The following is a 1,153,433-nucleotide window of genomic DNA, read 5'->3' as shown; positions in this document are numbered from 1 at the left end:
TTACTGCACTCTGAGAATACGAAATCCACGATAATTATACGGAATAATAAGTGTTAGATTGTCCTTGTAGAAGTGTCTTTCTTTCGCAAACGTGTCTTTTACGGGCAAGTCTGTGAAATATCGCGGTATTTATCTCAACAGAAGAAAATGGATCGTACGTAATTCGACAAAATAATATAAAAGAAAAGAACTTCATAAAATCCTCATAAGACGAAGGAAACTTTTCGGACAAGCAAATACGTTGGCGTAACGCAAGTGCGACCAGAGCCAGCAGAAATCATCGAGTCCCATCAGCGACGCGTTCGGTCGCCATTTTCACCGTTGACCACGCGAAAGACAGCATATATCAGCGTCATGGCCGACAAAGGAGCATGCAAACGTCTTGATATATGTTTTAGGAAGCGTTCGAAAGCCGGTCGATCGCGTATATTCAGGTAGAAGCTGAGTGGCTGGCCGCGTACCCGGTCACACGCGTCCATAATCTATGGTGTTGGATTATTTCGGGAGTCGCCTCGAGTCCATAGCTATTTCCGAGTCCTCTCGAAACCGTGAGCGTTTTAGGTATCCCATCGAGCAAAACGAGCTCTCGGAAACTCCGCGAAGGATAAATTTAACCGCTACAACGGGTTCCTTCCCTTGGAGAAATCGCGCCGCCATCAACGAGGGCCAAACCGTCTCGTCTTCGTTACGCCACCAAAAATAATTGTACGAGACGTGCAACGATCATGTACCATGACTATGTACATGGCAGAGACGTAAACGCGAGGTACACGAAAGGATTCGTATGGAGAAAACGCACTTGTTGCACGCGATTATGTAATTCTCTCGGGGGATACGATCTTGTACGGTACTTGTTGCTCGAGATATTTATAGACGCAGGTACTTTTCTAGAGGCGAGTTATCGACGTGTCGGAAATGGATTGCAATTTTTCACTTTGCAGGATTTTTATATGCGATTTTACGGATAGTACGAAGAGTCGACGAGGAAATGAAAAGAATTGAGAAAAATGAAATTGTCGCGACTTGAAACGCAAACTTTCTGCATCCTCCCATCGATGTACATAATGTATAGTAATACAGGGTGATTGGTAACTGGTGGTACAAGCGGAAAGAGGGTGATTCTACGCGAAAAAAGAAGTCGAAAATATAGAATAAAAATTTTTCGTTCGAGGATTTGTTTTCGAGAAAATCGACTTTGAATTTTCGCTCGGTACGCGTGCACTTTATCGCGTCTCGTTATAACGGATCTCACTGTAGATCGTTGTCTCGATGGAAGAATTAAAAAAAAAATGTTTATTCTATATTTTCGACTTATTTTTTCGCGTAGAATCACCCCCTTTCCGCTTGTACCACCAGTTACCAACCACCTTGTATATGTCTATAATTTAATATTTTCTCTGTTGTACAATGGATTCTTTAATTTTTTCGAAAACTTTCAACGGTCGTAAATTTTCATTATAGTTCGAACTTTGGTCGCCTCTCTTTGGTTCGAGAAATTCTGTGAATTTGTTTCTGCGGTACATCGGCCAATATTTGATATTCTTCGTAGTGGATTTTTTAATCTTCTCGAGAATTTTAAATATTTCTCATTTTACAATGATCATTTCTTCGTTAAGGAAATATGACACGTATCGTTGTCTTCAGAATTCCAGAATTCTCTATTGAATTTTTCCTAATTGCAGTCTACAGTTTGATATAGTCTGTCTTAAACTCTAACACACACACACAATGTTGAAATCTCGATTTCGATTATTTATATGCGTTGATAACGCTTGAAAAAGTATGGTTGGATTTAGTGACTCGAGGAAAGTGAGGTTTATCTCTGTGTGACCTATAACTGGAACCGGTCCAACACATTTTTTTCGTGGATTCGTTGAATAAGGTCATCGTAGGTTTTCATTTGGTTTCTTCTATGTTATCCTTAAGAGGCAATTCCAATCGTTAGACCCTATTCGAGGAAAATCTGTCTCATTATTTCAGTATAGTAAATTATTATAAATATCGTAATCCGAGGCATTCGTCTTAACCTTTTATTTTCAACATTTTTTCTTTTTTTCAATTTTTGAATTACATATTTGGAATGAAACATATCCTATATCGACAGCACGTGTATATTTTTCTGTTTTAACATGAACTTCTCTTGACATTAAGTCGTTAATTTATGACGAAAATTCCGTTTTGTCAACATCTGCTAAATATTCGTTAGCAGCCTGCTTAAATTTGTAGTTTAATAAAAATTTCTTTACGGTAAAGAAATTGTCTAAATCGTAGGAATAAATAGAAATGAGAAACGGAGAAATTCGATGAGTGTAATAGACGAGACGATTAATTGTACATATTTTAACTTGTCAGTTTTTTATCTTCACTGGAGAATAACTTTCTCTTTATCAACCTCTCTATCTTCTCTTATTTTTCTTCACGATAGAATGATTCGTTATTAATTACATTTATCCGTATGATAAATGAACCTCGCACACGTCAAATCGATCAACTGCACTGCAGATAATTATTTGATTACCGAAAACTTAAACATTAATCATACGCTTCAGTATTAATATCAGGAATTTTTCAAAAAGCCTCTCCTTCGCCGTCGTTTACGTTAAATTTTTGACTCGTGCACGAACATCTGACATTGCAAACTGGTGAATATTTAACGCGACGAAAATTCTCGTAAATACTTATTTTTCCATACTTTCCAATGGCTGTCTCAAACACGTGCAATTAGCGTCAAACAATTTAGCAATTTGTTTGGTGGCGATAATTCGCAGCCTCGCGGCTCGTGAAGATATTATCATACGACGCAAGGATAAAGGTTCGCATTATCTAACAAACGTACCTCGTAACAGACGACAGACTTTCCTCCTCTTTTCTTCTTTTCACTTTTTTTAATTTTTATTTCATTTTCTCCGCCCTTTCTCCGCCTCCATGTTTCATACACGTCACACGATCTTATCATGAAAACACACGATAACACCTATACAACTGGTTCGTTCCATTACATCACGGTATTACCGGTTACAGTTACATCACGGCGTTATCGATTACACGCCTCTCAGGATATACATTTGCATTTCGAGGCAGAATCGTTACCCTCGCGTTGAAATAATGACTCATTGTTTCAACGACGATCGCTAATGCAGACGTGGTTTCTGCTGTACATCACGAGGAAGTTAATTAACGCGCTAGGTAATTTACAAATTACCAGATAATTTTAGAGGGCAATTAGCTGGTCGCAGTTTAACCCTTGTCTGTTTCTTCTGTCAATTTTACGCGTCGAGATAAATGTATTTACAAAGCGGTACGTGTGCAGTACATCGTTTCTTTTTTTTTTTTGTGAATATTTATATCTTTTATATGTTTATTTATATGTATTATAATCACATATAATTATTATATTTGTAATTTATATGTATTATAGTTACACAGCAATTAGATATCTATCATGTGATAAATCGGTAGAAAAATTACAAAATCTGTAGTATCAAGACTGAACAATGCGAATGTATCAGACAATTTTTCATATCCACGTACGATAATCTAAATTTTAATATAATTTAATCTGCCTTTTTGTTTATGCATATAAAGTTATGTATGCGTACATATATATCCCAAATAAGATATTGAACAATTTTCAATGAACGAATTTACAAATTCAATTATTTATTTTTCCACTGTATTTACTTTTTGCATCCGTATCAATTTGACATTATTTACCATTTATTTGCCTACTATTTATTTGACATGATTTAACGTTATGTGCGTGTACATATATATCGCAAATAAGATATTAAACAATTTTCAATGAACAAATTTACAAATTATTTATTTTTCCACTGTACTCACTTTTTGCATCTGTATCAATGTGACAGTAAGAACGAAACTAAATTGGAAAAACGACATGTAGATGAAGTTTGAGTAGGTATACGCTTATTGTAATTTTGAAGAGGCAACAGACGGGATTGTACGTATCTATTAATAACACGATAACATAACAATGACATACAAAGCGTCATAAAATCAGTCTGGTAATTGTAGTTGCTTCATTTATCAAGTGATATCGTGACGTATCTGTTTCGGCGCAAATCAGCGTTAATTTACAACTTCCTTCCGTCAAATATATTAATCTAAAACAATGTCGAAACGCAAACACTTATGGGATAACAATAGATAAATATCTCCAACTTGCTTCTCAAAGATACCATTTTTATGGCTAGCTAATTCTAAGAAACTTCTATCAGGTCACAACTAAACTTAACTAAAACAATTTTTCCCACATGAAAATATTAAAAATTTGCTATGAAAACAAACTTTCTACTTAAAATTGATAAACTTTTGCTTGTCTTTAAAAGTTAAATCGAAAATATTCCTTGCTATGGTCGTGCTATTTTTTGGCAACAAGATAACTCTTGGTTGTAATGGAAAGTCGTCAAAAATGAATCTTACAAGAATAATAAGATTACTTATCCAGTGAAAACTATTCAGAATTGCTCGTATTCTTCGGTTCTCTCGTCCAAAAAGCTCAATTTCTTTTTTTCTTCGGTCATCTTACAGTGGTTCAATCAGATCTTTTAAAGATTTATCGAGAACTATAGAAGTTTCATGATAAAAGCTTTGCAAATGAAAAATGAAGAACTTCATTCCAGACAGTACAAACATTGTTCGATGCTCATCTAACGCAAACGTTCCACGTAAATTTGTTTTCTCGAATAAATTTATTATTTCCATAAAACCTGGTGTCCAATGAATTTCCACGAAGCTTCGTTTTATCGCATCGTTAATTCCGTCGATGCACGTTGTCGCATTCGCCGGACGAAAAGGACGCACAGACAGGTAGGCAGACGCACAAAGGTTAGTGCGCGCGTTGGTAGATCCAAGAGGATCTACCGTGGCATGGATCTGCTGTACGTTCTCGTGTAATCTAACAAACCGGTATTATAGGAGACGGCGGGCGTGATCCTTCCTCCGCGCCTCTGCCTATATCGTACCTACGACCTTACGACACTGACTCCTGCCTGCGAAGGGACCGAAGAAAAAAAGAAAAAGGGAAATAAGGTGGACGGCCCAAAGACGGGACCCCATGGTGGCGGTACAGTCATCTTCAAGTACCGCCTTCGATCCGGGTCTCAGATAGAACGCGGGTTTTCAAGCTCGTGCTGCTGAGAGAACGTTGCTCCTTTGCCTCTTTTCGATGTTAATTCGTCCCTTCTAACCTGATCGTCGACGTTCGATTTATTTCACTGTAGATCTCGTTTCCTTCGATGGAAATTTTCAGGATTTTGGAACATTTGCGAATGAAGATTTCCTTTGTTGCGAGTTGTTCGAGTTTTAGATTTGTTTCGTGTAGGCAAAATGTATAAAATCGATGTTCGATGTTTTGCATTAGGTTGTTCCAAAAGTGTTTATCGTTTTATAAACAAATAACAGACGCACGATATTTTTCGTTTTATATTATTCTATTGAATTATGTACGATTGATTTTGTAGTAATGGAATAAAATGAATGAGAAGATCGTATGTGTAGTGGTTGCAGAGTATTTTCATCTTTTCATGGTCACTGTTTATCGACGAGTTTTAACGTTTTGTCTGTTATTTTCATCCTTAACATTTGTAATGCTGTTTCTTTGTTTCGAGATTGCTTCACAGACTTGATGCGTCGTATTGATGCGCGAATTGTGGTTTATGGTCGTACGATTTCAAGTTGGGCAGATACTTCAAGTAGTGGTTTCCTGTTTCAAGGTTCGTTTATCCTTGAGTGCCTTTGATTTAGATTAATGGATGGATTCTTAACGACGAGGAAACGTCGTTTGGATCATTTGGTTCGAAAAATGGATAGCCGGGGTTGTCACGTTCTTCTCGAAAAATAGTTATTGTTCTTTGTTAATAGGTATTGATCTTTCGTAACTTCTCCGTTCTTCGAAAATGCATTAAAATCATCTCATATTGAAGCAATATCTCATATCGAACAATCATTTATTTCAGTTTACGCAAATAATACTTTTACAATTTCAATTTACAAGTTCAGTAACTCGATATTTTAAAATTCACATACAAAAATCTCGAAAAATGTACAGATTGCTATACATGTGGTGTTAATATAAAGAATTTGTTTCACAACTTTCCTATTCTTCGACGATATTAAGATGCTCTATCAGTATTGTAACCTTGATCCCTTCAAAAAAAAGCTCCAAGATTAAAACCAGCAACTCAAATAACCCAAAGAAAAATCTTTTCAGCGGCACCGGTCGATTCAACGAACAAGCTTAAACTCAATCAAGGACAAAGCAATTCAAGAAGACAATTAAAGAATCCTACGTTCAAAATCATTCACCGTTCACCTTAGGAGAGAGTCGAGGAATTCGATTTATCTGTGTCAGAAATCCTCGAGCAGACACGTTCGATTTCCGGGTCGCTTTTTATTCCGAGGATTCTTAACTTGCGCTAGAATCACGTGCACGTCGATGATCAGTCGTTTGCAAAATAAACACATTGGCAAATACTCTGACGTTACTTCAGAGCAATACGTATTGTTTGAGAACATTGCGTCGCGTGATAAACGAACGATGCACAGCCTCGCGAAGAAATAAGCGTATTTATCGGAAAATTTTCTCAGTTCTAGACAAAATGATTAATGAACACTATCATCGCGCGTATCTGTGTAAAACATCAGTGATTTTCAAACGAGTGTACCGCGAAAATTTCTAAAACACCCAATAATTCGCTATAAAGCGAGCATTTAGTCAACATTTTTGTGTCATCTATCAACACTAGTATTAAACTTATTATAAATAATTAGCCATGTTACTGCGCCACGCCAGAAAAATTACTGAATTCTCAACGCGAGAATTGATTGTAATTTTAATAAATAATAAAAAAAAAATCTATCCACACTAGAACTACCACAGCAATGAAATTGACTGGTTTTACAATTTTATTTTCAAATTCCTACTTCATGTTGTATTTTCTCCCGCAATGATGTAACGACTTTGGCAACGATAACCAAAAGAATAATATAATGAATTTTATTCTACTTTTTATATATTCAAACTGAAAATAATTTTGTATCAAGGCTACTTATACCAATACCAGTGAAAATGACCGGTACTTGTTAAAGTGTAAAAGGGTCCTACAATCTGTTTATCGAACTCCAATTAACCAGTTTCCTCGTTTTCTACAACTTGCCACGCGTTTTTACAATTTTTACCGCGTATCATTCGATATGATGATATCAGGAAATTCCGTTATCAGGAAAATTCCGGATCGATCGCTAGATGCTAACACTAGCAATACCACACCAATCAAAATGACTGGTTCTACAAATTTATAAATATGCCAATCCTCGTTTATGGATCATGGTCTCAGATAGATTGATAATACCAAAAATGTACTACATAACGTGGAATTGCTTCTGTAAGAAAGTAATAAATCAATAAATATACAAATATTCTATTATTACGTATTTTTTAAAGACCAGTCATTTTCGCTGCTGTTGGTAGAAATAACTTCGTGTTAATTATCGATAGTTTTAATGTTAAGTCTTCCATTGTATCTAGTGCGTCGCAAAATTTCAGCAATTATTTTATTACAAGATATTGCGCGATGAAAAAAAGAAAAGAAAAAAAAACGCTGAAAGTCCCTTGTGTAAAATACGTATAGAAAAACGAGAGAAGAAATCTCGTTGTGAGATTGATTCCAATTTACGCTTCGTTTCGAACGAGCGTGGACAATTTGATCACGTGCAACGGTGAATCGAATGCCAGCGCATGCGATTACGGAAGAGTCGCATCGATAAAAAGAGCGCGAACGTGAATCGAAATTACGAAGGCTCGCGCTCAGAAACAGGCTCGTCCTAATTTTTGACCGCCGAATATGGCTGCGCTCCAGCCTAACTGGTTACTGTCCCATCGTTCTTCTCGAGGGACACGCGCGCGATATACGCGGTCTGCACGCGTGACTTTGCGAGACCGCGTGCAATCAGACTCGCTGCGGGCCTCACTTTCACTCTACTCGCCGTGCAATTCGTTTTCATTGTCATCAGCGTCACCGTCGCCAACGTATGCACAGTTTCGACGCGCTCGATCTCACCGCGAAATTCGCGGGTTCGAGGTTGAATGGGTCATGCAGATGTTCGCCTGCCCATTTCTTTCTTGTGGATTCTATCGTTTCGAAAATTACAACAGCGACGGGAATTTTGTTAATTTTAATTGGACGATGGATTTGCGAAACTTCTTGCTACGTGTCGATGCTAATAAGCCGAGAATTTGGAGAATTCGTATTCGATCAAATATCTCAACAGTTCAAAGTATCATCCTTCTAGTTTCACGATCGAGTCGCTCGGTAGCAGCCGCGTTGATCAACTTCGTTTTAACTGCACCAAAATGCAGAGAAAAATGATGGGATATTTTAAACTTGCCTTGGAATATACAATATGTACAGTAAATGAACTCTGTGCGAGTGAGTTATTTGTTTCTTGAGAATGGAACATTAATCGTATACTTATGTAACGGAATTAAGAAATTGTCCAGAATTGCAGTTAACAGCTTTAGATCCTCAGTGAGAGTCAATTAATCAAGTCGTAACTTTATTCCGTGTAGCGATACATTTTATGACTCGAGGAAATGTAATGAATATTTTATAGCACTAAACATAGAACAGCGTGTTACGAGAAGTAGCAGCGGGCTGTCTTTAACAAACTTGGAATAAAACGTTTCCACAGACTGAAAAATTTCTTTGGAAAAGCTGTGTCGTTAATACGAAATTAATATAAAATTGAATAACGTTTAATTGATTTGAACAAGAAATTAGGATTGGACAAAGATCTTATATCGGTTGTATAATTATTGTACTAGCAGTAAGATAAAGGCACTTTGATTTTTATCTTTGAATTGAAATTTTATCTTGTTTCGTGTGTCATCTTAATTCAGTTGTACCGGTTGGAGATAAATATCTTCGTGTCTTTTAATTTGGTATTTAATACATCCTGCTAACGAGTAACTTGATAACGCTATTACTAGTTTCACGATTGATTTACGAAGTATAAATTCAGGTAATGTAATCTTACGAGCTATTCCAAGTATAAATTACATTTACTTGTTTTTCACTCACGATAAATTAAAGGCAAGATGGATCAGGAGACATGATTGCAACATTAAGTCTTATGGAATAACCTTGGCCTGTGTCTACGATTAATCTTTGAATCATGCAAGTTATAAAAACTTTCACGTGTCCATAAACGACAAAACATAATATCATACACAACGTCGAAGGGAAGAAAAGAAAGAAAATTTTCTCATACCTGTCCGAAGATGACAAGCCATAATTTTCTTCTTCTGTTTGAATTACGACACGAGAAAAAGGAAACGATCTTTGTACGGTCTACTAATCCTCATTGAGAATTTTACTATGGAAAATTTTCTTGTTTCGCTACAAATTTCGATATGAAGAAGATAAAACGGGGACTTCGAATATGGCACATTTTCGTCAAAATTGAATAAAGTATGGTTCTACAGCTCCTGTTGATCGTTTCGATGCAGATCGCAGATATTTTATAGGAAGGCGATGTAATGTCGAACGCAAGAATCAAGTTAGGCGTTCAAAATTCATGGAACAGTGTAAATTAAAAACCGCTTTTCCCCAAAGTACGCTGGATGTGCTTTAGATCCTCATTCGTGGTTTCCATTTAATTACGAAAGTATGTTAATTTCGTTGCTAATCACCTAACGTTACGTACCACGTAAAGTCCGTATCTGATAAAGACGAAAGGAAAAAGGAAAATGAAAAGGCAACGTGACACGAAACAAAGTTAGTGGACGCTTCACGGCGTTAAGTGGCTCCCAGCGGGTTTGCCGCGGAATTCTTTTCGTTAGGTTCTTCGCACGATTCGAATGCACCGATATTAAAACTCGTTTCGCGATAGTATCTTTGCAGGATATCTCGATCGGGCGGCTCGTCGTGTCCGCTGCCATGCCAACGCCTTTAAGAGAAATTGCGCTGGTTTGTCGAAGAGTTGGTCCGCGCTAGAAGTCTGTCGAGGACTGCCTCCTCTTCTTGCGTTTCTCTCTTGAGATCTCTCTCGTATACAGGGTGTGCCAGCATATTCGTGTCCATACAATTAGCAATAAAGAGATTCTATGGGCAAAAACAAATCGAAAATGTAGAATACCATTTTTTCGTATCACGCCCCGTTTTCGAGAAAATCGAGTTCGAAAAGCGTAAACTTGAACTTGGCTAATTTCCCACGAGATGGAAGTAAATCATCGAGCGGAGGTTATTCCACACGTGACGGTAAGTCGAAAATGTGGAATGAAATTTGTTCATAGGACGCTTTGTTCTTTCCTTTAACCGAGGAAAATAAATGTGAAAATTTATCATACGAGATTCTTAAACACGTTTGGACTTTATTTTCTTGAAAACGACACCTTAAATCGACAAATTTTATTCCACATTTTTTATTCGTTTTCGCACTTAGAATAGCCAGCTGTCGATCGTATCCAGTCGTATCCAGTCGGTAATTAGCCAAGTTTAAATATACTTGACAAACGGGAAACTCGATTTCCTCAAAAAAAAAACCACATGATCTGTGCTATGCTTTTGACTTCTTTTTTTCACGTGTGTAAAATCGCCTTCTTGCTAACTTCAGCATGATTGCTGGGACACACTGTATACGTCACGTATTTCGCTCGAACATCGCAGTCCACGTCGTGCACGCGACGAGATTCGACAAAGATGAAAAAAAGTATAGGTTTTCTACGATTCTCGCTTCGTTTCACGGATTGTCGGGGATTTCGCTGCGGAAAAATCGACTCGCGGGACATCACTTTCGAAAGATCGTTCGATGCTTCGAGAATTACTCTTCTGTTCTGAGAAAACGTCGTCACGGTGATGGATTAGGATCGTTTGAGTGGCCGATAAGGATACCTCGGATTATTCCTCGCGACTCCAGTAATTTGTTTCGTGTTAAGTCTCTTGCGTTAAGAGAATCGTTCTTCCATGATGGATGTTACACCAGGGGGATGCGTCTGTGGTCGGCGTTATTGAGCAATCGGGAATTATGGGCGTTTAGCGGGTTGAATCGATTAAACGATCGTGCGCGGGTTCGTTGACAGAGACGAACGTCGTTTGGTCGACAATTATTCTTGCGTTACGTTCGTTAACTTATTGTGCCTATCTCTACGAGCACCCGTTAAATTGACGGGTAAACGAAAACAAGAAATAATTTTTCTTTAAAAAATCGATTTATTCAAATTAAGTCCGAATTGAAGAATATTAGGCTTCGCGTTTAAATAAATTATTATTAAGTAAAAAGTCTTTTTTGTTTTAATTATCGTACAAATGATAACAATAATATTGACACTAGAACTACCGATAGTTAACACGAAGCTATTTCTACCAACAGCAGCGAAAATGACTGGTCTTTAAAAAATACGTAATAATAGAATATTTGTATATTTATTGATCTATTACTTTCTTACAGAAGCAATTCCATGTTATGTAGTACATTTTTGGTATTATTAATCCATCTAGGACAATGATCCCTAAACGACGATTGACACATTTATAAAATTGTAGAACCAGGCATTTTGATTGGTATGGTAGTTCTAGTGTTAACGGTATAGGGTAATGATATTTATTGAGCACATAAAAAAATACTGTGCCCAAATTCAATTACCCTATTGTAAATAATTACAATAAGCGGAGACTGTTTACAATAATTGAAACTTTTACGAACGAAGCAAACATATAAGGATTGTTTATGAAATTAGCTAGCCCGTCAGTTTGATTGGTTTCGTAGAGATAGGTATACTGCATACAAATTTCAAAAATTAGGAAGCTTAGTAAAAAATAATCGTGTGTATAAATTCTTTGAACGAAATGATTAATTTACGATTTAAATGAAATGATTTATCAAATTATTAATTTACAAAATGGTACAAGTTAATGCTATGGTTTTTGGGCTATTTCATTTCGAAGTTTGAAATCCGTCAAATTGACGGGTCCTGTAAACCTAGTGTTAATTGTGTTTTGCCTGGAGGTTGTACAGTATTTGAACTTTTTACCGTTTAGAAGAATACTTTGGAAATAAAAGATGGCCATTCTTCGTTATCTTTCGAATATCTTGTCTATCGTTCAGGATAAATTTATTGTCTCTTTTGTGTGTAAAAGGTACAAAATTATATGTATTTTTATACCTAATAAATCGTAATAAATATTTTAATTTATATGAATACAAGCATCGCAACCTTTAATTTAAGAAAAATTTGCACGATGAAATGTGAATCTTCATAGAGAAATTTCTATACATTCAAACGTGAAATAGCATTATATACTGTCTTCTTCTATTGAACTCATTTTTGGGGAAAATCGTACCAATGCGTTTGTACTAAGTTTCCGTCGCGTATCTTATTTTACTTTATCCGATATTTTCTTTCGAATTTTTCATTTTTGAATTCTTCACAAGTCATTTCGTTATCCGTGTTACATTGAATATAACATACACAGATATAGTATTAGGTTGTCCGAAATGTTTCTTTTGTTTTATAAAGAAATAATAGACGCGCAATGTGTTTTGTTTTATATTAGTTTATTGAATTACGAACATAATAATAGAAATAGAACGAAATGGATCACACCTAATTCAATAAAATAATATAAAACAGAAATTGTTGTTCATCTATTATCACCTTGTGAAACAAAAGAAACTTTTCGGATAACCTGATATCGTTGAATTGTATATAATTTTCCTATATAATTTTATTAGTCTTGTTATCCTAATCTGTTTCTTTTCGATTTATAAAAAGCTTCAACTATCTCAGATCTTTTTATTACCATCGGTATACTCATATAATATTACATAGAATATTATGTTATAATATAATCTTACTTACTACTAATCTAATTAACTAATCTAATTACTACGATCCGATTAAAAGTACGAAATAGATAATATGATTTCACCTTTCAATTTTATACCACTTTATCCGTGTAGAATACCTAAAAATACAAAACAGACAATGCGATTTTATCTCTGTGAATTTCATGCTTTATTCCTGTAACAAAATTAACTTCGACACCCTCGGTTCGAAACGCTCTAGTTCCCTTTAATTATTCGTTGTTTGTGTATACCTTACGAATTCATCTCAGAGACGAGATAAAGAAAAGAGCGATAAAAAGAGAAAGGAAAAAAGAAAAATGGGCGGAAGAAATATCGTCGTTGACGGATGGCGGTATAGTAAGAGATGAGATCGGCCCAGACGAAACTTTGGCAGGCTGCCAAAGATGAAAATGGAAGCATATCTCGTCTTTCTGTGGCCGAACTGCCGGGTCGACGAACCCAGCCACACCGATCTCTCTAGTTTCTACGCCACCTTTCTCTCTCTCTTTCTCCATTTTCACAAGGGGTTAAGTCCTCTATCCTCTCTCCCTTTCTCTCTCTCTCTTTCTCTTTCTCTCTCTTCTCGATTTTGCCCGCGAGCTCGCATTTAGATTTAGAAGCATCCCTGGCCGCTCCGGAAATCCGTCGTCGCTTTCATTCCGACTGCTTCTTCACAAATGCCGCTTCAATGATTTATTCACGCCGCCAATGATCCATCTTGTCGACGAACGAAATTGCTCGAACAATACGACAAGTGTGAGGCTGTATTTTGACAGCTCAAATTTTCGTTATTAGCAGCGGCTGAAAATTTCGGATCACTTTTCCAGCTGTATCTATATTGAATCACCTGTTTATCGTGTTATTAATTTGAAGTTAACGCTGGTACGAATATGATAATGAATAATTTCATTTTCTTTACTTTGATAAATGTTTGATGGAGTTTGAGGAGCTGACTGGATTCTAAGCTGATTCCGAGCCTCTATCGAAATTCCTGGGTTCTATGGAATTTTTAGTAATTGAATAGCAAGCTGTCTATACGCAACTCTTTTCCACTACAAATTTCTTTATTTTTATACGCAACAAAGATCGAGGAATTTCTAGTAATCGAATAGGAAGCTTTTTATATGCAACTCTTTTCTACCAGAAAATCTTTTATTTTTATACACAACAAGGATCAAGGATCTTTTTTTATTTTATAATTAGAATAACGTGAACATTGAAATTGGTAATCATTTTTTATTATTTACCTTTTTTTACTAAAAAGACGACAAATGTAAATACGTTGTGTAAGTCTCTACCGATCAAACTCGATTTCGCGAAAGCTGATTCAAACAGGATCTATGAAAAGTGTATATTATCAACGAAGAAATTGTACAACGTGATAAAATTCTTTTTCGTTACGAAATAAAATAAAAGTTTCTCTCTACTGAAATTAACTCGAAATGGCAGATCATCTGATAAATTCAGATAAATCCTGATAAATCCAGGAGAAAAGTTAATAAAATTCTTCAAATAAGAAATTATCTATGTGAAATGTCGTTTCACGTTTAACGCGATAAAATGATGTATGTGGCCGATATTGAACTTTCTCCATACAAATTGCTAACGTACATACTTGCACATCAAATATTCCACTTACTACTTTTTGTCCATTCAGAAAGTAGTAACAATGGCGACCGAAAGTTAACGGCGCGTGCGGTTTCAATCTGTGCTTTTTATTATTCTACAATGGAATTCGCAATATTTCTAGCGGTATTGTTGTATCTAATTTCAAGGCGAGAAAGACGAAGTATAATTACGGGCGTGTACCGTAAACGTAATTGAGGTTCTACCAGTGTCGGTGAATAAGCACAAGAGACACTATCGTAAATCCTTTGTATCTGCGTCCTCGACCGCATAACACGTCTTTCGTTGCTCTTCCACCGTTTAAACCTTTCGCATATCGACGGATCTATCCTTTGCTTCTGTTTAAACTATCCTGTTCAACATTGTATTTAATTGAAATTAATTATAGATTATTATTGTGTTAAGTTTAATCGTGATCTCTCGTGTTATACTAATCGAGGTTGCTATGTATAATTAAAATGGAAATATGGATATAACGTATAATTAGAGAGGAGTAGGGTTCGTTAACGAAATTTTTTCCCATAAGTTTGTACGCTTTCATTTCAATCGACGCAAATGGTGCGTCATAGTGCGTTTGAATTATCCAATTGCAAGTTGCGGTAGTGATGCGATTGTTGTAAATAAATAACTTAGAACGGCAAAACAGTAATGGACGGTATATTGGAACAATCATTGTGCCTTAATGTAATAAATTTTATTATAAAAAAAAGGGGAGTTTTAGAAATCGAGTAGATACGTACTTTCTCATCTGACACGTCTACATTTTAGTTAATAATTTTATGCTAATTTAAGTAAATCACGTTATATTTAAGTATGAGAAGAAATTAAGTTTTCCATCGTCTTCGTGCATAAAAAAAGATTGCTAAAATCAGAGTGACTTTTTCCGATTTAATAAATAAAAATATAAATCCATATAAATATCAATCCATATAAATTGTTAGTTGATCGCTGGTACCTGAATGATACGAAACGTTCAATGGTTGTACATAAAAAATGTATATAAAATAGGATATTAAATTTTATTGATTCGAAATTCTATTGATACGAAACTAAAAGATATATTCTTCAGTTAAGAAAAAAAAGGAATCTGCGAACTACGATATTACATAAATCTTCGATCGCTAAAAATACTATTAACAGAAACAATTTCCACTTTGTAAAACGCAACGTGCAAACGTGATGCAACAGTGTGGAAACCTCACGCGTGTAATTGATTCAAAGTTCACGAACCCAGCGAATCGCAACGAAACGGAAAAACGAATATAATTGACGATGAAAAAGTTCGGAAATTTAAAAATCTCTGCGTTTTGAAACATAATCTCCACGGACGAAGACGATGTAACGCTTGAACTTGAGCAAGAAAAAGATCTGCATGTGGGCGGCGCGGCTAGAATTCTTCTGAGAGAGCGGCGATCGCGCGTAAACGAAGGATTTAGAGTGACGCGGCGACGATTCGCTACAAATAAACCGCTGGCACAGACAGTGATATGATGTCACCACCGAACGAGTACCAATGTCGTTTGCGCGTAATAAAATTTCGCGCCTAGACTCGTGTAGATCGCTGATATGTACCTACCAGGCTCTATTTGCTGGAATCTTCTGTTGCTTCACCACGAAGGAACACCTCGTTGAAACGTACGTTTCAATCGTTGAACGTAGCACGTGGCTTTAACAATATTTTATTTAACAATATTTTACAATTACAACTTCAATAAAATTAAAAATGATTTATTTTCAAAATATTTGACAAACAGAGGATTGTTTATGTGATAAAGCAAGAATCGTTCGTGTTGAAAATATTCTGGAAATAAACAATTTTCTGTACATTCGTAGAGGCTCAAGTGGCAGTTTTTTATTATATCTATATACCGGATGGTCTAGAAATCTTCACGATTTTTCAGGCGCTTCCGATAGCCGGACAAGAAAGAAAAAAAAAGGTTTCGAACGAATATTAAGCAACTTTCAACCATCTACGCATCGTGGTATTAAGAACCTCAAAGAAAAGCTAAAATCTCCTTTATTTTTTAAAATGGAATACGTTTCTTTTTTTATACACCATTAGATGCATTTTTTAATTCTCCAGAAAAAGTATCCAGATATTTGGATGGAAAATTGATTAATTTAAGAGACATTTCAACGTTAATTTTGTAAAACTTATGACTCATGAAAGACAAGAAAAACATAAAAGCAGAAAAATTCTGTGTCGTCCTTGTTTTTTCGTACGAAGTTTTACATCATCAAAGTTAAAATAACTTTTAAATTAATCATTTTTTCATGTATATAAATATTTTTTTTTAAATATAGTATACATGTATATATTTTTTATATGCATGTACAATACAATTTTTAAATTGTCTTAGTTTATAGACTATACACATTTTATTTACGTTTTATTATATTTTTATTCGTATTCTCACCGGACATATTACGAAAAATGTGATAATAGTAAATATTTATTTAAGTTTGCAATTTCTTCAGGAAGATGTGTATTTTGCTTAGGTTAGGTGCTGTGCATGCACATTTGTAAAAGTGTTGCGTATTCTATACGACAGGCAGTTTCCTTTCATATTTTAACATATGCATGCATTGATGAACTTTAGTCATAGAGCTATGTAAATAACGTACATATGTAATGCAGGTCATTCTTCCACGCACGACGTTACCTATTTTCAAGTAATTACATCTTTGACCAACATGAACGTGCGACTGTAATTCTTTTCGTTTCGTAATTTCCTTCGCTGATCATCATTAAATTACAGAAGTACATTTAATGGAAAGTTGTAAGTATAAAAATCAATGTACATGTATATCATTTAGATTTTATTCCTTCAGTTATGTCAAATATTTTACAATATTCTCAATTATTGTTTAATAATATAATATTATAATTATAAATGTAATTAAAGAAACAGTACAATTTGAAATTATATTCATATGTCCTGGATATATTAAATGTAAAATTGATTTTACTAGAATATAGATTTACACCAACTCATTATCTATCGATAACACAAAGACGCGATTTAAATACAATTTTGAAATATAATTTTCGCAAAATTATAATTTTTTATCTTCATAAAATTTGTCAATATCGTAACACAGAACGATATTACGATATTAAAAAACGAAGCCCGAAACTGTAGCAGCGTTTCTTCATCTTTAACAATTTCTGCTCGACACGAGCCTCGAAGTTTATTTTTCGTTGTCTATTTTTAATGCACCTATTATTTGTCAATATCACAAACCAGCAGCTATTTTTTTTTTTTTTTTTTTTTTTGAAATCTAAATTTTGCATTCAGCGATGAAATGTCATCGTTTATTCTAGACGGTTTGTCAATGCGTCATCATCGAATTAGAACTGTCTCTATTCGTTGATATATGTTCGACGTGCTGAGAAAGTGTTACGATTACCGATCGCTTGTTCGATGGGTGATCCATTCGAGTTGCACGTCGATCGATCCTACGTAACGCGTTCACGTAAATCTGTGTGATTAATCTCAAGTGAATGATTGTCAGTACTCGCATGGTCTATGATAGCTCATTTTCATAAGATTACGATTCGAAAGACGCACACAAGTGGCGAAACGTTAGTGGGATGTAATTTACAGATTTGAAATTCGTAATTTCCTATGTTGATTGATTGATTGATTGATTGATCGATGATGTATCACTCCTCTGCTAATGACTTATACTAGCGTTTTAAATGGTTTTAAATTGATTTGCACAGATTACAGAAATTAAAATAAACAGGAAAATGTAAAAACAGTTCGAAATTTCTAATGTATTTCTTATGGAAAATTCATTGGAAATATCATTATCTGTGTGATAGAATATATTACTTTTAACGGTAGAATCATTCCATTTTAATATTAAAGAAAAGTTTCAGGATAATACCAAGGAGCTAAAAAATCCTAATTATGAAATTTCTAGAGTTTCATATCGTAAACAAAGAAAGAAGAACCTGGTAGGCTCTTTTGTCATATTTTCACTTGTCAGAACAAAATAGAACGTACCTTCTATCTCCATAAATAGACCCATTTGCATATGGACAGATATATGCTAGAACGAAGAACCCCAGTCATTGAGATAACGAAGTCGTATAATTTCATTCACGAGACGAGAATTATCGCCTAACTTTTCCCTCTGAATATTTTCAAAAATATCTCGTCCCCCTTATACCAATATTATACATGCGACTTAATGGATTGTGTAGAAGCAACTCACACTCGAATATAAAATAATCAGATAATTTTAGAAATGATGAATCAAGTTTATAATACAATCTACGTTGATGTGTTGCCTATATTTGTTATATTCAATGTTATTTTACAATTTACAACGTATATTACATTCTAATTCAATAGTTCAAAATAGAACAAAAGGGAAAGATAAACATTCAGTGCACTTCTTTATACAAAAATGAGAATTTTCACATTCATAATGTTGGCATAAGGAAGATGATAGATATAAATAGCTTTAAAACGTTCGATGGCTAATCGGTGTTTATATCAATTTTCGTAGAGTTAACGCTATTTAGAATTACATATCGGAGTAATCAAGACGATAAATTTACAATTTTACATAAAAATTTGTTACATTTACAACGATGCGTTTTTGGAGATTTAAGTAATCCAAAGTTTTCGTTTACTTTTTACTGTGATTTTTCTGGTATGTAAAATTGGTAAAAATTCATAGAAATTTGGATAATCTGCAGATTCTCTTCGTACATTCTCCATTTTAATTTCCTTCGCGGAGTCGTTAGAAATTCTAACGTTGATTACGCCGTTATCTGTTCGTTCGTTAATCCATCGTTGCGTTTACGTGCATACAAACATTGTTGGCTATTTTCACAATCTCATGCGCAAATTTACGATCCTTGGAGATTCAGCAGAGAAGATCGATTTTACCGTGCATGCTGGCTTGTTCTGGCAGCGAAAAAATTGGGTCGATGGTATTTCAGATTATTGTATAAACAAACGTGGCTGAAATGGTTTCTCAATGCTCGTTTACGTTTCGTCTCGAAAACGACTTGAAATAGATTCAGAGAACAAAAGGAAGATTCTCTGGTCTGTTGATATACGTCACGCGAATTGTTTTACGATTCTCTTCGCACTTTCTCGCAAGTTAATCTAGCGCAGAATGTTTACTATTACGCAATGAATTTGTATCTTCATTCACGCTTTAGCTTTCTGTTATATATATATTTTTTGAGAAAGTATATGTTTGTTTTATTTCTGTATTAATGAAATTTTGTGAGTTGAAAGCGAAATCGAAGCAAAGACGCTATACCTAAAACTAAGTACAATTCGTTCGAATATACAGTGTCATATTTTTTTTATCGCCATCACATTTGAATACAAAAGACAGATAATACAGGCTATACGATCCTATGTAACATATATACAGGGTGGTTGGTAACTGTTGGTACAAGCGGAAAGGGGGTGATTCTACGCGAAAAAAGAAGTCGAAAATATAGAATAAAAATTTTTTTTTTTAATTTTTCCATCGAGACAACGACATACAGTGAGATCCGTTATAACGAGACGTGATAAAGTGCACGCGTACCGAACGACAATTCAAAGTCGATTTTCTCGAAAACAAAGCCTCGAACGAAAAATTTTTATTCTATATTTTCGACTCCTTTTTTCGCGTAGAATCACCCCCTTTCCGCTTGTACCACCAGTTACCAACTATCCTGTATAATATAATATATAATAGCTTGTTTACGTTTTCGGCCCAAAATTCTCGAACGTAAATCATAGGTTAAGGGGTTAATAACGACGTAAAATTTCAATTCTTTCGTGTGATAGATCATCATCTTACGATATAAGTATATTAACGATATACAAATTGTCATCAATCGTTAAAATTATCAAATATAATAGAAACTATATGAACCTGAAACGATCGATTGGAAACAAAAAGCATGATCCTCGTAGAGTTTCAACGAGGTCGTTCTACGGCTCAATGAAATCTTGTTCCCATTTTCCGAGTGCATCTGACGACTAGCCAGTTTTCAGGTGATCTCTTGTGAGATTTCCTAAAATGGTAGTGACGACTCGTTTAGTACTACGCGTCTCGAGGTATGATCATTACCTTATACGAACTTCACAACAGTGAATTGCTAACAAATTATTTATTTTTAATTGCTAACATATTATTTATCTGTATATAACTTATGTGTCTCTTATTATTGAAATTGACTATCGAACATAACACTTCTTTTCTTTCTGTTTGTCTTTCATCTAGAGCGGAGAATGGCTGAGATTAAAAGTTCTGGAGGTTCAACCAGAACTAACGAAGCTCGGTGCCACGGTGGAGGAGGCTACCGAGCTTTCGAATGCACACGACGAAGTTTTGCTTCGATTACAGGTAAATAAAATACATCTGATTAGTACAAATTCATTTTTTCTTCACTTTGTATATCAATATTTCCCTTATAATTTATTTATTGTCGACATTAAAATCGTTGCCAAAATTACGAAGATAAGAAAATTACGGAAGCATAGTAAAATAAGGAAGAAGAAAAAGTTATGAAGAGAGGCTCGATGTATATATTAGGTCGTCCGGAAAGTTTCTTTCATTTTATAAAAAAAATAACAGATGCACGACATTTTTCGTTTTATATTATTTTATCGAATGATCCATTTTGTTCTATCAAGATAAAGATCACAACGTTTGACAGATTAGGTTTCATGTTTGTATAAAAATGCGTCCTTGTAAAAGACGTGTCTGTCAAAAAAAGATACTTTTCGGACAACCTAATATTTTATTTGATGCTGCATATTTTGTACTTTTGAAATATTACTGCTATCTTTTTAATTTCTTATTTCTTATTTAAATACTGTGTATTGGAGAAAATTAAAATTATACGATTTTCACGTATATTGTTCTTTCGTTTCTGAAGTGTACCGTGATGTATTGTATATAGATTCGATTCTATTAAATACAAAACAGATATTTCAGAAAGATCTCAACGAATAAAATATAACGAATTTTTGATAAAAGAGCAAACAGAGCCCGGTAGAGGAATTGCTTCGGCAGGCTGATCAATTGATCTCGAACCAAAGGCCAAGAGCGGAAGTGTACGCCGCGATGGCGGAAACGTTGGGCCAAGCTTGGCGCGACGTGAACGAGCTTTGGAACGTCGAAAACAGATCCCTCGATTCTAACGTGTTGTTTCAATGGTTCGTAAAATTAGCTACTTCAAGAACTTGTTTATGCATGCAAGTCCTAGTTAATCTGCATATATTTATATACGAAATCTGACGTAGTCAGCTGGACTTTAAATAAAAAAAAAAAAAATAGTAGAATATCAGAAAACTTTTTGAGGATCAAAGATCGTCAATATAATACTTTTGGTGTGATATTGGCAATTAAATCGATTCTAGTCTTTCTATAAATCTTTCGATTTTGTTTAAAAATCTGCCCTTCCTATATAAATGTAATTAAATTTAATAGAACGACAATTATTTTGGACAATACATCTTTTTCTAAATCTTTCGATTTTGTTTCAAAATCTACCCTTCCTATATAAATGTAATTCAATTTAATGGAACGACAATTATTTTGGACAACACATCTTTTTCTAAGTCTTTTGATTTTATTGGAAAATAAGATAAAATCTTCCCTTGTTACACGAATGCAATGAAATCTAATAGAATGACAAATATTTTTGACGATCTATAGTCGAGCGGAGGAATGTCGAGAAAGTATGAAAGCTCTTGAGATGGCATGCAACGACACGTTGCTGCCGATCGAGATCGAGGCGGTAAAGAATTTCTTGTCGAAAATCCATGATCTTCGAAAGAACATGCTCGAGGCGTTGATGGCGCTGCAAGAGGGAAAGAGTCTACTGGATCGGCTGAAGGAGATCGCGAACGAAGGCTCCCTGGATTCCAGACCGGATAGAATTAAGCTGGAAGCTGATCACGGTGAGCGGTTATAGTTAATGTTTTCTTTGGAAAAACGGTTAATTATATTCAATGTCACAGTTTTCTTCGCGCACTCCCTTTCGCTTTTAATCGATGACATAACTGTGGTGTGTTCCTTTCGCTCCGTTTCGGTATGCGTGCCCGTGTCCTTGAAACATCCAATCAATTATCTTACCACCATCGAACTTCCTTTTTTAGATAAGGCTCGTTAATATTACGATAATCTATATCTTTGTTTTAAAAGGAAAATAAAATCTAGAAACACCATCCAAAATCTCTATATCTTTTGAAGATGTTCATCTTTCGTTGAATTGAAGTATTTTTCAAATTGTTAATTTTAGAGATATCCCTTTTGTAAATAATTGGAATTCTGGTACAGAGATTGCAGTTATAACGTAAAAATATTTTCGAAATATTTTCGAAATATTTTGGAAATGTGTTTTTGATATATGTTATAGGTAGGTGTATGTAGTAAGAGGAAATCGTTTTGTTTATTCTTTTACAGCGGTATTGAAAGTCGAGAAATGGTTGGAAGAGCTTCACGACAGGAGACGGCTGATCGAAGCGTCGTTTCGTAGCAGAAAGACACAATTGGAGCAGTGCCTGGCTTTAGCTCTGTTAGCGACCGATCTACGTGATCTCGAGAGATCTTAAACGACAGAATCGCTGCTTTGTCGAGCAGCTGCGATCAGCTGGGAGATTCCGCATCGAGCGCGGAATTGCTCCTGTTCGAACTGAAAAGTTACAAGCTGAGGCTAAGGTACCACATGATTGTTATATCTTAAGTCTAACTGTTCTAACTATCTGATCTAATCTTCTTATCTTCTTTGTTATGTTTATCCTTAATTATTATATTTATTGGATATATTACCCTAAACGCGATAGAGAATTCTTAAACTAGAACTATAATTTTTTTTGTGACATTGCAAATAAATAAACTTTTCATAGCATTTTTAGGGTATTTATCTCTGTTATACGTTGTTTTATTAGGTTGTCCGAGAAGTTTCTTCCATTTTATAAGGAAATAGTAGACGCACAATGTTTATTGAATTATGCACGAACATAATAATAGAAATATAGAAATAAATTGTTGTTCATCTATTGTCGCCTTATGAAACGAAAGAAACTTTTCGGACAACCTAATAATACATACTGAGTATTGAACGTATTATTATTTTATATTATATTATTGCATGTTTAGGAACAATGTCTATGATATTGCAAATGAAATTTTAAATTAACCTTTTACAGCATACTTTTTAATATTTGTTACATTTTCAATTTTAACGTTAACATTTTAAATTAACATTTTACAGCATACTTTTTAATATTTATCCTAGTTTGATAGATATTCGGCACATTTGGAATAGAAATGAGCGGATGTAGTAATAAAACGACAATTCTCAAAGTGCTATTACAGGATACTTAGGTTTAAGTACTTTTATTAAAAAATTGGTCGACATATTTTACATAGGAATTTCAAGACAGATCGATCAAAATAACGAAGTCAACCGAACGATTAGTGTCATCGGGGCACTTTGCCGGTGAACAGGCGACAGAACAAGCTTACGCGATCCTTGGCGCCGCGGCTGATTATGTCAACGATTTGGATCAGTACGAGGCGTTGTTGAATAGAGCGGTGGCCTTCTTCGATTCGGCGAGATCGGTGAGCATTGACCTTTTAAATTTGCCCTATTTGATATTCCCATCATATCCAATTCATTGGCAATAAAATAAAATTTATTATTTACTCGTAAAAAATAATCTAGTACAATAAATTAAAAACAATTTTGCTGATTTTGTATCATTGATAAATAAATATTCCAACAATAATAAATACATCGAATACTATATATTATAAAAAGACGGAATCTAAAGATTAAAAAAAATGTAAATTACGAGCTTCGAATTTTTAATTTGTTCTATTATAAAAATGTCAGTGTGGAAAACGAGGATATCGAAGTTTGTGTTTCTTATTTCGAAGGCAATTACAAAGTTAGATCAGTTGGAAATTCAGCTGGTGACGACGGAGCATCCCCATATTCGACGAAATTAGCTCGTTTCCATGCTCAGACCGTCGCCACCATCGAGGACGTCACCGCGAAACCTTTGGCGGAAGGATACGCCCTTCTAGATGTCTGGGAAGAGGGCGCCAGGAGCTGAGGTTAGATTCACAGATTAATAGCGACAACTTAATTGTAGTAGACCGGTTGGCATGCATAGTCAATGAAATCGTTCCATTCAATGAATGATTTCTAGTATTCACCTTCGTATGATCGAGAGCTCCATTCTTTATAGAATTGAAATCAGATGTACTTACAATTTATTGGAGTATTTACAATTTTTGCAAATTTAACTAGCAAACAACAAGTTTCTCTGCGAAAATTACAGTCAAGATATCGTTATCTGAAATTTTTAGAATTTTCAGAAGTTTTATTTAAAATCTTCCGCGAATTTGAAATAAAAGTATGTTAATATAAAAGTAATTATAATTGTCGAGAATATAAATTTTAATTTTGCTTTAATTTAGATACCTTTGAAATTGCTACATATTTTCCTAATTACTAAGTTTCAGTAGATTAAGGAGCGAGATACTAAGAGTATCTTCTGTTTCGTGGCCATAAATATACTAGAAATATATATAATTTTCGAGAACAGTCAACTTGAAGTTTTACTTTCATTTAAATAATATCGAAATTATTACGCGTTTCTCCGATTAGCGGATTTCCTCGGGAAGTGAAACTTCGAGAGCAGTTTCTCCTATTCCAATTATGAAATCGAAAAGATATTAACAAAAGTGCTTCCAGTTTCTGAGAAATTAAATTTCAATTTTACCTAAATTTAAATCCAATAACGAAATAATTACATATTCTTCCAATTACAGAGTTTCAATTTCTCAGGGAGTGAAACTCCATTCAACGCCTATACATTTTGTAACTCTGCGACGAAAATAATATTAATAGATCAACATAAATTTCAGTTTTACTTTAATTTCAATATAATATCGAGACAATTATTAGGTTGTCCGAAAAGTTTCTTTCGTTTTTTCAGAAAATAATAAACGCACAACTTTTTTGTTTTATATTATTTCGTCGAATTACGTACCATTTTATTCTGTTGAAATAAACGCTGCGACATTTCACAGACTTGGTTTCACGTTTGTATGAAGGTGCACTGTTGTAAAAAAAACACGTTTGTGTAAGAAAGATACATGGCCTGTTAATTAGTCAAGTTTCAAGCTTCTTTTCTAATCCTTCAGGGTGTGAAACGAGTGGTGGAGGAACTGGAAAATCGGAAGATCCGTTTGATGGAACGGTGCACAGCTCACGAGAAGGAGAACCTCGAGATATCGAGGATCATAAATACGTTCTTAGACAAGCACGACGAGCTAAGAAAGTGGTTAATGAGCATACCCGAAGCGTTTCTCCAGGGTCACCAAGACATGGGCAGCGACGTGCCAATGGCGGAGGATTTCTGTCGGCTGCATCGTCAGCTGTTGAACGATCTCGAACGAAGGACCGACGAAGTGGAGCATTTAGAGTTCGAAATTTTACCAATTCGAGAACGATTGGAAGAAACGCAGAAATTAGAACTACAGTCGAAAGTGGAGGAGTTAAGAAATTCCTGGTCAAAGACGAAAGAGCTGGTAGCGAGTAGAATCGATCTGGGATCGCTTTATTTGCAATTCCATATGGCAGTTGAGGAACTAACGAGGGAAATTGAGTCGATCGAAAGCGAATTGAAGAGACAAACGGATGTTTTGGACGAGAGGAAGATCGAACAGCTTGGAAGACGTTGGAAAGATCTTCAGCCGCTTTACGTCAACCTGACTAACACTGGCAAAGCGTTTCTGGACGCTGCTATCAAGGTGTGACATTAATTTCCTATTATCGAATTTATATAGGTTGTTAATATTTAACAGAATCACGAGAGTAATCAAAATGGTGAATTCGTGACTTCTCATTAAAATTTTACGAACTTAGAACCGTGTACTTTTAGAGACTTGAACGACTTTTTGCAAGGTATATGGATAGAAGCGAATTTTTCTTTTAGCATTAGATTAGATTCGATTGGATTAGCCATTGTTGTTATACAATATGGATGATATTTACTGGTACAAATATGATTAGTGGTGATTAGATTCTCGAGATGCTAATTTTTTTTATATTTTTTTTTAATTTATTTATTAAAATTACGATCTATTCTCGCGTTGAGAATTTTCAGTAATTTTTCTGGCGCGGCGCAGTGACATGGCTGATTATTTATAATAAGTTAATACTTATTATAGATAAGTATAGTTTATGAGTAAGTATTATAAATAAGTAAATATTACTTAATTTAAATAACTAATTGAATCTAGCGTTTAGGTCTAGTGGGTAGTGCCTCTTCAGCCTGCGAATCTGGCCCGTCGTATCAAGTAGTCCAGTGATTAGGGGGTTTCGGTGTTTGTTGACTCTTTTGCTATATCTGTCGCTATATTTTGCTATTTCTTCTTTGACTGTGAGTATCTTGAGGTCGCGGTGTATTGTTTCATTGGTTACATACCAAGGTGCATCAATCAGGAATCTTAGCGTTCGAGATGCTAATGACAATGATCTTAGGTTTAATAACGAATCCACGGGATAGCAAATGCGTTTTCTTCCAAAGTCTAAGTCGAACTGAACTTAATGGTCCACAATTCAAGTGTAACTCAACTTACTTGTCCACAGTACAAGTAGAACTCAACTGACTCTCTCGGTCCAAGTGGAACTGCACTTATATACTCTACTCTGTACCTGTCTGTACCCCTCGGGTCAAATATATTTTTAGGGGGAGCTATACAACTATTCCATACATCTGTTAAGTAAAAACGTTTTTTTTTTATTTAGTTGTTTACATTCACAATTTGTCCGATTTGGACATTTGGTAGAATTTTTTGGCTGTCTGATTATCACGTGGGTGGCTACCCCCAGCGGGATACCATCTTTGTGTTTGTTAGGTTATATCCTTTGTGAGATCTGTTGGGTGTTTCCTTTTTAGTCTTCTTTCTATGCTTGACGTGTTGATCGTTTCCGCTGCCAGCCGGTTCGGGTGCGTTGCTATTCTTTCTGTGTACCTTCTTGCACATCTGCTAATCTTCTGCTTGACCGTTGGGTATTCCCAGGTCTTTCCGAATGTCCTCGTTTCTAACGTACCATGGGGCGTTTACTATTGTTCGAAGAATTTTAGCTTGCATTGTCTCCATTTTGGTTATATGGTATCGTTCCAATTTTAGTATATGTACTGCCGAAGCAAGTACTAGGTAAAAACGTGGCTACGTTTAGCGACCAGTTGTGTCACTTCGAGCCCAAGCCTACTGTCATAAATCTCGGGTACACATAATCGAATTAAACCATAAACAACCACTTCTAAGTTTTATTATTTAAGTACAGCTATAATAAAAGGCTAGACTAAAGTATTGGGGGTCTTCCCAAAAATTCCAAAAGAAAGGTCCCTACCGGTAGTTCTCTATCGAATACTAACATCGAATGACTGAGTAGATACAATTTTATGCACTTTAAATTTTCCTTTTTTTTTTAACATTTGTAAAAAGCAATATGTATCTTCCAGATCGATGATCCTTATCTAGATGTACCGAGAGCCTGCATATGCGTGCAGACCCTCTTAGAGAGGTTTGCTAACAGACAGTTGACTATAACAGAATCGTGGGAGAAATGGAGGACGACGATCGAGATTTTGAGGAAGAAGCGAATTGAGCATCAACGAAGAATCGAAGAGAGCACGAGAGTAAGTAGCTGACCATCCCATTCAGATATTTCTTTTACCACGATACGAAATTTCTATATTTCTACTATGTTTATACTTGTAGACGATGGAATGGGTTTCCAAATTCAGCGAACAATTATATCCAGTGATAACGTCTCAATCTCCTAAAACAGCAAGCATTCTTCAAGACTTAAGCGGATCCAAACATCGTATTCTTCCCGAGTTGAATAAAGCTGTCAACGAATTGGATTCTAGAATCAATGGAATCGATACTCTAGCTCAGAAAGGTAATTTTAAACTAATAACCACTTTTCTAAGATATATAGAAAAATAATAATATCGAAGACAGTGAAAGATAAATATGTAATAAATATTGTGAATCAGGCGAAGTAGAGATCGACGACGAGATCCTGAAGAGACTTCGTCAGATGCACGAGAATCTTCATGCGACTGCCAGAGATTACGAAACTCTTCTGGAGTCATTGATTTCCATCTTCCAGAATATCGAAGAGGTAAAATATCAATAATATTAGCTTGGCAACTAAGTGATTGCGGATTTTGTCAATACAACTTAATGACAAAATCAGCAATCACTTAGTTGCCAACCCAATATTTTACGCAAAAGTCAACATTCCGTCGAATATTTAAATATAGCTCTATCACAATATAAAATATAGTAGTTTAACATAAATATAACAAGCATTGCACGTTACATTTTCAAAACTCAAAATGGCATCCTATCTTGATAAAAAAGCAAAATAACGAACAGTTAATTGTTATTCTGTAGAAGGCCGCGGAATTACGTGGCTCGACTTGCATATATCCGGTGTTCTTCTCGAAATTTTAATTTCACGATCAATTTTCTAATCCTGTTCAAGGTTGAGCATAAGATCGAACAGTTAAGGGCTCATGCACAACGTATAGCGTCCTTGAAAAAATTGTCCGAAGTGGAAACACTGTTCAACGAGCTCGACGCGATGAAATGGACAATTTCTGACAGACAAAATCAGATTAGATCGAAGGCTCAAGACGTAATCGCTAGGATCAAGCAACAGGAACCGCCCGAGGCTGGTGTTCAGGACATTGAGAAATTGAAGCGTGCTATAGATTCGTTGTCGACAAACCTTGAACTGTTTTGGTCTCAGACGATTACTAAGATCGAAGAATATCGACGAACGTGTACTTTTTCCGAGGATTTAGAGAGGATTGAGACAGAATTACAGGATTTGAATGAACATTTGAAGAAGGTTGACGCGAAGATTGGTGAGAACCTTCAGACAGCTAAAGCTACTGCTACCTCGTTCGTACAATTCGAAAAGACTGTCACGGTAAGAACAAGAAATTTTTACACAATAAAAAAAATACTTTATATTGTTAATTATAATAAATTTATAATTTTATTTCACGATTCAACCTATTAAAATAAAAACTAACAGCGTTACAAATTTTATCGAATGCTTGACATAGGAAATATTTATGTAAGTAAACAATAATTCAGAATATTGTTTAACATTGATCCAGAAAGTCTTACGATAAATAGAGTATGGTAAATAATATGGTACTTGTTATAAACTGGAATTACTATAAATAACAGGAAATTTTTCAAAGAAAAATAATATTTAGAAGTAACATTGAGAAATTTAAAAAGACAAAAACAATAGTTTGGGAGAAATTACTCGCGTTTTAAATATATTTCTCTCGTTGTTAAAATGCTGAAATGGTGAATCGTGTTTCTGGTTCGTAGATTTTGGAAGAAAGAATCGAGACGTTCGTGAAGACGACCGAAGAATCGATTAATATTTTAACGCCTCAAATCGTCAACGATATTTCTTTCTTGCGTGAGAGGTGGAGAAACTTGAAGAGGAAAATCGAAGAAACAAAGAAGCGAATGAATTTGAGCATAGAGTATTTCACGCTCTTGGAGGAAGCCAAAGAATGGAATAGAGAAGGTAGCAAATTGTTGGTCGTGATAGCGAGGAAAGCAACCGCGGTGAAGACTCCGAAAGACGCCATGGATTTGCTTCAAGAAATAGATCGTTACTTGAAGCCAGGCGAAGAAATTCAAGAAAGGAGAATCGAAAAGCTGAAGGAACTATCGACAATCGTGTTTGGTAAGCGAACAAAGTAAATTGGAAATGTAATATATAGAATTTAAGATGAGTATTTGAATGCATATAAACGATAAATAACACAAATTATTAAATAGGAATTATTTGTAAGAAAAACTGTGTTCAATATACAAAAGCGAGTTCTTCGAAAGTTTTTTTTTTAATTTCTATATAAAATACAAAATATTTAATGGAAAATATAAATAGCTAAATACACGTAACTATCACCAAACAGACGTAGTAAAATATAAATTTATATAGATCTGTATAAAATATTTTGTCACTGCAAATAATTCTGACACGATTTTGAAATTCGTATGTGTTTAAATCTAAGACGATATATTACATAATGGGACAAAGTTTCTTATCGTTTCAGTGTTTTATTTCGTTTATGTAGCGTTATACCAAAATAGTAAAATTGCTATCCTTTGTGCTGTTATGTAGGTACAGACAGATTACCACAATTCAACGAAGTGATCGTGGAAAATCGCCAAATGTTAGACTCCTTCGCCGTCGTTTCGTCCGAATTCCGAACGTTGGCTCAAAATTTGAAAAACGCGGAAGATCTGCAGGAGAAATTAAGGATCGAGAAGCAGGAAGCAGACAGAAGGTTACAGGCCGCGAAAGTGGAAATGGCTGCCGCAGAAGCAGCCAGAGAAGAAGCGGAGAACGCGAGGAGAATCGCGGAAAAATTAGCAGCCGAGACATTGGAGAAAGCAACGATAGAAGCAAAGAAACTGAAAGAGGAAAAGACGTTTGAAAAAGTTTCTGCTCCACCGTCGTTTTCGGTGTCAGCGCAAACCGAGAAGATCGACAGCACGGACAAAAGTTTCGTCAAAGAAATGGTCACTTCCGCAACTATCACTAAAGAAATACATATTTTGCAAAAGGTATAACGTATATTCTCGTTCTACGTCTTTTTCTGTATTTTGCATCTTTCTTTTTTTCTGTTCGCTAATGGTATAATTTTAATTATCGATACGACCTTTAAAACGCGTAAGTGAATGTTTTTCTAAGAAAACTAGAAGGAAAATAGGATGCATTCTCGATTTGTTACGTGATATACAAGATGCATGAGTCACGTAATACAGATGAATCGCGTTTCCATTTCGGTTGAAGATGAAATAACTACGATAACAATGAGCTAAGAGCATTTTTATTTTCTATTCTTGCTGATGTTATTCCATGTGAATTACTAAAAATATTTTTCTAATTCTATTATAATTATTTAATTATAATAAAACTAGAACAATGTAAGGAATATGTATGAAACATTTTTTGAAATATTAAAGAAACACGTTTACAATTGAATATTGTATATTAAAATCGATTATAATATCTGATAGAAATCTGAATATTAAAAGATAACAACTTGGTATGAAATATATTTATATATAATTAATTTAAAAAGTTATCATATATATATTATGTTCATTCTTTCAATATAATTGTCACTCACACTTTTGACACTTTATGTATGCATCGTATACATATACGTATATGCTGTTTTCTTTTTTAATTTTAGACGGAAATTGAGAAAACGTCTCAACGCGAACCAAGTCCACAGAAGAACATCGTCACCGAAGAAATACGCGAGAAATCAGTAGAAAGACTGCTAAAAGAGAACGTTCCTCCATTGGCTCCAGAATTTACCGTTCCCCTACACGATGCCACTGTACAAGAAGGAGAAAAATTCACTTTCCAGTGCAACCTCGTTGGTCAACCAACGCCGGAAGTGGTTTGGTACAAGGATGGAATCTCGATTTTGAATAACCCTGATTATCTGACAACGTATGTTCAAGGCATTTGTACTTTGACGATCGAAGAAACTTTTGCCGAAGATTCTGCAAAATACACTTGCAGAGCTTTTAATATCGCCGGGTCAGCGGAAACGTCTGCCACGTTGACTGTTAAAGGTAATTTTGTAATATATTTAAAAGAATTTTAATAAGTTGACAAATATGGGAAAAGCGAATAATTGGACTATTATTATTTCTAATATTTATGTAACAATTTCCGAATATATAATATTGTAAATTACTTATTTATAGTAATATTCGAAATTTAATTTAATTCCAATTAAAATCCCCCTTGCTATAATATTAACGTTATTATTTATCAATTACAAAGATATAGAAATAGAATTGAAAATTTGCTCATGAACCTTCAAGGGGTTAATTTAATTTTAATATAGTTCATCTTTTAATTTCTAGACTTTAATATTTTATACGATTGGCTAATTGAATATCTTACGATATGGGAATTTAGTAAAGCTTTTACGAATATGATTATAACGTCGAATTTTTAGAAACAGCACCGGAAGAACAACCGAGTCCACCGGTTTTCGTGAAAGAATTAGTGGCATCGATGGCGGTGGAAGGATCTTCTCATCGGATGGAGTGCATCGTCGAAGGTAATCCTCTGCCAACTGTACAATGGTTCAAGAACGATGTGAACATCGATAATTCTCCCGATTACGTCATCACTTATAATAACGGTGAGGCTGTTTTAAAATTCGAAGAAGTCTTCTTAGAAGATAAGGCTACTTATACTTGCAAAGCCGCCAATCGACTGGGTCAAGCCTCCACTTCCGCTTTTCTCGATATACAACGTAAGAAACTTAATAATTTCTTAATTTGTCAACAAGAAATATGTAGTTCCAATCGAAAGATTGATTTTATGCATCGTGCATTTTTAGCTGTGGAATTTACGTCGGAAAAACCATATTTTGTTGCTCCGTTATCGAATGCCATGGGAAGAGCAGGTCAAAGGGTGAAGCTCGAATGCGAAGCAAAAGGAAATCCAACGCCTACTTTGACTTGGTACCACGATGGAAGACCGGTGGAAGAAACCATGAACTTAAAGGTAAATTTTTATGTTTATTTAAAAGGCGCTGATGTTTTATACTTAACGTGAAAATTATTCTAAACACAGTAAATATATACAAGAAGAAAGTTAAAACCGGATATGAAAAGCTAGAAAATAAAATATCGTACAGGATATATAATCTTTTTATCGAAAAAATTCAAGTTTCCAAACAATCCAAAAGGCACCAAAACGACTTTTAACAAGTTTTTGATAAGACACGTTTTTCAAAAGTAGCATAAAATTGTATATATATAGCTAAAGGCTTTCCTTCTACGTTTGTAATGTACATTGCTGTTCAAAAGTTTGGAATACTTTACACCATTGAGGCAAATAATTGTTTCTAAGAAATTAGAATTATGTTTCTTTCTCTTCCTTTTAAAGACAATTGTTTGTAAAACGTAAGACATCTTCTGTGAAATAAAAACAATTACCTACCATTCGATTCTATAACATCAATTACGAATTAACAAGAAAATTAGCAGAATAATTAACACACAAATGGAAATGCAACCAAGCAATGTATCTTTCTCTATAGTTGTTCCATCGAAAGTACAATTAATTTTCACTCATCCGAACCTACCAAAATTAAACGTATCGAAATACGATGGGCTTTCCCATAAGAAGCAACGCAATGCTATTGGATGCAACAACATAATTTTTAAGCAAAACATTGTTTCCTCGTCTTCTCTCTCTTCCACGGTCTCCCATTCGAGGCGAGGCGACCGTGTCGCGATATTTTTAGCCGCATGTGCACGCGCCGAATTCGAAATAAAGCAATGTAGCGGCCGGTGAAAACGAAGAATTGAAATTGAACGTTCAGGGTGTCGGGATTCGCCGTTTCAGATACAAACGGACGCCGGGCGAACCAGCCTGATCATCTCGGAGGCGTTTGCAAAGGATGCCGGATGTTACACGGTTGTCGCTAAGAACAACGCCGGTGAGGCCACGGTGTCTTGCAACGTTTCGGTGAAAGGACGACTTCCTCACGAAACCAGCGATTCTGACTTCGCTTGCAGCGACATGGAGCCCGTGGTCCCCAAGATTCAGATGCCATTGAAGGATCTGAAGGTTCAGGAGGGTTTGTCTGTTCGACTGGACTGCGTGATCGTTGGCCAACCTGAACCGGAAGTGAGTGTTTTGTGAGATCAGAGAAATACTCGAGAGGTAGCCCGAGTTTTGTCGATGTTGATTTAGGGTAGTCTCGATAATTGGCATATTCCAAGTTGTTTCTGATTTGAAACTTTCGCGATGATGTAACGATATTCGCGATTCTTCGGCTTGCAAATTGTATTATTAGTACGTTGAGTTTCGTTCCGGGCAGACGTGAAAACAAGCGAACGGGAATATTCGGAACAAGATGCGACGTAATAATTCGATCGAAGGCCGAAGAATCACAACTATGGCAGTCCGTAGTATTCTCTCTACGAAATTGAGAAGAAATCGTAGATCAGATCGTTTGGAAGATTTATAAATTAAACAGAGAAGATTTTCTTAGACATAATAATTACATTATTTAGGAACCCATTTCTTACATGTCGTTCCATTTTTATTTTTTTCTAATGTATATTAAAAGTATTATATTTACATTTGCGAGAACCAAAATTAATTTACTACAGAAATTGATTCGGTTTTGTTAACTTTTAGCTTTGCGAGAATAAAAATTTTCACTTGAGAGGAGACCCAATTAACAGATTAGAAGTAGCATATATTTTTAAATACTATATGGACCGTTTCTTTCTATGAATTTTTATTATTTGTTATTTGAGTAAATTCATAATGGCTGGCTCGAAAAGTTTTTCTTAACGATTAATTCTTTCAAGGCAGGCAGACTTCTGTTTTTAATTAAAAAATAATTCAAAAGTATGTGGCGTGTAATTATAAAAGAAAAAGTTTTGTGAAAGTCAGAATAAACGATAGTAGAGCTATCTTATGCTCGATGGATGAAACGAATACAGTCGAATATTTTAGCTAAGCTTCGACATTTAATTCTGTAACTTCTTTTATAACAGAAAATTTGTAAATTTGTTGGCACAGGTGATTTGGTATCACGATGATCAACCTGTAAAGGAGTCAGCCGATTTCCAGCTGTTGTTCCAGGGTGACAAATGTTCCTTGGTCATTCACGAAGCTTTTGGATGACGCCGGTGTGTACAAAGTAGTCGCCATTAATTCTGGCGGTGAAGCGTCTAGTCAGTGCACATTAACAGTGACACGTACGTAGAAACGTTTTATCGAATACTTACATACCATGAAATTCGTCATTTTTATATTTTAATAATCCACGTCTTTTGCTATTATTTTTAACGCCAAGAAATTTCCTGTAAATTTTTGTAGTAGATTTTTTATTGTAACTCTTTGTCTACCTTGTTATAGAATCTAAACATTTTATGCTCATTGATTGTATTTACAACAGCTGTGCCATAATTAGAATTTGATCATTTTCAAAGAAGCATTCAAAGATGCTTATTTATAGATGTTTTAATTAATTCCGTGTCTTCTTAAACAAAATTCAAATTTCATTTATAGATTACGTAATCCTTGGGTAAATGAGAAACTTAATCACCGAAATAATCTCCAGCTTTTGTAAATCACGCGTTCTCTTTGCTAACGTGTAAAATAACAAATTATAATAACAATAATCAACGTGTAAAATAACAAATATCTTTCATGCAGCGGTGACCGTTTCGAAAAAATTGGACAAGACACGGACAGAAGTGGAAGAAACATTGGTCGCGGGTTCACCTCCAAAATTCGTGAAACTTCCGACAGATTCTCTGGTGGCGGAAGGCGAGACCGCCACTTTTGAGTGTGCGGTAGTTGGAGAACCGAAACCAGAACTCAGATGGTTCTCTGACAGCGGCGAGATCACCGAGAACGAACGTATCCTGGTGAGTGTTTGCTAAAATAAAATTCAATGAGATATCGAAGAAACACGCACGTGGTTGCTTCAGAACCAAGAACAATCAGACGAGCAGCTTTCGAAAGATAAATTATTTTTAAAAAGTTATTTGCTAAACGCAATGTCACGTAATGTACGCGATACGCGAATACAAATAATCAAAATTTAAAAAAAGGCTCGATGATCGTGTTCTTTGAAGAACGTTATTTTCTACTGTCAAATTTATTTTTCTTCCTCGTATTTCTCGCTAATGTTTGCCCTTCCATGTTAAATTAACTACTGCTGCCTGTACAAAATATTTAAATAATCCCCAACTTTATATCCTACTGTGTTTTGATGATTCAGATCCAGCGGAGGCAAGATGGAACGAGTATTCTGAAGATTTCTTCGACGATCCCCGAGGATAAAGGGAATTACGTGGTCAAAGCGTTTAACGCGCACGGAGAGGCAAGCTTTCGCACGTTTGGTCGTGAGATCGTTGGGTGACTTTAGGAGAAAGGAAGAATTCGTGCAAATGGAAGAGAAATTGATCGCTCCTACGTTTAAGGAAAAGTTTGAAGACAGAAGAGTGTCAGAGGGCGTTTCTACGAAATTCGAGTGTATTGTAGTTGGGAAGCCAGCTCGAAAGTAAGTTATATACCTTTTGTTTTGAATTTTGAAACATGCAAATTATAATTATTAGGTCGAGTACGATATATACGTGAATAATTCTTGATTGTTTGGAAAAACAATATTATTTGCCTTATTATACAATCTTCAAATAATTAACGATTATTTATGTATATCGTATTTGGATTAATAATTCCAATTTCAATCTAATAATAATTGTCAATTCTTCGTATCTTATAACGCAGAACTGAAGGATTTATGATCGAACCACTTTCTCAATTGTTACAAAGTATTATAAAAGTTATTATCCATTTTTGAATTCCACTATGTTTCGTACATTCAATTCAAATACTTCTTACCAAAATTGTAGACTTTTTCAACTACAAAACCCTGAGGAATATAACAGCGAAATAGAAGATACACTGATATTTAAAAACTAGATCCTGTGTTAGGTGAGACAGTTCGTTATTAGTATCATTGTATGTATATCGTTACTATAATATCGCTTTCAGTATCATCGAAGGCCTACTTGACCATAATTTGCAAATATACGATTAACGTCGCTAACTTCCAACCGTAGAAAAAGCCATCTGTCACAAGAAAATCACAAAACAATTTTGAATATCGTTAAATAAATATCGGACTCTCATAGTCTGAATAAAATCATAATAATCATAATTTCTATGCAAATTCATATTTCTACGAACACAATTAGAATACTAGGATCTAGACAGAAATTTCTTCCACCCATCAAATATTATAATGACAACAATATTTTACATATTTTATACAGTAGTACTACAAAACGTATTCCCACCATTGTATTTATTATAGCAACTGCACATCGCTTAAATAGGTCCAACTATATCAAATATCATATCATTAAACAATATCCTTTACGACTACAAAAATTTGGTAGTACAAAGATGAAATATAGAACCTGATGAAGAATCGTTTCGTTAGAAAATTAATAGCCCCCATACTGTTTTATATTTTGCAGCTTTAAATTTTCTGCAAATACTTAAAGTATAAAAAATCTACTGTTACTGTTAATATTTTACATATTTTATACAGTGGCTACAAAACATATTCCCACCATTGTATTTATTATAGCAACTGCACATCGCTCAAATAGGTCCAACTATATAAAATATCATATCATTAAACAATATCCTTTACGACTACAAATATTTGATAGTACAAAGATGAAATATAGAACCTGATGAAGAATCGTTTCGTTAGAAAATTAGTAGCCCCCATACTGTTTCATATTTTGCAGCTTTAAATTTTCTGCAAACACATAAAATACATAAAAATCTACTGTTTAAACGTAGCTAAAGCGTAGCTCTTAGCCTCAGACACCCAACTACTATATCAACAAAGAAAAATGTGTCACAACCTTCGAACCACGTGGAACTCGCATCAACGCGCTAAATGTTACGAAATGTTCACGACTACTGTTCGATGGGAGGAGACCAGGCGAATAGACGAGTGTCGAATCGCGGCGCCGCATCTTGGATCCGTTTGTCGAAGGTGTCGAGGGACGCGTAAAAGATGGGCGCAGAGTTGGCCAGCCTGTCAGGAGGTGGCCGACCAAGAGTAATTTCGTGCCTCCGGGTTATATTTAAACGGGAACAATGTACCTGATGTAGAAATTCGCGGGTGCAGCCGCGCCGCGAGGTTCTCCGCGAAATTTTTAGTGACACTCGCGGATCAGGTATCGATATCGTTTCGTTCGTGAACTTTCCATCGGATTATTTCCGATTTGAATATTGTGAAACTATTGATTTACGATCAACGCTCTATGTATAATCGACGAGAATACGAATTACGCAGCTGCCTTTATTTCAGTATGCAGAATGATCGAAAGAATTTTGCGTGCTAGTAATAAATAGCATTTTAGTATTGATTTTATACGCGTGTACTTACAGATTGTATAATTAATAGAATTTCCTGGTACGATCCATCAGATATTGTACGTAATCGGCACTCGGAACTGTAAAAACTGGTTCGTTCGTTCGAATACGCCGAACATTTCGTGGAATTTTCTGTGTTGTTCGTGGATTGAACATCCACAAGCAAAAGTAGTTTATATTTCGGAATTTTGTGATGCAATCGATCTCGAGTACGCGATCTCGTTTATAGCTTTGCAACGATGCTTCGTTTACTGTTGGACGATGAGAAAGTTCTTTTCTTCTACGAGCTTTTAAACTTGGCTCAAGGTTGGGACTTTTATTTACGTTAATCTTTTGCATGGAATCGCTGGTTTTATTGTGATCGATACAATTAGATCGATATTTTTCCTACATCAGACGTGTTATGGTTACGAATATACAATTATTCTTCTAATTATATAAATCCAACTTCTCTAAGGGATGAGACTTTTAAGCAACAAATCGATAGATCTCGAGGAATAAAATGTAATTAAGTGAGTTGATATGGTGACTTTCAGATTCAATGGCTATTTAACGATCGTCCTGTTCATGGCAAGGACTTCTTGGTGTCGGTCAGCGGTGATCGACAGGTGTTGACGATTCCAGAGACCGGAAGCACGCATGTTGGTACGATTTCCTGCGTGGCGGAGAACGCTGCTGGCAAGGCGATTTGCAGTGCTCGTCTAGATATTGGTAAGCAATTAAATCTGACCTTGGCAATTCTTAAGCAAACGTATCCCTTGTCAGGAACAAAAGAAAAGAATGTGTATCATTTTATTATCCGCAACTACTATTATATCATACTACTGGTACCTATAATATTATAACACAACGTTTGCTGAACGCATCTATAACTTGCACGCTTTATTCCTCGCTTAATTTCTTCATTTTTTAAATCGACATAATGTTTTCCAGCATAACGTAGTAAATTTTTAATGGAATATAATTTTTCATTTTTTATCCATCAAATTATTATCAATCTTGGCAACCTGCTATATTTTACAATTTTTAACCATTTCACATTTGCGCTAAATATTTTCTACGCTATCTTCCTAAATTATAATCTTGCACCTTCCCTTAAACTTTTATCACATAATTTCCTGTACTCGTTACAGTAACAACCAGACAAATACTCGTATTTGTCTTACCGTTTATGACTTTCTTACGCGTGAACATCAATGAACTCGTTCATCATTGGATACAAACTACTACATCGTTGCTCTTAACGTATTTAGTCTTGGAAAATAAAAATATTCGTCTCTCGTATGTTTTCGTCGCGGCTCGATTTTAAACGAACAGAAATTCCGCAACGTCGAACAGCGTGGAATATTCGCGGTTAATTCTAGGCGATGTCGATCTCTCGGAAACGAAGCGATTTTTATTGCCAACCGCGTTACAGTAAATTAGTTCGCGCGTAGCCAAAATATCGTCGAAACCGACAACGGTGTCACGAGTTATTAATACGCGTCTATGCAAACCGAATGGCAGCTTCATTCACCAGGTAACCGACACACAGCTTCCACATAGAAGAACAGTATCACCGGAAAAGCGAGATGTCGCAACGAACGAACGATACGAATGGATAAAAGATTATGATACGTAGCAGCGGGATGTTGCGACAGCAACGGGTCTCTCTGAAATTCGACACCGTTCGTTCTCGTTGGTTTCCGCGAGAAAAATCACGCGACCACCCGTTTGCCAGCGTCTCGAAGTTTTGGTTGTTTCGTTGCAACGCTGAGCCCGCGCAATTTTCAGTGACCTTCGCTATGAGATATTTGTTTAAATATCATGGTCGAATATCTTTGATTTTTCTATTGACGTGTTGTTATTTCTATCAAATTGTATCTCTTGTATCGTTTTTACATAAATTTCTTATTTGCGTATTTCTAAAGTTTTCTATTGTTCTAATGTTCTATTTTTTTATTTTTGGTCCTGTTACAATTGTGCTTTTTATATAGACAAAGAGAGGGTTGTTTATCTTTTTCTATCCAATTTCGTTGATTTTACTGAATTTTTAATTTCTTCTTCTCCTTTTTATTCAATTTTCGTATTTGTTTACCCTCCCCCTGGTACGTTTTACTTTCGTCGTAATTGTAATTTTGTACTGGGAAAGGGTTGCTTGCTTTTTCATCGGCTTCTATTGAATTTCCTATTTGTGCGTCCTTTTGAATTTTCCTGTTTTTGTTCCAACTTATTTTACTTTCATTTTAGCAATTTTCATAACGATAATTTCACATAAAAATGGTTTATTCGTGGTTTCCATGGATTTTTGACACCTGAATTTTCACTTATTTTCCACCGCTCTCTTTTTTCCCCCCTTAAAATCTGCCCTATATTTTCCCATAAACACGATGAAATTAGCTATTTTTATTAAAAATGATAGTAGCTGGTCGTAATTTGAATCTTTTATCAACATTCATCCCGACGATAAATATCGCTTTCCGTTTTGGCGTCGAGTAAACTCTTTTTGACGGGGATATTCGTGAACAGGCGATATCCCATGATCCATTACCCCGAACTCGGCTGTAATATAGAAGGGAGGGGTCTTATTTTTAACCAGGGCGACTAAACAAACTCTTTTCTCTTCTTTCACCGACGAAAAGTCACTTTGAGTCACGACTAATATTAGGTCGGTGCACATGCCGCGCAATTAAATCTGACGTTTCTACGCCCACCTGTACACTGTATTACGATCCACGTAGAAACATTCGTCTAGTCGATCGTTCGCTTCAATACTCATTTTCTAACGTATGTTTCGCATTTTATAGAAAATATCCGTAAAACATCAGGTATTTATTAATTTTGATTGAACGATAAATTTCTTTGAATCGTGAATCATCGAACGTAAAGAAGAATAACAGTTTCAACGAGTAGTTTTATGGTGATACTGTCAATAATAGAGTGGACGTGATCTCTAGAAGTGTTTGTTTCACAGCGGTAAGCAATGGTTTCCGGTCAGATAGATCTTTCACTTTATATTTCAAACGCGATACTCTAACTAATATTAAATAAAATTGCAAGATTAAATGCTATTACATAGAAAATATATGAAAAATATTTATTATATTGTATGAATTTTTCTCTGTAATGTTAAAAAAGTATGTGTTTATTTAGAATTATTTTCCTTTCTCTTGTAATATTCTTATGTCCACTGTTAGTACAAAATCGTTTAGATATTTTTTACAAGAGCCTCAAGTTTGTTATATTGTATGAATTTTTCTGAGTAATGTTAAAAAAGTATGTATTTATTTAGAATTATTTTTCTTTCTCTTGTTATATCCTTACGCCCAGTGTTAGTTCAAATTCGTTTAGATATTTTTTACAAGAGCCTCAAGTTTGTTATATTGTATGAATTTTTCTGAGTAATGTTAAAAAAGTATGTGTTTATTTAGAATTATTTTTCTTTCTCTTGTCATATCCTTACGCCCAGTGTTAGTTCAAATTCGTTTAGATATTTTTTACAAGAGCCTCAAGTTAGTTATATTGTATATGAATTTTTCTGAGTAATGTTAAAAAAGTATGTATTTATTTAGAATTATTTTTCTTTCTCTTGTCATATTCTCATGTCCAGTGTTAATTCAAATTCGTTTAGATATTTTTTACAAGAGCGTAAAGTGAAAGATCTGTCTGGTAGAAAACTTTTGCACGCAACTGTAAATATAGTAAATTGGTTGTATGTATGCAGATTAGTGATGTAATACGTGTTAAATAAGACTTCTATATACGTGCGTTGCTTTTCTAGTGCTGTGGTTGGTATGTCAATTGATTGTTATGATCTTTGTTGGTTTCATGCAACTACGTATATTTTTGTTTCCCCTTTTTATTGATCATTTAAGAGAAACGGTAGGTGAAATTGTACCCTTAACATTGAGAAAGCTGTACTTACAGATTAAGATCACATACGTGAAATCTAAACAGTCGACGTTACAGAATTAGTAACAACGTAACCAGCAAACTACTCATATTATACGCGTAACGTATCGAAGTTCCAAAATAAATCATTATGATTCAGTATGATTCAGGGTTATAAAGAAACCATAATCATAAATTCAACGCTATTTCAACAATGTAAATACAATAGGGAAACTATCACACTCATTGGCAAGCAACATTCTTTTTCCAATACTTTATAACAAAAAACAATAGAACGAGTAAAGAAGTCTAATTATAAAAGAACATCTCGCTTTTCACTTTTCATGATCCTGTCGACACTTTATCTTCCAGAAAATCGATCCATCAAACATTTCACTTTTCACTCTTCACCATTCGAAGACAATTCGTTTCCCTAAAAAATCGGACACCAAATGAAATAAAAATTGCAAACTGAATAAAAATCATGGACTGAAACAAATAGAATGATACAAAATTACGGTAGACTTAAATCCACTATTCCATTAACAAATAAAAAAATAAAAAACACAGAAAGATAAGGAGAAAAATATTCCTAATAACAAAAATTTCGTTTCATTTCTAAGATTCCAACTACGATAAATTAAATCTCCCCTTAAAGCTCATCGATCATTTCAATTTACCTTCGAACGTTCGATAACTAACGACACTAACTTACTATTATTAATTGGACGAGTTGGTCCATCCCCGAGGACAGGTCAGTTCCGCGATTTCCGTATTCTCGCAATCTTGTTCCGTGTGTCGCGATGGCCAGAGGAGATGCTCTCCCTCGCTCCTTCTCTCTTTCGGCCGGTGCACACACGCAGAAAGCACGTTATTTTTGTCGGCACGAATACCCGGCACGTAGCCTAGTCCAGAGTCGCTAACCCAGGGAATTCGAGCGCGTCTTCTTCGGGGAGCCTCGCTCCTACCTAGTGTCGCTCTCTTCGATTCGACCACGAAACGCCATCGACTGACCCATAAATCGACACGAAATCGATCGACACTCTGAAACCTATATCGCAGGTAACACCAGTGATAAGTAGACTGTAGATATTTATGCAAATTCGTATTTTTGAGAGCGTAACTAAAGCACGAAGCATGATCAGATGCTTGTTTCACTTGCTAAATATTATAATCGTTAATCCATTCTCGATATTTTACATATTTTTACGTATCTACCGTTGCATACTCTGGCCTATTACGTGTATTTTCATATTTACGTGTATTTTACGAATCGTTTTGTCAATTTTTTCGTCCTCGAACCTATTACAAAGGCATAAAATTCCGCAGTCTTCTAATAAGATTTTAGTAATATAATTTAATTGATATAAATTATTCGAGGATTGTTACGTGCGAAGCGACAGTTCGATCGTTGTCTTGTGTATAGACACGCGTGTTTGTGTTTTTAATTTTTATCGAATTGAACGAAATTCATTGAATTCTAAGAAAGACGTGTTCATAGGAGCAGAAGTTAAAATATTAGTCGTCTAAAAGAGAGGAAGTTTTAATATAAATTATATTTCATACAACATTATCTGTCAGAATAAAAATATTTGATGAAAAAGGAGTAGATTATAAAATTGATAAAATTAGACATTCCATACATCACGATCTGACACATTCATTTTATGTCATAGTAGCAAATTGTAAATTAAATTATAGTTGGCGAGATATTGAAATATCCTGATCCTGATTAGAAGAGGTTGCAGAACATTGTTTTGACACGTTGTTAACGTATTTCGTGCTTTCGATGATTCGAGTATCTACGGATAACGTGACACAAGAGACAGCTGTTTGATAAAAATAAATTTCCTTCAGATGGCAGTATGATGAAACGATGGCTGAATTTGTGTGCTCATAATCAAAATTTCTGACAGTAAATCGTACCTTCGAATGAAATTTCGATAGATCACGTTGTACAGATATTGTTATTTTTCAAACTCGTATTATACGAGACCAGCCCACGTATTCGTAAATATTTTTTATTACATTAACCATTTGCACTTGTATGTCGAGTGTGACTCGACGTCAGTTTTTATCTCAGGAGCTCCCACTCCCACTCGACATTTTTTCATATCCACCTTTCTTTTGTGAAACGTGCAAAAGAAAAGCAGGATTGCATCCTGGAAATTGTTTCAAGAAATATCATACACTTAGAAATTACAAAATACAACAATAGTACGAATAAAACTGCTATTTAAGCGAATTTCTTTCTTCCTTTATTTATTTAAATTGTCTTATTTTTTAGTTAAAGTAAATTTCAAATAAAACACTTAAAAGCGTTGGCAGCTGCTGCTAATGAAATTGAAATAAAATTCCCAATGCAAAGGGTTAAAGCAGTAATTTACCTTCTAAAGATATCTTACAACGTATTTTCAATATCTCGTGCAATTTCTTCTTTTTCGTAAAATTCCATCTTAGTGAAATAATTCCTACGAAAAGTACGTTATAGATCTCCAAAACTCCATTAAATTTTTCTATTCGTCCCCATTATGCTGAATTATTTGCAAGCCCGAGAACAACTTCCAAATGAAATTCGCTACGACACAGTTTCTCGCCGTTGTATCTATTTTAAAAGGGATCACTGTAATTCCCGATATCATTTCAAATCTCACGCTCGACTTAATAAATCCCGTGCCAATGATCGATTTACCCGGTGCTAGGTGAACGTTACTATTTTCGTCGTTGATCGTGGGCATACTGTTTTCTTAGTCGTTCGAAGGGCTTTCCAATTCATCGAAAGCAAGATACAACGTCCAAAGTTAACTTTTACGGCCTTTCAGCAAACCATAAAATTCGGAGATCGTGTAATCAACTTCCCATGAAGAAAGAAAAAAAGAAAAAGAAAGGAAAGAGGAGCTTGATCCTCTGTAAATAACAGCCGCGGTGAGGTTTTACTGGAGCCAACATCCGAACGGATGTTTCGTGATTTGCGAGTGAATTCAGGACGACTCGGGCCGAATTCTCGCGATCCAGATATGTCGGTCGGGATGAATTTTCGGTTCGAGCGTATCGTATCTTGGTTTCTCGCCAACCTACAAACTTCTTTTGATTAGCTTGAAACCTGAAGTTTATGAGATCTTCAGGTGAGGAGCGAGTTATATTGGAAACAATGAAATGGAATCCTTTGGTAGTTGTAGTTTCGTCACTGAGTCTGTTCAACCAATTAACGAATTTTTATCGACTTTCGATCGATTTAATCTGTATTAATTAATCATATGTTTCATCAAAATATATTTTCAAAATATCGTATATTTGTTTATGATGATCTATGTTTGTGAAGTTTATCTAAATTTCTTTTTACGATCTCAAAATGGAGACCATATAACTAATAAATAATTTAAGAATATGAGTCACATATTAAAGAAATTTACACGCACTTAACCATGGGTATACGTATACGTAATGTTTATCAGAAGATCGCATGTATTTTGAACCACGCATAGAAGTTTATAATTAATACGAAACTTCCATCGATTGAGTATAACAACTAGAATTTTTTAGTAAACTACTTAAATCAGTGCTAAATATTCTCTGTTACAACGTGTAACTGCGTACAATGCCAAATATCGATAAATTTTACAATTTGCAACGAGTAAAATTCCCAGTTTGATAGACCAGAAAGTTAAAATTCAAACTAGAGTTGAAGTTTATATTAAACTCTGTTATAAAATTCAATCTATTAGGTTGTCCGAAATGTTTATTCATTTTTTTTGTTTTATATTATTTTATTGTATTATGCACGAAATGGATCATACCTAATTCAATAAAATAATATAAAACAGAAATTGTTGTTTGTCTATTATCACCTTATGATACGAAAGAAACTTTCCGGACAACCTAATGCTTCTCCAAAATTTGAATCATAATCCATACGACAAATATAGTTCGATGTTACAGAGCCAAAGAATTAATCACCAAAAAATCATTCGTTTCGAAAGCAGTCGTCTTTTAATAGAAATTGTTAGAGAAGAAGAGTTTTCGTTCTATTATTTTTCGTGACTCTCGTGGAACGTACAATTCGTTTAAAATTCCTTGAAGCTCCTCCTGTTTATTTAGCAGTTAAACCTCTGTTCTGTCGTTCGAAACAAAGAAAGGTGCGAAATTTCTAAAATAACGTAGAATACGGTTTAGTTCGTCTCGATCTCGCGGCAAAATTAATTCCCTTTTTCATTGTTTAACGACATCGGTGGTCCTCGAGTTCCGTTTCCGGTTGTTTTCGAGAGTCGAGCAAACGCGGAATTCCTGCAAAACGGTTACGCCATTCCCGCGGATTCCAATTGCGGATACGATGATCCGATCCTAGCGTGGCATCGATTTAACTGGCCAGCTATTAATACATTCGTGATTCAAGGGAACAGATCGATGTTGATCGACGATCAAACTCTTGATTTCTGACCAATAGTCTGCGGAATCTCATGCACCTACGAGAAATTTCAAGATACAAAAATGCACAGTATACGCGTAATACGAAGAAACATACGAAACACTTATCCTTTGTAATGTTTTACAGATAAAGTATTTTTCTGCCTAAGTGCTATTTTGTAAATTATATTTATAAAAATACGAATTTCCGAGAATGTGTACCGTCTGGCGATGCTCTAGCAGGAGGAAACAACGTTGCAAAGTCTATAGAAATTCAATGTTTGTTCGGTATTTATTGATTTATTTATTATAGAAGCTAATTAATATTTCACAAATTAATATCATATTTTTGACTGTTGAAGAGTTCGAAGAGTTCGCGAAGGATAGATCGATGCGAGTCGATCGTCAAAGTATAATAGTTCGATAAGACAACGAGATTGAACGGTTTAGAAAAATGGTAGATTTTTTTTTGAATTATATAAAATTATTATTTCGTAGTTTAGATTATTCCTTTTCGCTATAAAATTCGGAGGATTTAGTAGAATAGACTATTTGTCGCGAATTTTGTGTTTGTTTACCTACTACGAGTATTTTGCGTACGATTTATTTTTATTAAAGGTGTGCTCCATTTTGTCGAATGAAATTATATTTGGTATGCGTGCCTTCCTTCGATGCCAAGTTATCCGGAGTTTAGTGTGATGAGAGAATGTGAATGAAATTCGGGGCATCTTTCAGTGACACTTGCCTTATATCTCAAACTTCTTCATGCTTTGTGTTCACTTTGTGCCTAAATTATTTTCACCTGATTTCCTATACAACGACAATGTAGGAGTTCAAAGTCATATTTCTTTTAAGAACGGAAGGTATTTTTCCTTGTTCAATCGAAATTAAAATTGCCAATGGTAATAGACTCATTTACAAATATATTATGCGTTACTTTTTTACAAACACATTTACATTTGCTCGTATTTATAGTTATATCATAATGATAATTATAATATCAATATAAAATAATGTACGTATAATAGTTATTTGACAATTGTTGTATATCACGGATAATAATATCACTTTCCAAGTCAACTTAGCAAACAAAGTTGCAATAAGCTTAAGCTTTGTCACCTTAAATATTTCTGCCACGAATTGCGTGATTTTGTAACACGTGATGCAACTTCTCCTTGCTGAATAATATCAGTGTTACTATATACAGTGGGCCTGAAATTCAACAGCTTTTACAGAAACAGTTTATTATTATACCGCTTAATCATGGAAGAATACAACAGTAAATACAAAAAAAGAAGAGACTTCTTCATATTTTTACATAATTACAAGTATTTCGTGCCTTGATCTAGCTGTTACAAAAACAGTTTCTTATTACACTGCTTAATCATGGAAGAATACGACAGTAAATACAAAAAAAGAAGAGATTTCTTCATATTTTTACATAATTACAAGTATTTCGTGCCTTGATCTAGCTTTTACAGAAATAGTTTATTATTACACTGCTTAATCATGGAAGAACACAACAGTAAATACAAAGATATAAACGAGAAGAGATTTCTTCATGTGTTTACATCATTACAAGTATTTCATGTCTTGATCTAGCTGTTACAAAAACAGTTTCTTATTATACTGCTTAATCATGGAAGAATACAACAGTAAATACAAAAAAAAGAAGAGATTTCTTCATATTTTTACATCATTACAAGTATTTCGTGCCTTGATCTAGCTTTTACAAAAACAGTTTAGTATTATAGTGCTTAATCATGGAAGAATACAACAGTAAATACAAAAATATAAAGGAGAAGAGATTTCTTCATATTTTTACATAATTTCAAGTATTTCGTACGTTGATCCAGTAGAAAAGAAAACCTGCTAGAAAAGTCAATAATGCATTTATTAATTTTATAAAAATTCTAAGCCATTCAATATCAATTTGCCACGAATTAATCGTATGACGAAGTATGACGTATATTCTATTTTTCTCGTCGTACGTATCTCGTCGTAATGCGAGCGATATAACGAACTTACTACAAAATTCCATCCTCATTCACCAGCCCCCGGTTTCCTTTTCCGGATTACAAAGACCTGACGTACCGTGCAAGTCTTAACCGAGTGCCAAAAAAAGAAAAAGAAGCACACGACGATCTATTGATATCTAAATTAATCATCCTCATTAGGTGGCTGGATAGGGGAGGAGGCGAAGAAGACTGAGGGGGCGGTTGCAGAGAAAAGAGTACTCGAATTAGTCGAAAGATTGCCCGCCGACGAAATGCATGCAGCAAGCAGCAGCGACAAACACTTCTCTTCGGAGAAGACCGAGGGTGGAAACGAGAGTCAAGTATTGACCAAGATGTCACAGACGATCACGGAATCTTCCACCACACACACGACCACGAAGAAAGAGTACATCTCATCGACGACGTCCTCGACCTTGACAAAATCTGGACAGGAACCCAGCAGCGTTAGCGTGAAGACTACCATTCATAGTACAGAACAGTCGTCCTCGGAGAATGGGGCACCTCCTGTTGTGCAGGTTTGTTAATTCTACGGTTTAATCGATACTTTAGACTAGTTGAAGAATGTAAACCGAAGCTCGTGAATGATTTCGAGATTACGTGGATGTGATAGTGAGAGAAGTACGAACAGACTCAACATGTTGGTAGATTTTTTTTTAATCAGTCAGAAGATTTCCTAATTGAAAATGAAATTTCTAGTTCACACGAGGGCAAAGCAAATTCAAACTCAATACGAAATCAAAATGATACGATAAACGTATGTGTATAATGTAAATAATCATAATCTGTCATTGTTTTAAAAGCAGGGAATTCTTGGATATGTGAAATGGAAAATATTAAGACAAGTGGAACGACGAATTAATTAATTTTTCTTAGCTAACGTAGATTAATGGAATTTTCTTTATATAAAATTTAGAAATGAAAGATAGACGACGGTAAAAATAAAGAGAAATGAAGAAATAGCCCTATTCTTCTCATTATTAATTTCTGTATGTGGATATTATTCGACTATGTGCGTGTAAAAGACAGAATTTGGGATACGATAAAATAAAAATAGTAAGGCGTGAATCTTTTTGACAAAAGGAATTAATCGTATTGGATCTTCTTTTTTTTTTTTTTTTCACAGTGCTACAAAGTAGAAGAACACGAAAAGATTATTCAAGACCAACCAGGCGAGATTCGTCAAGAGAAAACCGTAGTGGTTTCCCAAGACGAGGAAGGAATCAAACGAGACGTCAAATCTGCACAAATGTCCAAGCCAAGCAGAAAATGTACAGCTCCGAGATTCGTTTCGCCAATCACGGGGATGATCGTGGATCAGGGTACTGATATTATCCTCGAAGGAATCATCGATGGTAAGATAAATATCATCTCTCAAGATATTAATTTACAGAATATTATTATTCTGTGTTTGAAGCACAATAAAATATTTATCGATTGATTTTGCCAAGCAGAATGCTTCTCTTTCATCGTAACGTGTAGTTATTAGTGTGTCTTTAACGAAACTGATTAAAATTTGCGATCATAAAATGATATATCATAGGAATGAAGTGCAACAAAACGTTTGACACTTTACTTTGGCACGCAGAATATTTTCTTCTCGTCGAAACTTGAGATTATTACGCTTCTTAATATATTTTATATTATGTAGAAAATCTGATTGTTCTCCTGCCAAAATTGTATTTCACAGCACCGACTAGCGATAAATTAATTTTATTTCATCGTTCGTTTACCTTTTGTAATTGTTTCGTAAATCTTGTACAGGGTTCCCCCAGCCATTTATCAGCTGGTCGAAGAATGGACAGGAATTGAAAACGAAGGACGGAATGACGATCACGTACGCGCATAATCACGTTCGTTTGGAACTGAAGAACGTAAATGTTAAGGACGCGGGACGATACACTTGCACGGCGAGCAACGAAGTCGGTTCTGCTAGTAGCACTGCCGATCTTGTTGTGAAAAGTACGTGATAATTGAGAGAAATCTTATTTATCGATTAAAAAAAATTCTATGTATCAACGTCTTTCTTTTTATTAATTTCGAAAATTGAAACAGAGACTTTAGGATAATAGCAAGTTTCCTACGATTGAGTGGCCTGATACAAATTTCGCGGTTAATCATTGAGAATTGAGAGAAATCTTATTTATTAATTAAAAAGAATTCTATGTATCAACATCTTTCTTTTTATTAATTTCGAAAATTAAAACAGAGAATTTGGAATAACAGCAAGTTTCCTACGATTGAATGGTTTAATACAAATTTCGCGGTTAATCTTTGAGAATTGAGAGAAATCTTATTTATTAATTAAAAAAAATTCTATGTATCAACATCTTTCTTTTTATTAGTTTCGAAAATTGAAACAGAGAATTTAGGATAACAGGAAGTTTCCTACAGTTTAGTGGCCTGATACAAATTTTGCGGTTAATCTCTAATTCCTAATTTCTATTTCTTTCAATTTAATTTCATTCTTAGAGCCTATTTTTAATGAAATTTCACACGGCTCCAATGAATTTCAGAAACAATATTCCCACCGGTGTTTGGCAGAAGATTGCAAGCTCAGGTTGTGAAACGCGGAGACCGTGTGAATATGGAAGTAGAAATCACGGGAACACCAGAACCTACAGTTACTTGGTTCAAGGACGATGTTCCTATCAAAGAACGTCCACCGCAATTGAGGATCAAGCAGCAAGGAAATTGTTACATGCTACTCATCGATAAAGGTACAGGGTGTTGAACATTCACTTAATTAATAAACAATTTATAAAAGTATTATTTTCAAGTTGCTCTTCATGACATTCATTGTAAGTATAATAAAATGTATTTCAGCTGAAAAAGAGCACGCTGGAAAATACATGGTTCGAGCAACAAATGCCGGTGGAGAAGCTCAAAGTATAGCCGATTTTGCTGTGTTCGAGCCAACACCAGACACCATGGTAGAGGTCCATAAAACTGTCATCTATGAGAACGTGCAAGACAAGAAAGTTATACAGGTAATTATTTCTTTCTACGATCATTAATCACATAGATCAACTTTAACAATAACAACATTAATTTCGATATTTTAATTTCGACTTCTTTTAACATAAGATCAAACTTATATCATAAAATAATTCATTAAAATCTTCTAATAAAAAATGTTTGGATCAAAGTTATCCTAACATTGAAATTTTCCACTAAAACATTTGCAAATTAGGCTTTCATACTTTATCGGTTAAACGCCCAAACCAATTTTGTACATCGTCCAATATATTTTGGATCGACTTCGATATATTAAAGATGCAAACTAACAAAATCCAGTATAACAACATCCACAAGACTTACAATACTAAATTAAAAAATTCTTCAAAGAAAACAAAGCATAAAGTCGTATATTCGTATTTAGTCCGACGAAAAGAAGAGCGAGGTTCCCTCTAGCAAACAATCGACAAGCGAACAAGTGACAACGACGAAAATTCAACCAATTCCACCATTAAAGACAACTCCCATAGTATCATCGGCGTCAATGGCCGAGACGACCAGAACGGTAGAAAAGATCGAGGAACCAGGATCCAGTATGAGTCGTTCAGAAATGTTTTCATCCACTGTCGAATCTCATCAAAGTCAATCGAAATCCGAACAAAAGTTCCACATGAAGCTAGAGCACAAGACACCAAGCGTCTCGGTAGAACCGAAGAAGGAAGAGAAAACGGTAATAAAAGAAGTAATTCGCGAAGAAGTAGACAAGAAGGGCTTCGAGCCAAAAACTACAGTGGTCGAGGAGAAAACGAAAATCGAAAACGAGAACATCGAAACTTCGACGATAGCCAAGAAAGACGCGTTGAGTTTCTTCGAGTCCATGACGAAGGAAACAGAGGCAACTCCGAAAGGTCCGAAAGAGATGATAAAATTAGTCGACGACGCTGATGGTCACGAAGTCAAGGTTGGAAAATTAACAAAAAATTACGAAAGATCTACTACTTTCCAAGAAGTGAAGAAACCAGAACCAAAGCCTGCGGAACTGCAAACTACGAAGAAAGCGGTCCACGAGATATTCACTAAATTAGAACAGGGTAGTACAGCTTCTCGTGGAGTGGACAACAAGCTGTTCGATTTCCCATACGAACCCTATAAACCACCGGTAGAGACCAAGAAGACAGTCGTGGAAGAAACAATGTCCTCGGGATCTTCTCTTCAAGGATCTGTAACTATGTCAAAGATGGAAAGCAAAATGGAAACTAAAATGGAGAGCAAGTCAGAAAGCTCTGAAATATTGATGGAGGGTTTTAAATTGGTACCAGAGCCTCCTCCAGAGATTGGTTACATGCCGAAGCCCGAAGAATTAAAAAAAAAACGCCCTGACGTGTCCATCAAGGCTAAACAGCTGCAAGAATCCTTCGACAAAACCCTGTCTCCTATAGATGCGCCTATCGGCGGTGTGAAGATTTTCCCTACACCTTCTCCAAAGATTAGCGAAGCTCCGAAAGTGGCGCCAACCTTTTCTATGCCACCTCCGCCGTTTGAGCTCGAGAAGAAAGAGGTAATCGAGGAACCGTGCGTCAGAAAGGAAATTCACGAGAAGAAGGATTACGTGTCTTCGTTCAGAGCAACGTCTCCAACTAGGCCTTGGTCATCGTCGTCTGATGTGGAAACTAGGTCACACGTGTCTACGGATTTGTCAGAATACAGGTGTCAGTCAGCTGCATCGAGTCACCAGGAGATTCTTAGGTCCACTTCGCCTAAACCTTCGGCAGATGGATTGGCTATGGAGAAATCTTGGGCGAAGAAGTATGCTGATTCTACGAGAAAGTCTTGGCCCCCTCAGGAAGAGGCGAAGTTTAAACAGGAGTGGCAGACTCCTAGCGAGGATTTCAAGAGTACGCAAAGAGAGGTTAAGAGGGAAGTGGAAGAGATTGACGGTGGAATTAGAAAGACTAGTATGGAGTCGTCCAGCACTACAGAGAGGCGTTCGTGGAGCTCGAAACAGGAATCGATGGAGAAGATGTCGAAAAGAGCTCCGTCTCCACCTAAAATTCAACCAATCATTTATAACGCTGAAACCATCAAAGTGGATCATGTGGTGAATAAAATGGAAGAGAAATCGTCGTACGAAAAATACAGTAGTGAATTCGATACGAAAAAGTCAGAGAAATCGGAGAAGATGGAAGAGACATATTCAAAGAAATGGACAGGATCTGACGATCTGAAGGCTCCAAGTCTCGTCAGAAGTGTCGGACCGCCGAAAATACCAGTGGCCCAACCGTATCAGTTGACACCAACTCCTCCAGCTACGGATCAGATTATTCTGGAACCGGGTCCTCCTCCGGAAATCGGATATATTCCGGCACCAACGGTCAAAGAGAAAAAGATCGAGAAGATAGAGAAGTCCTTGGAGGTGTCGTTGGAGCATCAGCCAGCTAAAATTCCACCTGGAGGAATCAGAACCTTCCCTCCCGCTCCAAAAAAGGAGGATCCACCTGCGTTGCCTCCTAAAGACGTTAGAATGACTCCTCCTCCTATCCCGGCCAAGACGCAAACACCTGTAGAGATCCTAGAACCGTTTCCATTTAAACCTTCTCCTCCATCTACGATAAAGACGCCAAAAGTGCCACCTCCGCCGACTCCAACAAAATTTATCAAAAGCAGCTTTACTCAAGAAAGTGACTACGAATCGGACATGGATAGTTTGATGAAAGCAAAGTGGAGGCCATACGAGAGCGACAGCGAAGAGCCACGTTATCGAAGAGTTCAGCCACCAGTGCCTAAGCAGCCGATTAGGCCAAGGTCGACCGAGCCTGAGCCACTTCCTCCATCTAAATTCGAGGTTCCCCCTGCAACTGTGGGTCCACCTAGACCCGTGATCACCAAAGAACAGCAAGAGAAAGTTTGTAAGAAGACTACGACCTTTAAAAAACAAGAGAAAGAGATGAAACAGCAACAACAGAAATATCAAGTGGTTCAGCCTCCACCACAGATCGAATTGAAGCCTGGCTCTCCTCCTATCTATGTTCAACCAGCCGTGAAGAGTCCAACGCCGAAAAGTCCACCTGGTAAGAAGCCGGAATCTCCGAAATTCAAAGTGAAGACGTTCCAACAGGAAAGTGGATACATGGCAGATACCGACGAGCCGTTCCAGCAGAGAAGTTCGATTCAATCGATGCAGAAAAGCTTCGGAAAGCACGAATCTTCGTCGTCCATGACCTCTCACACGGAGTCGCGCACTTCGTATCAGGAAAGTCGATCGGAATATTTCGAGAGCAAAAGTTACGATAGCCGACAGCAGCAACAGAAAAAGGAATCGTTCGTGTCACCTGCTCCTTCGAAGCAGCCGACAACTCAGCCAGCCAGCGTTCAACAACGTAGCTCGTTCGTTGAAAAGAGCTACGCGTCCTCCGCGTCCCCGTCGAGATTCAGTTCTACGAAGGTTCGAGAAGTGTGCTTTCAGTAGCTTGATGTGTATAGAGAGCAGGATGAACAGCGCGGAATTGCTTGGATCGAAGAAATTTTTCTTTGTTTAATCGAATGAATCGATCATGTCTTTTTAACAAATGTCTTCTCTTAGCTTTTGTGTTGAGATAACAATTGTGTGTTAATTGCGATGCGTTTTTAACCAGTTTGTTATAGGTTTATACTTATCGTCTGAGAGTTGAACATACAGTTTGTTGCTTTGTAGTCCTCAATTGGTAAATATCTTGGTAGATTGTTACATTTGATTATTATTAAACCAAAAAATATATTAGAGCGAAATGTTAAAAGATTTGTTAAATCAGATTATAAAATCAGATTAAAAATATATGAAATATAAAACTCTGAGTGAAATTGTGACGTGAAAAGCTGCTAATAAGTTTTCCAATCATAAAGTAACTTTAAACACGTTTTCTATATTTTATATAACATCAGAGTGAATCTTCCAAGTTTCGAATGCCTTCGAATTAATTTTTGTTGTACAAAATGGTGTCAAATATTTGGTGTTCCATATAACAGAGTTAGTACGCCTAAAATCATTCAATTGTGATACAAGTACGTACCACGTGTCATATATTGGAGCATACATCAAGTAAGATAGCACACAAAGATGAAAATTAAGGAATAATGGATAAGATGCAATATGTTACTTATTGAGGACTAATTGTATGTTTTTGTCGTTCTTGTCAGCATTAGCTAAGTATTGTCTTTCTTTCTTTTTTTTTTTTTTTGCGTGTTTGATATAATCGTACGAAAACGACTGTAATTTTTTCCAGGAAACAATTTACACCACGGATCAGTCGCAGAAGAAGCTGGAAACAGCAAAGAAGATCCTGCCACCCTCTCCGAGTCCTTCGAAATTCGTGAAGAGCGAATTTCGCGAAAGCGACTACGAGAGCGACTACGATGGCAGAATACCACCCCTATGGAAACCGCGGGGTTACGAAAGCGACGACCAGACTTTCAGACCCGTAAAACCAAGTCTCGCTGGTCCAGGTATCTATAAATTCTAATGTAAACGACAACTTCCTATTATGATATTATTCAAAGCTCGTTACACGAGCCTATTAGAAATTGTACATAGTATTATCGTTAATAGTTTCTTCTGATGAATACAATATAAGGCTGCGTCTACATCATAGAGGGTAGTTTGATGACATAACTCGATTATCTTAAATTTTAATTAATAATGACCTATTCAATATATATATGTCGGGTTTGTCGGGTTGGCGGTAGTTTTAGGGGCGCGTTGCGTATCTTCATTAAGACAAGCCATCGTAGTTGTTCAATGAGGTTTATATTTACAATTATGTGTACAAGTGTTGATTTAACAAGGTTTAACAATTTAACGTGTTTATTAGTCACTCTTAAGGGAGTATTCTAGTCTAGAAATTTGAAAAAATCGAAATTTTTTTTTCATATTTCCAAAGTTTAGACATTCAAGAATATGCCCTTAAAAGGATTTTTCAAAATTTCAATTATTTTATGAGTTACAGCCATTTTTGTGACGCTCCGGTCCGACCGGGACCAATGTGCAATAAACGGTAGACGCTACCCGAGTACCTACGTCTCAAAACTTTAAACGCGTTTCTCTCGAAAGTACTTTTTTCGAGTTGGTGTGCACGATATCTCAAGTTCTAATGAACCGATTTATTTTAAATTTGGTCTGAATATTCCTTATATACTCCTCTATCGTCCGGACCATGCTCAGCTCAAAATCTTTAATATTACTATTTTTTAAACGTTCGGAATTGTCAAAAAAAAAAAACGTGCGGAATAAGAAATTTTTTTTCAAACGGCCGTCATTTTGTGAAAAAATGTTGTATTGACTTTTCCAAGATTCAGACGATAGCGGCATCCATACTAATTAAGAATCTGTTCGCATTTTTTGTTTCGGATGACCAGAAGAGTTGATATCATGCACGCCACGACACCCCATTTTTTTGGCAGCACCCACTTTGCCGGCTCATAGCTTTTTAAATATTGAGTTTTTTTCAGTGAATTTTTTACGTAATCTCGAAATATCAATAAACAAATGCTAAAAAGAAGGATAGCAAAAATATTTTTTGTTTCGCTCGTACAGAGCTTCAAAAATCGCCCGAAATTCATGCCTCTAGATCAGAATACCCCCTTACAGTAAAGACAATGTTCTTAGGCTCAAACGAATCCACCGTCAACGGGATAACTCTTTGTACAATTGAATATCTTTTGAATCTCAAAATGACCTTAGCTGTGACGCACGGTATCTTCCTAACTGATCGACCAGACGTTGTGTGTAAACTCTCCAAGGTGATCATAAGAAAAGAAGACTGAAACAACCACACTTGTCAATTGCGTATTGATCGGGGTTATCAACAAAGTTCCAGGCGTCGTTACTAGACAGACCCGCGTAGAGTCGTCACAGCTCCTGCCCCGGAGCTTGTTTGTTAATACAGCGTGTGTCCCTCGATATTGGTACTTCTACTGTTAAGTAAAAACGTTCATCCCGTGACCGTGGCTACGTTCAGCGACCAGTCGTGTCACCTCGAGCCCAAGCCCACTGTCACAAATCTCGGGCAAACGTAATCAAATCGTATCACAACTTTTACTTCTAAGTTCTATTATTTAAGTACAGCTATAATGAATAGTTTAGACCAAAGTATTGAGAATTTCCCAAAATTCCAAAAGAAAGGTCCGTTGTCCCTACATCTCCGACATATATATTTAATATGACTTTAATATGAGATTCCATTAGTGCAAAGATCAAAGTCGTTTCTTGTATCTCATAATATCATTCAAAGGATCTTCGTCCCGTTTTTTCAATTCATTTTTTCCGAGTTCTTAAGGTCATATTTTCAGTTTGTCAAAGATAAATCTAATCCGTAATTTCCCTTTCGTTATGTTCGTCTAATTCGTCTGTACATTTACCAAATGAGAGACATAAAAAATTATAAAGCATCGATGATGATGGTCTTTGGAAAACTTGAAACAAAGGGAACTAATAAAAGGTGTACTACGATAATTGTTTCTTGAAATGATAGCGAAAGATACAGTTTGGTAACAGGATCTAAACGTACCAAAAACTTGCAGAAGGATTTATTTTATTATGATACTGTTTTATTATATCACGTAGATGCAGCTTGATATACATTGTATTGTCACATTGTAGAAATATTGGTTAAGGGAAATGTCATTGTGAAAATAAGAATTGCTTTCCAACAGCGCCAGTAGAACAAAATCGACTGGCCGGTGTCGATGGGTCTCTCACTCTTTTACGACTTTTTTCCAGCTTACAACAAGTAGTCCTCCTGGCAAGCTTTCTTCCCTTCTCGTTGTTTACCTCGCAAGATAAGTTCTCCTCTCTTCCTGCTTCGCTTGCTTCTCTCTTTTCTTCTCGGCCACTCGAAGTACGTACTTGTGTTTACCCGCTTTTTCTCCGAATCTTTCTCCATCTATCTTCGTGGCTAACCAACTTCATCTTCTTCTACTTCGTCTCCATCGCCTTTGTTCTATTCTTCGTTGTTTCTTCACGCTGGTTTCACCCTCGTTTCAAAACACTGAAACTTCGTTTCACTGCACGTGTCTTCGCTTTCGCGATTTCACACAATCGTTCATTCAAAAACAAACCAAAAAAAAAAAAAAAAAGAAAACAAAAGAATCAATCAACATCGGATAAAGCCATCGAATAGAGGAAGCTCGATGATCCATCGAGAACTCGTTTAAACGAACGAGAACGATTCAACGACGCGTGAAACCGACGTCGTCACGACGCGCGACCCTTCTGTCCGCTTTCTTCACCACGTCGACGTCTCTCGATCGAGGTCACCCGGGAACTATTTTCTACCGATAGGCAAACCCAGGGAGCCTCGAACGCCGCTGATCGAGGAGATCTCGAAGAAGGAGCTCGAGAGAAAGGAGGAGAGAATCGCAACAACCACTCCGACCAAGCAGAAGACGGTTCTCCTTCCTGGTTCTCCGCCAGAAATCGCCTATGCACCGCCTCAACCAACTTACTACGAAGCTCGATCTGGTATGCCTTTCCACAACGCGATCGGCACGGAAACCAAGAAAACAGTCAGAATGGACGAATCCACTGAAAACAGCAGAAGAATCGTTACGGTGGAGCAGACTAGTCGAGTGATCAAATTTGGCGACCAGAAACCATCGGCTGACTTCAGAAGCTTCGACACGACGTCCGATCAACGATACAAGTCGACGTTTAAAGTACCGACTCCAAAGAAGTTTGTTCAAGGTCAATTTAGAGAATCAGATTACGAGAGCGATATCGATACGAGGATCAAACCTAAATGGGCTCCAGCGGACAGTGACACGGAGGAACCACGGTACAGGAAGGTTCAACCGCCTATGATGAAGGCGCCAAGGTCATCGAGTGCTCCGGTTAGACACGAACACGTGGTTTCGCCGTTGGAATTTGACACTGGGCCACCCGTGATCAAGAGACAAACGTCGATGACCCAGCTAAGGGACGATAGTGGAACGAGGAGGATCGACTCACAGATGAAAATTCAGAAGGAAGTTAGCTCCAGGCAGGAGGATGTGCTGAAGCCTGGATCACCACCTGAGTTTGGTTTTATCTCGAGGAGCGACATGAAGAAGGCAGCCAATCGTAAGAATCACGTTGATGTCTCTGTTCTTGCGTATGCTTGCCGGCAGGGGGTTGCTTTGGGCGTTTAACGTTTGGCAGGGGTTCGTTTTGGGAATAGGTGAAGATTCATGGAAATGTTATATGTGGCCTATATCGTTGGGAGGACTAAGGAAGTAGATAAAACATTTTCTAAGAGGATTTATGCTTGATGAAAATTCATAGAATAATGTTAATCGTTATGGATGTATCTGACGAGTTACTATGATTTAATCAGAGCACGTGTCTAGTATATGTATTGTAGTATATGTATATTTATATGTATATATATCTGTATTGTGGTATTTATCAAGTTTGGGGATTCTTGTCGCTAATAACCTTGCAGTTGACGCGACATTAAGGTGTTGTAACATTCAGAAAGGGAATGACAATTTAGCAAACATCATTTATTAAGTAGGGATGCAGCGAAGCAAATTCTATTAACCCTCAATTTGGATTTTTGGATTATTGGTATCGACGATAGTTTAGATTGAAAAGAAAAGCTGCTCGTGTACTTTTGGTGTATTGTTTTGTGCTTTATATCTTACGCGATAAAAGCTATCAACCTGTTAAGTTTATTGGAGAAATATTTTCTATGTTTCGTTCATTCATAGCTCGAAATATTGAAATAGTTTAGATATACGAAATTATTTATTTTGCAAAAAGAGTCTATTTTGTAAGATTTACAGCGAAATTGAATAGGAAAGCTAGAGATCGTACGAAAGCTAGGATACAAATGAGGATTAAGTAGGATAAATTAATCCAAGCAAAATTATCGTGTTTACCTATAATCCGACGATACCAATTGAAGATTAATCACCTTTCTCTATTTATTCGAGAATCGCGACTATTCAAATTCTTATCTTCGCCATCTTTTCATTCTGATAAATAATTCGCGGTTATCATCTTCTCTACACTCTAACTGTCTATCTTCCTCTGCGCGCTTGCTGAAAGTAAAGCAAAGTAAAGAAATATTTCGCTGGCGAGCTGTGTTGTCCCGTAACACAAAAAAATCTGAAACATCCGCAGACGTCGCGTCGCGTCACATGAGCGACATGACCAGCAGCTTCAAATCGAAAACCGAGAAATTCGTCAGCGACATCCAGTCGGATCTGAAGCAAGGCAAGCCGATCCTCAAGCATCCGATCGATAGCCGAGCCAGCGATGGCGACGAGCCCAGAACTTACAGAGAGGAATCACGACACTCGGAACATGGTAATTTAGACTCTATAGTAATTCAATTATACGATATAGTATAAATAGTAGATGCACATTTTATGGCTAATTCCATTGAAAATAGTATCTTTTGTCATTGAAATACATGTTAATCGTTATATTTTATACTTTGAAGCTAAACAAGCGTTTGCTTAGAAATTATTAGAACTTCAGATTTTATTGCAGTATGGTTAATTGCTATATTTTATATTTTGAAACTGAACAAGCGTTTGCTTAAAAATTATTAGAACTTCAGATTTTATTGCAGTTTAATTCTATGACATAATTATATTTTATCATTGAAATGCGTGTATGGTTAATTGCTATATTTTATACTTTGAAGCTAAACAAGCGTTTGCTTAGAAATTATTAGAACTTCAGATTTTATTGCAGTTTAATTCTATGACATAATATACAGTTTATATTGCATTGCATTGAAGATAGGATCTTCTACTATTGAAATATATAAACAATTAAGTACTGTATCTTATATTTAAAAATCACGTAACCATTTGCTTAAAAATTATTACAAGTTTCGACCTAATACAGTTATATAGTATATATATAACTGTACATTTGTATAGTATAGTTATATAGTATAGTTCATAACCCCATTCCATTACGAATGCAAAGTCGAGAAATATTCTGCTGTCACGAGACAGTTACTTGATTGCACAGAAAGTTCAAAAACATCGTTTCTATTCAGAGATATAATTTTATAACCTCCGAAACAGTTAAAAAAATCAACTATCATAGTATCGTAGTAAAGAAATCCCAGCGAATACTCGTCTGTCTCAAAGAAAAGATCTTCGAGAGGCAGAAAAATTATTGCAAAGCAGCTTCTATTTAACTTGATCGAACATCGATAATACCGCCACTTATAAAAATATCCAAACAAAACCATCGCAAAGAAATATCTTCAACCAACAAAAATCGCAAAAAAACACAGGAACGAAGCAAATCGACCCAGACACCGGGCTGATATACTTCAAGTACGACTTTGGCTACGAGTTCGGAATCGTGCTTCCTGGGGAAGGCAAAAGAACAGTCAGCAGTACTAACAGAACGATCCAAGGCCAACGACGAGCCAGCGACATCGAGGTACCCATCGTTCACGAGTTCACTACAAGGAAAGAGAACGGTTTCGCGAAGAGAAGCAGTTCTACGGCGTCTTCGACGCGACAGAGCAAACCAGCTGGCAAATTTGGCACGTCGAAGACGGTGAAATGGGAGCCAACGTCGGAGAGCGAGTTCTCGGAGGCGGAGGACATCAGAAACGCGAGAAAGAGGCATCAAGAGGGAGGAAGCACGATGGCGCCACCTAGTCTCGTTATACCTTGTTCGCCATCGCCATCCAGATGGGATCACACGACGCCCAGTCCGATTTCCCTGAGCCCAAGCTTACCAAGTCTCTCCCCCAGATACAGTAGCGCTACAGGACCACCCAGCAATGTCGACTCAGCAGGTATTCGCCTGCTTCTGCGACGATTGTATCGATAACGAGCTATTATCATCGCATTTGTTTAGCATCCGCAGTCCCTCAGCTTTGGATACTTTTGTTTCTTGGTCGTTTGTGTACCTGCAATTTTTTACATTGCCTCCGCACGTATTTGTATTTTCGGGTTTGCCGTATTTTGCACTTGACGTGGTTTGGCACAGAGTGTAGTTCATGACGCTTGGCGTAAGTTTCAGAAGAACACCAATTCGAGAGCTTCGTGCCCGATGGAATTTATTTGGCGCAAATACGATTTACGTTGTTGACTTTTGGCAGAATAGCGACACAGTTGTAAGAAAGTCAGTTTTATATGGATAAAGAAATTTCTCGTAAATTACAATGAAATTATTCGTAACTAAATAACGAATATTGGGAACGAAGTAGGTTTCAGTATATTTTAAGCGCAAAGAAACATTGTTAAATGTTATTAATACAATAAATTTCCGTAAAATCTGTGGCTCACATATAGCTCAACATTTACATTATTTCATTATCCATCTGTGTCGTTATTCTTCGATTTGCATTTGCTGGAAAAAAGAGAGAGTCGAACATTTATGCATTCACCCTCATTTGGTATGTTAATGGAGCGCAACGTTTTTTCGAATTGCTTCAATCCAATATTGTTTTCATGTTTGCTCCATGCTGTTTCCTCGTTTCTGAAAAATTCGAAGTTTATTCAATCTTCTTGTTCACTGTGTTCTCTCGCTTTAAACAAATTTTATGTTTGTTTGATATGCTTTCCTATCATTTTCTGCTGTATACGCGTACCTTCTCCAATTTGATTTCTTCCGCAGCTTCTTGCATTCCCATTGCAAATATTATACGTACGAAAAATTTCTGCCTCTTCTTTCTTTCAATCCGCTTCCGTTTGATACACAATTTTTGGCTTCTACCATCGCTTAAATTTAAAAATATCATCAATATACTTTTTCCACCATACCAAGCTATAGATTAAATGTGTTTAAATTACTCTAATTAAATCTGGCTGATTATTCTAGGATCACCATGGCCAACTACTAATGGGGTGGCCTCGAGCAAAGAAGTGATTCAGCCTTATCTAGAAATACTACCGAAAAAGGCGCCTCTATTCATCACGGTAACTTAAACAAGACACTCTATACGAACAAACATTTAAACAAACCGTTTTCTTATTGTTCGAGAGCCGATCGATTTATGTGATGAAAATTTTAGCCATTGAGAGATATCGCGGTGGTGAGCGGACAAACAGCGAGATTCGAGTGCATCGTTCAGGCTGAACCACAACCGAACATCCTCTGGTCTAAGGATGGCAGGATCGTCGAGAATTCATCGTGTTACGAGATTCATTATCGTAATGGCGTTTGCCGTTTGACCATAGTGCGAGCTTTTCCTGGTATGCAATTAATATCATAATTAAAATTACGTTTTTATGTTGCGTTACAGTAAAATCGTGTGTAATAGCCCTGTGAAACTGTAACAGTAGTAAAAACCGAAGTTTTCTAGAATTTTTTCTTATTGGACGTTTAGTTTTGCCTTTGTAATTAAGCAAATTCTTCCCTTACATTGGACTTTTAATTTCGTTGATAATTGATTAATACAATAAATAAAATTCGAATGGGAAAATATTGTGAAACGTTGATTATGTTACGAGATATTAATAATAGGATGATTTACATATATTTTAGAAAATTGTACATCAATTCTTCTAATAAAAGAAATCTCTTCTTTTCTTTTCAGAGGACGCTGGCACTTACGCGTGCACTGCAACGAATAGCTTAGGTTCGACAGTAACTTCCGCCACCTTGCAGGTGCCAGGTAACAGACGATCAGTATACGCGCCTATTTAATTATGGTCGAGAAGGGATTAAGCAAAAATAAATTTAAAAAAAAAAAGCGCAACGTAATCTAATACAAAGGTGGTGGAACATTGAGCCTCTAGCTTCAGCCAAACTTCATGATTCGCGGTCGTTTCGCTTAATCGATCCTTTACCATCTCTAAAGAACATGGAACAAACGAATCAACGAATATTTTTCTATCGATAAAATCAAACAAATTTCAATCAAGATGAAATTATTCAAAATCGCCATGATACGAAAAATATAATGCCCGTGATAAGATAAATAAAATTATTTATAAATGAAAAGCTATTAATAAACGGGCATGAAGAGAATTATAAATTAGTATTTAGAGCAAGAATATTCTGCCCTTCGAAGGGCGCGAGTCATTTTTCTTTTTTCTTTTGCATTTTGTACGTACGTAAAAACAAAACGAACGATTTTACGACAGGGGCGAGGAGAACTAGTCAAAATACGAATAGTGAGAAGTTGAAGAAAAATTCGCGAACGCTGGTGGATACGCTTTTCACTTTTCCTTTTTATCTTTTGTTCTTTTATCAGCGCGTAGTGAGCTTCCTCGAATGCATTTTCTGTCGTTGTTGCCGTGGAACGATTTGAACACGCTTTAATAGTAAGTCGTTTCTCTCTGTCTATTCTATTCTATCTCCTTCTTTCTTCTCTACTACCCTAAGCATTTCCTTTATCCTCCCTCTTTCATTCTCGACAACTTTTGTCCTATCTTATTCTTTTTATTAAGCATGTAGCATACGTATTTATAAAGATTCTTCCGTTTTTTCTTCTTTTTCTTACCTTTTTTTTCTTTTTTTTTTTTTTGAAACTTTTTCGCCTGCCCTGTCATAGATTAGAATCGCGGTAATTTAAAAGAAGTTGCTACTAAAAAAAAAAAAAAAAACAAATTGAAATCGAGCAAACTAAACTTTGTACGAACACGATATTATTTAAAAAGCAGACGAAATTATAGATGTTGAAAGAGCGATGAAAAGTTAGTTTCCTAAATAATTGCAAATGGAATATTTACTTAACAATTGTTGAAATATCGTTTTAAGATTTTACATCAATTCAATTTCAAGTGTGAAACACCGTGATTCTGTACGAAACAGATACTAGTCAGTTTATCAAGCTACTACACTCAAGCGACAGAATTATTTATTAAACGAACGAGAACCGATAATATAGAAAAGGTTCCGATCATCGAGACGTAATTTTCTTTGAACTATAGTCCGAGATATAGCATTATTTAAAACGCTTTGTTGCTCAGAGTATTTCGAAATACAGGAAACCGTAAAATAGATTCGCATAGATATATTGTTATCATACACTGTCATTCATCGCAGCAAACAATTTATTGGTATACTGTGTAAATAAACGTGTGCTTCCTCTGCAATACAAAAAAGAAAAAACTTGGGTATTATGGTGTCACGAATTATTTTCTCATTCCCTTGTTCCTCTCTTCCTCTTCTGTGTTTCTCTGTTTCTATGGCTGATTGTTCTTTATTGGCAAGGGTGCGATTTTGATACGGTGCTGGGACAGAGCATCGATGATGGTTATGACGCGAAATGGTAGGTGTTTCTGCTAATGTAATTGGGTATCAGCATGACATAGTTTTAAGCGGTGAAGCAATTAACACACGTTGGTTCGTTTCGAATTCATTTGATCTAGAATTTAATTCCATATAATTTACGATTATATTTAATATTTTGAACAATTTGTTCTAATAAAAAGATATTAGAAAAATGATGGATATTTGGGAGATAAAAATTATTGCTCAGAATATAAAATCAGAATTGTATTTGACGCGTTGTAAAATTTGATTAAACACAAAATTGACACGATTGCTGTTATTTAGAGATTAAAAATTATTATTCAAGATTTAATTTCATCTCAATTCAATTTATGCAACCGTAGCTTATATTTAATATTTTGGACAATTTGTTGTAATATCGTGACGAATAAAAAGATATTAGAAAAATGATGGATATTTGGGAAATAAAAATTATTGCTCAGAATGTAAAATCGGAATTGTATTTGACGCGTTGTAAAATTTGATTAAACATAAAATTGACACGATCGCTGTTATTTAGAAATTAAAAATTATTATTGAAGATTTAATTTCATCCAATTTATGTAATCGGAAATAAAATTGAAAAAATTAGAGAAACTATTGATATTGGAAGATTTAAAATTATTGTTCAAGACATTGGACGAAATAAATGTTTCGAAATTTTAGAAACATGAGTGGTTATAAATTATAGCAGAAATATTTGTATGGAAAGAAAAATCGTCTTACTACGTTATACCATGTTGTATTTATACCGTAGAATTGAGACGTTGTTATAAAATATAGCAACAGATTATACAGATTTGCACAGCTGTATTTATTTTTAGTCTTTCATGATTTTCTATACACTTCGCAGTCATTACATACTGTCAATCGTATAAAAATGTCACCTTGTATTCGTCTAATCGATTTACGTAAATCGAATTAACCTACTTTCGATAGAGAATAATTAAGTACACAAATAAAATAGTAACTTCCTGAATCGTTGTTCGAGAAAAACGTTAATTATATACGATAAGATAGTTGACATCATTCCGCTATTTTTATTAGAGAAATATTCCTGAAACCTTCAGCCAGTGATCGACGCTGACAAAAACTGCACGATCATAAATTTTGTCTGGTTACACAAAACGTATCGTAAATAGCAACAAATCAATCAGTCACGATATTGAAATCAATCAAAGAAAATTCATTCCAACGTATTGCTCAACCACGATGTACATATATCACTCAGCAGTCCTCTTAAACGTTTAAATCTTCTGTCTTACCAATCCATAAGTACCGAAATATCCAATCATGAAACGATAATGGAAAATAAAATCTATATATCTATATAATTAAATAAAATCTGAAGTGGCAATAAAATTTCGCAAAACTCGCACAAAGATACTTTGTATCTACGAATAGTGGGAAATATTAAGTTGTTGGAAAAGTTTCTTTCGTTTCATAAGGCGATAATAGACGAACGACAATTTCTGTTTTATATTATTTCATTGAATTAGGTATGACCCATTTCGTTCTATTTCTTATTATTATTACGTTCGTGCATAATTCAATAAACATTGTGCGTCTATTATTTCCTTATAAAACGAAAGAAACTTCTCGGACAACCTGATACTTTCGGATCAAATAAATTCGAGCGTCATTTCGAAAAAGTAGCAATAAGAAAAATAATCAGCTTGCGATTACGTTAGCGGCACGTAAATTCCCGTTTCCGTGTTATTTTACTTGGTATACGTAGAAAATTCTTGTGAAAAGGGAAAGGGGCGGGGAATGTTCGAAAAAATAAAGCGTCGCGAATAAACGGGACGTTCAATGCCGCAATAACGTATCGAAAAGCATTGTTCCGCCTTGTTCTTGTTGCACGATTAGTCATACGTATTTCAGGCACCCACTTATTTTCGGAGAGTAAAAGAAATATGTAGAGCGCAGCGACGCTGTTAGCGAATGTTAGCATTCGGGGGTTACTAACACCAGCGCGGATGTTTGCACGCCGTGTACGCTTGTTAATTGAGCTTTTCTTTAATCACTCGCATCACGGCATCGTATATATTTGGCCCAGTGAAATGAAACCCTGACGCGAATATTTTATGCGGCCTCGACGAAGCAACGAAAACGAGACGATTTTTAGGTAAATGGATATTTCAAAGCAGAACACGATGATTAGTTTATAATTAACGGCCAGAATAATTAGGTTGTTTGAGAGATCATTGTGTGTATTTTTGTCGAATATCTAAGAAAAAATGAAAGAATGATGACTGGTTTTGTAATTCATAGTCAGAATACTCAAGTTTCTTGAGAAAATTTGTTGTCCACTTTTATTGAGTATTAAACAAAAACGTTGGTTTGTAATTAACAATTTTAAATGTGTGAACTGTATTTTGAGTATCAAAAAAAAAAAAAAGAAAAAAGAGGAAGGATGATGATAATTGGTTTGTAATTTATAGTCGAGATAGTTTTGGGAATTTTTGGGAAAGAAAACTATTTTGGGAATTTTTTTTGTATCTTAAAGGTAGCTAGGTCCTTTGCAATTGATAATCAGAATATTTAAATCATCTTGAAATGGACTATATTTTCTTCAATTATTTATTTAATTATTATTTACGAAAATGGACATACACTTGGAAAGATAAAACAAATGATTTTCGTTCCTCGAAACAGAATTTTCTTCGAACCAGCGGCAACAGGTGAATTTCATTTTTGAACGGAATTTCTAATCTGGAACCGTTCTTCGGAGAATGTGTCTAATTTTAAAGTCAGCAGCGTTAGACATGTCCACGTATATTTATATGTAACATTGTCCGCAAATTTGGAAACACTATTCTACTGCTCTGCTTCGAATTTCGTAACGCATACATACGTAATGCGTATATAAAGCAGGATATTGTTACGTTAGAAAATGATGAAATTTACGAGTCTATCGCGAAACATTGCGTAATAATATTCGCTATCGAGTTCGTAAACTAAAGAAATAAAGAACCGATCGAAATCAGATATGTTCGAGGTATTAGTCGACGTATTTAAAAACATCGTTCTATCGAAACGTTATTAAAAAAAAAAAAAGTTGAAATTAAGAGAAAAGAAAAATAATAGCAAACTGTAAGTCAATAAATCACGTGAATTAAAATGAGACGAAACGATAAATATATTTCCGAGGGGAAAATTAATATTTTTGGAAGAAACGAATACGCGAACGTTCGTATGCAGGATGAACAGGCTGTTGGATGATGCGGTATGAAAATAGACGGTAAGGTAATCCCGGAATGCGATGGAAAATATGAGTCGACGATCCAAGAATAAACGAGAGAAAAACAAGCGGTTACGATTGTTAAAGATCTCGGTACTATTTCTCTTTTCTTTTTTTACAAAAAACGCGTCATAGCTGTTCGTTCGTTCGTGATATTAAATCGCCTGGTCGACGAATCATTGCGCAATCTTTGCCACTTCTAGTACGATTTACCAAGATTCTTCACGAGAAACGATATTTGACTTTGATGGGAGGCACCGATCGTTTTACTTAAAATCAAATACTCGCAAAATGGGCTATTAATTGATTTTCCATAAGAATTATTATTCTCGCTATCTACATGCATATTTGTTCGAATCTTTTTAACGAGGTTTTCCAAAATAATGACATTTTTTATTTAGTATCTAACTCCAGTATTATATCATATTACATTATACAAATATCGTAATTTTGCGATCAGCTTTGCTCATCTCTTATCATTGCAAAAAAACGATGTAAGTAGTTCTGTCCACTTGTATGGAACATTCCATATAATTAACTTGGATCTTCGGATTTCAATGTATCGATCATGTACCGAGGTTTTAGACAACGCATAATCGTAAAGTTATTATTACATCGTCTTTCTAACAATATTTAGCAAAATCAGGTTCGTACAATTTATCAGGTTGTCCGGAAAGTCTCTTTCTTTTACAGACATGCTTTTTACAACGACGTATCTTTATACAAACGTGAAACCTAATCTGTCGAACGTTGTGATCTTTATCCTGATAGAACAAAATGGATCATACGTAATTCGATAAAATAATATAAACCGAAAAATATTGTGCATCTATTATTTCCTTATAAAACGAAAGAAACTTCTCAGACGACCTAATACCTTGTTCCAAAGCATCGTTTCAATCGACAAATGAATGATGCAACGAAACCGGAAGTCATTGTTCGAATTACCAAACAGTAGCAATCTTTCGTTTAATCATTTCGCACGGAATCCAACAAGACGTAATAAGACGAGATTGCAGGTCTCCGGAGGTTTGGCATGCAACAGTGGCCAAAAATAGTGCTGGTTCGACCAAATTTTAAGGAGAAGCTTGTTGATCGAGCGGAAGCATCGTCGCATTCTTTTCATTCCTTCGTTCGATCCGTAATTAGAAACAAATCAAGAGAATCCAGAGATAAACACGATAAAACCGATAAAAGTCGATAAGTTGCAATTCTTTTTGGAGATTGTTCATTTGCTTTATTTTTCTTTTTCTTTTACTAGAAAAAAAAAATACGTTACATTCCGTTGATGTAACGCTCGTTGGCACACTTCCTATCAACTAGGACATTGACATTTAAACAGCTTTGGAGAAGCATTTATCTCGCTCATTCTGTTATATGGTTATTGATCGCAGTCGCTGGTAAATTTAATGGGCCATTTGACACATTCCAGTCGTAGATTCTTTTTATAGTTGTCCTTTTGTATTGCCACCGACATGTGACCTGGATTTTCATTGTATTTGGCAGATATTTATTGCTTTTCTTCTGGCTTGTGGTTGTTGTTTACTATGGATCATGCAACTTCAATAATGTACAATCACGCGTTTAACGTTATTTAACTTGTCCTTTTTTTAACTTTAATACTCGTTTTCTCTTTAGGAAATTCCTAAATAATTGTACTGTTCCGTTCAGAGTGAATTTTATGTAACATTTACCTTTTAATAACAATATAATAAAATTATTTCAGTATATTTCCGTTTCGTGAAAAGCTCTTCGGATAATAATATACAGGGTGGTTGGTAACTGGCGGTACAAGCGGAAAGGGGGTGATTCTATGCGAGAAAAGAAGTCGAAAATGTAGAATAAAAATTTTTTTTAATTTTTTTTTTTAATTTTTCCATCGAGACAACGATCTACAGTGAGATACGTTATAACGAGAAGTGATAAAGTGCACGCGTATCGAGCGAAAATTCAAAGTCGGTTTTCTCGAAAACAAAGCCTCGAACGAAAAATGTTTATTCTATATTTTCGACCTCTTTTTTCGCGTAGGATCACCCCCCTTCCGCTTGTACCACCAGTTACCAACCACCCTGTATATTTATTTACAATGAAATACTTGTTAGATCGCGTAATCCCTTCATAAATGGACTGTTGATGTTTGTGCAAATGTTATTCTTTGTGGATAAACCTAAAGAAACTAGAACCTACGTATAGATTGTGTTTCATCCACTAAATCTTATAAACAATACTACTTTAGATATTTTATATATTTCTGCGTATTATATGCATTCTGTCTATTTTTATATCCTTCGACTTGTGATGAATAATTATGATAAAAATTCGCAGTGTACTAATAAGCACTAAAAATATAAATAATTATAATAATAATGCATCTTCGTGTTAACACTAGAACTACCGATAATTAACACGAGACTATTGCTACCAAAACAGTGAAAATGACTGGTCTTTAAAAAATACGTAATAATAGAATATTTGTATATTTATTGATTTATTACTTTCTTACAGAAGCAATTCCACGTTATGTAGTACATTTTTGGTACTGTTAATTCATCTGGGACCATAATCCTTAAACGAGGGTTGACACATTTATAAAATTGTAAACAGTCCAGAATTTTCCTGATAACTGATTTTCATCATATTTAATGATACACGGTAAAAATTTTAAAAATGTGCGGCAAGTTGTATTAGGTCGTCCGAAAAGTTTCTTTCGTTTTATAAGAAAATAGTGGATGCACAACATTTTTCGTTTTATATTATTTTATCGAATTACGTATGATCCATTTTGTTTTATCAAAATAAAAATCATAACGTTCTACGGATTAGGTTTTATGTTTGTGTAAAGATGCATCATTGTAAAAGACGTGTCTGTAAGGGAACGACACTTTTCGGACAACCTAATACAAAACGAGGAAACTGATTAATTGAGGTTCTATAAACAGAACCTATAAACCTATAAACAGTACACTTTTACACTTTGACAAGTACCAATCATTTTTACTGCTATTGGTATAAGTAACCGTGATACAAAATTATTTTCAGTTTGAGTACATAAAAAACAAAATAAAATTCACTATATTATTCTTTTAGTTATCGTTGCGAAAATCATTACATCATTGCGGGAAAAAATATAACACGAAGCAGGAATTTTAAAATAAAATTGTAAAACCAGTCAATTTGATTGGTGTGGTGGTTCTGGTGTTAATTAAACTCTATAAGCAAGCCGATATAATAAATGTTGTAACGTAATTTCAGGAGTACCTTCGCCATTCTATGGGACATATCGGGACCAAAACATCGGCGAAAGAGCGATCGAGAGTTCGCCCAGGTACGTAGCTCTGAGGGACCTGTTTCTACCGCAAGAAAACTACGTGAAAACGACACCTATGAATCGTCAACATTCGACGCGACACGATTCCTCTGTCGCGTGCAACTTGATCGCGGATCGCAGGTAGACTCCGATCGATCGAATCGATCGATATAGCGAATACCACGGAGAGACTAATCGAGACGTTGTTTCATTTAGTTACCCAGGTGGCAGCTATCGCGAGAGACGATTTACGGCGGAAGAATGCGACCAGATAACAGAACGAAATGTGATAGCGCGACGACTCGAGTATTCCGATTTCGAGGCGGACGATTCGTTTCACGATGATTTCTGCTTCGATCGCGAATATTCCCGTTACACGTCGTCGAAACCGAGGCCACCAGACAAAGGTAAGTGTCGTTCATTTTTATTTGACGACTGTGTAAAGGAAACGCGATAACGTAGTTCCGGTGTATTTCCAAAGTTGCTACTTTTCTAATTTATGCTATTTTTATGGTAGTTAAAAAACGATGCTTTAATACAATACAAAAGAGAGGAAATTCATCGGGTTTTACGATGTTAGCTTTCTAAAAATAGACGATACATTGACGAAGTGTTATACAAAACCAACGGCATAGTGAATCTTGCGATTATCGATGTTCCTGAAAATGTTCAACAGAATGACAAATATATAGATACATGCGTTTAATCTAAAAAGCAAATAAAAATGTAATATTGTCGCTATAAGATTAATCGACACTGTGTTGAAATTTAAAATCGCGTCTCGATAGGATCCGAAGAATCTGATTTACCTTCTTTCTCCCGTGTCGTCTTTATTTAATATTTTCTGATTTTTATTTTTCGAAACATCGACAATATCTGATTGGCAAGAGTTGGATGTACTTTCTGTGGCTGCAGTATCGTATCTTTAGAAGTTGAGCTGTTGCTAGAAGATTTCTAATATTATGTTAGTGATTAATAGAAGAATAGGACACTTGTTTAGAATATACAGCCATTTAGAAACAGTTTCTGCAAAATTAGGTTTTTACCAAGAGGTTCCCATTCTGTTTCTAGTGATCAGCAAAAGAACAGACATTTTTACTTTCCATAGCCTGATCTGCAAAAATGAATGACATCTTTCTTACGGTTCCGACTTTTGATCTTTAAAATGCGTCTTTCGTCGATTTTAAAAAGTAGGACAGTTCTTAAGAAGGTAACTTCAAAGCCTCTTCTAAAGAAGATGATTCTTAAAAATAGCATCTCTACCTAACTCCAGCGTGAAATTCTAAGATATTTTCTATTAGTAGTCTCACGGCTATAAAATAAGAATCCAAAATTCTACGTATACCAATATTCCTCTTTGTTTCTCAAAATTCTCCAGTTACGCTCAATCTCATCGTCACAGTTTCTGCTCTACCAATTACCAACCGCTAAAATCTACCTCGTGGTCGCCGCAAAAAGAGCGAGTCGAATTCAGCGATCCAAAAATACCTTCGAAGCCACTCACCGAGTTATACGTATTCGCGTAATCCTTCCTTTTCCCTGCCTCTTAAAATCATAATAACGAACCGCTAATAATTCTAAGAAGCGAAAATTTCAAACAAACTCTCACACCCACGTTCGCAATCAAACAACGTCCACCATCGTTAACCCGTCAGCCGCGACACCGAAATCGCGTCTGCTTATTCCCTTAATTTCGACGAGCCACGCCATTCTCGTGTCGCGTATTTTGCATTGCGTGAAAGGTCCCTTTGTGACAAACCTATACGAGACATTCAGTCGGGGGCAAAAATAGATGGACAAGAATAGTGGAAATAGGTATCGATGAAATTCCATTAAATATGGCTCGTTTGCTCAAAATTGTAAACTTTCGATGTTTGTTGAAATCGATGTTTCTGTTAAATTTCGATTATTTGTTAAATAATTCGTAAGGATATACAGGTTGTCCCAAGAATCGTGATACAGACGTGATCATACGTGGAAGAAAAGAAACCGGAACTATGGAATAAAATTGTTTCGTACGAGCCAAGTTCAAGTGTTATATTTGACAAATGTCGAAATTCAATTTTCTCGAGAACCAAAATTCTGCGAACTAACTTTATTCTACAGTTTTCATCTGTTCCTCCACGTAGTATCATCGTATTACCAATTGTACCACGATTGCTGAGCTACCCTGTACGATAAATGAAACTTAATTGTACGTATAGCGCTAGTACCAGTTCCAATAAACTCGATATCCACTTCCATTACCATTGTCCATTTATTTCTGTCTTTAATTGTAAATTTCGTTCGTAAATTTGTACCGGAAAATATTTTGTACATAAAAGGTATGAAAATCGTCCGCTGGATCGCAGACGGTTAAGCGTTGTATAACAAACGCTGAATTTCGATTCATCGGCTCGTGGCAAAGACAAGGGAGCGTTTCAAAGGCTTGTCTAATTGGCTAACCCACATTCAGGGTCCTTCGGACGATTACTCGCGGTCGTCCGCGAAAATAGCATTCGACGTGCATACACGCGAGACCAGGTGGGTATCCTCCGTTGATTCCACACGTACGGGAGACAGAATGTGTGGAGAGTACACGAGTTTTTGGTGGTGAGGCGGACGTTGAATCATAGATTGGCCACCCCTCGAGTCACTTCGCCCCCAAGAGGCCCTCAAGAACCGAAATAGACGCGTCGCTATGCGCTACCTTGGCGAAACGCGGTGATTCACTGGTGACCCATCTTTCGAGAGATCCAGCGATCGCCTGTGTTGTCGATCGTCGAGAATTTCGAACTTTAGGCTTTTTATTTTTTTTTTCTTTTTATTCTTATTTTTATTCGTTCGTTCTTTGTTTTACTTTGCCTGGCTCTCCTTTGAAATGAAGGGTGGTTTACCTCGTGGCGATTCAATCGATAGAAATTTGCTATTTCTTACATCAAGTTCTCATTCGTTTGATTATTTGGAATTTTTCAAAAGTTTTCATTCTACTTACCGTATACAGTTTGCTTGAAGCGCGTTGCAAATGGTACAGCTCCATTTTTTCTAATACTAAATTTTTCTCGATGATTCATCCGTTTAGCGGATTTTCTTATCCTTTGAATTTCTTTCTTTTTTTATATCAACCGAATACTGCATAAATGAATCATAGCTTGCATTAATCTGCGTATTCTCAAATTACCTTTTAGTGACATTTTCTAAAATAATACCATTCCCCGCGTAGTATTTTAATTCAGTATATCAATTAAATTTAAGTATCGTAGCATACACTGTAATTTGACAGCCATCTTTCTGCAAAAATTGTGATTCTTTTGGAACATTATTGCGATTGCGTGCAATTAAAAATTGTCCTTTCCTTTGTCAAATATTTTTAGTATTTCTCGAGGTATTTCTGGTCACATTTTTGATCGACTGATTTAATCGGTTACATGACCCACGCGTTTCAGTTGCTTTATATCAGAATACGTAACTGTTATACATATGATTCACTGTATGAACTAACGTTAAAGCAATTCTGAGAAACAAAATATTTTCGTTCCACAGTACATATTTCCTTCGAGTTGATTGATACAAATATATTCGTTAACGAATACAGCTAGATAAATATATACGATTAATCGCACTGTTCATATGTAACATCAAGAAACAGATTTCTTTATTTCCTATCGATCAATTTATGAGCTATAATTTCCAGATCTTTACTACATTTGCAATGCAGATTGTTCTTAGCTATATACGATCAATTTGATACTACGATAGAAATTGAAGCGACCTGTAACATAGCTTTCTGCACAGAGATAAAAAAATCCACTTGTTAGGAGAAGTATGTGGTTGAGTGGTCGCAATAAAAGCTATCTATGTAATTTTGTTAAGCGCAACGGTGCAAATACAACTTGTACTACTTAGTTTCGATGACTTGGCTCCAATATTTTTAACGATAAAGATCATATAATTTTGTAGAATGATACAGATATTTTCTATGTTTGTATTAAAAGTTATACACTCGTTAAATGTGTACAAAGACAAATATGTCTATTATTTTAATTAATATTCTTAATCTGTATCTAAGAAACTATAATCTATTCTTCGTAGCAAAATGCTCGTATCCATCAACGAGTCAATTTCAAGAACGAGTGGAAACGAGAAGCAAGGTAATAACGTTTCTCGAATATTTTGAACATATTTCTGATTTTGACTGCCAGTTTCTGGCATCCTGACGTTAGATGTAACACTTAACGAGTTACATATCCTGAAGGCCAGAAATAAACGAAACAGAATCCAAGTCGTCTACTCGATCTTCACGTAAAGATACAAAGAATGGAAATATCAAAGTTATTCGAACGAATTATGCCATTATGTACAGATATTAATTACCTGCTAAAGTCTTAAGACTTAAACGAAATGAAATGAAATTAAAACTCTGTTGCCTTAAGAGAGCCTTTACTTAGATTTAGTCAAAAATCCATGAAGACAAAGAAGATTATCATTGATGTCTGTAGCAATAACTTTATATTAGAATTATTGTTAATTAGATATTAGTTAAAAATTAAAAATAGGAGCCTTTACTTAGATTTAGTCAAAAATCCATGGATTATCATTGATGTCTGTAGCAATAACGAAATAATAGGAAAGTTAGTGGTAGACTTAAACTCTGCTACCTTAGGAGAGTCTTTACTTAGATTTAGTCAAAAATCCATGAAGACAAAGGAGATTATCATTGATGTCTGTAGCAATAACTTTATATTGGAATTATTGTTAATTAGATATTAGTTAAAAATAATAGGAAAGTTAGTGGTAGACTTAAACGAAAAATGGAATTAAAACTCTGTTACTTTAGGAAAGCCTTTACTTAGATTTAGTCAAAAATCCATGAAGACAAAAGAGATTATCATTGATGTCTGTAGCAATAACTTTATATTGGAATTATTGTTAATTAGATATTAATTAAACATAATAGGAAAGTTAGTGGTAGACTTAAACGAAAAATGAAATTAGAAATCTGTTAGGAAAGTTAGTAGAAGATTCAGTGTATCGCTCAACTAGATCAAAAAAAGGCACTGGGTATGTTTTAAAGCATCAATTTGTAATATATCGACTAAAGTATTTATAACAGAGAAATTAAGACGAAAGATACTTGCATGAAAGAACATATATAATCAACTCTCAAAAAGCCATTCAAATCTGTCAAAATAGCATTCTGAAATTACAGGATTTCTATGAAAAATTACATCCTGATAATTCTGGTTTTAATATTTGAAATAATAATACTTTACGCTACAGCTAATGCTTCGTTCGTGTTTACTACATTTTGTGCAAAAGCAGCAAAGTATATCGCTGATTATTCTAAGAAACTCGTCTTGATCTTTTCTGTTCTATTCAATTACCATCTTTCTCTTATTGTTGAATAGTACAGCTGTGTAAATAGAAAAAAATAATCAGAAACTCGTGACTGCTGTTATATACTTTTTTTAACGAAATACACAGAGGAAGAATGACTTTGTAATATTCAGGCAATTAAACGAGCCAGTGCGGATTCTGTCGCGTTGCGATTGCAAAAGATCGTACGTTTTCGTTGTGCGTGCGTGTTCTTCTCTCACCTCGTAACATGAAACCGAACGCATTGTACACTGTACACGATTCTTGCTCAGCATAATGTCTGAATTACACGCTCGCGCGACAGCATCTGACCCGCAACTCGCGCCTCCACTGTCGGTTTAAGTAAAGGTTACTGTTAATCCGATCGTTTCCTCTGCCACTGTCCTCTAATTGATCGTCAATCTGCGTTTCTCAAATGTTTACTTCGATAAGAGTCTCTTTGTCGTCGATTCGATCGATGATTCTGTGACATTTTTAAACCTAAACTTTTAAACTTAAAGTAATGAATCTTTTTTCTTGTTCTTGGAGATTCTTAATTTTCACCATCTTTACTTTTCCTTCTTATCGATATATTTTATAAAAGGATCGAACAATTAAAAAAAGAAATATTACTTTGGACGTCATTTTTTAATATCGTTCGTGGATTAACGTTATCTGTGATCAATAAATATCAACTGAAGTTTAAACAAATACTCTGATCATTCGCTAATTAATTTTACAGACCTTTTACAGAGGGGTATGGTAAAGGTAACGTCACTTTTTCTTGTTCGAACGTCACGAAAGAAAATTGTCGATCTACGTTTTTAATTTATCCTTTCTCCACTAATAGCACTAGATCCGAATTCTTTAATTCTATTCAAATAATCGTAATTTAAACGTTACCTGTGGCCAAGTGATTCTAACTGCTGATCAGACACATACCCGAATTAATTATTCCATTGCCTAATTAATTGGTTGCTTTTCTTAGCGAAGAAGAATCATCACCTTTCCTACTCGAAATATTACGAAAGAAAATTATCAAGCTACGTTTCTTATTCGTTCCACGACTGATATTAGCAAATCCAATTATTAGTAAATTATTCAAATAATTATAATTTAAACAACGATTTAAATAAATCCTATCGCTATAATTTAAACAACATCGATATTACTAATCTAAAACGCGTCTAAATCTAAAAAATCCTAGACGAACATTGTGCCAACTATTACGTTGCTAAAACGCGTATCTTGAACGCGTATTGCACGCGTTTGTCTCGCTCCGATTCTTCGGGATGCGAAACGCTATAACGGTTGGACAAGATTTTTCCGGGCGTTCGTCGCGCAAACGCAGCGACTAATGAACAATTAGGAGATAAATTGGCCGCAGACGATATTATCGAAATGAAATTCTAGAGAAGCAGCAATATCGTTTCGAACGAAGGAACAAATTTATGTGCGTCGATGTTGCTTCGACCAACGTAAACCTTCGATCCGAGCTAATGGCTCATCTGGCACGTACGTTGCTCGTTCGACGATAAATCGTTTCATTGTCGCGTTTTAATTTATGGCCGAACACAGGGCGGCAAAGAGAACAAGTATCGGGTTGGAAACATTCGACAGACTGGCCTTCGACAGGCCTTATTCGTCCGTGGCGATCTGTTCTATCAGGAAGATTGTGTAATTTACCATGGGCGACGAGCCGGTCGTTACGTCGAGGATGTTATAAAATTCGTTGTTTAATGTTTAATCTTGGATCTACCAAATCTAAGTCGATACGAATGACGGAACTTGAAATTCGTTGATCTTAATGAAAAGAAAAAAATTTCTAGCCAAAAATGTTTAATTGTTAAGAACGCGAAGTTACGTACGTACGGCGAAATTAATGTCGATTTTTGGTGAAATAGAAACATCGTCATGTTTCGTCACAGTGTATTTACATTTATTATAGCATTTATATACCAATTAATTATGTTCAAGAATATTTCATGAGATGAATTGATACTGTGAAAACGAAATGTAGCATCTGTTAAGAAAATCTTCATCGGAACATGAGAATACGTGCAAATACTTTTTATAGACGCTGTGTATTTATTTTTCGTCATGTTTCGTCAGTGTATTTGCATTTATTGTAGCATTTATATACCAATTAATTAAGTTCAAGAATATTTCATGAGATGAATTGATATTATAAAAACGAAATGTAGCATCTGTTAAGAAAATCTTCATTGAAAATGAGAATACGTGCAAATACTTTTTATAGACGCTGTGTATTTATTTTTCGTCATGTTTCGTCAGTGTATTTGCATTTATTGTAGCATTTATATACCAATTAATTAAGTTCAAGAATATTTCATGAGATGAATTGATATTATAAAAACGAAATGTAGCATCTGTTAAGAAAATCTTCATTGGAAAATGAGAATACGTGCAAATACTTTTTATAGACGCTGTGTATTTATTTTTCGTCATGTTTCGTCAGTGTATTTGCATTTATTATAGTATTTATATACCAATTACTTAAATTCAAGAATATCTCATGCGATAAATTGATACTGTAAAAAAGAAATGTAGCATCTGTTAAGAAAATCTGCATCGGAAAATAAGAATACGAGCAAATACTTTTTGTACACGCTGTATATTTATTTTCGTCGCACAATGCTATTTTAATTATAGTCGTTTATAGTATACATATGGGTATACGTGTTTGCTCCGATGCTTTTGCAAGAATTCGACTAAGGTCTGTTGTTTGGCTAAGGTTCTGAGCAAATTTCGTGGAAGTTGATTTTTGTTCGCTTTTATGCTTAAGATAACGATAACAGTATGATCAAAATATGTTCGGGATGCCACGATTGGAATTTTAGTTGCCTTGAAATATGATAACGAACCTGCGCGTTGTAGTGTGCGTGAAAATTATAAAAAATAGCTGCTTGGATATCGATGTTAAATTCCAATCGTAGTTAGTTCTAAATTATAACCAACGTTTCAATCGTATTTTGTAATTAAATGTTCTAATCACATGTTCAGGTCATTGTAATACTACGATTAGCAGATGCGTGATCTGATTATTGTTTTTTTGGCAATTTGCGTCCTGAGAGTTCAGAAAACGAAGCAACCGATTTATATCGTTGAGCTTTTCATACAGAGAGGTATCGATTCACGCTGATTAAATAAAAAGATGAAATAAAGGGATCTAATTAAACATAATCGATGCTTAACGAAGAGACAACAGGCAAAGAGGTCTGTTTCCACGTTTCTGGATTTCATCCATAGAGAATCAGCGTGAAATAGAATCAGTCGAACGAAAACAAGCTACTCTTGTTTCATTCTAAACACAATTAATTTCACTGTTAAAAGTATCGAGTCTTTTACCATTTTAATGAAGGGAATACTTCGATCTAACCATGACAAAATTAATATCCAATATGCAAAATTTCACCGGCAAGTGGATCAAGCTTAAAAATAGTAACAACTAGATAAACATTTTTGGTACCGAAAATAAAATGATTTTGAATATTACATCACATGATGTAATCTGTCTGCTCCAGAAGCGGAGTCGTTTTAAAGAATCGAGGGTCACGCCCATTTTTGTAAAGAAAATTATATATATACTTTCTTCGCTCTGTATACAAATTTAATATAAAATTTTGCAAAAGAGAATTATTGAAAATTATAAAAAAAATTTAACAAAGAAGGGAACAATTTTAATTACAGCTGTATAACGAATACAGAAAATTTCAAATTGTAATTCAACTAAGATCGAAATGACGCTTCGTTAAATGAAGTTTCTATCTGAAAATGTAAAATTTCAATTTAATTCAAATTTGATTAAGAAAAGAAGAGCTTTGGTTATCTACAAAGCACATAGAAAACAGTTTCGCATTTAATTCGTAGCATGCGATCTTAAAGTGTCCGATAGATCTTTTGATTTGGAAGTACAAAAATATGCATATACTTTCAACGTTGACTGTACTGCATCGACGAGAGCTTCAAGAGCCAAATTATCGAGGCCTCGTTATCGAACGAGTCCTTCGGCCCGTCGATCGCACGTGAAAGCGAACTCGTTCGCATTTCGCGCGATCGTCGTCGATTGTCGCGACCAGCCGCCTCGTACGATTTTAGAAGGCTCGAATTCATGGCGCGTATGCACGAAATTGGGGGATGTCTACTGCTAAACTTGGCCGAGCCCGCGTTCGTAGGAGTCTAGATGATTTGTACCAGCGAACTCGAGAAAAAGTCAACCACAAATGCGTTTGAGAAGGCCATTTCCGTGGAACGCCAAATAGAAAAAGATGAGATGAGATTTTGCTGGAGCAAAGTGAACGACGAGATCGTAGGATGATACGAAAATTAACTTCAATGAACAATTTCTGGTTAGAAAGTCGAAAGAAAATTTTGGGAGGTTTTGAACTTTTTGGTCATTTTTAAAGATATATTTGTTTGAGTTTGTTTAACTGCAGTAGCAGGTTTCCGCGGAGCATATTTTGTGAAAAATGTAGAATTTTTGTGAAAGGTATACGTACGAGTCTGATGAGTTTCGAGACTGATTTTGGGGAATAAAATTAAGAGCAATTGAATTAACAAATGAAATTCATTTAATTGGTTCGTTTTAAAAAAACGAGGAAAATTGGCAAAGAAGAAGACACATTAGTTTTATTTTGACGATCACACTGCTTACATTCGTCACCTAATTCATTGGTAGCAAGTCTGCACAGGCAGCCGACAACTTGAGAAAACAATGGGTCGCACGTAACGTAATAGACAACATTAGGGCAATCTCCCACACTATTATTGGCCTAACTGCATCGTCGATTATACCTATCCCTTCCTGAACTTACATTAACAATTCCATTCAAACGTCTGGTATGAAAACTCGTTCAATCGTAGCATCCAAATTTCATTTTTATCAAAGATTTTTAAAGCTTTAATAATTAAATAATAACTAAAAATATATCAAAGTAAATTGTCGAAATTCTTAACTGTTTGCTTGATTATATGTCAACCAACTTGTCATTCAATCGCAGCCATCAAAATCCGTCAGAGCAAATTCGCCGAACTATAATTGCAACAGAAACACTAAATTACCGAAGTTACTATGAGAATGACTACAGAAACTACTTAATTTCAATATTAATTACTACTATTAATTAATTACTACTCCCATACCAAAACCCTCCACTCGTAACTTACTTTTTATTAACCTAATATTAACATAATTTTATAAAAAAAAAAGACTCTAATCGTTAGGAAGAAATCCTAACTGTCATCACGAACGCAATTGCTCCAAATTCAAGCTGGGACGATGCGTTCTCGTGCGACACGTCGTCGTGTCGCGCGTAAAATCTCCACGCCAACGCTCCATTCGAAAGAGCGAGACGTGACATTATCGTCTGTTGTCGAGAAAGGGGATCGAGCAGGAAAATTAAATGAAAAAAAAGACGAAGAGAAGGAGGAAAGCGAAGAACATAAGCAGAGGTAGAGAGAGAGAGAGACGGAGAAAAATGCGAGAAACGAGCACTGGACGAAAGAGAGGAGCACGCCGGCTGCACGAGTGCACGCACGACTGTATGAGAACCGAAGAGGAAGGAGAACGTGTCGGAGAAAGGGGCTGAGACGAACGGGGAATGGTTTGAAGGGGGGAGACAAGAACAAGGGTGTGAGAAGTGCGTAGATGCGTGGGCGTCTGTCAGTGAGCGCGAGAACGCTGCGTGAACCGCGCGTCGACTTGCGGCTCCGCTTGAGCCACGGGTTTCTCGTTTCGAATTAATCGTTAAGAGAATTCGATCGATTTGAATAATAGACGAGCATCAACTTGCTCGAATGGTAGAGAATAATCGAGTAAAGCCTGATTCACGGTAGCGATCAAAGATACGGTCAGATGACGATCAATCGAAGACGATTTAAAATTTAGGATTTTATCGAGGCATTTGCATTAAACCGTGAGAAACGATAAAATCCTATCGTAGTCTCTTTCATTTTTATTCGTTCACTCGAGAAGAAAAGACAATGTTCTCCAACTATACTTCGTGACTGAAATCGTATAGCTGGCTGTAATTCCATAGAAATTCAATTGAACGGTGGTCCTCCGTGTTGCTTTTCGACTGTTAATTTTGATCAGTGAGAAACTAACGCCACGGTCAACAAATTTTCATTGGAATCGACCTACTGTGAATGCTCTCGTTGGATCACGAGTAAGCGATTTTCACCGGTGCTTGACTTGACGTAATACGAGATCGCTGGTGTGAATCAAGCTTTAGGAAGATTTTTAAGTAAGGCAGAGTTTTGACAGTGACGATGACAGTTTAAATGTTCGAATGCGAAATTTCACTTGGATCACGGTTATGGCCTTGCACGAGGAACGGTTGTTTTCTAGTAAATAGTACATACGGTGCCTACAAAAAGTACTTGTGCACATCCGCATTTTCCGACGATGCGTTCTTCTAGCTAGTCCTACATTTCGTTTTCACAGTATCGTATTTTTGCTGTCATACGCAAGTGCTATTGAACAGTACAACGTATCGTATAGAAATACGCTAGTTTTTCTAGCTACTCTATGTATGTTGGATTAATTTTGTATTAATTAGCGATTCTAGGGTTGGTTAATTGCAGCTTAGGAAAGAAATTGTTGAGTGGTTGTCAAATTTTCCATCCTTGTTTCGCATCGAGATTGTTAATTCAGTTTCAATTTCATCTTAGAATTAAGTGTTAATTTTGTTTCGATATAATATATTTGATATAATTATAGTTTTAATTTAATATAATTATAATGCATAATTATAATTATTAAATTATTATGCATATAATGCATAAATTAAATTAGTGGTTAATTTTGAGATTGGGAAAGAAATTGTTCAATAATTACAGAATCGCGGTTGGATTTTTAACTTCTATAGAGAACGACATTCTGATTCAATTTTGATTCCATATAATATATTTAATATAATTATAGTTTTAATTTAATATAATTATAATGAATAATAAATTAAATTAGTGGTTAATTTTGAGATTGGGAAAGAAATTGTTCAATAATTTCAGAATCGCGGTTGGATTTTTAACTTCTATAGAGAACGACATTCTGACTCAATTTTGATTAAAATTAGAAAATTGGAAGAGGAGTCCTTTAGTGGTTATGGGATAAGTCGGTTGGATAAAAAGATATTTGTTTAAATTCCATGAAGATAACCGTGAACTTAAACGAGCATCCTTTGAATGAAAGGATAGAAATTCTATATACGTTTAATGTTTTTAAACGATATTTTGGTTAATTTCATTGAAAAAGTATGGATTTATATTCAGGAAAAAATTGGTGTTTGATCGATCAGATTTTTCTTGAGTGGGTGTTGGAAAATGGAGTTGTTTACTGATGATACGATGAGTTGGATATCGCAAAGTGGAATTAATTTGTAGTTTCGATGTAAATGAATATCTGATTATGTATATAACAATCAATTTGCCGGCGTAGTTGCATCGTATTGCGATATAACGTTCAATGAAATTCGGTGGGTTATTTATGAAAATAAGTGAACAACTATTCGTCATAATTGAGTCACTTCTTTTAATATTTCAAGGAGTATTATTTGTATTAAATTTTCCTAGTGTGCATTATTCATTGATGAATCAATAGCAAGGAGCAAAGGATTATTAATAGTAACGGAGTAACCAGTAAGGTCGTAGTTGATCGTTTGTTTCTTAAGGCATCAGAAACTTGCATATCTATTGTCTATTTATAAAAGTATAACATGTTCGTGATAATATTTTCAATGTTTGCGAAATATTTACAGCTTTGCTAAATATTTGCAGTTTAAAATTTACAAGGGTGCATATAGACTCGTATAAATAGTCTTATAAATTTATTAGAATGATAAAATAGAAATTATTTTGTTAAATAATAAATATCGATTATAACAAATAAGTAGAAAATCCGAATAAAATAATTTTGAATTTTTTAAAAATATTTACATCAGCAAATCAATCTTAGTGAATAATGAACGCTATAGCGAAAAGCGTTGAATTTCCCTTGAAGATAAATTGATCCATAAATTTGGTGGATTATTCTGTCATCAAACGTGAATTTCTCAATTCGAGACGTAGGTTTTGAACGACGTTCGTTCCGGGTAACTAGGACAACATAATACTGTTAGCATAGTACGGGTTTTACTATTAGAGACACCGACTGACGTGAAAGTCTAGGTCCTTAATGAATAAATTTTCGATATTGAGCAAGATATTCAGTGGGACAAGTTCACGTTGCTCCACATCCTATTCTTCCTGTTGCTCTTAACAAAATTATTATGTAAATTTTATATGTTTATGGGTTAAAACGTACAAGACACATTATGTAAACGACGAACGCAAAAATTCTGTATATAAAGTATGTATAAATTTATATATGTCACAACATTGCGCCATCGTCTTATCAATTCTATACCATTCGATATCAAATACACTATCAAACAATTTTGTACTAAAGTAAAAAACATTACTAGCGCGAATAATTGCGTAAGCGAATATTCCTATAAATTCATTCGGAACTTTTAAAAAAGATCGGAAAGACTCAATGGGAAAGGTAAGAAAAGTACATTTCTTTCTGAAAATAAATAAGTAGAGCAAATAATACACAGGATCCGTATTTATCTAGAGAGAAAGAATCGTAAAAGTCTTTTTAGGACAACATACAAACTTTCTACTAAAATTTATTACGGCTGATAACCGTAATTTTCTCAAATTAAAGGAAGAAAGAGAGTTCCGAATCTTTGAATTCTGACAGCACGTGAACGATATGTCTATACGAATTTTATCTCTTCTTCCATTTAGATACAGAATCTGTATCCTTTTTAGATATATTTATCCTTTTCAAAGCATCCTGTAGATTCTTACAGTCCTATCGTTTCTAAAAACGATCCAATTTCATCGAACATATTCTCTAACGTCGTAAACATTGCTCTTTCTTCGATACCAAGATTTCCCGGAAAGCTTTGCAACATACACATATATCCTTTATCATGTTATGGTAAATCATCTGAATATCGGGATCCATTCGCTACAAGTAGCCACGCTTAATACCAAAATGTTAACGAACATGTCAGAAAAAAAATGTATACTACGTATCATAGGCAAAAGTGCTGGTTTCCCAAAAATAAATCCAGAAAGTCAGGCAAAATCCGAGAAATATAATCTTAACGATATGAGTAACATTCACTCGTCCGTGACGTGTCTCTTCCCTTTTTCGTGGCTCTAGGGAAGTCTTGAACATTCTTTTATTTTCGTCACCAACGCTACTCTTTTCTCTCTTCGACTTCTCTTTCCCTTGTCTCTTCTATTAGAAATAAAAAGGAAAAAGTAAAACGATAGGGAGAAAGGTTGTTCGATCTCTTCGAGTTGAAAATTTCGTTGCCATTCCTCCGAGCTTTTCAATTGTTGCAGCAAACACTGGTAAAAATATTAGCACATGCTCTCACCTTTCAATGATGCAGATTCTACAGTTTATTTGCATAGAAAATAGAAATTTCATATACCCTGGACCTAATTGATCAGTATATAAATAAACTATGATAAATACAATAACGTACCAGTACCTTCACGGCCACAGTATGTGACTTTTTATTCGTTTATTGACGTATACAACATAAATATTCAAATTTCTTAATACACGCAATCTTTACCGAACACCCCGTACGATTTTAAGAAACAAGAAAGAAAAATGAAGAGGGAATAACGCAAATGAAAATAAGTCATTGTTAAGGAATTGATATTTTAGTTTAATTGATTTTACCAACGATCATCTTTAAAAACGAAAATTACGAACGATGAAAATATGTTTTGCTCTCCGTTAACCATGATCAATGGCGAACAATTTTTTTTTCTTTTTGGTTAGTTAAAAATTAATATATCTCGATCATTCCATTCTTCAAAAAATCTCTAAGATTTACTAATCATCGTCTTTCATATAAACGAATGTTATCTTTGTCTCGATGACATTTGACTTGAAAACTTTAAAAATAGCTGTTATTTTTGGTGATGATTTCCATTCAAAGAAAGGAAAGGAGAGGGAGAAGGTATAAAAAAAAAGGGAGAAGGAGGAAGAAGAAATAGGAAAGTAAAGTGAAAAGGGAGGGTCTGTTCCTACAGGGTACGATTAATCTCTCGGTGTGACGAGGGTGTGAAAAATTTCAATCGCTCGGTCCTCGTTCTTCTCGCGCATCGTCGCCTGCGTCGAGACGCTCCACGTCCCCACCCCTTTCCCTAAACAGATCTAAAACTCTCCCCTCCCACCAATTCGCCCCACGTCCTCGTGGAAGGCCGTGTTCGTTTTCCGCAGCGGCATCAGCCGGCAATTCGCATTCGACCGACGTCTTGGTTTAAAGAGTCTCGGGGACAAGACTTTTTGATGATGACTTGACTTCTGCCGACTGGAGTGAGCCGCGGCCTCAGGCAGCACATACGAAGAAGTATACTACGAAGCAAGCTAGAAGCATTAGCGAAAATACGAGGATTAAATAATTAAAGGAGAAAAAGAAGAGATTAAAGAAGAAGAAGAAGAAGAAGACGATTACTAGTTAGCGGCGAACCAGAGAGACACGTTAAAGAAGAGGATTTATCAATTATTTCGAATCGAGTAATCGCGAGTGACACGAGGATAACAAGGATAATAATCCTTGGATCTGTTTTTTCTCGGTTTTCAATTTTCACCTGTTTTCTCTGATTTTTATTTTTTTGTTGTTGTTGAGTGGCCAGTGAGGGAAGTTTTGTACGACGTTTTTCGTATTTTAAACTCGGTTGACGGGAGTAAAAAGAAAGAAGAAAGAAGAGCGTGGGGCGAGATTATTCGAGCCCTTTCGCGTAAAATTTTTGTGACCGATCCACGAAGAATCGACCGAAATAATCGATCCTCAACGACTTGGATTAATTCGATTGATCCAAGATGAAGCGACAACCGTCACAGCAGCAGCCGCAACAGCAGCAGCAACAACAAACGATGATGCATCAGCAACAGCAGCAGCAGCAAACTGTTACCCAACAACAGCAACAACACCAATACATGCAACAGAGGACCGAACGACAGGTCACTCGGCAGCAGATCACCAGTCAGCAGAGAGGTCAGTTCGGTGATGATTTATCGATCACGATTATCACGAAATCTGCTCCACTTTCGAAACCTGTCGAAAGAATTCCTTCCTTAGCTCGTCCTCGAAGTGGAAAGAATTTGAGACATTAAAAAACGCGTGGAATCGGCGATTAGAATCATTCGAACAGGTTCATACCGTTATTACGGAAATTAAATAGTTAACAATTTTTTAATTTCGCGATTCGTTTAACAAGGTTATAGCCTCGCAGGAATCTAGTTTGCATGCGTATGATCGCGTATTGACAGATAGTTCGTCGAATTTAGGCCATACCCTCCTCAATAGCACTCTATTTTCTAGAAACAAGAAGAATTCTACTTCCATCGAGAGATAAGAGAAAATTAAACCCAAAGTTCTGTATTCGAATTTTCAATATTTCAAAAGTTTCTTGCTTCTAATTTTTTTTTTTTTTTTTAATTACGTATTTTAAGCTTCTTTTCTATTCATTTGGTAGACGAACGAAACAAAGAAAGTTCCTCTACCATGTTTTAACCTTTTCTATTTTCCTTCGCGTTTTCTCTTCCTCGACGAATTGAACAGCAGAAGACAAATTCTGATAACTTTTGAATTATTCGGCCAGTGCGAACGAAACAAACAAAAAGGAAGTAGAAAAATAAATCGGAGGAACCGTCGGATTTCTTAGCAGAGGCTATATCCCCTCGACGAATATTCTATTTTCGAGCGACAGCACCGCCCCTGCGCGAGCTCTAAAGATAGAAGTTTTCCACGTTGTTCGACGCCAACGTTTCGAAAATTCCTGCACGCGCGCCGTATAAACGTTTCGTCCCTCTCGTTAAGGGTCGCCCTCCCCGAAGAGGGTGGCCATGGATCGCGTAAAAACCAAAGACACTGCCGCGGCAGCTGTCAAAATCGCAGCCAGTCTGACCCTCTGGCTCGTTCGTCGCTGGCATATCTGTCAGTGGCCCGTGGATTGCGTGCCGTCTGTGCTCTCCTTCCTTCCTCGGAGGAACAGAGAGGAACAGAGGGAAAAAATGCGGCTTCTAAATTCGGCCAGACACACTTTCCACGGGGAACCCATCTCACTAGCGCTCGTTACCTCGAGATTCGTGCTCCTCGATAATCTTTAACTAATTGAGAGTAGCTAGAACATCGGGGTAAAATCGGATTGTTGAAGGAGGAAATTTTTACCTTCTTTAGGAATTTCTTTGGGAATTTTAAAAGTCCAACTTTTGGTATTTAAAATAGATGTGTGTTTCTTTAACTAATTGAGAGTAGCTAGAACATCGGGGTAAAATCGGATTGCTGAGGGGGAAAATTTTCACCTTCTTTAGGAATTTCTTTGGGAAATTTAAAAGTTAAAAATTTTAAAAGTTAAAAATTTTTAAAACTTTTGGTATTTAAAATAGATGTGTGTTCGTTTGAGAGATTTTTTATACGAGATGTTTTTAGAGTAGTGGTTGTAATTGAAGTATAATTGACGATAAAATATTAATATAAATTGGAATCTATTGATAATATTCATAATTATAATTTGTTATTTATATTATTCCATTATATATGTTATATACTAAATTGAGTCACACAAGTTCAGATTTTGTTAAATAAATGTTTAGTAACTAATTTCATATGTTGCGAATCCTCGACTAAAGAGCAACCGGTCAGGTCAAACCGATCGGTCGATATCGCGTACCTCGAATGACTTAACGGCTCAAGGTGGAAGAGTTTTAATAGATCGAGTGTTAGAGTAATCTAGCACTGTATTTGCACTTGTTGTACGAAGTAACGTTTGATGTTATGAACACAGCGGTGGTAAGATCTTGTTGAGAGTAAAGTATTTCACCCGCACGGTACGATGTCTGATGATGAACTGTCCTACGTTGCTGATTCTTCCTACCAGTCGTTGGGTTTCGTCTATCCATCGTGCCCTTCCGGCTGGTCCTATCCCGGGGTTTTTTACCTGACCTCGGAGTCATTAGGTTTACAGCTCAGGAAGGACATGTAATTCGGAATTTCTTAAAGAAGGCAATGGGCCTGTCCGCCACTCAAAACAAACTCACTCAAAAACTCGAACTGAAAATTTCGAACAGCATATTGAAAAATATTTGGACAGCTGTATCTTTATATTTTTCAAATAATTTTTATTACATTTTTCAGAATCTATACGATAGTAGGAAAGATGAACGAACTTGTTATTCGATCATAACGTAATAGTATGAATGAATTATCTCTAAACACACACGCACATATATATAATGGAGATATAACAGATATATAACAGATATATAAAAATGTAGCTGAAAAATATCGAAAATAAGGTACTTATAATATTTACTAGGTGGAAGAAATTTCTATTATATTCACAAAGAGATGAAATTGCATCAACATACGCGGTACAACAACGATAATACTCCGAATGACTATACTCTCAAATGAATACGTATCTTTCGATAAACGTGGTAATTGTTTGTCTATCGTAGACTAATGTGTCGACTGTTACGTAATCAATTTTGTATATTTAACATTCGAGCGATTTTCTTGGATTACAGATGATTATAACAATCCAGATCAACATATGGAAATATTTGCTTGAACTGAGTTCAATAGAATGTTAAAAAGACAAATAACAGAGGTTTCAAGGTCGAACAGAAAACGCCGGAAAGCTGATAACCGCATCTGTCACGAGATCTCCTTTTGACTAACCGTTACCTTGAAGCTAATGATCATTGAACATTCATCGACGCAGAGACATTGCAAGACGACAATTAATAAACAACAACACAAAACATTCTCTCTTAATTTCAGTAAGAATCATTGTATAAATTCCCAGAGAGATAGCATTTTCCAACATTTAACAATCTTCCACAAAAGAAACAAAGTTACATTATTTTACATCTCATTTCTCAAACAAAATCTTTCCATTTCATTTGCTTTACTTGTTACGACACGGTATCGTCAGATTTCCATTAAAACACCAAAATTTTGATGCTATCCGTGTCAATAATAAATTTCGCGCTAGCTATGTTGCTAACTCGAATATCGACAGCAATGTCCTTCGTTTCGACAAACTTGTCCCAAAAAAGATTTTCCACGGCAATACAACAGTAAGCTGATTTCCCGTAAATTCTTGGAACTCGCGTTTCTACGAAATACGCAGCGATTCGGAACTTTTGCCGAGTAGTGTACACTTCCTGTCAAGACGAAAATATTGCTCGCATTATTCCAACAACCCTAACACGGTGCAGCAGTCTCGCTTTGAACCCTCGAACTGCAAATACGAGCGCTGACGCACGTTGTTGGAAAGGAGTTGACAGGCCGGCAACAAAACGTCAACGAAACTTCCCTCAAAGGATACGAAACCGTACGGAACCTGCCCTTCGCGTTTCCAACTCTTTCGAAACATTCTCCAACCTAAATTACACGCAGCCTGAGAGTCTCGAACGAGGATCGTTATTCTAAGCAACGGATAATTGATGGAACGTGTCTCGGTGAAATGGCAATTTACGCGAGTTCCAAGGTACACAAGGTTGGAGGCGTTCCAATATGGGGGATGAAAATACCGTTGCGTTGCTGTTACGTTTGTGTTTATTGCGCGATCCCATGCGAAAATCGAGAAGTTGCCAGATACACGAGGGGAAAAAGGAAAGGAAGGAGGAATTAAGGTTTGTTTTGCACCGAGGGACAAAAGAATAAAGCGGTGGAAGGGTTTTGGAACGTGTTTGTCGTTCCCCATGAATCACTTGGCCGAAATAAGTCCTGGTCGCCTCGCACTCCGAATATTTTCGTCGGTTTAATCACCGCAATAGAAGCATTAATGCCCACTTCTTTCCAATACGCCCACGATCCTCGACCTTGCTTTTGTCTGTACCGCTCGAACAATAGATTCGTGGCTACTGTCGCTTTCTAAATTGAAGATTCGTGTTTCGATGCGATCGATGGTTCTGATTGGGGAAAGCTTTTAATATCATTCGTGTGATTTTTTTTTGTGCTAGGAGATTTTGTATATTTTCTCGTTAGTTGGAAGAAATAGTTGTTCTTTTTTTTTTTTGTAAGTAGGTCAAGTTGTTAACGATGTTGATGAAGAGCTTTAAACGTCTTTTTTTATTTTTCGAATAGGATTTCTTTATTCGCGAGTCTCCTATTTCTTTCGCTTGCTGTTCCACTTCGATGAACATGAATTATACGATATATGCATCTGCAAGGATTAAAATCGATCTATTCGTTGCTGATTTTATGATCGTAGAGATTTCTTTTGTTAGAGAATAGTTCGGTTAATGGGTTGAAAGATTCGAGCGCAAGAACGAAATCTGTTGATTTAAAATAGATCACGAAAATGTGATATAATTTAATTGTTCTTTTAACACAGTCGATGAGTGTCAACGTTGTTATATAACTTCGTCATTCGTTTATTTCTAGTCTAAGTACACTAACGATAAGTGGCCAACGACTTATGAATTATACACTAGTGTAGATATTGCATCGTAGCGTATATGCCGTGAAATATTTTCTGGATATCAGGAATTTATAACGAAGGTCGTAAAGCATATAAAAATCAAAAGTAATAATTTAGAAGATGATAATAAATTTGGACTAATAAGAAACGACAGAAATTTATTCCATCGTGGATTTACATATACAGAGTGCTTCAAAATAAGTGCTACTTGAAATTCCTTCGTATTAAATACGTGCTAAAGCCATAAAATTTATTCCACTTTTCCTCTAAATTACAATTCCTAGACTATTTATCCAAATGAATTACGTATACTCGGGAAAAATCTTAATCTCTTTGCATTCCATTTTACCAAGCTCTATCATTTTATTAAACGTTTCCTGTTACACATTTTATTAAAACAGATACGTAATTTCATTCCAGAAATAACGAATTTGCCTATGAAACTAAAAATAATAAACATACACGCACACATATAAATATACTTGTATACAAAATAATTTCTAATACAAAAATCAAGACAAACATTGCACGTTGAATTACGTTCACGTAATATACGAAACGAACATCATTTCAGATGACGTATATTTTAAACTTTAAGCTACATGCATAATCCTATACATTCGTGAAATTTTATCTCTAAATTGAACGATATTTCATGTAACACTCCTACGTACCTTTTTCTCGGACGCGATTGTGAGAAACGTCTCGCGTAGAGGGGAAGATGGTGAACGAGCGTGCGCGCGTTTGATGTAAGAATTTTCAAGTGGCTGCGCATTTCTTCCGCCGGTCACGCGGCAGGAACAACCGTAAAGAAAGTAACGTAATTTTCCACGAGTCACGGTTATAGTCACGACTATGAATTTAAATACGTACGGTTTACGGCGTTCGAAACAGTTCCGCCGCAATACCTTTGCCAACTGCGCCTTCATCGTTTAATAGAAATCATAGCTATCGACGATATTCGCTGACTTGTACACGTCGTTTTCCTTAGGACGTAACTAACGTTAAGCGCGTTAATCGCGCATTATTTAACTGTGAGATGGTTTCGCGAAGCCGCGATATACAAAGGCGAACATTTATTATTCGATTACGTTCGCATTAATGAATCTTCTGAATAGACTTGATCGAATGAATTTCCGTACGCACGATATGGAAAAGAATTGAAATTGGAAATTACCTTGATAAAGTTTCGTTCGAGTACACCTGTTAATAGTTAAATTATAGCGTTTGGACAATGAAATATTAACGAAGGTAATTTTCTTTGCGTTATTATTCAGAATATAAATAGAGTACTAGGCTATACTGTTATTATTTTCTTTGGAAAATACCTAAGTTAATTTTAACTATTTTCTGATGTAACACAGTGCCAAAATATAATATCGAGATATTTATACGTAATTTATTTTTAACGATTCTCGATTGAAAAAACTGATGTTCGAATGGGAAATGAATTTTGTCGTGAGCATTAGGTTTACAAAATATTCCGTGCTCTTAATTTTATATTCTTATGAATGAAACGCGTCCTCCATTTCCGAGGACTGAAATATCCGATCGAGTAATTGCTGTTCTTTTTGAATTTCGAACTTCTTACGTCCACTTAGGTACATGACGTGTGTCTTGATAGGAAGCCAAAAATGTGAGCGAAAAATCTCTCATACCACTTCTCACATACTGCATCTCTATCGAGTTAAAATGCAAAATGAAGAGTCAAGCCCACAATTCATCCGTTGCGTTTGTCTATTATTTTTACGACTATTTTTTAAATTGTGTCAAAATGCCCAATGATACGTTACTTTTATAAAAACTAGATTAAACAACATTGTACAAAATATCATAATAAATATCGTACAGATATAAAAAAATATCTGGATTTGAAAAAAAAAATAGAATATTTCTCCATGATACTAAGAGCATAAAATTTCTATTTGCACGTAACAAAACTTGTCTTTATGGAATCAAAACTACGATCCCCATTGCATATGCAATTCCATATTATAAGAGCTAATCACACAAAGGGCTGATATCTAAGTGACAATTCGATATTATACGAAAAAGGGTTGACACTTAAATCGTAGTTCTAAAATCATTTGAATTAAATTAAAAAATTCGTCGAATGTAGCGAAATTTAAGCGGAGGTGTCGATAAAAGATCTGACGATAATTTTCGAACAACGCGAAACGTTCGGAATTCGCACGGCAAATATGAAAGTTGCGTAACGAGAAAACGAGACGCGTCGCATCGACTCGTTTTCGACGAGCACGAGCTGTCCTGGCAGATTTCGCCGAAAGTCTGGTTGACTCGTCTCACGCTCGTTGGTGTCCAGCAATTTTTCGGCCGTCTAAATTTTATCAGAAGGTCGATAAGTTTCAGCTGTCTCATTTTCGTGGCCGATGAAAAGTAGCTCGAACTCCACTTCCAAACCAAAAATATCGGACGTGTATAACTTTGCGGCTGATTCACGATCGTAACGATGCTCGAGCGTTTAACGAGAGAGATTCTTGAGAGCTTTACGGATGCAATTACCGCTTGGCAAGGGCACGAAGACAATTAGTTGGGTTTGTAAACGTGTTGACGTGAAACGGCGCATCATTGCCATAACAATTCTTCGACCTTTCTTTCGTCGTAAATACGATTTCTTGGATGATTGAGGATGACGAGCTTACGAGTATCAGATCGAAAAGGCTGTCATCTACGTCTCGATCTCAACAAACCTCCAAATATTTACAGTTCGTAATTACCGGTAAGAAAAAGCAGTTGCTGAACAGATAACGTTGTTGACGTTGTCCTTGTGAATTTCTTTTTAATTCGAGTAGGAACACATATTTATTATGAAGAGTATTTGTAATTTTTGATGATTAACGAACGTACTAAGGTTCAGCTGATTTGCTTGTTTACCAAATTTAGCTACAAATTAGTAGTAGTATGTTGTATAAACTGAAGTATTTGTTAGTAAGTTTTTGATAATTGGAGGCAATCCTTTCATATTTTGATGCGGAAAAATAGGCATTTGTATATAAAAAGTTTCATAAAGATAAGAAAATGTTGCATTGTAATTTTTGCATTAATCATTGTGTAACCCAACGAGACTTTTTCAAGATCTTCGAATCACGAGCAGTCGTGGCTTCGTTTCCCTTAATCATCATCCGTAACAAATTCTGGCTCAGCCATTTCGAGATCCTGCGAACATCTCCAATTCGTTTAAGCAATAAAAATTTATTTTCCAACTCGTCCTAAATTTCTCGTGAATTATCACCTGCAACGGATTTTGGATCGATCTTTTTAACGCTCGGTGAAAATTCCTCAAAAACCTCGGATATTAAAAAGCTACGATTTAAAATGACTTTTAATTATTAACCCCAATAACGCTAAAACCATCAATAATCCTCGAGCAACAGCAATGTCCGCGATATACTGCGTGTTCGTGGCTTCTAAAAATTTGCTAAATTGCTCTGTCCCAGAGCAATGTCAACGGACGGATAATCTTTCCTTTATTGTTCCTTCAATGCACTCGACATTGACTCGTGGTGTGCCAACACAGACATCTGTCTATCTCGCATAGTCGAATTCGAAGAGTGCCAACGGCGGTATCATGTTTAAAAAGAATACAGGTCGCGCGTGGGACGCACGAAATTGCATACGAAAAGCTCCCGACGATGCTAAGAAATTCGTAATCGATGAAAGCCGTGACAAAGTCAGCTGTTGATGACGAGATGCTAAATCATCGTTATTAATAAAGCGGCACCTAAGGTCTTCGCGTAACGCCAAGTTACAATCGGCGAAACGTCGCAAATGAAGCCGTTCCGATCGTTAATTTCGAACAGTTACCGATCCATTAACGAATCGATGAGACGCAGCTTGTTTAATAAATATGGCGAAACGCTTGGTTGCATACGCTTTGCGAGATTTATTTATATCGCGCTCACGAAGACGGGAGAACGGGATTAATTAAACCTTACTTTACTTTCGACTAAAAAGGAAGTCATTCGTATGATTCGTTTTGGATACCAAAGAACATTTTAACGAGAAATAAAATTTACACTTGGGTTGAATTCAAATTTTATATAATCGATGGATATTCAGTATACGAGTTCTTTCATATTGGTTGCATTGATTGTTGCATAAATTCATTTCGATTAGTATACCGTGTGTAGTTATACCGTTTTGGTTACCAGCGAAGGTTTTAACGGGGAATAAAATTTAACTTGGATTAAATTCAAATTTTATATAATCGATGGATATTCAGTATACGAGATCTTTCATATTGGTTGCATTGATTGTTGTATAAATTCATTTCGATTAGTATACCGTATGTAGTTACACCGTAATGAGAGTAATGTAGAATCTAGAAAAAGTTTCAGCGAGTTGTAGAATATCCAACTTGAATGAACTGATTTATTCGTTTCATGTACGATGTTAAATTCATGGATTTATTTATGCTTGAGTTTTAGATTAGGTCACAGATGATGTTAAGATAAATATATATGTATATTTATGTATTAATAGGTTACAATCAACAACTAAGTCGGATGTTTATTACGATGCTTCAAGTTCGATTTCTCCCTAGTTTCTATCTAAAAATTTGATTTTGATACTGCTAATTAGAGATTAATCTAACAGACACTAAAATGAATTCAAATATATTCTGACACCTTTACTCGAGTGAACTACATTTTTATTACAGCCGTATAATTTACATTCATATACATATTCTCTTTGTGCTTAGGTTTTTTAACTAGCTCGTTAAGATCAAAATAATAATAAACAATGTCTTGTAAAGTGTTTTTCTATAGTGCAAACCAATTTTACTGATTTAACTAAGCATCTGTATAATTAGCAGCCTAGAAGTTAATGCGCCCATCCAGATGTCAATTAATCAGCCACGTCACTTCCTGCTAACTGTAACTGCTTAAAGAGATCGCACCTACCTAAGAATAACTACTTAATAGCGTAAAACGCATAGATATCTGCATACGAGTACTTACATAGAAGTATGTACTTTGATCAAACGTCAAATCTAAGATTAACGTTTAAAAAAAGAACTCTTTCCCTTCGCCCATTTCTATTATATTTTCGATTAAATATGATATTAAGTCTCAACGTAAATACGAATCAGGGCACAAAAGTTGCTAGAGGAAAAATATTCGTTTCGTGTTAAATGTATATCAAACGGATCAGCCCTTAAAAAATCCCTTTTCGTTCACAGGTCTCATATATTTCAATCAAAGACGAAACTAACTTGATACACAGATATATACATCGGTTTAAGAGTTTATTCGTTACAAAAAACCTTCTCTTTCACCTATTTACAATTTTTTGTATCAAACATGACCTACATAGTACGTTGAATATACATAAAATGTAAACTGGACCTTTAAAAAATTGCTCTTCCTCCATCAAAATATTAGAAAATAATTTGCATAACGATCTAACCATGTTCGAACCTCGGCGGATCAGCTTCTAAAAAAATCATTCTCTTCACCTACGTACCTGAATAACACGCATAGTCACTTGCCCAACAAGAGCGAAACCTCGGCAAACCGAAGCTAAACGAAGAACCGAGGCTCTTCCTACCATTCAAAAGAACAGCATCGCCCCTCGAAATCAGCTGATCGAGACGTCAGCGGCTGTCAGTCGAGGTCGTAAACAATAACCTGACCCAACAATCGATCAGTCAACCGAGGAACAGGCAGAAAATGTATATCCACCACCATCAACCTACATCGACCATGAACGAAAAACACCAAAAGTAACCCTCGAATATCCCACCATGTTAAACAGTCATCGAAACCATAGGAGTCTTTTCTTCGAGCAAATTCACTCCACCCGCGTTTCACTGTCGTTTGCAATAAACATTTATAAATATTTTCAAAGACAGAGAGACTGTCCAACCGCTAAGAAAGAGAGAAAGATGCTCAACTATAAGGACAAGGAGGGTTAGAAGGGGCGGGATAACAACGTTTGGAGCTGTTTTATTTTGGTCAGTGACTGGCTTTGCGTAACGTCCACGGCGATTGGTCGAGATGCATGTAGTCCGGCCGGTGGAGACGCGTCGCGGCGCTGGGCGCCGCGCAAAGATAGTTGCTCCTAAAATGGCTCACGGTAACGCGATCCCCATCTGGATGCAAAAATAGGATCTCGCGGTTATCCGACCACGTTACGTCCTTCTCTCTCTCTCTCTCTCTCTCTCTCTCTCCCTCTCATTCTCGCTTCTTCGTGCGTTTCTTTCTGTTTTCGTCTGTCTTTGTCCCTCTCTCGCCCCCATCTTCCCTGTCTCAAACGAGAATGGTACCGATCTTTCTTTTCTTCTGCGTCTCTTCGTTTTTATCTGCGTTAAACGCATATACGTATGTACGTGTTTGTTTATAAAGCTGGAGATGATTGTTGGTACCTTGAATCAATTTGCAATAATTTTGATAATTGGTGACAGAGATGCGGAGGAATTTTATCTTGTCTGGTATTTTCGGTGATAAGGAAATGTTAGGCTGATGATGTGTTCATCATTTCGGTAGAATCGAGAGCTGATGAATAATAACAGGGCCAGAAACGTGGTTAAAAGAATGGAAGCTACGTAGAGATTTGTTTGCATTTTTTAATATTATGGGATTTGTGAATATCTTGGCGTACGTCTTTGCACGTTCAGATTTCTCATAGATATCATCTAAATGTTTGATTACAATGAAATTTAGTGTTTAACAATACTTAAATGATATTTAATAGTACCTTTAATATCAATCATAGGTCTGATCAAAACCTAGTAGTTGTATTAGGTTGTCCGAAAAGTTTCTCTCGTTTCATAAGCTGATGAAGAACAATTTCTATTTTATATTATTTTATTGAATTAAATATGATCCATTTCGTTCTATTTTTATTATTACGTTCGTGCATAATTCAATAAACTAATATAAAACAAAAAACATTGTGCGTCTATTATTTCCTTATAAAACGAAAGAAACTTTCCGCACAACCTAATGTTAATCCTCAATCGTATCGTTAATCGCATAGTTAACCCTGAAGAGATTATCTAAATTACTCGATCTCTATCTCGATCTATTATCGATCTCTATAAAACATGAAATATAAATTAAAGTTAAATAGCCGCAAATCAAACAACCCAAGTCAGTTCAAACTTTTGATTTTAATCCATGTTAATTCAAATTAATGAAATTAGTTTGATTTTAGTCGTTCATAACCGAACGAGGAATGTAAAAATTCTATTAGAAATTAATATTAACATTGAGAGTATTATTTCGTTAAATCTGGTCTCCCAAGACTTTTGACCGAGAACGTACTTCGCATACGTGAACTTATAACTCCTCCTAGCAAGGTTATGAATGGCTCCTTGTGAAACGCACGCGTTGATGGATTTCAGGTTGCATATTTTTATTTCGTCTCCAGACGATCGATTTGCATACTCTGGGTGGCGTGAGTTACGAAGTCACATTTTCTCGTGACTCAGAGAACCCGTGTTAGTAGCTTAACTTGAATTCTTAATAAATGTGTGCTTGTTCGTTCATTAAACGACAATAAGACCATATCTTCAGATGATATTGAACGTAGGGAGCCCAACAGAGAAAGAATCGATGTGGTTTAATTGTTAAATCTGTAGTCCATTGCCATTTTACGTTCAAAAAGAGTGAACATCTCCGAATAATCTGTGAATGAATAGAAGCGGCTTGAAATGCTTGCTAGACTGCTCGATAGATACTTTTATCGAATAAAATTACAAAATGTTCGACTTATAAAATAAAAGATCGAACAACCAACTTATCAGCTAAGAAAATTATCTTCGGAAGTTGGAAAGTAGAGAAAAATAAGGAGATGTCAGAAGCATTATTTTTTCCAATTTTCATAGAATTCTTTATGGTATTTTCTTGCAACAAATAAATATATAGCAGCAAATAATTTGTTCCTCTGAAACATTAAACGTAATCATGTAGCTGAGTGATAAAATTAAAAAATCGAAAAGAGTTGATCAGTCCGTCTGTCGATTCTTCGTTCGATCGATGGTTCTATGTTTTTTTAAAGATTATTAGTCATCTCTTGGAACTCTACAGTTGATAGAACAAACATGGATTCGTTATCTTTCGTGTTTTTTAATACCAGGTGCTCCAAGTCCCTATTCTACCTTGACATTCTGACGCTATTCCTTCACGTAATGTCTGTCGATCTTTATCAAATTACAATATCAAAAATGTCATCTACTTCCAAACGAGACTGTGTTAAATACAATCATCATTTCACCCGGGCGTATATTTTCGCTCTAAGGTATCTACAACGTCACTGAAATGTGTAAATTAATGAAAAGAACTTAACTCTAATTTTATTATTAATTATTATTAAGATCTCATTCTAGCTTGATGGTAAAGAACTGTTAAATATCGAAACGATTCCATCCACAGTTATTAACACTAGAACTACCGATAGTTAACACGAAGCTATTTCTACCAAAACCAGTGAAAATGACTGGTCTTTAAAAAATACGTAATAATAGAATATTTGTATATTTATTGATTTATTACTTTCCTACAGAAGCAATTCCACGTTATGTAGTACATTTTTGGTATTGTTAATCCACCTGGGACAATGATCCCTAAACGAGGGTTCACACATCTATAAAAATGTAGAACCAGTCATTTTGATTGGTGTGGTATTTCTAGTGTTAGCATCTAGCGATCGATCCAGAATTTTCCTGATAACTGATATCATCATATCGAATGATACGCGGTAAAAATTGTAAAAACGCGTGGCAAGTTGTATAAAACGAGTTCGATAAACAGATTGCAGGACCCTCTTACACTTTGACGAGTACCGGTCATTTTCACTGGTATTGGTACAAGTAACCTTGATACAAAATTATTTTCAGTTTGAATACGTAAAAAATAAAATAAAATTCATTATATTATTCTTCTGGTTATCGTTGCGAAAGTCATTACATCATTGCGGAAATAAATGTAACATGAAGTAGGAATTTTAATATAAAATGGTAGAACCAGACAATTTGACTGGTGTGGTAGTTCTAATATTAATTTTGTAATTGGAATTTAGCTTTTAAAAATCAGCCATCTCACGTCATTATACCATATATCCCACTGCACATTCTCATAATGAAATATCCTACACGTTAATCCTAATAACGAAAAATACGAAATCGACGCGGGTATCTTTATTTAGAACGTTGTATTTAAATTACATCGTATAAAAGAAAATTGAACAACTGTACGATTACTCTCCGGTAACAGCGAATATTTCTAAAGACAAATTCTACTGTGAACAGCAAACGTTGGTGATATCTCGCAGTAATAAATATAATAACGAAATATTAGAAAGAAAAACAATTTGCAGCGAAAATACGCGCAACGTCGCGTCTCCGCGCTTTCTCACAAGCTTCTTCCCTTTTCTCGAATTTATTGCGCGATGCATCTCGCTTAAACATGGTTCGAATTTCTGAACGATCGCGTCACCGCTTCTAGAATCCACTCGGGTGCTTTAACCGTGATAACGAAAGTGGTTTAAGCGGCGGTCGTCGAGATTGTTGTCGGAAGTTTATTTTCGTCGCGTTCCCGTCTAGCTGCTGTCAATTAATTTCCTGTAGCTGGCGCCCGTTTAATCGTCGGACGCATTGCCCGCGTAATTTCGATCGAAAGAGTCCTTTAGCTCGCGAGAGTTGGACGATGCTGGTTAGTAAAAAGAGAAGACGCGAAATTACGAGGTCAGAAAAGCGATCCTTTATTTTTCCTCGCGCGTTTGCTGGTGAAATGGCGCAGATGTTGCCGATGATTCAGACGCTTTCCAGCTCGTGAAACGATGAAATTACTTAATCCAGGAATTGGCGAACGAATAACTAACAGTGTGTCATAATGACGGTTGTATACAAAACGGTTTCGTGTTATAAATACGGATTTTTAGTGGAAACCGTTAGAGAAATTTTAGGTTGCGCGGATATAAAGTATTTTTATGTGAAAAAGTAGGACGTGGGGTTGGAAAATATCGAATTTTATGCTGTTAGCTGATTTATTTCCGTAGTACCATTTTTTATGTACGATGCCTTTTCCATGTCGATTTATTATAACAATATTCTTCGACAGATTTTACTGTTTTATTACGTCGAAGAATTAAGTAGATTTAATGCTGTATAGAGAGACTGGAAAATTTTCCAGTCCAATCCAGTCCAATTTCTCTCCTTTCAATTTTTACTTTTCTCGAAGAAAGATTAAAACGTTTGTCTTAATACGATGTAGGTTTTCCTATATCGAAGAAATAAGAAAATTTGATCTTCCGTAAAAAGATCGAGACTCCTTTCTCGACTTCTTTCTCTCTGGATTTTTACTTTTATTGAAAAGAGTTAAAAGAGTTGGATATGTTACCATATACAGGTTATAATAATACAGACATTGATATGTACAACAGAATTTAAATTGTTTTTTAGATTTTCTGGATATTCAAAGAGTCAAAGAAACCACGCTTGAAAGTAATTGTTTCGTCTTGTCCATGGAGGACTAGAATTGTTTATCTCTATGATTTTCAAAATTACGTTTCTATCCAATTTTGTCGAGTTTAGCTGATTCAACTGTAACTGGATAGATTTGTAGAGAATTCTAAAAATTCCATAAGATAATACCGTTACACTCGATGGCAACACTTGAACAAATATTTCTATTTATCTCGCGCGACACAATTAGAAATTTCAAGAAGCATCGAATACGTTTAAAATAAAAGATATGACGATAAAAGTGTTATATTATTCGCATTGTTTCAAAAATTACTCGCTTGAGAAGAGTTGAACACGAAATGTCAAAAGTAATGTAAATACGCTTACGGGTCACAAGTATTTCGCGTCAACGGGGCCCCGTGCTTAATTAGCAAATTGACTTAATTGCACCGAGTTCCAGTGTAGATAAGTCTGTAAAAAAGGTGCACGGTCGGCATTGCGCGTGACGGCGACAGAGAAGAAAACGGCGTCAACGCAACGGTTCGTTTCCTCGGCTCGTTCTGGCCCAGTTAGGGGGAACGAGAAGGAAATACACCAGTAGCAAGCATCCCATAAACAGAAATAAAAGTGACCAACGCGGAGAAAAACTAGGCGAAAGCTTCGTAATGCATTTTTCTTTCGTTCGAAAGATCGACGACGAGATTATTTAATGACGTATACGTAGGAAAGAAAATTGAAAATAAAACTGCTGTTTATAAAATCGATCGAACTAACGTTAACATTATGTTAACCTTTTATTTTTACGCGAAGATGTACGCAGGATTCATATGTTGTTTCTTTTGTTGCTTATAGTTCAAGGGGAGATTGTGATGCAGACGACGCCCACGGTACCAACGTAAGTAATTTCCCATTTATTTGAAAAAATATTTCTCCTTCCATCGAGAAGTCACTTCAGGATATCTCATTTAGGATATTTCAGAATTATTGACAATTGATATCGTTTTAAGAATTGTAAAAGATTCGGGTAATTAAATTGGAATTATCCCATTTCGAGTAAATTGAATCATTCGTGTAGATTCATGTGATTTTCTAATTCCTTTATGGTTCCAAAAAGCTTGAAAATATTCGAAATTTTTAAAGAAATTCTACAAATTAAATACTAATCGATGTTTCTGTTATATTGTTCGAAAAGTGTCTTTCTTCCGCAAACGTGTTTTTTACAACAGTGCACCTTCATACAAACGTGAAACCAAGTCTGTGAAATGTTTGTCTCAACAGAACAAGATGGATCGTACGTAATTCGACAAAATAAAATAAAACAAAGAATTATTTCCTTATAAAACGAAAGAAACTTTTCGGACAACCTACTATAACGCAATTATCGTTTAAGTCAAATGTTGAAGTCTTTGAATAGTCGTTGAAAAATGTTTGAAGTCTTCAGGAATAAAAATAAATTCAAAGATTTTGTGGCGACGAATGTTAGAAATTTGCCAGAATTTGATTTAATGTTACGCGACAATTAATAGACATGGAATTTAAATTAAAATTCAATTTCTTATAATTCTCGTTACAGATTTACCGGCAGACCCGGCGATCCATCGCCGCCGGTCTTCGAACAGATCTTTAAGAACGCCAGATTCGCGCAGGGTGGAAACGCGATTTTCGAGGGACGCGTCCGAGGAAATCCAAAGCCCACGGTATCCTGGACGCACAAGGGTGCGCCGTTGTTGGAATCATGGAAAATTCGAATGTCTTACGACGAGAAGACCGGAGCGGTCACGCTTCAAATTAACCAAATTGGTCCTGGGGACGAGGGCGAATACACGTGCAGTGCTAAAAATCAATACGGTGAGGCTGTTTCTCAAATATCTTCAACGTACAATTTTGTTCTAGTCGATGTATAGCTCGTATTAAAAAATCAGTGTTCCAATTAATTAAAGAGTTTCACCTGTTCTTTTCCACTAGAGTGCTTGTTAAATTATTTTGAAATATAGATACGTAGACTAAAACTGGATAGAATTAAATTGCCATTTCGTACTGAAGAGAGTTTTACCTCGATTATATAGTAGATCGCAATCATAAACGTTTATTAGAGTTTTATAATTGAAATTTCCATTACGTATGCCGAGTGCAAGTCTATAAAAACAAACATTCCATTAAGTTCTGATTTTATCCGTAAATAAGAAGAAGGAAGATACTTTCTACGATTACATTTTCTATGCCGCTTGGAGTTAGCCAGTGATACGCGTTAACTCTTCATTCTGCGAATAAATGAATATAAAAATATTCTTTGAGAAATTATTCATTGAATAAATAGAAATAAAATTAAAACATTACAACACCATATTTTTCTTTTTCGTTTTAGGCGAAGCAATCTGCTCCGTTTACATTCAACCAGAAGGATTTGGACCTCCACAACAACAACAGATGGGTTTCAGGAAGGAATACGCTCAGACCTTCCAGTCCACCGAACAGAAATCTCAAACAGGAACACAAAGCGTTCAACAACGTAGTTATCAACAAACGATCGATAAACGAAGCTACGTTAACGGAACTTCCATCAGCATCGAAGATTTCAAGGTTGCTATTTTATCCATTTATTCAAGGACAGATATATATATCTACGAAGAAACATAAGAACAACAAAAAATAAGCATAAGAAACAAATATACATACAGAAGAAATTTATCTCTTGGGAACTTTTTTTTTTTGATTTATGGTTGAACGAAAGATAATAGTGTGACTAATTTGCAGGTGGACACTTTCGAATACAGACTGCTGCGGGAAACGGAGTTTCGAGAGTCGATTACTCGTCGTTTCGTGGGCGAATCCGACGTACAGATTTCGACGGTGGTAGATCGTAGTCTGGGACCGGTTGCACCTCCGCAAATCACGCAGAAGCCCAGAAACTCGAAGCTTGTCGAGGGATCCGATGCCGTTTTCACTGCGAAGATCTCGGGCAATCCGAAACCAAGAGTAAGCTGATGACGTTTTTAATTCGTTCGTGTCTTTGAATTTTGTATTATTTAATATTTGGCATTTGGTATATTTCTCTAAAGACTTTAGTTTAGAAGTTAGTTTGGTTTAGTTTAGTTTGGTTCCTCTAAAGAATAGAATGAAAATACGTATGTATTTCGATAGATTTCGAATGAAATCGAAGAACAAAGAGAAAAACTAAACCATCGTAGGAAATAAGAGAATGGAAAGACACGAGTCAGCAGAGGATGTTTATGCGTTTATGGCAAACTGAAATGTGCAAAAATATACGGAATGCACGTAACATGCAAAAATGTACAGTTTCATTATTATAATATTTAAGAAACGAAGCAAGTCTCCATTCAGGTTTTCACTCTTTAGCTTTCTAATAAAATAATAATCATAATTTAATTTTACGATATTATTATAATTTTAAATTTAAAGAATCGAACAATTAAGTTTAATTTCTTCGTTTATTCTCGTGATATGAATTTGCATAAACGTCCTCGATCTATTCAGAAAATTATAAAGAACGATGTTGCTTAAATGTATTTACCAAAACAATTTTCTATGCAATTCCACTTTGTATTTCAGTTAACTTGGTTCAAAAACGGTCAGAGGATCCGCGAATCACAACGCGTGGAAATGAGCCACTCGAATCAGCAAGCTACCTTGAGGATCAGAGTCGCCCTGCCGGAAGACAGTGGCCATTACACTTTGCTCTCGGAAAATCCTCAGGGTTGCACCGTCAGCTCTGCATATCTGGCGATTGAGTCCAGCGATCAAGTGGATCAGGCCTATCAAGCTCCAAGAGAAACGATCAAAACTCAGCAAGTTGAAACAACTGGCGAGTCCGACTCTGGAAAAGTACTGCCGCCAAATTTCGTTCGCACGTGCACCGATCGCGATGCCACCGAAGGAAAAATGACCAGGTACGTTTCGCGTATACTTTCGAATTGTTCAATTTTTAGGAAGATACTAATTATTTTTTGGAATTTTAAAAATCTTACAACAGTGGTAGGAAAATATGTGTCTTCGACATTCGTACTATGTATATTTCTATATATCTTCGATATCGATAGTTGACGATGCAGAATTATTATCCTTTTCTATGGGTCTTTTGGTCTGTTATTGTTATTACTTTCACAATTGACACTTACTATCTTTGTGTCATTTCGTACTTTTCATTTAGTGTTGCAAGAAAAATGTTATCCATCTGACAGAAATTTAAAATCCTAAAAAGAACACTGAAGAATATTTCTACCATTGGTTAATTAACAATTGGACCAATATTTTATTATTTGCTAATAAACTAAAATATAGTACTAATTATAAAATATAGCATTCTATAAAATAAGGTAGTATTTGTTATACTGCTCTATGTTACTCTATCTTTACCTACTTTCCCCTTTTACATCCCCTTACCATTCTTCTCTACGTAGAGACAGTTCTCAAAATGAAGAAATTAAGAATCACATGGAAGAATAACACGTGACTTTCAGGTTTGACTGTCGCGTAACCGGCCGTCCGTATCCCGAGGTGACATGGTACATAAACGGTCAGCAAGTAGTCAACGATCTGACCCACAAGATCCTCGTGAACGAGTCTGGTAATAATTCATTGATGATCACGAACGTGAGCCGTGCGGACGCCGGCGTCGTGACCTGTGTCGCTAGGAACAAGGCTGGCGAAACCTCGTTCCAGTGTAACTTGAACGTGATCGAGAAAGAACAAGTTGTCGCGCCAAAATTCGTGGAACGATTCACAACAACGAATGTAAAAGAGGGAGAACCGGTTGTTTTCATGGCTCGTGCGGTTGGCACTCCTGTACCGCGTATCACCTGGCAGAAGGTGAGTTAATTAGCGTTTAAAACTTAACACACATTGGTTTTCCTGAAAGATGACATTCGAAGACTACAATTCTTCGTCGACGTCGGTTTTAAAAAATGGTTCGGTTACATTGAAATAACAATTTTTAAAAATCCTGACTTATTCTTAGAAACGAAACGAAAATTAAATTCGCCAGAATCTGAGCCTTTTTGCATCTGTGGGCGAGGTTTCTTGCGATATTGTTTATGCTATGCTTCGAATAACAGTGTCGAACGTCGAATGGACGTGAAAGAAAAATAAAAAATAAAAATGAGAGAATGAGAAGGAGCGATAAAAATAAATTTTCTTGATATCTGTTAACACAGGATGGAGTGCCGATAACACCTGGACCGGATGTGCGTATTTCAACGGATGGTAGCGGAGCATCAACTTTAGATATACCCTACGCAAAAATGTCAGATGCTGCTTGGTACCAGTGCACGGCGCAGAATGTAGCTGGCTCTACCGCCACCCGAGCACGGCTCTTCGTGGAAACACCGAAAGGAGTAGCCCCCGAACCAAGACGCCTGAACTTACCCCGACCGACGAAAGTCATCGAACCAGAGTAAGTTTCCATTCTATTTGTGCAAATATTAATTGCTATTTAAACATCGTATTCGTTTATTTTCTAACACATTATATTGTTAATATAATTGTTAATATAATTATAAGATATTGGATTTCGAAATCCAACATTAACATTTGATCAAACGAGATATTAAAATGTTATAATTTCATTTTTATGCAAACGAAAGGAAAATAGATGGTAGGGTTTTAATGAAATTTATATCTCGTTTACAAAGACTGGAGGTAACGATAAAATCGATTACAGACCAGCGCCTGGCCCCGAAGTGATTTATTTGAGACACGTGGAACGCGCCAAGCCATATTTGCCTCCACCCGAGGAGGATAGAGTTTATCCACCACCACGTTTTATCATACCATTGAAGGACGTCCATCAGATCGAGGGTGGACGAATTCACTTCGAGGCCAGAATCGAACCGGTGGGCGATCCCACCATGAGGGTAGAGTGGTACGTCAATGGACGAGCTCTCGATGCGAGTAAGTAACTCTCTTGAAATATTAATGTAACATTGAGAAGATCGTTCAATATTTCAATGTTTGAATCGTTGAATCTTCGTACGATCGGAATTCCAAACTTTTAAATTTGTCAATCTCCAAAATTTTTAAAATTTCGAAACCTCGAATCCTCGAACTTGAAATCTTTCAGTTCATCAATTTTATCGAATCATATCTATCAATTTTAGGTTCCCGTGCGACTTCTATCTTCCGATTTGGCTTCATCTCTCTCGACTTAATTAGCATCGTTCTTCAAGACAGCGGCGAATATTTATGCCGCGTCGTGAGTTCGACCGGAGTCGCCGAATCTCGAGCTACCCTCAGCGTGACACGTGAGTTTTCGTTATTTACTTAAATTTCCTATTTCTCTGTTCTCGCGATCCGGAAGCTTCCAATATTCTCTCGAGATCAGGAAATTATGATAATGTTAAATTAAAAAAAAAATCTCATTGTAGCACGCGCAACAATCGAACAGGCTAGCCAACACCCCGACAGCCTTCAATATATTCAACAGCTCGAGGATTACAGCAAGTATCAAAGGCAGGAGAGTGTGGAGGAGATCTCTTCACAGCGGCCGGCCTTCATCCGACCACTCCAGGATCTAGGAGAGCTACAGGAAGGTCGTAACGCTCATTTTGAAGCGCAACTGACACCTGTAAGCGATCCCACGATGAAAGTGGAGTGGTACAAGGATGGCAGGCCTATCACAGCTAGTAAGTACATTTCCAATGTATCCAAATTATCAACGATACTAGGATTTCTAGGTTATTCTTAATAATTAACAATTCATTATTTAATATAATATAATTAATTATTAAGAATGTTTACATAAATTCTATTTATCTGTCTTTTTGTTATTTCTCACTACGTTTTCTCTTTTTACAAGTTTTATCAACGATCAAGATTTTAACGAATAATAATTATACCTAGGCTCAAGAATCACAACCATCTTCAACTTCGGGTACGTCTCGCTCAATATATTGCACCTACGAGCTGAAGATGCCGGTTCTTATACTGTCAGAGCTGTGAACCGCTTGGGAGAGGCCGTCAGCTCCGCGTCTCTTCGTGTCTTTGGTAAATGTCGTGAAATAACATCGTCCCTATATATTGAATAATAGTATTTGAAAGAATATTTGATTACATCGTACGTGTTATTGGATCATTGTAGCACGCACAAGCGTTACTACTGATCTGGGAATCCCCGAGCAACAAAGGTATATCGAGGCTGCCGAGGAATTGGAAGCCTATCAACAGGCTATGCACCAGAAATACGTACAGCAACAGCCTGAACCGACTAGCCCACCGGAATTCAAATCTCCTATCAAGGATCAAAACAACATACGAGAAGGCGGATTTGCTCATTTCGAAGCACGTCTAGAACCAGTCGGCGATTCTGATTTGAGAGTCGAATGGCTCAAGGACGGACGCCCTGTAGAAGCAAGTAAGTAGAATCTTTTTCTATATTCTGCTGCAAAGTATACTGCATGTTGTAGTTTAATAAATCCTCTACACTTGTATACATAATATTTGGAATTATAGAATTTTTAGATCATAGAATCATGGAAAAGCATCGTAGCAATCCTAAGACTATTACAATCAGAATCTAAGATTGTGAGATTGTAAAATTAAACATCTTACGATCTTTCGATGCTAAAAATTGAAGATTCTGAAATTGGTAGAGGAATTAAATTTTAGAACAATTAAAATAAGATAAAATATTGTAGTTCTGAAATGTTAAGATGTAAGATCCGTGGCGTTTCAACAAGAAAAAATAATTACAAAGTTAGAAATTAGAAAATCGTGGAATTCTACGATCCCAAAATTTTCAATCGCGAAATCCCAAAAGTCTGGAATTCTAGAATTTTAGAACAGAAATTCAACTAAAATTACGATATCGCAAGATGTCAGAATTCTATAATTCCAAAATTCTAACACCCCGAAATCCCTAGAAATATATTGTCAGAATTTTCATGCAAAATTATAATAGGATTTTCAAATTACGAAACTCTCTAATGCCAAGTGTCAAGAAATCATGCCAACATTTCGATAATTTCAATCACACGAACGCAAATTTTTCCCTCAGGTTCACGGATCACGACATTCTTCAACTTCGGTTACGTGGCATTGACCATCAAATACGTAACGATTCACGATGTTGGTATATACACTTGCCGCGCATACAACCGCGTCGGTGAAGCACATACAACCGCTCAACTGAGCGTCATCAGCAAGAACGATGTCATCTATGACAGTCAGCATCCGACCGGACTTCAGAAGATTCAAACTTTGGAAGATTCCAGCAGATATTCGCGACAAGTTCAAGAAGAAACTCAAGTAACTCAAGCACCACGATTTTTGGGCAACCTGAAGGGTACTAACAAGATCGTTGAAGGTCAACGTGCACATTTCGAGGCTCGTGTGGAACCTCAGAGCGATTTAACTATGACAATCGAATGGTACCACAATGGAAAATCTATCACTGCTGCAAATAGAATTCAAACATATCACGACTTTGGATACGTGGCTATAGATATTCTTCAGGTTAGACCTGAGGACGCTGGTACTTACACTGTGGTCGCTAGAAATGCTCTTGGAGAAGCTAAACTGTCCGCCACGATGATCGTCGAGAGTAAGTTTTTGAAATTTCGTTATACATAGGTGTATCGTGAGAAACAGTAAGCAGGTCGATGTAGATAAATGTTAAAAATCGTCGTTCTACAGCGTGTTTATAAATATTCATACATTTACGATAAAATGGACGCATACTCGTTCTAGTTGCGTCTTAATGAGATTTTTCAATTCTTTGATGAAATAGTATCTTCGGTTTAGTTAGTTTGAAGTCTTCTTTCCATTTATATTATATAATTATCCATTATTTTATTTTATTTTATTTTATTAAATAAACTATCTCTAAACAATTTATTCTTATAGACTATTTTGTTCTTTTTTCGCGTGTCTAGACGATCCAATACATTTCACGAAATAGATCGAAGATAATAAAATAGTTTTATCGCAGTGTCGAATTTGCAACAACTTTTATCTTGAATTTCGGAAAACAATCGAATCAGACAATTACTTTATTGTACTTGAAAAAAAAGAGTCAAATTTTATATCAAATTTCCAACATTAAATTTTATAATATTAGTCGTAGATTTATACGATAGTATCGTAGAATATTAGATATAGCATATATAGCAGAAGTATAGAATATTAAATATAATATATAGCAGAACTATATAGTGTCAAATATATATTCTACCAAACGCCATAATATAATCTTATTTGTTTTTAATAATAGCACGCTCAAGCGTCGATACCAGCAGTATGCATCGCACTTCCTACGAGAAGACTCAGCGTCTCGAAGAATCGAAATTCGTCGAGCCCCAATATCACATCGAGGAAATTTCAAAATCAAAGCCAATATTCGTGCAGCCATTGAGCGATCCTAAACCAGTGAGCGAGGGCAAGAACATTCATTTGGAATGTCGTTTGGAACCCATGGGCGATCCAACGATGAGAGTCGAATGGTTCCAAAATGGTCGTCCAGTTACCGTTGGCTCCAGATTTAGAACTTACTATGACTTTGGTTTCGTCGCTTTGGATATCGTGCATTCGACTATCCTCGACTCTGGCGAATATACTGTCAGAGCCACCAATCATCTTGGCACTGCTCATACCTCAGCCTGCGTCAGAGTAATCGGAAAGTCCGATGTTGTTACCGAAACTCAGCACGAGCAATCGCTCGAACAGATTCAAATGCTGGAAGATTCATCAAGGTTTGTAATATTTAATGGAATTTATAGTAGAACTATAAAATGAGGTATGAAATTTTTGCTTTTACGAGAGCTAAAAATATGTAGATATTTTTGACGAATTTAACGTTCTCTTTTAATGGAACGAAGATACGTCTGTATATATACGAGTGTTTATTTATTTTCGTCCTAACAGTTTAAATATAATTTAGTCCATCTGTATTGGTATATTTCAATTTGTATTATGTGTAGATAGCGTTAAGAGTATCATAAGACCAAAATCTATGCGAAGATTTCTAGAAAGCGATTTGGTCGAGAATCAATTGGAAATTCAAACTTCTTCCTTTTTCTAAACTCGAATATTTTTACGAGACGTTAAACCGAGTTTTTAGGTTTAGTATAAATTTAGTAATTTCATTTGGTTTCAATGCTTACACGCTATATAACAAAAGAATATTAAATAGTCTTCTTTCGTCGAACAATCGAATTGGGTCTTCGATTTGAATTAAAAAAAATGTATATTATACGAGTGGCTCAGAAAACACACTACTCAACTCTATAAATTGGAAGCTAATTTACGATTACTTCTAAAGACTTCCTTCGACATACGTAAACCTATGGAAATTACTTGCACATTTTTTAAGGTGTTGAACAGTAATTACGTTTGTGGACGATCAAATTTCGAAATTCACAAAAGTAGAATTACCGAGTATCAAGTACCAAGTATAATACGATAGAAAGCCTTTATTATTGTCATAATAATCATATAAATTTACGTTTCAACGCACAGATATCGCAAGACCCAGCAAGAAGAAGTGACAGTGATGCAGCCACCGCAATTCACTCGTCCTTTGCACAACATCGAAACGGTGGAGCTGACCAACGTTCACCTCGAGTGTCGTCTTCAGCCAGTTGGCGACTCCAGCATGAAAGTGGAATGGTTCGTCAATGGCAGACCAGTGAAGACTGGCCACAGATTCAGACCATCTTACGAATTCGATTACGTCGCCCTTGACATCTTGGGTGTTTATCCTGAAGATTCAGGCGTGTACACCTGCCAAGCTAGAAATCAACTGGGAGAAGCCGTCACTTCCTGTTCAGTGAGAGTACACGCTAAGAAAGATTTACTCCTGGAGTCTCAACATCCTGAAGGCTTGGAAAGAATACAATACTTGGAAGATGCTTCCAGATACAAGAGACAGGAACTGGTTGACGAAGTGGTCAATGTTAAACCGAGATTCATCACGGCTCCGAAAAATCAAGAGAATCTTCGTGAAGGACAACACGCTCATTTCGAGTGCAAACTGGAACCTGTAACGGACTCGAACTTGAAAGTCGAATGGTTCAAGAACGGTCGTCCGGTTACAATAGGTAAATGAAGTTTCTTAATAATATTTTAAGCAATGAAATTTTTAGATTTTCGATTTATAGATCAACTTCATAGAAGTAACAATTATCAATGATCTAAACGCTTGATGATCCGTAAGAATTTAGAGGTAGAAACTAGCCAATGCATCTACCAAATTACAGATACAAATACAGATACAGATCTACAAATTACAATAGATCCAAACTAGATGTAATTCTAGATCCAATTAGATTTTCACATTATAATTAGATAATTAAATATATAATTAAATAGGTGTTAGATGTTAGATTTTTAGAACTCGGGGGTTAACCTTCTTCCGTCTTCTCGAAATTTCGTTTTCTTATTCCTTGAGAGAAACATATTAGGTTGTCCGAAAAGTTTCTTTCGTTTCATAAGGTGATAATAGATGAATAACGATTTCTGTTCTATATTATTTTATTGAATTAGGTATGATCCATTTTATTATTATTATGTTCGTGTATAATTCTATAAATTAGTATAAAACAAAAAACATTGTGGGTATATCAATTCCTTATAGAACCAAAGAAACTTTTTGAACAACCTAATGTAATACCATGATACCTGTATTTTACAAAGCTTTCTTGCTTGTTTTCTCTTAATTGATTTTTCCATTCGCCACTGCAACAAAAATATCGCAGTCTAATATTTCAGATCTAACTACTTCAAGCTTCGCTTGATTCTATTTTGTCAAAAAAGTACAATTGCAACGCAGAGTTTCTGAACTCTCCAATACTGCGATAAAAAGGATGTTTTTCTCTTATATTCTTATTTTTTCTAACTCAAGATATAATTTCTTAATTCTAGGACACCGATTCCGTCCAATCCACGATTTTGGCTACGTTGCTCTGGATGTAATCGACTTAATCGCCGAGGACTCGGGTACCTACACGTGTCGAGCTGTCAATCTGGTTGGCAGCGACGAAGTGTCCTGCACTCTAACTTGTCGATCAACCGCACAAGTTCTGACAGACACTCAGAACGAGATTGGCCTGGAACAAATTCATTACCTCGAGGATAGATCGAGATACCAACGCCGAGAAGATATCGAGGAAACAACCACTCAAGCTCCAATTTTCACCACCTCCTTGAACAACGTTGAGATCAAAGAAGGTCAAAGAGCACACTTCGAGTGTAGGTTGATCCCTGTGTCTGATGTAACGATGAAAGTCGAATGGTTCCATAATAATAAGCCTGTGAAAGCTGGCTCAAGATTCGTCGAGACTAATAGCTTTGGTTTCGTGGCCTTGGATATCATGTACGCCTATCCTGAAGACTCTGGTACTTACACCTGCCGAGCGAAGAACATCATAGGAGAGGCAATTACATCTGCAACTGCAGTTGTGCACTGTAAGTCCCAACCCTCTTTCTTCGTTAGCTTTTGATTTTGAGGTGCTTCGTTGAAATTAATAAAATAGATATGAATTCTTTATGATTTTATAATTTTATCATAAAAAAAATAAAATAGTTTAAACGTATTTTAATAATACTATGATGTAAAATTTATAGTATTTTCTTTATAATTCTTTATGATTTTATAATTTTATTATTAAAAAATTAAAAAATTTTAATGTGTTTTAATAATATTCCGATGTAAAGTTTATAGTATTAAATTAGAAAATTTAGTGTTTAATTTATATTAATAAATAAACTACTAATAAACTTTAGTAGTATGTAAAATTTAGATTAGGAAATTCACGTAATTTATCTTATGGTATTTGTGTGATGATGATTTAAATATGGAACGTATATTAGAAATCACGGAATTTAGAGAAATTTATGAGTCAAGTGCGTGAAAAATTTTGCAGTATATAGATAGATTTTTTTTTTAAATTCTATCGGTAGTAAGTTTAAGAAATAAATTTTCAAAAGAAGATCTAATTATTAAAATTAAAGTAACTACAATGGATTTGAACTTCCCGGGAAACGATTTTATGAAGAACAGAAAGTCAGAGAAATACATAAACTAGTCACGAAGCACATGAACACATAGCTAGTCACGTAGAGATTTCATATAACTCAAGAATATTTATCCGCGATAATGCTTGAGTAAATTTGTTGGAAATATGCTTAAATTAAACAGATAAGTCATATATATGTTAATAATTCTCAAGAAGTTAATGGAATAAAAGATTTGATAACGTGTTGTTTTTACTCGAACTTTTTGCCTGACGTTCGTAATTGAGGTATTCATTTTTTTCTTTTACCGCACAGCGAAAAAGTCCATTTACACGGAAAGCCAAAATGAAGAGACACTTCAACGTCTTCATTACTTGGAGGATACCTCGAGATACCAACGTAAAACTACGACCGAGGAAATCGTTACTCAAGCACCAGTTTTCACGATGCCGATCAAGGACCTGAAAGTCGCTGAAAATCAAGCGGCTCATTTCGAAGCTCGAGTGATACCTGTCGGCGATTCAAAGCTCAAAGTCGAATGGTTGAGAAATGGAGTTCCCATAGCAGCTTGTAAGTTACGTTCAAGATTCATTTTTCCACGCGTACTGTAATTTTGGCAAATAATTCAATTTTCTAATCCGACAACAAACGCAATAAACTGCAGCGAATTAAATTCACAATTCTTCTCCGTGTTATCTCAAAATAAATTTTGGAATATTAATCCCGAAATAAATTTTCCCTGTATATTCCAATTTCGAACGATCTTTTAAAGTTTTTAATTTACCAATAAGTTACATTGCAATTAGATTCAATTGATAATTATAATACTTATTTTTCTATACCTTAAAAATTTCGTTAAAAATTCCTAATTTCTGCTTTGCTTTATTTTATCGAGATTTGAATTACATCCGAATTTCACTCAAACGATACATCTATCGTAAATCAAATAAATTACTATATTTTCAATAGCGAATCGCGTGACAACGATGCACGATTTCGGATACGTCGCTCTAAACATGAAATACGTGAACCCTGAAGACTCAGGTACCTACACTTGCCGTGCAGTAAATGATCTTGGAGAGGCTGTAACATCAGCGACACTTTTCGTCCAGTGTGAGTATAAATTGTGCGCAGAACAGAAAATCATTTTGAAAATGAGGCTTCGATTTCGGTATCGCTTCTCATAAGCTATAATCTAGCTTCCAAGACGTGTAGAAGCAGCTGCTTACACGTAGATATTTTTGTATTTTTGTGTGTAGCGATTTTTCCTACCTTTTCTTTTTTTTTTTTTTTTTTTTGGTGAAGTGTTGGTAGAACTTTTTTGGACGCTTCCACGAATATACTTTTTTGTACTACGAAATTCGCGAAGAAATGCAGAAGAAGATCTTTTATTCTTGGCCGCAGCTGAGTTTTCTTAACAATTATTTCACATACATCATCGTTGATCACACATTAAGATTATAATTTTTATAGACATTTCGTATCGATCAGGTACAAATCATTTTTTAATATGATACCTTGCTTTTTTACTGACCCCTGTCTTATGTCTTCATATTTTATACCAAATTTTTAATATCTTTCGAAATATTTTATTAAGATGAAACGATGACTGACTGAACAATAATTACTTAGAATTGATCCTTTTGCTATGAAAAATTCACTTGAACTATACTTTACTATAATAAATAAATAAACGGTAGTTCTTAACAACAATCTCTTCAATACATTTCAAGTTTCATTCAACATATTACGTTTCTATGCAATTTTCTAAAATACCTAAATAGAAATCAGTATATTCTCATATACCTGGACTTTAATTCCCCTGGCACAAATTTATACCATGTTAATGATCGATAATTCTGTTAAACGTCAATTATGTACACCAACGATCGAACAAACAATTCCATCAAAGACGTTGTCACTCGCAAACAAAGTCAAACACATTGGAGCCTCAGTAGCAAAGGGATTAATCCTCCCATCGAAATCAAACATCAACCTACATTACACCAAAGACGGTCCAGCATCCGATGTAACATCCAGCGAAAATGTAATTTTCGTGAAAAGATCGTCCTAAAAAATGAAAAAAAAAAAAGAAACACTAAAAGCACCTATACCTCATTTTCACCTCGATCGAACATATCACCGCTATTCACGACACGTGTACAACGACACACTGACAAACCTATTCCCGAACACAGCCAAGGCGGCCCTGCAATTCGAGTCGCAGCACGAGAGCGCGTTGTCGAAGATCCAGGCGCTGGAGGACACCAGCAGGTATCAACGACGCGAAGAAGAAGAGATCGTGGTAAAGGAGAAACCATCGTTCACTGTCCAACTAAACGGACCTACCAGCTTGGTCGAGGGACAAAGCGCACACTATGAGTGCCGTATCGAGCCCTACCCCGATCCAACTATGAAGGTGGAATGGTTCCACAATGGGAAACCATTATCCACCGGTCACAGGTACAGAACGACTTGTGACTTTGGATTCGCTGCGTTGGACGTGCTCACGGTATATGCTGAAGATTCTGGCACCTATACCTGCCAGGCCACCAATAGACTGGGATCGGCGAAGAGCTCGATTAATCTTGACGTGAAATGTAAGTAGTCGAGGGTGAAACAGAGACGAGGATCTCCCTCGAGGATTTTCCATGCTGTGTAAGTCGAGGGTGGCGGGGTAGAAGTATCGTGATCCTTTTGTAAATTAATTTACGGTTACTGCAAGTTAATATCGACATGGTAATATACGATAATGTGCATTAATGTTATCGTATAAAAATTATTCGATATCGATTAAGGGTTGTCGCTTTAGCGGAGGAGGAGGATTTATACGATTCTCATCCTTCGCGAGGAACATTGAAGAAATCTTTTTTTATTTGCTTCTGCTTCGAGGATGCATGGAACGGGCGTTAAATCGTTGAAAAATAAAAAAGAAAAATAATAATGTTAACGCGAACATAGATAATAATAGTGTTGAAACTATATCGAAGGTGTAAAGAACGAACTAAAATTATATCGTATTATCATATTCTGTATACAGAAAGTTTTAAAGATACTTGTTCTCTGACTAAAAGTATCTTTAACAGCTTTCTCGAACCTTGAAAAATATTCCTGACTTTCAAAGTGATTTATAAAACAAACAACCACTAAGTCACAATGGAAAGAACGATACTTCTACGAACGTCCACGTTGAAATCACGCACGGGGACAGCAGGTGGATGTAACCAAGCACTTTGTGTAACCTAGAGACCCTGTTTTTCCAACGCTTCTAGTTCTCCGTCGCTTAAATACGTAGTTCCGCTTTTGTAAATTGTACACACAGTGAATTACCACCCTTTTCTCGATGTTTCATCCTTGTTTTCTACCCTTTGTTTTATATTTATTCTTTACTCGTTTACACCTCTTGTACGTTTCTATGTCCACGAAATACGAGAAAAAAACGATCTCTACGATTATTCTCGACCCTTCTGTCCTCCAAGCGAAATTACTATAACGAAAAGGAATGGATAATTGCATAAATGCCACGTTGCAGCTCGCTCCTCGATTATTCGCGAAACTCAACACGAAAGTGCCCTGAAGAAAATACAGTACCTAGAAGACGACTCGCGTTATAAACGCGTAGACGAAGAGGACTTGATCATCGCCGAGAAACCGAAATTCGGTCGTCCATTGAAGAACATCGAACATCTGCCTGAAGGCAAAAGCGCCCATCTCGAGGCGACTCTAACGCCTGTCAACGATCCCACTATGGTGGTTGAATGGTACAGAGATGGCAGACCGATTCCTCAAGGACATAAATTCAAGACTACCTATGACTTTGGTTACGTGGCTCTCGATATTCTTTACGCCTATCCGGAAGACTCTGGAACTTACATGTGCAAGGCGAGGAACGCTGTTGGCGAGGCTGTTACCACTTGCGTCATCAGCGTCGACTGTAAGTGTTTAACGAAATTTGGAACAAGCCTTTTACGGATTAAACGATTTAGGATATCGAGGGATAGTATTTTCTAAATTAACAAATTTAAGATACCGGGCGCCAATACCTTGTGGATTAAGAAGTTTAGGATATTTGGAAATAGAATTAAGAAATATTTATAGATTAAGAAATTTAAGAAATCGCAACAACGTTTTGCTGGAAATGTTGAGAATTTTGGAAACTAATGGGTGGCGTTTGTAATTGAAAAATTTATATATCGCGATGTGGTGGATTTAGAAAGCTAGCAAACAGTATTTGAAATTTCGAAGATTGAGAAATATTTTACACTTTAAACAACTTATGTGACAGTAGCCTTAGGATTTCTTTAGATTTTAGATTAATTTTCCATCGAGATAATAATATTATCTAGAGGATTTCTCTATAGTTTTTTGTTACTATAAATGCAAATCTTAGGAATTACTAGACATTTGACTGTCTCGAATACGGAACAAATGTTATAACCTTTCGACTTATATCAAAATTTACAAGTTGCTCGTTATTTGCGTAAGAATTCACTTGAAAAGAACGACAGATAAACAACTGTTTATTCTTTCAAACAGCGAAACAAGGCCTGTATTTGGACACGTTAGACGCTCAGCGTTTGCAGAAGATTCGCGAGCTAGAGACTGTAGAAGTGAAGCAAGAGATTGAAAAAGAGGTTGTACACCAGAAGCCTGTTTTCCTAACGCCATTGAACAACCTGGATCTAAAGGAGGGCGAACACGCTCACTTGGAATGCCGCGTCGAACCCATCAACGACCCAAATCTAAAGATAGAATGGTAACGAAATCGATCAATTAGAATTTATTGAATTTCATTAACGTACAATGCAACTCTAATTAAATTTAAACTGCTGAATTTTATGCATTTCTGGTGGAATTGTAGAGGATTGGTTAATAGGTAACGAGAACTTGCTGTTGCAACCTGTCAAATATATGTGAAATAAATTAAATAAATAATAAATAAATATAGACAATATCCTAAATCGCTCGTACAAACGTATTCGCAAAAACTGTGTATAATCGCTCGCAGCTAACTCGTAGATATTAATCGATACCTCGTATAACTCGTATTATAATTCGTATAATAACTCGTATAGTAATTGATTCGCTTCAAATTCGTCTTTGTTCGACGGTTGCACGTAGCGGTGACATTGTTTTGCCCGGAGTTTATTTTTTATTACGTTACGTGTATCCTAACGATCTTGATACTCCGAGGCAAAACAACAACATGATTTGAACTGTCCTCTACTCATGTGCCACTACACATTTCTGAAGCATTTAAACAAGCAAAAATGTACAAAATCTACATGATATAAAAAATATTCTCCAAGCGAAGTGCTTGTTTAAATAACATTCAATGAAAGAAATAAATCATTACGTAGATTGCATTTCATTTGATAGTATCAACCCCTTGACCTACGATTTACGTTCGAGAAGTTTGGACCGAAAACGTAAACAAGCTATTATGTATTGTATTACATATGTTTGGCCCGATCATCGTACTACGGACTATGCCCGTAATATTTACATTTGCCCGTAGTTGTAGGTTAAGGGGTTAATAAAAATATAGAATTGCATAAAAATCCGTAGTCTACCGATGTTAAATGTTTAAGTCTAATTATTACGATGTTGGCGTTTAATTTGGACGAATTGAACGTTGTAATGCAGGTTCGTAAATGGAGTTGCTGTAAGAACAGGACATCGCTTCCGCAAAACACACGACTTTGGTTATGTGGCTCTTGATATTCTTTATACATATGCCGAAGATTCTGGTACCTACATGTGCAAGGCTACCAATTTAGCTGGCGAGGCTGTCAACACTTGCACCATCAAAGTTGGCTGTAAGTGGTTCGATTTAAAATTCAAGCTTTCGTAACGAGTACAATAAGAAGGAAGAAATTAAAAATGATAGATTTCAAATATAACGCGATTTAATTGAATATTTCTTACTTTTTTATTTAATTTCTTTATTTTTATTTAACATCAGTTTCTAACTAGAAATTACTCGAATTCTTAGCAAAAGACAAACGTTACCACCTTCCCCGTTTTCCCCCATGGAAACCTCTAAAAAAAATCGACAAGTTGGAACACTATCAGAGAAAAAGAGTTTCGTCTCCGCCTTCGGATTTTCCAAGAGGAAATCTATCGACTGTAAAACCTAGATTTAGTTCGTTTTCTTTCACGAACTCTAGACGAGGCAAACAATTTATAGATTCTAGTAAAATGCACAAAAACTGTTTATGTGAAAGGAACCGTTATAAGAGTACTATTCGTAATGATAAAAATCAAGGTTATTTAGAATCGAGAAGAAAATCGGAGATGGATTTTAGAGAGGATAAATATCGTAAGAGAAAAGATGAATTTTGTAATATTTGTACGAGACCGAAAGTTCGTAATTGTAGTCGACGTGTCACTTTTGAAGGAATAGAAAATAAATCTTGAGCCGATAATAGAAAAGAGAATAATCGATGGATAAACCGGAATAGTAATTTATATTTTCGTACATATTTATTGGTATCTTCGAGAAAAATATTTTTAACATGAAATTTGTTCCATAGCTCGTCGCAGTATTCTCCTAGACACTCAACATCCAGATGGCCTCGAAAAGATTCGTGAACTCGAGGCTCAAGGACGTCCAGCCCGCTTAGAAGTCGAAGAACCACCAGTGACACCACCAAGATTCATCACTGAACTCAGGGTAAAGAATTCATAGGAATTTATATAATTTGAAATTCTAGATATTTTCTTAATTTTAGAAATTTATATTTTCTTAATATTCTCTATAGCATAAAATTGCAAATTTTATTATTTGTTATTAAAAGCAGAAAATGTAATATTATAATATGTATACGTAATATAAAATTTTCAATGTTTTTCAGTAATTAATGTAAATTTGCAGAATCTCTAAATTTTGCAATATCATTATCTGTTATAAAATTAGAAACATTTAATATTTTGTATATTATAAAATCGTTAATTTTTGGAATATTTTCCATCAAATATTTGAAACATTTTTTATAGAATCCAAAACATTTGCATTATTATTATAAAAACACGAATACTATTATAAAAGCACAACCTTTTAACGTTATGTATATCATAAAATTTCAAAGGTTCTTTTATATACTCGAAATATTTATTTATTAAATTGTAAAATTTCATTTAGGGTACCACCGAAGTATACGAAGGACAAACAGCCCATTTCGAGTGCCAAGTTGAGCCTCTCCACGACGCCAACTTGAGGATCGAATTCTTCCACAATGGCAAGCCGCTTCCATCTGCCTCCAGGTTCCACGTGACCTTTGACTTTGGATATGTGGCTCTTGATATCGGCCATGCTGTTCCCGAAGACGCAGGAGAATATTCCGTTCGAGCTATCAATGCTCTTGGCCAATGCGTATCCTCGATCGAGCTGAGGGTTATTCCAAGGGACAACATTATTCTGGACTCGCAACGTCCTGAAGGAATGGACAAGATTCGTGAATTGGAAGCACAACAACCTTGGAAGAGACCAGACGTACCAGAACCACAAACTAGGCAAAGACCAGTCTTTACCCAACCGTTGCAAAATATCGACGCTATTCCCGAAGGGCACACTGCTCACTTCGAGTGCAGATTGATTCCTGTAGGAGATCCAACGTTGAAGGTTGAATGGTTCAGGAATGAAATCCCACTTGAGACAAGTAAGTACAATCGTATGCATTTGTTTACTTATATTTAATAACTCGAAAATTTAGAAATTTGGAGATTCGAAAGTTTCAGAATCCGAAAATTTAGAAATTTGAAAATTTCAATGCGCGAAAGTTTAGGAAATTGAAGCTGAAGCATACGGAAATTGGAGTATTGGAAAATTTAGAAATCTAGGAATTTAGGTATTGGAAAATTTGGCAATTTGAAAATCCCAGAATTAGAAAGTTTAGAAAAGTAGTAATTTGAGAGTTTAAGAGGTCAAGATTTAAGAATTTGAAGGATCCAAATTTCAGAATCTGAACTTTCAGAAGTTCGAAGGTTTCGGAGTTGAAAAATTTGGGAATTCGAGTAATAAAGCGTGTTATCTCTGAATTATCCAGGTTCAAGAATCACCAAAGTCCATGATTTCGGCTATGTCTCGTTGGACATCTCCCACGTGAGAGAAGAGGACGAAGGCGTGTACATGTGCCGTGCGTCCAACCCACTCGGTGAAGCAGTTACCACTGCTTCGATGAAGATCAAGAGTTAGTATCAATACTTGATCTCTGCCAATATATGTTTTCTTCAAAGCTGACACTTACGTTAATTATCGTCTGCTATTTCTCATATTTAGGTAAAGCAAGCATTCAATTAGACACCCAACACCCTGAAGCGCAACGTAAGATCGCCCAACTTGAAGCTGATAAAGGACCAAGTCGTCCTGAAGAACCGGAGAAGGTATTCGATAAACCTATCTTCACACAATTGTTGACTGGACCCACGGAACTTTGGGAAGGCCAGATGGCTAGATACGAATGCAGAGTCGTTCCAGTTGGCGATGCCAGTTTGAGATTCGAGTGGTACATCAATGGAGTCGAATTAAAAATGGGTAGGTCTCTTATGCAAACTGATAAAATATAATCAAATATTTTAACGAATTTCATTATAACTACAATAGATATTATCATTCATATTATTATTATTAATTCTTCCATTTTCGAAAATTTAGAAATTTAAATAGTTTTGAAATTAAGGAATTCAATAGTCAGAAAATTTAAAGCTCCATCCAAAATCTAAACCTGGAAACTTTTGTATTCAGTTAGTTAATTTCAAAATCTTTCACTTTAATTTCTCTACAGTATTCTTAATTTGTCTTTTCCTACATTCCGTGTTTTGTAATAAAGATCTATCTCAAATCTGATTTAAACCATCGACCTATAACCATAACGTAATTTTCACTTCACACAATGTATAACGTTTTCAACAGGATCTCGGTTCCACGTGAGCCACGATTTTGGCTACGTGACCCTGGACATCCTGAAAGTAATCTCGGAGGATTCCGGTGTATACACTTGCAAAGCCATCAACAAATCCGGCGAGGCAGTTTCCTCGATTTCGCTGAAAGTGAAAGCGCGCTCAGCTATCGACGCCGAGAGTCTTCAGCCAGATGCTTGGCAGAAGATTCAATTGAAAGAAGCGGAGATGAACAAAGTACCGGAAATGTTCGTCGACACGACGCCTCAACAGGCTCCAGTCTTCACCAAACATCTCGAAAGCCACGACAGACTCGTGGAGGGTCAACATGTATACTTGGAAGCTCAAGTAGAGCCAAGAGCAGATCCAAATCTTCGCGTTGAGTGGTTCAAAAACGGGGTGGCTCTTCAAACTGGAACCAGACTTCGTAGTACCTTTGATTTTGGTCTTGTTACACTATCTATCAATGGTTTAAGACCCGACGATTCCGCCATTTACACTTGTAAAGCCACGAACCTACTTGGAGAGGCTGTGTCTACTTGCAGTTTGAAGATCGTCGATCGTCACTGGTTACTTGGTGACACTCTTCATCCCGATGCTCTTCCAAAGATCGACGCCTTAGAGCAACCTCATGTCACCTCAGCAGAACAACCAGAACCTATTTACGAGGAACCAGTGTTCATCACTCATCTGAACAACGTTGAATGCGTAGAAGGTGACAATGTGCACTTTGAATGTAACGTTGAGCCATCAAAAGATCCAACGATGAAGATCGAATGGTTCATCAATGGTAAACCTCTTCCAACTGGAGCAAGATTCAAGTCGACTTATGACTTTGGTTATGTAGCTTTGGATATTACTCATGCTTACGAGGAAGATTCTGGAGTGGTCATTGTTAAGGCTACCAATTCGAAGGGATCAGCTCAGACGTCGGGAACTCTCAAATGCACCAGCAAACAGAACATCTATCTGCAGACACAGCATCCTCAAGGAGAGGCTGGCTTGGAGAAAGTCAAAGAAGCTGAAGATGCTTATTTGTCGAAATATAGAAGGCCAGACGCTGGACCAGAACAAGAATATCCTAAACCGATCTGGACGGTGCCTTTGCAGCCGGAATTCAAATTGGGCGAGTCCGAACCTCTTCATTTGGAGGGTCAGGTAGAGCCCAAGGACGATCCAAACTTGAAGATCGAGTGGTACTTCAATGGAAAAGCTCTGGAACATGGATCCAGGTTTAAGATGACCAGCGACTTTGGGTTCGTCACTTTAGACTTGACAGATGTCTATGATCGTGATTCTGGAATTTACACTTGCAAGGCATACAACAAAGCTGGAGAAGCTTTCACTTCAACAACGATCTACTGTACGACCAAGGAGAACATCATCGAAAGATCGCAGCATCCCAAAGGTAAGGAGGGTTTGGAAGCAATCCAGGACCTCGAAGAATCGCTGAAACGACAGGAAGGAGCTCCGCCAGAGAGTGAAGAAGGTCATCCACCTGTGTTCACATCTCAATTCGAGAACCTGACTAACCTATCCGAAGGAGAAATCGCTCACTTCGAAGCTTCGCTTACGCCAACTAGTGACCAAACTATGGTAGTCGAGTGGTTCTACAATGGCAAGGTCTTGGACGCCAGTCATCGCATAAGAACAGTCTATGCCTTTGGAATGGTGGTTCTCGAGGTTCTTGGAACCAAGATAGAGGACTCTGGCACCTACTCTTGCAGGGCTACCAACAAATGGGGCCGCGCCGAGATCAGCGTGGAATTAGAATGCGTGGATAAATCTAAAGGACAGAAACCCAAATTTACAACTCATATTCAATCGCTGGAAGGTCTAAAGGATGGCCAGTCTGCTCACTTCGAGTGTACTTTAATTCCAGTTGGAGATCCTCATATGAAAGTAGAATGGTTCCACAATGGCCAACCTTTGAGACACTCGTCCAGATTCAAGATGGTATCCGATTTTGGATTTGTTGTGATGGATATCGCTGGCGTGATGGCCCACGATACTGGAGAGTACGTATGCAAGGCTAGCAACAAATACGGCGAAGATTACACTAAAGCAACTCTGAAATGCTTTGGAAAGAGCGGAGTATATCTTGATTCGTTACAACCAGATTCTCTCGCTAGAATCAGAGAACTGGAGAGTTATGGCGGTGAACAACCTGCCACGCCAACGACTCCAGTTGCAGAGCCACCCAAGTTCATCACGCAAATTTCTGACATCACGAAATTGGTTGAAGGACAATCTGCTCACTTTGAAGCTAGACTGACGCCTGTAAATGATCCAGATCTGAAGGTCGAGTGGTATTACAATGGAAAGAAATTACCTCATGGACACAGATACAGAACCTTCCACGATTTTGGCATTGTCATCTTGGATATATTGTACTGTTACGAAGAGAATTCTGGAGTTTACGAGTGCAGAGCTTTCAATAAATATGGAGAAGACACGACTAAGGCGACCTTGAAATGTTATTCGAAATCGAGTCTCATTTTGGAAAGTCAGCTTCCTAAAGGAATGGAAGGTGGATTGGAGAAGATCCAGACTTTGGAGGACTCGATGATTCGCACTAAAGACGAAAAGATCGTGGAGGAACGAGGAAAGGCACCTGTGTTCACTGTACCTTTGAGCAACATCGATGGCCTTCGCGAGGGCGAGAGCGCGCACTTTGAAGCTAGACTTACACCTACCGACGATCCAAAATTAAAGGTAATTTTTTCATTGTTATTTTACTGTAGCTTACAGAGACTTAGAAGAGATACAAAGGTTGTAGTACATCGAGATAATAAATTTTAATGTATCGATATTACCATTGAAATTTATAGCAAATTAATTAATCAATGATAATATATAAAACTACTAGAAGAATAAAATTCTCTTCTTCGCAGGTCGAATGGTTCTGGAACGGAAAACCTTTGCGGACCGGTACTCGTTTCCGCACCTTCTGCGACTTCGGCTTCGTGATTCTCGAAATTTCGCCAATCTATCCAGAAGACTCCGGCGAATATAGCTGCCGAGCAACAAACGACTACGGCGAAGCTGTAACCACATGCACGATGAAGTGCACTGGAAAACGAAGCATCATTCTCGAATCTCAACTGCCAAAAGGAATGGAAGGCACGATAGATAAAATCGCTGAACTGGAAGGTCTTGGAAACGAGCCTGGTATTGCAACTCCGGACGACGATACCGGAAAACCACCGGAATTCATCACGACACCATCCGATTTGACTCTAACCGAGAATTCCTTGGCGCACTTCGAGTGCAGATTAACACCGATCAACGACTCCAGCATGAGAGTGGAATGGTTCCACAATGGAAAGCCTCTGTTGGCTGGAACCAGGATCAAAACCATCCACGACTTTGGATTTGTGATTTTGGAAGTAGCCAATTGCTACCAACGAGACTCTGGTTTATATACGTGCAAAGCAACAAATCGTCACGGTGAAGCTATTGTTTCATGCAAACTTCAAGTTCGTGGACGTCAAGGAATTATCTTGGAGCCTCAGTTGCCAAGCAACTTTAAGACTGGAACGGAGAGTATTCAGAAATTAGAAGAGGCTTTGTACAAGAAGGACGAGATACTGACCGAGGAAGAAACACCTAATCCTCCTAAATTTACTGTGGAATTGAAGGATATCGAAGTAGAGGAAGGAGCATCCAGTCACTTTGATTGCAGAGTCGAACCTGTGGGCGATTCTACCATGCGTATCGATTGGTTCCATAACGGAAGATCGTTCGCTACCGGATCTCGTGTACACCAGATTAACGACTTTGGATTCATTTCGTTGGACATGTCGTACACCTATGCTAGAGATAGTGGAGAATACGTTTGCAGAGCTACGAACAAGTGGGGATCTGCTACTACCAAAGCTACGATAACGTGCAAATGTACGTAGTTGAATTAGAATAGTATCGTAAGATTTATTAATTTTTATTTGTTGCATACGAAGGGACCACTCTATAAAAATTATACATTTGAAATATCATTTCATCAATTTACGATCGTGATTCGATTTTATATAATCAGAAAATTATCGATACTTTTACTCCAGTTATTTTCTCTTATATTAGGTACAAGGTATTTTAAATTTTGTTATGTCGAATATATATTTTTTAAATATTTTAAATATCATTATTGGAATACTAATAATTGGAAAATTTACGTTGGTGACAATTTATATTCGTTAGAACTCGTTGCAGTTTTTTGGTATTGACGATAATTATTAATTTTTAATCTTCTGAATTCTTTTCGTAATGAGACTGGTCCAGTTATATTATGGATCAAACGTTTTCTTATTTTCCTTTTAAATAATCATTTTGCCGTTTTTTTTTTTTAATACAATAAGAATATTAATTTAAGTACCGAACAAATAATCATCTTAATTCTTACTAAAAAATAATTCTAAATATATTTTCTTATTAGTTCAGTAATAATAATAATATGGATAATAAATTTTCAATTATTCCAGCTAAGAAAACCATAGATTTCGACTCGCAGTTGCCCTCGGGCATGAGCGGCGAGAAGCTGAAAGAATTAGAACGTGGTCCAGTAAGCGAGCCACCTGCCGAAGAGCCACCACGTCAACCACCAAGGTTTATTACGCAGATTCAATCAGCAACCGTTGACGAATCTGAACCAGTTAGGTTCGAATGTCGCGTGGAACCAAAAGACGATCCAAATTTACGCATAGAGTGGTACAGAAATGGAAAATTGATCCCAGCTGGACACAGATACAGAACAATGTACGATATGGGATTCGTGTCTATGGATATTTTGTACGTTTACCCTGAGGACTCGGGAGAATACGTGTGCAAAGCTATTAACGATCTTGGCGAGGACACTACCAGGGCATCGGTATCATGCAAAAGTAAGATCTCAAATTCTATTTATTTCCTTATACAACATTAGTAATGGTTGAGAATCTTTATTCTTTTTTTACTTCAAAAAATTGTAATACAAAATGTGTTTATTTTTCTCTTATTATTCTTATAATATAACACTTATAGACATTAGCGTTCGTATAATACGATAAAATAAAATAGAAATTTAATTATCGTATAACGTAAGATGTAACTTCTCTCATCCTATGATTTCTTTATCATAACTTCTCGCAACCTTTTGCTATTTCTCTATATTTCCAAGTAGAAATTGTATGGTTCAGATTTACTTTGTGCAACTCTCTCCTTCTATAGTTCATCTATTATAATTTTTCATAATATTATGCATAATATTATATCTCTATGAGTTAAACATTCCATGGAATTAACTTTTAACCCAAATTACAATACGAATATTCAATATCGCTATTTCCCACTTTCTCCACAGAGTTGCCCAACATCATCCTACAGAACCAAGTGCCAAAGGGTATGAAGAAGTCGGAAGCGTTGATGCAAATGGAAGCCACCATCAAGAAATACACTTCGGAAGTTCACCTTACAGAGGACGATCTCTACGACGCGGATAAGAAACAACCACCACGTTTCGTCACTCAGATCCAAGATCAAACCGAGCTGGTTGAAATGAACAGCACGAAGTTCGAGTGCCAATTGGCACCTGTCGGTGATCCGAACATGAAGGTCGAATGGTTCTTCAATGGCAAACCTTTACCACACAAGAACAGATTCACTCCAATTTACGACTTTGGTTACGTGGCGATGAACTTTGGATGGGTATATCCTGAAGACAGCGGAGAATATCTATGCAGAGCCACGAATCTTTACGGAATGGACGAAACACGAGCGGTGATCCGAACAGCTGGCAAGCCTGGAATTATTTACGAGTCGCAACTACCAAAGGGCATGAAGAGTATCGAGAAGATCAGAGAAATGGAAGCTGCATGGCAAATGTAAGAATTTTTGTGATAATTGAACTTTTCCTTAACACGTTGACGCCGGCGTGTACCACCGGTGGATCACGCGTGTCTGTCCCGTGAGGCGGCGTGCATTCGGTGCCGGCGTCAACGTGCTAAATAGGAAAAATATATCGAATCTTTTAGACGATACTGAAAAATTTTGGGAAACATTTATATCGAAAGTTAATGTTTTTTTCTCATTAATTAATTACGATATATAATTTAACCATAATGTACATCGAACTATCTCTTTACGCGTGAACGTGTTTATTTAGAGTACCTGAGGAAGAGGGCGAAGAAGAGAAGGTGCGTGCACCTCCAACGTTCGTGAGCAAACCTGAACCAGTAACCGTGGAAGAGGGTGATTGGTCCAGATTCTGTTGTCGTGTCACTGGTCACCCGAGACCGCGAGTCATGTGGATCATCAATGGACATACTGTGGTCAATGTAAATATCTTTACTTTTCTGAACTTAAAAGGAAACTAAATTCTAACATTCCGAGTAATATTGATTAAAAATTATTTTAAATTCTAAATAAACATTAAAATTTAACTCTTCTGAACTAAACGCTAAAAGAAGTTTACTCGTGGCAGAGATTTTTCTATGAAATATATTTATGCTTTTCTGTGGCCCTTTTCATATTACAATTTTATATTATAATCCTGTATTATAATTCTGTATAATTATAATTCTATATGGTAATTTTTTACCATGATTCTACATTATAATTCGTCACATCTTTTCACAGGGATCACGGTATAAACTAACGTACGACGGTATGTACCATCTCGACATCCCCAAGACGAGGCAATACGATCATGGGAAAGTCGAAGTGATCGCGAGAAGTTCCGTAGGCGAGTCACGAACCGAAACCACCCTAACAGTAAAACCAAGGAGCGACGATTATCGAGGTGTACTGAAAAATTCACCAAGACGTAAGTTTACTACTCCCAAACAGAGAAACTCATACATAGACATGTCGTTGCATTCTTTGCGTTTCCTCAAACGCCAATTATACTTTAATTATACCTCACTGAAACATATTCTAGACTTTTATTTTTACATACTTCAAATTTGTACACATGAATCTTACCGAACAATAAGAAATTCTCCGACAAAATGAAATCTATCCGTTACATCGCAAAGAATGCACGCACATACAAAAGAAACAAAATTATAATCCGTCGATAAATCGAACATTGGCACAACGATATATATCACACGAAAAAAAGAATGAAAAGTTTTCTGTTCGAGTAAAATCGAGAGAAAAACAAAGTTCTATTTAAATAACGCAACCGAAAGATAAAACGACAACCGCAACACAGTACATGAGATATCGATACGACACATACATTCCATTCGAGTACAGAAAAAGAAGAAAACACTCGAAACCATTCGAACACCAAAAACCTCTGTCCCAACCTTTTTCCTTCTTCCATCAAAAAAAAAAAGAAAAAAGAAAAAAAGAGAAAAAGAAAATGTTACGAAAGGATTCGAAAGATCGTCCTCGGGCGACTCGACCAGCTTCTTCTTCTTCTTCTTCTTCTTCTTCTTCGGGGTTCGGGATTTCGACGAGCAATGTCGTCTAAACTGAAAAGGTATCGGCTACTTCGTTTTACAAACCGGAATTTTCAGGTATGGAACACTAAACATCGAGAAGGGAACAACTCGTTCTTTTTAGATTATCTTGTTTATATGTATATATACGCATATATTTATATATGTTTATCACTGTCTTCCATTTTCTGTTTTATCAAATGTGAACACAAACTGTGCACGGAGAAAAATATTATAAGCAATAAATCATCGATTTATTTTTACATCAATATTTCGGTGAATCATCGACTTTATTTTTGTATTAATTTATTCGTTTGGAAAAATTAATCGAAGAACATTTTTTTTTAAATATAATAATATAAAATATTTTCCTCCGCGCGGTCAACGATTTTTATTATTGCACTGGAGAAAACGGGTGTATTGCTCAATGATACTATTTTTTACATTTTTATATATTTTTTATTTCTTTAAGAAAAATAGTCCATTGCATCTGAACTTTATTTACTGTATTGCTTTTTCATTTATTCGTAAGATCATTGAATAGGATCGATGAAATTCGGCTCGTTTTGCGAGACTAACCGAGCAGAGTCCGTATTTCTCGGAGTGCTACACCATGTTCAATGTCGACGTTGTTAATAATCCAGGACGGGTAATGGATATATTTAATAACTTGTCAGCTCCTAATATCCAATTCCGTTTATTATATCATATTTTAAACAACAGAGATTCAGTGTCTTTTAATTTACTATTTTTCAAGTTGCTAATGTATTAGATTGTAAATATTGTAAATTGAATATAGTACTGGATCTCTGTACATGATAGTGGACCGTAGAAAATGTTTGAAACCAATGTTGAAATCAAGTGTTCGGTGTAATTCCAAATCAATGTGATTGGCACCGGATGTCCACCTCTGTCTCCGGTAGCCTGGTTTCCGGGCATCCTGTTCCTCTCGCGTAGCTGGCGTCGTTATGTGTTGCATCGCCAATAAAGTACTGTGTCGTATTTCCCCGTGATTCTCTGTGAATCTTCTTGAAAGCATAACGTTCCCTCGATTCTCCTCATTCGCCATTTTAGATTATTTTTAATTTAACTAATACTCCGCTATGAATGAGATCTTTCACTACTTTATTATACAGAAAATGTTAATATTTCGCAAATGCTTGACAACTCTTATATTATTTATGTCTTATAAATAGTTTCAATATTTAAATTTTTCCAGAGGCAATTAAGCACTGAAAATGTCACTGACAAATGCAATTTGAATCCCTGCCATCGACAATTTTATTTTATTGTTATCTGTTATTCATATTTGATATCTTCGAAATATGTTAGATCGTCGAGGAACGTTATGTTTCCAATGAAAAAAAAAAAAAAATGAATGTTTCCGACGTTCGTATGGCATGCGTTGACGGTTGCGCGTGAATCTGAGAAACGGAAGTCTAACGTTGCTTTTCTCTAGCTTGGTATGATTACGGACTGACCCAATACCAATCGGAGCGACAGAACACAGAGCTCGAGAAAGTTTTCGACGAAAGACACCATAACATCTCTCAAGGCATCGAGATCGCCACGGAGCACCTTGGACAGAAAGTTTTCAAGGAACCAGAGACAGAATGGCAAAAGTCTGTGAAGAGCAAAAAGAACGAGGATTATTACAACAAGCTCATGACTCTGGAGGAAGAACAGGTGCTGAAGGAGAGTAGGCTGAGAGAATCTAGCCATCAATTTGCTATTCCTGGTGAAAAAGTTGTCTCTCATTCTGTGGCGAAGGGAATGGCCCAGCAATATGAGGAAACCTTGTGAGTACCAATTCCGTTTTCACTTTATTTTTCATTATCATATAATGCAATTAAAATTCATTATATCAGTAGTCAGCTTCGTTCTTATTCGTTAGTTTTATCCTCCGTGCCATTCATATGAGAGAAACTAAGTTGCATTATATGAGCAGTAAGTTTCGCTATGTTTGGGGCTAAATTTCTTTATTCTTCTTCTTTATTCGTGTTATAAACAAATTTTTATATGTCATGAATGCAGTATTAAAGTTATTAATTTTGCACCTATTTAATCATAGCAACTTGAACATTTGACATCGTTGACGTTCCTTATGAATTCTACAACCTTGCAGAATCATATTTTCTATCTAAAACTATACTTCTCAATCTCTCAAAGAACACTTTAATATCCACTTAAGAGTCTCAACTACAGATTAAAGATCTAATCATCTGATACGAGAATTAAACGCGTGGAATGACGATTTTTCAGGGAAGACAAAAAGGAGGAAAGAATCGAAGACACCACCACACAGACAACTACCAAATTCGTGAAGAAACCACATACAACTGAGGTGGACATCGACGTGGAGCGCATGAAATCCACTGGCAAGTATCCTCCAGAACCATCAGAATCTACGGTTCACGGTCGTGAAGTGCACGTGGCCAAGCAGAAGCAAATACAGAAAGAGGTCAAAGGTGACTTGGAGATCACCAGAAAGATAACCGCCACGGAAACCACCGAAGTGGAGCACAAAGCCAAGACCCAGGAGCGTGTTGTTCAAGGTCCAACAAAACCAGCCACGCCACCAGTCTTCACGAAGAAGATTCAACCTTGCAGAGCTTTCGAGCAAGAGCAAGCTCGATTCGAAGTGGAATTCGACGGTGATCCATTGCCAACCATCAAATGGTACCGCGAAGATTTCCCCATTCAGAATTCTTCGGATCTTCAGATTTATACGTTCAGCACGAAATCGGTGCTGATCGTTCGACAAGTGTTTATGGAAGATTCTGGTGTGTTCTCTGTCATCGCTGAGAATCGTGGCGGAAAGGCGAAATGCAGCGCCAATCTGGTAGTCGAAGAACGAAGAAGACAACCTGGTAGAGGAGGAGTGATACCACCTAGTTTTCTGTCTACCATTCAGAATACCTCGGTCACTACTGGTCAACTGGCCAGATTCGACGCCAAAGTGACTGGAACTAAGCCTTTGGATGTTTATTGGTTGAAGGTACTTGACTCTTTTCTTAGTAATTTTTCTTCCGTTGGACGAAAGAGTAGCATCGTAGTATTAGTTATTCTACAATTTGTAAATGCGAACCTGGATCATCGAGTATAGTTGCCGATATGCCGTTAGAATCATAATTCATGTAGATTAATAATAATTTTGCAAAATCCAGTATCCGAAGAATTAATTTTAGAAAAGATGCATAAGTCATATATAAGTTTGGATTACAATTCATAAGTCACTATTCCTAATTTATACACGTAAGTGTCTATTTGTACTTTATTCCCTGTTAGAATATTTTATGAAAATGATTCTCCAAAAATTAAACAAAAGATTAAAGAATATACTTTCTTCCTGGTATAGGCGATTAAATTTAATTGAGAAATAAGTTTAACCGTTCACGTTCGTGTGTCGTTACAGAATGGCAAGAAAGTGACGGCAGATATTCGTTACAAGACACTCGAGGAAGATAATACTTACACCTTGCTGATTTTGGAGACAGTGCCAGAAGATTCAGGCAAATATGAGTGCGTGGCGATAAATAGTGCCGGAGAGGCACGTTGCGACGCTGAATGTACAGTTCGTGGACCTCAATCGCCCGCCAAGACGGCGAAACCGACGACGCCTGGCGTCGAAAAGGCGCCCACGGTTTTGGAGCCATTGAGAGATCAAACTATTAGAGAGGGAACATCCGTCGCCTTTGCCTGCAGGATCACCGGAAAACCGGTGCCCACGGTACAATGGAAAAAAGGCGACAAGGTACGAATAATACTTGAAACAACACCGATACCATAGGATTTTTTATTTATCGATAGATCTACTTACAATGGATTAAACAGAAAACGATGGTTATTTAACGTGAACTAAATACAGTTGAGATGCGGTATAAGTCGTGATAGGTATTGCTGGTGTATGAGATTTTGTCTTCATCCGGGTTGCCTTCTTCTTCTTCTCAGCTAGGAATTGTGTAGAAAACCGGACTGTGAGTGTCTGGATTCGAACCTGATCTTGAACGTTCGTAACCAACTACGCTGACCACAACTCTGCCGTCGTTCGATCGAGGATACGGTCTTTGGGCAGCAAGCCACGAGACAGAACCCGTTGGAAAGTTTGCTGCCGAGTGCAGCTACACAGTAATGTGCTATAACTAAGGCAACTAAATCGTTGATTCACAACTCTCGTCACCGCGGTTCCAATGCTCTTATGACGGATCGGCACCAACAGGACGCCGACAGGTCGAGGCATCAACGCGGTCGTAACATCTCCCGGGTGATCCGGGTACTAACCGCCAACACCAGAGGGCTACTACGACAACAACGAGTCTGTCTGTCTCGCTAGCGGTCGAATATACGGTGTCACGATACAAATACTGCACCTAGCGAGACTCCCTCTACGTCTAAGGCAGGGACTACCGGGTATTAACCTTACTGACGAGTCCACCGGTAGTCCCGGGATGAAACGCGCATTCTCTTTTCACCTGGCAGGGACTCGATTACCACCAAACTCTCTTTCACGCGAACCATCCTCCTCGACAAGGCTGACAACACTGACTTCTCAACTCGCGACCGCCTGTTAATTCATCTTTCTTCCTTAAGCATCCCTTTGTCTTTTCTCATAGTTTCACCACGTACGTGTTCCGCAACCATCCGTGGCCATGGTCACATAGGCCTTTTTTCTGCGGAACTATTCGATTGAAGGACCAACGACACATTGATGGGCTGCTCGGTCCATTGAAGTTTCCAGACTCTTTTGGCCTGTCGGCACTTAGGCTTTCTCGCGACATTGTTTATAGTTCACCCGATATTTCTTAGGCAATTTGTCCACGATACTATAATAATACGAATTTTTTAAATTATTCGTTATATCATAGATCTTTTCAAAATTGTAGTTCTTTCACTGCAATATCGTAATCGTAGAGGTAGAGGATGCTGACAATGAAGCGTTGCTCAAGTTACTTCAATTTAATTTTCTATCCCATAGAACACAGCATTTAGGATGACGCGTTAATCCATTCAAAAGTCATATTGATCGTTTGTATAAATTACAAAATAGGGAGGCTAAATTTAGATCCTAGAATTTACGATTAATTATACAATCTTCTTACGATGAATCGTATAGAAGTAAATCATTTGTTTTTTCCTAAGGTGAATGGTAATTATACCTCTAGGCAATACGATCGTGAAATTTATAGAGTCGATTTGGTTTCTAAAAAACTCGTTTAATTCCTCTTCGTTGCTGTTCAGTTTCAAACTTAAAGAAAACCATACGATTAATTCTTTGGTATAAACCTAGAAATTTTTTATTTAAAATTTACAAGGGATAGGAAGGTTCGTGTTCTTTAAACGAAATTTATTTGTCATCGTAGGTCATCAAGCCATCCAAGTACTTCCAAATGCAGAAGGAAGGTGACCTCTGTACCCTGAGGATCTCTGAAGCTTTCCCCGAAGATGAGGGCGTCTATAAATGCATCGCCAAGAATCCAGCTGGTGATGTAACTACTTCGGCCAATCTCAGAGTTCTTGGTGAGAATCATCATTTTTCATCAGCCTACAATTTCACTAAAACTCCACTATATCTTCTGACCGAAATGATTAATATTGAACGTTTTCGTTTAGCACCCGACGCAGCTGATGTTCTCCCCAAACTGACGCCACTGAAAGATCAAACAGTTCTAGAAGGACAACCGGCACAGTTCAAGACTCAAGTTACTCCAGCTAAACCAAAGCCAACGATTCAATGGTATCGCGAAGGTGCCCTAATCCCTCAGTCACCTGACTTCCAGGTAAGTCGTGTTCAAAAGTTTATCTAATTCTCCATAATACCATAAAATTTGTATTTATCTAGAATTTGTTAATTTATCAAGCAATCATCTATGTTACATTATTTATCAATATTCTATCGTATCATTTTGGTGATTTTTGTTTTATACTAAATTATATCTCTTTTAATCAAAAGTACAGAAACATTCCATACGCTATAGAATAAATGAGAAAATATTATTGTTTTTCTTAAAATTACAGTTGTACGATATGGGAGAAAAAATTGCACGATAGTAATCTTTATAGATAGACAATATATTTACAATACGATAGAATCTTTTATAACGTAAAATTAATTAACTTGGTGAAATTCGGTGTGGGTGAATCTGTGGTTAGCTATTTATCTATGAAGATTAGAAATCTTCTATCAGCTTTATCTAATTGGATTAATGAGAAATAAAAATGTCTGAATTCCAGATGATTCACGAAGGCAATAACGCCGTGCTGCTGATAGCGACCACCTACGAAGAAGACACTGGCACCTTCACCTGCCGAGCTACCACGTCAGCCGGCACCGTAGAAACCTCCGCCAAACTCATCGTCAAAAGTAAGAACTGAATAAAAGATACAAATTCAATTGCTAACACGAAACGCGATTGAATCGACGGGATAAGCCTCTAGGGTGTTACGAAGGAACCCGTGTACGTTTGAAACAATTTCTTACGCGTATAGAAAAAAGTATTTAAAAAATATTCACGAGAGAAAAGCGTCGTATCACTCCGATGAGTTTAATTTCAAAATGTTCTATTATATTTAATAAGAAAAACAAAGAATAAAAAATCAATGGATCGAACGAATTAACAAATATATAAATATTCATTTACATTAACCGTGTAACAAGATAATATAGAAAATTGTCTCAGAGGCACGCATTCCTTCGTTGAACGCGAACCATCGAGGACACCCGTGCGTATTTTTTCCCGCTTTTTTGTTGTTCTTCTCTCTAAAAAGAAAAAAAGAAAAAAAAGAAGAAACCCTAACCCATCAAGCGAACCGTTACCAATGTTCAACCCTTTGTCCCCGACCCCGTAATCAAAGTCACGAGCGAGCCCGGGGAGTTTTTGTACTAACTCGTCGTGTTTTTTGTTTTTTTCTTTTTTTTCCAAAAAAAAAAAATAAATAAAAGAATAAAAAAAAGTAAGAATATAGTAGACGAGCGAGTGAAACGAGGAAAGTGATATGATTTGCGGAGACATTAGAAAGGAAAGAAAAATATATATAAAAGGTAAACGATTCTATATTATCAAGAATGAAAGATAACGTAGGATTTAATGGTAAACGCGCGAAGATAAAAGAAACGAATGAAAATTGATTAATAGAAAATTGCAGAGAATCAAAGATGAGAAATGTCGCGAAGGTGGTGCTGAAAATGAACGAAGTATTAACGGCAGAAACGTGGAAATGTTTTGTAGAATTGAACTCGTATAAGGTGAAAAACGAATCGGAGATTCGACCGACAAGACGAGCGTAGCCGATTTTTCCATCTGAGAGGTGCGATTCGCGAGCGAGACACGTCTACGAGCGTCTTATCAGCGTCGAATACGATGAATTTCATACGAGAGAACAAAGATTTGCCGAGGTGGTGCTTCGGATCGATCAGATCGAATTTTGAGAACGAACTGTTGCGATTCTCTTTTGGTTCCGCGTTGTATATAAAGCTGGATCGCGGGGAAGTCGAACGATATCGTGCGATAAATTGTTCGTGCCTCGTGTGAAAACACGCGAGAGGTCACGTAATGGGTAAGGAATGTGATGAAAAGAGAAATATTTCTTTGGTAAACAATGTCGGTATTACGAACACGTAACTCGTTTACTCGTTCGATTTAGTGTCGATGTTCATTATTAAACTTTAAAAAGAAAAATATATATTATATCATAAAGAATATATATAATATATACGCATAAGTGTAATTACCCACACGATACATTACATACGTTAGGAATGATTTATCAATTAGCCAACACCGACGTGAATCAAGTTTATTTAGTTACACGTAAATGATTTTTCCTTTAACATTCTACTAATCGAATTATTTATTATTGTACAATGGAAAGGCCAATAAAAACGAATGTTTTAAATACGCACAAGCCTCGTTTGTTGCCGAATCGATCATCTATCGTTGCACACGGACACATCGTTGCTATGATCGGTCGATTCTAAACTTTCTCAACGCTGATATTATACACGGCATCTCGAAATTCATCGTTAAACGTATAAAATCGCATAATCGTATAAAATAACATACGTTGTTCGATAGTATATTACAAGGCAAAAAGTAACTGATATTCATCGATATAAAAAATTACCAAATATTTGTTAAAATAGTGGAAAATATAAAATACAAAAATAGGATCCAAAATTCTATGTGACACGAAAAAAGATCTAAGGAATTTACACGCTAGAAATCCTAGAATACCAACTGTAACGAAACATCACGCGAGAACGCGAAGCGCGTAAAATACTTTCAAAGAATTGGCCAAATGTCCAAAAACACTGAAAATACTTTGAAGGAACTGGGAGCAAAATCGATGCACCCTAAGTCTCAAATTTAGACCAATCGAGAAGTTAGAATCAGAGGAATTTCCCATGAAACGCCTCGAAATAAAAGAAAAATCTCCCATGGAGGATCGTCGACCGGAATCCATCGAATGGCGGACGAATATAGACCCGCGAATGTAAATTGACTTTTGCACTCCGCAACGTAATTGCCAGCACGTTCCTCGGGCCATAAATTCGTCTGCGTTTTGCTTACGAAACTCTGTATCAACTGGTTGAATAGGCAAACGCGTGAATCACGGCTCGTAAAACAATTCGCCATGCCGAAAATAATATGAAACGTGAATTTTTGAGCCGAGGGAGGGAATTTGAGAGAACCAAATGAACAGAAATAGCTGGACGTTCTTAATCAGCGTGACGATCGATCGGACAATGAGTCGCGAGCCGGTTAACGAGCGATTCCACGCCGCAACACTTGGCAGATTTATCGCAGCTAAAATAACGGCAAGAAAACTCGGACGAAGTGTTTGCTACTTTGCTCGAAAGCCGAGTCCAGATGCACGGCTATATTTGACGACGAAACGAAAGCAAAACGTGTATCGGTCGTTCTGTGGTGGTAGAAACGTCCGAGTAACGGAGTTTTGGCTGTTCCGTGATTTCTTGGAAGTTTTAGGTTGTCTAGAATTAGAAATATATTCGTGATATATGTAACGAACGTGTAGACGTAAATGAATATAATTAAAATGATAGAACGAAAATATACGTATAGGTATGATCATTTATACAAGTTTTCGTTATATTCGAAAAGAAGGAGCATTTTTATTCAGATAAAATGTAAAAATGTTAAAGCGATTTGTTGAAATCTTTTATGCTTTTTCTATGACAAAATGGCTAAGAGCTCTTTCATTATTGTTTTATGTGTTAGAGGTAAAGCACGTCGCTATACGACGTTATATTTTATGTTTAATTTAAATGAAAATGGACCTTTTTACAACGTGAACGAAAACTTTTATTGAATGATTTATATATATACTTGTATGCTATTATGATTTTATCTCGATAAAAATCATTTTTATTTCGACGAAAGCATTTTCACGTTTAGTAAAAATAAAAAGATATTCGTTAATTTAATAACGAGTAGTTCTATTATTGAAATTATATTCAATTGGCAATTTCAAATGTTGTATCTACGTCTATCACATTCGTGAATACGATATACTACATTGATTTATTATAGTTCTTTAAGTAACGCCGCTGACGCAACTGTTGCATCTCTTTTTTAGTTTTACTATGTTTCTTTAAACTCGATTCCGCATTGACAGCCTAGACTCTGAAAACTGCGATTAAAGTCTGCTTGACTCTATCGAAGAAAACATAATATATTTATCTAAATGATCGATTATTTTAGTAGGAAATTAACGAAAATAAATTTCATATCATAATATACTTCGACAATTGAAACTCTGACTCCAACCAGAAACATAAGATCACATTCCTAAGTAACTATCAAACCTATGTATCTTCCTGCTACAAAATTAATCATAACGTACATCTTTCATGTACCTTACATACCATTGTATCAAATTAACAAAATTTGCACGCGTTGTAAAACAAAGAACACGAACCAATTGGCGTCATCGGTTGCGACAGACTGACAACCCGATTTTATGCAATATTAACGCTACAACTATCAACTGGGTTACGAAACTTGCAGTAAGAATCTCAAAATGATAGATTTTACGAAAAAGCTGAAAATACACGAAAACGAACAATTCTTCATCCACGTACGTTACAAAAGGAATCAATGGAATCTCTGTTATTTCACGACACGGAATTCCACTGGACAAATCTTTCGTCCAAATCTCCAAGAACGTTGGAGATCTCATTGTAATGTTCATTGGAGAAAGAACATCTCATTGTAAAATCTATAAAATCAGAAGATCGTTCGAATCCGTTATTTTAGCTCGTAGAATCTCTCTGAAAGATCATCGATTGCTCGTTTCTACCACTTTGCTAGCTGCAGCGTTATAAAGTCGAGCAACGTATTCGGTGAAAGAGCTGAGGATTCGGTTTTGAAAAATCACGAGTCGCCGACTACTCGCAGTCAGCAGGAGTCGCGCGCGGCCGCTCGTTGACACGAGGATTTCCACACGTACGCGTATACTCGTCTTTTACGATCCGTGTTTCTGTTCCCTTGGTATCACCTTTCTCTCTGGTAACTGGTTTAACGAGCGTGAAGAGGTAAACGTATTTTCTTCATCGCTTCTGGTAGTCCGGCTCGTTTCAAAACGAGGGACGACGCTACCACAGTGAACAGTGCCGTGTGCACACTCGGCTAGGCCCTCTTCTTAGGCTATTTCTGACCACGTGACGTGTATTACATTACCCGGCTATATTTGGTCGCCGGTGAAGAACTCCCCGAACATACGGCAAAATTCACGTGGGGTCTAGAATCCGCCGGTCGTACACTGGTATCCACATCGCACGTTTTATTCGCGAACAAAAGAAAATTTTATTTTTCCACACCCCCGCGTTTATTAACGGACTCGTCTTCGACCGTTTACTTTGAAAATATGTTACGTGGTCGGTGACAAACTTTCGTGGCAGAAGTTTAACTTTAGTTCGTGGCACTGCACTTTATTTATCGACCTTTCAACACGTTCGCCGTGAGCCTCGATCTCTGTCGACCCGTTGCTTTCCGATATAACATCGTATTACAAATGTCACTGAGACTGGAATTCCAAGTTGGAAATGTTGTCATTTTTGCGAAACTTTTACAATTACGCGAGGTTCAAAATATGGAATGACCGCTTTTAATGAGTTTACGGTTATGGACATATAGATATAGATATGTTCACGGCAACTGCGATGTTTGTATTGAATTATTCGATATTTCTCGATATTTAATTGCGAGATATATAGTTTGTGTTAAATTTATTGAGATCTCCTCTTCTATCGGTGAAAGGTATTAAAACGTTAAATTTTTTTATTATTTGTCCAATAAGACCGTTCCGAGACACTGCTTGCTTCTTCGTATGTTTCATATGCAATTAGGTTAACGAGTCGAAATCCAATCGGCGGCGAACGTGTAACATTCGAGAATTGTTTGAAAGAAGGTCGAGGAGAAGTAACATATTCAAAGGATCCAACTGTGTAGAAGATAATTTATCAGGGAAATGGATATTGAGGAGTGGTTATAATTTATTAAATATCTAATTCGCTGCTACAATAACATACAAGGATATAAGATTTCTCTAAACAATCGTATATCTTGCGAAAACATACTACGATTGTGAAAACTTTCCAGTTATAACGTAATCTTAATAAATTGGCGAGGCAATAAATTTCCCACAATTTCAAGTTTCTCCCAAAAAAGAAATTCCATTCCGAAGAAATATATATCGTTTCATTGGTAAACAAATGAAAATACACTTTAATCGGAAATGTTTGACATGCACCGTGTATCTAATACAATTAAGCAAGCACAACAAAACAATACAGAACTTCATTATACTCTCAATACGATTCAGACCAGAGAATTCTTTTTATATCGTAAAATCTCAACGATTTCCGGCAATTATCATAATGCTGCGAACAATCATCCCCCCATTAAATCCTTCGAATTACGCTTAAAAAGTAGAACGAACGCGTAACTTGAGCATCAGCGTGACTCGAAACAAAAGAGTTTTTCCGGCGTTCCGATGCGTGCGTAGCGTAGCGCTCGATGCTTGGCGTATGGAACGGCGAGGTTCTCGCGTTCTCCAGCCGTTCTCCAGCGCGTCTCGGCTCTCGCGAGAGGAATCATCGTCGCGTTACTTGACCGGTCTCCGCTCGACACCGTTACGATCCGGCGACCTGACGCAAAATTAGACCGTGAATCCGGCCTGTTCGTCGTACCAGCCGTTTGATTAATCGCGAGGACGGTACTTGGTCCGAGACGGGTCATCGTAATTAAACGATGCGTTACGTTCGCCAACGTGTGGCTGGTGAAATACGGCGGGTCGTAACGTTTTCATCGATCAAACGATATCGCGTGTCTCGAAAACTTTAATTGGTAGCTTGGAGACAATGTAACGACCACGGCGTGCAAACGTTGATCGCAAAGAGAAAGGACGTACGAAAAGCAAAGCTGGCACGTTAACGTCGACCATAAATAAGGTTCGCGTTAGATTCAAGCTAGCTGGGTAAGGAGCAAGAAAATTTATTACCGTACCGTGCACGGATTTATTTCAAGCGTGTGTACGATCCTCCTATGAGATCAGAGCTATTAAACCGCTTTGCGACAGGTAATTACGGACCCCTGCTGTGTCCTAATGAATTCGAGATGCCGAAATAACGCGTGTCCGCTCGACAACGAGAAAATAAGAACGATGATCGTGTAACGATTGTAACATTCGTCCCTGCAGCACCCTGTCTTCACATACTCTTTTATCCCGTTTCTTTGCCTATATATATATAATCCCATCGATACGCTATACCAGGCAACTGTATATCCCATTAATAAAAACGAATCAGAACGGAATATAAATCTAAATTGTCGTAGAATATAATTCTGTCAATCTACTCCGGACAAGCTCAAACTTACCATACGATGTCGAAACGTATCGCTTTATCGGCCTAACGCCTACTTCCAACAAGTTCAAACTTACGACAAAAAATATGGAAAAATATCATTTTACTTGAAACGAGTTCGAACCTATCGCGTCAGAAAGTTAGCAGAAAAAGATTCTCGGAATAAATAACAGAAGACCATGGTTTCTTACGAAAACCAAAATCAGTGGGCTGTACAGTATCCCGTTATAGTATTCCAGGCTTGAAAAAACAAATTCCATTCCCGTTTACACCAAACATCCCCAAAGCACGCGTCGTATCGACGATCCACGACCGAAGGCGATCCTTCTAGAAGAGGAGACGTATTCGTGCGCACGAAGCTTCAGCTTCTCGTTCGCCTGACAACGACCTTGAATCGGCGACCACCTGAAGCATCAAGAAGACAACTGCCAACGGCTAGTCTACACGGGACGCGGAGAAAAAGAGCGCGCGCTGATTCATCGATGCGTGCGCGTTCGGCTCTTCTTTTCCGTGGCCTCACACCTCTTCGCGTTCACGCTGCCCCCAGCTGCCATTTCTCGTCGGTTCGTCGACGGTTGTCCGCCGTGCCAGGCTTTAAAGGAGGGAGACGAAGCCTGACTATTTCGGCCAACCCAGCTGCCCTGGTGATTCAGCCCCGCTAGAAATAATACGGGGGAGCGAGCGCGTGTCAGCGCACTCTGGAAGGCGGGAAGGAATTATTTCTGGTAAATTCGCGGCGCTCGTGGCCCGATCGCGTATACGAGGGAGGTCCAAACCCGATGCAACCGAGAGAAACGTCTCGATTCCTCTTGCTCGTCGAGGGAAGCGGAGAGACGGACGTTGGGACATCGTGACGAAGCGGCCAACCGTCTGCTCGCTCCAACTGGCTTCGATTTAAGTGGAATTCCACTTGCTGCAATCTTTCGATGCTCTCTAGTTGAATTATGTTTGTTGTTGTAGTTGGTGAACTGCGAATGTTTTAAAGGAACCAGCCCTGAATAGAATTTAACGGAATTAAAGCAACGAGATTTAGAGAAAGAATCTTATCTTCTGTATATTATAAATACTTTATTTCAGATATTTTCTATACTTTTGTATATTATGTTGTTTTCTGTACATTTTTTGTATTTCAATGAACGCCAAACCAGTGAATATTCGCAGTTTAGTAATTACAGTATCGATCGTAAAGTCTCATTGATCTGTAGAAATCTGTTCGTTTCTGGATTTTTATTGGATCTTCTTTTAAAGGAAGAATATACAGTTTTAAGATAGTTCAATTCTGATCTTATTTTGTAATGTTACAACGACTGATTGTAAAATCTCATTGATCGATAGGAGTTTGTTGAGTTTCGAATTTGTATCTAATCTTCTTGGTTTTGTTTGAGAGGAATATCAAATAAAATTTCTTTGTATTATCGTAGCCATCGACTGTGAAATTTTGTTAATTTATATAGATGTTTTCAATTTTGAGCTCACGCTCGATCTTCATTTGTTTTATACGAGAAACATGAGAATGTTTAAGACTGTTTAACTTCGATTTTCCGTCGTATTATTCTAATCGCTGATCGATAAGAATCTGTTCGGTTTTAAACTTGTGTTAAAGCGATCAAACTCTTGTATATGTGAGAGATAACGTGAGATAAATTCGAATTAAACAAAAAATGATGTATAAGAGCGAGAGGCCGAATGAAGAGAAAAAAGAAGAAGATACGAAACGGATGAATTAGCGTGTGCGAGGGAAAGAAGAAGGTCAGGGACAACCACGTCTCGCTAAACGTTGATTTTATTTTTATTTTTGTACATGACCACTCCAATCGTCCGTGATTCATCGAATAAATTTTGTGTGTCATCCATTAGATCCTAGTGTGTATCACTGTATCCGTTCTCACATGTATCCGAGAAACGAGACTCGCCACGATAAACAACGCTTTGTCTTGTTCACCACAGGTGAATCATCACCGCTAAAAAAGAAAAGAAGAATCATACTGATCGTTATCTCGTACGAACATGGTACGTGAGTCTCGTATCTCGAAAAAAATATATGAATCACTAAAACTAGCAAGAAATGTATTTGTAATCGTCCAACAATAGAAACGAAACTCATATTTATACCGAATAAATGATTAATTACGTTCGATAATAAATCAAACTGAACATAAAAAGAATATATCAACGATTCACTGTAACGACCACCGAAGAAAAACGTAAAAACTATATATTTCCACCGACGAGTCTGTCACTTCGATCAAGCACCACAAAGATTGTATTATAACCAACCACACGAATTTTATTCAAATTTTCGCACCAACGCTCACCGAGAATTTATCTTTCAAAAAATATATATATCACACTACCTTCGCGACGTTCAACTTCGATAAAAGATCACACGTGTCCAGTTCAATCGCGGCTGCACTTCCATCGAACTAGCATTCGACATTGTCGCAAAAACAAAGCGATGCAGTCCGATCGAAGGCAGCCAACTGTCAAACACCACGTTGGTCAGCGATTAATCACGAAACTGGTCAGAAAATATCACCGTTACGCGTACCGTTCGAAGCACCGCTTAAATATCACTTGAATATCACTTAAATGTCACTTGATGTCCCTGCCAAGAGAAATTGACGAAGCGTGGAAACGGAGATTGCCGTAGCAGAATAAGATCCAGAGAAAGACGTTTCGTTCTGGCCAGCTTCATCGTCTCCGGCTTCCAGTGGATGACTATTAAGGCTAGACTAAGCTTGGGGTAGAGATGTGCGTAGTGGCGTCAGACACGAGTTTCCCCACCACGATTCGTCGGCGTCCGACACTGAAAGTATTCGGTGCATGCATCACCGTTGCCCCCTCTACGACGGGTCGCGTTCGGGATTTTCATTTTGAGTGGGAAACTGTGCGTGCGACCGCCGCCTCCGTTACCTCCTTCTCTAGAATAATGACCCGCCGCCAGGTTATTAGCGAGCTTAGAACGCTAGACGGGGCTTCCGCGTTGCAACTCCTCCGCGCGACGTCCACGTCTACCGCAGGAAGTCGTCGAAGCGATGAACACGATATTTGGTTAAGACGTTGAAGAAAATTTATCGAGTCTTCTCTTCGAGATAGGAATCTTTAAGCAGAAATTTTAGAGAGTCGTGGAGTGTCGCAGCGATTGACGATTGAGGATTTTGAAATGACGAGGAAATTGGGGTTGGGATTGAGACGATGATGGATCGGCGAATTTCGAGGCGATGCTTGGGAATTTAAGATGAAAAATTTGTCAAAGGAGAGTGGAATTTTGAATATTAATAGCTTCGAGGAAATTATGAAGAGATGATCGAACCGTCGACGATAATTGAGAATTTTGAAACGACGAAGAGATCGACATTGCGATTGAATTGTCGATCGGAGGAATTTTGAAACGATGGTCGGTGAATTTGAGATGCAAAATTTATCGGCGAGGAAGGATTTTTTGATACTTCAGAGGAAATCGTTGCGGGATTGCAAATGTTGGGACTGTTGGTCGGAGGATTTTCAAAATGATAGAATTCTCGGTAATTAAAGAGGAATTTTGAACCGATGAGATTTGTTAGAAACTATTAAGAGAAAGGATTAGAAAATTCTTTCTGAAGAATTTTTTAGAGAATCGTCGATGTCGAGATTATTAGTCGGAGAAACTTTGAAATGATAATCAACAGATTCGAGATAGAAAATTCGTAGGTAAAGACCACGATTTGTTACTTTTGAAAAAAATTTGTCAAGAAATTGAAATACTTGATCCTATCAATTTTAAATCGATAGACTAAGAATTTGAGATAAGAAATTCGTTGACGTAATGAGGAGATTTTTTAATAGTCTGAAGGAAGTCGTCAGAGAATTGCAAATATTAAAACTATCGATAGTAATCAGGAATTTTTGAATAATTCTGACCGACGTTAGGCTGCTTAATCTTGTACCTGTGTCATAAACGTTTGACACATAATAATTCGCTATAGATTTGCTTCATGCTTTTGACTTATTGAACTTTAGACTTACATTGTCTGCATCTCATACAAAGTTTATTTGAATCTTCTTTTTCCATTTTATTCTGCGAAGTGTTCATAAGGAATCTCTTCAAATCAAATTTATATTTATTTAAAATAAAACGATTGCAATAATTGATACAAACGAGTTTAAAATGAAAGCCGCTATAAAAAAGGGAATTTTTAATTTGTTAACGAATTTTTAATTTGTTACTAAGACTTGAGACGTGTCATTTATCATTGCAATTACAAATTTGATGGAACAGAAAAATTTATTAATAGAACATATTAAAGAAATAATAATATACAAATACGAATAACGCTGTAATAAAAAAAACATAAATTAATTAATAATACGCATTCATACTATGGCTTTTACCTTTGTAAATTTATAACTATTTGTACGATCACTTTCCCAAATATTATTTTATTCGATATCGTTTATTCTAAACGATCGGTTAAACTGCAGTCACATCTGTCACGTTTATTATGATTAATTTCTTCGACAAAAGAACCTATCTTCGTTTCTGTCTTATTCCAATTATTCACTTCACGGGTGAGTCCACGATTAACAGAATCGACTTAAAAATATATCTGAAAAAAACAGTGAAACGGCGAAAAAGTTTCATTTGGAATCTGGATAGTCGATGACGAATCATCTGTTTCATGTCGTGTTTAAAAATAAACTCACGCGAAGTTTAAAGACGAGCGTGTTGCACGCTTTCGTTGATATTACGCTAAAATCCCCCGCTGAGAATGAAAAAGAAATCAAAAGTAAGCAACGTCTGCAGAAGGCGTTTTAACACTCGAGAAATCATTTAATCCTTTTCTCCGAGAAATAACGACCGCATAATTTAACATCTTAATTTTGTACTTAAAAAAAAAAAAATGAGGGAAGAGGAAAACAAAAAAAAAAGACGATTTTCGTAAGAAAACAATCTCGGCAATTTTTTAATAAAATTTATTGAACTATGATGTTAAAGAAACTACGATGTCGTAAATTGTTTCTCGCGTTACGTAAAGAAACCTTGTGTTTACACATTCGAAATGGAAGATCGAGGAATCGGCTGTGATTTATTTTTAAAATAAATCCTGCTTCATCGCGATTATTATTTCACGTCCGAATATTAACAATCCGAATAACTTTGGTTTCCGAAGGACGATCCACTGGCGATCTGCCTTGATTTCTCTTTTGCGAGGTCGACTTGGCCCAACTCCACCGGTCGTCCATCCAAAATTGCGAAACATAAATTTTCAAGTGCATTTACACGCGTTCGAATCCTCGGATGAATATCTATAAAACCACCGGATATTGTCGTGAACGTTTCACGGTATGATTAATTAGACAGGCCATTTATCGTGTTTTGTAAGCAACTCAAATATCGTCACGTATTGTTTATATAATTGCCATGTAACGAAATATTTATGTTTGTTTACTGCTGAAACATTGTTCGTTTCTTGATTTCCCACGATCAGACACAATATAAAATCTCTCTCTCTCTCTCTCTGTTCATCATTTGCTATAGTCACGAGTAATTATTAAAAATATCTTCGGTTAGGATTGTGTTGTTTTGGCATGTTACTGCCCTGACACACCGCAAATGACGGCACAAATGTTCCTAATATCGAGACACAACGAGAGATCAGATACCGAGGATAAATTACTTTGGACTGTTTTAACTTACGCATTGTGTTTCATTTGATCTTGGACGTCTTTGAACTTCGTAGAGTATCGAAGATATTTTAACACTTGTCAGTACGAATTAGAGAACTTTATTCCACGTGTGACACATGTCGCGTTTAGATATACGTATAATATATATATAATTATTATTTTATTTTTACTATTTGAAATTACATTCTTGTGCACGGATATCGAAACACATACTTATGGATAGATTTAAGAAGATGAATTTTTAATTTCTTAACGCACATTGTATATGTCTTTCCAATTTACTTTTGAAACCACGAATTGTTTAATTTCAATATAATAATATATTTGTAACGTGAAAAGATTAAAAGGAATATTTTAAGGTTGAACAATTTTTATGGCATCGCGATTTTTCGAATCTTTAATTTTATCGCCAGAAGGGCGATCTTAGCGTGTTACGAAAAAGAACTGAACTGATCTATAAAAAATTCATCAGGAGGGAAGTCATTTTTATTTTAGAGTGTAATTAGAAATTAAAGCGAAAAGTCTGCATCATGTGAAAAATCCTTACTCATTATAATAGGATTCCATTTATCTGAGCTTTGTTTACGTGTTATTTAAATGTGAATGCCTATTTTTGAAATGAAAAATTCTAACTATGTTTGAGAATCACAAGAAGTCTAATTATTAAAGTAGAAGTTTGAAAAGTTACAATAGAATAACTTTATTTTCATATAGGAAAAGAGTTTTTCAACTATTTTTATTAATTATTATTTTAAATAAAAATGAAATTCTTATTATTGTTTTCCAATGATTTTCACAAGAGACCATCCCAAAATCTTCCCTTAATCGCCATTTTGACAATAAATATTCCACCGTATTTAAAAACCTTTATTTCTAGTAGTATTTCTAGAAGCATTCGACCCTGAACTGACTCAGATAAATAGAATTTCATTCTACTGATGTCAAACACCTACTAAACAACAGTAACAATAGCAATGGAATACAAACATAAATTATTCTGCAGCTACCCAAGTACTATCATAGTTGAGCATGCACTAATATCGTTACTACTCACCTAAAACATACATCATCCCACGTACCAGTTGCCAGCTTGTTTTTAGCATGATTCGGAGCTTCCTTCCGTGTGAGCGATGATTCAACGATGTCATCCTGAAACGAGATTTAAAATTACTCTGGCACGTGTACCATTGTAGAGAGAAAAGGAGCGTATTACGAAGTTCCTGCAGAAACGGGACCAGGCGCGAAAACCGGCGTGAAACCATCGATAGGTCTTGGTACGGGCAAGGACATTGTCCTTGAACCGTTACCCTTAGACGAGAATGGATTGCCACTTGAAATACCTTTACAACCAGGGGATGAATCGTTACCTTGGAGAAAGGGGCGAGTTCATCATCGACCTCGACTTGGCGACGTGACGCCATGGCGAAAAGAGAAACCGAAATCTCGTGACACATCTTTGGACAAATTACAAGGGACAGAGTCCCAAGTTAAGCCTTGGACCGAAGAAGCTATAGTATTAAAGAAAACTCCACAGATACCTCGCGAAACACCGAAAGAAAAATTAGAGGAAGTTGAATTAAAACCAGCGAAAATCGAGAAAAAAGAAATTAGAAGAGCTAGCCTGGAAGCTGTTGACTTGAAACATGTTACGAAAGAAGTAACGAAAGATGTGAGAACTGAAGAGAAGATTGCTCGACTGGAAGAGACTACAGCAGAGACTTACGTGGAAGAAGAGGACTCTAGATTTATTAAAACCACGAAGAAAGTGGACGAAACTGTTCAAAAGAGAAAGGAAGAGACTAAACCTTGGACCGAAGAGAAGGTTACATTGAAGAAAGCGAAACCTGACAGGAAAGAGATTCCTAGAGAGACTATAGAACCTGTGGAACTGAAACCTTCGCGGATCGTTAAGAAGGATATTGAGAAACCTAGTTTGGAAAAAGTAGATCTGAAACCTGTTCCCACAACTGTGACTGAGAAAGTTACTGAAGAAATTATTTCGAAAACTGATTATCTTGAACAAGAAGATACGTCCATGTTGGACGTGTCCAAAACCGAAGAGGTCAGAAAAATAAAGAAGGAGAAGATTGAAGAGAAGGTAGAACAGGCAAAGCCATGGACAGAAGAAAAGATCACCTTGAAGAAATCTAAACCTATAAGGAAAGAAGTTGAGAAAGAAACTATAGAGACTGTGGAACTGAAACCATCCAAGGTGGAGAAACTTCCGATTCGAAAGCCGAGTGTGGAGAAGGTGGACTTGAAGCCTATTCCAACGACAGTGACTGAGAAAGTCACTGAGAAAATCACTGAAAAGACTGAATACCTTGAACAGGAAGACACTTCTTTATTGGACGTATCAAAGACTGAAGAACTGAAGAAATTGAGGAAAGAGAAGATAGAAGAGAAGCCAGAAGGGCCTAAACCTTGGACCGAAGAGAAAGTGACGTTGAAGAAAGCGAAACCTGTGAAGAAAGAGGTTGAAAAGGAAACTATAGAAACGGTAGAGTTGAAACCATCAAAGATTATAAAATCTGCGGTACGAAAAGAAAGTCTGGAAACAGTGGATCTTAAATCAGTCACGAAAGAAATCACAGAGAAGACAGTGAAAGAAGTCGTACACAAAACTGATTACGTAGAACAGGAAGACACGACGTTGCTTGATGTTACCAAAGACACTCGAGTGAAGAAACTCAGAAAAGAGTCGATTTCAACGGAGAAGGTTGAGCAACTTAAACCTTGGACTGATGAGAAGATAACTTTGAAGAGAACTAAACCTGACAAGAAAGAAATACCCAAAGAACAAATAGAGACAGTAGAATTAAAACCATCCAGACCAGAAAAGGGAGAAATTGAGAAACCAAGTCTTGAAGCAGTGGATTTGAAACCAATTCCCAAGAAGGAAGTAAAAGAAGTATCTAAAAAGCCTGAAAGAAAAGACGTGTTCACTGAAGAGGAAGACACGACCCTTCTTCAAGTCTCCAAAGACACAGAAACTACGGTCAAAGTTGATAAACAGGTCAAGAAGATAGAAGAAGTTGAAAAGAAACCGGAAACTAAACCTTGGACTGAGGAGAAAATAACTTTGAAGAAGACTAAAGTTGAGCAAAGAGAAATTCGTAGAGAAAGTCTGGAAGAAGTCACGCTAAAACCGACGAAAACGGAGAAGAGAGAAATTAAGAAGGAAACTTTAGACAAAGTAGATTTGCAGAAGGTGACAGATAAGACACAATTCATCGAAGAAGAAGATACAAAGCTATTAAAGATCGACAAAGAAGAAAAAGTTGAGGAAGAGAAGACAGAAAAAGTAAAAACTTGGAGAAAAGAAAGGAAACCAAAAGAAAAAGCACCATACCAGGAAGAAGAAGATAAAACGATCTTGGATGTGAAGAAAGATATCGAGTCTGAGGAAAAACTGAAAGAAGTGCCAGTTCCTTGGGCCAGAGGTAAAAAGAAACCTACAGAAAAGATTCCTTATCACGAAGAAGAGGATACTACTCTTCTCGACGTCAAAAAGACTGAAAAGACGACTGAAAAACAGGCAAAAGAAGAAGTGCCGGTGCCATGGATACGAGGGAAGAAGCCGAAGGAAGAGAAGCCGGAAGTTCCGCAAAAAGTTCAGCCTGAAGAAGAAGTGCCTGTTCCATGGGTACGAGGAAAGAAGCTGAAGGAAGAGAAGCCGGACGTTCTGCAGAAAGTTCAGCCTGAAGAAGAAGTACCTGTTCCATGGATACGAGGAAAGAAACAGAAGGAAGAGAAGCCAGAAATTCCGCAAAAACTTCATCCAGAAGTTCAACCTGAAGAGAAACCAGAGGAAGAAAAAGAGAAACTGGAAAAGGTTCCATGGCTTCGAGATAAGAAGGTTCCACGGAAGATACCGGAAAGGAAAGAAGAACAGGTTGAAGATATTAGATCAGTTGTATTGAAACCTACCAGACGTGAACGTGTACCAGAAGAACAGGAGAAACCGGAAGAAGTGAAGCTGAAGCCTGTCAAACGCATTCCAATTGAAGAAGAAAAGAAGGAAGAAGTGCAACTGAAACCCATTCCGAAACGAAAGCCAGAAGAAAAGCCGAAAGAAGAGATCAAATTGAAGCCATTCCAAAAACCGAAACCCGAAGAGGAGGAACGAGAGAAACCAGACCTGAAACCACTTGAAAAACTTGAACCTGACGCCCCAAAAGAAGAGGAAGTGCAGGTAAAACCGATCAAACCGAAAGAAGAAGAAATAAAAGAAATTGAAGAAACGACATGGCATAGAAAAGCGAAGCCCAAGAAACCGGTAGTTTCTGAAGAAAAAGACGTTGCGAAGGAAATAAAAGAGGCCGAAACTGAAGACTTTACAGCTGTTGTATTAAAACCCACGAGAAAAGAGAGGAAGCCAGAAGAAAAGGTAGAAACAGAGGAAGTAACTTTGAAACCGATTCAGAAAATCCCCAAAGAGAAAGAAACACCTGAAGAAATAACGCTCAAACCAATGGAGAAGCCTAAAGCAGTGGAGAATGGAGAAGTTTTGGGAAAGAAGGCTGAATTGCAATGGCAACCTGGAAAGAAACCAGCTAAAAAGATAGTAGCAGAGGAGGAGAAACCAGAAGAATTGACATTGAAACCTGTCAAGCAACTTCCTAAGGAAGAAGTGGAGAAGGAAGAAGTTACTTTGAAACCAATTAAGAAAGAGAAACCAGAAGAAGAAAAACCAGAAGTTACGTTAAAACCTGTTAGGCGCCTTCCCAAGCAAGAGGAGGAAAAACCGGAAGAAGTGACATTAAAACCTGTCAAGCGTCTTCCCAAGGAAGAAGTGGAGAAAGAAGAAGTTACTCTGAAACCAATTAAGAAAGAGAAACCAGAGGAGGAAAAACCAGAAGTTAAATTGAAACCTATTAGGCGACTTCCCAAGCAAGAGGAGGAAAAACCGGAAGAAGTGACGTTGAAACCTGTCAAGCGTCTTCCCAAGGAAGAAGTGGAGAAGGAAGAAGTTACTCTGAAACCAATTAAGAAAGAGAAACCAGAGGAGGAAAAACCAGAAGTTAAATTGAAACCTATTAGGCGACTTCCTAAGCAAGAGGAGGAAAAACCGGAAGAAGTGACGTTGAAACCTGTCAAGCGTCTTCCCAAGGAAGAAGTGGAGAGGGAAGAAGTTACTCTGAAACCAATTCAAAAAGAGAAACCGGAAGAAGAAAAACCAGAAGTTACGTTAAAACCTGTTAGGCGCCTTCCCAAGCAAGAGGAGGAAAAACCGGAAGAAGTGACATTGAAACCTGTCAAGCGTCTTCCCAAGGAAGAAGTGGAGAAGGAAGAAGTTATTCTGAAACCAATTAAGAAAGAGAAACCAGAGGAAGAAAAACCTGAAGTTAAATTGAAACCTGTTAGGCGACTTCCCAAGCAAGAAGAGGAAAAACCGGAAGAAGTGACATTGAAACCTGCCAAGCATCTTCCCAAGGAAGAAGTGGAGAAGGAAGAAGTTACTCTGAAACCAATTAAGAAAGAGAAACCAGAGGAGGAAAAACCTGAAGTTAAATTGAAAGCTGTCAAGCATTTGAAGAAACCAGAAGAAGAAAAACCTGAAGAGATAACATTGAAGCCAGTTAAACGTCTTCCTAAGGAAGAGGTGGAGAAGGAAGAAGTTACTCTGAAACCAATTAAGAAAGAGAAACCAGAGGAGGAAAAACCAGAAGTTAAATTGAAACCTGTTAGGCGTCTTCCCAAGCAAGAGGAGGAAAAACCGGAAGAAGTGATGTTGAAACCTGTCAAGCGTCTTCCCAAGGAAGAAGTGGAGAAGGAAGAAGTTACTCTAAAACCAATTCAGAAAGAGAAACCAGAAGAAGAAAAACCAGAAGTTACGTTAAAACCTGTTAGGCGCCTCCCCAAACAAGAGGAGGAAAAGCCGGAAGAAGTGACATTGAAACCTGTCAAGCGTCTTCCCAAGGAAGAAGTGGAGAAGGAAGAAGTTACTTTAAAACCAATTAAGAAGGAGAAACCTGAAGAAGAAAAACCAGAAGTTACGTTAAAACCTGTTAAGCGACTTCCCAAGGAAGTAGAGGAGAAGCCAGAAGAAGTGACATTGAAACCTGTCAAGCGTCTTCCTAAGGAAGAGGTGGAGAAGGAAGAAGTTACTTTGAAACCAATTAAGAAGGAGAAACCTGAAGAAGAAAAACCAGAAGTTACATTAAAACCTGTTAAGCGACTTCCCAAGGAAATAGAGGAGAAGCCAGAAGAAGTGACATTGAAACCTGTCAAGCGTCTTCCCAAGGAAGAAGTAGAGAAGGAAGAAGTTACTTTAAAACCAATTAAGAAGGAGAAACCTGAAGAAGAAAAACCAGAAGTTACGTTAAAACCTGTTAAGCGACTTCCCAAGGAAGTAGAGGAGAAGCCAGAAGAAGTGACATTGAAACCTGTCAAGCGTCTTCCTAAGGAAGAGGTGGAGAAGGAAGAAGTTACTTTGAAACCAATTAAGAAGGAGAAACCTGAAGAAGAAAAACCAGAAGTTACATTAAAACCTGTTAAGCGACTTCCCAAGGAAATAGAGGAGAAGCCAGAAGAAGTGACATTGAAACCTGTCAAGCGTCTTCCCAAGGAAGAAGTAGAGAAGGAAGAAGTTACTTTAAAACCAATTAAGAAGGAGAAACCTGAAGAAGAAAAACCAGAAGTTACGTTAAAACCTGTTAAGCGACTTCCCAAGGAAGTAGAGGAGAAGCCAGAAGAAGTGACATTGAAACCTGTCAAGCGTCTTCCTAAGGAAGAGGCGGAAAAGGAAGAAGTTACTCTGAAACCAATTAAGAAAGAGAAACCTGAAGAAGAAAAGCCAGAAGTTAAGCTGAAACCAGGCAAACCTATCGAGAAACCAGAAGAGGAGAAACCGGAGGAAGTGAAATTAAAACCGGTTCCGAAGCCAGTCCCTGAAAAAGTCGAAGAGAAACCTAAAGAAGAGGAAAAACCTGAATCCATATTACCATGGCGCGTTGGCAAAAAGGCGAAGAAGGTCGTCGATTTCCGAGAAGAAGTCACAGTCGTACCGATCGATCAAGAGAAAGTGGTCTCGGAGGAAACAACGGTCGTGGAACAGAAAGTGGAAGCTAAAGAGATGGCCCAAGTGGTGGTTAAAGAGATCCAAGAACATAAACCTGTAGAAGCGCCCGTAATTCCCTGGAGGGCACCGAAGAAAGAAATGGTGAAAGAAGTCGTCGAAGAAAAAGTCGAAATTGTAGAGATCAAACCTGAAGTGGTACACAAAGAAGATACAGTAATCGAAGAGATTGTTGAAACAGAAGTCTCTAGGATAAAGAAACGACGTCCAAAGAAACCGGAAGAAGAGAAGGAAGTAGTCGAATTGAAACCAGTCGAGAAACACGAAGAATTCATTGAAAAAGTAGAGGAAGTAGTTCTTAAACCAGTCAAGAAAGAAAAGGTAGAAGTAGTAGAAGAGAAAGATGAGGTTCGTCTTAGACCAATACCCAAGAAGCCACAGGAAAAGGAAGTACCCGAAGAGGTAACTCTGAAACCTATCAAAAAGGAGAAACCCGAAGAGAAACCTAAGGAAGAAAAAATACCAGAATTGAAACCAGTGAAATTAGAGAAACCAAAAGAGATAGAAGAGAAGGAAGAAACAGTGGCTAAAATACCATGGAGGAAACCTAAAAAGAAACCAGAAGAGGTACCTGTACCTGTTCCTATAGAAAAGGCAGAAGTGATCGATGAAACTGTTACCGTAGAAGAGGTTAGAGTGGAGGAAAAAGTAAAAGATGTGGTCACGAAAGATGTAGTCGAGGTCGAAACAAAGATCAAAGAAGAAAAAGTGGAGGATCGTAAGAGCAGACGCAAGCAGCGTACGCAAGTAGAAATATCCATCACGGACAAAGACAAAAAGATCGCTCCGAGGTTCATTCAGAAGCTACAACCCGTTATCGCGCAACCAGAAACAACCGCAGAATTCACATGTACAGTGTTCGGCAGTCCATTCCCCGAAATTACCTGGTACAGAAACGAGCAGGAGCTTCACGCCAGTGAGAAGTATATAATGACCATCTACGAAACGACAGCCTCGTTGGAGATAACTAAGGTGAAAGAAGAGGATGCCGGCATGTATTCTTGCAGAGCGTCAAATCCCGCTGGAGTAGCCACGTCCACCGTGAATCTCGTGATATTCGGTACTAGATCTGTGTGTTGTGACGTCTGTGTGATCGTTTTCCTTCAATTTTTTATGGCTTATGGAATTAACGAGTTTTTACAAATGGCTTACGACTCTATGGATTTATGAAATTTCTTGGCAAACGTGTGAACGATGCTTTCTACCTGTGTTTCTTTGTTGTTACTGTGTGTTTTTCTTATTTCTATAGGGTAATGTAGATACACTTAATTGAAAGGGAAGCAATTTTTTATAAATCACATATAACCTATAAGAATATATATACAAATTTTTAAAAGTTTGTATTTTATGTTTCAGAAATTTTACTGTTTGCTTTTTTATTTAATTTTAGCGATCGGCAAGCCTGTTCGCTTTGCGTTCAAAAAAAAGCCGTTATTTTTATTAATAATTATTCTTGAATATTTCAATTATTAATGAAAATAATGATAATTATAATTATATACATCCGAGTATTTTAACGAAATTAAAATTCTATGCTCGTTGCGTACAATCTACGCTATTATGCAGATGTGTTTTGCATGAAGTTTTACAGTATCGTCGCGTGATCGTTCCACTTTACAATTACCATAAACTCATACGACGTTCTATTTCACAGAAAAAGAGGAAGAAGGCGTAGCGCCACACTTCGCAACACCTATTAAGCCTCTCATGGTGGAAGAGCACAAACCAGCTCTACTTGAATGTGTGGTCACTGGAACACCGGTGCCGGAAGTAAAATGGTATCGCGGAGAGCAAGAACTGAAACCTCAAAAGGGTAGAGAAATCACCTTCAATCCTGAAACCGGTGAAGCAAAATTGCACATATTGGAGCCAATGAAAGAGGACGAGACGATTTATCGCGTTCGAGCTGTGAATAAATTCGGTCGAGCCGAATGCAGAGCTAATTTGGTGATCGGTACCGCGGTGAGGGTCACTAAACCGGAAGTTCTAAGAGCACCAAAGATTACCAGGCCTTTACCAGCCTTGGTAGCCGAACTTGGAAAACCTCTAACTTTGTCAGCCGATTTCGAGAGCAAACCAACGCCAAAAGTGAAATGGTTCCGCAATGGAACTGAAATTGTCCCATCTGACAAACGGGTGATAAATATTTATGAAACTACCACTGAATTATATATTCCTGAGGTGACGAAGAAAGATGGCGGGAAATACGAGGTTAGAGTACAAAATCCTGTTGGAGAGGCGAGAAGTTCGGGCTCTGTTACGGTGAAAGAACGCGAGGACAAGACAGACGAAGTGAAAGCTCCGAGGTTTATCGAGCCGCTACAACCACAGATTGTCGCCGAAGGAGAGGTCGTGATCATGGAAACACGTGTTGAATCCTATCCGACAGCCTCCTTCCAGTGGTTCCACGAAACTCGTCCTCTGGAGGTACTTCAGCTTTCTACTTTCGTATTTATCCATTTTCCTGTTTCTCCTTATATTTTTTTCTGCGTTTGTATTTTTTAACATTTACACACTTGTTTCTCTGCTTATATTTTCAAATTCATTTTCCACATCCTTTGACTTCTCTTCGAGGCTTTCGTATCATTCTGAGAATCTTAGTAACAGCTAACTACATCTCTCATTAAATAACGAGACACTTGTACCAAAAATTCAGAATACATACGCTGGAAACTACTTATCTATAACGAAAATTCTAAAAAATTACAAATAGACGATGATTTCTATCAAGAATTCCAAACGTTTGCACTTAAAGTTAAGACAAGAGCGTTTGAAAATCACAAATAAAAGACAATTTGCATTTGGAATCCTCAGAAAAATGTTTGCATCGAAAATCGAACAGAAACCATTAAAAGTCAGCGAATAAAGGACAATTTGCATTTAGAATTCTAAAATATCCTCGTCAAAAGTTAATCATAGGAGAAACCCTAGAACATGGCAAATAATAAACAATTTGTGTTTAAAGATTTAAAATATCTACACTGGAAATTAACAATACCAGAGACTCTTGAGAATTACGAAGATAATAATTTGTGAATTTCTATTGCAGTCCACGCCACAGGTAAGGATTGTGACGCAAGAGAACAGATCGATCCTCATGATCAAGGAGATCAAGCCCGAGTTCGCGGGCACGTACACCTGTCGCGCCGAAAACGTTGGCGGATCAGTCACCTGTACGGCGACGATAAATGTGTTGGAGACACCGTGGGAAGAAACCGTTGAGCTTGTTTCACCGACGTTTGTTAAAAGATTGTCACCGGTCAGGGTCATGGACGGTGAAAGCGCAAACCTGACGTGCATCGTCCATGGGAAACCTACGCCTAAAGTGGAATGGTACCACGACAACAAACCTATCAAAGAGGGCAAAGAGATTACTATTATACAAGACACGGAAGGTGTGTGCAGTTTGGCCATAACCGAAGTATTCCCTGAAGATGCCGGAGAATACACTTGTCGTGCCGTGAATCCTGTTGGCGAGGCCGTTTGCATGACGTCGCTTATCGTGGAAGGTAATGAATTTTATCGTGTATTTAATTATTGTTGTTTGTAAATAATAATAGAGATGATTAAATTCGAGATGATAAATAAGATTTTGAGAAAATTTAGGGGAAATTTATGAGACAGTTTTGTACAGACAAATTAATACGTAGAAATATAAACTTAATGGTAATACTAAAAGTGACAATTTGAAAGAATTTGATAATAGTTTATGTGTCGAATAATAAAATTATGGCTGAGGAGCTTTTATTATACAGGATGGTTGGTAACTGGTGGTACAGGCGGAAAGGGGGTGATTCTACGCGAAAAAAGAAGTCGAAAATATAAAATAAAAATTTTTCGTTTGAGACTTTGTTTTCGAGAAAATCGACTTTGAATTTTCGCTCAGTACGCGTGCGGTACGTTATAACGGATCTCACTGTAGATCGTTGTCTCGATGGAAAAATTAAAAAAAAAATTTTTATTCTATATTTTCCATTTCTTTTTTCGCATAGAATCACCCCCTTTCCGCTTGTACCACCAGTTACCAACCACCCTGTATATTGAATTGTTATGGTTGAACAAATGGCATTTATTTAAATTTGGTACGGAACGTGTGGTGAGAAAATTTTGCACAGCAGATTGTAAAATAATATCAAATATAATGATATAAAAAGAAATAATATAAATTAATAAAAATAATACTATTTAAGTTTGATATTAAAGATAGTATTACAAGAATATGAAAAATCAAGATGAAATGTTTTATGAAATGTACATTTTAGAAAACTATAATCTGATTTTTATAATAATATTTTTCCCCTCACAGCATACGAGTACGTACCAGATTCGGAGATCGCATCCTCGATCGTTGCGACGTCTCTTACTACAGGGCAGAGTGGTTCGGAAGAGGATCTCTTATCTCCCAAGGTACCTACAGAAAAATTACCTTGCATAAATTTCGATTTTTCTATAAATACGTACAATTTTTCAATTTAATTCTTTTTTTTTTTTTTAGGAAACTCCCTTGTTCGACACGGACACAGAGGAATCTGCGCCGGAGATAATAAAGAAACTTCCTCAGTTAATTCCTACCAAAGTCGGAGAGTTAACCAGGTAAAAAGATGATGTTGCAAACATTTAGGAAAACTTTCACGCGTATGCGAACCCGTGGAAGATAATCAAATGAAAATCAAAGAAATCCAGCTATATTTTACGCTATATCTATTGGGTTGGCAACTAAATGATTACGGATTTTATCATTAGATAGTAATAACAAAAACCGCAATCACTTAGTTAACAACCCAATAAGTAGAATGTTACTTTCGAGTCAGACAAAGCTGATTCTTTCGACTAAACACTAATGGCTAATTTAATTTATCTAATATATCTAATATGTGTATATTATAACGTATAATATATCTAATAATTATACTAATACCATCGATAATTTCTTATGGATAAAGCTGAGAATTTTATTAAATCAAATCTAGCTATTTTCAATTTTTATTGTGTTCTACTTTTTCATAGACTGGAAGTGAAGGTCAAGGGAAAACCGAAACCAGAAGGAAAATGGTACAAGCAAGGCCAGGAGATCATGCCGTCCGAAGAATTCCAAATCGAGGAATTCGACGATGGCACGTCGATACTGACGATAGCCGAAACATATCCCGACGACACGGGTGAGATTGTGTTCGAAGTACACAATCCACTCGGCGTATCGACCACGATGACGTACCTGTCTGTAGAAGGTAACGATTCGTTCATCCCGAACGAAGAAGCAATTTTCGAAAGTTGTAGAAGCTTCGCTAATCTGCTTGATACGAGTTCTTTTCAGCTACGCTCTTCTTCGATTGGATTCAACAGCGAAAATCTCCCAATGCTCTCCCTGTATCTCCCTCATAAATATTATGTCTCAAAACTCACACTGAACACGCACATCCTATCACTTTTATACACTTTTTTTATATTCTTTCATTTAGCGTTCTGCCAGCTACTCGGACCCTTTGAGTTCCATCCATTGGCTCTCGAATTTTTATGTGAAAATGATCATGAGATTCCTAATTTGGTATTAATCCGCAGATTAATTTGAACAACTCTTGTAGCGAAATTTCCTAATTTTATGATTGCAGAGAAGAAAAAAATACTAAAATAAAAAATGTCTAAATCACCAAATCTTTTAAACTTCTAAATGTCTAAATTGTCAAATCTCTAAATTTCTAAATGTCGAAATTTTCAAACTTCTGAAAATTACAAATTGCAACACGTGCTTTCCAAAATTCTCGCGTTCAGATTTTCCCATTAAAAAGGTTGCAAACAATTTCACGAAATGATTCGAAAGCCAAGAAGCGGAAAAGAATGCTTTGATCTAAAATGCAAAGGCTTAAAAAGAATTATCACGTCGCTTGGAAGATGGGACTGAAAGGGTCGAAGATGCGAATACATCGCTAATAATCCCTCGATTCCTTAGGAATCCTCGGAACAAAGGAGTACAGGAAACCATCATGGGTGGCCGAAATGGAGGAGATGCAAGAAGCTCTGAGAGGTAAGAGTCGTCGGTCACAGACGATCGATTGCATGCTGAGTGAAGCAGAGTGCAGCTTTTCGACGGATAGCCTGGACGATCGCGCCATTAGGGACGAAGGTTCTCAAAGAGATAGCTCGACGATGATCAGCGAATTCTCTTCCACAAGAACTCTAATGAACATCGACGACGAAGGTAAGAGGTGTTTCGAGGAGGAAGATTCTTCTCAGAAAGGATTCTTCTTGTCCAGAAGATTCTCCGACTCCACAGAGATCGAACAAGAGATTACTAGTACAAAATATTCTTGGGAGATGAATATTACTCAGAGAGGAACGATTTTGGATCAAAATATCGAAAATAGCTGTGAATCTAAATCTAATGACAAATACGAGATTAGATACGAACAAAAAAGTATGGATAAAAAGATGAAAGGTGAAAGGTTAAGTAAAGTGGTGAAGAAAAAGAAATCGGAGAGTTTGGAGGAGAAAACCGTGACGAAAAGGAGCGCGGAGACGAAATCGCTTTCGACCACTGTTTCAATGAAAAGTAGACGAGATGGAAGTAGCACGAGTAAATCTTCTAATATGCAGAAGGTGAAATTGTCGAAGCCTTTGACGTTGGAAAAGTCGACCTCGCCAATAAGGGGAACGATCGTGACGACCGTGAAAGCTAGATCTCCGTCTCCGGTCCGAGCAAAGTGTTCAAAGATCAACGAATCCACGTCGAGCGAGAAACTGAGGAAAGCAACAGGTAAATCGAACTCTCCTTCGCCTACGAGATTGGAAAAATCAAAAGCAATGAAATCCGCCGATAAATTAGTTGCGGTAAAACTGGGCAAAAGTGTTAAATTGAAAGAAGAGACTCATACTTTTGATACGACTAGTAATAACGAAACAATAAATAAAACCACGCCGAATATCGATAAGATATCGGTAGAGAAAGACGAGTCTAAAATGGAGTCATTAAGAACGCAAAGGAAAAAGAAGATCGTATTGGACTTCGACGAGTTTCCACCCCCGAGAACTGAGAAAAGGAGCCACGTTCACTCTGAACATTTGAACGTTCCAGAAACTGGCGTCTATCTGTCGCCTATCGAGGAGAACAGCGAAGCTTCGACCGGAAGTGGGCAAAATAAATTCGCTACCGAGCATTATGGCGCTGGAAAGATGATGGAAACTACGTTGGAATATGACCACGCGAGGAAATATCATACTTATCCGAAATCTAGAATTCCAGTAGCAAGATGGTCGAAAGAACGTCGTTTTGGCAACTTGATGATGGATCCAAAGATGTACCCTTTGGAACCGAGAGAAATTGATTTGGAAGCTTTTCAACAATTGCATACAGCAGATAGTCAAGAAGAGTTGCAAGAATTTTTGTTGTTGGAGAGTCAATGCAGTGGAAACCTTGGATTAGCTGGAAACATGTCGACGTCCGAGGTTTCATGCAGTGAACATCACAGTGAGGATGAAAGAGGCACCATGTCAGGTATTCTTGTTGATCGAATTACTAACAATATAGCTACAGGCTGATTTACGTAACAATTGAAACAAGTCAATAGTCCATTTTTGACTAAAGTTAGAAGAAAAAACTCGAGGAAAAAGATGAATCATTTCAAGAGATTTTTTGAGAAGACATACATTTTTTTGCACAGATACAATCATTTGTATAAAAAAATTCTACATAAAAATATATTAAGATAACACAGTCCGAAATTGATCAGTTTAAAACTTGAAAGTTAAAAAATGTTTTACCTTTAATATCGAAACTTTAATATCTTCTTTTTCTTCTAATATTTTCCTTGAATGTTAATCAACGAAGAGATATGACTCGTTTGAGTTGCACGAATCGCCTTGTATAATAAGATTAATTATTTCTTATGCTTTTCATAAAATTGTTGTTTCGCATGGATTTTCTTTGTGTACGAGTGTTTTGTCCTTTTCTCGTTCGGCTAACCAGATTACTGACATCGGGGTCACGCTAGTCGCACAATCACCAATCAAGAGATCAGGTAAACTGTTTATTACAGATTTTTGTTTTATAGACTTTTCTCTTTTTCTCATTGGATAGTTATCAGAATTTACGTGTCCTGGTTTTAGCCACGCAATCTGTACCACGATTCATCCAAGAGATAACCGACGTTTATGCGAGGGAAGGTGAAACCGCGGTGTTTGAATGCGTATACTCTGGCAATCCTGCTCCAGGTATTTTACAACTTTTAATAATCATCACAAATAATTACTATATGAGCCATGCAGAAGATTATAATCAAGGGCAATCTGTTTTTGAAACAGGAAATACCAGTTGCTTTGATACTAAAATTGAGAAATTTTTAAAAAACAGAGTTGATCAATTTGAGTTCTGAATAGCTCGTATACCAATACGAGGAAATATGTTTAAAAAAAACATATGAAATTGCAATCGTTCAATTGTTGTTAGATTTTACATGCTCATATCAGACCAGTTCACAAATTGTACGAATCATTTAAAATTAAAACGTTACTATTAAGATTGAAGAGAATTTCGTAAGATAATGGCAAATACATTGTAAAGTGGAATAAATTAAAATTAGCTATTTTTTAATGTTATTGTTGCAGCCAAAAATAAATATAAATTTACAAACTGATTCGATAGAATGTTAATTATAAATTCGATTTCATTATTTTTTCATTTTTAGACGTTGTATGGTACAAGAATGACAAGTTGGTCTCCAATACCCAGAACGTGAAAGTTCGTATCTCCGATGAAGAGAAAAAGACATCGCTAACGATTAAACACGCGACCGAAGAAGACGATGCTACTTATGTGTGCAAAGCTACCAGTGAGATAGGTTTGGCAACGACGAAAGCTAAACTACGCGTAACAGGTACCATTTCTTTTTTAATCTACCAGACTATATATATATATGTTATTCACGTTTAAACATTAAAAACTTGTACGTCATTTAAATAATATTGTGAGAAAATTGAAGGAAAATTTATAAGGAATTTTAAAAGAGGTAGTGCATGAAAATATAAAGTTAATGATAATTTTATACCGTTAATTAAAAATTAACTATATTAAAATTTATATATAATTAATTGAAAGTGGAATATCGTACGAATTCTTCCTTCAGATGTAACGGGTAAGACAACATTCTTTGACGAAGAAGAGGTGGTCGAAGAACAGGTGACTGAAGTCAAACCTAAGGAGAAACCGAAAAAGAAGAAGCCAGAGTTGAAGAAGGCTAAAGAGACGAAAGAGAAGGTGAAGACTGAACGTGTGAAGATAGACAAGAAGGAAGTGCGCAAAGAGAAGCTGGTTCCTAAAGAACAGCCAGAGGAAAAGTCAGTAGAATTAGTAGTTAAATATGTATTAATAATAAACGTTTTATATATGAAGAGATATAATTATAATGGAAATTTTACGTTTAGGAAAATTGTCGACGTTGAAGAGACTCAGGTACTCGAAACGACAGAGATTATTGAAGAACAACCAACAGAGGTAAATACAACAATTAAATATATCTACAATTACCTTAGATGGTATAGAAAATTTTTAAACAATTTACGCCTAATGGAATTGTACTTAAATTTCAATAATTTAACAAGTACAATCTTAATTTAGATAAAAAAGATCTGAAAGCTATAATCCAAGATATACCAAATAACAAATATATTAAATGCATTATATCACTATAAATAATATTAACAGCTACCATTAATTATTGTGCTCCATAGTCAACTAAAATGTTAGTAAAGGATAAATTTGCGTTCAATTAATGCTCATAGATTAAAGGTTAACATTCCATTTCATAGATATCACGAGCAAAGAAAGTGGTGCCGATCCAAGAGCCGCTAGTGACGGAAGCAACCGCGTCGCTGAAGAAGATCGACGATCAGAAGGCGCGCGAAATGGTACCAAAGCCTGAGGAACGTGCGAAACGGGTGGTGGAGGAGCGCGAAGGTGTAGTGGTCGTCTCAGAAGTGGCCACGGAAGACATAGCGCAAGATTTCACAGTGGAATCGGTGGTCGATCGCGCTAAAATCACGTCGGAAACCTTGCAAACCGTCTCTGTGTCAGAGGTGCACACTGAAGCTGGTGTCCAAGAGACGAAACGAATCGAGGCCAAACAACGAAAAGCAAAGAAAACAGTGGTAACCGAAGAAGAAATATTCGAAGAGAAGCCCAGAGAAGTAATCACGGAGGAAAAACCGAAAAAGAAGAAGAAAGACAAGATAAAGGTGAAAGAAGAAGTGACCATCGAGGAAATCGTAGAAAGACAAAGAGAGAATATCGCGAGAGAGGTGGAGGAAATTATGGAGATGCTTCACGCGAAAGAATTTGGACCTGGCGAAGCTCCTCTTCGAGAATTGGCTACTATTGGCTTCTTGGTGCGCCAAGGTGTCTCCGTGAACGAGATAAACGAGAGTCTGTACAGGACGGACAATTTCCCTGCGTTGAAAACTCCCGAGGCTCAGAATGCGCTGGTTCAATTAGTGGAACGAGAAGGTCATGGTCCATTGATCACGCAGGTTCTGACGGAAGAAACGACCACCGACGAAAGTGTAGTGGCCGCTACCGTTGGCTTCCGTGCTTTTATGAGGATGATCGAGCTGCAACACGTTACCGTGGAGGAAGTGCTCACGCACTTTGCTCCTGAGGACTTCCGGCCGCGTGCTTGGGAGGTTACAGAAGCTACGGAAGTAAGGATTGATTTTCTACTTCTTTCTAGCCCTGCTACGTGCTTCGAATTATTTTTGATCCAATCGTATTTGTCTGTTTTAAAAAACTTATTGAAATTATTTTCGAATCTGATTTGTGGTATTCAATTTCGAGTTTCAATCTTGAGTCGTAGTATTTTCTTAAATTCGAGGGTTGGAGCAAGGTTAGAAATATGAAGTAGAATGATCAAAAAGTCGAGTTTTCTTTTCATAGGAATTCTTTATCTTTTGCTTCAATTTTTAGTTACTATCTATTTGTATTATGTTATCGATATATCTGCTATATATCATAGGTTTTCTAAAAGACAACTTATATACGATTATTGTGAGATTTATATAAAATTCGAACTGGAAACATACTAAGAATAATTCTTCACAGGTTGAAACGGAGGGACGAGTTACGGAACGAGTAGATATGATCCACAAAATGGAGGTCCATTTCATGGGTAAGTGGAGAATACGGTGTGAGGTTTGAAATATGAAAAAAAGAGACATAAAAATATTCATATACCACGAACAATGCAATGTTACAAAACGATGTTGCAGATCGTCTTTTTCTACTTAATACATTAAACATCTTACGTTTTGGTGTGTGCTTGCGTGGCTGCCTATACACTTTACGAGTGTACATTTTTCTTACGTTTTTAATATTTGTATATAGTCCGCGGCTTCACGACTACATATATACATAAGCTCGAGTAAGCATGCGTTTTATTCAATTTTTTTTCTTTTTGTATATAATTCAATAACAAAAAGATTTCCTTCGTCACACGTTTTTTGTACGTCATGTATTGTACATTTCAAGTATCAAATAAAAGTGATTCTTTTGCCATGTGCCATAATATCCCTGTGTGTTTTTCTTTTTTCTTCGAGTGTTTTGCTCTTCGTACTGATCTCCTTCTCCCAGAGTTCCCACGAAAGAAACGAATGGATTTTCTGATTGCAGAGAGGAGGGACGAAAGAAAAGCCGTCCGCGCGCAGGATATTCGTGACATAAAAGGTTTGAAGCAACGAGTTCTCAGTGCATGGGATATACATTCGTACAATTCGCCATTCGACTCACGAATGGACAGCATCATTAATATTATTTACTTCTCATTTCTTCGACGCAAAGATTTCAGTGTCCGGACAGTCGACACCACATCGACATTCCAATTCTACTTTTTTCAATTCTTTATCGTACTTTTCTTAAATCTTAAACAGTCCTCAGTAGTTCCTTGCAGAGTTAATTTTCTAAGCCTGAGTTTACATTTATTTTTATGTTTCTATTTCACTTCAAGTATGTCGAATATGGTCAATGAAGAAGATGTAGGATTTCTAAAGACAATTTTATCTGTAGTAGAATCTTAATCTTCAACTAGTATTATTGGATCATAGGTGACCATTACACGATAGATTATTCATTTTTAATTTATATTATTACATACAACATTAGATTAATTTTTAGGTAATTGTTTAATTCAATCAACTAACGAATGATTTTTTATTACTGTACGTAATATTAATTTAATATGTAATTCTAATTGAATTAATTTAATATCTCAATGTTACATAATACGATGAATGCAAAATCTCTATCGTATAAGATAGGAAACATAATTTAAAAATGGAATTGTCCGAAATTAACTTCGTTACGAGTCATCTACGATCCATTGACACTAGTTGGGAATTAATTAAATCAAAGGAATGTGGCAATTCTGAACGGATACCAAATTCTTCATGAAACATTCTGCTACAAGCTTGAAGATCATCTTAATTACTAAATAAAAGATTCATCTCAAATTTAAAGCTCACTTGCGCTGACTAATAGAATCGATACCACGTATCGTAGACCAAAAGATATTGAAAGAAAAGAAAGCACGTGCGTGATCAATCATACGATACGGTCTTTACGTAATGATTATATTTTATTATTCTTTCAGATGCATGAAGCTTTACTTGATCGAATAATAGCAGTAAAATTGTTCTGCTTATGCCGCTATGCTTTCCACGCGCCGTATCCCTTCATTATTCTATTCTCCCTATTCCCTTAAATATAGTCACCTAAATTAGTATATCAATCTTTGACCCGCTTCACCAAACCACGTCCACCACCAAAAGCTTCTCGTTTTGAGCTTCGCTCTGCTAATCGCAGTTTCGATGTAAGTAAAATTTGATTTACGCTTCAATTCGTGTATTTCATTTGTATTTGGTAACGGATCCATCGTTTCCACCACATTTTTCTGTTTAACGTTTCATTTATGTTCTTTTTCATGCCTTGTTATATCATCTGAGAAACTGCGAAATAAATTATCACAAGATCATTGAAGTCGATAGATATTCGATTTCAATGAATCGAGTATTACATTTTCAATGAAAATTGTATGGTATACGATGCTTTGAATATTATCCAATCACCGCAGATATTAAATTTCAGTGTATTGGAAATTTAGAGAAATAATAATTTTCATGTCTATATATATTTCATAGTTTCTACATCAATAGACTGTATTATATTATTCGTTTGTAAATAGATATTTACTGGTAGCAGTATATATTTGCAACGTTAGTTAGAATGCAATTGGCTGTTTTTACTTGTTACTGTTACACATTCAAGTTACACACTCACATGAATCTTTCTGTATAACAACGTTGTCCCACATACAAAATGATTAGCGATTAGACAAAAGATTTACCTTCTATGCCTTTTTATTTTCTTTTTAATTTCTCCACTTTATTTTATTTTCGGCAGCAAGCACGATGTGTAACAGACAAGCGTCTCTTGTAGTTCTCTTTCTTTTTTTCTTTTGTGTTAATGTTGGTTTGACTTCTGGCCGGCCTATACTATCTCTTTCCACTGCCACTACACGAAATTTACACACGCATCACTTGTTATTAAACAACGCATGAGCACAGGTGCCTGCGAAGCAGCACTACCCATCGCACACTACTCTTAGATACCGCAACAAACATTCCAGAGACATCGTAATTCCAACCAGTGAAACAATATTCCATTCTGTACCGTTTTAAGAAACTTTACAAAAAGACACTGTGTCGATCGAGTAGTTTCCATCGCGAACATTATTTACCTGCCCGACGGTGTACTGTTTGTGACCCATTCAGGATGACACACTTTGCAATAGAATAATTATCTAGTAATTATATATAATGTGTTTACGCTGTTAGTTGCCAGCGATTTTTTAATATTTTTTTAGTATTTTTAGACGTTTTTAGTATTTTTGGAAGTAATATGATAGTCCTAATACATTTTCGAAACATGAATGTTTGTATATGTTTCTATCCATTGAGATATAAATATATAGACATAACTTTCTTATATTTTATGAACACGGTTGTCGAAACGATAATTTATTGCAATATATAATTCGCAATCCGATAAAGTATAAGATCACGTAAGCAAAAAAAATTAAATAACATTCTTTAATTCGTATATTTTGGTGATACTAAATAGCAGCGTAGGTAGGTTTTTAAGCTCGTTTCAAAATATCTTACTCATTCTAATGTAAATAAATTATAGTTATCAGTGTAAATATATTCATAGTTTCCTCGTTACGAAATGCCATGGCATAATTTACAAAATCTATTCAAGGCATTGTATAAAGAGATAAAGAAACTTCCACCTCTTCTATTTTTGTTATAAATTTACGAAGAATGCGTAGTTAACCGATAATATTTTTATAATATTACAAATGTCATAATTTATTATATTATACTTGAGATTGATAACTCATACATTTGTAGTAAGTATTCTCTACTACCTCAATGTTTCATCTTATTTGAACCCATTTGTTGTAAATATTAAAAGTACCTCTAAAAAATTTGAAAATATTCCATCGAAATAGACAAAATCGAGAAAACTTCTATCGTTCCTTTGTACCTCTGATATTTTAACATTCTCGTCCTGAAAGGGTCAACGTTTCGTATTCTCGCTAAGAGCACAATGAAATAAAACTATACGATACCTTTGGAAGCCGCGTAGAGTAAAATAGAATACGCTGTTCACACACTATCCGCTATATTCCAATTTTTCTTATTTTTTCCTTTTCTTTTACTTTCTCTTTCTATTATTTTCTTTTGATTTATTTTCTCTTACCTTCACACAAATTCCGTGCACTATACGTATGTAGGTTTTGTCTCACTCCTGTATCGTATTGAAGCACGTTGTCTGAGCAAGCAGCATCCGCATATTCTATGGTTCGTCGCATGAAGTCTGCAAAACAGTAAAACAAACAAATGTAAAAAAAATTACGAGAATGAAATTTTGTCGCCTAACTCGGGAAAGTGAGAGCGTGCGAACGAACGAACTGAGCGAAAGGCTTAACGTGAGAGAAAGACCGAACATGTCCGCGTTTATGATTGACACGAATATTCTCACATACTTTCCACAGAATACGAGGACACACGGCAGGCATACACGACACTGCACGAACGAAAAGTAACAAAACCAAAGGAACAAATCGAGGAGAGAAAGGAAGATAGGGACGAGGGGGTTCAAGTTGTAGAAATCGAGGAGATCGAAGAGACTGAAAAGAAGAAGAAGAAGAAAAAGGATGTGGAAGAAATTGAGGAAGAAGTCGAAACGATCGTTACTGAAACAGACTCGAAGGGCAGGGTGGCTCAAAAACAAAAGAAACGCGATGATTTAGAGAAACAGGTTGTAGAGGAAGAAGAAGAAATAATAGAAAAAGTAAGAAAAGAATTGAAACCCAAACGACCTAAGTTTGGAAAAGACGAGGTTGAGCTGGAAGAAATCGAGGAATTCGAAGTGACAAAAGATAAATCAATGCCTTCGATCATGTTAAACGTTTCTAGCCAAAGACATCAAATAGTACCTTTGGATCGTACTATCGAACAAGCACCTGGAAAGCCAGAATTAGAGAAAGCTAAATTAACTATGGACACGATTACCCCATTAACCGAGCAACTGGTCCCCGTTCAGGAAAAAGAAATCGACGATATAACTCAAATTAGGCCCATTGAACGTAAAGCTTCCTTATCTATTTCACCGGTAGAACCTTATTCTACAACAGAAACAACAATTCAAGCTTCCACTGGCGAATTTTCTGATACCTTCAAACCTACATCCTACGAGGCAACACCAGCTTTCGTTCCATCGGAAGGTTTAATTGTCAGTGAGACCTTGACCAACGATGCTAATCTATCCGCTTTAACTATAGACAAACAAGAAGTCAGTAGAACTGCAGACGTTAGTGTGACTCTTCAAGAAGCTACTACTGTGTATGAAACCATGGTAAGTCAAAAGGAAGCTCCAACAGAAGATTTTGTGTCGCCATTGACAGTCAAAGCAGAAGACACTATTCTGCCTCAAGTAGGCTTATCAGTCTATGAAGTTCAAGAAGGATTGTCAGAAGACAAATTAGAACCATTAAAGACTGTACCAACTAAACCCAGAATAAACGTGACAGCAGTTGAACCATTGGTTGTCGAAGAAATTCGAGCAGAAGATAAACCAGGAAAGTATTACCCAGAACTGGTAGTTCCTACAGAAGTCGCCACAGAAACTGTTATTCCGCAACGTCAACGAGTCACAGAAGAAATGCACGCTCCTGAGAAGGAAGGTGAATATGTTCCAGGTAGATTACCACCTAGTCAGAAAGCACAAGTTGGAATATCTTATGGAAACGAAACAGCAATTATCCAACAGAATGTTGTTCAGGAAAGTGAGGGAGTGTTTATTTCTGAAAGGAAAACTGATACATTCGAGGCTACTCCAAATGTAACTCTGTTAGAAGGAGTTTCTGTATCTACGGTTCAAACGCAAGACACAGAGACTCATTTGACAATTGAAGAGATGAAGAAAGCTGTTGCTGATTTAAATGTAGTCGAGATTACATCAGCTGTGACAGTGGAGACTGTCCCGTCTGAGAAAGAGAAAGAGTATCAACCAGGAGACAAACCAACTACCAAGACAGCAGAGACATCAATATCTCCATTAGAAATTGGATCTATCACGAGTACACTTATTCAGGAGTCCGAGGGTATTTATCATCCAGATCAGAAGCCTACGAAAGTATTAGCGGAGACTTCTATCAGACCTGAAGAACACGTGATGGTATCAGAAATCCAGACAGCAGATTATCCGTCAGATTTCAAGGAAGAGTTGAAATACGTGCAAGAAAGTGGAACCGTGGCTGTGCAGTTGACAGAGGCTAAGATGGTCCAAGAAACCATGACTCACGATCGTGAGGCAAAAATGGATGAAATAGTCAAACCCGAAGAACGTATAGTAGAAACTAGTTACGACGCCATTAGAAGCGTTGAAGTGTTCCAGACTACGTCTATAGAAAAGGAAGCTGATCTTAAAATCTTCGAAATGCCAGAATCTCATCGTGGCAAGACAGTACCTACTCATCCTGTAGTTTCGTTAGAGGTTGAGATGATTCAACCAGAAGATAATCTAGGTGTTATCAAGAAAGAAGTTCCATCTTCTGGCATGGCTAAAATAGAACCCATTGGATTACAAGAGACTGTAGTGCGAGAGACTATTGCGGCAGAAGACGTAGCACCGGTTGAAAAAGACAAAGCACCCGAATCAAAGACGGCTGAAGTTACAATGAACGAAATAGAAGGCGTTCATACTACTATGGTAATCGCTAGCGAGAGAGAAGCTGAATATACACAAGTATCTGAGATTAAGGGAGCTTATGCTAGCACAGAATTTACTACACAAGTCGCACCAGTGTTCGAAGAAGTCAGAACTCATTCACCAACTGGAGAATACGTGCCTGAAGAGAAGCCAGCTTCTGGTGTAGCTCAACCATCACATGTTCCACTAGAGAGCGTAACTGTAGCCATGCAGCAGTTAGCAGAGAAAGAAGATTTGTATAAAACTGACGTACAGCCAGACCAGAAGACTGCAATTGTGGAATTGACTGAACCCAGACCTGGCCCAACTGTCTTGGAGGTTATTCCCCACGATCGTGAGAATGTTTACAGTCCTGACGTGAAGCCGCAGGATTATACTGCTCAGACATTGGTGTCCGGTCACACAGTTGCATTAAAATCAGAAACTTTAGTGGAGCAAAGCACCGCTGATATGAGTATTGACACACCTAGATCTGGAAAGGCTATTCCACAAAGAGATGCTTTGGAAGAATTGGTTATCACAGAGACAACTATTGCTGAAACAGAGAAAACGAGAGAAGCAGATGTTTTGCCAACTACTCAGAGTGCTGAGGTTGAAATTCAGATGAAGACTGAGAAATTAACAGTCACTGAGATAACCAGTATCCAGGAAGAAGAAAAGTTGGAAGTGGAAGAGATACCAAAAGAAAGAAAAGTTACATTAGGAATCACTGGAGGACACGAGGTTGCTGAGTTACAGGAGACAGTTCTTGCGAGCAATGTAGATATTCTGAAAGAAGACAAGACAAAGGAAGAACATGCTAGTCAACAACAGAGTGGATTGGAAGTCGTTGAACAGACAGAGATATCTATTTCTGAGAAAGAGTCGCCTCTCCAAGAAGATATAAAACCTGATACTAAGAAAATTGAAGTCACTTTTGAAGAAGGTCAAGGTATCGTGGTAGGTATAACGTATCCAGAAGACAAAGAGGGAATATTCACTCGAGAAGAAAAACCTAGAGGCGTAGAAGCTACCGTAGACATCGACACACAAGGTGTAGCATCCAAATTGGAAATCCTTAGTGACACAAGCTTAAGTGATCTACCACATGAAGCGGTTCAAGAAATGAAACCAAAAACCACGATATTACCTATCGAAGCTGCAATTGCCGAAGAAGTACAAACCAGAGAGACAGAAGCACCATTCAGTGAGATTAAACCCTCTGATAAGAAAGCGAATCTTGAATTCGTGACAGGAGAAGGTTTAATTGTTTCAGCAGTTACTACTGAAGATAAAGAGAGTCTGCTTCCAGAAGGTGAGAAACCAGAGACCAAGACAGCTAGCTTCGATATCCCCACACATATTGTCGCTCAGACTAGTGAGACCACTACGACAGATAATGTGAGCGAATTTGAACGCAAAGAGGCTCTTACGGCAACAGCTACAACAGATCATATTACTTTCCACAGTTTAATTGCTTCTGAGACGGCTGCTGGTGATCTAGAAAAGCCTATGGAAGACTTTGTACAACCAGATAAAAAAGTAGTAGATATTTCATTCCAGGAAGAAGAAGGAATCACAGTAATTGAGACGATTGCTTCAGATATGGAGAAGGAATACTTCGAGAAGATAGAGATCCATGGTAAACAAGCTGTACCTAGTTTCGATGCTCATAAAGTGGCTCAGCTGACAGAGATCAATCCAGCTGCTGTTTCTGGAGACTTAACTGTGCCTGCACCAACCACAGTCGCAGCTAAAGAAGAACGATTGCCATTTGAAAGCATCGTTCAAACTGAGACGGTTGTGTCTGAGACTGAGAAAGAATTCATGGACAAACCTGTAATCACCAACAAAGCAGAAATATCTATCAATGAAATCATCAGTGCCACTACCACTACTGAAATTCCAGCTGATAAAGAAGATATTCTCAAAATTCCTGAGAAACCGACTGAAAAACAGGCTAGTGTTCAGTTTGCTGGTCACGTGATCGCTGAGAAGACGGAGGTGACTGTAGATTCTAGTGCTGGAAAATTGGAAGAGATGAAACCAGTTTCAGCCGCAGCAATGCCATCTAGTATTCCTCTGGAAGCTATAATTAGCTCAGAAACACAACCAACTGAAGCTGAAGGATTGTTTAATAAGGATAAAGCGCCATTACAAGCTCTGGCTGACATGTCTCTAGTGGAAGAACAGAGTATACAGGTGTCAACCGTGGTTTTGGAAGATAAAGAGGAAGAATATAAGTCTAAAGAGCTTCCAGAGATGAAGACAGCTGGAAAGAGTTTGATTTCTGGTCACGTAGTCGCAGAAACAACTGTGCAAGTTGTAGATTTTAGCACAGGCGAATTTGTTGAGGAGAAACCATCAGGCGCCACTGCAATGCCAGAACATGTTCCATTTACTTCATTAATTGAGTCTCAGACTATTGTTCAAGAAAGTGAAGACAAATTTATACCAGGACAATTACCAGAAAATAAGAGAGCTGTTGTAGATCTTGAAGAAGGTAGAAAGATCGTGAGTGTATCTCAAGTAACTCCTGCAGACAAAGAATCTTTATATATTTCTGAAGAACAACCATCCAAACATGCAGCTTCTGTTGGATTAGACACCACTCATGCAATTGCTGAGACTACTACTATTTCTGTTGAAGATTCAATAGCAGAAGTAAAGGTAGAGAAACCAGATACTAAAAAGGCACTTCCCAGTCAAGAAGTATATCAAAGTGTACAAGTCACTCAAGATATCGTTCAAGATCAAGAAAATATTTTCGAAGGAAAATTCAAGCCAGAAGTTCAGAAAGTAGAAGTCTCTATCGAAGAAGGTAAACGCGTGACTACTGTGACTGAAGTCAGCGCAGCTGATAAGGAAGAGATATTAAAAACTGTTCAAGAAGAGAAAACACGATCGGCAGTGCCAGGTATTGTATCCGGACATGAAGTGGCGGAAGGATCAGAGGTTATTCCACAGATAAGTACTGGAGATGTGGACATTGTCAAACCTATCACAGCAACAGCACAAGTAGGCCAGAAACCATTCGAAACAATCGAAATGACGGAACAAATCCTAGCAGAAAAAGAAATAGATAAGGTTGAGGAAATATCGATGCAGAAGACTAGTGCACGTGTAACAATAGATGAGAACAGGTTTATTGCTATAACAGAGGCAACTACAGCTCAAGATGGTGAAGTAGAACTGTCAGCTATGAAGAAACCTCGCGAGGAAGTAGCAAAACCAGCGATGGAAGGCAAAGAAGTCGCTGAACAGATGGAAGTAAATCTTAGAGAGGGACTTGGAGATCTTCCTGAAGCACCAAAACCGACGACTTTTGAAGCTCATTCTATTCAAACTATGCTGGAGAGCGTTGATATTAGTGAAACAGTTCCGCAAGAACATAGTGCGATATTCAAGGAGAAGATGAAGTTGGATGAACATAGCGCGAAAGTGAGCTTCGTGGAAGGAAAGAGTGTCACAGTTTCTCATGTAATCACTCAGGATAAGGAAGACTCTATGACCATACAAAAACGTGAAGAGAGCACTGCAGAGGTTACTTTGACAAAGGTTGGAATGGACGTGGCGCAGAAGGCTCAGGTATTTGTCGAACAGAGCACTGGTGCTGTTCAGCCCTTAGAGAAACGCGAGGTCAAAGCTCATCCTAAACAAGATGCTTTAGAACCTATAATTATTGAAGATATTCCAAGCGTAGAGAGCGAAGGAATATTTGATAAATATCCAAAAACAATTTCGTCGATTGCAGTGCCCATGTTTGAGGAAGGTCACGGAATATCTGTGACGGAAGTGACATCAGCTGAGGTTGAGTCTCTATTGAAGGAGAAGAAATTGGAAGCTGCTCAGACAGCTAGTAGTACAATCATCACAGAACGTAATATTATCGAGACCACTACCGTTGAGTCTCAAGTTAATATGCCAGATAAAGTAAAGGATATTACCATGCAACCTCAAGTAGCTGTTCCTGGACAAGACACGTTTGAAAGTATCATTGTGAGTCAGAATATAGTTGAAGAAAGTGAACGTTCGTTCGAAGGCGTGTTCAAACCTCAAACTCAAAAAGCAGATATAGATATACAGAAAATGACGCCTCTTCAAATTTCGGAGACTATTACAGAAGACAAAGAGAGTGTCTTTGATGTAGCACCCAAAAGAGAAGGATTTATAGCCACTCAAGATATCAGTCTTCATGAAACTGTAGTTGGATCGTTAGTGGAGAGTATTCAGAGCACTCAAGAGATCCACGAAGAGAAACGAGTATCTTCTCAAGCCACGATGACACAAACTGTCATAGAGACAGCTGTTAAGATGGAGACGACGACTGGTGAACGCGAAGAGACGTTTGAAGGGAAATTCAAACCTGAAGAACAAAAAGGAAAACCTCAGATGGAAGGACTTACCACTGTTACAGTTACTGAAGTAGTTTCTAATGAAATTGAAGATATTTTGCCTGCAACTGTTGCACCTAAAGGGCAGCAAGCTCAGCCTAGTTTAACTGGCAGAGAAGTTCCTGAAGTAACGCAGATAGTCACTGGAGCAACCACTGAAGAATTCGAAAAAATAACTCAATTGAAGGAACAACAAGGTAAAATGGAAGTAGAAGAATTGTCTTCAGTAACGATTTCTGAAGTAATTTCCAACGAAACGGAGGACATATTCACTACTAAGTTTATGCCTAAAGATCAGAAGGCAGAGTTCAACATACTAGGCCGAGAAGCTGCAGAAACATCTCAAGTGACCACCATAACCGAAGCTGAAGAACTTGCAGTGAAACGTCCTGAAGAACAGAAAGGAAAACCAAAATTGGACGAACTGACTCCACTTACAATTTCTCATGTTGTATCTGAAGAAGCTGAGGAAACACTACCAACAGCGGAAGTTCCAAAAGAGAAGACAGCTCAGCCTAGTCTAATAGGAAGAGACGTAGCAGAAACTATGCAGGTGTTGACTGTTGCCAGTGCAGAGGAACTTGTAGCACCCAAAGCACCAGAAGAACAAAAAGGAAAACCGCAAGTTGAAGAATTATCTCCTTTGACAGTTTCACAGGTGGTTTCTCAAGAAGCAGAGGAAGCTTTGCCTGCGCCGGAAATTCCAGTTGAAAGGGAGGCACAGCCAAGCATGATAGGCAGAGACGTGGCACAGACGATGGAAGTTTTGACTATGGCGAATGTTGATACGTTGGCTGAAGATAAGAAGCCTGGAGAACAGAAAGGAGTTCCTGGTTTGGAAGAATTTGTGTCTCTGTCAATATCACAGACAGTTTCTACTGAGATGGAGGACTTGTTACCTAGTCCTGAAGTGCCTACAGAAAAAATGGCACAGCCGAGTTTACTAGGTCGTGATGTAGCAGAAACCACACAAATTTTGACTATGATGGCAGCGGAGGAACTAATAGCTGAGCATGCACCGGAACAACAGAAAGGAAAACCAAATGTAGAAGAACTGACTTCTGTTACAGTTTCTCAGACTGTCTCGCACGAGACTGAAGAGACGTTAGAGAAACAAGTAGCACCTAGCACAGCGACTGCTAAGCCTGCTTTTACGGGGAGAGAAGTCGCCGAGACTAGTCAAATTCTTACTGTGACGAATGTAGGAGAATTAGAAAAGCACATATTACCTGAAGGACAAAAAGTAAAACCACGATTGGACGAACTTACGTCTATAACAGTTTCTCAAGTAATGTCTAGTGAATTGGAGGATACTCTGCCATCTCCCGAAAAACCAAGTGAGAAGATTGCTCAGCCACAGGTGACTGGCAGAGAGGTAGCTGAGAAAACCGAAGTCTTAACTGTGACGAATGTCGAAGAGTTGCAGAAGTTGGATAAGCCTGAGAGTCAGAAGGGTAAACCAGATGTGGAAGAGCTCAGCTTCCTCACTGTTTCAGAAGTGGTATCGACAGAAGCTGAGAAGGAACTACCAGCTCCAGAAGCTCCTAAAGAACGCAAGGCACATCCACAGTTAGATAGTATTGAAGTCGCAGAAACCTCGGAAATATTAACTGTGACCAGTGCTCAAGAACTTCATAAACCAAAAGCACCGGAAGAACAAAAAGGAAAACCTCAATTAGAAGAGTTGCTTTCCCTATCAGTATCAGAAGTCGCGTTTGGTGAAGCAGAGCAGGGTCTTCCAACTCCTGACGAACCTACCACTCAAACAGCCAAACCTAGTCTACTAGGTATCCAGGTTGCTCAGAAATCCCAAGTAATTACATCAGTTATAGCTGAAGAGTTACAAGAAACTACCAAACCAGATACCAAACAAATAGTTCCTGAACAAATTCCATTCGAAAGTATAGAACAAATACAGCCAATAACCCAAGAAAGCGAAGATACGTTTATCGTAGAAAAAGCAGCTAAGTCAGCTACAGCAGAGATGTCGTTCCGTGTGTCTGAGAGTGTCGAAATAACTCAAGTGACGGCCACGGAACAAGAGTCAAAGCAAGTCATAAAAGGCGTTGCTAAAGAAGTTTCAGCTCAACCTGATGTGATTAAACACGAAGTAGCTGTGAAAACTGAAATTCAGCCAGCTGACGCAGCTGGCGAATTTAAAGTAACTAGACCAGAGAAAAAGACAGCCAAAGGTGTAGAGGAGATTCAACAAGGTGTGATCGTAACAGAACCATTGAGCTCTGGTGAGATTGAGTCAGAAATGCCCGAGTCTGTATTACCTTTCGCGAAGTTAGCGAGCGTTACTATCGAGGCAGAACACCTGGAACACGTTATGGGTGAGTATTATTGTTATCAAGGTATTCGATTGGCATCGACGGGACGGACGAGCATGTGGACGATTAGGATTGGACCAGAAGACGCATTGACAATAGTGGTTATATTGATTTGGTTGTTGAGAGATCATAGGGGAGGCTCGATCGAAGCGGAAGAACGATCAACGCGCAAAACGTTTAAATGCGTCTTCCAAGCAGGTTTGATAGGGTCGTCAGGTATAGGATAATGGTTGTAGGAAATCGTGTAAGGTAGGTATGTAGACAACACACAGAATCAAACACTATATGGAAAGGTTCATATAAACAACACGGATTACTATCACACAGAACACACAACAGTCATTCATCAGACAAAATACAAGAATTTCATCCGAAACAGGTTTATACGTCGCGTTTAGTGTTTTGTGTTACGAAATCGATGATTCGAGACACAAACAATACAAACTAACCAACCCAAGCCCCGAATACGCTTTCGGTGAAGTATCGCGGTTATATGTGAGAAGTCAAACCAAAAAAAAGTAAAAGAAAAGCAAAATAGTGCGCGAACGATTACTGTCACGACACGATAATCATATCACACTTGTTCTTGTATACATTTCAGAAACTACAGAAGTACCAGCGCAACAACATCACATCACAATCACACAACACACAAAACACGATACGCCACAGCAATTGATCGAATCAGACACAGAAGTAATTGAAGAATATACAACGAAATTCAGGCGCGGAAGTAAAGAGGATGAAACAGCGGCGGTTAAGACTAAGAAAACGATTATTCGTAAGAAAAAGCCTAAAACAGAAGCTGAAGAAGATAATGTCGTTGTCATTGAAGAGGAACTTGAAGATATTAAACCACAGATACCATCGATACCGAAGAAACAATTTATGCCTATTGAAGAGATTACAACAACTATGGATGTTGAAGAGATAATACCTACAAGAATCGACGAGGTTGAGGAAACTCAGAAGGAAGAGGAGAAAGTAGAAGTTGAAGTAATTCAAGTTCAAGATACTGATAAAACTAAGAAAGTAACGAAGAAGATTATACGTCAGAAAGGAAGAACTCAAAAAGTTACCGAAGAAACGACGGTGGAAGAGGAAGGCAAAGCACCTGTAACAACGGTGATAACAAAACCAACGGAGATGATAGAAACGACTGAAAGAGAAATTAAAAAGGAGAAGCCAGTAGAAGAACAAATACCAGAGGAGGAAACGAAACCATTGGCACCAGTAGAGTATATTATACCCACGGTGCAACAAGTGGAAGAACAAGTGACGGTGACGGAAGAAGTATCAAAAGAAGGAAAACCTAAGAAGGTTACCAGGAAAAAGGTAATTAAGAGGGATGGCAAGGAGCAACAGGTGACTGAAGTAGTGACAGTCCAAGAAGAAGGGAAAGCTCCGGAGACCAGTGTCATTGAAGGACCAGTGGAAGAAATAGTCGAAGAGATTATGAAACGTTTGCCTCCATCAGCGTATGCTAAACCATCAGAAGTTGAAGAAGTCAGAGAGCAAGTGACAGTTACTGAAGAAATTACGAGAGAAGGTAAACCCAAAAAGGTTACCAAGAAGAAGATAATTAAACGAAGAGGTAAAGAACAACAGGTGACGGAAGTGGTAACGGTTGAGGAGCATGGAAAGAAACCCGAAACAACAGTGACTGAAGGTCCAACAGAGGAAATTGTCGAGGAAACAATAAAACCATTGCCCGCTCCCGAACGTATTACACCAACTGAAGTAGAAGAAGTCAGAGAGCAAGTGACAGTTACTGAAGAAATTACGAGAGAAGGTAAACCCAAAAAGGTTACCAAGAAGAAGATAATTAAACGAAGAGGTAAAGAACAACAGGTGACGGAAGTGGTAACGGTTGAAGAACAAGGAAAGAAACCCGAAACAACACTGACTGAAGGACCAACAGAGGAAATTGTCGAGGAAACTATAAAACCACTGCCCGCACCCGAACGTATTACACCAACTGAAGTAGAAGAAGTCAGAGAGCAAGTGACAGTTACTGAAGAAATTACGAGAGAAGGTAAACCCAAAAAGGTTACCAAGAAGAAGCTAATTAAACGAAGAGGTAAAGAACAACAGGTGACGGAAGTAGTAACGGTTGAAGAACAAGGAAAGAAACCCGTAACAACAGTGACTGAAGGCCCAATAGAGGAAATTGTCGAGGAAACAATAAAACCATTGCCCGCTCCCGAACGTATTACACCAACTGAAGTAGAAGAAGTCAGAGAGCAAGTGACAGTTACTGAAGAAATTACGAGAGAAGGTAAACCCAAAAAGGTTACCAAGAAGAAGATAATTAAACGAAGAGGTAAAGAACAACAGGTGACGGAAGTGGTAACGGTTGAAGAACAAGGAAAGAAACCCGAAACAACAGTGACTGAAGGACCAACAGAGGAAATTGTGGAGGAAACCATAAAACCACTTCCTGCGCCCGAACGTATTACACCAACTGAAGTAGAAGAAGTCAGAGAGCAAGTGACAGTTACTGAAGAAATTACGAGAGAAGGTAAACCCAAAAAGGTTACCAAGAAGAAGATAATTAAACGAAGAGGTAAAGAACAACAGGTGACGGAAGTAGTAACGGTTGAAGAACATGGAAAGAAACCCGAAACAACAGTGACTGAAGGACCAACAGAGGAAGTTGTCGAGGAAACTATAAAACCACTGCCCGCACCCGAACGTATTACACCAACTGAAGTAGAAGAAGTCAGAGAGCAAGTGACAGTTACTGAAGAAATTACGAGAGAAGGTAAACCCAAAAAGGTTACCAAGAAGAAGATAATTAAACGAAGAGGTAAAGAACAACAGGTGACGGAAGTGGTAACGGTTGAGGAGCATGGAAAGAAACCCGAAACAACAGTGACTGAAGGTCCAACAGAGGAAATTGTGGAGGAAACCATAAAACCACTGCCCGCGCCCGAACGTATTACACCAACTGAAGTAGAAGAAGTCAGAGAGCAAGTGACAGTTACTGAAGAAATTACGAGAGAAGGTAAACCCAAAAAGGTTACCAAGAAGAAGCTAATTAAACGAAGAGGTAAAGAACAACAGGTGACGGAAGTAGTAACGGTTGAAGAACAAGGAAAGAAACCCGTAACAACAGTGACTGAAGGCCCAATAGAGGAAATTGTCGAGGAAACAATAAAACCATTGCCCGCTCCCGAACGTATTACACCAACTGAAGTAGAAGAAGTCAGAGAGCAAGTGACAGTTACTGAAGAAATTACGAGAGAAGGTAAACCCAAAAAGGTTACCAAGAAGAAGATAATTAAACGAAGAGGTAAAGAACAACAGGTGACGGAAGTGGTAACGGTTGAAGAACAAGGAAAGAAACCCGAAACAACAGTGACTGAAGGACCAACAGAGGAAATTGTCGAGGAAACATAAAACCACTTGCCCGCTCCCGAACGTATTACACCAACTGAAGTAGAAGAAGTCAGAGAGCAAGTGACAGTTACTGAAGAAATTACGAGAGAAGGTAAACCCAAAAAGGTTACCAGGAAGAAGATAATTAAACGAAGAGGTAAAGAACAACAGGTGACGGAAGTGGTAACGGTTGAAGAACAAGGAAAGAAACCCGAAACAACAGTGACTGAAGGACCAACAGAGGAAATTGTCGAGGAAACTATAAAACCACTGCCCGCACCCGAACGTATTACACCAACTGAAGTAGAAGAAGTCAGAGAGCAAGTGACAGTTACTGAAGAAATTACGAGAGAAGGTAAACCCAAAAAGGTTACCAAGAAGAAGATAATTAAACGAAGAGGTAAAGAACAACAGGTGACGGAAGTGGTAACGGTTGAAGAACATGGAAAGAAACCCGAAACAACAGTGACTGAAGGACCAACAGAGGAAATTGTCGAGGAAACTATAAAACCACTGCCCGCACCCGAACGTATTACACCAACTGAAGTAGAAGAAGTCAGAGAGCAAGTGACAGTTACTGAAGAAATTACGAGAGAAGGTAAACCCAAAAAGGTTACCAAGAAGAAGATAATTAAACGAAGAGGTAAAGAACAACAGGTGACCGTGGTAACGGTTGAGTATACGGAAAGAGAACCCGAAAACAACAGGACTGAAGGTCCAACAGAGAAACTTTGTCGAGGAAACAATAAACCATTGCCCGCTCCCGAACGTATTACACCAACTGAAGTAGAAGAAGTCAGAGAGCAAGTGACAGTTACTGAAGAAATTACGAGAGAAGGTAAACCCAAAAAGGTTACCAAGAAGAAGATAATTAAACGAAGAGGTAAAGAACAACAGGTGACGGAAGTGGTAACGGTTGAAGAACAAGGAAAGAAACCCGAAACAACACTGACTGAAGGACCAACAGAGGAAATTGTCGAGGAAACTATAAAACCACTGCCCGCACCCGAACGTATTACACCAACTGAAGTAGAAGAAGTCAGAGAGCAAGTGACAGTTACTGAAGAAATTACGAGAGAAGGTAAACCCAAAAAGGTTACCAAGAAGAAGATAATTAAACGAAGAGGTAAAGAACAACAGGTGACGGAAGTGGTAACGGTTGAGGAGCATGGAAAGAAACCCGAAACAACAGTGACTGAAGGACCAACAGAGGAAATTGTGGAGGAAACCATAAAACCACTGCCCGCGCCCGAACGTATTACACCAACTGAAGTAGAAGAAGTCAGAGAGCAAGTGACAGTTACTGAAGAAATTACGAGAGAAGGTAAACCCAAAAAGGTTACCAAGAAGAAGCTAATTAAACGAAGAGGTAAAGAACAACAGGTGACGGAAGTAGTAACGGTTGAAGAACAAGGAAAGAAACCCGTAACAACAGTGACTGAAGGCCCAATAGAGGAAATTGTCGAGGAAACAATAAAACCATTGCCCGCTCCCGAACGTATTACACCAACTGAAGTAGAAGAAGTCAGAGAGCAAGTGACAGTTACTGAAGAAATTACGAGAGAAGGTAAACCCAAAAAGGTTACCAGGAAGAAGATAATTAAACGAAGAGGTAAAGAACAACAGGTGACGGAAGTGGTAACGGTTGAAGAACAAGGAAAGAAACCCGAAACAACAGTGACTGAAGGACCAACAGAGGAAATTGTGGAGGAAACCATAAAACCACTGCCCGCGCCCGAACGTATTACACCAACTGAAGTAGAAGAAGTCAGAGAGCAAGTGACAGTTACTGAAGAAATTACGAGAGAAGGTAAACCCCAGAAAATCATTAAGAAAAAGGTTATCAAACGTAAAGGTCAGGAACAAAAAGTGACTGAGACAGTTACTGTTGAGGAAGCAGGAAAAGCACCTGTAACGACGGTGACTGAAGGACCAGTAGAAGAAATAGTAGAAGAAGTGATAAAACCGGAAGTTATTAGACCAAAAGATGTAGAAGAGGTAACTGAACAAGTCACAGTCGCCGAAGAATTAACCAAAGAAGGTAAACCAAAGAAAACTACAAAGAGAAAAATCATCAAACGTAAGGGAAAAGAACAGCAGGTCACTGACGTGGTTACAGTTGAAGAGAAAGGAAAACCTCCTATCACTACAGTAAAGGAAGGCCCAGTAGAAGAGGTAGTGGACGAAACAATTAAACCTCTTCCAGCAGCAGAATACGCAAAACCAGGTGAAGTCGAGGAAGTTCATGAACAAGTTACAGTTATCCAGGAAGTCAGTAGATCGGGCAAACCAAAGAAAACTATTAAAAAGAAAGTCATCAAACGCAAAGGTCCAGAACAACAAGTTACTGAAATTGTGACTGTTGAAGAAGAAGGAAAAGCACCAGTGACAACAATTACCGAGGGACCAGTTGAAAAAATAGTAGAGACTTTCACTAAACCATTGCCTGCACCACAACGTATTGAACCAACCGAAGTTGAAGAAGTACGTGAGCAAGTGACAGTTACTGAGGAAGTAACTAGAGAAGGTAAGCCGAAGAAGACCACAAAGAAAAAGATCATTAAAAGAAAAGGTCAAGATCAGAAAGTAACTGAGATAGTAACTGTTGAAGAACAAGGCAAAACTCCAGTCATAACTGTAAAGGAAGGACCAGTAGAAGAAGTTCTAGAAGAAACAATAAAAACATTGCCTGCTCCAGAAAAAGTAAGACCAACTGAAGTTGAGGAGATTAGAGAACAAGTGACTGTCACTGAAGAGGTAACTAAAGAAGGCAAACCTAAAAAGACTACCAAAAAGAAGATAATCAAACGAAAAGGAAAAGAACAACAAGTGACTGAGATGGTAACCGTTGAAGAACAAGGAAAAAGACCCGTTACAACGGTGACTGAAGGACCTGTGGAGGAAGTTGTAGAGGAAATTATAAAGCCGCTGGCTCTTCCAGAGTATACCACACCAACTGAGGTGGAAGAGATACGTGAACAAGTCACTGTCACTGAAGAAGTAACTAAAGAAGGCAAACCTAAAAAGACCACCAAAAAGAAGATAATCAAACGAAAAGGAAAAGAACAACAAGTAACTGAGATGGTAACCGTTGAAGAACAAGGAAAGAGACCAGTTACGACTGTAACTGAAGGTCCAACAGAAGAAGTTGTAGAAGAAATAATAAAAGAAGTGCCAGTTCCAGAAGGATTAAAACCAACTGAAGTTGAGGAGATCAGAGAACAAGTGACTGTCACTGAAGAGGTAACTAAAGAAGGCAAACCTAAAAAGACTACCAAAAAGAAGATAATCAAACGAAAAGGAAAAGAACAACAAGTGACTGAGATGGTAACCGTTGAAGAACAAGGAAAAAGACCCGTTACAACGGTGACTGAAGGACCTGTGGAGGAAGTTGTAGAGGAAGTTATAAAGCCGCTGGCTCTTCCAGAGTATATCACACCAACTGAGGTGGAAGAGATACGTGAACAAGTCACTGTCACTGAAGAAGTAACTAAAGAAGGCAAACCTAAAAAGACCACCAAAAAGAAGATAATCAAACGAAAAGGAAAAGAACAACAAGTAACTGAGATGGTAACCGTTGAAGAACAAGGAAAGAGACCAGTTACGACTGTAACTGAAGGTCCAACAGAAGAAGTTGTAGAAGAAATAATAAAAGAAGTGCCAGTTCCAGAAGGATTAAAACCAACTGAAGTTGAGGAGATCAGAGAACAAGTGACTGTCACTGAAGAGGTAACTAAAGAAGGCAAACCTAAAAAGACTACCAAAAAGAAGATAATCAAACGAAAAGGAAAAGAACAACAAGTGACTGAGATGGTAACCGTTGAAGAACAAGGAAAAAGACCCGTTACAACGGTGACTGAAGGACCTGTGGAGGAAGTTGTAGAGGAAGTTATAAAGCCGCTGGCTCTTCCAGAGTATATCACACCAACTGAGGTGGAAGAGATACGTGAACAAGTCACTGTCACTGAAGAAGTAACTAAAGAAGGCAAACCTAAAAAGACCACCAAAAAGAAGATAATCAAACGAAAAGGAAAAGAGCAACAAGTGACTGAGATGATAACCGTTGAAGAACAAGGAAAGAGACCAGTTACGACTGTAACTGAAGGTCCAACAGAAGAAATTGTAGAAGAACAGATAAAACTACTTCCAACCGCAGAATTTGTGAGACCATCTGATGTAGAAGAAGTACGTGAACAAATAACTGTCACAGAAGAAATAACTAAAGAAGGCAAACCAAAGAAGGTCACCAAAAAGAAAATCACCAAACGTAAAGGCAAAAAACAACAAGTTACGGAGGTTGTCACTGTTGAAGAAGAAGGTAAGCCTCCAGTAAGAACAGTTACTGACGGTCTGACAGAGGAACTTATAGAAGAAATAATAAAACCACTGCCTGCACCGGAGAAAATCCATCCATCTGAAGTAGAAGAGATACGTGAACAAGTGACTGTGGCAGAAGAAATGACAATGGAAGGCAAACCTAAAAAGGTAACTAAGAAAAAGATTGTCAAGCGCAAAGGGAAGGAACAACAAGTCACAGAACTTGTCACTGTCGAAGAGCAAGGAAAAGCACCAGTTACTACAATTACTGAAGGTCCACTGGAGGAAGTACTAGAAGATACACTAAAAGTACTTCCTGCTCCTGAACACGCCAAATCGGGAGAAATTGAAGAGGTACGTGAACAAGTAACAGTCACAGAAGAAGTAAGCACAGAAGGTAAGCCTAAAAAGATTACCAAAAAGAAGGTTATTAAACGTAAAGGCAAAGAACAACAGGTGACTGAAGTGGTAACAGTTGAAGTAAAAGGTAAACGACCTGTTACAACCGTAACCGAGGGTCCTGTAGAAGAAGTAGTGGAGGAATTTGTAAAACCTCTGCCCATAATTCAACGCGTCGAACCATCTGAAGTGGAAGAGATTCGAGAAGAAGTCACAGTCACTCAAGAAGTGACTAATAAGGGTAAACCAAAGAAGACAACCAAAAAGAAAATAATCAAACGTAAGGGCAAAGAACAACAGGTAACGGAGGTTGTCACTGTTGAAGAACAGGGTAAGAGACCCGTTAAAACTGTCTCTGAAGGACCTGTTGAAGAAGTGGTTGAAGAGACACTGAAAGCTCTTCCAGCACCGGAGTACGCTAAACCTGGAGAAGAAGAAGAAATACGCGAACAGGTAACCGTTACAGAAGAAGTAACGGAAGAAGGCAAACCTAAAAAGGTAACTAAAAAGAAGGTAGTAAAACGCAAAGGAAAAGAGCAACAAGTCACAGAAGTTACAACAGTCGAAGAACAAGGAAAGGCTCCTGTTACGACTGTAATTGAAGGGCCCACTGAAGAATTGGTCGAGGAAATAATAAAACCATTGCCAACTCCAGAAAAAATTAAACCATTTGAAGAAGAAGAAATCCGTGAACAAGTAACTATTACGGAAGAAGTCACTAAAGAAGGTAAACCTAGGAGAGTTACCAAGAAGAAAGTTATTAAACGCAAAGGAAGAGAACAGCAAGTCTCTGACATTGTCACAGTTGAAGAACAAGGCAAGGCACCAATTACAACTATCACTGATGGTCCTACAGAAGAAATACTAGAAGAATCCATAAAAGCATTACCAGCTCCCGAATATGCCGAACCAGATGAAGTCGAAGAGGTTCGTGAACAAGTAACAGTTACTCAAGAGGTAACCAAAGAAGGTAAACCAAAGAAAACTACCAAGAAAAAGGTTATCAAGCGCAAAGGAAAAGAACAACAAGTTACAGAAGTTATTACTGTGGAGGAACAAGGCAAGAGACCTGTCACAACTGTCACTGAAGGTCCAGTAGAAGAAGTAGTTGAAGACATGCTGAAACCACTACCAACTCCAGAATTTGTCAAACCATCTGAAGTAGAAAAAGTCCATGAACAAGTAACTATCACTGAAGAATTAACCAAGGAAGGAAAACCCAAGAAGGTTAAGAAAAAGAAAGTAATCACACGCAAAGGAAGAGAACAGCAGGTATCTGAAGTAGTAACAATTGAGGAACAGGGAAAAGCTCCAGTTACAACTGTTATTGAAGGTCCTACAGAAGAAATTGTTGAAGAAACGATTAAAACATTATCAGGTCCAGAATATGCCAAACCGGGTGAGGAAGAAGAAATTCGTGAACAAGTTACTGTCACGCAAGAAGTCACTGAAGAAGGGAAACCAAGAAAGATCACCAAAAAGAAGGTCATTAAGCGTAAAGGCAAAGAACAACAGGTGACAGAAGTTGTTACCATCGAAGAACAAGGAAAGAGACCTGCAACAACCGTCACTGAAGGTGCCGTCGAGGAAATAGTAGAGGAAATGGTAAAACCATTACCTGCTGCAAAACGTGTGAAACCTACTGAAGTAGAAGAAGTTCGTGAACAAGTAACTATCACTGAAGAGATAACTAAGGAAGGTAAACCAACGAAAGTCACCAAGAAAAAGCAGATCAAGCGTAAAGGAAAGCAACAACAGGTTACTGAAGTAGTAACTATCGAAGAACAAGGCAAGGCTCCAGTTACAATTGTCACTGAAGGTCCAACAGAAGAAGTAGTCGAAGAAATATTGAAAACTTTACCAGCACCCAAATATGCTAAACCATCAGAAATCGAGGAGCTTCGTGAACAAGTCACTGTGACCCAAGAAATTACAAAAGAAGGTAAACCAAAGAAAACAGTTAAAAAGAGGGTTATCAGGCGTAAAGGGCCACAACAGCAAGTAACAGAAGTTGTCACAGTCGAGGAAGAAGGAAAAGCTCCTGTCACAACCGTAACCGAGGGACCTGTTGAAGAACTGATTGATGATGTAATAAAACCACTTCCTGTTCCAGAATATGTCAAACCAACTGAAGTTGAAGAAGTTCGCGAACAAGTGACTGTCACTGAAGAAGTTACTAAGGAGGGTAAACCTAAGAAGGTCACGAAGAAGAAGATCATCAAACGCAAAGGAAGAAAGCAACAAGTGTCTGAAGTTGTCACTGTCGAAGAACAAGGCAAGCTTCCAGTTACAACTGTTACTGAAGGTCCTACAGAAGAAGTAGTTGAAGAGACACTGAAAGCTCTTCCTGCCCCAAAACATGCTAAACCAGGAGAAGTTGAAGAGGTCCGTGAACAAGTTACAGTTACGCAAGAAGTGACAAAAGAAGGCAAACCCAAGAAAGTCACCAAAAAGAAGGTTATCAAACGCAAGGGAAAAGAACAACAAGTGACTGAGATGGTAACCGTAGAAGAACAAGGAAAGCGACCTGTCACAACTGTCACTGAAGGTCCTATTGAAGAAGTTGTCGAAGAAATTGTAAAAGCACTTCCTATTACAGAAAGTATAGAACCTACAGAAAAGGCGGAAGCACCCGAAGAAGTAGAAGTGACTGAGATCGTTACGAAAGAAGGCAAATCGAAAAAGGTCATTAAAAAGAAAGTTCCTAAGAAAGTTCTTATATCTGAAGAAGAGAAGATCGAAGCACCTGAAGCTCCAGAAATTCCTCTAGAAAAAGCTAAGAAGAAACCTGTCAAGCTCCAACGTATGAAAATAACCAAATTCGAAGCCACAAAACTCGAAGTTCAAGAAGTATCGGTGGATAAACCTCAGTTCGCTCAAATTAAATTACGCAAGACTCCAACTGTGAAACGCCCAGTGGAGAAAAAAGACAAAATTCCTCGCGTTCTTCTTCGAAGTCGAATTACACCTATTGAGTGGCCTCCAGCGATAAAACATTTGAAGATCGACGAGCTCGAACCAAACGAGGTCCAAAATGGTATCTTATCTCGCAACATTGAAGAAGCTGATAAGTTACCAAAACCAAAGAAGAAGAGGATCAAGCGCATAGAAAAAGAAATAGCAAAGCTTGAGAAGTTGGATCAGGAGTTCGAGGAGTTAAAGAAAGAATTACCACTAGAGAAACTTGAAGAACCTGTACCAGAAGTAAAACCAGAGAAGAAAGTTAAAAAGAAAAAACCTGTTGAAAAGATTGAAGGTGAGAAACCTCAGTTGATGAGGATCAGTATCAAGGAACAGAAAGCAATTAAACCTAAGATCGAAGAACCGGCTACTCCTTTATTCGCGCAAATTAAACTAAAGAAAGCTCCTGTTAAACCGAAGAAAAAAGAAGACAAGGATGAAAAGTTCCCTAAAATTCTTTTACGCAGCCGTATCACAGAACACGAATGGCCACCGTCGATTAAATATCCAATTATAACCGAACTTGAACCTAATTACGTCCAGAATGGTATTCTATCCCATACCATGGAAGAAGCACTGAAATTAAAGAAGATAAGACATAAGAAGGTGAAACTTCCAGAGAAAGAAATAACAGAATTAGAGAAAGTGGATCAAGAATTTGAAGAATTGAAGAAAGTTCCATTAGAAAAGGTAGAAGAAATGGCACCATATGAACGTAAACCTAAACCAGAAAAACCTGAAGAAGAAAAACCGAAGAAATTGAAAATAGGCAAAGGAAAGCCGCGGATTGCAGAAGAGGAGAAACCAGAGACTGTGAAACTGAAGAAGATACCAGAGAAGGTTCCAAGTGTTTTAGAAGAAGAGTCTCCCGTTCCAAAGAAAAAAGAAGAAAAAGAGAAACCAAAGAAAGAAAAAGAAGAGAAGGAATATCCTGAGTTAAAACCATTTGAACCTTATGAGATAGAAACTCCGGAAGTTGAACTGGAAGAAAGAGAGGTGCCAGAGTATCCTGAGCCGGGAAAGAAAGTTCCTAAAAAAGTTCCAAGCAAAAAACCAAAGAAAGAACGTAAAACACCAGCTCAGGAAACCGAGGCTATTCCAATAGTACCTGGTATTCCAAAACCAGAAGAACCGGAAGAAGAAGAAGAAATAAAGAGGAGAATTCCTGAAAGAGAAGCTCCAAAGGAGGAGCCAGAGAAAATCAAACTGAAACCTTGGAAAAAACCGGAAGAAGAGAAAGAGGAAGAGAAGAAGCCCGAAGATTATCTGAAATTCGTTCCCAAAGACGACGACATTATCGAAACTGTCGAGGTTGTTACAACCGTAATTACAGAAGAAATACCTGAAAAGAAACCGCGAAAGATCAAAAAGAAGAAAACCACGACCAAACGTGGTGACGAGAAACCACTAGTTGTTGAAGAGACAACGATACAAGAAGAAGGCGAAGAGCCAGTCGTAACTGTCGAAGAAATTGTCGAAGATAAACCAATGGTATTACCGATAGAATCGATTGTACCAGCCGCGCCTGTCGAAGAGATCAAAGAAGAGATCGTAACGAGCGAGATCGTGACCGAGGAAGGAACAAAGAAAACTGTACGCAAAAAGCGTGTCACCAGGAAATACGAAGGTAAAGAACAGGTCACTGAAGAGGTGACCGTGGAAGAGGAAGGTAAAGAACCATTAACAGCAACAATAGAAATCCACGAAGACACTACACCAGAAATACACGAAAAACCAAAACACAAAAGACCGATAAAACCTAAAGCTGACAAGAATGTGACAGAAGGTAAGCCTATTTCTTACGTATTACTATCATCTCATACAACTATATATATATACGTTTCATTCATTTACCAAATAGTGCATAAATATATTATACGATGTAAACAGAACAAGATACAAAGACATGATGGACAAATATACTTATATTTCTATACTTTATACATGTAACATTGATCAGTGTATCTGTTGATGAGCTATTGGTATATATATATTGGTATATATATATATATATATATATATATATATATATATATGCTTTCTATATCGATACTTCGTTTATTCGTTAATGGTTTGTTAAGTGGTTTCTGCCATAAAGAAATGCTTAATGTTGAGAATATTTGTTAAGCAGATCTAAAACATTTTGTTCTTTTCACAGATATTACGGAAGAAGTGGTTGAAAAGGTAGGATTTATGACTGATCGTAAGATTGTTTTATTTGGGTAGGTCATCTCATAAATAATGTAATTTTTAATATATGTATAGATTAGATGAAAATAATCGAGTATTTATTAGAAGAGTATTTATTAAGGGGAGATTATAGTGTAACAAGAAATAAAAAACGAAACTAAAAATAAAAATTAATTCTTTCCATGCATCAAAAATACAATAATTCAAAAATAAAAAAGCACATTACTTATGAAATGACCTACTAAAATGTCTAAAATTAATAACACAAGTACAAATTACTTATTTTTTTAAATGAAAAAACAGGAAATCATCGAGGAAGTCAAACCTATCAAAAAGATCATCAAGAAGAGGAAGCCAGTGCCGGGTAAAGATGAAGTAACAGAGGAAGTCGTGGAAGAGATAATAATAGAGCAACCACAAGAAGAAGAAGCCCGACCAATCATAGAAGAAGTAGAAACAGTGACGATCACTGAACACGATGTACGAAAAGCTCCAAAGAAGAAGAAGGAGGTGATCATCAAAGAGGAAGAAGAGATCTTCGAAACAATCGAAACACCCACTCAGAAAATAATTCGAAAGAAGATTCGTCCAATGAAGAAAGGAGAAGAAGAGATCGTGGTGGAAGAGATAATTCAGAAGCCACTAGAAGAAATAACCAAAATGGAAGAAGAACAAATAGTAGAAGTCGTTGAGACACCTACTAAGAAAGTAGTAAAAAAGAAGAAAGCCATAGTGAAAGATGACGGTGTTCCTGAAGAGATCGTTGAAGAAATTATTATCGAAAAGCCACAGAAAGAAAAAGCGAAACCTAAGGTAGAAGAAGGAACAGAAACGGTTAAAGTAACAAGGGTTGATCTGAAGAAAGCACCGAAGAAACCTGAAGAGATAGTAGAAGAAGAAGAAGAAATTATTGAAACCATTGAGACACCAACAAAGAAGATCATTCGAAAGAAACCTAAAGATAAGAAGGAAAAGGTAGTGGAACAAGTTATACAGAAGACCATAGAGGAAGCAAAAGCCATGGAGGAAAATGAAATCGTAGAAATCATTGAAACACCAACGAAGAAAATAATCAAGAAGAAAAAAGCTACAATCACAGAAGGAGAAGCTCCTGAGGAACAAATCGAAGAGATCGTGATTGAGAAACCTGTTAAAGAAAAAGCCAAAAAGAAGATTCTACCAAAAGAAGGTTTAGAAATCACTGAAATTATTACCGAAACTTCTGTCGAGGAGTTACTTGAGGAGAAGGCTAAACCTGAAGAAGCCAAACCCTCGGAAGTGGAAGAAGAAAAGGCAGAAGTTACTAAGGTAGAAGTAAAGAAAGTTCCAAAGAAGAAGAAGAAACCAGTTACAGCTCTTGAAGCCGAAGAGAAGGACGAAGCTGTGGAAGAAATAAAACCTGAGGTACCTAAAGAAGAAAAGGCGGAACCAGCTGTTATAGAGAAAGAAAGTGTTGAAGTGACTGAAGTGATTTCTCAAGTGACCACGGAGGAACTTCCTGAAGAGATTAAACCTAAGAAGAAGAAGGCTACTGAGGTTAAGGAGATAGAAGAACAGGTGATCAAAAAAGAGGTTAAAGTGAAGGAAGCACCGAAAGAAAGTGTGTCTGAAACTGAAGAACAGCCAGAGGAAGAAGTACAAGAACTTGTAACTGAGAAGCCAAAGAAGGTTAAAGCCAAGAAAGAAATTACGCCTCAAGATGGTATTATAACCACTGAAGTTATTTCTACAACTGCGGAAGAAGAATTACAAGTGCAGAAACCAGAAGAAGATAAGGCTAAAATAGTCGAAGAGAAGGAAGAGAAAGCAGAAGTAAAAGAAAAGAAGGTTACTGTAAAGAAGGCTCCTAAGAAGAAATTAACACCGAAGGAAGCTGAAGAGGAACAAGTGGCGGAAGTTGTGGAAGAGATTACAGTGGATGAACCAAAGAAAAGGAAGGCTAAGAAGACTGTCCTTCCGAAGGAAGAGTTACAAACGACTGAAGTGGTTACTGAGATTACTACAGAAGAAATAAAAGAAGAGAAGCCAAGGAAAGAGAAGGCTGTTCCTAAAGAGGAAGAAAAGATTGAAGAAGAGGCAACGGTTACCGAGGTTTCTGTGAAGAAGGTACCTAAGAAGAAGAAAAAGGAGGAAGTTGTGACGAACGGTGAAGTGATCGAAGAGAAACTGAAAGTGAAGGAAATTCCTGAAGAGAAACAGGAAGTAAAGGAAGAAGTAAAGGAAGAAAAACCAGAGGAAGTGAAAGCAGAAGAAGAAAGAGCAAAGGAGGTGGAAACGGAGGAAGAGAAACCAAAAGAAAAACCAAAGAAGAAGAAAATCACCGCAGAAAAGAAACCCACCGTTGTAGAGGAAGAGCAACACGAGGAAAAGATAGAAGAAATACCAGAAGAGAAGCCAAAGATGGTTAAAGCCAAGAAGGAGATTATTCCACAGGATGCCGTTGAAACCGCAGAAGTTGTTCCAGAAACTGTTGCTGAAGAAACGCCAACAAGGAAACCTGAAGAACGCAAGGCTGTACCAGTCGAAGAGAAACTGGAAGAAGAAATAGTAATAGAAGAGGTTCCTATAGAAAAAGCTTCGAAAGAGGAAGAGGAAGAAATACCGGAAGAGAAACCAGAAGAAGTTCCTGAAAAACCAAAGGAAGCAAAGGTTGTGAAGAAGAGAAGGAAGAAGATAGTGAAGAAAGATGAAATCGAGGAATGGGTCGAACCGGAGTACGAACGACCTGTACTGGAACCCATGCCTGAGAAGATTCAATGGGAACCAAAGAAAAAGAAAGAGAAGAAACCTTTACCAGAATCTTTGCAAAAATTGGTCCCTCAAAAAATCGAAAGAAAAGAGATCAAACCCACGAAGCTCAAATACTCAGAACCGGTTGAAACCGTTCAGTTCGCTGCGATCAAATTGAAAAAAGTGGCAGTTTCGAAGAAGAAAGTAGTTGAAGAAGCCAAATTCCCGAAGATCATGTTACGAAGCAGACTTACATTCGTCGGTGACTATCCACCTGAAATTCAATATCCAAAGGTAACAGAACTAGAAGAGAATCCGGTTCAATCTGGTATTCTGTCTAGAAACACCGAGGAAGCTCTGGAAGTGCTGAAGCGAAAGGTCAAGAAGGTTAAACTTCCTAAGAAAGAAATTGCAGAATTGGAAAAATTGGATCAAGAATTCGAAGAATTGAAGAAGGTACCTTTGGAGAAAGTGGAGGATAAATCGATATACGAACGTCCACCGAAGAAGCCTGCAGAAAAACCAGAAGAGCCACAGAAGTTGGTCGTTGGCAAAGGCAAGGTACCTGAAGAAGAAAAAGTGGAACCTGAAAAGGTGAAACTAAAGAAGGTTCCCGAAAAGAAACCAGAAGAAATCGAAGAACCATTGAAGAAACCACCCAAACCAGTACCTGAAGATGAAGTGAAACCAGAGAAAAAAGACAAACCAAAGGTGAAATTAGAACACGATGAGTTAAAGCCTTTGGATTTCGAGAGACCAGAACTGGAGAAATATGAACCAGAGAAATACGAAGAACCAGAAAAACCAGCACCAGAGCCAGTTCCAAAACCATACGAACCAGAAGAGAAGAAGAAGCCAGATCAAGAGATCGAACAGATTCCGTTGATAAAGGGAAAACCGAAACCACAAGAGCCGGATAAAGAACCTGAAGTTAAGTTCAGAATACCTCAAAAAGACAAGCCAGAAGAGGAACCAGAGAAGATAACGTTAAAGGGTTGGAAAAAAGACAAACCTGAGGACGAAGGTGTGGAAGAGTTCCCAGCGAAGGAAGAAGAGGAAGCTCCTAAAGCACCCAAAGAAGAACTTGAAGAAATCACTGTGAAGCGTAAGGTGAAACCAAAGAAACCCAAAGAGAAGGTTCCTAAGGAAGAAGAGGTAACGCTGAAGGAGCCTGAAAAGAAGAAACCGGAAGAAGTTCCAGAAGTAGTAGAAGATATCACTTTGAAAAAGGAACCAGAGAAACCTATTGAAGAAGCTCCTGCTGAACTTACCATCAAGAAGCCAGTTTTGAAGGAGAAAGAAGTACAAGAAGAAGAAATAGTGGCTGAAGTGACGTTAAAGAAGAAACCGGAGAAACCTGAAGAAGTGGTTGAAGAAGCAATTGTGAAGAAGCCAAAGAAGAAGAAGCCCGTAAAAGAAGAAGAGGCTGTTGAAGTTACAATAAAAAAGAAAGAGGAAGTGGAAGAAGAAATTAAAGAAGACGTTGTTATAAAGAAGAAGCCAAAGGAGGAGGCGCCTGCAGAAGTGGTTGAAGAAGTCATTTTGAAAAAACCAGAAGAAAAAGCTGCTGAAGAAGTAACTGAAGAAATAGAGAAACCTACAAGAAAGAAACCTGTGGAGGAAGAAGCTGCAGACGAAGTCACTATTAAGAAACCAGTTGTAGAAGAAAAGAAGGAAGAAGACGTTCCTGAACAGGTAACGCTAAAGAAGAAGAAACCAAAGGAAAAACCGGTTCCAGAAGAAGTAACCGAAGAAGTTACACTGAAACCGGTTCCGAAAGAAGAAGAAAAGGCACCAGAGGAAGTAACTGAGAAAGTGGAGATGAAGAAACCTAAGAAGAAGAAGCCAGTGGTTGAAGAAGCTGCCGATGAAGTTACTATCAAGAAACCAGTGCCAGTAGAAAAGGAAGAAGAAGAAATTATAGAAGAAGTAACATTTAAGAAGAAGAAACCAAAGGAGAAACCGGTTCCAGAAGAAGTGATTGAAGAAATTACACTGAAACCAGTTCCGAAAGAAGAAGAAAAGGCACCGGAGGAAGTAAGTGAGAAAGTGGAGGTGAAGAAACCTAAAGAGAAGAAACCAGTGGTGGAAGAAGCTGCCGATGAAGTTACTATCAAGAAACCAGTGCCAGTAGAAAAAGAAGAAGCAGAAATTATAGAAGAAGTAACACTGAAAAAGAAGAAACCAAAGGAGAAACCGGTTCCAGAAGAAGTGATTGAAGAAATTACACTGAAACCAGTTCCGAAAGAAGAAGAAAAGGCACCGGAGGAAGTAAGTGAGAAAGTGGAGGTGAAGAAACCTAAAGAGAAGAAACCAGTGGTGGAAGAAGCTGCCGATGAAGTTACTATCAAGAAACCAGTGCCAGTAGAAAAAGAAGAAGCAGAAATTATAGAAGAAGTAACACTGAAAAAGAAGAAACCAAAGGAGAAACCGGTTCCAGAAGAAGTGATTGAAGAAATTACACTGAAACCAGTTCCGAAAGAAGAAGAAAAGGCACCGGAGGAAGTAAGTGAGAAAGTGGAGGTGAAGAAACCTAAAGAGAAGAAACCAGTGGTGGAAGAAGCTGCCGATGAAGTTACTATCAAGAAACCAGTGCCAGTAGAAAAAGAAGAAGCAGAAATTATAGAAGAAGTAACACTGAAAAAGAAGAAACCAAAGGAGAAACCGGTTCCAGAAGAAGTGATTGAAGAAATTACACTGAAACCAGTTCCAAAAGAAAAGGAAAAGGCACCGGAAGAAGTAACTGAGAAAGTGGAAGTGAAGAAACCTAAAGAGAAGAAACCAGTGGTGGAAGAAGCTGCCGATGAAGTTACTATCAAGAAACCAGTACCAGTAGAAAAAGAAGAAGAAATTATAGAAGAAGTAACATTGAAAAAGAAGAAACCAAAGGAAAAACCGGTTTCAGAAGAAGTGATTGAAGAAATTACATTGAAACCAGTTCCGAAAGAAGAAGAAAAGGCACCAGAGGAAGTAAGTGAGAAAGTGGAAGTGAAAAAACCGAAGAAAAAGAAGCCCGTAGTCGAAGAAGCTGCCGATGAAGTCACTATTAAGAAACCTGTTCCTGTAGAGAAGGAAGAAGAGGAAATTATAGAAGAAGTAACATTTAAGAAGAAGAAACCAAAAGAAAAACCGCTAACGGAGGAAGAAGAGGTCGCTAAAGTGACTCTCACGAGACCAAAACCAGTGGAGGAAGAAAAGAAACCGGAAGAAGTAGAAATATCATTGAAAAAGAAACCGAAGAAAAAGCCAGTCGTTGAGGAAGAAGCTGCCGAGGTAACTATCAAAAAATTAATTCCTATCGAAGCGGAGGAGGCTCCTGAAGAGATTACCATCAAGAAGAAGAAGCCAGAAAAGAAACCAACGCCAGTCACGGAAGAGGTTGAAGAAACTGCCGTAACCATAAAGAAAGCTCGAGCTCCTGAGGAACCTAAAGAAGAGGAAGAAATATCGACCGATGTACAAATAAAGAAGAAGAAACCCGTACGTAAAGTTACGGAAGAGGTAGCTGAAGAATTAACGATCAAAAAGATCGAAGAAGTGGAACAACCAGAAGAAGAAGAAGAAGAGGTCCAAGAATTCACAGTCAAAAGGAAACCTCCAAAGCTGCCACCAAAACCTATCGAAGAAATCTACGAAGATGTTACTCTTCGGAAGTTACGTCCAAAGAAGAAACCAAGGCCAGATATCAAAGAAGTAACAGAAGCAGAGAATGTGACGTTCAGACCACGTTCTACGAAGACCAAAGAAGATGTAGAGCAAGAATTCAAGATCTCGTTGAACACTTACGAGGAAGAAGACATTTCTATGTCCGGTAAGGTTAAACTGAAACCTAAGAAACGACCGATGACGTACTCTGAAGAAGCAGGGGAAGAAACCATCAAAATTATGCAAGAAGTCGAAGACGACTCTGGACCAATTATAGAAGAGATCATAGAATCAGACGAGGAGGCTAGAGATGAATATAGTATAGAAGAATTAGAGACTGATGAGATGAGAGTGCCACTGAGAAGGAGAAAGAAGAAGGAACCAAGGCCATATAAGGTGGAAGATATCGAGGAAGGTGACGTGAGCTTAAAATTGAAACGCGAGAGGAAATATTCTGTGGAGGAAGCTGACGAAACGTTGGCGCTGAAGTTGAAGAGCAAGAGACGAGTTTCCACCTTCGACGAAGGTTCGAGAGGATTTTTCGATTTCCGCTTTCGCAGATAACGTTTAATGTGATGTAACGTGCTTTCAGCTAATATTAACGCGCTTCGTCAGACCATAAGGTGCAATTAGTGAGTATGCTTGTCCCTAACATCCTTCTGCCTCCGAAACGAAGCCTCGCCTACAATCTTCCGCTTCTTAATCCACTGCGAATGAAAAGCATATCGGTACTTCCTATAACGTACTTCAACAAAAAATCGCAGTAGAACGCTGTATAACGAATTTCTAGCGGCATTAGGCCTATTAGCGACATATGTATTCGTGATAGACGAGTATGATTGTATAATATCGTAAAATATATAGAATATATTGACGCTTCAATAGTTGATTGTATTAATAGATATCGGCTTGTGTGATTGATTTTGCTTACTTTTGTTATAATACTTTGTTTGACCCTTTACAGAAGAGGCCTCGCTTAGTATCACCAGAGAAGAAGACATTTCAGAGGAAGGTACGTTCATGTTCCAATAAAATACATTGCTGAAAACTATTTGAATCGTTTTTCGTATTATTTGGATTTTTATACACACTCTTTGCGTCTGTTCATTATTTTTTTTAATGTTTGGGGTTAAAAAGTTAATGTTTATCATATCAATAATATGTCAACCTATCAATCTTATGCAATTTCATTTCTATTCATATCGTTTATACTAGTAATCCTCTAATTTATCTATTTTTATTTTCATGTCATTCTTACTCCAATATTGATGGATAACGTATTTCAATAAATTGATGTTTTAGACGAAATCGAATACGTTGTACGCGATGGCGACACAATGTTCTCGATTTGCTCGTACGTGGCAGAAACTGACGAAGCCATCAACCTCGTCGAAGGAGAAAGAGTTTACGTTATCGGTAAGTTGATACGTTTCTACACGAAATGGTGCATCATTATATCGATGTAACTAGGTTAACGGTACTATTGTTACGTTCTGCCTTGATATCTTTATTTTTACGTTTCCTTTTTTAGACCATTCGAATCAAGACTGGTGGTTCGTGAAGAAACACCTGACGGAAGAAAAGGGCTGGGTTCCAGCGCAATATCTTCTCAACGAAGTGCACTATACTCTGTATTTGCAGCGCAAATTGCACGAGAAAATCGATAAATTACCAGTATTTGAAAGTAAGTTTATTCACACTTTACTAACTCACTAAAAACGGTAAAAATTTATCTTGATGAAAATTATTTCTCAATAATATTAAGTAATTATGAACATTCTCATTTTCTCACACACTTGATTAAATTACAAATTACCTAATTTTACTTTACGATCTCTGTAATTATTTCTTACGTTTTCACAAATTAACAAAAATTTGATTAACGCATTAATTTGCATTTTAAACAAAAGAAAAGTTACGTTATCGTAAAAAGTATTAGCAGAAAATTCGCGTCACAAATATAATGCAAATTATTAATTAATAATCACAGAACCAGCGCCAGGGGAGAAGACATCAGCACCGAGGTTCATCGAAAAATTGCAGCCAATTCACACACCAGATGGTTACACGATCCAATTCGAATGTCAAGTGGAGGGTCTACCAAGGCCTCAGATAACTTGGTTCCGACAGACAGCCATCATCAAGCCATCACCTGACTTCCAAATGTACTACGACGACGATAATGTAGCAACTTTGATCATCAGGGAAGTGTTCCCCGAAGATGCTGGCACCTTCACCTGTGTCGCCAAGAACGCCGCTGGTTTCGCTTCCAGTACCACAGAATTAATTGTGGAAGCGCCTCTTTCTGATCATGGATCGGATCTTACTGGTCCATCCAGAAAGAGCCTCTCAAGGTACGCTTTTTCCCACTGGATTTTCCATATCTCTTTTTAGATATAGATTGGAAAATATTATTAATAATATCGCAAAACATTAAAATATTAATTTCTTCATTCGAGGATATCTTTGATTATTTACTATTTCTATTATTTCAATATTATTAATATTTTCTCGAATTTTTACACAAATATAATATGCTATTTGTTGGATTAAGTATGTTTCCTTATTCTTAAAATTAGTGATAATAATAATTGAAAAATACGTAAATATTTTTTCTACGCCTATTGCAATTCTAATTAAATAATTATAATTAAAATATTAGGTTGTCCGAAAAGTGTCTTTCTCTTACAGACACGTCTTTTACAACGATGCATCTTTATACAAACGTGAAACCTAATCTGTCGAACGTTGTGATCTTTATTTTGATAGAACGAAATGGATCATACGTAATTCGATAAAATAATATAAAACGGAAAATCTTGTGCATCCATTGTTTCCTTATAAAACGAAAGAAACTTTTCGGACGACCTAATATGTGTTCTATATAATTGCAAATAAATGTCTGCAGAGAATCATCTCTCGCCGACATCTTGGAGGGAATACCACCAACGTTCTCAAGGAAACCAAAGGCGAAATACGTCAACGAAGGTGATGATGTGATTTTGGAATGTCGACTGGTGGCAGTACCTGAACCAGAAATAACCTGGTACTACAAGGATACGCAGATTACAACCAAAGAGAACATTATGGTTGCTACCGAGAGCGACATGCACATGTACTGCAGCGTAATTAAAATCACTAAAGTACAAAAGAAACAGGAAGGAAAGTACACTATCGTTGCTAGAAACAGGGAAGGTGAAGCTACTATAGAAATTCCTATGAAGGTTTGTATATAATAATAATAGTACTTCAATCGTGATTATTATTACTATTTGATAATTGCAATTCACTAGTTCTAGAGTATATTATTATTTCTAATTCGATAATATCATACAATTAATTCGAAATTGCTACGTAATTCCATTAATTTGTTAGGCAATTTCTTCTTCCATAATTTAATATTCGAATTGAAGAATTTTTGATAGAATATCGAATAGATGAAAATACAAATTTTAATCTTCAATAAAATAAATACTGCACAGATCGAATGCTTCTCTACTTTGCTAATTCGCAAGTTTCGTTCTACTTAAATGTAGATGTTACTTTAAAAAATGTACACGAAAAGAATATTAAATTATAAATTAAATTTAAATTAAATTAAAAAGTCGTTCCATTTGAATATGGTATACAGAGATATTGCTTCTCAAAAATTTCAATCTAATCGCACAGGTGAAGACTGGCAAACACGAGCCGCCAGAGATTCTAGAACCATTGCAATCGTACGTGATACGGGAAGGTGAAACCGTGGTATTATCGACACAAATCGTCGGAAACCCAGCTCCTAAAGTAACTTGGTACAAGAACGGTAAACCACTGAAAGGCTTGACTCCGAAACAAGATGGCCACGTGAATACGCTCACGCTGATTCAACCTCAAGTATCTGACACAGGGGAATATTCTGTGGTAGCTACCAACGATCTTGGCACAGCCGAAACGAAAGCTACGTTAACAGTTGAAAGTAAGAATATCGGAACTCGTAGTCATACTTTGCGCAGAATATTAGCTTCTTGCGATGAAAGCTTCTTGTTCATAATTATTCATTCGTAATTATTTGAATGGCATCAAAGGCTGATGAACCGTTTCAATCGAAGACACCAACGACTTCTAATCAAGCCGATTTCTATCGGGTTGGCAACTAAGTGATTGCGGATTTTGTCATTACCACCTAACGGCAAAATCCGCAATCACTTAGTTGCCAATAATAATAATACAGAATCGAAATAGCGTTCGTTGTTTCAATGAAGAATTCAATGAAGACTTTAATTAATTTTTACAATAGAAACAAAGTAAAATGCAAAATGTGTATCGTTCGAATAATCATGCGACAACGTATCAGGAAATTGATTCGATACGTGTCGTAATGAGACAAATTTTTCTAACAATGCTCATTAAATTTAGATTAAATAATATCGCATTACGCTTGTACATATTAATGCTGCAACATGCTTCGCTACATCATTTTTCAGTAAACTTGAAGCCTTCCCTGACCATTAGCTTCCAGCAACAAACATACGAACAGCACAGTGTATCGAAGGGTAGGATATGCTTCTGCTTGCGTTAATTTGTTGTGTATTTGCAATAATCTAATGACGAAATTGTCTAAGTAATAGCGAAAAATGATATTTATCTGTGTACTCTTGTAGAAATACCTAGTGGAGCTCCGGAACCGCCACTCTTCACGGAACGGTTCCAAGAACTCACCGTTCCGCAGAAAGGTACCTTCAAGTTGGTGGCGAAGGTTACTGGAAACCCTGTACCAGAAGTCACGTGGTTAAGGTATCATTAGCTACTTTATTGTTTCCAAGTTTGCGTTATTTGCTATTTGTGAAATATCAAGATTTTTATTTTTTGCTTTTTTTTTAATTCAAACCTCAACACATATCGTTGTACTTGCAATACCTGAGTAGTGAAAGAACGATGAATTTATTGAATTTCCTCGGCTTGTATTCTGTTTCACTTCTAAAATATTTTATTGCCGTTAAATGATCAAAATAACCAATTTATTATTTCTCGTGGTAATTTTATGGACAACGGTGCACTGTTAGGGATTTGAATAATTTCCGATAAAGCAGTCATTTTCACTGTTCCATTTTAATTTCTTTCGAACACGTATTATATATTTTAGTCGTCGGTATAAATCAAAGCACGTTTCAATAACTTACTTTTCGATAGAAACAACAAACCCTTGGAGAAATCACCGAACATCACAGAAACCTACGACGGCGAGAACATCGTACTAGAGATCAGAAACGCGGATTCAGAGGTAGACGCAGGCGATTACAAGTGTGTGGCGAGCAATCCAGTTGGAAAAGCGTCTCACGGTGCCAGAGTGACGGTAGACGTGGAAAAAGTAACATTCACCAAGACTCTGGAGAAGGAAGTCGTCATCGACGAGTACAAGACCTTGGAACTCACCTGTGAAACATCGCACACCGTGTCTACGAAATGGTGGCACAACGACCAGGAGATCAGTGGAATGGATCATCGCGAGATCATTCACGAAGGACGAGTGCACAAGCTGGTGATCAAGAAAACGAATCCTACGGACGAAGGAACTTACAAGTGCACCGTGAAGAATCAATCGACGTCGAGCAAAGTTACGGTAAAAGGTAAGAATCGCTGTAAATAATATATAAATAACAATAAGAATCTCTACGTCACTGTAAATTAAACATTTGAATCTACAACCATTGAATGCAATTATTAGGATTAGGTTTACAGCGATTATCAGACCGCGAATAGATATTTATGGAAATTCACATTTTTATGGACGCGATTAAAAAAGTAGTCTCCAGGTAGAGTTTTTTTTATTTATTAAATGTTATAACGAATATCTTATATACTTTTGCACATTATGTGTAGTCTGTGCATTTTTTGCATCTTTAAATTTTCCACAAACGCATAATTACATAGATGGTAAAAAAAAATGTATAAATCCGTGACGATTATTAAAGGAAAATATTACGATCGATTTTACAGCTTTTCGTTGAAGAAAAAATATGACGCGTAGGTAATTGAAATTTAATGTTACAGCCACGAAACCGGAATTCGTGAAGAAGTTACAAGACTGCGAAGTAAAGGAGCGTGACGTTGCCATTTTGGAGGTTGAAGTTACATCAGCGACAGCGGACGTTAAATGGTTCAAGGATGGCGAGCCTCTGGGACCAAGTAAAGAGAAATTGGAATTTGTTAAAGAAGGTACCGTTAGGAAATTGTTCATTAGAAGCACATCCGTCCATGACGAAGGAGAATACACGTGCAGCCTTATCGATCAGAAATGTTCAGCGGAAGTCACCGTCATTGGTAAATATTATTAATTTATTGTACTGAATATATTGAAACATCTGTTTAAATGTATCTATCATAAAATTCGTGAAACCTAACCAACTATCACTTGGATAATTTATAATTTGTTATTTACCTAGTTTAGATATATCTACATAAATGGTACTTGGTACAATAGCTACAAAATATATTGGCACTCCAATGTGTTCATTAGAGCATTTGTATGCTAGTTAATTTGGCCCAAGTATATTAAATTTCATATCATTTAGTAGCACTTTCGTACGAGTATAAAAATTTGATACTATTGGGTTGGCAACTAAGTGAATGCGGATTTTGTCATTAGGTGGTATTGACAAAATCCGCACTCACTTAGTTGCCAACCCAATATAAAAATGAAACATACAATAAGAATCTGATCAGAAAACATTTCATTACAAAGTAAAGGTGTGAACCAATACTTTTTGTAGTCACTGTATATCTAATTATTATACCTAAGATACCTCTATATATATTATTTCATTTTTATCATAAATATATTCTTTTTATTATATATACAGGCTGATTGGTAACTGGTGGTACAAAAAAGAAGTCGAAAATATAGAATAAAAATTTTTTTTTTAATTTTTCCATCGAGACAACGATCTACAGTGAGATCCATTATAGCGAAACGTGATAAAGTGCACGCGTACCGAGCGAAAATTCAAAGTCGATTTTCTCGAAAACAAAGCCTCAAACGAAAAATTTTTATTCTATATTTTTGACTTCTTTTTTCGCGTAGAATCACTCCCTTTCCGTTTGTACCTCCAGTTACCAACTACCTTATATATATTTGTCAAAATCCAAGGTCTTATACAACAACAACAATTTATAATTGTCGTTTCACTCTATGAAATAGATGCAATCTGATACAAAAAGTCCAACATCTAAAGATTAGAACTGCACTTAGAAAATTTACAAATAACAACTACTATTTCACGAGTATTAAATTAAAGTTTACAGTATGACAATGTACTATTTACCATCTTTTCTTACAAATTATCGTAGAACTACCACCGGAAATTATTACGAAGATGCAAGATGTGACAATAGCAAGAGGCGAGAGGGCAACGTTCGAGATAGAATTAACAAAAGGAGATGCGTTGGTTCGATGGTTCAAAGATGGACAAGAGTTACAATTTTCGGAACACGTCCGATTGTCGATCGATGGCAAGAGACAGAAGCTGAAGATCTACGATACGGAACCGGAGGACGCAGGCGTTTATTCCTGCGAAGTCGGTGAACAAAAATCAACAGCCAAGTTGACCGTAGAGGAACCTGGCGTGGAATTCGTCACTAAATTACCGGATGTCACCCTTGTACCATTGAACGCCGATGCCGTTTTCGTTATTGAAATATCACGCGACGTTCCAGTCACGTGGATGAGGTAAGATAAAATATTAATATAATACATGTAAATAAATAAATAATTATTTAGATAATGTGTATAAATATAATGTTACGTCTTTTATATAACGAAAAGCAAATTTGTGTATTACATTTTAAAATAGATAATTATTTCGAATATCGATATATACAAATGACTATAATTATATCGAATTAAGAGAAAAATAAAACTTGACGTAATGACATTATAGGAAAACGGAAGTTCTTAAGGAATCGTCCAAGTACACCATTATAGATGAGGGAACCGTGAAGAAACTGATCGTGAAAAAATGTACCGCTAAAGATATCGCGGAATACACAGCTGCGGTAACGAACGTGAAAACATCATCGAAATTAAGAGTCGAAGGTAATGTTCAGATTAAATATCTGCCAAACGAAATTAAAGAAATGTCTGTATTTAAACGTTTTAAAAAATTTGAGAAATTTATTCAACGACAAAATTTATCGCTATTAACGATCGATAATGTTTAACTGATATTATCGTTCGTTTAAATTTTCACAGTTATGGAAACGGCGCCAAAGATTAGTCCGGATACACCAAAGAAGTACAAAGTAAGGAAAGGCGAAGACGTGGAAGTAGTCGTGAAATTCAGCGCAACACCAAAACCAAACGACGAATGGACAGTGAACGGCAACGTGGTTACAAAATCGAAACGAGTCGTGCCATCAATCGGTGAAGAATCCGCGGTATTAACAATCAGGAAGATCCAAGAAGAAGATGTTGGTGATTATACTTTGAAACTGGTGAACAACGTCGGAGAGGCTACCATCGAGATCAACGTCGTTATCGTCCGTAAGTATTTTTAACAATTTCAAGATAATTTTTAGAATATTTCATCTTCTTTGTTTTTTCATTGTACGATACATTTTTATTGAGAAATTTTGTTCTTACGTTATCTGTGTATTTACAGAGGTACCAAGTGCACCTGGAGCACCAGAACCATTGGAAGTAACTGAGGATAGTGTTACGCTTCACTGGAAGAAACCAGATTCAGATGGAAACTCGCCCATCGTTGAGTACATTCTAGAGTATCAAGAAAAGACTGAAGCTACGTGAGTATATTTTATTAAACGGGAAAAGGCTTGAATAAAATATTCGAATAGAACAATGTAGGAATGACTTCCGAGTAGAATATTTGAATAAAAAGAGTTAGAATTGATTTGCGAAAAAAATATTCAAGTATACAAAAATATTTAATTAAGAGCAATACGATGAAGCTATAGTAAATCTTGATTGATGTTTTTCAGTGGAATAATAGATATGAGTTATGAAATATATTTATCTTTTTAATTTAAAGGTGGAACAAGATTACAGAGACTATAACAGAAACAACACATACGGTAACGAAATTAACCACGAACAAGGAGTACACCTTCCGAGTAACAGCTGCAAACGAGGCTGGACCAGGTGAAACATCACCAACTTCTCCGTACATAAAGATAACAAAACCATCGGCTGCAGAACCACCAGTTCTTCTAGAACCTCTGAAGAGTGTCATCGTTGGCCTTGGAGAAACAGTCACCCTATCTTGCGTCATTGGAGGAACACCGACGCCTCAGATTACTTGGTACGAATTTTCATTATCGAATCGTGTAAATTTCATGAAACTTTATCAGAGATATTTTTCTACTCTTCTCTTCTTAATTTAAATTAACCAAAGTACAAATTTTTCCATCGAATTTTCATCTTCTTGTAAATCTCTTTCGATTTGAGCTATTTGAACCGGAAACTTGTCTATCGAATTTTCAGTATAGTTTTTATTGCATTTAAATCAACTTACAAGATGGTCTTGTCAAAAAAGATTGTAGTGTACTAAAATATCAAAAATTATATCAACAATAGTAGGAAATAATTTTAACCGATTCATCTGCTTTCAGGTTGAGAAATGACGAAATTTTCGAAGACAGTAACATCACGTACGAAAATCGCGTGGCAAAGTACACGATCGAGAAGACAACGGAAACATCGTCGGCGACCTTCACAGTGAAAGCAAAGAACGAAAGAGGAACAGCAGAAACCACGTGCGAACTGAAAGTGCAAGAGCCGCCTAAGATCACGTACAACGAGAGTTTGGCAAGTCAGAAACTTCCGGTGAACAGCCAATGGAAGATCGATATTCGGGCGAGCGGCTTCCCGAAACCAGAAATTACATGGTCGAAGAACAACAAGAAGATAGTGGATAAACGTGTATCCATTCAGACAGAAGAAAAGACCTCTACTATCTCCATCTCTTCGCTCGTTAGAGAAGACACAGCTACCTATACAGCAAAGGCAGCGAATCAAGCTGGCAGCTCTTCGGTTGACTTACATCTTAGAGTCATAGGTATTGTTATTATTATTCACGAATTATAACAATATCTTCAAGGGAAGAAATATAACAATTAAGTCGCAGATACTTATGCAAATTTATACTTGTATAGAGAGAACTGAAGAAATAGAATTTAAACAGAAATTCGTTCCACTTGCTAAATATTATAACGGCTGTTCTACCTTAGATATTTCATATATTTCTACAGATTACGCGCATTTTGTGCATTTTTGTACTTTTGAATCTTCTATAAATGCGTAAAAACCTGCGATCTAACAACGATCTTCTCCTTTCTAAGTTAATTCTCAAACATTTATCATTTTCTCTTACCAACCATTTACAGTATTATTTTCTAAATTAATCATAAACCGTTTATAATGTCTTAGATAAACCAAGCAGGCCTCAAGGACCAGTGAACTTCAAGGAAATCAGACAAGATCGCGTCACCATCGAATGGCGACCACCAGAAGACGATGGTGGAATCGAACTGGAAAAATACACGATCGAGAAATGCGAACCGGGCAAAGCTTGGGTGAAGATGGTCGATATCGACAAAGAAGTGGAGAGCTTCTGTGTGCATAAACTGCAACAGAATGCGGAATACAAGTTCAGAATCATCGCCAGGAACGCTGTCGGAGCGTCAGAACCATTGGAATCGGAAACGGTCAAAATGAGAACTTCCTTTGGTAGGTTGAACGTTTATATTTTCTACGTGAGTTTTGCTTTACCTTTAGTTTACATTTCTTCGTCTTTTCTTCTTGTCTTTTTATATCGTTACCAGCCGTTTCACATTTTCTTACGAATGATGAATCGATTAAACAATAAACGTACGTTTGCTTCTGGGAAAAATTGCAATTGAAATTTTAGTGTATCGCGCCTCCTCTACAAGAATGTCAGAAGATATACGTTTCTGTTAATAATAATTTTCAAGGACTGGATTTTCTCAAAGTCTAGAAAACATTCGATCGAATATTGCATTTGTAAGAACAGAAACCGCGCGTAAGATTTTTGGTCGTGTCTGAGCTTTGTGAAATTACCATAATTAACGTATCTTCGCAGAGCCACCTGGACCACCAAGAGGACCGTTAGAAGTATCAGGAATGACGAAGACATCCTTCACGATAAAATGGCAGCCTCCAGAGAACGACGGTGGAACACCGATAACCGAATATATCGTTGAAATGAAAGAAGAATCGAAGAAATCTTGGCAGAAGGTGATAGAAGAATTCTCTTTGGGAGAATATTTTGACGAAAATTCAAAGTGCATCTTGTTGATTACACTGAAAATATTGTTTACAGATCGGCAGCACAAAGCACGAAACGACGCAGTTGAACGTATCGGATCTGAAGACAGATGTACCGTACAACTTCAGGATAACAGCGAAGAACAGTGTTGGCACTGGTCCTCCATACGTAGCCGAAGAACCAATTTCAGCAGGCAGACGAATCAGTAAGCAAATCGATCGATCCTTATTGAAAATTACAATATTAATTTCTTAAATCGCTATAAGCTATTGTACAAAAATAATTTAAAGAGATTTCAATCTTGCAATTAAAGTTTCAAATGTTAAAAATGTAGAAAATAATAACAGCATTTCTACGAGACTTTTAGATGGCAATTAGCAACTAAATTGATCGATTTTGATGGAAATTTAATTAAGCGTGTAAGTGTACGTAACGAAAATAGCTTAAACAATATTAATTCTACAATCGAAGTTTTAGACGCTTTGAAGCAAAAACACGATAGCACGTAGATAAAAAATTATCATTCTAACGCTTCTGAATCATTTGCATTGTAACTTTCCGCTTATTTAACGCTTCCGCTATCGCTTAGAAATAACAAAGCTCACCGAAAACACCATGTACGCTCTGCTTGGCATATTCCCGTCAACGAAGGTAGTCATGAGTAAAAGTAAGTTTCATTATCTTCATAGTTTGTACTTTGCATTTTGTTACTGATCGACGTTCAATGTTATTTGTAGCACCTCCATCGAGTCCACAACACGTACAAGTGACGAATGTAACCAGTAAGAGCGTCACACTTAGTTGGTCTCCGCCAGCCAGCAATGGAGGATCAGAGCTCACGGGTAATTTTTAATCAAATATAGTATAATAGTATAATATAATATCTGGACATAGTAAGTTATATAAATATTATACACTGTAGATTCAGATCTTCAGAATCGTATGGAAAGTATACGCTGTAGTTGAACAGATCGCTTACTTACAAATAATTTCTTACGAGAAATACAACGTTCTAAACGATTAGAAAATCATTTTCCACGTCGCTTTGATTGTTACATCAACCCTCGTGTCTGCACATTTTTCTCTTAAAATTTAAAATCCATCATTACCGAATATAAGATAATAGTGTAATATTTTTTTTGTTTTTTTATTTATTTATTTGAATTTTACAATTTGTCCAGTAGGACATTTGGTAAAATATTATAGCTTAGTGGTATAATAATATAACATGTGGATGGCTACCCCCAGTGAGATACCATCTTTAATAATGTAATATAATATCTGGACATAGTAAATTATATAAATATTGTAGACTATAGATACAGATCTTCAGAATCGTATGGAGAGTATATGCTGTAGTTGAACAGCTCGCTTACTTACAAATAATTTCTTACGAGAAATACGACGTTCTAAACGATTAGAAAATCATTTTCCACGTCGCTTTGATCGTTACGTCAACCCTCGTGTCTACACATTTTTCTCTTAAAATTTAAAATCGATATTTACCGTATTATCATATACGTATACATACGTAGTACGTCACAGTATGAACCTATGAAACTACGAAACCCTTGTAAATAAACTTTCTTGCCTTTGTTTACCTTTACGGTATATCGATAGCCATTTCGTTAAAATAGAACTGAAGAAAATGTCTGTATAAGTTTTGTGTTAAAATAGGATAAGATGAATCCGAGTAGGGATCGCTTGATTATTTATGTGAAACCATAACATTCGATATAATATATAAACGTAAAATAAATAATATCGAAACGATGCATTAAAGGGACTATAGAAAAATAATCTTGCGTTTCCGCATTCTATCCCAAATAGGATACATCATCGAGAAGAGGCCATTGATTGGTAAAGGAGCAAGATGGACGAAGGTTGTCACCCTGGACGCTACGACGCTTCAACATTGCATAGAAAATTTGAAAGAGAGCGAATTTATCTTCAGGATCTTCGCAGAGAACAACATGGGACTCAGTTTACCTACAAACTCAGAACCAGTTACCCTAATGACTCATGCCAGTAAGTATTCTTCTTTTATAAATATGTATACATCTAGTCATCGTGTGCGAATTTTCATTGAAATTGTAATTTATTGCTCGCGATTTCACAGACGTGCCATCACCACCAACAGCGCCATTGGAAATCAGGCAGATCGCAGCGAACACGGTCGTAATTTCATGGGGCAGACCGGAATCCGATGGTGGAGCACCATTGGAAGGTTACAAAATTGCTATCAGGGACGCGAAGAAGACAATGTGGATGGAAGTAGGCAAAGTGAACGCTGAAACACAGAAATTGAATATCAGGGATTTACAGGAGAACCATATGTACCTGATCAGGATCTTTGCCAGGAACGAAGTCGGTCACAGCGATCCTTTGGAGTCTGATGAACCAGTCAAGATCATACCAGCTTCCGGTACGTCGTTTTTAATTTACCATTTTAGATGCTTTGTTAAAGGAACATTCGAAAACATTGAAAAATCTTGGAGAAAAGATTTTGGAAACTTTTTGGTAATTCTCGAGAGAACGCTTATATAGAAACTTTCAGAAATTTGAAATAAGATATTCGTAATCTGTTCAAAGTACCATCTACCTCGACAAAGAAACAAATGTAATCTTTTAAAAATCTTAGATTTAAAATCTTGAAAATTTGAATAGCGATATTTGCGACCTCTTGAATATTCTACAAAGGACATTTGGCATTTAGAATATTTTAAACATTGTAAATAACACGTATATTTGAAACACTTAGAAATGCAAAAGCGAAATTTAATATTTGTAAATCATATTCTCTCTAAACCTCCGCGATGCTGAAATATTTGATTCTATAATTTCGCACTGTGTATTTTAGATTCAGATTTCGAAATCTCCTGTTGTTATTTCTGTATCTAGAGATCGAAATAGCTATTATTTTATTCTTTGGATAAATCTATCACACCGTTCTAAGCCGAAAATCGCGCTTTCTTACATGCGAATATTGCGCTTTCTTACATGCGAATATTGCGCTTTCTTACATGGACTAGGGATAAAAACAAAAGGATATCTTAAACCTATCGATTATATCTAGAACTAATTTCTAGTTACTATTTATTGTAACTAGCGCATCTGCATATAGATGGCGAGCGCGAACTCACGTTGTCATTTTCAACATCTACGATATTTAGATTTAAAAATCCCTATATAATATCCTGTTCCTTAGAACAAAGTTGAATCGAAAGATACATTCGAGTATGAGAACTTCTGTATCTTGTTGTTAAATTTGAAGAATGCTCAAATCGATACATCCAATTGAACAATTTGCTTCGACTTGCCTGCACGTGCAATTTTCTATTTTATTTTTCAGAATTAGCCGTAGTGGAGCCAGTAGCAGAAGCCACCGAGAAAGGTGAAACCGCGTCGATGAGCTTCAGCACGGAGAACACGAGTTCTTGGCTACGCGAGCACAACATGGATGCCGATATCCATTCGTACGCGAGAGCGAGACTTCTCAGACAAGACGAATACTTCTTCCGCATTTGGCATTATGCTAAGAAACTCTTCGAATAAGCATTTCTACGATTTTTAATGGCTGAGGAAAGACGAAGAATCAATTTATATTCGTTCTTCGTCTTATCGAGGACCAGAACAATTTAACGCGCTAGTAAGACAAAAAGAAAATCAACAGAGACAATAAGGAACATCTTTGATATTAATTTCATACAGAAATTTCATTCTTCTTTTTTCTAACGAAATTCTCAACAAATCGTGTTCGTATAATATTTCGAACGACTTGGATAATTACTTTCTTCTTCGGTGAATTCGCTTATCGTATCTATTTGATCTCCCTCGGTGAATATCGTCATACGTGAAACAAGGAAAATCAATGTGACATTATCGAATCGTTCCTCTCTTTTAGAAGCACGCGTATAGAGACTAGATTTAATGTAAGGTTCGATACTGGATGGGTGTAGAATCTAGTCAGCGTAGTAATAATACTTTTTTTTTTCTTTTTTTCATCTTTTAACGGACCAAGACTTCCTCACGTATACTTAGAGTCGATACAAATGGAAGAGGAATTCTTTCCATTCTTCCGATTCACGAAATAATCGATAAGGGTAATCGTATTACTGAAAATTCGTGAATCCAGCGAGGAGAAGTATGTTTGGAAATAAACTAAGAAATGTTATCAGTGATCTTTATGATATAGCTTATCTTTTTATTTCTCAAGCATTTTAAGTAAAATTATAAATAACATTAATTATATTCTTACTATCATAAAGATTCGCTGTGATCTTTCTTCGTTTCTGAATTATTTAATATTATAGAAATTATTCTTATTTATTATTTATTGGTTGTATAATTATTTCTATTATTCAAATAATTCCATTATATTCGAATGAATAGCTAGCTATTGAAATGAATGGAAAGTTTGCACGAATTTTCAGTAACACGATTGCGCTGTACTTGAAAATGAAAACATCCTGACTTTCTCGGGATATTCCTTTCGTTAAAACAGTACGCTATTGTGAAATATTCGACGAGAAAATTCGAAAAGCCCCGAGACTAACAGATCGTCGGAGAATGTGATAAACGATCGGAATCGATCGAGTACCTTGTGTAAAGAAGCGATTTAGAAGCGATTAAGTATACTTGAACCCTTTCTCCCCCAATCCTAAACTATCCTATTGTCCATCCCTTCGTTATCCATGCCATCCTTTGTATTTATATTATAATTGCGAACGGAAAGCAACGTTCGGTTACTCACCCAAGTTTGCGAGGATTACTTTTAGTATTTATTCGTAATGTATAATGTTATATTTAATTGTTATTCGTCACCATTGCCGATGTAATTAATAATAATTGTTCATAATAAATCGGCATTGGTGCCGATTATTCATGCGACTGGTCATTAAGAGACTAGAAAACGAAACGAAGAAATGCCACGCGTGGTTGGTGTCGCGAGACGTAACAAAATATAGGTGCAAAAACAACAGCATAATTCACCAACAACGCGTCGCATACTTCGACGTTATATTGTAAGACATTTTGCGAATTAAATTATTGCATATAATATAATATACGGAGTTTTTATTCGATGAAGAGATCCCTTCTTACCTATAGTAGGTTTCGTAATGTGTATTTTATTTTAGACTCGAATCAAGTAGCAAAGAATGAGCAAATAAAGGCAATATGAGATGCGCATATGAACCGTTTTATTGAAATAGAATTTTAAAAGAAAACTTTTTATCAAATTCAATACTTCAATTCGATCCAATACTTATACCGAAAGAGTGGAAGAAACCATCCGAAAATTAAGTCGTAAAAAATCAATATGAAAGACAACAAGATTCATTGTGTTCCATGTTGTTTTCCTTAATGAATGTCAAGACTTGTTATATGAATGTAGAAATTATGTTTATAGTACTAATAATAGTTCCAATTCTAACCACCATGAATGTCGTCATTTTATTCTACATTGAGTCGGTAACGTTGGAAGTGACACAAAAATGGTAAGTTCGTCTATGGCTAGAAAGCGCGCGAAATAAAAGACACAAAAATACAATAGATTCATCTGACATTAAATCTATCTAACGCTTCTGTTACGTCGCGTGATTGGAACCGTGCGACGTCCCTCGGTATTGGGTCGCTAAGGGTCCGCTGATCGTTATGTACACCCTCAACAAACCTAAGGCCCCGCCTAAACTGAACCTTATTAGCTTGCAGAAACCGTTAATCCTGCAAGTATTTTCAGTTTATAGCTGGTACTTAAAAGGTCCTTAGGTTTATTGTGCGCTCTTAGAAATTACGGAGCAGCTGACCGGAAAATTTACCTAATGGAAATGTCTGGTTTTTCTCCGGATTCTCTAATATTTACTAACTTGTTACTAATTTGTATTGTTGTACAAAGTTGTTGGAAATATATATATTGTAACACTGTTAATCGCAGCGTTATTCCGCACATCCTTGCATATTTAAATTTTTAATTATGTTAATACACAAATATTATATAATATGTATTCGAAAATTGACTTACTGATGCGGGGTGCTACATCGCGGTATTTCATCGATGTCTTCTCCATATCTTGTTACACTGATTTACTATAAAACTGCTATAATTCTGAAACTACTATTATAATAGTACTCACTGAAGTATAATTTAAATTCACAAATACGATAACGATAAATTTAATAAACAATAAAACCGACGCGGCGCGCTCTCTTACACAAAGGTAATACAGAAACCGGAAGCAACCCTTCTTTATCGATAGCTCAGTATTCATCAAGATATCTCGAAATAACATAATCGAAGGTATATAAAATGGCGACTCAATAAAGAGTTCATATATTCGTGTAGTTGTTTTGTGCAGTGCATATCTATAGTTTTTCTTAACAACAATTTATAAATCATTATCATGGGGTAAGTCGGAAATATCAATTTTTACGCAATCAGGAGAAACATTTTCTTTTGATAAATTGAAGGATGTATAAGTCTGTTTACATCGTATGTGCTTATTCGATATTCTGTTTATTCTCGGAATAAATTTAATGTGTTTTTAACGTATTCTTTTTTTGGTATTGCGTACAACAATTGGATAAATACGCAGGAAAATATTTCTTCTTACTATGTGATTTTTAATGTAGATCTATCGAAAAAAATAACCTATTTCTTATGTCTCGTTACATTTATATTTCGCAACAAAGTCCACTTAACATTATCCGTTTGAAATAAGATAAATATTACATGTGACTGTAGCGGTGATGTAATTTTTAGAATAGAGATATTAATTTGTCACCTGTAAGATTTTATGTGTATATATTTTATTTTTTCATATTCATATTCATTAGCAATATATTAATCTATGAATTATACACATGTATTAATATACATATAATATTTTAATATATCAATGTTAATATGCATATAACCATTTGTTATATAATAATTATTTGTTTAATTACATTTTAGTACATCAGATTTAGAATGTATAGAGTCTAAAAGAGACATGGTGACTATAGATTCTGAATCGGATATGTTGGTTGACCAAAGAAAGAAAAAGAAAAGAAAGCATAAACATCACAAACATAAGAAAGATAAATTAATTGAAAGGGAAGATGGGAGGATAGAACGTCAAGAACGGTATGTACAATATGTATATATGTTTTTTAATAATCAATTTATTAATACTATTTGATTCCACATTTACGTTGTCATTAAATACATTTTAGAAAAAAACATAAGAAACATAAAAGACCTAAAAAAGAAAGAGAAGTTGAGAATGGATCATTAGATGACAAAACACCACGTGTAATTCAAAAAGATTTAGGTGTCAATGGCAAAGTAAAAAATTCTTTACTAGAAGTGGTTTCTACTGAAGAAAGTGACGATGAGAAGTTGGTAGATTTAGATTCGGACGAAGTAGATTGTACAATCATCGAAGATGATATTGATCTGGAAGAATTAATGAAACAAAAGGTATAATTCTCCATCCAGGATTTAATAAAAAGTACATAAATATTTATATATTTTTAATATTTATACAGGAGCGTTTGCAAGCATGTTTAGTACAGTACCTTTCGGATGAATCTGAGAAGGAGGATAAAGAACCAAATCAAGATGAAATAAAAGCTACTGAAACACCTGATGTTATACTTGTAGAGGATGATAGTGAAAGTGACAACATACCCCCCAAAAAACGAGCTAGGAGTAAGTCTGGTAGTAGAGAACGCAAAAAAGTCATGAAACCTGAGAGGCGTGTAGTAGTAGATATGAGCAGGGATCGTAGAAATCGAGAGGAACATAAAGATAAACGAAGGGAAATAGAAAGGAGACGGGAGGAAAAAGTTCGTACTAAAGAGGAAACTAAGAGAGATGATAATAGAAAAGATGACAGACAAGTGCGAAAACCAAGCGATAGACATAGGGAGGATTCACGAAAAGAAGATAACAAAAGACGAATAGAAGATGATAAGCGTAAAGATTCTATCAAAAGAGACGAGTCGCGTAAAAGAGAACAAGATAGAAGGTGTGTTAAATGTAGAACATTTAAATTTAATATCTCTTTTATTAAATACTTTTTTATTAATAAATTTTAATAAACATGTGTTTACAGAGAAGAAGAGCGAAAACGAGAAGCCGATCACCATAATTCTAGATCTCGTAATGAATACAAATCATTAGATAAGACCGATAAATCTAGACGCGACAGTCGCGATAGATTAGCAAGTCGAGAACGACAAAGTAGTCGCGATCGGCATGTAAGCCGCGATAGACATGTTAGTAAGGACCGCAACGTTAGTCGAGATCGACATGCCAGTAGAGATCGACATATCAGTCGAGACAGACACGCTAGTCGCGATCGTCATACCAGTAAAGATCGTCCGCCTAGTCGCGATCAACGTAGTCGAGACAGACCTGCCAGCAGAGATCGGCATAGTCGTGATAAAAGAGACAGTAGAGAACGCCATACTAGTCGCGATCGGCCCAGAGATGGGAGAAGTAGTCGTGATCGTAACGATATGCGGGAACGACGAGATAGTCGGAACCGCGATAGAATTAGAGAGCGATCAAGAAGTACAAGAAGATCTCGTAGTCCTATTAGGAGTAGATTGGATAGAGATCGGAATGATCGTTATAAACGCTCTAGATCGCTCTCTCGAAGTAGACGAGACAGAGACAAACATACTAGAGATCATGATAGGGAGAGAGAAAAAAATGGTAAAAGAGAACGTAGTGATAAATTCAAAGATTCTTTGTCAGAAGGATTGAAAGTAGAACATTCAGAAACTTCAAGTGAAGAAGATATCAAAGACATAGATATCGAAGAAGAGGAAGATGAAGAAGCTATTATTGAACGTAGAAGGAAACAAAGAGAGGAACTTTTAAAGGTTTGTTAGTTTTATTTCTATTTAATTATGTTTCTTTAATACTGTGAAATAATAATTGTAAGTTTTTTTTCTTGTCCAGAGGTTAAGCGGACCAAATGAAGATTCAAATATGTCTGCTGAAATTAATACTGTTCCCGCAACTCCACCTTCTGAAAGTCAATCAAATGTGTCACAGAAGTCAATAGAAGTTTCGTCTAATAATAACGAATCCACTTCGGAGAGTCATACCCCACCATTGCCCGAGAAACCAAAATCGCCACAAGTTAAAAAGAGAAAATCTAGATTCGAAGACGCTCCATCTGAAGAGACAGATAAAAATGAAGATACAAAACCGACAGAAAAAATTAAACAGGAAGAAAAACAAAATGCAAAAAAGTCAAACGAATGGGACATGTTCGCCGAAGCAGACAACATTGGTGATTTTAATGTACGTAAGTTTTTTTCTTCTTTTGTTTAGTTTTTATATCTATTTTATCTATTAAATATTAGTACCTTTTTTTATAGAGCCCCACAGTCGAAGGAAAACGACAAGGTGGACCAGATAATCCAAGTTTAACAGACAATTGGGATGATGCAGAAGGATATTATCGGTAAATTGTTTTTTTTTTCTTTTTCGTCCTTAATGTTAAAACATCTTGTTTTTTATTTTTAGAGTACGTGTGGGCGAGACGTTAGATTCCCGATATGTTGTTTATGGATATACTGGTCAGGGTGTATTTAGTAATGTCGTAAGGGCTAGAGATACTGCTAGAGGCAATTTAGATGTTGCTGTAAAAATAATAAGGAATAATGAAATAATGTAAGTCAACAATGAAATAACGTAATGTAACAATATATCTGATAATTTTACGATATTGAAAGTGAGCAATGTACAGAATTTTTTTATTCTTTTAGGCACAAAACTGGCCTTAAAGAATTAGAAATACTTAGAAAACTGAATGATGCAGATCCAGAAGATAGATTTCATTGTCTACGACTTTTTAGGCATTTCTTTCATAAAAATCATTTATGTATGGTTTTTGAACCATTGGCTATGAATTTAAGAGAGGTGAGTATATATTACATATATTTTATACTAATTAATTACATATTATCGTTTATTATATAAGAAAATTTATTTAGGTTTTAAAAAAATATGGAAAAGACGTTGGTTTACATGTTAAAGCGGTAAGATCGTATACGCAGCAACTTTTCCTTGCTCTCAAGTTATTAAAACGTGCAAATATTCTGCATGCTGACATCAAACCTGATAACATTCTAGTCAGTGAAAGCAAGTTAGTATTGAAACTCTGCGATTTTGGCTCAGCGTCTCATGCTCATGAGAATGAGATAACACCGTATTTGGTATCAAGGTTTTATCGGGCACCTGAAATTAGTAAGTATTGTTCATTTTTATTAGTTAACAGATAATATATATTCACAATTTATTAATCTCTTGGGTTATTTATTATTTTTATTTTATTTTAATTATCCTTAACTAAAACTCGAGAGATTAATCTTTGTTTACTTATCACTCTTCTACTTTAAACCAGCTTTTAATAGCCATGCTATAGTATGCCCTTTAAAACATGGCACAAACGATTTAGAGATACTGTACGTATTAGATACGAACAGACGAAATTTCGTAGCGGCTAGATTATATTAGTCGCATTAGTTTTTCAAACGTTAATAGCAATTGTATGTGACAGCTCTGATACATTGATCAAACCTACATTGGGGAGATCTCCACTGTCATAGAGATTTAATAACATTTATCACATATCATGCAAATAACATTGGCATTTTCTAGTTCTTGGTATACCGTATGATTTCGGCATTGACATGTGGTCTGTGGGATGCACCATATACGAATTGTACACGGGAAAAATAATGTTCTCTGGCAAAACCAACAACCAAATGTTGAAATTCTTCATGGACTTAAAAGGCAAAATGCCTAATAAGCTGATTAGGAAAGGCTCATTCAAGGATCTACATTTTGACTCTAACTGCAATTTCCTGTATCATGAAGTTGATAAGGTCACGGAGCGGGTAAGTTATCTCTCTACTGTTCTTTCCAACCTTGTTCTTTTCCTGTGTGGTAAGTAATCTAACGATTACTTGTACTCACAAATGCACGTGAATGATAAAATTGCTAACACCTATATTTTTAGGAGAAAGTTGTAGTGATGTCTACGTTGCCAGCCACTCGTGATCTAAACGCAGAATTAGGAGGAAATTCTTTGCCACCGGAACAAAGTCGAAAAGTTGGACAACTAAAAGACCTTTTGGAACGAACGTTGATGTTGGATGCAGGAAAGAGAATTACTGTGAACCACGCCCTGGCGCATCCATTTATACAAGAAAAGATATAGGTAACCCTGCCTGGGGTCCTTCCGCATCGGAGAATTCATTGACGTAATTTTACAAAAGAATGTTTAAAACGACACCGCTAACGATTCGTTGTATATCATAAAAGCATTACTAACATAATGCGGTGTCTCCTTATATCGAATGTCCTGTATCCGTTACAGCAGAAAGAGGCGGTGCAAAAATTTCACATTTCACTCGCCATTTCAATACGACAGGAGAACATTTGAAGACGTAAATACGTCATAACGAAAGGAAGGAAAAATTATTTGCATAACGTATTGTACTCTATCAATCTGAACTCTATTATTTAATTAATGATAACTATTGCAGGTCAATAGAGTGCAATATTTTTATATTAATTAATAACTACTACAGACGATGAATAATAATGTTGGAATTCACCCATTGATGCATTTATCAACGATTATAAAAACAACATATTTGTACTTGGCTCGAAACAATGTAGTGTATCAGAAGGCGTAAAATATTATTTTCACGTGTACATTTTTTTGAAATAGAAATCGCTTAGATTTGGTTTATTTCTTTTCTTTCTTTGTGCACAGCAATTATAAAGTATGTAAATCCAACACGGTGAATACTAGAGGAAGCAGCTCAATGAATGTACATCGTTGAACGATATTTTTCCGTGGATGAAAATCAAAACTGGGAAAGTGACCGCCTCTTTCAGCATGAATTGGCCATCGATACTTAGCATAATGGTGGTACATAGTATTTTTCTTTTTCTCAATCTTTTGAATTTCAACACGTGACTTTCATTGCAAATAATAACTCTTAAATAAATAATTATATCATAAATGGATGATAATGCGTTACATTCGCGACGAAGAATCCCAAGTTTGTGAAATTGTAAGACTCTTACGAATTTGATCGTATAATTTACGAACACAAAATCTTTTTTTGTTCTTCTGTGCCGTCGCGTATATACGCACGAATGGCATCGAAGTCTAATAACAAGGAAACTTGTACTGACGAAAAGGATATAAATTGTATAGTACGTAGGTTATTGAAATAAAACAACACATACTTATCAGAATGAGAAACAAGCCCTGTATTTTATATTTTCAGTCTTAATCGCGCGCTATTCTCATGCAAAATTATAGAAGCACTTGTACGCAACGTATTTCCATAAATAATTATATATAAAAAGGAAAAAAGTACCGATTGTAATCTCTTTTTTATCTCGTAATGAAATGTTAGGTAGAGGATGTGTAACTTTAGAAAGTGTTGGAGAAATGAGTTATTGTGTTAACACTTATCACCATCGATTGTTAGCATTACAAGTAATCGTTTTCACATTAAAAGATGCATTTATTTAGGCATTGATGTAAAGAAATATGAACAAAAATAATGATGTACATATATATTTGCACTAAGAAATAGAAATTTCGAATTGCATTACATAGAACGAAACTTATTTAATGCTTTATATTAACATGTTGTCACATAGAAATATATAAAAACTTATATTTCGTTTCAACAGATTCATCATAGTAGCTTGCGATTTTGTATCGTTAGCTTCGTTAAATTTTCTTTTCCTCCTTTATTTAATATTGCGTTCTTTATTTATAAGATACGACAGAACGTCAATGCTGTTTGAATGGTTCATGGTATTTGCGGTTTTTACATGACCATATTGTACGAGATTGCTTATGTTTCAGATATGAGTCTTCGATTCAAAGCATCGATAAGTGCGAGTGGACCTTTCATGGGCTTTTAACGCCGTTCCCGTTGCAAGGTATTCATGGGGGACTGCCTTATGGGATATTTAGCATATCCGTTTCTCGTTAAACAACATAACATTGCAAATCAAAACCTACATAATTATGTCGTAAAACAAAATCAAGTTATTCTAACGGTCATCCCTTATGCTCTATTCTCTTTGGTAGCAGATCAAATTTGTTTTGCACATATCTATATATACATATCATTATATATTATTTTAAAATATAATTGCAAAATCATATCTCTAAATATGATAAATGAATAGTTTGATATTAAAATTCCATTACTTCATTAATATTTTAAATAAAGAATAAATGCGTTTTTCTGATAATATGAGGAATTAAAAAAAGTGCTTTTGCAAAATTCATAAAAGGGAAGCTAGATGTTTCGGGCACATTTCAATACAGAAATAAAATGAATACACAAAAACTTAAACTAACTCATAATTTTCTAATTGGCTATTTGGTAATGTTTCACTTGTAGCCCTCCCTGTGAGGAGGGGAGGCAATGGAAGAGATGATGAGATCAGTTGGTGGAAAACATGATGATGAAGGAAACGGGTGAGATTCTCTGGGCAGCAGCTTGACAACTGTATAAAAATGATGTCTATCGCAAAAAAGGATCACCAAATATTTAATATAAATTTATGTCAACAGGAAGGTTTGTCATAAAATTTCACTGAAATTAACAAAACCGTAAGTATTTGAACAGGTAAGATATATATGAATAAAAAAATGAAAATTATAGATAAACTTTTTTCTTAGTAATACGAATCTATCTAATATAACTTTTTAGATATTTATTATTGTGTAAGTATAGGTAATATTAAAAGGAGCATGATACTAATATTTATGGCTTTCAATTTTCAGATTACTGAAAAAAGATCCAAAAATAAATAAATTTAATACAACAAAGAGCGACCTATAAAACATATAACATGCGTATAATTATAAAAATAAATTACACATGACATGATTTAAATGGCACAGTTAAATTTATTACACATTATATTTCAATAAAAATCATAATTACTTTCACATTCATATACCTCTGATTTCAATATACAGTATTGTTACATATCATTCACTGAATGTGTATCTTTTACACAGATTGCAAATTTTGTCTCAAACATTCATGTAAATGTCTTAATAAATAGTTACAATTTCGTAAATGTTTATATTTGTTTTGATTTGTAAACCTTAAATGCTCACGAAAACAACAAGAGTATAATGATCTGTGTTTTATTATTGAAACTAAATCTTATAAAAAGAGAGAGGTACGCAATACAGATGTTTATATACATCAAAGATGTACGTGATAACGTAATTCAATATGTAGCAAGGCCTCTTTTCGAAGATATCCTTTTATGATATTTTCCATACACATTATGATTTTTAATCACGTTCGGGATAATACTGAACTAATACTTTGGCTAATTCTTGTGCCAACTCCATTGTTGACGCACATAGAACTCTTCTGCTCATGACGTCAAACGGCCCACCTAGAAACGAAACAAACGAGCGTGCAAAGAAAAAGCAAACATTATAAAGAAATTATGTACGTATCTATAAGTTTCAATACTATTAGAATTATTTAACATTAAATATTGTAATTTAAAAAAAGGGTGGAAATTATTAATTTATTTTTATTATAAAATAAATTACCTGCTGGATCTATGCACACTCCACCGGCTTCTCTTACAATGATATCACCAGCTGCTACATCCCACGCGTGGATACCAAACTCGAAAGAAATATCCGCTCCACCGAGAGCGACCATACACATGTTTAAAGCTGCAGATCCCAGAGCTCGTATTCTGTACGATAAATATAAAACTGTATAAATTGAATTTTTAGAAAAGTAATGATATTTTACCCGTGAACTTGTGAAGTAAGATTATTCGCATTTTCCAATACAATTTTCATCTTCTCTGTATCTCTGCTTGTGCCCATTTCCATCATTACAAGAGCTTTACGTAATTCTGAAAAAAATGAATTTGATTCAAACTAATTAAACAAGAAAAATATCCAAAATAATTAAACTACAAACAAATATTTCATTTTATTTCCTGCGATAAGTGATCCAGATCGATCTTTATCTATAATGCAAGAATCTATACATTTTTATACCTTTCTCTCCTGAAACCCTAATGGGAGCTCCATTCAGGAAAGCACCTTGACCCCTACGGGCTGAGAAGAATTGCTCCAAAATCGGGTTGTAAACTACACCAATTTCAGGAGTCTTGTTAATAAGCAGTGCGATCGATATACAAGTGTGGGGCAAACTATGCACGAAGTTCATTGTGCCGTCAATCGGATCAATGATCCATGTAGGAGCATCCGTGAGTTCAACTTTAGTCCCAAGCGAAGTTGCCTCTTCGCCTATGAATCTATCAAAATATATTTCCTCTGTATTAGAGAAACTCGATATTTTTGTTATCGCGGCATTTTGTTATAAACAAAATTGTTACCTATAAATATTTATAATACACAAGATTTGTAATTTTTATTACCACAAATAAGCATTTTTCTTCATTCTGTTCCTAAATATTTTATTTTGTATCTTAAAAAATACATAATTTATTTCGTTGAATGAAATTTTATTGTGTTATTTAAAAAACAAAAAATTATTTCACATGTAACTTTTTGTTATTATGTTAATGATGGGATCCTAGGAGGATCGATTTCACGACTGGAAAATTCCATTGATGATCTGACGAGACTCTTCGCGACAGATCTGGTCCAAACACATATAACGAGCTTAAAGGGGATACAACGCGTCGAATGTTTCACTAGACAAGGTCAACTAGGAATCTGGGAATCTATTGAATTCAATACTGTTCCTTATTTAACAGAAAATAGAAAAAATGAATTAATCGAAATATTTTATTGACCATGCGTTATATATCTTTTTTCTGAATTATATATTGGATGATACAGCACTCGGATAATGACAGTTTTATTAAAAAATCACCAATTTATTAAAAATTATAATAAAACTACAAACTACTTTACAAAATTTTTAATAATTTTTATTGGGATACTATCGATTTTGTTTTCTGTTAACAAATTTTTCTACAAATTTCAAAAGTATACTTAAAGAAATTCTTGATATACTTAAAACAAATATATTCATACATGTGTATAAATATTTCAATTATTTTCTATAATTATATTAAAATATTTGAAAAATTACAAAGCTTATGTTAATAAATTAACAAAATGTTTTTTATTCAATTTAAAGTTTGACAAATTTTAACACTCGTTAATTTATATTTGATAAATTTGTCAATACTTGTTTAAATAGTATGAAGCATATTATTCCATCTATTAGTAACTATGACTAATGAAATGAAAATTTTGATGAATACATATAAGATGATAAATATTATAAAACGTACTTGTGATCCGGAAATTTGGAGGAGATTCCATCGACTAGCAATTTTTCCACCTTTTGATCCCATTCAGTGACAAGGTCAACTTCGCAGGATTTCGTCATTGCATCTTTAGGTTGGTTAATTTTTTCCCTCACGATCTACAAAAAAATCATAATTGAAACATAATTATTCTTTTCAGTGCGAAAATCTTCAATAATAACGAATCTTTTTCAAACGGAGAAGATCGAAAAATTAAAAAATGAGCGAAGTTTTAAAAATGTTCCTTATTTCGTAAAGATATATAAAAATACAATATTTTTCAAGTTTAATTCATCTAATGTTCAAAATTTTTCAAAAAGTTTAGGTTAGGTTTGGGTTAGATGTTGATAAATTTATTTAAACATGTTTGGAAATGCTTACATCGTTTAAAAAATACCCAAAACCCTAACCTTATGTATATGTTATATATGTAACCATCTTGATAAATTCTGAACATTAAGTGAATGAAACGGAAAATTCATTATAAAATTAAAAAATTTTTCGTTATTTTGTAAAAAGACACTCGAGTCAAATAGTCGAAATTGGAAAAAAGTCACTAAACTGCATAATTTACTCAATTTTCTTATAACCATTGTATTTATTGAATTCCATGTACACAAAAATTTACAATGTTGCAATTAATTTCCATACAAAAAAATTTTATTCCAAGTGTATCGTATATAATTAAAAAACTATTAATAGTTTGTTACAAATGAAATTATAATTACGCAAACGTTCTATAGCTTCTGTTATCGCTATTTCATTAGATGTTTAGATAATGATTCACTTAATGGCAATGGTATTTTATAAATGCTTCAGTAATGCGATTATATTTTATAATTTTGAATCATTAGTTCTACAGATCAAATGCATTCAACTATTTATTAATATATAATATAAGCAATAGATAGAGAGAAATAAAAATTATAGGTTATAAATTATAGCAGTTAAAGAGTTTAGAGAATCCGCGTAATATAAAACGCGTCATTTTATCCAACGCGATGAATTTGCTTCTTGGAAGCCAAACAAATACACATTCATGCCCATAAATTAGCGGCATTATTTATCTAGAATATAATAATGTATAATATACGCAGGTAAAAAATAATCATGTGCATTAAACAATCACTAACGCATCGATCAATTTTGCATTAAAATTCACAACATATCCAAGTGATTTCAAGGCAATAATTAAAATTCATCATCGAAAATGAAACTGCGTTTATGTTATATGAGATAACATTAGACAGAATAACGCATGGGAAACGAAAGCAGTATGCTAGTTGAATAAGAACATAATTGAAATCTAAAGCTGCGTGCAAAATCGATAAAACGTAGCCCGCTATCAGCTAGGAATAACTCGAAACACAAAACAAGTTGTGGCCGCTTCTCGTCAATTTCATCAAAGAAAATGTCACTCACCGAGCCAGCTTCCTTCACTAATCGAAGAACGGCTATGTAACATTCGTCGATATCGAACATGATTGATTAAAATGTTTGAAATATTCGGAAAGAAAGCACGAGTTTAGAACGCCGTCATAACAGACACAAGTATCAACGTCGTATGCACAATGGCAACGGCTACAGACTAACTGACGTAACATCTTGTCAGCTGGTTTTAAAAAGGGTTCCTTTGTCACTGAATCACGAGTGAAAGCGACAGTGGCGACCCGATTCGTACAAAATTTTGCTTCATAGCTATTCTTGGTTCCTTGATAATCGTAAAACTCCGTTGCTTTGATAGTTTTCAAACATGTTAGATATTTTGTTAATATATTGAAAATAAATGAAATTATTTTATTTGAAAATTTTAGAATCTAATAAATTAGATATTTATTAGATGGGTTTTTAATGCATTAAAGACAAACGCGAAATTATTTTATTTGAAACGTATACATAATTATCTCGTTTAAGAACATTCGAAATTGGTAAATTATGAAATAAACTCAAATAATAAAGAGTTCAAAAGATATGAAATATGAATTATTGTTTCAGTTTATAAGGCCTAATAATACATATAAAATAAATGCAGCAGAAAATGATTATGAACTTAAAAATAGACAAAGAATACATATTGAATCGTTCGTTTCTTATTCAGTTTTGAAATGCTGCATTTGGAACCACAAAAGCCGGTTCTTACAAACTATAACTCGATCGATAAAAGTTAGAAGAGAGTTGGAGACTAGAAAAAGGTGAACCGAATAAATCAGTACAACAATTTCGCTTAACAGATCAATAATAATTATGTTCTTCAACATAGATATATTTACATATATAGTTGTCTTTTGCAATTATTCCATATAGTATACATATATACTTTGCAATATATATATCGTTATCACACCTATAGTTAATTTGTTCCGCAAGGAATGATATGTATGTGACGTGCCCCCATTAGGAGACACGAGGCAACGTTCCGTTTGACTCACCTTACGTATAGTATAACAATTATAAAACCAGCCTTCTAAAAAATTACCGAAAATGCCAACTTCCTTTCGCAAAGTGCGTTAATGATGGTGCGTATACTTAGGTCTCACGTCTTCTGTTCCTCCTTATAGGAACGGAAAATCATTGTAAAAAACAAATAGTTTGCTAAAATTAAATAATTTCTTTCTATGTATTTTTATAATCTTCCTTCTGTTTTTTGATAACTTATTATTCTTATATACCTAAAGAAAATAGAGAATTATGGGCAAAAGATCTTACGCTATAGCTAATGGGCATGCGAATATTTTTACAGCGTTTCTTTACATACGAGGTGGACTGCAGTAATTTCGTAACCGCATTCGTACTTTCAGTTGTTGATAAGTATCCTTCATAACGCTAACAAGACTCAGTTAGGATTCTCATGAGCGTTTTTCTTATCGCAAGTCATCTAAGACTCAACAACTTAATGGACAAGTTAAACGAAAGTAAAATACGACTTGATGAGATCCAAAAATTTACGATCAGTTACATTTTTAAATAAAAACGATCGGAATTTATATATCGTAACAGGTTCCTAAAATTATACTATGATAACATAATCTGGCATTAGCATTCAAATACATACATGTACAATAATGTACATACGATATTGTAATTACAATTAATTTTTTTGATACTTTCATATTTAATGTAGACAAATCGTTTAAATATGCACACCATTAGAATGCACATTATAAAAATTTTCAACAGTGACAAACATTTGTTGTAAATCTTTCGAATTTTGATATTCTCTTATATTCATATGTCGGAGATGAAAGAACACCGGAGCCTTCCCTCTGGATCTTCGGGAAAATCCGTAAAATAGTAATTAAAGTCTACAGCTGTAATTAAACAATTTGCCGTTATTCTACCCAATTGTACTTATTTGCGATTTGTGACAATAAGCTTGGGCTCATGGCGACCATCAGTCGCCGAACGTAGCCGCGGTCAATGGGACGAACGCTCCGCCTAACAAAGGTATGGAGTAATAACATAGCCTTCATTAAAAGAAATACCCGTAGAGGTACTCGACAGTAAACATTCTAACGGTTCCTTCGGGCAAAATGATTACCAGATGTCGATGCACCTACACAACACAAGTTCAGCTAGCTTGAGGACCTGCTAGAAATCTTAGGATTTTGTTAATTAAGGTTCTTCAAACGGACAAGCAGTCTTTGTCCCAAATTGAGTCCGAGGATCTCGTGTCCTTAGACACACCCAATCATAGTTTTCCTCTGTGACATCATCGGGACGGGAAGTCATTCCTTCTTGCGATCCTCTCGACGAATAGAGTAACGCCTTACGATCAGTGAATATTACGCGTTTTATTAACAAAGAGTGCGACTTAGATTTGTGAGCACGTACATCTATCATCCCGTTGACCGCGGATTCGTTATTGAATCTAGGATCATTGTCATTAGCTTCCCGAGTATCTAAGTACCACGGTTATTTGTCAAGTTCTGTAATAATCGTATTTGCACTAGTCAATGTCTTCTCTATTGCATAACGACAATGTGTAATCCAAATGAAGATTTGTTTCACGCCCCTAACCCTAATTCTAATGTAAACCCGACACATAAAATATTGCCGAGTATGAAATCAATCGATGCGCAACGGTTAATATATTTATAATCGATTTCTGATAAATCGTAGATGAATAAGATTCTGAAACATTTTTAATAATCGTCTTGTTCCTTAGTTATATAACATTTTTAGTACCTTCATATTGTACAATCATATTTTAAGATGATCATAAAACCGTTTCGATAAATTTCTCATTTCTAAATAATAGAGAAGCAAAGTAGCTTATGAAATATTTTTTTCAAGCACTTCTGTTAGAGATACTGCGCCGGCGATATTCGGCTGAAAGCAGTAACAATTATTGCGTAATAAACGTCTATGAAATAATTCATAAATAGTGACGTGAATAATAATTATTAACGAACGGGATTCTGACGTATAAAATAAAAATTTCATTCTTAAAATATGACTACAGGGACTGATCTTTCTCTATTAACAAAAGTTATTCTCTCTATATTTCGACAAGTTACATATTCCCCTGCATTCTAAAATTAACTTCTCGCGTTATTCTTTTCAGTATATTCAATAACTCGAAAGTCTTACTTATTTATCGGTCATCGGAAGCGTGTCGTTATCATTCATTTCTAAGCTACTACGTTTCCATTGAATGACGCTATATCGTCGACATTTGTTTAAACCTGCGGTCTCAATTGAAAAAGGACATCGACGATGCTTTCATCGGCTAATGTTGATATATCACCGACGTTTCTATCCCCTGCTGCGATTTTTCTAAGTATACGTCTCATAATCTTGCCCGACCGTGTTTTTGGCAGTCCTGGCGCGTGTTGAATCACATCTGGTTGAGCGAAGGGGCCGATTCGCTCGCGCACTATTGATAACACATTCAGATTAATATGTTTAAGAACGATAAATTAATTATAGGTTGAAATTATATATTCTTAACTACCTCTCTTTTTAAGCTCATCTTGAAGCTTTTTGTCAAATTTGGCACCCTCGTTGGGTGTAACGAAACAATGAAGGCATTGTCCTTTGACAGAATGTGGCTTACTAACTACCGCAGATTCAGCTACAGAAGGATGTTCAGTCAATACACCTTCTACTTCTGCTGTAGACATAAGATGACCAGACACATTTAACATATCATCAATACGACCAGTTATCCAAAAATAACCATCCGCATCACGTCTAGCACCTGAAATTAGAAGAAATATGTACATATAAACTTGCTCGTGCATATTTTATAATAAAAATTATCATTCCACACAGATAAATAACACGAAATGTTTCACATTACAACTCTGCCATATAACTAAAATATTGTTTTAATTAAGAAACGAAACATATGTCGGACTTCGACTGTTTTAATTCAAAATGGCTATAACTATGGTTTAATTTATAAAAACTTCCGTTAAAAAATTCCCAATAGCAGCAAGTTATGTACCTTCATCAACCACATTGACATTTTTCCAATTTCTCTTCGATTCAAGACCGTATCTCCTGACAGACACTTAATTAAATATCATTTATAAACGAATTTCAAAGAAAATACAGAATGCCTATTCAAAAGGTTAAAGCTCGCCAAATTTTCAACTCCAGAGGTGATCCGACTCTGGAAGTGGACATAATCACAGACGTTGGATTGTTGAGATCTTCCGTACCATCTGTTTTGGTACCAAACCCTAATCAAGCGCAAGAACTAAGGGATGGAAACGAAGCTATGTACCATGGACGTTCAGTATTCAGAGCTGTTGACGTAGTTAATAACATAATCGCACCGCAACTATTGAAGTCGAGGTTGGAGGCTTGCCAACAAATGGAGATAGACAGCTTGCTAAACCGTCTAGACGGAACCGAGAATAAATCGAAACTAGGTGCAAATGCAATTCTTGGTGTTTCCATTGCCTGCTGTAAGGCTGGCGCCGCGAAGAAAGGACTTCCAGTTTACAGGTAATTAGTAGAACATTAAAATAATCAGTCACAGCTTAACGTTACAGATACAAAGCGTATAGCTTTTATTAGCCAAAAATGTTTATTTTTAATCAATTACGCAATCTATATCAATTTCAAAGCAGATGGAGAGATATAAAAATTCTGTAATTAATTCATTTAATTACGTGCGTCTCTCTCACTTGATTTTTTCTCTTATAGATATATTGCAGAATTAGCTGAAAATGGAGAACTTTATATCCCTGTTCCTAGTTTCAACATGATCAGTGGAGGCAGGCATGCAAATAACACGTTACCATGCCAAGAATTTATGATCCTGCCCATAGGTATTCTTATTTCCTTGCCTTGTTTGTGCATATTTTTAAATTTACAAACATATCAGGAGCTGAAAGTTTCGCTGATGCTATGAAAATGGGTATGGAAGTGTACAGAGTACTCGAACGGAAGATCGCGGCTGCTCAAGAAATCCAATTACCCCTTCCGGTTAGCGACAACGGTGCATTTACACCTTTAGAACTGGAAGAAGATAAGGAAGCTTTACTGCTGTTAGATGAATCTATTAAAGAAGCAGGTTACGAAGGAAGAATTAAGATAGCGTTGGACATGGCAGCCAGTGCCTTTTACAAAGAAGGTTAAGAATGATTAATAATTACAGAAGCTGAGCTATACGATAAGCTACGACTTAACAATATTCAACAGAATTTTGTCTATACATTTAATAATTAGAAAACAATAATAATATATCTTTTTTTGATAGGAGGATACGATTTAGCATTTAAAACGGAAGAGTCTGATCCTGATGACTATATGGAGTCAGAAGCGTTGAAAGATCAGTACTTGGAATACTTAACAGAATTCTCATCTCTCGTCTCCATCGAAGATCCATTCGATCTCGACGACTGGGATGGTTGGCTCACGTTAGCTGATCAAGATATCCAAGTCGTTGCAGACGATTTAACTGCGATGAACATTGACAGAATCGAGGAAGCGATTGAAAGACAAATGGCCAACGCTATGGTGCTGAGAATGTCACAGGTTGGAACCGTGACGGAGGCGATCAACTGCGCAAAAATAGCGAGGATCAGTGACTGGGGTTATATCGTGACGGCTTGCGAAGGAGAAACTGAAGACAACTTTGTAGCTGATTTGGCTATAGGACTTTCTGCTGGACAATTTAAAGCCGGAGCACCCTGCAGAAGCGAAAGAACTGCTAAATACAATCAAATATTAAGAATCGAAGAGGAACTTGGAAAGGATGCAAGATATGCTGGTCTCAATTACAGGAACCCCTTGGCTAAATAACTCTTCACTACGCTCCAAAAATCTTTCTACCATTGTAAAGTTAAAACTGTTAAGCTTACCATCTCCCGTGCAATAATATCCATGAAATTTATCGAAATATGTGCTTTGGAAACGTTGATGATTTCCATGGAGAGACCTCATCATTCCTGGCCAAGGTTGGCGAAAAACTAGATATCCCTCGCCTTCGCCTTCGATTAATCGTCCGTCTTCGTCCAGAATTTCTGGCAAAACGCCAAAGAATGGGAACGTCTAGAAAGTATCAAATATATCAATTACATATTTCACTGGTTTGACGAATAATAAGAAGTACAAAATAACAACTTACTGCAGAACCTGGTTTCATTGGAGTAGCACCAGGAAGAGGAGTGATCACGTGGCCACCAGTTTCCGTTTGCCAAAACGTGTCTGATATACTGCATTTTCCATGACCCACAAAATTATAAAACCACAGCCATGCTTCAGAATTTATTGGCTCTCCAACCGAACCCAAAACCTGAAACAATAAATTATTTTACAATTTCAATCTTCTTAGTGTAAAAACTATATTGTATATATTCCTATAGATATCTCAGTGTCTTTTTTTCCTATTTTGACTTACCTTTAAAGTAGACAAATTATGTTTTTTTACCAAATCATCTCCAAACTTCATTAGCGATCTAATTGCTGTTGGCGCAGTATAAAATTGCGTGACTTTATATTTATCGATGACTGCCCAGTATCGATCATTTCCTGGATAAAACGGTGTCCCTTCAAACTGTAGATTATACATTTATCAAGACAAACTTATTATTACATAGTAGGCATTTTGAATCAAAGAAAAAATAAAATATCTCCAGACTCACAATAATAGAAGTAGCTCCATTTGCTAACGGACCATACACGACGTAAGTATGACCAGTGATCCAACCAACGTCAGCTGTACACCAGTACACGTCACCAGGGTGATAATCAAACACATACTTAAACGTCGTGGCTGCATAGATCAAGTATCCGGCCGTGGTATGTAGAACGCCTTTTGGTTTCCCCGTGGAACCACTGTGCAGGAAGAAATATTTCAGAGTTATTTAAGATAAGAAAGAAATTATTATATATTATTGTAGTATCGTGGACAAATGGCCTAAGAAATATCTGGTGAATCATAAACAATATTGCGGGAAGGGCTAAGTGCCGTTAGAAAGAGCCTGGCAATTTTTACCGGGGAGTCGAGTGCGGAGGAGTCGAGTTGAGTAGTCGTGAGTTGAGAGTTGAGGCGTGAGGAATCGAGTAATCGTGAGTTGAGAGTTAAGGCGTGAGGAATCGAGTCGTTGAGAGTCGAGAGTTGAGTTGCCGAGTTCTTACGAGTTGTAAACTATTAGTTGTGAGTTGTGAATTAACTATTTAGTTCTAGCACATTACTGTATTTAGTTCACGTTAAGTAATCATCGTTTCTTATCTAATCCATTGTAAATAGATCTATCGATCGATAAAATTATTATATAGGATAAATAAACAATTCCTATATTATATTATTCATACACTATTTTGTTGGGAAATATACCTTGTGTATAAAATAAAAAGTGGATCTTCCGCATTCATCCAAACTGGATAACACTTGTTTTCAGCATCTTCCACTTCATCGTGCCACCAACAATCGCGGTTATCGTCCCATGGAATTTGTGGGATGTTAGAATCATTCCCATCGCTCGTACCGTTCACTCCATTCGTTTTTTCTTCAATACGAATTCAAAAAGTTAAGTCTTAGATTAATAAAAAAGTTATCTCTGTTTTATCTCTTTTCCTTTTCTAGTTATATTTTCATCTTTTGTTTTGTATCTGTTAGGTACATTTGTGTCCCGATTTTTGCTATCCACGTTAATTCTACGATTATTATTAACTGAAAGTCTTTATTCCACTATACCTGTTGAATGTAGCTTGGCACCGTGTGGATTATTCAGTCTTCTCAAATGTGCAACTACTATACAACACTCAACCACGTGGGTATACTTTTTAACTTTCTTCAAAGCATCGTCACAGATAGTCTTCAAAGATATAAGCTTCTCGCCCCTCCATACACCGTCAGTCGTAATCAGAATTTTCGCTTTTGAATCCATGATACGCTCCGCCAGCGCGTCCGATGAGTACCCTCCAAACTAATTGAACAGTCGTTTTATAGCATTTTCTATTTTTATGGCGATATTAAGAGATATTAAAGACATTTAGTTTGGACTTTAATTAATTAAAAGTTACATGTTTCTTCTATCATACCAACGACATTAATATTTTTTATATTTATAGAGATTTATCAAGACTTAAAACAAGTTCTACTATAAGAATAAAATAGCCCATATATTATTTTATGGTTTAAATACAACGTTTATATTTATTTAACGTTTTAAATTTTATGACTGAACATGTATTATACACTAAAAGATAGAAGTGATCTGGTACTCTTATTCACTATGGTATTATGTATGACATTTTTAATCTATGGGCCTTTTAGCTTTATTGATCTCAGTTTTCCTTCGTCGTAACTTCAACAAATATGTCTAATAAATATAACTACACGTAAACAAAGTGTATATTTTTACCATAAAAAATATTGATATTATCCGTTGAGCGAAAGTAATTATTGCACTGCAATTTTTCTTTTCGTCTTGTTTTTTGTCTTATTTGTCGATGGTATGACGTTACGTGTGACATTATGATACGCCTGTTAATTATCTCGAACTTAAATGGAAAGGTAAAGTAGATTATTGTTAGCATTGCCTGTTCGATGTTGACGTGATTTTTACACACATCTCTTACGTAATAAAAAGAAATTATATGACATTATTATAGTTAGAGAAAAAAATTCTGTCCGGAAATTAAACGAAAAAATGAACAGATATCAGAAAAATTCTTAATTTAGCCTTTTAAATGTTTACTTTATTCTGTCCAAAATATGTACGTATACGTAATATTTATAACTGGAGTAATCTACATGAACCATTTTTATCTTTCTGAATAGCAATAATACGTCAATGCTGATACAAAGCGATATGAATTTACAAATCAAATAGTTAATAACAAGCTTGTACGTTGTATGTCAACAGGAAATCGCATTATGTAAAATGAGATAGTCTCAGGTTCTATTAAGCTACGATTTGAAATCTCATGGTTTCTCTGGGATTAACAGAAAAATTCTTTACCACTACGCTGTGAACAGCGCCGATTCTGGTACACGCGAGCATGGCAATAGGCAGTTCCAGGATCATAGGCATGTAAATCGCAACACGATCTCCCTTCGTCACTCCTTTGGATTTTAAGACATTTGCAAACCTGCATACTTCCTCCAATAGTTTTCTGTACGTCAGACGTGAATAATCGTCCGGGTCGTTGCCCTCCCTAAAATATGAATACATCACTCGATTAATTCCTGACAAACGTCATTCATTGTTACTTTTGAACCGAATTGAATGCTTCTAAGTAATCCTCATGACGAAATATACTTGTCTATGAAAGATTGGGAACACAAGTGTCAATGAACCAATTACCCACTAATTGATCTATGCCTTAGGAATACGCATAATGGAATAAATTCAGCTGCATTTAACTTCTTAAGACCTTTTCTTATTTCGTTATTTCATTGTATACATTTTTATAACATTAAGTCTAAAAAACTATTTTTCAATAAGAATCCTCTATTTTTGTATTTATCATAAGTGATCAAACTTATTATATAAATTAAAAAAAATTAGTATGCCTTATCTATTAAGTAACAATAGTCCAAAAATAGTTAGTTTAACTCTCAGTTCACACACGCGTGTTAAAGAAGTTTAAAGTTCAAGTTTCATGCAACTCAAATATTCCACGTGTTAGAGTATTTTCGTATGTACTTTGCCCCGATATTTATGACTAAATCCAATTTTGATCATACCCGGTAGATTTAGCAGCTACGACCTTATGAATTTATCCATACACCTTACGCGACGATAAGGAGTTTCTTTTTGAATAAATACATTTTAAGACCATTCAAAATCTATTTTCGTAATTTAAACATCGTTCTCAGATGCTCCACTTAACACTTGATTACAAGAATGATAATACATATAACTGGATTTTAAATGTGCTATAAAAAATGTGCTTTAATTACTATATTTTAGAAACAAAACTTCTCTCTCTCTCTCTCTCTCTTTCTCTCTGAATAAATAGACATTAAAGCCATTCAAAGTCTCGTTTTCAGACGGAAATAATTTTCTTTTTAAACTAGTGCTTGTTTACGAAAACAACAATATAATTTCATCCAATTAGTTACCATGAAACAGTACTTTGCATTTAAAACAACAAATACAAATTTATGATTTCACCTAAAATTCAACAATTTTATCAGGTTTTTATGTAATACCTGACTGCTTGTTTGTCAAAGCTAAGATCCGCTATAATACGGTTCAATGATAAGAATCACATCTATACCCATGCCTATCAAAAAAAAGAGATTAACCAATGCCACATATTAAATATCAATACGATCACGTGAAAATTGTAATAGTTATATAAAAATCGTAATCGCTATTCTCTTGCTGACTGGCCTGATAACATGCTCGATTAACGTTCGATGACAAAATATGTTCTTCTTCGAACAGTTTAGACTTTGTTTTGTACATATCACATTGAAAAAAAACAACATTTCCTACATTCATGGTAATTTTTTAACGGTATTTTAATTCCAGACATGCTTTCACACGTATACCTTTTCTGGATTTAAATTTCTTATTAATAGTTACTTTCAGAATTACTAATGCCAGTTAGCGTAACTGCTGAAGTACTTAATAGTACGAATAATATCTGCAGTCTAAAAAAGAAATATCCCAAAATTAAATGTCCAATGGGAAGTACGTAATACCTACAAGCCTTGTAGAAATAAAAATTTCCATAATCACGATAAGTAATGGAAATATTTTGCTTTTGTATAATCAATTAAATTATACATTCCATAATTTATATAATGTTCGTAATTGCCTCCTTTCGTTCATTTACTCAATGATGTAATCACAGCTATCAATCAAGAATTATAAAGAATTTTATAATTCCTTCTTTGCGTTATGTAACTCTATTCGAATTATATTCGTAAATAACCATACTACGCGCGCAAACTTTGATTTTTGCAGCTGCCACGTTTTGAGAAACACATAAGACAGGCATATTATCCAGTCACGTGAGCTAACGTGATCGTACCACGTGCACACGACCAATCAGGATATCGTTACTGGTAGTGTGCCAAATTTTGAACGAATAGCAGAGCATCGTACGACAAGCACAAACGATAGGATAGAGAGAACAAGTGTCTGACTCACTGATCGATTGTATGAGCATAGGATTTCTCCACCAACTTTTCTACTGCCGCTCACTATCTGAAATGATAGCGATAGAAAAGTAGAAAATCGCGACCCGTTGAAAAGTATTCGATATTCGACGCCTGGTATAGTCTGGTATAGCTATTGCTGAACATTTCTTCTAGTAATATAAAATTAAAGTAACTGTATGTACAAACGAAAATTAAAAAATATACTAATACGACATTCATAAAAACAAAACAAGAATGAATAACAAAATCTTTTTTCACGTAACTTTCGTTCTGGAGGTCTTAGTCAAAGTAATATATTCAGAGGCAATATACACTTTGTACGAAGTATTAATTTTATGACATATAAATTATTAATCTCTATTGGTAATACATTTTTGTGTTAAAGTTTATATTAGATCATCTTAGAACTTTTAATAACTCCAACAAGATAGATATACAGTATACAATAACGTAATTTTAATGTTAAATTTATAATAAGAAAAGACCAAAATATCCTAAACTGATTAATTTTAGACAATAAATAAATTAACCAATATAAATACCTTTTTCAATTATAACTGCCTTATCATGAATAAAACCAAATTAATATCAAGTTCAAAATAGAAATATTTTTCAGAAATCAAACAATTTTTATCTAGATCTAGTTTACAATATACTGCTTCTGTAAGAATAGACGATATTCCTCTTTTCTAAGATAAAATATCAAAAGAATATTTGGAAAAAGAATTAGAGAGAAGTACGTTGTGGAAATGCTTGGGTCAGTCAGTAATGTCACCCGACACTTTCCAAATCGCGTCCAAACACGACGAATAGTAGGTACTACAATGAAAATAAAGAAATTGTATCACTTATGCAACACTTGAATGACTTGCGTGTATAAACGACGGTATATTTTGCATAGCAATGAACCACTGAAAGCAGCACCGTTCAAACGGACGCTTTGAATAATTGTATTTAAGCTATTTAGTTCAGAGAGATACCAAGTTGCGCTACGTGTCGAATGAAAGTCCCTGGTGAACGTAAAAGCGTACACGCATAATGTTTTATGGTCTTTCAATAATAAGCACAGAAGCTACTACGCCAGAACGCTGCTCCTGTAACGGCAGATTCTTTTAGATTTTTGTGATACTCGCGAGAGCTTCGTTTCAAGTTCATATAAAAACGAAATACGCCCGTGAATTTTTTGTTTGTGGAATTTCTACGCTCGTTAAAACATTTGTGTAGTTAAGTACATGGTGTTCTCGTTGAATATTCATACAGATTTCTCGTGAACGAAAAGTAAGAAAGTAGGATATTTTACACACAGTAGTTAAAAAATTAGAATTTGAAAGAAGGAATTTTTACAATGATTTTGAAAAACAGATATTTTAAGGTAAAATGTTCAAATATGGCGTAAGACAAATAAAAGGTTGGTAAAGAAATCTTTTTGCTAATTCCACGAATATCATTAAGTGACGATATACGAACAGTGAGATTTCTTTTGAAATCGATTACAATATTACATATAATGTATTGTAAAATAAAAATGTGAAACAAAATTAAGTATTAATGAAATTCGTGCTAATAGTAAGTCAACGCCTTTGTTAATAAATTGAGATAATCCGTTTGATTGTGTATATGTTAATCTTCGAACAAAGGTGTCTTCGACTGCTTTTTAACGCGTTTTTGATGATATATTGAACATCTGCGATATGAATATAGAAAGTCATTTGTTTTATTACATATATATTTTCTTAATTGAACAAATAAAGATCCTATGAAATATTAATTACTTAAGAGTTTCATACACACTTATAAAATTATCAATAAAATATGTGTATCTATACAACGTAACGTACGTGGATATTGACGATACTATTTAATAAAAAAAAAAAATAAAAACAGAAAAGAGTACACATATGAATTACTCTTATCACTCCTTATTCTCAGACAAACATATCGTGTATTCCTTTTTTCAGGCGCATCAGTTACACGAATCAATCGAATGTACTGCAGATTTCATAACAATTAAAATTCCTATGAATGTATTGACCGATAAACGAATAACAAAAAGAAACGAGACGCCTTACCAATAAAACGCAATCTTGTCGCCGTTTCCACTCTTCACATTTTTGTCCAATAGGTTGAAGCTGATGTTCGTTGACGCGCCCTCCATCCATTTTATGAAAATATCTCCCTTGCTCAAGTCGAAATTATATGAAAAGAATTTATCATCCACTGCCGGAGTTTCCCAATAAAACTGTTTTGCAATTTCGCTCCAGAATTCTGTCGGATTCTTCACAGACCTAGAAACGCAAAAGACCATGAGCAATCTTGAAAGAATTTCTTTTAATACGGTTAAAGGTATGTCAAAAACGAGCTTGTCTCATAGATCGGTTGCGTTATATTCCACATGGTTTATCGTTATGATTCTTGTAATATATTGATAATTAAGAAATGATTGATATTGGTACAATGATAAAATGTGTAACAAAGAGTCTGATTAAGTTCGATTGTGATTTAAACAACGAAAGAAACGAAAGGATTAGAAAACATCAGTTTTGAAATTTTTAATACCTTTTAAATGATTGTAAGACTGAAGAATGAAAGATCGTGATAAGACTAAAATAAAATAAGAGATGGAGAAGTGAGAAAACGAGATTAAAGAATGATTTCAAAAATATTAAACAATTAGTTAATGATGATAATAGTAAGCTTTACTGCACTGTCGTTTTTGTGGTGTTACAGTAAGTCATAGGTAACACAGATGCGATACAATGATTAATTAGAATTTAATTGAGATTTAAATTTAGATAGGTTTTATAGGGAAGTTAAAAAGCGAATTTCTTTACGTCCTATCAAAATGAAATGTTATTGAAAGGATGATCGATTGATACAGCGATAGTACTCTATGAAAGAACCATTCATTCAGTAGGCTTTTACAGTTTAAGAGAAAATTTGAATGACAAAGATAAGAAAATATTTCATGTTTATTAAGTTAAAAGATATTAGAGATTTAATTATTACTGAATTAGTTATAGATGAATGTGACAGCCCTTTTTTATGAAGATGTAATTAAGTACGATTTGGAATAAAAAAAACACTTCATTTGTGTACAGACATAAGATTCATCTAAGTTGTAAGTTTTTTCGAGGTCATTGAAGACACAAATCCTCAAGATGGGTAGAAATTGTTTCTTATAGAAAGACGCTAGACGGATCGATATCATTGTTCTATTTCCATAATACACAACTACCGTGTATCACTACGTAAAATATCTGCAATATCTAAATGTCCAAATTTTCTTTCAAACTTTGTACAGGTTTTTCTTTAAAACATTTTTAATACTGCCTTCATTCTTTAAGGTACATTTAACAATTATAGCTAAAAAATTAAGCAGCCCTATATATTTTAATTTAAACAAATAAACGAAAATGTAAAACTTATTAATATTTTCACTCATTGGCATTTTTATTACTAGCATCTTAAACAGTCAACATTAGAAAATTCGATTCAATTATTCAGAACAGTTGGTATTATTATATTCAGATACTTATTGGTAATTATATAATCTGTATGGTTCCTGGAAGATGTCAGTACAAATCACGCTTCAAAATCAATTTTTCTCAAATAATAGCTCTAGCATATATACAGGGTGCACTTAATAAATACGTTGACACTTTATTTACGATTAATACACACACGTTACCATCTATCAGTATTCACCCTCTTTCATTGTCCCCTACTAATTCTAACACCGCTGCACCTAATTGCATAGACCGTAAAACAAATCTTCCATTACCTACGAATAAATGCGAGATTAACTTCATCGAACAAGTTGTCAGTGATTTATAATTAAAACGAAACCATTAAATCGATTATTCGAAAAAAATGATACTATTCAGTTGGAATTACAAATATTTTCGCCAACTGACTCTTAAATTTCATATTTTCATTCATAAATGGTAGATAATAAAATATTAGGAACTTTCGACCGAGCTGTCCCTTGGTCAACATTATTGATTCGCAACAGCCTCAACGTTCCACCTAGAAATAACACTCTTCACAGGAGTGCCACTAAAACTTAAGAACAGATCCCGATTTGTAATTACAGAAACTACCATTGAAAAAGTAAAAGCGCGAAAAAAAGTTAACAGAAAGGGAATGAAAAACATCATCGGCGAGATGTCAAAGACTACACCGTGCCATCTGTCATCATCCCTCTTGTACCGACTAAGCTGGACAAGACGTCTCTTATTTCAAATAGAAAACACTTACTTTTCATGCATATTTCTGTATTGTTCCATGCTGCTGCAGTGCGCATTTTTCGCGATTTCAGGATTGGGGTAGTACAATCTGTCCGCCATCTTCCTGGTTCCAGTGTTTCAAGTTTTAACCCTTTTCAATTCCACGATCCTTTGGCTTAGGGGGCTCGAGTAGTTAATCGATAAAGTGTAGAGTGGAAATCCAACGACGACACTTGAATGCGTAATTTTATACAACTCGTTTTGTACTTTTTTTTGTTTGAAATGAATACGTTGCAAAGGATAAAGGACGGATACCACGATTAAATTTAAGGTGAACGGAGGAGGCACTGCAGTTACTTGGAAGCATGCACCTCCGCTCTCTTTTTCGTTACAGCTCGGCTGATAAACCGCGACTGGGCTAGATTTGCAATCTGGCAATACCGTCGACCAATGTTGGCGTCAGTGTTGAGAGGGAAGGCGCTGTCAGGGACGTATCTCCTGCCGTGTCGCTAGTGACCCACGCTGGACTTTCCGCTCAACCATTTGATATTTTGGCTATAAAAAGACACAGAATCATATAATACTTCCTGGAATCTCTTGCACAATAATTTGTCAAGTTACAAATTGTTTGTTACAAACTTTGTTTTTTACAATATTATAATTTTACGTGGAATAGATAATCAAATAATTCATTATTTATAGAATTTGATTTGTTTTATTACCAAACCTGATTGACGCGTTATAGAAACTTTATCAATAGTAATAATTTGTAAAGTTTCACTGATAATATCAAACCCATTCTATCATAATATAAGAAGATTCAGACATCGTGTTTAAGTATAGAATTATAACATGTATTGCAACGTGTTGCACACTAAGCCCATATTTTGCAAAACAAAGTTCTTTTAATAGATATAACAAATACACTGCGTGTATCACCAGTAAAAATATAAGTATTTTATGTCTTTGTATTGTGTCTCTTTATACAATTGATATGAACGAGATTCTTGAACGAGATAAATAATATTGCACATGTTAAAATATAGTTATATAATATTACTACGTACATTTGGGATAATATGTTGAATATACGTATTATATAAGTTTGTAAACTTTGAAATGTAGTTTACCAATTGACTTGAAGTGCCTGGTCGCATGTTGCGCAATGCGAATGCGCAGGAGTTAGACAATTCCAAACTTACCGACACTCAAGTGATCAAACTTAACCTTCTTATTGCCTTTTTTCCATTAATTGTATCATGTTACTTATTTATTATACATATAAATATATAAATTACGAAACTGTTTCTAAATAAATTTTACACTAATTTCCAGAAAAAATATTCTGGTATAATAAATATATTTGATACTTTTATCGCTTCGTAATTTCACAACCATGTACAATGTCTGCTAGGTATCAAATAAAATTATTAAAAAATATTATTGCTACGACAAAAGATTAGAAAGATTAGACTTAGCAAATTAAATTGTCAGCAAGATTAGAAGTTACCTACTGTACCGTGCGATCGGCGGTATTTCGATTTGAATGCATCCATATTGATCACGTGACCATGCATTCGATATAGCGTGAAAGTACATAACCTTTTTCTGAAATTTTCAAAACAAAGAAAATAAAAATGTATTTTTATTGATTACACGTAGTTGTATGGTATTCCCTAATATATTGTTATACAAATTTCTAAGGATAATATTGTCGATACGATATTATTGTCTACTTCCTGTTGCTTTACGCCCATCTTACTGACGCCTTTAATTACATCATTCTCATTTGAAAACGCGTAAATAAAGTACGTACGTAAACTGTTCCAAACTCATGAAAAATATTATTTCAATACAGACATAAAAACAATTTTTTAGGTAGCTTAACATAATTTTCCACTAGCAATTACATATCTCGTTAATGGATTATTCGTTTATACATTTTTATTTTTTGATGAATGACTTTTATTAAGTCATATGAATTAAGTAATTAATATCGAAACTATCGTTGATATACCAAAAATTATAACCATAGTAATAAGATGAAAAGATAGTTACAAAATTGAAATATCTTTTTCTTTAAACTATTAATGCTCTTCATATCGATCTTCGCAATCGCAATATTTCCAGCATTATTAGTCAATTACGAAGAAATTGGACTATCAATAGACTGATATGTATAACAAATGTTCTCACGTACATATTCATATATTCATATGTGTATTCTTGCTTCCTCTAACCTTTTACCGACCGTTTCTATGATTTCTCACTATCGATAAAGCAAAATGCGGATTTGATCGCATACCGTATTCTTGATCAAACACTTCAAAACCACTGATACGATGATTATAAAACAATGATATGAGAGTCGAAGTAGGATCAATTTACATACTCTTACAGGATATGTAGTTGGAATTTTTATTGCTTTGTCGTGCACGTAACGGTGAACGATATCGATCTTGAATCTGACAAGGACTCGATCATTGTTGAACGGTTGGTAGTCAATAAAACATGGCAAGGACTCGATCCAAGGTTCGATCGTAATCGTAATAAAAAGTTTCTCTTGCTTGATAATTTTACACGTGGAATATACGTTTCGTTTCATCATTAATATTAATTTTGTTTATATGTTTACAATATTTTTATCATTGTTTTCATTATTATTATTACATGTGTTGTAATAATATCACGTATTTATCAAAATATTTGTACAGTATAAAGATATAACGAACGTAATTTGCAGGGCTGGACCGGGAATAAAATTTTCCATTTTCAGTTCATTAATTAAATTCTACATAAAGCGGCCCCACGTCTCTACCGGCTCATTCGGAGTTTTCTCAAAAATTCTGGCCACCGCTCCTGTCAGTTTGGATAAGAAGTTAATTATAAACTTGACGAACTTTCTTTGGCAACTTCCTATGTGTTGAGGTTATTCGATGTGTAAACAGAGAAAACTCATGGCATAAATTGTAAGGCAGAAAATATATTTAAATAGAAGTGTAATTATAAGTAAGAATACTATTTGAGCTGGTGTAGATCCGCACGCTAGCTGTGTTACCCAGTAACTGAAAACCCCGGAAGCCAACGTCGCCTGTCTACTGTTTACGGTCTGACTTCGTCGCAGTCTTTTGTCTACGCGCTGTCGATGGCTTCGGTGCTTGAGAAAACTAAAAAGACCAGATGTATAGTTTTCAACACTATGTAATTATTTTCGCAGAAAGAAATTAATAATTTGATGTTCAAATATTTGACACAAAAATTTCTTTGTATTATTGAATTGCATTGTGTGAAATAGCGTCAAACGAATAACATTCTGACAGATGTGTGAATATCTGAAAGGAAATGATATTTCAAAAATGTACAGACAACGATTGATCTATTATTATATTAATCATTAACATGTTTAACCATACAGACTTAATGGCAAGAATTAGATTTATCTTTCCAAGCTATTTTTGATGATAAGGATTATAGAGAAGAACTATACTTAATCACGGTGAAATATGGTACAAAATTGGCCACACGACACTATTAATACTTACTTGCGTTCTGTACATAATTATGAAATATTTATGTTTAATATCTTTTATCTTGTTTTTATGTAATTTTACGAACACATAAAATTATTAATACGCGTTCGCGTTCTCTGCCTTATTATAAAATTTATGTTTAATATTGTTTGTCTCATTTGTATTATATAACTACAACATTTTCATGATATAATATCTTATCGTGAATTAAATATTTTAATTAAGACGCATACGTTTTCTTAATATGAATTTATGAAACATAGTAACACAGTAAGGAATCTGCAGAGAATATTTAATTTTCTTGTAGGCCAAAATTTTTGTTTTATTTCTAAATATCTTTGTATTTTTTAAGCCATAGAATATTAAACATAATCTCAATCTGATAACAGACTTTAGAAGATTTACTTTATAAAAAGAAAGGACCAATCAATAAGTTAAAATATTTGTAAAAAATTTGATTATTACAAAATTACTAAAAAATATGTAATGCTTGCGATAAGTATAATAATTGTAATACAGTTAATAATACAAGTTTTATAGATGTAGAAATAAGGTAAAAAAGCGTATTAGAAAAAAGGTTTAACTAGCTTCCAAGTGTTAAATTAGTATTATTTCCACGTTGACTCTTAATCGCATCTATTCGATAATGCCACCATCTGGCCAAGGAATAGAAGGACAATGCTAAGTGGTGTTCATTGTCCCATTTTATACTCATACAATATGTAAAACAATACGAGGTCCGGCAACAATTTCATTTTTTTCGTATTCTTTCATTACAGTGGCAATTAATGGATGCGAATTACGTTATCTGATTTCATCGACTTGTCAAGTACACACTATCCCGGAGATACTCAATTATGGGTCGTTGCATTTGTAGCTTTAAAAAGTACATGTAAATTTATCTTACGTATTATTGCGTGTTCATAAAACAAATATTGACAATTCTCATCAACGATACCTGTACAAAAATCCATATACATGGAAGTGACAACGACGAATAAATAACTGCTGCATCTTGGCGAAGAATAAAACAGGAGGAACATAGATAACAAAGATAAAACGGATAAAACATAAGAAGTAAAATAATTTCATTAACAACATTCTATCGAACGATATAAACTAACGAGTGTGTACGATAATATATTTATAAAATAAAATATATGTTGACTTCCTTTTCTTCCTCTGTTTCTTCTTTCCTTCCATTTTCTTTAATTAATATAATATTACACGTGTATTTATTTATTATATATATTATTGGATATATTATTGGATATATTATTGTATATACTACATGTGTATTTAAACTTAAATTTAGATTGTAAGCAAGATATTGATTAATATTTTACATCATAATATAAAAAAGAATAATATCTCTATAATATCCCTAAAAAAGAATAATAAATCGCAGGAAATAACATTTCAATGTTTAATTCTCATATCTCAAGCGAACTGAATTAATATGAATTATGCAGATTAATATGAATAAAAAATTATTCAAACTGGTTTGGGAAATGACAGAAGTAATTGAAGATATTTTGTCTCAAGTGCGGAGCACTCTCTTTAAGTTGATGTCGACAACCTCAGGTTATCTATATTTTGAAACGGTATCTTCGAGGTCTTCGACCATCGACAGGCATCCGCTTGTTTGCAACCTTACGAGAATTCTCATTGTCCATCCTGCATGCAAATGCGTCGCCCGTATCTTTTTTCTTTTTTGTTTACACTTATCTCACGTACAGGATATTTTTACCTGGCGCGGTTGCTCCCCGTTGTATATAAAGTCGCGGGAGGATTCACTTGGGACGCTCACACCTGTCTTGTATCTCGAAACCGTCAAGTTCATTTCAGACGGAAAAGAAAGCGATATCGATTAGTCTCCGGTTCAAAGTCGCCACGAGAAAGCGCAACTTTCCCGGTGGAACATTGACCGCGAATCGATCGTGTTGGAAAATTCTGAAGCCTCGCTATATTTCTGTAAATTAAACATTTATAAATTAGAATACTGACAGAGCTGTTTTAAATCGCTTCGCCGTGCGTTAAAAGGATAGTCGTGTAACAAAGAAAAAATCGATAATGAAGGATTACGAGTGACTGAAAATTTCAGAATAACAAATGATCGAAGATATTGGAGAGATTAGAAAAATTGGAATATCAGAGAACCGCGGAATCGAAAGATCGAGTCGAATTGATCAGATGTTGAATGTTTCTGAGACGCATGGATAATACCAGGGACAGTGTTTAAGATTCTATGATAAATTTCCCAAAGTTTGATAGGTTCTCTCTTCGTCTAATTGTCGAAATGAAGTCAAATTCCACGACGCCAGCTATTCTTCTACATCTTCTTTTTCTTCTTGCAAGTGTTTATGCCACTGACAATGAGAAGAAACGATACGATGGTTATAGACTGTACAAAGTTTTTGTGTCAGATACTACGGGTTTAGAGTTATTAAGGAACATGTATGACGACGATGGTTACCATTTGTGGCATCCACCGACGATAAACAACACCGCAGAAGTGATGATCGCCCCGGCAAAGATCCAAGAATTCATGGAAAAAGTGAACACGTCGAAGCTTGAACCAGAATTGATGATGGACGATGTGCAAAGGTATATCGACGATGAGAATCCTCGTGGCAATGTAAGAGGTGGTTTCGACTGGCTCGGTTATCACCGATTGGATTCTGTAAGACATTATTTTATATTATTCTACTCGATAAATAGAATTGAAATATTTTTAGAATATCAATCCATAACTTACAATTTAAATTTTCTATCCTTTTTTCTTCCGTCGGTTCAGTTATCATTGTTTATTTCACAAGTAAAAATATTTCGAAATTACCATAAGAATTATAATAAAATTTCGAAATAAAAAAATGGTATCAAAAATGGTATTGTGCTATTGTAAACGATAACGTACTACCAATATTACTACAATGTTTTGGTAATATCATACAACACTGTTGTCACTCTATTTCACTATATTTTACTATCATGTTTTCCTGCAATATTATCATTATCCCATCGTGCTATATTTTCGCATTAAATTATCACCGTCTTACCATTCCATCATACTAATCGTATTACTATACCGCAATATACCGCAATACTACGTGCAATTTACTAAGTATAAACTTATCGAATTAATTTATCATCAGTTGTTAAGAATATAAAGTAAACATCGATAAATATAAAAACACGATTCAATCTTGTTATATAATTGAATGATTTAAATAAAGTAATTAATTTCATCGTTTGTCCTTTTATAAGGCAACGCATTATTGATCGAACAACTTCCTTTCAGATTTATAGCTGGCTAGATTCCCTCGTAACGCAGTATCCTAAGATAGTGAAACCAATAACCGGTGGAAGTAGCTACGAAGGCAGAAGTATCAGAGGAGTAAAGATTTCCTACAAGGAAGGAAATCCTGGTATATTTCTCGAAGGCGGAATACACGCCAGAGAATGGATATCACCCGCTGTCGTCACCTATATCCTCAACGAATTGATCCTTAGCGATGACTCTCGTGTCAGATATATGGCGGAGTCGTACGATTGGTATATTTTCCCTGTATTCAATCCTGATGGCTACGAGTACACTCACACTGTGGTAAGGACGCTTTGATAGTTTTCGTACAACGCAAACAATGTTTCACTAGAATTTGTAGATAATCGATTAATATCGTTGCGAATACAATTAAAGGAATAACGTCTAATCAGAGAATTGTTCTTACTCGCTAAAAAGGAACACCAGGTATATCTTGAAGATCTTGTACAATACTTTTCTCTGTTACGCAGATCGTGCCCATTTTTCCAATTCTTTTTCCATAAACCTTCCATAAATGCACGAACATCCTTGCTGAAATTATTATATAATAAATAACGGTGAAACACAACGAGATTCGGATTGGAGAGAAAACAAACGATTGTAAAATCAGAAATCAATCAATTGCAAACAGAAATCTAGAAAGTGGCATCGCTTTTTGTTAAAAGTCGATTCGTTATATTATCATTTTCTTATCGAGAATACTCGACGATCAATTATAATTTTAAGAAAATTGATGTAGATAAATCTATCCAGATAGTGTACGTTTTTGCACCAAATCTAGGTTTCATTTACACGTTCGTTTCATTCGTAATGAAAACTATTTATGTTATCGACGAAGAAGATAAAGTAGATATTCACAAACGCTTGACGCAAATCGCTATTTAAACGATACTTCTTACGATAAGATCGTCGAACATCTTCTTTGAAATATTTTGTTCTGCTATCGGCCCGTTATCTATAGAATTAAGCAAGGGCTTAGAATTAAGCAAGAGCTTCGATCAGTTGTAATTCTCTGCTTCTATTGTTGTTTTTTTTTGATTAAAACAAACTTACGCTCGATAAAAGAATATACCTGCAAAGTATATTGTTTTCTGGCTATTTAGAATCGTCTATGGCGGAAGACTAGAAGACCTTCCGGAAGGGGTTGTTACGGAGCTGATCCGAACAGAAACTGGAATTTCCATTGGGCAGGTAACGATCTAATACAGATAAAATAAAATTATCGCTACATTGTCTAGTTAATCGATACCTACTTCACGATATTATCTCTAATTTATGAACGCTGATAAATTGTAAATGAACGTAGATACTAACATTTAACATCTAATTGCGCATATTAGAAATCAATTTAGATATTGGAAATATTGGGTTGACAACTAAGTGATAGCGGATTTTGTCGATACCACCTAATGACAAAATCCGCAATCACTTAGTTGCCGACCCAATAATATTTACATTCTTGATTCGAGATTATTTTATCGAGATAAAACACTCGCTGAAAGACAATCACTAGGAATTGAGCTATCTATATTTTACAAAGGAAATAAATATTTGTCCTTCTATGTTATTGTACTATAGATTACTAGATAACAGAGGAATAAAAGATTCTTCGTGCTTCTACCTATTTCTCAACGCGAGAATTGATTGTAATTTTAATAAATATTAAAAAAAAAAAATTCTTATACCTTTAACGCTAAAGATCGATTCAGTGGCTGGTTAATGAATCAATAACAATTAATATTTTCATTGATGAATGGAATCGACCGATAGAAACGAATAGAATTATCAATTTCTCTAACATCAACGAAAAATCAACGTGTCCTTTGAGTTTCGTTTTAAATAATATCCCATTGTTCTTCGGAGATCGTTTTTCAAGTCCAGAAAGTATTCCCGGTGTAAAAATACTAAAGATCTCTTTATTATAGTTATTCGTATCTCGCACTTACTGCTGAAAAGCCATGCTTCTGTTACGTTGCTCCTACCAATATTTTAGAGGGTGGTACCAGCCGAAATCCATGCAGCGATATATACCCTGGTGACAAGGCATTCTCTGAAACAGAAACAAGAACCATGTCACGATATATCGACAGCATCCACGACAAAATATTCTCCTACATAGCGTTCCACAGTTACAGTCAATTGTTGCTCATTCCTTACGGACATACCAACAAGAGGATCAGCAACTACAACGATCTCTTCCAAATTGGAAATTATTCCATAAATGCTTTGTTGAAGAGATATGGAACCCGATACAAAGTCGGCAATATCGTCGACATTATATGTAAGTACATTATTCAAATGAAGTTAAGATATCAGAGTATCGTGGTAATAAAATTATAGATAAAATTGTAGATAATAATTATAATAATAATAAATAGCCGAGATAAAAATATTGAAATATTATAATTAAATATCGTTTGTGGCAAAATTAGTCGAAGGCAAAGTGAGGTAAAAACGCGTGAAATAGCGCGAAAGTAGAGTAAAATAAAATACGAGAAAATTTCTGGGCTTTTGTTTCGATCGACTTAAATTTTGTATTCCTTTCAGACGTTGCATCAGGAGGTTCGATGGATTGGGTGCGGGGCACCTATAACATTCCCGTTACATACACTTACGAACTTCGAGACACAGGAAGATACGGCTTTATTCTGCCGGCAAGTCAAATTATACCCACTGCGAAGGAAACCTTAGACTCTTTGGTCGTTATGTTCCAACAGGCTGCAAAACTTGGCTATGGCACATCCCCGAATAACAGCACGTAGCGTTGAATTCCTACGATTCCGTGATCATTCAATCAGATCCTTTTTATACAACGTTCCATTCTGTAAAATAACAAACTGTTGTTCGATACTGTGCAACATCAAGGTCACTTAATTTTAGCTACAAATCGCACATACGTAAAGGACCGTAGAAAAATAAAATATATCGAATAGATTGTACAATTTTCGTTGTTAAATGGTAATAAAGGAAATAAATAATTTTGTATTACTTGCAGAGCGGAAAAGATGGTCGTAGAACTCGTACGTCGATGAAACTTTGCTTGATTATAAACGCTGTCTCTGCACATTTTTCTTATCTATATCTTCGATATTGGCCTTAAAATAAATACCTTTACAATCTTCAACGATCGTAGTAATTAATTGGTCCGTTTACGGTAACCAATTTACAATCGCTTACGATAATGCGATTACTTAAACACAGCATTATAATTCACACGCGCTTCTTTAATCTATGCAATCGTTCGAGCCAGTCATTCGCAAGCGTTACGACGTAACAATTTCTGGCACGATCTCATCGCGAAACAATGTTAAACGATCTTCGAAAGATGCAAATTGAATGCAACTGTGACAAAACGATAATGACGCTCTATGTACTTGCTACGAGCGTAACCTAAGACTTATTTACTTAATAACTTCATTAACTGCTGTTGCGTATAGTATATAACGATACGTGTATACAATAATAATTTTTTAATATAATGATAATATATAATGATAATTTCTCTATCTATAGATTCTCTACTTTTCAAACAAAAGATCTCATTTCCGTCCCTATTCAATGATACCATATTTACGTTCGAAAATATTCATTAGGTTTTTATCGATTTTCAATTTTAATTTTAGAATTTAATATCAGAATCGCAGTATAGGATTTTACAATTATATCCGTTTAAACGATTAGAAGAAGAAAATAGAGATGAAACATACCCATCTTCAATTCGAAACTATCATCCTTCCATTTCGCTGAACGATTTTAACCGAGTTATTAAGATTCAAAACTGTGAAATTCTATGTATTATTGTTTCAAAAAGAAAATGTAAAGTAATAGAGATACCAAGCCCAGAAGCTTCAAGTATCCAGGAATTAAAAGTCTGTAACTGATTGTGAAACGACTTCGAATGGTCTGTGTAAGATCTTTTAGATAAAGAAGCCCACTCGAAATAAATCCGATAAGGTGATCCAATAAGGTATTTAATTAATCTATGATATGATTTTCGAATACCGATCAGACAGAAATAATCATTGGTGTCGTGTGCAGGTAAAACGTTTAAATACCAGGATGGAAGTAGCGGCGGCACAATTTCCTCTGGTGATCATACAGGGTAAGATCATTCGTCGTGTTTTCTCTTTTCTTTAATATTTCTGCTCTTTCTTATAACTTCGCTTTCTTTATTTTAACTCAAATTCGATTTTTTTTCATTTTAATCGTTAATATTTAATTTTAACTTATAATAATATAATATATATATATATTATAAATATAATATAAATGTAATTATATTATATTATGAATATAATATAAATGTAATTATATTATATTATAAATATAATATAAATGTAATTATATTATATTATGAATACAATATAATATAAATACAATATATAAAAGAATATAAATTTCTTGTCTGTATTTATTCGAGCGTGAAAAATTTCGTCATCGTTGAATTTTCCTCGACGCTTTGTCGAGGGTAAGATCATTCGTCGTGTTTTCTCTTCTCTTTAATATTTCTGCTCTCTCTTGTAACTTCGCTTTCTTTATTTTAACTCAAATTCGATTTTTTTTTCATTTTAATCGTTAATATTTGATTTTAATTTATAATAATATAATATATATATTATAAATATAATATAAATGTAATTATATTGTATTATGAATATAATATAATATAAATATAATATATAAAAGAATATAAATTTTTTCTCTGTATTTATTCGAGCGTGAAAAATTTCGTCATCGTTGACTTTTCTTCAACGCTTTGTCGATCATTAAGGTTTTCGTGGAATTTCTTTTGTACGTCGTTTACATTCTGTATGATAGTAATAGGTTCAATCTTGTCCATTTCTTAGGAAGAGTATCATGTGGAAATTAATTTTCGTGGCTTTGGTCGCTTTGGCGACAGCCGAGAAAGTAAGGTACGACAACTACAAGGTGTTCCGTGTCGTACCTCAGACGGAAGAACAGGTGGAAGTCATACGCAACTTGGAAGAAGTTTCTGACGCGGTATGCACATCTACCTTAATATGAATATCATTATACGTTCAAAGAATCGACTAAAATATACTTCTTTCCGTTAATTTATCATTAAACCGTAATAAATCAAACGTCTAGCCCCGAAAAATTCTTTGAAGAACGAGCCAAAGGCAAACTATAGCGATTCGATGAACTCGATCAATTTTCCGAATATTTTCCTCTATTTTCTACGTTATTATCGTTTTTTAAAATTCAATAATAAAAATAGGGACCACGGTGATTCGATCGATTTAGTCAATTTGCATATTCAATTCCCAAAATTACCATTCGTTTTTCTCAAAATAATTATTCATATAATCGACGTGAAAAAAACTCTGAAATGTACAGTTCTCTTTCTGGAAAGAGTCAAACGCCGTCCAGCACCCCGCGGACGTGATGGTTGCCCCACACAGAATCCCCGACTTCCACGAGACCATGAAGATGTTCAACATCCCCTACGACGTCTACGTCAGCGACGTTCAAGCTTTGATCGACAGTGAAATGCCACCAGCTCAACCATTGGCTACGTTCGACTTGAACCGCTATCATACGCTCGATGAAATCTACGCTCATTTGGACGATCTGGCCAGAGCAAACCCCGGCAAGGTGCAAGTGATCGTCGGTGGAAAAACGTACGAGGGTCGTCAAATCAAAGGAGTGAAAGTGTCCTTCGGTAAGGCCAAACACGGAGTCGTGTTGGAGGCTGGAATCCACGCTAGAGAATGGATCGGACCGGCTACCATTCTGTACATGCTCAACGAGCTTTTGACCAACAAGAATGCCGATGTCAGGACACTCGCTGAATCTCACGACTGGTACATCTTCCCTGTCGCCAACCCCGACGGATACGTGTACACTCACACGACCGTAAGTAACTTGAGAAACTCGAGCACCTCTCAATATAACGCGAACTTATGTTAGTCGAAACGTAGAAAGTTCTAAATGCGGATCTTTCCTCTTTCAAAATGTTCTATTCTCACGACTGTCGATTTAGAAGAGCGGGATTTGTCCCATTGTCGATAAATTTTCTCTGTTTGATATTTTTGTATTAAATAGGATCTCTAACGATAAAATAAATATCGCCGGAATCGTGGCAAACAACTCACGTTGTACGATGACAAGTTCGATAACGATAGAATAATTCCAAGTATTAATTTTCCAAGACGAGAAATAGATGAAATTTCAATGTTATTAATAATAGTTTTCAATGTAATAAATTCGACGATGTTTGTATTTCAGAACCGTATGTGGAGAAAGACTCGCAAACCGTACGGTATCTTGTGCTACGGAAGTGATCCTAACAGGAACTGGGGATACAAATGGATGTGTAAGTTCTCGATATATAAATAAACCTTAAACGAAGCTTTCACGTTCTTTGCTAAATAATTAGATAACGTTGAGATATGTAAAAATCATATAAGAAACATTCTCTCTTTATCCTACAGCTGGTGGTGCTAGCAACCAGCCATGCTCCGAAACTTACGCTGGAAGCTCTGCATTCTCCGATATCGAAACGAAAAGTCTATCGGAATATTTAACGTCGATCTCTAGCAAATTCTCTGCCTACGTTGCTTTCCACAGCTACTCTCAGCTTCTGATGTTCCCCTATGGCCACACCAAACAGCATTTGGAAAATTACGACGACTCTGTAAGTAGAGGCTTAATAAACTTATGTATTATTCCATTAGAGGTTATATCTTACAGCTTTTTCTTACTTTCTCCGTTTTTATACATCTATCATATATCGCGTTTCTTGCATAGAAAATAAAAATAATATATTCATAGTACACACGGCGGTTTCGTTTCGTAAACATTATATTCCCATCTTTCTTCGATTTAATTTTTCAAACGCATTTATCGCGCAGAAATTTCATCGAAATCTCTGATTTTATCGCGCCTATCTCGTTACTCAAAGAGTAATTGGTACTTCGCTTTACTTTACCGATAATAACGGTACCATTTTTTTTTCGGTACCGATACTCTCGATCGATAAAATAACGAACGTGCTCTTTCAGCTGCAAATCGGCAAGAAAACGATCCAAGCTCTTGCTAAGCGCTATGGAACCAAATACCAGACCGGAAACATCGCCGAAACCATCTGTAAGTACACGTTTCGCTCATTTAAATACAATAGACGAAACAATGATAGCTAATTAATATATCACGCGACTGATAAACGAATCGATATGAAATAAAAGATAATTTTCTTCGACGTGGACGTGAAGTAGTAATTAAATATAAAATTAATACAAGTAAATTAATTAATCCGATAAGGCTTTTTCAATTGATCGATTGATAACGATATTTACCTTTATTTATTGCTACGTATCATTTTCTACTTCTAGATGTCGCGAGCGGAAGTTCAATGGATTGGGTGAAGGGAACATTCCACAAACCAGTCACCTTCACCTACGAATTACGTGACACTGGTCGCCATGGTTTCGTGCTTCCGGCTGATCAAATCGCCCCTACCGCATTGGAAACCCTGGACTCTTTAGTCGCTATGTTTAAGGAAGCTAAAGCTCGAGGATACGAATAAGCTACAGACTGCGGAATAAACTACGAACAAGATTGATCGATATAAATAAACGAACGAATTAAAACAAATTATATATAACGAATATTGTTAAATTTTGTTTAATATATTTATATCGTTGTCTTTACTTCGTTTTCCTCGATTTTAACGCCGGATCTAACGCTTAAGACTCATGTACTCGAAGAGTAGAACAAAAGTGAGCGTAAAAATCACCATAACGTGATCTACATCTAGCATCTAGCGGATCGCTGGAGATTTGTAACAAAAAAGCTGGTAGAAGATCGAACTTGATCGTCAAATTCAATTATTGCATCTTCTACTATTCGTCGCGAGGATCAAAGCTCTCGATGGAAAAGTAGTCTGACTTGGAAAAAATTGTTTAAGTCTTGATTATCTCTAAACTGACTTTCTTCGCAATGTGTCTACATCTACAGCGAGAAAGTAAGCGAGAAAGCAAGCTATCGACAAAGCAGCAGAAAGCTATGGATCGGCTATCAAAATGCTATCTTTCGAAACTTGGTGAGAAATAACGAAGACCTCTCGTAGGAGGACGGATTCCAAGGCAACGCGATTTGCCGCGGCTGGATTAACAATTTGGTAATCGAGAGTAAATATTACAGTGTCTTGATCCATTATCGAAAAGTAGACCAGGGTAACAGCAGGTTATCGCTCTTGCTGGTATTTATATGCTAATGACATATCGCTTACATATCGCTGTGTAGCATTGATAGTAGCACAATGAATATAAACTCTTGGAGGAGAGAAGCTTCTTAAAATTTTGTAAAGAAATCTTCGGGAGTCATCTGAACGATGTCACGAGGCTGACTTCAACGCAAGATAAGCCACTCATGCCACTGTTCGCGAAAGCAATACAACTTCCCACCTCGTACGCGTTACATCCTGTACAATTTTATTCTTTCTCTTTCTTAACGAAGAATCACGGTGTTGCTTATTACGCTTACAACTACAATATTACTTATTATATGCTATACGTTATATGCTATATTGTATGCTACTACAGACATAGATTGAAAAGAAAATTTTTGGAATTATTTTATTCTTCCGTCGTTAATCATCAAGAAAACATATTAACTGCTATATATCTTACATTGTTCAAGTAAAAGATATTCTATTTGTACTGTTTTAAGTTCATCCTCGTCATATCATTTCGTTATAATCGTCATAATCGTTTTAGGAAATTTGCGAATACACGCTAACCGTTGTCTACGCAATCCGTCGTCTAGCGGTAATTTAATGAATTACAATTGTTCTTGCTATAGCTTTCAATTCTTTCTTCGAGATCTTTCCTGAGTGTGTATGTGGAAGACTTGGTAGAAATCGTACGCCACCACGCAGTTTACAATTATCCACCAGGTTACTAGCTACCATCTTTATCAATTCTTCCGCAGAAACCTGTAAATTAAATTATATATCGTATCTATATCGTTTATATTATCTTTAGATTAAATTATGCTATTTAATCGTCGTTTTATTATGTCACTTCGATTTAACGTCTCTTTGTATATTTACAAATTACCAACAATACCGATTAAGTTAAGAGAGTTAGTACATTAATATACCAACGTTAAAAGTAATAATAAATTACAAATTTAATTATTTATTATAGTAAATCAATATATCTATCTGTATGTACCTCCTTATTGGGTATTTTGCTGACGAAAGCAATAGGATGTTCGTCGTCTGTAGGATGAGGTATACCAACCACTGCCACTTCTAAAACTGCAGGATGAGATTGCAAAACATTTTCGATTTCGGTCGGCGTTATTTGGTGTCCCCTGTATTTCATAACTTCCTTCAATCTGTCCATGATGAAAACTTCTCCCTTCTCGTTATAATAAGCTAAATCACCCGTGTGTACCCATCCTAAAAATAGAACGTTAATCTATTAAATTACCGAATCATCCTTATGTTTTATCGTTACTTAATTATCTCAATTTTTGCGTTACTATCATACTTTCCCAACATTTCATTTATCTTAAACCACAAATAAACTATCTAGAGAATGGTTAGACCTATTTAGAATTTCGATGATAAAATTAACAATTGCAAATTGCGATATTTACCATCCTTGTCGATGGTATTTTTGGTAGCTTCGGGATTTTTTAAATATCCTGTCATGATCGACGCCGTTTTCGCGCAGAGTTCGCCATGCTCATTTGGACCAAGTGCCTCTCCTGTTGCAATATCTATGACTTTCACCTCGCAATTTGAACTTACCACGCCACAAGATCCGCTTGTGGTACTTGGTAATTGTGCTGCACACAGGCCTCCAAGCTCTGTCATACCTAAAAGAAAAAAAGAATAAGTTAATTCTTACGCCATTCCGTGTACCAACGCGTTAGTCGACCATTTAATCTCCTTATCTCAGACGAGAAGGTAGATATCGTATAAAATTTCAGTTTCTCGTGTAGTTCCTTTTCTACTTACCATACGCCTGCATAACGAACGTATTCGGGAAGTGATTCTGTAATAAATCTTGAGATTCTTGTTTCATCGTAGCACCACCGGTGAAAAGGACTTTCAAACTACTGAGATCATAATCGTGCAGATGAGTGTATCGGGCTAACCGATTTGCCATACTGGTGCTTAGCATTAACCACGTGACCTGAAAAAATGATGATCCGTGAATAAAGAAGAATAATTGGAGTTGCGCTTTCACATAAAGGTCGGATGAAGCTTTTATGCTCAATCACTGCAGGTATCATATACATTAGCTTCCCAAATATGTGAAACAACGACGACGAGGGATTGTCCATCGTCTTGTTGGCAATAATGTGACTTCTGGCAGTGAGGGAAATGAAATGTCAAGTATTCGTATTTTCTAAAGCTATTGATAGTTTTAATAGATTTTTATATAATAACTGAGAAGACACTTTTTCACTAAACGCGGAAAAGGGGTGATTCTACGCGAAAAAAGAAGTCGAAAATATAGAATAAAATTTTGTTTTAATTCTTTTTTTTCTCTTTTTTTTTTAATTTTTCCATCGAGACAACGATCTACAGTGAGATCCGTTATAACGTACCGCACGCGTACCGGGCGAAAATTCAAAGTCGGTTTTCTCGAAAACAAAGCCTCGAACGAAAAATTTTTATTCTATATTTTCGACTTCTTTTTTCACGTAGAATCACCCCCTTCCCGCTTGTACCACCAGTTACCAACCACCCTGTATATCGCCGTGTTTCTATTTTACGATCACAAAAATCAAGCGAAGTAGATTAAAATGCGATAAAATTCTAAATAAACTTAATTCTTTGTAAATAAAGTGGATCGTAGATAAATCGAGCGAAATTTCTTCGTTGACATCATTTTTGTTCGAATTTCTATTTTCACTCGGAAAACTAACAAACGACTGACTCGTTGAACGACTTACTATCGTAGAGACACTGACGAGTATCCCAAAATTTTTCCAAAACCGATAGAACGATAGAAAAATTAAGCTTGAAGAGAAACTATGCATTTGAGATTCGATTATCATTTATTTTACCGCTTGTTGTTTGAAAAAAACAAGCGCGTTAAATAATAAAAATATACCTTTCTATTAATATTATTCTATTAATATTCTATTAATATTTATCTCGGCATGTTCAAAATCAAAGTGATTATGTAGAAGAATCGATTGCGGCAATCCCGAAATATCTGAACAAGATCATCATTCCGAACAACTCTTTCATATATACTTTATTCTTACTATATATTACTTTCATATATACTAATATTCTATTAATATTTATCTCGGCATGTTCAAAATCAAAGTGATTATGTAGAAGAATCGATTGCGGCAATCCCGAAATATCTGAACAAGATCATCATTCCGAACAACTCTTTCATATATACTTTATTCTTACTATATATTACTTTCATATATACTAATATTCTATTAATATTTATCTCGGCATGTTCAAAATCAAAGTGATTATGTAGAAGAATCGATTGCGGCAATCCCGAAATATCTGAACAAGATCATCATTCCGAACAACTCTTTCATATATATTTTATTCTACTATATATTACTTTCATATATACTAATATTCTATTAATATTTATCTCGGCATGTTCAAAATCAAAGTGATTATGTAGAAGAATCGATTGCGGCAATCCCGAAATATCTGAACAAGATCATCATTCCGAACAACTCTTTCATATATACTTTATTCTTACTATATATTACTTTCATATATACTAATATTCTATTAATATTTATCTCGGCATGTTCAAAATCAAAGTGATTATGTAGAAGAATCGATTGCGGCAATCCCGAAATATCTGAACAAGATCATCATTCCGAACAACTCTTTCATATATACTTTATTCTTACTATATATTACTTTCATATATACTAATATTCTATTAATATTTATCTCGGCATGTTCAAAATCAAAGTGATTATGTAGAAGAATCGATTACGGCAATCCCGAAATATTTGAACAAGATCATCATTCCGAACAACTCTTTCATATATATTTTATTCTACTATATATTACTTTCATATATACTAATATTCTATTAATATTTATCTCGGCATGTTCAAAATCAAAGTGATTATGTAGAAGAATCGATTGCGGCAATCCCGAAATATTTGAACAAGGTCATCATTCCGAACAATTCTTTCATATATACTTTATTTGCCGAGTGCAGTTTCCTACGATTTACAACCCATTAATTTGTCTCCTTCTTTACATTAGGCTATCATCATAGGAACGTGATCCTCCTTAGAAAACTATTCGCGATGTTTACGAACAATGAACGTGACAATGAATATTCATGAGTCAAATGTAACAAAAAAATGTGAATATCTGAGGATTTAAAATCAAGCGGTGCATAGGATAAAGTTGTTCAGAGCGACGACCTCGACAAGATATTTTAAGGTGATCGAAATCGGTGAGGAACTCGCACTTCCAAATAATTAGCAACACCTAAACAAAACGATTAATTGGTTAATATCGTCATAAAAAGATACGTAGAACGATGATTAATCATCGATGCTTGAACATCAACGATGTTCAACTATCAATACGTATTATCGTACCTTAAACTTTTCGATAATTTCGCAGGTAGCTTTCCCGTCGAACTCCGGCCCGATGATCTTCTTGGTGCTAGAAACGATGCTTTTAAGACTAAGTACCGATCCACTGATCCAGTACAAAGAACTGAACCACATTGTGACGTGTGCATTGAGCGAGAAACCTGTCTTCGTGTCCAATGCATTTAGAAGTGCCTTGTGCGAAATCTGCACGCCCTTCGGCATACCCGTTGTTCCAGACGAGAAAAGAATCAAACCCGTATAACTGGGATCGTTGATCTCTCTACATCGAAAATTCTTCACTGCCGACTCGGTATGCCCTTTCAGCGTTTCGGAAAACAGCGTCGTACCAGGATAGTAGCCGAAACAGACCATTTTCAGATGATACAGCTCGATCTTCGCAGCCTCCGATATGACCGCCACCGATTTCTCATTCGCGAAGATCACTTTCGGTTGCGATAATGCGAGAAAGTAACGTGCAAGTTCTACGAAGTTGTAATAATCGATTAGTCATCGTGTGCAATCGTGTAATCTTTTTAACATGCAAAGCAATCGGTTAAATGAAAAAAAGGTATTTACCGGATATGCAGCTATTAAATAAAACGTGAAAACATGAATAGAGTATATTCGGAAACCAAACTGATCGGCAAGCTTTTGTAAATTTCTCAATTTTATCGTATTGCGTTAATATTTCTATTTGTCGAAACACGAACGCCTTACTTTCACGACTTATTTACCTCAAGCACATTGCAAACGCTTATTTGTCTACAAGTCACAATCGAATCTTTAGATCTTTACGTCAATGTGACTCTTCTACTTTTTTATATAATAGCTGCTCCATAAGAGAACGTTGGTCGAATGTACGCGGGAAAATGTACAAGTTTATTTTTATTGGTCTTTTATCTTTTACGTTGCTTATATTTTAATTAAAGAAGAGACTGATCCAAATAGACTTAGAACGCTTTGGCAACAGCGATGACAAACTCACAATGTTTTCTAAGAAACGATTAATAGCTATTTGATTGGTACGACGTTCCAACTTAATTAATACCATTCTGCACGTCATCGTACTACAAACCGTTTATTCAGCGTTTTGTAGAAACCTCCTAATGACTGAGAATTAAATAACTTAGAAGCTTGGAAAAATTGCTTTAAAGAATTTGTTCGCATTTACAAGAGCCGAAAAATTCGGTCAATAATTTAATCCAAAGAATAAAAAGAAATACCGCAGATGTATACTGGATATAAGTATGTTATAGGTATGCGTATAACATATATATGTAAACTCTCTAAGAGTTCAAATGCGAACGTTTGTACGACCGTCTCTCGACGCACGACTTCTTTTGTTTCACGGACAGAGCGACTTTCTTTGTTTTACGGGGAGCCATATTGAGAGACACGCATTTCCCAAACGTACGGACAGAGATCAACATCGGAGATAGACGAGATCACAGAAGAAAGAGTAATTATTTAAAACATCGAAGACTGACGGAGAAAGATCGATAGCTCAGGACGTCGTAAATCGATTCTCGATTTTCAGGTAGACATTGCACAGAACTTGTTATTAATTGGTTGTTGTTTATTTAATTAGTACTGTTATTAATTGTCGTTTACTTCTGTATTTCATTTAAGTATTTTCACAATAAACTCGATTTTCAGATTTTCAGAATCGATCCCTGAATTATCCTAGAATTGAACCTTATATATATGTATGCACATAAGCATATAGGTTATGGCATGTAGGTTACGATTGATTGCAACATCAAATAAAAAGGCAATTTTGGTAACACAAGATTGGCTAACAACGTACTAATTTTAAAAATTATTACCTTGTGAAAAATAGGAAATTCGACTTATAATTCGACTATAGTAAAGTAACGATAGTACATTTACTGTAACCTATACGTATAATACATGTAAAGTATATACGTATGATCTGTCATCTGCTTGCATAATAGCTCGAGTGGCCAGTCGTTATTATAGTGTTTCTTCTATCAGTTTCAGGAAATGTCTTAGTCAGGTAAATCCATATTTATTACGGACATGCATTTTTTGCCTTGAAGTATCGTTGATTCCATACATCCTCTCCGCATGTTAGTGTAATTTTTCATTTGCAATGAATAACAGCATGACTTCTATTTTATTGGCTATGACCAAAGTTCGTAAAATTGTTATAAGTCCAGCATTAGAAATTCGCATTAAAAGACAGCTTATTGAAATATCTATAAAAGTATCTTTCAAAGTATAAATACCCTACATATATATATATATATATATATATATATATATATATATATATTCACAAATGTTTAAATATTATGCATAAATATATATGTAAATATTGTATCCAAGAATTGTGACGACAATTTCGTTTCCAAAAGAAATTCCAATTATTACTTGCCTTACTTTTAGGTCGTTACGTTATTTAAAGGAATACTTTCTTTTCAGCAGTGTCATAAAACCGATTTTCAACTTCTGCGAAGGACATGGTGCATACTTAATAATTTCTCATTTATATTCATTTATGTTCAAAACTTGTCAAACATCTACTTAGAATAACGAACAATACAGAATACAAATCATGCATAAAACATGTTTCGAATGCAAGTGTTAGTTACATACAAACACGATAAGAGCGAATTTTCTACGAAAACTTAGATATCGTTAACGATATTACACAAAAATTAAACGTTCTTGTCTTATCGTGCATACGTTATATACGCGTATAAAATACTGATAAGAATCGAAGGAAGGAAGATCGTGTAAAAATATTTTGTCGTAATTGTAACGACACTCGATCGGATGATATCCACGCCAGACCCATTAGGTGAATTCTTGTAATTTTCAAAACTTACGAATGTTCATCGCGTAGTCCCATGCATTGACAATAGCACCGAGATAGAGCGCAGCAACGTAAGGAACTATGGAATCCAGATGATTATGCGAAGAAATTGCGACGATGTCACCTTTTCCCACCCCGTGCCTTTGCAGCCACAGTGCACATTTTATCGTACGATCCGCGATATCCCCAAAAGTATCTTCGACTCCTGACATCGCGTCTACCTGAAAAATTCGTTTGATTAACGAGAACAGTGATCTAAATTAGCGCCTTTAAGGGCGAAAGTTGGGGAAAGCTGATGTAGAAAAGGGTTGGATCGTGTAGCTTGGCGGAGTAAATTATTGATTAAAAAAAATATAAAAAATTATAAAATATAAAATTCTATGAAAAATGAGCCATATATCCGAAAGTCGTACTCTAGAATTCTTTTGCACGATAATTTGTGAACTAACAATAACGATATTAATATTATCAGCGAATCGACAAATTCTACGTTGCAGGAAATAGACGTTCTTTTTTATAATTTTATGTTATGTGATAGGATATCTTTGTACTTCGTACGATTACAGATCTTTAAAATTAATAAAGATCTTTAATTGATAAATCTTAAAGATCTGCAATCTATAAATTTCTATCAATAAGAGTACATAGATAAATTAATACAAATATCATTTTATATACCACGTACTATGTGCGGACGACGATCAACAACGCGAACACTTTGAACAGTTTTCAATCCGATTTCATTTCTGCCTAGCAATACGTATGCAAAATATTTGAAATTATTGGAATGTCGAGAATATGATATCGTTTGAAGCGAAACGCTATTATTTGGTTTCACGTCAATTTGATATTTCTGATAATCAATGCGATAGAAAGAATCTCTCATCGCGAATTGAACTCCAACGCCCATATAAAATGTTTAGTAAACAGATGAGCAATCTTACATTCATAGTTATCTTTCTACTGTGAAATTACGATAATAATAGGTATCTGTTTATTTTATTTTCCCTGCTATTTACATTCCAATAATTGCTTCAAATATACATCTAAATATACATAAATATATTTTTAAACGGAATGATACTACATCATTGAATTTTGATTGCTATAAATATTCATCTTCGGACGAAGAACGGTGAACGCGTTGTTGTTTCTTGTTTCCACGTGAATAATTCTATCGCACTTCGATCTTGCTTGATTCCGAAATCCAATCCATTAATCAGTTGACTTTTTCATTAATTATTTCGAAAATTGTTCAATATCGCAAAAAAAAGAAGATGAAATACAACGAATTAGGTGACTTCGATCGTGGCTTCATTTTTAGGTGGCTTCATTTTTTAAATCTTTCTCATCGTTTCTCGCGAAGTGATACTTTCTGTTCCTTGGGGGACATTCTTAAATCTTCTGCGATGAATTTTTCAATATAAATTCCAAGCAACGCCAAAAACAGTTACTTTTTTATATAGTTTATCGAACCTCCAGCTGGACAAATTGTAAAGTGCAAATTAAATAAATAGAAAAAAACTTTTTAATACTCTCCATTAATGTCGCCACCTCTCAACCAGATGGCGGTCAGTTAAATCGTAACTGTTCGATTATGATCGCGAACCTTGGACGATACTAACGCCCATGATGGAGGATTCATCGAAGAGTTCTACTGCGACTGTGATTTTGAATGTTTATTTGAGGAGTTCTACTATGATTGCGATGTTGAAGTAAGCTTGAAGCGTGACTTGAAGCGTCTGTATGATGTTATTGTACGATTTGATTTACGAAGCGTGATGTGCGTGGGATGTGGAGGATGTGTAGCGTAACTCGTTTGCGATCTCATATCCGGTGGTCTTTCGTCGAGTTCTAATTTGAGGTCGAAGTTTATGACACGTAGTTTGCTATCGAGAGGACTCGTCGAGCGCTTAAAACTGTCAACTGAGTCGTCGACGTGATCCGAGTTACAAACTTTGTAACGAGCAATATGTGAAATTCCAAATTCTCGAAAGTAGCAGACGTGCTGTTCCTGTCGTAAAGTTGGGATGATAATCTTATAGGCTCGACAATTAATAAGCACCCTGTAATTTGTGTGGCGGCACTCGACCACGGAACTTTCCAACGGCTTCGAGACACAAAGCGCTATACCTTCAAAGCGTAAGACCGACATATGCCGTCGATACCCCTACGGTTCTTTCACCGAATATTCCGAAGAATGCACACATGGCAACGAAGCATACGTAGTGGGGATATCGAGGGGCAACAAAGAAAAGAATCTGTTTGGTTTCGACCAATGATTCATTTTCTGTCCCGAGCTGCGAAGTGCGAAAGGTTAAGCGTCATAACGAAGCAAACACAATTAGAGAAACGGATTATTGACGTTAATAATCGTTAATCGTTATGTGTTGTTAATTATTAATAGTTTAATAAACTTTATTGTTGAACATCAAGAGCATTTCTTGTGGGCACCTTCACCAACGATCACCTCATTTGTACATGTGTTTTTAGATTGGTTTCAAGCTTGACCACTACAATCGCGATAGTCGAATCTCATAATAACAGTGTTCATGAAATTTCAAAATGTCTGTAATACGCGTAACGTATACTTATATAAGGTTTTTCTTTTCTTTTAATTTCTGCTGTATAATTTGTCCAGCTGGACATTTGGTAAATTTTTCTAACTTTATTACTAAATAACATGCGGATGTCTACCCCCACGAGTAGACATGTGTGTAAAAGTGTGTGAGTTGATACGACAGATCGGAAGCTCTTAGCAAAAAATAAGAGAAGTGGCGTGTAATCTTTCAGTGTATACATTGTGCATGCTTTTATGAGAAAGCATACCGAAGTGTACGTTGAACTGTATGGAATATACATTGAACATGAACACATTGTAATATATACGTATGTGTACTCGTACGATAACGTCTTATTAATGAAAACGCCTCGTATAATTAAAATTGGATTTTGAAATCAAGTTTATTCAGGCTTCCTCTGCTTGTTTTAACGAGTACTATATATGCTGTTGAACATTGTTCCCAACTTTTATATTAGGTTGTCCCAAAAGTTTCTTCCGTTCGATAAGGAAATAACAGATGTACAACATTTTGTGTTTTATATTATTTCATTGAATCATGTATGATCGTTTTTGTTCTATTACTAGAAAATGTATGTAATTACTAAGAAATAAAACAAAACACTAGTAATAGAACGAAATGGATCATAGGTAATTCCATAAAATAATATAAAACAAAAAATGTTGTGCATTTATTGTTTACTTATAAAACGTACAAAGCATAGAGACTTGAATCGTGTCAATGATGAGTACGTGAAACGCACACACGATCTTTCAACTTTCTTCTATAGCCTCGCTAATCTCGTTTCGTAATAATACATTGCTTCCTAGTTGAGAGTGGAAACAAATCATATTGTAAACAATAGCAGTGAGAAACCATCTATCTGATTTTTAATGTTTGACGTACATAATAGATAGCGCTATCGTTGCTTGGGCTATGTAGGCTATCCTACGTAACTAGGACAATAAATGACTAAGCAATAGGTCCGAATTGATAGGAGATAGAAAACAATTCTTTTAGGCAAAATTAAATACTTTCGAATGGTACATGATCCGGTATAATAGCAGAGTCTTGATTATTATACGGCGTGACGTCAACCGAACTTATATTAGATAATCGAAGACTCGAATAATAAGAGTCCGTGCGTATTAATAAATCACGCGATAGAATCATAAAAAAAAATATTTTAACATAATAATTGATATTTTATGCTTTATGATTAAACTGTCGAAAAACATGAAATTATCGTAAAGTTCAAAGCATCTTGGATAATACGATTCGGTTAATCAGGATTGGCATAACCAAGACTCCGTTGCATTACATATATCCGTTTTAGAAGTGACAATATTTTCAAGATTTTAAGGCTGTCTCTACTCTTTTAAAATAGACTTGTGAAACTTTTTTTATGCAACGATCCATGGATTCTTTTATTCCTTACGAAAAAGTACTAGGATATCTGTATGTGAAAATATTTAGTTTGAAAGATATCTCGATTCTAATCTCATCGAACTGGGCCTACGAAAGGCAAGAGAAACATAACTCTAAAAATGCTTTCTTGTACCCGCTTATCTTTCATACGATATGTTTATCAATGTTAAAATTAACAAAATATCATTCGTGCGATGCATTGAACGGAATATCATTCGTTTATAAAAACAAAACGTTTTCCTCGCACACATTCGCAAATGTGTCTCGCGAATTGACTTTTATCGTTTGCATTTACTTGATTCTAGATACATATGTATATGTATAGTTCTGTTGAAAAAAACGAACGTGATTTTAAATTTTCAAAACGTCACTACTTTTCAAGCGAACACCTAGGTCATACGTCGTTCGAAATTTAACATCGTTTAATTTTGCCTGACGAAATTCCTCTCTATATTCTGTCGTGTTCAGAGCTTCAGCCATGACCAAAAAACACAGAAAGTATTTAAATGAAGGCAAAGTCTTTGTGCTCTGCGACGAGCCACATGGATTGTATCGAGCCCGCAAAATTCTTTGAGCGTCGTGATGTCTTATCGAAAATATTTATTTCAAGCTGCTATATAAAAGCTCCAACAGAAACAGTTACGAAAAAACTAAATCGCAGACTATAACTATCCCAATTACGCTTCTTGTATCAGCTGTCGATTCTACATTATATAATAATTTTTTTAAATTCTATGTCAGTTCCGAAACATTTAAGTTCTTCGTGACAGTTAATAAAAGACCCTTCGTAACTGTTTCAAGAACAGGACACCGATACGGTAAGAGTTTCCAAGCCAAGTTGCGTGACCAATTAGACCAAAGTAATTCATCGGTCTACATAGTAGATGACAGAACGATTGCACAACTACCAATCGACTAAACGAACAATACCAGAAATCGGTTTATCGTCGTTTATTTTTCCTTAATCGTACAAGGTAAAATTCATCGATACGTACCTGACCAATAATATCCGGATTATTCTTCAAACTGTCAAACAACAATTCGCCAACACTGGTATATTGACTATCGAGCGATATCACTTTTCCCTTCATTACTTTGTTTTCGATCCTGAACGGTGGCTCGGTCTAACAACAATAATGCGACGAAAGTATCATAATGTTAGTATCTTCTATGTTACGTTAAAACGAAGCAAATAATACTTGCGAATTGTATTCGCCAAACGTCTTACGTTATTGTTTGCTGGTTCTTCACTGACGACCATATTGACGATTGTTAGAGAAATCACACGAAACGATTTTTTTTAGAAGAAAATAAGTAGTTTTCTCAAATAACAAAATTTTTCTTATAATATTATCGAACAACTTTATTTATAGATTTATGGATCGATGCAACGGAACAGATACATCTGACGGTGATCGTCCAGCGACTAGATAAAAATCCTACGATGACAGGCTTTTTCTTTATGTGCAAGCCCCCCCTCGACGGGCTTTACACACACTGAAACTCGCTTACGGTTGTAGTTTATGATTAGCCTGCCTATGATTGGTCTCCTGTAATCTTAATAATACCTTTGTTAATGACTTGTATTTTGAATTTGAAATTCGTGTATGTTCTTGATTACGTAATGACAATTTTCTATGTTTTCCGTCTCGTATCTATACGTTCTTATTGCTTGCTCACATTCCTTCTGTCTGTGTGTATAGAAAGCATTTCACATTTCTCTCTTTTGTTTAATATTTTTGTATTTTTATAAGTTACTAGCGAGACTGGGTACCGTTATCTTCAGCGAGGCAGATTCAATTCAAACGAGTAATAAGCGAGAACTTCAAAAAGTAGCAGATTCAATCTCTTGCCGTATCTCTTCAATTTCTAGTCTTGGAAAAAATGTAAATGTTTCCAATCTATTCATCTCCTGTATCATAGACTCTCACGTTGCATCGTAATCTGTATTTCCTATATCGATTGCCTGCTATATCTCTTTATCGATATTTCCAATGGTATATGTGTCTTTTTATGATATTTTTATTTTGCCTTCACTTATAGAACGTATCAACAAGGTTTGGCTCGAGAAATCTGGGACGACTTCTTTTTTATCATTTAATTTGTACTTTACAATTTGTACCTTACAATACTTACAACTTCTTTTTTATCATTTAATTTGTACTTTACAATGTCAGCTGGACATTTGGTACATTTTTCTAACAGAACGACTTACATACGATTGATATTGTTGAAAGAATACTTTGCATCAAGCATATTATAAATTAATCGTTTATGCATAAGATAAAAAGTATGTTTTAAGTTGAAGCGTTCCTTAGGATTGTTATTCATTCCGAGGAAACACGAGAAAAGGAGTTTTTCCAATGTACAATGCCATCCACGAGCGACTTTGATCGGGGACGACCAGGACCCATCCTTACTCGCCAATCTCTTTCTCGTCAGATTAGCAACGACGACTGTTGCCCTTTCTTTCCTAATCAAGATTGTTATCAAGGAATCCGATAGTCCCGTCTAGACACACCCATCAGTAGTTTTCTTCTTTATCATCACTGTTACCGAAACTGTTATTAGTCTATCTTCGATCAGTTGACATCTTAACTTCTCTTCGTCGAGAACACGTCTACACGCACCACGTGTAAACACTTAAGTTTTTCAAGTCGTTGTAAATAAAGCGTATTTTTAATCTGTTAACTCAGTGTTATAATAATTTCAATCACCTCTATTATCTTAACGGAAATAGGGAATCGGCTGATTTGTAACGTTGATTATCGTATCGTAACAAGACATCGTAATATTGGTTTATTTCAAGCTGAGTTGTGCAAGATAATAAACACGATGAGTTTCTATCTTATAACAATTGTTCTTTTTTCAGTTCGTGTCATATTATTAGAGGTACCATCTTACTGAAAAGTATGAAATTTCGTATCATTTGTGGAATACTAAATATACTATACTACATAAAAGATAATTGTAAATCTATCTATTCAAACGATTTAATCTGCGTTCTTATATTACATCGTAGAATTTACAGCGAAAGATAGAAAGAAAAACGCGTCTGCAATTTTACCAAGATAGTGGAATAAATCAATTAAGTCTTCCTTAATATTCATATTGTGAAATTTTTAAAAAGTGATATATATATATAAATGGATAGCATAAACGTTTCTGTCGACGTTTATGCTACGCAATTGTTGCTTTTTAAACATTACTCTGCAGTTGTTATATAATATTTGGGTAATTTTCCATTTTAATCTCTATCAGCAGGAGTCAGACTTAAATATTAGTATTTAAATTCATATCACTTTTATTTATTTATCTTATCTTGATTTATTTTCAAAAATGATCTCTCAAAAATGACTTGTGAATTTTTAATTATAAATTCGCAAACAGGCTTTATCATTAAACATTTGCTTCGCAATATTCGTTATTAATACGCTATTAATTTTAGAAAACATTTCTGCTTTATCGTACTATCACACAGTGATCACGGAATTGATAGATAAATAGATAATAAATCTAAATAATTTATCGCAATTGAAACGTTCTATCTGAACGAATAAACTCTTTAATTCGTTTATTTCGAAATAGATACCGTTCCTTTCTGTGACCTTAGTGCTTTCTGTTCTTCCAGTTTCTTTCGCAACGCGTCGATCTCTGGTGAGCTAACAGGCTGTAATCGTTGCCGTGATTTAGCCGGAAAAACAGCACGCCTGAAAATTGGCAAATAATTGCTCTTACAAATGAATTCTTTTCCCTCTTAGGATCGTTTTGCTACGATGACTGTAGCTTTACTAAAATAAATTTAAACGTGTTCTCGCCTATCATTTTTCTAAAGCTGCACCTTGTCGCATTAAAGATGAAAGGCGTGTTAACGCAATATTTCATTTTATTGTTTGCGAACCCTTCAATTTTTTACATTTTCAGAATTTCAAATTAATTGTTAAGCAAGACTATTACGTTTATGGGATATTTACGTATTGCTTCGGTTCTAATATGAGAAACATTGTGTTACGTCCGGTGACTCTCTACGCACGGACTATGTTACGCGCCGTAACACATTGAATTCAAAAAAAAAAAAAAAAAAACCCTCCTGTGTCACATTTTGTATCATTTCTTCTATCAATAAAATATAAATAAGAAGAAAATTAATTTCTTTTTCCTCGTTTTTAAAGCTCACTTCTTTCACTTTACATACCGTTTTTGTTGTCAATAAACTACATAAATGTTAGTAATTCTTCCATATTTTTACTACAATTAACTTACCGCAAATAATTAGCGATATGTAATAGTTTTACAACTAACTTGCTCGCTTTATATTCTTCGAGCGCTTTTCTCGTTTCGTTGATCAAGTTTTTCTGCCTTTCGCGTTCTCGATAAATAACAGATTTTCTCTCCTTTGTTTCCTCGTCCAATTTCATCTTGGTCCAAAATAATCTCTCTTTCAACTGTAGTATCGTGGAAATTAAGATATCAATTTTTCCCCGATTACTTACTTTGATTTACTTACTCTAATTTATTAATAATGAATTGAATATACAGGTGTTAATTGGACAGAAAACGATGTTTGTTTAACTGAAACTAAATGCGATACTCGTATCTATCTCAAATAACTTTACAGTTATTTGGCAACTTTCGTCTTTAACACTCTCTCTCTCTCTCTCTCTCTCTCTGACAACTCGATCAATTCTCTCAACTCTACCCTCCGATGTCTCGATCAACTCTTTCAACTCTACTCTAACGTTGTTTATTGTTTTTCTCGTATCCCTGTAAGAACTAGGTGACTTTAATCACATAGGCGCTCTTAAACGTGAACGAACCACAGAAAGACGACGTACACGGTTTTTTTCCTAATTTCAAACGATCTCTAATTCAAATAAAGGGAGGATAATAATTGACTAAAGGGAGGAACACTTGAGGCACGATAAGCTAATCGTTAATTATTAATCGTTTAATGGAAATGCTACGAACCTCCGCCAAGGACATTTCACAAAGAAGACCAAGACCGCTTGATTCTGTTGGATCGAAATCCTTGATCGATGGCAATGCCCGTAAAGATTGAAGCGTCTTAATTTCTTGGATCAATTTAATTTTCCTGCCAGTTTCTTCCTCTCTCTGCTTGACCAACTGGGCCTTCAATTGCCGCGATTCTTCGGTCACCTCTGCGGCTGATAGTTCGAAAAATTACCATTTTATTAATTTTTCCTTAAGGAAATATTTTTAATGAAGACGTATTTTTATTAATATTCGTTATAGAGGAAATTAGAAATGGATCACAGTGGATTCATTTACGATAAAGGAATAAGCCAAGGTTTATCCTAGCTGTAATACCTTGAATTTTTTACCTTTCTGCCTTTTCTCGTCGACCATGGCATTGAAAGCTTCACGAGAGGCTTTTTCGACTTCGCGGCACTTTACAACGATTTCCATCATCTCCCTGTTGTGATTCTCTCTCCATTTCTCTAACTTGTCGTAAAGTTCTTGCTTCTTTAAGAACAAAGTGACGAAAAAAGAAAAATTCATATCCACTAAAATATTTACGTAAAGGAGATCGATCGTTGATAGAAACTTTTACGTCTGATATCGTCATTCCTTTCACTATCTTACACAGGAATATTAAGATCGTCTGTAATCATTCGGTAAAATACATATCTTCTATCAAGCGCATACCTCCTTTCGAACGCTTTCTGCGTGCGCTTTCACATCGTTCAACAGCGATTGTTTCGCAATGAAAGCATTCTCACGACTTAGCAAAGCCAATAGATGTTTCTCTTGTATCTTTAATAATTCTTCCTCTTTTTGTTGCTGACGTCTTTCTTCTTGGAATTTCAGTATCGAAGCTGGATCGGTACCTCCTTCGGCTAATGCTTTCAATCTACAATTTCATTAGGATTCCAAGAGGAAATATAATTAGGAAATATTTGAAAACGAGGAGAGAAGATAACGCAATTAAATCGCTCTTTTCTATCTTCATGGAACTATGTATATATATATATATATATAAGAGTTAATATTTCCTTTTTATTACATTTAACCGATAAAACAGTGAGATGCAGAAATAATTTATTTCGTAATATTCATACTTGAATTAATTACTTAGTATGTCAAATTAAAATTAATTTGTCTTATTGACAGTACCTTTTTATTTCTTTCTCTTCCATATTGATCACACGCGCGCACTCTCTTAATGTCGAAGCTGCTGTCTGTTTTACCTCGACTGGCTATAATTAATAAATTCTACGATAATTTATAAACAGCCGTGATCAACTTTCAGATACAAGAAAGATGTAACAGAAGTTTGATTTCAAATCGATTCAAATAAATGAGAAATGTAAACAAAGTTATAAAAAAATGATAAAATTCGCATAGACAGCAGATCGCGCCAGCGTTTTCTGCACCTTAAATTTCGGAACCGATCTTCCCACGAAAGTTGCCTTTGGTTTCTCTTTCTCTACCGAGTTGTCTGAATCTTTACGCCGATAGAAGCAACTTGGTGCATTCTCGTTCGCGTCCTTCAACAATCTCGTAGCATTTATCCTGTTAGTTGCGCTCAAAAGCTCCAATTTTCTCTCCGTTGACGGTTTAAGGTAATTCGTCTTTGGAATTTGACGCGTGAACTTCATCGCCGACAGGTCCTATCCGGGATATGAGTCTTCAAAAGAGGAAACCTTAATTCAACGTCTTTAACTTATAAGTATAAAGTTCATTTAATTTTATTAACTTCTCCATACCTATACGAAAAGAAATTTTATGAAAATTTTAGAAATTTTTTAAGAAGGATAGAAATACCTTTTGCAAGTCTTATCGAGAATTCTCGCGATCTTTTTGTAAAAAAAAACCGTTTCAAGGTCGTTGAAAGCCACCTAGCTGGCGCTGAAGGTCAATCGAAGGCCACTACTTGCTACTTCATAATGAGCGGTAAAGACTATTAGGCATAGATCGTTAAAGAGGTATTGGAAATTGTTTAGAAATCTTAAGCGATGTCATCCGATCTCAATTCAAAGACGAATCACAGTTATTTGAAAAAGCAATTTAGGTCGACTTGATTTTTATCGAAGGTGAATAAAGGAAAATTGAAAGTCGCGCGATTAATCGGCGAGTTAAATAGATGGCGGGAAATTTCAAAATGGTGCCGTCAGTTGTTAAACGGACAATCTTTAATAAGAAAAAGCTCCAATCGCGGTACCTAACTAACCTAAAAATTGATAAATTAAATATACTTTGCAAATAAACATTAATCGCGTCTCAAGTTGTAACTAAGTTACTCACTTCAGGTGTACCGGGTGGCACTTTCAAACCGGTTCTTGGTCGATTTAAAACGTTCATAAACACAGGAGTAGTCGATTCCTTTTTAGGAATCTTCGTATTTCGTATGTGCTGCTTTAACTGCTGCTGTAGTTTCTTCAGATCGATTAAACAACAAGTTAATTAGAACGAAACTCGTTATCCATTATGTCCAACAGAACCGCTGTAAAAAACGGTAGAACGAACCTCTAAACACGGCGTTGCCTCTAAAAATGGCAGAACCAGATTTCCCTCCACGAAATCTTCCTCGAACGTCAAGCAACCCTTCTCATGGAAAAGATTGGGAGTTTCCGTGCGAAGAAGATATACAACGAGGGACAACATTTTCTTTACTTTAAAGCGAACGAAGCAATCGATCGAATCTTCGAAAAACAAGCTGCATATTCTGTATGATAAGATGTACACAAACACTGAAAAATGAAATTCTTAACTAAATTCTAAAATAATAGCTTTATTAATCAAAATAGATAGATGATACTCATCTTCCGAAGAAAGAAATATATTTGTGATATTCGTTGCATATATATTTAACATAAATTGAATGTCACTCATTTTATTTGAAGAGACAGTAGAGGAGTTCGTAAGCGAAAAAATGAGAATAGGGGCTGAAGTAGAAAGAACACATAAGATAAGGGTGGGGGAAAAGAGCACAATAATAGCGGCGACGATGAAATCGATGGAGGAAAAAATAAGGATAATGAAGGAGAAAAGAAAACTGGAAAAGGGGGTATACATAGACGACGATCTGACAAGAAAAGAAAGGGAGGTACAGCAACACATGAGAAGGGTAGCGAGAGTAAGAAGGAAAAAGGGCGAATATGTAAAGATAGGATATAAGAAACTAAAAATAGAAAACAGATGGTACAGGTAGAACGAAAATGAAGAGAGGCTGGAGGAGGAAAGAAAGAGAGGGGAAGAAAAATGAAAAAAGGGGAAAAAGGGGGGGGACTACAAAGGGGATGAAAATGTGCTTCTGGAATGTAGCAGGGCTAATAAGTAAGGACAACGAGGTGTGAGAATATTTGAATAGGAAACATGAATAGAGGAAGGCAATTGGTAAAAATTAAAATATGGACTACCCAAAGAATTCATTCATTTTATTTTCCATAAAGCATTATGGAAATAGTTATTCTCTGATTATTTCATTACGAACCTTCGTAGCTTACCTATGGTCTGAGACAAATCGTTGTAATTGCGACAGTTCTGTTTATCCAGATAATCTTTACTTATTGAGTCCAAGAAAACCGTGTAACGAACGATATTCATGAATAAATCGATGATTACATTTTGCAACGAAACTGACAAAGCCTTAAAAATCCAACATATTTATATACTTGTTCCGTGAGTGATTTTGGTAAACAGATTTCTTTAAATTATAACCTTAAATTCTTCGATATTCTTGAAACGTTCCATAACAGGATCGTGATGTGGTTTGCATTTTTCTCTCGAGCCTTCGTTAACAAACAAACGAATGCAAAACTCATCTGGACTTAATTCTTCTTTAAACGACGCGTACACGTCCAAGATCTCCATCAGTGGAATGAGAATGTTTAATCGGAAGACATTGATTTTCGTCAACTAAAAGAAGCAACGTCGAGTAAGTGAAAATTGAACACGTAAAAGTAAGATTATACCTCTTCCTCGCTGCAATCCATTGCTGAAAAACGACAGTTACTTATCTTTAATTGAATAAACCAGTATCTCTTTTCTGTCTCAGATCGACGAAATGTTTCGTCGGACTTCAGAACGCGAAGGAGCTTTACCGATAAGTTCAGGACGTTTCAACGAATAATTCGATCTAAGCCATTCCAAAGGCTTGAATCAAACTTCAAGCAAGTTATTAGTTTTATACTCTGACGTTCCTTCTTTAGGAAATAGTTTCCTATAGGAAATAGATGTTTCCTATGATCGTTCCATTACCAAGTAAAAAAATACACGTAGTCAATAAACATTTAGTAGAAACAATCAATATCCCAAAGTTTAAATTAATTTCGAAGCAGGATAATACTCGTAGTCTCCTGTTCTCCTTCTTAAAGATAATTTCAAAATATCCTCTGATATATAAAGCACAAGATACAAGGGAATACTCATGAATAATCGATATTCAGTAGAAATAGTCGATATTCCAAGGCTGGAGCCAAATTTAAAGTAGGATGTTACTCGCAAACTTTTGTTTTTCTTTTCAAAAAATAATTCAAAAATTCAACGATCGTCTGAAAAACAAAAAGGAGATTCACGCGACCGATCGATATTTCCTAGAAATAATCAATACTCGAAAACTTGAACCACGTTTCTTGCAACAGATAATTCAACGATTCGAATAACTCGAAAATTTAAGTTGTTTTTCAAAGAATCAGTAAAAATATACCTCTGATGATTATTTAAATAACAACGAAAAAGATCCACGGAGGCCAATCGACATTCGGTAAATCAATTTCGAACGACTTTATTTGTCAACGATTCGTTAATCGACCAACACAGTGGTACATGAACAGACAACACGTTTTGTCTCGCACGTTTATTAACTCTCATTCATCAGCCTCCCTTCAAAGAAAAGTTAATCACTTTACACCTCTAACATCTTAGAAAAAGAAAAAAAGAAAAACAGGACACGTAACAAAAGTATCTGTACGTATAAACTATTCCTGAGAAAGATTTTGTACTCCGAGGCAGGGCAATACATATCGCTCTCGCTGCGCCGATCGATGACTTTGAATCGCCTTAAAAATGGTTAACCCATTCACTGCCGACTAAGAGATATCTCGTGGTAAGCGTATGTACCAAGATTGCCAACTATCAGTTATCTCGTAGGGTATTTTTTTGTTTGTAAATTACTATAAACGCCGTTTTATTACCGTATCTGCAATTGAATATTACTAGATTTTGTGAAATTTCATGTTTTCTTTAAAAGAAAATCTTGGTGTCTAGGGCAAGACGCTTTAAATTTGCCTGGCAGCGAATAAGCTAATACTATTACGCTACAATGCGTCCTAAGGAAAAATTCTGGACAAATCCATCGTCAGACATTAGACGCAAGTTACTGTAAAAATTATTGATCAATAAATTGCTGCAAAATATTATTTTTAACGATGATACTCGGTATGTTTAATTTTTTCACAAGGAACACTACTATCTTTCACTTTTCTACTGATATCTCACTAGTATCTCACTAATATCTCGCTATCTCTAAATGCGATAAGACGAATAGAAAAGTGAATTTTTTGTATTTAGTTATTTGTTTTTTGAAGAGTACCGCGTTCTTAATTAATTCAACTGGTTTCTCCCTACTCATTGGCAAGTTGTGCAAAATGAAATGGAACTGTGTTAGTAAGCTTGCTTTCTCGAGGCTCGTGTACTAGAAAAATCGTTCTGTATATTTCTGAAAACACAGGTATCGAAGTTTTATACTGTTTCGACTTGATTTTCCGCATACTTTTTTTTCATTATTCTTCTCTTATCTTTGTTTAATTTATCATGTTTTGTTTTTTGTATCTATATATCTATACACATATAAAAAGGTATTAAAGTAAAGTTTGTCGATCGATGACACTGTACAACAACAACAACATTGTCGAACAATGTACAATTTCTCATTGTTTCCTTTACCATTCTCCTTTATAATTATCGATCATACCGCGATATGCGAATAAATAAAATATACATTGAGTCGACGTTACCATTATTACAAATGAAGACCACTGTATAAAAACATGGTAAGCTCATATTTGTACATTTTTTATTTTAATGCGAGGGAGAATACGTCAATGTGGTAGCTGAAGAAAAGGAAAATCTGTCAGATCGAAAGATATAACGATATTAATAAGCGACAGCTACAAAGCTTTTCATAAGATATAGAATTTGTTTTTCCGTAAAAGAACAATGACGTAACTAACGTTACGATATATTCTATATCCTACGGGTCGTTATTTTTTAAATATTTAACAGCATAGTGTTATTCAAATAAGAAGAGTGTCGAATCTTAAATTATTGTTCCACGAAAAGTGGAAAACGTGGTTTATCATGTCTTTGCCTGGTGGTCTTCAAATACATTTGTTCGAAGAATCTCCAGTCGTCGCGAGAGAAAAGAAATTTACGCTTTATAACAACTATAGCACAAGAATTATCATCTTACAAACAATTTTTTTAACAATAATCATTTATGACAATCACAATGTGTAGAAATCGTAAAAAAATTTATCAGTGCCAAGACCATCGATAGCGTAGTACAAAATGACCAATATGACTCAGCGTGATGATGTTGATGATCTAAATATTTAATACAAATTTGTTTTCTCTGATTAAATCGTACAGTATATTTAAAAAATATATTCGTTTCGCTGTTTCGTATTTAAAACGCTGATCACTATATCACAGATTTGATACAGTTCCATCCACGTAACTATAATACAAAAAATCACAATCGATACGTTCGAACAGAATTCAATCGAACTTTTAACTCTTAACTTGTACTATTGGATTCGCAAGCGGCGATTTAATTTCATACAAAGTAAGAAAGAAATTTCGAGCATTTCACGTTGCATTTTCTACTCCAAAAACTGAGGAGTACAAAATAAAATTTACCTCCTATATTCCACATAACAGAAATCATTAATCGCTTTTATTGCGTGAAATGTAAATTCGAATAAAATAATTAATGACCTCTTGGTGTAACAAAATGACGAAGAATTGAAAATTAATGATACAGAAATTACCATGCATAATAACATTCAGTAGCGTATTATATATCAAATTCTTAGTCTTAAATACTTAGAAATTAAATGATCTAATAGAAATTATTACGTACGATCCAACGATACCAATTAAAAGTTGAAAGTCACGCAATATTCCGTCGGCGAGAAATTACATTTTCGAATAAAACCCACGCGATTGTCTTTTCACATTGCACGATCGTCGAGTATGATCATTGTCATTATAATATTATACACTTTTCAACGTCTATCGGCCAACACTCTGTTTTGTACGTCATTTTGATTGCTTTCCTTTCTTGTCGCATGAGTTATGTATACATATATATATATATTATGCGAGTTCGCAGTAACAATCAGTTTTCACCTTTCTTTTTTTAAGGAAAATTCGTGTATCTACTCGAATAATCTATACATCTATCATATATATAAATCTACGGTTACGTCCTGTTCAGGACACGAACAACTAACACTGTTAATCATTCATAACATAGGCGATGATATATTATAGACACGTATCGTGCGACATACAATTGATCACAAAAATATCCATATTTTATAAACAGTAAAGTTTAATTAATCTTTTTATCTATTTCTTTTCGTTATAATTCAATTATAGGTAATATGAGGACGGCATATACTCATGCGATGGCCATTAACTGATAAATTATGCGCAGATTTTTAAGATCGAAAAATTTGAACATCTTTCTTACATATATCCATGAAATATTTTCCCTCGTAATTTCAATCTATGAAATGAGATCCACTTTAAAATATTTATCATTCGTTAATCGTCAAAATTAAAATGGTAAGACTTTGCGAGTGTATTTGAAAGATGCTCCGTCTTTCGTACTAAGTTCTTAATATACAATATATTGCTATACGGTCTATTTTTGTTTTCGAATCACGAGGCCGTGTATTACTACTGTATGAGAAAATAAAAAATAGTTGTTGAAAAAAGATCTTGAATTATTTCTGTTTTCACCGATATGTCGTCTCAAGGTGGTCGAACCACTTTCATGACCAACTGTATATCAATGTACAATTCGATCACAATTACCAATTTCTCAAAAACTTCTTCCCCCTTAAAATCAAGTAATTCTTGCAAAATTACCCCATGGAAAACTATTTTATTTGCCTGAAATCGTGCTGTACTCGATATTAGCACCATTCTAATATCGATAACAGTACGGCGAACGTAGAAATTGGTAATTGTAATCCCCTCAAGGGCACGAGATTTATTACCCTGTTCGTGGAACTAGAAAAATTCGCATTATCGATTTAGAGACGGATCACAGATAACGAAGTACCCTTTTCTGAATGCGGAACGCGAAAATTATGCTAAACGAAGGATTCGAACAATAGTGAATGTAACGTGCAAAGATTCGTATACGATTCGTTCGACAGAAATGTGGTAGGCTAATAAACAACATTAACATTAACATTAACAGTAATCTAAAAAATTAAAAAAAGAAAAAGAAAGAAAGAAAAGACCGGCTCTGTCCAAATGAATAATCATTGCCTATATGATCGCGTAGATGTCATGATCCTGATAATACCGCGCGTGTATATATATACATACAAGTAAAAAGTATATTAACAACGATTTATACAACGAACTAGCCTAATTACGTGCTAAACGCCTTAATGATCGACGTGATGCTTTCGTATGTCCCGGTAACGAAACCGAGTAGACCGATTAGTACTATCAGGATATCTTTCGATATCGTAAACAAGCCCAGTGATGCGTTCTGCCAGCATACAACCATTTCGATGATTGGTGGAAATACGAGTGCCAAGGCGGTGCTGCTTACTGCACCGACCAATGATATGAACAGACCCAGTTGAGGTATCGCTTCAGCTAGGACAACTGTAATTAGATATAACAGGTGAAATTAGTATTAAATATATTTAACGTTAATCCTAGGACGTTTGAAGGAGAGTCAAAGAATGTCCGCAGAACTTCAAACGTTGGTAAACCTTTGAAATCCTTCAGCGTCCTAAGGTCAAATTAAATTATACATAGAGATTTGATATTAAATTGGTATTTTCCTCGATTTTGCTAAATAGATTACGAATATTTACGTGAACTCATATTTTCATGACTACGGCCAAAGAAACCAGATCCAATCAGAAATTGTTTTAACTGTTAAGAATTATAATAAATACGTGTAGTTATATCGAGCGTATACCGAGGTTGAGCGAGAGTGTGAGTGAGAATAAATTAAATTCGGTTTGTAGCCGGCAGGCGAAAATTAATTACAACGAATAATCTACTTTTTACGTAAAGAAGTTTTGTAATTTTAAGAAAGATAACGTCAAATTGATATTTCAAATAAGAAATCTTCTTAAACGAGAACGTGATCGAGTCGGAGGACAAAAGGAGGTTAAGAAAAGGAAGGATGCTGTGAAAAAACTTTGTGATTCAGAGTGTTTAAAATATCTTTTTGCAGCTGTGTTTATACGATTTAAAACGTTTAGAGTATTTATTATAATTTCAAATCGTTTAAGGGTTTAAAATAATCGAACATGAGAACCAAGGTTCGAACAAATTTTTCGTCCATAGCAGGGTTAACAATTTCGACTATTCTTACAGATGATAAATTGCCGATAATGTTATATATTACATTATAGAACTTACATGTTAGGAAACACATCGAGGAACGGAAAACAGTCTCTGCAAAAACGGGCCACTTGAAAGGGCCAAAACGGTTGACGATCTTTGGCCAAATGATCGCGATGGGAACGTAAAATTGCAGTGCATACGTGAGTAATATACTCAACGAGATGGCAACCTGTATGCATTGAGGTAAGCTGCAAAACACAATAACGTCTTATGAGTATCCGAATTATTTCTCTTTGATCAATTGCTGTTAAATGCGAGAAACTTATTCAGCCGTTCGTCATCGTTATAATTATTCCAATTGTGTTAAATCTATCGCAACATGCAAATTTAGTCGTAAACGAAGAACGCAAAGAAACGTTTATGTGTATGGCTAATTGATTATTGCGTGTTGATGAAAAAAAGAACACGACGTCACAATATTATACAAATGGTCTAGTAGTTTGATAAAATAACACAACACTTCTAGGAAACCCATATAAGATAGAAACCTTAAATGCTCGCCGATGATTTTTCCATCCACCCTTTGTATGCAACAGAAAATTACGTTACAAACAGTTTTTTCTTAACTACGTGTTTTGTATTTTTTTTTTTTTTTTGTTTTTTTCTGTCTCGCTACTTTTCTCTATCACTTTGCGTGATAGTATTGCGATTATTCTGAACGCAGCGTGATTTATCACCTGAACGCATAATAATTTTCTATAGAGTCGATATAACAGAATTCTGCTTTCGTACATGGTAAAACAAACATGTGCTAATCACTTGCCTGATCTGTTTTGACTACTTCTATTCTATAGAACTCAATTAGCAAATCAATTCGTAAATATACGCATACGTGTAACAAGATATTGATAAAAATATATACGAGACAATTGATTTGCATCGATAAATAACGTTTGGCAATTATGTACAGAATATAATTTAGCGAGTGATTAACATAAAGTAAGATAAAAGGAATTTTTATCGACCAACTGATAATGATAAGAATTTGATGTTCACTTAGAAAAGTAAATTTGAATACTTACACCTCCTTTGATTGGAGATTTAACGTAACGGATCCGGCCACTGTGTCGCCGTATTTTAAATAAGATATAAAACCCATCGCGACGAACATGCCACCGACAATTACCATTCCAACGTTTAGGACTCCCAGTGGCTTACTGAAATTGCTCGGTTTCTTCATTTCGTTCTTCAGGGGTAACACCTAAAATACAGCAGGATATTCGTTAGAACAGAAAAAACATGTCTTTTTATCGACAATCGAATTATGACTAACAAGTCGAGTCTTAAAAAATTCTATCGTAATAAAATATCGGATTGTTTGGGAAATTCAACTCAAAATTAAAGAAAATAATGTTTAATTGTCAAATTAATTTTGTTCATTTAATTTTTTTAATTTTTTATTTTTATTGAATAATCTGTGCACCGCTTCCTTCGTTATTATCTTTTCATTATTGCTACATTACGTGGATTTGCAGAAACTAAGTTTTTGTAGTAATTTATATTTCATTATTGAAACAGTTTTATAAAAATCAGAATAAGCTGGCAGATATCAGTGGATAAAAGACTATAACAATATATCATTCTCCTCTTTAACTTGTTATCGATTATCGGCATAAATGTCAGAAATTCTCTGCGCAGTTCAATAAATCTATTCACATCTTCCGTTGCTTTTTTGTAGGCCAAATGAAAAAAGGGAAATACAGTTATATATAGAGAGACTTATATAACCGTTCAACTCGTTATTCCTATTGTAAATTTAACGCTAACGCAATAGTGATATTACATACTAAAGTTCACAGAACTCTTTGCATTGTTTTTGTAATTTAGCATTCTTTAGTATTTAATATCCTACGTTACAAGACGCTTATGCTGCGAATAAAATAACAGCTTTACGATAGAATAACTAGAAAATAATAGCGGTGAGAAGCCTTTAATTTGGTTTGGCTATCGATATGTACAATATTTATGGCCAACAGTGTACATCCGGATATTCGATATCAACTGGTAAGCGATCTTTGGCTAACAATCTTTATTATATATTAAAACTATTTTCAGCGGAAGGCAGAAATATCTTCGCTCTTTCGACCGAATTTCCAAAATAAACATCATATACATAGAAATAGAATCTTTAGGAAGTACTTCATCGAAAATGACAATCCCAAAATGAGTATCATAACGTCCCCTGATTTTGTTTCTTATTGCAACAAAACAACCAAGCGAACGAAGTGACTGGTCGCGAAAATAACGCGTTACATAAATACGAAGAAGCACGTGCAAACGCGGCATCGCTTACCAAAGTAATACCCTCGAAAGAATATATCACAGTGCCAAAGAACAGAGGCAGCTCGTGCCAATCCGCGATATACCGCCTCTCGTGGATCGGCGGCAAATCGTGGCACATTATGTACATAGTAGCCACATAGCCAGCTATGACCAGAAAATTCGCCAGTGACGAAATGGGCACCAGGTACTTCAGGTTCCTGATCCACGTGCTCAGCATTATCGGGATCAAGATCACAGCCATATGTTGATGAACGTCCATCTCGATTCCGTACACGTCCAACACCTATGAAAGAAAATCGTTTTAGTCATTTATTAGTAACTTTTTGTAGCATATTTTACTGTTTTTCAATCGTTAACTCTTTAAATAGCGTACGTTTAATAGCGTCAACGATTTGAAATCGCTTTTGTAAATTACATTTATATTATATACCAATAATTATATTTATATTGGTGAAGTTTTACCAAAGAGTTTGTAGGATAGAAAAATTTTTAACTGATGTTTTCTATTTTAATTCTTTGCTTCTATGAAATGTACGTGCAATGATACCAAATTTTTGTTGGTAGTTTACATGCGCGTAAGAGGTTATAGTACGGATCATCGGTGTGTAATAATAATATGAAAACTCGAGGATTCTCTCCTTTACAAATCCCTATCGAAAAACCTGAAGTTATTAAATTGGGAAAACACCATTGGTAATTGGTATCATCGTTGTTGATAAATGGCTAGACTCGAAAATGTTTACTTGATCGAATAAAGATATAACTCCAAATATAATTCCTACGTTTCGGTTTTATATTGAAACGAGTGAGATAAGAATTTCCTAAAAGCTATAAATTTTATCGAACGAAGACTCTAATGAAATCTCACCGATATAGGTCACTGATGGTTTATTCCACTTCAAATAAAAGAAGACAAGCTTCGTCTAATTTGCAGAAATGTTACATAGCAAAAACTCAGGGTAGCGAATGGAATGGAAATATATGAAAATACACGTAACGTTTAATTGCTGTTTTGCGCAGTATGAAAGATATTGTGCTCTGAACGATAATTACAGGAAATCGTGCGTGAGAAACGTTCACGACCAGAGTATTTGATATCGAAAGAGTTTTACGTATTACAAATGCGAATAAAAGATCAGAAAGGAAGAAATTAAAAATTGGTGGCTCACCTGCTTCATATTCTTCGCAATGAAAACGAAATAAACGCAGCAAAATCCAAGTTGCGTGATACATAAAAATACATTAACCATTTGTCTGGAACAAAGCGGATAGTAGTGTAAATCGTAAGAACAGATGGAAAAAAAAGAGGACGATAACGAAGCGTGCTATTAAAAAATGAAATTCGGAGAAACAGATGAAAGGTTTGAAATAAGACGTACAACTGATAATTAATAATTCTATTTTTTTTCTCGCTCTCTAGTCGTATTTTTATAACGAATTTCCTACGAGGGACGCGAGATAAGAATGCGTGGTATGGCGTTAGAACGAACAGTCGATGGTGTCCCTATTTCATGGTCTTCTCATTATACATATACGTACCTCATAAACACAGAGTATTTTCGGAGTGCTAGAGGGCCGGTAGCGAAGCACAATTCCACGGTGCCAGCAAACCCAGTCGTGGCACTCGCATCGTTCACGCGACGCGTCACCTCTTCGTTACATTTAATCTGCAAACGCACGATAATGTCTACGTACAACGTCGAAGAAGAATTTTTCTCACGATATTTTACTTCGTATTACCGCTAAAGGCGTAAAACTATTTACATTTCTTAAGAACGATTAGAAATAGAGTATAATATACAGGGTGTCCCGCAGCATCGAAACACCGATTTTGCAGATAAAGACGATAAAAGGAAGTTGGCGTAAACAAGCGTCTATTTGACCTTGCTTTCTAGCTATTGCGAGTTTCTTTGTCGACAAACTCCATGTAACTGTATAGCTTCGCGAGAGATGTTTGGAACGACCTGCTCGCATTCGAACACGAAATCGGAGACGTTTTATCGTCGACTGTCTTGCTCTCTCCATCTATTCAGATGTCGTTCGTTCGATGTTGAGTTGTGTTTGTAAATAGGTAAGTGAAATTAGTTCAAACACTTCCATCATTCGATAGAGTTATTCCAATTTATTGAAACTCGTTGTAACCCGTAAACAAGGTCAAACAGGACATATGTTTGTCGGAATTTCTTTTTTGTTTTAGGCTGCAGAATCCATCGCCGAAGCGGCTCTTCAATGCTGTAGGAAATCCTGTTTGTAGAACACAACTAAAATACAGCGTATTACTAAGTAGAACCGCTGAGTGTTCGTTGAAATTATTCATCCTCTAAAAAAATACGATGATTATTATTCGCATACGATAGTAAAATTTCAATAGATTGCAATATCGCTTGGTTTGGCAAACGTTTAAGAGAACGGTGTAAACGTAGCAAAGAGATTAGTATACCATGTATCGTACGGTTTTCATACTTTGCTGGAATTTATGTAATTGAACGACTCGCAAAAACCATTTATCATGCTGTATTAAGAATATACGCAGATGACGAATAACGATCATTAGTTGTTTCAGAAATTGAATTTAACATCGATTGCTAAACCGGCTGAGCGTTTATGCATCGGAAAGTACAAAAAATCCACACGATACAGGTATTGGGGTTAGGTTGGGGTTAGGTTCACTTAGTTGCCAACCCAATATATGCAAAATATCCTAAATATAATATCGCACTTATTACGATGCTTAGCGGGTAAAAAAATCTCTCAGTAGGTTCTAATCGTGTTTGGAAAGATATAAATTTGCATAAACATCCGCAGTTTATTCGATCGTAAACGGTATACGAATATCGATGTTATTTTACAAGAAAGTAATGTTAATATTATTTTATAAAAAAAAATTAATAGATAGAATTATTGTAGTTATTTATTTAGGCAAACAATAGAAAAAATAGTGGGTTATACGTACAAGAATATGTTGAGCGTGAACACAAATAACCCCGAGGAACATAGTAAGCGGCGGAGCCAGCAGCAGTCCGGCATGCTTGAAAGCATCCCCTAACGCAAAGATACCGGAGCCGACGTTACCTTTGAACAGGTGCATCATTGTTTCTAAATACCTGTAATTATTCATTCGATATAAATAACATTCTGTATGAAAGCTATATAGATTCTCTATTCGAACCGGAAATATTCCAAATACGTACTTGAACCTCTATAAACAAATATCATATGCGGTAATACACATAAAGCAATTATCTACCATACCTCTCGTTCGTATTTATTATTTCAAATTAGAATCTCTTTAAGAAATAGATTCTTGTCCTTTTCTTTTCTCGATTTTTACTTTGGTTTCGAACGTTGAGAAATCCTCTGTTGAAATATGAGAATCTTTTACAATTTGATCTGACGATACTTAAATTTACTTATCGGATACCATAAAAATATAAAAATATTATTTTCTTATTTTATGCATCTTACAGCCATACTATACGTCGGATCATCTTTTATTGAAGCGATGATTAACGCGTTCTTTGCTGAGTATCGTTACTGAGTCATTGTCGGAGATTGTCAAATGAAGAGTTGGAAAATTTTCAGAGAGAAAGAGAGAATCAAGTTTCACGGTATAAGCATCGGATAAATTTCGTAGAAAGATTAATCGTTAACACGACGTACTATCGATAATGGAAATTCGATCGGCGATGAACGCGTTAAAGAGCATGAACAAAGGTTGGTACAGTTGACTGAAAATTTCCTAAGCATTCCTGTGTCACGTCGCGCGAGCTAATTTGAAATCGCCGGCGAATGAACCGAGCCGACCGAGTTTCAAAACCTTCGCTCCGTGCTTGTCCGCTGTTTTATGCATCGTGCAAACACGTGCGTGGTTGATCCGTGGATATCGTTAATTAGTCAGCAAACAGGATGGTTATTCGAATAACTGGAATAAACAAAAATAAAGACCTACGTATGAAAATAAAGTGCGGTGGCATTCCTTTTGATACGAGCGACTCAAATGCCTATAAATATCTGTTTCTGAAATTTGTTAATGCTTTGTACGTTGATTCATCGAATATTAAAAGACAATCTTACGCTTAAAAAGCTGTCACAAGCCAATGACCTTGTTACGTCTCAATGATAATTTAATAATTTCATTGTAACCAAAGGTTTACAGATATCAACGTGTTAATTGGCAAATACATTTCCCGGTACTTTTTAATTTGAATTTTTTCATTTTACGTTGATTCATGGAATATTAAAAGACAATCTTACGCTTAAACAGCTGACACAAGCCAATGACCTTGTTACGTCTCAATGATAACTTAATAATTTTACTGTAATCAAAGGTTTGCAGATATCAACGTGTTAATTGGCAAATATATTTTCCGGCATTTTTTAATTTGAATTTTTTCATTTTACGTTGATTCGTGGAATATTAAAAGACAATCTTACGCTTAAAAAGCTGTCACAAGCCAATGACCTTGTTACGTCTCAATGATAATATTAATAATTTCATTGTAACCAAAGGTTTGCAGATATCAACGTGTTAATTGGCAAATACATTTTCCGGTACTTTTTAATTTGAATTTTTTCATTTTACGTTGATTCGTGGAATATTAAAAGACAATCTTACGCTTAAACAGCTGACACAGGCCAATGATCTTGTTACGTCTCAATGATAATATAATAATTTCATTGTAACCAAAGGTTTACAGATATCAACGTGTTAATTGGCAAATACATTTTCCGGCATTTTTTAATTTGAAATTTTTCATTTTTTTTTTTCTTTAAGGTACTGTACTTTAATTGTACTTTCATGCAATTTTAAAAGTAATTTCGTTGTATATTACATTCGTACGAATATTTGTATCAAATATATACATCGATATTATTTTAAAAGATGTTTGTTTCTTGGGAATCGCGATTAATGAAAAGACAAACTTTTCTTTTTTTTCTTTTTTTTTTGCCAATTCCCATATAGGTTGTTAAACGTTATGCGAACTATAGCTAAAACGTATAAATATATTTATTTATATATTTAGATGTTTTCAACGTCTAGGTGGAAAAATACGACGAAAGGCGAAATATTTTGATAGCCTTCGTTCGCAGATGTTCTATCTCTAAAATTTCAACGAGACACTTCGATGAAACGCGTAATTATGCAATCGATTAGAATACTATTAATACATTACAACAACAGTGATTCCTCAAATGAGAAGTTAAATGTGGAAATTACGCGAACCAATGAGAGCTTATGCCAACGTATTTATTTCGAGATTCGGCTTCGGCTTTTGCGGTTTGTGGGGAAAGTACAGGCCTCAAGTTGCTCGTTAATCACTCTACCTGATGATATACGTATGGACATTTAATCGAATCAAGGTACTTCCTACCAAAACCTTGACCACCATCGATGAAATAATATTAGATAAAATGCGATAGAAAACGATAGAGAACAATAGCAAACTCTGTATCAATACCAAAATTCATGTAAACTTCTATTTCTTTTTCATATACATATTACTACCACTTTCTTTATAAACTAACGCTTCTAAGTTTTCTTTTTTTAATTTAATTTCTTTTACCTTTTGATAAAAAATTTATTTCATGAATTTAACAGATTATTAAGCGCAGATTGTGCGTCGATTTTTGTCAAATTTCTACAAATTGAATTATTACTAATAGAAACAGAATTTTTAAGTATTCCTGGAAAGAGAATATAATTGACTAACAATAAAATTCAAGACCAATTTTATTGCTAAGACAAATACTTTTAACTTGTCACGGTACAATATTAGATACATTACACACGCAATATCGAGCGTGAAAAGTTTGGCAAATATAGTTGAAAAATATTTGTCTTGTATATATCTATTTCGCATAATATTATATCCGTTTTAGATGATTCAGAAAACTATTAGACATATTTCATAGCTAATTAAATTCTTTTACCGCTGTACGCGTTATTTTATGTTATACACAACGTGCAATGTGAAAAAAATTAAAGTGTACAGTTTAGAAATATTTATTTTGTATATGTACTTTTCCATCGCGTTAAATTTATTTTACACGAGTTATAAGTGTATCGTGTTCCAAAGCTCGGTGTGTTATTTTACTAATGTGCTTTTTAAGCAAATTATTGAAAAAAGATTGTCTCGTACGATTAATTTATTTTTCCATCGCGTTACACTTATTTTACACGAATTATAAGTTCATCCTGTTCCAAAGCTCGGTATGTTATTTTCCTAATGTGCTTTTTAAGCAGATTATTGAAAAAAGATTGTCTCGTACGATTAATTTATTTTTCCATCGCGTTACACTTATTTTACACGAATTATAAGTTTATCGTGTTCCAAAGCTCGGTGTGCTATTTTACAAATGTTCTTTTTAAGAGGATTATTGAAAAAAGATTGTCTCGTACGATTAATTTACTTTTCCATCGCGTTACACTTATTTTACACGAATTATAAGTGTATCGTGTTCCAAAGCTCAGTATATTATTTTACTAATGTGTTTTTTAAGCGGATTATTGAAAAAAGATTGTTTCGTACGATTAATCGAATTTTGTATATTTACTTTTCCATCTCGTTACATTTATTTTACACGAATTATAAGTTCATCCTGTTCCAAAGCTCGGTATGTTATTTTCCTAATGTGCTTTTTAAGAGGATTATTGAAAAAAGATTGTCTCGTACGATTAATTTACTTTTCCATCGCGGTACATTTATTTTACATGAGTTATAAGTGTATCGTGTTCCAAAGCTCGGTATGTTATTTTCCTAATGTGCTTTTTAAGAAGATTATTGAAAGAAGATTGTTTCGTAATAAGATTAATCGAAAGTCTCGCAGCTAAGCTCGCAGAAAGGTAGCGTGCTTCCTCCTACTCGTCATTTACTTGCTTATAAATTGTTTCATATCGTGATTTACATTAATGTTACGCATGTTCGCGAATTAAGGAAATTACCCTTGCACGTGACTGTCATATACGATCCAGTGTAATAACGTATAATTAAGAAACATATCCGTGTAACGTGGCTGTACCAACAATAACGTTTGCAATTAAAAGAGTGGACAATTTCGTTCAGCTCGTAACGCAAGATTGAGAGGAAAGACGAGTCAGACCAGTTGAACGTATTCGAGTCGTTGGACGTAATTGAACGTATCGCGTGTAGCAATATACAAGAAGAACGACAAGAGTGACAGATTTTCAAGAAAACAATATAATCGTACAAGTTGAAAAGAATTTACGTATCTGATACGTTCGGAAGAATAAGTGAGACGCTGTAAAAATTGATAGAAAATTAAACTAGAAATTTTGCCAAGATACTTCGAAGATTTTCTGAAACGTTGAATCTAGAAAGCTGTTCAAAGATTTGAAAAAATGAAACTAAATATTCCACGGAATCTCCTGTGAAAGGTAAATCGAACATTTTGTTAAATTCTACCAAGTTGTACTCAACGTTCTAATTAAATCCGCAAATTCGTATTAGGCAATTTTAGAAAGCAGCGGCTCTTAGGAAGAATAGAAAATTAAACTGAAAGACATTCGAAGCTCTAAAAGATTGCGAAAGAATCGTAAACGCGTTTCTCTTCTCGCAAAAATCTTTCGCAAGAAGAGAAAAATTTCACGAATAGCAACGATCGAGTCGAAAAGGCTACAACAACGACCCAAGTATCAAGGCCAAGGATTGATATACTCGGATCGACGAACAACTTTTCATCAAAGTCAGGGAATTAAGTGACGATATCATATCCCTTGTTATCTCAACGATGATATCCTTTCAGGCAACCACGATATCGAAACGTTCTTTATCTCTACGTAGTTTAAATATCCTCTAGTCAACTGCGGTATGAAATGCCAGATTAAGAATACTTAAGTCTGTAACGCGGTATGCCACAAGGACCTTGAATTCTTCACTTTAATCGTCCATTGCAATTATCTTGGACTTAGTTAAATCCAACAACCAGGAACTCTAAGATATTATAAATCTGTTGACAATTGTGGATCTTAATTGCCGAAATAAAAGTAAAGGAACACTAAGGTTACACTTAGAATTCATATTAAAATAGTTTTAGATCTATTTAATAAACGATTTCCAGGATCTTCGTCGATATACATTTGCACGCGTCTCAGCATTCTCTTTGTCTCGCCATCTTCCACCCCACACTGCCAACGGAACAGTTAGATTCGTCTGCTTTTCGAGACACATACATACTTTCGCACACACAACTTTCACACACACATACTTTCACACACACATACTTTCACACACACATACTTTCACACACTCATATTCACATACGTGTGTCACTACTACGCGGTCAATCTAGTCTAGCACACAAAATTATAAATATCTCAATAAAATCAATTCGAGTCTCGAGTAATATTAACTGTCGATTTTTATTTCGTTCAAATTGGATAGAACAAGCGGATTCAACGGCGAAGAACGTGTCAAATTTACGTGGTTTTCCTCTCGCGGAGTAATTATGCCGAGGAATGTGACGGAAAACGACGATTATCCTGCAAACTGTTTCCTTCCTCTGGCGTATCTCTTCGTCAAATACGCGGCAACAAGGATAACGTATGTGAGAACGAATCTCTCGATTGGTTATCTTAGGAGGAACAAAAGCATCTATTGTTCGCCGAACCTTCTAATTATGAGAATTCTAATGTAACGTCACAAGGAGGAACTAAGAAATACGTACGCTCGTCGTAAAAATCAGGTCGGTAACAAAAACGTGAGAGGTTAGTTTTCCAAATGTCTATAAAACAAGAGAAGAGGAAGATTATTGAGATATGTGTAATTTTGTGTGCTACACTAGATTAGCCGCGTAGTAGTGACACGCATATATGAGTATGAGTGTGTGGAAGTATGTGCGCGCACAGCGTCTCGTAAAACAGAAGAATACAATCGTTCCGTTGGTAATGCGGTAAAGAAGATGGCGAGACAAAGAGAGTACCGAGACGCGTGCAAATGTGTATCGACGAATATCTTGTAAATCACATATTAAATAAATCCGAAACTAATTTGATATCGATTCTAAGTGTAATCTAAGTGTTCCTATACATTTATTTCGGCGATTAAGATCCACACTTCTCGACAAAGATTACCATTACCAGCCTTGTTTGCGTTCAATTAGAGAGACATCAAAGCGACTGATCGATGGAAGGAAAGGGAATATTTGAAACACTGAGATAAAATAGATAATTTTAAATTGTTATTCTTGTGAAACAATTTAATTTATATGTACTTTGTTTTATTTATATTTATACGTATATTTGTAACTTTTTGAAATGTTTCTAATTTATTAATTAAATTTATTACGTAGATTCCTTACCTTGTTTTCCATAATCTAGGTAACGCAGTATCGATAGAATAACCTCATTAATGGAAAATAATCACAATTGATTTACAACAAAAGGTAATTACCAATCAAATAAATTCGGACTTTTAACGTTCGCTTTTTCATTTCGTCGCGTACTTAGAACATTAAACGGGAATAAAAATGAAACATTTATAGGTAACAGAAAATGGCTATAACTGGCAATGTGTAAGTGAAAACCGCAAAAGTGGAAGCTATCTTGCGGCCATGTAACGTATCCGCGTAAACACACGCACACGCAAAGTCACACACACGCGTAACGCATAAAAGAAAACGTATTCTTCCTTTTGGACATTGAAACTGAACCTGAGTTATCGCGAGCTTTTTTGCTTAGCAGGTAGTGTACTCGAAAGTGGCCGTAAATAATCGTCGGAAGGACGTAATAAATACCGAGAGTTTCAGGGTAAGTAAACTTACGAGGTCGGGTGGTGAACGGAAATTCCATGCTCGTCGCTTCCGCCTTCCATTTCAGCGCCCTTCTCCACCGCTAAAATGGGATCCTTCGATTGAAAAGCTCCGTACGTGCTGCCATTCCTGACGAATAAACGTTAAATACAAATAGCAAGTACATGGCGTAGTATCGAACAATAAGATTATTGAACTTAGCATGCTTTTTAACGCTACAACTACAGATAGTTAACACGAAGCTGTTTCCAAAACCAGTCAAAATGGCTGGTCCTTAAAAAATACGTAATAATGGAATATTTGTATATTTATTGATTTATTATTTTCTTACAGAAGCACTTCCATGTTATGTAATACATTTTTGGTATTATTAATGACACGTTTATAAAATTGTAGAAACAGTCGTTTTGAATGGTGCGGTATTTTAGGGGTTGGCATCTAGCGATCTAGCGATCGATCCGGAGTTTTCTTGATAACCGATATCATCATATGGAATGATACGCGGTAAAAATTTTGAAAACGTGCGGGAAGTTGTAGAAAACGAGGAAACTGGTTAATTGGGGTTCGATAAACAGATTGCAGGATCCTTTTACGCTTTGAGAAGAACCGGTCATTTTGACTGGTATCGGTACAAGTAACCTTGATACAAAATTATTTTCAGTCTGAATACATAAAAAACAAAATAAAATTCATTACGTTATTCTTTTAGTTATCGTTGCGGAACTCGTTACATCATTGCGGAAAAAAATACAACACGAAGCATGTATATGTATATTGAGAATAAAATTGTAAAACCAATCGATTCGACTGGCGTGGTAGTTCTAGTGTTAATAACACCAACGAATATTAAGATAAGCATTAAAGGTTAACGAGAAAGTTTTCAGCTTTGCATATTTGAAAACGGTAATTTAGAAACTCGATATCCTCGAGATTATTATTAATGGCAATAATAAATTGTAGTAATTATTCCTCAATTCTGTAAAAAATTCTGTCAAAGAATTTACAACTCCTAATAGGATCGATGACACGAATATGAACAATGAAATATGAACAAGAGAAAAGTACACTCTCCTACAAGATCCAGGCGTATTTTCAGTTTTAGAAAACTAAATGAACTTTAATCGTCGAGAAATATACTTTGACTGGTCGACGTTGATAATTTCTTTTCGAGTATATTGAGATATTAATAATCGATGATCTTGAAGTTTGAACTTCTGCAGCCACTGGCACACGTGGATTCATTTGAAAATATCAGCATCGCTGATACCTTTCGCACGAGGCATTTAAATCAAGAACAAAGAGAGGATGATTTCTACCTCAGCGTTTTAAGTTTTAAGAAAAGGAGAACGGTGTTGAATATACGCTTTGTCAGTTGCAATTATGTTCACGACCATGTCGCAAGTAATACCGCGAATAAAATAATAAACAACACGATGCTCACGTATTAAATATTCCATGCAACGCTAATCGTGTGATATTAAATGACGTATCTGATAGCTGTGTCGTGCATTTCCCATGCCAAAGTGTTCTATGACGTGTCAGACACGTCATTTCACCGTAACCAGTTGATTACTGTACTCTCCGTATGAACAATCCAATAGAATGAAATATTATTTATACGGTAAATATCTTTCAATTTAATCGTAGGAAATTTGAACGCTGCCATAATATACTGCCGATATTAATAACGAATAATAATATTTTTCTTGCTGTCAAAAATGAAACATCGATGTATTATAAGAACACTAAATGACACTAACGATAAGACACGTATCTGAATGTGGAATGTTGTAGATCAAGATCGAGAAATGCTGTTACGGATCGTGAAACTAAAAGCATAGAATTCTTTGCTACGGTTAATAGTTTTCCGCACGATATCACGCGATCATCGTCGAACGAATCTTCCATTCACGAGAATTCGAGAGGCTGCACGCAGATTACGTAAAAATCCGTGGCAATAAAACCTCTAATTGCCGTGCGTTCTTTTTCTGCTAAAGAAACCCGAGTTGCAACAAGTGCAGCTAGAACGCAGTGCCACCGAGAGCAGCTCTGTATAAAGTTACGTCTAACTTTTCCCATGAACGTCAAACCAGTTGCTCGTAAGATTTACGATTACCGTAGCACCAGCGTCTATCGTAGACTCGTCGACGCTAGAATGCACCAAACGCGCTCTACTTTCACTCGAATTGTAAACGAGGTTGAATAACAGCCAATTTGGAAATTATATCGGCGACGATGTTAACGATCGTCGAACGATCAACGCCGACAATAATCCCACGACACGAGATTTCTAAATAAAATATTAATGAAATAATAATAATTTTCCATATTTGCAAACGAGCGATAGAAATTTAGGGAACTTGAAAGATCGAAAAGAGCGAATACTCGACAGAAATTGTAATTTGCAAAATTTCAAGTATGAGATCAGAGACGCGGCGAATTTCGTAGGAAGAAAAATTTGAAGGAAATTCGATTTCACGCAGTGAAGAGGTAATAAATTTAACAGGAAACGCAACATAGCCAGTGGAAAAATCGTAATAAATCGAGTGACTGGGAAAGTATGCTGTATGCGCGATCTGACATTAACGTTTCAAGGTAATACAGCTCTAAACCACTTGTTAGAAACACGTTTTTACTAGTGCGAACAAATATTTTGAACTTTCCTACTTGGACAACAAGCACCGACACGACGAACAACGTCGAATTTATCATTCGTTATTTATAATTCCTGTTTGAGCAACGTGGCCGATTTTCCTTTCAAAACCTACACAAGCAACGGTATTCGACGAAGCGACCACTATAATTAAACTAACTTCACCATTTTAAACGCACACACCGTACGTAAGAATATTCTTGCTCGAATAACGCCGATGCAAAGCTTCAGCGGGACTAGGATTAATTTAAATGAGCTATTATCGTATCTTGAGCAAATTAAAACGAGAAAAGCGTGTTAAACGAAGGTTTTTTTCAGACAAGAAGATCTTGCCGCATTAAATAACTGAGAAATTTATGGCAACGAAGAATAACGAGTCTCTATCCTCCATATCCTTGAATAAATGAATGATTAACGATCGAATGATTCGATATACGAAGAAACCACGAGGAAATCACGTTGCTACCATGAAGATAGAACAGACTTTGATATAACGTTTGTTTACAACGGTCATAAGTGTTTTGGAAAATTGCGAGTCTGAAATATAAAGTTTCAACGAATCACGAACAATCTTGTACGATAAATATCGTATCTCATTTTTGTTCCTACTGTTTAATTTTTTAATAGAATCTTCCGAATCGTCGACCCACTGACAAACTTCTATAGGCAAGAATACAAATTCTAGACGAGATTATTTAGATGAATTAAAGCGAAAGATCCGACGTTCGTTAGATTGTCAATTAAATAATTTCTACCGTGTGATAATATAAATGGATAGACGAAATACCGCACGTCGAATACCGCACAAGTTTCACTAGTTCGATACCAGATCGAAGAAATATCGTTAGGTGCCAACGAACTACGTCACTTTTGGCTCCGGTCTTGCCATTGAAACAGGAACACGTATGTAAGACCTGCTAGTTTCGCAATTTGACCGTTCAGTGGTAACCAGTCTATTTCACTGACTATTTTGGGTAACGATGAACTGGATAAGACGCGATAGATGCACACGATTCTTGTAGATCGCGACTACGGTGTCCATGTTCTATTAAGACATTCCAAATACCTTACGAAGCTAAAGGAAAACGATATGAAGATTAATGGTTACGGAAAATTTGTCGTACAACGTCGATGGAGTTAGTGGAAATTTTTAATCGTAACAGATACGAGTAATCGAGAATGGAAAACACGAAGGGAAATATGTTAAACTGGTAAGAAGGTCGATAGGAGGAAAAGATACGAACGTTAAACAGGGAAAAGACGAAAGTTTGCAAAAATATTTTTGACGCTAGAAGATCCAGAATATTTGGGATGAAAGTTCTCAAACATGTTTAATTAACGATGTGATAAAATCATCTAGTCGTTTTATAATGTCGTGACATAAATCAAGGATCATATTCAAAGATCGCGTTTATAATCAAAGCTGAATTTTAATTCCGTTTTTAACGGTAAATCACGATGCGAAGTATCGAATGGATGATGTAAGAATAAAATTATAAACTGAAAAATCAATTAAAATTAAAAGCTGAATTAATTCTGTTTTTAATGCTAAATCACGATGCGAAGTATCGAATGGAAAATGTAAAAATAAAATTATAAACTGAAAAATCAATTAAAATTAAAAGCTGAATTAATTCTGTTTTTAATGCTAAACCACGATGCCAAGTATCGAATGGAAGATGTAAAAATAAAATTAAAAACTGAAAAATCAATTAAAATTAAAAGCTGAATTCTGTTTTTAATGTTAAACCACGATGCCAAGTATCGAATGGAAGATGTAAAAATAAAATTACAAACTGAAAAATCAATTAAAATTAAAAGCTGAATTAATTCTGTTTTTAATGCTAAATCACGATGCGAAGTATCGAATGGAAAATGTAAGAATAAAATTACAAACTGAAAAATCAATTTCGATCGATCAATTAAAATTAAAAGGTGAATTTTAATCTGTTTTTAATGTTAAACCACGATGCGAAGTATCGAGTGGAAGATGTAAGAATAAAATTACAAACTGAAAAATCAATTAAAATTAAAAGCTGAATTAATTCTGTTTTTAATGCTAAATCACGATGCCAAGTATCGAATGGAAAATGTAAAAATAAAATTACAAACTGAAAAATCAATTAAAATCAAAAGCTGAATTAATTCTGTTTTTAATGTTAAACCACGATGCCAAGTATCGAATGGAAGATGTAAGAATAAAATTACAAACATACTTTTTTAGCAAATATCGAACAGACACGTAAATATAGTTGACATTTTCTCATATTAAATTTGTCTGCGTTTAAAATAATATAGAAAAGAATTTATTCGCAAATATGTCCTCTGTTGCTAAACTCTGTCTGTCGTCGCTTAAAAATCACACGACAACCTGTTGATTTATTTTAATTTTAGATTCACAGAGATTATATGAATTTGAATAGTTCGTCCTTTAAAAATTTAGAAAGCAACAGGCTGATCATCGAAATTGAAAATTTATACAAAACAGATTCAGTGGACAGAAATACTCGATCGCTTCTGTAAAGTATTTAAAAACGATAATCAACAATAAAAGAAGTATGACGAAACAATGACAACACACGGGCGGGAAGCAATAAATTCTTAATCAGCAACGTGAATATTACAATGCATCTCGTAAATCATCGAATCGACTCGCTGTCAGTCCAAGTGGAGAAATTGCAGATACGTGACATGACAAACGAGCAGATGCGAACAATTTTATACGTGCAAAACGATTTAAAATGCAAACATTGTAGATGCTTTGAAACTTAAGTATAGCGAGTATTTTATGACAAAGCATGATAGGTATTTATTTACCTGTGAGGTTCCTTCAACGTCATCTCGTCACCACGCAACGAACTCCTCTTCGCATTGGGATTTTTATGCATTTCCATCTGAAATCAGAAAACAAACGTTTTGGAAATTTATCAAATTTTACAATCAGTTGGTAAGCTTAGATTACAGCTGTTTTTCACAAAATAATGCATTGTTCGTTATCAAATTATATCGAATTTTTATTATATCCATCCGAGTAACTACTATTATTATTAACAATTGAAGCGTAAATTGATTTTTCATGAAATGGTATTGTTTAATTCTTAAGAAATTGAAACTTCAGTGAAACGATAATTATATTGTATTTTTATTTTTATATTCCTACTATTTGTGATTTTTATCATATTTTTTTCTAAATTATGAAAACATAGCTTGGCTAAGATCGAAATGTTATAATGTTCAACCTAACATAGCATACACATTTGTTACCAGTTAACTGTGAAACGTGTCAACGAATGATGCGTTTAAAAGTTGAAAAACATGATTAACCCGAATTCGCAAAATCATAAGTTATGTACCATCAACGATTCGCAACCCACTAACTTTAAGTTAGCACAAACATCAACGTAAATGAATAAGGCATACACGAGAATCGATGCCAAGATCGCGTAGCGTATAAATCTCTTCGCTCATTTACATACGTTGAGAAAAATAAAAGTCTAAAGAATGTACTTGTGAGGACGAGAACGTTACGTAAAAGTATCAAGAACATATGTTATGTGTATCCCTGATTTTATGTATCGTTACGTATCGTCTGACCAATTTAAAAAAAAAATTATATTTAACTCAATTCAACTCAAAACAATTTCTCGTTCAACGTCTGTAAACGCTGGGACCAGGCACGACAAACTACTTACGATAGAAAAAAAATCTTCGCGAACACGCTGTATCAAAAGAGAAGTTTCGAAATTTAAGGAATTTAAAGTTAAATTCGTGATACAATACGCATCAAATTTTTAATCGAACAAATATTTACGAGATAGTAAAAAAAAAAGATTCGCACAATTTGTAAAAAGAAAAGTAGGAAGAAGGTTTTCGTAACGTTTTGCTAAATCAGATATCTTTAAATGCGTTTTATCGTTTGCTATAACCGGTCTTCTTGCCTAGCTATGATAAAAAGAACGAAATATCTTCTATCAGCATTAATTACTTACTTCTCTAGGATGAAAAAAGAAATAAAATATCTTTTATCGGTAGTTTATATAATTTCTTTGAAAATCGCTGATCGCGGACAATAATTTTTTCAGGGGAAAGTTCAATTTTTTATTCGACTGCAATTCCATGTTCGCGAGATAACAGAACGATATGCCGTTAAAATTGCGACGTAACCGGCGCTTTTCTTCGACGAGCTGCCGATCGAGCTGAGGTCGCGCGAAGTTCAATGGAAGATGCCAATCGGACGATACATTTCTCACGGAAACGTGACTGAACATCTGCCTACCGGCTTCCTTCCATTTTCTCTGGTACTATTCCGCTTCGTTAACAAGCCACTTCTGCGAACAACCGACGCGCAATTGCTGGATAACGTAACAGGGATTTCTACCCTTTAAGTCGATTGCAACTTGGACAATTATCGGCGAATACAGCGTTCGATTGTCCTCGAGAATAATAATTAGTCCTGATAATTAGTCGCCGTCAGTTACGAAGACGAAAAAAGAAATTCAGAAAGAAGAAACGATATTAAATATGAATGTAGTATCGTGGAAAAAAGGCCTGTGGTGGCACTCGATAACAATACCATTACTCGACGCTAACTAGCGTCGGACGACATCAGCGCAGTGGTTAGCGCCTTAGGTTACGAACGTTCGGAACCCGGGTTCGAATCCCGGCGACAGGAGTCCAATTTTTCTTCCGTGATACCAAAGATGAGAAGAAAAGCGGCCGTACCCAGTAGCGACATCTAAAGCCTATACGGCGCTTACGATACTACAATAAATTATGTCATAAACAGTTAAGGAGAGAGGCGTGTTATAGGAGAATAATTCTATCGAACGGTGCATAGGTTCTTTCACGTTAAATTTACAAAAATAAATAATAAAGATATACGAAGGTTGTTACGATATCCAAAGTAACTCTGAAAGATCGATGTTAATAACGAAACAGGGATTTTGTACCCTTAAAGTCGAGGTTAGAGCTTGGGTAAATATCGATTATCCTCGAGAATAATAATTAGTCCTGATAATTAGTCGCTGTCAATTACGAAGACGAAAAAAGAAATTTACAAAGAACAAACGATATTTATAAATTTATAAATGCCATAAACAGTAAGGAGAGACGATTCTTTCACGTTAAATTTAAAAAAATAAGCAATAAAGATATACGAAGGTTGTTACGATATCAACACGTAACTCTGAAAGATCGATGTTTCAAGGTTAGTAGTAATTTTACTGGAATAAAAACACGATGATACCGAGAGCAGTGCAAGAATCGTAAATTGATTTAACCTTTGCTGAGACATCAGTGAAACTTATCGAGGCATAAGATTCTACTATAAATGGAACTATGTACGTACTTTCAAAATAACCGTCGCAGAGTCACGGTTCATTTATCCTCGAGATTTCTATTGCAATGTACTGTTCACATACCTATAGTTAATGTCCCTCGTTTGTCTTCTTATTATTACGTAAGACGCTAAGTACGGACGATAATATGTCGTATAGGAAACATAAAAGAAGCTGCTGTAAATTTTATATTTGCAAAAAACGATAATAATGGCAAGGCCAGTCATTCGTAAGATTTTCAATGTGTATTTAGCGAAGCCACGAATCGAACATAATCTCTGAATCGCGTGACTTGGTGGATAATTGTAAAAAAGAAAGAAAGAAAAGTAAGCAACATTTCCAAAACTCTCTGTCAAGTCTTTAGTTTAGCAAAAAGATATCTCCGCATTCCTGCAACATCCGCAAGCGTGGAAAGGATGTACTTGTCACGACCGGCATACTTCAAATCCGATGGACTGACGATGGAGATAAAGATGTGGCGGCACTCGGCGACAATGTATATCGCTAAAGTTTTTTTTATTTATTTATTTAAATTTTACAATTTGCCCAGTAGGACATTTGGTAAAGTATTATGGCGGTTTACTAATATAACATGTGGGTGGCTACGCCCAGTGGGGTACCATCATCGTGTTTGTTAGGTTATGTCCCTATCGCTAAAGTGCCTAATGAACCATCAACGTCCCAACGGTCCTTCCACCGAAGGTTCTAGAAGAAAGAGCACGTGGCAACGGTGGCGGACGCCTAGCAAATGCATGGACGGTGGGGATGTTGAAGGATGACAAAAGAAAGTAATCGGATCCGATCGAATGTCAAATCATAAGAGTCTCAGTCTTAGAAAGTCACGCCTAGGGTTCGGAAGTGGATTGTTGTTAGAAAAAAAAATAAAGTTTTCTTTTTTTATTTTTCACCTCAAATTTCTTTTTTTTATTTTGCTACTTTACGTGACATACTCAACGACGGAGGTAATATTGGTGACCGTAAAGAAGTCATATTTGTTGTAAGAAAATGTGGAGATAAATTTGTTTTCTTCTATCAAAATTGTAAATTATTATCCGAATACATATAATATGTATAACAGTAAATAGAATATTAAATATACACTGTTTCGTGTTTCGATCATTTCATGCACGTTCATTAAGCTAGAAAAATTTACCAAATGTCCAGCTTACTTACTTATAAATTATACTTATCTATAATAAGTATTAACTTATTATAAATAATCAGCCATGTCACTGCGCCACGCCAGAAAAATTACTGAAAATTCTCAACGCGAGAATTGATTGTAATTTTAATAAATAAAAAAAAATGTCCAGCTGGACAAATTGCAAAGTACAAATTAAATAATAAAAAAAAAAATTTGATTCCGTAGTCCCAAGATCGAGAAGCTTTACGTTCGATAAAAGGTCCGGCTCTTCGCATATTCGTCATTGGATTTCCAGTCATGACGAATAAATCTCGGTACCCGGGTATTCGGGTATTCCAGCAATAGCAAGGACTTTACTATGATTAACTTATATTTTTTCAAATTTGAGCTTATTATAATCTGCGCTATTATTGTTCACCAAAGGGATGAAGGTTGTTAGCTTATTTTCTAAAAAAAAAAATTTTATAAAACAAAGCAAGAATTTCTTTTTAGAATTAAAATATAGCGTAGAATTAAAATACTTCTTGCTCTGTTGTTCAAATCCATGCACTTTCAATCTTCAGCTGCCCATAGAAACAAATCGATCGAACAATTCTACGTAATTTTAATTTATCTGAAATATTTATTTAATTTACCTTTAATTAATTTATTTAAACTAGCGCGAATTTCCAACGATTTAGATTTGCAAATCTTAGCCAAGCAAACCAATCGAGACTTCAAACATAAAATTAAAATTCTTAATCAATTAAATTAAACATATAATTAAAATTCTTTAAATTGGAAAAAAACTGACGCTCGAACTATAAAAAAAACAGAAAAAATGTAGATCCAATAAAATAGTTAATATCCGTCCATAGAGTCGTGTAATATTCCATCACGAGGATTTTGCCACGGAACGAACGTTCGGCGTGGCGAAATGTGCCAATCGCAGGACTAACAATAAGTCGAGCGTGTGTCATTTATTGACTTCTTAAGTAATAACCGTGCGTGCTCGCGTGCGGATTGAGCTTCGTGGCCGAGGGGAGAAACGTTGAACCGCGAGAAATCAACAACACGCGTATACTTACTTATTCGCGCGCGCTAACAATAACAAAGTAATTTATCCGCCGATTTCTCGCGATGGTACACGTGAATCTCGAATCACGAGCTGGATGCAACTTGTAATTCGACTGTCATATTAATAAAAGGAAAAGAATACAGTCGATTCTTTTACAGCGACGAATAATCAATTATCGCGGGTATACTAGCGATTATTCGGTATAACTATGCGACCAACTCGACGATGAAGATTAAACGATAGAATATCAGAAATGAATAAAGTAGATAATGAGCATATTAACACTTTACCGACCGCTGGCGGTTCAACAGCATACGCACGTCCGACCGGCAGCTCAGGCGCAGATTTAGGCGGAGGTTTAGATTCTCTAATACCATTCTTTTCGTTCATCGCGAACGGTAAGTTTCTCAAATTGGTATAAAACTGTGGGAGCTTACAAAGCAACGCAATTGACTCAACTGAGCAAGGTACCTTAGTACTAAATAACAAATTACTGCTCGAATAATGAGAAAGAATGTCGGCAACAAAAAGCCGATTAATGGGCAATCAGTCGGTAAGCGTCGGCGACAAAAAACCGATTAATCTGTTATCGGTCGGTAAAGTGTTAAAAGAAAACATGGAAATTACGATAAATTATGGCATACACGCGTACACTGCTTGTTTATAATGTCTCTTTGATATAGAAGAGATAAGGAGAAGTTAAATGAGATTAGGTTTGATAGAACTGAGTACAAAGGAACACAGAGTGTAAAAATTGCGATGAAAACATCGTACGCGTTGTTTGTAAATATTTTTATAAGAAAGGGCTAATGATAGCTGAAAAAATTAGGTTTAGTAAAAATGAATAATAAATAAAAAGAAAAAATTATGATTTACCACGATACGAATACAAATTCGCTATGCTATAAATCGCTATTGTAAAGTATTACATTGCGCATGAAGTGTTTCTAGGAATCTACTTTTTTTTTTATTTATTTATTAAAATTACAATCAATTCTCGCGTTGAGAATAGGAATCTACTAACAAAGAAAAGAGAAAAGTTTCTTTTCAATTTGAATAATTTTCTAAAGAATCTTCGTACTCGATTTCTTTCTACTCGCAAACTAAACAGCAAAGGATTCGTTTGTTTGCTCGAAACTGAAGAAATTAATTTTTTATGAGATATTCTCTATACGTATGTATACGTATAATCGTATATCTTTCTTGTAATATTAAAAATAAAAAGTTTGACGAAAGAAATCTCACAGAGCTTTGTTACTCGACTTATTAATTGGCTGGTAAACATGTTTATCTATCGAAATATTCGGCAAATAATAACTCGCCTACGCATATTTCTATTAATAATTTTGTTTATGGAAATATCAGTTGCAGGAATCCAGACAACAAACGAAACAAAAGAGGTCGTAAGAATTGATTTATCCGAAGAAAAATGGTATTCTTTTTACGAGATAGTTGTACGTCATTAGCATTCCTTAGCATAATTCGAAACAACTGTACGATCGCGAGAAGAAAGTTTTAATCGTCCGCGAAGCATTAACGTGCGATTAAGGCTTTGTCCGTCGGAACGACCCAATGATTAATTTCCATTCATACACATTAATGACACGATCAAATGATTGACGTACGTTATCTTCTTGGGGCGAACATAATTCTCGTTTAACCGGTTCATCGCTGGTTTCATGCTGGAAAACTTTCGTCGAGATAATAAATTGTAAACATAGTAACACGATCGACAGATACAATTCCGGATAAAGTGTTAGGTTAGAAACTAAATGACTGCGGATTTTGTCACTAGGTGGTATTGACAAAATCCGCAACCACTTAGTTTCCAACAAAATAGTACAAGAGTGCAAGACGATACGTAGGATAATATTCAACGACCAAAGGTCTATTACAGTAAAATTGGCTAATTTAATCTCAAAGTACTATTCGAAAGCTATACGATTTCTTGCTACATCGGTTGGTCGAAGTTCTAGAGAACAGAAGAGGCGGTTATAATCATCGTTAATTTCATATTAATTGCAACGTAAATTCTTTATTTTTCGGCTAAATATTCGTGTAATTCGTGTACAAATTCGTAATATTCGCCGCCAATGTGCTGTCGTTTCGCCTATGGAATCGATGTGTTTCCTCTGCATACAGCGAACGTTAGCGAGGACGATTTTATTTAATAATAAATTCCTTCTTTCTACGTCGTGAAATTTATGTGTCATTCGCTACGTTTAGAAAAACCTCAAATTGTCTCTGAGAAACTAACGATAGCATAAATGTGCTATCATTTTGCCCGGGTTTGTAGATAATCGGCATTTCCTTTTCCTTTCGAATTCCGCTGAATGTGCGTTATTGCGTGCACCCGTTTCTACCCTAATCGTTTTACGACGCGATAGATATCGATAAGTGAACGACAAAGTTTCACACATCCTGGTTAACCGAATTAAGGCATACATCTGACAGAAATTTAGGCAGACTGTCAAATATATATATATAGTAGCATAAATAAATTTCATACGCATTCACGTACATATGTATTTATATTATTTGTTGTAGCGAGGCTTAATGCCTGCTATAATGTTTGTTTACATAAACATATACGCTTAATAGTATTTTATTTGCTTTGAATGTGATATATCTATATTTGTTATATCTGTATCGTGGTGTTTACCGTATAATTTTTCTAACTTATATGCTAAGTCTCGGTTACTATATATATTTAGTCTGATTATATAGAACACTCTGTTATATCTGTAACGTGGTGTTTACCGTATAAGTTGTCTAACTTATATGCTAAGTCTCGGTTATTATATATATTTAGTCTGATTATATAGAACACTCCTCACACACATTTTATTTCTCACTTATAAATATTAATATTTGTCCAAGACACTAGGCGCGAAAGATGTAGCGCCAAAGATTATTTGCCATCGGAACGATAAGCTGACAAACAGTTACCAGTAAGATAAAATAGTTGACAAAGATTATTCGCCAGCAAATAAAGAGTTATTAAAAATAATCAACTCGTAGGATAAAAGATTGCAAAGATCGCTTACTGGTATAAAGAACACTGAAATTTATTATAAACTGGTGTGAACTTTTCTGACTTAAAAACGGGCTAAGCAACATAAACTAGAAACTAGCGAAGACCCGTTGATGCACACTAACTCTAAACTGCTCGAGATGAGGCTCTTATTGTTCTTTACACTTGCGAGTAAACAACAAACTTGTTGACGGTCAAGAAACACGCCAATTCGTTGTTTATACATTTTGAGCTTGCAAGGCTGCTGATCGGTTTAATTGATACGGTTGGCAAAACTTCTTCTGCGAGTGACCACCTTCACGTTACAGCCACTCGAGGGTACGCCGAGCGACCCGTGAGGGTTCGCATGGTAATCCCGCGGATTTTTCCCAGCGACTATAGCACGCGATAAACCCTTATGGAGTGCGCAACAGTACATACCGGTAAAAGGAGAGAAAACTCCTGGATCCCGGGTCATGACGGACAGCTACCAATGACGGAATTAAGTGTTTTATGGATTCATGAGGTTACTGATGCTCTTAGGTTTACAGATATAAACTGATTCAGACATGTAAACGTATAGAGACATAAACGTTTAACACTTTCGCTTCGAGCGCCGCTTATAGGCGGCATCCACGAAATGACCTGTGAATACGAGCGCCGCATATAGGCGGCGACCACGCGACTACTCCTGAGTTTGGCACCCCATATATTCGGCATTCAAATGATGTATATACAAGTGCCATCTGTAGTCAATAATATATTTTTTCGTTATCGGCAGAACATTTTCTGTTGATTTTATTAATATATTGGATTAATTACTTCTTAAAGTTACTCATTGTTGAAACAACGTCAAAACGTTTTACGCAATATATTTCGAACATCCAGACGATCGTATACTGTTTCATGCTAAAAAATCTATTAAATCCATTGACAGTGAAACGATATTTTATATACGGTTCTTAAAAGAATTATTGTTATTTAAGACTTAGGGAAACGTATATACAGCAACCACGCACACTGTGCGTATTTCTGGCGCCCGTTTCCGTTCAGTGACAGTACTTCGACGGATTGGATTGCCGAAGTGAAAGGGTTACAGCTGTGAATGAATAAAGAACAATGCTGAATAATAGGACGAGCGTAAGAAGAAATTCTAACTCGGTGTTTAAAATTTTGTATGTAATGAAACATGCAGGATATCCAAGCGTAACGATATTAATAACATATTTATTTTTTGTAGCTGATATCAAAAATACAGGAAATCTCGAGTATAAGGAGATGATCGTTCCCTAAATCGTACAAATAGACGCTTTTCAGAGCAATTGTGTGGTGGCACTCGGCAACAATGTATATCGCCGAAGCGAAGTGCCTAATGGGCCATCAATATCCCCACGATCCTTCCGCCGAATGTTCGAGAAGAAGGCGTGCGTGGCAACGGTCGCGAACGCCTAACAAACGCGTGGATAGTGGGGATATTGAGGGGCGACAAAAGGAAAAGAATCGAATCCGATCGACAGTCAAGTTTGAACCAGGAAGCGATAAAGTTGAGTTGTAATCGCGCAGCGAGATTGACTAGCGAAACAAAGAGCGATACGTGACGCGATCAAAAGAAGACTTGTTAATAAATATATTGTTGACCTAAACACCGAGTGATTATTTAACGCACTACATTCAATATCACCTGACATGTATTTGCATACGAAACGACCCAAGTCACACGGTAAATTGGGAAGGTTACTGTAAACGTAAAAATAAATCAAAGGAATAAGAAACTGTTATCGCAAGATAGTTATTTCGAGCTGTTTAAACGTCATATGTCATTTTTACTTTTGAACTCCATGTTTTTAAACGTCCATGCAGCCATCCAAGATTACGTTACATGAAATATTTTAAACGGTCGTGTCTCAGAGAAAAATTATTATATTCAAGTCGTTTATCTTGTTAAAGTATGGTGAGTGTAGGTCGTAATTACTGTCGTATTAGTTTGACACCTAAAACGATGGCCCTTTCTCGCTCGGCTGAATGACACCTGGTATAATTGAGAGCTTCCTCGTTACGAAATTCTCGGCCTTGCACAAGGAAACGATTAGCGGTGTTCGAACATTTCGTTTGTTACGTTTCTCGTCTAAAGAGTCGCTTCCTCTTGCTCTTTTCAATCCCGAAAATTACCAAGTTTAAATAGACAAATGCAGGATTAGCGTAGGAGCGGCTACCTTGTATCGTTAAATTAATAGAAAATTCTGTGTATTATCACTATATATATATTCGAAATTCAATTTCAATAAGAAGATAATTAGCCATGTTACCGCGCCACGCCAGAAAAATTACTGAAAATTCTCAACGCGAGAATTGATTGTAATTTTAACAAATATTAAAAAATAAAAAAACAAAATAAGAAAATAATCAAATCTGAAATTGAATTTCAAATTATTTTATAATTAGTGGAATTTTTAAAACGCTATGGCGTCATTTAAATTAGAAAGTAATTTTGAAATTTTTTCTATTAGGTTTATTTACTTTTCTGTTCTCTACGTTCGTTTGACGAAAGTTTCATATCCTTCGTCGCGAGTAATAATTTTGGAAACTTTTCCAGTTTTAATAATGCAAGCCTTCTCGGATAAGACTTGTCCAGTTTTGGAGATTAATATAAATTAAGTTACGCATAAAATATACATCTATATTCTATGAGATGTATAAATAAAAATATAAGATTTTATCTTGATCGAAACAAAGCTGTATCAACTGTATACGTGCCAATTAATAAACACACTTGGATGACAACTAAGAGGATATTATTAATATTGATACGAGAGAAAAACGAACGTTTCACGTGTTATAATCGAACAAATAACCTCTTATCCGTCGATTGGATTAATTTAATTGCGTTGCTCTGTTCATTACGGTCTTACGATCATCTTTCGGATTAAAGCATAAATATCAGTGCAAGAACGATAAAAAGCTATGTTTAATCCTTGAAACGCAGTTTCGCTCGATCTCGTTCCTTATGTTCGAGAACATTCGGAGAACACAAAATCGAAAGTGTCGTACTGCATAAACGAACTTATAATTACAAGTATGTGCTGATAAGTTTACTATGTATTTGACGAGCTCGTGAAGAAGATAACATCGATAAGGGTTATCTGCAATTTCATAATGTTAAGACAGTTACATGTACGATGAAAGGAATAGTTACGATCAAAGTGTCATACGAGAGAAAACAGCTAGATATCAACGACATAAAACCATATACATATTAACTGAGATTTTGACAGATAGCAATTGGCAACTAATCGAAGATTCGACCGGACGTATCACGAGATAACGTCGTGCTCGCGCGATAGTCGAGACGTATCGCTTTTTACGTGCTACTCTGTTGCACAATTCGCGAAAGTGGATCACATTCATTGTCTGATATTATACTCACGCAATACCACAGTTACGTTCTATTCGTTGGCTAAAAAGCATACTAATTCATCGAAAAATATAGGTTCCAAACGCAAGCGAACGAATCACGTTGTTAGGTTAGGAAGCAGCCGAATGCGAGTCGAATATCGCAAGTGTGTTTCTTTTAAAAATAAAATAAATAAAGAATACGAGAAATACAATGCACACAAGCTTGATATTTCTTTAATGGATCGTTTGATGAAGTATGTCAATTTTTCTATTAAAACTTAATTTAAGCATAGAGTTGTCCGAAGTTGTCTTCAAGAATCTACGAATGACAGAATCTGTAATTTCAACGTTGAGATAAAGCGATAGAGACTATGCAAATGACAAAATCTTCAATTTGAGAAAACTCTGGGAACAACGAAACTTTAATCGAAGAGTCTATCTACCATTGAACTTTGTTTTTCCAAATTCCAAATCTCGTGGAAAGTTTAACGAAATTATTTATTCTTAACGAATCGTTCGTTCTAAATTACGTCGAATCGATGTTATTCTGTAGAGTTTAACTTACGATAGAACGTTTCAGCCAGCGCGTCTCGTTGAACTCGATTCGATACATGTTTACTGCAGGTACGACTCGCGAACGATCTAAATTGCAATAGCCAATTAACGTTTATCGCTCGATGAGTCGAACAAATGCAACGATACAGATACGAGGAAACGTGCATGCAATGATTTGCATTTAAACAAGGACAACGGCGTATCAACGATTCGACGGTGGCGACGAAAAGGTGTTACGCAAGGTGAACACTTTACGATCGATCTTCTCGAAGATCGAATCTCTCGTTATTCCTCGCTGCAATTTCAGACGTGACTTTGCCTTCTTAACGTTTCGGCATTGAGTTTCCATCGTGGAGTACCGTGTTTTTTTTTGCGAAATATTATTCGGATTTTTTAAGAGAAATAAAAGCGAAATACTTGGCCAAGTCGTCGTTCATAGTTCGTTCAGTGCCACCTTGGAATTTACACGAGGTCAATGATGTCACGTGTAAAAATATGATACTAGTAGCACATAGTGACTCACGGAAATATTTGAACACCCACCATGAACAACTTATATGGATGAACACAATAACGTCTGTATTACGTCAAATTGTTTACAAACTTCGCTCGAGTATCGCGAATACGATTGTATCGCTATCAGGAAAATACGCACACCAATAAAAACTTTCTCCTAATTTTATCTTCTAACTTTGGTATTCTTATATTAAGATATGCGAAAAGTTTCTTCCGTTCATCATAAGATGATGAACAACAATTTGTTTTATATTATTTTATTGAATTGGGTATGATCCATTTCGTTATACAGGGTGGTACAAGCGGAAAGGGGGTGATTCTACGCGAAAAAAGAAGTCGAAAATATAGAATAAAAATTTTTTTTTTAATTTTTCCATTGAGACAACAATCTACAGTGAGATTCGTTATAACGAGACGCGATAAAGTGCACGCGTACCGAGCGACAATTCAAAGTCGATTTTCTCGATAACAAAGCCTCGAACGAAAAATTGTTATTCTATATTTTCGACTTCTTTTTACGCGTAGAATCACCCCCTTTCCGCTTGTACCACCAGTTACCAACCACCCTGTATTTCTATTATTATATTCGTGCATAACTCAATAAACTAATATGGGATAGTGTGACATCGGGGAAGGACGTGGAGCGAGGGGTTGTATTTTCGACCAATCGCGGGGAGACGTAATCGCGAGGAAACACGTCAACGGGAGTCGTGAAGTCCCGTTACGATTACAATAACCGACACCACGAGTTTGTCACGTAAACTTAAGGGTTGGTCGATGAAATAAAATAGCTGAGTCGTAACACAACTATTAACTTTGTTTTAATTAAACTTTACTATGAATTCAGCAATCACAATGTAACACACATTGAATTAACATAAATCACAATTCACTCCAACCACGTTATGTAAGACTTAGTTACAACGATACGTTAAGTACGCGACTGTTTTAAGGGTAGAGACCGGTGAAGATACGTCGACTATTCTGAGGATACAGAATAAGTGAGTTTTACCAATGATACTGTGTCTGAGGAAGGCTAAGAGTGGGAGTGTCCAAGGACACGGGACTATAGGATTTGTCGATGACAATTTTGGTTAAGGAAGCGAGGGCAGTAGACACCGTTTCCGATTGGATAATAAGAAGGTTGGTGGACCAGGAAGGGTTTTAGGCGCCCTTGAGAGAAAGTTGCTGACGGAACATACCAGATGTGAAGAAAACCAACTTTCTAAGCTAACACGTGGTAGACAATAAACGTAAAAGGAAATCTAAGACAGAAAATACTCGCTTGATCCGAAGGAGCTTAACTATGAAAATGCCAAGACCCCTGGTGGGTACTTAAGACTATCGAGGGTACGCGCCAAGGATGTGCAGACGTCTGGGTGCCGTCCTGTCCGTGGTGTGTGGCCTGGTCTCCGATGTGAATCGACGTTACAAGTTGATCGATCCCCTGATCTCCGTTAAGATAATAGGGGTGGTTAAGATAGTATAACGCTGCGACTAACAGGGTTGTAAAGTTTATATTTCCAACACTTACACTGATGAGTATGTATACGTTAAGTATATGATTGATTTAAAGAGAGTAACCCGGTAATGAGTTGTTGACTATTCTAACGTTGAAGAATAAGTAAGTTACAGTGCCGATGCTGTGTCGGAGGAAAGCTAGCGATGGGGTGTCTAGCGCGTGGGACCATCGGACTTGTTCATGACATTTTTGGTCAGGAAAGTGAGGACAATATACATTGCTTCTGATTGGATAAACGAAGGTTGGTGAACTAGGAAGGGTCCTAGCCGCCCTCGATAGAAAGTTGCTAACGGGAAGCATCGTACGTAAGAAAAACTAACCTTCCCTTGTCAAGCCGTAGTAGACAATAGTCTTTAGAAAGTAATTTGGAAAAACGACTTTTGCTCGGTCTGAAGGACCTTAGCTAGCAAATTTCTTAGATTTACGATGGGTCCTTGAGACTATCGAGGGTACGCAGTAAGGATGAGCGGACATCTGGTTCCCGTCTTGCCCGCGGTGTGTGACCTGGTCTAGGTAGAGTATCGCCCGACGTAACAGGGGTAATCGTTCATTAGCGTTGTCAAGATACGTCGACGTTGTCAAAGAGTGTTGCGAGCGTTACCAAGGTATGTTTAGGAAAAAGCGAGCATGGAAAACATTGTAACGAGAGTTGAGAGAGTCAGAGTTGACTTTATCGTGGTCGTGTGAAGATCGTTGTGTCGTTATGTCGTAGAAGTAGTGAGTAACGAATACCTGAGACGGGGTATTGTACTCGATTTCGTGCGAGTGCAAACGATATTGTACAAATCATACTGTTACCTACAAACTAATTATATAATATTTCTACACTAATATAAAACAAAAAACATTCTGCGTCTATTATTTCCTTATAGAACGAAACAAACTTTTTGGACAATCCAATAGATTAGACAAATTTGGATTAAGTTAAATAGATCGTCCAACTTGATACTTCTGGGGCTTAACACTAGTACTACCGATAGTTGAGACTATTTCTACCAAAACCAGCGAAAATGACTGATCTTTAAATAATACGTAATAATAGAATATTTGTATATTTATTGACTTATTATTTTCTTACAGAAGCAATTCCACGTTATGTAGTACATTTTTGGTATTGTTAATCCATCTGGGACAATGATCCCTAAACGAGGGTTGACACATTTATAAAATTGTAGAACCAGTCATTTTGATTGGCGTGGTATTGGTAGTGTTAGCATCTGGCGATCTAGCGATCGATCCGGAATTTTCCTGATAACCGATATCATCGTATCGAATAACACGCGGTAAAAATTGTAAAAAGGTGTGGGAAGTTGTAGAAAACGAAGAAACTGGTTAATTGGTGTTCGATAAACAGATTGCAGGATCCTTTTACACTTTGACAAGTACCGGTCATTTTCACTGGTATTGGTACAAGTAGCCTCGATACAAAATTAGTTTCAGTTTTTTTTTTTATTTATTTGTAGAAATTACAATCAATTCTCGCGTTGAGAATGAGTTTCAGTTTGAATACATAAAAAACAAAATAAAATTCGTTATATTATTCTTTTAGTTATCGTTGCAAAACTCGTTACATCATCGCGGAAAAAGATATAACGCGAAGTAGAAATTTGAAAATAAAATTGCAAAACCAGTCGGTTTCACTGGTATGGTAGTTCTAGTGTTAAAAACCTACAATTGGGTCGAAAATGACGGAAAGAACACGGCGAGACTGAATTACAAGGCGGAGCAAATAGAGAAGAATAAAAGGAGCACGAAGAGATGAGAATAATCGCGACGAAATTTAAACAGAGGCTGCCAATTATAAATTAGTGGCCCTATTCTTCGATTCGTAGCGGCGTATCTGGCTGATTAGAATGGCAAAAGGGCACATGAATTACGCTCTTAAAGCAATTACCTTTTTAACACGGTTATTGACAGGATTAGGACGCTGGGTGCAATTACGATCACCGTGGATGCGAATCGTCATCAGTCTCTCTGATTCGATCGTTTCTCAGAACGATTTATACAATTAGCTTTTAAATTGAATAAATCGTAAAGCTGTTTAAAAGCAAGTCATACGATACGGCAACGACTCGTTCTATCCGATGGTACAATCGTAACGTACCTTTTAACGTTATTTAACGAAAGAAGTGGTGTAACTTTCTCGTAATGTAACAATTATCCAAAGATTGTTATTTGGCACGTAATCTCACGGTAAAGCCTTTTATTGCTCGACAAACGTATCGTCAAGCGAGGGTAAGAAAAACGATATTTAATCTACAAAATTAACTGTATAAAAAATGCAAAATTCGTATACATTTCTTGTTTAGACGCTGTAGACAACCGCCTGTAGGTATTTTGCATCTAAATATACCGTACGCAGACAATTGTATATTTGAAAAAATTCAAATTCGAACATGGTATCTCACTGGGGGTAGCCATCCACATGTTACTTACCAATTTTTTTTTATTATTTATTTATTTACATTTTACAATTTGTCCAGTAGGACATTTGGTAAAATATTATAGCTTAGTGATATAGCAATGTAGCATGTGGATGGCTACCCCCAGTGAGATACCATCTTCGAAGTACTTACCAATTAAGTTAGAAAAATTTAGAAAAAACCAAATGTCCAGCTGGACAAATTGTAAAGTTTAAATTAAATAATAAAAAAAAAATATTTGAAAATTATCTTCGTCAGAAATATCGTTGCATATTTTCCTAGTAATTCCTAGCAAGGACTCAGTCAGATACCTGGGCATGACCCTGGACAGGAGACTAACATGGAAAAACCACATTTCAGGTAAAACGAAGCAACTAAAGGACAAACTAAAAAAATTCTATTGGCTCGCGGGCCGACGCTCCGAACTAAACATACGGAATAAAATTACCCTCTACAAGACCGTAATAAAACCTGTGTCTGGACCTACGGAATCCAAATATGGAGAACAGCAAGTGACTTCAACATTGAAATACTTCAACGCTTCCAATCGAAAACGCTAAGATCCTTAATACGCGCCATAGTACGTTAGAAACGAGGACATTCGGGAAGACCTGGGAATACCAACGGTCAAGGAGGAGATTAGCAGATGTGCAAGAAGGTACAGGGAAAGAATAGCAACGTACCCGAAAATGGTCAGCGGAAACGGTCGGCGCAACAAACATAAAAAGAAGACTAAAAAGGAAACACCCAATAGATCTCACAAAGGACACAACCTGACATACAAACGCTCACCACACTAAAGAAATAAATCAATCAAATTGGAAGATGGTATCCCACTGGGAGTAGCCATCCACATGCTATATTGCTATACCACTAAGCTATAATATTTTACCAAATGTCCTACTGGACAAATTGTAAAATGGAAATAAATTTTTCTTTTTTATTATTATTTATTTATTTACATTTTACAATTTGTGCAGTAGGACATTTGGTAAAATATTATAGCTTAGTGATATAGCAATATAGCATGTGGATGACTACCCCCAGTGGGATACCATCTTCCAAAAATGGAAATAAATAAATAAAAAATTTCGTGTTTAAAAAAAAAGAAGATGATCCTTAATAGATGCACCTTGGTATGTTACCAACGAAACAATACATCGCCACCTCAAGATACCCACAGTCAAAGAGGAAACAGCAAAATATAGCGACAGATATAGCAAAATTCTCAACGCGAGAATTGATTGTAATTTGAATAAAAAAAAAAAAAAAGATAGCAAAAGAGTCAACAAACACCAAAACCCCCTAATCACTGGACTACTCGATACGTCGAACCAGATCCGCAGACTGAAGAGACACTAGCCGCTAGACCTAAACGCTAGATTCATTTAGTTATCCAAATTAAGCATATTCACTTACTTATAATACCTATAAATTATACTTATCTATAATAAGTATCAACTTATTATAAATAAACAGCCATGTCACTGCGCCACGCCAGAAAAATTACTGAAAATTCTCAACGCGAGAATTGATTGTAATTTCAACAAATAAATAAATAAAAAAAAAGATATAGCAAAAGAGTCAACAAACACCGAAACCCCCTAATCACTGGACTACTCGATACATCGGACCAGATCCGCAGGCTGAAGAGACACTAGCTGCTAGACCTAAACGCTAGATTCAATTAGTTATTTAAATCAAGTAATATTTACTTATTTATAATGCTTACTTACAAATTATACTTATGTATAATAACTATTAACTCGTTATAAATAATTAACCATGTCACTGTGCCAAGCCAGAAAAATTACTGAAAATTCTCAATGCGAGAATCGATTGTAAATTTTAATAAATAAAAAAAAAAATGTTTTCCTAGTAATTATACGAAATTACAGACTCGTCCACTTTAATGGATTTAATCATTTGAATTTTCCTAATAGAAACGATACAAAAATATCAAAAAATCACGTACGACTCGCGGATAATTTTTTAATCGTTCTTCTACAGCTACATGTTCCTATAAGGATACGCAAGCAGAAGCGAACGTTCGTCGAGCATCATCTGCAATGATAAAGAAAAAAGAAAGATTGCTAGAAATAGCAAAGCTAAGAGAAAAAGAAGCGACCAGTTTATTTTAAATTCACCTTCGCTGACATAATCCGTTACACGGTACGAATACAAAATGTTGCCTTCGAACAATTCGAGCCGTATATGTCTGAAATGCGAGTATAAACGACCCCCGACCTACAAAAATAACTAACGTCAGGTACGCATTTCTTGCATCGAATTTCGCGGTCGCGAAGATACGCGCGGACACAGGTTCGATAACGTGGCGCCTCGTCAAACTCGAGAAATTCGCGTATGCACGGTGTTACCGCATGCAACCAGGAAGAAACACATCGTCCGAGCCAGAACATCGCCTCTGGCTAGAATTAGCCTTCCTATTGGCCCGACTTTGATCCGTTCTTGCTCTTGATACACTCCCAATAAGTGTTTTTAATTAACATTTCGTTGGGTGCTGAAATCATTCGAATTACATTATATTTAACTCTGTATTGCGTACAATTTCTACATTTTCTATTATTAACTCGTTAAAATTAAATTAGCAAGTTAACTTTCATTCGCTTTGAATTTGCAATTACGATTATTTTAATTACGGTTATTTTAATTGCGGAATTATCAACGGGCAAGCTTCTTTCTCCGAACGTCGAACAGGTAAACGAGCGTAGATTCTTTAAACTATTAATTCGTTATTCTCCGTGTTTTCTATTCGATCGTTTGACGCAGGTTTAGTGGCACAGTGTCTGTGAATATTCAATCTCATATCGTTATCCTTCGCTGAAAATTGTCTACTACGTTCGTTGCTATTTTATCCTGACAAATTGTATTTTGTAGGAAGCGGTTTTTTTTTGTAAATCCTCGGTATAAATCTACCTGTTGTTACGTTTAATTGCGATAGAACTACATTTTAAGTATTTCGAACGTTTCTTGCAACAGAAAGCAAGGGAATTTCAGAGCCGAGAATAACGCGTCGTGTACTCATTTAGAAAATCGTGTTATTTTCGGATCAAAAGCAGCGCTGCGTATACGAGATACGTCGTCTATGAAACATATAATATTGTTAGTATGTTTACACTGATCAGTGACGAGCAAGAGTATGCATAACATTCGGCAATTTAAAACCGCGTTTTAAAATCGTTCGCCAGATAACGAAGGAGAAGTCGAACGATAACGTTTGCAATTTTTCAACAACGAAAACCACATTCTACCATCTCGTATAGAAAATATTTTACTCGACGTTGTACGATAAGTTTCGTCCAAGAGGAATCCAAACACTTTGTTGTCAGATGTTTTTTCTTTATTATTTATTTATCTACATTTTACAATTTGTCCAGTAGGACATTTGGTAGAATATTATAGCTTAGTGATTGTTGTCAGATGAAACGAAGAATATTTAATAATCAAAATGTAAATAGATCTTAAGAGATACTAAAGAAAGTAAACTTAAAAAGTTTAGGTTTATCGTGGGTTCCTGAGGTAATTGAGGGTGCGCGGTGGCCTCTGATAAAATTGACGTTACAAAATATTCGACAAATTGCGTTGGACAAATGTCCTACTGGACAAATTGTAAAATGTAAATAAATAAATAAAAAAAAAATTGCGTTGCGGATATGTCTCAACGCGATACGCAGCAGAAAAAATATACTTTCACGTAAATCCCGCTGTCTGCTGCTGGAAAAATCTAACAAGGTTGATTCGCAGAATCGTTAATCACTGATAATAAAAGATTCTTTCTATTTGCAGACATCCATCATTATCTGTGATAATCTGAGTATCTGTGATCGCGAATCTTACTGTTTATTAGAAACTGATCAACCACAACAACACGTGTACGTATTATATCGTCTAAAATATTAACAGAATAATTCATTTCAAAGGTTCCTTAACATTAACGTTAATCGCTGTATTTGATAAGATCTAACGATAAGTATAACAGAACAAGGACTCCTGATCGTTTCTGATTATGGAAATATATCGACCAGAAACGCTTGAAACGTGCAACCTTATTACTCTGTCGAATGTAAATCTAACGAAAAAGGAATCCAAAAGATAATTGTCAAAGTGCGTGTAAAAAGTAATTTCAAAATGTGTAATTAAAGACTACTGTTTACTAGAAGAGATTGATCAACCACAACCATACGTGTACGTATTATATCGTCTAAAATATCAAAAGAATAATTCATTTCAAAGGTTCCTTAACATTAACGTTAATCGCTTGTATTTGATAAGATCTAACGATAAGTACAACAGAACAAGGACTCCTGATCGTTTCAGATTATGGAAATATATCGACCAGAAACGTTTGAAACGTTCAACCTTACTACTCTGTCGAATGTAAATCTAACGAAAAAGGAATCCAAAAGATAATTGTCAAAGTGCGTGTAAAAAGTAATTTCAAAATGTGTAATTAAAGCCTACTGTTTACTAGAAGAGATTGATCAACCACAACAACACGTGTACGTATTATATCGTCTAAAATATTAAAAGAATAATTCATTTCAAAGGTTCCTTAACATTAACGTTAATCGCTTGTATTTGATAAGATCTAACGATAAGTATAACAGAACAAGGACTCCTGATCGTTTCTGATTATGGAAATATATCGACCAGAAACGTTTGAAACGTTCAACCTTACTACTCTGTCGAATGTAAATCTAACGAAAAAGGAATCCAAAAGATAATTGTCAAAGTGCGTGTAAAAAGTAATTTCAAAATGTGTAATTAAAGCCTACTGTTTACTAGAAGAGATTGATCAACCACAACAACACGTGTACGTATTATATCGTCTAAAATATTAAAAGAATAATTCATTTCAAAGGTTCCTTAACATTAACGTTAATCGCTTGTATTTGATAAGATCTAACGATAAGTATAACAGAACAAGGACTCCTGATCGTTTCTGATTATGGAAATATATCGACCAGAAACGTTTGAAACGTTCAACCTTACTACTCTGTCGAATGTAAATCTAACGAAAAAGGAATCCAAAAGATAATTGTCAAAGTGCGTGTAAAAAGTAATTTCAAAATATGTAATTAAAGACTACTGTTTACTAGAAGAGATTGATCAACCACAACCATACGTGTACGTATTATATCGTCCAAAATATCAAAAGAATAATTCATTTCAAAGGTTCCTTAACATTAACGTTAATCGCTTGTATTTGATAAGATCTAACGATAAGTACAACAGAACAAGGACTCCTGATCGTTTCAGATTATGGAAATATATCGACCAGAAACGTTTGAAACGTTCAACCTTACTACTCTGTCGAATGTAAATCTAACGAAAAAGGAATCCAAAAGATAATTGTCAAAGTGCGTGTAAAAAGTAATTTCAAAATATGTAATTAAAGACTACTGTTTACTAGAAGAGATTGATCAACCACAACCATACGTGTACGTATTATATCGTCCAAAATATCAAAAGAATAATTCATTTCAAAGGTTCCTTAACATTAACGTTAATCGCTTGTATTTGATAAGATCTAACGATAAGTACAACAGAACAAGGACTCCTGATCGTTTCAGATTATGGAAATATATCGATCGGAAACGCTTGAAACGTTTAACTTTACCACTGTAAATTTAACGAAAAAGAAATCTAAAAGATCAGTACGACGAGCAGCTTAACGAATGTGGATAGTAAATTCAGATATTGAATTTATCGTTGCACGATGAAATTTGAATGGAGTAAGATAGAGATCGATAGGAAAATTGTTAAGCTACTTTGGAAACAACGTTGGAATAAACAAAATTTTTAAGTAATCAATCAGATGCTAATCTTGTCGAATCGAAAGAGTTTTCTTTTAGAGAGCAACGTTACTGCCGTCGATGGTAACGTGAAACATCTGTATTGAATCATCAAAGTCCGAGATATATCAAGTAGCTTAACAAAAACGAATCGGAGAAATATCGTTAGAATATTGAAATTCATTTATTAATTACATTTGGTAATTACGTTTAAAATCAACGACAATGAAACGAATTTTTTTATCTTGTACGTATCATCACTAAATCTAAATTCAATTAAAGAGCAACGAAATTTATCGATCGCGTTCAATCGTCGTATCTAAATCCAACGAAAGAGAAAGACAATTTATTTGTTATTCTCGATTCTTTAATTACGAATTTGTTAAATCGAATCGTTAAATCTAAATCCAACGGAATCCAGCGAATATCTGTAAATATATCTGAGAAAGAGAAATAACAAAGCAAATTCGGATCTCGTCGATACGAACAACTCGCTTTTCCCCTTCGAAGTAACGTAACGCACTTTCCATCGTCGACGCCAAACACTCGCAGAACGAACGTAGTATCTCAAGTTCTTCGAAAGGAAACAGGAAAGCAGCGAGAAACACTGGTTCACCGCGTTTCAGCATTGACCGACCCAGTTACTCGACACAGCTATTCCATTAAAACACGCTTTCCAACCAATGTAAAATCCTCATTTTCACTGATTCCTCCGTATACGTTTTTATCGGCGACGAACCGAACCGATTACATCATTGCCTGGTCGAATCGACTCTGATGGGAATTCGAGAACGAAGATCAGAGGAAATTTCCTTTACTGTGCCAACGAGGATAGGAAAACGAGCAAACAGCAACGAATAGCGGAAACTGAACTACGAAATAACAAACAAATCAAGGGAACTTAATTGGAACTTAATTTCGTGAACGTAATTGGAAAAATTGTTGGGTCGATGTTTGATTTAGTTTAATGAAAGTTTAGTCGACCACGTTGTCGATCTATTTTTAACGTTATAGTTAAAATATACGTGGAACTTTAGTTTGGCGAATGCAGTTGGACAAATTGACGAGTGTTCGATAAGTGCGAAGGTTCCCTCGACGGTATAAATCGTCTTTAGTATCATAGTTAAAGATAGAATTTTCTATATCAGTTTCGATGCAAATGTTTCGCTTTACATTTGACGTTTTGAATTTTAAAGTAAATTTATGTTCAGCCAACTTATCGAAAACGTGGAATTACAGAACGGGCAATCTTGGAGATTTCGTTTAAGATATTCGAGTACCTTGAGAATTAAGAGAATACAATTTTGTCAACATAGCTGGTAGTAGTAGTTTTGTAACTCGAGTGCTCTATTGATAAATATTAATGAGATTATCGATATTATAAACAGGGAATTATCGTAAATTTCAGTTCCAGGTACTTGGAAAATAAACATCGAATAAATACTCGCGATTGTATTTGACAGTACCACTTACGTTTTTCGAAATACTTATACGATATAAGAGTTATTGTCTTTTTCAAGTGTGAATTAAATGCTCGAAATACTTCCGTGTCAGATACAAATCTACGAGTATATGTAATACGTATATTCGATACCATCTACAGTTATAGGTAACACATTTAAGTAATAGTATAATAAGTAGTGAACACATACTTGACGAGTATTATAGTACTATCAACATATTTTATATGACAAAACGTAGTTCGAGCAAAATAATTCTCTCGATAATTTTCATCATTATCGCGTAATGGCCCTTCAAAAATATTACAACAACACTGTCCTCTGACTCGACGCTGAAGCAACATGAGAAAAAAAGGTAAAAGTATTAGAAATTCAAGACTACTGTTACTAATCCGCGATTAAATATTCTAACGAAGCTTTTCAACGTTCCCTTAGTACTCTTAAAGTTTACTTTTCTCTCAATTACCAAAGAGATGCAGATGCCTTTGGCAAAATTAATGTTAATTTTTATTCGGACCAAAATATCATTATATATATATATATATATATATATATATATATATATATATAATTGTAATTAAAATTGTATGTTGAAAATGTGATGGGAATATATATATATATATATATTATATATTATATTACATTATATTATATTATATTCTTATATATGTATACCCATCTCATTTTCAACATACAATTTTTATTACAATTATATATATATAATTATATTTTGGTCCAAATAAATTATATTTTTATATATTATATTATATTATATATATATTCCCATCTCATTTTCAACATACAATTTTTATTACAATTATATATATATATAATGATATTTTGGTCCAAATAAATTATATTTTTATATATTATATTATATTATATTCCCATCTCATTTTTAACACACAATTTTTATTACAATTATATATATATATATAATTATATTTTGGTCCAAATAAATTATATTTTTATATATTATATTATATTATATTCCCATCTCATTTTCAACATACAATTTTTATTACAGTTATATATATATGTATAATTATATTTTGGTCCAAATAAATTATATTTTTATATATTATATTATATTATATATATATTCCCATCTCATTTTCAACATACAATTTTTATTACAATTATATATATATATAATGATATTTTGGTCCAAATAAATTATATTTTTATATATTATATTATATTATATTCCCATCTCATTTTTAACACACAATTTTTATTACAATTATATATATATATATAATTATATTTTGGTCCAAATAAATTATATTTTTATATATTATATTATATTATATTCCCATCTCATTTTCAACATACAATTTTTATTACAGTTATATATATATGTATAATTATATTTTGGTCCAAATAAATTATATTTTTATATATTATATTATATTATATATATATTCCCATCTCATTTTCAACATACAATTTTTATTACAATTATACATATATATTTATATATGTATATATAATGATGCTTTGGTCCAAATAGATTATATTTTTATATATTATATTATATTACATATATATTCCCATCTCATTTTCAACATACAATTTTTATTAAAATTATATATATATAATTATATTTTGGTCCAAATAAATTATATTTTTATATATTATATTATATTACATATATATTCCCATCTCATTTTCAACATACAATTTTTACTACAATTATTTCTATATGTAGCATTTCTATGTACACAGTCAGAATATCACGTTTAATTATTTATTACCGAACACTGGCGCATACATAGTTGGGTTATCGCACGGTTTTCAATATTTTCATATGCAAAACAGGATGACACTTTAAAACGAAAGTGTAAGTATCTGGCTGCTTTCACGAACGATTCTCGAGTATATCCCTAATCAAATTACAGATCGAGATTGAAGGATGATTAACGCGTAGCTTATTACTCTCGTGATAAAGATCTATTTCTGATAAGTATACCAAGAGTCAATTTGATAAGAGAATTCGCGAAAGATGATCGTGGCCGTCGAGGAAAATTACAGATTTCTTATTTTTTGCCTCGATCGAGGTCGAGACTGTTCTTGCAAAGTTGTTATTGAACATCCGTGGACGTTGACCATCGCAACAATCCCAGCTAACAAGGAACCGATAAGAAATTAGGCTAGCACCTCTGATCTCTTTATCTAATTGACTCGTTGCTCGTCCGTTTCGTCACGATTATTTCAGCAAACGTTTTACTGAATCCTACGCGTTATCTCGATAGATCATGCGGAATATCAGACACAGAAGGTAACAGGAAGTCATTATTAAAGAGCCTTGAATCGTTAATACGACGATAAGTAAAAAGAAGAAATTTTTCCACGTTGCAAAACGAGTCGCAAGGACAAATTTTGCGGTTTGTTAAACGCACGGCTCGCGAAATATTTGAAACGTTAACTTTGCTACTTCTTTCCGTAGAATCTATTTGCATCCTTCAGTTTCGTTCGCGCATACATGAATTTACCCTTTTAATTATTCGTTTATGCATTATGCGTTAGTTCAGATTATGAATTAGTTTGGAAAATTACGAAGCAGAGACGTTAGTAAGCGACTGTGAATTTTTTTCAAATTTTTCGGTGACCGAAGCATTGCGACTATTGGAGATAAACGAAATAGACTGGAAGGTACCATGGTATGACGCGTAGCGTGAAAATGAAATATTACCAAGAGTTAAGACTGAAACACAAATATTCGTAGCTTTCGACACACCTAATTGTCGATTACCAACCAAATAAAGCAGCGAGTTATCAAACCAGTGCTAAAATACACGATATTCTACGATAAGAATAAAGTTCCAAGGACAATCTGAAATTTTACGTACACGAACGTTTGTTATTTAATTGAGCAACTTTTCAAATATCCAGATAAGCAGAATATCAATTATACGAAGAAGAGAAGCAACGTAGAGAAACGAGAACGAGCGATAAACTTAATTCCTGAAACGACGAATTGCTGTTCAGAGATTTAGAACACGCCGCCTTGATAATAACGCGAATAGCGTGGAATATTCGTGTGAATAAACAGAAGGACAAGTCGCTATCTAAAATTATGGGAAAATATAATAAAATTCGACGACCTTGTTCAGTTTCCGTTCATATATCGATACGACTTTCTTATAAGCAGGATCATTGACTGAAATCCTACGTGCTCGTTATTATACTTGTTATCCTTGGACGTGTTTGTATAGGAAACTTGCATTCTTTTCCATCCATTCAAAAAGTATGCAAAGTTGCTGCGGCGCAATACAAAGCACGTTTCTCGCACGTGTCGCGATACATCAGCCAAGATTGCACAAATGTCAAATTAACTATCGATATTTCTCATCAGACGCTTCTTTTGTCCGTTAATTTCATAGAACGAGAAAAACAAAAGAGATGCGAGAATAATCGAGCGTATCTTAAACGAATGCAAATTCTACATGGTTCCTCTCGCGAGTTAAACGAAACAGCTGTAATGGTTCTTGTTCGATTAACGCGATATTTAATGTAACACCCGTGCATTAAATTTCGTATAAACTGTATTTGTTCGTGTTCCTACGAGCAAATCGAATTAACGTTTCAAGGATGAGATTAAAATACGAAAAAGAAAGAAACTAGATATTAAATGTTATTTTTAATTTTATTGGGTAATCCATCGAATCGATAGACGATATGGATAATTGCCAAACGTTAACAATGGACCATCGACGATAATGACTGAGGCACAATGGCTTCGTAACGTAGTAGGATAAACACGAAGTGCAACGTGTTAATGATCTTAACTCGCGGAGTTTGCAAGATATTATGGCGAACAATAGAAATTTGCATATTTCTATCATTATTCGTCGTAGTAATGATCGTGATAATAATCGTGATACATGGTAGTATCGCTAATAGCAGTAGGTATTGATTTATGTATAGGAATTATTTCTAAAGTTAAGAAACATTTCCATAAAAATGTTATATCTAGATGCGACTATCAAAGATACTGCATAGAGATACTTTCGGTAGAATCAACATTGACTTTTATTCGGATAAAAACACGATCATATTTTCCTACATATTTTCATTTGTCAAACGAATTAATAGAAATGAATTGTAGATTTAAAATGACAAATAATTGTAAAAAGTTTAGCAGAGTAATTTTTGTACACAGACCGGACGAAACTAACTGAAATAAACGGATAGAATTATGAACGCGAACAAGATAGGAGAAAGAAAAGTAAAGATCTGTGCTTCGTCGAAAATCCGAGTATCTGGTGACAGCATTGCTTTCGAGTATGTCTGAAAATTCAAAAATGCTTGATGCAATTTACACCTTGTTAAGATAGCTGTACATAATCCTCGAAAAACGTTATCTGTACAAGATACAACTTGCATTAACGTAGAATCTTGACACGCGGAATCGATATGGTAGCTACGTCTCGAAATTAAATAACAGTAACAGATATCGCGTTTATCTTAATTGCCGTATAACTGCATCCTTGTCCAGGTAAAGTAGCAACAGTAATAAAAGCTTGAGAAAAAGATAATCGATAATCTTGAATGAAAATATCAATAAAATCGTTCATATACCATCGCGAGTATCGCATAATTCGTATAAGAAAACCTGTCACGAGATCGTCACGGTTTTACTGTCAAGAGAGAAGCTTCGACTTATCGCTATCTAACGATAATTTCGCTTCTTTGAATATCGATAGTCGTGGATCAAATCTATTGGGTTGGCAACTAAGCGGTTGCGGATTTTGTCATTGCCACCTATTGGGTTGGCAACTAAGTGATTGCAGATTTTGTCAATAGGTGGTAATGACAAAATCTGCAATCTCTTTGTTACCAACTTAATAACAGAAGTGAATTCTGGATCGACAGCGATACAATTAAAAGTTGTACGATTGTCGAGGCAAGAACGAATAGAAAATGTATTATAGACCGAAATTTTAAATAAAATTAAAATACGTGTTAAAATACGTTGCTTTTCTCTTAAGATGATTAAATTTGAAAATTCTCTAGACACGCTTCCATTCGGTCGATAGTTCATACGAATTTGTGCCTTTACGAACGCATCTAGAGAAACAGAACCTAAACAAAGAATATTAGAATCGATTAATCGTAATATCGCGCTTGTCGAGTAGCGTAATTTTGTTCGTTAGTCGTTGATTAATACATGCTGATAAATAACTTACTTTCACAATCAAAATCGACAAGTTCGAGACATGTTACTCTTCGAACGAGACGATATAGACTGTAGAGAATCGTAAATGCGGAATGTAAACATAAATTATATTTATGAATGATGGTGGCAGTGATGCAAACAGTCAACATCAACAGAGCCGACTCATAACTTCGCCGACTGTCACTCGAGATATTTCACACGACTCGTGTGTGTAATTTAACCAAATTAAATGCACGCCTGTGTATTCAAATATGTACAAAAGCATCGAACAAAACCAACTTCGTACGTGGAATAAACATAAAACGACTTGCAAGTGTACAAAGAAAAGCGCGTCTCCTTCGCTCGTTTAAACACGTTCGTTCTATGATTTTCGCAGTTAGTTTTAATTCATCGATGCCATTCGAACCTACGCGTTTCTACGATACTACCGAGACCTTCGCAGAATTATAATTAACTGCTCGAATAAATGTATCGGAACGTACGGTGAGAACGAAATCTTAAAGAGTAATAACTGAGACGAAATTAACCGTGATATTATACCAGTAAAATATCTCATTGACTTTCGATTTTCACTATTTCCCGAAGATAACAGCTCTTTCGTATTTATACTTCTTCTCTACTTTTTGATACGGAAAGCTGAAAATACTCGGTAAGAAATTGTTCAACGTGAACAGAAATGTATAGCTATAGATAAATGTCCATAATTTCGTTTTTTATTAGGTACAGTTCTTTCGCGATGTAACTACTCTTGTTAAAAGACGTTGAAACGTATGGGAAGAGGAATGGAAGATTTTTCCAGAAGAAACCAAACGTGGACGAGAGTTGTTTTTCTTACGAATCCTTCGATTAAAATACTTTGTATCCTCGTGTGACAATTAAATTTATTTTAAAATATTTTTCGTAGATCGATACTATTTGAACAGCGAAGTACAAGCGTCTGATCGCAGCGAGCGTGAAATCTACGAGTCAGAATCGATCCATTGTTCCGCGGAGTTACGATCGACACTCGTTCAGGGTTAAAGAATATAGATTTTCAACTGTCAGTGTTCGTCGTACTTTGTAAAACGATTTTGTAAAATTCGATTTTCGTCGAATATTCTTTCAAAGAATCGTGCCCCAGTTTTTCTTAGCTAACGCTCGATCATCTTTCACACGGTGAAACGTATACCTAAGTTACGTAAATAATATCGACAAAAAGCGACGATTTATCGGTGCAATCGCGTCGTCCCGATCACAAGTCGGTTAATTTAAAACCTTCTCTAAATCAAACCGAGCAACTAGCTCAGCCGACGCTATTCACCTCGACTGATCTCCCTAACGAACGTTGTTCAAACGAAAGATAATTCAATCACTCTTTTTAAGATCGATTTGTGCTCCACTAAAATCGATTGAAACATTTGTGCTCTCTATGAAGGACACTATGAAGGACCACGAAAAAGACGTCTTATTTGTTCAAACTAACGTGTTATATAATATTAGTTTGTCGCGAAGGTTTCTTTCGTTTCACGGGGAAATAATGGATGCGCAACGTTGTTTGTTTTACATCGTTTTATCGAATCACGTACGATCCATTTTGTAGTAATGGAACAAAATAATAATAGAACGACCCAATATACACAGTATGGTTAAACTGCAGATGTTGCATTTATGAGGAATTTAATTTCATTCGCAGGAATATGAATTCGCGCAAACCTAACCTAAAACAAATGTTGTATCGATAAGTTAGTTATTCGCAGGATTTCAAAAAGTCAAAGAACTGCGTTGGAACGTTTTATCGTATTGCGAGTAGTTCGGAAGAATTGCGTTGAGACGTTTTATCGGAGGGATTTATGAAGCATCGTAAACTTATAGTAAACTTAAGCTTCTCGTAAATAAAGTTTCGATAAACCACGAATATACAGGAAACGTTAAAAAGGTAAAGCTCGACACACAGAGACGAGTAAAGCTTCTTAGGAAATCTTATCTGAACCTTAACCACAACGTCGTTATCAAATAAATAACAATAATACCATTTCGCGATTTAAGTCAATTTAAGCCAATTCAAATTGCCCTCTAATCGCAAAAGAGATCCTGCGATTATACCCAACTAATCCAGTTTTAATACTCTCTATAAAAGGACACCGAATTTCATTTCTTGATGGTTCATCTTTGTCAGTTGTTTTTTCATCGGTCGTTTTACAAAAATCTAGTATAACGATACTACATAAATACGTATATGTAGACTGGCAGTCGTACGTCATATCAGGACATCTACCGATATTTAATACAAATTCAATGCTTTTCGCTGATTTTATCTCCGAATTATTTTATTACAGATCTGTTACTTCGTATTAAACTACAAAGTCATACTGTACTCGTCCGCTGCGTTAAAACGTAACATACTAAATAAGGTGAAATTTGTTGGAATAAATGAAGCAGCACTTGCACAATCGAATCGAGACGAAATTTTACAGGACATTATCGACAAAAACATCCTCGTATGACGTCAACAACTCGGATGGCAAAAAAATCGAAGTTCAACGAGAAATTATAAAATTCGTAGAAGAAACTCTATAACCTACGCCTTGTAAACTTGTCAATTTGCTATTATTACTTCTTACGTTATTGTACGAGGAAGATTTCAGAAGGAATTAATAAACTCATAAAAAAGGAATCTACGATTTACAACCGGAAATTTGTACCGATAACTATTGAAACTCGATTCACTAATATTGCTGCTTGACAAACTATCATCACGCTAGAGTGATTTTACCTTAGTCGACTAAAAGCTACGTTAAATAACATTAAATAACAACAACAAAAAAAAAGTAGCAATAACATACGATAAATAATATACGAAATAAGAAAAATTAAAGCTATACAAACTTACGAAAGATCTATGACCTGCTACTCGCAACTTGTCAAATTCGCTGATCTATCAGTTGATCGATTATCGTAGAAGAGAATTTAAATGTCCTGATACTTATAACCGACAATTTACATACGAAGAGATGACAAAGAACCGGTACTCACTTTCTCGTGGTCAATTCAAAGTATCCAGATGTGAGAATGGGTACTGGTAACCCATAGATGGTGGCGGTTATCGTCCGGTCCGTGAACACGTGCAACGGTCGGCTGCTTCCGCGCGACTGAAACGGAGTCGTGCTACTGAGAACGCTCGAACCAACCACCAAAGACCGCTCGCTACTTGTTAATACTCTTTGCCGCTGCTTGTCTCCCAACCGGTGTCATTCTTGCCTATCATCGTCAGCGAAATGCTCACGGCTGCTGAATTTCGTCCGTGATGGCGCGAACTCTGTCTGTGTATACATTCATACTCTGTATACACGCGCTTATCAGCCTGCCCGGGGTCGATGAAGACATTCAACCACTGGAAAATTTGCTTCCGGAACACCTCGATCAAGTCAGGGTCAGATTTCTTTCTCGCGTCTACGTGATTCTGACCCATAAACATGCTCGAATAGCCTGCCTCGATCGAACTAACGTTTCTATACGTTTGTGATATTTTATCTCGAGCGATTCGAATTTCTTGGAAACATCGTGATGACCGAAAAGGGATCGACATATCGAGGGATCAGGACACATTTGTAAAATTGTTAAATCGAGATATTAAGAAATTGTTTATTTTCGTTCAACTTTTCGTTCTCTAAACACTCGCGTTCTACGGATTCGCAATATTTTTCGGAAATTTATAATTTACGACGTTCCAAAAGATCTTATCGATTATTGGTCCCGTTGGAATTGATCTTCTCATAGCGTTTGATTTTCCACTTCTTCCGTTAACATGTTTCTGTCCTACGTATCGATTTAGAAAAATCGTCGTGCAAGTGTTCCGCGTATTAGTTTAAAGAAATTTCTAATCGAAGATTTTCGAAAAGGTTTTATCGATCGGATATATCGGATTTGGTTTTCTCGGAAATCCGTACTTTAAGATCTGCGAATTAAGAATTCGTTCTTTTACCAAGGAATTTACTCTTTCATTCCTAATTTGTTTGGAAATTTATATTTTTTAAGAACTTTGTATTTAAGTTCGCATCTCTTCGATAACGAAGCGTTACGAATTTTCATCCCTTAGTTCTTATATAAAAATTCGAGTTAATCGCCGAATTTATACCGAATCAAACAGAAAATTAAAAAACGATCTCGTTAAAGATTCTGCGAGCTCATGAACATCTTCTTCGGTATTGTAAACCACATATGCACAGTATAATACTTGCGGCACGAATACAAATTTTAAGGACTCTTCGACCTCCAGAAGAACCTTTTTAGCTGGTTCAATGTTCGCCTGAGCTATCGCGTGCGATATAATCACGTTGGATTACCACTTTGCGTGCGAATAATAACCAATCCAAGTTCCTATTACGCTCTTATCATGTATTAGAATGCCTTCAAGTACTATCAGCGTAGTATCGCGTGTTCATCTTTGTGTAGTAATAAAACATACCTTTACGAATTATTCCTCTCTTTCCCAACGTTTCCTAATTTTTCTATCCACTCGATAAAATATCTACGATAAGAGGATCAAACTGGTTTGCTTGTGTCTGCCGCAAGGATTTATCGATATATCAGTCACATCCGTTTAACGAATAATTTGTCCAACTGTATCTTCTCGTACCTGATATACAGACTATGGTAGGCAGAAACGAGGCTGTACACGTATAATAACATTTTTATGGGCGTGGGACGACCTTAAATCCAACCAGCCATGGACGAATGCATAATATAAGTACCTGTGCATGACATGTTTCGTTAATTTCTGAGACTTTGATAGTTGACTGTGTCATTAGAATCTAACGGACACTATGTTGAAGCGGAGAATGAGATACCTAACCTAAAGTGAAATAATAGCACGCTTGTCGTAGAATTGCGACCGTTTATGCATTTGTAGGGAATTTTGGAAGTACAGAAATGCACAAAATGCGTATAACGTGCAAAAATATATAAAATACCGCAAATATATTATAATACGTAATGGATAAACAAATGTCTTGTCAAGTTGCATCTTTGTTAGTTATGTTCATAAAAATATGAACATTCGTGAATAAAAGTTTCGTTGATACCCTAAATGTATGTTATCCTTGTCTTATATAATGCGTAATTTTCCTAAAACAAAAAATTAAACAAAGATAAAATTATTTGTTATACCTTTAATAAATTACATCGACAAAGGATTAAACTTAGAACGCAAAAGGGAAATGTTTCTTAATAATTCCTCGCGAATTATCAATCTCAAAAAAATTATCCTAAACTTGGAAATTCTTCGGAAACTATCAGTCTTATTACAATTAATGAATTATACTTACTCGATCAAATAGAATTCCTGTATATAATAGTTTTACAATATGACACTGTCAAAGCGATAATGCGATGCAGCTACTTTACTGCCCGATTATATCTTGACCATGCAGATTTAATAAATTGTCTTCGTTGAGAATTTTATCGATGATACTGATATACGATGTAGTTTGAAAAAGTCAACCTACACGTTTTATCATTCACATTTTATCGGTGAAAGTATTATGTACAATCGTCGTGGAATTGGAAAAAAGCTATTATTTATGAAAATGTAGAAGTAGTCATCACTCACGCATCAGTCATTCGACAGATTAATGTTAATATTACATTTTCAAGTGATAACGCTTGGTATGCGTATATCGATCATACTTTTATTGATAACGTATTGATAGCGTTTTTGTTTGTTTATACGTATATACGTCTCATTTTAAAGTTTTATTCCACTTTAAATTCGATTTTGTAAATCCTAGATCCATTATTATTTTTATTATTTTTATGATCTATGAACGAGACATGTACCTTTTGTCAGGAAAGACCTATTTTTCCAGCTCTGCAAGAAATACGCTTTATCTTTCTATCTTTTCGTTCCAAATTTTCCATTCCAATGACGTAGCGCTTGTCCAAGTAAATCGAGTTGAACTAATAGAATTCTTTGCCTACCACTATCGAATTCTATATTTGTACAAGTGTAATAAGATCCTGTTACCTCCGATCGGAAATTCCTTATTGGGGATTCCCGAATCGTTTTTGCCTCGGAAATTAATTCGACGTTGATCATCCTTTAAAAGAACAAAGTAATTACAATTTCTAATTTAATAACCAAAAAGTTGTGAAATATATTGTGCAGTGGTTACTTTTTTTCTTTATCTATCGTCTATTGAGAATAATTAAAGGAAAATTTCGAAAAAAAAACCAATAAAGAACAATGCGAGACTCCTTACTTTAATAGGTTATTTCTATTGTGCACTCTTGATATATTTTTTAATTATTACACAGCACGCTTATATCGTTCACAATTGAAACATCCTTACGTAATAGGGTCGCTAAAGAATTAGCCGGTATGAAAGAAAATGTGCATCGTCTCGTCCTTCGCAACATATTGAGAAATTTATTGGACATTATGTATCGTTTTTCCCATAAAAAGATCAAACGATTCAGTGATCGTAGAAAATTTTCCACCGCAAAATTTTTCCTAAAACAGATTGAGATGACTAACAATGACTAATGCACACTAATCGTTTGTTATCGATATCCTCATTTTGTATACATTCTTCAGTTACTTCATTTCGAATCAAAGCGATAATAATTTGCAGCGATGTTATTTTTTAAGTTTTTGTCCCCCGTTTTATTTATAATTTTAACATATCATGCAAGAAATAGGAAGATATAGTAAATAAACAATTAATCACGGATCTATTTCGTGTTTTTTTAGGCTACTATTTAGAGAGTGGAGCCAAGATGCTCACTTTCAGAGGAGGATCTAAAATAACTAGGCCTTTTACTAGGTTCTGGTCAGTGACCGACAGGTTTTTCGACCTCAGATAATAGACAAAACAAAAATATATTAACTATACAAGGATTATCAAATGTTTTGTATACACGTACTTCGTATACACGTTGATTGTCGTAAACATCTATCCACGATATGAATGGTTTGCTAGGTCAAAAACAATTATTTATCTACATCCAGGTTTTGGAAAAATTTCATTGAAATACATGAGTCATTAACATGATAATACAACGTAGAAAGCTGAACAATCTAAGCTTTTAAAGATAATTAAATTGTACAAATTATTTTTTATAATAATGTTAATTTTAAAAATAGTTGACATAGAAGTAGGAATTATTGTATAATAAATTTGAATACTAGATGCATTTCGTTTTTTCTAGAAAAAACATTTTTAATAAGTATAGCAAGTACAGATACACATATTTTTAGTTGCTTAGAGCGAATATTTATAAACAACGATACAAACAACTATCACACAACTACTACTATAAGATTGATATATACTTATTGATAGTGATATATATATATATATTTATTTATTTATTTATATTCATATCTTATTAATCAAAATTTATGAAAATATTTGCGTCACATTTATTCGTCAAAAAATAGTATAAAAAAATGATATAATAAAATTAGTATAAAAGATATAAAACTATTGAAGTTTCGCTTTTATGCGATTTTAATTATTTTTTATGGTTTTATCATTCGATGAAATAGATATGTTTTACATTTGATACGTACTTATATCGCGAATATCCATATTATAATACAGTAATAAGCAAATGTTAATAAATGCAATATAAAAAGCAGATGTACATGTATAATGTATAAAATAAATTATTTCAACAGTTATCTTAAAATGGATATGCTATATTGTATTTAGTGAGTTACAATGCTCCTGCATCGCTATTAGCAAGAGCAAGAACTGTGAAACACACTTCTTCTGGATCACGAGCCATATATTCTTTACAAACACGTGCTGCATCTTCTAACAGTGTTTCTGGACTAGTTGTACCATGATTAATAGGAGAAGGTTTACGTCCATCTAAAAAATCCCATATGTAAATAATATGATATTCTTATAGATTAGTATTTATACAATTATTTACTAAGTAAATAATTATATAAGTATATACAGCAGTATTAAAATTTTCACCTAATTCATATAATACTCCATTTTTGTGTATAAGTGCTACAAAATGATGGTACACTGGTATTTCATCGCTTGGTACCTACCAAATACTTTCGATTAGTACTCATTTCTGTAAGTACACAAAAAGCAAGAAAATCATACCTCTGTTTGACCCTCTTGTGCCACATCTTTATGAGTGATACTAATACCGTCGGACTCCATTAAAAGCTTCCCACATTCCATATAAGAAAGATTTTTCGCTTCATCTAAAAAGGTTTTTAGGAAACCGTCCTGAAGATCTATGCTGCAAAAATAAATTGAACAATTTACAACATATAATGTCTGTTGAAAAACAAATGAATATTCTGTACTTCTAACGAAATACCTACATGTCTCGATTATTGCCAACACTGTGAATTAATGCGATTGTACCACAGGCATTATGAATGTACTGTTTCATATGAAAAACTTCTGGATCTTTAGGAATACTTACATCTTCTTCTTCTGATTCTTTGTCTTCTAAGCTATTATCACCCTAAGTCACATAAAATTATTAGATCTACGATCTTTATGTAATAAAATGTAATAATATAATCTTTATTTTGAAACCTTTTTGGATAAAGGATATAGCAAAATAACAGCAACAACTGGTTTAGGTACAAGTGCCAACAGATCAGGTTCCAGACCATAAACATCAACAACAGACCAATCTTTTGCTACGCCTAATTTATGTAAAAACTGTAAAACAAATCTTTGAATTATAAAGTTTAATAACTACAAAATTATTAACAAGTTTACTTTACAATAATATAAATAAATCATTTAATATATAAATAGATGTATTGTCTTTAATCTTTAAATAAAATGTAAGACTTATTTATAACATAATTACAAGATTAAATATCAATATCAATAATGGAAAATCATTATGATTTACCTTTGTCATAACCTAAAACAAAGAAATGAAATTATGTAAAAAGATATTATACATATATATTTTTCATTTTAATGATTATGATGAAAATACAAATTCTTACTTCTGGATTAGATTCCATCGGAATCCAAGATGACATGATGAATTTTGTTGATTCTAAAAGATATCGGCAAATTTAAAGTTTCATATTCTAACTTCTAATTCGCTGTATATACTTTTCAAAAAGAATTTTTACGAAAACGATTACTTACAACAGATATTATAAATTCACAAAAGCGTATTTGCCGTATTATACGTGCAAAATTTTAATGTTGTTATCAATTTATCACACTCAGACGAATTTGCCGAAATCCTGTGACATTGACACAATTTGATGACACATTATTGGGCAGTAGATAAGATCAATATTAAAATGAACTTATAATAGAATAATTAATAACAAAATATTTAGTTGTTTTGTTCGTAGCTTACTTTATTAGTATTATGGTAAAGTGTTCAATGTACTTTTTTAAATTTTTCATTTGTCTGCAGTAGTCAACATGGCTACCGGTTTAATAAAATCAGATTATTTCATGAAATTTATATCAACGACTACATACTATGTACATATGTCAGAAGCATATATCAAAATGAATATTTTTTCTCTATTTTATAAAATATATTTATAAGATTTTTGAAAAACATAACAAAGGGTAATTTTATGAACATTTATCGCCCTTATTTTAAGTATTGATTTTATATTCATAATAATTCACTTATATATTATATCTATATCAATTATTTTAACATATTTTATAATGAAACAACAAATTTGACAAATAAAAAAAATTAATTCATGTTATTCAATCTTATCATAAATTAAATGAAATCAGAATCGATAAGCGGGTTTCCACCTTAATCTTTAATCTTTTATGTGATAAAGTATGAATATTTGTGTAAATATTTTCCATAATTTATTTGCAGTAAATAGTATAAATACTGTTCAATACAATGATTTTACAAAGTTACATTTTATTCATTTCTTCAATGATATATACAACGTGGGGGAGAAATCAATATGTATTAGAAACGTCAGATATAAAAAGCCATGAAACACTTTGGCCTATAAAAACAGAAATAAACCAGTATTCTCCAACATGGGATAGTTTAGATAGACGTCCGCTTCCAACTTGGTATGATGATGCAAAAATTGGTATCTTTATTCACTGGGGTGTTTTTAGTGTTCCTAGTTTTGGCTCTGAATGGTTTTGGAATAATTGGAAAGGTATTTTTATCACTATTACTATTAATTACAACCAAATTTATATTATTATTTATTTATTTCAGTCAAAATTCTTTACTTTTTGCAAAATGATATAAATTTATAAAGAATTCAAGACAAACTTTCATTTTCAGAAGAACAGATTGATACTAAATACCGTGACTTTATGAAACAAAGGTATCCGCCTAGTTTTACATATCAAGACTTTGCTCATGAATTTACTGCTGAATTTTTTAACGCAACGCAATGGAGTGAATTATTTCAAGCTTCAGGTGCAAAATATGTTGTATTAACAAGCAAACATCATGAGGGATATACATTATGGCCTTCAAAATATTCGTTCAGTTGGAACTCTGCAGATGTAGGACCAAAAAAAGATCTTATAGGTAATTATTAAATTGAATTTTTTACTGTTTAAATTATTTTGTATCTGTAATTAATGATTTTTAGGTGAATTGGCTACAGCAATAAGAAATTCAACTAATTTGAGATTTGGTCTTTACCATTCTTTGTATGAATGGTATAATCCTCTATATTTATCTGATAAAGATAACAATTTTACAACCCAAATTTTTGTTCGTCAAAAGATAATTCCTGAATTACACGAAGTAGTAGAAAAATATAAACCAGAAATTGTATGGTCTGATGGCGACTGGGAAGCACCAGATGTTTATTGGAAATCAAAAGAATTTTTAGCTTGGTTGTACAATGAAAGTCCTGTGAAAGATACAGTTGTAGTAAATGATAGATGGGGACAAAATATACCATGTCATCATGGTGATTTTTACACATGTTCTGATCGTTATAATCCTGGTAAATTCAATTTAGTATAACCAACATACATGCTTGAAATTTATATTGCTTCTTTATTTCACTTTTATTTTGAGATCTTTAGGAGTACTTCTACCACATAAATGGGAAAACTGCATGACAATTGATAGAAAATCTTGGGGATTTCGTAGGAATGCTGTTTTATCAGAATATTTGACTTTATCAGAATTGGTCAAAGAATTAGCAATTACTGTAAGTTGTGGAGGAAACTTATTAATGAATGTTGGACCAACAAAGGATGGCATTATTAGCCCAATATTCGAAGAAAGATTACGTGGAATGGGTATATTCTCCAACGCAAGAATGTACTTATTTGTATTTGTAATTGTAAATTTGTTCCAAATATAATTTATGCAATTAGGTGAGTGGTTAAAGATAAATGGAGAAGCTATTTACAATACCAAACCTTGGATAACACAAAATGATACTTTATCTAATACCGTTTGGTATACACAAAGCAAAAACATAAAACAAGTTTATGCTATAATCCTTGAATGGCCAAATGAAGGTTTATTATATTTAGGATCACTTAAAATATCTCCTAGTACACAAATTTCAGTACTTGGATCTAAATTACTAATTAGAGTATGTATCTATGTTTTAAATAGATATTAAATTCATATTACACAAATAGTAATATTAAATATAATTGGGTAAAATAATAACTTTAATTTTCAATTTCAGTGGAAACAAAGTAAAGAAAAATTGATTGTATCATTACCAGCAGAACTTGATAAAGGACAACCAGCTTGGGTATTGAAAATAAAACCAGAATAACAGAAACAATGATATCTAAATATATATTTTATTAAAGATGTTTTGTATTCACTTGAGAAAAAAGATACATGTAAGTCGCAAAATAGCGTTTTATAACTTCCGTTCCCTCCAAATTTTTATTTGTATATTGTATTGTAAAAAGAAAATAAATTCTTGAGTACATCAATATAAACCCACATTTTACTTACGTTTTCAATATATATGTACCTTACAGTTGAGCTATCTCGTACAAATAAGCTCCAAGTAATTTAGTCTAAACCAAAAATAAAATATCCTTAAGTTTAAGTAAAACCGTTACAACAAATTATACCATCGTCAATGAAAATACTTACGCCCCCGATATAGTTACGAATGTCCAGTTTTTCGTTCTGGGAATGTGCCCCATCATCACCAGCACCAACTGGTAAGAGTAGTACGTTTTTGCCTGTTACTTCTTGGAATGTTAAAGTAACCGGAATTGAGCCTCCTTCGCGTGATAAATCAGGCTCTACATTATAAACATGCTTGGTAGCTTTTCGACCAGCTACATAGTTTGGATGATCAGGATTTTCAGACCAAGTTCTTCCTCCATGATACATACTGACATTGAATTTATTTGGACTACCTCTGACAGCCCATTTTTTGTTTAGATATGCTGTTACTTTTTGTACAGTATCTTCTGGAGTCATATTTGGTACTATTCTAATTGAAAATTTACCAATAACTTTTCCTGGAATAACAGTTTTTGCACCTGGCTCACTAAATGCGCCTTGTATTCCATGAAGTGATAAACTGGGCTGTCTCCACCGATGCATCAATAATTGAATCTAACAATATAATATAATGTAATGTATAACTATATATGTAATAATGTATAAAATATATCAGTAGTAAGTTCAATTATAAATATTTACTTTATCTTCATGAGCTAATTTACTAGTTCCAACAGAGCCCCTGAATTCAGCAACATCGAATTCTATTGTTTTATAGGATTCTATTTCCTTTTCCACAATTTTTGTTACATTATCATAAATACCATCTATTAAAATTTTCCCATTTACATCAACTAATGTATTTAACAAATATATTAAATCTGCCATTCCTTCATGTATAGATCCACCAAATGTACCACTATGTAGATCTTTAACAGCACAAGTTACTTCCACTTGGAAATAACAGATACCTCTTAAGCCATACGTAATACAAGGTTTTTTGGTACCCAGCCAGTAATTATCAGATATGCACACATAATCTACACCTTGCAAAAATGTATCTTTTCGTGCTAAAAGAAGGTCATCTAATCCTTCACTACCACTTTCTTCCATACCCTCAAAGACAAACTACAACAATTAAACAATAAAAAAATATATAATAAATGAAATTGCAAAATAACATATAGAAAGTTTATAATTGAATAAATCAACATATAGAAATATATTAACATATAGAAAACATATAGAAAATTTACAATTAAAAATACCTTGAGATTAACAGGGATATCTGTTCCAATAGCTTTATAAGCCTGTAATGCATGAATCCAACAAAGTACAGGGCCTTTATCATCTGTACTTCCACGTCCATATAATTTGTCATTTTTCTCAACAAGAGTAAATGGTTCAGTATCCCAGCCATCTTCTTTTAATGCTGGTTGAACATCTAAATGTCCATATATAAGAACAGTCTTTTTTTCAGAGTCAGACCCTAGAGTTCCTAACAAAACAGGTGGGAGAGGAATTACACTTCCATCTGGAAGAGTTTGTTTTCCTACATCTGCCAATTCTGTAGTGACTCCAAGATTTTTTAATTTCATTTCCGCCCATTTCATCATCTTAATTATTTCATTTCTGTGATCTGGCCACGCTGAGACAGATTTTATAGCTACTGCTTCTTTTAAGTCATTTATATACTCTGTTTTATGATCATCAATATAACTAGAAATGAAATAAATACCAAGATTATATCAATCCTATATTATAAAATAAGTTAAATATTTATATAGAAATATATACCTAAATAGATGTTTTAATGTAGATGGAAGTTCTGAAGTCATCTTTTTTGTCTGTTATATTAAAGTATATCTCCCAAAATGATTAAAATGATCTTCAATCAGCAATGAAAGAACTAAACTTGTTTCCTGCAAGTATATATATATATGTACAATAAGCCAGGAATGTTATCTCATGGGCGTGGCTTGGCACCATTATAAGTGGCTCAAAATTTATTACTTTAATTTTGATAAGTTTACAGCCTACTTTTAATATTCTATGTTTCAAATTCAAAGTTTATTTGTCTGAATACTAGTTAATTTGAGTCAAATTTGCAAAATATTTGAAGTATTTTAATATTTAGATAACTATGTATATAAGCAAATAAATAAAATAAAAATCATATAACTATACTTCTCTGAGATTAAAATTGATATCAAGAATATTAACATATTTTTATTCTTATTCTCTATGCATTCTATAATGTATATGTTCTATGTAATACCAGATAATACTAGTATATTCTTAATTTTATTTAGTTTAATGTAAAATAGTATATATTTTATAAAAAATATTATTTTCTGTTGAAATAACGGCAAAAAGAATCATGCAATTATAAATGAGGCTCATATACTTACATATACTGACTGGTATTAATACATGTTACGCTATTTATACTTTTTAAACGAAAGTAAAAGACAGTTTAAGTAAAATATGTTACTGATAATGTTAGTGATAATACATTAGTGAAATTATATCCACGCGACGAATATACTATGCGTAATTAACATAATATCGGATAACATATGAAAATTCGGTTATTTTGTTAAACGTTGTCAATGTAGATGGCGGAATTTAGCTTACCTCACGGTCACATAAACCGTGGCTGTAGCTGAATCTATTCTGTGTAACATGGAAGGTTATAAATAATAAAGTAGAAAAGGCTATCTTTTTATCGTATTTTTATTGCAATCTTTTGCACAAAGTTTATAAAATGTCTCGTCATCGCGATGTACGATGCATGAATTATTCAGAAGGTACACGAAAAGAAAATAAATGCACGATAATTTTATTTATTTAAATATTATTAAACTGTTGATTAAACTTAAAGAGTTTATTTAACGTAACATATTCTTTACAGAATACGAAGGTTACGATGATGTCTATGGACATTCTGTAGAAGATGACTACTGTGTATCTCCTAGTGGTACTTCTGTTAAATATGTATTCAACGTATCAGATTTTATGCAATTGATGTGGTGTTAAATATTCATGGTTTAAATTGCAGCTGAACAATTTTTATTTGATCGAAGTAAGCAACAAAATATTGCATCCTTTATTACGGAACCAGATATAATAGAAGACAACGAAGATAATGAGGAACTTCCAATATCTTTCAACGATGAAAATGTAACACTTACAGACATCGAATTGGGCAAGCTCATGTCATGCATGGAACCTATAAAAAATGTTATAGGAGACACAGTACCTGACTCTGAGATCAAAAAGAAAATTATTCAATCAAATTTTGATGTTAAAATAGCCCTTGATTTAATATTAAAAGAATCTTCTCCAAAAACTGCTACTGGTATGTGTATTATATATATATATGTATATTTTTAGTATTCCTTTTATATTTTTTAAAGTAATTTAATTATTTTAGGTTCATCTATGGCTAATAAGGATAATTTAGAACCATACCCAGGTATATCATTTATCAACATTATAATATTTTTATTAGTAAATAACTTCATAGTATTATTTCTTAACCTATAATTTTTTTGTTTCATGTATTGTCTTTGCATCCATTGGTAAGGTAAGATGCTGCATCTGTTAAGCCTCAGTCTAATTCATTCATTATACCCAAATTATCATTTAACAAACAAGAGAATATTGAAGGTACTAACGAGAATGTATGTCTCATGAATAATTTAGAAAGTTTCAAAGACTTAGCTATTAGTAACTCTCCTATGAGATTTTCCTCTTTGTCTGGGTTTAGTAATCTTGTTAATTCCCCATTGTCAAGTTCTACATCTTTCAAAAATAATTCGGATTCAGTAGCATTCAAAACCTTAGCTGATTTAACAGCACATCATTTACGAAAAAATAGCAGTTTAATTGATAATTCAAATTCTAACGAAAAAAGTTTGTCGCCTAAGACAAATTTTATAATACCAAAATTATCAATTAAGAAAGATGACTGTAGTGATATAAATAATACACAGTTAGATTTACCTACTGCTCAAAAAGATATAGATGGTAGTATATTAAATGATAGAAAGACAGATGATTCTATGGATTCATTTGAACAAAGTTTATTTAGTGCCTTTGCCTTTTCAAGAGATTATCCTAACACTATTATTGAAAGTAACTCGCAAAGTGAAAAGTCACAAAATGACCCAGTATTAAATGTAAGTGGTACTCGAACACCATCACCAGATCCTTGGATCATTGATTTAAATTCTACTTTGAAAAAAACCACATTTTTAGCTACAAATGGTGATTGTCATACAAAATCGGAAGTATTAGAAGACATTCACAACGTCATTCCTATTTCAACCTTACAGATTTCTAATGAAAATATTGAAATTCCATATGCTATGCTACCTACAAAATTAAATTTAAGTTATCTTAGATATGTTAAACTTCCATATACCAAAAAAAACGTATCTTTATTTGGTAGAACATTGTGCAGAACATGGAAATTGAAAAAGCCAGTTCTTAAATCTCAACAAGAACATCATAAAACAATAAAAAGATTTAATTTTTCAGTTCCTTACACTCGTACTTAACAAAATATATAGTAACATACAGATTTAAAATTAGATGCAAAGTTTCTGTGGTAAAAAATGTCATAATTAAATATTTCAATGAATGTAAGGTTGAATTATAAATTTTATGAATATATACGTATACATATATATATATATATGAAAAGTCACAATTGATATATATGTAAGATGACGTAATATGATATATTAAAAATCGATTCCTTTTACTTATATGACTATATATATTTACTGTAAAGTACTATTTTCATGTAAATATTGTTTCCGAAGTTTTAAAGCGAAAATTGTGAATTTTTAAACTCAAAATGTATTTTTAATATTTGAACTAATATAATATATGTTTATATTAAAATTTTTACACATCTTTTTATATTTAATATCAAAATAACAATAGCCTACAATAAATTTCATGATAGGTAAAAAATTGTCATCCAAATATACATTTCAAGCTACAACACCTTCCAATGTGAAAATTATTCCTGCTGGGAAACGATCTGTTGTAAAAGGCTTTAATATAAGCGGGACTGAAAATACTGATCTATTGAATTCCCGTACTGAGAGTCCTCGCTCTCAAAGCCCATATTCTGATTATAATAGTCCAGAAGTAAAAAGAAAGGAAAATATAGTTTCAAAGGAAAAAAGAGCAGCTTTCTCGAACGCAAATAGCCCGCGATGTCAGTCCCCAGTATCAGGACATCAGACACCTGACTTGGATCCTAAAATAAAATTCAATGAAGAAAAAGATGTTGCAAAGATTTATAAAGATAAAAGAGGAGACAGCAAGGAACAATTACATTTAATTGTGGTTGGTCATGTAGATGCTGGTAAAAGTACTTTATTAGGACGACTTTTATGCGAGTTAGGAGAAGTTCCAACAAGATTAATTCACAAATATCAACAAGAAAGTAAAAAGATAGGGAAACAATCATTTGCTTATGCATGGGTCCTTGATGAAACAGGAGAAGAAAGGTAATTAATGGAAACGAAGTCAATAGACTCTTTTAGTATTAATTGATTTCTGTATATTCTTCTAATAGGGAACGTGGAATAACTATGGATGTTGGTCATTCTAAATTTGAAACAGAAACAAAATGTATTACTTTATTAGATGCACCTGGGCATAAGGATTTCATACCTAATATGATTATTGGTGCTACTCAAGCTGACGTAGCTTTGTTAGTAGTAGATGCTACTAGAGGAGAATTTGAAACTGGTTTTGACAGTGGAGGTCAAACTAGAGAACATGCACTATTATTACGTTCATTAGGTATTCAAATTTTTCACGTGGAATTGAGAAATTATTCAATTTCCCAACAATGACTAATTTTTGTTACAGGTATATCACAGTTGACAGTAGTAATAAATAAATTAGATACAGTAGACTGGTCAAAGGAGAGGTTTGATGAAATAGTAAGCAAAATGAGTGTATTCTTGAAACAAGCTGGGTTCAAGGATAATGTTACTTTTGTTCCTTGTAGTGGTCTATCTGGTGAAAATATATTAACAAAGCCTAAAGAACCTTTATCTAATTGGTATAATTATTTAAATATTTATTTAAAACATATATGTTTAAAATAAAATAATGTATTAATTGTGATTGTGTATAATCATGCAGGTATACAGGACCTACATTAGTCAACGTTATTAATAATTTCAAGTGTCCTGAACGCCATATAGATAAACCATTTCGATTTTCGGTTAACGATATATTTAAAGGCACAGGATCTGGATTCTGTGTGTCTGGTCACGTAGAAACAGGCATGGTAGCTTTAGGTGATAAAGTTTTAGTATTACCGCGAAATGAAACTGCAGTGATTAAAGGTATGTCAATCATGTATGATTTTCTTATATATATTTGGATACCTGCAATTAAAGTTTGTGACATTAATTTTTAGGTTTACAAATCGATGAAGTATCTATAACAAACGCATTTGCTGGAGATCAAGTTTCTTTAATATTATCTGGAATTGATCAACAAAACGTTGGGATTGGAGATATTATTTGTAATCCTCAAAATCCAGTTCCTGTAACAACACGTTTCCAAGCACATGTTGTTGTATTTGCAGTGAAAATACCTATTATGAAAGGTCTTCCTGTAATAATTCATCAACAATCTTTAGTTCAACCAGCTGTTATTACAAAATTAGTAGCGCAACTTCATAGAAGTACTGGTGAAATGATAAAAAAGAAACCACGCTGTTTACCAAAAAATTCAAGTGCTATTATTGAGATTACAACACAAAATTCAGTTTGTATGGAATTATATAAGGATATCAAACAACTGGGTAGAATTATGTTACGTGTAGAAGGAACTACTATTGCAGCTGGTCTAATTACAAAAATCAAATAACAATAATATAAAAAATTTATGTATTTGCAGTCCTAATTCTATGAACACATTTTTAATTTTAAATATCACTATGTGCAGCTATGTATTTACATATTGCAGCTATATGCATATAACTATATATTTGTATATTGCAGGAAATATACCAGACTTAACATAATACCGTATCTATAAATTTGTAATTATATATATGTACATACAAATTAATTTGCAATAGAAAGTTCATTTATTTTTTTAATGCATGTTTAATGTGTGATATATTTATAATGATTTATAACATTTTTAAAAATAATCTAATACATTTAATAAAATTATTCTCAAGATGTCTGCCCATTATCTTCTCATTATAAAAATTTCCAAGTTCTTAAGTAATTTCATTTTTGAACATGTTATAATTATAGCAATCACGTAAAAATTTTTAAATGGTATTACTTTACTGTTGTAAAGGTTTGCCTTTATTTTATCTAGCACAACTACTACATCCTCCAAATGGAATATCAACAGTATGTCCTGTGTTAGGTCTTCCTAATCTACGAGTTGGTGGACGTGGTGGCCTACATATGAAAACATGATATTAACATTATGTCCAAAATATAAAATTTTGTTTACGGTTATATTAAAAATTATAATTTTACCCAGATCCAGGTCTATAATCTCTTGTATATTCGCTTCCATATTTGTTCATATTAGGATTGATTAATGTTTTAAAACTATAAAAATAATTTATTCAATTACGCATCTGCTTCCTTATCAATTTAATAAATCATAGGAAATGTTATAGGTTACTTACAACATTATAACCATGAAAATTATACCTGTGAAAAATCTAAACACTTTTAAATGCAATGGAGTACCACATAAGACGCTTCCATCTGAAAATTTATTAATTATGATTGTATTTACAACAAACGCTTTAATTACATATATAATATTTATAAAAAATTTTCATTATACAATGTTAGAAATTTCACTCATGTTAGCTTCATTACCATTTGATACGTAAACCATGTTTCACGATTATTTTATAAAAGATATTGTTTAATTTGTTTTTATATCTATTTCGGCTATAAAATAGTGCTTAATCACGTTTATGTAAACATAACTTCAACTGCGAGTTTCGTACTTTGACAGTTCGTTCTAAGACCACGTCATACAGAAGCACCAATAACGAAGTAGCGTTAACTTCAGAAGTATTATATTATACAACACATGTATAATATACATATGTTTAAACATGTTTCAATATTAATTAAGCATTTTTAATTAATGAGATTTCTCTTTTTATGATTTTTATTTTTAATTTCCAATCCTATTTACAAAATAAATGTTAAATTTCATTTTTATTCAACGTATATCTAAATAAAATACATACATATGATTCATAGTATTCACATTGAAGACCGTACTTTAAAAAATTATTTACCTAACACTTATTAAATATTTGTTCATATTTTTACTTCTTTTACATATTCAATCTTTAAATAAAAATGTAAATGACTTTTATGGTAGGCTTTTGTATCATTAAAGGATGATTTTAATGTCATTATTTCGTCAAATTATTCAAAATTTAAAAAAGGCCTCTTTAACTGATATACTGATTGTTACACAATTAAATATATTAAAACAATAATTTACACTTATATCACAACATTTTTTGGCGTCTCATCGCGTACAATAACTTTTACCCAAAGCCCTCCTTGCGCTCTGATTGTCATTCTAAATTTCGGTCGTATCACCTCTTTTCCAGGGACCGATTGTAATCTGCATCTTCTAAGAATTGCGCAAATCATGGATTTCATTTCGAGCATTGCAAACTTATAACCTGAACGAATAAATGATTTAGTTAAATGAAAAGTATTAAAATTTATAGTAACGCCAGTTTTTTAAAAAGCTGTTTCATACCGATGCAATTCCTTGGACCAGCACTGAAAGGTATATGAGCGTAAGGATGCCTCTTTTCGGAATTTTCTGCATCGAAACGCTCAGGTCTAAATGCTTCAGGGTCTGGAAAATGATGCGGCAAACGATGAGTGGCGTATGGGGATATTAACACGCTACAACCCGTTGGTATCACATATTTTCCTAAAATGCGCATTGATGTTATACAGTAATTTTAAATTTTGTAAAGACGTTTTATATTACTAATAATAGTGAAACTGTCATATAGGCATCTTCTCACCGATTTCGATTATGAATATGTGAATCATCATTCCGAACAACTTTTTCCTATACATACAATGGGTGCTCGGTCTTAATTTTCAAGTTATATATTAAAACATGTTTATGTGTACCCTCTTCCTATATTTTATAAAAAATTGTATGTTAGATATTATAATTATAGTGTATGTATGCGAGTGCACGTCCAAATTATAACCGTGTTTCCTACGCGAGCGCCACCACTTAAATAGCTTAACCCTATTTACTGTTTTCCTACTTCCATTTGGAATTTAGTGACTGGAATTTTTATTGTTTTTTTTTTTATTGGTTATTTATACATCACTGTGAAAACTAAAAAAGATCGCGTTAAAATTCATGAGGCATATGATACCAAAGAAACATATTTTTGAGAAAAAAGTTGTTCATAGTGAAGACCTTAACATTTACAACAACACATTCTAAGAACATTGAGATCGGTGAGGAGATAGCTTTGTATCGTTTAAATTAAGCGTAATAATTGAAGAAATTTTCTGGAAAAAGAGCTTCTAAGACAAAATAACGAACTGACTAAATTGCGTTGGAAGTTTTGTTAATCTTAGCTATGCTTGAACTTTGCTTCTTTCTATCATTTACAAAATAAATAAAAGTTTCATAATGATTAAACTATTTGAGTAGAAGGTATCGTAGGGTCATAGATCGTCATTTCAGAAAACTCTTCAATTTTATATAAAGAAAAAAGATTCAGGTTATACCGATTTTCACATCTTCGCCTAGTTTCCTGGCTATCATCGGTACACTAGGATATAATCTCAATGATTCTTTGATGCACATCTCTAAACATTTCATATCTTTCAGATCGTTTATCGTAGGCAATTTTGGATTTCCGTCGAAAATTCGGTCGAGTTCTTCTATGCATTTTTCCTGCCATTCAGGATTGTTGGCTAAAAGAAAGAGCGTCATCGCAGTCGCGGTGCCAACCGAATCCTGCCCAGCTAACATAAACGTGCAACATTCTTCGACGATGTCTTTATCGGAGAAGCAAGGATGTTTTTCGTTTATTTCCACCATGTATTCCAGCAAAGACATTTTTCTTGTCTCTTCTGTCTGATCATCAGGTTCACACTTTTTATTTCGTAAAAGCTCGCGTTTTTCTTTCATCATTTTAAAACAAGTATCGAATAACTCGTTTCGTTGTTTTTGCTCTTCTCTACCGTACTTCGTTAATCGGTAAATCCATTCCATTAATAGCCAAGGCCTCATCATTCGGTATAGAAGCATAATTTGTCCCCTGGAACGAAAATTCAGACATACTACATTATTTGTCTCTATCGCTAATTGCTAACAAAGATTATCGTATGTTCTAGAGTTGGAAAAATATAAAAACATGCATCTTCGATTCTCACTTTCGGAAAGGCAGATCGTCCATTTCGCTGGTCCTTTGGTTTATTCCCAAAACTGTTTCTGCAAACAGTTAATAATTACTTCAAATATTACAGGGTCGTTCCAAGAAATAAAACGCAACGTTCAAAATACATATACGCTCAAAAATATTTGTACAGCAGTAAGAAGCTTTTCAATGAGAACTTATGACTCGTTCGCTAACTCTGGATACTGGATTAACTTAAAATTTATTTCATATGTTAATTGATATTGAGAACTTCGCCAGACATCTGCTTTTCAGGTAAAGAAATTTGCATTTTGTTTGCACATCGAATAAAAAGTTTGTCAACGCTATTAACAATAAAAATCTTTTCAGCAATATACCAACAAGTATAGCAGGTCGGATAATATTAATATATATGACAATGTTTTAGTATTTTACATGTTATGCAATATTTTAAGAGTCTAGTAGAATTTTAATAATAGACCATAATATATTAGCGATTTTTTAATTTAAAGGATTTTGCCATATATTATCATTGTATGATCGTAAAAAAGTATTACTGAATATTTGATATAAAATAAATAAAAGTTTTGCGAATTATTCACGATATTTTCCAAAAGGATACGAATGCTTCCACTAAGAGATTATTGACTGTGCAACTTATGCGCAAAATGCACTTGCATGGAATTATGCAAATTGAATAAGACATAATTTATAGACGACCTCACAATGTATCACCTTTTCCAAGTACAAATTTTATGCTTCTGTATAATTACTTGCAAATAACAAAGTATATGACAAAAGATTAATGATCGTGAATAATGTAAAATATGTACGTTTCATTTGAATACGAAATAATACGATAGCCCTTGTAATTATTAATTATTAGTAAACCTTATCAGGAACATAATTATATGTTATGGCATATGAAATGGAAGAGAAGGTATCGTCTGTAATAGTATGTTTGATAAAAGAATGGAATATTTATAATTTAAAATTTTATATATTTATATTATATATTTTTATATATTAATTGTAATTATAAAATATATTTACAATTTACAAAAGACGTCGAAAGGAAGAGATAAGTAAACAGCTATTTATGAAATTTATGGAGAAAGAATTAATTTATATTTTCGCATCATTTAACGTCTTCATTTATAATTTAACATTAAACACGTCTTTACTTACCACTCAAGATATTGTAAACGGAATCATTAATGAAAGTAGTAATATTGATTTCTTGGTCCTTCTTTTCAAGAAACTTTTTCATCAGGCTATCTGCGTGCTCCGCGAAGATATTCGTAAATTTCTCGAGAATATGAAGATGAAAAGCAGGTTGTAAAATTTTTCGATGGACCCGCCAGGTTTCCATGTCCTTTGTAATCAAACCTTTCCCAAGGAAATTATCTAGCAATTTGTAGAAAAATACCTTGCGCGTGTGCTTCGTACTACCGAGCACCATTTGGATATCTTCTGGCTCCAGAAGCACCACGTATGGCAATATTGTCACCCATACTTTAACAAAACGTCCATAAATTTTACTTTCATTGGCTAATCTATAAAGGACTGAAATTTACATAACAATTTAATATAATATTTTTATCATTAACTTAATAAACATATTTTGTATTTTATTTACTTTGATCATTTATTTAGCAAATTTATCTTCTACGTTAATTTATTAATCTCTCAAAATTCGTTTAAACCGAGTATTAGTGACTTACAATTTTCTTCAAGAGCAATGTTTACGTTTCCAATAATCGGTAAAGCTTTCGGGCCGTTTAGTCGAGAAACATGAATGACACATCTGATATAATTTTTCAGTATGTATAAAATATAAATGCTGGTCAAAATGACGAGGTATATCCACGTCTCACCCGGTGTATGCTCCCACTAGTGAAACGAAAAAAGAAAAGCGCGCATTCTATTATTAACTTCTGTAACAAGTTAATCCTTATAAAGTTCAAGTTTAAAATCGAAACTAAAGATTCATTTAAGTGTAAAGTATATTCAACATTTAATGTTTATATTTTCTTTTAACATTATTTTCGCCACTTTTCAAAATAAAAATGACGTACCAGCTATTTTTAAAATGTTGCACCTATTATATTTTCACACCGTAGTTAATCTATTTTCGACTGTCAAAGCGAAAAAGAAACTAACTTCTTAGCGAACGTGTCAGGCATCGTCTTGCAATATGCTTGTAACTGTATATGCATTTGCTCTATTCTAAAATATGTTTTGCCTAACTATCTGGTCAATGACAGGCTAAAATATTTTCAAGTTAACATAAAGCATTGTATCAGTGATCATAGACTACGATTAGTTTGACATTCAGTCATTTTAAGATATTGTATCTTTTTTTTATATTAATAAACTTGTCAACGTGCATCGTTGATTTTTCGTATCTTAAGGATTAAAATTATAAAACGATGAGAGTTACACATGTTCATTTGAAAAAAACCGTTTAATACAGACATCTGTTCAGTTATTTTATCACGTTCATTGACTATTCAAGCTGGATCTTCTATTAATTGGTTCATAGAAACGTGTTATTGTCTACGTGCACATGCCAGTCGAATAACAATGTATGACAACAAAAAATGAGCTACTGCGATCAGAAATAAATTACGATAATAATAACTAGACTACAGATTTTTATGTACTTAGAAAACTCGAGGGTAAAAGAATACACAAGGCTGTTGCAAAATGCAAAAGTACATAAAGTAGTACTCAACAGGTGGATTCGTACAAAATGTAAAAGCGCGGAAAATAATATTCAGCAGGTGAATCTTTTCGTTTCTTTCTTTGGTCCTGCATTCCTATTTGTGTTAGTGAAAGTACGAATCTGTATAACGATTCGCATTCTTATTATAACGATAATAGTAACAATGAGTAACTGAATGAATAATTGAAAATACGCGTAAGTATTCGCAGCACAAAACCGTATTCCGTACGTTTCCTTACAACTAACTTGCGCAAAACCGAACTTCACGGAATTTTAATCACTAAACTCGATAACAGAATATACTTGTCGTCACTTACTATTTGTTGAGCTGTAACGACCATATTGTTTTAGATGTATAATTTCTTATATTATCGAAATACTTTTTGAGAAAATGTGTGTTTGAGACTGCAACATGGAACTCCGGCGTATCCTATTTAAGCATCTGCTCCCACCAGATTCCTGGATCACTCAAGATTTGCTCAAAGTCCATAATGTATTTTGAATACGTCATACCTTGCATCGTAAGTCGCGTAAAATTTTAATTTCATCCCTACAAATATATTTTCTTTTTACCTACGTATGCATTATGTCATTATCTCGTTAGCTATGTAAAGTTATTGGTTTTATCAACACGTCGATTCTTTGTACTTCTTCGCTACCACGTCATATGAAAAGACACATTCTTATTAAGTACATAATATGAAATTCCAGTAGAATCAGGGGAACGCACATGGTCGAAACACTCCTTACTCTTACCGATGACATGTAAGATTCCATTGAAATTTATTTACACAACAATAAATAGACACGATTACAATACATATTCATTTATTTTAATCGATGCTGATACTCCTGTATTAGTAAATAGAGCGCGGATTTTTATGCAGTTACAGACGATTTGAAAATGCAGAAGTATATAAAATATCTGCAGAAGAGTATTTGTTATGTATATTCAAGTAAATTCCTGCTTACATTTCATTTCTTTAATAGGGTTCGTAAAAGTATTGATTTGCACAAATATCCGTTGTCTATTTATTACATTCATTAAGTTTATCACATCGTGATAAACATTTTTATGATGATTTTAAAAACTATTTTTCGCTCACCTCTAAGAACACCATAGGAATATCATAATCCTTTGTAACATGAAATAAAACGAATCGCTCTTCACATACTACACTCACTACACGATTAAAGTAATCGGCCAACTAAACCCTCGCCGATGAATAGTAGTGGTTTATATAGGTGTAATGGAATACGAAGTGTGATGTGTTTACGGGGTCTATTAACAAGCAGTTCACAAACAAATCACGTATCGCTGATATGTGCAGGCCTGCTTTATAAAACATTTTTTTTCTCGCTCAACTTCTGAGAGGCGAGCACCGAGCACCGAAGATGATACTTTACGCGCATCCTTCCTGTCAGGGTCGAGTCGAGAGGAAGGAACCTCGAAAACTTTTTCGGATGAATAAGTTATCATATTGTTATATAGGCGTGTGTCATCACTGTAATTAATAAGTCGTTTATTACGTGACCGAATCTATTAATAATAGGTAAAGGAACTTTTGTTGTTATATAAAACTAGCGATAATCGATCAATAATAAAAATTACCTAAGCAGAAACTGCTTTATTCTACTAATAGACAGTACTTTATTTTTGGACCTAATGTAGGGCTTCATATGGTTTCTATAAAGCAAATTTATATAAGATGATGGTGGTATACGAAAACCTTGAAATAGAATGGTTTACAAATACTGTTACGCGTTTATTTACTTTGAAATTCTCCCGCCTTAACGATCTTCTGCAAATACAAATCAGATGTCGAATATAATTATTTGTGATTTACGATATACATACGTACGTATTTCTAAGTTGGACGATTGCCAATTATTCTAATTGCAATTATCCTTGCAATTTGTGTTTAGTATATTTTACTTTGTTGTACACGATAGACAGTCTTTGCTATAGAAAATAAAAACTTACAAATTAACATTATTACAAGTAATCAATTAAAATTATAAAATAATTGTAATGTCATAAACAGGGAACATACATACTAATCTTTGCGTTTACAATTACCTCTATGGTGTTGTTCTATGTTTACGATATTGGATCATTCTATTCAAAATTACATCAAGGAATTTTTATTTTAGTTTTACATTTCATGGAATTTGATTTCTCAACTTAAGCTTCTATATTCCTTTAACGCTGTTGAGTTAAGTATTTTGATTTCCAAATTTATTTACTTTATGACATCATATTGGATAGACTAGGTATATAATTTCCTAATATGGCTGCCACCATGAGAACCACCATAAATGCGCGCGCAAATTTTAGATTACCTTAGCGGATTAGTAAGCGCGTTTATCTATATGTTTATCTTCTACTAAAAGCATTTTTTTAACCAGACCGGTTATTCTATGCTAAACTTGACGTGTGCCACTGACTATCTTGTATAAATCTAATAAGTTAAGTCTTGTGCATAAAAGGATAAGTTTATTCGTGACAATGTTTGTACATGAATGTACAAACGTGTGTTTATTCGTGACCGGTTAATAACGCGTTAACATTAAATACTACAAATTGAAGGTTTTCATCGTCCATTAATTTTATTCGAGATAAATTTGTTCAACATCTGATGTAAATTAACATTAAATACTACAGATCAAAGGTTTCCGTCGACTATTAATTTCATCGAGATAAATTTATTCAATATCTGATGTAAATTCTTTATTTCTAAATTTTAAACTGTATCATCGCCATTTTTATTTTAAGCACTCCTCATGAATAATTTATTTTATATGTGTTTATTTCAATATTTGATTTTTATAAAAACAAAGAGTAGCTTTTCATCGATCCATTGCTTTTCGCCTGAAGCCTGCAATCTGTTTCACATCTCTCTAAGCTATAAAATGAAGGTGTTTTAACGACATCTAGTGTTCATAAGGAGAAACATGTTACAAAATAACAATGAAATTAGAATAAACAGAATTTGATCGGATAACATTGAGTTAATTATGGAAGTACAAACGTAAGATAGCAGATATGTTACATAATACCATATTTTGCATGATGATTATATCATCTAAAAAATATAGTATAATTAATATATACATGGTTATACATATTAAACGAAACTCACCATTCCTAACATATTTAATTATATATTTATAATAAAAAGATATCATTAATTATTATTACTTTATCACGTTAATATAGTAAACAATTTTCTGATGATTTTTACGAAAAAGAAGAATATTACGCATGCGCAGTGAAATATCGTCATGCTTCGCGGCTCTCAGGTGCGTGCGCATCTCGGCGCGACTCGCGGCTTTCAGGAAAAAATTGAACGTACCGCTGGCCAGTAAACTGTGAGACTTCCACCGATTCGTCAGGTGAAACGTCGTGTGATTATTAAATTTCTCTTCTTAATTGCACCATTGAATATCTTAGTCGTACGATAATTCACCGAAGTTATTCAACTATCCAAAAGAGTCCAGCCATTTCGATGTGTTTCTTCGACGCGGTTAGCTGTCACATCGTCAACGATACCACAGCATATCACCTAACTTCTCTTGCAACTTACTCATTATTACTCGTGTAGTGAAAAAGCGACGTCGCAGCAGTTATGGATATCAGTTGGTTACGAATTGCGAAGTAAGTCCAACGTCCGTGTAGAACTGATCGATTCGAGGAAACGTTTGTGGTCTGATGTAAAGTATTCGTCATCATGTCAAGGAAACTGGTCATTTTCAAGTCGTCAGAAGCGTAATAAACAAGTTTCACTATAAGCAAAACATCAAGAAACGCGACATTAAGAACACAGAAATATTAAGAAACAAATATAGAAGTCATTATAGAGAATAGAACCACGTGACAACAAGAGACGTCGTGCGACAACGAGAGTGACACATAACAAACAATCGAATAGTTTGGTAATCAAGAAAAGCTATTGGTGTAACATGAACAATTTTGATGAGCACAAGTTATAATATCGTAATTCCCCCGGAAAAGATGCAGTGAAGTTGGCTCGGTGGATGCCATTGACCGCCATATTCAGGAGAATCGTTCGAGACAGTTTCGAAAAAAAACTGGAAGGTGGTAGATCGGGTAAAGTGACAGCAGCGTCGAAAGGTTAAGGACCCGTTCGTTGAACGTATTTTGCGACGTGGAAATCGCAGTGAAACGCAGTGAAAAACCTGTCGAGATGGAGTTCAAGTTCAACGTAAATAAACTCTTGCCCAGAAAGATCAACAAGGTCACGCATACCCTCATTCCAGAGGACTTCAGAGGTGATCGTCGTGAATTGAAGTGAGTGTTTCTATTATTATTATTATTACCATTTTATGACTTACATCTTTCTATTTGTTTACAATTTATAATCATTGTATCTCTTAATATATTTCTATTTTGTTAAATCTCATCTTAAGAAATATTCAATTTTCACTGTAGCATGTTATGTGAAAGAAAATAAGCTACAAATATCTGATTATACATTGGTTATCTGACAAATATCTCCAAATAATCGACGAAGGAGAGCGTTAAGTGTGCGACAGTGAGAAAAATCGATACACCGTAAGAGGTTATTTATCGCGGTCGTCATCTTCAAGGTTATATCGTAATATGAAACATACACGATAGGTACTTTCACTTTACGCCGATGACACCGGGCATAATCATTTGTAGTAATTCTTCACGTCCCAATCACTTCCTGGAACATAATCAGTCCAACCTGGTGCGACGTAGATATACTCACATTTGACACCGTCGAGCACATTGGCACTGTCACATTGGCCGATATTACTGGTAAATCGATGGCGAAAGTAAATGTCAATGAAACAAACACACGCGTTGGCGTGGCTCGAATTCTTCGAGGATATTTCCATCTAAGAATCGTTGTTACACGATACACGTAACCATTGTTGTTTTTTTGAAATCGATCCTTTTATCGTTATTTTTATGAAATCATTCAATTCGAATAATTTTGTAATCTTGGATATTTTAATTTCCCGATAAAACATTTCATTTGATTTGCGTATGTTTATGATATAAACATTCGCAATAATAAACGAAAGAATCATAAGAATTAAAATATTACCATATCTTGATGATAATATTGTAGGAAATATAGTATTTTATTATAGACAAATTCTCATACTAAAATATAGCTTAATCTTCAAAATGAATATGAAATTTTTTATATAAAATTTTGTGCATAAATTTTTATATATTTATCGGAGATCTATCGGAAGTCTATAGCCGTAATTAAACAATTGCCGTCATTCTATCCAATTGTATTTATTTGAGATTTATGACAATGAGCTTCGGTTCCAACGGTTCCTTCGGGCAAAATGATTACCAGATGTCGATGCACCTACACAGCACAGGTTCAGCTAGCCTGAGGACCCGATAGAAATCTTAGGATTTTGGTTTAGGATTTAGGAATTCTTAGGATTTAGGATTAAGGTTCTTCAAACGGACAAGCAGTCTTTGTCCCAACTATGGGAAGGTCGGAGAAATCTATCTTTTTCACGAACAACGCTTCCGCTAGCAACTTTCCCTCGAGGGCGGCTAGCATCCTTTTCTAGCCACCAACATGGAAATTGACCAATTAACAGCAACGTCAATTTCCCTCGCTTTCTGAACGAAGGCTATCCCCGACGAATCCGAATGATCTCGTGTCCTTGGACACAACCCATCATAGTTTTCCTCTGCAGCATGATCGCGACAGAAAGTCATTCTCTCGTGAGGTCGTATTAGCGAGTTACTTAGTGTCTTTACGCTCGGTGGATATTCCACGTTTTAACAAAGAGTTAGTTTAGTTATGCTTCCACCGTAGCCAAGCAAATCGAGTACGACTTGGGCTTTGGAAGAAGGCGCATTCTGTTACCCCGTTGACCGCGGATTCGTTGTTGGATCTAGGATCATTGTCATTAGCTTCTCGAGTATCCAAGTACCACGGTTATTTGTCAAATTCTGTAATAGTCGTATTCGCACTAGTCAATGTCTTCTCCATTGCATAGCAACAATGTGTAGTCCAAATGAGGATTCGTTTCACGCCCCTAACCCTAACCATAATGCGAACCCGACATATTTATCCAGTTTTTAAATAAAATATAATATATATAATAAAATATGATAACATAATAACATTATGTTTTGGTTTGTACGTTGTAATACAAAATCGTCCTGTTTTTACAAATATATTACACGTGTACTAATGAATATAAAAACAAAAGCAATTTATGTTGCAATTCAATCAATTATAGTTTATTTAACCTGACATACAAACACTCACCACACTAAAGAAATAAATCAATCAAATTCGAAGATGGTATCCCACTGAGGGTAGCCATCCACATGCTATATTACTATATCACTAAGCTATAATATTTTACCAAATGTCCTACTGGACAAATGGTAAAATGTAAATAAATAAATAAATAAAAAAAAATTATAGTTTATATTATATTAGCTGCGTGTATGCGTCGTTGTTCGGGCTTCTGAAGGGGTGAATCTTTTGAATCCTAGAATTTTGGGATTTTCAATCTTTTTTTGACGAGCTAAATCTTCATAGAATTATTTTTTTTAATATTTATATCTTTAAATCCTTACTTGCCCAAATTTACTTCCTGTTTTTTTTTTTTAAGTTAATATTGTAAACAACAAATTTTAAGATCATCCAGAAAACAGCCACGCTATCGTGCGAGGAAAATTGATCCTTCACGTATTCTCTCTTAAAATCATTGAAAATTATTAAACTACTACACAATAAATTGCTCGGGCGCAAGATGAGCTTTAGGAACTATTTTATATTTCCATGATGTCGAAGAATATTCATGCTAAATTTGTCATACATACATACATAGTTTGTCTTTTATGTATACGTAGATTACATTTATATATTTATTATTATAATATCGTAGTTCTTCCTGCTTTTTTTGTTTTGTTTTCGTTTTAGTTACATTGAAAATTCCTGAATATTTCTACGTTATCCTATGAATCTCATCGTACTAATCAACGTGACAGAATACTCACTACGCTAGTGATAAGGTAATCACATTCGTTTTATATATTACTTTACTTTGATCATACCAAAATGCATAATATTGGCGTATATTTATGCAGGGAAGAGCCATTTACCGCGTATCGGCTCAAGGAAACCAGCCAGCTGCCTTTTATTGGCTTCCAATGGATCTAACATTTGCAAATCTAAAGTTTCTTCACCAATAAACGCATCTGATATTCCGTCGACTAGTGCACACGTAATAAGTCGACGAATACCGGTTAGATTTCTCGCTCTTTTCATTTGCACGCAACCATTGCATAAGGAATATTTGAGAAAACTTGTACGGTAATCACGTTATAAGCGACACATGTAATTTTCTAGATTTCTTGCTCCTTTCAGCTGCACGAAATCGTTGTATAAGGAACAGTCGAGATAACTTATAGGATAATCACGTTATAGACGATGTACATAAAGGAATCGTACACGTCGTTAGCTTGGATGATGTTGGTTTCTGAGATAAACGTTTGGACGTAGTACCCGATATGATGAGTATAATAAAAAATTTTGTTTTCTATCTTTTTATTCAAACGCCAATTTCAATCAAATTTCTACTTTTTATTCTGTTGATTTCTTTATTTATTAGCCACTGAAGAGTCAGCTCCAATATAATAGCACGTTATTAAAATGCAACAATTTTGCAATTGTTAAGCAAATAAATTGAAATGAAAAAGAAGGTAAACATATAAGCGTGTATAGCTTTCGAGTTACAGAGAGTTAAATTAATACACGTCGAATGTAAAGTGTATTTACGAAGCTTGGCTCGATTGCTGTGCATCAAAGAAACTATCTACGCAAAAGAGTTGGTATAACGCAGAAAACACTTTGGTTTCACTCGCTTTGTCTCCACCAGTCCCTGCTCGTTTTATTGTTCGGAATCGTGGGCGTTTGGAACAGGGTTGCCGGGCAGCTGAAAATAATGCGCTAGGAAACAAATTACACCTGGTCCTTTAAGTCCTGTTTCCACTATATATTACTTCGATGAAAATTTCAAGCGTTTTTACTTATAGACAGCACGTATTATTCCAATGTAGTTGTTCAAAATACATATTCTAAAGTTCGTAGAATACTTTTATATATTGAATTACCACGTTTGATTGAAACGCATTTGCACACTGTTTAACGTTACATTAGAACTGAATTTCTTACGCTGGAATACTGTTTGCAAGTCTGCATTCTTGAACGGTGAGTCGGAACATTCACGGAAGCGTATGATGAAATATCGCCATGGTTATTCTCTCTGTTCCCTGATTCCACAATCGTGATGGAAATCTCGATAAAAAGATATTTTCCTAATGTTATTTGCTCGCCATATCACGTGCATTCTAAGAATATAAGAAAACAGTGCCACTGAAATAAAACATGTCGCCGTTTTCTTCGAATGCTAGTCGCATGCTAAGTCACCGCTCGTTCGTGATATCGCAAAGTTATCGGATCTGAGTTCAGCGATTACCGAGATTTCTTTGATCCTAACTTTTTAATATTCCTCGTATGAAAATTACTGCCATAGTGCTCTAGAGTAGATGGTATTACGAACATGGGACCTGAAGTTAAAATGTTAGAACACCTTGTGGTCTCCAGAAATATCACGCGTTACATTGACTTTAACAAATGCTAATTGATCTTCCACTGGACGCAGAATATACGAGATTTCGATTTGGAGATAGAACGATAAAAACGCTTCCACTTGGACGTGCGATGTAAGAGATTTCTTGGACGTAGGATGTAAGAGATTTCGATTAAGGCTCAAAGAGTAACTTAACTTAAAAATTAAAAAATCCGCTCAGAGATTTACCTAATATATCTGTATACCTAGAACTCGAAATATTCTGTCACAGTCATCTAGAACGCGAGCTAGTCATCTAGATATCACAGACTCTCAGCACTTTGCAGATCCGATCAGAATCAACTGTATTACGATAGCTCCTACCAAAGACATCGAGAATATGAGAAATCCTGATTTGGTTAATTAGATTAGTATTTCTTGGAGCTCGAAGGATTTTATTAAAAGTATATTTATACACATTCAATGCACCAATAAGCCTGAACTTCTTCTTTCGAACTTTACAATTTGAGAAATACGGTTAGAGCTATTTAAAGCACGAGCTATTTGAGCTACTAAAGCTATTTGAGACCTCAAATTACTACATATCTCAGTTGGGACTCGTCATACTTTGTATAGGTCTGACCAAATCTATCCAAGTTGTAGTTATCTCCATGATTTCAGTCTTTGTACTGTAACAAGTAAATTTGATCAGTACTCCTCAAGTCCTAAGTAAGGATAGGAATTCTTTTGTTCCGAGTATCGACTCTGATCTTCATATCTTTGGCCGAATTCGTCGTGCTCCAACAGGGATAGGCTCAGTTTGATCCAAACTTAATCCCAATCTCGTGCCAATCTCAGATCTAACTGGTTTTGATAAAACTTATTACATAGGTCTATAGGTCTATAGCTTCATAGCTGACTACTTGGGACTATAATTATTATTTATTTCTAGTTATGACGAATGCGTCATATATCTCTAAATTTATTCAAATTTCATTTAAAGTGGATCGTTAGAACCAGTGAGGGCCAGACCTGAGATTCTCCTTCTAAATATTTATGAGCTCTTCAATTTCTGAATAACTGTAACAGGGTTTGTAAAGTAGTGGACGTCTCAGGTCAAGGTCAAGGTGTTCTAAGTAACTAAGGCTGGGCCACTCGTGCTACGAATGGCTTCAATAGCATCTCCCGATATCTAGGCTTCCGTAGAGGAGGACTTTCGATTTTTGAGTATCTTTAGCTACGTTGTCTCGTGTCCTAGACGAGTTGGGCCAAGTTTCTCGAATCCCAGCTGTTGATGTCGCGATCTCGGTTGGCTTTAGCCAGCTTTTCCATGCACACGGTGCCAACGATATTTAGCGAGACGATACAGTCTCTGGAATATTGTTCATAATTATTTCTATCTCTCGTGCGTGCTACTGAAATCGACGTCTCAAAGCTGCAAAATCTTCTCTAACATCAGCGATATGTAGATATTTCCTGTATTTTTGAAACGTTGTTTTATAATCGCGTGTCACTGTCACATAACAACGATATAAGGTACAACGATACAAGAATCTCTTTCTTATTTCAAGTCAAAAGAATTGAAATATTAAATCTGTTTATCTGCATAATATTGGTATTTAATTAAAGTGAAATTTAATATCTGCATCTCTGGCAATTATTATCCAATGTAAATTGCTATCCAATGTAAATAATTACGATATATAGAATTAAAGTTGTAGAAATATTAATATGAATATTTATATCGATCAATATACAAAGATTTACTGTGTGGGCAATTTTGAAATCTACCTACGAACCAAATAGTCTCAAGATTCTCGTTCAGTTTTATCTTAGGTCCACATCCTCAAGGAAAGCGAGTAACATCCACGCCTTTCATCGAACGAGAACGAACGACAGGATCGACTTCCTCGATCACCTTGATCCTTCGTCGAACTTACACTTACACGTAATATTTGCCCAACGAGGATCGCCCATAACATTAACCTACATAACATGAAATACATGTTCCGTAGATCGTGAAAAGTAAAACGGAGTAAGTCGCAAGGTAAAAGTTGCGGAGTATGGATATACATAATGATACACGTGCGATAGCCTATTTCTATAAGAAAAGTTTCCTTACGATATTCCTCAATTATTTTTCGTTCTTATTATCCGATAGAAATTTATATTTCAGGTGTATTTTCTGCTTTTCTCGTGGAAGAACTAAATTTTCTATAAAATTCATCGTATTAAAAATAACATATAATACGAAATACAGAGTGGATTATTAAGTACGAAGGATTAAACGATGATTTCCTCTCTATAAATCTCACGCAATTCCGTTCCACGTAGTTAAAGCTATGGGGTTAGCAATCACTTCGTCATCGCACGGCACTTTATCGTGCCAATTTAAATCTCGCCTGTATTGTTCGAGCAAAGTAGCAAAGTGTGTTGTGTCAGCAAAGTAATAGGCACTTGTAATCGTAGTCGACCGTTTCAGGAGGGAAATTATCGAGATCTACCTGAGAAACGTATTTGATCGATATCATTAACGATCAAGCTATATCGATACTAAAATAGATTAAAATAACATACTAAAGAATTGGCAAATATTTTGTTCCGTGAATGTGGTAAAGATACAGTTTGAAATACTTTGACTCTGGAAGAATACAAATATTTTTCTCTATTAACACGATCGTTATTAATATTTGCTTTGTTAGGATCTTTGAACTTTTATATCTCCGTCTTGGTCTTGTTTTAGCATCGAAGAAGATTCTCAACTTAACTTAAGGAAATAAAGACGAAACAAGAAAATCATTGGATGATAATAACAATTTGTTCATATTTCCCTGAAATTCGGAATATGTTTCGACGTTAGAAGAATGGAATGGGCGAAAACGGCCGAAGAAATGCAACAGACTCGGACCAAACTTTTAATCCGCAACATCTTCACGCTCGTGTTGATTCTATGTTTACAAAACTCGACTGGAAACATTTCTCGCTACTTTTTTCTAAAATTAATGGGATATGTACATAATTAATAGTCGAAAGCAATTTTCTCTGGCCACTCGATAATAATTTTAGAAAACGAGTGCTCTACGATTTCACGGCGCCTATCGATTAAATGATTCACGTATCCGATACATATTCATGAAAACGATCTCTTTTTTCCTTGTGAAAGTAGCGTTCAAACTTTATGATTCAGCTACTCCTATTTCTCTTTTATATGTTTCTTCCTTTTTTGCTTTTTAACCAATTGCTTCGCATGCTTCACGTTTTACTGGTTCCCGATAACGTTCCTCGGCGAGATTCCCAGTAAAAGTTAATGCAAGCTGGTCTCGTGCCTCGATGAAATATCGCTGATAAAACCTCAACGACATTCTTAATACGCTCGACTACGTATTTCAGCATTCCTAATAAGTGTTTCAAGATTACCATTCTGGATTTAACGTTATTCCGATAGCCGGAATTTAGTTTCTTCTGTCAGGGCGTATTTTAATGGGTTTCTCGCCACTCGTTTACTACGAGACAATACGAGAAGAATAATTTTGTATTTGCTCGTCGCTACTTTACATAGCGAGACACGATTTTTAATAGCACGCCAACAGATTTCCAGATAAGTATTCATGGTCAGCTGAGATTGTTTGCGTTCTTCGCGAGATTCCCACGTGATAATGGGAAAATATATTTCAGGTCTAGCGCTCAGCTGGAATACGAAATGTTTTAATGGATTTTTTGTCTCTTCATATGCATACACAAGCATCAGCGTGGTGTCGACTTTAATGTCTTTTCGAGTACATTCGCTCGACGATATTTGTTCTAGAAACTTCTCTTTCAACGATTGCGAAATAAAATACCGCGGCTTTGTATGTCTGGAGAGGAATAAGCAAAAGGACAGATTACAATTATTAAAATTCGTTGATAATGAAATTAACAAGTCCTTTTACATTTATACCAACATGTACAAATTTGTCTTCTCGATCCTTTTTTTTTTTTTTTTTTTTTTTACAAGGAGTTTATTGAGTCCAGAAAATACAGATTTTAAGTACATTATTCACAATAAACATGAATTTTTGTAATGATATGTTAGGCAAAGGTACCGATACGCGGCGATACGACGTAGCCATGCTGTATCATGTGTGGGCGCTTTACATTTTTATGTTGTATGATGCAGTTTTTGAGTTTAAGCCTCTGGGGAGCGGAGCTTTTTTTTTTATTCTTTTTCTGTCCTGAAAAACTTGGTCGCAAAACAGGACGCTTCGGTAGTTTGCTTTTTGGGTGCTTGCCTTCTCGATCCTTTGATCCTTTGCGTGACCAATACGATCTAAGAAATCATCCACAAGGTGCTTATTATTTTGAGGGAATAGTTCAACCTTTTAGGCTCTAGAATCCAACACGCAAAGGTAAAAAATAAGCAAGAGACGATATCTAACCGTTTGAGTCTCGGGGGTCTTTGAAAAAACAGGGTCGAAAAATCCCGGACAGCGCGATAGCACTTCTCTTAATCGATTGCGAAGAGAAACAAGCTGGTCATATTTGTTATTTTTATAAAATACATCTATATTGTTACATATGCGCACTATTAGTTCGTAAATATTTCAAGCTCGATAAAAATTATCGAGGAGATGACAATGGAACACAAAATACCGTCAGTCGTCCGTAGCGTTCAAATGTACCGAGACTTTTCGATACAAAATCTAAACAACGTTGCTTGGGACCTAAAATTACAAAAATCGTTTACGCTTTCGTGTTACTAATTTTCCTACGTCATTAAGCGCGTATTTCGTAATCGAATCTAAAGAGAGGTTGAAACGTAGAAATTGAAGGGCCGCTAGAAAGAAAGGAATTATCAGATGAAAAGTTTCGTATTGGCAACCCCTCGAACGGGTTATCGATCATCGACGCTTAATTTAATTAATTTGGTCGAAAGTGGTTGCTTCTGTTGTCCTTATGAGGCGCGTGGTAGACTTGCAGCTGATCCCAGCGATCACGTGCCTCTCGCAATCATCCATCGTCGTTGTATTTAATGTTTCTACATAGCGCAGTCAGGATAATCGATCTACATTTGCATTGCAAAATAATATCACATTGGCGCGACGCCAGTGCCGCAATTGGGTCGTATCTTACAACGAATTAACTTATGGTACGTGAATATACGGTACAACGATAAATTTCATGACTTGAAACGGTTCATAATAAGTTAAAGGTGTACGTGTAAGACCGTGTCATGGACAGATGCTGTTACCATTTCAGAGTGTCCTTTATTTACTTCGATCGACAGGTGGAACGTGCCATCGGTTGCACGCGTTTTCAGTTTCCTGGACAGGCGCGCGGAACCAGAAGACAAACCGCACAGTCAAGTCTTGCTGACTCAGACGCTAATTTCGGAGCGACGACGTATAATCACATTGTGTAATCGATTTACGAGCTACCGCGAAAAGGACTAAAGAAAACACGTTGAATGGACTTGTTGTGTTTTGTAATCGCGTGGCCAAGCGAACGAACAATACGCGAATAGCGTAAAAATATTTTGTAAACTAAGGAACGTGAAGCGTGAGATAGAATTATCGTTGGGATAAAAATGGCTCGCCACTGTAACGCGAAGATTTATTACATTAGTTTAGTCATTAGAAGAGACACACGCGAAATACGTTTTAAAGAAAATATCTTGACCGCTCAGCCATTGAAAGCTAATTAAAATCGACGGATAATTTGAAGAAACAAGTTGGGAATAGAGTCAAATTGTTTGATCCATCAAATTGGCAATTACAACAGATCGAATACTTAACTGTAGTCAGCAATTAGCAAAGCTAATTGAATCACCATGTTCCATGATAATTTATAATTGAATAAAATAATCACGTACTAATCTATTTTAAAGTTGATTCGCATAAATTGAACCGAGCATGGTTGGAAAAGTACGTAAGAATAATTGGATTTCTGTCAAATGTTTTGAAAAATTGTCCACGTTGGCTGATTTATTCGAAACAATTTATATCGTTGATTATATTTCACGATACCAGGAAAGAGATATTGTCGACGTAAAATTTGGATACGATTTATTATTTGCTAATAGAATAAACGTTGTTGTATAAAGCAGGAAAGAGAGAATAAAATCAAGAATCTTCTAACAGCGTGTGCTGCAAAATTGTCTTTTATCGATAAATAATCTATTTTCTCTGGTCAAGTCTAAAGGTCAATAAGTAAGTGGAATGAAAGATGGAAATTGTATTATCTCTGGTGCTTAGCAACGATCCAATTTCCTGCAAGCCAGACTTGACGCATTTCTTGGAATAAACGAATTTTGCGATTCTACGAAATACAACAACGTCAAATGCAACAGCGTTCGTTCATCATTCGCGATAAGAACGAAAATTTATCGTATGCGGACTGTCGCCAATATCAAATTTAATATTATGCAACTTCGTGGCAATGTCTAAGTTACAATCTAAGTTAAAGTTAAAGTCTAAATTACATTCGAACTTTCTAATACGCTTCAAATCGTTCGATTCGCAACTCTTGGCAAATTTAATGGAATTATACAGCGAAAGGAAAAAGAACGGACCTCTTTGACCAGACGTAACGAACTGAAGCGAGAAAAGAGAAGAAAGAAAAGAGAAGCGCGAAGAAAGTAGAACGGTTGTTTCGTGCTATTTAAGTTGTAAACCACGCCTTCCAATTTACGACAACGTCCAAGTGAACATGTAATTGGGAAATCCAGGCCGAATTATCAACAAACTGTCCTTTTCCCTTGGAAAATATTTTAGTCGGTCTATCTTGTCAGGCGTTACGTACACGTGCGAATTTATTATTACCAGTTTGCAGATTTCTATGCAAATATTTTTGTCTATCGAAACGACTAGAGAGACAGCACTTTGATAGAGATTTTATATATCTTTGTGTATCTATTCATTTTTAAAAGCGCGTTCCAGTCCAGACCGTTCGAAACGTCAATTATTCGAAATTCTATTTGATGATTCTGCCAGAATGAATATTCCGTATATTTTTGTTATGTCTTTTTTTTAAACGTTGTTATGTTATAAAATATTAATTACGTGTTATTATATTATAAATGCATGCGAATCCACGGTGTAGTTGTTACCGTCTGATGGGACAAATTGATATTGACAAATTATATGGGACAAATATATATAATTATATGGGACAAATTATATATCGATTGTCTAAAAATAAATTCACGTTGTAAATTAATAAAAAAATGTAATTATTTCTTTTTTCAGCGAATGTCAGAGGCAGTTAAGCAGAGTTCTCGACGACATGGGCGAGGCTTCTGCCAGAGCCCAAGGTCTGAACAAGTCAATAACCAGCGCCGTAAAACTTCGAGATACTGACCATGTTGTTTATTTATTAGTTGACAATGAAGCTAACAAGTAAGTTCTTTAAACCTTCTTTAACCCTGTTTCTCCTATTTATTATATTCAGTCGATTTTATCTCATCGGTCAAGTATAAAAATTACAGTTCTTTTAAATACTCCTCGATATCAACTTGTATTTAACTCAAATATGAAAGACGAAATTTCTAAAAGCTGCAGTCTTCGCTCACTTTGAAATTCCTATTACTATCACGTCGAAGAATTTCAATCCTCTGCCATCAACAACTCTATCGAAGTTTGGTTTGTTCGCTACACGCTCATCCATGGACGATCATAATTTCTTTATTTCTTCCAATCCAATAGTTTTTCGCAACGATACGTTTGAACGAAAGGACGAAAGATTGTCAATCTAGGTAAAAAAAACCGAGTTTTCTAAAAAGGAAAGCGCAATCATCGCTGCCAGACGAAGAAGTACTACTTCGAAAACTGCTCGATCTGATCGCTCTCGTAAAAACTTGGACAAACGACGAAGACCCTCTTGGAAAGAGCAACCTGAACCCGAAGCAGAGGACGAAAAGGAAGCTGTATTTACCAGGATAAGGGGTTTCGTAGCGTGCAAAATGGTTGGCCGATCGATATGTCTGGTGTCTCCTCCCCTAGAGGAATTCAGCTTCCCCATCCTCGCAGAATCCAACCGCCGTGTACCGTCATTCAAAAGCTATTGCTCATAGTTAAACCGAGGATAATTCGACTCTTCACTTCTGTTAACCGGTTAACCTGTTAACTGCGGAGTTTACTTTCAAAAATCCTTCGCGAAGTAAGCAGGTAAAATCGAGCGATGAGGAGTATACACGTCGATCGTAGGGTAATTGCTTGTATTATTTTTTAAAGCGAAGAAAAATGAAGAGGAAGGATTAGATTTCTATTTGGTAAAAAATTGACAATTCATTGTAGAAGAAAGGTATTGTTGTTAAACACTGAAAAATTGCCAGGAAGCAATAAAGCAAAGTACTGAGAACAGTTTGGCAATAGTTTCCATGGGAGAAAATAATCAACTCAATTTATTAAAAACATATGACAATGATCGATATACCATAGAGAATAATTAAACAATCCAACACTTTTTTTTTTATAAAATACATAGTTTTACTGAAAGTAAACATACCGCTAAATGTCACGCCGATGTACACGTCGGTCGCAGGGTAATTGCCTGTATCATACATTTTTGCGAAGAAAGTGAAGAAAAATGAAGAGGAAGAATTAGATTTCTATTTGGTAAAAAATTAACAATTCATTGTCGAAGAAAGGTATTGTTGTTAAACACTGAAAAATTGCCAGGAAGCAATAAAGCAAAGTACTGAGAACAGTTTGGCAATAGTTTCCATGGGAGAAAGTAATCAACACAATTTATTGAAAACATATGACAATGATCGATATACCAAAGAGAATAATCAAACAATCGAACACTTTTTTTTTATAAAATACATAATGGTTTTACTGAAAGTAAACATACTACTAAATGTCATTAATATTACTCTTTACTAAAACTTTGAGTTTGTGTAGTAAAGAGTAATTTTTTACTTTACACGAAGAGTATACACGTTAACCGCAGCGAAATAAAGTTTTAAATTGACGTGTATACACGTCGAACGTAATTAACTGGTTAAACGATTGTCAATAGCGTAGTAATGTATTATATCCGTGTATTTTTTTCCTTGTGTTTGGAGTAACATTTTCATTAATTCGTTGAACTATCAGATATTACATATTACATTGAATCTCATTGTTATTTGAAATTCTCACGATTCTTGATAATCCGCGTGTATACAATTCTAGCGAATTTTCAGCGAACGTATGACATTATTTAGGAATAATTTCTTGAAAGTTTTGCCAAAATCGGCTAAAGTTGTCTCGTCGACCGAGGCCTCGACTTGTTATTAATCCATCAATTTTGTTTCTCTTTGATTTATGCGAAATTCCATTTAAAAAATTGTAAAAGTTTTTGAATAATCACCACGTATGTTATTCGTAACAGTTTCTTTGTATGTCTTGATGCGTTATTACAACAACGTATAATCTACACGTTCTAAAGCATTTTGTATGCAATTTTTTACTCGAATTCGAGACAGAAACAAACTATCTATAATCTACGCGTCCTAAAGCATTTTGTATGCAATTTTTTACTCGAATTCGAGACAGAAACAAACTACCTATGTGCATAAAGCTGCGTAAAACCGAAAGTAGTCGAATAACAGTGAAAACTGCGAACGATCCTCGACTTACGAACGGCATACAGTGTATATACGCGTAAAGCGTTTCATATTCTGTTTCTTTTTATCATAATCGCGGAGAAAACTTCTTCTTGGTACTGTGTCGTGTGCGCAGAGACAATAACTGGCTCGTGAAGCTTTTAAGTTACTTTTCACGCTGTCGTACCGCGATATACGGCGTTAATTAATTACCAAAAATACCGAAAGTACGATGAAATTCCCATCTTCACGACGAAGCCAGTTTAACCGAGATACGATCGACCTGGCTTGGGTTACACGATTCATTATAACAATGGTGGATCATGGATATCGTTAACAGACGAGGAAACCAGGTAGCGTGAGAAAGTCTGTGCTCGTTACGTCGATGTGAAAAAAATTTGAAATCGTAAATTATAGTTCGTTGTATTATATCGTTGCGAAACGCTCGACGATTATCGCGTGTAAGAATTTTCGAACAGCTATTGAGAGCTTTTCTCCATCGATATCGTTAGCTACCGTTAGTTTCGCGTCTGTGTAACTTTTAATTTATAGAAATGAATTTATTGATTATATTTATAATGTATAATTCGTCCCAAACTTGTAGGGAACATTTCAGACGAAAATCTAAGATACATCGCCAACTCTGTTCGAGGAAAAACTGTAATCTGTTCAATTATGAAAATACCTACATATTTAGAGAAACGAATTCAGTTTTAATTCCTAATCATTTGTAATCTAAAACAAGAATCCGATGTACTTCATAGCAGTAAACATTGCCATTTCAGTCGAAAGATAAATTCTTATTCATTTATTATTATTTATTATTATCATTTTATTATCTATAAATGTATCCGTTTAAGAAAATTAATTTATCGATTATACTTATTATCTACAATAATTAATTCATTTGTAATTTATAATAATCTGCAATTTGAAACAAGAGTCTAACATACATCACAGCAAGAGACATCACCATGTCCATTCAAAAATAAACTGTAATTTTTAAACTCGAACTTATTTCCTCTCCACAAAGTTGTGGCACGGCGAACAGACGTAAGGTGTAAATAGCAATTTCGCCGGGGAACAGCTGCCCGAAAACAGCACAGTGACGAATACGATGGTCCAATTCTTAGCTCCGCTACGAACTTCCTCGAGTCGCTGATCCCCGTGTTTTCTTTCGCTCTATCTACGTCTAGGAACGCGAACCTCGAATGGACCGCAGCCGTGAATCATCATCGAGTAATATTACGTACAACGTTCCTTCGATTTTGCAGCGGACTGGGCAGCGTGGTGGGATTGTTGAAGACCGGATCGAAGAGCCTCTTCATGTTCGACGAGACTGGCGCTCATTATCAGCTGAAGCCAAGATGCGTTTTGGACTTCTATGTTCACGAGTCACGGCAACGCATGGGCCTTGGAAATATTCTCTATCAGCACATGCTCTCCGTAAGTGGATTATGCAATCGTTAAATCAATGACATTTCGTACGAATGATTTTAGTTTGGCGGAAGACTCGCGCACAGTGGAAATTCGAAGCTCAGGTAGCTTTCTCGAAGGAAACGCGAAGGGATGTGTGATATTGGCAGTAAAAAAGTTTTTTTTTATTTATATATCGGGTTATCATTAGGATTTAAGGCGCGTAACGATTCTTCGTTTGAATTAGCCATTGTTTTACGAAACAGAGAATATATTTACGCGAATAAACAAGATTTTACAAAATATTATGAATAATGTGTTTAATAAATGATAAGATTAACAAACGATAAGTTTAACTAATAATTAGATTAAAGAATATTAAGTTTAACGAACGATAAGAGGAACGAATAATACGTCTTACGAATAATAAATTTAACGAATAACGAGATTAACGATTGATAGGTTTTACGAATAATGAATTTAATTAACGCTATTAACAATGTTCCGGGGTTCAAACGAATCCACGGTCAACGGGATAACTCTTTACTATGCGTAGAGTAATTTTTAACACAAAAATACGATTGCTGAGACACTCGGTAAATTGCTCGATGTATCACTTTCCAAGGCGATCACACGAATGAATATCCGATGAAAATCTTTTTCGCTATACGACTGCATTTGTTTGTTATATACTCGCTGGAGACATCGAGAAGGTTCCAATCGTTGTTGCTAGGCAATTTCTGTCAAAAGTTTGTTGTATACTCTTTGGAAACATCGAGAAAGATCCAAACGCTGTTACTAGGCAGTTTCTGTCTGGAGATTGATTCCTAATACAACGTGTGTCCCATTATATCGACATCTCTAAAGTACAATTCTATGTAATTTCTAGGGAGAACGATACAACCGATCCACACCTTCGTCAGGCAAAACGTTTATCCCGTGACCGTGGCTACGTTCGGCGACCAGTTGTCACCTCGAACCCACTTTCGCTTTTCACAAATATCAAACAATTACAAATGACAATTGCTTAATTACAGTTATGATAAAATCTAGGCTAAAGCATTAGAAGGCTTCCTCAAAATTGCAAAGGGAAGGCTCCGGTTTTCCTTTCATCTCCGACATATACATAGGTCTAACGTCGCATCAACAGCGAGATTATTAGCTGCGGAGGCGGATGTGCTTGAAGCTTTACGTCGATCAAATGAGAGAAGTTTTGTTCGTAAACGCTTTGAATTGTTTATGAAATTCATGTTTGTACGAACATAAGTGAGAAGCTACGATCTAGACGCTAAAGTCCGTTTCATTCGCTAGATAATAGTTTGTAGAATATAGTTTAGTGTTTGTAGAATTGCGTATGAAATTAGTGGCTTTAGTTGGCAGAAGACTCCGGTGGAACACGAAAAAAAGCTCGTATGGTATTTTCGAAGGAACTGAGAGAAGATTCGACGTTGATAGGAAGAAAGAGATTTGTTCGAGACGCTTTGGATTACTTGTGAAATTCGTATTTCTATGCAACTAGAAGATCGAGACGTAGAGATTTGTCTTATCTATTAGATATCGTGACAGGTACGGTATTTTTGCATATTTTTGCACGTTGTACGCATCCGTTGCACTTTTAAAACAGTTTGGTACTTTGAATGGAAATTTGCATAAACTTATAGAATTGCTTGTTGAATCAGTCGATAGGAGACCCGTCGAGGAGTGGAAATTTGAAGCTCAGGCAGCGTTTCTAAGAAGGCATTTGGATTATTTATAAATTAAAAATATAATCGACGACGAAACTAATTTAATACTTTGAATGGAAATATTATGAAATTATATATTGAATTAACGACTTTAGAACGAGTATTTTTAACTGGCAAGAAACTCGCGTGGAATGCAAATTTAAAAGTCGGATAATAATTTTATTAATAGTGGTTGAAAACAGAAATTCGTTATATTTTATGTTATTTACGAACCAAAGATATAATTAACGATACAAACAATTTAAATACCTTGGATTAATATATTGAATAGCATGTATGGTAAGAATTATAGCCAAAGGTGCGATGATGTTGTTGAACGTGTTAAACGATACATATAATCATAAATATGTTAATCTCGTTTTAATACGAATCTCGTTTTAGTCTTGTGTATGTAAATATGTGTATATGTTGACAATTATTGCCACCGGAGAAACAAACATTTTTCGCAATATTTCAGAACTATTAATTATTCGGTTTTTCCTATTCAAATTATAAATTGCTAACTTGCAAAACGCTAATAAATAGCGAAAATAAAAAAAGACAGAGAATTTCACGCTTTATTCGTATCTACTTAATAATTATAATATTACGTAGATTCAAGATTTTATATAGCATTTTTGTCACCTCGTTTGTTTACTTATCATCAAAATAGCGTTCGTAACACATGCAACATCGAATTTGTGATAATGTCAATGAATTTACGAGGGCAAAAAGAGTAGAATGGAACGAAAAATTGGCGTTCGTGTTTGGTACACCAGATTTTTTCCTCCGCTCTGTTATGGTCGCTGCACTTCTGTCAGAATCACAGCAAGTGCTGCTGGCTCGTGAACTCACCTCGTGTTCCTGTGAACAGTACTCGACTAATACCAGATTGCCAACCGGTGCTCGGTACTTTTCCGTAATTAAAGCTTATTAGCTTCGGTTCACGACATTTTATAGAACCTGCTGTTGACATAAGAATCGTACTTTTCCTCTTTTCTGTTCGAAATTTCAATCACAAAGAGTATGCATTTTTTTAGAAATAGAAAAAGAGAAACTTGCTAATTAACGCGTTCCGCGTTAATAACAGACTTTTGTAAATAAAATGTTCATTTTCTAAATTCCTCTCACTGTGCTATTGACTCTTCGCTGTATTAATATCTAACACGTTCGTTGCATTACAGGTATTTGGCAATATCGATACCTTTTATATATACATATAACGTTTCACGTTGCACGTGAATTTATTATACAACTTTTCTTTCCAAATCCCCTTCGCTTTTTATCGATATTCAGCATCGAAATTAACATCATCGCATTTATCAAGATCTACGTAAAAGCAAAGCCCATACGTGCCAATTGAAATGCAAGATACAAGCAACGAATATGTTAATCAAGGCAAACGCAACGGAAGATCAATGTTGCAAGAACAGCTGCAATTCCATTCTTCTCTAATTACATGTTTTAATACAACCATCCTAAACGTTTGCTCTTCTCGAGACACGCAAGATGTTCGTTTACGTAGCGTCTGACTTACATAAATTTTATTGCGTTAATCGTCGTACGTGTTTACTTTATTTACAAAACTATTCTTCCATTTCAGAGTTATAAGTCGTCGTCTAAAGAGATCGTAAACGATGGAAATAGAGAAGGGGAGAATTTTTAACGTAATCGTCCTAAACTGTTCCTGCTTTAAAAATACCGAAGGTATCAACCCGGCGTCGTATCAAGTTTATTTTTAAATTTTATTGCGTCCAACGATGTAATCTTTTAATCTCGTCCAAGACCGTTGTTACTTAAAAAATCCTTCTTCTGTCTTAGAGTCGTGGAATCATCGTCTGCAACGAATTAGACTTTGCAAGTAGCTGTTTAAAGAGATCGTGAAAATGGAAAATAAGAAAGGGAGAGAATCTTTTAACGCAACCTTCATAAACTTTTCCTTCTCGCGAAACGCGAAAGGTGTTAATTCGCATTGCGAGAAGGAAATTCCGTTTCGTGCCGCTGCTGATTCTCTTGTGTTAATCTTTCCCCTTCGTTCTGTTCAATTTCGTTTGCCCACGAGCATGTGCGAAACGACGATGTTTCGCAACGTTCGGCTTAACGAGCAACGGCACGATTTTGCGTAAGATTTCCATGGAAGTGGTCTGCATCGAGATCGCTGGGACGCCTTTCTGCTTTTACTCGGGAAGTAATTACGTCTCGTTTACACCGTCCAGCACGGTTCACATCCTCTACGCGTGGGTGGATAGCAATTTCGTACGCAGGACACGAACTCGTGTAAGCTGTTCGTTATTTAACTGTGCCACTCTTAACGCCAACCATAGTCGGTATCTGTGTTGGAAAACCTGTGAATACGAATGTCGATTATAGTCGCTACGTAACGAACCATGACTGCTACCGTCGATCATCGGCGTTCAGGTAATGATTAGACTGCGGATGCTTATGCAAATTTTACGAACTTTTGCGAACGTCAGTAGGAAAACGGAACATACGTAGAAATTTTACCTAGTAAATATCGCAACGAGTATCGCGCTTTGCATACTTTATATAGCTTTTTATATCACGTACAGTATGCGTATTTTTAAAATTTTGCATTTTTTACGAATGTATAAAAATCCCGTAGTCTAGTCTGGTGATAATTTATCCGATACGTACGTGATTACGTAAGACGACCATCTGCACTGTTATTTCGATCGTCGTACTGCAAAATGTGTACCGAGTGAGTGCTTGAATTCGTATGCTGATTTCCTACTGCATTTAGTGCATGTGTACTGCTTTGTACAGTTTTCTGTTATTTAGGAAGAATAGTCGTTGAACTGTAGGAAACTGCAAATACCGATACTTCATTCGCGTAGGTTTTAATCGATTTTTTGGCGTTTAATTCTGTTGAGGTTATTCGGTGTGTAAACAGAGAAAACACATGGATAAATTGTAAGGTAGAAAATATATTTAAATAGAAGTGTAATAAGTAAAAATACAATTTGAGCTGGTCCAGATCCGCACGCTAGCTGTGTCACCTAATAACTGAAAAACCCCGAAGCCAACGTCGCCTGTCTACTGTTTATGGCCTGACTTCGTCGCAGTCTTTTGTCTACGCGCTGTCGATGGCTTCGGTGCTTGAGAAAACTAAAAAAGACTAGATGTAGAGTTTTCTTAGAAGTGGTAACCACTTCAACAAATTCGAACACGACGAACGTTCCTGTACTATCTTAATATCTGCACTCTGTTTCTTCATATTCTAAGATACTCGAATTCTATGAATTGTAATCGAAGTACGTTTCGAAGGATTTTAAACGTCGATTTGCGAAATCGCTGGTACAATAATACGTACACAGGAGTCGTACTCGTAGCTATGTATGCACGTCGTAAAGAAAGGGTTAAAGATACGCTCGGATACTTACAAGTTACACCTACCAGACTTCCGTTCTCTTCCCATCTTCGATAACAGACATTCCCGACGTCTGAAACGATACCATCGCGATAGTCTGGCAGATAGCTTGTTTCAAACGAAATCAAATATTTCGGCTCCTTTTACGCCGAATAGACATTGAACTTATATATGATATAATATATTAATTAAACGCACACGTAAACGGATACCGATCGTACATAGGAATTCAATTAAAGCTATAATTGACGATAATTAAGTTCTCGTCTACGTTGCCGTATGAAAATATAGATTAGAATTAATTAATGGAGTCAATAACGATAATTATTAATGCCATTGCGAATTGATTTAAGTATTAAATTAATTATATATAGTTTAAATTAATTTATCATGGAATTAATAGGAATTAATGAATAGTAGATCAATATAGGTAATCTCAGAAGTCTTCTTATAATTTCAATTTAGATTCTTTCTTGTTGAGATTGACAAATTTATGTGATCTTTCACCCTGCGTAGGTTGCAAGGATATATAAAAACGGAGGAATGACAGAACGAGGGGGAAAGTGTTCACAGGTTGGTTAGAGTAGGATGATGAGAGAGAGAAAGAGGAAAGAAAAGAGAGGAAGGAACGGTAGAGACGAAAGGAAAAAGACAAAGCAAGAGGAGGAAATAAGAAAGAAAGGATGAAGAGAAAAGAGAATCCCTCGGTACTTGTTTATCTTTGTTCCTGCTAATTGCGTAATTCTAACAGGAACGATCTGATACCCATTCGTTTTTACACAAAGAACATGAAAGTTACCGTGTCGTTTGTTGTTAGATACATTTTCGATGGCATTTTCAGGTCTCCGATCTTCACAGAGTTAAATACAAATACACTAACGAACTTCGGTCTCTTACGCGTATTTGTTTCATCGATCTCATTATATATTCGAAATTAGTTGCGCCGTGTAATAGGAATTTTATCTTCTTGTCGATCGAATATTTACAAGGAAAAATCACGTTATACGCATGGTGAAATTATTTAATGAATTTCCAACGAATTAATTTGTTTCTCGCGATAATTAGGAATGAGAGAAACGACGCGAGAAGCGCGAAGTCGATGTAACAAGCAACGTGTTACTATACGTGTACCGTTACACTACAGCGATCTAAATGAAGGATTTCTTATTTTTTCGTGCAGTTGAAACAGCACACAGAGCGGAACGTAAGGCGACCGAACACAAAGCCAGTCCTTAAACAGAGTAACGACTGGCCTCTTTTTCCTATCCTTCTTTCAAAGTTCCTGCAACCTGTTTCTTGCCCGTGCACAGATCGATAGTAATTTTCTTTGCTTTCTTGTGGAACGACCGGCGCTCGAATCCCAAGTTCACCGACGAAATCGTGGCTCGCGTGCAATTCTCTAATCACCGTTTCTCAACCTAACTGTACGTGTAACTGTCCATTGTCGAACGTTATATTCTCATGCCATCTTTGTAAACTGCACTTATTTCCTTATAGTCCGACACATTCCTTCGATGTCAGTTTAAATACATTCTTCGGTACTTCCTGTATTATTATTAGAGACTGTAAGAATGCATAGCGTGCATAAGTATACTTAAGTACTATAAATATATAAGTGCTACAAGTATATTGAATACTATAAGTACTTAAGTGTATTTTTATATATAAAATTAATAAACTTACTAAAGTACTATACTTAAGTACTATGAGTATACAAATGCTATAAGTATATGAAATACTATAAGTACTTAAGTATAGTACTTAAGTATATTTTTATATATAAAATTCATAAACTTAAGTACTATGAGTATATAAGTGCTATACGTATATTGAATACTATAAGTACATAAGTATAGTAATTAAGTATATTTTTATATATAAAATTCATAAACTTAAGTACTATGAGTATATAAGTGCTATAAGTATATTGAATACTATAAGTATATGAAATACTATAAGTACTTAAGTATAGTACTTAAGTATATTTTTATATATAAAATTAATAAACTTAAGTACTATGAGTATATAAGTGCTATAAGTATATCGAATACTATAAGTACTTAAGTATATTTTTATATATAAAATTAATAAACTTAAGTACTATGAGTATATAGATGCTATAAGTATATTGAATACTATAAGTACTTAAGTATATTTTTATATATAAAATTAATAAACTTACTTAAGTACTATGAGTATATAAGTGCTATAAGTATATTGAATACTATAAGTACTTAAGTATAGTAATTAAGTATATTTTTATATATAAAATTAATAAACTTAGTGTATAAAAATATACTTAAGTACTATACTTAAGTATATAAAAATAGTCAGATATATATAAGTAAATATTCGAAAACATGCAAGTATACTAAAACGCGTGTACCGTTTCTTCAAATATTTAACAAATTTTGTTACGATTAAGAGGATGAGTTAGGAAACCAAGTAGAAAGATATCTGAAGAAAAAGTTGATAGTTTATTTATCTTTTCGTTTATAATACAGTAATCTCTTAATTTTCCCTGTACTTCATGGCGTTCGTCTTTATTCGTTTCCTTCTTTCGTTATGCCGAATAATTTCTTACACACTGTACAGAATAGAAAATATAACGAAATATATCGAAAAATATTAATCGGAATAATTATCGGTCACAAAGTCGAGAACGCTAGATTAGATCTTCGATTTTTTAACGTGCAAAGAGATTAAAACCGACATTAGATATGAAGAGAAAATACTCGCACGCTTACGACAGCTAATTTCGTGACTTGTTCCCGATAAGAAACAACACCGTACAGGCTACTGTGGCAAATTAGTAGACGGTCTTAAAGAGGAGCGTGACAAAAGGTCATTATGCGTGGGTTTTACGGTTGCAGGTAACCCGAAAGGTGATTGAACTCGTTCAGATTATTTGCTGCGTTAGTTTATTTCAAGCTCTCTTGCGGAATATAAAATAGGATTTATAATATAAAGGTTCAATGAGATATCAAATTATTTGAAATGTCAACTATTTGTACGTATTTCTGTGTATCTGTTTTCTATATATTTTCACAGTAATAATGCTTCTTGTCATTTTTATCTTTCAGGAAGAGAATATTAGGCCCGTGAAATTGGCGATCGATAGACCTTCAGAGAAATTCTTAGCCTTTCTAGACAAGTACTACGGTCTCTCGAAGATTATTCCACAGAACAATAAATTTGTCGTTTTTCAAGGATTCTTTGACGACGGTACGTACACCTTTTTCTTCCTTAAACTTCCTCGAATCTTTAAAATTTCGTGGCACCCATTGTTTCGTTTAGAAACGATCTCAGTTACGAAAAATCAGTAAAATACGATAACTTAATTATCGCGTACACATAATTTTTTTTTACACAAAATTTCTAAAATATTAAAATATTACCCATGCGATTGGAAGAGAGAAGATGGAAGAATCGAAACGTCCATGAATTCAGAAATATTGCAGCACTTTGGTCTTACTGTACTGTACCTGTAATCGCTAGACTGCGCACGTTTATGCGGTTTAATATTTTTATTGACGTTGGTAAAGAAACGGGACTTAAATACGAATTTATTTTATCAATTAAACATCCTAACGAATGCTTTACTTTAAATAATCTGTATTTCTTTTGCAGATTGCATACATTTTACAAGTTTATGCTGCTGTAAATTCCATAAGCGCGTAGACATCCGCGCTCTGATCTTCTTTATTTTTATGGTGTTTTACTTCGATCCGAGGACAGAAGAACAAAGTTTCGAGGTGTAAACGCTCGTTAAACAGTTACGTTTCTAATTACTTCGTCGAAGAAGTAAACTTGTCGGTTCGTTCGTTAACGACCACTATGCTAGGAATTCTCGTTAGAGCGCAGAGTAAACGCCGATCGTGTTGGTAAATCATTAACGCGCGTTAGTTGCTTCTGTTTAATTGATCGGTCATCTTATCGGTGAAATTCATCTGTTGAAATGATAAATTTAAAAAGAAATTCTTCGAAAGTTTCCGAATACGATAGAAAATGACTAGAAACAGGCCAATTTGAATTTTTAGAAAGTTTCTAAATATTCCTAAGAAGTTTCTAACTATGGCAGAGACATATTAATCTAATAAAATGGAAGAAGATAGCTGATCATTATACGAAAGAAATTTATATCTTCATAAAATCTGTATCCGACTTTTCCTCGTAATTTTAGCTAAGAAATACATCTGAGAATAATAAATGTATAATTATCGTTTCTATAAATTTATTATACAGAATAGATACAGATACGGAGGAATAAATATTTCTCTACGAAATTATCGAATTACTTCTATGAAAGTATTTCCATATAGTAATAACTATAAAGACATATCGTCACTATGATATTATTCATTTTTAATTCATGAACAAATTCAAGATCAATCCTATTCACGCATATGCTACAATATGAGTACCATTTTTTACTGACAAACTGAAAATTTGATGAGCGTCTCGTCTTCAAGGTATCTCCATAAAGATACAAGGTAGTCTGTGAGTGCATTGTCGATCTGCTTTCAAGTTAAAGGTACGAAAATGGTGGTACGAAGGTCGAGTTTCGCCTTGTAGTTGATCCTTCGGCGCAAGTGCCCTAAATCGGTAATTCTTACCCGCTGTGGTATAAAATCGCGGTCAATGTCAACCTATGTAATGACCCTATTATGTAAATCCCTTGATCGATTCGAAGCTGTCCTTAAATGATGAATTCGCTGACTCGACATTCTGTTGATTATGAACGAGTCGATCCGATTTCCTTGACATCGGATAGCTTATGGTAGGATATGAAATTGCTCGTTTTAAATTCCTCTACGCTATGACGAGGCGGGCTCACTTGCGAAAACTAAATGATATGAACGATAAGATTGATCGATAGATAAGATGATTGTATAGCAGTAAAGCGAGTTTAGTCTTATTATTGGATTAATATTGTTTTCTTAAGTTAGATTAAAATAACTGAACTGTACTATTAGATAATAATTTTTGTGTAACGTTTTCTTCTTCTGTAATATACAGCGTTATTCAATAACATGTTTATTGGATATTTTGCAGAACGTCAGGATGTGAGGACGAATAGATACAGTTTACCTGCAAAGACCTCGATTGACATTGGTACTTCTAGCATCGTACATAACAATCTCGGGAAGAGTAGCTCTAAGTACGACATTTTATTTATAATGTTTAAAATATGTGTGTATTTTATAAATAATGTATTAAATATATATATATAATCGTTCGTAGCCCAATGATAATATTATTTAGAGTAAGTGGATTATACTAAATTAAAAAATTACAGTATGATGATTAAATAGTAGATTTAATTAAGATCTTATAAATATTACAAATAAGTGATATGTATATCGTTATCGTATTAACAACTTTCATCTTGGTTTCAGCTTAAATGGCGTTGCCTATTCTTCCCCTGTTTCACGCAGTTCGTTTGGTAGATACGCCGCGGCACGACCGCCTTGTTCCATGGCAAATGTAAGTACGGCATCACAGCACACCGAGGATCACCGACAAATAAGATAGATAAAAGCAAAATACCAAGCATAGCTTCATTTTACGCTGTTTTACTCTCGAAGTAGAATGCTAGACACACCAAGCTTTTGTATTAGCTATGTAACACACACACACTAATGTAAACTAAACACGTATTTTACATTAAGTTATTTGGATATAGCATTTATATGTGAATCGTGTAATAACTATATTTAATAATATTTTTGCACTTAAAACATTCTAATTATTAATTGCTTCGCGATAAAATTCCAACTGCATGTTTTAACACTTGTACGATAACATCGTTATAATAGCACCGTAATAACCATGACTAAAAATGCATTAACGCTTTCTTTTAGATAATCCATAACACTGCTGTGCTTGGTCCATCAGCCGAGCGTACTGGGTGAGTAAACTCAAAAGATAGTCATCGAAATTGTTGAACGATCACGCAAAAGCTGCTTACAATATTAATTAGCCTTTAATTTCTTTGTACCTATGGAGAGCGGTGAAGCCCTCTTGGATATCTGACTCGTTGAAGCTTTAATTAATCTTTCAATAGACGGATAAGTCGTTCTAAACGATGTAACGATACTATTTTCAATTATGTATATCGACTGAATTAATATTACACGTTGAATTTACTATAGAGTGATACGTTGTTCATTGAAACTTTAAAATACTCAAGGTTGGTCGCTAAAGGGTTAAGGAAAACATGAATAACACGGCAATATGCGATATAAACAGCTTCCACTATTTTTACACTGAATGGTGTATATGCTACCTCTTGCCAGCGCACATTTGTACGCGCGTCATATACATATTTCCTGGACCTTTCTCTTGCTTAATTTCTTCAATGTTGCCCCGAGGTTTTGGGTTGAATAAGATCGCTTCGATACTTCGATAGGCAACAAAAAATATGTAGATATCCGATTATATTGCTTCCATTAGTTAGAAAATTTCAATATTTATTTAATTATACAGTTAGGTATAGAAAAATGAACTTGCGTATTTAAATGTCACGAATTCTCTATATTAAGTCGATATTAATTCATTCATTCATCGGCTGATATATTGTAAATATTAAAATGGATAGTTTATAGCGTTTTGAGAACATTGTAAACATTGAGATATTAAAATTCTATAAAATTTTATGAGAAGACATCGATATTTGGCTGTCGGAAAAGATTGTTAGAAAAGACTTAAATTTAAGATATAAGTATCATCTTATTATTTCGTCTTTAACGCACAGATACGTTTAATTTATTGAACAGAAACATTTTGTTAGATCAATTTGCGCATGTATGAATGTATGTACGTTATATTTATTTATTGTGATATGTACCGATTATTTTCAACTGGTCACTCGCACCTGTGCATATGATTAAAATGTGTTCACCGGATGTGCTGCATGGACTTTATATTTATTTCCTTTTCGTTGACAGATATTAAGCGATTCCACTCCCATGAAAACACCAGTTCAATATTCCCAATATCCTCTGCACAATGGCAACACGTTCCTTTTACTCTTGTTTTCGGAGTAAGTAATTTCATTTGCGTCACTTGCAAAAATTGTGTGATCCATGCATGATTTATTTTCTTTACAAAAATATTATCATTCATTATCTCATCATATAGGCGTAAGATAATAATTTATTTGAAAAAAAACATTTAAAAAATATATTTTATTTTCAAATAAAAACCTAATTATTCTGGTGTTTTATATTTTTTTTAATCGATATTGTAATAACGTTCTTTTGCTTAGCATATTTATTAAAAGAATCTATAATTATTCTTTAGGCCTTAATATAATTGTTATACTTTGACAACGTAAAACTGCACGTAACAAGCAATTACGATCGTGGAATGCATGTTATTATCAAACATGTTTCCACGCATCTTCATGGGAAGTTACTTTTTCAGTGAAAAACCGAGCACGCCGGCTGCGACTCAACTGAAACCGGAACGACCACGATCGTTGAGCCTTTATTCGGAAGAAGAACAGAAGCAACGTACAAGCGAATTGTCAACAGTACCAACACCTGCTTTACCAGACTATCAACCGACTCCTTTAGCTACCATTTTACGAGAGACAGAGAAAACCGAAAAAAATATGAAACCATCACCCTCGTGTAGCCAAGAAGTAGCTGGTCCCAATCAACATACTCGATTAGATTTAAAATTTTATCATTCTCCTTTATGGTAAACGAAAACAATGGAACAATGTTAGAATTATATCATCTGCATGTGCGACAAAATTAAGAACGCTTTACCTCTGATAATAAAGTATCGGAGGAAAGATAATTAATAATAAGCTTGATGAAAATTGGGCAGCTGTGGTAATTGAGGTGAACGTTATGTATTAGTTTATATGACAAGGCGTAAAACGTGTACTATAATTGTTAAAATCAATTGTTTTTACTTTCTGTGAGAACAATTAACAGATTATCATTGGCTATCGTTAATTTATACATATATCATGGGATTGCACTTTGAATAAAAGACGCAGAAACTTTTCAATACTTAGTTTACTATGACTAATAACTTGAAACATGAGGAGAAATTATAAAAGTTATAGCTCCAAAAAAATAAAATCTAAATGCTGATGATTTTTCGCACTTTTTCGAGCTCTAATTAGGTTTAGCATTCTATTGAAAAAAATATTGGAAATCTTTATGCGTTTTTAATTTGAACTCGAATACCAGTATAATAACAGAATACCTATGCTGAAATTGAATATCTAATCGATATGTTTCAATTGACTGAAACGATGATAATATTGAAATTGTTAGTAGGTTATTGTAGGAAACCAGATTAATATCGTAGTACACGACTGACGTTCATAACGTGTAGATTGCATATATACATACATATAGGCTGGCTTGTAATTTTATACGTAGATGAAAATGGTACAAGACATTTTTCATATATTACAAATGTAGCGATACGTGATTTGTACAATAAACTTATCATTCCCCTTTTTTTTACATTATATACTGAACTCTAAAGGAATCTTTTATTATTCCTTTTTAATCTCGTCGAGTTCAACATTTATTGGAACAAAGACGTTTATTACAAAATATATTTATTGATTATGCTCTACAACCTTTGTATTTTCTATTATCAGATTCGTAAAAATCTACGATATTGCTAGGACAAGGTGGAACCTGAAATTGTTGTCGATAAAAATATATTATGTGATAAGAAAATAAAAGTATATAAATATGATTGCATTATTTGGTATAAACATCTTCCATAAATTCATAATTTAAAGCATGTATCATTATATAATTAAGAACCATTTCATATCTTATCTCATAAAAATAATTAACAGTGCTTACATAAACAGTCTTGATAATAACGATATAACAAAAAGAGCACTCTATCTGACAATTACCTTTACTTTAGTATTTTCAATATCAACTTATCTAATTTAAAAATGAATATAAAGAAATATCATATATTTCAATATCGTTCTTTGTTGCAAATGATTAATCAAACGCATAACATAAATATTATAAAAGATAACAATGATCGACATAATCTTCTATCACTGCTTAATATTATATTAAAAAAGTGAATCAATTTTAAATATCATATTCTGCACCATCTAGTTTCTCATCGGTTATCCAATATATTAAATTGGAACAAGTTTCAGATTCTAAATATAAAATGCTTACAAGCATTCCTTCGATATAACCTAGAAAAATTCCTGCAGAAATATCAAGAATATAATGCCTTCTCATTAAAAGTCTAGACAGAATTACAGCAAAGATCCATATTGATATTGATAGGAGACAAATATCAGACACGGGCCATAGATATTTAAAGAAATAAAAAATAAGTACCGACCGAGAAGCATGACCCGATGGGAACGAATACTTATCAGGTCCTAGTGAAAAAGGATCGTCGTTAACTGCTGGTCTTCTTCTTCTTATATATGCTTTCAATATGGCAATAATGATAATGTCCAGTATTAAAGCTAAAAACATAATAATAATACCAGTAATGTCGATATTGAAAATTGTTTTCTTTCCTAAATATTCAATATATATATCTTGATATTTGTTCTTACCCATTAACAAATTGACTTGCATTTGATACAAATTTTTATTATTAAGAATCCAAATAAATGCAAGTATCGATGTTATCCAGGGTACTGCGTGGCAAGATATCTACGCAAATAACACAAAGTTAGAAACTCATGTACAAAGAAATCTGATGTTTTATATAATACTTTTGTTATATTTTTCGTATCTTGCACCAAAGTAAAAACGTACCTCTAACATCTTGTAATGCATTCTTAACTTTCCCATTAGTGGCAAATTTTCTACACATTTAACAACACTTCTTGTTAACTGGACATCACGGTCTAGTATTTTATTTAACATTGATGGAATTTCTCGTTTAGGATGCTGAAAGCGTTTAAAAAATAAATATATTTTATTATTTAATATTATGAAATATCATTAAAAAAAAAATACCTTCTCCATGGTACGTATATTACAGATTAAAAAAGTAGATCTAAAATAATTATTAACAAATCACTGATATCGTCAAACCACAGACTCAGATTCAGATTCAGAATTTCTGAATTAGAAGTCGTTTTGTCCACGAACTTCTGAATTTCATTCTGAACATTTTCAGGAATTAGATATGCAAAGATGGCAGCACCAGCGTTGGAAAAAATTCGAACAATTTCAAACTGACAATTTGGCGACTTTATTGTACTTTCCTATATGACGTAAAACCTTAACTTGAAATTTCTTCAAGCTTTGTGCATATAAGAGATTATCAGCACTGTCGCGACATACGTCCTATCAATTAAAAGTTCTAGATTAATTGAATAAGGATTGAATTAACTGAATCGCTAATAAAAAAATGCAGAAAGATCAGGCGGAAACACCAAAACTGAAACGACTTAGGAGGTAAACACAAAACACTACTTTTTCTCGAGTAGTAATCTTTTATATATTTTTAGGGTACAAAAGAGTTCTACACCAGAACCAGTAAAAAAGAATACAGTGGATCACATAACAAATGTTCGTGCAGGTAGTTCACACCATAGGGCAACAATGGCCCCATCTGATTTTGCTTCGCAACAGAGTAAAAATTTTACTTTGACTTCCTGTTACGTTAAAGTTCTACAAAGTTAAAATACTAAATCAATCGTACCATCTAGGTTTCCCAAAAAAGAAAATTGCATTGGATCGTACCTCGATATCTTCTATGCAACCAATGGCAGATGGAACAAAAATAATGGATTCAGAATGCAACGACATGGAGTTGAAACTCCTTTACGATCAGTATTTACAAAAGATTATGACAGAAATAATTCTAAAAAAGAAAACAGAAGAAAAGGAGAAATTGTTTTTATCTCAGCTGGCCACGATAGCCAAGGAATATGATCACAACGAAGAGAAATTGTTTAAATTAAAAACTAGAGAAAGAGATATAATAAATTTAACCAAGATACAAAATGAAATTGATTCTCAAATTCTAGATGTGAATAATTGCACTAGTAAATATTACCTAAATACCATCTTTTCGCGTATCGCTGAATTACCTACATGTTTTTAAATAATTAAACTTGTTATGATTACAGGAGGAGAAGAGAATAAACTATTAGAGAAAATTCTATCGCAGTTACATAATCTTCTAAAACCTCTGGATATACTTCGTTGCGATAATATAGTTCTTCCTGAGACACCCGAGGAGTGGGAAGAAACAAAACAAGCCTTGAAATCGTGTTCAGAGAGTTTAAAGTCTATCGTAGATTTAATTGGAACAAAAATTGAATCATATCAAAGCGTTAATGAGGGGATTAAGCAGTTTGTGCGTACTTTAAATAATATTAAAGATCATCAAAGAAGGTATAAAATAACAAATTCTCTGCTCTTTGATAATTATTTTGTATAGTACAATCACTGACGTAATATCGCTGTTCTTACAGATTAGAAAGAGAACTTTACGAGTTGCAAGCTCTTACATTGAAATCTGCATCCTTGACCTTAATGTAGAGCCAAAATTGATAGGTACTAAATCATACGTAATGCTGCGATATTAGATCATTTAAAATATTTCATATATTTGAGAATTACTTGTAATATTTATAAGATTTATAAGAGAAGGGTTGCTAATTATCACGATTATATATTTACAATATGGATTAAATCAGAATTCTATTTAAATTTTGGATATTATTTTTATATGCAAAGAAAATAAAAATATTCATCAATTTTTTACAGAAATTCGATGATTTCACTTTCTGAAGAATATTACTGTATATATACATATATATATATATACATGTATATATATATATATGTATATATGATAATTGAAGCAAATGTCGCCATACTTTGGAAATTAATAAAAATAATTAAATTAACATCACTATAATTACGCTACAACGTCGATTGTATTTGATCTACATGAAGCACGAAGGAGATGACGGGGTAACACGGGAAGAAAAACTACAATTCTTTCCGGCGTAATTAAGGGTACCTATCTTTATAAAATTTCTCGATACACGATACACCCTTAAACGAGGATAGCGCTGCAGACGGAATTTCTTTGAAATCAGCTCACATTCGCTGATTGGCGAGCTAGAAGATGGGGCTGGAGGCGCGTGTAAGTACGCATGACCGCGACCTCTCGCCATATTTAATTTTTCCCAAATTTTGCGAGTCGATGTCATAAAGAAAATCAAAAGAACAAAGATCATTCACGCGTGAATGATGAATCGAAGGGACTCGTATACAGCGGCGAGACGTCCTCGTTGAAGAATTCGAAGACATCGCGATGGAAGGAGCGCGGCGCAGGTCGCGTAACTCGCGTGCATCCAACCCCCGCGGATTTTTCCTCGCCCGCGCGCGATTTTATTCTGCGCATGGAAAGCAATTTTGCCCAATCATAAATAGGGCTATTGTGGGGGGATGGTGTATGCTGCTGGCGCATTTCATACATCCGAGTGTAATGGTAACCAGATAGAGGCGTCGCGCGGGGCTATCGGCCGGTTAGCATCGTAAATACTTACTACTTACTTCCGGTGAAAAATTTCGTCTCCCTTTACCTCGTTCTTTTTTCCCTCGTTCCGTTTCACCCCTATCTTTATCGCACCGTTATTTTTTTTTCTAGTTTCCCATCTGTCTCTGTCTATCCCATGCCAGTTTTTTTTCTTTCTCTCTCTCTTTCTCTCTCCCTCTCTCTCTCTCTCTCTTTCTTTTTCTCTCTCTCTCTCTCTCTCTCTCTCTCTCTTCCTCTCGCGCGCGGTACTTTTTTTCTCGCGGCGTGGAAAGCTTACGTATGACGTACTCTGTGCACGGAACGGAAGTAACACGGCGTGATGCACGACACGTCGAACGCGCGCGCGCTCTCTCGTTTTCTCTCTCTCCTATGTGCGTGTATGTGTGCTGCGATAAATCGTGTTTGTGCGTGTAGCGTACACGGCCGAGCGAGTGATCTGTGACGTCAGTGGTCCGATCGGTTGTCACCTGTCAAGTCAAGCTCGTATCCCTCGAAGTCTTACCTCGAAACTTTCTCACTCTCTCTCACGTATCCTTCTCTCGCTCCGACGTAAGCCTTCTTGGCTCTCCTCTCGTCTCCTCTTTTCCACCCACACACGCGCGCTTCCATCCCTAACCGCATTTCTATCTCTTGCCCTCTTACTTTTGCTCTCTCTTTTATCCCGTTGCACTCATACTAACCAGCCTCGTGCCGACCACGCAATCCGATCCATTTCCCTCCCCCTGCTGTCTCCCTCTGCTCCGCGAGAACCAGCATTAACCCCCTCTCTGCTTAACCCTCGCGGTTCCTCCCTCTCGCCCTGTCGTTTCTTCCGTCCACCCGCCTTCTCCCCGTATTTGCTCCCCCTCCCCTCCTGTTCTCTCATCACTGTGCCAGCTTCCATCCTTGCCCACCCATTTTCTCTCACTCTTTTCAGTCGGTAGAACCAGTGGCGTAGCCAGCTGCGAGATTTCTCTCTTTGCCGCGAGAGAATCGTTTCCATTCGTCGTAAGATACATCTTGGCGAGACAGCCGATATCAGCCGATGTGACATTCATTCGTAACCGATATATGTAGAAAAAAGGACCGGATAATAGTTGTAGATGTAAAAGAGAAAAGCTACGCGATATACTATTCGTGTATCTGGTATCTGTTTATTGGACGATTCGAGGTACACGGTCGTATTCCCTGGTATACTACTACCATACGTAAAAGAGTTGGCCAAAGGGAATGGAAAACGGAGCACGTACTCGAGCTACACCACTGGTCAGCTGCGTGTATCTATTCGTCCATCTCTTTCGAGCTTCGAAAGTGCTCTCTTACCGCGGCCTTCCCTTTCCCCGCTGTCCAGGCTGGTAGCAGCCACCCCCGCGCGCACGTTTCGCCCTTCCTGGTCGCCTCTCTGTCGGGCCGAAAAGCATCGCTTTGAAGCAGCGAGAGCGCGACTGGCACCCACACCGACTCTGCCCCCGCCCTCCCTTCCCACCCACTTGGCGTTGGTCGCCGGGCTTGCCACCCACCGATATACATCCCGCTCGCTCCGCTCGCCGCGACGACCGCAGACACAAAAACAATAACAAATCGATTCGCGAGGGCAATGGGAAGGGGTCAACGAGAGGTAGGACGACGAAGAAGAGAGGCAGGGGGAGGGAGATCGGGGTAGCTCTGTACGTATGTCTCTCTCTATCTCTTTGGCTTCTCCCTTCGTCCCACTCCCGTTCTCTTTCCCTCTCGTTCCCTCCCTCGTCCCTCTTTCTGGATATTGTATAGAGAACGTTATGCTAAAGTATGCATGCACGAGGGTCGGTCCAATGGTCAGGAATCTCGCGAGTTCGTTCTGCGGCAGCACGTATCCGGACGTATTTCTCCGTACCCCGTCCGTGCCTCGTGAGGGAGAGTCCGCGTGCACGTTACACTCGTGTACCGCCGGTACTGCGTAACTTCCGGTCGACCGGTAAACCTCCAAGGATCGGCTGTGCTTCTTCGTACACATAGTAATAGAAAAGCTCGGGGTGAAGCGTGCCCGGGCGATGATTTACCGTAATGACGATCGGCCTGAATCGCGGTAGGCCACCGGACGGGCATCCGTAAGAAGGAATCTTTCATTATGCTTCATTGGTTGATCTTTTTTCAAATTTTTGTTTTTACCCGTTGCTCGATGTTGGATATACCGTGTATACACGCGTAGCTTCCAGGATGTTCATTCGTTTCCTTGTCAGTTTAATCAGCTTGTTTGCTCGAGACTCGGCAAAATCGTCTTTTCTCGTTCGTTTGGACAATTGTTTCTTCTTCTTCTTCTTCTTCTTCGTCTTATTATTATTATTGTTATTGTTATATGTTGTTTGTTCTTGTTTGTTTCTCGTTTCTCCTTTTCTTTTTCTACTCGTTATCAGTGTAAGATCGCTGTTATGCTAAAAGTTACATTTGCATGATGTGTATTATTTTTATGACACGATCGATATTAACAATTGACACGATGAACGTTGGAAACGATGGCGATGTTTTTGATTTTCGATATTAACGATTTTTACTTAGCGTCCCGATGTCTCCGCGTTTCTCGCTAGGATTTTGTTCCAGTTTAGTTGCTATTTAACAAAGTTTTATCTTCGAGCTTCTCGTTTTGTTTTTCTGTTACGTAAATGGTAGCGTAGATCGGGCGAGCCGATCGTAAAGGACTTCTTTTTCTAACTGAAACGCAATTTCAGTCGTTCGGTACGCGCAGTGTAGATCTACCGTTCGGAGAAGTTACACCGATTTCCACGACATAATGTCGCGATACACAAGATAGCAGTATCGTACTTTGCGTTAGTTTTCCTTCGCCGAGCCAAATATTTTTCCAATCAAATTCTTTGAATATTTCCGACGAGACAGCTTTCCACTCGAATTTATTTGCTTAATTCGTCTCGCGTCTTTATTAAATACTCTCCGCGGCAGAAATTTGTTAACCGAAATAATAATAATAATAATAATAATAATAATAATAATAATAATAATAATAATAATAATTATTATTATTATTATTATTATTATTCTTCACCACGTTTTCCAGTTTATTCGTCGAGATTCTCTTTGCTTTTAAATCCGACCAATTTCACGTGGACCATCATGGTGTCGTCATTTTACGCTGCAAACTAACGCGCTCGTTCCAGCAAATTACGTCGGAAAAGCCTACAATACTATCGCGTTAACTATTCAAGAATCTCGCGTACGATCGTTTCGAATAACAATACAACTTTTTAATTCTCCTCTTTTGTCGCGGAATTCGTATTTATGTCAGTCGTGTGACGCGATTCCGGTTGGAAAATTATTCTGGAAACATTATCCGTGAAAAGAAGCGGAAATTCAATAGATGTTGGCTGAATAAAATATTTGTTTGCATTATTACTACTTGATTTATGAGATAATGCGCAGAATACCGCAAATGACGGCGACAAATAATATATTTCCTCGTTTCGCTACGTTCGTTACGTTCGTCGAAGCAGCCTGACGCGCGCACGGCGAATCGATAAATTGTTTAACAAATAACCCCATCTGCAAAGGATATTTTCAACGTTATTTCTTTAATTCTTCCTTCCTTCTCGTATTTTCAAAATACCGTTCACCCCATTACACGTTCCGTGTTTCGTTATGTTACGTTCGATGTCAGCGAGCAATTATTAATTCGAACGTATAAAATCGTCTTGCTGGCATATCCGAGTGCGAGAGAGGAGCCGATCGATCGACTTATTAACGGAGATATTTGTCGCGTTATTTTTACGCGAATTCGCTCGACGGACGAACGACGAGAGGGGATAGACGAAGCACCGACGTAATCAAAAGTCCGCCGGTTGTTTTGGAAATTTTTTAACCGGAACGGTCATTAAAATGATTACTGTTTCCCCTGCACGGTTTCCGCGTAGCGACGAACGCGTGCACCAACTTTCGCAAATAATGAGTTTTGAACTCGTCCATCGCCGGATCTATTTATTAAACATTACAAAATGCGCTGCAATTAAGTGGCGCGCTTCAGGCTATCCCATTCAAACTCCTATGCTCGAGTTCGTTTCGTTTACCTTTTCTTCTCTTTTCCTCCGTCGTTCTTTCGTTTCTCTTTTTTTTTTTCAGACATTTTCAGATAAAAATTAAAGACGGACTACGCGGATAAATAGCAAGTTAAACATCGCGCGATGAACAATTCCGCTCGACGATTAATCGTAAACGAAATCAAAGAAACACGTAGCAACGGTTTCAAACCGGCAGGATCTTTCGTTTTCGTTTGGTGATTTTTCGTATTTTTTTCAGCTGAATTTTCACGTTGCGCACGGTCGAACGCAATTTCATCTTTAACTTCGATGCTTGTCCCGTTTCACAGACGAATTCTGAAATTGCAAGCGTTTCCGCGTATCTCATTACGAAAATTTATCGTAATCCCCACACTCCACTTTGTCCCGATTCGTTCAAAAGCTCGTTCCCTCCGCGGATGAATATTATCTTCGTTAATTTATTAAGTATCACGTGGAAGGCACGACACGCGAAAGCAAACGTATTAATATGCGCGCGATAATTACGATACCATTGTGCGTAGCTTCGAGTTGTTCCCATCGGCTATCGATATCTTCCTGTGTTGTCTCTATTTCTCTCCCCTTTTGCTCTCGTTCTTCTCCGTCCCACGGTTCTCTTTTACTTGTCTTTCGCGAATTTCTTACCTTATAATTACGCTGCGAAGAGTATTTCGATAAACCGTCTTCTGGTAGATATTCGGTTGGCAACTAAGTGACTGCGGATTTTGGCATTAGATGGTAATGACAAAACCCGCAATCACTCGGTTGCCAACACGATACATCGGATCGATCAAACGTGTACATCAGCCGGCGAAATCGTTCGAGTAAACTCGTTTCCAAAAATCTTTCACGAGTTCGCTGCGTCTATACGTAATACGAAAGTTTTTCAAATTTCTCTCGCGCGATAACGTTTCACGCGAATCTAGAATTTTACGTAGCAGTTGTAGGATATTTGGTACGTTTCGATCAATCGATTCCATCCATTGCGTTAATAGTTCTCCACTGTCTGCCACATTTATTATACAGGGTGGTTGGTAACTGGTGGTACAAGCGGGAAGGGGGTGATTCTACGCGAAAAAAGAAGTCGAAAACGTAGAATAAACATTTTTCGTTCGAGGCCTTGTTTTCGAGAAAATCGACTTTGAATTTTCGCTCGGTACGCGCGCTGTACGTTATACGTACGGATCTCATTGTAGATCGCTGTCTCGATGGAAAAATGAAAAAAAAATTTTTATTCTATATTTTCGACTTCTTTTTTCGCGTAGAATCACCCCCTTTTCGTCTCTACCATCAGTTACCAACCACCCTGTATATCTTTAAGGTGGCATTCACAATGCATACTATACGTTTTTTTTTAAATTAAATATACGTTCACAATAATTATCTTCCGTAAAGGTTTGCGGATTTGTTTCGAGGGCCAGCGACGTAATCTCGACAGTCTTATCTCGTTAGAGAAGAAATGAAATTTCAAAACGTTACACGCGATACGTAGAATCGCGTACATGAAAAATGTTCTACTCGTAAGCAATCGAGTACTTTGACTGTAAATTTCTATTAGTACGCGAACCTCTGGGAAGTTAAATCGATCAACTCCGTCTTTTACCTGAATCTCTCACCTGCGTAAGCGCGTCATTAATATTCGATTCTCGGAAAACAAATTACTTACGTCCTCGAGTTCGTCCATTACAAGAAGATGACGTACAAACGATAGGAAATATCGAGACAAATTTCAAAAATTCGCTTTCCTCTGCTTTTCGATTTCTAATCACCACGATTTATACATCGAGATTCGGTTAACCGAGAAATTTATACGATCGATTGTTCCGACGAGTTCAAATAAATTTCGTCCTTGGGATATTTCGAACGATACCTAAATTATCGAGCCACCGCAAGACTTTATATTTTATTAAAGAATCTAATTCTATTTCGGGTAATGTCATCTATCGTTCAGCCGGCTCTGATTTCGACTAGCGAGAACGTTGCATAGACAGTGTGCACAGGTAGCGGGAAGCAAACAAAAATGAATATCGTCTTTTCCATTATCCGTGTCTATTTCAAACTCCCCTTAATCGACTATCGGCGGAAGTTTGAAAATAGTCTATCCAGCGTGATCGAATCAACCGATTCGTGGTGTTATTTAAAATCCTTTGTACCTCGATTTGGTATCACGATACCGAAGAGGTTGCGGGGCAAAAGTAGGATACCGTGGCCAAGTGTTCGTTGATCTGGTTAACAAGTACGCCGCGATACGGGGCGTACAAAGCGGCTCGCGAAAGTATCGCGATACCTTTACAAGCTTCTTACGCGTGTAAAAGATTTCGGAATCTCATTAGCTCCGTAACGAGACGCGACGATCGGGATTACGTTTCGATAAATCAAGTTTGATAGAAATTTAGAAACGTAAGAGAACAGAGGAGATATTTCTAAAGACACACTGTAGAAAGATATTTATTGGAAATACACGCTTCGTAAGAATAGTACAAATACCACGATGCTGGAGTTTAGTTCACTGTTCGCCATATCGATAAGCCACGTTATTTAGCGAGTCTATCTTCAGCGTTAGTTACACGTTTGATCAAGAACACCGTTTGCGTGCTACGCGTTCGCCAAGCGTACGTTTGCAACAATCGTCTTGCGACTTCTACCCGCGTTCCCCAATTTCTTTCGATATTTTAGTGTCACAGTGGCGATCTTCGTGAACCAACGTCGTCCAACGAAAATGTTCGTATAACGCGCGTGCCATACATCGATAAATAGATTTCTGTGACGAGTGTTCGAACGCTTTCGCGAGTTCGCTGTTCCTTCGCCACGCGGTTGCCACGTAACGTCGAATAAAATGATCGAGGATCACTGGACCTATTTGTCTCGTGGCGATAAATACCAAGGTGCTGGAGAAATCGGTCGCATCGATTAACGCGTTAATAATCGGTGCTTGCAGATGGAATATGGGATCTGGAGTTTTCACGCCGCGGGTGAACTTTGGGGTGACCCGCGTCTCGCCCGAAGGCACCCGATTCTACCATCAAGCGCGACACAGTTGCTGCCGAGGGCCGCGTTCGCCCTGAGCGGACTCCACCGACCGGACATGGTGCCGTTGCCGTTGACCTCTGCCGGGCCGCCCTACGGACCTATGGAATTGGTGACGAAAAGGGACGGTGAACGGGTCGCGGAGGAGAACGAGGAGAAGGAAGAGAAACAGGACGACGACGAAGGGAACACCGATCGAGCCGACGAGAACGATAATCAGGTATAATTTAGGATTATAATTCTTTTTTTTTTATTTGGTAGACTTTTTACGATCGACTCTCATTGAGAATCGTTGAGGTTGTTGGATGTATGAACAGAGAAACGCGTGGATAAATTGTAAAGTAGAAAATGTATTTTAATGCAGAAGTGTAAGTACTAGTAGGAATATAATTTGAGCTGGTGCCGATCCGCACGCTAGCGGTGTTATCCTATAGCTGAAAACCCATCGTCGCGTAAACTTGAGGATTGGGTGATAAAATAAAAATAGCTGAGTCGTAACACAACTATTAATTTTGTTTTAATTAAACTTTATTATGAATTCAGCAATCACAATGTAACACACACTGAATTAACATAAATCACAATTCACGCCAACCACGTTATGTAAGACTTAGTTACAACGATACGTTAAGTACGCGACTGTTACAAGGGTAGAGACCGGTAAAGATACGTCGACTATTCTGAGGATACAGAATAAGTGAGTTTTACCGACGATACTGTTACGTAAATTTAAGGGTTGGTTGATGAAATAAAATAGCTGAGTCGTAACACAACTATTAATTTTGTTTTAATTAAACTTTATTGTGAATTCAGCAATCACAATGTAACACACACTGAATTAACGCAAATCACAATTCACTGCAACCACGTTATGTGAGACTTAGTTACAACGATACGTTAAGTACGCGACTGTTACAAGGGTAGAGACCGGTAAAGATACGTCGACTATTCTGAGGATACAGAATAAGTAAGTTTTACCGACGATACCGTGTCTGAGGAAAGCTAGGGATGGGTGTGTCCAAGGACACGGGACTATCGGATTTGTCGATGGCAATTTTGATTAGGGAAGCTAGGACAGTAGACACCGTCTCCGATTGGATAATAAGACGGTTGGTGGACCAGGAAGGGTTTTAGCCGTCCTCGTGAGAAAGTCGCTAACGGAACATACCAGACGCGAGGAGAAACTAACTTTCCGTGTTAACCCATAGTAAACGATAAAGGTAAAAGGAAACTTAAGACAAGAGATACTCGCTCGGTCCGAAGGACCTTAACTATGAAAATTCCAAGACCCCGGTGGGTACTTAGGACTATCGAGGGTACGCGCCAAGGATGTGCAGACATCCGGGCGCCATCCTGTTCGCGGTGTGTGACTTGGTCTCCGATATGAATCGACGTTACACCATCGTCGCCTGTCTATGGTCTGCCTTCGTCCCAGTCTATCGTCTGTATCGTCTGCTTCGGTGCTTGAGAAAAGTAAAAAGATCAGACGTAGAGTTTTCTTAGAAGTGGTGACCACTTCGACAAGAATTATAAGTAAATTATTTTGGCGTGGTACCGTAACTTGCATTATAAGAGTTTACAGTATGTTTGGTTCTAGTTGAATCTAATGCTTCGATCTAAAGGGTAATGTCTTTTTAGTCTGCGGATCTGACTCGTCGTGGAGAGTAATTTACTTTGTAATTGAGTAACTAATGGGTTTTGGTTGTTGTTAATTCTTATATTATATATGTTACTGAATTTCGATATTTCTTCTTTAACTGTAGGTATCTTAAGGTCGCGATGTATTGTTTCGTTGGTAACATTTATATTTCTTCGAAAGTTCGGTACGCGGTAGGTGTCGTATCGTGTGAGGTTCGAAACGATGGACGTAAGTTGTAATTAGTTTATTTACGATAAATGGATTAAACAGATGTAGATTAAACAGGAAACGATGGTTGTTTAACGCCAACTAATCACAATAACGTATTACAATTAAGACAACTAGATAGTTCATTTGAAACTCTCGTCGCCACGGATCCAACGCTCTCTCGACAACGCTGGTGTCACGTAGGAGACACAAGAAACGAAGAAACCAACCACCGGTGATCTCGCGTCGTAGTTCGAACGTTTCACGAATAAGGTGAAGAAATTGAACTTTGTATACGATAATAGAATTTATTATGCGAATCCAACAGAGTGACGGTTCAAAGTGTTACAACAGAATGATTGAAAGTGTTACGAGAGACTGGGACGAGCGCTTATTTTAGAGGGTTTCTTTTACTGAGATTCAGTTCCTCTGGAGGGGTTGTCGTCTGGTGTGTCACATAAAATCTCAAGTCACAATTCAGATTATAAAGAAGCAAGAAGGTTGAGCCGAAACACGATTGTTAACTTTCTTTTTATTACACTTCATTATGCGCTTGATAGTCACAATTGAGTATACACTGAATCGACACGTATAAATTACGCTTTACTCTAACAACTTCGTATAAATTAAGTAGGCGACTGATCTAAGGATAGAAACCCGGTGAAGAGACGTTAACTGTTGGGAAGATGGAAAATCGGTAAAGTTTAGTGACGATGTTGTGGCTAGCGATGGGTGGGTCTAAGGACACGAAAAGAGCCGATTTGTTAAGGACAAGTTTTCATTAGGAGAGCGAGGGAAATAGACTTCGCCGTCAATTGGCTGATTTTCTAGGTTGCTGGGTGAGGAAAGGTGCTAACCGTCCTTGAGAGAAAGTTGCTAACGGAAGATACCGAACGTGAGAAAACTAACTTTCCCGTATCTTCCGGTAGTAGACAAAAATGTAAAGAACACTCGAAATAGAAGATGCTTGTTTTTGGTCTGAAGGATCTTAACCATGAAAATGCCAAGATTTATGGTGGGTCCTTGAGAATATCGAGGATTCGTAGCAAGGATGTGTAGACATTCGATTGCCATCCTGCCCTCGGTGTGCGACCTCTGGTCTCTGATGTGGATCCAGATGTGGTTGATGTTACAGGTGTATATCAGAGACGCATTCCGTTACTATTTGGTCATTGTTTCGATGACTGTGGCATGCAGGATGTTTAGCCTATGCCAATTACTGTTTCTGAGCTAATTACTGGTCTTCTTGAGCGTGTGACACTAACAATACTCTCTGGCACACTCTCTGGCTTCTCAACTCACACCGACTGTTAATTCGTTTTTGTCCCTTAGCAACCTCTTGTCCTTTGTCTTAGTCTCGTGCCTTTTGTCACAGCCCCACCACGCACGTGTTCCGCGACCCCTTGTTTATAATTCGCCCGATACCCCCCACAGGCTCCTCCTCCTTGATACTACGATACTATAAACAGGTATCGATATAGGCGACGGCGAAGTTTCTATTTTGTTGCTTTACTTTTATTCCATAGTTGTGTCTTATACCATAGCTGTGTTCGTTCAACGATAATCGATGGATTATATTTTGTTGAAATTTGGTTGTACGGCAGATATGGTACGTGTAGGGCTTCGAAATTTCAAGTAGCGTTTAGAATAATATGAGGCGGTTGGGGAAGGCGTCCGTGTTAGAATTTAATCTTGGAATTAAGATTAATAATCTGTGGAAGACACAATGTTTGCGTTGAAATAATATAATGTGATATTTATTAAACAATTATTACAAGAATTATAAATGTGCGTTCTGGAATGTAGACAGTTGGCTAGTTATTCACAGACTGACTGGCTTAGTGACCCATGGCCCTTGAAAAGGTTTAGAGCCCCACTCTCTATGCAGTAATGAGTGCGACCTGTGTGGGTGTCCGCGTGGCGTCACATGTGGCACAGAACCTTCTAGTAGCTTCTCGACGTGCCCATCTAGAATGTTCCATCCATATCCTCACGCTTCTTCCGGCGAATTTTCGAAAGAGCATGCACGTGCTAGCCGCCGTGGTGCATCTCACGAACGCACGCTAGTGGGGACGGCGCAGGGCAACGAAGGGAAGAATCCGTACGATCAATTACCTTATCTGCATGCGATTGATATCCAACAGTTGTATTCCAACAGTCCGCAAGAAATTCTCCCGATGTTCAACAAGAAAGGTTTATTAAACTACTCAACGGTCAACGATTAACGATCAACGATTAACAATCGAGAGTTAATAATCACGTATCTCGAATTGTGTTTGCTTCGCTATGACGCTAAACCTTTGGCACTTCGCAGCTCGGGGCACAATGAATCTTTTGTTCGAAACCAAACGGATTCTTTTCTTCGTCGTCCCTCGATATTGTCACGTAATTTTTAGGGTTGGTTGGTGTAAATAAAATATAGTTGAGTCGTAACACAACAATTAACTTTGTTTTAATCAACCTTTATTGTGAATTCACCAATCACAATGTAACACGCACTGAATTAGCATAAATCACAATTCGCTCCAACCACGTTATGTAAGACTTGGTTACAACGATACGTTAAGTACGCGACTTATAAGGGTAGAGACCGATATAGATACGTTGACTATTCCAAGGATACAGAATAAGTGAAGTTTTACCGACGATACTGTGTCTGAGGAAAGCTAGGGGTGGGTGTGTCCAAGGACACGGGACTATCGGATTTGTCGATGACAATTTTGGTTAAGGAAGCGAGGGCAGTAGACACCGTCTCCGATTGGATAATAGGACGGTTGGTGGACCAGGAAGGGTTTTAGCCGCCCTCGCGAGAAAGTTGCCAACGGAACATATCAGATGTGGAGAAAACCAATTTTCTAAGCTAACACGTGGTAGACAATAAACGTAAAGGCAAATCTAAGACAGGAAATACTCGCTTGGTCCGAAGGACCTTAACTATAAAAATGCCAAGGCCCCTGGTGGGCACTTAAGACTATCGAGGGTGCGCGCCAAGGATATGCAGACATCTGGGTGCCATCCTGTCCGTGGTGTGTGGCCTGGTCTCTGATGTTTTATTTATTTGTTGAAATTACAATCAATTCTCGCGTTGAGAATTTTCAGTAATTTTTCTGGCGTGGCGCAGTGACATGGCTGTTTATTTACAATAAGTTAATACTTATTATAGATAGGTATAATTTATAAGTATTATAAGTAAGTGCATATGCTTGATTTGGATAATTAATTGAATCTGACGTTTAGGTCTAGCGGGTAGTGCCTCTTCAGCCTGCGAGTCTGGTCCGTCGTATCGAGTAGTCCAGTGATTAGGGGGTTTCGGTGTTTGTTGATTCTTTTGCTGTATCTGTTGCTATATTTTGCTATTTCCTCTTTGACGGTGGGTATCTTGAGGTCGCGGTGTATTGTTTCATTGGTTACATACCAAGGTGCGTCAATTAGGGATCTTAGCGTTTTCGATTGAAAGCGTTGGAGTATTTCAATGTTGGAGTTGCTTGCTGTTCCCCATAGTTGGATTCCGTAGGTCCAGACAGGGGTCTCTGATGTGAATTGACGTTACAATATCCTCGCTACGCGCGCGTTTATTAGAAGTCCGCGACGATGGCCGCGTATGCATTCTTGCGAATATTCGGCGAAGGAACCGTAGGGATATCGATGGTACATTAGGTCTTACGCTTTGAAGGTACAGCGCTTTGTGTCGCGAAGCCGTTGGAAAGTTGCGTGGTCGAGTGCCGCCACAAATAGATAGAATTTGCAGTATCGTAAGTAGATAGGAAAGATTTGCGTTATCAGATAGGTAGGTAAATTTTTTTTTCTTTTTTATTATTTAATTTATACTTTACAATTTGTCCAGCTGGACATTTGGCAAATTTTTCTAACTTAATTGATAAGTAACACGTGGATGGCTACCCCCAGTGAGATACCATCTTCGAATTTGATTATTTTATTTCTTTAGTGAGATGAGTGTTTGTTTGTTAAGTTATGTACCTTTGAGGTAGGTAAATGGCGAAGATTTATACTTCTTGTTTGGAATTTGGATGCAACGTATGACGTCCGCGCGGCTGAGAACCATAGTTGCATATAATTGTGAATGTTATAAACAGATAAATAGAGGAGGTTCGGGGAAAATTGGAAAAATATGTTTACGTATGGATATAATATCCTATGGAACTTTTCTATCCCTTTGACGTATTGTGAGTATATACAGGGTGGTTGGTAACTGGTGGTACAAGCGGCAAGGGGGTGATTCTACGCGAAAAAAGAAGTCGAAAATGTAGAATAAAAATGTTTCGTTCGAGGCCTTGTTTTCGAGAAAATCGACTTTGAATTTTCGCTCGGTACGCGTGCACTTTGTCGCGTCTCGTTACAACGGATCTCACTGTAGATCGTTGTCTCGATTGACGTTATTCTTTTAATTTTTAAAATTTTTATTCTACATTCTCGACTTCCTTTTTCGCGTAGAATCACCCCCTTCCCTCTTGTACCACCTTGTTACCAACCACCCTGTATAATACCTTAAGACATATTTCGGGTGAACGATTCGTAACGTTTTAGAATTAGGAATATTATTAGGCACGTAGGTAAGCAAAGGAAAGAGCAATATAATCTAATTCTGCTCTCTATTCTGTTCCAAAGCTTCAAATTAGATTCGATGTCAGGCCATTAAATTTGCAGAGAGGACCTATTAGTGGTTCAGATACTTGAAATACACCGCGAACAAAAGATTCCAATTTCTCTTCAGACAAACTATGTTTTTCCTTTGAGAAATGAAATCTTGCCCCTTCGTTGTGTATTTTCGCTAAGCATCCTCTCGTGTAATTTCATTTTCCTTCGAAACACGTTCCAATTTTCGCGAACATTGCAATTACCGTTATCACGAGCACTAAGACTTCTCGCTATTCCGTTATTCCGAACGCTAAGACTTTCCGTTACTCCGTAGCTGTTGATTAAGCTACTTGGATCGTTAGCATAAAATCAGAAAACTTTCCAAAGGTACAGACAAAGTTTGCGCTAGAAACACGCGGCTCTTGTTTCCTTTCTAAATAACGCCAAATACATAAAGATTCTGTTTGATCCTGTAGACCAGCGTACCGAAAGAAAATGACGACAACGAAGACGCTGGAGACGAAAGCGACACCGGAAGTACGAACAGCTCGCATCGCTCGGCCAACAATAATTTATCCACGAAGCTGCTCGATCCCATGTCCTATCTGACTTTCGACAAGGTTTGTCTATTTGAAAATACGTATCTGAGAAATACTACGTACAAGCCACCCTTTTTAATTTACCCAAAACCGAATTAAATCTCAGTCGAGTTACTTACATTTACAATATCGAATTTTCATTTCTATATACGTACATATTTCGTATATTATACAGGGTGGTTGGTAACTGGTGGCACAAGCGGAAAGGGGGTGATTCTACGCGAAAAAAGAAGTCGAAAATATAGAATATACATTTTCCTTTTAATTTTAATTTTTCCATCGAGACAACGATCTACAGTGAGATCCGTTATAACGAGACGCGATAAAGTGGACGCGTACCGAGCGAAAATTCAAGGTCGATTTTCTCGAAAACAAAGCCTCGAACGAAAAATTTGTATTCTATATTTTCGACTTCTTTTTTCGCGTAGAATCACCCCCTTTTCGCTCGTACCACCAGTTACCAACCACCCTGTATATTCTGTGTTTTACATATATATTTTACATCAGACATAGTCTCTGATATTTTACGCGTACGTATATGTATTCTGTATTTTATAGCATCGATATCGTCGATGACGTTGGACGCGTAAAATACAAAACACGAATTAAAGTATTTGAGAACGGGGTAAATGAAATTCTTGTAGACTGTCTATGATCCAATGCCACCGATTCGGTGTTGGTAGCCGATTGATACCTTACGCGTTAATACAGTCGGAATGTAGTCGAAAAAGAAAATCGTGTCCGTGGAAAAACCTGTATGTGCCAGCTCGTAGACGTAGAGAACGTTTGCTCGAAAGCAAAGAAATAATTAATCGACGACAACTAACAACGATTAACAATTAATCTATCGATACTCGTATTTCTCTCTATGGAAACGATGGCGCGACATCATCTTCTAGCGTTATCGATAAATTATTTAGCTTTTCATTATCGCTACTATATACTACAGCACTCTCGTTGACGCGTAAAACATTTGCCAACGAGAAGATCAAAGTTTCTCGATTTTGGCGCTCGCAGTGTTTTCTACAACCGCTCTTCTCTTATCGTTCGAATCTTTATCCAAAGCATTACGTTATCACGTTACAACGTTATTACATATATTTAGCGAGCGATTACATGACTGAACAAAAGTAAAGAGAGATTTGCTTTCGTAACAGGATGGAACGGTTACACCGGTTCTTAATGGCTGGGTCCTCGGCGCTTATACCGCCATGCTTGGAAGACTCTCAGCAGCGACCGCGGCTCTCGAAGCTACGGAAATCCCCAACATTCCGTCTGACAGCGACTCCGAGAGCGAGCATTCGTCTTACACCGAGAAGTATGCGTTCTTTTGGTTATCAGCCACTTTTGCCAAACTCCTGATCGTCTTACACTTTACACCGTAACGCGCTTAACTCGTCTCGCCTAATGCGAGTCGAGCATTTAAATTCTTGCCTTCTACGGTTCAGGTCGGATAAGACGATGCGAGAGAGACCGGGATACGAAATTATATGTATATATATATATATGTATTGTACGTATGTACGCGCATCGAGGCAACGAGATGTTTGAGCGCAAGGTTTTTATTTAACACGCCATGGAATCGATAAAACGAGACCAATGAATCTGTCCAGTCGGAGGGCGAATCTTCCTCCCTGTTCAACAATGCGAGCGCGTTTCTGATATTTCAAAAATTCAAAGATAAATGGCGTCGTAAATCAACAGCTTTGAAGGATATTGACCAGCGTTGAGTTACGACCGATCCGCGAACAACGATTACGAAATTTAAAAAATAGAAAGAAAGAAAGAAAGAAAAAAAGAAAGAATCTTTTTAATTCCGTAGTGCTCCTCGGGTGGAGCGGCCTTGTTTTTTCACCAGTTTCCTGTACCGTGATTTATTCCTTTCTTTGCTTTCTCTCGTTGGAATAGCAAACTTAATCGAAGAATTTCACGTGGAAGTTTAAAGAGAAAGTTGATACCGATCGTTAGAAATTCTATGGAGTCTTAGGAAGAAATTAATAATTTCTTTGGATTTCCTTTCGACGCCAACTTTATCAATTTCATCTGCGAATACTTTATTCTCTACCGTTTCTGTCTCGGCGTAGCTCTGGCTGTTACCGTTATTATCTTTACGCCGCGAATATTCTCTGCGAATTCAAACCGTTACGAATATAACGAAAGAAACTTCACTTTGGATATTTTATATATTTCTCCGCATTACGTTGTACCCTGTATATTTCTGTAGCTACGTAAAAATCCCCAGTCTCATAATTATATTAAGTCTGCTTTTCCGTTACCTTGTTACTCGCTTCTTGTTTTACACTCGCCCCTATTATTCCAAGCAATTGAAATTCACCATGGGCTTTCAGATCTCGAGGTAGCAGTCCGAACGTAAGCAACGCGCATCGCGGTTATTCCTGTGGTTCCTGTGACGTGGTGGCACCAACGAGGCCAGCTCTGCGAAAGCATATCGTCGATTGTCATCCACCGGTACCCAGCGCGGAAACCGGAGAAACGAAAAGTTGTCCGTCCTCGGGCTGTGACTTCACCACGAACAGCAGATGTGAGATGGAGACTCATGTAGCTGCACACGTGGCACAGGGTATGACGCCCACAGGGAAGAAGCGTACACTGGCTTTGCAACGCGTCAGGTATAGGTACTTAGCGCTTGCTTCGATTACTCTACTTATATCTCCTTGTTCTTCGTATCGTTCAAAGTGATTAGAGAATCGTAGGATCCGTAGGATGTTATACGACAGGACGATACGCTTATTGCGACGTTAAACGTTTAAATAGGATATTACGAGTGGACGCTACGTATTTCAGAAATGAGAAATTCTCTGATTATTTTAGACAATAAATACGTCCATTTAAACCGTCCATTCTATCGTACGTAAATTTATCGGCTCGTAACGAAAACAACATATTGCGTGTAACGCAATTCTCAATTTCTGTAAGCAAAATATTTATTACATTACGCAATTCTTACAAATATCCGTGTAATTATATCACAGAAGTACTACGTCTAATTAAATTGATTGATTGAATCGGTCGATGTCTATTCGACAACAGCGCAAGATACAAATAGTTCTGTATAATATCGTTTCCTCTGTATCGTGAATCTAGCTTCGCCATCGTTAAGGTGTATTATGCTATTTGATTTTTAATAGTTACAAAAATTCCGTTCGCGTGAAAAATAAAGTTGAAGGTCTTCGTGTATGTACATATATACAGGGCGGTTGGTAACTGGTGGTACGAGCGGAAAGGGGGTGATTCTACGCGAAAAAAGAAGTCGAAAATACAGAATAAACATTTTTCGTTCGAGGCTTTGTTTTCGAGAAAATCGACTTTGAATTTTCGCTCGGTACGCCTGCACTTTATCGCGTCTCGTTACAACGGATCTCACTGTAGATCGTTGTCTCGATGGAAAAATTAAAAAAAATTTTTTATTCTATATTTTCGACTTCTTTTCTCGCGTAGAATCACCCCCTTTTCGCTTGTACCATCAGTTACCAACCACCACCCTGTATATATGAAAAGGTCGAGTATAGAATTTTTTTTTTTATTATTTATTAAAATTACAATCAATTCTCGAGTGGAGAATTTTCAGTAATTTTTCCGGCGTGGCGCGGTAACATGGCTAATTATTTATAGCAAGTTAACACTTATAGAATCGGCTATGTCATAGAATTGGGAGTATAGAATTGAAACGAAATTTATTGAAAAGACACCGTGTAATTTGTTTGCGTTTAACTTATCTTTCAGACGAGCTAAGTAGTTCCGACTTATTGTACCTTTGAATGTGCAGATATGAAAGGGAGGCTAATTATTTATAACAAGTTAACACTTATAGAATCGAGTATAGTTATAGAATTGGGAGTATAGAATTGAAACGAAATTTATTGAAAAGACACCGCGTAATTTGTTTGCGTTTAACTTATCTTTCAGACGAGCTAAGTAGTTCCGACTTATTGTACCTTTGAATGCGCAGATATGAAAGGGAGGCTAATTATTTATAACAAGTTAACACTTATAGAATCGGGTATAGTTATAGAATTGGGAGTATAGAATTGAAACGAAATTTATTGAAAAAACACCGCGTAATTTGTTTGCGTTTAACTTATCTTTCAGACGAGCTAAGTAGTTCCGACTTATTGTACCTTTGAATGCGCAGATATGAAAGGGAGGCTAATTATTTATAACAAGTTAACACTTATAGAATCGGGTATAGTTATAGAATTGGGAGTATAGAATTGAAACGAAATTTATTGAAAAGACACCGTGTAATTTGTTTGCGTTTAACTTATCTTTCAGACGAGCTAAGTAGTTCCGACTTATTGTACCTTTGAATGCGCAGATATGAAAGGGAGGAGTATCGGTGCTCGTTATGCTCGTACGCGTGCACCATCGAGAAAGCGTTCCAGAGGCATTTGAGGGCACACGCGAAAGGCACGGCGCCGGAAACGAGGGTGAGCTGCGCTGTGTGCGGCGCGGACAGATCGTCGGAAGTAGATCTGAGCAGACACATGAGAAGGCATCGCGACGACCGATACTTTTGCTGCGACATTTGCATCTTTCGCACGGTACAGTTAAAAAAGGTAATATTTTCCCTCGGTACAAAAGAGAACTTTGTTATTGGGAACGTCGACGCGCATAGAATTCCGAAGCAACGACACAACGACAAGCGTAATCAATGAACTTGGATTGTTTGGAATTCTGGTTGAGTGAAAAGCTCGTATAATCCGTGCACGATCGTAAATTCTACGATACGCGTGCTAGTCTTTTGAATTTCGTAGAACGCTCGGGATACGCTCTACTTTCACCTGTAAATCAAGAGTTTCGTTCTATGTAAATACGTATATCGTACGGATCTACGTACGAGTTTTTCCAACGACTTTTCGCTCATCCATGAATATATTTAAGACCGACGTACATATACGGTTACATTGTAGTAACGAAAAGCTTCGACGAGGCTTCGAGACGTCAATCTGTTATTGCCGTGGCGATGTATTATAAAATGTAGCCGATGAGATCGTGTTACATAACGGAATCGTAATTCTCGGCTGCAGCCTGCTTTTACACGTAATATTCGATACATATTAATATCGAGAAAAATGTACTGTATTAATTGTAGCTCGTTATAATTTCGCGTGTAAGGTTGTTTATCATACGTCGACATGATTTACATATTCGTATAAAGTTTCAAAGAGAATCGCTGCACGATATTAATTATTTGTTCGTAAATTAGAGTACATTATACTTTTATTAATATGTATAAGTCATTTATGAGAAGATAAAGCACGATCATTATCGATTGACACGGATCAGTTCGTTTTAGAATTCTATACGATATATTTCACGTATATACCTCGAATTATACGTTATTTCATAAAGATATTTCCATATACGGTGACTACAGAAATGACCAGCATTTGCATATTAATTAATTAGACGAGAAATTTTCTTAAATGTACATATATCGATTTATTAACAGAACGTGTTATGAAATATGTAGCATGAAAATGAAATTTAGAGTCTGATTAAAAAAAAAAAAAAACAAACGGTTCGTTGAAGAATAATGATATATGCAAATACTTTCTACCACAAATACACCGTATGATCTTAATTTGTCCTGCCTCTTGTTACTTGTTCCTATAATCGTTCGTACGCCCATTCGGCTTCGTTTATCTCGTCTATTCTCTATTCGTAAACTCGAGAACAATGATCTTCTGTCTTTGATCAGCTCATCCAACACCGACGAATGCACACGGGCGAGAAGCCACACCTTTGTCCACACTGTGCGTACCGAAGTGCACGCCGTGACAATCTGCGTAGCCACGTTAGACGAGTGCACAAGAAGGAGAATTTATATTGCGACACGTTCAGTCCACGCGGTATGCTGTTGACACCCACTGTCATCGGAAGGGACAGTCCTCTGGTGCAGAGCCCGGAATCCTCGCCGTCGTCCAACTCGGAATCCACGAACTAGCGAAGCAACACGCGACAGGAAGCTTGAAGAGGGAACGTGGAAGTTGTGGCCGGGGATCGAGCGGTTCGTCGTTGTTTTACACGTCCTAACTTTGTCAATACTGCGACTTATAGATTTTAGAATCGCGGAGGAGATTTTACATCGGCAACGAAGATCGTGTCATCGCTGTACGAGCTGCTTGGAAAATCGGCGTGTTTGATCGTTTTGAAGATGTTGTAAAATTATTAGCATCGATACACTATCTTAAAGGTACATAAAAGGAGGATAGATAGCCTTGGAATGTATAATTTAACGAAATTGGATGATCGGCAAAGCGTGGAATTAATTTAGATTTATTTTTGAAATTTAGTTAAATTTAGGCGAAAGCTAACGATAGAGGAAATTACGCGTACAAGAAGCTTTAAATACGCGAGATTATGAATTTCAAGCGAGACTAGCGACAGTGAAAATAGTCAGAAGTTGTAACAGTAATTTGGAAAGGATTGCAACTCGGTTTTTAGCTCCGCTATACGAATTATATGCCTACGATCCTGATAATAGACTATAATAAGAAGTATACGAGTAATAATAATAAAGACTCAACTAAGGAGAGTGCGTGCAACTTCTGGCTAATCACGATCGACCTTGCCCTTAGTACGTAGGAATTATGTAGAGAATTGCATGCGAACGTCGATAATTCAATCTAGTCTTTGAATTCTAACGTGATCTTATTATTAGCTGATTTAATTATCAAAGTCTGTTCGTTGATCAGAACGTTGATGAACGAAACTAAAGCTGCGCAATGGTGCTAGAGTCGTAGACTGGATTATAGAGGAAGACTGAAGTAGATGCTTTCACGGTGTGATATTCGTCCTTTGTTTCCCTTTACGCCGTGATTTAAATGTACTTGAATCAGCGATTATTAAGACTGCTGTCCTGATGGCCGGAGAGATTCTCAGATATTACAGATCGATACGTTTTACGATTAATCGATTAACGATTAGATAAACGATTAGGTAAAATTCGAAAAGAAAGAAACACGTAAATTTAGCGAAAACCAACTTTATATGTAATTGGACGAATTTCGTGCGAAGATCATAGGCGAGGGACACGATAAGCGTACCCTTTGTTGATTTTCTAATTTTCACGTCATTTTATGATCTTTCATATTTGTGTCGAACGGAAGAATTTTAACGTGCCATAGCTGAGAATGAAAACAACCAGTTAGGTTCAAAGATGTGAGTTTTTTAAAACGAACTAATAAGTCGGTGAAGTTTTGTGAAAGATATAAGTATTGAGACAAGCGATATTTTAATATGATATAGACAAATTTCAAAGAGAATGGAAACCGACTTCTTTTTAAAACTGTTCTCTTGCAAAGAGTAGGAAATGCTACTTATCATCTTGCTCGCCTATAGTCCTCGTACTCGAACGTGTAATTCAGCGAATTAAATTTGTTACAGGAATTAAACGTATCGATAACACTTATTTACGTAATAGGAAATCTCTGGTCTGTAGGAAAGGTGCTATTTTGCGAAGATGATTTTACCGTCGCGTCCTTCCATATTTAAGCTTCGACTATAATTATAATTGTCCAGCTGTCTAATTACGATCGTTGACGGTATCATTGACAATGATATACATTGTTATTCTTATTATTACGTATCATTACACATGCTATTATTACTGTTTAGCATAACACGAACGCGGTACTATTCTTACGGGGTAATGGAGATCGCAACGATACGTTACTATGTAATAGCGTGTATACGGTGTGTTCGTTAATTGAGGAAAGAGCAGTCCGTGGTAAATTTTATCGAATTTTTCATATAGATAACGATAAGTGACGTGAAAGTCTTCTGTTGGCGGTCGATGATATAATATACGTTCGCTTTAAATAACTTAGGTAAAAAGAGAAAAAAGCAAAAAACGAAGAAAAAATATGCAACAACAGCGTTGTTTAACTTTTTCTCACGTGTTAGATAAAAGGAAAAAAAAAATAGCTAAGGAATCGTACAAGCGTGTGCATCGAGCACAGAGTGCAGGACTTTCCAACGAAACTACAATACGCAAGCAAACTTCTTATGTGTCTCAAGTATAACTCTTAAGTCGAAAGCTATAGTAGTTCGAAATGCAAACTATTAAACGATTGTCGTCTGTAATAAGCAAATTCACCGACGTTCTCCCGAGAGGGAACATCGGTTTTACTCTGTCCTCACTTGACGCCTATGGAAATTATTATTAAAATATTGCAAATTTTTTCTCTCTTTAGGATCGAACACCGTCCCCGAAATGAAACGATTCGATTTGTCTGTCGTGCATTTTCTGCGAGAAAGAAAAAAGCAGAGAAAAGGGGGAGGCGATAAGGCGAAGCCCAATATACATATAACATAAATGTGTGTCAATTTTTAATGTATCATAACTACGTTCTAGTCGATAACGGTTTTTATGGGGGGGAAGATAACAAGGCACGGGAAGAGGATCTATGCTCCTCGATGCGCAACGTTATGGCTGCGATTAGTACGCTACATTTTTTCTCGTCCGAGACGGCCATATTTTGCGTTTCGCAAAATAAGAAAAGAACGAATAAGAAGCGACTGAATTACGGCGGAGAAAAATTATTACGATCGATCGAATCGATAAAAGGGACGAGCATCGAACGATTTCCACTGTGAGAATTTTAAGTCGTTGATAAGCTCGAACGGACGTTCGAAATTATTTCCACGAACCACGTAGCATTTCGAAAGTTGCTTGTATCGTTGCTTAAAATAATTAGCTCCATTTGTTCGAATTTCTCAATAAAGAATTGGCATTACGTAGTTTGGAATTATCTTAAACGTGCAAATCAAAGACCGAGTACGATCACTTCGGTCGTTTTTTAGCTACGACTTTAATCCTCTGACTATAATAAGATATTTTAATAATTTGTATGTATGACAAATTATAATTGGAATTTTCGTATACGAGGAAACTTCGTTAGAATTTGTCGATCTTTATTTCGAGTAAAACAACGTTCCCGTTGATAATCTTAATTTCTACAATGTAGTCGCGACACTCTGGTTGGTTTAACGCGCGATCTGAAATTCCAATTTTCTCGTACACGTTCCAATTGATAAGTTTGAAGATGTAAACGATGCTCGTAGAATTGGATCGATCGTAAGAAGAATCATCAACGTCACCTAGAGCCTGTACACATTTTCTCCGCCTACTATGATACGTGTGTTACGTGTACAGTATACAATACTTTCTTGCTTTTTGATATACGTATATTACATTCGAAACGATACTTTATATTTGTGAGACGTTTATTCCAACGGCGTGCGCGGCGAGTTCGCCATATCTTTTATAAAAGCGTAGTATGATTTTACACGTAATAATTATGACGCACGTGTGCAACGTGGCTCCCTTGGTCGTACGAAAAGACAAGAAAAGAGAAAACAGAAAAGACAAAAAGATGTAAAAAAAAAAAAAAAAAAAAAAGAAAGAGAGAAAGAGAAAGAGAGGGAACCGAAGAGATACAGCTAAGGAAGATCCGTCGTTTCTTTCGTTTTTTTTTCTTTTTTTTTTCGAACTTTCGTGCATGCACGCGGATGCGATGCTCTGCCCTACGCGTGATAATAGTATTTTTGGTACACGGTCGTGCCACGATAGCAGCTTCCGGTCGGAACGGATATCGCGGAACGACGATTGTTGATCGTTGGTATATCGGTGCGTTGCGTATTGTATTTATAATGATAATTCTATTTTTGATAACCGCTCGATTGATTATTCCATTTTAGATGTTGATCGTTCTACGAGGCCGCGTTTAGAATAATTTTCATAGCTTTTAAGATACGTCGCGGGAACGAGCAACCGATACGATCCTTTCCTTTTATTCGCATAAGCATCGTTATAGAACGACTTGGTCCCATGGTCCATGTGAAACGTCTCGGACGTAGATCATTTCGAAACGACGAGAGAACAAGAAGAAGAAGAAGAAGAAGAAGAAGAAAAAGAAAACAAAAGAGGAAGAGACAAACGAGAAATAACTTTGTCACTTTATCGCTTTGTGAACGGATTGCCTTTCGCGAAACGGACGTAGAGCCTCCTCGAGCCGAACGTGTAACGCGATTCATTGGCATTCTGTATTTGAGTATACGGCGGTGCATAATACGTACGATATAGCAAAAAGGTCTTTTTATTATTATACATCGTATCGTCCGAACGATCGATCTCAGGTGCGTCCGAGATTTATTCTAATTAATTAACTCTAGCAAGCTCATTGTTCGTAAATGTCGTGCCAATAGCGAAGGGATAAAAGAGGAAAAGAAGGGAGCGCGTGCCAAAAGATGAGAACGAACGATGGAACGAGAATGTAGCGTTTTAAGAGGATACGAAAGAATCGAGAGAGCGGAGGCTGCGAACCAGTCGGATCTGCTCGATCGTGTATCCCGCTTCTCGAGTTGTTCCTCCTTGCGAGCGATTCGAGCGACGATCGATCAATTAGTCGGATAATTAACTATAAACGAAAATGAAACGGGGATACCGAGCGAGCATCTCCGTCTTGTACGCAATTATACGAACTAGTTGTTACAATCTTTTAACTGTTGAATTTTTGCAGTAGATGGTAAGTGTCTTAACGTATACCTTATATAAACTACACGATAATATATTCTATATTAATGTTTCTTAGATTTACGTACGAACGATCGTCCGCGAGCTTTCGTCGATCATCGTCGTCGTCGAGCACTCAGAAGGCAATAATTTACGAATTAGTCTGCATAATCGATTATTGTACAAACTTTCGAACGATACAGCGCGGACGCGTTGCCGTTGTTCGAATTCAAATTTGGACATTCCGTGGTCGATGGTTCCAAGCGCGGTGCAATCCTTGTGAGAATCGACGATTTTCCATGTAAAGCCATCGGATCGATCGATTCTGGATACCTTCGACGAATTGACACCCACGTAACGATATTGTGATTATGATTCGAGAAACTTGTCGTTGACGTAGAATCGCGATACACGAGAAAAAGAGGAAACATACATCGACCATTACGATTTATACGTGTAATATAATGTTGGAAATTTGGGAGAGAAGAGCGAGAGGAGGACGAAAGGAAAAGACGAATGAACGCAGAAACGAAACGTAAATAAGGCGAAGGAGATCTCCGTGGAAACGAAACGCAAATAAAAACGTGACAGGTGTTTAAATTTGTCGAAGGACGTCCGGATAAAAAAAAAAAAGGTCTTAAACATTAATACAATCTAAATGTGATAATATATTTGCTATATTGAATTACGACGTAATTATTACATATTCTAATTATTGATAACGCGCGAATCGTACGGCAGAAGCGAGCAATTTTAAGAAAGTCCGTCTATCCGTGTGAATTGTATGGCGTGTGCAGCAGCAAGGTGATCGACGAGATCGGATTTCTTTTTTTACGTAAATCGAATACCGTGCCAATAGCTTCAGCGTCTATTACCATCACGGTCGGCTTGGACAAGTACAAAGTATTCGGATAACTTATTTTTTGATTATCGACGGAACGACGGAAAAACGAAGAGAAACCGATCACGCGACGATGAAAAGAGCAAAAAAGAAAAAAAAAGAAAAGAACGAGCGACTATGCTCCTTTGAAAATACACGCTCCTTTAGATACAGCTTGTTCGTACGAATTATCGACGAACATCGAATCGAATTAGAACGACGAACGAAATAAGAAAAGAAGAAGTTAAAAGGAAGTAAAATAAAACGAGAAGCACGAGGAAGAAAGAGGAGAATCGTCGCGTCACCTTTGTCTGCGTTTGCGTTCGATAGTACACACGGCAAATCTAACGTTCGGATTTACGATTTGCTTCACGAAATATAAATTAAAAAAAAAAAAAAGACTCTTGCGCTCTACGCATATATATATTATATATATTATATATAAATGTATGTGTATGTGTGTGGGTGTGCCTAAAGATTTTTTCTTCGGATCTATCTATTTCACTCTGTATTTACCATCTCTCTTTGGCCTTCTACTCTCTGTCGCGTTTCCTTGCCAACGTTCTTTCGTCTCTTCTTTTTCTTTTGGGCAAACCGACAGAGAGTGGACCGGTTTGATTGATTCTTAACTGACGATCTATTATCGTTCTTTTTTTTTTCAACTAATGCCCAATTTTTACAACAGACGATCTTTCTCTTTTGTACGATTATTCGATACGAATATCATTTATTATTATTATTATTATTATTATTATTATTATAACGTGGTGTACTAAGCTGATATTATATCTATCGGTTGTTTAATAAATCGCTCGCACGATTAACAGTAAGATGGATAAAAAGCGAAGGAACAAGAAATCGTCAGTTGAGGATTAATCGCGTTGTTTAACAATTGTCTCTCTGTGTTCCGGTTGTACCTATAATATATAATATATATATATATATCCCATCGATCGTTCCTCTTGATAGATGCAGTCGCGTTGTAACCACGCGCGTGCACGGTGCATCTGTTTGCGTAGACGGTCGTAAGCGATCTCGTGTTCCAGAGTATACGAATTATACGTAAGGAATATTCGTCGATGTTTCCGACGACTCGAAGAACCAGATAAAAGTAACTTATTGGGAAAAGAGATATTTTTACGCTTTGATGTTTAAACAGATGTTTCGTTCGAATAGAATGTTTATAAACGCGTGACCGTTTTTGCTGTTGTATCGACGGATACTCGATCAGCGTGTCCACGCGAATCATTTTCGCGTCAATTATCGAGTCGATAGATCGCAAAGTACGATCGTCTGTTCCGATGTGAGAAACATCTCTCTGAATGACTAATTTCGGTGAACAACGGCCAAACGAACTAAAACCGAGACCATAGATCGCTTGAGTGATATCTTTAATCCACCATCTTTCGTTGTGTATAGCACCCCTGGACGATACGATAGTTTTTATCTGGTTTTATCTAGTATACTCGAAGCTACGTCCCTGTTCATTTGCTAACTTCGTGCGTATGAAATTTAACCTTTCTATCTCGTTCCTATTTCCACGTTTCAATCATCCGTGACGTACCACCTGTTTCGTAGTAACGCCTCTGCGATATATAAATTGTTTATTATTTTTTTTTAAACAATCCAAGTACATGTTATTCTTCTTGAGTATTTTTCCGCTGTTAATACAGTTCTTTGATAAATCATGTTTCATAATCAGTGCATCAGTGTTTCATAATCGTATTACTGCGTTCTTTACGACAGTCCGATGATATTTATGATCATCGTGAATGCAAAATTTGAAATTCCAAAGTACTGTTATTTGCTTGGTATTTAATACAAACTCAGTCCACGTCTTTATGGTTTAAAATCTTTAACTCGCTGGATATTTCCTATCGTCAAAGATCAGCCACAATTTTTTATCTTCTTTATAGGCTCGAGTCTACCGTTTGGTCGATACAATGCTGCTAATTTCAGTGCAATGCTGCTAATTTCAATGCTATCTACATACGTCGACTTTCTGCCTTTCTATAGCTACTTTAGTCCTATATTTATCTAATTCTTCGGCAGTCTTTTTTCCAGCAATTTCGATACGATCCTCTCTGTCTTCTGCTAAGTTCCTCCAATATCTCTCCGCTAAAGAATTATCAACCAGCTTTATCTCCGCAATCGTATCGGATAACATAGTTTTTCAATAGTTCGTATCATACGTTAACTTTATCTTTCGTCCTTTTATCTTCTGCCACTGTTGCTTCCATAATGTTCCCTGACGTAAAGTGAACAAAAATGCTGCTTTAGAGAGGAAACGCGAGCAGGCCTATATTCGAAAAATGTGAAAAACGGTAGGCCTAAATAAATGGACAACGAAAAATTGCGAATTTTATGTACAGATAAATATTCGTATTTTAAACGAGCGATCACAACGACTTCGAAACGAATTCTAAAGACGCTAGAAAACACGAGACGCCGAAACTGTCGAAGCAACAACCCCTTTCGGTGCATCGCCAACACTTGAACGATTTCGCGCGACACGCAGTTCGATCGAGAGGCGTCGCGACGCTGATCCTTAACACCGTCCCAAAGATCGTCGACTGTTCGTAACTTTAGATTAATACAATTGAAATGCGGCCGTCGATGCGCCTCTCGACGTACGTGCGAAGGTTCGATGATGTTCCCTGTGGTCGAACGATCATGAAAATCAGCGTTTAATTTATCCGCTCTTTGTTGGAAGATCAAGAAAGGTTAAAAAATTTCGATGGAATTTTATGACAGGATCACACAGCCACGCGAGTCGTACACTTATTTCTTAACGTGTTCCGTGCCGCGAATTAATTTGAGCGAAACACGTTTGATCGTCGCGATGTAATTAGACCTAACCCCAATCTTCGACGATGGAATAAATCGGAGATCGATTCTGAACGAACGATTTTTCCTAGTTTCTTTCCCGTCAAGATTACCCTAGTCTCTGGTAATACGAAAAATATCTATAGATTTTCAACTTCCCGTAGAATATATAACGACATTGCGTGTAACGATATTCAAGATACGAAATTAATAATATATTATTACGCTTTAATCTTTCTTTGTACGTTTCTTAAGCGCTTTATAATTCGAGAAATCTTGCAATCTTTCACGCTCCGCGACAATTGACACGAGCCACGTCGTAATGATCGTGTTGACCCTTTCGTTAGGCAGAGTCTTCTTTATAATTCTATAATTAAGTTTACAAAGATATTCGCCAGAGGGAACATCTTTCGCATAACTTAACGGCGTGAATGAGAGAGACACGATGGACGAACGATGCACGCGGCACGTATACGGATCTCGAAGTCCGTGCACGCGCGTTACTCGCGTACTCGCGCCTCCAGACGTACGTAACGATCAGTCTTAAGGATACAATTAACGAGAAAAGTAAACGAATAAACTTGTCGCCATTGTGATTTAAGGTAGAGGAATTGACCCGTGGTTGGTCGCTCAACGTGCAACACCGAACCGGCGTTCATGACTATTTAGATAATTTAAGATAAATTGGCCAATTGATATCGACATCCGGTGTAATTGTCTTTTAGTAAATTCTGTCGCATGCAGGATGCTTTGTGGCGATATCGATAAACAAAAAAAGAAAGTTCGTACGAGACAGTTGGTTTGTCTACCTTCCTCGAAATCGATGATCCATTTCGCAGTCGAATCATTTTTACCTACGTTTATATATTTCTGTGTTTTTATGATTAAAATATAGTAAAATAGAAATATTATATACTTGGTGAAATGGATCGAAACGATAAAACGTAAATGTCCTTTTTACGATATCGAAATTGCCGTGATCTTCAAACTTTTATATCACGATTTCTGTTTCTTTCCGAGAAGCGAAAACGCTTTGAATTTCTGTATATTTTCCTTCGACTTAAGAAATCCTTTGCTCGGTAGAAAAGGCGATCGAATCCAATGGAAAATGATCCAAAGTCTACAGCGAAGTTAAGATTTATGTTCGACTCTGTCTTCCTTCGTTTCTTCTTTAAAAATTATTAGAATCATCAGAAATTTCATTCGCGCAGATATTATCACACAATGGAGCAAATGGTTTCTTTCTCTTTGACCTATAGAACATTTCTCAGCGATTTGTCACGCATCTTCAACCACGAAGCTTCTCGTGCGGTATCGATCCAAGTCTCACCGATTGATTCGTATTTGCGTTGAACTGTTCGTAATTTTAATGATGCACGATCGCGAGAGGTCGCTGCATGCTCGTCTCGTTTTAGGCAAAAATGAAGGAAAAGACAAAATGTCGGTCGGTGGTGCTTCGCATTCGAGGACTCTCGGGCCAAACGTTTACCTGTTTGTATTGCCGGAGTCACTATTTGGCTTTGGCGCGATAAAGTCTTAATAAAGGTTTCATTAAAATATTTACGTTTTGAGTGTTTCGTCTTTCCTTCGTCACCGATGGCTGGTGAGTCTCGATCGTCACAGATTTATGCAGCTTCCTTGCATTTTCCTTTCACAGGCTGTGCAAATATAATGCGCCCCGCTGGATACGTATTTATGTTATGTATATCCTGAAATTTTGATCTATCGATAGATCATATGACAAATTGATAATCTCAAACGTGACATCTGTGTACTTAGTAAATTGTTACTTGTCTTAAATCTTATCATCATCTCGTTTATGTGTATTTAAATTAACAATAGCCTGTTACAGTTCAATAAATAAATTGTCGATATATCTGTTGTTTTCGAAACGCATAATGATGCTTCTCTATCAACTAACGCATTACTCCACTAATTACTATTAATATACTGTAATTAATTATTTATAAAGTAGTTATATGCAGAAAAATACATAATCACGAGATTTTTCCAAGATTTTTCCTTGCTTCAGTTTCAAGTTTTTCACGTATTAAGCAGAGCAAAGAGGTTTTTTCTTCCATTGACGAGGAACAACTTCACAACGTTCGATAATTAACAACGTCAATTTCGTTATTGCGGGTTGGCTGTTAAAAATGGATTTCATCTCACGATGATATTCTACTAAAACTAATTGCATTAATCGTAACGAATTGAAATTCTTGCAGATTTCTCTATACGCGATACTATATGCATATTATTATTTATACGATGTATTAAATTATATCCTGTGAAGAAGCAAGTATCCGCAAACTTTTCAGCCGTATAAGCTGGCTAGCTTCGTACAATTCCCGTGAAATATCAGAGAATATAGCTATTCGATAACTTAATAAGATTGTTATTGACGTTGATAAACGTCTCTAATGTCAGGAGTTTCGATTATACGCAACAGCAAGTATTATAACATCGTCAATGAATAAAGCTTTTCTCAATATGGACATATGGACACGAATATGAATTAATTCAGTTTTATCTGTTGATAATGATAAAAATGATATCAAAGTTATTAAATACAGGCTCTGTATATAAATTATTTTCATGGAGGATTCTATAAATACAGAGCGCTGTGTACGCGTCTTGAGAGCATTTATCGGGTTGAAGTTATGGGCATTAACTAGCTAGAAATACGCACAGTGTGCGTGGTTGCTGTATATACATTTTCCTAAGTCTTAAATAACAATAATTCTTCTAAGAACCGTATATGAAATATCGCTTCACTGTCGATGGATTCAACAGATTTTTTAACATAAAACAGTATACGATCGTCTAGATGTTTGAAATATATTGCGTGAAACGTTTTAATGTTGTTTCAACGATGAGTAACTTTAAGAAGTAATTAATCAAATATGTCAATAAAATCAACAGAAAATGTTCTGCCGATAACGAAAAAATATATTATTGACTACAGATGGCACTTGTATATGCGTCATTTGAATGCCGAATATATGGGGTGCCGGACTCAGGAGTAGTCCCGTGGTCGCCGCCTATATGCGGCGCTCGTACCCACAGGTCATCTCGTGAATGCCGTCTATAAGTGGCGCTCGAAGCGAGAAGGTTAAGAATGATTGTATTAAAAGTTGCATTGCCTTCTTCGTAGCAGTTACTATATTCTATAATCAACTATATATCCTTTGAAATATCTTCTTTGAAATATCTTGTATCGCGTTCCGAGAAATGGGAATGTTCAATTTAAATGTTTAGCTATAATACATTGCACTCTTTGATCAAATAATCAACATAGATTCGATGAACGAATGGTAAACACCGTACTGAATATCTTCGATTGTAAATTTTCTAGACTGGTTAATGTACGTAAGAATGATTATGGCTAATGAACGATACTTGGAACAAAACTGGCCTTTATCTTTGGTATACATAACCATGCCCAATTGCTTTATGGTCGATAAAAGTTATCGAATAACCAGATGATGCTGCCAATTGTATGACTCATTCGTAGCTCGGATGATCAGTCAAGTTGATTCCTTTTGATTTTTCTACGAGGGGCGCCGGCGAAGGCGATCTTAAGGAACATCACAACAAGAATACTCGATGTTACATGCGCTGTTTATCTAACATATTGAAGATATTAACAAAATAACAGTAAAATAATAATAAATCTGCAATAATATATTATTTAATATCTACAATAATAATAATAATAATTTTAGAAAATTAAGAATTTGTTTACTTTTATACATTTTAGAACTTTCGCAACAAAATTTTGTTATTGATCTTTTTATTGCTACTATTATCCTTCTTTTTCGATGGTTGTAGATATTTTTCTTTTTAAAGGAAACAAAGATCAATATTTTTGCAAAAGATAAAGTAAAACGCCATCGAGTATTTATCTACCACCCGACAAGTGAATGAGTTGGTTGACGAAATCATTTCTTTCACGATTTGAAATTGTATGAAGGACCAGATGTAGAAGAAACGCTCTGTGCTTGTTAAACATGTTGTTTCCTCGAATACTCTAAAGATAGTTAAAAGGAGAGCATCTGAAAAATAGTATCGTATTTTGGAGCATCGCTTACAGTTCTATAAAAAAACACCTAAACGTTTTGAGCGATCTTCGTTTTTCCTCAATGTTACATAACTATGTACTAGAATGCTCTAGATACGCGAATTCTTTTATGGTGCAATTTTTTTTTAACTAATTTAATTTTTCTCTATCTAATTATCTCCATGTGAATCTTCTTGTCGGTATCAATATATTAATATTATGTACTACTAATCCAGTGCAGCTTGAGAAGTAGGGTCGAGCAGCGAGACGTTTTTCTATATAAGTTGAAAACTAAGGTCGGCCTTGGTTTATATATATATCGGAAAAAGATGTTGAGAAAGTTGTCGAGCTTTGCTACATATTTCAAAATCATCGAAATCGGAGAGCAAGTGGCTTCTTTACAAATTCGTCCATTTTTCGTGAATTTCGTTTCAAATTTCCTGTGGTTTCCGTACAAAACCACCGGGGTCGTTAACATTTCTCTATCGATGCTCTACTCAATGACAACTTTGTCGTAAGGTCCCATTATCTTGCATATAATGAAATCTTTTCGGGTCATATACATACGAATCATATATAACAGCAGAAGTGATTCTTCTAAACGTTATCAAATATCCTAAAAACATAAATACATAAAGCACGTTAAAACCAATCTTCTGGATGGATAAATATCCGTTAATAACAGAGTTGTAAGTAAAATTAAGGCTCGATAGAGGATGCATTTGTAATATCGCGGTCAGATTCGTGTGTTTCGTTGTGTATACACGTGCGTGTAAATAGTGGCTGTGAGTCGACATAGTGGGGATAAAGAAGCGGACAGTAACGAGAGTAGGGATGCATAGGTAGTCTCGCGTAGGTTTCAGAGCAGAATGTTAGTGCGAGCGCACGAGTACTGGCGACGTGTTGCAAGTGAACGCGTTTTGTTTCTTTTATCTTATCGCATATAGTTTTATCACTGTGTAAATAGTAAGAGTTTTATATTTACTATTGCTCAGATAATTTCGTTTGGCGAAAATTAAGACGCGAACGAATCTAGGGAAATGTCAAAGAATGCGAAGAGAAAGGAGAGAAGCTCGGTCGCCTGAAGTGTGAGATTCGCGTCCGTGTGCGTGGTATCTGTGCGCGCGTTGTCTCGTGCGTGAGTGTATCAGCGTTCCGTGCTTTGTGTCTAGCTCTAAACTATTTGGTGCCAGTGTGCGTGTCGTAGGTATATATCGTGTGTATACACCTTTTCAACGGTGGAAAGAGAAGAAACGAGGAGAGAGATGATGACAGTGGCAACGTCTAACGGCCAGGTGGGTCTCTGACCCCGCTGGACAATAAAACAGCTTCGTGTTGTAAATAGTGTTCTATGTGCAAGATTAAAAAAGCACTTTGATCCGCGAAAAACACTCGAATAACCGAGGAATCGTTTCACGGCCCCGTCTTGGACAAGTTTCAAGGTACGTGCCTCTTGCTTCTTTATATACGATGCCTCCGTTTCGACGACACTCGAGAATCAACAAGTAGGCAGCTTTGGTTCGCTATAGAAAAGTTAGTTCAATCTGGTGCGCTTAAAATACATACTGTAACAATCGTTTTAAAGGCACTGACTTTCCGCAACAATAGAGATTTTTCTCGGCACAATCGTGGTAACCTTGCTGCGTGAAGATCCAAAGAGCATAGATACATCAGGATATGTTTACTGTGTATGCAAAAATGGAGACTGATTAGAATGAGACTCGACGCTAGATTTGATGACATATGATGCACTGCAATAGATATACTGTAAATACTGCAGATAGATATAATGAGAATAAATAGGCATATACATATGAATGTTAGATGTATATGATTATGTTTCTATCTTGAATTTTCACATCAAACAAAAAGCTTTGAGTTTTATTTGGTATTAAAAAATAGCGAATTTTGGAAATACATAAAAACACAAACTAATTTCATCTCCTATATATCTTAAAAATATGTAAATCTAGGAGAGGTGAAAGATTATACCGACTAATGATTAATTTTTGTTCAAACACAATACAAACCACAGTTTGATCCGGACAAAGTATAATATCTCGTAATATCCTTAAAAAATATTGCACTATTTACCGACCTTAATCTCCTACATTTGTGTACCATACATAGACGACACAGATTACGATTAAATTTGTACGCCAAAACTAAGTAGAATATACCTAATAATGTTTCTATATTAATAAAAACAGTACCTGCATTTTTTTTGTAATCTCAAAAATGAAAAAGTTGACCGATTTAATAGCCGAACGATTTGATCAACAAAAACAAATCGATGCATAGGTACAGTACAATAGTAAGGAATGCCATATCATTAACACAAATGATATTATTCTTTTAATACGAACTATAAACAGGTATGGTTACGTGAGCAACGAAGATGCGCGCATACTAAACGTAGAAGCCTATCGACGTTTTGGCAAATATTTGCCTTTCAAAGGAACAGTTGCCAAGTATGCCACTCGGTTGATAGAAGTAATTGGAGCGACTTTATTATTGACTGTTTGCCTTGCATGTATTTTTGTGTGTCATTTGAATCATACGATGAATACCAAGATCAAATTATCTCGAACATGTTTTATTGACATAACATTTGAATAAAAGAAACCATTATATTCCAAATATAAATGATAATTAACGGACTGTTGACCAATTACGTTCAACAACTAACACGTGCCATTAATACAATCAAATAAAAACACTAAATTAATTTCAGTAATTATCCGACATAATAAATAATGTTACAATGATAGCTTACACGATTATGTAGTAATAAAAAATGTAGCTCAACTAACCTTTCTTGACAAACAAAAAACATTGAAAAACATTTGTGTAAAGAGAATGATTCACTTAACTGAAACAAGTCATATTTTTGTGATTGAAGTTAGAAACAAATGTTGGAGGAAAAGGAAGAATGGTTAAAACTGGACTACATATTCACGATCACACTATTTATATTTTCTATGTTTTTCGTACGATAAGCTCTACAAAACTAAAATTGAAATACCTCCTAAATTAATCACTTTTCTTTCACTTTTCTGTTTTCCCTGACATCTTTTCTAACTTCAACCAAAAAAAAAAAAAAGATACTGCCTGTTGCAGTCGCATGAATCATCCAGTATATTTGTCTTACATTTAAAATCCGTAATCTTACCGACTTAATTCAATAATACCGTTAGGTCAACAATGAGAATTTCTTTAATGAGAAAGTGGAACGCGCGAGTATCAGAAAACTAACCGCGTATGTTTTCCAAGACTGGTCGAAGTCACGGAATCAAGTTTACAGACTTTGATAGCGCTGGTTTTAGCGCGAAAAGACCTTGCTTATTAATGTTAGGCAGCAGGAAATTGCGGGCGTTTAGGGAATAACGTCGAATACTTATCATTTTGCAGCGGAGATATCGGTTAATTTTAGAAACTCTGATGGATCTGTTGGCACGACTTTGCCATGATTCACGTTCCGTTCACGGCTGAGCAGAGGGAACATCGAACCGCTCTCCTTTGTCCGACAATGAGGAACATGGGAATCTAGGTCCAGCCCGACGATCCATGGATCGGAACTGAGAAAGCATGGAAACGTGACGTTCGTGTTGGTTAGTGCAAAAAACCGGAAACTGGATGCGTTCGCTATCGGATTTCGAAGCGATGACTCAGTACTACAGAACAGTCGTGTCAATTTATAGTTTTCCCTGTTCTTTTTTTCTTTATTGTTCTCGGTGACCACGTGACTAAGATGCGGCGATTCAAACGCGCCAGAGTTTCCAATGACTGTCGTTTTCGCGGGAATTAGAAATTTTATGTTATTAGCCGTTGTACGTATTACTCTCGCATGGTTTATCGTTTGGTCTAAGTTTGTTTGTTATTTATCAATTTTTCGAATGATTTTTATAAGATAACATTTACGTGCAATTTGAAGTAGATGTACTGGAGAAAATGCAGCATCCTAACCTATATCTTTGATATCAATTGCATAAACGAAGGTATTAAGTAGAAAGTTCGATTCGGATTAGCATTTGGAAGCGTTAATAAACTATTAAAAGGAAGTATACGTTAAGATCCACAATTATATGTGTAGTATTAGCGTATGATACCGTACGTACGATTATCATTCAAATTACTTCCTTAATAATGTGTCTTCATTTCCAGATTTACATACATGAATAAACGTTACGTACAAGACACATGAATAAACGTTTCACGTTTCAAATTAACTAATTCGAACGTTTTATAAAATATATTATCGGAATGAAATACTTTCTACGAACAGTAAAATCACTACGAAAAGATGATTTAAGAAATAGCTTAAACACGATGGAATTACAGGTTAACTTGAATTACAATTAACGTAAAATTTAATTAGGTGAAAATTATCGGACACCAGAAGGGGTATACATGAAGCTGATAATCAAGACGAATCGAAATTATAAAACATGATTTATTCCAACTGCTCATTGCTAATCACGTGACTCGGAAGCGGTGATTCAATCGTGCAGAAGTGCTTCGCGCTGAGCTGTCTTTATTATCTAAGTAACTATCGTTGGTAGAATGTACGAAGCAAATGTTGATAGTTCTTCGAGTCAGTGTTCAACGCCTCGTCGGGATCTCGAAAATGAGGAATCGTCTTCGGATGTTGCGACGTATGATAAATTAATATATATCACTTTTTACAAATATTCGCTTGGTAATCTATCTCAAAGCCTTGAACAATTATATACTCAATCTTTGATTCAGCATACAAATCGCTCGAACTGCCCGATCTTTTTTACCTACCTTATTCATATTCTTCGTTTATTCACTAACAATCATTTTTTATTGTTAACTTTATTAACTATCGATCATTTCTTTTTAATCCAAGTGTATGGGAGAAGAGTTTCTTCAATGAATGAACATTTCTACCTGAGATTGCATTTTAATTGTGCAACGTGAGAACAGGTGCCAGCAGGCTTACGCATGTGTGTTGCAAGATTGGAAATGAATTCTGTTTGCTCGATAAGTTTAGCATACTTTCACTGCTTTGTGGTAGTACGATCAACCACCATACGCTTCTGATTATTTCAAAATTTGTAAATTCTGTTTCCGATTTTGCTGTTATTCGTTAATTTTAATGTCATCCTTTCATTCATTTGATACAATTCTAATTACATAATTTACACATGTGTACGTATAATCGCAATTAATTTTTCTTCTCTTTTTCTAATTCTGTATCAAAAATTAATTATCAGTTTACTATCATTGACATGGTACCATAAAAAAATTCTAATCCTCGTATTAGATCAATTGAAATATTAATCGGATGTGAGATATGGAAAGTAATAAATTAAAAAGAGACCAAATTACAACACTGTCCGACACTGCACTATTATCTCTCGCCACGCGCATGTGACTTTTTTTACGTCTCAAGTTGCACTGAACGCGATACTATCAAGTCCCTTGACACAGGTTGACGAGATGTCATCCGAATAATCATTGCAATTATAACATAAGACGGTTTAAAATCGCTCGTACATCTCAGTTCTGTCTTTTTAATCACAATTAGTCTCATTAAATTTATTAAAACGATAATTATATTTCTCGTAACAATTACTTTTTCGAAGAAATATCGAGTTCTTTATCTTTTAAATCAAAACGAACAAGTTATATTCATTTCTTTAAACGAAACCCATCTTATCGAATATAATTATCCTCAAAATTATTACACATAATCGCTTGACCTGAATCGTACAAAAATCATTAATATCATCTCGTATTCGATCGGATAAGCTGCATCGTAGAAACTGATAAAATTCAATTATTCTAAGAGATACTTTATCCGCGAAGTTCACGAAAATTCCAAAATTTGAATGACAAATTATTTAACCAGCTCGCACTTCACAATAACAATAGCATCCGAAACGTATCAATTTCAAAGTGTACACGCATGAAAGATATGAAAATACTGTTATAAGGGGACCGAAACATGTAGCGCAGCTTCTACGTTCCTGGATCCTTCGGTTAAAAACGAGCGGCGAGACAGAAAGATATCCATACGAGATGGAGGAGAAACCGATACCGAAACCTAGATCGGTGATGACCGAACGACCGGTACCAGCACCGAGGAGGAAGCTGCCACCTTCGATGCCAACAGCTCGATTCAGCAGTCACAGCGATTCCAGTCAATCGGAGAAAAGCGACGACTCGAAATCCACGTCGGAATCGAGGAGTACGAACAATGAATTTTTTCGAAATCTGACCAGTAGTTCCCGACAACTGAAAGACGAGATTTCGGAGAAGATGACGATGAAGGGCCGTGCGGTAATTTCCAGCACGAGGAACGCTAGTATTAGATTGGAGAAGTCGGTGAAGAATCTTTTAACGAGACGGTTAACTTCGTTGAATCAGGACGATCTTTTAAGGGATAACACCGGTGGTAATAAGAAGTTCAAAGATCCTGTAGAGGATGAGAGATGCGTCTCGATGCCGGCTGATGATATTTTCAGCAGCATCTCGTTCTACAGTCCCTTGAACAGTAATCTGAGAAGCGTCAGAAATGAGGAGGATCTTTCCGGGACGCGTCACAGTCCACCACCTCCTGCATATCCTCCTCCACATCCTGACGAGTCTATCTACGACGAACTGCAGTCCGTCACGTCAGGCAGCAGTCGATACGACACGATCAGCTCGACCATCTCTGACAAAGTCGACAGGGACTTCCCCGAATCGTTTGATCTACTTAGTTTCGTGCTCAATCAGGTAAACGTACCGTTTAAAAACGTATTTCAATTGTTTTAACCCTTTAATTTCCGTACAACTTGTTATTTGCTCTACGACATAAGCAAATTAATAATTTATGGGCTCTAATTCAATTTAACGACTACGTTATCTATTTCAGATAGTGCTGATTCATAATAGTGTGTGCTAGATCCATGATTCTGTTTACTATTCCATTGTCTTCGACTATGCATTTAAATATCGAAACATTTATAATCTATCATTTTTTATTTCTAATAAAAATCGTTCAGTCGCTGGAAGTAAAATTCAGGAAAATTTCTCGCATCGAGTCATAGCCCCAGCTACGGGAATTGAAGGGTTAGAAGCGTGATTTGTATTGTTTTTGTAACTGCATCCAAGAATAATGCTTTTGCTAATCTTCCTTTTTTTCTCTTACTGCACATTGTGAACACCTAGAGGGAACATATTCGCGTTGTAACAAGATTTCGGAGCAATATGCGCGCGAAAAGAACAGACGATCAAACGAGCGAATGAAAGAGGGACATAGGATAAAAGTGGATTTTGTTTCTCGATTTTTTTTTTTATAAATAAAAAAGCGAGTCCGAGTTGTCGCGATACATTGGAAAAGTTTTTTTTTTCACATTACTGAAGGGAATAATACTTTTGATCCGAGGTCGTTAACTTTCTTCCCTCCGCTATCAATAAAATTGTTAGCGCGTGGCCGTCAGTCTGTCACTTAGTTAGCGCCCGTTCAATATTTAAAATTACTTCGGCTAATTCAAACGTTTGATTTCTATCAAGCAAATGTAACTTTCCATCTATTGTTTTTGTCGTAGCATTTTCTATGTTATAGTTTACTGAATCAGTCAAATATCGATACAAATATCTAAATATTACTTTATCTATTTATCCCATTGTCCTTATCAAAGGATAAGAATAATAAGACAACAGAAGACTGATCAGAACGATATCATAGGATCAGATTGCGGATTTTTATGCGTTCATAGGAAATTTACATAAAAGTCCACGATCTTGCATGTAATTAAGAAAACGCCGAAACAATTACGTTAAGGTACAAAGAAGAATATAATTAAAAATTTCCCATGGTTTATTAACAGGCCAGTGATTCCGATCAGAGCTTGAACCTTTCCGACGTAAACGTGACACTACCGTTAGACAAATCGGATAACGCGAAGAGATTATCCAGATCCGATTCCTGGACGTTCTACGACACCGCGCCAGTTGGGAAATCCGAGGGGCTCGACGAACTGGACAGGATATCCAGCGCAGAGGAGGACATCCTGGACAAAGAAGTGCCTCTGCTCGATCGAACGTCCGACGCGTCGAATGGAAGCCAAGCATCCATTCAAAATTCTCTGTATGAAAATCTGTCGCCGCAAAAGGCACAAGAAGAGAAAGAAACAACGTCGAACAGTCCAGAAAATAGACAACAGAGTAGTAAATCTTTGTTGTTCGAGTTTGACCCGTTCGCGAGAACTTCTGATGAAAACGTGTATAGCAACTTTGAAAATAACGATTTAATGTTACTGGAGACTTTATTGGCCACCAACGATTCGCCGAGCAGTTCTGGCAGTATTCTGGACTTTCAGGAAGCAGTCGATAACGAGGAGGAACAAGATGACGTGGAAGAAGAGGATGCCGAGCAAATCTCGTCAGTGCCACCAGAACCACCGAAAAGATTCGACTCCTTGCCGAAAAACGAGTACGACGAGGTCGCAGAGATCCTTCCAGAACCGGATAAAAGCGCTACGGGGAAAAATCCGGCTCTATTGCCGAAATTAGCGCACCTAGTGACTCGGAAGCAACCCGCTGTTCCCCCTAGGAAATCGACAGCGAAGAATCGCTCGTGCGAAGCATCCTCTCCTAATTCTGTGACGGCTAAATCAGTGGCTGCTACGACTAGCGATAGTTCAGGTACTTACTTAGTTAGTAGATCATTGAATTAAGATTTGTTATAAATCGTAAAAGGAATGTACGCGATGTAGGTAAAAGGCAGGATAGGTAGGATTTTATCTAAAGAATTGGGAGTAAATTTGAAAATTTTAGGAAGAAGATTACACCGGTATTGAAGAAAAAGGAACAATGTAATTTCAATCAGTTTGGTAATGATGACAATAATTGAGACGACTTTTCACTTTCCATGTGTATGAGAGAAAGTAAATACGTAGGCGGAGAGAACTGTCAATGTTAAACGCGTAAATGTATATTACCGTCAAAAATGTATAATCGCTATTTTACACTTGTCAATTCTTCTACGAAGAACTGATGATTCAACTTAGTTTCGCATGTGGGTACTGCGTGGTATTAAATTTCAAAATAGCGATAAATTGCAATATCCCAATATGCTTTATTACGCTTAAACAATTATATAATCCTACTACTCGGCTACGTTTTAACGCCTTGGCTGATCGATTATTATAATAATTATCCGCCTAGAACTTCGTGCATCCTATTTTTAGACTGCAATTGAGCTTCCAGTGATGTATAGAAGTACAGAAAGACTATATCGTCAATTGAGAGTAACTTAAATTAGTGTTAACAGTTTAACCCTTCTAACTCGACGGCACTCGAAGCATTTTGTCCTACACCGTTGTAAAACTCAAAATTATGATAATTTTTTATATAAATAGCCTACGCCTTAAAAGCAATCATAATTTTAAGATCTGATTTCTAATATTTAATACGAAATACTAATGACTCGACTATGAGCTATTCTATGGCTATTCTATGGTATTGTAAAATACACCGATATATACAGTATATATAAGTATATCGGGTCAGGAGGATAAAATTGTATGGTAATGAGCATCTCGTTAATTTTGTTCACTTCCGCGTCTTTATTCCTAGTGTTTAAAAAAAGGTGTAGGCAAGTGCTTGTTTAATTTCATATGAAGCATATGGTAAAGAAAACGTTTTACTTTTAAGCTCATACTTGTCCAAAATTTCTCAAGTTGTTGACTATCTCTTTATAATAATATAAAATAGTATTCGTATCCTCGCAATTATTGAATTTGATGATTTGTTTAAACTGCCATTTATAGTATGATAGACGATTAGTTTTTAATAAACGACATACCAATGAAGAATTTAATTATTACACTACGTATTCCTATCGTTAAACATTGTAATCTGTATATCGTTAGAGAATATTGATCATTTGAATTCAATAATTACGAGTATGAATACTTCTGTGACACACCGTATCTTATTAATAGACTGCGAACGTTTATGCAATTTCATACTTCTGTGGCGACAGTTAAAGGAATAAAAGCTAAATAGAGATTTGTTTCACTTATTCAAGAATATTTCGAAATTTTATACATTTTTGTATATCAATATATCGTATTTTGTATATTCCGTAAATACTTGCAGTTTTAAATGTCTTTAAATGCGATAAATGCATAAACATCTACAGTCTACGTAGTCTATATTATACGTGAAACACAATAACTTATTATACATAAGTAAAATTTACCATTTAGTATTAATTAATATTTAGTATTAATATCCATTTAGAAAATAACGAAACAATTCGTTAAATCTGTGACTCGGAAATTAACACTCTTATAGTAAATATATTTTATATATCTCAATGAAGAATAATTATATACGTACTTTACATGCACCAGTCACGAGTACGACGAGCAGCACGACAACGACGACGACGACGACGACGACGACGGCCGCTGACGAATCTTCGTGTCCTTCGGGCGGTAAGGCCACGGAGGAGCACAGACGCGTGGGCGTGATCCAGAAATTGAAAAAATTGCGGCATGAGTCCACGGGGCACGGGATCAGACCGAACGTGATGAGTTTCGTGAAGAGCGGCAGTAAATTGCTGTCCAGAAGTCGTGACCACAGTGGCGTTGTGCCAAGCACGAAATCGACGAAATTGGAGAGACCAAGGGTGAACGATCTGCTAAATGTGACGACGCACCGTGGAATCGTTTACAGGACCGGTGTAGGAATAGAAAGAGCGAAGGACCTGGTGCAAAGGGCAGCGATCTTAGCCGACCAGAAGCTCTCTTTCTACACAGATAAGGGCATGTCTACTCTGAAGGAGATCGTTCACCTCGACACAGTGTACAGCATTCATCTTCTCCAGGACTTTAAGTGAGTCCGCTTTTTCGTTGCATAAAAGAATGCTTCTCCGAATAATAACACATTATGAAAGAGAAGAATTCACCAGACGAAGATACATGAAGTAGCGTCATTAAATTCTGAAGAAAAAAGATACGAATACGTGTGTATATTTGATGAGAAAATTTGATTGATTTAAGTATGTTTATTATTAGACTGCGGATTCTTATGCATTTCTGAGAAGTTCCAAGATACAGAAAATTTGTTTGTTTAAAGAATACGTGTATATGAATTTTTTAACGAAAGATATAATATTTATAAGGAAATGGGATAAGTAAGTTACTCCCTAACTTTTTGTATTGGATAGATTTCATACTTTTTTTTTTTTTTACGTGGAGGAAATCTTCATAGACACCTTGCCCACCCTGTGGAGGCGGCAGAAGGTAGTGCCGGATTCTTACCGGCTAAAACCTCCACGGACGGGACGGTAGACCAGTGCGAGTGATCGTCGAGCTCCTGGGTGCTTAACACCAAGCACCTTTTTACCATGCACTTCCAGAAAGTACACCCACAACACACGCAAGGGAGGGGCTGGCCGCTTGCCTGTTGTATATCACCACTTCTAAGAGAAATTTTGCATTTTCCTTTTGCAAATAATACCAGTTCTATGCCGAGGATTCGAGAACTCGCGACGCGTCGTTTTCAATTCTGGGCTTTAACGAGCGTAGCTGGCTACCCCGCCGGACAGATTTCATACTAAAGTAGAATTATTCGTTATAATATTCAGGAGGTCTCTGCTTATGTTTTTCGTTTCTTTATTTCTGTTAGCAGAAACGTGAATCTGCAGAAATATCCGCAGGCCATTTGTTATGTAGAAGTTGCAATCGCGATCTTATATCTGTATGATGCATAATATTTAAACTGCGGATTTTTATGCAAATTCATATTACTGGAAATGTAGTTAAAAAGATAGAGCATCGGTAGAAAATTGTTTCACCTATCATATATTATAGAAAATGCTACACTTTGCGTATTTCATATGTTTTTTCATATTATGTGTACTCTGTGGAATCTTGCACTTTCAAATTTTCTATAAATGCATAAGAACCCGTAGTAAAATACGCAATGAAAATATCTGTACTTGAGGAAAAGTTGAAGGAAAGTCTCAGCGAAAAAGGAAAATATGAGAAAGAAGTACAAATCTACATATAGCAAGGTTAAACAGCGAACCGACCGAGGAATAACAAAGGCAATTTAAAATGTTCAGGATAGTTGATGGAGAGACTGTACATTGCATAGCAATTAGCGTTGAGGGAAGACCGAGCGTTCACGTGTTCTACGCGAAGGGCACCACGGAACGAAGGATTTGGGCTCAAAGAATACTAGAGGCTATTACTACGGTTTTTCCCACGAAGTACACGGCTGAATTGACGAGAGTAGGATGGGCCTATTTGAAGGTATAAAAAGTGGAAAATGTAGATCAACCAACTTTGAATTCAGGAGATTTTATTTAATTTATAAACTTGTTAGTAGATAGAGATGAAGATGATTTAGTTAGTAGATGAGATTGAAGAAGATTTGTAAGACTTAATTTCTAATGCATTTTTTTAAATTTATAATTCTCGAATATTTATAATAAACGTTAAAAGAGCAGCATGATATTTAATGTCGGATATCTTAGAGAGTTTATTTCATCTTTCTTTTTTATGTATACGGAGAAGGTAATATATTTGTACAAGTATTTTCGTTCATCTTGCATTGATTATGACCGTCTTTGGAGAAAACCGATTTCTAATGATCGAACATCCATTTGTGAAATAACAATGGCTGTCTCGTAGTCAGTAATAATAAATATTACTGTAATAATTTTATTTTAGAATCAAATGTTTATATTACTTTTGTTATGTTATCATCAAGTGAATTACGTATTAAAAAACATTAGTTGATATATATTCTAGGAAGGCGTAACAGGCACGTGGTTTCCAGCTTGGGTTCTCCTGTATCAACGAACGTTAATTTACACGAAATCTCTGGATCCTACCACGGCCATAACTTTTGGAGAACTCGACCTTCGGAAGGCACGATGTATCGGTAAGTTTCTCTTTCTATCAAAATTATTTAATTATTTAATATATACAAATTTATATATTTAAACACTTTCAAACATTTATATATTTTTAAATAAAATATCAAGTTCTAATTTTGAGAAATACTTCATCAACAACAATTCCAATTTACTGTATTAATATAGTGACAAGTCATCTCGCCATGACTTCATGACAAATAAAAGAATCGATTTACCTTGCAAGCTAGAAAAAAGGAAACAATAAAGCGTAATCTAGAATTAGAAATTCATCCTACGCTAGCTTTACAATTTGCCTCGCATTTACACGGTTATTTCTGGAATTAAATCTTAAAAGAATAATAAATGAAATTATCGATGACCGACTTGCCCATACGATTCTCTGAGAGAAAACAATTTTTATTTGCTACGGAGCTCGTCGTAATAAATGTACGACCCAGTAATGCAATGAAACAGTTATAAAAACACAGCTATTACAACGAACCTTATCTGTTGGAATGCATACACAATTTTCTACCGCCTATTTTTATATGTTTGTCTCGTAATGGCCAGAGTACAGCCACGCATTTCTAAGTGCTTATCAGAACATTTTGGGATAAGCTAAATTGTTTACTTATGAATCACGGTCAAAAAAGTAGTTTCGATGATTTCCACGCTCTGTTACAGTTTTACGGGAACAGGAAGGACCTAATGCAAGTGCAGGATCAGTTCCGGTGGTGGTCGTCGATGCAGGTGGTAGCGGCGCACTACATATGGCTACACCAGGAACTCACGAAGGATCCGCATGGAGACACGCACTTTATCAAGCTGCCACTACCTGTGGCCCCGCTTTAGAGCAGCAACAACTCACGCAAGATAACGTGCCTGTGATTCTCGACAAATGCATTAATTTCATTTATGCTCATGGTAAGCATATGTGCAATGCAGTAGCATATGCAACAAGTAAAAGAAGATTATCATTCCGGTTTTTAATGGCATTTCAACTTTGCTCGTGATTGCCTCCAAGTAATATACTAATATATTACTTATTAATGTTATTATTATTATCACTTATAACTTGTATCAATTGCTCATGCATGTAAAATAATTCTAATGATAAAGTATATGTTAAATTTATATATCTTCCAAGCTCTGTATATATGAATAAGTATATACATATATCTTGTATAGCATTATATTATAAATTTTATTTTATATGATATATATGAAATTTGGAAAAAATCTGAATTTATCTTAATTTATTTTCATCTTCCAGGTTTCATACATATGTATAATATATATATATATAATAGATGCATTGTTAAAATAACTGAAAAATATTGAATAATGTTAAAGGTATCATGTCGAAGGGCATTTATCGACAAAACGGATCCAACAGTGCAGTGGTCAAATTATTAAAAGCCTTTCGTCGCGACGCATGGGCGACGCAAATTACGAGGAGCGCGTATACAGAACACGATGTCGCCACAGTTCTCAGAAGGTTTCTCCGTGATTTACCGAATCCATTGTTTCCGCCTAACATTCACGATCGACTTTGTCTTACCGCAGGTAAGAACCACTTATTGTCCTTGACTTTTTGTGTTCGAACTCGCTCTCTTAACCGGACGTTTTGACAATGAAACAGCATTAAATCGAGAAACCTGAATACGTTGAAATTATATTATATAAAAGATTAAAAAATTAATAACACATAAATAAAAAATGTTATTTCATCATGTATACTTTAAAGTATCAATTTTGTTTTTCTAATTGCAGCATGAATGCAATAAATTATTATGGATAGAGAAATTGAATCATACGGATACGTATTTATATATAAACTAAGGATTATGTACATCAGGTGGCCAGGGATCACTAACGAGGAACACTTGCTATTTTATAACTACAACTATTTTATTTGGCACAATGATACATATGCTGACTAAGAGTTCGCACGCCAGACTTTCTCGATTGTCGGAGGATCCCTTTTTGTATGTTAAACGTGCGTGACATACGTAATAACATCGTTCTAAGATAGAAGAAACTAGCATCTTCTTGCAGCTCAGACAAGCGATTTCCAAACGTGTACGGTTTTGAATATCACTATGCAGTTAACATTTGTCACAGCTGTCTTCGAGCGAAGCGATGACCGTTACAAATGATACGTAGTTAACCGTCAAGTGATAATGTTTCACAATAAGCAAATAACATTTTGTAACGGCTGTTCTAATTTCTGTGCATTTCTCGCGTTGCGCTGTAAGCAGAAACTTACACTGACCCGGAATTCCGAGCCTTTCGCAAAACAAATTTCTTTGTTGCGATTAAAGATTCGAAGAATATTTAAAACTATATGTTATTTTTTATTTAAAAGAACATGTTTATTTAAATAAGAAGGGAAACGAAACATCTTGTAAAACAGAACATGTAGATAAATCGCTCCTTGTAGTCGTTTGCATATATCTAACTATAAGAAAAATGTCAAGTTGATTCGTGTTCGCACCCACGCGTACTTTCTCACGTGTTAGCTGGTTTTAACAGGAGCCATAATATTGAATTTCCGGTCCCATTATACACAGATTTAATCGCTCTGTGGTGTCGTTTAATATATCTACGTATCTTCACGAATTTTTATTAATGACAAAAAATAAAAAAGGAATGTATCTTTTTATCTTGAGTAGATCAATAATTATTTACTTCTTATCTATTAAAATTTTTAGAACGTTTCAAGAATGGCAAATTAGAATCGTACTTGAAAATGCGCAAGAAGTATAGTTAATTAATTGTTTATTAAGAAAATCTTTGTCATATAAAACAAAGTTATCATTGTTGCGTTTTTTTTTGGTTCAACGTTCTCTTTGAAATAGTTTTAATAGCAACGATAATTGACGGTTCCTGTTTGTCTCCCATGTGTCACGCGTTGAAAGGGGAGTTATGTATTTTAATAGAGCGATGGAACGAACGTTGAACTCAAATACACAAATTTCTGTACGCGTCTGCAACTTGTTTTTAGTCTGGTGCGCAGCGAAACGTCGCGTGAGAATCGCGCGGAGGTCGCCGATGAATCATGGCTTTTCATAACGGGCCTTCAAGCTCCTTAGTGAAAGTAAACACATGTGCTGCTCTGATAAAAATTGCGTACAATCTTTGTTAGTCACTATTAAAGATAACGTGCACTAAAATAGTATCTTGTGTTCGATGTGATTGGGATAATAATCATCAATAAGAATTTATTTCAAAATATGTCCATTTTGATTAAGTCGCCAGCAATCAATCGCTTAATTATGTTGGAACCTGTCCATGTTCAAATACATTACAATTCACAACTGTAATGTTTCGTAGGACTTTATAGCAATAACTAAATCTTAGTTAAAGTAAGACTGAAATTAAAAGATCGTAATGCTCCATCGTTACAATTGTATATACAAATACAATTTTAAAAACGTAATTTTAAAAACTGTTTCAGAGACCGTCAACGATAACGAACAAGTTTCAGCGTATAGGAAATTATTGTCCACGTTGACTCCAGTACCGGCGGCGACGCTCAGAAGAATTCTTGCTCACCTTTACTGTTTGAGTCAGCAGAGTTCCAAGAACCTGATGACCGGCGAGAATCTTTCCGCAATCTGGGGACCGACGTTAATGCACGCTGACGAAAGCAGCGCGGAAGAATGGAACAGATCCGAGACTAGGGTGATCGGTGACCTGATCAAACTCTATCCAAAGTTATATCAGTTAACAGCTGCGGATATGGCGAAAGAGGCAAAAATTCTGGAAATTCTCGAGAAACATCACGGTTCGAATAATGGTTTACGCGGTGCACCATCGGGTGATCTGAAAATTTGGATATATATTTTCTCAAGGGACGGGGAATGCATCAATGTGACCGTGAGAATTTCTTTTTTTTATATCTAATTTTCCCTTGTGGTTTCATACAGGATATTTCAAATATGGGTGTTCGGATTTTAGGTTCTCTTCTGTTCAATTTAATGATAAAAAAGGAATTTTGAAATATTAATTAATTAAATAAAAATAATTTTTTAAATAAAAATTTAAATAAAAATAAAAATTTGAAATATTATATTTTTTGTTTAGAGGATTTAAATATGCTATGATTGTGAAGTAGCCTGTGTGATCTCTATACTCTGTTTTTGAGAAGTATATCCTGTTTTTGTGAAATGTAAAAGAGAAATATAGTTTTCGTCTTCAAAATGAACTAAATATACCATTTTTCTAATATAACAATTCCGATATATAACAAAAATACAGCAGTAGCTGAACTTGTACACATATTTAATTTATTCTGAATGTTTATTCAAAAAACGTAACGTATTTTTATTTCTATAGATTGGACCACAAAAGACTGCGTTCGACGTGTGTCAAGAACTGGCGGAAAAGACTAACTTGTCAGCTCATGAATTGTGTCTGGAGGAATATACATTGTCTGGTGCACTGGAAAGACCACTGCATCATAAAGAGCGTGTCCTCGAGGCAGTGGCAAGGTGGGGATACTGGGACCCCGAGGACAGAAAGGACAATGTCCTCATACTTAAGAAGGATCGGCTATACAAGGATATAGCACCACTGGTAAATATAATATTATAGGTAGTTACAATACCACATAATGGTTATAGAGTTACACGAGAATAAACTGCTTTGAACTGGACAATTCATTTTAATTATATCGTGGATTCTAACTTTCTTAAATTCACTGTTATGCTATTATGCCAAATTTATTTATTTGGTTATATTATATTTTTGTTATGTTCAAAACAATAGCAAAAACTAATTCGTTCATCTTACAATATCTTTTATTTTTAGATGAAACCACCGATGACAACGTCTGGTGAACTTAAATTTGCTGACACAAAATCGAAAAATTTTAAGAACTACCTCTTCGAATTTAGTCAAGCGAAACTTTATTGTTACAAAGACAGAGTATGCGCGAATGTATTATACGAGTGGAAAGTAGAAGACATCATTTGGTATTTAGGTCACGAGCCAAAGCGAAATCCACAAACGGGGTAAATGCATTTCCCTTTTTCGATGCATAACAAACATCTTTTTTACGGAATTATTAGACGTATGTATATATTTCTTATTGCAGATGGTCTATAACATTCATAGCTAAGAATAAAAAGCCAACAAGGTAATGATTAAATTAAAAGTCATTTCCATGAATCAAAAAATTAAAAAAAAATATAGTCATGAAATTTCCTTCATATAGTGGAGAATATAATATCATAGACAGCTTTTAAAAATTTTATTTTAGGTGTAAAGAAACTCCGTACTTTGGAAATACTTTAGCAGGATCGTTAAAAGAGGAACAGCATAAATGGGTAGCAGCTATGGTCTTTGGAGAATATCAGCTAAATGTTCGACCTCCCTCAGTCAATCTCATGGATCCGTAAACAATTAACTTATTTTGTTAAGCTACGCTACTTAGTGCCTTCGAAAAGCAATTATTGTTGTATCATATATAAGTTCTTTCGTCATGAATTCAGTGCCTGTGCTTGCCTTAATGCAAAAGACAATCTTCAATATTTTCAGATGATGATCTACGTATCTATATCGTGATAAATAAATGAATATAGTACTGAAAAAATATGTTACAGCATTCCGAAGGTATAAATATTCCGATCGGTGTTCATTAAATTAAAATAATTTAAAATATATTGTACATTTACACGGGACTTTATAAAACACTTTTGTACGTAATTGTATTTTATGCAAATATTGTCAATCATGTAATATAACAAATTGATTATACATGTAATTTTGTCATTTTTATTTTTAAATAAAGAAGCAAAATGAATCTCCATTTATACAGAATTGTGTTACGATAACCTAAATTATTTAGACATCAGCAAAATAAATTTTTTTTAATTAAAAATCCTGTTGAATGAAATTTAAGTCCAAGTTAAAGATAATCATTTGTAGATAGTTTGTGTTATAATTGTAGTTAATAGTATTCAAACATTCGATTCGATCAATCGACTTTTGGACATGCGCAGATCTGACCTACTTTCTTTCAAAAAGAAATATACAATGTGTGTAACATTGCCGTAGGTCATAGGTAACTCACGTTTAGAAAAGTAAAAATTGCGGAATCACTTTCCATACTAACTTTTCGAAATATTTCTATCATTCATTCCAAGCAGAAAAATTGACGTATGCCATAAGTCTTAATAAATAACCACGTGTTTGGAATTTCTACTGAAATTAATCATCGCATGAACATTTAAGTGCGATAATCATTTCAAACATTTCGAAATATATTAAACATTTTATTGTTAGATACAAATCTAACGAAATACGAACAATTATGAGCAGTTTACATCTTGGAGCTGGTAAGTACATACTTACATTATACATTCTGTGTATTTTTTAGACTTGTATGTCTTCTTTAGTAAAACATGAGTTAAACTGTCAATAGTTATTATTATATTTTTCTCCTTTGAATTTATAAATTTATATCACAATTAAAAGTTTTATTGCATATATATTTTATAGTAATTATAAATCAATAAAGTATAAAACAGTACTTTCAATATCAATAAATATAATAGGTGCTTATAAACATTTATGTAATTATATTTTGAAAATCTTTCTTGAAGGCAGTGATTATTTGCATTCTATTATATTATTTTATAAAATGCAATTTTTATATCGTTACAAACAATTAAGACATTCTCATTTGTGGCTTTAATTGTTTGAAATTATAATTTAATTTTATTTTGTACATAATTATATGGAATATAACTTATAGATTCTCAGAAACCAGCAGAAGTGAAAGGACAAGTTCGTTTGTATGGTATGAAATTTTGTCCTTTTACACACAGAATTCGATTAATACTTTCTTATAAAAACATTCCACATGATACTGTTAATATCAATATCAGGAATAAACCAAAATGGTACTTGGAAGTACGTATATTTTTCATAATTTGTTACTTATGTAAAAATCATATTATTAACTTTGTTTAATATCCATCATATTTAATAATATTTTTAGATTCATCCAGAGGGTAAAGTTCCTGCACTTGTTGATGCTGATGGTAAAGTAATAGTTGATTCATTAGTCATAGCAAATCATTTAGATGAAAAATATCCTGAGCCTTCCTTATATGATGAAAAAACAAAAACTCGTGACTTAGAACTGTTAGATCACTATTCCAAGGTAAGAAAGTTCACCTTACAAATTTTTCCTCTTATACGCATGATGCTTTAGCAAATAATTATTTAGAATTTATAAAATGATTTTAAAAAAATAGTCATTTACTTTACCAATGATTTGCCTTTCAGCTTGTTAGTATTTTCTCAAACTGCATTCATAATAACGATAGCAGACCGCTTAAAGAAATTGTTGCTGAATTTTCATCTTTATTAGTAGAGTTTGAAGAGGAACTTAAAACTCGTGGAACTGTGTATTTTGGAGGTTTATAAATTAATTTCAGATCACAAATAGTATGAAATGGAAAAATATTGATTCTATTTTTTGTTATTTTATTAGGAGCACAACCTGGTATGTTAGATATACTTATGTGGCCATGGGTTGAACGACGAAAATCTCTATCTCTCATTTATGGAGAACCTACAAATTTCAATGATGGAAATTTCTCTCATTTAGTAAGTTCAAACATACGTGAAAGAATAATCATGTTTTCTAAAATGTAGACTAACTTTCTAAATTTATTTTAGATGAAATGGATGCAACAGATGAAGGCACAGCCATTTGTACAAGAAAACGAATGTTCACATGAAAAATTTGCTCAGTTAGTCAAAGATTTGAAAACTGGAAATGTTGATTTCGATAAACTTTAAATCCTTCAATTATTATGGTAACGTGAAATTATATTACTTTTGCGATATTATTATGTGATAATAAGTATTTTAATTTTTATATATAGCATGCACATGTATGTATATGTTAACACGTAATAATTTAGGTTTTGGAAATAATTATACTCAAGTTCATAAGGTATCATAGTAGTTATTTCATTAAATTTATCATGATTAATATCAAAATATATAGAGTAGTGTTTGTTTATAAATAGGAGCAATTACTACATAAATAAGTATGGAACTTTGAGTGTTGTAACTCATGCCTTCCACTACGACAATATACATTTATGAACCTGTTTAAAGTATCAATACTGCTTAGTCAGATGTGCTGTGAAAAACATGTGATAAACATCATAAATACACTGTTTTGACAAAGCAACTTAAATTTGTTGTCTATAATACTTTGCTGAAATACTTCTATTTTATGTTTATATGTATTATTTCACTTTATAACACGAAGATCAAGTCGTTCCTTATACAACATTTTACATATTTATATGTTTTTATACGTGAAAAATGCACTTTTGCATATATTTATACCATATAGAAATATGGAAATGAAATATAGAAAATATGGAAATACTTTGAGATTCAAATATTGGTTTCAGTATATCCTTCATACATTGTGTATGCAAGAAATATATTATTATAAAGACAATATGTACAATATTGAGATATTCAATGTTATCATGTATTCACTTCTGCATTACTAGTACTAGGGACGTCTCAGGAAGACTGAATTTCGTCTATATTTATGTGAGCAATAAATCGTAGCCTCATTTGTAAAGCAGGTCTTAGTCTTCGTATAATACATTCCACTTCGTTCTTCATCATATCCCCGACGAACATGTACTTTATATGATATCTATTGTAGTTAATATTAAGGTTAATATATTTAGAATAAAAATAATAGAAATATTTTACCAGATAATTATATCAAAATAAGTTGATAAAAAAGGATACAGTAAATCACAAACTGGGTCCATGTATTTTAGATGAGTTTGAACTCGATCGACTTGTTCAAGCATTTCATATAGACGAACTGTTAATTCTACGACACAATTCGGCCTTTCAGCATTAAATCTTGCTAAAGTAGGTCCAATTAAATGACACGCATATATAAATTGTTCTTCGCTATTTATAACTGGTTGAAGTTTCTCTTTAATAAATCTAAATAAAATTGGATTTTAGCACGTTATATTATAATTACTAAAAATATATAGTATTCAAAATTTAAACTTACTGAGGCATAGTAGTTATTTGTCCAACACCGGCATGATGCCACACAGAATGTGCCAATGCCAGCATATAACTGAATTTATTTTCTAATAAACTGTTATGTGTGCTATTAAAATTAAATATTTGAAATGGAGTTAAATTACTGTAATTCCAATTAGCTAGACCTGGGCTGCTAATAGTTGCTACTAATCGGTCATGAAGGGCTGACCAATAACACTCTGGTAAAGCAGCCAATAGCAAACCCACACAATTTATCCATAAATGAATTTCATCTGACGGTATCACTGTGTACCTAATAAACTCGAAATTAAAAGGTTGAAGAACCTAAGTATATAGTAATATCTCATTGCATCTTACCCTTTTGCAACTACATCTAACAATGAATTGGCAACTATATTTGGAGCAACAGGGACAGCCATAAGTTCAACGCATGTAACATACAATGCATGTGCAGCAGGATTGGGAAATTCATTAAATCTCCAATCAGTAGCAGGAAAATGAGCTGTACCTGACATTGCTGAAAATTTCGACAGACGATTATAAAATACTATTTAATAAAAAAAATACTATTTAAAAAATACTATTTAATAAAATCACCTACTTTCCACAATTCTTCGTACTAAGCGGATATAGTAATCTAATTCTGGCATCCATGTGACAACATCATCAGTAGATCGAGTCATGTACATTTGATAAGCTTCTGAGAGTGCCCATCCTGGTGCCCTAATTTCTTTTAAGGAACCTAAAACAGCTGCCACTAATCGTCGTTTCAGAGGTGGCCTGTCTCTTAATTTACGTTCATAATAATGTAAAGTATTATAAAGGTACGTAACAGGTCGATCTAAAAAAATGGAACAAAACGAATCAGATTAATTCAAATATAAGGATTGTATTATTATCGTTAATAGAGAAGTGTATACGAACCATGGAATTTATATAAACATCCTAAATGTTCTAGCAATGTTTCTAAACTTTTTGACACAGCTGGTATTTCCAAATACCTATGTACAACGATATCGAAAACAGGCAAAAATCGTAAGCATACATTCCCAAAATAAACAGGCAAACTTTGATATTGACTAGGTCCTCCGCTAGTTTGTTCCATAATACCTTCTGGAGCAAATTTCTCTGGGAATTTTCTATGAAATGCAAGATGTTTTTCATGCCAGTTCGATTGTTTCCAATGCTCCGGAGAATTTTCTTTCACAAACTCTTGGGTTCTGTTTCTCAATTCAATAGCTTTTAATAACAATAATTGAATTATAAAAAAGCATACTTGCGCGTCACTGCCTTCGTGAGTCCTCAGTACCAGGCAAAGAATTAATCTATCAATAGTTACAATATTGTATTTCCATATCATATCGTTAACTGTATCTACACATTTATTTACATGTTGTCCACCCACGCTATTAGCAAATTCAAATACAAGATAATCACAGAATTTTCGAAGATGCGCCGATAAAGCTCGGGCTCCAATCCTTTCTAAGATTTTATACGCGATCGGACTAATTCGATCAGTTTCGAAAATAATCTTCCACAAAAGGCATAAAAATAGAGGTGGTGTACCAGGTACAGAAAAGTGTGCTATTATATCATTTTCATTACTCATAGAAGCCCAATTTCGATATTCTTCTTCCACCGCTTTCTTGATCTGTTGTTTGTTTTCTTTTGGTACGCTATTTTGCTGAAAAAATTCGCTTAACACCGGAGGAAAACATTGAAGAGTGTGATTAGCCCACGAGTGTGGGGTATTCTGCATAATTGTGTTCAACAATTCCTTGCACCATGTTCCACTGTGACTATCTGATCCAGTTCCTGTAACGTGCATAGAACGTGCCAGCGTTAATACTAAAGCTCTATTCAGCTCCTCAGATTCTGCTGACACAAGAGTTTTAGGTTCTGATAAAAATCGAGATAATTGTGGTTGTACTTCAGCTGATCCCAATCCAGTAATTAAACGAAGAGCGGTGCTTTCCACACATAGATGAAGTTGTGTTTGATTAGTTTGTGGCACAGCTGCAAGGCTATGTAAATGAGACAAAAGTTGCACTCTATAATGCGGTTGTATATGATGCATCCTATAACTAAACATTTCCAAAAGAGTATATAATGTTCCCCATGCATGAGACTTGAAAACTGTTGGAAGCAACTGGCTGATGAAACCTTTGATGCCAAGACTTTCAATCTCAGTGTATACTAGTAATCTACTATAAGTTTCAACCAATGCTGGTGCCAATGCCATATTGCTTTTGGATTGTGCCGATTTGATAACGTGAGTAACGATGCTATGTATTAGGCTCATTTTAGAGTGAACAGTCAATGAATCCAAAATTGACATCGATAATGGCGTCGTTGGTCCACTTGCGAGGGCTGCGTTATTTTGTAACGTCTGCATCGGCTGCTGTTGCTGACCTTTTTGAGTACCAAGTATAGTATCTACTAAAGCTGCCATTGGTCTACCAAAATACTCTTGATTTGTAGAATACGCATTACATAGCAAAGCAATGCGGTAATCAGATCCCATACAAAGAGAAGTGTTAGGCATAACTAAATGTTGTAAAAATTCATGATGAAGTTTCAAAGTGTGTGGTATTGGTCTGTGAATATTGGAATGTTCTGACTGAGCTTTTTTTAGCAAATGTATCCATATACACGTAATAGCCATTTGATGTGTGCATAATGCTTGAGTATAATCCGGTACCGGTAACGGTTCCTTTTCTGGATATAGGAGGTCGTATAGTTTTAATACTGGTAAAAAGTTTGATAGTGGGTTTCTCTGAATACTTCCAGAAATGAATTGTAGCAAGACCCACATTAAGTGATCTCTCCCTTTCCTTAAGTCTCTTCCTGCTAATTTATCGTGTATTGCCATTACGATACTCGGGAAACAAGCGTACGAAAAGAGTACAAAGTATATAAGCTGTGATGAGAGATGTAACCATACATAATGATTTGCAACAGTTCCATCAGTTCCTTCTGCCGGTAACGTTTCATTTTCTGCACGTTCCATAGCAAGAATTACAAGTTCTACCAATTGCTCTTCCAAAGCTATACATCGTTGTTTTTGCTGTAATAGAAGCAACATAAAATTATTATATACTTATATTACCATATTACTATTATCTTATTATTATAAGCATACCTGTTTTTGTAAACCAAGCATCGAACACACCATATCCCTACTATAAGGTTGTTCTAATACATATCTCAGTAATTCAGTTTGTGGTTTGAGTAAATCCTCATCATAAGGCAAATTTCCTTTTAATGAAAATTTTAATGTTGTGGTATCAAGTACCCAAGGATTGATTAAATCAGCATATCCAGTATGTTCCACAACTGGTAACATCTTTGAATGTCCAACTATAGATACCATTTGCGCAGTATTACGAAAACTTTCAACAAAGTTTGAAAGCAATTTTGCTAATTTCTAAAAAAACAAATTATATTAGATGTTATTAAATTTAACAAAGTATGATAAGTTTTATCTTTGAATGAAGTAACATACCCAGTGTGGCCAGTTTTTACCATCAGGATAAGCCTTTTGAATTTCAGTTACAATAAAATATCCTGGTAACAAACAAGCATTTCTATCAAAAATGTATTCAATTACATTTTCCAAAGCTTTCAATTGAGGCTGAATAGATGCATCTAATCTCGATGGAATTGTTTGTGCTTTTTCTTTGCATCCCTATAAGCATATAATAAGCATTCATTAATTTAAATTTGTATTACTTTGAAATTAATTTTGCTGACACTTACCTTCATTATTTCTCTGACACCCTTGTAATCAACTCCTCCAATAATGTGCCGAATAAGAACAAAACATTCAACCCAAAAATCTTCTAACTGATATTGAAGTTTATCACAATTTAATATACATTCACACACAAGTCTGAAATTATATATATTTTACACATAATATTTTATAAATGATACCTTATTTTCAAATTGATCTACCTTGCTGGCAAAACATTAGATGTAACTAAGTTTTCAAGTAGTGACAATAATAATTGCAATCTCTTATGATTAGTCATTGCTGCTGCCATAGATAAAAATTGTCTTACTGCATTCTCTTGCTGTTCTTTGGATAAATTTGACATAGCAGATGATAATTCTGTTTGCCATGTTGCTATTTTCTCGCTTTCACTGTTTGGGTGATGCACCAAAACACAACTAAAAGCTTCTTCTATAGCTTCCACTTTCTATAGTAGATTTACAAAGTGATAAAAATAATTATTATTGAAATAAAAATATAATTTTAGATTGCAACAAGACTGAGAGGGAAGAATATAGAAATAATATGACTATTATTTTCATTAATACCATCTTCGATAAAAAACTATTTAGAAACAAGTGTGTAAATATCTATATTAAACAGATGTTTATTTAATCTGAAATAATTGTAATTATATAGCTGCAAAAAATTGAATCTTAACCTTAATCTGTTTTTTTAAGTTACTATAAAACAACAATAATAAATAATAAGACAGATAAACAGCATAAAATAAATGCATTAGTTAATGTACACATAATGTATACTTACTAAAATATCATTAACAATGGTAGTGATTTGAATTTCACTCGTCATCTTTTGGTTAAAAAATCTTATGCTGCAATAGAATAAAATCTATAAATCACCGTATAATAATTTATGTTTCATTTAGTTCTTTCATTATTTTTTTCAATATTCACAGTCAACGTCCAATAACATTGATTTGTAAACACAATTCATATTCTGTTTACGTTTGCATAACCTAAATTTGCATTTGAATGAAAAAGTATGATCGGTATCGGTAATATGTACTCGTGGTATGCACTGTCTCACACGCACATAGAACTTATACTAACAGTAAGTGTATAGTATGTATAGATATAGGAGCCTGCGATTAGGAATATACAGTACGGTCGTACGCAGGTCTGGAAACTCCTACGGAGGGATAAGGCTTAATGACCGGACGATGTTGGCCAATCTGTCCGCAACAAGGTAACTGGATCCATTTGCAAGGATTCGTTGCACAGCGCGATCTTGTGTCTGCACCTGCAATACTTCTGTATTATGGTGGTAAACCATGCATATACGCTCGGTTGGTAAACGGGCTGCAGCGTAGCTGCGGCTACCTGGCAAAGAATCTCGCGCAAAAATAAAAGTCGGTTTGAAGCGATGCTTTTTTTTAAATAGAAGCTTTACTTTAAACATCATGTAGTACGCAAGTGTTGCAACAATACACTATACTTATAGTTACAATACATATTATTATAATCATATCTATTTGATAATAATGTACTTCAATTCAATATACAAAGATCATGTATTGTGCCGAACTGTAGCCCAAATAAAAGTTAGTATTATAAAAAATTATTTTTATAGCGAAGAACGAGAATCTTCGTGGAAAATGGGTAGCATTGATTAGATAGGGCGTTAGGGATCGGGTTAGGGAATATATAAAAAATATTTTGGAGAGTATTAAATAGTATAGTATCTAGTTATAAAATTTTTTAATGAATCAAAAAAAAAAAAAAAAATTAAAAACAAATTTATTTTCCGCTATGATCCTCCGATAGATGCGTCTAATATATGTACGTACATACTATAAAAGCATTAAAAATACGTTTGATTTGGAAATTATGCTTTTTCATTAGAAATAATAGTATTTATTAATGAATCACATAATGAGTGTCTAAACAACCTTTTTTCTGTACCAGATGAAATAATGTACATGTATTTATTTTAAATAAATTGTGAAAAATGACGAGATGTAGTTTAGGTTACCTTATATTCTTTACCTTTATTGTACGCAGATATTGTTTTTGCCGCAGGATGGCACTAAATGCAAAATCCTAACAAATAAATCGAGGCTCTATAGTAGCGCCATGGTTTGTAAAGCACAACTCTCGACATTAAGAGCCTTACCCCCACTACGAAAGTTCCTACACCTGTATGTACGACTGTGCATTAGACAAATTATAGCACGGAAATTCTCACGATTTACTTTGACTTCGCTGTTGTGATGTGGGCTGTGTTTCTCCAGTTTTCAGCTCACTTAACCTGGCGTCCCTGACAAGTTTGGTACAAGCGAATCGTCTCATTGTATCGGCCTTGGATATTTAGAAAATCTGTCCAATATGGCAGAGGACTTACGCCTCCATTTCTGTAGATTATGCGTATTCATTCTATAGTAATCCTGCGTCCGCGATTTACCGTAGGAATTGAATATTCCTTGCCTAAAATTTGCCAGGGAATCGGGAACAATCTGGTAGAAACAACTATTTACACACAAGATATACACTTGCATACACGTTTTCGTAAAAGCAGAAGTAAAAAGGTTCATTTCGTAGATGCGGTTCTATCGAGAAAGAGCGATGTGATTGTACGATCTCAGCGCCTCTTCTCGAAATCAAAGCAAACTTTCATATAAAAAGAAAGAGACTCCTTCTTCTCTGATTTTCACCGTGTTGTTGTAAAAAAAAATCCACAGGGATATAAAAATAGAGTGCGTGAACGAGCTGAAAAAGCGATATAGGAATAGGAAGAGAATGCTGTATAAAGAACTATTCGTGCATATTCGCTACATATTCGTATAGTAAATATGTAAGTACAACATCGATCAACGAGCGGCGTTAGACACATGCCTCATTAGATAAGGATAGAAAGCGCCTCTATGCAGTGTTCTATTCCTATTCCTATATCACATACACGGTAACATATGCCTCGCGTACATTATCTTTATATTTTTATGGAAGAATCTGTGAAAAAAAAATAAAAATATTGAGCAACCATGAATATATTTCACTTCATACTAAACCGATAAAGTAGATTGTAGATGACGCGAGTTCTTACCGTCGCGTGCCGCCACAGCGGCGAACATTTCGTTCAAATCTTTGGTCGTTAGTGTTTATGACAAACTTGCTTAAAAGATGTAAACCGCAGTTTGAAAAACACTTTTTAATAAGACTTTATGTTAAAAGATTCGTTACAAATATTTTCTATACTTGGGATAGACCTAATTACCGAAGGAAAGAAAGAAATCAATCGTATCTCCGACTGCGATAATTATATAACCTACATATACGATTGGAAGATTGAAGCAAAGTATGTTCTCTGTAAAGTCTAATGTGAAATCGACGTTGCTTTGTGGACCAGCAGAGTTGAGTCAATCTTTTATGTTTGAGGTAAATGAATCAAAAAATATAAACATTATAATATTTTGTACATACAAACGTAGTTCAGTAACTTAAAATAAATAGTGGAATTAGGATTGCACAGTGATAGAGAAATTTACGCGAACTGGATACAATATAGAATAAGATTTTTTAATTCCTTTTTCCAAAAAGATCAAAATTTAAATAGATTAGAGATATTTAATGGGTTATTAAAAAATTGTTTAAACGTTTACATGCAATTGCAAAAATTTATTTTATTCAAATTTATTTATTTATTCAAATTTATTTCAAATATTCGTGTCGATAAGATATTGGTGTACAGTTGTGCATTGTTACTGGCCACGAGGAAGGATCAAATATGACCAATTAGCAATGCAAGGTTTAGAACAGATATTTTTCTTTGGCGTGAAATTACATACGTATTTATCTGTAGCAAAGAATTCGGATTACATCGAATATGACTCGATATCTGAAATTTTCGAAAGACTTGATAATTCTTGAATTTTAAACCTTCACAGGTTTTTAATTTTTAAAATTTCTATAAATCATGAATTTTTAAAAAATCTAGATAGATTTCAAAATCTTAAAAGTTTAATAGTAATTATTTTTTCTCCTGATATGTTGTTTTGTCCTTCATATCTTAAAATAAAGAAATCTATCAATTTATATTTAATATCATACATATTCAATACCTTTCAAGGTTTCAAAACTAAAATATATCAGTAATTTCAAAATTTATCAAAATTTTAAAAACTCAAGACCTATCAAGAGTTTCAATGCATTGAGGACAAAGTAACATACATGTATAATTTCTTATAATATTATAAATATTTCAACTTCTTTAAATTTCATAGAACTGTAGAATCAACATAGAAGAAATAGTGACGAAAAAAATATTAAACGAGTTCTTGGAATTCCCTTGCGTAGCCCGAATGTTAATAAACAGAATTTGATAACATGCTTTAAAAAATTACAAATGTGAAACGTAGACCCGTAATGAGATAAGTCTTTCTAAGTATCGAAGCATATTTGAAATGTTTCCTCCGCCTCACGAAGACGTACAAGGAGTGGTGGGGATATTAATGGCCAGTTAGCAATGCAGGGTTTTCGTTAGTTAGCAAGGCAGTGCTGTATACAATATATAGCGCCTAGAACGTATGAAAATATACAGAAACATGATAAGATTGATACGTTGTTTCAAAATCTCAAAAGCATTCTAAATATTAGCATTAAAAGTCAACATTATTGCACGATCGGTGCTCGTTATGGAACTGCTTTGTTAAAAATGGTATGGACATTTCCGGAATCGAGTTTTCCTTCGTAGGTAGCAATTTACTGGGCCGAAGAAGGACGCCGCGTCGTTTACATTACACCGACTCCTTTGGAGAGACTGCCGGCAGCCTGTCACGATAGAAGTAATCCAGCACCCGCGGCTTTCAAGCTGATGAGATTTATGTAAGCGGAACACTTTTCTTGCGGCGCTTCTGCACGTGCATCGGCCTTCGGGATTCGTTTCTAAAAAGAGCGCCAGATTTATATCCATTTAACTAAACTAAATCGCTTATTTTGAAATCGTTTGTTTCACTTGAATTTTGAATCTCGAATGTCGGTTAATATATTGCGGACTTACTCACTTTGTTCTAAGACGCGGAAGAATTTATTAGTTCTTTTTGATCTTCTAAGAAGAAAGAAGATCGTGTCATGTTTCCAAAACTCGTTCATGGTCGTTTTGAGTCATATAGCAGCTATAAGATTTTTTTTTTTTACCATAGAAAACCTCCGTATATATGTTACGTGTATTAGATAAAACATTTAGAAATTGCATTTCGTTTTTATCGCAGTGAGGCGTAATTATCCTGAATATACTGGTTAAATCTGAAATCAATCTGAGAATGTAAACAAAAGTTACAAGACATTTGCTGTAAACATATATTTACTAAAAAATTAGAATACAGCACGAAGAGTCACCTTAAGCATATAATAAATGTTAAAGATGATATTTTTCACTGAATATTAAGACTTAGGAATGTAACGAATAATTGCTTAATACTTCTACGATCTCTGTGAAATATATATTTGCATTAAATATTTTGTAATTACTATATATATTTTCAGATTTATTTCAAACTTTATCAATATAACAATTGGTATCTCGTGATAATGCTAACGGAATCTCGAAATGTTTCGTATAACACAGACAATATACAAAATTTCTATAAGCATTCAAATGCTTTCGCGAACTACTGTATAATAACCGATGGAATCATAGCGAAGGATCGCAGCGTTACGCCATAGAATAATAATATGTAGAACGGTTTCGAATTCGAGAAGTTTGTTCAACGTACCGGAAGCGATAGATCAAGGAACATTAGTTACTTTACACGTCACACGCGACAGGTATTGACATTCTACGTGCATAAACATATGCGTTGTTTAGAAGCGATCGTATTTTCAGAAGAGGCTGCGTTAACTGCACATAGATCACGCCAGAGAGGTTACTCATTCTCAGCTGCTTTATGTAGCGAACTACAATGAAATACGCAGTATAGTAGCGCACAAAGAACTTTGATTCATCGTTGAATAAATTTGCTCGAACCGAGTTACAATTTGCAAATATAGCGTGGTATAAATGTAACAATAAATAAATCGAACGCTTCATAAAGAATTGAAAAAAGAAGGACTATTTTCACGTATGTACGTACATATACGCATGAAACTTATACTTTCGTTATCGTTAATCGTTCGAAATTATCTTTGATTTTAACGTTTTATTAGTCATTTAACGAATGATACTTGAAACGATTTTACAGAAACAGCCTGCAGATTAGATTTGTGTAAAAAAATTATGTTTCAAAACTCTATTCTTGGCCGATTTTTCCTTGAAAAAATGATGCTTCTTCAGAAATAAGAAATTCAAGAGAAAATTCTTAATTATACCTCGGTCGATCATATCGTATATACGTATCCACACGGAGAATTAATACCAACAACAAGATGAAGATGAAACGCATGAAAAATGATCGATATCGTTTTCATTTTTTTCCAAGTCAATTTTAACTATGCGAACGCTTACGAAGCTAATCCTTCGCGGATAAAACGAGGCAGTTTCGAAACGTTTATTCTTTCGGTTAGATAAACAACGAAGTCCGCAATTTTTATACGCGATTCATCGTGGCACCAGAAGCAAGAGTAAAATAAACGGTCGAACCGGGGTCGTCGCAAATCAGCTGCTTCCTTCTTCTACCGTTTATTTTTCAAAGCTGAGATTTTATCTGTCCACGCTTGAGGATTCGTCGAACCGTGCCTTCTGGCGAAAGAGGAAAATTCTCTTCTCTAACTGCGCCTCTTCACTTTACTTTGCTTTTTTCACATATGTAGGTTCCAGTTCATTTCTCTAATTATCTCGTTTCTTAGTTTTATCGTGTATGCATACACCAGATGCATACCTATGTATAGTATAGTTTCTACAAATGCAGAAACGTCGATCGAAATGCGGTGGCAATATCTATACGAATTTTAATCTAGTTCAGGCTTTCGTTCAAATTTTAGAATCAATTTAATCAAATTAATAGTAAGCAACGACGCTTACTGCGTTCTCATTGAATCAAGAAATTATATATTTAAGTATCTATTCAATATACATATACATTTACTATTTAAATATCGCTATTTGTGTCGATGTTAGAGTCAGAAATCTTTCTGTTAATTTAGATTCTATAATTTTAAAGAAGCAAAGCGATCTTCTAATTTAAAAGAAGCTGCTAGATCTAACTTGTAATTAAACGATTAACGAATCTGTAGATGAAAAAGAATGTTAAATCGAAACAAAAATTTCCAAGATTCTATACTTTGTCGAGTTGCAAACAACGGTTTTCTTATTGCATACGGCTTTTTAGAAGTCGATCCAATGACGTTATAATATTCCATTATGCATAATTATGCGAATGCTAGAAAATAAAATCATTAGAGTCCAAAAAATTCGATATTTCAGTGTAATAATTCGTATCAATTAATTATGGATCACTGATAACGTAATATATATTTAGATTCGTTTATTTAATTATAAAGAAAATTTAAATTTTGACAGAGATATGATTCGCTTATAGATCTATTCGAGTACCGTTACGTAATTTTGATTTACTCTTGGTTGGAGTGCGCGGATTTAGACATTGTGTTGGATTTAAAAGAACTGACTGATTATATATTAGATTTACAAATGCTATAACGCTTTCACTTTTGGAAACGAAGTTTATTGATTTTGAAACAGATTTACACCAAGGCAATAAACGAAACGCTATTTTACGTTTATTACGGCATCCATTTACTTGAGCTATATTGCTCGCGGGATGCTTGCGCCGTTTGTTTATTTTGCAGTTACCAATCATTCTCGATGCCGAATTTTTTCAATAAATTATTATATTCAGGTGGTCTTGGTAATCAGTTAAACGTTTCTGATTTTCCTTCCAGACATATATCTATCATTTATGTTACAAGTTACGAGATACGAAAGGACACGTTATTGTCTCTTAAATTTCAAGAAAAAAGCTTTAAAACAATATTCTCTAGACATAATTTCCTACTCAAAGAATACATACAATAGCGTAAGGAAAATATGGCTTATACATATACATACGCATATATGTAATGTAAGATGACAATAGTCACAAATAACATGTATAGTATTCTGATTAAGATAGCGTAATATAATAATTGTAATACTATGATTTTATTACTATTATAACGGTATAACAGTAGTATAATACATCGTAGGATTCATGCGATTAACTCAAAACAAGGCGCAAAACTTACTGATAGATGTTCGCTGCTTAAATTGATAGTAATTATAATGAAATATAGTAGCACGATAATAAATTATTATCACAACAACACAATAACGATACAATGTATCTTAAGAAGGTAGGGTAGATACGATTTGGTAAGATAATGTAAGAAAATCCAAGTGGATCACATCTGCTTTGAACGAACTGCGATCATTCTGTAATAAGGTTGCATTACGCGCGCGTAGTGCAACAGTGAATCCGCTTTCGATTATGAAATCGAACGCAAAACGATCACGAAGAAATCAATACCCTAGGTACTTGGAGGACTATAAGGCTCTGGCAAAGCTGCTCGTCCAGCTACACACCTTCGCCACTTTGCCTTCTGTGCTCTTGATCGACGACTTCGACGCCTATACCGGTGGCTATAAAGAAAGTGAGGTGTTGCAAGATGTACACACTGCCAGAACGTGTTCTTTGATTCTCGACACGATGAATTCTTGCGCGCAAATCCTGAAAACCAACGTAAGTAGCGATATACGGTTTGCTGGCTAGAAGTATTAAGACATCTACTAATTACATTTACTGGAAATTTTACCGAGGATCACGCTTGCTGGAAGCTTCGTTGGAATTTCCTTCTTTTTTTTTCTTTTTTTGTAAATTGTATTTATCGAACGTTTTATCACCAATTAGAGTTTTTTGTAAATTTTATTGAAAATTATATCTGTCAAAAATTGCGGTATAGAACGCATATGATGCGAGCGAGATGACAGATTTGTAGCAGAATAACTGGGAGCTAGAAACACTGAGATGCATTTAATACTTATGGCCGGTTGTGTAACTCGATGAAACGAATATTTGGGAAACAAACTATAATTATAAACAAAATATTTGGGAAAGAAGAAATTATTAAGAAAGAATAAAGAAACATTTGTCTGTGTTTGCTTCAGGTACATGTGTGCGTCTGGTCCTCTTCCGCGATGCAAGACTTTAACCCGTACACGATATACTTCATCAACATTTGGAGTATAACAGACGAAAAGGAGAATAATACAATATTGCTGCAAAAATACATGCAGGAAAATCCCACTGAACAGTGTCCGACCTATAAATACTGTAAACTCGATGATGGAACGAGAGTGTTGAAAGAAGTTCTGTACGAAGCTACGAGGGAAGAATCTTAGAAATTCGTTTTGGGATTACCGTTAATTAATTTTAAGGATGTTAAGAATACTCAGTAGAATACGTAGTTAAGAAGAGTATTTTATGTAATATGATAATATAGCAGGATTTTGATTGGTCTAATACATTGAAACGATAGATCGTATTTTTGTTTCGCATTTGATATGTTACTTACGTTCCTTTTTATATAAAAATCGTATTTAAATAATTAATAGTTGATTTACAATTTATTTATTACCCAAACAGTCGATATTTCAACGTAACATAATTTCAACTTTTCTAATCATGTATATTTGATGAAATACATTCACTGTAATTTAAAAAGTATTATATGTATTATATTATAAAAGTACTATAACAGTAAAGCGATACTCCACAAATATTCAGCGATACTCCCTACAAGCGAAATGTTGCAAGAAGGCAATGAAGTCGATAGTTAACGCACCAAGCTCCGTTCGCGCGACACTCTAAAAATCTAACACCGTCCTTGAAATGCGTTGAAGCTCCAAGACCGCTTGCAGGCAGCGCAACGGCTCGTTTCATTTCTGTATACCTACGGCAAATTAGACTCGAAGAGGTTCAACGGAGAATTACATTTGCATAGAAGACGCACAGTGCTATAACCAGCGTCACTCTGCTTCACCTTAAAACCTGTCTATTAAACTACATTCCATATTCACGTTTTTACATTATAATAGATACACTGTCGTCCATAAGTACATATTAGAACACTTTCGAATTAATGCAAATGTATAAAATATAATCGTATATATATAATTAGTAGATATTGATGTAATCTATAGTTACTATTTAATTAGTATAATTAAAAGAGCAATAATTGAAAGCATATAAAAATCGATCCTGTGGAAATACCTGATTTAGATGCGTCTGTTCAACGTTGCGATGTTACAGCGATTGAAATATGTTTCTAGTCGCGTTCTAAGAGTTTATGTAGGTTTTATACACTGTCAGTTATCTATTACACAAGTCGATGCGAAGTCACAGCGATTCTGATATGGTAATTTCTTTATTAGTTTAAATTTACCAAAGTATTTGATGACATAGAATTAACACGTTCTTCGATCGTAATTTTGGAAATGTAATAGAAATATCAACTTCTTCGGATCGTAGCAGCGTGTAGAAACACTTATTGGCGATAGTGTGCACTGTAATAATTTTCTCAACACTGTCATGGATACGAGATAATGTAAAAACGAAAGGAGAATTAACAGAGTCTAATTATAAGCCGACGAACGACTTTTTTATTGTCGTTATTCTTCAAGGCATAGAAACGCTATAACAAACGACGGTAACACGGCGAAAAAGGCAAGTGCAGGGGGGCTTTGGATGTTGGCGTCCTATTGTCTGGTTCTTCTGCTCGACCAGGTCGAGAGCCCTTCTCGGGAAGAGCCCCCATATAGACTGAACCGACCACTTGTTCCGATCGGTCCGAAACAATCTGAAACTGACAGGACTATGGACCAGCCGTGGACTTCTCGCAGCGAGGTAATAAATGGAAACTTGGAGGTACCGTAAAGTCACCGTGAACGGGAAAATGTCACAAGAAAGACGCATTTTTTTCCAGCTGACGATACACGGATAAGGAGATACACTAATATCATCGAATAAATAGAAGTCGATGTATCATAACTAAGATCCTAACTAACTATATTTATAATTAACTACAATCCTGGTGCGGTCTTGGAATTTTGTATGCCTCGATGAGATACATATTGGTAATGATTCTTTCATGATTTTCAGATCAAATTTAAGAAAAGGTTTGCAGCAATAAGGAGACAAAAGTGATCAGCATCTTAATGGATTTTCTGTTGGTTTACTCGAATTACTGGAAAATGGAGCTGCCTCCTTGCTACAGCAGCCACTTCAATTCTCTAACGATAGAAAAATACGATTTCGTCGAAAGTGACCGAAAGAATCCGGTAAGGCTAATCAATTACGGATTGATCGGACACGAAGACATATACACATGTACGTGGAAAGAAAGAGAAGGAAAGAGAGCGAAGGAGAAGAAGATAATTACGGAGCAGAAAATTGCAGGGTGACTTATACTAGCAGAAGTTTACACGTTGCGAATGAACCGGCTCTTGGTGGGTTCAGGATCAGCAAGACAACGGTAAACCACCGTCGTTGGTCTGTTGTCGTGATGAGGAGCAAGAAAGAGACAAAAGAGACAGCGGAGAAGGGACGAGTAACGAGAAGAAAGAGGGAGAGGAAGAAAGATGGGAAAAAGGGAGGGAGAAAAAGCGAGAGGGAAGATCGCATACCTGAGTGAACAGGTGTGCCGGAGTGGACGACGAGTGAGTTGCTGTCCAGCCGACGGCGGCTTGGCCAACGAGCAGCCTGTTAAGTCCCTTCGTGCACGAAGAGCAGGGACGCAATCACTTCGCCGATTTTAGAATTCGCGACCGATTGGAATTCCACCGAGGAAAGTAAAATGCCTCTGAAATCACTTGGGACTGTTTTAACAACCGGCTATTGCTTTAAATCGAACGTCTCCCCCGTCAGAGATCGTAAAGTCCCGCGAATGTGCAAGATTAACGTCATTCGTTGAACGCTTCGTTCTTCATTTTCTTCGATATGGATTATGTTAAGTTTTGAGATTTTTAGGATTGTTGTTAAATTTACACGTAGAAGAATTCGTTGTATATTAATCGAAATGTCTTATCGTAAACGGCATATTTTAAATCTGAGTACACAGATCTTATCGAGAAGTTTTCGTTTGTTAAAGAAAGTTAAGTCGGAGAGGCTCGTAGAGATTTATAGTTATTGTCCTCGATTATTCATATTGGAAATTGACAGTCAGTCGTGTCTAAAAATGCCGGGTGATTTATTCGAACTACGAGTGACAAGCAATATCCGAAGAGCAGATTGTAAATGTAGAATGACTTTTGTCTCCCTGGTTACCTCAGACACGGCGCTATAATTGCACTCACGATCCTCGCCACTTTCTCCGCTGGACCGAGCGCATTCAAATACCAACAGCTACTTTAAATGCATCCACGGACTCGGTGACTAACTGCATCTCTTTTTTTTTTCTTCTTCTGCCGATGTCTCAAACTAAACTCGCTTCTGTCTATGAATATTTATGATCTTTCCTAATAACAAACTCTACTTCATTATCATAATTTATTCCAATCATTTCTATTTCAAATTAGTATTTACATCGTTATAACCGTCATAGTAGATAAATTGTCAGTGTACGATCGATAGAAAGAAGTTAAAAGGAGATTCTAATAAGAATTAAGAACAAAGAACGAAACGACGAGGATTATTTTTCTTGTCAGTTATTCGTCAAGAAGAGGAAGACAAATCGAGTACGAGGCAGCTAGTAAAGTTGTTTAAAGGTGGTTAATAGCCAACCCTACGAGTGAATTACACCCACGGATACGTAGGTAGCCGAGCAATAGCGCGTTATTATCTCGCTCGCTACGCCTACCAGTGGAACGAGTTCGATCGAAGAGTTCGATCGTTCTGGCCGATTAACCATCATTGTGTTTTCTTGTCTCGAGCAGGTGTCTCGAAGATAGATATTGCTTGCACGCGACAACGTTAGGAATTATTGATAGAACGACCGGCGTACAAACGTACGGCCAGGTTTAAATCTGACTTGGAGCTTAATCTCACGACCTACCTTATATCTAACTTTATGCAGTGTCTACGAGCGTAAAGTGAAATATGGTATTTGCGCGTCGTTCTGCGTTATAAATCACAAATGATAACTATATAAACCACGTATTCGTTGGTTCCATAACGGAATCGTCATCGGGTACGTGGCATTAAATATTTATCGAACGAATTGTATCGGAGAACTTCTTCGATAGATATTTCGAAATTAGGATTTTCAAATAGAACTAATTATCGATTTTATACTTCATTCGCTATCGCATTTCCTCTTAAATTGACAATTAATCGGTATCTTTTTCCTATTTGTAGAATTTATCGAAATCGATACCAAGTACTCACAGTTAAGAAAAATTCGAACGTATCGAGTTGCATCGAGCAGGGATCTGATAACTATAGCGCGGATATTTGTGCATTTTTGGAAAATTCAAAAAACGCAAAAGCGTAGAGAAATGCAAAAATATGCAAAGGAGAGTCAAGGTACTTCCCGTAACATTTAGAAGATGAAGTAAATTTCTATTCAGGTTTTACATGTTTAGTTATGTCGATAAAGACGTAAAATTGCATAAACATTCGCAGTGATTTACCGATGACAAAAACAGGACAGAAGAACAATACGTTCTATTATTCTGTCGAAAGGTTACGGCAACATTGTTTTCTAATTCCAGATGTTCTTTGCGGAACTGCAGAGGACAATCGGTTGGAGGGTGATGAAAGCGCGAACTACGGACACGAAAAGAATAAATCAGGTCTCCGATTGAAATTTAACGAGGAATCTGGATGGCCACAGGTGTGCGTCCATTTCTAAACGTACGATCCTCCTGCACCCTTTCACATCCCTTTACCAACTGGTCGGTCGCTGTTAAAAGCTACATTCCATCGGCCAAACAACCAGTTCTGAATCGGTTTCGAATTCTCGATGGCTCATGAATCTTCGATCGCACGGAACTACACGTATGCCTGGAAGTATGTATCGAAGAAAGCGAAATGAACGCCGAATTTGCTTCATTCGTATCGACGAGAACGCACAACGTGGTCAGATGTATCGCGTTACGGTACGGTCGTTCCTCTGACAAGGGAAATTGCTTTTCCAAGCGAACCGAAACTCTCTTTAAACAGATAATCTATGGATAGATAGGTAGTTTCAACTTTTGCCGCTCTTATACGCGCACATCGGATGTTTTGGTAACATTGTAAACGAGATATCATATGAAATTAGTTTATTTTTGCTGTTATCTGTATCAGACGGAGCAACAGCATCAAGAAGAACATCAGGTACCGATATGAAAAGCTGCTGATGCGATTATGACGCGATAACGAAGCGAGATAAAAATAAATGTTGCATAAATGATTTTTTCGAATAAGCGGTATCGGAGATTTAATCGTTTCGTTCAATCAGTTTTTGTTAAAAAAATTTTAGCAGCAGATAAAAATTTGTATGCAAATATCCTGCGATAAAAAAATTTTTCGCATAATTTTCAACATATATTATCGAAACTTTCTACATAATTATATTATTTCATCGAAAGCGATCGAAAAGTCACAGTTGAACGATCAAAGCGACACCGCTCTACCACACATCGTAAACGATAAGTTATAAAAGCATTAGACTTGTTTGTTGTTCGTAAATCTCGCTGAAATAATCCTTCGAATAATACGTCTCTTTAACGGAGTTTATCTTTCCGAAATTTAACCGAGTACAATTTCAGACGATATAATCATCGGTTAAAGCAAACTGTATAACGATGGATATAAGCGATCCTGCGATTCCTCGAAATAGCGAGCGAGTAACGAAGCTCGGGCACGAAGTCCTCGTCACTTTTTTAACCATCGAAATTCTCCGATAGCGACGAAGAGGAGCGTAACACACAGGACTGCAACGGGGAGTCTGCCATCGGGCCGAGACAGGCTGCTCCAGCAGGCGAGCAAGTGCCAGTTGCTCGGCGGCAGTTGCCACGGCTGGACATACATTTGCTTCCTTTCGTCGAGGTCTTCGTTTACATGCGACTTACCCCCGTCGCGGTTCTTTGAAAGGGAGTTCGAGGGTCGAAAGTAATCACCGTGAAGGAAAGTGACGAGAAGCCGAAATCGTGGAAGCATTTCGAAGGAAGAAATAAACGGCAAACGAGAGGAAAAGGAGATAGATAGATAGAGAGATAGAGAGAGAGAGAGAGAGAGAGGGATCATGAAAAGGAGGATGCCATGTGTTAGGAACAGTGAGTGCGTGTGAGTGGCGTGCGTGTTACGTGCGTGTCGGCCCAGTGGCTTCGGTCCTTCGACCCTCGAGGACGTACCACCAGCCGAGGACACGATGATGATCTCGATGATACAAACTGCCATCCTCCTGTCCGTCTTCGTTCATCTCAATGCCGCCACCAACACTATCACTATGGCTAAGGTGAGTATGTAATTGAACGTTGTCTCATTTGGAGAAGGTTTTGAATGTTCCCTAGAAAATGGAAAATTGATTGACAGGGTAGAGTTTTAGAGTTTCGCCAAAGGTGGTCTGAATAGCGTGAAATGCTTGAAAATTGGAAATTCTCGTTGAGAAAGGCAAAGATTCTGTGAAACAGCGGTAAAAAGGTATGTCTCATGGTACGATACAGTGGAATTTTATGTTCGACAGAGCTGATGCATTTTAGTATACAGTGTTTGAAGAAATTAGGGAAGCGTTTAAGTCAGAGGATTTGATTTATGACACGATTTGTAAGATATCGCTGATAGCAATGTTGTATATTTAACGTTTATTAATAGCAGTACGTTAATAAACGTACATCTGATCGATATTAATAGTAATGTCGTTGATATATGTATATTTCACATACACGAATAATAGCGTTATCTTAATCTATTGTCTTGTAAGATCGGCTGTAATCGATAGAGACATACTCGGAGGAAACAAGACTCTTTTGTCACTTGTCAGCTGTAACTTCTATTATCAGAAAAAGAAGAGATTACAGAAGGCACAACCGGGTCAAACGTTTCTTTGCAATCCAACTTACGTGATCTCGTAATCACCGCAGGTAATATCTGCCATGAACTGTGCAGCGTGCAGGTGCAACTATACTCTAGTAGAAGCGTTAGCCGGTTAAATAGCTAGTAGTTCGTCGTGTAGTTAAAAGGTATTCATGCGACAATAGCTGGTTGTTGGTTAATTAGACACGGTTCGCCAGTACGATAAGCACGGACGAGGAGAACTGTTTCGACTAACGAAAGAAACGTTTTTCATAATAGTTGCGCGACAGAAAAATTATTAGCACTTGGCGTGCGCGTTGTACAATCGTTTCACGGCCTTTTAAGTATCCCGCCGTACGATACAAATAGTCTTTTGTTTGCACCAGGCAAAGAAGAAAGGTACATAGCGGTAATATCTGAGTCTCGATTAGAGATCCGACAGCGTAACTTTTCTTTCTTCTTTTTTTTCTTCTCAATATAATTATAAATACGCGAGATATCGTGCCTCTTTCTCTGTCCCTGTTTCGCTCCCTCTTTGCGTTAATGATTAATCGAGAAACTCAACGCTATGCTCGTTGTTAAGTTAATTATGTGGAGCACCCGATAACTTACTGCTTTTACACTGGGTAGAAAGATAATTTTGATTTCTCGTTACGAAATTTTATTGCATTATACTCGTTCTCTTTCTCATTTTTCCTCTTTCTCGGTCTTCCAAGAAACATGTCGAAACGAACGATTCTTCCGTGAAATAGTAGCGATTCTTATCAACGCATCGTGACGTGTTCGATCGCCGTGTGTTATGGTGAAATTTTCGTATTTCATAAAAATATGATTCATCGTTAATTTAATCTACGCCCACGATCGCACAAGGCAACGCTATTGCAACACTTTGTAATATTCGATAGTGAGAAGCAAGTCTCTTCTTAACCCCTCGCCTTCTCATCTTTTCCGCGACTATATACATCTGCGTTAACTAGCGACTGCTTTGACGCTATGTCCGAGGCAAAACGTTGAAATATTATACACGATTTGTATTCAGTAATCTACGGTCTTATAATATGGAAGTAAAGCCAGAGTTAAAATTGAACTTTGATACAAGTCTGACTCCGTTCTATTTGATCCATAATCCATACCAGTCTGATGAGTCTGTCTCGATACTACGAGACAAGGGGTTAAAAAAAAAATTCGTGTAGGTGGTCTTATGGCTATGCCGTGAATGTTCGTTGAAATTCACATTTTTGAGCGTACAACTAAAGCGTAGTCGGAAGTTAAACAGAAATTTTCTTCCAAGCGTTAGATATTATAACGAAGACTTCACACTGGATATTTTGTATGTACATATTTCTGCATACTAGATGCTTGATTCTGTATATTTTTGCAGCTTTAAGCGTATAAACGCCTATAATCTATTTATGGCATTGTACGAGAGTCACAACTAGGTTCATCGGAAAGTTTTTCTTCTTATAATTAAGTTTCAACGTAATATTTATCGTCGCTTATAGCCGCCTTTCGGCGATTCGTTTGCTTCGTCGTTGTTAAATTTTTCATGTTTTATCTGAACGTTTCATCTAAATATTCCCGTGTAACTACGATCTGTTTTCGAGTATCCAACGTTCTTTGTATCAAACAGCTTTAGAAATATCTAAAATGAAATGTCAGAAACCGTGGAAAATTGTCCCCGTAGGAGATGTTTTATTCGACCCTCGTAAAGAATGCAATTATCGTTATCAGCGATCGATTTCTTCGCCGTCTTTTCTCCTAGATTAAATTTTCAGATTCGAAGCGTGAATCAGATTCCAGAGACACGGCTTGAAACGCAAATAGAATTTCAGATTGAAATGTAAATTAAATTTCAAATTGAAATGTACATATATTTCAACCACCTGCGTTTTATGAAAAATCCACGAGCGAAGTTTCAGATAGTATAGGATCGAACGGAACGTACAATCGAAAAGGTGTAGACGTTTCAACTGACCTGATACAATGCCAAATATCTCGGAATATCACCAGTATTCCCCCAGAATAGAAACCACGGCGTCTAATCAATTTCCGCGATAGAGGCACATGGCCGATCCACGATGACAGACGCCAAAGAGAAAATTGCATTTATTTATGTCGCGGTCATTCGTTTCCTCCTTATCGAATTAATTACGATAAAAGTAGCCGTGTGTGTCCAACAACATTGCTCTTTCTTCGTATTTTACCGTTTGTTTGTAAACTGCCACGTTTTCCTCGTGCACAAATCGTAAAGAAGTGGTTACGAGGGACAAGCTTCGTTGCAGATAGCACGATTTTTCATTTCCACGTCGGGATAACGATACTCGCTTTCAATTATATACTCTGGACGGTTAAATGGAACGCGTAAACGCGACGAAATAACGCTCCTTCGCGACAACGCCGATAAAATCACGAACAGCTTCCAGGAACATGTTCTAGAATTAAGAGCGTTACACGCGTATTTTCTGACCCGAAAATCTTTGCTGGCATAGCGAATTAACGATGTTAATAAATCGCGAATATTACGTCGGTGGATAGTAGATTTATGCTTGATGATTCTGTTGCTCTGTTTTCCTTCGGCTGCTCCTCGGCCGCCGGTCTCTCGATATATCGGGAAAACGCTTATCCTCTTCGCGAGAAACGATTCTCGCATTCGCTGATCCGTTATATTCTCTTTTCGCGTGGCAATGCATTTTGCAATTTAATCGTTTCCAGCTTTGGCCGATAGAAATTTCTAACGATAATTTTTACCTATTCAGGTATTACGTTTAGGTATTACGTTCTAATTCGAACTATTCGAGTAGCGTATAGTGTATAGCATCGAACGGTTTTGGCGATTATTAGGAAGAAAGTAAAGGAAAGTAAAGAGAAGAGTAATTCTTGTCAGCGAAGATAGAACTCTGTCGTTAGCAAATTAGTTCGACTAATGGATTTTCTAATCTCCGATGCGATCTAAATTTCAACTTAATAGCGAAAGCTATTAGGTAATCTGTTTCCTTAAATCAAGGAAAACGATAATTAGACCTCGAATGTTTCTGTATTTATGGGATATTTGAAAGCACAACGTAGAATAGCCGTTGTAGTATTTAATAAACGAAACCGTTCTCTATTTCGAGTTCATCGTCGCGTTCATAAAAATATGAAATTGCTACGAAGCTAATGAAAATCGATAAGAGATTGTAACTTGTTGTAAGCAAGTTGGATGGAAAAGGCGAAACGAGCTCGAAAACAGGATCGACTCTCTGGCGAAAAAGGCGCATCCGAAGAATCTGTTAAATTTCTTTTCATGCCCCCTGTCGAGACCACTTACGTAGGCAGAGATTTGCCATCGAAAGGAATTCATACGTGGGCACACTTGGCATCCGAACAACATTTCTTTTTTTCGCTTTTTTCTCGCCTCTCTCAGTTTCGATTTTACACGATCCCGTCACGCAGACAAACACATATCGGCCGTGTTGCTTTTTTCGAGCGCATTTCGCCTTTCCGATCGACCTTCGCAAAAAAGGACACACGTACTTGCGCGTATCATCGATCAGCAATATTTGTGGCACGCAAATTTCACTCGCGTGCAATAAAATGCCATTCATTCGGAAATTCCACGCGTTAATCTCTCGATCGCGCGTCCTTCCGATCTTCGCATTCTTTTCGCCGGGGATCGCGAATTTTTACGCTTCGGATTTTAACGTCTCGTTGGCCCTGGAATTTCTCACATCTTTTTCCCACTTATAAAATCTCTTTTTTCTAGTACAAGCTTTTTGTGTATAGCGTAGTATCGATTATAGATCCGAAAAACGATATTCAAAGAAAGGAGTACTTTCAATATAAATTAGTTTTCGGTATAGAAAATGACGAGTCGATATTGTTGCATCAACGTAATAATCGATGTAACATAATAGAGACGAAGGAAACGATATTCAGAGTAAAGGAACATTCTCGATATAAGGGAAGTTTTAATACAAATTATACTTTTGGTAATTAGGGGAGAATTTTCTCTGCGACATAATTTTTCCCACTTATAAAGCAGAGAATGGGTCGATAGGTAAAGCAAGAGGACGATGTGTTCTTTTATGGGTATCAAATATTTCAAACTTAAAGTACCTAGAAGAATTATTAATTAATTAATTTATTAATTATTGACAAGGTCAACAGTGTTCTTTATATTTTTGTAAAAAGACACATAACACTAGAGTTAGAGTCAGTTTTACAAAACGCGAATACAACTTATCATTTCAGTTATTATCAGCTCGATAAGATGTAACGCGAGTCCTTAATAAGATGTCGAAGGAGTCTGATTTTGATTTCATTTCTCCTATTTACCAAAGGTACAGTACCATACCAGAAGAATCGCAAAAATATTTTAAAACGCAAGGTATCAATATCCACTGATCCTAAGCATTATTTTTCTAGAATTAAATATAACGATATCGTCATCGATAACGCTACCAATATTATTAATTTCAACAGCATTGCCACCACCGTATGACCTCAACGTAGCAACATCGAGTTTCCTCAAACTACTCTCGAGCGATCGTGCGGTTCACTTAAAAAAAAAATAATCTAGTTGACGATTCAAAGCTATAAGCATCTTCGAGTACCTTCGTCCATAACGTAGCGAACAAACGATGTCAGTATAACACGAACTGAACACGTTCCACACGGTTGTTTCTTTCTTCTCATGCTCGTACCTAGTCAGGAATTTCGTTCGTTAACATTGAACGTATGCAAATCGCTGGAGACGAATTCTTCTCACCGTGAGGCGACAACCACGAGCCTTATTTCCGTGTAATCTCAACTTTCTCATAGCCGGCGAGAAGAGATAAAACGATCCGTACGGTCCAACCGATCCAGACGGTCAGGCTCGAACTCGTCCAAAGGTGCACACGTGCAACGTTTAGCTCTGCTTGTACCTGGAAGAAAGAAACAGCTTGCTTCCAAGTACGCATTAGATGGCGATCGTATCTCATCCAGTCTTGTTCGATTTTCATCGAAAATCGTACCCTTTATTTCCTTAGATGAGACTATTGCAAATATTATGGCTCTTCAGCGCCAAGTGTTTCAAGATGTTTGATCTTTGCACAACGAATCCCACGACGATATTTCGATTTGCATGCTTCCCATCGACGTGTTCATTTTACAAATAACCGTTACATAGACACGTGTAATATGTACGTGCGCAAAAGGGTTTGTCGAGGTACAGTAGTATGCGAAAATCATTAAACGAATAGATCTTTCGCTTTGCGATTAATTGTTCTCGCATTTAAAAAGCGTATTCAAAAAGTATTTAAGAAGATTTCGATTGGTATCGTTTACAAAGGCAAATGGTAAATAAAAGAAGACGATTCTTGGAATTGCTAGAGATGCAAGAGATAAGATATATAGCAGGATAAAATCGCAGTTAAACTTGTAAAAGTTATTATTACGATGTATCCCTTCTGGGGGTAGAAAAGAATAAATGACTCGATTTCAAATTAACATTAACATTGTAACATTAACATTTCAAGATCGAAAGTTCTTGTATGGTTTTATAGTTACGAGATATAATACACCCATATACACGTAATATTTTCTATAGAATTTTAACTAACATTAGCTACAACAGTATGGCAAACAGAAGAAAACAGTAGAGCGGATAAACGTTTTTATCGCATAATTACACAGGTGCGCTATTAGACAAAATTTCTGAAAGTATTTTGCACGTGTTACTCGTGCACCGAGTAAGCAGAAACGAAAGCTAAAAGCGTATCGTTTCGAGAAAGAGAGAAATTGACGGGACACGTGTGTCTTCGATAAGCAGCTGATGAATCGCGTCTTGTTCGAAATACAATACTTAATAGGATTTTTTCAGCGCCACGAAGAAGACGTCTTGAATTTCGTGTCTTAATCCATCCGAAGACGAGCAATAATTAATAAGAAGCTGGTTGCACGAATGGCGAGCATCAAGCCGCGAAAGAATGTGTCTAAGAAACCTGTTTGGGGAGAGCCAATATCTTACGAGGTCCTCTCCTCTTTACCTCTTTCTCTCCTCTCCTCTCGCCGTACCAGGAACACACATGTGCACCTTCTCGTGTGCATTGCGACACGCAAAGCTTCCCCCGAATGCTCAGGTGTTGGCAGATATTCCCCTTTCTGCCTTTTGTGCATCGTTTCACCTTCTGCATCGTTAGCCGGCCAACTCCTCGTCGTTTCGGCTATTAGCCTCTCTCGAACGTTCCTCGTCTGACCGATTATCCAAGCCGATTAACGTTGGTCTTCTCGTAATACGAGAAAATTCAGTTTTGCAAAGTTCCAATGAAATTTCGATGGAACAAGTAGGTGAAGAGCTGCGGAATGTCGAAGCTTGACTATCGCGGTTTATGAGCATCGAAAACAACTTTAATATCTAGGAGAGAAAATATATTGCTGTTATTTGTTATTATTTATTGAAGTACGTCTTATTGAATTACGTGCGATCGATTCTGGTCTGTTATCTTCCTTGTCATCTCTTCAGGAACAATGTAATGCCACGTTTTCAAAACTTTCGAGCTTTGCTGGCGAATATTGTTCTTAGGTGCGTTTTTGTGTGATGTTCTGCCGCGTTCTCCATACTCTCCTTTATTTATTATTATTTATGATTATTATTTGTTCCTTTCGTTGAAAAATTCTCTTCGTGGTAAAAGATTCAATTCAACGAATGACACAAAAATGCACCTGGAACGTGATATTTATGTTGGCTATATTAGTAAATATTTTGCTAGCGAATCCCACGAGTTGTGAAAAAATTGAATCTATTATGCACTAACTGGATAACACGATATAAAACACAAAATATCGTGCATCTGTTATTTATTGATAAAGCGGGAGAAACCTTCGAGACCATCTAATATTGTGATCGATTTAATTCTTTATTAAAATCGTCGAAGAGACACACACTGATTTATTCCATTGATTCGATAAGTTAAAGTGCATCGTGATAAGCAAAGAACGTGTCTGATAAAAGCTATATCAAAGAAGCAGAAATAATAAATAGTCCGTGGAAGAGCACTCTAAAAATGGTACGAAAAGAGGGAGATAATTAATGCACATAATTCGGTAATAAAAACGTTCTTTCGGTTATTTTCGAGCCAACTGTATCCTTTAGACATATGTCGTTTGGGTCGTGTGTTTGATCCAAAATTAATAAAATCGATAACAAAATTTTATCGCTCGATATAATATAAATACATTATAGCAGTGTTCCATATACAGATACGATATACCGACGTTAAGTTCAAGCTTGAAAATGGAATTTTATTTCAAAGTATAGTAAAATAAAGTTCATCGAAGAGTAAATATAATTAATGAGGCAAACTTTAATCGAAATTGGAAAGTTAAATTTTCCTTCTAATTTTCCTTCCTTCGCCAGAACAGCGAAGTATATCGAAGAAGAGTAAAATATCAATAGACGAGCCGAACTATAGCGAAATGTAGCAAAATATACAGAAAATCATCAAATCTTTGAATCTCTTCGATCGCTCCAAAAATACGCGGGAATTCAGGCTATATGCTGCGTCGGAGCATACGGTCCTCAAAGCTTTAAGCCACGTTCACAGCAGTTCTATCAACGGTCGTTACTCAGCTGTTTCGCTACTGCACAAAAGCGATATTTCATCGTTGACTCGGCTGTTTTTCGCCTCCTCTCGATCCACATTCATATCGTATCATTACCAATGGGATTTTTAACGAGTTTCCTGCAAGAACGCGAATAAGGTTAACCTTTTCCGCGGCGGATTCCAATCGCACCCGATCTAAATAGCAATTACCGAGTCGGTAACGAGGTATTCGAAAAGCAATTAAACTCATAGTAATTTTACGATCGGTGTATCAAGCGTGCCGGCCCAGGACCTTGATCGTTGATCGGTTGCTATAATATCGAGTTTTATCGTGACTCAAATCGATCTGCCGTGCCGCCGTCTCTACTCTATAATCAATTTTCTCGTCGTGTCAACTACGGGGGCAATTCGGTGCCGCATGGCGCCAATCTACTGGAACACTTCCTTTTTTCTTCTCTTCCATTTTCTTCTCTTTCTGCTTATTCGCACGTACTATCGGTCCTAACTGGTCGAGCACTTTTGCTGAATTTATGTCGTAACGCTATATGAATTTGTGCGAAACTAACGAGTAGAAGTAGTTATTATCTATTTTTGGAGTTGACGAACTATACGTTTAAGTTATTGATAATTTGCGCGTGTCTATGCATATTCATATTTTTATATACGCAGCAACCGAATGAAAAAGAAGAACTTGAGCAGACGTATGTTTCGTATCTTAGTTTGAATATTTTATACAGCTTCGCGTATTATGTGCACTCGGTGCGTTTCGCACCTTTAAACTTTCCGTAAGTGCACAAAAATCGATGCAATGTACCGATATTAGACGCGTCACTGCTTGAAATGATTTAATCATTTTTCTGTTCATGGATTTCGGATCGTAGAAGATCTTTTTTCTTTGATTCAGAATTTAGAAAATTAAACATACATAGGAGGCGCAAAAAGCGTCGACGCACGTATTAATTAATAAATATCTTAAATATTTGAAGTATACAGGGTGGTTGGTAACTGGCGATACAAGTGGAAAAGGAATGATTCTACGCGAAAAAAGAAGTCGAAAATATAGAATAAACATTTCTTTTTTTAAATTTTTCTATCGAGACAACGATCTACAGTGAGATCCGTTATAACGAGACGCGATAAAGTGCACGCGTACCGAGCGAAAATTCAAAGTCGATTTTCTCGAAAACAAAGCCTCGAACGAAAAATTTGTATCCTATATTTTCGACTTCTTTTTTCGCGTAGAATCACCCCCTTTCCGCTTGTACCACCAGTTACCAACCACCCTGTATAAATATACCAAATTTCGTATCATTTAATAGCACTTTCGCGCGTCCGGAAAAATTCGATACAATAAAAATAGAACGCGTAATTTAATAGAAAAAAAACGCTTCATTGGGAAAGGAGGGTACGTGTCAGTACTTTTTGTAGCCATTATACGTACATATAACACAAAGTGCCAGATGAATCATTGCATATCTCTTCATCCGTAATTTAGTAATTAAATTACATCCTGTTAAAGACAAGCAAATCCGCATACTTTTGAACCACGATATTACTACACGCTTACGAGTTTCTACGGGTATAAATTTCTTCGTACGATTTTTATCCTCTCTCGCGACAGAGAATATTCTTCTTCCTACTCCAGCAGATCGTCGGTCCTGTTATTTCTTTTTCTACTTCTCCTTTTTCTCTGACACACTTCCTTGGCGCCTGTAATAATTCTCCAGACGAAATTGGTAGCAAATCCTATCCGAGCTAAAGAGGCAAAAAGAAAGATGACACATTCTTGACGAGTCGTTATATCGTTCGTGACATTCGCTCACGAAGCTACAATTAATGGTAACTACCGCGGAAAATGTAGTCCGATAATTGGCGCGCGTGTCAATGACGACGACGCCTCGTCGTCGAGACGTTCGTCACTAATTAACACTCGTCCCGTTAAACACAACTCGTTCCTGTCCGCTAAGAATTCAAAAAGAGAGTCTCACGTTCGCCTAATTAATAACCATCCTTCCACGCTCGATAGATGGAAACGGTGCCTCCTTCTTGTTCGCGAATCATTATTCATTTTTATCGGTCTTTCTGCCTTCGACGATCGCTCTGCTTTTTGGATTAGATGCAATTAAGGAGAACGTTTATCGAATTTGACCGAATCGCCTGGTGATTTAGCGGATCGTGCGCTATGTTTCGCTTATACGCTGCGATACGGAGTTCGTAGAGAGCTGCAGATACGAGTCGTACGATTTAGTCGCGTAGCTGTGGAGAAATTCGAGCCTACAGGCAATTTTTTAATCCGTTTCTCTTTTCAGTGAGAATATGTTTTACTAATTTTCTACAGTTAACCATCAGTTTCTGGATAATTCTTATAAATTAAATGTACAGTTTATTTTGGTAAGTATATCATTGGCTTTTATTTTATTGCTTTCTTTCCATCGAACCACGATGCGAAACTTTCAAAGATATAGAAACACTCGTTTCAATCATTTGCCATTTCTTGTCTTTTTTCATGGTTGAAAAGTATTTGTTGTTGTTCGATGGACATGGGGTAAATGTCGAATGTACGATGTATCATGTAGTATCTCGATGAAAATACCAATTATGGATGCACAGTTCGTGGTCAATAAAAATTCACGATTATATTAAAAAGGAAATGAACGTGACCTTGAAATCTTGGCATCTAACAACGAGGAATAATTCAGCCGCGCATTTATTCTCCGAATCAACCTCCATATAGATACGTGTCATAAATATCTTTAACGTCGTTCTGAACGATACTTAAAAATTCCATTTCTTTTTACGAATATTATTCCTCTACGTCCCCCCTCATTTATTCTCATTTTCATACTTCTCGCGAGCACGTTGCCTCGTTTGAAAAGAAGATCATGTCTTTGCAACGGAGCGATTATCAGTGCAATGAGGAAGTTTGGACGATCGGAAGTTTGAAAGTTTGAAAATTGGAAAAATGAGAAATTTGAAATCTACAAATTTTTCGACGATTTGAATCATCGAAGATGTAAAAGTTTGGAAGTTCAGAAGCTGGAAACTTCGTGACTTGGAAGATTCGTAAGAGTTTGAAAATGTCAATTATTTGTCTGAAAAGATCAAAGAATTACTACCAAATAGACTACTAAAAGAAACGTTGCATATGTTACGTAATAAACTACTAATTCCATGAAAACATGCCTCTAATTCCTACAATTTCTCTGCGACCAATTTCTCAACGACCTAATAAACCTACACATAATTCGATACATATTACCACGGCGGCTCGATATTAATAGAAATGGTCAAACACAGCGTGATGAATGTTCTACGGGAATTTTTCGCTTTTCGCTGATAAACCGGCCACTCTGGAACAGGATCGATTTGAATTTACTCGATACACCGCTGTCCACGTGATCGCTATCAAGCACGAAACGTATAGAACTTTACATACACTTGAACGTAGGCGACCAGCGACAGACAGGTGCAACAAGTAATCACGCTGGTCGACTCTTGTTTGTAGAAATTTGCATTTACGTGTCGTCTAGCGCTGAATACACATGACCTGTTCTCTTTCCGTGAATTCTAATTAGTCACGGGATGTCACTATGGCCTGTATCTATAGTAATCGACTGATTGTTGAAACCCTTAACGCGTTAGTCCTCGTATCTCATATGGAGCGTACGTTTGTGCATAATAATTTAAACTGGTTATATCTAATTCGTTTGATGAACTCATTGGATACGTTTAAAGCTTATTGATCGTATCAATTTAAAATTCGTTTATCGTTTTGACAGTGGAACCTCCGATCCCTGACACGCAGCTAGATATACTCTACGTAGTTCAAAGGAATTGAAGCAATACGATGGAAATAAATAAATCAGTAACAAATAGATCGGTAGATTGGTAAATAAACTCATACGTAATCGTGTTTTGTGTCTCGACACGTAGAAGTAAATATTAATATCGTCAAGAGGGCTCGCGTGTCTCTAGCAAACAAATTAAACGAAAGCGAATCTAATGAAAAGTCTAATGAAAAATCTAATAGCAGAAATTTTGATCGTTTCGTTAGTCGTAGTCTTAACGCATCAAAGACGATTTAAGTACATAGGACAAAATAACTTCTATGCTAAACTAGATTAGAGTCTAAAAGATTAACTTCTTTTCATCCGATGAAATATTGAAAACATACGAATGACATTGGTTAAACACAGATTAATAGTCATGAATTTAAACTAACGTAATAACTAAACAAATATTATTTGTTTCTCATAAAACACCGTGGATTTATCGTTTCCCTTTCTCGACCATTTCATATCAAAATCTTTCTTTTCGCAACGTTGCTTTCACTGAGTAACGTGAAAATCAGAAAATCAAGAAAAAATCGACTCTCGTAGGAACTTCGTATATTTACATCTACATTTATTTTATTTTATCCCTCTTTCATCCCCGCTATAAAATCTCGTCCGCTGATAAATAACGAACAACTCGACGGTTATCATTCGAAGTAAAGTCGCGAATCGTTTTAACATCGTTTTCGTTGAACGTCGATGAGATCGTCGGAGCACGAATTTTCCAAGCGTTCTCGTTGAGATTCATTTTCTGCCGGAAAGGAAACGCTTTGGCTCGCGCGATTACGCGCCGAAAAACCCGTTTCGTCCGCGCGCACTAAATTATGCTATCGATTTTCCTCATTTCTTTTTCTTCCCGCCTTCTCGATCTTTTTAACGTTACGTGCTCGAAATGCGCTCGACAACGAGACGAAATCGTGCTATTGGCAACAATTAAACGCGAGCTGACTAATTAATTTTCTCGTAAATCGTGGACGAATCTACTTTACGACGGATAATGGCTCGTTAATTTATCGATAAACAAATTAGACGTAAGAATGCAATTGCACGAGATCGCTACCGTAGAATTTCAACAGCGAACGCCGTTTCTAACATTATTTTCCTGCTAATGGATTCCGTGACTGGGATTCTCCACGTTCGTTCCTTGAAACGTTGACTTTTACTGGCTCGTTCGTTTCTGTACAAGTTAGATAACGATAAGGCTCTCTACCGACATATCTCATTGTTTTATAAATTTTATAAGTAGATGCTATTATTTCTCGAGTTGGCATAATTACGGGAGAAATTTACGAAACCCGTTCCTTGAAAACATTTGCACTTTGAATATTTTAACGGTGTATATATTACAATTGCTAATAGGACATTTTCTTCGTCAAAACACCGACTTACATAAGTACGATAATGTAATATTTTTATAAATAGCTGTGAAAGAAGACAGAATTTTGGATGTTGATCCATTTTTCCTGCATTACCTGCCACGGGCTGCTTCTACGAAGATTATATTTCGTTAAATCCACTCGAAATCATCTATTGTCGTTGTATATTGCGTGTCGTAGTTGTATCGTTGCTAATAGAAATACACTTAACACGTTATAAAAGTTTATTTTTTAAGAATAGCTAAGCATCTTCTCAAGCGTAATAACAAAGTAACGATTCCCATGATCGGTAAAAGATCACTATTTTTATCAAAATCCAAATTGGACAATCGAAAATAACGTGTAAGGTTCATCGAGATGAAAAGAAAATTTTGGAATTGAAAAGTAACGCATTATTAAAGATTCTATAAGCAACTTGTCAGCTATTTTCTATTCAACCGATAGATAAGGAGAAAGTGGGAATCAACATCTTCTAACAACAATAATAGCGTTGATTATCAATTCGTATTCAAGTACTTACGCATATAGTTATCCGAATACTTGCGCACGTTCTTGACGTAACGCAGGAGTCCAGGTTCTCGTGATTGCTTAAATATTCGAAGTCGATTATCGCTTCCAGTCGGCCAGGAACACCGTCTGAATGTTAAAGGATCATTTACTGGCGTGTATCCTTCGCGAGGATTTCAACGATTCGCACATCTTCGCTTTATGGTAATGCTTTGGTTATCGCGTTGCCTCAAATTTGTCATCTTCTTTGGCAACGCGAAACTCCATTAAAACTCGAAACATTTACCCAGAAACCTGAATATCCTATCTCGTTGTCTTTCCCTTAAATATCGAATTTAACAGTGACATTCCTGAAAATTCGTGAATATCGTTAACTTCTCAATAAATATTACTAGCACACGATACTCGTTATACCTGTAGCATAATACTATAATATTTAATAATTGAGTAATTATTATTATCTTACCGAGTACCGTTAATACGATATTTGCCAAAAGTTCAAGGTAACGTTCTAAAATTAGGAAATATTAAAATGCAAAATTAAGAAACAATTTAATAATAACTGTCGTCGTTTTACCAAGTATCGTCGATACAAAATTTGCCAAAATATTTGACAATCTAATAATCATTATCGTCTTGTCAAATAGATACTATTAACACGATATCTATCAAAAGGAAACGTAACATTCTAAAACTAGATGATATTCAAATAAATCAGCTTGCCCTGAACTAAATGCACCACATAAAATAGAACCACGTCAATAAACAAAAGCAACTTTGATGTTAGATCAAAGCGTAAAATACAACGTGTAAGGTGGCTACGCGTAAACGTTCCATCTTTTAATCACCATTTTCAGCCAACTATCTCAGCGATCCTTATAATCAAAGGCACTGACAAATCATTGTGTTTCGTTCGTTGTCTGTTCTACAGAAAAAAAAGAGCTGCACCTTCTTCGAGAACCCGTCATTAGGTTTACGTACTTATAATACTTGCGTGCCTCGGAACGTGTCTTTATCCTTGCCATAAGCGAGCGTACGATTCAGAAAAATTGTTCGGAGAAGTTATGCGCTTTTTATAAAGACTTATGCAACCTATCGAACGAACATGTGCGTTTGTTACTGTTAGCACACTTGAGAAACCATCGCGTTTCTATTACACAGAGTGATACAAAATTTGATCGATCAAAAATTTCAAAGATTTTCAGCATTTTACGAGGAAAAGCGAACGATTATTTAATCGATATAGATTAAATACAATGCCAGTTACAGGGAACGCACAAGTTTGTTCTAACGTCTGCAAGGAATATTTGATGATTGACTTCCATTTCAAAGTACGAGACAGGTGTATTATGAAAATTTTCGATTGCAGATTCATCAATATTTCCAACTGTTCCTTCCTCTTTTCTTCAAAGAATGTCCCATTCGTTTATCATTCTCGTTTTCCTATATTACAAGGAAGATGGAAGTATTTCTATGGTCGTAGAAAGGGAGAATAGAAATTTACCTTCTGTTCTTTCCTTCTCTATCTATCGTGTACTATCCGTACACGAAATTCAATCGATAATTAATTCATTAAGAAGTACATCAGTGCCTTCAAAATAAATTTAGAATACATTTAGCGTGTGGTGAAAAAATTTATTTATATCGTACGTCATAAATAAAATCCTTTGATTTTGGAATCTATATCGACTAAATATTTATTTATTTTTTTTTTTTATATGAATTCTAAGTTTTTGAAGTCTCGGATTATTTTTCTCTTTTATCGCACCATATATCACAATAATATACGTTTCGACGATATAGAAGCAAGAGAACCGCATGTACATGAGACAACAGGTCACTACGGCGCCGCTTAACTAGCGTAGATAATTACTAATCGTGTTATGTCATCGCCGTTATACATATGTATTAGTTCGTCCGAACGACCTATACACACGTTATACGAAAACTATATTAAAACATAGAAGGAAATATTAATTGATTAAATTTAAATAAAGTTACTCCATCCTTTGAGAAATGGAATTCGATTGAAGAGGAACGGATCGGAGAAGAAATCGAAGGGAAGAGTACACGTGGTCGCTTGACTTTGCGATATAGTAAACAAATACGGATGACGCAAGGGAAAAATTCCAATTGTGAAAGAAATCTTCTATGGCGATCGATTTAAAGAGCATAGTGGGTGTACACGGTATCGTAGACCAGTGATTTCTCGTAAATGACAAGTATTTGAAACAGTTGAAGAAAAAGTTTCGACGTTTCTTACAACGTCTATTATTTGTACCATAACAAAGACGTTCGATTTCATAAATAAACTTCTTTTTTCTTTTTTTAAATTAATATATAATACAGGCTACACGATGGCATGAAGCAGAGAAAATAAAAATTCAATCGACGACAAACACGTTAATCACCGTTCAACGTTAAGTTTCATCGCGACACAATTCTCAAGAGGCCAGAATTTACTTCTTTCTTTTTTTCTTCGTCGCAGCCACTTGCTTTAACTCTTGTAACTTTAATTCCTACGATTAAACGCGCGAAAGAAACGCGCGTAAAAAAGGATAGAGTCATTTGGAAGCGAAGAAAAACTCACGAGTAATTCCTCTCGTCGTAAGAAGGGGAGAAAAAAGAAGGAGGAAAAGGAAAGAAGAAGGAAAGAGCGGCAGAGATACGATTGGATGCAATCGAATGTGATTACAGCACAATTTGACGGTCGCGTGCGTCGTTTTCTTGAATCGCGTCCACGGTGGCGCCAAGCGTGCAATCGTCGAGCGCACGTTCCTCGTTCGTGTTAGCATTCAACGCGTAACCCCGATTATTCTACGCTACACCGCGTTGCACTCTGCCTATTATGCGTACATATATTGCATCGCGTTGCGTGCACGCGGTGTAACGCATTCTCGAGGAACGAGGGTGCGTGCTACCAATCGGGCGCCACCTCCGGTTACGATTATCCGCTGGATGGATCGGTCCGAGAGTCTTCGTTTCGAGGGAATTCCGTTATTACAAACCGGCGGCCCTCGATCGGGCTCCTTTTGACACCGTTATATCTCGCTTCTCGATCGTTCGCCTTTTATTTGCTTATCGAACACGCCGCCCACTCGTGAACATCGAATTTGATTTTATAGCTTCTTACGGCAGTCGGAAAGGTATTTTTAATGGACCATATATCTACCTCTGTCGATAAGTAATAACGTTTAATACGTTCGTGGTATCGAGGATGAATTATATTCCTCGAAGATTGTGGGAAGTTCGGTTTCTTGGTCGTCGTTCGTAGAAGTCACAGCGTAGGCAGGCTAAATCGAATGTATTTTTTCGGAGCGTGTACACATACACCTCCGTTGGAAAATTAACACGTCCGTGGTTTTAAGAGAGAATTATCTTGAAAATTGTATAAAAATTGCTTTCCTGGCTTCCCTCTTAAGAGTCGAAACGGCGTCAGACAAAATTTTATAGAAAATCCTTCGTGTATATTTTAGAGTACGTAGCATAAAATGTAATAAGTGTACTTTTTATAATATTCATGTAAAAGATGGAATCTACAAACGATACTGGATTATACGAACGTCCTAAGGGAATTTATCGATTGGATCTATAACTTGAGTGACTTAGGTAACTACAGTAGGAGTTCTAATGCACGACGTTTCCTGTCGTTAAAAGGATTTTAACGTACGAAGTAGCCCTGTTTGGAAAACGACGTCCTATTCGTGTTAATTGTTTCCTCCTTCAAAAGTTTTCTTCTATCCAATTAGATATAAGTGCTCGTCGAAGCTTAAGATTCTTCGTTGTTCGACAGGAGTTTCTAACAAAAGATGGAAATATCAAATTTGCAAAATCGCCAGGCAAAGTGATCTCGCGCCAACGATTACTTTCCTCCTTCGAGCCTATCTCTAACTTCTCTCCTCTCTTCCTTACTACGTCGATCGTCGTAGAATGTGTATCTACTATCGTAAAACTGTCGAAGTTAATTGAATTAAAAGGTACTCAGAATGATTTATACGGCCGTGTCGTTGCAGCAGTCGCATCGTTTCACATATCGAACGATTACGTTTATTCAAATAAAAGCGTTATGCAGAAAAGGCACGTAGGAAATGACAACGAGGCAACGACGACGACGACGACGATATTTCACCGACGGTAATTAGCAGCGTATTTCTCGACGATACATTCAATCATTTCAACGAGCGTAATTACCGACACGGTCGTACGTTCAAGATCGTAAATCGGGTTTTACATTCCGTGCAATGCAAATGCATGACGTAATGATCCAGGCGCCTCTTCTGATGGATTCGAGGCGCCTTCTTTACTGTACAGAGGCGCCTCCTCCGTGTTAAAGACGCCTCTGTTCCAGGCTATTACCAGTGAATCATTCCTGTAGTACAGAGGATTTCGATTCAGGAATTTTCGTGTAGATATTTGCATCGAGTCGTGTCGTTTAAAATTAATTAAAATAAATCGCACGTTCTGTACGTGTCTACACTGTCGCCTGTGTGACAGTTGGCGAGTGATCAGCCTACTCATCGAAAACATGCTTACATTAGTACTCTGTAGAATCGATGTAAAATATACATTTTATTTATAGAAATGTTAAACATCTATCTTTGCATGTAGATCATTGAACATGTTGCCTGTTCGAATAACGATGCGCGTATTTTAATTGCAATTTTTCGTCCTATTGTTACCACTGTTCTCTCGGCTTTAACGGCTATCATCATACGCTTTATAATATTTTATTTGTTACTTTCGATTCCCATTTATACGATTATCGTTGGAAATATCTATTTTATTTCCCCCCCCCCTTTTTTTTTATCGTAAATCGTTTAAACTTATCACAGTTCTCATCGATATAAAATACTTCTTACGTGTTAGTTCTTCTTACAAATAGTTCTTAGCACGAGATAGCGTACAGCGTTACTACTCGTATTCCTAGTTTTGTAATGATAAGATAACGCATCGTATATTTTAGAAATTACAGAACATATGTAAAGATACGAATTAAGAATTACATTACGAATGCTTACGTTCGAACGAACGTTTGTTGAAAGTTTTATCGTAATTTGAAAATTACGTATCTACGTATTTGGTCGAGAGACAGTTAAGGAGGTTTAACGTCACTTACAGAAGCTCGAAATAAAAGTTCTCCGGTGAATTTGATTTTCCTCTGAAAGGTAGGAAAACGATCCCTGTGGCCAGTTATGGTTGTAAGAAATGCGATTCGCAGTCACGCGTAAGAGGTCACGAAAGATAACATATACGCGTCAGCGATCTTCCTGGAACATCAAACGATGTTGGTGGATTCAAGGAAAATCACGAAAGAATTAGTCAGCCGGCGAAATGCTCGATCAGTTTTCATTTTCATCCTTCCTCTGTCATGTCCCATTAAAGGGAAGTCGTCAAAATGCCAAACACTTGACTACGTTTAAGTGCTTCTGTAAAGTGATTCACAATGATTAATCATCATAGTCGAGTGACATTACTCACGGTAGGAACTTGCAGATTTACAGATAATAATGTATTTCATTTTCTAACGACATTATCTAATTATACAGATATAGAAAAAGCATATTATAATTATAGAAGAATTAAATTAACTTTACACGTTGCTATTTTTAATGGAAGTAGTCATCAAGAGATATTTGATATGCGCTATAGGAAAAGTTAACAGCAAATAACTGATTATTGTTGTTGTTCCACATTATTAAGTTATAAATTCAAAAATATATACATATTATTGAAAATAAAAGAAATATATATATATATGCACTTTGTTCTTTAGATTTGTTTGATTTAATTTGGAGAAATAAATGATTTTTGAGCGATATCCTAATAAAAAACGGAGAAAAAGCTGGTTACACGTTTTATACGATTGTACTGGTAACACGAACGTTTAACATACGTAATTGTACATCATGTGTGGGTCGTGTGTTTTAGGAGGAGTGCAGAAAAAGGATAGCCGAATGTACAATGAGTGACGGTGCAAGTACACCGGTATGTGGGAGCGACGGTGTTACGTATTCGAGTCAGTGTCGGGTCATCTCGAAGCAGTGTCAAGGCATGTCTATTCTTATCAAACACACTGGCCCTTGTCCAGGTAGGGTGATGCATTCTTCTCGTAATAGTGTTAGTGATTATTACTGTACCTTCGCCATGTAGTCGCATTAGAATAACTTCGTCAAAGGAATAATTATTATCAGAAACTAGAATTCCATCCGATTTCTTTTTATCGTTAACTTTTAACAAATCGCGACCTTAAGATAGCCACAGTTAAAGAAGAAATATCGAAATTCAGTAACAGATATAATATAAGAGTTAACAACTATCAAAACCCACTAGTTACTCAATTACTTGACACGACGGATCAGATCCGCAGGCTAAAAGGACATTACCCTTTAGATTTAAGGGGGTGTCCTGAATTAGAATGTTCTAAAACAACGTCTTTTTGTGATTTTTTTTTTTTTTTTTTTTTTTTTTTAGAAGGGAGAGAAAGAAACGAAGTTATTGAATTTTGAGGTATGGTTTTATATACAGGGTGGTTGGTAACTAGAGGTACAAGCGGAAAGGGGGCGATTCTACGCGAAAAAAGAAGTCGAAAATATAGAATAAACATTTTTCGTTCGAGGCTTTGTTTTCGAGAAAATCGACTTTGAATTTTCGCTCGGTACGCGTGCACTTTATCGCGTCTCGTTATAACGGATCTCACTGTAGATCGTTGTCTCGATGGAAAAACTAAAAAAAAATGTTTATTCTATATTTTCGACTTCTTTTTTCGCGTAGAATCACCCCCTTTCCGCTTGTACCACCAGTTACCAGCCACCCTGTATATTTAACGAATACAAACAAATTTTGTTTAAAGTAAAAAGAAAATTGTAACAGATTTCTAAGCCTATTTCATGGGCTGCAGTTTTCAATCGGCGGGGAAGATCCACCGCGTAATTCTTGTCCGAAACAAAAAACCAAAAAAAAGGATTAAATTATTATATATTTTTCTTCTCGATGAACTAAAAAAGTTTGTAAAAAAGTTGATTTAAATAATTGTTGTAGCACCTTAACTTTTATTTTCTCTTTTTTAAACCCGCCAAAATTTTTAATTTCACAGCATTTTCTGCCTTTCTTTTTAGTTCATCGAGAAGAAAAATTTATAATAATTTAATCCTTTTTTGGTTTGTTGTTTCGGTCAAGAATTACGAGGTGGATCTTTCCCACCGATTGAAAACTGCAGCCCATGAAATAGGCTTAGAAATCTGTTACAATTTTCTTTTTACTTTAAACAAAATTTTTTTCTATTCGTTAAATATGTATAGAACCATACCTCAAAATTCGATAACTTCATTTCTTTCTTTCCCTTCTAAAAAAAATCACAAAAAGACGCTGTTTTAGTACATTCTAATTCAGGACACCCCCTTAAGCATTAGATTCAACTAGAATCAAACATACGATAAACACTTATTAAACACGATATAGTACCACGCCAGAATAATTTACCCATAATTCTCAATGAGAATTGATTGTAAAATTCTTCCAAATAAATAAAAGAAAAAAAAAGTTTAACAAATGAAATCTTATACTCGGTAGAAGAGATTCTAATGATAATCAGATAACTAGACTTTCGAATTTCTTGTTTCGCGAGCGTAAAAGCTTGCCTTTAAATAATTCATAAGAAACGTAATTCTTCTTAATGGCTAGATCTTAAATTTAATCATAATTACGCGTAAAACGTTTCAAGTGCTCACTCCTTCTCTTATCCTTATCTCGATCCTTTCGCTAGAATGGAGCTAGCTATCTATCGTTCCTGTGCCATAACTTGCTATACCTGATAAAAAAATATATCGTTGCACTTTCAATTACTTCTATTAGCTTATTTATATCGTCGTATATATTTATATCGATTTGTCACTTAACAAAATTATTTGTTTATTTATTATTTCGATAGTTACGCTCGAATTGATTTATCAATCGATGTATCAACGTTGTAACTATAAAAGCAATACATTTTTTAAATACGTAGTATGTATATAAATATATTAGAATTACAAAATATATGACAGACTGACGGTACATCTTTTTTCTTTTTATTCGCAAGTAGTTTACAATCAATTCTCATTGAGAATTATAAGTAAATTATTCTGGCGTGGTACTATAACGTGAATAATAAGCGATTATCGTATGTTTGATCCTAACTGAATCTAACGATGGTAAAATAGCATAAGATCTAAAATACGATACAAACGATCATTCTCTTTCGCGTTACGCGTCAAATTTTTGCAAATACAAGGACTAGGTACCGAAAGATAAATATAATTAGTATGACAATCGTGCATGCCGAAAGATACGCGTACATTTACGAAAATAACGATATCTAACAAAGAACAATATGATGGAACCTGTTCATCTAGAGACACCAGCATGCTTCTCCGCAAGACTGACTGCCAGGCCGGGTGCACGACCAGTCTGTCGTTCGGATGGCACTTACGCACCGGTGCAATGTCACGAGGAAACCGGGTACTGTTGGTGCGTGACGCCGCAGGGCAGACCACTGCCCGACACCTCGGTAAGAAACGAAAGACCAAGATGTGTGAAAAAACCTGGTCCCAGATCTACTGCTTCCACCAGGAGCGGCCAAAGGAGGCGCTCGCCGAACTGGAAGCAGCGAAGGCAGTATAGCAGTAAGCATAGGAATACGTGTGATCGAGCGGAAAAGTCCAAGTTCAACGGGAACCTGATCGAAAACTTCAAGATCGAGTACAGGCGGACGAACATCTCTGCCGATGGTGAGGATTCAAGAAGAAACATCGTGACGCGTATTTAAGCTTATCGACGAGAGGGTCGTTAGGAAGATTTTTGAAAATATCTTAGCGATTCGTTTTGTTTTTGATCGGTGTCTTATTCGAAAGGAAATATGAAATTGCAAGCTGCAGAATTCCTAAAAATATATACACGTAGAGTCTATATCTTCTTTCTTCGGCGTCTTGAATGTCTAACTGTTATCTCAATCGAAAAAAAAAAAAAAAAAAAGAAAACACTAAGCCATAGCGCACGATAATTGTTAAATATAGCGTATGACTAGGACAGTGATCCTATGATTTGTAAAATTCTGAAAAATATATGTAAAATCTATTTCTCTTCTCTTTCCTCCAATGAATTATGTATCGTATAAATTAGGAGGATAAGTGGATGCTTGATCTTGAAATATTTGCGTATTTCTCGCGGTTGCTTGTTCTAGAATTAAATAGACAAGTTTAAAAATATAATTTAAAACAGTGTCTCTCCTCGATAATGTTCGAGCTGATAGAAATAGAAATGTCTAAGAAATACACGAGACGTTATATGTTTTCGCTATTGACTTTTATTCGTTCTTTTTAAACAGGCGACAAAAATGTAGAAAGAGTATTGTCGTGGAAATTCGTGACACTGGACAAAAATGGGGATGGATACCTGGATAGGGCGGAGTACAAGGAATTGAGGAGGCTTGCGAAGAAGGCGGTAAGGCCGAAGAAATGTGCTCGCACGTTCGCCCGCACGTGCGACCTAAATCGGGATTTGAAACTCTCTAGGCAAGAATGGGGTGCCTGCCTTGCGAACGACTTCACTCGTAAGTTTAACACGTGGTGCACGTGCATCTCACACCATAAAGGCAAAATCTCGAGGACCTTTTTCGGCCTCTTGGACCACGCTTGCACGGACCAACGATTTTTCTTCCCTTCTTCCAACTTGAACGATTGCTTAAACGAACCTGTCTATCTCGATATATTTGTTACGATATATATTTCGAGCATTCGATACGATACGATATATTTTCTTTCTTTTATTACGTTTCAAAGAGATTTTCATCGAGAACGGTACTGTTGAACCCGGGATTATCAATTCGAGCTGCAAACACTTGCTAACGCCGCTTTCCTGGTAGGCGAGAGTTCTCAAGGTCACAGCCGAGGTTGTTGAGTGCATAAATCAGTTTTGAACACGTTGATATTTGCGAAGCGGCGCCACGCTGTTGCGCCACGAAACGTCGTCTCCTCTAGGATCGTCATTTCGATATACAGGCTGATTCAAAAAACAAACTATCACGAGTCACGTAACTCTTTTTTATAGACAAATATAAAAAGGGGTTTCTTTCCTCTCATGTTGGTTCCAGAGAGAATTATCCGGATTTTCTGAATCATCCTGCGAGATCTCGCATACCATCGAACATGGAATAAAAATTCCTTTCGTTAATGAAATTCAAGATCCCGATGCGACTCTTATGTAATCGGAGAAGGAACGTAAGAAGGGATCCAAGATCGTTTTCGTGCAAGAATAAAACACCATAATGTTAATTCCAACGTACCGTACGCCACTGTGATCCACGACGAACGACGAAAGTTATCGTAGTAAAGAAATTCTTCGCCAATTGTAAAACAGTAAACTGATATCGCGGGCAGAATAAATTCGTGGATACAGCTTTTATGGCGGTCGTAAATCGGGATTAACATCACCATTTGTACTTAACGCTGCCTAACATGCGCTAATCTACTCGCGTGGCATTGCAATCGAGCGATTACTGCGCATGATGCTCCTCTTTTCTCGTTTCCTGGGTCAGGTTGCCGTGCTGGGTCGCTTCTAAACGTATGCATGTATTTTGTTATAACCCACAGATCACCATCAAATTCTAAACCTTTCCCTTTCGTTGAAAGTAACATCAGGTTAAAAAAAGAACGAAGAGAGAAAAGAACGTAGCAGTTTCAATGAAATGCAAATTTGTCGAAGCTGTAATCGTCGGTGATTAAATTACAAGCATCTAGGAAATGCGCACAATTTATTATTTATCCGACAAACGGACAAAGCGATATATCTCTTGCAAAAGAAGCGTAATTTATTCGATCGTGACGAAGTAACGCGACACAACATTCTTCGCATAGTTCCATCGTTTTGTTCGACGTTTTAACGATCTCCATCTACGTATAAACGTTCGCCTTTCGAAATGAAAATTCATTTTTTTTCTATCTTTTTTCCATTTGCCGATCAGTATGGCATTTTAACGTCGTCTTGCGACGATACAACGATCGCAAATGTTTGAATAATATAGCATCCTTCGTTGTGTTTTTATGTTCATTGTATATGGAATTAATTTTAACCGACGTGTAGTGTTTCGTTTAGGCACTGTGTTGCGACACCGTGAATATTACATTTATCTGTTTTTCAGAATGTTTGCTTATGTTCGCCTAGTTTCAACATTCCGCGATTATTTTCACGCAGTTCTATGAATTTTTTGATATTTCTAAAAGTTATTAGCAAAGTCAACTACGTCGCGGTAACAAAATATTCTAAAGTTTCGTTCGTTCTTTGTCTTTCTATTATACGTAAAATTAAAGTAATCGTAAAATGGTAGCTTCTGCAAAATTCGCGCAATCTACAAGTCTAATGTCCTACGAAATTAAAATTCAGTCGGAAAAGCACGATTGATTAAAGTCTGATCGGCAAAACTAGTGCAAACTTTCTAATTCAATCACGTTTCGATTCATCCATTATTCATTGACAGAAGGAAACACGAGGAGTAAGAAGAAAAAAAAAAAAAGACAAGGAAAGTCCGCTTCTAATGACACGTTTGAAGCTTCGTTTCCCATAAAATCGAGTTCGGAAATTTGTATCGCGCGCCTGTACATATGTATATAGTCATTCATTGTTATCATACCACTGTATTTCTCATCATCTATGTATGTATGTACATCTACACAGGTACTCATAGCGTTAGGTGTATAGTTTTAGTATTAAATTCATCGAACCTTGTCTCTTTATTTCACCGTGTCAAGTAGATCCAGAAAATTTGTATTCGAACAATCGATGCTACGACAAATTGATCGGAGAGCCTGTTGCGTGATCCAATTACCATTACGTCGTAGTGTACGTACTAACGAAACATGACAAGCAACCGGAATTGCCAGACTCGATTCTCTCGTATAAGAAAATTTACTTGTAACAAGTTTGCAATCGGAGCAAAGACTCGCAAGCAAACGATCTCGAGGCTCTTACAGCCTGGTTCGTCAGCGTTGTCCGAGGCTTTCCGGTTAAAGTCATATCATAACTAGAGAAATTACTTCCCGATATTTCGCCACAACGTACCAGCAACTGCGCGTCTTTACAAACCTTCGACAAAGTCAATTACGACGCTGGCAAAACGCACGAGGAAGCAATTCTTCTGGAACACGGCTTCGACCTAGAAGACTCGAAACATTTACGAGCAAATTTTAGAAATCGATCGATTCTCTTGTTCGGCGTAAAATCGTGAACGTAAATTTGTCGATTCGCTAATGAAAAGGCTTAAATTATTGTGCAAGAGAACCCGGATAATAGAACGCTGGACGTTTCACCGTGAACCAGCAAACAATGACGTTCGGTTGGAACCTCTTTTTGGGGGGCAGTCGCGCGATAACCCCGGCAGATAGTTTGAAACAGCGATCATCGCGGTTGGCGTAGGCGCGGATTTACGAAGCGACGCGTCGCGCGGGCGGTCATTCTCGTAGGCTAACCGCGAGTACCGCATGTACACGAGGTCAATTGCTTCAATTCCACGGTAGCCGGTCGCAGTGTGGGCAAACTTCCGGCAGGATTCACGAATGTTAAGCGGGTCGACTATAGAAGACGGCCCTTGGCGTGCGCGACATCCTGTCCCGGCCACCGTTTGTAATTTATACCACGATTTAGACGCCGAGACGACGACCGCGACGACGATCTTCCGGTATTATCCTCCAACGACGCGCTATAACTGACACGCTTTGCAACGGTTTTATTTATTGCCGGATCCGAGAACTCCCAACTAGTTGTGACCGCTATTTCCTCAACGTTATCCACATTCTTGTCGAGACAATGCGAACGATAAAGAGGAAGCAATAAGCAACGTCGTGAGATAATAGCTTCATCCAGACAATCCATCTTTAATCGATTATTTTGAACTTTCAGATCGAGAACCTTTCTCTTCTGTCGTAGACATTATACGTCGTTCAAGTACAAGATTCGTATATACGCAGTCGCGATGTTTCCTTTTCACTTGTACGACACACGTAATTCTTACCGAAGGTGAGACAGACAGTAGGTGCTGTTTTCTGGTATCTTTTTACTTATCTCGCGAGTTAGATTTGTCTTTTAACTGAATAGGCAAGTCACGCGGTATATCTACGTACGTTTTCAAATTTACCGTAATATCGAGAAGTTAGGATAATTTATGTATCTCGAGGGCAAAGGAGTAGATGTTGTTTGAGGAATACCGTCGTGTATCGATCAATCGTAGAACGCTGCTTTAACCCCGTGCTTCTTTCTGTCTTCCAAACAGGTAGTTTGCATCGGTATAAAAGTATTGGAGAACACGTAGATTGGCTGATACGTAGTATCGTAGTCAATTGCATGTTAAGTAATCACGTTCGATCTAGGATTCTCTGGTATCGACTCGTGTGACCCGGGAATAACTTGCAGTTATCGGCTATTGACAACTTTATGCAACCGCGATTCTTCCACTTGCCTCGATTCTTCGTAGAATTCACTTCACTTTGCTCGCAATGTCTTCGTAGAGAACGTAGAGTAAAGATAAAACGATCGTGTCTAGCTCTTGCGTAGTACACTGTGAAATAACACTTTATGCACGGACGAGCATGCACTTTGTCGATTCCCCGAGCTAAGATCTCCGATCGAAGCGCGTAGACAGCGAGAAACTTGAGAACCGCGTTCGGAGAAAATTTTCAGACGATTCCAGACGGCTCGCGCTTTCGTCTCTCAGAGTCCCGCAATTCTCGTGTTTCCGCAGTTCCAAGATCCTCGTATTTTCAAGTTCTAAAATGCCAAAGATCTCGAGTAGAAAGATATTCTGTGTAAAAATACCTCTGTCGCTAACGAACAGTCTCAACCATTTTCTCCGAATGCGTATTCCTATGGTTAAACCCTTAGAGTGCTGAATACTCGCGACCTATGCGGTCCGTACGGACGGCGCGTGGCCAGCGCTGACGATCGCTGTAGACGGAGTACTTTTTCGCTAGACTGAACTCTGTCGATTGACTATTCAAAGCGCAAATCGCAATATGTTATAGTAATTCTTTTGCACGAGATTAAACGATTCAAGAGCGTTGTTTTTTAGTATTAATTATTTGTTATAAACATTGAAATTTACAGTAAACTAGAATTTGGGCAATAAACTAGAAAACGATAAACTAGAAAACTAAATTTAGTAAATATAACACGAGTTAATAATTCGGTTGTGCGTGAAAAATTTCAAAACAATTATCGATATCTGCATTCGACGACAATTATCCGCGTTCGTATCGCGTGTCGCTACTTCTCTTATTTTTCGCACAAACGACACATTTTCTTCTTGATAATTGTGCGGTGCCGGCACGATTAGGGCATTTCGATGGAAAATGCCTATCGATTAAACGAAATGGTAAATCCTCGGACTTTCTCTTTCCTCCTCCTCCTACCATGCTTCTACGTTGGAAATATTTTCGTAAAACGTCTCTTATCGACGCTAAATGAAATTCGCTAAATCTTTGTCTCGAAGCGGTAGATCTTTGATATAAAATATATGCATTATATACGAGGAATGCATTTATATTTATCTCGCACAAACGTAATAGTATTACTTCTGCGTAGGTGTTGGGAAAAATTGGCAAACGCGTATATGCGTCCTTAGTCCATGCCGGACACTTACAGAAAACGCATATGTGTGTCCTTAGTCCATACCGATAGCTTTCGCCAGACCCATGTATGCGTCCATAGCACTCTAAGGGTTAACGTGTACATCGCATGGTCTTCACTGACCAAGTCAGCGCATGAAGTTGATCCGAATCCTTCTGACAAACTTACCTACCGGTGAACAAACTAAACAGGATCTTCCACCATTTAGAAAGAACAAAATTACACTCGTATATGTAGAGTTCTGTTACACGTAAGAACGCTGGAAATTGTTTGGGGTACGTGCTAAAGTGAGAGAGAGAGAGAGAGAGAGAGAGAGAAAAAGAGAGAAAGAAGGGAGTCCTGCCTGAGAATTCTTAGTGACCAACCCTACTATTCGATGTTCGCCACCGCTCGCTGCTCTGCTAGCAAAACCTGCGATGCGCGAATGACAAAAAAACATTGTACATATAGGTAAGGCCGGTCGGCTGAGTGACATCATTGTTATCATTTAGTACGTTTGTTCTTGTCGCTGAACCCCGCAGACGAGCGCCCCGAGGTCCCTGAGGCCCAGAGGACCCGGGTCATGGACCAAGGTGAGTCCTAGTTCTGCACATCAAACACACCACTGTCACGTCATTTTTACGTTATTTCTTCCTCTCAAATCTATCGCTTATCGTCATTATCCATTCGCTTGTCACGGGGATCCTTGTGAATTCTTTTACCACGTTAACACGGTACTCGTTAGAAACATACGCGTGTAAAGCTTGGGAAATTTTCTCATCGAACATCTCATCGATTTAACGTATTTCTTTCATTCGTTTCGAGATACTTTTTCTACTTTTCTCTCTTTATCGTTATCTCTATGTTTCATTCTCTTAACGTACTAATTAATAACGAACACCTGATTTTGAATATACGATACAGACGTTCTTGGCTAACTTGATTAAAAAGTTGTTTTTGCTTTGAGAAAGTTGCCCAAGATATACATGGAGTGAAAGAGATTTACGAGAGAAGAACGTCGTAACCTAATTTGTTTTTATAAGTTTTTCAACGATCGCTTTGCAACGTGAGATATCGCCAAATAATCGTCCGTCTATTCAGAGACCTCGATTGCTCTATAAACTGTGAACGCGATAATGGAAAACATCGAATCGCAAAGATATTCCTATCTGACGATATTTTCTCTAATAAATAGAAATGTACAAAGCGAGAAATATTGTTACAAAGTGTCATTTTGTTAATATGGAGACGTGGAAAAATCCGCAGGAATCCCCGTAGCAGACTTACTCCAAAAACTGTTCTTTTCATTTCTCATATTCTCTATATAGCTAAAAACATGTATATTTATATTTCAGAAGAAATTATCGATTTCCTTCGTGACAAACGACTTCGATTTATTCATACAGTTTCAGGGAACGATAAACTCGTTTAAAACGATTCTATTCTATAAGTACGTTCGAATCTATCTAATTAATAAAAAAAAAAAAAAATAATCTTTCTGTAATTATTTTCTTAAAATCGTGCGTCACCACCCATTCGTTCATCTAAATCGATAGGATCTTGTAAAGAATTTTTGTAAAGATTTGAAAACGGAAAGAGGCAGTCAACATATACCGAACTTACAATTCGCATTTATTCTAATATCATGCATGTGCTGTATAAAAGAAAAGAGAATGGAAAAAGGAAAACGTGTATGCGTCTGTGTGTGAATCTTATTGTTTGTTGGGTGGTGACGGTCTTTCAGAAATTATTCTAAAGAGCAAACGTGCTACGTCGTGATAATCAACGAATGTAAATACGAGTCTCTTTTTCTAAATTATCCGCTGCATTAACAAATCCTGCGAAACGATCGCAGGTTGTACACAGAGATATAAAATTTTCAGTGTACAACGATATGGAAATAAACAACATGTCATAGTTAAAGGAAAAGAAAGAGAAACGCTATCCTTGTATATAACAATTAACATTAATCTCGCGATTTCGGTGAATGGGCCGATTATTACCATTACTTTGTTGATTCAGTGGAAAGAACAAAGATTCGACGAGGATACATACTACATATTTTCCGTTTTTCACAGTATTGAAAGGCAATCCTGCTCCGGCGCATTCTCGACCAACGTTCAAAGATGATCCAACCGATACGAAAGAGGATAGCGACGGTGAGATCTTTGTACAATTTTTAAATTTTCTGATCTAATCTTTCCAATTTCTTGATTTAAACAATCGTAATTATATCTTAAATAACTCATAATAGTTTCTACAACTTTAAGAATCATATTATAGGATTTTCTATTTATTTAGAAATATTAGAAATTAGGCTTTCCAATGATTTCTATATAACAAGTTTATTGATGGATAGATTTGCAATGGATTAAACAGGAAACGATGGTTGTTTAACGCGGAACTAAATACAGTAACGTGCTACAACTAAGACGACTAAATGGGTAATTCACAACTCACAACTCATAGCTTGTTGCGAATTATCGACTAAAGAGCGACCGGTCAGGTCGATACCGCGAACCTTGAATGAATTTAACGCTCAAAGTGGAGCAGATTTAATAGATCGAGTGTTAGTGTAATTTGGCACTTCGTTTGTACTTGTTGTATACAAGCAAAATTTGATGTTCTGAACACGACGGTTGTAAGATCTTGTTGATACTTCCTATCAGCCATTGAGTCTTATCCGTCCATCGTGTCAACCCAACCGGGGGTTATCCCTGGGATTTTCCCTAATCTCTGAGTCGTCAGGTTTACAGTTCGGGGAGGACAGATAATTCGGAGTTTTCCAATGAATGGAGAGATGCTGTCCGAGCCATAAACGGAAGGCCATTCAAAATCCCGAACGTAGCTTACAACTCATAACAACTCGGTTTATGGTTCACCTGATATTTCTTAGGCCATTTGTCCACGATACTGCAACATTAATAATAAGTTAAAATAGCTCTTATTAAGTGTAAAATTTTCATTGTCTTGCGTTATTTTATTTTTAATTATTACAAATACAAACCTATGTATTTTGAAGGAACTATGAAATTGATAAAATACCGATATGTAATTTACAGCAAACGATTGTTTAACGGACAGACGATCCGTATTAGAAGACGAGAGGCAACATTCTCAAGAGAAATTTTATGTACCTGAATGTACACCTGACGGAAGGTATCATCGAGTGCAGTGTTATTCTGGTTATTGTTGGTGCGTGTACCAGGATACTGGCAAACCGATACCCGGGACATCTTCCAAAGACCGTACTCCAAATTGTAATCCAGTACCTATTCCTAGCAGACCTATGAAAGGTAACTGAATCACGTTATTCTGCCTTGTTTTACTTATTTATTCCCATAAAAATACGTCTGATCAAATATTTTTAATTTCGGCATTAGGTTGTCCTGAACAAAAGAAACAATTGTTTCTACGAGATTTAATGGACTTAATGCAGAAAAAGATGAAGGCCTCCGGTACAGATTCGGATGAAACGACAGCTAAGTGGCAAGCTTCGAAAGAGGAGCAAATAGCAACTTGGCATTTTGTCATGCTTGATAAAAACAAAAATAAGGTAAGGACAGAAGATGTTTTTGAATGAATGAAATTCTTAAATATTTATGTTAACTTACACTGGTCAGTTTGATAAAACCAGATGCTCTATTTGTCATATTTCTTCTCTTAGGTTCTAGAGAGGAAAGAATGGAAAAGTTTCCGCACGATGGTAGCGAATAACAGGCAGCTTCAAAGATGCGGAAAAAGGCTTCCTAGATACTGTGATATCAACAACGATAGAAAAATCAGCATGACAGAATGGTTCAGTTGTCTAAATGCTCAACGACCTACGACACGTAATTATTTTCATTACAAATACGTATATTTGATTCGCTTGGGAATGCATAATTTTGCAACAATCAGAGTTGTTCTTCTCTTAAATTCGTGAATATTAAATTATTTCAGCTGAAAGTACGGAAAAATCATCAACGAGTAAACCCAAGAGAATGGGCCCAAATCCGTTGGATCAATTTCTTAAAAACGACGATGATTAGAAGTATATGTGATATGAATGTGTGTTCGTCATTTCATCCATATGTTGTAGTGATCATTCATCTAGCATGTGGATCGCAACGACGGAACTTTCAAAAGAAAGCCAATTACTGTGTTAAAAAAATTTTATTTGTATTTTTATATCCGGTGATAAATATCACTCATATCATTTTATTTTTAATATGGATCATATTTCTGTACCTCACAGATATTGATAATTCGATAGTGTAGTTTAGCATAATGATGATATATATAGCTGTAAGAATAAAAAGTAACAAAGTATTACGGGCATACAGTCGTGTACATATTTAAAAAAATTTTTTCTTGTTTAAGTGCTATGTACTGCTTTCTCATGACAAAGATAGATGCAGACACGTAAAATTGAATGTACAATTGCCGAATGTGTTATTAAACTCGCTAAATGTCTCGCTCTTTGTTCCATGAGTACTACAAACAATTGTTTAATTTAGGTTTAATTAAATTTAATTCGTACATCTTTTAAGATTTCTACCATAATTATGAACTGTATGACACTATCGATTCATAAATCATTGTAAAGTTAAAAATTGTTTGCTGAAATAAATTTTGTTTTAACAAGATATACTTCAAAAGTATCGATTAATAGTTATTTTTAGTCCAAGAAATACTTTTAGTAAATCTATAATTTACTGGCAGTAATTACTACCTTGTGTTGTTTCGTATTGTATTTACGTGAAATTTAAATAAGTATATTAAAAGATTCCAATATATAATAACATTTGAATTCCTTAGTTGTCAAAAGAATTAAGTCTTACTCCAGTTGTCAATTATGGACCTCGTTTGTAAAATTAAAATAAGGAATATATATAAAATTTCGTCTTTTCCTTCATAAATATCAAGGATCGATTAAAATATAATACATAAATAATTGAACAGAAGGAAAGCTGTCAGTTCTGAAAATATAAGGCTTAAATCAGAAGACTGTTTCCATTTGTACAAAATTTATATACATGTATATATATGTATATATGTATATATAAATATATATATAAGTATACATATACATATATATGTGTGTGTGTATAAATATAAGAAAATCTTACATCTTATCCCAATAGTTTGCATAAATTAAAGTCCCAATATTAACTTAAAATCTTATAATTATCGATGAAGTTCAAAGTCAGATATCATGTGGTTTATCAAAATTCTGAAAGATGAGAAAATATGAACGATAAAGAGCAGTCTATGCTTATATAAACAAAATATATATCCTAGAATACACGGTCTTGGTAACCACTATCAGCCATACTAGAACTAGGTTTTGCTGGCCCTCCAGGTACTTGATGATGAGGATGACGTATGTGACCAGGACGTCTTGGTGGGGCTAGGTACTCGAACATGCTCTGCGTATGTTGCGCTAACATTTTGCTGAGATCACAAGGCATCGGATCGGTCCAGAAAAAGTCATGATTCAACGCAGAATCGGAATCGAATCTTTTAGACGGATCAAGAATTAAAAGTCTATCTAACAAGTCACAGGCATAAGGATCCTTTAAATATGGTTTTAATCTGTCCTTAACCTGTGCAGAAATGTTCATTTTGAATACATTGTTTATAGATGTTACATATTTTACTGAAAATGAAAGTAGTAATTACCTTCCGTTTTTGGCCTTTGGGTAAATCCATTTTGTTAAATAATTCTAAATTCTCTACTCCAGGCCATACTTCTGTTGTAATAGAACCACACAACTGTGAAATTAATATGAGCTGTTGTTGCTCTGTATTCCCCTGCATTATAGGTGATCTACGAAATTAAATAACGTAAAAGGATGCCAACAGACTAATAAATATTAGCAGAAGTATCGTTTAAAAATGCGAACCTGGTCCACATTTCAGCCATAATGCACCCTGCACCCCATAAGTCTACAGGGGGACCGTAGTTTCTATCACCAAGCAAAAGTTCAGGTGGTCTATACCAAAGAGTAACAACTCTGTTTGTATAACGGTTTGGCTGACCATTTTTATTTGCACTAAATGCACGAGCTAAACCAAAGTCGGCTAATTTCAATATACCATTTTTGGTGATCAAAACATTTGCAGCCTTCATATCTCTATGTAAAATCTATTAAAAGGTTGTAAAAATTAATATATAGTTGTTACTTACAATATAGAATCTTTTTTTCATTAATTATACAATTTAAATATGCTTACCTTATTACTATGAATATAATAAAGACCATTTAACAACTGTTGCATAACTTTTTTAATTTCTCCTAAACTAAATTTGACATTTACATTTGACAATAATCCAGCTAAGTCATGTTCGCAAAAGTCAAATACAAGATAGAACGTAGAACGATAACGATTATATTGAGTTGCTAAAACAAAAATTTTCACAGAGTTATTTAGTTATATATTATCTATATTACACAATAATATCAAATATCTACCTCTTGTCCTACATATTTCTATTAAATTCACTACATTTTCATGTTTCAATAACTGCAATATCCTTATCTCTCTTAAAGCAGTTATAGGGAACTGTAAACAAAAAAAAAATGATTAATGTTATGTTATTATACTTATGCGAAAAGGATTGAAACGACGTCTTAGGTTGTTTATTTGCACATCTTTAATTTTCATATAAGGTATATACTACATATTTTAATTTAACCCATTAAGGACCAATATTGGGATAATGTAATGTGTCATTAGAAACTTTTTTCGATCTATTTTTACTATCAATTTTTAATTTTTAATGTTAGTGTTTAATGTATCTATAAAAGGGAATTTCAAAGATTCACTTAATATACTTTTTTGTCATTATTTCTTCTACTTCTTTGTCATGTAGATTGTAGAATATTATAATTTACAGAAATTGAAGTGTTTATAACATTATCATGAGTTATAGAAAATGAAATAAAATTATAATAAAATATTGTTTTTATACTATAATAATAAAACATTGTTCTGTATAATATTTAATATACTTGTGTAAATAGACGAAATGAAAAAAAAAATGGAAACGATCAAATATTTGAATGTATACATACCCCTTCCTTTTCATTGTCCATCAACACCTTTTTCATAGCTACGAATTTTTTACTACAATTCTTATCCCTAGCCTTGAACACCTCCCTACAGAACGGTCATGAAAATAATAACATCAAAAATAATTTTTCACTCGTATACGATTATAACCCAAAGGCGAGTGAAAATTTTCTATCAATCTTACCCGAAGGTGCCCTGGCCAATTTTCGCAACTTTTTCATATTTCGAGGATTCGTCGCAATGGGGAAAATCAAATTCTTCGATGTATTTCTCTTTTTCTTTCGTGTTCATCTTCGATATTCGTGTAGTAAATATGTAGAACTTCGGCAACAGAATAACATCGTAGCGAAGAACGCGATTAACCACAAAATATTTGACAGAATATTGGTATATCTGACATCAAAATAAAAAAATTAATCTCGATCCGCGCGCCACCTGGCGGAACTAGCCGGCAGATAGCCTCACGCTTTCGTAGTAAGAACGGTCGTCGCATATTTATGCCTTTTGAACAACAAACAATCGAACGTTTGTTAGTATCGCATCGTTGATCTCCGCCGAATTTCGCAGCGGACGCGTTGGACAAAATGCGCGAGAAGATTACGACTCGTAATATCGCGTAATCATGATATATCCTGACCGGTGTTCGAGAACCGAAATAATGCGAGGTACGTACATATGTATGTACGAAGTACGATCAATAAATTATTGAGAAAGTCTTGTCTAGAATACATATTTGATATAATGCTTCAAGCTTAAAAGACACTTAATTTAAAACATTTTCATATATTTCGAATTTTCTTTAAATACATATGCTGCATACGAACGTACTTGCTAACCAAGTGTATCTTACTCTTAATATCTAAAAGTAAGCCGTGCTTAGGGTACATACGAAGATGCGCTAAATGACAGTTAACAAGGTGTGTTCGATCAATGTTTTACAAAAATTTAAAACATATCATTTCTCAATGACTCGTTTTCTATTGTATCTTATCAATTGTTATATGTGTTCTCATTAATCAATCGATTATGCGGTATTCCACCTCCTAACGTAATTTTTTTCAGTTGAATGTTTGGATTCCTACTTTTGAACTGTACTAGGATTACACGTTTATTTTTGGCTTTCACATTTTAATTTTATTTCAGGTACTAGATTCGCGTTTCAAATGTTTAGCGAAATATTTCATTCACCAATCCATATGCGATTACATATTAAATTTAAGGTTAAACAGAATTAACTATGAGATACATGTTTTACTAAATGTTATACACACAGTTTTAAAGATATTTCCGACAGAAAATTATATAATAATTTATTATCGAATACGCAATAGATTTTAAAGTATCATATACAGCATATGTAACGTGATAGAACCAGTATTTAAATATTGAAGATACCGTAAAAGGATTAGTAATTGCTATGCAAGGAGTATCCATTGTATTGACCTTGAAATTGTTGTGTACTTTGTCAGCAATACATACATTAAGGGAAGAGTATTTAATGTCCTTTTTGTTTGCAGACTTCTTTTATCCTGTTTACTTTAAATTTTATTACTTGAAAAAATACCAAATATCATAACAAAAATTACACAGAAACAATAAATTTTTGTACACAGAAAACATGATCTATAAAAATATTAAATATGATATATTATTGTAATATTCTTTTCTTACATATAACTACTACTTCAAATAATGTTTATATTTACTTTGCCTCTTTGTTTGACCTTTTTTACATTAAACATTAATGGATTAAAGGTGAACAAGTATGAAAGATTAAACATGTCCCATGGCTGGAGGCAGGGGCAACAACAGTCAAAGTGGAAATTTAGACAGAATACATCAATGGCTATGTTGCCATCAACTTTATGCTTCTGTCAAGCCTGAACCTCCTTCCAGTGAAACATTTAAAAAACATCAACGTATAGAAAAGAGCCGAATTGTTGCAAAAAGTCTTAATGATCTGCAAGATAATATTTTGAGGTAAATGAATAGTTTCCTATCTAATTCACAGATTATTAATTAAGTCAAAAAATAATTTAACGGATAATTAACTTAAAATTATGCTAATATTATTTGTTAATGTTTTCGTATAATACATGAGATAACAAATATAAATATCTTCATAAAAGCCCTTGCATGATATAATTGAGCAGTTTCAGTGAATTACTTTGTGCTATATACTTTAATTTGTGTAATTGATATGTATAATATCGAGTATTGGAACAACTAGTAAATTGTACAAAATTATGGAACATTTGAAAATTCTAATTTAGAAATTACTTTTAGCAAGCTTTATTTTATTATATCATATTTGTTGCATTTGTATAAAAATTGTCTGTATAATTTATTATTGAATTGTAACCAATGAGAATGTATTTGTATAAAGCAATTTATGTGTACAAAATATAAGCTCATAAGTACATAAACTGAATAGAGTGTTTTATTGTAGCATATTTACGGACTCTTTGTATTGTGATCTTAACATAGTACATGGACATAATATAATACGAACAAACCAATGTATTGTTAAAACAAGAGCTCCACACTTTTACAAGGTTCTCAAGCCTTATTTTGTATACATTAACAATCATATTGATTGCATCATTGATAAACTGGAAATTTTTCATCATATAGAAGGCTTTGTGAGGTACTGCCATATCTCTAATCACTTATATAGAAGCAGTATCTATGAGAACTATATATTTATTATTTACATATTGCAGGCTATACCTACAATATGGACTCTTGTTTAATTCAGGAACATTTGTAAAAATTTGTAAAAATTACATTCATTAAGATTTTTAAATATGTGAAATAATTAAGATATTATTTTTATATCACTCAAAAAAATGCAAGTTTTCCTGAATTAACATTTTCGAAGTTCCATGTATTCTTTTATATAAATTACAAAATGTTTATTTGCATGCATTTTGTGTAAATTATGTATTAAAAATATTTCTTTAATAAAATATCATATATTGTTTCAACCATCAAGAAATTGTGTTTTATATATATTGTTATCTAGATGTAATCTCGTAATATTGCAATTGAATAGCAGTTCCCTTTAATCAATGATTTAAAAAGTTATAAATAATTATTAATAATGCTATAAAATTTGTATAATAAGTTATTCTCTTTATTTTCTTGTGTTTTTATTTCTACACACATCTAGTGTCTTTAAATATTACTCTACCTGTACAATAAAATATACATTACACTATTTAATGGTATATGTTATGACAACCAGCATGTAACACTTAATTTCCCACTTTCGAAATAAATGTCATAGAATGCACACGATAGAACAATGTATATTAGATATGTCTTTCTCTCTTTCCATGTGTATTGTATATTTGTTAATACTGCTTTATAAATTTTCAGGCTTTTATACAGCAATTCAAACTTTTCGAAAGAAGAACGATTATTGGTAGAACATATTTTGCGTACTTATACCTCAGATCTTGTGAATGCACCGTCTGATAATAAAGTTTTAGACATCGATAAAAGGTTACAATTTATAATTATAGTATTTTAAAGTTTTAATGTTATATATATATATGTATTTTTCACTTTAATATAAAATAGATGCTACTATTTTTAATAATTATATTTGAATAATGATAAAAGCATATATATATATATATATTTATTTATTTATTATATATGTAATTATATTTATAAATATTTATCTTTATGTCAAAGATATGTGGATTGCACAATACCAGACTGTCATTCAAAAAGCATTGAAAGTATAAGAAATGTAAGAGAATATGCTACTGTGGATATAAGTCCCACTGTATCCGATATGGCTGATTCTGGATTAGAAACAGGTTCTGTAAGTCCACACGAAAATACTACGTCTGAAAATTCAAGTACTGATTTTGAGGAACTACAAGTCACAGAATATGCTTCTGGGAATGATGATTTGGATAAGATACGCGCCAATAGACGCGTACACAACAAAGATCAAAAAGTAGTTTCAAAAAATGAACGCTATAATCTGACTAACAATTATAACAGCCATATAAAAAATCTGGTAGAATCAGGATTAATGGAATGTGGTTCAAATGATAATAGTGCAACAAGTTGTTCTTTTGATGCAGAACAACCACAATTAGATTCGTCCAGTTCATCTACAGATAATGCTCAAAAGGCGAAGTCAAATACAGATGAAATTTTTCAATATGAAAACCAAGTACTTAGCGATCCATTTTACGAGTCAGACTGTGGAAGTGATGAAAATGAATCGTTTGAATTTATTAATGTTGGTAATGCGTCTTCTCCAAATACCAATGTAGAACAGAGTTGCGTGAAGGAAGAACCTACGGAAAAATCGGAAGACGAGAAAATGTGTCATTCCAGTTATTCACAAGCTGAAAATGTTCCATCAGAAGATGCAAATCACGAAGTATCACACGATACACGCAATCAAAAAAGTTCCTGTAATACAAGTAATTATTACTTTATTGATGCATCAACCCTCAATGATGAAATAGAAGTTCCAACTTCCAATGTAGTAAAAACTAAATACAATGAAAAATCACATCCATATGTTTCTTATTCTTCTAAATATATTGCAAGTACATCTAATGATCTCGCCGATGAGCAATATTACAAGTTCACACCTCTTAAGACAACTAATTTGCAAACTGGACACGAACGAATAGCAGAGTTTGAAAAAGAGTTGAAACTTACAGAATATCTGGAACCACTTACGGACACGCGAAGAATAAGAAGAACTGATTCTGTGTCAGAAGACAAAATTAACGTTGAAACAAATAAAGAATCTTTAGCCGTAGAAATTAAGGAGGCGGATAGTGGTGAAAGCGCGCATCCTTCTCCTTGTCCTGACAATAATAAAAATATAAATAACGATCGACACGTCGTAACACGAATAAGTAACGATAACGATAACGCAAGTGCGATAATAGTGGCTAAAAAAGAAACAATCGAAGAAACGAACGATAAGCAAACGACAAATAAAACGGATGATACACGACGACCTTCGCTTATTAGGAGGAATACGTTTGAGCTGGACTCGAACGACGAAAAGCTTTCAGTGCTACGGCAGGAATATGAACGACGACAAGGTAATCTCGTATTCCAGAATGCTATTCCTCAATATTCAGGACATCGTGTTGATGGCGATTCATGTTTTAATCCACCGGACGAACCTTCAATTCCGATAAGCAACGTATTAAATAAGTTTCCAATTGATGTTCAAATTCCAACTAGTAGTCAGTATCATACAATACCATATCTTCCACGAGATAATGGAAAATATGAAAGTAATCAGACACCATCAGAAAATAATAATTCTTTGCAAAGTAAAACTAACATAATTTATCCAGTAACCAAAAGTGCTAGTGATGAAGTAGTTATGGATTATCATGCAGAACTGGATAATGATTCAAGCAATTGTAGTAGCAGTTTACCTGTTACATTAAGTTGCATTCTAGAAAAAGATAGCAGAACAGATACGATAAAAAAGACTAAGTGTGACGAAACTATGCCTATTATTTCCGGTGGAGTTAGCACTTCGGACTATTCTAAGCCTACTGATAGCCCCACTGTGCGCCGAAAAACAGAATCGACACCGATCGTTTCTGGTGGCTCTGTTATTATGAACGAACCCGAGGTGAAGATGAGACCCACGAGAATGTCTTCATCTATGACTGCATGGGTGGTTGATATGAGTGACTGTAACAAAAATGAATCCAAACTACCGAATAATTCTCATGCAGGAATGTCTCAAAGTTTTTCAAATTCAGAATGCATAAAGAAACCGGTAAGGAAGACAAGTGGTCATGAAAAGCATGGCAGCTTAGGATTTTTCGTTAATTTGAAAGATATGGATCGCAAACCTATTTTGCAGCAGCAAAGTTATTCAACAGATAAGAAAGAACAGAATGGATGTAGTAAATCTTATTGTGAATTTTACGTTGATATATCTGGTACAAGTAATGCACCAAAAAATAAGAAAATAGAAGTAGAAGAACCTACTGTCAAACCTGAAAAGTTTAATGAAAGTGGCGACAAGAAAAACATTTTTTCTATGTTCATTGATTTAAGCGATCCACCAAAGAACAAAGAAAATATTGTACCACCTTCACATAGGAGAAGCTTTTCCGCATTCTCTGACAAACAGATAGAAACAAAGTTGGATGATACTAATTCTAGCGAAAATAGTATCACGACGAGAGAAGATCAATCATTGAGTGAACAGAAATGTGTCAGAGAAAAAGCGAAACCGAGCGTCTTCATGTATATAGAATCTGATTCTCCGGTGGTAAGAAGGAGAACTTTGTCCTCATCACGGCCGGCGTTTAAACGACATTCCTGGAATGTTGATAAAACGCAAGGCGTTAACAACAATGGGCATGTTGCGAAAGAATTAATGTTTAGGAAAGAACACAAACGCGCACACAGTCTGTCCGTAGATCGGGGAGACTTAAAGAAGTTACGAGCAAAGCCTAGTTCTTCGAGTCACTCTTTAAGTGACACAGCAAAACAAGAATCTGTTACCCAGAAAAATTCTAAACTTCTTCAAGAAGGTAATAACGGTCCAAGTAATATGGACACATCTTCAGAAGATGTTTTTGAGTTTGATGTGAGAGACACACCTCCGAACTCTCACGTTGAAGTGATCAACGAAGAACTTCGTGTCAGTGTGAAAGAACATGAGTACACGGAGTTAAAAACAGAAAGAGTCACGGAAAATCTTAATGCTACCGATGCTAAGACATACGAGGATGAATATTCGGAAACATCGGCGTGGGAGAAAACATGTACAGAGAGTACTGAGGGACAAACACGCAAAAGTGAAACATTTGATATTAGTAGCGGTAGTGGTCCATCCCCTGATAGTGACAATCATGACTATGAATTATCAGAACTATTGAACGGAGAAGTGCCAAACATAAATCGACCACAAGTAGTTCCTGCTGTAGGTAGTAAAATATCAGAAACGCATAAGTCTTTAAATGAAACTATCAAAAAGATTGAAAGCGAATTGAAAAATTCAGATTATGTAAAGCCAGAGACAGAATATGATAATCATAATATAACATCAAAAAAAAATGAAAGGACTACAGCACACAGTACGAAAACAACAACTTCCAACTTCGTTCGATTGTCTGATTTGGATAAAACACCCGTGGTTTCTCATTCTACGGACATGTTGACCGTAAAAGAAGATAAAAGCACCTATCGTATGTGCAACAGTATTCCAGAAACTTCGTGGATCGAAAGTAAATTAGTAATGTCTAGAACTAACGGATCCGTTAGACCACTTCCTAGAAAATTTACTTCAATCATGAGTACTTCCCTTCCATCTAAACAGAAATCTCCGCTTGAGGACTTAACAGGGGAGTATGATGGAGAAGGAATTATATCAGAATCTGATCTGAGCAGCATGCAGAGTAGCATGGGTCGTTCTGGTGCTGGTGTGTAATTTATTATATTAGAACATAGGTGCAATCAAAGTGATTACGAACCGTTAAAGTATTAATTGTTATTTCATTTTTAGAAGGAAGTACAGAAGAAACTGAAACATCTAGTTTGGCAGGAAGTAGACCATACAATAGATTGGGAGAAGATTTATTAAGAATGTTCTTAGAAGAAATCAATCCAGATGTTACAATTGACGTAGCTGGACGTCGTATAAGAGCTCACAAATGTATATTGAGTTCCCGATGTCAATATTTTGCGGCGATCCTTAGTGGCGGGTGGATCGAAAATGCAGGAAATGTTATTTCTCTGCAAGGATATTCTTACGATGCGGTACATTTTGCATTGTGTCACATATACAGCGGAGAAAGCAACATACCAGATTCCATAAGTATTGTTGAATTAGCTACGTTAGCTGATATGTTATGCTTGGAAGGTCTTAAAGAAATTATTGGATATACGCTTAAAGTTAAATATTGCCATCTATTTCATAAGGTAAGCTCATGAGGTCTGCTTTCATAACAAAATTTCCGACTAGCAATTGTTTGTTGATCATTCATATTAATTTACAGCCTTGTCAAATATGTGCTGTTGGTGTATTGGAATGTATGCCTCTGGCAGCAGCTTATGGCCTCGACGAAGTGTATCGAAAATCTCTTCGTTGGGTTACGAGACATTTCGTACGAATATGGCCATGTAAAGCATTCGCGACGCTTCCGAAAGAACTTATGGCAAAATGTTATCATCAACATATTGTACATATGGTATGTATTATATCAATTATTTGACATGTAATTTATCCTGAAATCTAAATAATTGTCTTTTCTGTATTTATTGTAAATAACAGTCCACGGATAACGTGCTTCAAACTATGATGGATTGTGATAAGCTACTCGCAACTTTGCCAAATGTTCGTTGGGCTGAACCAGTGTTTAGAATGGTTTCAAACTTGCTGGAAACTTCAGTGAAGTTTCTGTCGGATAATTTCTCAGGAGTTCTGGGCAACGAAAACTTCCAATCTCTTGGTCGAGAGTTAACATGGAATATCAGTCGACTGGAGGATAATTTCTTAGCAGCTGCCGAACGTTTACCTCCTGAACAAGCATGTAAAAGTTATTCAAAATTGAATAAAATGTTAACTTCAGCACAACAAGATGAGGTTCAAGACAAAATTAAGTGGGGACCTTTGTTTGTTGATTTTTTGAAAAAAATTCAAAGTCGAGTAGAGAAATGCTTGGTTAGAGATGCGGCCCGAGCCGCTAGAACTACTACGTGGTTAAAGATGGACTTGGAGCTTCGACGCAGAATTCAAGAATTAGCTTGTCTTGTAATTTTACCTCACGAAACATCAAAACGTCAGTCAAGGCACTCTAACTTTATAAAAGTACATAATACAAATTATAATTAAACGCTTTTTACTGTTGAAATAGTTTTCTTCTTTTTAATGTATTTATTCTTACAGGAAACTAGGCCAGCATCGAGCCGCTCAACTATTACTAACAGAAGCTTGGATTTGAAGCGTGTGAAGATGGCTATATCTGAACATAATCATAAAACTCTAAAACAAATGGCAGTAGTTCAACAACAGCAACAACAACAACAACAGCCGAAGAAAGTTTTTAATAAACCAAAAAGCGATCCATTGGAACGTAAAATGCAAAATGATAAACAAGCCACTACAGATACAACAAATAGTAGGCCAAAATCATGGCCTAACAAATTAGAGGTAATTTTCTATCACTTGAATACTACTACGGTAAAGAATTCATTTCAAACATAATTTTATAAACAGATTAAGAAAATTGTAAAAATGTCATGTTTTTCGAAATCATTCATACATTAACTTTTAGGTAAAATCGAGATATTTGGAACCTCGGAACAAATCAGTCCCAAAAGAAACTACGCAACCAGTACATCAAGAAAAGGTCATGGTACAGCAACGACGAAAAATAATGATTTCATCTTCAGATTCATCTCGCACATCTAGTCCGGCAATGAAACGGGCTACCGACAAAAAACCATTAGCTAAGATAAAGTTACCTATAAAGAAAGATGTAAAGGCACTTTCTTCTGATAGTTTAACAGAGTCGAATGCCAGCAGAACTAATACGAAAAACGATTCGATCAGTAAAAGTTGCGGTATTACGCGTCCAGAATCTCCGTCTTTTAAACAAAAAAATACGGAGATAGGCTTATCTGTAGATTCTTTAGCAGAATCGAAGAACAAGCCAACAGTTGTAAAGAAGAAGGCTACTAAAATGGACACTTCGATGTCCACGGATAGTCTTATGACTGAAATAACAACAACGCCCAAATCAAACACATCAAATAAACTTTCACCGACTTTAGGGAAAACAATAAATAAAGCACAATCTTATGATAAAACAGCGAAAAAGAGCTCACCACCGATGCAGCAAAAAAATTTGCTTACAGCGACAAGAAGACCACGAAGATCATTAGAGAGTTCGACCGCAGCTAGTAGAAGCCGGGCAGCTGCTATTAGTGCTTATCATTTGCGAAGAAATCTTCTAGACGCTGCAAAAACTCCAGATATTCCAAGTAAGTCATTAAATAACGCATCGTGTAAAACGGTAACCATGCGATCGATTACACAATCGACAGTTAATCATCCTAATATAATGAGAGAGAAGAAGGAAGGAGTGATGACTCAACAAAGCTCCGAGAGCCCTAGCAAAAGATCTTCCCCTAAATCATGTGGCACTAGTAAGATAAATAAGCCTACGGTCACTAATAAAAGGACAACTACTACAAAGACCTCTTCTGATGAGAAAGTTAAAAATAAGTGCCATAATGGGGAAGTTCCAAAACAACCAACCGTAGGTTCTAGATCGGGAACGTTTTTAAAAGATGAGCCCACGATTCTTAAGAAGGCAGATATTAAATCTTCTCAAATTAACACTTAAATTTATGAATTGGTTGCTATGTAAGTTTTTATACGTACATAGCGCCCATAGTTTAATGATTATACATATAAAACTATTGTCTTTAATCGCAAACGTGATAACTCCAACCGCGAAATCGTATTATGTGTAAAAAAAAAAAAAAATAGAGTTATATATAATTTTAATTTAAAGCAAGTTGCAGTTGACATTAATTATCAAAGGAAATATATTTAAAATGCATTTATTAGGTATATAGAAAAGTGCTATGATTTTGTTGTAATGTTGAAGGTAACTGTAAAATGAAATATGGCACTAGGAATATGCAAGTTAAAAATTATTATATTTTGTTTTTTCAATTATCTTGATCTCTGACAGTGTGGAAATTTGAGTTTTAGAGAATTTTCAGTGTCTTTCAAATTCAATTAAAATATTACGCAACTAGAGAATATTGGTAATCAATATCACTTTCGATCATAAATGCAGCTAGCTTAAATGTCCCACCCGATTTTCAACCAATGTACGCATTAATATGTCATAGTATTACACACTGCATATTCATAGAATGTAGATGTATCATGGCCAGTTATACAATATATTTAGATAGACCTTTCTTTCCTCCACATTAAAGAGCCATATGATCCAAAATTGTTTTGTAGAATTATTTACTAATTTGACTAGTTGCAGTATATATGTAAAGTAATTCTTTCTTACCATTTAATGTTGCCATCGTACCAACTAATTCTTATTGTAAGTAGAACTCCGTTTACCCTCCAACGATCCTTATTAATGAATTATATGTAGTTATTGTATTTATTTATTAAATTTATATCTCTATTTTGCAATGTACATTTCTATGCAATATTTATATCTAGTCATTTATATATTTTAAATATTTACTTTTATGTAATGTTAATAAATAACTCGATATAATGTTAAAGAATCGTTTAATTCTTTAAATCATTATTTCTTATAAAATTTGGTATAATAGTAAAAATAATAGACATTAAAATTTTTATACAATCTCTCCCACATTCTACTCTGACTTTTTAAATACACATTTACATTTAACTCTAAATATACATGACAATAATATAAATAGGTTTTACACGTCTAACAATGTTCCTCGTGGTCTCGTTCTTTTCGGGTCTGCTTCAGGGGGTGGCATAGCTTTTCGTTTATTCATTCCTTTCCTTTCTAATTGTTTTTCTATTATTCGTGCATTATTAGCATATGAATCAGCAACTTCTCTCTGCAAATATAAAATATATGTTTTGATTATAAACTGCTTTTTACGAAAGAAGAGTACAAATTTATATGTAGAATTTTTAATAAATTTTTTATCTCTGAATATTAGATTTATAGCGTAGCATTGTGTATTTTCCTTCTGCGCAATATTAGAATCTAACATAATCATTCCTTATAGCATTTCATAATTTCTTCCAATTTATTTAGTGAAAATTTAGAAACTTTTTTACCCAAATAGCAATTTTTTACAAATAACAATTGTCTTTTTCTAGCAGAACAATTTATACGTAAAGACTAAAAATATATAATAAGAAAATCTGTAACTTACTGCCTCAATTTCATCTTCTTCTTCGTCAATTGTAGAAACGGTAACAGAACTGAATTTTCCCATATTCTTTGTGTGTTTTGTTACCATTATTTTCTTGGGTTTTTCAATGGCTACCTGATTATATATATCCGTCATTGGACCTTCACCAGAACTTTTGATTACTGCACCTTTTACAATAAATACAACATTTGTTGCTTGGTCATGTTTATAATAGAGAAAAAGACCACATCTGTAAAGATACAACATATATTAAAATTAACATTGTAATTTATAAAAATAACATAATGTAAATATCAGTGATTTAATTTTCAAAATTGTTCCCAAGTTTTTGATAAAAAGAAATAATGAAAAATATGTTTGAAAGTAAAACGAACTATGCCATACTTTTTACATTTTTGTCGATATTGTTTTTCAATCCCTTCAGAACGTTTTAAATATACAATTTCATCTTGTTCGCAAGTCATCTTGTGAGCATGTTTACTTCCATCGATAACTCGTGCACCATCTCTTTTCCTCAAAGGCAATTTTTCTATTGCACAATCTGCAAAAATATGTAAAAATATCTATTATGTACTTTTACTTATGATTTTTAACAAAATAAAGAATAATGTATTTAATAAGCAAAGTGAACGTAACCTAAAATCAATGTCATCTGTCCACATAAGCAATAATAAATATGTAACGGTTTCTCTTCGCTATATTCTTCTTGATCTTTTGTATCGGAACATATTATACTTCTTGAAACTACTTTCGGCATTTTCACTTGAAATTATATGTTCGACTTATAGGTTAACAGCATTTCATATTGACAATTTCTATCTAAACTCTTGTTAATGTTTGGATCACTTTCAAACTTTCAACATTATCGATAGAATATATGTATGTAGAACGTAATTACATTCAATGGTAATTAAGTGCAACAGGCAATGTATTTATTATTTACACCGACCTCGAAAAGCAACACGATCAGTTAAGTTACCAAAACAACGCTATAATTTCATTTTATTCGAAATCTTAAGATGGTGCTAGCTATGCGCGAGACTAGTGACATCTGACGGCGAAAATCGTGTACCACACAGGATGAGCTAAGAGGATTTTCCAGTGCCTCCACTCCTGTGATCGAGAATTTCACTCCACACTCCGTATTCGGTCGCGATCGCAGTACGGTGTTCGACGCGCAGTCGAAGGAGGCCAGTCAAAGCGAGCGTAAGATGCCAATGTAGACAGTGAATCGCGCGACGTTCGTCAAGTAAAACGAGTATGTATAATGTGAATATATAGTGAGAAATCGGCGTGATATGGTGAACGATCAAGCTGCAATCGAAATCTTCAATTAGCAGTACGCGCGCGGTAATGTGATCAAAGAGCGGAGAAAGAAAAGGCTACGAAGGAAAAAAGTGCAGTGACTCTAGATTTGATTGGCGGTGCACGCAGAGAGCGGCCCTTCGTATACATACATATGTAAGTATATACACACGCCCGTATACACAAAAGCCTCATACGACAACTCTTTCTCGTCATCTCTCTCTCCTCTTTCTCTCTTTCTCTCTGCATTCCTGCAGTAGCTTGCACGTACTTGCACTTTTTTCCCCTCATTTTACATGAGATTTATGACCGCGCCCCCTTCGCAACTTGTTAGAAATAGATAGCTGCTTTGTATACGCACCGGCTCCCATTGGTGGATTTCGATTTCTTTCTTGTATCTCGCAATCGAATTTACAGAGAGAAGATTAAACTGACTCGTAGCAGAGAATGTAAGCGAGAGAGAAAGAAGAGAGGATATCGCGATACACACGGTATTATGTATTAATATGTAAATGCTTTGCGAGCCAGTGAATTTTTATGAATCGACTTTCGTGATTTGCGAAATATTCGATTGGTACGAGTGGTAAATTTCGCTGAATCGAACGCCGCTTTCTTTGTTTACCTTGTAACGCCACTCGACGCAGAACCTAAAAGTACACGTAATGCGTTGTCAATGATACAATTTGAGATCTTTTTGTGATATAAGAATAGATTCTCGTAGGAGACTCTGTAGAATGAAATTAGCTACGATAGGATAGATATCTTAGATTATGACAAATATCGAATCGCGTCGGAAATCTTGTAATCGCTTATCTGTCAGCTGACGACAAGTCAGCCATGTCGTAGTTACTGGCAATCATTTCTGTATGTATCTGTCATGGAAGTTTTGAATCTTTTCCTTCGTTATTTTCTCGCAACATCGGATATCAGACAGCGAGGACGAATTTCGCGTTTTGCAGTGAAATCGTGAGTAAAGCTTGTTCCATCTCGATATGTCAATTTAATTATTTTTTATGATACTCTATGATAACTTTACGTGTTAGATGTGAAATAAAATTTTGTTTATAGTAATTGTTATACGAGTTACAATTAGCGATACGAATTAAAGTGACGTAAAGTTAAATATAATTATACGAATAGATCGTAGAAAATTATTTAGCAATAACTATACAGTGTGTTAACATAACGTTAACACATTTCTATAGTTTTGAGTTAATGTAACATAGCTATATAGTTGACGCAAGTTATATATGAACATTTATATATAGTTATAATTAGTATATGTTAACTATGTATATATATAGTTACTATGTTATATCAACTTAAAATCATATATTCTATTCTACAATAACTTTATTATAGATATAGTTATACATATATCATAGTGCTTATATGCATGTAGTATATTATTAAATATATTTATCCTCAAATATGGGCACGTAATAACACATAATGCTTTTATTAGATAATTTCTACCGATTTGTAATAGTTTAACGGAAAGAAATAATCGTCAAATTCGATTCAATCTTACGTAACGATCTTTATTCGTAACAGAAAAAATGGCTTCTGTGTGAAACACAGAATTCATTTAGAATTTATAATGAATTCATTTCCAAGCTAATAATTCAATTCGTGCAATATTAGAGACTTTACATAAACAGCATGAAATATGCTTGATTTTCATGAAAATACAGTTAAGAGCGAAGCTGTATTTATTTTTGCATGTAATACAAAGTGCATTCACACGTCTTGCGCACAATGATCAAGACACTCGATCTATCGGTATTGACTGTCTTCGAAGGACAGCGACCAGAGTGAAAGAACTTCTGCTTAGCTAAACTAGCCTAACTGAACAGACCTCGGTTTTATCTTTCATCCCACAGCAGCGTACTGTTTGCCGTATCTTGTAAAACTGCAATTGTACAATTGCAATTGTTTGCTAATAATTCCATGTAGCATTACGCAATTTTCCGTTTTCGTCGTGGCTGACATTTTCAGTTACACTTTCTATATAAAAGTTTTTATTATATATCGTATAGCGATGAATCATAACTTTCTTCTTTTCGAACAAACATTTTTTTATTTCAAATAGTTTCACTGTAAGGGCGCAGGGGATTAGCTGGTCGACCATATTACAATGAGTTTTAGAGTACAATAGGCAAACATATATTCTTCAGTAGGTAAATAGAAATATATTTTTGCTCGTATTTCTTCAAGAAGCTTGATACTTCGGATTTAAGCCTATTCTCTTTAAATTTTAAAATATTTTAGACATTTGTTAAGTCTAGCCTGCAGTTGTAGACGTAAAACAAATCTAAATATTTATCATACTTATGAATGTCCCTGCTACGTTGTTCAATCTTACAAATCTTTGCTACGTTTACCAATAAAAATAAAAGGAAGGAAATTCGTAGACGAAATCGTATTTTGTTCATCGATCCACACGGTTTATACAACGCAAAGTCACAAAAATGTTGTCTCTAATGTTTAATCAAGCAAATTATTTCAAGAATTCCTAAACCTAAGAATTCTTTTCGTCGTCTTCCATCCAATGGAACATTAAAAGTTTATCTTTCTAACGTTAAAAAGATATCGCAAGCTTGTTCAAACGTTTGGCAACAAGACGAAGCAAATGTTATTAATAATCATTGTTATTTACTTCTCGTTCCAATTCTGACTCTATGCTCTTAAAATAGAATATTCTCGATATTCTTAACCCTTTTGGATTTTCAGTATTCTCTGTCGTTAGAAAATTCCTCGAGTTCGAGAAAAATACGAAAGAAGAATCGTGATATCTCGTTACGCTAAAAACCTTACATCGAAAATTGTTTTATTTATTCGATTTATTTATCATTGTTTAGTCCGTGCCTTTCGGCTTTGGACGAACTTTCGGTTTTACATCTCTTCTTATACGTCTACCTCCCCTCTTTTCCATTCTATTCTATCGCACTCCCTTGCTTATTCTACCTCTGAAAACTAAGCATTATCAACTATAAATTATCAACTAATGACTAGAAACTATTGCAACTTTGGTCTCTAGCCTGTTTGTTGTGGTTTTCCCTTCTTTTCTCTATTGTTGCTTTCAGTTCTGCTAGACCTTCTCCAGTCTCGTTTAGCGTTTTTCCTATGTCTTTTGGTCCTCCCGTTATTTCACATGAAAATTGTTTCGAAACACTAAAATTCGTTTTGCTATTCGAAACGAAAGATTAAAAGGATACAGTCTCTCGGTATTCTTCCCGTTCTTTTCGTTTATCGAGACACGAAAACAAGATTGAAATATCAAAATTGGAAGAACGTGCTGGATCAAAGCAGACCTTATAAGCCAGCATGTGCGCAGCCTATGAATTGGCATACGCTGGTTGTCGCGTTCGTGCGAACAATTTTTATATTTGTGTAACGTAGGTAGCTTAAGCGGTATCGTGTGTGGGTCGCGCGTACCGCTTTGTCGCAGATAAAAAGCCTCTCTCTTTCTCTCTCTTTGTCCTTTTTCGCGTGGTCGACAAAATTCAAGCCTCGTCGTCCACGCGCGTGGAAATATCGTTCGGACTCGCTCCTCTTTAGGGAATAGGCGAGCAACCTGCAGTTCCTATCGGATTAGAAATTTTTAGAAATCAATTTTTTTTTTTATTTGCAAGGAGTTTACGATCGATTCTCATCGAGAATTATAAATAAATTATTCTGGCGTGGTACTATAACGCGAATAGTAGAAATGAATTAGCAGCAGGTTCGTCGTTCCTGTCTGCTCTTCGTCATGTTAAAAATAGCGAAATTTTCTAACGCGTTTTTACGATTCTTTCAACCCTTTGCACTTGTATGTCGAGCGTGACATCAGTTTTATCGGTTCCACTCGGCATTCTTTCGTGCCCAAATCAATAGATGTCCTAGAAAACCAGGATTGTATCGTGGAAATTGTTTCAAGATACATCATACACTTAAAAATACAACAATAGCGCGAATAAAGCTGGTATTTAACGCTGGAACCACCGATAGTTATGACGAAGCTGTTTCTACCAAAACCAGTGAAAATAACTGGTCTTCGAAAAATAATAGAATATTTGTATATTTATTGATTTATTACTTTCTTACAAATTGTACTTAATTTTTTACGTATTGTTAATCCATTCGGGACTATGATCTCTAAACGAAGATCGACAAATTTGTATGTCGGAGATGAAAGGACATCGGGATTTTCCTTTTGGAATGTTGGAAAAAACCTCAATATCCTAATCCAGACTTAGTTAAGACGAAGCTGTTTCCTCCAAAACCAGTGAAAATAACTGGTCTTCAAAAAATGCGTAATAATAAAATATTTGTATATTTATTGATTTATTACTTTCCTACAAATTGTACTTACTTTTTTACGTATTGTTAATCCATTCGGGACTATGATCCCTAAACAAAGATCGACAAATTTGTATGTCGGAGATGAAAGGACATCGGGATTTCCCTTTTGGAATGTTGGAAAAAACCTCAATATCCTAGTCCAGACTTAGTTAAGACGAAGCTGTTTCTACCAAAACCAGTGAAAATAACTGGTCTTCAAAAAATAATAGAATATTTGTATATTTATTGATTTATTACTTTCTTTATTGATCTAAATTGTACTTAATTTTTTACGTATTGTTAATCCATTCAGGACTATGATCCCTAAACAAAGATCGACAAATTTGTATGTCGGAGATGAAAGGACATCGGGATTTCCCTTTTGGAATGTTGGAAAACACCCCAATACCCTAGTCCAGACCTTTACTATAGCTACACTTAAGTAATAAAAATAAGAAATAGTTTTAATGTTCCAATTCGATTTTATGACGATGAGCTAGGGCTCGAAGTGACACAGCGGGTCATTGAACGTTGCGACGGTCACGGGAGGGACGTGTACTTGGCAGAGGTATGGAATGATTATATGGTTTTCCTTAAAAACAAAGATCGACCCGAGAGGTGGAGAGAGGAATATACAGGGTGGTTGGTAACTGGTGGTACAAGCGGAAAGGGGGTGATTCTACGCGAAAAAAGAAGTCGAAAATATAGAATAAAATTTTTTTTTTCTTTAATTTTTCCATCGAAACAACGACTACAGTGAGATCCGTTATAACGAGACGCGATAAAGTGCACGCGTACCGAGCGAAAATTCAAAGTCGATTTTCTCGAAAACAAAGCCTCGAACGAAAAATGTTTATTCTATATATTCGACTTCTTTTTTCGCGTAGAATCACCCCCTTTCCGCTTGTACCAACCACCCTGTATAAGGACAGTTCCACTTGGATTTTTTTTTGAGTTCATGCAGATAAGTTTTACTTGTACGTGGAGTTACACGTGTGTCATATCGCATTCGTCATCCCACGGACCATGGATTCGTTATCGAACGTGAATTCGTTGTCATCTCGACCATCCGATCGACGCTGTTACTTATAGCCTCTTGTAGTGCCTACATTTGTACTTTGTACTTGTAAATTCGAGCGAAGGTTCATCGAACGCCCAAAATTCCAACCTTAATCCGACATATAAAATTGTAGAACCAGTCATTTTCACTGCTGTGGTATTTCTAGCGTTAGCATCCAGCGATCGATCCGGAATTTTCCTGATAATCGATATCATCGTATCGAATGACACGCGGTAAAAATTGTAAAAACGCGTGGCAAGTTGTAGAAAACGAGGAAACTGGTTAATTAGGGTTCGATAAACAGATTGCAGGACCCTTTTACGCTTTCACAAGTACCGGTCATTTTCACTGGTGTTGGTATAAGTAGCCTCGATACAAAATTAGTTTCAGTTTGAATACATAGAAAACAAAATAAAATTCGTTATATTATTCTTTTAGTTATCGTTGCCAAAGTCGTTACATCATTGGAGGAAAAAATATAACACGAAGTAGGAATTTAAAGATAAAATTGTAAAACCAGTCAATTTCAATGGTATGATAGTTCCAGTGTTAAGTGAATTTGTTTCTTTCTTTATTTATTTGAATTGCCCTATTTTTCGGTTAAAGTAAATTTCAAATGAAACGCTTAAAAAGCGTTGGCAGCTTTGCTGGTAACGAAATTGAAATAAAATTCCCAGTGCAAAAGGTCAAGTTTCATACTGATAACACGTACTTGGTATCGGTACATCGCTTGTACGTACATTTCGCGGATACTCTGTGTGCGTTACATTTGTAAATTTCATTAACACCGTAGCGAGACACGATTAACGCGACTGTATCGGTAGAATGGAATGAAAGAAAATGTACGTAGAATTTAGAGAAGATATTTAGCGTATATTTGGTAAAGATCGTACGAGTATTTAAACAATCGATTATTCGTCGTGTTAAATAAGCGTTTGTTAGCGGCTGTTTAACGGTTAAGACGGTTGTTCTCGATGCATTATGTTTTTATTAAATATTCACGACAAATACAATTTTTATATTTACATCTGTGTCTCGTAACTTTTATGTAGTTGGAGTTATCTAGGTCGATATAATTAATTCAGCGAGCGAAGGAATTTATCTGTCTCGAATTCTTCTTTCTTTTATACGTTCCATCGCGTAGAATAAAAGTTGCACGAATGGAAGACATTTCCTCGGAAAGCACAAGTGCCATAAATGTTTGAAGCGATGCTGTTACACTTTAATCGCACGTGGGACTACGTCGTGTTCGGTTTAGTTCGGTAAGACAATATCTTACCGGACGATACAATTTCTAAGAATCATTATTAGTACGATTATTTCGAGCAATTTGAGAATTTATATCGATCGAATCTTATCGAAATTATCACAGAAAAGGCAGATAATTTCGCGATACGATAGTAGGTACTTTGGAGATTTTTATTTGTGGAAAAGTAAATATCGATTATAAGATGCTTATTAAAATTCCGTTTTTAGAAACCTGTTCTGTCGAGAGGAACATCAAAGTTAAAGGTTGAAGTTTGTGGAAAATTTATCGTTTGCAATCTTTCACAAGTTTCTGAAATTTGATTCTATCGAAGCAATTAGAAACTTTGCCATCCTGCGGAACGAAACAAGCAAAGGGAAAACGATTTATTTCTCGTCCGAATTTCATTTTTGAAAGATGATAGATGGGAATGAGAATTAATCGACGAAATTTCCGAGCTTTCTGATATCGGATTCGAACACATGGAATCGTTTTATTCGAGTAAAAGTGAAAGTAATAATTACCGATTAAATGGTCGCGCTCGAAGATCGCATACTTTTACCGTGTAATGATTTCGCTCTGATCTTGTATCTTAATATACTCTGATCTTAATGATCGAGTAAAATACATAAATATTCTTCGCGTTACGTTTCACTTAAAAAAAAAAAAAAAAATACTCGATTGCTCAAGTCTTATCTTTTAATTAAATCTTAGAGATAGCTGTAACCTTTCGTTATTGTTTAAATTTACACCTATATCGATAAAGGAATTCCAATATCGAGCTAATGGTGTAAAATAACTATAGAAAATTCGATGTACAACGAAATTTACATATTTCTTCCTAATATTCGAATTAACGTTTCCATTCAACCCTTAATTATTACTGTAGAGTCTCGAAGTATCTCTCAGATATTACAAATATCATTTTCCTCAATTTTCCTCTGAGTTTACATATGTCGGTGAATAACACAAGCGTCTCATTTTCACCGATTTTCAATTAGCCTTATGATTCTAACTTATTATCCAGCCGTCTAATTGTAACTCGCGTAGATTCAGAGAAAAATTTTGCAGCAGAGTATCTCAGAACCTTGGCAAATTGTATCATATTATGTAATTATATTATTAATTATATTAATTAACGTGCATATCTCCATTGCAATTTAGGGGAGTTAAGAATTTTAAGAAGACTCGTTGACGATATTGTTATAGATACTCGTCTGTGAAAATTCTGAAAATCTCGTCGTCCTTTTCGAAAATAAATATCTTGCCAACGTTGGGAAAGACAAAATCTACAAATTCGTTTTCTATTGGATTGGCAACTGATCGCAGATTTTGTCATTAGGCGACAATGACAAAATTCCCCAATGATTTTTTTTCTCTTCTGCTTTACGTTTTCCTCCTTTTATTGTTCCCCGTTTTGGATTCTTTCTCTTTGTCCTTCGTTTTTTCTACATTTTTCAATCTTCCTTTTCCATCTCGAACACGTTTGTCGCACGATAAAAGATGATGTTGACTGAGATGATAGATCGCATGGAAACGGATATGAAAACGACACGAGACAAAGACGAGTTACGTCTCTCGGTTTTTTACAACAGATAATTCTAGAATGCAATACACGATCGTTTATTATCGTACTAAAATTATTTGGTTTTAAAAAATTCTATAACAATAGAAATTGTTCGCGCTTCGTTGATAACAAGTAGCAAGTAGTGAACATCGGAAAATCAAAAATAGACTCGTTATATTCTTTTCGCTAGTATTTATTCACACGACTAATCATCCTGCACAGTGGATCAATTTTTCTTCTGGCTTGGCAACTATAAACGATTGCGGATTTTGTCATTACGTGGTAATGGACCATCGGATTAAACTACAAGTTTCTCTAATAAGAATGAAAAGCCGCCATATAATTTAATTTTAATGATTCAACATTTAATAATAAATTAAATACTATTATTTTTTATAATAGGGTATCTAATCCTAGTTTATTAATATTAAATTTAATATATTTTTAAATGAAATTTCACCTAAGGTTCGTAAATTTAATTGAATTTATAAAATAAACATCGATATAAATACCAATTAATCAAATTAATTTATAAATTTAGTATAAACGCTATTGCTGGCAGCAAATTTATCTTTATTACATTTCTTTTTCTAAATTTAACTTTTTCATTAGGTGGTAATGGCAAAATCCGCAGTCACTTAGTTGCCAACCCAGACAGAAAGAAATCGGAAATAATTCGGAAGAAATTGCGATGACGCGAGTAATAAATTATTATGACGATGCTCGTAACGCGAGTGGTTATTTGCCAGCAGGACAACTCGTTGTATCGGTGCTTGGACGCTACAGTTCAACAGCAAACGATACGTAGAAAAGTTTCATTAAACTATCGGTGACGCGATCTGAATATCGAATTGTTCATTTTCTATCGGTGATTCGTTCGCGACGACTGGACTCGTTGAAAATACCGTTGACGAACATCGAAGAAATTTCATTCTCCTGTTCAATCGAAAATGCGCTTTCCTCCGGGAACGATGCGCGTGTTCGAGAAGAAAATAATAGAACGACTATGTTCTCTCGCGTTTATTTTCATTTCGTATACTCTGTGTGCGCCATAGAACTCCATTTATTGCAACTAATTTTATAAAGAGAATTAAAATTCTGCTGATTGGCCAAGAATCGATTTCGTAGAAAATCGTTTCCATAAGAAATTACAGGTAACGAAGAAAATACAATTGAAAAATTTTAATAACCGAAATTCGCATAATTTCAGCTTAGTTTGTTGCCTCTATTCCCCGCTTATGATCTCTCACTTTAATGATGGAAATTCATGATAGCGTGAAGTGGATTTAATCGACAGAAGATTATTTTCGAGTCGTTGGAAATACTTCGTTCTTATCGATTTTGCAGGAAAATTTAACCAACGTTGTACCTTATTTATTTCCCGGCTTGACAAAGGCCCGGAAAAAGGACTTGGCTCGTGATATATTTCTAACTCTCGTTCGTTCCTATATCGAATTTAATTAACAAAACGATATAGAAAGAAAGAATGTGAGAGAAAAATTGAACTTGGAGATGTAGTCTCGAATTTGTTTCACTTTCAACGAGATAAATTTTCACCCCTGGCAATAATTAAGGATCGATAATTCGTCGAGGAAGGATATAATAATATTAGGTTGTCCGAAAAGTTTTACGAGGAAATAATAGACGTATAACGTTTTTCGTAAGGTATATCGAAATACAAAGGTATCTGCAAATTTCTGTCGCTTTGTTTGCTCAGATCTATAGTATAATTTTGATAGACGTCGTAGAGACGCCGTTGTGTTCGCCAAAATTTCATTCAAAGTCTCAACGAGACGCAGCGGAACTTTCAAAGACGAGTCTTTCCTATTAAAACGTTCGTTAGATCTTCCGAGCAGTTTCTTTCGTTTCACGAGGAAATAACAGACGCACGAGGGTTTTTCGTTTTATATTATTTCGTCGAATTACGTACGATCCATTTTCTTCTGCCGAGACGAACACCGCGACGTTTCACAGACTTGGTTTCACGTTTGTACGAAGGTGCGTTGTCGCAAACAACACGTTTGCGAAAGAAAGACACTCTCCAGGCGACCGAATAAAAGAACGTATGGCGAACAATCGAGTCGAACGTCGGATCTAATCGACGACTCGTTTAACTGCAAGATAACAGGAATTTCATTGCGGTATATAGAGTTTAGGTAGATGGAGATCTAACAAACGTAAAGTGTTGGTCCCATGAGAAATTCTATGGTACGTGGTGTGTCGCTTCGACTGGATCGTAACCCGAAGAAAACGACAGAGGAAAAGTAGGAAAAAGAAAGACGAGTCGTCGCGCGAGTGAATTGAAAGGATTATTTGTCGTATGGAAATGAAATATCCTGGTTGTAAACGGCGGCAAATTGCCATTTCTGACACGAAGAAAGCGTCGATCGAACTAGAAGCAATCGTAGGCGCAATTACAGCTGAATCGAGCATTAAGTCGAACAAACCGTGAAACGTATTTACGATGCTTCGCCTCGCAGCTGTGCCATCGCCATTCGCTTCTTCCATGCCATTTTGAAAAATAAACACGAGAAAACGTGTACACGCAACCCGCCTGTGGAAAGTCCTGACCTAAGCAACGTTAGGGCAAGTTACTGTGACTGAAAACGAAAAAACGAGAAGCGGATAAAATAATAACCGAGATAACCGCGTTGCAGACTTCATTTTCGAGAAAGTCGCGTTTTTCAAGATTCACCAAATACGCGTGAATTTGTTTTTTTATTTCTCGATGAACGGAAGCGAAATTATTCCGCGTGTACGAAATAACGTGGGAAAGGTAAAAAAAAGAAAGTTTTTGATCTAACGACGCGTTGATCGTCGCACGAGATTTACACGTTTTGTCTATGATTTACGCTATTCAATGAAATTATTACGACAAAGGTTGTTAATCGTCGAATTGCGGGTTTCTCATGTTACAACGTTTTCTATTTATTTATGTCACTCGAGATTTATTATTATCTCTTAGTATCTTTTACCGATCAAAATCTAAAGACGTATCAATTTAAAAATGTCGAGGTTTAATAGTTTACAGAGACTCGATGGACGATAGATGTTCGAACGCGAATACTTTCAGATTCAACGAATCTGAAATGAAAACGTTGAAAATGTCAGAAAATATCTGTTAAAAATAAGACGGAGTTTGCATCTTTTCCCGCGTAATTTTCCAATGTATGCAAGTCGCGGAATATTCGATCGTAAATTCGCCCCGTATATAACGAGATTGGGAAAAAAGTTGACCAATTGCTCAACGTGTCGAGCACCGCGGGATTCCAAGGTTTTTTGCTTCGTATACAACAGTAATCATAATTTTTACGAGGCAAAAGCGAAACGACAAATGGTAAATGGTAAAACCGATGGACTGCTCGAGGCTGCAGCATTGCACGACTCCTGTTCCGGTACAGGAAACGAACGGTGCTACGATAAATCGCGTATTGTTATTCGGAAAAATGTGATTGAAAGATGTCGTGGCAGGTAGAAAAACGATCGTCAATGCCTTGGATGTTCTTTAAAAAGGCGAGGGATATTTCGTGAAGCTTCAAGGACGAAAGGGAAAAATTGTCCAATGTAGGACGAAGGATACGTGCTTATTTACGTTGTTATATAGCGTGTACCGGTATACAACGTGTTTTGGAAATTGCGTTATAAACGAGGAGATTCTGCGTCTCGAAATAAGACGCAACTGAAGAGTAAAAAGGTCAGCATCAGAGAATTGTCAAAGATTCTATGGCGAATTTCCTTAGTTTCCTTCGAATATAATTAATTCAATGAATGGATAATTAGCAAGATGCTATTCTATACGTGAAAATAGACCGAAATAAGCCGAAACTGAAGAATTGCAAAGTGGAGAGCTCCGTCTTCGAGAAAATCGAGAATTTGGAAGCTTGTCAAAGATACTATGGCGAATTTCCTTAACTTCCTTCGAATTTAATTAATTCAATGAATGGATAATTAGCAAGATGCTATTCTATGTGCGAAAATAGGCCGAAATAAGCCGAAACTGAAGAATTGCAAAGTGGAGAGCTCCGTCTTCGAGAAAATCGAGAATTTGGAAACTTGTCAAAGATTCTGTGGCGAATTTCCTTAAATTCCTTCGAATTTAATTAATTCAAAGAAGAGATTAATTAGCAAGATGCTATTCTATACGTGAAAATAGTCGGCAAAGGTAAGGCAAAGGAGATTGTACGTCTGAAAATAAGGCGAAACTGAAGAATAGCAAGGTGGATGGAGAGCTCCGTCTTCGAGAAAATCGAGAATTTGGAAGATTGTCAAAGATTCTGTGGCGAATTTCCTTAACTTCCTTCGAATTTAATTAATTCGATGAATGGATAATGAGCAAGATGCTATTCTATGCGTGAAAATAGCCGGCAAAGGTAAGACAAAGAAAGAAAATAAGGCGAAACTGAAGAATAGCAAAGTGGGGAGCTTCGTTTTCGAGAAAATCGAGTTGATGAAGACCTTGGTGAAACATGCTTATATTTTTATACTTGGTAATTCTATGTAGAATATGATTCCAAGAAATTTGAGAAGCAATTCGATTTGCAGAAAGTTGTAGCTAAAATTTCTATTTCGAAGTTTCTCGCGTAGATCCCAAAGATTCTACGAAGGTCTATAGAAAGTCTTCGATTTTAATTGCCGCAAAAAGAAAAGGATCTAAGTACAGTAACATAGAAATCCAAGCTACCGGAAGAAACGATGCACGCGTTATTGCAATAAAATGCAACAGCATTAAATTAGATTGAAAGTTTGCTCGAATAAGGCGAAACTCAAGCCGACAGCTTCGTCTTCGAGAAAATCCAGTTCGAAGACTTCGGTGAAGCATGCTTATATTTTTATACTTGGTTGTATTTCATATAGAATTTCATTCCAAAAGTATGCCTGGTCAATAGCGTTAGAGCCGAAGAAATTCGACGAGCAATTCGATTCGGGAAAAGGTCTTTGAAAATACTATTGCTAGCTAAAATTTCTATTTCGAAGTTTCTCACGCAGATTCGAAAGGTTCTACGAGGGTCTATAGAAAGTCTTGGACTCTAGTTGCAGCAAAAAAAAAAAAAAAAAAAAAAAGAAAAGATTTAAGTACAGTAACATAGAAATCCAAGCTACCGGAAGAAACGATGCACGCGTTATTTCAATAAAATGCAACAGCGTTAAATTTGACCGAAAGTTCGCTCGAAACATAGCGAGTAACGCGACGATAAATTTCTTCCCACCTCGCGATCGCGATACAAATTTATTCCTCTTCGAAATCTCTTGCGAATAGATTACCAACGAAACTATAAATATCTTGCAGCGAAGCACGCTAAAATTCCTCCGCCCCGTGTATCCAAAATATTGACGATCTTTTTTAAAGAAACGATATTTTAGCAGCTCGATGCACGCCAGTCTCTCCCCTCGGATAATAGCCGGTTTCCAAGCAGTTGCGAAAAATCCTCTTTCATCCGGAGGCTCTCGAGAACGTGGACGAAGAAGCTGAAACGAAGTTGCTTGCGAAAGTTCAAAGCTTCGACTTTAATTCCTGTCCTCGGTCGACCTGATCTCTCAATGGGGATCCCTTCGAAATCGATTCCAGAGATTGGAATTCGCATTCGAGTGGCTTCCTCCTCTATTCTTGGCGCTGCCTCGTCGAAACATAACATTTCAATGTTTCGCTGTACATAGTTGAAGCTGGCTGCGCTGCGTTTCGGCCGAGGGATTTATGAGTTTATCGATCCGTACGAGAATCAACGACGTGGCACAGTGTACTACGTCCGTGGTACTTACGTATCACATGCTTCTAGAGAAGGGACATCGCTCGTTCCGCTTGCATCGTGTGTTTCTGTAAAATGTCAGCGTGCAGATTCTATTTGGTTGTTCGAAAAATTCCTCTCGTTTTATAAGGAAATAATAGACGCGCAATATTTCTTCTTTTGTGTTTTCTCATTGAACTGTGTAAGATCCATTTCGTTCTATTTACTATTGGGTTGGCAACTAAGCGATTGCGGATTTTGTCATTAGGTGGCAATGACAAAATCCGCAATCACTTAGTTGCCAATACGATACATTGAGCATCCATCATTTCCCTATAAAAGGTATAAGAAACTTTTGGGACAATCTAATACACACTACTTGTATCTACTGTTGGATCTATTTGGCTGTTTAAAAAATTCTTCTCGTTTCATGAGAAAATAATACACGCGCAATATTTCTTCTTTTGTGTTATTTCATTGAACTGTGCACGGTCCATTTCGTTCTATTTACTATTGGGTTGGCAAATAAGCGATTGCGGATTTTGTCATTGGGTGGTACGTCAAAATCCGCAATCACTTACTTGCCAACACAATACATTGTGCATTTATCATTTCCCTATAAAAGATATAAGAAACTTTTGGGACCACTTAATACACACTACTTGTATCTACTGTTGGATCTATTTGGTTGTTTAAAAAATTCTTCTCGTTTCACGAGGAAATAATAGACGCGCAATATTTCTTCTTTTGTATTATTTCATTGAACTGTGTAAGATCCATTTCGTTCTATTTACTATTGGGTTGGCAACTAAGTGATTGCGGATTTTGACATTGCCACCTAATGACAAAGTCCGCAATCACTTAGTTGCCAACAAAATACATTGTGCATCTATCATTTCCCTATAAAAAATATAAGAAACTTTTGGACCACCTAATATACACTACTTGTATCCATCGTTGGATCTATTTGACTGTTTAAAAAATTCTTCTCGTTTCATGAGGAAATAATACACGCGCAATATTTCTTCTTTTGTGTTATTTCATTGAACTGTGTACGATCCATTCCGTTCTATTTACTATTGGGTTGGCAACTAAGTAATTTTGTCATTAGGTGGTAATGTCGGTTGTCGATCAGTTACCAACCAGTTATCAACGAATTACCTGCGATCTAATTAACGAGTCATTAGCGATCCTATTTTACGACTTATACACTGTACGAGCGTCTCAGCCAATATTGTCTGTACATTAATTTACTTATCATTTTAAATATATTCGACGGTTACAACAACAAGCAATAACATTTAATAAATCCCACGATCAAACATCCTCTACACAAGACCTCCACAACATTGGTTTCATAGTTTCATTAGCTGGCAATGACAAATTCCGCAATCTTTTAGTTGCCAACACAATACATTGTGCATCTACCATTTCCCTATAAAAAATATAAGAAACTCTTGGACCACCTAATACACACTACTTGTATCCATCGTTGGATCTATTTGACTGTTTAAAAAATTCTTCTCGTTTTATAAGGAAATAATAAACGCGCAATATTTCTTCTTTTGTATTATTTCATTGAACTGTGTAAGATCCATTTCGTTCTATTTACTATTGGGTTGGCAACTACCATTGCCCCATAAAAAATATAAGAAACTTTTGGACCACCTAATACACACTACTTGTATCCATCGTTGGATCTATTTGATTGTTTAAAAAATTCTTCTCGTTTCATGAGGAAATAATAGACGCGCAATATTTCTTCTTTTGTATTATTTCATTGAACTGTGTAAGATCCATTTCGTTCTATTTACTATTGGGTTGGCAACTAAGTGATTGCGGATTTTGACATTGCCACCTAATGACAAAGTCCGCAATCACTTAGTTGCCAACACGATACATTGTGCATCTATCATTTCTCTATAAAAAACATAAGAAACTTTTGGGGTTAGGTAATATACACTACTTGTTTTGTAATTGGTAGTACGTGTGTTTTTTGAAACATTTTTATTTTGAGGATTGATATACTTCGAATTTGAATAATCTCCGTGTTAACAATTTTTCACCATTGCTCTTATCAATCGATCGTAATTGGTCTTTTTCGTCTTGTTAGATATAAATCCATTTTATAAAATTACTCTGTCTTTTTTTATCTCTTATTTTATGAATGCAACATACTCTGTAACAAGAACTTAAGAACAAAGATGTACGTGGAATAAAACTACGACTCGTATAATTTCGTTGAGATATGAAATACAGTGTTGTCGTAGTAAAATAACCGCGCGAGTGATCGTTTTCCTTTCGTCGAGATTCTTTTTACTACCTTTTTATTTTTTTCTTTTTTCTTTCTTCTGAATTTAACTCTCCGACTTGCGCGAGGCACAAGTGCGCTTCGCGAGAAAAGAATACGGTACACCACGGTTGATACGTTATCGTGGTGTGTTTTCAAAGAACGAAACTCAATCTCGACGTGTTCTGCATGGCTCGCCGTAGAAACGGCCGTTTTATTCTTGGAGGAAGTCGCTTGCGAGAACGTCGTCTCTCTGGAAGCGAGGAAGCTGACTTTTTCTTGGCCCATCTCGGAACGTGATGAGAATAAAAATTTGCTTTCAAGAGGGACGAGGAGAATGCATTGTGGTTTCTAATGACTTTCCTCGCTGTTTTAAGCAAGTATTAAGCTCTATAAGTATACTGTACGGCAAACGTATCATTTTCGAATAAAAAGAATCATGAAAATTATACGTGTAATTCGGGCTTTCATCGCTTAAACGGATAGCGCCAAGTAAACCAAATTTCGCTTTTAACGAATAGAACGAGGAGATGGGGAAACCCATATTTTAGTTTCTTCACCGTGTGTTTTATTTATTTATTTCGCAATTATCTGACAAATTAATACGATAATTGCTCGTGATATTTATTTATCTATTTTCGATAGAGTAACGAAATTAGTAAAATATTTTTATATTTTTTATTTTAGCCATTAAATGCCGTTTAATTTATTTTACTACTACTACATTTTATTCTACATTTTATTTTTACATTTTAACTACATTTTATTCGAACCTTTAAAAACCATGTATTGTTACGAATAAAACAAACTTGCCCCATGTTCAACACGGTGTTCCATGCTCTGACAAACGAACGTTTCACCCTCGAAATATCCTTCTCGTAGAACAAAACACATCTTCCTCGGTTAATATCTCTTCCGTGAAATATTAACACGTAATTAAGGTTTACACGTATTTCATTCACGCTGTGGTACCTACGTTTACCGATATTATCCCAGCAAGGGTTTACGCGTTTACAAACGCATTGTCTTGGCTGATTGTCAGCGCGTAGGAGGCAACCCTCTCGCATGGGATAGGCCGGAAAATTGATACGATGATAGTTGATTAATAAACTACGCGTTGATTAAACGTACGCGTAATTTTAGCCGCAGTCGACCAGCGATACCGTAAAAAGAACGCATTTGGACTTTGGAAAAATCGCCTAATGATACCGGTGTCAGGATACCGTACAAATACAGAGATATAATCGATCGTGAAACGATGTTTCAATGTGTAAATGTTCTAATTTACCAAATATTCGCCAGAACAAATTGTAAAGTATCGAGGAAACGATGGGAAAGATCGGAGCGTTGTTCGACGATACGCTACTTTTCACGAAACTGTTCCATCAAAAACAAGTAAAAAGGAGAACAGGACAATTTATAGAGAAATACGTAAAATTTCTTTGAGATTCCAGAATAAAAGATTGAAAATTCTTGGTACTCACAGCCATGTAACAACAGCTAACGTCGAGTAACGCGATATTCTGAGATATCAGTTTGTCCCAAAAGTTTCTTCCCTTTTGCAAGAAAATAGTAGATGCGCGACATTTTTCGTTATTTCATTGAATTTTTTTATTGATACATTTTGTTCTGTTACTACAAAATTACCGCGCGATTTTTCCAATTTTCAAATGTGTTTTTCTCTTTAATTGGCTGGCCATCTGCAGTTAACACTGCGGGGCTCAAATCCGACCATCGGTACGCAGAACGTAAATAGAATTCATTGTTTATCGCCTTCGATTCGTTGCAAAGAAAAGATTATTTACTTCTGAAACGAAGAAAACGATGAGCTTTCCAGCTAGAGTATTCCGAGGGATCTCACGATAGATATCTCAAATCTTTCCTTTAGTCGAGGAGCATACTTGCGAGACGTACATCGGTGACTTTTTCATCCTCAAAATGTTCAGTAAACAGCGTTTTTTTTACTGAGCAGCGTAAACAACGTTTCAAAATATATTTGAAAGCGAGGAAAGTAGCGACGACGAAGTCTTGCTCGAAAAAATCAACCCAAATGTGTTTGAAATGTTTTAACAAATATCACGCGATATAGTACAATGTAATGTTTTATCCAGAATACAAATTAACAAAAAGTATGGTACAATGTGTTTTTAATATTTTTATGCTGTATATCCTATATATAATATCCTATATTTAATTAACTGGAACAAGAAGAGCGTCACCCGTACTTTGGTGTAACGTGCTAAAAATTACGATTAGGTTTACGAAGCACAGAGAAGCCAGTTGCCAAGCTAAATTTCATCGAAACGAGTAACTATAAACACATATACAAAATACTCGAAAATGATTTGTCGCAAGAACCATAGCGTTATTCTATCTACTTGTGGATTGGTAAAGATCTCCACAAAAAAATCTTTTTGATTGCATCCAAAATTGGATATTCTAGTCAAAAGTCTCAAAGCAACCACAGATCGCAATTCAACCGATGTTGGAAAAGATGTTAAAGTATCATTAGTTTCCCGACTCGCTTTATTTGTAATGTGCTTACATTTTGCAGCTAGATACAGGGAAGATAACAAATATATTGAAAATAATGCCAATGAAAGACCGATCAAACTTTGACATGATTTTTCAAGAGAAGGAACCAGTTGCGATCCACGATTCCTTTGATAAGTTTGGTTCTCGTGACAACTACAGTACGATACAGTCAAAAATTTTGTCCTTTAACTTCAAGATCAAGGCCAATCTTGCGGCTATTTTTGACATACTTTTATCGATCCAAAGGTGTAAAATAACGCTACGATGCTCGTGACAAATCATTATCGAACACCCTGTATCTTAATTTATCTTAACGGCAATAATAATATAAGCGCCGGGCCCCGAAAGTGCTTGTCAAACTCGATGTTACTCGATACTGTTACTCGATGCATCCCTCGTTAGTTGATCAGAGATCATTACGCGTCTGGGTATGATCTCGGGCGAGACGAAAATTGCGAGAAAGTAAAGACAAAGAGACATTTTCATTGGAAACTAGAACGACGATAATGGAAGCCACGATCCAATTGTTGCATCGAATTTGTCCCTGGTATGCGCAGTACGGACGATCGCGAGTTTCTATACTTGGTTGGTCGAATTTCTTGCGAGCTTTTTACGCTTTCTACACCGTGGAAAGAAAAAGATGGTTCGGTGGTTCGGTCGATATTGGCCAGCTGAAATCGAAATACTTCTAATTATGGTTATACACGATAGAAAGTGGTGGAATCGGTGAAAATGAAAGTCCAAAAGGTTCTCGTGCACGTGCACGAGCGTGATAACGCGGTTCTGTGAAATTAAAAAGAAGAAACGCATTGAAGAGCAGACGATCTCGTTCCACCCTCTAATATTCGGTATCGTTAGAAAGTAAAACGACGTGACCGCTTCTTTTTATATTGTAAAGTAATATTAGAAAGTTGGGTGAAAGAATAGAGTTTCGTCTCGTAAGGTGAGCAATTTCGTACAAGTTTGCGCTTCTTAATATCCCGGCGTGATTATCGACGTTCAGCTACTTTTCCAAAATTAATTATCGCTCGCAATTAACCGGCTTGAATTTTACTCGCGAAACGTGTTCCAAGAGATAATCTGATATTCGAATTCGATCTCGAAATCGATGTTTCTCATTGGTGAGCGTAATTTTGCATCTCGTTGATAAACGAGATTTCACTTGTTCGTCCATCGTAAAGAACGCAGTTAAATTGTAATAACAAGTGGAATATGCGCGTAACATGCGCGAACGAAGATGACGATTTTCATGATTTAGACGTGGCTTGTAAATGTTTTACGTACATATGCGTCCAAATTGGAAGGAAAAATATCTTCCGTAGAAAGAAATGGAAATTTGTAGCTTGCTGTAACTGTAATTCCTCTAATATCGTCGTTTATCGTGATAACGATATCTTTTCTTAATTTTCAATTAATTAATTTCTTTGTTTATATTAAACAAGTTTCTGATAGAAATACGCTCTGCAAATGTTTGAAACATTTAGTTTTAGGTTCTAGTTTTAGGTTGATTAAGCATTTCTCTCTCCTCTTCTCTGTAAACGCTTTAAAGTTCGAAATCCATGTTTTCCAATACCTTGCATGGTCAAGTGTTAGTTCGAGGTTTCGACCAAGTTGATTTAACATTAAAAAGGTGTTTAAACATATAGGAAATGAAGAAGTTTGAATTTTCTATCGTCGGAGCAAATGATAAGAAAAATTGCATACGGTGCACTGAGATAAGAGACGTAGGTAAGAGAATAGCAAGTTGGAATAGCAGGGAGTTACGCATGAGTAGCCTTGCGACACACAATTGCTTTCAACCAGACTGTAGCATTAAACTATCTCTTGTTACGATTCTTTTCACAAGTAAAACAAACGAAACAGGAATTCGTGTAAAATTGCAGGATATTCCAGGCAAATTATACGCATCTGTCGCGTTACTTTCTCGATAATAATGGTAATTCTTAAGCAGATAATCTCTTAATCGTGCAACGAAATTGAAAATTTCGAAACAGCCGGTAGCTGAAGTACGATTCACGTCACAGTTTCAGCAAACGTAAAACGAAGTAAAATAAAATCGAGTTATTAATAAATATGTCAATTCAAGTTGTTAATTATACGCGCAATAGACAAATATCATATTTATGTTAATTTGAAACTATTGTGATAGAATATTGACTTCAGAGATTGTACGATACGTAGAAAATGTGGAAAATATTCCGAAACGTTTGAGAAAGACGAGTAGTACTCGTACGATCAATTTAACTTTAAAGATTAACGTAACTTTAGAGATTTAAATAGAAGAAATTAAGAGGATACGAGAGATTAAAAAGATAAGTCGCCGATCGACCTTTTGCTTACCTCGAGCTACGCGCGGCACTCTACTTTGCTCAGCTTTTTCCCCCTTCGAATATTATAATTCTTCTTTTGTATCATACGCGAACGTAGATAGATCATCGTTTACGATAAATACGATTTTTTTCAACATTATCGATTTCGATTAATTACGATAATTGGAAGTATACAAAAATCACGAATATATCTATATTTATATCTCAAACAGCGTTCGGCGATAGTTTATCGAGCGTCAATTAACTGAGATTAACAATTTGTTGGATTGCAGAGGATCGAAGCGTATGTATCAGGTTGTCCGAAAAGTTTCTTTCGTTGTATAAGAAAATAATAGTTTTTTTTTTTGTTTTATATTAGTTTGTCGAATTATGCACGAACGCGATAATAGAAATATAACGAAATGGATCATACCTAATTCAATAAAACAATATAAAACAGAAATGTTTGTTCTTCGTCTATTATCGACATTATAAAACGAAAAAAAAACTCTTTGGACAAGCCAATACATCGATATTCGATGCAGCTTTTGCAAGTATCTTGCCGAGTACGAATTAAACGATACTAATCGCGAAACGCTTCTTGAACCATAAAACGTTCACAGCGGAAATAAAAAGAAAGAACTGTAGAATTTGTGCAGCAAAAAATCCCATCAACCAGAGGACTACATATGTCTCTCTTGAAACGTCGAGTCATTAGGAAGCGAACACGATCCGCTCATTTCCCCGCTGATTTTTCGTCGTAAAATACCGTTTGAAGTGCTTTGAACTGCTAAACCTGGTTTCGAGCTCCGGTTTCGCGAGGTTCACGAAATTTCTGGCCGGATGCTCGCTGGCGCGGAAAGCTCGCGCGGCGCGCATAAATTTATTGCATCGAATTGCAAGGAGGAAGGTTTCGCGTACCACGGAATTACGCGGCATGACCCTAATTATTTTTTTCCACGCCTGTAGCTTAGGCTAGTTGCCTCTCTGTATGTGTGTACACGCGAGACCGGTTACGAGGCCGATGCTGTTCTCGCGATCATCGCGATAGTAATTACAACGATGACGAGCAACGATGCTTGTACGCATTCCGCCTACTCGCCGGAAAAACCGACGCGAAAACCTTTGCGCGCGTATAAAACGTAGATTCGAGCTGTCGTCGACGCGTGGTATTTGTTTGTCATTAATCGATAGAATTTCTATCGCGTGCCAAGTCCAACTTGTTTTAACGCTTTGACCGCCACGTTGGTCATTGGTGCCCGGAGCGCTCGAACTTTTTACAGTTGTAAAAATTCAATGAAAATTGACGGTCAGGATATTTTGAACGTAACCGATAAATAGAAGATTCTTTGAAATAAAAAGTGACCCACTGAACGATTAAACGTTTTTATTAGAACATCAATGAAAAAAGAAAAATGAGAACAAATCTTGCATCTAACGGTGTCACTGTGTTAAAACACTGTGGCGTCCTGAGCGAGCAACGAACAGCATTGGAGGAAGAAATTGAACGATTTGGAGGACAGTAAATTCGTAAGATCGTACGTAAAAGGGGCGAGAAGAGACTAAAGAAATTTATTTACACGACATTTATGTACGACATTTTTACACGGACATTTATTAGAGAGTATTGCATTGAAGACTATGTAACATATGGAACGAATGCTACTACTTTGTGCCAATATCGTTTTATCTGCAGCTACAAGATTTTATAGGTGATATAAGAAAGAAAAAACTGTTTTTTTTATTTATTTATTAAAATTTACAATCAATTCTCGCATTGATAATTTTCAGTAATTTTTTCCGCCGTGGCGCAGTGACATGGCTAATTATTTATAGTAAGTTAATACTTATTATAGATAAGTATAATTTATAAGTAATTGCTATAAGTAAGTAAATATCACTTAATATAAGTATCTAATTAAATCTAGCGTTTAGGTCTAGCGGCTAGTGTCTCTTCAGCCTGCGGATCTGGTCGATCTGGTATCGAGTAATCCAGTAATTAGGGGGTTTCGATGTTGGCTGACTCTTTTGCTATATCTATCGCTATATTTTGCTATTTCCTCTTTGACTGTGAGTATCTCGAGGTCGCGATGTATTAGTTCGTTGGTGACATACCAAGGTGCATTTATGATGGATCTTAGCGTTTTAAGAAAAAACTGTTGAAAATGACAACGTGAGTTCGTGCTCGCCATCCATATGCAGATGCGTTAGTTATAAGAAATAGTAACTAGGAGATAATCCTAATTACGATCGATAGATTTAATTTAATTTGTAAGCGCGTGCAATAAAGGTTTTTTTGGCTCAGAATGGTGTGATAGGTTTATCCATTTAATAAAATAATAACTAGAAATAACAACGAAATAACAACGAAAACAATTCAATTTTCAATTTTCTTTCGCGTATCCGATATATTTCGTGTTAAGAAAAATAATACTAATAATAATGAAAATAGTAATTGCACGTTGAACTTGCATTGGTCTCTCGTGACGAACGATAACTCGAAAAGTTTGAAGCAAAAATAGAAACTTTTGCGCGCTTGAAAGTCTATTTTCTTTATCCGTTCACCCGTATCGGAGCTTATCGCGTGAAATATCTTATCGACGGAAATTCTAATTTTACTAATTCTTATCGAGGATCATTTAATTAATTCGCAAGATCCAGCGTACCGAAACGAAATTTCATGTTCGCGGTCAAAATTTGCTCTGATGCTGGAAAGATCTATCTCGTTTTAGATCTGTTCTCCCAAGTAAAAGTACTGGAAATTTTAGACGAAAACTTATACCCTGACATTTTCACAAACGCTGGAAAAAGCACGTAGGAAGTCGGCGATGAAGTGGTTAGATCGAAAACGTTGTTCGGCCAAAGGTTCGATATTGGGATAGCTTTTAATACCTGTGATCTATAGCATTCGATGAAAGGGTACGCTTTCATTAAGTGGTCAGAGATGTACTTTGCTTCAACGTTGAAACGGAGAGAGAGAGAGAGAGAGAGAGAGAGAGGGAGAGCGTAGGGATGAAGTTAGAACACGGTTGTTAGTTTTCTGTAATTGGCTATTGGGATGGAAGTTTTCGACCTGGTTTTCAACATCTACGCCGGGTGTTCCGGTTCTATTAACAGAAAGGATATTTCATCTGAAACTTTCGAAATACAATATGTAGTTCTCGAAACTATCGCCTAAAAATACCAATTCTGTGGAATTACGTAGAGACAAATACATTTCGTATATATACGACAGGACTAAGTTCTTTTCTATATTCTCCCAATTAAAATGATTCGAAAATACGCACACATACATGTACAGGGCGTGCCCGAATAACACGCACAAGCGAAACAAGAACAAAATAAAAAACACGATCTTCTGATTTAAGGTTTACGTTTCGAGGAAATCGTGTTTGAAAATTTATCAGGCTAAAATTTACTCGAACATGGCTAGTTGCGTGCGCGCCACTGTAAACAGTTAACGAACGATAAAAACAATCAAAATAACAAAAATTACATTTGTACTTCGAAGACTGTACTTACATCTGAGAAGGGTCTTGTCATACGTGTAATTAACAACTAGTCTAAAGGAAATTCATCAGAATCGCTTGGCTCTGTCGTCAGACAAGTTCTAGAAGAGTAGAGTCTCGTTAATCATCCTGAAAAATCTGACAACGAAAGTAGATCACCGATGATGATGGCGTCTGTCAAAGCGTTTAACAATGGTAAGAATCTTCGACGAATGTAAAAATAGAGCACGCCAAGTTGGCTCGTGCAATCTGGTTCGCGATTCGCACGCGAACGATTCACCACAGCACGTGACGCGTGTGTCGCATAAGAGACAAACGTACGGCGATCAAAGCTCGCGATAGAACGGTGGACGGACCCTTATTGAACGATCGTTCCATTTTCGTACCGTCATTGAAACGTGACCGGCAGTCCCGATCGCGGATAATCGATATTCGTCTGCGTGGTTGACTCACAGGACGATAACGTTCCACCGCAAGCAGGTATAATGATCACGCACCACAGGGATGACGATTTTCCTCGGTGCGCTTGCATGCTGAAACCGAAACGTCGTGATTCCAAGACGAAATCGACGCAAACTTCTTCCATGACCAGTCGCGCGTGTTTCGGTTTCTTGCTTTTTATTCTTTTCGAAACGAGACTCGATGGAGTCGCCAACTTCTCGCAGCTAGTTGCTGGAATTACACAGAAGGAAGCTCTGTTTCCGTTTAAACTCTCGTTTGCTTTCTCGTCCAGTTAGTTTATTTCCTGGTCGTCGCGCGATTTTAACGTTTCTTTGATTCTCGTTTTCGGTACAACGATTTCAGTTCACGCGACGCGATGGAAAAGCTCAGCGATACAAGGCGAACCTGTGTAACCAGCGTGTTCTAAGTCGTGGTGTACTTCTCCATTGGACGATTTTATACGCAGCTCAATTATGCCAATTGTTTCTGGAATATCGTGGTTCTTATCGTTCTCAGTAACTGTTATTTGCGAGATTTAACGAAACACCGTGAGATTAATTTCCAAGTTCTCTTACACAATTCGGTTAATATTATCAGTGAAATCTTACGAGTCGTATTAATGTACATATATGTCGGAGATGAAAGGACACCGGAGCCTTCCCTCTGGAACTTCGGGAAAATCCGTAAAATTGTAATTAAAGTTTACAGTCGTAATTAAACAATTTGCCGTCATTCTGCCCGATTGTACTTGTTTGTGATTTGTGATAATAAACTTGGGCTCAAGGCGACCATCAGTCGCCGAACGTAGCCGCGGTCAACGGGACGGGCGCTTCGCCTAACAGAGGTGTGGAGTTATAGTATGATCCTCGTTAAAAGAAATACCAATAGAGATACTTGACAGTAAAACATTCCAACGGTTCCTTCGGACAACGAATACCTGATGTTGAGGCACGTACACAGCGCAAGTCCAGTTAGTCCGAGGACCCGCTATAAAACCTGGGTTTTTTCGGCAATTAAGATTTTCCAAACGGACAGACAGTCTTTGTCCCAAATTGACCAATTGACAGCGACGTCAATTTCCCTTACTTTCGGAACGAGGGCTATACTCGACGAATCCGATGATCTCGTGTCCTTAGACACACCCCATCGTAGTTTTCCTCTGTGGCATCATTGGGACGAAAATTCATTTTCTTTCTTGAGATCCCACCGACGAAGGGAGCAGCGCCTGACGATCAGTGAGTTTGAGTTAGAGCAAGTATATCTTTCATCCCGTGGATTCGTCATCGAATCTAAGACCAACGTCGCTAACATCGCAAGTGCCCAACCACCGCTGTTGTTTGTCGAATCGGTAGTGTCCATACTCGTAACATCAGGCCGTATCTTCGTTATCACACAACGATGGCTAACTCCAAGGGAGGTCTATCGAACGCCCACAACCCTGTTCCTGACTCTTCTCCGACATATACGCGAGTATGTACGCACACGTACGGAAAGGTACGCGTTAAATTTACCAGTGCGTATTAATAATTGTTTTTGTTTTTATGATCAGGATCGTTAAATTAGCAAATGATATTGGTAAACGGTATTAGTAAATTATTTCTTCAAGGGAGAAACGATATGATTAAATGCTTGATCCAAAAAAAAAAAAAAAAAATGTGATTAAACTTCAACTTTAATGAAAAGATCTGTATTTTTCCAGACATCGCGATATATCGATAAATCTTCAGAAAAACGTACGAGAAATTCTCATTCGCCACTCTGTATATTTAGCTTGTTTCTGGAAAGAAATTACGCTTGTAGCACTTTTCCGCAATACCATCGATTATTCGTCGTGACACACTTAAAACTCCGTAGAGCGAGAGAAATTTACTTATTGTTAGATGGTGTCGCGAAATCATCGACTATATGCATACAACATAACGTTATTTTTATCCGAGACATTTCACGCATGTCAGTTAATCGCAGTTTCAAAACAGAAAGAAATGAAAATACAAAGAACATCGTATGCACGAAACAAGTTAACGCGCGCACACACACATATACAGGGTGGTTGATAACTGGTGGTACAAGCGGAAAGGGGGTGATTCTACGCGAAAAAAGAAGTCGAAAATATAGAATAAAAATTTCTCGTTCGAGGCTTTGTTTTCGAGAAAATCGACTTTGAATTTTCGCTCGGTACGCGTGCACTTTATCGCGTCTCGTTACAACGGATTTCACTGTAGATCGTTGTCTCGATTGACGTTATTCTTTTAATTTTTTAAATTTTTAAATTTTTAAATTTTTATTCTATATTTTCGACTTCTTTTTTCGCGTAGAATTATCCCCCTTCCGCTTGTACCACCAATTACCAACCACCCTGTATATAACAATTAAGATTTCGAGCGTCAGGCCACGACAAAGCTACATGACTACGTATGAATAAAATGTCTAATATTATACTTGGCGTAGCAACAAATGAACGAGAAACCAGGAGAGATCGTGGGTCAGGTTGAAAAACGAGAATGCTAGAAATTATCGCGTTAGTGGCGTCGCTTGGAACATCGGAATACCGTTCTAATCTCTATTCTTGGTATACGCCTCCCACGTAGCCGAGCAAAAATGTAACTTCTAGAATAACCGATCGAAAATATTTTTCTCGCGCTCCTCCATCATCCGGATTATCTTTGTCCACGTTATCGTGTTTCGCGAATAGAAATCGCCGATAAAATTTTACTAACGCGACGACGATCATACTACTTGATAACGCTGCCTGTTTCGATAATAAATATATTGTACCTTATAGAAAACGTAATTGGAAAAAGAAACGAAACGCAGAGACGAAGCAGCATATGGATAATTGTTACGCGTGAAATTTAAATTGATATTATTTTATCGAGCATTTTTCGCGTACGTGCACGATTTTTTTTTTTTTATTTATTTGTTGAAATTACAATCAATTCTCGCGTTGAGAATTTTCAGTAATTTTTCTGGCGTGGCGCAGTGACATGGCTGTTTATTTACAATGAGTTAATACTTATTATAGATAGGTATAATTTATAAGTATTATAAGTAGGGTGCACGAAGATGACGGCACAAAGACGTAATAAGAACGTGGTTCTTACTCGTGTAATTTCCATATCATTTTATGGTTAAATGGAAGAAGCGTAAAGAGCGTAATTGGAAATTGGAGATCAGAGTCGCAGCAGCAAAGCGTAATGTGCGTACTTTCGTCCATTTTTCTTTATCCTTCGAATAAAAGGGAATATTTCAATGTGATAGTTGTATGATAAACGAAAAGGACCTCTTAGACTCGAACGTATCTAACGATAAGTCTTTCGATAGCGGCCGATAAGTCGAAGAAGTTTCGTGAAAGCTAAAGGAGTAAGTAGGTGATCGTTAAGACGAACAATATTTGGATAGACTGAAAATTTAAATATCGTGACGAGCAACGTTCGAATAGCCTGGACGTTTAAATATCGCGACGAGTAATATTTTGGAAAGAAATCGAGCCGAAAGATGATTTTGATAACGCAGGATCGAGTTAGTCGTATAAATATGAAATGATTTATCGCGTTCTTCTGTTGCGATCTTTGAACGTGCGGTAGAATTAACATGTAGAACACGGAAGAAAGATAACATTGCAGTTGGTTACATAAGACAGGTAAACAAGGTATAAATGACTAAATGTAATCATAAAATTGTTAAGACGCATAAGATGTTCGACATAAAAATTACGTTAATAAAATCATTCTAGCAAATGTTTATGAACAATGTATTTTATAAGCTACGATGCATGTCGTATTCGTTCGAAGAACTCTTTATCCGAACAGAAATACATTTCGATTAAAAACATGTTACAATCGCTATAGCTTGCAAATTGTAAGAAATATAAAATATAAAATTGCAAGAATAGAAAGGAGAAAAATTAAAAGAGAAGCAAGTAAAATAAAACAAAAGTAAAAATACAATTTATTTCTACGCTTTTTCGCAGACCAAAATTCCTCGATCGAGACGTTGCTTTTAACAAAAGCAGGCCAAAGTAGCTCGCAACAACCTTGTTTGCCCAGATTCATTTAACAGTCATAAGGAAACTCGTTCGATTCGTTGTTGGACGATCGTTCGACGTTAGTCGAGACAGTCGAGACACGCAACAGAACGTGTAATGACTAATGACTAGCGAGAGTACCAAGTCTCGAGCGCATTATCTTTACCTTGAGTCACGGAATCTTTTTGTCTTGCTACTGTGCCAGTCTCCGTGAAAACGTTAATTGTAAGTGGTTTAACAATCGAGAGTGAGAATGACGGACGAGTTGCGAGCGAGAGAAATATCCGATCGAGAAAATGGCCTTTTAATTTTTCTTCGTGCGAATCGAAATGAAAAATGACGAATGAAACGATGATCGAGCAAATGTATTATTAAAAACATCGTCGATCGATGTGTTTTAAAATCGGTGACACCCACGCTTTCCTTCCAAGTCGTTCTTTTATCGTATAATCGATCATGTGGGCGAATGGAAAATTTAACGATCGCAAACAGATCGATGGACGAAGGAAGCTTGGCGAGCCAACGTGTGCGCGATTGCTTCAGTTGTTTCCACTGAAACTTTTTCAATCGCACGAAAGTTTGAGATTACGCGGAAACTCGATTTATTATTGTAATTGCGAACGATGTTCTTTCCATGTATTTAAAAAAGATATCCAGAATGTAGGGTTTCGCGTATATTTGTTTGACTCATTCTGTGAAAGAATAACGAGAACAATGGCTGGCTTTTTTATACTAAATATTTCTTAAAAAATATTAATCTATCGATTATGTTTTATAATATATTCTGTGGATTTTAATGGCTCTTTTATTTTATATCCAGAATGTAGGGCGTATATGTGTTTGATTCATTATATGAAAGAATAACAAGAAGAATGGCTGGTTTTTTTTATACTAAATATTTCTTAAAAAATATTAATCTATCGACTATGTTTTATAATATAATTCTGTGGATTTTAATGGCTCTTTTATTTTATATCCAGAATGTAGAGTTTCGCGTATATGTGTTTGACTCATTTTATGAAAAAATAACGAGAAGAATGGGTGATCTTTTTTAATACTAAATATATCTTAAAAAATATTAATCTATCGATTATGTTTTATAATATAATTCTGTGGATTTTAATGGCTCTTTTATATTATATCCAGAATGTAGGGCGTATATGTGTTTGACTCGTTCTATGAAAGACTAACGAGAACAATGGCTGGTTTTTTTATACTAAATATTTCTTAAAAAATATTTATCTATCGATTATGTTTTATAATATAATTCTGTGGATTTTAATGGCTCTTTTATATTATATCCAGAATGTAGGGCGTATATGTGTTTAACTCATTTTACGAAAGAATAACGAGAACAATGGCTGTTTTTTTTTAATACTAAATAGAAAAATATTAATCTATATACTTTGTTCCATAATATAATTCTGTAGATTTTAATGGCTCTTTGATGAAATTGATTAAAATATGTTCTTTTAAATATCATATTTGTACATATTTTTCTAATGCGAATTAAATTCTTAGATCTTTTTAATTTGAAAAATATCCAATAATATCTAAGGATTAAGATCGAAATTCATTTTTTTATTTTTACGAAATTTCTATTTATCGATATCGTACCATAACTAACAGACTGATGATGATGTAAAAAAATTGTACTTCACGTTCTAAACGAAAATAACGAAAACGCAATCGTCGAATGTTTTCTAACAAAGTTTCTCAACGAGCCTAAACTCTAAACCACCGAATTCGTAGTATAGGTATCCGCGAATGCGTACAATATCTGTGCGAAACAAAGATCGAGAAAATTTTCGAACAAATTCGTTTTCCATGGAAAAAGTTCGAATTCCTTAGTACGGTGTTATTGTAAGAGGAAAAGGAAATTGCAAAGATTGAGATTGAGTTTTAAACGATGACCGAGCATTACGTAACACGATCCGTGGAAATCTTCTAAGAAGGTAGAAATAAGCTTGCGCGGTGTAATTTGTGATGCAGCAATTCGTCTATACGTTACGTTGCAATAATAGTAATATCGAACGAGGCTACTAATTTCGACCGCAGTTGCGAAAGTCAATAATTTACTCGGCTCGTATTTTCCGCTAATTAAATATAATTCCCTCTCGTTGTATTAAAACATTTCGCAGCGATATTAAATATCGATAATAAGCTTGGATTATTTATCAGTGACATATCAACGGTTATTTCTATTCTATTAGGAAAATAATTCCATTTTTACACGTTTTATCAGCGATGTACGTTGCGACAGAAATAGCAATGGCAAATATAACTCTACGAATGCAAATGACAGTTGCGCTTCAACATTGAAATGCATTCGCAATTTTTATGCGATTTTCTTCATCGGCATGCGTTGCATCTGGCAACTAATTACTTTGATTACGAGAATTTCATTGTTTTTACGTAACGTTTAAAACGAATAGACGAGCCGATGTACGCAACAAATTGATTCACGAAATATTTCCTGTCTTCTTTTCAAGTTTATTTAGAAACAAAGTATTTCACGATCCCTAGATCGACGTTACAAAAATTCTTAATTCTCGGGAATCGTCGGAAACCTGGAACATTTAAACAAACATACACGCGCTCGATTTACTTCCAAAGTTGACCTGTTTTCGGAAATAAGAAATCTCTTTTGAAACACGTTTGTTTTAGACTTTCCATTTATCTTATCCCGCAGAATCGCCTCTTTCTCGTGCTACGCTTTTTCGGGATATCCAGTGACTCATTTTACGATCAAATTTCGGCGTACCATCGGTAAACGAGCTCTTTGTTAAAAAAAGAACAAGTGAGCCAATTCTGCAAGGAACCAGTCTATTAAACAAATAACGAAATCTCGACGTATCGTTATTTACTCGATAAACGACAAAGAAACGAGAGAAGAAACGACGAATCGATGCATTAACCGACATATCCTTCGTTCGAAGACGATAGAAAGTATTTGAAATTTTTTGAATTTATTTTTGAAGCAAGTTGAAATTTCATGGCGAAAATTGTGATGCTCAAAATAAAATATAGACGTATCTGATACCTTAAAAATATATTTGTATAAAATGTAACTGTAATTGAAATTGTATAAAAATGATTGGAAAGAATATCAGAAGCTATCGAATTAACGAAAAGATGCGAGATTTTCATTTCTATTTTATATCGACAGAAATTTTAGTTTTACTTCGACTTTCGATTCGCTTTCGATCATCCGAGTGACTGAGATTTAAAATCAAACGATATTCGTAGAATCTGCTAGTACGAGTCAATAGAAATTTCCTTTTAAATTCGAATGTTCAATTCGTAGAAATCTAAATTTTACTTCTGATATTTCGTTACTTCGAATTTTACTTCGATATTTCGAAATTTCAAGATAATCGACGCCCTCAGCGTTCCCCGATTCTTCCAACGAGAAAATATAAATTCGCTCGAGGCACACATTCGGTCGATATCGAAAGGATCGTTGCATCACGATCTCTCGTAGATCGTCCAGTGAATCATGTTCCGCATTTAATTGACTCGAACGCGAATGCTGCGAGCTACGTTTAGATGTAACTTCAACGCATCGAGAGTCCGGAAAAGACGGAAAGAAGACTAACGTGTTTCGGTTCTATTTTTGCCAGCCGAAAGGTCTCGTATTTCTGACGTCGCATGGCGTGGAGTGGTAGTTCCATTTGATGCAACAACCGTTTCGTCGACAGCATCGAACTCGAGAATTTGCGACCGAGAAGGCTTCTCTTTGCGGTGAAATACCTGTTGATAAACGGGTAGGTTCTCGTTTCTTTTCGTCTTTTTTTTTTCCTTCGTTCGTCCATTTGGATTTCGCTGGAAATTGGATAGCTTCGAGTCTTTTTCAACCAACGCGCAGAAAAATTTTATTAGCAGAAAGAGAGGGATAGATGAAATGCTAGAATTCTTTGTTAAAAAATATGAAAACATAGAGACGCTAATGGACCGGAAAAAAGAAAAAATAGATTCTTTGAAAGAATAGAAAATTTTCATCGCTTTCGCATGGCTCGATCCTTAACTGATACAATTAATATTGCCTTGACAACTAAGCGATCGCGGATTTTGTCATTAGGTGGTATTGATCAATCCGCAATCGCTTACTTGCCAATCCAACATCTTTACCATACACGTTAAAGAATTTTTTTTTTTGTAAAAATCGTTCCTAAAAATCACTATGTTTGTGCTTTGATGTCGTACCGAATGGCAGAATCGTTTTTTTTTTTTATAAATGTGCAAAAAGGATTTGAAAAGTAGAGTATGTTTTAGACGAGTTATGGGATTTCTTGCGGGATTTTCCACGATGCTTACTACGTTTGATAACATTTAAAGATATAAATTCTGCATGGAAATTTTATTCCTTTTATATTTTTATTTTTATACATCTTTATACGTAAATTCTTTTATGGAAATCGACGCAGGCTCGTACAATAGCTACATGCATATTCTGCTGTTCTTTCAGTGGCGTCTCGGAAGCCAGCAACGTACTTGCAAATATTCTGAAAACAAAAACGAAATCGAATAACACGGAATATTTTTCAAACACGCTGCATGGAACATTTTATCGAAATCTTTTCAGTTCCGTGTCGACTGCGTACATATTTTCCTATCTTTGTACCGTTATATAAGCACACGGGAATCTACTCGCAAATATTCTTCTATTCGAAACAATCCCGTCTTTTAACATCATAATGTTTCTATTACGCGTACAACAAGCGATGCACGGCAATGCAAACTATCGATATGAATCATTCGTCGAAATAAATGATCGCGGAGCAGATTAAAAATAGCATTGGTCGACAAAGTTCACGATAGAACGTTCAATAAGAGGAAGCCTTGTTTCCATAGAACAATTGTTTGTACGCGTTATGCGCACGCTTGTATATTCGCTAAGTTAGATATATCGTAGAGATTTTAATAAGGCGGAGCGTGTGTTTGTAGATTTGTCGTACGGACAGCATAGCTATCAAAATAAACGAGCAAGGTTTACTCGAGTTAAGCGTACGTTCGAAGATAAGAAAATATTTGTTCAATGAACGTGTTTAAAAATCTGCATCACTCTATCGACCGTGCGAATATCGCGTTTAATTATTCCTTCGAGTGCCGTCTTATCGTTTATTAAACGCTAAATCATTATCATTATCATACGTAACATGTTCTTGGTTCGTCGTATCTTTTATCGTAAAAAAAGAACAGACGTTGATACAATTTCGTAGCGCGATAATAAAGAAGATTAGGTTCGATAAGTTGAAAAATGTACACTTTTGCTCAAAAAGTTTGACGCGTGGTAAAATTTCATAAAGAAACGACTACAGCTATTCGTAAACATTATTCTTGCGTATTATTGAAACTGTGATTAAAGCGTGGGATTTTCTACGTTTGCAGGAGATTCGAAATCGCAAACACGCGCAGAATACGCGAAAATATACACAAAAATATGGAAAGCACTGTTTGCGATATTTATTATATTCTTATTATATTCTTTCGTTTTATACGGAAATAACGGATGCACGACATTTTTCGTTTTATATTATTCCATCGAATTACGTATGATCCATTTTGTCCTATCAAAATAAAGATCACGACGTTCGACAGATTAGCTTTCGTGTTTGTACAAAGACGCGTCGTTGTAAAAGACGTGTCTGTTAAAAGAAAGACACTTTTCGGACAACCCAATAAATTCCAAATTACAAATTCGTTAATTACAAATTCGTTAGTTGGAAATCAGATTTAGAAGAATATGAATTTCCCTGAATATCAACAGCCTAATGATCAATTGTACCAAAAAGTAGAGGCTGGATATTAATTGTAACGTTCTTGTGTCTGAGAAAGACGTAAGAGAAACATTTGCTTTGTCCAGAAAGCAAACAGCGCTCCAGTCTTTTAAACCGCAGTGTATATGTTTGCGAAAGAACGAAATTTTTCTATACTCCATACATGCTAGGTTTGTATAACAAGAAAAACATGTTTAAGGAAGATAGAGACGGTTTTCGAAGGATAAGCTTGTCGAGGTTAAGCGTTTCATTCGCAGATTGCTAATATCTTCCGTCAAATGATTTTTTTACCATACGACGATAGATAACATCGAAACACCTTGCAACGTGTTAATTGTTGCAAAGTATAACGACCTTAAATACGGATTTATGTTTCTTACTTCGTTTATCGAAATATGGAATGAATTGTTTCTCTCTTTCTTTTTTTTATCTTTTGCCTCGTAATTTTTCGACGTTAATGTCATTAATGTCGATCAATCTTTTAATCTTTTAATATTCGATCAAACCATAGGAATATTATTATTCCAGAGTACTCGGTTGATATTAAAGAAAGAACCGTTTGCATAGATGTTGTTTCGCGTAAAAGCTCGAACGTCTCGCGTAATTTCTGCGTTTTCGATGAAATTCGCTGTCAAATCACGGTTCGCCAAAAATAATAAACAAACTCGGTCTTTCACAATTTTACAAATTTACCAAACGATGGCAGTCGTCCAAGCGTTTATCTTTTTTTATCTGCCTACGTTGGCGTAGTAATAATTTCTAACGTCCTGTATTTCAATTACATTTCCTATCTTCTGGATTTTCATGTTACGTCGTATCAACGGTCTTTTAAATTTCGTCGTGATCGATCGTAGGTGGACCGGTAACGATATCTAAATTCTTATCGATTCGACCAAAGTCGTTCGTATTGCATTTCCTACGTTGCTATTTTCCATCAAATTGTATCGTCTCTATCGCAACTAAGCAGCTACGTTTCGCTTTATCACGATGCAATTTCAAACTTCATTTATTTCGTTATAGTAAATATCGATCGTATAAAGCAGAAAATGCTTACGCGTGAACTTAACCGACTGTGCGAGCCAACTACGCTTTTATTTCCATTTTCTTCTTGCATGAAATGAATTTTAAAGGTACATTTTTATACTTTAAAGGAGCCGTAAATTTAGAGCGACTTGTACATTTTTCTATAATTGCAATTTCATGTAAATTTCGCTTGGGAAATTCAAGCTTCCTTTTTCTATCTTACGTACAATTAAGAACTTTTATTTACGTACGTTGCACGCTAGCCTTCGATGTTCCGTTTCCATTGCACGACGTTCGTCGATACCGCGCAGCATGCAACGATCGCGAACTAAATTAAATTGAATTTGGTATAAGAATATCCGCTGTTGTACGCTCGTCTATTTGCAAGCAATCGTTAAAATTCTCTCTCTCTCTCTATCTTTGGTGCTATTTAAACATTTTTATTTCCACGCATTTCGACACTTAAATCGCGTTCGTCATTGCGACACAGCGCGAGTACTTCGATTATTTTTCAAATCAACGCGGTTCCAAACCCGGAGTTCGTCGACGCGGTAACTTCAAACCCGCGTTAATCCTACTATTAACAGCGATTCGTCGTTTCTCCCTTTATGTAATTGTAATTATAGAACATAACGGTACAACCAGTTTACGTGTATGTTGCATTAATCGCGTTATCATGGAACAAGAAGTGGTCGATTAACAACAAGACGATTAGGCTTACAACTTTAAACTTTAATCTTATCAGTGCGAGGAATTTAATATTTCATCGATTCAGCTGCTAAACGCCACTCGTAATTTTCTTCGTACGTTTGAAGCTTGTCCAGCGTATTTCACTTCGTTACTCCTAATTATCCTCTAACCGTTTTACCTCCTTTTATCCAGCCTTCGGTTAATCGCCGATGAAAATAGCACGATTTCCATAGCTCGAGCATAGTTCATCGACATGGCGAATTTACGTTCCTCTTCGTTGCTTTTCACGCCATTGAAAATCCCTATTTCTATGCATTCCGCGGCTTTTATCTGTTTCATCGTCGCCGTGCCATGTTCTAAAAACCGACATTCATTTACTACACGGCCACTTAAATTCTAGAACAACCAATTTTTCTTAACGCGCGTACCTGGATGTTCTGATGTAAATAATTATAATTAACGCGACGTGGTTGAAATAAAATATATTAATATATAAATATATATGTAATAACGTAAATCCTTTGGGTAAATCAGACGATCAATCGTGGAAAATCGAGAGAATCGATTTACCGAGTTCTAAATTGCCGTTCCTCTCTCGTGATATGATCTATTCGGCAAAACGATTGCCGGTAAAACAAAGCAAAAGTAAAAACGTCGGTTGGCGGGTAGTTTTAGTTCTATAGAATTCACACACAGACAGACGGTCAGACAAACGCAGCATACACACACAACAAACACACACAGACAGACAGACAAACACACACAAACACGCGCAGAGAGACACACAGGCAACACACAGACAGACACACAGACAAACACATACAGAGAGACACACAGACAAACACATACAGAGAGACACACAGACAAACACACACATAGACAAACACACACATAGACAAACACACAGACAGACAGACAAACACACATACAGAGACACACAGACAAACACACAGATAGACAGACAAACACACACAGAGACACACAAACAAACACACACTCAGAGACATACAGATAAACACACAGACAGACAGGCAAACACACACACAGAGGACAGACAAACACACAGGCAGATAGACAAACACACACAGAGGACACACACATACATACACACACAGCCACATACAGACAAACACACACACAGACAAACACGTACACACACACGCAGCAAACACACACGCGCAGACGAACACATACACACAGACAAACGCACAGACAGACAGACAAACACACAGACACACAGACAAACAAACACTCAGAGACACACAGACAAACACACACACACACAGCAGACAGACAAACACACACACACAGAGCAGACAGACAAACACACACGTAGAAAACACACACACAGACAAACACACGCGCATATACACATATTCCTATTTTGATCTCGATAAAAGTCAACGTTCGTTCTGCCCAAGACTATCCATAAATTTTTAGTAATTTTAAGAAACAGACCGGTAGCTTTAGCGTCGAATTCGCGTTAATTCAGCCATCAGCGATCCTTTGTAACTCTTCTTCTTACACTTTACGTCGAGTTTATCATCAGCGAACGACAAACTATCCTCGATTAGTCCGTAATCGATAAAATTTGCAATTTCGACGCGTGGAATTTATATCTCTATCGATTCAGCTACTAAACGCCACTCGCAATTTTCCTCGTGCATTCTAAACTCGTCTTGCTCCTTCCACTCTCGTACTCTTAATCATGCTATATCTCCTTACCTGCTTCATCCAGCCTTCGATCAATCCTGGAACGAGGCAATGCGACTCGAAGCCGTAGGGTTCATCGACTCGACGAATTGAAATTTATATACATCGCTGCTTTGCTTCTAAACTATGCAAAAGTCGTTCAGCTGTATTCCTTATCTTTCGCGCGATTACAGATTTTTACGTCTTACGTATATCGTCTTTCGAGTTTTCATCTTCCAGTTTCATTGAATCTTACGTTTATCGTTATTTATCGCTATCGCGGCAGAAGTTTTTAATTATTCCAGGCAGCGACGTAAGTGGAAATAGGAAAACACGTGGAAACTGTCTTAGGCTGTTTTCTTTGCCTTTCGTACTCAAGTTCATCGAACCTTCGTCAAATCGGCTATTAAAACGACTGCTTACAATTTTTATTTCCACGCTCTCGTACGATTTACAGCGCGTCAATTTCGTCGTCATCGCGATAACGAGTTTCTAATCGATCTGAAACCCACGTACGTACACAGCTGCAAATTAAAGTCGAACGTGGTGCGTAAAGAAAGAACTCGTCTCGTATTATCTGCCCGCAATTATCCTTCTTTCGTGCGAGGAGGACAAATCGATTAATCCTAAAACAGAGTAACGCAAAAACAATGAAAAACGTTGGTAGGAACGCGCGTGTCCTGTCTGTCTGACCTTGTTTCAAAATTACACCCATTCCTGCCACCCAATGATCAACGACCGCTTACCTTCGTAAAAGGTGCTCGAAATTGCTATCCTCGGTCCGTACGCAGGCTCGCAGTCGCCGTATCGAAGAATTTCGCGATCTTTCAAAAATTCCAAGCGTATGCCCGGTAACGCAGGCCGAGGAGCACAGCCATTTCGAGCACCTTGTACGAAGGTAAGCAGTGGCGAATTATTGAAACGCAGGAATGGCCATAAATTCGAAAGAAGGTCAGATGGCACGCACCTTCGTACCAACATTTTTCTCTCCTTTCTTTTTCCTCTTCTCTCTCTTGTTTCTTGTCCACCCAGTCGAGTGGGTTGCGCACGTTGCGACACAACGCCGCACGTATCGTACGAAACTGCGAGTTCGTCGACTCGACGAATTAAAGTTTCTATCGGGCTAGCGTCTGTACACAGGAATCGTTAAGACTAGTTCAACGTCTCGCCACTGCGGTGGTCTCGTCGCGGACGATCTAATTAACGGAGCAACAAACCCTGAAAACTCGGTGCAACGCACGCGGGAGAGGTCTTGCTCCCTCCCTCTCTCCCTCTCTCTGTCTCTCTCTCTCTCTCTTTCTTTCTCTCGTGCCGTTCGTGTTCGCGACGCGTATGCGTCTAACGAGGACAGAAAAAAAAAAAACGAAGAGAAAGAAGGTAGTCTGAAGAAGCGTCGAGAGAAAGTCTATGGAAAAGCGTATTTTTGCGGCAACTCGCCGGAAAGCCTCGTTTTTCGTCGTTGAAAACCTGGTACCACGCGTTTTACGAGGTCGTTCAACGTCGTTGCAAGCCTTCGAGCGATAAACGCCGCCGTTTTATCGCGCGATCGTAATCCGACCTCGTTCAGAGGTGCGCGTTGTCCGATTCCATTATTATATTCAAATTGACGCGATGCAAAATACTTCTATCGTTTATTTACGACCGCTTAACTGGCGTAAGACTGGCGTTAGCTGCGAACATTATTGCTGTTATTCGACGATGCTTCTTATTTAGTACGGTTTTACGCGCCAATTTTTCCCGATGCCAGTTCGAACTGGGTAAATGGGTTATGGTTACGCTTACGTTTATGCTCACGATCCTCTTGTAATTACCATTTTCGAAGCACGCAAATCGATCGATCGGAACGTTGTCCATAGCTCGGCCGCTACACAGGCAGCTTCTTTGCCTTTCAGATTCCGATCGAAGCTGAATTACACATACGCTTTCCTTGAAATTGCCTGACGTTTTCAAAGTATATATTTTGTAGACACGTTGGCGTAGATTTTCGTGATCGACTGTCGCGGTATCGTGTTTAACGCGTGATAATAATCCAGTGATAACGCAGCATCTTTGTAAAATCAAATTCAAATTGAGTAGCGTCACGAGCTTCTTTTACTCTGTACGTTCATCGTGTGTGATACTCTCGAGTGGATTTGGAGTTAAGAACGATCGAAGATCGAGCAGCGAAGTAATACGTAAATTGTACGGCTGCGACGTCGTTGAAAAACGTATATAAAGTAGCTTACTTATATCTTATTGTCAGGATGAAACGCGGAGGCGTGGAAAAATTTGCATGATTTAAAAAAGGATGGCGTGTCACATTGTTATAAATACTTCGACTTCTGGAAACTTTTGAGAAACTTTATAAAATTCTACGATCTAAGCGGAAGCAGAAATTGTGGCAAAAAGATTGTTAACCGTCTTCCCAGTTAAAACGCATTAACGCGACACGGATCCTTGACGAATCGATCCAACGATTTGCTCAGATTTACTTAAAAAATTTCGAGTAATTCGCAGTGTTTCGATGATTTGATCAGAGTTCCCGAAACAAGGAAAGAATAGAAGAAAGGAAGGGTTTGAGATTCGAAGAAAAATGTATTTTTACGCGGATGACGCTCGTCGATGGACAACCTACGCGGCAAATGGCGATCTCATGCAAATATAGCGAATCCTGGGGAACGACTGGATGGTTATATTAGATAGGGGCTGGCGGACGTTTTACTGCGACAGTCTGAAAAGCGTCTCGACGCTCGCCAACGCCAGTCGGCTCCCTCGCGTGTTGCTAGGATAAAAACCAACCCCCAACGATTGCATCCAGTTCGATGAAACGTTCTCGAATTCGATGGATTTTCCATCGTCTGCGTCCACGAGGCATCTTCTTTATTGAGAAGAAAATCTCGCAGCTGGTGATTCGTATGGATATCTAATACGAGTATTTAATATCGGCTACGTGGAATGACGTTCTGCTGGATGTTCTGATCAATAGTTTGCAGCTGTAGTAGTTTTCGCGTATTAGCGAAGCCGACTCCTCTTTAGATCGAACTCAATGCTTTTTTCTAAATTATGAACGAGACTGTTTTAATGCGATACTTTGATCGTAACGTTGAAGTTATTTTTGATTGGATATCGGGTTAGATATTAAAATTATATACATTCTACAGGATTATTTCTTCTTTTATGCGAGATAATGCGCGTTGTTCGATGGTACAGAATCGTCTCTTAAGATATTTTCTGCGAGTATAATTATCGATCGTTAACGCTTGCCGAGCTATTTTATATATTTTTCGAAAGATGTGACAATTAGGAAGGAGCGATTCTTCTCCGCGATAATTTGGTATCGTAACAAATTTACTTTTCAATAATTAATCGATAGAAATACTACGGTATTTAGTATAGTCGATACTCGTTCCATTTAGTCATTGATCTATTACAAATTTAAGTTATACGTCTTACACTGCGATACAGCCACTTTCGTCGTTAGTTGTTGTTTTTTTCTTATTATAAACAAATTTACGTAATGGTTTTCACTGGCAAACAGTGGAATTGCAGGTTGGATCGTAATAACAGACTTGTTTTTAAAATAAACCACGACATATTTATGAATATGTAAACCGCGAATCTTTGTGCATTCGTGGGAAATTTAAAGGCGCTAAAAGTATACGTAACATGCAAATATATGTATATAAAGTATTCAAAGGAAAATATTCCTTACGTTATGTATTTAGTAGGTAGAACGAATCTCGATTTTGTATTCCGTTCTTTCGGTTACGCCCATGGAAACATAAATTTCTATAAATTCTGTTTGCAAGCGATATCTCTTACAATTTAACGCAACATGAAGATCCAATACCCATCGAATTTCTCACCATGCGATTCTAACATTCGATTTCACTGTATTATCCACGGAATCCCAGTTTCGAGAACATTTTGTACGATGGATTTTAAGATGAAAATGCAATGCCCATCGAATTTCATCTCACCATGTATTTGTTAAATTTCGGTTTCATAAGAACTTCTCGTGTACGTACATTTCACACCATGCGAATCTAACATTCGATTTCACTGTATTATCCACGGAATCCCAGTTTTGAGAACATCTTATACGATGGAATTTGAGATGAAAATGCAATGCCCATCGAATTTCATCTCACCATCTATTTGTTAAATTTTGGCTTCATAAGAACTTCTCGTGTACGTACATTTCACACCATGCGAATCTAACATTCGATTTCACTGTATTATCCACGGAATCCCAGTTTCGAGAACATTTTGTACGATGGATTTTAAGATGAAAATGCAATGCCCATCGAATTTCATCTCACCATGTATTTGTTAAATTTTGGCTTCACAAGAACTCCTCGTGTACGTACGTTTCACACCATTAGAATAACATTCGATCTCGCCGTATTATAAACGGAATCCCAGTTTAGAGAACATCTTGTACGATGGAATTTGAGATGAAAATATAACACAGAATTTCGTCTGATTATCCTCAAAAAAAAGAAAAAAAAAAAAAAAAAGAAAGAAACATCTGACTCAGCCTCGTTACTCTCGTCACATCGGAATAACGTAGAAAAAGCAGCAAACGACTGTACGAATCTTTGCATTCGCCCATATAGCAACTGTAGCATCCCTCTACAAGCGCCAACTCTTCCAGAAAGTCACATTCGATCGACGTGTTGCGACGCAGCCGGGTAACGTCTCACGAATTCTCACGCACGGCGAAAGTTCACGGGAGGACAAGCGAAAGACAAACGCGCGAAACGAGAAGAAAAAAGGGAAAAAATCTGCTTGTCGGATGAGGAAGATGAACAGAGGCTCCACGGGGATTACGAAACGGGGATAGACAAATGAAAAGAAGAGGAGAATGGACGAAACAATGGGAGAGGGGTGGATCGATGGAAAATAAAGGGCAAAATAGGATAGGTGGATACGAGACGGTTTGAAGGGAAGAAAAAGGAGGAAGAAAGAATCGGAAGGAGGATGGGAGCATAGAAAGGAAGAAGGAAGATAGAAAAAAGAGTCGTTGGCGAAAGGAAGCCAAAGTTGTAGCATTATACGGGGGCTGACGAACGTTTTGTGTTGCGAGAGTTTGAGAAGCGTCTCGACGCCTGGCGCCGTTCAACGGCACCGTCTCTCTCTCTCTTTCTTTCTCTCTCTCTTCTCTCTCTCTCTCTCTCTGTTTGTCTGTCTATGTTCTCGGACATATAAACGCACCCTCGTCTCGGCAGGAGCTTTGTCCTGGGAAAGGAGTGACGTCAGCAGCAGAAATCGCGCCACCCCATATAAGCGCACGAACACGACTCGCGTTTGGCAGAGGGAACATTAGGGAGACGTACCAGCCAAGGACAGAATCTCTCTCCCGTTTAACGAAACGTACAAATATAATCGCCTCGAATCCATCGAATCGTTGCTTATTGTTAAAATATTAACGATTTTTTGGCCCGTTCCTAGGGCAACGAGATCCTCTGCGAGAGACGAGGGTAGGTTTGTACAGGAAGATGGACGTTTTGGTCCGACTGCTCGAAGAGGCTTCGATACATCATAGTTCGATATATACGTAGATTGTAAAATTATAGAAACGATCGCTGATAGTTGGAAAGAAATCTTTGCGCCTATCTTTGGTCTCGTGAGATTCTCAGGTAAGGGGTAGGTTTTTGAAAAGGAACGAGTATTTGGTTTTAACTCGAGGGCTTTGATATGTACGCAGATGGTTTTGAAATTGGAAAGATTAGCACTGGCGATTGGAATTAAGTTTCTGAGTGGGGTTCCGAGGCAAGGGTAGGTTTCTCAGCGAAGAAAGAATGTTCGCGTTCGAATATGGTAGGTTCGATACGCGCGGATCGGTTTGAAACGAAAAATCCTGATTAAACGTCAGGATTATCCAGGATCAAATCCTGATTATTCGAGTTTTCATATATCGTCGTGTATTTTTCATCGTCTATTATTAACTTCTTTGTTTATTATTTGTCGCTCGTGATGCATATCTTTCAACTTGCTATCTTTTCTCTCTTTTCTTCTTACCTATCGTCGTACGGTAACGTAAAACGACGATTGTCAAGCCACGCGAAGCATAATAACATTTCGTAATCAACGATAATAATATCTTACGACCAAGATATGTTAGCAACATGTCGTCACCAGAATATTATATCTTGCGTATCGGTTGATAATTCCTACTGTCCAATGAAACGAATATGAATGAAAAGGAGGCGAAATTTTGTTTCACAATCTGATCCACCGTTTTGATCGATTTGCGGTAACAACGTTTCAGCTCTATCAGACGTTTAATTGGCGATTAAAAGCGCCATTTATTGTCCTTTTATGGAATCAACGGAATATAAGCTTAAATTATCCGCCCTACGCGCCTATTACCGTTCCAATTGATAGCCTATCGGTTTGAAACAGGCTTCTTTATACGACTCGTAATTTACAAATGAATTAACTTAAAGATAAAGCAGCGATTTCGTGTAATTCGACAGCAGGTATATAATTACCAACGTCGATTTTATCATTAACTTTTTAAAGCTACTTTTATCGTTTTATCATATTCCATCGTGACGATTATTAATTACAAGGAATAACATTTTCACGGATCCTTTTCTTCCTAATTTAATCGTTATATCGCGTTGAATAAACGAAATTGTACGAGTAGTGCAATGAATACAGGTATTCGCGTAAAGTAACGACGAAAAGTCCTTTAATTTTAAACAGTTGATATTTTTTACCATACAAACGTCGAAATTCTTACCAACGAGAATACGTATCGCAATAACAAAGCTTTCGATCGATATAAACCTTGTCGAAAAATGGATTCTTCCTATTTGTGTCATAGAAAGATATGAATCGTTTAAAGCGATGGATTAAGGGCAATACGAATACTCGAGTGATTTACTGTACATCTTTGGCGAATGTTAACTACCTATTCGATGGAAAACAGTAGCTGTTGCTTGGAACTCTGGCGTTTTATTTATGCATACGTTAACGGTTAGCTGGATAGCAAAGGGGATCTTACGAAACGGTGGATTACTCATCGGGACAAAATCTGAAAAGCCCACCCCGAGTCTGATTCACCAAACTGCGAACTTTGCTATCTAGATAAACGTTTTTAAGACATTTATTACGTCTAGTGCTTAGCAGTTAAAATAATGCGCCTGGTAGGATCGTGTTGACCGGCGTTGGCTTCCCTGTCGTAAAACCGAAAATACGTCATTCTCGCTTGTTCTTATCTGTACACGTTGCACGTTCCACCGAAACGCGTTTAATTTACGAGGGAAGCATCTCTTGCACTCGAAAATTTTCGCTTCGACGTTCCTTCTGTTTTCGATTCTTCTCGACGTTTACGAAGAATTTCTGATCATTAAACTGTTTTAACAGTACAATTGCTTTAACGACGATAAAAACGTAAAAATAGCGCACAGATCGAAGTGGCTTTTGATCTCTCAACGAAGACCGAACGAACAATGAAAATAAAAACCGTGAAAATTAGAAGCACGCGTTTTTATCGAAAGATATTTTCAATTTCTCGAACACACACGCTCGTGCGTCATTGATGGAATTTCTTCCGATACTCGCGAACATGTGTTCGTAAATCAAGAGAACAGACGAAGCGAGAGTTTCTCGACGAAAGCGTTAAACGCTGACACACGAGAAAGCAAACGATTAATCTGTAACGATTATTATTAATTTGTAAACAAATTAGTTCAAACTATAGGTATATCGATGCAGAATATGAGAATCGATTCTTGCCATTCGACGTTGAACGAATACAAGAACTTTGAAACGTCGATCACATCCTTTCGGTTTGAATTTTCTCCGCAGAAGAAATTGATCTGCGCGAAGGCAAGTTCTCGGTATAGAAAGCATTTCTCGGTTAGCTCGGTACGCTCGAACCCTGTGTCACGAAGCAACTTTTGATCCAGTTCCATTCGGTTCGAGTCAAAGCGGCGATTAGCTTCTCCACGTACGTTAACGCGCGATAGTCGGATTAAATTATTTAATTCGCCTGTTAGCTGGGTTAAACGTGCCTTCGTCATCGACATCGTCCAATCAGACGAAGAAAGATTCTTATCTAATTACCTGGCTGTCGATCGGAATTTTTATCATTGTATGCTAAGCGGCTCGTTTTCCCGCGTCCTTGCGCGTCTTACCGGCAATTTAACGCGATAGTTTGCGTTACTGCGACCCGTTCTAATTACGGTGGCATCGTTAGGCCTTCGTGGAACCTCGTGCATTCCCTACGGATGATCGCGTGAAATTTTCACCGTGGCAATTATCCGCAGTTACCAGAGAACACAACGCGTTACTCTCATATCCGTATACACGCGTTTAAACGACGTTCTATTCCGCTGTTTTTGTCGTCGATGCCGTTCGCATCAAAGTCCGTGAGATCCGGTTTTCTTTTCCCCGTTTCGAACTCTTTTATATGCTAAATCGTTCTATAAAACCTTGCCTCTACATTTGGTCATTTACGACGTTTACTAACGGTGCATCGATGAGTGGTTCATTATTTTCCGAAGGACTATCGTCCTACTTCGACTAGGCTGCGATTCGAGTCGATTCGTTTCGATCAACAACGATCAGCGTTGTTCTCTGTCGACACAGCCCCTCGCGATTTATGTCATTTCGTTTTCATCGGATTCGACTCTCGTACACCCTCGTTCGCAAGTATTAGGATACTTGCGAACAATAAGGCACAAGAATCGTTTGAGAATTGTTCGATTTTTTAAGAATTAACCCGTTTGGAAGTTTGAACCGCAAGAAATCTCTATATAGAGTGTCTTGCTTTTGATAATGTTGGAAGATATTTCAGGAACAAGTTTAAATGATATTACGTACTTTTTAACACACCACTCGATCCAGCGGTACATCGCTCAGTAAAAATTTCAAGGCACATAAGAATTATTTGAGAATTGTTCGTTTAAGAATTAGCCCATTTGCAGGTTTGAACCACAAGAAATCTCTATATAGAGTGTCTTGCTTTTGATAATCTTAGAAAAGAATTCAGGAACAAGTTTAAATGGAATTACGTTCTTTTTAACACACTACTCGATCCAGCTGCACATCGCCCAGTAAAAATTTCAAGGTACATAAGAATTATTTGAGAATTGTTCGTTTAAGAATTAGCCCGTTTAGAAATTTGAACCGCAAGAAATCTATATGTAGATTATCTTGCTTTTGATAATAGAAAATATTTCAGGAACAAGTTTAAATGAATTACATTCTTTTTAACACACCTCTCGACCCAGCTGGGCATCGCCCAGGAAAAATTAAAATTGAAATATTAGCCGATAAAGTATTATTTCAAATTTAAAGGCGCACAAGAATTATTTGAGAATTGTTCGTTTAAGAATTAGCCCGTTTGGAGGTTTGAATCAAAAGAAATGTATACATAGAGTGTCTTGCTTTTGATAATCTTAGAAAAGAATTCAGGAACAAGTTTAAATGGAATTACGTTCTTTTTAACACACCATTCGAACCAGCTGGACGTCGCCCAGGAAAAATTAAAATTACAATATTAGCCGATAAAGTATTATTTCAAATTTAAAGGCGCACAAGAATTATTTGAGAATTGTTCGTTTAAGAATTAGCCCGTTTGGAAGTTTGAACCACGAGAAATGTATACATAGAGTGTCTTGTTTTTGATAATGTTAAAAATATGTCAGGAACAAGTTTAAATGAATTACATTCTTTTTAACACACCACTCGACCCAGCTGGACGTCGCCCAGGAAAAATTAAAATTGAAATATTAGCCGATAATGCATTATTTGAACTTTAATTTACGAAATTTAACGTATGAAAAACGAGGATGGTGACTAAACGGTATTCTTATGTTTACGCTGTCTTTGTGCTATATTCATAGCTACGACCTATACTCTTGAACTATATTCATATTCATTCACAGTTTATGTTCATTCACCGAGATGCTCAATTACTATTTTAAGCAATTTTAATATTTATATCGTTAGATTTGTGGCATTATTGTTGTTGGTTGATTCGTTGTACTCGTTAGAATATTCCGTCTGGTTGCGGATTTTTCCACAAAGTTTAGATTAAAGATCGTAAGGTGGAACGCGGTTGTTTGTTCGTTGTTTCTCTATAAATTATCACGCGTAAGTTTTACAAATTTCTACTGAATATGCCGAATTTGAATCCGACTTGAATACAAAATTCTCACTGATTAATCGTTTCACTGGTGATTCCAATTAAATAATCGCGAATTACGCCAGATACGTAAATTTGTAATATTCATCGTTGCTATACATCGATCCATCCGAACTACGTCAAAACAACTACGTGTTTAGGTTGATTTTACGTACACGCGTAACAATTTAAGTATCGGAGTAAGCGCTGTTTACCTTCGACGATGAAAAGTAACAAGCGACGATGGTATTAGATGAAGTTTTGTTATTTAAAATTCTAGAGATAATTTTTTTCTTTTTTTTACAATCGGAATTTTCGTCTTCTATTGTACTGGCAACTAAGTGATCGCGGATTTATCGATACTACCTAATGACAAAATCCGCAATCGCTTAGTTTCCAGCCCAATATAATAGCAATTTTCCGTAGTAAAACGATGTTTATGCTCATAGACACAAAATTTACAATTCGTTGCAGTGTCCGATTTCGATCGAAAGAATCAGGAATTAACAATTATTACAGACTACTCGATACTGGTGCAATAATATAGAAATAAAGTAGAACAGCACGGTGATAAATAAAATAGGATTGTACGTAGCTTTTCAATCACGCGACGTTAGAGAAGGTTAACGAACTACTCGAGTATAATATTTTAGATATCCGGCTTGTAACAAGAGGCTCATGTAGGTCGCTACGTATTATCGAATAAATTATCGAAGATCCTCTACAAATTGCTACGTGTCAGTCTTTTTGTATAGTTTATACGAGTATTAACCTAGTTTATATGAGTGGAACGAACTCGCTGTATGTAAGTGTAATTAGCTTCCTTGTTAATTAATTAGTGCTATTAGCGGCTTGTATCATCTCCCTTGATAGCTGTTTGAACCCTTTAACTACGCAGTCCCAGAGAAAGTCGAATCGTCGAATAAACCGTCTACTGAGTTGGCAACTAAGTGATTGCGGATTTTGTCATTAGGTTGTATTGACAAAATCCGCAATTACATAATTGCCAAACCAATAGACGGTATGAAAGAGTTAAACGGCAGAACCCAATACAATAAGATTTTAAACATCATACAATTAATTATCATATGTCTGAGGTATTTTCATACGTATGTAATGCAATTATTAATATTTATTTCTTATAAGAAATCGAAGATATATATATTTCTGTATTGGATACCAGGAACGCAAGAAATCTCCAGGATAACGAGATAATTATTTCCTCGATCGTTCATTTTCAACCGATTCACCTTATTTTACTGTATTTGTAAAAGAGTTAGAACGAGTGCTGTCCTCGACAGTTGCAAAATCATTCTCTTCGCGTGCAACCAGGCTGACGGTCGATGAGCCATAAATTTAGAATCCAACGATCACGCGGAAAATGGTTGGAAATTTACCATTTCTTTGCATCTTCTTGCGCGATTCAACGTGTACTAGGAAAGTTTTACAAGTTGGAAATTCCAATTTACCATCGTTGATGGTCGTCTCTCGTAGCAACAAACAGCCACAAGTACATTTTTTGAATGATACAAATCGGTTGATCGCAAAACAAACTGCTCGTACTAGTTCACGAATATTATTAGCTAATGAATCATTATCCGAGAGAATCTGGATGACTCGATCGCCTAACTTTGCCCCGCAGGTACGTACCTGCAACGTTAGTCTTTCCACGCTTCGCCTAATCTCGACTCGTTAAAATCTATTAGCTTCAACCAGCGACCCACCCGACTCATTCACCCGATTAGTTTCAGTCGTTAGCGAACAAGTATACAGGTAGCTGGAATCATGTCGCATCGATGACTATAATCGCTTGGTCGATGTCGGGAATAACGAACAACGCCCATCGAGATCAACGGTTAATTGAAACTCATCGCTTATGCAAAGTGGACCGCGAACCTAGGGGATGATATCACACGAAACAAGATGGTTTCGCGTTATTTTTAGATCGGATGACGACCTCTGACGGATCCTAAATCGTGAAAAAGCTGATTATAACGAGACATCAGCTTGTTTCGCTTCATCGTACTTGTCTCCGAGACTTGCACGAAACGATGAATAACGAGCATAGTTACAAACGATGGCGATAACTCGTCGGTCGTACGAGCTTGCGGCAAATCGTACCGGTTGATCGACCAAAGTGCGCGAAACTATTTTCGCAATGTTATTTTTTTTTTTTTTTAGTTATTTTCCATTGTTCTAAGAATCTCGCTATCGTTTCACGCAGAGATTATTAAACCGTATCTTTTCGTATTTCGATATCGATCGGCAAATCGAACGAGACTTTACGAAATTATTCGTCGATCGTTATTTTTTCATTATCTTCTGTTACACTGAATCGAAAATATCAGTATCGCAAGATTATCAGCAATTCTGCAACGTTTATGCCCATTTATGTACAATTTGTCTTACTATTCGAGGCTTTCAAAAGATTGAAAAATGATTATCTGATACTTGTACCATCGACAGATATTAATAGATACGACGAATAGATATTCCTCGTAACGTAGCTACTCGTTGAGCTAACCGTTTGGAAAAACATTTCAAGCAAAGGAATTTATGAGCGAAACTTGGCGTGGCTTGAAACAACGCTATTCGTCTATGGAGGATCGATGGTAACGTTCAAACAATCATTCGACGCATTGCGTGATTTTCAAGTCGTCGAGATTGTTCAAACCTTGGAATCATCGAAATCGACGAAGAAGAATATTTCAGCGTATCGCGATATTCGTTTGCACGAATAACGCAGAAGGCTTATTCGTCATGCTCTTGCCACAAGAACTGCTCTTTCTCGCAGACGAACATTCTCATCAGCCGCAATTACGATATCACAAATTTTCCAGATTTCTCCATCCTTATCGGTCAATTCATCCGCTTTCCAAGTAAGTACACGTATGCTTCTGAGCGAAGAAAGTGGTAAAAGCAGTGGTAATTAAGAGAAGCTATTGCACACAGAGGATTATGATTCATTCGATCGATCGTCATCGCGACAACAGAGATCGTGCCTTTCCCACGCCAGACAGAAACGTAAAACCGCAATGTGATAAGCGTTATCGCGCATCCTACTTATCCGGTGCGTTTTCCTCGCGTAATCAGAGCGAACCAGCCACACCAAATCCCAGTCTTATCGTTCATTTCGAATTAGCCCTTGTCTCTGTTCGGTTCGCGCTGCAAACAGGGAAATACCAACAGCTTGAGACAGTTTTATCAGGACTCGCGACTGCACGCCCTTCTCCGAAGCTTTCACGGTAAGAGAAATATCTTCTGTTCAACAGCAGGTACATACCACATTCCAGCATACTGTACGGGGTAATCTCGGAGCGTTAATTGCTTATCAAACTAGTTTTTCGACTTTCCGTCTCGCTGATCCAGCTTCGAGTTAGGTCCTCGAATGCTCCTGGTTGCCACGAGCTTCTTCAAGGATGCATATAACGTGTCGTTTATTTGCCATTTTCTCTCTTTCTTCTCCACTTTCTGCATCGTTAATTTACCGCGAAACCGGCCGATTGTATATCTGGATGGTTATCGCGAGAGCGCGATCTCTCGTAAATCTCTTTATTATCGTCGATTACGGATCTAGAAGAATCGGTAAAAGTTGCTCCTCTGAGCGTGACGTTCGCAAGATTCGTTTCTGCCGTGGTGTTCGTTAATGCACGACTGTCGATAAACTCTACCGCGCGTATTCCAGTATCTCGATACTTTCAAATTTTTGCAAATGCCTTGAAATATATAAACATATAAATATGTATTATATATGTCGCAGATGTAGGGACATCGGGCCTCTCTTTTGCAATTTTGCGAAGATCCCCGATACTTTGGTCTAAACTATTTATTACAGCTGTACTTGTTAGGGAAGTGATACATTTACACTGTACATGAGAGTGTGTGTGTAAGGGTCAGAGGGCGTCCAGGTCTTAGTTGAGACAAAAGACTGTCGTTAGAAGATTCTGGATAGTCGGTTGGCGACAAGCGTGCGTGCAAGACGTTCTTCAGAGTGTAATATAGATGTATAGCTGTTGTGTGTGAAATATAGTCAATTATTTGTATTTCCAAATCCTCGAATTTCCTTAACAGTACTTAAATAACAGAACATAGAAGTAGTTGTCGCTATACGATCTGATTACGTTTGCTCGAGATTTGTGACAGTGGGCTTGGGCTCCAGGTGACACAACTGGTCGCCGAACGTAGCCACGGTCGCGGGATGAACCTTTTTACCTAACAGAAGAAGTACCAATATCAAAGGACACACGCTGTATTAACGAACAAATCCAGGGTAGGAGCAACGTGGGCTCTACGCGGGTCTGCCTAGTAACGGCGCCTGGAATTTTTGTCGATATCCCTGGTCAATATGCGATTGACAAACGTGATCGTGTCAGTCTTTTATTCTTGCGATCACCTCGGAGAGTTTACACACATCGTCTTGTCAGTCAGTCAGAAAGATACCGAGCGTCACAGCTAACGTCACTTTGTGTTTCAAAATATATTCTACTGTACAAAGAGTTTCCCCGTTGACCGTGGTTTCGTTATTGAACCTAAGATCATTGTCTTTAACATCTAGAGTGTCCAATCACCACGTTTAATTGTCAAACTCTGCTAAATCGACGTTTCTACGTATAATTGTAAATATAATCTCCATTGATCTCCATGAATCTCTAACGAAGATACGTTACACGCCCCTGAGTCTAACGCCAACCCGACATATACAGGGTGGTTGGTAACTGGTGGTACAAGCGGAAAGGGGGTGATTCTACGCGAAAAAAGAAGTCGAAAATATAGAATAAAAATTTTTTTTTAATTTTTCCATCGAGACAACGATTTACGAATTAGGTTTCTCTTCGTCCACCTGGATACTCGAGATCTTGCAAATAATTTGCAACTGTAATAATTTACAGGTATATTTGGCGCGTAGTAAGAACGCGTACAAAAGAGAAACTGATAAATCGTAAATAATTCATTTATAAGATAATATAGTGCTATGTCACGTACTACGATTAACATTCCGAATTTACACAGGGCAATTTTCATACAATTTTTACACTTGTAAGAAGTTGAAGCGCTTCGGTAACCGATGGCTCATACAACGACCAACGTGGCAGTCAAAGTGTTTTAACGAATTCGCATATTTACAAACGATACTTCGCGTCGGATCTTGTATAGCATATTCCTGTAAACAACTGGAATCAGTGATAAAACGTGCGCAGTATTGTGTTCGTACGCAAGCAGGTCATTTTGAACGTATCTCGCGAAGATACGCAGACACAGTTTGTCAATGTTTAATCGTTTTCGTGTGTAGAATTCAGAAACGGTTCTACGAATTCAATACTTTCGTTCAATTTTGCTATTTCATTTGAACGATATATAGCGATATCGATGAAGATAATAATTAATATTGTTTGGTATAAATAAAAGAAGAACAGTGGACAATGAACGAAAGTCGATTATACGTAGACAAAATCGTCTTGAAGTTTTTCCTTCAACGTTCAGATGTTTCACATTCCGAAGTTTGTATAAACTTCACTTCCGCTGCGCGTTCTAAAAGTTTATACACAGTGACGGTTGAAGGATAGTTCGCGATCGATACACCATGAATTTTAGTAATTTTTATGTTAAAAATCTCTAACGATCATCTGCTCTCTGCTATATATTATAATTGTTCGTTGCTGCTATCAAGCGTAAATTCATCTCGTCAAATTATCGCGTCCTCTCCTATCTCTTATTTCATAAACATTCTTTCGTCCACCGCTGTAGATTTCATGAAATTTTATGAAAATATGCAACTTCTATTTTAGCGCGAATTTTAACAAAACGTTTGATCATCCGAGTCATAGCAAAAGACAAAGAAACGTTCCTCCATCATAACGTGGAAATTACAATTCAAAAATGCCAATCTCTCCGTCGAATCGTACCAAATGTCTCGATACTTATGCGCTAGTTCCATAGAATTAAATCGAAGATCCTACAAATACAGAACTGGTATTTCTATTTCTAATCCATCGGTGGTTGGTCGGTTGCATAAATTAAGGGTAGGTTCGCGTGATCGGGTGACTCGATGATCGAGCTAGTTGGATCGATCAAAACTCTGGCCCCTCGTTCGTCCGATTTGCATTTATACCACGATAACTCGTTTCCTTCCTTCTATCTCGTGTTTTCGTGTCGAAAGAAGGCAGTAGTCGGTGAATTTGAAACGAGTTCGTTGAAACTTTGTGACTCACTTTACCAACGAAAAGTAGGCACCTCGTTACAGGCGAAGTGGTCGAATTTTTAATAATTCGTTTCAACGAAAGTAATACGACGACGATATTATTTTAATGAAAAATTACAAATACACCATCGTCAGAAAATTATTTGAAGATCGTAACGAGTGGAGAAATCATCGTCGCAAATTGGCAAATAACGACGATAGGCTAATTAGCCCAAAGATTGACGATATTCCAGTTATCTTATTGCGTTAACTGGCAACATTCGCATCTTTGAATAAGAATGCACATAGAAACAAGTAGAATAATTTCTGAGAATGTGTTCCCATTCAGAGGACGTACAAATCATAGCTAGTTTTGTTCTGTACCACTTACTGAATCTAACGACTGTTTTGAATCGTAATTTACATGCCAGGTACACGAAATAATCGCGATATTGCAACACTCGTAGTACAGAAACTTTCTGTTCACACGAAAGTTTGTGAATTCTTTTCCTCCCTCGATTTCTTCATATCTGTTTTATCCTCGTTTCCCATTCGGTTTCGCTTTTCTCATATCCTTCTGTTTTAGCAGGAAATAAAACTCGTGAGAAAAGAACGTTGATAATCAAAAATTTCGTACAGATCGGAAACGATTAATTACGACAAAAGTCGCGTTCTAACCGATCCTCGTCACCCACGTCAATGTCATTTTTCTCCTCTTCCTGTTGATCGACGTAGCTCGATTCGCAGAACTTTCTTGCGCGTGAAAAGTTTCCTCTGTCGCGGGACAATTAACACCGAGATGGTCATAGCCGACGCGTTTCTTTATTCTACTGGCTTGACAACTAAGTGATTGCGGATTTTGTTATCGGATGGCAATGAGAAAATCCGCGATCACTTAGTTGCCAAGCCAACAACAATCTCGTTAATGGAAAATACCAGAGATATCGTAATTCGCGTTCGATCTCGGTTCAATTATCCCACTGCAATTTTCACGTGTCCGTTTATCAGCGTTTTATTCGATCTTTATTTTCACGAGCTGCTTATTGCCGATAAGCGAAACGATATTGATCTTTCCAATCGATTTTGCCAATGACTCAGAGAAACAGTCGAGTACTTTCTAGTTTGTTGATTATTTTTAGAAGAATATCAACAGCGTAGAAAACTTTTAACTTCGTCGCTGTATATTTGCGAAGCTTGCAAAAGTTAAATAAAATATATCAGCGGGTAATTGCAAGCGTATTTTTCCCCGTGAAACAAAAGACGGTCGCAAGATAAAAGTAAAATACACATAAAACGCATTTCCGTATCGGCTTCTTTGATAAACTCTTACGCTCTAAACTCTTCCAATAGTCGATTTCAAATTCTGTCGCGAGTTGAGAGAAATCGGAAGTATTTTTTTTTTGTTTATTTATTTATTGATATTTACAGTCAATTCTCGCATTGAGAATTTTCAGTAATTTCTTCTGGCGTGGCGCAGTGCACATGGCTGAATATTTGTAACAAGTTGATACTTATTATAGATAAGTATAATTTTTAAGTAAGCATTATAAATAAGTAAGTATTACTTAATTTAAATAACTAATTGAATCTAGCGTTTAGGTCTAGCGGCTAGAGTCTCTTCAGCCTGCGGATCCGATCCGACGTATCAAAAGTAGTCCAGTGATTAGGAGGTTTCGATGTTTGTTCACTCTTTCGCTATATCTGTCGCTATATTTTGCTATTTGAAATTGGAAGTGAAAATTACTTGTCGTGAACTTCTATCGAGCTATAAATTCAAACGAAATATCCGCAAGAGACTCTTTAACTTGGTGTGCTGCAATTTTTAGGAAACTTTCTCAGCGGCGAAAGATCGAATATTTTTCGAAGCTCCGAGTTCGTAAAAGCTAAGAAGACGAGAAACAGGAATTCGTTGAGAGAACTACGTTTCTTTTCATATCGAATGTTCGAAGAATCCAATATTTTCAGAATACAAGCGATTCAAGTTAAATACGAAGTACGTACGTTCGGTAGATACGTTCTTTCGTGTCGTATTTTGTTGTATCAGCGAACGTTGAGAGGTTCATAGATTTGCCAGGATGTTTTAAAATATAGTACGCTGTTAAAAATAAACGTGAACTCAGCCGAGATGGGTGAACGCGCAGGATCGGTGTTAATCGTCGGAAGATTAATTCTTCCGCCGCCAAGAACATTATCCATCGTATCGAATTTCTCCCCTCGAATTGAGTTTTAACCCTATTTTCGTTTCTTGGCAGCCGCGCCACCATCGAAGGAACGTTTTATTCTCGTCCGATCGCTTATTATATCATCGCGGTTGACGATTTCGATTTACGGTAATAATTCCACCACTGACATTCTACTCTGTTTTCTGCGTCTTGGGAAAAATGATAATGATACGTTGGAACAGGTAACCGAAAGGATCGAACTTTCTCCGATGTTCTTGTAACGTAATTCGTTGTTTGCCAGCAAGATAAATGTCAGATTAGGCTACTCGATAATTATATCGATGTCTTTCGATGACGTGTTTATTAATGTTTCCGCGTTGATATAAGTATTAAATATAAATATTATATAAATGTGGGATGGTGTGACGTTAGCGAAAGACGTGGCTGATTGTTTATAAACGTTGTTAAGATATGTTAATGTTGTCAAGGAGTGTTGCGAGCGTTACCAAGGTTTGTTAAGGGATAAATGAGCGTGGTAATGCTGTCAGTGTTGAATTTATCGTGGTCGAGAGAAGTTCGTCGTGTTGCTGTGACGTAGAAATAGTGATAATCGAATTCGTGAAGCGCGATATTATATTCGATTTTGTGAGAGTGTTACGATATTGTGTTTATCATACTGTCTTTTCTGTTAATTTATAATAAACATTCCTACATAAATCATGCATACAAAATGTTAGATGTAAAACAGACTTACAATCTTCGCGTTATGCTGCCGCGATGTTGGAAAATTTCTTGTTCTACGTATAAATAGATATGAAAAAGATCATAAAATTTCACGTGTCAATGAAACTGGTCGCGTTATTACACCAATTTAAACGACATAGTCAGCATATTATTACGACAAGTTTAAACGGAATTCTCCAAATTCTGTTTAACATTGCATATAATCTGATTCAAATATAAGCTGCACTTCGCAATAATTTCTCTCATAAAACGAATATGATATAACACGATATAAATAAGCATAGCGTAAAGTATTCGACGAAATATCGTTTGTGAATGAGATCTCTGCTATTATTATACCACACAAAGGATATAGCCTAACAAACACGAAGATGCTACCCCGCTAGGGGTAGCCACCCACGTGATAATCAAACAGTCAAAAAATTCTACCAAATGTCCAAATCGAACAAATTATGAATGTAAACAATTAAATAAAAAAAAAATTATTATACCAACTTCGCCAAACGTGGTCAGCGTATACAGGGTGGTTGGTAACTGGTGGTACAAGCGGAAAGGGGGTGATTCTACGCGAAAAAAGAAGTCGAAAATATAGAATAAAAATTTCTCGTTCGAGGCTTTGTTTTCGAGAAAATCGACTTTGAATTTTCGCTCGGTACGCGTGCACTTTATCTCACTGTAGATCGCTGTCTCGATTGACGTTATTCTTTTAATTTTTAAAATTTTTACATTTTTAAATTTTTATTCTATATTTTCGACTTCTTTTTTCGCGCAGAATCACCCCCTTTCCGCTTGTACCACCAGTTACCAACCACCCTGTATATTATACTTGCATTTGACATAATCCTGCTAATCGAATGTGAAACGCAGTTACGACTTTCAAGCTTCGTTTAACACTGCGCGATATACCCTTAATAAATTAATATCTCGTAAAATATCGTATGTCAATGAAAAGGTATCTCTCTGATACGAACAGTTATCGTAATACGAGAAACATAGCGAGGGTTTCGTTAGAACGAATTTGCATTTGCATTTGCATTTGCAATGGCCCTCAGAATTTCGACAGCGTCCTTACAACGTCATCGACGCCTGTTCTCCTCGTGCTTTCGGTATTGAACGAGCCTGGGAGATGGCACGAGGTCAGACCCCGGCTGCCACGTTTGCCCTAGTTCGTCGTCGATTTATCCAAAGACTTTATTCAGTTTCTTTTTTTAACGCGTAACCAGTGACCTGTGCGCGAGTGCAACGCGTCTTTTCACGTTGTGCAACGCCAACGCTCTTCGAATTCGTTCGAGGATTCCACGCAGGCAAATAGATCGTCGCCGATGCCTTTGCATTGTCAGAGTGTCTGGCTACGAAATCGCGTTCACGCGAATATACGTCGGTCGGTTGTAAAACTCGCAACCACGTTCTCGTAGCTGTCTCGTTAGTGAAATAGCGACAAGTCGGTAGTAGTTGCTATTTGCATTTTATCGTTCTCTAAAAATAGTAATTCATCCGAATCCTCATTGTGTACGTGATCTGCTGAATGAAGTAGCAAAATAGTAGTAGCAGCTATAGGTAGTTTGTCGAACTTTCAGACGGTCTCGTACGAATTTTATCATTCCGTTTTATTATTCGGCTCTTTGCCGCTGTTCGGTATTGATCGATAGTATTCGTTTATTCTCAGTCTCGTACTACGCGTTGTCGTTCTATCGCTTTCTGAATGAATTTAGCGAAATAGTGAAACAGTCTCGCTGTTAATATTTTGCTCGTCCAGAAATAACGATTTGCCTTTCGTCATAGATATTTTTCCGAACGAGATAGTTGCCATTGGCAAGTTTGCTTTTTCTTCTCAAGAAACAATTCGTCCGAATAGTATCGTGGTATTATTTCACTTTTTACACGTGAATTAATAAGGTAAGAACGAATAAATATATAGAATATAGCAGATATATATGGTAGAATGATTCATTTATTTCTACCATGTAAAATATACGAATGTTCTTACGTAGAAGACGTTGAGATCGATAGAATATCGCGAAGATCTTCTTCGTCTTCGAAGATATCCAGGACATTTTAATCAACGATATGCGTGTTTTGTTAAGAGGGAATTTTAGAACTGTCAGGAATATCATTTTTCGTACTTAGCCTCTTGGCATCGAACGTGGTTTCGTGCATCGTGTGTTTTCTATGCCAAGATGAACAATAACGTGCCAGACAAAGAAGGAATACCCATCGGTCGTATTATTCTCACTTTACGATTGAATAATTCTTTTTATCGTAGATGTTTCACCGTACTCTTAAGATCAGAGAACAGAAATACTTTAGATAAGATGGAGATTTCGTAATAATATAAGATAAAATATAGGAATAAAACAAAGAGCATTTAATTTAATTAGTTCAATTAAAAGTTCTGTATACAATGAATCTACACGGAGAATCTACTTTGTTAAGAAGAGTATCAAAAACCAAAGTTTTAGATGTTATCTCGTTCTGTTTGTAAACCAATTAGCGGTATCCACGCTGTCCTAGCGATCTGTCTTTTTCAAACTCGTATCCTTGTTTAGCTGTACCTTTCTAATTCGAGCAAAATATTAATCGAAATCCTTTAACGAAGCGCGTATCTGCGGCAAATGAATCATCGCGGATAATAAACATAACGTAGCTGGTAATTGTACAGTAATTAACGCAACAAAAGCGGGATACGATAAATAATGCAAGAAAAATTTTCTAACGGAGAGCTGTTCCACAAAAGTACAACGCGTCCATGTGTGTACTTTCTTCTGTCCGTGAATGCGTGTAACTTGCCTTTGTGCGCGCAATTGCACACATACGATCGTATACATCGTCGTTCGTACGTATATGAGCGCAGTTGATTTGTATTTGCAATACACAAATTGTATTCGTAATTTAATGTTACCGAAATACATGAATCGACAGCGAGTTTTAACTTGTGAAATCTCATCGTTCAAAGTCGTGAATATCGATAGAACGACGAGAATAGATGAAACTTAAATCATTTGTTTAAAACCTTATCGATAGTAACGTTAAAATTGGATATACAATTTTAATTTAACCGAGTGTTAACTGATTTTGTTACTAAAATTAATCGCTGCAGGACTTCTCAAACTTTTACTCGATGTGACAAACTCTCTCGACGAACACGCAAATCAGCCTGATATTTGAATATTTTACCCATCCCACACCTTGCGAATCTATGCTCTATCGATTTGAAAGTACCTTCGTTATCCGGTTTATAGCTCGTCAACGAAACGAGGATAACAAAACACGTTCGACGTTTAAAACCCTTGGAGTGCCATGGACGTATATATGCGTCTGGCGAAAGCTATCGGTGTGAACTAAGGACACACATATGCGTTTTCTGTAAGTGTCCGGCATGGACTAAGGACGCATATACGCGTTTGCCAATTTTTCCCAACACCTACGCAGAAGTAATACTATTACGTTTGTGCGAGATAAATATAAATGCATTCCTCGTATATAATGCATATATTTTATATCAAAGATCTACCGCTTCGAGACAAAGATTTAGCGAATTTCATTTAGCGTCGACAAGAGACGTTTTACGAAAATATTTCCAACGTAGAAGCATGGTAGGAGGAGGAGGAAAGAGAAAGTCCGAGGATTTACCATTTCGTTTAATCGATAGGCATTTTCCATCGAAATGCCCTAATCGTGCCGGCACCGCACAATTATCAAGAAGAAAATGTGTCGTTTGTGCGAAAAATAAGAGAAGTAGCGACACGCGATACGAACGCGGATAATTGTCGTCGAATGCAGATATCGATAATTGTTTTGAAATTTTTCACGCACAACCGAATTATTAACTCGTGTTATATTTACTAAATTTAGTTTTCTAGTTTATCGTTTTCTAGTTTATTGCCCAAATTCTAGTTTACTGTAAATTTCAATGTTTATAACAAATAATTAATACTAAAAAACAACGCTCTTGAATCGTTTAATCTCGTGTAAAAGAATTACTATAACTTATTGCGATTTGCGCTTTGAATAGTCAATCGACAGAGTTCAGTCTAGCGAAAAAGTACTCCGTCCACAGCGATCGTCAGCGCTGGTAGCACGTCGTCTGGACCGCATAGGCCGCGAGTACTCGGCACTCTAAGGGTTAAAGAACACGGTTCGACTCTTACAGAAACCATATCTTTTTATCGCGTGTTAAGCTTGAAAAATGAATTTTATCGTGGTATAATATCTTACGACAGGTCTTACGAACTAACGAACAGGTCTAACTTATATTCTACCAAAAAAGAAAAGTGTCCCCATGTATTTTCGAGTGGTTTTGACGTATCGACCAAGTGGCTGTGGCACGAGTTGACAACCTGGAACAGCACTCTGTATTTATCTCGTCCGAGGGTTGTCTGGCGTCGTTGACGAACTCGCTAATTGTCCAGGGAATTTAAAGATCCTCGCTAATTACGACGCCGACGAATTTTTTCTCGTTCACTTTCCACGTAGCGTCGATGCTCTGTTCGCGGCGTTCGCTTGGCGAAAATCGATTCTTAAATCCGCGAGTTGCACGCACTCGACGATATAGTTCTCGAAACAGAAATAAAGACGCGTATTCTTATTTGTTTGGGCGTTTAGGAATGTTCCAGATGATTCGCTTTAACGGTTTTCACGCCTACGATGTTTAGAATTCAGAAGATTGATGGCACGGAAGTTTCTTAAAAATTAAGATAATATAGCTCGGTGTATTTGTGGATAAGTGGCAAGTGGATATTTCAGCCACGACGTTTCATTTATGTACTTAAGAATGCGAGTCGTGATCGTGCTTATTGTGACGGATGAATAGATCGTGAATATTTTTGCAATATCACGACGAGATCTACGAGACAAGATGTACTTTCGCGGAATAGTGTGTTTGTCTTCCGATGATTACCTTTAAAATATTCCACATGGAAACCCCTTAATTTTAATTTGAATCCATTCGAGTTATATTTTACCAATACACATAAATCCACCATGATCTGGAGAAACAATTGTCTCTGCCACATAGACCACCAAGCTCTTATGCAGAGTTTCAAGGGAACATGAACAGTATCGATCAGACGCAAGATTTATTTCCTCTTAAATTCTTCGACTTGGATTTCGAACGATATTCCTCGATTCTTATAAACTTGAATCTGGTTCGAACAACATCTGTACATAATTTTAACCCTTTGCACTGGGAATTTTATTTCAGTTTCGTTACCAGCAGCGGCTCCCAACGCTCTTAAGCGTTTTATTTGAAACTTACTTTAACTAAAAAATAAGACAATTGAAATAGATAAAGGAAGAAATCAATTTTGTATTTTGTAATTTTTAAGCGTACGATGTATCTTGAAACAATTTCCAGCATGCAATCCTGCTTTTCTTACGCACGTTTCGCAAAAAAAGCTGGACGTGTAACGTTGAGACTCGACAAAGAAGCTGCCGAGATGAAAACCGATGTCGAGTCACACTCGACATTGGAGTGCAAAGGGTTAATAACGACGAAACCTTACGGTAGATAAAACGATCGATAACAACGTAACGTAATAAATAAGAAGACAACGAGCGTACGAAATTCATCGCAGTTTCACCGTCTCTTGCTGCTGCTCGAAATTTTCTCTTTCGCGGTGAACGACGCTCGTCGACCAGCCAACCAACCACACGACGATATATTTTCATCGAACGTCGTACCATCGATCCAACGCACTTCCATAACTAAAAATAAACTCGATAAACAATTCAACTTCCATCTGCACAATTACTTCCGCCGTTTTTGTTTCTACCTTTATTAATCGAATGAAGGCTCTTGAGACACCGGTGCGATATAACAACGGACGAACGACCGCCAGTGCAACGATATCGGCATGTGCGTGCAACACACGTTTGACCAATAAAATCGATGGGACGAGACCAATACGTACGTGTCCGTGATTGACCGAAAGGGAGAAAAAGAGAGAAGATGCGCCCACGTGTTTTGACAACGACGTGCATATTATTCTGCACATGGCGGAGTGGCTCGTAATATCGTTGCACGACTGCTAATAGCACGAGGTCCACAACCTGCGAGAGACTCGTCTGGTGGTCGTCTAGCGACGCCGATACGCGTTAATTGCTATAAATTTACGACCCTCGCGACAGAAGAAGAATAAGAAAGGAGATAGAACGACGTCAAAGGGTATGTTTCTATTATCGAGTCGGTGAAGATCAAAGACGTATACAGAGACCTCGTTTAAGCATCGTCGCACGTCCACGCTTTAACGCTATCGTGTACCTGTGTTCTGGTCGCTGGATCGGAATAGATCTTTTGTTTCGCGTTTTAAAAACGTTTATCAGAGTTAAGGGAAGTTATTCGTTCGGAAACGAAGATTTCGAGCGAATGTCCGAATAACGTTTGCGTAGCTGTTTCGCTCGCTGGGTTTTATATTTTGACAACATTTGTCAAAGTTACGGGAAATTATTTGTTCGGAGCCTCGAAGAGTTTCAGACGACAGATATTTTATATTTGAACCTCTCGATGATCCTTGTGTACCTACCTGCTCTGAATTGGTACGAATTTTTCGCTTTACGTTCACATTTTTAAAGAATCCTTGACAATATTATACGAAATGTTGCTTTCAGCTGTTATCGTATTATACAGGGTGGTCGATGTTTTAAGAATGTAACGCACTATTCTTTGAGTTTTGGATAAAATGCCCTTCAAACTAATCGCTTCTCGTCTCAAATGCTTTCATACTTTTCTTATGTATTTCTTGCATTCTGATATTCGAACGAAGGATAGTAAAGAAGTAGCGCATTGCACGACGCCTGATACGATGTTGCTTTTGTTCGTTAATGGTCTTCCTTCGTTTTGAAGCGATTCAATTGCATATTCCGCGCGGATTTCCTTTCGGGATTGTTGTTCTCTGGCTTGTGACGTCAAAGGAATCGCAGAATGTTTCCCGAGAACTCATCGCCGTTTTCTTTTGCTTGTAATCATCTTTATAAATGATTTTAACATTGTTATACGTATTAACTGTATCTAGAACAATCTGTTTCTAATATATCTGCTTTAACGTATTTGATGTATTTAAACAACTATCAATTTGCTTATACAGGGTGGTTGGTAACTGGTGGTACAAGCGGAAAGGGGGTGATTCTACGCGAAAAAAGAAGTCGGAAATATAGAATAAAAATTTTTCGTTCGAGGCTTTGTTTTCGAGAAAATCGACTTTGAATTTTCGCTCGGTACGCGTACACTTTATCACATTTCGTTATAACGGATCTCACTGTAGGTCGTTGTCTCGATTGACGTTATTCTTTTAATTTTTAAATTTTTATTCTATATATTCGACTTCTTTTTTCACCCCATTTCCGCTTGTACCACCAGTTACCAACCACCCTGTATAAGACAAGTTGTAGATTAATTTGAAAAATCAGTACACCATACAACGTGTCCATTGTCCGTCTCTTTCTTCTAATCTTCTCTAATGGATTTTTTCTCCAGTTCCTCAACATCAAGTTTTGCAATCAAATCAAGTGTACATTTGAATGCTTACTCGTGCACCTTTTCCTATAAGAGTTCTCAATGCCAGAGGATGCGTATAGAACGTGCAAAGAACGACGACCGAGTGGAAGATTTAAATAACAAATTCTCTTAAGATCTTACTACTCGCTTTCTATCTTACATGAATCGAGAAAGTCTTCGTCTTTATTCTCTTAGCACGAGGTCACATCGTAGGAAGGAAAATTCTTGTTTATGGGGGTCATAAACCGGCTACGACGTTCGTTCATCATAATTTTCTACCCTTCTCAGCTGTTCACCTTCGAACCGAATTGCAAACCAATAAGATTTCGGAGAATTGATTCTTCGGTCGGCGGAAATTGTCGATTACCATCGATCAGTTTCTCCATATGTAAAACGAAACACCCAGAAGAATCTATTTTATATCGTCGGAATATTCAATTACGAGTTTTCGATTCGAGAAATCTCCGATAAAACGGTAATAACTAAAACGAGCATGGAAATTCGTATTTTCACGGACGAAAGTCAAGAAACGGAGTTTTACAAGCAGAAATCTTTCCATTCGATAAATACTACGACGTATACTTTATTTTTAACGTTTCGCACATTCTTGCAGATTATGCGCGTTCCTTTTGTCTTTAAGATTCTCGTAAATGCACAAATAGTTGCAATTTAATATGACAAAACTATTTAGTTAGAAAATGGTAACAAGAATAATTTAACAAAACGACACATTTAACTTTGTCTGTTTCTTAAATCTAAATCTCACTGAGCCTTCTTTGACCTTTTGCTAATTATCTAGCTAATCCCACGTAATGCTTTCTTTCTATTTATTTATTTATTCTTCCGGAAATATAGTTTTCTATATTTTATATTTGACGTTTCGTACATTCTTGCAGATTATGCGCGTTCCTTTTATCTTTAAAATTCTCGTAAATGCACAAATAGCTGCAATTTAATATGACAAAACTATTCAGTTAGAAAATGGTAACAAGAATAATTTAACGAAACGACACATTTAACTTTGTCTCTTTCTTAAAACTAAATCTCACCGAGTCCTCTTTTACCTTTTGCTAATTATCTGGCTAATCCCATGTAATGCGTTGTTTCTAATTATTTATTTATTCTTCCGGAAATATAGTTTCCTATATTTTATATTTGACGTTTCGCACATTCTTGCAGATTATGCGCGTTCCTTTTGTCTTTAAGATTCTCGTAAATGCACAAATAGCTGCAATTTAATATGACAAAACTATTTAGTTAGAAAATGGTAACAAGAATAATTTAACGAAACGACACATTTAACTTTGTCTGTTTCTTAAATCTAAATCTCACTGAGCCTTCTTTGACCTTTTGCTAATTATCTAGCTAATCCCACGTAATGCGTTCTTTCTATTTATTTATTTATTCTTCCGGAAATATAGTTTCCTACGCCGTAACATTGTCCCAACATTGTAAATGCTAAAAACGATACGGGCAATTGAACACAGAAACCTGAAAGGTGACTACAATAGGTGGCCAAATCTAATCGTAAGACCCTTTGAGTCACGATTTTCTTTTGTTATCTTTCTAGTCGCTAGTCATTAAACTGGAAGATTTTCCTGAATCAACAATTTCTAAAATCTTTATTAAAATCTTAAGAAGCTTCTGAGGTATATAAGGAAGCAGGAAGGTTGCTTTCGAATCAGTTTTCGTAGAATCAGAGGACTGCTCCAACGTGTTCCACGCTTTACTCTTCGAATCGTGTCTTTAATAAGTAAATTTGTATATTTGTTCGGTGGTGCAAGTTTTCTCAGTCGCCAGTGTCAAGTGTGAGAATTTGTGATCTTCGAGAACCTCAAGCGTCATTCAGAAATATCTGCTCCTTCGACATCTGCAATTGTCCACACTGTGTAAGTATTCGTCGTTAGGCGTTTGTGAGAAATTGAAAAGTCCAAACGCGTAGAAAATAGATGGAAAATATTTAAACTAAAACGATCGAACATAGACTAGATGTGCCAAGCATAGAAAATTATACGAAATATCGAAAGTATAGTATTCTGTGTAATTAGACTGCGGATAGTTACTCGAATTCGTATCGTTGTTATAGTAATTAAAATAAAATTGGAATCTAAGTAGCGATTTGTCTCAGCTATTACAGCAAACACTTTACTTTAGGTATTCTATATAACTTTCCTATTACACGCGTTTTCGTTTATACTTTTGCGTTTAAAATTTCCCCGCAAATGCATAAAACGATCAATGTGCAGAAAACGCAGTTAATAAAGTTTCCTTTTTCAGTTTCTTCAGTCGCGTTCGTAAAAATATCGAGTTACAAATTTCCACAAATATCCACGATCCACCTATCGTTTGCACATCCGTCGCTCTAATCTAAATATTTTTCATCTATTTCACGTAGAATGTAGTATTAAATTCTGGCCAAATATCGACGAGTTATTATTATCGATCGACAGCAATCTTCTCGATGTATCGTATCTGATCCCGTCCGATCCGCGTCACATCCCCTTAATCTGCTGCATTCCCTGCGGCAATAAAATTGCCCGCGATAGGACACAGAACGAAGGAAAATTCAATCTGTTCGTTTGGTTTGTCGGTCGCTGTAACACAGTGACACTTGTGCACACGCGTGCAGTGTCACCGGTAGCTTCTTCATCGACGCCTACGATCGCTGTAAAATTGGCCAGCTTGGACGCTCTAGTTCCGCAGGATCGCATCTCTCGTTCGCCCACCTCGGCCATCGTATTTATAGAGACACACTCACCTTCTCTTCTCTCGCTGACTGCACGTGTTGTTTCACTCGTTTGTTATTTCCCAGCGAGAAGATAATCCAAGCACGATATTCCAGCGTCCTGAAAGACGGTTGTCCGATAACTGCTCGAACTTGACTGTGATTATTGGCGATTAGGCGATTGGGTCGCGCAAGCTTAGGGTTCGATCGACGCTAGAACCAGCACAGCAGTCAAAATTATTGGTTTTACGATTTTATTTTAAAATTCCTACTTCGTGTTACGTGTTTTTCCGCAATGAATTTTATTTTTTTGTATTTATTGAAAATCAAAATAACTTTGTCTCCTGGCTACTTGTACCGATACCAGTCGAAACAATTGGTACTCGTCGAGGCGTAAAAGGGTGCCACGATCTGTTTATCGAAGCAGAATCAACCAGTTTCCTCGTTTTCTACAACTTGCCATCCGTTTTTAGAATTTTTACCGTGTGATACGATGGTGTCGATTATCAGGAAAATTCCGGACCCATCGTGATGCTCGTGAAACCATCGATGGTTCACGATGCTTTAAAGCAGGATTTTCATTAGGCAGAGATAGTCTTTGCCTCGTATGGAGCAAGATTACGAATAATACGATACAATGCTGTTGATATTCTGATTTTGTGATACAATTTAGTTATTAAAAAGGCGTACTTTTATCATCGTAAGCTTAAGTAAAGTCAGATTAATGGAATTATCGATGATTCACGAATTGTTATAATCTGTTAAAGAATTTTGGTTAGACAGAGATATTCCTTGCTTGCGCGTTGATAAAGATATCAGAGCGAAATGATAAACGTAATTTTTGCTGATTTTATAATTTTTATGTTATTCCATATTTCTTCGATGTAACTAGGAAGAGGAGCAATCTGTTTGGTTCAAAGATACAAGCCTTTTAGCAGTAGATAACAAACCGATGAATAATTTGTGAAAAAATATCAAGGACGTACCTAATACTCAAAATAAAATAATCGATCTAGATTTTTTGAAATCTATGTTTTTTTTTTTTTAGAGAATTGTACATACAGAACTCCAGAACTAAAAATAGAAAGACAGTTCTGGTAAACTGTTTGACAAAGTAACGTATTCTAAAATCGCATGTCCATGTAAAACAACAAATATGACTCATCTTATCGTATCTTTACACCCGAAATGTTATCGTCTTCGAATACTTTGCTTAGTTTTCTCTAATTAAAAATTCTTGCGTGTAAATTTTTGTTACACGAACCGAATGCTTTTGTCAAAAAGATTTATTTTTCTCTGTGCAACGAAACGTACCGAAGGAGGATTAAGGCTGGTTTCTCTTTTGAACGAAATTTGCAGGGTTACTCGGCCGTGTCTCTTTTAATTGCACTGTATACTTAATTCACTCTAAATATTTTCCACGCTCAACGCTGATAATGATAGAAAACGTTGCTTAAATATTCTTTACGTCGCTGATTTCTTTCAATTCTATCCGAGTATCCAGTCGAAAGATGATAATTAATCTCCTTCTTTCTATTCACATTTATCTTTTATTTCTATTCATTTATTACAACGATAACTACGTTCGTTTCAACCTCTCCAATCCCATTAACGATAAAACCACCTAGAAATAATACGACCAACATTTTCTAAATAGAACGATAACAGTCGAGTATCGCCCAATGAAATTCACATTATCTTACGAAATATTTCCACTTTTCTGCATCGTCAAGAATTTAGAATTTCTCGCGCAAAGCGACGAATTACGCGCTTTTACATTTGTCATTTGTATTTTACATTTGTCGTCATTTCTGAGCGATGCCAACGATTAAATTCAAATTATTATTAAAAAAAAAAAAAGAAAAAGAGAGAACTCTTACGTTTATCGTTGTTTCTGCGTCGACTGATCGAAGTAATTAAAAAATAGTGCCATTAATCAGATCGAAATCGTCCTCCAAAATATGCCCTCGCCTAGATTTTAGAATTTTTCCGACCAATACGCGAGACTCTTGCGTCTATCGTCGTCTCTACACCCACTTTTTCCATCGTTCCACATATATGCATTTAGAGGTGTAACGCGCAAAGGATTCTGGGTCAAAGAAAAACCGTGTAAGCGTGAACAGAGGGAGGAGAGAAGAGTGGACGCGCTGGCTGAAAATGGTTATTGATTTTTAGGCGGCGTCCGCGGGTCCTCCGTATATTTCATACGAAACTTTTACTTTAGCAGCCGCAAGTGTAGCTTCATTGAATTCGACAGGCACGAGAGCTTCTTGTCACGTTTACCGGTCACGGATTACGCTGAATTTCATTCAGACCTCCTTTCCAACCATGACACTCCCAGATGTTCCAACTGCTTTCTTTCATCCTCGCTCCTTCCACCCAACCACTTGCAGCCTATTCCCGATCGATCTGTTTGTCTGGAAAAAAAAATTCATTAGTCACTCGTATTCCACATAGACGTATGTAAATGGCAATTATCTTCGATGAAACGCTGGATTGATAATATCCAAGCGAGCATACACGTAGACTCTATGACGCTGGAGGATATCTTTTGTAGAAGATATCGCTTGATCTTTTACGAACGTACGATGAGTGTTATAGGAAACATTTAGAAATTTTATTGGCATTAACGCGAGACTTTACTGTAATGGATACATTGGCAAAACTTGAAACGAACGTGAAAATGTACATAGAAATTACAGGATACCTGATACAAGTATAGACGTCGCAGAGATCATACGACCATTCCAACAGACGATATTTTAAATCCTGTTTTGCGACCAAATTTTCAGGACAGAAAAAACAAATAAAAACAATATCACATAGAAGCTCCGCTCCCCCAGCGGCTTAAACCCAAAAATTATATTAAACACGAAAAATAAAGCGCCGACACATATTATAGCATGGCTACGTCGTACCGTTGCGTATCGGTACTTTTGCCTAAAACATCGCTACAAAAATTCACCGTTTATTGCGAATACCAAAATGTATTTAAAATTGTATCTTGGGTTTAATAGACATCTTTAAATAAAACAGACGATATTAACGCTTTGACTGCCACGCCGAAATCACACGATTCGCTGAGGACGCCACGCGAGTATTTTTATTATTCAAAGCATATAATGGCAAAATAATAATAAATCGATGATGTAAGACAACATTCTTTCACGATGGACCGTTTGTCTTATTGGTGGTCGCGGGTGATCACCGTGACGCCTTGGTAACAGTCGATAGCGAAGTATTACAACGAGGCTTCGTTTATTTCAACAAACCATTCGCATTCGTTGTCTCGTCGCGAGCAAAACGCGCGGAGTATATCGTCGAAACGCGTAGAAGATGTTAGTAAACGGTATTTGCTCATTGTGTATATAATGGTAAGGTATGTGCGCACTTCTAACTTCGATTATACGATTACAAAACATCATTTACGATTATTTTCTGAGCTGTGTTTATAACAATATTCGTAGATTACCCCGCAAAGATATCGATGCAAACACAGTGCACCGTTAGATGCAAGATTTGTTCTCGTTTCTTTTTGTCGATGTTCTAATAAAAACGTTTAATCGTTCACTTTTGGGGCACTTTTTATTTCGAAGTATCTTCTATTTATCGGTTATGTTCAAAATGCCCTAACCGTCAATTTTCGTACAATTTTTACGATTGTAAAAAGTTGAAGCGCTCCGCTCACCAATGACCACCGTGGCAGTCAAAATGTTAATAAACTTCGATGCTACGCTTAAGATGGCTAATCATGTTGTATACTAATTTTTTTTTTTTTTTTTACTAAATATATATTTCCGATGAATATGCTCTATATCTTCTATATTCTAATTTAGTCACGGTATACATATTCAAATTTTACCAACGTAATCGCGACGCTCGTGTCGTTAAATCTCTTTACGGTGCCGATAAAGTTTGAAAATGCGCAACGCGTACAATACACGCGTGAAACTTTTCTCCGGTAAATGTCCGAATACATTGGCGTAATTAATTAACATACTCGAACACGATTTACGAATTAGGTTTCCCTTCGTCCACCTGGATACCCGAGATCTTGCAAATAATTTGCAACTGTAATAATTTACAGGTATATTTGGCGCGTGGTAAGAACGCGTACAAAAGAGAAACTGATAAATCGTAAATAATTCATTTATAAGACAATATAGTGTTATGTCACGTACTACGATTAACATTCCGAACTTACACAGGGCGAGGCGAAGAGGAACGATTTTCTAGAAGAAGGTCGAACGAACGTAAAAGAATTCGCAAACAGCAAACTAGGTGTTCGATACATTTTTTTAGACTTTGCTCGAGTGGGGAAAAATTTGTCCAGCAAAAAGTAGCGTGAAATCGGACTGGTTGCGTTTTAAACGGCGAGAGTGTGTCTGGTTGAAATTCTTCCGCGGAAATATGTCGTCCCATTTCGCCAGACAGACCTTTTTTTTACCCAAGCACGAAGCTGAAACCGTCTCATTCGTTGTATTTATAGACTGCTTGTCCTCCTTGCTTCTGATCATTTATGTATAAAGGCCGCCGTTACTCTGTTCCACAGGGAACAGGTATTCTACCAATGATACGCCGCTCCTTTTTCTTGCAAGTGAGATACCCAAAGATAAACGTGGATGGGATAAGATCCATACGAATCTGGCTACCGAACCTTTCTTTCGCCAGCCACCTTCTCTTCTTTTTTCTCGTTCTATTCTTCTCGTTTCTCTCTGTTCACCTTTACCTTTTATTATACTTGTAGAGTATGCCGACTCTTGTTCCGATTCGCGCGAAATTTTGATAAATCGATTCGGTTGTACGAATGGAACGTATTATCTTGATTGATTGCAGAGACGAATCAAGTTGTATACCGTTTGCTGGAAATTCGTTACGGTACAAAAGAGTTTGGAATTGGGACTTGCGTCTGTGTGCGCGAGTATTGGTATCTTTTATAGTAGACCTTTTTACCGACTTGATAAGCCGTCTATTTTAGGGTATACGTCGTAACCGTTCACTCATCTTGTCAATTATAACTCCATTTTGCAGGATTATGGTGTCTCTCGCTTGCCTTACCCTTTAAAGTTTCGTTCACTCGCCATCGTGTTATCGACCGTTGTCGAAAATTATTTTCAAAACGTTCACTTCGTGGTAAGATCGTGGTTTAATCGATCGAATTAATTCCACTAATGGAATCTGACGAATCACGGAGTTACAAATTACGACTAGGTATTAACAAGTTTGGCATTAAAACGTGGCAAAGTTCCGCTTTAGGTACGCAATTGCAAGTCAATTTTATAAAACACGATCGTCCTATTTAACAAAATTACGAAACAGTAAAACCTGCACAATAGAAATCGCCAACATGCGACTTATAATTTGTCAATTTGCTAGCATCATCGTTAACAAATTATAGAGCGAGACGCTCCAGACTAACCGATGTAACGCAAAACGACCCAGAATTAAGTACACTTTCATAAACCATAAAATTATTACGTTTAGACGTTATAATTTTCCCCATAAATATAGCTCGCTGAAAGTGGCATGAAAGCGTATAATACGACATTGGCATTAGTATGATTGTCATTCGGAAATCGTCTCGGCCGTCGATCATGTTAAAGACGCTATATTCGTTCAAGGAACATCTTCGACCGTACGATCTTGAACACTCGTAAATACAAAGCGTTTCGCGATGTAACGATAAAGATCTACATCGTCGTGTAATCGCGCGAACCAGCCACGCATTGTTCGCGCTGTTTCTTAAATCTGGAGCGCTCGATCGTTCTTAGTAATCTGCCTCTATCTCTGGACGTAGAAAAAACCAAGGGAATGACAGTGGCTTGGTTCCAAGTTCTACCAAAACGTGGCACTACGAAACTTTGCTGCTGTAGCCGTGGTCCGTTGCTCAATAGTGTTGCTAGACTTCTAATAGATAACCCAGTGAACCGTTTGGCCGGTTGCGCTCGTTCTTTAAACCGCGTTCAACGTTTAACATTCGGGTCACTTGCCCGATCAAGCGTCGCAGGTGGTACGAGTCTTACGGTAAATTTCTGTACGCTGTTTTCAATAGGCAGTTACCGATGCGCGTGATAGTCGTTCCCTTCGATGGGAAATAAATCTGTGGTGGCAATCGTCGGTGTACGAATTTATTGCGAAGAGGTGCGTTCGAGGGTGACCGAGATAATCGCGCGAATCAACTTCATTGACGGATAGTTGACCAAGTATACGTTGACGTGGGTTAAGGTAGAGATCGACGACGCGGTATTTCTTCGATATTTTGTAATTTATCGAGAAGAATCGGTTCGAGAATCTAGAAATCCGTACGATTCGGTCGGAAATAAGTAGCGATGAAATTGTATTTGGCAGAGATGCGATGTATACGTTGATGCGGATTGAGACAAAGATCGACGATGAGATATTTCTCAGTCGTTTGTTAACTTATCGAGAAGATTGGTTCGAGGATCTACGCGGTTACGTGAGTAATAATGATTCTCATTGGCGGATAGTTAGAGTTATGTCGCTGTGGGTTAAAACGAAGATCGGTGACGAGATATTTCCGAGGTACTTTTCATTTCATTGAGAAGCTTGGTTCAACGGTTTCTGTGCAATTTCTAACAAATTGAGTGTAAGCTGTCGCGATATTATTATACATGTTTCTAGTAGCACGTACAAAGGGAAAATATCCAACGTTACTATTTTAATAGAAAGCATAAAATTTTTGAAAAACTGCAAGTTGTTCCCGGCAGATATCTCGCTGGCAGAACCTACGCAATTTGCCTTGGAACGAATTTATTGGACAGCGAGCCACCACCTTGTCGTTAAATTTATACCGCTACGCTGATAACTTTGCTCTACCCATCATTTTTTTTTTTTTTATAATAGCGTTTCGAACAAATAACATTTCTACTTCCACGAGCACTGCCAAGTGCTCTTGAATGCTTAAAGATTCCAATGTTTTTACATTACCCGATCATCATAATACGATACATCGTACGATTACGTAATTACTATAATATTTCTGAATCTCTTCGGTCTTATACGTTCTTCCGCTCGATAATTTTGTACCTTTTGTCTCTTAGATTCGAATCACTTGCAGCTTCAATTCTTTAAACTCTCGTTATTTTTCGTTTCACTATTGGATTGGCAACTAAGTGGTTGCGGATCTTATCGATACCACCGAATGACAAAATCCGCGATCACTTAGTTGCCAGCTCGATACATTCTTTCGTCTACGATCAGCTCACAGATTTAAGGGGGTATTCTGGTCTAGAGGCATGAATTTCGGGCGATTTTCGAAGCTCTGTACAAGCGAAACAAAATATATTTTTGCCATCCTTCTTTTTAGCATTTGCTTATCGATATTTCGAGATTACGTGAAAAATTCGCTGAAAAAAAAAACTCAATATTTAAAAAGTTACGAGCTGGCAAAGTTGGGCGCTGCCAAAAAAATGGGGTGTCGCGGCGTGCATGATATCAAACCTTCTGGTCATCCGAAACAAAAAATGCGAACGGATTCTTAATTAGTATGGATGCCGCTATCGTCTGAACCTTGGAAAAGTCAATACAACATTTTTTTCGCAAAATGACGGCCGTTTGAAAAAAAATTTCTTATTTCGCACGTTTTCTTGACAATTCCGAACGTTTAAAAAATAGTAATATTAAAGATTTTGAGCTGAGCATGGTCCGGACGATAGAGGAATATATAAGGAATATTCAGACCAAATTTAAAATAAATCGATTCGTTAGAACTTGAGATATCGTGTACGCCAACTACTGTTCATTTGTTCCGGTCGAACCGCAGCAGATGCCGCGTCACAAAAATGGCTGTAACTCGTAAAATAATTGAAATTTTGAAAAATCCTTTTAAGGGCGTATTCTTGAATATCTAAACTTTGGAAATATGAAAAAAAAATTTTTCGATTTTTTCAAATTTGTAGGCTAGAATATCCCCTTAACCGAACAGAGAAAATGATATCGATTTTCTGTGCATAATATGATTCGCGTGCAATATAAATTTGATAGTTTCTATCTCGGAACGATCGCAACGAAATGGTTAAAAATTCGGCCAGAGGCTGGAGTTTCGTTGTTTCTTGAAACGTCGAGAACCTCTCGAGAGAACAAAGGTGGAAGAAGCGAAAAGTATGAGAGCGTAGGTATAATGTGGACGTCGGATGACGCTCGTTTGCCCGGACAATTTGTGATAATGACCGGAACAGCTGATCGTGTGCTCACTACGAGAAACGATTCCTCCTCTGCCGGCGTGAAACCGCGTATATCTCAATTTGTACCGTGTGTTCGATCATCAAAGTTCGTGATTACCACGTTATATCCGTTTTCTTCGCATTAACTACCAATAGCCTCGGCGTTAATCTTTCGTTTGCTCGCTGTACAGTTGCAGAAACTTTTCACGAACATGTCATATCGTGTAAAATAAATTTTGAAATTCCATTAACATTGCAACGAATACGAATATCGTTATACGGTGTTAGTAAAATTTAACCAATGCGAAAATGTATAACTACAAACGTACACTTGGTAAAAATTATACCAAAATATTTGAACAGTCGATTATTCATTATTTTCATGAACCTCGATGCCCAATGGGGCCATTTAACGTTTCTCGTATGCTTGACACTTTAGGTTACTCGTGCTGTATACTAATATTTTTATGAAATATGTGTTTACGGTAAATGTGCTCTAACTTCTGTATACGTACGTTTTCGAATTGCTTTCAAATAGCAATATAAACACGATAATAGTGTCACGTTAGAGCGACGAGGTGGACAATTTTCTATGGTAAGACTGCATTTACATTTTCCATAATTTTCGCATGAAGTTGACATATCAGGTTCTTCTATAAAGTATATCTTCGTCTATATCTTCGATAAATTGTTTCGCTCCTTCTTTTCTTTCTTTTTTCTCCTTTTGAATGAAAAACATTCTTGGTTAGTTGTAATTAACATCTTGCCATGAATTTCATGAAACGTGCATACAACTAATAATTCTGAACTTACAATTCGAATGAAATTACTATACGAATTGGCTGTAGAACCGAGCGTCTCGAATAAATCGTTACGGTCTATTTCTTTACGAAAATGATTCTTGATTAATCGATAGTCCTGAATCTAAAATTCTAACGAAATTATTATGTAACTTGAAAATGACCAGATGCTTGCGTTCGTTCCAGCGGAGATGCGCGTAAAATCTTTCAACGAAACGCAAGCCGTGTTCTAACACGGACTTGTGTCTTAATGATTCGACGTATCCGGAAAAGAAACGTCCGAGTAATTTCCGTTTCTAAGTTACTATGTCAGATGCATTAGGAAAGATACGGATCTTGAAAATCATTCGGTCAACGAGGCTTCTTAACGAATGGCTAAAGCAAGGAAACGCGTCTAGAAAACACGTCCAATTTCGAAATAAAACTCTGCGGAATCGTTAATGAACTCAAACGCTTTTCCGCTTCGTGTGATGCACGGCAGATTTTAACGATGCGAAAGAGACATCGCCGGTGAACGAACTGTGCACGCGTTAATTACTTTTGCATCATCCCAGTTGGTAGAGTCGCTACTCGTCGGTATTAATGTAACACGATTCGAATGAAACACGAAAATTTCTCTTGCAACTAGATACCTTGCAAATTAGTTCTATTAACGCATCGCCGTTGGCAAAATATGCACGCATGATACAACGTCTTATTAACACGTTCCACATCGTCCGACCCATATGGAGAAATCAAAGTTCTTTTTTCCAGAGGATACGCCTCTTTTTATATTTCTTTAACACTAGGTTTACTTTCTTTCTAGGTTTCTTTAACACTAGGTAAACGAAAATACACATTTTTTTTTTTTAATCGATTTATTGAAATTAAGCCTGAAAGGAACAATATTAGGCTTCGCGTTTAAATAAATTATTAATAAATAAAAAGTCTTTTTTTAAAAATATTACTAAAAAAAAAATAACAATAACATTAACACTAGGTTTGCGGGACCCGCCAATTTGACGGATTTCGAACTTCGAAATGAAATATCTCGAGAACCATAGCATTAATTTTAACCATTTTGCATCGTAAATTAATCATTTCATCTAAAGAATTTATACACAAAATTATTTTTTCCTAGGCTTTCTAATTTTTGAAATCTGTATGTAGTATACCTACCTCTACCCGTCAAATTGCCGGGTAAAAGAAAATACGCATTTTTCTTTAAAAAAATCGATTTATGGAAATTAAGTCTGAAAGGAACAATATTAGGCTTCGCGTTTAAATAAATTATTAATAAATAAAAAATTAAATTATCGCTAAAAAAATAACAATAACGTTAACGGTACAGGGTAATCATATCTATTGAGCACATTTTTTGCAAATGTACTGAATGTTGTTTGTGCATTTTCCACATACGATCTTTTTGCAATATATACAATAATTATTACTTCTATTTTTTTTTTTTTTTGCAATAACCCACTTGGCAACTTTTTCGCACTTCTGACTTTGAAGGTGACAGAAACGAAGCGTCTGATCTTTGGCAAATGTTCTTCTTGTTTTCTCCAGCTAATTCCTCGCCTAAACAAAATATGAATTCCTTTCTGAATAATTTCGATCTGTTGCACCCGTCAAATTGACGTCCCGTAAACCTAGCGTTAATCGTATAGTCATACAGTACAGAGTATCCGTGAATTTAACAATCGACAAAAAGCGTTATATAAATATAATTCATTGGAAGATTTATTAAACAGTTACGGTAAAACTACGAAGTAGGATAGGAAACAGTAATAAACTTGCGATTATCATTAGCTGTTAATTATTCCGTTTCGACATTTTCTTCTGACAGTGATAAAAGATTGGATTTATCATCCCATGAAGCTCGTTTCGCGATCTTGTTTCGTCTCGCTGAACCGATCCTGGACTGACCAACTTTTCGTATCGATTCGATGTATATCTCACTTTTTTTAGACTGTTCGTATATAAATTGACTTGAAATTGGAGGCGATATTTCGTATTCCTATTATACAGGGTGGTTGGTAAGTGGCGGTACAAGCGGAAAGGGGATGATTCTACGCGAAAAAAGAAGTCGAAAATATAGAATAAAAATTTAAAAATTTAAAAAATTAAAAGAATAACGTCAATCGAGACAACGATCTACAGTGAGATCCGTTGTAACGAGACGCGATAAAGTGCACGCGTACCGAGCGAAAATTCAAAGTCGATTTTCTCGAAAACAAAGGCTCGAACGACAAATTTTTATTCTATATTTTCGACTTCTTTTCCGCTTGTACCACCAGTTACCAACCACCCTGTATATAACTTTTTAATAAAACTTTAAACGATCTTTGTTTACGCGACATGTTCCGCTTGATCGCAACGTTGTAATATAATGAACAAGTTTGGCTGTGAAAGAACAGGATAGCTCGTACTTGCAAATATAGAGATCGTGTTCAATTTACGTGCTTCTATTTCGTGTGTCTCGGAACAACCATTTGAAGGTGGTTTAACTACATTTTCCTGAGTTATCACTGCTTGCTCTCGGGACTTTGATGGAAATATATCTACATGTTGCTCAGACCAAGGAACTGTCAAATTCGTAAACAACATTATATTCGACGTTGTGTTATTATCTGTGAAATGGTAGATGTTTTCGTAAAATATTCTTGCGTGCGCGGTCGTCATAAATTAACGTTTAGTTATGTTACAAGAGCGCGACGTAGATCACCCTCAGTCAGCTTCGATACGATTCTTTCGTCTATTTGAGAAAGAAAGAAAGAAAGAAAGAAAGGAAGGAAGGAAGGAAGAAATTCATATAATAAAAATTATGTTAAATTAACAGACTTTATGTAATTTAGAAAGTCACAATAGCTAACGTCATCGTTATTTTCGCGGAGGAAAAATTCGAAAATTGGATTACGTCGATCGTAACGCGAATATTCCGTAATTCGCTGTTTCTTTCCAGACGCTAATTCTTCAAACGACGTAAAATTAACTTACATAGAGATTTTCAAGAACTTGTTAGGTAACGTAAGTTTTATAATAAACGTTCGTCAACCCTCGTGTTATTACTTACACTTTTCCCGGAAGCGACGTCCGATAAAAAATAAATAGCCGCGACGACTATTTTCATCGTCGACGATGATTAAAAAAAAAATGCTTTGCTGTTGCTACAAAGAGCAGCCAATAACACGGCAGACCATTTACCGATACTTTGATCTTGCGAACGTACTTTCATCTAATCTTTCGTGCGATGATTTACCGGAGAAAATGAGAAAAATTCGCGGAATTATAAAGAAATTATTCAGATAAAATCGTCTATCATTCGACGTTTGTAGTTCGTTGAACATTTTTGTGATTTACCTACATTCGTTCAGTATCCGTACTGATCGTAATTTTTCCAGAAGCAACGTTCGGGCAACACGTTCTTAACTATCTTCAACGTTCTCGTTAACAAGCTAATTAATTTTTCTAATTTTCAGAAGGCATTCGCTTCTCAATAAACTCTTTAAACTTCTAGTTTGCTTTAAACTTCGAAAGACGAAGAAAGTTCACGGAATTGCGCAGATAGAATCATCCATCTACGACGTTTATGGTTCACGAATATCTTGATACATTTACGTTCGTTTAATTTCTTCGTCGATTACGCGTTTCGTAGAAGCAATATTTCGACAAGATTCAATACGCCGACTATACTTTCAACGTTCTCGCCCAAATTTTAACCAATAGACCGTCGATGTTCGTACGAATCTATCCATTTTTTATACTAAAAAAAAGTACATAGAGATACCTGTACATGAAAATTTGTTTCACTCCCGAAATATTACAACGAGTAATATTTCTTTAGTACTTTAGTTTACGCATTTTTCCGTATTCTTTCTGTCCATTTAAATTTCCCACAAATGCACGAAGCATACATTTTATGTTTTATTATATATATATATATATTATATACATTTTCACATGTTGTGTACACTACGTACATTTCTATCCATTCAAATCTTTCACAAATCTCGATCTTCCATCAACGTCTCCAGAAAATATCCGCTTCTCGATAAACTTCGCAAACGTCGTCGACTCGTCAAAATTCATTCGATTGGAAGCATCCCAAACAACTATTATACGCGCCATTTATTTCGAACGAAGTATAACGTCTCATCGAACGTACACTTTACGTTCGTTCACCTTCCAGATTAATTATACCTTTCCTTCCCCCTTCTCCAGGAAACGAGGTTCGAGCACGAATAAACAGCCTTAATAATTATTTCCACCGTCGAAGTGCGTTACGAAAAAAGAAGAAGAAAAAAAAAAGAAAAAAGAAGGAGCAAGAGAAGGAGAGGAAAAAAGGAAGCGAAGCATCGCTTTAGAGACGGTCGATATCACGACGAGAGTTTCGCTTTGATCTCCGCAGAACGTCCATAGGGAAGGTTCTCGTGCTTCCGTTTGTCGTATGCGGAATACGCGGTGGCACGAGGACGACGACGAGGCAAAGGCATTGGCGGCAGGAGCAGCAAGTTATCAGGTCGTAAGTTCAAAGAACCGTGTGGAAGAACATCGGGTGTATCGACTGCGGTGCGGCACACGATATTACGATCGTTCGCGAGGACGTGACCGTGCATAACGAGTCATTGTACGCCACCGTGGAGAAATTAGCGCTGGCTGCCGCCTACAGAGATAAAATTCTACGCCTCGAACTCGTAATTATCGGCTGACCCGCGAAAAGATACAGGAGACGTTCCTCCTTCGCGCGAGAGATCCTCGGAGGTGTCTTTGTTCTTTCAATCCGATAAAGGCGATGGGAAATGCGAGAGGATCGAGGTTTTCGATTTCTGTATTTGTAGTTGAGATTTGTTGCGCAGGTAAGGTAATATACCTGACGCGTTCTTTCCATCGAGCGTTTTAAATTGCGTGGTAAAATTGCGTTTTTCTTTTTCTCTTTTGGTTCATGTGTATTTAGTGCTCTTTATGGATACTGGAGCAGAGAAATTGTACTTTTTATTGATTTTTGTATGTGTGTGTGTGTTTAAGGATGTATGGCAGTAGGAATCGTACGGTAACATTGATATTTTGAATAATATGTACGTAACACGCGGAAGCAGCAGTAGCATAAAAGTGGTATATGATGTAATAAATCAATTTTTCTTCACAACCGCGTGACGAATCGTAATAAGTTTCTTTGAAGCCATATACGTATGCCATTAATTTGATACACCCGCTAGAGCTACTTTTGAAGGAATATTTTTCTATTTGTACCTGTATTTCACATTGCATACTATTTTTCGTAGGAGAGAACATAAGCGCATATATGATACACGTTCGTTATATGAAAAAAATTTTTATTTCCATTTGCCTCCCAGCTTTGCTTTCAGTTGCACACGCAAAATAAGACGGAACAGTAACCGTAAAACTTACGCGTAAACAAGAACACATACACGTTAAACCAGAACGGTAGACGTAAAACTTGTCGAAAAACAAAAACGCATATATGACAGATCATAACATAATCGTAGCTTAAGTTAAACTGTGTTAGCTACGCGTACAACTACCTACATTTATATACAGGGTGGTTGGTAACTGGTGGTACAAGCGAAAAGGGGGTGATTCTACGCGAAAAAAGAAGTCGAAAATATAGAATACAAATTTGTCGTTCGAGTCTTTGTTTTCGAGAAAATCGACTTTGAATTTTCGGTCGGTACGCGTGCACTTTATCGCGTCTCGTTATAACGGATCTCACTGTAGATCGTTGTCTCGATGGAAAAATTAAAAAAAAATGTTTATTTTATATCTTCGACTTCTTTTTTCTCGTAGAATCACCCCCTTTCCGCTTGTACCACCAGTTACCAACCACCCTGTACAATCGTTATAATTCAAGTTAATGTCAGTCTACGTAAATCGAAATATTGAACGCGTATGAACTAGCAATATCAGCGCTAGAACTACCGATAGTTAAGACAAAAGACTGCTCTTTAAAATATACGTCTGATAGAATATTTGTATATTTGTCGATTTACTACTTTCTTACAAAAAGAATTCCCTCGTGTTACTTTCTGCATTCTTGATATTATCAGTCCATCTGGAACCATAATCCCTAAACGAGGATTGACAGGGTGATAAAATTGTAGACCCAACCATTACGACCGCTGTGGTAGCTCTAGCGTCGGCAACGATATTAAAATATACGTCTGATAGAGTATTTGTATATTTGTCGATTTACTACTTTCTTACAAAAAGAATTCCCTCGTGTTATTTCGTACATTTCTGATATTATTATTCCATCTGGAACCATAATCCCTAAACGAGGATTGACAGGGTGATAAAATTGTAGACCCAACCATTTCGACCGCTGTGGTAGCTCTAGCGTCGGCAACGATATTAAAATATACGTCTAATAGAATATTTGTATATTTGTCGATTTACTACTTTCTTACAAAAAGAATTCCCTCGTGTTACTTTCTGCATTCTTGATATTATCAGCCCATCTGGAACCATAATCCCTAAACGAGGATTGACAGGGTGATAAAATTGTAGACCCAACCGTTTCGACCGCTGTGGTAGCTCTAACGTTAGCAACTATAGCGAGGCGTTTGTCAATTAGACGATGAATGACGGATGGCTTTTGATTCCATTCAATACATTCGAGCAAATACTCGACTTCAAATATACAACATAGGACAATCGATAAAAAGCATGGAAGAACGGTGGAACCTCCTTTCGTCCCAAGCTTCCGCGTCAATGATCGATACTATACCTAACCCGAACGATGCTGTTTATACTTTTAAACCCTTCGATTCTTCGTTTAACACGATCGTCGTAAAAACAACTCGCTATGACGCGATACATCAAACAGTATGCACATAGCGGCGCCTCTAATCGCTTTATTGCTCGGTTTTTAGTTACAACTTCGAACAAGCTTAGTTAGAGGAACATTGGCGCTAGTAGGCCATTTGCAGCGTCTTCAGCAGCGCATTGGAAACTGCACGGCGTAGCCGACCAATCCGCATGAATTATGGGACTCGTATCGCGGAAGTCGTTTCTAAATTGATTCGTAAATCAATACCGGAGCGTGACCGAATATCTCTCCTCCTGTTCCTCGTTCACCACCTCTTTCTCTTCAGCCATAGTCCGTGGCTGATACGGGCGCCAGCGCATCGCCACGATTCTCGGCATCCCGCTGTATTTAGCTCGCACTTATCGGAAGACGAGCACCGATGATCTGTATGGTCGAGTCGAAAGGCACGCAGAAGGCATGTCGGCCAGCACCTCGTGACATTTCGAGTGGCTCGAGGATGGTCCGGGGCGACCACCTCGCCTAGATCTGCCTACTCGCCTCTCGTCGTTTCGTCTCTCTCTTTCTCTCTCTTTCTTTCCATCACCAACCTCGATCATGTTTACCATTAGAAGCGGAGTTTTCTTCCGTGAAATGCTTCTGCGTTGTTCCAATCCTGATAAATTTGGTACCGTTAGGTTTGTAAACGATTTAGGAAGTTTATAGCAGGTCCCTTAATTTCGGAATATGAACATTTACATAGAAGTATTGCCTATTGTTCTTCCGAAAGGATAATCGTAAAATTGTCTTTATATCCGTTATCCTTTTGCGTGGATGTGGTTGGAACTGTTCGATTGGAAAAAGGTAGGAAAAAAGGTTGAGGCGTAGCTGGCTCGCATCGTGTGTTCCAAGATTCGTGCGACGATGGTACTCAAACTAAACTCTAATCATAAACTCTTCCGGTCACCTGTGATTCGATGATATTATTCATTTTCTTCTATTCCGAATTACCAATGAAATTCGTCGAATAAAAGGCGAGGAATATAAATGTGGAAATTGAATAGCTTGGTACTTCAGATTTTATAAATCTTCTTTATTTAATAATAACACTCTTCCAATGGCGAACAATGTACGAATTTATTCCAACAGTTGACTGAAATTAACAAATAACTAGTTCGTTAGTTTAGACCTTTCATCTTTGTTATTTAACAGCGAAATTCCTTGAGTGCCGAATATAGCATTTGTTTGAACAACCGACTGTTAAATTAATATTTACGTATCTTCTGATTAATTAAAGAAACGATTATTATACGACAAACAAGTAATTTATACGGCTGAAGATACGATAGGGTTTTCTTGGTCGTTAATTTAGACCTTTCATCTTTGTTATTTAACAGCGAAATTCCTTGAACGGTGAATATAGCATTTGTTTGAACAACCGACTGTTAAATTAATATTTACGTATCTTCTGATTAATTAAGAAAACGATTATTATACGACAAACAAGTAATTTGTACGTCTGAAGATACGATAGGGTTTTCTTAGTCGTTAGTTTAGACCTTTCATCTTCGTTATTTAACAGCGAAATTCCTTGAGTGCCGAATATAGCATTTGTTTGAACAACCGACTGTTAAATTAATATTTACGTATCTTCTGATTAATTAAAGAAACGATTATTATACGACAAACAAGTAATTTATACGGCTGAAGATACGATAGGGTTTTCTTGGTCGTTAATTTAGACCTTTCATCTTTGTTATTTAACAGCGAAATTCCTTGAACGGTGAATATAGCATTTGTTTGAACAACCGACTGTTAAATTAATATTTACGTATCTTCTGATTAATTAAGAAAACGATTATTATACGACAAACAAGTAATTTGTACGTCTGAAGATACGATAGGGTTTTCTTAGTCGTTAGTTTAGACCTTTCATCTTCGTTATTTAACAGCGAAATTCCTTGAGTGCCGAATATAGCATTTGTTTGAACAACCGACTGTTAAATTAATATTTACGTATCTTCTGATTAATTAAAGAAACGATTATTATACGACAAACAAGTAATTTATACGGCTGAAGATACGATAGGGTTTTCTTGGTCGTTAATTTAGACCTTTCATCTTTGTTATTTAACAGCGAAATTCCTTGAACGGTGAATATAGTATTTGTTTGAACAACCGACTGTTAAATTAATATTTACGTATCTTCTGATTAATTAAGAAAACGATTATTATACCGACAAAAAAGTAATTTGTACGGCTGAAGATACGATAGGGTTTTCTTGGTCGTTAATTTAGACCTTTCATCTTTGTTATTTAACAGCGAAATTCCTTGAGTGGCGAATATAGCACTTGTTTGAACAACCGACTGTTAAATTAATATTTACGTATCTTCTGATTAATTAAGAAAACGATTATTATACCGACAAAAAAGTAATTTGTACGTCTGAAGATACGATAGAGTTTTCTTGGCAAAGATATGCGTCGTGTTTTACTTCGAGTACACGTGATAGCCATATCACAGGGGCACACATAACTCAGCTTTTACGTCAATTGGATTATTCGATGATCGATACGTCAAAAATCATTGGTAATTCCATAACGTTGGTTCGCAAAGCACGTGACGCTACTTTCGTCTGCCTCGTGCAACTGCAAACCTGCTCCTATCGATTTTCTATTATCTCACATAGGCTAAGCCTATCGGCGAGTACCTAGAAACGAGCCTAGAAATAACCATCCTCCCGCTGATAACATGCTAAATGTAACAAGATCTACAATTTACGTCCTTAGGTACGAGAAAATCGTGTTACGTAATCGTTTTTATCTTGAATCGATTGAAAACACCGGTGTCATCCGTACAACATACATCGCGCCAATATTTCCACCGATATCTCACATTTTCCATTGAAACGAGCACGCGTTTTTACGAAACGTATCGACTCGAACGCGAGGCGCGGATAGCACGTTATTGTAAATTCGATAAAACGTAGGATAAATTGAAATTCGCAGCGTACGCTTCGTAAATATCGTCCGAACGTGTATCGAGATGCGCGATCGAATCGACGATGGTGCAGAGATTTAATACGATGTCGTTAATCTTTGAACGTTGCTGTCGAAGGAAATCACGTTTGCGCTATTGTGGATGAAATTGCAATAATCGATAAAGAAGATAAATAAGGCGAGTTAATATTTCATCGGTATTCGACGTCGGCTGAAAATAGAAAATTTATTATTTCCCATGGTTGCAGTAATTAACAGGTAAATAACAGCGCGATAATGTTATTGCAAATCGTAACGTTCAAACAAAACTCGAATAAAGTAAAATTTCGCTCAAGTTAGCCTTCGAGAATCGAAGAAACAAAATATCGTAGATCATTCTGAAAAAAATGGAATATCGAAAATTATTCTTGGAGAAGATGTCGAAAGACATTGAAATTTCTGTGAAAAGGAGTTCACAAGTAATTCGGATATTCTATTCGATCGTCTCTATGAAATCGAACAATTTCCTACGATTTGATTAAAACTTGTCTAATATCTCCGATAGCTAAAAAGATTCTAACGTCTGTACGTGCAAAATTTGTGGAAATGCGACGAGTCGAGCGTGTTTAATGCTTTCGTCGAGCGCCTAAAACCAGGACGAAAGAAATCAGCGTGTAGCATTGTTCCCTTTAAACAACGCGACGTTTCGCTTGTCCACGCTCGAGAGACAGAAATATTCGATACGAAAATAAAACGCGTCTGCGGTGAAAAATTCCAGGATAAATTCGTGTTGCGTCAGGGGAAAAAGGAAGGGAAAAGGATCGCGAGACGCAGAAGAAGAAACCGCAACGAGCTATCGAACGGAATAAATACGATCGATAGATGCACTGGTATTTAGGTGAATTATAGCGATCGTAAGAAACGTTCTCTGTGCCACATTAACGCTACGCGTGAAATTTTATGTATCGTTATTTCATGCACGCTCGTTTCGCAAATTTATTTAATATCCACGTTGTTTATCGTTAATCGGCGTTCGTTCCGTTTTACCATCCAGGGCAATCTGTAAATTATCGTTGTACGAATTTAATTACGAAGCATCGTGTGCCAGGTAATTTATATCGCAAATTCGACGAATTTCTACGTGCTCCTTTTCTCTTCCACCGCCAGCGATTGGCGATAAATCTCGATCGGGAGCGAGTAGCTGGTGGTGTGCGATTATTCGATTGAAATTATTGCGTATTAACTTTGTATCAACTTCGCCTAGCGTTAGTCATCGAAGGATGTGCAGTTTTCCTGATTAAATCAGCCTCTGTTCCTTTAAAATCGTGGAAATAACGTCGGGACGAATAGTTCGAAACGGTACGTAGCCGCGTTACGAGTTCTCTCCCCACGGTAGCGTCACGCAAGATCCTAAAAATCGGTAATTTATTATTCTTTTGTTAGTCAAATTGAATTTCTATCGGTGAAATTTGCCTCGTTCGAATATTGGCTTGGCGACTGAGTGATTGCGGATTTTGTCATTAGGTGGTGTTGACAAAATCCGCAATCACTTAGTCGCCAACCCAATAGAATCGCCACAAAAGTTAACGCGAAGACAATTGTCAGTTTTATACATATATATTGGGTTGTCCTGAAAGTGTCTTTCTTCCGCAAACGTGTTGTTTGCAACAGTATACCTTCGTACAAACGTGAAACCAAGTCTGTGAACGGTCGCGGTGTTCATCTCGGCAGAAGAAAATGGATCGTACGTAATTCGAGAAAATAATATAAAACGAAAAACTGCGAGGCGAAGCATCGTAAATACGTTTCACGGTTTGTTCGACTTAATGCCCGATTCAGCTGTAATTGCGCCTACGATTGCTTCCAGTTCGATCGACGCTTTCTTCGTGTCAGAAATGGCAATTTGCCGCCGTTTACAACCAGGATATTTCATTTCCATACGACAAATAATCCTTTCAATTCACTCGCGCGACGACTCGTCTTTCCTTTTCCTACTTTTCCTCTGTCGTTTTCTTCGGGTTACGATCCAGTCGAAGCGACACACCACGTACCATAGAATTTCTCATGGGACCAACACTTTACGTTTGTTAGATCTCCATCTACCTAAACTCTATATACCGCAATGAAATTCCTGTTATCTTGCAGTTAAACGAGTCGTCGATTAGATCCGACGTTCGACTCGATTGTTCGCCATACGTTCTTTTATTCGGTCGCCTGGAGAGTGTCTTTCTTTCGCAAACGTGTTGTTTGCGACAACGCACCTTCGTACAAACGTGAAACCAAGTCTGTGAAACGTCGCGGTGTTCGTCTCGGCTGAAGAAAATGGATCGTACGTAATTCGACGAAATAATATAAAACGAAAAACCCTCGTGCGTCTGTTATTTCCTCGTGAAACGAAAGAAACTGCTCGGACGATCTAACGAATGTTTTAATAGGAAAGACTCGTCTTTGAAAGTTTCGCTGCGTCTCGTTGAGACTTTGAATGAAATTTTGGCGAACACAACGGCGTCTCTACGACGTCTATCGAAATTATACGATAGATCTGAGCAAACAAAGCGACAGAAATTTACAGATACCTTTGTACTTCGATATACAAGAATTCATAAAAGGAAAACGCGTTTCGAAAAATGAATTTTAAAAGTCGCGTTGTAATCTCCGATGTGTCCTCAGATTTATTTAGATTTAGAAAGATACCTTTCAGGCTGACTTTTGTCCGACGTTTAAGACAAATATATTTTTGAAACGTGTAATGTTATGTAATATTCGGCAAAAGCCAGATACGTGTCTCTTCGATTTAGCCAAAGAGATATCTTACAGATCGATTTTTTCCCGAATCTATGGACGACATTGCGCCGCCACGGTTATCTTATCCGTAGATACGAGAAGGTTAATTTACCTGATACACGAAGCAACTTGTATTAGTAGTTGCAGTGTTTATGACGCTTTCGCTTACGCCGGTCGTATAACAAGATTTATAACAAGTATCAATTTGTTGCAGGTAATGGAGCATCAGCAGGGTCGAAAGCAAACAATGAACTCGACAGAGGTGGCGAAAGCCAACGAAGAGTTCGATTTGTTTTGTAATGCCACTACCTTAAAATCCATTCTTGGACATTTTCGGCATCTCTGCGAATTACTCAAGATCAGACCAAATACGATCAATCAATTTTATCCAAAATTGAGACTCAAGTTGCGATCGTGGAAGGCGCAAGCTCTATGGAAAAAATTTGATCAGAGAGCCAATCACAAATGTTACAATCGTGGCAAAGCATGCCCGAATACAAGAGTAAGTGTACCGAGAATATTTTATATCCGATTTCGTCAATCTCTTTCGTTTCTATCCTTAATTTCGTTGTATCTTGCTGTTTTTAATATTATGGCGTGACGACTGTTTTTTGGAAAAACTTCATTCACCTGAAACGATATCTATCGAGACTAACTTAAGATGACTAAAGGCGTGATCAAACGATCCAAGTACGTTTGTATATTTATTGGATCAATTTAATTAATAATTTTCAAATAATTCCACTTGTCCGCGCTTTTCAAATTACTACGTGCGTTCGTGATACGAAACGCTATCGATAGCGTTGCTCGATAATGAGCTTCGCTTAACGTACTTCGGTACACGAGAAGAGGCAAAGATTAAAAAAAATTGTACCACTTTGAATTGATTTTGGCCAGATATTCCCACTAAGCCGTGAAACGCTCTTCCGCGTTTACTATCGTAAAAAATCTGTTATAGTTTTTCAAGCGATAGAAACGTATCGCGAGAGAGGATAAAGCTAATGATCGAATTAACTATGAAAGAAAAGGAACGATATACTTGTATTGGAATACAATAAATAAATAATGTATAGAAATTAAAACACCGGCATAATTTTCAAACCATCGAAAAAAGAACAAAAATTTCAACCGTTAAAAAAAAAATTATTATGATAATCTCCGTTTGAAAAGAGGAAGAGAAACTTTGCAATGTCTTCCGATATTTCGCTCGATGTTTTACTTTCAGGAAATTGGAATAACAAGGGACGTTTAATTGTTCAGGTTTTGATCATCGGAGGAGGTCCGTGTGGACTTCGCTCGGCGATAGAAGCCCAGCTGTTAGGTGCCAAGGTTGTCGTTGTGGAAAAAAGAGATCGAATGTCCAGAAACAACGTCCTTCACCTTTGGCCCTTTGTTATTCAAGATCTTCGTGGCCTAGGAGCGAAGAAATTCTTTGGGAAATTCTGCGCTGGATCTATAGATCACATCAGTATCCGCCAACTTCAGTGTATCTTGCTGAAAGTCGCTTTGATCCTCGGTGTCGAGTTCCACGAAAGTGTCAGCTTCGATTCTTTGATACCGCCACCGGAGAATCAGGAAGAGGGCAGTAAGTAATCTAGTCTTTCTAACGCTCAATCGACCCCTTTTCATCCAATAATCGACCCTTTCGACGCGTGAAAGTTTATTGACCTGTAAAATGTTCAGGCTTCTATTTATCCTACCGGTTTCTTTTTTTTTTCGACAACAACTGTTGATAAGAAGAAATTCTGAGGTGAAAGTATACCATACAGAGCACGTGTAACGGAAAGTTGAAAATAAATACAATAGGAAAGAACAAATTATTGTCTAATTGAAATCTCATTGGAGAAGAATCTCATTTTCTAATTTCATCGATGAAGTATCGAGTCTTTGTTTATGCGCTGCAAGAAATTCTACGAATCTTTCGTGTAACCGTTGGTCATAAAATATTCCTATAGTTTGATTTTAACACAAGTTTGTAATTCTTTCAGAGACAGGTTGGAGAGCGAAAACTACCCCCGCTGATCATCCAGTCTGTCAATACGAGTTCGACGTGCTAATCGGCGCCGATGGCAAAAGAAATACATTGGAGGGTTTCAAGCGCAAAGAATTTCGAGGTAAATTGGCTATAGCGATAACGGCCAATTTCATAAACAAACGAACTGAAGCAGAGGCACGGGTAGAAGAGATCAGCGGAGTGGCCTTCATCTTCAATCAGAAATTTTTCAAAGAACTGTACCAAGAGACTGGTATAGATCTCGAGAATATTGTATATTACAAAGATGATACTCACTACTTCGTTATGACTGCCAAAAAGCACAGCCTTATAGATAAGGGAGTGATTCTTCAGGTACGTCATTGTATAAAAATAATTCTACGCTCGTCTATACTATATGCTATTACAGCTGTATAACGATTCTGGCTAATTATAAGCGTGATGTTAATTAATTGGAATATATTTCAGGACTATCCAGATACAGCGAAGTTGCTCGCGAAGGAAAACGTGGATCGCGAAGCATTGATGCTTTACGCCCGTGAAGCTGCTGAATTCTCTACGGAATACCAGATGATCGGTATGGAATTTGCAGTGAACCATTACGGTCAGCCAGACGTGGCTATGTTCGATTTCACGTCTATGTATGCGGCGGAGAATGCTAGCCGGATTTTGGAACGTAGGGGTCACAGACTACTTATGATCCTCGTCGGCGATAGTCTGCTCGAGGTATATCACCTGACGTCTCTATCATCCTGCGCTTTAATTCCCACGATTTATCAAAGTGGCATTTTTCAATTAATTTTATCAGCTGTCCTACGATACTGCTGTACTTGTCGGATGATATTAATAATCTTCTTTGTTATTCTAAGTCTTCTTTGTTATCGGTGTATTATCGTGTATATACGTATATGTATACACATATGGTGTAATTTATATGGTATAATCTTTATAGCCATTCTGGCCAACGGGATCCGGTTGTGCGAGAGGATTTTTAAGCTCCTTGGATGCTTGCTGGGCAATCAAAAGCTGGGGTGCAAATGTATCGCCGTTAGAAGTAATTGCAGAACGTGAATCTATTTACAGGCTACTCGGGCAGACCACGCCTGAAAATTTGAACAGGGATTACGCTGCATATACTCTGGACCCTCATACCAGGTATGATATCTATATTATTATTGCTATAAAATAAAATTATCTGCCTGATACAGTTTTATTTGCTATTTATTTACTCGTAACAAATTTTCATTCGTTTTAAGATACCCCAATTTGAACGTATCCTCTGTAACGCCAATACAAGTGCGAGGTTTAGTCGACACAGATGACCCTGACAGCATCAAGCAACCTCCTGTACAGTCTGACATCGATATTCCTAAGAAACGACGTCGCCGAGGTAGAATTGCGAATATACTTTGATTGTAGTTACATTAGAGTATCATAAAGCTTAATGTTATGTTATAAATATTATAAAGCTTAATGTTGTCGATCGTGATATATAGATTTACGTGGAGATTCACAAGTGCATCCAGACACGCTGCTTCGCTGGTTACAAAAACAAGTTGCCCTGTACGACTCGGTCCAAATAAAAGATATGGGTGCCTCGTTTAAGAATGGTCTAGCTATTTGTGCAATAATTCATAGATATCGACCGAATCTAATAGACTTCCATAATTTGAATCCGGATGATACGGTTACGAACAATCAGCTGGCCTTTGATATCTTAGAAAAAGAACTGAGCATACCTCCAGTAAGCTATATTTCGATTTAACTTACTGATGTACAAAACAAAAGGAGAAACAACTCGATATTCTAATTGTGAATTTTTCTAGATAATGACAGGAGAGGAAATGGCTCAATGCGACGTCCCCGATAAACTCGCCATATTTTCTTATCTCACACAGATATACGAAGTTTTCCGCGGTGAAATCCCGTACATTAAACATCCAAAATTAGTAAGTAAATTCGTACGACGTAGAACGAAGTCAGAAGATTTTTAACTGGTTTCCGTACTTTATAGTATTCGGTATCATGTCCGATATCACGGACCGCATGTTTACAGTCGTCTCAACACCTTTTAACAAGCAAGATCCATCCTTGTCCACGAAAAACCGATCCTACATCCCGTAGAAATCATAGTCAGTCATTCGTCGTTTACGATCGAAGAGCAGAGTCATTGTCATATCCCAATCCTACGACATTTTCACAACAAACCGCCGTCGAATCATTAGACCACAATAATAACAAAATATCGTTAAGTGAAAACGTTACAGAAGTGGATGACAGATTTACGATAAGCTGGATAAGAAATAAACTTCAAAAGAATATAGTTGCATCATCATTGAAGAAAATATTCGTACCACCAAGTCATTTCAATAGGGATCACGAGTGTTGTCGTTCGGATAATAGTAAAGTTAACGAGAAATTACCATAAGCCATAAATCGTTTTCCATAAATTAGTCTAATCTTCGTCACAGTAGCGATTCTGTTGACTTTCTTTTCGTATAATTGTATAACGATTGCATTTGATCGTCTTTTATAAAGGAACCTGAAAACGAAGAAAGGCCTGCACATAGTAAACAATTGAGCCAATTAACACCTGACCAAAAAGTTCAGTTAATTGACCGTATCGTCAGACAAGATAGTGCGACGAGAACGAGACACTCACGATCGCGACATAACGAAAATTTAAACCCCGCGGATAAGAAGGGAGACACGATTAGTCGACGTTCTCGAAAGAGACGAAGCACGGAGAAGATGGGCGCGACAGTGGTAAGTTTTCTTTTCTATTTTACCAAATCGTATAGTATCATCCGTCGACATGTAACATCTTTAAAAAGTACAGAATATTTTTCTTTATTTAAATTTTTAATCGTATGTTTTTGAAAGCTTCTAGTTAGCAGATCATCCAAGGTTAAAAAAAGCATTCTTTTTTTTTTATTTTAATATCTAAATCGATCCTTTGCATTCGTAACTTGAGAATTCCGAGAATATTGAAATATTATATTTGAAAGAAACATTAAAAGAATTAATCGCAAAGGATTGGATCACGTACTTAACACTTTATGGAATGGTTTCTTTAATTTCATTTAAGTCATATTTATTACATAAACATATTCCATAAGGAGTTACAAATCGAACACTAACATTCATAGCCACAAAACTTACAATGCTTATATCCTATAGTCACGGTGGCAGAAGATTCAAGCACTTATGTATCGTGGGATAATCATATCGTTGTTAATCCTCTTAATTATTGGAGTTACCATTACCATGGTGCGGAAGGAAGTCGTTACATTCTAATCGCTTCGTATAGTCAACCAAAGTATCAGTGGGACATTACAAAAACTCTCGGTTATGTTGTAAACATTTTCTAAGATATTTATGTTTATGTTATATATTATATAATATATTTGCTACGTTAGCTTTTGTATTTGTCCTATTTTACTAAACGTTTGTTTACAACAAATAGATTACATAGAATTATTTGCTAATAGTCACGGCTAGTGCCCCGTAGAATTAGAGAATAATACAATAATCTAGATCTCGAAAAATAGAAACAACCATTGACATTCCTGTATCTTCGTTTTTTTTTTTTTTTATTTTTTCTTAAAGAACAAATAATGTTAGCAACGCTAAACTCGAGTTAAAGAACCCTCGATCTCTTTTATCCTCTTTTGTATCGCATTCAACCATTGTGATCGTTGCGAACTTAATAGATGAAAACCACGTAACATAAGCTGTGCAAATTGTGTGAATGATTCACAAATGAAAATTAAGCTGATTATAAAGAAAACAATCATTGTAACTATATGGATATGTTAAATTAATGTCACTGTACGATTTTACGGTGGATGTAAAGGAGGAAAGGCAGAAGAGACTCGCAGATATAGAGAAAAATCGCGCCGAACGTATGAGAAGGCGACAATATTTGCGAAACATGGCGACGCAGCAATTCTACAAAAGTATGCAGATGCTGCAAGCGAACGCAAAACGCGAGAAAGACGAGCCGTTCGAAGATTATTCGATATTCTTATACCGTCAAACTGCGCCGGATTTCAAGGATAGAGTGAAATATCTAGAGCAGAAAATATTATATCCAGTAAGCTGGAAAGTGAATGATTTTGGGAGTGCATATTGTTTTATATTTTTTTATCACTTCTTTTTTTTGGATTTTAACAAACGATTAAACAAGTCCTAAAAAAAAATATTATTTTTATATATTTCTTCAATAATGGCATTGATAATAATAAACATTTAACATGTGCAAACGTATGCAAATAACGTTTAAAGGAGAACGATTACATACTAATTATTCGATAACTTTTTCGTTGCAAAGGCGAAAGATTATAGCTATAAACGTGCATAAACTAACTATGTAATAGCAATACATGATTCTAAATGGTGTGCATGATATTTATGCATCGATAATATTGGAGGATGTAAAGGCTCTAAATTACACTACTAACTATTTTCAAATAGAAGGGACGTTTATAACATCGGTTGCGAGTGCTTATATATCTTTAAGGAACTGTAACACTAACATTACACAGTGCAAAGGAAATAAATTATGACACGCTAATTTATTTTTCACATACATATGTATATTAATAAATTTTTCAGTTTCAAATATTTTTTTTTTTTTTTTAGTTTTCTTTTTATACTTGTATTGTGATTAAAGAGGGTTCTTTCACGAGTCTTATTTTGTGGTCGTCTACTTCATCGTTCGCACATTGAAATTTATTTCATGACATTCTGTTTTTTAGGATAGAGAACCCAAGATCCACGCTGGTCATCATAGAAACAGCATAGACGAGGAGTTCTCTGGCCGAATAAAGAGCATCGAGGACAAATTGAAGGGATCTACTCCAGCTGAAAAGAAGCCCAGAGATCTTCTACGTGCCATTGGTTTGTGTCACCTTATATTTCTCTTATTATCTCGTTATATACGATTTTCCTTTTTTTATACTGAATTAAAATTTCTTACGATATTATATATCTATAAAGGTAAAATCGAGAAGACCGATTGGAACGTGAAGGAAATCGAGAAGAAAATCGAGGAGAATAAAATGGGCCGCACTGTCCGACACGACAAAGTAGAACGAGTGCCGAAGTGGAGTCGAGAACAGGTTGGCATGCGAGTGATTAAACAGTACTCGATAATCAATGTTTTTCAGATGTGTATATGCTTCATTCAGTTTTTAGCTCGACAAATCAAGATGGAGAAGAAGGGACGGGATCAAAAGGAGACAGATAGTAAGTACGCTGATATTGACAATACCCTGAAGAATATTGACAGGAAGATCAAAGAGGGTAATGTCCTCGGGTACAATAAAGTTTCGGCTATGGCCGAACAGTTTTCGAATAAAAGTCAAGACGCGGAGCCCAGGGTGTACAAATCGGTAAATACGATATTCCAAAATCTCAGTACTGGAGGATATAGTCAGCAGGATATCCGGAGTCTTTGTGACGTCTATTGTACTTTGTATTTTTCATATAATTGCTCCCAAGAGAATAGAATCGTCATATGTACCCATGTATCTGTAAATTTATTGTTTCTTACAGGATATACGGAATATATTTTCATATGATACATATGTGTAGTGCATAACACTAAAACATCATTTTACATTTGAGATTTTTCTTCCTAAGTTAATTAACTGATCTAACCGAATTAAAATATTTGTAATCCTAATGGAATTTATGTTGATACGTGTATCGTCTAATTGTAACACCTAATATGCAGTTGTGCATTGTTAAAAACGTTATAATACGATTGAAAAGCGCTGACTAAGATTCTTTTGTACTAAACATTCGAAGTTAATAATTACTACTTTGTTTCCTCGTACTTTTCTTGCAGAATGCCAAGCCCACAATAGCGTTACCCGCGCAAGGAGGTTCGGAGACGTGTCATTTTTGCAATAAGAGAGTTTATTTAATGGAGAGACTTAGTGCCGAAGGGAAGTTTTTCCATCGAGGCTGTTTCCGTTGCGAATATTGTTCTACCTCTTTGAGAATAGGTTCAATTTTTATTCTTAATCTCTTTTGGAAATCAATGGGGAGAGAATTTTTACCAATAATAACTCTTCAATGATAGGAAACCATACGTTTGATCGGGACAAGAGTGGAGGACGATTCTACTGTACACAACATTTCGGTTTCTTAGGAGCATTAAAAGCTCGCGCAGATAAGAAGAGAGTTGCAGTGTTGAACAAGGAAAACATACCTGCCACACCAGTACATCTAAAGACACCGGAGAAGGTATAATCTCAACTTCAACTTCATCGTATACGATTCTCTTTCTAAATTAAGAATGTAAATAACGTACATTGTTTTTAGGCAAAGATACCTTTAGAAGGCGTTGTTGGTCTTGATTTACTTGATCGCGGACAAACACCTGAGAGAATAGAATTTGAAAATTTAGCAGGAATATCAGACGCCGAAGAACCCCAAAGTCAGATGGATGAAGACGAATGGACGGATAGAAATTTCGGTGCTTCCACTGCAGAAATGGGTTCTAGCGATGACATTTCAGACATGAGGTGAGATATTTTACGGATAAGTATAATTAAAAAACATGATAACAGATTTTCAAACGGTTTATTAATGTTTCACCAGCGATTCGGATGACGATAACGAAGTATACGAAGAAGCAATAGATCAGCCCTTAACAACCGAAGGAACTCTTGAACTTGCCAAAAATTGGACACTACGATACTCTCATCCACATGCTGCAATGGGACAGTCTGATACTGGGAGCAATGAATATGAAGATTCTAGCGATGAATACACGAACGAAGGTACAGCTTTGATTCTTCGTTAGATTACTTCTTTATTGCTCTTTATTACTATGAAAATAACTATCTTTCTTGATTTGTATTTTTATTCAGACGATGAAAGTACAACAGCTACGGAGGATGAAGACGACATACGCGCTCGAGAGCTTAGAAGACAGGAGTTTTGGCTGAAGAATCCTACCCGTAGTTCCGATACGGACACCGGTTCGGAAACGGAGGTGAAAATTTCTCAAGATTCTATAGATAATATAACTCAAGAATCTCTTATACTTCCTATACAAACTCATAATTTTATATCGCCCCAAGAGATAGACGTGAATAATAGTGAAGTTGATCAAGATATAATCAATACAGAAGATATTGAAAAATCGCCTGATAAAAAGACACTGACAATTAATACGTTAATAGAAAACACAGGTCAACCAATAGCAAACGATGTAAAGTTTGATAGTGAAGAGAACACATCTCATAGCAAAGCATCTGGAAGTTTAATTCATTTGCCTGATTCTTCTTGTAATTTAGTAACAGATAATAGGGAAAATGATACTGTAAATTTAAATTCGTCTGTAATTGTTTCTAATCCGATAGAACAGAATAATTCCAATATACATAATGTGGATGAGTGTATTTCAGAATATGAAAGTTTAGTAGATGAAAGTTGTGTTTTGAATTTAGATAACGGTCAAGCAGTCCAAGGTGAATCATCAAATGAAAGTGATAAAGTTATTTCTAAGCTTACTGATATTGATAGTAATGAATTAAATAATGAAGTAATTTCTGTTAATGAAAATTTGGACGAAATAGGAAGTATTAATAGCGAATTAACCCAAACAATAGTTTCTAGTCATAGTGAAATAAGTAATACAGAAATGCCTGACCTGGATATTACACCCGAAACATCAAAAGCAATTAGTACATCAAACATAAAACTGCAAACAGTGTTTGCAGGAATTATGCTTCCAGATGCTATTCCATTTAGTCAGACTAGTTACAGTAATACAGTCCAGCCTAACACCGAAGAAGTTTTAAGCCTCAAGGAAAAACTACCGGATCTAATAACTTCTTCTCCAAACCGTAGTAGAGATTCGTCGCCATCCTCCTCGTATGAAATGTACAAATCAACTGAAACATTGTATGATGAATTATTAATGTCCGATAGTCAGGACAAAATGACCGCAGAAGATACAGAAACTTGCGATTCAGAGAGTACACAAAACTACATAAAATCGACAGACGATATTCCAAAAGATAATAAATTAAAATTATCCATAAAGAATCCTAAAGGAATTCCTATCGTGACTATTACTTCACCATCTCCGACAAATGAAAAGTCGTTAGAAGAAACATCTGTTGAAAGTGCTAAATTAACAGTGCCCAATAAAACTAACAATCAAGCGGTTCAATCTGACGGAAATAGTTCATTCGATAAATTAAAATGTGATTTAAGACAAAGGAAAGCAAGGAATAAAATGTCAGTGGGTGAACTTCGGCCATTATCCACTGAAAATGCCCGAAGAAAAATTAACAAATATTTCACGGACGTAAGAAAACAAAAAATAAAAGATCAAAATACACGTATTCAAAACGAAAAATCGCCTGATATTAAAGTTGTCGAATTAGATATTAAACCGAAGCTATCTGCGAAAGTTGAAACGAAAGATATAATGAAATATTTCCAAAAAACAAAGCAAGAATCTTCCGAAGAATTAAACTATAGAAGACCCGAAAGTCCAAAAAATAATAGCAATATAAATAATGATGAATTAAATGAAATTGATGTTGACGCTATTGTTAAGGAATTTGAGGAGATAGAGCGACAAAACGAGGAAATGTTTTCGATTGACACTGAAGATACTGAATCTAAATTGCATTTGGATACTTTATCTACGACATTGCATTTAGAGGACGCAAATGAACAATCAAACGTAACAAATAATGTAGATGTAGCGAAAGAACGTGAGCTGCCTTCTAATGGAAAAAATATAACTTTAAATAACATTGTACAAACTGAAGTGCATAAAGAAAAGCAGATTATCATCATTGATCAACCTGCGAATGAAATCAATTCAGAACAAACACCTTTGCCTTCACAACAAGTCAATAACATCTTAGATGCCAAATCATATGAAAATGTAATAATTAATCCCTCTAATAATGCGATCAATGCAGAAGAAAACATATTGACCTCACCACTAATAAGCGATATTTTAAATAGCACATCAGATGAATGTGTGGCAACTAGTTCTCACAAAATACAGGAAACAAATACGGAACAGGCTATATTAAAATCCAACAGTAACACGTTAGTATCTAAATTGGATGAAAGAAGAAAAGAAGTAACAACTGATCTTCGTACAGAACAAATAACTCCACAACTCAACAATATTTTCGTAACCGAATTCTATAAAAAAGAGACAAATAAGCAGTTTGGACCCGAAAATGTACAACAAACAATGTCGATTCCATATTTAAATTATGATATCTTAGGAACCAAATTACACGAACAGAAAATAGATGACGCAACTCATTCTGCTAGTAATACGAAGCCTGATGTAAAACAGATAGTATCGACGACGCAATTTAATAATATTAACAATAATAAGTACGATATTGTACATAGAAGCGATAATACTCTAAATAGGAGGAAAGAAATTACTAATAGAAATGATATATTATATAAAAGTTCCAAATCTTCTTTTGAATTAACGGCCTTACCTGTGGAACACGAGCAAGTTACTAAAGTAAAGATTGTTGAACAAAACATTGAAGTACCAAAACGTGTAAAGAATATGAATTCAAATAGCAATACAATTCTACCAAATCTAACAGATGAAGTTCCAAAAAGGCCAGATAGAAAACATGGACATCATGAACTCAGTTCTTCAATAAGGCTTGACATATCCAATGCACAATTTACTCCTGATGTTCCAATAAGAAGAAGAACTTCAAAACAAAAGTCTAATGTTCCACCTTCTTTAGAAGAGTCTACCTGTAACTCTACCTGTAAATTAAGTTCCACTACAATTAATGAGAGATTGGTTGAATCAGATATTAATACTAATAAACATAATAATGCGATAAATATAGGGACTAATAAGTTAAAACATTCGTCTGAAACAGCAAATCGTAATAGTGAAATAAGTAAAACAATAAGTACATTAGGAAATACTAGCGATGAACATAAACATTCTCAACACACAAAGTCTCCTCCATTAATAAACTCTGACAAGCGTGAATCTATGAAATCTATACCTCCTAAAAATGATAGAACAAAGAAAGATAAATGTATAGTGTCTTAGCATATATATTAATATTTAAACCACATATATGAGTGCATATGATGAACAAATCTTCAAACACGATTACTGTATGTTTTCAATATGTTTTTCAATTTTATGATTTACATTTAGGGAAATTGTGTGAGATATGTTAATAAAGTAAAGAAAAAAAGATATTACTTATACTTGGCTGATGGTATATCTTATTAAAATACCCAAAGCCGTTGAAGAAAAGGTAAAGCATCTTTATGTACGAATGGAGTGACCTATTGAACTAATTTTAAATTAACCGTGTCTCAAGTTGATTAATTGTTTGTGTTTGATTTAGTGTTCATGCTAAAACTGGCAATGTAACTCTCTTACCAATTTGTATTAATTTTGAAATTACCACCAGCCAATACTTTATTAAAAATCTCACTGTCTCATTTTAGACAAATTCATATGGTTATCATGATCAGTTTCACAATAAACATTGGGCGAGTATTAGTAACTAATATCATAGGAACATCATATATTTTTATATACATTTGTAAAACGCCAGAGTATTTCTTATTGGACTCTAGTAATGAAAATAATTAACAAGCTTAATATTATTAATACTACAAAACACTCTTTTGACCAAATGCATCATGTTCCTTGCCACTAATTGTTTCACTAATACACTAAACAAATTTTTTTTCTTCTTGATAACATTTAACGTTCATAATATTTCTATTCGTCTATTAATCTATGTGTAATCTCACAGGTTGCCTCCAATGAAGGTACATCAGAAGAGAGCGAAGAAAATTCAGCTACAGAAATATCGACGGACTCTGAATTTGAACACGATGGTGCAACTCCCACACAGCATGAGATTCCAGAAATTACGATCAACGATTCGTATGTCCGCAAAACCAGAGGAAATTATGTCGAGCCTAAGAAAGTTCAAGTAAAAAGCAAAGTTATTTCATCAATTAATGGGAATATCAAGCAAGATAAAGATTTAGAAGTCGCGAAGTCGCAATTAAAAACGGATCATAATATAAATCCTTCTCATCTTGAGAAAGAGAGTAAGCTGAATTTATTAGGATTCAATAATACGAATGTAGCTCCATTAATAAATCCACGCAAAGGAGATTATTTATTGAACCGCACTCATTCTACCGAAGGTATTGCGTCTAAATTATCTTTGGAGTTAAAAAAGAAGTATTTACTCGGTGGTACAGCCTTTGGTAGTTCTGTCATGAAGTCAGGATCAGCTTCGAATGTGGATACTCAGTTAAGAAATTTCACAGACGCTATTTCTCAACACCAAAAACTCTTAAATCCCGCTCCAGAACCAAGTCCAACGATGCAAGCATTCTTACAGGGAACGAGCAAATTACGCTCGAATAATACTCAACTTTCTCCTATATCACCTACAGCTATATTCTCTTCATCTCCGATAAAACCATACAATGCCAATCGTTCCCCACAGAACTTATTAAACAACGATACTCCTATTTATAAAGCAACAATTTTGCCTGAGATATCGAAAACCCACTTACCAGATTTGGTAAAAGAATCTAGTATATTAAAATCAAAAACTTCACCTAATATTGTCTGTGGTGAATCCAAGGACATAGAGAACAAAGAAGTTATGAAAGAACAAGTGGCATCTAGTCAATTGCATACAGTTAAGAGCTCACAAATATTAGAAAATGCGCGAAACTCTCAAAATACAGAGAGCAATTTTACTGTGACCACAGATGAAAATAATGGTTTCCGACCACGAAGTCCCTTGCATGAGACCTCTATCATAGTACCCCAAGTCGATTGGAGTAAAAACAAGGAAAAAACGAAAGAGACTGCTAGTACTGGAGATTCAGATATAGACAGCGATTCCTTATCTTCCGGCGATGGTGAAGCGGAAGATGAACCGCAGGATAAATCACCTGCTGTAAATTTGTCTCCGCCTCGTTTACAAATTCACAGTACAGATGGAGATCTGTTGCTGGACGAGGAAGCTAACAAATGTAAAGACTTTGATGATGGTCAGTCATTCGAACCAGATTCCATAGAGTGTTCATTTTTACTCGACAAAGAGTTGAATACTAAGATGAATACTGCAGTTTCTGCTCCAATATCTTCCATGAATAAAACTTCAATGGAGCTAGAGATAGTAAAGAATGAGATTGAGCAGTTAGAACTGCAGGATGATGGCAAAAAGAGCATTAGCAATTGCAGTACTCCTACATCGATAACTTCTGCAATTTCCAATAAACATGATGATTCTGAAGAGAATGACATCACCACAGCTGCCCTTACGGAAACAGAATTTTCAGAATGGGCTCGTGATGGTGAGGTCATTGTCTCAGATGATCTACGAGATGTCGAGTTCAATATTAATCCAGAATTTATAACCACAAGGCGGAAACCTACATTATCAGATGCTTCGAAAGCAGGTCATACTCCAATTACGATAGCTAAACAAGAAGATTTAACAGATATGGACTTGGATTTTTCGAAGCTTGACAAACAGATAGATGTTCCTATTAATAATACCTCGAAACTTTTAGCTAACGGTGAAAATATAGATTTTATGGACACAGATAACGAATCACTCCTTGATGATAGTTTGCAAGATGCTTCTAATACTGTTATGCTCAAGAATAGAGGATATATAGAATTCGTAAACATTAAGAGCTCACCAACGCTTACAAGTTCGCGAGATAAATTAATTACCGACGCTCCTATCGCAAAATTAGAAGTAGAGAATGACTCGTGCTCAGAGGAAGAAGCTTATAACGACAGAAACGTGATAGAAATAAATCCAGTTACCATGGATGATGTTATGAATAAGCTAAACGGTGCTATAAATAAATCCGAGAATAATACTAAATCAAACGTAGGAACAAAATCAAATTCTGTTCAAGAAGATCAATCTATCGCGGAAGCAATAAATAAAGAATTGTTCCAATCAATGGAGGAAGATAGTTTGCTTATCGTTGAACCAGCTGAAGATACCACTACTAGTGAAGTAGTCACTATTCTTGCTAGTCCCGTGAATCCACAAGTTTCAATAGTTCCGAGTCAAACTCAAAAGGAACCTGAACAAGGAGAAGAAACGAAAGTAACAGCTGATTCAAGCAATCCGGACTATCTGGAATATGTGAAACGTCTACAATCTAGAATCGCAGAATTTAGCAACGCCAAAGACTCTATAGATGTCAGAAAATCGAAGAGAAAGAACTCCAAAAGCTCTCTGCAATCTCGTGCCGCTGAGATGATAGCAGAAGAAATAAAAAATCAAGAAATAACGATAAATAACAGCTTTAATTCACCAGCTACCTCTAGGAAATTGGAAGAAATTACCAGAGAAAGATCCAAGCAAAAGAATGTAATACAAGATTTACTAATGGATAAAGTGGAAGCTCATAAGCAAAAGTCTGCAGAAAAAAAAGCAAGAAGAGCTGCTAGAGCTTCGTCGTTTAATTCAACTCCAACTTTATCGCCAATAAGACCATCCATTCCTAATGTTTCGCTGATTAATAAATTCGTGCCTACATCTATAGTAACACCTGAAAATAGTCCCTCGCATACTACTTCTGTTGAAACCAAAAAGTCTGTAAAAAGTGAAACATCTTATGAGTCACAGCAATTGCCTTGGAAATCAGAGATAGGAAAAACTACAAGTAAAGAAACTAATAAGAATGATATTCAATCCTCTGAAAATACCACATTAACTAAAATAGCTAATGAGAAAGAAAACTTTAGAACTCCGGTCGCACCTCCAAGATTGAAACACGAAGAAGCAAAGAGGACAGCAGAGAAGGCAAGGCAAGATGCAAGGGAAAGAGCTAGATTAAAGAGTGACGAAGATCTAGGTCTCAGTCCAGAAGATAAAATTAAAGAGCTGAGAATGAAAGTCACACGAAGACAACTTTCCATGGAAGAGAGAAAAACTAAAGAAGAAATACATGAACCTCGCATGAGACTCTACAGTTCTGGAGCAAACAAGACTGGATTAAAATTGCAAACGAGCAAGAGTACGGATAATATGAAGGCTGTAGCAGAGGCAATAAATTTTACTGACTTATCTGCTGCCAATGCAAAATCAATGGATGAACTGTTACATACTGATTTTCCAAAGTCAAATAATTCTGTTGCCGTCGTAAAAAGAGATAAGAAGCAAAAGACGAAAGATCCAGAAAGAAGAAAGAGTATCATCCAAGCAGTGTCAGATTTCTTCTTCAAGAAAGAATCTTCTCCTTCGCCGTCCAATCAAAAAGACAAATTATCTATGTTCCGTCTGACATCAAAAACAAAAGGCAAAGTACGTATATCCTATTTCTCCTTCGTGCTAGTCTCTCTACATTCCTTCTATTGTATAGCGTGTATGTATTCTCCAGTATCTCTTAACTAATTGGATTCTGAAATGTTTCAGTTATATAAATCGTATTCGGAAGGGTCAGATGTAAGCAACTCATAAGTCATTGATACTAATTTTTCCAGTATTAGCTTTCTTATGCCACTATTTGTATTCGCTATTGTATATCGTGCAGGTACTATGATTTTATTTTCGTTTGCCGCATTTTCTCGTCTGCTTTGAAGGGGTAACATATTGATTGGCATAAGCTACATGGAATTGTTTTATATTGTATTGTTGTTGAATCCTCGTAGTAATAATCTGCCCTATAAATAAGCATGGTAACTTTTATCACACACATAAATTGCCATTTCAGTATGTTCGTTTTTCTTTTTCAGTGTGCTTTAATCAAGTTGTATCTAACATATAGATATTAAGAAAATACTATTGAAAAACAGGTGGCTGGGTAGTTTATTTGACAGTTACTATATTCTCTACTATATTCCTACTATGTACAGAGTAGACTATTTCTTTATTAATTAATTTATCAAATTAAGTTGCTAAATTATGTAGTGTGCAGATATCTATATTTGTATTTTGTAACTGCATTTTCATATCATGAAATTTTGAAAGCTTGTTCAATGTACTCCAATAGTGAAGTTTATTGTAATTTTTATTTTCAATATTAAAATTGTTTACATTAATTACTAGAATTAAAGTAATTCTTTTTATATTTATCAAAGCAATAACAAGAAACCAATGTTATAGTATATCTTTTTTCAGCTTGATAAAGTCTTGTCGCCAAAGACTAACACTAGACCAAAAAGTGTGTGCGAGGGTATGCTCACAAGAAATTTCCTAAATGAAAACCCGCCGCCAATTCCATCACCACCCCTTACTTACACCATTCCTACTACACAAGTTTCAGGTATGAATAAGACATTGAGTACCACAACTATGTGAACATAAGAAAACTTTATTTCTTATATTTTATATCCATTGTTTATTTAACAGATGATAGTTTATCAGATGATGATACAAAAACAACAGCAATGTCAGCATCGTGCATGCACAAGGCTACAGTAACAGAAGGTTCTTGCAATAGTATTTCACGCAAAACAAAAACTACAAAACGAATAGCTAGACAAGCACAATTAAAGAGGTATGTAACAAAGTTATTTTATACTCTTATAGTAATTTAACCATTTATAATTCTCTTATAAATGTTCCAAAGGTTGCGTATGGCTCAAGAGATACAGAGAAAGCTAGAAGAAACAGAAGTTAAACAAAGAGAATTGGAAAGCAGAGGTGTTAGCGTTGAAAAAGCTCTTCGTGGTGAAGGCGGTAAGAATCTATCGCTACAACAAATTTCATTGTAGACGCTCAAAATAAAAAGTACTTATAATATTTAGAATGCTCTGATCGAGAAGAAGCGGATTTACTCAGAGAGTGGTTCGATCTTATGAAAGAACGCACGGAATTACGCAGATACGAAAAGGAGCTTTTGGTACGAGCTCAAGAGGTTCAACTTGAAGATCGTCATGAAAGATTGCAACAGGAATTGCGTGAACGCTTAGCTGATGATGGTTAGTGTTTTCTTACAATGTTTCAATTTTTATTAATGGTTTAATGATATAATAGTAATAAGTTATATTTTATAATACATTTATAAAAGGATATTAGGAGGAATAGGATATATTAACATTTTACAGATGATAAAAAGACCAGCGCTGATGTGAAAAAAGAAGGAGAGATTTTAACAGAAATGTTGGAAATAGTTGCAAAGCGGGACTCGCTCATTGCTCTTTTAGAAGAGGAGCGTCAAAGGTGGTGTAAATCTACATGCCAAACATTAACTTCCTTTCCTACACATACCGTTGCCTGTTTTTCGCACGTATCTAATTTCTTTTCTCCTGATTTGAGTGATACATCTTCTGTGCTCACTTTAGTAGTCATTTTAATCATGTATGTGTTTTTGACTAACTTAATAGAATTATTCATTAACTTTTACAATGAACCGCTAACGCTTTTCAACTCTTCATACTTTTCTAAATTTTCTTAATTTCATAAATGATATTTAAATTTCTCTATTTTCATTTATATATTACAAATATTAAAAAGTTCTTAAGCTCCTTTACAGCATTTCTATTCCATTAATTTTATACATAATCGTATCGTACGATTACATATAAAAGCTATAAATCGTTCACATTATAGCTCAGTGTATTTTGTTATATCATTTTTTTCTATAGAGTATTATATATTTATTTTACAAAGACTATTAACTAGTGATCACAGTATACAGTTTTTTCCATTCACTTGTAATTTTACATTGCATGCAGAAGAGCAAATTAGGAGAGTTATTTTTTACATTCTTCTTTTACAATTTTTAAATTTTTATTGTAATTCAGTTACGCATGTTATTCATATACACATTTTTTTTGTTTTTTTTTACTATAAGTATTTTTTTGCATCGTAATAAAGTGATGTATTTGTATATTTGACTGTATTGTAGTGCTGTTGAGAGAATGAAAATATTTTAATTGTATTTAAAATTATATTTGATCATGTACAGGGTTAAAAATATAGCATTGTTAAAATTATAGAAATGTAATTGTTGTTAGATTTTGAAGTATTCTTTGATGGATACTTCGATAAAAATAAAATATGTTACTATATGTGTTTATGGTAATTATTTCCTAAACACATATCACTGTTAAAAGACCTTATAGGCAAAGTTTTTAAGCAATAATTGTTAAATAGATTTTTGTATAAGAATGGAAGTATATTATATATTTTCATAAAAAATTTCCGTTAATTTCATTCCATAAATTTTTAAAGAAATATTTGATAACACATAATAAACCCATTGACGTACAAAAATATTTTAACATATTTGGTTGCTTTATATTAATTATTACTATGTTCCATTTGCACGAAATAAAGACGTTATCATTGCATATTTCAATCCTGACTATTGTATTTAGTTAATGGAAGCATACTTTTCTTTTAGGTATCAAGATGAAGATCGTGACCTTGAAGCTCAAATGTTGGCTAAAGGCCTCAGATTAACACCAATAAAAAAATGTGGTCCTAAGTATTCGGTTTAATAGGAATCACATTATTGTACATATACTCCATTCTATATTTCCATTCACAAATTCTAACAAATAAGTAATTTAATTATGTTGTAAATAAGAAACAGATCTTACAAGGATGAAATGTCTTACAAAGATCAAAACTTAATTGTCACGTAACTCTTTTGTATGTTGAAGTTTTAATTCAATTGCAAGTCTTTTAACACAAAAATGCAAATATGCAAATTTCATATATTCATCCTCTTTTAAAGAAAAACACGGACCAATTATTTTATTTTACATCTCCATTTTTTACAGATTGTTTACTATGACATCTATTTTAAGCTGTACACATCATATGTATATAATTTTAAGGAATTCGATTTATTTGTAGTATACTTTTTATCTACTGTACATCATATGTTTTCAAATTGTCCGAACACCAAGTGGAATTGTATTATAAATGAATTTCTTAGTCCTCATTGCTTAAGATTTAAGGTAAGATAACATAAGATCAAGCAAAAACATAAACTTTAATGCACATTTACAGAAAAAAATGTGCGATCTGTATAGGAAAACTCAATATGACATATATGGATTTGAAAAAAATTTTATGAATATATACATATATTTTATCATTGCAAACACAAAAAATTCTGCCTTTACATGTAAATCAATCAAAATATAATCATTATACATATACGTAGATTTGATTATTTACAAACACAAAATGTTGTATTTTGCGATTTGATATAGTAACTAAACAAGAAGTGATATAGGAAATACCTTTTGCACTACAATAATGTGCATTGCAACATACACAGACACACGATATGTACATTATACAATTAAATAAGATGTATAAATCTATTTTTATGTTTACAAAGAGACTGGTAAATGGAATGTATAAACAATTGTAGGATTTTAATAACCCACAAACATGTAAAGTTTTGTATGAAATATAATTGGAAAAATGAACATATATTTACTATTAGAAAATAATGTTGAAATCAGCCTGTTTCCTTGATACATATTTAACTCGTACAATAATAATGTCAGTTACAAATATTGAAACAAGCTGCCAATGTTTCAGCCTCAAATGTTAAACATTTAAACAGTAACTTAAAATGTAAAAATATAATAATAATCCTAATATAAATAAAAATATAAAGTAATTGAATACAAATCATTACACACTAAATTGCAAAATGTAGGTAGGGAATGTAGTATCATTCAAATCATTATTGCCATTCATATGAATTAACGAGCAAATGAATGTTAATCAATTTTTTTAATGCTTTATTTAAATTGCTACTATACTATACAAAAATATTTTTGTATATTATAAGAGACCTAAATGCCATTATAAATGTATTAATAAAGTATATATCATACAACGTATAAATATGTAGAATGTAATAAAATTAAAGAAAACCATATAAAGATGTAGAAAGTAAGCATTTTTAAAAATTAGACTATTACAAATAACAGTTTATCATGAAGGCTAAAATATACTAAATGTTATATGAGTCAGTATCACTTAATCCTTTATACATTTAATTAATAAACTACATTAAAAATTACTAAATTAAAAGTCCATAAACAATATTTTTTGTTTCTTTGCATATTTACATTTAATATTTTAATACTCAATATTAGTTCTTCTAAACTTCTTTGTTAAAAATGTTCAATATGAAAAAATTGGTTTTTTAACCTTTATCAATAAAAATAGGTTATCTCTTACAGGACGTATCATAATAACACATTAATTGCCTAGACTTATATTAATTAATTATGAAATTCAACTCATTTGGGAAAGTTCTACAATGTTCATAGCAATCATGGGTGCCTAGAAGGTGGAATTGTACAACATGTATGTAATTGAAAAGAAATCGTATAAATAGTAAATTGAGAATTTATGTTCAACATTTGTAAAGAAATAAATCTGTATAAAACTAGTTTTTTGTAAAGGAGAATGAACAATAATGTGATTCATGCAACATATTTATTAAAATATAATTTAAATCATCGCAAAAACATTTGATTTTAATTCAAATGATATATTGCACAAAATCACATATTATCATTTACTTTATTTACGTCATCATAGCTTTGTATAAAAAATTACATTTTTTCCATACAGTAAATTACAGAATAATAAATGACAGAATGTACTCACAATATGTAAATATAATATAACTTCTATTAACAAAAAAATAATATTTTCTACTTTATTAACAAAATCTTTGAATTAGGTAAAAGATATAAAAAGTATATATATTTATATTGTTTAATATTATCATAATCTTTATAAATATTAAATATTTTTTACAATAATAACAAAATAATTTATCTGTTTATAAATTCTTAAGTATCTTTCTTGATATAATTCTTTTTCTTTTTTAGATAAGTATTTGTCTTCATTACTTAAAAAAAATTTAACTGAATTTTCTATTAATTATTATTATTATATTATATTATTAAGTAGTGATTTAAAAATTAATTTATAAGCAATTGTAACTGTCTGAAAAATTTTTTAGATATAAATAACATAAAAAAGAGATATTTAAACATTTTAAGTTCAAAACTCTCAAACGTATTAACTTATTTATTTAAAATATTTAATAGATATCATTTTTAAGATTATATTGGAATCAAAAAGTCAATCGATTGATATCCAGACGTGGATATATTTATTTTTTGATTACATACATAGATATTTCTATATAACGTAGATACTTATTTATTTATTTATTCTCCGCCTTAATTTAACGTTTGAACGTATCACGTGATTTTCATATTTTTAGCGCGCATCGTATCTATATCGCGAAAGTATACAACTAGCCAATAGGAATAAGTATGAAAATATTCGTTAATCGAGCAGTGGGGAAAGGGAGTGACGAGTGACTACGAATTACAATTAGCGACACAACAAATGAAAGCGTGACGTGAATACGCTGGTTTGCCATACCACGTCGGGATAATGTCGTTCGAGAAGAAAAACGTTGTTCGTTTGTAAAGCAGGCTACGTGAAAAGCCCCGTAATTTAATCGAGGCACTGTTTTATCGCACAGTTGCCAGAAAATGGAAGCAGACTATCAACCGACGCTAAGCCCAACACGAACTTTGACAGGTGAGCTTATCCGTTGCGATTGTTGACGTTGCTTTAGGTGTCAAATAAACGTCACACCAAAGTACAATATCGCCGAAAATCGTGATTGTAAAAAAGTTCACCTGGCATCGACGTTTTTCTGTTCGTTCTAGCGAGAAAACATTTCACGATGGATCTCAGTCTCCTATGTGGAAAAGCACATCGATAAGTGACGAATAATTCGCGTATATGACACGATAGTGCGTATTAAAAAAATTTCAGATTTGATCATAACTTGACATAGTTCCAGTCTTTCGTTCAAATATACATAAACGTATCAGTAGAAAATCCGTTTTCTTCTTAAGTTCCACAATCGTAGTGGTTTGTAAACATGGATGAAATACCATCAAAATATTTATTGGAGATCATATATACCGTGTAATGTGATCAGGGGAAAATTGATATATAACGAGAAACCGCGAGATGTATACTAGTCATCAATTTATTATGATACTTGTTTTGCAAAGATGTTTCTTTTTTTTTTAATATTACTTAACATTTTTTAAGTACCTATTTATAATGCAAAACCACTGATTGAATAAATAATTGGCAATGGCTGATGTAGTGTTTTGTGATTCATTGATACATATTTGGTGTAGACAATAATGCGCATACTTCTGTTTGTATGATAGCAATAGCTAATGACGTCGAAGACCCATACCCAAGTTTGTCAGATTATCATGATTATGAGCCCAACTTGGAGTTCGATGATACTGAGTTACAGACCACTTCAAATAATGGTAAGATATTTCAATATAAAAGAAATTCAGATTACTAAGTGTAGAAAGTTAAAAGTAGTTTTATGTAATAGTATAAATATGTAGAATATTATCTATGAGATATTTACCATGAAACATACTTTAATCTTTAAGTTATTCTTTTAAGAAATTTAAGTTAATTACTTGTGTTACTATTATAATTCTCTTGTAAATTCTTACATTAAATTCAAATAGGGTTTCACACAAATAATTATCTTATAATATAATTGATGTAATGATTTTATAGCTGTACAACTTTTAGAAGAAAAATTGGACATAATTAGCAGTGGTGCTGGTACTGGGATAGATTATTTGGAGAGTCCAGTAAGCGATGGGACAATTGAAGAAAACTTTGAAGAAGCTTTGGTAGATGCTCCAGTTATCGAATCCGGTGTGTGACCTTTTATCTTCTGTTAGTAGCCACTAAATGTCATGGCATTTGGGGCTTAGCAGGTGAATTATGTAGATCATTGTACAGTTTATTATTGCATGGTATAAAAATGCACAAAAGCAAAGGTTAAATGACTCTTTTACTTGATCTGCAATTCATTCATTATTTTGGGTATTTATTTTATAAAAAGAGTCAAAGGGAAACCAAAAGGAAATTTAATGTAGAAATAAAAGATTATTATGAATATACTCTTTCATGCTGAGTAGCAGAGGATCTTGCTGCATTGGACGGTGAACTTGCGGATGAAGAAGATTATCTTGATATATCGAGATATGGCATTGTAGAAGTGGTTGGTGATGATAGTGCTGGTCGTAAAATAATAGTAGTATCTGCATGTAAATTACCTCCTGTTGGAAAAGAAGCGTTTAATCATGCTAAACTTCTCAGGTTTGTGACATAAATATATGAGTATAATATATATAGATATACATATGTTTTCTAAGATTTATTTCATTATTTTTAACAATACATTTATTTAACAGGTATCTCACACATACTTTAGACACATTTGTAGAACAAGATTATAGTTTAATTTATTTTCACTATGGTCTTACTTCAAAAAATAAACCACCATTATCCTGGTTATGGCAAGCATATAAAGCTTTCGACAGAAAGTATAAAAAAAATTTGAAAGCTTTATATCTAGTACATCCAACTAATTTTATTAGAATTGTATGGCAGATATTTAAACCAGCTATTAGGTAATTATTTCTTACTCAGTTGATGAATATTTTCTTTCAGTTACTATATTAATCTTGATATTATTGTTATTTCTTTAGTGCAAAGTTTGGTCGGAAAATGATGTATGTTAATTATTTGGAAGAACTGGCACAATATATTAATCTTGATCAACTTATTATACCTCCTCAAGTAATAGAGTAAGTGTTTCTTTTGTAATTATAAAACTTTTAGATTTATATCAATATTAATTGATTACATTCATTTGTAGACACAATGAACAGCTAATGTTAAAGAACAAAAAGAATTTACCAACCAGTCCACCTCAGAGTGCGGTGACAACACCAGTTGGTACCACTCAATTTGGAGCAAGCCTTACTTTTATTAAAGAAAATAATAATGGCGATCCTATACCACCAATAGTGCGACAATGCATTGAATTTCTTGATACACCAGATGGTATGCTTATAATTATGTAATTTGTATAATTCAGTATCTTTCTTTAAAAATGCCATGATAATAATATTATCATATATCATTTCTTCGAAGATAACAATTGTAATATTATCACGCTTATAGCATTAGAAACAGAAGGAATATTTAGAAGATCAGCTAATGTAGCAGTAGTTAAGGAACTTCAGAATCGTTGCAATCAAGGATTGCCTGTTGATTTCCAAGGAGACCCACACATAGCAGCTGTTCTTCTTAAAACGTTTCTTCGAGAATTAGATGAACCTCTTATGACGTATGAATTATATGATGAAATAACGCAATTTCAAGGTAAATATTAAAATACAATTTTGTTATTTATTGATATTGAGTATGACATAATATAAATATTTTCATATTCTCATTTTAGCTCTATCGAAAGATGAACGCCCAAGAAGAGTTAAAATATTAGTACTTGAAAAACTTCCAGAAGATAATTACCAACTCTTAAAATATATCGTACAATTTTTATCGAGGGTAGGCTATTACTTTAATGATTACGTGATTTATTATTTTCCTTCTTATATATAATTTTATGATAAAATATATCTATATTTATAACAGGTAATGGACAGGTGTGATTTAAACAAAATGACATCAAGTAATCTCGCCGTCGTATTTGGTCCAAATCTTGTCAGAGCACCACCATCACGTGGAATGTCACTCTCCGCGATAGGTCCCATTAATCAATTCATAGACTTTTTATTTACTCATCAGGATAAAATATTTATTATATAAAGAAAATATAAAATCGAACGCTAAAGGCCTAATTTGGAACGAAATTAATATTTTATGTATGTTATAGAACAGAAATCCTATAAATTCGGCTGCCATGTTTGATATTGTATAAAATTTACATAATACAACTTCGAAGAAAATTTTATAGGATTTTTATTGAAAAGTATGAGAAGTTCCTGAGACTTTCATTTTAGAATGTAAAAGCGAGAATCTCTTTTAGAATCTTCGAAGTCATATCAAACTTGTTGGAATTCGAAGCGAACGTAACAATTCGTGTATAATATTCATATTTAATTATAACATTCGTACTTTGTTGATTAAAATATTTTTATATTCAAATATACAGATAGAGAAATACTTGCATACCTAATGTCACAAACAGCGTTTAATTATACAGCTTGCACAAAATTTTTTTCTAGTAAATTGGTATCATGATTTCAGGATTAACATAAGGGACGTTAAAAGTAATGTAAATGGTCTGGTTGCTACGTAATTCAAAAGTGTGCAAAGTTATATAAAAATTAATGGTATACCAAAGATATATAAAAATATCATGAAATTATAAAATGTAGGATTATTTAAAGATAGCATAATATAGTAAAACTAGACGAGCAAATTACGATGATGTACAGGATGCCTTGCTCGCATAATTTTATTAACGTAAGGATTAAAATGGCAAACGTCGTAAAAGTCATGATAACTACATGTTATTATACATAGTTGATTAATATAGCCAAAGCGAAAAATAGTAATAAATTAGTAACTATTAATAGTATATGGCATCCTTTGTATTAACATTATGTATATATGTGTATATATATATATATATATATATATATATATATATATATATATATATATATATATATATATATATATACACAGAAATTAATAGCACTGTATACAATTTTAGTCTGATTAAATGAGATTGTTCTTTTAATAATACATATAAATACAAAGAATCTTTCGGTGCATTGTTAAAATCATATTTAAATTAAATTTAAAGTAACAATAAAATTTCTCATTTTTCAGTAAATAAGCATTAAGTTACTGATGTGATTAGAACGTGTTTATGTAATACTTGGTTTGTAACTTTCATACAAAGAAAAACTATAACAAGTTCAAAAAGCAAGAGAATAACACATGAATTTTTGCTAATTTAAAATAGTAACAAATGATCGAAATTAATATTCGTTATTACGGTAATTTAACAATTAGACTAAAATCATTGTCAGGGTACCATGTAATATAATGTTTAGCATTATTGTCTGTTATCATTTGAAAGATGAAAGACACAGTAATCTTTCTACTGTCATATATATATATATATCTTTGTACATTTTCTTAAATAGTCCTGCCATTATGGGTTTCTGGGATAAAATAGGGGCTCAACGCCTAATATGTTCTCTGTTATGGAAAAAGACTAACCCAGACCTATATAGAACTGACACAATTCAATTACATTCCTTGTTATTAATAGAATGAAGATATATTGTATTCAAATATATAATTATTTATATAAAAATATTAGGATATATCAATTTGTATATTACATAATGTATAATTTTCTAATCATTCTTTCTAATGTTTTAAATTTCTTTCTTATCTACGAATATAAGTAGTCCATTCGTATATTTACATCTATATATTTACACTTAATTATTTAAAATTGTTATGAAGAAATGAATAATTTAACGAATTAACGATTATGTTGCTACTATAGATCGATTTGTGGATGTTTATAATCCATGTATGTACCTGTGATAGAATAGAATATTGTACTTTAGACTCACAAATACTGTGCATGTAATTAGTAAATTCTTTACTTTGTAACTAATTACAACCTAATCTGAATTACAAATTACAAAACATTCCCAAGAAATAACATCGTATTAAATACGTGTATATGTTAATTAACTTTTTATTAAAACATAATAGTATTTAAATATATATACATTTATATGACAGAAATACATACATCTAATAATTGTAATAAATCTTCTAGCTATATGATATATGTGGATAACAAGATATTTGGTTCATGAGTCAACTGAGGCTCTATCAATGTAATTGAATATCGAAATACATAAAAAATCAACTCCCAAAATATAATCAATATTTCTTACCTTACACTCAGTTAAATTACTTAGGCTTAGTAGTTTATATCTATTTTATTTTTTGTTTCTTAAAAAATAAAATATTAAAAATTTTGTGATATATATATGTGGTTTATCAATATGTGTATGTACATATACATACATGCATGTATATCTACACACACTTTTATATATAAGACTTGTTTAAAATTAGAACCAATTGCAATACAGGTATTTGGAATTAAGATGCATGCGAAGAACCACTACAACAGGAACTCTTAGTTGGTTCAGTTTCTTCAGCTTCATCTTCAACTACAACAACATTGCGACGTGTACTACTTGTTCTTGTTAATGTAGACTTTTGTTCCATCAGATCTGCATGTTCTATCATGCGCAGCGTTAATTGGAAAAACATTTCTTCAATATTTTCACTTAGTTTGGCAGAAATATGAAAGTGCATAGCTCCAGTTTTATTAGCAAACCTAATAATCAAATTTTACATTAAAACAAATTGGAAAAGAGAAGAAAAAATAAAAAAGTAAAAGAAACTTACTCTTCTGCTTCTTCGGTACAAACACGTCTATCCTTTTCAAGATCTATTTTATTTCCAGCAATTGCTAAACAGATTCCACTGCCTAACATTTTTCTAAGCTCTGTAACCCAATTTATTACCTGTGAAATGAACGTTAATATAGGATATAAGAAAGTAAAATAATATTTTTCTTTAAATCTTTACCCTCTGAAATGTATCGTAATCAGTAACATCGTAAACTATAATGGCACCATTTGACATTCTGTAATAAATTGGTCCCAATGCATGAAATTTTTCTTGACCAGCTGTATCCCATATCGCCAGGTTTACTTTTTTTCCGTGTACAGTCAACTTTTTATTTAAAAAAGAAGCCTGAAAGTATAAAAGTTCAGAATATTTCAATATTTATCACGACTGACAATTTACCAATCATGAGAACATTACATTATTATATTATTCGTACATGAACAAAAACAAAGAAATATAAATTCCAAATGTAGATTAAAATTCGAAATAACGATACGAAACATTAACCACTTTTTACCTGTAATGTACTAATATGTCTATCGTTAAATTTGTTTTCAACGTATCGTAATGCAACAGAGGTTTTTCCGACACATCCTTCGCCGAGTAACACGACTTTGAAATTATAACCATTACCAGTACTACTAATTGGAGTGGCCATAATTTGCATATAACTAATATATACACTTAGAAAACAATATGACAGTCGTAATTGCGCAGAATAATCGTTGATAGAACAATTTATAGAGTATATTGACGACTGACGATCATAACGATGTGATATCCACGGGTGGGGCCCCTCATGCGGCTTTGTCCCCCTCTACGCTAATTCTCTAAGCAGTGGGGCAGCTTACGCTTCTCCTTCTATACATTTCGCAGTTACATATTTTCTCAATTCATACTCAATTCATGTACGTAAAATGAACTATATTTGCATTCTTACAACATTTCCATTAAGTAAGAGCAATCATAAATAATCATCTTATTTTACTGTTTTGAAAATAATAGAAAAATTCTATATTAATTTCTCCATATTAGGAGCACGAAACTCGTGCGGATCCACACTGGACTCATGCAACATAACAAGCGTCTTGGTTTCCTTGACGACAAAAACAAAGTGGGGGAAATGCATCTTATTCGTATCATAGCCTTCTTATTAAAGTTTGAATAACAGCGATTTAGAATTGCCATGAACTTGTGGTATCAATGATAGTAGTATCTCTACTGAATAACATGAAAATAAAAATAATTAACTATTTTCATTTAAGTAACTATTTACCAAGTAAAAAATGCAAGCATCTATTATTGCTTCTAATGTATCTCCGGTAGATGGTTTTTTTATATTATAAGTATTTATTAAGTCTTCATGTTTCATGTCTCGAAGTTCAAAACACATTATTCTGATATTATTGGACTTCTACTATGAATGTTTTACAAGTCGAAGAATTATAAATGATTCATATCCAATAATTTCAACGTTACTCGAAAAAGGAAAAATTCTACATGCTAAACGTTGATAAAGTTTATCTTTGGTTTATAAAATTAAAAAAGATTTACGTTACGTATAATTTCTTTTTCATCATGTTCGTTATCTACGAAGATGGCGCTAATATCACTGTTACTAAGCTACCGCAATTTTATTCAAATTATTCTGACAAAACACATTTTCCTACGTGTATCCTCAAATTTGTCGTTTATATATAAACTTCCGTGCTAAAATTTAACTAAAATAATTGATTAAATTCTATTTGTATCTTAAAAAACCGTAATTTTTACTGTTCTAGAACCCTGGTGGTACTTTATCGAACTGATGTCCGACAAAAATCAAATCCTTCACCGGAAATCAAACTTATACAAGTAAGAACAAGTTTATAATTTAAGTTCCGTACATTATCAGTACACGTCAAATATAATATATAACAAATTTTTTTATAAAAAATATATCAACTAGACGTAAATAACGAACAACGACAACGTAAAAATTACAATTTCTTATTTGGTACATATGGACGCTCGTCTGACTAGGACATGCAACAGACCCAGCGCCGTGAGCCTGCGCAAAGGAGCTCTCAAATCTGGCCGTCACCTGTATTGAAAAGGTAAGTACTCTGCTGTCATTAATCTCAACATCTTAATATGAATTTCGTGAACACGTGTGAGAAGAATACGACGTATTGATAACGCGACATATTGTCAGCAGGTTTGTGGATTGTCATACGAAATTACTCATGCGTTTATGATAAATATGTTCGGAGATGTCAGCGTCTTCGGCTCCGGGCTCTGAATCTGCCAGGCTGCTGTATCATCATCGATACATTTGACATTTATTTTTCATTCCCGTCTCTTTATCTCTTATTCTTTTAATCCGTCTTTGATACACGTTATTACAATCGTTGAAATTTCAGTGGTTTATGTCAAGTGTAACGAGAAACTTTCACCAGATCGTAGGTACCGTGTACCTTCATGGATTTTTCGTTGTCGGCACTCGTCATTCCATTGACAGGATACTGAATAACGTGCAGAAAGTACCGTTCGTATAACTTCTTGGAAATCTACCGGTTGTTACGTATTATTCATCTTTCAGACCAACAATGATTCCCGCGTTTTACCTGCGCGGTATTCCACTTGGCAAGTAGACTTGTTTGTTTGTGCGTGCTGTATCATCTGTCATGGCGTGCCCGCTTGTGGCGGGTATCATATCATTGACTTTTCCAATTGTTGTAAGCTCAAGATATATGTCAGTTGCTATCATCGCATACGTTGCTCGAGAGGAGTCGTTCAAATAATTTTTGAGAGACTGATGGAAGAGAATATCATATTTATCTAATATTTCGAATAAACATACTGTGTATTCGTTATGACGGGGTTGGTTAGAACGGTGGGAAGGGAAGGAATCGACGATGGCGGCGGACTGTACCGTGCCACGCGCCATGTCGGTCTCTTGCTCGCGCACGTCCTTCGTTCAGTGCACTACGTTTGTCTGTAGATTTCTTTTTTTTGTCTTTGTGAAAATGGCACACGATCTGTCACAATTGAACTTCAGTAGGGATCCATATACTTGTAAAAGAAGCCTCATAGCTCTATCCTTAATGTTATATGTGCTTTGAAAATTGATCAGTCTTTTTACCTCTGACAATATAAAAAAAAAATTGAGTCGAGACATTTTTAGACGGAATCGCGGTCTTTGAGTTTATGCACTGTTATACCAGTGCACGCTAAGTATCTTCTCTTCTTATGAAAACTTCTATCAATATAACTATCTTGCCCATCATTTTTGTTTATTTCATTTTACAATATTAGCTTTGCATAATATTGAAAAAGTGCTTTCAATTTGAAAAATTAATTTTGTAAGAGCATTCGGCGATAGTGTTGAATTAGGGGCAATTTCGTTCTACGTTAGTATCAAAATTATAACCGTTTACATAAGTACAACAATGAGATTTTTATCATTTATTTATGGAATGATTTGTATTATCACATTTACATTTTTTATGTATAATGATTGTTCTTTGAAAGCGGCCATTCATATGGATACAACGCTTTTGTAATTATCAAATTTAAAGCTATTATTCTCTCGTAAATATTGTCAATTTATCATATATCATGCAACATGTTTTATCACTTATGATTAAAAATATTTACAAATGTCAATCCATTATTAATATTTGATAACCGAAGGATTTAAAATTATGTTTAAAAAATAATCGAATATCGAAAGATAGTAACAATTTGATTATAATTTTCAAATGCTAAGGTAGAGAAATATGTCTCCATGTTTTTATTCTGACCAAAATACCGGAACCTGTTTTATCATAATGTAGGTCATCTCGATCAAATACTTGCGACATCGTTAAACATCGTTTCAACGAAATCGAAGTTTCTCAGACTGCAGTTATTTGTATTATTTATTACGATTTTATTCATTCTTCTGCCATTGTACGTATAGAGAAAATGCACCTATGCTTATTTCTGCAAGAACGCATATACATAATTTGGTGACATGTATTTACATCGAGGGCTGGTACCTTCCTCTATTTTTAAATCCGTAGACAACTGTAAAAGTGAGAACGAAAGTTGAACTACTGAGAGTTAGCATGTCAGGGCCACGTTATTCGGGTATTGTGCACTTTTTATTTTTGATTTATTCGCTCGTACGAAAACGTTTAGTGTCATATTTGTAATAAGATTATTATATTCATAATTATAAACATAATTCATATAACAGCTACCTGATATGTAATATTTATATACGCCGTAATTGTTACATGTAGTTGATGGTTAATAACAATATATAGAAAATGTAAAAACTATTTCATTAATGTATTCAAAATCTACTATTTTGCTTTTTATCATATTTTGCTACAGAAAAGAAAATAGAAAATTGATTAATATGATTCAATTAACATATAATAACGTAATATGATCATACAATATGTAATGTGTAAAATGTGGAAAAAGTATCTCATTAGTATATTCAAAATTTATTTTTCTATTTTTTATCATACAAGCATTTTACTAGAAGAAATAGAGAATTGATTAATATGATTAATTATATACAGTAAATATCTCACACAATACAGTTGAGTAGTTTGATCATAGATGTCGCAAATTTGTTATTGGTTTTTATGATAGGAGGCGGTCTTGACATTCGGTTTGTAAACAAATACAAATGAAATATAGGTAATGTTTAATATGCGTGCAGCCAGGTCAGAGATCCGAGTCGTATCGGGATGAAGAGGCAACCGATCAACAAACCACGTGGCAACATCGCTATACCCTCCTCTTTTTTCCCCTTTCCTGTTGCTTGATGTCCCTTACATCGTCTCCCACTATAATCATCGACTGCATCGAGGCGAAAGCACATTTACATTTTTTTGCGTACAGTACGTTGCAACATTCTTGCTTTGAGGTTTCAACTACCGATGGCGCCACTCCCAGAATCAGTAAAAAATACATACATATGTTGTATATTGAAAGAAAACTAAGAAAGATTTATAAGTTCATATTCAGGATCGTAGATAATACATTACGGGGGTTCTCCGTCATGTTTTATGTTTTTAGATTGAATTTTATTCCATATCTCAGTTTCCCATTATGTTAACCTACTAAAGACTATGTTAACGCAACGTTACATTTGTAATTTCTTTTTAATCGATACACATTATTATTATTATTAAATACGCATGTTGTGACTATTGTGATTAAGAAAAGAAATTCCAAGAATTTGCTCGATATTCTATCTAAATTTTACAACCTTATTAAGTTTGAAAAAATGGAGTATTTTATAACATTATGATAATTCTTTCTTTTCTTTAAATTACAACATTCCTTTTCGTGTCTTCTATTTATAACGAACTTTTACAATATCTATTATTCTAATATATTTTTGGTACTTTGGCAGAACAGTATTTTACTTTATTTACATTTTTTCTAATAATACATTTATGCACACATTTACACAATATTTTATCGCTTGATGCTTAATGGTTTAATCAGAATTATTTAAGCTTAATTTTTATGAAATTTTTATATATTTCTCCGAATGAAATTATTCTAATTTTATGACTTTAACATGTTTTAACATGTATAGAAAGAATTTTATGTTTATGCAGAGAGGATATATTTTTATAGATTATAATAGTAGAATATCGTCTATTGGATGGAATACATTATCAACGATACCTCAGTTCGAATCATTGAACATTTTGTTACGCTCCTGAATAATATCATCCTTGAGAAAAACAAGGACGGATGGGTAACGTACAGAGCAAATTCGGCATATCGAAGGAAAACTGGTTTGCCTTCACGTAGTACTTATTACGATACTTGTCGAATGAATGCCAGTTTGTGAAATGTGAACGCGTTTCTAAGTACGTAATAATGTTGCCGAAATAAAGTACACCCCTCTAGATTGTAAAATTTTATTGAATGTTACCTGTGATGCGCCACACGTCACTGACCTGCTTTTGAAATTGAATTAAGACAAAAGCCATATGGCATACAATGTGAATGAACGGATGCAATAAAATATTCTGTAATCGAAAGATTCGAGAAGAGATATTTATGAAAACCAAATCATGTTGATGAAGGTTTTGATATTTTCCATTATACATGTTCAATATACATACAGTAAATAATAAAAGAAACGATATTTATATACATTCTTAAATATCATGATAAGATAGAAGCATTTCAAGAATTTGTAGGGAAAACAAAAAATAATATTTTGGGACATTCCATGTTCATATTTACACATTATTTTGTTGTGGTTTCACGGTTCCTATTTTTAGATACCAGTTTTATCGATATACCATAATTTTCTCTATTTCTTTTCTTTTCCTCCCAAAGTGATCAATCTTGACTGAATAGTCACACAATAATAATCTTAACTATTATATCTTTTTATTAATAAACGTAAAGCATATTTCTGTTTATAATAATTTAAAAGTTTTAATGTCTATAATAATAGATAAAATTATATATAATATAATAGTTGAACGAAATTATATTTTCTTCATTAATCTCTCTCAAAATGACAGAAATCTCCACGCTATAACGATTAGTTTGACAATGATGGATATTAGTATGATGAAAAGTAATAATTTCATGGGAAGAAGATATACATTTGTGTCCTAATACATCGTACCTTGATTCAGCACATTTTATCAATAACGTTTAACATAGATATTAACAATAGTTTAGTATAATATGAAACAAGTGATTTTGGTGATTCTATATAGAAAAAAAGTGTTTGTAAAGTGTCGATTTCCTTTAGCACGTTGTTTTTCTTTGCAGTTTTATCGTGTATAATATAAAGTGGGGATTCGTGAGATTATGGACGCCCCCTAGTAGCATGCGTGCGTCAGAGAACGTAGCGTCTTGCACGTATACACTGTCAAGCCGAAATCGCGGTGTTAGTTACAGACTGGCAACAAATCGATGTAAACAAGTATAATAAAGATGGTGACGATCAGTGGTTTTTTCTTCGTGACAAATTATCGCGAATGAACTTTTTACATGATTTTTACATACTGTACGGACAGAAACGGAGCTAATTTTGATCTACTGTCACGATCATCGAAACATGCTGTTTTCAGTAAAGGTACATTATTTTCAGGACGCGTTTAAACGTACGGTTCACGATTATGTTATACATGTATATTCCTATATGCAATTCTTCTTTGTAGGTAATTACTTACAATAATAAACATAAACCGATAATAAATTGTGAAAAAATATATTGGAATGAATTTGGTTGGGATAAACTTTTATTGGTTTTTTGTGAATTTGTTATCATGTGATATGCTTTCTTTATGTAAGATTCTACAAGATTTTAATCTGATTGATTATATGTTGATTTAAAAAATGTTATTTAATGTTTCAACTTTTTTCAGAAGCAGTTTGAAAATAACCTGCAAAATGTTTAGTTTTCATAAACCAAAGGTGTATCGATCTAGTACTGGATGCTGCATTTGCAAAGCCAAATCCAGCAGGTAAGCAACATAACATAATTTTAATAAATACAGTCTTATATATAATGTATTGTTTTACAAATTAAATTAATTTTCTTATTTTATTCACAGCTCAAGGTTTACAGATAGTAAAAAGTATGAAGATGATTTTATAGAATGCTTTCAACTTGAGGAAAGAAGAACTGGAGAAATTTGTAATGCATGTGTACTTTTGGTAAAAAGATGGAAAAAATTACCTGCAGGAAGCAATCGTAATTGGAGACATGTAAGTTTTAATAAATATCACTTGCGTTAGTTGATTATACACATTTATTCTCACACAAATTAAATACGATTATGTACAGATCAATTTTTTGTACTTTACAGGTTGTAGATGCACGTGCAGGACCTGGCATTAAATCGTTGACAAAATTTAAATCAAAAAATAAAAAGAAAATGAAAGATATACCAGAAAAGTTTGAAAAGATCATGAAAAAGAAACACATGTATTTGAAAGCAGATAGAGATCGAGAACAAAGCCCAGCAATGAGCGATGATTTAACAGGTTGGTGTTTAACAAGTTTGTATTTTTAAATAAAATGTTTTAAAACTATAATTTTACGATTATTTTTTGCTTTGTTCTTTTTTAGAAGATTATTTGAATGGAGATGGTAGTAAAGGTTCAAGTCGAGTTGGTAGTCCTATAGATAGTGATGATATTCCAGTGACTGAAAAACAATTAGATATCCAAGATGATGCAGAATCAAAGGATGATATAACTGTCAATGGTTTTATTGATTTAACATATTTCAAAAGGTTAGTCTTTCATTATTAAACAGTTAAAAAGTTTTTAATAATTTATAAACAGAACTTGATAGATTTTTTCTTTGGTATTTGAAATATGTATACTTTTTTATTTATTAAGTTCTAAAAAAGCTCTTCATAAAAGATTATACAGCTATATTATTTTAGGGAGATCATTTGCTGTGGAACAATATTCAAAGGTCCATATGGAGAAGTAATAGTGGATCCTTCATTGATAAAGCCTTGTATTGGTTGTATAGCTAGACAACAACGACAACAACAAACGAATGCATTAAGTTGCAGTCCTGTACATAGTTCTGCATCTGCCAGTCCTGTTCACAGTTCTGCATCTGCTAGTCCTGCTCATAGCGTAGAGTCTGGTACAGAGGCAACAGTCTCTAAGCAAACAAGCAAAACGTTTAGTGACTCATCATCTGATTCCGGTTACGATGAATCTTCCAACCAAGGAGTTGGTGAGAGTAAAATTACCAAAATTATTCAGAATGCAAGTGCTACTGTAAAACCAGCAGTTAAAATACAACCATTGAAAAGTGTTCAACTAAAAGCTATACCAGTATCGGAAGCTGTCAGGTTAAAAACAGATGTGCCAATTAAGTTGGTACCTATAAAACAAATCGATCAATTATCTTGTAAGCCATTGTCTTTAGTTTCTTCTACTAATGTTACTTTAAGCAGTAGTACTTCACACTCCATCGTTACCGTCCCAAGTAATCCACTTGTCGATTTTGCCATGCACGCAGCCTCCTCCAGGCAATCAGTCTCTAATTAATGTCAGTCTCTTATAGAATTTTAATTTATTTTTTTCTTATATAGTTAGATATATGCTACGATGGAAAATTGTGTGTTATGTATGCTATTATTACCATCCCAGGTTACAAAGGCTCTGGATAAGATTGTTTAAGTTTTATCATATCGAGCACAAAGAGTTTATAATGTTATAAATGGTGACAAAAATGACTTCTTGTAATTAGAATAACTGTTATGATGTACAGTAGATAGATAGTGCTCTTAGGGATGGTTGCGTAGGATTCATGTCCTTGATCGTTGGTTATTAAAAAGTATATATATAAATATATAATTATATATATGATATTGTCTTTATGGACGTGAATTCTTAAATTGTATTCCACGTCTGTTAGATGATTTTTAAGAATGATAGTTGAAGAAGAGCACAATGTTTCTACTGAATACCGTTTGTAGCATATATAAAATCCTCATAAACTGCCATGCATTAATTGCTAACTCTCCACAAATGACTCCCAAATGTGGAAAGTTATCAATTATTTTATAAGTTTAGTAATTAGCTACGTACATCAAAATACTGTGATGACATTGTAATGTAATATGAGATATAAGATTATTATTCAACAAGTGGCAGTTTATACTATCTTCGTCCTAAGCATTAGTTAATGTACTCTATGGTATACAAGTTTTCTTATCCATAGCTTTCTGTTTTCTGGGTTATCTATCATTGCAATTGTATATGTGAATATTTGTGTAGAAGTTCCAAGATGCCAATCACGTTTCAAACATTTGGGTCCAAAAATTTTAAAAAAGAATTCACTTAGGGTCATGATAGCTACATTGTACCAGATGCATTTGATATGATCTATATAAAGGTCCATGACGTTAAAATTAAGTAATTCAACTTAAGAAACGAATGTGTTCAGGTACTCTATATCCTGACCCACTAATAGCAATAATATGAAGAGTAACTTTATAATAAAATAAATGAAGTCTGTTGAATAGCATCATATCAATATGATGATATATTTAGGCAGTATTATTAGAGAGAGAAATTGAATGAGAATATGGCAATCAGATTGGCAAACTGGACCAGCAAAACTTTGTTATAATATTTCAGGGTGACTGCAGCATTAATATAAAAACAATTGATTAATACCAGAGTAACGACATATGGAGTAAGAGTAATGTTAAGTAAGTGAAAACTGTTAGTTCCTAGTTTTCAAAGATGGGCACATAACCGAACAAAAGCACATAAAAGTACCTGTTGAAAACAGATTTCTGTGATTATTGGAACATTTGTTTTCTATTTTTTTTTTCTTTTTCTTCTTTCTCCTTTTTTTGATCAATAGATAATCTTGTACGCACAATGATTATTCAAATTGAGATATATATATATTTAACCCAGGAGTTATTACGATTTTTTTAGAAACATATTTTATAAGATACATCTAAAATAACATGTAAACTCAATATTACAAAAAAAAGTAGCAATTCTTCATTTCAAGTTAAAATAATCTTAATCATGAAACCAAAGATGTGTGAAAGATATGTATTTATTTTATATTTGGGACAGATAACCCGATGAATAATATAAATTTTTATTTGAATATATTAATTGACTGTTGAATCAGGATTGGAATTACACATGTGCAATACGTAGCAATTGTTTTTATATAACATTATGCATGATACAAAGTTTTTTATAATCAATTAAATTTTAATAATAATCTATTTTTGGGATAGTAGCAATTTTTATAATATTTCTCTCACACAGGCATTTGGTTTAAAATTTTTAAATGCCGCGTTTTTGCTGCCCATCTGGCTTAAGCTCATTGACAATCGTTATTTAACAAGGAAACGATAACAGTTTTTCATATAGAATCAAACATCGAAACTATGATTTGTATAAGGACAACGTCGATGACTTTGTCCTTTTACAAATTTTAATTGTACATTTTTTTGGACTAGGAGACTTTATGATCTCTTTACTGTGAATATTAATAACTACGTTTTTGTTGTAACTCACACATTATGATTTACATAACAATTAATATATGTCACAAATAAAGGTTGGATCATAGGTTAATAAATCATATGTAAGTAATAGTATATATTGAATTTTTAAAACGCGAGAATAAATTTTAGAACTTAAAGGAGCTCATATTACAATTAAGATTTCTATAATATACTCGTTCAACTTATAACATATAATTTTTTAAAGTGATCTTTATAAACTTTCTATGATCCTTCCTTGAAACAAATAAGAAATACTTGTTTAATTTATTTATTTTGTAAGTTTATTTACTTGCAATATATGCTATTCCGTTTTTCTATATAAATTTATATATATTTTTATACAAATTAATCTTTGCTTTTTATGGAATAAACTTTCTGTAGCACTGCCAGAAAAGAGGGACACAAAGAGGAACATTTGATTCCAGGTCAATCTACTGGCAATATTCAATGAATTATTTATTTTCAATTAGCTTACATATATATACATACATATAATATATATTAATCTATTATTGAGTTATTTACATCTTAAGAGAAGGAAATTATAAATGGTGCCCACAGATTGATTAAACATTAGGAAAACATTATAAAATAAGCTTACGTAAGAAAATTTTGTAACGAATACAAAAATGGTCTCTTGTTTAAGGTAACATAATTACGTGATACATAAAGAATACAAATAATTGTGTGTTTTTAGTGAAAATGTGAATGATAAATTAAAACTTTATTCATTACAAAGAGTACATATGATATATGTACAAGCAGCTATTAAAGATAATATTAAATGCCATCTGTCGTAAATAGCTGCAGAAAAACATCAAATTATGTTACGTAACACAGTGATGTTGCATTAAAAATTTTATAAAGTATTTAATTTCCAATTATTCAGATGTCTCTTGAAAATAGAACTAAGTGAGAGGAAAAACAATCGAAATTTCTATGCATTGCTATCATGTAATTTGAATTTGATGTCCCTTGGTACAGAGAAATATAGTAATTGAAATACATTTAATATGTTTTGATTTAAAGCAAATCTCGAGGAAATTTTTAAACGGTATAGTTTGTGAGATTTATTGGAACGTTCTGTGAATATGTCGCGAGAATTCGAAAATGATCTACTTAAAAATTTTATTCGTCTTCCTAAGCGATTTTTTTTTAATTATAAATTATTGTCTGCTATTGAAACTATTGGTAAACTATTCATTCTGATAATTACAAACCCAAAAATTGATGACCATTTTTCTCGAGATTGATTTCTTCATCATTTCAATAAATCTTACAAATTATAGTTATTTTTCAAGAGAACGAAGGCATCACGCAAGTCTCTTTAATGTACATTGCTCGAAATTTATAATATGTCAATTTTCTTCTGTTGTGCAAAAGTACATAATGGGAAAAGGCTTTTGGAAGAATAAAGGAAAATCAAATCGTCAGAGAAAATTGACATAAATTACTGATTTTTATACGAAGATTTTATTACATATATATACATTCGCATCGTTTGAATACACCGTGTACGTTAACTTTGGAAAATGTACTCAAAACCTGTAACAAAATAAGAAGAAACTATTATGATCTATGATATTCGAAAAAACATGTGATTTTGACAAAAGAACTGCGTGACTTTGGCGGCTCGTTATTGTCGAATTGCATTACTTCTTTTCACGATCGTATTTCACAAAAATGTCCCTTGAAAAACAAGAACTGCTAATTGATTAATTGAGCGAGAGGGAGAGAGAGTAAGAGCGCGTGAGCGAGAGAGATACAAAACAATTAAAAAAAATGGTGCAAGTATTTTACTACAGTGACCTGGCAGATTCCGATATTAAAATATTTTGCGATGAGAAACGTAAGAACGATTCTTCCCGAAGGAATATACTGTGCAAACTTCTTTTCTATATCGATCTTTTGTACAACAGAAATTATTTAGAAAAAGAAAAAAAGGAAAAACAGAGGATCGTAGGTGATACAAAAAATTCTAGAATCAATCTTACGATCCGTACATAAAAATTTGTCTGACGAACAAAGAGTGGTCATTTTTTTTTTTTTTTTTTTTTTTTTTACAGTGATTCTTTACGTTCGGTAATTTTAAGTAATGTATCGAAACACGATAATTTACATAGCTGCATTTATTTATATGCATATGCTAAAAGAAATTATGGTGCGATTCTTAGTCTGAAAATTTTGAGTATTTTTCGTGCTTCTCCATTTTTATTTTTACAAATTACAAGCCGGTGTTTCTCCCTATCTATAGTTTGTTCCTTCTCATTCAATTTCATTTTTTTTTTTTTGTTCTTATTCCTTTTTTTTTTAATTTTTAATTAAATAAGTTTCATGTATAGGTACTGATGTATCGCATTAGACTTCTTTTTGTTTTAAATTCACATACATCGAGAGAGAAAGAGACAGACAGATTAAAAAGGAATGACAATTTCGAAGCACGATATAGCATGGAAAAACATATATAATTGTGATGTACACAAGCTCACGAAAATATTCGATCGATGATGTATATACATATATATAATTGAAATAGATACCGATCCTACAGAATAGATAGTACATGCATATTTTGAAATAGAAATCAATGAAATTTATATACATGTTCTCCATACGTAATAAATGATTCAATTTCAAAATATCTATTATATTATAGGATCTGTGTCTAGTTTGATTGCAAATACACCATCATTTGAATACTTTGTGTGTCCTGTGCATGTGTTTTATAAGAAGATCGATCTCGCAAGAACGTTTTAGCTGTATGGTGATAATGGTGATGGTGATGATGATGATGATGATAATGAATTGAACATCGTGATTGTGTTGCAGCAGAAAGAGAGAGAAAAAACTTTTACATCAATTTATTAAAGATATAACGATTGTGAGACTGATCGATGTATTTAGAAGATAACTTTTATTTACATACAACTATTAGAGATAGGCGAGAATATATTGTACTATTCGAGCATATATTATTAATGAAATTCTAATGATAATAATAAGAAACGATGACTGCCGCAACAAATATATCTCGTTATCGCAATGATTATTATATACATACGGTATGGAACATTTGTACATACATACATATATATACATATATATATATATTTATATATATATGTATATGTATATATATATATATATTAATTTTAGACTAACATGTCCAATTCCAATCATTGTACAATGATCATGGAAGTATTAAATCGTTGGTCGATTATCCCATGGTTTGTTTCCTTTTAAAACACAGCGCAACTAATGGGACGGTCGATTATTACGATTGAAAAAAAAGCAAAGTATACCACCTTTCGCTATGTACAACTTTGTAATAAAACGATTTTACTTTTAAGGAATCCATCAGTCATGCAAATTGTAAACTGATAACGATTGTACACCATGAAATTGTCATGGTGATTCTTAACGTAGTCCAACGCACACATAATTATATTTTATCTTGATTGATTCCTCTTTCTTTTCTTTTTTTTTTTTTTTTGTAGAAAAATTTATAGCTTGAATACAGATTGTATTTATACGTATTGCATATCCTTCTTTATTTCTTTTTTATTTTTTACAATATGTGTCGTCGACGTGACGTTAGAAAGAGCAAAGCAAACTCGACAAATCAACACCAATCGTGAATCAATGAATTTGTATTATATCAATATCAAGGAGGAAAAACAAAAATGATATGTACTTCTATTACATATATATTATATACATATACGCATATAGAAAAGTCTGTGAGATACCAAATTTTGATAGATAAATAAATAATATAAATCGTATATATATATATATAAATATAGAACATACTTAAAAGAGATGCGCAATATATTAAAAAATGTATCTCTTACTTTTATGTTTTTGGTTTATACGGATATACGAAAAAGGAATATTATTATAATTATAATTATTATTATTATTATTATTACTACTACTACTACTACTATTATTACTATTATTACTATTATTACTACTACTATTATTTACGTCTTTACTGTTACGCTGTGATGATTAGTCAGTACGACGTATTTAAACTGTTTTTTTATAAAATGCATCAGCAAGCTGTTCGAACGATTGTAACTGAGAGTTCGCTATTGCGGGGATTCTCAAAAATAGATCGAACGAGTATAAAGTTTGTAAAACATGATTGAAAACTGAGAACTCGTAAAAAGTAGAAGATTAAGATATCGAAGCATTTTGCATTTGAATGTCACAAGTATTTTACTGGACGGTGATCTTGAGAGATTAAATCGAGCAGCTTTTTCAACCCTCCATGAAATGTTTCTATGTAGAATAAGCTTATAGAATTAAAATATATTTGACTGAAAAAATTATGAAGTTCTGTACCTTATCGTACATATTTACAAAGAAAAGAAAATGAAAATTGTAAAAGTGCAATTAAATCGCTGTGGTAAAAAATATATTTCCTTAAGACCAAGAGAGTTTTAGGAAAGAAACAAAAATTGAATATCGAATGAAAGTGCAAAATGCTTACTCAAAATATTATATATGAATCCATATTGATAGTTTTTTGTAGAAATTCTTTGTATTCGTGTCTTACTTAATAATAAAAAAAAAAAAAAGAAAAATATAAGGACAAAAATTTCTAATTTGAAGCAAAATACAAAGGAGCAGAAACAAAATTTAATCGAACAAATGCATACGTAAATATTCATGACGTTAGGTGCGGTACCAGAGAGTTTGAGAAACCCTGCTCTACGAATTAAGTTCTAAACCATTCTTCTTAAGTTCTAAGACATCATTCTTAAATCATTAACTTTTTATTTTTTATACGAACCAATTAGCAATACTAATGGGATATTTTCATAATTTTCGCGTAATTAGAGTGATAAAAAGTAAGTTTTTAAATCACGGAATCAAAGCCAAACAAATGTGTATATGATAGGGCGACTAAAAAACTATACGCGCGCAATAATTAGATTTTATTAGCGTAAAGATCGTTAAATGGCCAAACTTCCCCCGGATATTTCTTTTCCCGATACAAAATAACTGTAAGTGACCGCAATAAGATCTTACAATTTTCCATACGTACCAATAGAGAATATAAGGAGCACATATTATTGTCATTACCCTTAGAGATATTAAATAATAATGTTTTGTAATTTATATATATCTTTACACGTCATAATACATAAATACGTAAAACTGTACATAGAAATAATGGAAGTTTTTTACGTTATATCTACGATCTGATATATATATATATATATAATATATTTACATGCATCTTATAAAATAATGCTTGTGTACATTGCATACTAAATGAACATTTTTATCTATTGCGTGATAAACAAAATCACGCGAGAAGTATTATGTACTTATTCCAATTGTTAAATATTGATTAAAATATTATATATAAAATTTATACAACTTTTCATGAATCATTGCATCGTATAAAATATGCATTTTCGATAAAATTTAGATAATTTATAAGTTCTATCAGTTTAATTTATTAATACTGACATTAATACATTAGTACGCCAAATTTATTATACATTCGTTTTCTGGCAGCTTGTTTTCTTTGTCCAATGATATCTATGACTTTAAGTATGATATTTTATGTTAAGAATATATATATATTGCCTTCCTAACGCTGTGTGTTGTATATTTGGTGAATAAACGATGATAATTTTAGCAGCTTTTTGTGCTAGCTTCTCGCATCTATTCTTTTAGTCTTTAATCAGACAGCGATCGGGAATTTCTTTTCTATATAGCTATTTCTTTCCGACAACTTTGAATCTTATTTTGTTTTTATTATTTTTGTTATTGTTTTAGCTATTATTAATTGTTATACTCTTATATTCTTTTGCACAATCAGGTATGTAAGCCTCCCTATTCCAGTAAAAATATTTTTTCTATTCCATACTCGGTCACAAAAGCAGAAAATATGAAATATATCATACAAAAAAATTTAAGCATTAAAGAATTAACATCGCGGTTTATACAAATCTGCCAATTTCTGTATAATTTCTGTATACCTATTATATACTTCGAAATTTGCCTTTCGAAATTACCTTTGTTTTAGCAAATTATAATTATTCAATTACTCAAGTATTCCAGTTATTAAGTATTCAAAACAAATATAATAGCTTTAGTATAATAGTCATCTTTTAGCAGGGTCATACAAACAGGTCTTGACATTCATATACCGAAAACATAGAAGGAATTGTTGAAAAATTGAGTCGTGAAATACCAACATGGAAGACAAGAAATCTCGTTCTGCGCGTGGCATGCTATGAATATCTCAGACAGAGACAGAGACACTCTACTCATCTCTGTCTGTACGCAAAACGAGACCTTTTTCGATTTAAGAGATGGACGGGGTTTTCTAGCGAGGGTCTAGACCTATTTGTATGACCGTGTTTTAAAGCATAAACACTATAAATATTATACAAAAATGATTACTACAAGTGCATGTACACGTATACACTATTCTAATGATTCGAAAGGATATTATAATATATTAAAATTATTCTAATTTCACTTAATTTTAATCTAAAATTTATGGTAGAAATATATCATAGGTGCATATTATCCGTATCACGTTTCCTTCAGGAATATGTCACGTGTTAACGGATAAACGGCGTGAGAATAGTCGTCATACCTATTCTGGTTTCTGCACGAGGTACATGAGCATTGTTAATGCCCTTACTGTACAGTTTGTGTTTCTTCACGATATTGTTGTTTCATACGTGAGTATATTTTCAACTTACTTTTTAAATAACTTACAATTTTTGTCAAACCATTTTTATAAATTTCATGAATAAGAATTTATCAATATTTTATAACTATAATATTACAAACAAAATGCTACTATGATATAATTTCTTTACATAATTATATATAAAATTTAAGTTTTTATGATATAAATAGATTTTTAAATATCACATAATATAATGTAGAGCTATAATTATTCAACATATTACAATAAAGCAATACATACAAAATGCATATAAAAAGATCAGATCGTTCGAAGTAATATCAAAATAATGTTTTCATACGTTAAATACATTAAAAATATGTAAATTCCAAAAACTTTATTGTTAACTTCCGGTGGCGTTGGAAATGTTAAAAAAGTTCTGTTACGCGAAGTTGAGATTGGTAGTACTGTTCGTGACATGAAACAAGTGTTTATTTTTTTGGTTGCATACTGTTGTCACAGGAGCAATGTGCTAGATATTTGGTGTATCTCCCTTTATAGATAAAATTTTAAAATGATAAAGATCATCCGACCGCGATTAATAACCTTCGATGTCACTGGTACGTTGCTGATGACGAAATTGGAGGATTACGTCGAAATTGGTTCTCAGCACGGCTTGCCACTTGATCGACGCAAATTGGCGCGAAGCTTCAAAAACAGCTTTCATAGGCTTAGTCTAGAACATCCTGTTTATGGGAAACACACAGGCATCGGATGGGAAAATTGGTGGAGGCAACTAGTTCATAGTGTTTTTAAGGATCAACATAAATACATTTCGGATGCTACTTTAGATAAGGTGATAAAAATCATCACGATGTCGGAAATTTATATTTTACTATGAAACGAATAAAACAAATATTTTATTTGATTTTTTCACATTTAATTTTTAACAAACGATCATTTATATACATATTTATATTCTGTGAAAGTATTAATCATATCTAGATATGGCTTATAGGTGTTATTTATTATAAATGAAATTAATACTTTTAAGGATGAATTAAATTTAAAAACCGTTTAAAAAGATTGAACCTTTTAAATGAATACAAATCATCTATATTTCATTATTATCTTATTTTATTATTAATTTTATATCTAAGGAATATATTTTTATTCTCATTAACTTCAGTTTTGGATTTCCGTGATTAATAAAAATATATATATATTATAAGATGAAGGAAGTACTATCAAAAATAAAGAGAAAAATGGTTACCGAAAGAATTTAACCTAAACTCATACCTACTATCGATGACCCTTTTTATCGTTATGACCCATAGGTTGCTAACAGTTTGATAAGATGCTATGGCACGAGTATGTGCTGGCACAAGTACCCAGGCACTATCGAGTTACTGGACTATCTTAGAAAAAAAGAACTGATTTTGGGAGTAATATCGAATTTCGATGAGAGATTGGAAGCGATACTCGAGGATACAAGGATACGTTCTTATTTTTCTTTTGTCTTAACATCCTACGATTTCGGCGTGGAGAAACCAGATACTTTGATATTTGACGAGGCGCTCAGGTTAACAAAGAAACGACATAGTATCGACATAAGTCCCCAACAAGCGATACATATTGGCGATTCTGTCAATAATGACTACATTGGTGCTAAAGACGCAAAATGGAATGCAATTCTTATTCAACATGATAATGATGGGAACCAAAAAGAAATCCCTGCGGAGGACGTGTTTAGAAATCTTCGAGATTTGAGAGTACACCTTTCTACACTTTTAGATGGGAACATGTAGTGTACGCGATTTAACGAAATGAATTTGAAAATAATATTTTAATCATCAAAAAATTTAGACGTTATTTCATCAAAAGAAGACACATTTGTCTATGATGAAACAAATAATAACGTTGATAAATATTATTAATATGTCTATTTCATGTTGAAGAAATTGACTGTTAGGAATAGAATTTTCCATATCGTATTTCACAAATATGAGAGCGTTTATTGTTAGATTATAAGATAAAATCGAGGAATATCTCATACGCTTATATACATAATATAATTTTTTATGAATATAACGTATGTTTAAGTTATACTCAATGAACATGTAAGATCATAATAGCAGTTATGGAAATATAATTCAGATGATAACTAATGCCATACATACATATAATTTTGTTTTATGTATATATAAATGTTAATAATAACTCATGTACCTCTTCATACTACTTGAACTCAGCGACATTTAATAATATGCTAGTATCACTACTAATAAATGTAGTAAAAGACTGTCTTAAAGAAAAAACATATCTTATCATACATTTATATTTTTATACAAATATAATTTTCTATTGCTCCTACAGTTTTTTATTATTTTCATCCAACATACTAAACTTACATGCTTGTATTCATTTATAAATTAACTGAACATTTTATCAATTGCGAATCAAATCACATTAATGACAGTGAAACGATTACTGATTAAAAAACTATATAAACGCATGGGTGGACTTGCGTTATCACTTCCCATTTCCTGGTAAAAAGATAATAGTCTAAATTGTCGGTATTTTCTAAGTGATAAACATCGAATTATAAATATTGTACAATTTTTTTATACATAAAACAGTTTGTCAATACACATCGTATTTGTTATAAATTTAGTATTCGTCTCTTTTTATTGTTATCCTCAATCATTCATTCTCATTAACACAATATTATTTACAAATTTTTATAATAATGTTTTTAATAAAAGTCTACTTTTCCACATATCCTATTTAAAGAAATTGAAAACAACAAATTGAAGTATATTATAGTACAATATTGATAATAGTAGAAAGAAGTCATCATTTCCTGAGTAATCTCTTTTTCACTTCCGTTCTAGCAAGATATACTGGTCACGAGCTCTAACAAATAATCTCTAATTTTCACTTCAACTAACAAAAATAAAAATCTCTTATAAATCATATTCTTAACCAAACATTCTAAATTAACATATATATATATATATATATATATATATATATATATATATATATATATATAAAGAGAATATAATTTTTCAAATTCTTAAACGAACTTTTCTTATTCAAAAATTAAAATCTAGAAAGATGTTATTGCCTTATTTGTTATTGTATATTTGCATACAATATTAGTAATAATAAAATGCGAAATGTAACCCTAACGATTTGGTCGTTACATTTCTCTTGGCCTACACTTTCTACCAGGAGTGGCGGCACGTCACCACCACAAACATTGGCATCCGCACATTCGACTTCCCACAGCCTCACTCACGGACTCCCTCCCGTTCAGTTTCTCACTAAGCTGTTGCATGAAGAGAGGCTTTCTTCATGGTTTTCCAATTCTCCGTCGGTCGAAGAGGTTAGAATAAGAATTCATTTCTCTGTTTTCAAAATTCGCGATGCTTGTGTGAATTCTGTTGACCAAAGTACTAGTGAACACTTCGCGGCAAATTTGTGATTTATACGATTGTGAATGTCGAAATTTTACTGCTACTTTAGTAAAAGATTATTAAAGACAGATAATTTTTTTTTTGTTAAAGTTTTACTTTTATACTTAATAGAATTGTGCAAATGTATGAAACGACAATTTAACTTTTTAAATTATGACTTTATAAGTGTTTATTCAAATTGCGGTTCATGATTCATGATCTGAAACTTGTATTCGTAGAGAATATATGCATATTTATCTCCTAGATTTTTAAAACGAAGTATCGTTAAATATAATATTTTAATTTTTAAGATTTTTGAAAAAAGTGAAAAGTGGTGTTCGATTTTATTCAAACAGACGCCACCTGTGTGATATTATAGAAGTATTTTAATTTGAATTAAAAATTGTTTAGACGATTTTATTACTTATATTATAGTCTATGAAATTGTCGTACACAATTTTAATAACGTCTTTATTTTACGTGGTAATTTTATGTTGAGCGATTTCTATTCACCGTTCTTTTTAAGTTTTTATTTATCTATTTAAGTTTTTATTTAGTTCATTTTTAATAGAAAAATGTATAAATATAGAATAGAATATAGGATATAGAATATCTTACTTAAATTATAAAAATTTAATTATTAAAATTTCATAATTTAAAAATATAAATTATAAATATGATAATAGTCTTTAACTTATAAAAGTTATATATAACTTTTTTTATATCAAGTTCAATATACTGAGAACGAATAACGACTCCGAGAGCTAATGCAAAGATTAATGAACATTAGGTAGATAAGAGGCGATTCGCGGAATGCGGTCTCAACAGTAAAAAATAAAAAATTATTGTTGGGGGTGTCCTTGTCGATGGGCCCGATCGAAAATCAGTGCTCGCTCTAATCTTCAAAAAAATTCAAAAAAGTGGGAATTTGACGGATTTACCTCTGCCGAATAAAAGTGGATCGAAATTACGACAAAGAAGACTCATCGAAAAAGGTTCAAACATGACTAGAGGAAGACATAAGAAGATGTTAATGTTAATTCCAATCCTCTTGGTGGCAGTATTTGCAGAACCTGACCCCTCAGACGACTTATACCGTGGATTTCCAAAATATCGAGACGAAGATAAATGCTACGATGACAGTGGAAAACCACAGGTTCGTGCTCCTTTTGTTAATATATTATTTATTATATTTGTGAAATAAAACCGACAGTGTATATAAATTTTTTATTAAACTTTATGATTGTCAAACATAATTTTGAAAAATTTTGATGTAAAACAAAAATAATTTGCAATACACGTTAAATGACGTTATATTCGATTCTTATATACTTAAATAGTATACTTAAATAGTATTAAATAAATATAGTTAAATAGTTAATTTATAATGCATTTTTATATGTTCCATACAATATAGTGATCTGAATTTTTCGAGATTTCTTTTGTAAGCGTTTATCACTCTCCATAGTTATACTACTCCAGGAACATAAATACGAGCAGTCTGCTGTTTATTCTTAGTCATCAGAATTTCGGTTTCTTTTTTCGATATTACTACATTAGGTTATCACAGTGAAGGTTCGAAGTTACATCAACTTTCGGTGATAGCCGGAGAGATAAAACTAAATAAACCCTCTAAGTATTAAGGAACGGAAAAGTTCTAAAATACTAATTCTGTATATTTCATCCTATTTTCTACGTCATCCTATTGTATTTGTTGTTAGAGGTGTTAAAATTCAATATTTACGTAGTAAGATTCTTTCGATAATATATCCTTGCAAGAATTCTGTAGGAAATATAATTTTGTAGGAACGACTTGGGACGGAAATGTGAATATTAGCATCCTAGGTGGCCTTGCAACATTTGTGTGAGCTACTATAGTATATTAGCAATTAGAATTAGAACATTAAGAAATTCAAAAATTCTTTTTCAAGAAAAAAATTTGAAATTTCTTTTCCAGGAAAAAAATGTCGAAATTTTATTTTTGGGAACATGAGGATAAGAAACCTATGCAGTAAAAAAAGATATAAATTATAAAAGAAAGAAAATTTTGTTAATGTTTCGATAAAAATTTGCGGTTCTTTTAAACTGATTTTGAAATGATTTTAAATGCAATGTGTTATAGAGGTGTATACCACCTTTTGAGAATGCGGCATTTAACGTACTTATGGAAGCAACGAACACGTGTGGTCAAGATCGGCCAACAGAATTTTGTAAACAGACTGGGGTCCAAAAGAAATCTTGCGAGATATGTCAGTACGGAGATCATCAGGCTTTATACCTTACCGATCACGACAATAACGACAATGCAACTTGGTGGCAGTCAGAAACAATGTTCGAGGGTATCGAATATCCAAATCAAGTTAATCTCACACTACATTTAGGTATGCCATACTAGATGCTACATTAATTATAGTAGAGCTCTATTTATCTAAATTCTGCGAAACTACCCATATATATTCATATATATAATAAGAATACACTGGCTTTCTCCACAATTTATGATTTTCCGTTCGTATAATGGAAATTTACGCTCAGATAAATAAATTCAGGACTTCGTGTGGACGGCCATTAACCAACAAATTTTTCCCAATAAATGGAGTTCAAAATAAATGAGTTTCATTATGTATGATATGGTAATAAAACGTTCGTTTCAGCGTATTAAAATTTGCCCGCGATGTATCAAGTATTGTGGTTTAATTCAAACGTGGCTGTGGTTTGGATCGCTTTAATTGAGACCATTCGTGGCGGAATTATAGTAGATAATGTCGATGAATCTTACACTATAGATAGAGGAAGGCAGTTCATTCATCGGTATTTGCGATGAACTTTTAACACGTCCTCAATGATTGTAGCTCTCTATTTCTCCCTTTTTAATCTTTTTTTATTTCACATCCTTATCTATGAGGATGCGTGTGTGATGAGATAATTCTCGCAACCACGAACTGATGGAGAAATATACATGTAAGCGAGCCTTCATTCCTGTATTAATATTTTATTTTGTAAGCTTTTCTCTTTACTTACTTACCGTTATGATATTTTATAAATTTTCTTTAAAAATAGTTGTGAAAGTTGCTATCGAAATTTAACGCGAAATTGAAGTTATTTTCTCGTGTAAACAGGGAACGCATTATTTAAATATTTATTGTTAAAGTTAGAGATAACAATATACAAACTTTTGTAAAAGTAAAATGCTAACGTTGCGTCTTCAACATTTGTTAATTGTACATGCCGCTAGAAGATACCTTTTCGTACTTCTACAACACTACGACATTTTCCTCTATTGAAAATTGATAGTGTTATATATTTTGAAACGATCCTTATCATGAAATAGTTTTACCATACGCGCGTGAACTAATTTTAACAGCATGTCTCGAGAATCCGGATAATAGTGGAAGTTCCTTAAACACGTGAAGAACATAGAATCTCTGTCTGTGTACCACGTGTTCATTTAGGAAAGAATCAGCCACTTGCACCCCGCTGGCTTTACAGTGAAGAATTACAGTGGCGTAGAATCCCTTTATTTCGTAATAATTTCAATATCGTTCAAACAATCATTCAAATAGTTGAAAACACGTTTTTCAAAAAAATATTTAATTATTATATATATATATATAAAAATATTTATTATATGATATTGATATTATGTACTACTAATAATGATAATAATAAATATTTATGTGTCTATATTTTACATTTCTCCTTGTTTTCTCATATGTAGTGTTTTTAAATAATTATAGGCAAAACGTTCGATATAACTTACGTTAGAGCACTTTTCGAGTCGCCGCGTCCAGAAAGTTGGGGTATTTATAAGAGGAAGAACGAAAAGTCGCCATGGGAACCTTTCCAATTCTATTCTGCGACCTGCAGAGATACATATGACTTGCCAGATTTAAAGGAAACTGTACGGGGAGATGATACCAGAGTATTGTGTACTTCCGACTATTCCGATATATCGCCTTTGACCAAGGGTACTGTTGCATTTTCCACTCTAGAAGGTCGACCTTCGGCATATAATTTCGAAACTAATCCAGCATTGCAGGTACACTTTTCATTTTATCATTTCATAATTCCTCGCTGAAATCGCGTTTCTTTATTAACAGTGACTCTGCTTAATAAGGATCATATAAAGATTTCACTTTTGATTTAGATAAATCTATATAACAAAATGATTTATAAATAATACATCTTAGAATGAGTAAATGACGAACGCTATCCTCGTTTTAAGGAATGGGTACAAGCAACGGATTTGAGGATCACTCTGGATAGATTAAACACTTTTGGAGACGAAGTTTTTGGCGATGATCATGTATTAAAGTCCTACTACTATGCGATCGCTGACGTCGCCGTTGGAGCACGTTGCGCTTGCAACGGCCACGCTGGAGAATGCGTAAACAGTACCAGCGTGGATGGAAAAACTCGCAGAGTATGTAGGTAAGATAATGTATGGAGATACATATTCTTGCAATATACTATTACTCGTTAAAGATGATTAAATATCAATAATATCTGGGATATAAAATATCACGGAAAACGTCTTCGTAATTTTGTAAATTTTCGCTCAATAATTGGGAAATGCGTACATATATGGAAAATAAAAAAGTTTTCGTGTCGTTTCATATACCTAAGATTTGAAGAAAATATTCAAATGCGGCTTTACGTCAGTCTTTTCATTAATTTCCTCCACCTATTATATGTATATTATGATTTTCAACTACAAATTTGAAGGAGACAAAATTTAATTATTTACAGATGCGAGCATAATACTGCTGGCCCAGATTGCAATGAGTGTTTGCCCTTTTATAATGATGCACCGTGGGGACGTGCCACTACTAAAGATGCGCACGAATGTAAACGTATGTATTAGAATAGCTTTATATAACGTAATTTTGCGAAGTATCCTTAAGAAATGAATTAGCAGAAAGTAAGAAGATACATGTGTGTAACTATTCACACATACACACGCACACTCGCATATCATGGGTATAAATGAAAAGAGAATATCTTCAATAAAGGGTCAGTATCCTGGCCAGTGTGTAGGTGGGCCTTGACAAACCTGCTCTTCAAACGGGGGGTTTTCAGGTACTATATTCGGTGACTAGAACATACTCGTACGATAATACGATTGTTATAAATGATAATCGTATTATTATTTAGTTTCTATTTAAATCTGTTATTATGCTCCATTTTCTTATCTCTTATTAGAATCTAGTAAACGTACGTAATAAGAGAATTCATATGTTGTCAATGTCAATGTCATCTCATTAATAAAAGAAGCATTTGCTTATTACGAAAGATGATAATAAGAAAAAAAAAGATTTTTATTAAGTGTATCAGTTTATTGAAAAAAGTCAACAAAACATAAAATTAACAAATAGAACTTCTATTGTTGTTACATTTTTTTAATTTTTCTATGATATAGATATATCTCGTATTAGCTCTAATATTGATATCACTGATAATTATTTATTTGTTTGTAACACAGATCGACATAGAATAGCGTGCTATAAATCTAATATATTGGCATATATTGTTATACCGAATATGAAGGTATTTTATACAAGGGAGAACAATTTCTTCGGTATTGCGAGTATCACCTTTTCAAGCAGTCGAAGAGAGTTCGCGTTCACGATCACGTTGGCATTACCTAACCAGCTTTACCTTTTACGTTCATTGCTTGTTCTGAAGTGGGGACTGTTAGCAATACAGGAGCACACAATGCAGCTTTTCTGTAGATCGCGGGCTCAGTGCTCAAGATACTACGATACAAGCAGATATTTATTACATCGCGTTGATTAGATCGTGTATTGACGCGAATTTTTCAAACAAGAAATCAAGATGGTCTTGATTTTATTCAGTGCAATCAAATATATTACTTATTATTAACAAAACGTCATTAAATTGCATCGTTAAATGTCATTAGTAATTATAGTAAACGATTTCTTATAGAAGAATCAATGTAAACAAACAGTGTTTATTGTTAAAAAAATTTATATTTGTCAATGTTTAAACATGTATATATTATAACTTATTGCAACTATGTTGTACCAAGTTAAACAATTTTTTATATATTTTATATTTTTGCGGATCATTTACTAAAAATATATAAGAACATTTATTCAATTTTTAATTCTCAAAATGAATTCCAAATTTTGATGAAGAGTGGTAATAATTATGAAAAATTATTCGTTTTTTCTTTGTTTATAAATTGTGTAATGAACTGGTCGTCTAAAATGAGATTAATCGGATGTTTATTACTTGTGAATGTGATGATTAGTACTTCATCACGGTGGGACGGGATTCTTCCGTGGTATTCGGGATCCAGTAAATATCTAGATAATGTTATTATTCATATTAAAACAAATAATACACTATCAAAATTATTTTTTATAATATTACTTATCATTATATTAATCTATCATTATTTATTATTACACATATACAAGCAATTCATTATTGTTTAAATTTTATCTTAATCTGTATCATGACCTTATTTTTCAGCTTGTAACTGCAATGGTTATTCAGAGAGATGTTTCTTCGATAAGGAACTATACAAGGCTTCTGGTCACGGTGGTCACTGCCTGGATTGTCGAGCTAATCGTGATGGCGCGAATTGCGAACATTGTAGGGAGAATTTCTATCAGCGTCCGGAAGACAGTTATTGCGTTGCGTGTAACTGCAACGAAATTGGTAAATTGTTGCATTCTTCGCCATCCCGATCTTGACAGTTTTTTATTATTTATTAATTGATTTGAAATATATTTTAAAAAAAGTTATAAAAAATCGATTAAAATATTTAAAATAATTTAAACTTTTTATATTTACTAAAAATAAAAAATGAATAAATATTCGATGTCATTTTACAGGTTCGAGAAGTTTACAATGTAACAGCGAAGGAAAATGTCAGTGTAAACCTGGTGTAACAGGTGACAAATGTGATCGTTGCGCAGCAAATTATTACAACTTTGGATCATACGGTTGCACCTCTTGCGAATGTAACGCAGCCGGTTCCCTTGCGAATGCACCAACTTGTGATCCCACTAATGGTGTTTGTATCTGCAAAGAAAATGTTGAAGGGAAGCGATGTCGAGTGTTAGTAAATTTATATCGTTAATATTTTTAACAGCATAACGTGTATAATAAAGATAAAAAACCAAGTAATAATACCGTTTTTATTATAAATAGATGTAAACCGGGATTTTTCAATCTTGCAATGGATAATGAATTCGGTTGTACACCATGCTTCTGTTACGGACATTCCTCAGTGTGCAGACCAGCGACTGGGTATTCTAAAGTTGTAATTGAGAGTATGTTTGTGAGAGGAACTGAACGATGGAAAGCTACCGTGGCTGGTAACCCGATACCACTTCATTATGATCCTCTTACTCAAACGATATATGCCACGGCATTGGACAGAGACAATGCATATTTTATTGCTCCTGGTAAAAACAAATACATAATAAACTCTTTGCATTTTTTGATAAGAACTATAAAGAATAAAATTTTTAGAAAATATAAGCACAATAAAGCTTTATATTTCACTTATACAAATAAATATCATACTGTTTATTGATGAAAAATGCAGATAGATTCCTCGGGGATCAACGTGCATCTTATAACCAAGACTTATTATTTACACTAAGAATTGGGGAAGCTGGTCCAGCACCCACTGTCCGCGATATAATCCTCGAGGGAGGAAATGGAGAACAAATTACACAACCAATTTTTGGACAAAATAATTATTTACCTTCAGTAACAGTAAGTAAAACAGCGAAGGAATCATATCAATGGCTTATTAATTATTAAAAAATTATTTCAGCCACATGAATATCGTTTCAAATTGCACGAACATCCTAGTTATGGTTGGGAACCTCGCCTTTCCTCTCGAGCTTTCATGTCTATTTTATCGAACTTAACAGCTATTAAAATTCGTGGCACCTATACGCATCAAGGTATCTTAATTAAGATTTATAGATAAAATTGTGTTTACTGATGCATTTAATTTTCTTTCTACAGGTCGAGGATTCTTAGATGATGTTAAATTGGAGACGGCCCTCCGTGGAGCTGCAGGCGAAACCGCTGATTGGGTGGAGCATTGTCAATGTCCGCATGGTTACGTAGGCCAATTTTGTGAATCCTGTGCACCTGGATTCCATCATGATCCGCCTAATGGTGGTCCTTTCGCACTTTGTGTCCCGTGCAATTGCAATAATCATGCAGATATTTGTGAAGCTGAAACTGGTACTTTTTTTTAGAGTGAATTTATAACGAAGATTAATGTAGAAATTTATTCTAGAATCTGAGAATTTATATCTTTCGATTTATTTTAGGACAGTGTATCTGTGAACATAATACGGCTGGTAGCAATTGTGAATTATGTAAACGTGGATATTACGGTCACCCATTAAAGGGTACACCTGATGACTGTAAACCATGTCCTTGTCCTGACAATGGGCCTTGTATATTACTTGGCAATAATCCTGATCCAATTTGTTCTGAATGTCCACTGGGTAGAACAGGTAAGAATAATAATCTCTTTAAAGGAAATAGCGTTTCGTTCCGGGCTTGTTAGTGGATTTGTTAATAAGATAATCTAACAGGCCCTTCCTTAGACACAGGGATAGAAGAAGTCGTATTGAAAAACGTATTTATCGGAAACTTGTCAGAACAACCGATTGCGAGAAAGCATTAGCGTCAGTGGACCTCTAGTGGCAAACGTATGGAGTAGTCCTACAATGTCTTTAAATAGTTTTATTATTTATATCATTTTTTGTTTTAGGACCTAGATGTGAAACATGTTCGGATGGATACTTCGGAAATCCTGAAAAGGGTATAGCTTGCAGGCCTTGCGATTGTAACAACAATATCGACTTGAACGCTGTAAGAAATTGCAATCACGAAACTGGTGAATGTTTGAAATGTGTAAATAATACAGCTGGTTTCCATTGTGAAGAATGTCTTTCAGGTAAGTAAAATATAACTGTTATATATTTCATGTACTTTTTTGAAATTATAAATAACGATGTTTATAACATTTAACAGGATATTACGGAGACGCATTGTCTGATCGTAAAGAAGATGGATGTAAGCTATGCCAATGTTTCCCGCCAGGCACAGTCGAACTCAGCGATGGTAGAGTAGCACCTTGTGAACAATTAACAGGTCATTGTACTTGCAAGCCTCATGTAACCGGCCGAAATTGTGATAAATGTGAAGAAGGATATTATCATATTCTAAGTGGAGAGGTATTTCAATCGGCTAATCGTTTCGTAATGTATGATAATTACTGTTCGCCTAAGTTAAATAATCACATATTTTTTAGGGATGTACGCCTTGCAATTGCGATGCTGAAGGATCTTACAATCGTACCTGCAATGCCGTTACTGGTCAATGTGAATGTAGACCTGGTATTACTGGACAACATTGTGATGCATGTGTTTCTTATCAATATGGATTCAGTAGAGAAGGATGCAAGCCTTGTGATTGTGATAATATCGGTTCTCAAGACCTGCAATGTGACGCTAGTGGACAGTGTCCAGTAAGTTTATAAAATGTTACACTATACAATGGAAAGTTTAATTTGTATGCATTTATTAGAATAATTAATCCTGTATTATAGTGCTTCCCCAATGTAGAAGGAAGACGCTGTGATCGTTGTAAAGAGAACAAACATAACAGACAAAATGGATGCGTCGATTGTCCTGATTGTTACAATCTTGTTCAAGCTGCGGTGAATAGCCATAGAGAACGCTTAGCTGAATTAGGAAATACACTCAAAAAGATTAACAGCAGTCCGACAGTTATAAAAGATTCGGACTTTGAAAAAGAATTGAAAAATGTTCAGAATAAAGTAAAGAATCTTCTACAAATTGCCAAACAAGGATCTGGTAGTAAGTATAAGTTATTCAATAATTCATACTTTTTAAATGAGACTATATTTAAAAAATATTTTAGATGAAAATAAAACGTTGGTGGAACAACTTGATGAATTACGTGATCAGCTGAATGAAATTGAAGAAATCGCACAAACTGTGAACCTGACTGCTTTTGATGCACATAGAACTACTTTGGAAGGTTTAATGAACATTGATGAAGCAGAAAAAGTGCTTGATAAAATACATGCTCAATTAACCGTAAGAATAATATTGATATGATATTATATGAAATTTATAAAATTGAATGTTCAACTCAGATATTAAATTTTAGGATACAGAAGATTATTTAGCCACAGATGGAGCAACTGCATTATCAAAAGCGAAATCACGTGCGGATCAAGTTGGTCAACAGAATATACAAATGACTTCAATCGCGCAAGACGCGCGTCTCTTTGCCGAATTGTAAGTAATATAATTTTATAAACCTTTAATATTTCTTCATAATCAATATTGCCCGAACTTCACAGAAATGTTAATGAAGCGAAAAAGATTCATGCACTGGCAGAACAAGCACGAAATACAACAATGGAAGCTTATAGTCTCGCAAAAAAAACTATAGCAAAATATTCTAACATGACGTATGTACTTATTTACTTTATCTTAGAATATTGGTAATAACGTAATTATTACCAATATCTATACTAATGGTTTTTGAAATCATCTTATCTGTATTGTATTTCTTCTAAAAATTTATTTTGTATTTAGTGATGATATTAGAGGATTAGAAAATAAATTAGAGTTACTAGAGCATCGTATGAGCGAGGTGAAAAATCTTACCAGCATAGCAGCCACTAAATCATCCGCAGTTTCGCAAGAAGCAATAGATTTACTGATTCTCGACTTAGCACTTCCACCTGTTGACATCGAGCAATTGAGAAATCAAGTTGAAGACGTAAATAATGAGGTAAATTTAAACTATGACAACTATTATTGTTACCGAAAATAATTTAAATATTGACGATAAAATACATTACAGGGATTACGATTGAAAGAACAAGCACAATTGTTGTTAGATCAAAACGAAAATCTTATAAATGAAATGGTAGAGAAAATAAGAAAGAGTGAGGAGTTAATAGAGTCAGTACAAGATCAGCAAGCGGCTACTGCCGAACTTGTAGCCGAATTAGATAAAGCAAATGAAAAAGTAGATGATGCTGTCAAACGAGGAGATCAGACTTTAAAAGAAGCTCAGGAAACATTACAGAAATTGGGTGGTACATATCATATCAAGTATTTTTATTAATGATAATATTTTTTCTTTAAAGGGGGAGAAATAGATGTCTTTTTCAATTATAATATTATTTTTAGAATTTCATGCTGAAGTAGAAAAAGAGCGCGTTAAAGCCCAAGATGCTTTAAAAGATATAAAAAATATTGAATCATTAATCATGGATGCCAAGGAGAAAGCTTCACAAGCTGAAAAAATATTAGATGGTTCTGAATATAAAGCCGAAAGTGCACGTGAGATAGCACAAAATGCTCAGGTTAGTACAGTTAATCCCATATGTAATATATAATATAATTTATTATACGCTGAAAACGAAATATGTTTATATTAGATGCATGCAGAGGAAGCTAGTGAAAAAGCGAACACTATTAGAACAGAAGCAAATAAAACTAAAATAGAAGCACTTCGTGTAGGAAACGAAGCTGAAAAATTACATCAAAGAGTTGATATTACAGATTCCATGATGAAGGAATACGAGAAACGAAGTGGGCAAGATACAAATATTACAACCGAAGTAAGGAATTAGTTGCACGTATCACTTATTGTAATAACTATACTATACGATAATATAATTACAATGTTATTCAATCATTTTTAGGCAAATCATAAAGTTAGTCTCGCTAAGATTAATGTAACGTTAGCATCGCAACAACTCGATAAAGCTCTAACCGAAGTAGCTGAAATAATAAAAGAACTTGAAAATTTACCGGAAATTGGTAAGTTATTGTTTTGTATCAAATTTTTTAAATTCATCTGTACCTTTTTTAGATTAAATTCATTATTTAAAACATTTTAGTATCTATAATTTGAATTTCTTTATTTTAGATAATACTGATTTAAATCCGTTAGAAGAACGTTTAGCTGCAGCTGAAAAGGAAATTGTAGCTGCAAGTCTAGATCAAAGAATTCGTAATTTAACGGATGCAAAAAATTTGCAAACACAGTGGGTAAAGAATTATGAAGATGAGGTCAGTAGACTAAGAATGGAAGTTGAGAACATTGATGATATAAGAAAAGTTTTGCCTGCCATCTGTAACAATCGTGTACGACTCGAACCCTAAACTACAATATAAAGTTATACTTAAAAGTTTATTTCATAGCGTTAGAGGTGCCTTACATGCACTAAAGGAAAAAATAAGCATAAAAATATGTTCAAAATAATAGCTGCAAAATTAGTTATATATCCTTCTGAAATAAGAATGTATGCTATACATTATAACTATCTTAAAAAATTATAAATCATATTTTGATTACAGACCTATGATAAAATTAATATTATACTAGTGAATCGTCACAGAAGCAGCATGATATTTGTGTATTTACACTTAAATCATTTTATTTAACACATCATTTATAATGTGATCTTGCATTTCTTCTTGAAAATTAATACCATGTGCTTATATATACGAGCGACTAAAATAATGATCATCATACCAAAGATTTCATATAGTAGACATATCTTTCCGTTATCATTACCAGGCCATTTACATTATTCAATTTATTCAACATTTTTGTAATACAACTTATTTGTACGTATGTACAAACATGTATATAGTATCTATATACAATCATTTCATTGTAATTGCCATACTTTTTAGTCTCCTTCTAAGTCCTAAGAAAGCTTCAAAAGTTCCTCCGAAAGAAGGCAATTGTTTTAATTTCTAATATACAAAATTGAATGTAATACATTGTATAACTTGTTTATAAAATATTAAAGATTGGGAAAACATTTTTAAAATCGAAAGGAAAACGGAAATTCAAATGTATTTTATAATATGTATCGTCATGCAGCATTTTATATGTGTATAACATTTTTATAAAAATATTGATACATATTTAATATGAATACAAAATAAACAATATGTCGGAGAGTATGTAATATGATGTTATTAATTATTAACCAAATATTAATATATCAAGATTAATATATCATCTACCAAAACCTACAAGATAGATTAAAATATTGTGAAATGTTGATATCAGTATAATATGTATAAAATACTTGGATATTTCAATCTAGTTATTACCTGCAATTGGGAAAGGGAATTCATAATTATCCTGTCAAAAATGTAATAACTGTAAATATTTATTATAATGGATCATAGAATATCGCTATTAATAATTCATTATTAAAACAGAATTTAACACATTCGTCTAAATGCTATGAAGAAGAACCAATAAATTCTTAAGGAAACTAGGAAATTAAACGAGATTCACTTAATTATAAATAAAATTATTAGAAACACCAATATAGCGGTCAACACTCCAATGGCTACCCATTGTCTCCGATCTAAAACAAACGGAAAGTAACATCACATGCGTCACTTATAAAAAAAGTAGTCAGAATCAAGAGATTTTATCGTCATTCATTGAACAACGGTAAAATTAAACAAGTCATATATGGCATACTATATAAGAAAAATTAATATTTATATATTTGGCCCTTCTTCAAACAGTAAATATTGTATATTATTTTCAACATGCATTCTTCAACAAACATTTTATAACAACACTATATTTTCTACATTGATACTCTGCACTTAAATATTAAGCTATAAATTTGTTATTAAGATTTAATCTTTTACATATTTTGAAAGATGTTTGCCATATCCATTCAATACTTTAAAAGTGCAAAGAATCAATATTATAAACTAATTTAAATACCTTCTAAAATTATATTTTGAGTTTGAGTTGTTTATACATAACAAGCAGTAATTGTAACATTTATTAAATTACAGAAGCATCAAAATAATAATTTTTATATATATTCATTGTTTAGAAATTGCATAAACGCATGAATAAAAATTATTTTCGCATAAACATATAAAAGCAAAAAATGAGGAAAAAATGACATACCTATAAGACATATTTATAAACATGTTTTAAGTGAAAAAGATCATATTCCATGATTGAGAGATTTTATATTGCTTACTTATATGAGTATTAGAGAAACTGAATGTAATAAACAAAGTAAAGTGCTGAAAATTGGTTTCAACAAAAATTTAATGAAAAAATATATTCATTATTATCTCTCAAACACAGAATTCAATATATAACGAGTTCTTATACATATATAATATTGTTGTAATTATTATTTGAATAGTTTCAGCGGGTAGGAGTTTGTGGTACTTTACAGTAACATGTACAGTATAAATAAAGTCTCAAATTTTATTTATCAGTATGTCTTCACAATTGGTCATTTATGTGAAATAATAAGGTATAATTTTTTCTTTTAATTTTTAAGTACAACTAGAATAAACAATTTCTCTTTTACGTATGAATTCACAACATTATACTATCAACACTCTTCTAACAATGAATAAACGTATCAATTTCTAATTTTCAATTCATTTCATTATGTTTTACTTTCTTAAAATGGAGAGAGAGCTTCAGATTATCTGGAGTCATTAAATTTTATAGTACTTATGAACAATCTCATTCGCATTGAGAAACAATCAATCAACAATCACCATACGTACAAATAATTGTTTTCACATTTTTCTCTTCTTTCTCTTCAACACTTTTCTTTCAAACTTTATATTTTCATTTACATTCATTACACACATAAACTGACTGGTACTTTCACAATATGGTATGAATATTTCACACTACCAGGTCCTAAACTATTTTTGTCTACGCTTTAATCAATATATTAATATCACATGTTGTGTACATTGGAAGTAGAAGTATCAGAAGTTTCCAAATTTATTGAAAATGTTTTTCTAATAGTATATATGTATATATGTATACTATATATATTTGTCTATAAATTTATGACATTAAAATTTTCTCAGGCACAAATTACTTGTGCTACCTTTTCCTGCTTTGATACATGTTTTGAAATATTTGGCAATACGTTAACATTTCTCTATTCATTTAAACTACTTTTTTAAATTCCTATATACTGAGGTATTTATATACAATTTGTTTATTTATTTATATTTTGTTGATATATGTTAACTTTCTTTAATTTTCTGATGTTGCTATTGAATTTCATGCTACCATTTAGTGCCTATCGTGCTATGTAAATAAATACTTGAACTGTATTGTTTTAAAATTAGCTATTGTTCTGAAATTACAACTGGTCCATTTTAATACTACACTTTTAGAGAGCATTTACTAAATTTAAATATATATAACTTTTTTAAAAACTATAAATTTATATACTAATTATTTTATATACATAGATTTTCAACAACTGTTTACATTAAAAAATTAATCTTTGTTTTTGATTATTTTTGTTATGATAAGAATAAAAGTTAACACAACATTTATAAGATCTTATGTTTGAATATATTATGTAAGAAAAGCATGAAGATTATGGAAAGATGAGTATTAAAATATAAATTTTTCAATTTTTCCTTTTATATTATTATAATAAAAATGATGAATAAAATAACAGAAAGATCTTTTATAATTTAAGTGGGAGTTCCTACTAAGTATCAATTTTTACTTTTATTTCATGTTTATAACATGTTTTAACTTATTATTATCGTTTTACTAAAACTTTAATCATTTGATAAATAATAAATAATTTGTCAATTTCATACTTAATATAATAATAAAAAACTAAAGAAATTAAAATGGTTATTTCATTATATGAAATATATGAATTATAAATGCTATTTATTTTATTAATTTTTTGCTTTAAAAGTAACTTCAATTTAATGAGACTTCTACTCTCCAATAAATTTCTCGTTCTAAATAATCATATAGCAGTATAATTCTATATATATTTAATAGAAAAATCAAATCATTAAAAATAAGTGCAACAGTGCTAAAAATTAGCTTAAATTAATGAAGAGAATGAATAGGAAATGACTTATTCATGGATAATCACAATATGCAATGTTATTGTAAAGACAAAATGAATTATTAAATTCATTACACAATTCCATAATTTTTCAGTAAATGTTTAAAATTATTAATTTTGTATCACATAAAAATTAGGTATCAATAACAAAGCCAAATGTTGTAAATAAATTTGAACAAAAGAAAATGCTCAAGCAAAAAGAATACATGGTTTATAAATATTACTGAATAATTATGGTAAAATTATAATAAAAATATCTATTTAATCTCCAGAACATAAGAAACAATTAGTTATTGTATTTGATAAGGATGATAGAGAAGAAGGTTTAGAGGCAAGATCAGAAACACTAGATGTTGCAGTAGTAGGAGCAGGAATGTAATTATTATAATTACCATTACTCATATGAAGAACTTTGGCCATTTTTTTCATTGTTGCATCAAGTTTAGAATCAGTCACCTCTAGCTCATTACCGAATTCGTCTAGCATACTGAAACAATTGAAAACATATATTCAAAAACCAACTAAAAAGTAATATTATCAGCAACGATAAATTTAAATAGTACTGATTAGAAACTTACACTGCTTGTTCATCTAATTCAGTATTAATTTGTCTGGATACTGTTTTAAGCGTTCCAATGCTTTCACCTATCATGTCTAATTGTTCATCTTGTTGCCTCATCATGTCATTTTGTTGTTGTAACGTGTCTCCCAAAAATTGCCTATTTGGACTATCAATTTCATTTTCCAATTTACTGTACTTTGTTGTACCATGATTGACAGGAACTCGAGCAGGACTGTTATCTAAGAGTGGCTGCGATAAATAACAAAATATGAATATACAAATTGTTAAATTAAAAATATAGCTCATATATATTAGCTATAAATATGTACACATTGATGTAAAAATATTTAATAATCGTTTGACGAGTACATGTAAATTATACTAATGTAGTACAAAAATCTTATCTTATGAATTACACTCATGATATCAAATATTGATTTACCGCATAAACCATTTTCTATTTTCAGTAATTTCGATTGCTAGTATCTTATTTGTAAAGCAATAGAAAAGTTATAGCGTTAAGGAACAAACAAGCAAATTTAATAATCACTATCAACATTATCGGTGAATTTGACAACTTCATATAGGTGTCGCAATGTATACGATAGTAATTTGCGAGCGAAATTTAAACGTATAAAAGAAAATACATTTGTATGAATTACTTTCAATTCCATCTATGAAGTTAATATATTGTGTTACAAACTCTAAATATAAAATATGATAATATAAATTATTTTTATTTGAACAAATGATAAACCTAATTATAATTATGTAGTTATATGATTATAAAATATAATAAGCACATGTATGTATGTCTTATATTTTTCGTGATGTTTTTTAAACTATAATTGGTACTTTCATTGAATGCTCCTAAACAATTAAGACGATAATAGATGACAAAAACTATAAAGATAATCAAATATATATAAATAGTATATAAATCCGACAAACCTGTCTGGCTGTATTATCGCGATCTCGACCCCTACTTAAATTCATTTTATCCTTCATAGTCTGCAACAAATTAGTAATATGATCGATATATATATATATATATATATATATAGAGAGAGAGAGAGAGAGTTTGGCCGAATAATATTTAAAAGCCTGCATGACATGATTTCTTGTGGAAAAATAAGAAAAAAGTATAAAATAAAATATTTTCATTCTCAACATAGTTTTCGAGGAAATCGAGTTTGAGAATTTATCAAGTATACTTAAGTAGTGCTAATTCCGGACTGGACAAGTTTAAAATAATCGTTTCATGTGTGAAAATATAGAGTAACATTTTTTCATAAGATGTCTTATTTTTGAGAAAAATAAATTTGATAATTCATCATACGCATGTACTACTATACCGATTTTTAATTAAACATATTCAAACTCTATTTTCTTGAAAACTAAACTTTAAACGGAACAATTTTATTTTACATTTTTTGCTTACTTTCGCATCTAGAATAACATTTCAAATATACAAATTCAAATATACCTAATAAATTTTGAAACTCGATTTTCTCAAAAACTAATCTCAGAATGAAAAAATTGTTTTCTATATCATTTTCTTATTTTTCCACAAGCAGTCATGTCATGCTCGTTTTTACACGTCATTCGGTCGGATCTTGTACATTTTCGAAAATATTAAATTAAGCTACTAATTAATATAAACATTGAATATTATCTAAGAAGTATTACCTTAACTTCTTCTCGCGTTTGTTCGATAAAACTTCGTTGAACCGTTAATTCCTTGTTATCTATCTTAAACTTTGTCGGATTTTTTTCTACAATACGTATAGTCACACATATGGTGCATTAAGGGAAATATAGCATATAGATATAAAAATTCAAAATTTTAAAAAGAACATTTTTCAATTAATTTTATATAAATTTCAATAAATAAATGACGATTTAAAAAAAAATGCACATGTTATCTATTTAAGTACATCATTCTAGTATTAAACTTTAATACTGAAAGAATTAATATCATATATTTCGTAATGTATAGATGTATATCAAAGGATATAGATCGTGTCTTCTAGATCATCGAGATCCCATTCTATCGAGCGTAAGGCTTTTCGTAATTCGGTAGTAGTCCACTCCAATTCGTCACGTGAGATTGGGATTCCCCCACTCACGGTAGAACTCGTGACAATAACATCTTGCAATTCCGTCCAGCGCCCGTATAAACCGCGGTTTTTATTTAAGGCCTTGCAAACTTCGCTACAAAACAAATAAGCGATATTATTTATATTATAAATTAAAAAATTATAATGAGTATATTAATTAAATATTATATTAGTAGTATAAATAAATTATACATTAAAATATAAGAATATAGAATATAGAATAATATAATGCATGTAAATAAATAACATAAACTATTATTGTTTGTAAGGAATAAAATGCATAAAATTATTTCATATTTAAGAAGAAAACGATAAATTCTTGCACTGCAACGTCGTTAATAATTAATAGTTGATCACAAATATGTTATATAAATATAAGCACTTTGACTTAACAAGTGTTATGTAATCGTAACAAGTACTTTAAATATCAGGAAATTTGTTTTTGATACTTAACAAACTAATACAATTTTGTACATGTGAAATTTTAATTAATTGTAATAAATATACAACAAAGTTTCTTTCTAATAGTTCATATCTAGTAATAAATAGTAGTATTTATTAAATATAAAAATAAAATAATTTGAGAAATGAGTTATAGGTAATATCAAATAAAAAGTCTTTTTTGATAAGAAATATCAATCGATTATACATTGTCACTTTATGTTTGTTGTGTCTATTAAATGCGCATTAAAATATGAAAACATTGTATAAAAATAATTCAATTATTTTTCAATAAAAATACTAAAAAATAAAAAAAAGTGTCTATTGATACATTTAATAGAATGTTGCAAATTTAATATGCTTTTCTACGCATTATAAAAACATAAAAATGCAATGAATTTAATCTAAAATTATTGCGGAAAAAGATTCAACGCTATTCCCGATAAAAATAACGAGTCAAACGTTGAACAAATTCAGCGAACAAAATAATACATATAAAAAGTTCAGATTAGAGGGAGGTGTTTATAATGTATGTACATGTATATTAAGATAAGATGCAGAATAAATGGATTATCGTAAAACATTCTCAACGAAAGTTATAACAACTAGAAATTATTTCGAAACACCAAAAGTAAAGTTTCTTTGTAATTTCGTTTGCGACTATTCTTAAAGGGTTGATGTATATATACGACATCAATGTCACAAAAGGAGCAACAAAAATTCAAAAGCTTGACAAGTGCATAAACTTCACTGATATTGATATCGATTTTTTTATGGATAATTCTGAAACTTGAAGAATATTCGTTAAAAATTCATACAACAGGGAGATCATTTTTTTACTTACTCCTTGACGACAAAGAACGGATTCTCCAGCGTCATTCCTTCTTTTAATTTAAAGAGGTGGCCTTTCTCGCCGCCTCACGGCACCCACAGAAATACGTATACGCGATTTGTCGATCATCGGTGGAAATTCCAAACGATCTTGACAGAACTATCGATACTCAGATGAACGATGACAATAATCAAAATTGACACTTGCTCGCGCTCTAGTGTTATGATACCACGACGTCGTCGTGTATTGTGACGTCTGCTTTCAGTCTTCCTGCAGACGACTATTTATTCGATTTTAACGTTCGTGCGCAAACACGCCTCTCTAACAGCCACTGTAATATTGATTTCGTGTTGAAACTCCTAAAGTGAAGTTCACAGTCATTCGATAGAGGACTGATTAATAATCGAAGTAGTGATAAAATATGGATGATAAATAGTAAAATATAATATTTGATTATATTATTTATTTAGTTTCGTAACAATATATAGGAGTTTCATGTTTCTTGTTCATTTAAAAGCATTTTATTACATGATGATATTTGCTCATCTATATCCACAGATTGAAGCTTGCGCAGACTTGTTTCGCGCTAATTTTTTGAAAATATTGTGTTGTATAAACTTGACATTTGTTGTTATATTTGAATTCAATTTTAGTTTCAGCACAATATGAGATTTATTATAATTTGTTTGTAATTACATAATAAATTGTGCAATTTTAGTTTTTAATTTGTTACAGAAATAAGTTGAGAAAATTGTACATACTATATTTCTAAAGTAACTTGAATTAGCGAAACAAGTGAAAAAAAATGCGTGAATTTCCAACTATAAAATTTTAATACATTAAAGACTATCGTTTTGTTTAGTTAATAATATAAATAATTTTTTTACTATGTATTTATATATGAAACACTTTTAGATAATCACGTATATGTAAGTTTCTTTTTAATTTGTCTATCCTTAGTGATTTATGTTTTTGAGTAGTTGATGCGTCATTTCGCGGCAATCTTTCAAAACCGACAAGTCAAAAGTTGTATTTAAAATTTTGTGAATAAGTGAAAAGTATTGTGTTAAAATCTCTTATCTTTTTGAGGACATGCCATAGAAAAAGATAGTCTGTGATTTTGGAAGACAAAATTTGTGAGTATACATGTATAGAGAGTTCAATTTATTCATAACCTCATTTCTTTTAACTTGTACGCAATATCAAGAGAATCAACACGTATTTAAGCGTTCGCAGTAACAATTTATTTTTCTATATATATTTTTACAGTTCGTAAACATGAAATTAGATTATTAAAATATATTTGTGTTTATACATCTTTATTGACAAGATCTGCAATCATCGGAATATATTCTACAAGAACAAAAAAAATATAATACTTATGAAGCATTTCTTAAAGATTATATTCTTAAACATTGTTATATTCAACATAAATGCATATATATTACATATTTACTTCTTGTCATAGGATTCCTTGCAGCATGTATAAGGAATTATATCTAAGATATTTTATGTAACTGTTATTTTAAATAAGAAACATTTCCTTCTAAACAATGTATTTCCGAAAGTATTTTTAAGAATATTTTTCGAAATATTTTTTACTAAAGTTTTACTAACCATTAAATAATGCTTAGTAAAAGTGCATTAAAGAATTTAACAAGATTTAAGATTTGTGTGTGTGTGTGTGTTGTGTATGATTAGTATTCCTGTAAAGAATATTTTTAGGCATTAAATATATATATATATCTAGATTAACACAATATAATATCTTTTACAAAATAAAATTTGTTTATACTTCAAGATATAAATAGTTAACCTTAATAATAATAATATGCAATCAACATAATCCTTCATATTCTTCGTCATCTTCTTCTTCATTTCCTTTGTTTTTCGAAGGTGCTGCTTGTGCCTCTTCTTTCTCAATAGTATCTTCAGATGACGTTGTGGTAGTATCTTTAGATTCTTTAATACTCATGTTCTGAAGTGATATAAGTGATATAAATTGAAGAAAATTTTTATAAGTCTTTTTACATGTTGTTTTATTATATAATTATATTATATATATAGTTTTATTAAATAAACAAATTTATTGCTTACTTGAACTTCACTAGTAGTTTCTTCCACCAATTTTGAGGCATTAGGAGATGTATATGATTCTGCTGCATTTGCTCTTACTCCTGGAGGAGGTATTGCATATTGTTGCTGTGGTAGAGGTATACTTCTAGCGAGTTTAGCATATTCAACATCCATGTGTTTAATGAAAGGATTATTTAATGCTGCTCTTGCAGCATCTGCATCTTCATTATCATATGCTTGTAGTAACATTTCTAATGTATTAACCTGATGATAAGTAAGAACAAATGAAGATAAATGTAATGTTTTTAGTTACAAAGTCTTAAATTTTTAAATGGTTCAAACCTCAGGAGCTTCACAGTAGTTTCCCCATTCTTTGAAAGCTTTCTCAGCTGCTACCTGATCAGCTCGAGCTAACTGTACTAACACTAATGCTACTGTTAATCTACCAACAGAGGGTGCATGATCTATCTGTTGATGCATTCCAATTTCTCTCCGAATTGCATCTGCTGCTTCATCATACATTTGTAGTTTTACTAATAATCTTGCCACTTTGCTCATGTATTCTGCAGCCTGACGTGGACTATCTTCAGCCTTCATTGAAAAGTACATATTATATGACTTTCAATAACATTATCACTAATTACAAAAGTAAATTATATCTAACCATAACAATATTAGCAGCTCGTTTAAATAATTCCAGTGCTTCCTGTGGTTGAGTGGCCTCTATCATTTTGCCTGCTTTATCAAGTACAGCTGCACCTGCGTCAGGTGACCCATGCATTTGATACAAAGAACAAGCACTATGTGCTAGTTTTGGTGCTTCTGCAAGATTTCCCATTTCTTTGCAAATTAATACAGCATGTTCAATACTCCTACAATTGAATATATTATAGCAAATGATAATATTTCTCATAATATATTATTAAGGATCTAAAGAACTTACTTTGCAGCATGAAACCATCTTTTGTAGAATTAATGTTAAAGAATAAAATTGCTTCTAAATTGTATAAAAGAAACTTAAAATCATACTCTATCCCAATATATATAGAAACTGTATCAATTTAAAAGGATACGATCTATTTTCTTTATAACAATCAGCAGCTTTCATTAAGCATTCTTTACATTGTTGATAAGATTTCGCTATTTTAAAGCAAGTTGCTAAAATAAATAACAGAAAACATGATTATTAATTGTGTGATATTGTTATGTCAATGATTTCTATGTATATATTTTACCTGCACTTGTATATTCGTCGGCCGCAACTTCGAAATCAGGTCTCCATTTTAACAGTGATGTTTTTAAGCTATAACATAGATTTCCCGTATTTGAATAAGTGGATCAATAAAAATGAAATTATTTTTACACTATGAAAAAGTACGTATTATCGATTTCATGCAAAAAAAATTGACGAAAGTCAGATTAATTGTTGGCATAATTACTCGCAATTCTGCATTGACAGTATCTTTTATATTAACAATACCTTTTCTCAGCTTGTCGTATATGAGCATTTCCTTCTTCGATTTTTGACATTTTTCTCCGAATGGTGCCTTGTTTCGATTTTCGTTGTAGTTGGTGATTGCAGTGATGAAACTGTCAGTTTCGGAATTAATTTTGGTACCGAATGGCTCTTGTCAAACCACCGTACAGACGACAGATTCTCCGCTTTATACAAACCACGGACTACGGACCACGATACATGCGACATACGACCGTGATACGAACTAAATATTGTTAGACTAGTTTGTCAGTTCAGGGTTGTTAGTTGCTACTTACTAGATCGAGGGAAAAAAGGGAGAAGATCTAATGGTACTGGTGAAAGTAGTATAATTAGTGGACTAGTGACGTTGTGACTCATACTGTAGACAAATGGAGGTGGGGAAACGAATAATAATTGTCATTGGACGAAATTCATATCACGTGACACATGCGAAATAGCTGTAGGGTGCCAGTGGAGGTAATGTAACGTCATGTTATCTCTCGTGAGGGATTTTATCTGGCAACTAAACTGTATATGTCATTCTACGATTGTATGTGACAAAATTTTGGGAGCTATTGGAGTCTTACCATTTTCATATCATTTCCAACTTTATCAATACCATGATTGAAAATTATAGCGAAAACATTATTATTTGAAACATTTGTTTACAAAGATTTTTTATCAATATGGTTTTATATTTATAAAATAAAATATACGTGACTGTTATATTTTAATAACTATTATCTTTGGTAAAAATTGGTGAAACCTCACACAGCATAGATCATTTTTCTTTTAACGTAACATTCAAATAAATAATACTATATGTGCTTGTAACTTTCGAAATTGCGCCATTTATTTTATATAGATGGCGGTGTGAATTTTAATCTTGACCTGATGTTTGTGTTATACACTACTCCACCACGTACTCATACCACTTGAGAACAGAAGCATGATTGTTAACATTATTTATTTAAATCTAATAGTACAAATGTTGGAAAATTTCATATGTCTGTGACATCTTATCCTTCTTTTCCTTATATGTGTTATTTTCAATATTCATTTTGAATATATGTGCAATTGACACATTGGCGGGAAATAAGAAGAAACTGTGTTTTATTCCGATATAATTTCAGTATAAGTTTATTAAAAGATAACTTGATTGTGGTAACATCTTTAAAACAAGGTAATTTAATTCGTAATTTTTATTGTATTTTATTTAATATTTTTCATTCATACTGCATCATAACCTTAAAGCATAACGTAGTATATTATAAACAATTAAGATTTTTATCTTTTTTAATATTCTACTACACCCCCCAAAATATTATGTTTATATAGAATATTTAAATAAAAACATCAGATGGCAGAAAGGCTTGAAGATCTTAATTTACCAAATGCAGTTGTAACAAGAATTATAAAAGAAGCATTACCAGAAGGAGTTACAATTGCTAAAGATGCTAGAACTGCAGTGGCAAAAGCATCTTCAATTTTTATATTGTATTTGACATCATCTGCAAATATAATAGCTAAGAAAGGAAATCGTAAAACAATAAGCGGTCAGGATGTTATTCAAGCAATGAATGATATTGAGTTTGAGCAGTTTGTTGACCCACTGCAAGAATCATTAGAGAATTTCCGTAAAGCACAAAAAGAAAAAAAAGATGCAACGTCTAAAAAAAAACAACAGAAAAAGGATGAAGATGATATTATAGAAGAGGAGGATGGAGGAAGAGAAGTTATGGTTTTTTGATATGTATTAAGCAAATAAGTTATGATAAAAATAAGTATATATTTTACACAATTATTGTATAAGTCTACCAAACATGTTAAATGTTTCTATTTATTATTCTATAATAAAAGGTAAAATATATTAGTATAAAAAATTGTTAATTCAAATTTCCTTCAAATTTTCTAAAACTTCAAAACAAATTGTCTTTTTTAACGTTTTTTATTCATGACTTTTTAAGCTTAACAATATTTGTTTAAAGAGCATATATACATTGGTAAAATGTCAATATTTTATTAATGAATGCTTTTAAGATACTGCACTTAAGAAATGAGATTTTATAAAAAAGTTTTCTTATATAAATTATCATTTATAAAAGCTTGTTTATTATTTTTGGTATTTTTGCATTATTAACTCTCAACCACCATAATAGATTAAAATTATGATTTTCACAGTACTCGTAAGGCTATTGTATGTACAAATATGTCAGTGTTGATTTTATATAAAAGTTGACATTTGTAGTCAAGTGTTAATAAATGCAACTCATTCTATTTCTTTATTTTCAAATATTTAAAATATTTTCTTATTTTTATTGTAGATAATGATAAAAAAGTTAGATAATTTTAATCTGTCTTAAATATAATTATTATACATGATCTATATGATGATATTATATCAAACAGTTCATATACATAACTGAATTTTGTTGCCTAAAATTCTATTTCAATAATAATCGTAATTTAACAAAAAACTAAAACTATAACATTAGAGTAACTTACTAACTGGAAGAGATATATATTAAAAAAAATTTATTGGATAAATTTTATAGCTTTATGAGATATTATTTTTTGTAGATGGAAATATTTAAAGTATTACATACGTATTATATATAATACGTATTATATACGTTATTACATTCTTCCATATAAAATTTTAGATAGTAATTTGTTGATATACTTTTAAATTAATAAACAAATAATATCTAAATGGAAATGTTTACAAAAAATATTCAAATTTTAAGGCTTTACAATGTGAATTTTATGATCTATCACACTTCTACACATTGGACAATTTGACGAAATCATATTTGCACAACCTGAACAGCAACAAAGGTGCCCACATGGTAGAAAAATTACTTCACACTATAAGAAAAATGAAATCATAAAAATTATATTGTGAATTTTATTGCGAAAATTTTTTAAATAGAATAAACATTTTGCTTACTTGTAAATCAAGGCAAATTACACATTCGGCAGTATTGATGCTCTGAGTATCATTGTATTCTTGATAATTAGAACTTGTACAAGCTTCTTCTGATGGTGCAGAAGGTATTATGGGTGTTCTAAATTCGTTGAGTTTTAATTCTGCCAAGTAATTTTCAACTGCAAGTTTTATAGCAGTGCGATCATTTTCACAGTGTATTCCAATCTAGAATATGAAATGTGTTATAACTTGTGAATTGAATGATAACGAATGGTAAAAATGAATTAATACTTCACATACAGCTTTCAATTGTTCATCACTAAGATCTGGAAGTAATGATGGCAAAGAAGCTAGAAATGGCAAACAATGTAATGCACCCGCTATTGCAACATGTCGCACTAACGTTGGCTCTAACATTTCTAATAAACCCTGAGGACGTGTTTCCATTAAAGACTGATATTGCATTAACCAAAATTGACTTTGTCTTCTAGAATTCTTAAAAGATAGAATAATAATTTTATAGAAATTATAATAAGAAAAACAATAACATATAAACCTATACTTACAGTAATACAACGTTGTTGTTCTATGCTATTAATTGTTTCCAGAAGCTGATCTCTTCTGCTTTTCTGCTGTTCTAATAAGTTCATTAGAATAGCACTCAAGGCTACTCTTTTTTCAGCTATTTCATTCTATTTAATAAAATAATAAAATATCTTCATAGTATAGAAATCTAAGTGTATGTAAAAAAAATTAAATAGTTATGAATACTACATACAAGTTGCTGGTTAATTTCTAATTTTCGCCTCTCTAGTTCAATGTTCGTAAGTGCAGCTAATTGCGATTGTACCAAATTGACTTGTTGCACGATACTCCAACAACGTGCATCGCTACGTTCTAATAGTGCTGCAACAGCAGCCTTTTGCAAAACTTCATCTTGTCTTAATGTGTCAATTAAATCTTGTCTTTTTTCCGCTTGATCTTGCATTATTTGTGCTAAATGATCATTATTCCTTACTTCTCTGAAATATTTATTAAACGTTAAACATATTTTTACTTTTATGTAAAATATTATTAGTATGTTACTAACAGTGTGAGTAAAGATTGTGCAGCACAATCTCTATATTTACTATGTTCTTCTAACTTTCTAGTTCTGTGAAGTTCTTCTTCAAGTAATTTCTCCATAGAAACTATTAAAATCATATACATAAATATAAGATTACAATTATATAATTAGTTACATATTGTTCTAAATATTTAATACTAACGAAGAGTATCCTTTGTACGGAACATAAATTGTTCTGTATGACAAGAAGATAATAGTTGCATTTCTTCTTGTTTTTCCTTTTCTAATAATTCAGCTTGAGTTTGCCTTTCTTCTTCGCTGTTTCTTAAAAATTCTTTAATAACATTATCTGCTTCTTTTTCAGCTAAAGGAAATTATTGATACGTTAGCAGTTGTAATTTTGAAAAACAATTTTTTTCAATTTCATTAAGAGATACTTCTTTATATTTTTGAATAAAATAAATATAATACAGAAATATTTTATCTATACCATTATAAATATAAGAAAGTAAGCGTGCTCTGTTAGAATCTCTTTCTTGTTGTACTTTTTGTAATTCGTATTGTAACTGAGTTTGCTGTAAAGCAAGATCTTGCAAAAGCTAGAAATAGAGATATTTTAATGCAATATATTAAAAGCATTAATTGTAAACAAGTAATTCTAATTCTAGTTACCTTCTTTCTGTGTTTTTTTAACATTGTCTGCATCTCCATTTCATATTCTTGTTGTTGCTTGATGTTCTTTTCAACTTCTAATAATGCATTTTGGCGATGCTCCTGCAAGACAAAATAAATCTTCAAATTGCAAATTATTTTTTTTATTTACTAAAATATTATAGAAACAGCTGCTTCAAAATAATCAGAATTAAAAATAAGCAGAATCAAGCATAGTTTAGAAATATTACAATACAAACATATAAATTTTTACTTTTATGAACATATAATAAGTATTTCATAAATAAAAATTAAGTCTCACAATAAACAGTAGCAAATGTGCAAGATATATTTGAAAGCATACTAAAATAAAAGAAGCATCCACATGCCTTCATTTTTTCTAGCTTCTGTAATGCAGCCTAAAAGTAAAAATCAAAACATTTAAGACACGCTGTGTAAGTGCAACATCAAAGTTCATAATCCTACATTATATAATACCTGTACATCATTATTTTTATTCTGATATACCCCTTGCATATCTTCAAAACTTATATTTCTTGATATATCTGTTTCAGAATCAGGCTCTTCTGGTGAATATTTAATGCCACTTTCATTTGCTAGAAATGCTATAATTACTTTTGTGCCTCCATTTAAAATATCTTGAGGTGGATACAATAAGTTTAACCCATCAATATTTAACTCTGCTAATTGTTGTGCATAACCCAAAGATTTAGGGAGTTTATGAAGTTTATTATGACTAATATCTAACATGCTAAGCTGCTTTAAATTTCCCATTGCTTCTGGCAATTGTTTCAATTTGTTTTTTGCCACATTCAAAATGTTTAATTTACTTAAATGTACTATTTCGTTTGGCAGTTTTCGAATATTGTTGTCTTGTAAATAGAGTTCCTGGAATATATACAATTAAAAAATAATTTAGAAATCTCAAATAATTTCATTTATTCAACTTCAATAATAATACCTTGAGAGAAGCAAGACACATTATGTCTGATGGTAAATGAGTAAATTCATTATCCCGAATATCTAATACAACGAGTAATGATAAATCGCTTAAGGCACCTCCACCCGAAAGTGAAGTCAGCTTGTTACTATACATCCATAGCACCTTCTTTCTGAATACTCTACACAATGAATAAATACCAGAGGGTACATGTTTTAAAGCACATTCAGACACATCGAATATTGGTTCTGGGTTTTCTCTAGCCTATTAAATAATAATAACATCCGTGATATAATTAACAATATTTTAGTTAAATATTAAATATTATTAATATTTTGTTCTTATTATTAGAAGAAATTGAACATTTTTCATTAATGAAATAACTAAATCAATATTAAATAAACAAGAAGTATATTAAATTCTAGTGGTTTTCTTATTTGTATGTGTCATTGAAAAATAATAGCATATTAGAAACAATATAATATTATATTATATTAGGATCATCATGTATATATCAAAAGTTAGCTACAGAATCAAGGTTACTTATTATATGAAATGATTAACCTTCATTCATTATGACATACCAGGTATAACTTGTGTTCTAGTCGTGCTTTGTAATCGACATTAACCTTGCTCCCAAGCGGTAGAGACATCATTAATCGTATATGTCATGACAATAAATGAACATTACGAGTGCAGGTCATCCTGCTATTGGTTTCCCTTCAACCACCCACATGTGATTTCGCGTACATACTTTATAAAACGCTAACTGATTTTGTCAATTTGACAGTTGTGTGGTAAAACGCATAAAACAGTAACGTACCTTAATATTTTAAGTCCCTAGAAATATGCAAGATTAGTTAAAAAAAATATATATTTTTCATTGATGTCGTTATTAATTAAATTTTGATTGGTTTATTTTCATCAGAATAGCAGAAAAATATGCGATTTTTATTATCATTAGAAGTGAAGTTGCAGATATTTACGAATTTTATTTTTTACGTGTTTATGAAGATGATTACACGAAAAATATGTTACTGTACAACGATTTAAGTACTTTATTGATTTATATATTATTATATAAAGGAACAAATTATAAATATGGTACAAAACATTCAATACAGGAGTCCAAAAATTAACTTCGTTTTAAATGATTAAGATAATTTATCTATACATTTTATTGAGCTATACATTTTCATACAAAGAAACAAGTTATAAATATTATACAAAATAATCAACTTTGTTTTGAGTTTGTGAGTTCTTATGTATTTTAATTCCTATAATAATCAATAGCAGTGACGTGACTTTTTACTATATTTGTAATCTTTAACTTCGCTTCATAAATCTCTTTTTTTCATCTTAATTTATTTCCTGAAACACTGTTGTGTATTTATATATATCAATAAATACTCTAAAAAATAGGCAGTTGATATGCATATACATCTAAAATTCAACAGAACCAATTCAAACATTTTATTTGTTAGATAGGTGAATATCTCTCGTAAATTTACAAGATGTAATTTAATTACACTTTGTTCGACTCGTATCTAAACTCTAAAAATACAGTATATTATCAACTACGAGGTCAGATCGCTATACGATTTTGATCGTCTTGTTTTAACGTGTATCAATGCTACTTTTTTTAGATCCATGTTTTAGATAAAAATAATAAATAGTTAGGCGATTTCATACAAAAGTACTACAACAGTTTATAAAAAAAGAATCTTGCCATCGATGATGCTGTTACAAATTTTGTGAAACTTTTTTCTGTCTTAATCGATATTCCGTTGGTGTAAGCATACCCCTGAAAAATAATTTCTTTCTTAATAAAATTAATTAATTTATTCTAATTACAATAATTCCGTGCACAATGTTTAAAAGAAATCTAGGCCGATACCAGAAATTAATTAAATCATTGTAATTATCTGTGTACAATATTTTAAGCAAACACAAATCGATGCCAAAACATCAAACTATTATTATAATATTATATTTTTAATATTACAGCACGTAGAAGAACATTTTATTTACATTATTTAAAATTGTACACATTCAAACCTTAAAACCGTATCAAAAGAAACGCAAACGCCTTTGTCGCACATTTTCTTATAAAGATGCCAACATTCTTTCTCTTTATTGGTTTGAAAGTGTGGTTCCGTAGACATAGATTGCACATGTTGAAGAGTTTCCTTTGGAGGTGGTGTGAGTGCAGATTTTACCTGCAACTTTTATAAATTGCTTCTTAATAATTAAAAATAAGTCCATTTTAACGCAGTGAAATATTTGCCTTACATTCGCGGTGGAATTATTTATGGGTGTATTAATTTGTCGCGCGGGAATCTCCATTTTCTGTGGGATTAACCTCGGCGACTCGTGCATTTTTATTTTTAGAGATGTCGTTTGTCTCTCCATTCCACTGTAAAACAATTTATTCTAATGTATGTTGCTCTGTGACAGACATGACCCATCTTTTTAGGTAATGGTGAAATTATATTAGGAATAATAAATTTATTCACTTTTAAAGAAAAACATCAAGTGTTATTACTTTCGTATAAAATGGGAAAGTTATTCATTTCAACCAAAGCGCAAAGATGTTTATAACGTCTTTATTAGGATGAATTTTTATCATTTGGTAAGTACTATGTACTCTAAAAGTTACTATCTACTCTAAAATTAACTTTTTTTGTTTTACCCTGTATAATCAAAGAGTAACTTATCTATTCTATTTCTCCATAAATTTACGAGTACACTTTTTATATATTGCTCGAGATACATTCTTTACACGATTTTCGTAATATTCATCGAAATATATATATGTATAAGCTAGTGAGAAACTTATTACGAACGTACTTATTACTCAACCCGATAGAAAGATCGTGAAAGGAAGGAAGGAAACAGATATTAAAGTGAAATGTACGTCTGTTGGATATTTTAGCAAACTCATCGAGAAATCTATCGTTCACGTGATTTTGTTACCCTCGAATAAAGGGGAAACGTATTATAAGAACTATTAATACAGCTCGTTCGCTATCCTTTCTGTATCGATTATGGTAGGCCTCTTATCGTTCCATTTCTCTCTTTCATCGATATCGTATAAATTCTCAAATGATCGGAATCGTGCCGCGATGTTCAAGCATTGTCGGAATAAAAATTGCTATCGTATCAGATGTCGCGATTAAATTCCCCTCATGAATGCATGTCACAATAAAATTGGGTAAAGAAATATGTCGTTACAAATCATTTTCTTGTTACGTAAACTTGACACACTTATATAATATAATAATAATACTTGTTACATTTTTGAAAATTCTTCGTTTCTTGTTTAAAAAACTTTTGTTACATTATCTAATATATTGGATATGCAAAAGCGTGCTGATGATATCGAATATGCAATAATATGCAAAAACTTTTTAATTGCATAGCACGTGTGATAAGATAAGCGAGTATATTCGTGCGATTTATTTTCGTTCTCCTTAAAATGTAGCCAATTCCTTAGTAATGAGAAAACGAGTCTGATAACGTTCGAAGACGAATACTCGTTATTTCATTAATTGAAAACCTTTTTCCTTGATGAAAGCTATAATCGCGTAAATTATATGTACATGCATGTAAACATATAAAATAAATCATAATTATGAAAAAGAGATAGGTTAAAGAATTTTAGGGGTTGTTGCGATATATCCTTTTACAGATTCAGATATTTTATTAAACTTTGTTCATCGAACCAGGCAATTTTTTAACAAAAAATTTTGTCATATCTGTGATATTTAGCAAATTGCATGTACGTATTTCATTTAAAAAACTATCGACCTAATTTTACACGATACAGTTTATACGATTTGTATTATGCTCTTCGCCAAGGTGCTATTAAAGAATCATGAAATTCTATTTGTTTTTTATACTCACGATCGTGATGGCGTGCTACGAGTTTTTAGTAATTTCCGTTTTTTATCGTGTAGATCACCAATAGGCACGGCCAGGCATCTCTTTTCACGATCAGTCAACGGGACGTCGAGCGGTTCCTCGACGTCGTGAATCAATGCCAGAATAGGCAGAGCTAACCCGCCGGTAACGTCCGTTCTCCAGGACATTGTTTCCTCGCTCGACGAAGTCGTTCCGTTTCCACGTTGTTTAACGATCGCCAGCCTCGGTTGTGTCGTTTTTTTCTCCTCCCCCGACGACAGTTGCTGCTCTTTCGATGAAGCATCCTCGTCGAAGGAATTCTGAAAGGAAACTGAGCAACGACTTCGATTTTGTTGATGATCTCATTCTTGATGATACGAAAATTTTGCAGATTTCATCTAGTTTAAACACACATGTAAATAATATCTAAGCTATTTTGAAAGAGACCTATATAAAAAGTTTCTATTTATTTTTATTCTGTTTCTAAAGATATTTAAAATATTTCAAATGCTATTTAAACTAGCCGTTTAAGCTAGCATCGAGGCAACGTTAATGTTTAAATACCTATACATACAGAAGATAGTTTTCTAATTTTATTCGAATAAATCGAAACTATATTTGTTCACGAACGACAATAGTCACGATATGTTCGTAATGATTGTATTTATTTAATCGATTCCATTTGAATAAATTCGTTCGATCGCGTTTTTATTTGGCTACTGCCAAGATTTTCTCGTCTGTTCAATTTAATCAAGGTAATATCGAGCCGAATTTTATAGTCACGATAAGTATGTTTACCAAGTAACCTGATTTAATGGGCTGGTATTCGCAACACTTTGCCGTTTACCGAAAACTGGGCCAAACGATATCTCGTGTCATCGATTCGGTTTTACAGAGACTAAATGAGCTATCCAATATTTTTCCACGAATCGTATTCCATCTCTATTTTTTTCCTTCATGCCGTTTCGTTACCAATCGTCTTTTACCAACTCCACGACGATATATTCCGGTTTCAAAGACGATTGGAAGAAGAAAATTGCGAAAGACTTTAAAACATTTTTATTGCTCAATTTTTTTCGTAATAAAAAATTATATATTACATGTAGAAGAAATATAAAAAATTCCTTTATATTTCAATTTATTTTCTTATTGCTGGTCCAAATGTTCTTCGAACTTCTCTTTCTTCTTCTCACCAAATTTTGATTTTATCTACCCAAATGCGTTATTTATAATATATATCTGTATATATCATATATTATATATTAAACTATAATATATATATATATATATAGAATTATTGAGTTGGCAACTAAGTGATTGCGTATTTTGTCAATACCATCTAATGACAAAATCCGCAATCACTTAGTTGCCAACCCAATAGACCAATGGAATTAAACCAATACGAATGGGTAATTAAAAAAACCAAAAGTAATTGGTAATTACGTTTCTGTCTCGATAAAGGTAAACATAATGTCATGGAAAGCATTTGCATATTTAGCATTTAAGTAATTGTTAAGTAATTATTATTTAAGTAATTATATAAGTAAAAGCATTTAGTAATTATAAAAATAAAAATTATAATACTAGTCATTTTAATTGGTTCGATAAGCGTCTTCTATCGTTGACGTTTTGATTCATCGACACTTCTCACGATCTTCGAAAGCGTATACATACTTTACGAATAATCGTTCTTAGAAGTTTCATCGTTAAATCGCATCGGCGTTTACCCTGACCGAACAGCCATCGATAGAAGTGCAATTATTAAAACCCGATTACGTGGCGAGTTTCAATGGAATATTTCGCTTCAGGGTCAGTGGCGTAATAGAGAAGAAGTTTGGTCGATTTAACGTGTTCGATCCTCTTATTGTCTTCACGGGTTTCATGTCGTTGCACGATAGAAGTTCCCTTTAATTAGCGACGATATACGTATTAAAGGAACCAAGTCAAGTGCTAGAACGATTCGAGAGCGAAACGTACCCTAAGGAATTTCTAACCTCTGCTCGTACCTTAAATTTCTTGCAAGAAGAATTTCCCGTGATAAGAGATTAAGGGTAATGTATGTGCAAGCTGCAAACAATCGGTATGCAAACGTAGAAGATTTGGTAAATTTCGTTTACGTAAAAGTGAACTTTCACAAATCAATTGAAGTACGTTAGTATTCTTCTAGTGTGTTAAAGGCATGTTAAAGTTTTAAGCTTCACGTAAAACGATTAAGAATTTGAAATAAGTATAAAAATATTTTATATATATATATATAACATAAATAAATCCGTAGGATATTGATATTTCATGTTGCGTTATTACTATTCGTTCGTTCGATATGTATTTTATGTACGGTGTGTGGATACTATACGTGGATAATACAGCGTGGTGAATTCTATACGTAGAATTTCTTTGTAATTTTCAAAGTGCTGTTCATCGTGGATTAACTTTGAGAGAATTTATTATTTTAGACACGTTGGTCGTTTCTTTTCTTTACAGTCGAGTAATTTGTAGTAATAAAAAAGTATCCTCGTCAAATTCGTCCGACGTTTCAACGAATAACCTATGATACGAAGACACGTTCGATTTATCTTCGAATGAAAATTGATCGTTTCTACGAAAGTAAACATTGACATGAGATCCGTGACTTCATAATTTGATTAGACATCATTTCTTTGCGATATGGTTGCAAATACACTCGTGTCAGTGGTATAATATAACGAATGCTTTGTTTAAAAAAAGACAATGAAACGTATTGTACAAATATATTAAAGATGCTTCAAGAAGAGTATCTTTCTCTTCTGTGGAAAAGTATGTACAGGCACGAGCGTTCGTTCTTTTCGTTACGAGCTCTTCAATTTTTTTACGAACGAAAAAATGAAATTTTATTGCAACACGTTCTTTTCAAAACGGTATCGTTCGATCATATACGAGACTGGGAATCTTCCGTGTGAGGGAACCTTTAAAAGTTTGCGGAAGATCTCGTAGAGATTCGTGCGGATAATGAACAAACAGTTAACAACGCGTTCTTTCGTACGTGTTCTTTTCTTTGTACTTGAAGACAGGACCGGTAAACGAAGATGGACATTTCGAAATAATTCGCGGCATGCGCAGCTCGCGTGTCTTACGTCGCTTCTAATTAACTCGTTCAATTATCATTCCACGGTCGTCCTTACACGCGCACGTGTGTTATTAAATTCTTGCACGATATTCCTTCGCGAACACGAGGATATTGTCATTCGCAACTTGTCTCAACGCGTTAATCTAATCGTGCTTAACACAATGTGGGTGATCTCATAAAGTTTAGATAAATGTTGAAGAAACAGTTAAGCTACGTTGTATCGATAAACTTATGTTTTATTAGTTGATATAGTGATATATATATATATATATATATATATATATATATATATATATGATATACGAGTTATGTATAAAATGTTGCGGAATAACGAAGTGGCAAAAGAAAATGTCTTTTTCGTCTTTCTACAAGATCTTTTGATATCGTTACTGATAACTAGATTGCGAATTTACAAGCAGAAATTTCTTTCGTATACCAAGCATTGTAAACCTCTACTTTGTATATTTTCGCGTGCTACGCGCATTCTATGTATTTTTACAATTTTAAATTTCCCATAAATCCATTAAAAATTTATAATCCAGCGATGACATTGAAATCAAAGATATTTTGTTGCCAATGATATTAGGATCAAAGATATCTCGATACACTTTTGTCGTAAATCTTCTATCATAAGGAAGATAACATTTGTCAGTAAATTAAAATGCAAAGCTCTAACTATCTAAAAACTGGAAGAGATGATTTTAAAATTAAAAAGATCCGTTAAAAGATAAGACAGGCTTCTTATATATGCGTATGTGTATTTCTACAAAGTCTACGAGTGATCTACGGCAAAGCAGCTACCGAAGAAATAAAATTCTGAACTAGAAGATAAACTCGACTTATGAAATTGTCCACAGCGAGACAAGTAGCCTCGAGTGATCGATTAATTTCGAGCAAACCATTTTTTTTTTTTTTTTAACTAAAAAGCGTTCAATGTTCGCTATCTACCTGATTTGATAGATTTGCCTGTGCTACTCAAAGCCGAATTAATCGAAGTTTTAATAATTGATGTAGTAGGTAGTTTGCTGCGTAGCTCGTCGATCAACTTATCGTCCCTGGGTGAATTCTCGGTATCGCTATCGCTGTCTGCAGAGCTAACAAGGGATACCATTGTAACGATGTCCATCGTTCTGGAGTCGATCGAATTCCTTACACGGCCAGCCGATTTATTCCGTGATTTTCCATCTTCTTCGTGTTTCGAGTTGCTTCCTCCCCAAAATCGTCTTTTCGCGCTTCTGGATCGCCTCTTCGATGGCGCCGATCTCACCGCTCGATTTGACGATATCTAACGTGTTAATTACGTAATTCGTATTAATCGTATAAGAAAGAAACTTCGAGAGCATCGAACAAGATACTTAATAATAAATCAAGTATCTTGAACGATCGCATCCACGTAAGATAGAAGAAATATTACAAAAATTTCGCAAATGGAATGGTTTTCATGATGAAGATAAAATGTTTTTCTAATTTTTATCACCTCCGTTTTGCCTCTCTTTTATCGCAATGATGTCACGTTTCGTGGAAAGTACCACGGCGTGTCGCTTAGAAAAAGCTGTGTATTTGAGAAAAGAAAATAAAATATACCTTCGTCAAAGTCATATCTATTTTTCCTATCGCGTTATCTTTACACTCCACATCTTGCTCGCCCTGATTCTTGTTCTTCCCCGATGAATCAATCACTATGTTAATCTGAACGCGATTATTCCCCGAAGTTGATTCGAAACGTCGCTGCGGAGGCGCAGAACAGGTCCTTCTCGATTTTCCATCGATCTTCTGGTTTTCCATCGTCTTCCTCGAAGGTGGATTCCTCTCGTTCACCGAGCTGCATCTCACTTCCGACGAATTTCTCGAAAACGTAGCTTTGTCGATCGTAGAACTATCTTTGTCCTCGGTTACGGTGCTAGTCGATGGAGTCTTTTTAATCAAATTAAATCGATCCGCCTCGTTTGTTCTCTGGATCGTCGTTGTCTTATCGTCTACCGAAGCGTCTCTGCTTTCGATCGTCGCTTTAACCCGCGCGTTTTTCTCACTTACGCGAATCAATTTACTATTTGCAGCTATCTTTGGCGTTACGTTCTTCTCGCTGACTAAATCGCAGCGAAACTCGATCAGGTTTTCCTCCGACGCGCCCCTTTTGTTCGTAACGTTCTCTTTGCTCTGTACGATCGCTCCGGATGAAGTATCTTTCTCCGTAGCGGTACGATCATCGATCGACGATTTGTGCGGTACGTTTTTATCCGACATAGAATTCCATCTGAACTCCGTTGACGATCTAATTGGGTCGAGGAAGGCTCGGTTGGTACCGCTATGAAAGCTCGCACGCTTTTGTTTCGCCGATGAAAAATCCTCCTTCGACGCTTTCGCAACTGCCAGGGTCGAGTTTTCGATTTTGATCGACGGCAACGTTGTGTTTGCAACGCGATAATGCGAACAGTCGATGCTTACCGACGACTTTTTCTTCGTATTGGTATCGTCGATGTTCGAGTCCCTCGATGTTTCCTTGAAATAGAAAATAATCCCAATAGAGGAAAAAACGAGGGAATAATTGCTTGAAACAAGATAATCCACTTGTATCGTATTAGTATATGAATAATATTTTTTGTCTATCAGCTTTACAAAACCTAGATCTACGATAATATCCAATTATACCTCGTTCAATTGTTCCTTTTCTACGTCAGCCTCTTCTCGTTCCATATTCTTCATATTTACAGAGACCTTGCTTTCTTCTAGAACCTGCTTCGTTTCAGTGGAGGATTGTAGAGACAGAAGCGACAATTCTCTGTCGCTTTTCCTTGAAGTAATCGTATCGTCGTTCTCTGATAAAAGTCTCGTTAATTTGTTAGTAATAAGTTCCTCCTCTTCTTTTTCTTCTTTCTCGTCCGGCATTTTAAAGTCGTTAAGAGGTATTTCGATTTTAGCCTCGTTGTTTTCTCGTATAGGAGATGATGGGACAGTGGTCGTAGTATGATTGGACATTTCAGACTCGCATCTTTCATCCACGGTTTCACGGGCAAGAAAAATGTTAATGTTGGCTTTATTTTTCTCGCGATTTTTCCAAGCAAGCCTCAGCCTCTCGGCCAGTTCTAATCTCGAATAAAGGATCGTTGGTTTGTCCATTCCCGCGAAATCCCTTGACCTTCGGGTGGTCGATTTGGATCGTCCAGGAATTTGACGAGCCACCACTTCAACTTGCCCAAGTTCTTCGTCATTCTTTTGGCGGTTTTCCTTCCAGGCAACGCGAACCTGAAATTCGTTGGCCACTATCATAGAATTAATTCTCAGTTAGTATCATTGGGTCGTAGACGATCTATGACGGTTTGAACCGAGTTACCTAATATCGAAATGCATCGTTTTAATTTATAACTTTGTATTTTAAAAAGACGTATAGACCATCAATGATGTTTGTTAGAATTTCAAGTATAAATTAATATCGCGTCTACTCCAAAGTTAAATAATTCCACTCAAATCTAATTCGATATATAGTCATTGGGACTACGGGTATTTATGTACCTATGGAAAATGTAAAGACGAAAGAATGCTCAATTTTGTAGAACGTATAAAAATATCCAAATTATGCAAATTATACATGCGTGTAATATATAGAATAGAGATATTCAAAGTAAAGTATACTTTATAATATCTAATAGGTAAAACAAATTTCTATGTGAATATTCATATTTCTTTAGTATCCAAATATTCTCTTATATCCAAAATATTCTTTTATATCCAAAGTAAAGTGTACTTTGTAATTTCTAATAGGTAAAACAAATTTCTATGTGAGTATTCATATTTCTTTAGTATCCAAATATTCTCTTATATTCAAAGTATTCTTTTACATCCAAAGTAAAGTACACTTTGTAATTTATAATAGGTACAACAACTTTCCATGTAAGAATTCATATTTCTTTAGTATCCAAATATTCTCTTATATCCAAAGTAAAGTGTACTTTGTAATTTCTAATAGGTAAAACAAATTTCTATGTGAGTATTCATATTTCTTTAGTATCCAAATATTCTCTTATATCAAAAATATTTTTTTATATCCAAAGTAAAGTGTACTTTGTAATTTATAATAGGTACAACAACTTTCCATGTAAGAATTCATATTTCTTTAGTATCCAAATATTCTCTTATATCCAAAATATTCTTTTATATCCAAAGTAAAGTGTACTTTGTAATTTCTAATAGGTAAAACAAATTTCTATGTGAGTATTCATATTTCTTTAGTATCCAAATATTCTCTTATATCCAAAGTATTCTTTTACATCCAAAATAAAATATACTTTGTAATCTCCAATAGGTAAAACAACTTTCTATGTAAGAATTCATATTTCTTTAGTATCTAAATATTCATTTTTACTCAAAGCATTCTTTTACATCCAAAGTAAAGTATACTTTGTAATTTTTAATAGGTAAAACAAATTTCCATGTAAGAATTCATATTTCTTTAGTATCCAAATATTCTCTTATATCCAAAGTATTCTTTTACATCCAAAGTATTCTTTTACATCCAAAGTAAAGTATACTTTGTAATTTCTAATAGGTAAAACAAATTCCTATGTGAGTATTCATATTTCTTTAGTCGTATCCATAAAAATATACATTTGTATAAAAGTTCACGGTCTAGTGCTCATCTACAATTTAACGGTACCAGTCGTACAGTATAAAAAATATAATAAATACAATATGTCAAATATAAAAATAACAAATAACAAGAAATATCGTCAAAGAAATCGAGGATACCTTAGGTCTCTCAGAGCCGGATTTACCGCTCGTTCCACGCTTGCCACGTGCGAAGGGACTCGCGCAGATTTCCAACGATTTGTCATCCTCCGCGGATCTTTGTCGTCTAATTTGTTGACGACGAGGCGCAGGTGGTTGCAAGGACAATTGTCTGATCGGTCTGATCGGTTTTTCGGACCCTGACATTCCGATGCTGGCAATCGCCTCTGAGGCTACATTCTACGATAACTTTACATTAGCTTTCTACCATATACCAAACAAAAAAAAAAAAAAAAATAAACTAACGAAGCAATCGTATTAAATATTATCAACGTTATCGATAATTTTAAAACATACATTCGAAGCATAATAAATCGGTTAGTAAATCGCTACTCACTCGACCCGTTTACGATTCATACGAAAGATCGAAACGTAAGCGCGATGGATGAACTTCCATCGTGGTGGCGGCGCGAGCAAACGCCGACTGACTAACTTCATCCATTGCCCTCTGACACGATCGTTCACCACCACTGCCATTTCACCGATTTACCTTCGTGTTACCTGCCTACCACCAGCAATCGGTGCCCGTGTACACCCACAGAGTCACTAACACGTTGTCGTTTCCACCCGCTTGCCAGTGAAGGGGTGGTTGAACGATGTATTGCTCCGTTTAATTCGAACGACGCCCGACACTACCACACCTATACTTTAATCACAGCCACACTGTGTTAGGGAGGAATGTTAGGGTGGTCGAACTCGCTCACGTACGCTAACTCGACATGCATTGCCCTCTGATTCGCGATCAGTGGCGTAACGCGAGACGCTCAACACCCCGATGATAGCGATGGTTGCGCTTTTTCAATTATTTGTTTTATTTTGTTTCAGAGAAATACTCGATTTTGAGAGTTTAGAAGTTCTTTTGGGGAGGGGGGGGGGGAGGTTTAGAGACGTTTGCTTTTAATTGATATCTTTGCTGCCTTGGCTGGACAAAACGTCCTACCCATTCATTTTGAAATACTTGAGAAAAACGAAGTCTGTTTGCCTATTGGCGTCTTTGTTTTTCTTCGTAGAATTAAAAATAATTGGATAACTTTATTTGAAAGGTGGAAAGCACGGTGTATATCCTTTCTTTACATCGTATCTTTTTTCCCACTGAAACGCTTATCTCGTGAATAATGGTAACGATAATAAATATATCAACGTATTTCGTAAATAAAAAAATACCAAATAGGTGGTCGTTTTAATTAAATTTTTGTCGATGAGAAATACGATTTATTATCTTAGAATCAAACAATATAATTCAAACTTGATTCAAATACGATTGTTCGATATCGTTTACGACTCGCGACTTTACGACTTGTAGTTGAAATTTAAACTAATTGTAAGTGTGTGACTGTACGTGCTTAAATTCTGTTGTCTCAATCGCTTAATAATATAAATAGTATGTTTAACTATATACGGCCCTTTCTAATTAAATTACAGGAATTTTTTTTTAACTAATCATAGACTATTTTTAGAATAATACACAATTTAACAATAAAAACACTCTGATTAGATTTATATCTCTTCCAATATTCCTTACGAAGCACCATTCCCATAATTCGAATCTCAAAATATCGAACAACGTTTCTTCCAAGATGAGCGTTCAGAAACTTGTATTTCACAATCACGTTCTCCGTTAACCATTCGATGGTGTGTAACGAAACGATTAATTGACGATAGACAATTTAGAAAATAACTATTTCCTTATCGTCAAAGCTTTTTGCACTCCTTTCAATCATTTCTGGGAAATGAATGATCGTAGAGAAGCTGGCTTCTCCACGCCAGGTTCCTCACCTGCTGTAAACTTTCGAAAAATTCTACAAAATTCTGGAACACTTGCCGAAATTCCTATTGTGTTATACGATCGATCTTTGTAACAAACGTTTCGAAGGAATTTTTCAGAAAAAGTAGAAGTTCGTTTCGAGAAAATTCGCGAGCGAAATCTCTTTTAGGGTGCGAATGATTCGCGTTGTTTCGTTAACCGAGGATTGATAATTGTATCACGTATAATGACACTGATGACGTGAAATGTACAGCACCGTAGCCTCGCTGTTTTCTTTCACCTTTCATCGTCAAAGGGTTAAGAATCGGGAAAATTTTCCCTGTCATTTTCCTTGCATATAAATAGCATTTAACGCGTGAAACTCGTTTCAGAAATAAATATACAGGATGCCCGATTATAAACAGAACGTGCAAATTACTGGTAAATTATTCACCGTGAAAAAAAAATGCTTCATACAAGAAACGAATGGCTTTGAGGAGGACGTAATTTGCTGTAATTAGCTTCTCTGTAGATGGTCGGGTAGAGGTCATACGAAATTGACGTACGTTTCTCTAAACGGAGTCATACGGTTTTAAATACGATAATCGATCCGTCTTGGTATTTTCTACAAAAAAGTGTTGACCTATTTATGCCGAAAAATCATTGGTTTAGAAGATGTTTTAATCTCATTAAGTATTGCAAAGTGACTTACACATTGAAAATCAAGGTGCCTCTGAACATTTAACGAAATAACATTTGTAACGATATCAATTGACGTTCTCTCGTCTATCTACTATCGCATTGTAAGAAATATACCCAGTGTAATTTCAGGAAAGTTACAGGCAAGTGCACTTACTATTTAATATCATTTTGCCATATTCAGATCAAAATATCTTCCAAACTAACGATTTTTCGACGTAAACAGGTACCTTTTTGTAGACAATGTCAAGACGAATCGATTACTGCATTTAAAAATATACGATTCCATTAAAAAAAAAAAACACGCGTCATTTTCGTACGATCTCTGCTCGGCTATCTGCAGAAAAATTAATTTCCACCGAATAACGTCCCCCTTTGGGACCATTCGTCTTTTTCTATTTGAACCATCTTTTAATATATCGATAATTTACCGCTACTTTGCGTGTTCTCTTTATAATCGACCATATGAAACATCAAGTGTGTCAATAAATGTAAAAGATTTTTATAAAATTGTCTCTTAAAACGATACCACGAATTCTAATTGTAATACCATGAATTTCACAGAGAAGAATAACTGTGTTCGTACGAGGCATCACTTTTATCTCTTACACCGAAATGCCTTTGAAATTATTTTCTGATAATGCGAGTGAATTAAGGCGCGCGTGAAACGTCGCTACGTTCTAGAAATGCTTTCACGCTAATGTTCTTTCTGCTGAAATATGTGAATTTTATATCCTAGGTTTCTTCGGACTGTTGCATCAAATCGAGCACGCGTCTCCCTCTACCGAAGGAGAGCCAGCGACTCGATATTGTTCGTCGAAGTTATTGCGATCGTGTTCGAGTTCCATCGAAAGGCTCGATCTTACTGGAACGTGTCATACGAGCAGCGAACTTGAATTTCAACCGGCAGTCACCAGGTATTATTGATCAAAACTTTACCTATCATCTGACAGCTTGTTGTCCGATGTTACCATGGCATCGGCGATCATTCGAATTCGTTTTCCTCTCGTTCGTCTCTTTCTTCCTCGCCCCATCGCGAAATCACACTTCACCGGGACCTTCACCGGGCGAGGATTTAAACGAGAAACTTTCGCCGTGGAACTCGGCCACGTCGAATCGCCGAAAATTAAGAGAGCCCAGCCATTAGCGCTTGCAACCCTAATTGCCCCTCTTATCGGCGACTTCGACGTGTTGAGGCCAGGGATGGGCAACACCGATGGATAACTCGTCCATTGGAATCTGTCTCGTCGTTTCTTTATTTTCATTTCCGATTCTTGGTCCTAATAAATACTTAATAAAGTTACCGCAATTGTTATTTCAATTATAATTGTACGACAGTTGCTTAATTTTCACGTGGTTATTGTTCCTATAGATCCAGGTGTCGATATACAGTGGCGGACGAAAGAGAGCTTACGAAATAAGAAATATAAAAAGTAATTTTAAGAAATGAATTTACATTTAATAAGAGCAATGAACAAATATAACGATTACCACGGAACAGACGATCGTCGATCATATGGTGAAAGATTTTCAGTATAAAACATTTGAAAATTCACAGTGTATATCATGATAATCTACTTATTGTAGTTTAGTTTAGTTTCTAATTATAGAGCTTTCTATTCGTTAAATGCCAACATTGTTACGTCCAGTTATCGATATTACGATACGTTTGAGACATTCAGACTAGAAGCATATTCGATATAACGAAGAAAGATATAAGAAATATTCGATGCAACGATTGGTTACATCGTGATATCTTGATCTGATTTGCAAATAACGAGCTTCCCCATCGTTGCACGATTAATACAGCTTATCGAAATAAATTAATGCCACGAACTCGCGTTTGGCTTAGTTTACTTTCTCCCTCAATGTCTCGTTATCATAAGGAAGCCCAATAGTCGGCCTTGACGAATATAATTTCACTTGCTTTACGATTAATTACGTAATTTAAATTACGAACATAATTTTATCAGAACCGTGTTAAATATCGTCCTATGCGAAAAATGTTTCGACGGTGCATGCGGTTCTTTTTGGTAAAAAGATTCGGTTTTTACGATTCTACGAATCGAGTTTGTCCATCCCTGTTCCGGTTTCTCGAGAAACGACTGTCTATCGTGCTCGATCGGAACTGGAAAGTTCGACTTGCGAGGCTTGCCAAGAAATTTTCGAGGCCCCGTTTCACGATCGAGCCGTCTCACCGCGATTGATGGACGCTTGATTTGCCCGCGACACGAGAAACGGAATTATAAATTATTTCGCCAACCATCGCCTTGTACAGTCAAGACATGATTTACCTATATCCAGAGAAATGTTATCTTTTAATCTTTTGGCAAGTCGAACGCAAATGAAAGGGAAACGGCTGCTTTAACAGTGGCAATTAATCCGAAAAAAAAAGGAGATGATTACTTTCGTATAAAAAGTAGAATGATTTCGATCATTCGAATTATTCCACGAATAATTGTTATTGTTTATTCTCAGTCGATTGTTAATAACGAAATTCTATGTATTATAACGCGCGCAATACCCCTATATATTAGAAACATGATTTTTCACGCAGGTATCGAAGCTCAACATCAGAATCGAACATAGAATTTGTATATTTCGAGAAAATGGCAAGCGAGACTTCTTTTACCGCTTTATTGGAGGATTCGTTTTCGGACAATGACAAAAGTACCGAGGATTATTCGTCCAATTTAAAAATATCCTTTCGAACAATGTTATATTCTCACGTTACTATTCACATTCTGATGATGCAAAACCATTTATTTCTACTAATTATCCTTGACGTAACTATGATCACGACGCTTTGGAGAACCTGACCGAGAGATACGACACGGAGTTGTTGCAACAGGCTCTACAACGATCTTTGTCCTCGTGTTCGGATAATTTGCTCGCTGAAAAAATTTTCGACGAAATACTTCCTTTCGCCTATTATCTTTTATCCGAGGTAAAGTGAATAATATTACCTTAAAAATTGATATTAATTCTGTTGCGGTCTTCGAATTTGCGTATCTCGATAAGAACGTTTCAACGACCGAGGAAAGTTCTTAGCATAAAATCGAAATTCAAAATTATGCATATCGATGATGATTATCTTGCAATCTCTCCAGACTCAAGAAACGTTTTAAAGATAAATTCTAGCATAAATTCTAGCAAGAATAGTTCAAAGAACGCGGCAGAATTAATTAAGAATCTCAAGAGATGCGAACCTCGATGGATATTTGGTTCGACCAATCGTTGTATCTTTTGAAGTTTCTTCTTGTTTGAAGGCTCTGAAGAAAATTAGCGAAACGATGAATACGAACGCGGATGGACACACGGTGGAAGATACGAAACGACAATTGGTCGTGTGTCGCGAATTACTAAGTGTGTGGGAGAATTCTATGGAACGGGTTTCGAAACTTTGTAAAACATCTGCCACTGCTTTTAAATGCATAGTGGAGAACGTGCCTCTTACGATTAAACTAATATTCGAACATTGTAGAGCAAGGTGAGGCGAATGGTCAGAGACATTCTCAATTATCTTCCCTTTTTTCTAACGCTGTTATATCAATAACTTAAGTTTTTTTTTATTATTATTTAATTTGTACTTTACAATTTCCCCAGCTGAACATTCGGTAAATTTGTCTGGCTTAATCGTTAAATAACATGTGGATGGCTATCCCCAGCTGGAACTTAAACAACGTTGTTGAATTGTGGATTTTTATGCGTTTATAGAAAATTTAAAAGCGAAAATTCAAAGTAGAACGCTTGTTATTAATATTTTCGAGCGAATAATATCTGAGATGAAAGAAATCTCTGCTTACGTTCCATTTCTTTAATTGCATTCGTGAAAATATGAATTTGCATAAACATCCCTAGTTCAAATATTGTTTAATAATATTATTCTTGACTAAATAAGAACAGCTGGTAAATACGAATGATTTTTTTTTCACTTGAAAACGTGTCGACCTTTACAGTAAAAAATTGTACGGTACTTTATTCGAGGACGTATCGGAGGAATTAACGAATCTATTTCGCAAGGCGAAAACGATCTTGACTCTATTCCTGGCCACTTTAGAGAACGTAATAGTCTTCGACACGGATACGGAATCGGAAACGGAACTATTGGTAAAAGGTGAGCGATCCTATTACGTCTTAACGATTCTTTAACCCGAACCATCTTTATCTTTATCGAGTACGTCAAGTAGAGGAAAGAAGATACCGTTGCTCTGTTTAATCCATTAATGGCCAACGTTGCTTTAACGAAGTATTCCATTTTCAAATGTTCAAGTTACCAGGCTCTCATATTTTTCGATTTTCAGATCGTTAGATTTGTAGATATTCAGATCTGTTATTGCGCAATAATGTTGTATTTACGTATTTGTTATATGTTATTTCAACGTTTGGTCCTTAACGGTTTAATCGTTTCACGTATGTGTACATATCTCAGTATTATTAATACTTTGCCAATTCATTGTTCTAATTAAACTCGATGTTTTTTTATTCATGCGTCTCCTATTGAAAACAGTAATCGATTCGATCGGATCGTTCGTTACCATCTCGCGCGAACTGGATTTGAAAACGTTCGTGGAAACGTCGAAAATATTCGGTAAATTGGCGATTACGAATCAACATCATGTAAAACGAATAAACGCTATGAACGTCACTTTGCAGCTTACCCAATTCACAAAAGATGTATCCTCGATGCTGCTATTTTGCCAGGTAAGTTTCAAGACGAAAATTCTACAGTTACACGAAAAAATTATTTTACTTTTGTATTATTACAAAGTTGATATAACAAAATCGTTGAAATGAGCCAAAGTTCGATCCGAACGTGTATCGAAATTTGTAAAACTTCGTTTTTTAACACCTGAAGAATTTAAAAAGAGAGAAAAACAGAGATTAGATTATGTTTGAAAATTTATATAGATACACGATGCGTCATATTAATCACATCTATCTATTTGTTGATTGTATAACAATATAGATCGTATCTGATATTTGTTTGTACAGAATTATTTGCTACTTGATCAGTTTTAAAATATTTTTTTTTTTCGTCAGCAGATGTTCTGTTTGTGGTTGTGTATTGTGTATTTTAACAATCTTAGATAATTCGCAATAACGCCTTTTTCCATTGTCTCAGATAACAAATATCTTGAGGAACAAGCTAAAAACGAAACGACTATCTAAACTAAACACAAAATGCTGGACTTGATAGATCCATAAAAATATTTGCTTTTTCCAAGTTTTTTCTATAATCATCTTTACGTAGGACTCAAGTGATCGGGTACAAGAAAGAACGATAAAAGTTATTGGACATTCGTTAAAAATTTTGGACAAACTGTTTGCAGCTTATTGTTCACACATAAATAACGAAATTCTTCCGTGTGTGATCGAACTTTTGCTAAAGATGCACAGGTATATTTCTTTTTTTTTTTTTTTTTTATTTGATTTCTCGATTTTTGTATCTTACGACCGATTAAAGGTTTTTACATCGCTCTTTGCAATCAGGTGTTCTCCACTGTGTTTACAAAACTCGCAAATTGATAGCAAACTGATGGATCTAATAAACATTCAAATCTCGAAGGGATCGGAACCATTTTTGAATACCGTTTTCAAATCATCCGATTTTAAACAGGTTCGTCGACAAAATCTAACTAACAGATCAGTTTAACATAGAAAGTTCGTATCTTATTCGATATCTCTGAAATATTTTAGGCGTTCTTCGATTATAGAAATCAGGCAAATATCGATAATTTAGGCTACCATCTGTTAACGGTTAATATCATGAAAAAATTAATTTACATGCCATACGAGCAACATTGCAAATGGACATTAGGCGCTGAATCGATCATCGATGTCGCGTTAAGCAACATTAATCACTGTAAGTACCACGTTTCGAATCCTACCTTTGGTATCTATCAAATTCGAGCAAATTTTTCATTATAGAATTTTCAACGAAACAAATCTTATTAACTTACTTGATCTTTTAACATAAACCTCGAGAAACAGGTTTTACAGAATAAGAGAAAGCTGACGTTACACATAAAGAATTCTGATATTTTCTAATAATCTCGAAAATTATCTTATATTTGTACCGTTAAACAGTGCAGGAGGAGATTTGCGTGGGTCAAGTGAAATTACCAGGCGTACACGATATTGGAGAAAGATCGAGATCCGCCTCGATATACGAAGCCACGATAGTACCAATTTGTGGACTGATCAGTCAAATTCCTGCAGACGGATTTCACGCTGTAGAGTTGATTTTATTGAAGCATTTATTAAGCAATCAACTTTGGAGTTCTTTGCTTAGTTCGGATATTTGGTGCTTCGTCGGCCGGTTTGTAAATCGATCAATAAAATTTCACAGTTGATGTTAAGTTTCGATCGTTCGTTCTTCGCTTCTGAAGTAAAACACTACGCCAAATACGTTCTCGATATAGCTTATCTTGTAATCAAAATGCGATCATTTAGAAAATTCTATGATATTACAATGCCTGGCCGTTGAATTAAGATCACGTACGGAAATTTCGCGCTTTTAACTACGCAAGACTATGTTATAAATAGTAAATTGTCTTCGATTATCAAGATTATTACGCAATATAAACCTAAATTCGTTCATCGAACAGTACACTCGTATTGTCATAGCGAACAATAAGCAAATTCGTTCGACTTACGTGCCATGCAAGATATTTAGAATCTGTTGAAATCACTCGTTTACTCGTCTCTGATCATTACGTTACTGAATTTGGGAAAAAAAAAACTCGAGACATGTGGGAAAATAACGAGGACATGGACCAAACAGTACGAGCTATGATATAAAGAGAAGAGACGTAAATATGAAGCGAAAGTTACTAAAACGAATACGTATAACATTTTAGCGAATCTTTCGATTTTGTTAAAAAAGTAAGAAATATCAGAAACTTTGGGTGGTCGTAATTCGATGACAAGGAATTGTATTTCATCGAGTTAAAACCGATTGTTTCTCCGATGTAAACGCGAAAGAATTTTCTGAACATTGTCTGCTTCTTCAACGTAACACTCTGTTTTTCAGTATTGGTTCTTTAGAACTTTGCGCTGGCCACGTGAAATACCTCTTGAACGTTTATGCTGTTTTAACGAGACGTAGCAACAGTCTCGAGATCGTTATGTTGGAGAACTTGATTGGAAGATTGTACAATTTGCTCCCGGAGGAAATGAAGCACACCGTTATAACGGAGCTCGATGATCTGGAAAATCCATGCTGGCTGGCCGTCGCGCGATTTTTGCCCCCGAAAACAAAAGCGTTCTTGCAGAATCGATTGGCATGCGTATTAAACGAGATACCGCGCTCATTCGTCGAATTACAGCGGCAGCCTACTGTACAGAATTGGAATCGTATCGTATGTTATCTTATGTTCAAGGATAAATTACATAATAAAAGGATTTGATAAATTTTCGATCTCGATCTTACGAAAATTTTAATAATCATTTTCCTCGTTAAAAGACGATGCTGATGTCGCTTATCGGAAAACTCAACTACACGAAGGAGAAAAATACCATTAATATCCTATCCCAAATATGGAACTCGATCGCGAGCACGATCGAAATTTTCGAAGGCAAACAGCTGGATATGTTATCGGAATTTACGTCGAAACTGTTGAGTGCTACGCAGCCTGAAAAAATTCAAGACGATACTTTCTTCTCGGTATGTACATTTTTCCTCGTTTTCCTTTGCTGTATAATTAATCTTTTAAACGATCAGCTCGTGTCTTGACACGTGCACGATGTCCGGTCCAATAAGAACCGGTGATCTTCTCGCGTCATAGTTTCGCTCAAGGTTTCACAAATAAAGTAAAAATTCGGACTTTAGATATGATAGTAAAATTTATTGTACGAATCCAACAGAATAACGGATCAAAGTGTTATAACAAAAATGTGTTGAGTGCTGATTTGGGAGGTTTGTTATACTAAGATTTGGTCCCTCTGGAGCGGCTATCGTCGGCTATCTATCAGACACGACTATCTTGTTACTATCTGGTTATTGTTTCGATGGCTGTGACATGCAGGATGTTTTATCTATCCGTTTCTGACAATGCAATATACACGTACAATATAGCGTGAAGTACGGATATGCATGCGTTATTAGACAAGGACACAACAATACCGATGCCTGCACCGGCCAGTACCGTTACAGTGAATTCCGCCTATGTAGTTGTGCACCGAGCTATTAAACTCGTTTGACTCCTATTTATAAATAAAAAATAAGTGGTCGACGGTAATGAGAAACAAAACAGGAAATACATACCGCGTTATAAAACATACTACAGAAAATTATATTTTTAATTTAGTTGCAATTATGGTTCCAATCAACTATTATGAACTCGTTATTTTTTATTTATTTTTTAATGAAAAATGTTCAATGGAATATTATTTATCTTGTAAGAAAACGTGAAACTTCGAACGCTTGGAACGGTTGCCTGGCTTCCGTCACTCTCTAAAATAAGTGCTATAGATTAAATCCTCTTCCAGCATTTTTTGTACAATCGTCAACGTAGACAAATTTCGAAAATTACTCTATGCGTAACGTTTTATATAAACTTAAGGTTATATTTTTCTGCGATTCGCGTAGTCCAGACTGATTTAATACTTTCACATGTTTCATTTATTACGTAATCGATAGTAATTCGTACCATCGATGAAATTACCTTACGAAAGTTTATTTTATCGATAAATCACGCGAACCGCATAACGAGTCACGATCTATGCTTTAATGGTTATGGTTAGTCGATACCATAAATAATCATGTTTAATGATTTCAGATTCTAGAAGCAGTTTTAACGTCGCTGTTATGTCTCCCGCCACACGTAAAGACAGTAGCGTCGTATTACTTGAGAAACAGTATCGATTCCTTTGATAACTGTGGGATTAAAACGGTTAATGCATTAACGGAGCTCAATTGTCGACTTTTGGAAGATGAAAATCCATGGGTACGACAGGAAGCTTTCGAAACGTTTGATTATGTAGCTCACATGTGTCCGAACGAGGATCTTGTGACTAAAATGGCAGCCGCGGTTACAAGAAAGTCGTCGTTGAGAGATTCTTTGCCTGCTTATCTTTCCGGCACGATTTATTACGAGCTTCAGGATTTTTCAGATATTCGAGATTATTTGCAACATATAGCGATACATTCACAAAATGTTTACCATGTTTGTAACAATTACGAGGATTGTGAAAGGGACCAAAAACTCGCTAAATTGGAAATCGAGTCTATCGAAACTTTCGATAAAAACTCGCCTTTGAGTCAGCTCGATGAACACGTAAGCGAAATATGTGACGAATTGAATGATATTTTAAAGAAAAGTAGTAACGTAACAAATCACGTGATGCGAAGACTACGGTTAATTTGCATGAAGATTTTGGATCTGACTGAATCCAAATAAGTCGTATTCGAATACATTTTGTATAATAATTTGTAATTTTTTATGCCGGAAGAATAAGCGCGCAAAATGATCGAACAAATAAATATAAATACTCTTTTTATTTTCATTAAGAATCCTTCACAATTGTGCTAAGAATAAGAACAATTTAAATAAATCTTCTTAATAATACCTATATTGTAGAAAAATTAGGCCTAAGATCATTTTATTTCTTTAATGTTAATCCTTTGCGGACGGGGTCGCTCGACGAGCGATCATCGCTGTGGACGAGAGGTATTGGTGCGCGCAGTTGAGAAAATATATACGTTGAACGTTTACGTTATTCATTGTCAAGACTTGTATCATTTTCATCAATATTTAGTTGATCACTATTACTAGAAGTATTGAAACGTCTGAGCCGATTCATTGTTGAACAGAGTTCGTTTCTACTGTCTAAAGCACTGTCGTCGTCTTCTTCTTGTCAGGTTCAAAATAATGTTCGTCATCACTACTATCACTAACGAACATATTCTTTCTGGAACTTTTAGGCATCGTGCATAAGGTATTATAAAAAATATATAAAAAGCTTTCTGATTCATCTGGCAATGTCATTGAAAGATTGAAATTCGTTCTGTCTCGACTATCATCCTGCATCGCGAGGATTTCTAAAGATCTATAATTTTCTTTTATCAAAAACATAATACTACTGTTTAGTTAGCTATATCCATGCGTAAATATGCATAAGATTATCGCTTAGAAAAATAGACGTACGCCTGTCACTTCAAGATAACTGTCCGGAACAGATTCGAACGACTATATGCCGACACGCGTCCGCAGCGGTAAAAAGACTTGGGCGGCTATTTGCCGATACTCGTCTGCAAAAGATTAAATATATGTATATACAGATATATAAATTTATAAGAAATTATTAGCCCACTTTATGTCTTACATATATTACAGTTTATTATATATTAACCACTTGCGCTACCAATAAACTCACAGTTGCGTGTGCCCTGCGCTATGATATAATACACGTTGAGACGACAAAGTAACCCGTCACCGCGTCTGCGAGTGCAATCTTTTAATCAGCGCCTTAGTGCGTTGGTAGGGTCTTATATGTAGAGTTTTACACAGGTATGAATAAATGCTCATGGCAATAATAGCATTAATCACGTTATTTTTATTTCTGCGACAAATGCCCATCGACGTGGTATACACGTTGCTGGCGATTTTGGAACAAAAGCATCTCGACGTACGTGGCACGTTTTTCTAGTGCAAGTAATTAAATAGCAAATTCCAATATTACAGAAAAGTCTATGAAATTGTTTTCATATTACGTAACTGTTGCATTAAGTTTGACGTAAATAAGTATACAAGCGTATAATGTGTGAAGTAAATAAATATATGGTATAAGTACGTGCATAATTACATATACATATATATTTTATCTTACATATAATGATATCCTATATGAAATTAGCAAAGTGATCTAGACATTCGAATCAGTTAAGGACTACGATATTATTAAAAAGTGAATTTCAACTGATATCTGTCTTATTAAAAAAGAGTGTATATCTCTATTCTTCGGATCGCTTTTCAATCTCATTGACATTGCCGATAACAGCGTATAAATCGCGAAGCAAAGCTAAACTTCCGTAGTAGTGAGTAAACTTCGATAGTGAGTTCATCGGTTCTGAATTCAAAGCGATTAGGTTTGTAACAATAAGTGTTTAGAACGCTATTCGCGAATTTGCTCCATATTTCAATAATGATATGTATTTTATTATTAAATGTGTACCTAACAAGTATGATAATTATATTTTTTAAATAGTATAATATCGATTTCTTTCGATTTATGCCATGTAACTGTTTCTTCCAAAGCTTATAATTTATGATTTTGTTGCAGTAATATTCAAAAGGAGGGATTTACATATTACAAATCAAACGCGTCATATATTTCCACTGTTTCTTTTTCCAAAAAGAAAAACGCATTAATATATCTTTAAGGTCTTTTTTATTATAATCTTACATAGATTGAGAATGTTTTATTTATTAAAATATTAAATATTAAAATATTTTTATTCGTATATACAGATGCAAAACGCGGATATGAAGAAGTGTCTTCAAAGTGATGAAATAATCAAAATATGTAACATGTTCATATCGCTACAAATTGAGGAGGTAAAGAAAGTTAACGAGCAGTTACGGCCAGTACGTATTCCTGCAAAGAAACTATATAATTAAATATATTGTTCATAATGAGATTATACCAAATATTTAAAAACGTAATAATGACTTAAATTTTCTATTTATATTCATATATATTGTTATAATTTGATTTAATAAATAGGTAATTGAAACGCTAATAAATCATATGAAATCAGAGGATTCGCTGTTTGAAAAAATGTACCAACAAATTATTTTCTGTGGTAGCTTCTATAAAGGTACAAAAATAGAGGCACCAAATGAATTTGATCTCAACGTTACTTTAAAGCTCCCTATCAACTATAATTACATAAATGTAAGCATGTTTTTAGTTAGTTAAGATGGGTATTAAATTATGTTTAATTTTATATTGATATATATTTTCTTTCTACTATCTAGTATTTGTCAGATCGGGCAGGTTTTGTAAAAATAATTATAGAAGATAATGTGCAAGCACGTAATACATATACATATAAAAATCTTACAAATAAAGAAATGAGGTTACACAATAAACTATAATTATTAAATATAAAGTATATGAAGAATTTTATTACACTTTTATGTGAAATATTATTGTTTTCTAGACAACTTAACAAATTAATATATAATAATAATTTCGTGAATCCAAATACATTTCGTTCCTGGATTAAAGGAATTATAGACAGAGTTTTCAACAAGCTACAGAAGGTTGAAGATAAATACAGATTAGTAATAAATAATTCTTATATAGTAAAAATTAAAAAAAGTGAAAGTGGGCCTGCAATCACATTAATAGTGAATATTCCACATAAAACTGAGGACATATGTGTTGATTTAGCACCATCCTTACCTTTTGATATAAATATCATTCCAAGATATATTACAAAATTTGATGAACTTGAAAGGGTTTGTGTATTTATCACAGTATTTTATTTATATAAAGGCACTTGTATTATTAATATTTTTTGTCTTTAGTGTCGAAATAAAAACTGGTTTGCAATCCCAGTACCAGTACGTACTGATTGTAATGATAGTGATTCTAGTTTGGCATCCTTTTATTGGAGAACTGCTTTTAGTCTTCAAGAAAATGAAATCCTTGCAAGATATGGTCGTGTAAAACAAGTTATACGTTTACTGAAGGTTGCTTAACAAAGTATTTCATCTTAGTATAATTATAATATTTCTGATATCATTGTATTTTTTAGAAATTCAGAAATACACAAAAAATGAAGAGTATAGCAAGCTATTACATAGAAACTACATGTTTAAACAAACTGACAGAAATAAATATGAGCATCAATACAATATCTTTGGCATATTTCTTTTTTGAAGTAATATAAACCATATTGAATCAATATACACATAAAATTTATAAAGTATTACATGTTTCCATATAAATTATTGCTGTTTTTAGATGCTTAAAGAATTACAACATGTTTGTGAGCAAGGGAAGCTAGACTATTATTGGAATGAAAAGTACAATTTATTATCCAGAATTAGCCAGATGGAAATGTATAATATAGCTCAACGTTTAAAAAACATCATTAAAGATATTGAAAAGAATGCAACGGATAAATATATATTGGCCAAATATATTCGTAAGTTATGTTGTTAAATTGTTATGTTGTTGTTATGTTGTTATATTGTTAAAGTTAAAAAAATGTGTTAAATTATATTAAAATACGTATTTGTTTTATGCGACTTCCTAGTGTAAAAACTTGATACAAATAAGTAGATTTTGTCCCACATGAATATGTAAAACATTTTCTTTGCAAATTCTTTGCTAAAACATTTCTAAACATATCGTTTAGAGAAATAGGTAATGATTATTCACAATGATAACGTCCTGCTAGTCTGTATCAAATCTAAAGCTATTATTTTTTACATTACAGTAACCTCGGAAGAATTATTGTCATTAAAGGATAACATAAATAACCCAGGTATATATTAGTTATCATAATAAAACAATAATTAGAATAATTACGCACTGTACTAGTTACGTCATTATGTATGTATTATAGGTAACATAATTCAAACTGACAAGAGAAACAATGATACAGACCAAACAAATCAGACCTTTTGTGTAATCTTCTAATTTTCCTGCACGTTTATCAGACCAGTTCGTAATTAAACGTGTTTACATTTTGTTTTCTTAAAAATGAAGTCTTAAATGAATAAAGTCAATTTTGTATTTTTGACTTATTTTCACATGTATAATAACCTTCTATTGATTGTTTGCTCATACCTAGTGAGTATTTAGCCAAGTTAAAGTATACTTCACAAATTTTCAATTTCGATTTTCTCAGAGACAAAGTGTCATATGAAAAAATTTTATCCCATCTAATTCGACTTATTTTTTCACGTAGATATTCAACTAAAATAACTATCCCTAAGTTAAGAAAATATATACTAAAGAAGAAAGAAAACAAACTCTAATATATGATAAGGTATTATTATTATTGTTATTATATACATATGTATATTCTATTATTATAAAAAATTTTTAGAGGCTTTATAAATTTGTATGTACACATTGTAAAATAAATTTCTAAATTTATAGTTACATTTATCACTTCCAAAATTTGTAATATATGTACAAAAATTTATATTTTGAACTATTTTCAGAAGATAAAATAGATTTTGATATAATCCAATATATGTACACATTTAATAAATATATTTCCTTAAGTGGAATCATAAATACAATACTATCAAAAAAAAAATGTTACTCTTTCAACAAATATATTTTATTTGCTGGTATAATTAGTTAAAGGTACTGCATTGCAATCTGTCCATTCTACGAAGAAATTTCCTAATTTGATAGCACAGCGAATCATAGTAAGACAATCACCTTCTGCACTATGTGCATCTTCAGGGTTATTACCAAAAATATGTTTATAAACACTACTCAATCTAAAATTAATGGGCCGACTATTTGTAAAATCTAATTGTCTTCTTACATTACTTCCTCTTCTATCCTGAAAATTTTCATCACAGTGTTGTAATTTTATAATTTGATTCTCAGGTGTCTTTTCATTGATTTTTTGTATCTTTCTACAGTAACTAGTTTGTGGAGTGTTAAATACACTATCCAAATGAACTGTTGTTTCTTTAATCTTAGTTGGAGTGTTATTTTTGTTATGATAATTAAAATTTGCATCCATAATAGAATCTAATGCATCAGATAAAATCTTATCATAACCATCATCCAATAAAATACTAACTTCAGTACAACTGGAACTACTAGCAATAGGTTGTACAATATTCATTTCTTTCCTTGGATTTTGTTTACAAGAGAAAAATTCTTTGACTAGATGCATCATGTCAATGCTTAAAACATTTTCACTGAAATTCTTTAAAGAGATAAGTCAGATTATTCATGAATTTGTAAAATTATATTACGATATAATACTACATATACCTTCTCAATATTTTTGAATTCTGATAAAAATATTGGATAGTCATAATTATTTCCATTATAAGCTATAAAACAAGCTGGTGCTGCTAATCGATTTATAAAATTTAATACTAAGTTATATATGTCACAATTAAAACATGGAAATTCTTTTAAATTTTCATTGGATAAGCCTATAATAATATAAGTTTTATTTATATAAAAATAGAAAGATATAGCAGTTCGTTTAAGGTAGAATAAAAATTGTTTGCTAAAAACAATTAAATGTTAGATACCTGTCAATGTTTGAATATCCTTTGAAATAGGTACATTTGGATGTATTGGTAAAACAAGTTTCTGTAAAACTCTTGGTGAAATATTTGTAGTATCGCATATAGCAGTTCTTGATACTGCAATTAATGACATTTCTGTGATTTTTGGCATATAATTCTTTGTAATTAATCCAGTTGTTTCCAAATCAAGAAATATAAATGTTTTTATCATTTTTAAAAAACTTTAATAAGATCAATTAAAGTAGATGTGCAATTGGATTCCTATTTTGGAAATAAAATTTATATTAACTACAAAATTAATAATTAATTCCCTAACTTGTAATGTTATCTTTGCACTAAACTTTTAAATCACAACATGCATTAAAATACACATAACCATGTTAAGTATTGGGTTGTCAACTACGTGATTACGGATTTGTCATTAAGTATGTATGTACATACAGAGAGGATGCGATGTTGGATGAAACATATGAGAGTTAAAGCTCCCTCACCGTGATAATATCGAACTAATCCTGGTATACCATAACAATAAGTATAAATTCATTTACCATTGCTAATTTCAGATGTATAAATTAGCATACATATAAAATCTTCTTTTCGTTTAAAATGGAGAGTATATAGTTAGTTGAAATACGTGCTATGATACCGTTGATCACAATGTCTACGGATTTAATGAATATCGATGGCAATATAAAAAGAGTGCAAAAAGAAACTTTGACACCATACAAAATAGCAACTGTCATTTTGATTAAAGAATATTGCAATGAAACAACAAAAGGTAATTTACTATCTTTATAGACATCATAATCTAAATTTATTATAAATATTGTAATACTATATTATTAATGTTACTATTAATATTAATATTTTGTTCCAGCAATTGTGGAAAGACGTGACTTTTGTTTAGTCGCTTTGAAATTGATTCAAGTAAGCATTAATAAAATGATTTTATTTAATATATTGTTTGTACACTAAATAAAGTAAAATGTTCTATACACACACAAACGTACACACACACATTCATATGTATACTATTATAAAGGGTTAATATTTAATTTTATTGGAATATATTAAATAATAAATGTTTTTATCTTTTTCGTTAGTCCCCTGACATGGATCTTAATACACTTCTGAATATATTACATTCCCCTGAATATATTTTACATCGGTTTGCACATCATATGGAAGTTCAATTGAATATGTTAAGAGGAAAAGGGGTTGAAGGATTATTAGATTTATTTGATAATGTTGGACGTCTTACGAAACCAACATTGGATCATTCTCTTTCTTTACCTGCCCTAAATAAAAATTCTGTGCTTGGGCTATATATAAGGAGAGTTATAATCTTTTTTGAAAAATTACCTTTTGATCAAGTTGTAGCTCTTTATGAAGCTTTGAAAAAATACTTGGATAAAAGAATTAATACGTTTGATGGTTCTGATATATCTGCAGCTTCTAAAACAGAAGATTCACATATAAATGAGTATGTGTTCATTATATTCATAAACTGTAATTTTGTTATGTGATATATATGTATTTTGTTATAATTTCTCTGTATTTTGAAAGAATTAAAACAACTTGGGGTGGAAGACAAGCTGAATTACTTGTTGCACAACAAGCACATACTATACAAACAGATGAACATAAAGCGATGTCTCCTGCAGAACTGCAAGTTCTTGTACGAGAACTTTTAAGTTGTAGTCCTTATTATGCAGAAGCTGTGAGTATCATGTAGTAAGAACATATTTTATTTATATATATTTTAAAAGATGCAGTTAAATATCTTTTTGTATTTCTTACTTTCTCATAATCTTTAATATGTTTCAGCATTATTTAAGTTATTTAAACTGTTTAAGGGTCAATGAATACTGTGGAGCTATAGATAGTCTTTATCACTGCTTTGATAGATTAGCACCTTTGGAAAACCGTTCTGCACCTGAAGATAAATCTCGCATTTTCAGATATGCAGCTTTAAATCTAGCAGTTTTACATGCTCAATTTAATCATAAGTGCGTTTTTATATAAATTTAAAAATTAAGAATTTTGTATACGATTCATGTTGTCATTTCATTCTCATTTAAGGGAAGTAGCACAAGCTGCTTTGAAAGAAGCTATCATGATGGCTCAAGAAGCTGGAGACAATGTCTGTTTACAATTAGCACATGCTTGGATGTATTATTTAACTATCAAACAAAAGTAAGTTAAAATCTCTTAACTTGCATTGATATATATTTATCACCATATTTGTAATATAATTTAGGGGACCATTGATAGAAAGGTCAGTTGGCAAGGCAAGTATGTTAGGAATAACTCACACAACTGGATTAGGTCTTATTGCATATGCTCATAATTCTGCTTTAGAAGCTAAGAGTCCATCACAAGTGTTCGAGGTATTTCTTTTATTCAGTTGTATTCAATGTGTGTTCTAATGCTTATTCAAGATTAAATTGTTCTTAATATTTAATTGCAGACTCTGATGAAATCCGATGTCTTAAATTGTCAACATTCTATGGTAGATTTAATGTCAATGACATATGCCGAAAAATCTGCGTTATGGGCATACTACGGTAAAACTGAGATGTCTTCAGTTTGTGCTCAGTTATTACTTTTACATAATACAGGGGATAAAAAACAGCATATGTTTAATGGACCATCTACTTGCCAGGTTGTCATTAATATCGCGAATATCTTAGTAGAATTCGGAGAATATTTTTTGGTTGACATCGTACTTGCTCATGCCAAGGAGAGGTTTCCTAATGAACCGTGTAATAAGGTACCATTTAGAAATCAACCCTTTGCGGACGGGGCCGCTCGACAAGCGAGCGTCGCTGTGAACGAGAGGTACTGGCGCGCGCAGTTGAGAAAATATACACGTTGAACGTTTGCGTTATTCATTGTTAAGGCTTGTATTATTTTCATCAATATTTAGTTCATCATCATTGTCACTATTACTAGAAGTATTGAAACGTCTGAGCCGATTCATTGTTGAACGGAGTTCGTTTCTACTATCTGAAGCACTGTTATCGTCCTCTATCTTATCAGGTTCAAATTAATGTTCGTCATCACTACTATCATTATCGAACATGTTTTTTCTGGAACTTTTAGGCATCGTGTATAAGGTATTATAAAAAATATGTAAAATACATAAAAAGCTTTCTGATTCATTTGGTAATGCCATTGAAAGATTGAAATTCGTTCTGACTCGACCATCATCTTGCATCGCGAGTTTACGTTAAACGGAAAATAAGATTTCTAAAGATCTATAATTTTCTTTCATCAAAAACATAATACTGTTTAGTTTATTATAACCATGCGTAAATACGCATAAGATTATCGCTTAGAAAAATAGACGTACGCCAGTCACTTCAAGGTAACTGTCCGGAACTGTGAACAGATTTGAACGGCTATATGCCGACACGCGTTCGCAACGATGAAAAGACTTGAACGGCTATTTGCCGACACTCGTCCGCAAAGGGTTAATGTTATACGTAACCGAATGAATCATATAACGAAGTTTAAATATTATTTGTTTCATAGATATGGAAGTTAAGCGAGCAACTTTATGTGTTTACACAATTAATGAGACAAGAAAAGTGGAGTGAAGCTGAAGCAATAGCGTCAAATATTTCAAGTTTAGATCCTTTGGAATCTAAATTTAGGTATAGCGATATATTAAAATATGTCGTTTTATTATGCAGGGTCTGTATTGTCTTTAAAAATTTGAATGTTTAGGTTAGCGGAAGTTTGTTTGGAGAAAGGGGATTATCCAAAAGGTTTAGAATGTATCGACAGCATTGGCAAAGAAGAGCAATTAACACCTCAAAATAAAATAAGAACTATGATTTTATTAAGTCAAATAATGTGCGCTTCTGTTTCACCAGAGAATGGGATTGTAGGAGTGAATTCTTTAGTACTTCTAAATACAGCTCTAGAACTTGCAGTAAAAAATCATTTATCTTATTATAAAGCATTAATAAAAATGCATCTTGCAAACATTCAGGTAATTAGATTAATTAATACATTTTTTCATTAATTTAAAGATATTGAAGATATTGATTACATTATAAATATTATAGATATTATGAGTATGATACTGATCTTTTATTAACGTTCCAGTTAATAATGGGTATGCCAACTTTAGCACTAAACTTAGTAGAAGAAGCAATTACACAAATTTTAGCGCATGGAGGATATTACGATCAAGGTAGAGCGTTTGTTTTATATACGAAATGTTTAGTTGCTACTGCTCCAACATGTGACAAGGCGCGAAAGGAAGTAATCTTAAAAGCTATTAAAGCACTTTCAAAGGCGAAAAATTATTTTACAAAAGTCGAAGCATATGGAAGACTAAGAATTACATTGTGTTTAGAATCTTTACTATGTCACGAAATCGATCTTAAGACTGAACGAAATCAATGTGCTTTTGAATTTCGCCAACTAGATCAACAGCTTCTTACAAAATTAAATAATTTGTTTTTATATTGAAAACCAAAATGCAGAAAAAGAAGATAAGGACAAATATGTAGAATTGGAAAACTTCTTCATTTGTATTAAGAAACGAAACATTCAAATATACAGTATTTTCCTAAAAATCTTGCATTATTATTTATTATTAGGTATGTGTATTACGTAATAATTTAAAAAAATACTTAGGTATTGATACTAATAAAACTCTTATAATTAGATTCATACAATTACATTTTGTAAAATACAACTTACGTGAAATGTTCTGAAGATATGGAAATCTGTTGTATAATAAGGATAAGGGAAAATGAATAGTCGAACAATGACAAGTATACAATAGAAACATTTATTTATAGAATCCGCTGCGAAGCTACAACGGAATTTTTGATATTCTAAAGTTTCTTACCTACTCCTCGTGTAGGAGTTAGGTATAATCCATACGAGTTATCTTCATTCTGTTTGTTATCCGATAGCAATTTTTTCCGAAGAATCAACTCGCATGAATCACATAGTAAGTGCACACAGGACACAAATAGGTGAATGGTGACACATGAAAATCGCAGGGGTGAATTTTTATCAAAACCCCAGAAACTTCCAATGAGTCGTCGAAGATATTAGATGATGCTTTTGTCGAGGAAAATTTGGATGTGTATAAGTGATAGATTACATCCGACATAACACGTTGAGAAACACTCACACACGTTTGAATTCTATCGACAATAGTTCTTGTGAGCAATTTTTATCTTATCCAAGTATCTCTTATTTTTTGAAAGCATTTTGTTTTGTATAACAATATTCTCCTCTCTATAATACTAACAGCAAGATTCACTTTGCGAATATGCTTTTTCTTTGCGTCATTTCGTTAAAACAGATATGTTTTCCTTCTGAAACCTTTTTCACTTCAACGACTATAATAATGTTTTTCAAATAAACCCGTGATTCTTTCAGATATGGGTTTGCTCATTTTGATTCCTCAAATTATTAACGCTAAAGTGCACGTATTTTTGGTGCAACGAAGGGGGGAAGACATATGAAGATACACAGCCGGGTTTACACATAATATTTTTTTCTTTTACAGTACGACAGTGACATAGTTTAGAAGATTTCTATATTGTCACAATATGTTCTCTTTATTTTTTTCGGTGTACCGATTTACGCATAATTGATCGTTTTGTTTGGCATTTCAGAAATCATTTTTTACAAGAATTTCATGCAATTTGGTACTTCTAGTACGTCAAAAACATTATCTAGAAGTATGATATTTTTAATTGTAACTGATCGATTTGAAACTAAATTCTTTTTCATTAAATTATTTAGTGGTGTTTTTAAACATACGTCGGAGGTATATATACTCGCACGTATACAATATCAAATTGTAGGATATAGCCTGATTTTCGACAAAACTTATTTTCTTGAAGAACACAGCGCTCTATAACTCTTCGAACGACAATGAAAATTTTAAATTCTCCCAGTGATGTACACAATTCTTCGAATTAACAGCTTTTGTATCGTAAAACTATGAAATGGAGAAAAATCTGTTTATACTTTATTCAAAGATTGCATATTAGAATACACGTATTTCTTTTTATAATAAATTTTACAATGCGTTGCTATTACTCCTATGAAAAATAGCATTGTTACCTTGTACATGTCTGTTCTGAAACATATGTACGAGATACCAAAATATGGTTGTTATAAATGTTAAAATACAGACGATTTTATAATCAATTTTCCTCTACTTAAAACTTAAGCCTTAAATTATTGTTGACAGATACATGGGTAATTTAGAACGTGAATTTCGTAATGCTTAATGATTATTTTAACGTTAACGATAATAAAATAAATGTTATGATAAAAACACGATCGTCGTATTTTCTTAATCGTTCGAATAATTATAAACATGGCGAATTAACAGTTTTGCAGAGGCTCGTTGAGAAATAATAATATTCTATGTTTGTGCTTTCAAGCAAAAGAAACCTACAGCCCAGCAAATTAGACATTCGAAGCTGTGTATTTCGTTCGAGGTAGGTTCTTCATCCTTTCTTTTTTCTCTCGTTCAATTGTTATCCTGATTGAGCATCTAAAAAGGGACAGATTTTGTAGGCGGGCAAGAATCAAGCAATGAGAAGCTCTCTTTCTCTTTCTTTCTCTTGGATCGCTCGTTCTGCTAGGACTTCTCCGGTTCCGACGCGACTCGGCTCGTCTAGTCGAGCATAGGACGGCAGGGTGCTCGTGGAGAAGTAATTTGCACACCATCCGGAAACTATAGAAGGGCACGATAGAACGATCAAATCTCCATGACCGTTTGCACGGAATTGATATCGAGCGCACAACTGCCGGTTGTGTCGGGAGAATCCTGAAGGTATTCTTCGGAAGGCGTCATACCGGCTGTTCTCATGTCGTCCCTCACTTTTTCCACCTGAAACGAATAACACGTACGTGCAGTTTTCTCTTTAAAAAAAATCGCAAATCTACGCAAGATATCATTCTCATAAAAAAGTTTTACTTTTGTCCTAAGTTTTCGTAAAACAAAAATATTTCCATCTTTTCCTAGAGAAAATGGTCTTTCAGAAGAGAAGTGTTTGTTTCCCCTTTCAATTCCTTTATTTCGTTTATATCCTTCGTTTAATAATCGATTGAGCGAAAGTTAATTTAAAACTCTTGTAGAATCGTCTTGCTTCAAATTTATTCGATTTTCAGAATCAAAGAATTAAACAACAGACTACAGACTGTTTTTATTTTCGTGTCGTATAGGGAACAATTGGGATGCTCGCGGTGTAGCAACCTGGCAGGAAGATTCGAATTTAGATTTGAACGCGTTCCAACCTTTTGAAGGACTCTCAGCAGATTCAGTCCGGCGACTTTCTTTAAGTCGTACACGTTCCAGTTCCCACTTCGAAGAAGTTCGGCGAACAGTTCCGGATACTTGGAGACATCCTCCAGTCCTCTGGGTGTCCTGTCAACAGAATCGATCCCTTGTAACAAGTCGTGCCCGAGTTTGATTACGATCAAACTGGAAATGAATAGTTGCAACGTTGATCTTTGCGATTTTTCATATTTTACAATGCGCGTGTCAAAATGTCCAATTTATTTCAAGTAACCTATAATAATTATAGCGATGAAAATGAATAGAGAGCAATGGCAATTTTTAATGGTAATTTTTTTACGGTTATTAACGATGGATTTGATGGATTGTTAGATACACGAGGATTTTAATAATTCGAAGAGACGAGGAATTCGTATAAGATACATCTGCTCGTTTTACAAAATTTAGAAACTTTGAGTTGTAGCGCCACGCGACAACGGAACTTTCCGATGGCTTCGCGACACTCGGCAACAATGTATATCGCCGAAGCGAAGTACCTAATGAGCTATCAATATCCCAACGGTCCTTTCGCCGAATGTTCGAGAAGGCGTGCATGGCAACGGTCGCGGATGCCAAACAAACGCACGGATAGTGGGGTTAGGTTGGGGTTAGGGGGCGACGAAAAGAAAGAAAGAGATTCATTCCGTTTCGAACAACGAAGTGCGAAGGGTCTAGCGTAACAGCGAAGCAAACACATTCGAGAAGCGTGATTGTTAATCGTTGATCGTTAATCGTTTAATAAATCCGTTTTGTTGAACATCAAGAGCATTTCTTGGGGCACTTACATTCAACTCCACCTCAGAGTGAAACTTTGATCATTGAATATATCCGTTTGTATACGTACAATCTATTCCATTAGATAATTATTCAAACGACTCTACTTCCCTCGCGAATAATCTCCGTTCTAATTAACATCAAGAGTTACTAAATCGATGCCAGTGTATAAATAAAAGGAACATTTGTCCAAGCACTGTTGTCCCACGTTCGTTCTATCAGTTTGTATCCAGTAATAACAGACATTAATCACGAAGATTTACATTCAAACGCATTAAATTACAGCTTATCTTTCCCACCATGAATCCAAATGAGTTAAACAACCCGTAATTCTTTCCGACGTGTACCTCAAACTCCATTCTCCTCCTGCTCTCTGTATTTTTTCTTTTTATTTTTCTTTTTTCGATGATCGATAACCCATTGTAACGGACCACCAAGCATCCATCGTGTAACAGAATATCGAAAGGAAAAACGGAAAGTCTATGGTCTTGTAATTAGATTTACAGTGCCATTAATTCTCCGTTCATCGGTTTACGATAACTTGCACAAACACGATGAATTACCCGACACGAGCCGGTAAATGTGTTCACAGGAAGGTTTACGCCGCCGCACCCTTGTGACTATAAATCTTTTCGACCAACGTCGCCGCATCGAAAAGCTTAATTACAGCCGTGCGTACTCCCTTGATTAAACTTATGGAATATCAAATTGGACCCACGATTCACGATGTTTCCTATTCGGATATTACACCGACTTCGATGTCCATTCGTAGAAATGGCTCATAACCGGACCGCGGATATTTGTGCAGATTCATTTTTTTTCTTTTTTTTTATTATTCAATTTGTACTTTACAATTTGTCTAGCTGGACATTCGGTAAATTTGTTTAGCTTTATTGCTAAATAGCATATGGATGGCTACCCCCAGCGAGATACCATCTTCGAGTTTGTATATTTTATTTCTTTAATGAGATCAGTGAGGTGTTTTCTCTTTAGACTTCTTTTTACGAAAGATTCGTATTTTTGTAAAGGCAAAATAATGGAACAGAACGTAAGGAGAAACTCGTCTCACCTACCGAGCTATGCCAGGTGCTAGACTCTGAGTATTCTACGTACATTTGCGTGTTACGAACATTCTGTGCATTTTTGTATATTTACATCCGTAAAGATCCACCGGTTGCTTATAACGAAGACGACTTTTCTTCGTGTTTATCTTTTTCCAGGCAAGCAGAAAAATACCGTAGGACCTTTTATGAGTTTTTCTAGACAGATATATACGTCGGGAATGAATCATATTTGACGATATAAACGATCTTTTGATTTACATACATGTTTAATTGTATTGCGGTTATACAGGGTGGTTGGTATTAGCTGTGTTCGATGATAATAACGTTTCCTAAAATAGTACATACATGTTAGATATATAACACGTAGAAGCCTCAGATGGTAACAAACGAATAATTGTCATTAAATATACGATGTATATAATTTATATACAGGATGGTTGGTAACTGGTGGTACAAGCGGAAGGGGGTGATTCTACGCGAAAAAAGAAGTCGAAAATATAGAATAAAAATTTTTCGTTCGAGGCTTTGTTTTCGAGAAAATCGACTTTGAATTTTCGTTCGGTACGCGTGCGGTACGTTATAACGGATCTCACTGTAGATCGTTGTCTAGATGGAAAAATTAAAAAAAAATTTTTATTCTACATTTTCAACTTCTTTTTTCGCGTAGAATTCTTTTCGCTTGTACCACCAGTTACCAACCACCTTGTATATAAATTGTATACATCGTATATTTAATGACAATTATTCGTTTGTTACCATCTGAGGCTTCTACGTGTTATATATCTAACATGTGTGTACTATTTTAGAAAACGTTATTATCATCGAACACAGCTAAAACGTAAAAGTTCCAAGTAACAACTGCAGAAATTGTATACATCATACTTTTAATGACAATTATTCGTTTGTTACCATCTGAGGCTTCTACGTGTTATATATCTAACATGTGTGTACTATTTTAGGAAACGTTATTACCATCGAACACGGCTAATACGTAAAAGTTCCAAGTAACAACTGCAGAAATTGTATACATCGTATATTTAATGACAATTATTCGTTTGTTACCATCTGAGGCTTCTACGTGTTATATATCTAACCTGTGTGTACTATTTTAGGAAACGTTATTACCATCGAACACGGCTAATACGTAAAAGTTCTGAGTAACAACTGCAGAAATTGGAAAGTTTCGAAAGGTTTATTTGTTTGCGATTGTGTATTCTATCGTGCATATGTATATGGATTTGCGCGATAGAACGTGTTAAAGAAAAAAATGTACCTACTTGTTGATACCATCGAAGTCGCCACCGACACCGATGTGGTCCACACCAATTAGGTTTTTAATGTAGTAAATGTGCTCGGCAACGTCGGAGACGGTCGCCTGAGAGCCACATTTCACGAAGTAATTATAAAACGTCACCATCACCAATCCACCGTTAGCAGCCTACAAATGAAATTCCATTATATGTTGCATCGTTCGATAAAGTCGCTCGAAGTTTCGATCGTACTTCTTATAAAAAAACTTATCCGAGCTTTAAATCCCATACTTTCGTGTATCTTTATCCAAAAATTTAAAATGGCTGGATGGTATCAGGCACAATAGCAGGCAAAATTTTTGGGATACGATGGAATTTGGAAATTGAAAAGTTCGAAGGATCGCGTGTTCAAGGTTCGCAAGATTAAAAAATTTGGAAACTCGAGTGTTTGGAAATCTGGGTACCTGAACGTTCGAAAGTTTGAACTTTAAGCAAATTTAGATGGCTGGATGTTTACAAATTTCAATGTCCGAAGATTCGAGCGTTTGAAAACTTAGAAACCTAAAGATTCGACGCGTTCGATGAATTTTTCAGGCTTCGGTGACTCGAAAACTTGGAAAATCGAAAACTTGAAAATTTGAAGATCTGGCGACTGGAATCTTTCACCTGAAACAAATAAGGAACACGCTAGCTTTCGGATCGACGAAAAGTTCGATTATTCCGCTCGAAGTTTGAAATCTTGGTCGTGCCTTGTATTGACCGCAAATTCTGACCGCAACTATCGTCACGCCTTCCTCGATCAAATCTACCGCAATGTTCTCGCGTAACCGCATTTCGTCTGCATCGTACGTACCTGTGTTTCCTCTTTTGGGCAACTGTACTGTACCGTAGAAACCTGTCGCAAACGAACCTAAATGTTGGTCCAGAATGTTACGAATCTTATTTTAAAGAACGATCTGTGGCGGATCGGTATCAATACCGGGCTATCCGCGGGTACCAACCGTCAACACCAGAGGGCTACTACGACGACAACGAGTCTGTCTATCTCGCTAGCGGTCGAATATACGGACGCACGATACAAATACCGCACCTAGCGAGACTCCCTCTACGTCTAAGGTAGGGACTATCGGGCATAGCCTTACTGACGAGTCCACTGGTAGTCCCGGGACGAAACGCAAACTCCTCTTTTCACCTATCTCCAACTACACCTCCGCCGAAGATCTTTCTTATTTTCGAATAGATAACGAATAAACGTTGTTTTATTCGAGAGGAAAGAATTTATCGACGGTTTAACATCGTAAAGTAAATGTAATAAAGTCAAACTTTTAACAGATTCTATATTGGATTCTTTTCTAAAATTTCTTTCCACGATTCAGAAACGTTATAACGATCGACGACTTGAATAAATCGTAAATTGTTCTTCTCTGATATTTTCTTACAGATTTAGCTATGTAATGCTTATTATTCCCTTTGATCAGAGAATTGCATAGGATATTACTGGCTTATAAGAGAACCGAAGATCTTTTGTAACCATCGAGTAACGGAAGAGCACTTGTGAAATGCCGATCTCGGACAGTTTCAAGCTTCGTAACGAGATAACTCTCTTGTCAAGCTAAAACAATGAGTTTACACAGGTTTCTATGTCAAAATATCGCTTAATAATGTTCACTGTGTAATTTTTTGGAATGTTTAAAAAATTCATCTCAATTATCGTAAAATAACTTTTACTTGATTTCCATTGTATTATTATTATTATTATTACTATTATTATATATTATTTTCATTTTATATCGAACATATACTGTGTCTATTAGTCTGTTTAATATCGATAAAATACATCTATGTACCTATGTATGTTATGTCTCAAGAACGTGTATAGGTATGTGTTTTACGACTATAAAATCAAATTTTCTATTCTTTTCCAAGTACGAGTTACAAAGTACGAGGCAACGAAATCCGATTAGAAATACGCAGAATGTAACAGTTAAATTTATAAAAATTGTGTTACAATTCCATCTTGCTGTATTCGGGGCTCAATTTTTGTAAAATGAAGCATTCTCCTACGCTGATTCCGCGTGTATCTGCGCAAAAACATGTCAAACATGAAAAGAATGTCAAACACGGCGTAGTTATCAAGTTGATGATGTATACGTAAGAATTAAAAGTTCTTTCGGGTGGTTTTACAGTTACGAAACGCAGCGTAGAATTCTAGCGAGACGAGGAAAAATCTGCCACTCGAGGGGATTCGAGGAAGAAAATTGCGGTTTGTGGAAAGATACGAAGCCAACGAGGAACAGGGGAACAGATAAATCCGTTAATTTCTCGCCCTACTAATTTGTCGTTTAACGAGGGAACGCGAAGAGGTTTCCTATAATGGAGCAGAAAACCCGACAATAGAAACGAATAGCCGGTGGTAAATGTTTCGTGTCACTGGGAGACCAGCTGCACAGATAATCGTCCATCCTCTGGAGAGGAAGAAGAACGATCTGGTGCGAGAGAAAGCGCGAAAACCGTCACTTTTCTTTTCAATTCGACGAAACTTATTTCGCAACAAATCTACGTAGATCGTTAACAGATCCTCGAACAGGACTTTTATTTGACGAACGTTTTACAAGCTATCGTATAGCAGAGAATATTTTTCCACTATGCACAGCGCTACGAATAATTATAAACTCAAACATATTTTCTTATGTTATTGTAGGGACATATGCGTCTTAGGATGTATAGCGGCATATGCGTCTTAGGACGTCGCGATACGCAGATGCTTCACATAGTTGTTCTGCCACAGAGGATTAACACTGCACGACGCACATAATGTAATAGACAAACTCTGGACAAAGCTTTCGGTCCCCCTTCTCGACCAGTATAAATAGACGACCAAGTTCTCCACGAATAATGCTACATAAAGCCATATTAAAACCTATTTGGACCTATGGGATCCAACTATGGGGAACAGCGAGTAATTCCAACATAGAAATTCTCCAAGGATTCCAATCAAAAGTTCTAAGAGCCTTAATAGATGCACCTTGGTATGTTACCAATGAAACAATACACAGCGACCTTAAGATAGCCACAGTTAAAGAAGAAATATCCAAATTTAGTAACAGATATAATACAAGAGTTAACAACCACCAAAACCCACTAGTTACTCAATTACTTGACACGACGGATCAGACTAAAAAGACAATACCCTTCAGATTTAAGCATTAGATTCAACTAGAATCAAACATACTATAAACTCTTATAATCCAAGTTACAGTACCACGCCAAAATAATTTACTTATAATTCTCAATTGATTGTAAAAAGTCTACCAAATAAAAAAAAAAGTTCTCCGCTAGTCAGTAGTAGTGCGAATGAATATCGGTATCGAGTCAGTAAGTCAGTCAGTCGAGCGAACTAGTATAACGAATCAATCTTATAACGAGTATCATCGAGTGAACAACGCTTGCGATTAACTTTGTATCCTACACTTTAAAATATCTGTAAATATAGTTGATTAAATTAACTCGTCCGATTATTGATTTAACCAACAACACGTCACACCGTCCACCACATTATTTTATTCGATTATTATTCTTATTAGTGATTATTAATCTTATTTCCAAGAAATCAATGTTCATGTCTGGACAAGCGAAATTGCTTTTGTAAGGGATAAATCGAACGCTGTAGGATATCAGCTCCTGATCACCTCCGTTACACGGAGAATTATCGGCCTTCGTAAATGAAATAGAAGACAGAAAGCCAGTTTTTCAACAAGACAATGTTGCTATTCGTATAGCCGGTGTTAGGAAGCCGTGGTTCCAGGATTTCGTGGTTCCAGGATTTCCAACAGAATTATTATCATGGCTAGCGTCGAGTCCTCATCTGAACCCGATCGAGACCTGCGGGGAATTCTACGAAGAAAAGTTTACGAGCAGGAGAAGTCACCTATAGAAAATATGGTTGAACTTGAATAAAGAATGAAATCCGTAGGGGGTGGATATTCAAAACGAAACTTTAAGTAAGTTAGTGGATAGTATATTTAACAGATTAATAGAAGCAACAAGAAGTAAAGGAAAATACACAAAACATTTAACGAAATCTACGTGTAACATTGACTTTATATCTTTTTTGCAGTGGAATACACAATTTTAAGAGAAGATTGTAATATTTTTCAGACTTCGAAAGAAGACAATTTTTGTTTGTTGCATCGTCAGTTTTGTATTGTATTGTAACATGAAATTATACAGACAATTTCGTCGATGTTTCTTCCAATGTCATGACAAATGTAAAAATAAGGTTTGAGTTTATAATTATTCACTGCACTGTATACGTATGTCTCTATTTTTTCTCCAACAACGAAGATGATAATTCAGTTCGAAATATCTTTTAGAAAATTTTCAGAATTTTTATTATTTGTCGGCTGCCTTTTCTTCTTATTTAATACCAAAGCTCTTGCTTTATGAAACTTGAATTTAATTTTCGTTCTGCTCCTGAAAATGTGTCTTTCCATTATCTTTTTCTCTTCTCGAGGGAGGATCGGTAATTTTAATAATTTGAATATAATTAGATTTATTTTCTTACTCGTTCCGATATATTAATCTTTTTCAGCGAAATTTTTATCTTAATTTAAATTTAATTAAACGGGAAAACAGTGGAATAACGTGGCTTTTGCTTACCAGCTGCCTTAAAATGTCGTCGGGAACGTTCCTCGAGGAATTACAAATAGCGAAGGCCGAGGAGTGAGAAAAAATGACGGGTGCTTTGCTGGCTCTTAAAGCGTCCCTCATGGTTGCCCTCGCTGTATGACTAAGGTCTATCAGCATTCCCAGCCTATTCATTTCCTGAACTACTGTTTTCCCGAACGCCGTTAGACCGCCTCCTAAAACAAACGAGAACTTAGCTTTCTCCCTCTCTCTACTTACCGTCGAAACATTTATCTCCCTGATACAACGAAACTTGGAATTTTTCATTTTCCGATCGTGTTATGCTATTACTATATCTTTTTATAGCTTATATAATATAATATGATAATATAGTAACGAGTACAATAAAGATTACATAATATACTATGTTTCATTGGATATGTACGCGATAGTCGCGATATCGAATATTTTTAATTTCATTGTCATTTCAGTGTGAAAAATGTTGAAGTAATTACTTCGAGAAAAACTCTACACCTTTTCTTTTGTATATCCGTGACCCGGAGAATACGCTGTTACGAAGAGAATAGAATTCAGTGAAAAAACTTGAAATAAAGAGAGGTGCATATTACTGTGTCCTTGAATATAAGTTTTGTTTTGGGTTGCAAGGTCTAGAAACAAAAGAGCTATAGGTAGATTTCTATCGCTGTTTCTTGTATCCTTCAGCTAGAGCTACACAGCAAAGTTAACTTTTTGCTAATGTCCTTTGCCATAAATATATGAACGTGCTCCCTATCATCCTTCTTCTATTGTATCGTAACACTGAAAGAATGAGGATCTGAATCAGCATACACTATACCTGTACTTATACCTATACTTATTTCAATATATTTTTCTATTACAAATGCATCCACTCTTTCCTTTAGCAGTCAACCTCGACAAATTAAATTCACCATATTGTACTTTATTAATTATTCGACATTCGTTCATCGCTAGCAGTAAAATCACTTGCAAATCATATTGCCTTGAACCGTATTTTCTATGTGTTCTTACCAGTTAAGTTATATTCTACCAGTCAATCTCAACACAAAATAAAGTTCCATTGCAAATATTTTTGTATCTAGATTGTTATATATTTATAAGAAATTTCAAGAAATATATAAAACACCCCAAACACACTCGTAATAACATTTATTACACAATCTCAACACAAAATAAAGTTCCATTGCAAATATTTTTGTATCTAGATTGTTATATATTTATAAGAAATTTCAAGAAATATATAAAACACTCGTAATAACATTTATTGGATAAAGCTAATTTCTGTTTATTTCTCGCTTTTTTTTTTTTAATTACGTTCGTAGAAAGGTAAATTTACTTAAATATTCACAGTTCATCTATATTACTCACCATCCTCCTCTTCGTCTTCCACCGACGAACTTTTCGCCCACGGTGTGTTACAAGTGTGCGTGAGCGTGAGATACCGTACACCCAATTGATACAGTGTTCTTAAAACAGCTAAACTGCTTCCTAGGCTATGCCCACCTTCCACCCCAATCAATGAAGCTATCCTGCCTCTTTCGTGAGCATCCAGAATCTCTGAAAATTAAGTCAGTATCATCTGTACAATCTCGTTTGTAGACATAGTATTGAGTTATGTACCGGGCAAACGTTTCTTAATCTTTTGAATTGTTTATTTCCTCGGTCTTGTCCCTTCTAAGTGTTAACTTAGACTGTTAACCAACTGTTAAGTGTTCGGTGCCAACCGAATAGGGAGATCTCCCCGTTTGGTCACGCAACGATGTTCTTCGCAGAGGGGAGATCTCCCTTTTCACTCTTTAGCAACGCGTTTCTTTTCGCTTTGTTGTTATTAATAGTTATGCTTACCTGAATTGCCCCAATTAATCGCGCCAACCTCTTTCTGCTTTTATAGCACATATATAATAAAGTACATCGAATCTAGTGTGGTGTTAAAATTAATCAAAAGTTACACTGTCAATTTGCGACTAAAAAATAAAGTTAGAATCGAACGATGTACCATTAATTGTAAAAAATATTAGGTTCTACTATGAATTTTTCATTTCGCGTTCAACCGTTATTTATCTTTAGTCACCTTCAATAAGCTTTTACTTTTACCTATGATTCCCGCCTACACCTCCAACCCATTCCGTCCTTAAATAATTTTTAGATTTCTTTTGTTTCTGCCAGTAATATCGGGTCCCCGATGAATTTGGAAAAAATGCGCGCTCCGTTGGCTAAGTGTTAACTCATCGAGTTTGTTATATCCTCTTTTGAAGAAAACAAAGAAAAACACCTATTTAACATAGTGTACGTCCAGCTGGACAAATTGTAAAGTATAAATTAAATAATAAAAAAAAAAACATAATGAGAGACCAAGTGTAAAGACAAATCTTTCTTGTTAATCATCGTAGTCACTTATCTTTGCTATTTCGTTTTTTTCTTTAGTTTATCACGCTTATCACGCCTATTATATTTTTCTTTCTTTTTAACGATTCGTCTGTTTAAGAAACAGAGGGTAGCCAGGAAGCGGTGGAGTTCAGATTTGTGGCTGTTTCGGATAATCGTGAAAGATACTAACCCGTTGAAGATGCAGCGAACTGCATGTGTTGCGAGTACTTCTCTATGAGCCTCTTAATGAGGTCCACCTGCTCCAGAGTCAGCTGGACCGCGTTGAGATGCTGCGACTCGCACGGCACGTAAGCAGCCCAAAACTGTGAACAAGGTACGAGCCGGATTATTCTTTGGTTAATTAGGAACAGCAGAGAAAGGGAGGGAGAAATATCGTCGACGCTGAATACACTTGCAAGGAACGTACGTATGCGAAAAATGAACGAAACTTTTCTCTTTTGAGAAAGTCAAAACCGCGTGTTTACCGCACTATATCTCCTTTAGAATCTTTCACGATATTTCTAATTTCGTTTCTCCGCACGTTTTTAGAACAAAGTAATTCGTCGTTGTTTGAAAGACACGTAGCGCCTGACGTTGATGTATTATGTCGCTATTATTTTCTTATTTTTGGATGTAATATCTCAGCAATTTCGCTGATACTCCCGGCATTTCAATTTTCATATTTTAAGGTCTTTGTATTTTATTAATATTTTAGCTTTTTTAGAAATATCTTAATTCAATTGCTTTTCACTATACGTTACATTTTAGCGTATCACGTTCCTCTGACTTCTCTATACCATATACTTTTTAATTTTCTTCGTTCCCCTCTCATTTAGTGGTTTAAAAGACGATTTGCATTTTTATATCGATTTTTATATCGTTCGATGATTAACTCGCAAGATCGAGAATATTTTGATAAATTTTTGAATTACCTATATTCCATACGTTCCCTCTTTTATCACGTAATCCATTATATCAGTCAGCTGAGAAAGTTGGGTGAACAGAGTTCGCAACACATTCAACTAAAACGTCTGATGATCGATGGGGAACGCTGCTCGAATTTTGGTTCATTATTGCAGTTTAATAAGATCGTTGTCCATTATTGTACTCCAATTTATTACGTATTACTTTATCCTGCGAAACTGTGACAAATTTTACGAGGGTGGTTCTACGCTCGTGATTCATCGTACCGCAAATATGGTATCACGTAGCGTCCATAAATAATCGTCTGCATGAAAATTCGTTGTAACTTGCGGTTAATCGGGCCACAAAGATTGCAACGATATAGTTATAGCAACTGGCGAGGTTCAATTTCGAATAAAAATGAAGATACGAATATGTCAATTTCTCGTTGTCTCTCGTCGTATCCATTTTCTAATTTAATTCGATCTCAAATTTACAGTTATTTTCAGAATTCTTTGAACGTAACGAAACGCGTCGATGGATCATAACGAATATCAAAGAATTTTTACGACGACGGAGCTTTCTAAGTTTGAAATTTCAGTGACGATGAAACTTTGGAAGTAGCGATCGATTATTTGCAGTTTTATTGGTTTCACAATTTTTAGATTCATTTCAATAATAAGACTGGACAATGATATAACATTTTTCACGCGTTCTCTGAAATATCGATTTCCTCTTAGGTTTGATATTTTCGTTGTTTTCGAACAACGCAACGAGTAATGAATTTTTATCGACGAGCGGAAGCTTCGAATAATGAATAATAAATAATAAATAAATAGCAGGTGAAACTCCGTTGCTTTCGTTAAATGATTAAACGAATCGAATCGAAATTTTTGACACGCATACCGAAGTTAAAAAACAGTTCGATAATTTATCTTCGTCTCCATCTATTTTTATTTTCATTTTGATTATTCGTAATCGAAACTCGTCTTGTCCGGGCAAGTAGGAAATTATTTTTCGCCACAGAATAAATTGAATTTGCAGAAAATTGAAGACGAGAGTTGGTCGTGTAAGACAGAAAATGCAAAGCTGATAGGAGGGACATCGAAAAAGAAAATTGTTGCGTTGTGGTTACGCAATATACGGAAGATGATGTACCAGAACATAGAACATTTTTTCATCTTCCGTTTTCTCTTACGTATACAGTCCTCGCCTGAAAGCGGAGATTGGTTTCCTTTATGGTTCCTTGTGGCGGACTTCTGTTTTCCTTAGGGAGAAACAAGTGCAACTGGAAACGAATGAATTACACGTTCGTTGAAACTTATTTTCTGATTCAATTTTCGTAATACTCTTCTATCAGCATAGATGGACTCGTAAGAAAATAAGAAATTCGTTCAACGTTGTTAACTTGTTATTATCGTAATTCGCTGGCGTGTACATATCACTTTGTTTCTACGACAGTTCTTGATATTTTCTCTGGTTGGACCTTTTTCTTTTTATTTGGAAGTAGCTTACAATCAATTTTCATTGAGAATTGTAAGTAAATTATTCTATAACGTGAATAATAAATGATTATCGTATGTTTGGTTCCACCTGAATCTAACGTTTAAATCTAAAGGGTAATGTCTTTTTAACCTGCGGATCTAATCGGTCGTGTCAATTAATTGAATAACTAGTGGTGTTACGAACGTTCGCGAAAAAACGCGATCGCGAGGAATTTCTTGCTACAATTCTGATAATCGACGCCGCGAATCAGTCGTTCCCCTGTTTCGATTAAGATAACAGAGATAGTTCAAATGAATTAACAGGGTTAATATAAGCTTCTATTTCCAACAATATTTAAAATTATAATGAACACGTCACAAATGATTTAACGATGATACAATTAGTTTGTTTTGGATTTTATTCGTCCGAATCTCTCGATACACTCCGTTTGAATCCTCATTTGCCACTGACTGCCCTTCGGTTTTGTCCTTCTCTGGGAGACGACCCCCACCACGCTCGGTTCTCGCAACCGTTCGCGCCTATGATCACGTATGCCACCTTCTTTGTGTAAAATAACGGACCGAAGGCGAATCGATGTTTCTAGAACTCGCTGCTTGACGACAACTATGCGTTTATCTCTATTTTGTGTATATCTCGAGGGTCATGTAAGACGATCTGTCTGCGACACTGTAGTACCAAGGAAGACGGTTAGGAACACGGCCTATAGTAAGCCTATAGCCTATATAAGCCCAATAGTTAATTCTTATGTTATATCTATTACCGAATTTGGATATTTTTTCTTTAACTGTAGGTATCTTAAGGTCGCGATGTATCGTTTCGTTGGTAACATACTAAGGTGCATCTATTAAGGATCTTAGAGTTTTTGATTGGAATCGTCGAAGAATTTCTATGTTGAAATTACTCGCTAAAATGGACAATTACTCGATCTAAAATGGACAATTACTCGACCTAAAATGGACAATAGCATTTTCCAATTCTTAGGCTTTACTTGCACTCCCTAATCTCGTTAGATCTAAAGTGCACAATATTTTTCAATTCGTTCGTTATTACGGTAGAACCACGTTCATCTGGACTCCATTTATTCGAACGAAATTCCAGTTAATGTCCGATCAGCCGAACTTCTGCCGGCTCGATTCACTTGTCTGAACGCGAGCCCCTATTATACGAAGGAAAAATAATGGGTAACGAGGAAAATCGGTGATCTCCTATTAAACGAACTCCAATTACATAAATTACTTGCCCGTCGACAAATTCAGATAAATCGAGTTTTATTCTGATTTTACGGACTAATGATGTAGTCACCTACAACTTTGACTACTCGGTGTGCAAAGTTGAATTAAAAGATATTAGGTCATACGAAAAGCTTCTTTCGTTTTATAAGGAAATAATGGTGCACAACATGTTCCGTTTTATATTATTTTATCGAATTACGTATGATCCATTTTGTTTTATCAAGATAAAGATTACGACGTTCGACAGATTAGGTTTCGTGTTTTTATTAAAATTTGTATTGTTTGTATCGTAAAAGACGCGTCTGTAAAAGAAAGACACTTTCCGGACAACCTAATGTAGTATCGTGGACGAAAGACCTAAGAGATATCGGGCGAACTATAAACAATGTCGCGAGAAAGCCGAAGTGCCGACTGGCCCAACGATGTAACGTCGATCCTTCGATCGAATAGTTTCGTGGGAAAGGTTTGCGTGACTCTGGCCACGAGCGGTTGCGGAACACGTACGTGGTGGGGCTAAGATAAAAGACAAAGGGACGCTAAGGGAGAAAGACGAATTAACAGCCAGTGTGAGTTGAGAAGTCGGAGAGTGCGAGTTGAGAAGCTAGAGAGTGTGAATCGAGAAGTGTCAGGGAGATAGCGTTGCTAGCGTTCTCGAGAGAATGTGGTCCGCGTAAGAGAGAGCGTTGGATCCGTGGTGACGCGAGTTGCAAATCAACTATCTAGTTGTCTTAATTATAATACGTTATTGTGATTAGTTCGCGTTAAACAATCATCGTTTCCCGTTTAACCAACATCTGTTTAATCCGTTTATTGTAAATAAACTAATTATAGTGAAGATCTTACGCTAATATATTGCAGTTTGCCAGACTCCATCAAACCTGCTTTATCCTAACGTTATTATTCTCCACAGTTGATCGTTCGTGTTGTCTCCTAAAACGCAAACTATCTTCAACCGAGTGGAAAACTAAACCGCGAAACATCGTACAATCTCGTTCTCTAAATTCCATCGTACGTTTCGTAGGTGGGGACACGCGTCGCGATTCCGCTGACGATTCTCAGGATCGTTGGTTGCTGCGACGAATGCTCGGCTGGGTGGCGCGGTAATGGCATATCCAGCGCGAACGTGGCAAAAGGAGAAGAGGAAAAACGAGAAACAGCCGAGCAGGAAGAAAGCCAACCGGCTAGGTAGCTGCTACGTAAAAAGAAGCAGTCAGAAAACCTGGAGAACCGGTAACGAGCTTGCGGTGGAAAACGCTGGCGCAACGCGCAGAGAGGGATGATATCGGGCTTGCTCGTGTTTGTGCAACGTAATATCGGGCCGTTTTCTGTTTCGCCAGCTAGTGCACACTATCGTTGCCGTGTGTTTCATTATGTGTGTCGCGTTACACGGTTACCTTGGCGAAGAAGCAACGTTTTCTGTGTCATCTCGCGGCAGCCTTGTCTTTCTTAATATTGCCGCTCCCGGGTATATCCAGCTCGCTGCGCTGAAACGTTGCTTGCCGGATTTCAAACGGCTCTCACCGAACGACGAATATTGCGTCGACCGTCCGTCCGATTTCTGCCCTTTGCGCGCTGTCTCGCGTGAAATTCCAAACGTTCTATACGTACGCTATCGTTCGTAAACATCGCACGGGCATAATTTCGTGGGTTTGTATGAACGGTACAGAATGTTATTAATTAATGGAGAAGTAAATAGGCAGAAGCTATTTCCGATTTTCATCTTCTGCGTATTCTGATTCGTATGAAACTGCGAGCGTTTCCTATGTACACCGACGTTCCTAAGTATCGTTCGTATTGATAGTATCAAATATTGATAATTAATGGCAAACTAATTAGAGATTAAGTATTTACTACTTGCTTGGAGTTTCTGTGAAATAACAAACAAATATATCATATGGTATATGTATCCGTATGACGCGATATGAAATTTAACTAGAATTAATCAGTATAGTTTCTCCATCGTAAAGAAATGTATCGTTTTGTATGTTTCTGCGTAGTTTGACATTCAAACGAGTCGAGGACAACGTATTCCTTAAATGGTAACGCTTTTTGTTAGATAATCGTGTTCGAAAATAAATAAATTTTATCGCGACATAAATATTGTACGGCAGCTAACAAGAATAAGAACAACGTCCGAGTCTCTTAGTTTATAATTTTGCCAACGAATTATACTCTATCATAAATAAACAAGCGTTTATATTTACTTTAGAGCCGTGATATATAGGTATTTTTCAAGAAATTTTAAAAGAAACCGTACAATTGCTTGATTTTATTCGTTCTTCTTTCGTAATTTAATTTTTGTTTTGTTAATTTATGAAAGATGTTAAAAAATGAAGGTACTTAGTATGTTATAAATAATCGTGTTCACACGAATATGTATAAATGTGTGACGATACATTCTGTGCATATCTGCTTTCATTAATAGCGAAAGACGAACCAAAGAAAATTTGTGTCTTAGAGGAAACTGGATATTTGGAGAAAATATGTTTTTCTGTTATCGATGCGATCCAGCTGAAAGTTTCCTTTCTTTTTGTGTAATACAGCAATATTCTCGAGATAGCTTTTATTATACCTGGTAGTAATTACTGAAAGCGTTACTTTTTATTTTCGTACAGCTTTTAAGCTCTGAAAGGTTTTAAAGCGTAGGCAAACGAGACTGGAAAAGACTTTCACGGTAATCCAATGGTAAGCAGGGTATAGAAGTTATTCTCTTCAATCGACATGGAAGGTTATTTGCAACGCTGTTTCATCGTAATGGTTCCTCTGTTAGAGCGAAATTAGTCGAATGGAATTTAATGAAGTGGACATACAGATTCTGGTAAACGGTTTTGCAATTAAGTATTCCGGATGCGGTTCTTTTCAGTGTTCCCCTTTTCATTATGAATTTTCCCATATAGTGTACGTTAACATTTCATCAGCAACTTTCCCTTTGACGTTTTACGTGTCAGTAGCGTTTTATTCAATCTTTTAAATATTCATTTTGCAAATTCTAATCATCCATTAAGCACAGAAAGAGTAATTACTTTAATTGGCAGAATAATTTTACATACAGAGAAAATACACTTTAGTTCTGAGATCAATATTCTCTGAGAAAAGGGCATATATTGCAATAAATAAATATATGGTGACAAACATATGACACGTGACACAATTTCTCTAAAGTTTGCTCTTTTGCTATTGTATTTGACATTCTACTACATCCTATATGTTCCATCCAAAGATATTATTAAAAAAACACTACTAGCATATAAAAATATACATTTATTCTTTCAATTTTTGCAAATTACATAAAAACTGTTAAATCTCATAAACGACAAATGGAGTGTTTTTATATAACTAGGAAGATTTAATAACAATTCCTCCTCTAAAAGTGATCCATTGCAGCATCCGTACGTTTCAATGTTTTTGGATATAACACATATAAGTAATTCCTCCTGAATAAAAGATAACTCAAATTTAATCAAATATTAAACTGTCAAAATTGTATATTAATATTCTATGTTATATTAGATTGTCCGGAAAGTTTCTTTCGCAAACGTGTTCTTTACAACAGTGCATCTTCGTACAAACTTGAAACCAAGTCTATGAAATATCGCGATGTTTATCTCAACAATACAAAATAGATCGTACGTGATTCGACATGATAATATAAAACAAAAAACGTTGTGCGTCTATTATTTCCTCGTAAAACGAAAGAAACTTTTCGGACAACCTAATATATATATAAAAGTCTTATATTCCTTTATTTTATATTTTATAACGTATTAATCCAACATATGCTGTCACAAAACTTAGTTACGATTAGAAAACGGTCAAACGACTAACAATAAACGCCGCACGATTGTAAATTTTCGTGCGACAGTGTATACGAACCACCTGTTCTCTTCAACTGCGAAACGTTCCGTTTCCTATCGCACTTTCGGACGAATAGGTTAAACACGCGAGAGGTCAAATGTCCTGCCGCCTGCACCGCAGGTCACGATCGAGCTTATAAACGTGCTCCGGGCGCTTCAGATTCAACGACTGATCAATACGTTAAATCTGTTTAGTTCGCCATATCTTTGATATTCTGTCCCGATAAATCGCCTTGATACCAAAGGATTATGCTTGTTTTACGGAACCACATCTTCGGCGCAAATAATCCGATCAGAATTTTTGTTTGACGCCGGTGATCCCTGTTCAAAGGATCAGCCAACTCGAGGGGGAAAAAACGTTAAAGCTATCGCGAGATATAGGGGAGATATCGACGATAATAAGCTACAGTTTGCCAAAAGAGGGTTGTTTTATAGGGTGGATTAAGGTCGAAGGATAAACTTCTTGTACGATTACGTATTTTACTAATCTCCTTCGCGAATCTTATTTTCCCCCATCTATGGGCGTATCGAAGATGAGAATTGACACTAAAACTACCACACCAGTTAAATTGACTGGTTTTACTATTTTATTTTAAAATTCCTACTTCGTGTCATATTTTTTTTTCCCCGCAATGATGTAATGACTTTCGCAACGATAACTAAAAGGATAATATAACGAGTTTTATTTTGTTTTTTATGTATTCAAAGTAAAAATAACTTTGTAGCAAGGCTACTTATACCAATACCAGTGAAAATGAATGGTACTTGTCAAAGTGTAAAAGGGTCCTGCAATCTGTTTATCGAACCCCAATTAACCAGTTTCTTCGTTTTCTACAACTTCCCACAAGTTTTTAAAATTTGTACCGCGTTTCATTCGATATGGTGATATCGGTTATCAGGAAAATTCCGCATCGATCGTTAGATGCTAACACTAGCTATACCACACCAGTCAAAACGACTGGTTCTACAATTTTATAAATGTGTCAATAATCCTCGTTTAGGGATTATGGTCCCAGATGGATTAAAAGACCAGTCATTTTGGCTGGTTCTAGTAGTTTTAGTGTTAGTATTTAGTGTTAGTATAGTGTATTAGTTCGTTGGTTACGTACCAGGGTGCATTTATAATGGATCTTAAGCGTTTTCGATTGCAAGCGTTGAAGTATTTCAATGTTGGAATAATTTACTTGCTGTTCCCCATATTTGGATTCCGTAGGGACCAGGCTGTGGGTTTTATTACGCGGTCTTATGGAGGGTAATTTTATTCTGTGTGCTTAGGATTTTTGTATCGTGGAAGAAAAACCGGACTCCGGTCGCCAGGATTCGAACCCGAGTTCCGAACGTTCGTAACCAAAAACGCTAACCACTGCGCTGCCGTCGTCCGACACTAGTTAGTGTCGAGTAGTGGTATTTACTGTCGAGTGCCGCCACAAGCCTTTGTTTCCACGATACTACATACATTTTTAGATTGATTACAAATACTACGGGTATAATCGTGATTACCTGTCTCGTTGCAATGCTAATAAAATTTTTAAATGTTTTATACAGCACATACGATATGAACGTAAAAGTTTTGCATGGTAATCGTTCAACTACTATCGAAACTGTGTGCAAGCAAAATCGTTTTCGTGAGATCGAGGAAGTTTGGGAAAACTGTTCATGCACCGAGGCAGATCGGCCCTGCAAAGAGGCTGCTGATTAATTACAACGTTCCTTCTAGTTGGCCAAATAAACAACTGAACGAATTTCACTGGGTAGCTAGCCGGCTTGTTTTGTTATTCTCTTCTTTTGCCTAAGTTTTTCAGTTCACAGAGAAATATGCGCGAACGTGCTGCGAAAATATTTCTCCTTTAATTTTCCGTAATTCTTTGGTTACGTGGCTGTAAGCATGTTGCTGGGTAAATCGGTACGCTTGTACACAACGTGTACGTGTGTTTGTGCACCATGGTCGAGCGTGACGAGTTTCCAAGGCTTTGTGACGTTAATCGATGCATTCAACTTGTCCCAGACGAGTAACCCGAAGTAACCTCTGTGTTTAATTATATGGTAAACACCGATTTATTCTTCAGACACTTTGCTATTTTTAAACTTTGATATTTTTAAGTCTGGAGCAAAGGAAGTGGTTGATCGGGTAATAGAAGAGTCGAACTTTAAACGCAAATTCTCTTCCCTATTCGTTTATCGAATACGTTTGTTGATATTTATTTATTTATTTACCGCTTCGAGAATTTAATTCTCGAATCTTTTTTTTCTCCAGATAATTAACTAGAAAAAAAGTGAACAGAAACGAACGTTTGAGCGGATCTGCGAAGGCGAAGGGAGACGATCATCCTTATCACACGTCTTTTTAATTCCATCTGTGTAAAATTATTTTGATCAACTTTCACGAATCACGCGTTAAATCGATGCGTTAACGCGTCGATATGTTATGATGAATCGGATCGAAATCCTTTCATTGTGCCAATAACAGTCGCTTCGTTTAATCAAATTGTTTCGAACATACACCAAACCAAAGCAGATAATATACACAGAATGGAGCAGGCAAGAGACACGGATAGTTCGGTCCCTGAAACGCTCAAAATTAAATACCTAACGTAATATCACAGTGGCTAAGAAATTATTGAGCTTAATTTTCCAATTAAACGTCTTTTAATCAGGTTCTACGTTTCATTTTCATAGTATGAAATTTTCGATAGTCACACGAAGTTGCTACAAAATAATACGAAATTTAACATGCTTAGACCTAACCAATTAGGTCTGTTTTTCGAATACCATAATAGACGCAATGGCGTGTAAATATCTGTGGCGGCACTCGACAGCACAAATACCGCCACTCGACGTAAACAACTAACGGACGATGGTAGCGCAGTGGTTAGCTCATTAGGTTACGAACGTTCGGAACGCGGGATCGAATCCCAGCGACCGAAGTTCGATTTTTATTCCACGATTCCAAATAGGAAGAAAATATAGCAGTACCCCCAGCAGCGACATCTACAGCCACCAGCCACAAAATCATCACGGACACGACACTTATACACCACACATATCTTTCGTAGCCAACCGTAATTATCAAGCACCGTCGATGGATAATCGGACTATTTGTAATTAAGATAATTACCTGACCGCCGACCATGCCTTGACGTAGCCTAACCAAGTCAGTTTGACTCCAGGCGCTCTTGCTCCAAGGCGCGACCTGTCGTAGATCCTTGTCGAAATCGAATTCGGCCAGTTGGTTGTGAACGAAGTTTCTAATGTTCCAGGGCAGATCATTGTGGCCGTCGATCAAAGGCACCTCGGAAAGAACCTGCCGCACGGTCTCCAACCTTTCCTTGGGCGATGTCAGGTGTGCAGTCTCGCCATCGGCTGGTCGTGGGCCAACTTTCCCGACCCAGCTTCCGATTGACAGTATGATCACGCTTGCTGTCCAGACACCGCTCTGACCGCCACACTGGAACACCGGTTCGATTATCGGTGGTTAGTCAGCAATTATCGAAGAACATTCCAACAACTGGGATAATAGTAAGTTAGCTCGAAGGTTGTGGAATTCCATGGGCGGAGGAAAATATTTGAATGTTTCATTCATTCCCGGTCAGAGGAATGTTGGAGCTTTTGATGTCGGATGATTAATAGATGGCGAATAATCTATAGAAATTCGTATGTTTTCCAGTACGATAGGAAAAATGGAATTTAAACTGCGAGAAAGGAATTTGTCTTGGTTGTAAAATATCTAACTTTGGATGCGTTATATACGTTTTTATATCAGGTTGTCCGGAGAGTGTCTTTCTTTTACAGACGCGTGTTTTACGACAACGTATCTTTATACAAACATGAAACCTAATCCGTCGAACGTTGCAATCTTTATCTTGATAGAACGAAATGAATCATACGTAATTCGATAAAATAATATAACACGGAAAATGTTGTGCATCCGTTATTTTCTTATAAAACGAAAGAAACTTTTCGGACGACCTAATACATCGTATGCATTCTATTCCTCTACCTTTAAGTTTCTCGTAAATACATGAAAATCCACAACGACAGATATTTGTGCATTTACAGGCTGCGATTTAAATACGTAAGAATGTACAAGAGGTAAAGCAAATTTTATTGTGTTTTGTATTGTTTGTGGTATTTTAAGTATTGAACTAAGCTAAACATAGCTATGCGACAGTGTATAGATTAAGTAACGTATATGTATAGTGTATAGAGAAACGAAGATATATATGTTTAAGTGTTAGTATTAGATACAAGATGAGATACGTGTGTTTGGGATGGCGGTTTGGATAAGTGTGGGTCTTTGGAGGCTCTCATTAAATTATGAGAACGAGCGAGAGTCAGAAATATGTAAGCCAAGTCCTTTTTCTAGGCTGTGAAACCGAAAAATAAATAAATAAATATATTATAATATTTAAAAATTGAACAAATATTTGTCGTTGTTCCATTGATCGTTGAACTGTATTTTTGACAGTTTTTATAAAATTTAAAGAAGTTGAAAGAATAAATGTATATTTTTCTATGCTATCTGCAAGTTGTATTTTTTACAAAAATCATTGAATGGAACACATAGGATGTAGTAGAACAACAAATACAATGGTAAAAGAGCGAAACTTGGAGAACTCTGCCAATTTAAACTACTACACTTTCTGTCCTTAATAAATATATACATTATAGTGCTTAAAAATGAAACAAATATTTACTTAAATTCTATTTCTTTCTTTAGTTGTACATAGAGAAACCTGAACTCGCATAAACATTCACAGTGAATAAATAATACTGAAACAATCCGGAGATGATGTTAAGAAGAATGTTGCAAAGGCCGAAGAAAAAGAAATGCAATTTTTGAAGATTGAACATTTCAGATACATAGAAAACTTTTAAATACAATACGTAAAAATATGGGTTTAGAAATATAGAATTTTTGCAGATCCAAAGATATTAGAAAATTTCATATCGAAGGTATTTGATTAAATCACGTAGTAGAAATTGAAGAAGAAGATTAAACGACGTACTTATTGATATCACGTTTCTTACATGCGTGTGTATATAACGCGTGTGAAAAATGTGAATATTTTCAAAGTTATGGAGGCTGAAAGTTTCCCAGTTACCGAATGAACGTATACATATATAGCTATGTAGACACATATACATAATTTGAATTCCATTAGTTACGAAGAATTTACCTCCTCGACGTCTTTTCCAGTAGCGAGGTGAAATTACGTTTTGGGATCCTTCCAGGTAAACTTGAGCCATATGATTCTAACAATTTACTGGCGGATCATGGTTTTATGACTGCCATTAGGGACGGTTCTGTAGCTAATCGTACGAGCCATAAATACCAAGTCGAGAATAAGTTTTTTACTTAATTCCTCTGACGTTGGCAAGTAAACTTTTCTCATTTTGGCTTCGACGATTTGTTACAAAGAACGTGAAAAAATGATGTATCAGAGATATAGTTTGTTAAATTTCTTCAATTAAATTGATAACATTGAAACATTTGTCGCTTAAAGGTCTGTTAATACAAAATGAAATAAAACAAATAATTAAAGAAATTTCACAATTTAACAGACAAATTTAACTTGCAAATGAACGAATTAATAAATTTATAATAATTAATTCCTCGCCGAAAGGATTGTTCAAATACATATTTAATGCTTATCGATGAAAAACACAATCCGAAGAAACGAAATGAATAACGTTATCGCTTAAAACCCTAAGAGTACGCACCAGATATGATCAAAAACAGGTCTGAATACGTTTCTATAAACGTGTCCTAATTAATTTCACTTCTGCCCAATTACTGCCAAACTCCCTTCCGTCCCATTACCCGAGAATCAGCTTGATTAGAGCTTCATCGATCCTGAGATTCGGTTATCGAAGATCTTTCTCGGTCGTAACCTCAGCCAAATCCAGACTATGGTTCAATCAAGCGATTGACCGGCTAAACTCGCAGTTATAACGGTCAAACTGAGAATGAAATCCCACAGTGCACACCGGTATTTGCCAATGTCTATCTAACTCTTTCTGCTACCTTATCGAAACATACGATAAATGTCTTAACAACGTGTATTTTTCGTTCCAATAATCACGAAAACATACAGGGTGGTTGGTAACTGGTGGTACAAGCGGAAAGGGGGTGATTCTACGTGAAAAAAGAAGTCGAAAATATAGAATAAAAATTTTTCGTTTGAGGCTTTGTTTTCGAGAAAATCGACTTTGAATTCTCGCTCGGTACGCCTGCACTTTATCGCGTCTCGTTATAACGGATCTCACTGTAGATCGTTGTCTCGATGGAAAAATTAAAAAAATGATTTTTTATTCTATATTTTCGATTTCTTTTTTCGCGTAGAATCATCCCCTTTCCGCTTGTTCCACCAGTTACCAACCACCCTGTATATCGACGATAAATCGTAGATTAGAATTTGTGATCGTGAAAGTTTTTCAATTCGAATATTTCTTTCGTAGTAATCGATTTTTCGACGTCGAGAAGACGGTATCACGTAAAATAACACAAAAAAAAGATAGAAAAAAAAAACAAATTTGAGATGAAAAATAAAAAAGCAACTTTATTTTTTTTTTTCTAACACTTGGTTTACAATTTGCTTCCGAGCTCTAAGCGTGACTTTTCAAGACTGACTCTTACAACTCGACTTCCGATCGGATTCGGTTATTTTTCTTTTGTCACCCCTCAATATCCCCACTGTCCTCGAGTTTGTTAGGCGACCGCGACGTTGCCACGCACGACGCCATCTTCTAGAACATTCGACGGAAACACCGTTGGGATATTGATGATTCATTCGGCACTTCGCTTCGGCGATATACATTGTTGCCAAGTGCCTTTACATCTTTATCTCCGGTTTTGAACTGTGCCAGTCGTGACAATGGTGAAGGCGTCGATTTGATGTTATTTGAAGCCGAGGCTAAATTATGGCAGATCAACGAACGAATCCGTACATCACGTTCAAAGATATCTGGAGTGACAATAAAATTGCTTCGATCGTTACTTTCCATCTGAATACAGAGATTTTATAATAGCGGCCGGAAATGTATCTCGCCGATATAATCCAACTGGATGTAAAATGTAATCCAACCGGGAATGTCGTGCGCACTCTCAGCCAGGGATTCTCTAAAGGGAGAAAAGGAACGCGATATCCAAAGAGCTGAAGGTGAGCAATGGTAACTGAAGAGGACCGGAGAAAGCTTTGATGTTTTCGTCCAGAAATAATTTACTGTTTCATCCTGTGAGTTGCAAATATTCCCAGGGACACGGTGAACTGTCATCGCGATGCTGCAGGAGCTGAATAGTTTATGATCCTCGTCAAAGGAGCACGAATTCCTTTTCGCGAAACGTCTGTTCAAGGTACGAGTTTTTCAAAGCACGTCAGAGTGCACGATGGAGAAAAAGGGATCGCTTTATCTTTCTTTTCCAATTATTCTGTCCTCTGTCCGGTCCTCGATCGAACACAGAGAAATTCAGTTTTTTTTTTCGTGGAATTATTTAGAACCGAGAGAAACGAAGTTGTAACGATTATTATTGATTTCAGTTTAACAACGATGGTTTAATTTTATCACAGTTGTTATCGACATTTGAGAGGAATAGAATCGTAACGATTATCAATGATGATGATTAAATTATAACGATGATTCGATATGATTAGTTTGTTAGTGGTTGTGTAATTTTATCATATTTGTTATTGAGAACCGAGAGGAATAAAATTATAGCGATGATTATTATCTTTAGAGTATTCGCGTTTGTTTAATTTCATTTGTTACAGCGAACCGAGAGCAATGGAATTGCGACGATTATTATCATCTGCGATTATCAATGATTATTAATTCCAGCATGTTAGTCATTCTGTAATTCCATTTCATTATTTTTTCGATAATGTAAATATTTTTAATTGATCAGGATATTGTCACATAAAGTAACACAAGAAAATAAAAAGACAAATTTAAGATAAAAAATAAAAAAAAGGAACTTATTCTTTTTCTAACACCTGGTTTACAATTTGCTTCCGACCTCTAAGCGTGACTTTTCAAGACTGACTCTTACAGCTCGACTTCCGATCGAATTTGGTTATTTTTCTTTTGTCACCCCTCAATATCCCCACTGTCTTTGAGTTTGTTAGACGTCCGCGACCGTTGCCACGCACGCCATCTTCTAGAACATTCGGCGAAAGAACCATTGGGATATCGATGGCTCATTAGGCACTTTGGCGATAAACATTGTCGCCGAGTGCCGCCACATCTTTATCTCCATCATCAGTCCATCGGGTTTGAAGTGTGCCGGTCGTGACAATATCCTGGCTAACAATAATCCATAAAGAAGCTATTATTCCGAAAGAATTTCTTTGGCAAGTGAAAATTGAGCGATCGTGTAAGTCGATAACGTTTAGAGGGAAATTTCTATCACCGATGATCGTCATAAGGATTCGGAAAGATATAAAATTATTCAAATTGAAGAACAAAAATTTCTACAGTTGATAATAAATAGCGAATAATAACACGAAATGGAAATAAAAGTAGGGAATTTATTATACAAATTCACGATAACGTTACGGTCATCTACTTGATGAAATTACATTGCTGTCAAACTAGAAGAAGTTATTACATGTATATCAACGTATTGTAGTATTATGGACGAAAGGCCTAAGAGATATCGAGTGAACCATAAACAATATCGCGAGAAAGCCTAAGTGCCGATAGGTCCAACAATGTGTAACATTAATCCACATCAGAGATCAGGCCACACATCGCGGACAAGATGGCAGCCAGATGTCTCCACTTCCTTGGCGCGTATCCTCAATAGTTTTGAGAATCAACCATGGATCTTGGCATTTTTATAGTTAAGATCTTTCAAACTAAACAAGTATCTTTTGTTTCAGCTTTCCTTTACGTTTATTGTTTGTGTTGAGAATTATGGATCTTTGAAGCCGAAATAATGTTATAGGAACACTAAATTTATACTTGGGATTAATATTAGAATAGTAATACATTTATTTTATGGACGATTTCTTATATATTTATCGATATAACTAACTTGCACGCGTCTCAGCACTTTCTTCTATACCCGACTGTTACTCTAGTTTACATTCATCTGTTTTCGAGACGCCGCGCACACACATACCTCCATACACTGATACCCACATACAAGTATCTCTACTACGCATTTAACCCAGTCCAGCACAGAAAATTATACATATCTCAACAGTTTGCTACGGGTTGACACGGGAAAGATAGTTTTCCTCACGTTCGGTATCTTTCGTTAACGACTTTCTCTCGAGGGCGGCTAAAACCCTTCCTGGTCCACCAACCTTCTTATTATCCAATCGGAAGCGGTGTCTACTGCCCTCACTTTCTTAACCAAAATAGTCATCGACAAATCCGATGGTCCCGTGTCCTTAGACACACCCACCTCTAGCTTCCCTCAGACACAGTATCGTCAGTAAAACTCACTTATTCTCGATCCTTAGAATAGCCAATGTATCTTTAGCGGTTTCTACACTTAGACCAGTCGCGTACTCGATCAGTGTATACTCAATTGTGAATATTAAGTGAAAAATAAAGTTTAATAAAAAACAAAGTTAATAGTTGTGTTACGGCTCAGCTATCTTGTTTTTATTATATAACCTAACCCTCAAGTTTACGCGACAGATGTATCGTCGGTCCTTCGATCGAATAGTTTAGCGGAAAAGGCTTACGTGACTCTGGCCACGAGCGGTTGCGAAACACGTGCGTGGTGGGGCTAAGATAAAGGACAAAGGAATGCCAAGGGAGAAAGACGAATTAACAGTCAGTGTGAGTTGAGAAGTCGGAGAGTGTCAGTTGAGAAGCCAAAGAGTGTGAATTGAGAAGTCCGAGAAATAGTGCTGCTAGTGATAGTGTTCGATTTTGTTTTTTATTTTACGTTTCATTAGTGTTGTCGAGAGAGTGTGGTCCGCGTGAGAGAGAGAGAGAGAGAGAGAGCGTTGGAACCGTGGTGACGAGAGTTGCAAATTAATTATTTAGTTATCTTAATTATAGTACGTTATTGTATTTAGTTCGCGTTAAATAACCATCGTTTTCTGCTTAACCAACACCTGTTTAATCCATTTTAAATAAATTAATAAATAAAAGTGCTACAGTATATTTCGACAAAATAAGTATAAAACGTTAAAAAAAATCTGTCCACTTGATTGGATCCAAAAATTTCAGGACACGTTCGAACGTAATTGTGAATTAATTTGTAATACGTGCTTGCACATTAAATGCGGGAGCAGAGTATATGGTTGATTTTCGCGTCGTTGTTCGTCAAACAAGATCGTGTCACCGCTGGCAATTCGTCAAAGAAATGACGAATTGCCTCTTGCCAACAGAATGATCGATCGAAGTAGTTTGATTAAAGAGGAAGATCACCTGTCCGAATTCGTTTACGTGGAGGACAAACTCCCATTTTTAATGCATCCCAAGTTGAGACCGGATGGAATCGGCAAAGAAGAAATAGTAATTGAAACACTGAGAGCAAGGTCTCATAGTTACACACACGTAAACCTCCATTAACAGATTTTTCCAACAACGCTCTTAGCTTTCTTTTCTCGATAGGATGAAGCTTCGCTACACCGAATTGTGGAGAACGTGAATCCAGAAGAAATTGCGTTGCATCGTAGAAAATACTGAAAAATGATATCTTATTGATCGAAAGAAAATTTATTAAATAATATCTCTCCTAAGGATTGTTATTTAAAAACTTTCAAATTAATAACGCGCGGAGGAAATTTTTTATCTCGCAATCTCACACCTTTTATCATAAATTTCATTTAGAAAAACACAAAATTATAAGAATCACGTGCTCGAATTAACGATATAACAATTACTAAGGATAATGACAAATTAATAAAATAAAACGAAGAAGATTAAAATATGAAATTATTATACAATATTTATTCTTATAATTATTGTGCAAATATGAAACGATATATACAATGGCAATCTATCAGCAATTCCAAATTTTTTATTCGATATTTCTTCAGATAACTATCTTTATAAATATTTTACATATTCTTAAAGATATCAAATTAATACGATATTAAAGTTAAAAATATCTCCTTTCTATATCTAAATCAATCTTCGAAGTCACTGGATTATTAAATTAATATAAATTCCACATACAATTATTTGTAGATCATTCGAAGAATGGATACTAGATGAAGAAGTTTTATAGGTCGACTGCTAATAGCAATAATAAACTGGTAACAGTAAAATAGTAAAATATAAAACTAGTAAGGGTAAAATCCGAACAGAATACAGAGCGTTGAGTACACTAGTCGTTTTATATACAAGAGGGATTAACACGGTTAGATACCGTACACGAAAGAAGGAGAAACACTGGAGTGCTGAACAACGTCGTTTAGTGGTATCTAGTATCTGACCAAACGGGAACTCGCGCTACTTACTCGCCAGACTGCGGTAACATTGTTGCGTCTGATACAACATACGCTTTTCTACTAGCTCCTAAGCTGCAAGCCTGAGAGAGCGGTCCTTCGAATTTCCTGTGCTCTTATAGGAATATGGGTAAGATATAAAATTTCGACTTGTCTTCGCAGTTTGAGAAGACATTTTCTCTTCTATTCTCGACAGCGAATCTGTTAATATAGATCGTTATCCAATACCGAATCGTCTACACTTAGATTGTGCTTAGCTTAATTATTCAACAGATGCAATTTTTTTATTGCTATGAGCATTGTATGTATATAATATTATAAGCATTTATAATTAGCAATTATAATATACGAGCATTATTACAATATTTATTGTAATATTAATTTATGTAACAAAACAGTTAACGGAGATAGGTTTTCAGGGACCCCAAAAATCAAGAATATTAATAATATTATAGTAAATATTGTGATAGTATTGTAATATAATAAATATTGTAATATTTATTGTAATATTATTTTATATAACAGTTAACGGAGATAGGTTTTCAAGGACCCTAAAAATCAAGAATATTAATCCTAAATGATCTAATTAATTCTAATAAATATAAAATAGTATTATAATAAATATTGTATTTTATATGCCATATTATTTATCAATGTCATGTATTTTACATAACAGAACAATTAACGAAAATAGTTTTTCAAGGATCCTAAAAATTAAGAATATTAATAACGCAGGAAGAAAATTCAAATATCCGCGATTTAAAGAGCGAAAAAACAAAACTATTAAAAGCAAGTTTAACGTTATTAAAAGAAGCTTCTTAAATTTAATAAATTAAAGATCTCGCGATTGTATCATTTTATTCTCGTTTTCTTTCAACATGCTGATAAGAGCAAGATTCCATCGCCTTTACACAAATTAAATTTATCTAACAGGAAATCATACTCCGCCTTCTTTCGGCTCTGGCAGAACGAAGAACGATAGAAACGTCGAAAAACCGGTCGGCAAGCGTGCATAAAACATAAATAAAATTTAATCAAAAACCCCAGGTGGTAACGCCGAATCCTCGAAAATGAATTCCATTCGGGACAAGATCCTTCTCTCTCGATCCGCCTTCTCCATTCCCGATTAACACCCCCTCGTAAAAATTCCAATATCGGCTAGCTTCTACGACGACTACATGTCGTCCAACGTCGAAAAATCTCTCACGATTTCGCATCGATACGGAATCGTCTCGCGATTTACATCCACCGGACGTTTTTATTAAAACATCGTAAAAGACCTTCGTGCAGTTTTCTCCATTCGTTAACCTCTCAGATGTACACGGTGTTCGTTTGAAAACCTCACGTCCGATTATCTGGAAAGTTACGCATTTTAGGAAAAGATGTTTGAAAGAAAAGTTTCGCGGTTTCGAACGGCAAATTATTCGAAGGTTTTATTTATTTTTTTTTTATACGTCTTCTTTACGGATTTTTATTCCACGATTAATTACGAAAAGGAAGAAAGATTTTCTTATCGGACTTCATTTTGACAGATATGTAGTATCAAAAAACGAGGGGGGGGGGCATACGCTTAGTCCATCATATATTTAAGTTCGAGTTTCTCGGGATAGTATAACGCAGTGCCGCGGACTGATTGACGTATAGGACCGGCGAAATGCATACAATGTAGCGACCAGCGTATAGTTCCAGAAACGTCGATTCGCCTTCGGTTCGTTTTTCACATACACAAGGAAGGTGCATACGCGATCATAGGCGCGAACGGTGGCGTGATCCGAGCGTAGTGGGGGGTCGTCTCCGAGAGAAGACGAAGAAGATCGAAGGGCGAGCAGTACACCATTTTGAGGAGTCGGAGAGTGTAAATCAAGAAGTGAGAGTGTTGCCAGCGTTGAGAGTGTTGCGCGTGAAAGAGAGAGAGCGTTGAATCCGTTGTGACGAGAATTAGAAATTAACTATTGCGTTGTCTAGACCATAATACGTTATTGTAATTAATTAAAATCTGTACAATCCATTCGTCGTAAATAAATCATCATTATAATATTATATTTACGATACTACAGATATTTGTTAAAATAAAATGTTATTTCACTTTTTGTTACGTTCGAAGGAGAAGAAGGAAAATTATTTTTTCTTGAAACACGTAGTTTTCGTGATAATTGCACGCGATCTTTTCAAATGAACATCCTGCAGATATGCCACCGTCTAAAAGTATTCAGACATCTTTTTTAATTTTGGCAAAGTGTAACTTCACGACTAATTTCAGGGATAAAAATATCGAACGATTTTATTCCCTGACCGCGTGTGAAAGCGTGTTCATATGGGCGTAGATTGTTGCGTAGATCCTTGGGTACAAAGATCAAAAAATTCAAAGGTATAGCATTGAAAGAACGGAGATTCCAATGTCCACGATCCACAGACTTCGATTATAATTTAAAACTAAGAGACTTCGTAATTACAAGGGACCAAATACTACTAAACGTGAATTATCAAAAATCAGAACTCGTAATATACGACGCGAGGAAATTCATTTTGCAAAGCTAACGCAGCAAAAAAATCTGTATCCGTAATAATCTTACAAAATCATCTTACTTGTTAATTCTCCGAAAAATTGCATTCCTTGAATCATATTAGATTCGATCGTATCTGTTATCGTTAATAATCAACAGTAATTAATAGTAATTAATAATTTTCTAAAGTTTGACTTTCTATTTTAATTCTGCTTAAAACGATATCAACAGACACAGCGATTATTCGCTTAGTTTCCGTTTCCTTCGTCGCGTCCACGGAAATACAAATTAGCATACAAATACGCGGTCTACTGCCCCAAAGTTTACTACACGAACCAAACGAGAAGGCGGACGAAATCAAAGAAACCAGAAGAAAATTCCATCTCTATCGTTGATGGACATTGAGGGGACTGGCCAGCATCCAAATATCAAGCGTAATAAAAGGTCGTATTAAGCGAACATGCTCGAAGAAAGTCAGGGACGTTTCTGCGAACAAAGAACGATCTCTATCGATCTACGTTCGAATGGATGACCGGCATCGAGACGAGATTCCGTGAAACCACAATGAGGTAGTTACAACGGTTCGAAAAGTCAGCCAACGATTTCCCTTTTATTTTTCTCTGCTCCTCTATCCTTCGCTATTCGTTTCTTCTCTATTTCTTCTTCTTCTTCTTCTTCTTCGATACTGTATTTCGATCGTTTCCCTCGAATCGCTTATATATCGTTACCTCGAACGTACAAGCCGAAATTTAATGCGTTCTACGAATTTATCACTTTGCTGGCCGAGACAGCTACTTCGAGACTGCAAAACGGGAGACAAGCACACGCCGGCGAAATATATTTCTGAAGCCCCGGAGGCGAGGTATTTTTGTTTTAACCCGTTTCCTTCGCCGGTGTGGCGGGCTTTTATGCTTTATGCGTGGCCTGTACGCGGCAGCGGTGTCGCGTACCTTTGGAATTTTGATAAGTCGTGGATTTTGGAACGGATGTTTCCCGCTTATTTCGCTTTTGCGCGTGACGCAACGGTTTGTTGCTCGAACGGAGAGGAATCTCGCTGTCGCGATTCCAAATCGAGAGAATTGCGAGGGATGTCTTAACGGTGTTTGCTTTCCTCTAGTCATTAATTAGGAAACTCGATAGTTTGCCCGAGTTTTCTCTATTGGATAAGAGTAACGTCAAACTAGTACTTTAGTTCGCGTGTCCGATTAGAATGTAAAAATATGAAACGCAAAATAACGCAATAGTATAAAGTATTTGTGAGGAAGAAGATGAAATTAGTTGTCGCGTTTGTTTGATTATAGAAATTATAAAAATGTACCGTAATAATAGGAAGTATTTATGTTGAAGTGGTTACCACTTCTAAGAAAACTTTACATCTGGTCCTTTTTAGTTTTCTCAAGCACTGAAGCCATCGACAGCGCGTAGACAAAAGACTGCGACGAAGTCAGGCCATAAACAGTAGACAGGCGACGTTGGCTTCGGGGTTTTCAGTTATTAGGTAACACAGCTAGCGTGCGGATCTGGACCAGCTCAAATTGTATTTTACTTATTCACTTCTATTTAAATATATTTTTCTACCTTACAATTTATCCACGTGTTTTCTCTGTTTACACACCGAATAACCTCAACAATTTATTAGGAAGAATATCAAATTAGTTGTTGCTATAAGATTCGCTTGATTATAAAAATTATCGTTGCGACACTCATCTAACTAGCGACCAGTCAGGCACAACTGATCGGTTGGTATGGCGAGCCTTGAACGTTATTAGCGTCCAAGGTGGAGAATTATAATAAGTGTATTTATTCCACTCAATATTCTGAATACAACTGTCTTTAAGTTCATTGGATTCCACTTAATACTCTGAATACAACTGTCTTTAGTTCTCTGGCTATCCTGTTAAATATAATAGTCACTGACTGAATATTGTTATATGTTGACTCCTAGAATACTGGTGCAAGTGTGACTCTTGATGATGTTGGTGTTGTAGAGGTAAGTTCGTGGTGGGTGTGTCTCAAGTCTGTTCCTAACCGATCATTGGGTAAAGACGTATATTCGAGGATGGGCTGGCCGCCTTCATGGGTCTTTTCCGTAAGGTCCTAAAGTACCTTGACTTTACAATAGGCCCACTGTTTATGATGGGTCCGCATTATTACCAGGGTAGCCAATTACCAGGCGGCCACTCCAAATCCCGAACAATTATAAAAATGTAACGTAATAATAAGAATTATTTGTTGGGAAGAATATCAAATTAGATATTGAATTGTTTGATTATAAAAATTATAAAAATGTAACGTGACAATAGGAAGTACTTGTTAGGAAGAATATCAAATTAGTTGTTGCGTTCGTTTGATTATGAAAATTATAAAAATGTAACGTGATAATAGGAAGTACTTGTTAGGAAGAATATCAAATTAGTTGTTGCGTTCGTTTGATTATGAAAATTATAAAAATGTAACGTGATAATAGGAAGTACTTGTTAGGAAGAATATCAAATTAGTTGTTGCGTTCGTTTGATTATGAAAATTATAAAAATGTAACGTGACAATAGGAAGTATTTGTTAGGAAGAATATTAAATTGTTTGTTGGATTATAAGAATTTCAAAAATGTAACGTAATAATAGGAAGTATTCGTTAGGTAGAATATTAAATTAATTGTTTGTTGGATTATAAGAATTTTAAAAATGTAACGTAATAATAGGAAGTATTTGTTAGGAAGAATATCAAATTAGTTGTTGAGTTGTTTGATTATAAAAATTATAAAAATTGTAAAAATGTAACTTAATAATAGGAAATATTTGTTAGGAAGAATATTAAATTAGTTGTTGCGTTTGTTTGATTATAAAAATTATAAAAATGTAACGTGATAATAGGAAATATTTGTTAGGAAGAATATCAAATTAGATGTTGAGTTGTTTGATTATAAAAATTATAAAAATGTAACGTGATAATAGAAAGTATTTGTTAGAAAGAATATCAAATTAGTTTATAAATTCCCGCGTCTGTTTGATTATACCAGCCTGTATTGCAAGATAAAAATATGAAGTATGACGTAACGTAATAATATGAAACACCTGTTAGGAAGAATATCAAATTAGGTGCTGTGTTTGTTTGATTATAACGCGAAAATACGAAGCGTAACGTAATGTAATAATACGAAATATTTGTTAGAAGGTATATCAAATTAGTTTATAAATTTCTGTGTCTGTTTGATTATATCTGCTTGTATTGTAAGATAAAAATATGATGTATGACGTAACGTAATAACACGAAACACCTGTCAGGAAGAATATCAAATTAGTTCATAAATTTCTGCGTTTGTTTGATTACAAAATAAAAATATGAAGTATGGCATAACGTAACAATATGGAACATCCGTTAGGAAGAATATCAAATTAATTCATAAATTTCTGTGTCCTAGAAATATTTGTTAGAAAGATTATCAAATTGTTTCACGAGTTTCTGCATTAGTTTAATTATAACGAGAACCAAAGGTATGAAATTTGTGTTATTGTTTAAAAAGTTTGGAATTATTATTTACGATTCTTTGTCATCTTCATGGTAACATTTTAATATAAATGATCATTGCAAATGGGCTTGTAACAACACATTTTAAAGCTTTCCACAAAGAGTAGCTTTTACACGTGTGATATATCAAATTTGTATAAATTCGTTGTACGATACCACACAATAGCCAATAGCGTGTACATTTTTCTATATTTTTATACACGTGAAAAATTCCTTATTTAAATGTAACGCTTCTGGAATGAAAGGAGTATCACTCTCAACTACACACGTATAACATACATATCGTAGCCTCCATTTTATTCCAGCAAAATTTTCTATGTATTATTCATTAAGCACGCATATCCGCCACCTAATGGCATATTTTAATCTTCGTTTTATTCTAACGAAGCTTTCTATGTAATTATTCGTTAAATGCATATATTTGTCGCGCGTATAATGCCATATTTTAATACTTGTTTTATTTCAGTAAAATCTGTTTATTACACATTTCGTACACGTATCCAGTGCGCGATAGTACATCTTAATTTTCATTCTATTTCAGCAACATTCTCTACGCAAAATATTCATCAAGTACGTAGTAACATCGTCCATTAAAAAATATATATTTGTTGCTATATGTACGTAGTATGCGAGCGAGGGGCCTGGGAGTTGGCGGGTGAACCGCGTGAAATGTCGCGAGAGCCGTGGCGTTCTTTTCGATCGCGTAGTTTTCGATAGAGGAGACCTACGTGATCTTGGCCACGAGCGGTTGCTAGGAGACGAGAAACGAATCAACAGCGATTCCGAGTTACGTTGCCGAGAGAGTGTTGATTGCGTTTATGAAAGTCGAGTCGTTGATTAATTATTTGGTTGTGCTGTTTATTATATTATTATGTTTGCTATATTAGTTCATGCTGAACAACTATCGTTTTTCTGTCTGATTAACACCTTTATCATCCATTCATTGTAAATATATTGCATCACGATATTACATCGTATATTATAGCGTAGCAACATTTTCTCCGGCATTCAGATGGCAAATTCTCGGCAGGAAAAGTTGGCGTTAAAAAGAAGCTAAAACGCGAACAGAAATTATCGAAAACATGCCAAATAACTTATCGAACGATGCTATTATCGAAATTTCCTCGGTTCCGTCGAAACGAATTCGCTTTCGTAAATTCGACGAAGGCTTTGCGAACAGGCGGAAAGGCAATACGTTTTCACTTTGACGCGGTTTTATCGATAGCTCGACAGAAAGCTGCAGGGAAACTCGTAAACTTGGCGATGTCGGTTATCGGGTTTAAACAGCGTTTATCTCGTTTAATCGACGTTTTAACGGCCGGCCAGCCAGGCATCGAATTATCGCGTGGAAATTGCGACTCTTCCGAACGAAAATAACGCCTGGAGCCTCGGCTTTATTAGCCTCGCGATTTCCTTCGACTCGAAATCGAAGAACGCAGACCCGCTTATTTCGTTCACAGGCAAACGTACAGGTCACCGGTCACGTTTATAGAGCGTTTCGATCCGACCGTTCTACGAGCCACGAGTATTGTTCGTTTCATAATTGACGAAGCAATTTTGTGGATCGAGGCAAAGCCTCGATTGTACGAAAAGCCTCGACCGTGAAACGAGGACAAAACAAACGGAACGAGCTCCCCCATCGAGATCTATGGGGCTAGGGTTTTGTCGCCGAATGCTTTTCCAAGCAAAAGTAGTTTGCTTCAAAAGTAGTGGTTAGGACCGTGGCATCTAATTTTATGCGAATTTAAGATTATTATCTTTTCGTGACTGATTCGTCGACCTGACAGTGGTATAAATTTTAAATTACTGTTTTTGCATTTAATTTGTTTGCCTGTGTATAGCGTAGATTGTAATCGATGGTTCGGCAAAAGTCAATAGGATTTGTCAGTAACTGGAGACTTTCGATGATTTTTTGAATATTTTTGAAATTATTCGATCGAATTAATATCGAGTTTGAAATCATTTTTCCGCGTGTAATTCGTTTATTTATATATAGCGTAAACTTTAATTAATTTGTCTGTGGTTCGATGTAACAGTTAATCGAATTCGTTGTCTCTTTCAAGAATTTTCGACGATTTTTTCCAGTTACGAGCTTGTGATAGATTTCTAATTTGGATTCTCAATTACTTTTGGGGATTAATTCGCTTTTCCAATGTATGGAATAAATATTAATGTAATTTTTCTCCTACGTAATATAAGGTATAATCTGATTTTTGTGTATTTCGATGTATAAATTAATTAAATCTGTTGGCGATCATTGGCTTTTCAGAAACTTTAATCGGTTTGCGATACTGGTATCCAATTTTGTAATAGATTATTTCCCTGCAGTCGGTGTGAATTTTAATTTATTTCCCTATGCGCAGTACGAATTTTAATCTATTTTTTCTTGGTTTGTTGTAAAAATTGCCACTTCCACCACTCTTCCGACTGTGCTTTCCTCGAAATCGGTTAAACCGATTTTGTTTGCTTCAAAATCAACGAACACAAACGAGATTCTCTTATCCTTATCCTTAAAAGAATATTCTTTTAAGATCACCAAATATCTGATCTATAAGAAACTTTTAATAAAAACATCCTCGCAAGCTATTATAATAAAATCAATTACCTTCGATTGCCTTCCAAAATTAATTACCTTCGATACGAAAGAGGAGAATCAAATTTCATATAATCGCAATATCTTTGAAATAGGAACGAAGTGTAATTAAGTTGAATTAATACGTGCATATTGCACAGATAATAACCATAGAACACTCAAGGTACGGCGGTACGCTTGGTCGAGCGTAGAATAGCTTTTTCCTTCTTATAATACCTGTTCCATTCCATTTCATTCCATTTCATTTCATTTCATTTCATTTCATTTCATTTCATTTCATTTCTCCAAGGTCACCGATCAACGACCCAGAAGAATTATTCTACGATCTTTTTAACAAGCTTCCACTCGAGAAGAAAGTGAAACAGTCGTTTGCGCGTACACGCGTAATCTTTGCCTATTTCTGCACGTTTCGCCGACAGCAACGACCACCATCGTAACAGAGAAAGCAGAACAGCGAAGACAGAGTACGAGAAACTTGAACGCTTTGTTACGAAATAGCCTCGTAACGTTCGAAATTGCACGATTGCCAGGCTGGCGACCGTAAAAAAATCTTAAAGGGCGATCTTATTTTTAACCGACTTTTTTCCCTTCCCTTTCCTATTTCACGAGCATTTGTTCCGTCGAACTTCACAAGTAAAAGCGTAATTTACGAAGTACAACAACAAGAAAAAGTACAACGGATTCGAGGCGAGTTTTCGAAATCGTAAACCACCGCGCTGTTCCTTTTACCGGGGAATTTACATTCGCATCATTCGTCAAAGTATCTGAGTATTCGTCATATAGAAAGCTTCTTTATGCATGTCGTACGCGTTACGTAAAACGTTTTTAAATGTCATTAGTATTGTTATATCCATATTTAGAGGTAAGATCGCGTTAGTTATTACTTTATTATTCGGATGAAAAACACCACACTTCTCGGAGCCGAAAAACCTTTATTGCACACACTTGGAAGGGACACGAACGAATGAACGAAAAGAAAGTCTTAAACTATCGATCTGGTCTATCGACCGTGTCTAGTAATATCTTCTAGTTACTCCTTTTTGTAACTAGCCGTCAGCACATAGATGGCGAGCGAGAACTCGCGTTGTCATTTTCAACAATTAGCACTGTAATTTACCAAATGTCCAACTGGACAAATTATAAACTATAAATTAAACAATAATAAAAAAAAAGTTAGCACTGTTAGGAGTCACGGCTGGCGTGATCACGCATATCGATCTGTGAAACTAATTCAAAAAAGGGTGTAGAAATCACAGTTATTAATACAGATATATATCGTTCCTCTGGTTTTGTCAATCAATCGACAACTTTATTTGTCACGATACGTGTTTGTGATTTTGAAAAATATATTGAATTTTTCCTAAAAACCCAGAGAACACCGTCTTGTAAAAACTGACAATGGGCCGAATTACATCGCTATGATTTTCAGTTAGCCGATCGACAAAGAAAACGACCAATCCTTAACAGACTGAAACGTTCGATTCTAAAAGGATTGGTCAATATTTAACGAAAAATTCGTCGAAACGATCACGATCGTATAAAACTGGCATGTTAATAACAATAATAATAATACGTTTATCGATAATATCGATAATAAGAATAATATCAATAACGATAATATTTTTTTTATAATACCATGCTACTCTGCATTCTTTACAAACTTGAATCTTTCCCAGCAATATTTTCGAATTACCAAATCACGTGCCGAGCTGCTCGATAAAGTGGATGCAAGTAAGTGGAAATCTAAGAGTAAATGCCTGCGCATAAGGGAAACGAATTGGAAATTTCTCCGATCGCAATTCGCGTTACGTGACCGTCTACACAGTATTTCATGGAAATTTCTCCAGAGACCCGGATGCACAGCCAGGACGAAGACGCCGAGTCCAAAGATGATTCTACGTGTGTCCCCGAAACATCACGATCCGTCTTACCCGGTGGACAAATTTTCCACGTTAGGTTAGGTACGTAGATGCCGGAGGGGCCATCTCTGAGAACGTCGACAACGTGTTTCGCGTTGAGATTTGCAAAAGTAAAAGTCGGTACACCGGTTATAACACCAGGATAGAAAGAATAAATTTCTTATGAATATTTACAACAGCGTGTAAAGATTTTTAATCTCGCCCGTAATCTCCGGCTCCTAACGAAGAATTCTTACGAACGTGTACATCTAAAGAAAATGAAATTGTACAGGTTTTCAATTAGCGGCTAAGCACTTTCGTAAGTGAGTTTGTCTTTTGAGAGAATATTTTTGCCCATTCATCGGCCATCGAGCGTACTTTCGATACGATAGAACGTTCTTAGAGGAAGTTTAATGGGATCAGATACAATTAGCAAGGGAGGATAAAAAATGGAAAGATTGTTCCTCCAGCCATCGACGCTATCTACTTAAACGCCACCGTGCGTGATCGCACAAAGAAATTAATATTCAAGACGTATCAAGTTTCAAGAAAGCTGCGCGTTATATGCGTCTTTTGATCTTTGTCCCGAATCCTCGTTCGAATGCCGCGACGAGACGAAATAACAAATCGTGACACGTGGCAGATAAATGGACGCACCGCGAGACCATCGAAAAAATGCACGTCTCGAGCTTTGATTTAAACGAACAACGTAGCGAGTTCTGTCGTATCACCGCGCCAGTATTTTTCAAATTCTGATTCAAACGAAATTTTTCCATGTTCTGACGTCGAACAAAGAATATTCACGAAACGGCTCGAGGAAAAAAATTCATGGATTTCGATGATCTTCTTTCGTTCGTGTTCTCTTTTGTTAGAAGGTCTCGTTGAGAATTCAATCCGACCTTTAGTCTGAGATAGATTTCAGCGTTGCGCCATTATGAATTTGTCGGCCATTGTCATGAAATGCCAGGCATTCGTTCGTTTATCGCTCGAACGAAAATATCCCTATTTCCATATTCGATCCGGCCTTGAATTTATTTTTCTTCCGCTATTTTTTCGCTGTTCTCGTTTCAACCATTTTTTGTTTTTCGAATATTTCTTTTTCGAGGTTTTCGCGATATCATCGTATCGACGTTGCGATTTCAGGAGATTTAAAATAATTGTACGTTATTATATGCATTTTATTAGGGGAAATTATATGTTACTACCAAAAAGATGTGAAAAATATCGAACGTATATTTTGATATGAAATTGGATTTTCATAAAAGACGCAAACATAGGTATTGCTCGTCGGATGAGAATACCGTGTTATTTGGGAAACGTGAAATGCTCAAGCTTTGCGATTATAAGTACGATTATTTTTATTCATAAACGTCGAACTTTCGCACGTCTATCGTGTTTTATGAACGATTTTGATTTTCCTCTCATTTGTAATTTCTACGTTGAACAGCAAATATTGAAAGAGTAAATATGAAAACTTCTACGATTGTGTACACAATGATATTCGCTTCAAATAATTTAACCATTCCATTCGGCGCGTTTAATCCTTTAAGTGCTTCGAGTGCATAATCTTCAACGCTTTTATGATCGCACGTGATACATCGTAGAATGGTTTAAAATTAATTTCATTTGAAATATTATTTCCCATCCTATTTTATCAAGTTATTTTAAATAATAGTTCTTATAATTTTATCGTCAACAACATGTTCTTTAATCAATTTATTTTCTAACGAAAGAATATCAATTTTGGACTCTGTTAATTAATCGTAGACTGTTCTAACAATTATATAATCTTTTGCGAATATTAAACGTAGCTACTTTGATACATTTTTGTTAAGGTATAGAGAGAATTCGGAAATACAAATAGTTTATTTCACACACAACAGCTATACATACATATTACACTCCGAAGACCTCGATAACCTTCCTACACGCACGCTTGTTGTCAACTGACTCCTTCAGATTCTTCTAACGGCTTCCAATCGCCTTTTGTCTCAACTGAGACTTGGACGCCCTCTGACGCTTACACACACATTCGCATGTACAGTGCAAATGTATCATCTACCTAACAATATTTACAAATATAAACTCACTAAAAAGTTATTTAAATGTCTCTCTATTTATTACTTCGTATCTAAAATTACGTAACTTTGTCACTTCCAAATAATCGATCTAACGTATGACAGAAAATTTCTCCTCCTCCAACATGACTTCCAACAATCGAATATCGAACAGAATTTAAAACATATTCCACTTACTAAATTCAAGCTTTAAACTTCTTAGAGTTATTTTGAACTATTACCAAATACACCGTATACGTCTAGATCGATCAAATACGATACAACCGTTTTATTTTCTTGTTCCGACAAATCCAATTAAATTCTTTCTATTCGTTTAATTAAAATAGCCAAAACTATTCGATCAAAGTTCGATGCAAATATCGAAAACACTCGATTTCTCTGCCCTAACAGGGAAGAAAAAAAACGTTGGTAAGCGTTCATTTTTCGCGCTATTCCCGCCAAGTGATCCTGTTGAAACAAACAGAATGGAGGCAAACAGAACTGGCTGGTGTGCGATCCGAAAAAAAGTATCGATGGCATTGGGTCTCGTTTCGCGAGATAGCATCGCGAGGAACAACGCTGCCAACGAATAGAAGAAAACCGCTTGTGCCATCATTCCCTTGTTTCTCTTTTGTTTGCGCCTTTCGCTTCTTTTTTTTTTTTATAGCTTCACCATTTTTCGAACTGGACGCGAGAACACGATCCCTTGTTTCGATTTTTGCCAGTCAGTGCGCAGCAGCTGCAACTTTTTTTCTTTTTTTTTTCTGAAATCGATACATGGGCAGCTGTCTGTAAAACATGGTAGGCTTTGACGATCTTCAAGTACTATAGTACTAAGTATCACAGTATCGTACGAACAACGTGTTCATCTATCGAGCTTATAGCATTCTTTACTTCTGTTTGCTTGGTCGATGCGATAAAATCGTCGGTAATGACGATCCCATGATTGCTTCGATGTGTTTGTTTAAACTTTTACGATAATCATGTATTTTACAAAACAATTCTTACGTTTGTCCGTTTCTTCTCTTTCTTCCAATTCCTTATTTTCACCAGTTTCGTTTCTATGAATATTCTACGAATATTTGCTTGTGAAATAACGCGCGATCAACTTCCACACGCACATATTCTTTTCCTCTGTTTTTCGTTTCTTTCGTTTGAAACAGCCATTTTTAGAAGATTTTTGGATACGTCAGCCCAAAACTTTGAGCGAAGCGTTTCTCGTTTAGAATGCAATTCTGATTCATGAAATATTCGGGCATCTCTGATATTCTCGAGCAAATACGTTTCATCCGGCGATTTATTACTTTGGTAAATATTTTTAACACCAGGAAAATCCTATCGTTCTGTATCCCACCACAGCATCTACTCTATGACCTTACGTCTTCGACTATTCCCTTGCTTTTGAAATTTCTACCTACCACAATTGCGTTGCGCGGGCACTATCGGTTTTCTAATAACATAATTATTTAGTAGCATAATTATTGTACTTGATCAATATCTCGGCCGATCTTCTCGATCTTCCACCCCGTGCACGTAGGTGTCACGACCGGCATACTTCAAATCCGATGGACTAACGATGGAGATAAAGATGTTTTTTTTTTATTTAAAATTTCACATTCACAATTTGTCCAATTTGGACATTTGGTAGAATTTTTTATCTGATTGATTATCATGTAGGTGGCTACCGCCAATGGGGTACCATCTTCGTGTTTGTTAAGATATATCTTTTGTGAGATCTGCTGGGTGTTTCCTTTTTAGTCTTCTTTCTGTGGTTGTGTTGATGGTTTTCACTGCCAGCCGGTTCGGCTGTGTTGCTATTCTTTCTCTGTACCTACTTGCGAATCTACTAATCTCTGAAATAAAGATGTGGCGGCACTTGGCAACAATGTATGTCGCCGAAGCGAAGTGCCTAATGAACCATCAACGTCCCAACGGTCCTTCCACCGAAGGTTCTAGAAGAAAGAGCACGTGGCAACGGTCGCGGACGCCTAGCAAATGCATGGACGGTGGGGACGTTGAGGGATGACGAAAGAAAGTAATCGGATCCGATCGAAAATCACATCATAAGAGCTTCAGTCTTGGAAAGTCACGCCTAGAGTTCGGAAGTGGATTGTAAAGTGGATTGTTGTTAGAAAAAAATAAAGTTTCTTTTTTTTATTTTTCACCTCAAATTTCTTTTTTTATTTTGTTATTTTACGTGACATAGGCTTCGACGTTCTTTGCTTCGTGAGATTTCCTTCTCGTGACTACGACAAAGTGTTACTCGCAAGATACAACGATACAAAATATCACAACAGTAGATTCCAAGAATTTATATCAAAACAACCGTTCCAAAAATTTCGTGACTGCGTTGCACGTCCATTTCCCTCAAATACAAGTATATCCATTCGCAAATAATGAAACTTTCCCCGGAACGATAATTACGTCGTCCGATGGAGCGATATCCAACGATACAGCGCGGGTTTTCAACGTGGACAGCCGTCGTTCGCGGTTTCTCTCTGCCGCGGAAAAATGTTGGCGCGTCTCGTAACGAGAGTTGGTAGGCGATGCGCGTCCTGAAACACAAAACCGAGGGGAAAAAAGCCAGGAGAAAGTCAACGGGCGCGAACAACGGGAGAACGAGAGAGAGAGAGAGAGAGAGAGAGAGCAGCGAGTGTCCCGAAAAAAGGAACGCGACTCTGACATAAACGAAAAAAAAAGAAAGGAAAAAAGCAAGAAGAAAAAGGTTGGCAAAGGAAAGAAACAACGCGTTCGTTTAATTTTCGACTGTAGGTAGCGCGACGAAAATAAAAAGCATTGGCAAGCACGAACTTCCCGCCGCCACCGTCCATCGGCTTCCCTCGAGACCTTTTTATTTCGTCCCTGTTTTTCCCTCGTGAAACAATTCCGCGGCGCCCCTGCTCATTGTTGAATCACGCGATCTCTTCCTTCCTTCCTTCCTTCCTTTCTTTCTGCTTCTCTTTCTGTTGCCTCGAACGAGCAAACGAAATGGAGCACGAGAAACGGAAGAGAAGGAAGAGGTTAGGAAAAAGGAACGGAGAAGAAGCGACAGAAAGAGAAAGAGAGAGAAACAATGGAGCAAGGCAAGTTTGGGGAAAAATGATAAAACTGTTGCAAAGTTTCTAGGCGAGCTGAGAACTTTGTTATTCCACTGGTCGGAGGAAGATTCATACGTAGTAAGTAGCAAAGAGGGTGACGGTGAACAGGCAAGATGCCTCGACACCGGCCAACTTTCCGCGTGAAACTTCGAGATTGGAAATATTTCGTGGACGCCTGCCCCGTCCTTTTTTCTCTTTCTTTCTTTCTTTCTTTCTCTCGCTGAAAGAAGAAGAACCGGTCTGCCTGCTGGATTCCGATGCTTTACGCGCGTACGTATTTCATCGTAAATCAACCGATCGAAACTTTTCTGCTGGACGCGCGTATGGGGCTTTGGAATTGGATACCGAGGCGGAGAGAGCGGTAAATCATTCGTTTAGTTTTCAATTTTGTATTTTGTTTAGTGGTCTGTGCCGTCGAAGAGATTCTCGTTCAATTGCTATTTATTCGTACTTTTCGAGAACTCTCGTAGCACTTAGAATGGCAAAACGACGAATACTAATTAAAAATAAAATTTATTCGAACGAAGCTGTGATATTTCGAAAAACAAGAGAAACTAACGATCGTTGTATTATTTACCTTCCAATTTTTTTCTTTTGTTTCATTTATTTAATTTCTACTTTACAATTTGTCCAGCTAGACATTTGGTCAACTTTTCTAGCCAACTTGCAATTTGTATCGTTCGGTTATGGCTGATTCTCTGTATCGAGCCTCTAATACATATCGCTAAATAAGTTACGTATTCTTAATCAGACTTGAACGATAAGACGAAAATGAAAATCACGTTTCTGTCTCTACAAGCGAATCAGTATATGCAATCATGTTTTTGTCTTCGATAAAAGACACTCGCGCGTTTCTAATCGCAAAAGCAACGAAGCCTAATACCGGTCATTTTGTCTGGTTTGGTAATTAGCTACTGATAATCGTAATCTTACTGTCTGTTTCTCGTTTTACAAATAGAATTGTATACAAGATAGAATTAAGCACTCTAAGTTTACTGGTTATCGATGATTCGATATTATTACTCGAGGGTTAGGTTAATAATTGATCGATAAACTCGATAAACCACAGCGTAGATCAAATAACTTTATTAATTAATAAAGTAGATTACACGATACCGTGACGCAGATCACATCAAATAACACGGAAACTATATGTACGTATAAAAGAAATATATAATCGAGATTCGAAGAATGTCGAAGAAATTTAGCAAACGGAAGAGGAGCCAATAAAAAATGAACTTTTCCAATGTACGACGCACGACGAAGCAAAGAACCTCGAAATCGGTTTAACCCAGAGCTTCAACTTTGTTCTATTGAAATTTGACTTCTGTTTGCAGTTAAATCGTGAATTTTCTCGATCAAGCTTTCTTTCTTCTTGCTATTGTCACGATCAGCACACTTCAAATCCGATGGACTGATGACGGAGATAAAGATGTGGCGACACTCGGCAACAATGTATATCGCCGAAGTGCCTAATGAGCCATCGATATATGCCAACGGTCCTTCCGCCGAATGTTTTACAAGATGGCGTGCGTGGCAACGGTCGCGAACGCCTAACAGACGCGCAGATAGTGGGGATATTGAGGGGTGACGAAGAAAACAGAAACAGATCCAATCGAAAGTCAAATTGTAGGAGCTTCAGTCTTGGAAAGTGACGGCTGGAGTTCAGAACCAAATCGTAATTAGTGTAAACCAAGTGTTCAAAAGTAAATTCTCTTTTTATTTTTCTTTTCACCTGAGATTTCCTTTTTTTATTTTACGTGACACTATCGGCGAATTGACGGATCTACACGACGACATGAACGAAGAATAGGAAAAAAGAAAAAAGAGAAGAGAAAACGTTACTATATTATTACTGGAAAGGAAATATTTGTGCTGGTTGGCTGGACGGTTACTTGCAAGCAAGAATTACTCGATTCCGTGACTGCTTTCCGTATCTTCTCAAACACGATTCCGCGTTCATTCGGATCCTTTGATGCAATATCGCGAATAAAAGTACTGGAAACGTGTTCAACCTCTCGATAGAGAGGGACCCCTGTTGCACGAGAAGCACCGCTCGTATCTTTTGTTTTTCGTTATCGATCGCTCTTTGTTGGAACTCGCTTCAATCAAACGTTAAATGTTGGAATTAAATATTTGAAATGCGGCAAATTCGAAGGATTAAAGTTAATCGATCGCATTTACTTTAACCCGTTTGTATTCACGGATCGGGTATCCAGCGATTTCGTATCATTCGTGCGACGCTTTCGATCAGAGACATCTTTTGCGTCTGTTTTTTTATACGTGCGATTGAATGTCGTTCCATGCGAACGAAAGGGGGCAAAAAGGTTTGCTTTTAAAAATGACAAATAGTATAGAAAATATAGATTGGTAATAAATAATATAATTCTATTTTTAAGAAGGCACGCGAGATATCTTCATCACAGTTGAGGAAGGATTAACGAGAATTATCGAGATTCGTGCGAGACTGAAAATGATTTATCACCGAATAGGTAAAGGAGAATTTCTTTTAAAAATAGTTTCAATTTTTGTAACGAATACGAACGTACAATTACTTTCTTGTGTCATTTTCAAAAAGTTGTTTCAGCGTTATTCTTACAGTGTTGATATAGGTAGAAGAGTATTGCTTTATACATAAATATAATTTATCTCGAAATCATTTTCTTTTAAACTATAAAAAATGATTCATTTTCGCTTTGATCCCCAATAATTTCCCACCCATCGGTAAAATAAAATAATAAAAATACATCATTACCCTGTTGAGAATTGTGGATCTTAGTCACCGAAATAAATGTATAGGAACGCTCACGTTAGACGTAGGAATGATATTAAAATAGTTTCAGATTTATTTCATATGTGATGTACAAGATATTCGTAGATACGCATTGCACGCGTCTCACCATCTTTTTTTCAACCATGCGTACGGAACAGTTGCATTCTTGTGTTTTACGAGACGCTGCGCACGCACGTATTCCCACACACACTCATACTCATATATGTGTGTCACTACTACGCGGCTAATCCAGTGTAACACACAAAATTACACGTATCTCGATATACCCCATCCCACTCCCCCACCCCACTTCCCCACCCCACTCCCCCACCTCACTAGAGAAATAAAATAGTCAAACTCGAAAGGCATCCAAATGTTATTTAGCAATTAAGTTAGACAAATTTATCAAATGTCCAGCTGGACAAATTGTAAAGTACGAATTAAATAATAATAATAAAAAAAATCTCAATATACTCAAAAACCAATGACGGTGTCTCGGATAATCCTCCAAAAAGTTTCGAAGAACTTCCAAACGAACTATTTTCCGTAATTACTCGTTTCATAAAAAGTAGCGCAAAAAATAGAACAAACGAAAGGAACAAGTGGAAAACTATTTTTCTACGAATTTGCTATTCGTTCTATATTTTCATCGATAAGAACTTGTTCTTTTCGACTAGTTGGGAACGTCGATTTTAGGTTTTGTCTCGGGAACACAGATTACGGTCCGTTCGACAGTGCGTTAGGAAGAGTTTGAAACGGGGCTTGGCAAACTGCATCTTCGTTGTACGTATTCAGTGAACCAAAGTTCGACGAGTGGCCGCGGGCTAGGGGAATTTGATTTCCGATAAATTCGTAGAGTACAGCCCAGAAGTATCCTGGCTAACCAGTAAGGCGGAAAAACTGATAAGATTTTGCCGGAGGCTCGTTCCTTTTATCATTCATTTGCCAGTCCTTTCCTTATCCGTTTCTCTGAGACCAGTACCACTTAAAAACGAGAATCTCCAACGACTGATTGTAGTTCTAGGTTATTCTTCGTGGTCCGCTTGCGTTTTATGGATTAAATTGAAAGGAAAGGTAGGAATTCTAAGGAAAGTAAAAATAGAAATTTTGAAAAACGTACATCGTTTCTTTCGATTTCACGCGTCGTAACAGTGGTAAGATGGAATCGACTAATTGAAGTCTGTTAATTCGAACACGAAAACGATATAAAGTGCGATGTGAATTCGAAGATGAATAAAATTCGTGAATATTGTAACGAAGAAATAAACTAAAGGAAGCAAATCCACGATACAAAATTTTTAATAATCTCGTTTGTATTAGGTTGTCCGAGAAGTTTCTTTCGTTTTATGAGGAAATAATAAACGCAAAACGTTTTTTGTTTTATATTATTTTGTCGAATTACGTACCATCCATTTTGTTCCGTTGAGATAAACACCGCGATATTTCACAGATTTGGTTTCACGTTTGTACGAAGGTGCACTGTTGTAAAAAACACGTTTGCGAAAGAAAAACACTTTTCGGACAATCTAATAAGTCATTAAAGATCGTAAGTTACTGTTAAAAGAGGAGACGCGTGTTAAATGTCGTATGAAATTTTAGTTTGGATATAGAAAGACTATTTAATTTTGTAGTGACAAAGCAGATGGTAGAAGGCAGAAGGGTGTCTTGGAAAGTGAAGTGGAAGGTTGAAAGAGCGTCACACGTCCCAAAACGCAAACACTTTGAACGTAGGTTCGCGTGATCCGTTCAAAGATGCATGCACGTCCTGGTTAATATTGAAACCTTAATTAACGCTCCTCTGCAGACCAGAGGATCAATCTGCAGAATTTAAATTGAACGTTTCATTGTGCTTTCAATAATGCATTTCAATTTTCAAAGCGTTTCTTGCGCTACCTAAACGGTAATAATGAAAGAAGATGGTCAATGATGAATGTAACAATTGTTAGAACGGAACCATTGCTCGTCTCCTTCCTCCTGCCTGCAACGTACGGTTTTTTATTCGCAGATTCAAATTCGCTGGGATATAAATATATCTTTGCAAGTCTACGAGCAATTGAATTTCTCAGAGCAATCTAATATCGCGAACTTATATTCAAATGTAAATTACAAAGAGAATATTCGGAAGAAAATTTTCTTCCAACTGTTCTACACATTTATTTATGAGATTGTTCGAAGATATTTTTGAAGATATGTAGCAAATTAAATAAATTTTGTTCTATTACTAAGTTTACGTAAATTCTAGTGAGCCTCTACAGGTCTGTGTATTGGATTAATTGAACGTTTTTGAAGACACACAAGGAGATCAATATCGTATTGCAGAAATACTGACAAGTTTACATAAATTCTAGTAAGCCAGAGATTCGTAAGATCAAGTTTACCGTAATGTATTTGAGTATAATTTTATTCTTCCGCATTGACGATCTTCCATCTGCTTGCAAATATTAGAACGTTAGTCTCCTTGAAATTATTAAAAATTTAGTAAAGGAACAGGACGGTAATAAAAATGATTCTTTAACGTATCTTAAAGGAAGCATTAAATCAAAGCATCTTATAAAGTGTACAATTATTTAGACACTAGAAATACAAAAGATATCCACCTATACATAATATAAAATAAACTTCCTAGTAAACGTCTGTGTGTGTTGCCAAGACTCGAGAATCGCTGGACGAATTTTCACGCGGTTTTCACCATTTTAAAAGGCGTTCCTCGAGTAAGGTTTACGTATGTGGAACGTTAACTTACGGCAAAAGGAAGTAGAAGTGGAAGATGTGAACCAGACGCAATTTACGGATATTCGTAACGTAACGGCGATTTTCTTCGCTGCGATCGTGTTTTGTTCAGAATCGCTGCCACCACCGATGTCTCTCTTTTTCGCGTGCGGTACGTCAGAAGCTTCACGACTTCTCTGTATGGCAATCGATGTTGCTTCACGAGCTACGGAACGTTTAACACTTTGACTGCCACGCCGAAATCACACGTTTCGCTGAGGACGCCACGCGAGTATTTTTATTATTCAAAGCATATGTGGCGGATCGGTACCAACAGGATGCTGACAGGTCGAGGCATCAAACGCGGTCGTAACACCTTCCGGGCGATCTGCGAGTACCAACCGCCAACACCAGAGGGCTACTACGACGACAACGGATCTGTCTGTCTCGCTAGCGGTCGAGTATACGGTGTCACGATACAAATATCGCAACTAGCCAGACTCGCTCTACGTCTAAGGCAGGGACTACCGGGCATAGTCTTACCGACGAGTCCATCGGTAGTCCAGGGACGAAACGCGCATTCTCTTTTCACCTGGCAGCGACTACACTTCCTACACATATATAATGGCAAAATAATAATAAATCGATCATGTAAGACAACATTCTTCCCCGTTTATCTCGTTGGTGGTCACGGGTGACCACCGTGGCGCCTTGGTAACAGTCGATAGCGACGTATTACAACGAGGCTTCGTTTATTTCAACAAACCATTCGCATTCGTTGTCTCGTCGCGAGCAAAACGCGCGGAATATATCGTTGAAACGTGTGGAAGATATTAGTAAACGGTATTTGCTCATTCTATATATAACGGTAAGGTATGTGCACACTTCTAACTTCGATTATACGATTACAAAGCAGCATTTACGATTATTTTCTGAGCTGTGTTTATAATAATATTCGTAGATTACCCCTCAAAGATATCGATGCAAACACAGTGCACCGTTAGATGCAAGATTTGTTCTCATTTTTTTTTTATCGATGTTCTAATGAAAACGTTTAATCGTTCAACGGGGCACTTTTTATTTCAAAGTATCTTCTATTTATCGGTTATATTCAAAATGCCCTAACCGTCAATTTTCGTACAATTTTTACAATTGTAAAAAGTTGAAGCGCTCCGCTCACCAATGACCACCGTGGCGTCACAGGAGAAACCGTGGCCTGTCATATAATGACCAACGTGGCAGTCAAAGTGTTAACGAGTCAATAAAAATTCACAAAACCGTCAGCCATGTCATTAAAAAAGATTAGACAAGGTTCGAGGCAAAGACCGGGTAACCAGCTAGTTGTCTAATAATTTCGTTTCATCAAAGTTTCTATCAATTGAACCAACTGCGGATTATAGTCGCGCTCAAACTACCTGTGTCTCCGGTTAAAGGAAAACCGTAGAATCTAACCGGAAGCGTGGAAATTTCGCGGTTTCGCGACGTCAAGTCGAATTACAACGATCCGTAGCGTAACCTGTTTTTGTGGAAGAATTATCCGGCTCCGCGGAAGGCAACTATAGCCGGTCTTAAATTTTACTTAACATTATCTGGCATCGGTAGGAGGATGCTCGCTAGGCCGGCCGCTCGTACCAAAGTTATGCACAGCATTTGCCCGCGAGGACATAACTCTGAACGCAAAGTTGGCAGAGAACAGCGCCGGAATCCCTTCCGTGCTGGAATAACGTGAAAGCTGAAATAACAAACCACCTATGTTACTGTCCGCCCATTCTATCCTCTCTTTTCTTTACAGTCTACCCTCCAGAGCGAACGTTGAATTCGATTTTGAACTGAAAGAACCAGGCAAAATCGCGTCAGGATACGAACAGCTTTGACTATTGAGAATCGATCGTTCGTTATGGTTCTATTATGGTTCTGATATTTCTATGGTTCTATGGTTCGGCTATCGTTAATTCGAGTTTCAACCATTAGGATTACGTAGAAAATACAGTGGCGGATAAAAGAATGTTTACAATTGATACGCCTTTGTATTAAAAATTATTTATCATATCGATAATAATATAATTGTATACGGCAATGTAATTGTCGTATGTATAATATCGTGTTTATTTACTGTTCTTATTAAATAAAAATCCATTTTATAAAATTACAGTATCTTTTTATAATGTATTTCGTCAGGTAAATTAGGTTCGGTTGTTACGGTGAAGCAAAAAGCTATTTGATCACGTAATACGACGAATGAAATTCTATTATCTGAAATTCAAGTTTCAGTAGTGAGATTCAAGTCGAAGCAGTAAACGTCATGTAGATTCTTTTCCATGAAATTCGAACGTTAGAACGTAAATTGAATTGGATTGTTAGATTAGATCGGAAGATTTATTCTTCATTTATTTACTTACTTTATTTCATATGTGTAAAAAAATATTCACATAAAATTTCTTCTTTTCGCAAATATATGCAAAATGTAGAAATTCGCAGCGAATATTCCAATTAAATAGTCCCATTTTTAATTTACATTCTCTAGCTCTCGTCTTTTCCTGTACTAAAAAAAGCTCTCGACTAAAATTCGATATACGAGAAAACTCGAGGAATTAAAATACCAAACTACAACTTAAAAAAATCAAATAGAAAAGTTAAGCTTGATCCACGCACGATATATGTCACGTAGGTGGAACATAGCTGTCAGGGAATAGTTGTGGTCGCAACACCGTTCGATATTTTGATAAGGCAGCGAAAGCTAATTATTCATCGTGGCTCGAAGCATCCGTGTTGCTTCCTCGGTTCGTAATGGAAAAGTTTCTTTCTCACGGCAAACGCGGCGTAACGTGTGGCGGCAGGTCGCGTACGAAACTTTTATTTACGGGTCGCGTAATAAAGACGATAATAGAATATTCTATAAATGGGAAGACTGCCGCCTAGCTTTCATAACGTATTCCATTAGCGGAAGTTGCCGCAACCAACTGGCGGAATAGCCATCCAGAAAAACGATGATAGAATTGAATGTTCAGTCGGTGAAAGAGTTCTCTTATTCTCCGTTTCGTTCTCTTCTACAGAAAAGAGAGATTTTCAGAGAGTCGATAATTTATGTTTTCGATCGATTCGAAAGTTTGAAGGTTTTTACTTTTTTGTTTTGCGAACGAAATTTCATGGAATTTCAATTTTCGTTCGCGACGACGACCAAACCTTCCATCGTCGTAATCGATGCGAAGGACCGCGAGTTTCCAGTTTCACGAAGGGAGAAATTTTCGAAATTTCTACCCTGACGAATATAAACTCTCGACATCTAGAAATGGACATAGATACGCGCTTCGACGTGGTCGGGTGTCTCACAGGACGAAGATGTTTACGAGCGAATTTTTCATCAACGGTTTGATAAATGTAAGGGAAAATATTCCTACTCCCTTTCTAGGATGTTTCTCAAATATAGATAATTAAGGGCAAATAAATTTGCTCGGTCTGGTTTTCTATCACTTTCAGCGTTTACCAACATGGAACTTCAAGAACAGAATTTTCTTGAGTTTCAAATTGTACTCTTCTTCAAGTAGCCAGTATGCCCAAGAAAAATTCTCTTATTTCATCCTCCGTCCCTTTCTATCTTTTCGTTTCAATAGCGCCATTTCCTCTTTTCTTTGACAGGACATTTTCCATATTTTTCCTTTTCTTATCTTTTTATCCATTTTTACTTCCTTACTCTTATCGTGTTCTACGTTCTTTATTTTAGTTTCCTTCGCCTCGTATTTAACTTTTATTATTTTTTAGGTCACACACATTATTATTCTTTCCCTTGCTTCGTTGGCCACTTCTAACAAGTCATGCTACTTATGCCTGCATCTTATTTTCTACTTCTCATTTTCCGTTTTTTATTTCACTCTGGCTCACCTCAGCGTGTTCTCTCCTTTCCTTCTCATCCCCTTTTCCTTACTTTACGTAACGATAAAAATATATAACACTTGAATTCTTTCATATTAGCCAAGCTATGTTTTAGCCAGAAATTTCTGTAGCCATTGAATGAAAAATCAACGAAGGCAAATCATTTTCGGGTAGGTTGATCTCGACTCCAATAAATATTGCTCATTTTAGTCTTAGCATTAACGAAACAGCGCGTGGAAAATTATTACGAACGAATATTACGAACGCTTTGCTTTCAATATTTTATATATTTCAGATTTATATATATTGTTATCCAGAAAGTTTCTTTCGTTTCATAAGGCGATGATAGACGAACGACAATTTCTGTTTTTATATTATTTCATTGAATTAGGTATGATCCAATTCGATAAACTAATATAAAGGAAAAAACATTGTGCGTCTATTATTTTCTTAAAAAACGAAAGAAACTTTTCGGACAACCTAATATATATATCGTGGATTTTTACGCGTTTAAAATTCCCTGAAATGCACGAATATGCGCCATCTAGTAATACCGATAATACTGCGCTATTATCACAGATTATAAAGCTACGCGATTCTGCCAAGACCATTGTCCCGATCCTCTATAAAGAGATAAAACTTTTAGATTTTTCGACATTACCAGTAAAACTTCATTTATCTGAACTCCACTTATTGGAACCACGTTTTAGTTAATGTCCGCTTAACTGAATTCCCTGCAATTCAATCCACTTATCTGAATGTGAAACCCTATTATTTGAACGAGAAATCCTAGACGAGAGAAGAATCAGTGAACTATTATAGTAGAACGTCGTTTATCCGCACCTCGTTTATGCGAACAAGTTAATACCGAGCGTCTATTATTCGAATTACGATCCCGCATAATTTCGCAATACGTATAAGCGTTTGTTCTTACAATAAGTATATTCAAACACGCAATCGTTTGTCTCTTTGCACAAAATAAATTTCATCGAAAAAATTCTATGGAATATAAAAAGAAAAAAAAAAGATAGAAGAAACTGGACGATCTCAATCGTAATACTTAACCTAACCTCAATATTTCTGCTAATAAGAAGAGCCGGAGAGGTTAGCTATTCGATGAACCTATTTTCGGAATTGCTCGGTTATCCGAAATGCTTCGTCTCCTAATCTGTTCTAATAAACGAGATTCCACTGTATTCGAACTGTTAACTACCAACAGAAAGTGGTTCAGGTAAATAGAGTTTTACTTTGCCGTTGTTATACGAATAATTTGTATAACGTAACAACGATTTTCTCGAACAACTAGATTTCTACGTACCTATAGGAAATATGAAAGTGCAAAATCGCGCAGAATACACCCGATACGTAAAAATATTCGTATAAAGTATTTAAAATATAGTGCGTATTATGGTACTTGGTTGGTGTTACGCCACGAGGCTTACCATAGGCCGTATTTCTAACCGTCGCTCGTGGCACTACAGTGCAGACAGATCGTCTTATATGACCGACGAAAAATATACAATGTAGGGACAAGCGCATAGTTGTCCTCAAACGGCGAGTTCTAGAAACGTCGATTCGTTTAACGTGACCGTTATTTCATATACACAAAGAAGGTGGCATACGTGTCATAGGCGCGAACGGTGGCGTGACTCGAGCGTAGTGGGGGTCGTCTCCGAGAGAAACAAAGGAAAAGATCGAAGAGCAATCAGTATCATCTGAGGATTCAAACGGAGTGCAACGACAGGTTTTGACGAATAAAATTAAAGTCGGTTAGTCTAACGAATACATCAAGAAATATTATAAAGTCGGGTCGAATTACTAACAAACTAATTGTATAATCGTTAAATAATTTGTGGCGTGTTCGTTATATTATTTTTAAATATTGTTAAATATACAAGTTTATGTTAATCCTGTTAATTCAGTGTTAAACTCATTGAACTATCCCTGTTATCTTAATCGAAACAGGGGAACGACTAATTCGCGGCGTCGAGTATTAGAATCGTAGCGAGAATTTACGTCTCTCGGTGACGCGCTTTCCTCGCGATCGCGTCTCTCCGTGAACGGTCGTAACAGTTGGTAAAGCAATTTTCTAAAAAAAAAAAAAAAAAGTGAATTTGCATGAAAATCCACAATCTAGTAATCACTTTAGAAAATCGAAATTCTTACGCACGGTAATTTAAGAGTAACTTTTGCAACGATGCTGGAACAAACATCGACCTAAACGAAAAATGGCGACCGAGATTCACGGAACAGCAGGCGGAGTCGCTGCTTCCGGCCGGATCTTCTAGCTCGTTACCGTGACTGCTAACGAGAAATTTTGCCACCGAGCCAAGTTAAGAACGTAGCGTGGCGATCGTAATCGTAAACTGAGCCAACGTAAGGAAATGTCCGTCTGTTGATGGTAATTTGACCGTACGTCATGATAAACCGTAAGGTGTATCTGATATTGCGAACGATCGCTGACCCGGAAAATCTGATTGTGTCGCTGACGAAATCGTGTCTTGTTGGTATTTTTCTTGGTTGAACGAAGTTGAACGAAGATTGAAATTGTGGAGGGAAATGACGAAACAGTGGAACGAGTAGATAAATATGGTTGAAACGGAGAATAGAATTTTGTAGCTGTGTTTCGTTCGATGTGGTAATAATTTTTTTTTTTATTTATTAAAATTACAATCAATTCTCGCGTTGAAAATTTTCAGTAATTGTGTTAATAATGACGGTATAGGAATTTTGTCAGTGAAATCTTAACTTCGTCGATGAACTAGCAGTGTGTTTAAAACGAACAATTCATAATTTTCTGTAACAATTTTTTTTTTTTTGCAAAAATTGAACGTTTTTCGATGAAGCGTCAAATCTTTTGGATACAAAAATTTCGTGACGTTTAGAAGGTTTTTTTTTTTTTTAATTTAGTTGTTACATTCACAATTTGTCCGATTTGGACATTTGGTAGAATTACGTTTAGAAGGTGTAACAAATTTCGTTAGACTTTAGTCGCGTTCACACAAATATGAATTTACTTGAACATCCATAATCTTGGTATTTTGTAAAAAGTATAAATATTTTCACACATACACATGTTAAAAGCGATTACCTCAGAAAATTACTTTCACGTTTTTAGATTTGTTACTATTTTCAACTTTACGATATATTAAAATAGGTTGAAAGTAGTGCATCTTAATTTTATCGCGTCTTGCACAGGAAACAGGGAAAAACACGAGGATAATTCAGAAATTATTCCCAAGCGTGGAACAACAATGAGAATCGAAAGTTCGTCGAAACATTCGATTGAATTCCCCATCCTGTTTCAATATGCAGACAGCATAGTCGTAACTTGATTATTTGTTGAAGCTAACTAAATTTTCGGTTAGAGATTTCTTGCACAAACTGGTGCAACTTGGAGAATCGCTTTCCATGAATTGTTTCACGGATTCATCGCGCTCTCTGTTTCGCTTACTCAAAAACAGACGATATTATCGAATTCGAAATTGTCGTACAAACTACTCGTACACATAGCTTCTGTGAAATGAACGTTTAACGGCAAACATATTGATTTGGTTCTTTGATGTTGTAGCTGGGATCGCTTCAAAGCACATGAAACCATTACATCGACCGATTTAATTAAATCCCAACCGATGGTTTTAGATTCCTTTCCAAAGTAGATTCCTATGGCAGAAATGCTTCACAGAAACGGGAACGTAATTCGGCAACGAACACTTGATCGTATTCGATGAAACCTGAAAAGAGCGTCGAATTTAAATGAGCTCGAAATGAATCGAAAGTTTCTTTCTTTTTTTTTTCGTTTTACGTTTCGTTTCTTTCCATTAAACGATTCAACTTTTATAGATAATCGAGGTCTTTACGATCGTAAACGAGGCAATAAAGTCTTTCATCGTGCGCGTTTTCTATTATTTATTTCGATATTTATTTATAACTAATTTTCATGCATGTATCGGACCGTGTTAAACATTTTGATATTTCTATAATATTAGCGTTTAATTTTATTAGAATAAAACTTGTATGATATATGCGATCCAGTGATCGAAGTAGTCTAAGTTTTTTTTTTTATTTAGTTGTTTACATTCACAATTTGTCCGATTTGGACATTTGGTAGAATTTTTTGGCTGTTTGATTATCATGTAGGTGGCTACCCCCAGCGGGGTACCATCTTCGTGTTCGTTAGGTTATTGTTGAGAATTGTGGATCTTTGAGGCCGAAATAATATTATAGGAACACTAAATTTACACTGAGGATTAATAATAAAATAATAATGTATTTATTTCATGGACGATTCCTTATATATTCATCGATACACATTTGCACGCGTCTCGTCTCAGCACTTTCTTCTATACCCGACCGTAAACCGACTCTTCGACGACCCTTAACCGACTGTGGAGTTTACATTCATCTGTTTTCGAGACGCTTCGGACACACATACTTCCACACACTGATATTCACATACAAGTACCTCTACTACGCACTTAACCTAGTCCAGCACAGAAAATTATACATATCTCAACAGTTATATCCATTATTAGATCTGTTGGGTGTTTTCTAAGTAGTCTAAGCGAATGTCGAAATTTATTAAGAACGATGTTTTCTAATTACATTGAAGCAGAATAGCATATCTCATTTTCTTAATAACAAATATTGCTACTGTTTGTTTAATTTATCTAGGCTGCATATACATTTTAACTTGTTAGATCAACGTTGATTAAATAAATTAATAGCTAACTGCAAATCATAGACGTGTAGTCGTTATGTTTACGTTTTACGAATCGATAATCTTGTTTCTTTACTCACTGTATTATAAAAATTGATCTAACGCAATCATCTTTTTTTTCTAATGATATACATCTGTTTGTTTAAATTCATTTTTACATCCGAGGCTACTTCGCAGCATCTACAAAAATTCGAATTCTTTTCAGAGATGAGCGGCTCATAATTAAAAGTTAAATAAATTATTCTCTATGCGAGTGTCTAACTCTAATCGTATCGTCTAATTAAATTTTTAATAGCCTCGTTAAGAATTTCCAACAGTGTAACAAAATAATTTTCAGTCAAATATACAGGGTGGTTGGTAACTGGTGGTACAAGCGGAAAGGGGGTGATTCTACGCGAAAAAAGAAGTGGAAAATATAGAATAAAAATTTTTCGTTCCAGGCTTTGTTTTCGAGAAAATCGACTTTGAATTTTCGCTCGGTACGCGTTCACTTTATCGCGTCTCGTTACAACGGATCTCACTGTAGATCGTTGTCTCGATTGACGTTATTTTTTTAATTTTTTTAATTTTTATTCCATATTTTCGACTTCTTTTTTCGCGTAGAATCACCTCCTTTCCGCTTCTACCACCAGTTACCTTACCAACCACTCTGTATAGATGAGTTTAATAGTTTAAATATAACATTCCGTTTGATTTTGTTCAATTCGATCACGTTCACCGGTGTCAAATCTGTCAATGAGTGGTTTACCACACAATGCAATCCTACGAAAATATCTTTCACGAAATGTCTATGATATTTGATAAAAAAAGGACAGTGTACGTTCGTATGCGTAAACCTGTTCAGTTTTACATTACGTTACATAACAATATCAACTTCTACAACAATTTCCTTCGTTTCTATTTCCGTCATATTCCACGAACCTTTGTATTTCCCCTTACTGTTGATTATCGTTATTTCAATCGTATCATGAATTGGAACAACAAACATTTTCGAGCAACAATCGACATACCTCTACTCGTACTTAAGTCTAGTTCTTGCTTTATTTGCATTGGAATTCCGTTACCTGCTCACTGTTTATGCTCAGTTCTAGATATTTCGGTGCACGTAATATTTTAGCGTTGGTAAATTACTCGAATATTCCAGCTTCCAACGAGAATCTCGCATAAACTTTCAACTGTTGTTTCATTAACAATGAAACTCCTCTTTTCTTACGTATAGCATGTAACAAGATTCTCGTTATGCGGAAAATTATTTGATAAAATCTAACGAACACAGATACACCAAAAGTAATTTAATATCTAAAATTTAAAATCAGAAGGTCGGTAAAAATATACTTGATACGTTTTTCTTCTATTATAAGGATCTATGATTTGGAAATAAATAATCAAAATCCATCAAAACATATCTCAGACAATTGCATACATTGTCCTGCAGAATGGTCTTTGGATTAAACATGTAGTTTCTGTTTTCAATTATTGTTTATCGTATTAAAGTCCTACTTAATCATAAAGCGATATCGAAGTTGGAACATCAATAAAAATAATGCCTTTTTATCACCTGATTTTCTACGATCCTCAGTTTATAAACAGTTAGACAAAGTTCACGGAAACGTGTCTCGAACAATTGTACACATTGTTCCTTCAATTATCGTTCACCATATTAAAATCCTATTTAATCATAAAGCGATATCGAAATTGGAAGATCAATAAAAATAATGCCTTTTTATCACCTGATTTTCTACGATCCTCAGTTTATAAACAATTAGACAAAGTTCACGGAAACGTGTCCCGAACAATTGCACACATTGTTCCGCAGAATGGTCTTTGGATTAAACATATAGTTTCTATTTTCAATTATCGTTTATCGTATTAAAGTCCTACTTAATCATAAAGCGATATCGAAGTTGGAACATCAATAAAAATAATGCTTTTTTATCAGCTGATTTCTTACAATCTTTAATTTATAAACAATTAGTGAAAATGCTGGAAAATATTTCTGAAACAATCGTACACCTTGTTTTGCAGAGTGAATGGTAGTTTTCTCGTAGGTTGAGAAAGTACTAGTCGATGTGCTGCTCATCAGGAGAAACGTGCTGTGGCATCGAGGGAATCCGAATCGTATTAGGTGGCTGGTTAAGGGCAGAGAGGTGGTGTGTCTGGGTGGAAAGAAAAACATTCGTGCACAGTGTGCACGATGCCGGCCCATTGTGTATTCCGCCTCCGCAGCAATATTTCACCAAGTAGTATCCTACGTGCTTTTTCCGCGGTCTGGGCCACCGATATCCCATCCGCGGCAAGAACCAGGTCGCGCCTCCTCTTCCGTCTACGAATTCCGGTCACGCTGGACAGATCTGCTCCTTCCTTCGAAAGAGCTTACTTTCCATAGGAAAGAGCTTACCTTCGCCATTGTTGCTAACAGTGATCGTACGCGTCTCATCTGCGCGCGAATAAATCGTCATTGCGAGACTCGTTGGCGAAAGTAGAACTCTAACAAGTTGCTAGATGAAAGGATCGACGAGCTGGATGCTCCGCACGTGCTAAATACAACGCTTTTAACGAACGCGACTCACGTCGATGTATTATACGAAATTGTACACGAGTAACGATCACGCGCAATTTCTCGTCTGACTAATTTTGAATTTGCTAACTCTCGAGCAGGGAGTTGGCGTTCGGTTACCGGGTTCGGTTATTGGCTTGGAGATTTGTTGTAAAAAGGTGACAAAGTTACGTGACAGAGCAAGTTGTATGACAGAGTTCTGGTGTCATGGAATAGAAAAATTATAACGACGTAATATTACGAAAAGAGGATGCTATAGAAAACGAAGGACAATTTTTCTGAGACACGTGCCGATAGACCAGATCATAGTCACTCTCAAAGTTATGACGTTGATGTTTTTTATAATCACTGGAATTAAAATCGTACAATTAGCATTAAATTAAATTGCTGAGTAGATGGACATCGATGCGTCATCTGCGCTTAAAGTTACTCGAAGATCACGAGATTCGTCGATGTCGTATCGTTGACGCTTAATGGAAGATTACGAGAGGCTATGATACTAAGAATGATAATTTCATTTTATTCGAGAACGAATCTGTTCGTAACAAAACAGTACGATATCATATAGAAAAAAGCACCCTCGTACTATGAACGAGAAATATTAAAATACACTGTTGAGAATTGTGGATCTTAATCGCCGAAATAAAAATAAAGAAACACTAAGATTACACTCAGCATTCGTATTAAAATAGCGTTAGATTTATTTAATAAACGATTTACACGATTCTCGTCGATATACATTTGCACGCGTCTCAGCACTCTCTTTGTCTCACCATCTTCCATACGAGACCGCTAACGAAACAGTTACATTCGCCTGTTTTTCGAGACGCTGTGCATACACATATTTTCCCGCACTCATATTCACATACGTGTGTCACTACTACGCGGCGTGGCTAGTCTAGCACACAAAATTATATATATCTCAATATACACAATTCTTATGTATCTAAAAACACTATCGACTACGGTATAAGAGCATAAGATAAATTATACCGTTCTTTCTGTGCGAATATTCCATTCGCAATTACCATGAATGATTCAAGAACTTATTCGGTCCGCTAGAGCTGCACGAAAATCGCTAGGTAAATATGCGAACGTTGGAAGCGCGATCACGTCGTTTTCGAATTCTGGTCATTCCGTGTACGATACTGGAAACTTGATTTTCCACGATTCAACTGAAGGAATCCGCGAACGCCGACGTAAACGTAGCATTTTGCGATCGTTGTTCTTCTTCGTCGACGACGGCATTAACAGACAACGAGTCGTTTGCAACAACGAGCCGGAAAATACGGCAATTTAGCAAAACTTACACGGGGATAGCAGCGCTAATGCTGGTATGAAACGAAAACGGCCGGTAGACGGGAACGAACGCGATTTAGCGTCTATATCATGCTGCATTAGGTCGAATGCGCACCAGACGACGATAATAGCCATTTTTAATGACGCGGGCTTGTAATTCCTGTTAGCTGGAAAACGCGATCGTCGAAACCAATTCAACTCGCGCCGCCCTGCAATTCGCGCTCCGTCAGTTTTTGACGGTATATAGGCGAGCTAATTCTATGGAAAACTTTCGTAGACTGTTTCTGAATCGATAACGAAGTTATTTAAGTGGACGTATGAGAGCAAAAGCGGACTAATATCGATATTCAACAAACGGAATAATTCGCAATCTGAAATAGATTTCAGCGTAAAATGTTAGTCGCTATAACTATTTTTGTTATATTGTCTGAGTTTAATAACGAACTCAAACAATAGATCGTATTATTCATTAGGCTTAGTGTTTGTTAGACTTATTATTAGTTGTACTTATTATTTGTTAAGCTTAGTGACAGACCTGTATATACGTGTAAATAAAATCTCGGCTTTGTGAAACGATGGCTAGTCCACATGAAGAGTCGTCGCGCGCCCAAAATTCGAATCGTGATCCGACAAATATATAATCTCGTATTAGCGGAAAAATGCGGCTTAGACGATTTCGGTTTATCGAGATATGTATAATTTTGTGTACTAGACTAGATTGGCTGCGTAGTAGAGAGAGAGCGCTGAAACACGTGCAAACGTACGTCGACGAAGCTCCTGGAAATGGTTTGTTAAATAAATCTAAAACTACTTTAATATAAATTCTAACCTTAGTATTCCTTTACTTGTATTTCGCCAATTAAGATCCACGATTCTCCGCAAATACGATTAGTAATTAATACGAGCGAATAAACAATTCTAATTACATATCATACGTAATAAATGTATAAATTGGCAAACTCGAAAAACTTCTCGCAACATTATTTCCGCCAGTCACCGACCTAGACACGGCGAATCGAAAGATTTGCGAAATTCCCTTAAAACGCCACGGGATACTAGCCTAAATAACACAGACGTGCTTGAAGGCCTACTGAAAACTCTATTCTCATGGAAAATATTTCGACGCGCGTTTGCTGATTTAAAAGGAGGAAAAGACAAGAGAGAAGGAAAGTAGAACAGTTTAGTCCTGCGTGTATTATTCACGAGGATATTCGATCTTCTTCTATCCCCGCAGCCGTTCGTCAGCCAGAGCCTCGAGGATGCAAACGTTCTCGCAGCCACGCACTAAGGGTGTACGGCGAGATTTATGAACGGGGAAGGTCCTTAAGAGAATTACCTTTGCAGGTGGCATGGTCGGGAAGAGGCCACTTCCTTTTAAAAGACTCCGATGCGAGCCACGAAGAAAGATTCCTTGACAAACTCGCTAAAAAGGATTACCTTCTCTCCTCTGAAAGGGCTCTATACAAAACTGCGCCGTTCAGCCACTCCAATTGACATCCTCTCTGCTTGATAAACGATCCCTGATTCGTGTCACACACGAACATTAGCGAGATGCTTTCAGAATACAATGATTAATCTTTGATTTTTGTTTACCGTTTTTCCCACCTTTCTTCTTCATTTTACATTTATTCCTTTCATTATTATTACATTAAATTATATTTTATATTTATTTTTATATTCATTTATCGGTAATTGTCGGCAGTATTTTAACGTCAATGAGGAAACTTTTAGTCGTCAGGATATTTCGCAGAATTTGCAGCGTGATTTATGTATACGTGTATATACATAAATTATTGTTGCTTTTGTTATCGAATTTATTGTTATCGAATCGTAATTGAGCAAATTTTGTTAGCTCGATGTTAGAGTCGCTATTGATCATAATCTCTTACAAATGCTCGACAATTTGTTAAGTAATGCGACTTTGTCAACACACGAATCAACGGAACATTTGAATCGGGAGAGACTCGTATTATTGTGCCTTGGAATAGCAACGTTGTTTTGGTTTGCTATGTTCAAAGATAAACGAACTCCGGACAAAACGTTATCGTCGTTATTTGTAATCGTCAACCGGAGTTACATTTGAACTTCTTATAATAACACCGGTCGATACAAATAGACAAACGTGCTCTCTAGGACAGTCTTCATAGTGAGTTATACAGTGGAATAAGCGAGTGATTATAGCGAGTCACATAGAGTCGAATAGCGAGCGTATAGTTAAAGAGTGGCATTGAGCGAGCAACGATTGGGTTGGCAAATGTGCCTGCGGATTTTCTCAATACATTTGTCGCACATTTTTTTGTTTTGCCGACGTGTATATCTTTTTCTTGTTGTTTAGACTGTCACCTTTAATTTAGTAAAAAAATTGTATCGATTATTTATTTAATTTCGTTTTTAACCCAATTTAAAAATGGATTTCGAAAGCGAGCATATCAGACATATTTTATTGTATTTTTTCCGAAAAGGCAAGACCGCAGCGCAAGCACAGAAGAAGATATGTGCCATATTTGGGACAGAAGTCGTGGACGAAAATGAGTGTCAACAATACTTTGAGAGCTTTCGTTCTAGTGAAGATGCTCGGAAAGCTAGTAAACAGGGCTGCCTAAATAACGTTAATGATATCGTTATGAAGCTCGTTACCGATAGAGATTTTAAGTACACAACGCGTGAAATTGCGAAGAAGTTCCATCTACCGCATGAACACATTGTAAACAAATTAAAAAAGTTTACGTTTTACAAGGAACAGAATTTATGGCTCCGTTATGAGCTTGACGAAAATCAATTGTCGGAACGCATTACCATCTGCGATTTGCTTCTGAAACGCAACAAAATTAATCCACTTCTGAAACGACTGATCGTTGGTGACGAAAGGTGGATATTTTATAGCAAGAATAGTCGGGGAAAATCGGACATGAAGCAAAACGAACAAGTGATAGTACTGTTAATTTGGTGGGATTATAAAGGACTTATATACTTTGAACTTTTTCCAGAAAAGGAAAGGATTACTTCAGACGGGTACGCTGAACAACTCGCCAAACTGGCAAATGCGGTTCAAGAAAAGCGGCCAGAATTGGCAAATAGTAAGGATGTTGTTTTCCAGCATGATAATGCAAAACTCCACTCATCTTTGGTCACTAGCCAAAAATTATTGGAACTAGGTTGGGAACTGTTGTTACATCCACCACTTAGCCCTGACCTTTCGCCTACAAATTACTATTTATTGCGCCCCTTGCAGGATTCCTTAAATGGTAAAAGTTTTGATGACGTTTCTGATTTAAACTCGTATTTAATTCAGTTTTTTGCTGACAAAACTCAGGAGTTTTATGAACATGGAATTATGACATTGCCTGAAAGATGGCAACAGGTCATCGAGAACAGCGGACAATTGCTGATTGATTAAAGTTATATTTTTAAGCAAAAATTTTGAATTTTCCTTCTTATTTAAAGTGATCTTGATATAATCGACTGTTACAATTGTATCACTCGTCTCTTTTAATAAACCAACAAACACGTTTAGTAAACCATCTCACTTTGGCAAAGATCGTACGAGTCCCGGGAAATACTCTCTCGCAAAAGTATACATAAAATGTCTACTAAAGATGGCCATCCGATCATTTCAATCGCTCTACTGGTTAAATAATTAGAATCTCATCTCTACAAATGTACAAATTAAAAATCTCATCGACGGGAACATTCTTCGACTGTGAAAATAATCAGCGAATTTCCAGCGCTGAAGATACCTAACCCCCTTACACAAGCAGGATCTTCCAACAGACAGTTTTCGTTTAGCCAGGAACAAAGTCTACGTACCCACGTTGTGCTCCGAAGTTCGCCAGCTGTCGTCTGTTCCGATCGTTCTACCTTATTTATAAGAGATCCGTGCCACTTTCGTTGCGACGAGGAAATCCCGAAGAGGGGACTGAGGACAAATCCAGTCTGATTACGAATTGAAGATGCACTAGCGACCGAGAAGAGAGGTTTACCCAAGCTCTTTCGTTCCGTCAACGGAATCACCCCTCGGGCGAATACGGTTCACAATCGGCTGAATGGCCAACAAAAAGATCTCGAAGGGATGATCGACAGTTAGAATCGGTCTAGCTATCCTGTTTGTCTCGTATTCGATAAGTCTCTTTGAATTCTCAGCAGCCTGCTGTGAAGTAAACTTGGTTAAATCGAGACGATGTGGTGAAGTTGTTGACGCGAAGAATCCAAGTACGCGGTGAGAATTTTAATCGACTTACTAATAAGTATTATAAAATAATATAGCGAATGTTAATAAATATAATTAGTAAAATATAATAAGTATATTGCAATATTGTATTATCATGGATACTATTGGTTCGCTGGAAGATGGAAGAGCGACACAGCTAGGAAAAATAAGTTTGAAATAAGAAATTGTCGATAAGTGGATCGTACGTTGGCAGTAAAAAATACGTCGTGTCTTTCGTAATTGAGATATAATAGTCTTTGGAGTCAAAGGATCGAAAACGGTATTATTAAATAATAGGATAATATTCGTGCATATTTTGTCTGCTATTAAGAAAAGGATTGAAAGAGTAGCGGGACTGTAACATTTTTCTTATTATTTATCTCATAAAGCAGTTCACTTTTAGAGTTAATTTTTGGATCTCGAGATCCATAACTTCTGAAATGCATCGCGATAAGATATATTCGGGGAGAGAAACGAGAGATCGCGTGTAAATTTCGGTTACAGTTTGAGATAAAATTAGATTACAATCGTAGAGCGTCGATTTGCCACTGAGATTACGAATTAGCGGTGATGCTACACGCTTGTCAATAAGATGTCCAGCGTTGGGTTGTAAGTAGATAAAGCTACGATTGGCTTAAATAGAATTATCACGAAGCGATGAAAAAAGTGCAATCCGAAGTTGCTGATCTTATTATCAACTTGCGAACTAACTTAACGAGGGTTGGTAACTTAGTTCGAAAGTCAATAATAATTTTTAACACTTCGCAAATAAGCATCTTCCTGTCTTACGTAAACCGATCTAATTATCATCTAACTACCCTTGCGCGATAATTTACCAATTAACGATACGAAGCAATTAAAGAACATTACGAACGATATCGCAAACTTTCGCTGTAAAAACAATTTCTACGATTTTACAATTTCGTGCCAAGTAAAACAATCGGCTAACTTTTAATTCGTAAAATTCACTTCTGAAACTATACTCGTTTTATCGTTGATATCCTATTTTATCATTAATATAACCGATAGTACGTAACTTTCGAGTCGCAAAATTTCCTTAATTGCACGCCAGAGTCCTGTTCCACTAAATTACCACCTAACCTAATGCATCCGCCGACTGTTAGCACCACCGAGGCTAACAACCGCAACGCTTATTCCAGACTAAAGAACATAAATCCGGGAGCAAGAACGCGTGTGCTTCGCCTTGAGAACGCTGTGTAACCCGAAAGGAAGACAAGGAAAGACGCAAACGTATGTTCGTCCGCCCAAGTTTCCAGGCGGAGAACCACTTCTGAAGGATTTCGCGAGAAAGGAGGCGAGCCTAGTTATCCGTTGATGGCCGTGCGGCGATTAAATATGCATGACCGACCACCAGTGGACCGAAGGAAGCGGAGAATTGTAAATCAGCAGAGGGTCGATGTGCAACTTCCTGGGAAAAGTAACTGAAAACAAATAGACCTCGAAGGTCTCTGTCTCTGTGTTGGTATCTGTAACCGGAGTATCCGTGACCAAAGTATTAGAACGTAGACTAGTGGTGTGCGCTCGCGCGAGCACCCCTGTTTGCATGGCAGTCGTTGCTCAGGGTTGGTAGCACCGGGAACACACCAACTGCGACACTTCCGTGAAACTTTCTAACGAACCGACGACCGAGAGTTTGCAGCGCTATCGATGTAAATCAGGGTCGACGTTATAATTTAATCCGGCGAGACGCGACGATGGCCTCGTCTATCGGTGTCGAAGCGGAAATTCCATGGCAAAGCCCCGTCGTCGTCGTTGGCTGTCCCCCGTGGACATTACGTTCGACGCGATCTCGTGCATCGTTGGCAAATTAAAAATTATAATTATTAACAGAATTTCGTGTTTAATCAAACGAGGTAAGCGCGATTGGAAACGATGGCACATAACGCGTTCACGCGCCATGCGAGATTCATACGTCCTGCCTTGGAAATCGATTAGATCGAAATACGTATATTACGAACGACCGATGTCGTTTTTTTTGCCATTTCTCACGCATCGTTGACAAATTAAAAATTACGATCTTTCGCCATTTCAAATTTCCTGTTTAATCTCGCGTCTTTTGAAATTATATATCGCACGTGGTAAGTGTAAGGGATTCGAGTAGGTAAACGAGCGATGGTACAAAGTAACGTTAACGAGATTGGAAGTAAGGGAAGATATTGATAGGAAATAGAAAACGAAAGATTCGAGCGATTGAGAGGGACGAAAGATTAGTAGAGAATTGTAAGCCGAGAATTTTCTAAGCCAAGTTCATTTTTTAGCCTCGAGGCCAAGCACGAAGAATGTTATTGCTATTATCGCGTTAAACGAAGTAATTATATTGGAAGAGGATGGAAAGAATATTATTTAAATTTGTCGAAGGTTGTTCAAACATTTTATACGTATATTTTTCTTTGATTGAATAGATTGAAATATACGTTTAGCATTTAATTTTTGCCAGATAGTATTACATTTTATTTCCATGCTTTTTCTCTCTTATTCAAGTCATTCGCGTTGTCGACCACTTTTTAGTCTATGGAATTCCGATAACTATCGTGACAGCTAACGCGTTAATGAACAGATTTTATTGAATAGAGTTAAGAATAAGTAGAATTTGCATATAAATGTTGTATTACAAAAAAAAAAAGAAAATAAATAAATAGATAATAAAAGCAAGCAGAATGTTATAAAAATGTCGTGAATACGCGACTAGTGGACAATGAGGTGCATGAGATTTACATTTTTGAAACTTTGTTACGCTTTACTGAAAAACAGAATAAAACGAGCTATTTTATGAAAAGTCTTCCTTTCGTCTTTTGTTACTTTCCGACGACGTAAGCAGAAATCGTAAGATTCGAATTTAAGCAATTTAATCGCGATTCGTTTATTTTCGACTCTATCGGAAACAGATTTTTTTATTTATTTCTCCGAATGTCTTAATCCACTGCATAAAGAAAAGCTCATCACGAAACGATCTAAATTCGATGTATGTTATTTCAGTAGCTCGATATTAACTCGGCGTTCTCCTCGTGATGTTCGGTTATAGGAACACGTAAATCGATATTTCCGGTTCTGAAAACGTTAATCGCCTCATGCCATGGAATTTGAATCGCGATGCTTCCTGTGTCGTCGATGACTCGTTAAACACGGCTGCGGAAGTTTGTCCACGCTTCGATGGATTTTCGAATGAAGCTTTCGCAGAAATTCTGATTGATCGAACGACCAGGTTGACCATTGTTTTTGGTGCAACGTAGTTGATAGCATTTGTAATGCAAATTTAAAGCTTAACCAATAACAAGTAATATATTCGTCAAAATATACGCGAGAAACTTTGCTCGAAAATTGACTATGTTACATCAAAATACGCTTTTCTAACCATCAAATAGCATTAAAATAGCATAATAACAAAAGTGGATTTATTCGTACATATATCTTGTATCTCTTACAAAACAGAAGCAATTCGATCCAAATATTATAGTATTCGCGTTACAAGCGCGTTTAAATGCTTCGATATTCCCTGTGTTTATCCGTATCCGCAGTTATTAACGCGTGACAATATTGTTTCAACCGTATAATATCGTACGTTTTTATTTGAATTCACATTTATTAACACGCAACGTTATTGTTTCAACTGCATCGTATTATACGTTACAGAGGTGGACATTTCAAATTGATGATCGCAATAACCGTGATACGATGAGACGATATATGCGAATAATATCGGGTAGAACAATGGCCATGGAGCTGTGTACAGGAAAAGAAGAAAAGGAAAACGGAAAAGAAATAATATTCGAGAATCAGAAATATCTCGAAATATCTTCGCTCTGATTCTTGGTAGCAGGAAATTTTCTAACGGGCAGATGTTCGATCTCAGAGAGCCGTTCTCGAATTCTTTCAACCCTTCCGTGCAACGAAGTCTGCGGCCAGAACCACGAAAGTACCGGAGATAAACGATTTTTACGTATTTTCGTTGAACGATTGTTTTTCGGTTTCGCCTTTGTTCCCGCTGGGAAACGTGTATGAAACGCGCGTGTACATATTGGATAATATCGCGTTCCGTTGGAAATTAAACTTTAGGGATAAACTGGAAACTTGGCGTTGAACGTGGGAAACTGACCACATGGCCAATATTTTTATTTCATATTTTTGTTACGTACATTTTCCAATTGTGTTTCACCATCCGCCGTTGAGTTTCCATTGGTATTCATCGTATGTACTATTGTTTAAATACTATAATAAAACAGAATGATGGAAAGACCGATAATGGATCGTAACATTTTCAATTCTCTGTTCAAATTTGCAGATAATGTGATTAAAAGGTTCGATGGAAAAATGATACAAGTGCGTGTTTACAGAAAAAAAAAAATACACAAACACAGGGGACGATACGTCTCTTTATTATCCATATTTTTATCCGGATGAGAAACTGTATACGCTTGTTTTACTTCATATCGAATGTCTTTTGAATATTTGAAAATATGTAGATTCTTTTATTAAAATTTAAATTTATCTCCAGTTTTTGCAAATTAAGCATTTTATACCATTCATCTATATCACTTTTCCATTGACATTCCTTTAATTATTATCGATTAATACTCGTGTCATATAGACGTTGATAATAAAATAAAACAATGTTAAGAAAAGTTTACGTAGAAGTCGTAGAAACGAGTGAGCGTTACCACGATCTATCTTATCCTACTATGAAATACACTTGTCTTTGCTAACGCATACGAGACACGTTCGTATTCTACTTGTCGCATCAGGCGCAGTTCCATTCCAGTTTGGCTGGCTAAAGGCGTGCCTTTACTTGACTAATGTAAATACAAGCTCTACTTGATACACATATAGAAACGGTTTCTATTTTACTAATCCGATCAGGTACAACTTCCATCACAGTCAGTGTCAGTTAATACCTCGCAGTGTTACGTTTGTCTGACCAAGCAGGGATTCTACTACTTACACCTGTAAATTTAATTTCATACATTGGAAAGGTCTGTACCTTACAGATGTCTTCTCTTCGAGAATGTTAACATTTCGACTGAAACATCGAGAAAACGGATGCATTCTTAATATAAAATTGCGATATTTTTATTTAACGCTGTTTTACTTAGATTATTCCCATTATTTAGTTACGCGTTAAGAAAAATTGTTTTCACATATTCTTTAACTAACGCGCAACCCTCTTCGTAAAATTGCAACAAACAACGAAATTTCACGTATATTCACTCAGGTTTCTGAAATTTTCACAAAGTCGTCGAATTTATCTATTAGGTTTCTTTCTTTCTTTCATTTAAATGTTTCTTTCGAAAAGTTTCTTTCATTTTATAATATAGAGATAATAGACGCACAATGTTTTTCGTTTTATATTAGTTTAGTGAATTAAACACGAACGTAATAATAGAAATATAACGGAATAGATGATACCTAATTCAATAAAATAATATAAAACAGAAATTGTTGTTCGTCTATTATCATCTTATGAAACGAAAGAAACTTTTCGGACGACCTAATACAATCGCGATCTAGTTTCACAAACTTTTCTAAATCGTATACGGTTCATCGCTGATTTTTTTACTTTCTTTCGCTATATATATGTCGGGTTGGTCGGGTTGGCGTTAGACTTAGGGGCGGTGTAACGTATGTAGTAACTTATGGATCTTAGAGTAAGGACAAGTAATGATGTTTTATTTACAGTTTATTGTAGTTTAATAAGCGATACTCAATAACAAAAGGACCGATTACAATATCGTCGTACGTCTTATTATCATACTATCCCGCACCTCCACTCGCACTCTCTGACTTCTCGATTCACACTCCGTGACCTCTCAACTCATACTGCGCTTCTCAACTCGCATTCTGGCCGTTGTAGCATCCTCTTTTGTCTTTTGCTAGGTCCACCGCACACGTGTTCCGCAGACGCTCGTGGCCAGGGTCACGTAGGTCTATTCTACGAAACTATGCACTTGAAAAGACCGAGGATACGTTGATAGACCCGACAGCGCCTCGGCTCTCGCGACATTGTCCATGGTTAACTCGATGTTTCTTAGGCCCTTTTCCCCGATACTACACGTATCTTCATTAGGACAAGCCATCGTTGTTGTTCAATGGAGATTACATTTACAATTATACGCCGGAGCCGTCCCTCTGGAATTTCGGGAAAATCCGTAAAATTGCAATTAAAGTTTACAGTCGTAATTAAACAATTTGCCGTCATCCTGCCCAATTGTACTTGTTTACGATTTGTGATAATAAACTTGGGCTCAAGGCGACCATCAGTCGCCGAACGTAGCCGCGGTCAACGGGACGGGCGCTTCGCCTAGCAAAGGTGTGGAATTATAGTATGACCCTCGTTAAAAGAAATACCAATAGAGGTACTTGACAGTAAAACATTCCAACGGTTCCTTCGGACAACGAATACCTGATGTTGAGGCACGTACACAGCGCAAGTCCAGTTAGCCCGAGGACCCGCTATAAAACCTAGGGTTTTCCGGCAATTAAAATTTTCCAAACGGACAGACAGTCTTTGTCCCAAATTGACCAATTGACAGCGACGTCAATTTCCCTTACTTTCGGAACGAGGGCTACACTCGACGAATCCGATGATCTCGTGTCCTTTGGACACACCCCATCATAGTTTTCCCCTGTGGCATCACTGGGACGAAGATTCATTCTTTCTTGAGATACCACCGACGAAGGGAGCAGCGCCTGACGATCAGTGAGTTTGTATTAGAGCAAGTATCTCTTTCATCCCGTTGACCGCGGATTCGTCATCGAACCCAAGACCAACGTCGCTAACATCGCAAGTGCCCAATCACCGCTGTTGACTGTCGAATCGGTAGTGTCCATACTCGTAGCATCAGGCCGCGCCTTCGTTATCACACAACGATGGCCAACTCCAAGGGAGGTCTATCAAACGCCCACAACCCTGTTCCTGACTCTTCTCCGACATATAAGTACAAATGTTGATTTAGCAGAGTTTGACGATTAAACGTGTTGATTAGACACTTTTGGGGGTAGTGTAGTCGCCGCCAGGTGAAAAGGGAACGCGCGTTTTGTCCCGGGACTACCGGTGGACTCGTCGGTAAGGCTATGCCCCTAAGGTAGTTCCTGCCTTAGACGTAGAGGGAGTCTCGCTAGGTGCGGTATTTGTATCGTGACACCGTATATTCGACCGCTAGCGAGACAGACAGACTCGTTGTCGTCGTAGTAGCCCTCTGGTGTTGGCGGTTGGTACCCGGATCGCCCGGGAGGTGTTACGACCGCGTTTGATGCCTCGACCTGTTGGCGTCCTGATGGTACCCATCCGCCACACACTCTTGATGTTAAAGATAATGTTCTTAGGTTCAATAAGGAATCCACGGTCAACGGGAAAGCTCTTTGTACAATTGAATCTATTTTGAAACACAAAGTGACGTTAGCTGTGACGCTCGGTATCTTTCTGACTGACAAGACGATTTGTGCAAACTCTCCAAGGTGATCGCAAGAATAAAAGACTGACACGATCACGTTTGTCAATCGCATATTGACCAGGGATATCGACAAAAATTCCAGGCGCCGTTACTAGGCTGACCCGCGTAGAGCCGACGTTGCTCCTACCCGGGGCTTGTTTGTTAATACAGCGTGTGTCCTTCGATATTGGTACTTCTTCTGTTAGGTAAAAAGGTTCATCCCGCGACCGTGGTTACGTTCGGCGACCAGTTGTGTCACCTAGGGCCCAAGCCCACTGTCACAAATCCCGGACAAACGTAATCAGATCGTATCGCGACAACTATTTCTAAGTTCTATTATTTAAGTACAGCTGTAATAAATAGTTTAGACCAAAGTATCGGGGATGTTCCCAAAATTCCAAAAGAAAGGTCCGTTGTCCCTACATCTTCGACATATATATCGCTGTTCGATTAACATTAAAAAGGGAAACGACAAAGGAGGGAAGAAAGTATCCCTTTATTTATCGTTGAAACGAATATGATCGAAGTTGTAAACTATCAAAGGCTCGCAAAGGCGATTCATGCAAAACAATGCGAGGCTACTGGACGGCTGAACGTTGTTTAAATATTGAAATACGGCCAAGGGTCAAGAATTATTGAAGTTTTTGCAGTCATTTTATGGTCAAGGGGGAGAAAAGAAGTTTCCTTCACGGTATCTCGGACAGAGTGGCTTTCAAGATCGGCTTTGCGAACGGGACCTCGCAACCCCTTTAAAACTTCTCCACTTCGCAGATTTCGACCCTCCGCCACGCCGTCTCTATTTTCTTCCTCGACATCTCCGTCACGTGTTCTTAACTTTTGCGAAACGTTTTGCCTTTCGTTCCCTCCGCGTCCAGTTTTTCGATCGGCCACCGCGAAAATTTCTAATTGGAATCTTCTAAATTCGAGAAAGTCCTTATTACGTTTTCCAAACTAATAAAATTTAGGAATAGTTAGAACGTACTTTCTTAATTTTCACGCGAAGTTGACAAGAAGTTGATTCCGCAAAAGGATGAATAGATGTGGCTGTAAAATTATTTGCAACCAAATACAATTGTAATTAAGCGTGTAAACTGGTTCGCGTTCTTTGCATCGTTTTAAATCCAACAATCGTGTGCTTTTATTTTTAACTTTCTTAAATTTAACAATCTCACAACGTATGAAAGAATCGTCGTTGCATACGTGAAAGTATTATTTTTTAAAATATCGATAGAATTCTTACCTGTTAAAGCAACGAATTAAGCAACGCAAATCAACGAATTACGAATAGTTCTAAAGGTAGAGTACGCGCGAAATAAAATAGAATTGCTCAAAAGTAAATTCAATGCTATTCGGCAATTAATTCAAGCGCGCGTCTTCCACGCGATATATCTCTTCTCTATTTTACAATCTCTTTCACTCGCCTTACGAAAGCTATGGAAATATACCTAAGACATATCCAGACGCGTCTAGCCAAAATATTTCGTAGCCATACGCTCTTCGATCACGCGAATCTCATTGTCGTTCATTCGCAGCAAATAACCACGCGGGATTTCAAAAAATTCTCAGCGTATTCCACTCTACGTACGAATGTTTCTAGAATATGCGGGAAGGTTGGAACGAGAAAGCTACAGCCGTACGTTCCAATTTCTTCTTCCTATCTCACTTAGGTATGATCATTTTCCAAGGTCTGCAGAGGAGATTCTCAGGAGAGAAGGTACGATAAAACAATCGAGAAAGAGCAATTAAAGCTGGTCGAAGAAAGGTTCGTTCCACTTCTTTCCTTCGTGGAATCATCGGTGAACTCGTAAAAGCAGAAAGAACGTGGCACTCGTTATTAGAAAATCGTCCTCCATTAACATGGACACCCGATCTGTGAAGTCTAGCACGGCGACGGTTAATCGCCTCGTTTCTAGTCGATGCTGCCAACTCTCACCCCCTCGAACTCGCGTTTTCTGTCTATTTCTTCGCCTTCTTCCTCGTTATTATCTTCGTATTCTCTTTTTCTTCCTTTCCATTCCGTTTTACTTTTATTCGTTTTGCTTCCCTCGCTTTTATCGATCCTCGATGTTTCTCATTATCTTCTTTACACAGCGATACTATCCGTATTTCATTCTTCTTACTCTCTTCTTTTTCCCATCGGTTCTGCACGCTCTCTTTTTACATTGTTTCTTTGAACGCATCTCAATCTTCTTAATATGTTTCTTATCGAAACCATAATTCTTTATGCTATCCTCTAATCCTTGACTTTTGCCGCTATTTATACCAATTTGTTTTCTCTTATTTCTTAATATCTTATCTATTTCTTGCTCTTCCCTCTTACTCTTCTTACTCTTCCCTCTTATTTCGTGAATTTATTTTACCCTGTCTTCTATACTCAGACCGTATACGTTTTTCTACTTCGTCCGATAGATTATCCCATGCAACGTATTCTACCATTTATTTTGCTACTATTAATTTTGTTTTAATCCTACACCTACAAAATCCTTTCACCTACAAAATCCTTTCACCTACAAAAACAGTAATTTAGACGATAACATTTCTACGAAATTAAAAATTAAACATTTATAAATCTATTCTATAAATCGTCCCGGTCTAACGTATCGTTTCGAACGAAATCTCGCAGTTACGAAGTTTCATTTTCATTTATTAGCGTTAGAATTACCAAACCAATAAAATAACTAATTTCAGACTTTTCGTCTGCCGAGTTACCAAAAACGTGATAGATGTTATTATGTCAGAATATATTTACTTATTTTCACCGTGTAATTCTATTTACTATCTTCTATATATAACGTATTTAATTGCAGACTACAGGTGGGTAATATTAATTATCAGAGCCCAAACTTCGCCTTAATTTATCGAAATTACCGCATTGCAGAAAATAATGCACAGCTGTTGACCCTTTGCACTCTAAATTTTATTTCAATTTCGTTACAGCAGCTTCCAACGCTTTTAAGCGTTTCACTTGAAATTTACTTTAACTAAAAAACAAGACGATTTAAATAAATAAAGGAAGAAACAAATTTACTTAAATACCAATTTTATTCACAGTATTGTTGTATTTTGTAATTTTTAAGCGTATGATATATCTTGAAACAATTTCCAGGATGCAATCCTGCTTTTCTTTCGCACGTTTCACAAAAAATAATCGTGGATACGAAAAAATGTCGAGTGGGACTCGACAAAGGAGCTGCTGAGATAAAAACTGACGTCGAGTCACACTCGACATAGGAGTGCAAAGGGTTAATTTCGATAAATAAATGTACATTATATTCGTTGTTTTATTTCTATGATTTATTGTCTTTTTATATTTATTATAAAATTATATATTATCTATATATATGTTGGGTTTGCATTAGAATTAGAGTTAGGGGCGTGAAACGAATCTTCATTTGGATTACACGTTGTCGTTATGCGATAGAGAAGACATTGACTAGTGCAAATACGATTATTATAGAATTTGACAAGTAACCGTGGTAATACGGTTAATAAGATACTCGAGAAACTAATGACGATGATCCTAGGTTCAATAACGAATCCGCGGCCAACGGGATGATAGACGAACGTGCTCACAAAATCTAAGTCGGATGCGTAATATTCACTGGTCGTAAGGGGTTACTCTATTCGTCGATGGGACTGCAAGAAAGAAGAATGAATTTCCGTCCCGATGATGCCACGGAGGAAAACTATGGTGGGGTGTGTCTAAGGACACGAGATTATCGGATTCGTCGGGGATAGCCTTCGTTCGGAAAGTAAGGGAAATTGACGTTGCTGCTAATTGGTCAATCTCCATATCGGTGGTTAGAAAAAGATGCTAGCCGCCCTCGAGGGAAAGTTGCTAGTGGGTGACGCCGTTCGTTGAAAAAATAGGTCTCCTCTATCTTCCCGTAGTTGGGACAAAGACTGTTTGTCTGTTTGGAGGACTTTAGTTGACTAAATCTTAAGATTTATAACGGGCCCTCGGGCTAGCCGAACATGTACTGCGGAGACGCATCGACATCTGACGATCATCTTACTCGAAGAATAGGGTCTACGCGTGGCGAGCCACGGGTCAGAAACCGTTGGAACGTTTACTGTCGCGTGCCGCCACGAATATTTCTTTTAAAGAGAGCTATAGAATTACTCCGTACCTTTGTTAGACGAAGCGTTCATCCCATGACCGCGGCTAAGTTCGGCTGTCGCCTCGAGCCCAAGCTCATTATCGCGAATCTCGAACAATACAATCGGATCGAACGACGACGATTGTTTAATTACGCCTATAATAGAATCCAAATTACGGTGTTAAGGGATTTTTCCGAAGTTGCAAAGGGAAGGCCCCGATGTCCTTTCATCTCCGACACGCAAACAAAGACGTAGAGTTTTTCTCGAAGTAGTTACTTCGACATATACAAATTAATCTGCCTATTAAATTACCACCAAAACTCACACCCACGAATCCACACTTTCCCTCCATTCGCGCCACCCTTTCCGAACTTTTTTCACTTCCTTTGCGTTTCTCGGCCCTCCGTCGCTTTCATTCGCTCAGCCGCTTTCTCGATCCTGCGCAACTTTTATTTCCGCCTCTATTAACCCGAACACCTTTGCCCGATTCTTCCCGCCGCTGGCAGCCTCCGCGAGCCGATTGAATAATTAAGTTCCGCCGCTTAATTCGAACCAACTGCAGCGCGAATCCGACAGATCGATCGCCGCCTGTTAACCAGGCGTTTTCAAGGAACTGCCTCGCGGGAACTTGGGCTCCATTTGTTCCACGATAACGAGAAACGCTGGAAATACCGGATGTAACGAGTGGCGGAACGACCGGTTCAACAGAGAAATTTTGCAGAACGCGGATTAGAAACGGTAGCCGATCGTTGCCGCGAATGGGACGATAATGGCCATCGAGCGACAGATGTTCCCCCGTTATCCGCTTTCCTTTTGCGATTGCTTTCCATGGGATACGACGAAAGATCGATCAATTTGTCTTTTTGAAATATCGGAATCTGAATTTACCGATTGCGGCGTATAAAATTTCCCACTACCGAGGTAAGTAAAACTTCAATCCCATGCAATTTGTTTAAAATATCGTACACGATGTTGTAAGAATGTCTTAGGTTGGTTACTAAACGGAATTTTCTTGTTTTCATCGTCGAATATAAAGAAAAATGTATCATCAAAGATGCGAGAGTTTCATTTAATTCAATTAATTTGAAGTAATTAATATTTTTGTTCTCCCGGTAGCGAGAATTCTTTTTGGAAATCACGCCAAACAATTTTTCCATCGACCTTCTGTTTCTCCGTACCTCGAACAATGCAATTACGTTTTTCGTATTCTCTCACATTCGAAGATGGTATCCCTGGTTACTGGCTACTGGGTGTAGCCATCCACATGTTATATTATTATACCACTAAGCTATAATATTTTACCAAATGTCCTACTGGACAAATCGTAAAATGTAAATAAATAAATAAAAAAAAAATATTCTCTCCTCTCGTAGCTCGTTCTAAACCGTTCTACGTATAACATCGAACGTTTCAGACTCTATTTGTTGAAGTATTATATTTTCGTTTTAAATTGTGAACCGGCAAGAGCTACAAACACGAGAAAGATATTTCAAGATTCGTTTCTATGTAATATCATGTACAAATATTAATATTAATATCGATACAAATACGAGTATCTTCTAGAAATATGATTGATTGTGATTACGAGATCGCTATCGTAGATCTCTGCGCGATTTTGCAAGGAGAACGGCGAAGAGGAAGATGGAGGAATTGATTTGCGAGCGGCTCGAGAGACATCGAAAATTTTAATGATCCTCGAGTTCGAGGAGAGAATCTTGGCGAAACTTTCCTTTGTTCGCGGAACATCTTCGTGTTAATTAATCTCTGTGCGATAATTGTACGCTTTAAGGAAGTCCCTTTTGATAGATTTTGGGGAAAGAAATAGCCACTCGCCTGGATTTCTCGATCGTTTTTATCGCTTGTCTTCGGCTAGTTCCACTTTCGAGTCTTCGTTGTTTCATTTGTCAGTGAGAATGAAAGGTTAAAAATAGGGCGAGCAAAGACGGGGGAAAAGAGACGAAATGGAAAAGGAGGCGAGAATGGATGAAACACTTAGACGAAAATAATATTAGAAAACAGTAAGAGAGCAGAGATAAAAAGAAAAAGAAAAGACAAGAGAGGGGGAAATAGGGCAAGGTAGGAGGGGAAGATAAAAAGCGACGCCTGTCCCAGTTTTTGAAAGCTCGTGTTGCCTGCTTTCTATCGCCTTATCTTCTGCTTGCTTCCTCTCAACTTTTCTAATGTAGAAGGTTCGTACATCGCGTTGCTTCTCTATCACGCATTTACAGCTTAAAGAAATTATGTAACCAAAACACGTATTTGTCTTGTTACACTCTCATCTGTATTATCATCTTTTAAAAGTATCTGCGATATCGCGTTAAATTAATCTTCAGAGGGAAGAAACGTTTTTGTCCACCCTATATTTCGTAACTCGAAAATCTAATATTTTACACTTTAAAATAATCTACATTTTTATTCTAGTCAGAATCGGTTTATTGTTGTAATAATAATATCACGTTAATGTTGTACAAGCATATAATTGTTCGTTACCTTTTTGTTTTTTGACAAAGACAAGCGTCCTTCTGTGTTTTGTTTAAAATTTATTTAGTAAATGATTTCCAGGATCTTCGTCGATATACATTTGCACGCGTATCGGCACTTTTATAAATAAGGCAGAACGATCCGAACAGACGACAGCTGGCGAACTTCGGCGCACAACGTGGGTACGAAGACTTTGTTCCTGGCTAAACGAAAACTATCTGTTGGAAGATCCTGCTCGTGTAAGGGGGCTAGGTAGTTTCAGCGCTGGATATTCGCTGATTATTTTGACAGTCGAAGAATTTTTTTTTTAATGACGTTTATTTAACCCAAGATACAGTTTTAAATACATTTTGATATTCGCAATAAACGGTGAATTTTTGTAATGATATGTTAGGCAAAGGTACCGATACGCGGCGGTACGACGTAGCCATACTATATTATGTGTCGGCGCTTTACATTTTTCTTGTTTAATACAATTTTTTCTAATGAAGTTGCCTGTCGTGTTGTTTATTTCGTTTTTCCAGCTTGTATGTTTTGCGTTAAGGTCGCCTGCTATTATCTAGTAGTTTTCCGGTTTATTGAGCTGTAAGAGTTCGAAAAGTATATTGAATTCGTCGCTAAATTCTTTCTGGTTTCCGAGGGTTGCGTAGGCTGCCGTGATAAACAAGTCTTCCTTATCGCTTATTTTTATTTTTATGATCGTTGTTTCTAGGATTTTGAAACTTGTTATTTTGTCATTTAGAATTGTTTTGTGTTTTATGGGGTTTTTTTTACGAGGATTGCTGTTCCTCCTCCTTGGCTGGCGTTCGGTCTGTCGTGTCTTATCATGGAGTAGTTTTTGAAGTGTACTTTGTGTTTTTTATTTAGTTTTGTTTCTGAGACGAGTACGATGTCTGGGGTTTCTTTATTTATTAGAGTTAGCATACTGTATCTTTTTTGGTTTGAAATTAGAGTTTCAAACCAAGAGAGAAATTTATATGTTTTTTGCTGTAATTGTTGGTTTAGTGGATTTTGGTTATTCGTCCTCTGTACTATTGAAAGTGCTGAAGATGGCGTCGATCCTTTCTTCGTGCGTTGTTAGTGCTTTTTTTATCTCATTTAATTGCGTTTGTTGTTCTTTTAACGCTTGGAGGATACTTTTTTTGAAGTCTTCGATAACGTTTATAATGCTTTGTTGGGGGCGTTATCGGTTGTAGTTGCGCTTTGGCTTGATCGCGGATTTAAGTTTGTTATTTGTGTTGTGTTTTCGATTATTTGATTTAGTTTCGTTTGTTGTTTCACTACGTCGGAGAACTTTAGTTCTGAGGCGTATTTACGGCTTATTTGGGCAATTCTTCGAAGATGGTATCTCACTGGGGGTAGCCATCCACATGTTACATACCAATTAAGTTAGAAAAATTTACCAAATGTCCAGCTGGACAAATTGTAAAGTTTAAATTAAATAATAATAAAAAGAAAAATTTGGGCAATTCCTTGCTTTTTTCTTTTTTTCAGCTAGCTTTTTGCGCAGCTCTACGAGTTTGTGGCACCCCTTGTACGACGCGGGGTGTCCGTAGTTTTTGCAGTTAACGCAGAATATTTTCTCTTTGGTTACTGCTTCTTCTTTTTTTATTTTACACTCGCCTGGATCATGGGGCTCGGTGCATTTTACACAGCGGTAGTTTAGGTTACAGTTTTGCGCTGTGTGACCTAGTCGCTGGCATTTGTGGCACTGAGTTATGTCATCATTTTTTTTTTTATTATTTTTCCCCGTTTTATTTTGAAGTAGTTAAAATGGTTTATTTTTAATAGGTTGCTTATATTGCTGTCGAAGGATACCTGTATTATGCAAATTGGGAGCAATATATTGCTCTCCCTCGATCTTTTTGTCGTAAATCGTGAGATTTTTGTAAATTGGACGTCGTCTATTTGTAAAGCTTGTAGGTCTGTGAGTATTTCCGTTTCAGTGTAACTATTGTCTAAGCCTTTTAACAAGTATGTGTGGTGTTTCTCTGTTTTGGGTGTATACGTATAAAAGGTTGTGTTGGCTGCAAGGAGTGTTTCTTTAGCTTTGTGGAAATCGGGTAGGTTTCGGAGATAGAGAGCATGTTTACCTTTTAATATGGAATTGTTTGATGTTTCCTACTTTCTCTATAAGCGTTACCGTGTCCTTTGGGTCTTGTAGAGTTATGTCGATAGGCGGCGGGTTGTTTTCCCTTGTAGCGGATGGGACGTTCGTACGCTCCTCTGCGGTGTATCTGGTGGGGTGTTCGTCGGGTGCCCAGCCCCCCGTGGTGATGTTGGTGACGCTGGGCCTTCTGGGTTGTACGATGAGGCCTGTCGCCCCTGCGGTGTTGATTGCTTTGGCGGTATGGTGGGACTGTGTTTTCCCATTTTGTCACGTAATACTTGGTTTTTCTTTTTTATTTGCTCTAGCGTTGAGCTCGATGTCGAGTAGATTGTTGGTCCCGGCTGTGATTGTGGATGTGGTTCTGGTTCTAGTAGGCTAAATCTGTTTTTTGTTATGATCGCTGGGGGCGAGGCAGCTTTTGTGGGCCTCGTGTTTCTGACTTCCTTAGTCCTTTCGTCGTGGGCGGAGAGATACTTTTCTTCCGAGTTTTTTTAGGATATCTTCTAATCCTTTGGTCCTGGCAACTAGGTTTGGTTGGGGGTTCGGTTTCCGCGTCTTTTGCGCGGAAAGTCTTAAGCTATTGTTGACTTCCTTGGCCGCTTTTTGCGAGTTTATTTTTCTTTTGGTGGGTTTTTTATTCATTCTAAGGTGGGTTCCGTTTTCTTGCTTTTTGCTTCGTTATCGATATCTCCTATTTTTTTATATACTTTTATTTTGTCTTGTTTTTTTTATTTTTATTTTTATTTTTTATTTATCGCGATGATGTCATTGCAGAATTTTTCACTTTTTGTCACTTTTTCTTTTTCCTTTGGAGGATGGTTGTTTACTTTGACGCGCACACTGTCAGGACCTAAGCCTGATGTCCCTTTTTAGGTTGAGAGGTCCGTCCCGTTCGGAGGTTTACGGTCGACTAACAGTCGAAGAATGTTCCCGTCGATGTAATTTTTAATTTGTAGATTTGTAGAGATGAGATTCTAATTATTTAACCAGTAGAGCGATTAAAATGATCAGGTGGACATCTTTAGTAGACATTTTATGTATACTTTTGCGAGAGAGTATTTCCCGGGACTCGTACGATCTTTGCCAAAGTTTACTAAACGCGTTGGTTGGTTTATTAAAAGAGACGAGTGATACAATTGTAATACTCGATTATATCAAGATCACTTTAAATAAGAAGGAAAATTCAAAATTTTTGCTTAAAAATATAACTTTAATCAATCAGCAAGTGTCCGCAGTTCTCGATGACCATTTGCCATCTTTCAGGCAGTGTCATAATTCCATTTTCATAAAACTCTCGAGTTTTGTTAGTAAAAAAAAACCGAAGTAAATGCAAGTTTAAATCATCAACGTCATTAAAACTTGTATCATCTAAGGAGACCTGCAAGGAACGCAATAAATAGTAATTTGTAGGCGAAAGGTCAGAGCTCATTGCTGGATGTATCAACACATTCCAACGTAGTTCCAATATCTTTCGGCAAACGGCCGTAGATGCGTAGAGCTTTGCATTACAATGATGGAAAACAACATCTTCACTATTTGCCACTTCTGGCCGCTCTTCTCGAAATAGAGAGTTCATTTTGTTCAGTAGTCTAACGTACTCGTCCGTAGTAGTCCGTCTGTTTTCTGGTAAAAGTTCAAAGTATAGAACTCCTTTATAATCCCACCAAATTATCAGTAGAATGTACAGGTTTTCCTTTAGGTGCAGTCCTCCCCGAATATTCTTCCTATAAAATATCCACCTTTCGTCACCAACGATCAGTCGTCTCAGAAATGGATTCGAGTTGTTGAATGTCAGATGCGACATGCAGAGGTTAAAGCGCCGCGCCATATCCTTTAGATCAAGCCCTTCATAGACCCATAAACCCTCATTCTTCCGATACTTAATCTGTCGCAATTTTTCTGCAGTATATGGAATCGATGCTCTGGCCACGAGTGCAATCTCATACACTGTGTAATCAGGATATCTGTCGGCAAGGGCCTTGACAAGTTCCTGATCAATTGGACCTCGGCGGTCACATGATATAGCATATTTCTTTGAAAAATAATGCGCATAAAATTTGCGATACCAGTCTTGACACAGCCCTAATTTCACGGCATTCTTCCCATACATGGCACATATCTTATTCCATGCTTGCGTTACGGTCTTGCCTCTTTGGAAATAATATATTAAAAGATGATCCAAATGCTTGATATGTGTATCCATTTTTAAACTGGGTTAAAAACAAAATTAAATAACTAATCGATACAATTTTTTCACTAAATTAAAGGTGAAAGTCTAAACAACAAGAAAAAGATATACACGTTGGCAAAACAAAAAAATGTGCGACAAATGTATTGAGAAAATCAGCAGGCACATTTGCCAACCCAATCGTTGCTCGCTCAATGCCACTCTTTAACTATACGCTCGCTATTCGACTCTATGTGACTCGCTATAATCACTCGCTTATTCCACTGTTTAACTCGCTATGAAGACTGTCCTAGAGAGCACGTTTGTCTATTTGTATGGACCGGTGTTATTATAAAAAGTTCAAATGTAACTCCGGTTGACGATTACAAATAACGACGATAACGTTTTGTCCGGAGTTCGTTTATCTTTGAACATAGCAAACCAAAACAACGTTGCTATTCCAAGGCACAATAATACGAGTCTCTCCCGATTCAAATGTTCCGTTGATTCGTGTGTTGACAAAGTCGCATTACTTAACAAATTGTCGAGCATTTGTAAGAGATTATGATCAATAGCGACTCTAACATCGAGCTAACAAAATTTGCTCAATTACGATTCGATAACAATAAATTCGAGAACAAAAGCAACAATAATTTATGCATATACACGTATACATATATCACGCTGCAAATTCTGCGAAATATCCTGACGACTAAAAGTTTCGTCATTGACGTTAAAATACTGCCGACAATTACCGATAAATGAATATAAAAATAAATATAAAATATAATTTAATGTAATAATAATGAAAGGAATAAATGTAAAATGAAGAAGAAAGGTGGGAAAAACGATAAACAAAAATCAGAGATTAATCATTGTATTCTGAAAGCATCTCGCTAATGTTCGTGTGTGACACGAATCAGGGATCGTTTATCAAGCAGAGAGGATGTCAATTGGAGTGGCTGAACGGCGCAGTTTTGTATAGAGCCCTTTCAGAGGAGAGAAGGTAATCCTTTTTAGCGAGTTTGTCAAGGAATCTTTCTTCGTGGCTCGCATCGGAGTCTTTTAAAAGGAAGTGGCCTCTTCCCGACCATGCCACCTGCAAAGGTAATTCTCTTAAGGACCTTCCCCGTTCATAAATCTCGCCGTACACCCTTAGTGCGTGGCTGCGAGAACGTTTGCATCCTCGAGGCTTTGGCTGACGAACGGCTGCGGGGATAGAAGAAGATCGAATATCCTCGTGAATAATACACGCAGGACTAAACTGTTCTACTTTCCTTCTCTCTTCTCTTTTCCTCCTTTTAAATCAGGAAACGCGCGTCGAAATATTTTCCATGAGAATAGAGTTTTCAGTAGGCCTTCAAGCACGTCTGTGTTATTTAGGCTAGTATCCCGTGGCGTTTTAAGGGAATTTCGCAAATCTTCCGATTCGCCGTGCCTAGGTCGGTGACTGGCGGAAATAATGTTGCGAGAAGTTTTTCGAGTTTGCCAATTTATATATTTATTACGTATGATATGTAATTAGAATTGTTTATTCGCTCGTATTAATTACTAATCGTATTTGCGGAGAATCGTGGATTTTAATTGGCGAAATACAAGTAAAGAAATACTAAGGTTAGAATTTATATTAATATTAGTTTTATTTATATTTATATTAGTTTTAGATTTATTTAACAAACCATTTCCAGGAGCTTCGTCGACATACGTTTGCACGCGTTTCAGCGCTCTCTCTCTACTACGCAGCCAATCTAGTCTAGTACACAAAGTTATACATATCTCAATAGCATTAATTATTTAAAAGAATTATTCGATAGATTGTGTTATTTATTTTAAAAAAATGATTCAGTCGTATTAACGAATGATTGTATTATTTATGTAAAAAGATAGTATCCCATAATGTTAATGTTTAAAATTTTGCGACGATTGGGGTCAATGTTGTTGTCGTTAGCTCTGTCGGTTTAAAATTATCTGTAACGAGTCCTATGACCTAAATATCGTATAATTATACTAAGCTGAAGTTACACCGTTAATACAAAAATTTGAATTCATTGCAAACTAAAGGTGTTTACGTGAATATACGATGAAAAATATATACGTATATGAAATTGCGTATTTCTATCGCGTAGTGTAATTTGCATCACAATCTATTAAATTTTACCTACCAAAATTTGTATACGTAAAATGTCTTACGTAAAATTACCATCTGATCATTTTGATCGTTCTGCCAGTTAAATATTAGGTTGTCCGAAAACTTCCTTTCGTTTTATAAGGAAGTAGTAGATGCACAACATTTTTTGTTCTATACTATTTTAATTAAATTACATTTGATCCATTTTATTCTATTACTACAAAATGTATCATACATAAATCCATAAAATAATATAAAATAAAAAATGTTGTGCATCTATTATTTCACTTATGAAACGAAAGAAACTTTTCCGACGACCCAATAATTAGAACCTCCTCTCTACAAATATACAAATTAAAAATCTCGTCGACTCGAACATCCAGCTAGTAAAAATGTATCTTTAAGAAACGATTCGCAGATACAAACAGGGCGGGGATGTAGGAGGAGGAATAGCACTCAGATAGAATTCGCACATACATAACTTCAAAGTCGAAGATCTCGAAGAACTCGGTGTTCAACTTGGCGAGAAGTACCGTAAAGTCTCCTAACTACGGTCTTTGGATTGAAGCGATTCAACATCGAGTTTGGCGTGGATCCATCTTGAAGGATTTTCTATTTATTCGTAAAAGATCGTTGTAGAAGTCGTTCGGGATAAACGTCGAATCGAATCGAGCGAAATAAGAACAGAATATACTTGATGGTGAAAAACTATTGTCATTTTTTTATCTAATAAACTTGCTCGAAGAGTAGCGAAGTTAAACAAGAAGAAGTTACAAGAAGACAACTGAAACGACGTTCGGTGTAACGCAACAAACGAAGGTTGATAAATTTAATGGAAAAGCACGAATGGATTAATAAAATAAATTCATTTGGTAGAACGTCACGCTGGAATATTCGTCGTATGTAGGACGTTTATTAGTTTTATTTCGTTTGTTTTCTGTGTTGCATGAAACTTATCTCGTACGATAGAAACGACTTTATAATACAACGATATAAAGATTTTTATTAACTGTAATACTTCGTACTAGGTATACGAAACAGAAGCTAACAACTACATGTATGAATAAATAAACTTTTTATTTCGATGCAACGTAATTACACAGAGTAAAAATTAATGAAATTAGAGTAAAAAACGGACAAACATATGAAAATTTATAATACGTGTGTTACGGTGGAAAAAATTAGAAGCGCGTGACGTTTGTAATACTTAAATTTGTATCTGAAAAAGTATAAACGCGTGGCAATATATAAAAACCATTGAAAATTCACGGCGCCGTGCAAATTTATCACACCATAATAGATTATAATATAATATAATAGATTAAAGCACAGAGTAACTTCAACGACTCACGCGCTGTCGTCTATTATAACATATTGTAACGGATTATAATTTAATGTAGTAGATCGAAGCATTGATGCACCGTCATTTAAAATCATGTTCATTTAAAATCAATTAAAAGCCCGCCTTTCTGCGCGTATTTAGCTTTACAAGATCCTGTCGATTCTCTAAAAATTCATAGACGTTATCTACGATATTCTAATATGATAGAAAACAGATTCAAATATCAAGAATTGTTGCGAAGAACGCTGTCGCATTGTCATTTAGCGCCCTGTGTATCATCGCAAGCTTTTCAATCGGGAAAAACCTAAATCCCTAATTTCTTTCTATCGAGCGCTCAAACGTACGAACAACGAAACATCGAAACTCATCGAGTTCTACGATGCTATAGTGCACGTAATATACTAACCTTACCAATCGATGCACTGTCACGTTGCATTTAACGCAGTTTCACGTGGCATTGCAAGAAAAGATCTAACGTCCTAGCTCTTTGCAACCCAAATACTCGTTTCCTTAAATTTCTATCGATTCTCCCGCCAAAACTCCGAAGCACGAGAACCTCGAGACTCGTCTAATTTTACAACACCGTACCACGTCGAGGCAACCGTAACACCGGCCTAATTTTACGACCCGATAGTATCCCCGAGGAAACTATCGAGAAAAGAAAATATATTCACGCTAGGAGTATCGATTAGTAGGATCGAAGGGTTCCGTATGGCGAAGGCGAAAGATTCCGATCGGTCGATACGTGCGGCGTACTTTAACGAACCGCAGGGGGGTAGCGCTGGTCATCTTTAATTCAAACAACGATCAAACACGGTCCGGCTCCTTCGTTCCAGCTCTTTGATCCTTTCCACGTTGATTTTCCATCGACCGCCAGTACGCGGCACTCGTTGTCAGAGAAAAACGACACGGCCGATGCGGGCATTCGTTCGTTCCACGTCCATCGTTCGAATCAATAGTCACGTTGATAAAAATCTATGAATTTTTCCCCCCCAACTACGTGTTACCGGCACCCGTTTGCGGATAAAAAATCTATCCAATAGGAAGGAGGGAAAAGAAGGATGAAGAAGAAAAAAAAAAAATAAAAGAAGAAGAAGAGAAAAACAGCAAAAAGAGGGGAAAGGGAATGTTACGGATAAAATGTAGGTCGCTATCGAGTTTCGCCGCGAAATAAAGTACCCTTTGAAGCGTTCACACTTTTATCGCGAATTCGATACTTTCGCAACGGCACACGCCACCTATTGGTGTAAAGGCCGCCGTTAAACGTTATAGTTTAACGTTTCATCGAAACCCCGCAATCTTTCTTTTGGTATAGTCCCTATAATTCCAGTCCGATAATTTCGAGATATCGAGTTAGGTGGAGATTTTTTCCCTCGTTTCTTTGGCCACTCTGTTTCGCTTCGAAGCTCGTCCGGGTTGACCGAGTTGCCCCGACTCGAGCCAGTTGAAGACAGTTCATCGAAGCGAACCTGCCGGTTGAAACATCCTCTCGATGCTTTTATCCTTCGTATGTTTGTCTTTATTGGGTTAGTCATTTGTTTTTGAGACACGTGCAATTAACGCTTGGCCAACGGAATAGAAAGATCTCTCCTCCGTGAAGAACATCGCTGCGTGACCGAACCGTGTTTTCTTTTTTTGTTGTTGTTGTTATCAGTTATCGTTTACCTGGAATTGTTCGCAATTAATTGCGCCACTTTTCCTGCCTTTATAAAGTACAGTATATAATAAAATACACCAATCTAGTGGTGTTAAAGTTAATTACACTGTCAGTTACGACTAAATGAAGTTATAATCGAACGATACTACACACTGTAAAAAATATTACAATGCATTGCGAATTTTTAATTTCACGTTCAGCTTGTGTTATTTATCTTTAGTCGTCTCTAATGTTTTTAATTTTACCTATATTTTGTTATACTTTTAATTTGATGTTTTGTATAAACAATACGTGAAATCGTCAAATAAAATCATAATTGACCGCTTAAATAATTTGTAGACTTCTTTGTTTTTTAAACAGTGAATATCAGTCCTCGATGAATTTGGAAACGTATAGCCCGCTGTGGCATGCACGATTGGCTAAATGTTAAACGGCTTCGGATCGTCGTACCGATGCGATTAGGTACTGTATATTGTTGTCTTTTCTTGATTTGAAATACTCTTTCGTGTTTCTAATAGAAATAGAGTCGAGGTTCTTTCAACTGTTTCTTGATTTTAGACGAATAACAGTCATTTACCGAGGCATCTCGGATATGCAGATTTCATTAAACGTCTACTTGAAATCAAGCGACTCGACTAACCTGACTGAGACTCTAAGCGTACACACGGCATTTTAAATATTCTCTTTCCATTAAATGTGCGTCCGAAATCAAGTAAGTCGACTAATCTGATCGAGGCTTTGGATATACATCACTTTAGTTATACATATCGCATGAAGTATTCGTTCGATGTTAAATATATTTGAACGTAACAACCTCGAGACAAACGATCTAACTTTTGCCTAACGCAAATTGGCAAACCCATATATGTAGTAACTGATGGTTTCTTAGAGTAAGGACAAGTGATGATGGTAGAGTTCAAAGTTTAAGGTATTTTAATGAGTGATATTCGATAACAAAGGACAGACTACGATATCGTCGCACGCCGACTCACACTCCGTGTCCGCTCAACTCGCACTTTGCTTCTCGTCTGACTCTCTGGCCGTTGTAGCACTCTATTGTCTATTGCTGGGCCCACCGCACACGTGTTCTACAGACGCTCATAGCCAGAGTCACGTAGGTCTTTTTGGCAAAGCTATTTGCCTGAAGGACCCGGTAATGCATTGATGGAGCCGACAGCGCCTCGGCTCTCGTGACATTGTCTGTAGTTAGCTCGATGTTTCTTGGGCCCTTCTCCCCGATACTACATATATATGTATTTAAAAAAATTGAAATTACTCAAATTCAAGAAGCACGCTATGTCTTCGTTCTGCCTTTTATCTCGCAAGTTTCTTGTCGCTGTTCTGTTTTTCCTTTCTGAAAGATGATTTAGCTTCGGTAAACGAGATACGATCGAAGAACAAAATTCAGTCGAGCCTGTAAATTAATTTCCAGACTGGTTGGCTAACGTAGCTGCCGGATATCAGGTAATTGGTCCGATTCGAGTTTATGGGCTCGGTGTTTTATCAGATTTGAATAAATTTCTGGATACCTGTGTCACGTTGCAACGTTCAACCGTTCTCAATTCTCTTCTAGACAATTTATCAGCACTCCTATTTTCCTGTTATATGCATGAAAGCGCGCATACGTCGCATCAATTTTGAGTCGCGCGATAGTTTTGCTCGCACAGCCGCGAGATACGAGATACAAATTTTATTCGTAATAATTTAAAGAGTCGTGCCGAATCTGTAATTCAAAATGAAAAGAAATATTGGTCGGTCGAAACTATAAATAAGTATCGTGTCGAGAGATTTGCCGGAAATGTCGGCAGGAGCGATGATGTAAACGGTAGATGATGTATTTTAACACGAGGTTTATCGGTTATTCGACGCAATTTTGTGTATTTTATCTGAACGTCTTGCCACGGACAAATAGAATAATAGTATAAGTAGTAAAGGTATAAGAACGATATAAGTAATTTACGATGTAAATTGGAATCAAAAATTAACGAACTGGAATTTGAAATTGAAAATTGAAAAATTTGAAGATTCAGAAATTAATATATTTTTTTTTAAATTTAATAATTAACAATTAAATGACAAAGAATGTAGTTCTAAAAAGTAGCAATTTGTTCAATTATCGCGTAATTGCAATAAAATTGTAATTACTTTGTACGAGAAAAATATAGATACGTATAAACACCGCGATATTCCATATAAATGATCAGTAGTTATACACACATATATACACGTTAATTGGATTATTACTTCCAAACTATAGTGTCGAATATTGTCGACACAATCTGTAATATCCGATATAATATAATATAATTGCTTCCAACCAACCTTCCCGTTGGCAGCGTAAAATATAATCTTTAATAGAAAACTATAACTATTAAAATACAACACTTCAATTAGTACAGAGCAGATCAATATCCACAGACCAAGCGACGATCCAACGAACGAATACGCCTTCTTATCGAAGTGTCAATGTTTTTCTTCCTTCTAACGAATGATAAATTAAAATATTATTACACGCTCGATAAACACCATTATATACATTCGTACAATTAATCTCTTATACAACGAAGAAGAATCGCGAGACAAGAGACAGACCCTTGACATAAAGCGTGCATAGCGGATTTATCGTTGATCTTCGTCACTGCTGCTCCATATTCGTCATCGTCAACAACGAACGCGACTTATCTTCGACAGGATCTTGCGATAATTCAATTTGTCGACGTCGCAAGCTAAGCCTGGCCGGCAGAGAAATCGGGTTTACGCCGGTATTTGACATTCGATACGTATATAGTTCATATTCGCATATACATATATACGAACAAGCAGTTACGTACACAGAGAGACAAACAGAACTAGCGCTTGCGAACCGCGTTGTTACACGATAATGGAATGCACGGCTGGTGTATATCGGTGTGGAATCGGGCAATCGAAAATCAGCAATTGCCAGACCCCCCGGGCCATGACACTGTAACCCAGAATCGCCGAAACCCGCACCATTGGAACGCGATACACCTCCCTATTGGGCTGCATCTTAAGGATCTGCAATTGAGATTGCACGCTGTCCGTGGCTCGAGATCGGTTGAATAATTTCCCGAACATTGCTTCTGCGTATTTATGGAAGCTCCATCTGCATTCCTGCATTCCTGCATTCCTTGAAGTACTTCGATGGTTACCGACGGTTATTTCGAAGAAGAATGACACCGAATTGCCGAGTCTTTCGATATTTCTATTTTCGAATTACCGAATTTCACAATTTTCAACCCTTGGAGCTCCCTTTTTTCATTACGAATATTTGAATATTTGAATATTTGAATCATTCAATCTTTGAATATTTGAAATAGGAATTTTTGGATATCTAAATCTTTGGATATTTGAATCTTTGTATCCTTAAATATTTGAAATTGGAATCCTTGGATATTTGAAATTGGAATCCTTGGATATTTGAATCTTTGAATCTTTTAATCTTTGAGTAATTGAATCTTTGGATATTTGAAATTTTGAATCTTTGAACATTTGAAATAGGAATCTTGGGATATTTAAATCTTTGAATCTTTTAATCTTTGGATATTTGAATCTTTGAAATTTGAAATAGGAATCTTGGGATATTTAAATCTTTGAATATTTGAATCTTTGTATCCTTGAATATTTGAAATTGGAATCTTTGGATATTTAAATGTTTGAAATTTTTAACCTTTGAGTATTTGAATCTTTGAATATTTGAATTTTTGAATCTTCAAATCTTTGAATATTTGAAATAGGAGTCTTTGGATATTTAAATCTTTGAATATTTGAATCTTTGTATCCTTGAATATTTGAATCTTTAAATCTTTGAATATTTGAAATAGGAGTCTTTGGATATTTAAATCTTTGAATATTTGAATCTTTGGATATTTGAATCTTTGCATCGTTGAATATTTGAAATTGGAATCTTTGGATATTTAAATCTTTGAATACTGGATATTTGTGTATTTGAATCTTTGGATATTTGAGCATTTGAATATTTGAAATTGAGATCTTTGGATATTTAAATATTTGAATATTGGATATTTGAATATTTGATTCTTTGAATATTTGAGCATTTGTATATTTGGATAGTTGAATCTTTGAAATTTGAATCTTTTAATCTTTGAGTAATTGAATCTTTGAAGATTTGAATATTTGAATATTTAAATTGTTCAGTTCTCAAACGTTCCGAAGTTTAATTTTTAAATCTTGAATTTCTAATTTGAAGTGGTATTTTTTGAAGTAAAGGGTAATGCGATCTTATAAAAAATAACATAAAAAGGAATAAGACAGCAGATATAGGGCGATTCTTATCTTTCCATAATGAGCTTCGCGTTAAATAACTGACTATATCGATCAACGTGTTCGTTAAATTACTCCATGACCCTTAATTCCGTATTTCCTCGAGAAGAATTTTAAACGAGCTTGAAAACCAATTCCTTAAACGGTGACCTAGCTTTTTTCCCTAGGCGACGTTCTTTCTCATGGAGAAAGAGTAAACGGGACAGGAGCGAGGAAAGGTAGGAAATGAAAGTGGACATAGCGAAATGAAACGAAAACCTGTTACCAAAAAAAAAAAAGAAAAAAAAAGAAAGAAGACGACGATGATACTATTTCCAGAGTATAACAATTGATCTAAAGATAATTCAAAAGAAATTGGATGGTCATCGGTGAAGAAAACACGCAAAATATTAAAAATCATGGGGAAGAAATTCCAAATATAAAATTTATGAGAAGAAGATTAAAAAGCATACGATAAAAGAAGTAAATTTTCCTTATTCTTGATTAAATTTACTTTCGAGGCTTTCAAGAACCTTCATCTAGCTGTACTGAGAAGGAAACAAGCTTCCTACTTTTTCAATGCTCTGAAAAATAAACTTAAGAAGAGACAGGCTAGATACCTTGTTTCAATATTTTAGAAAAACAATTTTTGATATCTGGACAATTATTATTCGTTTGTTGTATGTTTCATTTCATTACTATCTTCCTCATATATAAAATATACTTAATTCGATAAAAAACCAAATTCTTTCTTATCGTGGTTGACAGAACCGCAACTCTGGTGGACGAAAGAAGCTATTTTTCACTATACCGTTTAAACAAGACTGATAATAAGACAGAGATAAGAGAGACGAAGCAGACAAGAAAAAGGTGATACATTAACAAACCCACGACGTACTTATTATTTTTTTCCAATTAAATTCTCTTAATTTTGCGTTCTTAAAAATCTCTTTACATTTACATCGTATCAATATCTGTACGATATTCACAACAATAACTGATTTCTCCAAAAATGTTTAATACTTACAACTACGCTGATTTATCTGTACGCCGATAAGAATTTCAAAATACGTAACAAACGTACAGAATGTTAATAATATCCACGAATGAAACGTTAAAAATTGTTTCCCACGACATTCGAACAAAAGTGTCTATCTTGCAATATTCAAACGGCGAAACGAATCTCCGTTTAACTTTCGTTCCTTCCCCTGTGCCCGTAAGAACGCACAACTGCATCAAATTCCATTTACGACGAATCGAAATTATTTTAAACTTCTTTCCGTCCAATCCGTTCGACGCGAAACGTGCTAAAAACATTGTCCCCGACAAGGGACTATTAAAAACAAAGCGATAAAACGGCGATTATCGCTATCGAGCCGGGTAATCAACTCGTTAAAAAGCGCGTCGAACAGCCTCGTAGCGATCCGCGGGAAAACAGGGCATCGTAGTGATTCACGCGCGCAATCGGCCGAGCGATACAGCTATTAAATTTCCGGCGGTGAAACGGGGGCGAACGCGGGACGTTACTCGCAATTAAATTGGTATAGCTGGCGGCGACCGCAACGGCGATGCAATCCGTAGTTTGCAACTTCGGCCAAGTCGTTCGGTCTGCCGGCTGCATCGTGGTTTTGCTCGCCACCGCATCGACGAACAGGCGTGCGCACTGTTTGCGCGCGAACCGTCCAGAACCAACGCGCTACTCGCTCGATACTGACCGGCAAATCGAGTCATCGGTTCCAACAATTTCCGCTTCCGATCCCTAAACTTCTTCGGCACCGAGCACATTCTACAGTTTTGCTACGGTTAACTTTCGTCGTAAATTTTCATCCGGAGTAGCAGATTTCATCGTGTTTGGTTCGTGCGTGAAGTTTGTTCAGGCATGTTGTGTACCGTATACGAATGACACGCGACAACTTAGCAATTGCATCCGTTCCAACTTATTCTCTGCTGATATGTACGTGTTTCTATGCAGAGAGTCGTATACGACATATTTTTTCACCGCAATTTCCTATCGTTTCTCTAATTTCAAATATCTCGTAAGTTTTCTTTGCTGTCATGTTCATCAACGAAGTACCTGATCAAAGTACACTGTTTCTATATGGGTGTTTGTGCACAGCGAGATGGTCAACCTAAACAATTAAACGACTATTTCATTAGATTTTGATGGAAAGATCGTTCTGTTGAAGAATTATGTATGGTTCGTGGGAAGACATAGAGTAACAGAACACATAGAATATACAGTTCAAGGCAATATGATTTGCAAGTGATTTTACTGCTAGCGACGAACGAATGTTGAATAATTAATAAAGTACAATATGGTGAATTTAAATTGTCGAGGTTGACTGATAAAGGAACGAGTGGATGCATTTGTAGTGAAACGATATATTGAAATAAATAAAGGTATAAGTATAATGTATGCTGATCCAGATTCTCATTCTTTCAGTGTTACGATACAATAGAAGAAGGATGATAGGGAGCACGTTCATATATTTATGGCAAAGGACATTAGCAAAAAGTTAACCTTGATGTGTAGTTCTAGCTGAAGGCTACAAGAAACAGCGATAGAAATCTATCTATAGCTCTTTTGTTTCCAGACCTTGTGACCCAAAAGAAAATTTATATTCAAGGGCACAATAATACGGACCTCTCCTTATTTTCAATCTTTTTCACTAAATTCTATTTTCTTCGTAACAGAGGTCTCCAGGTCACGGATATACAAAAGAAAAGATGTAGAGTTTTTATTGAAGTAATTACTTCGACGTAATTGCAGCATTTTTTCCGTGAAAATCGCGCCGTCATATCTAAGAATTGTTTCACCATATTTATCTGTATTATTATTCGTATGTAAAACTGTTTTCAGAAAATAAAATCTGAAATGCAGTAAAACAAATAATTATTTACTCTGAATCCAATATTTAATAAGATATTTCATTTCGTTGGTCGAAAATTATCTTTACGTAATATTAAATTCTATAATTCCTTATAAATTATGTAAATAAATAAAATTAAAATTAAGTTAAATTATATGAATATATAAAATAAACAAAATAATGTAATAAATCCTATAATTCAGGTACTTCAAGTAATATAGCATATTATTATATTATGTTATGCAAGCATAACCGAAATTGCACCTGTTTTTTGCTGATACGCCATAATTGAAAAGTATATTTCGAACAGGGAACAAACGAGGCAATTCTTACGAAGTTTCGAGGCTCGTCTTTCAACGTTCCACGTTCTTGAATGCCCGTAGAAAAATCGACTTGGCACAGTTCGCTCTGTTACACTGACGATCGTCGACTCGCTAATTACCTTCTCCGAGGGTAGAGTCTTCCTAGCTCGAAAGCTAAGAGGGATTCTTGAAAGTTAGGAAACGTTGAGGCGAGATGATTCGATTCGCGAAAAAGAACACTCTTATCCAGGTTCCGTCTACACGAATCGATTCGCTAAGGCGCTATGGAATTAAATATTCCGTACTGAATCGTTTTAATTATCGATCGATATCGATTCAAAATACTTTTGTACTTTTCTGAAATCCTGTTCTTCGAAGAGTATCTTCTACGAGATACAGTTTTCATATATACCAATCATTAATTAAAACTTATAGTAAAATTAAATTAAAAAAAAATTATTTAACGTTTTAGATTTTTATATCGCAGAAATTGATCAATTTATAATCTATAATTTATCTCTTAATATCGATATTCCTTATCAGCGGACGATGCTATATTATTCCAAGTTATAATTGTAATAAATAAATTGAAATATAATATGCTTGGTGTTTCCTACAACCAATGTAGCTAGTACTTCTAACTTTGAAAGTTTTCAAGATTTTTAACCCTTTCGCCTCGGCAGTCCAGCCCACCAAAGTACGCGTGTGTTGGTTGGTCCACAGCGTGCATGGTTGCTGTACATACGTTTTTCTAAATCTTAAATAACAATAATTCTTCTAAGAACCGTATATAAAATGTCGTTTCACTGTCAGTGGACTTAATAGATTTTTTAGCATGAAACAGTATACGATTGTTTGGATGTTTGAAATATATTGCGTGAAACGTTTTGACGTTGTTCCGACAATAAATAACTTTAAGAAGTGATTAATCCAATATGTCAATAAAATCAACACAAAATGAGGATACATGGGGTGCCGGAACCAGGAGTCGTCGCGCGGTCGCCGCCTATAAGCGAAAGGGCTAAGGACCTGGTTAACAAATCATAAAATTCGTATTTGATGTACAATATTCTGTATAAAATTCAAAATTTCGAAGCAAAAGGTAAAATTATTTGCTCCAGACGACAAAAGAGGGATACAGTTTTCTAAGGAAACAACGAAGAATCTCTACGGAAGGATCTTTAACATGCCGATCGATTTAAAGAAGATAGAAAGAGAAAATTTGTTTAATAAATTACAATTGTCATCTATGACTTACCATAGTTGCTTCCAACGTTCGTACGATTCGATTAATTCCAATTTACGTTTCAACAAACGTTTCTTCTAGTTCACTAACGTCGCTGCAGCAACATTGATAATACGAGAAACGCTTCTCGAATCGCCTCGTATCGAGCGAAATTACCGCTACGTTTATAATTCTTTTCTCTTCGAATGAAAACCCGCGGTCCCCAAAAATTTCACCGTAAGATCGTGCCGTGACTGTTCGCGTAACAAAGACATAAAACGCGATAAAGAGATAAAAATATAACGACGGTAATGAAAGACAAAATAAAGTAGACAATTTTTTGACGAATCTCAGCGATAAAAGCGTCGATTACACGTTTGATTACAAGCGTCTCGCGTGATCTCAAGCATCGACTCGTTTACCAGACGATTCCACCTCTGACTTTCGTACTTGCGAACGTTTTCTCTCCGACGATTTAACAACGACGAGTTCACCGAAACAGCGTATTATTCGAGGGTGGCAGTGCTGAAAATGGCCAGGCCACGGCTACGTAGAGAGGGAGCTTTGGTAAAATTTCGCGGGCCACCGCGAACAAACGTAATCGCGGCTGCGACCGTGCAAAGAGGAAGACAAAGAGACCGTGCCGAGAGGCGGATGTCGAGGGGTCGGGGTTGAGACGGCGAAAGGACAACGGAGAGACCGGCACAGGGAATCGCGTGTGAACGACGGCAGGATGGACCGAGAAAAAGCGATGGAGCAGGACAGAAGCGGGCGGGAAAAGAGAATTTTACATGAAAAGAAATCAAAATTCAAAAGGACCAGCTGGAAGCTTGTTAGTTATAAAGAATGATGAAAATGAGAAATGAAAAAGGGAAGGACGGGTTTGGGAGCGGCGAGAGCTACAGAGAAAAGGGCGAGATGGAAAGTGGGAAGAATAACGATCAAGGAAGATCTAGCGGAGACCTGGCCAGTGAGAAATAATTTAACGAGACTGTCTTGATATTTTCGCGTACATGAAACTGGGAAGAAAGAACTCGAGCGACAGATGAGCCCGTTCAAAGTATTCCAGAAATATAATTGAGCGTTTTACTTACAGAGGACCGTCCAAATCAACGTTACGATACGTGTCATTTGTCAGACATTTTTCCTTATCGACAGTTTTGGCGGAGGAGCGAAAATTACCTTCAAGCTTCTCAAGATCTTGCGTTCCTTCGACAACGAGTTTGACTACGTAAGCAGATTCGAATAAAGTTTGTTCGTTTAGATAATATATAGAAAATTATTATTAGTTTTCTTTCATCAGTCCTGTTACATTATCGATGTTCAGTGCCTTAATTTTTATATTTTTCTATATTAAATACTGCCAATTCAGTAGTATGTCTAATAGGAGCTGCAATGTTTGCAAAAACTAGTGTTGCAATTTTGGCTCTTGTATGTGTCTGTCTAATAAGTGTTTTTATAAGTTTTTTGGCCAAGGGATATATGGAGATACCAATTCCAAATGCAAATACGCTGGTTCAAAATGTTCAAGTTGTTCAACAGAACATATTAATGGCAGTTAAGCTCCTCTAATCCATGGAAGAGGTGTTCTATATAGATTAAGCAAGTTCTTTAAATTTGGACGAGTACAACAGGCAGAAGGAGATGGATACGTAGAATTTGATAGTTTGAGTGCAGATAGTAGCCGGACTTTGCGAACATTTGCTGGTGTATTCGGTCCTGTTACATTATCGATTAATTTTCTTTCATTTTTATCGTGAAATATGTAATTATGGATTTTGTTAAGGTAAAGAAAGGATTCGGAGATACAAATCGTTTATTTTATTTTACACACAACAGCTATACAATATATCTTACACTCTGAAGACCCCGACAACCTTCTTGCACGCACGCTTGTTCTCAACCGACTCTTCCAGATTCTTCTAACATCTTTTTTTTTTTTTTTATTTATTTGTTGAAATTACAATCAATTCTCGCGTTGAGAACTTCTAACATCTGGCAACAGTCTTTTGTCTCCACTAAGACCTGGATGCCCTCTAATGCTTACACACACATTCACATGTACAGTGTAAATGTATCATGTAGCCAACAGATTTTCCTGTAAATTCGCCTGTATAGATTACACACATTCACAGTTATCACGCTGTGTACTGCTTCGTTAATGCCGATAGTTTTCCATCGGTTGTAACTTATAAGAAATGCAATCTCTCGTCTTTCTCGTAAGCAAAAAAGTTACAAATATTTGTAGCTCTTAATTAACTCGGCAGTTAACGTACCACGTATAATTATGCGTAATTTCTTATTCAACGACTATAATTTAGATATTTTCTGGATCCTCCTAAATTCATACTTTTTAAATTATCCTCTCATGCATATTTTACCGAAATAAGTTGTCTTAAGGCGAACGGGATGATTATTTTATCGTTGCTCCTTCACGGATGACAGCAATTTGTTTGGCCAGCAATTTATAGCAATTTACTGGCGCGTAATTAAATCATATAAGCGAGGACGACGTGTACAAGCGTCTACAGGAGGAGAGAGATAGAGAGGAGCGTGTCGCGCCGCGTCGTTTACGAGCTTCAGGATGCTGCAGCTTTCGATAATTTAAATATACCGGATGTTTCACGAACCAGCGCGCATAAATAGTAAAACTCGCGAAACAAGATTCTTACAAACATTTCATTCCTCGTTTTGTCTTCAAGTTGTAACTTCTATCATTTTAATTGTCCTATCTCGAAACTAAATCGTTATCGATTCAACTATTTTTATCGCTATTTGTTCAAGTACGACAATTAATTTTAATTTAACTATCTTTGTTGATAATATCGCGATCCGTATCTACGATTCTTTAAAATATTTCCTACGTATACGTACGGACACCTACAAGCAATTTTCAAATATATCTTTGAAATATTAAAATCGTCGTTATCGGTAAAAAGAGCAGCGAAGTTACGCCGTTTTAACTAGTCACAAAAGTTCGATTCGTCGTGCACGTTTTGCCGATATTTTTACGAAATAATTATTTCAATTATTTTACTCGAAAAAGCTAGATTAACATATCGAATTTTAATTCTGGCAATTTAATTTTATTTCTGGCAATAACACCGCGATCTGTACCCACAGTTTTGTAAAATATTTTATTATATGAAAATGCGTGGGCTCTTTTTATCAATTTTTGAACATATTTTTTCAAACATAAAAATTGCTGCTGTCGGTAACAAGAAGGACGAAGTTTTATGTTCTTTTAATTGGTCCTAGATTGGATTCGTCATTCACGTTTCGCTGGTATTTTTTATAAAATAACTGATGCGCATACGTTTATCCGAACTGTTAGAACATTAATCGCGATTCGGCTGGCCGTTGGCAGTTTTTTAACGACGTGTAAGCGACCAAAAATATTGCGAAATATTCGGGAAAAATGCACGCTGCGTCAAAAGGGAACGACAGGAATGACCAAAGGGGGACTAGGGTCAAAAATGTGCGAGTAGGAGACGTTGAAACGATGTCAAAATAGAAACAGTCGACCAGTCTGCACCGTATAGTCGCCGAAAACGCGTAGGAATGAAAATGTTCCGTACAGTGGTACATGTAGCGAAAAATCGTGAAAGATACGTACGCGATAAATCAACTTGGAATTTAAATCCAAGGTTCTAAAAGTATTCGTACATTTTTCATAGACGAAGAGGATGAGCGTAAATCGTGGACAAGTTGCTTGGAAATGAAACGCAAAAACTTGATGATGTTGAAGTTAAAGGTTGGAACGAAAGTCTTGAATTATAATAAATTTAATTCATATTCGTAACGTCGAATAAAAGTTTAAATTGAAAGGTTAATTAAAAGAAGTTTTAATATCTATTTTACAGTCGGTTAATCCGTAAAATATCGTTTTGAAAAAGTAATCCATGGCTCGGAGTAAACTTCTCGTGCTATTCCATTGTTCCATTTGATTTGTGCTTCGAACGAGCATCGAGTAGCTTGCGGGAATTTTGAAGTTTTCGCATGAATCAGCCAGATACGTCGCTTCTTTATTTCGCAATAGTGGCGGTATAGCTGTCGGTATTTGTTTAAACGATACAATTAATTTCTCGGTAAGAAAAGGAGCACGAAAATGTTCGTATTCTCTGTTCTTAACGATCCGTTTCATTCGCATTCACGAAACATTCACGTCGTTATAAAAATATCTGCCTGGCACAGAATCAAATGCAAAGATTTCAACGGGATTGAAATATTGTAAATTACTATACACGATGTCTCCGCATATATACGCAAATTTATCAATTGCGTTCTTTTGCCGTTAAGAAATTTTGTAAGTTTGTCGAAAAGATGAAAGAACGATCGATTGGTTGTATAAAAAATCTGCTTCTTTTTATTTCATATTAAAACTCGCCCTGAAATCATTCGTCGAAACCAGAGCGAAATTGAATATAATTCAAAGACCACGACAAAGTTATACAGAGCTAGGTATATAATAAATAATGATCAAGCGAAATAAATGAATAATTTGCATCGTTATGTATTATAACTGTTGAATACAACGATATTAATCGCATACAGATGAAGTGATTGATCGAACGGATTCTTTCCTTCGTTGCCCAGCGATATTGTGACACCAATTACCTCTCATAGATAAAGGCTTCGATTCCTGACCTTGGACGCATTTCCGGCTACACAGAAGCTATGACACACCTCAGTCCACGTCATAGATACAGGCTTCGACCCCCGACCTTCGGACTCCTTTGGACACGTCACCTTATCATCATAGCCTACTCAACATCCTAAACCCAAAGGGTATATAAACCGAGACTTCACCTAGCTCGAGGAGTACTTGTTTTCCTTCTAGTTGTTGTACAACCCCTTTTTCTCCGGTTCAGTGTTTCTCTTGTAAGTGGTAAATCTTATAATAAAGTTTTATAAAGAAAAATTAGTAGTTGGGTTACGACTCAGCCTTCTTGTTATCATCCAAGTACCAACTTTACGTGACAATATCCCCATTAGCGTGCGTTCGTGAGATGTACCTCAGCGGCTAGCGCGTGCATGCTCTTTCGAGAATTCATTCTTTTTTTTTTATTATTTATTAAAATTACAATCAATTCTCGCGTTGAGAATTTTCAGTAATTTTTCTGGCGTGGCGCGGTAACATGGCTAATTATTTATAATAAGTTAATACTCGTTATAGATAAGTATAATTTGTACGTAAGTATTGTAAATAAGTAGATGTTACTTAATTTAAATAACTAGTTGAATCTGTCGTTTAGGTCTAGCGGGTAGTGTCTCTTCAGCCTGCGGATCTGGTCCGTCGTATCAAGTAGTCCAGTGATTAGGGGCTTTCGGTGTTTGTTCACTCTTTTGCTATATCTGTCGCTATATTTTGCTATTTCCTCTTTGACTGTGGGTATCTTGAGGTCGCGGTGTATTGTTTCGTTGGTAACATACCAAGGTGCATCAATCAGGGATCTTAGCGTTTTCGATTGAAAGCGTTGAAGTATTTCAATGTTGGAGTTACTTGCTGTTCCCCATAGTTGGATTCCGTAGGTCCCTTTCGAGAATTCGGCGGAAGAAGCACAAGGATATAGATGGAACATTGGGCACGTCGAGAAGCTACTAGAAGATTCCGTGGCACATGTGACGCCACACAGACACCCACACAGGTCACACTCATTACTGCATAGAGAGAGAGAGGGGTTCAAAATCTTTTCAAGGGCCATGGATCACTGAGCCAGTCAGTCTGAGACTAACTAGCCGACTGTCTACATTCCACGACACACTTATATTTCCTGTAACAATTGTTTAACAAATATCACATTGTATCGTTTCAACACAAACATTGTGTCTTCCACAGATTATTAATCCTAATTCCGAGATTAAATTCTAACAATAACTATTCTCAAAATTACGTTATGTATCGTCAAAACAACCTGTAACTATTGCTACAGATATTTAATGTTACTTGAAGTCAATCAGTTTTGCTGCTATTGGTTCAAACAGATTGATATCTACCTTTTCGTTTCGCGATAATCACGAGGCAATTTCGAACAGCCAACTTCGTCTACGTTTTTCCAACTTCTTCCCAACGATTCACGTAATATCCGCAAGTTTCACGGCGTATCCTCGAAATTGTCGAGGGAGGATTGCTTCGCTCGTGCGTTGCGGCTCTCGTTAAATCGGGCCACGTACTGGCCGAGTAAAAGTCGAGGGGAAAAAAGCGCGCGAAACTTCTCGCGCCAGATATCGAGGATCAGCTCTGCTCGACCGACGATTAACATCGAGCGAAAAATTTCATTTCGCGGAAAGATACGATCGTGGCCGAGCCAAGGGAACTACGGAATAAAAAGGAAACGAGGGAAAGAGAAAAGAATACGCAGAGCGAAAACCTTAATCCAGAACAGGCGGAAAGACATTCTGTGATTAATTTTATAATTATAATTCGATCTAGATTTTAAGACGAATCTCATTTATGCTGGAATAATTTCAACGCAAAATCTGATGGATGCTTTTAAAGAGAATATTTTTCAAACGGTTTTAACTTACTTTTGTTCGATGATTTTTACCAGGATATACGGAGATTTTGATTTTATCATGGACTTTAGTCATAGATAGTACACTCGATGTGAGATGTTATAAATAGTCAAGGCTGTTCTTTGCATTATCAATTTCATCATAATAGACAGACGTAGATACTCGTAAATACGTTTAATGTAACGTTGAATAAATATTTGTGCGTATAATAGAAGGCACTTTTTACATCCATTCTTGCACCTCTGCTCACCGTTCATTCATCTAGTTCTTAGTTACTACACCTATCTATATTTATACTCTTGAAATATACGATTATATGTATGTACATATATGGAAAGTATTTATTATAACAAATAACACGGTGACGAACGTTAGTGGACGTACAGTGATTACAATCGACGCAAAACTCGATACGGCTAAATACTCGAGCAACTCTGGTTACACTTTTTAACAAGTTGCTCTTCCTTGTATTAACAAAAAAGTTTCTTATACAAATAGATAAAAATAGATCTACCTAAAATGCTGGTCAACCGTACTCTTCCTCGTTCGCACGACCATTTGAAACACACGCGATCCAAACGCTGTTCCGCGCTTCCAACCCTCCGAACACGTATCTTCTTCGGCTCTTCTTGTATCACTCCACGCGATATTCGATAAAATTGGCTACTAAATTCACTTTCTCGGAAATACGAAGTAGTTGGAAGAGTCCTTTCGATTAATCCCATCGCCCTAAGTAGATCTAAACTCTAGGACGAGTGTTACTCATCGTCCGACACTTTCGACGCGGTGATCCAATAAACATTTTCGTAGGAAATTTAAAGCAGTTTGAAACTCCCGACGACAAGGACGGGAAGAGGAAGAGGAGGATTGGTCGGAAGCAGATCGATCGAAGCGTAGCAGGTGCGCTCGATAATCGACCACGTCACACCTTCACGGGTTCGACGGGCACTGTGGCTCGTACCTTAAGTGCTCCCAGTCAATTACTCAGGTGCAATTTTGTTCGACGTTCGTAGACCTGGTCCGCTTGCTTTCGACCATAGGAAGCCGTACTCTCTCTCTTCATCTTGAGTTTCCACTTTGCAGGTTGCTTCTACGTGTGCAGGCTAAAACTTGGATTAGTTAGCCTTCAGCTTCGAATGTCATTTAAGCTGGCCACTAACGGACCAGCACCAGACTAAGCTACGTTCTCGTTCTGGGATGTATGTTCGTTGATATGTTCTCCATCGTGTGCGTAGCAATCCTGCGTTCGCCGACAAGTTAACGTCGACAGCGAATATTGACTCTCGATTGATCAAACGGAGTGATTTTCAGAGGAGGTTGCTTGATTGGGTATGTAAAGCTGATTCAGAGTAATGTAATGGAGTTGTTAGGTTGTTGCTGGCCGTGAAATAGGTGATTTTACAAGCGTGTAAAATTAGTCGAAATTTAGTAAATTTCATTTTATTCCATCGATACTATCATTCTGTTATTCAACGTTATCAGCCAGTGGCGAAACGGACGAATAGCATTCGAATTGGACGAAACAGTATTTGACAATCTGGCAATATTCGTTTTCATCGTGCTTCAAAATTTACGTACTGTTCGTTTATTGTCAACGATCCAATTAGTTCGGAATTGCCTTTTAATAGCTGCCGGCGTAATTACCTCTGCAATTTCCATACCGCAAGAATACAGATTTTCGCAAGAAAAATGATTAATTTTGCGTTATTTAAATTTCAATTCGGGCAAAATTCAGACTTCCGTAAAAAATAATATCGCTGATATTTCTCAACTCGTTCGTCGCAATTTATATAAATTACATCGCCACGGCACTAAAAATATGAAAATAAATAGAATACGAAACACGGAAAAGCAAAGTACTACTTCATAAATAAATCTTTTCGAAACAAAATTTTTGTTTTCTCCAAATTCTACTGTAATTTTCCGAGATAAAAGCGTCGTTTATATTGGTTCACGAAAACGTTCGAACGTTGATCATAGAATATTTTTACAAATATATTACGTTTATACAAAACTTTTTGAAATTTCATTAGCACGATCGTTACGATCATAACGATAAAGCTTGAAATCGATCTGCAAATCTATTATATTTACGAGTTATAAATTTGTATACAATAATAAACAAACGTAACAGAAAATTGGCATAAGTATGACTAGTTGTCTTAAACATACAACTAACGCTATAGACGGCTACATAATGACGTTTAAACAACTTTCTCATTCTTCTGAAATATTTTTCGTAAAATATAAAATTTCCATTCCATATACCAGGTATATTATACAATATAATATAGTATAGTATATGCAAAATAAGTTGCAACTTCGTGAGCTTGTGTGCATGTTTCATTACAATGCGACCAGTTCAAAACAGCCGATTAATTGCTTTCTCCGTAATTACCTTTACAGTTTCATTCCACCAGAACAAACAAGAATTACCAATTAAAAATTGCACAAATACGAGTCTAAAATCTCACATTTTCGTGGAAACGTACCGTCGAAATTTCCCTGGAATCTTTTTCAACGGCACTTTCGTGGCAATTCACGCGACACGGATTCGCGCTGGTAACACGCGTTTCCGGAAGCGGAGCGGAAGTGCAAGGGAAAGCGCGGCAAAGGGACCGCGTGGAAAATAGAGGAACGCCGATAGAGGACAAAACAGTGAAGGAGTTCTTCGCGGGGACGGTGTTTTGCGTGGAGGGCTTTTTAATTGCACGCCACAGAGGAAGCAGGGAAAGGGCTTGTGGCAGCCGTTCGCGCGGCAAACTTTGCGCCGCTTGCGCTCGAAATTGTCGCCGCTTCGATTTCGCGACCGATGTCCGATAATGAAAATGCCGGTGGTTCCGTCGTCGACGCTTCTTCGTCGAAACGAACCGGCGGTGACGAGTTGGAAACGTGTTTTCGATGAATGTCGTCGTCATAGACCGTTTCGATTGTCCGATAGGAAATTGCAACCTTTTTCTCTTTTTTCCTCCTTTTTTTTCCTTTTTTTTTAACGCTACACAAGTACAGGGTTTTGTATTCGATAATATTAAAAGCGATAACGCATGCTTCGAGCATCGTTAATCGTCTCGCGTGTATTTTTTTTTTTTTTCATCGCTTTTTATGCACTTTTCTTCGTTTTTCGCGCGAACAGTAATTTTCGATATTCGATATTGCAGATGTTGTGTTGGTGGATTAATTAGAAAGGTGATAGTAATAGATTATAATAGATTATAACAGATTGTATAATGGAAATTGTAATTAGAAAGCTGGTATTAATAGATTAGCTGGGATAAAAGGAATAAAATATGTAAAGATTTGAAATAGTATATCGGAAGGATAATAATAATAATACGTACACCGACCGCGTTATTGTTCTAACGAGCGGTAGATTTTCGCGTTCTCGTTTCTATGATAATTTGCTCGCTACGTGTATGTAAGTAGGTATTCGCTACAAATCTCTTTAATATTAGAACAGATTCTGTATTGTTAGCTTTATAATTTATCAGGAAGCATCGCGTACCTTCTTTTCCTACTTTTCGTATTCTGTACCATTTCAGATTGATTAAAAATTCCTTATTTATTAAGTTTTTTATTGTACCGACCACTCCGTCAATTTTCTATGTCGCCTATTTTGCATATTACGATTTAAATCTCAAAACGATTTCTTTAATATAAAACATTTACATTTACATCTTTATGTACATACGATTTAATTATCCTCAACCATCTGCTTTCTATGCAAATCTTTTATCCTAATGTTAGCTTTAATATATCAGTTTCCTTCCATTCTCCTCGTTTTCTAATCTCCTAATCTCGTCTTAACAACAAGCTCTTAAACGTATCACAAATTTCACCGACTAAAAAATAAATGACGACCATACAAGTTACAGAAAATCACGTCTTATTGTAATAGCCGAAATCTTATCCGATAGATTGGCCAGGTCATTCGAGTTCATCCTCGAAGTCGAGAAAATTCAATGTAGGTACACGGATCGATAGTGCGCGAAAGCTTCGCGAGAACCGGATTAACAAGCACAATGCGAAATTATAAAGTTTATGAAGCCGATGTTAGAGTTACCGTATGCGTTTGTTTCAAAGGTAACCGGGCAACTTTACGGCTTCTTATTAGATCCTAAAGCAAGATGTGTTTGTATCTCGTTAATTAAATGATAAACACACGCGTACGGATTATTAAAGGAACGCTGTGTGAACTTTGGCCTTTGTTAATGCAACTTCGTTAATAATAAGATTCGTTATCAAGAAGCTATCAGATCGAGTAAAACACGATGAAAATTAAATGTTTCCTGGTAAATTTGTTGTATCATGTTTGCTGTTGCGAGTTTGAATATTCGAGTATATCGTATAATGTACAAATGAAAATATGAAAAATACTGAAAATAAAGTTGTTTCCTTCTAAAAGTAGTTCTTAGTGATTAAACTTGCGTTAAAATTACGTAAACTTAACGTATCTCGTTCAATGGATGTACTTTTATATAGACATTTCTTTAGTTGCGTTAATAAAAATACCGAGTTGCGTAAAAATTCGCAGTCTAGTAAACTATAAAAACTTGTTGGAAGGTACGAATGTCTTCTATGTCGATGCTCCAACTTTCTCCACTCGTTCAACCATTGCTCGTACTTTCGTCTGTTTCTTCGTTTATTCTCCCCTATGTTACGAGCTGCGATTAAAGAAGATATGCTGGTAGCTGTGACGCGAAACTTTCTGTGTTCCATCTTCTCAAACATCAACGATCCTACGTTCTCTTGTTTGTCGTAACCGTAAGTTCCAAAACTGTAACGAGAGAATCGAAATGACGACAAAATTGAAGAATTTCATTTTGTTTCTTATAATACGACAACGCGGTAAAATGATCATTAAACAATTTTCCTAATTCAACACATCTATCTGTTATCTTTATTCCATTCTGTCGTGTTCCAATAAATCGTCGCTGCTCTATTCTAATTCGTTCAAATTACACGTATCGCTGCGCGACTTTAAATACAAGTTCTCCTTTAAATTTCCATCGGTCCATTTATTCCCATCCTGTTTCATTTACAAGGGGTTCGCTCAAGAGAGGAATTGTTTTCGAGGACGTGGGATTCTGCTGGTGGCACCATGGTGTCGTGGATTTCGGTTGCTACTACCACCGAGTCGTGGTTAACGCTACTTCAAAGTTGTGCGACTCGGCTAACGTTATTCTTCAGTTAAGACATCTGCCTGCAACCATCTTCGAGTCGAGGTGCTCGTCTAGTCAGAGTTCCGGACAACATCGGCAAGGAACGAGATCGATGAATTTTATTGCCGTACACTGATGGATGAAAGTATGATACATGAAACATGAGAGGATACATGAAAGTATGGAGAGGACTTTGGAGAGGTATTACAAAGAATTTTATTCTAATATTCATATAACTTTGCACAGAGCCAGAAATTAGCGACAGAAAAATCAAGGGATCTAACGAACATCCCGCAGGCCATCGAAACAACAACTTAGAGAGTGTTCCAGTGTCAGAAAACAGTAACAACATGGCCATCTCTGACCTGGGCCCCGGCGACATCTCATCCGTAGGAGCCAAACCCATAGTATTAGGTTGTCCGGGAAGTGTCTTTCTTTTACAGACACAATGCATCTTTATACAAATATTGTTGGCTAGATAATACATTTACACTGTACACGTGAATGTGTGTGTAAGCATTAGAGGGTGTCCAGGCTTTAGTGGAGACAAACGACTGTTGCCAGATGTTAGAAGAATCTGAAAGAGTCGGTTGAGAACAAGCGTGCGTGCAAGAAGGTTGTCGAGGTCTTCAGAGTGTAAGATATATTGTGTAGCTGTTGTGTGTAAAATAAAGTAAACGATTTGTATTTCCGAATCCTTTCTTTACCTTAACAAACATGAAACCTAATCTGTCGAACGTTGTGATCTCTATTTTGATAGAACAAAATGGATCTCTATATTCAACAGATCCTACTTATTCCATACTTGGATGCGACTGTATTTAAACTGTATTTCGGTCTACGGTTCCTTATCGCGTACTTGGATTATTTGTCATACGATAAATTCATAAATGTGCTTGATTCGTGTTTTTATGAATTGTAACGAGCATCTTACTTTGCACGTTTTGCATATTTTTGGACCTTTGTGTTTCTCGTAATCGCGTACACGTCTATACGAAAGCTTATTAGCAACACTTTCAAACTCGTTTATCTTGGGATCGTCAAACGTTGTTGGTATCACTTTGAGACCATAGAGTTCTATAAAAGCCGAATCGAAACTATTCGGAATAGAATTAAAAAGTAACTACCAGATAAAATCCAGATCTGATATGAACAAAATGTTATAAGCATAAAAGAGCAAATAAAGAAGTATCTAATAAAATTTGCGTATTGATCTTTTTTGCAAGTCGATTTCCAACTTTTAATATCGATAATATATCGATGATCGATCAAGGATAATTAAGTGAAAGATGACGCGATAAAACGCGAGGGAAAGACACTTTTCTCCAAGGATGCCACATAAATACGCGAACGTGTAGCGCGTACAGCTATCAGAGTTGCTTTGTCGGGGAAGGAACTGCGAGCTTGTTGCACACCGATCCATCGATCGGGCCAATCGAATCAAAGACCTTTGTTATTGACGAAATGGAGCTCGGGATTTCCCGACGGATGAAATTTAGTCGTAAAACCAATAACGATCTCGTACACAGAGAAGAAACTGTAAAGTCAGGTGAAATCGGCCGATTAACTTCGATACTTGGAACACGGATACCCTGCTGGTTCCTTCCCGAGGAAATCAAATCGTTAGTGACGTACAGTATAGTAACTCTGTATAGAGAATTTTGAAAGAAAGAAACGAATGAAATCGAAATATAAAGTACCTTACATCGAGTTAAGTGGTCTTGAAAATTGTTAGCGGTTTGAAGGATTTTTAACCGACGAAAGAAATTCTTTGTACGTTAATCGCTAAATTACCTACGTTTGAAGCAACAATAACTTCAACACGGTCGAAAAAGTTCTTTCTATAGATAAAGAGGTTGTTTTAAGAGTATTACTCTTTAGGTGGACAGCACGACGATGATTCGAACGAGGCAACTTGATCTAATTGAACGAACATTGTTTCATCGTACCAAAGCTACGACTACGTGTCTTACTCCAACGATATTGCAACTTTTACCGTAATGTGTTTTATTCCAAGAGAATTACTTCAGCGAATGGTCGCGTTGCGACGATCGAAGGAGAATAACATCGCCACTGTTCTTAATTATCGCAAGTATAGCGACATTAACAACTCAACGAGCCACAATAATTATTCTGTTCAAGCTCCAGACCGAGGATGCTTCTCCTTTATTAATGCAACCAAGCCGAGAAATGAAACGCAAACTTCACGGAAACAACTTGAGCGACGAACAGTGTAGTTTCCGCTGCAACTATTTCCTCCAGCCAATGAACGCGCGCGACCAAACTTACGCCAACATCGACAAGCGTAATTTTAAAAGGAATAGCTGCGTCCTCGGAAGTGGAACGAGCCGAGTTAGTAGGACCGCATTATATCGCAGGAAACTCGGCTAACAAGCTTGCAAATCCGCCGAAAATGTCGCGAATCCCATCGGACGACTTAAATTGCCTCGTAAGCCGGTCGATAGAAGCACGAGGAACTCGCTAAATTGTAAGAAAATTTGAAATCCCGCCAGAATCCAAAGAACCTCTCTGCCAGCTCCAACTTTCCACCTTTCGCGATATCAACTTGCTGAACGTGTTTCGATCTCGATGGCACGGTCTTTGCGATCAAATCTCGTTCAAAAACGCACAAATATTTTATAGGGTCTGACATGGTCGCAGAGTTGAATGTATTTAATTTTTCAGTCGTTCCATTTGATCGATCGTTACGTCGTTCCTTTTATTCGCGTACATCGTCGTGTATATCGTTTGGCTACGCAATAAGTTTCATAGTTGTAGGAACAAAGTATTTAATTTTTTAATTGTTGTATCGAGGAACGATCGTGGGACGTACGTATGGATCTAATTGATTATCGTATTTATATATAATTTATGTTTCTATTCCTTTAGGAACGTTTTGCCGCGTGTAGTACTATAATTAACGGTGGATGCTAATTTAAATAGGTATCTGGATAATTTTCCGTTTATTCGCTTTTCACTTGTTCTCGAAGGAATCTCGTCTTTCAGGAAAAGGCAGCTTCAGAATTTCAAATGCTCGGGCAAATATTTCTCGCTCTGTTCATGGAAGATATCCCGTTTGACGCTATCGAAGCTTCATCCGCCTCCCCTCGCTGCCGAATCTCTATTCGACTGTCAGTTTCGTTTAAACTTCGATTTTCTTTAATTTCATGGCAAAACAACGAGACCAAATAGGAACGAAGAGAAATAAAATAAAAGGAAAATAAACGGACTGGATGAAGAGCGAACACGATTGAAAACGTCGAAGCTTTTTTGAGATCTCTGGCAAATATTTTTGTGCCAGACAGAGGCTGCTGCTAACCCGATTATCATTCGCTAAATCAACACCGGTCTATCTAGCGATTTTTTCGCTGATTTATTTGACGTTTCTTTCTGCTCTCGATTTTATAAAAATTTCATATAAATCCTTCTCTCTGCGATTTAGACGTATCATCCAATTATTCGTGTTTCCTTTTCAAATTGAATCGCAAGTGAAAGACCGCTAAAGAACATCGAGCAGAATTTCTGTCAGTTTATTCGCAGTTCTCCGTCAATTGATTCGACGCGCGATCCTCGAAAAACAAGCGTTCATCGTCGAGCGAACCGAACGCCGTTCGTGACGCTCGCTGAAATTTGTTTTCGTTTTTTCGGCTAATTAATTGCATTTGCTCGGGGCCGTGCGCTATAGATTAAGCTTAATTCCATTTTTGATGGGGCAAATTAAGCTCGATTCTCTCCTTAATGAGATAAATCAAACTTCAACGTTTGGCTATTCGAACGATGCGAGCAGACTCGGTCTTGATTTTTCCTCCCTTTGTACAAGTCGATCGAATCGGCACACAGGCCAATTAGCAGTGACGCGTATTTTCAATTCTTCCTAGATTTTTCCTCTACCCCGCTTCGTTTTTGTTCTCTTCTTTGTCTCTTCACCGGCCAGCTTTTAATCGTACCTTTGTCCCGACCATATTTACGATCGCGCGACGCGGTTTGCGAATCGCAAAAATTACAAACGGTGGCATCCTTTCGATAAAAAAACGATTGTACGTAACGTCGACTAACGAACTAGCTGGCACGTTTTATAGTTGGCCGGTATAAATTCTGTACGTTGAACGAAAACCGTCTCGAGTCCAACGCCGAGCACGATTTTTCTTCGCTTTTCAAGAAAGTTATCGTATTTGATTAACATCGTTAAAAGTTTTTCTCGGCGTCGCGATAAATATCGTTGAAATAACAAGATCCGTGAAAATGTACCTACGGACCTACCAACTAAATAGTACGAAGGGGAACGTGTAACGAGCTGCTCTTCCGAAGCAAACTTTCGATAGTAACGCTATGTTTGTGAATATTTAGCGACGAGCCACGTAAATAAACGATCGAAGATACTGAGAACGATAGTGAACGTCCCATGATATGTCAGAAACGAGGATATACGCAAAGACTTAAAAATACCAACGGTCAAAGAAGAAATCAAGAAAACAAAGAAGAAATACGCAGAAAAACAGAAGGAAAGAACGGCAACACATCCAAACCAGCTGGCTGCTGAAGCGAGCAAAACTCTCATAGAGACAAGACTAAAAAGAAAACACCCCACTGACCTCGCTAAAGAAATAAAATAGTCAAACTCGAAGATGGTATCCCGTTGGGGGTAGCCATCCACATGTTATTTAGCAACGAAGTTAGACAAATTTACCAAATGTCCAGCTGGACAAATTGTAAAGTACAAATTAAATAATAATCAAAAATATTTAGCGAAACTTTATACTCGTAGTCTCACGTGTAACGTAGGCTGGAAATGTTATTTAAGTGAAAAATATATTCGTAGAATTTACACGCTGTTGTTTCTTTCAAGTAGACGCAGAATTTCTTCGATCCTCGTTATTTGGTCAAATTTATTACAAACTGATTATTTTCGATCTTATCGAATCTTATCGAAACCTACGACAAAATATTAGTTTGTTTGAAAAGTCTTTCGTTTTATGAGGAAATAATAGACGCACAACGTTTTTTCTTTTATATTGTTTTGTCGAATTACGTACGATCGATTTTATTCTATCGAAATAAATGTAGGAATGTTATATTATAAGTTAATAGAAAACAGTGTGATAAATACAATTATCGTTGCACTCGCACAAAATCGAATATAATACCGCGTATTCGTTTCTCACTAATTCTACGTCACAACGACACAACGAACTTCACACGACCACGATAAATTCAACTCTGACAGCATTTTCCATGCTCATTTTCTCACGCTCACAACGCTCCTTGACAACATTAACATATCTTGACAACGTTTATAAACAATTACCCCTCACGCCACGTCCTTCCCTGACGTTACACCATCCCACATAAACGTCGCACAAACATTTCACATTTCAACTTGCTTTCACGTTTATACAGAGGTGCTGTAAAGGTGTTGTAAAAAAACACGTTTACGATGGAAAGACACTTTTCGGACAACCTAATACGTACACCAATCATCAAAGAGCCAGGAGAAGATAAATTTCTCTGAAATTTCAAGTTACGATCATTCGGAGCAATCTGGTTAACGAGCCGTAAAAATCTTGAATCGCAAAAACAGCGGAATTTCATACCCATGTCACGTTCTGAACGATTCTCCTCGACGAAGAACGAGAACGAAGACACGCCGGTTTTGCTCGGCTCGCTGTTCCACACTTTGAGTGGTCGCCGTGCCTAATTGGACCATTTAATTACGATTTACCCGTTATCGCCGACTAGTAATGCGTGTATTGTCCACGTCCGACAGCCTCGCTAATAGGACAACCGTTAATTAATGGTCTTCGTGTGTCCTGTTAAACAATTCGGCCGCATCCGGTATTCACGCAAGAAGTATTCACGAGGACAAGTTGCAGGCAACGTCGATGTTCGATCGTGTCTCGCTGATCGTCGAGACGTGGTCGCGCGTCTGCGAATCCGTCAAATCGATGAAATTCCACGCACGCATCGCTGTATCTTAATTATCAAACAATTCGCTTCGATCGGCCGTGTCGATGACGCAATACCGATTCCTCTGTTCGGTCCGATTCTGGCAACTGGTCGATTTCGGTTAGGTTTCGTCAGCGTCGAGTTCTCGTTCCTGTCGACGGTTTTTACGATTTATAGTTGTTTATCGAGCCCAAGAATACAGTTCTAGGTACATATTCACAATAAACGGTGAATTTTTGTAATGATATGTCAGGCAAATATGTCGTAGCCATGCTGTATTATGCGTCGGCGCTTTACATTTTTTGTCGTATAATACAATTTTTTGGTTTAAGCCGCTGGGGAGCGGAGCTTTTTTATGTATTTCTTGTTTATTTTTTTCTGTCCTGAAAACTTGGTCGCAAAACAGGACGCTTCGGTAGTCTGCTTTGTGGGTGCTGTGTAACTTTGGGGGGCGGGGGAGGGGGATGTCAAATAGGTTTATTTACAAGTATTTACAATATTTACAGTTTACACCTGTGTTATGCGGTGTCAGAATTGAGTTCCGTCGGTTTAACGTTCTCTCTTCTCGTTTCTGTCGACTATGATCGACGAATGACAATGTTTTCTATGGAACGAGAGAGCAATGCAGCGACTGCGTTTAAGTAATTTATCGTAAACAACGGGCTGACTGATTCACAGTGTCTCGCAAAAGTATTCCCACGCTTGTAACACCTTCCGTAAATAAACTGCGTGTGTATGCGTTATACCGAACGTTTTAGAATTTCATCGTCGCTGTTCTGCAACTCGACCATTATGATTATATCGATAAAGTTTGAAACACGTCTGAGGATGTATGCGGAAATTCAAGAAATTTTGCTGCGAGTATATATTTCGTAGAGATCGCGAGAATATTTCAACGAATCGATTATTCGTTATACCAGGTCAAGTCTCAGCATTCGACAGGACTGTTCTTAACATCTATCATACGCGTGGCTGTTCACTCTGTGTAGCAATTTTTTTAATTAAATATATCTTTGCAGTAAATATCTTGTAACTTCTAAATGCATTTATAAATTCGGTTTATTTATTAAATTTTTGAATTTCAAAATGTTTTATACAACACGCGCAAATAAATATACACAGAGGAGGTCAAAAAATGTATACGGGTCTTGTAGACTTTATCGAAGTTGAATTTATTTTTTTCGTCGAAGCGCGTGTACGTATCTTGGCGCTGTCCGAACGCAGGTTTCATTTCTATCATAAAATGTAAAAACAATAAGCGTTCCAATACTTTCGCGAGTACATGCGCGAATACACGTAATTTGAAGATCGTTTCCGATCCGAAGATCATCGAATTCGATATCGCCAATCGAGAATGGCCGCTCTCGGCAGCTCGAAAATCATCGCTATGATTTTTCACAACTAGAAGCTTAGCGAAATCGATGTCAAGCACTTGGAAGCCGTGGATATCGGTGGTTTCACGACTTTTGGCATCATTAAGATCGATATCTATAATACAATGTCATCATTGCGGATTCCCATAGCCGAAGGGTCGTCGCTATGGAGTTGTACGACCTGCAGGTCCTTGAAATTGGCTTCTCCATGAAAAGCCGAAGCTGTCGAGATTGCTTTCTACCAGCGACAGTCATTCTTATTGGATTTCTATGATCCAAGAGTTATCGAATTTAAGAGTTCCTGGGATCTCGAATATCGCCGGACTTCGCGAAGAATATTATGTCGCTAAACATTTTCCGAATATCATTTCTTTATTTAGGTTTCCCAAAAAGTATTTTTACTTTCGGTTATTTAAATTTTATGAAAATATCGTAAAGTTCAAAAGAATAGAAAAGAAAAGGAATAAAAAAAGTTATAAGAAACTAGATGCGCTTTTATGTATCTTTCGGCATACCTTCTATGTTAAAATTTTAAAGTGCAAGTCGAACTAAAAATTTTCTTTTATACGCAACTTTTACCTGTTTCTTACTTCTTTTATTCATTCACCGTCCACGGTAGCTCTTTCTTCTATTTTTATGCTTTCATCTTTTACCTTTCATCTTCGTCCTACGATAGCTTTTCTTTATCTTCTCGGTAGCAGCAAGAAATGGTAATATCGACAATAGCAACGACGATAACAGATCTACGAATCAAGATAATCGACCAACCGAGAATGCAATTCGTTTACAGATCAATTCCATCGTCAGGTTTTTGTTATTTTTCGTCGCAAAATCGAAATGTAACGTTCGCGATGTAACCAAGAACGGAAAATCCGTGCGCACGAAATTAAATGGAAACAGTATGATGACAGTATTTTCACGGTATAACGTGTATTTCATAGTAAATTATTTATGCAAAGAGTAACGATATGGAAAAGCCAACATTTGCGATTACATGGAGTCCCAGCACTGATAGGCCACCGGACAATCGGACGTGGCGGTTTAGCAAATTCGAACTTTTCCCACCTTTCATGCAAAAGAAACTTTCCGAGCTCGTGGAAGACGAAGAATTAGAACGTTTAACGAAAGTACCGAGCAAACCCGACGCGTTTCCAGAAGTAACGTCCAAATCTGACATACCACGCGTCGCCGTATGTAGATACGATTTCTTTCGATCACCGAGTCTTCGACTTGGAGATGCCGGAGAAAAAGCATCGGTTTCCTGTACGGACGACTGCGGAAAGATCGAATTGACGTGCGAGGATTTACGCGAGAGCCTGCACGAAGAATCGAGTGAGTACTGTTTATTTTAGGTTATCTATCGTATATATTGGAAATTTGAGTTGATCTGCGATTGAAAAGTTTCGATTGATATTTGCTATGTTCGTACCGAATCGCTTGTAATTCTTTACATATGTATTTGTTGTGTTGTGTTGTTGTAAATATGATTTGGAAAGCTGGGATATTTCGTTACTATATCAGCATTATTTTTATCTATCGTACAGTCGTATACGTGGTGAATTCGAATTCATTTGCGATCGAAAAGTTTCGATCGATTTGTCTATTTACTTCCACTGATTTCTTTTTTGCTTTGTTCCTGTTCGCGAATATACTTTACTATTTTATTATTGCTCTTATTTATTTATTTTGCTATTTATCGTTTACTATTCCAATTATTCATAGGAAAATGCTCAATCTTGAAAGATGAAAATTGAATATTAAACGTGGTTGGATTTCGTGCCTGTAGATTATTCTGGTAATTATTTTACATTCAATTTGAATATTCTTTTCAAGCCAGTATTTATGCAATTTCAAAATATACGATCGAAGCTACTTACATTCGATTCTATTATACGATCTATAAATAAAATTTCGATTTTATTTAAAAAGACACCGAATTAATACTCTCTGCACAGTATCGTTTGAAAGTAAAAAAATAATTTCCTTCTAAATATAAGAAGCAACATTTTCAACACATTTCACAAATATCACACGTATAATTTACCAATTTTAAACCGGGATGTCGACCAACAAATATTCAAAAGAAAATCGCAAAGTCAACATAGAAACCATCAATCTTCATAACCAACTGTGCTCGACATACGCACGCCATAATTACGCATGAAAAATATATGAAAAAGTAACATTCGATGACAAATGGAATAACACGGTGCTAATGTTTCGAAAAATTAACGCGTCGTCGGACGTTTGGTTAACGCAGCGTCGATTCCAGAAAGCAAGAGCTGCGTTTATTTCATAGAAACGGCGTCGGATCATCAATCGTCATTCATTGACGCAACATCGATCATATTTGACGTGATTTTTTGAGAGTCGACGTGCACGTCGATCGTCGGAGGATTAAATGGCCTGAATTCGAGCATTTCCTCGGTGACGATGATTCGCGTATCGATCCATAAATGCCGTACCCGTCGATAGTTACTGACCAGCCGTTTCGTATCGATTTCTCGCCAATGTCCATTCTTTTTCTAAACCGTTTCGCTCTTTCAGTCTTTCTCCTTCCTGCGATTTTATTTTCTCGCGCGATGTCCGCGCATGAAAATTTCCATTCGTCGTCCGGATACCTTCGTGTCGTTGGCAAGTGGGTGAAAATCGAATCACATTTTCCAGAATGGAATATACTGGAGTATGTGAACTTTTTTTCAAGACAGAAAGAGGAAAATTTTATCGGTGATACGCGCAGCGGTTGTTTGGTAAGTGAAGAGAACATCTAAAATGATTCGAGCGGTATGGTTGGTGGCTCTGGTAATTGAGAAGCTTAAAAGAAACGCGGAAACAAGCGAAACAATTTTCCGTAGAGCATCCAACAGATCTCACAAAGGACATAACCTAACATACAAACACTCACCACACTAAAGAAATAAATCAATCAAATTCGAAGATGGTATCCCACTGGTTATGGTATCCACATGTTATATTATTATACCACTAAACTATAATATTTTACCAAATGTCCTACTGGACAAATTGTAAAATGTAAATAAATAAATAAAAAAAAAATTTCCGTAGAGACTAAGTTTAATAGAAAGATCTCTGTACGTTCTCAAATATCGAAACGTCAGGTGTCATTGTTATCGCGAAACTATCGTGAAAAAATATTTCTGCCATTTCTCTTTTATTCTATGTACGTATAGATACCGCGTAAAATTTTCGAAAACTAAATCCATCAACTTCAGCTTCTGTGAATTTCTTAATTTTCACACCCAGATATGCAATTAACGTTACTTTCACAAGTTCATTTATCACAAAGGACTTGTACGAATAACGGTAACTTTACAGAAAAATTTAAAGAATATTTTTAAATATCATCGTTTTACAAAGTTGATTAACGTCGTGGCTTTTAAACGGCTCATACGTCGTTTCCTGTATTTATCTCGTTTTTCGAAAAGATATATTTGTACCGTTTCTTCGCTGAACTCTTCGATTAATTAATTTCTCTGTCGATAAAGAAATATTTCTCGTTTCTTCCGCAGTTTAATCGTCGAATAACGTTGATGGTTATTTCTAAAAAAATAATGAAATTTTTTACCTTGTGAGAGTTATGGTCGATCCGCTAGATTGCATCGAAAATGTTTTTGCCAGTGCTTTTAAATAGAGATATCGTAGAGCTTGCCAATAAAGAGTAGCTGATATGTATACGATACATCGTTGAGGATCAGGAGAAGATATCAGGGAGCAAAAGAAGAAAAAGATGTTCTACTCGCTATGCATCTGAAATGACTCGTCTATCGAAATACCTCTATAAATATTGTCACATGTTTTGCACCTTCAATACAGCAATATTATTCGCGATGGATACTATCGTCGGTTTATAAATCCATCGATCGAGAATTTTTATCGCGTTATGTCAAAACTAATCATTTACTTCCTATTTTTCTTACACAGTGTATATTTACAAACGAAAATAGATATATGTCGAGTTAATGATGGGGTTAGGGGCGTTTGACGAATTTAGTCACTAAATGAATATAATAATAAATTCACAAGGTGACTAGATGACTATTACAGAATTTGACAATTAAACGTGACGATCAGATATGCGAGATACTAATGACAATAATCTTAGGTTCAGTAACGAACACACGGTCAACGGGATAGCAAGTGCGCTTGCTTACTTGTCCAGAGTCCAAGTCAAACTGAACTTTTTTATTTTATGAAAACTCTACATCTGGTCTTTTTAGTTTTCTCAAGCATCGAAGCCATATAGACAGCGTATAGACGATAGACTGGGACGAAGGCAGACCATAGACAACAGACAGGCGACGATGGTGTCACGTAAACTTAAGGGTTGGTCGATGAAATAAAATAGCTGAGTCGTAGATAGCACAACTATTAATTTTGTTTTAATTAAACTTTATTATGAATTCAGCAATCACAATGTAATACACGCTGGATTAACATAAATCACAATTCACTCCAACCACGTTATGTGAGACTTAGTTACACTGATACGTTAAGTACGCGACTGTTACAAGGGTAGAGACCGGTGAAGATATGTAGACTATTCTAAGGACACAGAATAAGTGAAACTGAACTTATGTACTTTCTATGTACCTTTCTGTACCCCTTGGATTAACTTTCTTTTTAAGAAGAGCTATACAACACCGTTATACCTCTTTTAGGCAAAAACGTTCATACCGCGGATACGTTTAGCGATCGGATGTGTCACTTCGAGCCCAAGCCTACTGTCATAAATCTCGGGCAAACATAATCGAATTGAATCGTAAACAACTACTTTTAAGTTTTATACGTTTTAATACGTTTTTATACGTTTATAAGTTTTTCTAAGTTAAATATAGCTATAATAAAAAGTCTAGACTAAAGTATTGGGGATATTGGGGATAAAAATTCCAAAGGAAAGGCCCACATATATATATTTTTTCAATTTTCTAAAAACCTTAAATTTCACGTATTTCAACGACATTAAACTTTCATTTTATATTATTTTTTCAATATTTTTTACTTGGTCGTATCGTTTTTGTTTCGCAAAAATTAATATTACAGACACGATAAATCGTGATTACGAATAACGCGAATGAAATTGGTTTTTAGTTACGCGATAATAATATTGGGTGGAAAAGTCGTATCGTGAAAAATAGGTTGAAATTTGCTGAGGATTATGGAGGTTGATCTTCGAGATACGGATATCAAGATTGACGTGGACGACCCGTCATCAATTTCAGTTTCTAGCGGTCAAGAATCGTCATTGTGAATTTTCAAATTGATTCCCGTGGGCTGAGTGTCAGCGCTATTGATTTAGGCAACTTACCAGTCATTAAGATTAATGTCTTCCAGCTGAGCGCGTCAGCTTCAGCAACGCCGATGGAAAGCCTTTTTCATGATTGCATCCCTACGATTCGAACAGAAACAGAGACCAATTCGATTCTCTGACTTCCAACATTCACCTACAAATTTCTAAAGCACACATACACGAATCTCTCGTTACGAACGAGTCAATTAAATTTATATATCGCTGCTAGTTAATCTTTAAAACAATAGTCATCCATTGCAGATGATGTTGGACAGCGTTGAACGATATTTGGGAAGTTGTAAAATATAATAAATAGACCGCGGATTTTTACGCAAATTTATATTTCGATAAATTACGGAATTACGGAATCTCTGAAATCAATCATTTGCTTTATCCATTAAATATAATATTATAACGACCACTTCAATGTAGACACCTTATATGCATTTGCATATCGTATGCACTTTCGCGTCTTTAAACTTCGCATAAATTCACGAAATATCCGCAGCCTAATAATAACCGAACGCCGTTTTGAATTTTGTTGCTTCGTCCAGCTTAACACACGGTCCAATTTCTCCGCTACTTTTGTCTTTGAAAGTACGACGAAAGCAAACGCAATTTTCTAGCGTCTCCCAATCGAAACACCATTCTTTGTGCTCGATTGGTTGGCACTGATCGCCTCGAAGGGACTCGCTTTGAATTGTTTAAATCGCTCGGTGCTCGGTAAGTGAACACGATCGCGTTCTTTTCCGGTCGAGGAAAACGAAACGTCGTATTCGATTTTCACGCGCGCGCGACTGATTTTCGTTTTTGCTTTCAGTCCGCACGGCGGACCAGCTCTTCGAGGTTTTCGAATATCACGACGACGACGATTATGAGAGCTTGGATGAGCTTGTCGACGACGAGGAAGAATTGGAGGAGGAGAAAAAACGAAGGGAAAAATTTCTGTTCCCATGGTTACACATGTGCAAAGATTTGGATGCAGTCAGTGACGTTGAAGAGGATTTTCCGGATACCACGGATCCGTATATGTCTCACGAATTGTGAGTATTTATGGTTATTTGGATGTATGTGATTTTGTACAATGCGAGTGTACGCTAAAGTAAAAATTATGAGTATCGTACAAAACTGTTTATGTTATACGGCTGCTTATTATTGTAGTTTCAAACGCGAAAGAGTGATTTTTGTAGGGTTACGATGAATGAAAGATGTTCAATAATTTTCAGGTATATTTCTTGCGCCAGTGACTTTTAGCTTCTATTGTTTTTCGTTTTCTTCTTCATTTTTATATTTTGTGTCTTATTACAGTTTGATATATGTACATATAGCAAATATTAGGTCATCCCATAAGTTCGTGCCGACTTTTGTGTATACATTTCATGTGTCGATTTATAAACATACGGCGATAAGGGACCAATGCACTCGAGCTTAGCTGATCGAGAACAGGCTAGAGCGGATTTTCGTGGGTATAAGATCGTAATATAGTGAATACAGTGACTTCTAACGGTAAAAAATCACGCGTGAAATGCGTATCCATTTTCGACATCTCGTGTTATATGAATTTCGGAAAGGAAGTTCTGTAACAATTGCCACGAAAAACATATGCGCTGTTTACGGAGAAAATGCGCTTTCATCTCGCACCAGTAGGAAGTGGTTCCAACGTTTTAGAGCTGGGAATTTTTGTTTAGAAGACGAGGAACGCTCCGGGCATCCTCCTCAGACAGACGAAGATAAAATTCGGGATCTTGTTGAAAAGTCACGAAGTTTGACAGTTCAAGAGATGTCAAATGTTCTGAAAATACCTAAGACAACGATTCATAGGTGTTTAAAAAAAAATAACATATATAACCGCTCGAAAAACGGCACGAACTTACGGGATGACCTAATAGTTTAATACGTGAAGCTTAGACATTGCGAATTTGATGTATGCCCACATATACGAACGAAATAGAATCAAGGAAAGAATAAAATTATTTTCTCACGATAAAAGAGAAAAATTTGTTTTTGAAAGACGTGATATTTATACTTTTCTTAACAGAGATGCGATCACATATCGGTTGTTATAACTCGAGTGACAGAAAGAAACTAGAGAAACAGAAGCAAACTTTTAACCGCATGAAACCATTCTAACTACAGCGAGCGTACAAAGTACAAACGTTATTTATAAAAATACATATTGTAGATATTTTCTGAGATCTTTAGAACAGATTCTAAAGAAAAGAAAAAGGGAAGCTTTTAAGTAAATACGAATACGCTGTTTAAGTAAATACGAATATTAATTCCAAAAATAGCAATGGCGAACGTGTAAGCATTTGCTTTCTCAGCCCTTTAATCGGCGAATGCAATATTTTCGGACGGTTTCAAACTCCAAACACGTTTCGCGTGTTTTTCTCTTTTAACATTCCAACACTCTTTATAACGATACAACCAGCAGTTTCATTGCGAGATACGTCGCGAACCTGTTCGCAAACATTTGATGGGTAATATTTTACGCGGTTATATACACACGCTTCGCGGTGTGTTACTCGCCACGTGGCAATACATCCCCGAGTCATCCGTCGAATTCATAATTCCCCAGCCTGGTTTATCGTCCTGCGCACGTATATTTGAAAACCAGAGTATCAAAATGGTTATTTAACAGAGCTGAAAAAGGAGATTCGAAGGAAAGAAAACAAAGCGTGCTTGCGCGGTCGTTTGAAATATCCCCGGCTTAATTAATTAAACGTTCTTTTATGCGTAAGAAGAGCGGAGAATTTAGCAGACAAATTAAAAAATGTCTTCTCAAGCGACGAGAGACAAAAAATGTTTTTTTTATATTTAATGCCTTTATTTCTGTCTCGATCGTGAAATTCGCTGGAAATGAGAAGACGATAAGGATAATATTAAACGCGTTGTAAAATACAGCCGTATATTGCGATTTTGTCATTTTCAATGTATATATTCAGTGATTTATCCTAAAATTTAGACGAAGTACCAAAATGATTAATTACAATAAGTCAATTGGTTCAATTTTTAACGTCCATCCTGTGGAGCTTAGCAAAATATAATCTCTCGAAAAATACAATTTTGGTTATACGAATATTAAAACTGCTTCTCTGTGAAAGATAGGAGATGTGATTTATTAAGTTCTTCCTGTGTAGTCTCCATATCGCATCTCCGTGAACTTGAATATCAAAGTGTTTTCGCTTCTAAGATCGCCGTATCATCGCGATTGAATTTACAGACACCGAATTCTCATAAACATCTCCTATATCTAAAATAGCTTACAAAAGCAGATAATTTTATATTCATGGCGGCTTTGTCCGAGTACGAATATATTATACGTATCATACATTTTGGAATTCTGTTGCAATTGTAACGAGACACGATTATGTTGATAAAATTCTAAACGAGTCTTAAACTACGTTTAGAAATTACAAGATATCCGTGCTAATCATACTTTGCAAAAATTGCTAAACTGTTTGAACAGTCAATTATATCAGTCAAGTATATCCACGATAATTTGCGAGACTTATTTTATTTAATATTTTATTAAATGTACCTACGTCAACGACAAACATCTCGTGGCTTCCATACCTTCCATTTTATTTTATTCTACAATATTCCACAATTTTATATTTCGCCATTTGCTTCCAAATACCAGCATAATCACAGCTAATCGCAGCTAATCAAATTTTACAAACCTTCGCATAATGCGCGTAATATATTCGTAAAAATCTTCATCGAACATCGATCGACTTACTAGTTGCATCCACTCGGCCAACAATCGGCAAACGTCGAACGACAACAAAATCCTACACGAGAGATTCAAGCGAGGCTAATCGTCGTAGCCATGGCGGAATAAAGTCAATATTAATTCTCGAAAGTAAATGCTAAACAATCGAACGGAAAGGGTGAGAGAGCGTGGCTTATTTAGCAGGATTCCAAGCCCGGTAATTCGAACCGTTATTTACCCGCGTGAAACGAGTTTCCCGGTCCCGTTGTGCACCGCGGAAGCCACGAATAGACGTCTGGTTATCTCTAAACGAGAATCTCCAGCGTATACCGGCTTCCGTTCTGTCCGTTTAACGTTGCACGGCTCGAAAGGAAGGCCACGTTTTGCCACGCGTTTGCCCACTTTTTCCAGCTAGGCGACGACGGCTAGACGGAAATTGCGGCAAACGTAACTGCCGATGACCTCGCTCAATTACGCTGCCGGTTGACCATTCGCCGAGACGATGCGGCTTTACCCTCTTCACGGGGTTTCCCGGCGCTTTTGCTACCTGGTGATTCGACGGAAATTGCTAGAAGAGTAACTCTAACAGCTTCGTGCGAGTTGCTCCTAGGATCGGGATACTCCTAAGGAGTAATAGCGACGACGTCTGATATCGAATCTGGAGGATGATAGGAGGGGTTGGTTTATGGTGGAACTTTTTTCTTTTTTCTTTTTATTATGTAGTAACTGATGTATTCTTAGAGTAAGGACAAGTGATGATGGTAGAGTTCAAAGTTTAATGTATGTTAATAAGTGATATTCGATAACAAAAGGATCGACTACGATATCGTCGCACGCCGACTCACACTCCGTGTCCGCTCAACTCGCACTCTGCTTCTCGTCTGACTCTCTGGCCGTTGTAGCACTCTATTGTCTTTTGCTAGGCCCACCGCACACGTGTTCCGCAGACGCTCGTAGCCAGGGTCGCGTAGGTCTTTTCGGCGAAGCTATTTATTCGAAGGACCCGGTAATGCATTGATGGAGCCGACAGCGCCTCGGCTCTCCCGACATTGTCTGTAGTTAGCTCGACGTTTCTTAGGTCCTTCTCCCCGATACTACAATTATTATTATTTAATTTGCACTTTACAACTTGTCCAGCTGGACATTTGGTAAATTTTTCTAACTTAATCGCTAAATAACACGTGGATGGCTACCCCCAGCGGAATACCATCTTCGAGTATGGTGGAACTTGAAGGAAGTTGATTCGTGTGATTCGCGCTTTCTTGTCGTGGGACCGGTTTTTCAAGGTTTAAGATTGAAATTCTGAATTTAAGAAAAGACAAGACAGACGACACGTAGACTGTAAAGCACACGAAATAACAGATTGAGTAGAAAATAAGATAAAATTATTTTGAGACGCATCAAAAAAGTTATAGGACTAATGGCTGTAAAACATGAATTGTATACGTTACCGAGTCATGACTCGGTTAGCGAAGCTTATGAACTCGTTTAGGTTTGCTAAAGTCTGTCGAGATCTATTGGAAGATCGATTATAACTAATGTTTGTATTTATCGTTTAAGAACGAATTATGAGTTATTGAAGTCTATTGAAATTTATTAGAATTATCGTTACTATCAAAATCATTTCTTTCTTGTATAGTTTTTTAGTTTTAGTCGATAAATAAATTAGACGTATTCTTGTTTGATAACATGTAGTAGAACAGGAAGGCAATGGGTCAGACAGCTCTACCTATTTACTCTCTATTTTTGTTCGTGTATACTTTTTAAACGTTGATTACAAAATACGGTTTCTATTTGAATAAAGATGAGAAGGGCTTTTTATTTATCTTCTGCTCGAATTTTTAGGTATGTACCATACAAACAAATACCAAGAGCGCGATATTTCCAAAAGACTAACGACGATATTCTCTCTGCCACTGAAAAATTAGACAGAAGACCACGATCACCTGTCAGGTTTGTATTTTCTATCAAAATGTACTCTTTGTTCCAACCTTGTGATAATATTTCACCTAATTATTCCAACCTTGTAATTTGAATAAGAGACCTAAGGAAACAGTTTTCTTTCGGTGTAAAATTCCAATACTGCAATAACTAGCCTGCAATGTGTACCTAAATATACTATATACAAGTAATCGTAATAAAATGATGCAACAATAGTAAAATAAGTACGACGAAATTTTGATCCGTACAAAAGTCAACATTAATTCTCCCAGCAGCGTCTGCGCGTTCTTATTAACTGCAAGAAAAAAGAAAAAAAAAAGAGAATATCGAGATACATCAATTTGACAAGTTTGGTAGTTCTACTGTTAAATTTACGATCATTGCTTTTTGTTCGCGTCTATTTTAGAACAACTGTATCTCGAAAAACTGCGGCTAATCAAAACCAAAATCATAAACACTTGCGCACATTACGCGTCTCTTGGTTCATTTCACGGTGTTGCTTGAATTCGCAAAATTAACCAGAATTTATTTCGAGGATATCCTCGGAAGAACCGAGAACCAAGGAAATAAATTATTCAAATTTCTCGCTCGCCGTCCTTCCTCTCCAACGTTTCCTCCTTTTTCTTCTTCTCTCCAAGTAAAAAGCAAGACTCATAAATTTTTTAAGCGTCGTAAGAACTCAAGGTGCGATTCATTACCGAACGAGCCGATCCAAGACTCTTCCACTTTTTCATTTTATTCTTCGTTACAATTAGCACGATACAGCTTTTGATAATTATATAGAGAACTTATATAGAAAACACTTGATCGACTGCATTGACCTTCCTATAATATTGTCAATGTCAATGTCTTGAATAATTTCACTCAAAAATATAACTTCTAACATAACACTAACAAATATACATAAAAATATTTTTGGTATTATTTGTATATCGTACTTTTCAGGGATGCATTCCGCTTTGATTTTCAGTTTGGGTTAGGTGTGATATAAAAGAATGTTTGACGATTAGGAAAAAAGTAATTTTACAACGATATAGCAAATAGTACTATAACGGTAAATTATATAATAAAGATCGCACCTCGTCGATTTTCGTTTGAATTCGAATTTTGGTTTCATCGCCAACCGGAGTACCACTGTCTCGTATTTGCATTTATCGATATCGTGACTGAAAATTTTCCATATGAGATTCCGTACGAATTGTAATTATTTTTTTAATCTATTACCTAACCAAAGCCTAAATATAAATTCGAAAAGATACTTCCATCTCGTATCTATATGTATCTGGGAAACTAAAGACGGCTCACAGTTATTCAAAATATTGACATCGACAGGTGTACAGGTGTACCAGTTCCTATTATCGTTTTCTATCGGTTGACAACCAAGTGATTGCGGATTTTGTCAATATCACCTAATGACAAAATTCGCAATCACTCAGTTGTCAACAATTAAAAGTCGTTGGTGATCGTATACTGGGTTGGCAACTAAGTAATTGCGGATTTTGTCATTAGATGGTATTGACAAAATCCGCAATCACTTAGTTGCCAACCCAATATACAGGGTGGTTGATAACTGGTGGTACAAGCGGAAAGGGGGTGATTCTACGCGAAAAAAGAAGTCGAAAATATAGAATAAAAATTTTTTTTTAATTTTTCCATCGAGACAACGATCTACAGTGAGATCCGTTATAACGAGACGCGATACAGTGTACGCGTACCGAGCGAAAATTTAAAGTCGATTTTCTCGAAAACAAAGCCTCGAACGAAAAATTGTTATCCTATATTTTCGACTTCTCTTTTCGCGTAGAATCACCCCGTTTTCGCGTGTACCACCAGTTACCAACCACCTTGTATAATCATCAACAATTTTTAATCGTTGTTATGATATCGTAGGAAGGTCCTACCGGATAGATTTAATTTGAAAGCCGCGTACATAGAATGGTGTCGGGAACGAAGAGGGATGGAATCGACAAAAATATTTGACAAGTCGAAGAAGCGGGCTTCTCGATCGCTGCAGCAGCTGTCTGAAAATCAGTTGCAAGGTACAATCAGTTCTGTAGTCCTTCGAGCGATCTACGAGCAGGTCACCTTGACACTGATGGACGTGAAAATCGATACGGACATTCACACGTTCGTTAATGTCGCGGTTATCTGGGCGCTGTCCGAGTTGGAGCTTTTCAATCGCGACATGCTGTCCGACGAGCAGTTACGGAGGAGCGGATTAACGACGGGCAGATTACCGGAGGATTTCATGTACTGTAACTACACACGTACGTTTCCATTTCGTACCTCGATTTTGTGGCTCCGAGTAACTCGGATACCTTTGAATTTCGTGGCTTTTTTTATTTTTTGATATCGATGAACTCGGTCGATTTTTTTCCTCCCTTTCGACAAAACCTTTGAATTTGGTAGCTTCTTTTCCTACCGTGCTATTCATAACATTTTGGGGTATTTGGATATTTCACGAAATATCGTTTTTATTTTTTAATCCGCGCACACACGTATACGTGTTAAAATTGGAAAAATATTAAACTATGGGGCTATAAAACATCGACGAAAATTTAAAAATTTACTTCATATTCAAAGATTATATTACTTAAAGTACGTTTGTTTTCGTAGAAAGAAACATCGATCGAATCTTGCAAACTCAAATGCACGTAAATCACGATTTCTTTATCTATTTTATTTTTAAAATATTCTATTTTTTCTCTTTATTATACCGCATTATATTTCTACGTTTGCACTAAAATTAACTTAATCGAGGTTGATTCGTTTTCATCTATTTTTTAATTCGGTACACGATCTTTTGATTCGGACATGACTCGGTTAACGGATTAATGATTTTTAACTCTGCTATAGTATTTCAATTTTTCTGTTCCGATCTGTTTGTTGTTTCAATAAACAATTACGTTAACAACGATCTTATTATACAAATCTTTTATCGATACCAAAGAATGGTCGCATCAGAATTATTCGTTCGAGGAAATGCATTTAAATTCAAATTGTAGGTTGTTCGATTTTGATTCCACGAATGTATATCGACAAATCAGAGTAAAGTTAGAACTTAGAACTACTACCTACAGTAAGTTATTGGTATAATTCTATTCGCTAGATTTTGAGGTTCTAACAAGGTATATCAAGATAATTCCATTACATGGAAGATCGATATTGCTAACAGTTAAGTTACAAGTTTAATTATAATTCTATAACGTAACAGAGAAACGAAATTATAATTCGCCAACAGAATCAAATTATCTTGATATCCGAGATCAACGCGATAATTAATTTCTACTTGTTAATAATATCTCCTGAATTTTAAGCAGTTAATCGGTTAATCGGTTAATCCTCAGGGAGAGGAAAAAGAAAAATAAAACAATTAGTCAAACCACGCATCTATAAATAAAAAAATTACCATACCTAATCATTATACGTAATAATTAAGTTCCAACTATTGATAATTTCTAATTCCGTGCAGAGAAAGATATCCTGGGCATTACGGGGGATGGAGGAATGCGCAAAACGCTGTTGGGTGTTTATCGGCCACCCTTCAGCAGCAACATCCACCTAACTCTGCATCGTCGTTTACCATGGCCCTACGTAAGTCCCTCGCATGAACGAGGCCACATGAAATTCTATCCAAATGTTCGCGAGAGGATCGACGAGATAGTTGCGGAAACAGCCGCGCCTGATGCAACGCATATTCCTGATGTGAAGTGCTTCCATCTCCGGGATGTTTCGGACAAATCTTATCTCGCGTATAGAAGGACAACGAAACGTATTTCCCAGGCATTTAGTTCTCAGAAATTGGAGGAGAACGTGTTTCTTCATTTAGCGAGCTTCGTGTGAAAAATTGCAAGAATAAAGAAACCACTCGTTACTTGGAGAGTTTCCTACGTTAAAATAGATAGCGTCACATCGGTAAAGCTTGAGATTTCGTTTCGTTTTTTAGAGACTAAGATTATTAATACACGGTACGTATACATGTAGGAATGTTATATTATAAATTAACAGAAAAAACAGTATGATAAACACAATATCGTTGCACTCTCACAAAATCGAATATAATATCGCGTTTCGCGAATTCGTTTCTCGCTAATTCTATGTCACAGCAACACGACGAACTTCTCTCGACCACGATTAATTCGACTCTGACAGCATTTACCACGCTCATTTTTCCCTCGACAAACCTTGGTAACGCTCACAACACTCCTTGACAACATTAACATATCTTGGCAACGTTTATAAACAATCAGACACGTCCTTCCCTGACGTCACACCATCCCACATACAAGTAACGAAACTATAATCACATTTTTATCATATTTTTAAGAATTAAGCACAATAGTTTTTTTTTATATGTACATATGGATATGTTTCTGTAGAATTTCTGAAGCAATGCCAATGACAAGAACATTTTCTATAAATTCGTTTGTTCGTTCAAGCGTCACGAAAGTGACGATATACGAGATGTTTCTTGACGTTTTAAACGTTAACTTATCAAAAAGACTGTCGACGTATCGTTATAATCTTCTGTCTAAATTTCTGTGAAGATTCGTTAACGTGTAATTCAATTCGATGCAACAGTCACGTGACGCGCTTGACAATTAAACTCACTTACTTGTTTCATGTCGGAGTTTTGTTTCGTATGAACTCGAGTCGTAATTTGAGAGCGTTTACTGCAACTTTGTTGCTTTTAGGAATTTAGTTGGAATATTTTTAGTATACTTGAAATCTATTAATTCGACCAATGAAATATATTCGAGACTTCCTCTCAAAGGCTTTGAAACTTCTAAATTGGAAACGAAAATCGCCATGTAACGCGTACGTTTGCAATAATTCGTAAAGTAAATTATTAAAGGATCATTAAGGATTTAAAAAAAAAAGGAGTTCTAAAGTATATCGTATAATTCAATAAATAAAGGACGAACGAAGAAAGAATCGGACGTCCACGATTCGCGAAGTAAATTATTAAAAAATTATTTCAAGGATTTACAAAGTGTAATAAAGAAATGCTTCGAAGGAAAATAAATTATCCAGACATTTCCTCGATATTAATAGACGATACGAAAAGCTTGGTTCACCGAAATGTTCGGGAATCCTTATCCACGAAAAGGAAACTCTCTTTAAGATACCAAGAAAGTTCTCCTTCTGTAATAGTGGTCGCTAATAACTTTAAAAGCTGACGCGACATAAAATAAAGAAATAAAAAATTCTCCTCCGTCGAATTTCCTTTTTCTCGAAAGAACTGCTTTATCAAACGATCTTTATAAGCCTCAACGAACTCGACGCTACAGAAGAAGAATTTACAATTAAAGTTTGCCAGGGGAATCGTTTCTTATTGAATCTTCAAGCTCGCTTTAAACAAAAACACCGGAAAAGAGAAAAAAAGACCAACACCGAGGATAATTATTCTTCCTCCGGCCAGATGGGAACTCATCTTTCTTAATGCACCGTTTAATTAGTTTTTACGCAAAGCTTGTACAATTGTTTTATCCGGACTGCTCCTTAATGTTTTATTCAACTTTATTTAACTGTTTCCCGGGTCAGAGTTTCCTAGATATTCGTAGGCTGCTATCAAATTAGGATATTTGAACATCGGTTCTACGATATAAACAATCGGAATCCATCATTGTTGAAGGCATTCGACGTTGCGATATTAATTCTTTGCGTGACAAGGAAAATATAGAAAATTGTTCGAACATCGATCAATCTTCCACTTCGTAAACTGTGTGAGTAAAATAACAACGAGAAGTAAGCAATGGTTGTTATTAGGAAAAGTAAATGGACGTAGTAATTTGACTACACTGTAACATTACGTGTAACATAGAAACTAGATAACGCGTGTAATTAAGTACTTGTCTATCGTGTTCTCATATTCGCTACGTAACGCGTTATCCATTTCTCGACTATTTTAATATTAAATTGTCGAGAATCGTGGATCGTAATGGCCGAAATAAATATGTAGGAACACTTACGTTACACGTACAGATAATAATAAAATAATTTTGCATTTATCTAAAATGTGATCTACAAGATGTTCGTAGATACCCATCGCACGTGTTTCTCGTCATTTCTTTTACCATGCGTACGGAACACGCACATATACTTCCACACTATCGTGCGGCTGATCCGGTGTATCACACAAAATTACATATATCTTAATATAAATATCGACTAATTTTATATTAAGCGTTGCGGACAAATCAAAGATAATGCAACGAGGTAGATCGATTAATCCGTAGGACTGAAAGTGTATGGGTTGGGAAAAGGAAGGGAAGAGCGTTTCATCCGGCACCTGCTACACCATTCGTCGATAAGGCTACCTAACAAGATCGTGGCTTAGATATCGAGATAGGAGAGGTCATATTGGAAGTTGTATTTATCGAAATGGGTAGTCGAGACGACCACTGGCGAGAAATCGCGGCCGTATGGTGGACCTGTGGTGGCAGAACAGGCAGTGACCGTACAAATGTAAGTATAACAAGACGTCGTAAAGAATCAATCGACACGAATGTGGGTAGCTAGCTCGCAGTATTCGACGAAATTCGGGGATTAGGCAAGTACCTTTTAGACCCTCGTTCGACGTCAGTTGGTACCATCGTGTAAGAATTCAATCAGCCAAGTTCGAATCTAACCGTCCAGGAAAGAATGCCGGAAATAGTACCGACGATTACTAATACCGAGTTTCCCAAACACTAACGATCCTTCCTGCTGGATGAAAATGATTTCGGAGAAGTAATAAAAATGCCAATTAAGAATACGAGAAAACAGAGAATGAAAAAAAAAAATAAATATTTATCATATTGTTGTCGTCATTGATAAATTTTGCACGCGTCGTCTGAAAATTATCTGATCGTAATTCTATCGTTTTACGATTCGTGGCACGATTTTAATTAGAACCGTCATCGGTCAGATCGAGACATTTTGTCCGCGCAGTCAGCTATAGCTCGTTAAATCGATCGGTCGAGGCTATCACGCGGGAGATTTAGCTGCTCGTTGTTTTTGGCTCCTTCTATTTCCTGTTCCTCCATTTTCCGAGCATTCATCTTCGCTGCCGAAGCCACGTTTGTTGTTTGTGAAAATAACACACACGGCGCTCCGTGCGGCATGAAAGGGGAAGGTGGTAAAAGAAGGCGAAGGAAGAAAGAGGGAGGCAGGGGGAGAATAAGGCGAGCCAGTGAAATCGAATTCCGGAACAAACTTCCTTTTTCGGCACGACTCGCTTTAAATCGTCCCCGAGGGGTTGCGAGCAATTTTCGCCAAGCAAAAACCGCTCTTTGAAGTGGCCAGAAAAATCATCGTTACTTTATTGGCACACTTTAATCGACCGTATTCGTTCGACCGAGCAGAGATCGTTTCGATATATATATCTTTTATCGAACGACGATTATTACGTTTTCGAATAAAAATTGACTGGGAAATTCGGTTAAAGAATTTTTCTATTTAAAATCGAGTAGTGTTTCAAATAAAGACATAACTTTGCCTTCTCGCAGACGAAACTCTGTGCCAGTCGTTCGTAAAAATTCGTAGGCGATCGATGTTTCCGCGATATTGTGGAACTTCCTGAGATAAAAACCTATGGCCTTACGGTAAATATGTATATAGAATAAAATATCGAGTGTTCTATAGTCAAACAGTCGAGTTTCTCTATGAAATTTCTATTTATTTCGTAAATATAAAAGGAAACAAGATTTTTAAGAACCGTTAGAATTATGAATGCACAGATAGCCGATATGGAAGAACCGGAACTGAAACTTTCGATTTAATTTACCGAATTCAACGTTTTAACTTGTCAGTCCTTTCCCAGAAAGTTTCTCAATCGAGGAGCTGAAATAGTTGAAACGAAAAAAAGAAAAAAGAAGAAAATGAAAAAGGCGATCTTTGCAGCGGGAAAGAATGTAAATTTCGCGCGGAATACGAATATTCAAGCTGTAATTGCTAAAGCTATCCCCTCTATTCGTTTTCACAAGTTTAGTCCTTTACAGATGAGCGTTGTTTTTACAAACGAGAGAACGGCGGTTAATTTTATACGAAGATAATAATTTCTCGCAATCAGCGAAGTTGTCGAGAATTGGTTTTGCTTGGTCTATTTTGTTAACCGAATAAATCGCCAGGTTTTTACGGAAAATTTATGTATCGGGAGATGGGTGGAGAAATAGACGAACGAGACTGAAATACGAGAATAGAATCGACACGATGATTTCGAACACGGAGAGCTATTTGTCAATCAGCCTGACCATCGATCGTCGTTGGTCGAGAGTTCTTCGCTTGATGTATTTCATCTTTTCACAGATCTTTCTTCATTTATGTACTTTCTTTTTCCTTGGTATTGGCAAGTTTCCGATTTTCCGCAGTGTTGTAAAAATAACATCTCTATACCTTTCAAACTATTTCTTTCTTTCCTTTCTAAAATTACGTACGCGAACAATCCGCTACTGTATCATAAATACCAAGTTCACGGTAAATTAACACGAGACAACAACCGATATGTTTTTCATAATTTCATTTCTTTCGTAAATATAGAAAACGTACGATAAATGTCAGAGGTTAGAATTTCAAACAAAGAGGCCGAGAAAGGATTAAAGACGCAATTTCGCGTTATTTCGATCGCATTTAGAAATACTCGTTACACTTATAAAAAAATTGAACTCGCATAAGTACCCACGATCTGCTTACAATGCACCAAATTAGAAAATGATACATTAAAAGAAAATCGAGGCTCGCATTACGCAAAGGTAATTCAACGCGTTTTCCAAACAACCGGAGAAGATGAAACTCGTAGGCGACCAACTGTAAATAAGCAGGAATCAGAAACGAGGAAGGATTGCGACACGTGCGGGTGTCCTTTGCAGCGATAGATCCTGCCATAATTTCACCGCTGAATCAGCAACTGCTGCAAGTGAGCGGTTCGTGAAGTGGAAAGTCCATTAACCGACATCCTGTTGCCTGCCTCTCGCTTTTTTTTTCGCCCCTTCGTCACCCACTTCGCCAGTCTACAACCTTCCATTACGATAATATAGAGTTCTTGTAGTTCGACCTCGCGGTGGAGAAGATTAGGGTCGACCTCGACCCGCCTAATAGAATGGATGCTGCAAGGGCTTCTCGCGCGGTCTTCTATCAAACATCGCCGATACTTCAGATATTGAAAATTGAAAGCCTCTTCGAGAAATGCCCTCGACCTTAACGTGTTAATCCTGCGGGAACCCTTGAAAGGTTTCTTTTCACTCTTTTTTTTCTCTTTCAAGATGGCTACTTATTCTTACGCTGACAGCTCTAAACCCCTTGGAATATCATTAAATTGTTTCATATAATAATTTTCAAAGAGCAGAGATATACGAGCAACTCGATGCAAGTGTAAGGAAAGCGTATCTTTGTTAAAAAATGTAGATTAATTCAATCTACAATCGAAGATAATACAGCGATGATACGTAATCAGCGTAAATATTTATCACCAAAATATTTACCCTGTTACTACGTTTATGTTTGGCTCGTTTTGGTTGTGTTGCCGTTAATTTTTGAATTCAGATTAAATTCTAGCGTTGTCTGTTGTTTAATGCGATTGGCAATTAAACTCCACGTTTCGGCTAACCTGCTACGCGCAGGAATACTGGCACGGGAGAGGATCAAAGTTGGTGAAAATAAATGTTCGCTTAATCCTATTATATTATTAGACAAATATTCTTCACAAAAAATGTTTATTCGTATTCTAATTGGATATTGACGGAATTGTCGTTGAGATTTCGAATACTCCAAGTTACAATCGCTCGCAATACGTTTGCACTCTTATTAACTACAAGATTTTAATTTGATTGATTTTCAATAATTTACAAATTGACAAATACAAACAATCATAAATACAAATAATCGATATTTATTCGGAGGATTTTATAAATTTTTATAAATCTTTACGAGTATCTGTAGTACGGTGTTTTATTGTTTGACAGCGTATAGACCTTTTTGTTAATTTAGAGGATGACGTAAATTTTAGGATTTCAGCGATAGAGATTTTTATAACGTTCAGCTTTGAAATAGGATAAAGAGACAAAATTCGCAAAGTTTCAAAGATTAATGAGTCAGTTCTCTCGTTTGCTGGATTTATCACCGTGCTTACCGCTATTTATGTAAGTTTGAAAGTTTGAAAGTTTGATATATAGTAGTTCGAAGTTTTGCCATGTTTGCCAAAAATTAATTATTCTTTATAAAATTTTGAATATTGATAAATAAAGAAGTGTACTTCCAAGGACTGTACCACTGCTATTTAATGCCAATTGTAATCGTTAGGAATCGACGTTAAAAAGAACAATTCATAAACCTGCGGAATTAAAAAGTTGATTAAATTGTCGCCTATACGTGTACAATTGCGACAATAATTATCGTTGGTATACCGTTTGATCGCTAGCGAAATTACTAATACCAAGGGAAAGTTCGAAGCGTAGGTCGATTTTCAATTTTAGCTCGGGCACATCGCATGTTTGTTATTAATGTTATCTTTTTGACGTTAAGTAAGATTAAGTTAACGAAGGTTTTTAAGATAGTTTAGGTTATCTCGTTGGAAGAGATGTCTTTTGAGACACTGACGAGATGTTGATGATACATCAAGGTAAACGGCGAGCAACTCTGTATCAAAGGAAAGAAGTTTTCTCTATTTATAACTATAAAACGTATCTCGCGAAAATGTAATTTTCAACTGGCGGAAGGAGCTTCGAAGAATTAAAAATTTCAATCTTTAATTTTCTCCCTTCGATCTCAAGCTTTTACGTAAAAACTCTCCGCGGTATCCGAAGCAATTTTTCGTTACTTTACGCCGTATCCTGGAAAATACTTTCCACGCAAAATTTATTTTCCGTTATATCGCAAAAATTTACATACATGAATGCTTGAAATAAAAACGGCCGATTCTTTCCTATGAAAGAGGCGAATCTTATGAAAGATTCAAATATAGAAAAATACTTCAGCCACATTTCTATGGAAGGTTTCCACAAAATTTCACCATTTTCTTTTCTTATCGATATTGACTGCAGTCCTGAAAGCACACAGCCAACGTATCAGCGCACCGGTGATCTATCGATGGAAGAACCTCGATTAGAATATTCACAGAGAACCGATCCATTTCATCCGATTAACTTCGTCGTTCCGACGAACTCATTAACAAACACCATGCCGTATGAACAACGAAAAGATAGGAAAAAATCACACTGGAAACGCGTCGATTAAACGAAACAAATGAAGGGAGCTGTGGTCGTTCCGGCGATTAAATTCAGCCAAAGTGTCAAGACAGTGACAAACCTGTCTCTATTACTCCAAACTCGAAACCAGCGTATCGATCTGACCCACGGCAAGAGGATTGATGACATAGATCCTTCACGGTTCGAGTGAACTGTTCCGGTACATCAGGCAAATTCAAGGCCAACAACTGCTGCAGATCTTGCTTCGATTTTTCAATCTCGCCAGAATTTCGTTTAAACTCTTCCGTCTTGTTCTTTCTTTCTACGTATCGAATTGATAGGGAAATAGCGTCGGTTTTCTCAATTATGGCAATACGAAAATCAGTTTATTTACTAATATTACAGTTGCGCTGGGAACGATCGCGTAACTTCGTGTAATTTCGATGAATAGCGCGACGAAATAAATTGAATCTGAATTCAGCACAAGTTCGGTCTACGGTATAAATATCACAGTGAACGTTTTAATTCGAATATTTTATACATTTTTACACGCTTACGGGCTAAATTTGTACGTATCTTTTGCACTTTTACACTTAAACTTTCTATGAATGTACGAACATTCTAATTCTTATTTTACCTAATCAATTATATCGTATTCATTGTTTTCCGTACGATCAACACATCAAGCGTAGAAAGAAGACTAAAAAGGAAACACGCAACAGATCTCGCAAAGGATATAACCTAACGAACACGAGGATGGTACCTCGCTGGGGTAGCCACCCACATGATAATCAAACGGCCAAAAAATTATACCAAATGTTCAAATTGGACAAATTGTGAATGTAAACAACTAAATAAAAAAAAAATTGTTTTCCGCGATTGCAGAGCGCCATGACTTTGGAAGTTTCTTGATATCATCCTCATCGAAAAGGGTGCTGTATGTTTTTGTTCGACTTCGACCGATCTCTTTGTGTTTCTTCCAACCGAATAATTTTCTAGCGGGCGAAAATGGCGATAACGCGATGATCCTCGTTGAACGAAGCTTTTTTAAGGTTTTCAACGGTTGCTGCTAATTGTTTAAAAGCACGTCGGCTATCGGCAGGCTGGTTAAGAACCGAAATACGGTTATCAAGTAGTAATTAATGTCCACGGGCGGTACCATGAATTATTCACGTACGTTGAACAGCAGATAACTCTAAACTCGATTAAAGTTAATAACGACGATGACGCCCAGCGATTTTAGCCTGCACCCTGTACCGTTGGACGCGCTGCACCAGCCACGAAAACCTCCGTGTCGCCAGGAAATGAATTTACGTGTTGGGTTATGGACCACGCTAACGACGATGAGTTCGAGTTATTATTTTAAGATAAATATTTGCTTCTTTCTTTACGTTATTTTTCGAAGTCGAACGTTTAACGTTATATCCGTGCGCGTGATTCTTGACAAAATATCATCGAACAGCTCTTGAACGATCTTTACAGATTTTCGCATAAGCTGAAACGAGATCTTAGATTCTAGGCGATCTTAAATATTCTGTAAGACAATACCCTTAATAATGATGTTCGTACGATACCAAAGAACCTATAACGATCTTCGCGCGACTCCAAAAAAGCCTATGACAGCCTTCGAATGACCTTGATCCAGCTCGTATAATCTTCAAACTATCGTGGACGAAATGGGACAAATTCATTCGCACGATTCGTAATAATTTCTGAACATCTTGCAACTATTTTTAACGAAGTCCAAATGATTTTCATTTTCATGTAATAAAATCGTTGATACATTAACGTTCTTAAGTCGTATATGATACCATGGTATAAAATTTTAATCCAAACGACGCTTTCTTATCTGGTAAATTGTAAAAGATTATTAAGATATGCGCAATTTTGTGTGCTAGACGTCTCGAAAAACAGACGAATGTAACTGTTCTGAAGATGCTGAGACAAAGGAAGTGCTGAGACGCGTGCAAACGTATATCGACGAAGATCCTGGAAATCGTTTGTTAAATAAATCTAAAACTATTTTAATATGAATTCTAAGTGTAACCTTAGCGTCCCTTTGCTTTTATCAATCAAGAACCACAATTCTCGACAAAGATGTTATTTCATTTATCTCTTAAACTGTTCTGAGATGTTTCAACAGGGATTTGCACGTTTCAACGGAGAACGACAGACCACGCACACCGACTAGAATGAAAGTGCGCTCGAATAAAATCAACGATACCGTCGTCGAATCTGTCTGGAAGTTGAAAAATAAAAATCAGATATGATCGAGCACGGTAGCGATCGTTGAATGGGTGCTTCAAATAATTCGAGGCTCAAAGTCTCAAGGGACTTAATTCACCGTGAAACGATTATCACCCTCCGTTTGCCCGAATGTCACGTAATCCCGAGGACTTGGTCGCTTTTATTCTGGAAGCCGGCCCTTCCTCCGCCACGCTGCGACCAACAATACCGAATTCGTGGTACCGTGAACGAACCGCGCAGAAATGGCCACGACAATCTCCCGATAAATATTCATAGGCGACAGGAACGCGAAGCGTGCTCCGTCGTAAAACGACATGGGCGAACTTTAACGACGTCTCCTGGTTCTTTGACGACGCGATGGCGGTACACAAAGCCACGCCGGAAGTCGATGGAATCGACGCTTACCGATTTTCTCTTCGAATTAAGGCAACGAAAAGAGAAAAAAGAAAAGAAAAAGAAAGAAGAAGAAAGAAAAAGAACAATGAAAAGAGCTGGCGAGTAACGTCAAAGGCTGCCGACTGCCGACTAATATCGCTAGACGAACCTTTCGAAACCGCGTTCCTGGCTTACTGGCTGGGATCCAGTTTAAAAATGCGAAGAACGAACGGAGTGGTTCGAAGTAATCGGACGCAGGGCAGGCTATGAGATATTTGATTGGAAGGGGAGACAGAGGGGAAAATTAGATTAGAGGGAACGTGTGGTTGGGAAAATGGCGGAGCAGAATGTGGGTCGTGTAGAATTTTACGTTTTTAGCGGCTTGGTTTAGATATGTTTTTGCGAGCCAGCGCTCCCAAGTTAAATTGCGATCGCGTTGGCAGAGGTTGTACACTCGTTTGTAATCCTACTCCTTCGCTTCCGCGAGAGTATATGTTTTCCTGTTCTCTATGGTAATACCATTCGTGAAATGTTGCCGGGTGTTTGGTGATTAAGGGGCAGGAGGATGAGACGCGCTACTGTTATTGTAGGAACACGTAAGAGAACCATATGTTAACGTTTCCATGCGAGACGATTTGAAATTTGAACGAGCTGTAATATAATTTCACGTTACCACGGATGCAGTTGATGTTTGCTGATGTGTCTATGTTTTATCATATTACACACATGGCTTTCGTTTCTTTTATTTCTCTTTTCGTAATATATTCGATGGTCGTTTGTGTCAAAGTTGCATCTAATCAAATTTCGTTATTTAAAATCTTATCGATCGTGCAGGTTGATAACGATAATGTACTTTTTCGATAAATATATTTAACGATAATACATTCGAACGTATTCGTATCACTAAATATATATTAAATACATCCGATGCTGAATAAACGAAACAACTGTTTGCGATTATAAACGAATTCGCTCCGTGTTCATAATTTTTTTATCGCATAAAATTATAAAATGGTACGATATTGTCTGCTCCATATCCAGCGGAACGTTGCTTGCTCGCACCCAGCGGCAAATGCGACTGCAATGTAAAAAGTAAACAATTTTTACGCGCACTTGAACAAAAATGGACTATCTTCGATATTCGAAAAATCATTTTACAAATATGAAAATGGCTACTTGTTAAGGACCAAATAAACATCTGTAAAACTTTAACGGATTAAGATGTCGTAAAAGCTTTACGCTACATTACAGATAATCTGTTTTTAAGTTCGCGCAAAAAGGTTTTACTTTTTACGGACAAGTCACATTTGCCGCTGGCTGCAAGCAAACAAGGTTCCCCGGATATGGAGTCAGATAACGTTGTACCGGTCCAGCCATTTCCTGATTTTACGTAATAAACAAAATGTGAACGCAGAGTCAACATGTTGCTTAGAGCTTCGCTAATAAAAATCTTTCCCCTTTGCCACATACTTTTAGGCACAACAAAATGTTCGATTCGCTCAACTAAAACGTTGCACATTCCCTCGTGAATTAAATTTCAGTCCAACGAAAAAACAATTCTTCTCTTAATCACCCAAACGTTATTTTTTTCAAAACAAAAATAAAAAATACACAAAAAGAAAAAGAACAAATTCAAAGTCTTCGAACTACAGTCAAGTTGATAACGATTTTCCACGACAATTCGAGAGAGCGCTGACAATTTGAAAAATTGGCTTTCTCAGATCGATCGGTTCGATAATGAGAGAGCAGCTATTTACGCGGCGAATAACCGAGCTCTGTAATAGAGAAGATAGCCGCTTGCACGCAGTCGAAATTCCCGTATATGCTTTCACGGTAACGTGTTACGTTTTAATCCGGTATTACGGTGCAGACTGTACATCATAATCTCGGATCGAGCAGCCGTGGCTAAATGCGTTGCACGTGTAGCGGCGGTGACTTCGTAGCTCGTCCGCTAACGTGCCTCGTAACTGGAACTAACTGTCGCAAGCCAAGGCTGTCGCTCGATTTCCGTTCTGCGATTTCACTCGAATCAAACTTTGAATTTACATCTATATAAAGTGGAATCGCGTAACCGTTACAGCTAATGGTACCTGATTCCTGCATTTCCCAGTTTTATTTTTCACTGTTCGAGTGTTCACCGGCGTAGTTAGAAAGTATTCATTATAGGAAATTATTGGAAGATTATCGAAAATCGATTATCTATGAAAGCGTTCTGAGAATTTCTTCCGGTGGAAGCGTTGCAGGAACGAAGAATCAAGGATATCGAATAATTTCAAAGTAAAATGAAGATCATAGGAAATAGACGCGATCACGTTTTTCGTTAGCTGTTTGTTTTACTGGCAATTAAAATAAAGGAATATTTCAACGTGAGATACATAGTTAAATAACATGGAAGGAATCTTATCGGTGTTTATACAATTTTGTAGAAATCAAAGGTATAATTGTTAAGGCAAATAATATTTTAGCTAGAAAAATTTATCGAATATCCAACTGGACAAATCGCAAAGTACAAATTAAATGATAACAAGATAATATTTTAATATGGTCACGAGCAATATTGTTTGAATTACGAACACACTTCTACATTCTACATTCAAAACAACAATTCTGACATAATCCGATACAATACAAAAGTTACAAGTCGATGCTTACAAGAACACAGATTCAAGATTAATGTTAAAATGTTACGCACGTACAGAAAATTTAAACTGAAACATGAAATTTTTCATAAAATTGATTAAAGTGTACAATACTTCAGCAGGAAGACTATGTCGCGTTTTTTTTATACGATACGGCAGCAAGTAAAGAAAATTAAGAGGAAACTAACATCGAATGAAGTCGAACGAACAGTCAGGTACATATGTGCTCGTTAAGTGGTCGAATTTTTGCGGTGTAACAAGAAGCCGAAATTCGAGGTCGACTAGGTGGACTAGGTGCAAGCTGGATGCTAGTTCACTGGTACGGCAATGCGCGAGGTAACAAATTGCCAGTAATGAGGTTAAATACGTTTGAGCATTTATCATCCACGAGACGGCTACTGCCGGCATTGTGAATCTCCCGTTAATGGCAATCGTTCGGCTGCGTCTGACACTGAGTGCCACGTAAGTCTGATGCCCGATAGAGTTGGGAAAAGATAACGATCGATGCCTTACGAATACGTATAATTATGCGTTTTTCATTTATGCGAAGTCTGAGAAATAATACTTTGTCAGAAAGTTGGAAAGTTATATTTCAGTGAATTTGGAAATCAATTTTTGGATATTATCGAAGTAAGTTTTACATACTTGGATAATAAAATATCTTGAGTATTTAGAATAATAGAATTGAATACAGTGAAGTACCTGATAGAGTGGAAAATCGGACGATACCTTGTGATAACTACATTTAATTTATACGAAGCTCGATAAGGGGATATTTTTGAAATATAGTATTTTCAATATCGAGAAAATATTTTTAGAGAAATGATAATTAGATAGAGTGTCATATAAGTTTGAGACACAATGGGGTGAAGACGCGTAAGAAATGGTACTTGGTGAGAAGATTTAATTCGCACGAAAGTCGAGAAATAATATTTCTGGAACGTTGAAAAATAGTATGTTATTTTTTAGATATTCGGAAGATAATATCATCAACGAAAGATTAATTATCTGTTCTCATTAATTCTAGAAAGCTCCTGTTATTAGTTCGATGGCTACAACTATTTAGTTCATGTAGGTTGGTATTAGCGAATATATATGGCTATTGTAGCAGAGGTGTAGTTGCGAAGTGCATTACAGATGTACCTATCAGATTATAGGACACCATATTAACAGTAGTATAGAATTGTATAGTAATGGGGTCAACAGTAACGGGTAATAGGGTATATAGTATCGTGAGATAATGACGAGCACCGAATACCAGACACCGAATACTATCTTTACTCGCGCGAAGGTAGTATCGTAACGATATAATCTACAAAATTTAATGTTTTATTATTTTATACGTATAAAATTCCTGTTCGAAAGTTGAGAAATTTTAATTCGTGGAACAGCAATGTAACTGATATAATTGTGGTTCTACAGGTTTCTACAGGTAAAACATAATAATAAAAATCCAACTGAAACTCGACAAATCGCAAATATGCCGTCTAATCATGACGAACGTTTTAAATCTGAAAATCACGAGACACGGTGTAATTGAGATGGGACAATAGACAACAGAATCGCGTAACGTTACAATAATGGCATATAATGGGATTTCATTGGAAACTTTCCAACTATAAAACTCAATTGTGGATCACTAAGTTCGATGACCCGGTAGATCTAACGCTCCACCTGGAAAATTACAATAAACCTTAGTTTAGAAACTATCGGGCAAAGTAATCCGGATAACGCGCTAAGAACGTAAATCTTCGCTGTTTCCTTTCCACTTAAAAACTCGAAACTCGATCATCCTAAATTTCAGGTCGATCCGTTTAACCATACACACACACACACACACACACATACATACGAATACACGCAGCGGGAAACTTGGCCAAGTTTGACCACTTGCACCGAATCTTCCACCTAATAGCGACCCAACTTCGACTTTCTCTCCTTATCCGCAAGTTATAATTTCGTCCAGTCGGGAACGTGGCTCCGGTAACAGAGATATTTTAAAGAGGTACGAGAGATACGCGAAGAAAGCAACAGATTTTACAACGTACAGTGTCGTATACGCTGATGAGAAGATCATAGAGAATCTGTCTTTGTCGTGAATACGCTTCGTGTTTCGTATGGAGTATCAGCGAGTTTCATCCTCGACGAGATTCAAGGATCGAGAGATTACGCACGTTCCTTTTGCTTCTTTTTAATTTCTGACTTTTCAGAAGATTACTTCGGTCATATCGATAACGAGATGTCCGATTTTCTTTCTATTGTATCGTTCGGCGCGTGTTTCCTGGACAGGCAATAACAGAGCGAATGAAATGCGGCGTATTTTCAAATTTATCGGAATATCTGAAATCGGGAAATCTTCCTGGGAGACTAACAATTTTCTTCGCGCGAAACATTTGGCCTACTTCTACGTATATCGCGACTAGTTTCTCTTGGAGGTCGAGGACATTGCGCGATCTGTCTACGTAGTTCTTCTTGTACGTGTATTTGTAATATTTCGCAAAGTTACAAATTATTAAAAGATCCAAAGGTAACCCAGCGAGTAACTAGAGACAAATTATAGCGTTGATAATTATTCCATCTTTCCGAATTACGCATCTTCCGGGCTTGAAAGGGAACGTTATTCGTATCCGATTTTATTCTTTTGTTATCATCCGAAGGGAACTCGGAGCTGTGAAAATAATATTACTTAACGTATCCAATAATTCTGTTTGATTTATTCGTTGCTTTCTCGACGGTTGATTACAAGACCTAGCGAATATTAAGAAGGCTATAATAAACGAATATCGATTAGAAACGGCAACAACTTAAAAATTCGATACAAAACAAGGAGAAGGTAAGAAATTGGACTTTGGTTGACGCGCTGCTTAAGACTCGTAAATTATGAAAGCGTTGCAAAGATATTCTCGACGAAATCCATTAACCTTCATTCTCTACAACATCTATTAATGTCTTAATACACGTTTCTTCATTGTCGCCGACTATTATCTGCCGAGGAGTATCAGAGATACGAGCGACACGCTCTACGAAGGTTGCCTGTAATGGTCGTGAGAACGGCAAGATTGTCGTGGATATTACTTTTCGCGCTGCAAGCTATCAGCCCTTGGAGAACCTCGTAATTGACATTCCCGGGGAATGGTTACAGCCAGTACATTTTCGCCTAGGAATGCGCGATAAGAGGTAATGAAACGAATAAGGAAATTTCGTTTCGCGTCGTTGCTAGACGAGGACGTTATATCGGGCAAGAAGATGGAAAGAAACGGTGATCCGAAGGACAGAAACGACGAGTAGCTGGTAAAATTACTCAGCCGCTCTTTCAACGGCCTTGTCTTCGCCCTTTAACCTCGTTCGAGGTCTTTATTCGCGCGAAATAACAGAGGAGCAGCTAAAATTCCGTGGACGTGAAGGGAAACGGAAAAGCTTTTAGGCCGAGGGGAAAGGTTAGGAGGTTCGAGTATCGCAGCAGTTTCGCGAGGAAATAGCAAAAGGTACAAAGGTTCGGCTTTGAATGTGTAATAAAAGCAGCCGAAGATACCATTCGGTCGATGTTTATATTCAGAGTTCTTCTTTCGCTCGGTTTCATTATCTTTCAGTTGTTTCCGTCTGTCTCTTCAAGTTAGTTTCAAACGATTCTACGCTATTTTCTACTGGCCTCCGATATTCATAGGCCAATCCGCATCGCTTAACGGCATGAATCGATGGAATTAGAAGGAATATTCATCGAATAACCGTTAACCATCGAAGTTTTCTCGCATGGTAATCGGTACAACTAGTAGAGATATTACGTGAAACGTGATATCGAGTCTTGTATCATCCTATTGTCATTTTTAACGTTGATATCGAAGTAATTTTTATTGATCTTAACAAATTGGAGAAATTAAAATAGCATCACGAAGATAGCGTATTTGAAGAGTCAATTATCGATCAGGTATATTAACCCTTGGCACTGGGAATTTTATTTCAATTTCGTTGCCAGCAGCTGCCAACGCTTTTAAGCGTTTTACTTGAAATTTACTTCAACTAAAAAATAAGACGATTGAAATAAACAAAGGAAGGAATTTTATTCACACTATTGTTGTATTTTGTAATTTTTAAGCGTATGATATGTCTTGAAACAATTTCCAGGATACAAACCTGCTTTTCTTTCGCACGTTACACAAAAAAATGTGGAACTGAAGGAACGTCGAGTGGGACTCGACGAAGGAGCTCCTGAGATACAAACTGACGTCGAGTCATTCGACATAGGAGTGCAAAGGGTTAATAACTGACGATATTTAGATCGAGATCCTCCTGATTATACGTTTACGAACGCTATTCGTTAATAGGCTAGAACCGATACAAGATAAGAAGAATAAAGCAATTAACGGCGGTAAATCAGTAACATGAATGATACTCGATAGCGAACAGGAAGCGTGTTTTTAAAGTCTCACCAAAGGAAGAATGAATGCGGCACTCGGGTCGCGATTCAAGCTGCCGTTGGCCGCAGACCAGTCACGCGTCACGCTCCACCCGTATGCGCCACCTCTACGCAAATCGGACAATGCTCGGCAAACTACCCTGTTCTACCATGTAACTCGCGAAATGACGCGTGCAATCGTCTTTCGTTTTGTCTCTATGCGACTCACGTCCCCTTTTGCCGACCCTTCTGGCTACCTTCGACCTGTCTAACCATTTTCCGCTTCGTATTCTATACAGGGTGCTTGGGAAAGTTAAAGTGAAAGCTGGTTTAGGAGCACGTAGAACTCGAAAAAGATCTTAACGGAAACGTTGCCGGTATATTTTTTCATAGAACCATCGTCGAAATAACGAAAAGTACGCAATGGAACAAGCGTGCACGCCGTGACACTAAAGCCGTGTCTTCCGTTACTTTTGTTAAATCACACGAGTATAATTATCGCGTATTGCGTTCGTTGTACTCGATCCAACAACAGGGTGATACGATTCAACGCATGCTCTGACGAATAAGACGTTCCACGTGCATGCGCCTGCGAACCTACGCATTTCACTGTCGTGAACACGCCAACGCGTGTTTGAGTTCAAAACGCGAATCCACTGCAACCGTGTACTAATTCGATAAGTCGCGAGAACAGACGCGTAGCAAAATCTCTCAGGCTACGTTAAACGTGGTCGATAGTCGAAAACGTCTTACGAAAGCGAAACTAAGAATATCTAAATCCATATTCGCGGAGACTTTCGTTAATCTCGACGACTACTACCTACGCCTAAAGCTCGACACCAACTCTCTGATACACCCTGTAGATACGCGCTCATGGAAAACGACGGAGGCGTACATCCGCGACGTCGTTTTCGACGGGACGACAAGGCAGAACAATGTCCTTTCAACTCGTTAGAAGACCATGCGCTGGCGAAAAGGTCAGACTCGTCGGAGGAGAGGGTGGCACGGATAAGAGAGGCCTGGTTGGTGCATTTTTCTCATTACTTCCGGGATTCGCGCGCCTGTCGCTGTGCTGGCTGAATGCCGGTATCGATTTTGATATTCTTCCGTAGCTACGGAATGCACGCGGCCGCCTCCAAATGAATTGGCGACGGGGAAACGTTGAAGCGGCCGTGTAATGGACGCGTCATCGTTCCGCTGATTTATGCCGGGAGTCGCGTTATCCGGGATAAGGTCGAGAAAGAGAGTGCCTCCGTTCTGGTTTAATCTCCGCATGCACCAGTTTTCGTGGCTATGAAGAGCGAAGGGGAGAGGGCGGTTTTTTTAGCGCGAGCTGCTAAAAGGGCAGACCTTTTTTTCCTTTCAGAGAGTCGAAGGGGGTAGATGATTTCTCCAAGTTATCTACGAGAGATCGAAATCGAGCGTGAATAAGGAAAATCGGATAATTACTTGATTAGAAGGAATGGTTGGGATTTTTGATGAATATCCTTCGGAAGGACGTTGATTTATCGAAGCATCCAAGAAAGAGATGGAAATTGGACTCGAACGATGTAAATCGGATAATTGGCCGATTAAAAACAACGGTCACGATTCCTGGCCAGTTTCTTTCGCAAAGATATCGATTACGGGTACAGTAACGTTCGATCGTTTGCTTTCACGACAGACTGCTTTTTAATTTTTAATTTTAATTTTTAAGGAGATTTCTTTTTCACTCAGCTTGAACCCGGTCGAGATTTCCTATCTAAATTTACATCGATTATCGTGTAGGTCGGCAGTAATTACGTGTCTTGTATATATTATTACGCTATTGTATTATGTACTCGAACGTATTCACATTAGCGGAAATGTAAATTATCGAAATGGGCGAATAAAACATTCAATTGGAATAACAAATAGATTATATATAAAGGATCGAAATTGAGTGTAAATGGCGTAAATTGGATAATTACTAATTAAAATGGAAGGTTAGAATTTTTTTCTGAATTTCTTTTGGGAGTGTTAAATAACACAGGGTTGTTTGCTTTCACGATAGTCGTGCAGATAAAAAGGGGCAGATATAGGGGATATTCAAAACGATGGCACCATTGGGAAATAAGTCGAAAATGTGGAATGATTTTCGAACACACTTTGCTCCATTTTCACCAGGGATCATGCTTCCATCGTTTAAATATTTAATTTCCTTTCGGTGAATTGCTATGTCTGGCCATTGGCCGATTGATGGGCTTCTTTATTTCCTTCTTTGAGAAGGAAAGATATAAACAAAACACGGTATAAACGTAACTCACGAGTTGCTCTAAATAAATAAAATTCACTTCGCGTTGGTAAACCTCTCCTTAAAGATAGTTCGAAACAAGAACGAAAAAAGATCTCTCTCTCTCTCTCTCTTTAAAATCGCTCGTGTAAAGAACAAACAGCGAGTTAAATATAAAAAAGAGCGTTTATTCGTGTCACACGATCTAATAAATTTTTAATAAAGCTTTAAAAAAGGAAGCGTTCGATACGAAAACAGGAAAATGCTTTTTACCGCAAAGACAGGGAATCAGAGATCGAACGAATTAAATTGCTTTCGTCGTTTGTACCAAGTTAAAGCCATTATTCAAACACAGATCCGCCTGTTAAAAAATCCAAAATCCACACGTTTGCGTTTCATCTTCGTCGTCGAAGGATCGATCGTCGACTGTAAATAAAAGAATTTTCAATCTGGCCTGATCCAACAGCGCAACCCTATCTCGCAATTTCCACTTTTCCATCTGATTTTTTTCTCTCCTTCCTTTTTGCCGTGGGCTCGCGTGCGCGCGAGATTCATAACACTTTTTGAGCAACTTTTACGAGGTACGATGAAACGAATGGCCGATAATATTTTTCACGGTTGTTTCGGCCGTAAACGGTCAGAACGGGCGGCGGTGACAGCCAGCTACAAGAAATACGATAGAAGATAATCGACGGGGAAGAAATACGCCGGCAGCGTGTAGATACGCGTCTGTCGCGCCTGTTCCACGGTGTTTTATACTTGTTCTTACGATTCTGCCATCGTTAACGAGCCGAACTTCGTCCTAACCCATGTTTCGTTTGGCTGACAAGATACCACCGACGAAAAACCATTGTTTCTCGCTTTGTCACTTTCAAACAATTCTCGATGTATTTTACGAGCGTTAAAGCGTGGATATCGAGAGCAGATGCGCGAATATCTTGCTGTTTCTTAACTATGTTAGAATTTTGTTGCTCAGTTTCGTTAATCTTTATGTTTTTTTTACGAATAAACGGATAAATAATTCGATGGGTTTGAGTTTTTAAATCGTCCTGAAACTCGGTTAATTTCTATCTTTTAGCAGTTAGTTGTTAAAAGTAGATGTTTCGATATTTTTACGATTTCGTTTATTACGTAAATCGAACAATTTTCGAAGATTGAAAATTTTACTACGTTTATGTACGTAATTTGCGTTTAAAATTATCGATTGCTAAAGTGGGTGGAATAATTCGTGAAATATACGTAAATAATTTTATATCCTTCGTATCTGTTTTAAACTTTCGTTCCCACTTGATCGCACGCGTGTTTCAATTATCACGAACAGGGTTTAGCAAACGGTGGTACAGTGATAAATTAAATTTGTTAATGGCCGTGTCAGAGAAAGAAAGCGGATAGATATCGAGATTAATTATTGAAAACTGAGCTTAATTTTTGAATGCTTTGATAAACCAGTTCATAAGAGCGAAAGCGATAGGGATATATTATTTTACAATACCGATCAATATCGTTAAAGCATATACCAACGCTGATCAAAGGCAGAATTAATTTTACCTTTGCGATATACGTACGTCTGCATGGAAAAGAAATAAGAGCAGTCCTTTGCGCTAATAAATTGATCCTTACCTGCAACAAAAATTAAAAACATCAGATTTGATTCATAACGTGCCTTCTAAATTTCTTACGAATGTAAGTTATACTTATACACATACACACATACGTTATACATGTACGTTATGCATGTACACATACAGACATAAGTATTACAATTTTTTAAATTATAAATACTAACTAGTTTTATAATGGCAACTTTGTCACGGGATTAACGGTATCGAAAAAAGAGAATAAACGAGTCACGTTCATTTACATTTTTTAATACGACGAAGGAGGCCGAAGTATCCGATCTGGTCCTTTTGACATTTGCTCGGTGACCGACTAAAACCGATCATCGATGGTTCGATGTCAGGAAACTTTTAGATTATCGGTACTCGGTCGGATGACATACGAATTAATTTCGAGCAACTGAATTATATTTTGACAAGACAACGTGCTGTAAAAGTATGCTTCCTCGAGTCTTTCGACGATAACGCGTTATACAATTTTCGCATATTACTTCGCCCTCTGTTCGATCCTCGACGATCGATAAAATCGATAAAATCGGTGGGAGGTTACAGGCAAAATCCAACAGTTGTCGGTAAAATATTGGCGAACCGTATTGCACATAAATCAAGACCCAAGAAACACGTACATATCTCCTCATGACGTATAATACGAATCACATCGCGACCCATTCGACTTTTCCACGATTCCGTGGATCTTTCTCTCCTACCGAGGGAAATTGGTGCAGCGCGTCGGACCGGTTTCAATCGCGAAACACTAGACCTCTATCATCGATGACACGAGATTTTTCATCAAGGGCGACCGGTGCGAGGCTGGGTTGGCCGCGTTTAAAAGCACTTTGCATCGTATCCGGCGTAAAAGGCGTCGCGGCTGAGTTATAGGCCGCCTTCAATTTCGTTGCTCCACCGAGAACTCGTCCAATCCCTTCCATCTCCTTCCTTTCCTCTATTTACACCGTTGACTATGAAATATTACTTCTGTCTCCCCGTGGCGAAAGAATATCCTAAGAATAAAAACGAGTCTCGTCTCGCCAACCTCTCGAATCCCAGCCGCGAGAAATTCCTACGTTCGCTGAGATTTCTCTCCCTCTCTCTCTTTTCGTATCCTGGCCAAGGAAGCAGCCAAAGAACCGAGAAAAATCCAGCTGCTGCGTCTGATCGCGATGGGTAGCTGGTGACGAGGCCGAAGAAGGGGCTACGCCTCGTTCGACCGGTGAATATTGCAACGGCCATTAAGACGAAATCGTTCCCCCTCTTTGTCTTTGTTAATTTTTCACCCACTCTTTCTATTCTTCCCTATCCCTTTGCACATTTACCGCGAGGCTTTACGGTTACGCTTTAACTACCAGCGCTTTCGACCGTCCATCAGCGAGTATTTTCTTATGGGAAAGGGTGAAGCGCGTCACGTGTAGCTTGTTCGAATGATTTATGAAGACAATTTGGCATAGCCGTTCGGGGTTCTGGAACGACGATGGTACGAGGGTGTGTTTCTCGAAGGGTTGGAAAAGCTTTGGTCGGATAGGTTACAATTTTTATTCCAGTAATATTTCTCGAGTTTATGCCTTTTGTCGTGTGTCGAAGGCGATCGTAGAAGCGATGCGTCGCAAAGAAACTTATTTCTACGTGCATGTACACAGCGTTACTAAATTTGCATAGCTTTTCAAAATATACAAATTTCCGTCGGCTTTTTGCTAACTTTTAACAGCCGAGGCATCGTATCTAATTTATACTTTGAATAGTAAAGCTTTTAACTTCGTTGTTTGGGAATAGATTTATTCATCGAATTGAATTTATATGCGTACACATTGATTAGTAACCATACGTGTAAGTACATTTACTGGATTAATACAGTCACCGTAACGGATTTAATAAAATCGCTGCTGTAGTAGGGGAGAGTACAGTAGAACTCCATTTATCTGAACTCCATTTATTTTAACGAAATTTTAGTTACCGCCCGATTAACCGACCTTCTACCGATTGAATCCATTTGTCTGAACGCGAGTTCCTATTACGCGAACGAAAAATAAGAAGTAGCGAAAAAGTGTGCCAATTCTTGCTACGGTACAGAACGAGTCCAACTCTGTCTACTTTTACACACACAGATAACTTTGAATAAAAATAAACGATCGCATACATTGCTATAATCGTTATAAAGGTTGTTTCGTACACGACCAGTAGTTTGGTCAAGTAGCGAGTAAAGCGGAATTTACAGCGTTAAATTCGTCGAGAAACATCGCTTTCATCCTCGTTTCGTCCGCAATGATCCTCCAAAGAGAACAGCGTAGATTCGGCGTCGTTCGCTATTTCTCTAAACTATCGGCCATGTGTGAACCAGCCTTAAGAATAAGCGTGTTACGAAGTTCTGCTCGATCATAGTTCGGATAATAGGGGGTCAGCGTTAACTTGTTCTAAGGATAAACGAGATTCAACTGTAATAAACTGTATCTAAATTGAAACGAACCGCTCATCCGTCGACGTGTTCGCACACATGGACATAAGAAAATAAGAAAGCTAACGACGTTCGCGGTCAACGCACCCAACAAAACGGCTTGAAGAAACAGACACTTGTTTCTATGACGATAAATCACGTTGCGTTGCGTTGAATCGTCCTGCAAGCGAAATAACGAAAGATCCTCTCATCCAGAATCTTGAAACTTCGCTCGATTGTTGGTTCTCGACAAGATAATGGAAGATTAACGTGCAGCGTGCGGAAGTTTCTGTTCTTTTGCTTTTTCTTTCGAGCAAACGCGTTACCACGAAGAGAAACAAAGTATAAAATCTAGATAAAATGGCGAACGTGCCGGAAGGGGACATCGCCAGATCTCCGGTAGGAATCATGAGCGGTGCCAAGGAAATGAATTACAGACGGCGGATGAAAGAACGGGCGAAGGATAGGGAAGTGGTAAACGAACAGAAACGGCTCCCTCGGGGAATCGGACGGGAAAGGAAGTTCGTCTTTGCCATTCGAACCGAGATCCCTGGACCACGACGTGCAACAGGAGATTAGAGCTTGGGAATTTCGGGAAAAGTATGTACTTCCCGCGCATCAGATCCTGATTTTATGGAGCCTTGCGCTGCTTTCGGATTAGAGGTAAGATGGACGTTACCGAGTTCAGGCTGGAGTTTCGATATCGTAAAATGGGATTCGCTACCGCGTATCTATTTTCTACGTGTGTACACCGAGTATCTATTTTTGTGCGGAGATTGGGGTAGATAGAGAATCGAAAGTAAAAGTTTCATACAAACGGCGATTTTCTCAAACGAGAATTTACTAAGGTTCGTGGGATCCATGTAAATATCAGATTGGCGTGTACGTTCAATTTTTCGCATTTATGAGAATTACCCATTGTAAAATTTGAGGATTCTTAGAACGAAACTGTCTTATCGTTTACAGTCCCTTGCCCAACGATTCGTTAGAATTGTAAAATGTTTATTTGGAATAAAACACGTCGATCTTCCTGAACGCGTTATTTCGTTCAAATTTAGATTTACTCGAGAAAATCGCACGAATATTCCGATCATCGAAGGTCGGAGTAACGAGGTTCGGTTTCGTTATAAATCTTCTTAACATCGAACGTACGTAATTTCGTACAAGCTCCTTAACGCGACTAACGCTCGATGATAAGATAAGATTTAACGACTGATGCCGATCTGTAAAATTGAACCTTCCAAAGGACTTGCATATGCGCCCACTTAATACGTGATATTTACGTTTCATCGAACGTTGCAAAATAACTTTTAATTATTAAAGAAATTCCACGTTAACAGGCAAGCACATCGGTATCTTACGATACTATAATAGAAAACGACGTACGAGTAATACGATGTACGAAATTTTAATGCACGATCCGATTACGGCGATACGTATTGCGTACAATACGAATTCGATAAAATTGCCACGAGTCTGGAAAGGAGGGAACACATTTTTCGTAACAAGAAGAGGCATTGAAACCAATAAATTGCAACTTTTCACTGCGCCCTGTACGTGAGAATGTAATTACTCGCTTCTCCGCACCCCTTGCGCCAAGTTCGTGCTTCGCCCTGTTTAAATAATCAATATTGACGTAATAACGTCGAAACGTCGATATCCGTCGCTGTGCTACCGGAGAGCGGAAGATTTCCAGCTGGGTTTCGGCGTGCAACGTCGTTGAATAATAAAATGGATATCGTTGAAACTTTTGATACGGACAAGAACGCGTCGAGCGCATTACTCTTTCAACTCCAAACATTTTCTTAACCCAATTCTACCAGCCTCGTCAATATTTGCTCCCCCGACGAACCAATTTCTGTGTATTTTTTTGCTCCACTCTCCCTTTTCTTCCTATTATTTCTTCCCTTTTTTCATTTTTTACATTTTCTACGTAGAATCAGACTGAAAATATTTTGATTATCGGGGGTCACACGGTTACGTGATATTCAAATTACAGTTGGATAAGAGAAACTGGAAAGTCGCGCCCACCAGTGACGAGATTCGAGCAATATTTTCGTCGAACGCCATGTGCTGGAGAAACAAAGTGGAACATGGGAGTTGCGAACCAGCTTGGGTTCCAGCATATGTTTGGATAAGCGACGCCGACGTAATAACGTCTAGACGACCTCGCCTAGAGCCTTTTGACCCCGAGCTTCCCGAGAAAAATTAATTTTATCTTCTTCACATACATGCTTTCTCTACGATCCTTGCGTTTTTTAGCGTGTTTTAGCTTAGCAAGATCTCGCGAATCACGACAAGTTGAAGCTTAGAATTATGAAAATTCCAGGACGTATTTCCTCCGCAGGAATTAAAACTGTAACCTTCTGCACGCGGGAGGATTTCGCGAGGAACGTTGGTTATGCCTACGTAGGTAGATGGAAAAGGTAAGTAGATAGATTTATTCGTCTCGCCTGTCACCCCTCGAATGAGATGGGACAGGTGAAAAATCGTTTCCGTAATAGCGTTTTGCAAAGATCAATCGGTTGCTTGGATCTAACGCGACGAACTCAATTTCGAACGTTTCGAAAACTGAGCCACGTTTGTTGCCGCAAAATTACCAGAGTTTTAAAAGCAAATAACATTGTAAGAATAATGTATGATAGCTATGGAAGCAAACTATCGTTTACGAGCCTCCAAATGGAGGGATACTGTGCGCATCCGATCATAGAAAAGTAGAATAGCACGTCAAAGATCAACCATCTAATGATGCGAACTTTCTCAACGATCTGCAAATATTTTCCGTCCGCGATTCTCATGTCGAGACAAGTAAGCGTCACGATACGATATCTAATACGGTTCAACAAAGACATTAAGTAGCTAGTAGGTTTGGTAACGGTATGATTTGTTACAATATCGTTCACGCCAACACAAAATCAAGTATGATGCTCCGCCAGTCTATATATGCACGCAGTCGTCATTCGTCACCCACTACTCTCGTTACAACGGTTTTCTTTTTATACGCTGACAACGCTCCTTGACAATGCTGACAACGCTCCTTGACAATGCTGACAACGCTCTTTGACAACGCTGACAACGCTGCTTGACAACGCTCCTTGACAACGTTGACAACGCTCCTTGACAACGCTGACAACATATATCCGACATCTCCCAGGCAATCCGTCCACGATACTACACTATACTACACAAATATCTCTCATTCAAGCGAGTACGAATACACAAGTGTATCAGGTATAGCACCGTTCGTACGACGTTGCACGTGCCAGTATCGAACGAGTCGTGCGATATTAATTCCGTATACCTTTCAACTGTCGCGGTTAATCCCTCTTAGGCAACAGACATTTGTGCAACAACGTCGAAATACACCGCATCTACCGTGCACACGCATCGACAACGGCTTTGTAACCAACTTTGGGATGTACACCGACCAGATATCGTTGAATCTGGTTCAGACCCCCGGGCGATATCCCCTCGTTTCGAGTTTTTGACACCTGTAAAGGAGTCCTGGATTACCTACAGACGTTTCCCGCTTGCTCATTTCGCAGTGTCGGCCGTAATCCCTGTCGGCGACAGAGGTGGTTTTTACCGCATCGTCTCTGTTTACGGTAGCCACGATAGCCACCCTTTATCTTCTTCGGGTTAGCCGATACGTGGACAAGGTCAAACATCGATAATGGACACCGCATCTGATGGTCTACACCGGGATACATTTATCTTTGGGGATGCTCTGTGATAGGATATAACGTACTCCTATAACGTTTCTCCGTATTAAAGCCATATTCTCGATGGTTTCATCTGTGCGCATTCGGTAAATGCGAAATTAACGTGGTAAAGATATTTATTCCGTTAAGGTGTTAGGTTATTATAGACATGTATTAGTATAGTTACGGTGTCGTTATCTAGATTTCATTGAGTTTCACGTGCAATATGGCTCGTTTCTTCTTCTCTTTCCTCTTTTTTTTTTTTTAGAAAAGACTCGGTTATTGTATTACGGCATTACGTTACTATATATAAAAGTATTTTATATAATTATCGCGTTACTATATATTTAGACGTGAATTTCGTATAATCATCGTGGTATTATCTTATGGATCTTGTTGAATTGCGAATATAACGTGGTTCTTTCTTTAATTAAAGGAGAGATATGATTACCGTACCAAAATGTTACGTTATTATGCGTGTATTTTATATAATCATCGCGCTGTTATATTGATTTTGTCGAGTCGAGGATATAATATGGTTCCCTCTTTAAAGAAGAGACTTGATCACCGTATGAACGTGTTACGTTATTGTACGTGTATTTCGTATAATCATCGTGATACTATATTGATTTTGTTGAATTGGCGATGCAATGCGGTATTTTCTTTAAAAAACAGATTTAATTACCGTATCAAAGTGTTACGTTATTATAGCTACCTTTCGTATAATTATGGCGGTTAATCGTGGACTTTGTTGAATATGCGATATAATCTTTTTTAAAGAGAATACGTATACTTGATCGCATACAATGAATTTCTCTGAGAGTCGTCGTAAAATGTGCTTCAAATAACTGCGAATTTCTTTGTTACCTTCGAACGACTTGGAACTTAATTCGAACTAACTTCCACTTACTGCAATTGTAAATAAGTTTTGACGATTTTTAAACGACATGGACCAATCTCTGACTACCTTCAGACACATCTACCGATATTTGATTCATCAAACATCGAATACCGTGTGCCTAAGAAATTAGTATTAATCTATCCTCGTATCGTGTGAACTGAAACTCATCGATCGTAACAGCGGGCAGTTTGAAAAAAGACGCAAAACTGTTCACGAACCCACGAGAATTTTGATCGTGGCATCGTGGTATTGTAATCATCTAGCATCCGAATTATTCTATTCGACGTTCTATTATTCCATTCGATAGTATTTGATTTCTTGCAAGTACACGCACGAATATTGTCAACGTGATTTAACGAACGTTAAGAAAATATCTGGAACGTGTTTCAATGCAGCCATCGGAAGCGGAACTCGCGGTTTATCCGGGAAATACCCGGTTTCACAGAGCCGGAGTGCGCGTGGAAGTAGATTTTTGAAGTACAATTAGAACTTTCGCCACTCGAAACTTGCCTTCGCAGTCGACGAGGATTTTATTTTAATTTCCTTAACGCGATCGAGAACGATTAATCCGCTGCGATCGCAGTTTCACTCTCTCGCGTTTCTGAAACTTTGTTTTTCGCATTCCCATCTGTATTTCGTACTTCAACGAGACGGAAGATCATGGACAACCAAGCGCGATGAAAATGTTTGCGAGAACACCGTTGAAAAAGACGAATGAAAGCAGACAGGGAAAAGAGAATCTACTCGATTCTACGAGGTCTGATCATACGCTGGCTTTTACTACTGAACGCACACTTCCACCACAGTGTTACTCGGTGTGCGTGAATTGCGCGATGTCCACGCAATCGATGCGAATGTACGAAGCCGAGTTATATGGTCGTAAAAAAGGAGCAAGGTGCGGTTTGAAAAATTTATTTCCTTTTTAGTTTTACCGGCGCGGTCTCGATGAAAAATTTAACTATTGCCCCTTGATCCTCTCGATTTTCATTCGCCGTTCGTGGATCGGGTCGAACGCGTTCAAAGCGTGACGAGACTCCATTCGGTTTACATGCGAACTTAGGTTACCGGGGCCACAATGCCACTGCATCGGAATCGCGTGTAAAATGGAATTGTTCTTGAGAACAATGAAAACGTTAAGAGAACTCGGTGGATTTTCCAGACAAAGATGGATAAAAGTGTGCCGTGGATCGAGTTCGTTTTCATCAATGCAGTATTTGAACTTTCGAACGAGATTCCGTGGGTTTTGTTAGTGGAACAAATATGTTAACAAACGCAGTGTTTTTACGGCGCGTATAAAACATTATGAGCAACAGCTTTGTTTTGGCAAAATACGTGTAAACGAAACAACATGGAATTGAATGCGATACGTCTCTACGCTATGCGCTGCATGCTTTGAATATAGAAACGAGGGTTATTTTGTATTGTTCGTATAAGTTACCGTGCCGTGTTATGACCAATGCTAAGATGAAATTTGTGAGAATCGAACGGTCGAGTTTCTTCCAACAAAAAGAAAGAAAATACGACAAAATTTATATACTGCGTATCGTACGTAATCTTGGCGCCATTAACTTGAATTTAACGTAACTAAAATCTGATCTTGTTCCAATTGATACATCTTTAATTAATACATCTAAAATACGATTGAGAAACGGCACAAATATATATTTCCATACGATCACCAAATTCTACCTAACTTTATGAATTTAGTTCTGGATTATAAATTCAAATGTATAAATTCAGTCGTAAATTCAAATTATATTAATCGTTTCATCTGTATATGCATTATTTTAATCTGCCTATTGTTTATTTCGTTCGCTTCGTACGCTTGCAAATAAATAAACGTAAACCTATATTTGATACCATTTCCGGTATATATACTGTGAAAACTAAGTACCACTCACCGTATCATTCAACAATAAAAGTCACGGTAACTACCTTAAGATACTTAATACGTCATGAAGTACACGCGTCTTGGAAGTTCGCTCGCATTAGATTACGAGAGAACGAGAGAAACCTGGCGTCTTAAGACTGCAGGATGCAGAACGAGGCAACAGAGCTCGTAACTTTCAGCTAGAAACTTCCTTGGCCGAATTCGATAAACAATAAACTTGCCGTCGCGTGCAAACTTCGAACCGTTTACGTACGCGACAGCGCAGCATCTTGAAGAACGACACGCGTGCCTGCCTGCTGTCGCTTTAATAGATTAACCGTTAATCCTGTTCCTCCCCATAATTTGCTCCGACACGCTTCATCTCTTGGGAGATATTAAATTTTCAAATTTTCCCGACTAATTTAATACAAAGCGTCTGAAAATTTATTTTGTCTCATTCGTTCAAACTATTTGTTCGTAATTAAAATTATTTATAATTCCGAAAGTATTTTCTGTTATACAGGGTGGTTGGTAATTGGTGGTACAAGCGGAAAGGGGGTGATTCTACGCGAAAAGAGAAGTCGAAAATATAGAATAAAAATTTAAAGAATTAAAAAATAACGTCAATCGAGACAACGATCTACAGTGAGATCCGTTACAACGAGACGCGATAAAATGCACGCGTACCGAGCGAAAATTCAAAGTCGATTTTCTCGAAAACAAAGCCTCGAACGACAAATTTTTATTCTATATTTTCGACTTCTTTTTTCGCGTAGAATCACTCCACCAACCACCCTGTATATGGATCATTGAAGAGGCGAAACAACGTTTGATAGATTCGTACAGTTTACAACACGCGACAAGTTATTTTCTATTGCACTTCCTGGAATTTTTCTGCTGTTAGAAGAATACGTATTTCGGCGAATGCTTCAATTTTTCTCGTAGGATTGAATTAATAAGAAAAAATGATAAGATTGTGATTTTCTATTATTTGAAAGTTTCCATTCCTAAGTCGATCTCTCGGTCCATTCAAATACAAAAGCGTAATTATGATTGCTAACGACCACTAGTCGAGGCGACGACGAATAAATAAGTAAATAAACAAACAATAAATACATAAGTGGGCTAAAATGTTCAACTTTTGGCTCTTCAAGATCCCTTGACAATAAATTTCCAAATATTATTCAATGGAAAAAACACTATAGAATTAATTTGCATTAAATGTCTGTTAAACTACGTCAAAAACTATTACTTTCACGAATAAGTGCAGTTTCGAGTTACTGATCTTCTTATCATCAAGATAATCTGTGAGAAAATAAATGTTACGTTTCGTTTAACAAGCCAGGGTCTGTATATAAAGAGGTTGCTTTGAAAGTTGGTTCAACATAAATGCCATGGTTCTACCGAACGATGTCAGATCGTGTCTGGAACGAATCCAGGCCGAGGATTTCCACGGAATCTGTAACTTTATAAAATAATATTGACGCAGTGTCGCCCCTGAATGTCTCGGAGATGGTACTTTTTGGAAGATAAATAGATCTCGCGACGTTGATGCCAGAGATAATGCTAGAACGTTTCGCAGTAGTTTCCACGTCTTCGAGCTCTCTGTCTGCGGTTCTCCGCCTCTATGTGCGTCTTAATGCAACTACCAAGTCGCAGCAGCGTCACGCTCGCGCTATTATATTATTAACGACTTGTAACGCGCGATACGTTGCTGGAAACAACCAACATCGTCGCGTTTGAAAGTGAGAGAAAGGTATCAGGATTAGCACAAACAAAGGAATATCGATATTTTCGTAAAACATATACTTTATAGGAAATTATTGTTTCAATGGTGTCACGACATGTTTCACGAAAAATTTGGTAAATTATTTCGGCAAGAAATATTCCATAGATATAAATCATTATCGTAACATTTGCAAGCTTTTATCGAGCCACATTTATACGAATAACAAACTAATTCCTTATTTCTTACATTCATCCGGTAGAAAAACACGAAACCTTCTTGTTCGTTCGATCGTATTTGCTCTATTTATATTCATAAAGTTCCTTCCATATTTTTCGATAGTTACATACTTTACTTTCTCCTCGTTTTTCTCCGTTTCTTTTTCCTATACTCCGAAAACTTCTTTCGCGTTTTCTAGCATTCATATACTTCATCTTTTCCGAGATCATCTTTCCTGAAAAAAAATATGAAACCTTTCCACGCAACGAATTATTTTTTTTTCTTAGTCTCTAAAAAACTACCTTCGCATTTTACGATACTGATACAACTCTCTTCAACGTTTTAACAAAAAATATGATACCACTTCACACAGAAAATTCCCTTTTCCTTCGGCATATTCTAAAAATATCTTTCATATACTCCTTTTATCTCTCACATGCTCCTCTGTTCCTTGATCCTTTACCTACGATAATATTTCCTTTTAAAATAATATTTCCTCAGATAAAGCGCACAAACTAAAAAGACAATTTCGCACGTATCTCTCGACCTCGAATTCTTCCTTGAAAATCCCATACACCGTCATTCTCTTTTCCGGTACTTTCTTAGCTCGTAGGATGGCTCAGATTTCTGCAGGAGTCGGGTATGCTTGCTGGATAATTGACGATATCAATTACACCGGATCCCGATCTAACCGAATCATATTTCCATTACGTATAATCCGAGCAATTTCCGGGAAAATTGATACGAAGAGCAAAGTTGCGACGAACGATGCACGATTACAATATTTCAAGCTCGTTTAATGCGTAACCGATAATACGGCCGATTTGGTTACATTTTTGACGATAATTCCACGCCTCTAACACTACCATATACGGATCCTATATTTATGGATCGCATTTAATACACACGGGAGATTGGAATAACTCGATAATATTAATATCGTTACGTACGGTCGACGCGTACGCAAAGCCAAAGTACGTCTCTGTCGAGTAATTCGATACGCCATACGCGTTTACGATATGTACAGCCGTCGCGTGGGCGCATAACTTTCTTTCCAGGTTCGTCAAATTCTAGAGAGAATTCTATGGAGCGAGCTTCCCGTTTCTAATTTCACGAGCCAAGATAAGAAAGAACGTAGGGATACGAAATTAATGTTGTGGAAGTCGCGGTCCTGCAAATTTTTTATCCAATTGTCACGTATCTGAGAGACACGGCAATTTAAAACTGGTGGTAATTTTTGTTTGTCTTGCGTTGAAAATGACAACGCGAGTTCGTGCTCGCCATCCATATGCAGATGCGTTAGTTATAAGAAATAGTAACTGGGAGATAATCCTAATTACGATCGATAGATTTAATTTAATTTGTAAGCGCGCGCAATAAAGGTTTTTTTGGCTCAGAACGGTGTGATAGATTTATCCATTCAATAAAGTAACAACTATTGCGATCCTATCTCTGACTATAGAAATAACAACATTTTGTTTGTTTCAAAGCATTTGATTTCATTAAGATATATAATTAGTAGACGAAACGTGTGAGAATATTTTCTTCCGATAAAGTAAGTAAATATAGAAATGTAGGAAAAGTAGAAGACGAACAATTGTAATACTATTTTATTGCGAGTAATTTCTTATATTGCAATTAATAAGATTGTAAACAAGTTTTAAAGTTAAACGCCTGTGAAAAGGTTTATATAATTCACCTGAAAGTGACCTGAAGCTTGTCCGACCGCACGAAATTTTATTCTACTTGTCAGCCGCGCATGCCTTAGCCTGTACATTTTTAACTTTATTTCTTCATTAATGAATCGCGCAGAAGTAATTTTGCCATAACTAACCTTTTACATTTTCCCAATGAAGTTTAACATTTATTTTAGAACACCCCTATAAAAAGAATATATATTTAACAAACCAAAAAAAAGGAAAAAGGTTATCAGGAATTGGCTCAGTAGAGCCGAAAGTGTCGCTTAATTTTATTTGCATTCAGAGATGAAAAAGAAACGAAAATGGATAAATATTATTTTTTATACCGTTTCTCGTTCGACGCGTAAAAGCACGCGAACCGTTTTAATGATCGCTGCAATCTTGACGGTTCGTTGACGTTTTTAACGGCAATCCGTACACGTTCCGTTTTCGCGTCCAATTCATGGATCGCGTTCAATGGCATATCCTATCGACGAACTGGTCATTCTGACGAGATACATAGCTGTATGCACTTAACGTACGTATGCAGAAACATCCTGATTAACACCCCAATTATGTACAGGCTCGCACCAGTTCACGCACCAGGAACGAGCCCCGACTAAATCGATGCTCGTGACTTCGGCAGAAACATTCCAGCCAATAAATTATACGGCACGCTTCTTTTTCGATGCGTAGAACTTGCCGCGTACTTGAAACATTTTCTCGTAGAACGTCGGATTATTTGTACAAGCAACAAAAATCTGTCGATTTCGAATAATTATTTATATAATTTTCGTTAATGCGATGGTCTTCCTACACTCGTTGTCGAAAAAATTTACACAAATGAAACTGTTGAAAATTCTCGGGTAAACGTTCCACCGGTAGGTATATGTACGTCAGAGAAAAATGATCTTTTCCTCTTCGTTATTTTTTTTCTGCTTTTTCATTCCCTCTATTATCGTTACAGAAAGAGACACATCTTTGATGTATTACGGTTATAAAAAACAAAATATAATTTATTTCAGCATTTCGCAATAATCGTCGACCCGAAGAGATTGTATCAAATAAGATTGATAAGAGGGGTAAGTGTTTCTTCGACCAATCGCGGGGAGACGTAATCGCTAGGAGAGACGTCAACGGGGGTCGTAAATCCCCGTTACGATTATAACAATCGACACCACGAATTGATCGATCCCCTGATTTCCGTTGAGATAATAGGGGTGATTGAGTTTGTATAACACTGTGATTCACAGAATTATAAATTATATATTTCCAACACTTAGATTACACTGATGAGCATAGATAGATAGATAATCACTTATCGCACGAAGATAAGATACATATGTACGTTAGAGCAGGGCTCTTATAATTAGATTTAGTGTATTAGTGGACGTAGCACTATAAGATATTTAGGAGAGGAAATGTAGACTCGACAATACCGAGACCGACTCTCGCGTTATGGTTAGACTGCCCGATGGGCATTAGCGGTATACTTATTAGTTGACTTTTCCAACGATGTAGAAGAAGTGAAATCGAGTGACGATGCTGTGTCGGAGGAAAGCTAAGGATGGGTGTGTCTAGCGCACGGGACCATCGGATTTGTTGGTGCCGATGTTATTTAGGAGAGTGAGAGAATAGGCTTCGTTTTTAATTGGTTAGACGAAGGGTCTTAACCGCCCTCGAGAGAAAGTGGTTAGTGGGAGGAAAGTTGCAGCGTACATGACAAAAACTAACTTTCCCTTTTTCGCCGTGGTAGACAATAGTCTTTAGAAATTCTTCCGAACCAGATGTTTGTTTTGTTTGAAGGACCTTTTCTAGGAAATCTATGAAATTTATGGAAGGTCCTTGAATCTATGGAGGATGCGCTGCGAGTATACGAAGACATCTGGTTGCCATATTGCCTGCGGTGTGTGGCATCGGCTAGGTAGAGTGTTACGCGACGTAACAGGTAAGATTGTATCGATATCGCTCTATCTCTGTACATTTGTAATGAAATGTAAATAACATTTTCATATATCGTTTCACAAAATTTTTTTTTTGAGTAAACCTCTATATCTTTCGTCTGTTATCAAGTTATATTAACAGCAGACTTTCAAAATTCATTTTTCCTAATTTATAGTTTCTGCAAGAACCGTATGACTCGATGTCTGGCCATAATCAAACCGTTTCTACTTACGCGTCGACCATAGGAGAAACCAATAACTGTGTCTGTTATTTTCTCCGATTTAATATCTTTTTTAAGAGTTCGAAGTATTGCATAAAATTGTGAATGAATTAACCGCGAGCAGTTACAACAAGTTCAGCGACATACAAAACACACACACACACACATACACACGGATATATATCTTTCACAGAATTATCCGCCAATCGATCGCAAGCTACGTGATATATTTGTTTCAGCAAAAACTCGGCATAATTCAACGGAAACTCGTATTCGTTCCACCTGACAATTTACCCAGTTTGTTGTCATTTTTCGCGATAATTCTATGCACGTTCAGCGACCACGTGACCGCGTTCGATACACTCGGGAACCTCGTTGTACGCCACCACATAATAACGTTACAATACATTGGACGTGATCGCAATCACGCGCAACTTGTGAGTAATTTAACATGCCATCGATGGACTGGCAGCAGCTGAACCGTCCGCGTACCGTTCGTGGTTGGAAAGTAGGCTAAAGGAAAGAATGCAACTCTGATTGGTTTATAGAGTAATAGGACCGCCGTCTGTGATACAATTTAAAAACTAGGACACACGTATCTTCGCTAATGAACGAAATGGTCAAATTTACATTTGTAAATCGAAGGAAATTGAGCGAAGGACGAATGCGGATTCCATGGAAGAGATATACTAACGAGTTTGTACATTAGAATATTCGTTTTCTGTCAAATTCAGTGACGACTGACAAAGAAAATACATATATGTAAATGCACAAGTTCCGTTTTGTGTTTTTTCTTATTTTTCATACGCCGTTTTACGAAAATAAAGTAAACGTATCTTTCAGACTAAATGTTTTCACACGTAAAAGTATCTCAATATTTTTCTATAGAGAGTACAATAGTAGAGAAACGAAACGTGGAATCTGATTAAAAGACATTTCGTTGGAAAATAAGTCTACCTATATACGAATATCTATTTATAACTATTGAGATATGTATAATTTTGCGCGCTAGACTGGATTGGCCGCGTAGTAGTGACACACGTATGTGAATATCAATGTGTGGAAGTATGTGTGTGCGCGGTGTCTCGAAAAACAGACGGAACTGTTCCGTTGGCAGTTTGGTATGGAAGATGCCGAGACAAAGAGAGTGCTGAGACGCGTGCAAACGTATATCGACGAAGATCCTGGAAATCGTTTATTAAATAAATCTAAAACTACTTTAATATAAATTCTAAGTGTAACCTTAGCGTTCCTTTACTTTTATTTCGGCGATCAAGATCCACAATTCTTAACAATAATCGCATTTATGCATTCGCGTAAGACAAGTAAACGTTTTCCATCGAGATTATACGACGTTATACCGTTAATCTGACGAACGTTCGTATCGACCTGAAATTAGCGCAAAGCCTGTGGAAAGGATCACGCCTTTGATACTAAGCGGTTCGAAAAGTTTTATTAAAGACCCCAGTAGACGATCATCTCGTTCTTACGACCCACGATTCCCTTTTATTCGAACAGCCAGCCGGGGATCCGATGGGTGATCAAAGGTTTCGTTGATGGCTGCTAAAAGGAAACCCGAGTCCTACAAGATCGATCTCCGCTTCTTTCTTCGTCAAAAACTCTGCATACGACCGCTAGTTTAGATTGGCCGCTGTTTCGTTCGAGGAAACGTTTCCTTCCTCGATTCTACGACGACAGCTTTCCTGCAGTTTATATTTCCGTATATACAGGATGAAGCTTCGAGATTGAGAGCAGCTTTGCTGATCGCATTGGTTCAAGGGAAACACGTTTCGTTTGTAGAAGATGGTCTTCATCTTTGGAACGTACTTTCTAAGATAAACCGTGAACGATAATGATTATTACAGGATTTCCTTAGAATTTTAAAATATTGTTGTACGTTACTCGACGCTAGTCTTTCAACTTTCGACTTTTCGACTAATTACGCTTAAACAATGTGATAAAAACAAATAAGGATCGAAGGAACGACAAATTCGATACCAGCGAGAAAACGAGAATTTTGGTAGTTGTGGTGTTAACAGTAAAATAACGAATTCTAATTATAGATATCTCTGTTGTAGGTTATTGACGTATCTCGAGCTCTCGTGATTTGAAAATGTTCGTGGATATAATATGTAGCGATCTAACGCTGTCAATGCGATTCACAGCACTTCGTTTAGTTTCCATACATGTATGATACGCGAAACCGATCACATTGTTCGACTAGAAGAGCAATATACTCCACGATGGAAGTTACATAAAAGCCTAGTTCAGTGTCTAGTTACAAGTTTAATTTTAGTTCGTATTCATGTGATCGTACAAAACTGTTATTTCATCGTATTCAGCAGGTTTCTTTCATTCGCGTATTTCTGTCTAATCAACGTGCAGTGGTTCGTCAACGTACTGCAACGCGTATCGCAGAACTATTTTTTATGAATATATCGTGCGCGTTATACGAAAGTTCTTGAAATTTCAGTAGCTTTGTAACGAAACACGACTACCGTGATTCTGTCGATAAAATTTGAAATCAATCGGAAAATGTATATAGAAGTTACAAGATACTTAATGCAAACATACATGCAAACATACTCTGGCGGTAAATTGCTATACGGTATAAATATTTATCTCAAGCATACAATTAACGCTAAAGATGGTCTCATTAAATATTACAACTTCGTAATATAACGAATGAGAGGCTGTTCAAATATTTTGCTAACCTTTGAGAAGTTTATGCTTCGACAAATATATTTGCAACTTATATATACATTTTCGGATCCGTTCCAAATTTTATCAATTTTACCAATACAACGTGTAATAACGATAGTCGTGTCTCGTTACGATGCCAGTGAAATTTTAAACTGTTTCGTATAATATATACATATAATGTTCGCCGGAGTGTCGGAATACTTCCGCCAGCCACCGTAGACACAAAGTTTTACTTTAAAACGGTTGACTTTACGCTCTCTGTTGATTAAGCACTTTTTGCTTCGCTAACTAAACACCTACCGCAAGCTACTGAAGTTGCGGATGCTTATTTTTTTAACACCTGCTGGCTATCCTACGTATGCTACACGTAACGTAACGCCGGTTTCGTTATATTTTAGATACCACGGCCTTTCTCGTTTCTCGGACTAGCGACTCGTAGAGCCACGGACGTCGTGCAATTTAGAATCAACCGTAACGAACGCGTGTGTTCCGATGGGACGTAATTAAACGAGCGAGCATCTGACGTCTGTTTTATACGAAGCGTTAACCGTGATAACTTGCAGCTAAAGAATTTTTCATTAGCCGAAGCAGCATACTTGTGTAGCTCGTTGAAATCTTAGGGCTCACCGAACACAGAGAGAAAAAAAAAAAAAAAAAAAAAAGAAGAGTATGGTAAATATTCAGCGAACCGTTACTTTTGCACGGCTCGTAAAGAAGCTCGCTAACTATTTAATTTCATTCTTTCGCGAGCTTGTTAAATTTTCATACGCGACGTCACGTACAGCAGGCTTCAGCGGCGTGCATAAACGAGTTTCATAAAGGAACGGGCCCTGAGAAATTACGAAACATTATGCAGTCTCTTTTGGCCATCCTCCGCGAAACTGTGTGTATCAGCTTCTTCTTCTTCTTCCCTTTTCCACTCATCCCTGTCTTCTATATGTATTCTACCGGATAGGCGTGTGTTCCCCCGAAATGGTTTTTTTCCAGCTCAAACGGAATACGCTAGGACCGAGAATTTTCTATAGAAATGAGAAGAGACGCGATGCTTACGTCAGGGTAAATGGACCGTTTCGTCGTGATTCTCGAATAAGAATTTGCGCAGGTGAAAAAGTGATACAGAGTCGTATCGGTGCTACTCGAGTTTCCAGCTGTTTTCACCATGTAGTATTTTATACGCTGGATTTTATGTAGACTTTTAACTTAATCTTAATCTAGTGTCTCGTGGCTAAGTTTCGTGCTTCGTTTTAGGATTATTCGTCGAGTTCTTGCGTATTTAGTTTTCTGACAAACTATGATAAGGTACGTTTGACGTTAAATATTAGAGTACCGTTGATATCGTTGATACGAGAAGAAAAGGAATTATATTACTCGATACATCGCACGCTTAAGGATAATTCGTGACACCTTTGAAGATATTTGAAAATAATTAAAAACTGTGCTTTACGTCAAACATATATCAGCGTATGCTTTGTTCAAGTGCCATTTTAACGATGATATTTACGAAGAAACATATTCAACTTTTTTATTCCACCTCTTATTGATCCATCGGATGCAAAAGTGTTTATTCGAGAGTCCTAAATGAAGATTCGTGAAAATTTCACAGAACCCAGAAAATTGCAGTGCTCGATCGAGCATTAAAAGTTAAATCGAAAGAGTATATAATACATTCAACAGTTGAAAAACGTACTTCGATCATGGATTTATTAAAAACCGATTAAACGCCACGGGATTACGTAGAAAATTTAATTCGCTAAAACTGATTCGTTCGATATTCTTCAAACGCTACATACTTCTCTTCTCCTGAATATAATTTACAGACCAAATTACCACGTTCATTATTGCTTCGGAGATTTTTCTCGCGTAGTCGAACATCGTAATAGCGGTAATTACACTTAGCCTGATGATCAATCTCTGGATAGGCGTGCGGCAAACGAAAAATCTGTGAATCGCGTCCTTTTTTCGTCGCTTAATTGCGTACGATATACGAGAACGTGGTTGAAAAATTTCTGGTCGCCAATGTTCGCATAAAAGCCGAAGAAAGCACTCGAATACTATACCACATTCTCGTTTTCAAGTTTCTGATCGCAGTCGTTGACGAAGCCATTGCAACCGCGAGACTTCTGTCGATAGTCTTTTGAGACGAAACATTTGTCCCCGCGGTTTACCAGTACAACTCTATGGCTCGTACAGTGTCTCGTTCTCCTCTCAACTCAATTTTCTTCTATCGTGTAGACGACATCGTCGATCGCATGCATAATAATCGTCAATTTGAAGCGAGAAGGTCCTTGAATTTTTTACAGTTTCATCTTCATTGGTAGAACTTCGTCAAGTTTAATTTTAAATTAGCATTGTATTAATTTTGCATAACTATATCGTTATTTAATTATTCAAATATTCTACTCTTCGGGTATTCCCATATCTAATTATTCGAGTATTTTAACATTTAATTGGTCAAGTATCGTGTATGCCACATCGTTTCGTGCCGTGTTGAATAGTTACATCGCACGAACAGGAAAATTTATATAATTTACGGGAAAAAGATCTTAAAGTACGAGATTTCAGAGTTGTTCGTTTTTTGTATCGAATAGTTAGATCGTAAAAAGAAAATTGTATTATATACAAATTCTGAACGTTGATGACAAGATTCGGTTCCTTAAAAGGATAATCGCACAGTTAGCGATTTAATTATTGCTGATGGATCTGTTTGGACGTCGATCGTATTTAGGTGGCAGCTTCCTATTGTAGATGAAAATCAGCAAGCTTAAGAAGAGAGTAATTATTGAAAATTTAAGGAATCCTCGCACTTTCGATCGGTGATATAACGAATTTATTACAAAATGGTAAAAGGTGGAAGGTTGTGACACAAGTTACTAAGTGATAGGTGTTAAATTATAGTCGTCGAGTTACAGATAAGAGTCATCAAAGTATTAAAAGAAAATCGTCGTATGGAATGCGTAATAAACTGATAGATGGCGAAATTACGAATTTTGGAATAATGGGTATTCAGGGTTGTGCGGATTAATCTTCGTGGTAAGATTCGTGTTTATAGCTTCATGAAGTATACGCGCAGCTGGCTGATGGTCCTCGTTAATCCATCGTATACGACTCCTTCGAGTTTGTATTACAATGGTTAATAGATATTTGGAACGGAACATCAGGGACGAGATATTTCCAAGTACGAAGCGAACATAAACGAGCAATTTCGTGTCAGAGACAATGCTGCGAATAATTATTAAACCCAATACACGTGTCTTCCTGAACTTTGAATGTTACAAATTTTAGACAATTTAGAAAATGATCAGAGTTCTATCGCATAATAATTTATCAGCTATGATAATATAGGAATTCTTTTTATTTATCCTATGTAATAAGTTTATTGATCGATAAATCTATTTACAATGGATTAGGCAGGAAACGATGGTTACTTAACTCGAACTAAATACAGTAATGTGCTATAATTAAATAGTTAATTCACAACTCACAACTAATAGTTTACAATTTGTACCAACTCGGCAATTCAACTCTCGACTCCTCCCCACTCGACTCTCAACTTACGACTTCTCTACTCGACTACTCCCCACTCGATTCTCAAATCACGACTATTGACTCGTAACTCACAACTCTTCTACTCGACTCCTCCCCACTCGACTCTCAACTCGCCACTCTTCTACTCGACTCCTCCCCACTCGACTCTCAACTTACGACCACTCGACTCCTCACACCTCGACTCTCAACTCGCGACTCTTCTACTCGACTCCTCCCCACTCGATTCTCAAATCACGACTATTGACTCGTAATTCATGACGCTTCTACTCGACTCCTCCCCACTCGACTCCCCGTTAAGACTGCCAGGCCCTTTTTGGCCTGACGGCACTTATGGCTTCCCGCAATATTGTTTATGATTCGCCAGATATTTCTTAGGCCAGTTGTCCACGATACTACAATAATATTAATAAACTGACATAAATCGTGTTTACGTATGTTATAGAGTGATCTTATTTTTCCACGAAACAAAAACATTTATTAATGTAATTATTTTATAACTCGTGAAACTTCACCGATAATATTATTTGAATCGAGGCACAAGAATATCGATACCAAGACGCAAGAATACGCAAAACTTCAACGTTGAAAACATTTCGATTCTCCGGCTTTCCGGTCTGACTTCGATATCGAACATTCTAACGCCAAGAATTAATTTAAATCTTTGAAGAATCAAGAAATAAAAGTGATAAATCTTTCAGAGGAGAACGTTCGTTGAAACGAGTGTGACTCGCGCTACCTATCTCGTTGAAATCCTGTGAAAAATTGCAGCACGGCTATCGCGCGGATATTCCAAGGGGAAAACACAAACTCTCGCTATCGGCGATGTTAATAGCATGAATCTCGGGGCTTAACTGGATGTTTTCCAAAGGAGGCACGTAGCCTTTTTGTTTTGCTCGTAATTATGCGCATCAGGGGAAAGGGCGGTAGCAATAAGCCCGGAGGAATTCCTTTTAGCCGAGCGAACAAACGGAATACAGAAAACTGGGACGCTTGTGCCGCGTTCAAATATTCATTTTTCTCTGGTGCCGCGCGGTCAAGACTGACTTCTATTCTCTAAAAATAATTTATATTCCGGCGGAAGTACGTCTCCCGTTATACATTTAACGAACCGAAAATTATTCTCGTGATTTTATTTAAAATGGCAAGAGGATAAGAAAAGAAGAAAGAGATGGAGAGGAAGAGAGACAGAGAGAGAGAGAGAAGAAAAAATGGTATCGCGTGTACTCGTCCTCAAAGGATCACTTATACGATCTCTTTTCAGCTTTTTATCCAATGTGGAATATGCTTCTCTCTTTGTTCGGCAGGATAAGAAATTGGGACAAAGAAAACTGGACAATGTAACTCGTTCGTAAAGGTGGTTGATACATAGGGAAGATTACAAATTACGTTTATAATCGCATTTAGATCGTTATGCTGAAAAAATATAGACTGAAAGGGAAAGTGAAATTCTTCGTTTAATTGAATTTATGATAACGATATTGCGAATTTTAAAAGATGCAAACTCAGTGGTTTTTTTGGGGTAAAAGTACGAAGATTGAAAATATATCGAGAATATCGGTAGATGGTATTTTTGTTAAGCTAAAATAGTTTAAATAAAACAGCTAAAATAATTATTGGACATTTTAGCAGATAAGATCTCAATGGATTTTCCAGCTATCAAAATATGGTCAGAATTGAACGTTTCCCTTCGACGAAACAATTTAAATCGATATAGAAAAAACAGATAGCCGTTTGAAAACAAATACTACTTCCACAATACGATGTAACAAATACGAAATGAAGATCAAACACGAAAACAGCGCAACGAATTGAACGAACATAGAAAGACATTTATGGAACAACAAATTGCCGTTTGACCAATTAGTTTCAGTTGTATCGAATTGGAAATCGAAAATCGCAGAAAAAACACGACGAACAATTTAAAAATTCTTTACGAGAAAACATCTCAGGCTAAACGTTGTTAAAAATGATTCCAATATAGACTGATTGGAATTCCTGAAATTAACTATCAATTATAAATAGCAACGATTAGTAGGTTCCATTAGTAGATTCCATCTGGGATCATAGGATCGGAAAGGATTAACAGTGGAACTACCGATGGTTAACACGAAGCTATTTCTACCAAAACCAGTGAAAATGACTGGTCTTTAAAAAATACGTAATAATATAATATTTTTATGTTTATTGATTTATTACTTTCTTACAGATGAAATTCAATGTTATGTGGCAAATTTTTGGTATTATTAATCCATCTGGGATCCCTGAACGAGGGTTGACACATTTATAAAATTGTAGAACCAATCATTTTGACTGGTATGGCATTTCTAGTGTTAGCATCTAGCGCTGTAGCGATCGATCTGGAATCTTTCTGATAACTGATGTCGTCATATCGGATGATACGCGGTAAAAATTTTAAGAACGTATGGCAAGTTGTAGGAAATGAGGAAGCTGGTTAATTGGGGTTCGATAAACAGATCGCAGGACCCTTTTACACTTTGACAAAATTATTTTGACTTTGAATGCATAAAAAACAAAATAAAATTCGTTATATTATTCTTTTAGTTATCGTTGCGAAAATCATTGCGTCATTGCGGAAAGAAAATATAACACGAAGTAGGAATTTTCAAATAAAATTGTAAAACCAGTCAATTTGACTGGTATGGTAATTATAGTGTTAACAGTATAGAAAATTGATATCAATAATCAGCGAAAAATTCTACGGCATTTCGAGAGGCGGAAAGATGAGCGTGGGAAGGAGCATTTCCGTTTAAACAAACATTGGAAACCGATGCCTTCCCTTATCGCTCTTGTCGCAAGGGCGGATGTATCATTTCTCATGCGACCGTTATTATTGCGACTGAATAAAGGCCGTTAGCAACTCGGGACCGCGTGTCGGCCATTAATAACTTTGCAGGACGAATAACCGGACGTTGAAAGTGGTCGCACCCCGGAAGTGGTACTCGCGTCCGCCCCATTCGCCGCTCGTGTCGCGGGGAAAAAAGCCTCGCATTGTTGCGTGGTTTAATTAATCGTGCTCGATTATCAAACCAGCGTCATAATGCTTCCGCCGGTCTATAAATGAAATTTTTCGCCGTCTCACGGTGTTCTTTTCTTTTCTCATGATATTATCGTTCTTTTTTCCGAGGGATTGAAATCGTATTAAAATTATATTATATGGACTTTTCGTTACGTTAGAATTGAATCTGAAAATGGAACGGGGTATTTTATATTTAATATAGATTTTAATGCTGATCTGAGGAAGGATACTTGGTAATAATAATAATAGGAACAGCTATAGCGGTTCTATCAGCATGTTGTAATTTCTGTTCGTTACAATATCACGAAACAATTTATTCTTTAGTCACTTTGGTAACGAACGATACAGAGCTGGATATTCGAAAGGAAGTTTTTGCGTTTGTCCTAGCCAGGAAAATTTCTGGTTTTCTACTTTAGAATATAGGCTTTTATAGAATTATCGATCGCGAACTACGTTGTCGTTCCATGTAATGTATATTCGATCCTACTCGATGGATTCGCTATAATGTACTGAACGATTTACTGTCGAAACGGTTGTATTTATACAGAAAAATAATAAATATAAAATTACACGAACAACCGCTGACTTACCAATATACAAACGTAAAAGCGTGCACGCAAATTTCCATGAAAATGTAAAGTTAGTCTGTTGCGTTAGAAGCCCGTATCGCAAACCTGCCACGCGAAGCCCTTAAAAACCATGTTTATTCAAGTTCACACAATTTTCACAGTTTTCCCGTACTCGGTACCTAGATCTGAATACTCGAAACGTTAATGTACACGTGGTGATCGCGCGAACGTCCTTCTATCCCACTGAAAATGGGTGTTTTTTCGCAGCGACTGTAAAATCGTTCGACTGTCACGTTTCATCCATAAATTTACGTCGGACGGCACCGTCAAATTGTTACGGCAGCCTGGATCGATGACATTTTCGTCGTGTGTCCACGGATGAAACACAGGCAGCGAAAAATTTTGTAAAATACATGGAGCGTGTTATAGACTCGAAACGAAACGCGTTACAAGCGTCTGTCCGCCGAAATAATGTCGGTTTAAGCCACGGATTTGCTGCTCCGACTGCTCTGTTATTTAAATACTAAAAAATTCCCTTGCGCTGCCCCGCCGGGCCATAAAATCGACTGTTTTATATCGAATCGTTAAAACCAGTTCCAACGTAGTCCGATTATTTATCCTGAATTAAATGAACGATCGCCCTGCCGGCTGTTTTCACGCTGCAACTCGGGCAACTGTGTTTCGCCGACAGATTCCCCCGCACCGATTTAAATCTCGGAAATACTTCCACGTTACACGGTCTCGTGATAATACTTTCGAGTATATTTATATTCGTCCTGGAACCTATCAAATGGCTATTTGTGTGCGTTTCCATCTACGTCCGTAGCGACAACTGACGATGTTAACGCTTTAACTGTTAGGCTAACGCCTAGAGCTGTCGAACACGTCGAAACGATAGCTTTCACTGTCCTCCTTTTTTCTTTTTCTCTAAGTTGTACGAATGCGCATCTGAACGTGTATGCGAACGTGTATGTACGTAATCGGTGCGAGTACGTAGATACCGTTGGCGAAATTAACGTTAACTTTTATTAAGGTGGAAATATTCGATTTTCACTGTGCGACGTTAATTATAATTATTTATGTGTAATTTAACATTTAGATACTCGTTAGAGGCTGGTTGTTCTAACATCAAAAAAATCCCGTATAATATTGTGGTATCGTAAATATGATAATAATTAGTTTATTAATAATAAATGGATTAAACAGAAAACAATAGTTATTTAACATGAACTAATCGTATTATAATTGATTAACAACTCTCGTCAACACAGATTCAACTCTCTCTTAACAACGCTAACAACGCTATCTCGACAACGCAATCCGCACTCTCTGGCTTCTCGACTCATACTGCCGTTAATTCGTTTATGTCTCTTAGCAACCCTTTGTCTTTCGTCTGGTATCTTTTGTTTAAGCCCCATCATGCACGCGCTCAGCAACCGCTCGTTTACAATTCGCACGATACTACAATATTTGTTGAAGTGGGCTGATAGAAGAACGAGTGGATGAGTTTGTAATAGAAAAATATATTGAAATAAGTAAAGGTATAAGTATAAGTACAGGTATAGTGTACGCTGATCCAAATCTTCGCTCTTCCAGTGTTACAATACAATAGGAGTATAATAGGGAGCACGTTCATATATTTATGACAAGGGACATTACCAAACAGTTAACCTTGGTGTGTAGCTCTAGCTGAAGGCTACAAGAAACAGCGATAGAAATCTACTTGTAGCTCTTTTATTTTTGGACCTTGTAACCCAAAAGACAATTTATATTCAAGGGCACAATAATATGGACCTCTGCTTATTTTCAATCTTTTTCACTAAATTCTATTTTCTTCGTAACAGAGGTCTCCAGGTCACGGATATACAAAAGAAAAGGTGTAGAGTTTTTCTTGAAGTAATTACTTCAACAATACTAATGTGGCGGATCGGTATCAACAGGACACCGACAGGTCGAGGCATCAACGTGGCGCAACACCTCCCGGGCGATTCATTGGTACCAACCGCCAACACTAAAGGGCTACGACGACAACGAGTCTGTCTATCTCGCTAGCGGTCGAATATACAGACGATTGATACAAATACCGCACCTAGCGAGACTCCCTCTACGCCTAAGGCAGGGACTACCGGGAATAGCCTTACTGACGAGTCCACCGGTAGTCCCGGGACGAAACGCAAAACTCTCTTTTCATCCGCCACACTAATAATCCATTGCGATGATACTGAAGTGGATAACGCGTACGCTTGTTTGATAAAGGAACGAGTGGATGAATTTGTAACAGAAAAATATACTGAAATAAATACAAGTACAGAGATAGCGTTTACCGATACAGATCGTCGCTCTCTCAATGCTACAATACAAAAAGAAGAATAATAATCTCATAGGAAGCACGTACATTCGTAGCAACGAACGTTACCACAAAAAGTTAACCTTCTTGTGTAACTCTAGCGGAAGATTACAAGAAACAGTATTAACAATCTACTTATAGTTCTCTTGTTTCTAGACCTTGCAACCCAAAACTACGTTAGTATTCAAGGGCACGATAATATGGATCACTCCCTGTTTTGGATTTTTTCTACGGCCATAGGCCATTACGATACTAATAATAATAAGCAATACTATAATAATAATAATAATTAATAAAATAGTAATAATAATCCAAGAGTAATACTTACTCTTTTTTATATATCCTAAACCCTGAAATGCGTAGCACGGCCATTTGGCAACATCCCTACTAGACCTCTTTCAGTACCGATACAGAGTCATTTTAGAATTGATGTAACAGATTGTGGAACCGTAACCGGAATCGATATCGGTGAAAACCTTTTTTCCACCAATAGCAGTTATGACGTTTCGTAACTGTTTCAGTCAGAACCTTTATACAATGGTTATTAACAGTTATTTTCAGAGTTTTTATAGCTTATGGTCACAACGACTGATAACAGAGAAGAGAAGTTGCTGCAGTGAGGGACAGCATCGGTCTAATGGTTTGGCGTGCAGAAAGCATCGGCGTCTAATTACGGAAGTTAAGCTACCTTGAACAAAGTTAGCGTTTAGAATTGCCGAGCATCTAGCAAGTCTGTCGACGTTGGTGAGTTTAATTACAACCATTCGGGATAATGACTACAGTGCTCGATGCAGATTCATCGCGGAAAAAGGAAAAGAGATATATTTCTTTTTAATAATGCGATTCATTGCAGAGAAAGGAAAGGAGCGTTGAGAATTGTGATTCTTAATTGCCGAAATAAAAGTAAAGGAACGCTAAGGTTACACTTAGAATTCATATTAAAATAGTTTTAGATTTATTTAACAAACGATTTCCAGGATCTTCGTCGATATACGTTTGCACGCGTCTCGGCACTCTCTTTGTCTCAGCATCTTCCATACCACACTGCCAACGGAACAGTTACATTCGTCTGTTTTTCGAGACGCAGCGCACACATATACTTCCACGCATTTATATTCATATACGTGTGCCATTACTACGCGGACAATCCAGTCTAGCACACAAAGTTACACGTATCTCAATAAAGAGATATGTTTCTTTTTAATAATGCAATTTAAGAATAATTTGTCAAATTAAAAAATTTTCATCATACGTATGAAAAATGCTATTTTCCGATTATTATTTAAAATCTTCTTTGAAGGACCAAAGGTTTACGTACCGAGAACGTTGTCAGGTCGCGCAATCGATGGCAATCTACTCGTCCTATTCTCTTTAAGTTACTCTGAAAATGTCAGACTGAATACGCGCGAATTTCTCGAAGAATCGACGTGAAATCGATCGATGTCATATTTTATCCGAAAAGTGTGGACAAAAATGGGAGAAGTCGGAGTCGCTGAAGCTTTTGTACACTCGTACCAAGCTCGAAGGATTAATTCTCTCGGTAGAGCTGACATTGATCAATGACGGGATATTCTCTCTTTATAAGTCGACTTTCTTAAAAGTCGTCACCCAAGGGATCCATTCGGTGAATAGTAACCCTGTTCGAAGCGATTCGCCGATAAGGAGTAAATGGACAGACCAGATACGTAAATGGACACGTACGTGATAATACTCGCTTATGACATTTATAAAATTTGTACGCGAGAAGATATCAGTTGCAAAAATAAATCAGACCTTCGACAAACGATAATCCATAATCCAGAAAGAATATCCAGTATTCAACCAAGAAGTTTTATGTCCTGCAAAGTTCTATAAATGCAAATGGCATTTCTTCAAAATTTCTTTAAAACATAAGGCAATTGTTTGAATTTAAAATAGAAATCACTACATCTGCGGACATCCAGAGACACCTAAAGACACCGAATTAATTTCAAAAACTAAATATTCTACTTCTGATAAGTAGCAGAAATTTGAAGAGAAAAAGAGCTTATAGATTTCGTTCGTACTCTCGTTGCAACGTTGCATAGTTACGAAGCATTATCGCGCGGAATAAGAATAAAGCAGGTACCCTCTGTGCATCGAAGCGATGAAAAATACCCAACACATAGCCGGAAAATCGGAGATATTTTCTTCTGTCAATATTATAATTAGTATCTCGGAGCAAGTTGAACTTTGAACTAAAAAGAGAGACGCTTAAAGGTCGATGGTGACGCGATCACCGAGAAAACAATTCCAAGTTTGATCACAGCATTCATTCGCCTTTCGTTACCATTGATTTTCCGCATAGAAACGGTAACGAAAATACCGGAAAAGATATTTCTGCCGCTTGGATGGCTCCCGGGACGTGTCGCCATTAAATGACAGACAACTCTTCCCCAATTAGTTCAACCTAAATAATCTGCCAGCTAAGTGGAGTGTGATTCAGAAAGAAGAAAATAGAATATTGTAACGAGCTGTCGGACAAAGCGGGAGCCAATAATTCCGCGACGAAATTGTAGTTTATATTTGCGTAAAAGTCGAGCGTACTATATGAAAAGTGGAAAAAAATTGATCGCTAGCCAGATACGATAGCGTAGAACAGATCGTATCGAAATCGATTTTACGTTCTATGTGTGATGTACCGCATGTGAGGCTAGGCCATTTTTGATACCAGAGATTCTATTTTATTCAAAAACGAGGTAACGCCTTTATTTAGTTTAACGTCGCAGAAAGATGAAATTGAAAAAGTATTTTGAAGAATACAATCCTTCAAATTCTGTTACCAGTAGATTGCTTGAATCAACATGAGCTGGACAAATAAACCTGTTTATTTCAAATCTGCTTTGTTACAACACAATCGATACTTTGTAAAATCCTTTACTTTCTAACTATTAAAATACACCGATTGATTATACAACGAGTGATAACACGATGGGCTTTATCAATAAACTAAAAATATCCTAATAAAATGGATGTTAAAATATCACAGTTCGTCTGTTTTGTGGGTGTACCTTCAAAGAATGATTGCTTTTTTACCGCAAAAAGTGAAATAAATTAAATTAATATTACTTTTGTGTCATTCGCATTGAATGCTAATTTCGCTTGTAAGTCTGAAACAGCATTTCCTTAAATACATAGACATAAATATTTGAAAATATATATATGCTAGAACAGATATTACAACAATGTTCCAGACCAGATTACGTATCTGCCTCTATACTCGTGATAGTTAACTCAAACAAGCTACACAATCACGAAACAAATCATAAGACCAAGGTTAATAATCCTTTTTCTATGCTCGGTACAAGCGTCCCAAATAGACCAACTAATACACCCTCCTCGACTCAGTCTCTCCAAAATACATGGCGTTCAGAATATTACGAACGAACCGATGAAATAGCGTGGGAGCCATCGAGTTCCAAGTTCGAGCGTAACAAATTGGATCCGGGGACGCGTGAGATATTCCAGCGCGAATTTACTGACTCGAAAGCGATTATTAGTCGCGTGCTACACTATTTGCTCGCGAGTCGAATTTATCGACCCATATCTAAGATCGCCGTCATTTCGACCGAGGGTTTATGACACTTTCGACACCTGCTACCTCTCTCTATCCTTCGCCATCAAAAGACAGAGAAACCGTCGGAGAAGCCATCGACTATAGATAGAAGACAGAGGAGGAAGGAGGAATGGCGAGCCTCAGGCTGGAACTTCAATCGTTAAACTTTATGGCATATCTTGTGTATTTACGAGCCGAAGGTTTCTTCATCGTCGTCGTCGCTGCCGTGACAATCTTCCTCCGGGAAGCCGTCGGGGCGACGTAAAATCCTGGCCCGGTCTGCGGCAATGCAGCTGACGCACCGCGACTGCAGGAACGTTGAAAGAACGACAAAAGAGAAGAAAAGAGACAGAGAGAGAAAGAAGAGAAAATACTGGTTTTTGCAACGCAGCCAGAAACAACGAGGGAAGGTCGCAACACCTTAGGTTGCAGGCAAATTATTTATTTAATGGCCCTTCGATTCCACTGGATGGAACTGAACGATGACACGTTGGCAAACTTGTACGATATAAGAGGAGCTCGCGGATGGTTGGCGAATGTTTATTTTAGGGGCACGTGTTATGGGTCGTTTGGAACCTATCTTGGGAATAAGCGATAGTTGATGAGGCCCATTTGGGTGGATAAGTGAGAACGATTTCGGGAGGTCAGTTTTATGGCCGCCTCGAAGTGTATTGAATTTTGACGTTTATGAGAGTTTGTTCGAAGGTACGGAGAAGATCGTCCGATTTATGTGAATTTAGTTTCGTACGTGGATTCCTGTGTTTTTCATGTGCATTTTTCGTGTGAATTTCATATGTGAATTTGCGAACGGTTGATGGGCAAATTTTTGGATATTTTTTTATGGGTATTGGAATAATCGCTTATTTCGTTTCACTTAACCAACTAACTTTTGTTTCTACATATATTTCGATATTTTATATATTTTTATATTTGTACACATCCTTGTATATTTCTGCGCTCTATCTCTATAATTTGATTGTGCAATATAATGAAAACGTAGGTATCTCGGAATTTTTATATTTTTTCCCTTTGCATTTTTATAACTTGCACCGATAAGAAAACTACAGAATATAAAAACTAATTTTCCCTATAGAATCTTAATTCGAAACGTTCTCATTTACAGCAACGATCGTTGCGTTTGAAGAATACCCATCGTATTAGATCAGAAGGAAAGTAAAATTTTAACGAACAAAATACCGAGCTATACATTATACCGATAATTAAGATTGTAATTCCGTGTCTTGATAAGTACGTAATACCTTAATACTGTAGGAAGCGAATTTTCAAGGCTTTAAGCTAACAATTCGAAGTCAGGTGGACGTGACTGAGGGAAAAATCGATTCCGATATCGAAGGTGGGAAATTTATGCGAGCATTGCCGTGATTCGCGGAAGCCCAGGATCTTGTGGAATAATTATTTCGTTACAGTCGTGGCAACGACTAATGCGATCGAGTGATTCATTAGAATTCCAAGACTGCTAAGGAGATTTATTACCATTACACTACCGTCGGTAATTACGCCAGACGATCTTTCTTAATCCGATTACGCGTGCTTTCCGAATAGATAAGCTCTTAAAATTAACATTTAATTGCGTTAATATTAACATTTCTTACAGATCCAATGATTCGCGTCTGAAAATTTAAGAACCAGAGCTCTTCTATAGATCATAGATATACGTATTATCTTGTTTCGTTTGTAAGATGGAACATTCGCGAATTTTGAAATTTTCCATTCATTCTCCAGTTGAGATATTTTTCGTTCGAAAAGGAATATCATTTAGACACTTAATTTAATTTTCAACGTTAAATTGTAAGTTTAATTATTCATTAGAATTTTTGTACAACCTGTGGACAGTCGAATATTTCTTATTTTTTAAGTTTTAAGTAGCTCTTAATAATCGTTAGACAAATTCAGCTATTTATATCAGGAACGCTGTAATATTAATTTTTCCACGGGAACATGTTTTTACTTCGAAGCTTTGATCGTGATACCGTTAAAATTAAAAGCATATACCAGACAAACCGATCGACTCTACTATTTGTAACTCTACGTTTATGTTATATTTTCCATATACAAATAGTTTCGTATGATATAGAAAAGCTAATGAAACGTGCGATTTAAAAAAAAGTTTCAATATCGATATATTCTCATTTTAATCGAGCCATGTATTTTTATTATCGCCAATTTATCATACATTTCAAAACAGGCAAGCGTTCGGGCAATGATTTGTCGGTGTTTGCACGTTTGATCGATAACACCTTTGTGAATGTGAGGTGGGTGGTTCAGGTGTAGGCTTATTTAATAAAGTAACGACTAGATGAATTTGTAATAGTCAGATGTATTAAAATAAGTACAAGTACGAGTACACAGATAGTGCATGCCGGTTTTAATCGTCGTTCGCGCAATGCAACTATAGCAATCGAAGAAAGGATACTGTAGGAATGTTTATTATAAATTAACAGAAAAGACAGTATGATAAACACAATATTGTAACACTCTCACAAAATTGAATATAATATCGCACTTCACGAATTCGCTTATCACTATTTCTACGTCACAGCAACACGATGAACTTCTCTCGACCACGATTAATTCAACTCTGACAGCATTACCACGCTCACTTTTCCCTCAACAAACCTTGGTAACGCTCACAACATTCCTTGACAACGTTAACATATCTTAACAACGTTTATAAACAATCAGCCACGTCTTTCGCTAACGTCACACCATCCCACAATACTAATCTCATAGGGACCACGTTCGTACATTTATATTCTCTAGCTGATTATACAGGGTGGTTGGTAACTGGTGGTACAAGCGGAAAGGGGGTGATTTTACGCGAAAAAAGAAGTCGCAAATATAGAATAAAAATTTAAAAATTTAAAAATTTAAAAATTTAAAAATTTAAAAATTTAAAAATTTAAAAATTTAGAAATTAAAAAATTTAAAAATTTAAAAATTTAAAAATTTAAAAGTTCAAAATTTTAAAAATTTACAAATTTAAAAAAGTAAAAAAATAACGTCAATCGGGACAACGATCTATAGCGAGATCCGTTACAACGAGACGCGATAAAATGCACGCGTACCGAGCGAAAATTTAAAGTCGATTTTCTTGAAAACAAAGCCTCAAACGACAAATTTTTATTGTATATTTTTGACTTCTTTTTTCGCGTAGAATCACCCCCTTTCCGCTTGTACCACCAGTTACCAACCACCCTGTATAACTCTAGCTGAAGATTACAAGAAACAGCGATAACAAACTAGTCTTTGTAACCTAAAACACCGTTAGTGTTCGAAGGCACAACATCATGGATCTCTCAGTTTTCAATTTTCCGTTTCAACTGGGAACTTTTTCTACGCTCATGAACAGCTACAAATGGATACTTTTTATAAACGCGTAATTAAAACCGACGATTATTCTGAAAAAATAACTGCGTACCACAACCGGACTAAAGAATTTCAACGAGTATCGTATCTACGTTTGCTCGTAGAAAATATTTATTTCATTCGAAAGAGCGTGCATGCACTCTCTTCGTAGCAGAAAGGTTATCAATTACGATCGCAAACGTTTTTTTACAAGCTCGTGTTTACAAAATTTTTGTCTAAAACGTAAAAAGATTCATGCGCGTCATAAAACAGTGAGTGAAATTTCAGAAGCTTGACAGTGTTAGATTGCGGTCTTTCGTTTCGAAACGACGAAGAATCGGTCCTCTTGTCCGATTACTCTCGTATGCGGACACTCGAGATTGAAATGAAAAACGTCAGCGATAAATCGTTGCACTGTGTCGAGCCGTGATCGATTATCGTAACAGAAGACGATTAATTGTCCCGGAAATTGATGCTATCCGAGCCCGCTATTACAATACAGTTCCTATCTATTCATCTTCCTCGTCAAAATTTACGAATAATTAGTACGTTAATTCGTTTAACACAATTTTCAGTATTTTCCGAATATTCATATTGCAAACGTGTGGATGAAAGGTATCGATTTATTTAACCGAATCACATCTTTTTTACTCCATTTCGTTCTCATCCAGTTTCTCAAACCGCGCTCGTATCCCAGCCGTGTCAATTTTATCATTTGTTAAACGAGACGATGTTTCTGCTAAAACGAAGACACTTTGTTTTGCGTAATACGAACGAAAATGTTTCTATCTTTTTAACGAAGGAATGTGAAAAAGTCATAAATTGCGTATGTCGTTAGTACCTAATCTTATTATGGTCCATCGAATCTTATTTCTATGCGAAATGATTTTTAATATTTTAAGGAACACTTTGGTACGAATGATTTCGTATTTTCTTCAACTTGGAAAATCTTTTAATGAAAAGGATATACAAACGTGCGAAGAATATGTCCAAGAACGCAACACAGTTAATTCAAGCGTATCGGCTGGATAAGAAATAGAAATCAAAACTTAATACGCTTGACGATTCCCAAATTGTTTAAATTAATCAAACATTACCAATTACTAGAACCAAAAGGGATTCGAGATCGTTTCGTAGTTTCACGTTGAAAGATTTCTAATAGAAACGCGTATTCGTACGATGGAACCTCGCGAGACTCTAATATCGTTGCGTGCTTGTACGATTAATGTACGCAACGTTTGCATGGTTACAACAAATTTACACAGGTTGACGCTGTGTTTGCTCTGTGACCCAAACGATTAATAGTATTTGCATGTAATAATCTCCGAAAATGTGTTCGCTGTAGTTAAAATATTTAGTTCCAGTACGGAGTCTCAGTCGCATCCCGTGCTAACAAAGAACAGTGTAGTACGAATTTTTTGACGCGCCGCTGTTAGAAATATGCGCACGACGTAACAGCGTGGCGAAGAAAAAAAAATGTCTACGTCGAATATTACGAATTCCCACGTAGAATGGTCGCGGTGTATGTAATTCGCGATCCAACAGGGAATTCCCGGAACGTCGGTTAATCGGAAGTTCGCGCAGCCGAGAATTCATTTTACAATTTCAACCCTGCACGTAAGCCGGATGCGTAACGATGCTTATCGCGCCGTGAATTTCGCGTGGACGCTTTTTAGCCCCATGACCAGCCCCGATACAACTCCCCTGGCGATCTTCCGGTTCGCGAATGCTTATCTGAACCGCCAGCGTGCTCGCTGTTTTCATCCCCTGACATCGGCTGGTTGCTGTATCTCGTGGATCCTCGACGAAAGCTATTTTTCCGTGAGGTATCATTAGCTACACGCGATCGTTGAATTTACAGAATACTTTGGAGACCGCGTACTATTCGCTTGTTTGTTTATTTATTCGTTTCAAGTTGCATCTACTTCTTTGCGATATTAGCTTATTTTTGTTGTATACTCTGCTTATATAAAAAATATACGCGCGTGTATAATAGCGATAATATGATGGCAGGAGAATGTGGGAGAATACATGTGAATGATGAGCGAACGTTCCTGCTAATTATTTATAAAAGTTACGAAGAACGTCAAATTATGGGACGACGGAGGATATTGAATTGTAATGTAAATTAAGACAAATATAAGTATAATGGAACGTACAGATAAAAGTCTAAATAAATAAATATTTAATACATAAATAAGATCAAGAAATGAAAGCTTCCTTAGAATTATTAAACGTACTCTATGAGCAGGAGAATATGCGCGATTTAAGTAGATAGTGTCGTAACTAGCCAGGCACTTGGATTCAATAGACGCGCGTTATATACGTCTCCTTTTATCTATCTGTTCAGAATGTTTCTTTAGCGATCTTTCAAAATGTAAATCATATCCTAACGCACACAGCGTTACATATCTTTTCCCAAATTAATCAACCAGTACAAAAGATAAATATACATATATAAAATGGGAGAATAGGAGCAAAGAACGATGCTAATCCTATTTAACATCGCTTGATCCTACATTAAAATCCTAAATGTCATATAAAAATTCCAATATGGAGTATAATCAACAAATTACAACTGTTCTATTCGTAACAATAGCATCTGGAAGCTCACCACTTTTGCACAGACCATTAAAGTGTTCCGACCAACAAGATGTACCGTATCGAGAAACAAAACGATCCTACCGATATGAAAAATAAAAGAATATCTTTATCCGATCGATTTCCGATAAACCGGTGGCATCATCGCATAGAGAGAAAGAAAGAGAGACACGCCAGTAAAATAATAACGAAAGAGAAACGACTAGTCTCGCTCGTGCAAGTCTCGTAACAAGACGAGATAAAATAAGACGCGTTGCAGGTGTAAGTGTGTACGGGATAATTATTATCTCGATGGGAATAGCTCGCGTGTACGTTCGTTTTTAGTGGTGCAATTTCGTGGAGGGAGTTTGCCTGATACTACGCTCCACGGTCATATTCCCTTGATGACCTTTACTTTCACAAATGCCCGTCTAAATTACGTCCACAGTGGCATGGCGTGGCAGCGCGCGGCCATTCGTTTCTTTTCCTAAACAGTAAGTTAATATTTCAGGCGAAACGCGCGCTTGGTATTCGCCACGGTGTAATTACGTTCCTCTTTTTGTTCACGACCTTCCGCGGTTTACGGTGTTCCAACGTAAAGTACGGTAGACCGTAAGTTTGTGATTTTTTTCAATTTATGCGAGAAGATACTATTATCTACGATTTGCACGACTGATCGAACACTAAGGTATCCGAAGAGTTTTTTGGGGACTTTCTGTACGAGTAAATTAGATTCTTCGATCTCGTAATTGTACACGTTTTTCGGAATATGTTACGCGTGATTTTAGGTATCGTCGAGCAGTTACGGCGACTAGTTCTCTTAGTTCGAAGCGCAAACTTCGCCGTTCGATTTATCGCACGCAATTTTCATCCTATCGAAAGATATATTTTTGTATGGAATATCGTCGATTGGAAAAAGGACGAGACAGTTTATTCAACTATAATTATTTAATATTTCTAGAGGAGTGGCACGGTATTAATTTAAGCAATTAAGTTGAAATTCAATCGCCTCAAACGAAGCGAATCGATCCATAAAATATTACTACCTTTATTTCTTTTTCCATTATATGCAAGCTGCTTCGTTCAAATATATATTCGCACACTTTGAAGTTACTTCAGCAACGACTGACGTTACGATTGGCGATACGATTTCCTCGCACGTCGTTCAAAGTACGTACGTAACGCGTATCGTATCTCGAGCGTAGTTACAAATATTTTGCAAATAATTTTCCAACAGCTATCAAATATTTATACAGGCGCGTTTAAAGCGCGGCAAGCGACCCTTTTAATTTCACACGATATTCGTTTAGCTTTTATTTCGTACGCATTTTCCTCTAAACGTTCGTCCTTCGAAATTTAGATATAATTTCACGGTTGAGGAATAATTTTCACATTTAAAACTCATTTGTTCGCACAACGCGTTTGCTGTCGAAACTGTTGCATCGTTAAAGGGCGAACCATATATAATCCACTTAATTTTAAGCTATCGTATACGCCATTCGGGTGTAACCAATATCGTTCCGGTTATAAATTACGCGGTTCTTCGTGCTCGTTAGCAAACAATTTACACGTTGTAACCAAGCGGCGATTTGTTTCGAACTGACTCGTTAAATAGATACATACATGCGCATATTCGGCTGATTAATTCTACCGCGGTCGAGTGCAGTATGTTCAATGTTAATTGAGATTGATGCAATCGTTCGCCTGTACAGCGTCAGTCTTAGTCGAACGCGGCTTATCCACGGATCATTTGACGGGATTCGAACCCGATCGCGTTTAGAATGATAAAGCTCGCGGCATGCGTCAAAATTAAAAACCGTTGAGCCTGGATTAATCGAACGTTTTATGAACGACGCGGCATTGCAATTTTTCTTCGTGCCACGCGGTACATTAATTATAGGATATTAAAACACTAAAATTGAAATATGTTCGTAGAAAACGATGGTAATACCATAACGAATAACGTGAAATAAAAGTGGCAGAAATGGATAGGAGTTACATAGAAAAAAAAAACTTCCGTGGTCTGATCGTTGTTTCAGTATGAAGCTAAATCTTATGAACTACGTTCATAATCCTCTCGCCTTTAATTCGCTCTTTAGTCTTATCGTTGTCTAAAACGTTCGTCGATTCTCTGAATCAAACAACGAAGAAAATTACGATTAAGCGTGGCAAACAATTTAAAAAAATTTATTTTACACTTTACGATCGCTTACGTCGTATCGTTGCGATGAATAAATTTATCGAAACACGATAACGAAGAAACTTTCTGTTCCTACACACTAATACGTTACGTATATCGCAATAAATATAAAACACGAAGAATTCATGCGCGTTACCATCCAATATAGTTTGCTCTCTAAGAGTTCCGTCTCTTAAGAATCGAAGATCGATTAATGCAAAAATGCTGATACTCCAAACCAATCCAATAAACGATATAAGACGTCCGTACAGCATACCGTATCTCGTTTCACACGGAACAGAAACTGCAACTTATTTATGTTTACGATATGTATCCACGAGATGGTTGTTCTTTGTGCAACGAGAGTCTCAAGACACAAAGACGGAAACAATCTACGGGGCTGTCACAATGTCAGCTCTTAAACAGCTACTCGAGGAGCGGAGCTCGTTGCTCGCGACAGGATCAAAAGGCCATTTCCTTCGGGATCGTCGGAGCTTGCCTCCTTCGATCGGGTCCCAACGTCGCTTTAAGTGTATAACCGATCGGCGCGGGGCGGCAGCGTATTGCGCTTTACGCGTGACAGTGTCGCGACGGGTACTTAAGGGCACTTCACAAGGAAACAAAGGACGTCTCAGTTCGACGAGCATTCTCCTCCTTTCGCCTCCTTTGATCAAGCTTTTTCAGCTTCAACACCACCTCCTTAAAGTTCAGTGCTCAGCTAATGCTCAGGATAAAAATGATCCTACGGCTTTTCGAAGACTTACCAGGGGAACTTATGGGCTCGTTAAAAGGATCAGCTAATGAAAGGTCGAAAATTGGTGGATTTTAAAGCGAACAAAACTTCTTTCTCGTCTTCTCGATGTTCTGTGCGAAACGTAGATTCGTTGCAACGCACGTGTAAAATTTTAGAAATGTACGCGTACACGTTTTCCATTCGAACGTCTCGGAGCTTTTATAAGCGTTATTCGCTTTAAGTTTCATACACGCAATCTCGATAATTATGTCTCAATTATAACGTTATCTTCGGGACTAGGTCTAACATACGTACGTATACATTATTATCGTTTAAAATTTTTGTAGTTTCACTGTACTCCTTTAGCAAAAGCATCTACTAAAAATAAGTATGAAAGTATAAGTATAAAAATAAGTCCTGAGTATTCGAGGCAATAACAACAAGACTATAAAAAGATATTATATAAGAAGTATCTACTATTTCTAATAGACGTATCCATTTACTAAACAATCAGTATATATACGTGAATTAATAATCGAAGCCAATTTACCGAATTAGTACGTTCTGTGAAACACCTTGCCATCTAGTTACAAAAATTCGTGTTTTGCGATCTATCGCCCTAACCGACAAACTCTACTTTTACTTATACGGAAAATTCCAGCAACGTAAAGCGCAAATTCTTCAAGGGAGCACTCCGCGGACTGCCATAAAGCATGGATTTCAATGCAATAACTTATTGAAATATTCGACTGGGAAGTTGGTTTACGATCGAAGTGAACATCGTGAAAGAAGTAATAGGGAAGAATTCTTAATGGAATCTTCGAAACCGTGATGAAAATTTGTAAACCTAGGGCGACGAGAATCTATGGATTTGCTTAGCTAAATCAGATTGAACTGTTGTAGGTCGGTTCCACCGTCTCGCTTCGGGTAATCTCTCGATCGTTCACAGCACTCGAACACGTATTTAGCTGGAAGTTTTATTCGGAGCAGGGGAAAGTTTGAAACGTAAATCCACTGCTCGACCAATTCCAGTTCACCGATGTTAATTTTGATGGGGTATAGTAACATAGGAGTTGAACAAAATACGGACCGACCACGCTTTTCTCAACAGTTGCACCAAGTTAATGTAAATGGATTTCCATGGATATTTCACTTTAATTGTCAAGGATAATGTGCAATCAACGAAAGTAGAAACACGTTTGTCGGTACGAATTTATGGTCGTCGAATTTATTACGGCAATTGCTTCAAGATTGCTTTACGACTGTTGGGAAGTTGAAAGTATCGAAGATACTACTGCCAGTGTCTGGCTAAAGACGTTTAATGGATATTTAATGCACTGATCTAATTCACCATTGAACGTCTAAGTGTTTTTATATTTTTACAATTACTCTCAAAGATTTAGCCTTTTACGGTATAGACTATAGCAAATTCGAGAAAGCTATTCGATGTACACAGTACTATAAATTTCACGTCTCAATTGTCATCATATGTAATGGAATTCTTAATAGCTATTTCCTGTAAAAAGTTACAAGTCTGCATTTTTTCTATCTGAAAATGTCTCGACGATAAGGGAAAAAAGGAATTCCTAATTTTTCGCTGTTTTATTACTCCGTCAAAGTGGTTATTTCGTTCGAGACTTCATTGATAAAAGAAAGGAAAATAAACGAATGAACTTCCGAAGAAAGAATAGATAAAAAATATATGTATTCTATGTATTAGGTCGCCCGAAAAGTGTTTTTCTTTTACAGACACGTCTTTTATAACGTCGCATCTTTCAACAAACATGAAACCTAATCTGCCGAACGTTGTGATCTTTATCCTGACAAAACAAAATCGATCGTACGTAATTCGATAAAATAATATAAAACGAAAAATGTTGTTCCTCATAAAACGAAAGGAACTTTTCGGACGACCTAATAGTATCAGATTCAAGAACCAGCGTATTTAGGATTCTTATAAATTTGAAATCATAGAACGGTTAAGTAATAGCTTCTCCGATCAATTTGGCTAGAATAGCTGATTCTTGACCCTACGCCTTTACTCAGAGACGTCTTCGTCGTAATTTCCGAAAAATCGGAAACAATCTTGATTCTCGATGGGATTGCGACAAAAGTAACCGAAGCTCGACTGTTCCGATCGATTCTTGGAAAGCGCACGGCTAAGCGGGTCGGCGCCGACCTCGAAAACTCGAGGACAGACATAACTATCTGCCAGCTAGCGAAGCTAAGGATACGCGAAGAAGACATACACGCGTCAGCATCATTCGCATGTCCTGCACGATTCGATGCATTACATATGTATGACGAACGTCTCATCCAATTCTGCCACGGCATTGCTTACAGCTATGCTCATGCATATGTAACAGGAATCTGATCGGATATTTGAAAGAAAACAGATAGCTGGACTCATAAACCGGAGTCGTGTATCGCGAACCATCGAAATCTGATGCGTCGATGTTTTCAAGCTCGCAAATATATTTGCAATTTCGTTTATCGAGTTGCTGAGTACGCAAGTTGTACTTGCTGCGTGCAAGATAGCGTATTATCTGGCGCTTTCTCTTTAATTTCGTTGATATAAGTAGCGAAATTTGACGCGACAACGCCAAACTACATTCTGAGAGAGGAGTGCAAGATAGAGGAGAAAAGGTACTGAAAAGAGCAGTAAGATACGAGGAGAAAGCCTTGGAATCGAAGAAGGAATTAGTAAAGGAATGTATAAAGGAGAGAGAAAGAAATTGGGGAAAGGGCCAAGAAGGGAAAAGAGCAAGGAAAAGAAAGACGAGGTTAGAGGAGGCGAGAGAGGGAAGGACACAAGTGGAGGCAGGAGATAGACAAGAAAGGATGACAGCTAACCAAATCATAGAAGAAAGAAGGAAAAGAGAAACAGAGGAGAGGGAGAAAAGGATAAGGGAATCTAAATACAACAGATACTACAGAAACATAGCAAAAGAAGGGCTACCAAAGTATCTAGAAGGAAAGATGAAATGGAAGGACAGAAGTATGCTAGCAAGATTTAGATGTGGTAACGAAACCAGGGCAAGGGAACACTGGAAAGAGGAGGGAGAAAGAGGATGCAGATTATGCAAAAAAGGAGAGGAGGACCTGAAGCACGTAGTGGAGGAATGTGAGATAACAGGAGGAGCAAGGAACATGGTAGAAGTGCTGAATGAGACTGGAGAAGGACTGGCAGAACTGAAAGCGACAATAGAGAAGAGAAGAGTAGCAGAAGAGGGGGAGGAACGACAGTGAGGGAGCACAGCAAGGAAGCAAAAGCCAAAGAAGGAATGAGCAGTTAGTTATAAGCGTTAGTACTTAGTTATTAGAGAGAGAGCAAGCAAGGTGCAATAGATAGATATAAGCAGTATATAACAATAGAAATGCTAGAGTAAGAGAAACAGATGTGATGCAAGGGCATTATAAGAGATGTAAACCGAAAGTCGTGCAAAGCCGAAAGGCACGGACTAAGTATAAATAAATGATAAAATAAAATATACGTAGCGAAATTTGACAAGCCAAAAGTTAGAAGTTAACAAAGACAGTGAGTTCTTTCGCATAATAGTAACAAGTCTGATAGTAAAACAAGTAAAGTTCTATAAGTAAATTTCGCAGCTTACCCGATTACGACGTAAGGTGTAAAATTGCGAAAATGTAGATGCAGTTTGTTGTTTCGTATAAAAATATATTTGTCACTTATCGTCTTACTGGTATTTTCAATTAGCGTAATACTGTGTGTAAGATAGCTCTGGTGTTAGTTTCCATCTAACGAGGCAATTAATCAGACATCGAACAATGACGAAGTGTAAAACGTTTCACGCGCAGACTCTCTCTGCGTAAATTACAGGAAAATAGTTTCTGTGTCGAGTAAATCGGATAAACATCGTTCCGCTGACTCGTTTAAATCGTCTCAAGTATCTATCTATAATACGATTCCGCTATTACGCAAATACCGTCTTGTATATCCACGAAGAATCGGAATACTCGACGAATCTACAGGCGAACGATTTATCTGTTTAATGGGATAAAGAAGTTTGATCGAGCCTGATCATATTTTTCCTCCCTCCGCTATACCAAATCTTTCTTCCACGAGTGGCTGTGGTTTTGTTAGATAAACGTTGAGGGAAGTTACAAGAAACTGAAATTGTATTATCACGAAAAGAATCTTTGCTTTCGCGAAGTTTTCATTTCGTATAATTTCACAATCGATAGCACGGCTAAATGGAATTTCCTATACAAAGGTTTCTCCCGCGTTTATATTAAAACCGTCGCGAGTTATCCCTTAACTCTCTGGTGCATAGTGGGCTACAAGATGTACATAGTTTTGATAAAATAGTTTTATTTAATTTCTATATACATATTTCTATATACATTTTTCAACCTATCTTGACATATTAGATAACTCGAAGCATAGCGACATATCCCAGTGATTTCGTTTTGTCACAGATACGACTAACACTAATTTACCTGGTACGTGTTCATAGTCCATCCAGAGTAATCGTAATTTAGGATCTTTCCTTGTCTTAAAATTCTGTGCCCCAAAGAACGAAAAGATATCGTTATTTTAATATCTAGGGACACAGCTACGATCCCAAAATTTTTATATCACCTTCGTTTCATAGATACCACCAAACATCTTACTGAACGGCACGCACATAATACAAACAAGCCAAGTCAAATACCTAGGACTCCGCATAGACATACAACTCACATGGAAACAGCATATCAAATCAATAATAGATAAAATACAGACAGCAAGGAGACAAATGCATTGGCTAACAAGTCGAAAATCCAAATTAAGCATAGAAAATAAATTAAAAATATACAAAACGATCGTAAAACCAATCTGGACGTACGGAATACCACTATGGGGAACAGCAGCAATGAGCCATATAAGCAAAATAGAGACAATGCAAGCTAAAATTCTTAGAACGATAGCAAACACCCCATGGTACGTTAGAAACGAGGACATTCGGAAAGACATGGGAATGCCAACGGTCAAGGAGGAGATTAGCAGATGCGTAAGAAGGTACAGAGAAAGAATAGCAACGCACTCGAACCGGTTGGCAGCGGAAACGATCAGCACATCAAGTATAGAAAGAAGACTAAAAAGGAAACACCCAGCAGATCTCATAAAGGATATAACCTAACAAACACGAAGATGGTACCCCGGTGGAGGTAGCCACCTACATGATAATCAAACAGCTAAAAAATTCTACCAAATGTCCAAATAGGACAAATTATGAATGTGAAATATTAAATAAAAAAAAAAAAAACCTTCGTTTCAACAAGCATCGACGCAAGAAATCGTACACACGAAGAATGATTCTTTCATGCCGTCCTTAAATTTAATACTACTGCGATTCTCGACCTTTTTACGAGATTTTTTTATGTTCTAAGAATATCTGTACCATAAATCTGAAGCGAGAAAACACGCACACCTACGAATAACAATTTTTTCTCACCTTGCTCCAGCTAAAGAAGTTTTCCAACGATAGAAAGATACAATTCGAGCGAAGATGATCCGCAAAGCATAGGAGGGTTAGGACGATTTTGAACGACAGAAGAGCGCAATTAAAACGAAAATGGCCGAATAAAAACGCAGTTGAAATAATATGCACGTACGATGCGACATTTGTACTTCTCGACGATTTAAGAAAGCTTCGGCTGATATCGTTGAAAAATTTGTCTCGCAGGACGAAGTAGCGAGCCAGGATACGGCGTTCTCTCGGGACTCGATCCGGGATGGGTCGTGTACGTACACGTGTAACGCAGGTAAATGCCTCGCGTGGGAATTGCGCAAGTTCTTATATCGGGTCTGGCGTCGACGACGTCGTCAGTAAAGAACCCCTCATGCCGGCCGTTCCCCAGAGTCGCCGTTCGTTCTTTCATCCCTCGACCAGGAAACTATAACTCAACTGTGTCCGAACGGGCAGTTTCGCCGTGTTTTCCCTGTGTTGTTTCGCGCTCAGCCCGACAGGGAAACGTTGCGGACGTCGTTTGATAAATCGAGCTAGACGAAAATTACAAGTTTCGCGAGGACGCAGCCGCTTGATAAATAGCGCGTGCTCCCTGTTCCAGCGAAATTAACAGTTGCACGAGCGTGGAAACAAGCGAGGAAAAACGAAAAACCAGTCATCTCCGACGAAGGTGCTGGAAGAACTTTCGTTTCGTTTTGCGTAAAATCGAAGGGATGGATCGTTGCCGAGGAAAGGGCGAAGAGCGATGAATTGAGGGGATGTTCGGGGCCTCGCGATGCATTCGCCGAGTCGAACGGTGCTTTTCAGACGGTGAATGTTTTCTGTGGCACCCTTGGGAAACTAACGCGGACACTTTGAAATCAGTTGCGCGATAGAAATTCACGTGGGAGCCGGTGAAATTTACGGTGTCACTTAAAAATGGAAATTGATACTGGCTGTGAAGTCGGACACGTCAAACGAATGGTATAAAGTTCGTTAACTTGTGCCCGACCTTATGAAACCTTTGCTGCGTTCGTGCATTGAATTTTCGTCGTTATCGAAGTTTATATCGTAGTTGGGAAGTATCGAATTGGGTAGAACGTAAGTATATTAAATTTTGCAAAGTTTCATCCCCAACCGGTATTATTGGCTAAGTTATGCTTAATGACTTAGGTTAGGTGGTTACTTAATTTCAGGACGCTTGATTTCATTCTGAATTCTGTATTTTATGCGATAAGGGTCATTAATTGTCGGTGAAGATCTGTTTTCATTAATCCAGTTTAAACGTAATACAAACTAATGTAGTTACGTGTAAACGAACGAGATTTAATTGAGATTTAACCATGCAATATTACATCCATCCGGAATCCCATTAACATCATCCTGGCAACAGAATATTTTATCCATAAATTTCTCACTCTAAATAATATCGTATTTTCCAAATGTTTTTTTCTACCTTGTATTATATTTATATTAAATTACGCGTATTATATTTTTTGATATTTCTATATTATACTTATATTCGTTATAGTTATACTCGTCCATACATATATTTGCATCTTTAGACGTTTCATAAACGAATACGAATAGTTAGAACGTGCACGCTCTAACTTGAAACTAATCGCCGTCGGGATGACCAGGATCGATTTGTAGCCTTGGGATATTCAAACACGTGTACGATAAAACTGGATGATTTTAAGTTCGATGTCACAATTCATAAGATATTTCACGATCCAGTCGTCGGTCAACGTTTTCTTTTTCGCGGTGAACTCGGGTAGAGATCTCGGAAACGTGAAGGTACGCGATTCTATCTTAAAGAATACCTTTGCGAGCAGCAAGGATTTGCTGCTCGAGCAGAAGAACCATTTTCTTTCGGTTGATAGCACCCTCTCAGGTCATAGATATCCTCGGTGAATTTTCTATCCGAGTGTCTTTCATGGTCTCCCAAGGGTCGTTTGTAGCGTACCTCGACAGGGGATTTTATGAAATCGGTTAAATTAACTTTCGATTACGATAGCCACTTATAGCTTCGAGGTAGTAATTGATCTCTTTCGAGTTCACGTGCAAAATTCTGCTCTCCTTAATAGTTCTCCTAACGACCGCGGTCTAGATTATCATTAAAATTCAAGAAGATTAAACTTAAGGATCGCGACAAGATCCTTCGAGTTTGGTAATACGAAACGGAAATTATTAAACAAATACGATGCATTTTAAAATTAAGAAACTTTGCTCTTTAAAAGTTTTATAACGGCGAGAAGACACAACTATAGCAGATCTCCGTTAACTCATGGCTAGTTAACCATTACAAAAAGAGATGATTTTATTAAGAAGCGTATAATCACTGAAAAATCAAAAAACTAAAAATTCAAAACAAAAAAATGACAAAGTAGAGAATTAAAATATTCTATACACTTTACATATTTGTTTCGCGTCCAAGTAAAAGTCCACTAATATGCTATTAAAACAAGTTTACGTTTCGGATGTGTAATATAGAATTCTGGCCGACGTCAGAATTTCACCGAAGGAAAATGTTCAGTCGCAGCTGCCAGTGAAACATATGAAATACCAAAATCACGTTGAATTTTGGGAGAACTCGATTTGAATTGTATGAAGCGAGTATACCGTTCCGCCGAATCGAGAATTTGTCGGAACACGCGAGACTCTTGAGAATCTGTGTCAACGATACGTTCTATGAAACTGTAACAATCCAGTCGTATTTCCACAAACATTCTATTTCGCATAGATTAGCGTAATTCGTAGAATTGTTGCATTCACGAGGGAAATGCAATTTACATCACGATTTCCTATGACACGGTATATAGCCAACTATAAGAGGTTCAGTTACGCGATTTCACTGTTTATTTCAATTTCATTCTTTGCCTTCGTTTGCTCGTTTATACACTGTAGGATTTTATTTATTATTCAAAATGGATTAAACAGGTGTTTGTTAAACAGAAAACGATGGTCGTTTAACGCGAACTAAATACAACAATGTGCTATAACCAAGACAACTAAATATTAATTTGCAATTCTCGTCACCACCAACACTCTCTTTCACGCGGACCACGGTCTCTCACAACGCTGACAACACTCTCTGACTTCTCAATTCACACCAACTGTTAATTCGTCTTTCTCCCTTAGCATCCCTTTGTCTTTTCTCATAGCCCCACCACGTACCTGTTCCGTAACCGTCCACGATTATAATCATTTTCCGCGTAACTATTCGACCGAAGGATAGACAGCACATTGATGGGCCTGTCGGCACTTAGACTTTCTCGCGACATTGTTTATGGTTCACCCGATATTTCATAGGCCACTCGTCCACGATACTACAATATTATATTTATTTCTTATTACTATTCTAGACTTTAATACAAAGTATTCTATATTTTACACGATAAAACCTACGTATTAACGATTCTTGCCGCTTAAATATAAAACATAAAGCAGAGTTAAATGTTCCAACTTAAAAATCACTGTAGCCACCAGTAAATGATTAACACGCACTTAATTATATTTTAAAGAGAGTTTCAAGCTTCCAGCTGAAAGTATCTAATTATTTAACTTTTCCATTTAACACATCGCGTAAATTTTACTTCTTATTCAGAATACTCTTTTCTGGTCGAGAATTTTATAAAATAATTATACAGAACCGGTAATATCTCTCTGTTGATTCGACAAATATCGAAATATAGAAAATACGATAACGGCTTGCTCCGTAGTAATTAAAAAAATTACAAAATTACCGCGTTGCCAGAACGTTGAACGTTCTTTTTTTTTTTTTTTAAATATACAGGGAACGCTTGCAGCGCAATTCGTTTCAGCGAAATTGCCAAAACTCAATCGCTCGGAAAATTAGGAATATTTGTCTAAATGAGAATTAATCCACGTCGGCAGGTCGTTCGTGTGCAGGTCGATACTTTGACAATCGCCACTAATTGGTCACCGGAACGATCCAAACGATTTTTAACGAGTACCGTTGATTAAAACGCTTTTGAATAATCCGGGTTAACCGAGGCGCTAGATCTATGCCATTAGGTTTGCCCATCCATCAGGCCTCCGGATGCAGGTTTTCGCGGGTACCTGGTTACGGAACAAATTAATGACCATCGAATTTGCAATATCCCGGCTAGCGCTGCTACGAATTTATACACGCACACTCCACTGAGCATCGATATGCGTCGATCTGCAGCAACCAACAGCGAATTGTTTCTTTTACTTGTTCAGCGCAACTGTATCGCTTGTTAAACTTTCCTCGCTTTAAACGATCTACGTCTCTCTTATGGGAAATTTAAATAATTCTACCTTCTATCGTCGAATCTTCTTCTTTTTGTATGTTTTCAATATTCCAGTTAGAAGATTTGAAAGAAACTTAAAAAATTGAATTTGCGAAAGTTTTTAAGTTACAAACTTCTTAAAGAGAGTAGGTACAGCGATCTAGAAGAGCGTTCGAACACGCGCTATGGGAACTCTCTTTTATGGAAAGTTCGGTAGCCATAACGAGACACGATTATCACGATTATATTGGCAAGACTGGAAATAAACTGCAAAATGTAAAAGTACGCGATGATTATTGCAATTCGACTGTTATTTACGTTCATAAACCTCGATATACTTAGCGACGATGCTTTTAACACTAATTATATGCTCAAGACGACTATTCATGCTGTATTAAATATTCGTGTTTCTTCTGTGAAGTTGACGACATACGTCTCGTAATTTCTATGTACGTTTCAAGATTCCTTAGTAATTTTATCTTATTACGATAATCTTGTCTCGACGCGGACTCAACGGAGATCCAAAACGTTTTACTTGGTGATATAGTATAAGTTACAGAGATTATAGTTATACGTATAAGTATATAGTACAAGTTCAAATATTTCACGAATCTGTGTACGTATAATATTTGTCGAATTAATCGGTGAACGATCAAATGTAAAATGACGTAGATATTAAATGACCGTGTGGAAGAATCGTGAATAAACTTGCATTTGAGGGTTTTGCTTCTTAGTCAATAATAAACAACGCGATTTGTGCAATAGTTTCCACTTAATCGCGTCGAGTCACCGCTAGCTCATCCATTTTCTAGCATCGCTATCTTCAATGACTGGACTCTATCCAAGAGAATGCACAGCGAACGTTGTCGCGATAATGCACGTTGGTGCACATTAGCGTGAATACGCAATTCATGGTTTGCTAATCAAAGAGGAAATTATTAAAATCGGCCAGAAATATCACTTTGTATCAATTATCTTGTTCCGCGTGTACTTAACACGCGTCAAAACTTTATTCGTCTTTCGAAGCGAAAATTTATGAAATCCTATTTGTTCTCGTGAATCCTAAGCTCTACGTACGCGAAGAGAGATAAGATCTTTTTATTGGGATCGTAAAAAGTGAAATTACCACGTTTTACATGGTAACGGCACGTTGTTTCTCCTCAAGTGACGTCGAACGGGGGTAGTTTTTAGGATGACGCTGGCAAACGAGCGTGCAGTGTACAATAGACCCGACGCGATAATGTTGCGGCACATCGTCGCTTGCACCGATGCACACGTGCAGTCTAGCGATACGATTTGTATTGTGCGACTGCAATTCCGCGTGGCTCGTGATGACACGCGCATTGAAAACTACCGATGCCCGTTGTAAATTATCCTCTAATATTCGTCAGACGCTTCAACAGCATCCTATCACGGCGTTCTTCCTCGTGATTTAGTACATCGAACAGTTATCAGGTAGCAAAATCTTATTAAAAGATAATCTTCAAATGTAATATTTCGATAAATTACCAATTGAACTGATTTCCATTTTCTCTCGTAATGTAAAACTGTTAGTACGATGAAACGAGCCGCGGAAACGATTGCAAAGTAAACGAAACCGTAGGAAATTGTAAACGAAATAATAAGTAATATGGTATATACTTCATTTTTACGCCCAACATTTATGTTTATATTTAATTCGTATTTTATATTTTATATGCTATATTTCCACAATAAGTAAAATCCACTGTCGTTTTGTTCCTTCGATAAGGATAAGAAATTTGCGATAAACTCGCTATCTCGATGATAATATTTAATAAAAATGTAGCCGGTAACATAATATTCGTATAAGTAAACAGTACCGTTCATAATGATTTAAACGATACAGAGCAAAGTTGCCTTGCTATATTGTTTTACCATTACAAAGCAATTTCCACGCTGTATGCGATATTTATTATCCATTTTATACCTAAAGTTATTTTTGAACGATGAGCGAAAGTATCGGTGCAAATCAGCTTCTCTCGTAAAATTCTCCGCAAATTCGTCAAAATGTTTTTGCTCGTTAATGTAACGTACATATATTTATAAGCTTTTACAGTCGCCGTATATAGCTAATGCCTCGTATACGATGGAATATTATTAACCATCGCGATTATTTCGGTTCAGGTTCTGCCAAATTTTATCAAATTTCTCAGATAAGCATATTTTCAAAGAAAATTCCACGGCCGGAATTTGAAGCTCTCGTTATGATATTCACTGTATGCCAGTTATTTCTGATGAAACATCAGCACGGGTTTGCTTTCACGCGTGTGCACCCTCTAATCCGATGTCGCGCTCAAGCGAATTCCAAGCGCGGAGACGCAAATCGAATTACGTCCAATTACTTTTTAATCGTGTTCGCGACTTCATCGGCTTTCAGCGATGCATTTCCTCGCGCTGTGTTTTCACCTGCGCGTACCTACATGTATGTATAATGTATATTCATAGAGACCTGGCCGAAACTTCAGGTGGAAACTCTCTCAGCCGTTAAACCAGTTTGAATAAAAAGCTTTTGTGAAAAGTCCATGGCTACGAGTGATAATTAAATGAACAAACTGCGTTTGACTTCTCTCCAGTCTTTTCAAAATCGTAAAAATCGTCACGAAACATATCGAGCAATACGAGCGATTTAATTGGAAATGGGTTCGATAGATCGTGTGGGTTTGAAGAATTTTGTTCGCGGAAGTGTGAAACGATTGCAAGTGGAACTGGAATATTTAAATGGTATCTTTCAAGCGAATGTTGCAATCAGAATTTCTGAAATTCTGTGAATTTAAGTGGCGTAGAAATTCGGGGAAAATAGTCAAGTTTATTAAGTTATTCGCTAATTGTAAGTACGTAGTATAAGTACCTCTTTCTTTTAGAAAAATTGCAATTAAAGAAACTTTTTTTATTTCCACCTATTAGTCGACGGTAAATTCCTTGTACAGTTGTTTCTAATTTTTTTTTTTGGCAATTTGTTGTAAAATTTTCTTTTTGTAAAATCTTCTATCAAGGAATAGTTTACGATCCTCGTGATGTTTTTGATCTTTTGGAGCTGCGAAAAAATGGAAGTGACATCAAAATATTGTATAAATACCAATTTCGCTAAACAAATTTTGAATCGTTATGTTCCAAAGAACACTGAATATTACGAAGAAAAACACACATTTAATATCAAATATTCCTTTGAATTCGTTCAACTACAGCGAGTGATCAAAATGGAAAAAAAACAGTACTCGAACTCGGTGAGAGTTCTCCACTTCTCCAAAATCTCTTCACATCTCAACCGTAAATAAAACTTATAACTCGAAACGTTTCCAAAGTTCATTCAAACAAATTCATCTAATGAAATCCACGAAAACAAAGGCGTCCCTCTTTTAATCCAACTGCAAATAGTCTCCCTTTTTAATAAAGATAATTTCGCTATAAAACGGTCAGTTCGTTCGAAAAACCGAGTAAACCAAGCACGGCGTATCACGTGCGTGTTCGACTCTGAAAGTCCTCCGAAGGGAACCACGTTCGACTTTCTCGAGAGCTCTTCTGCGGTCATTCGATATTCCAACCTATTTTCGCAAAAGAGAGAGAGAGAGAGGAAGAGAATGGAATTTTGTGTAAAACGTTCATCGTCTAGGATACCAACCACCCAATCTCACTCGTGGCTTTTCTCGGTAAAAATAAGCGTGCCAAGGGTTGCATTCGCGTAACATCGACCCGTTGTTTATTCAGTGCTCGTGTCCCCTTTAGACCATAGAATTTCGCGAGAAATTTCAAGATTATCGCTATCACGAGAAGGGAAAACGTCGCTTGCCGACTTTTGAATATTCCGGCATATTTTCTCGTAAGCATCGTGCGACGCGCGCCATTTTCCCCGCGAAAGCGCCTTTTCGTGTTATGGCCGACCGAATAGCATGGAAGACATCGAGGGTTCTTAGAATTCGCGAAACGTAATAAAGGCGCTATTCCATCCGTTGTCTGCTGGTCCCGCGACTTTTCTCTCGCGACCTTTACTCTCTGTTTTATATCTTCTAAAAATTACAATGGCCGTAAAGTCACCTCTGTCGTTAACGTTATTTCACGTTACACAGCCACCTTTTCCTTCCGGCCTTTCAGTGGCCGCACTCTTTTCTACCTTAATCAGCGAGAGTTCTAAATACCGGTCGTAAAGTTTCAAACAGCGGGTAGGAATTATCTAGCTTCTTTTTTATGATCGAGTTTTAAGCGATCCCGCTTTTCACAGCGCCTCGCTTGCGCCTCTATCGGTTTTGTTATTTCGCGGATGTTTTATACAGAATGCAGTCTGCCTTTTTATGGTGGCATTTGATCGCCGATTCTTGATATTTTAAGGGAGAAAAATGCATTCTCGAATACTTGCGGAGAGAATAATGTATTTATTACAAGCTACTCTTCCTTTTCCCATGTCACTCGGTTTTATTATACTTGCAACTTATTTGATAACAGCTACGTGCTAATCGAAGTGGCTAAAGTACATTATCTTGTGTGGTTATTGCGATGTACACACTGTCTCGTGGTTAATCACGGGAAAATATTTCTTTCGTAAACTAGGTTTACTTGCAAAGTATAAGCTACAGGATAGCAGAATTGTGGTATCGACGAATCGACAGATTAAAGCGATGCGTATGATGTCTCTTTTTCTGCTTCTTCTCGACCTTTAATTCTGTTCGCTTCTAAATTCGAATAGAATTTCTTGTTGCATCTTCTCTTTCACGTTGCGTCATACTGCGTGTCACGACACACGCATTCCCCGGCTCGAAAGTCTTAGGACACCTGCTATTAGTAACAAATCTTTGATACTTTGTGTAGATTACGTATATTACGACATCTTTTTCATCATTTATACATTTTCACGGTATATGCTTTCATTATCGTACAAACTATCAAGTTTAATACATAGTTATATAAACGCATAAAGAATATTTTTCAGCTTTCGACAAAACGAAATAGCAGTTATAACACATCATTCTACGTACACTTTGATTCTCTAGCTTAAGATCATCTGAGAACTGATTTCACGATTCAACGTTCAAATTGAAATCTTTTTCGTTCTTCGTTAACTTAAGATTACAGCATGTTGAGCTTATCAGATGTATGAACAGAGGAACGCGTGGATATATTGCAAAGTAGAAAATATATTTTAATACAAAAGTGTAAGTACAAGTAGGAATATAATTTGAGCTGGTCCCGATCCGCAAGCTAACAATGTTACCCTGTAACTGGAAGCCTATGTCTGTCCGCTGTCTATGGTCTGCTTTCGTCCCAGTCTATCGTCTATACGCTGTCGATGGTGTAACGTCAATTCACATCAGAGACCAGGCCACACACCGGCACCCGGACGTCTGCACATCCTTGGCGCGTACCCTCGATAGTCTTAAGTACCCACCAGGGGTCTTGAAATTTTCATAGTTAAGGTCCTTCGGACCAAGCGAGTATCTCTTGTCTTAGATTTCCTTTTACGTTTATTGTTTACCACGTGTTAGCATAGAAAGTGGGTTTTTTTCACATCTGGTATGTTCCGTTAGCAACTTTCTCACGAGGGCAGCCAAAACCCTTCCTGGTCCACCAACCGTCTTATTATCCAATCGGAGACGGTGTCTACTGCCCTCGCTTCCTTAACCAAAATTGTCATCGACAAATCCGATAGTCCCGTGTCCTTAGACACACCCACCCCTAGCCTTCCTCAGACACAGTATCATCGGTAAGACTCACTTATTCTGTCCGGTCTATAACAGTCCTTATAACAGTCGCGTACTTAACCTATCAGTGTAACTAAGTCTTACATAACGTGGTTGGATCGAATTGTGACTTATGTTGATTCAGTGTGTATTCCGTTGTGATTACTGAATTCATAACAAAGTTTAATTAAAACATTAAATTAATAGTTGTGTTACGACTCAGCTATTTTATTTCATCGACCAACCCTTAAGTTTACGTGACACCATCGTCGCCTGTCTGCTGTCTATGGTCTGCCTTCGTCCCAGTCTATCGTCTATACGCTGTCGATGGCTTCGGTGCTTGAGAAATCTAAGAAGACCAGATGTAGAGTTTTCTTAGAAATGGTGACCACTTCGACACTACATGTGCTAAATTAAATCGCATTTAATATATTGGGTTGGCAAGTAAGTGATTGCGGGTTTTGTCATTAGGTGGTAATGACAAAATACATCGCTAATACATCGCTTAATGTTCAAAATTACACGCGCCATGTTTTCCCTGGGTGCACGACGCCCGTGTTTTAAATTTTCCAGTGTATCGCGACAGAGTGTATACGGATAATCTATTTTCGTTGCGCAGCACGAGTTATGAAGCTGTGTTTTATTGCGCCACGGAAAAATTGAATTCCGCGATAACTTTGAACAGCAATATCGGATTATAAATTGTCATAAATCACCGGGCCAAATCGCGATACTTTCGTAACGATTACAATTAATAGCTTGCGCGCGTATGTCGTCGGTATTACGGAAAATTTTGTCGTAATCATGGGAGTGATTTATAGAAACGCGATGAAACTTTCGCGCTAGACTTCTCCAATTTACAAGGGTTTTGCAATATCGTGGAAATGTTAATCGTTTCTGGCTGAGACTGTACGATTTATCCAGAGACTCTGCCGATATGATTTTGCAAACGCTTAACGCTTTCAGGCAGCTGTTTGTTGCTTCGTTGAATTTGAAATACGAGAACTTCGATATCAATGGCGCAGGAATTTCAATGACTTCGTTTAAAAATGTGGAAGATTCGAAAGTTTGGACTTCGAAGACTCGAGATTCGACAAGATCTAAATTCCATGGTTATGCCGTATTTAAACTTGTGATCTCTTGTATCAAGATTGTGGGTGACTTGGTGCAAAGTCTCGAGATTCAGTAAGTTCGAAATTTTGGAGCTACGTGATATCGAATGAAGTTTTTTTTTTATATTGTAGAAATAAGAAATTGGTATAAACGTTTACTGCGAGTGATTAATACCGCAATAACAGAAATGTGAGGAAAAATCGAATATGTAAGCGCTTAGGTACATCGAGATTAGCACGTAGGAAGAGAATCTACGGCCAGTGAAAAGTTTGGGTATATTTAATCCGAATTGAGCGCCAAGGATTATAAAATAAAGGAAAAAGGAGTACGAAGTGTATATCGCGTGGAAAGTTTCATGGATCGGAATTCAGTTTCGTGAATGGAACTGAGAGTAACAGTTATTTGAGAGTGAAAGCAATCCGTTGTAGAGTGATTTTGTGCCCAGGAATTTTCTATTATCGAAATGCGTAGTATCATATGGAACTGATACTTGAAAAATAAAATATTTCGCAAATTCCCATCGCTGTTCAAAACCATCGCAAAAACCATTTATCAAAAGTACAAATATCATATTAACGCCATTGAACTACGAGTATCATTTACTCGTGTCCATTGACAAAAAATAGAGAATATCCTGTAACTCGAGTTCGCTGTAATTATCAACTGGAACGATACGTACAGCGTTTCAGACACAAACGGATTCTTCCATCTATTCTAGTCCGGCAACTAAGATTATTAATTGCAGTTCCTAAACACGAATCAACCGCCATGACAAAACCCAAAACGATCCGATATCGTTACCGTGACGACCAAGATTTGTGGCGAATGGTCCGTGATCGAACCGTGACCGTAGTCTGACTAAAATGTACCTATAAATCAACCCTTAACAGGCGTCATTTGCTTAGAAACGAGGACGCTAGAGGCTGTTAGCCTATTCGAGTACCGACCAAACGAAGGTCGTGTCGTTTACAGCCGATATAAACTTCCATTTGGTGGAGAGCTGTACGAAGTTACCACAGACACGGAACATCCTCAGAGTTCCTAAGGTATTATAGGTGATAATTTCGCGAATTTCCAGTTCGTTAATAGACGTGTGCTCGACGATAGTGTCTGGTGATTCCTTCCTCTCTGTCTCTCTTCCTCTCTCTTACTCTGTCACTCTCTCTGTCTATCTTTCTCTTTCTCTTTAGGTCGATGGTTTTCAACTAATGGATTCAACGTGGATTCGCATGCATTTCGTGACACGTCGCCGCCAGAGTGTTGAAGCTATGTACGTCTCTACATGCTTTCTCCATCGGTTTATCGGTAATTTAATTATGTCGTATAGCAACCACACAGTAGCAGCAGCATCACGCAGTGTCGTAATTACTATCTCGTCCCTAATAATGTCGGATAATGCCCCGCTACTGACTCTACGACACGTACAAGTTAGTCTGTAAATTAGAGACGTCCTTTCGCCTCGCCTCGTATTCCTGATTTATCGTACGTAGCCTTGCCGTTATCGTTTCCTGCACACACCCTCCACGTTGATCGCGTCTTAAGAAATCGCGATTCAACGTGACTCCGATATCGAAAGGTCCCCTTCTTTCGTCCGGAATAATTTTGCCTTCGTCTGTGAAACCTTTATCTTTCGAGTTACAGACTTGTTCGAAAAATATCGAAACGTAGAAATATTTCTCCTCTTCCAACGAAACAGATATTTTTTTATTGTGTAAATAATAAAATACTTGTACCTTTCATTTATAAATTGCCGTATAAAATTTATCTTCAACTGACATTTTCAAAAATATTAAAATTGCCGTAGAAGCAACGAAAAGTAATAACGTAGCAATTGCAACGATTAAACGCAAAAATTGAAACGCATAAACGATTTAATCGAAACTGCCTTCGATATCTTAAATCGAGAATCGTAGTGCGTTTCATTAGCGATAGTACAATTAATAACTAAGAATAGGAGAGACAAGATTATCAAACATCCATAGAAAAAGAGAACGTGATTTTGTTAGACCGACAGAATTTTCATCTCTTTTGCCTCGGCGCGGAGAAGATCGGGAAACCAGGTTTTACAATGCGCGCTCTGTTTTTCAATTAAAGGAATATTGCATTTCTAGCCGCGACGATTAAATACGAAATTACAGGCAGCTGCTTTCCGCCGCGCACGACAGATTTTAATTTTTTCTTTTGATTTTAATTTCGATAGGAATTTACGAACGCTCGAGAGCGTTGATCCAGTCGAAAGTTTTTAGAAATAAATGTCACGGATAATTGATTCCTAAGAGGATTCAGGCGAATCTCTTGCCCGGATATTCGTCTATCGACACTTTGCGCGATAAGAAACGCACGATGTTAAATGGACAAGAATCCTCGTAAATAGTTGCACGACCTGAGTTGCGAACATCTCATCAGTCAGTCATTTTTTGGAAGAAAGGAAAAGAAATATTCCTCTTCGCTACCCGTGGATGATAACGATCAAATTGAACAATTTTATTCGTTAGTATCTTTTCAAAACATCGTTTCTCTCGCTCTTTCTCTCTTTTTAATCTTCTTTTCTGGCTAATCTGTTCTCTTATTTAGACTCAAACGAACAAAATCTGTATTATTAAATTTATTTGTAATAAACTCATAAAAACAATATTACTAAATTAATTTGTAATATTGTTTTTATGAGTCGCGATGTAAAATCAGACTTGCGCAATAGACTTCTATTTTCAGAAATTCATTGTATCTCAACAATAGAATAAAATTGTAGAATAACAGGAAACTTTTAATGTTACGCGAAGGCAATAACAATTTACAGTGAAATATTAAACGAACACACCCAGCCATTTCTACCTAAGTTGCCAAGCAAATGCCTTTCTTTTAAATATAAAGGAACAGAAAGAACGTAATCACAGTTTACGATCCGATGCATTTTTATTCGAGCTGCTCCATCAATCGCAAAACGACTCTCTATACAGGGGTTAAAATGTTGCGAGATTTTGCGCGGTCTTATCTTTAATTTAGTCGAGTAATTTTCCAATAAAAAAAGCATCAAAGTTTTCCGAGCGGTTGGTCGAAATTAATTAATGGTTTCATTAAGAAATGAATATTTTGAAGAAACTAGAAGCAAAGAAATGGTATCGCAGTTTGACCGTTTCTCCTCCAAGTAATTTCATTAATTCAATCTCTCGTTTTCTGCCTCTGAAATTCACCAACGAAGGAGTATCGAGGTGTCTGAGTTTTCTCTGTTCGCGATAATTTCCACCATAGTTCGTATTACACTCTCGTCTCGTTTTGCGATTCGCTGCGTGGCTAACAACTTTGAAATCGATAACCGTAAATATTATGTTTCGTTATTGATTAAAGAAAAAAGAAGAAATTATGAAATTTCATTTAGCAGGGAAAACGGAAAGCACGTTTTTGTTTGCGCCTGATGTCAAAAATCTAAAGAATTTCGATGGTGGAAAACTAACGATTTCTTCTTAAAAGTAAATCATTCATCGGGGAATGAAGTCAGGTTCACACGTGTAAAATAAAACGCTGGAAAACCAGAAGGGTTTCCTTCCGAAGAAAAGCAATTACAGTTTCCTCTATTCGCAAGTATCACAGCCGAATTGGAAAATCGAACGAGTAGGCGGGCAGATTATTCCACGGATGGAACGAAATTTTCGGAAATGAATTTGATTAGCGACTAATCTAAATTCAACCGGGTTACGGATAATAGAAATCGCGAGCAATGCGATCTCTGGCGACTTTTTGAAATTGAGTTGCTGATGCAGATTAGAATGAATTACTCGTTTAACCAACGCTTCGTGGTAATTACAGAAATTATTAGAGGAAAGAAAAATCAGTTATTCCTATCCCCGCTTATTTCCATTAAAAAAGTAATATTGGCTTCAAGAGGATAGAAGAGTTGACGTAAAATTTGTCGAATGAAAGAAAAAGGAACTTGAAATTGTTGAAATAACCAAAGCAATTAAACTTTCGAAGAACCAAGTTTAAAACGGTCACTAAAGCAATTATTTTTCAGATCAAAAGTTAAACTCACTTTTCAAATATTAATTTGATGATCCTTCGACTTTGTGAACAGCGTAGGTTGTGTAATAATCGGTAGTTTAACAAGATCGATCAAAGTTGCACATTTCTGAAAAACTTTCTCGGCAAAATAAAAGTTTGCCGCACGCGATTTATTGTGCGATTAATGCGTATTTTTTAATTGTGTAATTATACGTATCGTATCGACACGAATGAAATCGTTACAGCTAAGTCTCTGGAATCTTAAATTTCCACATAGATATATCTGCGTAAACAATTTCCAGAAATTGTTTATCTTTCCCACGATCGATACGACCGGAAGCAAAAGGAAGAAATTGAAACCGTTTACGTACCGCAGTCGTAAAATTAAAACACGCGGAATTTATAGCATAGAATAATTTTGACCGCGTGGAGTTCTTATGAATTTTTCAAGAGCGCAACGAAGCTCTATGCATATGGAACGAAGCTCAAATCGCCGTGAGGAATGTTTAAAGGTCATTCTCTTAATTTCTGCTTAATTAAACGAGTTCCAACGACGCAGGGATAAACGCTGACAAAATCTTGACAAACAGAGCCACGTTTCGACCAACTTGCCCTAAATTTTCTATTTCAGCCTGGTTTCGTGCTGCCAATTTTTGGAACTTTCAACAGGATGTACGAAATTTCCAGTATATAAAGGAGAATATTATTTAAATCCGATATTTCGAATTGCATATCGATAAAAAGCTGGTTTAACTACATTTTTCATTATGACAGAATGATACAAATGAAACAAACTTCAACATGCTCGTTTCATCCGAACGTTTTCAACGTTTCGCTGGAATAATTAACACGAAAGATCGCGAATTCTATCATAAATATATTCACAAAACTTGCAGCTTACTTTTAAACTCTAATTTTAATTGAAACATTCGACGAGGAAGTAGCAGATATTCGATATTTACGAAAAATTTAATAAACAAAGTTTATGTTTAATTTTAATATTTAAAATCCTCCAGAAATTGTCCACTCGCATCAAATCCTCTTCATGATTGGATTAAAAGCTGTTGACGAAATTTATATGAAAGAACGTCGAGGTTTTCCTATAATGAACACGCTTTAATTACGCTTTGATATTCAGTATAATTATACGGAGTTTTAACCACGTAGCAACAAAAAGGCCGCGATTCATGAAATCCTTTAAACGAAAACACGTCAAAGAAAAATTAGCATGAAAAACCAATACTTTCGTGCCGTAAAGAACAGCGAAAAAACGACGCACGCATAAATTTACAATGTTTTGTGGGTGAGCGGAATAAACGAAGACCTCGAGATTTTCTGGAATTTTTGCCAAAGGTTCGCAATGGAATATAGAACAAGAACTTCATATCGCGCGGTTTTCCCACGAAATGAAAGAGCAGGAATTAAATCCGTGAAACGACACATGTAGGAGTGGATTTCCGGTATGTAATACCCAAGTTATTCTATGTCAGCGGTCATGGAATGTTGGTATTTTTGTCAGAGGACGATCCAGCTTTCGGTTAACGATACAGTTATGAAACGAGCATGTGGGATTATGAGAAAGAATTGGGCTTTTGTTTAGGATAACCTGCTCTAAAAATGCATTTGCATTACAGTACGAATATAATCTTGATGCGTTACAGTCTACTAACTAATTGGCGCGCGTGTATAATTCATTTTATGGCAAAATTATAATATCGTAATCATAAAGTTACTTTGCAATTTTTATGACAAATTTTAAAGATAAATTTTTATGAGCGCAACTAAAGAAACTTTTTGTACACTATTGACACTGTATATTATACAGTTTTGCACATTTAAATTATACCACGAGTGAGTAAACATTCGCAGACTAATAATTAATGGAATATGCATATAATCACTTCTATGGTAAATTATGATTTAACATGCAAATCCAAGGCTCTAACGGGTGAATCATATTCAAACTCCGTATAGACGCTACGAGTGGATGCCTATTTGCATCAGAACAACATACTGAACTTCATTTTTCCACCTCTTCGCGTTTATGACACGAATAGAACGGATTCATCGTGCGTATATTACAAAATTGAAATTTAATTGGCTATTAAAAATTCTGTAGCTAGATAAGTTTGTTCGCCTCTAGATTATTATAGAAATGCAAAGTAGGACGCATAAATCACTACACAATATTCGAACAAAGAACAGATATCGAGTTACCATAACAGTTTGTTGCATGGGAAGATATCAACATTTTAAAAATAGGCGACAATTCGCCAAGAACTTTTGAACGATTCAAGATAAAAGCAAAAACGTATATCCAATTTGAAAAGCACATAAAAAGGCAATTTGCCTACGAAAGATCAACTCTGCGAGATCCTGTCTCATATTCCTTCCACGTCAACGTCGAGTTTCGTTTACGTCTTTCTTGTTTTAACGTGTGGCGGCACTCGACAGCAATCGTTGTTGGACGACGGCAGCGTAGTGGTTAGCGCCTTAGGTTACGAACGTTCGAGACCCGGGTTTAAATCCCGGCACCCGTAGCCCGATTTTTCTTCCAGGATTTTTAAATGAGAAGAAAAGCAGCAGTACCCTAGCAGCGACATCTACACCTGCAACAGAACCTATCTCGACCTCTGCACCAGCAGTAGCACTACCTCCACCTCAAATGGTTATTTAGGAAATTATTTAATGGTTCTATCTCATGATAAACCAGAATACATATATGTCGGGTTTGTCGGGTTGGCGCTAGTTCTAGGGGCGCGTTGCGTATCTTCATTAGGACAAGCCATCGTTGTCGTTCAATGAGGTTTATATTTTTAATTATATGTACAAGTGTTGATTTAACATGGTTTAACAATTTAACGTGATTATTAGACACTCTTAAAGTAAAGACAATGTTCTTAGGTTCAAACGAATCCACGGTCAACGGGATAACTCTTTGTACAATTGAATATGTTTTGAAACTCAAAATGACGTTAGCCGTGACGCACGGTATCTTTCAGACTGACTGACCAGACGTTGTGTGTAAACTCTCCAAGGTGATCATAAGAATAAAAGACTGACACGATCACACTTGTCAATTGATCGGGATTATCAACAAAATTCCAGGCGCCGATACTAGGCAGACCCGCGTAGAGCCGTCACAGCTTCTGCCCCGGGGCTTGTTTGTTAATACAGCGTGTGTCCCTCGATATTGGTACTTCTACTGTTAAGTAAAACGTTCATCCCGTGATCGTGGCTACGTTCGGCGACCAGTTGCGTCACCTCGACCCCAAGTCTACTGTCACAAACCTTGGGCAAACATAGTCAGGTCGTATCACAACAACCACTTCCAAGTTCTATTATTTAAGTACAGCTATAATAAATAGTCTAGACCAAAGTATCGGGGATGTCCCCAAAATTCCAAAAGAAAGGTCCGTTGTCCCTACATCTCCGACATATATCACAAATATATGATAGCAGGCACATTCGAAATGAACCAGCGACTTGTCCCTTCGTGTACCATTGTATCAGATAGACCGATAAATTACATCTCCGTTTATTGTGCGACTCTATTGAAACGGATATTGTAGATGTTCTTCGGCTACTGGCGTATATGCATATGTATTTAAATGAAGCTTAGCTTAGCTCAGAGTTACGTAATAAACAGAGGTAATGCAGTGTCCCCGGGCAACATAATACCGTTCGAGGAACATCATATAGACATCCTGGACGGTTAGACGGACAATAGGGCATCTCGTGGACATTCTGTAAACGTTTGGGACACTTAGCCGAACAATGGAATGCCCAGGTCGCTTCCTGAGGACCTTCGTGAACCTGCGCAAGCAGTCTAGGATCAACGCGAAGAATTCGCCTCGAGCAAATAGTTTACAGAGGAAACCAAACTGCATGCAAACTCGATGTACAATTCCTGTGTTTACAGGGGTTGAAAACTGATCGTTTGTATAATTCCGTTGCTATTGTGTAACCGGAGGATTTATGATTTATTCCAACACACGGAAGGGTGAACTTGAGTAACTTGTCGGAAGATCGAGAGGAACTGACGATCGCAAGGTTGTCGAGTTCCGTTCAAACTTTTCCATAATACGCAAATCGCATGAATTTGCGTTTCATAAAATTATAAGATTCTATATTTGCATTGCTCTAACATTATCTCCATTGGCAGCGTAAAATTCGCCTACTGTCGTTCTATTTTGTTTCTATTCTACTGTACACAGTGAAAATAACAGGAAATAAAGTCTTCATTCGGTATATGATCGATATTTGTTATACAATTTACGTTGTTACAATAACACGGTATAACTCGAATACAATGTATTGTCCTTTCATCTAATAAATAATTTCATATGAAGTGAAAATAATTATAAAGATAACCGAATGAAATTCTAAATTTCTATTCTATTTCATTCCTTCCTTGAATAATGCTGAACGCTGCGAAATGTGGATTGTATTATTATTCGAAATATTCACAAAATTTTCATATCAGATGACCGCAAGAGATTACAATAAATTTTGCTTATCTCGCGATGAATATTGTTCAATATAAGAAGCTCAAAGAAACATTTCCTTTTGGACGACGTACTCGGTTAAACGAACCGGAATCGTCAAAACGTTCATAATAGGACGGAATGTCGGATTCGTTTGGACGCCGCAGTAATTTCCAAGAACGACGAAATTCCTCTGTCAAGAACGAGTATTGCATCCACGATTTATTACATCGTGCACCGACCGAGTTACACAGAAGCAAGGTAAATGTTTTCACCGGTTCAATTTTGTGGCGTAAGAGGATCAATTTATCAGATGATCGATGAAACAACTGAAACTTCGACATTGCATTGATCCAACTTTAACCTCTTATTCTATTCATCGATCCGGTTAAACGATTTTCTTTTAAATTTTCACCAGGTTGAAATGTATCGTTATTTATCGTGTTGAAATTATAGAAATTTTTTAAATTATTTTTAGTGTTCCTCGTATCATGGAAAAGTATAGCTTTTGTACCGAAAATTTGCGAAGTATTTACAAGCTAATAGTATGGTGTTGATTTTATGTAAAAATTTTTCCTCGACATGAACGATTATTATATTAATCGTCACAAAATCTCTGTTTCCTGGCTTGATTTTCTATGCACAATGTGTATAATTTAGTAACATTTTGTTACTAAATAAAATATCTGCAGCAAGAATCATAATAATCAAAACATTTAAAAAATTGGTTAATCTGAAAACGTCAAGACTCGGAATACAGAATAAACAATCTCAAAAATTAACGAAATATCATTGGATTGCAATTACATTTGTGTGCGTGTGTGTATGTATGAGACTGAATGATATGTACGGAATATAACCGTTCAAAAATGTAAATTACACGATATGTTCGCTTATGCATTTTATTATTGATCATTATCCAGTCGCGAGAAATGAAAAAGTTCATTACCTAATTTCAGATAAATTTGAATAATTTTAACGCGATATTGTCGAGGTTGCTTATTGGATATCAAGTTTGTTTCCAGCCGAGCCATCGTTGATCCGCGTACAAATCGATTTCGTAGCTGGTCTGTCCGTTCGTTAAATATAGAATTTAGAGGATCGGATCCTGGGGGATGGTTGTGTCTCGATCGAGTAATAAATTATAATGGATGATTCCGCGGCATTAGAAACATAATAAATTAATCTATTTTCAGAAAGTGATTAATTGATGTGTTGACAAATGATTACGGCCACGCTGGCGCTATAGTCCGTTCGCAAAGGATTATTAATCTCGTATAACGGGGGACCCGAGAATATAAATCAGGAAATTAGAATAAGAGAAAAAGTGTTAGTGTATGAACTTTCGAAAGAAACAATTTTCATCTAAATAAACAAACACATTCACCGTTTTATTCGTTTCCACGAAACGTGTCAGCGATATCAAAACCGGCGCGCTTTGAACGCTGCACGAAATACTAGCTTCTGGAAAACTCGTACATTTTGCATTTTCGCTCGTGTCGCGAACTTACTCGAAAGAATATGCAGTTTCGACGAGCGGTGTTTTCACTTTGCAAGCTCATCGTCGTACCAACGAAAGAAAAAAAGAGTACAACTTGCAGAAAGATAAACTTTATTATATCGTTAAACCATCCCTCTGTTGTTCTATTGTTTCTCCATTTTTAACCAGTCGGCAGTTGCAACTCGTTAAAACTACGTAACTCAACCTATACAGAACGCCATCGTATTACGAACCGCGGCGTAGAAAAGGAACTGAACGAAATGCTAAATATCCAAGGTAGAAAGTAGAAACGCGTATCGTTGCGTAATTCTATGTAAACCTTTGGAAAACGCGGGGTTGGAAGCGAAACTATCGACGATCCAAGGACCCGCTTGTATACCGTGCGCCAGGACGTTAAGCAGACGGATTTACAGGTTTCGTGATAAAGCAGCGAAAGCTGATCTAGGATCCTAGTCGCTCGAAGGGGATTATAAATCAAGACTCGATAATGATCCGTAATGGATGGTTTACCTGGTTTCAGGGTTGCCCGTGGCCAACATAAAGTCGTCGTGGCCGACAACCAACGGCCCTGACATCACGATTATTCATACTTACCGACTTTTCGAGCGTTTCGCGAAATTAAGCCCTTCGACGTGACGCGCATCTTGATGGGTCTTGACTTGGGTTTTCGTCGCGTTTGCATACCCTTCCCGACGACCCGAATTTCTGTTTTAGGGACACGAGCTACAGCAAGTCGGGATTAATTTTACTTTGATCGTCTCGAGCGTAGAAAATCGCAAACGCTAGTAATTTCGTACTTTTTTCCTGCTTCGGGTTAATCGAAAAATTTTGTCGTTTTCGCTCATCGAACAAAAAGAAATCGATCGTTTTAAGTGAAATTTTTATCCATTAGTAGTTAAGTGTAATACTCATTGTATTTCAGTAATATAGCAATAATTAGTTTATTCTACCGCTGTTGAATTTTTCATTTTTGTTCTTATCGCATAATAATAAGTAAGAAAATTGAAACTGGTAATTATCATATAGTATATTACGATTAGATTCGTACAGAATATTCTCCGGAATATATCCACATATTTCACATCTATTGCCACGTTTAATATTACTCTGAATTTTGAGCGCAAAATGAAACGAGATAACGAGGCTAATTGAGTTAGACAACAACTTAGAGAATACTTCATTATCTCGCAGAGGATTCTAAATAATCCTCTGTAATTACGTGTCACTAACACTCTCTACTAAATAATTAAACTCTCGCACATTAAGCAGAATTACGCTTTCTTACCAGATTTACTGAATTTTCACAGAATTACGTCTTACATATTTACCAGTAATCGAAAGTATACAGTATACACATAACGATATGTCCAAAAATATATTACAATAAAATTTTCACTATAAAACCAACGATTTTTTTATTTTCAAATATTAATCGATCAAAGCGTTACGATTTTTCAACCAGAAAATCGGTAATTTCGGACAATTTCTTTCGAGCCGCCATTTTTATCACCGTTTTCCTTTGTTCGAATATAATAAAATAAAATCGGCATTACCAAAAAAAGAAAAAAAAGACAAACGAAACAAAGAAGTAAAATAAAGGGAAATAAGCGCGTTTCTAACGAAGAGCTGGTACACGACGATTCCGGAGGGAAATTGAATTTTCCGATGGTAAGGGGGCGAGGCGTTTAGATTGGCGTGAAATTCTACCGCGGAAATCCGCGAAATTTGACGTTACAGTTGTAATGGATTTCCATAATGATGCAACGCGACGAAAATCTTTCTCCTGCTACGTATATTCCGGCTGCAGCTACACGGCCGCGATTCATGAATAAATAAGAAACAACTTTCGAAACAAGTTGACTGAAGGCTACGAAGCACCGTGTGACCCGTCCCAACGATTCCAGAAATTCACTAACTCCGGTCGCCTCTCTCACGAGCCAGCCCTCTTTATTCTTTCGACCCGCATTCAGCCTGTTCCGGGATGAAACACTCCTCTTACCTTCCAATCCCGCTCATCGTCCCGTTTTTTCCTCGCTGCCTGCTACAGACTCCTTTCTTCCCTCTTTTTCACGATCTTATGATTTCTTGAGAGGGTGTCTTCGAAATTTTCATATATTATGCAAACACCACGTTTCACCAGCGACCAACCTCTTTTTTCCACGCTTTTATTTAACTCGCCACTTACTTCTACTACTGTTTCTTCCTGGCAGACGCGTCAGGTACTCTCTTTCGATACTCTTTACGAAAAGGCAGCACGTATTTCTCACGCTTTTCCGTGCAAACCGCTCGTATTTCACTGCTAACGAATTTCTCGCGGTTTGACCGTTGGACCGAACGAATTTCGACTGCTGGCTTGGCTCGAATTTCATTCGGCTTCGAATTCGATTCTCGAGCTGTATGTGCGTTAACTTCACTCTGATAAATTAGCGCGAGGTCCAATGGCGGTTAATGTTTTTGTCTACAGGAACGGATTAAAGTTTTTGAGACCTGGGACTGTTAACTCAACAGAGGCATTCTTTGGAGAAAAATGGGGGAGAAGACAGAGAGTTAAAACGAAATAAATTTATATTATTTGTATTATAATATAATTCAATTATGAGTTATATCATATTAGTAAATATGATATAACATTTATTCTGTAAAAAGTTACATTTAAAATTTTATAGTATGCACTTTTAAAAAACAATCGTTCTCTTTTTAATCTGTCTGAAGATAAACGAATTACTCGTTACAGTCGTAGAATAAAATGTATTCCTCTTGAATAGCAAGGCCCGGGGCTGTATTCTCCCATAGCTACCGCTTAATCCGTACCTGTTTGCCTGTTTTAAATTTACTTTGTTGTTACATGTGTGTATGTTTCAGGCGGACTGTGCATACAGCTTACGCGACAAATTAACTTTCTCAGTTGACTTTGAGGTTGTTTGTGGGTGAGGTTAAGTTTAGTGTATGCAACCGCGCTTTGACTGCGTCAATGAGACACGAACCTGGTATTTGAATCGATTCTGTCGCGGTTTTGTTATCTAATTTTCCGGTAAATTGATGTATTGGAGATTTTACTTACTGTACTTTATTCTTCTCGTAGCGTAGAATGTGTGTGGTAAATGTTGCGTTCTTGGATTATTTTGTGAGAGTGCGAGTGATCAGAGAGAATGTTTAACAGCAAGCTCCTTTCATTTTTGGAATCTATGCAGGGATACAATATCTTTACGACAAATTGCAAACTTCTGCTAGCGTATGTGGTAAGTTGGAAAATCTGATACAATGATTTACTAGCCGAATAATAATGAATTGACAAGTGACAAGTATAGGTTATGGAGCTCTATTGCGTAAGCTGCCTGTTTTTATAATCCAACGTCGAAGACACGATAAGCTAATTGATTTATACAATTTATTTGTACGTGTAAAACTTTATTTATTTTATTACCGAACTTCTTACTACCATGTAAGAAAATTTATTTGCTCTGGTAACCTATAACTTGTTACTTGTACACTTTCGCAAATGTATTGTACCTTTGTTATTCAAGGAAGTACCGTCAACCAAATAATTATGAAATAATTGACTATTTATACTTTGCGGGCAATTTTTAATATAAAATCTATAAGTGCATTCGATTCTTAGGATGAATTAAAATTATGTCCGCTTCAACGAGTGTAATTTTACTCGAGATCCTCTTATCGAGTATTTTAATTAGTCTGGTCGTTTTTCATCGAGGTGTTGCGCGATCGATTCCACGAAAAAGAAGAACAAAAGATGAACCTTACACCGTGCTTGTTAACAAACTCAGCGTATTCGATAATGGCTTTCTCTGATACTTCTCAAGCTCTGCTGATTTGGGTATTATTCATTTGGCCAACGTGTATATCCCGGCCCGTACATTCCATTATTTCGTTCTCAGCGCTGAAACCGCACCAACGACGGATCATCTCTTTTATTTCTCATTACTCTTCGTTATATTTCTCGCTAGAATCATGAATCTGGCTCTCCAATCGAGGATCCGAGATTTTTCAATCCAGCTTCTCTGCCGTAAAATTAAAACTAGAACTTCACCGTGGATATTACATTTTCTCTCTTATATTCTCATCCCGATGACGTTAGGCTCTACTTCACTCGCTTTCGCCGCCCACCAAACGTAAAAATATTTTCGTTGCTGGGATAATCACGTGCAATTAAGCCTTTCGTTGGTGAAAATTTTGGACATCGGGATATCGTTTAATTCGATATTGCAATATTTTGGCAAAATTAAAATACCGTGTGTTATTTTAAACTTCGAGGTTTACAATTTTCTGACATATTAGAAAAACATGATTTATCACGGGACTTATTAATTTGCTAATTTATTAGATATAATATATATAGATATACATATAATACAAAATTTTCCATATTCATATTGATCTGCTTCGTTCTCCCAAGAGGAAAACGTCGGGAGAAAAGTAATTTTTTAAGAAAGAGTTCATTTTCGTAGAACTTCAAATTCTACCTCTTTTCAGTTTTACTTTAAAAACGATTCTTTTTTAAGATATAAAACGTATAAATCGTACCAAACTGGAGTTTTCTGGCGAATATTTTTCTTAAAATTAATGCGTAAATGGATAATGTTTTGGACCTACGTATGGAAATTTGCTTTCAATGCTAGTTTTTAAATCTATTTCCATTAAAAGGATTGGATTCCAGTATACTTGGATGAATCGTTCTCGTCTGATTTCAATCATCTCGTCTTAAATTCGATTTCACCTTTTGCTTGGTAATACGATTTCGCTAGCTTTTGGGTGAGTAACATCGATTACATCGAAAGTGTAGGTGGATTTAAAATGCGGAAGGAATTATCACGGTACGAACGACGATCGCATTGATACAAATATTAATGTAGCAGTTCCCCAATATGATTTTAAAATGTGCAACCGTATTTATAGACGCTCCGATCAATATCATAAATTATTACGGTAATTTGGTTTAGAAACTTGTACGAGTATCTCGAACGCTTCCTGAAATAAATATTCATTTAATAGCTTTACTGATAGACAAACAAATACCAAATATTTTGATGTAAATTCAACTATTAAATTCGATTCCTGATATTTGCAACGACGTTCATTCCGCAATGTTGCATTGATTTCATTAAAAACTGGAAAAATTATTAATTCTGTACGTATTTTTCTTTTATCAAAAAATGTCTTACTCGTAAAGAACTCACAGAAATTTGAAAATGGTAGAGTTAGAAGAATGTTCGCGAATAAAATAATATGTATATGTTATATATTTTTCTTAAACCTCATTTTCACCTTTACAAATCATCAACTAACAAATCAAACTATAATTAACACGTTTCTCAAGGAAACGAATTCTCTTTTTTACAAGAATTTTTTATAAAATTCAAGAAGATTACCCGCAATCCAGCAGTCGCAAGAAGCTGTTGCAACTGAAGAAAAATCGAGTGGATCTTTTGTCATTCGATGCTTTAACCCGAGCCTTTATCGCGTCGCTGATACACGGCAAACCACAAGTTTTATGGTTCTTCTTCATTTCTTTCACGTCCCATGACGATAACTACGGCAAAGTTCGGGGTCACGTTGAACTTTTCAATCGGATCTGATTGCCATGAATTTAAATATTGCTCGTTGCCACAGCCGGCGCACAAGCCCCCGCTGTAACGCAAATATTCTGAAAAGTTTTCGCGCGCTTCGACGTTCCACCCGGTTACAGGATGCTTACCACCCTCGAAAAAGCCCGTCCGCGTCCTTCTTATAATCCTTTTCCCTTCGTTCTTCCCTCGTTCCGCCTACCTCATCCCTTTCTTGTTCCGCGGAAACTTTTTCATCGATTAGCATGATTGCATTAAATATGCAAATCCGACAGAGGTGATCGTTCGTGCTTTGGATCACCAGGGATAACCCTTCTCTCGATAATTCGATAGAATTTTCTATAGGATAACCTCGTCAACGCGTGTTCCATTAAAATTATCGAACATCAAGCTCAGTTAGACATTGATTAAGATCGCGTTGGAAATTTCTTTCGGTCATTCGTTCCGTGATGCAACGTGGAATAAAAATTCAAGTAATCTAAATATAATTAATGTTACTAATCCGAATGAGGTCGGCATAAGTTTTGTATTTGCATTTTTAATATTTCCAGAAAAGCCAATGAAAGTATCGAAGGTGTTATAACAAAGCAATTGAAGGTAAAGTTAAGAGATGTAACCTGTAGAATTTTTCGTGGAAATTTGAATAACTCGTGGAAGTAGCTACTATTACAGGGTGGTTGGTAACTGGTGGTACAAGCGGAAAGGGGGTGATTCTACGCGAAAAAAGAAGTCGAAAATATAGAATAAAAATTTCTCGTTTGAGGCTTTGTTTTCGAGAAAATCGACTTTGAATTTTCGCTCGGTACGCGTGCGATACGTTATAACGGATTTCTCTGTAGATCGTTGTCTCGATGGAAAAATTAAAAAAAAAGAAAAAAAAATTTTTTTAAATTTTATTCTATATTTTCGACTTCTTTTTTCGCATAGAATCATCCCCTTTCCGCTTGTACCACCAGTTACCTACCACCCTGTATAATTTTATGTGCTAGATTAGGTTAGGTGCGTAGTAGAAATACTTGTATGTGAATATCGGCGTGTAGAGGTGTGTGTGAAAACAGATGAATATAAACTGTTCAGTCGGTCAACAGTCGGGTATGGAAGAAAGTGCCGAGACGCGTGCGAGTGTGTATCGATGAATATCTCAGAAATCGTCCATCAAATAAATATATAATTATTCTAATATTAATTCTAAATGTAAATTTAGTGTTCCTATACCATTATTTCGGTCATCAAGATCCAAAATTCTCAACAACTACGTATATGGTAACAATATGTGGGAAATAATTAGGTGATTTATTGTATCGTTTGTGAGCGTAATATGAAGGCGAAGGGCGATTATTTCGAATAACACTTTTCAATCTTTTTTCTCGTCATTTACATTCAAAGAAACTTGTCTCCTTGAAAATTGTTTGAACGAAGATACAAATAAAGTACACATTTGGAATACCATTTATGCCCTGCATTCATATGAAAAGATAGATACAGAGAAGTTGGTAGAAATTGATACTCAGAAAAAAAGATCTCTAATTTTCTAATCACTGAATAATAATATCAGTATAAATTGCTTACAAGTAAGTAGGAGAGTTTACTTGAAATTCCCAAGGTTTTACTTCGCGAGCCTCCTCTTTAATATACAACAGATAAACATTACGTCGCAGAATTTTTAATGCATCGCAGTGGTTTTAATAAACATCGAGATTTTCAAATATTTGTTCGGGAACAGTAATCTTCGGCGTGTATATTCACCGTTAGTTAACAACGAGTTGAATGAATAAACGTTATTCACCAACGTGCCCTAACGTTATTAACAACGAGCAATGTTCACGCTAATATGTACGTACAATGTACACTCGATATCGTGCAACGCGTTTTAACGTATAAAATGAAGAGAGAGAGAGAGAGAGAGAGAGAGTAAGAGAGAGAGAGAGAGAGGGAGAGAGAGAGAGAGAGAGTGTTGGTACTTTCCATAAGCGGATAATTGTTATTTATCTACCACCAGTTTCGTCAATGTTTGTCAGAGGGTTTCGATTTATTTTTCCGTTCGCCATAACAGGTGCAAACACAACGACGTATAATTTCCATCGACCCAGTTAACTGAAAATGTAAGAGGATTATGAAAACGTGGCCAGTGCAGGAATTTTCCGCCGCGATTTTCGCGGCAGTCGATACTGTCATGGAAGTATTATTAAACAATCGTTTAATCATAGCTCCGAATATCGTGGAGAAATCAACGTCGTGTCGTTGATTTCAAAAATACAGTAGATTTTTATCGAAAAAGATTCACGGATTATAGAAGTTTTTATTAGATCGTTTCGTAAATTCCGTCTGTTTTTTCATTATTCGACTTTTACGAATTATCGTTCCCTGTCTATCGACGCAATATTATTTTTTTATCTTTCTGTAATCTTGGCTAGTACTTAGTTTTTAATAGCTGCCAAGATGCGCTTTACGAATTTATTTAAAATTAACTAAAAGGAACAGCGAATATACTCAATATACTAGATTTTAAATTGGAAAACTTAGAGCGATACCATATATTAAATAATATTATGAAAATAATGAAATATTCAGAGCTCCACCGAGAGATGGGCTGTGTTTTAGAAGAGAGAAGCGAATCATTTTGGATCAGAGAAGCGAATAAAAAAAGCAATTAAATATGAATATGAAGTGCGATAAAATTGCAAAATACGTATTTTAAACGAAAAGGAAATAATTTATTACGTATGTGTAATACGATTATTCGATAGTTACAAATGAACAGAATTTACGAAAAACAAGTTCGCGTAATTTGGAAGAGGTTTAGACCGAATAAATTTTCGAAACGTATATAAGGACGGTCGTTTCTCGAACCTCGTTTATTCTCTGTTGCTTTAAATATCAATGAACGCCGGAAAAGTTCCAAGTCGGAACGACGAACGAATTTTCCAACTATTACAATAAAAATGCAAATGCTTATGGCGTAGCGTTATTTATAACACGCGCGCATTAACGTATTCCGTCGTATCTGCGCTTGAAATTCAAATTTCCGTGATTCCCCGTACCATTAGGGATGTTTTTTTGCTCGTGCATGGTCATACCGAATTCCAAATGAAGAAAAAAAAAAAAAAAAAATAACGTACCTCTAACGATCGTCTCGCGAGAATTATTTCCCTTTTCCATCGAATCGTTTCGTCCGCTATATACATTTTTCCAATACTGCGAGAAACACATTTTTATGCTCGAATCTCGGTATATTGTGCACCACGGCGAATCGTCGGTACATTTTCAATTGTTGTATCTATTAACACGCACGTACGAGACGTCGTCGTCCCTCGGTACGTACAAACTGCTTTCAGTTTTGACCTTTTTACAATATTGTTTACCTTATGCTCACCAATACTTCTTTGAATTTCTTCGCTAATAAATATCGTGTATATGGGCGTTAAAATTTTGTAAGAATCATGTAGGAATGTAACAAATTACACGTACAGTAAAATATTCATTCTAATGTAAATGTTTTGCTTTGATTCGTTTTTACATTTCGAACTACTTTACAAACAAAATTAAAAACGTTATAGTTCATGTACAGAATATAAAAAAACTAGCAAACTGTATGAGTCATGTTACTGTTTCTTCAAAATATATTTTATTTTCCTGTATGACATGTGGCATTGAAAATAGGTAAATAGATGCATCTAAGGAAAATTTTCTGTAGCCATAACGGATGATCTAGTAATTTAGCTTTAACCAAGGAAGCGTTTACGGAGCTTATTGATAACTGGTCGGCACTTATTGCACAAGCACAATCGATACAAGATGCTTCCTGAACGGTATTCTACCTACAACGTTGAATCGGCTCGATCGAATGGAAAGCACGAATATTGATCAACAGTAACAAGGACACGGATAATTAGAAATGGGCATCATTAATTATCACAGTGATTGATTGTCGTTCGTAGCCCCGGATGCAAACACAGGGTTGAACAAGAACCGGAAATCAAGTTCTGTCGCGAAGGGAAACGCGAAATTTGTGTGACGCGTCGGACGAAATTTATTATAACAGTGCTGCATGCGATCGACGTGCAAACGAACTATCGTAAACGTTGACGCCGGGAAACTGAATAAATCCGTACTGCTTGGCTGTGAAAATACATTTCACGCTTTTTTCTCCCCGCAAATAATTTCGTCAAATCGTTAAAAATTCCCTGACGAAAGAATTATTTCTTTCCATTTTTCAAATTATTAATTTACGATGCATTGTATTTCGCGAATATCGTATTTCGAAGTTTCGTGATGACGTTCGAATATAAGAGAAACAATTATAATTCTTCGCAGTATCAATTAAACGGAAACAATTAAAGCACGAAGATTATCACGCGTCCCAATATACGTGCATCATCAATGGAACAAATGTTTACTTTCATATCGACGTAAACGGCTGTATCTACGAAACAGTGAACCAATGTACCTACATATTAACAATTCTGAAATTAAAATTTCATGGGTCAGCTCTGCTGGAAAGCGATAAATTCGAACAGTCGATTTTACGTCGTATAAATAATTGACGAATTGTTTCCTGATGACAGGGAACAAGGTACAAAGGAAAGAAAATGATGCAATTCTTTCATTCAAATCCAGACGTCCTGTTCAATAGAAATGTCACAAAAGCCGGTACAAAGGAAAATGCGAACGCAATTTTAGTTTCATGGAAAGGAAATATCGTTGCTTGAAGAATTTCTCTCGTCATACTTTCGCAAATTCTCTAATTCAGTATCGTGAATTCATAATGGAATAAGAATAATCAAGGCAAGGACAATAATGCGGATATCTCTCTCTCTCTCTTAAATTACTCTGCGCGAATATTTAATTAAATTCTTAATAAAGAAAGGAATAAAATAAAATATAAAGGGTGTTTCATTTAACTTATTTATTTGATCTTTTTACTATCTCGAAGCGTTCAGTATTGTAGGTTACGAAAATGATCTTCGAAGTGGCTGTATCTCTTCATTAGAGAAAATGTATCTTATTAATCTTATTAATCTCTTTTAACAAAGTGAAATTATTATTATTATCGTACGAGGCTTTCTAGGAAACGATGCAACTTCTGAAAACATTTTGGATATCTCAAGTAAGAAAGTTAGCTTAAATATTCTGATTATATTGTTTGGTTCTTTCGCATTCTAAAAATGTGTTATGGGTGACAAAGGATGTTCCAACTATGACGCATGTTTAGCAAAGTTACGTTGTCTCTTAATCATTAGGTTGTCGGAAAATTTTCTTTCGTTTCGTAAGGTGATAATAGACGAACAACAATTTCTGTTTTATATTATTTCATTGAATTAAGTACGATCCATTTCGTTATATTTCTATTATTACGTTCGTGCATAATTCGATAAACTGATATAAAGGAAAAAACATTGTGCGTCTATTATTTCCTTATAAAACGAAAGAAACTTTTCGGACAACCTAATACTATCGGGAATCTTCGAGTACCTCGGACAAACGTTCTTATAATTCTATTCTAAAATAACATACGTTAAATGTAATGATCTTCGCTTAAATTGAGTCTTTGCATTATTGAGAGATGAAACGTGCTAAAATATACAGAAGCAAATATTTAAAATATTCCGAACAACGTATTTGTTATAACATTTTTACTCACTATGTACAATCATAATTTATCAAGTTATTATATCACCGTAGTAGTTGACGATTCAGAAGAAACACAATGACAATTAATAACACGACATCACGATATTACGACGTATTAATAATAATAATAATATAATACAATATTATTACGACAATTTCACGTTATTTGTTGCGTGTAATATAATATTAAAGCACAATGGCTGCTACGATTAATTAATTTCACGATCTCGGCTATTGAAAACGAGCGAGAGAGATTGTCAAAAGGTAAACGAATACCAGCTCGCATTCGTAGATTCCAGTATCGACATACAGATCAAAGGAAGTACAAGGGAGAGAATTGTTTGCCCCGGAACGCGAGTGCTTCCCTTCGCTGTATTTTCACGGAAGCCGTATCTGAGAATATTTACGGTTTGCTCGTAGCCAGCCAAGTTTACCGGCGTGCAAGAAAATTGTTTGAAATGACTTGCAGGAGAGCCTTAGCTCGTTTCGTAAATGAGAAATAACACGGCTGTCATCGCGGAATTTCTTGGTCATGTTTAGGGCAAGGTTACCGTTCTTTCGCCTCTGTTCCGCGTTCACGGCCAACGTGCATTGTATCGTTTTTCTTCTTCCTCTGTTCCTCTCTCTCTCTCTTTTTGCTCTTTTATCTGCCACGCGATTTCCCGAAGTGGAAGCATCGCTTTGACGATACGCGATCGAAAAATCCATCCGGATTTCACAGATCGACCGATCTCTCGGTTTCCAACTATCGTCCGAGTTAATTGAGTCTTTTGGAAACTTTCGAGTAAACCGAATAGTCGATAGAGAATATTCCTTGACGTTAACTATGCAATCTTTCAATTAAAAGCTCGCCTAGTGGGAGCCGAGATGATTGTTAATCGAATCTCTGCGAGTTTCCTCGGTAAACGAAACTGGGAAAGAACTTGTCTCGAAGAGGGTTGGCGAAAACTTCGACCTCGTGGCTCGAGTTAGCGAACCGAGACAGAAGACAGTGCACCGGGGTACGGTTTTGTCTATCGACGAAATTTTGTAACGATAAGTTGGAGCCTCTTTAAGTGTTTTCTATGGTATACTTACTAGTACACGGTGAATAGGTAATTGTAGTATCGCGAAGAAGATGGTGGAAGTTTTTGCGAAGCCTATTGTGAAATTTTCTTATCGTCTTGGAATTTGCAGGAATTTTAATTAAGGGCTTTTTCTCATCTAGTATTTAACGGGAAAGTTTTATTCGCAAATATGTTCTCCAAGTAATAGGAAAAAGAATTAACAGGTAGATAAGTAGAACAGGAAGGAATTAACAGGAAAGATTATGTTGGATATGAACGCATTATAATATACAGAATATTCAGTAAGTCAGTGTACAGAACATAGTATATAGAATGGTACTAATTACTTTATCCTAATTAAACATGCTAATGCATTCGTCGTTTAATTAAACGTACATATAAAGGGCAGATATTCGACTGCTTTCCGACGAATATTTCTCTGTTTTTGTTCTATGACACTCGCTCCTAATTTTTTATGAACGATTCCTATGAATAACATTTACGTTGTATAACAATAAAATTTACAAATTTAATAACATTTATAACGCAATTGTAAACAACGTGCTAAAATACACGCTTCGGAGGAAAAAGATAACGTACATATATTAACGTTAAGCTCTCGATAATACACGACTATACCTATAATTTTTCATACACGTATGAATATTACATGCATCCCTTTGAAGTAACGTTAGCTTTTTCGTATTAACAAATCCCTGGTATAACAGTAATAAAGCGAAGCAAATTTTATAGATTACAAAGTTGTGAGAACTTTTAATATTAAAATATTGTACAATGAGAGCCTGTAATTCTTCTAAATACATATTAACTTGTAAGTATGTTTACAGTTACAGAATAAGCTTGCGTAGTTTATCGCAACGTGAATATATCATTAAGAACTTGATAATTACATACACGCGCCATCTTCTTGCCTGGAGATGTACAAATTGCTCGTTTAAATTTCCGTAGCTTATCGCTAATTTTTCGAGTTACTTGGTTACCTCGAGGCTGACAAGGGAAAAAGTTTTTGCGAGATTATTCGTCGACTCGCGAAATTACCACGGACGCTACGGTATCGCAACGAGTAAGATTTCGGACATTTTCTCATCTCCGGTAGACGACTTTCCAGCCGAAACAAAGCCGCAGACGGATCGCGTCTAGTTGATCGATAACAAGAATTAATTTGCCAGTCGTGCCGCTCGCACACCGACTCCCTTCGGCGAAGACAATAAACCTCGAGCAGCTCTACTCGGAAATCGTGACTACGTGAAAATTAGTAGAGCCGTTTCCCTCGCGCGCCTCGATACCCCCCAATTGATTCCTGTATTTTCCTTGGGAAAACACCAATTAAGCGGCCGCTATCTCATGATAGATTTAATCGATCCGGCAAAATTTCGTTTACCTGGCAAATACGCAACGAGGATTTGATTCTCCCTAATATCATGGCTTTCATCTTATATCGCAAACGAGCAATTTTCTCTGATCTCAAAACGAAGGTGTTTGATCAAGGTTTGATATTAACGTTTCATCTTTGATGTTCCGTTTATCAAACTTTCACTGTGACAAGCCACTTGTTATTGGATCCTCAGTCTTAAACGACAAGAAAAAAAGGTAACGGTCTTCTCCGGATTGTTACGGTTTTTAAATCGATCGAGATATTCGTATGAAAATTTAAGCGTACGTTAGAAGGGCTTCGGTGATTATCAGTAGGATCAGAGAAAGATAAGAAATTTGACGAAAACCTGCTTTATCGGGTAGATTAATTTTTAATATAATAGTTTATAATAGAAACAAGATTCGATGAATACGAAGATTAATAAAAACATGTTTAATAACAATGTGATTGTTACACAAGACGCCGATTAATATTTCCCATGGTTGAAATAAATTTAGGAATTTCCAATCATATCTTGCTAATGAACTGTAAACAGAGAAATTACGTAATTGTAGTTGCCGTAGAAAAAGTAGAACTAGAGAGATCCAAGAAACGACTAACATTGAAGATGGCTAAAATAATGAAATTTATTTGTTCGCTTGTTCGGAACCCGTTGTTATTGTAAATTGGAATATCGGAATTACGTAATAAACTTTATACGTGCATGCGGAAACAACGAATGTTAGTAATACTGTGAGATTATACCAGGAAAGTGTTTTGAATACGTTTTAGCAGAGTTTACGTTATACCGTATAATAATGAAATACGTCTTTACTGCAAATTTATTATGTTCCATTTATAATCCACACTATCTTCCGTGTATAAACAATTTAAATATTGTTACGACTGTAGCTCACCTTTATCGATAAAGTTTTGCATAAAGCGTAGTTCGCTTATAAATATTACGTGTTAATAATTGTACGCTGCTTCCGTGAAATATGATTCTTTGAAACGGTATGTTTCGTAGTTTTTGCCTTTGGAAATTTATTTCTAAGATCTACGACGTAAGGTCGTGACGTCTGGAAAACGAAGAACCCTTAACGAAGTTTGGGAAAATACAGCGTAAGGATGTCCAACGTGCTCAATTTATGATCTCGATGTAACGAACTAATTTCCGAGCTTTCAAAAGCTTCCTTACTTCCGAAATGCTTATCAAGATTCTGCGACTTTTAGGATTAAAAATCGCGACGTGAGTGACACGAAGAGTAAGAAGACCGTATATACTTTCAAGAACATGACTCGACTAAATAAATCCTCGTGCAAATATTACAGCGTAAGGCGACCTAAGAATTCTCCAACTATTTAGTGACAGTCCAATTTCGAAGAGGAACATATAAACTTTCACAGGAACAACGCTCTATTAGTTAAATTCTTACTAAGAAATTTCAACAAATTCTGTACCAAACATCGTGAGACGAACTAAGAATTCTGCTATCGTTTATCGCCAGTCTAATTTCGAAGAGAAGCGCGTTAAATAAATTCCGAATAAACCACGATACAACACAGTCGAACGATCCTGCAACTATCGATTGACAATATAATTTCGAACACATGCGAAGTACTCTTCGACGCCCGTGGATTCAACTATACTTCAAAACATGGCACCTAAATAACCCAGAAACCAGCGAAGATCCCTCAATCTCCGAAACTTCGTGCAACGTTAAAAAAGGAAAAAATATAGAACATAAATTGGTGGTCAAACTAATACGCGGGGAACACGAGGTAACGCAAAAACACGTCCTATCGGGGGCGAGAGTTTAATCCTGACAGCAGTCACGTGAAAATAATTACAGCTCAAAGCTGCGTGGCTCGTTCAGCGCGCGATAAATCAGCGCGCGCAACGGGTGGGCTTAAACGGTTACGTACAGAGCAAACGCGGTAATACAGAAAATTCGTGCTGACATTCCGTCCACCTTTCGTGTAACTCGATCTTCTCCCTTTTATTTATTTACATCTCGTTTAAGCCGAAAACACGTCCAGGTAGCGCATGTATATATATCATGGTACGAAGTTGTGTTTCGGTCTCAAGAACCTTTAAACTTTCAGAAAAGTATCATTCGGTTACTTAAATTCTCAATGAAAAATTACGATACAAGAATTCTGCTACCATTCGTCCACAGTGTAATTTCGAAGAATAAGTTCTAATTTCAAAGGCAAAATCTGACCCGTGTAACGTAAAGTTTATAAATAGCGGTATAAGGATGCTCACCCTCATGGTCGTAGCCTCACATGGTTCCCCCGTTGCTGAAAAACACCTACAACCCGCGGCGGATCACGAGTCTCGTGCTTGTCACCCATTCGCCATGCCGAAACAACGATTGGTCCTCAACGAAGAACTTCCGCGAACCGATCGACACTTGGACCGAAACGACCCTCTTCTTCACTCTGTCCGAGATTGCGTGTTTCACTTTCACACTGTTACGCGAAATATTTTGTTTCGCGATTGCAGAAAACTTTTGTCGAAAGTTCGTCACATTGGGACGTTGGACGCAACGAGGAAAGGAAGAAGAAGGAAAAACTGATACGCGACGATGTGACGAACTGCGTCGACGTTTGGTTAACTCGCGTGGTTAAGATTGTACGATGAAACACTCGAAGATAAAATACGAGAAGAATAGAAGAAGCGTGGTTCGCGACGTCTCGATATGAGAGCTAGTACGAGCCAGACGAGATGCGAGGTCGTGGCCCGGCAGCCGGCGACTGGCTGCTGCTCGAATGCTCGCAAGCTCGCAAGCTCGAACCAGTCGGCCTGGCTAGGCGCAAGCTCCCTACTCAGCCTCCAAAACCCTCCCATGTGAGGCTCCCGATGCCCCTGAATTTCTTCGGCGTGTCACCGCGAAAAATGCTGCTGCGCCCTCCGTTACACTCGCTTCTAACCTCCATTGCCACTTGGCCGCGTTCACAATGAGTTTTTGTTACGCCGACCGACCGTTCACCCTTTGTTTCCACTTCTATCTGTTCCAACATCTGTGTGGATTAACGCGAACCTTTGCTAAGCATTGGCTCTTTGAGTATGCTGTTTCACGGATAGAACGCGAACGTCGGTTAATTAAGAAACGTTCTCGCGCGTTTAGAAGATTTACAAAGCGCTTTGATCCATCTGTGAAATTAGATTTGGAAGGTACAGGTGAAACGAAGCATTTGTCAGCTTTGAAAATGTTAAGAAACGTCCCTGGTTATGTGCCTCTGTGCAGGGGATATGTTTTGGCGAGCGGGAAAAAAATGAGACAGAAGAAGAAGGACGTTATTGTTTGATGGTCGTGAAACGCGTTTCTCTTTTTTGACATCTGCTTTGAAACGTGGTTTGAAAATAGCACGTCTCTAAAGATTATGAAACGTACGACAGTTTTTACGGTATATACGTGCCTCCTGGCTGCCTTTGTCCCTATTTTCGTGTTCGCGATTTCATTTTTTCCGCGTTGTACTCGCAATTATGAGACGTTTGTTTGGTAAAAATACACGCGTGGCATACGACGAGATACGTGACCTAGAAGAAGAAGACACGGATTTTCCGCCAATTGGGCATCGCTAGTACAGATTACCAATAAGTTTTTCTCGCGGTCGAATGGAACAACGAGGATACTTTTAAACGCGGATGCGATCGAAAGGGTGGCAGAGGAAAGAAGAAAGTTGGCCGATGTACAGAGAAACCGCCGATTAAGCTGAACAACTCGCTTCGAATAACCGCGACGTGACTTTAACGTGTTTTAGCGGGAACATCTTGCATAAGTACTCGAGTCGAGTAAGCGGAAGTACTGCTTCGATCGATGCATACGGTCGCGTTTCAGTTTGAATAAAAACGCCGTTTCAGTAGCGCTTTTTAGCATCTTTTTCCAAGTTGCGATCATTTCTGCCCTTCGGATTAAGCTTTATACAACATCGCAATTGAATCGAAGCAATTAATTTACCGTTTAAATGGCGCATAAATTTGAGGATTTATATTTGTAGAATTTCAAACGTTAGAGGATTCGAATTACATCTAACGATCACGTTTCATTCGAAATCTCTTTTAACACGAAATGGACCATGATCATGAAATGCCAAGATTATATCAGCCGCGCGTTAATTGTTACTTCTTTGGCGAGATGCGTTCGCTTGAAATTCTCATTATGCTGTATATTATTAAGTCTCGAGCGTACACGTCGCACGACTTGTACGTGAATCTCGCGTAATTACGAGCGACACTTGCCTTCGTCATTTACGCGTCGCGATCTCGTTTAAACTTTTTTCTTTTTTTTGCTGCTGATAACGTCTGGCAACACTTAAATGAAATTTAATATAAAATCTTTTTTACTTACAAGTAAATTAAGTTAGGTATTTATCTATATTAAACGTCTTACAGTATTATTAGTTCAACGTTCTCTCTAAAATTCATAGAAATGCGTTTCACGCGAATCCACCCTCACGAAAATTCACTGTCCTCCGCGAGTCGTTACATAATTCCAGGGATCCAGTCACGTATCGCCCCTTTGAACGCATTAAATCGCACTAGAGCGCTATTTACGATAATTATTAAAAGTTTCGTCACTCCTTTCGCGATACTAAATATCTACGCTGGACCAGCTTAATCCGCAATACCAGAATACAACTAACTGCTCGTCGTTGCTTTTGATTCGTAAAATTTGTATGACCCGACTCGATTCGAACGTAACCTCGAGTGATGAGTTTGCGGTTAGTTAAGTACAATTATTGTTCGATAATTGACCGCAAGAAGCTTTAAAGTTCGGTACAAACAAATGATTCGATGTTGTCGTAGTTTCGCATCGGTGACGTTGTACGATTGGCCAAGTTTATGTTTCTGATGAATAAAATTCTATACCTCCATCAACTATACGATGCTACAATGCTTTGAAAAAAAGGAAAATCGTTGTTTTATAACAGATATAATATGTTCTGAAACGTTTCTTTTTTTTTCTTAATAAAATTCTTTTCGATGCTATAGTTGTTCCAAAAACGAAAAATAGCCTCGTGGATGCACGTTTCAAACGCCGAATATTTATTGATGAATTCTGTGAATTAAACAAAAGATGATTTTGTGCGACTGAACAAGTTTATGTTTTCAATAATACAGTGCATCGATCTATTGGGTTGGCAACTATGTGATCGCGAATTTGGTCAATAACACCTAATGACAAAATCCGCAATCGCTTAGCTTCCAACCCAATATATCTACGAACGATGATTTTATTAGATATTATTCATATTCGTTATGATTTCGTTAGCGATATTAGCCTCGGTACAAACGTATTATGTGACGTCACTGCGATTTCACGCTAACGAAACCCTACGACTATGATTTATTTTGAGAAATATAAATCTGCCAATTTGCAGAGTGCCACCTGAAATCGTAATGACGTTACGTCGTTTGTCTACATCACACCTAATTGCACGCGAAGAAGTCTCTTCGACCAATTTGCAAGATTTAATTAATTTCGTTCGAAACACGAATTTCGTTGTCTCGGGTGATACCAAATTGAGTACACGTCGACAACGAGGAGATTTCTGTCTTCAGATTTTGCGTCTATCCAGTCTAATGACTAATTCCGCGCGACTGCTTTGGTAGACGAGCGTGCTTTCATTGTGTCTGCATCTCGCTGCTATTTAATATTTAACAGCGAGGTAGTGCGGATCTGGGGCGGTTGAACGACGTTTGGGACACCAGAGAAATTCAAGCCTCGGTTGCTTAATAAGCAATCTCTTGTATGTTGATAATTAAAGATGTTCGTCAGGCTAAAATTACATATCGAGGGTGGATGTTGAAACATTAGCTAACGGGATACATGTAACTTTCAATTAAATAGCGTGGCATAGCTATCGCGTGTCTTCTCTCATAATTCAGAATTTACAACTCTAGAATATCTAGAATATCGCGTGGGTGAAACTTAATAAAATGAAAAATTATGAATGACTGACAATCTGTAGATAGTGTACGTCTATGGACTTATGGAAGATTTTAATTCGCCGAAATGTAACGAAATTGTATATCTGGAGAGCAAAATAAATTTTACCTTGAAATAACATATCTTGGAATTAGACTGTGAACGTTCGTGTATTTCTGGAAAATGTACAAAGTTATATCGAACGTAACATACGAAATGTGCAAAATGAAGTATTCGTTGTTATATTTAGAGAATAAAATTATGTTATTATATCAAGTAGTTTTAGTTGTGTTCATAAAAATGTGAATTTACGTGAACATCTCGAATTCATCACGAAAAAACCGTGAATACGAATCGAGCAAAGAAATTAAACGGAGAAAATATCTGGTTGGATAATATCGCCAATAGACGTGTAAACCAGCCACGTGTAAACAAATTTATTTCTGGTCATTCGAAAGGGAACGCTAAAAAATCGGGAGATCGAACGTTCAAGGTTCCAATCGATAACCGCGTAACTGGATGGAACGAGCTCGCAACAAGCGCCATTTGCTTTTTCAAATATCTTCTTTATGCGCCTCGTTCAATCCGAAATCCCTGCATGCGTTTCAATTCTCTCTTCTCAAAAAGTGCGCACACATACTCGATCGATATGCCGTTTACACGTCGAAGCAGTAACCCAAATAACGATGGAATTTTGCAGTTGCCACGAACTTCGATCACTTTTTATTAGTTGCGCGTGTTAGTCGTTTGCGTTGAGACGTGCCGCATAAAAAGCTATCAATAAAATATGCTACGCTATTATTTTCTGAAGTAGATCGATATTACTTAAATTGCAGTCGGTATAGCTTTCCAAATACTCAATGTGGAATAATATGGGCGCTACAATGATATCAGACACGTGATCTCTAATCCTTTTACATCTTTTAGCTTTTCTTACGCTTATTGATATCCAAGAAAACCAAGGTACATCTATGGCGCAATAATAGCTATAAGAACGCGAGAAATAGCTTGTCACAGCACCATTTGAATCATAGTTGGTAGAAATTGAGAGTCGTTGCCCCACGCTTGCAATTAGTGGAACTCCAGAGCCAGAACATCTTCTGGTTACTACGTAATATTATCAGCGAACCGCTCGTAGTAGAATCGTCGAACCATAGAATCATACGTAATGAGTCCTCACGATTGTTGGGTTATATTCTCAGTAGGAAGGACCCTAGTGTGATAACGTGGTCCTTACTCAAGCCTCGTGATTACTAAATTATATCTAGTATCATAAATTCACAGAATCGCTGAATTGTGTCTTTTCACCACAATCTCGGTAAAACTTTGCGGTCTAAGAGTAGTCACAGCGTTTCTAGATTCATTGCTTTAGTAGCACTTTGATTTTTTCGTGTCGGTATAATCACAGAGACATTGGATCACACCTATCGGGATTACAGAATCGTTAGACTACGTCTATCAGGGTCACGGGGTAGTAAGATCACGCCTTGCAGGATCATGGAGTCGCAGGACCGAGTCTATTAGGATTACGTGGTTGTTGGATCACGTCTTCGGGTCGGGTGCTGGCAGCTCTTCGGCTTTAAAGCTTAGGCTTTGGGTAGATTGGTGGTTTATCTTTCTTGCTGCTACTAGGCATGCCTTAGCAAGCTCGGAATCAAACCATACATCGATAGTTAGAATCCTATTATAGATCTCAGGACTGTTGCGCGTAATCTTTTGCGTCTCCTTACGTGTGATCGATGACCTAATGATCCTGGTGTGTGTAGTCTTACGTGGTTCATATGGTCGTGTGTTTCTATTTCGCGTATGGTCCAATATCGATAATCAATGTTTCAAGGATCTGTACGTGTCCCATGTGATCATACGTTTCCGTTCCACGCGTGGTCCAATAATGAATGACTTCATGAGAACGACCGTATGTAGTCGTACTTACTTCACGCGATCGTATGATTCTATCTCATTCATGGTCTAATAATCAATGATGTATGAATTCCATCGTACGTAGTGGTACGTAGTCTTTACTGTGTGGCTTAATAATCAGTGATCTTAGGATCCCATTGTGCGTAGTCATTACCCGTTTCATGCGATCGCGTGTTTCTGCATCATGAGTGGTCCAAAAATTTCGAGAATACTTCAGTAATGCAGATGTACTGCTGGGAAAGATCCAACTACACCATGGCTTTGCTAGGCGTGGTCCAGGGAACTGGTATTTTTCTTGCATATGTATAATGACCCCGTTACGCTTCAAGTCGTTGTTCTAGTTTCTTCGCGGTTCCGTCGGTGGCTCCAATATCCTCGGAGTGGTTCGCAGCATGATCATGATCCATGACCGCCGTATTACGTTGGTTCATGTCCTACTACTTCATAGTAGTTATTCATATTTGAATTGGACGATTCCGCGATCATGCAATCTGAGTTTTCATAATTTTTGAGTCACGCTACTTTGGTCCAGTGCCATTGCGTTTCTCTACTTTGGAACTCTCCGTTTCCAAATTTTACGTTTGAGTTTTCATATCCAGTATCTTGTATATCTGCAACGTCACAATGATTTCGAATTCGATATTTAGGATTCTGCACGTCTGAGATTCTATCGAGGAAATTTTATTTCATTAAGGTTAGTGTGGTGCACCGGTTCACGTAGGACGAAGGGTCCAACCTTCTTGGAAGATTGCTAATAGTCGTGGAAAATTACTAACACTGTTGTTCCCTCGTTATCCGTCTAGTAATCAAAAATACATGAAAATATGGCAGATAGCGATGAAATCCTTTTCTTTCGTTATTAACGATCGAAGCGTAATCAAGAGACGTCCGACAACATTTTGTTGCAACAAAGATCGTTGTTCGAATTTCCTTTAATGACAAATGGTTGTGGTATGTGTGGAAGCATGATTTAGTCTCTATCTTATCCGGACGATAGTTTCGTAAACTCCATTTTCCTTTATCCGCCGTCTTGGCAGATCGGCGATGGCGATGATCGAGGACCAGAGAATATTCGAGAATACCCATTTATCCATCTATCTAGAGAATAGGAAAGAAAGATCAATCGTTGCCACTTCCTTTCTGTTATTCTTATCATGCAAAATAACCAGAACATTATGCCAATGACTAAACATCATATACCGTGTAGAAGAAAATTCAAAAGTTTAAAAATTACGTAATTATTCGGTCTGGTTGATATTTTTGTTCGGAAGAGACCAAACTTCTTCTACATTTTCCAGGAAATCCATTTGATGTTCGTAACAATATACTACACGCATTCTAGATAAATCTTTCGCTATTGCTGATATGCAATTATATATAATGTATCAATTTTAAACTTTCTTATTGTATGTCAGGATTGTATCGTTCCTATTTTAAGATCATAGCATCTCGATTATTGTCAGATATGAGAACCGTTCTTACTAAAATTCTTTTAAATGTATCGTCATTCGTTTTCAAACGTCAATACACCTTATCCGTAATTTTCATTAAAACAAATGCTAAATTTGCCGCAGATCGATATACAAACATTTTTATCCGATTCTTTCTTGCAGCAATTTTTACACCTATCAAGCAACGGAACGAAACGCGCATTACTCTATTTTATCGCGATTGATCTCGGCTCATTTTTCCTACTTTCCGGGTGCCATCCGGATCGCCATATTTCACATACTACTACATCAACTCCGTGTGATCCTCGTATGCGTGACCGAGTAGGTTCACAAGACGGAAAATTAGGATGATTCACAAGCACTCTGGTCTCTGCTATTCGTTTATCTGTCCGGGAAACGAGAGAAAGACGCTTCTCCGGAAGCGAAGGTGGAAGAGATTCGAGCGTGATTCGAAGGGTGGCTGCGGTGCACCGTGCATTCCACCCTCCGTTCGCGTCTGTCAAGCCGGAAGGACATTTTAAAAGTGACGCAAGCCTATTTGTCTGCGGTGACCTCGATGGTGCCGTGACAACGCGCCACACAGTTCTCTTGTTCTACCCACTTTTTCGATGCTTTTCAGGATCTTGGTGTCATTTCGTACCATTCTGTCCCTTCGTGGCAAGGTTTTGTCGCTTGCGGGACGCTAAGAGCGACTCCCCTGCCCTTCCACGCCTTTTTTTCCACCCGTACGATTAATGGTACTCGTTTTCTCTTCGAATCGCCAGAAAAAGAGGAAAGACTCTGCGGGATATCGTTCTTTTTCTCGTGCTGGCTTTGCTGTAATGGACTTATGGTATGAAGAACTTCGCCGCTGGAAATATCACGTGCAAACATAATTTCGTTTCGGAGCTGGTGTTATTTTGGCGTATAAGCGGGGTACTTTCAAGCTACGTCTTATTTGTTTTTTCTTTCATTTCATCGTGAATCATGGGTGACATAATTTTGTCTCGTCGTAAGCTAATCGTAATCGTGTTTATTCAATCGAACGAGTAAACCGATTTAGTAAGATTTCCATATTTTATGTATTTTTTTAGTTTTCTTTTTGTATGTATTTTATTTTATGCAATTAACGAAATAAATGAATATGCTTTCTAGAAATTATGGCGGTGTAAGTCAGTGCTCCGTGTTACTTTACTTGAGATATAGTTTTGCATTTATCGTCACAACGAATTTTGTCTATTTATTAAAGTTACGAAAATATGTCTTGGCAGAGGAAAGAAGTTGCAACTTAGTCGGCTATGCAGCTACGTGAATTTTAGTCAAACGTATGGGACTTGAGATATACGTAAACTTGCTCGAAATTTTCACCTGTAGCAATGTTTCCGTATTCGCTATTAGGAAAATGTACGCTTAAACACACTTTTCTAATTCATTCAAAATTCATCCTTTGTCCTGGCTTCCACTATCCTGCTAGATGGCCTTACTGATGAGCCCATTAGCGTATCCCCAATGAATACTTCCTTTTCTTTCCTCTTTCTTCCTTTAATTACCGCAGACTTGTACCATTATGATTCTCAATCTATAGTATAATAAAAATCGTGAAGATAAACGATGTAAATGTCAGTAGTGATTTTCAATAGAAACAAGAAACACGTTTCTGTTAATTTCAACGTTTACGTCGTTTATCACTCGAAGGCTGTGAATCTTCAAGGCTCACCACCTTTACAAATTCAGGTGGAAAATAGATGGTGAAGAAACGCACATTGAATTAATTCATTTTATTTGTCCGACGATTTAGTTAACGTTTACGATCATAGTTCTATCTAGTGGTAGTGCTGAAAAGCTAAGATAAATTATCTAACACTTAGCACTAAGAATTTCATGGAGAATACAAGATCATCGAAAATCGGAGTTTGAAGATGTTGAGAGCAGAAAAATGAAAAGTTGCATTAGGAATTTCGACACTACAGCAAATGGATTTGAATTGGAGAATATTGTGATTATTAAAGGGATGCTTTCTTAAAGAGAAGGAGACTTTAACGATTTTCTAAATCTTATCTACCTTTCTGGTTTGTTTATAAATTGAAATTGACTTCGACAAATCCCCATAAAATAAGTATCGTCTCTTAATTCCCGCGACACTTGCGTTTTAACTGTCCTGACGAAAAAAGAAAGAAAAATAAAAGGAAGAAAAAGGGAAATATCTTTAAACTCGTCGGAAGAAAGTGACGACAGCTGTTGAACTACACGTATCGAAACCACCTTATCGACTGTTCGAAATAAAAGGTCGATTTGCTGGCGGAAGGAGACCGATTTAATCAAAACGACAATTACCATCGGTGCAGGAGCCCGATATGTTCCGCGACACGCGATTCTCTCCTTCGAAGACGACTCCTTCTCTCGAGGAAAAAAGAATTCCAAGATAATGGCACGTGACGCGGAATCGAGATCCTTTTATTCGTGCAATCTCAGAGATATGAAAGAGCCAGCGACGCTGTAAGGGATGACTGCGAAAGAGGGTGCAGAAGAGGAGGCGAGATCTCTTACGGCCTTCCACCTCCTACCCTGATCGTCAATTTTCATCGATTACTCTTATTTCGTGCGCCTGGATCCCCATAAACATCCCCATCCATCAAATACACCGGCTTGTGGTATCGTGACTCTCTCTCTCTCTCTCTCTCTTTCTATATATAATATATCTATATATATAGAAAATATATATAACGTTTTAGCGTATGTGGAGAATATGACGAACTTGCGGATCGAATATCGATGCTTAATGTTTCGTTTGGAAATCGGATTCGACGAATGCTTCTCGTATCACGCCAGAGTTCATCGAGAAATACCGAGATGCGTGGAAGATGAAACGACGTTTCCTAAGGGAGAAATTTTCTTTGAGATTTCGTTACGGCGCTCCGGCCGGAAAACGCGAGACAGCGTTCAATGTTGGCTTTGTGTCTGAATGACGAACGGAAAACATCAAAACGTGAAATACGAACAGTAGGGTGTAATTATATTCTCGAAATCGTTATCTTTTTAATTACAGTCACGTTGAAACGAAGACTGTGTTTTTTGTATAAATTGAACGCGATAGCAGCTACTTACGCAATAATGAATGGGAGAATCGTACTTGAAATTCTAACTTAAAGTTGTACGAGAAAGTTTGTATTTATATTGTAAATGTAAGAAAGAACAAAGTTCCTTCAGTGTCGTTGTAATTATCAATTCGAACGTAACTATCGTTAAAAAGGTAGAATTAAAATTTCCGGCTCGCTTTGCGCAATTAACGATTTCCTGTTGCAGACCCTTTTCCAGAAAGCTCTTTAATTAGCTTTCGAAATTTTTTATATATTTTCTCGATTCGTTTTATTTTTAAGAGAGATCAGCCGCGAGATAAGTCGTTACGTTATAAGACCTGGTCGTTAACAGACTGATCGGTGAACTTGGAGAATTTCGCGATAGAGAGACGGATCTTCTGGTTGTGCTTTTCCCAGAAGCACAATGTCCAAGAAATACGCGACAGGAGATTAAGTCGTTGAGCGAAGACGAAACTTATTGATCGATCGAAATCGAATCTATTCGCACAATGAAAATTGAGCACTGCCGGCTGACGTGCTGAACTTTAGATACTTTTCCCATTTGCAAGAATTTCTCGATAAAGTGGTCGCGTTAAAGATTAAAATCGAAATTTACCGCATCGATAAATAAAATTAATTGGTAAATTAAATTATTTTAAAATCTACATACTACATCGGGAATCACAAATTTTCGTTGCATTTATTTGCAAGTCAAATATAGCAAATTTAATTTCATGCCGATACTATAAATAAAATGTAAATATGAAAACGATGATGTTCGTACCTGTGTATTTTACATTCTGAACTCTAGTATTTCATTTGTATCTTTTACATTTATTTTCAGCAACAAAGATTTTCTACATAAAATACATCGTTTTCATACGTGGGACGCAGTATATACTTGAAATTTCGATTTTTTGGAAATTACAGAACCGTGAAATCTACCCGAAATGGCGAAATGTTAAAAGCACATATATATACACAATCTACCTCTGGGTAGAAAATAAATCCTCAAAGGAGAGTCTCCAACGACGGGATTTTATCTTCTGCTTTACAGTTGCCATTAACTAATCTGGTTCCACTGGATTCGTATATAAATACGAATGTAGTTACTGTTTTACAAGCTCGTCTCTTAAACATTCGGTGTAACAGTCAATTTCGTCCGAGTACGCGTCTTTCGAGGATTACCCTGCATTTTAAACTTTCCCCTAAAATGGTAATTACCCTCGCGGTGATTGTTGTTGCTTGACCTAAGAGCTGAGTAGACTCGATTAGATTACTCGGTGATCTTGAAAGTTATACAAATATGGGACAGAACTGTGTGGATAAAACTATTTTCTAAAAGAACGTACAAAGACCAGATCAACAGGAGACACGTAATAATCGAATAAAATTATTTTCTATTATTTTCTGTCCTTTCTACGTTGTGTTACTTAGAAGAAAATATTATTTAATTCTCACATGTCTCCCATTAATCATTTTTACACTTGGTTTTTGCGTTTGTTACACGTTCAGATTTTTAGAAACTGATGAATTGGCAATTTTAATTTTAATTAAGTTTTAATTAAGTTTGAAATTTCAAACACTTTCTTCAGTTTTTACTTGGCTTTGCCTGACATTAATCTCGAAAAAGAACATTCTGAAGGTAATTTACATCGATAAATCTTTTTTATTTGTCAAATTATATATATTACATGAACGAATCTTTATCATTTTCTAATAAAATAAAATGGATGTCAAAATACTACATGCAGGGGAAACATGTGCAAAATCGCATACCTAGGTAAAACCGTATATCACAATTAATATTTTCGTAATTAATTCAAAAGGTCCTATGATCGTTTTGCAATTGTTTTCTACGTATTGAAGTTTTCATCGACAGCGTCTTGCTGTAAACGACATAGGTCTTAATGAATCATCGATTTATTGTATTTTGTTGTAGTTTTTGGAATTTATCGTATTTTCAAGTATTTCTATCTTACTTTCAGCTTTTGAAGCTGTACTACCATGTCTTGATAATTGGTAGGTAAATTATATGACAATATTTATTAAGAGTTTCTAATCACATTGTATTTCAAAAATTTTTGCTGGTCATTGTCGTCTTCGCATCTAGTTATAAACAAAAAGTTACGTAGCTGGAAAAACCGGCATCTCTTGAATACAAAAATGAATTACTCGCTACTTCCAGAGCGAAAAGAAAGACAACCCTGCTTCGAAGTTAGAACAATCCGCAAACAGCGAAAAAGCAAAAATTGTTGAAGAAAAATGATATCTGCGTACATTACCAGGAAAAATACGGCGCGGGCTGCTTGCAAGAAGCTTGGATACGGTAGAACAGAAGAACTTTATCGCCCTCGATGTTACCTTGTTAAATTAGATCAGGTATTTTGTGGTTTTACCCACTCTACCATGAAAGATAGGGAAAAATCGAGGCTTCGCCTTCTTGCCATCCTAAATACTAAAATAGAATTTTTTACTTCTGTTCCTCTTATTTTTTGTTCATTATGAAAGTATCTAATAGATACAATTTGGTTCACGCAATTTCTTTTACTAATAACAAAGTTAACTTCGATACAGGAATTTTGTACACACTGTATTCTGTATGAAAATGAGAAAAAAATGAGTTGGAATCGACGAAACTTCGTAGTACAGAATTATTACACGACGAAATTCGTCAGTCAGCAGGTAAATTCCATTTACTCGAAAACGTCACGTTATCGAGCAACTGTCGCTCGCATACCGAATTCACGCGTCGCGTATATGGAAACCTTCGAAGAATCTCTCATTAACCTAACCGATAAACGACGTTTTGACGGTAGCAAAGGGCTCTCTGTGTTTGCTTACGTCACTATACCCACGGGAATTACGTTATCCGCATGTACACCTAATAAATGGCTGATCAGATGAATTAGCGTGCTGCAATAACCGCGTAACAAAGCGCGTTCGCATAACGAAATGTCACAGCATGAATGCGCAGGAGTCGTTAATTAATCAGCCCTCTAGCCTGCCGCGTATTGGCCTGCTTGAATAAATGCCGCAGCATTGGAATCATCTCACCGCTAGGTGATAAATATCTCCGTATTATTCGTTATTCATATAACATGCATATATGCATATAGGGGACGGATTGTGTCGGAAAAGGGAAAATGGAGTCTGGACCAGGACGACCGTGTAGCGATTAATTCGGTATAAATTTACATGTAATAATATTTCCGTTTCACTCCACGGTATGCAACGGTTTTTACTCTGACACTCGCGCACGAATATTTTTCGTATCACGTTTACAGGGTAAAATTTCGCAGTACGATCGAATATCTATCGTCTATAGAGAGATTTGTACTTTATTTATAGGTTGTTCTTATCGCGTGATCGACAATTCTCGATCGTTCGTCAGAAATTTACTTTAACAAAGGATTAAGAGCTTATAAAGACGAATGATATTGCACTATGAGCGAATGAATACGATAATGTACTTTTAATCCTCAACTAATATTTCTCCGTCGTAGCAGATCAATTTTAATCAAACTTCGACAACCAAGTAGATAGGAACTAAAACGATTACAAAAAATTAGGTATCTTTAGGGTCACTAGGAAATTCTGACGTCTTATTAAGTTCACTCCAAATTGCTATTATCGTTTATAACTCGGTGATACCGGCTGAAGATTAATTCGTGTTTAATGATCTATTACAGAAATGGATACTTGGATAAATAAACGAGCATATCCTTAGATATAATTATCTTGGACGACGAGATAATCTGTTTCTCTTAATTGAGAAATTAAATATCGATGAAACGGCAGAATAGATAGTGGCGATGTTAGGGTATATATTTTACTAATGCTACGGTAATAAATTGTAAAAGTTTCGTATTTATGTACAGACGTTTTTCATAACCAGTTTAATATTCGGAAGCAATATGGAAGAAAGGATACGCGACTTTCAGGAACCGAGTGTCGCGTAACCACCGAGACGTTCTCGCGAAAAGCTATTTCAATAGCGAAGAAGCGACGTTCCCTTTTGAATCTTACGAGTATCCGTAGAAATCTCGTGATTCCTGTAATTTCTCCGCGAACCTAACCCCGGAGACAAAGAAACGAGGGCAGTGGGCAAGAGGGTTTCCTTTTTCCAGACTTCCAACAAGATTGCGGTTTCAAATACGACTGCCACTCGTTTCACGCGAAATCACCCGAAATTTGTTCTCGTAGCAACTAACTGGTCCATTACTCGAACGTGTAACGCGCGTCCTTCGCTTTCAAATTTAATTCCGATAAAATCTTATTGATAGACTGTGGATTTTTATACGTCTTTATATTTTCATGAACATATGTCGTTACTCCCCGAGGCTCACTATAGGCCGTGTTTCTAACCGTCTCCCTTGGCACTACAGCGTCGCAGACAGATCGTCTTACATGTCCGTCGAGATATACACAAAATAACGATAAACGCATAGTTGTCGTCAAGCAGCGAGTTCTAGAAACATGGATTCGCCTTTGGTTCGTTATTTCTACACAAAAAAGGTCTACACAGAAAAGGTGGCATACGTGATCATAGGCGCGAACGTTTGCGAGACTCGAGCGTGATGGGGGTCGTCTCCCAGAGAAGGACAAAATCGAAGGGCAGTCAGTGGCAAATGAGGATTGAAACCGAAAGCATCGAGAGGTTCAGAGGAATAAAATCGAGGTAGCTTGGTCGAACGAATACATCGAGAAATAGCATAAAGTTGAGTCGAATTACAGTAACAAACTAATTGTATCATCGTTAAATCATTTGTGACGTGCTCATTTTAATTTTAAATATTGTTAAATACACAAGTTTATATTAACCCTGTTAATTCGGTGTGACAATCGAAACAGAGGAACGACTGATTCGCGGCGTCGATTATCAGAATCGTAGCGAGAATTTACGCCTCTCGCTGTCGCGTTTTCTCCGACAACGGTCGTAACATATGCAAAGAAATGAAATTTAAATAGAAATCGCGTATTACACGCACCGTGTGCACCTTTGTACCTTCGAGTTTCCTATAAAAATTCCAAGTCTACTTGGCGATTTACCGTGCGAAGCGCGAACAGTTTTCGAATACCGAAATTTTGAAGTTTTGATACGCTGTCGTTCTGTTTTCGATATGAACACACAGTGTCTGTTAACGATGACAATAGATTAGCCCGTTTAATTTGTTTTGTATCAGTTTCCAATCAACATAGAACTTTGGTTTACGATGTTGTTCGACACTGGACTAATATTGACGGCGGTGCAACGTTCGCTCGACTGCTGTGCACTTAATTTGCATAATGAAACCGGGTAAAAGGTTTCTCAGAATTAAATAGTCTAGCAGTACTGCTTTATTCGATATTCTCGTATCAATTTTATCCTATAATCACGTAATTCGTACGAGGTGCCGATTTCCTTTTTTCTTTTTTTCTGCTTTTTAATTTTATTTTGATTGGAACACGAAATTACGTGTAATTAAATGGGAAGGTGAAATGGTACTTCTTGCGGAATAACGCCGCGGGGCAGGTTCGTGCTGTGACGAGAAAAACACGAAGACAGGAAAACCTTAGAAACGCAGAAAGGCGAACGGTTAGGTGGCAAATAGAAGGAAGAGCAGAAAGATGAAATATCTCTCGAGGAAATTAAAATGCCAGTCTGACGCGGAAACAGAAACTCCGGTTACTTATTTATTCCATTATAAAAGCTTGTGGTGTTGGTTGCGCAAAAGTGTCTGTATCAGACAGAACACGCTTTCCTCGTTGGAATCGTTTAAAAAATTCGATCTTTAACGTCTCATTTGGGAATACGATATTAAAAACTATGCTTCCTCTCCTCCTCCTAAAAACGGAGCATTCGCGGATGCCGTAAGCGAACTGTTGCTCGAAAATATGTGTTTCGAAAGCAGCTCATGAGTAACCTTAGCTCTGAAAATTTATTCGATCATCGAATTTTTATTAAAATTTCAACTTGATCAAGCGTTCGATGTGCGATGATATCGGAATATTTGCAAAGAAACGAGAACATTTTATCTCGATGGAATTGAAATATTACAAACTGTCGACACACACATACGCATCCTCGTTTAGTTGTATCATTACTCTCCGTATTATCAAATTATTCCGCTTTTCATTCTTCCGTCGTCGTATCGCTGTAGTTCAATTAGCGCTTGAATTTTCTTTTTATCTGCTTGATCGTTATCATTCGTGTAAATCGAATTCAATTACTTTCAATAACCAGTTATAAGATACGCGTGCGAATGAATAATTAACGAAAATATACAATTATTATCACGTTATATCTATCGGATATACTTGTTCCTAAAATGACAAAACATACTTCATCGGCTAAAGGCAAGAGTAAACAACTGGCACCGAAAACAATATAAACACGAAGAAATGTAAATGTAAAAACAGATGTGAGACAAAAACATGCAACGAATCTTTCAGTTCGCGTGCCAATTTGTAGAAAGCTTCTCCGTCGCGCCTCGCAATTTTTTCCGTCCTGTTTGACCATCTGATATCCTACATTTTTGCATTCTTGACGCCTTATTTGTCGTCGGGAGTTAGCGTCCAGTCGGAGAATGCAACTGAAAAATTGCAGAAACGTCAGCCGCACAAAGCCCGGGTTATTTTCCGGGGGCAGAAGTAACAGGACAGTCTGTGTCCAACAGTGTAGGGCAAAGAATTGATGAAGGAGAGAGAGAGAGAGAGAGAGAGAGAAAGAGGTGGGGGTTGGAAAAGGAATTAAAAGTCCTACATATGTCGCTGTTTTCGCGGCACAAAGGGTTAATGAACAGTCAAGGCAATGATTGAGAGAACCAAGCGAACGAACAATAAAAAAGGAAAAGGCGAGAAAGAACGGTAATGGGACATTTCTCGCGAACCTATGAATTCTTTTTGCCCGAATGCTCGACTCCCGCGTTACTCTAGCGTGCAGCTTCATTTCTTTTGCGTCTATTACGTGTCACGGGGTGTGACGCATCGCGTTTTGAAATTCTTTCCGTTTCTGTACGTCGAGCGACCTGGTTTCATTATTTTTTCTTCCGCTTCGTGGCAGGCGAATCCGAACGCGCCTTGAAAAACAGTTTCCCTCCCCCATTTTCCTTCGGTGGAAAAACATATTTCACGCGTTAAACGAATCTCGCGAGCAAAAATATTCGTAGATTTCCAGAAGAAGGAGAATCTCGTTTGCATCGTGCCATTTTTCTCGGCCGCGATAGACGGAACGATGCTTCTCAGACGTATCGCAGATTTTAAATATTCAACCACGGCTGAAACGAATCACGTTGAATTATGTACGATTAGTTTACTCGGAGAACGTTTCTCGGGCTCGCGTTTATTCAACGATACCATCGATAAAACTACATTTTTACGATCAGCGCGAATCGACTCTCTGTCGAATTTCACTAATCATTCTAAAATCGAATTACATCGAGTACGATAGAAGGTTGCTGAAAAAATTGGCCAATAATTCGCTCGTTGATATTTCTCATTTTGGTCAGATCATCCCTGACGCCGGTTAATAGAACGATGAAACGTATAGAGTAGAGTTCTCTTTGCGGAATATATTTATCCGCGCATGTTACACGCATCGATACACCGACAAACTATCGGAGAGCGATGCGGTGTTTTGTAAAAATATGCGACAAAACGGTGAATTTCATCCGACCATTTTATCCATTTTACCTGAACCGAATATTAAAAACTGGGAAAGGAAAAGCCAAAGAATGAAAAAAAAACATGTACATATATACATATATATATAGAGAGAGAAAGAGAGATATCGTTTCGTCGATGGAAATAGGCCCAAAAACGGGAGATGATAAAGGGATTTATCGGAACGTGGATGGTCATGCTCTATCGGTCAGTTGGACGTTTCCGAATCAGTTTTTCGATTGTTTAATCTACTCGAGCCATTTCACTTGGTCCGCTGCAATCTAAAAGCTTCGCAGGGCCACGTCGGTGTTTATTGATTTCCGAAGTCGACTGCCAGAGCTACTCTTATTATTCGAGACAGAACCGATGGTAAATTCGCGAAGAGGGTGTTAACATCGAATACCCTTCCCGATTCTCAATTATCGTCGCTTTGCCCAACTTTCCGTCCGAGTATCTTCGACCAGGGGAACTAAATCCGCCTCTTTCCTTTTCCATCCAGCCGAACTCGCCGTCCGACCTTCATCGCCCGATAAAACTTTAGGGAATTATTTAAATGCCTCGCACTCGATCGACCACTCTCTGTCGAATCCTGCAGAGTAATCGCGAACGATCCCAAACCCCTGCTACGAATTCAATCATGCGACCTCGCCGTTCGAATTACTTCCCGGTAAAGCGAGACGTCCTTCTTCTGCAAGAAACGACGACTCCAGGATACCTAGACCAGTATCTCTGCTGTTAAATGCACGATCGATTTTACGATTTTATTGTATGCATACCTAACCGTTGCTCGTGTTGCTGGGATTAAACTTGTCGATCGGTTTGTTCGTTTTGTCATCGTAAACGAGTGTGCACGAGTGTCTTCGAAGAGAACACGGTTTCGGATATTTCAGATTAATCGAATCGAAGTGATTCGTCGTTGGTCAATAGATAGTTTTCGATGTAGTTTCTACCGCCTTGTTATTTCTTTTGTGATTTTTCTTAATGCCTCTTAGTCGTTGAACGAAACTTTCGTGTCTTCATACCTCGTGCTAGCGAATAAAGCGATTTAATATTTCTGGTTGTTGCTTTCGCCTTATTTATCTACGAAATTTTTTAATTGCCACTAACATCTTTATAAAATAGACGCACTCGACTTCGCAAACGTATAGAATGTACGCGCATCGCAGTACGTAGAAATATACAAAATATCCAGAGCAATGTACGCTGGAAGAATGAAATACGTAAATCTCCGTTTTGTATCTCTTTAATAATCTCTTTAATATTTCTGTAATTTTGTTCGAAAAAGTGCGAATTGCCATGAAAATCCGCAATCTGTTATTCGATAAAATTCTCAACTACGAGACTACGAGTTTCTAACAAATAAGAAACGATGCTTCATAGAAAATCGATAACGAGGAAACCACCGGACTTCTGAAACTCTCCACTATATATATATATATATAGCGCGTAAACGCATTTTTCTCGCGTCTATTCGCATTCTCCTTACTTATTTACATTTCGGTACTCGCGATACTTTACTACATACTTACGTCGTTTTTAAAACGAGCTTAAGCACCGGTATAGTCATTCTCGAAGTTAATGGTGATCTCAGGTGCGGCGATTGTACGCTGACTCGAAGAGAACGGCTCCAGGTGGGTCGAAGGTACAGCGTCACGTTAATAGGCTCGCCAGTGTAACCATCGTCGTGGTTGTCTTGCCTCGTTAATTGTCGCAGTCGCTTCGCAATTTATACTTTGCAACTGCATCCGGCCGTCGAAGAAGCGATACTCTCCGCATCGGAACTTTCGTCCAGGAAACGGATACGCCAAGGTTAGTAGCCGCTGCCGCGCGGAGAAAGCGTGATCTTGATTTCTTGAAAGGGAAACCGGTCCGGAGGTTCCCGATTTAATTAACCGAGTCGCTTATCTAAGTGACTGCAACTTTTTACGCGTTCGAGTCCATCGTTTGTACGGCGAGGTTCGAGTTGAATTTTGTATCAAGGTCCTATGTTACGACAGAAATTGTTGAATAAATTTCTTTGGCTTTATTACGGGTCGTACTGTTTCGACCACGCGGTAGGATTTTATCCGAATATCCGCTCCGAGTCCTTATCGATGTTCCATTAAGAATCAAATTTATGTTTAGCTTTATCGCGAATTGAAACGAGTTTGGTAAACAGTAGCCGAAATTCAGATAAGCTACGAAACGAGTAGGCATATTTTTGAAGGATTTTACCGTGGATGGTTAATTCGAAATGGTAGATTTTCTGATTACTTCTTTCTGCATATATTCCGTTATTTTATACTTCAATCTCAGGGTCTTGTGCTAAAATGCACGTTAATTAAGATACGATCTTGCATTTAGGATTCGTCGTAGACTCGTTCGTAGACAAAAGACTCGTAAAATGCAGAAACGTAACATAGTCCAGACCTAATTCAAATCATTGGTTTTACAGTTACGGACCTTCTACGATATTCTGCTGTTGAAAGTGCTCAAGTTTCCAGATACGTTTTATAGTAAGAACCAAAGTAACCGAGATAATCTTTCGCGAGGTTTCTCCGCGAGTAGTCACACCGTAGATCATAGATCGTAAATTTCTCAAAAATGTTGCAACGAGTCGTGTAGAAGTATGCGCATAACGAGGCGTTTTTAATCGGTTACACTTGAATTTCAAATCAAACGAAACAAAAACGATAATAAAAATGTAAAATATGAAACGTTGAAATACCATTCGAGAAATTACAAATACTTCGAACGATCTGCATCTTGACATTTTCTATTTTTTGACCAATTTTAAAAGTCGTGCTAGATCGTGAATCTACGTTCGAATACGATTTCCAAAGAGCATTCCGCTAAGAATCCAACGGTGCGACGTAATGCCACGCGAGGTAGATTCCAGCGAAGGTACGGTATTTCAGGTCATCTCGCAACAAGAATGTTGTTGCATCGGAAAAAGGAGCCTACTTCCTTTGGCGAATCGCAATTGTGCAAACGAAATTAACGGCAAAGGTCGCCTTCGCGTTTTCTACGAACACGCTTATTTGTACCGCCTTAACGACCATTAATTACTAACGATCGTGTAACGAGCTCCTTGTCGGAATTTATTAATTCGCGTTTTAAACGACCTTAAGAAACCATACGCAGATTGTTGAAATCGACGTGCATCCAACGCAACATATTTGTCGAATGCTTAGAATTCTTCGAATCGCTGGTTCGACGCATGTCTATCAATCGATAGATTCAGAATGTTGCCAGGATTGTTTCGCAAATCGTAAATTACGCTATGGCAATCAACTAGCGCTGTATATCTGATACGCTTAACGATCGGTCGTTTGGTTCATCTACGCGTGTCTTCGTTCGTTATCAACGGCAAAATCAATATTTCCAAACGCAACAATTCGGTTGCATTGTGAAATCGTCTGACCGTTTCAACGAAACAAATGCGATCACGGTGTCCTGACAAAGAGAGGTTCGTCGTAGAACAAACTTGAAATTAGAAATACCGATGGAACACGCTATAAATATTTTCGTAAGATGAAATTTTGAGAACCTCGATATATCATATTGGTTTTCTAATCCCTATTCAATGGTGGCTTTGAAACCAGTCCAATAAATTTCTTCACGATTCTCGCCAGACGTTACGAACGTACGTAAAACGTGTTTGTCATTATTAGCATTATATACTGGAAAATGGAATGCTAGGATTCTACGAGAAGAGCGCATGCTTGGGTCGGCTATTTAGTTCAAATTTTGCACATAGTTAGTACATACCATGTGCGATAGCACACGTCTGAACGCACGAACGGGCAATTCGAAATTTTGCCAGCAAGTCATGGTCGAGGAAGGAAGTTTATCGCGCGCATTCGCTACGATATACGTAGAGATGCACGCGACAAGCAAAAGCAAACTGTACGATCAATCGATCGATAAAAAAAATGTTAATAATCCTCGTTTACCTCATTACTCTTCTCTCCACTTTGCCACCATAAATGAAAAACAGAGGATCTTAGGCGTTACGATTTTCTCTCGCACACACGTCACCCACACGAAACGAATCAACGACCAGAATTGCACGCGCAACCTTCGCAATCGCGAAGATCATCGCGTCACCGTTAAAACCGGCAATTATTCCCCGGTACAAATTTTACGCGTGCATGAAGCAACAGCGGCAGCCAAGCCTCCGCGGAATCATTCACGGTAACCTCTCACTCTCTCCCTCTCCCACGCGTGTTCGTGGCATGGGACCGTAACGGTGGAACGGAGAAAGGAGAAAATCGTGAAAATCTCGCGCGAGTGAAACAGAGACGGACGCACGTGCGGGGCAGAAGGTGCGTCCGAGAAAGAGTGGAAGGTACGATCGGGAACGGCGATCCTTTCTTTCTCCTCTCCTTCTCCCTCTGTCTTCTGGTTTCTCTCTCGTCGGTTCACCTGAGAATCGGGGAATGTCCTCGTGGCGAGAGCAGTCGTCAGTGTCTCGGTAGACCTCCATCTGGAGCCAAGCTCTGTACAGGAAACGATCGACCGTGTTCGTTCGCGTGTCATTCAGTGTCACGTGTGACGTTGAACGTACGCTTGTCGGATACTGAAACGGAAACACGGTGCCGATGACACTGGGAATCCCGAAGGTAGACGAGAAATCACGGTGATCGTAGCCTCCGTCGTCGTCTGCGACGTCTTCCGGTCCCGCGTGTTTCCGATTCGATTTGCCTGCACGGCGATTCGATTGCCTCGCGCCGCCAACGTTTCACCGTAGTCCGGAAATCTTGCCACGAGAAACATCTTGCCAGTGGTATGTGCGACGCGAAGATTTAGAGGAACGGCGTCGAAATGTAAATAGCTGTAATGAGAGAATTCCGGCAGCGCAGCTTCGATCGTTCGACTCACGCGGAGCGCGACTTGTGATTTTTGAAGAGGAGTTGGGATAGGTGATTGTTGGAAAAGTGGTATTAACTGGATAGTTCGTGCGGTGATTTGTTTTTCTTCTTTTTTTTTTTTGTTTTTTTTTCGAGGAGATTGCTTTTTCAAATTGCCGGGCGGATAAATATCTTTATTGGCGTGTGTATGCGCGTGCGTGCGCGCGTATGTTCGAGTACGATCGAGGTCGATGTTCTACGATTCTTGTCTTTGCAATTAAAAATGATATTGCATCTTGGAGGAGTTTAAACATATAGTACACACGTAAAATCGACGGCCTTGATATCCTTCGTGTGCTTTTCATTAGTATGAAATCGGTATATGTACATGTCACGTAAAATCATGGGAATATTCCAAATTTACTTCCTCTTTGAGAACAAAGACTCTATGAAGACTCACTTAAAAAATTTATTTCGTTCGACGCATAACATCATCCGCTTATAGTGCCAACTGTTCCATCCTTCGTGCAATCGTAAATTTTCCATCGTTCTACACTTTGTGTAACCATAAATTCCCCATCGTTATTGTAAAACGTAAACCGAAGCACGTAAACCACCTGTTCTTCGACACTTTTCTCGATGATCTTTCGACCAACTTTAAACCAACAGCGATTAAACGGCGAGAAAGACGCGCGATGCTAAACGTAGGCCGTCACGACCAATTGATGACGGGCATTGTGCCGCTAATAGTCAGTTCGTTGGATGTTAAACGAGGCATAACTCTTTCCCCGCTATCCTGATGACACTGCATCAACACCACGGACTCAGCCGTTGGATCGCAGCGTAACGCGACCACGAAGGAAATTGTTCGAAATGACGGTGGACTGAAAACCTCGACCGCGGTTCGCGATTTGCGTGCAATTTAATCGAACGATTCAACTGAATTAGACGCGCCGGATGATCGTTGCGGGGGCGCGATGTACGTAGCTGTAATCGGCGGGAAATAATTTGTTTGGTCAAGCACCAGTTACGCGAAATCTGATTGGCTGCAGATGATCGATTGGTTTACAGGCCACGCGGAGGAATTAGGCTGGTTATCGTTGCTAATCGTTCGACCGTGATTTCCATCGTGCGGTTCAATGGAAGGCGAACGATGCTGCTTGGAAAAAATTGACCACGTTGTTTGATCGTGTAAAACGAATATTTTATCGCAACAGATGAAATCTTCGTAATTAAATCCGTTTAAATCAGTGTTTAACCGTTGGGTAATCGATCGATGTTGTTTCGCTTGTCTGCTAATCGTGTCTTCAATTACGCCTCGTATGGCAACGCAATATTGCGAATTTTATTCCGGTGCAATCGGCGTTGATTTTTTCTTTAGTAACCAATTAAGGTAATTTCCGATAAAATCATACTCGAAGTAATTGTAATACACGAAACGTACACGAAGCATATTATATCGATACGTATAAAGATTAAAATCTCGAATAAATCGTTCGTTCGGATTACAATACGGTGAAACATGCTCCGGCGCGGGAAACTGACGCGGTTTTCTTCGATAAATCCGAGAAAGGTTGTGCAAGAACATTCGCGCCGGTTGTTCGTTTCCAGTTCGAGTCGCTGGCTACCAGTTTTCGCGCTCACCTTTAAGATCTGGGCCAGCAAAAATCGGGGACTTTGTCGGCTCACGACAGGAGTGGCTGCACGATGTTACACGACATAACGTATCGCGGGAAGCACGAAAGAGGCGGAAATCTTCGTGGGATGAAGGAGACTCCGATTCCTCTTTGATACTAGGATTTCCCCTCCGTTTGCAAATCCACTCTTGCGTGCGGTTTAAATCCGCGGAAATCTTCTGCGGCAATTCCTTTCGGGGCAAGGGACAACACGTTCCGATCGTGCGATTTTAGGTTTCTCTCGTGATATCGAGGTATCCGATCATCTTAAAATGGGATATTTTCTCAAGTTTAATTGCATTTTATTTGTATATTCTTACTTCGTTTCACGTAGGTTGCGTAATACGTTGCGAATTTTACGTTACTCTTATTTCTTCTTATGCAAATTATATGATATTTTATCGTGATATATACGTCCTAAATGCACAATCCTAGGATACCGAAGCTTCTTCTTCTGGTCATTGAATTTTTCAAAGTATTATTCCAAAGAATTATTTTCTATTCTATAGATTTTCTATTTTCAAAGTTTCGTTAAACTCTACTTGTTTACCCCGTCGTGAACCTTCCGTACATTTTTATGGAAAATATACTATATATCACGGGATAAATAATCGAGAATTTCAATCTCGAAGCTTCTTCTGGTCACTCTTTTTCGACGTATCCAAGTTCGTTTGTATTCTGCAAATATATCTTGAAAATTATCTTGAATTCTATTTGTTATCTTCTATATGCGTAGTTTTACGTAATCTTTTATATATCCCTTTTGATGTAAAATACAATACATCAAAATATCATGAAAATGTGATACAATACACATTTCCATGTACAGTTATCGTACAGTTTATCATTATACTGCTATACAACGATACGTAACGTTAAAAATACTCCATACTCGCGACTTTTCGAACGACTATTCGTAAAATACACAAAAGACATTATAGGCGTATCGTATTATAGAAAACACGACGCTACGTGCGTTCTAACTGAATTTTGACGGCGCGTTAACCCAGGCTCGTCCCCTAGAGGTCTTTTCGATCATCGATTCCACAGCGTTAGATCACTTGTTGTCAGTCGTCGCGTGTTCTCGAAAACATTTCTGCGTCAGCGCCTTACTTTCTAACACGAAACGTCGAAATGTTTCCAAATCGTCGCACGAATATCCTATGACCTCGAGCGTCTTTGGTCGCTCGTTGGAATCGCGTACGCCTCGATCGAAGCTTCCAGTCGCGTGTCAACGGCGTTTGCCAGCGAATCTTTCGAACCGTTCCGTGTTTTCAGTGTGTCGTTTCGGTGTGTTGCAGCTGAAAGAAGTGTCGCACGAAGTCGACAAATTTTAAGTAGCATTTCCAGTGCCGCAGGTGCAAAACAATCTTATGTGTTACATGCTGTGCAAGCGAAACGGTTGAGAGAAAGAGAGAGAGAGAGAGAGAGAGAGAGAGAGAGTGAGTGAGTGAGAAGAAAGGAGCGGAGGAGAACGCCGGGGGAGGAATTCCTTTAGCCAGCTCGAAGAAACGGTGAGTCAAACAGCATGATAAAGTTTAATGGCTCTTGCAACCGGAACTTTTGATGCACGACCGTACTGCAAGTGCTGTTATAGTTTTCGAGATGGTAGTTTCGTGACGTCACCGAATCCTTTATCGTCTATCAGTTTCGTTATCGTGATTAGACTGCGGATTTTTATGCAAATCTGCGTGTTGGAGAATATTATTAAAAGGGCAAACGCTCGGCAGAAAACTGTTTTATCTATCGTGTATTATACACCGCTATACTCTGTGGATATTTTATATATTTTTCATGTTATATACAATTTTGTATTTTTAAATTTCCTATAAATGTATAAAAATCCGTGGTGGATTAAATCATGATGGATGGTTGACGAACGAGCTGCACCAGTCAGTTTCGTATCGTGAAAAAGTTTTAGCTTTACCGTCACCGTATAGCGGATTTAAGTTTTAGAACGGAATATACACTGGGACCTCCTATAACGCGAAACTTTATTTTTACGTTTCGCGTTATACACGAATTCCGGGTTATAGACCATAACGCGGATACCGAAATAAATTCTTTGAATTAACGTAACTAATGCTGTATAGAAATAACTGTCGCACGTAATACATAATTGATTCTATCTCTTTCGTTACAGTGTCTGTTCGTATTAACATACATTGGAATATGTAATTACGTGTAATAATTCGTTCTCGATAATAATAATCGCGTAGAAATAATTCGTTCGAAATACCAAGTTTAATGGGAAGAATAGAATATAAAAAATGATATAAAAATAATCAAAATAACAAAGTCCAAAGTAAAGTTACCGTTGAATAATACAAAAATTACGAAATCAATTAATTTTATTTAACTTTCGTACACTGTACGTGCTAAACTATGGACAATCTTTTCTTAATGAAAATCACGCGAAACTGAAAACAAATGTTTCTACGTTAAATAAACGATCTAATGCATCCGTTTTCGCGTAGAATCTTAATTTTATTGCTTATTCGTTATAACAGGAATATATTCTTTAGGAACCAAACGACCAATCCGGATAGAGTCGATTAGTTTGAATTTCATATTACTCGAATGACTAAATTGACCAGTTATAAGTAGGTAATTGTAAGTATAAGTTTTTCTCGATAATCGAAAACGATAAGGAGTCGAGCAGACAACCCGACAAGTAATTAAATAAGCGGAGAATTATTTCCGTTCGCTGGAAAGTAACTTTCTGCGGCAATGGAACTGTATTTGATAATTTTGATATACGAACCGTACGAGGTGGAAAATTAATAAGGGGCGCTGGAAACCTGGTGATATATAATACGTGGAGTTTCGTTTCGTTTCGAAGTAGCTTGACGGAAATTTACAAACGTAATTACGTTTTGGAACTTTATTTAATTCGCTCGTACGCTTGAACCATTTTTAACGTTTTATCCATAACAGGAGAAATTGAATTTCGCGTTTGGTTCGTTAATACCAGAAGAATGCCAGAATAAAGTCAGTTGTATTTTCTTATATAAGGTTCGTTCATTTATTCTAATATTGCGTTTCTAGTTAGTCACAGGTTACTCGCCAAACACGTTTCGCTTATTCCTCCTGTAGGACTAGTTTACAATTTAACACTTGTTCCAAAATGTTGTCGGAAATATTGAAATTTTTACGCTTTTCCTCGCCAACAAGTTATTGCTTCCATCACGTAAAGGTACTCTCGGGAGCTATGCAGTTTCCGTTGAAATTATGATTTCATATACTATCCGTAATAGTAGGAATATTTCAAATGTATAAAGTTACTCTTCCTTGATGCTGCTTCTTGCATGTGTACGTTGAAACAACACCGGCGCGTCGCGTAACAAGAAAGAAGATGGTTCCTTTTGTCAAGCTAAAGCGACGCGACACGATAAATTTTCATTGGGTAGTGTCCCCGTTCTCGAAGAATAAATCTGAGAAACAAATGAACGCACGTGTTTGCACATATGTATGCGCTCGCATGAAATCCTATATGATAAAAGTTAGCTGTCGGTTGTAGCAACAAGTATTAATAGTATTTATTTCATTTAGAATTTTATTTCCTTCTAGACTAAGAGTTGAAAGATCTTTTTACTAAACGTTTCAGAGTTACAATATTACTTGTTGTTCTATTGGGCTGGCAACGCGGATTTACCACCTAATGACAAAATCCGCAATCACTTAGTTTCCAAACCAATAATTGACAAAGTTCGTTCTAAAGTTACGTAATGCGCATAATAAAATAAGAAAGAAAATACAAAGCGAAGGTTTATCTGAATTTAAAACTTAGTTAACATTATCGTGTACATATTTCTTGCCATTTTGATAACAGTTTGCCATTTTGATGTTCGTAAATCACGATTTTCATAAATCACGCGTTTTCTATGAAAATGAACGAACAAAATTCACTTAACCCGATACTTATTTACTCAAACCATAACCGAGAGAAGTCTCTGTAATAAAAGACACTCGAACGTACGAACTGCTTTTATTTCCGTTTTCATTTCCACCGAAGAAGTGGATTCCATACTGAGAAAAACCTTGTACAGAGATGCTTCGCGTTAGCATAATTAATCCACATTTTTACCGCTAAAGTTCTCGAGTGCCCTTCGTAATTTAAAAACCTGATCCAAACAAATCTTCGTCCGAGCCCTATTTTTCAGTCGTGTTCGCTAAAATACGAATCTGCATAAATATCCGTATGTTAGTAGCGACGAGCACGAAAAACTTGTGTATGTCGAGTGGGTGCTGAGGCGAAAAGTTTGAACAAGCAACTGAAAAACGTGATAATAAATCGATCAGTTACAATCCTACTTTTCTAGAGAGCGATCCCGGTTTACTTCGTATTTTTGCCAACACATCAAAAAGCTAGAATCCAAGCGGAATCGCGTTTCGCTCTAATTTGAATATTTTACGTATTTGCACGTGTTACGCGTATTCTGCGCAGCTTCGCGTTTCCAAATTTTCCTTCGAACATATATAAAAATCGAATGAAACGTAGAATCCAGACAGAAATTTCTTCCACTCTTCTTTGGATATTTCATGTATCTTCGTATATTACTCGTATGCTGCGCAGCTTCTTTTCTCCAATTGTTACATTTCCCGTGAATGTATAAAAATTCACGGTCTAATCATGACGAATATAAACCGGAAGCAGGATACGGGGCGCGAATCGACGAGGCCAGATGCCAATGAACGAATTTACCGAACATTTGCCTGCTAATTCACCTATGCAAGCCGTGTAATCCGGTTATGTTGTTGAAACCGCAGGAATGTGCGGCTACGTACCTGTGCGGCTAATAGTACCTCTCCTATCCTACGTGTATATACACGCGTGCACGCGTCTATGCGTATGTGTATACGGCCAAGTTTCGTACGTACGTCAGTCGCGTGGCCGGTATGCGCGGCTCGACCACGGACAAAAGGGTGAGAAAGAAAGGAACTGGGTCAATGTGATTTCGCGAACTCTTTCCCTAGGCGCGATCGCAATTTAACTTCTACGACCGCGTGCTCTATGTTGTTCGTTGTGTTTTACGAACCATCGTTACCCCATTTCCAGCTCTTCTGCTCGACGCGACGTTTACGCGAAAACAAGCCCTTTAATCGGTTTAACTCGAACGATTTTGAGCGACAAACAAATTGGTGGGATTTATCGCGTTTAATTACAAGCGTTCTCGCCTTCTGTTTGTTTCCAGTTGAATATTTGATACCGGCAAAGATTTTTGTTCTTCTAGTTTGATCACTTTCACTCGGTGGCAATATTTTGCCCCTTGTTTCAGCGACGTACACGCTGCAAGAACTTGAATTCCAACTGGTCTCGATATCGTCTTTCTTCGCGGATAGAACGTGTCTGCCTACGCTAAATCATATTGAACGGGTTAGATTAGTACGAACAGGAACAGTCATATAACGTTTACCTTCTATTTACGTAAAAGAGGAAGAAGACGAACGCGAGCTGGAATTTAATTGCAACTGGTTGATGGTCAGTTGCAAGAAAATCTCAACTTTGTATGTACAAGCTTTATCGTATGTACGTAGAAAGTAGTGTATATAAAAAAATGCCGTATAGGATAAAAGCGTATGCGAAGATTGGCTACTGCAATTGTATATTCTGCAAAAACAAAGAAAATTCTTGCTCCTTTCTAATCCATTCTTGTGTAATCGCTATATTTTTCACTTTTCCATAACGACGATCGCAAGTTAGTTTTACTCTTCGTGACTTCTGACGATACTTACTATTGGAACGATAAAAGCATAAATAGTAATACGACGATATAGTCAATTTATTTAATTTATGCTCCATACAGGATGAAAAATACGATTATTACGATCGGAAGAAATTTTGTATAATACGAATCAAGCGAAACGATCGTTTTCGCGTTTGTCGTGTAACAATTTAAATTTATTCAGTACGTAATCATTGCAGGATACTTTAATAGAGAAAATATCTAGAATATCGTTAGTAAACGTAACTTTAAATTAACCGAACTTAATACTGCCGATCGTCACTCAGCCGATGAGTATCGCGATTTACATCGGTTACGCGGATGAATTAAATTTTCATTCAAGGGGTGAAAATCGTGAATGGGGTGGTCCGAGGTAGAAAAAAATCGGGAATAGGGTGCAACGAAATGCCATGGCTCGACTCGATTATCGATTCCGCATCCCCTCGAACTCTCCGTTACGTGTTCCGCAATCGAATTGGCCGGTTTGCCGGGGCTTGCCGAACGTTTGCCCGCCAATTTACTTAGGCACGACGTGCGTGAACCTGCGACAACCTCGTTAACGTTATCGGGTACACGGTAACGTGCAAATGCGCCGCGATTATCGCCGAGTGCAAATTGCGCCGCTTGGCCTATCCCCGAGGTTCAAATTTTCCCGTTTCACATCCTCGATGTAACAGGTTCCGCGAAATTAAGAAAAAATTCGGAATTGGCTTTATACGATAGTTTCTTTGGTATCGATTCAGAAAGTTGGAAGGTTTTTGTGAAATATAAGATCTTGGTAATAACATCAGCGTTTACAGTATGCAGAGGATTTCCGTTTTACGATATTTTAAGGGAAAATATTTTCGTTTTATAGATTATATTTTATTTAAATCGGATGCAAAGAATCTAAAGTTTGACGTTGAATGGCTGACGGTTTATTTACGTTTCCAGGTATATCGCGATAAATTATTATTTTTGAGTAAATAATACATCAATCGCGAGATTATTTATCATACTATATATTCCTGTTGATAAAGGTTTTTGAATAATATTTTAACGAATAATTAAACGAGACTCCATATATATATATTAATTATTCGAGTCGAATAATTAAAAGGATACGAAAAATACTTCTGCGATTCGTTGTATCAGATTACGCACAGTAGAAGCGACTGCTCGTTTGGTAGGGTCCGTTTCCAAGAATTTATGAAATATGTTACTTTCCCAGACAGACAAAAGTTGGCGAACTGTCGGGATAACTTCATCCCATAAGGACGGAGTACGTGTGAGTTTAGGTACGAAAATGGAAAGCTAACGTCATGGCAAGTAACATCATCTAAAAGAAGAGTCAGAGAGAAAAAAGAAGAACGTAGTGGAAGAGAAAGCTTAGAACGGACGGTACATTGAGCGTTGGATCGTCAGAAATTGATCATCGAACGCCTAACTCTATCGCGAATTGCTCGCTAGAATTGCATTAGTGTTCGCTATCGTGTTAAGAGCTTTTCGCTAAGCGAGAATAGGGGAGAAAGTCTTTCTGACGTTATCCTCTTGGAAGTTTCGAAAAGCATATGCGTCATGTAATTCCAAGACACTTGCCAGCCGCGGAGTAATCGTCGAGTGAAATCTCGAGTGGAAGTGAAATCATAGTAACGTAATCAATCATATGGTGATTAATTAAGTCGCCTAGTTTATCATTAAGATTTGTAGTTCCTGTTAGGTTTCCCTGCGCGACGCAGAAACCATTTCGAATATCATGTTGATTTCGAATTGATATCAACATAGCGACGTGTCAACGATTATAGCAATTAGCTAGCATTTTATCGTGAATTCCGGAATAATATTTAACGGGACATAAATATCAGAGGTTTGTGGGTCGAGTTTCGAGCAACAGTCCGGCACGATTGTTAATTTCCGGCTTGAACGTCGTATCGCGATTATCCTTGGGTGCAAATTGCACCCAATCTCTTGATACCTCGAAACGGACTTTACAGTTCTCTGACGTCTTAATGGCCTTGGCTGGCGCTCGTAGCTTCGCTACAGATTTAAACAGTCTCCCTTTGGGAACGAAGTTAACTTCTAGTTTAACTGCGGTCGCGAATCTCGTGTTTTGTTTTCTTCGCGGCCGGAACTTCGTTGGACTAGGTCCGAACGAAATTAAGAGAACGCTCGCGACTTTGCAGCGTGGCGACCAGCGGATCGAGTAGCTTAACCTTAAATCACGAACGTAAAATCATGTTCGATCTCGCGGTTTGTAATAACACGAAGTCGAACTGTGGAATTGTACATTATGGATAGTTGATTATTTGTCAAGTCTGAATCACAAGCGTTTTGACTTTTAAACAATTTGTTATGTGAAATCGAAAAATCTTTGCTTCTTTTCAAATCGTTCAATTTTGCTAACTAATCGTTTCTTTTAAGTCGCGTTATCGACACGCAGTGGGGAATTATATAGTTAATAGAAGCATGAATTAATAATCGTAAAATACAATGGTATCTCTATTTAAAAAATTGAAATCTACTATGCTAAATCAAATACGAAATCCGATCATGCGCGAGATAAATAAATTCGATATTTGAATTGGCAAACGACTTATGATTCACCATATAGCACACCACCACCATATTATCTCGTAATATCCAGTGAAAGGATAATAAGTTGAGAATAATATTGCAGAGATAAAAAGGTGGAAAGTAATTTTCTTTGAGCGAAAAAAGCTTACCGATGTAATTAAACGATTCGACACTTAACCGATAGAGATGAAACGGTGTATAATAATATTTAAATATAATTTACGCGACATTCGTACGGCAATAATTAGCGTAGAAGTGAAACATTCTGAAATTAGATCGCAATTCGCTTAGCAACGAAATACCGGTATTTATGTCGCTGTGCATATTGCATCGCGTGCTTTTCCCTGCATCGATGTAATAAATTGAATCTCGATTCCGATTGTTTGCCCCGTTGTTAAATATTTACAAAGCCCCGACGCGCTTACTGTGTATGTTTTTTCCTGCAATTTGTTCCCAAGCAAACAGAATCGGCGAACGTACGTTCATCAAAATTGCATAAATTTTATCGCAACTGACTAACCGGTGCACCGTCGTTTTTTTTTTTTTTTACAAATTATCAACGTATCGACAACCGTAATCTTCGATTCGGCATATTCGTTGCGTAAAAATGTAAAAAAGCGAAGGGTCGTATCGATCGCCGTTATTTGGGAACATTTCGTTAATTTCGCAATATCGCGGTTACTCTTGTCAGATACTTGATTTCGATATTCGTTGAACGGTGATCGATTTGACGTGTGAATTTATATTGCATCTCGTTTGCAATGGGTAGATCCGTAGGGCTGAATTGGTTCAAATAAGTTGCTCGATAGAGTGGAGTGCCAGTTGTTCAAATATCGATTATTGGATGTTTGATTCGATTAAATGTCGAGTGCCGGTTCGATTACTCCCAATTATTTATACGATAAACTGTCCTGTCTGCGCTATCGTTAACTTATTCCTCGCCAGGTTAACCTTAAGATTCTATCAACCAATAAATCTAACGCTAAGTTTCATTACTCTTGTATCAAATGTCGAGCAAACATTAGGATATTAAAGTTTCATCCACGTTCTACGCATTCAAGTTCTGTTGACCGTCAGTCAACCTCTTCGACGTAATACAATAATTTCTCTAGTTAAACATTTCTCACTTTCGTACGTGTCGTTTTATTTCTCTTACAAATGAATTACGTATATCGTATTTCTATTCTTAAGAACTGAAATCTTAGCCAAGATCGATCTATTTTTATCAACTTGGTATTCCGCGATTATAAAAAATTATAGTCAAGACAGCATTCGGTTAACGCGCGAGGAAAGATTTATATGAAATTGTTCGGCTAATTAACATTTCGCTAGTCACGAATCGCGAAGGATTTTACTCACGAATCGCAGAACATGCCCTCGGAGTTGGATCAGAATTCCCGTAATCTCAGCATCCTTATTTGCATACCGTCTTATGTCAGCCAATCTGGCGCAACAAATACTATAATTCTCGTTACCGCGATACTCGTCCCATTTCCGACACCGCAAGTGCGACAGCAAACAGTTTGAAACGGAACCAGTTGAAACGACTGAGGAAGTGGAGGTCGTGCGTTAAACCGCGAAACGTCGCGGAATAATTGTCATTGCGGTTTCGCGCTTGTCATCGAACCCGTCATTATATCGCGTTCCACGTTGTTTCGCGGGCACAGCGGATCCTGTCATTTACTCCACGCCATCGTCGCCCCTTTCCACTCTTTTCTCTGCCCCTTCTGATTTATCCTTCGTCACGTCCATTATCGTTTCTCGCGACTCGTCTTTAATAAAGCGACACCAGAAGGGTTCTCGAGGTTCGAGCATAAATTTTCGAGCCATTCCTAAATGTAGAACGTTATTTCCCCGTTCTGCGATCTATTCGAGGACGCAGATGCTGTCCATTTCTAACGGAAACCCTCTTTCCCCCACTTTTAAGTCGATACGGAACTTCTGTGTTTCCTTGTATAATATATAGGGTCAGTGAAGAGCTCGTCGTATTTGTCGACTAAACGTTAAAGAGGAAATATCGTAGTGGCGCTGGAAGAAGGAAGAAGTACGAAGAATAAAGATTTCCGAGGACTACGAGAAATATTACCGTGAGGAAGTAAATAAGTTACTATTATATCGTTATCACTGTCAATCACAGCATAATTTTTTTTTTAATATTCCGGGCTTATAAAATTTGTTTAGAGTAGATTGGTCTTTTAGTCGAAAGGTACTAAAGTTTAATCGAATTTCAACGAAAAGATAGTTATACTTTTCTTTATTTTGAATTAGTTAATAGACGAATAAAGGACAGTGTAGATAATAAATAATGAAATTCGTAGTCACGCGGAGATCGAGATTGGTATTTTATTTAAGGAACAGCTCGGCGAAGGTGAACAAAGTTTCCGTCTTAACTCGATCTATTCAGGTGAAGATGTTTTAGGTGAAGAATAATGTTCGAAAATTGACGATTATTTTCGTCCAAAAAAAAAAAAAAACACCCCACCGAGCGAGTTGAACATTTTTTGTCGAGCGTTTAAAGTAGCTTTTGTCAACGTTTTTTGGACGGAAGCGGCGATTCGTTTGAATATTCAAAGAACCTTTTAAAAATGCTGTAAAATTCACCGGTCCGTTATAAATTGAAATTTTGAGCAAAGTCATCGCGAACGAAAAAGAAACAACCGTACCGAACGTTTCTCAAATATGTTAAATAATACAATGGACGAAGTAATTAAAAAACTGACCATTTTATTTCTGCACGGGAAAATCAATCGCAAAGTTCCACGATAAATTCCAGTCGATTTTCATGATAATCGATTCCACGTCGGCGTGTTGATCGCTTAAAAATTCCCGCTTGACTATGGTCAGATTATTCAAACGATGTTACGTCGGTCTTTTCAAAAGTAATCACAGTCATAGCGACTTCTGCGTTTATTCAGGCTCCCGGTCGATTAATCGAATAATGGTATCGTCGATTTTAATTCGCACTTTCAATATCATTGCGTCGCGTCGGTTTGCTGGAAGAGCGACACGTAAAAATAAATTTCTCGGGAAATAAAATTTGAAACGGAAAACTGGAAGTAAGAAATTATCGACGATTCAACTATTTAGCAGTGAACAATTCGTCTCCCTCTTACGATATTATTGAGATATGTATAATTTTATGTGCTAGACTAGATTGACCGCGTAGTAGTGATACATGTATGTGAATATGAGTGTACGGATAATTTTATGTGTATGCGCGGCGTCTCGGAAACAAAGGAATGTAAACTGTTCAGTTAACAGTCTGGTATGGAAGAACGTGAGATGCGTGCAAGTGTGTATCGACGAAGATCTTGAAGATCGTTTATTAAATAAGTCAAACTATTTTAATATGAATTCTAAATGTAAATTCAGTGTTCCTATACCATTATTTCGGCAATTAAGATCCAAAATTCTCAACAGATATAATATCCTTCAGGGTGTCTCGCAAAGTATCCAAGAATATTCCTTGCCATTAAAAAATGAGTAGAACGTTTTTTTCATAATTTCATGATTCTCTGAATTCGTTGCTCTCGTATCAAATCTGTCAATATCGTAACATCAGCATAGAAACAACAAGGAAATTTTCAATATTCAGCAAGAAAGTATCCAATAATTACCACCGAATATTATTTTCCTGCGAATATTAAAACGGGTATTATTTTACGTTGCGTATGATAAACATGCGGTAATTAAATTCTCATTATCATTAAGTTTTTCTTCGCGTTTCGTATCGAAATTCGGAATATTTACCAGGAACCAAAGCTTGCGGCTCATTTGATAAATAACGCGATAATCAACAATGATATTTAAAAGTCATTTAAGCCGCCGCCCCGTCGGGGGCATTTTATCAATGCGATGCGTAACCGATCGAATGCTGTCGGAATAAATTTAAATTTATTCTGGACACGGTGAGGCGGCCGAATCGACGTGCAAGCGTAGACCGTTTAAAAATTCACGGCCCGACTCTGTGGTCAGAATAAAAATTTCCAGCGACGCGGCCGGACGACGAAGGTGTCGTTGCGTCGATTGTAGAAACAACGAGTGCCGTGCGATAATTGGTCCGCGATCGACGCGCGTACAGCGCACGCTGTTCCGCGTATATGCCGACTGCCACGTTTAATAGCGCCTACCTACGTTACGAACCACAGCGATATATTCAATCGCTAATACCTTGTAATGCTCGTCGACGAGCCACGCTCGCTCTTTTCTTCGTCCCTGTCGCGTGAACGTTGTACGATAATTTCTCTCTTCTCCCTCTTTTCGTCCTTCTTTTTACGTCGTTTCTGCGTCGTGTTACTATTGTGAATTGTGGATTTTAATCGCCGAAATAAATATATAACAACATTTAGATTACACTTGGGATTGATATCAAAATAGTTTTAGATTTATTTAATATGTGATTTACAAGATATTCGTCGATTACATTTGCACGCGTCTCAGCACTCTCTTTGTCTCGCCATCTGCTATAGCACGCTACCAACGCAGTTGCATTCACCTGTTTTACGAGACGCTGTGCACGCACATATTCCCTACACTCATACTCGTATATGTGTGACACTACTACGCGGCTAGCGTCTAGTGTAGCACACATAATTACACATATCTCAATAGTTACTCTATGGTTAAAGTGGATTAATGTGTATTGGGACAAACTGATCTTTCTGATAAATGAAGCGTCTGAAGAGTGCGTATACGTAAATCATAAAAAAGTTATATGTATACGTTATATATTTAGATATATTGGTATTATGAGTTGATCGAGATGTTCGATCATGTTCTCCTTGTTGCGTTTACATGGTAACGATGGAATGGAAGACTGTGGAATTTTGCAGTAGTATGGCTAAATTACCGGTTCTCTTTATTGGAAGGTAATTAGGTGTTTACTTGTTTGTTGATGTTTGTTCAGCGCATACAGTGGAATTTATTCGAACGGAATTTTACTTATTTTCTGTTGGATTGTGCTATGTAAATGTAGGATAAATTTCTGGTATTTTATTTAATGATATTATTTATTATTGATTGTTAGTTATATACTCGTTTAGTGCGTAGAAAGGCCATTTATTTGAAGGAAATTTAAGTTAGCGCTTGATTAAGTGTTTTGTCGATTAAACATTCGACTTCATTCGTACGATGCTCCAACAATTTCGTATAAACGGAATTCTGCTGTAACGAAGATTCCATTTCTTCTGTTGAATAAATTGCCCGAACCATAAGAATACTATTTGTCTGTTCACCGATTTATCACATCGTAAAAGACTTCGTAAAACGTAATATTGGAAAAATTTTTGTAACGAACGTCCCAATACGTTTAACGACCATCATTTGTACAAAGGAACAACCGATAAAAAGAGAGGCGTAGCTACGTTAAAAATTTTCAACGAACTTACTATTTAGCAATGAAACGAATTTAAATGGTAAAGAAATTCGTTCAGCAAAATGCAATCTCCCTTTTGCGATCCACCAGTGAACAACCAGCCAACAAAAATATTAAATTATTAAATTATTAAATTAACATACCTGCGATTCTCTAAGTTTCGATCGTATTATTAGTACGTTGCGCTTTGTTCCAACGTTCCGCAAACATGCCAGTTCGATGAATCTTTGATAAGTTAGAATCCACTATGTTTACGAAACATCGGAGCAAAGCGCAACGCGCTAATAACACGATTGAAACCCGAATAACCGCAAATGTCTCATCGGACAGTCGTGAAAGTTTAAAGTTCGAAATAATTAAATTGTTCTTGATACACAAGCGTAATCCTGTAATCCCATAACATATTTTACGATCTACTTCTAACAACGCGTTTCACCAATACAGATACGTATCAAGGAATAAGGGAAATATCGTAACAAAACTTACCATGTGTCTAGAGCGTAGAGGAACGTTCACCGTCTGACTATCTTTTTCTACGTCGCCCAATGATATCGTGGAAACGCGTGGATTCGAGGCCTAATTACAGGGGCAATGCAAGCGTCTCGATATCTCGAAAGGTAATGCTTTCTAATGCCTGTCAACCGGATGCACGTGTCCTTTTGTTCTAAATGCATACGAAGCGAAGCAAAAATTGCACGCTCGATCTCGAGGCGTTTCGCGATTTTGCAACGTCGATTATCCGCGATACGCGAGATAAGCGCGCGGATTTTCCGCTCGCGACAGAAACCGGAACATTCCAAGAGGAATGTAGAGGGAATTCGGGTCACCCGGTATATTTTCAATGGAAACCAGAGATCGCGTTAACCGGCTTCCCACTCACACACCGGTGGAATAATTTCGTCGTCGCAACGGCTTTGTTTCGGAACGCGAGACGTCGCAAAAATGTTAACCTAAATTGGAGGGTGTTTACGAAAACACCGTGGAACGAATTTCATTTCGCGTAATTAACCTCGAGAGCGGAGCCACCAAAGTGACGAACGAGGGGAATAGCAAGCTAGACAACGAACGAAAAAAAAAAAAAAAAGAAAAAAAAGATAGTTTGAAATTTTTCTGGGCCGCGGTCGTTGCCTTTTGACACGAACGAATTTTTACCCCGCTAATTGGCTTTCTGCTTCTTGCACGTTGTTTCCTTCCAAGTGGCGGAACGTTATTGCGGAAGAATTTCGAAGTTTTAACTCTGCAGAAAAGTTTTTACCTGAAAAGATTTGAATTTCCGTAATGCGACGTTTCAAAATCTGGATTATTTAAATTTGTTAGCGCGAAATTTAAATTTCGAAAAATTTGGCTCCCGCGCTCGATTCAAATTTTAACTACGATCGTTCGATCTTTCTTCATTTTAAAACGCTCGTACGTGAAGCTATAGGCGTTTATGTTATCGCGTTAAGTTCGTTAAGTTGCGTAATAATTTAAGGATAATGTCGTAAATTTTTCAACTGAACTGTGCCGATATATATGATCATCTTGTGAAAATTATCCTTCGTTTATTAAAATTTTTATAAATTTGTTTCTTAATTGACACCGGCGAACCAAATACAGCGATTACGCGAATTGTAAAATTCTATTGGAATGGTCGATGCGTGACCAGACGATATCCTATTTCAACTAGGGTGCCGTTTAACGTTAACCTGGTTGCGCGAAGTTACGAAACAATTATGTAAGGTCACTGTGTGACAGTGAATGCAACCAGTTGGGTTTATTGTTCCGTCGTCGAAGGTATAATGGTTTGTGTACTTCCTTCTGTGTGATCGCGGTGAAAATGCATGGCTGACGCAAGAAGCAAATACCTTGACGATTTATTTTCCTGCGCGACGTATGGAATTCGCCGTTTGTAAGGTGTGTGCAACGTAAACAGACGTCGTACGGTGTTCCATGGTGATATAACGTAGAAATTTTCGTTGCTTCGCTTCAATAAAATAACAAATAACAAAATAAACGAAATAAATAACAAAAGCTTAAGTAAATCACAATTTCAAATCATGGTAATTTACCTGGGAAAATACATTTATCGAGAAAAAAATCAATTTTCAAAAGTATCAATTACGTATCGCTGTTATAATAAATCACTTTGAAAGATCGTTACTTATCGTGAAATAAATGTATGTTATTCGAACGCAATTACCAACGATCGATTGACATAAAGTTCCATAATGATCAATTTGTCGGTATGGTATTCGAGATAATGAATCCATTCGTTAGCTTGATTTGATATTTCTATTAAGATACCGGCGATTAATTTTTCAACGAATACGCCTCTTCTATCGTATTTCCACTGGAAGAAAAAATAGAGCCGCGTACGCAGTTTGTACAAAATTTCCTCCCCATCTTTCCTCTCCTGAAATTCACTTGTCGAATATTTCTCGCTGTATTTAATTATGCGTTCGCTGGTATCGGATATCGCGGTTGAGCGCAGAGTCAGAATAATGGCTGGAAACTCGTTTAGATCGTCGATATCTTGGACTTTCGGACAAGAAACGGCTTAATTAATCGCACGGCAATTGGCAGCGGAAAAACGAGTTGTTTCGCGTTCGAATCACGCGGGCAAGAAGCCAGAAACCATCGGGGCGTCGTTAACGGTAATGCGATTCAGAGCAGATATGATTTCAGTCGGCGGGAATGCAGACTGTGTTTCTATAAATCACGATGAGAAAGGAAAGATCAGTGAAGTGACTCGTTCGTTACAAATAACTGTTTGAAACCCGTCTAAGGCGAGACATAAACTAAATTGCAAGCGTGTTCTAAATGCTTGTCGAATGACGAATAATTTTAAATGAACATTACCTCTGGTTCAGCTATTGCGCAGAATTGGAAGGAAATGCTCCGAGACGATACAGGCACGGACAGTCGTTAGCAATTCGGCGATGAATTATAAAATTGGATCGTTTGGAGTGTTTAGGAATTAATTATCTGTGGCTTGTAGTTTTCGTTAGACAAGTTTTCTTAAATGTACTGTAAAGGAAGGACTGGTTCTGAATTAATATTATACGGCCTTGAACGAGACTCTAGCTCCTTACGACTACCAATACTCGATATCTAGTTACTCGTTGCTGTCGTCAAGAATTGTGAACTTATTTTACGATCGTACTATATCAATCCCACGTATCATATTCCTCGTGAAACAATAAGAACAACATCTCTTTCATACTGCAGTTTGAAAGTGAGAAAATGCAGTTTGAAAATTGATCAAGTACAGGTGCTCGAACACGTTTAATTCCGAACTGGATAAGAGTAAATAATCGACAAATGATGATTAAATGATAAATAAATATACACGATAAGCGATAATTAAATGATAAATAAATATAAATAAATATAAATATAAAACTACGTGTTATTCAACTGGATTCTATATACCTATATATATGTCGGAGATGAAAGGACATCGGGGCTTCGCTTTTGGAATGTCGGGAGATTTTTACCAGAATTTTGCTATAGCTACACTTAAGTAATAAAACTAAGAAATAGTTTTAATGTTCTAATCCGATTTTATGACGATGGGCTTGGGCTCGAAGTGACACAACGGGTCACTGAACGTAGCCACGATCACGGGAGGGATGTGTACCTGACAGAGGTATGGAATAATTATATATCGCTCTGCTTAAAAACAAAGATTGACCCAAGAGGTGGGGAGAAGAATATATAAGGGCAGTTCCACTTGGACTGCAAGTTAGTTCGTTCAGATAAGTTTTACTTATCGTTACGTACGTTGAGTCCGTGGATTCGTTGTCATCAACATCTCGACCATCCGATCGCCGCTATTACTTGTAGCCTCTTGGAATAACCACATTTGTACCAATAAATATCAGCTATAACCGTGATGGTAAATTCGAGTGAACGCCCAAAATTCCAACCTTAACCCGACATATATATAGATTGCATTTCTCTCAGACGATTTCTATGCAGATCTGTACAGCGCGTAATATCGCAAATCTCGTTAATGTAACAAATTTTGCCACCCTGTAACACTTAGTGAATCGACTGACGATACGGGTAGAAGCTAGTCGTCTGGTTGTGACGAACAAGTCTGCGATGGAATTTCAGGGAAGATCGTCAAACGTCGTAGATACGTTTGAAAGCATCTGAGCCGGGCTGTACCATCCGAGACGATGGTGAAACTTTAACAACGATCACGATGGAACCCATTTAAGGGCGTGTAGAAGTTTCTTAGACCGTACTGGACACGATAGAATTCCTGTAGATATCCAGATTTTGGTAAAGCGTCGCAAGTGAATTGTAGTCTTGCGAAACTTTGTTGCTTATTTTTAATCGTCCCCTAACCATCATCTTTTAACCTGCAAAGTGAGAAAGTCGTACAAACCGTATCATCCTCTTAGGCGTAATACATTTTTTATTTAGAGCTTCCTTAATTTTTCACATCTCGTTCTATCTCTTCTGAAAATAATTTATGCAGGTAGTGTGCATTGCATTTGTAAATCTGCCATTGACAATGTATTTCTTCGGAATTCTATTAATTGTAAGTTATTTTCATTTGCAAACGAGCGTAATTAAAACTGATTTATCTTCAGTATTATTACACTTATTCTGAATTTTGTAATTATAGATATTTTTGCTCAAGAGAAGACTCAGCTTAACGATATTTTGATCATGTTTCGTTCGATTCGTTAAAGATTTGTTTTACTCGTCGTTATTCGATAAATCTTCGTATTGTTCGAACGTGTCGGATAATGTTTTGTCGTAATATGTAAACAAGCGTAATAATCGATGAAGCTTCCTATCGCTACAATAGCGTATTCGATAATTTGTTGCGTATTCCAATCAAGTAGAAGCGATTGTGTTCAATCGAGGTGTTCCAACTGCATTCTACCTGATTGGACTAACTTTGATCGTGTTTAAGTAATTCTATTGACGTTTCGCTTTGTCCGTTGAATTTTGATTGTCTAGTAATTTGGTCAGACAATTCGAGTCCTTTCCAACGCCGTCAGTTATATCTACGTTTACGTCTGTCTAAACGATTTTATCGCTATTTTCGAAGATTTTTCAACTTTTTCAGCTTTATTTTTCAGATATGATCCGCAGGTTCATCGTATTCTGTCTTTGTGATTATACCTTGTGTCTATTTACGGCGATAGAAATGAAAAGTTCATGGTTCCCCATACAATTTATAATATCTGATCGTAACATAGCGAGAAGTCCCTTAGATTTTAACCGACAAATTTTTGCTTCTCTCGATGAATACCATGTACCGAAGTTTGAGAGCCTTTTTCGCAATTTTCCGTATATAAAGATCATTCCAGAAACAGAAAGGGAATACAGCGGCTACAAGATGCATCTCTGCGCCGTTGTACTTATTATAGCGTTTATATGCTAATTACTCGACACCAAGTGTATTAAGTTCCATATTATTCGGCGACTCTCATTACGTTGGTTACTTTCATACGGCGACAACATTTTGATGCTACTATTAGGTCGTCCGAAAAGTTTCTTTCTTTTCATAAGATGATAACAGACGAACAACAATTTCTATTTTATATTATTTCATTGAATTAGGTATGATCCATTTCGTTCTATTTATATTATTAACGAAACACATTATATATAAAACAAAAAACATTGTACGTCTATTATTTCCTTACAAAACGAAAGAAACTTCACGGACCTGATAAAAGAACGCTTCCTTGGAAAGTAACGTTGCTTACAAATTCTTTTTTCAATCCCTTTCAGATTTCAGACGACAGAACCGCACAATCGAACAAATCGAACGGTTGTTCTTTTCTTTACACCGTCGAGCCATTAATTGCCGGAATTCGTTTATCGTGGTTGCCTGGATTTTGCCTGTGTGTATGTATCGAGAACCGTTTGGTCGGACGATTCTCGAGTAATTCGCGAGTAATTGAAACGCACGGGCTGTCGGGTTTGGCTCGCAGACTTTATTAAACTCGAGCGGCAATGAAAGTTTACGCACGGCGTTATTCTTTTTAAACGACCGCCAGAGAAAGTTCTCCTCTTGGCGAGAACGGCTCTGCTATACGCGGCTGCGATAAAACCTATCCTGGTTACGAGACAGCGAAGAGCTATCGCAACGATGCGGAAGCCAAGGAAGCCGACATGTCGCGGTACAAAGCGGCTTTACTTAAACCGTCCTGTCTGACGACCGCAATGAGTTCCGTATTTCGATTTAATGCGTATCGCATTGATGCTTACGCAAACATCGTGTATGCTTGACAATATACATGTAGCGTGTTGTATACGCTGTTATTCGAGGAACACGCGCCGCTATTTTACGACACGACAGTCCGTTATCGAGTTTTCTTTTATGCAACGAATTTTAAATCACCGGAATTTCGAAGAATCGATTATGTAAGATCGAAATTATGAATTACTATAAAGAGATTACAAAGTACGTATGTGTAACGGCACTCGACAGCAATTAGCGTCGGACGACGGCAGCGCAGTGGTTAGCGCCTTAGGTTACGAACGTTCGGGAGCCAGGTTCAAATCCCGGTGATCGTAGTCCGGTTTTTCTTTCCACGATACAAAAATGAGAAGAAAATGCAGAAATACCCCAGCAGCGACATCTACTCCCGCAGCAGAACCTATCTATTCTCTACACCAGAAGTAGCACTATCGCCGTAACTATAGTACACCTCATATAAAAAGAATAAAATACAACGATGAGATATAAAATAATTATGGTAACGTACGGCCTGTTGAACGTTCTTTCGGTTTCTTGCGAATTATCGACTAAAGAGCACAACCGGTCAGGTCAAACCGATCGGTCGATATCGCGTACCTCGAATGAATTGAATTAACGCTCAAGGTGGAGGGAGGTTTAATATATCGAGTGTTAGAGTAATCCAGCACTGTGTTGAACTTGTTGTATAAACGTAACGTGTGATGTGATGCACTGCGTTGGTGTAAGATCTTGTTGGGAGTGAAGTCTTTCACTCGTACGATGCGATGTCTGATGATGAACTGTCCTTCTACGTTGCTGATTCAGCCGTTAGGTTTCGTCTGTCCATCGTGCCCTTCCGGCTGGTCCTTCCTGGGGTTTTAACCTGACCTCGGAGTCATTAGATTTCCAGCTCGGGGAGGACATGTAATTCTGAATTTCCTAAAGAAGGGAATGGGGCTGTCCGTGCCATAAACGGACGGCCACTCAAAATTCCGAACACGGTTATTTTTCGACGCAACTATTGTTGCAACACTCAACTAACTAGCGATCAGTCAGGCACTACTGCTCGGTTGGTATCGCGAGCCTTTGAACGTTATTAGCGTCCAAAGTGGAGGATTATAATAAATGTAAAGAGCGAGGTTTAGTTCACCTTATTTATTCCACTCAATACTCTGAATACAACTGTCTTTAGTTCACTGGCTATCCTGTTAAATATAATGGTCATTGACTACGTGTTGACTCTTAGAATATTGGTGCAAGAGTGACCCTTGGTGATAGAATATGTAAGAGGTCTCATTGCTGATACGTGATTTCTCGTTCTAATGATACGTTAAATATCTTCTTGAAATATTACAAATTCTTTTTATTTACTAAAACGAGGGCAAGATTGATTACAATGAATTTTATTCTGAACAAGTATTCGTAACATCCGGTGGCTATACAGGTACGTGTACGTTATATTTTGTAGAAAAATAAAAACCATTCATTAAAACATCCGACTGTGAAAAGGTTCAAATTACGTTCAACCAAGTTTTTCTTTATTTAAAGCCGTATATGTTAACGATAATGTCTTATTATTTCGATTTTCCCTGCCAAACATCTATGTATCCCAAACGTATATATTAGATCGTCCGAAAAGTTTCTTTCGTTTTATGAAGAAATAATAGACGCACGACGTCTTTTTGTTTTATATTATTTTGTCGAATTACGTACGATCCATTTTATTCTGTTGAGATAAACACCGCGACATTTCACAGACTTGGTTTCACGTTTGTACGAAGCTGCACTGTTGTAAGAAACACGTTCGCGGAAGAAAGACACTTTTCGGACAACCTAATACGTCGTATTTCAAAGGAATTACCTGGAATAATATAATAATTCGGAATTTGCTTCTTCCTAAAAGAAGAACAGCGAATCACGAGCGTTTCCTCGTTTCGCAAAATTTGTTGTACAGATATATCGGGTTGGCAACTAAGTGATTGCGGATTTTATCATTAGATAGTATTGACAAAATCCGCAATCATTTAGTTGCCAACCCAATACCCATGCCGGAGAAAAGTCTGCAAGAGTCTGTTCGATACAAATCAGACCTATCTTCGCGCAAGTTTTGCAAACAGCCAGCTAATTAGAAGAAAAATTCTCGCATATAATTTCAATTGCTTATTCAGAGAGAAACGTGGCCACGAGCAACGAGATACGCGAACGTTCCGGGAACGGAGAGCGTTAGATTTGTCGGAGAGCATCCGCTGGAAATTGCGCCGCTATTTGCAACCAAAATATGTATATTGCAGTCGGTGGTTCGCGATTTTATTCCGAGACGGCGAATAGAAGAAAATCCGAGAAACAGAGATTCCAGACGGAATGAGCGGCAGCTTCGTTAGCGTTCAATTTCGAAGTCATCGTGGTAATTGCGCCTCGCGGCCGCCATGAAATTGGCGCTTTTTATTCCGGCAAATGAACATCCAGGCAGTAAAAGTGACTTGATCGTCTATGAAATTTGTCGACATTATCGTATTTTTCGTCTTGTTTACTATTGTAAACTATTGTAATACTTTCGTGTTTCCTGTTTCAAGAAAAGTAATCGTTTTCACAAAATTGTACGTTAGAGCAGAGAACAGTGTAGGAACATTGACGGTGATTACTGTTTATTATTATTATTGGTCATTCATTATCATTTCATTATGAGTTCAACGAATAATTCGTTAGATGTAATTAAATTAAATTCGAAGAAATGCCAGTTGATATTTCGATATTTCGCATTGTATGTATCAACGATCGCTTGTTTGTTGTTTAATAATTTACTCGATACGAAGCGAATAATACGACCTGTATAATAATAATAATAAAGCTGTGCAACCGAAGATGAAACAGCGATGGTTATCGATAACGAAAGAAAGGGATTATTTTTTGAAATTATCTAGTACTTTTACGTCAAAGATCGTGGAAAGCGATTCGTTTGAAAACTTTTTGTAAACGTAGAAATAGCGAAAAAGAGAGGCGATAAAGGAGTTTCATCTTAGAAACTCGCTGAAACGCTTATCGAAGATGGAAACTTTATTAGCTGCTCGTTCGTTACATTATCAGTTTCGTCGTAACAACGATGCAAATTAGCGATTGTTCGTAGAAAATTTGGTTTACGCGATGATCTCGTTTGACGTGGTCGTGCACAAAAAGTCCTTCGTTTCCCATTGAATCCTCTTTCGACTAATGAGCGTTTCATCCGTTCATCGGATTCCGCGTGACAAATGGTCGTCCCCTTGGCGAATGCAAACTTGCTTCATTAAAACGGCTGCATTAATTTGTCACAGATTCGCGCGCTTCAATTTCTCGAATTTCTCTGTAGCGTGAAATTTTCCTACGTTTTACGCTAAGTTTGTATATTAAATTTGTTTCCAGGGAAGATTCACTTTGCTTCTTTTAATGGAAATATCTTATCGAAAAATTACCTTTGAATAGTCAGCAAAAGTTGTAGCATAAGCCATCCCGGGCTTGTGAGATTATTATCGGTTGGATCTCTTTTCAATTGTATCATAAATTAAGTTGAAATGGATTTTCTCGTCAGAACAAACCAATTTTGTACTTGAACCGGTAGAAAGAAAAGTACAAACGGAAAGTTTTAACCCTTAACAAAGAAGGCTGTTCGCCCCGAAGGGAAGTAAGAAGTTTCTATCCGACGAATGCAATCTACGGAATAAATGACTTTAAGTTTACAAATTTCTCGCTTCTTCGATCCCGAATCTACGCAGCAAATTTGCCTTCCAGAAACTTCTCACTTGTCAAAATGAACTCGTCTTACATCTGATGCGAGAGCAGGAAAAATTTTAATGCAGGAATTGGAAAACTTTCCAGCAAGAATAATTTTCATTAAAAAGAAAAGATTGATATCTGGTTATCTTTCCGTATAAAAAATTGTCCAATACATTCTGCAACCAGTAGAAGCAAGACAGAAAATGTTACACAAACGGAAATCGTTGACAGGTTGTTGAAAAAATATAACAAAATTAATGAAATACCAAGGGGGGTGTTGTTCCAGCTCGCAAGACTGTCCCAAACTACGCCAAAGGAAAATTAATACTCGCGATTGATTCCTTAAAACAGAACATACCATTGAAAAATTAAAACGAGCTTCGTGGAGTCGTAAATTTAATTTCTTATCACTGTCAATGTATATCGTTGTTAAAAAGATTTTACATGGTCTATTCATAGATACCATTTTTGTCTTCTATCGCGGTAGCCGAAAGTCTGACATTGTTTCCTTTATATTTATCATTTGCCTTATAACTTATTGATAGAGCTTCGAGCTATTTATATACAGTGGAAATTAAGGTATCGAAATTTGTCGGCAGACAAACAATTTATGCGATTGGAGCTCGTATAACGGGAGGTCGTCAATTTCTTCCACTGTTATTTTCTGTTCGCATAGAAGATGCTCACGTTCGGACAAGCGAACTTAACCAGTAACAGTCGAGTTAATCGTTAAGCATTAACTAAAATTTTGTTCCGCTAAAGGAAATTCAAATAAACGGAGTTGTACCGTACGACGCTCGTTCTTATTCACATTCGCAGATCATAGTGACGAAATTTAACTAGAGTAGAAGTAAAACGTACCTTATACATCTAGCGACTGAAAAGTCTAGAACTGAATCTTGGATTCGTCAAAGGAATCCATCGACGTTCATCCATTCATTTTCTCCTTAAATGTCGCGACCTACTTTCGATAAACTTACCGATCGTCCCGTTACGAAGTGAAACGATCCAGGTGCAGATCGTTAGCTCGAGAGATCGAGGTATTGACCCGCGAGCCGAACAGGCGATCAGCTGACGCAGGAGCTGACGCAGGTAACTCGTTTTACCTGCGTTCATGCATTTTCGAAATCTCTTTGGCCGTCGCTCCCCATTCTCCGTGTCCATTGATCTTTTGGCCAAGTTGATTGACTTTTCGGCGTCGACCGGTGACGCCCTGGAAAAGGTAAATCCTGGCTTCAGGTGAGCAAACAGGTGCATTCGACCAGGGGATCAGGTTACGCGAGAGATCGGCTAGGTTGCGTTGTGTTTCGAACCGGTTCTACGCTTACTGGAATCTCAGGTGCACGATAGGTACCTTATACTCGATCGGCTGGCCATTCTAAGCGTAGCAGAATAGACTCTTCGATTAGATGCAGTTTTCGCATTCGGAGATTTGAAAATGTGCACGGTGGTGGATAAAAGAATGACTTAAAGTCGATACACGATGAATTTTGGTAGCTTTTGTACCGGAACTATTTTTATCGTCCTCGTCGTGTTTAACTGACATCCGTTCTGTGACAGATCACTGACGCGTGCTAACAATTTTTGAACAGAAATTAGCTGCGAATTTATTAAGGCCACCAGATACGGTCGATTGTTCGATACCTCGCGAATAGCGTGGTTAGCGTCGTTTAAGGCTCAAAGGATCGTCCAAGCGTAATTGATCGAAATTAAATCGAATCTGATGAACGAGACTGATGGGGTAAACCGATTGCGAGGCTCTTGCGGGTAGTTCCTTTATAATTCCGCAGATTGTTCGTATCTCGAGATCACCGTTATCAAATTTTTGACTTGTAAATTCGCGGACAAGGTGTGACAGGTAAATGAACTTCAGCCGTGGTGTTACGATCCTTATACGTAGTCTTGTTTGCCGAATTTCATTAGCTTCATCGTCGACTAGAAATTCCCTGTCGTTATAGGAAATTCGTTTCTCCATTGAGATAGCTAAGAATTTATTCATTTTCGCACCGTTAATCGAAATTAAATTTATTAAAAGTAAACATTTCCCTTTAGCACGGGAAAAGAAGAGCCGAATTTTATCCAAAGTGTACGTGGAAGATTGTTCGCTATAAAAATGTCCAATTATTCGTACATTTTTAATGTTACGTAACACGATTCACAGATTATCCATTTAAATATAAGTATGATAATTAAAGATCTTGGTACTGCCTGGAAAATGGCTTTGTTGGAAGTGAAATTACACCGGCACGTAATAAATTATACATTCTGGAATTTTATCGCAGATTTATGATTCCTTTTGTCCATTATAATATTCCATAATCGCTATTACGATGGCAGTAGAGAACAATTTATGCACAATAGCATGGAATGTATTCTGTATCGCTTCTTTTGATGTAATTTATAAAGTCGAGGAAACTTTTGTATCGCTGATTATAATATTCATAACGAAGTCTTTTAACCAAGTGGAAATCTCCATGAAAAAGAAACGAAAGGAGAAATCTTGAAACTAATTCGTACAAAATATATTGGCGTGTTACTTGAAAATATTTTTACCGCAATACGAATATGTTGTCGCATCGGAAGGGGAACGAGGGACGCGATACGAGAAAGACGAAAGCGAAAATCGCGATTGGAGTGGGAATCGCCGGTCCGGCAGAAGAAAAGTAATAGGAACGTTCGCAATCCTCCTTCTCGCTTGTTGTCCTGATATTGAACACCTGTTCGCGCACCTGAATCACCTGGAACGTGAATTTATCTGCGCATACGGCCACTCGAAAGTCCTCCTTGCGATCTTTACCGCTCTGATAGAAGAACCGTCGTTTTGTTTTAACCATTTCAAACCTATGACGTCCTCATCTAAGCGAGACCATTCCGAGCGAGCGTAGCATCATCTTTAAATTAAATCCAGCTGTATAAATCGTGCTTGCTTTCCCCATTTCTCTCTTCGACAATTAATTTTCGTTTCACTGATTTATCGAAGCGAGAAATATTCTTCGACGAATGAAAACTTATGTCTGAGAGAAAAACGTGTCTCGTCATAAATACACGAAGACTTGCTTAATTTCTTGCTTTAGGAATTGCTGTATGGATATATATGGAAATATATAATAAAATATATACAGAATAAAATATATACAGATTTATATAGAAATGTTTCTCGGATAAGGTGGATTAAATTTTTACTAATTAAATTAAACACGTTGCCTAATCTGCCTGGCTGAAATAATTAGGAGGGATTTGCAATTTGATAGCTTTGGCATCGATTAGCTTACGACTTTGTTTGCACAGATATTCAAATTACTAGGTTAATGGTCGGTAATAAAATTTGTAAACAGAAAGAAAGAATATATTTTAGTTTCTTAATGATCTATGTTACGACATCAGCTTTCAGCTTGATCGAGATCTTCATTTGCATATTATTCCTATATGTGCATATATCGTCCTTGTTTATTAAGAATATTCATTAACAACTATGTGTATTTTTTTTTTTTTTTTGACCGAAGTTATTCGGTGAGATGTGTGATAGATACAAACCCGATTCGTATTTTGTGAAAAGGAATAGATTTAACGAAAGGAATTTATTTTATTTTTACATTTTGTCTTTATATAATCGTAATTTATATTTTCATTCCTAACAGATCAGAAAATCGTATTTAAGCGATATCATCGTGTTCATACGTTTAAATACGACGAAGTATGAGTTTCCAATTACTCTTTACCGCGGTCTAATTAAATCCTATCGCTTGTAATCGATACACGGCCGTTTTATGTCAATCTTTAATCAACCTAATATTCGAAATTAAATTTCAATTTCTTAATCAAACATATCACCTCAAGCTATGAAAACGAAATAAAAAATTCTTTTAAAACTAAGCATCTGCTCTTTTCATTTCAATCAAAGCACACCCTCGCAATTAAATCGCGATTCTCTTCGAACTACCTTCCATAATTTTGCTGATTTACGAAATCGACGTATCGATTTGCCCGAAATTCTCATCGAGGCAAAGGTATTAGGTTGTCCGAAAAGTTTCTTTCGTTTCATAAGTCGATAATAGACGAACAACAATTTCTGTTTTATATCATTTTATTGGATTAGGTACGATCCATTTCGTTCTATTTCTATTATTATATTCGTGTATAATTCAATAAACTAATATAAAACAAAAAACATTGTGCGTCCATTGTTTCCTCATAAAACGAAAGAAGCTTTCCGGACAACCTAATATTAATAGTTCGAATGAACGAAGAAAAATTTCGATAATTTTTGACGATTTTCTTTTATTTCGTTTCAACGTTGCTTCAAAATCGAACGCCATCAGTAACGTCGTACAGCTGTTCGTAGTCTTGTCTCTAAATCGTTAACCAAACATTTGGTAACTTACGCACTTTTTGATGCGCACAAAAGTTGCGCCAGATTCATTAGGTTTTCCTTCGAATATAATATGCACAGTTTGTTTGTGACGAACTGCACGCTTTTAACGTTCAAATCGTTCGGTCGTTGGTCATCAATTCAGGTATATTCGCCGATCCCGTATGTCAGGAGAACAGCAAGTGGAAGACGTACAGGTAGAACGTCGATTGCGTTCCACCTGAGGCGAGTGCAACGTGCAACGTGTCTTAGTGCACTCGACGCTGTGAATATCGTTGTAGTGCATCTCGGACTAGGGCAGTATGTATACCTCGGCCATTCGTCGTTCTGGTTTTGTCATTTGCGTAGTCCGAGACCGAGCGAAATCGAACGGTGGGCATACCATCGACTAATTGCTGCCATTTCACGAGAAATCAGAAAGGAAGATCTTAAAAGAGGAAAAAGATGGAAACTTATTTTTTATCGGAGATTTCTAACTTTTACCTTAAGTAATTTTATCTTCGATTTTCGACACTTTCAATTCTCCGCATATATTTAACATTTAGCTTTTTCAAGGATTTTTTTTTAATGAATACCGACAAAGTTTCTCCTTTTTGGAGTTTGTATAGATTATTTCTTCGATCTCGAATCGAGCTATCTTTCCTGACGCGTTGAATGAAGTGGCTCTCAAACGCTCGTGTTTAATTTGGAGAGAATTAAGATTCGATTTACTTAAATATCATTTACTTAATTGGGTTTAATTAGATTAAGGGGTTAAAGATACGTTTCGCTTAATTTATAACATACGCTTCGGTAAGTATAACAGACTCGAAAGAATTCCTCGGATTGAAATACACGGTTGATTGCTATGTGTTTTACGATGGTAATTAAATTCTTCTGTTTATCTGTATTTTGTTACTTAACACGATAATTACGTCCCGAGCTCGGTATTTAAATAGTGGAACGGCCTGATATTCATGTCTGTTGCATTCAATTCCCGTATTTCGTGTGGAGGTTCTGATGAAAAAGTTGAATAATAAAGACGATTCACCATTTGTTTTCTTGGAAACGGAGCTAAGTCTAAAATGCTAGAGTTTATGATAATATTTCTATAACACCTTTATAATAATACCCTTTGGCTTCAGAAAATAACACTCTGTGGAAAAACAATATTATTACAAATACGGTACCCTATTACACTTTTAAAACGATACGTACGATTACGCTTACAAGCTCAATTAACCCCTAAAGCGAGACTCGTGGTAAGGGATTTGTGCCATAAGCGAAAACCACGAATCTGACTGGTGGTAATTTACAAATTACTACTGATTCATTATCCACTTTGAAATAATGAATTGTTTTTGTTAACTGATCAATTGATCATGATTACGCCCTAGACGTCTTAACCCCTTCCCGTACTTTATCGAGTCAGACTGGCGACGAAGATCTTGGCCCAAACATGAATATCGCGAGTCTGACTCGCGACCAGATACTTGGGCCAAACGTAAACGTAACACGTTTTTTTTTTGCCCGTTACGATCGTGACTGAATGTTATTTCCTGTTTACGAGCATCAGTCTGTTTAGCGCGCGTCGATGTCTACCGCTTGGGCCCGAGTTTCGTCGAACTAAATGGCACGGGAAGGGGTTAAAAACACTATTTGTTCTCAAACGTTGTTTATTATTTCGCAATTCCTTTTGTAGCCCCTAAATATACATGTCATAAGACGTATACATTTTGCGCCAGTTCGGGCACACGGCTGAACAGACGAATGGCACGGCGCGCGACCGAACTTCTTGCTTGCTATGGCTCGCGCGATCGGCAGATTGCGTGTAGGCCAAGGGGTTAAACGTTAGAAAATAGGAAATTAAACGCCCATCACATTACATCGGGGTACAAAGAATTTATCAAGCGTAAGAATTGCCAAATAGTATTATACATGTGTAATACTTCAAAAAATAGCGAATTATATCTCAACGTACATTATTAAACGTCTAATGGGATGCAAAAAAAAAAAGAAATAAAACGATTCTATTGGCCGTCAATTAATTTTCTCTTGCGCGTCAATCGTATCATTCCTCCTGTAGAGGATCGGTCAGTATGCGAGTAAGCTCACTTCTTTTAGTTTCTCGTATCGTCCAGTGGCTGGGGGATTCGTCATTATGTCCTCGACTTGCTGTAGGTGCCGACTGTCGAGACATTTGGCGAGGGTCACAAACTTTATTTAGTCGTTCGTAATGTCCGCTGCCTCGAATTGCGCCTCCAATAAGACGAACCATGTCGTGATGTTCGGGGGCTGCAATGGAGGCATGCTGACCACTTGATTGGCTATGGTTTTGCTATTCGCAGCCTCGTTAGTATTTGCCATTATCTTTCCTCACTTTTCGCACGTTGGAGTTGCCACTAGCTCATGTACCGCTACACTTCTCTCTGTTAGTAACAACGTTGTAACTCTTATTCCACGAAACTGGGATACGACATTCTTTCTTATCATCCCATAAATTACATCATAAAATTACACGTAAAGTTTCATACAATTTTCAATTATACATATGAAAGTACATTAGAAACAGCTCTCTTACGTATTAGGTTGTCCGAAAAGTTTCTCTCGTTTTATAAGGAAATAATAGACGCACAATGTCTTTTCTTTTATATCAGTTTATTGAATTATGTACGAACATAATAATAGAAATAGAACGAAATGGATCGCACCTAATTCAGTAAAATAATATAAAATAGAAATTGTTGTTCGTCTATTATCATCTTATGAAACGAAAGAAACTTTTCGGGCAACCGAATGTTTTGTAATTTATTTTAAATAACGTGTTTCACTCTAAACTTCTCAGTAAATAGTTCGATGATAACCTCAGTCGTGGTTTCGCTCGTGTATACGTCTTTTAATTCTTTCATTAACATTCGCTATTCCAATATTCCACGCAATCGTTGACAAATCTATCAAAAAAAAAAAAAAAATAAAAAATAATCTTGCAAAGCTGCGAATGTTTATCCAGAAGAAGCAAAAATTCTGTTACAGAATTTACATCGATCGCGTGGAATCGTAACGGGGGAGATGGCGTAAAAGTTGTTTAAAACACATCGCTGGATACGTACACGTGCCTCTAACATTTTCCTCGAAATTACATTGCGCTCACGTAGCCACGTTAACAGCTCGTCGTTTAAGGATTCTCGTATCAATTCAAACAGTAGTTTCACAGTTCGAATATAATACTCGTCGAAAAAATGGAGGACACACGTCTGACTAAACTTAAATGGGCGCTCGTGTCGAACATGGTTTACGAATAACTGAAGGTCCGAGAAATTTTCATTCATTTGCCATTTTCATAGGCCGCGAAAACGACGAATCTGGTTCGTTAATCCAGAAATAAATAGTGAAATAGTGGAGCTACCAACGATATTCAAAGCCGCGACATTTGCTCGCGACTCTGACCAACGTTCCAGCGTCTCAGGATCCTCGGTTCCGTGACATTTCACTGAGAATCAGCCGGTTTATAAAACGCAATTATATCGCTAGAATTAACAGACTCGTGCGAGAACTTTGTTCGCAACTTCGTTGTCCTGCTTGCGTTTCTTATTATCGTGTTCGTCGATTGTATAATTCTCGTATATGAAAGCATTTGTTTGCAGCGTTTTAATACGTTTAGAGAATAGCAAGTGCAACGATCCACTCGTGTGAACGAATATCGTTGGTTCGTTAAATAATACCTACGCTAGTTATTGATTTTCTGTCAATGAACGCGTCCTCGTTCGGGTATCGACGAGTGTGATGGAAACAGAAGCTTTAACAGCTGCCCGTGTTCTCGATGTCTATCATCTTTTCCTTCTTCCTTGTCTGCCTTTTTGGTTTTGTTACTCTGTAACGGTGCTTTTGTATTTACCGTTCTGTTGTAAGCTGTCGAATAAGCGACATAATCTTTTCGTGTTACTCGACAGAGAACTAGGCTCTTCGGACAAAACAAATCGTGAAAAGAAGCTATTACTCGTTAAGTAATATTAGGTCGTTCTAAAAGTTTCTTTCGTTTTACAAGAAAATAATAGATGCGCAATATTTTTTGTTTTAATGCAAACGAAACGTGTCCTACGATAGCTAGAAGACGATCGAAGGTAAAGACCACAACATTTGACAAGGTTTCACGTTTGTGTCAACATAGCCAGATGAAGCAGCTGCGTGCAGATAGCACAAAGGCATTGTTGGAACAACCTAATGCTTTAACCAAGATTCATTTACGTAGAAAAGTTCTGTCATTTTGTAATTTATTTACGTTTAGGATTAATTGTACTGTATAAATTATTTGAGGGTTAAATATGATATGGTAGCTATTAGTTGCGATGTGTATGGAAGTAAAAATCTGTCGTACTGTGCTTGCAAGACCACACGCTGCTTCAATCACGATACACGTTTGCAATTTTGGGACAGAAGGTTCTCCTTATTCATCATATTCCAGCTATAGATTATCATCTTTTACGTGACTTGTGAAATAATATGAAGCAAGAACACCTTTAATAATCCCTGGAATATTCTTTTGGAACTGAACCTGTTTAACTGGAATATTCTATACTGGAATACTATCAAGTTTTGATATAGACGTAAATATATCTGTTCATCTGTAATATTCGATGAATATCGACGTATCGAATATCTAGTAGATACACGTGGTATCGTCGATTTTAATAATGCGACGATGAAGATAGAAGGAATATTAATTTTGTCAAAAATAGCTGCGTATTTTTAATAATCACAGAAGCGAAAAATACGAGATTAGCTGCAGCATCGCGAATAAATCTTGCACGGTACTGGCCGAAACAGATACGCATAAATCAATGCTTCATCCCAGCCAACAGCAAACAACTAAGCATCAAAGCGCTCTCTGCCATTATTTCGCTCGTAGTGCAAATTCGTCTCTCAAAGTTTACAAGCCAAACTTGCTCGCCACCTAAATTACCTACATACACCTCCGCATGTACCGCATGTCACACCCATACGCGAGCGTTCGGTGTACACCAGGATTCCCCCCGAGTAAGAAGGCAAAATGTCAGGTAACACACGGTCGACGTGCAGCGATTTGTTGTTAACCTGTTACCTTCTCGTGCGGTTTACCCCTACCATGAACGTGGATCGTTCGGAATAACCGACAAGAGGAGAACGAAGGAAGGAAGGGGTACAGGAGAAAAGGGAGAGTGGGGATGGGAAGCTGCGACCTTACACCTTCGCCACAGGTGTAACATCCTTCCGTGTCTGTTATCCTGCTCGCCCACGCTCGTGAAATTCACCTGAAAAGGAAATCCGAGGTTTCTTTACCTGCTCGCGCGCATCATCGCCTTTTCGTGTCTTTGTCACGCTTTCGTCTCGTGCAGCGTGCAACACATTCCAGAGAACATCCACGTTCTCTGGTTCAACCTGTTCGCTCGTCTGACCGCCTGGTCTTCCCGACTCCTGAAAATCATCTAGACATTGCGTCTTCACGGTCGAGTACCGGTATACCCGGCCAACTTTCCCGTGACCCATCGCATAATCATTCCGCTCTAATGCGCTCGTTCGGATAGTAGATTCGCCTGACGCGACGGTTGGGGAAATGTTACTTGGCTGTGGAAAGGCTTGGAAGTAGTAGAGCTGTGAAACGAGTTATATATTCATATATATGTAGATATCGATTGGGTGTTTCCTTGCTGGGAATGATGGACGTTATTGGTTAATAAGCTTGCTTGTATTACATGGTACCGATTGTTGCTGAGCATTGAGTTGTTCAGAGGGAGAGAAGTTTGACGAGAAGAGTTATGTTTAGAGAGCGATGAATTTTTGTGGAGTTTATTTGGGTAGGTTTTTGCATATTTCAGGTGAAATACGAATTGACGTTTGTTCGTTATTTATGTATTTGTATAATTATTTATATACAGGACGTGCGTTTATGTACCTATGAAAAATGTAAATGTGCCGGAATATACAGGATATTCGAACTAAAGTACGTGGTATTTAAAGGACGAAACATTTTTGCCATATTAGGGTAACTTCGAGACATCGAATTCGGGTAAAAATCATCCTCTAACGATACTCTACGGTATGTTACATCCTTCGTCTCATTTTAGTTGCCTATAGACACCATATCACAGGACGACGGGAAACGAAGCATGGTACTCATGTGCTCCGAGGAACTTCGTATTAGGTTGTCCGAAAAGTGTCTTTCTTTTACAGACACGATGCATCTTTATACAAACATGAAACCTAATCTATCGAACGTTGTGATCTTTATCTTGATGGAACATAAATGGATCATACGTAATTCGATAAAATGATATAAAACGAAAAACGTTGTGCATCCATTATTTCCTTATAAAACGAAAGAAACTTTTCGTGCATCCTAATAATTTGAATAACGACGTGGGAGGGGAATGTGGTGGGAGAAGGTACAGACTGAACCTTCGAAGATAAGGTGGGAGGTGTGGGCGTTGGGCCAGGTAAAAGGCTGCACCTCTGATTCCCAGGCGAACAGCAGATCGAGGAATCGGATTGAATGCAGGCGCAGGTTGCACCGTTGCATCGATACCGAGAACAGTCGTGTGCAACGTCGCTGTTCGACCAACACTGTCCATCATTCCTCGCGGTTATCGATATAAACTCTGAACTGGATGGTGTATTTCGACCAATGATATTCATGAACCCAAATCTCTCATATTTTAGCCATCGAACTTCATGTATCTCGGTCATTAGTCTATGCGATAGTTGATTCAGGTTTAGACTACGTAACTGTCGAATTTCTCTTTGCATATTTCACTTATTGCCATATTGTAGCTACTTCTTTGACATTCTTTTGAGAAGGATCCTGGATAGTTGCTTTTTTAAAGCGACTGTCAGTTGGTTCGAAGAGGGAAAAATAGACTATCTTTTTGTGAAATAAAATTTAGGACGAATTCAAAATTAAGAGATCCAGTCACCTATATATGTAATGTATTAGGTCTAGCTCTATCTTTTGCGTACTTGTGCAGCTTCTTATTACTGTCGTCGCTTGTAGTATTGGTTATTACACGGGCTGTTATGATTTGCTTCTTCTTATTATAGAAACGACTTCCTTGTTATTATAGGAATAAGATTTCTTATTAAAACAATCAACTTCATTTTCGTCTGTTACAACTATAAGTACGGCGTATCTCAATGGGTCACGTGTTTGACCTTTATCGGCTTTACCTCGCAAAGAATTACAACAGTCTGGCTAGAAGAAAACGATGTTTCTGCAAGATTATCAGAAACTTCTCCGTTAAATAGCAAAAAGTAATTAAACAAAGGAAAAATCGCACGTATCTCTTATACTCGCACTCTTTAACGGATAGGTACTAATTCTACAAAAACAGATCGTGTTTAAATGCTACGAAAATTTCATCGCAATCCCGCAGTTTCTCTCAATTTCAAACACGATACTGTCGTACCAAATTCCATACACCTCCTATCCATCATAGTCACTGAATTTCAATGGCGACACTATTTTCCCTACAACCAAAGCTACTCCTAATTTTCCTGGCCCTCGGTACGCGAAACAATTGGCGTTGTTCTGGTTGTATAGCGAGGGCAGTCATCCGGCATCGATTAATATTCATCCGCGGTCGTGGGTTCCCGGCGGACGCCTGCGTAATAATCTCGAAAGGCTCTGGCGTGGTGTCAGAAGCTCTCACGCAGGTGCAAAACGCAGCACGTTGCCACGATCGACGTGCGCAGAGTTGCTGGTTATTGGTATCGTGTTAACCGGCGAGCAGAAACGCGTCGAAGCTCTTCGCACCCAGACGCGAAAGAGACGCGAACCGCGCTGGTTTCACGCGGCATTCCTCCTTCCTGTCGTCATTCCCCCTTGTCATGGTCGCGCGCCATCCTACGGTCCAGCCTGGGGACGAATCGGGTCGTTGATCCTGCTGGTCGAGTAGTCGCGACAAAGACAAGCCACTGGTGACCAATTAATTATCATCTGGAAAGGTGGACTGGTGGCGATCGATGACCAAGGCACCATCAATATCCGGAGGTGTTCGCAACTTCGCCTTCCTGCGTCTTTCTTTCGGGATTGTTGTTCGTTTTCGCGGTATCTTGCCCGAATGGATTGGACGAGTAAAGTTTCGCAGGAGGAGTACTCGTGTCTGATCCTTGTCTGTTGTATTCACTGGATTTGCTGGAGCGACTGGGATAGTAGATTCGGAGGTCACGCGATCTTTGGCGGAATAAACTCCGCGTTTCCTTTTCTCCGTTTTTGTGTTTCCTCGTTGTCGAAGTTAACTTCTTTGGAAACGAGCCTGAGTTAAATGAAAATGAACACGGACTGGGGATTTACCGCCAAAGAATTAGAACCAATCGTATGTTATTTATCTAGGGTTTACTAGGTAAAAGTTTGGTAATATTTAGAGCACGATGTTTGCACTGCGAGTGAACCCTGTTTGCGATGTTCTTTGTTATTTCAACCGTACTGTGTTATGTCTAAACTTTCGTTAATTCGGTAACGTTGCCCGGTTGGGAATACATATGGCGAAACGATATTTTTAACGAAATGCGATGTAGAATCAATTAACGAAATTCTATTACCTGAAATTCCCATATGATTTTTGTAAATCGTTCGATGTATATGTATAACGCGAGTTATATTCTTGACAGGTTTAGCACGGTCTTTGTTATTGGAAAATTTATCGCCGCTTCGGTGTAGAGTTTCCTTAGTACGGATTACGTCAATCAGATTGTCGTTCAACCGTTGCAACGTTTCCTTTCGTTCGTCCCTCGATGACGTAACAAGGTCGCGGTAGCGAGCGACTCTCCACGCATAAGAGGATACCATGAGAACGAGAAAGTGATCCCTGTTGAGTAAAAAACCTGACGTTCCACGAACGCTCGCATACCCCGCAACGTTCTCTCTGCATAGTCCGCGATTATTCCGTGGAACGTTAAACAACGTTGCGTAAAATATTTATGGATGATTTTCATCCGAACGAAATCTCTATGTTTCTGGGTAACTGGTATAAATATGTATTAAATATTTACAATTTTGATCAAATTACGGATTTGGCAGTGACGTGTGTCTGAATAAAAGACAACCGTGTCACTGATTCGTCTTATCCCAACTCTGGACTAGTTGTTTCACTTAGCTAACGTTATCCACGTGTAATTAAATTAAAGCTATCGAATGTTTAAGCAAATTTTATTTTTTATATAAAAATGCTCAAAAGGCAGAAGATTTGCAACGAAACTTTCTACTTTTGTCTTAGAATATATAAATATATTCTATAATATTCTTATTTTCTATATTTAATTCTTGCATATAGAAGTTCGTAGAAAAGGGATGACGTAAGACGGAAAGGTCTAGCGTGGAACGAACAGAAGCAAAGTCTGTACTTAGAAAAGTGACTAATCACGGTGCGCTAGAATTTAGATAGTTACAATCATGTTGCAAGAGTTTTTAGAACTTTCCATACGAATTTCTATAAAATGAACAAGCTCCTTGTTTAAATCGAATATTTCTAGATAACTCGTTATAGCGTAACACGATATATAACCAATCGTCGGAAATAGGTGAACGAAAGCAATCTAAAACCGTGTCACAGTAAAAGCGTTTTCCATCGGATTTCACTCTCCACGCACTCCAGGATCGAGGTCAACGAGACCTCATAACTCAGAGCAGATTTAATCGCAGCGGATTTAACTGCATGGATCTCCTACATCTTAAAGCCGAGATCTAGTTACGAACACGTAACGACAAAACCGCTCTCCCACTCTTGTTCAATTTCCAATCACGCATTTCATCGATCAAAGACGGCAAAAGCTTCCCTACTCCATTACCTCCTAACCATGAGATTTAATTAAATTCCACGAGCTTCGAGGTTAATTGTAATCCCGGACTAATGTACGCACAGTCTGCTTATGCTTACCATAAAGCTGCCCCTAGAGAAATCCGGGTCCAGGTGAGCCCCCGGGACAGGTGTATCGATCAGTCGGTTAATTAAATGCCTGGTAGGCTGCCCTGCGGTTCCTCCAGGAATCGGCTGATACCCTGTTATCCTCGACCGGTCGCTTGCCCCCGCGGTTTCGACCGCGAACCTAAAACTCTTCGGATGAGAGCGGAATCGGTATTTTCATCGATCAACAGGTGGCTTTTAAGCTCGACACTCGTACGGCCATCGTTCCTAACGAAGGATCTTTCCGAGCTCGTGTTCCCGAGCGTTTTCGAGAAGCCGAGCTTTTTTCCCTCGTTGAATTTCTGTCTCGACGCATCGTGCAGAATCGTCGCGATTTCTGGGGTTTGCGCCTTTCGGTCTGGCTCCCTTTTTGCGATTTCCGCAGTTCCAATCTTTATCTTTATCCTCTTTGCAGATATTTTTGGAAATAATTATGTAGCTGTTTGACGAGTTCAGTGTGAAATTAAGAATTGTATGACGTAAGATCGTGTGGTTATTGTGATATGATATTATAATATGTTGGAAGGTAATACAATTATTGCCAATGTAAAATATGCCACACACGTATCCCTTGAAATATACCGATAAAGAAGATGCAAAATATATAGACAGGTAATTTAAGAAATCTGAGTTAATGGGTGCTACGTTAATATACGCTGACGCATATATTAAAGGAAACTAAAACTTACGTTATCTATGGAGAACACCACTCGTGCTCTATGAGAAATAATCACATCGCGGTATATAATCGTTAAAAGCGCTTCGATTCTTACAAGAACGCGCACACCTGCGATATTCCAGAAAGTACGTGGCATCTGCATAATTCTATATTTAACAAGATTAATAATGAATAAAAACAAACTATTAATCCAAATACGTATTTGAAACAGCACGGATACGCTGAATCACGATGGAAAGATTAATAGAATTTAATAAAGTGTTTTCGAGAACGTTTCTATCCGAACTATTTTCGCGTTTCTATTCAGTCGGAAATAATTAGCCGTATTAACTCAAACTGGGAAAGTATTCCGAGAAACTCTCGAATGAACGTGAACTTCGCCACGCAACACTTAATCGTTGCGACATAAGATCCAGCAACATTTTCACAGTGGAATTACGGTTCGCGTAATCCGTTTATGCAGGCCGGCAGTTTTTACGAATGGAAAACAGTTTCACCGGCTGAGTTGGGCGTTTCTACGTTGGTGTCGCGTAAAGTAAAACTTAATCCTTGTTGTGGAAGAGCGGTTAATTGTTTCAAGGTATGCCTCGCATGAAAACCACGCTGGAATATAATTGTTTCCGCGCACGTCTCGTACGGAAGGCATCCGTAGTTTGCTTGTTGCAAGCCAGTTACCGAATACAACTATGTATTCGCTGGTCGCCTTTGCTAATTTACTTTCCAAACTGGCTTTACGTTTGTTCACGCCGATTAAAATTTCACAATCTGAACGAAATTGTCCGTACGCAGAATGGATCCGAATTGGGCACGAGGAAACGCGGCGCAGCGACGTTCGGTTCGCGCCTTCCACGGTAGTTTTAATGCCCGAAGAGAACTTTTCCTTTGTATGCTAATCTCGACACGCTACAAATTTCGTTCTCACCGCTCGCAGGGAATGTTAAAGGGTTTGTTTCCTGCCGGCAAATTGTACAGTGTCAGTCGAGATTCTAACGATTTCTCTCTTCTTCGTTGCGCACGTTAGACTTTTTTATTCTTTCGACGATTGCAGCCTGCCACGTTGATCCTCGGTGATCGAACTTTGATTTGGTTACGAGGAAGTTTTGGTCGTGTGATCTCTTCTGTTCCTTCGGCTTATCTGCATTCTCTTGTATAACGATCTACCAAAAGTAGTTAACGTAGTAATAATAGTGAATCGATTAGGTAGAAGTTACATGTTACAGACTTCTCTTTTATAATCTTGTAATTTTATGTAGCAGCGGCATAGTCGTACGATGTTGTAATTTCTAAAATTCCGTTTATTTTATCACTGTTTTGTAATTTTCTTGCGCTATTTTGTAATCTCATTACGGCAGAATTTATTAGCATTGGTAACTCTTGCAACATGTCTTGCAACGATGTCAGTCGAATCGTTCGAAAGGTTCTTGGAGTCTAGAGATCAATAATTAATACGAATGGAATGTTTCCGGTATTAACACTTTGACTGCCACGTTGGTTATATATGAGCTTCTTACAATTGTAAAAATTAGGGCATTTAATAATCGATAAATAGAAGATACTTTGAAATAAAAAGTGCCCCATTGAACGATTAAACGTTTTTATTAGAACATCGATAAAAACAAAAATGAGAACAAATCTTGCATCTAACGGTGCACTGTGTTTGCATCGATATCTTTGAGGGGTAATCTACGAATATTATTATAAACACAGCTCAGAAAATAATCGTAAATGCTGCTTTGTAATCGTATAATCGAAGTTAGAAGTGTGCACATACCTTACCGTTATATATAGAATGAGCAAATACCGTTTACTAATATCTTCCACACGTTTCAACGATATATTCCGCGCGTTTTGCTCGCGACGAGACAACGAATGCGAATGGTTTGTTGAAATAAACGAAACCTCGTTGTAATACGTCGCTATCGACTGTTACCAAGGCGCCACGGTGGTCACCCGTGACCATCAACGAGATAAACGGCTCATCGGGGAAGAATGTTGTCTTACATGATCGATTTATTATTATTTTGCCATTATATGCTTTGAATAATAAAAATACTCGCGTGGCGTCCTCAGCGAAACGTGTGATTTCGACGTGGCAGTCAAAGTGTTAATACGATTATATAGCGATAAATTACGATATGCGTAACAAAGTTAGTACGTGACGAGTAAATAGAATAAGATTAAGAAAATATATCAGTTTTTATCACAAGTCATATTTAGGGATCGACGTAGCAGAATAGAAATAGAAGAATTAGGCGCTTCAACGTTTTTTAGTTGATATATTATTCTCTGTCATAACTTGTAAAAACTAGATCAATAGATGGTTTACACGCGTGCGTAATAATATTATCAATCCATTTCAAAATCGATTTAATTAAAACGTTCCTCCTGCACGAATTAATCGAGTTGATCGATATTACCGATCAACTTATTCTTCCATTTATCTCACAAACTAATGGTAATCGTTTCTCGTACATCAAAATATTCTTTTCGCCGTTTTCCTTAAAACCAACCAGACATCTTTTCGTTTCGTAAATTTGCTACTCTCGTCAATAATTAATAATTAATAATAATTCATGCTATCGTATTAATATCGTCCCACTATTCCCATAATACAAGCCGATCGTACGCTATAATAAAATGTATTTAGAGCACGATCAAAGTGTGCAGCAGTTCCGGTTAATAAACTCTAAAATTTCCTCGTTAACTCCGATCAAAGGATAGATAATGGTTCCTGTTACAAAATTCAAAACAGTTTTCCATGTGCCCCCATACCGTACGATACGACGCCAAGTTAACAGTGCTATTGTATATTAAGCAGAAACGGATAGCTGGAGACATAACGACATTTCAAATTCGATCGAAATTAATTCGACACGGCCGTGAACGTGGCAGCTTTATTTCGTTAGCTCGTCTTCTTTCGTAAAATATTACAATAATAATACAGAACGTGTGGCGGACAGATAACAAACTCGGATTTAATATGCGGAATCGATTGGAAAATGTCGAATCCCGTCCGTCTCGTCGTTTTCACGAGTAATTATTCGTTCGGCTTATTGACAGAAGCGGAATAATTGAACGTAATTCGATTAAAGTTCGGCCAGTAGTGGGGGCAATTATCAAAACTTGGATGGGAAGTCATGCGGGCATCGTTGAAACGATTGTCGAAACTTCGAAGCTGTCCGGATATCGTTCGTGCAGGAAAACCGATTGTTCCTACCTTTTCGCCAATAACGATCGATCCTTCACCTGCAAGATTATTAAACTATTTCTGACATCGAATATCGAGGTAGTCTGGTGTCTTTTAGGGAGACGAAAGTTTCTTCCAAGTTCGACTAGCTAATAATAACTCGAGAAGCTAATCTTCAAATTTGTATCGTTCGACTCACGGATGAACGCTTGATGAGGTTCATTAACGTTTATTGCTGATATGTATCCTGATTCCAGGTAAATAAAAGATTTACCTGTGCGAATAAAATTTCACGCTGAAATTCCTTCTCTCGGGATTTTGATTTTTATCGAGCAAAGTATTAAACGTTTCCCTGCACGAACGATTGTACAATACGATAAAGAGTCTCAGTTAACACATTACGTACGGGTCACGAGATATCTCGTGTTTAGCAAGCCGAACGTTGCGACCGGATCACGAGATTCTCGTTTTCACGCTTTTTCGACTAAATCGATGACTTAAGCAACCAGAGACAAATGTTTTCGTTATGTTACCAGGGTAACGAAGCTTGCGCATTCTTGTGTCAAATGAATAGCAGAACAACTGAACGTTGACATTCCGAGCACGTAAAAACAATCAGTCGGTATAGCCAGTACATCGGTAGATCTCTGCCGATAAAAAATGTGCAGGCCCTGGAAGCGCTTTGAGCTCGCAGAGCGCCCTACGCAATGTGTTAACGAGCGTCTCAGAATATCATGCAATTTTTTAAGCAGCCACGGTGAAGAAATTTGTTGTTATTTCTGTATTCAGAGGTATTAGAATCACAATAGCTATTATTTTATTTTTTTGGATAAATCTATCGCACTGTTCTGAGCCGAAAAACCTCTATTGCACTTTCTTACACAGACTAGGGATAAAAGCAAAAGAATATCTTAAATCGATTGTATCTAGAACTATCTTCTAGTTACTATTTATTGTAACTAGCGCATCTGCACACGGATGGCGAGCGCGAACTCGCGTTGTCATTTTGAGCAAAATTGATAATTTTATTGATAATAATAGTCACGAACATAAACGGCTATAATTGTCCATAATATTTCAAATACAATGATACAATGTATGTCTACAGAGGGACAAGTATCTACGCAATTTTTCACAATCGTTCCTCACGGTCTTTGCACGCGCTTCCTCGAATTTTCTACGAAACGGGCATCGAGGTAGACGAGAAAAAGACGCGAATCGTCGCGCGATGATAAGTCACTCGCGTGATTCTCGTGAAATTGAAAAGCAAGTTTTCACCCCGGTGAGTGTAGTAGCACGCGAGACAGCTTCGTTCGGCTAGTTACGCTCGAAGAACGAAAAGCAACGATCGTCGCCTATTTCCTATCGACGGAACAGACTTCAACCGCAACGTCAGTGACTGAGAACAAAAATAAGCGAGTCGATATGCGCCTATATACACGCACTGTTACCCTGTTTCCCCAGTCACGTTTGAATCTTACCACGTCAGGGAACACTGGGCCGTGTTCGCGGTCTATTTGTGAAGGAAAACAGAAAATGGATAAAATATCGAGGTTGCTCGACCACGTCGAAGCCGTTTCTGCTTCTTTTTACGTTCGCCTCGCCTCGCTGACTTTCGCCTTTCATCCCTCTTTCCATTATCCCATACCTTCTTCCCCATGGGTGTCTTAAGTACATGTCGATGCAGCCTCTTTCGGTGGAGCTACTACCGGGCATCTGGAACAAATAAGGAATATCGCCCGGAAAGACGTAGCTCCGAGAGCGAAAATGATTGGACGACGAGCTAAGGATACCAGCTCCTCGTTCGACTCGATCTTTTGCGTTCATCCTCCCACCCCTGGACTTCCCTCCATAGTATAGCAATCTCATCGCAGTGTCGTTTGGTAAATAAGAGACCAGCTTGTCCTGTAAATATGTACACGTATTTCTATCGAAGCTTCTTTGTCCCCTGTTTGTCGTCGGTACAACGTGAAAAGGTTTTCATTTAGTTTTTCACTTGCTCGCTTCAAAGATACTCTGGTATTCGTTTAATCAGTCTTCACAGACTTGATACTTTTTCGTAGGATCTTTATTGGAAGAAGAGAGTTTAATCCTGTTATTCGTAAATAGCAAATACACTCTGGTTTCCTGATTGCTACGGTACAGAATAAAGCGATAATTGGTTTAGAAACGACTGAGTTTCCGCGAGAAAGGGGAGGTGCGAGTAGACGACGGAATTGTTGAATTATAATTACCGTCTATGTATGTCAAACAGAATCCTCTTAAGGGCGGGCAATCTAGCTTAAGCAGCAGCAAGATGATCTTAAGGAAAGTCAAATGTTTTTATTAAGAGAAGGTATTTTTGCGAGCGTTCTATCTAGACAATAGCATAATTTGTTGCGTGGGAAGAAGTGGGAATACGCAACTAGGAGTAGAAATTCAGAGAAACTGGTAAATACGATAGCTTCCTGGCGTTGTATGGTTGCAAGTAACTCGAGGACGCTTCTATTCGTATTGTTCTTAAATCTCGAACGCAATGTGGCGAGTGAGAATTCCTATGACAGTAATAAGAGATCGAGAATCGTGTAAATATCTTTCTTGATGGAAAGCAAAGATCGATTTAAGGATTAAAATTAGGAATTAGAAGTACACGTGTATTATGTGTACTGCTTATAAAGAAACCTTTCGTAGGAACAAGATCGACCAGAGTTGCAAGTTCGTTTGAAAACTGGAAAAGAGACTTTCCAGAGAATTATCAGTTGTCCCGACAAGGGAGAACGGTTCGGTTCCGATCTGCACGAAACATTGGAATCTCGATCCTTTAGCTAGCTGACTCAAAAACGATCGTAAGATTATCAATATGAAAAAATGATGGATAAAAGACAATAATAGTAAATTCTAATTGAACCAAGTCCTTTACAATTCATGTATATTCCTTGGATGTTATTCTCATGGAAAATATTTGGATGACCGTTTGATTATTTGGAACGTGCGTTTCCATTGTAAACAGCAGTCTAAAACGCCACGGTTACCGAACGGAACAAGAGTAACACGTGGTACGAGACAGGAATCGCTTTCTGTTCTTAATCTCGAAGCGAAGCTCTGGTTAACCTGGCGGTGTATAGCCGCACGTAACGATAACGCGATTAAAGTAACAAAATACGTGTCGTGGTCGGAATTTCTCATTCGTTTCGCGTTTCTCCGCTGTGCGAGCGTGGCGTTCGTTTCCTTTATCAGCGGAACGCCGCGTCGCTTGCTTTATTGCTTTTCGCGTGCGCCACGCCAGACCACAATAGGACGACAAAGGGGCCACGGGGGGTGTGCCGGCGACGATAGCAATAAGAGCGGCGAAGCAATATTAAGACTCGAAACATACTGCGGAAAACGAAGCGACGCAACGTTCAGGTGCTTCATCTCGGTGATTCCGGCCAGGGGGACGAGTTAAACTTTCATCGTCTTCCGGCTTTATTCTCCCTCCTTTCGTTGCCTCTTCCAACCGTTCTCTTTAATTCTCGCCCGAGCCTGCCAGAGGACGAGGTGAAACGAGACACGCTCAGCCTGCTATTAATAACGTCTGGTATCGTTGCTAACCCTGAAAACTTATTTCTGTTTATTCGCGACCTTATAATATCGTCGGATTAACCGTACCTTTATCCTTCTTTTTTCTCTCGTTTCTCATTTTCTTCGTCCGTTTGGTTCGAAGCCACGCTTCGATCTCTCTTAACGACTGGTTGCTCTCCTCGACTTGTCGAGGAGAATTACGCTTATAAAGGAGCGTAAGCGAGAGAATAAATCGTCGAGGAGACCTGTGTCAGAAATTTCAGAGGCAATTTCAGGTCGGAGCTCGCCGGATTGCTTTCATTATTCAGTTCATCGTTCGGCTCCGAAACGAGACGACACTAGGCGATGGTGGTAGGGATGCAAGACCTCGCTGCAGACGAGAACCTTTCGGAAGGTTGATCGCGAAATTCTTAGATTTTCATTCGACCACGAGGTTTCCAACGCCAGCCGAGTAATTTCCCCTGAGTTCTATTTCGTCGCGGCTACGGATTCGCGGCTACGAGATCGTCGAGTTCTTTCGCAGTTCCGCCGATCTTTCGAAATTGTTATGCAAATTCATATATCGGGTACTGGCTGGATTTGTCGATTAAGATCGTACGTACGCAGGAACGATGTTTAAGTCGTACGTAATTCCGTAAATGTTAACTTTGTACAGGGAGTCTGGTTCGTAGAATCATATTTTATTATGGTAAATTGGTTGCTCATTCGCTTCTTAACGATTGTATTTTTTTAAATGGAGCTGATAGCTTAATTGGTTAAGCGATGAATATCAAATTAGATACGATCACGAGATTAAAATAATGTCTTTTCTAATGTGGCCGAAATCAGTTTGAAACATTTTGGAAACTGTTTATCGCGAGGCGAGACTAACGTGACTGGAATACTTGTATGCTAATATAACACAATTAGCGAAGTTCATGGATATGCAGCCATCAAAGACTGAAACTTTCTGATGTAATTTCATTAGCGTGGAGCAAGTTAAACGTGATTCCGAGTGTTGGTTAAAGGGGGACAATACACGAGGACAATACATCGCTGCTTAATCATATCGACAACTAGCATAACATGCAAGCATTATGTTTCTTCTGCGACAGTCTCGAGTAAAGCTTCTATTATAGTAATATAATATCAGTTGCGAGCATTCTACAGAGTTCTACAACGTTCATTAGCTGTGATTTCACTTTTAATTTGAGTTTCAATTAATTAGCCACTTTCAAATTGTAATTTCAATCGCATTTCTCTATCGAGATAAGAAGAGAAATATTATTGATTTAGATTGATAAAAAAAGGTAAGAAGAAACATTGTTAAACGATAAAGAGAAGAACAAAAAAATTCGAAAAACGAAATAGAATTACAAAATACGATATTTATCATTAACGTAGAATCTCCTCGACGCGTTCATTGCGTTCCACGCGCACTCGATTCGACGCGTATTTTTAGACTCCGTACGGTACCGATTTAAACACCACGCGCGAACTACAATTCCCAAAATTATGAAAAAGTATTGCATACCGATTCATATATAAAACACACGCGTATGTAAAGTATCGGGATATAAATATACATAGTACGCGATGCTGTATGAAAATGTTTTGTTATAGCACACAGCATGGTAGAAAATCGAAATCGGGGCCGCGGTCAACGTGTTACGCGAAACAATTTATACGAACCGCTACCACAAAAACCTCAACCCTTTTCGAATAGAATTCGTAAATTCGATATCGCCGGTGGAACGATCCCGAGATCAACAGCGATCGCTTTTATACAAATATCATTAACAGAGTTGAGAAAGTTTGCCGCCGGGGCGGGAAGTGAATTTCTGGCTGGTGAATAGAGCCGACGCGCCGGTTTAATCTCTGGAGAGCTACTTAGCGAGGAAGTTTGTTCGATCAGCGGCTTTTCTTGCGGGAACCTTGCCCTGGCCCTTCTTGCCTTGCCAGTTCCGTGACGAACAGCCCTAATTATCACTCGGTCGGATGTGGCCAGAACGCCGTCAGAAATTCCCTCGCAAATCCTTCTATTCTCGCCAAGGCTCCTGCTCATTTTTCCTCCGGGTTCAACGCGAGCGCGGGAAAGCCCCTGCGATGCTCCCTGGATGTTTTTCGGCCTTCGTCTTTCTTCCCTGGTCAACGTCTGCGTCTTTCTCGCGACGACATTTGAGAAATGAACGTACATCTAGCGCGTGCAAAAAACAGCGACCGTTCTCGCTTCGATAATCTCAAGATTTCTGGCTTAACGGGGGTAACCGTGTGCGCTGAAGAATGTGAGCGGGATCCGGAATAATTGTTTCTCTTTTCTTCGAAAAATTTTTGGACTCGTTTAATTTGGAGAGGAGAAATCCTTGGATTGGGAAGACGAACGAGTATAGCAAGATGCGGACATTTCGGGGGGCGGAGGATGAATTTTCTGAGGAGATCATTCAACAGGGTGTAAGGATATAACGGGCTCGCTAAATACTTGGAAGATCTTGGCTGAATTATCCAGGTCGTAGGTTAAGCTAGCCTGTATCGTCGTCTAGGGTAGGTGGGAGTATCATCAGAGAATTACATAGTTCTAGTTTGACTATCCAGCATCTGGAATGTCGAGATAATTCTTAATCGAGTTATTATTCTTAATCGCACAGAAAACGTAACGATTATAGATAAAAACATATCGTTTAAGATCTTGTTATCTATAATATGTCTTATTTTTACTTATATTTAATTCATAGAAAAGAAGATCCTTTGTGTGTCATATCTCACGTTTTACGACCAACGTATCGCCTCAATTTCTTTTCCTATTCCTCGTTCCATCTCTTCGATACAATCGTTTCTCTCCTTTTAACTTCCTACTTAATTATCCATATTTTACTCCCGACTGCGATAAAATCGTTGTTACTATATAGCGCGCAGCGGACGACTCCTCTTTCTTCGTTCGTTACGCTTAGTACACGGCAGATAGGGCCCGCTATCTCGGAATCAATTTTCCCTATTGCAGGATCCTCTCAAGCCTGCTGTTTAAGCGCTCTTTCGTCGGGGCAAGGTTCATAATGCAACGTTAGTCGGGACTACGGATGGAAAGAGCGGCTACAGCTATATCCGCGTATCGATCGACCCCGAAATCGAAATGCATCCTGTTTGCCTTCACGGCGCGGGTACGCCGCCGGTTTATTCACGCGGGCGGATCAAGGTCCTCCATAGAGGACTCGCCGAGGCCGTCCCCGATGAAAAGGGCTAGGGAATATTTTAGATCCGGCTAACCGTGAAACGAGATACGTGCAAGTAGCGTGGGCTCACGCCTAGCCAGCCTCGCTTCAGCGATCGATGAACCGTACGAAAGGATGCTCGAAGGCGCTGTTCCGGTTCCAGCGTGCAGCCCGTCGTCGTCTCGAGACACAGAGCCACGTTTGGTCCACGAGGCTTTACGTGTGTTCGCGCCAAGCACACGCTGCGTCCTCTCCTACTTTCGGTGAGAACTCTAGGTAGCTTCCACCGGCGATGTTTTCCCTTTGGGAAAAATAGAAACTTCCACGATACTCGTTGGAGGATTTGCCGGGAATAGCCTGGTAGAAGGAAAGGGATAAGCCCCACCGAGAAATATAGGCTACTGCTGACGGAGTCGTCCATTCTTTGGACAGGATCAAAGCCCTGGCTCGTTCGTTCGCGAAATAAGCGCGAACGAACCGTGACGGATATGGAGCACGACATTGTCCATCCCTTTTTATCTCTGCTATTTTATGGGTTTCATTCGGTCTCTTCTTTAGATGGTTTCGTTCTCGAAGGTATAGAGTAGCTTGGATACTCGAGACGGGTTGATTTGGTACGGCTATAGGGAGATCTTCGTTTCTGTTAGAACTCTTTGTATCAGGATTTTCAGTGATTTTAACTAACGACTCGTATCTTCGCGCATGGACGGTCGTAAATATCAAGACATTTACAGTGGTCGAATGAAATGTAATGTTTGGTATAAATTGGACGTGTCGAATGCTTGGTGTAAATTGAACCGGTGTGTTTTGCTTTATAACGTAAAGTATCAGGTCGCGTAAATTTTGATTGACTTTTCGATAAATTTCCACGTATATACATGGGAAAAATTCCTGTCCTTATCAAGACGATGGTATATAGGATGTTCTATAAATTAACCGTGCAATTCTTACAGCAAATATGGTAAATGCCAAGTATGAAGAAATAACTCACAATAATATACCAAATATGCAAATAATATAGGCGTTTAATAAATCTTTGTGTACGATAACGTATTTTAAAATTAAATGACGTACCCTCCTAAGCGATATATCTACGTACAAATTTTTGAAACATCTGAAATCCATTCCGAGAAATCCACAGCACCCGCATAATATATCGAGAAAATTATGCCACGAGATCTCGTAAGCACCCATTCTCACCGAATCCTACACCCCATGCGCCATTCAAGCAGAAACAATTCTTACCAGATCTGAACAAATTCTTAAACACGTATACGATACACCGGTAGATACACAAAGAGAAAAAGATGCTTTTTGTTCAACGTTTACATGCAAATGGTCGACCGGGCTGTCGCAAATATTTATACAAATAGCCAGCGATCGGGCAGCTACCGGATAAGGACAACAGTTTGTACTCGACGATTCTCAAAGGAACCGCGCACGTAAATATCGCAGATGATCACGAACGGAGAATTCAGCGGTCGCACGACTCGATCATAGGACGATCGGAAAGACGCGCTGCTGACTCGGCTGTCTCGAGCTCGGATTCGCGACCAAAGTGCCCGCGGTTCGAGTCCTGGTCGATTTTTGACCATCATCTGTGTTACTCGATTTATTCCTAGTTGTATCGTGCTTATGTCAGCGTGTTGTTATCGATTCGGAATCTACTTAAAATCGTAGGTGCTTCGCGTTTAGCTGTTCACAAACTCATCGTACACGTACTGAGACGTTAAAGTAACAGCGTCTCGATGTTGGAAATTAAACGATTATTTATGCGAATTCATATTCTCGTGGAGATGATTAAAAGAATGGAGCTCAGATGTAGGTAAAAAATTGTTTCACGTATTAAATAGTATTACAACAAATACTGTACTTCGCACTCTTCATATATTTTTCTACATTACGTGCTTTCTTACGTATTTTTTCATCTCCACATTTTTCATAAACATGTACAAGTCTACCCCGTCTACCGACAACAGAGCTCTTTGTACTTTAGAGTACCTGGAATTAATCTCTTGTACACGTATATGTGTATGGAAAACAACACTTTGTTAACAGTCTCAGTGCACTAGAATTTAGCAAAAATGAGAATATGCGAAACTTAGAATATTAGAAGCTCTATACACGAGAACATGTTTTGATACAACGTCGTTGTAACGCAAAAGGTAGTCACCAATAACCCTAGCGATTGACGAAGCTTGAGATAACAAAACAACGTAAAAGTTACAGCATCGTCGATGAGAGGATAAGCGAGATATTACGGAATATCTGTAGTTGTAAGGAGAACGATACGTGATCCTATGAAATCTCTATATACCTATACATGGATGCATTTCTTTGAAGATTTCGAAACGCGATCGGGGGATAGTAGAAAATGTTTTGTTCGGCGCCAGGCCGAGTTCTACGTATACAACGTTCGAGACCTTTGCGCCCCAAGACCTTTTCCCATGAATACGATCGGCGGCGCAAAGTAGAAACTTCCATCCGCGCGACGACGGCTCTTCATCCGCGAAATTAACGAGATTCTGGCAAGCGTTGGTCCGCCTCCGCGATTCTGCGAAACGTTGCCGTTCAGCGAACGATTTTGGCCTGAACAGCGTGCTAAATTGTTATCGGTGTTGTGTAATCGGTGGAGTTCCACCTTTATGCGGATTTGCTTGGGTAGCGTACGATGTGGATTGGGTTAAAGTTGCAGGCGATTTTGGTTAACTACACAGTGATTTACTGACATTTCTTTATTATTTCTAGCTTAGCTAATTTTGTTTAACGAGAAAGGAAGACTGTTTTAATGGCAAATATTTATCTTATTTGCCATAATTGGTAATTGATTAAGTAATCTATCTTGTATGTTATAATTTAGTCCTTAATGGATGAGTACAATTACGATCACGGTTCAATTTCACTCTTAAAATACCTGTGAAAAATAAATGATACGATATGTATGCTTTTGAACTTTAATGTAAATCAAACTGTTACGTCGGGCGACACTCTACCTAGGCCAGGCTACACACCGCGGGCAAGATGGAAACCAGACGTTCATGAACCGGATCCTTCAGACCGAACAAACATCTCTTTACTGAATCGTTTCTAAAGCTTATTGTTTACTACGGGAAGATACGGGAAAGTTAGTTTTTCTCACGTATCACACTTCCCACTAACAACTTTCTATCGAGGGCGGCTAAGACCCTTCCTGGTCCACCAACCTTCGTTTATCCAATCAGAAGCAACGTCTACTGCCCTCACTTTCCTAACCAAAATTGTCATCGACAAATCCGATGATCCCTTGCGTTAGACAGACCCATCGCTAGCTTTCCTCCGACACAGCATCGTCACTTTAAGTTACTTATTCTTTATCGTTAGAATAGTCAACATGTCATTATCGGGTTTCTATCCTTAAATCAATCATCTACTTAACTTGTACATACGCATCAATGGAATTATCTTCTTTACAAAGTTGTTGGAACAAACATTATTTTATACCTGTTAATTCGGTGTAACCTCGATTGAACCACCCCTATTATCGTAACAGAAATCAGGGAATCGATCATTTCGTGGCGTCGATTATCTAATCGTAACGGGAATTTACGACTCCCGTTGACGTGCTTTCTTGCGATCGCGTCTCTCCGCGAATAGTCGAAACACAAACAGAACAGAGGATCGAAAAGAACTCTTCGCTTTCTAAAACCTGTCGATAGTAAATTAGAATAAAGCATCACGGAAAGCCTAAACCCTGGAAACTCCGAGCTGTCCAAAAGTTCTCCGAACCATGTAAACTTTCGAATCTCCGACAAATGGAGCATTGTAATCCGACGCATGTAAACGCTTCTGCCATTCCGTTTGACGAGGGTCTAGACTCTAGAGTCTCTAGGTTCTCGTGGTTTATGAATCCAGCTACGTAATTGTCCGCTGAGAATCTCGTTAATTAGTTTAAACGATCGAACTTGGTTCCAGAGATGGCAGTCTGACGTTTTACGACTCGTACTCGCGTACAATGTTGACTATTAACGAGATATCGACTAGGAGACGCAGATAGGTATGACAGGGTGCAGACTATGCGTTAATGAGCGGGCAATCGACACCGACAATTGGCAGACAGGATCTCATCGTACCGGCTCGCTTTTGATTCGTGACAGGCCAGACTGCCACTGGGACCCCTTCGTACCGCACGACAGTTGTCAGTGACATGAAAGCATTACGGCGATCGATTACCGCACGGCAGCGCCGTCGATGATCTCCGTCCATTTCGTATACAGCCTGTTAATACTAACATCTGTTCGTGGCGATCTGATCGTCCAAAGTCAAATTGTAGGACCCTTTTGTTCTCGCAGTCGGGAGTTTACCAGTTTCACGACATTGTCGAGGTGTAGATAGTGGCAGCCGCGCGTGTGCCTCGCTATTGTTCCATTGTCGAAAGAGGTTCACGACCGACGTTATGACGAAATAGACTATGGCAGATTGCGAGAGATTGATCGTGGATGATCGGGAAACCTGGCTGTACCGTTTGATGCCACGTAGCTTCATCTTGTTTGGGAAGATTTTAATCTATTGCGTTAACTAGGAATTATCGACTCGTTCGATACTCCATCGACAAACTGTTGTACGTTGTAATTTTTGTTATTTAGCAATTATTTATTTCTTCGCGAGCGTTGTTTCGATTCTGTCAAAGACGAGTCAGATCGCGTTTACGTTTCCAAGGATTAAAATCGAAGCTGCGTTACTCTTACTATTTTCCAATTCTGTGATTTTGAATGCTTTTGGTCGGAGGTTGAGTCGGGTAATATGTAGTTAAATTTAATCCGTAAATTACGTAGAAATCGACGCGTCAGTGGTACGAATCTCGTGAAAAGCGTCGAATGTATGAGCAGCGTGTGTGGGTAAGAGAAGGCTGAGTTTTAAACCAGACTTTTCCCACTCGTTCCACGCTGAATGAATTTACAGTAATAAAATTTGTTCTTCGCGCGTTGGATGTAGAAGCAGATCAGCTATAGAAATTACTATAAAACGATTGTAAAATTTTATGAATAGTATACTTTTCGGTACGAAATAAATTACTCGCTTCAAATTATTTATTAGTCATATCTTCAGCTTACAATCCACCGCGTTGCTTTTAATAATTCAAACTGATAAAATTTTAACAAGTATTTGCCATTCAGAAAGTTCGCTGAGCGTACACGTATTTTATCGCGTGAACAGCGAGACAATCGCATGGGCTGGAGAACTGCTGCGGTTTCTGAATGTTCTCAAACACATTATAATTAATTCATGCGTTACCTTGCAGGTCGAAATGAGAAGGTGTGGCTTCGTCGTGTGGTTGGTCCTCGCCTGCCTCACCAGCGACGCATTGCAACAGTACAGGGAAAAGAACATCAGTGAGTGATATCATTTATTACTTCGTTTAATTAACACGTTGGAAATCGCCTACGTTCGCGTTTACGTCCTCGAATTGTCTGTCCAAAAAGCTGTCAGGGCGATAAGTGATAAAATCATATGGAGGTAACGCGATACAAAAGGTGCAGAAAATGAAATAAAACAATAAATAATTCACGAACAAGATTATCGAGACGTTTAACACTCTACGATATGTACGTACAAAATGCAAATTGAAAGTGACAAAACTTTTAGAAGACTTTCATGATGATGGTGTACACGTGAAGCATATGTTTCAGTTTTTATACTATAAATAAATTTACATAAATGTTATTCATTGTCATATAACATTGAACGTAATAAATATGCAATGACCAATGGACGTGTTAAAATCAGCTGCTAGTGATCGTGTCACAACAAATTTTTTGAACGGTTACCTGCACGATAGAACTAGCGCATCCGCACATGGATGGCGAGCGCGAACTCACGTTGTCATTTTCAACAATTTTTTTATAGTCACTGTATGTATAACAAAAGGGAAAATTCGTATTTTCGAGGAATAATTCGTTTCGAAGCGCTTCAATTCTCTTCATAGGCGGTTCCACGACATTACGAAAGATGCAGAGTCTTACCGTTTTCTACTGCTCGGTCGATGAAACGATTCTCCACGGGATTAAATCCCTGGCGACGACACGAAGTTAATTAGAGCCACGTGTCTTTCCGCCAATAAGAATTACAACATTCCCTGTGTGTCGTCTCTCGTGTGCTCTCGTCGAGGGAAGCTTCTTACGGTCGAGTCGTTGCGCAAAATTAGGTTAGATCGGGATCGGCGAATTCAATTCTTAATCTCGTTAGTCAGCGTCGTTCTCAATCTTTCGTTCCTCGTGCAATCGCTTCTCGCGAATCAGTTTGTCCCTACCACGTTCATCTGGATATTGATGAAGTTTCCTAATTAAAATTTTTATTTGATACCGCAAGACTTTCGAAACTTATATCTCGCCCTGTCAATTATTCATCGTTCATACGTAACTGATGTGTTTTTTAACGAACCGCGAGATGCAAGTATCTTAGAAAAGATTGAAATTTTGCAGAAGTAGTAGCCACGAGATAAAAGGGAATTGTTTTTTAGGGAAAGGGAAAGTGTTTTTTAACGAACCGCGAGATGCGAGTATCTTAGAAATATTAAAATTTTGCAAAAGTATTAGTCACGAGATAAAAGGAAATTGTTTTTTTTAAGGAAATGGAAAGTGTTTTTTAACGAACCGCGAGATGCAAGCATCTTAGAAATGGTTGAAATTTTGCAAAAGTATTAGCCACGAGATAAAAGGAAATTGTTTTTTAGGGAAAGGGAGAGTGTTTTTTAACGAACCGCGAGATGCAAGTATCTTAGAAATGGTTGAAATTTTGCAACAGTATTAGCCAAGAGACGAAAGGGATTTGTTTGAGGTATCTATTTACCTGTGCATTTTACAACACGAATATTTCGAAAATTTCAATATATTTTCTGGAATATTCTAAAGTCGTACCTTGCTAATATTATTCGACAAGAAAGAATGGGATCATGGCGAACCATAATAATTTAGGTCGATGATTAATCTTAATTTCCGATCTATATTATACGGGATAGAAAAGATCGATAATTTGTATCGTGTAAAATATAAAATACAAAGTAGAATCGAATATTTTGAAATTAAAATAAATTGAAATTAAAAATACCGCAATGTTGAGCAGCTAAAGCCAAATTATTTTAGTTACCTACGATCCAACGATACCAATTAAAGATAAAAAATTCTTTCCGATGTAACAACTAAAAGAATACAAAACACCATTAACGCTCATCATAGCGATGAAAAAATCTGTAGGGATAGCTCCGATATCATATTTCTTTTTCTGAAACATATTCCCTTACGCTATTAAAACCAGCCGAAAAAAAGGTCGAAAAGGGAAGATACCATATCCACGTCGTGTATGCCATAACTATAAATCCGTTGGAACCGAACGTTGAGAAAAAAGCTCGTGAAAATCACCGCGGCTCTATAGCACGTACGTTCATGCTTGCCAATCACAATGCATCGCCACAAAGTTATCCTTTCTCGACTGCTCGACCAAGGTATATAAATGAATTTACAACCGTCGTATGATCGAATGGCCGACGAACAAAGTTTCGCTATGAAATTTTCGTGTGTCGATAGTCCGCGATAAGACCTCGATACACCGTACGTTACATTCGAATGTACACTGCGGTTCAAAAGTATATGCGTGTACACTCGTTTTTCTCCGAAGGAGTGTCATTTAGTTAGAAAATTGGGAAAAGGAAGACCGACGAGCGCTCTTTTATCTTTTAGCAGCGCCATCGTAGAATGTTACGGCAGGTTGAAATTTATCTCTAAAACTCGGTATGTGCAGGGGAAAAATTGATATTTGCGAGAATTAAGAAGCCATTTAAATAATCAGCTACCATTTCGACGAATAATTCACGTTTCGTATGACACATACATACGTAACGTTAACGTTCTACGAGAAATATCGCTTTAGATCGTTAGTTTGCCATTTAATTTACATATATTAGCAACTTTCGTGTATCGTTGATATCAAATCAGTCAAAGCTTTCACATATGGTACTTACGAACGAGTATGTACTAATACATGAATGCGTATGTGGAGAAAGAGGGAGAGAGGGAGGAGAGGCGCATATGGGACGTGGCACGAACGAGATTCTCTATCCGCTCGATAAACTCGACGCATCGAAATCAAGGGGTGAAGAGGGAGCTTTGGAATTCACTCGGCGGAACTCAAAAGCTCGACGAATACCCGGTGATATTGGGAGCAGATTGGAAGCCAAGAATCCGCCACGAGATTGAAAAGTTCACTCCCGATTCCCATGGCGGCTTTTACCGCGGACAAGACGGTCGGATAGTAAAAAGGGCAAATTAAGCGCGCCCACGTAAGCGGAAAAACCAGCCCGTCGCCCTCAAAGCGAGTCTCTATTTTTCCCTCCTTTTTTACTCCCCCTGTTCTCCTATCGTCTATTTTTGACACTGTTTTTCAACTTTTAAAATATCGAGCCGGGATGACAGCCGGTCGGCGCTAGGCACCGCGATAGATTATCCTCTTCGATCCGTATCGGGTAGAACGTTAAATTAGAAAAGGGTCAACATTTATTCGGAACGTAGAAATCTATCGTTTCGATGGAAATTTTTCGAGATGCGAAAGAAGAGAATAATTTGCATTTGGTTTTTGGAAATGACGGAATTGTGGAGCGATTATCGCTTGCATATACCTTGCTTATTAGATAAATGCGAACTATGCAGCAGCGTGTCCTGCATATCCTCGTACAAATTATTTTGTGTCCGAATGTGTAGAAATTTCATCTTTCTTCTTTAAAACTTTCTTTTTTTCTGACATTGTGTTTTTGTTATTGTGCTTGCTCGTCACCGAGGGACAATCAGGAAAATTATTATATCACATTATTCTGTAATCTTATACGAAGTCATAATTTTTCTTTTTCGTTTCAATCGTTGTTATAGTTGCAAGTCTTTACGTTTCAGATTTTGAAGTTTAATACTAAGAACAAGCGAAAGAATGAGAAACTTTGGAACAGCGTCGAATCATTGGCAATGAAATATTAATCGTAATTATCGAAACTTAGCTGGGTTTTAATCGACCAAGTAATCGGTCTAAGCTAAGTTAACTTTATTTTCAAATAAGTAAACATTTTCCTCTTATCAGCAAAATTCTCAAAAGTCTAACGTTATTTATTGGTGTATAAATTACAATCTAAATGTTATTTATTATTATTTACATATTATTATTGTATATTGTTATTTCTAAAATAATTATCAAGGTATTAGCTAAAGAAAAGAAATCTTAACATCTTAAAATATCATCAGGTTCAAAGAACCAGACAGAATACAGCAACATATTTTCTTCTTCAAAGAAGGTATCGATCAAAGTGTAAACTTCTCAAGGAAATTCCTTTTCCGATATCAACTTTTTTTCCAGTCAAGCAGAACAAACTCATTTCGATCCGGAAAGAAGTATTTTCTCTCTAAATAATCTTCTAGAATTTGTTCCAAAGCCATATTATAGGTAATCAGAGGAAGAAGTAACAAAGTAGATTCAAAGTTGTTTCTTTTTAACCCTACTACGTCCTTTCCATCGTTTCCGATCTAATTGCATTTTTCTAACATCAGAAATAATCACAAGTTTGTATGCATGGTTTCTCGCCTTGCGTTCAATATTTTAAGAAACAATAAAACATATATATTTATCTTTTAGGTGTAATAATAAATTTAGAATAATAAGATGGGGATTGAAATATAACAGTTCCAGATACGGTTAGCCATCGTCGATTCGTTTCATGAAAATGGTTGACTTAATTGATATTTCACAGACGAGATTCGAAAATGTTTCCAATCGAAATACAATTTTGTTGGACAAACCAACAAGAACGATCCTCCGGAGGATCGAGCTATTTATTTACATAGCGATGCGACCACATAATCCTTCTATTGAAATGAAAATCCCTGCTGATGCGTTCGATGTCTTTTGTGGCCTGGCCAAACATGGAATAATCGTATTACTTTTACTGTTTAATACTGCGTTATTTTGTTTGTTAAACGACCAATAACATTATCAGTCGCTTTGAGGAATCGTTGCGTAAAAAAAGATTGATATTCTATAGGAGATCTGGTTATCTTTGATCTTCTAAAATAATTTTCGATATATGAATTTATATTTATGTAATTTGGTCAAAGTTTTGTTCGTCATGTTTGAAATTGATTCGATATCGATTAAAAGTAGACTATAGCTTAACAGCTAAAATAGCTTTAAATTATTCCTTTTTCTTCGATAGAAACACCTATTTTTATTTTAACTAATAATTTCATTTTGTTTATTTTTCTAAGTTCGTCTATCGAAACATACAAAAATATAAAGTAAAAAATGACATCAGGAGTTATTTTACCGATTATGAGAGTCCAGTAGCGAAATTCGAAATAATTAAGACGACGCAACATATGCGTCACTTTTCGCAGTAATCAGAGACGCGTCTCTGCGATTACGCGCATGAATTTGTAATATTCGTGTTTGTGGCACTTACACGCCGTCGTTTTGATGCTTGGAATTCTAATTAAAGAAATTTGCAAATTTCCTGCATACGACGTGAAAGTGGAGCATCGAGGAATTTTGCATTTATGAAATGCATACGCGTGTAGCTACTGAAACTAATTGAAGCATAATTGCGAGTGTCCCTTGATCGGTTTTCCTTTTGCATATTTTATGCGATCTATCGGGGGACACGTACGGTTTCGTTCACGTTAAAGAAGGTTTTATGCAGTATGGTTTCTGTCGTGGATAATCGAAATTACGGCCATTAAGGTAATTTGCCATAAGCTCCATGAAATTTTATTACCCGCTGACAGAAATAATAAAACGATGACCCGTACGATCCGTAAAATATTTTAATAGGCGCCATTAAAGTCATAATTCGAACTAACGAAGCAAATTTTATTTAGTTCCATGTATCGCCATATTTAGATCCCACGCCTACGCACAAACAATAAACGGTAAATATTAGAAATATCATCGAACCAACGACATTATATTTTTTTCTTTGTTCTTAGTAAATTGTTTATTCGTTCCAATAAATTTTTTGCACGTGCATTTATACGATGAAAAAAAGAAGGTTCGGTAACGTCAGCTGTGCATCAAATCGTAACGAAAGAATTTCTGAGAGTTTCACAGTCGAAGAAACTCGTAAAAATATCTTGAAACTTGTTTTCCTTGAAATTGTCCCGGTTACAGCCGTAGCGGATGGGTCACGCACTTTTGTGAAATTCAATTCCCGAAAAAGATTTAGGCTGTCGTTTTAACTCGTAAGTATTTGTCACTCTGCATGCTGGTGAAATCCCATAAACGTTCCGTAAACGGGTTCCATCGAGACTTGGCGCCACTGCGAACGCATCTCTGACTACGTTCTCTTTTAAGTCCAACGAGAAATTCTTCTCGACCTTAAATCGCGTTTCGCTGGCGCGAGGAGAAAGCTATGAATGGTAATTCATGGCAGTTCGCGGGGAAATGCGTTATGAGTACAGCCTGTTGGTATTTTCAGGATATTTCTGGGTATCGTAAAAATATAATTTTACGTAGATATAGAAGATATTATTTTAATTTATTGTACGATTATATGTCCTTAATAAAAATTATATTAGATTTTTAACATCGAATAGATTGGGAACATGATCGACTTGGCTCGACGAATTTATTACGAAGACAAAGGAAATATAAATATCTGGACATTGTAGGTTGCGTGATCAAGTAAAAGTAGCGGAGTAAACTTCTATATTTTAATAAGTATATACCTCGGTTGACTTATCTATTTATGATTATCATACGAAAATAAACAGGCTTCAAACAAAATTATGCAAACGTATTGAATTTGTAATACGTCCAACCTGTACTAATGCGTCTTAGAACGTTTCTATACGAAGATGCCTCACGTAGTTGTTTTGCCACAGAGGATTAACACTGCACGACGCACATAATGTAATAAACAAACACTGGACAAAGCAATTTCGCTGCTACGCGCAACCTACAACCTGCGACAAGTTCAAACCTTTCGATATCCCCCTCGACCAGTATAAATAGACGACCATGTCCTCCAGACACAGTCAGTCGCGCCAGTCAATATCAGTCAGTCAGTCAGTCAGTCGGGCGAATAGGTATAACGAATCTGTGTAACGAATCAGCATGACAATCAGTATCAGTACCGCAGTATCGCGCAATCTTATAACGAGTATCATCAAGCGAGCAACGCTTGCGATTAACTTTGTATTCTACATTTCATAATATCTGTAAATATAGTTAATCGAATTAACTCGTCTCCTTATTACTTTAACCAACAACACGTCTCCTTATTATTTTAACCAACAACACATCTCGCCGTCCACCACGAGTCTAACCATACATAACAACGAATATTAGTTCTTTTTCTATTTATTTTACTTATATTTAAATAAATTACGTTTATTTTAACGATACATAATAATGTTGAGTGTAGATAGATGTTTCAGCTATTTCCAATATCATACGAGGTAACGCAGTTGTTGCTACAGTTGCGAGATTTGTGTAGTTCGATGTAGGAGATTTCCGACACGTGGTGTACGATATAAATGCTTGCAGGCTCGTGTAATCCGATGTAGATAACTTCAGTTCTATCTAGACTGCTCAAAATCCGATAACCGCGTGGAAACCCAAGAAACCCTCAAACCTCAAGATCGTACTATTCCCAGAGATATCTGGGGTCATCAGGATCGCAAAGATCCTCGGAATCTTCCAGGCCTCCTGACATTGGCCAAATTCTTGAGATCATCTAGAATCCACTAGACGTCCAAGATAGTTGGATTCCAAAGACATTCGTAGCCTCTGAGATATCCCGAGGTCTTAAAATTTTCCAGACCCGTGGGATGTACTAAATATTTCATTGTTCTCGCAGCCTTAAGCGTTTGATTCTGAGGCACTTCTGAGATTCAAGGTGGATTAAATATTTGATTCTTTAATTGCATCAACTTCTGATATTAAATACCAGACATTACAGTCTCGATTGTTTCTTAATTTGAGTCTTGATTTTGCTTCTGGTACTAAAAGAATTGAGAAAGGATTTCTCAATATTGGTAACTCGTATCGATACGAACTCGCGCAAGTAGTCTTAGATTTTAAATTATTATACACGTTTAAATGCTTATAAATTTCACTTAATCGTGCCGCGTATCTTTAGTATTGCTAACGGGTGCAAAGTATTGGGGATTAATCGCAAAAGATTAATTAAATATTATATCGAACGCGATTCACAGTCATTATCGTGAAACCGTAGGATTTAACGGTCGGCTGCGACGAATCTCAAATTTGATTTCAAAAAACATTTAAATTTCGATGTTTCTCGCTATCGGATTTATTGAAATTCTACGCGAACGTTGCACGAGCGCGGCGATTTGCATAACGAACCACCGAGCACGCGGCACAGAAAATTCGAACGATTCTCGAGATAAGTATGAAAAGAGCATTATCGAGTAAGCATTTGCGATCGAGCGAAATCCCTTGGATACGCAACTAGATTCCAGGTTCGGCTGGTTTTTATCGACTGACAAAAGAATCGGGATCGCCGATCGGCCAAACGACTCACGCTGTCGCGGCATCGCGAATTACGTTTTTCCGTAATTTATGCGCATACAGAGTAAATGAATCGGTCCTGGAAACAGCAACATCTGCCGCGCGCCACGCAGCTTTGTGTACAGCGCTTAATTGGTAATTAGCTGGCGTATTTAACGTGAGCAGCGGCGAACAATTGGTCCCCCCGTATTCTCTTTCCAAATTCGTTTAACAAACGAATCGCAATTGCAATGATTACCAAGCGTTCCCAGCGAACGAACGGTGCGCCGTGATTGCGATTTTATTGGTCCATCCTGCACGCGTCGATTAAGCTTTTTGTTCGAATAAAAATTACCCGCCGCCCGCCGACTGTCCCTTTTACTTTCTATTTCTATCGCTTTTCCTACCGTTCGTCTACGTTCCAGTCCGACTGGAAATTCCGCGATTCTATCGCCATCCTCGTAAACATCGAATTTACGCGAACGTCAACGGAAATCGATGATTCGACATTCTTGGTTGATTAAATCGTTCCACGATATTCAGTCGTAATCCGGGGAAAATTGCCGAAGTAATTGTCCAGGGTGTTTGTGTCGCAAAATTTTAATACGAACGAACCGAACACTGTTTTAAACCTTTGCGCTCCTATATCGAGCGTGGTTCGACGTCGCCGATTTTCGTACATAGGAACGTAATAATTTATATTGTCGCGAGTTTCTGACGATTACGGTATGGAACGTTAAAGTGTACACGTATCGCGACAGAAAATGAAGAAGACGATCGATCCTCAACGATATTGTCACGTAAAATTAATGCTAAAAAAAGGAGTAGCTGAGCTATAACTCAAGTTGACTGTGCTTTTATAATTTTCTAAGCTTTTATTCACGAACATGATCAAGTACGATATTACAATGAAGTAGCGAAGTTAAAATAGTTGTTCAAATCACGGCCAAAACTGTACACAAGACTAGTCTCGTGGTCGAATGCTCGCAGTTTTATATGTCGAGTTTGTTGGAGTTAAAGGGCGAGGAGAGGATCCTGAGTGCCCTACGTGATGGGGAAAGTTTGGTGTTGGGCCATGTGCAAAGGTAAGGTCAAAGTCTAAAGGTTCATCGTCAGGTAGTGTGGCATGGCGTGGATTCGAGTATGGTCGCTGTCACGATATCCGCGATATCGATTAAATATTGAGGAGCTCACGTGTCTTGAACTCAACGAACTCCCCTGTATCGCGCATTGTACATATACCGTGATCATTGTAAATAAATAATAATAATTTCGATATAACATAGTATATATTATATAAATATCTTATTCTATTCCATTTTGTTGGTAAAATACCGATATAGCGAAACATTACACGATCGTACTGTTCTGGCGGCAGTGACTGCTGAAATCAACGCGCTCCGTAGTAAGACGAAGATTGGAAAATACCGCTGATCGCAAAGAGTTAAAATAATAAAGTAGCATTATTCTCAACAGTATGATTTTCATTCTGAGTAAAGAATAGTGTTTGCACGCTACCATTACGGTATCTCTGTAATTCGAGCAATAAATTCCAGTTTGAAGTTTAAGACGACAGGCTCGAGTGCTTTATATTCCGGTAAAAGTCAAAGAGGAATCGCGATCATAGCTACGCGAATTAAGGTGAAACAGGGAACAGCAGCGATCACAAATCAAATGGCCTTCGGAAAGAATCGATACAGTCGAGGGACTGGAGTAATTATGTTGCAAAATTGGCCAGCTCGGTACACGCGATCCCGTGACTGATTCGGATACGATTCCAGGTCAGATTGGATCCGTTCTGCTGTTTATGGTAGTCCCGACTCCACCACCCGATCCGAATCTATTTAGAGATATGATTTACGTTACGCCACCACGAACACGCCGCTGTCCTCTCTACCTGCCTTGTTCTCGTTCGAACGAGAGAAAAGAAAAAAAAAAAAAAGAAGGGCCGATCCAGCATTGTCTGGCCAACGCATCGCGGTGCATTGTATGCAAATACCGAGCGACGCACCGATATCTCGGTTTCCCCTCCCGTTACGTATCCTCTGTCATGTTCCACTTCTTTCACGTTGATCGTGCAATTAGAGTCGCGTGAAAAACACGGAGATGGTGTCCGATGACTTACTCGTCGTGAAATGTGCTTCATTTGTCCGTTTCCGTTTGTCCGTTTACACGGGAAAAATGTGGTACGTACGATGTTTCTGATTTTCCAATTCTCGTGATATTTCGTCAAACTCGTTACTTGGTAGCTGAAAGGATGTATGTTTTAATGTAACATAGTTGAAAGGAGGAACAATCTGCTCGATAGAAAAATATAAGTCTTTGGTCGATAGACGATAAATTTATGGAAATATTTGATAATTTAATAATAGTTTATTGCTTGACAGAGCAGTGGTATTTTAAAATTGCTCTTGTACGAACAACGAAATAACGTGATCTATCGTGTCTGCTCTATGGTCTTCAATTATACGATACATTACGCTGTGTCGCTTTTGTAGTCATTTCGTGTATTATGTTCGTTTCGAAGCCTCGATTTTCATCAGGAGACTTGTTTTCGATCGTACGATTGCCACGGACGAATTTCGTCTACGCTGACTTTACTTCCCTTTGTACAAGGTATATTTCATGGTATGGAAACAGCGATTCTTGGAAATTATTGATTCTTAACTTTTTAAAACTAGCTAGTGGACCGTGAAAGTAAAAAATTCAAAAATAATTAAGCGTATCTCGGTGAAATAATATTTGCCAGTAACGTTCGTTAAAATTACATAAAACGAAGAGAACCTTATCCTACTTAAATATCGTAGAATGAGGCTTGGTATTAAAACGAAGTTCCTATTGCGCTTTACGATTAAAAAGAGGCGATATGTCTTTTACTGCATAAACTTTATAGATCGATCGAGTCGTAGAGAAACGGAGCCCGCAGAATGAAATTGATTTCACCGATTCATTCGGTCGGAACGGACGATGATTTCGGCCTGAAGCTCGTAATTTATTATCGTTCGCCTCGAAGACAGAATGGACATTGTTCGTTCCGTATCGCGGTGTATTCGGGGTAAAGGCCGACGGTTTAAATGAAAGTTTCGCGAACTCCGCCCCGTCGATTTGCGATGCGAGCAATAAACGAAACGAGGTCGCCGGCGATCATTGTACAGAGAAAAGTTTAACCTAGGAAATATCTGCGAATAAGAATGAAAAGCATCGACCAACGGAACTTTAGATAATTGCTGGGAGAATTGAAGAAAAGTTTCGCCTGGTGGAAATAGTAATCGCGATTCTCGTAGTCGCGATTCTCCCTCGCCTTCCAGCATCGTTTCTTTTTGTCAAACGACTGGCTTCATCAAACGTCAGTTTCCAGGGCAGTGACACGTTTCACAGAGGATCGATTTTCAGATACTCGCAAGAATTAATTGGAAGAATGAATTATTTTTTAGGACGGTGGTATTTTATTATTTTATCTACTAAAACTATTCCGCTTAATATAAACAGAATGTCACGATCCGCAAACCGGTTCAACCTTCTCGAAATGGTAAACGATATACCTAAAATATACAGAGTGGTTGGTAACTGGTGGTACAAGCGGAAAGGGGGTGATTCTACGCGAAAAAAGAAGTCGAAAATATAGAATAAAAATTTGTCGTTCGAGGCTTTGTTTTCGAGAAATTCGACTTTGAATTTTCGCTCGGTACGCGTGCACTTTATCGCGTCTCGTTATAACGGATCTCACTGTAGATCGTTGTCTCGATTGACGTTACTTTTTTAATTTTTTAAAGTTTTAAATTTTTAAATTTTTATTCTATATTTTCGACTTCTTTTTTTCGCGTAGAATCACCCCTTTTCCGTATTTTTAGAACATGTCGATTTTTCCCAAAAATTATAAAGCTATGGTTAGCACAGGCTTATGGACGAAAAAAGAGTCCTTTCTTTCTATTTCAATTGTATATTTGTGTAGTATTGTGGAAAAAAGGCCTGTGGTGGCACTCGATAGCAAACACCACCACTCGCCACTAACTAATAGAGACGGACGACGGCAGCGCAGTGGTTAGCTCCTTAGGTTACGAACGTTCGGAACCCGGGTTCTCGAATCCCGGCGACCGGAGTCCGATTTTTCATCCACGATACAAAAATGAGAAGAAAAGCGGTCGTACCCAGCAGCGACATCTATAGCCTAAGCACTCATGATACTACATTTGTGTAATATCAAAATATATTTAAGTTCGAGTTTCCTCGGGATAGTACTAGTTGTAAATTTAAAGTATAAACTAAGAATCGTAAGAGCGCTGAGAAAGAGAGAAAGTGAGAGAGTGTGTAAGTAAGAGTGTATGCCTTGGTGACGTCAAAGCTAAATGAGTAAAGGAGTGGGAGAAGGGTGCGAGGATCGAGGGTCGGCATTTTTTGACCTGGTAAAACAAACGTTGAGAGCCGAGTGTTAGAATAAGACGTACGAAGATATTGTAGTCAGTTCTTGCATTGGGTATTGCTTGTTAAAATGAAACTAAACTTCGCTTCAAATGGAACATCCTTTCTTGTCCTTACTCTAGACTATTTAGGTACTACATTTGTGTATTTATCGTAATTGTATATTTAAGCGAAACGTCGTTTTGTATAATCGTTTTAGACAACGTTCAATTATTTGACTTCGTCACATTTTTAAAGCTTAATACGATTTGTATATCCGCGGTATGTGTCGCATTAAGCGCTGGACTCGCATAGTTGGGCAATTCTGAGAAAGACAAGGAGAGACTTTGCAAGAAAACTGACACGCCAGGAGGTAAAAATGGTAACTGGAATTTGTCGCGGTTGTCAACAAGCGTGCACAACTTTATGAAGATCGTCCTACCGTTGTTGACCATCGCAAAAACCTTGAATCGTTTGGCAAAGACAAATGGCAAAGTGATCGTAACGGCGCGGTTCCCAAATTTCTTGTTACATTTCCTGACTTTCTTGAACGTGACAGTTTACGTCCAAGAAAAATGATCGCTAGAGCTACGTGTAATCGCGTTTGATGTACTACGTAAAAAGCTATAAGGACGTAATATCGCGGCTTAAGTTTTTGCGTCGCTACAGATTTTCTTCGTGACAACTTAAGAATCGACGCAGTTTTGTTTGAAAGTTAGCAAATAACAAGATATCCGGTTGGTTAATTCCAGACATCGTTGCACGAGGACTCGATAGACGTCAGATTTCGCGTCGAAGAAAAGAACGAGATTCGGATCTTTGGACAGAGATCGAAACTTGTTCCAGATCGTTGGACAATGACTCGGTGACTATCGAAAATCGTAAGTTATCATATTTGGTGACCTTAGTGACTCTGATCTTTATCTTTTCTTGGCTCCTATGTTAGTATTAAGGAACCTGTGCATAAAGGTTCTTGGATGGCTCAATAACATTTCACGTTTTTGATTCAAAGTACCGTACACTGTGGCCGAAAGCGATCAAAGCGAAGCTCTGCATTCTCAGCGGTCGAAGCCCCAAGATCTTGTAACGATGAAAGTTTTCGTGATGATTCCAAGCTCGCGCGACAGCAGGGTTGTCTGACTTTCGAGATCCCATACTACTAGAATCCGTAGAAATCTCCACTACTTTTGAAATGTTTTTATAAATTCTTCGTAATCTTGTAACTTCGAAGTAGTCTTGTGATTTCTTCCAAGCAGTGTGATTTATATTGGTATATTAAAAATTTTGAATTAGAATTTTATACGATTTTCACCAACTTTTTAAGCACTTGAAGATTAGATTTTTATTCGCAAACACGCGGCAAGAAATGCGAAATCTCGAATCAGCTGGCTGTGTGTGCGTTCGATGTTTTTTAGTTGATGATAAAAAGACCCTAAGAGTATTGGAGTGTATAGCCCTTTATCGCCGAGAAATTAATAAGTTCCTCTTACATCCTTCTTCGTGAATTCTTTTAATATTATCATTATGTTTCTTCTACTTTCTATATTTCTATATTTTCTATATTTTATATTCTATATTTTCTGTAATTATATATTCTATAAATTATATATTGTATATTTTCTATAATTTATTTTCATCAATTTTCGATTATTAATATGCGTATTTGTACAATTCTACTAGCGGAAATAGTAAACGCAGTCATTTGAAACGTAAGAAGTTACTGCAGCACGAATGCAATTTCTCGATTAATTTCTCAGAAACAAAGGTCCATGCACTCAAATCCTTTTGGAGTTGTTCTATCGTCAGCCTAAAGCGTCGAACGCGCATACAACCAACTCGTTCGAGATTTAGCAGTTTTTGCCATCTCCTTGTCACTTGCAATTTCTTCTGACGATACACATACTACGTTGGTATTTTCATTCTATATTCTTTGGCTCGAATAGATACGTTAATAACGCAGCAATAATTGTATGTTGCACGAAGAAGATTATATAGATCTGATTATGCTTATGTTCTTCAGCGATGAGAATAAAAATCTATTTGAAACGAAAGGCAATATTATCTTTATGATAAATCATTTCTCTTTGTTCGACTCTGTGAATAATTAATTTTCGAATCGATTCCGTCAGACCGGACTAGAACCATTTGCGCGAGTGTTCTCATCGCAGAGCGCCTGATGTAATTATGTTTTACGTTCGCCTTTGTATCGAGCGTTTGAAGTTCGTACAAAGCTATTTCCCGTAACGAAAAATGTTCAGCTGTAATTTGATGCAGAAAGTTGAAAAATTAATTCGCATATTGCTGTCAGAGAAAGTCGATTGTTCGCGAGGAATTATAAAGAGAATTAAAGTACTACGTTTTAATCAAATAAGAATTATGGATAACACGACAAGGTGTTACAGATATATTAGCTTTATGTATGTGAAACCTTCTTCAAAATTTCAATTTTATGCGATACGATATCAAATGAAAGTAAAAAAGCAGGTATTCCTTAGAACTCACGTATCGCATATTCAATATTAAAGAAATTTATAGAAATAAATGTCAAAATGTTATTAGCGTTACGAATAATTAGAATATCCCTGTGACTTCTCCATGTAAATTTAAAATTGATATAAGAACCGCGAAAGGCACTGCAAACATGAATTTCATTTTTATCTTCTATTTTACCTACACAACCGCTTAAAGCATAAATTATTCTAACAGAAGCAATAAATGAAGAAACGCTAATATTACTTCGTTCCAAGAATTCTTTAATCGTAGACTTGACCTTTCTTATATATTTTAAATAATAAAACTATACAGTTAGTCGCCTGAAGAGTACGACAAATCACGCGGAAATTACTTTGACGTTTAATATATTTCGAAAGAAATACGCGCAATTAAAATTTCATTTGAAAAAGAAACGACGTTTCATACGTACCAACCCAACACACATTATCTTCTAAAATACATGTCGTTGCAATAAAGGGATTTAATTGAATCCAGTGAGCGATCGAGAAAGGGCGGGCTTTTCGAATGTTCGATCGAATCACGTCGACGAATCTCTGTTCAGTCTTTTCGCTACAGTCTTTCGCAGTCTTGTCGATCTGGTTAATAGCGTGTGAAATCTCGTATAAATACGGTAGAAGAGCAGAACTGTCCGCGACATTTTGCAATCTTGAAACGGCCGGTCGTTAAATGGGAATGATCCCAGTTACATGACCGAGCTCAGCTGCGGGGCGAAGAAACTACGGCGATTCGATCCTCTAGTACCCGAAACCTCTTTTCCTCTTATCGAGGATTTCTGATAAAAACGTTTCCAACTGCCTCGCAATAGAACGCGCTGTCGAATTGTTGAAAATCTGGACAACAAAGGAGTTAAGCTCTATCGTTCTGGCTAGATCAAAGGAAATCCTTGAGAACCTTTGTAACTATTGTAAATGAAATAAAAGAAGTCATTTGGTGGAATAGCGTAGCGCAAGTACTACAATTCGTTGGAGTAGTAATTTCGTCGTTTGTTGTTTTGAATTCGGTGAAACTTCGATTTCACGCGATATTCACGTGGAAAATATTAATATGCCAAGACAGGCCAGAAGTAACAACGACTCTGTAGAAGCGGAGAATGAGTCGAAAATCGATATACCTGATATAATAGTAGTTGTAAGACCAATGACAGTGAAAAATGTATTACTTTACGAAGGTCACTTTAAATTCTACTTTGTTCAGTTTCGATGAACCGTAAGACGCTAAAACGTAGTTCTTTTCTTGTTTTGTATTCTCATTACTCCTCTTAACGAAACTTTAAGGTCCTTAAAAAATACTTTTCCGGGTATAGAAACTGTGCAAGCTTGATCAAAAGGAACTAGAACGTCCTATGTATAATTTTGTTTCAATCTTCATAAAATTCTGAAACCCACTATCCGGGCAACTGGTTCGATCCAGCGTTAAACCTTCGGTATTAACATCGTTACAAAGTTTCCCTTTGCTAGTTTACCGTTTCGTAGTCTGATCGAAATCTGGAGAATGGCTCGCCGTCAAATCGACAGAATCCTCTCCGCCGTTTCCAATTCCAGCAATAAAAAGTCGTTCCGTTTTGTTGCCTCTCGCCGTTTTCGTACAAGTTCCCTTGGCCGCGTCTTTTTCGATTCGAGATCCTTCCGAGGATGCTTCACCGCTGCTTCCAATTACCACGGGAAAAAAGCTGCCAATTAGGGAACGTGATTCGCGTTTCACACTCGAATGACCTCGCCGGGATCGCCGTATTTACGCAAAATCGTTGGATCTGGATGGAAGAAGGGACGATTGTTGGAAGCAATGATTTACAGCGTGAATTTAATTGCTCTGTCGATGGAATCGAGAGGATGCAAGATACTTCTCGGTCGGAAACGAAGGAACGCTTCGTCGATTCAAGTGTGTACACTTCACGGCATTAAGGGGAAGCGTTTGCACGTAACGAGCGATTGATAGCAGTAATTGATCGATTCATCTATCGATCCGCTATTTTTTCGTTTCAAGAGTATATCAAAATTTACTTCTGTGTTTGACGACTGTTATAATTCAATCGTATTTTATATTCAGGAATATCGATACGTTTTAAAGTTGTAATACGTAATGCGGCAATGGGAATTATCGGTGATCTTTTTGTCAGCGATTGAGATTTGATTGAGGATGATTGAGCTCCGAGTGAAATTACGGTACAAAAGACGATTGCGCGAGCATCCAAGGAGACGTGATTGCACGTTTCCTTCGTTAGAATGCGTAGCGTGAGGCTGAGTTAGTTCTTGAATGGTAGTTATCGAATTCTATTCTTTCGTGATGTATTGTGCTGTGTTATGTCACGTCGCACGTTTACCGCATTATATTAGTTTAGAAGTATTTTAATATATCTAATTACAGTTTGAAGTAAATTGACACTGGATCTGTGGAATATTAACGTCGTAAAATACTCGTAAAAATGTTTAAACATAATATTTATTTGATATTTCTATAATTTGATACGAAACAGACAGATAACTAACTCTGTTTCAATTATTTCCTGACTATCGCGATTTCTGAAAAGAAGAAAAGAAATTTGAGAAAACGATATCGATCACACTTATTGTTATTGAACTTTGCAATTTTTCAAGTATCGCCTCAAGAATGTTTAAACAAAAACGATATTTATTTGATATTTCTATAATTTGACGCGAAACAGACAGATAACTAACTCTGTTTCAATTATTTCCTGACTATCGCGATTTCTAAAAAGAAGAAAATAAATTTAAGAAGAAACAGACAGATAACTAACTCTGTTTCAATTATTTCCTGACTATCGCGATTTCTGAAAAGAAGAAAATAAATTTAAGAAGAAACAGACAGATAACTAACTCTGTTTCAATTATTTCCTGACTATCGCGATTTCTGAAAAGAAGAAAATAAATTTAAGAAGAAACAGACAGATAACTAACTCTGTTTCAATTATTTCCTGACTATCGCGATTTCTGAAAAGAAGAAAATAAATTTAAGAAGAAACAGACAGATAACTAACTCTGTTTCAATTATTTCCTGAATATTGCAATTTCTGAAAAGAAGAAAATAAATTTGAGAAGACGGTATCGATGACGCTCATTGTTATTGAACTTTGCAATTTCTCAAGTATCGCCTCAAGAATGTTTAAACATAGACGATATTTATTTGATATTTCTGTAATTTGACACGAAACAGACAGATAACTAACTCTGTTTCAATTATTTCCTGACTATCGCGATTTCTAAAAAGAAGAGAAGAAATTTGAGAAGGCGGTATCGATCACGCTCATTGTTATTGAACTTTGCAATTTTTCAAGTATCGCCTCGTACCAAACGTACCAAAGCTCCTAATGTTACCGCAGTAAAGAGTCGCGAGATGGAGCTGGTGCAAATTTCGCGAATTCGGCTCGTCAGAAGAAGGGGACTCGTTCTCGTGATCTTCTTATTGTCAGTAACAATTCCTTCGACGACGTTGATCTAAGGACGAGACGATATCTCCTGGGACGGTGTTCCTCCGCGAGTAAGCTTTGTCGAAGCTCGGGTTATTTGCCTGGTCTTCCATCGTATCGTCGAACGAGTATAGAAGAAGAAGAAGAAGAATAAGAAGATGTAGAAGAGGAGACAACAGAGAGGGCAAGCTTGAAAGGAAGTCGAATTTCATTATGGAAGCAAGAGACGCGTGTTCTCTATATTGGCCGAAGCCAAGAAGCTAGAAGAGGAAAACGAACAAAGGAGAGAAATTTGATGGTGGAAAGGGAAAACGCGCGAGGTAGAACGAGACGAATACAACGAGTTGTAGAGAAACTGAAAAAGTTGCGTACGCCGGATTTCATCGAGTAGGAGAAACGAGAATGTTATCCATGCAGGGTGTCGCAAAATATGTAGAGGATATTTTTATGGGGTTAGTCGTAGGTATCGAAACACAGAAAGAGGTTTCTGCGTAAAAATATCGTCCGAGGCTCATATCGCAATTTACGAACAATTTCATTTTACGCTCGAAATACTTTACGAAATATACCGATGTCGATGAGTCAGCTGACGAATCTCTCTGCGTATATCATTCGTACTTTGTGTTTCTCGCTCTGAGATCCGCGAACCGAACAAAATAAGAGAGTAGCATTTCGACTGTACATGTATTTCGAGCAGTGCTGCGAATATTATTTACAGAAAGCAGAAATACACGCATTGAAGTGTTTCCTTAACGAAAGATATACATCTACGGAAAAATCAGACGAACGAGATTCACCTGATTAAATGGATTTTATATAAAAGTATCAATACTTGTATCCTTCTAAGATATGCTTGAAGAAACTGTTATCACTCAACGTAATATCTACATAGTTTCGTTCCTTCGCGTTGCAATGAAAAACACGAAGTCTTTATCGATGCTAGTACACTTCCAACGCGATATAAAATTGTTCCACTTGAAAAATAAGCCTCGGGTGACCATAGAAACATATTCTCTACGTGTTTTGTGACTCTGTATACGAAATTCGGGAAGAAAATGGAATCAGAAAGAAACGAGGAACGGAAGAAGCGAAGGATGTTTGCAAAAGAGTGAAAGCGGATGGATCGAGGACAAAAACGCTGGGTGCAGGGACGAAGACGAGAAGAAATTCTCTACCAGTTCTCTTTCCTTTTTTATCCCCTGCAATCTTTTCGTTCGCGAGGGAAAAGCAAGGGACAGGGTTCTGCGAAGAAAGGAAGATCGGAAAATTGCCAAAAATGTTCGACGATGAACCGATGGAATAATACACGAACGAGCACACACGGGAAACGCAATTTTTGGCAGAATACGTATTAACCGCGATTATATCTCGATGAAACGATTCTCGATTTGATCTAACAGTGCGTAGAAATCGTGGGAGCCATCGTCTGGCTTGTGTTTCCTCGATGGATCTTCTTTTCTGCGAAGAATGGGAGAGACAGCCGCGCAATTTCAGATCGGGCGACTGCCAAGAGAACTTACGACTTGGGAAGATATCGCTCATGGCTGGTCGACGGGCGAAAATTTTTCGCTGTCGTCCCGAATCTTTTGATGCGGGACGTGGTAATTAATTATTTCCTTTCGTGCAACGAATTTGTGATAATAAAAAATACCTTAATAGATAATGTGTGTGTGTGGGAATTAAAGAACGCGCTCTTTCTCTGTCCACAGCCGTAATAAATATCCGTAGCGACGAAACTATAAATCACTTAGATTCGAGCATTATTTTCGATATATTAAATAGAATGTTTTACCGCAGAAGGAATCGTAATAGAAATTTATATACTTAATTTAGTATCCAAGGATACATATGTTATGTACGAAACAAATTCCATTGAGAAAAATTAAGAGTTCATTCTACTGTACACCTATGAAAACATAACTTTTCTTCCCTTTGCACTTGCTAAAAGAATACAGTTTCACCCGTATATCTGAGAAAATTTAAACAGACTTACATCTGTTTGAAAATATCAGGTATCAAGTTGTCTGAAAAGTTCCTGTTTTCGCTATTCGCTATCATTCATATCGTTAATAATTAAGCGTACCTGCTAGTAATTAGTCGCGACATTTATCAATAAACAGATGATTTTGATAATCACGAAGAGAATCGGACCGTGTCGCGTTAGGAAGCATAACGTCGATATTATTCACGAGTCACGACCACGTGACAAACGAATCGACTAGCAATTAATTGATTACCTTTGTTACGTCGGATGACACTCTATCTAAACCAAGCCACACACCGCGGGCCAGACGGAAATCAGATGTCCGCTCATCCTTACTGCGTACCCTCAATAGTCTTAAGGATCCGTCATTGCTAGCTGAGGTCCTTCAGACCGAACAAATATCTTTGTTTCTAAATCATTTTCTAAAGATTCTTCTCTATTACGGCTTGACACGGGAAAATTAGTTTTTCTCACGTACGATGCTTCCCACTAGCAACTTCCTATCGAGGGCGGCTAAGACCCTTCCTAGTCCACCAACCCTGGTTTATCCAATCAGAAGCAATGTATACTGCCCTCACTTTCCTGACCAGAAATGTCATGAACAAATCCGATGGTTCCGTGCGCTAGACACACCCATCGCTGGCTTTCCTTCGACACAGCATCGTCACTGAACTTTACTTATTATACAACGCTAGAAAAGTCAACATGTCAGTAAGGGGTTAGTCTACTACAACAAAACTCTATAGTGTGCCATTGCATCGCGTCTCTATACGCTAAATCATTGTCGACGATATATATCATAAGCAACGGTGTAACTTAAGTGGGAAAAATATCAATTTTATAACCCTGTGAATCACAGTGTTATACCCTCTCAACTACCCCTATTATCTTAACGGAAATCAGGGGATCGATCAACTCGTGGTGTCGATTATTATAATCGCAACGGGAATTTACGACTCCCGTTGACGTGTTTCCTCGCGATTGGTCGAAAATACAACCTTAATCGTAAAAATATATCTTATCGCTCTGTTTTTTTATCGTAACAATTAACGTTGCGGTGTTACAACGTCTACTTTCTTACAACAAACTTAATAAATTTCCTTGTTTGAACGTAATAAAGAATAGAAATAACTACAGTATATTCCTGCGCTGCATTACTCCCCTACAAAAGACGCAGATATTAGGTACAAGAATACAAACTGCTGGCCGGTATTACCGTACAATGCGAACGCAATACTCTCCAAGAAAAGAGTCGTAGGAGGGGAGTTATTCTTCGAATGCATTCGTAAATGGGCTTCTGGAGAATCTCAGGAGCATCCTGAAGGCGAAGAGTGCGCGCAAAGTGCAAGACAATTCTCTGTCATCAAGGAAACCCGATTCTCCTCGTAGACCAGTAAGTGCTTCTGATCGTGAGGCAGAACGAGAGAAAAAAAGAAGAAGAAGAAAAAGAAGCAAGGGAGCAAGGGAAAGATGGAGAAGACAGGGAAGGGCGGTACATACGCATGAATGGGCGAAAGCTCATTCTTATTTCCGGCGCGGTTCATTGTGCATTGTTCGTAAAATGGAAATGGAGCCGGCGATAATTTGCGTTTGAACGAGTCCCCCTTTACCTCTTTATCCTTCTCTTGCCCTTTTCATCCCCTACATTTTGGACTTTCTCGCTGGTCTGGCCAGCCAAATTAACGAGAAGCGTTCGCGATTACGTGTATTGGCCTCATAAAATAAAATAAAATATATCTGTATATTAAAAGTTTGGAATTAAAGGTTTCTACGACAGCAACGTCGTAGGTTTTTGTTTAAATCGTTGAATTCTATGTACTATGTTGTCCGAAAAGTTTCTTTCGTTTCATGAGGTGATAATAGACGAACAACAATTTCTGTTTTATATTATTTTATCGAATTAGGTATGATCCATTTCGTTATATTTCTATTGTCACGTTCGTGCATAATTCAATAAACTAATATAAAACGAAAAACATTGTGCGTCTATTATTTCCTTATAAAACGAAAGAAACTTTTCTGACAACTTAATACTACGTGATGGCTCTAAACTGTCGGCTCTTGGCACGTAGAATATTCATTGGTTTTTACGCTAAAAAAATTTTCATAACGAACAGGTCGAGCTATTTTTTATTCAGATAACGTATAATGACTCTTTCGTGCTCGACGCTGCATATATACGCGACGAAGTTATCAATTAACCAAAAGACAGATGTATCTCTTTTCTGTAAAGTTGGCCTGCTGTGCATTGTGTCTTTTATACATAAACATACGAAAATGCTTCTCGATTATAAATAATCAGGAAAAATTTCCCTACGGTCGAAAAGATGTTCGCGCGTGAAAGACTCGATAGAATTGCGTAACGAACGAGCTAATTAAAACAGTTGACGACAAAATACTATTTCCTAGAGGAAAAGAATTAACGAGAAGATACGTTTCGATCTGATACCTTTTTTAACTTCACAGGTGGAAAAAGCAGCATCGCGACACTGTGCGAAACGTGACACGCATATGTATGTATCGTACTATTAATGGAGAAACTCGTTAAATGGTAGAAGCAGTACAACGAAACACGCAGTTACAGTTATTAAGCGTTTCGAGACAGCGTCGTTTACTTTAGTTACTCAGGCGCGTAATTTTCCAGCTGTTTAACAGTATCAAACAACAATTTTCCGAGTAACTTAATCTTCAGTGTTCTCGCGTCCATTAAGAAGTTTCTTCGTCGCCTATTAAAATATGTCAATCGCGTTATTATCGCGATCGAAATTATCGTGATATTAATTACAATCTTTCCAGGCGATGATTAATATGCACATTGTTTTATTAGATTATATTGTACCACGTTAAAGCGACTAAGTATCCAGGTATTTTGACGTTAATTGCACGAATTTCACTACGAAAATCTCGATTCCTTCAATAAATAAATTATCGAAGACTTAATCGCTTAGTCTCTAAAAGATCCATTTAATTATTAATTAACTCGATACCTTAAAAGAGTATCCTGTTCTGTTCCTAAAAATCATGAGAAATTTATCCTGTTGAAATTTTCTAAATTAATCATCGAACGCCAAAGAACAATAGATCACACGTTTTTAGCTCTATAATTTAAACGCATGAATTATTTTTCCCGAAACGAATAAGTCAAATATAAGTTTCGAGTCTTGCGACTAAAATATATCGTACGGTGCCAGATGATCCGAAACGGCTGTGTAAGCGCCGTCAGGAACAAACGCAAAATCGACGATGAACGGACGCGTTGCTTTTGACATCCGACCCATCGTCCAGTAACATTCGTCAGATCGTCTCAAATATGCGCTGACACGTCGTCACAACATATTGAAATAGACTTCCACGCAAACGACGGGGAGGGTCGCTAAAACGACAGGTTGATTCTGCAGATGGTAGATTTCGTTGTTTGTCTATTATCAAATAATTCGCATTTCGAACTGCAGCTGCATCTGTGCGCGGCGGTGAAAATAGCCCGATCATGGACATAGTACGATGCATTGTGTATCGACTCAATGATGCGCATTGGAAACACTATCGATCGTCGCGGACGATAATATGTATATGAATTTACGTTTGTAATTACAACTGATTGCGTTCTGCTGAAATACTAACACCTCGAAACGTGTCTGTTTTAGCGAATTTCCCGTTTAATCCCTTGACATTACTCAGAGCGCGAGAGAAATTTTGCGCAGATTCGAAATTCACGCTTTGCAATTTTATTAAAGCAGGGAAGAACCACGAGTCTGTTTCTTCGTTCGTATGCATAAGACTAGGTTGCGAAGCTGTGCAAAATTTTTAAATCTTGCGCTCTATCTACGATTCATCTTGTTTTATCGGAAGCAAAATGTAAGGGAGAAAAATGTGCGGAAACAGAAGAAGGAAGAAAGAAAGGGAGGAAAAGTAAGACAAGGTAAAGAGGAATTGAGAAAGAAATGAGAGAGAATGGAAAGGAAGGAAAATCAAGGAAAACAAGGAACGGAGGGAAAAAAGATAGCGAAGAGAAACGAGTACCCACCTTTATTTCTGTTGATTTCAGGGTTCAAGCAGAAAAGATCCGATGCTTGCCTTGAAACTCCCCTGCGTACAATCTTTATATTCCACCTCCTCTTAATTTCACCATAAATCTATACCTCACCAAACATTTTCACAAATGTCTGGTTATTAAACTATTGAAATTTTGAATGATCAAGTTAACTATAGCTATCGTAGATATTAATTAAACTTAATTATACTACGGCGATAGTATCTGCATCGTATAGACGATGCATACGAAATCTGCTTCCTAAAATAAACGCGTAATAAAGCTTATCGATAAGAGGCAGCTGTTACGTTAAATTAATTAGATTAAATATAATATGTTTATAGCGCAGGACCAGACGTAAACTTACACCGTGTACATTTCTGCGCGAGTACTCTTTTCAGACACTGTACTCGCATACCTTGAATATGGCTAGACGAGACTGGTTTCTAACAGCGGGACATTAATGGAACGATCGTTGCGTTACAGGCTAACGTTACATCTCCGAGATCGGAGTTCGATGAGGCGACCTTTTTCGTTCGCCACCATAATTCAGACTGGTAATTTATGGAAATGGGCCTTGAAGTGTCGATAACATCGAACGGCGACTATGAAGTAGGATTTACGAAGAAACTAATTGAACCGTAGGATTAAATTGATTTAAGCGAAGAGCGCGTGGGTACGAAATATGCTTGATTCCATCGTCCTAAGTATGCCCGACGAAAGAATAAGAAAAGAAAAGAATTTCTTGTTTATATATCAGATTTAATCGATATTTGGTATAACCGCTTCCGTCGCTAGTAACGTCGCAATTGACGACACGATTATCGATTTTATTATTTACATATTATATTACGTTATATATTATAATATGTTACATTACATTACATATTACATATTATATTTCCTTGTTATTTCGAATAACTTAAAACGCGATTCAACAGTGATTCAACAGAAAAAGCGATACGAGAAGAAATCCATTTTCGTAACTTATACTTGTTTCATTCGATTCGATTTATTTCGTCAATTTTTCGTTCGGAGAAAAGGAACACTGTGGACTTTCGACATTTGTCGATTAGAAGTTCCGTTATACGCGACGATACCTGGAAAAATGAAGTTCGCAATTAGGAGAAAGTTGATAAATACTCGAGTGGTCAGTGACTCGTCGTCGTTCCACTTATAACATCTTCATATCACATTTCTCTGAACTGGCGTTGTTAAACTCTCGACACCGATCTTCAAACGCGTAATAACGAGCGTGTAGACGCAACGGGAATTCCAAGCCATTATCGTTGAAATAAAAAGTTTCGTACGAAAGCAGCGTCAAACGAGACGCGTCCAATTTCTTGCTGAGCAATTATTCCGCGAAAAAGAGATAGTGTTTGCTTGTTTCGCGATGTCATCCGTTTCATTCGTTTATCTTCCGTTCAACGAAAAGAAGTTGCACAACAGATCGAGCGTGACTGCAAAAATTCGGCGAGCTGTTTCCCGATTTCTTACGTGTCGAAAACACTAACGAGCCTGGACCGTGCAGAAACGAATTGGGGTCTTAATTACATAATATTTTGCTGCAAACTACGGTGCAGTGCATTTTTCCGTTATTAAGTAAATTTAACAAAACCTTAAATAACAGAATTACCAACACATTGTGCAACATTACACCGTATCTTCTAGCGATTGTTCGATTAAAGATTCGTCCGTTGCTTCAACATTATTCGTATTCCATTTTAGAAATATATTCTTCATTTTATTACAACTTTTGCCAGAAATTTGACCTTTTAACGAAAGATCATCGTCATAGCGTTATCGAAGATATAAAATACCAACGATATACTTTGTCCAAGTAAAATTAACTACGCAAGGTAACCTCACGCGTGCACATATACACGAATCAAAACTGCCATCGTCGTTCGTTTCAACAAGACTGCTTTCCTAACTCTTCTTTCTTAAAAATCTAATCATCGTAGATAGTCAGCTTCCAGGTAACGTTCATCCGCCAAAGAGCTACGTCTAGTTGTCCGAAACGACGACAAACTCTCTATCGTACAACCACAAGAGCGACATCCGCTAGTTATTCACAATTTACCGAATCGAATACGATTTCTCTACGAGATACCGATGAGTTTGTTCTTGGATCAATTTCTTCCAAGACGTTTATCAGTTGACTATACAAACTAATAGCTGAGAGGTGCCCGAGGCAAGTATCGCGCAACTTTCTTGCTGCCTTTAGCGTCTTCTGTTTACAATTACTCAAGCCGCTCGTCACGTACGACAGGCTGCGTGTACCGTAAGTTTGCCGTGAAGCCTGGCCGTATTTGCTCGCACGGTATGAATCTTGCGCGGGTCGTCTCACATTTTTGCGGTGAAAACAGTCGGAAGCTCGTCAACCAAACTTCGATCGACTGTCGTTCGCTCGATGTCTTCGGAGTTTATCCCAAAAAGCTTGTCGTTTCTGAAAGAACCGTTCCCCGTTTCTACGTGCACGCTATGTGTGCCTCTTGTTTCCTAGCAACGGCGTATTTTAGTTTTAGTTCCGTTAGTCTGCCGTTATTTAACTTCAGGAAGATTTATGGTCGATACTTAAAGCTCGTACTGATGTATCCATTGATTTAGCGAGCCGGTGTGTAATTTAGTAATTTGCCATTTGCTACTAACAAATTAAATTTGTAACTCAACATTATATGTTACTTAACGCTATACGTGTAACCAACGCTTTCTATGTACCAGGCAAATCGCTTAATGCTAAGTGGCTACGCGTCATTCGACTAAATTACTATAATCCGTTCAACGAGTCCAGCTATAAACATATGCACGTGACGGTATTTGAATAACACAGGGACGTTGTCGTAGTTCTTAAATATCGTACTTACTACGTTCTTACTACGAATTTTGGAGACCGAGAAACTTTGGAGACTAGCGTTTGGTGATCGGCCAATGGTTAGGTCTGCTGCCTCTCGCGTGTGCTTTCAGCACGCGAATGTTTGTTTATAGCTGTTTATTATAAACTGTATATTACTATTATTATCATAAGCTGTATATTATAATGGCTGGTATCTTGACTCGTTGCACAAACTTTAGACGTATCTGTACGAGCCTTCAAACTGCGTAAGAGAATACGATCGTTTAGAATTTCAGGACTAAAGAGTTTAGGTACTCTTCGGTTCTATGATCGCGTTGCCTTGAAAAAATACTTCTGGCACAAGGGACTATATTAAATACAACGGCGCTTACTTCGCAACTTGGAAAACAAACACACATGTAAGTGATTCAATGACTTGGCCGAGCAGCACTTTGTATCCTGACGTAAAAGTTTCTGACATGTTTGTACGTTGCGAGGAAAGAAAAACGAACGAATAGAGCACAGAGATGGTTCGTATTGGAAGGTGAGATCGATTGGACTTTCACGAGTAAATGGAGTTGGTAATTAAAAGGTCGCGACTCCTGTCGACGCGTGGCCAAACGACAACGACGCCCAGTTTCTAATTAGAGTGCCACGGACTTCAGGCTGTGACCGTGTCGAGAGCCTGTAAATTTAGATCCGTGGAGAACAGGAAGTGTTCGTTGCGGCTCGTTTGATTTCCGGCCAGAACGCAGGTGACCCTTGCTGTCGCCAAGCTTGGAAAGCTTCGGATTAAATGAAAGTTCGAACGTCGTTCGTATCATATTCGTTAAGGGTATTCTGGACATTGGTCATTTTGTTTCACCGACGAATATTTCTCAACGCGATATCTCTCTTACGATGTACAATTGACGATAAGTATAATTTTAACATCCAACACTAGCGTATAGATAGGAGATTGTACTATTTAACACTTTACCGATCGATAGTCTATTAATCGGCTTTTTGTCGCCGACGATCTTTCTCATTATTCGAGCAGTAATTTGTTATTTAGTACTAAGGTACCTTGCTCAGTTGCGTCAGCTGCGCTGCTTTGTAAGCTTCCAGAGTTTGATACCAATTTGAAAAACGTACCGTCCGCAATGAACAAAAAGAATGGTATTGGAGAGTCTGAACAGAAACAGAGCCGGCGCCAAGGAGAATCTGCGCCTGAGATGCCAGTGGGACGTGCGTATGCTGTTGAATCGCTAGCGGTATCGGTAAAATGTTAACGCGTTGAGTGTCGCGGTAGTCATCGGTGATCCATGTTATTAAATTTGTTTAGAATTATTAAAATAAGATCAATCGGATGGACTAAAAAGTTATCAACAATGCGAATGAACTAGGGAATATTGTGGAGAAAAAGAAGCACAAATACAATATAATATTTTGCAAAAATTAAATGTTACATGGTGCTATATATTGTCAGCGTACTTTAATTAATTTCGATTTCGTTATTATTATTTCATTTGATGACTTTGCTTGGCGTCACATATTTCCATCGATGTCTTTCTGGCCTAGGAATGTAGCTAGGACTGCGACTAGCTTTACCCTTTTCGTAAATGAGATTATCCGAAGCTTTTCGAAAGATGTATGTCGACAAATCCAAACTCGCGTAAGCTGTTTTAGAACAAACTGCATCGCGACTCGATACCAGCCGATGTAGCTGCAAGTGCAGTGGAAGTCGTCTCCTTCGAACGGGACAACTTCTCACTGCTCGTATTACGTAGACGTATTCTGTCTGCGTTGATTTGCTCACCTGGTCCTGCTGATCGGTCGTCAACATTCTAGACAACATAAATGGCGTTCTTAGAAAAGGTTTGAGCAAAGCGTTAAACAATACGTTGAGAATTATAATCAAACTGTAGATGTTTATACACATATAGTGCCCGCGGAAAGTATTTCAATACCATTGCATTTGTTATAGCATTTAAATTCAAGATAAATTCTTTGTCGTTTGGTAGAATTTTCATACGATCAGAAAAATGTTATACGTACAATGAAAATGAAACGTAGAAGCTGATAAAGATCTCTCGAATGGAAAAGAAGTATGTACAAATATTCGCTGGAAACGCTCTTTACTCTCGACGATCTGTTGAAATTTAAATCTCCTAGAAATGTATAAACATTCGCAGTCTAATTATAAACCAAAGCGACGCTTATTCGAGTTCCAACGTTAGAAAATTACAGATCCACTAGATACACAATTTTTCCGAAACATTCGCAACCAGTTGTAACCGTCTAATTTAGTCTAAAATCGTCTAATTTAAACTCGATTTTCCATTTCGAAGAATACGCGAATCGAATAATCGTTGCCTTACGCGCGGTTGCCCGAATAGAAAATCTGCGATTTGGCCGGAATGAAATTTTTAAAGGACAAAGAGAATCGCGTTAACGCGAAAGAGCCGGCATAAAGCATAGAAATTTTGTCAGAGCGTCGACTGTCTGCAGGCGTGTCAGAAGCCTCTGAATAATGAAAGCAGCGTTGCGAATCGACGATGTTTTCCCTATGTTCCGCGCGCGACATCAAACTCGCGCCTGAATACGTTTCCGGGCGTAATTTAAGGCTCCCTGGGCGTGACGCTGGTTGGCAAATTCCAACGGGCCGTTAAATAATTCGTCGAACAACGTACTTTCGAGGCCCGATCGATCGTTCCGCCACGGCGTCCTTCAGGCAAGGTGCATTGACTTTTCTTTCCAGCTGAATATTCGAGTGGATCTTGCAGGTGCTGGTTGCCATCGAATTTATCGAGTCGCGTACACGATCCAGCAACGTCACGTCGTTCTGTACGTCGTTCTTTGAACGATTTCCATCTTGTTCCGCGCGATCTTGACGTTTCGCGATCCTTTCGTCGATTATGGTGGATTGGCTGTCTGACGCGTTGTCGATACTATTCCGCAGGCTTTCCTCCAGCTCCAGCAAATCTCGGAAAAACGTTTGGCCTTTGACGCCGAACAGACCTGTTCTGAAACAATTGCGTGTGTCTACCGAGCAACGATTCGAAGAAACGAAAGAAACAAACATCGAACATACCTGTTTTCGTTGTTGCACCTTTTTCTTGCGAGCACGTTCTCCGTATCGGAATGAGACTTCTTCAACATCGCCTGTTCTCTCTTTCGATGCCTCTTCAATTCCATGACGATCATACGTCGAACGATAACGTTCAATTCCTCCTCCTCTTTGCCGGAACTGGTGGCGCGTCTGTCGAGTATTTTTTCCAACAACTTTCACGTGTGCATCGTTTTATGATGTGTGTAATTATACGGTATAAGGAACGAACGAAAGCGTAGTGTGTTTAGAAATTTAATGCCACGGGTCGATGACATTTCTGCAATTTGCTTTTCCCTTACGAGAAAACACGGGATTACTGAGTTACTAGCCGATCCAAATCAATCCGACGGATTAGAAAGCGTTAAATAATATACGAGGACAGAGCGATGACATCGCGTTCGCGACAATTTCGGTTGAAACCGTGGAAAGGATGGAACTGTAGTTAAAATTTCAATCGTGTCGTTTCGATTGAAATTTCAGTCGCGAGTATCTACGACGAGTATCGTACGATCGTAAAAACACATCGAGTATTCTCGTTCTAATTGACTTACGATCGGCTAAAGAAAATCGTAGATTCCGTTCTTCTGTCGTTCCTCGTCCAATTCTTCTTTGGAGACGATCCAACGTCTTCCTCTCCATCTTTGCTTCGAGATATCGCACTCTTGCTCCAATGAAACGCAGATTTTTCTTCCATACAATTTGCCTCGCTTTTTGGGTCTATTCCAAACTGTTCGTCGAAATAATCGTCCTTCCGCGTACGCGCATCGTCATCCTTATCCGCTGCCTCGCAGAACGAAAATTCCTCGAACGTATCAGCTACCTTTGCAAGATTTTCATTTTCCTTTTGTTCCACCTCCACGGATCCTTTCGATGCACGAGCAGTTTCTTCCGATGCATCCATCTCGAAATCAACTACCTTTTCGTTCGGAAGTTGTTGCGAATTTTTCGCGAACACGACGTCCTCTTGCAAGATCGAAACGAGAAACTTCTCCGCCAGGAAACGACTCACCGTCGCCTCCGAAGGTTTTTCATTTCTCATCTCGAAATTTGCCAAACGTTGCTGCGAATGTCCGCCGTCCCTTCCAATTTCTAAATGCGCCTCGAATTTATACGACGAACGAACCTCGTTGTTGTTCGGGCACGTATTCTCGTTTTCACGAGCAAACGCGTCCTCTGCATATCTTTCCACTCCTGGAACCATGGCAACGTTTTTCATCATAGCGTAATCGGCGAGTTTGCCCTCGGACCAATCTATAAATTTCGACGAGGATGTTGCGCGGCTTTCTTGGAACGTTGCATCGTACTGTGAATTCTTTCCCTCGCTCGTCGACGGTTCCACGTTTTTTAATTTATCGGCTGCTGCATCGAAATTCGTTTCCAGAGTGACGTCGTCGTTCGAGGTTTTATCTAAATAAACGTCCATGTCGTTTCTAATATTCTGCCCGGTGATTTCTATCGAGATTGAATCATAACGACGCTTCTTTCGCTTTTCCAAATGACTTTTCAAATTCTTCCTGAAAGATGCACGAATATCTTGAAAGATCTCCCCGAGTAGACGTTTGACCGTGCAAGGTTCGAACTCCGGACGCCTATGCACGCTGAAAGCAGATCTTCGAGGTAATTAGTCGATTCTTATCGAAATTAACTGTCTTTCAAAATAATAAGAGGAGACAACAAGAGTATTCGTTTGTACGTATGATACAGTATAAAAATCATCGAATTTATTCTTTGAGAGATTAACGAGCTGTTAAATTAATGACAAAATAGATATATTCGAACATATGGTTCTTATCGGAATTAGCTATTTAAATTAATCGATAACAAATTCAACAATTCTCTTACATCATTCAACGATCGTCTAATCCATCCTTATGAATACTAACAAGTCTCTATACGTCGATAGAAATACGCGAGTATTTCCTCGTATGATAAAAAACCACCGAGTGAGAAGACAAGTACGCAACAATCTGGAAGTCAGCAACGCCTATCGGATTGGCCGACAAAGCGATTACTCATCGACCGTACGCAATATTCGTCGCACGTAGAACGAAAGTCAGCGTCAACTTGGAAATTGAATCGAATCGATCAACCTTTTCGTGATTATTCGATTTGACGGGCCGCGATTTAATTACTTTTTACCATGGTCGCGGAAGTAACGGATTCCGCGTACGAAAATTCATCGGAAAATAACGGGCGGTCGGGAGCGCAATCGGCGCGATACAATCAATTAAATTCAATTACGAGGTAGCCACGCGTACGAACGGGCTTGCGCGACAAAATCGACGTAATTACGCTGGTTCTCGGCGGGAGACCTGGTCAATAATTGATTTCCTCCGCGCCACGAGACGCTTCTCGGTACCAGATGATCCGACGTCGATTTCTTCCACCTTCTTCTCGACTTGTTCACCTCGTAGATCGATAACAACCTCCGGACGCTCGACACCACGAGCAAAACGTTCCACGCGAGGACAGCGAGCGAACAGATGCAGATTAGTGGTAATATCGAGCTCTCGTATCCCAGGATACTTGACATTCGCATAGTAGCAGAATTATGCAGGTAACACGATCACGAAAACGAGAATTTCTGCATGTTATCCTGGCACGTCCTCACTCGCGCATCTTTGCAATTTTTTTCTTTTTGTTACGTTAATTTCTTTCCTAATGAAATTCAAGTAATTTTCTTTCCACGAGAGATTTAGGTTACCGAAAGATGCGAATTTTGCGGTGGCGACCGAGCGATTTGCGATTGTTTTTTGCTTTATCCCGCAATGTTCCGGTTTAGATATACCTACGCGAAGTTTGTTCGTTTCCAACTTTTTGATCGTTTGGTATTTTTTTTCTTTTTTTTTTTTTTTCATCCCTTTCATCGTGCGCGCGTGACTTCCGGGAGAGCGGCACAGTCGGGAACAATGTAAAAGTGGAGTAAGTATAGCATTTGTAATTTGAAACATGGCTGGACCGTGGCGTAGTTTGGAATTAATTTCCCGGAACCGTTCTAAATGCATTTTCGGTGCAAATATTTTTCGCCGACGAATATGAACGCGAATATTCAAATGCGTGGGAATTAAACCGGTCGCGGTGCATCAAGGAAGACGAATTTCGAACACGTTCAATAAATTGGAAGATACAATTTTATGCAAACGATATTTCGCCTGAGATATTAAACGACCCAGCCTCTAGAATTGCAAATGTGCTCGATGTTAATATGTATGGCATCGTGGAATTTAATATGTCGTGTCACGGTGATTTTACGGCAGATACGATCGGGTCGTGACAAACCCGATCCATTACCGACAACTGTCAACTACATGTTTAAAGACTCAATGTCACGAAGTTCGAGGCCACGAAACGTAATGAGAACGGCATTGTGTTACCGGAACTCGACACAAAGAACGCGGACTCGTAAAGTTTCGTATCTTTTGAATTTCCTTTTCGAAAATGAATAGCTTCTGGTATTTAATAATTTCTAGATAGTAGATGTCGTATGGTAAATATTATGTTTTACGTTACGTTAATACATTGAACAACAAAGTAGAATTGAATAAACTATTGATTCAGCTCCTTGGAAATCATTGGAATTTCTACCGATATTTTTATCGTCGGTTTAAGTTTTCCGCAATTTAACACAAGTTTCCTGAATTTCATTGAACCTGATCGTAATAGTAAGAAAACGGGTACCTATTCTATCGATCCATTATCCAATAGTCCGTCATTAATAATTTACTAGTTGCATAAAACTTTAGGTTTCTAGATCAACACGTTAGATACCAACGACGATATCGAGTATCGTGTGTTCTTGATTAATTATTACTTGACCTAAGTTCCCTATAATTTATAGATATGAAATTCACAAAGTTCCCTAAATTGCCACGAATCGCCTATAATTTCCAAATATTATCGAAATCGATCAGGATCGTATGAAAAACTAAATACCTGTAACGACGTTATTTCCATTGATAAACTCGACGAAATCCATGCAAAATTCATTCAAAAATCGAACGTTTCTTTAAACCACTCAACATGAAAATGTGAGAAAGTTGAACGAACTCTGTCCATAATAACCGTTTCAATCGCGATATTTCATCTGCAGATAAAGATAATGTATCTATCAAGGGATTAAAGGCGAATCGGGATCGCATCGTATCACGTTCATCGATCAAACGTCCTCGTTTCTTTCTCGTCGACGAGTATTATCTGAATGAAACGGTGCCCAGCGGTATCGAGCATTGGTTTTTCACCACTTCCTATCCACGAGTGGTGTATCGAGTATCCGGTGCACCCTTTAATTCGTACGCATCGCACGTATACGTGACGTTGACGATTCGAGGACGCCGTTGAACGTCAAACGCATGCCCACGTTGCGAGGACTCTCTAATGGAGTGTCCTGCCAGGTCGAGTGGCTCCGTTGCATATCATTTACCTTTACGAGCAAACGCAGTTACACACTCGGCATAACGTCGATGCTTTAATCACGTGATCCTGATTCTCGGTTAGTCAGTTACGTTTCGACCAATCTCTCTCTGGAACGTGTCGTAAGTTACCGCTTCGTGTCACGTTCATCCTCGTGATCCTCTATAAATAAAGTGTCGGACGATTTTATGCTCCGTTGCCGGTCGATCTCACTGCTATTAGGCTTCGCAAGATCTACGTTCATGACGGCTGCAATTAGTAGACTGCGAATGTTTACGCGAATTTACGCATGTCCGTGCAATTTAGCTTTGCGAATGTAATTCAAACACAGATTTGTTTGGCGTATCAAAGATTACGATTGAAACGCGGATACCGATGCAGATTTGTATTTTTTGCGAAGAGAATTAGAGAGATGGAATCCAAGCTGATATTTGTTCCAGGTATTAAATGTTACAAGGAATATTCTATATGGGATATTTCACTGACTTTAGACGTACGTTTGACAAATTTTTATATTTCTAAATATCTCGTAAATGTATAACAACGTACGGTCTAGTTATAGTATACGCTGTCGTAAAAAGAATCCAGGAATATTACGTAATCGAATTACGCCGTACATAACGTAATAGCCGATTATGAAAACACGGATTAATGAAAAATTTGAAGGTGATCTCTTAGAAGAGTGATCAGCGGACAAGAATTGAAACTAAGAAAAATTACGACACTTTTATTGGAAAGTTCCTACTTAATGTTAACATGTATACTTACGAAGTAATTCGAAATGATCTTCTCTCCTATGAAAATGAAGTTACTCCGTTGACCGAAAAAATCGAATATACGATTGCAATTGGAATCGAGGTCGAATCATAAACTACTGGATTTCGACGATAATCTGTACGGGGAATTTGGTGAAAGTTGTATCATAATTTCGTATTTGAACGCGGAGATTTTGGGATGCTGTGTAAGCGATGGGATTAAATAAAGTGTGCTTATATAAGTTACGGGTATCTTTGTAATTGTTCATGATTGACATGTATTTTGAATACACGATTTGAAGTGCCTCCTACGATAGAAATTATGCTTTCCTTCGATAGATCTGATAAATTATTCAGATCCTATAAATAGAAATCGTGTAATTATCATAACGAAGCTACATCGAGTACAATTAGCTTTACAATGGGTGCCACTAGGTCAACGTCAAAAATACTGCATTAAAAATGACAAATGGATCTGTCAAGATATTAAATCAGACATCGTTTCTCGATGCCTTAAAACGCCAGCATAGACAACTACGGATATTTTTAAACAGCTTTATTTTCTACCAAACAACATTCTCTTCCCTTACCATCGAAGTGGTTGCTACCTGCGCAAGCTTCTTACGTGAATATCGAGACTTCTGTAAGCTTCTATTCGTTTCCATTCGCAAGAAAGTGCATTACTGTTTCAAGCTGAACGACAGCGATACTGCAGCAGAAAGATGATCACGCAACGACGAACATCGAGTTGATACTGCTTCGACGTCAATAAATTCGATATTTGCAACCCTTACAAATTCAGAAATAAGAAAACGGGAAACTGATAAACCACGATACTTGCTCCATTACAATTTTACTAAAGGAAATCTAACGCGATAGAACTAGTCACGATCATCCCGCGTTACCACTGTACATCCTCCAACGTCGCACGACAATAACGAACAATTTTCACGCGGATTATACCAAAGGATAAGGAGAAATATGTTAAAGACACCGCGAAAGGAAGTGAAATAGATCAGCGTAGCGACGAACGGGGGAAAACGTTCCCTAAGTGACGACATTTTCACAGAATGTTTCCCACAGCTGGTCAAAAACCCGGAATAGAAGAAAGGAAGACGGAGACGCGGAGCAGTGTATTACTCCGGTTCCGTGGCCCTCTTAGGAGCTCTTAGCGAGTCGTACGAAAAGTTTCATGCATACGAATGTACGAGAAACTTTAGATGCACGGCGTTTCACGACGTATTTGAAATTAAGGCAGAAGAGCAGCAAGAGAGAAAAAGAGATGAGACGTATCGGAATAGGTGAGAAAGCGGTAAAGAGAAAGAGAGAGAGAGAGAAAAAGAGAGAAATAAAGAAGGAACACGTAGATATTGGAACAAAAGATGATATAACGTATATTATTGCTTTCATAAGTCGTCACTTGTCATTCGGTAAAATTGCACTTTTTTAGAATGCCACTATGCAACGATAACGGATGGATAGGAATGCATGAAGCACGAAAGGATAATACAAAAGTACGTACAGTTTCACGAAACTACATACACGAACTTCGTACACGGTGTACATAAAGTTTCGTTCCACGTTAGGACGGATATATCGAGTTTTAGTTCAAACGAAAAATACTTCGTTGGAATGTATCGAATGCACCTTGAAGTGTCTTTAAAATTAAGTTCGACGAAGTAGGAGCGTAACTGTGGCGTGACGCTGTAAGAAAGGAAAGAAGGACAAAGGGAAAAGGAAGAAAAGGAAGGGACGATGAGTTTTGTCAGTGGACTCGTCGACAAAATAACCTAACAGATCCGTATCTTAGATGCTGAGATAACGGACTCAAGTCAGAGAATGTAGGAGAAGCGTTTGCGACAATTGCCTTCGGTGTATATCTCTCTGGTGGCTGAGAACGTCGGCGTACAATATAAAAATGTATCGAAAGAGAACGAAGCGGAATAAAAATGAAATAAATGAATTTAAAAAAAACAAAACGAAATAAAAAAAGAAACAAAAAAAAACTCACACACAAACGCAAGCTAATTGGCCTGATTACGAGAGCAACATGATTTCTGTCTTGCAGGCGGCGCGGAGACAGACGCGGTACAGGCGATCTTGGCCAGATATCTTCAGAGGCGTCTTCAGGGGTCGCAGCTGTCGACGCCGCCGCCGCCAGCTGTCCTCTTCAGTAGCAATAACCAGGCCAGAATGAGACACGCTCAAAGGACTACCAGCAATGCGTTGCCGAAGAATGTCAGCGAGAAAGAGAGGAGGGAACGCGTGGAGGATTACGAGGATTACGAGGACGACCTTGAGGGTTTCGAGGACAGTGAGAGGAGCAGGACCAGATTCGATCTCTTCGCCGGTAAATCCTTGAGCCCTGCTCATATTCCATTTTTCGGATCATTTCGTGTCTTGATATTTTATCACTCGAGTATTTTATGATCTTCGGATAAGCTTTTGTAATGGTCTTCGGTGAAAGGGAATTACAGACGAGAATATGTCTACTATGTCTCGATGTTCGATCAGTATTTTAATTTAATAGATCGGTAAATTTATTTAAGGATTTCCCGTTGGATGAATTGAAAAACAACGACGTTTTTTGTGCTTCCCCGATCATTGAAAATACGCGGCAACTTTTGGTAAAATTAACGCCGATTTTTATTCGGATATAAAATCAATTACGTATATCTACCGATTTGCGTTATTGTTAATTTAATTATCGTCAACTATGTAGAGTATATTTAGGTGTACAATACAAGTCGATAATTGTAGCGCTAGCGGTTTACAGAACACGTGTTAGAAAAGGGAATTAAGACTGTAGGTTTTAGAATACGTTACTTTCCTACGTTGCAGCACATAGTTGAGGGGGGATAATCACATTAGCACTGGGACGAGAAGAAAGTGGAGTTGCGCGAGGACGTGGAATTTCGGACAGAAAGTTAGCCTCGTAGCGACTAATTACTAACTGTTTCTTCTAATTACTAAGGGTCCATTCGCGAATCAGTAAATGTAAGAAACTCCGAAAGAAACTAGTCTTCGACTCTTTTTATTTACTTGCCATGTATATATCATTGTTCGTAATCGGCAGTATCTTTCTTCGCTTTTCGCCAAGTTTTCGATCGGTTCAACTGTCACGTTATAGCGAAATTGATTTCACATCGTTATTTACGTTATTCGCGTAATTATTATTATAATTATTAGACTACGGATTGTCACACATTTATGCACATTATGCGTTTAAAAATTCATAGAACGCCATGCAGAGATATAGTACAAAGTAACCAAAGCAGAATGCTCGTTATAATTTTTACTTAGTACACGAAGCACATTTCTATCGGGTTTCCATTTTCTTACCTGCGTTCAAATATGAAATTTAATAAAAAAATTACAGTCTAACGACTACATATCGTATATCAGCTTAGAAACAATAGCGATGAGATTCATATTCACCGCCTATAGTTCGCTTACGAGTTCGTGTCGGTAAATGCCATGCTTGCCACGTTACTTGAAGTTATCGCGGATTCATTTACGCATTGACGCCAAGTTTGAAGCCTGTGCATGGCTACGTGATTACTCTTCTGCAATTACCACGTTTAATCCGGTTATACCGTTATTTAGCCAGCCATTCCTGTTATTACACGTAAAATACAAGGATGAACGGATTATCGAGCGAACCCGTGTGTAGCTATGCAGCACGGATAATCAAATAAAACGACGGCTAATCGGACAATCGAAGATAACGGGCGATACCTATCCAACGACGCAGACATTGCTACTATTAATATCTGGATATTCGAGCAGGTCTGTTATCAGCAGCCGAATAACGCTTTCTGATCACTGGCCTGACTGATCGTTTCCGTTTGAAACGATTCGAAATTGTTCGTTGGCCGGTCATCTATATTCGTTTGCTCTGTTCCTCAATGGAATTATTCTGTTATACAGTTAGCTTGTCTATTTGGATTTGTAAAATAATGTTGCAAATTGGAAATGGAACGGAAATTTCTCTATTTGCAAATGGAAAAGATTGATCACTATCGCACGTGATATAGTATGGTTTTGCGAGGTACTAAAATGTTCGGATGTTTGTTCCGTGTGTCTCTAACTCTAAGTAACACTGTGTGGGTTTTCGTCTCGTTCTTCTTACGAGTGATGTATCCTTTCGATATATCACTTTTAAAGTCTTTTTATATTAACAATGCTTTCGTAGCTCGAAAGACATTTTAAAAGTAACGATGTGAAAATCGTTATTTAACAATCAAATATATTTTGTGCTGCTTCTTATTTTTCCTGCTCTTGGTGCCTGCATCCACGTATTTTATCGGATATAAAAGAGAAAAAGAAGTTTTCGTATAGAAGGCAAATATTATCTAAACTCTCTTATCTGTTAATCGTCTGTAACGAATTCTACGTATACAAATTTCTTATATTCGATCACCAGCTATCGCTAAAAATTCCAAAATGAAAGATCTGGAATCTCTTGCTTTCGGTTAGCGCGGAATTTCGGCGACGCTTCGCAAGAAGGAAGCGAGGTCATCCGAGCTGTCCACCGTCTCGAAATTACTCACCTGCCGTGTGTAATGCGACGACAAGGGTGTAGAGGAGCGTGCATTGACGTCACAATGCCACACGTCTCTGTTCGGATCCGTTCTGATCGTGTCGAATCGTTCGACGGTAGAACACGTCTGCCTTGCTGGCTGCACGCTTCAGATCTCTCGCATCTCTCAACCCGGCGCGAGAATGCTTTCGTCCATCGCAAATACCGCCTGTTCTTCGCGCCGTAACGTGTATTCCTTGAGTAGTTTGGATTTTCTAACACAGCTCGCGTCGGCCTGCATTGAGATTGAAATTCTACTTCAAGAATTTCTCGAATTTCTCGAGATATATAGGAAATCGAAGAACATGGTCGAAAATTCACGAAAACGAGGAACGTAGAAACGTAACCACTTCTTTCTTGGTTTTTATTATCAAGAAAATTGTTGTAGCGAATAATAAATCTCTTCATTTTTGTCATTTTTATCGTATATTTTTTAATAAATTTATTTCGTGCACAGACGATGAAGCTAAGAAGATTGTACCGTTGTGTTTTCATTATTAAATTCTTTTCTTCCGTTCTATTAATTTTGAATGGAATGTATGTTTCCAACAATGCGTCTGCCGTATTTTTTAATACTAATTTTGTACTATTGTATTATAAATTAATTGCGATAGCGGAATCGTAATAATAATAATAATAATAATAATAATAAAGTGTATATTGCACATGACTACATACAGTACCAGAGTAAACAGTAATAACAACAATAATAATAATAATAGAACACGTGCAGATCATGTTTATATGTAATACTATAATGTGACACACCGTGAAGTTAATCGACTGACCCCTTAATTTGCATTCCATTTCCAAGTGGTAAATTGTAATTTGCAGAAACGTTTAAAATGCCATTTCACACTTTACGTAGGATAGAAGCAAAATTGTATAATTTATGTCGTTTATAAACTGAATTAACAAATTTTACAGAGTTTTAATTGCGTGTTCTAACGAACCGACACTATTTACCGTATCTTTCAATTCTACACGTTTAGTTTATTTTGCATTTTCATCATAGTAGTTGTACGAAATTTCGTGCAACGAATTCCGGCAGCATTTCGTAGTCGCTGGTTGCCACGATTCGCATTCAATTTTCATAAAGTTCCTTTGTAGTTGCTGACGGGACAAACGGTGCACTTCATCATGGAAAAATGAGAATTGAAACTTTCTCTTTGTCTTTCAAATTTCAGACTCTCGAGAAAGTTTGCGACATGGTGCTAAGTCTTACGTCGAAATTCGCATCGTGCCTTGAATCTCGCAGAACTTGAAATTTTACTCCCTTACCATTCCTTCGTATAGCAATTCTTACATCGAACAATATAAAATTTTATAAATATTAGAAAAATTTCTCTTAACGAGAAAAACGATATAACAAAACATAATTTGTGATATCGTTTCATCAAATTTTTTCTTCCTTTAAATACCACCTTCGACACGTATGTTCGTGTGTACAGCAATTAATTTACTAGACATTATCACATTATAACACCGAACTAAATTTTACGGAAAAATATCTCGATTTCATATTCGGCCAATTGGTTCGATTTTAATGTTATTGAAAATATATGGAGCTTGTTCAAATCGCGTGTTTCCTCATCGCTAATCTTCACGTTTTTATTTTTTATTTTGAAGACAAAAATTCCAGATGTTTGCCAAATTAATAAGGGGGATGAATATATATGGAGAATGTCAGAGTTGGAACGATTTAAAATCAGGACAAAAAGAGGAAATATAAATTATTAATACGCTGCGAATTTTTATGCACTTAAAAAAGTTTGCAATACATTGATATTATAAAACTGCAGAAATGCAGAAAATTCACGTAATATGTAAAAATATCCAAAATATCCTGCTTTCTATAACACTCGTTAAATAAAACAATGTTTTACCAGGGCCTACTTTTTAAATTATATTCTCGAAAATATGAATTTGCATAAAAATTCGCGGTCTAATTATCAACATGTGTACGGTTACGGTTACAGTATAATTACATATATATTAAGTTACATGTTAATAACATATTAGAAGTTTCTAAATTTTGCTTTTAAAATTCTCTCGCGTCTCTCAGTTTCGCTAAAATAGCGAGGACCGTCGAAAATTTTTAACGAGCCAAATTCGCCAGATCGGGACCGTGGAACTTTCGAAAGCAAAATTTTCAACAAAATCTGCTTTCCTTCGTGTACCGAAAAGCTGAAGCTCGATCGAATGACCGGTGTACAGAAACAGAACGGAAACATGAATTCTACGACGGATTGACACGTATGCAAACGTGACATATTGGACCTTTACTCTATTTTTCCTCGTTTTATTTTTCTATTAACGAAAACGTTTCTCTACGACCACCCCTCACCCTCAACTTCTGCCGAACGATTTAAAGTTCGTGTGTTCGATATTTCAGCCGAGAGCCTTGTCGTGCTTTTAATTGAGCGCAAGGGATTTCGATATTCGTGCGATGCAATATGCAATCGAGTGAGCCATCCAATCGAATGGTCACGGGTCGTCGATTGCATCGACGATGCAACGACAGCCGGGGCCGACTTGTTGATAAGTTTTATTTGTTGCTCGTCAACCGGTCCACGCTTCCCCTTTCCTTTGTCCCCTGTCTTTCAATCGGGATAGATTCGACGTTCATCCAATTAAATGTTCGCGGCCTGTTTCCCACTCGTAAACCATCGTGCAGCGATTTCTCTTTCCAGCTTAACGTGCCCGTTCCATGGCAAATCCTTTAATTACACCGGTGTTTGTTAATGTCCAGTAACACGGCCTGAAACACGCTTTGTGATAGTATTCGCGGATTCGTCGATCGGACATAAGATTACGTTGCGTCAGGTTCGTGCACGATGCAACCCAATTTATAGAGTTTAGCAGGATTATGGCTTGTATAATATTAAAACTGTTGAATTCTTTTGTATACAAGTGAAACAACGAAAGGTAGATAGGCAAAAACATGTGTGCGATGAAAGAAATGTTGTTAGTTTGCTTTCTTATACGTGTAAGTATATATGAGGATTATATGGATTGTATAATATAATGTAATTATACGAATTATATTATTGTATATTTTATTTAGTTTTACATAGTCTTTCTCTTTCGTGTTTGCACCAACTTGCGAGCTTCTGCGTTAAGTGTAGACAGAATTTTAAACAACGATGTACCTACATATCGATTTTGATCTAAAATTTAAATAAACATATCTTTTAGTTTCCTTACGTTAATTCAGACATCAGATAATTATCTTTCTTAGATAATATAATGTTTTCTTCATTTAGAGACCAAATTTAATATATCGATCATCCTTCCTTTTTTGTATTACTGTTTGTGAATTGTCAAAAAAAAAAAAAAAAGAAGCATCGTGTATCAAATAACCCAACAAAATTTCTCCTGATCTTTTTAAAGTTTGTTCCGTGTAATTATTAAATTAGAATTTCGTGGCGTATCAAACGAACGTTGTCTTCCTTCCGATTCCATTACTACGTCAAATTTGATTTCATCGTTGGAAGTCGCGGAAATATAATTTCAACCAGACGAAGGCAATAGTATTGTACGCAAAGAATAAGAGAACGGTAGAAATTCATGGCGGATTGCAAATTCGTTTCTCGGGACCGTGCAAAGGAACTGTGTCAAAAGTGTTTGCAGTATTTCGTTCTCCATCGCTTGAAAGTTTCCTTTGGCCCGCGGCGGCTCGGAAATTAACAGATATGTAGGCGTGTTTGCGAAGCGGGTAAAAGTCGCGATGAAACACGCGGAAGAAGCACGAACTTTCAAAGACCGTTTCTCTTCTACTTTTGGGAATGATTGGAAGTATCCTACGCTTTCAACTCGGTTGATATAAATTCAATTTATATTTTCCAGTTTCGAGCAAAAGCACGCTGTATTTCAAATTCATAAAATTCTTTTCGTAATATCGAAGGATGAAATTAAAAAAAAGAAATTCTTATTCTTCGCGAGAGAATAATTAGACGAAAGATTTACTGCTCGCGGCTTGAACAATTTACGATCGAATAATTTTGATAAAATATCTTTACGAATTAATAGTAGTTGAATTTCGCGTTGATCGATTTTTAAAGCGAATGTACATTAATTTGTACTTAGTAGTTTACATTTTTCCGATAAAGCTTGGCAAACTCCTCGGTAAACTTTCGTAATCGATGTTACCGATCGTATTATGCGTGTACGGTTCTCGTATATCGCATCGAAGTTTCGCATCGACAACTTGATACTTTAACTACATTCTACTTAAAGTTGGCATTGTTAGATTTCTAATTTAACGCAATTAATATCCTATCGGATAGCTGGTAACGTGATTGTAAATTCAGACACTCGTCTAGCAATGAAATCAGCGTACGAATTAATTAAAACTCGATCGATGGTTTTATTTGAAGGAACACTCATCATCGAACAGACGCTTCGAAGTACCTCCGTACTCGAGTCGATTATTCTTTAACAATGTACATAAGTACACGTAGCAGTGCACATAGTCCTCGCATAGTACCTATGGATTTCCGATTTTAATACGCTTGCATACTAATCATTACTCGCTATTGGTTCAATTCCCGGGACAGTGAAGAAGCTATACAAGGAATTCTTCCTTTAGGAAACAAGATACAGGAAATACAGAAAATGATACGCACACAATATCGCTCTTTTACGTGTACAGATAATAATTTCGTAACATTTGAAAACATACGGATTTTTGTAAATTGAGGTTTAACATCACAGGCATTTTTCCGAATTGAAAAGGGTTCTTTGCTTGTACAAGCGAATTAATTCTTTTCCAAATTAAATTTAACGTCGTGTCGTAAACATAACTACATAGCGGAATTAATAATAATTGTACGATTCTTTATATTATGGACAAACTCCGATATCAGAAAGACGATCGTTAATCAAACGTGCGTATTTCCTGTATTAACAAAAATATTCATGAATCGATCTCTTCTATATTAAACTGGATTAAACAAAACGCCAATATTTCATTCATACATTACGTTTTGCTGTGTTTATTCGTGCATCGAGGAAATTTTAATCGAATCATCGATAAATTCGTGTTTAAGAGCAAATTGTTGTATGTTAATATTTGGCGATTAATCTAACCGGTTGTCAGCATCTTTAGAATAGCTAACTTGATAAACACGTGGAAGATATTCGCTGTCATCTAACAGAACGCTGGTATTTATTGCGTTATCGTGTCACATTAATCACATATACGCCAGAGCATCGTGGAAATTGCATATTTATAAAATGACATTTCACTGTTTATTATATGTGAGACAATATGTTGCATAATGCAGCCTGAAATTAACATATCGAACATGTATTTTGCTCAAATAAATGCGAAACTAATTATCCGTTATCGCTACGAACCTTCATCTCGATCGACGCACGAACTAAATGTATTTCCATTGTCCTATTTCGTTGATGCATTCGATCGCGTATCACGCGATTAAGAACGCAAGCTCGTAAGAAATATGATATTTCGTAAAGTTATAATTTTCAGAATTTACGACCATTGGAGTCCTTACGTGTCGTATACGAGATAAAATTAGTACGCTTTTAGAACGTAGTTTGGAATAGAATCTGCAAACTATGTAATTTCAATCTTTTGCTATAACATGTTATTATTCTCATACCGTTTAATCTTCTTGTTTCATCTCATTATTTTTCACCTCATTTTCTTCTCTTTTCAGATAATATGTATCCACGAGAATATTTCTCCAAATATCTACCTCAACGTTTAATGAAACTTTATATGACATCAAAGAGTTATTTTTAATTTACATCTCTCACGATTATGAAAATTAATATCGTAAATTTCAAAGGCATTTTGTGTCCAACAAAATGAAATTTACGTTTATCAGAGAGTACGCGAGCAGAAAGAATACGACGCATATTTTCCCAAACCGTCCGATCGCGCACGTTGCTCTCAAAACGTATAATATTCCGTTTCTGGTAATATTTCTTCGCTATTTTTATACTACGTTACCGTTTCATATCCCTCTATTTATTTATCCCTGCGTAGAACGCGTTCCTCGAAATGCACCAAGTAAATAATTTCATAGAAGATATATCCCCATAACTGTGGCGGCCATTTACGAAGCTACGGTGCAATATCGCTAGGTCGGTCGAATTACGTACAACCGTGCACGCGTACGCACACGCCAGGGGCAGTCAGATCGCGCAAAATAGCGATGAAATTTCGAATAGAGCAGATATCTGTTCATCACCTGTCAGCTGTTAGACCTATCATATCGTTCCGTCGTTTCTTCGACATTTGGCAGGAATTAATAATTGTCCATCGACGCGCATAATGCGCTCCAATGCGCGTTCACCATTCCTCTGTCCCAGTTAATAGCTATTTTCTGTTATTCCAGTATACCGTTCACCGTCTGCTTCAATTTATTTCGAAATATCCCAACGACAATGCCCTCTATCGCTTCGCCCCACGCTTATTTGATTATCGCTTCGAAGAAATTTATTCAGCCGAACAGCGTTATTTTGTTTGACATTTTGCGCGCGCGATGTTTCATTAGAATCTGTTTAACTCTTTTACAAACTCAAACACTTTATACTAAACTGCTTTTCAAACTACTCGTACGAATATCCTTTAATTTTCTCATGCGTTTCTCCGTAATTAAAAGGAAAATTATTTATTTTCTTTATCATGTTGTACGATAACGGTACGATTATTCGTAGGAACACTTAACTCTAATTTATTATTAATTTATTGACAATACAAAGTGTACGTAGGAAGTATACAGAGTGGTTGGTAACTAGTGGTACAGGCGGAAAGAGAGTGATTCTACGCGAAAAAAGAAGTCGAAAATATAGAATAAAAATTTAAAAATTTAAAAATTTAAAAATTTAAAAATTTAAAAATTTAAAAGTTTAAAAATTTCAAAATTTCAAAATTTCAAAATTTCAAAATTTCAAAATTTCAAAATTTCAAAATTTCAAAATTTCAAAATTTCAAAATTTCAAAATTTCAAAATTTAAAAGTTTAAAAATTTAAAAATTCAAAAATTCAAAATTTTAAAAATTTAAAAATTTTAAAAATTAAAAAAATAACGTCAATCGGGACAACGATCTACAGCGAGATCCGTTATAACGAAACGCGATAAAGTGCACGCGTACCGAGCGAAAATTCAAAGTTGATTTTCTTGAAAACAAAGCCTCAAACGACAAATTTTTATTCTATATTTTCGACTTCTTTTTTCGCGTAGAATCACCCCCTTTCCGCTTGCACCACCAGTTACCAACCACCCTGTATTTGTATTTACAAGAAATATATTTTCAATATTGATCTTCTCAAGCACCTTAAACTATTCTTTTATCAACTTCTATACCGCTTCTGTCTTATGTAATACCAAGTATATTACACAACACGTGTTAATATTTGTACTTTCGTTTCGATCATTCAATATTCAATATGCATTGCCGTTAACGCAACTAGTTCTTCCTGCTATTATACGTTTTAATCGTTCAATGTTTGTCATTCGATCGGAAGAACATAAAAAGATAATAAGCTTGCAACTAAATGCTGCGGCAAGATTATCGAGAAGAAAACATTTCTAACGAAAGAACATATGCAACTGTAAAGACGGAGTATCCTAATGCCTTAAGACATTCTTCGTTAACTTACGATGCTTACAACCTACCTACCTATCAAATTGTATTAGGTTGTCCGAAAAGTTTCTTTCGTTTTATAAAGAAATAATAGACGCACAATGTTTTCTGTTTTATATTAGTTTATTGAATTATGCACGAACATAATACTAGAAATAGAACGAAATAGATCATACCTAATTCAATAAAATAATATAAAAAAGAAATTATTGTTCGTCTATTATCACCTTATGAAACGAAAGAAACTTATCGGACAACCTAATACCTACAACTGTTTATTCGATAAATTTGTGTAAACTTTATTTCGGCGAACGTTGCGCAATAGAAACTCAGCGCGTACATTTTCAATCGATTGATCTATGAGTTGGTCGACGGCACACCGTTTGCACTAAATAATTCGAACCGATGCCGCGATGTTTACAATCTCCCAGGGATTAGTCGGAGGAAATAGAAACCCGATCGAACGAACGATCGGTATGCGGATAAACGAATTTGATCGTGTCGTGTTTGGATAAATAATCGACTGTCATGGGTTTCGCGAGAGTCGATGTAATTCGATTGGAAATACAAGTCGCAAATGTATGTGACCGAGACACGACGCTTTCATCAGGAAGTTGGCGAATAAGAAGGACAAACGCGAGATTTCTATCCCAATATCGCACGCAAAAGCGTGTAAACAGGCGGCCAACGGATTTCACTTCGCCTCTTTTCCTTTCTCTTTCTCCTCGTCCCTCTTTTTCCCTCCGTCTAAATCTCGAGCTCGGACCCTTTGTTCGTTTGCTCGAGCTCGAGAAACCTTTTTCGACTTCCAGATCCGTAGCAAGCATTTTGGAAACCTTTGCCGATCTTAGACTTCTCGTGAACCTTTCTGGAAAAACTTTTTACCTTCCGTTCGAAGCCCTGTTGACTTTTAGAAGCCATCCACCGGAAAATGTTCCTATGGCGCACTTTGTCGTGGACAAAATCACGTTCAACTCGGTTTTAAGAGACTCTTACGTCGGAAAGAAGATTACACTTTCCGAGGGCCAGAATTCTTCAGCTGAATTTCTTTCTCCGCGATTCTTCGAGACCAGCTCGCCCTCGCACCTTCGTCTTTCAATTAAACACGCGACTTGTAATTCCTATAATAATTTCTGACTTTATCGTACGCGTGTATATCTATAGTTTTATCATTTGTTCGCGTAACGTTATTTAGCGTAAATTGCGTGCTTCTATCTTCTAATTATTTCATTACAAATCTATTATTCCGTTATATCGTATCGTGCGTGTTTTATACTCTAAATAAAATCAAATTTACCGATAAATACAATATTCTAACATTTATGACCTGCGGTATATATTCGAAATTTGTCACGTTCTCCTCTACGCTATATGCTCGGTAACCAACTTTTACAATTATTCGTAAGTTTTAAACAAATAATGTTTGATACTTTTAGAATTTAAAGTTTTCCGACCAATCACTTTCGAAAGTACAGAACGCGTATAACTCGTGAAACTTGAATCAGGCGCGCGGTTACAAAGCGGATAACGATTCGATTACTCATTGCCAGTCGACGAGCGTCCACCCATGAAGGAGGCGGTTCTTGAAATCCAGCTGAAGCTGTTTCGAACTTTTAATCAGTTTACATGATTTCGCGGGAATTGGAGTTTCCGTGGGCCGCTATAAACGCTAATTAAGCCGTTTCGCCGGCTAGGATGCATTGTGTTCTCGCGCGTGTGGCTCAGCCTTGTCGCTTTTCGCCGCAATCGCGGGATTTAAACGCTGACGGTTTAATTAGGGTTACACAGTTTTGCCTGTCGAAATTAGCGCGGTTGACGTCGGAGGTACAAAGGCTCGCGGGACTAACGCGACCCGTCGAGGGCACCGTTATTAAAATTACGACACTTCGTATTAGCGACGACGTTGCGCTACAAAGTCTGGCAAAATGTACAGTGTGGTTCTCTTATCTCGGATTTCTTGATATCTTACAGTCGAAGAATCGAAGCAAAGGAGACTGTGAATGGCAAAACTAAAGTTTCGATTATCGAAATGTTATTTATTGACAAAATGTAACAAAATTTATTTATTACACGTGCTATATTACCTTGTATAACTGCACTATGTTTTCATTTTAATAGTTTAAAGATCATTTAACTAACAACAAGAGGCATTTTATATTTTAGGAAAGGATCTAAGTTGATTACGTAGTTTCTTTAAAAAGGTTATAAATACCATTTTCTTATTTAATGGAATAATTGATTTATCAACGCACATGTTCAAGGCTGTGAGCAACTGGCTCATAGCACTTGCGGTCTAATTTAGAAAACTGAAGAAATGCTAAAAACTATATGAATTAGTACGATAACATTTCCCTCTATATTTATTGATATTGGCATTTATATAAATGATCTTTTGAAAGAAGAAAATTTCCTTAAATGGCACTTACAGCCAGGTTTACATCCACTCTTCAATTATGTAATTATTTTTCTTGGTTCGAAACAACAAACTCGGTCGATGATTCACGATCTTTCCTCTCAACACAATTTTTATGTTCTCCTTGTCCTTCGCAGGTAAGTCCAATAAAATTAAAGTCAAAATATCTTTACGAGCTTTTTAAAAAAACCGTCAATGGCCTAGAAAATTGAAAAAATTGACCTTTGAGAGGAAAAATCGTAAACCATGATATTCGTCGTGGTTCTGAACCAACCAATTTTGTCCTAACATAACTTTTTGTATGGATAAAAATAACTAACATATTAACCAATCTGAGATAAAAGAAACGCCATGTATATCTACATATGCATACAAAGCTCTGGGAAAAGTTAGCTTTTTCAGACATCATTTTTATAACTTTCTAGCTTTTTGAAAGTATCGAGGCTATCCCTTCTGGCTATCTTTTGTTTTATGTGGAGTTCTGTTGGGCTCGTTACAGAAGATTTGAACTTTTTTAATTTATCTTTCGAGTTCGTTTTAATTAAATGATCTTCTGCTAGTGCATACCTTAATATCTTTAGTTTTATATTTCTTTTATACTTCCTTCTAATTATACAATATGTATATATTATTCGGTGCTGGTAATGAATATTGAAAACTGAAATAGTTTGCATTTTTATGTTTCGAAGAAAATGAAATAAATCTTATCGGATTAATACGTATTCTCAAGCTTGCAAAGTACCATAATTTCAGTGTTTCATATTCGTACAATATATTCCTTCTTTTTTTCTTTTTTCTTTTTTTTTTACGTGGAGGAAATCTTCATAGACACCTTACCACCCCGTGGGTGCGGGCAGAAGGTAGTGTCGGATTCTTACCGGCTAAAAACCTTCACGGGCGGGACGGTAAGACCAATGCGAGTTGATCGTCGAAGGCCCCTGTGTGCTTAATGCCATGCACCTTTAACCAAGCACTCTCAGTAAGTAACATCCACAACATACGCAAGGGAGGGGCTGACCGCTTGCCCGTTGTATATTAACTTGTAAGAGAAATTTTGGTTTTTCCGTCCAATGAAACTTTTTAGTCTCACCGAGGATTCGAATTCGCGACACGTCTTCAATTCTGAGCCTTAACGAGCGTAGCTGGCTACCCCGCCACAATATATTCCTTCTAACTACGCTTTATCTCACAGTAGAAGTAGAATCCGAAAGTTTTAGTCAGACTAATATTACACATTACATATTTTGCTTGATTAATAGTGTAATTCTCACAACTATTTAAACAATCTTCTATTATGTTAAACGTAGAAATTAATTTTAACGATCTTCTCATAATTCTAACAACCAAATATTTCCAATGGCCGATTAAACTAGTCTAAAACTTAGTCTTAAACAAACTAAATTTATACGGGTCACCACCGATTCGCAGCGCAGATTTACCAAACGATCTGCGAACGATCTATCAAATTCACAGCTTCGTCGCTCCTTTAAGAAACTGGAGAGCTATTTCGCCAAACAAAAGATCCCATTGAAGGTAACGAACAGCCAGAAGAGCACGAAATAGAATCGAGCGTCTCGTTGAAACGACAAGAATCGCATCCTCGTTTCGTCCAGAGATTCGATGTTTCTCTATCGGCGATTGTAGTTGCGGGTTGCGATTTATAGCCACTGGTATATACGTTTCGCAGTTAACTCCGGTTTTACGAGCGGCAGACGGCAAAACGAAGAACACGAGAACCAGATCCGTTCTTAATTACGCTTTTTGCTCGTGCATCTATGCAGGAGGAAGCATAATTCGACTGTTTGCAGTCTTCGTCGAAGGCGTCGTGGCAAAGACGTCTAGCTCTCTGCGTTTCGCTGTGATAATTCATGCTAAAACACATCGGTGCACGATGTTGCGCTGTGATTTCTACTGGTTGCATTAGCACTCACTCCTCGGGATAAGTGTACTTAATGTTTGCTGCGTTTCTCTCTCGATTGGCTGCTCCACCTTTGCTCGAATAATTAACGAAAGTGTTACGTATACGTCGGTCGCAGGTTGATTAGAAAACGTTAAAGCGATATATAATTTCATCTCTTTTCTAACGTTTGTCTCTTAAAAGTAAGATACTTTAATTATGAAAAAGATTAGAGGAAGAATTATTAAGTGGAATATTAAACGATTTACGAATAATTTGAGAAGAACGTAGGAGACAGCCGAGCCGTTTACAACTAGAGAAACATTGATCAATTCCGTAAATTGGGTAATAGAAAAAAGCAACGACGTTGGAAATATTATTTTTTAGAATTTACCTCGGAATTTATTACTATTTATTTCATTTCTTCTGATAATTAAATTTATAAAAATAAGTCATTTCTTTTTCTTTTTTTGAGCAGTTGAATCTGAATATATGTGATCTCAATGCATAATAAATCCGAGAGAAGGTTTAATTACAAGTGCCAAGTGTAAAACAGGTATAAGATCGGCGTGCCAATTTAATTCTAATGCAATTCCTCTCAAAATTCCACATACGATATCCAAGTGTGATGATATACAATTTTCATTACCACTGGAAAAATTCACAATACCGAGTAAAGTAACAATCGTTACGAACTTTTTATATCTTTCAAGGTTCTCTATTTTCGCTTCTCCGCAGAGTTCGCCGAATAAAAACTTTGGCCAACAGCAGAGATTAAATTTAAAGAAATTTTCGATTACTTTTCTTCAAACTTCTTTATCTCGCTTTACTAAACGCTGCTCCGATGATTATGCGAAGTTTCGTTAGCTCGAACAGCAAACTTTCGTGATATGGAGATAAAGTAGCGTACAATTTTCGGTATACGCTCGATTTTAAAATATAAAAATGCAGTGACCGAGAGGCAACCGAAACATTTTCTATAAATCTGTTTGTTGAAACGTGTTAAAGTCGTTCTTTCTTTCGCTAAGATTCGTACTTTGCCGATTTCGTTTGGCTGTTTATTCGTGTAAAGACATTGCGATATTTCCATAGCTCGGAAAGTTTTTCACGTACCTTCGTGGCCCAGCTACTTCCGCCGTTTCTCCCGGTTGAAGTGTAACCAAACTATGGAAATTTTGTTACGCAACGTGCCTTGAGTTTGTTTAGGGTAACACGGCATCCTCCGGTTGTCTCTTCTTCTTTTTCCTGAATATATTTCAACTTCTACCATTTTGACGTCGGTGGTCCAGGGACCATTTGGCTACCATTTTGACTGAATATTTTGCAATTCTGAATGATATCCTGTATCCTTCGTTATTGATATTCTTCTTCTAAAAAATTTCTATTTTATCTATGCATCGAAAATATTCGCAGAAATAGCACTCATTTTATTCACCTAATTTCTATTTACAGTGTTAGTTAACTATAATCTTAAGAAAACCATTTTGATCAAACATTTTTTTACTCAACTTTATATACTTCTTTAAATTTACGTCCATTTTTCTTTGTTTCACACTTTTTATTATTCGGTAATTTAAATTCTTCTTGTACAAGTGAATTTGACATTTTTGCAAAATTTTAATTCGTTCCTTCCAACTCTTTCCTACAGTCTGCGCAAATATTAATTCTAAAGGATTATTGCTTCAGTAATCCAGTTATTTCATGATTTATTATCTTTCTTACGCTGTTGTAACATTCAACAAATTTATTCAGTTTTAACGATCGAACAATAATTCCCATCAGTGATGCTTTATCAGCCTTTCGGATTTACGAATATTAGAGCCAATAACGTGTCGCAATTAATTTAAACAAATCGAAGACTGAGATCGATCGAGCCAGTAAATAACGCCTAACTGCCTAATCACGCGTTTAAATTTACAATCCTCGCTGTTTGCTTTCGTAGCTGCGCCTCTCTGCAAGTGAAATCAGCGTCGCTAAAAAAAACAACGTCCAAGCTCGAGTTGATCGCTGAAAAATCACAAAAAGCGTTCGCTTTCACCAATGCTGACTGAAACCTGCCAGGTTCAACGTTTGTCCAGCTGTTCGCCGCGAAAAAGCCAACGAAAACCAACCGACACGCTTAAAAAAATTTTACCTTCGTTCGCGAGGAAAAGCAAACACGTAACCCAGCCACCAAGTAGAATAAGACCGTTCGGATCAGCCTCGCAATTCGCAAACTTTACAGTACGACAGTGTTTGCTATTCTCGAGGATTCTTTCCTTTTCATTTTCTTATGTCATTTTGCATACCTAACGTTGACGTTTAAATGCTTAGAACGGTGTTTAACCCGTTTTTTGCTACTAAAATATGCCGGCTCTTGCACATGTTTCTCATCAGAAGAAACTTTATTGTAAATATCTACTAATCATCTTAATATAGATGGACTATTGCTTTGTTTAACTATTGTTGATAATTGTGGATCCTAATTGGCGAAATAAAAGTAAAGGAACGCTAAGATTACACTTAGAATTCATATTAAAATAGTTTTAGATTTATTTAATAAACGATTTCCAGGATCTTCGTCGATATAAGTTTGCACGCGTCTCAGCACTTTCTTTGTCTCAGCATCTTCCATACCACACTGCCAACGGAACAGTTACATTCGTCTGGTTTTCGAAACGCCGCGCACACACATACTTCCACACACTCATATTCACATACGCGTGTCATTACTACGCGGCCAATCTAGTCTAGCACACAAAATTATCCATATCTCAATAATTATATAACTAATTTTGTCAAAAGGCAGAAAGGTAGTAGGCGCGTTAGCAGCATCATTTATCGTCAGATAATTGCAACGGTGCATCGTATACACCAAGAGCAAGGAATGTGCTAATTTTATGGCGTTTTTTCGTCATCCTTGATCCGATCGTACTTTTCTAACATTAACAAATATTATAACAAAATTAAACACCTCTTCTGGTACACGAGCGCAGACACAGACTACAGAAACACCGGATTTTGAACTGTCCCGTTATTCGAAAAATATTTATATAACAACGTGCCTAAGTACAAAAGAAAAAATATTTCAGTGACCTTTTACACATTTTAAAATACAAGTTCGTTGAATACAACTCAGGTAAATATCGGACACGCGCGATTGCAAATTACAACTTTGAACTTTCTTTACACCGTGAGATTGCACCATTGTCAGTAAACATAGTTAATATATTTGCGTTGCAAATAATTGTTTTTCAAACAATTGTCCCGACAAACATGGTGGATGTCAATAGAGGCTCCGTTGGCTATTTGTTCGCGCGAGAACAGCCAACATCTCCGTTAGGCACGAGCTATTACACGGTTTTCGAGGAAAGCCGACGCTCTTAGAAGGCCTCGAAGGTTATGAGTATCTGCGCGACGTTGATAAGCAGCTGCAGAGAGAACGAGGCATTATTGCGTTATCGTTTCCAAGTCCGCAAGCCTGGATCGAGCCTCCTTCTCGAGGTGGCTTTCTCGCGTGCAAGTCACCGTTCAAGGAAGGGTCGGTATTATGCTTGGAACAGAGCTTCGAGTCTACTTCGTTGTCTCGAATTCTGCCCCTTAATTAAACGTTCGTTGTGTTTGAGGCTCGTCGAGAAACTTTCTTCCAGGGGGTCGAAGTGGAAATGAAGCTTTGGGGAATGAGCGAAATTTTACTAGATAAAAATGCGAATGTACTTGCGAAACTTTGATAAATCCCAGACACATTTTGCAAGTTGATTTGATTAAAGAGGATTCTACCATCGTTCCAGGGATTGTATTCATTTTTGCGAATTGCGGCGTCGAACAATTAAAAATAGAAAGATCGAGACTCTAGCTTTGAAGAAGAATTTTGACATCATTTCGGGGATTCTAATAATCTGCACGAATTGCGATTTGAGGAACCAGAATAGGAATTCTGAGGAACCTCGTCTGAGGAACCAGACGAATTGAGGAACCAGAAATAGAAAGATGAAAGCTCTAGCTTAGGAGGGTAACGAGGGACCAAAGGTACGGAAGAAGAATTTTAAATAATTTTAAATAGTCCAAAAATATAGAAAAATCGAAGTAACACTGACGGATGATAGTCGAGTCGAAATGAAAAGATCGTAAAGTCTTGGTGAATTTAGCAGAGTTGATTCGATGAAAGAAAATCCGAGGGTGACTTGAAGGTTTTTGCGAATCCAAGTAATTGGTGATTTCGAGGATTTAAAGACAGAGAGATTTAAATTCCAGCTTTGAAACAGACGTAAGAAATGAAAAATATCAGAATTATAGAATTTCTAATAATTTCTATGGAAATAGTTTCAAAATATAAAGAATCGAAGAAACATCAGAAGATGATAAACGACTTAAAATACGAAGACTGTAACGCGTCGTTAAATGTTGCAAAGATGGTTCGTTGCTGTATTGGAAGTGTACCGCGTTTTAAAAAATGTTTACCGTAGAAGCAAATGGAAGTCAAAGCTACGAACATGCGTCGAAATCTTCCTATAAATTGAATTTAATACATCGAAAATTATGTGTAGTAGAATCTCGGAGTTATCTATAGCAAGAATTGTTCAAGTTACAAAGTTCGAGATAGATTTTGCCCTGTCGGAAGAAGATAGAAAATGTCTTCGCTACGACAACAGTACTTTCTCGTTATACTTCCAAATTTTCATAGACTGCCTTCCACACGTTCTTTCACGGTTCCTCTTCCATTTTTATCGATATACGTTTTTTACAATCCTACGTTCTCGTGGAACTTTGTCGAAATCTCTCAAAAATTGCCTTTCTAAGAATCTAAATCGCCATTGACCTAGTTCAAAGGCTCAACCGTCTAATCCACTTATCGAAACTTTCTTCAACGATTAAATAACGTTTGAAATCATCAACCATTTATTACACCATTTACCGCCATAGGCTACATAATTACAACAGAAATTTTATTATGTTCGTGTGTGTATGCGTGTTAATACAAAACGATTCAATTACGTAATACGGAACTTGCAGATCTCTATCATATTCTCTACGCTCGATAGATATTAAGAGACTAGTTTCGAGCATTAACGCGTCTACCGACAAAAATCATTTTTATTAGAAAATTTGTAACGTTGCTTGTTACGTACGGCTGTAAAAATGTAAATTTAGTAACAAGCTAGAAAGCAGATACACGGAGTGGATACGTATGTTGAGAAACGCACGAGAAATCGATACGACGAAATCGAATTATCGCGACAGCAAAAAGTTTGCCAATACCGGCAGCAGTTTCGCGTTCTTTAATTAATTATGCTCGACTTAATTGGCGCCGGGTCGAGATCGCCGAGTAACGAGCTGCTGAAAATCGTGCTGGTCCTTTCAGTCGCCATTGAAATTTTCAATCGATCGTGAAAGCGTTATAAGTCGCAACGAACATTTACGTAAGACGACAAGCTTCGCTGAAACTAAATGGTCACGGGTCCGCAGTATGTACACGCGTTCGATCGAGAGAAATGTATCGCCAAGTGTATCCAGTTGGCTCTGCCAAGGCCGGTCCTCTTTGGAGAAAGTGAGTAACTTCGTGACTAGTACTGTGTTCGATAGTTGCAAGACCATGCTGTTCACGCGATGTCACTCTTCCTTTGACTTTCGTGTAAATACCGTGTAAATACCGATAAATTCTCAAGGCTTTTACTCTTCTTTTTATGATTGATTTTCCAATTGAGAATGAAGATAATCTGTTTGATGGAACAGATTTGAGTATGGCTTTGTTTATGTCAGCATGGTGATTTTGGTATATGTGTATATGAGAATTTATTTGGTCAGACACGATTTTGTGTAACGAATGATATAATTAGACATAATGTCGTACGATGAAAGTGTTCTTAGAATTTATTATACTTAAGTAATATTTATTAATAATTAAAGTAAATTCTATGTTCGTCATGTTCTATGAATTAAATGTTCAACTCCTCGTAATTAGAAATTTTTATTTGGTGTACGTCATGTTTTAGAAAGTTCAAAGATTGACCTTAATTTTTTTGAAAATTCAATAGCCGGAATTCTCTTTATGGAATTACCAACACCCGTGGAACGATCTTTTCATATGTAGCAGAGTTATTTCAAGGTAAACGTTCACGTACGTGTAATTGCCAATTTCATTTACAAGCTTACGTTTCGAAAGAACCGCATTTCAAAAGCAAATCATATTCGCAAAAAAATGAAAGCAAACTGTTACTCTGGCGTCTACAGTGCAATAGCGTAATTAACCATAAACAAGGTTTTACAAGCAGCGACACTGACATTGACATTTTACGATGTTATTCTTTTACTTCGCTGATTTTTATCAAGTAAATGCTTCCAATAAATATTTTGGAACTTCTATACACATTTTCACATCTATTTCAACGTTTACCAATATAATCAGGATAGTCGTGTCTCGTTACGACGTTAGTGAAATTTCAAAATGTTTTATACAATATACAGGGTGGTTGGTAACTGGTGGTACAAGCGGAAAGGGGATGATTCTGCGCGAAAAAAGAAGTCGAAAATATAGAATAAAAATTTTTCGTTCGAGGCTTTGTTTTCGAGAAAATCGACTTTGAATTTTCGCTCGGTACGCGTGCACTTTATCGCGTCTCGTTATAACGGATCTCGCTGTAGATCGTTGTCCCGATTGACGTTATTTTTTTAATTTTTTAAAGTTTTAAATTTTTAAATTTTTATTCTATATTTTCGACTTCTTTTTTCGCGTAGAATCACCCACTTTCCGCTTGCACCACCAGTTACCAACCACCCTGTATACGTAAAAAGTTTCTGAGAATATTTTCGCGAACCAAGCAGACGTAGAAGACCTTTCAATTGACGAATCATATAATATATCATTCATCTGCACGCGCAATTAACATTTGAAAACAGTAGTCAGGTTACCACCTATCGACATCTGTCTTTGAGGTGAAAATGAAAAGGACATCCAAGATTGACTCAAACGACGTTTCCAGATTATAATCAAAGATCGCGTCTTTTACGTTACCAAAGATCGTGAAACTCTTGATACGAATCGGTTAATTAACTGTCGATAGCCGATCGTCGTTGCGAAATTTGATCGACGATAACAAGAAGCTAGGCACGGTTCATTAATGGATCGATTATTAAATTGAATATCGATATTTTCGCTTCCGGGTACATGGCATCCGTGACACGGGACGTCAATAATTTTAATTAGGAATCGATTGACCCTAATTTTCGGAAAGGACAGAGGAGACCAGCACTCTGTGTCGATAAACGTTCTAAGAGAAGTAAGGTCGATAGGCATTTTGTCTTATATAATTTCTCTAACGTAATTTGATATTTCATAGATACGACATAGCAGAGAAATATATTTTACATGGAAAAGTTCTTCGAAATTATACGTACGTTAATTATGCATAGAACATTTAAAAGTTTCCCGAACTAAAAGAAATTAGAGTCACCAATATTTGATATATAACGATTACTTTAAAATCAATTGGATTGAAATTAATTGAAACAAATATCGTGATAGTATTTGATAAACATCAATATGTTTTCATTGAAAAAGCGTTTCGATAGACACGAACACGTTTTTTTAAAGCATTCGATTAACATCAATATGTTAATAAACATCGATTCGTTTATTGAATGCTTTCCAACAAAAATTACATATTACGTGGAAGAATTATTAAAAATTATATAACTTTAGATAAGAAATTAAAAGAAATTAGAATCTTGTCTTCTTTTCAATTGCGTAAGGCTCGTGAATCGCAAAGAAATTAGGAAAAAGAACTATTACAAACGTTACAAGTTGCGTTTCAGTATTCCTAGCTTAATAAAAGATATCCGTAAATTTGCCGTGAAAATACTTATTGTCTAGCTTCTAAATTCTTGCGCTTAAATATTACGCAATATCTCCTTTTTTATTGCACTACACCCATTCAGCTGTACGCGCACGTATAATAGTTCTTTAAACAAGTTTTTGCATAGAACAATGGGGCAGTGCTTGAGCCAGGTGAATTACGTTCCGTGTATTTTCATTTGTTTCGAGAAGCGGCCCGTTTGTCTTCGCCCGAAAGATCTAAGAGACGCTTGAATTTAACGAAGAAGCGCTAATTGTTAGAAATGATGTAAGCACTGTGTTGCGTTCAATTGCGGCTCGGTACATCACGGTCTTCGTAAATGCCCTACTTCTACCTTTCCAGTGTCTCAACGTCGTTAAAACGTTCAATTATTATTGTTACGACACAACGAGTGGAAACAATAAATTAATCATTACGGTAATAACGATATATTTACCCGCTCAGAAACGAGAACTCAGGAACGCGGTCATCGTAAATTTCACGATACGATTTTGGTCGATGTTTATGAATATTCTTGCGATTGTTTATTTGCTGCGTTATGGTGAAACTTTATGCGTAATACATTGTAAAATGAATCTTTCATTAAACCGAAAGTTTCAGCAACACTAATAGTACAGTTTCAAATAGAACGTAAACCCAGTAGAATTTCCCGTAGTTTCTAAAATCAACAGACGCTCTATATCGATCAAATGTCCGCACATTTTGACTTTGAATTGCAAGTAAAAATGGAAAAATTCCGAAAGACAAATTCAAATGTTGACATTGTAAGATTAATATTTGTTTATGCGAATGTAATAAAAATTCTCAAGAGAGGTATGTATTCCATTATTGATCTTTCAATCAATAGACAGTGTATATAAAAATAATAATCGAGGATACACGATTGATATGAATGTAAATAACAGGTTAGCCACATTTACAATAAAAAATAACATTTTATTTGCTCGATATAACTTTACGTAGTAGAGAGTTAAATTATTAGCTTAAGTATAAACCACTTCTGATATTCGTATCTTGTACGGTACACAAAATGATATGCCCAAAGAGATGATCGTAGCTAGTCATTTACCAAAAATGAAAAAAAGATATTCACTACATAACCTGTTAACCCTTAATTAACATCTTCCACGATAAAAATGTGTTTAAGAAGAGCAATTTATAAAATCGATACCACGAAATCAGATGTTCCATACGTTACAACCTAACAAGATACTGTGATAAACGTCGAAACGTTATAAACATTCACGTACGAAATTCATTCTTTTCGAACGTTTATTAAATCCTCCTAAAATGATCAAACACGAGTGACAAATATTTTCGCAGCGTACTGTACGTCGAGGTGCAACAAAACAGTCGGTCTGGTTATCCAACCAGAGCCTCTCTCTTTCTCTGCGAAACCTTCTCCTCTCCATACTCGGTCCGTTGCACCACTCGTAAACCGAATGCTGCACAAGTTCGATACAGTTCGAGCCAGACACGATTTTGTCACACTTCAATTATTCCGCTCGATCCCGTTTTCAGAGCGGTTTCGAGCGAACAGCCGTCGTGTCACCAGAAAACTGGTCGGCCCTCGGACGACTTTCATTTCACATTTAAACGGCGAAACGATTGAAATTTCCACGGTGTCACTCGCCACGGCCGATCGAGTTAGACAACCTTGAATCGGTGAGCGTGGTACCATACACCGTTTCGACTGCTACGCTTCGTCCTTGTCAAGATCGCGCGCTCGTGATCCCGCGGATCCTCAGCCGGAGGATTTTCCGATCGAGTCGACGGAACGTGGAAAGCCAGTTCCGCTCGATGGTAGAAAGATTTCAAACAGATCTTCCGGATACGCTGGATAAAACCATCCGAGAATTTCGACAGCTTCTCGAACGTTTCCTGCGAAACGTATAGATCGGTCCAAGCGAAAATCGTGACATAAATTTAGGTTTTGTGGAACGATTTTGTTGAGAGGAAGATTATTACAATTTTCGATTGTTTTTCTAACATCGAAAAATAATTTTAGACACGGTTCGAACAAGATTTGAGAAATTCGTTATTGGTACGCGTAATTTCTCGTTTCAATTTGACGTATGATAGTAAAGAGATATAAAGTAAATCGTGTACAGATATCTGATATCGTTTCTTCGTAAAGTACGACGACAGAGCATAATTTCTCAGCAACTTTCTTACGGGATTTGGTAAGACAGTAATTTCCAGCAAATTACCTGTTTCCTCTTACAATGTAAAAGCTATTACATACAAGTTGTATCCTCCTTTAAAAAAGGATCGCATTCGTCATTTTCGCGATCAATTTCACCAAAATTCTACAGACCTATCAGGTGTAATGAAAGATAGAGGAAAAGAGAGGGAAGATGAGTTTCGCCTGAGACCTACTAACGAACTCCTTGGAAAGGCTTTTTGGCAAACCCGTGTCTTACAATTAGACACGCAAACCAAGTCTCTGGGCGTAGATCAAGCCACGTCCTATGCAAAATAACCAACTCGCGAAATAAATATTAAAGTTCTTTGGTTTTCTCCAAAAATATGAACAAACAGGATGATCCAGAAAATGTATGGCACATAGTTGTTAATAGTTGCTATCTATAAATCATTTTGTATTTGATGAGCAGTGTCTCCGCAATAAAGTATTAAAATCTAGATGTACGTGTTTGAATATATTCCAAGAATGTCTGTAGCGAGTAGAACAGGTAGAGAAAACAGAGGCACTATGTGCATATGCATGAATAAATGGTCGAGGAAAATGCATACGCGAGCAGTTGAAAGCGGGCAGGCGAGAGTGAGAGTTTTGAGAGAGAGTTTGATAAAGATCTTGATCGGACACAGCACGAGATTCGACCAAATCATCATCGTCGATTTATCGTTGCTAGTAAATATAATAATTATTTTATTTGATATTTTACCTATCTAGTACACCAAACACATTGAAAACCATAAAATACAAAAAGTATTTAGGACGCAGCATTCTTTTGTCGGATTTTACATTTCCATAATACTCAATCTTTGTAGTCGCACAAAAGCGTTGCCGAGTAATACGAAATTTAACATCACATTGACCTAATTAATCGGTATATAAATGGTACGACAAATAGAACAGTGCTCGAGTACCTTCTATAGCAACCGTAAATGCTTTTGATTCTCCAACTGTCACTACACCTGCAATACCATCGATAACTAACACTCAAAAATTAATTGGTTCATAAATCAAAATAAAATATCCGCCGTACTCGATCGATTTATAATACAATAAGAACAAGACAGGCTCATCCATTGTAACGTCGCTTTCACAACTCTCGAATGTTTGTAAAATATCGTTCCACCGTGAATTGTAATTTCATCCGATATAAACCGATCCTTTCCCGAAGTAACATCTTCTTTGTCGTTGGCCACGTACCATTTTGGAGTTTGTAAACAGCGATGGGCCGAATGCCTCTGTGCCTTTCTAAGCGTGACCCTGGTTACGAAACGAGCCACCGTGGAATCTTTAACTTTCATTTTCTACGCCCGTATCTCCCCGCGACGTGCTTGGCGCATGCTGTTGCACGTGACACGCGTTGCCAGTGCACGTGTATGAGCGTGTGTCTACGCGTGTCCAGCGCATAAACACAACCGTTAAGGAGGAGTAAATAAGAGCCTACTCGAGAGACGAGCTTTCGATCTGGGTCAGCGAATCTTTTCCTTTTTTCTTCTGCCTTCTGTAAATGCGCTATTGGAATGTTGTCTGTTACAGGGTTGCTATCTCGTACAGTGGATTCTAGCGTCGACGAGTATAGTAGCGTGATGGTACAGGAGCAGAAGAACCACTCCCTTATGCGATCTTATTTATATGAGCTATTCACAGAGCAAAGTGGTTATAACTACGCTTTCTGAGATCTTTCGAATTCGCTGGTCGGAATTTTTGAAATCTTTCAAACTTATCGTCGGAACTCTATTTGTGACTGATTCGTTATCTTACGTAATTTCATCATTTTCATCGTCGATAAAAATTCTCTATCTATATGATTTTATTGCATCTGTCGGAAATGATCAGTCAGACCCGCATTCCTCTGCCTGGCCATTTTCTCATAAACGCGCAGTATGTAGTGCTCTCTGTTACTCATCCGTCACGCGTTGCTAAATACATTGTCTCACTGGTTTATGTGAAACGTGAAAAACAACAACAACCAATGAGGCCCGTATTCCTTTGGCTCTCTCAGCTCTCTATTATGGTAACTTGTGCATAACGCCATTGTTTATGCAACGTGAGAACGAGAATTGCTGGATTAAATGCATGAACTTCGCGTCATTCTGTTCTAAGCAAGCGTAAATATCTGCTGGAACTAACTTACATCCTATTCTACCATCTTAATTCATAACTTTCTCGAACCCGCAAAACTTGTTGTATTTTCCTTAAAACACGATCCGAGTTTCAAGAAAGTTAATACGTGTATATCGCTGTATCTAACGTTTAATGAAATTGTAACTTCTCTGTGAGAACCATTAATTTTGATGTAATCGTGCATTACGGTAGTAGTATGAGAATGTTATAGTTGAGCAGATTTGACGTTGGCATTTAAGCAAGTAAATTATATGACAATTTATGAGGTGTTGGTGGTGAAATTGGTTGGAAATGGTGGTTGGAGGTGATATTAGCAAATGTTAAATTATCATGTATGGAGATAACGAGAGAAATTATAGGGCAAAGTTGGAGCAAACGTTTGAGATGATTTTCTTCTTTATTTTCTCTTTCAGCATGCTCAAGTATATCAAACGCATAGTTATTTTATCTTCCATTAACGCGATGTACTTTTCTTTTCGCCAATGAGGAACGTTTTAAAAATTGTGCAATAAATGCGAGATTCGTTTCAGTTCCGATATTTCATTGTAACTTTGTAATTATAACGCATGATATATACGGCAATAATTTTCCTCCAATTAATTGTTCCAGGAATATTTTAAAAATTGTTTAACGAGTGTGAGATTCGTTTTAATTGTGATATTTCATCTCGAATAAATTCGTCCAAGATTAATAACGATCTCACAAATCCAATATTTCATCTACCGGTTTCTTAAAATTATAATACGATAACGTAAATTAGTCAAAATGTAAATTTGCATCCAGAGAATTTCCTTCTTCTCGAAAAAAAAGAAATACAAAATTTCAAATTGAATTTATATTTTGTAAAAAAAAGTCGGTCCATTCTTCTCTTTTCATCGCTGCTTCCTTCTGTTCTCTGAAGTCTATTTTCAAACTACGCTGACCTGATCCTGACAGCCTGACCGAGGCCTACATTCTTGGAACGTGTGTTCACTGGTAAAAGGCATTGCGAAAGAATCCAGTCGCTTCATTTCATGATTGCTATATTCCACATAAATCATATAATAATATTCGTACATCGCATTGACGTCGATTATGACTATAAAAACTACAGGAGGCAATTATTTCGTAAAATTTATAATGGCCATAGAAATTAGTATGTCGAAATCGAAGAGAAAGGAGAACCCTTTTTTCAGTTTGTCACGTTAATAGTTTTCGTCAACGTATGAAGATTTATGAAGAAAGCCATAAAAAATATTGAGCTCTCAATTAGTCATGGATATTCAGGCAATTTATTCATTCATACGCACTGAAATCTTGGTACGATATAATTTCTGCGAGAAGAGAAAAGTAGGTAGGAATTTTAGTAAATTTTTAAATTTTAGTGGAAAAGTGGCGTCAAATATTTAATTACAAACAAATGGCATGTGTTGCGATCTAGCATGGTTATAAATAGACCGCGGATTTTTATGCAATTTCATACTTTTATGAAGCAGGAAACTAAAGAAACGAAATCCACATTCCATAGTAATTTGTTTCGCCTACTAAAAATTACGATGAATACTCGACTGGATATTTTACATATTTCTGTATATCGTATTCTGTGCATCCTCTGGATTTTTGTATCTTTAGTGTCTACTCACGAGTATTCGATGTTTTCCTTTTCTTTATTAAAGAGACAGTAGTATAGTAAATGATATCTTTGTTCCTTCGATGAAAGTTTTAACGTCGATAAAAATGAAAGGTAAACGTTTTCATGAAATCTTAAACTTGAAAATCTGGAAAGCATTGAAATATTATTACGAACTTTCAATATCTTGATACTTTCTTGCATTTACGATGATTTACTCGAATAATAGGTATAATAAAGAACGAATGAAAGAATCTTCGCTTTCTCGGTGAAAATTTCGCTTCTGTAAAACTTTGTAAGCCATCCTTTATCTATGAGGGACGTATTAATACCGAGAAAGTCGTACTACAATGAAAATTACGCTTTTTACATTTGAAACAGTCGCTTAAATGGAAGTTTGGAGAGATACCGAGTTGGAGAAACAATCATGATTATGAAACGAAGGAAAAATAAAGTTAATTTATTGCCTCGTGATTTCAAGTTTTGTTCGAAACGAAACGGCAGTTGCACTCGTGACGTGGTTTAATTTTCATTTTTGCAAAATGAATGATTACTCAGAAGTTGCCAGTGTTTTGTTCTATAGTTTTTCATCTGTGACGATACTCGTGCCATTGCACAAGTATATAAATCTAGTGCATGTAATTACAATAGCATCGGCAAGGAAAATAGAACTTGAACAGATCATCGAGGAATAATGTTCGATGTTTTGCTTTTCCATTTGGACAGTAACATTCAATAACGTGCTTTCATTTGTCAGTGTCTATGTCTGTCGATTTGCCAACGGCTAAACATTTGTTGGCTAATGTAGTCGCGCCTTTCTCAGGTTCCTCGATTATCTCGTACATAGTTTCCGTTCTGACGACATCACGATATCGTAGACTATAGTCTGTCATAAAGAATTCCTGTGAAACGATTTGATTAGAAGAGGAAGTAGAACAAGTAGAAATTCTTTGCTGAGAATGAATTTCTTTGGACAATGTAAATACATAGTCAATTCACGTCTGATAACTTTGCATTCCTTTAAAGCAGATCTGATTCATAATGTAGTTTTGTATGTAGAAACATATTTCAAGTATATTCTTGTTGATTCGTAAATGACAAGTTGCTAAATTTTATTGCCAAGAAATATCTGACATATCAATTCCTTGACGTTGCGTACACGCCGCATAATACTTCGACAGATCATCAACTAATTAATCTACGAGTATATTTAATTTCGATAAAACTGTTCTTACGAAACGTGCATCGTCTTTCCTGCGGAAACGTTGGAAAAATGGGTTTCTAGTATTAATAATCGAGAAAATATAATTAACGTTCAGTTTAAAAAATTTTTAAAAATTATTCATCACCGCTCAGCCCTTTCAGAATTATTACCACAGTATCGGTTTTCGTTCAATACGAATATTCTAAAAAATAAAGAAATATTAGACGGTCACGTATACGTATAATTTAATTCTCAAGAAAAACAAGCAATCGCTTTCTCTGATCCGTCGCAATCACCGGTCATGCAACAAATCTTAACGATCCGCGCACAACAAAAGATAGCAATCGCAATCAACCGGTTATTTATTCCATTCACGGCAGTTGAAACAATGCACTTGCAACTAAAAGCACCCCCGCAAATAATTCTTTTGCTCGCGCGAACGATACTGGAACAAGAATTTCGCGCGTTACAACGCTCACGCGCGCATTGTCAATCGATCCGGCGCTTCGAAGTCGAACAATGTGCATCAGTTTTGCCGGGCTTCTCGTATTTTATTTCGACGTTTCTGTGCTATTGGCGGGGTGATTTATCGGCACGGCGACGCCTCATCGTGTCCTGATCGAAAGTACAGGGAATTGGATTCTCAATCGCGCCGCGTCACACTGAACGTCGTCGAATAATCTCGCTAGAAATCTCTCTCATGAATAATTCGCGCCAGAGTTGTCGATACTTGCGTATTTGCCCGCCGCGTTCTGTCGTCGCACACGTGATTCGAAACGATCGCCTTTGTAAATATCGTCGTCGCGACGGATTCCCGCCCTCCGCCCGGTCCTGACATCCACTCCATTTTCAAACGAGAAGTTCATCGCTTCGGGTACACGAACTTCCATTTCTGATATTCCCATCGCATACCTTGGAAAAAAGAGGTCGATCAACCGATAACGCGGGCGAATCTTGAAAAAATGAATCGCCGAGGCTGTTTCCTCTGTAAGAAAACCTTCCGATGGACGAGGAAAATATTTCAAGCGTGGAGGAATAGGATTTTAATCCTTAAAAGGTTTCACTCTTCAATTGTTGCAGCACGTGTTCCTTAAGTGTAAAAGCTAACGAGGTAAAACAGATGGAACGAAGCGTTCTATCGCTTTTCCACGCTAGATGAAAATGATATAAAGTTCAAAAGTAGGTAAATGTCGAAGAGTAAGAAGATCGCAAATAGTCACATTGCAATGATATTATTACGGTACTGTGGTATTCGAACAAAATTCATGAGGTTTTTATCGAAATTTATCCATTGTACTCTCCTATGGTTAAAATGAACGTTGGAGCCTTTGCACGGTTTTTAATCCGGTGGACAAAATTTTAGTTTCAAGGAGGTGGTCAAATTTTGTTTCTTTTTTCTACAGAAATGTACGATGTAATGCTTGAAGTATAAAAATCGTTGTATATTTTAAGTATTTTGAGCGTAAGTGCTGAAAATTTTGTCTTTTTGCCAGTTCCTTAAGCTACAGCAAGATTTACAGTAAAAGCTCTTTGTATATTTTAAACGTTTTAAGCGAAGATATATTAGCTTTTAAGAGTTCTTAAACTACAAAGGAATTCTTTGAAAATCCATAAAAATGGAACGTTTTTAGCAGGTTTTAAAGAAATATTTGGTTTTATGTTTGTAGCGGTGAAAGAATTCTTCTTTTTTTTGTGTGTGAAATTTTCTTGTCGTTTCTTCCTTTCTGTGAATTTCGGTTGCTCTTTAGTCTGTTTTTTTATCACCGTTTGATACTTGTTTTACGTTGTTTTAAAAGGTTTCATATTCGGCCTTCTGTTGGTTACACATATATGTACCATAACGAGTTGAGTATAAAAAGCTAGGCTTGTTTTCTTTCGTTTATGAGACAGACGCTTTTATTAAAAAATTTAAGTTGGAAACCTCGTAACGCAGCTCGGCGACTTGCACGACCATGTACGCATATAGATGTGCCAGATATTTTAATAAGCTGTGGTCATAATATACAGCGCTTACTTTTCTAACAGTAGAAAGAATATTCTAATATTTAAATATTTGAATCATCATAGTTCATCGTAAGTATTTTAATCTCCAACTTTTAACATCTATAACTTTTCTTCTAAAACATACCACTTAAGATATTTTTCGCTGTCTTTCTATTTCTCGTTTTGTTTAAAGATCATTGTATTTCTTCGTGTCACACCAACACATTGTACAATATAATTTTATGTGACACGACGCTATACTCATCTAAAATTCAATGTTTCTGGAAAAAGAGAAGGGGCACCTTAATTTATATTCTACAGCGAAGCCATAATATTTCTAACAAGATTTTTCCATAGCCTTCTTTTCGAACGCTACGTACAGTGAAAATATGAGAAAATGAAATATTTACGTCGAGTAAAGCCTTCTGAACTATAGCACAATGCCTTACATTTATGATATTTGCAACCACGTTTGATATTTGTCAATGCTATTAAATTAATCTCGAACGCGGCTTTAATTCCAATCTATAAGATTAAAACGCAAACGGATAAACTAATAATTACATGAAAATTGAAGAATATATTAAAGAGATTTTATGCTGTGATATTTACATTTATGCGCGCACATTCCAACGCGATTATTTCACGTAATGTCCTTTCGCCAATATCTTTTCCTTTATCGTCAAAATTTTGAACACTTGTAATATCAAGTATGAAAACTACTTCGTTTAAATAATAATAATTTTAGTAATAATCCATTACATATAACAGCACAAAATTTAACATACCAAATAAAGAATAACCTTCGCAATCGATATCTCTCTCACTCTCGTGATACACCATTCTTTACTTAGCACTGTCGAATCAAAGGTGAACACATCCACCAACCAAAAATCATAAACCAAGGTTCAAACAATCGCTCCTTCGTCTATCCGAAACCACTCCCTAGAACAAAGGAACTCCATTCTGAGAACAATCGATCAACGGATGTTGTCTACGGTTCTTCGAGTCGTTGGTCGGTGAATTACGAGACAGCAGAGCCTGTCTCCAACATTCGTTCGGCTTAGCCGCGTTCAAAGTTGTTCGGCTCGAAGTTGAACTTGAGAACAGCAGGGATGGTTTGTCGAGCTATTTCGAAAGTTATACGCACGCCTCACGCCACGGATTTCGTCTCGCTGTCGTTACACGCCAGAATTAACGAGAGAAAGAAAGATAGAGAAAGAGAGAGAGAGAGAGAGAGATTGGAAGAGCTCTAGGCCCTTTAATATATTGTAATATCAGCCGTCGATCCTTCCGCGAACCACGAAATCGTTCGCGCTCGAGCGATTGCACGCAAACGAGCAAATTCGGGGCGCGGTATCAACGAACGCCAAGAAAACTGACTCGGATTCTCGTAGCCGTAGGTTCCCCCGAACTTCGTCGTAGACATTAGCCAAGGATCTTCCGGCGAATGTACCGAAACTGTGATAGAGGAGACGCAATATCGCGCATTAGATTCGTACGAGCGATTTGTGACATTTCGGGGTTCAAGAATTGAAGAAGTGCTCGGGAGTTTGGAATTGTTGGGTTGCGAAAAGTATCTTTTTACGGAGGATATCGATAGCCTTGATGAAAAGATAACACCGATTTACCAATTTTAAAAAATTGTGGAAGGTTATTATGTAAAATGTGAAGAATGCGTGTTGGAATGTCATGATAAACAGATGTTTTTCTCGTTTCAAACCTGCCTATCTCTCTTGCGATTCATAGATTTTCTTGCAGACTCGATCAAACCTGTTATTGCGCAATGCAATGCGAGGATTTTCTTGAATTCTAACCAGAAGAAAGAAGTTGTTGCGTTAAAGATTCCAAATTGTAGAATGTGTGTACAATGCCACGAAGAATTCGCAACCTCGCGGAGAGACCCCAAGAAGATGGCCAAAAATTCCAACTAGCCCTAAAAGTCGCCGTAAAAACAATAGGATGCAACAATTTCGAAATTATTCTCGAATCCAGATCGTTCCGTTATCGCGTCGATATTCGCTGACGCAAATGCTCCTTTCACCTCGATCCGTTTTTACGTCTCCGCGAACGGCCTATTTGGAGAACGGATGGAACGATGCTCGGCCGCCATTGTTCGCAGACAACTTTGGTCCTTTCGTCCTCGAATTTCTTGGACGACGGACGTGGCTGCTTTGAAATTCCTCGAGGCTCGAGGGCCCTCGCCGAAACACGAGTCGTCGTTTTACGACACGTACCATCGTCGGGCACGCGGACCAGTCCTATGGTAATCCGTGGTGGTGGTCTCGCATCTGAGACCAGCGGGAACCGGTGAAGGTCGTTTGTCGTGGAATCCGATTGAAAAGCGAGCGTAGCCGCCAGTTGCCGTTCAGTTCGTCGTTGTTTGCCCAACGGGCTTTACCACAGCTGGATCCTGTGCCTTCTCCTGCTGACTCAGGTACCCGAAAATCCTGTCGTTCCACTCTCATTGTCCATAAGCGACGATCACTTGTTTTTATATCGCTCGCTACTCAATTTTGTAACTGGCTTCTGTAATGACTCGTGTAAAAATAACACTAACTTTCGGTGAGCTGAGGTGAAGTTTTGGGACGTCGCTGAAGATATTATCTATCAGAGGCGTTTCTTTGAGGAAAGATGCTGTTTGTATTGTATTAAATGTTACGTGGTAACATTATAGGCGTTTGTGCTTGTTAGGAAGTTTTTGGTGGGTTCTCTATGGGAGCTGTTCGAGTGTAACGGGTTAGAGGAGAAGGCTATTTGTATTGAGAACACGGTAACGTTGTAAGCTCTTGCGACTTTTGAAGATTTTTTTTAGTTATGTCTCTATGAAAGCTATTAGAGCGTAAAGGGTTAAGGAAGAATACTATATGGTAGCAGTATAGGCTCCCGTGTTCCATTTTTTTTTTTTTAAGAATTCTTTAATAATATGGGATCTATCGAAATTTAAAAAGTTAAGTTATTGTGTAAATTAATTTTGGAGTATTTTTTCGGAAGGGTCTAGTTAAGGTAAAGATTTATTAGATTTTATCGCGAACATTACTTTATGATAAGTTGAAGTACTTGGAGTACTGGTTAATCTAACGATGGTTCGAAATCCATTGGCCAATAGTGTCTGTGGATCGAAACAATAGAGCGAAAAGTCAAGAGATGAAGTGACAATGTAATTGAATAGCGAGGATTAGTGTTCAATACTCCTCGATGGCCAATTGATTTCGGACAAATTGTAAGCTTCGGAGCTTTGGGGCTTCCCTGTTCTGCTTCTATTACCATAATTTGCCAATTGATTCTCATCGAATTCTATACATTGAGTCGGCATAACTTGATATCTCGAATTTCTGACTTCTGCAGACCGGCTAGTATAATAGAATTTCGTTAAAATCCAAACTGCTAAAATACAGCATCCCACTCTTCGTCTCAATTTCTAACGTTTAAACTAATTGTAATAAAAATACAATAACAATCACAATAATGCCAATCCCAATAATTTTTTTTAGAATTTTTGCTATTTACTGCAATGTTATCAAATTCTACTAATACCTAATTCTATTATCGATAGAAAGCAAAAATAACCTAAGACTCCTACCTAATGGTATTATATCCCCTGTACATTTTTACGATACAAAAAAGAAACCTCTTCAATTTCTCCATGTTTCTCAATAAAATTCCCCACTTACGTCACCAAACTCTATCGGCTTCTAGTCTATCTATTTCTGTGACTCACCGCTTTTACTCAATACCGTATCCCTCCCACCTTACAAAATTAGGGAAAAGATCTGCAATTTCTCCACATTTCCTCTATTAACACCTAATTCAATGACTCACGAAAAACCACAAACAAACCTCAGACTTTCGACCAGTACCAATTTCCACATCTCTGACAGAAAACTGTTTCTCTGTTCGCAATAATATCATCAAACTATAGATACCAACACATGACTAACATCTAGTAACCTCTGTTTCTATATGACTCACCAGCAATCGCTTCGATCCACGAATTTCTCCCGGCACAGATCGAGATCTACCGGTCATCGATATCCTGTAACTCCGTAACTGCAAAGCTCTTGGCGTTCGTCGAATAGCTGTCGAGTTTTCGAGCGTTGAGAAGCCGGCACGCGCGAAACGAAGGAAAATCGGCTCGGCCGATCGCCGATCTCCGCGACATTCTACGCTACAATCCGTTCGTGGTAACTCCTATACTCGGTCGAGAACAGGACGCACGTGCGAGTTCTCCATTCACTTTCTGGCAGCGAGACCCGCAGCATCGTCGCCGATCCTCGATCGTGTGGAAGACGCGCGCGATCGCGAGACTGCCAGACAGAGGGATCGAGCGATTACATGTGGCCCTCTTGTTCAGAAGCGACCGGAAGACTGTTGGATCGGAACTTATGGTCGTACGGGGGTAGATCTAGCTGGAGCGACGAGTCGAAGAGATCGAGGACATGATGTCGTGGCTGTTCCTGCTTGTTCCACTGCTCCTGGGATCCTTGGAAGCTGTTCCTGGGAGACTAAACGGTACGTGTCTCCGACTGTTCTGGAGATAAGCTCGACCTATTTCCGTGACTAATTTCACGATCGTGATATGCAAGTGCCCCGTGTATATCTGGTGTTTTCTCGTTATCAAGTGATTTTCTACAGTGTTTCTCGTTCGCAGAAAGTTGAAAGTATTTGGCTTGTTTGATTTGCAAGGAGAAAGTTAAAGTGATTTTTCGAATAGGGTTTCTCAACTATTTTTTTACGGTTTTGCGTTTTTTGAATCGTAACATTGAGAGCAAACGTGAACTGATCTTAGTGTGTTCGGCCAATTAAATAATTCGGTATCATAGATTATTATAATATAATAGTATAAAATATTCAGTGGAAAAATGGTTACAGTGATTTCGTTGTGTTATGTTTGATTTAGTTATTAATGCTCGATTTGAATAGTGCACGCGTTAAAATTGCATTCAGGACAAACGTAGTTTGATCCATTTTTGCTCTCAGTGCCTCAATTTAGGATAATAGAAAATGGATATTACCGTAGTTTTTGTTCGGAGTTTCGAATAGAGAAGTTTCTAGATTCGTATTTATGTAACTTCTTTTTACTCATAAGTGGGGAATATCGTTGTAACGTTTAGTCATTTGGTTTTGAAATATCCTGTAGGACTGTGCAATACTCTCTGTTAAACATACTCGACATTTGGTATTTGATTTTTTATGTATAGTTTCGAAAGAGAAAGTCGGTGCGATTTTAAACGACATCTTTAAATTAGTAATAATAATAACTTGAAAATGGACAAGTATTATCGTGGTTATCGTTATAATTTTAAAATATACCTTTTTTTAGACTCGTAATTATATTTGTAATTCTAGACAAAAAACAGTTATCGACAAGAGGCAGTCAGAATTTGCAAATTGGATTTTATTTCATCTATTTTTATAATTATTGATCGATCACGTTAATTTTTCTGTCCTGTAGAAATTTCTCTTTCTGATATTCTCTATGTACGTCAAGTTATTTTGTAAATCGATAAGACGATGAGAGAACAACGTATTTACGGGCTGTCTATGCAATACGAATGGCGATAATACCATGAGTGATCGAAACATTTCATCGCAACGTCATGATCGATGTAACGAAACCGCTATTATCGAGATCAGCTTCCCTTGATCGATCGTGATATTTCACCAGGCAGTTTGTTGTTTCCAAACAACTGCTGATTTGAATCAGAAAGATTGCTTGTAGCATTCTCGATGAAAAATTCGCTCCACTACTCTACCGATAACCGATTAAACTTTTGCCGTAGTTCGTGACACATTTTCCCCGTTCTCTGGGTCGTAACTTACGTTCTAGTCGTTATTCCCGTACAAAACAGATAAATTTCGTAAATTTCACATATGGCGAGATTTTCACGCTCCAATTTCCAAATAGTAATAACAATAATCGCCAGTTTTCTAATTTAATACTAATGGTAGAATCTTGATTATTACAACACCAATTGATAAAATAGTCGATTAATTATTTTAATATGAAATAGATTTTTTCTAGAAATTTATTTATTACTTAGTAAATGAATTAATGCAATTTCTCTTTTGGAAATTTTAGCGACGATTCCTTGGAAGAAAAATTGGAGAATTTGTTAAAAAGAGCGATGTATTAAATTTTTATTCCAACATTTTCGTCTCTGTTCGATATTAATTCTTAGAATACCAATTGATAAAATAGTCGATTACTTATTTTAATATTAAATAGATTTTTTCTAGAAATTTATTTATTACTTAGTAAATGAATTAATGTAATTTCTCTTTTGGAAATTTTAGCGACGATTCCTTGGAAGAAAAATTGGAGAATTTGTTCAAGAGAGTGATTTATTAAATTTTTATTCCAAAATTTTCGTCTCCGTTCGATATTAATATTCGTAAAATAATTCAAAATAAATAATTTCCTCTCGCGGGAAAGCAAAGTTACTCGATTGTTCGGGCAGCGGGTGTCGCGATAAATTCTGATAATCAACGTCTTGCTTTATATTCGTCGTCGGCCGATATTTCTTCGAATCTTGCCCCCGAAATTATTTTAGTCCTTGACAGATCCCGATTCGATCACTTTGGACACCTTTCGCTGACCATGATCGCGAACACTTCACCGACCTTGAAAGCTATGTTCATTGAACGACTATATGGATGGCGGACGTAGCCCGAGGTGAATTCCTTTCCTTCGATCTTGTTTCCAACATCCATCGGGTTATCCAGGCGATTTCATGTCGTTGATACCGATCTCGATCTCGATCTCTCGTTTGGAAGAACATGCCAGATGGTTCAGAATTATTTCGATAACACGTCATTTTTTACGTTTTCTGTTACTATACAATTTAAGATGACCTTCGAATTCTAAGATAATTTTTGACCTCTATTTTCTCTATGCAGTACTAGCTTGTCCCAGTTACTTTGACAGAAGTAGCACATATTTGATTTTGTAACTTACATACGAGGTATTCCAAACTGCGCTACTTATCTGCTAGTTAATAATTAAAACAATGGAAGAAAAAGAACTTCTTTGAATATTTTGCATTTTTATACCTTTTTATTATACTTTTGTACTTTATATTTTTGATATTACGTACATAAAAAGTTACACAAATTAAACATACAAAGCTTAAGCGTATCACATTCCGAGTTTCAAGACATCGGACAATTTTATATCAACTAGATATTAAATTGATTATTGAAATTCAATCAGTTATTCAACACGATTAATACTAATAGGAAGATTAGATTTAGGAATTATTGCCCAATATTATATAGCAATTTTCCGCGAATTAGCATTTTCACGTTTATTTAGTTGAATAAACATTATTTATTACCAAACTGTTAAATAATAACTAAATATAATACTAATAAATAATACTATCTTAACGATATATTATACTAATTAAACGAATCAGTCTATCAGTACATTCTACAATTAAATATAAGAAGAAATCATTCCACAAATTTGCTACTCAACCTTTCACATCACTGCATACGCTCTAACATTTTCGAGACATTCGTTCGACGGAATAAAATATCCTAGGAAGGTTCAATTAACGTATTTCTTCCGGTCGCGGAGCACGCTCGCGAGGAACAAACGAAACCACCGGATGCATTCGAAATCGAGTTCTCGATCGATTCGCCGAGTCGAGCCACTCGCTTCGGTTTCTTCTACCCATTTCCTTTCCCGTTTTCTCGCTCGTTTACTTCCGCCGGTTCTCGAACGATTACGAAACAGGGTCTCTTCCGGTGCACTCGTTCAGAGCTTCGGAGGGACGCGTTTGCGCGCCAGCACACAGGAGCAGGGCATAAATCACGGGTCGCGATAGCGGGACACTGAAAAAGATTAATGAAGCCATTGTGAGCAAAGAACACTAGTTTGACGGTATTAGGAAACTGGCATGGCTAGGCAAAGGAGGAGAAGGAGGAGGAGGAGGAGGAAGAGGAGGAGGAATTACCATCGGGTGAACTCCGCGGTTTCGATTCGACGCACAATAGAATTATGCTCGGGAGCAACGACTCGACGACGGCGTCAACTTTTCGAGCGTAACGTCGTTAGTCTCTGAATCGGCCGTAGCGAACTGCGATCGAATCGTCGCGCGGAATGCGTTTCGTCTCCTGATCGTTGGATTATTGCGAAGACGCTGGATGGAGGATATAGTCGGATATATAATAAAACCACGGCAACTCGAATCTCAAGAGAAGATTTTCAATTTTTCAGTTATCGAGGTTTCGCTTCATCGAGGTGTTGATCTATCGATGTTTTCCATTAAAAGAGGTTTAACGAACGAAGATTCGACTTACGCAGGCTAGTGTAACTTTTGACTTGAACGACGAAAAACAATCAGTTTGCGCGAGGGATCAGCATAACAGAAGACAATAGTCTTCGTGCAAGAAAGAGGGACGCGATACTTCGAGTTCTAGAGACAGCGGTGGTGGAACTTCATCGTGAAAGAGGTGTACTTCAATTTGTCGAACAGGTCGAGTTTCTCTGAATTCGAGTTACAGAGATAAAATAACGTATTCAAACGTGGAGAAAATAATTCGTGTGAAAGAAAGTTTATATTTGGATTTTCTCAGAGTAGAGCAGAAGGGAATGAAGGAAATTCTAATCTTATAGGGATTTTCGAATTATAGAATTTCGAGTTACCGAATGTTTGCTGTACTTGTGTGTTTAGATAACTCTTGGTTCTGATTCTTAATTTTATTATACAATTACGATGCTGCATTTTATTATTCTGATTAAATTGGTGCGAGTATACAAAAGATATATGGATCCAATTAATGCAACAATAATAAACGGGCATACGTATTTTACGAGATATCGTGCATTAGGTTGTCCGAAAAGTTTCTTTCGTTGTATGAGAAAATAACAGACGCACAACGTCTTTTGTTTTATATTATTTTGTCGAATTACGTACGATCCATTTTATTTTATTGAGATAAACACCGCGACATTTCACTGTTGTAAAAGTGAAAAAAGTGCACGGTCGTAAAATACACGTTTACGAAAGAAAGATACTTTTCGGACAACCTGTAGAAGGAAATTCTTATGCTCGTTAGAAATAGGTAATTTCTTAAATAAATTTATTTCTGATTTCGATGTCTGTATCTCGTTCTTTCCCATATTAAGCTTTTACAGTCGACATAGACGTTAATGAATTACTATGATTTTCGAGACAATTCAGAAACGCATAGGAAGCAAACTCTTGTTTCTATTACTCGCGTTAGATATGTTTATGACAACGATATGCTTTTACACCTCTAACATTTACTGACACATTCACGTATATATATATACACAAACTTTTTAAACAATTTTGCAATCACCTTATACGAAGGCGCAGTAGCAATTCTCTCGTCGCTTTATACGAATTTCTACTGTATTACTTTTAATCGTGTCTCTTTGCTCTACGCGCCAATAAGCGCAGCTGGAAATTCGTGCCAATGTAACTTTACGCCATCGAATTTCATAACTTTCCGGATTACGCGAGATTACGCACTTGATAATCATTGCATAGCGCTTTAAGCACACGATTTAACTCGCGAAGCGGAAATCCTGTACGCTTCTTCCTCTCTCGTCCTCGGTAAAGCCGCCGTATTCTCTTGTTTTGCTCTTTCCATTTTATCTCTATGTTTTTAACGATTGTGTTTTCGTTTCTCCTTCGTTTACTACTTTTTCCTTCGCCTCGGCTGTTATCCTTTGGCTCGATCACATGCTTAGAGTCTCGGTGAACGCCCGACACGCTCCAAAAGATTAATTTACAAACCGAACCGCGGTAAATAGCGAGTTGACACTACTGGATCGAATTCTTCCGCGATCACCGTTCCGCTTTGATGCCGATCGAAAATCGACTGTGGTTTGATATGGAAGAAACTTCGATGATTTCTTTCCGTAGGCGATGAATTAGAAACAGTAAGAACGTTGTTTTTTTCGGAAGAAACTGCACGTATCTAGGAAGTGTAGAAGAGTGAACTAGAAATTTTGTAACTAGGACTTTTAGATTAATTTGCGATAGATTTTTTCACAGATTTTTCGCAAATGCTGTTTATAATTATGGTGATGTACAGTTAACGCAACGTAAATAATTTGCTGTATCAAGGTAGTATATAAAAACGTATGGCAAATTTTATGATTGAAACTTTTGAAGATTAGATAGTTTTAGAAATTTTATTATTACATCAATTTTTCACGGATGTTCCGCAGATTATTATTTGCTTGCGTTAATCGTGAAATATAGTTAACGAAACGTAAATAATTCCATAGAAAAATAATAATAAAAAGAAAAGAGGCATAAAGAAGAGAAAAGGTACTCGGAAAGCAGAAGCGAATGTACGTGCAAAGGGCCAGTTATAGTTTATATCGCTGCTATTAACCTAATCGAGAAGAAGCGATTCAGAAGTTATCGACGATAAAGCTGTATTTCAACACTGTTATATTTCATTTTCATTTTTCATACCTCAACACCTCGCGTAAGTATTTCGAATAATTCTATGTAATATTTTTATAATTCCTTCTATCCATATAGAGCAAATATACATTAGAAAACCGCGCTTATATTCTTCTGAATTTTCTTCTCGCGTACTTGTAAACTTGATTGATTGCATCTTATGGAACGTTAATGGAGGATTGATCCTCCGTCTGTTTAATCATTCTCATCTTAATTATCGTCTAACGCGATCGTGTATTAACCAGTTACATGGTAGAATGTTTTCTTGCGAAACACCTTGCCAGCGTTACGCTCCAGAAGAGTAATTTCTTAATGATCCGGATCTGAGCCACAACGTGAAGGTAGAATAGCTGGAATAAATGTATCGAGAAAGAACTTCTTACATTTTCGACAGATACGAATTTTAAGTGCTAAAAAGATAACAGCCCACGTATATGGAATTTGATGTAGCGAACGTGGAATACTTTATGTTTCCTTCTTGTTCAAATCTTGTATACACGTTAGCATAGAAGATAGGAATTCCAGGCTTCTGCATTTTCGACGTTAATAATTTCAAACTTCGCTTTAAAGTTCCTCTCAAAAGTTTATCAATATTTTATCCTGCGGGAACGTACGTAAAGGGTAAACATTTTTGGCTTCCCAACAATTTCGATTAAACGGCACTAACTGCTTTGTTTACGGCTTAAAAATTCAGTCGAAGTATCTACCAGACATTTAATTCCGTACATCTAAATTTATTATTCTTCATAAGTTATTGAACGAAATTTCGTTCTTATTCGAATGATCCTAGCTCGAAAGTAACTGGAAAGTTTTAAAAATACGTAAAAGTTTGAGACGCGAGTCGACGTTACAGTAGAAGAAGAAGAAATAAGACTCACTTTCATCTTCGCTGACCCAGAATTCGCGTTAATTGCACGATGCTTTGCATCGTTAAACCTGCTCGGTTTTTAGCGATAATGTAGTGCATCGGTAACATTCTTTCGTAACTATATGCTTGAAACTTTAGCGATAAATATAAACTCATCGCTATGTTTATTTGCGCTAATACTCGACTGAGAAAAAATTATTTTAAGGATCGTATTCTATTTTCATGACATATTAAAATTTTCGCTCAATTAATTTCTTCTCCGTTTCGTTGAAATATTTTTATTATACCATTTCTTGTTCCATCGTTATAAACGCTTGTTCTCTTGAAAGCAATGGGCCATAGTTAGAAACGATGATTTTTTACTACGAGATGCTGTTCGAAGATTAACCTGTCAGTTAAGCATTTTGTATAGTGTCGTATCTCATTTGCGATACTAGTCGTAGCTCGAAGCTAAACGAAGCTGACGGGCACACCTGCTGCGTACAATGTATTATGATTTCAATAATAGTAATTAGGTATTCCTGTCAAATCAAATTTAACAGCACGATGAAGTAATAAAAATATCGAACGTTATTATAAAGTCAATATTGCATAAGAAAAAAACTTAAATATTCTACAAAGTACAATAATCGTTTATCTTATTGAACGTATAGCAGAATTTCTAAAATACTTTACAGTAATACCAATTTGTCGAAATATAAAAGAAAGTAATAGCTACGAATAGCACTAAAATATTTGCGATATGAATATAATAAGAAAATCAAATAAAAATAGCGTAGTTTATAAACAAATGGTTCATCTGCTGCTGGCTTGCAACGATAAAAGTAGGTACTTTATAATTTACTAATGTACATACAAATATAAATACACAATGCAAATTAATAAACATATATATTTTGTTAAATAACAACGCTGTACATTTAAACTGAAAACACTATACATTAAAATATATATTATACACTATACACAATATATTTTAATTTCTTCGAACTGTAGCCTTCTCTCTCTTTATCACTCTGCAAAATGATCTATCTGTTTCTAGATTATAACAAATTCAATATACGCTGTCAAAATCTTAATTTCGATTTGAAACGAACTACGATTGTTCGTGGACTATGTCCCTAAACCTTTCATACAAACTACTCGTTTCTCATATGCTTTTGTTATTTATGTATGTCCGAAATATCGTTTCGACTTGGTTGGAGAAATTATGGTTTTTTAAATAGGTGATTTACATCGAAGATAAGTAATCGTCGAGTAAATATGGTTTTAAAATATTCCATTGGAAGGTAACGGGGATCTATGCCGCTCCCACGATGTCGATAAATCACTTTCGCAGGATGATCGCAAGCTTGGAGGAAGAAAAGTTGTGAACCAACCTTCGCAACTGGAATTTCATGCCTGAGGGAAAGTTCGAGGCACGTGCGCACGATTGTGTATGCTTATTTCCGATGGAAATATCGTAATCTCGGATTATACGACTCTTTGAACTTTCTTATTGAATTCCATTTGCATTGATTCATATGCATTCTTTTTGCTTAGGGGTCCCTTCCGTTCTTCCATTATTCTCAAATAATTATTATAATCTGTGAATTAATTATTTTTAATTAATTAATTTAGTATGCGAAGTGAAATTGTTGATTGGAGAGGAAATTGAATTATTCATCGGAACGCAGCGTCTGTGTGCGCTACTGTGATTTACTCATTCTACTACGGTCGACTTATACTGAAAAATTGAAGAAATTTGTCATAATCTGAGAATTTTTATTCGATGTATAAGAATTAATTATTTGATATATGAAGTGAAATTATTGGCTGGAGAAGACACTGAATTATTCTTCAGAACGCAGCGTCTGTGTGCACTGCACGATCTACTTATTCTACTACGGTCGACTTATTCTACTGAAAAATTGGAGATAACAATTCACGCGTCTGTGCTCGTATCGAACGATCTACTGAAGAATTTTTAACAGTCCCATCGTGGTAATCTTTTTGATGTTATTCGATATTTGGTATTTTTAATATATTAATTTATTATTAACATTGTACGTGAATATGTTTCCTCTTAAATTTTCTCTTTCTTCAAATTTCATTATTCTAAGACATTCGTAAGTCTGTAGAATACGTTTAAAAAATTACTTTAGCTATCTTTTAATAGTTTCTTATAATCGAGCAATTATCCTGTTCCATGAAATTTTACACAAGCAATGGTTATCGAAGTCCAATATTTTGCGTTTCAGCAAGTCTTCGTGCAGCTTTGTTCGCGTCCTGACAACTTTTAAAGTGATTTCGCGAAGCCTTCTCAAATATTATAAACGAGAAACGAGAATAAGAACAAAGTGTTGCAGAAATAGCGAGATAAAAGATCAAATCGTTTTACCATTGCGTTTGTTCGTCGTGTGTAGTGCTTTCACGTGGACATCCACGTGTGTTCCATTCACTTTGTTTCTTTTCCTTCGTTGTTTTACGGATGCATCACCCTCTCACGTTTTATAACGTTTCAACATTGAAAATGTCACTTCATCGCTCATGTACGCGAGAAGTAGGTGCAGTAGAAGATAAAAATGCAGAAACTTCGATAAGTTTTTATAGGACAATCTAAAATGTAGATAGTGCGTATATTATAACACTGCATTTCAGTGATTTTGTTACGAATCGTAGTTTTTAAATTAATAATCAACTAATTAATATAAAAATGCAAGAATACCTCGTTAAAAAGGCTTTACTATTAGACACTATTTATTTATTATCGTTCACATTATGTACATGATATTCAAAATATTCATATGCCATATCTCTACGTTGCATTGTGATTATTTCGCGCTGCATGCCAATTATCGTTTCCCGTCATTGATATATAGTTCTCGTCCCATTCTACTTACAAATTATATCTTCTTCGCACCTCCATCGTATTAAAAACGTGAGATAAGGCATTATTATATAGCCAAGAAACAATTCCGCTAAAAAGCGCGTTGTGCATATTTCACCGGTCAAGTCGAAAGAAATCGTTAAAGAGTTCATTCGAAATATACGGATCTTTCAAATTAATCTCCAGCGTAACAATTTCCATACAACACTTCTGTGAATCGATTTCGCTCTATGCTGCGGTATTTCACCGGCATTCTTCCTTTTTCCATCCCTGCTCGTTTTCCAACGTTCCTCGTCGCGTTTTTCGTGACGTTCACCGTGCAAGGCGCGACATTCCGCTCGGCGAAGCGCACGAGGAATACTGGATGCCAGAATGGAAACGCTCGGTCCCCTGGGACGCCCACGAGGACCCGTGAAAATGATATCGAATTCGAGATACAATTCGAACGGATCGAGTTCTCGATAAACACGTGACTTCTGCTCGCCACCGTTCGTCGATAATATCTTGGGTCACGTTGGAATTTACGCGGCTACGGGAAATAAATCGACCGGTCAGGGAAAGAAACTGCCTACCTGGCCTCTGCACTCGCGGATGAATTACGATTCCCTCGGCTTTTTCTCCTTTTCCTTTTTTTCTTCTTTTTTTTTTTCTTTTTGATGGTGAAAGCGGACGGACGGTTTAATGGAAAATAAATAACGCGCGACCACCGGGAAAGGTCGGAGCAAAAAATATAGTTTGATGGTTTTTTATGTGTTTGTTCCGCTGGCTCCGAGAGAGAAATGGATGTTACGATGGTTGCGCACATGTGCGCTGGCAAAGTAGTTAGGTGCTTCATTTTGCATGATAAAGTCATATTGTACGAGCTGATTTGGAATGATGAACGCGAGAGTTAGTGGCAGTTGTTTTAGCGAAGTTAGACTTTTGCGAACGTGTATTGACTGGAGAGCGAACTAATACTTTGTAAGCTGGATAGTTAAGTGTTTGTTTCGCGTAATGAATGTCTGGAGTAGATACTGACGATTGATTCCCGCGATCATCGCTTTGTCAACCTAACATTCGATTGTCAATTTAATATTCGTTAATAGGTGGAAGCTTATTTTGTAACGTAACTTGATTGGAAAATATGCAAAAATGATCGATTATATATGAAAGTTGACTGTATATGATCGTCAAAAGCGATAATGATAACAATTCCTCGTTTTCTTATTGTACAATTTGAATGTTATTTAGATTTGGATCTTTCATCTAACATTTGTCGTATTATATTAGAAATTATTTCATGGAAAGAGATTATTTCGGTATTTTTCGTAGATTTTAAGTTACTACAGAAAGTTAATTTCCAGAAGTGTATCATCTTTTTGACGTAACAAAGAAATTCTAGAATGAAAATTCTAAAGTAAATTCTCGGCACTCGAGAGGAAACGCAAACTAATTACTTGCTAACAATATAATTAACACTTTGTGCCATTATTATCCTTTAATAATATCGTAGGCGGCGAGCTTTTCCAAGGAAGGGTAGTTATCGAAACGGCGAATACGAGAACCTCTGCTCTGACCTAGAGTTTGGTTGTTACGCGTTACTGCAAGTATAATAACCTGAAATACGTTCTCGGTGGTAAAGCAATATCCGGAGAACAATGACAGAGCACGTCGAAAAGGAAACACTTCTGATTTCTACGGATACTGAGTATACCATTGCAAATACTCGACTTGTTTCTCAGCTTGTAAACGAGCTTTTCATTGCTGGAATACAAATACCTAAATGTCGTAAACAAAGTATTTTATTTGAATTAAAAAGAAAAGAGCGAGAATAATGAAAGTTTAAATTTCTTCTAGACAGATTCTTCTAGATATCACATTAATCTATTATCCACTTAATCTTCGGACTATAGAATTAGGAGTCGATAAAAATTAGAAGAGTTAAATAAATTCATTAATTTGGTTAAGTTGTTAATTTGATTTCAGTTCTGTTTATTATTCAATTGTACCATTTTCTTCTTAAATGTGAAGGTATGGTGATAGGTGCGTAAGGAACTACTCTTGGTGTTTTTAACGAACAATAGTTTTATTAGAACTAATCAACAATCAGAGTTAACAATTAACAACTAACAATTACACTTAACAGACAACAGGTAACAACTAACAAATAACGATAGACACCGCGAGATCGTTCGACGCGTTGCTATGCAAATAGTACCGAGAAGTTACACATTTAATGGCGCAAGACAGACTGACTCTGCTTTTGTTTCGGATCGCGCAGATTCTTCCCTTCGTAGCCCATCGATATCCCCCACTAGCGTGCATTCATTAGATGTGCCGCCAGTGCTGGCACGTGTATGCTCTTCCGAGAATTCGGCGGAAAGAGTGTGAAGATATCGATGATACATTGGGCACGTCGGTGTTGCGCTTTGGCGGCGTCGCGCTTTGCATCCGGAGCCGTTGAAAAGTTCCGTGGCCCGTGCTGCCACAAATGTGACACAAAGAAAGGACACGTAAAAAGATAGGGAATTCCCAAATAGAAAAAAGTAAATCTGAGCGAAGAATTAGCACGAATTTATGGGTTGTAATAATTTTTATTTCAATTATTCCATACGTTCCCGATTTCCTAAGATTAAAATCCCTTCTTTTCAACTAAAGTACAGAAGTTCTTTCATGAGAACATGTTGTTTACTGAAATTTTATTCTATATACAAGACGTGTAAGGTATATCAGAATTACCTCTTTCAATGTCATTTTCTTCGCCAACATTTCTTTATCGCGATACTAAAAAAGGAAGGTAGACGTGATGCGATTACGTAAGAGTGTGCAGATTATTCCAAAAATACTTGAAGCAATCGGGCGCAGTCGACACGAGCGATTCCCTTTTATTTTTTCGCGTAACGGTATCCTTTTTCGAGAGGAGTAGAGTTAACCGGTTTTGAAACTTTCTCTGTCACGTTTCCTTCGTAGCAGGCGGCTCTACGCGTCAAACCGCGATGACCTTTCGCGCCAGACAGGATAATTAAACTTCCTTTTGGGAACAAGCTGACAATCGCCCGCCACATAAAAGAAATGCAAGAAAAACAACGTCTTTGACTCCCGTTCATAAAAGAACGAGGATAAAAATAAACGCTCGTTAACACATCGAAACTGCTACCTTTGCGCGTAATAATAGCGCGTGCCACGAATAGTTCGGTAATTGCAGATATTTCTTAAGTGCGTGGATACACAGTAGAACCACGTTTGTATTGACAAATTTAATGCTGAACTATATACGAACTCGTTCTAAGCCTCTCTGGACCTCTATTATCCGAACTATGATCGAGTATATCTTCAATTATACGAACGCATATTTTTGTACCAATTACATGTAATGACTTGCATCTACGTATATTTTTGTAATGAACATATACGACGATTTTATCTCGAATAAATTCCATATATTATTCGTAAACTCGTGGATCGTAAAGTTTCATCTGTTTTGTTATCGAATTGGTTCCTGTTGCGCAAGAGTATTCGTTAATGTTGGTAACCTAACACCATATCAGATAATTTGTAACCCGTGACTCGTAAAGTTTCACTAATGATATTAGTTCGGTCGTACAAGAAGGTCTAGCTCCTATTATTCGAGCTACTAAGGAAAGCTGAAGAGGGTAGCGATTATTTATCGCAACTGCTCAATTATCCCAACTGTTTCGTCCCTCGATCTACTCTGACAAGTGAGACAAAGCAATTATACGCGACATTTTATCGTATATAATCTGTTTAAAGTACGAGCAGAGTGCGAAACTAATTTTTCACTTAGGTCTTTGAAAACTATGTCATATTCTAAAGGTTACGCTTATACAGGATATCGTACAGGATATTATATGGTAATTATACTTATACAGGATGTATGAAAATTTGGGGTAAAATTTTAAGAGAACGTAGTATTCATCGGAACAAAAAGGTCTTAATAAACATGGATTCAGAAACCATTAGCTTTGGAGTTATGTTTCCTACTATAAACCTGGAATGGAATAACAGACCCTAACGTTTTTCGGAAGATGGATTGGACGTGGTAGATCTATGACATGGCCGACTCGTTCACCCGATCTATATCCGGTGGGCTTTTATCTACGGGTACATTTAAAAGGTACAGTGTGCGATAGATCAGTCACTTTGGTAACTGAATTATAGAATTCGGTAACCGGACACAGCGAATCGAAAACTGTTACCAAGAAATAATCTTTGAACGTGTGCGTGATTCTATGGAAAAACGTGGCGAATTGCGTGTTGAAATGAACGGAGGGTATATCGAACATCTCATAACCTCGAAAATGGTTTTGTCTACTACTAATGGTTTTGGTGTTTATTAAAACTTCTCGGCTTGTTTTGACGAGTATTATATGCTCTTAAAGTATAATATTTCCCCATTTGATACACCCTGTACATGTCGAATTTTTAATAAACATCGATGCGCGTATATTTATTGTTGAGCGTATTTGAAACGCGACTCTGCCGCGTTCTGCGAATTATTTTCGACCTAATCGTATTTTCTATCGTATTTAACAAATTTTACAAGTTTCAGGAAAAATGCAATTAATTGTTGCCGATATGTGCTATATTTTTCGTTCTAATTGTTTGACGAAGATTCTGTCGATACGTTAAATATAACTGTCTTGCCGTTTATTAAAACGAGACATAAAAATGTTACGACTATAACGGGGTGAACAATTTCAAAAAGCGTTACCACGTCATGTAACTTGTTCTTTATCTACAACGTTTCGTAAACTGCGACTACAACACTCTCTATACGATGCACCAAGTTCTTTCAATATCCTCGCCATTTTCCGCCACTCTGGCAAACTTATGCAACGTCTCAAATGATATAAGACAGGTTTCCAATAGAGACGTTTTTGGGAAGGCCAGGACCGACCCACTTAGGCGAAACTTTCAACTTCGTTTTTCGAGTTTCTCGAATAATCTTCCGCTTGTCGAAAGAATTTTCGAGTTGCCTTTAAAAAGGCCGCGCCACCTTTCAAGCATCCCCGCTGCTATCGTGTCAGAATGTTTCCGGTGTGTTAGTCAGATTCAATTTTCCACTGCATGCGTCTTCTGGGATGCGCTCACCTCCGACGCGCCAGCTTCGCGAAGAATTAAGATAAATAGCTGGATAAATACCTCCGTGGCGAACTCGGCTTTTACCAATTAAGTTAGGTTGGTATAAAGTTGAGAAGTTTCTAATATCCAATAGTCTTACCAGTTTAGAACGAACCATTCTCATCGCGGCTATTCATCAAGCTAGAGGCAGATTCGCTGCATTGTTACGTAATCGTTGCCTTCGACGGAAATGAAAGAAGTACGATCATGATAAATGCGTTTTAATGGTGAAATCTTCTTATTCACAATTATACAATGTTTATTAAACTCAACTTCCTTTTACAATTCATAAGACATTTAATTCTATAAGAGCATTATAATAACGAGATTGCAAAAGAAAATACGTTGCGTGTTCATTGTTAGATTTGATTTTTGAGAATGATGTAGCGAGAACGAAGCATTCTGCGAAAGTTAATGAAACGGAAAAGACAATTGAGTTTGCGGTTGAGTTAAGCTAAGTCCACACTGACAGACGATCGTACGTAGACACGTGTCGCAGTCAATCAACATCTGTCTTTCCGCGAGTTTCCCATCACAGACTGTTGGTTGGCCGCGACACGTGTCTACGGACAATTGTCTGTCAGTGTGGACTTAGCTTTAACGCAATCATGCTGTATCGAGACCTGCGTTTAACGTCACGTGATCCAACGCTATTTAATTTCTTAAGAAGTTTCTTCATTAAGTTCTTATATTCGTGTCTCGAAATAATCCGTGTTTCGTTGATTCTTGTGTGTGTCAGTAATGAGTTATTTTTAACCTGTTAATCAATCAACTCGTCACCTGAATCTACGATACTTTAGACAGAATGATTAATTTTCCTAAGTATTTTTTGTTCTTTAATGTATCGTTATATTTGAATTCGAAGTATTTTATATGTGTATAGTTAGTTACATTTGCTTGAATTAATTGTTAATATATATTTAAACACGAAAGAACGATTCTCCTTATTTTTAAGATTTATATAAAATTAATATTATATTTAAATTTTTCTACAGAACTCTTCAAAGAATTTATTCAGAGAAACTGTTTTGTGTCATGATAAATATATATGATAACATTAAGAAATAGAAACAGTCGTTTCGTTTCAATTTAATTGCATATTACGACAGCTACACGTACTCTGTGTTTGACGAGTATACTCGTCACCAAGAAATGGCAGTAAATAAATATATATATATATATATATAATTTACAAATATGTACGATTACTTGATCCAACAATTGTAACTAGATTTTGATTTTCATGTCTTACGATTGGGCACATGTACATGCACACACACAAACACGGACGTGGCACAGCTTACGTACGTTTCTCTGAGTCTCAATTCCGTAACTCAATTCCGGCTCTTTTAACGTCAGATGGGAACCTGCCTTTTCCATTCCCATGAAGCGATCCTACGGCTTTCTCTTGTTCGCCGGTTCAATTCGGCAGAATTGTTTCGTTTCGGGATGTCTTCGATCACTCTACGCGATACGAAGCTCCTGCAACAAGCTACAAGTTGCATTACAGCGAACTTCTATCAATGTTCTGTCATGCGATAAACATACTCCTATAATAGAGACGAGAAAATGTGTTTCGATCATTGAAAGATTTACCTTGATATTTTTGCTTTAAATTCTTAACGTGTAACATTTGTCAAGATTTGTGGAATGTAAGGACCTTTGAGTCTACAAATCTCCAAGGTTCCAAAGTTCGCAACTTTGCCAGAATTTCTCGAATTCCAGAAATTCTAAATCTACAAAGTCCTCGAGTTCTACAGTTTGAAAGTTTCTTAGAGTTTGTCGAACTCGATAAATTGGAAATCTACAAATCACCCGACTTCCAAAACCTTACATTCCAAGGCAGTTAATTTAGAAATGAAATAACCAAGTGATACTTGCAAATAGTTTTTTTTTTTTTTTCAAATTATATCAACTTACTACGCTTTACTATACTCGCTACACACTTCGTTTCGCTTCACTGTTACACATCATAGTCATCGGTTCTGATCATAGTTTAATCATTAGCAGGGTTGTTTAATTATTATCAAGCACCGAGTACTATCTCTAACAAGATGCCGCAACTCTAATTAAAACTTGTGGCACAACTATTATTAAGCATCTGTATTATACACTTATAATTAGATAAACTCGTTAAACTGACAATATGCGAGTACTATCGTTGTGAATGATCAATCTGTTAATCCGCGACGATGAACTGAATTATCCCTTGATTTGCCGATCTCTTAGACTTAGATGCAACAAGTATCCTTGCTTAGGAATCCCAGTTTTTGTACGTGTCATTTCATTTCTATCAATTAGATAAATAAATTACATCATATTAGGTTGTCCGGAAAGTTTCTTTCGTTTTATGAGAAAATAATAGACGCACAACGTTTCTTGTTTCATTTCACCTCGACATTTCACAGACTTGGTTTCACGTTTGTACGAAGGTGCACTGTTGTAAAAGACACGTTTGCGAAAGAAAGATACTTTTCGGACAACCTAATATCCATACTTGCAAGAACTGAGACCCACCTAATCGAAATTGATTTATTTTTATTAATTTTGAATTCTATGATTTAGCGTGATTTATTATTATTATTCAGAGTCGACTAACTACTTTTTAAGGCTGAGATGATAAAAATAAACAAATATCTATTTGTATAATAGCTTCCAAGCATATATTGTTAATTAATTATTATGAACACATTTGTTTTGAGAATTACCTTTCGTTAATACGCGATTGAAATTTTTAATGCGACCAATTATCGTGTACACGTTTTGCGGGAAGAGAAGGGTGGCATTTCGTTGTAATCAACGGTAAATTAGGTTAATTATTGCTCATAAAATTACAGGCTGACCGATTGGACGCGTTCCAAAATAGCTGGCGTGCAAGTTGAATCCGCTGGACGATCGGCGATCGTTTCGATGCCGAGGCACGCCAACTTTTGTAACGCGCACATTAATTACGACAATTATTCGGAGATTCAAGCGTATTAACACGTTAATGATCACGTTATATACGAAGATACTGACGTTTAACAACAAACAGGTGCTCGATAATCGAGCAACCGCTCTAATTAACATGCACCGTCGTTTGGACGTGATTCGCATTTGAATAAATTACATCATTAAACTACTTACTTATAAACAGCAGTTTTATAGAGAAGTGAATAAATTGGTTCGTTGCTGGCCGATTTATTATATTTTTAACAGTTATTAGCTATATTATATTAAAATATTCTCAGGTTTATATCACGCTGCGATGAAAGGTAATTTTTTAAAAAATGATATTCTACAGATAAGAAATGAGATTAAATGAATTCTCTGAATATTTTTTCAACAGTATTGCCTCTTCAACCTAAATTCTATTTTATAAAGTTTTTGAGAAATCGAAATATCAAAGTATTATGATAGAGATAAACTGTTTTCACTTTTCAACTACATAGAAACTTTTTATATTTTTGCTGCGCGTAATAGAATTCCGCTTCTTTAAAATATCTATTATTTTAATGTATTTTTTCTACCTTCGCAAATCAATATGTAAATTATTCTACTCTAGCGTTTCAATTTATGCAACTTTTACTTCACTGCGTACTTGTTAACATTAAAATTCAATCGACTAAAATTCAATTCACATTAAATTTCCTTTTAACGTTAAAATTTTCTTAAAGAATTCATGAGTGTTCAAGAGGTGTTTATACGAGAATTTATGCTACAATTCTCAATGTCAATAGTCGATTCTTTTCCTTCCTTATTCTTCGGCTACGGAAAGAAGCGAATTAAGAAGCGATATGTTCGATCTATGATCAATAAGTATTATAATATATGTATATAATATGTTTTGTTCCCGTGGATTTGGTTCCTAATCCCAACCGATAAATCGACGCCGCTTTAAAGACCGCTAATAGCCTGCCATGGATTTGTAAATTCACGCGATGGATTTTCGTTTAGCACATTGTGAATTTCGTATTGTACGAAACAACGTGACCGGCCACGAAATCTCGCGATTTGTTACTTGCCAATATCGGTCATTTCAAAGCATTGCGTTATCACGCAACATGACCAGAGAAGCTAAGCAGGTCTTTCTCGAATCGATTAGCTCTTGTATCTGATTTAATCTGAAAATCTTGGTAGATGATAGAGCTAAATCGTTGAAATGGTGGCATTAGATGGATAATTTCAAATAGATGACAGTTCGATTGGAAAAATAATTAATTTGGAAAAATATTTCTCCGTAGTATCTCAATTTTAGGGTTTCTTCGATAATTACGTAGATACGTAAGTAGAATCTTGTTCATGGGGAAATATGAAATATGAGATACGTTGTTGTGTAATATCGTTAAGTTTACGGTTTTCTGCGTAAATATTTTACGTGTTTAAAAATGTGATCTTCTTCGGAATCACATTCACGAGGAAATATGTTTCATGTATCACGTATGTTATATATTTTATTATTGACGTAATCGAGGTAATATACTACCTAATTAATGTAACCGATATATTGTAATATATTATACGTGTTATATTATTATATTTTCTACCTGCTCTGTTTTACAACACAACGTTGACGTTATTTCCATTCTGATAAGCATAACATTTTAACGAGACTGACATCCAAGATTTATTCTTCCAAATAGAATTTCAATTTAAGCTTTTGTACTTTTTCGACAGAAAAATTTATTTGTAGCCATTCTGAATATGAAACTTTGAAAAATAAATTCACATTGTTATTACGTGTTAGCATATTTACGTAATAGGAATTTTCTGAAGTTATTTTTAGTACGCTCACTCTGCTTCCTTCGTAAACTTTCTTTTTTCCCGAAGTCGATCTTCCTGGACTATCGCGCAATCATCCTTGGCTCCTCTCACTTTTACTCGTTTTTCCGTTACATCACTTTACGATGGTATTTTTCCCTCGCCTAACGCGTATTGAATATTTTCACCGATCGAAGTTTCGGTTCTATTATGCGCCACTGGAAAAGATCACAAAGTGGCGAGAAACGCAAAGCTTGTTTCATATCACGTACTTGGCTTTGTATCGAACAGGCGAATCGTGTATTGGACACGTGAAACGTGGACAGAACCACGATTTCTCCAAAAATGATCGTACGAGGTATTCAAGGTCTGAATTCATTTTCTGGGACACCTTAAAAACGTGCCCACCTATTTCTCCGTTTCTTTGACACACACGCGTGTTTTACAGAGTGGAATTTCATCGAATATCGTACCAACGAAGCGCTAGAATAATTTCTCTTTCCTAAGAATTAAAATATAATTTATAGGAAATTTAATTAAAAATTAGATATTTAAGAAACGACGCGTGAAACTATCGAATTTACGACTTGAAATTTTTTTCAAAAAATGTGAATCTCTAGAAAGTCGGACACACATTTATACGATCTTCACTGTCTAGATCGTGATCTGATAAATAGCAAAAATATTTACACGTGTAATATACACAATTTAATCAAATACTTATAAATAGATTTACTATGGACTCTTCGTATCTTTGCGGAGACAATGCATGTGAAATTGTCTCGTAACGCTATTTCTAAAACCAATCAATCTCCCAAATGAAATCTCGAGAACAACTAAATATTCATTTTCCCGTCCGACCCCTTTTCATCGTGAAACAAGAGGCTATGGCTGTAAATAGAATTTCACGCGTGTACCGATGGTAAATTTCCCAGTTGCTGACATCTGAACTTTCACAATTTTTCATCGAAATTATCAGACCCGTTTCCTATTCTTCGCTAATCGCAAGAGTTTTGTAAATCGACAAATTCTTCGCTCGAGCTATTTCAAATTTGAGTTTACCCAAGTAACATTACAACGCCTGTTATCATCGCCTGAATATAATATTTATTCTGAATATTCTATACATTTTCCCATATTGTACACACTTCGCACATTCCGCTACATTTATGTAAATATCCCGTAAATACATAAACATACGTATCTATTTATTATATGATAACACTGGCGCGCAAGATGCGACAAAGATCCTTAACCAAAATAACCAAAATATCTTATATTATCAACAGTGAGCGTGTTAATACTAGACAAACATCAAGCAACTATTCGTCGCCCAAGAATTCCTAGAAAATCGTTTTAGAATGCAACCGCTAACGACCCTCGACCTCTGACCTCGCTTAAGGAAATTATCTCGCTAATAACCTTCCTTTACCAATTCTATCATTGCTACATATTTTTATGGGAACTCTACGTAAGTAGACTAGTCCCGGGAGGGACGTTTTCGCGCGATTCCAGGAGAAAAACCGTAAGAAGAATGAGACGGAGAATAAGAGATGGCTGGTGTCTATTAAGAGATCCGTTGAATATTAATGCCACGAGACGTATTCCAGGACGTCATGGACCGGTGCGCGACGATTAACGAAGCGATTATTAAAATATGCAGAACGCTCGTCCTAATTAGCCCGTCGACGAAACCGAGAAGGGCTTTTGCCCGTCCACTATCGTAGCTGTGTGCCTTTTCTTCGTGGCAAGAACCAAAGAACACCACACTTGTCTAAGTTTTCAAGGGGTTGAATTTCTTATCGTCGGCCGATTTTCTTCCATTATCTCGCCCGATTACTCGAACCGGCTGCCTCGTTAGTCTCGTGCTCGTGTGTTTAGATCAAGCTAACGAATCCTATTTTCTATAACGAAGATGTTTAAGATTCATTTGCGTAAAGATAATTTAATTCGCTTTGGTTTTATCGATTGTTAAACTGCGAATCTTTATGCATTTATGAGAAATTAAAAGGTGCAGAAATACACAGAACGCATATAATACACATGTGGCATAGTGTGACATCAGGGAAGGACGTGGCGTGAGGGACAATTGTTTATTAGGGTTGTGAAAGAGTGTTGTGAGCGTTACCAAGATATGTTTAGGAAAAAAAGTGAGCATGGAAAACATTGTGACGAGAGTTGAGAGAGTCAGAGTTGAATTTATCGTTGACGTGTGAAGATCGTTGTGTTGTGTCGTAGAAGTAGTGAAACGGGGTATTATGTTCGATTTCGCGTGAGTGCAAACGATATTGTATAAATCATACTGTTACCTACAAACTAATAATGTAACATTGCTACGTACATATATAGTATACCTAAAATATCTACAGCGCAACAATCTTTATAACATTCGGTAAGTGAGACAAAATCTATTTGTTTAATCGTGTTCGTAAAATTTACAATCGCGTAAACATCTGCAGTCTACCGACTGTACATTATTTTCGACAAGTAGCAAAAATTTGGTAGCCAGAAGTAGGTTTTCCATTGAACATTAGAAAGAATATAAGTGTAATGTTGGTGTATTAGGTTATCCGAAAAGTTTCTTTCGTTTCACAAGGTGATAATAGACGAACAACAATTTCTGTTTTATATTATTTTACATTATTTTTATTTGATATTATTTTTATCATTGAATTGATCCATTTCGTTATATTTGTGTTATTATGTTCGTGCATAATTCAATACGCTAATATAAAACAGAAAACATTGTGCGTCCGTTATTTCTTTATAAAACGCATGAAACTTTTCGGGCAACCTAATATATCAAAATGTGAGTATCGCGTACTATTTCCTTTTCCTCTTTTTAACGGATTTCCCATCATCGTCTTCCTCTTCCTCTATCCTTCTTTTTTCTTCTTACTTTGTTAAATCACGCGAAATGATGCGTTTCGTTTTTTACAAAAAGTAGTTGAGAAATCGCACGTCGCCAGTTTTATTCGGTCTTTCGAACTGAATCAAATTTCCAATAAGTTAAAGCATTCTTAGAAGATTCTCAGAACGTTCGGATGTTCGATTTTTGATCGAACGAACGATCACCATAAGGCGAAAGAATATCCGTTTACGCTTTCGTTTCTAAATCTTATTAAAGTAGACGGAGAGCGACGCCTTGAGACGCCGACGAGGATGAGAATTTCGGAATTTCCAAGTAGTTCCTGTTGGATGGATTAATCGCGGCGGTTGGCTGGGTAAAGGATAATTGAAAGGTTAATGAGTGACTCGATCGTGTACAACCGGCGGCGGAACCGAGCCGAGATCTTGTTAAAATGCATGGCCCCCTTCTCGTTGAGAAATTGTCTTACGGAACCAAGAGATCTGCCCCCCACCCCTGCCTCTCTTTGGGAATTTGGAAACGTCCGCTCGCCACAGTGAATTCATTAGGTCGATGGATACCGTCGTAGCCGTGTTACGGAAATTGGATGTTTCGTTTATGACGCTGTGGCACGACACGCGCTTTTTTTGTGATTTTGCGTGCCTGGAGATCGTTTCCAGGAGGTTTGTGAAATATTTGAACGTTTTGGGAGTTTATTGGGTTTGCTAATGAACTGTTAGATCGAGTAGCGCGTTTGTTAACTCGACACGAGTGTTTTGTCGCTGTTCTTTCGTGGAAGGAAGAGAGATCAGTCACGTAGCAATGTTTTTTTGTTGCAATAATGTTTACTGTACTTTTTGCAATCATGCTTAATGACTTGCTGGTCTCGGATATGTCCAGATGTGAATTTTCATGTGACGTTTTTAAAAGTTGTGTCTAGTAGGAATCAAAATTTGTATGTTTGTGATAGTATTATTGATAACAGTATTATACATTGTATTATGTATTGTATATTATTATATCAGTATAGTATTATACTCTACGTTGTTAGTTAATAATATCGTTAGTTAATTTGCAGAGAAATGGTTAGCTATCCCAAAGAATATTACGTAGTGTAAATAGCGTTAGAAAATTTCAAAATTTAATAAAATTATTACGCTCTTAAATGGTTAACAGTCCCTTCTATAATTTATGAGAATTTATTTTCATTCGTTATATAATATGACGGTCTTACTCTCATTTATTTTTTTGTCTTATTCACAAGACTGGATGAGCTTCTATTTAAAAGCTTCTTGTAATAACTTTGCCATGTGACCTCGTGCGAAGCGCATAAAGAACAAGATGAAAACGAAGTGAAACTACAACGTCTCCATGTTATTTACATAACATTAAACGTTAATAAAACGACACCAGGTGGTGTAATGAATCGAAGAGAAATTTACCTCGATCGATTACACCTGCGGCCGAAAAATTGTCGACGAAATTACGTAAGACGAAGAACGTAACTTTTTTCTCTCTCTCTCTCTTTACACGTCCTACATAAATTCTTGCCGGTAAAATTATCTTTCTTTATTTTTCGTAACAAACGAATCTTTCTCGCCGTATAAATATTGTCCCTTATTACCGTAACAGCTCAATTTAAAACTCTAAAGAAGACATCTTATAGAAAGTACATTCGGCGTTTTTATCTTATCCCAACTGCCTAGACTAATTAACTTCGTTTCTTCGTGTTAATTAAGAAGTTCACCTCCTTTGTTAACGGAACCGCCCTTAAAACCAGTTTCCTTAAAAAGAAACATCGGACTGATATAAATAATCTCTTTGTATCCCTGGAAAATCTTAAGATACTAAACGAATTAAAAAACGACGATAAATATCGTTCCCCAGAAAAAATATATCGCTGTCAAAATTTGCAACAGTTTGGATTAAGTTATATAATTTTAAACCAGTTAATTCTAGTTTATATTCTCCAGTTCATGTGATAAATACTATCATTTACATTTGTGCCACAAAGTGTAGAATATAAATTAAGATTAAACTCTGTAAATTTTTATATCTTCGTATTTCGTATAGAATTATTCAAATTCCCTGTTCGCAATTAAGGGTGTATACCTTCTAAGCTTTAAACTCGATTTTCTCAAAAACGAATTATGTTTTTCTTCAGTTTATTTTATACACCACGTGTATAATCGTACCACGTGTCCTGTTACACTCTGCATTATCCACGACGAACTAGTTACTAATACAACTAAATTAATAACAACTATATTAACGCGCAACAGAGTCTCGTTACATCAGAAATACAAAAAACTTCGTCGGTTAACAAGTGATTATTTCTCGTGTCACTTTACCCGAATCGTCAACTAATCCGTCACTTCATTCGTCACTTTTTTACGCCACGAATAACGCGAGTAACTTAACACAAGACTAACCTGAGCTTTCTTAACTACCTATGGCGCTACGCTACCAGACGAAAATAAAAAACAACTCGTTATCCTGAGTTCACATAAAATTCTTTCAATAACCAGCAAAGGTAGGAAAAAGAATCTGGAGAAATATCTCATTAAACAAAAGCAAACAAAATTTTATGATACTATTTTCTCCGATTATTTTTCCAACACTGTACTCGATTGAGTCGCTGAGGTTCATGGCGATATTATTTATGCGGCGAGCCGAGCACTCCGAATCACGTTCATTTTACAGTCTATATTATCCGAAAGTTCTCGTTAAGTTCCTTATTTCCATAGGCGTGTTTTATCGCCGGGAACATTAAAACTTTCGCCCTCGGCGAGAATTATGCCGCGATATAATGGTTCGTTAAAGCACGGCCAAAAGAGGTGGGCGATCGTGCCTTTAATAATGGAATTTTCACTCGTCGGCTTTTCCTTGAACCGTTACGCGTCTCGAGCCACCAGAACATCGACTCTTCCGCATTACGTAACAAGTCGGTCTGACCCCCCGTGAACGCTTGTAATTCCGTTTTCTCGCAACCAGCATTCAACAGAGAAATCTATTACGTGAATTAAGGGGAACGTCGCAAAGAAACCTTCAGTTAGCGAAGGTAAATGGTGGCAAACACGATTATTAACGATACCGTTGCGGTGGAGAGATATCTGTTTATTTCTGCCTCTGCACGTGGATTATTTCGATCGAAAAAGAGCAACGTTAGGTGTCAGATTTTACGCATTTGATCACTTTGATCGATACGTTTGATATCCAATTAGAAGCAACGAATAATACTTTTGAATCATTGTCGAATATACAATGTAAAAAATAAAGTAAAGATAAATAAAATAAATGTAAAGAATAAAGTAAATTAACCGTCGACAGTATCATGAAGTTTCTGAATGACCCAATGTTTCGATTCTAATAAAAGTTAACATCCATTGTTATCCAAAAACGTTTATATTTTCCTGATAATTATACAAAGAAAAAATAATAAAATCTGTTATTTTAAATACGCTGTTAAGTTCGATGTTTAATACTTTAAATACTTACTTCAGGAACTTTATCTGTTATTCGTTGTACAAACTGCAACTTAGCACGAAATAATAAAGACAACTGAATGAAAACCTTGAATAAGGGACTGAAGCAAACTTAGCAGATTCGGAGAAAACGCTCTTAAGCTACACTGTTCCATAAGTTTCACGCGTTTTACGTATTTCTTGTATTCGGCACTACATCGCCTTCTTACGAAATATCTGCAAGCCGTGTAAGTGAGTAATGAAACCAATCGACACAGACTGTGAAACAATACTTTCCTGTTAATTTAACTTCAACCAAATTGTGTTGTTGATCTTTAGTCGAGATTTGCGTGCAATTAATTTACCAGGGATTTCTACCAGATCCACGCTTACATTTCCATTGTTTCCACAGACGACTGTCCAAACTGCGTGGACGAGCACAGCAGCAACCTGGCCGCATCAAGATGGACGATGCCGCTGTTGAAGCTCGGCGAGAAAAGATACTACCTGGGGATCTTCTTCAAGGTATCACGGCTGCCAGTCACTTTGATTTATCTAGTTGCTCTGGCGGGCGCGGCCTACCGGACATTATCGAATTATTTCCGTGCCCGTAACTTTCCCGCTTGCCGTCTCACTGGCGCTTTACGGTGCATCGAACGCCAGACCGGGCTTGTTATCGATCTGTTCACCTGAACGCGACCATCCCCTATATCTATGCTTTGTATCACGCGGCAAAGAACGCGGAAAATTGATCTTGTTGATCACTGTCCTCGTGGACTCGTAACGATTCCTCTGTCAAGCAGATTGCGTTGACGGAAGAGAGCTCTCTGTCGGGTTGGTCGAAGACAACGGTTTGATAGACACACGTTCGTCAAATGAGGGAGAAAAAGGTGTTCTTTAAGAGGAACAGGTGGACGTTTATATTTCTAGAATGCGGAAGTATTCTATCGATGCTTGCTGGTTGAGGATCTTCGATTATTTTTCGAGAACCGACGTTTTACGGAAGCGTGATTTGCAAATACAGTGCACTTCCTCTTGTTTGAGCTTTTAACCGAATACATCTAACTTCTTTCAGAGAAAATTTACCGATACGTTTCATGCGACGTTAAGCTTATTGGTGGTCCAGAATATTCGTCGTGAAAGGAACTTCGATGTAACAGAAAGGTGATATCGTGATGTAATTGAAAGAAAAACAAAGGAGAATAGAAAAGAATACTTTAAATAGTACGAGTCTATATATAAATACATTACGTATATGTTCAAGATAGAAAAGGTTTTCTCAGTGTAGCTGATATCTTTGTAGAAAAGGATAGTAGGTTGAGTATTGAATTAAATAGTGTTAAATTAAATTTTCAAATACATGTAAATATATCCTTTATTTTATACGGTGCATATTCACCCGTACATACAAACATATGTCTTTTGTAGCTACTTATAATATGTGTATGATATCTGTTCGCTTAATCAGGTAGTGATTTAATTTCACAAATACCATTTAAGAGAAAGTCTACCGTATGCGCGAAAGATTAGAATGGAATCTTGATAACGTCAAGTTCTCGAAAAATGTCCTAACGGCAGGACAAATATCGATTCTTAAGTACACACGAATATTCTTTAAATCGAAGTTAAAATATTTAAACTATATTGTAGTTATACTACAAGCAATTTTACACTTCCATTCGCTATTCCCACGCATATTTTCGCATTGAGGCCACTTTATGTCAGTATCAGACACGCGATCTCGCTTTAACTCGATTCCACTGCACATTCAAATCTCCAACGACCCATTCCCCACCGCTTGACACACAATTTCACCTCCATTCCATCTCCTTAAAACAGGAACAGCGTCGTCTCGTCGACGACCGATGCCTAGAAGTGCCATTAACCCATTTATTACGTATTCGTGTCTAGTTTAAACCCGTCACCCACTTTATCACGCTTTTCCCTCTAACCTAGACCCCTTGTAGGACTCCCAGTTGGCGACCGCGAATTCCCTGGAAGGTAAAATCGTCGAAGTATCGCTTAAGAACTCGGAGAATTATGGGCGAATATATCTGCTAGAAAAAATTATCGCTATAACTTAAAAGCGAATTTATTCACTCGGAACGATACGTTTGCTGTGCTAAAATATTATTCAGTGATATGAAATTTAATATATTATACTTAGAGTTGATTAATTAACAAGTACTATAGAAAATACAATACCGTGCGCCGATACTTATTGTGGCTGCTGTACATGCGCTCGTTAATTATCATTTCGATTTTAAATAACATTGATTAAAATTTCATATTATTATTATTGTTGTTTATCATTAAAGGTAATACAGTTCCTTTTCCCTGACATTATATACAGGGTGGTTGGTAAAAAAAATTTTTTTTTTTAATTTTTCCATCGAGACAACGATCTACAGTGAGATCCGTTATAACGAGACGTGATAAAGTGAACGCGTACCGAGCGAAAATTCAAAGTCGATTTTCTCGAAAACGAAGCTTCAAACGAAAAATTGTTATTCTATATTTTCGACTTCTTTTTTCGCGTAGAATCACCCTCTTTCCGCTTGTACCACCAGTTACCAACCACCCTGTATATATTCTTTGCAGCAAACTTTCTATTTCTTCGTGAAAGTGCTACAAAACTTCAAATTCTTATTCTTCAGATAATCCTACGTAAAAATTTATGTAGTAGTTTTAAATATTAACGCATCAACTTTATTTATACATATATTTGTTGGATATTTGGAGTATTTTGGTCGCTTACTTAAGGATGAACCGTCCTATTACTTCGCTTGTTTAAAAATAATCTCTAGGGAATAGTTTGTTATTATTTTAAACAAGATAGAAGTCAAAAGTTTATCGATAATTATATTCGTCTAGTGAGATCGATAATTTTCGTCGATTAACATGTCAAAATGATCCTTTTAAAAGCAAACAACAAATAAACTGCATCTTTTTATGGATTTAAAAATACAGAACTATGTAGCGTAGACGTAATGCACAAAACTACAGAAAATATGCAAACCAAAGTAGTCATCACAATATTTTTATGTTAAACTGCACCTTTTTATGAGTTTTACAATACAAAGCTATCTAGAATTGACGTAATGCACAAAAGTACAGAAAATATGCAAACCAAAGTAGTCATCACAATATTTTTATATTAAACTGCATCTTTTATGAGTTTAAAAATACAAAACTATGTAGCATAGACATAATGCACAAAACTACAGAAAATATGCAAACCAAAGTAGTCATCACAATATTTTTATATTAAACTGCATCTTTTATGAGTTTAAAAATACAAAACTATGTAGCATAGACATAATGCACAAAACTACAGAAAATATGCAAACCAAAGTAGTTATCACAATATTTTTATATTAAACTGCATCTTTTTATGGGTTTAAAGATACAAAGCTATTTAGAATAGACGTAATACACAAAAGTACAGAAAATATGCAAACCAAAGTAGTCATCACAATATTTAATAGGTGAAATGAATCTCTATTTGAATCCCATTTAATTGGTTATCTCTATAAAAACATGTATTTCCACAAACATTCACGATCTTTAAATAATTCCCGATTATACAGAGTGCTCAGTTGAGGCCACTCAATCGGTTAAGTGGCACGGCATTTTCAAATTGTTAACCAGCCGAAAATGGAGATTCACGCAACCAGATGAATCGACCGATCGAACAACTCTCTCTATCACTTTTCTCTCTCTCTTTCACTCTCTCTTTCTTTTTCTCTCTCTTTGACCGTTGTTGCTCCACAAGTCGAGTCACCTACTTTCCTTGGCTCGCGTGCAAACGGAACCGCATTATTAAGACAGATTTTGTAATGGCAACGGCGTGTCCGGTCCGCGGCCTTGCAACGATCTCTCTGAAACGGTGGGTGGAAGTGACGTAAAGCGTTTCTTCGGCGATAAATGACGGCGTTTCGCAACGACGTAAAGGAGCGCTGCTCGATCCTCCCTGTAATCGGATTAACCGGGACGAACGTCCTTCTGCACCCGTTCACCTTTTGTTTCGCCAGCAAACAATGAGGGCTGTGATGGTGTCTGTTCGTTTGTTGCTCGAGTAAATCTTTGGTTACACCATTAGTCGAAATATGGTCTTGGTTATTATTTTATCGTTTTACCTGACACCGCGGAGTATTTGCTTTTTAGTGGTTATCCAAATTCGCTTCGGGATTCGTTTGACCTGTCGCGAGGCTCGCAGTATGATTTTCTAGCTATGACTGAATTTTTTAAGCAGTTGGTCTATTTAATTTCTGAAATAACAGAATAAAATTACATTATAGAGGCGAACCACAAGTATTTTTACAAATTGTAGAAATTTTACGAAACTGTAAGAATCTTACAAATGTTGGAAAGAAATTCGAAGATTGTGGAAATAAAATAAAATCGAATGAATTACGAGAATGTAAAATTACAGTCTACAAATTATCGAAATCGTCGATGAAATAATGACTTTGGATCGCGTAAGAAATCAGAAGAATGTACTTAAAACACACTTCTGGAATATACGTATAGCGCACTTAAAGTTCAGTATGGAAGGATAAGTTGCAGATATTTTCATTTCACTTTCGCAATAATTTGATGTTAAATCACACGATCAATCTTTTTACAAACTCATTTCCACTCGCATTAAAAAAACGCGACGTCTCTCTTATCTTCTTGAAAATTAGAATTTTGACAAGTTTCAAGTACCTCTTTCTGCGATTAATTAATAATAAATCCTCATCAAGCCGATACATCATTATATTTATTTACTTATATTATATTTTCTTATAGATAATTATTACTATTTTATTACGTGTGCTTCTACCGATTACTATTTTATTATTTTCATCGCACTACTTTGATTATAAATAGGTACCTCGTGTAGTTATTTACGACGAAATAATTTATAACTTTCTCCCTAGTCATCTTTGATCATCAAATCAATGGCAGACAAACTGATGTTTAATACGTGAAATTCTTCCAAAGCGTGGAACACAAAGTAGCCGTTTCGCCGGACGTGAATAGGACACGCGTAATATTAGAGATATTTCAATGGAAACGAAATATGCAAATGTCGCGGATCCGTGTTTCTTTGCGCTTCCCCTATCGGGCGTAAAATACGAGAATGCTTGTTGCGCGGTCATTTGCCAGGCGTAATGGAGCCGGCTGGCGAAATTTATGCGGCTTTACACTCGCGTTTTTTGAGCTCGTACTTTCGTGCTGAAGCGTGCCGCTCCGGTAGTTCTCCTCTCAGCGGTACACCGAAACTCGTACAGGAAGGCGCACCAGTGACGAATTACGACGAAAATCCGGCAAGACAATTTTTCAACAAATTTCGGCATAATATAAAGTGGTTTTGAATTGAAATTCGATGGAACGTTTGAAGGAAAAATATACGTTTCGTTGACGCTTTCGCGTGAAATGAAGTTCGAATTTTGAAATAGAATTAAATATAATTAAAATTTCATTGGCATACGTATCGTTATATTTAATTTTTATGTTATTTCTTCATTCCTTTTTTTTATCAGATGCAATAACGTTCTTTCAGATATGAAGAAGTGGTATTTTTCATTTCTGAATATTTCAAGTTTTAAAAAGTTAATTAGAAAGATTCGATCGGATTGAAATACCCTTCTGAATATAAAACGTATACTACGCAAATAATTTAAAAGATCGTAAAAATGCTGCTGGAGATCAATTTAAAATCGTAATTATTATTTCGCGGTACTGTTAAATATTTCATAATGATTGCCTGATCGTATTATTTCCTCCTTTACATTTTATGTGCCTAAAAAAATATTATATTTTACGTACGTATTTATAGAGTTTATTATAAAATAAACACGAAACGAGCTTCGACAAACGTAGAAACAGCTTCGCAATTGTAGCAGATGGAACGAGAACGAGGAGAAACGAGTCGCGAGGAGCACGATCGAGAGCATTTAAATAGACTTAATGCGCATTCGTTCTTTTAACCACAGTGGACAAAGTAAAAGGCCAATTAAAGGAGAAAACAGGCTGCGTCGGTATACGCGATCGCGAATAATTCTTTTCACGTTCATCGATTGCCACGGGCAATTTGCTGCACGGAACGAGCGTCTGCGTTGTCTTCTCCAACCATAAAGTAGCGGTATTTTCATCGATATCCGCACGAAATGGTAATTTTGAATAAATTCGATTGCGTGTTAAAGTATGAACGATTAGGGAGACACTTGTCATTCTTCGAAATCTTCATTGCTATTTTTTCTAAGGAAAGAATGGAATTAGATAGCTACGAATTACGAATGACACCACAACTCGTAGTTAAAGCATTTACTCGAACCGTCGATTGTTGATTAATTTAAGCTAATTAAGATACTTTTTAGGTGTGTATATGCGTTTTATGTACACTTCCACGTAGAAGTTTAAAGCGCGTTAGGATAAAAGAAATACCGACCGAGTTCTTTAAGTAAATAAATATTTTATTCATTACATTACTATTACGTAGTATTGAAATGGTAGTTGATTACATTTAAAAATAGGGCTTATGATTGTAATATTTTTATTTCTCAGAAAAATATATGAAAAATTTATTTGTCTCATTTCGGAAACAAAGAATACCGCAGGCTTTCAAGTGGATATATTTATTACAAAAAATGATTATAAAATTGTAATTCCAATGAAATAAATTATAATCGTGCTATAATATCGGATTAGATAGATTATGAAAGAAAAAGAAATACTCGTAAATAAGTTCACGTATCTTTTTCACGATAATATATGTATATTCCAAAGATTGGAGGATATGTATCGTAATAAAAGGTCGGTTTGAAAGAAAAATGCCACTAAATCTGTTTCAAACGAGATTTAAAGGAAGCAGGGAAAATGTGATAAAAGAAAATTGAAGAATTTACGATACTAAAATGAAGGGAGGGCTGATAATCACGGTGGTGTAAATCGAATCACTGTTGCTTTTTCATAAAACAATGTCCTGCGTTTGTCACTGTACAAAATACTCATCATACTTTTCCAAATCGCGAAAAGGTATCGCGGCGAAGAAGAAAGCGTAAAGTTAATTAATTACGAAACTAAGGAAGATTCAAGAATCGAAGTACACGACTAAATCCAAAATCTTCAAAATTTTCATTCGCGCCACTATGATTTTTAGCTCGTCAAATGACAGATAATTTCGTATATTTCATTTTCGATTATAAAATCTTCTCGACTTTTCACATAGGACGAAACTCGATGAAACTAAAGTCGAAGAATACACATTGATCGTTCCTTCGATAACGAAACCAAGTAAAAATGTAACTTGCACAGGAGAAGATGAAAATAAGCAACGAAACCGTATATCGAAAGTATTCGATTTCGTAAACTGTAAAATAGAAACGGGACAGTTTCATCCCGCTAAGATATGAAGGAAGAGGGCGAAAAGATTTTGAAGGACTCGACGTCGAAGCAATCGCAAAGGCGCTCCTATTTATCGCTCTTTATTTGCATTCCGGCCGGGTTACACGCGATTTTTCGCGTTTCTCCATTCCCCTCTTTTCCTGTTTCCCTTCGTGTACGGAGGTGAAACGTGTTCTCCGGTCCGGCAACCTCGACAAAACATTCCTCCGCATCGACACGAAAATCGCATTCGGCCGGGCCGTGGCGTCGCTCGCGAATTTATGACACGACGTGTCTTTGGCATGCTTGTCGCCGAAAAATATCGACGCCGACGTATACCGTGTTAACAGGGCGAAGGATACTCCCAGAATCGAAAAAATGATACTTCACGTGGAACGTTCCGACATTGTGGATGTTAGCGAACGTAAAGAAACGTTCGATGAAATTATTTTATTTCCGATCTGAGAAGCGAGTCTTGTTTCGTTGAACGTTTACAGTCACACGAAACGTCGTAATAAATCGCTGGCGAGTCAGTTGAGAGTTATCAGTTAAGTTTCATCATCGTTCGAAGGGATTGATTTGTTTTAAAAAATGCAGCGACTGCAATGTTTAATCGAAAATCATTTGCACGCTCTGTATCAATTGGCCTACAACAGTTTTGTTCTGTCGTCATTGTAATCCTAACGAAGAGTAAAAAGTATTATATGTCTTTCGATGAGCATTTTTCAAATGAAATTATATATCGTACCAAAAGTGAACTATCGTGTCCAAACACTTTTGTGCAGTAGCGTAATAATCGGTAAAATAGTGGATTTAACGTCGAAAATATTTTAAGGCCTGCTACAACCTTAATTAGATTCTGTCATTATCCCACAATATGATACGATCATTTCAAGTTTAAAAGAATTTCAAGTAATCTAATTATATGAACGCGATGCGTTAATTCTGCCATGATACAACACAGCATATAACTGTCTCTGCTGTTCAAATGTACAAAGACTACCATTATATCACAGTCCATAATTTAACGAACAATTATTGTTAATGTCCAAACCAGTGTCTCTTTTAATTATCTCGAATCCTGTTCCACAATAACAATGTTTAATTACCATTCGAATCGCTGCATACGCATATTATTTACCTAAAGGCCGACACTCGTCATTCACCTAATATTTTATCATACACGATCGCACAATATATTTCGTTTCTCACTCTATTTTCTCGAGCAACATTGATCGTACGTAAGGAAAACTTTCGATTAGATTAGTTTCTTCGAACGATTAAAATAAATTTGTAAATATTCTACTCTGTTTTGTTTTATTTGTATTGATAAACGACCAGCGAATTCCTCGAATAAAGCGTGTTACGACCGTTCGCGAAGAGACGCGGTCGCGAGGAAACACGTCACCGAGAGGCGTAAATTCTCGCTACGATTCTGATAGTCGACGTCGCGAGCCAGTCGTTCCCCTGTTTCGATTAGGATAACAGAGGTAGTTCAAAAGATTGTAACACTGAATTAACAGGGTTAATATAAGCTTCTATTTTTAACAATATTTAAAATTGTAATTAACACGTTACAAATGATTTAACGATGATATAACTAGTTTATTATTATAATTCGACTCGACTTTATAATATTTGTCGTTCACTTCAACGCCAGAACAGTGGGAAGGCGAAAAATAAATTGGAAGAAACGAAAGAAGAAAAACAATAATGAATTTGAGGCTGGCGTTTAATTCTGCTTCAGCGAGATTTCATTCTATCCGCTTGTATCGTAGATTTCATTTTTTAATTTCGTTACAGGCCAACTGGTACAGGGCGTCCCAGTATTGTCGATATCACGGAATGCATCTGGCGAGTATAGCGTCGCAGGAGGAAAACGACAGGCTGGAGAAACATATTAAGGACTTCGGCCTTGGACACGAGCATTTTTGGACCTCTGGTACCGATCAGGCTGAGGAAGGCACTTTCTTCTGGATGGCGAACGGCAGGCCAATCACGTTCGAAAATTGGAACGTCGGCGAGCCGAATAATTTCAGGTATGAGCCTGCGATATCTAAACTAGTAAGGACACAAGAATGTTCGTATAATAGAACAAACATTTTTCTGATATTAAATTCCATTCTTTTAAACGAGGATTAAAGAAATTACAATTCTTTTCTTAATATCTAATGAAAAGAATATGTAAATATTAGATTGCCCGGAAAGTCTCTTTCGTTTTATAAGGAAATAATAGACGTACAATGTTTTTTGTTTTATATTAGTTTATTGAATTATGCACCTAATTATGTACCTAATTCAATAAAATAATATAAAATAAAAATTGTTGTTCGTCTATCATCACCTTATGAAACGACAGAAATTTTTCGGTCAACCTAATATTTCCGAAACAAGAAAGGCCATCTTCGTGATCTTTAATTGCCGTTCATGCTCTAATAATGTAATGTAATGCGTGGAATAATAGTATTTCTAACAGAGGGAAATACTAACAGACGTTCTGTTCGAATAATGGGATATTCGGCTCATATTAGAATGTTCAGATATTAGCATACTCGAGCGATGGCGGATAGAGAGGAGTTTCTATCGCATCGACTTCACCTCTCCGAGGGAGACATAACAGGAAGCATTACTCCGCTTTTCATTGTTCTGAAAGCTAATTGAAACCGTTTGATAATATCTCCTTCAATACATGCCTAATAAGAGACAAAGGAGAAAAAAGACAGCATAAATTCGATGCATTTCGTTGCAGATACGAGAACGGCGAAGAGGAGCACTGCCTGGAGCTGTGGAACAGGGATGGTAAAGGGCTGAAGTGGAACGACAGCCCGTGCAGCTTCGAGACGTTCTTCGTGTGCGAGGTGCAGTGATCGATCGATCGGCCAACAGGATTGACGAAAAACAGGATCTGAAAGTCATCGATACACGGGATTCGATTCACGATACATCGACTTGCCTATCGAGTCATCCTGCCAACTATTGCCTCGTCGACTTCGTTTTTCCTCCGGGACCTCGAAACAAAATAGAAAAAGTGACTTTCTCTGTGTGTGCGCGTGCGTGTGCGTGCGTGCGTGCGTGTGTGTGTGTGTGTAAGTGCGTGTATTACACGTAGACGAGCGTTTTAAACGCGTCTTGCGAATCGATGGATCGCGGGCAAATGGATGCTGAACGTAAAGAAACAGATGGCGAACACGATGATTAGGATACCGAGATGTTTCTGTGAAGGAAATTTTTGTGAAATGGCCTGAAACCTATGCTTGGATTTTTATGTGAAAATCGCGGTTTCGTTACAGCAAATACGCCTTATTTCTGCTACTGCGAAGACCATTAGTTCTACTTGTTCGTAGAATATTTTTATAGTAAGTAGCAACGATGAGAATTTTCTTTACTGGTGGATAAGAACTGACGAAAGAATGGTTTAAAACGATTATTTTAATGGCTTATTAACGTTCACGTTGTATGATACTATTTGCTTGTTAAATTTAGCAATTACGAAGTAAGGACTCGTAAGTTTTAACGTGGATGTTAGCGATAATAGTCGTTTGTCATTAACGCAAAGAAGCCTGTGTTTGGATAATGGATTCTTTTTTTTGGAAGATGAATAAGCTGGAGCTTGTGTGCTACTTTTTCTTCGATGATAGAAACGTAGAATTATAGTTGCGTCGTTGACGAAAGTTCCAACAAAAATGCGACCGTTGTTGGTAACCAGGCGGAAAGTCAGGGAATTTTCAAATTTTGCCAATCGATGGGATCAAGATTGTTCGATACGAAAAGCACTTCCAATTCCATAGATTTGCAAAATTTCTGGTTTCTAATCGTAAGATATTTCCTCTTTTTCTTCCGGTTTCCTTACCAAAAGCTCGTTGCTAACGTTAAAAATGTCGAGAGGAGAAATCAAAAGACTTTAAAGTGGGCGTGTCGATTAACGATGATTTAACAGAATAATGTAAGCTTCTATTTTCTAATTAATATCTGAATTAAATAACGAAAGGAATAAAGAAATGAATTCTACATCGATGGTTGAAAATTATTAGCGATCAATTTAATGTAAGCGACGAGCAGAATTCGCACAATCGGAATTCTGCGCCAACTTTCATGATTTTATTTTTCACGAGTTCGTTGGGCGTTGAAGTGGAAACCCCGGACGTCGGAAACGACGTTGTACATGACATCATTTAGCGCTATGCAATAAAATTCAAGTTACATTATTAATACTCCGTGATATTTTTTTTCCTCGTCGTTCTTCAAATGCCAAAATAAAATCACATTAATCGTTTTGACTAAAATAAAAGACACGTAAATCGTAAAATTCGTCGTCAATCGTCATACGCGTCTGGAATTACACACTTGTTAATTCGAATCAAGAAAAAGTTATTCGTTCTAGGACTCGTTCGATGGCACTTCCAAATTCCTTTGTAATCTCATATACGCTTTTCTTTCGCTTCCTTGCTATCTTACAAGATGATAGAATTTTATCAATTAGAAACCTACCTATGGACCGAAGCCAGATATTTTTAACTATTTATAAAACCTTTTACATCACCAACTAAAATAATTCATAGTTTGTAGTTTTAGTTCCCTCTCAGTCCGTATAATAAAACTTGTGCATCCACTTCTATGATTTTTATGATTCTCGTAAAAGAGTCATAACGCGAGCATCTGGTATTCACCAAAAAAAGAAAAAAATTCAAAGAATAAGAAAACACACGAAAGGATAGGCAAGATACGCAGAAAAAAACTCTAAGCTTGATATGATGGGTTTAATAAAATTTGAAATCTCGCTACCATACACAAATGGCTGAACTGTCAAACATCCCGCGTAGTGAACGAACAGGACCGTAGATAAAAACAAGTCGCGGTTTAGTCGGTGGCTGATCGTTCTCCGATTGCACGTTTCAGCGAGTGGAAACAGGATCTCGCGTTTCGTACCGGGATGGATGTCGGTTTGTTGTTCGCGGCTGACGTCGCGTCGCGGCGTCGAAGCGTCCAAACGCGTTCGAATATTGTGAACAAGCACGGGAGCCGAGCTTATTGAAAAGGACAGAAAAACCGATGATAAAACGAGGGAAAAAAGGCAGAGGAGAAAGGAAAAAAAAATGGAAAACGAACGAACGAACCGACCAGAAAAAAGCACGCAACTGTAATGAAAGTTGCTCTCCCGGAACGTTGTATTCCCGTAACGAATCTTTCCGGTCGACGTGGCCCATGCTTCGTCGTTTCAACGTTCTTCCATCGTTGCTGCGCCGCCCCTTTCCTTTTTAGCCGACACAACCCATCAACGTGCGAGTCCCCTCTACAGGATTGACAGAACCAATTAGTGGTTCCGTCGATTTTTCGCCGTTTCGGGGGGAGGGCAACAATACTCCGGAAAGAGGTAGTGAGCTGGTAAAAAAAAAGGAAAACAAAAAATAAAAAGGAGAAAACCGGACGCTAAAGCGACTGTAAAAGCATGCGGCTGAAAGAGGGGCAGGAACAGAGGAGACTGGTAAAGGGTAATGAAAATGAAACGATAGGATGGCGAGATTACATCACTTGCGATTTCCATGGACCATAGGAATTCGAGTTATTCGAAGAGGAAAGAGCGGTATAGGTTTAATTAGTCACGCCGGGGAGTAGCCTATTAGAGGTAGTTGATGCCGATGACTTGTAATATTCACTTTGTAAATGAAAGATAAGAATTGGAAGATCGTCGCTGTTAAGAGAAACGTTATAGTTAGACGTAATTTGATTTTATTCCGAAGCATTTATACAGCGACGTTTCCTTAAATCGTTTACTATAACATTGGTGATGAACATTAGCTAAGTTTTGTACATACTTGATACAAAAGTCGAAACTTTGGTTTCATATCTAACAGGATGTACGTGCGTGTTTTAATTGATTTTAATTAACTCGTATCTTTTTGATACTTATGACACGCGTTCGATAATAATCTGAATTATCATCTAAAAGTTGACGAACTTTAAAACAATGGATCAATCGAGTATTAAATTAATGTTACTTTATTTATGTTCCATAAGGTAGATATTTTTTTTATCGCGCAGTCAGATCGGAGTTAATAGTAATCTTCAGTTGGTAATGTACTTTTCTATTGTGCTGCACGTTGGTATTCGCCATTTACGTTGTCCAAAATATTGGCTAATGATGGTACAAGCACCGACAAGGTGCAAAATGAACGTAACATCACCGACGAGATATTAATAAAAGATTCAAGTAAATCTGCACTCGGCGAAAAACGGAATACGCTCTAGTGGTCGATATCACGATGGGTACTTTATCGACCAATGTATATTTGACGTTCGAATGATCAGTGCTGCATCATAGTCGATATACAGAATAGACGAGACACGCAACGCTTTTTCATGTCCACGTTTTGGGGGTCATCCGACCATCTTGCCATTTTCGTGTTACGTGCGACTGTCGGTACATTCGGTACACTCGATTCGGCACGAAATACAGCAAGTTATAAGAAGCTCCATGTATGAACCTTGTTTACGTATTACTTTCAAAATGTATGTACGAATCTTTTTGACGATTGTCATATACTGTATAAAACGATGCAATACCAAGTGCTACATCTAAAATATCTTTCTTTTTATTAAAGACACGTACAAAAAAATTTCACAACTTTATGAGCTAGATCTTACATATTTATCGATACATGTTAGGAAGCGCAAAGTAAGGATTTCAGTGAAGGGAAATCTTCGCAGAAAATCGCGAAATACAGGGACTGAAAAGAAGCAAAACTCTGATAACTGAGTGTAGTATACAAAACAACAATGTTTTATTTGAAACAACATACAATCATGTGCCACATATGTTCCTTAAGCCGTCGGTTTGCGCGTTCCGCGAGACGATTGGTCGACGATATTACTCGTAACGTAGAAATAATGTGTGCATACGGGATATCTGTGAATGGCTTCGTCGTGTTATTAACGTACCATATGCCTTGTCCGCCATCTTTCCCTGATCTGTCGCGGAACTCGCAAACCTCGTTTATCCTCTTTAATGCTTATCAATGTTACCATTTTTTTTTATCAATCTTTATCTTTTTTTGGTAATTTTATTTTATCATTAATATAATCTTGTTTCGTTTTTTTTCCCATTAAAAATGTACGCAGACACAAATACAACGCCTCCTTGTTCGAGGCCGTCGAAAAAAGATCTCCAGTTGGCGAGGTTTTTCGTCGCTAAACTTACTTCTCTGCTGGTCTACGCTAATCCTAAGGTATATTTTTTTTCTCTCTTGTCGCTAATATCCTCGGTGGTGAAAACGAAGAAGCACGAACGAGGACACTCGAGAGAGATCACGATCTCGGTCCTATCGTACCTTCTTTTTCCCTTTTCATTTTTTCTCAATCGTTTCTTCTTCGTTATGTACATAGACGAGTATACGCACGAGTATACATACAAATTGGTATAATCGTTTATACTGTTTCTACGCGCGTTCGTATTTATCATACCTAAAATCGTGATGTACGCGGCGATCCTTTAACCCGTTTCAATTTTCCTTTTCCTTTATCCTCATTTGTTTTTCTTTTTTTGTTTTTTTTTTTCTTCAAACGTCTCTCTTCTGTTTCGTTTGTTTCGCACAAAAATGGCCATCGTATGACCACGCTATCGACTTCATTATCTTTGTATGTATTTGACTAATCTATCTTAGGGTCCACTGAGGGATGCGATCCTTTTGGACTTGATCTATCGCGAATGATGGCCTGGACTCTTCTGATCCGTCGCGTATTACTTTAACGATCGTAGTACAGGTTGATCCGTCGCTAATATTGCTACAATTGTTGCTTCGTCATTGCCGTTTCGTTTTTCTTTTTAACGGTACTGAATCGAAGCTTTAGATTACGCGATAAATGGTGTATGAAACGTCTTTTGATTTTGGTGTTTACAATTTGTACATTTTGTTGGACTTCGTATAGAAAACAATGCTAAACGTATAAATAATGAGAAACTTCTAATAAATCTTTAATAAAATGTTTAATATTCGTATCATACATAACGAGATTATATATGATAAAAGTTCAGTTTAATAACGAAACAAACCTTGAAGCGCTCTTCGCGTTCAATGAGTATAATTTAGAGAGAAATTTGTGAAATTGTATTTCGTTGTATTTTCCAGTGAAACGATAGCAAATCGATCGAGAACAAAGTTCCGTAGTTTCTTAGTGCCAAAGAATTTTTGAAAATGTGCCGGTAAAATTTATTTAAATACAATTACTCTCGTTGTGACCATCGCGAACGTTACTACTGTTCAACGTTACGTTAAATTCACCCGCAAAAATTCCGTTGTTACTGTGAAAAGGAAATTAATCGCTCGACGATGTTACTGATATGCTTATATTCAGCCAACGGATTTCTAATTTGCTGCGTTTCTTTTTTTTTTTTTTTTTCATTCGTTACTCGATCTTGCTTATAAAAATTATTTGGCACATCATCGTTTCGTCCACACTGATGAAAAACAATCGTTTCTAGGATAAAATGACGATGATCCGCCGATCGGAAGAGTCCTGGTGGGAGATGAATACGCAAAGGACACGAATCTCGGATGAAAATAGCGAAAGGAAGCCTATCGTTCGTGTAAGGACGACTAGTCTACAATTACGGGTACGAGAGTCTTCGGAGATCACGAGTACGACGCTGAAAAATCATCATTAAGGCCGCTATTTCGTGTGTGCGCACGATTGTTAGGTTTACATCAGTTAGTTTCTACTATCAACGCCTTCTTGCACAATAATTTACGAATAATACCAGTAAGTTGGGAGAGAGAGATAGAGAGGCAACAAGTTTTAAGTTATACGTTTCTGTTACGCAAATAGTTGGTATAATTGTACAGTTTTGTATAGAATAAGACGATCATAAGAATTTTTATAGAACAATTTTATGATCTTCCAATTTTATATTCTATAATCTAGATGATAATCTGTAAAATTCAATTATAAAATTTCATTAATGAGATTTAATCCATTTGTGCAAGAAAGCCGACGTTATCTCTTTCTCGTGTTGCACCGGTTACAATCGCTTGCCGTGATCGGATTGTCACTTTCTTCTAAAGAAACGTGTTTCACCTAATACGGCGATGCGTTGTTTATGAAATAACTGTAAACCAAGAAATCATAGTTACCGATGAAATTTCAATTTTACATCCGCTTTCCTTCCATCTTCTTCCTTAAATTAACACTATCGTATCTTTATCGTTAATTGGACTTTCAATTTTTACGTCAGAGATTATTTTCTCGGTAATGAAAGCGACTGTCGATTGTTTTAACATCACGCCACGTCGATTATTGTTTGACGTTAGTCTCGTCGGACTTAAAGCTGCTGGATTCTCGATTAAAGCTCGCTATCGTTTCGATGATCGTCGAGCCATTGAAGAGGAAGAAATATCTGAGCTTTATCAAGAAACGTATTCGTTGTATCAACGCGAATTTTCCGCACGAAACTCACGTTCGTTCAAAGGATGATCCATCTTTTAAATACAAACACGTATCGTCAAGTTTAGTTCGTTCTAGAGTTAGATGAAATTGCGTTTGATTATCTTCGATCAGTATCTATCAATTATGGTCGTGTGTGCGCACACGATGAAAAGAAATCTCGTGTTTGTGTCGGATGGAAACAGCGTTTGAGATCTCACGTCGACCGGAAATATGGATAAAAGCTTACGCCTGTCTTTTAGATACTTAACAGTAGCGGATAAAGATACATTAGTTATGGCATAATCGACACGCCTCGTCGGTATCTCTTTTTCCCTTCTTCTTTCCATATACTTGTTTCGAAAAGAGTTAACCAATAATCTCGTTCTCTCTACGTACGTTCGCGTCGTTCCTTAACAACGTAACATTTCCATTATCTTTAACAACAACAGTAACAACAGTGTTTTGTCCGATAGCAACGTATCATAAGTTAGAATTGCGATTTCCATAAATTTGTATTCTTTATTTTATTCTCGGTTAAATCCAGCACTCGTGTCTCGTCCTCGAATTAATCGTGTCGTTCGACTTCTCGAAAAGCCGACAGAAAGTGCTTTAAAAATCGGCGAACGTTATGAATTAATCGATACAATAGATTTTTCTCGTGGAATTTTCCTGAGCAAACATCGTTTCAA

The 1,153,433-nt window shown here is 36.3% G+C and overlaps 49 protein-coding genes and 6 long non-coding RNA genes across 122 annotated transcripts in view; 29 read left to right on the top strand and 26 right to left on the bottom strand.

Annotated features, from left to right (window-relative positions):
* The window catches only part of LOC117242038 (coiled-coil domain-containing protein 141-like), a 43,051-nt gene extending 7,164 nt beyond the window's left edge, over positions 1-35,887 (top strand). Inside the window, 23 exon segments of the mRNA XM_033508373.1 lie at positions 20,743-20,865; positions 21,502-21,680; positions 22,183-22,427; positions 22,933-23,067; positions 23,070-23,162; positions 23,165-23,187; positions 23,902-24,093; positions 24,412-24,460; positions 24,463-24,565; positions 24,567-24,591; positions 25,687-26,295; positions 28,017-28,193; positions 28,276-28,459; positions 28,557-28,684; positions 29,051-29,500; positions 29,917-30,283; positions 30,725-31,170; positions 31,806-32,196; positions 32,589-32,891; positions 32,979-33,145; positions 33,992-34,276; positions 35,183-35,361; positions 35,822-35,887. Coding sequence (XP_033364264.1) covers positions 20,743-20,865; positions 21,502-21,680; positions 22,183-22,427; positions 22,933-23,067; positions 23,070-23,162; positions 23,165-23,187; positions 23,902-24,093; positions 24,412-24,460; positions 24,463-24,565; positions 24,567-24,591; positions 25,687-26,295; positions 28,017-28,193; positions 28,276-28,459; positions 28,557-28,684; positions 29,051-29,500; positions 29,917-30,283; positions 30,725-31,170; positions 31,806-32,196; positions 32,589-32,891; positions 32,979-33,145; positions 33,992-34,276; positions 35,183-35,287 — 4,779 coding nt within the window. The 3' untranslated portion in view covers positions 35,288-35,361; positions 35,822-35,887.
* A 2,331-nt stretch (positions 35,888-38,218) lies between these two features.
* Positions 38,219-65,877, top strand: LOC117242037 (muscle M-line assembly protein unc-89-like). Of its 5 annotated transcripts, none has more exons than XM_033508367.1 (15): positions 38,219-38,373; positions 39,109-39,283; positions 49,024-49,379; positions 49,988-50,216; positions 50,626-50,823; positions 51,378-51,581; positions 51,688-51,851; positions 52,244-55,261; positions 56,079-56,298; positions 59,132-59,908; positions 60,953-61,138; positions 62,088-62,603; positions 63,632-63,729; positions 63,825-64,005; positions 64,350-65,877. In XM_033508367.1, the coding sequence occupies exons 3-15, from the start codon at positions 49,116-49,118 to the stop codon at positions 64,457-64,459; spliced, it is 6,165 nt and encodes a 2,054-aa protein (XP_033364258.1). In that variant the 5' UTR covers positions 38,219-38,373; positions 39,109-39,283; positions 49,024-49,115; the 3' UTR covers positions 64,460-65,877. The 5 variants fall into 5 exon arrangements, with proteins under 5 accessions (XP_033364258.1, XP_033364263.1, XP_033364259.1 ...); XM_033508368.1 differs by lacking the exon at positions 38,219-38,373 and adding an exon at positions 38,379-38,506; XM_033508370.1 differs by lacking the exon at positions 38,219-38,373 and adding an exon at positions 38,858-38,878.
* A 22,346-nt stretch (positions 65,878-88,223) lies between these two features.
* Positions 88,224-218,775, top strand: LOC117242036 (titin). The gene is given in 82 exon segments (XM_033508366.1): positions 88,224-89,009; positions 104,729-104,771; positions 105,450-105,724; positions 106,242-106,456; positions 106,631-106,852; positions 107,447-107,784; positions 108,355-108,703; positions 109,048-109,286; positions 109,554-109,783; positions 109,990-110,133; positions 110,257-110,514; positions 110,732-110,875; positions 110,970-111,242; positions 111,885-112,430; positions 113,100-113,577; positions 114,344-114,924; positions 115,748-116,290; positions 117,155-117,409; positions 117,809-117,952; positions 119,038-119,439; positions 120,372-120,773; positions 121,376-121,595; positions 122,486-122,658; positions 123,376-123,515; positions 123,984-124,500; positions 124,888-125,031; positions 125,121-125,375; positions 125,754-128,455; positions 128,635-129,637; positions 130,219-130,617; positions 131,076-131,595; positions 131,877-132,048; positions 132,350-132,536; positions 134,618-134,957; positions 135,421-136,156; positions 136,574-136,912; positions 138,519-138,675; positions 138,769-138,935; positions 139,390-139,519; positions 152,902-159,849; positions 160,444-161,216; positions 161,839-162,298; positions 163,096-163,196; positions 163,285-163,382; positions 163,797-164,017; positions 164,737-164,811; positions 166,890-166,994; positions 167,468-167,656; positions 167,906-168,116; positions 168,204-168,273; positions 168,588-169,475; positions 169,873-169,939; positions 170,440-170,493; positions 173,882-182,809; positions 183,408-186,844; positions 187,085-195,650; positions 196,023-196,048; positions 196,358-202,955; positions 203,394-203,441; positions 203,732-203,845; positions 203,961-204,113; positions 204,420-204,783; positions 205,338-205,653; positions 206,099-206,387; positions 206,896-206,964; positions 207,073-207,205; positions 207,602-208,038; positions 208,463-208,732; positions 209,759-210,137; positions 210,349-210,503; positions 210,660-210,950; positions 211,069-211,210; positions 211,456-211,725; positions 212,036-212,481; positions 212,853-213,152; positions 213,526-213,680; positions 213,766-213,916; positions 214,301-214,378; positions 214,449-214,553; positions 215,542-215,739; positions 215,831-216,136; positions 217,064-218,775. Coding segments are annotated over 82 exon segments (57,744 nt in total). The 5' UTR covers positions 88,224-88,834; the 3' UTR covers positions 217,267-218,775.
* LOC117242040 lies at positions 147,807-172,668 on the bottom strand. Of its 4 annotated transcripts, none has more exons than XR_004495169.1 (5): positions 172,169-172,644; positions 163,111-163,200; positions 152,763-152,857; positions 148,396-149,141; positions 147,807-148,002 (listed from the first exon to the last, which is right to left on the bottom strand). XR_004495169.1 is itself a non-coding variant. In XM_033508375.1 (5 exons), exons 2-5 carry the CDS (start codon positions 163,126-163,128, stop codon positions 148,806-148,808), a joined length of 342 nt encoding a protein of 113 aa, XP_033364266.1. In that variant the 5' UTR covers positions 163,129-163,200; positions 172,169-172,216; the 3' UTR covers positions 147,807-148,805. The 4 variants fall into 4 exon arrangements, 1 of the variants encoding a protein (XP_033364266.1); XM_033508375.1 differs by having other exon boundaries at positions 147,807-148,847; positions 148,955-149,141; positions 172,169-172,216; XR_004495168.1 differs by lacking the exon at positions 163,111-163,200 and having other exon boundaries at positions 147,807-149,141; positions 152,788-152,857; positions 172,169-172,668.
* Positions 218,776-219,960: 1,185 nt separating the features above from the next.
* On the top strand, positions 219,961-227,852 carry LOC117242147 (serine/threonine-protein kinase PRP4 homolog). Of its 7 annotated transcripts, none has more exons than XM_033508590.1 (14): positions 219,961-220,117; positions 220,667-220,837; positions 220,927-221,173; positions 221,242-221,723; positions 221,811-222,585; positions 222,665-223,012; positions 223,090-223,175; positions 223,238-223,384; positions 223,480-223,633; positions 223,708-223,960; positions 224,375-224,613; positions 224,736-224,936; positions 226,614-226,690; positions 227,161-227,852. In XM_033508590.1, the coding sequence occupies exons 1-12, from the start codon at positions 220,113-220,115 to the stop codon at positions 224,934-224,936; spliced, it is 3,108 nt and encodes a 1,035-aa protein (XP_033364481.1). In that variant the 5' UTR covers positions 219,961-220,112; the 3' UTR covers positions 226,614-226,690; positions 227,161-227,852. The 7 variants fall into 7 exon arrangements, with proteins under 7 accessions (XP_033364481.1, XP_033364482.1, XP_033364477.1 ...); XM_033508591.1 differs by having other exon boundaries at positions 224,736-224,979; XM_033508586.1 differs by having other exon boundaries at positions 224,736-225,656; positions 227,161-227,849.
* On the bottom strand, positions 227,657-231,707 carry LOC117242151 (inositol monophosphatase 1-like). The gene is made up of 6 exons (XM_033508596.1): positions 231,515-231,707; positions 230,078-230,211; positions 228,807-229,066; positions 228,553-228,658; positions 228,342-228,493; positions 227,657-228,178 (listed from the first exon to the last, which is right to left on the bottom strand). The coding sequence occupies exons 1-6, from the start codon at positions 231,572-231,574 to the stop codon at positions 228,072-228,074; spliced, it is 819 nt and encodes a 272-aa protein (XP_033364487.1). The 5' UTR covers positions 231,575-231,707; the 3' UTR covers positions 227,657-228,071.
* Positions 231,708-234,281: 2,574 nt separating this feature from the next.
* Positions 234,282-247,322, bottom strand: LOC117242149 (acetyl-coenzyme A synthetase). Its single transcript, XM_033508593.1, has 11 exons — positions 246,930-247,322; positions 244,742-244,957; positions 240,517-240,712; positions 239,247-239,478; positions 238,887-239,058; positions 238,192-238,384; positions 237,948-238,103; positions 237,675-237,842; positions 237,409-237,598; positions 235,047-235,292; positions 234,282-234,968 (listed from the first exon to the last, which is right to left on the bottom strand). The coding sequence occupies exons 1-11, from the start codon at positions 247,016-247,018 to the stop codon at positions 234,772-234,774; spliced, it is 2,055 nt and encodes a 684-aa protein (XP_033364484.1). The 5' UTR covers positions 247,019-247,322; the 3' UTR covers positions 234,282-234,771.
* LOC117242150 (enolase-like) lies at positions 235,407-237,872 on the top strand. Of its 2 annotated transcripts, none has more exons than XM_033508595.1 (4): positions 235,407-236,047; positions 236,249-236,373; positions 236,472-236,678; positions 236,805-237,872. In XM_033508595.1, the coding sequence occupies exons 1-4, from the start codon at positions 235,653-235,655 to the stop codon at positions 237,347-237,349; spliced, it is 1,272 nt and encodes a 423-aa protein (XP_033364486.1). In that variant the 5' UTR covers positions 235,407-235,652; the 3' UTR covers positions 237,350-237,872. The 2 variants fall into 2 exon arrangements, with proteins under 2 accessions (XP_033364486.1, XP_033364485.1); XM_033508594.1 differs by having other exon boundaries at positions 235,653-236,047; positions 236,430-236,678.
* Positions 246,313-246,917, bottom strand: LOC117242153. The gene is made up of 2 exons (XR_004495184.1): positions 246,583-246,917; positions 246,313-246,453 (listed from the first exon to the last, which is right to left on the bottom strand). It is a non-coding gene; the product is annotated as an uncharacterized LOC117242153 (long non-coding RNA).
* Positions 247,323-247,402: 80 nt separating the features above from the next.
* On the bottom strand, positions 247,403-249,506 carry LOC117242152. The gene is made up of 3 exons (XM_033508598.1): positions 249,204-249,506; positions 248,418-248,506; positions 247,403-247,453 (listed from the first exon to the last, which is right to left on the bottom strand). The coding sequence occupies exons 1-3, from the start codon at positions 249,504-249,506 to the stop codon at positions 247,408-247,410; spliced, it is 438 nt and encodes a 145-aa protein (XP_033364489.1). The 3' UTR covers positions 247,403-247,407.
* A 2,680-nt stretch (positions 249,507-252,186) lies between these two features.
* Positions 252,187-253,736, bottom strand: LOC117242136. Its single transcript, XR_004495181.1, has 3 exons — positions 253,187-253,736; positions 252,905-253,109; positions 252,187-252,400 (listed from the first exon to the last, which is right to left on the bottom strand). It is a non-coding gene; the product is annotated as an uncharacterized LOC117242136 (long non-coding RNA).
* LOC117242134 (zinc carboxypeptidase-like) lies at positions 252,430-256,560 on the top strand. The gene is made up of 5 exons (XM_033508560.1): positions 252,430-253,111; positions 253,730-254,035; positions 254,857-254,944; positions 255,747-256,034; positions 256,301-256,560. Exons 1-5 carry the CDS (start codon positions 252,677-252,679, stop codon positions 256,513-256,515), a joined length of 1,332 nt encoding a protein of 443 aa, XP_033364451.1. The 5' UTR covers positions 252,430-252,676; the 3' UTR covers positions 256,516-256,560.
* Positions 253,993-255,784, bottom strand: LOC117242135. The gene is made up of 4 exons (XR_004495180.1): positions 255,700-255,784; positions 254,826-254,952; positions 254,160-254,284; positions 253,993-254,080 (listed from the first exon to the last, which is right to left on the bottom strand). It is a non-coding gene; the product is annotated as an uncharacterized LOC117242135 (long non-coding RNA).
* A 2,018-nt stretch (positions 256,561-258,578) lies between the features above and the next one.
* Positions 258,579-261,384, top strand: LOC117242130 (zinc carboxypeptidase-like). Its single transcript, XM_033508555.1, has 6 exons — positions 258,579-258,754; positions 259,112-259,630; positions 260,003-260,090; positions 260,209-260,411; positions 260,779-260,863; positions 261,109-261,384. The coding sequence occupies exons 1-6, from the start codon at positions 258,611-258,613 to the stop codon at positions 261,300-261,302; spliced, it is 1,233 nt and encodes a 410-aa protein (XP_033364446.1). The 5' UTR covers positions 258,579-258,610; the 3' UTR covers positions 261,303-261,384.
* A 939-nt stretch (positions 261,385-262,323) lies between these two features.
* LOC117242129 (4-coumarate--CoA ligase 1-like) lies at positions 262,324-274,668 on the bottom strand. The gene is made up of 8 exons (XM_033508553.1): positions 274,401-274,668; positions 274,168-274,296; positions 269,197-269,404; positions 266,348-266,826; positions 263,748-263,925; positions 263,384-263,605; positions 262,954-263,183; positions 262,324-262,712 (listed from the first exon to the last, which is right to left on the bottom strand). Exons 1-8 carry the CDS (start codon positions 274,431-274,433, stop codon positions 262,551-262,553), a joined length of 1,641 nt encoding a protein of 546 aa, XP_033364444.1. The 5' UTR covers positions 274,434-274,668; the 3' UTR covers positions 262,324-262,550.
* Positions 274,669-276,712: 2,044 nt separating this feature from the next.
* Positions 276,713-285,757, bottom strand: LOC117242051 (calponin homology domain-containing protein DDB_G0272472-like). Its single transcript, XM_033508392.1, has 10 exons — positions 281,641-285,757; positions 280,661-280,884; positions 280,439-280,570; positions 279,568-279,804; positions 279,308-279,390; positions 278,840-279,044; positions 278,515-278,656; positions 278,141-278,337; positions 277,436-277,617; positions 276,713-276,882 (listed from the first exon to the last, which is right to left on the bottom strand). Exons 1-10 carry the CDS (start codon positions 281,738-281,740, stop codon positions 276,747-276,749), a joined length of 1,638 nt encoding a protein of 545 aa, XP_033364283.1. The 5' UTR covers positions 281,741-285,757; the 3' UTR covers positions 276,713-276,746.
* Positions 285,758-286,753: 996 nt separating this feature from the next.
* LOC117242052 (proton-coupled amino acid transporter 1-like) lies at positions 286,754-337,143 on the bottom strand. Of its 6 annotated transcripts, none has more exons than XM_033508394.1 (11): positions 317,019-317,066; positions 305,328-305,404; positions 299,870-299,986; positions 293,043-293,193; positions 291,629-291,756; positions 291,259-291,343; positions 290,100-290,372; positions 288,829-289,007; positions 288,295-288,327; positions 287,822-287,994; positions 286,754-287,050 (listed from the first exon to the last, which is right to left on the bottom strand). In XM_033508394.1, the coding sequence occupies exons 1-11, from the start codon at positions 317,064-317,066 to the stop codon at positions 286,809-286,811; spliced, it is 1,506 nt and encodes a 501-aa protein (XP_033364285.1). In that variant the 3' UTR covers positions 286,754-286,808. The 6 variants fall into 6 exon arrangements, with proteins under 6 accessions (XP_033364285.1, XP_033364286.1, XP_033364288.1 ...); XM_033508396.1 differs by lacking the exon at positions 317,019-317,066 and adding an exon at positions 336,940-337,143 and having other exon boundaries at positions 286,809-287,050; XM_033508399.1 differs by lacking the exon at positions 317,019-317,066 and adding an exon at positions 319,716-319,734 and having other exon boundaries at positions 286,809-287,050.
* On the top strand, positions 325,114-327,872 carry LOC117242053. The gene is made up of 3 exons (XR_004495171.1): positions 325,114-325,675; positions 325,808-326,617; positions 326,750-327,872. It is a non-coding gene; the product is annotated as an uncharacterized LOC117242053 (long non-coding RNA).
* Positions 337,144-341,584: 4,441 nt separating the features above from the next.
* LOC117242108 (ubiquitin carboxyl-terminal hydrolase) lies at positions 341,585-343,380 on the bottom strand. Of its 2 annotated transcripts, XM_033508516.1 has the most exons (9): positions 343,273-343,380; positions 343,053-343,153; positions 342,905-342,957; positions 342,805-342,816; positions 342,477-342,605; positions 342,257-342,402; positions 342,030-342,171; positions 341,892-341,967; positions 341,585-341,780 (listed from the first exon to the last, which is right to left on the bottom strand). In XM_033508516.1, the coding sequence occupies exons 3-9, from the start codon at positions 342,938-342,940 to the stop codon at positions 341,623-341,625; spliced, it is 699 nt and encodes a 232-aa protein (XP_033364407.1). In that variant the 5' UTR covers positions 342,941-342,957; positions 343,053-343,153; positions 343,273-343,380; the 3' UTR covers positions 341,585-341,622. The 2 variants fall into 2 exon arrangements, with proteins under 2 accessions (XP_033364407.1, XP_033364406.1); XM_033508515.1 differs by lacking the exon at positions 343,273-343,380 and having other exon boundaries at positions 343,053-343,220.
* Positions 343,351-345,846, top strand: LOC117242104 (alpha-L-fucosidase). The gene is made up of 7 exons (XM_033508503.1): positions 343,351-343,493; positions 343,765-344,065; positions 344,197-344,448; positions 344,513-344,875; positions 344,958-345,176; positions 345,255-345,478; positions 345,578-345,846. Exons 2-7 carry the CDS (start codon positions 343,792-343,794, stop codon positions 345,668-345,670), a joined length of 1,425 nt encoding a protein of 474 aa, XP_033364394.1. The 5' UTR covers positions 343,351-343,493; positions 343,765-343,791; the 3' UTR covers positions 345,671-345,846.
* Positions 345,728-348,357, bottom strand: LOC117242103 (cytosolic non-specific dipeptidase). The gene is made up of 6 exons (XM_033508502.1): positions 348,273-348,357; positions 347,659-347,783; positions 347,130-347,580; positions 346,564-346,989; positions 346,003-346,476; positions 345,728-345,923 (listed from the first exon to the last, which is right to left on the bottom strand). Exons 2-6 carry the CDS (start codon positions 347,697-347,699, stop codon positions 345,879-345,881), a joined length of 1,437 nt encoding a protein of 478 aa, XP_033364393.1. The 5' UTR covers positions 347,700-347,783; positions 348,273-348,357; the 3' UTR covers positions 345,728-345,878.
* A 48-nt stretch (positions 348,358-348,405) lies between these two features.
* LOC117242100 (HBS1-like protein) lies at positions 348,406-352,923 on the top strand. 2 transcript variants are annotated; one of them, XM_033508498.1, is made up of 10 exons: positions 348,406-348,671; positions 348,776-348,841; positions 348,923-349,222; positions 349,298-349,339; positions 349,456-349,533; positions 350,840-351,392; positions 351,461-351,690; positions 351,760-351,955; positions 352,039-352,244; positions 352,319-352,923. In XM_033508498.1, exons 1-10 carry the CDS (start codon positions 348,629-348,631, stop codon positions 352,771-352,773), a joined length of 2,169 nt encoding a protein of 722 aa, XP_033364389.1. In that variant the 5' UTR covers positions 348,406-348,628; the 3' UTR covers positions 352,774-352,923. The 2 variants fall into 2 exon arrangements, with proteins under 2 accessions (XP_033364389.1, XP_033364390.1); XM_033508499.1 differs by lacking the exon at positions 349,456-349,533.
* A 126-nt stretch (positions 352,924-353,049) lies between these two features.
* On the bottom strand, positions 353,050-353,944 carry LOC117242111 (selenoprotein K-like). The gene is made up of 4 exons (XM_033508520.1): positions 353,760-353,944; positions 353,561-353,642; positions 353,406-353,480; positions 353,050-353,324 (listed from the first exon to the last, which is right to left on the bottom strand). The coding sequence occupies exons 1-4, from the start codon at positions 353,776-353,778 to the stop codon at positions 353,231-353,233; spliced, it is 270 nt and encodes an 89-aa protein (XP_033364411.1). The 5' UTR covers positions 353,779-353,944; the 3' UTR covers positions 353,050-353,230.
* Positions 353,945-354,336: 392 nt separating this feature from the next.
* LOC117242101 (probable cytochrome P450 4aa1) lies at positions 354,337-360,381 on the bottom strand. 2 transcript variants are annotated; one of them, XM_033508501.1, is made up of 7 exons: positions 360,149-360,381; positions 358,039-358,207; positions 357,503-357,880; positions 356,331-356,388; positions 355,680-356,215; positions 354,673-354,852; positions 354,337-354,592 (listed from the first exon to the last, which is right to left on the bottom strand). In XM_033508501.1, the coding sequence occupies exons 1-7, from the start codon at positions 360,161-360,163 to the stop codon at positions 354,408-354,410; spliced, it is 1,521 nt and encodes a 506-aa protein (XP_033364392.1). In that variant the 5' UTR covers positions 360,164-360,381; the 3' UTR covers positions 354,337-354,407. The 2 variants fall into 2 exon arrangements, with proteins under 2 accessions (XP_033364392.1, XP_033364391.1); XM_033508500.1 differs by lacking the exon at positions 360,149-360,381 and adding an exon at positions 359,360-359,608.
* Positions 355,914-357,307, top strand: LOC117242112. The gene is made up of 3 exons (XR_004495179.1): positions 355,914-356,042; positions 356,424-356,608; positions 356,684-357,307. It is a non-coding gene; the product is annotated as an uncharacterized LOC117242112 (long non-coding RNA).
* Positions 360,382-362,389: 2,008 nt separating the features above from the next.
* On the top strand, positions 362,390-392,481 carry LOC117242106 (alpha-tubulin N-acetyltransferase-like). 2 transcript variants are annotated; one of them, XM_033508512.1, is made up of 8 exons: positions 362,390-363,354; positions 374,879-375,028; positions 378,495-378,666; positions 386,832-386,973; positions 388,804-388,909; positions 389,148-389,235; positions 390,699-390,793; positions 391,177-392,481. In XM_033508512.1, the coding sequence occupies exons 1-8, from the start codon at positions 363,251-363,253 to the stop codon at positions 391,457-391,459; spliced, it is 1,140 nt and encodes a 379-aa protein (XP_033364403.1). In that variant the 5' UTR covers positions 362,390-363,250; the 3' UTR covers positions 391,460-392,481. The 2 variants fall into 2 exon arrangements, with proteins under 2 accessions (XP_033364403.1, XP_033364404.1); XM_033508513.1 differs by lacking the exon at positions 390,699-390,793 and adding an exon at positions 389,613-389,659 and having other exon boundaries at positions 362,391-363,354.
* On the bottom strand, positions 392,127-397,256 carry LOC117242110 (phospholipid phosphatase 6). 2 transcript variants are annotated; one of them, XM_033508517.1, is made up of 4 exons: positions 393,738-393,853; positions 393,534-393,668; positions 393,329-393,428; positions 392,127-393,235 (listed from the first exon to the last, which is right to left on the bottom strand). In XM_033508517.1, the coding sequence occupies exons 1-4, from the start codon at positions 393,744-393,746 to the stop codon at positions 392,841-392,843; spliced, it is 639 nt and encodes a 212-aa protein (XP_033364408.1). In that variant the 5' UTR covers positions 393,747-393,853; the 3' UTR covers positions 392,127-392,840. The 2 variants fall into 2 exon arrangements, with proteins under 2 accessions (XP_033364408.1, XP_033364409.1); XM_033508518.1 differs by lacking the exon at positions 393,738-393,853 and adding an exon at positions 396,785-397,256 and having other exon boundaries at positions 392,794-393,235.
* LOC117242107 lies at positions 394,057-395,481 on the top strand. Its single transcript, XM_033508514.1, has 5 exons — positions 394,057-394,181; positions 394,235-394,359; positions 394,436-394,774; positions 394,859-395,126; positions 395,207-395,481. Exons 1-5 carry the CDS (start codon positions 394,135-394,137, stop codon positions 395,271-395,273), a joined length of 846 nt encoding a protein of 281 aa, XP_033364405.1. The 5' UTR covers positions 394,057-394,134; the 3' UTR covers positions 395,274-395,481.
* Positions 395,762-419,749, top strand: LOC117242105 (GDNF-inducible zinc finger protein 1-like). 7 transcript variants are annotated; one of them, XM_033508508.1, is made up of 8 exons: positions 397,379-397,928; positions 398,049-398,348; positions 403,240-403,548; positions 410,247-410,390; positions 411,527-411,687; positions 412,718-413,005; positions 414,706-414,946; positions 416,092-419,749. In XM_033508508.1, the coding sequence occupies exons 3-8, from the start codon at positions 403,240-403,242 to the stop codon at positions 416,335-416,337; spliced, it is 1,389 nt and encodes a 462-aa protein (XP_033364399.1). In that variant the 5' UTR covers positions 397,379-397,928; positions 398,049-398,348; the 3' UTR covers positions 416,338-419,749. The 7 variants fall into 7 exon arrangements, with proteins under 7 accessions (XP_033364396.1, XP_033364395.1, XP_033364398.1 ...); XM_033508505.1 differs by lacking the exons at positions 397,379-397,928; positions 398,049-398,348 and adding an exon at positions 395,762-395,886 and having other exon boundaries at positions 412,718-412,999; XM_033508504.1 differs by lacking the exons at positions 397,379-397,928; positions 398,049-398,348 and adding an exon at positions 395,762-395,886.
* A 9,790-nt stretch (positions 419,750-429,539) lies between these two features.
* LOC117242099 lies at positions 429,540-447,386 on the top strand. Of its 3 annotated transcripts, XM_033508495.1 has the most exons (15): positions 429,540-430,117; positions 432,087-432,286; positions 433,054-433,330; positions 434,639-435,422; positions 436,520-437,336; positions 439,052-439,535; positions 440,770-440,959; positions 441,461-441,593; positions 442,252-442,491; positions 442,921-443,133; positions 445,028-445,449; positions 445,909-446,148; positions 446,383-446,585; positions 446,669-446,710; positions 446,834-447,386. In XM_033508495.1, the coding sequence occupies exons 3-15, from the start codon at positions 433,239-433,241 to the stop codon at positions 446,970-446,972; spliced, it is 3,999 nt and encodes a 1,332-aa protein (XP_033364386.1). In that variant the 5' UTR covers positions 429,540-430,117; positions 432,087-432,286; positions 433,054-433,238; the 3' UTR covers positions 446,973-447,386. The 3 variants fall into 3 exon arrangements, with proteins under 3 accessions (XP_033364386.1, XP_033364387.1, XP_033364388.1); XM_033508496.1 differs by lacking the exon at positions 433,054-433,330 and having other exon boundaries at positions 429,541-430,117; XM_033508497.1 differs by lacking the exons at positions 432,087-432,286; positions 433,054-433,330 and having other exon boundaries at positions 429,541-430,117.
* A 190-nt stretch (positions 447,387-447,576) lies between these two features.
* On the top strand, positions 447,577-449,791 carry LOC117242081 (pyrimidodiazepine synthase-like). The gene is made up of 6 exons (XM_033508453.1): positions 447,577-447,911; positions 448,331-448,488; positions 448,577-448,741; positions 448,867-448,999; positions 449,075-449,190; positions 449,263-449,791. The coding sequence occupies exons 1-6, from the start codon at positions 447,887-447,889 to the stop codon at positions 449,383-449,385; spliced, it is 720 nt and encodes a 239-aa protein (XP_033364344.1). The 5' UTR covers positions 447,577-447,886; the 3' UTR covers positions 449,386-449,791.
* Positions 449,538-456,980, bottom strand: LOC117242077 (mediator of RNA polymerase II transcription subunit 23). Its single transcript, XM_033508446.1, has 12 exons — positions 456,636-456,980; positions 455,189-455,255; positions 454,603-454,847; positions 454,405-454,537; positions 454,151-454,333; positions 453,788-454,072; positions 451,570-453,712; positions 451,247-451,486; positions 451,003-451,162; positions 450,650-450,937; positions 450,370-450,576; positions 449,538-450,271 (listed from the first exon to the last, which is right to left on the bottom strand). Exons 2-12 carry the CDS (start codon positions 455,231-455,233, stop codon positions 450,133-450,135), a joined length of 4,068 nt encoding a protein of 1,355 aa, XP_033364337.1. The 5' UTR covers positions 455,234-455,255; positions 456,636-456,980; the 3' UTR covers positions 449,538-450,132.
* A 107-nt stretch (positions 456,981-457,087) lies between these two features.
* On the top strand, positions 457,088-463,994 carry LOC117242083. 4 transcript variants are annotated; one of them, XM_033508458.1, is made up of 5 exons: positions 457,088-457,136; positions 457,645-457,815; positions 459,131-459,261; positions 462,902-463,109; positions 463,535-463,994. In XM_033508458.1, the coding sequence occupies exons 2-5, from the start codon at positions 457,738-457,740 to the stop codon at positions 463,766-463,768; spliced, it is 651 nt and encodes a 216-aa protein (XP_033364349.1). In that variant the 5' UTR covers positions 457,088-457,136; positions 457,645-457,737; the 3' UTR covers positions 463,769-463,994. The 4 variants fall into 4 exon arrangements, with proteins under 4 accessions (XP_033364349.1, XP_033364346.1, XP_033364348.1 ...); XM_033508455.1 differs by having other exon boundaries at positions 457,612-457,815; XM_033508457.1 differs by lacking the exon at positions 457,088-457,136 and adding an exon at positions 457,145-457,234.
* A 4,082-nt stretch (positions 463,995-468,076) lies between these two features.
* Positions 468,077-502,902, top strand: LOC117242078 (SPARC-related modular calcium-binding protein 1). Of its 3 annotated transcripts, none has more exons than XM_033508448.1 (11): positions 468,077-468,374; positions 469,256-469,806; positions 489,573-489,732; positions 492,035-492,409; positions 493,006-493,230; positions 498,815-498,865; positions 500,351-500,431; positions 501,335-501,568; positions 501,656-501,828; positions 501,940-502,105; positions 502,215-502,902. In XM_033508448.1, the coding sequence occupies exons 2-11, from the start codon at positions 469,720-469,722 to the stop codon at positions 502,301-502,303; spliced, it is 1,641 nt and encodes a 546-aa protein (XP_033364339.1). In that variant the 5' UTR covers positions 468,077-468,374; positions 469,256-469,719; the 3' UTR covers positions 502,304-502,902. The 3 variants fall into 3 exon arrangements, with proteins under 3 accessions (XP_033364339.1, XP_033364338.1, XP_033364340.1); XM_033508447.1 differs by having other exon boundaries at positions 498,785-498,865; XM_033508449.1 differs by lacking the exon at positions 498,815-498,865.
* LOC117242084 lies at positions 500,599-501,542 on the bottom strand. The gene is made up of 2 exons (XR_004495177.1): positions 501,410-501,542; positions 500,599-501,185 (listed from the first exon to the last, which is right to left on the bottom strand). It is a non-coding gene; the product is annotated as an uncharacterized LOC117242084 (long non-coding RNA).
* A 55-nt stretch (positions 502,903-502,957) lies between the features above and the next one.
* Positions 502,958-505,718, bottom strand: LOC117242080 (cyclin-dependent kinase 9). Of its 4 annotated transcripts, XR_004495176.1 has the most exons (9): positions 505,516-505,718; positions 505,334-505,418; positions 504,731-504,821; positions 504,492-504,658; positions 504,161-504,402; positions 503,937-504,084; positions 503,590-503,860; positions 503,384-503,487; positions 502,958-503,233 (listed from the first exon to the last, which is right to left on the bottom strand). XR_004495176.1 is itself a non-coding variant. In XM_033508451.1 (8 exons), the coding sequence occupies exons 1-8, from the start codon at positions 505,620-505,622 to the stop codon at positions 503,480-503,482; spliced, it is 1,119 nt and encodes a 372-aa protein (XP_033364342.1). In that variant the 5' UTR covers positions 505,623-505,718; the 3' UTR covers positions 502,958-503,479. The 4 variants fall into 4 exon arrangements, 2 of the variants coding, with proteins under 2 accessions (XP_033364342.1, XP_033364341.1); XR_004495175.1 differs by having other exon boundaries at positions 503,384-503,860; XM_033508451.1 differs by having other exon boundaries at positions 502,958-503,487.
* A 30-nt stretch (positions 505,719-505,748) lies between these two features.
* On the top strand, positions 505,749-515,847 carry LOC117242076. Of its 4 annotated transcripts, none has more exons than XM_033508444.1 (10): positions 505,749-505,996; positions 507,087-507,311; positions 507,781-507,978; positions 508,713-508,838; positions 509,034-512,776; positions 512,863-513,275; positions 513,353-513,544; positions 513,628-514,164; positions 514,243-514,506; positions 514,631-515,847. In XM_033508444.1, the coding sequence occupies exons 2-10, from the start codon at positions 507,118-507,120 to the stop codon at positions 515,702-515,704; spliced, it is 6,741 nt and encodes a 2,246-aa protein (XP_033364335.1). In that variant the 5' UTR covers positions 505,749-505,996; positions 507,087-507,117; the 3' UTR covers positions 515,705-515,847. The 4 variants fall into 4 exon arrangements, with proteins under 4 accessions (XP_033364335.1, XP_033364333.1, XP_033364336.1 ...); XM_033508442.1 differs by having other exon boundaries at positions 512,860-513,275; XM_033508443.1 differs by lacking the exon at positions 505,749-505,996 and adding an exon at positions 506,021-506,248 and having other exon boundaries at positions 512,860-513,275.
* An 898-nt stretch (positions 515,848-516,745) lies between these two features.
* On the bottom strand, positions 516,746-518,221 carry LOC117242082 (UPF0428 protein CXorf56 homolog). Its single transcript, XM_033508454.1, has 4 exons — positions 517,893-518,221; positions 517,641-517,797; positions 517,257-517,485; positions 516,746-516,932 (listed from the first exon to the last, which is right to left on the bottom strand). The coding sequence occupies exons 1-4, from the start codon at positions 518,011-518,013 to the stop codon at positions 516,786-516,788; spliced, it is 654 nt and encodes a 217-aa protein (XP_033364345.1). The 5' UTR covers positions 518,014-518,221; the 3' UTR covers positions 516,746-516,785.
* A 159-nt stretch (positions 518,222-518,380) lies between these two features.
* LOC117242074 (F-actin-monooxygenase Mical) lies at positions 518,381-628,222 on the top strand. 8 transcript variants are annotated; one of them, XM_033508439.1, is made up of 27 exons: positions 518,381-518,717; positions 607,903-608,190; positions 608,949-609,273; positions 609,677-610,035; positions 610,150-610,407; positions 610,634-610,836; positions 610,938-611,071; positions 611,178-611,425; positions 611,508-611,630; positions 612,220-612,447; positions 613,538-613,777; positions 614,442-614,583; positions 614,683-614,804; positions 614,853-615,077; positions 615,536-615,695; positions 615,773-615,936; positions 616,015-616,217; positions 616,294-616,475; positions 616,566-616,690; positions 620,496-624,044; positions 624,156-624,185; positions 624,861-625,005; positions 625,092-625,239; positions 625,312-625,421; positions 625,490-625,663; positions 625,790-625,904; positions 627,091-628,153. In XM_033508439.1, exons 2-27 carry the CDS (start codon positions 607,906-607,908, stop codon positions 627,185-627,187), a joined length of 8,094 nt encoding a protein of 2,697 aa, XP_033364330.1. In that variant the 5' UTR covers positions 518,381-518,717; positions 607,903-607,905; the 3' UTR covers positions 627,188-628,153. The 8 variants fall into 8 exon arrangements, 7 of the variants coding, with proteins under 7 accessions (XP_033364330.1, XP_033364325.1, XP_033364326.1 ...); XM_033508435.1 differs by lacking the exon at positions 518,381-518,717 and adding an exon at positions 551,236-551,355 and having other exon boundaries at positions 627,091-628,222; XM_033508437.1 differs by lacking the exon at positions 518,381-518,717 and adding an exon at positions 551,237-551,355 and having other exon boundaries at positions 614,874-615,077; positions 627,091-628,222.
* Positions 628,223-630,020: 1,798 nt separating this feature from the next.
* LOC117242120 (rho GTPase-activating protein 1) lies at positions 630,021-634,157 on the top strand. Its single transcript, XM_033508535.1, has 10 exons — positions 630,021-630,287; positions 630,938-631,045; positions 631,311-631,454; positions 631,721-631,901; positions 631,997-632,215; positions 632,294-632,392; positions 632,464-632,651; positions 632,772-632,972; positions 633,052-633,158; positions 633,246-634,157. Exons 1-10 carry the CDS (start codon positions 630,239-630,241, stop codon positions 633,417-633,419), a joined length of 1,470 nt encoding a protein of 489 aa, XP_033364426.1. The 5' UTR covers positions 630,021-630,238; the 3' UTR covers positions 633,420-634,157.
* Positions 634,158-634,997: 840 nt separating this feature from the next.
* Positions 634,998-636,895, bottom strand: LOC117242126 (ras-related protein Rab-21). The gene is made up of 4 exons (XM_033508548.1): positions 636,592-636,895; positions 636,252-636,419; positions 636,069-636,187; positions 634,998-635,997 (listed from the first exon to the last, which is right to left on the bottom strand). The coding sequence occupies exons 1-4, from the start codon at positions 636,739-636,741 to the stop codon at positions 635,757-635,759; spliced, it is 678 nt and encodes a 225-aa protein (XP_033364439.1). The 5' UTR covers positions 636,742-636,895; the 3' UTR covers positions 634,998-635,756.
* Positions 636,896-638,084: 1,189 nt separating this feature from the next.
* Positions 638,085-648,117, top strand: LOC117242121. 7 transcript variants are annotated; one of them, XM_033508538.1, is made up of 8 exons: positions 638,104-638,170; positions 642,867-643,173; positions 643,259-643,386; positions 643,469-643,564; positions 643,655-643,808; positions 643,910-644,087; positions 644,173-644,338; positions 644,495-648,117. In XM_033508538.1, exons 4-8 carry the CDS (start codon positions 643,491-643,493, stop codon positions 645,114-645,116), a joined length of 1,194 nt encoding a protein of 397 aa, XP_033364429.1. In that variant the 5' UTR covers positions 638,104-638,170; positions 642,867-643,173; positions 643,259-643,386; positions 643,469-643,490; the 3' UTR covers positions 645,117-648,117. The 7 variants fall into 7 exon arrangements, with proteins under 7 accessions (XP_033364428.1, XP_033364427.1, XP_033364429.1 ...); XM_033508539.1 differs by having other exon boundaries at positions 643,466-643,564; XM_033508540.1 differs by lacking the exon at positions 638,104-638,170 and adding an exon at positions 638,174-638,271.
* Positions 648,118-652,806: 4,689 nt separating this feature from the next.
* On the top strand, positions 652,807-669,977 carry LOC117242116 (laminin subunit gamma-1). 2 transcript variants are annotated; one of them, XM_033508526.1, is made up of 28 exons: positions 652,807-652,952; positions 653,690-653,826; positions 657,012-657,165; positions 658,026-658,391; positions 659,358-659,616; positions 660,973-661,274; positions 661,461-661,666; positions 661,985-662,088; positions 663,734-663,922; positions 664,099-664,324; positions 664,418-664,674; positions 664,818-664,990; positions 665,052-665,184; positions 665,249-665,473; positions 665,563-665,751; positions 666,012-666,197; positions 666,275-666,477; positions 666,555-666,770; positions 666,852-667,122; positions 667,187-667,365; positions 667,439-667,569; positions 667,635-667,745; positions 667,873-668,071; positions 668,144-668,381; positions 668,476-668,651; positions 668,727-668,909; positions 668,994-669,111; positions 669,221-669,977. In XM_033508526.1, the coding sequence occupies exons 4-28, from the start codon at positions 658,239-658,241 to the stop codon at positions 669,454-669,456; spliced, it is 4,863 nt and encodes a 1,620-aa protein (XP_033364417.1). In that variant the 5' UTR covers positions 652,807-652,952; positions 653,690-653,826; positions 657,012-657,165; positions 658,026-658,238; the 3' UTR covers positions 669,457-669,977. The 2 variants fall into 2 exon arrangements, with proteins under 2 accessions (XP_033364417.1, XP_033364418.1); XM_033508527.1 differs by lacking the exons at positions 652,807-652,952; positions 653,690-653,826; positions 657,012-657,165; ... (3 more) ...; positions 661,461-661,666; positions 661,985-662,088 and adding an exon at positions 663,363-663,556.
* Positions 654,120-656,447, top strand: LOC117242125 (rhythmically expressed gene 2 protein-like). The gene is made up of 2 exons (XM_033508547.1): positions 654,120-654,630; positions 655,112-656,447. The coding sequence occupies exons 1-2, from the start codon at positions 654,349-654,351 to the stop codon at positions 655,580-655,582; spliced, it is 753 nt and encodes a 250-aa protein (XP_033364438.1). The 5' UTR covers positions 654,120-654,348; the 3' UTR covers positions 655,583-656,447.
* A 486-nt stretch (positions 669,978-670,463) lies between the features above and the next one.
* LOC117242124 (syntaxin-6) lies at positions 670,464-677,489 on the bottom strand. 2 transcript variants are annotated; one of them, XM_033508546.1, is made up of 7 exons: positions 677,176-677,489; positions 675,788-675,984; positions 675,460-675,554; positions 674,722-674,781; positions 673,787-674,019; positions 673,601-673,695; positions 670,464-670,685 (listed from the first exon to the last, which is right to left on the bottom strand). In XM_033508546.1, the coding sequence occupies exons 1-7, from the start codon at positions 677,208-677,210 to the stop codon at positions 670,609-670,611; spliced, it is 792 nt and encodes a 263-aa protein (XP_033364437.1). In that variant the 5' UTR covers positions 677,211-677,489; the 3' UTR covers positions 670,464-670,608. The 2 variants fall into 2 exon arrangements, with proteins under 2 accessions (XP_033364437.1, XP_033364435.1); XM_033508544.1 differs by lacking the exon at positions 670,464-670,685 and having other exon boundaries at positions 673,470-673,695.
* Positions 677,490-678,133: 644 nt separating this feature from the next.
* LOC117242127 (DNA polymerase epsilon subunit 3) lies at positions 678,134-682,600 on the top strand. 2 transcript variants are annotated; one of them, XM_033508550.1, is made up of 2 exons: positions 678,134-678,299; positions 682,055-682,600. In XM_033508550.1, the coding sequence occupies exon 2, from the start codon at positions 682,077-682,079 to the stop codon at positions 682,464-682,466; it is 390 nt and encodes a 129-aa protein (XP_033364441.1). In that variant the 5' UTR covers positions 678,134-678,299; positions 682,055-682,076; the 3' UTR covers positions 682,467-682,600. The 2 variants fall into 2 exon arrangements, with proteins under 2 accessions (XP_033364441.1, XP_033364440.1); XM_033508549.1 differs by lacking the exon at positions 678,134-678,299 and adding an exon at positions 681,597-681,899 and having other exon boundaries at positions 682,055-682,599.
* LOC117242123 (gamma-soluble NSF attachment protein-like) lies at positions 678,464-681,023 on the bottom strand. Its single transcript, XM_033508543.1, has 8 exons — positions 680,720-681,023; positions 680,475-680,542; positions 680,313-680,397; positions 680,183-680,200; positions 679,904-680,111; positions 679,582-679,830; positions 679,261-679,503; positions 678,464-679,141 (listed from the first exon to the last, which is right to left on the bottom strand). The coding sequence occupies exons 1-8, from the start codon at positions 680,767-680,769 to the stop codon at positions 679,001-679,003; spliced, it is 1,062 nt and encodes a 353-aa protein (XP_033364434.1). The 5' UTR covers positions 680,770-681,023; the 3' UTR covers positions 678,464-679,000.
* Positions 682,601-683,236: 636 nt separating the features above from the next.
* On the bottom strand, positions 683,237-687,109 carry LOC117242119 (E3 ubiquitin-protein ligase LRSAM1-like). Of its 2 annotated transcripts, XM_033508533.1 has the most exons (13): positions 686,908-687,109; positions 686,345-686,587; positions 685,861-686,271; positions 685,752-685,781; positions 685,384-685,485; positions 685,202-685,310; positions 684,914-685,075; positions 684,736-684,835; positions 684,424-684,667; positions 684,212-684,337; positions 683,946-684,140; positions 683,667-683,870; positions 683,237-683,584 (listed from the first exon to the last, which is right to left on the bottom strand). In XM_033508533.1, exons 1-13 carry the CDS (start codon positions 686,977-686,979, stop codon positions 683,459-683,461), a joined length of 2,124 nt encoding a protein of 707 aa, XP_033364424.1. In that variant the 5' UTR covers positions 686,980-687,109; the 3' UTR covers positions 683,237-683,458. The 2 variants fall into 2 exon arrangements, with proteins under 2 accessions (XP_033364424.1, XP_033364425.1); XM_033508534.1 differs by lacking the exon at positions 685,752-685,781.
* A 358-nt stretch (positions 687,110-687,467) lies between these two features.
* LOC117242118 lies at positions 687,468-698,956 on the bottom strand. Of its 4 annotated transcripts, none has more exons than XM_033508531.1 (9): positions 698,449-698,956; positions 698,073-698,291; positions 695,979-696,572; positions 694,914-695,828; positions 694,278-694,614; positions 690,230-690,557; positions 688,616-688,739; positions 688,374-688,548; positions 687,468-688,127 (listed from the first exon to the last, which is right to left on the bottom strand). In XM_033508531.1, exons 2-9 carry the CDS (start codon positions 698,256-698,258, stop codon positions 688,096-688,098), a joined length of 2,691 nt encoding a protein of 896 aa, XP_033364422.1. In that variant the 5' UTR covers positions 698,259-698,291; positions 698,449-698,956; the 3' UTR covers positions 687,468-688,095. The 4 variants fall into 4 exon arrangements, with proteins under 4 accessions (XP_033364422.1, XP_033364421.1, XP_033364419.1 ...); XM_033508530.1 differs by having other exon boundaries at positions 688,382-688,542; XM_033508529.1 differs by having other exon boundaries at positions 688,067-688,127; positions 688,382-688,548.
* Positions 698,957-703,111: 4,155 nt separating this feature from the next.
* On the top strand, positions 703,112-710,079 carry LOC117242114 (uncharacterized protein C1orf112 homolog). Its single transcript, XM_033508522.1, has 12 exons — positions 703,112-703,253; positions 703,355-703,501; positions 703,824-704,044; positions 704,514-704,671; positions 705,065-705,258; positions 705,809-705,954; positions 706,048-706,174; positions 706,255-706,420; positions 706,645-706,876; positions 707,591-707,918; positions 708,023-708,223; positions 709,338-710,079. The coding sequence occupies exons 1-12, from the start codon at positions 703,164-703,166 to the stop codon at positions 709,956-709,958; spliced, it is 2,631 nt and encodes an 876-aa protein (XP_033364413.1). The 5' UTR covers positions 703,112-703,163; the 3' UTR covers positions 709,959-710,079.
* Positions 710,080-710,984: 905 nt separating this feature from the next.
* On the top strand, positions 710,985-714,455 carry LOC117242115. 3 transcript variants are annotated; one of them, XM_033508525.1, is made up of 11 exons: positions 710,985-711,068; positions 711,841-711,941; positions 712,029-712,145; positions 712,285-712,455; positions 712,539-712,639; positions 712,724-713,024; positions 713,094-713,258; positions 713,324-713,449; positions 713,533-713,716; positions 714,011-714,058; positions 714,140-714,455. In XM_033508525.1, the coding sequence occupies exons 3-11, from the start codon at positions 712,029-712,031 to the stop codon at positions 714,211-714,213; spliced, it is 1,287 nt and encodes a 428-aa protein (XP_033364416.1). In that variant the 5' UTR covers positions 710,985-711,068; positions 711,841-711,941; the 3' UTR covers positions 714,214-714,455. The 3 variants fall into 3 exon arrangements, with proteins under 3 accessions (XP_033364416.1, XP_033364414.1, XP_033364415.1); XM_033508524.1 differs by lacking the exon at positions 710,985-711,068 and adding an exon at positions 711,266-711,646; XM_033508523.1 differs by lacking the exons at positions 710,985-711,068; positions 711,841-711,941 and adding an exon at positions 711,093-711,186.
* Positions 714,456-714,778: 323 nt separating this feature from the next.
* On the bottom strand, positions 714,779-716,065 carry LOC117242088 (three-prime repair exonuclease 1). 2 transcript variants are annotated; one of them, XM_033508463.1, is made up of 4 exons: positions 715,809-716,065; positions 715,540-715,706; positions 715,343-715,471; positions 714,779-715,096 (listed from the first exon to the last, which is right to left on the bottom strand). In XM_033508463.1, the coding sequence occupies exons 1-4, from the start codon at positions 716,014-716,016 to the stop codon at positions 714,866-714,868; spliced, it is 735 nt and encodes a 244-aa protein (XP_033364354.1). In that variant the 5' UTR covers positions 716,017-716,065; the 3' UTR covers positions 714,779-714,865. The 2 variants fall into 2 exon arrangements, with proteins under 2 accessions (XP_033364354.1, XP_033364353.1); XM_033508462.1 differs by having other exon boundaries at positions 714,779-715,471.
* A 379-nt stretch (positions 716,066-716,444) lies between these two features.
* Positions 716,445-720,397, top strand: LOC117242085 (anaphase-promoting complex subunit 5). Its single transcript, XM_033508459.1, has 11 exons — positions 716,445-716,583; positions 716,683-716,732; positions 716,909-717,288; positions 717,372-717,525; positions 717,633-717,814; positions 717,888-718,001; positions 718,066-718,195; positions 718,276-718,578; positions 719,343-719,464; positions 719,538-719,805; positions 719,922-720,397. The coding sequence occupies exons 1-11, from the start codon at positions 716,445-716,447 to the stop codon at positions 720,288-720,290; spliced, it is 2,211 nt and encodes a 736-aa protein (XP_033364350.1). The 3' UTR covers positions 720,291-720,397.
* A 195-nt stretch (positions 720,398-720,592) lies between these two features.
* Positions 720,593-958,983, bottom strand: LOC117242087 (dipeptidase 1-like). Of its 2 annotated transcripts, none has more exons than XM_033508461.1 (8): positions 958,462-958,983; positions 743,866-744,195; positions 733,446-733,578; positions 732,257-732,445; positions 730,883-731,082; positions 726,251-726,411; positions 723,096-723,225; positions 720,593-722,688 (listed from the first exon to the last, which is right to left on the bottom strand). In XM_033508461.1, exons 1-8 carry the CDS (start codon positions 958,465-958,467, stop codon positions 722,557-722,559), a joined length of 1,281 nt encoding a protein of 426 aa, XP_033364352.1. In that variant the 5' UTR covers positions 958,468-958,983; the 3' UTR covers positions 720,593-722,556. The 2 variants fall into 2 exon arrangements, with proteins under 2 accessions (XP_033364352.1, XP_033364351.1); XM_033508460.1 differs by having other exon boundaries at positions 730,883-731,085; positions 958,462-958,982.
* Positions 958,984-983,762: 24,779 nt separating this feature from the next.
* On the top strand, positions 983,763-1,147,536 carry LOC117242137. Its single transcript, XM_033508563.1, has 6 exons — positions 983,763-984,224; positions 1,036,450-1,036,540; positions 1,074,197-1,074,478; positions 1,136,366-1,136,478; positions 1,145,131-1,145,366; positions 1,146,077-1,147,536. The coding sequence occupies exons 2-6, from the start codon at positions 1,036,456-1,036,458 to the stop codon at positions 1,146,192-1,146,194; spliced, it is 834 nt and encodes a 277-aa protein (XP_033364454.1). The 5' UTR covers positions 983,763-984,224; positions 1,036,450-1,036,455; the 3' UTR covers positions 1,146,195-1,147,536.
* Positions 1,147,537-1,153,433: the final 5,897 nt, after the last annotated feature.

The sequence above is a fragment of the Bombus vosnesenskii genome, unplaced genomic scaffold (genome assembly GCF_011952255.1).
Source record: "Bombus vosnesenskii isolate JDL3184/JDL3185 unplaced genomic scaffold, Bvos_JDL3184-5_v1.1 scf7180000016263, whole genome shotgun sequence".
Lineage (NCBI taxonomy): Eukaryota > Metazoa > Arthropoda > Insecta > Hymenoptera > Apidae > Bombus > Bombus vosnesenskii.
Note: the sequence above shows the minus strand (reverse complement) of the source record. Positions and strands in the feature narration are given on the sequence as shown.

What these genes read in the sequence shown, in the direction of transcription:
- LOC117242037 (XM_033508367.1), top strand. Translation starts at nt 49,116, where the DNA reads ATGCATGCAGCAAGCAGCAGCGACAAACACTTCTCTTCGGAGAAGACC. An exon ending in AAGACAAGAAAGTTATACAG is followed by an intron (nt 51,852 to 52,243) that starts GTAATTATTTCT and finishes ATTCGTATTTAG; the next exon opens with TCCGACGAAAAGAAGAGCGA. An exon ending in CGAGATTCAGTTCTACGAAG is followed by an intron (nt 55,262 to 56,078) that starts GTTCGAGAAGTG and finishes AATTTTTTCCAG; the next exon opens with GAAACAATTTACACCACGGA.
- LOC117242040 (XM_033508375.1), bottom strand. An exon ending in TGGGATGATGTATGTTTTAG is followed by an intron (nt 149,142 to 152,762) that starts GTGAGTAGTAAC and finishes TTCTGCTTAAAG; the next exon opens with ATTCCTATCTCGAAGAGAAG. An exon ending in TCATTATTCTAGAGAAGGAG is followed by an intron (nt 148,848 to 148,954) that starts GTAACGGAGGCG and finishes GAATACTTTCAG; the next exon opens with TGTCGGACGCCGACGAATCG.
- LOC117242147 (XM_033508590.1), top strand. An exon ending in ACAACATTGGTGATTTTAAT is followed by an intron (nt 223,013 to 223,089) that starts GTACGTAAGTTT and finishes CTTTTTTTATAG; the next exon opens with AGCCCCACAGTCGAAGGAAA. An exon ending in TTGATAAGGTCACGGAGCGG is followed by an intron (nt 224,614 to 224,735) that starts GTAAGTTATCTC and finishes CTATATTTTTAG; the next exon opens with GAGAAAGTTGTAGTGATGTC.
- LOC117242151 (XM_033508596.1), bottom strand. Translation starts at nt 231,574, where the DNA reads ATGTTCGATATCGACGAATGTTACATAGCCGTTCTTCGATTAGTGAAG. An exon ending in TAGTGAAGGAAGCTGGCTCG is followed by an intron (nt 230,212 to 231,514) that starts GTGAGTGACATT and finishes ATTTTTTTGTAG; the next exon opens with ATCGTGAGGGAAAAAATTAA. An exon ending in TCCAAATTTCCGGATCACAA is followed by an intron (nt 229,067 to 230,077) that starts GTACGTTTTATA and finishes ATATTTTGATAG; the next exon opens with ATTCATAGGCGAAGAGGCAA.
- LOC117242150 (XM_033508594.1), top strand. Translation starts at nt 235,653, where the DNA reads ATGCCTATTCAAAAGGTTAAAGCTCGCCAAATTTTCAACTCCAGAGGT. An exon ending in AAAGGACTTCCAGTTTACAG is followed by an intron (nt 236,048 to 236,248) that starts GTAATTAGTAGA and finishes TTTCTCTTATAG; the next exon opens with ATATATTGCAGAATTAGCTG. An exon ending in ATTTATGATCCTGCCCATAG is followed by an intron (nt 236,374 to 236,429) that starts GTATTCTTATTT and finishes CAAACATATCAG; the next exon opens with GAGCTGAAAGTTTCGCTGAT.
- LOC117242149 (XM_033508593.1), bottom strand. Translation starts at nt 247,018, where the DNA reads ATGGCGGACAGATTGTACTACCCCAATCCTGAAATCGCGAAAAATGCG. An exon ending in GACAAGATTGCGTTTTATTG is followed by an intron (nt 240,713 to 244,741) that starts GTAAGGCGTCTC and finishes TTCATATTTTAG; the next exon opens with GGAGGGCAACGACCCGGACG. An exon ending in CAATGAAACCAGGTTCTGCA is followed by an intron (nt 237,599 to 237,674) that starts GTAAGTTGTTAT and finishes GATACTTTCTAG; the next exon opens with ACGTTCCCATTCTTTGGCGT.
- LOC117242152 (XM_033508598.1), bottom strand. Translation starts at nt 249,506, where the DNA reads ATGATGAAACGAAACGTATATTCCACGTGTAAAATTATCAAGCAAGAG. An exon ending in AGTGTTTGATCAAGAATACG is followed by an intron (nt 248,507 to 249,203) that starts GTATGCGATCAA and finishes TGAAAATTTCAG; the next exon opens with AAAAAGGTTATGTACTTTCA. An exon ending in GAAATACCGCCGATCGCACG is followed by an intron (nt 247,454 to 248,417) that starts GTACAGTAGGTA and finishes GTCTTTTTATAG; the next exon opens with CCAAAATATCAAATGGTTGA.
- LOC117242134 (XM_033508560.1), top strand. Translation starts at nt 252,677, where the DNA reads ATGATAAATTTCCCAAAGTTTGATAGGTTCTCTCTTCGTCTAATTGTC. An exon ending in GTTATCACCGATTGGATTCT is followed by an intron (nt 253,112 to 253,729) that starts GTAAGACATTAT and finishes ACTTCCTTTCAG; the next exon opens with ATTTATAGCTGGCTAGATTC. An exon ending in ACGAGTACACTCACACTGTG is followed by an intron (nt 254,036 to 254,856) that starts GTAAGGACGCTT and finishes CTGGCTATTTAG; the next exon opens with AATCGTCTATGGCGGAAGAC.
- LOC117242130 (XM_033508555.1), top strand. Translation starts at nt 258,611, where the DNA reads ATGTGGAAATTAATTTTCGTGGCTTTGGTCGCTTTGGCGACAGCCGAG. An exon ending in TGGAAGAAGTTTCTGACGCG is followed by an intron (nt 258,755 to 259,111) that starts GTATGCACATCT and finishes TGAAATGTACAG; the next exon opens with TTCTCTTTCTGGAAAGAGTC. An exon ending in TGGAAAATTACGACGACTCT is followed by an intron (nt 260,412 to 260,778) that starts GTAAGTAGAGGC and finishes GTGCTCTTTCAG; the next exon opens with CTGCAAATCGGCAAGAAAAC.
- LOC117242129 (XM_033508553.1), bottom strand. Translation starts at nt 274,433, where the DNA reads ATGGTCGTCAGTGAAGAACCAGCAAACAATAAC. An exon ending in AAGAACCAGCAAACAATAAC is followed by an intron (nt 274,297 to 274,400) that starts GTAAGACGTTTG and finishes TATTGTTGTTAG; the next exon opens with ACCGAGCCACCGTTCAGGAT. An exon ending in AAATTATCGAAAAGTTTAAG is followed by an intron (nt 263,926 to 266,347) that starts GTACGATAATAC and finishes TCATTTTTTCAG; the next exon opens with GTCACGTGGTTAATGCTAAG.
- LOC117242051 (XM_033508392.1), bottom strand. Translation starts at nt 281,740, where the DNA reads ATGAATATCGTTCGTTACACGGTTTTCTTGGACTCAATAAGTAAAGAT. An exon ending in AGGCAACGCCGTGTTTAGAG is followed by an intron (nt 280,571 to 280,660) that starts GTTCGTTCTACC and finishes ATCGATCTGAAG; the next exon opens with AAACTACAGCAGCAGTTAAA. An exon ending in CGACGAGAAAAGGCAGAAAG is followed by an intron (nt 278,338 to 278,514) that starts GTAAAAAATTCA and finishes TCGAACTATCAG; the next exon opens with CCGCAGAGGTGACCGAAGAA.
- LOC117242052 (XM_033508394.1), bottom strand. Translation starts at nt 317,066, where the DNA reads ATGTATCGAATCGAGTTCAACGAGACGCGCTGGCTGAAACGTTCTATC. An exon ending in TCCGTTCACCACCCGACCTC is followed by an intron (nt 293,194 to 299,869) that starts GTAAGTTTACTT and finishes GAATAATTACAG; the next exon opens with GTATTTAGAAACAATGATGC. An exon ending in TTCACGCTCAACATATTCTT is followed by an intron (nt 291,757 to 293,042) that starts GTACGTATAACC and finishes GTGCGTTTGCAG; the next exon opens with ATTAAATGTAACGAAGAGGT.
- LOC117242108 (XM_033508516.1), bottom strand. Translation starts at nt 342,940, where the DNA reads ATGTCATCTTGGATTCCGATGGAATCTAATCCAGAA. An exon ending in TATATCCTTTATCCAAAAAG is followed by an intron (nt 342,403 to 342,476) that starts GTTTCAAAATAA and finishes TATGTGACTTAG; the next exon opens with GGTGATAATAGCTTAGAAGA. An exon ending in CACAAGAGGGTCAAACAGAG is followed by an intron (nt 341,968 to 342,029) that starts GTATGATTTTCT and finishes AGTATTTGGTAG; the next exon opens with GTACCAAGCGATGAAATACC.
- LOC117242104 (XM_033508503.1), top strand. Translation starts at nt 343,792, where the DNA reads ATGATTTTACAAAGTTACATTTTATTCATTTCTTCAATGATATATACA. An exon ending in GTTTTGGAATAATTGGAAAG is followed by an intron (nt 344,066 to 344,196) that starts GTATTTTTATCA and finishes TTTCATTTTCAG; the next exon opens with AAGAACAGATTGATACTAAA. An exon ending in ACCAAAAAAAGATCTTATAG is followed by an intron (nt 344,449 to 344,512) that starts GTAATTATTAAA and finishes AATGATTTTTAG; the next exon opens with GTGAATTGGCTACAGCAATA.
- LOC117242103 (XM_033508502.1), bottom strand. Translation starts at nt 347,699, where the DNA reads ATGACTTCAGAACTTCCATCTACATTAAAACATCTATTTAG. An exon ending in ACATTAAAACATCTATTTAG is followed by an intron (nt 347,581 to 347,658) that starts GTATATATTTCT and finishes TTTCATTTCTAG; the next exon opens with TTATATTGATGATCATAAAA. An exon ending in ATATCCCTGTTAATCTCAAG is followed by an intron (nt 346,990 to 347,129) that starts GTATTTTTAATT and finishes TAATTGTTGTAG; the next exon opens with TTTGTCTTTGAGGGTATGGA.
- LOC117242100 (XM_033508498.1), top strand. Translation starts at nt 348,629, where the DNA reads ATGTCTCGTCATCGCGATGTACGATGCATGAATTATTCAGAAG. An exon ending in TTCTCCAAAAACTGCTACTG is followed by an intron (nt 349,223 to 349,297) that starts GTATGTGTATTA and finishes TAATTATTTTAG; the next exon opens with GTTCATCTATGGCTAATAAG. An exon ending in AAAGAACCTTTATCTAATTG is followed by an intron (nt 351,956 to 352,038) that starts GTATAATTATTT and finishes ATAATCATGCAG; the next exon opens with GTATACAGGACCTACATTAG.
- LOC117242111 (XM_033508520.1), bottom strand. An exon ending in ATTTTCATGGTTATAATGTT is followed by an intron (nt 353,481 to 353,560) that starts GTAAGTAACCTA and finishes TTATTTTTATAG; the next exon opens with TTTTAAAACATTAATCAATC. An exon ending in GATTATAGACCTGGATCTGG is followed by an intron (nt 353,325 to 353,405) that starts GTAAAATTATAA and finishes TTTCATATGTAG; the next exon opens with GCCACCACGTCCACCAACTC.
- LOC117242101 (XM_033508500.1), bottom strand. Translation starts at nt 359,383, where the DNA reads ATGGTCGTTACAGCTCAACAAATA. An exon ending in CATTGCTCTTGAAGAAAATT is followed by an intron (nt 357,881 to 358,038) that starts GTAAGTCACTAA and finishes TGTAAATTTCAG; the next exon opens with TCCTTTATAGATTAGCCAAT. An exon ending in TGGTCCAAGGAATTGCATCG is followed by an intron (nt 354,593 to 354,672) that starts GTATGAAACAGC and finishes TTATTCGTTCAG; the next exon opens with GTTATAAGTTTGCAATGCTC.
- LOC117242106 (XM_033508512.1), top strand. Translation starts at nt 363,251, where the DNA reads ATGGAGTTCAAGTTCAACGTAAATAAACTCTTGCCCAGAAAGATCAAC. An exon ending in TCTATCAGCACATGCTCTCC is followed by an intron (nt 378,667 to 386,831) that starts GTAAGTGGATTA and finishes TTTATCTTTCAG; the next exon opens with GAAGAGAATATTAGGCCCGT. An exon ending in CTCGGGAAGAGTAGCTCTAA is followed by an intron (nt 388,910 to 389,147) that starts GTACGACATTTT and finishes TCTTGGTTTCAG; the next exon opens with CTTAAATGGCGTTGCCTATT.
- LOC117242110 (XM_033508517.1), bottom strand. An exon ending in TGCATTACAAGATGTTAGAG is followed by an intron (nt 393,429 to 393,533) that starts GTACGTTTTTAC and finishes TTATTTGCGTAG; the next exon opens with ATATCTTGCCACGCAGTACC. An exon ending in GCAAGTCAATTTGTTAATGG is followed by an intron (nt 393,236 to 393,328) that starts GTAAGAACAAAT and finishes TTATGTTTTTAG; the next exon opens with CTTTAATACTGGACATTATC.
- LOC117242107 (XM_033508514.1), top strand. Translation starts at nt 394,135, where the DNA reads ATGCAGAAAGATCAGGCGGAAACACCAAAACTGAAACGACTTAGGAG. An exon ending in TGATTTTGCTTCGCAACAGA is followed by an intron (nt 394,360 to 394,435) that starts GTAAAAATTTTA and finishes CGTACCATCTAG; the next exon opens with GTTTCCCAAAAAAGAAAATT. An exon ending in AGATGTGAATAATTGCACTA is followed by an intron (nt 394,775 to 394,858) that starts GTAAATATTACC and finishes TTATGATTACAG; the next exon opens with GAGGAGAAGAGAATAAACTA.
- LOC117242105 (XM_033508504.1), top strand. An exon ending in TTGCAACGCGTCAGGTATAG is followed by an intron (nt 413,006 to 414,705) that starts GTACTTAGCGCT and finishes TTGAATGCGCAG; the next exon opens with ATATGAAAGGGAGGAGTATC. An exon ending in GCACGGTACAGTTAAAAAAG is followed by an intron (nt 414,947 to 416,091) that starts GTAATATTTTCC and finishes GTCTTTGATCAG; the next exon opens with CTCATCCAACACCGACGAAT.
- LOC117242099 (XM_033508495.1), top strand. Translation starts at nt 433,239, where the DNA reads ATGTACGAAGCAAATGTTGATAGTTCTTCGAGTCAGTGTTCAACGCCT. An exon ending in TCGTCTTCGGATGTTGCGAC is followed by an intron (nt 433,331 to 434,638) that starts GTATGATAAATT and finishes TACTGTTATAAG; the next exon opens with GGGACCGAAACATGTAGCGC. An exon ending in AAGCGAAATCCACAAACGGG is followed by an intron (nt 446,586 to 446,668) that starts GTAAATGCATTT and finishes TTCTTATTGCAG; the next exon opens with ATGGTCTATAACATTCATAG.
- LOC117242081 (XM_033508453.1), top strand. Translation starts at nt 447,887, where the DNA reads ATGAGCAGTTTACATCTTGGAGCTG. An exon ending in CAGTTTACATCTTGGAGCTG is followed by an intron (nt 447,912 to 448,330) that starts GTAAGTACATAC and finishes TATAACTTATAG; the next exon opens with ATTCTCAGAAACCAGCAGAA. An exon ending in TGGAACTGTGTATTTTGGAG is followed by an intron (nt 449,000 to 449,074) that starts GTTTATAAATTA and finishes TTATTTTATTAG; the next exon opens with GAGCACAACCTGGTATGTTA.
- LOC117242077 (XM_033508446.1), bottom strand. Translation starts at nt 455,233, where the DNA reads ATGACGAGTGAAATTCAAATCACTACCATTGTTAATGATATTTTA. An exon ending in TCTAATGTTTTGCCAGCAAG is followed by an intron (nt 454,538 to 454,602) that starts GTAGATCAATTT and finishes ATATAATTTCAG; the next exon opens with ACTTGTGTGTGAATGTATAT. An exon ending in TGCTTGGTTTACAAAAACAG is followed by an intron (nt 453,713 to 453,787) that starts GTATGCTTATAA and finishes CTTCTATTACAG; the next exon opens with CAAAAACAACGATGTATAGC.
- LOC117242083 (XM_033508458.1), top strand. Translation starts at nt 457,738, where the DNA reads ATGTTCTCTGTAAAGTCTAATGTGAAATCGACGTTGCTTTGTGGACCA. An exon ending in GTCAATCTTTTATGTTTGAG is followed by an intron (nt 457,816 to 459,130) that starts GTAAATGAATCA and finishes TTTCCTTCGTAG; the next exon opens with GTAGCAATTTACTGGGCCGA. An exon ending in CGCAAATCCTGAAAACCAAC is followed by an intron (nt 463,110 to 463,534) that starts GTAAGTAGCGAT and finishes TGTTTGCTTCAG; the next exon opens with GTACATGTGTGCGTCTGGTC.
- LOC117242078 (XM_033508447.1), top strand. Translation starts at nt 469,720, where the DNA reads ATGATGATCTCGATGATACAAACTGCCATCCTCCTGTCCGTCTTCGTT. An exon ending in TACGAAAGAGGATAGCGACG is followed by an intron (nt 500,432 to 501,334) that starts GTGAGATCTTTG and finishes TGTAATTTACAG; the next exon opens with CAAACGATTGTTTAACGGAC. An exon ending in TGCTCAACGACCTACGACAC is followed by an intron (nt 502,106 to 502,214) that starts GTAATTATTTTC and finishes AAATTATTTCAG; the next exon opens with CTGAAAGTACGGAAAAATCA.
- LOC117242080 (XM_033508450.1), bottom strand. Translation starts at nt 505,622, where the DNA reads ATGAACACGAAAGAAAAAGAGAAATACATCGAAGAATTTGATTTTCCC. An exon ending in ATTGGCCAGGGCACCTTCGG is followed by an intron (nt 505,419 to 505,515) that starts GTAAGATTGATA and finishes ACCGTTCTGTAG; the next exon opens with GGAGGTGTTCAAGGCTAGGG. An exon ending in AGAAATATGTAGGACAAGAG is followed by an intron (nt 504,659 to 504,730) that starts GTAGATATTTGA and finishes TTTTTGTTTTAG; the next exon opens with CAACTCAATATAATCGTTAT.
- LOC117242076 (XM_033508442.1), top strand. Translation starts at nt 507,118, where the DNA reads ATGGCTGGAGGCAGGGGCAACAACAGTCAAAGTGGAAATTTAGACAGA. An exon ending in CTGCAAGATAATATTTTGAG is followed by an intron (nt 507,312 to 507,780) that starts GTAAATGAATAG and finishes GTTTTATTGTAG; the next exon opens with CATATTTACGGACTCTTTGT. An exon ending in GGCACTCTAACTTTATAAAA is followed by an intron (nt 514,165 to 514,242) that starts GTACATAATACA and finishes TTATTCTTACAG; the next exon opens with GAAACTAGGCCAGCATCGAG.
- LOC117242082 (XM_033508454.1), bottom strand. Translation starts at nt 518,013, where the DNA reads ATGCCGAAAGTAGTTTCAAGAAGTATAATATGTTCCGATACAAAAGAT. An exon ending in TATCGACAAAAATGTAAAAA is followed by an intron (nt 517,486 to 517,640) that starts GTATGGCATAGT and finishes GTATCTTTACAG; the next exon opens with ATGTGGTCTTTTTCTCTATT. An exon ending in AAGAAGATGAAATTGAGGCA is followed by an intron (nt 516,933 to 517,256) that starts GTAAGTTACAGA and finishes TTATATTTGCAG; the next exon opens with AGAGAAGTTGCTGATTCATA.
- LOC117242074 (XM_033508434.1), top strand. Translation starts at nt 551,266, where the DNA reads ATGCAACAACCGTTTCGTCGACAGCATCGAACTCGAGAATTTGCGACC. An exon ending in TTCTACCTCTTTGAGAATAG is followed by an intron (nt 615,696 to 615,772) that starts GTTCAATTTTTA and finishes CTTCAATGATAG; the next exon opens with GAAACCATACGTTTGATCGG. An exon ending in CATCAAAAACAAAAGGCAAA is followed by an intron (nt 624,045 to 624,155) that starts GTACGTATATCC and finishes GAAATGTTTCAG; the next exon opens with TTATATAAATCGTATTCGGA.
- LOC117242120 (XM_033508535.1), top strand. Translation starts at nt 630,239, where the DNA reads ATGGAAGCAGACTATCAACCGACGCTAAGCCCAACACGAACTTTGACA. An exon ending in ATACCTCCTCAAGTAATAGA is followed by an intron (nt 632,393 to 632,463) that starts GTAAGTGTTTCT and finishes ATTCATTTGTAG; the next exon opens with ACACAATGAACAGCTAATGT. An exon ending in TGAAATAACGCAATTTCAAG is followed by an intron (nt 632,973 to 633,051) that starts GTAAATATTAAA and finishes TTCTCATTTTAG; the next exon opens with CTCTATCGAAAGATGAACGC.
- LOC117242126 (XM_033508548.1), bottom strand. Translation starts at nt 636,741, where the DNA reads ATGCAAATTATGGCCACTCCAATTAGTAGTACTGGTAATGGTTATAAT. An exon ending in GACATATTAGTACATTACAG is followed by an intron (nt 636,420 to 636,591) that starts GTAAAAAGTGGT and finishes TTATACTTTCAG; the next exon opens with GCTTCTTTTTTAAATAAAAA. An exon ending in ATTACGATACATTTCAGAGG is followed by an intron (nt 636,188 to 636,251) that starts GTAAAGATTTAA and finishes TTCATTTCACAG; the next exon opens with GTAATAAATTGGGTTACAGA.
- LOC117242121 (XM_033508536.1), top strand. Translation starts at nt 638,100, where the DNA reads ATGCAACAGACCCAGCGCCGTGAGCCTGCGCAAAGGAGCTCTCAAATC. An exon ending in CCGTCACCTGTATTGAAAAG is followed by an intron (nt 638,171 to 643,465) that starts GTAAGTACTCTG and finishes AACTTTTTTCAG; the next exon opens with AAGCAGTTTGAAAATAACCT. An exon ending in GCAATCGTAATTGGAGACAT is followed by an intron (nt 643,809 to 643,909) that starts GTAAGTTTTAAT and finishes TGTACTTTACAG; the next exon opens with GTTGTAGATGCACGTGCAGG.
- LOC117242125 (XM_033508547.1), top strand. Translation starts at nt 654,349, where the DNA reads ATGATAAAGATCATCCGACCGCGATTAATAACCTTCGATGTCACTGGT. An exon ending in CGGATGCTACTTTAGATAAG is followed by an intron (nt 654,631 to 655,111) that starts GTGATAAAAATC and finishes TATGACCCATAG; the next exon opens with GTTGCTAACAGTTTGATAAG.
- LOC117242116 (XM_033508526.1), top strand. Translation starts at nt 658,239, where the DNA reads ATGACTAGAGGAAGACATAAGAAGATGTTAATGTTAATTCCAATCCTC. An exon ending in GCGCGTCTCTTTGCCGAATT is followed by an intron (nt 667,570 to 667,634) that starts GTAAGTAATATA and finishes CGAACTTCACAG; the next exon opens with AAATGTTAATGAAGCGAAAA. An exon ending in TTGAAGACGTAAATAATGAG is followed by an intron (nt 668,072 to 668,143) that starts GTAAATTTAAAC and finishes AATACATTACAG; the next exon opens with GGATTACGATTGAAAGAACA.
- LOC117242124 (XM_033508544.1), bottom strand. Translation starts at nt 677,210, where the DNA reads ATGACGCTGGAGAATCCGTTCTTTGTCGTCAAGGA. An exon ending in TGATCTAGAAGACACGATCT is followed by an intron (nt 675,555 to 675,787) that starts ATATCCTTTGAT and finishes GTGTGACTATAC; the next exon opens with GTATTGTAGAAAAAAATCCG. An exon ending in AAACGCGAGAAGAAGTTAAG is followed by an intron (nt 674,782 to 675,459) that starts GTAATACTTCTT and finishes AATTTGTTGCAG; the next exon opens with ACTATGAAGGATAAAATGAA.
- LOC117242123 (XM_033508543.1), bottom strand. Translation starts at nt 680,769, where the DNA reads ATGTCAAAAATCGAAGAAGGAAATGCTCATATACGACAAGCTGAGAAA. An exon ending in GAGCTGCTAATATTGTTATG is followed by an intron (nt 679,831 to 679,903) that starts GTTAGATATAAT and finishes TTTTCAATGAAG; the next exon opens with GCTGAAGATAGTCCACGTCA. An exon ending in ACTACTGTGAAGCTCCTGAG is followed by an intron (nt 679,504 to 679,581) that starts GTTTGAACCATT and finishes ACTTATCATCAG; the next exon opens with GTTAATACATTAGAAATGTT.
- LOC117242127 (XM_033508550.1), top strand. Translation starts at nt 682,077, where the DNA reads ATGGCAGAAAGGCTTGAAGATCTTAATTTACCAAATGCAGTTGTAACA.
- LOC117242119 (XM_033508533.1), bottom strand. Translation starts at nt 686,979, where the DNA reads ATGATGTCTCTACCGCTTGGGAGCAAGGTTAATGTCGATTACAAAGCA. An exon ending in TGTGTCTTGCTTCTCTCAAG is followed by an intron (nt 686,272 to 686,344) that starts GTATTATTATTG and finishes TATATATTCCAG; the next exon opens with GAACTCTATTTACAAGACAA. An exon ending in GTGATGAACAATTGAAAGCT is followed by an intron (nt 683,871 to 683,945) that starts GTATGTGAAGTA and finishes TTCATATTCTAG; the next exon opens with ATTGGAATACACTGTGAAAA.
- LOC117242118 (XM_033508529.1), bottom strand. Translation starts at nt 698,258, where the DNA reads ATGTCAGGGTCCGAAAAACCGATCAGACCGATCAGACAATTGTCCTTG. An exon ending in CCGGCTCTGAGAGACCTAAG is followed by an intron (nt 696,573 to 698,072) that starts GTATCCTCGATT and finishes AACGAATTTCAG; the next exon opens with GTTCGCGTTGCCTGGAAGGA. An exon ending in TAGATATGACTTTGACGAAG is followed by an intron (nt 694,615 to 694,913) that starts GTATATTTTATT and finishes TTAACACGTTAG; the next exon opens with ATATCGTCAAATCGAGCGGT.
- LOC117242114 (XM_033508522.1), top strand. Translation starts at nt 703,164, where the DNA reads ATGGCAAGCGAGACTTCTTTTACCGCTTTATTGGAGGATTCGTTTTCG. An exon ending in TTCGAACATTGTAGAGCAAG is followed by an intron (nt 704,045 to 704,513) that starts GTGAGGCGAATG and finishes CGACCTTTACAG; the next exon opens with TAAAAAATTGTACGGTACTT. An exon ending in ATTTGGTGCTTCGTCGGCCG is followed by an intron (nt 706,877 to 707,590) that starts GTTTGTAAATCG and finishes TCTGTTTTTCAG; the next exon opens with TATTGGTTCTTTAGAACTTT.
- LOC117242115 (XM_033508523.1), top strand. Translation starts at nt 711,130, where the DNA reads ATGCCCATCGACGTGGTATACACGTTGCTGGCGATTTTGGAACAAAAG. An exon ending in TCAACTATAATTACATAAAT is followed by an intron (nt 712,456 to 712,538) that starts GTAAGCATGTTT and finishes TCTACTATCTAG; the next exon opens with TATTTGTCAGATCGGGCAGG. An exon ending in AAGTTATACGTTTACTGAAG is followed by an intron (nt 713,259 to 713,323) that starts GTTGCTTAACAA and finishes TGTATTTTTTAG; the next exon opens with AAATTCAGAAATACACAAAA.
- LOC117242088 (XM_033508462.1), bottom strand. Translation starts at nt 716,016, where the DNA reads ATGATAAAAACATTTATATTTCTTGATTTGGAAACAACTGGATTAATT. An exon ending in GGATATTCAAACATTGACAG is followed by an intron (nt 715,707 to 715,808) that starts GTATCTAACATT and finishes ATATTATTATAG; the next exon opens with GCTTATCCAATGAAAATTTA. An exon ending in AATTCAAAAATATTGAGAAG is followed by an intron (nt 715,472 to 715,539) that starts GTATATGTAGTA and finishes ATCTCTTTAAAG; the next exon opens with AATTTCAGTGAAAATGTTTT.
- LOC117242085 (XM_033508459.1), top strand. Translation starts at nt 716,445, where the DNA reads ATGATACCGTTGATCACAATGTCTACGGATTTAATGAATATCGATGGC. An exon ending in GTCCTTATTATGCAGAAGCT is followed by an intron (nt 717,526 to 717,632) that starts GTGAGTATCATG and finishes AATATGTTTCAG; the next exon opens with CATTATTTAAGTTATTTAAA. An exon ending in CCTTTGGAATCTAAATTTAG is followed by an intron (nt 719,465 to 719,537) that starts GTATAGCGATAT and finishes TTGAATGTTTAG; the next exon opens with GTTAGCGGAAGTTTGTTTGG.
- LOC117242087 (XM_033508460.1), bottom strand. An exon ending in GTTCGCTGCATCTTCAACGG is followed by an intron (nt 732,446 to 733,445) that starts GTTAGTATCTTT and finishes CTTAATTTTCAG; the next exon opens with AGATTCTGGATGCTCACGAA. An exon ending in GACTTCGATGGTATCAACAA is followed by an intron (nt 723,226 to 726,250) that starts GTAGGTACATTT and finishes TTCTGTTGACAG; the next exon opens with GACACCCAGAGGACTGGAGG.
- LOC117242137 (XM_033508563.1), top strand. Translation starts at nt 1,036,456, where the DNA reads ATGAGAAGGTGTGGCTTCGTCGTGTGGTTGGTCCTCGCCTGCCTCACC. An exon ending in GTACAGGGAAAAGAACATCA is followed by an intron (nt 1,036,541 to 1,074,196) that starts GTGAGTGATATC and finishes TCTGTCTTGCAG; the next exon opens with GCGGCGCGGAGACAGACGCG. An exon ending in ACCTGGGGATCTTCTTCAAG is followed by an intron (nt 1,136,479 to 1,145,130) that starts GTATCACGGCTG and finishes ATTTCGTTACAG; the next exon opens with GCCAACTGGTACAGGGCGTC.